The following is a 984,685-nucleotide window of genomic DNA, read 5'->3' as shown; positions in this document are numbered from 1 at the left end:
CCTTATGCCAACCGATTCCGGCAAATTGCTTGCAATTACGATCCATCTTCGATTAATTGCCTCTTAGGTAATTACTTCTGTCTTAAAAATAATCGAACGAATGAATGAATAGAAAAGATATGCCACACACAATGAGAAAAACTTCTGATTAAAAATGAACGAACCGGCATATGCTCATCAACCAATGCTAATCACATCAACCAGAATTCTAATCATCATAATTGGACATCTGATTATCTCGATTAGAATTTTAATAGATTTAATTAGAAAACTTTGATTTGTTCATTTTCCCAAATTTCTATTAATGCAATCACTCTTTTTTTCAGTATATGCTTTTACAAAGTTAATTGGATTTACACAAATTAAATAAATTAAATATGAATTGATAATATGAAATCTCATTCTTGCAATTGATCAAAAGAATATTTTTTGATGATTGAACAAATTGTATTGATATAATGGAGAAATTATTCAAGTCGAATAATATTTAACACAGAAGCACATTATGAATAATTCAAACTTAAAATAAAATTAATGTTAAATTGTAGCAAGTGTAAATGAGAGTCGATGAGTCACATGAGAGTGATCAATTAAAAATTTGACTTTGCAAATTTTGGAAGCTGCAGCGAAAGAGATGTATTCTCATTATCTGTTCGTTTCGGAGGAAATAAAGGTGTGAGAAAGATGGGTGAGGTTTTGAATCTCGAAAGATTCAAATGAAATTCCGCGCTTTTGGTTTATAGGTATGCTCGATTTAGTGGGTAACTCAACGAAGGAGGCGAAAAAGATGCAGCTCGGCTCGAGCGGAATGCATCCATTTTGCATGGGTCATAAGGCCTTCTTGCACGCGCAATGCAGACAAGAGAAAGAGAGAGAGAGAGAGAGGCAGGGACCCAAGACTCCTTCGCCGAGGTTACTGCACTTTGGGGACGAGTTATCCTTCCCATCAGCTACCAGAAATTCTCGCCCGAATGTTCTCCGAGCGAATTCCCGAGAGAGAAGCGCGAGCTCCTTTCGCAAGGAGCGCTTTTGCAGCTGCGAGATAACGCTTTACGGCGATTTAAATTTGACGATACGACGTGTGTTCATAAATTTGTAAATAAATTATTAGATGAACATATTCAACAATTAACTCTTTCGAATTTTCATTATCTTTTTTTAGTATATTTATAATATTTCTTGTTTTAAAGAACAAGAAATCTAAAAGGAAATATTATAATAAATTATATTTATAATCCTGTATTAAAAATTTTCTTTTCCTTGGTGACAACTAGTTTAGAAATAGATATTCTCGCAAGTTCCTGTTTTATGCACTTGCAACATTTTTAAATGCGCACCAATTAAGAAGTAAAAAGAAATTAACTTCTTCTGCAGTGAGAAAAATTAAACTCGTAAAAAATGTGGGTGAAGGATCCATGGTCGCATCCTCGAGGATGCTCGAAAGCGAAATAACGACTGGAAGAAGGATGAGGTAAGAGAATAGATACAACCGAACAAAAGTGAAGGTACCAGAGGAGAAGGAAGAATTGGATTCGCAGACGAAAACGCAAAAAGAAAAGCACCGCTTTATGAAAGCATCTTTCTGTCCCGCCACGCAGACAACACTTATCCAGCTATCTTAGAAAAATGTACTTCTTTCTTACGAAATAGGAGACAACAGCGATTGCAAAATGATTGACCACAAGGAATTACTGGCAGTGATATCGAAACGTTTCGATCCTTTCGTCCGGCTGGGCTACTCTATGCTTTTTAATCGCGCCGCGTCTGAAACGTCTTTTTCTACTGTTTCTTTTTCTCTTTTGGTGTAATAAAGACTCAATGTGTCTTGACTCCACAATTTCGCAGACGGGGAATTATTGTTTTACGTTTTATTCGAAAATATTATATAGTAGAATTATAGACTGTAATTAGTAATCATTCAATTAATCATCAATAACCATCCATCACCAATTTTTTGTAAGCATCTCAATTGAATCGCGATTACAAATGTGATGTAATGAATATCAAATTGATTGCAAATTTAGTTATCAATCATACCTTTCAGCATCATTTTTTCATAGAAATACAATTGAGCCCCTTAATTGACAAGTGGCATAAATTAGGAAAAATGCATTTGTTATAGAAGTAGAAAGTATTAAGAATATTTGTTTTACATCTGTTAATTTAATTTACTTTTATTTTGTTTTTATATTCATAAAAAATAAAAATCCATTTTACATAATAAATAAAGTGACCATAAAAAAAGCTAGAAATAGCTAGAATAGTGACTTAAGTCCAGCTTTTTTTATGGTCATTTTATTTATGATGTAAAATAGATTTTTATTTTTTATGAATATAAAAATAAAATAAAAATAAATTAAATTGATAGATAAAACAAACATTCTTAATACTTTCTACTTCCATGACAAACACATTTTTCCTAATTTTGGATTTATGCCACTTGTCAATTAAGGGGCTCAATTATAAATAGAATTCGAGATTCTACATTCGAGAATTGAAGGGACAAATATTAGTTTTCAAACAGACGAAAATAGTGAAAGAATTTAGATATTAAACATTCATATCCTTTCAATTGTTTTGTCATGTCTTGTTTTTCCACCAGCCACAGCACTGAAGTACCTTCTCTTCCAAGCTCAATATATGAATTCATTTGCACTCATTAATGTCTTTTTATTGGCATTCCAGCATACTCAAGCGCATCGCAACGCAGTAAAAATGCATGCATAAAAGCTGAGAAAGTTTCGTCATTTTCGTCAAAATCTATTATATATTATTCAAGCCTCTCGATTAGAATCGCTTTTAAACTATCACAATTTTTTATCTATAAAAATAATTTACTTTTACTATTTCTGCACGTATATGAATAGATTGTCCCGCGTATCTCCTCGTTAAAATCGGAAGTAGACGATTCTGCGAGCAATTCCGTGGTTAAAGGAAATCCTCGCGGGATTTCCTTGTATTGCTTCGAGATACGTTGTCCAAGAGAAGGGAGCGAAATACAAACCACGAACAGAGGAGAAGGCGAGAATCGGGGTTGAACGGCTGTTTGCAAAATTATCGGGTGGAACGAGGGAAATCGGACGGAATCCGCGTGTGACCGCCGGCCACAAATGCCGGATGCGACTTGCCCTTTGTCGCACTGTCCCTAACCGATATACGTGCGTCCTGCTTGGCCAGAATCTCCATCTGCCCGGCCCTGCTCATCGGAAATCATTGCCACGCCGCCAATTGTCAGCCACCAGCACGTCGGATTGGCTCCGATCCCAATACAACCGATTCGCGATTCCGTCCGGCACGATCGCGTTATCCGGATTATCCGCGGTCGCGCCCCTTGAAATACCAGTCCGTAGGACGTGGAGAAGTTTCGGATTTCGGGGCTGACTCTTCGAGCCAGCTCGGCACGGATTCGAGCTCTCGGATTTTCCAAGTTAGAATCGGAAAAAAAACTTGCGATAGCACGTAAAAATAAATGCACACAGTTTAAAGCGTTTTAACTTTAAAATCACAATAGAATATGAATGTTTCAAATTAGTACTTGTCATATACAACTGAAAATTGGATACATTAATAACAATTAGTGTTTCTTTTTTAACTCTTAATACATATTAGGGCATTGGTGTCCTGAGCGTTTCTTCTCTTTGAAATATTAGGAGCATTTAGCTAAGAGCACTGCATTTAGCGGTGGTCTCTATCTTTTCCTTTTTTTTAATACACAACTTTATAAATACTTTCCAAAAAAGTTAGAGTGTAAAAATCACTTAATAATTTTTGTTTACTTGTAAAAGTGATCAAAATTTGAGAACATCAAGACTTGATATTTCATTTTCTGATTAACTTGTATATATATTTAGACTTAATCTCACTTAGGCCCGTTTCTACCAATGTAGATTAACTTTCTTCTCAGTCAACTTACTCTTTATATTTTTTTAATTCTCAGAACTGGAAAAAGATGAAGAGTTAAATCGAGATTAAAATTAAATTATTGGTAGAAACGAATCTTAGCCTGATGATATAATGTAAAAATTGTTTTTCTATCTATGATTAAATTGATAGTTTTATAGCAGTAATTTGAAAAGATGCTCACTACAAAACTATCAGTGATTAATCATAGTTACAAAAATATAATTTTTATTATATATTATCATCAAGTTACGTCTAACCACAAGTTAATCGGAAAATGGAACACTGGGTGTACTAAAATGTACTAAAGGTGAAGTTTTCACATCAAAATTTTGAAACTAAATCTAGAATTTGAGGTTCGACTTTCCAAACGCCTCGGGATTCCGACGATTGCAACGGAAATCTTTTATCGCGCGTAACTTATATATAGAGTTCGAAGACTGCAGCAAATTATCGACAGGAACGCAACCACGATAAATCCAGATTTAGAAAATTCAGATTTACAGAGTCACGGGCGGGGATGTAAAGGGCCGCAGGAGTGCGCCATAAATTTGAAAGAAAAAGGAGAACAATGCGCGCAGAGGAGCGGTGGGCGGTCTCGTCGAAACTTCAGCAAAGTTAGTTTCTCACGATTAAGGCTTACTGCCTCTTATATCGGGCATGCTGTTCCTGTATCTCGCTTCCGGTATCCCTCTTTGAGAGACTATCGCACTCTCGGAGAGGATCTCGATAGCGCTCGCTCGGTTTGGCCGAATGAAATTTTAATTTTTGATAAGGCACCACCCCGCACCAGTTCTCTCGGCTTTTCCCTCTGCTTTCTTCCCCACCGCGTGATCCGAGCAACCTGTGTCGGTTTCGAGATATTAAATATCGCCGGGAACGCGGTGCAGCGACGCGGAGAAATTTCGCGAAACGGCCGCACGGACAGCCCTTGTGAATCTTTTAAGGGTGCTCGGAGGTCGAGCTGCATACTTATGCTGAAAGAGACCAGTTTCCGTAAAACACGTTACGCTCGGTTACGTCGAAAACTCTTCGGATAATATCAGTTCGAGCTCACCTGTTCTTTTCTAGACTACTTTAGTTACAACTGAAGCGTTTTGACTACGAAGAGCTACGCAATGTAAAAGTGATCTTTATCAAAAAGTTTAAATATCTATTTTACATAGAAACAGGATGTTTGTATTTTATTTATATATTAAATTTTTACATGCATCACGTTTGTAATGTTTTTAATATACTTTAAACGTTAAAAAACCTTACGTCATGTTTGAAATTATCTTGGAGATTACTATCTAACGTTACGTAATGTTTTAAACCATCAATCGTTTCTACATTAATCTCCATATACGAATCCATTTTCTAATCAGTTCCAGACCATCGGATAGTGGTTGACAACTTGACAATATGTGGGGTTCCGCTTGTCACGAAGCGTGAAAGATGGCAGAGGGTGGCTCGTGACAATAACGTAAAGGTGAGTAAATGAGAGAGGAGAAGAAGAGAATGAGAGACGAGGAAAAGCAAAGAGGAATAGAAGTGGGTATGTGGTTGCATTCGTACATTCAACAAACGAAAGCAAAACACACGATGCAGGGTGACAGAGCGACGAAGAGGAATGGAAGAATACACCAAGGAAAGCTTCCAAGGGAGGTAAACTGAGGGAGACAAGAGTGGCGGAGCAGTGCGTTACGCCATGTGTGAAATTACAATCACCCATCCCTAATGCCCTCGCTCTTCAAGTCAACTCCGTTTTCGTGCACGTCTCATGGACACATGAAGCAAGAGGGTGTTTCAGAATTTGTGCAAATATCGAAAGTACGTCTTAATAGTTAATTAGTCACACGTATTGTGGAATTTTCCACAAAAAAAAATGTACTAAATTTTAATAAACATTTGTTGAATTGTTAACTAAATATTTACTAAATGCGTAAACACATATTTATTTGATACAAGAACCATTAATACGATTTAAATATGATTTTTTTAATAAATAAATATTTATTTACTGTAAATACATTTTTAATTAATATCACACGGAAACAAAATTAATTGGTGGTACAGCAAACCTATAACATACTACGCAAATTCAATATCTGTAACTAAGAAAATTTGATGGTTCAACAAATCTAATGTTATTTAGCTGTCAACTTGGCTATTTTAACATAGAAAGTTGATTATATATCACGACTAGATTTGCTGAATCAGTGAAGTTTTCACTATGTTTTTTTTCCGTGCATCTAAACAAATACATTAAATTTTTTTGTGAAATTTAGTAAATTTAGTAAATTTATTTCAGTAAAAATGATTACTGTGTGTGAAATTGATAAAATTGGTTACTGCACAAAGAGAACAGTTTTGCTGAAATATCTAAAACTTTGACGAGACACAATCTGAAAATAATAATGTTGAATTATCAAAATAATTACGTCAGACATTCGAGCAGATTGCTAGAATAGAAAAATTTTTTATTGTTATCTTATTTGAGTTTTCTACGTAATTATTTTGATGATACAACAAAATTATTTTCAGACCATTCTAACTAAATTTTTAGTTAAATAGATGTTTCAGCAGAATTATTTTTTCCGTGTATAGTCATGCATCTTCATACTCAAGTTACTTCAGCGCTCATTATCTATTACATAATTATATATATCATAATTGTATGAGCTATATTACGTAAATTATATTCTATATGCAATTCGTAGTTCAAATCTCGTTTGTATATTTGATGCATCTACACAAGCAATGGCGAGAAACGTGTATCGCGAGGGTTTAGCATACCGGCTTCTCTCTCTGAAGAGCCTTTGGTAAACTTTGACGTGTAAACCTGTCGAGGTAACCCTCTAGCTGCGGCCGCTTATGCGGCAGCTCGGAAATATAATCGTTTAATGTCCGCGTAACACGCTCTTGAGACGATGGTTGCGCGGACCGACTAAGAAATTTACACAGCCGTCGGCTTTCACGCCTGCTATTAATTCGTTGCTCAGGCGCACATGGATACAGCAGTTAATCTCGTTGGCTTTTCTCGACAAGGTTGTGCCGTAGACTATAAAATTTCTCTCATGTATCTAAAAATGATTGCATTTACTTCAATCTTTGTGAAATACCATTCGATCTACCTTACTTCACTTCTTTCCATCACGGAAAAAAAAGTAGATTGAGTGATCCAGCAAAGTCATAATTTGCTACGCGAGGACAACATTTATAAATGAATTTAACAAAGAAATTATGTCTGTAAGCAATTATTAGTATGATAATTCAGCTATTTTTTTTTACTATAATGAAAATTGCTAACAAGTTTTCTTCATTACAGTAGTAAAAGTATGCGTCATCTTAGCTAACATGTTTTGTTAAAAATTTTGATCTATATTGGAATGATTTTCGTGAAAAGTTACCTTTGCTGTATTAATAAATTTACTATGCTATTATAACAAATATGATTGTCTATAATCGCTAATTTTATTTAGCTGTAAAACTTTTTTAATTTAACATAGAAAAAAATCTTCATATATCACAGCTGTTAGATGTGAATCAGTGATGTTTTTAATTATTTTGACAAATCTTTTCTCTGTATATGTGTCAAAAAAATATTTACAATAAGCAAGTAATGGAGCAAAATATTTACAATTTCTTGCTATGACAAAATTACAGCGAATATAATATATTTGTAAAAAAAAAGATAGACTGTCTCCTTGATTGGCGCGGATTATGAATGCGACATGGACATTAGAGCGGCAATTTTTCAAGCAATTTCATCTCGCAAGTGCGTAACGAAGTGCGCATTTTCCTGACAAAAGGCGATGGAGGATCGGAGCGACGAGAACGAACTTCTGTGCACATGATATTAATGTTGCACGGTCCGATTTCTACCGGGTGGGCAATTGACGTGTGTATGTTGTACCTTTGCCAGAAATCGTCAGCGCACGGATGAGATTAATAAATATTATAGAGAGAGACGAAAGGAATGTACTCCTGGGATACACGTGATTTAAAGAGGCAGCTCGCCTGTGAGAGTATTTTTTAATAAATAAACCGGCTACGTAAAATTACTCGGGAGATTGTACCTTTTTTATGGACCGCCGGGTAATCGTTTCTCCTGGCTCGATCCACTCGTCACGCGGAATAATTAATAAGCTCGAAACGGACAGATGCGACCGGACGAAACGATGGAAATGTCGACACGATGCGACGTGTATTTAAATGTCCAATCTGGCGAGATTCGTCTCAATAAATTTCCCAACTCAATCGACCGCCTTTACTCTTTAAAATCCATCGAACATGCTGAACGGGACGATAAAATGCAATTTCTATTGACAAATGTATACAGGTTACCGTAGTATCGGAAAATGTTTTGACAAATTCTTTGGCGTGTATTATGTTTTATACACGTTCGGTTTCGAATAACGAAAGTTATCTATTATAGAAAAAAATTTGCAACAGTAAACCAACACATGTTAATTTTTAACTTTTCAATTATCTTATGTAAAGATTAATATTTTATTTGTTGGTTAGCGATCGTAATTACGATTACTAACGAGCTTTCGATTACCTGGCAGAATGCCTCATTAATTCATCGTGAGTTTTCGAATTTTTCGATTATTTTGTCATCCCCATCCCTCATTAAACTTTTAACACATTATATATTTGATGCAATTATTTTTCCTTTCGATAGTTTTCCCATTAATAATTCATTTATCAATATTCTATATAATCAAATAAGTGATATATGGTACGACTAAAGAAAAACGAGATAAGAGATAGCAGCAATTTTGGGATAGGTTTCTGTTGGTATTGATTTTTGCATACTTGTAGTAACGCATGACACGACCCAACAATTTACTTTTGCAAAATCCTCCCTTGTGGCAAATACACAATTACACACTCGGTTCTTGTCACGCTTTCTGAAGCCATTGTCTATTACGATCGCTAACGAGCCTTCAATCACCTGGCAGAACGCCTCGTCAATTCACCGTGAGTTTTCGGATTTTCCGATCACTTTGCTATCCCTCGTTAAAAGTTTAATGCATCGTAAAGTTTGATGCAATTATTTCTTCTTTTGCAAGCTTTTCCATGTCAACGCTTCGAATTTTATCAAAATTGGTACAAAATATTACGACAAATAACTTAATTTATTATTCAAGAATTAACAATCTAAATTTTATTATCAAGAATTTTTATTATTTATTTTAATTTATTTTAACATTCTAAATTGATTATCAATAATTTCTGTCGTTTTGTTAATTACTTCTAAGGAGTATTTTATAATTAGTAAATAACAAGCGATTTTCTCGATAACTATACATTGCTGAGATATAAGTTTTCATTAGGGCATATTCTATTCGGAAACTTTGCAAAGAAGTCCGTTGAGTTTATTATTTACGAAAATGCAGCGCGAAGAAAACCGGGAACGGATTTGCTATAATTATTGGGTGCGAAAAGTGAAAACGCGTTTACATATCACGAGCTAGACGGCAGTGAAGGGATGCTAAGGCAACTTTCTAGACGCTGATTAATCCACAACTCTGAGTAATTTATAGAATAGATTCGCAACCGCTTCAAAAGTTACGCAATAATTATGCAACTTTTTGCAGTGTATTTCCTTTGAGCTAGCCTTTCGAAGCTTAGCTCGGATTTTATTGCATTATTTTGTGACGTAAAATTTAGAAATAAATTAATCAAAAATAATTTTAAAAATTAAAAAATAAATTAAGAGTAAAATTATCTTAAATTACAAATTAATTTATACAAATAACGAATTGTTGAATTAATATAAATGCAAATAATAATATTACAATAAAGAAATAAAAAACTGATTTTGTCTTTTAATTATCTTTTTTCATCTTCTCTCTCTCTCTTTATCTTCTTTATTTTTAGAAATTTGTAAAAACAAAGTATAAATGTCAAAAGATGTCAGATAATTGAGATAATAGTCTCACTCCATCAAAATCTTTCATCCCGCATTTACTGCAAAGTGCGGACTGAAAGAATGACGTTTGGGGGTGCCCACGTGCACTTCGACGTTCCTGAAAGTTACCCGGTGGGGAACAAGGGGTTGCTGCTGCCGTCGACCAATGGGGGGTGCGCGTGCCCGAGAGAGAGAAAAAGAGAGGGACTAGCAGAGGGGTTGCAGGAATACTGTGGCGTCGTCGTTTGGTAGCGCCGCGACGCCCTCGACGCGAACTAGACGTTCTCTGTACACCCCTAGACTCCATGGTATTTCTAACCTAACCACCCTTGCGCACCACCCCGTTCGTGCTCGCGTGACGTGTGTGTTCCGTGGCGCGCTGCGTTATATCGTTTCCCTTCTCGTTCCTCGGCGCAGTACGCGCGTTATCCTTGTTCCGGAAGGTTCGTTGCAACCAGGTGCAAAGAGAGAATAGTGAGAGCTGAGAGGGTGTGAGAGAACACGAGAGAAAGAGAGACGAAGAGGGGAGAAGCCAGCTGGCTTCAGGCTGCTCGGCGGGAGTCCTCGAGGGTGGAAACAACTCAGACTTTGCTGTAAGTATTTTTGTTACTATATACAACTAACTTTACAAATAATGTTCTTCGAAGAAGAACACAATTGTTCAGGACTCGAGGAACAATGCCTAACATCGATGACATCAATGACATGACTTCGAAAATACCCTTACGAAGAATAGAACTCGATTTCCTCAACCTCTTCGATTTCCGTGTTTATATATACATATTTATATATACATATACAAACACAACATACACATACGCACACACATACACATACATGTTGCTATATATATGATATAATGCGATAAAATCTAATGGCGTAATATATGTCGATCTTCTCTATCTTCGTATCTTTATATGAGAAAACTTATTTTTATAATTTTGATGTATTAATTCTACAAATAAGATATGTGAATGAGGATTCAATAAATACATTTTATAAATAAACAATAGATTCATTAAAAATGATATATGAATCTTCTCTTTTTATTGATTCTCTAGAATATGACATCTTGATTTTTCTTGTAATGTTGATTCGATGAATCGAAAATATGAGGGAAAATACGAAAGAGGAAATAATACAATAAGTAGTCAATAAGAGGAAATAGAATAGTAGTCAATAAGAGGAAATACAATTTCCTTATTCATGTATCTTATAATACATCTAACAAGAGCAGCCAGAGCTGTCTCTTGATAAATACAAATTTTACATTCTCCATTCGTACTTTTGAAGTTATTGGTGCGAGCTTAAATCTTTTTCTGGTTATAGAGCGATAAGTGTGCTCTGGTTATTGCGAGAGGTAATTCTCGCCTATTGTTCTCGCGCACTGCTGATAAGCACGGGACGCTTTTTCTTTTTCTACGTGATGAGAATTCGCGCCTAACAACTTGCCAGCATTACGATCTGACCTATAAAGTTGCCTGGTTTTACTCCTCTCTGTCGCATTTTCGAAACGATCGTATAAAAAGTTGTAACCGCCACCGTTATTAAAATACATGACGGATATAACATACATATGTTAGCCAACTGCTGAAGGCTAATGTCCTCAGTCATACGTAAAATATTTGTTACCGATCTATAAAGTCTTAGATCTTTTAACTTTCATAAGCTATACAAGAGAATAATAAAAATAAGTTGACATTTTATAATTTTTTAACTCTTATTTTTTATTTTATTTAATCGCCATGACTCTCTGAAATATATCAAAGATGTTCTCTCTAAAATTGTTTACAAAGACTCACTCTGTTACTTCAGTCTATTAATTACATCAAGATTCTGAAGGTAGAATGCTAACTTCATCGAAGTGAGACTGTCACGATTAGTCGTTCGTAATGCAATTATCAATTAGTCCTTGACAATCAAGACATTTGTCGTGTCTAACTATTGTATGCACCTAGGTGTGCAGGAGGATTGTATAAGCGAGAAGTTGAGCGGATTCGAAAAGAGGATGTAGAATTTTATATATTTTTGTTGCGGCAGGTCGATACGCAGCAAAGTTCCCGCAGTAGTCCTCGCAAGTATAACGTAGACGGACTCGATTCTGGTGGAAATAAATCGCGCGCGGGATTTCGATTCGAAGAATCGATCTCGTGTAATATATTTAAGGAAAGGATCGTGCGCGAGAGGCAGTCAGAGCGGAAAAAAGACCCTAATACGTAGTTTTCTCCTTTCCTTATACTCCATGCTTAAAGCTCTGGGATTTCGCGTATCATTCGTGAACCGAAGAATGAAATCGATACGCGCGAGACGTATGTCACGTTCCTCTTTCCTCTTTCCTCATCGATGAGCTTTTAATCTTCTGGGCTCTCCTGATGGCACGTGCTATCCTAATATTTAAACTCACTCTCTAACTTAGGAAAGAGAGAGTAATGTAAGCCTTCTATAAATCAAGATTTGCTGTCCAGCAAGCTTAAAGGAAAAGCTCTTAGTTTGATGGGAAAAAAGCTCATTTCCTTTAAATCATTATTCTCCTCTTTCTAATAAAATTTTAGTGTGGTAGAATATTAATTTTAATACAATAGTTTTTAAACAAACTTTATCATGCGATTAAATAAACGATCATCCGCATTCTCAACCGCGCGATTTATATCTCTCGCATCCCCTAGTCTCAAACCCTCTCATTCGCTCCATTCATACCTCTAAAATTCTTGGTTCGTAAAGAGGGGCAGTCGCGAAACCGCAGAGAATGCTCAGATAAATAGATCATTTGCGAAAAGGCGGGGCGCGAAACCGAGAATAAGCGACGACAGAAAAAAGACATGAGAGAAAGAGAAACGAGAACAAAAGCCGACAAAAAGCGATCCCGCCTTTCTTGCCGGTTTTTATACAGCGCCTTCCATCTTTTTCGTTTTCATATTTCCGAAGCGTGGAACGCGTGTCTCCCGCAGATACACATCCGCAGCATTATTATTTTCCCTCCGCGCTTACTGTTCCATCGCTGTGGGTGGCAGCTTTCGCGAATATTTTTTTCTTCGCTATCGTCGTTTCTTCGTTCCTCGCTGTCGCATCTACGTTGCTTCTTCCTTTGTCTCCTTGGAAACCTTGCGGTAGTTATGCGACGTTCGGTCCTGGTACTCGACAAGCGCAAAGGATACCGGTGGCGAAGGAGGGTGCGCAGGATTGGGGGGGGGGAGGGGGATCCCGACGGGTGCGAGAGGATACGGTCCAGGAACGTGACTTGGATACAATATTTAAAAGCGGCGCAACGTCAATACTCTCTCCTCTCAACCGGCGCTCTTTCTCGTCGTCTACTATGCTCCATCGTCAAACCTTCCTTCGAGGCCGAGAAGAGAGAACCACCAGTTACCCTAATACGGCACTGAATCGGCCCCGTGGCTGACCTTAACCCGAGATCATCCCCTTGTTCGATGAGAAGGGTTTTCCTGTACGTTCGTCCCGCCGTTCGTTTCCTGAATTTCGTTTCTGCGCTTTGATATATGGAAAATTCGGTGACGTTGAGTTCTGAGGTCGGTATGAATGAGAGAGAACTTCTGAGTGTGTGCTTAAAGCCATCGAGAATCGTGAATACGTTCTTTGACTATCGTGGATCAAAAGGCTGCTTAAACATAATCTCTATACGGTTGCATCGCGTGTCATCAAATGTCGCTTTGAAAGCCGTCTTTTGCAACTTTACCCTTCAGCCAAAGACGTCATTATCGAATGTAAATGTGACCATAAAAAATTACTTGAAAAAGTTCTGTGCGACATGTACATTAATAATCAAAAAGAAATATTAATTTTATTAAATTTTTCTTGCTCGATATTGTGACAGAATATTTATTAACAATACGCAAAGTGAATATTTAGGCTGCAAATTATGTAAGATTTAAGACATAATATTGCAGCCATCGATGATATTATAAGCGTACGAATATTTTATCATTTCCTGACGTGCCTCTATAATTTATTGCTAATGCCTTCCTGCACTGCCGGAAAATCATCCTCACTCCCTTCTGTAAGCAGCGAGCGACGAAAATGAATGAGAAACCAGCAAAGAGAGAAAGATGTACGAGCGGTGATATAACGGTGAGAAAATGCAGGAAGTTATGACAATTATGAGGGGTGGCGGGGAAGGAAGAGACGTCTAGTTGTGCAACGGCTCGTGAAATGAAATCGGAACGGAGGACGATCGTTTATAAGTTCGACAGATGGAATTCTCTCTCCTCTCCTTTTTACCCGCTATCACTCTTGCAGTATTCTTCTCACAGCAACAAACGTCTCTCTATAATCTAATTAGAATATCTGACAGGAAGATAAAAATGAATATAAATCTCTTTCGACATGTTTGATTATTGATGACATATTCGTTCGTCACTCCATCATCGATTAATTTAATTTATTCATTAATTTAATTTATGCATTAATCGAAAACAAATACACTCTATACGTTCTATCAATTTCAAAACATGCATGAATGTCTTTTTAAAGAATATACTTTTCACAGTTTCTACTTTGAGAAATAGAGCTTGATGGATATTAACTTGGAAAAACCCCAGGGCAATTCTTTCCACTCGCTAGATCTCTCTTTGCACTTCGAATCCGGAAGCCTTTGACTCTGGAGAGAAAGACACGCCGAGATGTGTTCTTCCTTTCTTGTCTAGTAAATTCGCGGAGCAATCCAAAGTGGCGTATGCAGGTCACGAAGGGAAGATCCACGTTCGTGTAGCCAAGGTTGACACGACCTAATTAAGAGAAAACTATAAAGTTCCTCACGTTGCCGCGTCGTCGACTCTTGCAATACTCTTTTTATTAATTGAATTCTGGTCTCATAAAATATTTTTTAATCTAAGGGATCTTTTAAATTTTATATTTTGCAAAATGCTTTTAGTAAATATATTTAAAAAATGCTTAGCAGTAAATTCTTATTACTGGACGGGTAAATCTGTCTTTGCAAAGACAGATGTAGAAGTAATTAATTTGTCGTGAGCTTTATTATCGCAATAAATCGCCACGGGTCCCGACGTGGATTAGGATAGCCTTTTATAGCTGATTAGCGCCGATTAAAGTAAATATTTAACTCGCTTTGTGTTAATCGCTAAGTAGGGTTGTAGAAAGGGGGTGCAGTAACGCAACCCCCCGTCGAGTCGCGACGGGAGCTGGATTTATGGCGGCCGTAGCGAAATTCGCTTTCTCGGAATTTCGTAAAATTTACAAGCTTATTCCCTTAGCAAAGACAACGGGTCGAACAAAAAAACAAGCGTGAAAAGACAGAAGTGTTGAAATGCCAACGTTTCCTTTGCACCCTTTCCCCAACGACTCACCATCGTCGCTTGACTTCGAGGGCAATACCTTATATGAAATTTCATCCGGAAAGAAACACTTTTTGTTTTTGACAAGAATCATGTTATACATTCTGCGAGTCGCTGTCATTTCGTGTAGAAGATTTGAAATATCATATGAGATGCGACTTGCTTGAATTTGCTTTGACTAATGTAAAACGCAAATAAAAGGATGCTTCTACGTTATCTGATTTACATTTAAAAAAAAGTATTAATATGTATAAATAAGTAAAAAAAAACATTATATATAATAATTTTTTATAAGATGTTTTAACACTATTTGCACAAAGTTAGAGTTTCCTTACCAACCTATGTCACCTAAGATACTCGAGCTTACGAGTGGCGTCTTAAAGTGAAGTCACCAAAGCTGGGAACATCTTGTACAACAATTTGCATGAGTAGACAATACAGGCGACGACGTAAAAAAAAAAGATATTACCAGACAGCTGTTCTACCATTCAAGCGGTAACGTGCGCCATGGTCCGTCGCAGTTTCCGTCCTCTTCTGTGTCCTCCTTTTCTTCTCGGTTTCGCACCCACGCTCTTGCCCTTGACTTTCTCCTCTCTACCGCCCCACCGAGACACTGCCACCTTATCCCCCGAGCTTAATTCGCAAAGGAAACGGTCGATGAAGGGCGTGCCTGCTGCGCGTGGAAATGCGTCCAAAAGATGACGAGAAAGAAAAACAGAAGCTGGTTGCTCGCAGCATGCGAGACGATTTTAAATGTTACGCGTTGCGATTTTTTAATCAAATCTTTATATACGTTTCGACGCAGATATAATATTCAGCAAAGATGTTCTTTCATATTCTTAATATGCAGGCGGTGTAAATTTCTTTCTTCGATCCTCCGGTCTTTCACATTCCGCATTTCTGCCCTTCTATCTCATGTTCCTCACAACGCCGCGTCTTCGGATATTGCCGCAATGTCCATTTTTTGCTCCCGTGTCTCGATTCAACCTTGAACCTTATAAGGTCTTGACAGAGAAGCGAAAATGCCAAAAATTCTTCATCAAATGATAATATACTTATATTTTATATAACAATAAATACATTATATTTTTTTCGAATATATTTCGTTGTTGTTTATTACAGTTATTAATTTATTAAAAATATTTTTTCTAAAAACTACGCAGCATTCAGAATCTTTTTGAAATTTTTTCCAGAATATTTTTCACCTACATGTAGCACCATGCATCAAAAGTTGTCTGATTGCGAACTTTCTTCAACGCTATAAATGCGCAGTAATTTAATCTTGTTCAGAACGACGAGAAGTTTCGTATCATGTTTCCTAGATTTTCTTTCCCGGATGAAAAGACCATTTTTCTTTGAAGATATTTAATATGCAAAGTTTTTCCACGATTTTACATCGATTCTATTTTCAATTCAATTAAAGCCTTGTAATTATTCATTAAAATGTAAAACCTATTAGCGAAATATGCTTTATGCTCTCCTAATATATAAATTATATCTCTCTTAATTATTAATATTTAACGTAACTCTTGCACACACAATTAATTATTCTATACGAAAAGAACGATTTTACTGAAGTATTTAAAAATTTAATTAGATCTGAAAATAATTTTGTTGCCCATTAAAATAATTACTTAGGAATTCTCAATTCTACGATAAGTAATGCGGTAAAAAGTTTTGGCATTCTAACAATCAGTTTGAGTGTCCTTTATAATTATTTTAATGGTTTAATAAAATTATTTCAGATTTGTATCTACCTAAATTTTTAAATACTTCAACGCAAAACTGTTCTTTGTGTAAAACACATTTCTCGTCCACACACTTATCTTAGATCACATCTATCATTTTCAAGGTAGATAAACATCTGTTCATTTGTACAAGTATAATGCTGTTTCGAGCAATTGCATGGAAAATGGTCGAGAAATCGATTGATAATCTCGAACAATAAGCGTAAATGTATATTCCGGGTAGATATTAACGATTATTGAGCATACAGCCACTTGCTTTGAACGCAGGGTCGTTCGATAACGAGGCCATAAGGATGCCAAAGGACTGGCTGGAGCCATAGGTTTGCGATTAATTCCGCCTGCAACATGCGCGCACTTGGTTAGTTACTCCATCTTTGGAGAACCTAATTTACGAAGCGAACTGCAGGTCGCGGCGAAACTTGGCGCTCGTAAGAGGCGACGCTGATATCGACTTCAGCAAATTGATGACCCTACGGCAGTATCTAAGTAAACTAACATTGAAGAACTAAATTACACAAATAGCTGCGGAAATAATTAAAAAAAAAAGTTAACGCTACAGGATTTGAAATATCAGATTTTACTAAAAAGTTGTTCCATATTACGTACATCAAAATTAAATGTAATTAAACTGTGATATAAAGTAAATTCTTTTTAAATACTAAAAGTATATCTTAATAATAATTAGTTCAAATTTAGCTGAGATTGTTAGTTTTATAAATTCCCCAATTATCTTGAAGCTAAACTTCTCGTTTGGATGTCATCCTCCTGATCTCCCTCCCACAGTTAAACTTTCTCAGAGCTCGTGATGCTGCAAAAGTCCGCTCGCGATGTTGTGTCGCACAAGTGTAGTAACAAAGCGAGTCTCCCGAGAACTTTCGACGTGGAAATTCAATTTCCATCGCGAGGTTCGCGCAACGTTTCGCGACCTTTCCCTTTCCTATACTCTATCTTTTTGTTTCTTTCTCGTGTGTTCGCCACCCATTTGCTCCTTTTTTCATGGATCTTATCTCGCCCGAGAGACGTGAAATGCCAAGATAGGCGATTTCTACCTCTTTTTCTTCTCGCGTGCGAAGAAAGTGCGAAGAACGAACAGAAGCGCGTATCTTCTTTTTTGTGAATACTTCGCACTCGAAGATCACCCCAATTCTAACAAAAAATGTCGCGGCGAATTCTTATGCAAAGATCCGTATAAAAAGATAGGACACGAAGGGATGACTTTTGCTGCAATTTTCCTCATTGCGTTCAGCATTGCTCATGAATCGAAAAAGAAGTTATATCTTACGGATCAAATTTAATTTACTTAATACTATATACAAAAATATATTAGTTTTAGTTTCAAATATTTATTGGTTGCATAAATGTTTCATTTAAAAAATCTTTTTATTATTGAATTGTACAACGAGATACAATTACTGCAATTCGTTTAATGAATCAATACTGTTTTATATTTTTGTCTGGACCAAAACGAGACACATAAATCATCCCTTTAGTGTAGCAGAAAGTAAACGAATCCTTCATTTACTGCAATCAATTTTCGTATGACGACACCGATACATGCACCATATTTCTACGCTCATTTTTATCCCTCACTCGTACAGCTTTCACCCTCATTCTATTGCAGTTTGTATTCGCATCGTTCAAGGACGATACTTAAAGACTGTACTGTTATATCGCAACGTTAATATATCTCTGCGAGGTCGAACAGCTAATAAAAAGGATCGCAATTGTAAGTGCAAACATAGGTACATGACTTACACGTGGTAAGAAAAGATATCGTCTCTCAAATATACATGTATATGTGTATAGTGCACATAGGGTGTTCTAACTTGCGCTCCATTTTCTCTATGAAATCTTTAATTTTTTTTAAAACCAATTTTTCTTCCAACGAAGGAACTTCACAATCGAAATTATCTCTTAATTTTATATATTTTCAACAACGAATATTCACATACAAATTAGATTAAAAAGTAATTTCTTTTTACCTAATTATATTCTAAAACTCATTTATATAGCTGAGAGAAAAACTACCAATTCCCCATGAACTATTTCTCTTGAGCCATTCCTCTTGAAAAAAATGTAATACAAATTGCTTGAAAAATCCAAGAACGACAAGGCACCCTGTATATTTATACGAATGTATACGATATGTACATGTACACGCTGTAAGGCCGGTTACAGAAGGATAACATCATTTATGTTCCCTAGAGACTGTGAAGATACCGGGAAGAGACGTATCTCTCCATTTCTTAGTTTATCTCCCTTTCTATTCGCTCACCAAAGCCGAATCGTGCGCGTATACATTTTCTCTTCTTCCTCTACCTTCGCCAGGATCGATCGTTTCATTTATTAGTCAGATACGAGAAACTGGAAGAGAGAAAGAATGGAATTTGCTGGAGCCCGAAGTAAATCTGCGTCTTTTAAAAAACGTATTGTCAATACAAAATCATACGATTCGATTAACTGATTTTAAAACTATATTATCAACGTAAGACTTTTAATTTAGGTATAATTTTGCTAATTGATTTTGAAAATTATATATATATATATATATATATATATATATATATATATATTGCAAAATTTGTATAATTAATTATTGCACATTACATTTGACCGAAGCAATTAATTATCATTTAAATAATATCTATTAATCTTTTGTGGTCAATAGCTTCTCCAATAAATTAATTTAAAATGTAGAAATGTTTCCATAAAGGAACGCTTATTGGTATAATTTACTTTTAATATAATTTCGAGTGAATATCCGATAATATTCATGGGGAAGCACTTTTCGTAAATTATAATACAATTAAATCTAGCAATAATAAGTTATCTGCTATTCATTATCGAAATAACAATTCGTTTTATACTCGCGCTGCTTTTTCTTTCGTCGTAGTGTCCGAGTAATCCGGTCTCGCGTACAGCTTCTATCGATGTGTACTCGAACACATTTTTACTGGACATTGGAAGACAGGTGGACGATGCTTTATCGACCAGGAAACACCAGCAAGTCATGTATTGTGACCGGCCGAGATTAGAGCCATTGTTTTCGCGCTTGCCCGACCTGAATAACGTTCCTCCCATTCGACGACGAGAAACGAGAACGTGAGGACGAGAACGCGCAGGAATAGGAAAACTCGTTTCGACGTCACCCTGGTTCGTTTGCCGTACGTAACGGACGTGCACGAGCTTTATTAATTTCCGGAAATTGAAGACCGTATCTGCTGTTGAACGTCGGATCGATACTGTCGATGTCGCGCGATTGAATCGATTTCTCTCTCCCCCCACCTCTCTCTCTCTCTCTCTCTCTCTCTCTCTCTCTCTCTCTCTCTCTGCTTCTCAATGTAGTGATAACTTTCGTTTGCCCGAAGCTATTCAATAACGTTACGATCAGGAACATTGAATAAATAATAATGCAACCGTTCGACTATTCTGCTAGAAACATCGCATTTTACTTTTTTAAACAATTATTGAATCTTTTGCGTCGTGATGTTCTGAATGTAATCTCAAAACTATGTCAGCGATCGATAGCATCCTCTTTTATCATAAGTCATGTCCCGACATCGTATTGTGCAACTTTTTCCGCTATGTTAAATTTATTCGGCAAATAGCGAAAAAGTTCAAGCAGAAGAAGAAGAGAAGTGAACTCGCGTAGCGACGAGATATTCGATCGATGTTGTAGGTCGCGGATGTTTGTTCATCGCTACGAGAACGAATGTGTTTTTCGAGAAGAGTCCAAAGTTTTCGGTGATAAAATGGAATAATAAAAGCCGAGGTATACGAAACGAAATTCTCTGACTGCAAACCTGTTTGCGCTCCAGATTCAGCGACGAACTTCGTTAACCGGTGTTCTGTACCGCGAAGCTTTGTGCACTTCGGAGAACAATTTCTAATTTTCTATTACAATAGCGTAAGCTCCATTGACGTGGAGAAAAAGGGTTTGCGAGTGATTTTTCAAGAGAAAAGACCTCCATTCATTCATTAAAAAGTAATGTTTCATTAACTGAAGTCTTATGAAGAGATTGTTTGTTGAATTCGAACAGCTTCGGTCTTTTTTCTCATATGGATCAGTCAAGTTCTTTTTGAACTCCATATTAGTTCTCTGTTAAACCAACTATTGTCAACTACGCGTCAAACGGTTTTAATTTCCGTTAATTAAATGTTGTTTACGGGAACAAAGTTTTGTATCAGGTGCGATTATTTTAGTGACGCTCGAATAAAATTGCCGCGTATTCAGCTCGGAGACACAAAGCTACACGCTGTGTCTCTCATCGCGTTACAATAATCCTTTTGCAGCAACATTTGGTACCAACCAACAATGCGAACGAAAATTCAAGCTGTGAAGCAGTGAGTCGCTTTTACAATATAATAACAATAATTAGTACTAACATTGTAATTATAATTTTCACTAATACTATATATGTTTATTTTAATTAATATCGTAATTATAAATATCGTAATATGGAATTATCTGAATGTTGATATGTTTTGATGTACAAAAAAAAAGAAAGCAAACGCGGGTACAACGAAAAGAGAGAGACTGCGTCCGTGTTTGCTCGTTTTTCCCAACGGAAACGTCCGGTCAGGACCCCGAATGGCACTATCTGCTTCGCCTCGTCCCAAAAGCTTTTGATACCCGCGCGGGGATCGCAAAACCCTTTTTACGCCTATTTTTTACTCGCTACCGTATTAATCCCACCTGCCGAGTTTTTCGCGTAAATGACGCTGCACACGGGAATGTAAGTTTATATCTGAAAATTGATATTTACGCGCATTGCGATGCCGATTCTCGATATTTCGAGGATACGTCACAGTTCGAGGGACATGGAACTCCTGTTTTTTTTTTGTTACTGTATTCGTTTCCAGTTTCACTCGCGGGAATTTGTCGACCAGCAGGGACGCTTCGTAAATTGTACGATATATATAGACAACATTTTATAGGAATAATGGTGATTTATCTAGCCGCATAATTCTCAAAATACTCGTTGAACGCGAGCGCATGGATGAAGTGGTTTAAACTGCGCGCGATTGTATCGCGATTTTATGAGATATTTGATAGTGTAATCTGCAATATAAATGTTTAGAGATGCATGGATATTATCGACCATTTGAATAGCGATTCAGGGCACACATTACTTCGCATATCACTATTTCAATGACAATTTTGTTGCATCGGAATATATCGCATTTAATCGTGCACAAAAATGGCCATGTGATTCAAGCTGCTAATGATTGTCATTTATGACAAGAATTAATGCACTGAAATGTCCAAAAAGACATGAAAATAGCTTTGACATTTAATTTATTATTCACATCGTAAAACAACTGTATTCGCCAAACAAAGCTGGACATTCTACTATATTTTTGAAAGTATATTAAAATACTGTGATCTTTTCTCTATGAAGATAAAAAATAGAATTGAAATTAACAAAAAGTGCACACAGACTCAGATCCGAACAGCTTCGAGCTGTAGATTGATACATTTTCTCTTTCATCTTATTCAATTGTCCGACATAATTTCTTTCCTGCAGCTTTTATCCCTATAATCATCCTCGAAATTGCATCACTTTCCCGTTTCCGTATGAAAAAAGAAAAAGAATAAAATTCACGTCTCGAACTTTCAATCCTCCATTTAATGTCACCTTCTTCAGTCATTATCTAGAGCGTATAATTCATATATCAAAAGCTGATAACGAAGATTATAATGGATTTTCTACAATAAATCGTCTTACTACTTTAAGCCATAAAAAATTAACTAATCATAAACTATTATCCTTCTCACGTTCGATTGTGATTGGTCAATTTCTTATAGCTTAAGACTTATAAAGCTTAGATAATGGCTTGTTGTAGAAAGCCCATAAGCCGAAGAATGCGCACGTATATATGCATTACGCACGTATCATAAACACACTAAAATAAATAACTAATAATCTAATAAATAACTACGAGACGTTGAGTGAAAATAATTTTAATCAAGTGTTTAATTAATATAATCAAAAATAATTTTACATTTTTAAATATTTAATAAGTATTACCAATCAATATTACCAATTATTTGGTAATTATTAAATATTTATAGAAAAGTAAAATTATTTTTAGTTATATTAAACAAACGTTTGATTGAAATTATTTTACTCAATATTTGGTAGCTACCTACCAGAGTCTTTTTTTAGTGAAAAAAGAAAGTGTTCATAGACATACATGGAGAAAAATAAGAAAGAACAATGCGTATAAAAATTCCATATTGGGAAAAGGAAGATGCACCAAAAAGAAAGAAGGAATGCTCGCGCAATGGTGTTAGCCCCTAATTGCATGCCAGACAGCGACTGCACCTTCCATCCCTCCCCCATCCTCTTTGCATTTTCTCTCTTCCTTTCCTCCTCCTCTCTCTCTCTCTCTCTTTCTCTCTCTCTCTCTCTCTCTCTTCCCTTATCATTTCATTCCTCTCCATTTTCTACCGGTATTTCCGAGCTACCCATCCGCTCGCGACCTACGGCACGCCAGCCCGGAAACGTGGCGTAAGAAACGTTATTGCGCCACTCTCCGCGTAGTTTCCTGGTACAAGACTGTCCTCCTCCTTCTCATCCCCTTGTTCTCATCTCGGCCTCTCTCAGCTGACAACGTATGTCCGGAAGAGACATCGGACAGAGTATTACGCGCCGGGTTTGTAATGCATACTCTTTTCGCATCCTTTCAAGTAAATCCTGAATGCTATCACAGGCATATTTCTAGTGGCTCATTTTCTACCATGAACACGTATTTACGAATAATAGCTGTGACTGACAGTCGCTGACGGAAAAATTGGACTTTTAACGAGCGAATAAAAGAGAAATAGAGAATTTAGCTAAAGAATGATTCATCGTTTTGCCTAACGTATAGATATACGATAATCAATCGATATTTAATTATTCAAATCTGCTGTTTTCGATTTTAATACATTATTAACACAAAGAAGCTACGCTGTTTATGGGTTCTGTATCTTGATACATCAAATGCCAACATTTTGTAGATATTACGGTTCACCTCCTCAGGATAAGAGAAGCAACCTGATATCACTTAAGTATCAGGTTACTTGTCTAAGAAAGTGAACTATAATGTTCACGAAACGTTGATATTTGATGTACCAAGACACAGACTGTAGCATCTTTGAAGAAAATACCCATGGAAGCTGTAAAAATATTAACATTATTAAGACAATTTTGAGTTTAATATGGGATCTTGAAAAAGAAAAAATGTAAGTTTTATTTTAATATAAATCGCTAACATAAATCGCGATATATAAATAATGTGTGAGAAAGTCAAAATTGCAGAGAGCAGCAAAGTATCCTTGTAACTTTTCGACACGCGAGAGCCAGTAGCTCGTCGTTTCGATCCTGGCAGAGGCCGGGAGGCTCGGAGTATGGCTCCTGTACCTGTTGATCCCCCGTCGGAGAGACCCCCTCCCGTCCCCGTTCGCACCCTCGTGTCGGGCCCGGCGCGCGAGACGGGGGAGGGTAAATAACTGCCGGTAGAACGGCCCGGAATTATGCTGGCCGCTCTCAAAGAGCGATAAAATAAATCATGCTTCGCAAGGACACGCGCGTTGCGGCCGTATCCACCTCTCTCATCCACTCGCGCGAGATCCCGGCGGCTTCACGGTGGATAAGCGTGGCGAAGGCGGTATCCCTTGGGAAATCAGAGAAAGATGCACTGCAACTCGCGAAGATGTCCTCCCTCTGCCGTCCCTTTCGTCTTCCATCCTTTTACTCAACCCTCTCGCTACCATGGTGCGCACATTCGCGCATCCTCCCAACTTTCCCTTGTCTTTCGATGGTCGAACACGGGGGTGGATCGGTTCGATGGGAAACATCGAGGGAAAGTGAATGGAAGAAGAGGATGAGGAAGAATAAGAGTCTTTGCTGAGAAAGCGAATGCATCGCGCCGTAATGCATTGGCGGCGACGCCATGTTAAATTGAGTTTCTCGCATAATTTACTAGAGAGTTTGCCGTTAAACTTGGTTATTGGACGCGCGATTGTGATCAGAATGTTGTACCGAATGTTGTACTATAGAGTGAAAAAAAGATGTCTTATCTTATCTTCTAGAGAACTCTATCTCCAATAGAGTTCGTCCTTTTCTTCAGTTGAATTCTTTACGTTCATTTTATGAGTTAGTTAAATAATTCGCGATTATCGGATATTCGATTCGGATGAAGAATAATTCACATTGCTATAAATATAATTGCAATAGTGCAATCGCTTGAAACGGAACATCTGTTCAAATACTTCACTTGCTATATCGATTATTAATATTTCTGCAGTATGTATTAATTTAGACAATGAAAGTATATTTAACGAATTCATGAATTACGAATGGACCGAGGAAGCGATCCAAATTCTTATTGAGCAAAGCCCCTGTTTACATAAAAGCTAGCTGCCTTAAAGCTATATTTCATTCTAAGGGCGGCGTTCGGTTCAAACGATTTTTTTTTTTATGAGCCTTTGAAGTTTCACGTAATTAGAAGAGGAAATAAATCAAGAGAATATTCTTGAATCAACAGAATATTCTCAAAAGAAATTATTCTATTTTTCTCGGCGCGCTTTATAATTCGTAAATAAGAATAACGTAATTACGAATCGGGTGAATTAAATATAAACATATAATGTGTTAATTACTCACTGGTAGATGTACCTCTTCACGCTGCCCGTCGTGTCCTCTGTTGCATCCTTGATTGCATCTGATGCCATCCTTCGACGGTTCCATCGCTTCGGAATCTATCGCAAAGAAGACCTTTTTTAAAAAAAAATATTTTATTTTTTTCGGCATCTTTTAAAATTCGATTATGCTATTAAAATTTTTTTATGTTAAATTGTTATTTAACATTTCTAGTATCAAAATTACATAATTTATGAGAAAGTGAATAAATAACATAAAAATAATGTGTTTTAAAACGTAAATTTTAAAATAAATGAATAAAATTTATGTTTAATTTAATATATTATAATATTGTAAATGTTAATTTTACTGAAAAAAAATATGTTTCCACAATTTACTTACAAATTGTATCAATACTATATTTTTTTATTACAACATAAAATAATATCAATTCTTTTCGCTCGTATAACTTACAACAAAATTAATAAATAGCAAACCCAGATGAATACATTAAATGAGCTATAGTTAGGTGACAAATAATATTTATTATTCACAAATTATAATTTTCCGATGACAAATTATAATTTTTCAACGATACGTTTCGACTATACTTAGTCTTCATCAGCCGCAGAATACATAATTACCCATATATCTAATTATATTAACATATTATGAGGATCATCTCATATTCGAATTATAATAGATGATATAACCAATTTTATAAGGATCATCTCACTTTAGTATTACAAAAGATAGTATAATAACCATATTATTACAAGTAGTCAAACTTGTTAAATATTAGGCGATGTGATGAGTCATGATTCCGAATAAATTCATCAGTTAATAGCGAGAAAAGGCAGTCAGTATGAATAAAAAAAGAAATTTCCAATCGTATTATTGCTGTAGCTGTCAGATTATAAAATGGTATGTACGTCCTTAATATTGATAGATAAAATTAGTCATGAAGGCAAATACAAATCATACATATACTGGTAAATTTGCAGCAGTCTATTACAAATGTAAAATATAAAATTTAGAATCGATTATTCGATTCACTGATGCAGGACCGACATTTTAAGAGAGTATAACCGCAAATGATCATTTTCTAACATATTCATCTTATGTGAAATTAATACAAATATTTTTATGTAGATGAATGAAATGTAAATATATAACATATCTATTGGGTTAGGGGAAAAGTCCTTTTACAAGTTGATAAAAAGACTTTTTTAACAATCCATATATTTTAGTTTTAAGAAATTAGCAATTATACCAACTTGATAAATCAACGTTTCAGCTTTAAAAATCTATATTTTTAATTGCGATACGATGATTTTTAACGGAATTACGAGCAATAAAGTCAGAATGATCCTTTTTACTTAATTCGCGAGTAACTGAGGAACAAAAAAGCGTAGGAACATTTTTAAAAAATGATTTTGTAGGAAAAGCTTCAAACTTTCATGATAGATAATCGAAAATTTTTTTTCACGCTACAGACCTATAAAGTGAAAAGAAAATTTTTCATTTTTTCAGCTCGCAGTTTTTTTATACGTAAAAATTACAAAACTCACATAAATTAAAAAAATATAGTAACCATTCGAAAGTAGAGATTTCAAGCTTTAAAACACTTTTGTTAAATTTAAATTTTGATCATTTTTAACGAAGATATTGATGGGGAAAGATCTTTTTACCTGTTGTGTTCTCCAGTGCATCCTCAGCTGCACTCGATGCATCCTTTATTAACGGCTACATTCCTCTAGAAACAGATTTATCGCAGGAAGGAATATACCTTCTGAAAACAAATTATTTTATATTTTTCTCAGCACTTTTTACAAAACGGAAATAAACGCGATTACGAATCATCAGGGTGAATAAAATATAAACGCATAATACACAAAATTCGCTCACTGCATGGTCGATGTGTCCCCGCTGCGTCGTTGTCCTCCATCCTTCGTGCCGACAGCTGCATCTCTCCGGATCTACCGGGAAGTCCAGACCTTCGTATAACACTTTACTCTCATACTCGGAAATAGCCGTCGACGAGATATATCGTAGGACGATAACGACGAGTCACCTGGCATTTCGAAACGACGCAACGTGACGAATATTGGCAATCGACGAACAATCGCAATTTCCAATCGTAATATCATCGAAATGGCATTCGTCTGTTCGCGAAATGCACCGATGAATTGGCAGATACGCGAGGAATGCGATCGAGACTCCGAAAGTATGCGAGACGGTACGGCGGACGTTAGCGCCATAAGTATCGAACGACGCAATTGAACGCGAGTCGCGACAATATTCCGAAATACGTGAAGTATGTGTCTTTCACTGGAGAGCCGTGTATTTCTCCATTTGTCCACTGTCGCAACGGCACTACGTGATGATCAGAACGCGATGCGGTCGCGATGAACAATCAATCTTCAGTCAATTCTTCTTTCTACTTAATCCCGAAATTCGCGTACGCGCCACAGCCGTTGCTACTCGGCGACTAGCGGGAGACGTTTAGGTTTCACTTGCAATGAAATTCATGCGCCAATCAGGGCATTCGGCGCTACATTCATAGCGACGCGTTTGATGATCCGTGAATCCGTGAGATATTAATCATTATCTCTCGCAGATTAAATCGTGATACAACCGCAATGATACGGACTTTCTCGACGTGACCGTTACTATAGTATATATTCGGCGACTAGTGGAAGACGTCTGGATTCCATTTGCAACGAAATTTACGCGCCAATCAGGACATTCGGCGCTACATTCATAGCGACGCGTTCGTTGATCTGCGAATCGATGAGATATTGAACATTATCCCTCGCAAAGTATACGAACAATGGCATTAAATGACGATACAATCAAAATGGTGATGTGTGCAATATTATCTGATACTTCTTCTCAGTGCGACCGTTGCATTTGATGATTGAGGGTAAGTGTCTGAGTTCCACTTGTAATGAAATTTACACGCCTCTCGGAAATTTCATCGCGAAATTTATCAATGAGGCTGATCCGTGAATTAATGAAATATTAATTATTATCCCTCACAAAATATTCAAATTATCACGTTAAATCGCGATACAACTGAGAAGCAATGCCGTCTCCAATATTTTTTTCTCGGCGCTCTCGAAATTCACGATAACTACGCGATCGTTGCTACTTGATGACTAACGAGAGACGTCTGAGTTCCACAATCAAGTCGCCAATCAAGGCGTTCGAGGCACTACATTCATGACGACGCGTTCGTTGATACGCAAATCGATGATCATTATCCCTCGCAAAATACACGAACAGTGGCATTAAATCGCGATGCAATATCGTCAAATAAAATTTTCTCGACTTTTGAAATTCATGTATACGATCGTTGCTATTCGACAATTAGCGGGAGGGTTATACTTAGAATTACGCAATTACGCATTAATCAGGGCGTTCATTATGAGATGTATGACAAAGTTAATTTGTGAATTGATATTATGGCTATGGCACACAAAATATTTAAATGAAACGTAAGCAGGAAATATAATTAAAGTAAATTGATTAATTACAGTAGAGACCACAAGGCCACCCCTTAGAATTTTAATACTGACTAATTAATCATTTATTTTGAATATTAAAAATATTAACAGTACTTTTAACAATAAAATAAGTGATTAATACTAGTATTAAATTTTTAAGAAATAACGTAAGTATTATAGTAGCAATTAATAATTGATTTTCTTACTCTTCACATCTTAACATGCTTAAATTTTTTTATACTAAAAAAAGAATCTGGCTATCAAATGTTAAGTAAAACAATTTCAATAAAATATTCGGTTATTATAATCAAAAATAACTTAATTTTTCCAAATATTTAATAATTATCAAGCAATTGATTATACATTATTATGTTTAATAATATTCACCAAATATTTAGAAAAGTAAAATTATTTTTAGTTATATTAATCAAACATTTGATTGAAATTATAAAAAATCATGATGATCACGATATTATTATTCCTTGAATCAAATTAAATTACGATTCCGATACAATCTCACGCGATATTCCTCATTTAATAAAGCAAAGTGTCTGTTAATCTTTCAGAATTGATGATGGATCTATTAGACCCAGTAAATTATAAATTTTTTCATTAAAAATGTTAAACAATTTAATTGTACATTTTTATATTACATTTGTACACAAATTTTCATTTTTTAAATTAAAATATATTTAGTATTCATTCTTTTTTATACGAGTTATGTCATTTTAATTCTTTCAAATTAATTAATGCCTTTTAATACAAATTAAATGAGTTACATATCTAATAGTAACTGTGTTACAAATTTTGACGTCAGTTTCAAGGAATAATTTGATCGTCATTAATTTTCCATTCAACAAGATATTAATTCTATTACACACAAAATTCTTGCTGTTTGATGACGTAATCAAAGCAACTGTAGTTTAACGATGATATTTTACTCGACGTTCTCGTTTTAGACCTGCAATAGTTAATGTTTCGCGAGCTGTAGAGAACGCGCGAAAATGTTTGGAGATGTTCACACGTTGCCGGAGATGCGAGTCGCTTACAAGCTTGACAAGTGCTCGCCAAGTTTCTCAAAGCGTCTTCGACTTAAACGGGTTTGAATTGTTCTGAGAGCGCGATTAAACTCAATTTGTCATATACTCACGCGAAACTGAAAACGCGTTTCGATCTTAGTTTCAGTAATAGATTCAAACTGCCGAAGCAAATTGAAGGAAGTCAATGAATCGTTTCATGATGTATTATTTTATTATTCATCAAATATTAAAGAATGATAAAATACGATAAATGTAAATGACTTGGGATAGCATATATTTTTGATAAAATTTAATCCATGAAATTTAATGGAATTCATCCATGAATTTCTAAAGGAAATTTAAAACTTAAACCTTTAGAGACCATGGATGGATACTACCATTAAATTTAACAAAAATATTAAATATACATTTTGTCCCAAGTCATCTACATTTGGGGTAATACATCATACATCAAACATGATCAGAAAAAAACAGTTTTGCTGAAGTAATATAATTTAAAAATTTAGCTAGTTCTGAGAGAGAGAAAGAGAGAAAATAATTTTGTTTAAACCATTAAAATAATTATGTAAGACATTCGAACTATTGTTAAAATATCGAGAGAATGATTTTATTGAAATATAATCTGAAAAATTTAGCTAGACACGGATCTGAAAATAATTTTGTTTGGATTATCAAAATAATTATGTAGGACAAGATGATTATAGAATACTACAACTTTTTGTAATATTATTCTCAACGCTTTAAATGTTCTACATAATTATTTTAATAATCCAACAGAATTATTTTTACATTTATATCCAACTTTTAAATACTTCAATTTGTAAATACTTATAAAGCGTTCTTTGCCTATAGTAACTTTTTAGTAGAGCATTTTAAATTCTGAATGTTTTAATTAGGGTAGTGATTATAGAAAGAGATAACAAGCAATTTATTTTATAATTTTATTTTTCTCATTGTATTTTTAGTAATTGTATTTTTAAGAGGCCCAGTTTTCCATTTTCTTTAACTTGTATTTTTTATAGAAAAATACAATTTTTATATTATCAAGTAAAATGAGGTTAAATCTAAATATCATAAATTAACCAGGTAATAGAAAACCGGGCCTAAAATTATATTATAAATTTAAAAAATTTGATTATTATAACTCTAGTATAAATTGCATGTAGTATCTATAAATTTTATTTCTTTTCAAAATTGTGATATTTTTTTCATATAAGCAAATGAATTACAAATATGATTTGTTTTTTTTTTCCAAAAATATATTAGTCTTTAGAATCGATTTCTTTTCATTATCTCAAGAAAATTAATCATTTATTTATATCACTTTTTTATTAATGCAACGATATATTATTACATATTCAGACAAAGTGAAAATTTTGAATGCAAAAAGTGCGCCAAGTAATACGAATAGATCTAGAGGCATCTATAGATCTATTGGTTTCATGTTCAACGAGATTCACTTATCATCAAAACTTTCAGCGGAATCAGCGCAAAGTTCATGGCAAAGCATCCTTGTAGCCACGAAAAGTTAGGCTCTAATTACGTGGCGGAAATTAAAGGAAAGCGAGAATATTTCGCGTTTTGCGTTGTTGCGAATCACTTTGACGACGATATTGAAAACGCGGTATATCATAAAAGGTAATTATTAGATGATATCGAATGTTAATTTATGTGTAAATATTCAAAAGTCTTCAAAAGAAATCCGGAATATCGAGAACATCTTCGTGTATAAAATCATCGTGGAAGGAGACTAAATATTATAATACTTATTAAACTCGTTACTTATCACGGACGATTCTAGTTTGTCGTAGGAACAAGACTCCTTTAACATTACGAATAAACGTATTTTGTATTCAATCAACGTATTTCATGACAATAACATTCTTCCAAATTTCGCAAAGTGAGACAATGCGACAATTTCCGGAATCCAGGCGAAGTTGTACACAATACCAACACCAAAAAAATAACGGCGCGCTCTACATTGGAAATCCCACTTAACATAACTCTCGTAGAATTATTTTATCCTTGCTATTTATCAAATTTATCATCTAAAGGAAATTAAAGGAAAGCGAAAATATTTCACGTTTTGCATTTTTGCGAATCATTTGCAACGACGATATTGAGAAGGTATATAATATTATAGAAAGTAATTGTTAGTTGAGATATCAAATATTAATTTATGTGTAAACACCTTCGAAAGAAAGCTAGAATATCGAGAATGTTTTCGGTAAACTCGTCGCAGAAAGAGACACTGAAATATTACTTATTAAACTCACTAATTATCACGGACGATTCTTCGGTAAACTCGTCGCAGAAGGAGACACTGAAATATTATTTATTAAACTCACTAATTATCACGGACGATTCTTCATTTGTCGTTACGAACGAGGCCTTTCAGCATTACGAATAAACGTATTTTATGTTGTTTTTTGTTTGTCACGACAATAACACTCTGCCGAATTTCGCGAAGTGAGGCAACGCGAGAATTCTCGGAACCGAGGCGAAGTTGTAAACAACAATAAAAGTAACGGCGCGCTCGACAGTAAGGTGCGTTCCATTTAACGCTCGTAACTCTCGTAGAATCATTTTATCCTTGCTATTCATCAAATGTTAAACAAGAGGTTTGTTCGCGTTGCTTGAAAAATGCCTCTAAAAATTTTGTACTATTATACATTTGGGCGTTGAAGAGAATTAAGGAAACGAAAATGTATGTTGAGTACAAAAATGCAAATGCGAATAAACCAGCAAAGTACAAATAATTAATTACCACAAGCGTTGTGCGAGCGAAGTGAAACATCCAGTGAATCGAGTGTTGCCGGCGATGCATCGTTTAAGAAGATGGATCGAGATTGAAAACTGTGGATAGTTTTTACGCCGCTCGAGTAGGACGAACAATAACGGTCGCGTCGGCCGGCCATGCGACGTAGTGCTACGTCATCATTACTCTGCTGTTTCGGGAGCAGGCGTGTGACGTAGTCGTAGGCATAGACCTACGACTCAGTCGCGCTATGACCTTCTCGCGTTGTACACATGATTTTTCCGATCGAGATTGATATCGCGTGTGTCCGAAGTGCCGTGTCGAATTGCGGACGACGCCATGAAGCATTCGTTCGTCGTATTCCTGTGTGTGCCTGAAAACGTGGAAATAATTACTGCCAATTAGAATTCGCAATAAGTTGGAGATAGTCGTTTCACCGATAATTCCATCGAATCATTTTGCATGAATATAGTAATAGTTGTGTTTCTGTATACAGGAAAATAAAAAACGCATATAATTTCGTTGTTGTCTGCGTTATAACGCGTTCGGATTTTCGATTGGGATCGACCGAGTTCGGAGCCATTTTGTGATCCTCCTCCGCGCGGCGTGAAGTTGCCCCGCGTCGACTTTAGATCAACTTCAGATTCTTCCGATGGCGTCATACGATCCGATAGACGCCGATCGGCAGTTCGCGTGTCGTCTTATTCGCTCGTTCAAAGCTCCAAAATGTGCCGTAAAATGTGTGTACACGAATGAATATCGGGAGTGTCATACAAAGTGCCGGGCGTTCGTCTTGCTATGTCGATCAATAGTGCGAAATGATAATTATTCGGTCTTTACACCAACTTTCGCGAGTGAATATCAATGAACAAAGGAGCAGCCGACGGCAAGATAACAGCGATGGGCGTCAGGTAACTAAATTTTCTTGTTATTTACGTACAATTAATTACCCGTCCATTTCGTTCATTATTATTTGACGTCATATCGTGAAATTCATATTTATTATCATATTTATTACTGGCTTAAACTAAATAATAAATAACTGGATAAAATATATATACGATATATATATATATATATATATATATATATATATATATATATATATATATGTTTTGATGTAGATAGATTATTTCTTTATTCTATTAAAGTAATTAAAGCTCTTGTTCATTTGCCAATACTATTTCAAATTGTGATGTTAAAATTAAAAACATTCGAAGAGAGAGAAAGGGAGTTTTACAAATTATATTTAAATAGAAATATTTTAATAAAACATTATTTATAATAAATTGATAAAATAACTTATAAAATATATTAAAAATTATTTTGTTTCGGGAAGAAATTAAGTAATATTTATTTTTGTATTAATTTAACAGTTCGTTATAGCTGTGATTATAGCTCATTTTATTTTTTATTCTGCATAATTCATTTTCAGATATATTTATTAATTCATTTCCAAATGTATTTATTTATTAATTAGCAAAAGGAGTATTTTCGGTACATTTTATAAATCGATTTTATCGATTATAAATATTGTTTTATTGAAACACATATTGCTATATTAATACATTGACAGAAATGAAATTAAATTTGGTCTTTGTGACTATAATTATATATTAAAATAATTATAGTTAGTGAGTTTTATTTTTATGATTATCATTGTAATAATATTAATAATAATAACTATATACAATTTTTTCAACAAGTGAAAAAATTATACTATACATTATAATAATTTCAAATATTAATATATCATAATATAAATATTAATATAAAATAGTAAAATACAAAATTAAATATGATAATTTAAATACCTATTGATATAATAGTAAAATATCAAGATGTATATAGCAAATAAAAATGAACATTTTTATTCAATAAATCAGTGCTGAAAATTGCAAGTAAATTTTTACACTATGCAATTGTAATGAATACAACTATTTTGCTAAATTTACTATTTATGTACTAATATTAACTAAAAAATATGTTAAGAAAAAATTAAAGATTTTCAAACAGTGTGTGATTATTATTAATAGCATTGACTATATATTTGGAAGGTTAAAACAATTATAAAAATACCGTTGTCTCAAAAAAATGACTCTAAATTGTTGTTAAATTATAGTATTAGGTGTTGGAATTAATTCGTAGCGTTTTTAATGAAAGAATGTTATTTATTTCACATGAGCATTAAAAAATACATTAATGAAAGTACTTCCCATCACTTGTAAAACGCTACGAATTAATTCCAACACCTAATAATTGCAATTTTTTTCTCTTAGTATAAATATTTTTACAAAAATTTTTATTCTTATGTATTTATTTTATTGTATATTTTCTCTTCTAACATCACAATCTAAGACAATAGTAACAAGTAAACAGCCTTATTTGATTGCAACTCTTTTAAATAAATCATAATAAATCCTTGCACTTTATTAAATAAGTCATAAAATTAAAATTCGAATTATGAAAATAATTGAGTATAATTATGACGAAAGAGATTTTTTAAATATTCTCGACAGCTAATACCACTTTAAGCGGCCGTGCGTGTATATTCGCGTCGTAAATTTATGACACTGTGATGAATTTCGTCAAAGTTTCCTCTCAATTTGAGAGGCACCTGTCTCTTCAGACAGCAATGAGAATCGCGATGAGGTCGTAACGAAACCTGCGGGAAACTCCCGAGTTTCGACCGGCGGGTTCGAGCGGCCAAACGAACATTTGCAGCTACTTTCCGCGCGAAAACACTCGACCACCGCCGTGCAGAATGTACCCTTCACGTGGTGAATCCTCCTATGCGAGGATGAGTCTCGAGGACTCTTCTTCGTCGCTTCTACCGGGTGCGCATGAAACACGTAATGCCGCAAATGTGTGCCCGGCGCGGCGACGTCGTGTGTACGCGACGTCGCCGAACACGGGAAACCACTCAGGCCAGCCCGTTTGGGGTACGTTTGTAAAGACGACCTACTCGTATCTCTCTTCCTCTCTTGCCCTCCCCCCCCCCCTTCTTTCTGTCTTCCTGTCTTCCGGATGTGCTTGGATTCGTGTGTGCAGCGTGACGGAGGATTGAAATAAAAGAGAACTTCTCTTCCTCGAATTTGCGCCGTCGAGCATCCTGGAGTTTACCTCGTTTTGTCCCTTTGACTCCAGCGTAACCGACATCAGGGGATATTTTCGTAGACTCTTTCCCTGCTTTCCCAGCGTATGAAATCGGAGGACAATGTGTTGCGCGTGAAATATATCACTATCAGACACAAAAGTTTCCTTGTGCTGATATCATTCTTCCTTATGCCAGCTGTAATTTTTATTCGCAAATAAATCTCGACGATTACATCTCTATACATATAAAGAAAAAATATAATATAAATTACTCTATGTATATATATATATATATATGTTAGACTGACAAGGAAAAAAAATTTTCTTTTAATCGATCTCTCAGCTCAAAAGTTTCCATTTTATGCCAAAAAACATCCCTAAATTTTTATTTAAAAAATATTAGATTTAGAGATTGTTAGTGAACAATTCTTAAATCGAAGTTTCGATTTTCCTTAATGCATGTTTGATTTGATGGAAAAATGGCTTAATCCTGATTTAAATGTGTATGTTTTTTTGGTCATTGAACACGATGCAATAATTCATTTAGCTCTACTAATATATGCCTTAAGAAATACAGCCCGGGCTGTATTTCACATTAATCGGGCTGTATTTCTTAAGGCGTATATCGTAGGGTTAAATGAATTATTGCATAGTGAGAGACCAAAAAAATATAACCAGTACCACATTTAAAATTCGGATTAAGCTATTTTTGAATCAAATCAAACTTTCATTTAAAAATTGTTCACTAGCTACCTCTAAATGTTAGTAATTTTTAATAAAAATTTAGGTGCATTCTTTTAGCATGAAATGGAAACTTTTGAGCAGAGAGGCTGATTAAAAAAAATTTTTTTTTTCTGGTCAGTTTAATATACTTATATACAGGGTATTCCAAAATAATTGCCAAATATTTCATGAGTAGGTAGAGCGGATTAAACTGAGTCGAAAAGTCCTGTATCATTTTGCAATTTTTGCAATAATTAACAAGATATATATTAATTACTAAAAATTATTGAAAATTGATCTTCAATAATTTTTTAATCAAATATTATCAACTTCACAGAAAAATGGCAAGAGACAAAAATTATTTATTTTCTTCTCATAGAGTTCTAAAAATTTTTTCAGAATTTTTTATCAACTTTTTAATACTGCATTTCCTTATTTTTACCAACATGAGAAAATATGGTATTAAAAAATATGGTCTGAAAAAATTCTAAAAAAATAGAGTTCATTGAGAAGAAAATAAACAATATTTGTCTCTTGCAATTTTTCTGTAAAGTTGATATTTGAATAAAAAGTATTTGAATAAAAAATTATTGAAGACCAATTTTCAGCAATTTTTAATAATTAATATCTTGTTAATTATTACAAAAATTGCAAAATAATAGAGGACTTTTCGACTTAGTTTAGTCCGCTCTATTCCTGTCCATGAAATATTTGGCGACATCATTATTTTGAGACACCCTGTATAAATAGATTTGTCTCTACATTTTGTAGTAAAATTGGAGCATGACGATATTTAAATTATTGTTATTAAAAATTGATAATTAAATACATATTTTTATCAATTTTATTAATTAAATTACATATTGTAAAAAATATAAGTATTTTAAATCGTTTTATATAGATATAAAAACTTATTTCTGTGTAAACAATATATTTTCGCGATTCCACTTGTAGAAAATTGTGGATGTATGGTCTCTTAGAATCCCTATCTTTTATTAATTTACAAGTTTATAATATATACTGTTAAAAATTATCATGAAATTTAGTATATTTGAAAATTACACAAGTTGAATTTATGACATGACATTACATTAATTACAACATTACATTAAATTTAATGTATTTGTAACTGAAAAGTATGTTTGTGTACATATATGAAAATTAATGTACTTTTCATATAATTTTATGTGGATTACAATTTAATGCACGCGTTTATTACATTTAAGACCACTGTTTTTTAGTTTTCAGTTAAACTATTCATTACTTTTTAGTTACGTCGTAACCACAAGCTTCCATTACATGTTTTCTATTACGAAATTTCTAACAATGTGTATAGTTGCTGTGTGCGTTGCTTTTACTCCAATTCATTTTAAATCTTAAAGTCGAGCTTAAAGTTTTCTGGAATTTTAAATAAAGATACTTGAAAAATCCAGGAGAAAGAATTCTCAGGATACTTTTTTTTTTATCAAATTTCAATAAACACTCGACCATCGTCAAATATATTACTGTTATTATTACTATATTATTGAAAGTAATTGACAGAAAGTGACACATTCCCTCGAAGTTGATCTCTTTAAAAATAACATTAATCTTGTAATATTTTGCACTAATATACCGAGATAACAGGTATTTAATACAGAAGCTGCAATTAGCGAGTGATTTATTTTGCCGAGGAGATGAGCGTTGTGATAGTCCGGCTAATTGTCGAGATTTGAAACTCCGCGTAACTCAAAGTTTCTCTGCTAACGTAGTTTCCGCACGAGTTAAAGGTGTTCTTTTCGTTTTCTGTTCCAGGTATCTTTCGTCTAATGCAGTGGCCTCTCCCGCCCAGCGAACTTTATGAAAACTCCGGTAAGTGTAGCGCGGATTCGCAATTTGCCCTCGTTATAGAATGATACATACCAACAGTTTCGCGCAGACTAATGGCGAAGTGCTTCCTTCGTTTTCGCGCGTCCCCGGAAACTATCGGAAAACTGTTTTGTTTCCACGGAAAATGGAGCCCCGTCGCGATGCATCATGCGCGTTATGCAGGAGACATAGACGAAAGTGGTTTATACAATCCGTGCCGAACTCCGTTATAGGCGACTTTCTTAGGAACGCATTTTTCTCGACTTCGAGTTGATTTTATGCGATCCTCTTTTCACGCGGAAGGAAAATCCTTTTAACTTGAAAAACTTTACAACAGTGATTCCGTACTTTAAGTCGTAATTTAAAACGTATGATTTAATGTTTGGTAATATAGTAATACTTTGGCAACGATAAATCAGTGAATGCGTTACCGTAATAATATAGTTAACGTGATTCATAATCGCTCGAGTATCACTAACGCGGGGTTTAAGAGGCAGCTCCGGAATAGCTTCTTAGATTAGATTCCTAGGCATGTCGCCAAATTCGCATTCTTGCGCGGCCATTAAACGAAGCTCGGCTATATAAGGCGCTTCTGATAAAGCCTCGCCACCCGTTTCCCCACTTTCGTCTGCCAAAGGCAGCCTCTGGTAATTAAGTCGGGCCCACAACGACGTCGCTGCCATTGTACTGAGCAAATGGGCTGTTTAGCCCGGATACATGATTCCATCCCCTGATTATTGTGCCTGTACCAGCACAATCGATCACCGACCCACATCTCTCGGTCCCTCGATTCCTCTTCTTGATCCTGCTCCTTCATAGTTTCTCTTTTGCACCAACCAGTGGATTAACTGCTATCTCGTTTTTCGACTTCAGTATTTTGATAGACAAGGTAAATGTACCAGTAATGGGCAGTTAATCCCTTCAGACTTAATTTTACAGGAATCATTAGTTAAAAAAATTTTTTTAATTCAATTTATGTGCACTTTAATAAGTAATTTATAAACAATTATTCTTTTTTAAATTTTGACTCTTTTTCCAACGTATATATTGTTATGTATATCATATCTGAGTCTTATAAAATCTGTGTCGATAAAATCAAATAATTTCAATAGATAATGTCTTCAAATTTGATGTATATATCGTAGGCAAAAGGCATATTTCAGGAAAATAGCTTTTGACTAGACAAATGCTATCTGCCTGGTCAAATGACTTTTGTCCGCTTCAAATGCTATTTTCTTAGATAAATGCTTCCTAAGTAAATAGCATTTGCTTAAATGTTTTGTAGGAAAATGGAGTTATTTAGATGACGTCCCTCACCTTAAATTTCAATGAAATTATGCTCATTCGACGTGATTTTGCATGAAACGAAAGAATCTGACAGTAAAATGTTGTGCCTAGTCCCACGAATCGAGATATTACACATTAAAGTTGACGACTATTGAATTTAAGAAATCTGTCATCTCCCTGTTTTAGGGGCGTTGACTTCTATAATTGTACTGTTACACATGGGTTTCGACTTTTCATACGAAACAAGTTTTTACCCTACCTCTTCCCTGCCAAGGGATGTGCGACTTTCCACGCAAAGTAATATCTACCTGTAAAAACATCGTCTGCGCCCTTAGTAGGGGGGAGGTCGAGTGGAAGTCAAAATCCATATGCAACAGTACAATTATAGAAATCGTACGTTCCTAAGGGAAGGGGGGAGGGTGAAAGTCACTTCCGTGGAAAGTCGAAACCCATGTACAACAGTACAATTATAGAAGTCATGCGCCTCTCTGCCTCTTCTAATTACTCCATTTTCTTAAAAAGTCTTCAGGCAAATGCTATTTGCCTAATAGGATTAGAAAATAGGATTGGAAACTGGCGAAAGTCATTTGACCAGATAGATAGCATTTAGCAAAAGATATTTTTCTGAAATTTGCCTATGATACATACTACAATTAACATAGGGATCCATAATGGATGACTCAACTATTGAATGAAATGACAAAAATTTTTAATATTAAGTAATGATTGATATATATCTAGTCTTTAGATAAATTCGTGGTTTATAACAATGTAATAAGATGAATTTATTTAGAGTCGTTATACACTGATAAAAAAATTTACTAAATCTTAATATATATTTTTTTAATACTACTAACATAAGTAAACATTTGCTTAGAGTTAATAAATATTTACTCAATGAAAAAATGATTAAATCAAATTAAATCAAATTAATAATTTTTGTATTAAATAAATATATGTTTACATTTAGTAAATATTTATTTAGAATTATTCAAATAAATAGTAAATATTAATATTTAAACTTTACTAAGGTCTCAGTAGTCTAAACTAAAGACTAAGAATCTCTTACGGAAAGTAAGAGATCCGGGTTCGAAAAATATTATCTCTCGGCCGAGATAATATTTTTCGCAATAAGAATTAATTATTTACAGATGTTAATATCACTCAGCATTATTAAGATTGTTCGAAGATATGAAAAAACATAAAATTGTTAAATTGCTAGTCAATTAACTCGTGATATTACTACGGTAGTTTAATAGAGTTAGCGTTTCAAGATCGAAAAATCATTGCGGCGCGTTTCAAAAGACATATGTACATATGTATACTACATATGTATTTAAATTCACACAGAATCATACAAGCATTTAAGATCCAGCTAGACTATTTAAAGCACTGATTTCTATAGTTTGTGTTATCACACATATTCGGTTCTATAATATGTTATATTGTTAATATTTAAATTTGTTGTCATTTTGTCTAATAATTGGATCATGTTCATTAATTGGTACATTTACCTTATGAAAACGTCACACCACAATATACATTTTGATAGACTTTGTGAAAGCACTGCGGTGTACTCGCTCGAATCGATTTATTTTCATCTTTAGAAATGCCTGTTGAAGGGAACGTCAAAACAATATCTTTACATAATTCGCGAAAAGGTATTTTTCTTACGAATATTTTCTTCGTACGAAGCACATTCTGTTCTGCGATCAAATAAAATTCGAAACGAAACTTGTTCAGAACCCACGGTTTCAATTGTCGTCTAATCGTGTGAAAAGCACAGACATGAGCTTCGCAATATAACATAGTTGAACAGATAAAGGTCGTCGATCTACAAATACGAGCAAACGCCCGAAATTCGATCTGCCGTATACAATAACGTCGATCGACGTACATCTTCCCTTCTTTCAAATATGCGACGGAAGGCAAACGGCCGCGCGGAAACGGAACGAAAATATTGTTTCACGAAGAGACATCTCGGCGACGTTACGCGTCCCACGGAACATATCCGACTCCAAAGTGGAAAATACAGCCGAAACGAATTCGCGAAAATCCTCTCCGGGGAATGGACGTCGGCAAACGCGCGTCCGCCTTCTCGGAGTTTTCTGCGAGCGGAGTCTTTGACACTGGAGACACTTTAAAAACGTGCCAGGACTACTTGAGATCGAGTATGTATTCCCGCGGTAACACCTCGCTCGAGCTCAAACGGAAATTCCTTCGTTTTTATTAATGCGGAATTACTTCTCCTCAGTCGAGAGAGAGTTCACTGCTCTTCGTAAAAACCTCGTCGAAAATCACTGTATTCGAGTTGCAGTGATCGAACGAGGTTCTTATTTTCGTATATGATTGTCATTGCTTCTAGATCTCCAAGTGAACTTTAAGAAATAGTGATATCTATATAATTCTCACTGTGTTCGTGTTAACCTTAGCTATACACATTGTGAATTCCCCAGTGCAATTTGTTAAATCGAGATTTTTCGTGTTTCCAAACTTTTCTTTAAACCTATATATATATTAATATAATGTGTAAAAGTCCATAATGTGTCGATTAAATTAAGGAGTTTCGAGAGATATATATATATATATATATGTATATATACATTACGAACTTGTTTCTTAATCAATTCTCCATCAATTGAAAAAAAATTAATGGAAATATGTCCATTTTTATGGAAGTTAAGATAACAAATATGAATGAGGTCCGAAAGTGTTTATCAAGAATAGAAAAAGTGTGTATAGTTAGGATTAATCAATACCAATATGATGTGGATTTAATACCATGAGTTTTAAATCTACACCATGGTGGTATTGACACTAATGGTTTGAAATCCACACCATGTTAGTATTAATATTAATACCAACATGTAAGAATTATATAGACACAACATGGGTGTTATATCCACATCAGAGGATAAATCTATTTCGACATTTTTTTAGAGTATAAATCTGTTACCCAAACACTTGTTCAGAAAATATTTAAATTATAATACACATATATTATTCCTGGACTTCAAGATTCAAGAGTGACATAACTCAAGTAATTAAATTTTCTAGAAAAGGAGAAAAATTATTTTTAGATTAGGCAGAAAATTATTGATTAATCAATAGATTAATCGGTAAAAAAAATCTATTCTTAATCTGATTGTCTTTTTTGCCATTTTTGTTTTACAACCCTTAAAAATCATTCCTTTGTTGATGATTTTGACAACTTTTTTTTAGTTAAATTATTTAATTTACTTTTAATAATTTGATAAAGTAATATTTACTTAACTCATTCATAGTAATAACTCGAAAAATCATATTTTTTGTGTTATTTTTGACAGAAGGGAGCAATATTAAATTATCAAAATTTTATATAATTCTTGATAATTCTTGAAATAATATAACGAAAAAGAATATTTAAGAATTATTACGTAGAGAATATACCACATATATACATTTATATATAAATATGTGTATCTTCTACGTAATAATTCTTCACTACACATTATAATTACTAATTAAGAATCCGTCAGTTACAGTTGTACATTTATACGACTGAAGTATCTCGCGAACATGATAGCTCGGTCATTAAGTACGCGATTCCCATTCCTGATGAGTAATATTATCTTCGCTCGGTGTGACAAAGACACGCGGTGTACCGTTACTCACGATCGCGCGGAAATCTAGTTTTCGGGCGGAAACTTTCGGCACGGCGAAACACTCGTGACACGTCGCGTATTTTACGTACGTGGCGGGAATGCGTGCACGTGCTCGGTCACGACTACGTGGCGGAAAAGTTTCAGATAGGAAAGGCGACATTAATTATTACCATTTCTCTCTTTCTCTCTTGAACGCGGATGCGATCGACAGATCGCGAGACGGACGTTGAGCAATAACGTCACGTCGATCGCCACCTCGTCATTGAGCCTCTTCCTCCTTCCCTCCCTCCCTTCCTCCTTCCCTCCCTCCCTTCCTCCTTCCCTCCCTCCCTTCTTCCCCCTCCCCTCCCCCTCCCCTTCGTCTATCGATCAGACTCTGTCTGTCGGAAACCACCTGCCGCCTCCAGAGTCAACCTCGTTCTCGACGAATTACACGATGTTCGCGGCAGATGCATCGATGCACTGGTGAGTGATAGCCTCCTCTTGGATGCGGAAAGGAGTGTCACGAAATCTCCAAGCGATAAATCAATCTCAAGATTGAGAAGACCAATTAGCGAATAACATGCACGTCTGCATCGCAAAAATAAGTCCATTATACCTCCTATAATTAATTTAAAGGAATTAGGAGCATAAACTCGATATATTCATTTATTTTGCCAAGTTATTTTATAGTTCGTTTCGAACGTGCACATATTTGAGTCGTATGTATCTAATTTTATTTGATTTTGATTTTGTTATTTTCGCAAAAATAAATATCTATTATAGTTACTGTAAAATTAATTTAAAGACATTTTAATAGACACATAACTCGAAATAGATATATATTTATCTTGCCTAAACCTGTTTTAGATATGCATATTTAAATTTAAATCATACATGTCCAATTTTATTTGATACTAATTTTATTTTCGTAAAAATAAATCCATTATACTTACAAAATTAAGTTAAATATATTAATAGATTCATAGCTCGATGTATGTATTTATTTTGACTAATTAATTTAAATCTGTTTCAAATATACACATCTTGGGGTCATACATATTTAATTTTAATTGATTTTCATTTTTGTATTTTACACAGTTAATGTAAAATATAGAAAATGAAATAAAATACACCAATGTGCGCTTCTGCTTCGTTCATTCACGTTGATACAGCGAAACATTTGTCTACGCGGTGTCCCTATGATTTATAGCAGTATTATTCGCACTCAGCTACCCTTTCAATAAAATAACATCGATATTCCCCGAGTGGCATTATTGAGACGAATTGTTTTCACCGTATTGCCCCGATGTTCTCGAGTACACAAATTTTTTCGCGGTTTGTGCTCATTCAATTGTCATCGATATTCGCTAATATTAGCAATTGCTTATTATCGTTCATTATCATTATCATTACATAGCTATTGCCTGAAATGTCATTCCTAAAATGTCAAAATAAAGCTTGCGATAGAAATAAAATAAATCAGAAGATTTGGTGCAATTACTATCGCATTTTTAATAATCAAATTTCTTTGGTAATTAATATTGTTTAATTCGTTACATCAAATTTTTATATTATTTTTATATAAGATTAAATATCATATTAAAAAATAATTAACAGAAATTCATTCAGTATAAATAATTAAATATATTTGTACTTATATGAAAATTATATCTACAATCTTATGTCAATTATATTGTGAATGTTAGGCAGGTTAAACATAGACTTGAATTTAACTACAAAACGTAAATTTTTCTCGGTTTTTATGTTAATAGGAAATAATACAAATTTAATGTAGGATAAGGCGATATAACAAATTTAATATAAGGCCAAACACGAACACAGATATACATACATATCCATATATAAATTTCATATCTTCTTTCTTTTGAAATATCTTTTGAAGAAAGTTAAAGTAACATACAAGAAAGTTTTTTTCATTCAGTAGTTTAAAACGTTTTTTAAAAAGGATTAATACGATAGAGTATTACGAAGATTATTACGCGCTATGATGCTCTACCTGACGTTTATCAAGCATCTCTTAATCCATCTCGGTAATAGCGCCAACCCCAATTTAAGTTCCGAAACAATCCCCAAGCTTCCTGCAAAACTTGGAAATCAGATTTCTGCCTACGTCCCAGGACGATTTGCGAAAATTTCGCGAAGTAATTCCCACGGTAGTAATTCTGTCGACAAACTCAGCATCCCTTTCGCTCTAAATGAGGTGTTTATTTCGAAAATGACATAAATCGAATTTGATAAACCTTATTGCCTCTAATATTGAATGTCTTAAATCCATTTCATTTATACAAAATGTTCTTGACTTCTTGAACAACTTTTCAATCAACACATTTATTAATAATAAATGTGGATTGACTTTTCCTTAGCAAATAATCTTTGTACTATCTTGTCAGTTCATCGTTAAATATCCTATATAATGAAATGTCAAATAAAAGATCTGAGGAACTTTGCGAATCATTTCTCAGTTAAAGAGAGAGTTTCTTTCTCCTGGGATAAAAATTTTGAAATCTGATTCTCTCGTCCACGAGAGACAATTGTCGTAAGAACCCAGCCGGGATTTGCGACGAACAGTTCGGCACACTCTCTCCGCGCGGGAATGAGAATAGTTACGAGGAGTTTTCGGCCGACTGGCTGGCCGGATTAATCTGCATATTACCATCCGCCGCGGGGCCATTTGCATTCCCGGGACGGAATACCTGCAGTGCCGGCGTCTTCCGTCGCGTGGCGACGACGTGCCAACGATCCCGTAATGATCGCAATGACAGATGCGGTCGCGGTGCGGTCATGTCGCACGTGCGTCAGAGGCCATTTAGAGGCCGTTGAAAGATTTAATTAACGCTTTCGGTGATGCTAACAATCCAGTGTTGCAAGGTAATAGACCCTTATTCTGTATATTCTCTTAATCTTTAATTAGGTTATAGGTGGTCATAGCATCTCACGCATAATTATCTTAAAAATCTTGTTCTGTAAAAGGAAAATAAAAAATAATACTCAGAAATGTATAATATTTGTCTTAAAATTATTATTTTTATGTTTTTTTTTTATCTCATTAGAATATAGATAATGTAAATTTAACTCTATACATATTGTTTAAAAATATAACTGTAAAGATAGGATTTATTTAGGGTGTTCTGAGCATTCCATCTACTTATTAAAGGTTAATGACAATAACGATATCGTTACAGTGTCATGCGCAGGTTTTATATTATATATAGTAAAAAAACTGTGCAATGACAATGTAACGAAATCATTACTGTCGTTAAGAATTACAGAATAGAAACTATGGTCTATATTCTGTACATGCACTCTAACAGTACAATTATCTCTTATATATTCTCTAAATCTGAATTAGTGGATAATCATTAATTTTATCAGTTCCAAGTATGTCACTGATAATCAATGAATTCACAATGAAATTCAATTAAAAAATCAATGAAACGTGGGATCCCTAATTTATGGATCCAATTCTAAGCAGAATCGTAAAACTTGTAACATATTTTCGTAAAACTTGTAAGAACTTATGACTAATATTCTAATTTTATGTACGTAAAATGTACGATTATTCGTAAATATTTACGATTTCTTGTAAATTTTATGGCTAGTAAGAAACTGCCTGTGAAAATATTGTATAAAGATGTAAGCATTTAAAAATTCTTACAAGTCTTATAGGAATATGTTACGAATTTTACGATTCTGTTTAGAATTTAAGCATTAGCTGGCTAATCTTGCTTTAGTAGGTACATTTAATGCATGGGATTGGAAATGAAACGTCAAATATCATTATTTTAATGATACAATGCTCAAACTTCCATTCTTTGTCAGTTAAATTTCACTGATGATCTACTTGGGACTAATATATAATCAGTGATATCTACTGATTCAGATTTAGAGAGTAAAGAGGTAAAACAAATATTAGGCATTTTTCGGTTCGAGGGATAAATCGCTGATTAAAATCCTGTATACCAATGCCTAGTAATGTCTAATTTCTGGGAATTACTGCCAAAATTTTACGTAATGCCCAGTAATACCCACTAATGCCTTAGTAATGCCCACTAATGCCCACTAATGTCCCAAATGTATATATCGTAATGCCCTCAGCGGTTTACCCCTCGGGTTCCTTGTAAATCACATATGTGAGTCCGAGCAACATGTAATCTCCCGGATCATTTGGATATATCGGAAGGACATTTCTCCAATTTCTTTTCGACCACTTTTCGACCATCGTTCACACTCTCCGTCATCTATCTTGTCACGCGTATTTTTCATTCGACGCATCAAATCCCTCCTCTCATCAGATCTCGTCCGTTCTTTGTTCTAGAATCTACCCTTGGTCCCTTTTATATCTCTTGTGACTCTTTCTTTCGCAGTTCTTCAATCTTTCCAACGGATTAGGAGCTCAAAGCACGCCGTCTTCTTCGGCGCCGTCCGTCTGTTTCGCGGCGGGACAAACTGTTCGTCGTTTCCTTCGGGCGTAAATTTATAGTCCATCCACGGTAAACTAACCGGAAAAACGGTTGTACTGAGAGAGCTAAGAGGAAAACACTGCGACAAAGATCATTTTATGCACCGAATTAACTCTCGGATGCATAGTTTCGCAATTATAAAAGCTAATAATGTAGAAATTTTACAAAATGTAATTTAGATATTTTCCGAAAACATGGTGTAAGATATTTAATATAAAATTTTATTGAAAATAGAAAGAAAAAGAGAAAGAGAGATAATTTAGTAAAAGAAATAAAGAAAAAAATAGGTGTAGACACGATCAGAAGTACGAAAATTCTCGATAACAAAATTAATACGAGGAGAGTTTTACGATCGCAAGCTTTCTATCCGTGCTTCTCTCCGTACAGTTATTGGAAAACCGATTCGTGCTTCGCGTAATTACTGTGAGACGAGAAAGAAGCTACGGTACCGATTAGACGCTCAATGAATTTTTCGAAAGCCGCGTAAGTCGTGAATCGCAGTAAAACATCAAAGCAAAAGTGGACTCTTTGCCAACTCTGCTTCTTCTTAAACTTCCAATTTACTTTTTCGTTTTTCGCACAAAATTGCCGAACTCCTTGTGCCATAAAATATAAAAAAAACTAGCTGACTTAAACTATAAAAGTGACTAATTTTTTTATTGTTCTTTTAGAAGAATGTGCATCATTGCCTTGTGCACATTTATAGTTGAAAATAATTTAAAATTTATTTACAAAGGAATAGCTTTTAAAAAGAAATTGACTTAACACTAAGAATCTATATTGCATACGTATGTCCTACACATTGAGTATACATTGAGAGAAAAGTGATATTTATGACTATAATTGCATGATAACATAATTATGGTTAGGAGCTTTATTTTTATAGTTATTACTGCTACAATTTTAATAATATGTTAATAATAATTATATTTATAATTCTATACAAAAAAAATGACTATAATTTATACTCATTTTTGGTGCCAGCTATGCAACTATAAATATAATTATTAAATACAAATATAATTTTATGGAAATCTATGTTAGACGAAGGAACGCATTACAGCTTGACGCATTGATAATCTGTAGAAAGTATGTAATGTGAAACAGCGACTTAATTATAATCCTAGTTTTAATTCTTAATTCTTGACATTCGCGACAAAAGCGTTAATTTGAATAGTATTGAAAATGATCCTAAACAAAAGATCGACACATTTGCGTAATTAATCTTTTATATATACTTGAATAAATACATACATATCAACAACATGTGTCGGTTCTTATTATCATTACTTGTAATGATTTTATTCGTTAGAACCTAGATCTCATATATTAAATATAATTATTATAATTATTAATATTATGGAATAATAAAACTATAAAAATGGAATTTTTAACCGTAATTATTTTATGCAATTATGCAATTAAACTCACAAATAGAAGTACATTTCTCTGAGTGTAAAATCAAATTTCTTTGCCATCCAAAAACACTCCAAAGTTTAAATTTACATTTAAAAAAGGTAGAATATATTCGTCATTCGAAGTAGAAAATAAAATATAGTTGTAAATATACATACTATATGACTCATTTAGAAGTTTCTATTCTAAAAAGTAGTTTTAAAAGGAGTTTTAAAAGGAATCACATATTTTCTGACAGAGAAAAAAAGATGCTTTAGTGTATTTTAGTCGATAAAATAAACTGTATAAAAGATAACCGCAGTACTTTTTTTGTACAGGATTGTCGCTTTTTTAAACTTCGCGAACAATGCACATGGCGAATTCGGCGTTTTCTCGCTGTCGTATGCCGCAGATTAACCCCGTTTACTACCCTGCCGTATTAATAAAGGGACGGTGTAAAACCCGCGGATTATAAAACTGTCCGCGACGGATTTGCAAGCGGGCGCGATTATTGCAATTCAGTAGCACGCTTTTATGTGAAAGTAAGCGTCATGACTATTTCTGCAAAACCATCTTTGCATTTGACTATAATTCTAATTATCATAGTCTGAATAAAAAATACATACATTTAAAGCAATAGATGGACTGAAATAGTTTGTCAAAAATGAACAATGAGATGTACTTAAAATATCGCTGAATTAGGAATCTTTTGCATTTTTATACAAGAATACTAATCTGATTTAATCTTGACGTATCATATGAAATTGACATGTTATATTTAGTTCTATTTATTGTTGAAAATTCTATAACCAAATTTGGCACTAAATGGAAACAATCGCACTTGGATATATTAATTCAATTGGATATATTGTATTCAACTTTTCCGACTATGTTTATCTCAGTTCTAAACAGGCAGTCGATGCATTAATACGTAATGAATAGCATACGCCGCAAATAATTAATATAATTACAAGTCCAGATCGATTACATAATTAATAAATTAATCTCTAAATTATCCATCCTAACAGTTTCTCGTCACAAGCGATTGAGAGAGAGAGAGAGAGAGAAAGAAAGTTTATTTTAACGTAATTTCTAAATAGTTTCTTTTCTTTTAATTTCAATTTATGTAAAACGAACTTTCTATTACAATATAATCAAATAATTTTTTTGTGTGTAATGATCTTTTATTCTTTCTCGTTCGTACGTTAAAGCTGTGCAATCTCGATGATCGAAATATGAAATGATATCTTTAACATGATCATTTTGACGAAAGTCTAAATTTTGATGCGGGCATCAGAATGGTGGCTGACAAGAATCGAGTAAAGAGTATCTTTCATCGGAGTTCTCTTGGGAGACATCTCGGCGGCGAACCTGCTCGAATTCTCCAACAATTTTGGGGGAACCTCTTAGCCACGTGGGACATACGAGTTCCCTCCACGTTCTCGTTTTGAGAATCGTAAACTAAAACAAGCCGCCGTGTCCTCTCTGTCTTCTTCGGAGTGTGACGAAGTATTCTAGAATCCGCTCTTCCCTTCTTATGTGTGTGCAAACAGTCTCTCTTTCTCTCACACTCTGACTTGTCATCCTTTTCTCTATTCCTCCCTGCGCTTTTCACCTGTGATCTCCGTCGGGGTTACCTCGATTGTTGTGCAAGGTGACAAGTTTCCAACGTTCTACATTAAACACGATTTCTATGTCATTAAGCTTGTGGCATTTATGTCGCGATTTAATTAACACTTACAAACCCACGACGGAGCTAATAGTTCCAAGTTCCCTACTGTATTTGTTAGCCATTCGAATTTGCGAGACAGAATAGTTGCTCTTACTACTCCGAATGCAAGTCTCAATTGATATCTATCCTAACAAGGACTGTAAAATTTCATTCACGTCGCTTTCGAAATGAATAGCTTCTACAAAGACAGCTCGTACATTTCATTTGATACAATTTAGATCCTAATGGCGCACCCATTATTCGCTTTTATTAGATTTCAAATTTGCGATTCTCGTCGTCGCGCAATCGAATAATTCACTCCTTCCTTTCCTTATTCTCGCCGTATTATCAAGCACCGTGTTCCTTCCATTAAAATCTCTAAGCCCGAGAATAAACGTGACGGCGCATCTGAACGATCGGGATCGCTCAATTAGCGAAGCAGTCGTTCGCGTCGTCGCTTACGCCCGTGGTCTATTATCGGCCGTTGCAAAAACACGGCGCATAATTGCGATAGCCGCGAAAATCGATCTTTTCCTTAATATTACGCACACCGGAAGGCACCCACATAGACACATCGATTTTCGCTTGCGACGCAGAACAGCTCGCATTTTCGCTTGCGACGCAGAAGAACAGCTCGCATGTAAAAGCTTGTTTATATTCTTGTTTAAAGTTACCATGTGAAAATAAAGTTTTAAAAATACTATGTGTTTACAGGAAATTTAGACCTTCGTTTAAAATGATTTTTAATACGATATTGGAATTCATTGTGATGCACCTAAAGAAAGATTCCTTCAAAGAAATGTTTCTTTGTTATAGTTCAAGAAATTTTTTTTTATTTGAACGTCATTTTTTTTATTTAAACGTTACTTTTTGAAATAAAATAATTTTTTTTATTTCAAAAAATTATATTTAAATGTGACTGTAGTATTCGCAAGAGCTTACCACTTGAAAATAAAGCTTTAAAAATGTCATGTATTTACAAAGAATTTAGGATGGTATTAGAATTAGATAAAATAAGTTAATAGGCTCACAAGGAATACAAATTCAAAAATTGACAACCATAAAAGCTATTCGAACCGTGTTGGATATTATGTGCGAAATATGTAAAAACAATATTTTATTTAATAAACTTCATTACAAACATTTCGACCTTTTTAACGATCATCATCAGTGTACGCTTTCAAATATGTCTATCAAATATGTAGGGCGAATAAATTAAAAAAATAAATATTAATACAAAATATTAATGTAGAAATATTAGAAAGAACAAATATTTTTCTTTGTACGGTTCTCTAATTCCATGTATAAATACATTGCCATAGTCTCATTAGATCGTCCAACTCGAGGATATGGCTCCTCAATCGTTTCTTTTATGGGAACTTATGTCCTCAATCCTTAGTCAGTTTAGAGTTAGTCAGTTTCAAGATTTTAAATATGAAATTTACACGAAACATGTTTCCTGCCATAGGTCTTCATAACAATGATTGGTATTCATTAGACCGTTTTTATTTTAACACCATTTTAAGTAATATTATCTTAAATAATGTCATCTTAAAATGTTAATAGAGCTCTCTGATTCCATAAAAGAAAAGTTATGTTTAAATTGAAGAAATTGTTTCTTTTATTAAGTTGTTTAATTTTTTGAAGTGAAAATATCCCTTTGAGAAGAAAATATAAATTTACTTGATTTCAAGAAATGACGTTTAAATCAAAGAAATTTTTTTTTAATCGTATAGCGAGAGATACATACATTTCTTTTTTTTTAATCAAAGAAACTTTTCTCTAGATGATATGATTCATAACTCTCAAGATTGTATTTAAGATTATATTTAAGACGATCTTAAATATAAGATTCGACTGTGGATACTAACCTTAGATTCCCATTTAAGATAAGTTTTAATACGATATGGCAATGGCGCTCATTATGGCTGTAGCATTTGCAAGAAATGAAGATTGCATAGTGAAGTTACCGTGAAAATAAAGCATTAAAAATATCATATGTTTACAGGGAAACAATGAGATAGGCAAAGAGAGGAAGAGAGCGAGGTCAATTACGATCGAATTCGTGGGAGGGTCAAAGGAAACGCGATGCGGCAGAAACGAAGGTTTAATCTCGGGTATACGAGCATATGAAGTAGGCGAATGCGTTACGATGGCACGGGCGCACAAAAGGTGTCAAGCTGAACTGCATTTTATCGGATGCGTTTTCACGAGGGGTGGTCGGTGGTGGTCGACTGCGCGAGCTTGCGGCCGACAGCATGAATGTTTGATGGAGCGAGCCGGATCGCTTGGAAGTATCGGAGAGTCGTCTCTCTCCCTCTCCCCTCTCTCTCTCTCTCTCTCTCTCTCTCTCTCTCTCTCTCTCTCTCTCTCTCTCTCTCTCTCTTTCCTCTTTCTCTCCGTCCGATATTACCCGCGATAACGTCACTCGTCGATCAAATAAAGGGACCCAGCGGCGCGACGGTAGGGCCAGGGGGATGGATGAAGTGACTGACAGGTTGCAGGGGTTGGGGATGCGCAGGGCCGTGATTCGTTTCCACAGGGGGTGGCTCTTCCTACAGGGGTTTCAAATCCGTCGCTCTCACGTTCCTTGAAATCCATGCGAATTTAATTCGCGCACACGCGAATCTACTCCGGTCGAACGTGCGCGAAGTAACTCCCTATCGATCGCCGGCGTCGTGCTGGAAACATGTATTTTCCGTCGCGAATTAAAACGGTTCGCCGCGCGAGCGGCGCTTCGTTACTGTTTACCCTGACCGAGTTTCAGAGTTATTTTTTTTATTCGTTGCACTCTGTGTGTGATAGAGGGAAACCAATACTCCAGCGTCTATCGCCACCCATGACTACGCCATTTCATCGTTGTAATTATGTTTTAATTGCCGGACAGTGTAACCTCGTGGGCTCCTCCACGTGGGCTCAAGTTCCGCTGTTCATTGCTATTGTCTCGCTCATAACGAAGATAGTGATTCCTGTATAGTTCACACACATGATTACATTTTACGCTTCAAAGACGTAACAGTAATATGCAATAAACATGTAGAAGTAATTGCTATTTCTTGCCACAACTCACTGTGTAATTTTTAATTAAATGTATAATTATGTCGATGTTATTGTAGTTTGAGACAAGTTATAGTGAATATTTTTTTCCCATACAACGGATAATACAATGTTTTATAACTACGTCATATCTGAGATTGTAGTCATTTTGAAAATTCTGTTGACACTCTGATGAAACTAAAAACTTGGAAGTTATTTCCTTCAATATTAAAGGAGTTCTTTTATTATTATGAAATCACTTTCGTTGGTAATCTTACTTCTTTTTATGACTTCTAAGTCATACTGACAATCTTGTACCTATTCTTAAATTTAAATAAATCGCGTTTATCTGGTGTTTTTAAAGGCAACTTCTGGATTGTAAAGGAGGAGCGAATTTATCACTGTTACTTCAAATTTTTTTTATAGTATCGTCTCTCTATTTATTTTTTTCATGTCAATCGTTTATTCCATCGTATGATTTATTTCCAACGTAACATACGTTGTCTATAATAGACTCCATGCTGCTTAATAAAAGATAGAAATACTCTTGTTACACATTGTCGTTATTGCGTATGGCATTACACTGCCGTCTGTAGTTTTAACCCGATAAAAAAAACAATTCAACTTTTGTCTTTGTTAGTAAACCTCCGTACTTTGACCCGCGAGAGTCATCCGAATGCCACTCTGGCAGTGAGTTGGGCACCACTGGACTGGCGCCAGGTTGGCTGGAACCTGACACGCGATCAATCAACCTGCTGCCTTGTCCCCTGACTGAGTTCACTGAGTGAAAATAAAAAGCCTAAAACTACAAACGATAATTTTTTAATAGTTAATATTTAAATATTATAAGTGTAAAGAATAATTTTTTATAAATAAAAAAGTATGTTGGCCAAAAGTTGATGAATTGTTGTGTACTATATAACAATCCACTATTGATCAACATGTACTTTTTGTTGTATACTACATAACAATCCACTATTGATCAACATGTATACTTTTTTATTTAAAAAGTACTTCTCGCTTCAGACCTCTTCAATTGAGTTTGAATTTGACACGATATATGAACCTCCTGCAACAGGAAGATCAAGGTAGAATTTATAACTAAGTCATTGATTTATTCGCGAATAAATAACGTATGATGATGTAAACCTTCAAATTATGCTCGTAAAGAAGAATAAAAATAAATATTTTTTTTATATAATTATACTGAAAAATAATATTGAGTAATGTTAAAAGATAGAAAATATAACGATTAAATAATGTTGATAATATGAAAAATGTGGAGATTATCGATTTGTATATAATGATTTATTGGAGCAATATATAATCAATATTTTTATAGAACTATATTAACTATTATCGTAAACATATTCGAAATGTAATCTTGTATATATTACCGTTATTAACGCATCAGATATCACGGCTGATATTTTTCCAGCACCTAAAACAATAAAGTACTAAATATAAATAATAGGAGCATACAGCCACAACAATAGATGTTAAAACGAAAGTCATATATTTAAAATTATTATATAAAAGCGTAAATACATTATACTTTGTATTTTTAAATCACCTTCAAACATTTAAACAATAAAGTACTGTTTCGTTGAGAAAAATAGAATTTATGTGGAAACAAAAATTTTCACGGAATGGGATGGCGAGGTTTTATAAAAGTATTGTTCGATGATGCGTCAAATACATTTGAATTTATATTGGGCACCAGCTATCATCTTCACACAATTGCTTCTCTTTTTCCTCCCACTCTTCTCTTTGCAACTGTCTCCAGCAAACCATGTAAATTCTCATGTAAATTCTCCTTTCGAAGGATAACCTCGACTCACTCTCGCAAATCCGATTGCCAAGCTATTGCAGTATCAAGAGCCGTTTATATGTAATCTGCGACTCGCTGATACCAGTATATGTATCTCCGGCATCACATTGTTTATATTAATTTCATAGTTTTGCCGTGAAATTCGATACTTTTAGCTGGGTGATCGTGCGTGCAGATGTTGTATCGATTATCTCCCCTACTATGAGATCGACTATGACCTTCCTGTATTGTATCTCACATGTTACGATGCTTTGATATTTTCACAAAGTAGCTATTGTTATCAGAGAAAGATTAATTATGCGCCGTTATCGACTTTTCAATATGTACAGGGCAGTTTTAAAATAATTCATTTGTCGGCTCCTAATTGTCAATTATCCCGTAAAATTTTTAGACGGCGGTTATATAGGATGTAAATGATTATAACGTTCATTGACAAATCTAAACCGAGAATGTTTAATTCAGCTACTTAACCAAACTACACCTAAATTCTAAAGTATCTTATTTGAAATGTAGAATGAAAATGAACTGTCACCTTACGATTGATAAAGGAAGATTCATAAGGTTCATTTTTTGAAAGGTTCATCCTTTGAAAGGAGAATTTACATGAGAATTCACACGATTTGCTGAAAACAGTTGAAGGAGAAAGATAAGAGAAAAAAGAGAAGCAATTGTGTGAAAGGTGATAGATGGTGCAATTGATAAAGGAAGATTCAAAAATTTTTTCATCTATATTTTAGAAGATCATAGTATCAAATACATAACCCGTTGCTGTACTCTGAGGTTAATTGAATTAAAGATAACCTTTCCTCTTAAAAGAAATTCTCTCTCAAGGAGAGGTACATCCAGTAGTTGTTCTGTTGTTCTTATAAAAAATGAATAGAGACCTCGAGAGCTCGTCTTAGCGAGACTGTCTTTATGTGGATAAGGGTAAACCACGAGAAGAGCAAGAGAAGGACAAGATCACCGTGTCAGATTACATAAACTGTTCTATCCCGATACCGCAAAGCGCGTCCATTGCGTGTCCTGCGGAACCTGTGTCGTCCGCACCGAGCAAAATCTCATTTGGTCGAAGGGTGAAGGGCACTGAGAGGGCCGGGTACGGAGCTGTATATACGTGTACCGGCGTATCTGGAGACGAGATAAAATTACGTCGAGTTTGTCGGCTTTACGAGCAAACGCTGGCGACACGTCGACGTGCGGTTGGTATAACAAGCAGAAACCAGTAAATTACGTCTCGCCTTACCTGGGCCGCGATACGATGCACACGACGAGCTCCATTTTAACTTAGGACGTCCGTACACAACGACTATTCACGGTTGAAAGTTTAACGACGCTCGTTGTACGAGATCGTATGAGAATAAGACCCGAACAGTGACGTAGAACGTCCACCGTGAGAAATTATTCCAATTGCGAAAGTTGCATTCTGTCGAGCAATAAAAACCATTGATAAAAACCATTATGAATGCTGGCGACATGATGAGATTGCGAAAGGGAAATAATAAAAGTTATTATTACGGGAGAACATGAAGAAGGAAGAAACAAAGAGTGTCTTGACCAAAATCGCGTTTCAACAGTATGCAGTGACAAGACTTTCCAGACAGGAAAGTCTTATCATTGGCAGGTAGATCTATTAACTTTTTTTTAATTAAAAAAATCGATAAGGCTACAGATTGCGACAGATACACGGAAAGAACAATTTTGCTGAAAATCTTTCTAAAACTTTAGCTAGATACAGATCTGAAAATAATTTTGTTGGACTAGCAAAATAATTATGTAGAAAATTCAAGCATGATCAGCAATGTGATGCTGCAAAAAATTTGGTATTCTAGCAACCAGCTTGATCATTCTATACGTAATTATTTTGTTGGACCATCAAATTAATTATGTAGAATGATCAAACTGTTTGCTAAGCTTGATGACATAATGTTGCAAAAAGTTTTAATATTCTAGCAATCAGTTTAGATATTCTACGTAATAAGCTTGATGGTTTCCAATAAAATTATTGATGTATCAGATCTGTATCCAGCTAAATTTTTAAATACTTTAAATAATCCCTTTCATGCACGTAGCGCTTTAGCTCCGTTCGGAAAAAAAAAAGAAATATGATATTCTTTTGTTTCGAAATGTTTTTGATAAAATACGAATAAGGATAAATTGAATCGATTTACGCAAGCGTGTTTATAAAGTATACGCTAAACAAAAAAATATTTTATATATACAGAGAGAATAAGAGCGATGGCGAGCGAGAGTATTACGCGCGTTTTACGAAACATCAATTTCGAGTGCATTCCGTAATGCTTTGTCGAGACACAGAGCCTGTTCCTTTTCTCTGAAGATATTCGCTAAAAGATGGGAAGAACTCCGCGCGGGACAAGGGAAAGTAGCCATTTGCATTCAAATCAAAAATCTTAATGACGAGATTCTTGTCGGCGAAGAGCCGACTTCGATTTGGAAGATCCCATCGGTTCACTGCAAGCTGAGGAGAAGGCTTTTTCCCCGCCCCTAATGTAATCAACGGGGTAGCGAGGGAAACCCCAGGGTGAAAAATTCACTCGAGATTTCCGACGCCACGTCCCGTCCATTTTCTTGAGCGATGTCGAATATTCTTATCTTTCCGCGCTTTCGTTATTATTTCTGCAGAATTATAATTTAATAAATTATATCTTTGGACATCATATTCTCTTTTACTGCAATTTTTTAATTCTTAAAAAATAAACTACCACAAAAATATATATAATTTTCTTATTACTACGCATTATATTTATTAAGGAAATTTTGTGTTATGAGATTGAAATTACACAAAATATGGTTAATTAATGCACGTATATATAAAGTTGTTAGATAAATTGCTTCGCGTTAAATAGTAAATTGGAGCTAAATTAATACGTCATAATTTTTGCTTCAGTAATAATTCACGAATATGAGGTCGGAGTGAATTAATCTGACAGGGCAGTGGTAAAACCGCAATTAAAATTTTAAGTTAGATATAACAAGTGGTTGGAAAAGTTAACGTGCAGCAATATTTCTAAATAATTAATTACATAATATAGTTCATGTACATTTCGACAGCAGTGCGATGTAATTTTCGTTAATTCTCTAGAAGCGATGAGTGAATATGATTTATGAATATTAATACAAAATGTTGCTTAAATTTATTAGGAAGGAAGGTTGAATTATAAATACTCAACTAAATATAAAGTAATCACAATTTATAATCATAATTTTTTGCAACAATTTATAAAAATTATATTAACTAGACAAACTTCTATTTGAATTACGAGTACATTATTTTTAATTTTTTGCATTTATAAAATTAAAGTATTACAATTATTCATTGAATTCTTTAACATTTTTTCATTAAATAAATATTTAAATAAATATGTACCCAATTAAATTTGTCTGTCGATTGTTATCGAATTTTTGTCTTTCCCTGTTCGTGATTTCCAATCGTAAAAAGTGAGCTAATTAAAAATCATTACCACGCACGTAAAATAAAATGCGCATTAAATGAAATTCCGGCCGCTTTGATTAATTGTGCGACGGCCATCGAATATTTCCCTTTGACCAAAGCGCCCTTTGCATCAATTTCCGACAATTTCATTTTGATTATCATCTCGCTTGTCCTTTCCGCGCTATCGTGCATCAGGAAGATTCAAATGGAATCTATCGTGAAACCTGTGCTGGATATTGTAGGGCTTGAAGGGCGATATCGCAGGATATCTATCTGGCTTAAGTTTACCGTTTATAAGCGCCTTCCCGCGCGGTTTGCGATTTTCCACAACCAGGTGATATCGAATCCTGCTCCAAGATTTTCGCGAGTACGATCGAGATTGCAGCCGGTAACGACGAGGCGACGATGTTTACCCAGACGCCGGGTGGAAACGATCCACCAGGATTCGCATGTACGTGCTCGAGGACTCCTTACAGTTGAGCTTGTGTTCCTTCGTGTGCGCGATGTGTCGCAATGTTAATCGTGCTAGTGTTGCAAAAATCGGCAAAAATCTCCGCGCCAAATGCATCTCTCTGCGTATACGAATATGCAAATTAGCGCGTAGTATGAACCAGATATTACTAGCATTTATTCTCGAAAATATTAAAGCAAGCCTGATTTCTTAAATTTTAGTTCTAGATGAAGGTATGAATACATTTTCATATTAATTTACATGATAATTAAATGATAAATACTATTTGATCTTACAAGTGTCTTTAAAGTATAAATATTCGCTATATAATAAAAAGGCTTTGCTCAAATATCTAAAAATTTAGCTAAGTATAGAGAGCTGAAATAATTTTAAACCGTTAAAATTATATGAATTATGTAGAATGTTTAAATGTTGATGACAATGTTGAAAAAGTTTTAATATTCTAGTAACCAATTTGAGCGTCGTATATAATTAGTTTTAATGGACTAAACAAATTTATTTTTCAATCTGTATCTAACTAAATTTTTAGATACTTCAGCAAAACCGTGTAGAAAATAAATAGCGTCATGAAAATTAAATTATAAATTAAATAGCCTCGTGAAAATTCGCGCAACTATTTTAATATTTATTAAGGGAAGCTTTTTCTATAACTTATTACATTCGATTTTTTGTTAGACCGATGAATATTGTTTAATTAATATTTTTAGAAGCATTAAGGTTATATATCGAAAGATATTTCGACCGGATTTCAGTTAAAATTTATTCTGTCTGAAAATTCAAATTCATCTTTTTTAGAGGACGAAGGAGACATGAAACTGCGTTTCCGAATAACGCAGAGAGCCGCGGTTAATATGATGACCACACTAGAATGGTCCATGGCCGGTGTTTCGCGTTTTTCGAATCCCACGAGTCGTGAAATTTTTAGTAGTAGATACTCAGGCTAGAGACCCATGGCTGCGGTCTATAAATCACGGTCCGTTTCGCGGGGTGGGTTAAGACTAGTGTTTAAGACCGCTTTATGAATGGCCGCAGCGAGACGAAGCGATATCTCGTGCCGAGCGGTCGTACATTCGCGGTGGGCATTCTGGGAGGGAGGAAGGTTGTTCTAGTTTCGAAGCGAGGGGGTGAACGATAACGAGGGTAGCCATCGTGGCTCCCGTTCGTCTGCCGCCCCTGGTCGATGCATTTATCCATCGTGCGCAACCCCCCTCCCTTTCCCCCCGTCTTTCTTCTCTACGTTATCCGGAAAGTTGCTAGTATCGATATTTCTAACTGGTCATGACTCATTCTATCCAGTAATAGTGCAATTCTCTGTGCGCATTGCTCGCGAATTCGACTTAGTGTTTGTGTGAATCGCGTGCGAGTAACGAGGAGAGAATTTTAATCCGAGTATATCTTTAATTTGGTCTTTATCTACGATAATAATTAGTACTTCCGCTTCCGATGGTATACATAAATTGGTTTGGTTACTCCATCGTATTCTTGCCTTCCCCCTTTTAAAGGGGATATTCATAATCAGATTTGGTACTTAAAGCTCTTCCTTAAATTTATCTTCAGATGCTCAGTAGTTAATGAAATAATTCGTAAAGCATCTGAAGATAAATTTAAAGAAGCCTTAAATGTAAGGTCTGACTATGAATACGAACATAAATATTGGCACACGGAAAAAAAAGATTAGCTGCCACAGCTAAAAATTAGATATGGCATTTAAATTCAGTAGTATGACACCTAACATCGTGTCTGTGAGGTCTAATTTCGATGTGACGCCTAAATATTATCATTGTAACAGACAAGCATTTTGCTATTATGTCGATGTATTGATCATTGCAGCAAACGTTTTATGTGTAGCAGACACAATTTGATAACAAGTACAATTTCAGTAAATATATTTAGCTGTGGCAACAATTTTCTTTTACACGGACATGATAATTATGACATAACTTCACGTTGATAAATAAATTGACTATAACAGACATACATATTTTGCACGTCCTTATATTAGCTACAGCAGCAAATCCTTTGTATGTATTAGCAAATTTCATAGCCATAGTAGCTAATGTAATTTTAGCTAATCAGCTGTGATTAGAAACTTTTTTTCCGTGCAAGAAGGATCAATTAATTAAAAGAAATAATCCTATTATATTTTGGTCGAAGCGAAACTTATACTGAAAAAAAAATTGACTGCTGCAGCAAATTAGATGGTAAAATGACATAGTATTTTTAAATGGCTATAGCAACTAATTTTTTGTTGCAGCAATCAATTTTTTGTTCCGTTAGCCTATCCGCAATGTTAGTATAGAATTTCGATAGGCTAATATAACCAAAAATATTGGCTGCTGCAATCAATTAAAAATGCTTGCCATATTTTGCCATCTAATTTGTTGGAGCAGCCAATTTTTTTGCAATGTGGTATTTAATAATAATTGAAATATTTTGCAAATAGATTTTTCAGTTTTATAAAGCTACGTTTAATCAACCTGATATTTTGAATACGTCCATGGTCAAGTTAATAAAACAAATGTTTAACACAGTTTTAATATTTTCTCTTAGTTGTAGCCGAAACTGCTAAGAAAATAATGAGATTTAATTTGTTTAGCTTATTGGCTATTTAAATTAAAAAATTTTTTTTTATTTATTAAGCCCTTGTTTTTTTTCTATCTTTGCGTAACATTTATGAAACCAAATTGCCAATATGATTTTATTTTGACTGTTTCGTGGAATAAGCCAGTTTGATAGCAGCGACGTGTCGCGTGAGGTAAACGAAAAAATCGATGAACATTAATTGTCATGCGTTGCGTATGGATGCGTTTCCGTTTCGATATGCAATACGCGCAAATATCACGATGTATTGACAAGCGGAAATGTATTGCTAATATTTGCGCTTGCCGCGACGACGTTAACCAATCCGATACTTGTTATGCCAGATTCGAAGCGGTATTTAATATTGATGATTGAAAATTCCGGATTTTATGGTGATTATATGTTGTACCGGAAAACATGTATTTAATGGATATTAACAAACATTAAATCGTATTTGACAAGAATAAATAATACGGTCTATATTAAGTACGTCATGTCTTTTAGAATATCTTCCAATATGATTTTAATGGTAATTTTCTGTATCAATTTTTGTTTTACGTAAAAGTATATTTTAACGGAACTTATTGAAAAACTGACACGTCCTCAGTTTTTGTTTTCACTCTGTTACATTACGGCGGGAATGCAACATTGTCCATATGCATTCGCGATGCACTTGATGCAATTCGTCAGATCGATCGCCCGGTCCGTGAACCAGAAAATTATGCAGTTTCGATTTCGCGCGACGCCGTCCTGGCTGCAATCATTCTGCATGACTCACAGTGGAATCTGAAAAGAGGATTCAACTCTTTTTGAACGGAAATCCACGGGTAATTTTTCGTTACATTCCAGCATACAATCCCTTTCATAAAATAAATCATATATCTGATTAATGTTTAAGGAAAGGAATAACTAATGTATTTTCATGTATATATGTAGAAAATATCTTTTCTTGAAAGAGCATTTTCTTCCATGCTGCAGCTTTCAAATTTAAATTTAATTGCAAATTTAAGTTTATTTTCTGTTGCTATTCTTACTTGCTGTATTCTGCCTTTTTCAAAGAAACGGATTTGCAAAAAATGAATAGTTACAAGATAAGTGAAAAAAATTCTGGATTATGTTATAATATCACAAGTGAATTTCTGTTATGCTCTTACATGTTTGCTCTGCCCCAAGTAATTTCCACGACGGCAATGACGCGCACGGAATCCTCGCATCCTCATAAGCCATGAGCATTATGCCGGTTACTGTAACGAATACTCTCGAAGGTTTCCACAGGATAATTTCGTCGTGTTTACCGTCCGTGATGCTTGATTTCGCGGAAGATAGAACGCGAGCGTTGCTGTTCCCTGTGTCGCTACGCCGCTGCGCGATGCCGCGAATTCCGATCCGGAATTTCAGGGACGCCGAAGTTCGCGGGAATGTTTCGCGACATAATCTCGTGCCGCACGAGACGTGTATAATGTAATCTTGTGTACGTGTACGACGAGAATTCGTGCGTAGGCGATCAGATTAACAGACGAGATGTTTTCGCTGGGCGTACCACGTCTCTGATCCGCCACGCTCGACTCGGCGATGATCCGCGAGGAAAACGTGTATCTGTGTCCCAGGAATGTATCTCCGGTGTATTATTGCATTCTCTTTCGACATCTAGGTAGGTCTTCTATTGTTCCAAGACATCATCTTGTAAATAAAGTCTCGTATTGAGGTATTGATCATACATTATTAATAAGAATTAAAGTCTTAACTGATAAAAATTTTTGATTGATAATTAATGGATAAATAAAAAAATTCTAATCATATTAATCAGAATTCTGATCATTTTAACTGAAATTATAATAGATTCAACCAGAAAAATCTGATCTTTGTTCGTTTTCAACTAGAATCCGATTAATGCAACTAGACTCTTTTTTTATTATATCAAAGTTTAATTAAAATAAGTGTTTTTATATACGTTCGATCTTTCAATACTTTAAATTCTAAATTGTGTATTTTAAGAATGTTTCTTTTTCTTTTATAAAATATTGAATAGATCTATTATTGCTCTAATTTTAAAGCAGCGTATTCAGTTTATATCAGTGCTATTCCCAAGATATTCGTGTATATTTTGACTTTTAAATTGTTTTCCCTCTAATCAATAAAAAATAAATAACTTTTAGCGAATCACTTTTAATGCTGCTTTTACATAACGTACGTATGAAAGCAACATTAGATTTATTTGCGAAGTGATCTCCGGTCTCGTAAAACCCGTCAACTCTCGCCTATCATTTATCACTGCAATGTCGGGTGCATCGGGCGCTTATCACAGCCTTGTCGCCATGAGATCACTCGATGCATTCACACCCGCTCTAAACCTGACGTCATGCACCGCGCCGAGAGGTGGTCAGCTCCACAAGAATGCCTTTCCTCCCATTGGATCACTTCCGGTTTTCCGTCTGTCACGCTCCATTTGCGCCTGTTCAGTGCCGCATCGTCGGTGTCTGCGACCGAATGCGTCCGTGTGGCCTCTCTAGGAATATTTGGAAGTTCCGCGATCTGTGTTACGTTTTCTCTCGGAAAAATCCATATCGTTCATCACGAGTCCATATCGTCCCTCGTCCAGTGTATGCGTGGGAAAATGGTGCGTGAATTTAACTATCTTGTGATATTGCACATGACAGTCAGAAGATATGAATATTGAATAATCTTAAGAATATCTTCCCTACCGCAATCGCTTTAAAAAATATCTTTCTAGATTTTACAAAAGATTTTTGGTACATTTATCAGCAATAAAAATTTGAATTAGTCTTTATTCTGCAGTTTCAAAATATTTAAAAATATAATAAACAAAGAAATTCAAAGTTAATATCGCGATTATAAATAAGCATAAATTATTTCAAAAACTTTTATTATCAAAAACTTTTATTATCAAAAACTTTTATTTTATTTTATAAGAAAAGAATCATGCATGATTATTTTTATTTCCAATTAATTATTTTGTCTCACTTTGGAGTCCTTTTCAATCAATCAATTTGGAATAAAGATGACATCATCTTTCTCGTAAACTAATGAAAGTTTTTGACATCACAACGCTCATCTATCCGCGCTGTGCATTCATTAACCTTAAACTTTATTGTTTAAAAAATAAGAAAGTCTATGTAATTGTAAGATTTTTAATTTTAAATTAATTATTTAAGTTTGATATACGTTTAACATATGAATATTTAAAATACATAGTTATATAATTTCTCGAATCACTTTTAAATGAAAGTTGCATAAAAAGGCTGAAGTTAATTATTTTGGATGAAAATCAATAAATGTAAAACAAATCTGTTGTAATTGAACCATCAGTAGGCTTAGTTCATTTAACTCATTTAACTCTCTATGAACCATCTCGATCAAATCGAATCACTCGTAGGAGCGAGTTCGCGACTTAGCGATTCGAAACTTAATTGTTTGTATGCCTTCGCTTTCGAACACCCGTTATTTCCCATATCTCGTCGGCGCCGCCTTCTCGTTACTCTATTCGGTTCGTGTTTCATCGGGACCTGCCTCGCGTGGGTAGGATTAATTTGCGTATATATTTCACGATAATTGTGCGCATTTGCCCGTCTGCGAGAGATCGTATTGTTCCTCTGTTGTTTCGCGTTCGGTATATCCGACCCCGGCTCCTTTGTTACCGAACTCGAAATTTCGCGACTATTATTATATCCACGTCGTTCCTCTCGGTTTTCATGTTCGCCTATGGAATTGTATATTCAATGTCGCTTCGCGACGACTTCGGTATCGTCGAATCTTGCATCGAGATACACGCATATCGAAACAGTTATCCTATGATATTTGCAGCGCAGGATGATGAAAAGCATTTTTACAGAGTTTAATTTTATACGCGAAAAGAATGAATTTGTTAAAGTATCTAACATATAGATTTGAAAATAATTATGTTATTAGATCATTAAAATAATTATGTACATACTAAAAAAAAATATTAAATTATAATAAATATTAGTTTGAATAGTTATAAGTAAATATAAACATATATTTATTCGATACAAAATCTATAATTTGATTTAACTATCTTTTTTTTATTGAGTAAATATTTATTGTAAATAAATGTTTACTCTAGTACTATTTAGAGATATGTGCCCAGTAAGAATTAGTAACTTTTTTTCAGTGTAGGAAACTCTATGATAAAAACAAAAGTTTCAATTTTTTAGTAACTAATTTGAACATCATACATAATTATTTTGATAATTCAACAAAATTATTTTCAGATCTGCATCTCTAGCTAAATTTTTATATACTTCAACAAAATTCTTTCCGTGTAAGATCCCCATTGTCAATGTAACTGTTTAAAATTTATATTTATTGGGTCATCTAAAAACCGCGGATACTTTTTAGATGACCCAATATAATATTCTATACATTTTAAAATGTTATATTGACAGTGGGATGTTATAAAATTAAACTTTGCAGAAATATATATTTTTTTATATATTTTTATATATGGATGTATATTTATCTTACATATGCTATTTGCTTGGGAAAGAAAACTGATTAATGTGAGTAGTTAAGGATTCTTTCTCCCTTGATTGTGTTAAACGTGAAAGTTTGTATCAAAATAAATGGGAGTAAATAAAAGTCTTACACACGTCTGCAAAGTTTATTTGAATAGAAGGAAGGATGCATCCTGCATACAAAGTTATGTTTCATAATATACCAGTGCTGTACTCACATTTTGCGAAACTTTACTTTCTAAAAAGAAAGAACTAATCTCTATCTGTGCGAGCGAATTTATGTTAATATGAAAATCGTAAGAAATTTCAAAATTATTTAATACCTGATACAGCAATCAACATATTTCATTATCAACCTGCATAATACCTATTATAATTAATTATTTGCTGTGATTTTGAAACCTTTTTTTAATCTACAGCTATAATCATTTTTGCTGTTGCAATCTTAACTCACTTCCGTTAGTTAAATGCAGCTGCAGGTTTTTTTTAATCTAAAAACTCTCGCTCAAGAGGAACTCGTAAAGCTCAGTCTCTCGACTTTTTCACCGAGAAAAGTCGCGAAACACTCTCTACCTTCTCGCCTGCTCCTATTTCTTACTCCGTTAACCTTTGAAGAACTCACAGCAAGAGAGTTTCGCAATTAATTTCCCCTGTTCTCGCTAGGGCGTCCCGCTCCCGCTTAGACTAACCGAAGACGCTGTGTGCTTACAGATAGTCGACATCGAGACGGTGCCAAGGTCACGAGGGAGGAGCTGAGGTCATCGCGGCATCTATGTTGTGCGGCGAACTCCTGAACGGTGGCTTCGTCAGTGCCGGAGCGGTACCGGTGGTTCCGTACAGCCTCCCAGGACTCTGGTTACCTGGTTGCCTGCGTGCTACCAGCCCGCGCCTATTGACCTCTCCTTACCTGACTCTGCTGGCCGAGCTTCTGGCCGCGGGCCGACTCGAGCTACGAGACGATCTCCTGGAGCTGATGGACCTGGCAAAGAGGAGCCATCAGGCTCCTGGCAACAACGGAGCGTCCGAGCTCGATCTTGACCTCCATGCCGACGACATCGACGAGATTTTCTTAGGTAAGTACTCTTATATTTATTATTCTTTTACATAAAAGTATCTGCTCTTATACTTGGTTCGTATGCTTATGTCATTTGAATGTAGACCATCAGTTATCAACATCTAATATTGGAAATCTGCCTATAATTTTACCTTATAACTAGGAACGGATATTTAATATACTATTCAAATTAATTTTAGTCTTAGAACTTAAACTACATAATTTTATTGAATTGACGAAACATTACGAAATATTATTCATACAACATGATGCGAGAAAAGATAAAGGATGGAGCATAATCCGCATATCGAAATCCCACAAGATTGAAACATTTTGGTAAAGTTTGAAAACTGATTTTTATCAAAGAGATCTTAACATTATCGATTGTGAGATCATATTGGGTCATTTAAAAAGTATCCGCGGTTTTTTCATTCAAAAATTGAACAAAAAACTGCGGATACTTTTTAAATGACCTAATACATATATATTAGACAATGTATACAATTTACTCAAGTTATTATTTAGTTTTAATATCGAGACACCTAATCCAAGATCAAAATATCATCCTTTATTTAGTTGTAATAATTTAAATTTATAATAAACAGTTAGGATCATAGTTTTATAGTGAAATTTTTAATTTTTTAAAAATTTGTAGTAAACAGACTATTAGGCTCGTAATCTTTTATTTATTTATTTAAAAAGTATTTGTTTTAATGAAATGACTGACAAAAATATAATAGCTAAGTGTCGTGATCATCGAATCCAAGTTCTGTCGTAACAACAATATGTTAGATCATTCGATATATTTCAACATCTTGGATGTCGAAATTGTAATACAATCGAGAGCAACAATTCAACACACCCATTAAATTTTTCTCCGTGTCGAAAGCCTGTCCGACTAAAAATATCGGAGGCCGCGCGTATAATACGCAATTTTACGACACGTGTCGTGGGTGTATGCGATCCGTTGTCTTTTATTTCGAAAGCGAGCATGCCGGCGTAATGGTTAGGCCGTAGTTCACATTAATGGGCAATACACGCGGTCGTGACGACATCGTGAAAGTAGCCATGCGTCGGCAGAAGTGAGCGGCACGGAGCCCGTGATTACGTCCGCTGGTAAATATGCTCCTCGGCTAAAACCCGGTAATATTCCCCGTTTTTCATGACGAGCGATTTGTCGCTCTACGTACCATCCGCTTTATTGAAATGACCTAGGAAGAAAAATGAATACTCCTCTACGATGAAAATTTCTCGAGGAATTTTGAAAGACATCGCATCAATACTATTTAATTAAATTAGTTTTTTATTTGCAGTAAAGTCTCAAATTTTATATATTTGCGAATCATTTTATATATTTTTGTCCGAGATGTTATATGCAATAATATATAAAATATCGCAATGAGAATTTCCAGCGAAAACTGTGATAATGAGCGACATGAATTGCGAAATTACATAATCAACTTCTGCTGAATCATACTGATCAGCGCATAAATTAGTGTTTGATAAACGATTCTCTTTAATACAAGTTTAAGTCGAGTTGTGACCCCCGTCTTCGAGCAAATCATAAATTCATTTATTGCGTCGTGATCGTTACAGAACGGCGAGAGTTAAATGTCGGAGTAGGAAATAACGGTTACGAATAATTCGCAAACTACGAATAACTCGTAAACTGCGAATAATTTCTATATCATGAAAGGATTTAACGGTGTGGGTAATGTAAAGATAGGAGGGTAAAAGGTAAATGAGAAATTATTACCATGGTATTCTTTACATCTCAGAAATTTGCCCGATTCATATAAAGCATCGCAATTTTTATGAAATAAAAATCTCTGTTTTTACTTTCGGTAAAATTTCTCTAGTAAAAATATATTTACGGATATGACATTACGAGATTTATTTCTGTCGTTCTCAAAAGAGAGTCTACGCCTCATACTTAGTTTTTCGAGAAGGAGAGAAAAGAAGTCTTTGTCTTGCGGAGCGTTAAAATTTTTCAAGACGATCCGCGCCTTACGGTCATCTTTCTTGGCTACTCTCCTGGTCAGTTCTCCTCGTTCCATCTTCCAACTCCGGTTTACCTTCTGCCCGGGAGACCGTCGAGGATCTTAATAAATCGCTCTACAGCTCGATCCCGTTTCTTCGTAACGACCGTCGGAAAAATGGAGTATCGCCCTACATACTCAAGAGATTCCTTAGAAATTGGTGATTCTCTTTTTCGCATGGACGACGCTCTTAATCCGCGGATAATTTACTTAAAACACATCGTCGATAACGGTTTTTTTTTTAAATCGCGAACACGATGGAAAAGCTATGTTTTCGATTTTATCCAACTCAGTAATATCGATATCATACGATGCTTTCACAAAATATGTATTACTTATACATATCAATGTACTACAGAAAATTAATTATATGTTAATTCGTAGACGTTATAGAAAATTTAGAAGATACATAATATGCAATTAATATATGTATATAAATTTGTAATAAACAATATATGTACTGAAAAAAAATTTACTGAATTTTAATAATTGTTTGAATAGTACTAATAAATAAATATAAACATATATTTATTTAGTACAAAAACCATTTGTTTATGTATTATTATTTTTTTATTTAATAAATATTTATTGACTGCAAGTTACTTACTTAGTTCTATTCAAACAAATTCATTAAAATTTAGTAAATTTTTTTAGCGTATAATATGTGTACATAGCTTATAATAAACACGATATATGTACATAGGCATTTTGGTTCGGTATTTTAGATAGATATTTTTAATCAAGATATTGTCAACACATTGTACATTAGGTGGCGATGACTGATGGTCGACAACTTAAAAATCTATTTTAGCAGATCAAATTGGTGTAATTGCTTGTCGTTTGGCTGCAAAGTGGTTGAACTTTGTCGACAACACTTTCAGAGAGCTGCCAAATCTGACTGAGAGTTTTGGCGAAACTCTATTCAATTCATGAATTCGCGAGCCACCCATGTCGATCACTATTCTCTGTTACAGCTGTAAACTTTGTTGCATGCAATATCAAGATAACGAATCCTTTTCCTAAATTTGATGTAGGATTCGTGAATTATTCAAATTATTGTACGTTGCAATAATAGTAAATATGTACGTCAGTTATTTTTTTATGCACCAAGTTTGCTTTTAAGTCACTATTACCAAGTAATTTCATTTATTTCAGTTTATACTGCACGAGAAGTACTATAAATAAAAAAAATAGAAAAGGGAACAGATCGATAGAAATGGATACGCTCGAGCTCGATCGGATTAGCTACGAGCAATGTGCGCTGCGTGCGAAAAGTTACGTTCGTTGTTGATCATAAAAACGGGATATTCACGAGAGTCCGGGAAACACGTGGAAAATTGCGGAAACAATCCGCGGCTAGTGAAAATCTCATCGTGGAAAAACTACGCGCGCCGGATATTTCAATCAACTCGCCGGATTGCGCGCGATATCGTTGCTCGAAAGTCGGTATGATTGGATCGTATTGGCCTGCCTGACTCGATATTGTGCCGATCGATCGTTCGTCGATCACTGAACGGTTGCGACTACAAGCGAGAATGAAGGAGAAGAGCCGGGCGTTAAAAATAATATACGCGAGACGGAATAATCATATTTCACTATTACATCGCGGCGACGACGGTACGCGGAAAATTGAAAAACGAGGCCGAATCAGCGCACTGGAAGGGCCATCGAAAATTAGTTTTCGTATTCATTTGCTTGCCGAGAAAGTATATAGTATTTCACCGGCATGCGTGATGAATTGTAACCGGCACCCACTCATCATCCTTTCGAATAAATGTTTCAATCTGTCGTGGATTGGCCCCTCACTTTTGTCCGAGGGATAATAAAATATGGACGATATGCTGGAAGGGAGATACCTACGCACAATAGACGACAGGATACGTATTATGAAATTATTTAGATGGATTTATGATCGGAATTATTCTCTAGATTTTTATTGTGTTTTCTAGGGAAAATGGAATAATTCCGATTGGAATCCATTCTAAAGATTTCTGTAATACGTGTCTTAGTAAAATATGTTTTATTGAATTAAATAATGACATGGGTAAAGATTAATAGGTACAAACTGAAAATAAAAATAAAATATTTTTACATTCCTACAGGATGCAGTTCCTCTGAAATTAGAACAAAGAGCGCATCAAACTTTTTTTTTTATTATCATCTCTGATCGAATTCTTTTTATGCATTTATTTTTGTTATATTTGTCGCATTTCCTTATATTTAAGCAAATAAATACTTAAGCTTCTACGTAAATTTCCTTCACATCGTGTAATCAACTCGCGGCGGAATAACTTTAATACATAACAAATGCGTTTAATAATATAGGCGACCGTTGCCTTTCCTTTTAGAATAAACGCTGCAATCTGTCACGATTTTCTCTCTTTCTCTCTCTCTTTCTCTCCCTTTAAACTCTGGCTAAAAAATGGGAATACGTATGCCGTTCAAGGCAGGGCAATAAAAAAAACAGGTGGGTCGGATGGAGTGGTGCGATAGAGAAAGGGTCGCGGATGGAGGGAAATGAAGAGCGAGAGGTTTCCTGGCGAAACTCGACAATAGAGCGGGATGATCCTACAGTGGCGGAACGCGAATGGCGAGTGGATGAAGCGGGACAGAAGGGGACAAAACGGGAACAATGCTGCCCGGTATTATTTTCTGTTTGCTGCGTCAGACCAACCACCCACTCGGAACCACAGTGTTCATCCACCCCTGATTTATCCCGATATTCTGCAGTGGCATGACCGTAACTTCTGCGTCCTTATGCGAAGCTCACTGACGATGACAGCTCTCTATCTTTGTATATTCCAATTCCCTTCCGCACGATCTACACCATTTATGGACATTTCACTGTTTTACGTGAGAGCCATTTTCTTTCTGTGACAAATAATTTACTTTCACGATCGTCTCTGAGATATTCCAAGCGCAACGGAAAGTTACGCCGGCGCGGGCGATGCAGTCACGCGACGTAACGGCAATGGGAGTATAATCGATTACATGAAGAATCGCTATCGGCGCATTCGAGGGGATCACGAATTTATGCGTTACTATGGTACCGCGGCTAATGGATTTACTTATCCGTTTATTACAGAGCTCGTCGGAGTTAAATTTGGTTATCGGGTGCTTACCCGGCGACTAACGCAAAGCGAATCAATGACCTAGTTCGTCCCTGCGCATTAAATTATTTTTCATTATCGATCGCACTCTTCGCTGACGTTGACGCTATTATTTCGCATTAATCACGACTAATGAAGAGTGTCGCGCGATTAAATACGCGTTATTGAACGTGTTTTCTGTGAAAACTGCTTGTTTAGTATATTTCAATTGCTCATGCATCAATACGATCAACGTTAGGAAATTGAATGTGAATGTCAGAAATTAATAACATATATATAACATATATATAACATATATATAACAATCGTTAATAAGTCGTTGTTAGAATCGCAGTTAAAAGTGAAGTCGAAAGGATTATGAAGATTTGATTTATGAACACTATAAGAACAAACGAGTCGTTTAACGATAACGAGTATAAAGAGGGTGATTCTTCCTTTCTTAGTCGTGCAGAAGAATTTTATCGGGTAATTACTGGCTTCTGGACGTTTCTTCAGATTCGAGAAGCAGTCCTTTTCCTCGTGCGCCCTCCAAGTCCGTTTCCGGAGATCCAACAGGGGGTCCCCGCTTTTGTCGTTAATCATTTCCGTGCTTCTCGTCAGTCTGTCTGATCTGGAAACGAAACTGTTCTTGCAATTAAGCGCATTCAAAGGAAAGACCTCTCTTCCTACTCGAAGTTCTGGGACACGTGTTTCCGCCACCACACTGTTTCGATTTGCAGCTAATTCTTTACCATTCCTCCCACCATTCGTCAAACACTCGAAACAAGAAATTTCGTTTACTTGACTTCTTGTCAGTTCTCGTTCTTGCTCTAGTACTTAAGTAGCATTATTCAGTATGTCTCGTCCCATCTCTATTTTAGCTAGTAACGTATCGTTTAATGGCGGCTATTTTAGTGCATATGCTTAAAGTCAATTTTCAATTCGCGAAAATTTAAAGCAGCTAACAATAAAATTTACCTCCCAACGTGTTTATATCTTAATAATTAATTGTGTGTGGAAAGTTGAATAAAGTTTAAGTTTTTAACAAAGAATCTTTAATTGGACTAGTCTCCATTTAGCAAAGATAACTTTCTTTCCTTTCGACGTGTGATAGAACAACATGAAATGTAAGGGTTTTTGCAGTCGTATGAGAAAGTTATAAAAGACGAAGATCACAAGTCGGCTTCAGAACAAAGAACAGCCATGCAAATTACACCACTGCGCGGTAGAGAAATGCAGCTGAGTTTGTCGTGGTGGTGCACGCGAACGAAAAGACTGTGTGTTCCCTCTGTATCTGTCGATTTTGCCCTCGAGGCTTTCCGCAAAAATCCCACCATAGAATCGGAGAGACGCTGTGCTGTGCTCAGGTTTTCCCTTGAAAATTCGCGACACGTGAATTTCAAACCCGACGAGACCGCTGGGAAAAGAAGCGACGAAGCTCTCGAAGTCAGATTAAACCGAACTTCTTTCTCGTTGTTGCTTGCGCGACAACAGTCTCGGTGAAAATGTTCTGCTTGAACTTCGCAGGTCTCTAGTATCACGAGATACTTGAGAGACAATATCTTGCTGATTATTTTGCGAAATAATACTCGCGAAAATTACAGAATTTGAACCGAATATTATTTAGAAATATATATTTTTTAAATATTTTTCAATTTTTTGCAATAAATTATTTACAATCTTTAAGATGTTTATTTGCAAAAATAATATTAAATTGCTTGTCGATTTAATTTGTGATAATTATTCCAGCTTCGGTTTAGAATTGTTTCAAGACCGACAAATAATCGGTGTACACTTAATTGAAATTGGAAATTGTATAAATTTGTAAAAATATTTTTTTTTTTATTAGGCATGAAGAAACTGAATATGAAATTTTTCATTTACACCCTTTTTTTATTAGTATTCTATAGAATTGATTGATCAAAAATAAGTATTTTTAACATTAAATTAAGTCAAAATTAGATTATACAATATGTACATCATATTTCCTAAATTCAGTGAACTATTATCGAATGAGGAACAGGCGATAATTTCGTTTTGTATAGTCATATGCAAACAGGATGGCGTTACGGGTGGTGGAATCGACATTTTAGACGAACGTTGATTTCATCAACGTAATCTATTCTATCATACATACATATGTAGATACATTCTCGATGTTTGTACTAATCCATTCTTTGAGAAGGGGTGAGAAATTTCCGATGTCGCACATATTAACGTAGCTTGCATGTTTCAAATCGCGTCGCAAGCGAGAATCAAATTATCGGAGTTGTCGTGAGATCGATGGCGGAGGAATCAAGAGCTAATTAATGCCACTGGAAGGGGATTAGCGACGATGTAATTTGGCGGGTATACCATCCTGGCAGCGAGACGAGAGAAGTGGGTGGACGAGAAAGACTGAAACCTCGAAGAATTGGAATGGTTGCCGAGATAATAGGGAGACCGACTGATTAAAAGTTTACTTTTTCCCTTCGGTTTTCCGTCGACCTCTCATTGCTATCCTACGAATTGTCGTGGTAAATTATTTTCTTTCTTCTTGCACTTGTCACGAAATACGGAATAATTTAACAGACTTTATCGTACAGTAGCAAAAATGTATTCAATCATTTCTGTACAATTCGATGTTTCAATTTTTTAATGATTTATGTTGCACATAAATATAGTGATCCATTTTTTGTTGAGTATAAATCAAAATCTTGCGACGCGACGTACCGTTTGATTTAATTACAATATTTAAATTTATTCAATTCGTGCTACACAGAAATCTTCTTCGGTAATGAAGAAAGATTTTTCGTTGCCATCCTACGAATTATGGCGGTAAATTATTTTACTACTTTTTGCGCTCATTCCAAAATACGGAATTATTTTACAGATTAGTTACATGCCATTTAATTTAATTATAATACTTAGATATGTGTAATTCTCGCAATATAGAAATCTCTCCTTCGGTAATAAAGAAAGATCGTGTATGTTAATTAAAACTTCGACAGGATGAACTCAGTGCAATACCGAAGAGGTTAAGAAGTAATTCCTACTGGATGAATTTATGGGTGCTCGGGATTAACACGGTCGAATGCAATAAAAGTCACGAGATCTTCCCTGTACCTGTGTCGTCTTTTACCTTCACCTTTTCCTCCTCATAGCAGAGACCATCGCTATCCGGAATGGTTACCTTCGCGCTTCAATTTCTCTTCTCTTTTCGCTTTCTTTCTCTCTGATTCTCTCCATCTCACTTCTGGAAAAAGAAAAGAGGAACAGGAATAGCGTCGAACCATCGCCTTGCATAGGGGATGGACGACACTGTCGGCATTAAACCACCGGAATGTTCCTGTTTTCAAGACACCAGAACGTCGCGCGGGAGACTCAAGCTTTCTTTTCTATTTCTTTTTTTTTCTGATGATACGGGGATGTTGGCTTCGAAGTGTCGCTCACAAGATGATCTCGTTGATAATAAAAAATAGGATGGAAAAAATACGAGCGTCAAATACGACAAAATATCCCCCGAATATACTGTGGATTGTTCAATAGAAAGTCGGGCAAATTATATACAGACTATGATTATGGAAATGAAACTTCAGGATTTTCGACGGAGCTTCCTCGTAGGTTGCGGTCAGAGAAACTCGTCGGAATGCGAGATCGTTGAACTCGTAAATATAGCTTTACAACGCACCCGCCTAATCCAATGCAAATTGTTACACAATTCGCAGCTAACATGATTTTCATACAGATTGCTACACGTATTGGTCGCTCAAAGTCCACGTAATATCATTGACGAAAATGGATTATTTACAAATTGCAAATTATCTCGTATAATCGCGATATTTATAAAAATTTCCAATTTCTATTAATTTTCAGAATGTCAAAATGTTATATTATGGTTACATTATTTATTAAACTATAATTATTATATTATTCATTAAATCGTAAATTAAACTTAAGTCATTTCGCGAATAATTATGCATCTTATGGACCACAAAGGCGCGAATAACGCACGGAGGTTCGTACATAAATTATGTCGAGAGAGGCGGAGAAACTCGTCGGGCTCCTTTTTTCCGATTGCATGCAACTCACGCCGGGAAATCTCGAGCGGATCTCCGGCGATTCGCGGGGTCGGAGATATGTTCACTGAAAATCGTATATCCCAGGATTTAATTCGATTCCATAGGACTGTCGTTCCCCGCGCGGAATTCGCTTCGCAGGAACTGCATGTTGGGATTAACGACTCGGCGTTTCGCTCCGTTTTCCCTGTTTTCTTCCCCCTAAGAGACGAATTAGATTATAGATCGTGTCAAGCTCCTCTTGCACCTGTTCTCTGCTTTATTTTATTCCTTTATTGATTGAAATTCCTTTTTGTTACGTCAGATTTGTTTATTGAACATTTTAGGAAATACGAAAACAAGTTAATATATTATTTAATTCCTCTCTTTTTATTATTTGTAATTTTATCTTTCTTTTCCGCAAAAGAATAATCAAGTTTCCTCCAGAATATATTTTATTGCGCTTTTACTCTCTCTTTTTTGATCCTCTTTTCTTTCTTATTTTCCTTATGCGCTCGTTCGCCTCAAATCACATTTACAAGAAAAAGCTAGTAGGCGGAAAATAAAGGCAATGAGAGAGGACAAGAGGAATACCGGAACGTGTCGCTAACGTAATAACATTTCAATTCGAGGACGGAAATTACCGCAGGGCACGACAGACCATCCCTCGTACTCAGAGGGTTGACCGCCCTCTTCGTATTTCCGTCCCTAGTGTTCAAACTTATTCTCTTAGTAAATATATTTATTATTTTATCAATAACGCATAGATAAAAAGAATTTATACGAACATCTTAAAAAGATTTAGATTATCTCTTTACATAAAAATTACATGAAACTTACGGAATTTAAAAGTACTAGTGCGCACTGGTGCATATCAAAGTCTTTATACTGATTTATTTGAGTATAAAAATGAAATGCAAATATTTCAAATTATAATAAAATTCATATTTTACATAATAGTAAAAAATGTATTGAGTATTTCACGATTTAATCGATTTCTATGTTTATTTATAAATATATCCTTATGTTATTTTATACGATGGCTTTAATGTGCACTGAGTGTGTTCAATTGAATTCGCTATTACACAAAAAATGACACACTAAATAGAACGTCTTATGTTAAAGGGATCTAAATTGTTATTTTAGCGCCAGTCATCAGTGCGTCTCAAGTATACGCGATTCTGAAATCATATACTGCCGTATTCTAACACTCGTTGCACTCTACGATCACATTCACTTCGTTAATCCGTGCCGCACGAAATCAGAATAAACGAAAGTGCGCGCAGTTCACGACATGGCGGATTTTTTTCTCCGTTTATTTAACGAACCCCACCCCGCCCCCCCCCATCACACGTTCTCATACGGACTCGGTGGGACGGCCGTGGTGTGGATTACGAGGATGTGACACTTTTCAGTGATGGGGAAAAAAGTGTGTCGCATTAATTAAAAGCGACGCTACCGTCGTCGTCGCCGAACGCAATTACGAGCGCTGCGCTGCAGGTCGATTTATACCGGATCCACCCTCCTGCTGCCTGTTTTCTGCAGCAACCTATTTTTTTTTGTTCTTGTACTCCGCATCCCGCTCTTTCTTTCCATTCCGACGATGCAACGCCGCGCCGCGAAGAACGACTCCTCGGTAATTACTTGAAGCAGATGACGTCGAAATTTTAATGAAATTGGCTTGGCGAGAGGTGGGGATATTGAGCGATTTTAAATGCAATCCTGCATTTAAAAGTTTTTTCGAGTTGCGTTATGTACGTCATTATGCACCTGTTCAATATGAAGTGGCCCGCGGTGATGGTTTTTTCGTAATATTAATTAATTTGTCATCAGAATTTCCATAAATTAATTTCCCACTATTGGAATAGAAAAAATTATTTCATTGTTACGTAATGTGTTGAGATATAAATATACAGTATTATTTTTACAGCACTTTGTGTCCTGTTAGCGAATAGCTGTAAATACTTCAAAAAAACGACAGATGACAGAGATATTCAGCCTTATATCAGCTACGTGAAAATATAACTGCTTCACCGCAATCATTTTCGATTTTGTTTTTTTGGATAAAACGGTGAAAAAAGTTGTGGTCGCGATTTTTCTCCCCAAATATATAAACTACGTAAACAAAAATGTCGCGAAACGAGCCATGCTCTCGTTTGCTCTGTTAAGACCTGGCTCCATTCACACACCACCCACGTTTTATTTTCTTATGGTACAGTCATTCATATAAGAAACAGGCGAAATTTATTTTTTCGATTATATTTCGCTGTTGTGCAATATTTATATTGCATTTCCATTTTATTTGCATTTTCAATGTAATTTCGTTTTTAAATTCTATACAATGTAAGACAACGAATCTTATGATTTTTATGATTCTACGTTTCTTTTGTACGTATAATTTAGCAGACATATAATTATGAATTTCTTTGTTCTTCGTGAAATTAGAAAGGAGTATAGAAATATACAATCTCATTAAACTAATTAATGTTTTTGTTTACGCTATATAAAACTGTTTTTTTTTTATAAGCACATTACTGTCGTTTGTTATCTTTCCATATTTCAACTCTATTTAAGTTTATAATATATTAATTAAACGTCGCCGAAATAGGACGCAAAGCTGGAGCAAATTGTGTTATTGTAATTATTAATTGCATCACATGCAGTGGGCTCAACAATCGGCTTGGCTTGCCGACAAGTTCATGAACAAACAGAGGACTTTTTCGTCGTGCTGTCACCAGCATCCGTGTAGTTTGCAGTCGCATGACAATGCTGGACCAGTGATTTGTGCGGGTCATTAGGTACTGGTTTTCATCGGCGTGGCACGGACAATAATACACGGAATAATGTACGACATAATGTCCATGCTCTCTGCATTACAGCGCGGTCCACTACGATTCACGCATTGCGTTTAACGCGCTTATCTCATTTATAACGAGTGCGGACAATCGTCGTAATTGTTAAAAATTTGTTAGTACATTATATTCCTATAATCTATCTTCAAATTCATTACGCATGGGTATACATTCGTCACGTTAGTTCGTTTTATTACGAGGTTAACACTTTCAGAAAAACGTCAGATTTGATCTTTCATTAAAATACGCTTTAATTGATATGAAAGAACTTTTGCATGTACATTCAGAATGATTTAAATTTCATTTTACATAACTGTTCCATAAATGTTTCTAATGGAAAATAATTCTTTTATTCTTCTGACTTTTGCAGATTTTGATTTATATCTTCGTATGCATATCATGAAATAATACGTTCCGCTTTAATATGAAAATATTATTGTGTGTAGAATAACTTAATGAAAGAATATGATATTCAGCTCGCGATAGAAATTGAACAAACTGCAATAGCTTCCAATAAAGTCCTCGATTCCGCGGATCCCACGCGCGCGCGAGAAAGGATTCTCGATTTTCATCGCGTGATATAGATTATCAGACATAAAATGTATCACTAATTACGTTTTTTACTGTCCTACCAACCATATCCCCTGACGCTATTTCCTCTTTTGTCGTAAATTTTTATCCTATTCCCTCGCTCGTGAGATTACTGGATGCTCGATGGAAAATCGCGGATGCTCGCGTGATTCGAATCATCTGACAGTCGCGTGTTCATGTCGACGTTAAAAAAAACGACTAAAATGAACGGAAAAAAAAACGAGAATTCCTCGCGAGTGGGAATCGAGCCACTGTTTTTTAATGGCTCGCGCCTGCGTTTCAATTATTGCACCTGACTTGATTTATGGCTTTGCTCGCGTGTCGCGTTTGAAAAGGATTATATTTTTCCGGTCAGCGAGAATTTTGATGACGCACAAAATCGAGATTAAAATTCGATGTCCTAAAAGCTCTCGTTCAAAGACGAATTCATGGGTGAGCATTGATCGATCCAAAAATAAGTGGCTACAAATCGCATCGTTCGTCTGGGTCAAGATTTTTAAAAGCGTTATTTTACAAAAGAACTAGGCTATGGTCCACTTGATACTACAAATGCTTTGAAGCATCATTTAGTAAAATTCTTTCTATGGTTACGATTCTAAATTAACGTTATAATAGACATTTAATGTTTAGAATCTCTAACTGACGGGACTCTAACTGGTTCGCTCTAAATTGCTTAGATGGTTCTAAAATTACAGTTAAAATCTGTTCAAATAGATACTATTAGCGCGCTATTTGTGCCATTTTATCTTCGTTGTACGTTTAATGAACAATAAAGATAGAATGACACGAGTAGCGCCAATCCTCGAACGCAGCTTTAGATTTTTTTATTACTTAGAATTGCATCACGTGGATTAAATCACATCATTGGCCGCGATAAAGCTTTGTTCTTGTATAATGTGTGTGAGTTATAGATTAATTATATTCAATCATATGAAGTATTCGAAATGCGTGCTAATCCGGACACAGTTCATATTCGATATAATTGCTTTCTAATTATAAGCGCAATTCATCTGCAAATACCAGTTAATTATTTGCAAATTTGGGGTGCGTCGGATTTAATTCATCAGAACAGGGATGAGATTTGCTGCTACTCTACACTTCATTGCGTCGATCGTACCAAGCAGAGTGAATAAATTTCAGTTTTCTAGATATTTATTTATACGCTTTTGAATCAAAATATGTACACATTAAATATATTCTCTCCAATAGTCATCAAAGCTTGAAATGTTTTCGAATCTTTTAGACCACGTTAACGGGATTTAACGAAACCAAATCAATAAATATGTACACAAATTAACCTACATTATTTTTTACGTACATAAGAAAGGATAAATTACGACCGTCTTTCCCGGGCTAAAGTTGCGGCGAAATGCAAATAAAAGACGAATGGAAAATTTTACGAGGCACAAGATTTACGACTGACTTCTCCATTTTCCTTTTTTTTTCCTTCTCTGTCGGTGCATAAAACTTTCCTAGTAAATCCACATCTGGCAGGGTCCGATCGTAGTAACGGCAAAGTCGTGCGAGAGTCTTTTTACCACCAACGAAGATTTTTTTGTTCTTAAAATGAATGTTCAGTAATGTTAAACGCCTTATATACTTCCTCCTCCCTCTCTTTCTTTCTTTCTTCTGTTCTTTTAGTTTCAGTTTTACACGTAAAAGAATGTGAAAATGACTCATTTATGAATAATCGTCTGGTTTATTCAATAAATCGTCGAGACATTGATGACTCACTCATATCTCGTTTATAAGTGGATACTAACGAACGTTCATATATTTGTTGCACGCATGGTTATCTTGATATTTATAGGAGTTAAAACGATGATAATGAGAACTCCAAAGCTTGACAAGACTCATATATTGATCATGTAATTATAATAAATACATTAAATCTATAATACCAACATTGTATTAATGGAGTGTTAATGACAAGTTTTTAGTCGATTGATCGTCCTGATGAGATTTTACGGGAACTGTGCTTTTATGAGAACCATATGTAACGTTGATTTAACACGTTAGCAGTCTTCTCCGGTGCGCATCATCCGGCGGTGCGGAATTTCATTTCGGTGACGACGACCTCGTAATGTCTGCGAAGAGAAAAAAAAGAAGCCCAACTCGAGCGCGGAATACAAACAGGAAGGTTTTCGGTTAACCCATTTTCTGGCCGAAAGAAAAATGAGCCTCGGTATGAGCCGTTGCTACGCAATTTATGATCGTACATTGCCTCCAGTTTCATAGTACAGATACGCCATGAAGTGTCCTGGCCTGAGAAAAAATCTGCGACTAACATCGGAGGATTTCTTTTTCTTTCAGACAGGCATAGACTTTTCTTGTGAACGTAATAGTTTCTATCTGCATCGAGAAACTTTGTCGTTGCAGGATTACTGGATCAGGTACAGTTAATTAAGGACAATGTATATTAGATAAAAAATAACTCTCTCATGAATTTACAGTTTCAATAAATTCCGGGCATATAATGGACGTAACAACGTGTAAATATAAAACAAAGAATAAATACTAAAACGAACTGATGTAAATTGAACGCGGATTGTTTGTAAAATAAAAGAGAAAATGAGTGGAGGGTGGAACAGGTTTTAAATTAAATGTTCAATCGCCAACTTTATTTGAACACATTTTATTTTTTTATTATAAACTTTCTTGTTAAGAGTCGAATGTACAATATATATATAAAAAGCATATAAAAATCTATTTAAAAATCCAAAGGACCAATTAGATAGATATAATTTCGCGCAAAAAGTTTTCAAGTTCTAATACACTATAATATTTTAAGAGTTTCGCCGTGTATCTCTCGATGTTTCCGAAAGAAAAAGACAGTTGAGGCAAAATTGCTGTTAACAAACTGGCACGAAAGCGCCTTAATCCTTTCCGCAAGATCCTGAGGATCGTCCGTCCCGGCGTTGCATCACACGTCGTCCATAGATCGAACCGGCCATCCATCCCTACTCCGTGCGAAGCACATCTCCCCCCCGAAGTCCGCAAATGCACCCTTACGCCCGCAACTTCTTTCTCGAACGTGCGAGAGAGTCCATGCGGATGACGTCATTCGGCGCACGATTGGCCGAGCTGGCGTTCACGTGACCAGCTTGGCCAGTGTCTGGAGGGTTGCTGCGAGACAGAAGGAGACGCGCGCGACAAGGCGAGTAGGGAGAAGCGAGGGTGCGATAGAGAGAAAGAAATAGGGGGATAGTAGATAGAGAACGACCAAGTAAGAAGGAAGATGAAAGGTGAGAGAGAGAAAGGGAGTGAAAGAGAGAGAAAGGCACGGAGAGAAATCTCAAGGGATGAAGGAGGAGCGAGGATACATGACGCAAGGGGTGAGATAGATAGGGACAAAAAATATGATAGGAAAGAAAAGACGATATATGGATGGTAGTGGAGTCACTGATGGAACGAAGGAGAGAAAGAGATAGGAGCACACATGCAGAGAGGGATGAGGAGAGGGGTAGCCGAGTGACGTGAGAGAGAGGGTACTGGGGGGTGAAAGAGAGAGTAGAGGGGATCGCGATGCGCGCGAACGGAGAAGGGGGTGATCGCGAGTCTCGCCAGTCACACTGCGACGACCGCGACGCCCCAACGTCTCGGGGTGCTGTTTGTCCGCTCGTGACCTCGAAAAACCTCGTTGTAATAATCGTTTCCGACGTTTTCCGCGAACTCTCGGGCTCGATAACTTCCAGTAGCTATTTCCGATAAGATGAGTTAGAGGGATAGAACGAGAAGATCGAATTGCGGGCGATCAACGCATCTCCCCCGACTGTCCGAGTCGTCTGTCGCAGAAGATATATATATATATATATATATATATATATATCGGCGATCGCGTTTCTCGCGTCATATGGTGATGCGTCATTCGTGCTGAACTCGAAATCCCGTGCCATCTTGAAAACTCTCGCCTCCCCCGTACCCCGAATCGTGCTCGTTTGCGAAAGAATGAGCTAATCGCGCGCGCGCTCGCACGGGGGGGTGGTAGTGCAAGGCATCTCTCGCGCGTCGTTTTCGGGCTCGTGGCCCGACGACTAAAGGTACCTAACCGGTGGGTGCCATCGAGGACACTTTTATAGTTGTGTAGAACGCGGCCACGATGGTCCTCCACGGAGCGAATCGTAAGTTATATGTCCCCCATCGTCGTCACCCTTCCTGAGCACGTTCCACAACTTTATGAGACGACTTTTACCGACTTTATGGGACGTGTCATCTGTAATAAAACATGTGTTTATATACATTGTTAATATTGTATAATATTTTGAAACACTATTAATTAACTTTAATAGAATCAAGGATAGCTATTTGAATCTCTTACAGAAATCTAATACTGACAATAATTAATTAGTTAGCTTAAGCACCATTTGTCCAAATAAGTAATTAATTACTGTTTTAGTAACAAATTGGCCAGTATATTCGATTTTTATGAGATTTTGCAGCCTTTATTAAAATGATTATGATCAGAGTTATAAATATTGACTAATTTTATCTCGATATATGAATATTAATGTTCATCATATATCAAATATTGTGGCTAATTTCATCTTAATTAATATTCATATACTCTTGATTAATATTTATCAAATACTCTTAAAAAATACGTATGTCTTGCTCATAAGTGAAACGTGTTCAGATTCTTTCTTCTTTCCATCCTTCGATATACTTAGATTAGCAGTAGTGCCCCTCGTGAAATTAGTCGCACCTATATTATATGTTCCCATCATAGTCAGATTAAGAAGTCAATTTTTTGAATAAGATTATTTAACGAGGTCAACAGATGGTCGAACAATCGTCGTAATGAAAATTACTCCTGCAGTTCTCCTCGAACTTATGTGTACCACAATAATACCTTAATTTTTGTGTATACCCTGAAAGAGCAATTTTGCTGAAGAATCTAAAAATTTAGCTAGATACAGATCTGAAAAATAATTTTGCTGGATCATCAAAACAATTAAGTAGAAGGACAAATTTGGTTGTTAGAATATCAAAACAGTTTGCAGCATTGCTCATCATGCTTAACATTTTTGCAAAATTATTTTGATGATTGAACAAAATTATTTTCAGATCTGTATCTGCCAAATTTTTAGATTCTTCAGCAAAATCTTTTATCGTATATAATGATTTACCTCGCTCGTTCAATGCATCAGTCAATCACGTTGTCGTACATTTCTGCCTTTCGCAATATGCGAAAGATCTCCGTGTCAGTTCATTCTTTGCACACTACACAATGTAAGGGGAGGGGGGGTGTGTCGATTACAACGCGCACAACAAAATTGTACGAAAAAAACTTTGGTTGCGTGACGAAAGTACAGCTCATTGCACGCATTCGATCACGCGAAATTGGAATGACGTGACAGAACAACCGATCGATTGGTCAGATAGTCTGACGAATGGTGAGAAAAGTGCAATTGCACCTCAAGTTTCATTCCGCATCGTGACGCTTTGATTTTACGATGAGACTTGATTGTCTTATATTTTTGAGGCGCAAGGAATTTATATAAGTCGAAAGAGATTTAACTTAAAAAATTTTATATTGTATCGACTTATGTTTCTCAAATTTTATACTATCCACAATAATTCATTTCTTTAACGTTTTGTTGCTCTTAATCATTATTTTTCATGACTCTTAAGATTTTAATTAAGGAATTCAAAATTGAATATCCAAGAGAGCTTACAAAGTTACTGTTAACATTATATCTTATGTATTATTGCATGAGTAACTTCAATCGATGATGACTAAGAGCCAGAAGTAATTGCTTGGTGGTGGCTAATTGCAATTGGAAACTAGAAGGAAAGATATACATATAGCGTTGTTGCAGAACGTTGTGTTGTCTGTCGGGAAGTAGTTTGATTTTCGGATAATAACATATCAGCGGGAATGTATAAAATCGTGGGAAGGTTTTTACGTAACCGTGCGGTCGATTAGCGTGACGTGATGGAAACGGCAGGTCAAGTACGCCGTACGAATAACGAGAGGGATGAAATCACAGGCCGCGGTCGATAAGTATCGCGGACACGGTACGATCGAAGGCCCATAACAAATTTACGATGGCCAGACAAGACCGATCGCATTTCGACGAGAGTGCAGTCGTGTCTAATTCCGAAATCGAATCATACGTTTGTCCGTTACATCGAGAACGTTAAAAATTATTTGTTATTCGATTCACGGATGATAAGGATCGTTTGTTAAAAAGTCATTCACTGAAACTGCAATAAAAATTTTATTCTTCTTGACAGAGCAAAGGATTTTTTTACTGAAAAAATGATTTTGTTGAAGTATTTAAAAATTTAGCTAAAGATAAATCTGAAAATAAATTTCGTTAAACCATCAAAATAATTAATAAGAATCTCAAACATGACAAGCAATACTGTAAAAAGTTTTGACATTTTAGTGATCAGTTTAAACGCTCTATGTAATTATTTTGATGGCTCAACAGAATTATTTTCAGATCTGTGTCTAGTTAAATTTTAAACACTTTAACAAAACTTTCCGTGTATTTCTTGCTGTCGGAAAGGATGATATCGACTAGTATATAGCTGTGTTCTCTTTTTTTAAGGGCCTCAGCACAATAATGGTCGTAACCGAGGATCCTCTACATAGAAGTCGAAAATGATTGTGGAATCTTAAATCGGAAACCAACCAATCATAATCAAATATAAGGAGAATACTCGATTAGAATTGGTCAATTTCCTACGACTTAAGACTCCACGACCTTCTTCTATAGAAAGGACCTTTTATTGTGCTGAGGCCCTAATACGGATTGCTCTGTAAAATCTTTGTGTGTGTGGAGTGGAGTCTAACTCTAAAGAGTTAAATCTCATTTTAAAAAATTGACAATTGAGTCATTCTTTTTCAATACTGGCTTAGTCGTCATTTTTTGTCGCTCTTTAGATTCCATTCCAAAGAGAACAGATTATATAAAATAATCAGTGCAGCGTGATGGAATATAGGTGAGCGAAATACAGTATTTGAATAGTAAAAAGGATGAAATCGCAGATTGGGACTTGTAATATATGTCGCATGTGCTTGGTGTGCGCGATCCGGTCGAGAATCGATTAAACCTTTACGACCGACCGATGTGGCCTCCATTGCACCGCGAACACGTAGATCGGCGCGTAAACAAGCGTGTTCGCTTACACGACTAATGATAATAAATATCGCCGCATTGCCACATGCGTCATTTTAAAGAGATCGGTTCGGTGATTGAACGTACAATGTAATGTCACCCGACGGACCTCTAAATAATAATTCGCGCCGGCATAAACGGTCACATGTTGCGTAACTGGAATAACACCTGTCTGGAATAACGATGCGTATAAATTGCGCAATTTTAGAATTTCTGCAAATTAATATAGAACGACAATAATGGTCCAAGTCTGCATTTTCGACTGAAAATGACACCGGTCTCATCATATATTGAAAATATACACACTTGTTACTTTTAAAACATATTTATTAATTTTAAATAATAAAATATCCATCTGACATGAGAGAGTTAATTATACGATCATTTTTTCGTTTTTCTCGATGACATTTATTGAAATATTTAATAGAAAAATTGAAAGATTAGAAAGATTGATATTCATATTTTGTTAGAATATACAGTTGAGTATACAATCCAAAGTATTTTCTTTGTTGTTTTTATCTGATTTAAATCCGCCCAAATATTTCTCGATCTCTTGCTATTAAAGCAACAATGCATCCGTTCCATTGTAATCTTTTCTATCGACCATACGTACCGGGGCAAGTCCATTAAAAAACGATAATCATTAAAAATCTCTGAGGAAACGCGGGGATTCACCCTTGTAACCGCCATTCCTTTCTTTCGAAATAGCGATTGTCGGTCTCTTTCGCCACGAATATCCAAGGAAAAAGGAGAAAAAAGGAGAGAGGGGGGGGAGGAGAGAGAGAGAGAGACACGAATAACATGAAAAGAGAAACGATGATCTTTCTCTGAGTTTGGTATAGAAAAGGTGAAGGTTAGCCACAAGGGTGGTAAACGTTGGGTCGCACTTTATAGTCCGCAATTATTGGCGGGGTTGGACCGAGGGCGTCCGGAAAAGCGAATTTTCTCGCGGCCCGAGTTCACTTCCATCAGTTCGTAAAACTCGCTGGTATATCGTGATGGTGCAATGGCGATGGCGCGCCTCTCGATGCATTAGCTAATTGTTGCATCGATATCGGTTGCCAATTTCTCCAATTTGCTCGTCACTTCCAGCAGTACATCATCAAACCTTCAGTCAATTCCGTTCGTTCGTCGTGAAAAATGCGATCATGTGTAAAAAGTTGGAATTGCTTACAGAGAGTTGTATTATTTTCTTTAATAGAAAACACTCAAAATGTGATGCTTTCTACTAAAGAAAATAATACATCAATATATTAATAATATTGAAGAAATTATATATATTTTTGTTCTGTCTGATCACAAAAATAACAATTTATAATGATTAAATATTTTTAATATTTTTTATTAGTATGTATGATATTTGAAATATACATCAAAAAGTTAACGAATATTTTTAAACATAGAATATTCATTGTAATTAATTATTTTATTAAAAACTTTTGAGGCTTTTTGTTATTTATTAATTATTTTAAATTTGAAAAATCTTTTAAAATTTTAAAAGATACTTGTAGTGTACAATTATAGATTATTTTTAAAAGAAAGCACAAAAAGAAAGGTTATCATTTTTTTCACAATAATTTATCGAACAATAAATTATAGTGCAGTGTCTTGTATCACATACAATAAAATTATTTTACTTCAAAATAATTTATTGTCAATAAATTATTGCGAAACAAAATTTGATTGAAAGTGACACAAGACGAAACAACACGTATAAGTTCTCGCGTTATAAAAGATCCGCCTGCAAGCGTCACGTTTACGTAACAGTGTTGCTGAAGCAATTTTGTGCATTAGTTAATTGTCACCGAAGTTAGGCCGATTTATCGAATCGTTCGTCTCTTCCGACCCTCTATCATCAACTTCCAATCTGCCGGCGACCGTCCGATGATACCTCGATGCGAATTGCTCGGAAATCGATGCCGATGAATTCTCATTGACGTTGCCGGCCGTAGACTGATTGGCGTTATCTGCGAATTCGAATTACGCCTAAGCGGATCTTTCGACGCTGACGATGTCATCACGAAAATGGCGCAATCGCGAGCGACCTGGCGGTAACATCTTTTTTTTTCTCATTGTTCATTTTTATCGTCCATTATTTTTATATCAGCAACATCGATATTGATAGCGGCGAGTGTATCGACAAGCGAGTGTCATTTGCGCAGGGAATGACTTCAATATCTCTTCCGAACGTCGCATCGTCATGGTAACGAGGACAAAAGAGAAGGATAATAAAATAGAACGAATATAGAACGGCGTAGATTCTATCACACTGAGGTGATAACGTGAACACAACCACCGGGCTCTCGCCGTTATGTGCGCGGATACATGTTACGCGATAATATACTGTACAGGATTAAGTATTTCGCAACTGGCAGCTAACAAGCTTAAGCTTTCTCGCGCGTAAAGAAAATCGAAGCATGCGTTTCAGATACACGTTGCTTTTTCGTGATACATAAAAGGGAGCACAAATAGATTGTGTTACACATTCTGATTTTAAATAATTGCTACAAAATATTTTAAAGCCTGCTTGCGTTATATTTTACATATGAAAACTAACAGTCTCACGTCAACTTTACTCTTGCCACTTTAGATAAATTAAATTTAAATTTAAATCTTTTTGTACACACGCAAAGGATGATTTTGCTGAAGCATCTAAAAATTTAGCTACATACAAATCTGAAAATAACTTTGCGGGACCATCAAAATAATTATTATATTAGGAATAAAATTTGCTGCTAGAATGTCAAAACTTTGTTCATTATACTTGAAATTTCTACGTAATTATTTTCGATCCGACAAAGTTATTTTTAGATCTACATTTAGCTAAATTTTTAGACGCTTCAGCAAAATCGTTCTTTTTGTGTAGCGTAATATAGAGATCAAATGTATAGCTGCTCGAATATTAAGTATTAAGTTCTATTGATAATTAAGCTCATCGCTCTTGTCAATCTGGTCACGTATTCGACCGCGTTCTCGTTGAGAAACCACAGCGAGAACGTACCTTCAAAAAGCCGTCCCAGGGTCTCCTTATAAAACGCAATTATAAGCCTTAATCAAGTTTCGACGCACTTAATTACCTGAAAGTTGGGAAAACCGTGCTTGCTGTTTACCGACCCCGTTGTGACATCATCATTCCGACGGCGGCAACGACGACGACAAAATAGAACGGTGGTTTTCAGTCATGACGCGTGGCACGACAATAATGAGCTCGCGGTATGTGCGACGTACTCCATCTTCGCGAATTATGCCTATCAACGCAACCAGAATTTAATATACGACGTTAGAATGCGCTCACGGGCTAGAACTGGATTCGTGATATTTGCGGAGTCTCGAACTCGCGAACTCGCACTGCGGCGCTATTATTTCGATAGTAATATTACGTTTAGTATGTTACCAATGTTGTTTGAGAACGCAACGACCTGAAGTCGATCGATCGCCCAGAGTAGTGTTTAGCCATCGACATATGCTCCTCGGAAATGCCATCGTTTCGCTTTCTGAATCTTTTACATTGTTAAAATAATGTTAAATTATGCACCTATGTGTGGTGTGTGAAGTTGGCCCCCAAACTTTTGAAAAAAATTAACTTTCTATAGTTCATTCCATTATCGTTTGCATATGTATGCGCATTTTTTTGAACAAAAAAATCGAATTGTGCATATAATGAATAATCGAACGAGTTATGATAAGTTAATTTTTTCGAAAGCTGGGGGATCAACTTTAAACGGATAAATTATATCCAATTTTAACTATGTTTGATTATTTCTAAAGTCGCCACTGTATAATACGTCATAATTTATATACTTATAAGACAAAATAATGGAGTTAAGGCTCCTGTTTACTCACCACTACTCTCTAAGATTGTGATGTCAGAAGCGAAGAAAATACAATTTAAATTCTTGCCAATTATATTGGAGTAGAAGTATCTTTCAATAAAACAATATCTGCAATCGATAGACTAGACTTATAAAATATATCTAAAATTATCTTCTTGTTTTGAAGACAAATTAAATCATATTTCTATATATTATTAATTTGACAGTTTTTCATAGCTTGTTTCATTTTTTGGTTCTTAATTAATTTCCAGATACACTCGTATGGTTTATTAATTAACAAAACAAGAGGAAGTTTTCATTATATTTGTGATGTTGATTCTATTGACTGTAAGTGTTGTTTTGTTGAAACATTTTTATATTAATTCATTTTGCAAGAATTTTTATTGTGTATTTTCTCGCTTCTGACGTCATAACCTGAGATACTCCATCTGTTCTTTATCGATGAACTTTCTGAACTGTTACATGTCAGTGCAAATATAGTTTGCTTCACTTCAACTTTTTGCGATGCACGATGTGTATCAATTCAGAGAATTCTTCTGATAAAATACAGGCTTAGTGAGTGAATAGGAACACTTAAAAAATTTAACTTAAAAAAATATAGGTGTGAAATTGATTCAAAGTTTATTACTTATTAAGTGATATGGTAATATGGACATTGTTTACTTTGAAATATGAATTAATTCACATTATAGAATAATAATAAAATGTTTTTTAACTCATGAATTGGATTACCATTGCTCCTTTGATATCTAACAATAAGATATTTAATCTTTCACGTAATTATTATATTATGTGAAAATTATTATCATAAGTTCGTCGACTTATATCATCGAGAGGATATAATCGCATCTCAAAATCCAAATTCAGAAGAGCAATTCCTATCTAAAAAAACCCATTCAAATTATTAAGAGCTCGAGATCCTCTCGAATTTACTTAACAATATTCTCGAGCACAGCTTTCAGACATTTATTTGATTACGATGTAATAAGAAAAACAACACCAAAGCACTACGTTGAGCACTGTATTGAGCACTTTTACGTAGTTTAAATTTTAAAATATATTTTATTATCTTACGTGTTACCAGACAAAGATATTTAACGCGCAAGGAAACGGTGATCGCGTCGTTTACTTAAATCGTTTTAACGCCATCAATTACCGACTCGATACTTAACAAGTAGATATTTGCATTTACAAGGGTTATAGAATTCACATCTACACAGTTTAAAGCTGCAATTTGTGCAGCGACGCTTTGTGGTTTATTGCGTCGGAGGATCTTGATTCAAGAAAACACGGTCGACCTAAATTTCTTCATGCGCAACAAACGTGTGCGCGCTTCTTGTAAAACAGAAAGATATCTATAAAAAAGATATCTATTCCCAAAGGATTTTCTATTTCTCTCAAAAGAAATCCATGCCTGGTTATCTTAAAAAGTAACAATATTGGTTTTCAATATTATCATACGAGATTCATTCGCAACGGTATCACTTTTCTATTTATTCTTTCACTTCGATCGACACTTCTAATCGACAATCCATTAAGTCCTTGGTTTTTCTTTAATATTTAATAATACTGAAAAGACTACGGATATAACGCTAGGAAAGAAACGAAAATCTCTTTACTTTTTCCTCACTTACTGGATAATAATCGCGATTTGAACAGCTACTCACTTCGCTTGAATATCTTGAATACCGTCGTGTTCCTGGTCCTTTCGCGTAGTCTCGTCTCTAAATCACCCTACCCTCGTAAATCGTCCGTCGCATCCCTCGCGATACTTCACGTGGTAAAATACGGGCGTTACACGCCGCGGATGCATGCATGCATCGGGCGGGCCGGCGCGGCGCGATGCATCGTGGACGATGGGCGTTGCATTCATGTCGAGGCCACTCCGCATGCAGGCCGCCTCTCGCAAGACGGAATGAACGTAACACTCGAGACGCATTCACGATGAGCATCGTCCGAGACATGAGATTCTTTCCTCGCTTTTCTCACTTATAGCAGTCCGCGATTTACCTCTCGATGCAATGCCGTTCGTTGCTGGCGTTCTTTGCAACTTTCGAAATGTATCAAAGGAAGAGGAAGAGCGACCAGCAGTTGGCCGTAGGAAATGTTGTCTCCCTAAAGTGAGCCATGCGGTAGTTTCTTGGAAAGTGCATACCTCAGGTGTACCGGAAGAACCGGAAAACGGCGGGGTTGAAATGCGCGTGAGAGTGCAGTGCACATACCGGGAGCACAATGGGATGGTTTTGTAATATATTGTAAGCGTGGCGCAAAGTCCAATGGCGCGAATACGCGAAGCTGCGGGCTTTCCTCCATTTACAGTGTCCGAGAAACTGAATAAAGAATTCTCGGGAAAAACGATGACTGCTAGGAAAACTGCGAGAGTATTTCCTGTAATGCGTTCTCGACATTCTCGTACAATTCTTACATACAATTCTTAAATAAATTTTGGAATTGTTTGAGCTGTATTGAATTGTTAGGAATACGACATGAACACAACTATGATTATATTTTGCATTGAGAAAAGTTTTATTTGTGACTATATAATTATGTTACCGTAATTGTCATTATTATAATATTAGTAATAACTGATCATAATAATTATCTGTATCATTTTATATGTATCAATGTAGTTGGCACAGAATATGACTATAAATTATAATTATTACTACCATAAAACTGATTGTCGTTACTATAATTTAATTACAATGTATAATCATTTTTCAACTGTATACATATTTGTTGGTAGAACTGTTCGCACAGTTATTAACATTGTAGCAGTAATAACCATAATTATGAAGTTATCACAACAAATAATTATAAAATCCAAAACTTTTCTCTCAATGTATAACGTCTTTTGTATTACACAACTGCTGGTAGAACATGTTATTCTGCTCATATCCCGTTCTCCTCGCAAGTCACCCCGCATAAACCGATTCAGATATCGATTCATTCTATTCTCCGTATAGTCACATCAAAATTTTATAGAGCCCCGTGGATACACTATCGCTTACTGGGTTATCACAATTTATCATACCTCGCGAACATACTGCCGTGCTTCGCATCGAACGTAGGCACTGTAAAAAAAAAAACATACGCACATATACGCGCCCTCGAAAGTCATCTTACGAGATACACGATCGCGTTTTCCATTTGCAATATCCCTCTACGAGGCGAATAAAAATCTAATACATATTTGTTTGTATTTGAGGCGGTTGCGACTCGCATAAGTGGCGCGACGTCGAAGCCGACGTTCGAAGTCGGAAGAAAAGCTCCAGACCGGAAGGCGGAGGCGATTCTCGAAGGGTGGCGAACACCGTGGGGTTTAGGAGGTTCATATCCCTGTTCCTCTTCTCTTCTCACGGAATCCTCCATCGTGAGGTCGATGCAGCAGCGATGGCGACATTATCGGTTTCGCATCAACTGCAGTTTACTTCACGAACGTACGTTCGTCCTTTAGTCTTATGTCCTCGCACGTCATCCATTGCGTGCATACATGTGAAACGGCGTGGGAGTGAAACGAAGAGAGACGCGGCGATGCGATAAAGACGCGGATATTGTGTCGATCCTCGAATGCCGTCGTCAGCGATGACGACACGGGGTAACTGCAGTGTTCTTCGCGAGCAGTCGAACGAAGAGAGGGCGGTTTTACCCAGCGAGGAGGGTAAATTGCGGGGGTGGCGCGTGCGTCATTTAGGTATCGAGAGAAGGGTGCGAGGAAGAGAAATTCGGAGGGCAAGCAATTTAATAAACATGCGTCATGCTGCAAATGAAATACTGATATTGCATCATCATCATCATTACGTAGTTTGTTAATGGCAAAACGCTTAGTTAAATATTCAGTATTTAAACATTTTAATGATGTGATTATATCAAGTATTCTGAACTTGATTAATTTTGTGGATTATAAAATATTTAGCTTTTGCAAGCAAATTAAACTTCAAAACTATTGTTGAAATAATTCATTGAAAGGGCAAATTTTATGAAAGTTTCACACAGCCTCTTTTAACTTAATCGATTCAAATATATCGATCGCCCACGTCGAGATATATTTAGCTCCTCGGTGGAAGATATTAATAAGCGAACTCTTAAGGAGACGGAGAGAGGGAGAGGTCATTCGTGTACAAAGATGTTACTTCATAAGTCTACTTTTTTTTTTTATTAAGAAGATCTTATTTTGTGGAAGAAATTATTCAGGACGCGTACAGCACTAATATTATTTTTTCAAATTGACTATCGTATACCAAATAATTCTTATAAAGATTTTGAATTATTTAGACCGATTAGTTCTCTCTCGCGTTTAACCCATTTAAGCCGAATCAAATAACTGTGGGCATGTAGTAAAGTCTGCATTACACTAGCGATTTGAGATTACGTTTGCATCTCTTGGCCAAAGGAATTGCTGATCAGCAGCAGCTTCTGATTGGGCAAGAGACGCAGATACAATCTTCAATCTCTAATGTGATACGGATATAAAAGAGACTCGAAGAAGAAAAGTATAATAAGCGCAGCGTTTGAGGGCTGTTCGTTTGTTAATGCTTTCAAAATCGTTTGCCTAAGTAGCAGGCGGTGGCGAAAGAATAGTTTTTCAAATTAATAGACTCGTGTAGAGGCAAAATGACGCGGTGAGGAGAAGGTGAAGCGGAAGAAGAGGACATCCAGGAAGTCTTCATGCATAATACATGCCACGCGCAGCAATATGTCGCCCTCGTCGCTTCCCTTGTTTTATGAATCTTTCCAACCTCTTCTGGTACTGTCGTCCGGTTACTTCCAAAAGCTGTCGCGCACTTTTTCGGTATCTCGAAAGCCTGGCAACGAGATATCGCTCCTTGTCAAAACATCTTCTTTCGCTCGCACAACTTTGAATTACCGTTCATATTGTGTTGCCTGCAACTTGTTTCTCTCGGGAATAATTATTCTCTCCACTTTGACGTTATTCTCTCGTATTTCTCGCAAAATATCTCAGTTTGTTTTTGTATATAATTGACACACACCCACACATACACACACACATGCACGCACGCACACACACGCGCATACGATAAGTCGCAATATATTAAAAAATAAGTACTATCATGAGGGATACTCGCGAGAATTCTTTGAAAATATCGAAAGAAATTATGAACGCGATGCAGCACGGCACACAGCGTCTCGGATAAACGTAGCGGAACTGCAACGACAGAAAATGAAATCGGTTTACCGCGGATGGACTCTTTCCAGAATCCCTGCTCCAAATCCTTCCTGTACTCTTCCTGTTCCGCCACACCGCGCTCCGTTCCCTGCCCCGCTCCGTTACCTTCCACTCGAGGAAAATTTATGGCAAATTGTTTTAACCGTCGGCGTGGTACCACCTGGTACACGAAATATACCGACGGTATACCGACCTCGCGAAAGCGGACACAGCCGTTGTAACAGATTTTGCAAAAGGGGGGTCGCGTCTCCTTTCAGATCGCTTTAAAACAGGGAGCGAGGATAAAAAGGATGTGCGGTTCCTTATTATTTTATTATACGGCTTATATTTGAGATTTTTTGCTGATTAACTTGGGAGACGACAGTGTACATGAAAAGCCATGTCGCGATAGAATTGCCCCAGTAATTTGAAATGCATGTACATAGAAAGTTGACGTAGCGAGATCAAATTTGAAGAATCGAAACAGTTGATGTACGAATAATTTTGTTAAAATTTCTAGAAATTTAATTGAGTTTAGATCTAAAAATAATTTTGTTCGTTATTACAATAATTACGTTGAAAGCTTAAACATTGTTGGCAAAAAATTTTAACAACCATAGTTTAAGTGTCTTACATTTTGATATTCTAAGTGAAATTATTTTTAGATCTAGCTAAATTTCTATATAATATTCAACAAAACCGTTTTTTCTTTCTGAATATTAAATTTGACGATTAAGTTATCTTTATTATAAAAAGTTAAGTATTGAAAGTATAATTTGATTTAAAAATACGCAAAGTGTATTAATGCTCATATTTAAAAGAAATCAATATAGACTTAATTACACTTTTATCACACATAACAAAATTATCAAAATTATTTCGATTATTATTACAATTTGCATTTGAGAGATACGAATATCGAATTTTATTATGAGGCTCACGCTTAATTAATCATGTCGCGCTTAATTATCGCTCTAGCAAAGGAACGTACGTACACCATGGTGAAAACTTCCGGCAACAAGGAAGATAAAAAGCGGCTGAATGAAACTCGACCGTTGCCAGAACAAATATTTCTCGGTGCAAAGCGGAGGGAAAGGACCGTACATTCTACCACTTTATTATGAGGCTTATGTCGAGTTTCTTACCTATTAACTTTCGCGACTGCGACGGAACGGCGAGGCTGTAGCAGGAGAAAAAAATTCACGTCTAGAACTTTTCTCCATGCGCGAATTTTAAAATCGAACGAGAACAAGGCGGAACAGAGACAAACGAGAGAAACGTTGACAGAACACGTAACATCGCTTAGCGGAACGCATTTTTGAGATGTTAAAGTCTGTCTTTCCATTACCCATTCTCGCGATTGAATCTTCGCGATGCCTAAGTTAAGATTAATAAAAAAGATAATTAAACTTTAGCTAAATGATTATTTTATACTATTGATTTATCTAATTTAACTTTAATAGAAAAAGTAAAATTATAAATTATTAAATAACAATTTTATTTGATTAATATTATTATATTTACCGCGTTTTTGTATAAAAAAGTAAAATATTATCAATCAAACTACATTTTAATACATTCAATCGATAAACTAGCTAGATATTAAAACAATGTGAAATCATTTTACTCAATAGAATAATTAATAGACATTAAAAAAACTATACGTAGTTCCTATCATCTCATTCCTAAAACAATCAAATCTGTTAGAGAAAATAATTGAATAAATCGATAAGCTTCGACCCATCGGAAAAAGCTCGGAAAATTCACAAGAGATACAAGAGGAAACAACGAGGATGAAAAATGATACGAGGGTAAAACCAGCACGATGGTCCATTAGCTCTCACGCTGATCCGTGAATAGAATACGTGTTTTCGACGGGGATATGGAACGTGCCGGCATCGTTATATAAACTGTGTTGCAGGGATAGGGCATAGGGGTAGGTTGTAACGACCTCCGTTGATCCTGTCGTTGGCAGGATTATGCCGAAAATGCAAGCCGTAGGACGATTATGCGACGGCGACGGACCGAGCGCGCGAAACACGCCCGCTTCGCGTGCTGAAGCACGCGGACACGTGCGTGTCCGTGTTCTCCGTAGAAATTCGTGGATTACAGGCGAGAAAATGGCAAACGGCAGTCTCTTGTAGGGCCAACCTCCCTAGCTGGAATATACTGCTCATACCGGACGCGGAATATTAATATCTTTCTGTAGTCACCTCCGCTTCGAGAATGCTTCTTCATCTCGTATGACAATAATATTTAATAACTAACGTGATTTATGTTACATATTTACGACGGTAAAAGGTAACGAATTCTTGAAGGTAATATTAAAAAGAATCAAATGAAAAGTAGGAAGAATTTAGAAATATTTATCTAACAATAAGAATAGAGATGTTAGAATTTAAAATGTTGGAATTTTAGTAGAATCAGGCAGATTTTCGAAGAAAGGAAAAAGAAAGATTTCTGATGAGCTAACATATGAATTGTGAATCCTTTGCTATTATCTCGCTAGATTTCAAAGGTGAGATTTACTTAATTTGCTAAAACTAATTTTATTAAGAAACTATAGAATTCTTATAATTAGGGGTGCCTTCATAACTGTAACGAAAAGCTAATTTTTTAAAAGATGAAGTGCTGACTTTATAGAGGTAAGGGCTAAGAAAACTGGAAATGCATCGAGGATGAAATTTTATTTGATCGTCAATAATCGAGTTTCCAGAGATTGTTCTACTTTCAAAAATGGATGAAATTCCTTTCTTTTATGGACGCGGATTTATGACCGTGCAATGTGATTTGCAAAAAGAACTGGTAACAAGCTATCGAAATATCGATCGAGAGGAGATGTATTATCATTCGTGGCGATGCGCGTGGCGATGGTTTAGTAGGTGTATATATATATATATTTTGTCTGTGATTTCGGTAGTGAATACATACACTTTGTCTCTCTTTCTCTATCTTTCCCTCGCTCTGTCTTAAGTGCAAAAATGACGCGCACTCTCATTTGTATTCACGGTGTAAAGTCTGAGTTACGAGAAACGCGAATATAAATTGCCATTACGAGGTGCGGTGAAAAGAAGCGCGGCTGAGAGGCAAGGAGATAAATCTTCTTGTTTGTCAAAATACCTTTTCGTTTTTGGGCTTGAAGCTTATTTTTCTCTCGCATACGAATCGCATGTGGACTCTTGCGTGACGCGTGGGTCGTGCCCGAAGAAGAAAAGCGATAATAAGCCAACGAGCCGGGTGCGCTCGGCAGAGAGAAACGAACGAAATAATTGGAATTGGAGCTAGTAGACGTGTTATGCAGGGAGAAAATACTCGGAACGAGAATGGAATTTATCGCGGTAAGAAAGATCAAGAGGGATGTTGACCTACATTTCGAAATAGTTCTACACCGTTAAATTCATAATGTCAAATTATATCGAGTTATTTTCTATTATTTCTATACGATATTCCCATTCGATATGTCGTTTAATAAATAATGAAGTTTAAAGATTTAATTCAAGAAAGTATATTAAATTTGAGCCAAATTTAATTTATTATTTACTAAATACATACGTTAATATGAACGTTGTTTACTTTGAAACTAACTACAAAATTGATTTACATTTTGACACACATAAAAGTTAAAAATAATAAAATGTTATTTAATTCATAGAATCAGGTTATTGTTGCTCCTTTGATATCCAACAATCTAATCTTAAAGTGTCTTTTCATGCTGATGTTCGATCCTCATTTTTAGTGTCAAAACATGTCACGTGATCAAAATTGACGCTTATATTCGTCAATTTTTATCACTGGTCTGTTTTGACGCTAAATGAACGTCGAATGTCAGCATGAAGAGATTCAAAAGACTGATTCGAGTTGAAAATCAATTTTCGCGAGCGTCTCAACTATCTTAACATAATATATTATATTCCGGAGGATATAACATAAATATTTCACAAATTCTTAAAACCAAGAAAGTTGTGAAAGTGTTTGCATGGAAAAAATCATACACAATTTTTGCTGAAGAATCTAAAAATTTAGCTAGATACAAATCTGAAAATAATTTTGTTGACATCAAAATTATTATGTAGAACGCGTTAATATAGTAAACAATGCTGCAAAAAGTTTTAACATTCTGACAACCAATATTCATCTAGTTATTTTGATAGACTATAATAAAATTATTTTTAGAGCTGTGTATCTACAAACTTTTTAGACACTTTAACAAAATCGTTCTTTCTGTAGGAAATATGCGAAATACCTCAACAGTATATAATTAGATCTACAATTTTGACAGATGCTCCATCTCAAACTCGACTTTGACATTATAACACTACGTCATTTCCAATTTAATCTGGTCTTAATTAATTTTGTCGATCTCGAACGTCTTACATCGGATTACACGTCAGACTTGTACGATGTTCGATGGAGGTACGACACGATCATTGTATATGCCGTGCTCGCAATAAATCGTATATAGCCGTGCTTACTACTGCAATGCATCTCTCAGTGCATCATGACGCGGGGTGAGAGAACTTGGGATATGCAATAAAGTCCGATAGGAGGTAGGAGACAGGAACGAGAAACATCTCCGTGACAGAAATGCCATTCCGATAGAATTCTTTACCGTATATTATGTCGGCTGCGACGCTCATTTACTCGCTTCCAAGTCATGCATCGTCGTTCATCGTATAAATGAAATTACCGGCCCACTTCTCTAGCCATAGTTTGTCTGGATCATCATCACAGTTGTCTCGTACGTTTCAACATATGCGGGAAAATCGGCGTTGGACACGTATAATACACAATATCTAAGCCACTTAACACATGCTTCAAGATAAGCCTTCTCATATCCCTAAATTCTTGAGACTATTTAGAATTGATTTTAATTCAAATTGAAATTAAAGGAAAGGAATTTTTTCACTCCCTTACTTTTAACATAAAATATATGATTTTCGAATTATTATCGTGATTTAAGTAAACATGAATTATCATACATTAAGTAAACATAACTCTAATCAATTATTAAAAATGAATTAACTTATTTTTACAAAAAAATCATCAAAGCTCAAAAAGAATAGCTTCTAAAAGTTTTGACAAAAATAACATTTGATTATGAGAATTTTTTTTGTGCTGATATTATTAAATTACCCCATAATTTTCTGTCATTAAAAAATAGTTTTTCTGAGAAACTTAATATTTTTATATATTTTATTATTTCTGATATTTATTATTTTCATCTTTATTCTAATTATTAGCGACACTATCCGTCTCGATGCATTTAAATATCACTACTTAAAAAAAAAAAAAAACATTTCGCTACAGAAAGCTAACGATCGTCAGAGACGTACTTCAGTTAATGGAGACCGGTAACAATGGTCGGTCGAGCAGCCTCGAAATATCACAGAGTATTTTGGCGTTAATTCGTAGTGGCGCGGACCGGCGAATGACATAGCTGGCTCTATCATAGCTTGAAGAAGAAACGAGGGTAAAGCCAGTCATCTACAGTTGGTATAATGCTCGTCCCGGTCTGGCTGAAATGGCATAAGCTGCCCCAGGGGTAGCCGCTCTCTATTAGAGGCAGATACACCTCCAGGTTCACATCAGCGGATCAACATGCAGACATTCACCCCTCGCACAATGGTCCACCCACATCTGCGAACAGGGTGTAATTCGGAATTGTGTGCCGTGCTGCTCTCCAGCAAGGGACGAAAAGGAAAGATAATTTTGCGAGGAAAAAAGCTATCCTTACGAGATCTGCGTAGCATCGTCCAGAATATTTCTGCATTTGGATAATCTCTTAATGCAGTTACGCTTATATTTTACTTAATTTGTTTAATAAAAGATATACTCCATTAAGATTATTGAGAATTTATGAATCGCGAATATATTTGAAGACATGTTGCGATAAAAAAATTTAAAATAATAATTGCAAAAATATTACAAGGAAATATGTTTATTAGAATAAAAAAAGAGTATAAACGATATATTATACAAAGAATTGGATGTCACGTTTAGCTCGTATCTCGGCTACTAAATGGAATATAGAGCTAATTGCTTTCAGGACGGTGGTTCCCAGGCATGCGATTAAAGTTTTACATAATGTAGGAATACATGCTTATGCTGTTTCCTGAGGGAACAGTAAACAGGTCGCCTCCATGACCGCCTACTTTAATCGATGATGATGGAGCGAGACCTTTCTGTTCTGCCCTACAAGAATTACCTTCCAGGATATTGAGAGTGCTTTTAATAAAGCGTCCCGTCTTATTCATAGCGACTTTTGTGCTGCTCGCAACCACTAAGCCACTCTGATTGCTCGATCACGAACAATAAACAATACTTTTTGTTTCCTTTACGATTTTCTTCTTTTTCTTTATCCTCGGAAAAGACTTGACTGATCCCTCTAGAGTAATAAATGACCAATTCGAACTGATCCTATCGATTCTTATTTCGCTTTCATTTTGTGTGACTGTCATAATAAATCCGCGATAAACAAGCATCTCTCAGCCGAAATTCGTTATTGGAAAGTTAGATGAAAGTGATAGAGCGCGTAGCTGCAAGATCAATAATTTTGTCTTACAAATAGGAATTTGTATTATCTCAGCACGGCGCAGTTGCGTCTCGTCTTTTCAATTGCACTAATTATGTACTGCTTCCTATTTAGCTCGTCAAACAATAATTAAATTGTAATCAAATTTAATAAACGGCAAATTTTTCTTATTCTTCTGATGAGATACTTGCAAATGTTTTACGGAATTTAGTCGCTTCCATTTCTAAGTTTTGATTTTCAAATTGAATATTCTTTAAATTTAATATTTTTACAATTAAAAAAATTATATGTTTTATATATATATATATATTGAATCACGAAGCTTTGGCTGGATAACAATACGATTAAGGGTTAAAGTTGACAACTGGCTCTTACCAGGGGCAGTGGAATCGTTCAATGAATGGTGGATAATCCAGCGTTGACCGATCCTTCCTTTGGGATTCCATATAACTCCGACAATCACGGGATCCAACTATCCTCATAGTATCATTCCGATATCTTCCTTTTCCTAATGGAAGTTTCCTTAGCAGGAGACGAGTGCTAAATTTTGCAGGCGAGAAAACTACCATTCTCTTTGATTGTCAGTTCGAGGAACGAGGTTAGGTATACATAGACACGTGCCTATGAATTAGGAGGATAGATATCGCTAGTAATAGGATTATCTCTGGCATGCTAGGAGGAGGAATGTAATGAACGATAGATATTGTTACCAGGAGGGCACAATTCGCTCTACTTGAAGCCCTATTCGCATAAACATTCGTCGTTAATCTCGTTATTGGCACAGAAATATCCACAAAAAATACTGAATTCTTTGTCGTAGAAGAACCGAATACTTTCCGAATACTTGCGCCGAATTTATTCAAACTTCGTTTTTAATTAAAACGCTTTATCTTCATTCAAATTTATAATGTCAATTAACACAATGTCATGGCTTATTTCGAGCTGTAATTAAATTAATTTTAAATTAATATAATTAACATGATGTTGATTATATTATAGCCATGATATTGTGTTAATTTCTAAAAACATATACGCATTTTTTATTCTATTTTATAATGTCAAATTATACACAATTAGAATTATTTTTATTTCTTTCAAAACAATGGAATTAAACAATTTAACTTAAGAAAATGTACTAAATTTGATTCAAATTTAGTTTATTATTTACTAAGTGCATATTAATATAAACTTTGTACTTTTAAAATTAACCCACAGAAATAGATTGATTTATTTTGATACACATGGAAAATAAATAATTAAAAATAATTAAAATAATAATTAAAAAAAACCTAACCAAATATTATCAAACTCAAAGAATTGGATTACCATTACTTCTGATATCTAACAATATCTTTGATATCTAACAATGTTCTCTCTTAAAAGACGAATATTTACGCGAAAGTAATTCATGGAAAATAAGTCGTAAATTTTATTATAAAAGTTGTGAAAATTTTTTAAATCCGTTTTTCTTGTCAAAAGTTGAATGAGCATCTTTACATTAAATCGCCAGAGTCTGGCCCAACTTTGCAGAAAGTCTCTCGATTTCTAGAAATGGCGTTCATCCCGAGGATAAGTCCCGAAACTTATTGCTCCATGGCCGTCGCCGAGAGGACGACGCGCGTCTGCGCCTCGTAAACTTCCTACTGATACGAATTTCAAAATATCCTCGTGCTCTTCCTCTCTGGCTCTGCCATCAGTACGAAGTTGTGCCCTAAAGCAGAATGCGAACTTTGCGTCTGCGACGTTTTCATCGCAAAGGTTCCGTTAACCCCGAATCGTCCTCGTCGCAACTTTCTTCGAAACTTTCCCTTGCTAATGGAAAATTTATATTCCATCGGAATACAAATCCCTCGCCAAAGACAAATCACTATCCTGGACGAGTCGCGATTAGCATCACGCTATGGAATGATGAGTGTGCTCCATTATGCGAGACGTGGAGCTGCAACTCGACAACTTTCAAAGAACGTTCACAGAAACCGGAAGTCAACCAAATGTGGAAATTTTACACGAAGAGAACCATAAGCGGCTGTAGTCTTAAGATATAGTCTTACGTAAAAGCAATTTTTAGAATCGAATCAAATTTCTCTGCGAGATCGCGCCTTGCAGTCGCGAATTAAATGTTTCTCGCGACGAATGTTTCCGGCGAGACACCGATATTTTCCGATACTTACGGAATTATCGAATCGAAACTTTCCCAGTTACTCGCGAACTTCTGTCGCCGCTCGTGCTGGTCCTCCTCATACCTCTCGGCATCTGTCGCGCCGCGCACGTGGAAGTTGCATCCGAGCTTCTTTTCGGTGGAAACCTCCCTTCTCGTCGCGACACGAGCTATCTCGCACGGTGGTGGCATGCGGCAATAATTTTCGAGATTTTCCGGCAGTCGCTCGCGCTCTCTGCCGAGAAACGATAAACTTTTTTTCCCTTCCATTCTCTATTCTTGTCTGCCGTTTTCTTTCTCCTCTCTCTCCCTCTCTCTCTATGTTGTTCGGCTACCAACAGGAAATTCGGTAGGTCGCTCTGCGGCACTACTTGTCCGACTCCGTTCTTCAACTCCCCCGCAACTCTGTCCCGCGACGAAACAGATTTTCTCGTTTACTCCACTCGAGGGAAGTTTACGTACATAAAAGAAGATGCGCAAAGTTGCCGACAATCGCGTAATTTTCTCAAAGTGTCGTGCATATGAAATATACGACAAGATTTTTCTCTTTCGCCGAATCGTCGCTTTCTCGTCATTCGAATATATCGAATAATTTTGTACAAAAAAAATATGATAATAATAACAACAACAATAATAATAATAGTCACTTTATTAATGTTATATTTTATAAAGAATATTATATTGTAAAGAATATTACAAAGAAATAATAGTATAAAGAGAAGAAATTATGCAACAAGAATAAAAAGAGTTCTTCTGATACTCTTAATATTATGTGAGAATTATTTTACAATATTAACATTCGCACGTGTTATACGAGTTATTTAAAGTAAAATAAGTGATTAAAAACCAAATGATGGACTCTCGCGATTTTCTTTTGCCGTGCAACGGAGCTGACATTCATTCCATTTATAGTTCTCCGAGTTTATGAGAAACACGTAATATCGCTCGGCTGGCGAGTCGTGGGAAAGGTAGAAAATTGAATGTACGACTGTGGCAATATGGTCGACCGCTATTGAAACGCCATTGCTTGGTTCGCAATTTGGTGATCGCTAAAATGGACGCTCACGCAAATATTTGCGATTGCGATATTCGTTCGTAGAAGGTATACATCCACCGGACATTATATAGGTGAAAGAAGATATTTTATCTGTCTCTGTTTTTCTTTATCTTTTTATTTGCAGTCACATATTTTTTCACATTTTATTCGATCGCCATCGTCGCTGCGCTAAAAAGTAAATGACATTTATTAAAATGTCAGGGAAGTTCAACCGCGAGTGGATGAAGGAACGATTATATCACGCTTCGGAAATTCTTGTCTCAACAGTAGCTGTCCATTATTTCTGTCTAACCGCGCTCATACAATTATTAAATTATATTTGATTTTTGCCAAGTTTGTCTAGTACCAAAGTTATATGAAAAAAATGTACACGCATTAAAATATATTTTTTAATATGGGCCTTTATTTAAAAAAATCCGATATCTCTAATAACAAATTCCTTTTGACCATCACTAAATTTATTAAAATATAAATGCGACATTAACGTGATTGACTTTCGATAATCGCTAACAAATTTTATTCTCGCGAATATCTCGTCAGATTTATTTCGAACTGTTCACCCGATATACTAACACGATATACTAACACATTTGACCTTCACCATCATGGCATAAATGTAACAAGCTGTAGCAAGCACAAAAGCCGTACTGCTACCAGCTGTGAGCAAGATCCCGGAGTTCCTCGTTACCTCTTTGCCTCGCGGCTTTCCCTCTCGCTCTTTATGTCCCATAACCCGCCATAATTACGACATCGACTCAGGTACCCCATAAAGTCGGCCGAGTAAGTAAGGTCTAAGGGTTGTTGCATCGGAGCGCGCGGTGACAAATATTGCCGATAAACTCGACAACGAAACGATCCTGTAATACGCTCTGCGAAACGCGCAATTATCGGCGTTGAATAATTCCATAAATTATCCGGCCCGACACAATACATACACGCACCCCACACTGTCGCTTCTGTTTATTCCGACGACTCATTATTGCCAATTGCGCGAATTACTGTCACATATTGACTCGACCGAATGCATGGCTAGTTATTAATTCGACGAGATTGCATTCTCTTTTTCATTATTTTCTTTCGCCATGTTTTCCGGAAATTCGGGCCACTGCCAATTAAATCGAATCGTTTTCGGCCCGGGCCGTTACATGGTAATTGAAATTGAGAATCGATGCATTGTCTTGAAAAGGTCATATAAAGTTTTTGGCACACGATGCATTTTCCTTGCTGAATTGTTTGCGTTTTAGTAAATTATTAGAATTGCATCACACAGAACGTATACACAAAAAAAAATCTTTTTACTGCTAAAAAATGTGATTAATTACTTAATTTATTTTCTTTTTTTTTTTTAAGTAACGATTATTTTTGTCACAGAAAATTTTCATGAGAATTTTTAAATATAACTTATTTTTAAATATATATTTTTAAATATAATAAATTTTAGAAAAACTTTATATAATAAACAAATTTAATTTAATTGAATAATTTTGCTTGAAGTATCAAAGTTACTAATATTCAGCAGAATATATTTTGAATAAATTCGATGGTTTTGAAATACTTGAAATAAATTATTTGCACACAGTATGTAATTTTCTGTATTTTTATAGTAATTTATTTAAACACAAACGATCCGGTAGGAAAAATATATTGTGTACTGTAGGCTTAATATGTGCAAGCAAAATTTTCTTCTTTGAAATTTTATGCATATCAAACTTTTTGGAATTATATAATTAATGTGCTATTAAAAGAGCACGATAAGGCTTCTTTGAAGCTATTAATTCAGGTAATGTCGTGTTTATCCCGATACTAAAAAATATTCCCTGTAGTACTTTGCCTCACCATTGTGAATTGTTGAACACAGGGCGGCGCTGATATATCATTAACTATGAATTATTAGGTAGAAACGCGACCCTAAATTAGCACGCGACATGTCGTTATCGTTTCATTGAATTATTCATATACGTTGCAGTACTACACTACCTAGCACTCTGCCTTTCGTGAGGCAATATGATACTTAATGCGTCGGTATCTTTGACACTCTCTGTATAGTGACATTATTATCATGCGTACTGATTAGATTACTCAACGTGTTGCAACCAGAAAAAAAATTGCACTGTAGCAATAATAAATAATATTTTTGCTTTCATATATTTTCGTCATAATAAATAAAATCGTGGATCGTAACGATTGAGTATTTTACAGGGTTGGCTTGTAACGCCATTACTTCGTTACTTTGTTATAATAACAATTTGGTAACATTACACGTTACTCGTTACTTATTACTTTTTTCAAATAACGTGTAATGATGATAAGTTACTTTTTAAAGTGATTTTTCTAAACTTAATACAACTTTAACGTTTAGTTAGTTAGCGTTACCGTCATAAAAAATTACAACATCATTAAATTATTTTCTATAAAAAATAGCGGCAAAGTAACTGAAAATTAATGTTTGCCAACCCTTGTATTTTATGATAATTATGATTTCAGAAATATGTGTACAAGTAAGACTGTGTAGATTAGCTTGGGTAACTTGTGCGAAAAAAGGTGGCTGCAAGCCGAGCTGTTATCTTTAGTTTCATGATATATATCACAGGAGACACTAAGTCGCACTTTAAATTCAAAAATAGTGGGTGCGCTTCTCTTACCGGAGATACGGTAGCGACTCGGTTATTATGAGAAGGAAATAAGACACCAAGTTGCACGCCAAGATAGAATTTTTCAACGCGACAGTATATCACGCTCGAAAAATAGTCGTTCCTTCGTAAATAAAGCTTTAATGTGGGGATAATGATTCCTCGTTTTAATTGCTTGGCTTGAAACGAATGTAAAAATTTGAACCTTCTCACCTAATGTATCTGAGTTACAAATTGCAGTTACCTTTTTTTCTACTCTTCGTTTTTGCAAGGCAACTCGATAATTTCTGGGGGCTAAATCAAGCAAATTATTCTTTGAAATTTTTATTCCTTCTTTTTTTTATTCAGCCATAACATTTACATTTTACATTTACAAATTTTCACAGCAGTTTTATATATTTAAAAAAATAATGTACTTGCGGTTGAATCTATTTCATAAATAGAAACGCAACGAAACAACTTAGTTAATTACATTGAAAGTTGTCACGTTTAATGTTAAAGTTTATTAGGTAATTACTCAAAAGGCGTCCGGCTAAAACGAAACGAGCGTTTATAATGAGATCTTTGACGAGATCTTCAAGTTCTTGGTCTTCAGGATAGTATCGTCTTTCGCCGGCAGCTTTTGAGGATAGAAGATTAGACGAGAAAGGCGGGTGAAGAAAAAGACCACTTCTCCTTAATGATCAGCAAGGCCCGTCCATTAAAATCCCGCTTACTCACTGAACGTCCTGCTATTGCTCTAATTAGTCACGAATTTTTCGATAGGCTGGATCCATTCTTCTTTTTTTTTCTTTTCTTTTTCTTTTTCTCTTAATTTTTTATCCATTGACTTGAACGACGATACTTCGAGAACGCTAATTATATTTTCTTTCCCTTTGCCATCATCTTGAATCACTACAAATTAAAGGAACGTTAATCCAGCAATATTCATTTCACAGTTGAATTTAAACGGCCGTTTTACCGAATCGCGTTGAAGCTTAATAAAACAAGGATGGTTCGGACAGACAACTCTTGCTGGATAAACTCGTGATTTCCCCAGATGGTCCTCATAGAAATTTTCGTGTTTCTCGATGCAAACCCGTGTCATAAAATCTTTTATTCGTAATTCCCTTTGTCGACGGCAAAGTGGATCGGCACTTTGCTAAAACAGCTCGCTTTTCACTTTTAATCCGATTTGAATGACGGTCTGAAATTATACCTGAAATACCGCAGGGTTTCTACCTGGCGGAGAAATCTCCGTCTGAACCCCTTGAGATTATTTCACAAATATTTTCTTCCTTATCCATCGAGAATTCTGTTACAGAATAAAAAGCGAATGACGTCTTTTCTTCCCGTAAATGAGCTTTACGGCAGATATCACTTGCGCCTCATCTCTATCTCTAGCACTTCGTCCAACGGCATTCCATAGAATCTGTGAAGTTAGCACGATATTCTCTTGATATAAAGGAACTGTGAAAGGTGCTATTAGAACTAGAAAATTCTAGATCTAGAAGCACCTTTCATAGTTCTAATAGTTTTATATAAAATTAAAAAGAAATTTCGCATTTATTGTACTAAAACAATCAAAAAATGAAAAAATCTATTTCAGTTCTTTTGTATAAAAAATGCAGAACTTTATTTTTATTTTTATTTTATGTAGAACTGTAGAACTATGAAAAATGCTACTGGAACTGTAATTGTTTTCTTTCTATCATTAGAAGTTAACTTCACAGATTTTTTAGCATTAGTACTGCAAAATTAGTACGACGTTCTTTTGATATAAAGACTACAGTTCCATCAGTAGTTTTTCGTAGTTCTACAGTTCTACATAAAAATAAAAAATGTTCTGCATTTTATAGTACAAAAAAACCAAAAATGAAATACTGGAATCATAAATGTCTTTTATATTAATATAATGTCGTGCTAACTTCGCAGATATCATTCCATACATTGTTAAAGCCATCCCAGGTAATTTCAACTTATGACATTTGCTACTTTACGATTCTAGAACTGTGTTCTAAAAAACGGCATTAACCATGTTACGAGGTGTCTTTTAACTATGCTGGCTGATGGATGCACATTTAAGGACTCGTGATAAGACATGGAATGGAAATAATTGTGTCGCTTTCGCTAAAATATGTAGGTAATTAAGTGTAAAAAGAAGTCTCTCGAGAAAAATACTCGTTATCCGTGATTGTACCTTTAGTCACATATTTTTACGATTTTTACAATTCGTGAAAATTACAAGTTACAGTCTCGCGTGATAAGAAAGTGGGAAAAGAATTATTATGAATGTACATATACGATAAATAAATATTGATTCGTAATATTTTCGACATGTTTTGAGGGATTATACTTTTACATTCGCACAAGTTTTTTTTCTTCGATAAAAAGGTATAACAAACAGAAATGTTTTACAGGCGAGAGATATAGATTTTCATGTTTGCCTCGTGGAAAATACGAAACGGGCGCGGTAGAACAGCAAACGTGCGTCACGAAAGTACAGCCAGCGGTGGCATTGTCGAAATGCGAAAAATAGTCGCATTACAGGTATTACGTTCCGCAAACAGACACGTTCCGGAAAGGGCGAAACCAATTTATTATCGCGCTCGCGTTATCGCTGTCGTGCTTTTCGCAGTGAAACGCGCGGCCGTGCATAATACCACGAGAGAGCTGTGTGCATAATGGAAACATAGCGCGTTAAACGGGGAACAAGTAACGCTGAGCAAAAATTAAAAAAAAGGAGGAATGATTCTTGCAAGGGGTCGTTGTACGGAGTGCATCTCTCGCGGCGGCGCGACGGCGAGCAAACAAAAATTTCTGAGCGGGGAATAATTTATCGCAGGAAAATTATCGTGCGTGCATTTTTCATCCGGCGAGGCAGTATCGCTGCACGACGGAAGGAAACACGCGACCGAAATAAAGTGAAAATGCGTGTATAACGAAACAAAAATACATTAAAGGGTAAATAAAAATTCTGTCACTAAAGATTTTTTTTTTCTACATTTTCGCACAATGACGATAGACAAATCGAGCGTGAAAATAATTATCGGGAGAAAATGTTCATAAATCTCTGCAAACTATTCTGAATTTCATCATTTAGGTTCACCAACGCAAGATTAACTTTAATCTTGGTTTGATTTACTCTTTATCTTTTTCTAATTCTAGTACGGAGAGAATTTTTCTTAAAATTTACTTTGAAAATATATGATAGTCGTGGAATAATATTGTATTTCGAAGAATTTTAATGTAAATCTCTCATTCATTAATAAAACTATAATAAAGTATAAAATAAGTTTGATCAATTTTACTGAAGTGCATGGTAAAAATCTTCAAAATATTGTATTGTACTACAACTATCATATTTTCAGGATAAATTTTAAAAGAAAATTCTCTCCGTGTAAGAATTTATATTTCAGAAATCTTTGATAATTTAATATTCTTTAATAATTCTAATTTTAAGAATTCTAATTGTAAGAAATGATAATTCTAATAAATAGCCTAAATTCTAAGCAGAATCGTAAGGCTCGTAACATATTCTTAAGATTTGTAAGAATTTTTAAGTGCTTGTACAATACTTTTACAAACAACTTCTTACTAGCCATAAAATTTATAAGAAATGATAAATATTAGGTGTTGGAATTAATTCGTATCGTTGTACAAGTGATGGCAGTACTTTCATTAATGTATTTTTTATGGCTCATGTGAAATCAATAACATTCTTTCATTAAAACGCTACGATTATTCCAACCCTATTATTTATAATATCGTGCGTCTTACGATACATACGCATAAAATTAGAATATTAGTCATAAATTCTTACAAGTTTTACGAGAATACATTACGAGTATTACGATTCTGCTTAGAATTGACCCATAATTCTAAAAATTCTAAGAATTAGAAAGAAATAAATAATAGTTAAAGTTAAAGTTAAATCTGGATCTTTAAATCCGTAATATGCAGACGACAAATTACTAAATAAATAGTACTAAATATTGTGTCCAAAAAACTTTGGATAAAAATTTCCATTTTAAACGTTACAGCAATTATAACGCAAGAAAATATCATTAAATAAGTGAAAAGAATGACGATACAACTTCGATATACGTAACATCGTGAATAAAGATCAGTGTTCATTTTATAAAGAACAAGAATCGGCGTTACGTCGCATCGTTGCGAATAAAGTTTACTGAATTGTCGAAGTTAACGACAAACAGAAAGGCAGTTCACATTGAGCGCGACGACGTCGTACTCGGTGTCGCGTATTAAATACGGGGGTGAAGAAAGGAGGAAAAAAATGACGTGTCCCGAGACCCCGTCATATTTCACGCGGACACGTTTCACGCGTCGCGAAACTTGGCCGGAAACCAGGAACGTGGCGTAAATAACTTCTGTCGTACATGACTACGTCGTGTGTGGATTCGCACGTGCGCACCCGTTTATGACGCGGTGCAATGCGACATTTCGCCGTGTCTCGTCGACGTCGATACGAACGGTCGTCCTATGAAATTCCCGACGAAGATTGATAACGTCGGATCGCGTGAAACCGGCGAGCCGCGCCGGTAATCGCTCGGCGATAAAGCCTTACGCATTGCCGAACCAACCAACGTAACATCGAATGCGTACTCGAATGGCCGAACGAATTGGTTATCCAAGCGAGAACGAGTAGCGTAAATTCCGCGATGATAATGACAATGAATGGGCGGGTGAATACGAAGAATGCGTCTCGGATAGTGGAAACTGCGATATGAATGGATTTTAAGATGCGAATTTTTTTTTTTATGATTTTGTCTAATTTCTGAAATAGTGTCCAATAATGATTATCCCTCAACTACAACTCTTAAATAAAAAATATTTTTAATTGACATATACAGGTATTTTTTAGACTCAAACTTCTTTCCATTATATCTTCCAAAAATTTCAATGTATTTTAATTAATTTTTTTAACTAAAACTGTAACTGTATAAAATCTGTAACTGAGTTGTTCCACCTTTCGATAAAAATATATAAACTTTAGCTTAACATTAGCTTATTCTTTTACTCTTTACTTTCTATGCTCTTATTTTTTTACTCTTTCGTTTATCCATTAGAGATAAATAATCACATAGTTTATTTGAAGATGGAACAATTGACTTTCACAGTTTAATAAGTATATTAAATGTTATGTTCAAAAACGTAGCAAGGGTTTTAAGAGAAAAGTGCAAACTAAAATGCTTGAGTCTCTAAGATTCATATGCTGCTGTAGTCGAGGATTAAATAGGCTACGTAAGTGATAAACAATGAAAATATTTTTGCGAAAGTCTCCGTCCTTTTTAAAATGTTTCAAAATCATTTCTCAATTTATGGCTCTGCAGGTGTTCGCAAATTAAGCGTGCAAATTCTCGGATAAGTTTTCGTGAAAATCTCAAGAGGTTGAAACGTCCACGATTTCCGTGAGGCGTCGTAAGTTATTTAAAAGAGGAAGAGGGCTTTTCTCTCCTGACGGTGCAATCTCATTTCCAATTTCTCTCCTCCCAACTCGCTTGTAATCCTAAGGAGAAGCGGAGGTTGTTTCGAATTAGTCGGGAATCCACCCTGAAAACGTTACAATCTCTCTTTTCTTCCCGTTCTCGTCTTGTCGCATCTTTCGTGTCCTCTTTTCTCGACGAATCGTTTCGCCTATTTTATTTGCGTTTCTTGCCGTTGAAGTTCCGTCAGAAATTCCAGGGAGAATATACATTCACAAATAAAAGGGCATAACTTCCCCTAAGAATGCTCCGCTGCTTTTCTAATCGCGACATGAAAAGCACGAACTCATACAAAACGCAATATATCACAATAATCTACTTTTTTCCATTATGTATAATTCTTTATATAACAACCAATGTATTACACACGTATACAATGTGATTAATGTTCTCGCTAATTAATTTATATTTGTAAATGTTAGCTATGTATATCTTATCGATTTAAAACATTTCGTATTTTAACGATAAAGTACTGGCGATATCCCCATGAAACATTGTTACATTAATCCCCGATAATTAATTAACGTGGTGCAGTTCGATCGCCTCTGACTCCTACTCTCTGAGCTTGCTTATCAGAAATAATTAATTACCTAGGCGACAATATCAGACCGCGGCTGTTCGCTGGACAATATATATCCGCTTAGTGTAAAGTTTTTGGCGATTAATAACTGAAATCGGAAACTGTAATATCCTAGATTAGTCCTAGCTACGATAGCACTATTCACCATATCAATGGTTCATGGCAGATATTTCGTTGGCAGTCCATCATGAAAATCGTGCCAGATCGACGCCGGCGTCGCATCGGAAGTATCGCATTAAAAAGTACGATACGCGTAATAAATCAAGTCGAATATAAATGGGACGGCGAAAATAAAAAAATGATTTTTTATTTGATTATACAGAGTTTATTTGATACACACACACACACACACACACACACACACTTTATATAATTCATAAACTGACAAAGAAACTCATGGAAGTATCTTCCTTCGATTTTGACAAGCTTTGAATATGTTGTTTTCTAGATAAAAATAAGGGACATGTTTTTTTCCCAGGGAGCTATTTTAGGGAGTGTAACACTCTTGAAGAAAATCGGTTTTTGTCTTTCGAAGCGAAATTGTAAATATTGAAACTGTAAAAGATAGAAAAAAATGTTGAAATAAAAGTTGAATGATTCTAAGAGTATTTAAATAATAATATAATTAAAATAATTATAATTTTCAAAACAATTTTTTAATTTTGTTTATTTCTTATAAACATTTTTTAATTTAAATTTTCTAAATTATTATTATTATTATAAAATACTTTTTAACACACATACACACACACACACTCTCTCTCTCTCTCTCTCTCATTAAACTTTTATTTAAAATTTATTTTCTATTACAATTTCGACTACATTCGTTTCAAGAGAAAAAAATCGATTTTCTTCAAAGGGGTGTTACATCATTTAAAAGTGCGATTGAACCTTTATAAAAAAGTACGTGTCCCTTATTTTTATCTAAAAAACAATATATTTAAAACTCATTAAAATCGGAGAGATACATTTCCTTGTGAGACATGGAATAACATCAGTTTTTTGACATTATTTCATGTGATAAAAAGTTAGTATGTGGATTTTATGTGCGCGTGAAACACGCGTGCCCCGGGACGGTTTATCTCCCGAGGCTCGTTTGCAATTAAAGGCCGCAATAAAAAAGGAAATAGTCTCGGGTCATTCGACGTTATGAAGAAATATGAGGTATAGGCATCCCCATTGGCTCGCGGTAAATTATAAAAAAGGGGAACAGAACGGAGAGAGCATGGAGGAAAAAGAGGAGAGAGATCTCGAGTTAAATTTACGAGGAAGCCCGCAAGCTCGTCGCAGACAAGTGCCGCGTCCACCTCGTAAAACCACCCCTCTCTGTTTCAGGCTCCCTTTTTTCTCCCCTTCTCTTCTTCACGCTCTGCCATGGACCGTGTCCCGACACTTCTGCTCTTGTACCTCTTTCACCCTTTCTCCTATCTTGCCCCCTGTTCGTGCACCCATTCCCCGCTCCCTTGATCTCATTCGTCTCTATTTCCGCCTCTTCACCTCTCCCAGATTTGCTCTCTCTCTCTCTCTCCCCCCCCCCTCTCTCTCTCTCTTTCTCTATTTTCTACGACTCTACGAGCATAAAGTCCACAGAGAATTGCCATAGCGCAGTTACAATCCTTGGAGTCGAAAGTCAGGCGAGCCACTGTATATATGTGTGTGCTTGTATGTATGTACGCGTGCGTTGATTAACCTCCTTGTAATTCCACCCTCGTAGTTACGTTAACGCCACGAGCGCTTGTCTGCCTGTCTGCCTGTCTGCCGTCGGCGCGCTTTTTCGTCTACCTTATACAACTACCACTACGCCGCAGTTTTCCTCGATGATTTTTTTTTTATCATGCCGCCGTTTCGCGAATTAAATACTCGACTTATCCGGATGTGTACGCGGAGCGGAAATTATATCACCGAAAGCGCGGCTCGCGGTTTCGCGATGCGATTCGACGCGCGCATTTACGCTCGGTTCTTGTCGTATTGTATATCGATGTCCATGCATACGCGTACGAAATTCAACTATTTGAATCGCGGCAACCGCGCGAGTGAGGATATTAAATCGTACTGAATTTCGCAATCACTGTTAATTCATGCATGTATAACTTATTGTTGTTTGTAAGAGGATCTCCGCGGCTTTTAAAAATATGAGAACAACAGATTTTTAAATAATAAATTTATAACGGTAAATAAAAGTAATAAACGTGTGGTAATTGGTACGTTATAAACTAATAATGTAAAATATATTTACAACTTAATTACGTTATAAAATGATCAGATGTTTTAATTTGCTTCAAGCCATCATCAGTCGTTTATTACTCTTTTGCTCTTCTTACTACTGCTCTTATGAATTTTTTTTATTGTTTGAATTTTGAGAGTCTTATTTTTTATTATTCAGAGAATTCATTTTAAGATGCTTATTAGTTTCACCATTAAATGGACGATCAATCTAATTTGAGATATTAATTTCAGCTTCAGTTTGTGATTGCATTTCAAGTACAATAAATCTTATCGGAGCGCAGTTTATAAAACTAAAATAATATTATATATTTACAAAAAGTTGCGTCTAGTATTATTAAATATTAAGATTTGACCGAAAATTGGATTATTTCTATAATTTTTTTATTTAATTTCTGCAGTCTAATTTATTATTATTATTATACGAAAGAATTTTCTTTTAAAATTCACCGTGAAAATATGGTAGTCGGTTATGGTACAATACAATATTTTAAAGATTTTTAACATGCACTTCAAAATCAATCAAACCTATTTTATATTTTATTGAGTTTTATTAATGAATGAGAAAAATTTACACGAAAGAGTCTTCGAAATACAATGTTGTCCCAGCACTATCATATTTTCAGAGTAAACTCTAAGAAGAAATTCTCTCCGTATCGTTTAGTAGGTTTTTATTCTTAGATATATATATATAATATACGTTTATTCGCGCAAAATATACTCGCGGCATTAGTAATGATTTATTACACCTATACAATGGCAATGGGAGTTGAAGGTGAGGCTTTACTCTGCACGCAAAATTGCCAGAGTTGCAAACGTTGGCAACGGTCAATGTGTCCTTTATAACTCGTCGCATAACATGCATTAATTGTTCGAGGTCTCATAAATTATCCACGAGATGATAAAGACGAATATACACGCTACTTTACTCGCATATTCGGCCCTGATTAAAGCACATTCCTTATTTATTCAGCCGTGATTAGTATCAAACGACGGTGTGATTTAAGGAGCCTTACGTCCGAAGCAGCCGCCACGTTAATCTTCAGCTAATCTACGAAATAGCGCACCGGTGCTCGTTACTCGTTATCTCGTTCGTAGTTATTTCTCTAGTTTGCATCCTTTTTAATTTCTATGGTGCTAATATTTATCGTTTTAATTATTATTTCTTTTCTTTTCTCATCAGTACTTTATTATCTTTTTTTTTAATGACGTAATCCAATTATTTCTCGAACCTTTTCTTTTCTTAACATTTTCCGCAATGTTCGGATGTTGAATACAAAAATCAATTAAATTCTAACTAGAAGAATTATGTTATTATCATAAGATAATATTGTAAATAATGTAGCATTCTACAATTCTCTTTCTTATCGAATTTTAAGGAACTCTTAATTTTAAGATTTGAATTTTCGACGATATATCGTTTCTCCAGCATAAAATACTTATCATAGTTTGCAAACAGAATAGTATCGTCAGCGTCGTACGACTAGAAGAGATCGATCAGAACGAAAAGACTTCATGGTTCGCATTGGAAAACTACGCTTTCGTTGCCTCTTATTGGTAACTGGCGGACAGCCAACGAAGCTTTTCCACAATTCCTTTTCCGAGCCAAACGCCAAAGACAACGGCGATGCTGGCCATGAGTCAATTACGGGATGGCAAAGCGAGATAATACAAATCGCTGCGAAAAATATAATGGGTGAAGAATAAATAACAAAACAAAGTAATGTTAAAAATCAATGTAACAACAATGTACAAAGTTAATTGATAACGAGCAAATAAAATAAGATTATAATTAATAAATTGAGTAATTTTAATAAGAGAAGAATGACAGAATAATAAAAAGAACGAATATATGAATTATAGGTTGGTGACTTTCGAAATTATAAAAAAAAAAGAAATTGTATTTTATTATGATCGAAAATTAAATTTCACTACAGGTTCCTTATGTCTCTGCATAGCAGTCTCGTAATACTTTCGAAAATGAGAAAATTGGACTTGAACCCGATGCGGATTCTCCTCTTTAAAAGAATGGCGCCTTCTCCGGGGAACCCACTCGTAAAAGTCTGAGAAGCTTTTTCATGATTCCATAGTAGAGGGCAATAAACTTCATTTCGGACATGGGTTTCGACGATTTGCCACCACGCATCCTGGCGCAAAAGCCCGGAGCTTTCGCGGCGGGAGACCAGACACGAGTAATCGCAATTAAAAGCTAGACGAAACCGAAGAAATGTCCGCAGAAAACGTGGCGAATGGAGAAACGTAGAGAGGCCGGAAGGACGATGGAAAGATCGCGAGAAACGATGAAAGGTTTTGTCGGCTGACGGCGAACAGAACAGCTGGTAGCTAATATCGCGAGAAATACTGTTATAGTCGTTGATATTTCGCGCAAAACTCCCAACTGTCGACGTCTGCCTCGGGAAATCTCCTTATAGTTGGATTCGCGTCGAAAGGGTTGCAAGCGATACTCCTTTTCGCTTTCTCGCCTTCGCGGTATCTATTTCTCCGGTAATTCGCACAGTTCTCTGTATCTCACGATGTTGCACAATTCCCTTAGGAAATTTGGTTCGAACGAGGCGCTTGAGCGAAACGTAAGAAGTATTTAAGCTACTGCAAGGCGTATCTTCAACAACAATAAATATACAGGTCGATATATAATTTACTTTAAAAATTGCTTTATTCGAAACTCGTGAAAGCGAATGGTTATTAGCGACTGTGATAATAGTATTCCGTAGCAGAACTGCGCGTTGCATCGTCAGATAATTTTGTCTTGCCAAAATTTTATCATCGAACTGTTCGCCTCTTCGATCAACAACTAATATCGCAAGAAATATTGTCATTGCCGCTAATATAACGCACGCAAAACTTTCCGACATCGAGGTCTGCTTCGGAAAATCTCCTTATAACTGGTTTCCGGAGAAGGGTTGTGAGAGCGACACTCCGTCTTCTCTCGTTTTCCACCCCTCTTTCCACCTACCTCTCTTTGCCCTCTTTCCCTCTGCGTAATTCACGGTCCTTGTTCCAGAGCTCGGCTGGAAAATTCACGATGAAGAGCCAAAGAAGAATCCTCCTTCTGAAATTATTGTTGCCTCATAACTTCCACCTTCTCTGCTCTCCTTATGTAGAGAATTATATACTTTGTGGATATTGCCCTCGACATGGTATATGCTTGTAATATGTTTCCTAGTATGTGGTTGGGGAAGATAACATAAAGGGTACAATCTCACCGACGTGAATGTATTTTATATTCGCTTGATAAAGATACATATTTTGTGAAGAGGTTGCTGAAGGGGATTTGTGTGAATCCAAGACCGAGACTATGATTTCAATATTGTCCTTATAATATCAATTTTCTCCCTCCCCATTATTTATTTTATCTTATTAGATATTTTTGTATTATTTTTTTATGGATCCCCTAGGTCATTGAAATGGACTTTTTCTGGTTTTTTTTTCTTTCTCAAAATTCATTTCGGACTTATCTCGCAGCGAAGGATGAGCACATTTTATCTTAATGTAGACCAGAACTCGTCGAAAAGGAGCTCCCGACGAAAGCTCTCTTGCTTGGCTTCCACCGTTAGGTAACTTTTATAATCCGCGTTCCCTTAATCGGAAAGTTCCTTTTGGAAAGACTTTATCTTCTTACCGGGTCTCTCTCTTCCGAGAGGATTTTAAACGATACTATCCCATACATTTTACGCCATTTCTCCCACGGCTAAAAGCAGAAGAAAAGAAAATGGAGCTGGGTGTCATAGTAGAGCCGTCCTGATAGCTTTTAAAAATAACTTTCTTTATGAACTTACAGCAATGACTACCGCTGCAAATTTCTTATCTCGTTATATAGATTTAAAAAATAATCAGATTTTTATGAGCTGAAACCACTAAATGTTTAAAGGTTTGAATTTATTTTATTATTTTACGTAGCATACAAATTCTTAAAAAGTGTAAATAATTCCTTATCGAATTTATTCTTTAACTGTAATAACAGCAATTTGGAAGCTCGGAGATGGCGATTTACCGATGTATTTCGAAATTACGTGCCATTTTCTCAAATTACGTTCGTCGAAGCGGGTAGTATGACATTACTTGGACTTTGTACGGTATTACAAGTCATTACGTGTCGTCACAAACGTACACAGGATCAAAGTCTTGTTTCACGTGTAATCAAACTACGCTCCTTTCTCTTGCGATACGATAGCGTTATAATGCGTCTTAACTGTCCATATGCCCTTGTACATTACGTTCTTATTGTGTCATCATTATACTACACTCTGTGCGAGCACTACTAGGTAAAATTATTGAACTTAATGCATAATGGTTTTCCTTGTACACTTGTGAATGTTAGCACTTAAAACTTATTACTCAAGTAATTGAATTTACTCAACAATGGACCAAAATGTTCTCCAGCAGCGCATTCATAAATAATATTCTCCGTTGTCCAAGATCATTTAAACGAGAGTAAAGACGGAGAGATCTTATGTAATTCCGACACTACGTGCTCGCTAAAAGTCGTGTCGTAAACGGCTGGAAAAGTCAGTGGCCGATAGTTAAAAGGATTAGTCGAGTCGCAAGCGACCGGAGGGGAACGGGGGATTGACTAGTGAAAATTTCACCAGGACCGGTTGCAATATTGCTTTTACGGTTGCACGGTAAAACCGAAAGATGCTTCTAAGACCGTCGTAGCGAATGTACGTGCTGCTCGATGGACATTAAGGGGTTAAGGTGCGCGAGACTCTAGACGTATCTACGAATGGACAAACGAAGCTGGAGGTAGATCTTCTGATGGGGATGCAGGTGGTGAGGGTCAAAAACACCTTACCGAGAAATATCCACGACAAGACCGCAGCGAGCGAAACGGGCGCTCGTAAAACGCTAGACCCGGATAAGTGGTGGCAAGACGGGATGAGGTTCTTAGGCGACAATATGTTTTCCCGCGGTGAAACCACCTTCGAGAATAAATCACCCCTTGTAAGCCTTGTGTAGCATTAACCGTAATCGATGAGTTTAGATTATGTAATTTTATTCTATTTTTCAGAAATTTAATTGAGTGATTTAATAGAGTTATTGTATATACTCGTGCACGTAATTAAGATTTAATTGAGTTATATATTTGTACACGTAAATGTGTATGATAACATATATCTTAATAAATTTGTAATTTAGATTTACTTGAAACACATCGTTCCCTTAATTTCAAAGTGCTCCAAAAATTATGTTTCTCAGAAAATAGAAAAAACGATTTTTCGACTTGATAGAAAATTATTATTCAAATAATATCCGCAAAAGGAATATATTCTTAATATAATTATATGATTAATTGTCATTTTTGCTACATTTGTTTCTTAATATAATTAATTGTCATTTTTGCTGCGTTTAAAAATTGTCCTTTTTGAATTGTAATGATTTTTATAATTTTTAAAAAGTTACTTTTTTATAAATAATGACATTTTGACGATTTTTTATGAAGTTAATTCTTCACAAACTACATGGAGATTTGAAGACTCAAACGAGATTTCAATTTTAAATTATTTTGCCGATTTTGTTTCAAATTTGCACAAAAGAATAAAAGACGTTTTGAATCATATAATTGTTTAATTATATTCCTAAATGTTGAAAGAGTATACCAGACTTTTTCAAATTTTTTTAGAGTATAAAATCTCTTTGAAAAACACAATCGTCTCTCAGCGATCCAGGTGATCTGATTAAGTAGCGAAATTTAGTTTGCGGAAGACACAGGTTTTTTGTTCACTTTTGATGATTGATAGGGTAATGTTTATCTAACTTATTCCGAGTAATAATTCAAGAATCACGTTTGAGTTGTGTCACTTGTGAAGTAAGGGAGAGATACATCTGCCATAAAACAAATAATGGAAAAAGTGGAAAACTGTCAACATAAAGTAAGGTTGAAATAATTCAGAGCCGCGAGTAGCTTGATTCTTACTCTGAATCCGACGACGTAAGGATTAAGAAATAACGAAAAAAATAATCCATAATGTACATACTGTTGGCAATAATAGAGATAAGTCTAACGCAAACCAATGCGCTAAATACGGAAAGGGCAGCGATTCAGAAACGTCTCGTTTAGAAAAATCCGGTCTTTACCGCCGAGCTGCAGCTTAAGTCAACACACGTCGATTACGGGAGTCTATTCTATATAAAAGGTACGATCGAAAAATCGCCACGATGTGCACGAACGACAAAGCTCACAGACTTGACCGGCGACACGTACCGCTCTTTTTCTTCGTGGACGTACTAAAATCTTAACGGGCCGCCATAAAACCGCGATTTATCGTCCCTCGATATAAAAATAAATTACGGTGCCATTATTTTTCGCGCACCGCGAGAAAGCGTCGCGGGGACACGTAGCGTATAAGTCGTCTTGTACAGACTCGAATCGATGGCTTGCGTCCTGAAGTTATCGCGACAGCAGCCACGATAGGGATATTCAAGGGTACTTTGTTGGAATTCTCGTAGCGCGATTTATGCTGCTTTTACACTACACGCCGCTCGTAAAGTTTCCTTTAACTCTCGCCAACTCTGCCGGGAAGCGCATAGTGTATTCAGTGTTGATAATTTTTATAGGAAAGTATACATAATCACGAAGAATTATTGCGCTACTACGATAACGACACTTTAAACAAAACGCATCCATATGTGCTTTTCCACTAGTTTTTCGGATAATTCGATATTCCCTCTAACTTCTTCCATAAAGCAGCGGCACAGCTAAATCGGGACGATCAGCTGTGCGAATTTTGCGAAGTTTTTGAGAAGGCCACCGCCTGCTGGAATCCAGCCATGGGAATCATTAAGAGTACATATGTCAGACCCGGACGGCGTCGCGACGCTGCGGGGACCCAAATGGAAAAAAACGACGGTCGAACTTGGCTCATTACGGTGGTACGGTTTTTGATCTAAATGCGAATCTAACGAGGACACTCCGTGCTCATCGAGAGGGAAGCCCCACAATCTTCGCCGCGAAACTTCACTTATGGCGAATGTAAGTGAAGAGAATCGCTGAAAATAGTGTAGCGCATTATTTTACCTTAGGATTTTTCAAGCAAATTGCTTGAGATTTACATTTACAGAAATCTGCATTCAATCGAGGAAAATATAAAAATGATCGAAAATAATTTAAAAAATTGTATTTATATAACAATAGAGGAATTATTAACAAAAGCGTAATTTGAAATGCAATTTATAAAGGATTTATAATACTGATAATATTTATGCACTATTTGGAATTAACAAGACATAATTTGCATCAATTATCTGGACAGCTTTCCCATATATCTCGACTGATAATAACACGAATCATCTTGCTTGTGTCGCTACACACGCCACTAACAGATCGATAACTCGAGCTGTTAGACAGTGACGAATGGCTTTATGCCAGCACTTTGTGAAGGCAGTTCCGGCTTTTGTTTCAGTTTTTAATATCCACTTTTATACGCCCACTTTCATACGCCATGCTATTTTTTAGTAACTCTGCAGAAACAACAAACACTTAAGGTAGTTAGGGTTTTATAGAGCAAGCTGTCTCCATCATGAAAAATTTTATTTTGTCAGAGACAAAGAATTAATCATTATATTTTTGAAAGGCAAATATCTTTTAATTAAATCGATGTTATCTGTAAATACATAAACGCGATTGTTCGATTAGATAAAATACATTTAATTAATTCTGAATTAATCGCAAAATGAAAATTTGTATGTATATTTGAAATTATTCTCTTGTCATTCAAATCCCTTTTTCGTCGTCTATCTTTCTATCTGCTTGCGATAGACGTATCATTCCGTGAAAGCGTTATTATACTGGGTGTTCTCACTTTTAATTAAATCACCCATTGCATCAGCAAATGGCAATGAGCGAAGCAGCTACCTCATTGTAGCACCTCGACGAAACGAGCTGAAAAATAGAACACTCTTTCCGTCGCCGAGAAATACGTTTTAAATATGTAACGAACCAGTAGCTAATTAAATTAAAATTTTTGATGTGAATACTGCCATGCTTTGTAGAAAACTCTGCAGTATTACTGCTCGTACAATAAACTGACCGACGCGTTGCTATTAAATTTAATTTTCTTAAAGTGTCACTAACAAAAATTAATATTGTAATTGAGTGAGTCATATAATATCATTTATTTTTAAATTAAATCCTTGAGTGTTTTTGTGTAATTTTATTTAAAATATCTTATTTATATTCTATTTTTAGATCTATATTTAAAATTCATATTTCTACATTTATTAGAAGATTTTTCTCTTTTTATTTGAAATAGCTATATTTAATGTATTTATATCTAAAATTTCCCATCAACGCGTTAAATCTCTTTCGATCAACTGAATGATTATCAACTGAAATTACTAAGGCCCGATTCTATAAATATAAGATTAACTTTAATCTCAAATTTAATTAACTGATTATCTTTTTCTAATTCTTAGAATTACAAAAAGGTAAAGATTAAATTGAACTGAGATTAAAGTTAATCTTGCATTTGAATCGAGCCTTAGAATCACTGAGGCAAACACTCAAGCAGTGAAACGTTCTCGACGGAAAGAGGCTAAAGATAAAAACGACAACTGCTTCTACTCCGCGATTTGAATGAACATTTATTCATATTCATTGTTCATACCATCTTTACACGTGTCATAAAGCACGGATTGACGCTTTAAATGCCGTGACATCATCCCGATACAAAGCTCCACGTTAAAGTGAAAACGGACTAGTCAGACGCGCGTTGCAGTTGGTTGACCGATTCGGTCATTTACCACTGAACAGATTTTATTGTTGCTCGCGCATTGTATAAGCGCCATCAAAATGTCACATTGCATTGAATAATAAAAGTTGTCTGTGTTATTTCTGTCAATAAAATCCTCCCTACGTTATAGGGATGCGTCACAGAAATTTCAATTTTGTCATTTTATCAAGCGATCTTTATGAGTGAAAGTTGGCCGGAATAGGATATTCTGTCATCGTAGAATTTCTTTGTAGCGTCTTACGTTGCGACCATAAAAGAAATGATTATTTTCTTTATTCTCAATTGATTTATTTCTAAATTATTCTTAGAAAAATTTTTATTACACTTCTCAACGAAGAAACGTTAAATGAATTAAAAGAAAAATTTTGCTGAAAAATCTAAAAATTTAGCTAGAGATACGGATCTAAAAAATAATTTTGCTGGACTGTCAAAACAATTAAGTAGGACGACATTATTTGCTGGAATATTAAAATATTTTGCAGTATTGTTCATCATGCTTAAGATTCCTGCAAAATTATTTCGATAGTTCAGCAATTAATAAAATTATTTTCAGATCTGTATCTAATAAAATTTTTAGATTTTTCAACAAAACTGCTCTTTCAGTGTGTTTAAACGCTAAATGTTCAACATGTTACAATATAGAAAAGGTGAACGCGAGTCGCTCGAAATGCACAACCAGACCAAGCGAGCTCGCTAAACAGCGTCTGTTATATTTCTCAGAATTTCTCTGGAATAATTACACGAAAGTCGACGAAACACAAGGAAAATATTGGATTGAAACAAAAGTTCGTAGCGCTTCATTTGTATCATATAAAAGATTTTGTCTACGTAAATTTTTTTTAATTGACAAACATCGTAGCATTTTCCTGTTAAAAAAAGGGGAAGCCAATCTTAACAACCTAGATTGGCTTCTCCGAAAAATGTATACCTGCGCCTTTGTCCAGTTTTTTCTTTGTTTGTTCTTATTCAGCAATTCTTTCAACGATCGTGACGTACGTATATATCTACCCGGAAAATATACTCGGCGTCGAGGCGCTTAGACGTACCGGCGCCATTCACGTGCCGGCGCCGCACGCAACCCCTAAATGCTATTAGCCGCGCCATATCAATCCCCACGGAGATCTAACCCTCCTTGGTCGGCCGTAACCCCTTCGTACATTCATTGTTATCCACTTCTCTCGATAACATCGAACGGTCATCGTCTACTCGTCAATGGCAGATCCATAATTGAACAGATTATAGAATCTATGCCACGTTTTATCTAAAATACGCTATTACTTGCAAATAGAAAATCTAAACGCATTACTTGATAATTCCCATTCGTTACGTTTCCCTTAATGTTCGCAAGTAGAACATAATAAAACATGATTTTAACAAGTATTTAAATTTTAACATAAAAGGGAGTAAAGGAAAAATACATACAACTTTGAAACATTTCATTTTTACTTTTATTTTATGCGTTAAAATTATAAATAATGATTACAAATAATGATTTTTAATAGATTTTTATTTAGCGAGTGTTTATTTAGCGATTTTATGTGCAAGTGATATAATATGCATTTGCATATAAAATCACTCATTTAACACACATTTATAATGTAACATTAAATATGTAGCAACTATTATTCGTGACTTTGTGAATATAAAATGAGAAGAGAATAAAAGAGAATAAAAGCTATCTATTATTTAGGCTTTCAATGTTGTTGATTGAACGCGGGTAATTTTCTTGAAATACGCTCGCGTGGAATAGCGAAATAAGGTTGCAACGTGAATAAGAGATCGTTGCCGTAGAACGCGAGCCGAAAAATCTTGACCTTATCTTCCCGCCACCCTTGCCGCCATCTTGTGCACGTCGTTAAGCTTAACGACCGCGTTCAGAATTGCCGCGGCCTTTTTTTGCTATAACGAGACGCGGCACTTGGTTCTTCGCACCCCATTCTCCATGGTTTCCCGTACGAGAGACATTTAAGTCCGTAACTTCATTGTTATGGGGGGGCAGTGCTGCGCGGTGGGATGAAGTGAGGAACTTCAGCTTCTGCTCTTCGCATAATCGCGCACTGGAGAAATCGATTAACCGTTGAATTTTGCGATAAGAGCCCGAGTGTAGGAATCACCTTATTTCCGCAACCACCCTTTACTGCAATGCGCCATCCACTTTCATATTTAGTTGATAATGTGCTCTAAAATATCTTTTTCTCTAGGTTATTGCTTTATTATTATATATTAGTTATATTTATACTTGTCATACATATAAGATTCTATTGTATATTAATATCTCCGCCTTTTAGAAAAGTGAATAATTTTATTTAGTATTCGTGATTACTATTAGCAACGTCATTTATTTCAGAATTCGAGCGTATTCATAGAACTCGGTCATGAAAAGAAAACGTTCTTAAAATGAAAGTGGCAGGATAACAAACGATCGGTTTCACCGATCGAACTTTGCCGTTATTTGCCCGGCACGCGCCCTTTACTCGCGAAACGAAGGAAGGAATAGAGGTCGGTTGTTCCGCGTCTATGAAACTTAATATTCCGTAGGAAGGACTTACGTAAGGACGCCAACAGCAAGAAGAAAGACGCACGGTAAAAACCCACCCTCACCTCCGTCAGCTTTACCTACACTCGCTCGAGCAATCGATAGGGTGACTCATCGAGGGCGGTGACAGAGCTTTTTACCCTTCCCCTCCTGCCTCCACTCTCCCTCTTTTTCTATTTCTTGCCTTTCTTGCTTACAGCTTACACTCTTCTCCATCCACCCTACATTTCTTCTTCTTCTTTCGCCCTTGCTCGTTTCCGGGCCGTACGATCTCTCCCCCATCCCCGTCTACTCAAGAAAGCGTGTCCAAACTTTAAAACTTTCCGCAGCAGCCCACTTTTCGGTCGGTCTGTGTGTGCGAGTTCCTTCGGGGCGATGAAATAACGGAACGCATCTCAAAGTATGCAACTGCAACTGCGCTGCGCACTTTTGCTCGGAGCACCGCGAACTGGAACGTGAGCAGTTTTGCCCGCAGCCAATTTGTCGCCCCGATTCGGTTCAGTTCCTTTCAAAAGTTTCACGTTTCGGTTTAATCTTTTCTCTGCCGGATCTAAATCACTTAATTTATTTATAAGTTATAATTATTATTCTTACTTAGATAATAATATTTTCAATTAGATAATTAATAATTATTTAGATAATAACAATATCAACTTCTGAACGTTAAATTTTATTATCGCAATACCAATAACACGATTATAAATTCTTGCACATATTTTATTTGCCATATAAAATTTTCCATTTTCGCAAAGTTTGTTTAACTGAGTTTATGAAATAAAATGCACAAACTGATGAAATCACATGATGAAATTCGTTCTAACGAATGAATTCCGGAACGTCCCGTGAAACAACTTCGAACACCGTCCACATTTCTGCGTTATCCTTGCTGCTCTTAATTGTCTCGTTCGCATAGCCCTTTCCGCGATCCCAACAGGCGTTCAAACTTTAAACTGCTTCATTCCACGCGAAATAACGAGACATGTTCGCGGAACAACGCCTGCAAACGCTACGCTGTCGCTCTATAACGTCTGTAACAGGTAGCTTGCGAATTTCTCATTCTCTCCGCAGTCGATTCGTTAGCAAACTATCTTTTCGTTGATTCGTCAATTCTCCAGTTTTTCGCTCAAGCTTGGAAATATACAAACTTTTTCAAGATGAAAAATGCATATAAAAGTCTGACATTCGTACAATTTACGTTCTATTTTTGACAACGTGTATAATTCGGATTTTCGGTGCACAGGACTACTGCAAAATATTCGAGAATATTTTTACGTGCTCCATGTATTACGTTACTGTTTTTTTTTTATGAAATAAAAATTATTCGTATTTAATTAACGACATTGAAAATTGAATAGCTTTTATTCTCTTTTATTTTCTTTTTATTTTATATTCATAAAATCACTAATAATACGATATGTTTAAAACACATTTCAAAAATAGGCTGTCAAGTGATAAAGTCCAAAGATATTTTCCAAAATGGGTTTCTTGCATTACATAATTTGTTAAACACGTCCAAGCAGCTAATTTTTATTTTCCATCTTCTTTTTTCGCCATTTTCAGACAGAACGCGCGTCTGGTCGCGCCACGTGAGAGATTTTTTAAGATGGGATTTTAACGAGCACGTAGGATATTTTTCAGAGTCTTCCTTCACCAGTTGCCTTAATACTTTTCGCTCAGTTCCTCTTGCGCATCGGACGTGCTCTCGAACTTTAAAACACATCCCGCCGTTCAATCTCCCCGCAGTTCCACCCTTCGCGTGCCAGGATTTTCACACGACAAAAATAACGAGATGCATTCAGTGAAGTGCAGTCGTCGCCCGCACTCGCGCGTATCTATAACGAGTACACGTGGCAGAATGTCGGTGCTAGACAATTTGTTAGCTCCGAGCTACCCTTTCGTTCATTTCATTCATTTGATCTTTTTCTTCGATTTCGTCTCATTACGCAGTTTCCTTTTAAATTTTTCACAAATTACAAACCTTGTCAAACGCTAACGAATTTTTTTAAAAATGCATATCGGTTTTTGTAAAAATAAAAAATAGAAGTTTAATTGGATTCTAGTTTAATTGGATTTGCTGGCAAAAGTCATAGTGTACGTGAAAAGTACGATATTTTTTATAAATTGATACAGTAAAAAATGAAGTTTTATATGAGAATATTTTTAAACGTAACGCAGATAATTTGTGTAAAAACTTACAAATACGTTTTATCTTCTTTTATAAACGAATTGTTAAAGTGATAGGAAAACTCATAGAATATTGTACAATTAAATTTTCAGTTCTGTTTAACTTGTGCACAATGTGTACATTTTGTTTTATAAACGAATTGTTAAAATGATAGGAGCTCATAGAATTGTACGTACAATTAAATTTTCAGTTTGATTTGTTTCGCATGTACAGTTGTTCCGCTTGTAACAAATTTTATAAACCATTCTTTTATTAATTACTGCAATTATCAGTGCGGTTGGAGCATCACGAGTCATAAATTAATTATTTAATTAAACAGTCTTTTAATATATTGTGAAAAGGCTCTCCCGGACTCTGTGGCATTTCAACGAATAAACAAATTTATAGCATTGCATAAATTACACAAATTACACAATTGTTATTTCCTAAAATTAAATAATAGATATTTAATTACATAAAAAATACTCTTTTATTCTTTAATCAATTAATTATCTCTTTACGAAAGAGCACGTTAGTAATATGCTTGTTCTTTATCTTTTGTTACCGAACAACGAAAAATTCAAAGTAACAAGGCCATTAATTCTAACTTTGATCGATCAGCGAGGAGACACCTTTCGCTATTTTATTGTGAACGAAACGAGTGGCGTCAATTAATCTATTAAATTAAGTGATCAGTTAAACTTCACTTTTTTCGACATTATTAACTCCCACGAAGAAAGTTCGTATTTTTCAGCGCGTAACTCGTTTAGTTTCATGTGCAACAAGTTAATAGGCTTTTTTTGCGACCATGCGCGTATACGGTAACCCGACTGTCGAAAAAAGTAAAAGGGAGGATCGTTACGTGTGTGCGAACGTTATTTGAATGATGGAACGTATCCGATGCGAATGATGAGAGTTCATTGCCCGTTCGCTTCTCGAATCGCAGATTCGTGATTGGTATTTACGTCGCGACCGTGTCTACCATAAACGCGAAACTATGGTGTTTATTGACGATACTGAGCGAACGCGGACTGAATGAAACATCCGCAAATTCACATTTGGCGTATCTATCCACGATTTTATATAGTTATTTTCCTTTTTCCGAGCTGTAGAATTTTCTATCTGGAACGTAATCAAACAAGCTTAAAATTATGCTGTATTTATATTTGATTAAAAAAAAATAAAATTATTTTTTTAAATTATTTTTTGAAAATTTTCCCATTTCTCAGGTACAAAATTGGGAGTTTGAAATAGGACGAAATATTGCAATATTTTTTACGACCTATTAGTTTCGCGCTGCGAGTCATTTTCAAAAAGAGGCTTCTTTTGAAAGCCGAGAGTTTGAGTCTTCACGATGTGCAGTGGTCGAATCAATAACGGATGGCGCGAGCGAGACGGATAGACGTAGACTAGATAGGAATGTTGCGGATGGAAGAAAAGAAAGAAAAAAGGAACAAAGAAGGCCAAGGAGAGAGATTCAATTTGGAGCTCTTGCACGTTTGCTCACGCGCTCGATAAGCCGACTCTAGCTGATTATTTTGCGAGAGTATCACGGAGTATCGGGCCGAGTATCTTTTTCGCCAACATGACAGCCGTCAGACCAGCATGGACTCGTTTTGTCGGTTCCTGTGCAACGTTGTTATCGCCGTTGTCGTCTTTCTCAGGATGATCAGTGAGTAGCGAGAGCGAAACATCGATCAGCGGATCCATAAATCATTTCGCAGAAAGAAATTATATTTGCGCGTAAATAAGCTTTGGTGATAAACTATTAACACAAAAAGGATTTTGCTGAAGTAATTAAAAATTTAGTTGTATCTACACAGAAAAAAATTAATCTTAAAACTAATATTCTCATATATTAGCAAAAATATTGAATTAATTGATGAATTTGTATCGATTATAAATCTTGAACTGAGTGTGAAGTAATATTTGCAGTAACACAAATTCAATCAAATGAAGTCTTTGAAACAAGATTACAATATTTTTGCTTATATATTATTGTCAATTTAAGAATAATTTTTTTCCGTGTAGATACAGATTTGAAAGTAATTTTGTTGGACTATCAAAATAATTATATAAATCTTAAGCATGATAAGCGATGCTGCAAAAGTTTTGACATTGTAATAATCAATTTGACCTACATACTTATTTTTATGGTGTTCAACAAAATTACTTTCAAATCTGTATCTAACTAAATTTTTAAATATTTTAGCAAAACCGTCCTTTCTCTATGTAAGCATGAGTAATGCTGTAAAAAGTTTTGACATTCTAGCTATCAGTTTGAGTGCTGTACAGAATTATTTTGGTCCAATAAAATTATTTTTTTTTATCTGTGTCTAGCTAAATATTTAGATATCATCCTTCCTGTAAAAGAATGGCTTTCGAAAAAGCGTTACTGAAATTAGCGACTCTGCACGCGAAATGTGTTTTCTATTAATATTCGTTGAAAAGCTATTTGTGAATTTTTTACTGTATCGGCAATTTTACCAAATAGACATGTATGTGAGCAATTATAATGACTGTGCAATGTAAATTCCCGCGACCGAGAGCTGTATATTAATGGACGAGCTGTACTCCGCTAATATTAACCGCGCTGAATAAATTTTATTAGTATTCCATGCGAGTTACCGCGAAGATAGTCAGAATATCGCATAACCGCGACTGCAGTATTTAACTTGGCTATCTATCCCATGCGAGCTTAAAGCTTAACGCTCGTGCCATTATTCTCTGCTGTCAGATAATACTTCTTCTTCGACGAACGAGCTTTGTTACCATAATCATCGTCGCGATAGATTAGCGCAAACTTAAATTGGATTTCGACTCGGTATTCGATTTCTCGTTTTTCGTAAAAAGCACAGCTGAACTTCAGACATTTGTCATGTGCCTTTGTCAGACAAGCGGCTCTCAATTTCTTAACGCTTACGTTCTCTCCCATATCGGAAACTCGATTCTACGACGTGAAATACATCTGATATCGTCGGATTTAAAATGTTAAAATGGTGAGACGCGTTTACTCCGATATTGGAGACGGTTGATCGCGTATCACAATACCGTGTATCGGGCGACCTTTGGCGACGTCCCATGCATGCCTCGACAGCTGCGGTCGATCGCATCTGCTACCATGGTCTGCCATAACTTGGAGCCTTGACCTTTGAGTCGTTCGTTATCTGTTGGTATTTAAAGCCGCGAAACCGCGCATAGTTGTGGCGCGGCGTCGCACGCCACGCGAAATAATGAGGCCGTACGAGATTTCTGCGAAGTAATACTCCTCGAGAAAACGGGGCTTACCTTATTATCACGTGCAGTCACGTCAGCGAGAGAACGGCGAATAGCTACGCATGCGTCTTACAAAATCGATGCCTAATTTTCTACGATGAGTGCGCGATACAATTGCTTCTAACAAATAAATCTCTCGAGGTGTTAATTTTAATTTTAATGAAACTTTGTTTACATATAAATTACGTAAATACAATGAATTTCGAAAATATCAGTTGGGTCAATAAATAGTTTTTAAGGGATGAAATCCCTTGTATCTTATATGTAAAGCAGTTTTCAATTTTTTTTGTTGTGCTTTAAAACTTCAAAATATTTCGCCATAGAGATGTAACTCTCTTGTAACTCTTTTCGAATAAACCGCTACAATAGGGACTTTTAAAAAGCGTGATATTTATTCTTTCTTGATTATTCGTTTCGTCGTTTTATGTTTCATTTCTATGCTCGATTTGCGTGATCGATGAGGATTATCGTAAAAATTGCTTTGAAAATTGTCTGAATAATTCCCATCGATACAACAGGGTTGTTTTGCATTGATAATATCTTTGATCGTTTCATTTCGTATATGTAGCAGTTAAGCAGCAGACACATATAAAAATAATAAAAACATGCATACATTTTATGATACAAAATTTTTATTTATTTTATATAGGCTACAGAAAAAAATGTAGATAATATACGTTTCCAATATATTTTAAATAACTGTGAAACATAATTTTAACAGAAAATGTCGCTTTATTTTCAGAAAACGGCCTCCTTTCCTTCGAAAATCCCAACTATCACCTAGATCCAGCTCGGTTGGACGATGCTTTGAACAGCAATGGAAACGGTAGTTCTCTGTACGATGAATTGTATCAGGAATTGGTCGGTGGCGGTGGCAGAAGCGGCGAGGTGACTGGCGGCGGCGGAGGAGGAGGAACGAGGGTGCAAGCACGCAGAACCTACGCCACATTGGATCTGGGCAGCATGGGGGTGGATGTCACCCAGGGCCCCCTGACGCAGGATTCCGTGACGGACGACGCTCCCGACAACACGGACAACCATAACCTAGGGTGAGTGTCATTAGCTCTGTCACGTTTGCTTCCTCTCTCTCTCTCTCTCACGCGCGCGCGCGCGCGCACACACACACACACACACACACACACACACACACACACACACTTTGGCGTTCGATAAATGGTTTCCCAATGCACGTTGATAGAACGATATTGCCGCGTGTGGAAATTAAGGGCGCGATAGGACGAGAATACGATAAAGTATCGTCGTTTCGACAGAAAAATGTGTCAACGTACGTTATCGCGATTTTACTTCGATAACGCAGAATTAATTTTTTATGAGCTATTCAGGATTTCTTTCCACACAGAAGTGATAAAAGTGACAACAAAAAAAATATGAAAGTGATTATCTAAAAGAGACTTACAGTACTTCCAATATTTGAAAGAATTATTTCAATATAATCCTGTTAGCAAAAAGAAATACATGATCATGAATCAGAAAGCAGCCTTGTATTGGGATTTTATTTTTTCATCTCGACCAACTGAAATATCCGGGAGTCTCTTTCTCTTTTTCTCTGGAACGCAGGAAAATGGAATATGGCTTCCAGCAGCAAAATAGAAGCCGGTCTCTCGTCTCTTTTTTTTTTTCTTGCGTAATATAAGGTCCGACCACCCATCGTGGCCATCGATAAAACTTTCGAGTCGGACCTCATCGGGGTACCGCATAAAATTTCAATAAATCTAAAAGCGAGAAGATAGGGACTGGAGAGAGAGAGAGAGAGAGAGAGAGAGAGAGAGAGAGAGAGAGAGAGAGAGAGAGAGAGAGAGAGTAATAGAACGAACGGTCGATGTTACAAGACAGTTCGAACTTATTCGCCACTGTTACATGAATTCGATGCAGCCCCCGTTCAGCCAGAATTTACTTCTCTCTTCTTTCTCGTATTTCCATCGGGACTCTGTTCCATTGTTCAACTACGTTATCGAGTTTCCGGGGATATTTAGGATAACACACAGAAACGCGATTCCGCTCATAAAATCGGAGACGTGATAGAGAAGAGTTGTAATCCGAGGTGCGTTCTAAGTTACGCATGAAGCGCATGCTGTATCATTTTATGCTTCTTTAGTATTTGGTAAACAACAAGGACAAATGATGCATCATGCGCTTTGTGCGTAACTCAGAATGCACCCCCGGAATAAGGAAATTCTTAAAGAACGCTAATTATGCTGTGAAAAAATTATGAAGTTACGAAGTACAGAACCACGTCCGATTATCATTATACCTTATGTAAGATATTATGTAAGATATTACAATGATCCGATTGCTTTTGTTTGAGACTTCAGATGTCCGAGCGTATTTAATTTCTTGCGGAAGACATATGGATGTTGTACAATGTTTCCCGTTTTTAACATTGACTTTTATTATTTTTACACAAATCTGCTTATTTTCTAACTTACTTCATAATATCTAAGAGAGATTGTTGAACTCTTACGTCTTCATTAATTGTGGAAACGAGATTTTCCGAAAGGTCAAGACGATCGTCTTCCAATTCCAATCTACTTTCAGTTAAGATTGAAATTAGATTCATCTCTCCAGCCAGACTTTTTTCATAATTAGTTTTGAGTATCTCTTCGCTCTTTCGTTCAAGATGTTTCATTTTGAAAGATATCCGATTGAAATTTTATGTTTTAGTAATTATATTTTGAATTATAAAATAAGGGAAAAATACATTCTAATTTTGATTAGTTTCTTAATGAATTTATCAGATTCAGGTTTTATTAATATTTTATTAAATTTTATTAGTATTAAATTTATTTACAGTTTTTCAGTATATTAACATCTTTTTAATAAAAGAGAGAGAGAGAGATGCCAGATTGAGCATCTTATTAACTTATTAAAAATTACTTGTCAATTTAATTGCCGATATTACAGTAGTGTAATTGCATTCATAAGTCCGGAAAATCAATTTAAGTTCAGTTCGAAAGATTATAAATATGGTATGTATGCAATAAGTGTATATATAGTATATATATAATTAATATATATAATATATAGTAATTTAGATTGAATTACTTAAGCACTAAAGATTTAGCTTTGACTTTTACGGCCATTACTTCTATTTCTTATTGTTGAATTTTCAAATATACGGTCCAGTAAAATTCTCGTTGTTCTTATTAGTATTTTATTAATATCTTCCATTTCTTATTCTTTTAGCGATCAATATAGATATTCCATGCTCGAAATTATCCGACTAAGCAAAGATCACGTTACACTGATTTCGTTCGTTTTGTGGAAGTGTCAGGACGCATTAATGGTTAGCCGCAAGATTGCAAGAGAGTTTCTGCCTTTAGTATAATAAAAACTCCTTTCTTCTGGACCCTTAGACCCTTTCGCCGACCCGGAAATCCGGGCGAGCATAAAAATGCAATTAAGGAAACGCCCAACGTCTGGTTGCCTCCACGTCGTACTATTTCTTCTCAATAGTTCCTTTCTTTTGGATCGTCAATCTCCATTTTTTCATATTTTTCTCCAAGTTTATTCTCTTACGCTTTTAGCGTAATGCGCGACAATGTCCGTTGAAAAAGAATCAAAAGTCTGCCGCGCGATTTAGAAATGTTTGAAAAAAAGAGAGACTTTGGTTTAAAACGAAGCTCAAGAAGCTGGAATAGAATTTATTTCACGGTGAATGCGCGGCGGTACATATACTAGTGAAACAAAAGTATTATTAGACATTTCTGTCCGCCATTGAACGTGATACACGCGAGAAAGTTCATCCCACAAAATTCCTAGGGGGAACGTGCGACTCGTTTTCTACTCTGTGTAGCTCCCTTGTTCGCTGTGTTGTCGGCAAAATGGCGAAGTAAGGTAATGACGCTATCAGCCAACGAGAATATGGCGTTCCTGATCGAATTTTACGGGCATCGCGGCAAGGGAAGGACGAAAAGCGAATTTCACCGACGACGAGCCGACAGCGAAGGCTTTCATCGCGGTACCACGTTAACTTGATTTACGTGATGTGCTCTTAACGTACGCAACGTTACATCGTTAAGCGCTTGACACATCGGGAGTAGAGCTCCATGTGTCTTCGGAATGCTGCCACGATTGCACTGATGCTGCGACGAAATTTCAGTAACTTTGCTTTCATTCGACGAGTCTGCAATAAATAAATTGCGTTTTTATTTAAGATACGCTCAGTCGTGCGATAACTTTATGATTATAAGGATAATGTTTTTTTATTCTCCGAGTAATTCGATATTTTTTTATGACAGATTTTTATATTTTTCTTTTATGAATATCGTTGGTATACTTATCGTTGGAAAGAATTTTCCTGAAGTATCTAAAAATTAAATAGACATAGACCTCTGAAAATAATTTTGCTAGATTATCAAAATAATTATAAACGTCGAAATCTCAAGATAAATAATGCTGTAAAATGTTTTAACATTTTAGTAACCAGTTTGAATCCTATATAATTATTTTAATGATTCAACAAAGTAATTTTCTGTATCTAAATTTTTAGGTACTTTTGCAAAACTGTTCTTTTCGTGTGTTAGATCATCAAACTTTCGTCCTGTATATTCTGCATGCTCTCGTGGAATCATCAACTTCCTGCACGCAATGTACTGCAATCCCTGAAATGCATTAGCAAACCACCCCATCAGTAACCATGCGGTTGTGTTGAACCCTAGCGAGGCACTCATTACGTAGCGAGGTGAGATTAAACCGCTTTCGCTGATAAGCATCCCGGCTTCAATAGTTTCTAGGAAAAGGAAAAACTTTGCGGTACCACACCATACAATTCTACTTTGGACAGCTACTTTGTCACCTTCTTGAAGCGGAAGGGGTGGGATGGGGCCAGAAGGCATAGAAACGTGAACTCGAATACGACGGGTCTGAGCACGAAACGTCTCGACATTTTCACCTCCGGCTGGATATTAGACGATAAGCTGGCCGTACTGGGGGTGCAAGGAGCCAAGAAAGGACCGGCGATTGAGTCACGATAGGCTAGAAGGTGCGAGGAAGGTGGCACGGTATATCCATTTGTGTGTGTGTGCGCGCGCGCACTTATATAACTATGTGTGTTCGGAGATTGAACTCAATCTAAACTTGCGACAAACTTTGTCCGGGCCCCGCGCTATCTCTCATACCTCTGTCGATTCGCCATCTACAACCTCCGACCTTGTTCGCGATAGGGCGAAGGTGACGTCCCGAGACCAAACGTTGGCGGCAAAGTGCATAAGAGAAACTCATCGGCTACGTGGAGGAAAAGAAAAAGCGTGTTTTTTGAAACAAAATCTTTGCTTCAAATTGTCCTCGAAAATATATTCATATATCGCATAATGAGCGCGTAGGAAAGAATTTATAGATAACTAGATGCCGAAAATAAGACATGATACAGAGGATAAAATCATTAAAGATACATAGCGTTGAAAAAAACAATTCAGATGTTTTTGAAGACTCTAATAGAGTCTGGTCAAGTGATTTTTTTGTTAACTCCTGTAATAGAGAAAGATATATATATATAATCTTCCTATATATATATTATCCCATTCTATTTTTACTGTCTTATTCTCTGTAAGCTTAATTATAATTATAGAGTGAAATTATTTAAGTTAGAGTAAAATAGTATATATACCTCTTTTTCTCAAAATTTTTACAAAATTCTATTACTAAATATTTTAAGATTTTTAAATAGAAAAAAGAATTGAATTTATTGATAATGTTAGGTATTCTGTTACACAATTTCGTAGAAAAGCGGAGTAAACCATTTTCGCGAAACGGCTATGCTTGAAAAATTATTTGTAACAAGAAATCATTTAATGTTTCAAAAAGTACAGGATAAAAGCGCCGTAGCGTTTTTAATAGCCGGATCTCTTCATATATCCGCCGGAGCGGTTGGCAAAGAGCAAAGGAATATTAACGAGGAAATGCATTTTCTTCGTCAAATAAAAAGATAGTCAATGCATAAAGAGGCAAATTAAAAAATTAGAAGTCTGCAAAAGCGGACAGCCAATTAAAAATGCTTTAATTTCACATTTACTCAAAAAATTCAATAAAATGTCGCATGCATTTCCCTTCTTCTATTCGCTTCTTTTTTTCCAATGAGCTTGCCTCTCGCCGGACGTATTCTCATGAAATTCAAAACCGTTACGGAGTCGTAGCTCCGGAGTAAATCGCGTTTCATCGCAAGGTACCATCGATGAAAAGTGGAAATTTTCACGCGAAAAAGGAAGCGCTGATAACGCGCGAAACGAGGTTATCGGACTGGATGTGTGCACAGAGCTGAGTTATGTCGCGACTCACAATTTCGCATCACTAGTTTCCGTTATGATAACAAAAGTTATGCCGCACTGTAACGTCTAAGATAATTCCCTCTCCGCATGTCGTTGTTGTTAAAATTAACACTCTCTTCATAATTTCTTGACGAACTTCTATAATACTTAGACACCAACAAATAAAATAAAAATACATATTCTGAGAAACATTGCAAAGATTACATATCTTAAATAAAGAAAGAACGAATAACCATATATATTAAGTTTTGTAGTCATAGAATTTTAAGAGAGACTTCTATTGGCAAAAAGTATTTTTCGTTAATTATTCATCTAGCACGGACTGTCTTACATTCTAAAAAATATGGATGTAGATTTAACACACTGTGCAGTACCTACATAATTCTCACTTTAATATTAAATCAACACAGTGTGGATTTAAAATTTTTGATGTTTATATTCACACAATTATGGTGTGGATTTGAAGCCCATCACGTTAATTATATAGACACTGTGGTATTAAATCCATATCTTATTTTTTAGAGTGTAGAAATGAAATAACATGATCAAGCATTGCGTACTCGCATTGTTTCTCATTCAATGAAAGAATAGATCTGGTTATGACGGAAAAAATGGAGTAGACAAGCTATAGATTAATGCGGGATACATCAATCTTCATCGGTGGCTGACAGCTTATCTGACCGGCGGCAAAACACAGCTACAATCCACCGTCCATATTCACTTATATCACATCCTTCGGCCTTATTCCTTTGCTCTCATCTCTGGATAATCATTCTTCGGAAACTCGAAAAAAAGAGAGACCGAGCATCTTACCGATATAAAAAAGAATCTAATTGAGCGTTGCAGCAAAGGCGACGGTTACGCCAACGAGAAATCAATTTCTTTTACACGCTTTTGTAAAATAACTTTTTTCTCCTCTACAAAATTGAATTTTTTTCATGCTATATCGTCTTTCCGATAAAACCGATTGAATAACGAGTTAGCAGAGAACCCAATTCCTGCTTCCGCAATTTTCTATTGGCAGCTACCGCATGAAAAATTGAGTAAACAAATTCAGAGAGAAAGAGCACAGGTCGCGAAATAATAAAAGCCGCACTCGCGTTTCTGTTATTTTCAGCCCTTCGATAAAAACCGGCTGTCAAACTTACATTTACAGTTTGCCGTAAATCAGCCGTGCGACATACGGAGTGTCGCGCGAGATATAGCAGGACTCCCCGAAAAAGGATTCGTATTTCGGGAATGTGGAATAAAAATGAAAGAAGAAATTGCCGTGGCAAAAATACGTCTGTCCCGTCTCGTAAAAAACAAATTTCGCGACAAATTGTCGCGAGCGTGCGTTTTCGTTCCACGTAATACCACCGGATGACTCCAACCGCACTCCACTTCGCTTAGTGCGGTCTATCGTAGCGAGGAAGTGGCCGGCTCTCTTTATTTTTATTATCGCGTCATTATCATCTCGACCCCCATATGATCCTCCTGGTGAAACGGTGGTGCGATACTGAGTATTCGCGAACAACCCTCGCGGGCAGAATGCACACATAATCGCGCCAACTGCACAAAGCGACGCCTCGTAACGACGTTGTCGACCGATATTCCGATAAAGTCCCTCGGGCTCAGCTCCATTCAGGAAGCATAAACCCATAAGGAAAGGTGCGTCGCGTCGGGCGCCATTTGGGTGAGAATTACGAAACACCCGGTACTTACTATATCGGACCAGGCTCGAGGCGAGAGAAGAAGGGAAGGAGAGAATGATATAATAAATCTTTTTTATCAGCTATAACTGTCCATTTCTCATCTTCGTACCATTAGGTCTTCTTCTTTCCCTTTTTCTTTTTATTTTTATTGACTAATGATAAGCCATTCTCGGATCAGAAATCACCCTGATCTTTAATACAATCCTCGCAGATTTATTATGATTTAGAGTTTCGAAGAGCAAATCTTAAATAAAACGTTCGCCGAGAGAAAAGAGCATTCGTTTGATTTAAACAAATTGACGGTTCTGGAATCAAGAAAATGTCATGTGAAATTAAAGGATTGTCGCACATTTACGAATATCTCGCCGCGATAACATCGTACGGGTAGGCACTTCGTGTAGGTAGGAAGCATAAACCTATAAAGAACGACGCACCATTCTCGAGGATCTCAAAGAGAAAGGAAAGAAGGAAAGGAACTCGTGGGGTGTGGAAAGGAGTGTGGAGGAACACCTCACACCTCACACACAGGGATAGGTATCTTAACGATCGTGTCTGAGGCGGGGTACATTGGGCGTGAAATAAGGCGCCTTTGTTAGGGCAGCTTTTCTTTGGAGGAAAACTCATCCCTTCTCTCTTTCTCTCTCGCTCTTTCTCTATCATGATCTCCGTCCTTTCTCCCTCTCGTTTCGCACTCTCCTCGAGACTTTACCCTCCGTTGCCTCCTCTTTCGTTTCCGTTTCCGCGGCACCCTTGCGACCGCAACCCTCCACGTGAGGTCCTTCCGAAGGAAAGTGCACCGCCTCTGACACCTCCTTCCATGATTTTGCCACGCTCGTTTTCACGAACGAGATGTACGGAAGGGGAGTGTTTCCCGCGATCCCCGACAGGTTCGTGACGCTAACTCGTGTGTTGAGAGAAACTCAGTGCATTTGCTGCATCGTGGCGCGATATTAATAGCGACGGCAACACGGTTCTTTGACATTATTAAGCTGAAATAATAACGAAATAATTATTTTTATTTCCTTGATAATTATATTTAAATGATTATTTAATGTATTTCTTTAGTGTTATACAATTTTTTTAATTACATAAGTCATTTTCATTAAAATTCTTAAATTTTTTGTAGGAGTATACGGATTTAACTAATACATTTATAGAATGTTATATAATACACATTACAGTGTCTATTTTTAATTACATAATAATAAAAGTTATTTTTGTTAAAATTCTTAGAATCTATAGAAGTGTTATAAAAAATATCGGTGTGGCTTTAACAACATGCAGTATATATATAATTTTCATTGTGTTGATAGTTAGCATTAAGACTAACATGGTGTGAAACACCATGTTAATATTGATGTTTTAAATTTACATCATAATGATGTTGATATAAACACCATGGGTTTTAAATCCATGTTCATGTTAATATTAAAATCAATACGGTAAGAATTTTCTTCTTATAGATTTATTTTCTTCTTATTAGAACTTTACGAATTTTTTCAGAATTTTTTATCAACTTTTTAATACTGTATTTTCTCATTTTTAACATGAGAAAATATGGTATTAAAAAATTCTGAAAAAATTCTTGAAAAATTCTTAGAGCTCCGTGAGAAGAAAATAAACAATTTTTGTCTCTTGCAGTTTTTCTGTAAGTTGATAATATTTGAGTAAAAAATTATTAAAAACCAATTTTCGGCAATTTTTAGTAATTAATATTTTGTTAACTATTGCGAAAATTACAAAATAATAGAGGACTTTTCTTCTCCTTTTAATTCATTCTGCTCTATGCAAAAAATTTATCATTATTTTCCAAACACCCTGTACATAGATATATATAAGAATAAAGATTATTTTTAGATTCGTAGATTTTTAAAAGTGCGAATTTGACGCAAATTCTTAAATATAATACTAAATAGCATTACTTTACATGACATCATTAAAAATTTTAATGGAAATTAATGATATATGAATTACGTTTGCTCCAAACAAGACGGAACGATGCTCGTAAAGAAGTTCTCTTTAAAACGTGATTGAATCTAAAACTCACATAACGCACTCTAGAATTTTTATGCACTCACGCGTAATATCCTCAAGCCTGTCACGTCCCGTCTGACTGAGTATACGACCTGGAAATTTATGATAGACTACGTTGCCGTTGTCAACGCCGCGCCGTAATCTCCTAACGTCGTTACCTGCAACGTACCCCAACGACAGCTCCTGGCTGTCTTTATCTTCCTTCCGAACCGAAGTCTTGAAATTTTGTCCCGCGACATCGCCGTCGATCACACGAAGTGAAAATCGCACGAGTAAACTAAGAGGCGGGGTCGAACGACTGAAATAAACTCGGGCACGTTTCGTCGATTTTCAATATAATGGCTTTCAATATAACAAAGGATTTTCAATATAACGGCTGCACCGTATCTATATTTATCTCTTTGAGACGAGTGAGTCAGCTAGAATTGATCTGCCCGACATATACATAAATTGTTTATATCAGAGTCGTGATTTTAATTCTCGCGATCAGCACGAATAAAAGAAATTATCCTTACTTCGATTAAGTTCGATTAAGACAGACTTCTATTAAATTCTTAAAATTCAATTCGTTGCCGTGGACTTCATATAGTAATAAAAATCTAGATATATTCAAACGTGAACGATGAGGCCGCGAGATCATATTTGTGCCCGTCATTCTTCCTCTCTTTTATTCATCGTGCATGAATCCGCGGCGATGGAAGTAGTACGAATCGATAAATAGTCAGACTGAACTGCAGCGCAAGAGAGCGCTCGGAATAGAAACAGCAGCCGGATATGTCGATGAACAGCGGTCCGGAAATTTCTTAATAAATTTATAAACGGGGAAAGCGCAACCGAATTTGCGACACTTGTCTGATATATCAGACAAGATTCCATAGCAATGTAATACTATGGGAGGGGAGGGAGAGTAAATGCCGTACAGTTAAGGCGTGTCACATTCAGGGCAACGAGCTTGGAAGTCCTCGTACGATTATAAGGGACTCCACTTGTGACATTGTGTGTGTGTGTGTGTGCGTGTGTGTGCGTGTTTACGAACGGCATTCACGAGAAGACACACGCGAGAGCGAGCTTATGGCCGCGAGTACATACAATATAACGTCGAACGCGGGCATATAAATAATGCGGCGTCCCTTGGTGCCTGCACATGCAGCGGCGCATACGTCGGTGAATTTATGTAGAGACTCCACGTCGCCTACGCTCGGTAGTTGATAAAAGTTTCAACGTTACTATTCGCGGTTTTCAGATCGAACTATCATTAGGGATTATTGATCGCTTTCCTCTTTCCGTCTCTGTCCGGAATAAATCTTGCCAGTTGCGAATGATAAATTGGCAATTTATTTTCCCTGTGCTTAAATAAAATTTAGCGCCACCTTTCCATTCAGTTATACTTGAATGAAATTAAATAAGAAGGAAGGTTCTTTTTATATAACGACGAAAGTAATAGAATTGATATTGCGGTTCGCCGAATCGCGCGAGACGCCAGATACATTTTATTCGATTCAGGATGCATCTGGTATTGAATACGTCCTCGGCAATATACCGTACAAATGGAAACATTGTCGGAGACGTAATGCAGTCGAAGGTATGGAGAAAACGTAACTATTCACTGTGACATCATGTCGCACGTATTTCCGTGGATGTAAAATCGATACACATTTATATTTTATGTCACAGCAACGACTTTCTAAGCCGTGCGAGACATACGGTTGAAATTGCAGCGGAATATTCCCTGGTTATTCCCATTTATACGAATATATAGAGAAATGCGCGATTCGACTGACAAAACTGTATCACACAATTACTCTAATATAATTAAAGCGTATCACACGCATATAAATGTAAATCTGACGTCGTAGTGTACCGCGTTAAAATTTGTAACATTTGTTTTAAAATCGCAAGTGCTTAAAGAAAATTTTTTGACAATGTTAAATGTCAAAAAAAATAATAGTAACCCAGTCTTTTGAGTTAAACAGAGTACAGGTAATAGGAACATGGAATAATAGTTTTCAACTTATCAAAAACCATGTATTCTAGATAGATTGAAATTACTCTAGATAGATTGTACTTTAGGCTAATTCTACAATGTGCTCTTTGTTTCCTGTTTCTTGCTGTTTGTCTCTGTTTATCTCTTACCTTTTTAATCAATAACACATTGTGAATTAGCCTTAGGCTTAACTTTCATGTGTGTTAAAATGTATAATCAAACCATTTCCGTGGTTGAATTGCTTAGTTTCAAAATAAGCAACAACCATATTAATATATTTTTTTCATAAATAATAAACTAAAATTTTTGAGTCAATAGTAGATATATTTCTTGAATTAAATTGTTTTATTATTTTAATTAAATTAACAACGTATTGAGTAGAAATTAACAATTCACATTCATATTAACATATGCATTACTATTAAGATATGCATTTAGTAAATAATACACTAAATTTGAATAGAAAATATATTTCCTGAATTAAATTGTTTAACTCTATTGTTTTAATTAAATTATCAACATATTAAGTAATGATGATATATAGAAATAATTAAAAATTATTCAAATTGGTTATCATTTGACGTTATAAATATATAGGTGTAAATTTTCTTATTTCGAAGGAAGGAAAGTAGCTAAAAAGTTCCTTCAGCCCCTTCTCTCTTTTCGAAGAACGAAATATGCGATCGATAGACGCGGATCGGATTAGAGGGTGTCTATCGGGGACGTTAAGGAAATTTCTATTCGCCAAAATCTTCGGGATAGCTTATTTTATTTTTCAGCGCATAGCTCCGACATTCAAGAATGCAACTCAAGTCGTATCGCGCGCCGCGTGCACGAAACACGTGCGCACGTCTTTCGTGCACCTACCGTGTACACGTGTACAGCCGCCTCTACGTTTGTGCGCTACTGAAAATTTCAATCCGCGATTTCCATTCTAACGAGAGATCGGCGTATACGTGCCAGCCTCGTCGTGGGGGTCTCCAATTTCATGCAAATCGCAGGACACCGTCGCGAGAGAAAGAGAGAGAGAGACGGGCAATTCTCCAGCGATGGCATAGCACAACTGTACTATGTATTACGAACGACATGTGAGAGACCGAACGTGGATGAAGGGGCTTGTTATTAAAATACCGTCGTCGAGAGTTCCGTCAGTGTTTTGTTTAACCTGGTTCGAGGAGCGCCGCGTCGTCCGGGTTACAAAATCTCGATCATTTCTGATTCCTGTTTGTCCACTGGCTCATTTACGTCACATTTTCTCTCTAAAATCTTTAAAATGAAATTTAAAATAATTTTCTAAAGAGCGACAATTGAGCCAAAGCGATGTTGAAAAAAAGCTCATCAGCTCGTCAGTTTTTAAGAGTGAGATTTTACTCTTCAGAGTTAGATTTCATTCCAAAGATTTTAGAGAGTTGTAAGTTATCTAAATTAAAATTTAGCGCATTTCGTACATATCTTTTCTTAATTTCAAAACGTAAGCTATTCAACTCAATAGTTTCCGGGAGGCAGTTTTTACATTTTCCATACCTTCGTGTTTAACGGGTGTGGGAGTTTTCTCGAAACGCGTTAATACACGCAGCCAAGGCAAATTGTTTTCCACCGTCTCTGACTGCGTTACTTTCATACCGTTCCTTCGCATTCGGTACGGCGAATCGTGCCGGCGAATTCTCTGTAATAGTTCCGCAGAATAGGCGCACGCGACAGAATCGCTTCCGGTAAAGTTTCATTATTCCAAGGAGGCGATAAATAGCGACCTGTTTTATGCAAATGGTCGGGTGTAGGCACGGGATCGGCTGCACTCTGTCGCTCCACAGGGCTATGCAAACAGAGAGAAATAGAGAGAGAGAGAGAGAGAGAGAGAGAGAAAACCAGGGCGATGCCGTTATTAAAGTGCTTGTATTGCGCCATGGCGTCACGGGAAAGAAGTATCGCGGACTCGCTTAACTCGTGAATAATAAACGGCAGAAACTGGCAGATAACTAGCGCTTTTCCGCTCTCTCGCGCGCTGGAATTAAATTAAACTGCAATATTGTACAAATGTGTATTACCTTTCGACTCTTTCGTTCGTGAATACATTTGGAAAATAGGAATCAAGCTGCTTTCATTATATTTTTATAATATTTGGCGTTGATAACGATGAATGACGGAATAATAGCAACGTCGAACTTACACATAAATCATTTCATATATTTATAGTTGTCCATTGTTTTCGACATTATAAATATTTGATATATAGAAAAGAAAATAAGAGTGCAAATTTATACATTGATATCAATACATTTTTTTTTATTGTTTATTTTTGATAATTTATTTCGAAGTTAATTTACTTGCTCTTTAAAGGTTTATATTTTGTTAAATAAAGTCGACGTAACGAAAATTCGAGGGAAATAAAATAGCAACCGTTCGTAGGAAGGCTGCACGAAATGCATTCTTCAGAGATATCGTACGATAGGAACTTGAGGCGTACACGCTCGTACGAAAATGGCTTGGGGGTCGAATTTCTCCTTTTCGTCGATCAATTCCATGGTAGCCCAACCCGTTCTCTCTTTCTTTCTCCCTCCCTTTCTCTCCCCTTGCATCCGATCTCCGTTCGGATATTCATCGCCCGTTTTCGCTGCATTGCGCAGAACGCCGATAAATCGCATTATCCGGGAACGACCGTTGCCCTGAAACGGGCAGCTTATTTGGCCGCGCTTAAATTCCGGTCTAAGCCATTTTCAGAACCTGGCGAGGAGAGGCGTCAGCACCGAACCGACGAAAACCATCGCAGACCGTTATCCTGAATGCGATATTCGGATATGCGGAGCGGAGGTAGAGATGGGAGCATTTTGATGTCTTTATTAAATTTTAATGACGTGGGAAATACCATCAACGACTGCGCACGTCATACTGCGCTCGTAAAAGAAAATGTTTCGCTCGAGACAAGACATTTTGCAAGATGATTAAAAGAAGAAGAAATTAATGATAAGTAAAAAAGAAAAAGAAGAGAATTGTACTCTTATCATTTGACATTAATAACGATGAATGACGGATAGCAGGAATATCGAACTATATAAATCATCTCAAATATTATACAGCTGTCCATTATATGTTTCCGATATTATAAATATTTTGTAGAAAAGAAAATAAATTTTTATCAGATTTATCATTATTTTCTAATTTGTTTCGTGCATGTTATTTATTAAATATATCAACTTTTGACAATGACTGATTTATGAACGATTTATCTACGTTGTTCATATATCATACACTTTCCGCTGTTTGCCTAATTCGAACTCATCCATCAGTGAACAGAAAATTACGATACTCTTGCACTCGATAAGCTGCTATTTGCGCAGCGGGAATAAAAGTCCGGACGTCTCCCGATCAGCCATGGCCATTCGTCTCCGTTAGTCTCAATGTAACGCGATAGTATCGATCGTACTACTGGCTCGTAACTCGTCGATCGAACGCTCACACGCTGCCCTGTATGTCGATACAAAATTCCTCGTCCGTCCGCTGAATTACCTCGCGTTAACGTCGCCGTTGCAGCGCAGTGAAAAAGGCCGGTTCGGGTCAGACAGCTACGACGGACATGACTCGATCGCCATCACTGAACCTTAATTACTATTACACTCGCACTCCCAATCAAATGCGTTTGATAACGGTGTGCGTTAAACTCAATACGAAAAGAATATTATCCTTTTACCACGAAATGATTATGCGGCAGCAAGAATGTAAAATCTTTATTTTTCGAATGCATATAATATTTATCTTGCGTTCGTTTTTGAAAAATTACTTGCAATTGATATGAAATTACAGTGTACTAAAAATTACAAAGGAATATTATGTGTGTACTCTCTAAAACTTTTAGAGTAAATCTAAAGAGTGAACTCTCATTCTTAAAGATTGAAAATTGAGCTTTTTTTCTTCAAGATCGGCTCGGTTTTCACACTCTTTAGAGAATTCTAGTTCCAAACAATTTAAAGAATGTATTTATATAATGATTTTAAGAATATAAGGAAAGAATGATTTTGCTAAAAGTTATCTAAAAGTTTAGCTAAATACAGATAAGAAAGCTAAATAGTATAAAAATAAATTTATTGAACTAATGTATTACATATGTAGAACATACTAAAACATTGATGATAATGTTACAAAAAGTTTTAACATTCCAATAAACCAATAAGCGCTGTATTTATTTTGATTCAAACAAAATTATTTTCAGATCTAAATCTAGCTAAATTTGTAGATACTATTTGTAGTAAAATCGTTTTTTCCGTGTATATATATGTATTTTTTTTTATAAAGCATATACTCAAACTATTAATTGCAATTAATATATGAACTGTAATGTTATTTCACGTCGCGAAAATTCCTCGTACAAGCTCGTCAAATTTCGTTAATGTCGATAATGACACGTTGAGACTAGTTTAAACTTATAATGACTCAGCGCCGTTTTATAGTACACTATCTAGCGCACCGTAAATCTTACATAACGTAAACATTACATAACGACACATTCGATAATGTTGCAATCACGTTTTCGTTTTAATGAATCAACAGAAATGATCTTTCAGTATAATCTAATTTAATTTATGAAAATATTTTTGATTTTTCTATTTAATAATGTCTAATCTTTGTCGATTAATTAAAGATCTGCTTGAAAGAACGTTACATCCAACTATTTTAAATTTTACAGGAAATAAGAAATATATTATAGTCAATAATATAAACAATGTTTTTCTATTAAAACATTTTCTTTTTAAACTGAAGGTTGCAGCTTTTTAATGATCCACGAATCCTGGAACAGCGAAATGTCTTTTATTTGAACATCTGGTATTTTCTTGGCATTTTTAACCATTATTACAGCAATATTAGACATTTTAATTCAGTATATCAAAGTATCTCCTTTCTCAAAAAGAATCGTGTTGAATGTCTAACTCCACTCATCCATTATTCTTGATTTGATGGATGAACCACCACCAAATACAATTGCGGAGAGAGAAAAAGAGAGAAAGAGAGAGAGAAAGAGAGAGAGAAACGTACTAGAATTAAAGGATATTTTACCGTTAAACACTTTGCGTTGTGCGGTTTAATTCTTCTCTTTCCACGCGAGAATCGAAAACGAAATTACTGTTCGATCCGCGTAGCCGTCCAATCTAATCGACAGGCTGTCGCTTTAATGACAACTGGTTTTCTTCGCGAGGATACGCGCCTCGAATAATAGGAATCCATCGGCGACTTCACGTTTGTCCAGGACAGAAAGAGAAAAAGGCAGACACGTCGAAATCGTTTTCCGTATACAACGAAAGCGCCTGTCCATCCGCGGCGCTTCTCCTAACGTGCGGATATTTCGCCGGACACGTTATTTCGCCAACAAAACCTCGTGGCTCGTTCGCATTCCGTCAACAACCGCCGGATCGTATCGTCGTTCACCAACAGGATATCGACTGTCCCCGCTTCGCCGACTCAATTAACAATAAATGATCGTGAAATGCAAGCGTGAATTTTCTTCCACTTGGCTACAGGAAATTGGACTTGACATGATATCATCTCATTTTATTAAAATAGATGAATTATCAAAGATATCGGTTTAAAATTTTCTCTCAAACCCTCGAAAATGGGAAAATAGGATATCTATAAATATTCTCTGTGTGTCGAAGAAAGGATCTATCCGCATTTTGTACTCAAAGTCAGTTCAGCTGTGCGTTTTTGACCGGCATTTTTCTACGTACACGCGTAAAAGCACGTCGACACACAGCCTCGCGCACATCCACGAGAGACTTGCCTTTCATTGACATTCTGCGAGTCGTGGCGAATTTCATTTATATGCTAACTTGAAGCCACGTGCACATTTCTGCATTCCACCTTGAGATCCCGTCGAAACGTGCCCGATGTGATGCACCCCTTGGCTTGCGCAGTCCGGGAGCAAAACGAGCGCGACGGGAGTATCTTTCGCGAAGCAATGCGAGCCAAAATCTTCGTCCGTTGCTAAGCGATAACTAAATCCAACGGTGCAGTTTGCGCTCAAAATAGATCGATCGATTTAATTTTACATGAATTATCCGGAGAGCTATTAAAACGCCAGCTTAACGTTTTTGATGTATTTGGGACACTGAGAAGCATTTTCCTTAAATAGTACATCAAATTGAAGCGAATTGAATCGTTTTAACTGTAAAAATTATGCAAATTTTAATTTATGTGATTTGGTTTATTTTACGTTCTTTATTTCTCGTAATTTTGTTTGTTAATGAAGGCAAGATGAAACACAAATAAAAGAAGAATTGAAACTTAAGTGCTTAATTAAGTAAAATTCGCTAACGAGACGACTTGAGTCAATAATATTATATATTGAGAGAGATATAATTCGCATTGTCTCTCTGTTTTGCTTTCTTTCCGTTCAGGACGATCAGGGTGATAAATTATTACGTTTAGGGATCACAATGTAATGACTTTATATCGATCACGGTTAATCATTTTACAACGTTAATTATAACGCGATTATGTCGGTCAGCGTATCAGCTATGACAGCAAGAAATTCGAGTGCGTAACAATGATGTTCTCGCAAGTGTTACATTTACATCAGCGCGTTTGCATCCCTATATTCCCCTCGTCGAGGTCGAGGTATATAAACGCACAATTATTTTCTCATACAAATAAAAATTTTAATAGACGATGCAATAATAAAAAAACTTGTATAAAATTTTAAGTAATTGCTCTTTTAGCATTCTAAGTACGTCTAGCTGTTCGCGCGCGTTTAAAGCAGAATAAAAATAATAGAATTTCATTTTTTAAACTCTTTTACGGTTTATGAATTTTGTAGTAAAAATGCGAGAAACAAATTTTTGTCAAGCGGAGCTCGGAGAGACACAGCGTTTATTTAAATTATATAATCTATAATGAAATTTCTTCCTGGCGAGAAGTCATCAGTCTTATGCATTATGCAGGAACGAGGGCCGAGGAAAGACAGGCAGTTGTATAAAAGAAAATGGAGAGGATAGGCCGTGTTCGCTGTGGTTTGTCATGCGCGACACGTGTCACGTCGTAAACTTTTCTTCCTTCTCTCACCGGTCTCACTGCGAATTTTGGCTTCTCGTAAAGTACTTTCGGGAAGATGGCCGGCAAAAGAAGTTCTCGTTGGATGCATGTTCCTGTGTCTTAAGTGGGCGAGAGAAAGCGGTATTGACTTTGTTTAGACTCTAGCCCATAAAGTAGGTAAATATATACTGTGAATGCAATTTTTAACAATTCTGAAATAAAAGTACTTACTACATCTAAAACAGAAATTATTAGAAGGCGACATAGAACTCTCTTTAAATTATATAAAATTAGAATATATAATCTTGTGCCAAAAAGTGATGGCATAATTGATTTTTGACGTGAGTGTTCCGTTGTATATTAAATTATGCAATCAACCGCAATTCTCACCGAAGTGTACAAGATTTACGGTTTTTCATTTCGAATTTTACGAGCTATTGGATATGCGATCGTGAGCTCATGCATTTTTAAATCGGTCCAGTCATCTCATCATCGTGTATTTGAAACGTCCATTGAATTAAGTATGATGAATTAAATGTTAATGGAGAATCTCTCTTACCGAATATTTACCGAAGAAACATTCATGACGCAAATCTGAGAGGAGTCTAAGAAATTCGAACGAAACACGTTCATACACGCGAAAACGGAATCGACGAAGGATAACGTGGGAGGTGCAAGAAGCAAAGATCGTAATTCGAAATTCTGCGCTTCGTCGCCGACGAGTCCCACGAGGTAGTTTCTCGTTCCCGGCCGAAGCGACGCATATAAGTCGAGGAGATTTCGGCATTTTGTAGTCCCAGGTTGCTTCGCTCGCACGAGCGATCTTTCGTGCATCGCGATGCACATCGCGAAAATAGAGAAATCGAGTGACTGGCGACGGTCCCGCGAAACGCGCCTCGCTGGCGCACATGCGGAAGGTAATAAGGGAGAATGGCATATACCAGGGAATGCAGCGCAAACAAAACGCAGGGAAAATGTACGTGGTCGATGTACGTAGAGAATAGAGAGAGGGCAAGGCAAATATGTAACGAGCGCTGAGGAAACGAGATGATGGATCGATCCGTATACCGAAATGCAAGGCAGGGAAGATCGCGTTCCTTCCATCCGACTTCCGCAAATTCCAAGGATAATCATACTCGACTTGTGCATGATATCAGCACGGTGCTATCTTTGAGGTATCTAACATCTGAACACGCGCAGAACCAGTTTATTTGTACACGGAAAAACGGTTTTGCTGAAATATATCTAAAAATTTAGTTACACTGAAAAAAATTTTGATAAACATTTGTTTGAATAGTTTTAAGCAAATATTTAATAAATGTTAAACATATATATTTATTTATGTTATACGAATCATTAATTTCTATCATTTTTCAGTAAATCTTTATTTAGTGTAAGTAAATGTTTACTTAGTACTATTCAAAGAAATATTAAGATTTAATAAATTTGTGTTGAGTGTATAAATATACAGATCTAAAAATAATTTTGTTATACATCCGTTTCTATTAATATAGATTAACTTAGGCTGGGTTGTTCCACCTTTCGGTAAATTTATATAGTACTTACAGTTACGCTCGTAAATCGAAATGAAGTTCGTAATTGGTAAATGTATTTGGTAGTTATCAGAAATTTACGTTTGTCTGAATTCAAGTATTTTTGGGAATTGCGTTTCCTGTGCATAGCGAAATTTATCCATGTACAACGTACACTTGCACGAAAGTAAGTTGCCAAAAAATGAAAAGGTTATGATCCGTCGACAAGAAATGTAGACCGAGAAATCTTCAACTTCCTGCGTTCATGCGATCGTGATCTGCTGACGTGAGGGGAACATGGAAAGTGAACAGGAAACGAAGTACCGAGTTAAGAGTAAAGTCGGTGGATAGTAAGTGAAGGGGGAACAAGTGGGGGAGCCTCGAAAATGTAGGTAAACGTGCGCCGAGCAGGTAGAACAAACGACGAACGACGGGCGACCTGTGCGGGGTGGAAGAGTCGATCAAGGGCCAACGAACCCTTCTTACCCTTTGACCCTTTCCAACCGGCTCTCCTCTTGGCCCCTCCCCCCCCTTCTCGAGGCAACCGCGTCAGCGGGGATCCTCTCAACCGGAAGTGCTTTGCAATGCAAGTCGCCGAGCACGAACGTGGCGCTTTGTGGTGCATCGCGATGCGTCGAAGAAGAATCGATTGCAAAAGATGGCCAATCGAATAACAAAGTCGTCGCGATTGGCCGGTAACATATAATTGTTCGTTGTTGGACGATAACTCATTTCCGCTTTCCATACCTTATTTCGCGCCAACTTGTACTTTTAGGATTACATAATGGAAAAGAAAATAAGGAAGAAAAATCCGGTTTAATTAACTTCCTCAATTACCAAGTTTTCTTTGTATCGTTGGCTCGTAGTTACTTTGCTAATTAGCGACCTAGACTACCTCGTTTCGAGCAGAATTTCGTAACTGATGAGAACCACGCGATCGTAATACCAGAACTATTTGCAAGCCTGTATTATCACTGTTAAAAATCGCGACGGACACTTTGCATCATTTCCATTCTGGAGAACGCTTCATCGAGCGATTCGACGGCTGTTTTAAGTATATCGAGTGGATTCGGCGATGGAAAGGTACAGATAAATATTCAACCTTCCCCTACTTCCAATCTCCTTTCTTCTTGTTTCCTTACTGAAAAGAGATGAGGTTGGAGTGGATCCTCGATAGGAGGAAAATATTCCTTATTTTTTTGATCGCGAGATAGTCGAGACTTTCCCGCGATGATCATAAGGTCAGCTTCCACTTTTACTATCTCTTACTCTCTCCTCCCAACTATTCTTCTTTCCATCTGTTTCTCCATTTCTCCGCGTTCGCTTCGATCTCTCGTCCATGACCCAAGAAATAAAGATCCCGAAGACGGACGAGAAGGCAGGGAAAAACGGTATCGAGGGGAAATTATTGGCGATGGCGGAGGTATAGCCGGCAAATTCCAGGGATGCTTGTGGAAATTACATTCGATCAGCTCGTCATCTGGAAAAAAAGACGAGACCCACGTCGCCGAAAAAGAAATTTGCCCGATGATGTCTGGACTGTGACATCTTTCTTCGGATGTCATTCATAATTAAAGAGAAGTTCATGTGTCTTAATGCAAGCAGTTATAACTATAATAAGTTTAAGTATTAGCAATATTAACATTACAATAATCGTAATATTTATTATTAAATATTGCAGTATATAGTCCAGTTTTTAAAATCTTTTACATTCATCTCTATCCTTATACGCTTTCCAGTAATTTGATTTAAATTCGTATTATTTCCAGTTTTTTTTTTTTTTTTTCAATGAAATATGTATCAGTTTCAGATGGATGGAAATTGCGAACGATGACAAACATATATCGGTTTTTGGAGCCATCGGGATGTTAAGCGATTTACGTGTCCTCCTGTTCGCACTAGCCTGACGCCGATAACGGAATTTCGGGATATCCGCGCGGCAAAGCCGCGGCAGAGAGTCCAGAGAGTGCTTTGAGCCGCGATAACTTCCGGTTCGGCGGTTTCATTGCTCACGCGACTCTGCCCTCGGCTCCGGGATTTAATTTATCGTCTTCATCGTATTTGCGACGAGAGGACGATCACCTCTTTCTCCCTCTCAGAGACCCCATGTCGCTCTCTCTATGAGTTTCCGTCTATAGGATATATCTCCCCTGCCGCTTCTCTGCCAAAATAGTTGCCCGACCGATGTATGCTATCCATATACACCTATATGCATATCCGCTGAAAATTATATAGATAGCTCTCTATCTTTCTCTCAAAACTTTCGCAAGAGTTTCAAAGACGCCGATAATTCTTGCAGGCTATTAGAAGTTCGACCGCGAAGATTTGCTTGAGTTCGATAGTAGCTGCAGGTGCTGAGATGATTTATCTAAGAAATTTTGCAACTTTGAGATACGCGCTGCACTTAAGAGAATTCAACGTATTCGATACACGTCCGCAATTTTCCACCTTCTCTCCTTCCGTAATGTAATCGTGATATACGATAAAATTATACGTGGTGAATATTTATTGGATAATATCTTCGCTATCTTCTTTACGTTCGATTTTTTAAAATTCCATGGTGGAGCATCACGGGAAATTCGATATTCGAGGAAACTATACCTTGAGACGACCTTAAGCTTTATCGATCCTCCATGATTACCCTAAAATCGCGCAATCAATGAAAATAACCGGTGATAAGGTGCATTATTAGATGATTAATAAATTTGCGTCCAACCGAGAGGAAGGGGGGAGAAGGTTGTTTATTGGATCAGTAGTGACAGGATTACCACAAAACTGGAAATCAGAGAAATCAGGGGAATGTCAGGGAGATGGAAAATAGTTAGGAAAATCAGAGAAAAATCAGGGAATTTTAAAAGTTTTCTGGAAAATTCTTGGTTTAAAAAAATCTGATATGCGTATATCACATTAGTTCTGGAATATTATAACAAAAAAATATTTTGCTGCTTTAACTAGTATTATAAATTAAATTTTATCTCTATCATCTATATTAGATGCAAAACATATCCAATATCGCAGAATTTGCTAGAAATTTATTTAGCTAATTTTGCGTACTTAGATTCGCTATAGAATTTTCGCTATAACTGCAAGACTCACTTTTTTAAATGTATCAGCGTAACAATCAAAAGCAAGCAATGTAACATTAATAATAATTATTATGTTAAATTGCTCTGTCAATAAAATATTTAACAGTTTCTAAATTAGGACAAAAATACAAAAAATTTCAAAATATTATTGAAAATAAAAAAAATCATGAAATTTTTCTGCAAGGAAAGTGAGGAAAAATTCATGGAATTTTAAGGAATTTGTGGCAACCCTGTAGTGAGTCTCGGTACAGCAGTCATGTGGACAAATTGCACTGAAATGTGACGAATGAATAACCGCGGAAATGAAAGCGGGCGACGATCAATTAGGGATGTGCAGGCGAAGTGAGTATCGCAATGGAATTTCTTTCTCACCCTTCGGTGACGACCCTCGGCTGCGTATACACAGTGAGAATCGACGAGGGTGACGAATGAATCCATAAAATGTCACCCTCGCGGGCCGATAGAATCTACAATTATACTTACGAGATGACGAGGTTATTTCGCGTTATTTCATGGGGTCGTACTGCGAACAAAGAGGGTGGGAGTCGCGTCTACCAGCCCTCGAGTTCACGACATGGAGGAAGTAAGAAAAATATTGGCAATAAAGGGAAAGCATGCCGTTCTGTCGGATGCATCGGGCGTATAGTCCTATTGCAGTGGCAAACTACCGTATGTAATCATGTAGATTTTTATGGCATTTCATATTACTGCGAAATATATAGGAAGGCAAGAAGAAAGAGGAGACTTGCACACGAGACTGTCTCGTGATTATTCGAGCGCGACTGGTTCGCAAAGAACATTCGCGTCGGTGGTTGCGACTTTTATTGCACTTTTTACTGCGCTGTTAAACTCTTTTTTTCCTCCCCGAGAAACAAGGGAAGAAGGCGTTCGATCGCTTCTTGAAATGACTAAATTCCATCGTTGCCTCTTTCTTGCCCGACCCTTTTTATCCTCAAACGGAGGGTGGAATAGTCTCTCTTCCTTTGGAATGACGTCGGAGCGTGGATAGGAAGCTTTGGGAGGGTGTACTGCGGAGAATGGGTCTCATCCGAACGCGAAATATATCTGTCATCGGCAGTGAGAATGCAGCCGATAAGACCGCTGGGGCCACTGTACTCTATTGATTGGGCTGCGGCATTCTGTGTATCGAATCCTATCCGTAATCTCCAGCAGACTGCGGACGCATAGAGTGTATCCTGGTGCTGTCGATTGACTCATCGTTCAGATAAACCGAAAAATTGATGAGCCGGTTTGATGCGCGTTAAGATTACGTACGTATCGTGATTACCTCCGTAACTACAGTTAGCTGATTCGAATAAAAATGTGATTGCGTGACGTTTGTTAACCCTACATTATTTGTGTTTCTTTTTAACATAATTATGCGCGTGTTTTTATATGTTTTTTATATTCAATATTATTATTTTCAATATTATTGTTTTCTTTTATAATACCATTTTAAGTACAGATGATTATACGTATATATGTAATAACACGAAAAGAATGATTTTGCTAAAGTATCTAAAAATTTATAGGTATATACAGATTTAAAAATAATTTTGTTGGACTGTTAAAATAATTATGTTTGAGAAAACTCAAACATGATAAGCAATACTGCAAAAAATTTTGATATTCCAGTAATCAATTTGAGTAGTTTACATAATTATTTTGATGGATTGAACGAAGTTCATTTTTTTCTATATTTAACTATATTTTTACTTTATTAAAACTGTTCTTTCAGTGAATGTATAAATATATAAATACACACACACGCACACACACACACACACACACGAAACATTTGATGAATTTATAAAGCTGTATCCCGGATACTCCATGCGAATAATGAAGGGTTAGGTAATTAATACAATCACTTTTTGGTCGATCTCACTTGTCATCGAACTGTTATCACTAAAATGTATTCCGTGTTACGCAATTACTTGATCGTTCCATTGAGATCAATATGTCGGCGAACTCTTTCGACATATCGTGCATCCAATTCCGGCATGCACCAAAATCTCGTTCGCAAAATCAGTCGGCATCCCCCAATAAACTCTCGTTTCGTGGAAACCATAAACCTTCATTACGCCCGCCCATTTAATATCTCCCTCTTCGCGTGGAACGAGCGGAACTTCGATCGTGTCCAGCGTCACGTCAACGATAGCCGCTCGTATTCGGCCCACTAAATCTCCGTATATTGAGAAGAAGGGGAACACACATTTATGTCCCAGTTACAATTCATGAATCTCGTGAGGGGGGGTGGGTAGGTTTATACGTGGCTTCGTTCGCGTAAACAAGTCGTTCCTCCTGTCGGCAACTTCCACCTTATCTACTCAATTAGACAAACTATTTCTTCCACGATAAACATCGTTGAGAGAAGGGGGGGGGGACCACCCTTGGTCGTTCTTGTTTTTGACTCGTCTCCAGGTCGCCATCGATAGCTGTCTCGAGAAAAACTTTCAGATTTACTCACGAGCACCGTGAAGAGAGATTTTCTGTGGAATAAATCTTTGAGAGATAACAGTTTTTATATACACGCAAGAAGATGTTATTTTTAATATAACAAAATTTTATTCGAAAGAGAAGAAATGAAAAAAGCGAAAGAAAACGATCTACAACGATCTACAAAGAGATAGGTTGTCAAAATCTTTCAATTTTTCATAACTGAGAGTCTTCTAATTACAATAATCGGCGTTAATAATTTTTTTGATGATCGAAATGATGTGTCCGATTTGAAACGGATTCGCTTTATACTTCTTCAAACGCACCATGCCTATCGATGACAATAAATTCCTCGGCGGATGTAGTCGGCGTTCACGGCCGCGGCATTTATTGTAATTGCCGGCGACACGTCGCGCTTCTTGCGATTTATCGCGGCGCCAGGCGCGCTCGGGCAGAAGTTGCGAAACGTCTGCGGGACTAAAAAATGCATCGCGATGCACCTGCACACGGCCGACCGCGCCGGCACCAGTAAGTAGTAAGGGCACGCGATGGTACGGCGCGGCTCTGCCGGGATGACGTCATCGCGGCAGTAGCGAACGTCGCCGAAGTCAGCCGAGACGAGGAACCCGAAGCGCACCACCTACTTCGTGTCGACGTTCAGTCTGTCGCCGACCATCGAGCGGTTACGATTGTTCTCTCGGGTGTGTCGTAGAAACCTCGTCGTATCCTCCTTTCTTTTTCCATTCTTTTGCCACCACCTTGATGCTCCGGCCACGTCCCGCGTCAGCTGGTCGTCGATTCGTCCAGGTAAAGTGAAAGGTGTTGACAGTGACCACCTGCAAGAAGCAGTGACCGAGACCATCCGCGACGGAGGGTGAACGGGGTAAAAAAGAAATTAGGTGGAGGAACGTTATCGATTCCCTTATTTCTAAATGAATAACAATCCAAGTGCGGTGGAAGTTGAGCTTGTGCCGCGACTGCCGTTGCACGCCGATCTTCGTGGCAGCTGACTGTAAGTCATATTCTTTTATATCGTGATTGCGTTACCACTTGTACACGACGAGGTAGACCGCAATGGAAATCATAGGTTAAATATTGATTTTTCGCACTGGTACCATCCGTCTCTCCGGTATCTAGCGCTCGTCTAACGCCACCATAAACTCGTCCATTTTAGATGCGAATGTTCACTTTACTGTTAACATCTTTGTCTTACTTTTTTACTTTAAATATTAAATTTTTTAATTATACTTTACAATTCTATCCTGCTTATTAATGTTACTTAATTTTTATCATAATGATAAATTTATTAGACATTAATCGTATATTCTTTTCTCGTTAGACCTACTTACGTAGGTCTGATCAATACGGATTTCTCTACTCGCCATAACTCAAAATGCACCTCGTTCCCGTTAAAAACTTCAATTAAACCGGAATACGAGTAACTTATGCCTTACTCTAAACAACATTGATTTTGATTGCAATTCGTTATGATGTTATATCGATTCCAATCATATCCTACATGAAAAGAATAATTTTGCTGAAGAATTTAATAATTTAGGTGTGTGTGTGTGTGTGTGTGTGTGTGTGTGTGTGTGTGTGTGTGTGTGTGTGTGTGTGTGTGTGTGTGTGTGTGTGTGTGTGTGAAGATAATTTTGTTGAACCATTAAAATAATTAGAGAATGTAGAATGCTTAATTAAATATTGATGGCAATGCTGCAAAAATTTTACAAAATTATTTGATGTTCCAAACAAAATTATTTTTATATCAATATTTAGCTGAATTTTTTAACACTTTAAAAAGAAATTGTTTTGTATGCACAGAAAATTTATTTTGCTGGAGAATCTAAAAATTTAAGTAAATACAGATCTGAAAATAATTGTGTTGGACCATCAACATAATGTAGAAAATTCAAATATTTATATATTTATAATAATGCTGTCAAAGGTTTTAGCGTTCCAGCAATTAGCTTAAGTGTCCTACATAATTATTTTAATAATCCAACACAATTATCTTGATCCGTATTTAACTAAATTTTTATATACTTCAGCAAAAACCGTTCCATGAAACATGGAAGCTTTTAACGCGTGCTTAAAATGCAACGGTGCGAACAATTGTTTAAGGTTACCCCTCTAATATGGCGTTAATATGCACCGATACTCACCGTAAGGAGAAGGGAATGATTTCCAATTAAAAATTAGCATATATAAAAGCGATTTACTACGACTTCCGTTCGTGTTCGATACGATTGTGAATATCGAGGTCGCGAATCGCATAATTACCGTGAGATAAATTATCGCTGTTCGATTGCCGGCGTTTTAAGTTCTTTATCGCGTTGCGTTTGCCGTGTAGGCGCACATCTGTATATGATAATGCGCACGGCAGATGCAATTTCGATAACAATGCATCCCGATCGCGTAGCGCACGCTCCGGCTCTTGCGAGTGCGCGCGCGCGGGCAAATTCTCATCCCGAGACCCGCCGTTTTGCTCAGCACTGCGTGAAATGGATCGGGTAGCGGAAAATAGTTATCGAACCGGCGCATACTGAACTGATACGCGACCGCTCGCAATAAAGCATTCTGCCGGCCTTCACGGAGACGCGTCGCGTAATTGTTAATAAATATCGTCGGAAAATAGCACGCCGAATGTCGAATCGACCCGGTATCGTACATCGATTTCTCGCAAGGAAACGATTCTCATTATTCCTCAATTATTTTGTCGTTTGTGGAAAAATATACTGTAACTAATTAATTTGATGTAATGGCTCGTCCTATTGATTCGGTAAATGAAATGCTGCTCGATGAGGCAAGTTGTTGATATATAATAGTTGATGCTTCCAATTTCAAAGCAGAATATTCTATCAAATAGAAACACGAACTAAAAGTGCCGAACTTTAAATAAACTCTACATTAATCATGTATACAAATCTTATTTTATATCAAATACACGAATTTAGTTGTACCAAATACATGAAGAAAGAATGATTTTTGTTGGAGTATCTAGAAATGTAACTAAAAATATAAATCTAAATATAATTTTGATGGACTATCAAAATAATATGTAGGACGCTCAAGTTGATTGCTAGAACGACTAAATTTTTTGCGGCATTGCTCATCATGTTCGAATCTTCTGCATAGTTATTTTGATAGTCGAATAAAATTATTTTTAGATCTATGTATAATAACCTACATAATGCTGCAAAAAATTTTAGCATTTAGCATCCAACTTGAACGTTCTACATAATTATTTTAGGTCAACACAAAATTATTTTTAGATCTAATATATTCATCAATTTTGAAGTGCAAAATCGTTCTGTCCGTGTATTTCAGAAAAAAACCATGCGATTTTAGATGTCAAATATAACGCATCGTTTTTTAATCACAATATCGGCACAGAAAGGTTGTAAGTGCTATTTGTCGCTGTTCATTCCAGACGATACAACACAGACGAATCGCCGACTCGGCAGATAGTTCTCCGAAGGATTGCCAATAAAATTTAAGACTCTGGACTTGTCTGAAGGATACTTCGAGTCAAAGAGAAAAAGTTTGTGCTTCTCGTATTTCATTACTTAGTATTAGCAACGATCATCAGAGTTTACCGTAGTCTATCGTTTTGTGTGGAGGGCAACGGGGGCTCATAATGCGATCGGTTGAGGGAAAGGAAGAGGGAGAGGGAGGATGGAGTGCAAGGGCGACGGACGAGGTGGCGGCAGACACGGAAAGGGGTGGTCGATAAAAGCCGCCCTCGCGTGGCTGCATTATTATGTATAAAAGCGCGGGGATTGCGCCCAGCTCGGTGACTTCAGCAGTCAGTCTCTCTCTCTCTCTCTCTCTCTCTCTCTCTCTCTCTCTCTCTCTCTCTCTCTCTCTCTCTCTCTCTCTCTCTCTCTCTCTCTCTCTCTCTCGCTCGCTCGCTCGCTCGCTCGCTCGCTCTTTTTCCCTCATGTGCATAACGCGGTGCAATGCGCTGGCCGTGCATTTCGTCTATTTTGCGCAACGTTTAATAACGATGGTCGCGAGCGATTAAGCCGGAATAAATTCGTCGGCCGCGCGATTGACGGCGAATCTCTCGTCGGCGCGTTATCATAATCAGTTTGTTCCTCACCCCGCGGCTTCCATTAACGCTAAATGAAAATGACAGCCAATGGCCCATATTATTAAAATTTAAATATTTCAACGGCAATGTAATTACATGCTCATGGCAATTGGTATTCGATACGGTCCCTATCGATAACTTTATTCTATTAAAAGCATTACATTTTAATTAACATTTGCATCAAGGGAAGAATATAATTTTTTCTACATTTCAATACGTATTATTTAAAAATGTGTGTTATTAATGGAATCACAAAGTTGATTTTTATATACTTGGCAGATAGTTTCAAAGCGAAAGATTAAAAATCATTATGAAAGATTGCTTCTATATTTAATTTTCTCTTAGAAGAGCAAATCTTTAATAAATGTTAATCCTACGACTTGGTCGTTAATCAATATAAAGTTTGCTAATTATATCATATTATAAAGATATCTTCGGGAAAATATCACGACATTTTCTAAAGTTTGGCAGGTAAATAAAACCGATAATCGATGAAGAAGCAGCGACACTCGTAGCTAATTTAAAAAGCGAAATGGACAGAAACAAAAAAAAATGAAGAGATCACGTCCTGACGAGCGTACCTTCGTTAACTCGCTCGGAAAAATTGCAGTTGAACGATAAATGAGACCTTTTTTTTTTTAAACCTTTTTTCAGCACCGGCGTTCACAATACAGGCGCTCTCGACCCAGCCTGACTTTGCCATTTTGCTTTCGCGACAATCGTTAATTAAAACCGTCTAGGGCATTCGCGTTTCGCCAGACTTCTCACCCACTCGAGCTTCCAGTAGGCCGACTCCGTCGCCGTCATCGACGTTCAATGGCGGCGTTAATCGCGTCTCATCGGATTTTATAAGCTGCACTGCGGCGCAGGCTTAATGGAACTTGCCCTGGTATCTACATATGCACGCTTACTGAATCCACGTAGTGCATCAGCAGCAACAGCCAAAAAATGAATTAATGCACGACAGATAGGAAGAAAAAAGAAATTTTAGTCTATGCGCGAGTTGGGAGAAGGAATAAATTGTTTGTTGATAATTAATGGTCTTGGCACATAGCGTGATATATTATTATTGGCGAGCGAAACTTTCTAAATGTACGAGACATGCAATAGTCGTCGTATACTTGTAGCGAGTCGTAGCATTCTCCGAATTTTTTATGATCTACCGTTATTCAACTTATCGCGAATAATATCGCGGGAAATTATTGTTAAGTAAAGTGAAACGTGCGTTATGCTGAACATACGCGGAAGTATCTAAAAATGTAGCTGCATCGGAAAAAATTTCTGAAATTTGAAAATAAACGAACCAGAAGATTCTGGCTATATTAGTCAGAATTCTATTTTAATTAGAATTATAACAGAGTCAACAAAAAAATTCTGATTTGTAACTGGAATTCCATTTTTAACTAGAATTCCAATTAATGTAACTTTTACTACAGACTTTTTTCAATGTAAATACAGATCTAAAAATAATTTTGTTTGAATTATTAAAATAATTATATAGAACGCTCTAACATAATGAACAATGCTGCAAAAAATTCTGACATTTTGGAATATCAATTCTGAGCGGCCTTCATAATTATTTGGTGATCTGACAAAATTATTTTCATTATTTTCACAGATCTGTTTTTAGTTAAATTATCAAATACTTTGACAAAACCATATATAAGAAATGATTCTGCTAAAGCATCTAAAAATTTAGCAACACTGATAAAAATTTACATAATTTTAATAAATTTGTTTGAACAGTATCAACTAAATATTTACTAAATATAAAAATATATTTATTCGGTATAAGAATCATCAATCTTTTTTATTAAATAAATATTTATTTATTATAAGAAAATGTTTAGTTGACACTATACAAATAAATATTTAAATTTAGTATATTTTTTCTCACTACAAATATAATTTTGAAAAGAATTTTATTATTTTCAAAATAATTATACAGAACTAGTTGCTAAAATGCTAAAATTATTTGCGCAGCATTGTCTTCAACGTCTAAGCGTTATGTACAATTATATTGATCCACACAAAATTATTTTCAGATATACATATCTAATTAAATTTTTAGGTATTTCAGCAAAACTGTTCTTTTCATGCGTATATATACTAATGATTTTTTTTCTGTTACTAAACTGAAAAATTATCAAAAATGCAATCATAATCATATTTCACTGCCGTCGAACTCGTCTTGATTCACCTCGACGATGCGGGCCTCCGTAATCGTCGCGTCAAAGACGGGCATAATCCCGCTTTCCTTCTAAAATTAGAATCCACTTCACACGTCTGATCCTGTCCCTCTTTCTCCCCTGACGTGGCGTCCGCCTTGGATCGCTACCCATGTTCCCCAACCAATCTACCCTGTTCCCCTTTGATCGTCCGTTCCCTCTTTCTGACTTCCATATACCTTTGAAACAACGTCACTGGACTCCGTAAAGTCTACGTGTACATACAGAGTGTCCAGCAACGATCTCTCTATGTTTTTCACCGGCATAATCCTCGATTGAAGTAGACTCTTTTTATCGTGATGAGAATTCTCCTATAATTTAAGCGTCCATATTTCGTGTAGTTAAAGATAATGGCAGTGAAATGTAATACCGAAAAAATTTAGCATAATGGCGCGTGTAATATTCACGATGCATGTGGAGATAAGCGAGCGTGAATTATTATTCGCACTCTACCGTTATTCTGTCACGCATTTTCTACCCGTGACGATTATACTGAATATTTTATTGCGGTGCATTACAATTGCATAACTGAACAGCACAAAAGCAAAAAGCACTGTATTTCCCGCGAGAGAGGTGCCCTGTTGCATTCTAAAATCGGAATTTGCGGAGTTGTCTCGGATAACAAAAAAAAAAAAAACGAAACGGACTTATCTATCCAGAATCATATAATTTTTAAACCTGATTGCATTTAAGGGAGAACGGAGTATTCGATCGAGTTACATTCCCGACAGTTGCATCAATTTCCAGGGTTGGTTTAAAGGTAGCTTCCGGAATTCGGGGTCACTTTGACCCCCAAAGTTGGAATTATATAACTTCACAGGAGACGCATCCAGGAGACAACTCGCTTCGTGGCAAGAACAGTTGGAATTCGGCGGAGTAGTTTGCGAATTCCTCGCGTTTTCTGGCACAAAGTTCGTATGTAGGCAGCACTGAGATCGTTTGGAATAAAGAGATGATACAGGTGAGGAAAATGTTTCGGAAAGGAAAATAGTACGTGTGATAGGAAAATGGTAGTGGGCACACACGATTTATGTAGAATTGAATATATTGACAGAAATTATATTTAAACAATTTTTTATTTAGAGTGCGTTCCACGCCCTTCTTAACGCCCGCAACACTCGTAGAATCATTTTATCCTTGTTGTTAATCAAATATTAAACTACGACAAACGATACTCTCGAGCGTTGCGAGCGTTAAACGGAACGCAACATTAATTATGCGACACAATCTATTTTTTGATGAGAAATCAATTAATTTCGTTTCTTGTACACGAGTTATACTTTTCATAATTATCCAGAAAACAATTTGAAAAAGTTCAAATTCAGGACAGAAGACATCTTTGCGAGAATTATCTAAAAGCCTATAATATATTCATAATCGGTTTTTATTTTAAGATCGTCTTATATAATCTTTTAAGATGCAGCTGTGTGATTGGGTCATGACATCTTAAAATTGTATTTATATCGACCTAAAAGATTATGTTATTTAGGTACTCTTTCATTGGTAATATTATGAAATTTTCAATCTTTGTCCCAGATTTTTACAGTTGTTTCGGACTCTATAAAAAATTCTTATATATTTATGAAAACTTTAACAATAAATTTTGACTATCACAGAAGTTGGATTATATTTATTTTTCAGATTTATACGTTTATCTACTAGAATTCACAATAAAAAAATCGTCTACACCTTTAAAGTCCAATATTGTAGGCGGAAGGTTAATTATAGATATTAGATATCAAAGGATAATGGTAATTCAATCCCTTAAGTTAAATAACATTTTGCTATTTTTAACTTCCACGTGTGTCAAAATGTCAATGCATTTCTGTGGTTAAATTATTAAACAACGTTTCAAAGTAAACAACGTTCATATTAACGTATACATTTAATAAATACTAAACTAAATTTGAGTTACATTTAATATATTTCTTAGAGTTGTTTAATTAAATTGTTTAATTAAATTATTTGTTCTAATTAAATTAACGTATTGAATAGGAGCAATGATGACTTATGCATTATTAAATTCGTAATGTACCTAATTTGAGTAATTTTTAATTATTTTTATAGATTATAGGAGCCACTGCTCCTACTCAATATATTATTTAACTGAATAACAATAGAGTTCGACAATTTAATTCAAGAAAATATATTAAATTTGATTCAAATATAGTTTATTATTTACTAAGTACATATTAATGTGGACATTATTTATTTTGAAATTAACCTATTATTACACTGTATTACACTGAAATAGATTGATTTATATTTTGACACACACGAAGGTTAAACATAACAAAATGTTATTAACTATGATTAAATTACCATTGCTTCTTTAATTGCTTACATCTAACAGTAATAGAAATAATTCAAATTAGCTATAATATGATATTATGAATTTAATTGTAAAATGAGTTAATCCTCGTGTTTTAACAGTTCTTAAGCATAAAACGCTTTGTATCGAACACTTTGTAACGTTTACTCGCGGGAAACTCTTTTGTGTTGATAGACTCGAGTGTCTCTAATTCTGAAGTACTCGGCCTCGACTCGAGGCAGGCCGGCGAGTAAATTAGATTACGCTTCGTTAGTATCGCGTCCGCTGAAAAGTTGAACGTTAGCATGGGCGAGCGCGGGCCGAGATTAATTATGCAAATTAATCCGCGTGACGCTGGAGTATTTTGCGAGCGAGTCGTCGGGCGATAATTTACCGTCGAGTTCTATTAGACCGCGTCTGCTGATTTACTCCCCGTTTCCTGGTCAATTACGACGCTTCTGCAGCGTTGCGTGAATTTATTACTCCGGAAACTTATACTCCACGGACTTATCCAAGGCTCGTAAAGATCGTGCTGTGGATTCTCGTCGAGGAGAACGTAGTTGCTACGTGTATCGAGTCGATGACTCTCCCCAGGAATGAATCGCCGCGTGCGTTTTCACGATTGCGTAACCGGAGCCGGAGTAGAAATTATCGTTGGTTCGTTATGACGTGTACGGTCGGCGTACGGCGGTAGTCACGGAATGCCGGCGATTACCGTAATTATGTAATAAGCGTAACAAAATAACGGGGCCGGTCCGATTTGCATAATAACATCCCGACGAAATAGCCGGCACGAGTCGTTTCAGACTCCGCTCGCTCACTCACTTTAAATCCGCATCGCCCACACACACGCTCGGTATTTAACACAAAATTACTCATCGAGAACTTTGCTCTGAAAGACAACGGAAACTGCTCGTCCGCTTAATCCTAATGCTGAGGGCATTAATTGCTGACAAACTTAATTAATTCGCGACGCCTAAAGGCGCGATGTACAATCGAAGCCGCTTTTCGAATCACTCAGCGTCGACTTTACGATCCTCATAAAATATCCGCAGTTTTCCCTTTCTCCGTTGGTCTCGTTCGTCGTAGGTAGTAACCAGAACCGTGTGTCTGCTTTCCATTAACACCCGGAAAGCATTAGGTACCGGTAATGGTAATAGAAGCTCTATGATAACAGCAGGTGCACAGATACTCACCGTCATCCCCACCAAATAGAGATTACCATTACATCTTTAACGCGTCGAAAACATTGTTTCATATCGTTAGTTGATAACGAATGCCACTCGTTTCTATTGTATTCTAAATTATGAAATTAACTAATTGCTGCGTTGTGTGAATTACAATCGAATGTAGGTTCGGTTAACAACGAATTTAATCGTTGTCGTATGGCACGGTAAATTGCAGATCGATTTACCGCGAGTTACATCGTGTGAATTGCAATCGAGTGTACCTTCCTGTCGACATTTATTCTAAATTTAACCTGCCATTTATTCTAAATTAAAAAAACAGTCAGTTTCTTTATATTAATAATAATATCAATATAACAAAAATTAAAGACGTTTCTTAAGAATATATTACTACTGGTATTTTTTATTTTTGTAACAAAATAATATTAGAATTCGAATTAAAAATGATTTCAATAAGAAGTAGATGTTCTTTTTTTTAAATAATTAAGATAAAATGAGAAAATTTTTATTTAAACTATAAAATTGTATTGTTAAATATTAACCGTTGACCTTATTATATATATATATATATATATGTATTATAACATTTATTTTTATTCGAAAAGTATAAATTTTTAATTCTGCTCACTTTTTGCAGAAATGCACTATACATTTAAAATATCTTTAATAAATAATGACAGCTAAATAAATTAAATTACTATTTTATTCTGAAGAAATTAGATTACTAAAATTTAAAATAAATCAGTTGGATGTGCTGCCGATCTTGAGATTTCTATTTCAATCGTGCGCTTGGTTTCGAGCGACTATCGTTAGACAGACTCTCGATGATTTTAAACGCGAGCCTCTCGTTGCTGCTGCAACTTTTCCACGCGCGATAATCATTGCCTCTTGAGACGCTCTCGAGACGGATATTTCTGTCCTGACCAATACCGTCACGCGAATGAACCTTCAACCACTGGCGAGACCTTCGGGGACTCTATAATGGTACACGGATACGAATAAAAGAAAACATCCGGGTGGTCCATTATCTTGCAAGAGCCATGCCGTGCGGCTTGGAAGTTGATCGCGCGACCGATAGTTCACGGTGAACGTATGGAATAATTATTCTATTGCGACGCGAGTGTACCGAGTGCCGCAACATTGTCATTTATTTTGATAAGATCTGGCAATGATCATAGTTGTATGTATTACACGTATGAAATTATCTATGTGTGACTCATGTTGAAACCAAACGGTATTCTCTTCAGTTCCGCTTCCGTTGTCCGTAGCTGAGAAAGATAGAGAAAGTAAGCGATGCTTTCAACACCGTGTATACGCGAGTCTATCACGAGCGGTTATATTGGCGTGCGACCACGCCTCAGATCGTATCTCAGTGGCCTGAATGGCTAGTTAGAGATTAGACTGGTAGTTACCGATGATCGAAACGCTCCGGTTGCACAAATGTCTCTCGCCTCGCTCAAATGAAACCAGTGATTTTTTATTGTAACGTTACGCCTACAAACAATACGAAATAGACAAAGCGTCTATCAGAAATTACTTGGTTTCCTCAGCTCTTTATAGCATGATAGCGCTGAGGACGAGAAAATAAAAATAGGAAATTGTTCCCCTAGCATGAATATAATATTAGCCAGGCTATATAAATTAAATGGCAATATATTTTTACCGGTGACCTGTAAAGACTTCGTCTCTACCAAGAAGACGGACGTTTGATGAATGGAAACGTTTGTTGGCCGGCGCGCGCCTTTCGCAACAGAAGTGCCGGCAGAAAGAGATGCAGTCGCGATAGCGTGAAGTATGAGGATGAAAATTACGGTGAAACCGACATCACGTTGCGAGTCACATGCATGCGCGCGCGACGCGTCCATAAATCCCGGAAATGGAATCCCACCCACCGGTCCGCGTACCGTCTTCCGCAAGGACTCCTTTTTCTTCCAGGACACCTCTTTCTCTCCGGTAATACCTGCAGGACGTAATCGGTGATCCCCAGAAAGTCGGCGTGCTTGATAAGTCCTCCCACGTCGGGCTTTTGAAAAAGCTCCAGCAGTCTGGAGACCGAAAAAATGGCGATAGAGGAAAAGAGTAAGTAAAGGAGAGAAAGAGAGCGAGCAAAAAGAAGGAGAAAAGACAGGAGAGAGAAAAGACGAGGGGAAATGATAGAAAGAGTAATGTTCCGAGAGGTCTTGCCAGGATGCCCAGCCGTTGGAGATTATCGGGCTAAACTGAAATCCGGAGCGAAGGCGCTCGTAAACGCGAACGTCCTGTCCAGGGGGTTGCAGGGTGTTCTCCTGCAACCGCCAATAGCTTCGTCCTGGAGATATATGCCGGCAGAGGGACTAAGAGCTAAGGACTCCAGCGATAATAGTCTTACATGGATGTTAGAGAGATCGGTGAGATCGGATCCGCATAATTCTCACGTAGGAAGAACATTCCGCTAGGGATCCTCAAGTAAGAAATTGGACACCATTTGGACAACTTTTGATTGGTACGCTATATTTTTCAGAACTTACTGAAGACAGAAGAAGATAGATGCATATATAAGATAGAATGAGATACGATATATTCCGTCTTATGCATTATCTGTCTCACTTTAGCTTAAGGAAGTTTTGAAAAATATGGCGGACCAATTATGTATGATGTTCAAACTCTATTTGAATCTCTATATTCCACGAACCCTTCGTACTTTCGGCAACGCAATTTTTGTACCGCGATCGATTATTGCTACCGCTGCTGCAATTTGTAATGCTGTGTGAAACGCGCAATGCGCTCTATTAATATTTTATTGATCCCGAGACATTTAATATTCACACGCTTATTAGTATTCGATATATCGCGGAGAGAACTGCCGCGGATGCAATCGGTCGGACATCAAATATGAAAAGCGCGATGGTGCCGCAAAATAAAATGCAATTCGGTGCGGATCGATACTCCCAGTATAAAAGCAGCCCGACCTTTAAAAAAAAAAACACGCGTACATTTTTTTCTTTGTGAAAAAAATTTCCACGCTCTAGACGTTGATACGTTTTTGATTGCGTTTTATCGTGCAAGTTAAATTAGAGTCCGGCATTACGCGAGCTGATGCACCAAGTGAGTAAAACTGAAAGTCTTGCCTGGAAGAGGCCGATTTTAGAAGAAAGAAAAAGTGGAATTTTCGGGTTCCATAAAAAAAAAACCGGACTCGTAAAGTAGCAAAGAGGGGAATGGTCGAGGTTTTTGATGAACAAAAAAACGTACATCTTTCGGCTTGGAACTTTATTAACCGCGTTTCGCGCAAATTCCACGACGGAACGACCGGCGACCAATCATAAAGGTTTACTGGCTGCGGCCGGTGCGTAAAAAAAAGAAGAGAGAAAAATATCGACGAAAAACATGGACGATTTATAATACGTCGTAAAGGGCCCTGTTGTGGACCGCGAGGATTTCACGACGGCGGCCCGATGATGAAGCGATAAACGCTCGGTAAACGTCAGACTTCTGGTAGCAAGTGTGCTCTAACGCTCATTCCCGTGAGATGACGAAACGATCTTGTTACTTCCAGTATAAACAGGTTTTAGAGGCGATTTGCCCAGGGTTTGTCTTCATAAGGCGGGACGAATCTGCGATCGCGAAGGCGCTCGTTATAGGCGTTAAGCATGAAAGGCATTAAATCATGGGAGTACGTGAAGGAAAATTAGCGGCGTAAACACACGCCCCTACGAAGGGGCGAAATTATGCAAGTGGAGATTATCTTGTTAAATGTGAGATTACTCTGTTTAAACTGTGAGATTTTACGGAGAAACGTGGCATTTAAAAAATTCATCTAAATACGGATTAACGCGAGGGTGAGAAATTCCTCGACATTATTATGGCGACCGTGATGAGACGCTATTTCCTAGCTAAGAACGGCGATGAAACGAGAAACGGGCACTATAGTTTACTGTGCCTAAAGATGTTGTTACTGTGCCGTCTAATAAAGTTATACCACGTCCGATAAAAATTTTACGGCGCTAATAATACACGTGGAATTTTTCGCGCTTTTAGTATCGATAGTTTACACGTCAATACGCCAATTTGTCCATAATAATTTGTCAAACACTGTAAATTTAAAGTCTATTTCTAATTGTGTAAGCGTAGTTTTGTGTAAGTGATTGTAATTGTAAGAATTGACCAATCACAGTCGAATGTGAGGAGAATAATCGACTATGATTGGTCAATTTGTTTCTCTCCTTTTTTTACGCACCGGCCGCAATTAGTAAATTTTTATGATTGGTCACAGGATTCTGTCTCAAGAATCTGCGTGAAATGCAGACAAGCACGATTAATAAAGTATATAAGATTTTTTTTAGATTTTTATACGGGAACAATATAAAAATCTGCACTCGATGCTCGAACACCCAGATTACGGATGGAAGATGCAAAATTCCACATGGCAGGGGGTTAAGAATATAATTTTTACATATTCTTCTAATAGCTAATTCAATTGGACTCTATATACATTACAGCTGTTGTAAAAAAAAATTGACGAAAGATATGGGTTTAATATAAATATATAGAAATATATATTATATATAAATATATAAAATGATTAAATCATGAAATCCTCATACATTTTATTGCGCTATTAGAGATTAAGTATGCATTTTATAATTCTAAATACTTACATTTCATTTTTACACTTAGGTTAAATCAATGGCTTTAATGTGAACCAGAGCGCACTAATGCGTCCAACCGAATTTGCTGTAAATGATCTAGCAGAAAGAAAGGAGGACAATAATTATCTCAGAGAAAACATTGTAAATTCAGTCTAACTATTTCTGAGATCTTTCTCACGAACGTGACTCAGTTCCTTTCATGAATTGGCTATTTGTGGGAATTGAGTCATTTATCGGAACATTCTCGTCACGAAGCGTGCGTAGATCGGCGTCTTTCAATCGTCGCTTGACCTTGCTTTCAACTCTGCAAGTCTTGGGAACTCTGTTTCTCTGTTCTCTTGATTCTTCCTAACGAGCAAGAAACATTAAATCTACTAAACTTGGCGATGTATCTCGAAAAAATCCGCAAATACTTTCTAATTTATTGTTAGAGTTTCTAATTTATTATTAACTCGTCCCGTTTTTCCTCTTACATTTTAATTTATTACTTTCTATATTAGATCTTTCTCCTCACTTTCCTCCTTTCATCCTGTCGTTATCCATTTTACTGAATTTCATTTTTTACAAATTCAATATACGTACGTTCCTATTTAAATTCTGTTTACGTTCTACCTAATTTACATTTTGTTTTATAATCTATTCAGTTTTTATTTTACGATTTACCTCTTTTTATCCCTTTTCTAATTATCTTGTCTTTGTTATTAAATAGGCCTTAATTATAACAGCAGCTTTACTGGCGTATATCTTATCTTTGTGTATACATTTTTTACTTATACTAAGGATACACCGAATATCTGGAAAATATCCGGTATCTGATATTATCCGGAAATTTTTTACTATCCGACCAGATAGTCGGATGTCATTAATATCCGGGAATATATCCGGTTGAAATTTGATGATCATTAAATTGTTGATTTTTTTCTTATACAAATAGTTCTAAAAATAGTATGCATATTGATGATGCTATAATATCTCATACATTGTTGCAAAATTACAATTTTTTTCTCTAGGCTCTCCTTTTTTTTAGAAGACACTTTCTTATTTCTTTTATCTTTCGATATCCGGGATCCGATAATTTTACAATCTCGTGCATCCCTAATTTATACTCCTTGCAATTATCCGATTCATTCGAAATTAATCTAATGTGCAGTAAAAATTATTACGATTTACTTTTGTATTATGTACTTCACATTTTTTACTTCACTTTTTCAATTATATGTATTTTATTCCATATTGGCGGTATGAAAATTTAGTGATTCGTAAATTAATGATTTTTGCAAGAAGTTCTAATAGTAGTTTAATTGCACCGGCCATTGAATGTATTTGGAGAAACCACGAGCAAGCCCTCTCCGAAGCTCTCGAGACTTCCTCCCATTGGATCGGCCAGAACTTAATTAAACCTCGGCATCGCCAGCCACTCGAAGGGTGAAAGAGCCGTAGGGAATACCCCCTTAGCTTCGACAAAGCCTAACTAGCGATTCTATAGTGTTCTATGTAGCCAACCTATCAATAAGACCAAGCCTATAACTCCATAACACCGCACGTTATGGAGAACGGACATATTCAAACATAGGTTCTGTTATCGGCCTGTCCATTCGCAATTCTCGGGGATGATTTCCACGGAACACGTTTGCCAATTGCTCGTCGATCATGTCGACAAAGTTGATCTCTTGTCAATCAGGCCAAAAAGACGGTGAAAATGACGGTGGCTTCGTCGATACCACAGTGATCTGTATCGTCTGTTCGATGTATAACATGTATTCGGTGTACTTGCGTGTATATACGTATGCGTGTGTATGTGCGGTGGTAGCTGTGCGCTCGAAATGGGGTGACGTTGGTGGATGAGCGCCGCACAGTGGTCGAGGGGTTGTGCCATGGGGCAGAGACGTGAAGGGTGGGTTGGGTGGTTGCTGGTAGTGTGTATTGATCGAGCGAGGAGAGGAGTAGCTCGACTCTCTTTCTCTCTTTCTCATTCTCTCTCTCTCTCTCTCTCTCCTCCCCCTCCCTCTTTCTCTCTCTTTCTCTTTCACTTTGCACCACACTCCGCGTGAACGTCCATCTACCTACACGATGTTTCGGCCGTGCGCCACTTTTTCCTCTCTGGGCTTTCTCACTTTTTTCCCTTCTCTGTCCCTTTCCCTTTTAACTCCCTTCGCGCAAATCACCCCTCGCTGATGTCCACGTCACGGTCGATCGGCCGTTGTTTCTGCCGATCGACAAACACCGACAGCGAATTACAGACACCCAGGAGAGCCGATTCCGACCTCCTCGACACTCTGCAACCTCTACGTGTTTGTCTTTCCTTTTCTCACTCTCTGTTTTTCTCTTATCCGTGGTGAAACGTTTGTCGGATTCCATTAATAGGGGAGAGCCGATCGTTACTGTGTGAATACACTGACAGAATGCAGGGCGCGTTAAGGATCGATGCGGTACAAATCCAAAGGTATATAAACTCCTTCGAAAGATGAGCCGTTATTATGACGTCAGTATTTAAGCTACTTTTTGTGCGATTATTTTTTTTTTTAATTTCATAATGTGCTTTTTTATGCTATATAATTACGGAAATGATTTCTTTCTGTGTCTCGTGCCTTACTTTGACAATTTAATTCACGTTTCCCTGAAAAGGGCCGCGATTTATGACGATAGTAATATAATCAGAAGATAATGATCCACGTTCTCGAGCAGAAACCATAAAATTACGAATACTGTAATCATAGTGCCGGCAAGATAGACACGAGCGGAAAAGGGGGGGAGGGACTTACCGGCGTAATTTACGGCCCAGCCAGGTGCGTCAGAAGTTGCTCACCTTACGACCTAATTGGGTTTAATTACATCTGACTGAAAATTACGACGATGCGCGCGTGTACACCGGCTGGATTACAATTACCGTCCCGTGGCAGCTGATTTAAGTTGTACCGCGATCAGTTTATCTTTACTCTTTGCCAGGTAGCGCGATATATTGTTAATTTCTAAAAATTTGCGCGTGTGTGTTTGTGTAGCACAAATAATTAAAAGAAATTTTTTAATCTTTCATCGGCAATGTGAAGTTTTTCATCACCCTTCAATCTTCTGCAATCTGGTTCTTCAAACTTTACCCTTCATCCGCAATCTGAGTCTTAAAACTTTAGTACATATTTTATATTGTACCAGATTGTATAAAAATTAAAAAATTCTTACATACGCGGAAAGAACAATTTTGTTGAAGTATCTAAAAAAACTTTAGATAGATACAGATCTGAATATAATTTTGTTGGGCTATCAAAATAATTATGTAGGAAACTCCAAACATGATGAGCAATACTGCAAAAAGTTTTAGCAATCAATTTGAGTGTCCTACATAATTATGTCGATAGTATATATTACAAAATTACTTATTAAATCTGAATCTAACGAAAACTGTTCTTTCTGTATACTTATGAAAGTCTCAATAAATTTGTATACTATCGTAAGAGTTTTAAATTGTATCTTATTTTTTTTATATTAAATTCTCATAATTTTCTATATTCAATTTTTATATTAAAATTTTTATATTAAATTCTCATAAATTTACGATTCAATTTAAAAGAATTTAAAAAATAAATTGTGCCTTAAAGTCCAACATTGCCAGTGGGGAGTTAAGTTTCAATCCCATCAACGTTGTTTCTTCTTTCTTTATATATATTTATAGACATCTCCCCATTTCATATTACAAGATGTTCCATTATCACATTGCCATCTTGATTTACGACCATTCGAGACGAATCTCAGAGTGTTTCAGCCGCTCAAATTAACCGTCGTCGTTCACCCAGATGATCATCGATCTCATAACACTGTACGGAATACATTGATCGATCGATGCGCCCGGTGTCAATAACCCAATATTCCAGATACTACACAGTCGCAATACCGCCAATCCCAGGATTAACGGCATTAATAACGATCCTCGACTATAACGTTATCGCGAGAACGGAGTTAACGTTCCTCCAAAACGAATTACGTCAATGCGTCAATATCGCGATTTCATTTCCGATAAAACGTTCGTCGGTCCGTTCGATTCAAACCTGACCGGGATATACGACATTACCGGAATTAATTAATAACCGAGTTTAATAACCGAGCACGTCACGCCGCTCATAATGTTTGTAATTCGATAGAACGTTACGTTCCGATCATTGGGCGGAACCAATGTATCCGGAGATGAATGCAACGTCAAAAGAATTCTCTGGGTGTTAATCAACGATGGAATTCCCGCAGACACATTCGATATCTCGTCGATCGTAGAGATCCTCAAGTAAGAGATTGGTCCATATGTTTGGTCCGCCAAATTTTATTTTTTACTATTTTCTACTTAAGATAGAAAGAAAGTTACAGATTATCTGTTTTATTTCATCTTGCAGGTCCTAAAAAAATATAGCGAATCAATCATATGTATGGTTTGATTCGTCATATTATTCAATTTCTCTTTAGCACTAAAAGTCTAAACTATGTCCAATTTTTTATTTGAGGATCTCTAGTTCATTGTTCTTTCGCGCACTTTAATACAAAATACAAAGATATTCTCTCGAAATTTTTGGCAAATTTCCAAGAAATCGTTCATACCTAACCCACATATTTGTGCAAAATTGTCATTTGGCTTCGCGTGTCGTACGTTGTTATCGTTCACACCGCCTTTTTTGTAAATTCAATTACGTTTTACTCTTTCCTTTTATAGAAGCACCTTTTCAAAGTTATTTATTCTCGTCTTCGAGCAGCCTTTTTCGATCACGCTCGATATTTTCTCGCCATTGCAACATGCGAAAAAAAATTTGAAAATTTCTTTCCAAGCACGCGTTGCACACGCGCAGTTGATAATTTTCTTCTGTTACAAGCGACGAAAAGTAGGTTCACCAATTAGTGGCACGTATAAGAAATTATTCCGATTATTATCGGGTAATTAACAAAGTCGCGAATACCAAGTGTGTATCGATGCATCCATTTGATTCTTAGGTAGGCTATTTAAATACAATAATAGCAGATAGTGATACAATAATAGCAGAAACTCAAACTCTTGTTAATAATCGTGCAATCTTTGTTAAAGGAAATTGAGACTGATCGCCGATAATACGGAAACGACCCCTGCACTAGACGGGAGGGTGGCAGAAGGGTTAAACGAAAGGGGAGAAGCAATAAGTGTCACGCAACTGCACCTGCGCGACACGGGGTAAAATTTTAGACTCTCAACAAAACAAGAATACACTTTAGTAACTTTATAAAACTTTTTTAAAAATTAACGAAATTGCTCTTACCATTTAGTTTCCTATTAGACTACGTATAAAATAATACCTTTTCGACAAAATTATGATATCTAGTCGATCAATGTAACATAAAATTTACAATTATATGATTCTATCAAGATCTAAAAATTTAAAAGGGAAACGATGATACCGTTCCCCTTTACACAAACATTTTTATTTCCGCTTACCCTAAACTTTTAACATCGAAGTTCTTTGTACGAAGTAAGTCAAGTCGATACCGAGGAAAAGTTTTCGCTCACGGACTCACGTAGTTGGTTATAATCCTGCCGATTAAAGGCCTCGAAGTCGAGAATCCGTATTCCTTGAGTGCGTTCAAAGGAAACGTGGCCCTTAGGTACCTCCTCTAATACCCGAACGATACTCAAGAGAGGCAGCTGGCGTTAGTCAGCAAACCGCTCGACTAATCCCTTAATTACTTCGACATGGTTAGCGACCCTGTACTAACCACATCGGTGCCTGGCACTGTTCCCCGATCGTTAATTAAAATGCCTTCCTTGCACTTACACGATTCCCATTCGCGAGAAAATGCGTGCGTAAAAGTGCATCCCAGACTAAGCAGACATAAAATATGTAACATTTTATTTTAACAATACTTTGAATCGACTTCATAGATATTGCATTCAGATTGTGCAGTTTATAAATGTATCAAGTCATAATGTATGTAAAAGCTGAGATATATATCCAAATAAAACACCGAACATTGAAAGTTATTAATTATTTAAGATTGAGAAAATAACGTATCGTGAAAATAACATATTGCACTTAATTAGAGAAAAATATATGTAAAATGGAAGATCGAAAGAAATATCTGTAGAAATATACAATAAAGTTTACGTTGAAAAAAAAATGTTCTTGTTAAACCAGTAAAAATGATATTTTGATGAGACTAAATAGAGTTTCTTATACAACCAGAATACTATTTATGCCAAAATGCCATTCTTAGTCCTTTTGTTGGTTTAATTAGAATATTTTTCTCAGTAATTCTAGTAATTGAGCATTAGAAGCTCAGCTTAAACCTTAAATCTCTCGAATCCCTTAAATCGCTCAAATCTCTTTATGACGAATTGATATAATATGAAAGCGATTCGAGTGAATCATGAAGGGAATCGCGTCGTTTAAGGATTAATAAGCGAGCAGCGCAATCACGACAGACGTTATCTCACTACTACGATTCATTTCCCTTGTAATGCGTTGCATGAACAATGCTGATTCAGGTACGGCTGCGAGGGTGTGGCGGAGTCCGCTCTCGTCGACGACACCCTCAATGGGAATCCCCGCTCGTCGTCCACGTCGTCGTCGAGCGCGATCCTGCCTCAGTCTCACGCCCTTCAGTCGGGATCCGCGGGATCGATCGACGCTGCGGACACTTCCGGGTCGAGAAAGTACGTACGAACACACCCTCGTGGTCTCGTGATACCCCATCCCTCTTGCAGATTTTGATCCGCTTGCCATCACCGTCCCATCGCTTCTCTTGTGTGTGCCCAAGTTGTTGCTTCTGTTTGTTTCACTGTAACGAACGGCGTTCTCGTCGAAATGAAACGCCCCGTTTTCTCGTAAGCAATCCTATGCAGATTAAAGCCGCTGTTTGTAGACGATGTATTCGCATTATCGCTTACGGGATGCTGTACAGAGTACTACGAAGGGATGGGATCGCGAACGTTAAACCAGGAAATCCACACTGGCGTCCAAGAGACGCCATTCTTTGCTTGCTTTGATTAAACCATGATATTGTATCGCATGTTTTCCACTGTAAAATTTTTCCTTCTTGTTTTTCTATAAAACTGCCCTTAGAGCTGCTCAATTATTGTACTATTATTTTATAATATTATTGATGTTTGCTTTAATCAATTCAAAACAAATAGTCTGGAGACTCAATATAATTTTCAGATCAATAATATTGTGCAATAATATTAATCATTTAAGAGCCGCTTATGAAATGTTGGATTTATTTTTGAAATTAAAATAGATGAAAATTTACATAGATTATTAAACATCAAGATCCATTTTAATCGAATATCTTTCTCTTTTTTTATGTTATTCATTTATCGATTTTCTACTTATTATTATTTATTTTCGAGAAACACGTGACTTGTTCCCGCAATCGTAGTATATTTTAAGAGGAAATGCGGAGCACAATTTCCTGCAATTGTCGTCGCTTGTACTTTCATATACAGATCTCTCTTGGTTTCTGTACGTTGATCTGAAGCACGATTGAGAGTAAAATAAAATTCCATGCCCCATTGATAAGACATTGAACTTTCGAACTTTCGTATTAAAGTAAAATAGACTTTTTAAAGGCTAGAGATTTTGCTTTTTTCTTCGTACTTTGTTTTAAAAATATGTAGCACTCTGTCCATGATGAAAGTAAATGAATAGCTGGATCAAATGCAACAGAAAAACGCGAATGTTGGCTTGTGCCAGGCTTGCTTTGTATTATACTGGCCTCCGCGTGAAATTGTTGTCACAATCTCGCATTTCTCTACTGACGTTGCGTTGCTGCAATGCGTGATAAATGAACTATGTTGAACAGTTCTGAACGATTATGGACCATTGGATTGTTCTGCAACTACATTATTGTATGAAGTCATATAGACAAAGCAAATAACAAGCGTGACCGAGCATGAATGAACAACTTTCTTCAATAAGTTCCAATGACAGCAATATGTTCGCAATGCGAGTTTATTATTTGCTTCATCTAAGGTAAACGTCCTAGTGATCGGACATGTACCTATTATGTCCTTTCTGGACATTTATACAAAATTTTATATATTTGTTTATATTAGATATTATTAATCTCAAATGCTTTTTAAAATATAATGTTATAATTTAATTGTTATCCTTAAATACAATTAAATTATAATATTGTAATAGAAATTTAATAATAATAAATTTTAATTTATTCGGACACAGATACATATCCGGTCCCTGGGACGTTTGGCTTGACTTTAAATTCAAATTTCGAATTTTTTTCATATTTTCTTTTTTAACTTAAAAATTATTTTGCGTCTGTTTGTAGAATATATCAAGTGAGAATATCCTTGAAATCTTTTTCCCTCTCTTAGAAAATGAGCTTGACGGACACCTGTTACAACCTCTTCACCGACAATTTATCCTTAGTTATTTCAACTTTGTATAGAGTCCTCGGTCCCTCACGAGCGCACGGTACATAATTTTACATCGTTTCCAGCTACGAAAGCGTAATTTCTCTTCGCCCTCTCTCGCAAAGGACGTTTTATTTTACAGCCGCCGTAAATAATCTCCTGCCGCGGCCGACTCGTGTCGCAGCCGGTTTCGATTAGCACGCGAGGATTTCTCGTGGTAGAGCGATAACGGGGACTCTTTTGCGGTGAATCGATAACGCGGTTTACGAGCGAGACGGCACAGCCGATCAGACGACTTAACAAGCGGAAATCAATTTGTCATTCTACCGTACAGTGGTCGATGACGCGTTCTCGCGAGTGCTTAACAAAACAACCGAACGATTCTGCGAGATGTACATAGCTGGACAACGACGCAATAAAGCAAACTGCTTATTTCGGCGATCGTGATTCGCCACGAAATGTCGTGAACTGGAATTCCTCCAAGTCACGCGAACGCGACCACAATCTCGCTTCATAAAGTTCCGCGATATATGACGAGGGGAAGAGAGTGAAAGACCAGAGAGAACTTCAGTGAATATCGCGTGACCGCCTTGTGACGAATTTAAACAAATCAAACGCAGTCGAGCCAAGAATAGTAATCGTCGTTAAATGAAATTTTTGGATTCAAAGGAGGCCGATAAAAATAACTGAACGTTTCTTCGAATCTGCATATCGCTATGATGGAATTTGTAGCTTGCACTGTATGTTATATCGCTAGTTTCCTTGTTGAACAAATAAGATCCGTAACTCTTTGTTTCCGTTGCGGTTCTTACAAACAGTTGTGTCAATTTTTATTGATGCTAGCCTTGACTCTTTATTTTTCTTTTTGTATCGCAAATGCACGTAAAAGAACGCAAGAAGTTAAAATATTTTTACAAATGTACATTCATGTCTCTAGGAAAAATGTATCTCTTGTGCTAGTATTTCTTATTGCTTGTGATTGTATGATAAGAAAAATTATGAGTATGCTTGTTTAAAAAGTCAGACGACGCAAAGACTCTCTAAAGTCTTAGATATAAAAAAGCACAGGCAATAGAAACAAGGAATAACAGATTACATGGCACCCTTAATCGAATTTAATAATATCTGTATGAAACTAATCATAGTCCATTCTTCAGAGGAATAGTTATGATAGGCCACAATTATTTCAACCTCTCAGAAAATGTGCAGTGCACAGTACATGGTTTCTGATAGGTTGAAAACTGTTATTTCCTGTTCCTACGTTTTTTCATTTTGTATAAGACTTTAAAGACTCTCGTCTGAATTCTCGAGACTTTTACACTAAGACGTCTTTTGGACCAAGACTTGTATTGCTTGACTATTCAATGAACGTTGCGGCGATAGCGCGACTGAACCGAACTGCGAGGTGAACTGAAACGTTCCTTGATCCTGATTTTTCTTGACTTTGCACTACAGTTATTGCGAGAAACCCGACAACGAGACCGCAGAGATGGGCGGCGTGCCGCATGTGGAGGGTGGCCTGAACAGCGAGCTATACGCAATACCAGTGAAACGACGACAGCCAAAGGACCAGAAGAACAATGCGATTCTGCAGAACAATACCCAGGAGAAACCGGCGGACATGGACAGCACCGATTCCGAGGATAAGGACGAGAATCTGCCGCCGGGCTGGCAGAAACACGAAGGTAGATATTGGAGTAGAGTTGCGTCAAATAGCAAAAAAAAGAACTTGTTTCAAGTAATCGAGACAATTGCTTCAATCGTTACTATGACACGCAAAAAAACTGCCTTACATTCTCTGCTGTGATTAATCGATTCGTTTACTGCTTACGTTTTACTGTCTTGTGTTTTTTATTCTATGGCTTTAATTGCAATAATTTTTGTAACGCATTAGGAATTTATCATCTTGAGAAATTGTGTCAAATCTATTAATTTTATATTGAGATAAAAACAAAGTAGAAATGGAAGGAAATGTTAATGTAGAGATAAAACTTTTCTAAATTCTAAAAAATTCTTTTCGAAAGTCGAGCATTTTCTCGGAAAGTTCCGGACAATCGAGATATTGATGCTGGAAAAAGCTCGTATTTAGCGCTAAATGCTGTACGATTATCAGTTCACGATAGCGATAAGTACGATTTTCGTATCAAACCCATGTTTCCGGAAACGTGGCAGGGATTTAGATAATACTTGGTAGAAAAGAAATTGCTAAAGTAAAGAGATAACACGATATAAAAAGAATTAAGTTAAAAATATTATTTAAGCAAAGGTATACAATATCTATACATACAATATAAGTTCTTATTTCCTCAATTTTTCTTATCTTTTTTTTATTTATTGAAAGTATATTGACAAAATTGATAACCGATAATTAAAGTCATCACGACTATCATAAATTTTGGCTTTCGAATTTTATTGACGATCGGATCCAATACTATTTTAGATGAGAATGGACCTTATTATTGGCATGTGAAAAGCGGAAATATACAGAGAGAACCGCCAGAGGCTCCTCTGCATTCGAAAACGGAGGCACGCCGAAGCCTCGTTAAGGATAATGATAGCGTAAGTAAATTGTCAAAACATGTTATAATTTATTACAACATGTATAAGACAACGTAAATTATCTAAATAAATTATTACACAATGTAAATTATTAATAAAAATACGAACTATTGATTAAGATTATGTAACATTAGTTCAAAGCTTTCCATTCAGTATCATAATTTTTCTTTGCAAATTATCGTTGCAGATAAACAATTTTCACACTTTAAGCGGTATGGTGAACACAGTGACTCGCAGCAACACAAGCTCGGCTCTGGATCAGGAATTAGAGAACAAGAGGAAGGTAGAATTAGCGCTCAAGTAAGCAAATCTCGATTGATTTACAATTTTGTTGTGGTTACCTTCGATTCATCTTTATTTCTTTCTTTATTTTCTCAGACGAAGAAGCTATCCTGCCAGAGCGGACTCCGAGGGTAGGGACAAGCCAATCAGATTTGCCGTGCGATCCTTGGGTTGGACGGAGATCGCGGAAGAAGATCTGACACCCGAGAGAAGCAGCAAGGCTGTCAATAAGTGCATCGTGGATCTCTCACTCGGTAGAAACGATCTTTTGGATGTCGTCGGACGATGGGGTGATGTAAGTTCCTTCACAAACTAAGTAGGTTAAATTATTAATCATGAATTTATAAATGTACGGAATAGAAATATAATGTCTCAATGTACTGAACAAATGATAAGGTTCAAACTGAGTGATATGATTTGTAAAAAAGTATATTTAGAACTTTTTATTCCTTAAGTAGTTAGCGATATACTGATTTCAATTTTACTACGGTATAAGCACGCGATGAGAGATATGTTACGAAATATTTCAGGGGAAGGATCTATTTATGGACTTGGACGAGGGCGCGCTCAAACTAATCGATCCGGAGAATCTCACTGTACTTAACACTCAGCCTATTCATACAGTTAGAGTTTGGGGCGTAGGAAGAGATCACTGTCGGTGAGTAAATTATTAATTATGTTTAAATAAATTAAGGCACTGAATGTCGAAATGTACAACTTTTAAAATATAGAATTTTATACAATAAATATTAAATATATTTACTATTAATTATTATTTACATTATTTTCATAAATGTCTGCTCTTTTTTGGACGGATCTAATAGTGAGAGGTAAGATATAATACAACGATATAAATTATTCCATAAAATGAAGTAAAATTAGAAGAAAAATTCTCAATCTGACAAATATTCGATTCTTAAATACGTATTGTTTTCAGGGACTTCGCTTACGTAGCAAGAGACCGATCGACCAGGAAACACATGTGTCATGTGTTTCGTTGCGACATACCGGCGCGCACGATTGCAAACACGCTTCGTGACATTTGCAAGAAGATAATGATCGAGCGTTCCCAACATCAGAATCTCGCGAAACCGGTGGACATCAACGGCCGGACAAGTCTCGCAACGAGACCTACGAATCTGCCCACTGAGCATCGGCGTTTCCACAGAAACGGTCAGGCACTAGTCAGTAAGTAATCAAATAAATTGGATCTTTTATTTTATATATATATAGAGTATATGTTTGGAAAAATATTTTATTAACCCTGCTGGTCTGTTACTATACGATCATATGATTTAAATCAGTATGATTGAAAACTCTAAAAAATAAAAAATTTTTTAGAGTTAAAATAATAATATATCTTATATTAACAATCAAAATCATCAAATACCAAAGAAAAAATTTTTATTTAAAATAATAAATTTTACTAATAAAATATATGTAAAAATAAATTATGTTTTAGATCAAATAGACTCAAATACACTAGAGTTATATTTATCACGAGAGATATATTTATAAAAAAAATCTTTTAGTTAATAAGTTAATGAAAATTGATTCAGGAATTAGAAATCAGACTTTTAATAAATAATTATTTGGAAGAGAGTGAGACAGAGACAGTGAGATAAACTTAAGAAGTTAAATAACTCTCATGTTACATCTTTACGCAGCACAATCTTTTCCAACACCGATGGAAGAACCAAAGAAGGTATTGCGAGCGCAGTATCTCGGATCCATGCAAGTCAATCAAGCGACTGGCATGGAAGTACTGAACGAGGCGATAGAACATATCGTGACGAACACGCCGATCAATCAATGGCGAAACGTCAACGTCGCCGTAGCTCCTAGCATGATTTCCATTCTTACGCCCAACGTAAGTAAAGAAACGTCGACGTTAACAAAATTAATAAAAGTGCAATCAATTATTCATAATATTATAATTTTTTTAGGATGACAAGCTCATCACCGAATGTCGAGTACGCTATCTGTCATTTCTCGGTATAGGCCGCAACGTAAAGCAATGTGCTTTCATTATGCATACCGCACAGGACTTATTTATCGCACACGTCTTCAATTGTGAACCCAGCAGCGGAGCTCTCTGTAAGACAATTGAAGCCGCTTGCAAGGTAAGAATTCTCTCTCAAGGATTAAATCCTCTTAGCTAAACTGAAATTAGATGAAGAAGATGTTTCTGTTTCTGTTTAAGCTGAGGTACCAGAAATGCTTGGACGCACATCCACAGGGCTTCAGAAACGCCAGCAGTCTTAATACTCCAAGCGGCAGAGGCTTAGGCGCAACTCTGAAGTCTTTAGTTGGATCTTTAACTGGCCGTAGAAACAAGCAAGGCGAGTCCTGAGACGAGGCTCTCTCGCTGCAGGTAAACTATTTTTCAAGATATCTTCCCCCCAACATTAAGAAATTTTATCATAAGTTAATTAATAATCTTCACATTAGTCTAGAAATTTAAATTAAAATACAGAAATATATATATATATATATGTATGTGTATATATTCAATTTGTAATTACCATAAGATACAAATAGAATTGTTGGGGATGAAAAGTTTTAACAAGCAGCTGGATATTTTGGATTATCAGATTAGTCCCCCGACTGTCTAGGAACTCTGGCCACTGCCTGCTGAGCGAGAGGTGATTCGACACAGGCATCTGCAGTCGCCGTTGACACTCAAGTACTTCGGCGGCTCGCCGCCGAGCGCGTCCCTCAAGTCGCTGCTGTCGCCCTCCCTGGACACCAGGCGTATCCAGTTCACCCGTTGGGAAAGCAATCCCTAGAGAAACATCGGGATGGAGCCTGATGTGCCGGGAGGCAACCGTAGGGCGAATGGATATTCTCTTTACAACGTAAACGACTGAATTTCGCGAAGAATTGCGCAGAGTGCTATACCAATACCACAGCTATAGTGGACTACGCTTACTTATGTCGATATGATATGATGTTATGTATGTTAATGCAATGAATCCGATGAAGGGGGGAGGTTGTCGCGAATTTACCGCGTTCCATCGAGAGGCAGGGATGACGTCGATCCTGTCGCGGAAAATCTTTAGGAGGCAGCGTATACCAGCTTGTGAGCAACATTCGCAAAAAATCAATGGGAAGAAAAAGCTCGGGGGAAGGTAGGGAGGCGAGGATGGGGAGAAGAAAGCGAAAGAATCGGAAGAGTTTGAAGAGCAAAATTGTTTGTATATACAAGATGGTGATTACCGCGCTAAGTTTTAATCAATTTGCTTGCTCGAGCGGGAAAGATAGAGAAGGAACCCGCCGGTGGGATCTCGCGAGCGAATCAGGTTGTATGCGTGTCGGAGAATGAATGAGCTCTGCAATTAGCGTAGTAGTAAGTGTATATCCGCGAAGGCATTCGAGGTGATTCGAGGGGAGCCATAGAGAGCTTGCATATATATATAAATATAATATATAACACAACATACACACATATTATACACATGCGTGTGAAATCTCGGGTATACAGATTACAGAGAAGCGAGGACGGTGACCAGAGTACATGTATACGCGAGTACGGAAAAAGTATTTCCGTTTGCACACGCACACATACACACACATATACGTATACACAGGCCAGCACCGCGACCGGGTATTCCACGGACGTCATCGCGTTTTCTTATTCCGGCGATGGTGCGCCAATCGAGCGCGGTAGATCCGGGGACAATCCGCAAACACATGCGCGCACGTTTACACGACGGCCAATAGGGAGTTTATTTTTTATGGCGAATTAAATAGGAGCTTTACGGGAGAGCTTTGCAGCACCTCGGAGATCACGAAGCCGATACGACAAATACTTATACCGCGACCGTCCTTTAGATTTCAACCAGGGGTGGGGGGAGGACAAGGGGGGAGGAATAGCACTTAGGCAAAAAATCAGTGGTGTGCAATGGTATCGAAACCACGCGCGATCGTAGTCAGTCGTTGTGCGCGCAATAACGTTTACACAACACCTAGAAGAAGCGCGGTGATAATTGTTAAACCAAGAATAACAACGGTATTAATAATTATTATCGTCGGTGATAATTGTTATCCTCGTAAACGCAAACGCTAAATAATTGTTACCGCTAGGCGCATCGTAGCACGACGAATTGCAGTTAAAAAAAAATCGTATGCATATCAGGCCAATCGCAATTTCTCCGATCGCTATCCCAGTGAATAGAGACGCACGCTCGGAAGTATGCTCGTACCAGAGAAGTCATTAACACATGAAAACACGTACGAAGACTTATTCCCACAGCATTTAGACACACACGTCTCATATACGGTAGGAACATATACAAACCCATGGACTGCACTCCGCACTAGCGATCGCCGCTATTTTGTAGAATTTAGCTGGAAACGTAACTTCGGGCACGTTTCAGTGGTAACACTTGTATAAATCTGATCGCATCGCATCTCGAATCCACGATACATATATACATTCGCACGCGTGCATACTGATGACGATTGATGCGTAAAGAAGACTCACCGCTGTTTTTCTGGTTACGAAACACGTGCACTAATACAATATAATGCCTAATTTGTAATTAACCCTTCATTGGTTTTAACCTTTTAATTTTGTACGATAATCATAAAAAGAGTAACTTCTTGATATTTTTAGAATTAATAAAATAATAAATTGTTCATCAAATCCCATGTCCCCAATAAATTTAAGTGGCATTTATCGATGATTACATGTATCCAGAGAGAAAAGTGAGCGAGATATGGAATTGTGAGCCACTGAAATTGCATTCTCCTATTTTCCTCGAGAGACAGCCTTTCCCATTCAGAGAACGCAGTCCTCGTCGTTCTGCGAGGACGGTCACGTCGTATGAGCCATCGTCATTGCGAGATACAAAGTTGTGCGGGACCCAGAACGAAGATATTTCTATGTAGCGTTATAAGTAAGAGAAAAAAAAAACATACACCGAGAAAAGCGAAAAGAAGAGAGGCGAGATATAATAGAGCGTTGCGGGAGAGTGTGCGTGAAAGAATGAGTATGTATGAGTATATGCTGATCGGGGAAGGCGATTATTATTATTATTATTATTATTATTATTATGTAAATAGTTCATTGCGATATTTCTCTCTTTATCAGTCATCATCATCGCGAGATTTTTTCTTCTTTCGTTTCATATTGCGAACTAACATTTAAATGTCGCATAACATCACGTACCTTATACAGGGAACTCGAGAGAGAAATAGCCGGTGGTGTCGCGAGTCTGCGAAATGTGGAATTGAAAGCTTTCGTGGTGATGAAGCTCATTTCGCGAAGTCGAGTCGCTTCTGGAAATCGCAAATCCAGATATATATATATATATATATCAATTCAACTTCGAAGATTCACAGGAGCGAGATTCTTCGCGAATGTCCGCCCGCATTTCCATCGACTCACCCTTGCTTTCTTCTTTTCTTTTTTCCTCAGAGGGAGAACAGCCTCGAGAAGCGCGCGAGAGAAATTAACAAATGATGTGGCTGTAAATATGATATACAAGTATAGAGAGTAAGGCCGAAGCTGTGGGATTTAACGGACAGACACGTTCACGAAAACGTCATCGCACCGCCGATGCACAATCACTCGCATTCATGTACACACACACACACACACACACACACATACACGCACGCGCGCGTGCACGCATAATCCCAAGTAGATACAGCCACACATGTGTATAGACGCGTACGTATGGAAGAGAGAAGAACTTAACACACTCTCACACAAATTGCGCATAGCTTAACTGTCTCTTTATATAGGTGTTGACACGTCGTCACGGGGGATATAATCTCGAATGATGGGGTGAACTGGAGCTTGGGAGGGTGGAGGGGCGGAGGGGAAAGGGGGTGGGTTTCAGGTGGTGAAACACGACAAGAGCCACTTATAATTGACATAGCATAGCGAACCTTACTGTATTTACCGTGACATGTAATACCCTTAACGAAGAAGAAATGCGAATCTACTGATAGAAGAGTTGTTCTGCACAAAAGAAACACGATTGCTTCATCGATAATTATAGTGTCTCTTTCTCTTTCTCTTTCTCTCTCTCTGTCTCTGTCTCTGTCTCTCTTTCTCTACCTTGAGAAGAGTACGTACCTCTCTCTATACCTTTATACTAATTGCTCTATTGATTAATTCGTTTTGAAACGAGAGGAGCACTTTACATTCGACGAGACTCGCGTCGCGCGATGACTCGCCTCATTATTACGAATTGATTACGGATTTACTCTATGATTATTCACGCTATCGCCGCTAAAAGCCTCATTGTTATTACATTGTTGTCATGATCACACGTCATCGTCGCGTTACTATAGGGGACAAATTTAAAGAACCGCCGTCGTCGTATATTGTCATACTATATATTATATATTGTTACCACACACCGATACCTTTGCGGAAGAGGTAAGAATCGTACGAGAGAGAGGGATCGCCGATTAATTGGAGATAGAGGTCCTTTCCTTTATTATGTATTATATCGACGATCGGTTCCTACTTAGCAACGTATTGCATTTTCATATGCGATTACGCAATTTCACAAGCTGACTTACCCTTTTGGGCCGACTGGAACCACTCTCCTCTGAACGATACTCACCTAAGGTGCCGCGAGAAGCACATAATTAGGAAGAAGCGGGACGAGGACATCTGAGTTCCGAGTACGTCCGCGATTTAGAGCGATTCGTCAAGATCGGGACACGGCGAATCGCCAGCGTGCAAGTGAAACGAGCAGCGAGATTCTATCTGACGATACACCCTCACACATACGTACACACAGTATTTTATAAAGTGGAATCTTGCTGTGTTTAAAGTAAAATTTCAAAAAAGAATATGAAAGAGGAGAAGACGAAACGGAATAGAAACAGCGCGTTTCGTGTGCGAGAGGACAAACACTTTGTATGCACCCGCCCCCATTGTTCATGCCCATTTGTATTGCGTAGTTGAGCCGATCGGTGATTACGGGTCGGTTTACAAGATACTATTATAAATATATAAATATATATGTGTATATATACATATGTACAAATGTATATATACACATACATACGAAAAGCAAGACAGAAATGAAACTACTGTAACTACACCTGCCTCTTGTGAATAAATGCCTATTTGTTTCTTTTCACGTGTCTCGTTATTTCCAGTTCGCTGGAGAACAACCAGAAAAAAGATAAGCCGAGTCGCCAGATAAGCAAATTGAATTATGCCTGTTTCTATAAAATAAACTAAAATTAACTTTAATGTAACTTAACTTTGATTTAACTTAGTTTCTATTTTTTTTCTAGTTCTAAGAATTAGAAAAAGATGAAGAGTATAAAATTAACAAGTATTTATTAATAGATTAAAGAGTAAATTAATTAAAGAATTAAGAATAAAATAAACGGAGCTAAAAGTTAATTTACTCTACATTAATAGAAATGGGAATTAGGTAATATTAAGCAACTGTGGACAAAGAGGTTGATAGAAACGTAAGGTATACGTAAAACAGACTTTTATTAAATAAATATCGTCGTAGTTAATCAGATCGAGAATTATACAGTTATTATACAATTTCGGCGGTACGCTCGCCCCGAAGAAAAAAAAGGAAGGAAATTAATGTACAAACGATTTGCTATGTGCGACGCACACGTGTTCATGCAATGTCTACACGTGAAAAATCACACGTACTATCAAACGCATCGCAGTCGTTGCTCCTCAAGACCGATCATCTGTGTCGCAGAATTCTTAAGGAACAGTCGTTGCAATCATCAATTCAATTAATATCGTAAAAATATTCCAGTGATATTGCACTATCGTCACGTTAAGATATGATCGCGACTGGATCGATCGACTTTCATCTCCAAGCGCTTACTCATCTTTCCTTTTCTCGTTGTATCACGAACAATTCATTGGTCCTGTCGGACGGAACGATGGACGGACGGTAATAATTCCCGGTCGGAAAATTCAATACATGGAAAGAGTAATTTTGTTGAAGTATTATATATAAAAATTTAGCTAAATCTGAAAATAATTTTGTTTAATAATTTGTCCATCAAAATAATTATGTAGGAAACTCGAGCATGATGACGAATGCTGTAAAAAATTTTGATATTCTAGCAGTTAGCTCGAGCGTTCTATATAATTATAATGGTCTAACAAAATTATTTTCAGATCTATTTAGCTAAATTTTTTAACACAAAACGTTCTTTCTGTGTAATGAAAGTCATCCAAGCCCGTGACTATCTTTAAATACATATTTATACATAATAAATACACAATTTTCTTACGAATTACTATTTATTTTCGCGATTTAATCGTTAACAAAATTTTTTTTTAATTTCTTTTAATTTTTTTGTCCTAATATAATCTTTGATTTTTTATAGAAATGTTTCCGCAACATTAGAAGTATAACAATCTTCTTCGAGTCTAACGTAAGACACAGCATATCACAATATTTCGTATCAAGAGGAACTCGATATCCCTGCGTCGCGGAAAAGAAAACGGAACGATAAATACCCAAGTGATTCCGTTTCATTATTCGTTGAGCTAAACGCAAGGGACCATTTCGAAATGAGAAATTTCCACTCGGAGATCGTTCGTACCGTGGAGAACGATTCGTTCCACGATGATGAGAATGACAGGACGCGTTTTCGCGCGCGGAAGAAAAAGCGGCTGCGCTTTGCTGATTCTAATCAGTCTTGCCGGAACATTAAACCTTTGCTTCTTTCGTCACCTTTGAGTCGATTAATACCTACCCGCGTGAAGCAAGAGACCGTGATCAGTTAATCTTATTATTTCATTGGTTGCAACCAATGAAACATAATTGTTCTTTTGAAGTCTTCGAAAGCGAACAATGAAACGTAACGAAAGAACAAAATTAGAATAATGCGACAAATTTCCCTGAGCTAAAAAACGTCGGTTGGACGTATCGAAAATCTATCGAGGAGAAAAGATATCACTCGGAACTTTAATTTCTCGGGGAGAGAACATTAATACGTTCCATGCCAAGTGTACCATCGATACACGTTAAACTTTCCATTCCGAGTGTTCTATGGATGTGATGGCTACTATATTGTATATATGCTGTTCTATACGCGAGGATAGTTCGGCACGGAACGTGTTAATGAGGATTTTTTTTTTCGATAATGACTTGTCCATCTTACTGACTCCGTTAGCGTCGCAACACAATTTAATACTTCTCGCATGAATGGTCTACGAAGTCAAGCGATAATGAGCAGTCCGGATTACATCGATCACTTGATAAAAAAGCCGACAGAAAACGCGGGTATCGAGACGAAGGTGAAAAATATGATGACGACAATATTGGACACGTTGAGAACGTTTGGAGGTCCGCAACTTTCCCTAGTTGAGGAATTGTAGAAAGTCGGACGTCCCTGTTTCTGCAAGCGACGCCACTTAAATTCGAATTACAGTTTCGACACGAGCATCAGCATCGATGTAATAGACTCCTCGCTGTGAGCAACGTGAACGTTTCTCGCACGCGTCATGTCTCGCACTGAGATGTTTCAACATTTATCCCGAGATTCGCACGAATCCAGACGTGACTTGAGATCTTCAAATAAGAGAGATCTATTACTTGAGCAATCCTCAAGTAAGAGATTGGATACCGTTTAGATAACTTCTAATGAAATGCATAAGATAAAAAGAGATACGTAGATATCTTATTTTATGTATATTCTATCTCATTTTATCTTAAGCAGGTCTTGAAAAATGGCGGATCAAACGCATGGTATTCAATCTCTTAAGGATTGCTATCATCTCTTGCTAGACGTGATCTGATTCGAGCTGCTAATTTTAATTACAGAGCCTAATTTAAGATTAGTCTCAGATGCTTGTTCATAAATCGCAATCGTGCGATGCAAATGGCATTATTTATAATGACTGTAACAAAGTAGAAGATGTCTGGAATGCTATCCCATTCGTCACGAGATTGAACGAGATTTTAAAAAAGATAAGTATACCTAAATTCACTTTCTTTTCGCAATTATCTCTTCGTTCCGTTAACGTTTCTTTTATGCGAAATGGCTGCATAGGAAACAGGAATCAAAGCCTACGTGAGTCGCGATCACTCGGCTTAACGCAGCGAGGCCATCGCGCTGCGTCACTTTCGTCAAAACAGGCCGAACATCTTCTTCGTCGAACCGGTACTCCTCTTCTTCCTGGCTGGCGCCGACATATCTGAATTCTCGCTCGTGGCGACAATCTGCGAGGTCGGAGTTAGTTTGCTTCGCACGTGCTCATCCAGAAGCGCCTGCATGTCCATCTGCCATTGCTCCAGCTGCTGACTGAGCTCAATCTTCTGCTTGATCGCCTCCTTCAGCTGACTATCCGCCTGTAAGATGTCTATCCGCGTCCTAGCCAGTTCCACCTCCACCCTATTCTGTCGAGCCACTGCCTGGTCTCGCACCTTGTAAGCCTTCGCCACGATCTCGTCCTTCGTCAGCTCGGAATGCTCGATGTCGCACCTCGCCCTATCACGTTCCTCCTTGGCACCGCGCAGTTCAGCCTCGCAGACACTCAACTTGCTCGTCAGCTCCAGAATAGTATCGCCGCGTCGCTTCAGTTCCTCCTCCTGTATCCTGCACTGCTCCCGAGAGTTCTCCAGTTCTTCCCGTACCCTATGAAGTTCCACCGCCAATCCTAATTCTCCTGGTGCTCCTCTACCTGACAGCGCGAGATTGTAGACTTCTTCGACCAGCTCTATCAGCGCACCCGAACAATTTGTCTACGAAGAAAATGATTGATAGAATGATAAATAGTGTACTATACGTAATCATAATATACAGGTTAACAAAAATGTTTTTCACAACATTTTGTATTTATTAAATCATTAGTGTATTAAATCATTAGTATATTTATATACAAAAATACAAACTTTGGGAGTGTTGATCTTATTATAAATATTATTGTATATAAAATAACAATGAACGTTAATTATTTAACGTTGTATGAATGTTATTTAAATAATCTTCAGTTTTAATACAAATTTTTAAGGCACACATCAACGATGGCCGCTAATTTTTTTCATTGAATTCTATCAGATAGTAAATAGAGTGATCTTTAGTTCATCAATTGATGAAATTTTTTTGATGCAGTTTTTTTATATTTAATAAGATATAACTAACATTTCACAATTTGCTCTTTTTTAATATACGTTATTATCTGAGTAGCAAGTTTATTTATTATTTTGATAAGTTTATTTATTATTAGGTGTTGGAATTAATTCGTAGCGTTTTTTAATGAAAGAATGTTATTTATTTCACATGAGCATTAAAAAATACATTAATGAAAGTACTTCCCATCACTTGTAAAACGCTACGAATTAATTCCAACACCTAATAGTTTAAAACGATCTCTTTAATGTTATTATGTTCTGACAACAAAATGATGACAAATAATGTCAAATTGTTATCTGGGTGATTTGACATAAAGCTTTGTGGGCACTTTTTGTCATCCTTATACTTATAATTTAAAAAATGATGAAAAGAGTTGCTTACCGGTGAAGAGTGAGTATCCCGGTCGTTAGTGCCCACCTCAGCCTCGGAGTTGTTGAGATTAATTACCAGCATGGATTCGTCGCAGTCGCTCTGCAGACCCGAGTCGTCCTCGCCGCGTCTCAGATGAGCACACAGTTCCCTCAGTCGCTTTGTCGCCCTTCCAACTTCCGTTCTCAGACTTCCGTCTTCCTGTTCTCCGAGCGAGTTGCCACTCTCCTCGCACTCCATTTCCGCTTGTAAAGACCTCGGTGTTTTCTGTATTGAACCGGATCGGGCTCTCCTTTCTGCCTCGATAGCTGCCAATGCTGACGCTAATTCGTCTCTAAAGGTAATAAATATAAGAGACGGAAGATTTAATATTCTGTGTGTTCGGTTAGACTTCAGAGTATTTTATATATTTGCTATACTTTCGAGAAAATAACATTTGGTGACATTTGTTTATTTGACATCTAGCTGTCGATTGCGTATTTCACAATAATGGCTGAATGTGTTGAAGCAAAATAAATTCTTGACTAATATTGGAATTCGAAAACAACCACAACACAGAGAGATTGAGCGTTAGCTCTCGCAAACATTATTTCGGATTTGCAAAAATATCTTTGCACATTGAAATACTTAAACATAAATTTCTCTTAAAAAAGACATTCTACCTTTTCTCTTTCAAATCTGTATCTACCATCCTATATAAATACATTTCAATGTAGTATACAAAAAAAGAAACTAACAGATATCTTTCGATGATCGACAGGAATATTTTAACATTCAAATGTAAATTAAGTACAAAATAGATATTAGCAAAAAATAATACAATGAATAAAACAAATGGTATTGTTCGCTTGGCATCCCGCGTTTACTCAGTGAAGATGCGACCGTCATCTGGAGATGAATTTTGAGAACGTGGAATTCGGAAAGATCTAAATGTGAATGGATCATATTTAATTGAACATTGTCTCCGCGTGTTAACTGAACCGTAATAGCCACATGTTTAGATCACGGATTGTGGCCTCACCTCTCTTGCTCCGCAACTCTCGCGCGATGTTCCGCTTCGTGGCCAAGTCGTTCCATGGCCGTAGCTCTCTCCTCGGCTTCCTCGAGGGCCGCGATCGCCCTGGTCCTCTCCTCTCGCAGCTCCAAGGACCGCCTCTCTAATTCCGTCCTTTGTGCGGATACTAGTTGTACCTGCAACGATGAATGCAAAAATTACAACATGAGTGATACTCTGACAACGCTTTCTCATATCGTCCGTCGTTTCTTTGTTTGAACTTGAGTCTCACTTAAGTTTCAATTTTACTTTTCACTTTTGCTTACACAGTTTTGCTGAACTATATAAAAAAACATTCAGCTATATACAGATCTAAAAATAATTTTGTTGGTTTATCAAAATAATGATAGAGATGCTCAAGCATGATAAACTATACTGCAAAAAGTTTTGATAGCTTAGCAACCAGCTTGCGTCCTACATAGTTATTTTTATAGACCAACCAAATTATTTTCAGATCTGCATCTAACTTACTTTTTAACTAATTTTAAACTAATTTTCAAATATTTTAATAAAACCGTTTTTTCCAATAGAAGTATGAAACATGCGAGAGCATATAAAATGCAAGTTAAAATATATAACAGTCACAATTCGCGAGATGCAACTCATATTTATTTTTATACTGTCTAGTTTTGTATGCGCGTCATGAACGATTTCTGAGAGTCGACATCCGGTTGCTATATTTGCTATTATAAGGCGAGATGAAAGGGCGATGGAACGAGGCAAATCGGGTCGACCGACGAGGGTCATGTTCATTTTTATTCGATGATAGCATTTTCCCAGAGATTGTATGCATAAAATTCACGTGCGAAGACGAGCACAACGATTACCGCTTCCTTTTCATAAAAAGGATGCTGCGAATTATTCAACAAGCCCCACCTGAGAACCATTCCGCTTCCGATGGATAATGATTAATAACAACAGTTTCCGTTCCGCGCGCAATTAGAACAATTAAGCGAAAGGGAAACCACGGCAAGAAATTCGTTAATGAATAGAAAAAAGGATTTCATTCAAGTTCTTATATGTAAAAAGGATTTAATTACGTACTTGGATATATGATAATATGATCGAGATTAAAAATTCATGTTTACCTCGTCCCTAAGGACTTCCAGGCTGCTGACATGATCCTGCAGGGTAGTGTTTCTGAGAGCGCAATTTTCTCTCAGCCTCTTCACTTCCGCGAGTAACTGCTCCTCTTGTTTGGCAGCTTCCCTCAGCTGATCGGCCAGCCTCGTGTTTTGCGCCGTCAACTCTGCAACTAGGGTGGCTTGATCACGTTCCGCTCTTCTCGCTCTTTCATTTTGCTCCTCCAACTGGCTTCTGAGGCTCTCCACGTCAGCTTGGAGCTCCAAAGCCCTCGTCTCACTCTCATCTCTGGCTTCCTCGAGTCTCCTCCGCAATAGATGCCTTTCCTGCTCCAAACTCTGCGCATAAAAAAACGTTACGTATTAATTTTCAATTACGATTCTTTTCTTTTTAGTTAGGGTGAAAGTATAGAGTGTTGCATAACGCATAACGCATGATGAATAAGAAAATAAAATCAATTAAAGTCCTTCATTTCCTTCCTTTCTATGAAATAAAAGATTCCGAGTAGTTGATTTTCTTATGCTTTATGTATTGTGCATAAAGCAAAAGTCTGTGTTCCGATCTTATTGATTTTACGTCGACTGGAACAACGTAAATTTTGCGACCTCTGCTTCAAAAAGGTATTTTTAGCATTTAAAAGGATTCTGGCACAAAGACCCGCTGGTTATTCCTTTCACGAAATCACGTCTTACATTCAAACGTCATTCGGAGAACTAGGAGAAAAAAAGAAACTCGCGGTGTGAGTCAGTGCACATGCATACATTACATTTCTCGACATTCATACTTACGCACAACGAGATCAAGATGGTGTAGATAGATAAAGTTTAAGAACTCAGTGAAAGGAGTTTGGCAAATTTATTAACGTATAATTAGACGCACAATTTGATCGCAGTTAACCAACTACCTCACTTTTCTTTAAAGATCAAACGCTTTCCAAGATTAAAAAGAAAAAAGGTACATGGCGCGAACATTTCTTTTTCCAATTATCGAGTTATCGCGGAATAAAGTGAAACTAAATAGAGAAAAGGATCGCATGGGATCGGAATTGAGAGAGACAGAGAGAGAAGAAAGGTTGAAATATTTGTACTTCGGCACGTAAGAGCGTCTGGAAAAATCTCCGCCGACAAAGGTGCGAACACGATGCATTTGTGCATAACAAAAAAATACGAGAACTGGTTTCATTACACGCGGGTACACACGGCAAGCAATGGCCACACACGTGAATCGCTTTGTTCCCACATGGAGTTTCTCAACCTGATGCTGGATAACGTTCAATCGCGGCTAGTAATGAGACGTAACAACCGAAAAAACATGGGTAGATTCTAAATGAAGCGTTAGCATTAATTAACTTCATTTACTGTTGCAGTGAGGCATTTCCTGTTAATTAACTGCAATACTAAAACTTGTGACGTAATCGTATTACGAAATGTAATATAATCTCACACAAATACAGGGATAATATTTTATGTACTCTTCTTGCTTTATCGATGATTCATTTTTCAAGTAAGTTCTGATACTTTTCTTCTAACATTGTTTCTCAACATTGTATTCTTGAATACGTTCACAATACTGTAACCATAAACTGGATCAGCACACATCGTGTTATCAAGATTAAGTAATTGCCTGAAACGAAGATCAATAACGATAAAATAAGATGAAGCATAATAAATGCAATCTAACTCTGATAATAAAATATTATTAAAATAACAAGCATATCATGATTTAATTACTGCTCAAATTCAAATTGAGATATTAAATATTTTATTTAATTATTTTTCAAAATCAAATGACAGATCCATATTGATAGCATTAAAATTATACTTTCGCTTTGAATATATTATACATGTATTATCAGTTTTGAATGTTTTATCACTTTAGCAAGAACGGGCAAATCGTCAAACTATTTTCGGTTGTCAAATGTCATTGTGTTCATACGAAGTAAAACATACGTGCCTAGAAAGCATTATGCTTTCACGTACAAAAAGAGGTTGATGTCGGTAAGGTTTATCGAGTTGGAAGACATGACCTTGGTCTCCCATGGTTACTCATCGACCGATCGCCATCATACCCGCAGGACTACAGTTCACCGATCCTCAAAGTCCGCGGAAGGCCAACGAACAATAGATATTGCTCGACGTTACGGAGAACAGAACAAGAAATTGCCGGAAAGAAAGTTTGCCGAGTATATGAGTATATTTAGGTATTTATTTTAATAATTTTTTATTAAATACATTATATAATAAAATTATATAAAATAACAACAAAATTTGTATTCTTCCGACATAAGATATTTTCTGCAGATATCAATTTAAAAAATTGCAAATAAGTGATATAAGTATTTTAAAATTAAACATATTGTATAATTTGATTGGATAATATAAGATATTTTTTTAGAATCGATTTTAAATAATTTACGATATAATAAAATTATATAAAAAAATATCTTATATTATTTATTTATTAACCAAATTATACAACATTTAATTTTTAAATACTTATTTGCAATTCTTTTAATTGCTATCTACAGAAAATATCTTATGTCGGAAGAATACAAATTTCGTTGCGGAAATTGCAGAATTGCTGTTAACGAAGATAGAGAGAGGAAAGTTTTGAAAACGTAATAATTAAATATTAACTAGCATTAATAGGAAATTATAACATTGATGTAATAATTCATCAATATTATAATTTCCTGATAAAGTTAATAATAGATTAATGTTTAATGTAATCTTAATGTTTTAATAACATTATATCAATATATATATATTATAAAAATTCTACTTTTATTTCTAACTATATTCCTACTCCTGTTACGTACAACACATTATATTACATTTACATTGTCGACTAGGAAATTATAATATTGATATAATGTTATTGCTAGCTGATGTTTATGGAAATAATAAATAAAATATTTATTTCTTATACAAAACAAAACTGTAACAAAAGAATTGGAGACTAAAACAAGTCTTCAATTTTGTTCCTCTACGAAACCAAGCTGTTGCGAATTCAACTGGATCCGATCTGATTGGTTTACCACGAGAGAACGCCCATATTCCTGCGCATCTAAGGAGACTGTACCTCACGATTTGGACACGATATAAATCATGGTATCTCCAACATCCCGTTCACCAAATAACACCGCTCCAGTTGTGGTTTTTTGTACTTTGATACAACGCCGTATAACACAAATACGCCGCCAGCCAGAAATACCGGTGCTCGCGGAAACACGCGCGTTGAAATCTCTCGAGTGTGATGAGTCACACTTGGACCGAACGATTTTTGCGGCCGCTCGGACGTCGCTTCCTTCGTGACCGAGCTGCTCGTGGTGCATGCAAGCGGCTCTGAAACGGCCAACAGACAAACCGAGGCCGCGAGCAGCGGTGCGAGCCGTTGGATATGTTTGGAAGCACTTCGTTATTTATTTAGAACTGCGTTACAAGTTCAAAGCAGCAAAATCTGGCATAGCATTTTCCTACTAGGTTTTAATGGGAATGCGAAGAAGATTAAATATATAAAGAGAATTCTCAAGTAAGAAATTGGACACAGTTTCGACAACTTCTGATTGGTCCGCTATAATTTTTTCGAACTTGATATCACATTCTATTCTTATGCATAATCTATCTCGTTTTATCTTAAGCAGGTCCTGAAAAATATGGCAGACCAGATGTATAATGTACAATCTTTTACTTGAAGATCTCCAATATAGACGATATACGCGCGTGTGACTTACGGTCCGTTTTTGTCTGCTGGAGCTTAAAAACACGACCGTTATATTTACTTAAATACTATCGAATGTACGTACTAATCTATTTGTTCGCGACAGGCAATGAGTCACAGATCCGTGACGTTGGCGACGGTGCGCCAATCCGACTGCGTCTGCAATTTGCAAAATGCTATGTACCGCACGCGAACGCGAGTAATTGCATACGGTTGCGTCTTTTTACCAGCGATTTAATGCCAAGTGGAGACGATCCCGGAGTCGTGACTCACGACTCCTGTCTAATTCCCAATCCTTCGCTCGTCTCGTTCTTGCAACACGCCGAGAACGGCGTCGGCATCGATGATAGGAATGATGGCGCATCCCGCGAAAGTTCAATAAATTGCGAAATAAAAATTCAGTATATTGTGATCATATATCACCGGGAAGAGCCGTGACTGGCACGAATACGTTACTGTTTCCGATCTATCTAGTCGAGCCTGTCGTGCCTTTCGTGTCTGCGCGCTATAAGTTATACTTACTAATCCCATATGTTAATATTCCTGTGTTAAAATATTTAAGAGATATCTTAATTAACTTTTAAATATGTTTGAAGAGAGAGAGAAAGAAAACCACATTATCAGCGTTGGCTTCTTCTTCTCAATTTTATTATTTACAAATTATATGTAATAATTGTGCATTTGTGAGGCAGCTTTTTAAAATTTACGATTTTATTTTTTAATTTACTTGTACTTATAAAAAATTCTTTTCTAACTTTCGCATCTTAAGCTGCAGTTACGTGAAAATTAAGTATTTCAGACAAAAGAGATGGATCCAAATTTAAAACAGGAGAACCAGAGACGCAAGGCGTTCTCCATTGAGACTGGCCATCTCGGGCGTTTCTGAAACTTTTGTTCACCGTCATAAAATCGCGTGATCGCGAAACAGATATTTCGCTCTTATTGCAAAACACGCCGATCTCCGGCCCGCGTTCAATCTATAATTATAAGGTAGGACGAGTGAGACCAGTGGCGCAAATGCCTGCCAACGTGCGGCTTAATGGACACCTCCCTCCCTTCCATCGTTTTCTATGGCGCTATTCCATTTCAAAGAAAGGGAAAAACATGTCTTGAAACTGAGATGTCTGAGAAACCGTCGGCATAAATGGAGCTAAAAAATTTCAAGCTCAGTGTCAGACACCAATGAAATATTTTCTATTAGTTTGAAATCGCTGCAACTGTTCCATTATTCATTATTTATCATATATATCATTCATTTTCTCATAATTCCTTAAATGTCAACAAATCTTAAATATCAACGAATCGTTGATTCTCACTAACAGGCAGCATATCTGAAACGCAGCAAAGGTTTCTTACAAAAATCGGCACGCCATTTCAAGCTAATGACTCGCGGCGACCGTGGGAGATACGACGGTTTTGTGAATAATCGTGAATTAATCGCCTTTATATTCCCGATGGTGTTGCGACCAGTCAGACCGACGCGCAAGCATTATTGCGTCGCACCTCGTTCACTTTCCCTCGAAGAAAACGATAATGCCGAGCGCGCGCAATCGGACGGAGCGACGTGGAAGGCGAAGGTAGGGAGGTTCGTAATCGCGAGGCAATGGCCTGTGACGAGTCCGAACTCCGGCGGAGTTCGATCGCCAGCGCAACCAGGTCCATTCATTACGTGATGGAACGAACGTATCCAGCAAAAACCGACACGGCCGGCGCGGACAGGATAAATTGTCTTTCATAAAGAAATCACTGAATTTGGCGATATTTTCAGAGAAGAGGAGAAAGATCTCAAATTTTTTTCAAATGTATAATCATCTAATAATACAACAAATATATATAAAATGATGTTCTTTTCGATGAACCTCTTGCTAACAAAAATTTGTATCGCCACCTTCTTAATTTTCGACTCAATTTTGATAATGAAATTCTGAAACAAATCTGTCATAAATCCATTTCAGATTAACAAAAGGATTTTTTTATATACTAATTATATGGAAGATTGAGAAAAGAAATAATCTTCACATATAATGTAATTTATAATGTATTGAACAAAAGATGTCATAGACACATAGAGCCTAAAAATTATCCATTATTAGGCTTTGTATCGGTGACATCTTTTGTTCCTTATAAATATGTAAACTGTATTATATGTAAAAAAAAGCTAGAGTTTTGGTAAACATTCAATAATGAATAAATTTTGAGCTTTATGACATCTTTTGTTCATTAAAAGTATAGTTTTCACGTATGATATGATGTAGTAAACAAAAGATAAAAAGTAAATATAAAAAGCTCGAAAACTACCCATTGAATCTTATTTCTATGACACTTTTGTTCACCACCTTATAAACTATATTATATTTGTAACATCTTTTGTTTACTATAATTATAGTTTTCACATATAATATAGTTCGTAATGTGTTAAATAAAAAATGTCACAGATATAAAACTCAGTAATGGATAATTATTTGAGGTATTGGTACCAAAAAGGTGTTCTATTTGATACATCATCGTTCAAAAACTATTTATTATTAAATCTTGTGTTTATAACATCTTTGATTCTCTCTCACCACATTATAAGCTATATTATATATAAAAACTCTCATCGGAATTTCCATTTTCCATATAATTAATGCAGAAACCTTTTGCTTTGAATTTTTGTTTCTCCGTACTTCTTTACCAGCCTGATAACCGTTAAATTGTCGATCAGTAAAAGCGGATATATTTCAATCGCACAAAGCCACGATCGACGGATGAATCCGTACACAAACGAGAGTGAAGAAACCCGCGACAATCGCGCGAAGTTAAACGTTGCGTAATTTTTCGCGGCGCGTTTATCGGCCGTGACGATGCAAAGAAGCGAGTTAATTGGATCGATGCACTTCGCTAATCGATTCTATTATCACGCATGGAATAAAATTCCCCGTCGGCTCTTCTTTCCACCGAGAAAGCGGTTATTATAGAGCGTCATCAAATTTATTATTCATTCATTTCGACCCACCGAGAGAAGAGTCGCTGTTATAGTTATTGGCGAAGAACGTGGCGAAGCACGCAAGTATTATTACTCCTAATAACGTAATTAAGCATCCTACTTTATTTTTATCAAAGTCCACAAAACGTGAACACAGTGAATTTGAATGAACAACATTGTTACTCAAATATTTCATTTTTTGTCGACACATCAATAAGGTATTTAAAATTAGGAATCATTTTTTTATTTAATATCAAATAGAAAATTGATTTTTCATCATTGACTTTGGGATTTAATTTATATGCGTATAAACTAATTTCTTATATATATTTATACATACAGTAGTATAAATAAATTAAAACGTAAATATTTGTAATTTTAAAAAAATATCTTACAAATACATATTTTTTTTATACTTTATAAATAATAAAATTAAAAAAAGAAGCTAACACTGTTGATATGACTCTCTCTCTGTCCCTCTCTCCCTCTCCCCCCCCCTCTCTCTCTCTCTCTCTAAACATATTTAAAATTAATTAAAATAACTCTTTCTTGTTTTCAGTTGATAGTATTTTAATTTAAATGTATATAAACTAATAATTTCACTTGCATGCACCTTTCACGAATTTTATTTAATCTTATCCGCTGTTTTTTTAACCGATAAGTCGAGTATCATTAATTTTCTTCGTTAAGTGTTTTCTTTTGTAAGATATACGAATAACTTTCTTTTTGTAAACGTACGTTTTGTAATACGTTTATTATATATATATATATATATATATATATATATATATATATCACATTAATATGCAAAACAAAATCAAATGAATTTCGCAATTTATTTTCGCAATAGTTATTTTTTTCCACGATATAATATCCTGTCACGCGCGTGCATGTGAGATTTACACAAATATAAATGCAATTCCGGTCCGCTACCTGTTTGACTGAAAATTGTTTCAGAAAAAAATTTCTTAGAAATATATATTATCCAATGTTTGATGAACCGTGATAAAGTCTCCTATGTACTTATCTCGTATTATGCAATTTTACTAACGACTGACAAAAATGTTGATTAAGTAGCAGTTCTTACAACACTTTTGTTAATAATAAAGCATGTCACATTTGCGGCTGAAGAAGTAAAAAGGCGAACCGCAGTGACCAAGCGGAAATGCAAGACGCAATTATCATTGCAGCGAATCGTGAAGCTGGTTCCCCCTAAATCGCTGTTCCGTATGCACGAACGCGTAATTAAGACGCGGTTTGATGATACGCGCTAATTACGATAAAGTCACGGCTGTCAGGTGTGGAGTGTTCGGGAATACTTTGTCGGTATAACTAAGAACACAATAAAGAAAAGGATTCTAAAAACAACGATTATTATTATTGAAATATTTCATTCTTGAAATGTAAGATTTTTAAAACCGCAATGAGAAAATATCTAGTTGAAAATGGACGAATCAGAAAATTCTAATTATGTTATTAGAATTGCAATTAAAATTTAATAGATTTAATCAGAAAATTCTACTTCGTTCATTTTCAACCAGAATTCCAATTGATCCAATCAGATATTGTTCTCAGTGTGAAAATCATTTTTTATTTTAACATCAAAAACAAAACTGATTTTCCATCATTGAATTATGTATTATGTGGCTCAATCTCATGCATCAACGATTGTCGATAATTACATAATTGTATTGATATATACTGAACGTTTTTTGCAGTATCGAGAATCCATGCGGTTACTGAATTCCTTCTCTGTTTCTAGATCACGTCATAACTGCGGTATAGATACAAGAGAATGCATTTAGTTACAGTTAGCGTTAATCAACGGTGAAGCAATCGACTGTAAAGCCTTGCATGAAGTAGCGTTCGTTGAAATATCTCCGTTGTAATTACAATACAATGACTCACTGTTATCAACAAGCATATACATGCACGTAATTTTAACTATTAATTAACAGCGCTATAATATTTTTACTGGATTATATGATCGATATCGGATTACGTAATACGAAATAAAATTTAAAAGAATAATTAGCGCAAATTTTTAATAAATTTTTGTTTCATAAAAAAATATCATATAATATGATGTTTTAAATGTCGACGCTCCCAATTAACTAATGTAATGAATAATCTTGGCGAGTCGTGTGGCTAAAGACGCTATAACGATTAAAACATTAAGATATAATTTTGTAACTGTACTGCTAAGTAATTAGGTAAAAAAATACGACAGATTGTTAATTGATATCTGATTAAAGGTATTGCAATGGCTTACGTGAGCCTAAGATATAAGCGCTAATTAATTGAATCAGTCAGCCTGTCACGATATAATCGCGATCATTATTAATTTACAAAAGACGCGTGACTCACCGACAATTAAATCGCCATGTTTGCCAACGAAATTCGCGCAGTTTGCACTTTCGTAAGTCTCTCAAGGCCGCTACCATTCTCTCCGAGCCGTTGGAAATTTTGTATACTCAATGAGATAAATTTTATCTTATCGTCACTTTGAGTAAGTTGCCAACATCTGTTTGATAGCAGGAAAGTTTCGAAATGGGCGAATAAAGGACGAAATCTTGAACGTGCAATCTAGATCGTAAGAAACTTCAACACTAAACAGAAAATTCGTGGAAAGAAACTGAACCTTTATTTTCTTTCTAATGTTTTCAGGTCGCCCTGCTTTCTGTTGCTTCACTCATGTTAATCGAATAGCAGAATAGATGACAGTGACGATTTAACAGTAAAGTAGGAAATTCCTGGCCTAGAACAACCTGGTTAAATAAACGGGTTAATAGCCATTGTGTTACGTCATTGCGAAACGACAGGCATGAAAATGAATGTATTATACGATTTCGCGGACAAATTTTCATCTGTCGCGGTAGACAACTCGACACTGCTGGTATCGAATATCGACCGAAGGAAGATATAGATACGTCATAATATTATTAGTTTGATCACGGAGAAGCTCACGTTACTTGGCGAGACTGTGCGAGCAGAAACTCGGCTGGCATAATATTTAATTAAACTACGATCACGTTAATGAGACACTCAGACACAATAATACAGAATATTACAGGCAATGCCCGCTATGTAATTTGCGTGCATTGTCGGTGTACTCATATACATTTTTCTCATCGCGCGACTTACTTTCCGCGCGTGCAGAATAATATTACTCAAGCGCGAAAGATAGCGAAAAAATCGGGTCAGTGGAGTCGCGGAAAATCGAGAGAGACAAACGAAAGAGAGCCTCCTGGTCTCTTCCGTTTATTCCGAAAAAAAATATATATCATAAGCGGTAAATTGCGACACACGAAGAATGAGACCTATCGCATGTCAAACCGCAACGCGACCGGTGTAGACGGTTTATAAATCGAAATACTAACTTTCTCGGGAAAAGAAAGAAAGAAAGCTACGTATTTTTAGGGAGAACGACTGTAATATAAGACTTTAGATGCACTATTTAAGTCTTAAAAATAATATTCTTAACACCCGAATATTATTCATACTTTTCTTACATTAACACTCTTTTGGGAAAATTGATAATTAATTACAATTATATATAAAAAGATTTTATATTGAAGTAAAACTATTGACTAAATACATATTTGAAAATAATTTTATAGACTATCAAAATAATGTAGGAGACTAGTTGCTAGACTGTCAAAATTTTTTGCAGCGTTGCTCATTATGTTTGAATTTTCTACATAACTACTTCTTCTACATACTATTTTGATAGTTCAACAAAATTATTTTCAAATTTGAATCTAATTAAATTTTAGATACTTCAGCAAAATCGTTCTTTTCGTGCAATTATGAAAATTACAACTCTATATCCTATTAAAGTAAAATGTAAATCTCCGCCTTATACTGATGGATAGAGAAAGATTTAAAGTTTTTTTACCCACAATTTAGAACCTCATAACATCAATCACACAAATTGTACAACCATCTAAAATTTTTCGCTTCAAGTCCAAATAATCTGTAGTCGAATAAGAATTGTTTTTACACTTTTTTATATCTACTTTAAATGTTAAAATAACTGATTTAAAGTTAAATTTAAATAACAAAAACTATACTAAACTCAAAACGTACTTAAAAAAAATTCACACACACAGTATTATTCCAAAATTAAATAAGATAAGAGATAAGATTCACTGAAAACAGGGAGCGAAAAAATAAGATGCGATTTTAGAGATAGAGACATTGTTCTCCATTTGAGGTATATTTAATGTACCTCTCTAATATATTCAGTATTAAGTAACTCCAAAAAAAAAGTATTAATATATATCATATCAAAACGATCTATCAGTCGGAATAATTATTATAGCTGGTATTCATAGTCGGACCTTAATTTATATTTAAGACCACCTTAAGTATAGTCTTAAGATGTTACAAGCCAAATAGAGCAGTATTAGCATCTTAAAACACTACTTAATACAATCTTGAAATAAGAACCGACTATAAGTATCAGCCTACACCTCTCAATGATAACTTTGCCATCTATAATTGAAAGACAGCGAAAGATGAGATAACAGCGACGTAACCAGCTATTGTGGGTGCACGCAGGCGGGAACTCATTCTCTTCTTCAGAGACACATCGCGAGAGATGCAATTAGGCGAACAATGAGAGTATAGCTCGCAGCTTCCGACCATAATAACGCTGGGGATTTTCTAATCCATCGATCTTCATCATCTGTTTCTTGCACCTTGCGACACAACGAGGCTTCCAGCGTCGCGACGCTAACTCCTTCCCATGTGTCTCGCGATCGCTCACAACATCCCGCCCTTTTCGTGCCCTGCTTCGACAGACAAAGGAGATAGTAACAATCGCGCAAGTTTAACGGTATAGACAAAGTTTGCCTATGCAGCATCATGATGTTCCGTATTGGCCAAGAAAAACAAGTCTGTGAAGGTGGCGAGAGGGGATAACAATCATCACTTAACGGTACCCAAGTGTTAACCTTTGATTACGGACTGGGTGATAGCATATTGCTGGGTGTTTACTTCGAAGTGATAGTCATTTGCATTAAAGCCATGGCTGCACGAATTGTTTAACGAGTTAATCTTACCTTATCTTATTTTAGAAAAAGCGAGAGGAAGCAGGAAGCCGTGGATTATCGCTACTGTACAGCTGAATGAGAAGCCATATCTTGGGATTTTAACTTTCTACGATTCAGGGAACAATCACACGGCAATTACCGGTATTTGAAATCACTTCTTTGGCCGAGTACTCGGCAAAGACGTTAAATGCATTTATTAGAAACTGCACCGACACATAGAAATGATCACGATATCTCGATGCGATGCTATCTGTAATCAGATGATTGTTAATCGGATCAGATACGACCCTAAGTAAAACTTAGAAAAAAATCATCTCACGGCGATTAGATTAAGAATCTCTCATCTTCTAGAGCTGATGATGGAGAGATCCATTCATTTATAAATTTCCCTTACAGAAATTCAATACTGGAAGGTAGTGAATAATTACTTATATTGAATATTAAAAACTGTTTTTCAATGTTTTTAATCCTAATAAGTCATTGTTACCTTCTCGGTCACATCAGGGTTTGTAAAACCCTCCAACTTTGTTACGCTATATTTCTGGATTGAATAGATATTTTTTTAGCTTAAAACATGTGAAATTTATACTTCGAAGTCAGACCAAGACAGATAAGTATGAATTAAATAAATAATATTTTATTTTCAATTAATTACAATACTTCAAAAAAATATTATTGAAAAAATTCACAAAAAATGACTACTTTGGAAAAAAATTCTAAATTGTTTCAATTTAATCCGGGTCTTTAAATTATATTGTATTATAAAAAAATTAAAGAAATGCGAAAAATCGCAGGGTACGTTGAATGACATATTAGGATTAATTCCCAAAATAAGTAATTTTAGTACTAAATTGGATTTTTACAAGGCCTCTTTGAAAAATGTTAAGCAATTCATTTTTCTTTTTGTCACATCTGCCAATTTAGATTATTCTTATTAATATTCATTTTTTAAAATACAAGTTATGTTATTTTGGTTCCTTGAAATTAATTAGTGCGATGTTATTTGATGAAGAATATTCAAGAAGACGGAAGAATTTTTTTTAGTACGAATATTATGTAAGAAAGTTCGTCTAAATTATAAATACACGAACTTTCTTACATAATATACTAACATAAAATTCTTCCGTCTTCGTGAATATTCTTCACTAAATAACATCGCATTCTAACAGTGTAATCGATCGTTGTTGGTAATATGGAACTTGACAATCCCGTGGTTAATATACAGCAATCAAGAAATAAAATTTAATTTCATATATCAAAAAAATCGAGAAATCAGAATAATTTCCGAATATCGACTTCACTTCGACATCTTAATTGACGTTCTATTATTTAACATCTCGCATTCGTTTTGTATTGATGATGGCCAAGACTTGGCCGGAACGTTTACATTTTTAATTTGAAATATATGACAAACAATTTCTTGCGTGTGTGGCTATATGCTCCTTTCCATTTATGTTTCAAGTTAAATGAGTTTTATAGATTCAGCATCAATAACTATGTTACAAATTTTGACTCTAGACTATAAAAATATTATTTATATGTATTCAAAGAATTGGAATGAGAAAAAGGTGGAATGACCTTTTTTCGAGTTGACTTCTCATTTTGTTAATTAACGAAGAACGACGCAATTTATTTCGCCTTTCTAATCCTACTTTAAAGAAAAAAAAAAAGAAATGTAAAGCAAGATAAGTATAACAATCCTCAAACACATCACATTGAAATCATAAAGCTTTTTATAGCGTTCTCCATTGAGAAAAACTGTGCAACATTGTGCAATTAACTGAAAATTGGTTTACATATTTTCAGTGTTACTAAATAATTTAATACCTTCAAAGTTATGAAGTTACCATGATACCAAGAATATGTAATTAAAAGAGTTAAGTTATTTATTAATACTGAAAATATGTAAATTAATTTGCATTCAATTGAATACAATATGCACCAATATTGCACTAGTTTTCCCAGCGGAAAACTATATTTTTCTCTTACATTCAATTTTTTCTCACATCTTCTGAATATCAAATTTTATAAAAATATTATTAATACGTATTCAAAGAATTAGAATGAGAAAAAGATGGAATGACCCTTTTCCGAGTTGGCCTCTCGTTTTGTTAATATTAACGAAGAACAAACGCAATTTATTCCGCCTTTCTAATCCTACTTTAAAGAAAAAAAAGAGACGCAAAGCAAGATAAGTATAACAATTCTCCTCTATTGTTGTCGACACAAATAAAACGTGGAAAAAGCGGTCTCGGCGCGCGCAACCATACGAAACAATCGCAACACAGCTGACGACTCTGTAAACGCGACCATTGTACGGTCACGCAGCTAAATAAGAGCGCAGGGGAGAGTAAAGAGGGTAGAACGTTTCTCGAGGGGTTTCGGTCTAACGGTCTACTTTTTTCGAGGCCTTCCGGTCCGCTTCGTGTCGGTCCCGCTTGTCGTCCTCCGAGCGCTAACTTCTTCACTCGCGCTTCTAATTAGCCCTGCGTGGCTGCGGACTATTATTGCGTACCGATACGGACCGCAGTGTTTGCTTCACGGCCTGGAACCTGGCCTGAAGAACGAACTGGGTCAGGGTGCCTCGGGAACGAAACTTGATAACGGTTTTCTTCAATCTTGTAGAATTCTATGCATTTCTCCTATGCGATTTATTTTTTTGAAAGTTAAACTCATACGTGATAAATAACAGCTTTGCAAATATGTTACACAAAAATGAAGAAACTGAGAAGAAGTTAATATCACGGAAGAAAATGGGACCAGAATTATATGCAAATCTCGTTGCAAATATCCTGTCACTTATAGTCAATTATCGTTCCGCCGCGAGGAAAGAGGAAGAGAAAGAACAAGAAAGGTGGAAGGATACATCGTTTTCCGACACAAAGAGAAATTTTCAAACTTCGTGACCGAACGAATTTCCTTTTCGTAGGCACTCATGCGAGGCACGAAAGGCTCCGCCGGAAGTATAACAATTAGATAACTGTTCGAGAGTGTTAGATCGCCCGAGGGAGGATTATGAAAAAAAGATAACTTTTCCTTCGTCGGAAAAAGTCACGATGGAAAAAGTCACGTTTCCTTTTTGGGGCGATTATTTCCATTATCTCGCCAGGCTCATAGTCTGGCCGATCGCGATGCTCGCGTGCACTCCTCCTCTTTGCTGAGACGCGAGAAACGTCGTTTAACTCGTTATGGCATACCTGGGAAAGCTCCAGGATACGTACGCGAGCAGGGTAGACCAAACGTGACTTCATTTACATCACATTCCGTTTCTCTCTCCGCTCGAAATCACCGGTCGGAACTATTGTGTGCTCTTTCGTTGCATAACGAATTCTGCCACCGTTCATTGGAAACAATGGATTACATGGAATTATCTCGTCGTGTTTATATTGTCCCTTCGTAACTTTATTTCTTCTATTTTCGCTGCTCAGAATTAGACATAAAAGTAAATTGTTGCGCGCATTTTATAGAATGCCTCACGAATTTCAAAAATAAAAAAAAACTAAAGGCATATGCAAAAATTCTGTTTATATTCGTTAAGAAATTAAAGAATCAAAACACTTCAAAACACTTCAGATAAAAATTGCATTATAATGAACCGTTATTCTGAAATACAATGGCTATCAAAAAATTTCTCAACAGATGATTTTACGTTAATTTTTGTTATTCTATTTTTCAATTTATATTATCATTTAATATAAAAATTTAAAAATGATATGATATTTTAAACAATATTAAGTGAAAATATGATATTTTAAACAATATTAAGTAAAGTAGACCAAGAAATGTTTAACAATGATAAATAACAATATTTTTAATATACTGATTGTAAGAAAAATATATCAACAAAAGAGCCCAAACAAGAATGACATTTTAATGAGATTGAATAGAATTTCTGATTATAATTTGTTTGTTTTTATCAAAATAAATACCATTCTTGTTGGATCCTTTTGTTGGTTTAATCAGAACATCTTTCTCAGTGTATTAGACTATATTGAGAACTTATACATTAGATCTCTATTTGTAAAGATTCTTCATCTAATTATGAGCAATATAATGAAATTACATTAACACCGAAAACATTTGGCAACCACTATATCTCATCGAAGCGATGCTAATCCTCAATCTTATTATCTCGCTCCGAATTGAAGCACGAGACACCAATGTCGACCGTGACAGTCTAATTAAGCGTGCTTAATTAGTACGTCTGCATCTTGAGGTTAATGGGTGAACTCGATTTTTATACCGTAGACGAACCGTGGATTCCCAGATCGACGTCTCAGAGATGCGGCGTGCGAAACTGCGGCTTTCTCAAAGTGCGAAGAAACGCAGCCTCTCTGCCGAGCGCAACGTGTGCTTTTGCGATGCACGCCTGCATGTATATACAACACCTGCTTTTTATCGCTGGCGAGAATCGGACTGCCGAGCAGTCCGCTTTCAGACGACCAATTATACAACCACGAGCACCACCGAGTACCGACTTGGAATGGCTTTCGTTACGACTAGCGATCGCGACCCATTTCTTTTCTCGCATCGCAAAAGCACGCGCGTAAAGATGAAAGTGTAATTTTGACGAAAGCGTTTTTTTGTCCGCATTTCGACTCCAAGAACGGAACTCTTGGAGATTTTCTCGGTGATAGATGACGACCGCGAATAATCTACGGACTGTCCGCGTGTTAATTAACACGATCGTAAATCAGGTGGTAGGAAAGCGGTAGTAATGTACGACTCTCTAAGTTTCCCTTTGAATAAATACGATTTCAAGCAAATTTAACAAAACAAACTGATTTTTTTCAGTTTTAAATACATTTAATGAGAAATTAGTAAATATTTTAGTTCAAATTCTTATTAAGTATATATATGATTATAATTATATGTATATATATATATATATATATATATATATATATATATATATTAGGTATATAATTATACATTTATATTAACAATAATTATACAAAATTAAAATAAAATAGTAATATTATTGTGTATAAACTAGTTTGATTAATCGATTGTTTAATAATAATACAACTATAGCATCTATTATTTACACGTTTTTAAGATGTAAAAGTAAAAACTTGTAGAATAATCATATATTTTAAGAAAGTGTTGCTAATTGAATCATCCGCACATTTATCAGCGAAGATGAAAACAAACTTGGAACAATCTATTATATTAACAATTCTACACAAACATTGATATTTCGCGTGCGATTCATTAATTATATACGCTAATAATTTACCGTTTGGCGTAACTGATAGCGAATGACGAGTCGGAATGGCTGGAAGTCGATCGGTCGAGGAAACGATATATACGTCTTGTCGGTAATTCGCGATGCTTTCAACCGATTCGAGTTGTATAAGGGACTGCGATTATTCCATATACAAGCGTGGCGAACTTAATTAAAGACGAAACCGGAAACATTAGGTGGTCCCGCCACTGGCACTCGGTCTGGAACGTGCTATCGCCTTCACGCTTAATATTTTACGCACGCAATGCGTTCAAATGGTATAAACACGAATGAACATGCTCATACATAGATCAAGCGTCATAGATAACAGCATGACGTCAAGCAGGTGCACCGTACAGGCGCGCATTAAATTTGCGCGGTGACGTAATTAAGTCTTACTCATCGCTATCGATTAAATATTCACAAACATGCGGACAAGGACAAGTAGAAAGAAAAAAAGTTGTAAATATTGTTTTAACAGTGAGAAATTAGAAGTGAGAAATTAGAGAATTTTCCGGCGATTTTCTCGCTTTGCATACAATCGCGAGAACGGTTTGTTCGAAGACGTCTATCTCCACAGGAAAAAAAAATTATATCCGGAAGTAAAAAGGGCATCACGTACTGCCATTTGAAAGAAGATAATTATCTTCTCGACTGTTTTCTCGCAGGGACACCATTATGAGCATTGCGACTATTTCTCCATTTTTTCCCTACTTTTTAACATTTATTGTTAAAAAAATTCGTGTTTTTACTGGTTGCTGCTTGTGTGTTATTATCGTATTATTTCTCAATGTACTAAAAAGTGTAATGTATATGTAAATATAAAAAATGCAAAGTGTATTCCGGTAGCCATTTTAAGCCGCAAGACGAGAAACTAAAATAAATAAAGAAAAATAAATATCTCAATCGTGTTATGCATCGTTCTATTTTAATTTATATTGCTCGTTATTTCTTACGTTCTTTTATTATCATATCATTTTTTTTATGCATATTATATTTCTGTATGTTCTGCTATATATATATATATATATATATATATATATATATATATATATATATATATATTATTGTATTCTATACTTTTATTTTAATATTTAACTCAAAAATAGAACTACATTCAATTTGCAATGCTCTTGAAATCATTCGTACACCGAAAATATTTCTGATTAAAGATGAACAAATCAAAAGATTCTGATCATCAATAAAAAATCGCGTTATCTGAATTAGAATTATATTAGGTGTTGGAATTAATTCGTAGCGTTTTACAAGTGATGGGAAGTACTTTCATTAATGTATTTTTTAATGCTCATGTGAAATAAATAACATTCTTTCATTAAAAAACGCTACGAATTAATTCCAACACCTAATATATACAATACATTTAACCAGAAAATTCTGATTTGTCTAATTTCAAGCAGAATTCCAATTAATGTAATCAGACTCTTTTTTCGATATACTGTTTATCGAATGTTAAACAAGAACAAATGAACATTACGAGCGTCAAGTGGAAGATACTCTAGATTAAAGGCTCGTGCCTTCGCTTGTCTCATCGTATCTCGTAGCTGTGCTTTCTGTAACGAGTAATTGTCTAGATCCGATTTAAAGGGCACGAGTAAGCGCAGGCCTTCCGGAGGTCAAAAATAAGGCGACAGGCAGAATACGGAAAGATAGGGGAATATGGGTAGGCAGACGCAGGCAGAGCGTAGTGCCGGGCATTGTCTTTGGAGCCGTAGGTTGTTGCTTAAGTGGCTTGTTTCCACGCTTTCGTGGCTCTCCGTGGTCGTCAACAGGACTAGCGTTGTCCGTGTATGAAACACCGGGTGCTGCGCCGTGAACCCCGTCCCCGGATGCTTATTATTATTAAGATGCGATTACACCAAGTCTTGAATTAAATAGCACCGCATAGAGCGAGTGCGAAATATAGCCACAAAGGACAAGAAGGAAAGTTCAATTAGGTAAACAGCGTTAGTTACGAGCAACCGAGTTGTCGTAATCTACACTAATTCTGTCGAAATCTATGAGAAGCGTGACGATGGAAAGAATAAAAACGCTCGTGAAGCGATAGAGATAAAAAAAATTGCAGATCTTGTTTGAACAAACTTCCACTGCACGGAAAGACGATTTTGATAATGTATCTAAAAATTTAGCTACATACAAATCTGAAAATAATTTTGTTGGGTCATCAAAATAATTATGTAAGAAACAAGCATGACAAGCAATGCTGAAAAAAAATGTCAATATTCTAACAATCTGCTCGAATCGTCTTATATAATAATTATTTTGATGATTAAAAAAAAATTATTTTCACATCTATGTTTAATTCAATTTTTGAATACTTCAGCAAAATTATTCTTTTCATGCGAGAATTCATGTCGCGTACTCTCGTCGAAAATCGTTAAAAAGGAGTTTATTATCCAATAAAACATCCAGGTAAAACACCAAAAATCATAACAAGATTAAGATAATATCAAGTTAAAGTCATTTAAGAAAAATTATAATGATTCGATATATTTTGATGATTTTAACTTGAAAAATATAATTTAAAAATTATTGTCATGTCAAAAATTCATCACAAAATTATTGTTAAAAGTATCAAATGATATTATGATTTTTTTAAACTTCAACTTGATATTATCTTGATCTTATTATGATTTTGTGTTCATGGGAATGGATTTTCAATCGCGTCTATAAATCATCTCAAAGAAGAAAAAAGAGCACGCTTGAAAACTTGTGTATCTAATGATCCGATTTGGAACAAAATCCTCAGTGACTTTCGTTCGCTGTTATTTTTCTTTTTCTTTCGTGATTTGCGGAGAAGAAAATAGCCATTGCAAGAGAGCATAAGCGATAATAATACTCAACGGAATGAACAGCTTGATGTTTGAAGTGGACGCGAGTAACCCTAACCGTCTCGCTTGGCTGTTTCGATAGTTCATGAGTTTCATCGTGTCTCTCGGAAAGGCATAAAAGAAAGAGGAAACGAAACATTTAAGGTAATCACATGCAAACAGCCGTAAAATAAAGGCAATTATGTAAAATGAGAGAAATTGTGTTTATTCCAACGAGTGATAGCACATTAAGAGAAATAGAAAGAGTGTGTTACGATAAACACGTTGGCGAAAATGTTCCAAACTTTGCAACTTCTAAGCAATTAATTTAATTAATTAATTTAAGTTTTAAGCCAGATCATTTATTGATATATATATTGTTTATTTATTTAGCAACTTGTACATCCTGTATAAATAAGATTTTTACTTTAATATTTTTTATTAATATTTTTTAATTTGTGTTTATATTTTGTGTGTTTAATTAAAAGAATAATATGATACCTTTTTACATCTGCATTCAGTTCTAAAATAAATTATTTTTCTTTTTACAAAATTTATTTCTATTTACAAAATATTTCTGTCTTAATATTAACAATTAATACAGGAGTCTTTCCTATCCTCTAACTTCCGAAATTGGATTAATTTCGTCATCTATTACGTTTATCTATTACGCATTTGTCCCTCATTCCTCGAATATACGGGACGAGGCGCAGCATGCATTTTCGATCTTTCCGACACGAGTTCCGCGTTATTTGTCTTACGTAATCGACGCGCTGCATGCTCGCGTACATCACGGCAACAAATTTTCCGCAGCCGGCCGGCAGCATAATGTTGGAAAGCGACCGTGCTTGTTAAACATGAAGGTGAAAATTTCCAGCCAGTTAACGTTAGAACCGTCTTTAGTTTTGCGATTGTTCGGCGTCCGCTTCTCGGACCTTCGGCTGCGCCATTGTTAAGAAAGTAAATGCCAAGAAAACCTTCGTTTGATTATCTGTGGATCTGCATTTACATCAGCGACACGAGTGACTAGTAATTTGTGATAATGCAGTCGGCAATTTTCATCACGTTCAATGACGCGTTAAATGACGTAGTCCATGCTTTCGATCGATCGATAGCGAGATGCATTTAACTCTATAGAATGACACGTGAGATATTCTTATTGTTAAAAGCTAATCTGCAATGTACTTTTTGCTTCCTATTTCTTGCTTCCTGTCTTTTATCTCTCTATCTTTGTAACTGTTTTGTCGATAATCATCTTGATAATATTTTTGAGGGAATTTCCACGGGAATTTTTTATACAGAAGCTAAGTTAGCGAGTTATCTCCAAATCCATTATTAGAATGCCAACCTTTTAAGAACGTTGCAGTTTATTCGTTCGGGAACAGCATGATAAGTATCAACTGCTCCATTCCTGATGAAATAAATTGCAATGAACACGTCACGAGGGTGATCCGCAAAACCTATGGTAATCATATTTTTTTAAAGAAAATAAAGGACAAATCTAAAAATTTTAAAGCTTTGTCCTGAGATGTTTTCAAATCAGTTTGTAATTGTCAAGAATCTGTACATTATAAAATTTTATTGCACAGTATAATCAAATTAAGATAATGCGCATTTTTTTTTATAGTTTGAAATTGGTTTGACTGTATTGGAACAAACCTTTGATCTGAAATAATAAAAAATGAAAACAATTCTAGTTTGAATAAATTTGATTTAAAAAATTAAGAAATATAATTAACAAAAACAAATTGTATTTATATGCAAACTATTACTATACTAAAATATTTTCCGTAAAATTTACTCATCAATATAATATTATAGATCTACAAAAGCTAGTTAAAAAATAATTTCTCTAATGTCAAAATAAAGGAAAATATTGGAAAATAAAGGACAAAATTGAATTTTAAAGAAACAAATAGAGAAAGAAATAAATCTAAAGGACAGCTATCTAAAATAAAAGATTATCCTTCACAATGAAGAGAATATATGATTACCATATCCACAGCTTCTATAAAATGATGTATCTTATTTTTAGTCACATGTATCTTGTCTCTTTCGAAGTTCACTTTACCTTAGGCGACAGAAAAAACGAAGAAACCAGATAAGAGACAAGAGCAAAAAACAAGAAGGAATTAAAGAGTTGTAGATTAGTCTTAAAAGATGTCCAAAAAAACATTTTAATTTAAGTAGATAGGAATATTGGAAATTATTCGCAAAGATGTTTTATTTTCATACAATTAACGATTTTATCGATTAGATAAGACGTGTTGTAGCGATAAGCTCAGTAATGTAAACGATTAATGGTATCCCTAATCGTCACGGCAGGCAGATTATCGAAGAGCTAATGTTTACGTGGGCAGTGAGTCATTTCAGGTTTCCTCGTCTCTTTCGTCATAAAACTAAGAGCAATGTAATAAGATATAAAATCGAAGGAGGATTAACGTTCGCGAAAGTGGAGCACGAACTGGTTGCAAGTTGCAACTGCTGCGCCGTTGCACACGTGCAACGAACGTATTGCATTATATATACGCGAAACAGAGCCAGGCTTGGCGCAATTTTCTATTAAAAATATTATTTCCCGCCCTCCTGTATCTTTCTCGTACGAAGTGTAATCTCGCAGGCGTGTCGAAAGTAAAATTCACCTCATTAAATCGGAAAATTGGTGCACACTCTGCTTTTAATTAATTTTTATCTAATAAATGCCGAGGAAAAAATTACATAAGCGTTATCTCTTAATCGTTGGCGTGGACGATAAATTATTCTCGTATAGTTATAATATGTATTTTGCACTTAAGAGAGAAAACGCTCGAATTATATTTTCATAAATCTCTCTTTGCTGAACAACTTGTGCATCTCGTACAAATAAGCAACTTTCACCTTAGTATTTTTTATTAATATTTTAATAATATTTTCATCATTTGTCTGTTTGTATTGAATTAAAGAAATAAATGAGTCATTTTCTAAGTCTGTAATCAGTTGTAAGGTAAATTATTCTTCCGAAACCTGCAATTACGAAACGAACATGCCAAACAAAGGAATTTTTTTTTATCAAAAAAATTTAATTGAACTCTCGAGATTTAAACAAAATATAAAATTCATCAAAGTAAGTATGAGTAAAAGAACACCGCGTTACTTCGTGCACTAAAATTTAAACATATACTCTGTCTTCAATTTCTCCTTACATTAATTACAAGACGATTGGACGTTTCGGCTCAAGCCATCCTCAATGAATTTTTTTTTAACAATATGTACTCACTTCTAATTTGGCGGAGTATTCTTCAGCTAAGGTTTCAGCCTGCTTCGTTAACTCCTGATTCCTTTCGAGCAGAGCCTTGCCGAGTTCAGCGGCCAAGACGAGATCTCTCTCGCGTTGCTTCAGCAATTCGGCTGGATCCTGCACGACGTCTTCGTGATCCAACGAGTGCCTTCTCGCCTGAAGATCCGATATCATATCTTCGAGAGCGTACGGCTCCGTCTGACTGTCTTTCTTCGGCAGCATCGCGAGTTATCGGTGTACCTTCCACGACACAACACGGCGTAACGTCACTTCTGTTTTCGTCACCGGAACGAACTTGCGGTTCTCGATCGATATACAAAAGAGAAGGAAACCGCGTCAGGTGTACACTTCGGCAACAATACGTCAAACGTATTCGGACACGGTGATAATGTTAGTGACGTCACGATCGACTTTCCCTCGTGGACATCGCGTGGGTAGCGTCAAATTATCGAACGCCATTGATTAGCTGAAATCAATTATTTTCGGATTTTTACTCTTATTATGTTTGACACTCAAAGCCAAGCAGATAGTATGATATTACATAGCCATTCGGATACACGTGGCGTTCAAAAATTAAACGAACTAAACTCGATAAACTGGTTTGACCGAGTCAAGGAGTTGAGTTCAATTTTGTGTAGAACACGGTTTTAATATTTTTATATTAATATAGTATTTTTTTTTTTTAAATTGAAGGCTATTCGAGCTGCTAAGATAAAATTGTAATATCATTTTTAATTATAAATGAATTATTAATGAAGCTAAATGTATTTATAATATATAATTATAATGTACATTTTTTAATGTTGTTTATATACATATTTATATATATATATATTTTATATATTTATTACTCATATATACGCTGAGAGAAATCTTTAATACTTATGATTATAATTGCATGATAAAAATTGTAATTAGAAACTCCATTTTTATAGTTATTATTTCTATAATGTTATAGTAATACATACAACTATATACAATTATATAACTCTAAAAAATATGTAATTGACATTGAAATAAATTCATTTTGATTGACCTCGATTATAAATTATAATTAAATTATGATAATTAAAATCATCATTTTCTGTTAATGTAATTTTCTGTTCTCAATTTATTATATTGTTGGGAATTTATTATTTCTTACTTTTTATTAGATATAAATTTAATTGAAGTATCATACGATGAAGAAACAATTTCTATCAGATGTGACACGTTATCATGTTAATGATAAAAAAAACACAGAAATACAATACATATGTCTGTCACTAATTTGAAAAAATAGAATATCATTTCTCCGCACTAAAGTGTCTATATATAAATAGTTATAAAGCTATTTATCCATAAAAAGCTATTTATTCAACCATAAATAAATCTTATCCATTCACATTGTTTACAAATATTTCTTCATCTATAAAGGTTTATGACATCCTTTTTTTTCATGTTATTATATTTTAAATCCTAAAATTCTGTAATAAATCATCAACTATATTTATTTGTTAGCTTTTGATTTCAGATAAAACAAACTTTTTTTTAATAAGCTTTTATCATTGAAAAACAATAGGAAATATACGTGAACAAATACTGTATGATTTATATACTTTTTTTTATTTTTTAACACTAATAAAACATACAATGTCCATCAAAAGAAAAAAATTAATAAATTTGTATATATATATATATATACGGGGCAAATATTCATAAATATGTTTTCAAATTTTATAAGCGTATTCCCAGATAAAAAGAAAAAAAAATAAATTTTCTTATGAATATTAGACAACAAACACTTTATTGTCAAAATAATAGATACATTTAATAGTCAAATAATAATTTACTTGAAAGTTTCGGGTGGGTATCATTTTGTTTACGACGATCGAAGTTTTGTCCATCATATATGACTGAATACGATTTGATACTCAGTCATTTCAAATTTATATTTATGTCAATTATTTCAACGATGAAACATTTGCGATCTAGTGTTCATATATTGAGAGAAAAATTTTTTATATTTATGACCACAATTATGATTATTATTGTTATATAACGTTATATAGCTATCCTAAAAAATGACTGTAAATAATTAAATTATAGTAAACTATTTTTATTATAATAATAACTATCATTAAAATGAAAATAATATTCGAAATTATTATAATAAATACAAAATTATTTATCGATTGTCAACTCATACATATATACATTTGTTGATAGAACATATATATAATTATATATATGTACATATATATAATTATTATTATTAACATTAAGACAATAATAATCATAATTATGACATAACATATATTTTAGTAGTTACAAATACTAAAAATTTGTCTTTCAGTTTGTGTGAATACACTTTTCTTTTTTCTTATTTAGAAACACATTCATGAAATTTTAAAACAAACCTATGACCTAATCTATATTTGATTACCAAGATGAATTTATACGTGTTTAATAATAATTAATCAATTCTTATTATTAAGTTAATAATGACACAAAAAAAATATTAATTATATATCTATAATTTTTTTCTTTCAAGATTCTGCGTTGTAGGAAAAGACCTTGAAGAGCCGATCGTCTCGGGAGATTTACAACCCGTTTCGCTCGAGGACCGCGCGCGATCCAAAAGCAGTCGAGCCTTGAAGTCTCGCAGCATACCAACATGCGAGGACCACGCGATCGCGAGAATCACCTGGATGACGCATAACTCACACTTACCTCTCTCTGCGTAATCGCAATCGTCGTCGGTCTATCCCGCGAGTTCCCTTCCTTAAGAATCGTGTCAGCGCTCGGCTACCGGAAGCGATCGGTCGCCCTGACATTGCGCTCGATGCACTCGTAATCGCACAAATATAGACGGGCTGAGTCCTCCACTATTGCAATTAATAGCATCCTTATTGTAGACAACGACGGCGATGTTCTCGTTACGCGAGTGCAACGTACCGCTGTTCTTCTCCCCGGGGATATCGATCGCGGAAGTTCGCCGCGCTATCGATCGACCGGCTATCAACCTGGACAGTTTCTTACGTCTCCACCGCTGCCTCGCGCACTGCAACTCGATGTCGTACACTGTCCCAAGAAGGAGACGTTTATTCAGCTTGAGACTCGTCGCGAATCGTCCCGTGATTTCTCGATCTTTCCTTGTTCGGAGCAAGGCTACGCGAATGGAAAGTCCGTCGAATTGCGACACACACTACTCCGTTCATTCGTTCACAACTCGCTCGAGCATATCCGGTTACGAATTCACTTGCGCGGGTATAATCGCAAGAATGATCGATGATTTCCAGCGAGCACTGCACCGTCAGATCGGGAATGACTCGTGAATTACGACGCAACGATACTCCACGGTTCTCCAATTATCCCCAATGAATAACGTTCGTTTTAGCTTTGTAGAAAGATCATAAGGAAGATCAATTCTCAGATAACCGCACTGTTTACTTCAGAGCAACGAAACAGAAATCTTCTATGTTGGAGCAAATTATGAGAGCCCCTCGGCGTGCGTCTGATTTGCGATAGGACCATCTCGCAATGAGCATCCAGCCGCTTCTGCAAGAAAGATCAAGAAACTCGGTTTTAATCTCTCGCCTTTGTTGTCCCTGTAAATTGTTTCCACGTATTTATCTAGATGACACATCCTATAAGATGTAATAGACATTAGATTGCGCATTTCTTGATCTTATCATCTGTACGCCATTAGAAAAAATTGAATCATATCAGCATTTTTTTTCAACTTTGGATGAGAAATTTTGTAACAATTCTGAGAAAGAGAAAGGTAGATATACTATCTCATATTAGCTTATATACTGTCTCGTTCTATATTTTATTAAGATTATAGAACGAAACAGTATAAATTAAAGTGTGATAGTATATACACAGAGAGAAAATATTTCTCTCTGGTAGGATTTTGACAAAATCGCTGGCCAGACTATGTTATAGAATATTTATTCAACTCTATCAACATCTCTTTTCAATTCGATACTCTAGAAAGAGAGAGAAAGAGAGAGCGTGAGTGATATGATTCAAGTTACTTCACTTTTTCTAAACCGATAATGATATAAACGTAACAAAAACAGACTTGTGTATTCCTATGAAGTTGTCATTCTCGACTTAGAAAGAGGTATCATATTACTCTTTTTTTGAAATTTAATGTTCGAGGAAAGGGATGCTGATACGCTTAATTCCGTCTAACAAAGCACAGATGCCAAGATCAGGGCGCAGTCTATTCTTCTATGTCTATAATATTTCTTAATCAGAACAAAAAATCATCATGACTTCGAAAACATTATGGCATCTCCAAAATAATTATTAAAAATCTCTCTTCGATTATAACGTTATCTTGACTTGTTGTTTTACTTATGATACATTATCTCGATTTCCGATCGCGTCTTATATTTCAACTTTAGCCTTTTTAAAAGACCGGTACTCTGTCATTTTCTACGAATGACTAAACATTTGTGACGTAACGCTTTATTTTCAAATTGCGTGTGATGATTAATAACAGTCACTATATAACAAAAAGTACCCGCGCGTTTATTTTGCAAGCAATCGGGAATTATTCATTTCGCGTAAACAGCAATCACGTACTCGATTGTTGCAGCTCGAAATACAATATTTCCAAATAGTGTAACCGAAATTGAGCAAAAATAATATCAAAATGATGTGAAAATGGCTTCAAAATGATTATTAAAAATCACTTTTTTTATTTTAATTCGATGAAACGTTCGATATATAAATAGGTTTTCATAGCCAATTAATTTTATCTGCGACTTTGACTTTTTGATTAATCTTACGTTTGATTTGATTCCATCTTTTGGTAACGAAACAAAACAGTCGTGATTTAACATCTGTTCTATGTGCTTTTTATTTCCTGTTTCTTGCCTTTTGTAATTTTTTACATCTTGTCTTTTTGCCTCTTATCCGATTTTTTGTTTTACATCGCCCGAGATAAAATTTAACGAACTTCGAAAGAAACAAGAAATACGTAGCAAAAAATACAATGATTGATAAAACGGTTGCAAAGGAGAAAAAAGCGAAAGGTGAAAAACAAGAAACAAAGAGCACAATAGAATAGGCTTTAGTAGTAGATAGTATTGCAACATTATTGCGAATTGTTCTTCTTGAGAAGCTATGCGAGGTCTATATACTCGATTCTCGCGTCGCTCGGCGCGAGTTTCGAGTCGCGAAGGAAAAGTGGTATCGAGCCGCGCGTGGGCGGATTTAATCGCGCTGATTTCGCGTGTTCGCTCGAAAATCGGTTACGCGCGAATCGACTGAGCGTAGGTGGAGAACGCCTAGCGTTTCTGCGCGTATCACGAGCCATAGGGCGATAGAGTCGCAATTGCGTCGCATTATCCTTGAGCGGCGATAAAAATGTTACGGCAATCGACGGTCACGGACGGCACGTGCGACAGTTCACGTTTATCGATTCGTAGCGTCGGTTTAGCGGCACCATCAATCCTTGCGGATAAATCCAATAAAGGGGACGTGAATCTAAACCGACCCACCCCCGACACTGATCGACGTTAATTTGATCGATTACCACGATCACGTTCCCCTCGCGATCAACCCTCGATCGAAACGCGTCTTTGTTTGTTTTTAATTTACTTTAATGGTCATCTATACTGTATCGTTAAATTCATAATGTCAAATTATAGTTTAAGTCATTTTTAATAATTTCTATAGATCGCCACTGCATGTCGTTAATTTGACTAAAACGGTGGAATCAATTTAACTAAAAAGACTGTATTAAATTTGACTCAAATTCAGTTTATTATTTACTAAATGTGTACGTTGATATGATGTTTACTTTGAAAATAATCACTGAAATGGATTGCTTTACGTTTTGACATAGAAAGTTCAAAATAACGAAATGTTATTTAGCTCAAGAGATCGTATCCATCGCGCTTTGATATCTAACAGTATAGTATTTTTAATTTTTTTTTTCTCCAAACGAAGGATACAAACTTCTTGAGACACTATCTACGCGTTTTTTCGTCGCTTTCGATAAATATTTTACGGCGTAAAGCTTCCTTGTAAAGCCTCGATAAGCGAAGATTTATGACACGATAAATGTTTAAAATTTCTTTTTGAAAAATTTGAAAAAATGAGCACTGACATATACACACACCTACACACACATGTATCTCCACTTCTCGCGAACTCACTGCGAAACACGCACGCTGAGGATGTGAGAGAGCGGTCACGAACGTGGATCACGGACGCGAGGTCTACCTGCTCGTCGTGGCGCGGTCGGCCAGGTAGTGAGTCACTAGCCGTGAGTGGAAAATAAATATTACGGAATCGTGCAGCGTGCTCCACGAGAGCGACCAGCACGGCTCTCCCACCATATTGTAGCGCGGTTGAAAGTAATTCGTTCAGCTCGGCGCACCCGCTCGCGACTTGGCCGCCTCTCTTTGTGTCGGCTCGCGTAAATACGGATAAATTTACGACAACAATTTGCATTTTGTTTACATTACCGAAAGATGGAATCAAATCTAAAAATTCTACGATTAACCAAAAACGCAAAGTCGCAGAAAAAAATAGATCAGCCATAAACACCCACTTACATATCGCACTCGTCGAATTAAAAAAAAAAAAAACTACTACTAAAATATCTATAAATCATTACAGATAGTTCTAAATATTTTCGCGAATAATCTGATAAATGAATAAAACCAAATTATGATTAGATTGAATAGAAGAAAATTAATACATCTTTTTATGTAGACACAAAAATCATTACTGTTCTAGAGAGGTCAAATGTGGTCCACTCTCCTAATGCAATTCCAATTGGATAAGAGTTGCAGCACACAACAGACCGCGATGTCATCGAGATCTTATCGAATTTCACAATAATCTTCCACGGTGCATATGTCCGCGCTATACACTCTTCAACAATCGCCGCTTCGGTATCGATCGAAGCGTATCCGAGCGACCGCCAAAATCGCTCCGCGTCGAGCCCGAGAAATGGCGAGGTAAGTACCGATGTAAGCGATGCGAGCGATGGAATTTTGCGACGAATCCTTTGTGTATTAGGACCGGAAAGGCAAATGGAAATACTCAAGAGAGCTGTACCGCACGATGGTTGGTTGGAACCTGAGAGGTCCCTCGCGTTCGTTACTCGCGCGCAGCGAGTAGAACCGATCGACCTGGCGACCTTCCCCTCCGGAGGTGAACTAACGTCTCCCCCGTCTGCATCCTCGAGCGTGTACCCCCACCACTTGACCCACCTGGTCAAACCACCACCTGACTGAATCCTACCGAATATCCACGGGTAGCGCCCATGAAGTTCTCATGCGATGGGAAGAGCGGATCCACGAATCATCGATCAACGGCTTAATTATTTTTTCGCCTCTCATCGATTATATTGCCTTGAAACACGTGGAGAACGTCGGCTTCCTGAGGTGCGTTCCAAAACTCGACTCTATCAATTCCGAATATCTTTTGTTCGGTGAACAATAAAGATAAAATAATACTCGGATTGATAGAGTCGAATTTTGAAATGGAACCTTGATAAGCGAAAGGAGACGTCAAAATTCAAAAAGGAAAATGTTTGAGACCAGAAACTCAATTATGTAAATGTTTTTCTATACATATATAATGCGGAAAATACATATACATACATATAAAAAAATGTTCACATTTTCATTCTAAGGAAAAACATGAATGACCCTCTGTTCTATAATAGCAATTTATTGACGATACATTAATTAAACATTGAGATATATTATATCAATAAACTGTGCACTTATCAGTGATCTTATCTTATTAATGACTTATCTTATTAATGATCAAGTAACTTTTTTTTAAACGGAAAAACGTGAAAAATGAAAATTTTTATTATAAAGATGATTGAGAAGTTTTTCACTTTATACGTTTCCACCGTATATAGGAAAAAAGTTATATGATTGCTACCCTGAGGTAATTTTGTCGATTATACATCGTCTCTCGCTCAATATTGAATGAAATGTCCAACATTTCCTAATTACGAGAATGTAAAAGTACTATCTGTACTAACAGTCTGAATTTTTTTTGTGCGGCTATTTGTAGGAAATAACGATTAACACTAATGAGAAAGGAAAATTGAGTGCACGCACTTATATAATATAATATAATGGAATGTTCCACGAAGAAATCTTTTATTATACTTATTCTTTGATCTTATTTACAAACGCAAATGCATAATGTGGATTACCTTAACGATCAATAAACATAAATTATTAAATGAAGCAATTCATATTAGATACATTTCCGATTATCGCATTGCGATAGGCCTTCGCTTGAATATCACGAAATGAGGTCAAACTCGATCATAAAATCTTCGTCGCGTGAAATTTTACATTAATTTATATTATGTAATAAATTATGTATGTAGAGACGAAACATAATACGCTTAATAATTAACAACTTAAGAATATTATAAAAAGCATGTAATTCCATAATATATATACATATATAAATCAATTAACTTCGCTTAATTTTAATATTAGCACCTTAAACAACTTAATTTATAACTTGTCTATCCTTGTCCCGAATTTATCAAGAAGTTTATAATTTAGATCAATGTCTGATGTGGTTTGGAGTTATTTCAACTTGCGACTTTACTTGGTGTAAGTCGAAAATATGTTAAAAATATTTGTAGATATAGGAAATTAATTTCCGCTACACCCAAGCCCATTCAGCGAGCGTTACGTCGTTGAGCCCATTGCTTAGCAACCGGAAGTAGCAACAGAAGCGGTTATAGCACGCCCTACAGTCTTTTACAGCTGCTAACTGTTAAGCTGTCTTGGCTGTTCGGGGTGGCAGATGTCTCTCAAATATCGGCATCAAACGTCATCGGGGATCGCGACTGGAGTGCGACCCGCCCCTACATGGATCTTCGTGACCGACGTTGCCGATCGTGAAGATATCAACACGACGTCTTCCGGGAAATTTACGGCTTTCTCTCTTTTTCTTCTACCTATCTTCCATGAACCTGTTGTAAAAAAGTAGGTACGCGAAATAATAACCTCCGGGTTATTATTAACCTGCTTTCAATCGCATGCAAGATAATTTCTGGGAATTGTCAGCGCTGATTGTCAATAAACTCTAGAATTGTCAAGAGATTGCCAAAAACGAGACTCCGAAATGGCGTATAAACAGCAAACGGTCCAGGATGAGTTGGAGATAGAGAGGATGGCGGAGGCCGAGCTTTCGAGGCTGAAAAGGCAATATAGGATAATGGAGAACGATCGGGCGACGTGCGTGGAAGACGCGAGATTGCAACTCCACAATCAGCAGAACGCGATCAATCGTCTGGAATACGAGAAAGCCGAACTCGTACTGGCAATTAAGACCGCGCAATCGAAGGCATTCACGCGTAAGGATGTGGAAATGGTCGGGAAGCTGAAGTGTCTGCTGACGAAGCGTGCCAAGTATATTGAGCTGATTGAGAACGAGAAACGGCAGATAGCCGAGCTTGATGAGCAGATCGGCAAGGTTGCTGGTATTGCCAATATCAAATCTATATAGATCTATGTATAAGAGCAACAATCTGATTAAAATTAGAAGTCAAATTGGTCAGAATACCAATAATTCTAGAATGCTATCGATATTAAGTATATTAAGTAATACAGTATTGCTTTTGATATTTATGTGTCCATACAATTGATATATAAATTTTACTTACAAGGAAATAGATCATTTTTAATTTATGTAACACAAGATTTTCATACATTTCGCATTTTTGTGTCAATTTCCACTAATGTGGAAATTAAGATTAATTTTAAACCGGATTTAATTTGCTCTTTATCCTTTTATAATTCTTAGACAGACAAAATATTTATAATCTAAACCGTTATAAACACAAATAACCATAACTAGGATAGGTATAACTCCGGTATACACCGCACCTATCAAAAACTTAATTTATTAAGTATTATTTACTATGTTTAAAGTAAACGAACTATAGCAGTAAAAATTTTGTACTGTCTACTACTATGAAAGAAAAAAATATTAGAAATCCGAAATACATATTTATTTTTTGTATTAAAAAACAAAAATTTTTGGAACCCCTACATTTTTGCCACATATCCTATAAGGGTGAGATATATGGCTATTTATAGGGGGAAGGGAATACATATGACTCATGAAAAATTTACAAATAATGCATATAAATAAGACGTAAAATGACGCAATAACTTATAAAATGCGTTTATAAAGTTTTATTAAGAAATAAAAATGATATAAATATGTATATGAAGTAATAAATAATAATTACAATCTTCCTACATATATTACAAATGTTATGACATGAGGTATATATTTCATGTAATGCGTTTATTGCATTTAGTACACTGAATTCAATCTGCGAACTTTGTATGCTTTAGGCAAAATCCCACCCGCTAAAAATGCGGTATATCCCAAACAGGTGGAATATACAAGACAACAAATTAAACAAAGAATACAAGAGCAAAATACTTATATTTTGCTATACAACATACTTTACTATTCCTCTACATGTATGCATCACGAAATAGCCACTAAGTCTTTTACACGCCCTATAATAATCATTTTACGATTATAATTTATGATGGCGCTACTTATTATAATGATAAATCGATTCAACTCATAATATCATATTTCATTAATATTAACAGTAAGAAATGCAAAACAAAATCATAATTCAATAATAACGTAAAGACATATAACAAAGTAGGTGCGGGAAAATTACCCCCACTCCTATTTTTTTCAACTTCTGCGTAATCCTAGCGCGGTATATTTGCCGGAGTTACTCTATTAATTTAACGGAAAAGAACGAAAGCATACATCAAATTTAATCTTGGAATAATGAAATGTATAATACAATATCTTCAAAACTTTATTAATAAAATAATGACACAAAACTGCTTAAAAATTGATATTATCACTCTGTTATACGATTTCAAACTGATATATAACGGACTAAATTTTTAAAGTTTTTTCCCCACTTGTCCCAGTTTTTAGCATGGTAGATTGGACTTCCTGATGATCATTAAAGGCACAACTTTAGCGTTCAATGCACGTATAATTTACACATGATAGCATTCTAGTGATAAATATAAAAAAAATAAGAATATTTGATGCGAAAACTGCAAACAATGCTTTATCGCAATCGTAGTAATCGGTAACGAATGAAAGCGCGATTTGTTACGAGAGATCGAATTGTCTCTTTAAGAGAAAGAAAAATATCACTTTCATCCTGCGACATCATGTTTACGACATGTAAGAATGTTGTTGCAGCTTTCGAAGGATGTCACGAGCATGAAGATGAAAGTGCGCACCGACGTGCAATCGCGGGAGATAACAGCGCAGCATGCTAAGACGATACTCATGCTGGAAAATCGGGTGGAGGTGGCCACCAAAAAGTTCAACATGGTGATAGCGGAGAATACGAAGCTGCGCGCTGAGATTGAAACCTTGCTGAAGGAACGGGCGCAGTTCATGCAGGTGTGGAATAAGCTGATCGGCCAATTGAACACTGGTAAGCAGATCATCAACGACCTGATCGAACAGGCGACGGTTACGTTCAATCAGCGGGACGAGGAGCTCAACAAGATCCAGGCGCTTCGCGAGAGGTAGGGTGCGACGCGGATTTTCCGCGTCGTTGATTAGTGCCACGTCGTGAAACTCGATCTGCGCAAGCTAAAATGTTAGTGATTTACACAACATCGCTGTTGCCAATCAATAACTACTTATAAAGTCGCGAAAGTGGAAACCTTCGTTGTCCCCATAATTCAAATGGTTTTTTGTTACTAACTACGCGAAATCTCAGACATTCGCATTCTTGATGAATATCTGATACGGTCTGATATTTGATACAAATAAAAAGTCTATTTGATCCTCCGTAAAGTATAGATTCATAAAGCGATAAGATACAATTTGCACTAACACGGAGGCTCACATAGGCATTTTATTTGTATTGGATTTATTCTTGGAGCCACAATTATTATTAACTTACTTTAGCCTGATGTCGTCGTTGTCTTTGAATTAGAAACTCGGAGAGCAACGATCGGCGGAGCCAATGGCGCATAGAATTTCCGCCGCTCGCGCTTTCCGTCCGATATGCCGTAACGGTTCCTTGAATTTATTCAGTCGCGAATTTGCGTAATTTTCTGTCGAACAAAGAGAAAAATTCCGATCAACGTAAACTGACCATGAACTGACGAGAAGGTATCTGTTCTCAGAGGAATAAGGGACTTGAAGAATCACACATTAGAAATGTGCGAACTGAAGAGAACTCTGGACAACGAGATGAAGCTGCAGGAATTCCTTGGTGTGAAAGGACAGTTTCGCGAGATGGTCGATCTGAATGCAAAGAGGGAAGCCGAGAGACTAGCTAAATGGGAAGAGAAACGGAATAAAATAGCAGCCTTCACGCAAATCTTGCAGACGATCAAGCAATTCAGTGGTACCGTAAACCGGCTCTTACTTACAATTAGAATAATCGAGCAATCTGATTTTCAAGAATGCATTCTCTCTTTGTAAAGTGTTCTTGGATTTTCTCACGGAACTCTTAAACTTGCCCTAGTTTTCTACGTGTCTTACAATTAAAGACGTAGGTGTATGTCAATCTGATATTACTAATTGTAAGATGAAATTTATTAAAGCCCAGAGAGAAAGAGGAGAGAACTAATTAAGAGCTCAAATCGACATGAAATTTTTAGAATGAACTTTAAATAAAGTTTAATCCTTAGATTAAAATTATATTAATCAGTAATAGCGGGTGTTAATACACAATATTCAAACTTTATATTTGATAGCTTGTATTATTGGTCTAAAATCTTGATTCCGATTAATGCGGCCATAAATAAACAGGAGAGCAAGAAATCGACAAGCTTACCGCGCACTTCATCAAGCAAGAAGAGGAGAATTTCGCACTCTTCAGCTATGTGAACGAGCTGAACGACGAGCTAGAGAGTCTTCAGATGAGGATGGAGCAGCTGACAGTCGCTATCGATGAGGCACGTGCCCTGAATGTTCATCGCGATCAAGAGCAAACTGAAAACTTGGAGAAGATCACCAAGGAATTGGAGGAACAAACAGCACTAGCGGACACTACTGAAGAGAATCTTGCTAAGGTTAAAAAAGAAAATTGTTCGAAATTTGCTGGAAACTTTGTGCTGGGTTGTTTTCTTGAAACTTGAATTTAGAATAAAAAACATTATCGTACACTTAAATTTATAATGTCAAAATATTTAATTAGAGTTATTTTTAATCATTTCTATAAGTCGCCTGTTTCTACTCAATATGACGTTAATTTATCTAAAATAATGAAGTTAAACGGTTTAATTCAAGAACATTATTAAATTTGATTCAAATTTAGTTTAAATATTATTTACTAATGTAAGTGCATATGTTAATATGGATGTTATATGCTTTGAAACTAACCACAGAAATGAATTGCTTTGCATTTTGGCATACATTGAAATTAAAAGTAATAAAATGTTATTTGACTTAAGGGATTGGGTTATCATTACTCTTTTGATATCTGACAGTGTTGATTAATAACAAAAATATCATTCTTGAAATCGTCATTAGCAAATTAACGCCGCGCTTTTCAAGAATTATTCTTGAGCATTATCCTTGATCCTAATAAAACGAATTTTGATATCCGCATGGCAACTCGGTAAACCGCAGCCCGAATGAATAATAAACGATTATTCATGTTTCATTCCAGTGCAACGACGTGATGGACAAGCTGCTGCAAGGGATCGACGGCCTCTTCAAGGCGATACACTGCGACAATTCACCGATTTTAGAATTATTGGGCGACAATACTCGCGTTACCATGAGCAACGTCATGCTCTACTTGGGTATTATCGAGAAACGAATCACCGAGATGTTCCACAAGGTCTATTGGGCGGACAAGGAAAGCAAAGTTCCGCATTTGCGGCTGGATGAGGAGAGGAAGCCCAAGTTGAAAGTGCCCGTTCTCAATCGTATTGTACCCACCCAACCTTGTGTCCTGTGAGTCTTATTTGTTGCCCTCTCACGTTCCTTTATCCCGCCCTTGAACCCGTGTTCCTTCCGTTCTATCGAATATCCTCGAGACTTTCTAATATTTCGAACGTTTAACCCTGAACGTGATAACCTAATTTCCATTTGATACTTAAAATAGATCAGTTCTTTTCTTATCAAAACATGAATTAGAAATGGACACTTACAGTACATACAATATTTAATCAGTATAGATATCTAATCAGTGTGACAATTAGGGAAAGATTTTATTAACTGATTATAATCGGCGTTAAACACACGTCGAGGATATCCGGGCCATGTGTCGACTTTCATCTGACTACTTTAACGTTCTCGAATGCAGCTGCGTGGAACAAGAACAGATGCAGTTCGTCTCGGAGGGTCTAAAGGAACCGCTGACACGTGCTGAAGCCATGCAGAAGCTGCAAGAACGGCTCATGGAGGATTACACAATGCTGCTTCACAACGTGTCTGGCTGTCATTTACCAGCGGCTAGGAAGATTATTCAAAGGCGTTATCAATAAACGGAATTAACGATGGCGCATTTTTTTCATGGATTTGTGACGTGACCTTTTGCTAGCGTTCTAACGACGTTCGCGTGAAGCTTACAAGGATTCAGCCAATGAGGGAATCGTCAGATTGCTGCAAACGCAATAGCGATACAAAGAAAATAATAATTTTACGAATTGATTTTTGTGAATTGTATTTATTTATTTTAATTAATTTTACTTTCAGATATATATATATATATAAACATTAATTTTTTTATGAAGATAATACAACTTGAAATTTTTCATTACGGCAGTGTTTCATTCATTCGCTAGCTTTACTATACCACAGAATCGCAATCAGTCGCGATAATGAGACGACAGATACTTCTATTCGTGCAGCAAAACTTTCTCTTCTCGTGCCTTCTTTTTGACGGTCTTGATAATTCGCTTCAATTCAAGGATAGTGCGCTTAATGTGAACCAACTGATGCTCGACGTCCTCGCTGCTCACCTTGACGGGTATCTCTTTTCTCTTGCAAATCTGCTGATAGATGTTCCAACAGCACGCCTTCACTTGCGTAAGCTCCAAGTTCTTCGCCGCGGCGGTTTCCTTTATTTTCGAAACGATCATCTCCCATTTCAAAGCCTCCACTTTCGCTCGATCATATCTTTCTTCCAATTGCTCTAATTTATTATGCAGTTCCATCAATACTTGCGTCTTGGTTTCTGTCAAATGGTGCTGCACGTATAAAGAAAATTATCTCTTATAACTCTCGACTTTTCAATTTTTTCTTTCTATTGAGAGGAAAGATGGCAGGAGAAAATATATTGTTTGGAAATGGATATTTGAAAGCTAAGAGATATTAAATTCATAAAAGAGATTTATACGAAAAGAATTCAAGTGAAAATCGTACAAAGAAACGGCAGATGTAGATATATATAGATATATATAAAAACATGTGATAAAATAAAACATAAAAAGATATTTCAATAAAAGATATATAAAAAAAGTACTACTTTGAGCTTGCGAAAATTGAGTACGTTATTACGATATAGTACGTGTTAATTATATTTAGAACCTGTGCACAATAGAAGAAATATTATAAGAACAAGAATTATTAAATATTAAAAAGATAAAAAATTAGAAATAAAAATTAAACGTAACGCACAATAAATATAAATAAGTTTATTTATATCTGTTGTTGTTACATTTAGTCTTTATTTCTAATTATTTTATTTCTCTAATATTTAATATTTATTCCCGTTCCTAATATAATATGCCTCATATTTTATTTATCTCTATTGTGTGTTAAGTTCAATCTCTATTTCTAATTTTTTATCTTTTTTATCTCTATTTTTAATTTTTCTAAATTTAATATTTATTTTGTTTCTAATATATTTCTTCCATTGTGAGCAAAACCTTAATGCAAAGATGCGATTAAATTAAATAATTCATAACAGAATAATGTATATGTGAATTTATAAGATCATGATGAGGCATATAAGACAGATGATTATTCGAACAATACTATTTTTATTCCTTTTTCTTCTAGCATCTGAAGGTTTTTATCTTGACGATCAGACAATGTTTGCCTGGTCTCGATCAAAGTTTCGTAACGATTAAAAATTTCGTTAATCGTTTGAAACTCGTCCGTCTCGTTCATGACCCTCTCCAAGTAATTTTGGTACTTCCTGTATTCCCCTACGAACTGCTGCATTTTATCGCGTACGTCTCTCATATACTGCAATTTCTGCTCCAATTCCTCGATCTAATAGAAAAAAATATCAGTTACAATCGATATATGAAATTATTCTTGATTTTAATTGTAAATATAAGCCGCTCGACTGAAATTAAGATCATGAAATCCACTTCGGAGCTTTCTTTCCTTCGTTAACTGCGTACTTCTTGCTTGTATTTTTCCTGACGCTCATGCTCCTCCTTGATCTTTTGGTCAGCTCGCTCGCGCTTCTCGACGTTCTCCTTTACGAGCGTATTAAATTTTATGAGAGACTGCCGCAATTGTAATTGCTGCTCTCTCGCCTCCTCCCATTGCTCATCCATGTATTTACGTCTTATTTTCTGTTCCTCTCGTTTCTCCTTTAATATTTCATTAATCTCAGCTAATTCTTGGCGAGTCTTGATCACCTCGGTTGCCGGACAAACCCTCGCTTTGTCCCATTCTGGATATTTTCTAATATTGTTATACATAACGACAAGAATGTAATTTATAAATATAATAAATAACAAAACATGACAAATTAAATTTATTTTAAAATTTATTAAAAATATAATTTTTTTTGTTATTAATAAAATTAACGTGAGAATTGATAATTTTATTGTACTGTCCGCGCGCGGACATTCGTATTCTTATCGATTGTTATGTGATACAGTGGATTTTTACGTTCCTTACATATTTTCGAAATATTTTATTATGCCTTCTAATTATTGATAAACGCATAATCTTTTGATAAGGAATAATTAAAAATACCTTATTACATTTATAACTATTTGTTAATTACATTACTTGATAGACTGACGTTCCTCTTCCTTAGATCTAAAGTACTCCAAAACTGCTTTCTGCGAATCGGTCGGGATAACAGCTCTTTGCACGAGATTTCTTGACTCATCTTGCGCCATAGCCATTTCTTTTTCTTTTCAAAACGTTCCTTTATTAACCGCAATTTTTCAATAAACGTGTTAACACGAGAGTGTCTATAGGCTTTTAAAAAAATGTCGTGAAAGGAAGCACATGTTTGCCATGCACGACTGATCGATCAAACAAATTGAATGCAGTTGCGCACACGTAGGCGCAAGAAAGAGACAAGAAACACGTGGTATAGACGGCATAGACGCGTAGTGGGAGGGAAAGTCAATGGTAGGAGAGGCATTGTTGAAAATAACGAACCGGATTTTATTTATATCGTACACTTTATACAAGAGCTAACAACGACCTTATTAAAAAAAAATGCATAGTTATTAGATATCGCGCGGGTGAAAAAGAGATGAACGGAAGGGGGGTTGGGCGAGAATGATCGAAGCATATTCGTTCACGAGTGGACTTCCTGGCCGAGCAGAGAAAGTTGCTTGAGCAATTGCTTAGCGTTGTTGAAGGTCGTGGAGCCGTAGATTACTCGTTTATTCACCCCAGCTCCGCTTCGTTGCTTCACATAGTCCACCAGATTCTGGTATTCTATGTAATTGCCGCCGCCAACCACGAAGACTATCACGTCCTGGAACGTCGGTCGATTCTTCGGCATTTGTTCGGTGTGCTTGAGTTGCTTCGGATCCAGATAGAGGTAATCCTCGGTACGCGAGGACTGCTTAGATTCCATCAGCTCATCCACTATTTTGGTGACTGGCAGATTGTGCTTCTTTACTACTAGATTCTTCACGCCCTCCATGACGAATGATGAGCCTTGATTCATCAGCTTAGAGAACATACTGACCGTCTTGGTACCGCCGCCTTCGTAGCTACTCTGGATCTCGGCTATTCTAGTGTAATTGCGTAATCGCTTTACGTATATCAATGGATTCAGATCGCAGCCGGCTGCGGTTAGTGCCGTCTCCAATTTATTGTAATCCGCGTCGGACATATTCGTGCAAATAAAATAAATAATAGCAAGACGTAATTTATCTTCAGGAGTGCCGCAGTCTGGATCGCCGATGGTTTCCAATACGCTCCGGTCCAACGTTTGCTTGCTCATAATTTTTTCCTCCAGCTCGAAGAACGTATCGAGTCGTCTAGACTTGATAGCGTTCAAGATACCTGTAGCTACTGAAGTGTGCATATCGATTAGCCGCTTCATCTCCAGGAGTTGCGGCAATGAATTCACGGCGCTCGTCAAACGCGCCGTGTTATTGGATACCATAGACAACGCTACCTCGCTGTCATTGTCAATGCCCATAGAAAATTTGAGCTTCTTCACGTCCTCCTCGAAAGTACGATACTGTTCCAGCTCCTCCTGTATAGCCTCTGCCACTCTGGGGAACGGACTGCCTTTATGCTGGCACCAGAAGCGATCCCGGTTATCCAGCTCATAAGCGCGTGTCTTGGAGCGTGTCCCGCCAGCGGGAGATCGTCCTACATTCTCCTCCACAACAAGTCTATTCAACGCCATCTCCAGAACATCATGTGCCAGTGCCTGGTATGTCCACGTGTGATGCAGCGGGGTAGCCATGTCGACGTTACGATCCAACACAATGAGCAGAGGCCTCTGGAAACTGTAGTGGCCGGTTGCAGATGCTTCACCCTCAAACAGGTTGTTCCTCGCATCCCATACGTTCTCTCGCAGTTTCTTATCGATCATCTTGGCAACCATCTCGGCAGCATTACCCCTGGGACACCTTATAATCGGCACGGTGCCCAAAGTGACAAACACTGAAAACAAACAGTCTACAATAATATCCATCACAGACTCCATTTCGCTGTCTTTGACATCACCACGATTGATCGCATGATAGGATATCACATCGCTGTTCTGATGTCGCAGGACAAACAGATCATCCTCCAGGGTGATGAAGTTCAGGTACTGATCGAACACCTTGTGAATGCTGGCGACGACGCCACCGAGCAACGCTGCAGTCGCCAGGTCTTCCATCCTCTGTCGACTAATTGGCGAAATGAAATTCAGATGATAGATATCATACAGGCCGTTCTGCAGATCCTGGCCGATCCTGCCAAGATTCTCATCCGTGGGCGCGCAGAAATAGATCGCCGGTACCTCGGGGATGGAGTCACGGTCCGAATGCAGCTGCATATGTAACGTGATGCCAAGCTCGCGCAGCTCCTTGACGGAGATCAACGGTGATATGATGTCCTGGCCAAGGCGGTCGTAAACGAGGATCTTCCATGTAGGCACCGCGCTTTCGAGCCCCGGTTCGGGCAGATTCAGATTCAGCATCTGCTTCAGGGCGTTTATTTGACGGTCGCGTAGGCTCATCTTGGCGGGCCTGTCGAGGAACCTAACCTCGCGATACCCGGATACTCGCACTCGATCGAGAACCGGAGGCCAGTCAAGTTATACGGCTCGTAAACGCCACTGCGATTCCTGGGAGACGTCGAACGCGCACTCGGTGTCGCATATAGGGCAGAATTCTTAGAAATCTGTTAACCTAGTTCGGTCTTGTACTCCCTTCGAGTTGTCAAACTATCCGTATGATTGCGTATGATGAAGAGATGGACACGTCACGTTGACGTTTTTCATGGTCGATATAAATGTATTTACACGAGTTATCTAAAAAGCACAGTGACCTCATTTACCTACAGCAGATATAACGTAACATTTACCTAGTTACCTATCGCAGTTACCTAAATTATCTATCACTGCTCTATCACGACCAAGATAGCGGTCATGTAACTTTTTCTCTAAACACATTCATGTACAAAAAATTTTCACTTTTCATGTTTCCATTCTGAAGAAAAAGTTATACATGGTTGCTACTCAGCAATATTCAAGAAAACATTTATTCAAGATTAATATATATCATGTACATCTCGGGAAAAAATATTTTATGTATATAAATATACAATATAAACATGTATAATCATATATGAAATATGTCATATATCTTTATTTCTTTTGTAAAATTACTGTTTAGTAGAAAACAGTATATCTAATGATAATGAGAAACATAAAAAAGGATAATTTTCGCATTTTTTTTTTGTTACAGGAAGCTAGATTTGAAAAAATTACTCACATATAATTATATATAATAATTTATACATAATTATATATATGAGTAATTTTTTCTCATTTCTTCAAACTTGAATTTCTGAAAAAAAAAGCAATGCGAAAATTATTCTTTTAATTTTCGCATTGCTTTTTTATTTGTTTTTAATTGTTTTTTTATGTTTCTCATTATTATTATTATTGTTTTCTTGTACTAAAATAATTTTACAAAAGAAAGAAAGATATATGGACATATTTCATATATAATTATATATATATGTATATATTTATATATTTATATATAAAATATTTTTCCCTGGATATTTCAGCAGCATTTTTTTTGTTTAATAAAAATCAGACTTCTGCATTTGTTTTTGTAAATATACACATACCCTATATACAAATTATAAATTTTATGCAAGATTTTATCATATAATTTAATAAACATCATCTTATCGGAGAACATAAGCAATTCGTAAATTGTTACAAAATTGTAAGATAATACAATACAAAAAATTAAAGTTTATGATGGTTAATATATTATTTGACTTTAATAATTGATAAATAAATAAATAAATATATGTATGTATATATATATATATATATATATATATAGTATACATATTATATATTATATATATATATATATAAATAATATATATATAAATAAATAAATAAATATATGTGTATATATATATATATATATATATATAGAGTATACATATTATATATTTTTTATATATATATATATATATATATATATATATATATATATATATAAGCGGGATAGAAACTCAAGTATAATCTAGCAACGATAAAGAACGTATTCAAACAATACGTATTACCTTGTCAAAGACTTCTTTACAATGACTTTTAGATATCTTTAGAAATTTTCTACAATAAACCATTAGTAATATAAATCAAAAGAAACTAGAAACTGACTAATCACTGTGAAAAAAATATCGACTATGATCAACCAATTTCTAGCTTCTAATTTTCAATTTATTATTAGTGATTTATTGTAAGAAGCTTCTGAGACACCAATATTACTTTAATTTTAAAAAAAGAAAAAGATTTTTAGACTCTGCTTAAAGTCAAAGTAACGTTGAAACAATCGGGCCTTAATCCTTAGACATGCATCTGTTCTGATCTGTTCTAAAAGATATGTCTTTATGTCCATATAATAGAAAACTAGAATAAAAGTATAATAATACACCTGCTGCGTCACGAGTGCCAACTTCTTCTCGAAGACTGACGAACATAAACTCAACAAAAAAATTTAGAAAAATGAAAAAAGAAAAAGGAAACAGACATTGTAAATCAGAGATTTATATTAAGTAATTTATATTTATACCGTACAAACAAAATATAACATACACAACGTTCATATCGTTCACACCAAAATGGTTTTATATATGTAATGCTATATAATAACTTTTTTATATATCATATACGATATTTTATTTATTATCTGAAATGTATTGCATCAATTAACACATTTTTCATCTTTGATTTCTTCATAAATAATGACTTTAAACCTTATATCTTAGGTCCGATTGCATCAACACGTTATTTTGATTAAAGCGAAACTTAAAAATCTTTTTTTTTTTAAGCCAATATATAGAGAAACAGAAAAGAAAAGAATTTCAAACCTCGCTCAAAATTAAAGTAACATTGATACAATCGGGCTTTAATAAACCTATAATTTATTACAAAAACATTACACGTTATGTATTTAAATACTTTCAGTTTTACATTCGTTATTATTTGTAATTATTTACAAAGTAATCTGGGTTTCATCGTAAAAATATAATATAATTAACAACTTATATTTTTTATATTAAATTTTTTATATTTCTCTGATCTACTTATCTCTAATCTCAGATAATAAATCATCGGATTCCCTAGTGACTTTCACGATATATACTTTATTGCTAATAAATAAAAAGAACTATATTTTCTATGGAAATAAATGAATTTAGTGGAAAAATGAAAATAAGAGCAATCTTCAATGACTTTGATCTTGACAAATGTTATCCAAGTCATGATCCTGAATAAAAGGATCCATTCAAAGGTTTTAGCCATCAGTCAAACACTTTGAGTAATGCTAATGCCGGCGATACTGTAACTTTCAAGCCTTATAACTCAAAAAGTGCTTCATGAAAAAATATTTTATTACAATGTTTTGGAAAGTTCTCGAGATGTGCTACAAAAATATGCAATGAAAAAGAGAGGATTCCATATGAAATTTCAAAGTTAACCTTCAAATAATCTTGAAATATACTTTCAAGATCAAATTTAGGGTCATTAACTCCCCTCCCCCCCTCAAAATTACACAACTTTCTTCTCTTGTGTGTTTTTTTAAATGCTTCCTTTTCGAGTAATAAACGTGGAAAGATTAAAATGCCTACCCTGTATATGTTTGTTATTTTGCGAATTATCTCTCTTGAATCTGTATTGTTTAATAGAACTTTTGCATATGTATGATATATTACTTTTTACCAAAAGTTTCCGTTTTTTATATCATACTTTTAATTTAACTGAAAAGCGATCAGTTTGTTAATTATTGCTTTAAAATTTTTTATACACTTTTATATTTTTAGTTGTTTAATATATTTTCACTTTCATTGGCGGTGTATATTGGAAATTTAGAACTCGACCTAAATGAAATATATTTTGACAGTAAAATGTTTAGTTATATATAAAAATTAATTTATGGAGCTAATTAATATTCCTGAAAGTTATATGTATTTGTATTTGCTAAGATACTGTTTAAAATTCATTTCAATTTTATGTGAATTCTTATGAACAATAAAAAAAATTGTCTGTATTTAACAAAGAGTTTAAAATGAATAGACATATAACAGAAGTGAAACTCGAACATTTGGAATTTGAAAAATGACTTTATTTTTAGACAAATATGGAAAAGAAAAAACTTGAAAATGTGAAAAAACTTTCTTTTGAATTGTTTGAACAACTATCACCTGTCCAAGGTCGGTAAAAAATTAGAAAATTCTTTCTCTGAAAACCTCTTATTTCGAGAATTACAATGGTTTATTGTTCTGTTTGGACAAAATCAATGTAAACGTAGCAGATACCTGATCCCTGCTGCGTGCGCGAGCAGGTGTGTGTGTGTTTAATAACGTGTAGCTAGCTATCGCATTACTAACACACACACACACACACACAGAGCACGTGCCGCACGCATACACATGGCATCAGATATCTGCTTGTTGATCCTGGGTAACACCGAGAGCAGGATACACACATACCTACATATATACAAGCATGCACTTACACGAAATTAAAAAGAATAATAACGATATAAAAATTTCAAATTTCAAATTCACATTTTAGTTTTTTTTTCTTTTCTAATAAAATTTCTTACAATAATTTGTTTTCGAATTATACTGAGTTTACAAGAAAAAGTTCGTTTTATAACACTTTTTTTAAAACGCTATAACTTTGTAAAAAAAAATCATAGAGAAATGTTTTAAATATGGATTTGTTTATAAATTAATGATTTTGAATATATCATACAACACTTTTGTGCCTGACAGCTAATTCCCCTGAACCACGTAAGTTTGAATAAGATATTTTTTTCTTATCTTTCAATGTCCATCTTTAACGATTCAAATTTAATCAGCATGATTATCAAAGAAAATATTTAAGCTTTAATTTAAGATATGGTTTATCTCAGTATGATGATTTTTCGCTGAGTCACCACTATTCAAAGATATTAAAAAATATTTGTTAAAATTTAGTGACCCACTTTTTTTGCGTGTGAGTGTATTTTCTCTTTTTAATGGAGACAGAAAAAGAAGATAAATACTGTACATTAAAAGTACGAGCGGATTCAGAAATTTATTGTTGGGGGGAAGGGCATTGACGTGTCCCAAGCGAAATTTTTTCGAGATCAAATATGAAATATAAAATATTAAAATTATTATTGGCATATTACATTGAAAAAGTACTATATAATTATATAATCTAGGAAACATTTTATTTAAAATTATATAAGCAAAAAATACTGCTAGATCCAAACATTTGTCAAGGGAGGAATCACTGGCGGATTAATTTATTTTTGGATTATCGGGTTTCTGAAACATGTACCAGTAACGAATGGTAACAAAAAAGAGAAAAAAAAGGCCATGGATCCGCCACTGATTAAATAAAAAATTATGAATTCTGGGCATTAATCTGAACAACATTAAACATAATCCGATTTATAAAAAAAAAATATTTAAAATTCTTTTTAAGTATCTTTTCATGAGTACTTTAAAATAAAAATAATTTCTTTCAAATTCTGATAATTTTTCTAAAAACATTGAAATAAAAAATGTTAAAGTAACTGAGAGAGAATCTAAGTAAAAATCTCGGTAAAAGTATATGAAAAATTATAAAGAAAAATTAGAAAATAATTTGTTAAAAAGTTGTTTTCTTCAAATAGTAAGTAAAACAAAAGATATTTTCTAAAATATCAGGTGACTAGAGTTTTATCTTTTGTAACAAAAATTTTATTGTTCTAGGATTCATAATCAATATATGTACTATAAAAATGTTTAAAAAAAAAAAAGAAAATAAAAATCTTTTACATGCTTTTATTTTTTGTAACCAATGTTTAAGATTTATTAAGATATACACACAGGATTTTTCTGTAACTTTTTGACACACCGCTTATAGGTAGGTGGAGCGGACTAAATTGAATCAAGTTCTCTACTTACACTGAGAAAAAATTGAAGCCTAAATTTAAATAAATATTTATTTTAATACTACCAACTAAACATTTACAATAAATAAATATTTACTTAATAAAAAGAAATGATGGTTAAATCAAATTAATGTTTTTTATACCAAATGAATATATTTTTATGTTTAATAAATATTTAGTTGTTACTATTTAAATAAATATTTATTGAAATTTAGGATACATATATTTTTTCAGTGTATCATTCTACAATTTTCGCAAATTTTTTTAAATTTATACTCAATGAATAGCTAGAATGTCCTGAGAATGTCTAAAATTGACGCATAAAACAATTTTAAAAATTCTTTAAGAAACATCTTAAAAATATTTTATAAAGCATTTTAAAAAATATCTCAAAGTTTTGTCTTATACGTTGATTTTACTAACTTTATTCGGCAATATTTAAAAATTAACTTTCGTTAATTATTGTGAAAATTGTAAAATGAAGATTTTTTTTAACTCAATTTAATCCGGTCTATCTGCACAAGCAGTGTGTCAAAAAGTTTAGGACATCTCTCTCTCTCTCTATATATATATATATATGTATATATATATATATATATATATATATATATATATATATACATACATTACTTAACAAAAAATAGAGAACTAGGACACTTTAGAAAACGTTCAAAAATGTATAATATTCAGAACACAATGATCATTTTTACTTTAACATTCAATAACCCTGAAGAAAAATCGTATAAAATATTAGGTGTTGGAATTAATTCGTAGCGTTTTTTAATGAAAGAATGTTATTTATTTCACATGAGCATTAAAAAATACATTAATGAAAGTACTTCCCATCACTTGTAAAACGCTACGAATTAATTCCAACACCTAATACAATAAAAGCAAACTGAGGATAAAGATTCATTCTTTTGATTTCCGTATACCGCATTTTTGTGTGATTTTTACTTAAGACTTAGACCTTTACTTAATAGACGCCATAGATCTTTATAAAATTTGTACAAAATATGACATCTACTTGTGTCCATATATCTCCGTAAAGAATCAGTCACATTGAAATATCAATTCACCGATTTCGAAAGTAGAGATTTCAAATGCTTTTTTTATTTTTTTATCTACGATAACTTTTCACCGAATTACAATGTCTTGAATATTGTGCATTTATGAGAGTGCTTCATTGTGTGCACAGTCTAAAATTTTCAAACACAAATCCGCCAAACATCGGATCTCCAAATAGATCGTAAATCTAACAAAAGTGGTACTTTCACCAAATACCATAAATCTTTTTATGAACAAAGGATACTCCACAGACAAATATCTAAGCCGCTTTTCTTTTTCGCGAAAAAACCGCGTAGATTTCAAAGTCCACGTTTTAATATATGTCCAATATGTTCCACCATAGCTCCAATTCACTCTAAGTTATAAGCGCATTAGAGTGAATAGGAGCTACGGTTAAAGAAAGTAAGATGTTGCAGCAGCGACGCACAAAGAAATTCAAGATCCTTCTAGTCCTTCTGCTGCTTTCCCTCCATAAGACCAATCCATTGTTCTAATGGAAAGCAAAGCGCTGATTGGCGCTGGTAGCGCTAGCGTTATACTTGCACAGTGCTGCCGTAACGACGAACTCTCCTCAGTTCCTCAACGAACTTCAAGGCGGTCGTATCGTGATGTAGGCTGTAGACGATTGTGAATTGTAGACGATTGTACAGTTTCGTAGACAACTTCAGTCGAGTTTATCCCGTATAGGAACGATCATAGCGACATCATGACCTGTGTGATAAGGTTTGATAATTGGATGTGATTGGATTTTCCAAGTGGAGAGCAACCGACCATGCAGTAGCAGGCGGCCAATAGGAGACAGCGTTATATCGAACGCTATTCCATCGGCAGATAAAACGGAGGTACGTACGGCCGCCATTTTACGTAGAGATCCTGTTCGCGTAAGCAGTAGTGTAGTGCAACGCGCGTGGCTTTTTCGAGGATCCCGTCGAGGGTACGGGCGTCCACCGTACAGGACTATGCCTGCTTACGTCGCGCAATGCGCTAAAGAAGGTAATTAATAATCGGGCGATCGGCAATAAAAAATAAATAGCGTTTAACGGCGAGTCTCGAGGAAATGGGTGGCAAAGACGAGACGGCGACTCCAGATGCGAGCTGGACATCGCCTCTTGACCGCACTTTGGCACGCGGATCCTGGTGCGTAATGGATGACGCGTCGGAGGTCGCGTCCGGGACGCGTAGTGAATTCATCTTCCTGCATACAGAGCGGCTGCTTCGATTGCGAGTGCGAGCGAGAGCGAGCGTGAGAGAGAGAGACCGCGAGAGTGAAATCGATAAAGTGTTTCTCCGCGTACAGACGTGGCCGACGACCTTCGTCTAGAGCCGCGGATGATATTACGTAAACGGTCACGTCGCGAACAGAGTTCCCGACGGAATCTCGAAAACGGCATCCGAGTTCCCAGACGACTGGATTCCATTCGCATCCTCAGCTAGGGAGAGTCGAAGACGCGTAACGGAGTCCCGCGATACGTTGCCTTGCCTCGTCTCGTTTCGCTTCGCTTTCGCGTCCTAGATTTCGTCTCGGTACGACCGCAAGAAGCATGCTTTCCTTCTCAGACGACAACATAAAAAGCCTCGCCGTCGCTCGACTGTGATATCGTGTCGCAAGCACAGTCTTGCATCGCGTTCTTTTTTTCTCTCGGTGAATCATTCTTCGAGAATTCCGTCTTTGATACTTTCAGGAATTCCTCTCTCAATGATAATTTGCGTGCAAATATTAAAACGCATTTCGAAATAAATTATACGTTGGAGGGACGCGCGACGCAATCCTTCGGGCTATGGTATATCGAAATCACATGGCTTCTGAATCCTGTTGACATGGTGCATCCTGCAGGATCGTAGGTTTAAGTTGAGACGTGCGTGTTTTACAAACTTTCTGGAAAAACATGCAGATTTTCACGAAATATTTAGATGATGTAACACTCATTATTGCGAGTGCAATATCAAAATATTAAAAGATCATCTGGAGTCAAAGATTGTTAGAATTTCTTTTTGCTTATGTATTTTAATATGCATCACTTAATAAATAATACAATTTGTGTTACAAAATATTCAATCCTTATTTCAGAAAATATTCTCTTCTTTAATATGCAATAAGAAATAATTTCTGATGGCAATTATCTTTTAATGGATTGTTAGAAGGAATGAAAAGTTATAAGAATTGTTCCTGTATTTATCCGATACATAAATTACTTTCTTCCTTTACATAAATTAATCTTTATATATATATATATCTTTTTTTTTATTAAAAAGATAAACGTTTTGTTAAAATATATGTTTCTTTTTTATGTTACAGTTTAAATTTATGCTCTGAGTTTGATTTGGAACTTCATCGTGTGTTTATTCGTTAGTGGCATCATGTTCTCGTCGACAAAGTCCAAAGAAGTTGCAGATGAGTACATCTCATCTCTGTCTGATCTTACTATTAACAGTAAGCCGCTTATCAACATGCTCACCATGCTGGCTGAAGATAATATCGAACATGCACCAGCGATAGTGCAAGCTGTCGAGACTCATCTACAAAAGGTTATTAATCCACCATAGTTACATCTAAAATATTTTATAAAATACATTTATCTTAGTCGAAATTAATAATTACGTATTAATGCGATTAACTCGCATAAAACTGCAAACTTTTTTTGTCTCACAGTAACTACTTTATTTTTATAATTGCAAAATTTCTTTCCATTGACACAATGAAAAGTTCTGTTGCTATGTCACATAACATATAGCATGCATATAGCATGCAATCTTATAATTTTATTTTTACTTTTTCTTTGCATCACTAGAGATAATTATAAAGATATTTATAAACTATAAACCTATCTATAAAGATATTTATAAACAGTCTGTGATATTTTTGTAAAGTATATAATTAATAAGAAAAATTAATAGGTTTTCTATTAAAGCATTGTTTGGCTATTTTATAGCTATTCTATATGCAATAAGCTCTTCTGTTTTCTCTTTGTATAAATTAAATTAATAGTTAGGAAAACAGAAAATGTATATGAACAACTGCAATAATTTGAGACTGCGTTATATAAGAAATAATATTTATATCAAGGTTTACAGTAGTTGTATTATACATTATGTGTGTTAAAGTAACAAATAAAATATACTATCAACACTTATTGACTATTTATATTAAATTCCAAATATGCTACATTCATTAATCAAGATATTTGAAATATGTGTTCATGTCCAATCAGTTGGTTTACATGTTTTATACATAAATTACATACGTACATATACACGTTGTTAAATGCTTAAGATTATACAATGCTTAAGTAATATTATTACTTCATAAGAACACACACTTAACTCTTAAACGCCACAATATGGGAATAACACACTTGGATATGACAAATACCCAATCCAATTTATAAAAATAGACATATCGTAAACAGTTTTTTTCTCAGTCGAAATGCTAAACATTAAGGAATATAACCAAGTAAATGTACGTATATTTTTATTAATAAAAAACAAAATTATTGAAGAAGCATTAGAAAAAGAAAGCTGGATATTCCACATCGAAAAGGCGTTTAAGAGTTAATTATATAAAATAGAGCATATTATTTATATATGAATTTGTTGATTTTCAAAAAGTGCGATACTAGTTTGTCGATATGTGATATATCGTTGCGTTAATAGAAAAGTGACACAACTCAAAATGAGCAACCTTTAGCATAGTAGAGCATTTAAAAAATTCTTTCTAAATTGGAACAATGTTTTAATTAAAAAATTGAATATGTATAACTTCATTTTCTTTCATGTTATACTTTCAATTAATTTATTTTTTTAAACTATGTTATGAGTTTAAGATTCGCACAGCAGTGCAATCCTAGTATAAGGTTGTATAAGTTTCATTCTTTATCAGAGTTGTGACACTTCCACATAAGCAGTATGTAACAAATGTATCATTTTTAAACAATAATATATTAGTCTTTAAGATAGTTTTCGTTTTGTTATCTCAAAAATGCGAATTGTTGACTTGTGTCACTTTTCTTTCAACGCGGTGATATATTTTCGTGTGCAAAACGTTCCGAAATGTCTACATTTTTCCTTAGCTGTATATTTTTTTAACAGATTTATAATGGATTCATTTTCCCAATGGAAATTTGATAGGTTGTGTTTCTTGTTATACTACTTTTATTTACAGCATTAAATGTACTGGCAATTTAGCCGCAGTAAAATATCTGTATAAATAAAATATATCTGCAATTAATTGAAAAGTATAAGATTTTACTATGTGTTACCCTTATGAAATTATCCTTTTCGAAATCTAATGTAGCGAACTTCTACGTTAAGTATTTTCATAATTAGTCTTCCTATCAAGCTCTTCTAAGGAAAAATGGACTTCGAATGTAAAAAATAAGCCCGAAGCTGAAGATTACAATGACTCTGGAATGTGCATGCATATTGAGATATTTTTATAAACCGCACACATATATAATAGTTTAAGTATCCTTATTAATTGTAAGTAGTGAGGTAGCATATTTTGCATATTATTGTGTTTTATTAGGTGAGAAGTGACATCAAGTTACCGGTACTCTATCTCATCGACTCGATTGTCAAGAATGTGAATGGAGACTATTTGAATCTCTTCACGCAGAACATAGTAAACACATTCTGTGGGGTGTTTGAGAAGGTAAACATCTTTGTTGTTTTTATAAAATCTGATAAGGTCTGTCTTTCATAGTTAAACTAATATACATTCTTTATATTTAAAACGAAATAGATATGTTTGATATTTGGCGAAAGCTAAAAGGAAATCTATTTTAGTACTGTTTAGTGTAGCAAAAAAACATCTCTAGAATATTGTTAGAAAATATGATTCTTTCTCTCGCGATCGACGATCTGTCGCTGACCGGGAGTAACCTTTGCTTTCTACACGCACGCAATAAAACAAAACTACAAACTACTGAATTTCTGAAAGGCATATATTTCATAGCATGTGTAGAGTCGTCCAGTATTTTATATTTCACGATGATATAAGATAAGTGTTTGATCGATATAACATCAGCTTACTCTGAAAAGTTTTATAGATACTCATGTAGTGGTTCTCTTTTTCAGAAAAAGAACATATATACTAGTATCTCAAATTCTAAGAAAAATCTTAATAAATTTAATAGACGAAAACAAGGAAAATTTTTTTATCAAACATATCAAATGATTGACGATTTGAAATTTAAAAAAATTAATTTTACACTAAACTTTCCTGTACTATTTTTAAATTGTATGTGTTTAAATTATGTAATGTAATAAAAAATAATACTGATGTTATTTTCATAAATAGGTTGATGAGAATACAAGAGCTAGCATGTGGAAGTTGCGGCAAACGTGGAATGATGTATTTCCACCAAATAAGTTATTTTCATTAGATGTACGGGTGCAAAGTATCGATCCTGCATGGCCAATCACTGCCCCACCTACTAGCATTCCTTCAGGATCTATACATGTTAATCCAAGATTTCTTTCAATGGTAAGTTTTATACATGTATTTCATACATAATTGTATGTGCGAAGGCAATGTACTATTATAAATGTTAATTTTTTTTAGCCTCAACAAGCCACAACGTCAATCGTTCCGCCCGTTAAATTGCCACCAGGAGAACCAGTAACAACAACAGAAGCAGTCATGAGAGAACAGCTGCTGAAGAAGCAGCGAGAATTGTTAGAATTACAAAAGAAAAAAATCGAGTTAGAGTTGTTGCAAGCTAAAGCAAGTTTAGAGCAACAGCAGAGGCAACTTGACAAACAAGCTGGAAGCTTGAAAACGGAAGTGGTAAATGTCTATACAGTCAATCTAAAAATAGATATGAGCTAAGAATTTCTTATGACTCTTTTTCATAGTTTAACGTTTTATTGTATTGGATTTATTTTATATGAATAGTGATATATCTTTTCTTGTTATTTTAGGTTGTGTCCACTGCACATGTTGCGCCAACTACGGAGACAACAACGCAAGCGAAACCTGTCGCACCTGTAGTGCCAAATCAAACTTCAAAACAAGTAGCAAAACAAGTAAGTTAGATGTCATATATACAATTTAAAGAGTTTAGAATTTAAAAAAAAATCGATTCCATCTATTCCACATATATAATTGCTCATACTTAATTATATTAAACCGCTGAATGTTAAATGTTATAACTAATAACAATGTTATTTGCTTGTAGTTTCCAGCAGCAGCAGCGTCACTTTTGAAGAACGTAGGAACAAACAGTGGTCCACGAATTGCACCAGCCAGTAGTATAGCAGTTGCATCAGCGAAGCCAGTCTCGCGAGATCCACGTTTGAAGCCCATTTCTATTATTCAGGATGTGATAGTGCCAACAATAGATCCACGACAACGACCGGGTACGACCAGTCCGAAAGAAGCGCGGAGCGAAAGTCAAACGCAGCAAGTGGCAAATACAATTGTAACTTCAAACCAATTAAAACAACAACCTTCGAAATCGGCTGTAACTATCAACAAGCTTCCGGCCAATCCCGGCGCCGGACCTGATAATACAACGTTATTAAACGTTATGAATAACAATAATTCTGATAATAATAGCAATAATAAAAATTTTAATAGTAATATAAATAAAGATGCTACCTCGCATCGCATAAGTCAAAAGAAAGATCCTAGATTAAATATTAATAGTAGTGCTAACCTAAACAGTAACAACTCCAAGAACATTCAGAATTTATCGGTTTGCAGTAATAACTCGTCTTCAGTATTATCAATGGGAAATCGAGGAAGTGGAGGTAGTGACATCAACAAGTCAAAAGATTCGAAGAGCTCAAATTCGCGTGGCTCTTCTTCTTTGGCTGACAAGTCTTCCACTTCCTCCAAATCTTCGCATAGGAAATTAGGCAATAAGTCGCGATCTAAACAGCCTCAGATATGTCCGAATAAGATTCCGAAAGTCGACAGAGATTCGAGTCCGATTAGATCAAAATCTCGTGAAAAAGACAGCGGAGACAGTTCACCGTCCTCACGTACCTCTCCACAATCCTTCCAAGCCTCTAAAAGCCGTAAGAAGAACACAAAATCGAGAAAGCGTAGTCCAAGTCCTCCGTATAGAATCCCCAGGCGTAACGACGCGAAATCGAGCTCGAGCTTGAATAATTCCGGTGGTGTTACTGAGGAGGAGCAATCTGGTTCATTAATAGTATCTCCTCCTCATCCACCCGCATTCAAAGAGATCAGACCGAACGCTAGACAGAGAAATTATGTAAGACGAAATAAAGACGACAGTCTTAGTCCGGAACGTTCTCCAGTCAATGCTGGAAATACTCAAATCGCAGCTGAGCCAACATTGGAATCTTCTAGCAAAGACGAAGATCTCAGGGCACCATTATCTCTACCTGGAGTTGCTGTTTCTATACCTGAAAAGAGTGAGTCAACAGTGCTTCGAAACATATCTCTATATGTAACAACGTGTAACACTATTCATAAATATCTGTCATCCAATATCTATCATCTATATTTCAATTATGCATGTAAGAGTATCTGTCAATTTTCCTGCGTACTTTCTCTAGTTACTGCTAAAAATTCTGTCTTGAATATTTTCTTATAAAGGTGACTACAATATTTGCCTCATCTGTGGTAGCAATTGCAAGACTGTAACAGGTGATATCTTTAAAAAGTAGTATTTTCAACTTATCATACTAACTTCTCTTGTTACTTGTAATTATATAATTTCAATTATTTTTGTGAGATCTCTTAACGTGCATTTCTTCAGGAAAATATTGTCCGAAAATCTATTTCTTTGAAATGCATATATTATATATTAGGGACGTATAATAAAGAGAAATGGTAATATTAAGTTAATCCATAATAAATTTTTCTTGTACAAATTATTTTATCTTGAATTCTTTTCCAGAAGAAGATTTAGATCTACGAGTATTACCACCTGTTAACACTAACAAAAGACGCAGTGAGGAATGTGTCGAAGCGACCCCACCGAAGAAAACTAAGGCTGAAAAGTTTGACGCGTATGTATCATTAATTCAATTTTTTAATTACATTAAAATCTTATGTGTACAATAATCTTATGTAAAATATCTTTGTAAAAATACTATAATTTACACTTTCAATTTTACAGATTATTTGGTAATGAAGACGTGGATTTGCGCACTTTGACGCATCCTAATGCCGGTCGACCTCCAACGCCTCCACCGCCTGTGATTTCCGGGGAGGATGGGAAAGATGGTTGGGCGAAATTAAAGACTCCCACGAAGAATGATAGAGATAAGCAAATTAATAATACTGATGATAAGCGCGACCGAGATCGTAACAGAGATAGGTTGGGGCGTCTCAGACTCTATAATAAACTTCCGGACGATCCTAAAGAGAGAAGAAGAACGCTATCGAACGAGGAACAGGATTCCAGACCAGGACGCAGAGGCCGGGAGAACGATAAACCTGAAAGAAATGATGATAGAAATATTGAGATAATAATGAAGCAAGCTGCCGAACAGTTGAATCAGGGATCGATTACGAAAATGCAGTACAATACCTTGATACAAGAAGTGTTACACATGAGCGAAGACCGGAAATTGCGAGCTGCACAGCGTAAGGAGAAAGAGGCTGGCACAGTGATATGGGAAAAGGGTATTAATATGGACATGTCTGGTCCCGGAGATCGCGCTGCGACGTTCAGCCCGTCCAATGATAAGGAAATGATACGAAACAAGGAACACCCAATGCCACGAAATCCGAATGGTCCAAGATGGCAGAATCAGCCGTGGCAACAACCTTGGGCGCATCCACCGGGACCACCATACGGTGGGCCGCAGGCTCACTTCAATTCGGACATGAGACCTGTCGGTCCTTGGCAGAATCCGCGACATTTCGGGCCAATGCGACCGGATTACCAGTATCATAGCGGTTTTAATCACAATATGGGCCCTAACCCGCGCTTAGGACCTGGTATGATGGGTCCGATAGGGCCAAATGGACCGATCATGTCGAATCTTTTACCGAATGGTCCAATGGGACCAATGGGACCTATGCCAAATCCTCCTATGCCGATGGGATGTCATCCTGCGATGATGATGAATAACGGACCAATGCCTAATCTTATGACGAATATGCCACCATTAACGTCTGGTAGAAACGTATCACCGAACACATCCAGCAAGTATGATCTTGAGGATAATGATCACAGTTATAACGCAGTGTTAAAAAATCCCGGCTCGCATAGTCGCGAATTGCCGCCGCCGGATTCAAAACTGTTGGCTGACATCGCGAGAGACACTATGAAGTCTATAAATATTGACAATATACCGCGGGAGATTCGTTATTACGGACAAACCGGTGTAGTGTTCATGAACTGGGATGATCCACGGGAAATCGGTTTCCAGGACGGTATAAGAAGAATATTGATTGACGAGAAAGACACTATAACTTGTGCATTTAATGACCAATATAAGGAGTTTATGTATGAAGGAGAAGTACATAGGTGAGTACATCATATCCAAATTCATTTGAATTGAATTCTAAGTATTCCGATGCATGTCACATAATAATGTCACATAATAAACAGTCAGATAATAAGAGATTATTTTAAAAAATTGTATCAGAAGGATATTTTATCATTCAAGTCTCTGTTCTTTCCTTTTGTTAAACTTTCAAACCATAATATGAAAAGAATTTGCTATATGTTAGGCTATTTAAAGATAGATCAGGGAAAATGAGCGTAAATTTTTTTGCTTAAATGATAATTACTCTGAACATTTGATTAAAAATTGTTACTTTTAGCTACTATTTTAATGCCTGAAAGATTACTTTTTGTCATTTTTTTTTTCCTTTAAAAAGCAATTTATTCACATTTTTTATCTGATTATTGGATGGCAGTGCTGATCGCAAATCTTTTTCAGAATCAAACTTGGAGCACCTACTCGAGAATTGTATGTCGACGATTGCTGGTATGAATGTTACTTTGGAGGTATGCCAATAACAATCGAACTCGGCGGCAAGAAAGTCAGTGTAAAGTTGGAGGGTCCTCCTCCACAAGTCAAAATCGGCACTGTAAAGCGAACGGATCTCGTGGTTGCGAAAATTAATCTTATTATCAACGCGCGAAATATGGTACCAGTATTTTTAGACGCAAAACCACAGATGTAAGTACATTCCCTGCAGCATGTGAATTATTAGAAGAATTAAACATATTAGAAGAGAATTAATAAATGTGCACTCTTATAATCACTCTTGTTTCTTTACAGATTCGAAATCGAGGGAAAGCCTCATACTCTAGAATTTACAGATGCATTGCAGACAGTTCTGCTAAATGGACGACCATTTAAAGTCGAATTTGGAGGGTTACCTAAACCTATTATTGTTAGAGACAAGAAGCATTTCATCAGATTTTCGGTATTGCCCAGAGGAGTGCGTGCTGGACATGTTAAAATTACCGGAATGAGAGGTGAAGGTCCCATCGAATCACCGCCACCGGCGGCACCTTTGCTGACTCAAAAACCGAAAGTAGACGCTGCTCCTGCGCCAAGTCAATTGCCCACTGTAGAAAATGAATCCACGTCGCAAGATGGTATAGATTTTACTTCTACTTCCAAACCAGGTAAAAGTTAACTCCATTACATATTCTTTAGATTATATGATTCTTTGATACTTTATATATTGTGCGCATGCTTTTATTATTGAGATACTATCATATCTTCCGATGGTAATTGATCAATAATTTCAGACTTGCAATTAGATATCTTATCATCAGTTTTGCCATCAGCGATGGCGCCGTCATCTGGTTTGTCATATCAAGCCGAACCTGTAGAAAATCCGCCAGCACCAGCACCGACGTTGCCACTGAACATGAGCGAATTATTCCAAAGATTGGTTGAGACTGGTATTGTTCCAAATCTCACAGAACAAAAGAAACAAGAGGAAGAAGAGAAGAAAGAATCTGTGATTACTCCAGTCACCTTCGATAAACCGGAAACTCTTAAGATGTAAGTTATTATCAGTACCACAGTTCTCATATTGGTGAAAAATCAAACTACAGATGGCAAAATTGGACAAAATCAAACTACAGATATAAAATAACAATTCTCTCTTTTATAGTAAACAACCAGCAATTTCAACAGCATTGTACAGTGGTATGCAATGTAGTTCTTGTGGTGCTAGATTCGCACCTGAGTTAGCTACTCGGTACAGCCACCATCTGGATTGGCACTTTAGACAGAATAGGCGTGAACGTGACTCTGCGAGAAAAGCGCATTCTCGACCATGGTATTATGACGTCAGCGATTGGATACAGTTCGAGGAAATCGAAGATTTGGAGGACAGAGGTTTGTATATTTTTCCTTTTTTTTTTTTTTTTTTTTTTTAAGTATATGTTATTTAAAGTTCTTGAAATTCAAATGTAATATCAGGCTAGCCGAATTATAGGCGGTCATATTTAGCTCAGCAGACAAGCGAAAGGATATCGGAGCGTAAGGCTTGGATAAAACTTTATATTAAGAGTAATCGAAACACCCCCATGTTTGGTTACTCCGTCACAACAATGCCTTGTCTCTTCTTTATTTTATATTTCTCATTTTTCTTGCAGCACAAAGCTGGTTTGAGACTGAAAAACAAACAGCGGAAACGGAAGGTATGGCTACTGATGATTCGCCTCAGGAAACATTGCAGCCCAGCGTACCAACTGGCAGCGATGAGGATTCGCGATGCCAAGTATGCCATGACGCATTTGAGCAATTCTATAATGAGGAAAAGGAGGAATGGCATTTGAGACCAGCGGTTAATTATGAGGACAAGAATTACCATCCGCTCTGTTTAGAAGATTACAAGGTTCGTGTCTCTATTCTATTTTAATTGATAGTTTGAATCTTGTCCATTGATATGTCAATATTATATTTCATTAACATAACTACCGTTTCTTGCATTCTTACAAAAAAAATAGGAAAAAAGTTCAGCGGTACGTGATTCTCAATATGACTCGTATTTATATCACATCTTTAAGCTTTATTGCTCTTAGTAATAGAATAAGTACTGCTATTTATACGCAATATTTTTCTGTTTATATAGAATTATTTAAGGGGGTTTTTCAGTCTTTTCATATAATATAAAAACTTGATCAAATTTTGAGAATGAGTTTATGATTAAAATATATGTAGGCCTGAGTCATTCCTGAGTCTTCAAATTTTTTGACCGTATAATTTTCTTTAAATAATTTTCTTAAATTTTATTTTTATAGGAAAATAAGAATGTCAAATGTTCATAAATTATTCAACTGAAGTTATATGTATGTTGCATGATCGTTTAGTCGATGTCACGAAAAATCAGCATTTCCTTCGAACTACCAGTTACTTTTTGTTTCAAATTACTTTATTTATTTAAAAAATAGCAATGACCAAAAACTCCTGTATTAAAAGATATAAAAAGTCATAACTTCCTTTCACTTATTTTAACTGGAGAACCTCCTTAAAACCGAATTATAGGCGAAATTATTTATTTTTTTAACAACATGCATTTAAAAAAGTTGAACATTTTTCACAATCTTTTTTATTTACACACATATGTCATCATGTAATGTTCTCACTATCTCACTATTCATATATCATGTATGTCGCACCTATACTAATTAATTTTGATATAAACTTATATAATAATTATATTCTGTATTTGTTTCTGTCCTCATTCAATTTAATAATCTTGATCTTGTTGAAACTTTAGAGAGCATTAGAGAAGTCAGCTTTGGCGCTTGAAGAGACCGTTTCAGAAATGGAAGAAAATAAAATAGAATGTTCCGAAGAAACGCCCGTAGATGAAACTAAGCAGGAAGAGTCCGACATAGAAATGTCGAAAAAAGAACAACTTGAGTCTACGGAGAATTTGAATCAAGTAGAAGTGAACATGCAGCAACTCTTAGACTCTATTGTTGCATCAGAGAAAAAAGAAGAGGCTATTGATGAGGAAAATTCCGAAATTCCGCAGGATACGGAAGAAAAAACAGAAAATGTAGAAAGCGTCAACGAAGAGAGTACAGAAGCTGCCTTAGAAGGCGCCGAGCAAGACGCGTCTACGGTAAATAAAGAAGACGAATCTCCAGGCGAAGGTGTAACAATACCTTTTGAGAATATTAAAATTAAAGAGGAACCACTAGATGATGTTGATGAACAAGTCGACAGCGAAGTGTTTGATTTCGCCAACGTGGAAATCAAAGAGGAACCTATGGAGCTTGAACCAGGTACGTATTATTCACTTTAGATTATAACAAACAAATCTTTTCTTATTTCTTATAAGGATTTTTTTTATATTATTCTAAAATATAATTAACTTTTATATTATTCTATTTTTCCTCAGATCCCGAACAAATTGTAAATGAATCAAGCACGGTCGATACAACATATGCCGCAGTGAAAAGTTCCATCGATGGAAACGTGGAGTTGGACTCCACACCACCAGCTATTCCCGCGGCTCCATCGCGAATTAAGATTAACATTACTAAACCATTGAACATTAACAAAGAGCCAGAGGAAAATAAAGAGAAGGAGAAAATAGCAGTTGAAACATCAGCGGAGGAAAAGGCAGAACAGCCATTAGTGGCAGCTTCTATTAAGCCAAGTCTACTGGGTAGGAAATTATCGATTTTACCCCCTGTAGAAAAAGGGCAGGAATTATCGGGACTTTGTTCTATTATGTAAATATCCTGTGTACAAAGTTAGAAACTATTCACTTTACGATACAAATGTATAAAATGCTAACTTTACGTTTAGAAACACGATCTATTTCTTAGCTTACATTTACATCTTGTACATTATAATGTTGTATAGCTTGTACGACGTGATAACGTGACTCTTGTAGGAAAAATGAAGTAGTAGAATGTTTCCTTGTTTATATTCAATGCTATTCGTGTACATGCTGCTCGACTTTAGAATATTTTATTCATTATATCCTCAATTAGATAAATTTAGATTAATTTCAAGTAAATTAAGTAAATTAATTTAAATTTACTATGTAAAGCTTGCATATACACGATTCATTCGAAAGCACGGAAACTAAATCTTTACATTTGATTAAATCACGTCGTCCAAGTTAAAAAAAAATGTGTGTGAAATGTGTGCAAGCGTGTAAATATGTTTAAATGTTAACATCTCAATGAACACAAAAAGAGAGCGCAAGGAAAACATAGGTTGTACATATATTTTATGTATTTTGAAAAGTAGTAGCATTCCTGCGCGAGAATGAATGTATTATTTGTCGACATTGCTTTGTGATAGAGAAAACGACGGATTTACTTATGATTTATATACTCAAACTGAAAACTTCGAATACCCTAACGGTACTTGCTTAAGTTTGATGATGTATTTTATCATTAAAACCTTCAAGTACTGTTCGTGCTTATGTAAGGGTGCGAGCCACTTCACGTTGCAAATGCTTTGAAGCATTCTTTTATTGATAACATTTTTTTTTCTGATTAATTAACGAAATATTTGCAGCGTTAAATGGATCACATCCTAGGCTTGATGGTGATTTACACTCACCTGTAATATTAAGTACTCGTACTTGTACATAAAATGCTGCAGATCCTTCAAAATAAGTTTGCTGGGAGGGATGGGATGGGAGGGGAGGGCATAGGGCGAGTCATTTCAAGGTGTACAAATTATGTGATATGAATCATCTACTTGTAATGTACATAACTATCAACAGAAAAACAATGACGATAAAATTGACGAGGATTATTACTACTGCTTAGATATGCATTATTTTGTTGTATAAAAGAAGACTTGTTTATTACAGGCTTGACTTTTCTCTCTTTTTAATTATCCTTTCTATTATATCCTTTTATAACTTTAAAGCTGCTTAGGACTTGAATTTCATAAGCTAGGAATACTTGAAACAATAAAGATATTGATAAAAAAAAAACTTATATTTTTGTTCTTATGATGTCTCAATATTCAATAAACTGCGTTTAAAATGGAATCACTGCGTAAACTTATTGCGATTATTTCGTTGTATCTTTCAATATTCAATAAACTACATTTAAAATGGAATTACTGCGTAAACTTATTGCGACTATTTCATTGTATCTTTCAATATTCAATAAATTGCGTTCAAAATGGAATCACTGCGTAAAGTTATTGCGATTATTTCGTTGTATCTTTCAATATTCAATAAACTGCATTTAAAATGGAATTACTGTGTATAAAATTTCATTATAAAAAAATAAAAGACTATGATAGACAAAAAAATTTAGTAATAAAACAGAGTAAGCGATAAAGCAATAAAGATAAGCCATAAAAGAATAACGTAAATTGTAATAAAACAAAATATTGATTAAGCTTATTATTTAAGTTTTTTTTGTGTGCCATAGTATTTTAACTCTCCAATCATCACATCCATCATTATTAAACCTGTATAACATAAAAAAAGACTTGTATGAAATATGCGGCATTGTTTTTCCATTTGAAAAACCATCAATTTACATTGATGGTCACATTTTTTGTTAGGAGGATAAATTATGGGAGCATCTGATGAAATGCCGGGTAAGCGGTGCTCCCAATTAATCTTGGTGGTGCTGGTACAGGGGGAGTTTTTTAGCGAGGTAGGCGATGGTGTCCGCTGTCCTTTCCTTTGGGGAGGACGCGGACCCATCGAATCCCGCACACCCAGAAGACCGGTCTCTGGGCGTCTTCCCGTCATCCGGTTAGGTTCTCCCTTTGGGAGTATCCCGGATGACGGGCTTTGCGAAGATTTTTCTCCTCTCGCAAAAAAAAAAAAAAAAAAAAATAGGGAGGATAAATTAAGTAATACGAAACCCTGAAAAACTTTATTCATAAATTGCAATTGTGCGGCCATCTGGGGAAAGGCACAGTGTCCTTGATATTGCCAATCCCCAAGACGCATTGCAAAAATCTGTCAAAGCCCAATCCAAAACCACCTGTTGGCACATTTCCATATTTACGTAAATCTAAATACCACGAGAGATTCCCCGTGGGAGGCAGCTTCAACTCTAATTTTCCATAATCATCTTCACGCATACTACCTCCTACCAATTCTCCCACATCTGGTACTAACAAGTCCAGTGCCGCTACCTTATAAGAAAAAAAAAAGATAAAATAGATAAAAAGTATTATAAGACATTTATTCAGGAAAAACGATTTTTAAAAATTACACATTATTTGTTTGTTGCCGACTTACCTTAGATACATCATCTACGCACTCTTTCATATAAAATGGCTTAATAACTTTTGGCCAGTTAATAACGAACACTGGCACTCCATCGTTATGCTGTACTAAAAACAATTCGTGCTCTTTCGATAATGCCTCTCCATACTTTATAGGTTGTTGCAATCTATTTGCATGATTATTTAACACATTGAAAGCATCTTCGTACGTTAAACGTACAAATGTTTTGTTCAACCACTGTAATTCTGGAGCATTGATTGAATGCAAATCTGAAGCTCCTTTTTCAATCATTCGCTCGATAACCCGTTTCACTAAAAGTTCAACTTCCTCCATCAATTCTTCGATCCGTGTAATAAACGCTATCTCTACCTCTAACATATAAAACTCTGATAAATGCAATCTCGATTTCGAATTTTCCGCCCTGAATGTAGGTCCAAAAGTATACACTTTTGTGAGAGCTCTGAAAAAGTTCTAACAATACATTACATCCTATAATTTAGCGACGACTGCAAAAATAGGTATGATAGATACATTGACAATGTCTAGCAAAGAATTTAAATCACCTTGCTACTGCCTCCAAATGCAACTGTCCAGAGACAGCGAGGAAGGCAATAGTGTCAAAATAAATCTCATTTTCTGATTGACCTTCCTTCTTCATACTTTTTAAAATCTCTTTAGATTGCGGTTTGACGAGGAATACCTCACCCGCGCCTTCACAATCATTGGACGTCAACATTGGTGTGTGTACACTAAGAAACCCCCTATCTCTCAAATGATCAGTGATCATTGTAGTAGCAAGATCGCGTAGTCTTAACAAGCTAGAGAAGCCTCGCGTTCTCGGTCTTAAATGTAAATACTGTCTGATATATTCCGGATCGTATGTCTTTCTCGGTGCGAAAGGATACCCGTCCTCCAATACATTGCACGCGCCGATCACGTGTACCTCGGTCGCGCGTAGTTCAGTCTTACCGTTGGGAGCCAGGAATAGCTCTCCTTCCACGCTGATGCTACTCCCGTAACGCAAATCGTCAGGTTTAATCACCTTTGGTACAACAACTTGTAACATTTTGCATGTCGATCCATCGGAAATGTCAACAAAAACTGTATCCTTCATCTTTCGCAGTGCACGTACCCATCCCTAAGCATGGAGAGAGATGAATACATATCTGTGAGTATAAACAAGATGAAACCAGTTGGTTTCTATTGTAAAATTTGCGAGTTGTAGACGCGACAATGTAAGCGTCGCCGCGAGCCAACGTTTATCATTTCAATGCGCTCAAGATTCTATTATATTTGTCAAATCCGTGAATGGGATGACCATAAGACTTAAGAACAGAAGCAATCCAGAACTTTCCTTTTCTATTAATTATGCAATCATTCGAAATACCGTAGATAAAAGGAACAACCGAGACTCTGTAAGGCGCGAAGCGAGAACTTTTCAGACACCTCTCGGATGTCCCTTGAAGGGTTTTCGTGTTCCGTGATGTGAAAATGAAAGTCGCGTAATAGAGCACGTCTAACCTGTACTTTAGCAAGCTTCCCAATTGCCTCTTTTGACGTTGTATCTAAAATTGATGAGCATTTGTGTGCACCACACTTGACGATGTCTGTCTTAAGCGGGTGCAGCCTCCCAATATACCTCGAGAGCATTTCCGAGGATGGCCCGACTTCCAACAATTGTTATCCCCAGAAAAAATGCCTACTTGCACGAGAAAGTTCAAAATGGAGTCGTCGTATGTCAGGATTGCGCGCGAGTGAAACGAGCGAGGTGAATAATGCCGCATCTTTATTGCCGCTACATCCCAATGAGAACGATGCGTGATTCGATCTGTTCTAGATGAGACAAATTGGCAGCCAAATCCGCATTTATATTTATTTAATTTAACATTTGATTAATGTAAATGTGTTGTTTATTCTTCAATATTATATCTTTAATCGGTTGTTAAGGCCAAAGCTTTCACCGATCAGCTTGATTGATTAATTGTCAGCTATGATTGGTTAATTTTACTTAACGATAAATGATATTGGTCGGTTCCAATGGAATAATCAATCGATAAAGCTTTCGTGGAACTCTGTCTATGGTAAATATTTCGTCTACCTCGTGATGCATTAGACGATTAGATTATTAGAGGCTTTATACAATAAGCGAATAAGTCATTAAAGATAAATCAGAAGATAGAAATAGACTTAATAGACCAATCATAGTCGAATGTAAGAAGAATAATCGACTATGATGATTGGCTAATTTCTATCTTTCTGACTTCTGATCTATTATTTTTATGGCTTATTGTAGAAAATGTAGAAAGCCTCTAATTAATTCATATTATGAAATATCAACTTCAAGATAATAGCTAAGATGTCAGCCTTAATTTGAATATAAAATGATCTCTGGGACAGAGCTATTACTTGGATAGTACTTCTAAAATTAGCAGAATAATCAAAATGATAAGTTTTAATTTGATTTCTTTATATATAGCGATTTCTTTCTCTTTCCCCTCCCTTCCCTTTTTTATAAATAAATTTTGAATATTTATTCAATATAATAGATATTAAAAATTTATTTTGTTTAGATACCCTCAAATAAGAAAAATTACTATATAAATCAATTACTTCTTATCAGTATCAGTTTTACAATAAGGAATATACAATAAATGATAAAATAATATAATTTCGAAAGCATCCAATTTAATAATAAATATCTAAATTATAAGAAGTTACAATATTATTTATAAGCCAAATCTTGAATATAGCGAAATATTGTGTATAAGTTTAAATTATTTAGTGTTTTTTAATTTTAAAATCTATTTGCGTATTTTGAAATTAAAAAAAAATTAAAATTACATTTCAGAGACTTATGGATGTAGCTAGATTTAAGAGAGTTAGGGACAAGCATAGATAAGTTACTTTGAAATTGGAAAAAAACAGGCTTCTCTCGTATTTCACTTTAGGCGCATCTACTTCTCAGCTAAATCTAATTTAGATTTGATGGATTCTGTTTAATTAAACAAATACAAAACCTAGGGAATCTGTTTATCCCAAAGTAAGTTTAAGTTTTAAAACAATCCTTTTTTAAAATATGGAGTTTGTTCAATTTTAAATTCACAATACATATCTTGTTTAATTCCAATTTCGGAATAAGAGTCTGTTTAGGCCAATATGAGTCAGAATACGAGTCTATTTAATATCGAATTCGAAATATAAGTCATTCAGTCATTCATGCTATTAACATAATTTCATTAAATCGCAAATGAAATGCACAAACCATTTTGTATTTTAGAGAAAAAATACATTTTCATAATGTTTAGAGAATAACTCTAAAGCTTATAAGTTTTCATTCAAGTGCCAATTTTTATATTATTTGTAGCCAATCAATCAATTTCATATTTTTTGAGGATTGTACGTATACCTTCTATATTTATATATATTGATGTAATATAGATTTGTATAATATAAACTTATTTTTATTATGTCTATCTTGTGTACTCTTTTGATCTAGGCAGATATTAGTAAGGCCCAGTTCCACAACTCACGATTAACTCTTAATCGAGATTCATTTCTCATCTCTTTCCAATTCTAGAATTGGAAAGGGACAATGAATAAGTTGAACCTCGATTAAGAGTAACCATGAGTTGTGGAACTCGGCCTAAGACTTTTTAGTTTTTAATAGCTTTTACTATTTATCAGACTTTATTTATTTATTAATCAATAGCTTTGTAAACGGAAGCAATAGTAAATTAATATTTTATCAAAGATTACGATACATCTCTACTTTCCTTTTACATTTAAAATAGGTGTAAATAGCATTTTATCACATCGTGATTAACGAAAGCAATCTAATAACAAATCTTTTAATGCAATCTAAAAAAATTATCAATAGTATCTTCTGCTCTTTCATCTTCAGTCTTGGCAGCTAGACTTTCGAGGTCAGGAATAGCCGCCTCAGCAGTAATTGGATATGATGCTGCTTCTTCTTGCCCTTTCTCGTTATCTATATCGCTAATAGGAAGCTAGAATAACATGCAATATATTTAATATTGATCTGTGTGTCACTCACTTCGAAAGAAATTTAAGAGAGATGAAAAAAAGAGGATATACTTTTTGATTTCCTGAAGATTCAGGTCTTGATTGATCGGCTTCCGCTAAGTCTTCGTTATAACCGGGTTTAATGTTAGAAGTAGAAGGGATCGCACATTCAACTGGAGATGTTCCCTAAAAATATTAGAAATTATAATTTAAATAAATAATTTCTCGCGTATTGTACCTCTTTGATATTATTATTTACCGTTATTTCCAAATGTTCTATTAATGGTATTTGAGACGAAACTGGAGATGAAGCAGTATCTACATGAGACATCTGAGACATCACAACCATTTTGAACATAGCCGAATGATCGATCATAGATGCATTTTCCAAAGCAAAATCTGCATCCGAATCTTCGTCGCTAGATTGGTAACTTTCGCTTGGAGTTAAGTCAGGTGCTTCATTCTGCAAAGAATGTTAATTGATAGCTACAGAATTCAATATACATACTGTACATCTATAAATTATGTACTAACCAATGGATTATTTAATGTTTGCTTATCTTGCAAAGCGCGTAATGATCTTAACAAATGAGATCGCAATCGATGGTCCTCGCTAATGGCTTTAATTTCTCTTAAAATAATTATTAAATAATCGGGTCGTCTCTTATTTACTGCGATGAGCGAACTGATTGCCTCTTTCAACTCTGAGCTGTTCATCGTAAAATAAAAAACAAATTTATATAAAAAGTTTATATAAAGACTATATGACAATTATATTTGATAAATTTCGAAGAAGATTCGAACCTTAAGTTATTAAAAAGATTATCATCGTTCGTTGCAGATGGTAATCGGAAAGAATTATGAGTTTCTTCCCAAAGATTATCAACTTGTTGAGACATTTCATTTGTTATGATATTACTACGAATAGTAGTATTTTCTCTGTCCTGTTGTTGTAAATTTGATGGTAATTGTAAATTCAATGAATATTGGGTCTCTGCGCCAGTTAATGGTAGAGATAAATTATCAGGTCCTTGGTCTCGATTCCGCTCTTTTCTAAAATCAAAACACAAATAAAAGGTGTTACATAAAGAGTGCTCCAATTGTCAATTTAATCTTCTAACCGTGTTTAGAAGGTTTAATATAATATACCGCAAAATTGATATTTTTGTTGACAATATTATCGTTACCACGAGAATTTCTTAAAAAGCTCAGGTCGAAAAAGACCCAAACACGACTAGAAGATTAATTAATTTTATATTGCATACATTAGTGAACTATTAACGCTGCTTCCACTAGTATTAGTTGTGTTTGCGGAACACGTTGAATTTGCTACAGCCATTGGAGAATCAGTCATTGTCTTCACATTTCCTGAGAGCAGATTTTGTCGGGAATAACTGGAAGTCGAAAAACATATATATGTAATATTAAGACAATATGTAGCATATATATTTTATGCAAAAATTCACAGACCATACCAAAATCAATTATCAATTATCAATCAAAAAGTTTCGTTACAAAACGATTTTCGTATAAAACGACGGAAAAGAATTTTATTTGAAACTGTAGTTAAATGGCAAGAAATTTCTGTGTGTTAAGACATTGTCATGCATTAACATTAGTCATTGAAAAATTTATATTGATGATACCTATCCAATCTCATAAAATCCATTTACATACCTATGTATTACCTTCCAATGAATGTTTTCCTTACTTATTTTTGTTCGTATTAACCATCGGATTATATAATTGAAATTATAATAGGCTACATACGTGCTTAATACAATCTTAAACAAGGGTAATGATAAGTAAGAAGTATAAGACAGAAAATGTTGCAAAGGTAGATTGTGATGTTTATTACTAAATGAAACGTGATACATTAGATTTACAGAAAAATGGAAAACGAATAACTATGCAAAACTGATAACTATGAAATATTATGGAAAAATATACAAGTATGAAGTAAGTACAGAAAAAATACAGAATAGTAATTAGAAATTTTCTAATAATATAATTAATACAAACTGTTATAATAATAAATAATATTAGAATATATTATTACTAAAATTTCATTAATATTTCATATTTATCTGTTTTCCTCTATTACAACAATCATGTTGGAAATCAGATTTAATAATAAATATAATTTTTAGAAAAAAAACATCTGAAATAAAATTATGAAAGAATAAATATACGCAATGAAATGTCTTTCTCACAAATCTACCGTTTTACAATGCGCAAATAAATGAAATGAATTTGTAAATCGAAACTAACAAGTCACATATTCGTCAAGTTATGAGTTCAATCTTTTACCTTCGAAAATTATCCCAGTAGTTGTTCGCTCTATTACCAGGAGGTACTTGATTGTTCAATTGTTGCTGCTGTTGCTGCTGCAAGTTAGAGCTAACTACTGGAGTATGCGATAACGCTGCTGAAGAATTAGGTAGCGACACGAGATTCGGTAAAGATGAACTGGGAGGTAAGGTTGTATCCAATGTGTCACCGAGATTGTGGACGCTACGGCTCAGATTAGAATGTTCCTCCTGAGTTTCAGCATTGTTGATGCGCTGCGGAGTCTGATTTTGTGATCGCAATTGTAGTTCAACAATGGCAGCACGCATGGATTGTAATTCACGTTGCTGTGACCACAGAAGTTGACAGCACTGTTGCATTGTTGTGCCCATCATTTGCAACTGATGAGCTTGCGAACCCAATAATAATTGCCGATAATATTCAATCGTAGCTACAACGAAATATGCATAATATTTTTCTCTTTTTCTTTTTAATTTTTAAAATATCTTTAAAATTATATTTTACCAGTTTGTCCTTGATTAATAGACGGAGGTGGTATAGGACAAGTCCATAAATTTCCAACAACTCCACTATTCTCGATAGCAGCGGGTGGACCAATATCCAATAAATTTTCTGATGTAGATACGCCGTCTACACTTTGCTCGTTAGAACCTCCTGCACCTATTAAAAATATGCATAATAATTGTTTGATCATCATAACGTATAATAACAATGTTTACCTGCAGAAGATGGCCAGATATTTGCGGGTGTGCTGGTATGACTAGCTTGAGAACCAGAGCTCCTTTGACTATTTTGATCTAACGCTTGAACATCCCGATTCATATTGGAAGGCTGTGTTGGTTCCTATTTATTTGAAAGAGATATATAATTGCATATTTTCATAAGAAAGGTTAAAAAACACAATGTTTCTAAACCTTTCTTATAAGATCTTCAAATTGATGTCTTTTCGCTTGCTTAGACTGAGTCTCCGCATTAAAACTCTGCTTCTTTTCATTTGCACTTAGAGGTATAAGTGCTGGAGGTGGGCGAGAGAACGGGCAGTTCGAAGAAGTAAGGTGAGCAGCCGTGGATAATGGTTGTTTTAAACGTTGCAATTTGGCTCGTGTACTCTGTAGCAAGGTTGATTGTTCTTTAAGCTCTGATGTCAGCGTCTAGATAATGAACAAAAAGTGCCCTATAGTATACATTATTAAAGTTTAAAGTATTATAAGATTGTTGCATTACCCGTATATCTGAGATGTTAGACTCCAAACCTCGATGTTTTGTATGATTGACGTCATTGCTTCGATTTTCAAATGAGATGCTTGTTATATCCTCGGTAATTCCATTCATTGCACTTTCATCGTGCGTATCAATATCTTGCTCGGGTTCGGAAGAAAAGTCAATAGAATCGCGAATTTTCGTACCGTTATTTTCCTCCATTAAAGCTTTTACATGTGCAAGTTGTGCTTTCATCGCTTCCAATTCCATGGTTTTATCCTTCATTGTATTTCTCGAACCTTCTGAGCTCTGAACAATTAACATAAATGTAATAAAGACAAACGACAAATATAACTTACACAGAAATCATAAGAAATAATAAGAAATCTCACAAATAGAGATCTTAATCCATGTATACACTTAGCGAACGAAAACAAACAGTGAACGCAAAATTTTGTTATTTAATTTTATGTTGTTAATAAAAGTCGTACAAGTTTAATTGCTACGAATTCGAATCTAATCGAATACTAATACGAATTCGGTACAATCAAGAAAAAAGATAAACTGCTCACAAACACAAACACAAATGTCCGAACATTCACAGTTGGTATTATTCGCTGGATGTATACGCGACTTTGACCATGAGTTTTTATCATGAGTAAAGTGATGAGCAACGATAAAATCAGAAAAGTTCAGTAATAATAAAATGTTTTTAAAATATCCACTGTTATATCGCGTAGAATCGTCAATAAATTGAAAATTATACGAGTGACAGACATCAATATACCTTTAAACAGAGGTACAGTTAGTTATAAACATTATAAAAAATAAAAGTGGATATGATATTATATATGTACAAAATATTATTATGAAATGAATTTCATATTTGTGCAAAGTGTGTATGTTGTGAATACGTATTGTACGAAAATTAAGACTAACACAACTGCCTCTGTCGGACGTCTCTATGGCTTGTAATTCCGCTACAAGGTGATCCATTTGTTTCTTTTTTGTCTGTAGTTGTGCCAGTTTGCCTCTCAATGCCGCCGTTTCCGACTCAAGTTGCTCGACATTAGCAGGACTCGGCAGGGACGCACGGTTGTCTTCCCAGGTAGTAGAATTGGGCGTACTCTGATTTTCTCGTTGCAAAAGCACTTGTTGCGCTTGACGCGCCTTGTTCAATCTTTCTCTGACACACATCTGCATATCCGCTAAATTGGCTTGCTGCTCTTGCAACTGCGCGAGTTTATTCTGATATTCTTCCATATTTCTTCGTAATTGCATCTCTCTGCTAGCATCGCCGCATTCATCTATGTCTTCTCTTTCGCCATTCTGCATGCCATTATGCATAAAATAAAATATTTAATTTCACAAAATCAATCTATGTCTCGATAAAACATTAAAGGCTAATAACCTCGTCAGGGATTCCATTATTATGATACTGCTCTAATAATTTAGAGAGTTTTGTCTCACTATCGTGAAGATCGTCCACCATTCTACTTAACTTTTCGCTCTGAGCTTGTGCTCGCTATGAGATATAATTATAATATGGAAAAATAGTTTAAACACAAATTTCTATATAAAATATTTGCTATACTATTGTGTATGAATAATACTCACAGGATCAGAGGATTGATCAAGAGAGTCTATCATTGTTGCAGTGACTCTAATATAATCTCTGATTTGATTTAAGCGACTTTCTACTTGACTTCTCTCGGGCTTTAAAATAATAAAACATTATAATTATAAAAAATTATATAATTACAATTATAGAAATAAATTTAAATTATAAAAACTATAATTAAAAGTAAAAATATTCAGATACAATAACAGTACCATCTTATTCACATTGGAAGGTTTTGTTCCTTGTAACTGTGATGGTGATTGAGTTCTGGGATCAGTAAATGGGATCATTTTTATCCAAGGTGTACAGTCTTCTATACTGTAATTACACTGTCTTGTTGAGTTATGCGATGCTACAAGTAAAATTACAAATTATATACATATGAGGTAGACAGAAGAGGTAGAATTACGTATTAATATATTTACCAAAGTCAGATAAGTCTTGATACGTTGTAAAGTATGAAGAAGGCAGTTGAGAGGAGGCTCTTGTGTTGCTGTTCTTTGCTTCTCTTGATACTCTTGATTCACGGTCGTATTCACTTGCTACTTGCCAATCTAGTTGAAACTAATATACAAATCTTTTTCAGATAATGTTAAGCTATTGCAAACGTAGAACGGAAATAAGCTTATGGGTGTGCTGGGAGAAATACTCGCAGCTCTATTGCAGATTCACCTCCGTGAATATGTATTCTTAGAGTAAGAAACACCCCACTATTCTGCAGTCTATTAATAGAATGAATTCGACACTGCTCAAAGCAGCTTAATAGCGTATATCCGTCAGGGTAGACTTGGGGCGTCTTCTCCCACTAAATATCATTCCACTTGGAATACAACTTATTTATAAAATCATTCTCTCTTTTTTTAATCTCTGTTACAACCATTTTCTCACATCATTACTTTTTCTCTTCAGCAACTAAATATTTTTAACAAGTAATAAAAATTATACAAAATAAAGCTCAAATGATCAATGTGTAATTAATAAAATTTTCTTTTCTTCAACCAGCAAAAATAATACATAAAAAAATGCATGCATAATATAATGTTCTATTGTTTTTTCTCAGTATGGATTACATATCAGTATGGATCTCTCTTTTAATCTACTTAAAAACAAGGAAAGCAGGGCAAAGTCCTGGGAGAGAACAAGATTTCCGATGGATTTACCAAGTTGTTAAAATGCTGCGGGTGACCGTGATAAACCGAACGGTTTTGCTGATTAGCAGCGGACCGCTCCCGGTTCCTGTCGCTCCTCCGATTGCTTTTCGGCAGGGTGCCTGTGTTGCGGGGGCCTCCGCCTCCGCCCCCTCCGTTGATACCGGGCGACATCGCCGTTCGCTTCGCACAAGGAGCTCTTTCGAGAGCGTGAGATTATTGACTATTACGTAGCTTAACCTCACAGCTGGATGAAACCTGGTGAAACCGCACAAAAATGGACGTGAGATACTAGCGTAGTGAGCGGGAAGACACGAACGAGGATTCTCGATGGAGAGGAGCACGGGAAGATTGGAAATACAGCGAGGACGTGATTCTCCACTTCGATGACGTGAAATCGCGTCCGGTTGGTCTTACGTCAAAATACTTGGCAAGCGGCGCCGAAAGAATCAGGAATGCTATAAATAGAACGCGCGTACATCGACGTGACTCGCTACGATGATCGCAAATCTCAATATCGATGCATCGGTTGTATCCCCGACAACGATCGATGCGTTTGGGTACGTTTCCCTTGGTTTCCTTAATGCGTCGATACTGCGGCCATTTTTAAATGTCCCTTCACATTGTTTGTAGTGGATGACTTCGATCAAACTTCGATTAAATTAATCGGCAATTAACTCATCAAATAATACCTGTATCGCTTTCTTAATGTGGATAGAATTAGTTTTTTGTTAATTTTTGTAAATACGCATTTTTTAAATAATTTAAGAGTTTGGTTAATTGTCTTTCCGAATTAAAAATGATCTCATTAAAGGGTCGAAACGTTTGCGAGTTTTTTTTATCTTATATATGTTTATATTTATGTATTATATTTACTTGTGTCAACAATATATAACAAACAAATAGTATTAAAAATAGAAGCATATACGTGCGTATTATAGCCTAGCGTTAAAAATAAAATAATAATAGCATCGTTATTATAATAATAGCATATAATAATAGCATTTATCGTTCAGTTCAGCTCACTAGATTCTTATTGTATAATATATTTTATATGATTTTTAATTTTTTATTGCAAATATATACACGAACAAAATTAGATCGGAGACAATGCATTATATTATTAGAAACTATTTGTTTTAGGCAGTTCTGTCGATTAAATTGTGTTCATTTCTAAATATTGTAGTTTAATTTTAATCTCGGTTCAACATATAGAACTTGATTAATTCTTAAAATTAGAAAAAGATGAAGAGTTGAGCTAAAATTTAATCTACAGTGAAATGGACATTAATCGATTAAATTAATAAATTGGAGTCTGATCGAAATTGTCCACAAATCTAATATAAATTATATGTCCATTTTTCTATCAATAATGTAAATCAAGGCCGTTGTTCTTAGGAGATAGATACAATCGTCACAAGTGTTGCATGTCGTTCTATTATCTTTATTTATTAAATGCCAAGAAAGATAGAACAACATTTATATCGACTATGTTTCTCTGTAAAACTAACTTTAATCTTAGTTTAATTTACTCTTTATTTTTTTCTAAGAACTTTAAAAAAAAATAAAAAAGTAGATTGAATCAAATAAATTAAAATTAATCAATATAAAATATATTTAGTATTCACTTCAGTGTATTTAAATTAAAATTAATAAATATTGGAAATGGATATTAGTATGTCATGAAATGTGAAGGAATTTAAAGAAAATAGGAGAAATCGCAATGTTATAATAAATTATTGTTGATGCAAAGTAAGTTATATATGCATATTAATTCTACTTAATATTAGGTGTTGGAATTAATTCGTAGCGTTTTACAAGTGATGGGAAGTACTTTCATTAATGTATTTTTTAATGCTCATGTGAAATAAATAACATTCTTCCATTAAAAAACGCTACGAATTAATTCCAACACCTAATAATTATATTATGATATAAAAATATTAAAAATAATAATAATAAAGTATACGAGCAATAAAAGCGTTAATGCAGAAATTGGTGCACAAATAATATTCATATAATATATTAATCTACTATGAGTGTCGATACAAATTTCTTGGACGTTTCGATTTACTTCAAACCATCATCAGCAAGTTGTGGATAATTTTCATCGATGTCATTACAAAATTTTTCCAACAATTTTACAACAATTATATGAATTTTATATGAATTTGCGCATCAATTTCCGCGCTGTTTTAACGCTCTCATTGTCCGAATACTTTATTATCATTATTTTTAATTTCGAGAGCCCTATTATTTAAATTTTGTTTTAAAAATATTAAAGAAACTTTTATAATAATAGAAATAAAAGAAAAGAGAACAATCTAAAAACTTTCATATATATAATAATGTTCGAGTTTCTTAATTTATAGCCTTATAAAATTAGTTATTTCTGGAACTTTGATATAGTTTTGGTTTCTTCTTAAGAAATTCCAAAGTTTCTTTACGTTAAGGCTAATTAAGACGTTTCGGAAAAAGTTCTGGTGATCAGATTTTAAAAATAGAAACCGAGGATGTCAGAGATATCGTTTCACGTTTCCGTCGTAGGAACAAATTGAATTTTATTTCGATTTAAGTCAAATTACATTTTTATTACACTATATAATTAATATAATTTAATTGTATATATGATAAATTATATTATAAAATTATGCAAAATTTTCATAAGACATACGCTGTATAAAATTTCCAAGAATTTGAAAAACTTTCATCCGCTGCCGCTAAAGAAAATCATTGAACTTATCATTTGTCGATCTTGGCTACAACCTGGAGCTGATCCGAAATAGAGCAACAAATTACACACGTAAGGATTCTTTTTTTTTTTTATTAAAGATAAACATACAAGAGCCTGAATTATTCCTAGATGACTATCACGATGGTTCGACGATCGATAGCTGCTGCTACCTGGCGCACGCAAAGAGGACCCCGGCATCGGCCAACGGCGCAGCGCGCGAGGAGACGACGATGCGTTTCCCGCCTGTGGCATTCACGAAGAGTTAATAATAAATGGACGCGTCCCTCGCGGTGCTTTACAGGCGTCTTTATGGCGTGGTATATCTAGTCCACGTCGGGTCATCAACGCCTACGACGAGCGGCGCGCGGCCGTGTCTCGTGAGCGGCGCTCGCTCGCAACTCGCGCGACTCTCGCCGACTCTCGCGTGTCCGGAAACAGTTCGCTCGCGGATCGCGACTTGGATAATCGTGGAGACTGCGGAGAGTCGCATCGCGTCCCGCGGGCGAAATTTGAACGAGAAAAAGAAAAGAAAAGACACGACGAGGAACATCTTCCTGTCATCAGCACGTTCTCGTTCGTTCTTTTGTTTTTCTCTTTATCTCCGTCATCGTCATCCTCGTCATCCTCATTCCCATCTGTCACCCGTCAATCGGACGCGTGTTCCCCCCATGCGGCCGCGAGGCAGCGGCCCGTGCGTTCGCGTTCGCGCTCGCGTGCGGCGTGCGTACGAGTATCGTGCGTGGCTGCGTGCGTGACGACGACGGCGACGACGGGCCACGCTTCCTTGGTGTACGCGCGGATTTATCTCTCGACAAGCGGTGAAATGCCGACAAGCTGGCGGCACGCGTGCGACGGCATAGGCAAATGCGGACACGCGACCACGCACGGGTGAGTGTGCTTTCTCTCTCTCTCTCTCTCTCTCTCTGTGTCTCCTTCCCTCTCACTTTCTCTATCTGCTTTCGCACACTGCGACAGGGTTTGAGGTTAGAACGTGAGAGGTGGAAGATGTCAAACGCAGGGCGAAGGGCGGCCCATGTAGGGATAGTCGAAAAGGTAACTCCTATTGAACTTCGATCAATTTGATTGATGATTAATGTCTATTTTTACTAATATATATGACGAACTTTAATCTTGGGTTAACTTATTTTTTTTATCTTCTAGTTTTAAAAATTAGAAGAAGATAAAGAATAAATTAATTCGAGATTAAATTAGTAAATCTTTACATTGATAGAAAATAGGCCTACTTGTCAAACGATGTTTGTATTATTTCATCAATCTAGATGGAATTGCCAATTTTTTATTGCCTAACATGTAGAAAAAAAAGATTAGATCATGGATACATGAAAATTTTATAAGCAGTCGATTGAACTTGCTGGTCGAATTAATTCTCGATTAAGTTAATCGTAGTTTGATCGAAGTCGCCTTAAATTAGCGATAGATCTAAAGCCGTTATGGCCTTGACGCGAATGAGGTGATTTCCTTTCCCTTTGCGAAGCAACGAGTACATTTCCTAAGGCTTGCATCAGAAATTGCATTAGAATTAAATTGAGTTGAAGATTAGAATTCTCAATCGCAATCAGAGAAACACGGATTAAAATTAGAATTATTTAATTTGTTAAATAATTCTAATTTTAATCTGCAATTATTAAAATTATTTAAAAATTAAAATCATATTTCTAATTTACAATCTCTCAATTTCTATTGTGTAATCTGGCACGCGGTTAAGTACAATTCTTAAATCGCAAGCTTTTAGACTACGGTTTATTCGGATAACTGTTATTTTCCGGGCATTGTGATGTGGTCCCGTTACGGAATCATGTTGCTTTTTTGCCGCAGAGGAAGATGCGCCAAACAAATAAATATTAGCTTTGCTAAATATTTATTTGTTATCTTTGACATTTTCCGCACGCTCCAAGGCACCTTGTGAGTGTCTGAAGGCATCAGAATAGATCTCGTTATTCTGGCACGATACGGAGAACGATCCTTCGCAGTAAGAAACGCATTTCTTTGCTTCCTTTCTCATAACATTAAGGTGCGTCAACTATACATACATGGTGTTGTCTCTTGATTACCGCGCGCGTCACTGGCAGGTGAAAGCTGAGTGAAAGATTTTCAGTCGACTCACATTATCCTAGAATTCTAATAATAAGAAATTGAAAAGATTTTTCCAAAAACTCTTAAAACTTTTATCTTTTTCTAATTTAAATAATTATAAAAAATAAAGAATAAATTAAATCAAAATTAAAATTAATCTATATTGATAAAAATGGACATTAGGACGATTTCAATCGATCTCTGGTTAATATTAATTCGGAAATAAAATGCACACGCAGTGAAAAGAGCGTAATAATTAGCTTTTATAATAATTAGTTTAGCAAAAACATTTGATAATTCTCGATGATGACATTCTTATGTCTATTTCTATCAATTAGATTACTTTAATAGATTGATTTTAATATTAGGTGCGTTCGAGGAGACAATTAGCGCTATTTACGTTCTATCCTTGTTTTACGTCTAAACAACGAAGATAAAACGACAGAAGTAGCGTCTCTCCGAATGCACCAATTGATTTAAATTTATTTTTTATGTTTTTCTTTTAATTTTAAAATTAGAAAAAATAAAAAGTAATATTTTCCAAATATTCTTACGTTTAACATTAATTCAGGAATGAAATGCATACACAAGAAAAGAACATAATAATTAGCCGAGTTTGACAGAAACGCTTGATAATTCTCGACAATGCTATTCTTATATCAATTTATATCAATTTATTTATATCAATGTAGATTAATATTTATCTTGACTTTTTTATTTTTTTTTGGTTTTAAAAATTATAAAAAATAAAGAGTAAATTAAACTGAGATTAAAATTAATCTATTTGGTAGAAATGGACATTAGAGTGATTTAAATCGAACTCTGATTAATTTAGTCGGTGATTAATTCAATCGACAGAACGCTTGGCATTATAATTTCTAACAGTATACTTTGTAATTGAAATAGTAGCAAGAATTAATAATTCATATTGCTAAAAACATTATGGATGACTTAATGAATTAATTGAAGTTTGATCAAAGTTCTTTAGAGGTGATCTCTAATTCTTTTTGAGTATTGCTCGTAAACGGCGAAAATACGCGTCGTTTCCTTGCGTGACTGCATGCATTTAACAGTTAGTTTCGCAATGACAATTGAATTGTCTCGTGAAAACCTCGGGTGATAAATTTATCGGATGCATTCAGCATTGACGCGAATAAGAGTACACCGAAGAGAAGAGATACTCTATCGCGACGTGTCCTGCCGGTGATTTTACATTCGCCAGGATGCATTTGTGAAATTTTCAAAGTGCAAGCGGCAACTGGCTACTTGTTGCATAATACATCGATTTCCCTGAGCTGGCCGGGCGGCACCGTTGCGGCGTCTTTGTGCACCAACACAGCATGAACATTCTTAAATTTGATGTGATAGCGATGCTTTACTTTGGGCATGAGTATCGATCCTGATCTTCCGCCGAAATCGAGCATCCAAGCTAACACCGATTCGCGTGACACGCGAGAGGTTAAATTTCCGGCAAAATTGGTAAATGTCTCACAAATGTCTCGCAATTATTATCTCGAATTCGCTGCCTCAGTTGTAGTCAATGTCTTTGCTCGCTGTGGATGTCATTAGATTTTATTATGTTTTTTAAATGAAGGCAAACGACAGTTCCAATGCAAATAATATCGTGCAAATAATGTGAGAAAAGTGTTTGATATGATAATATAATATAGTTGATTATAATATAATACGATATAATATAATTGCATGATAAAATAATTACGATTAAGAATATACTATTTTTTATAATTATTACTGCTATAATGCTATCAACAATTATATTTATAGTTCTGTACACAAAAAATATATATAATGGAGTTTCCTAATTATATATTTATTTTATCATGCTATTATAATATAAATGTATGGTAAAATATAATTATAGTTAGGAGTTCTATTTTTACAGTTATTACTGCTAGTAATAATCATTATATTTATATACAAAAAAAAGATATATAAAATGAAGCTCCTAAGTATACTTATTTTATTATGTCATAATCACAATTGTCACAAATATCGCTCTGCAAATAGACACTTTTTTTCTCAATGCGTTTTTTCTCAACACAACATCCGGATATTTTCCCGCAGTGATATAGTGAACTTACGAATATAAACGACGTGTTTATCGATGGACTCGCGACATCGTTTCTTCCATTCAGAAAGCCTGAACCCTCGGCCTTGCAGCGGTAACTATGTTCCGAATGATCGATAAAATAACAGCCGCCGTGTGTTAAATCCGGAACGCGACTTATGCCATACACTGCTTCATGTGTGGAATTAATTTCTGCGAAAAGGATTATATGGATTGTTTCTTTATTAGAGCCAAGATAATACTCGACTGGTGCCACAAAAAATTAATCAGACGGTATTATATGTTTCGAGATAATCATGAGCGCTTCGTTCATGGTCGTATAAGTTCCATCGATCTGTTCTAGACGAGAGAAATTAACACCATCATTCTTTCTAACTCCGCTATCTCGAGATTTTTCTTGTTTTCCTGTTATTTGTAGTACTGTCACGTGAGATTAGAAACTTAATTAATGCTTTCAGAAATCGTCCGGTGTCACTGGTTTCTCTGAAGTAACTTGAGAGTTTCAACGTAGCTTTTATTTACTTTATTTACTTTTATTTACTTTATTAATTTACCAAATATTTAACGTTGCCCGTTAAATATTTGGTAAATTAATTTATCTGTATTAGAGACCCTAAGACAGTTTGGACATGAAGTACAGTTTTGTATGGTAGGGTAATAGGTTTAACAAATATTTACAAATATTTACAAAAGAGAAAAACATATATTTTCTATTTTTTTTTAAACTTTTCTATCTTTTTTATCTATTTCTCTCTCTCTCTCTCTCTCTCTCTCTCTCTCTCTCTCTCTCTCTGTCTCTCTTTCTGGAATTGTTAAAACATAGTGGATTAATCAAAAGTAACTTTCTCATATCCAGACTCTTATTAGAGGGTCTCTAGTTTATATATACTACACTTTGATTTATGAGACAAGAGATGATACAGATGACACAATAACGCAACATAATGTAAATCATTACATCCTTGTTGTTTGCGGATGTTAAACAAAAATGATATGATCACTGTGTCACACTGCGTCGCTTGCTGGAAAGCACCGTATATTTCGCTCTGTGTCTCCTCTATCTCATACCTTGATTTCGCTGAATGATTATATGTTATCTTGATTGTGCGTAAATGATCTAATCCTGTACATAGTAGACTCAGAAAACAGAAATTCCCTCTATTCTAATTAAAATGTCCCATATATACGCCCGTAGCAATTAGCTGACTGCTAGGCTATTGAATAAATTAGCATTTCCCCTTTGTTATCCTGTCTGCGAGAGATATTTTTAATATTCAGATCTCGTGCGACAAAGATGGAACCTCTTTTCATTGCGTGAGTCAAACATCAACCAAGCTTTTCATTCTCTACGTTTCAATTTTTGTTGATTTATTTCCATGAAGAATGGGAGCGGTCGATATGATATGTTCTACGAATTTACGCTGATGTTACGATTGTGATCTCGGTATATTATTTCTCGCTCGTGACAAATTTATAAATAGAAAAAATAATTGAAGGATTCAATCAAAGGGAAATAAATGCGAGCGAATTAACTTTTCCTGGAAAGCATAAAAAAATTTGAATAAAAATATTTTTGTTATTAATTAAAAAAATACTTTTATTATACTTTCTTTAGTTATTTCATTTATCTATATAATGGTTTAATTTTATTATTGATTATTACATTTTTTAATGGAGAATAACGTTGAGTATTCCCTGACTAATGCAGTTTAAAATTAACTATCCTCAATTATTTTCTCGATCGAACATATGTCGCGAGTAACAAGTGCCATCCGGCACTGTCTTACGGTGCTTTAAATTCGATTTCCTGCGGATGAACTATTCAATGTTTATAGAATTAAATCCAGTTTTATTCACGACGACGCGGCATATCGCTCGGCAACCTGCCTCACGTGTTCAACTCTGAGTAATCCCAATTTGTTTAAGTTGGCAATTGAAATGTGTTTTGCGAGTGTCAACTTCAGAAGTACGCTTTACTGCAGGGCTCTCGATAAATGTGATTAAAGTTAACTTAACCAAATACACTTGTCGTTAAAAAACGGGAGAATATGAGTCTAAAAAAGTCAATTTCTCGCGAAAAAAGGTCTGTGAAGGTCTGGAATCACGAGCACGCGATTTCGAAATAAATTTACAGATATAAGTAAGTGAAATTCGTAGAGTGTTCTGATTGTATTATACATATAATTACTTTATTATTTTCGTATACGATCGAATAACTGAATAGCTCCTGACTGCGTTAATCAGAAAATGCTCAACGCATTGCTTTTCCATCGAAACTTAACGTAATAAATTTTGCAAATAAATTTTGAAGAAAATTAATACAATCTTGATGTGAGTATAAAGCATTTCACTTCTATAAATTAAAGTAAAGATTCTATATCTCACAAATAATAAATTAAAAGACAGTTTTAAAAAATAATATTTATCAGAAATTGACTGTAGAACTTAATCGCTTCTGGTAATCAATCGATGTTTATTTAATAACTTTGGGCTCGATTTTATCAATATAAGATTAACTTTAATCTTAGTTCAATTTACTTTTTATCTTCTAATTCTAAGAATTAGAGAAAAAAGTAAACAAATCAATAAATTAAATCAAGATTAAAATTAATTTTACGTTAGGGTGGAACTAGACCTTTTAATCTCACGTAAATGATATATCACTGAATATATCGTTCTTCTTCAATTTATATCACACTGAACGCAATTCTTCCGCACATTCTTCCAAGAATAACACAGCTGCTAATCGTCGAGCCGAACGTATCCTGCTCAAGGAACACACCATGTCATGAGAAAGTCAAAATTACTCTATTTTGACGTCATGAAAGTCAAAACAATGATTTTTTGTTGCAAAGTCGGACCGTTTATTGATCTTAAGAATCAAAATAAAGTCATTTGACTTTTTGTGTGTTCTTTGGGCGATGTCAACAATTGCTTTTCATTAGCAGAGATGTAAACGATGAAAGTTATAAACGAACGAGACAGAAAGACGATTGTGCGAACTTTGTGTGGTTTTACGGGGTGCGGCCGGCGCGGCGCCGCGGATACTTGACCCAAATGTACGATAAAAGCCTCCACCCTGGCGAAACGCTAACGTGGAATGTTGAAAAGTCGCCCGGCGTGCACGCACGAATTTCGCCCGTGACGAACGACGTGCCGCAAGTTGGTATCACGCGAGCCTCGAAGCCGTTGGATTTAGATTCGCGCGGACCGGCTCGGGAATAACGCGCGGTGGTAGTAAAGACGTGTTGCACGACGGCTGCGGTGGTGGCTTACATAATCGTCGACGGCGCAAGTTTCGTAAGTGTTTCGACTGTCGTTTGTCATCGCGTGCATAAACCCGCTTTAATTGAGTTCCAAACAAAATCTGTGCTTCCCACCTCATGTGCTCGTCTCCGTTTTTCTCCATCCTCGTCTGGCACTGCTGCCGAGAAGCGAATTGTACAGTCTTTGCTGTGAAAAGAGAATTCGTTTCAACGGAAGTCGATTTTGCTGGACGATCACACATTTTGTTGGATGTAGATCTGAAACTTTTGTTGGATCTTGAAAATAATTTTCTTGGAAATTCAAACTGGTTGTAAAATTTTTCGCAGCATTTTGCTCATAATTTTTTTATTTCCAACATAATTATTTTGATGGTCCAACAATTTTATTTTCAGATCTGCATTCAGAATTTCTGATCTTTCACTCAAGCTATGTATTTATTTTCTTAGCGTTTATTTTCTTCGGTCAGATTTCTTTCATAATTATCTGCATGCATGTATATAAACCGAAAAAATTGAATATATTATTGTGATGCAAGATATTACCTTTTCGGCGCCACTCTATATTTTTGTCAGGAATTTACGAGAAAATCACATTATAGGTATTGTAAAATATATCACATAAAAAATAAACGTATAATCAAATTTTTTAAATCGAAACACCAGGAACACTTTGCTTATTACCGTTAAAGAATATAACGGTAATAAGCAAACGTCTTCCACATTGCGTGTGGCAAACGTATGTATCTTTGTTAATAAAAATGTTATAGCATATAAAGAAACTCAGATGTACCGTAATGAGAGTGATACTTAAAGTTTATTGTTCTTTTGTAATAATAAAAATTACTACTAGAGTGGTCGTAAATTCACGAGATCGTTCATATCTGAGTAACGATCATACTTGTCCTGAAGGAGTGACTCTTTACTCTGGACTAATTTCGCTCTACCAGTCCCTCTGATAATGGCAAAGGTCGTGCGGCCTCATTTTAAGGAAGGGTGTGGCGTTACGTGCTGGTTATCTATGGATTCGCGTCATTATCATTCGCAAACATATACATGTGCCCGGCACTTCCCGTAATCAATGCTCGTACACGTTAAAATTGACAGCCACGCCTTCGTGTCATCATCCTGTTTGAGAGATTCCGTTCGATTCTGTATAGTCGAAGAATTCGTTTATAAATAGAATATTTGAATTCCATGTGGATTATCAGTAATTGGAGCTACATACTGTATGTGAAAGAAAAATATTTGATTAAAAAAAAATATTACACACAAAATACACACTGAAAAAAAATATTAAATTAAAAAAATATTTTTTTGTATAGTTCTAAATGAAAGTTTATTAAATGTAAACATATGTTTATTTGATATGAGAACCACTAATTTAATTTAACTATCATTTTTTTATTTTAAGAAAATATTTATTTACTGGAAGTAAATGTTTAGAGTTAATGTACTATTCAAAGAAATATGTATTAAGATTTAGTAAATTTTTTTAGTGTGAGTATTTTTAACTAATTGCATAGTAAAATAATTATTAATAGTTAGGAGTTGATCCAGGTTTATGTTATTACTGTTATAATATTAATAATTATAAGTAGGAATTTTTAATTTAAACTCTAAAAAGCTTTCCTATTGTTGATTGATATAATTAGTAAATTAAAGATTTAGTAAACTAAAGATTTTTTTTTATTCTTTAAAGTGTAACTTTTAAGATAATTTTATAAATTGAGAACGATTTTTTAAATTTGACATAATTTATAGAAATTAGGAGACATTAAAATGTCAAACTCAATTTTTTTTAATGGAGAATGTTGAACTATCAATAGATGATAAATTTATTCTCAAATGACGACATGAGAGAAATAGATTATGATTGCTGCGGTTCATTTCTACTAACACATAAAATTACATAAAAATGAATTGATTCTTATGAAATTTATAAAATTTGTAATTTAAGTAATGATACATGACAGATTTATAACAAACGTTTTTTTTTAATTTGTTACTTTGATACTGAAAATGACTTAATGGAAACTTTTATCGTTATTTACATATAATTATTTAAATAGACAATTGCACTTCATAATTATTATAAAGCTTCATAATTATTTTATCACGCAATTATCCTAATTACAAATATACCGAGAAAAATTTCTGATTGAAAAGGAATGAAGATTCTGATCATTATACCAATTAGAATTCTAATTATCTCAACAGAATTATACTAGATTCAACCGGAAAATTCTGATTTGTTCATTTTCAACTAGAATTAATTCTTTTTTCCTCCAGTATACCAAACACTTTTTTCTCATATACAATACGATTTACGCGACAAATTGTACAGGCATAAACAAAAACGTTCAATAATATGCGACGAGGATATCCCTCGTTGAATCGTTGCATTATGTTGAAAGAAAAAAAAACATGTGGCAACCTAACTATTACGTTTATCGTGTCACGCTATAATTACATCGACGTTTATTAGCGTCGTACCGGAAGCACGGGAGTGGTAATTTGTGATCGCGATAATTTGCCATAGCTCGCGATGAAGATAATTACGTCTGCGCTGTCGCCCTGTTTTGCGTATCGACGAAGACGATGTATGAAAAGTCATCACTCCAGGGAGTCGACATTTCCGACATTTCGTCGCGGAGCGTGACGCTCTTTTCGAAAGGGAAAGGACAATGATTTTAGTGATAACTTGCTCCTCAGGAAAGGGCATTTCTTTATAATACATCTGAGAACGAGTTGAAATGACGCACGGACCGCGCTTCGCTACCTCATTATCAACTCGATAAAATTCAATTATTCAATGTCTCTTTACTGCTGACGATCCTCGCGATCTATGATGGCCTTGTTGCGGAGAAGCATCGTCGATAATATCGACCATTTTGCACTCCATCATCGCGCTTTTCCTCACCGCATCGTGTTTGCGTTATTGATGAAGTCGCGTCTCTCTGGGAATTGTCGCGGGTCCTTGGGAAGCAGCACGTGTATCTAATTTTCCCTCTGTGCTATTGTTATATTATATTTTAATAATGCGCACGCGCGGCAAAAATATATAAGTAGACTATAATTTTCCATTTTAGAATTATGTCATGAAAGAGAATGATCATTTGAAGTTTAATGAGATAATAAATCGAGACTATATTTAGGTATGATACATAAAGATGGTATGTAAGATTTATTTACGAGATGTAATAACTCGAAAGATGTAATAACTTTGTTTTATGTTGTTAAAAAATTGTGAATAACGAAGGATGCGACAAGAATAAGTAGACGTAAATAATAATTTTTGATTTTAGAATTATGTAATTTGCAAAAATTTGGTTACTTGAGGTTTAATGAGATAATAAATTGAGGTTGTATTAGTGATATGCATGAAGCAATGGTGTGTAAGATTTATTTACGAAATACTATCTTAAGTATTTGTTTAATTTATTACAGAATTATGAATAGGAAGGATACAAAAGATTAATAAAATTGTATGATTCGGCAATCAATGAAATTACAAGCTTATCACATTGCGATAAGCTAAGGCTCACGCGATCGATGCTTCTATCAGACGAGTGTTACTAAAAAGTCGCGTTCAATCACATAATAGAAATAATTAAGAACTTCGTGGTCTGACTCCGGAAATCGATGACTTAGAAATTAATCTTCTTTGAAATTCGTTATTCGTAACATACAACGTTGATGAACATTCTGTTTTGTTCTACAGATTATTTCAGGATTTTTCGCACTTTTTCCTTTAAGCAAATAAAAACATATATCCTTTCCTTTGAAAAACTCAATAATACAAGCAGAGAATTAAATTTCAAAATTAAACTTTTTTTAGGTGATAATAAAAAAATTGAAAACTTTTCTTAAGTAGCAATTAAAGTACACGAGTAGAAATAAAAAATTTATTATTTTAACTTTTGTGTTTGAAGAAGATATATTGGTTTTTTATTTCAAAAGTGACACTTAATAAAAAATATTAACTTTTTAGTTATTATTATGAGCTAAGTAAAGATTATCTATCAATCATCAAGAATAAACTAATTTACAGTCTGTCCATCACTTGTGACACTCAAAGAGATTGTAACACCTGTTAAGAGTGATACATTTTGAATTGTGTGTAAATAAAAAGGAAAGTCTTCTACAAAGAACATTTGGAGTGGTGATCGAAGTTTGAAGAAGAAATTATTTTATTTTAAATGTAATTATACCGATTAAATAAATATAAACTGAAAATATTTCGAGTTATATCACTTTGATGAATTATTCCGGATTTATCATAATTTTATAAGATGTTAAAATCGTTATAATTCAAAAGTTATGAAACAAAAATGATAAAAATGACGTTTGTTTTTAAAACTATGTTCTCTTTATCGATATTATTCTTATAGATATTATAATTATTAGACAATAATTTTCTATTAAGTTTAAAAAATAGTTTTCCCTCTTGTCTGAAAAATTTAATTTTTTTAATTGCGTTACTTCCGATGCAAGAGAACGATATTTTTTTTGTGGCACGAAGCAGAGTAATTAATTTTATTTTTTTTTTTAAATTATACATTATAAGAGATTTTTTTCTTCTTCCACCTAGTTGCTACAAGATGCAATCAGTGAAGGATGACCTTCCTAATCGAAGGCCTGCCTTGTCGAAGACGACCGCGGGAATCGTCGTGACAGTCTTGGTAAAACCACACGAACGGACGGCCAGGCAAGCGCCATAGAAATCTTGATCTTATCAGGTCGAAACTTCGTGTCTTGCCTTATCGATCGTTTACTCACTCCTATTGGCAGTGCCTTGCGTATCACGTTCGATTTCTACAGTGACTTCTAGACGTTCCTCGGGAAAAAAACTGCTCCTAGCTATCGTTGTTACCCCGATATTACTTGCATGATAAAAACGTTCGTCGTTTACAACGTAATTATTAATTTAAATAATGACAACTCTTTTATATATTCATAAATTCGCGATAAACTTCGATGCGATGGTTTGTGAGTGCAGTTTTACTCGCAGCGTCGACAAGTGTATGCAAACAGTGGCTTGTTTTTTAATTAAGTGATAACAAATGTGCCTTTTTTTAAATTGTGATAGAAGTGCGTATCTTTTTTATTTAGCTATAACTTACTATACTATAATTCTCCGCGCGCAAAAAAATATTTTTTTATTGAATATTTATTACAATTATGTGCTGCAGTTATAGACGTTTGGATTTAAATGAACTTTAATAGACTTTAATGGACTTTAATAGATTATAGTTGACTTCTTTCCGAGAGTTGCATTCCTACTGCAGATAAAACTGAAGTCCAAAGAAGAGTGCAATCATACAACATTTTTCTTCCTTCAACTATTGTTCTTTAAAACTTCAAAAAAGAGAGAGAATTTAGAAAATATCATTGATATGACACATAGGAAAAGTGTTTTAAGTGAGAAATACCAATGTTTTCAAAGTTTTCGGCAACAACTTTATATAATGCTTTTTCAAAAGAATAAAGAAAGAGCTTTTATAAGATTTTAGCAATCTTTCTGTTGATGTAGAAAGGTCTGACTACTTTCGTGTTTTTATTATTGGAGACGACAATCTTCATTGATCCACATACATTGTATTGATACGTTTATTCGAACAAAAATCTTCCATATCTACGAGCTTCTACAAAATAAAAGATAAAACGATTGATTACGAGTTGTCGGAAATCCATTTTTCATACTTTTTTTATCTATCACTTTCACGATATTATGATAAAGAAGTGATTCGAGTGATAATTAACTAAAAATTTACATTTGTATACACATCTTAATATATATGCAAGTGTTGCTGCCAAAGTGTGCGGTTTAATAAGACAGACATTGCGCGCCTTGCTTAGTTTCTAGCAAATTCTGGCAAATTTCCTAGGCGATGAATTATTGGCCGAGTTGATCAACGATAAGGCGGGGCAATAATAAGTACGACGAGACGTGGAATCGATCGAAGCTCAAAACGAGATTCAAAAATAGGCCTCGGTTGACACGTTTAATAGTAGTGAGTATCATTGTGTGATTAGAATAATCTATAATCTGTCTCGTAGTAGCGAGTGATTCATTGTACTTGCTAACAGGTAATCGCTCACACGTGGAACTGTTAAAGATTTACGTAATTCGCAAAGTGCAGCCAACATAAAGCGATAAGCACAAGGCACACTTACACGAACCTTGAAAACGCGCGCGGCGAAACACACTTTTTTTTTGTTTATATTCTTTAACACTTTTGGAATGAAACTCACTTTGAAAAGTAAAACGTCACTCTTAAAGATTGAAAATTGAGCCACTCCTTTTCAAAACTGGCTCAATTTTCACTCTTTAGAGTGAAATTTTATTTTGAAGAATTTAGGGAGTATGCAAACGAGCTCGAAAAACACATATTTATCCGAACGTTTCACTGTCAATGTACATTTTTTATGTACACTCAGTTATTCAAGAGGAATTTAGGTAACACTCTCGTTATCATATTGTGCTTTTCACGCGTGTCAAACAAATTATCGCAGTTCCGTGAAGTGAGTGGCTGACAGAGAATCTTATTTCTATCTCTGGCTATTTTCAACAAAGAAAATGGATTAGTCAGCGCTCAGCGATTCTTTGGACTTTCCTCTTTTTTAAGACTGGCTCTTGTTTTTTACTCTTTAAAGTGAGATTTTACTCCAAAGAATTTAAAGAGTACGGAATCGTTAACAGGTTATTTTTTTCATCTTTCGGTGCCACTGTGGGTACAATGACATATCTGACTTTCTTTTACTTTATGTGTTTTAATATGATCGATTCTTATACTTAGATCAGCAAAGAACTAAAGTCAAAAATGAATTATATTAAAGAATCACTGAGCGCGCACTGATCAGTTTTTTCTGCTGAACGTAGTCTTTGCAAGCTTTGATTTTTCGTCCTTTTTCATTTTTATTCTTTACGCATATTTGTCTGTCCTCAGCATTCATTTGATATTTGATGCAATGAACAATTCATAGTCGGGAGGAAGAAACGCACGTGCGTGGCACACGCAATACATGACCTCCGGTGTCATTTTTCAATTCCAATGCGCGTAAAAACGCATATGAGATATACCTTTGTTGCAGCGGAATGAACCTTACGTAACATCTCACCTTCCATATCCGAAGATTTCTTCATCATTGCTATGAAAAAAAAATTATATTCGAAACGTATGTGTGTAATTAATTTGGATTTAAATCAAATGAGCGCGAAGAAACAATTTGCTTCAACGAGAATGGTATAATTATATAAATAATAGCAAAACGAATTGTTTGTGTTTGTTCGCGATCATTCATTTGATCTAAACACGCCTTATTCGAAAAACAAATTCATGCTTTTGGAGGCAATATATCACTTTTCTTACTCTCTAAAATTTTTAGAATGAATTGTCACTTTGAAGAGTAAAATATCACTTTTAAAGAGTGAAAATTGAGTTCTTCTTTTTCAATTTTCACTCTTAAAGTGAGATTTCACTTCAAAAAATTTAAAGGATACGAAATCATTGACAGGATCATTTTTAATCCTTCGTTGCCACTGTGGGTACAATATTGTTTTTTTTTTATTTTATGTGCTATAACTTTTTTATTAATAAATGAATTTGTACGGAAAGAACGATATTTAAAAATTTAACTAGAAAATATTAAAATATTTATATAGAAAAGTCGAGCACGATGCTACAAAAGATTTTAATATTCTATCAACAAATTAAGTATCCTATATTTTAATTCAATAAAATTATTGTTAGATGTATATCTAGCCAATTTTTTAGTAAAATACTTTCGTAAAATCATTCTTTCCGTGTACAGTTTTCTTATACTATTATATGCCTTACTGTTTAGTGTTTTGATTGAAAAAAAGTTATATAATTTACTTTTGTATAATATTTCTTAATATTCAATATATTATATGCATGACAAACAGTATGATACCAAAGAATTAATTAAACACTCATTACTCATTTAACGTCAAAGATATCTCATTGCGTTTCGTTGGAACTTACAGCCAACAATTGCAGTACTACAGAAATTAAATATTATAATATTTGTATACCTTCATATAAATTATCTGCATCATATGGTCAATGAATGCGCAATGTATTATCGTCAAGTTTACGTTGAGTATGAGTCATTGGTGTCATGCCATTCGTACCAAGTATATTTCTATGATAAATCTATCTATATTCAACCTATCGCACGTTTTAAGCAAAAATAGCGTAAACAGTGATGTTGATTCAAATTCGATTCTTATTTTGCAATTGAATATTTTGAGACTCTGTATAATATTTTTCTAATATTTTTTTTATAATCTTATATAATTTTATAATATTTTTTTGAGTTTTTTAAAATTCAAGTGAACATATGGTATATAAATAGTGAACAGTGAACAGTGTCATATAAAGGACAGCTTTCTAATTTTATTTTATTTTTTATTCTGAATCCGTTTTGTCAAACGAAGAAGATATGTCGGAAATGAGAAAATAATCATCTGAAAAGTTCATTATTCAAAAATAGAAGATGCTAACAAGAAGTTAGCTCTCGCTCGAAAATGTTCTATCACAGTTGTCGAAGCTTTGTCTTTTGACATGAATAACTCTGACAATTCTGATTTCTAGAATATTTATAGACTTTTTGTCCACTATGTGACTCAACATTTCGCTCTCAGCCTCGCCAATTCCGGTTAATTCAGGGAAACGAATAAATCAGGTCACGAAGGCTCAATCAGTTTTACCTTGTCAAGACGAAGTTTCGTTTCTAGGAAGGAAATACAATGACGTACGTCTTACATGACGCGTAAGATGAAACAGTCGCGAGTGAATGAACCGAGTGACGTATTACGCCATGAGAGATTGATACAATTCCATTCAGGGTCATCAGATATTTTAAATACGTGCTATTGTCGCCTGTGCTGTAGGTTTATTATACGCACGATACGCGATCTGCGTCATTATAAAGCCCTCATTGTGTCTTTAATCAGGTGTGATCTAAGCCTCGGATTGCATTGCAACGAGTTTGCAAATACTTCGAGAAATATGCAAAGGATATTAGAATATATATATATTAATATCGATGATTAATCGGTTAAGAAACTAAAGGAAATTACAAAATCTTTGACATGAATTCCATGTCAATTCTTTTCTTACCATTCGCGTCATTTCTTCTTTACTACATTGAAAACAATCTGATAATAATCAGATCTAAATTATATAGTTACATGAAAAGCTTTGGACTGAATAATTTCAGTCAAATGTTCGATTAATAAAATACTACTATACCGTAAAATGGGATAATTTTGACGCTAAATCGACATAATCTAAATTTTGATAATGCCCAGACAATACGACTCAAATTCTGGACATAAGACGTCTCAAAAACGTTCTAACAAAGGATTATCTCGGTTTGTACAACAAATTAGTGAAAATCTTTGATATCAGTAAAAGTTGACAGCATAAGATGTAAATTTAAAAAAAAAGGCAAGATCATATAGGTGTCACAGGTTCCAAGAAATTTAATGCTAATGCCGGCGGTACTGTAACTTTCAAATGCCATAACTTGGAAAGAGTTTTCTTATGAAGAAAAGGTTTGTAACCAGTGTTCTGGAAACGTCTCAACGTCAGCTACCATAAAGATATACTATGAAAAATGGGGAATAATTTCGTTTAAGATTTTTATATTGACCTTGAAAGCATTTCCTCAAGTCATTCCAAGGTCAATTTAATATCATCACCTGATAACTTTTTGGAACTCCTATTACTTTTGTTTCAAATATTTTTTAGATAAATCAATATTTTTTTAGATATTAGCTGTTCCAGAACTTTTGCCATTTATTATAATACCAAATTTCTTGGAACTTACGACCTTGTCTTCATTCTTAATTTACATCTTATCTTTTTCTCAGCGTACCGAAATCAGTATACGAATCAACTCTCGCATTGACTATAGCTATACATTATGTATTCTCGCGTTGGCGAGGTGAAAGGTCACGAGTAAATCGATCGTGTCGATTTCATTGCAGGCGCCGGCACAGTCAATGCAACCAGCCAGGGGGAACCCCCGGGTTCCCAGTCCTGAGCCGTTGCGACCGTTCACCCCGCCGGATCTCTCTTCCATACCGCATATGGATGACACATCCCTGCACAACGACAGCAGTAATAACAACGACAACGCGTCACCTGCGGCTAACCGGGCGAACGACGGTGCACAGCAGGAACCCACCGGGCCCTTCATCATCGGCAGCCCCATCGATCTCAGAGACATCGATAATGTCGACAATATCGGTCTTCGTCTGGATCCTGTTATACGTGGCAGTAGCAGACGGAGAACGCGGGAACACATCGAGCTGCAGGAGACCGGATCACCGGATTCCGATGGTGAGTAAATTAATTTATCAATTAATTAGAATTAATACGTCCTACGTAGATACTAAATCAAATTATTGTTGAAACGAATTTCGCTTTAGAGCTTCTGTTTACTCTACTACTATCTCAGGTCATGACATCAGAAGCAAAAAAAGTACAATAATAATTCTGGCAAATTATATTTGAATAGAAATATTTTTCAATAAAACAATATTTGCAATTAACAGAATAAATTTAATAGAATAAAATATATTGAAAACTATATTTTTATTTTTATTTTTATTTTTTTTTTGGAAAATTAAATTGCACATACTTATGAAATTAAATTACACATACTTATTTCTGTTTAATATTAGGTGTTGGAATTAATTCGTAGCGTTTTTAATGAAAGAATGTTATTTATTTCACATGAGCATTAAAAAATACATTAATGAAAGTACTTCCCATCACTTGTAAAACGCTACGAATTAATTCCAACACCTAATAGTTTGCCAGCTTATTTTATTTCTGATTATGCATAATTCATTTCTAGATATTATGAAACTGAATTATTCATAACCAGTATTTATTTCTGTAAACACATATGATTATTTAATACTTAACAAAATAAAAGGAGTTTTCGGTGTACTTTACAAATTGGTTTTATCAATTGCGGTGTTGTTTTATTGAAACACTGCAATTCATTTTATTTTCATATTAATATATTTTGTCAGAATTTTTATCGTGTATTTTCTCGCTTCTGACGTCACAATCTAAAGTAATAGTGATGAGTGAGCAAAAGCCTTATATTGAACGAATAATGTTTGATTGCTAAAGTCCTTAGTTCGACGGCTGTCAAGTTTCCTGATAACTCGAGATAACTTAATAATTTACAAGAATTCCTTGATAAAATCAATTCCAGGTTTCTACCTGGAAACCTTTAATTTTATCTGTGCGCTAAAGATTCTATTCTTTAATACAAAACGAAGCTTCATTGGTGAGACTGGTGATAGTAGTGGTATTCGCCGAATGTGCTCTTTTAAGTGATTGTAGGGGGAGGAAACCACCCCACTGATGGCGTCGTCGGTTTGTCCTTGGCCTATCGATGCCGTTTATATGTATAATCGTCACGCCACCACACGCTTCTCCACGCTTCCTCCGTGAAGCAGACGTTCCGGAGTACGGTCGGTGCTGACACCAACTTGTTGCCGACGATGGGCGCATGCGTTTTCACGGTGTAGCACGTGAATGTGATTGACGCATTCTGGGCCACCCCTTGGAACTAGTGCTGCATCGGCAACAAGCGTGAGCCTTGCGTAAAAACAACAAAAAGCATTACAAAAGTTATTATACTATTCCAAGTCCAAACTTCAAGGAGACCCATCTTCTTTTTTCATATATTATTGCGGATTTTGAATTCTGACTCTGCACCCATTTACTCTTGGGAAGCATTTCGCTTTTTTTGATACCGTCGACTGCAAGATCGGAGCAGAGGGAGTTTGGCTCTTGGTTTTCTATAGTTTATCGGAAATCTATTCGGGGTGTGTGTATAACAATCTCAGAATCGCATTGCGTCGCACTCGCGGGAAAGGTGCCACAATCAATCCAGCAGCATCTGCTGAACACGGTATTTTGACATTGAACGTGTGCCAAGTGTTTGCGGGATATTTCGCGGTTGCAGTCGTGCGTATCCCATGGGCGTCGCGGTGCGTCCTGGATATCGCGCGACGCGGATTTCCCGACGACTGGATCGATCAGCGACCGGGGCGACCGGGACGCGTGTGCGCGTTAACAGCACACGTGCATGTAAACACCGATGGTGTCGCCGACGTGTCGTCTTCGTCGTTGTTGCGCCAACAGAGGTGTGGCGAGGCAGGAGGCTCCTTCTGACGCGCGTCTAATGATGTAGACGCACTTGTTTCAGGCAATCGTTACCCCGATTCGGGTGAGAGCGGATCACATATCGAATCGCATCCGTTTTCTTGCCGTACCGCATTGTGTCGTTTCGGAAAATTGTGTGTGCGCGAGGCAAGTGCGTGCCGTAGGACGTATCCGTTTTATTATTTCTGGACGGAAAAAAGGTGCGAAGGATCGATTGCGGGCGACCAGATACGTTGACTTTTCTCCTTGGCGGAAGGCTCGTTCAGTCGTCAAACGATTCGTCCAGAATTTTGAATCGCGTCGTGATTTTTTTATCTGAATTGGAGTAAATGTAGAGAGACTTCAGAAATTTCTGTCTGAAAATTTCCTGTTTGGACACCGAAAAAATGTTTGGTTGAAAATGGACAAAAACCAGAAGATTCTGATTAATTTAATTTAACATTTTAATCGGAATCTTCTGGTTTTTGTCCATTTTCAACCAAACATTTTTCTCAGTTTATGATGATTAGTATTACGTTTATAATTAGTACTATGTTTATAATTTATCAGTATTATATGTTTAACATTGAGAATGACTCGGAATCGAAATGTCGTTTGTTATAACTTTCATATAGTGCTACTTTTTATTACCTTTCATTAGTCTATATTTTTGGCTCGTAGCTTTTCTCAACATATTTAATTTAATTTTGTATTAGTTAGGCCATATTATATTAAGTATTTTTTTCAATGTATGCGCTTCTGATCGTCCTACAAAACAAAGATTCCAAGAACGAAGGATTAATTCGATATTTTATTTACTGAGCTACGTAAAGTTAATTTGTAAGAGTATTTCGTATTGATTATATAACGTGAGGACGAATTATAAAATTAATAAGTTAAATGTCATCAGTTTAAAAATCTCGCTAATATAGTATTTATTTCGTAGTGTTAAACTTCACAGAATTGAAAGAGATGTTCGTTTTATAAATAATTCTGATTCCACATTCACTGCCGGTAATACAATCTCCTTTCAGTTTCATAGGATAAAAGATCCTAGACATAAACTTGATCTCGTGAAAAAAATCTCCGGTTGAAAATTAGCAAATCAAAAGATTTTGGTCAAAGCAATTAAAATTTTCAATTCAATTAGAATCATCTCAACTAGAATTATAATAAATTCGACGAAAAAATTCTGATTTGTTCATTTTCAACTAGAATTTTAATTAATGCATTAGACCTTTTTTTCCATTGTAGTGAATAAAAAAATAACTGTAGCAAACTATATTTTTTCTTATAATAAAATAATTTTAAGTATTAGTCTTTTCTTATGCTCTTTTTAATACAATATAAAAGACCTGAATTGTACATGTTTCAATATCTTCTTCATGTAATGATTACAAGCGATATCATTATCTGATTTTTTTTTTGCTATAATGTTCTAATATTCGAATTATCGTGATCAAATTCCGATCAAACAATTCTTATAATAGACAATAAAATAAATTAGAAATACAAAAATAAGGCTCTCCAAATAAATGGAACTATAAATACATTGCTGTAGAAAGGAAATGCCAATGTGAGCCGACACCAATTCGTGTGTAATCCAATATTGATGTTGGTTTATTTTTTGACATTGGCATTTTCTTTCTTATAATGGAATAATTCCGCGATTTTTAACCCAAACTGACCAACAAATGGTTTGCGTTTTTGATATATTTTGGTTCTGCATTAAAAGAGACGAGATATATTAAAAATAAGAGAAGATTAATGAGCTTGAAATTAACTCTTGAGGAAAATGTAGTTTGTACATTAAATTTTTTTTTATTTATTGCAAATCCAATTTTAGTATTTTATGATGTCACAAAGTGTAATTTATTATCTTAATTTTTTTACTAACATTTTAATTGTTACGATCGATCAAACAGGACATACATTGCATTAATTCTGATGATGGATCGAATAATTTCGTGATCTTGTTCAAACCGATCAACGTATATATGACCTGCATTTCAGCGCATTTTAAATTTGCATTAAAAGAAAAGAGATGTATTATAATGAATTAAAAAAGAATTAATGTAGAATTTCAGTTAAGAAGAGGGCAAAATTTCTTTTGACACAAAATTTATTAAAACACTTATATTAAATAAAAAGTAAATATTCAGCAAGGGCGAGTGAAAGTAAAAGAACTGCGTGGTAATTCGTGTGCTATAATTTAACCATCATAAATTGTACTTAATTTCTTATGTTATTTACAAGACAATTGGACGTTCCGACTCAATTCAAGCTATTATCAGCAATATTATATCTAAAATTCAAACATTTCATTAATGTGAACGATGAGTCCACAGAATATGCAATTCTGATATTTATCTTTTGTAGATTCATCATTCACATTAATGAAATGCTGATGATATGACTTCGAATCGAAACGTTTGATCGTCTTGTAAATTATGTAAAAAGAAATTAAACATAATTTATGCATGATGTTTACCATAGTTCTTTTACTCTCACTCATCCTTGTTGAATATTTACTTTTTATTCAAATCTTGCGAAAGTCGATTAATTACTATTAAAGTCTTTGAGGATCTTCAGTGAACTTTCTTGAAATATGCATTAGCCAACGAGTTAACTTTTGGTTGTAAAAACGATTTTCATAATTTAATTGTTTTTCCTTGCCATAATTTAAAAGCAAGACTTCCCTGCTCTCTTCATACATCTATACTTCAAATTAATTCTTGACTGTGTTCAGCAGTTTTATAACTATTATAAACTTCTTTGACATGATTGGTTTTGCACTTAATTTTTCACTGGATCTACATGTATAAATAAATCATATTAAGCTGCGTCCACCTTTTGATAAACCTCAGCTCACTTTCTTACTCTTTTACTCTGTCTTGCTCTTACTCTTTAATTTATCCATTAGATAAATTATCACAAGTTTATCTAAAAATGGAACAATTAAAGCCTTTAAAGAATTTTACAACAATTGTAAAACTGTTTTCTGTGCTGAACGCAGTTAATGTAGTTTCCATTGAAATATTTTGTATTATTTCTCGTAGATCCAGTTTTCATATTTTACGACAATGTGTCATAAACACGCGCGTATCTGCGAAGCCAGGAGGCGAAACGTACGCGACGGAAATGCTAATCGTGTCATTTTAGCGCTACGGTCGTCCGATAAACGAGCGCGAACGTTTTGCATGCGAACGGAGGACGGGATGTAATAACGCCCGGGATTACGCGACCGCCCACCATGGCGTAACCACATTACGTAATCGTTATCTCCCAGACGACAACGTATTCGGCGTGGCGTAGTGCGTCGCCGAGTTTTCTTTACGTGCGAACGGGAAATCGATAATCCGACGTTAATTAAATCCATCGCGTCACGTTGCGCCGTTTCCACGACGCCGAGGACGTCGCGACGTTTTGGAGATCCTCATTTATCTCTCGTACGTTCGTCGACTTTTTATTAGACCCATGGAACACATATCGTAAATTCTTGGTATTCTTGGCAGTCAAACTTGTCGAACCTGAACGTATATATACAGGGTGTCCCGTTTCTGTCGCATTTACCTTTTGACGTCAAGCTCTGATTTCTTCGAGCAATCCACAGATTAAACTTTTTTTTTGACGAATATTTATTATAAATGTATTGAATTAGAACAAAAGTTTGTTGCTTCATTTTTCCCTAATAGCACAGATCCCCAAGGGACGTTTTCCAAAGAACATTCGGGATATCCCTATGTCCTAAGAATGTTCGCCAGAACGTCCCTCGAATAAAGTGTGCTATTAGGGTTATATCATGTCTATGTATTTTTTTTTTAATTGACAATTATATTATTCGATAGAGCAAAGTTTTAGCTTTGAGAATCTATTTTTTTCATTGCGGCATGATGATTTTTAATGGAGTTACAAGCAATCAAAGTCAAAATGCTTCTTTTATTTAACATGATAACTCAATAACAAAAAAATCTTAAGAATATTAAAAAAAAACGATTTTGTAGTGGGAAACTTTAAGCTTTTACAATAGAAAGCAGAGAAATAATTTTAAGCTTAAAAGCCCTTTTTTTAAAATTTAAATTTTGTTCATTTTTAACGAAGTTACAGTTGCTTAAATTTTGAAATTCGTAACGCTACGAACTTTTGTTCCATCTCAATATTATAAAATTTTCTATTTATTTAATATTATTGTCATCATCACATTATTTTATTATATAATATAAATATCTATATTTTTGTTATATAATTTGATTGTATTTTACAATAATTTTCTTATTATTAATGCGTACATTTGTGTTGTAGAAATATTACGGATTAAGACTCGAGAAAGGCTAACGAAATACACGCGGACACCCTGTATAAGATGCATTGCTACGCAGCGCTGTAAACACGTGACAATAACGTCGTCGTCGTCGTCGTTGTTGGTATGACGCGATATGATGCATCAGTGCGATGCATCGGTGCGAACCATTGGTGCAGTCTTTTTTTTTCGCGCGGAAACGCGAAGCCGTGCATTCGTCAGACATTCGCCAAACGTACTTCAAGAATGTGGCTAACTGTGAATAATCACGCATTGTGATAAGCCGACCGTTATTTACGGAAATCATTCTCGAGCACGTCAGCCTCGGTATAACCTCAAAAAGTCACCGCGACCAGTGGAGGCGCGTCGGCGTCGGCATCGACGTCGGGCGTACGTTTTCTCCTCCCCGAATCCCCGAATGGAAGCGAACGCAACGCGCACCGACATCGTTGCGCGGCACATCGCGCGACGATCGATGCAATTAAAGGGGGAGGATTATTCATCGGGGTTTTTACAGGCGATCCAAACCGCGTCGCGGAACTGACGTCGTACCCGTCGTCTTCCCCGTTGCCGTTTCCCCGATGCGGCGACCTTGCAGCTGCTGCTTCGGTCCGGCCGCGGCACGAGCTCCCATCAAAGTGCCGCACGCGTGAAAGAGAGAAAGAGACACTCGTTTATCACTCGTCCACGCAGAGCAACGCGGAGAACGGAACATGAATCGGCAAGGGCGTAGCGCGCGTGTAGACATGTGAGATACGTGCGTGCGAAGAAATAAGAGTTAGAGATAGAAAGAAACGGTACGCGTGACGACGACGAGTGACGATCATGGAAGTCGCCGCCACGAAGCTGGTGCAGTGGTTCAACGAACTCCGATCCCGGGTGCATCTTTACCTGCACGCCCAAACCCGTAAGTCATCCCCGGACAAGCGCGTGCGAGGATTAATTCAATAGTAAAATACTAAAGATCGCGGGAATGTCAATACAAAAATACAGTCGGCGGAGCCGACCGGATAATTTCCACGGTGTACTTCCAATGATTTAATAATGCTTTGACAGCGCTTATCAAGGAAGTCTTTTGTTGTTTACTCTTTCAAACCTGATTTTAATGGAACTATGATAATACAATTTTTTTTAATTCAATTCAAGGACACTTCAATAATTCTAAATACTAAAAAGTTAATTTCTTTCAAACTAATTTTTAAATTAATATATTCAATTTTCAAATTAATTTTTTTTTAAATATAATTTTTTTTCCAGTATATAAATTATGTTCAGATGATGTCGATAGAATTAAATAATTTCAATGAATAATGTCTTTAAATTTGTTGTATGTACATTACAATGTACAGGATATAAAAGGATTAAGACAATTTCCTGATATCTCGTTTAATGTTGTCTTGTTGTCTTATAATACAAATCAATAATAGTGGAGCCAATAATATGTTCGAGAGAGCTAAGAATTTTTTATAAAGATTTATCTCTTATTTTTATTCTGAAGAATGTATCTGATTTAATACATTTGTTAGAACTAAAGTTTGTAACGATGTTTCATTTGTCTACATGTTTAAAAAGAATTGCATTCAATAGCGTTTTTTAATTTTAAGAATCTGTTTTTTTAATTGCAGTACACGATTTGATGATTTTTGATAGAGTTATGAGCAATCAAAGTATAATGCTTCTTTTATTTAATCCGCAATAACTCAGTAACAAAAAATTTTAGAAACATTAAAACAAAATTGATTTTGTAAGAAAAACTTTAAACTTTTACGTTATTAAGTTGAAAGTTTTCTCGAATTTTCTTTTAAACATCTGACAGACCTACAAAATAAGAAAAAGATTTTCCATTTTCTAGCTTGTAGTTTTTTATATGTAAAAATTATGGGACTTATAGAAACTTAAATAACATAATGACCTATCGAAAATAGGAATTTTAAGCTTTAAAATCCTTTTTTTAAATTTAAATTATGTTCATTTTTAACGAAGTTACAATTGCTTGAACTTTAGCGTTCGCAGAGCTACGAATTTTTGTTCCAGCTCAATTGCATTTTATAATATTATTATAGTACGTAGTATAATATGCAGAACATTATTATGTATAATAATAATAATAATAATAATAATAATAATAATAATAATAATAATAATAATAATAATAATAATAATAATAATAATAATAATAATAATAATAATAATAATAATAATAATAATAATAATAATAATAATAATAATACAATGAGATACATATTATCATGTAACAGTATAATATTATTATAGTATTATTATATGTAAGTAATATAATATAATTTCTGTTATAATATTATTAAAAGTATTAAATGTAGTAGATTGTTTAAGTTTGTGTTCGAAGTTTATCTCTCTGAATTACAGCAAAATAAAGCTAAAAATACTTTTGAATTATTTTATATCTGTGTGTGTGTGTGTGTGTGTGTGTGTGTGTGTGTGTGTGTGTGTGTGTGTGTGTGTGTGTGTGTGTGTGTGTGTGTGTGTGTGTGTGTGTGTGTGTGTGTGTGTGTGTGTGTGTGTGTGTGTGTGTGTGTGTGTGTGTGTGTGTGTGTGTGTGTGTGTGTGTGTGTGTGTGTGTGTGTGTGTGTGTGTGTGTGTGTGTGTGTGTGTGTGTGTGTGTGTGTGTGTGTGTGTGTGTAAAATATAATATATAATTTCTTTATATTACAGTAATTATTATGTATTGAGTGTAATTAATTATTTAAATTTTCATACGTCAAAATCTATCTCTTTAAATGGCGGCATAGATGAAAGTACACATTGGATTATTAATTAAGCGTACTTATCTCAGTTGCGACCGCTTATCTTTTATTCTATTGACGTAGTCATGTATTCTCGAATCGGCAGCGAGTGTTCTAAAATTGTGAAAATCCATTCTGCAGAATATAGAGAACAGAGATATGCAATGTCATACTTTTTTAAATTCTGTTATAATGTATAACGAGATATTGTCGACGTTTATGGTGATGTTGAATTGTTGAGTATTGTACTTAAATGTTTAGAGATTATTTATAGATATTAACTTATTTTATCAAATGCAGAGAGATTTCTTCTATTTTATTAAAATCAAAATATATCCGATTAAAAATCCAAATAAACAAAATGTATTGTGTTATGAACGTCAAAATTCGAACACCTGTAACTTTGTTAAAAATAAACAAAATTTAAATTTAAAAAAGGGTGGTTTTAAAGCTTAAAATCTTTTTTAAAAGATCACTATGTCTTGAGTTCTTCTGAGTTTGGTAATTTTTATATATAAAAACTATACGAGCTGAATAGGAAATTTTCTTCTCATTTTGTGGACCTATTATATACTAAAAAAAAATTGCGAAAATTTTCGACTTTTTAACGTGATAACTTAAAGTTTCTATAAAATTGTTTCTAAGATTTTTTGTTACTGAATTACGAATTAAATAAAAGGAGCATTTTAACTTTGATTGTTCGTAACTCCGTGATAAATCGTCGTACTGCAATTAAAAAAAATAGATTCTCAAAGTTGAAACTTGTCTCTATCGAATGATATAATTGCCAAATTAAAAAAAAAACATGTCAAATAACATAGTAGCTAGTATTTTTATTCTGACCATTATTTAATCATTCAATTCTTCCTATTTATCTGGTTTTGAAGAAAAATGAAGAAAAATAGCTAATATAGTAATCAGCTGTATATACAATACATACGTACATAGCAAACATATAAAATTGATATTGCATAAATCAATAAATGGTCAATTCTTCCTATTTATCTGGTTTTGAAGAAAAATGAAGAAAAATAGCTAATATAGTAATCATCTGTATATACATACGTACATAGCAAATATATAAAATTGATATTGCATAAATCAATAAATAGTAAACGTAAATTACGTAAGTGCATGATAATAAACTGAGAACTCTTGTGTAAATTGCGCTCGTTGCGCATCAGCCAAGAACACACTACGATACCTGCGGCCGTATTATTTATCTTTCAAGTTTAGCGAGCTACGTATAATACTTTAATAGCGGTCATTTGCTGCGAATTGTGTCGCGGTGCAACTGTCAGTTCGCTGCTCGTGGGCGGAACGATACACGGCTGGTAGCTATAGAAGAAATATCCAAGCATGATACGAATGTCATTTATGTCTGGCCATAATAACACTCTTACGATCGGAATCTTCGATAAAGTAGCGTGACTTTGTTCTTTACATTAACCTTTCCTTCGGCCGAAGGTGTATTTCTGTATCTGACGAATGGAGAAATGCAAGTCTATAATAGAGACTCGAAGAAGCAAAACTGTCGAAGCAAACTTTCCTTTCCAAGATAAATTGGACGAATAATAATCTTTTGTAAGAGATTTTTCTTGTTTATGGAAAGAAATTACAGGAAATGGAAAACGTTTTATTAAATTGTTGGTTAAATTAAATATTTGATTAAATTATTGATTAATCCTGTTAAATAATTCTGCTTAAATTTATTATACGATCGTGTTGTTTCTTTGCTTCAAAAGACATAATTTAAAAAATGTTATTTGGAGTTTTTTATTAATTGAATTGTGTTATTTGTTATTTAAAGTAAATTGTTTGTGGGTTAATATAATAAAAAAATTCTAAAGAATGAAAAATTTTATAGAAAAGAAATTTTATATTAATAGATAAAATTATCAAATACTAGAGAGAAAAGTTTTAAAGTAATTAATAAAATATTTGCAAGAAAATAGATTATATTTTAGATCAAATAAATTCAGATAGAACAAGGTTAAATTAAAACGTAAATATAGATTATAACTACGAGACACGTGGCGTTATACATATATAAATGATTAACTATTGATATTATTGAATTAAATGAAAAAGGAAAATTGAAATATACAGAGATTTTCACTGAGATTATGAATGTTGTATTTACACGCAAACGATACATATAAAATTGAATGCATTTTGTGTTATAGTTGGTCCGATAAGAGCGGAAAATGGTTCACAGGGTGACGATCAACCAGCCACGCAACAAAATGATGGCGAAGAAAGGGTAATTTTTGTCAATGCCCCTCATCAACCTGCGAAATACAAAAACAATCACATTACTACCGCGAAGTACTCATTTCTATCGTTCGTACCCCTGTTCCTGTTCGAACAATTTCGTCGCTACAGCAACTGTTTCTTCCTGTTCATCGCACTTATGCAGGTAAAGTTCATCGCACTTATGCAGAAATATTACGAATGTAACATGATGCAACGAATGGAAATTTGGAATTCCTTAATAATACTTTTTTATAAATATTTCTAAGTAAGAGAAAGGATCCTTATATTATATATGTATTGGAAGCATTTTTCTTTGATTTAAATTTTCAGCAAATACCAGATGTGTCTCCGACGGGACGTTGGACTACATTAGTTCCACTGATTTTTATCCTTAGTGTATCCGCTTTGAAAGAGATAGTCGAGGACGTTGTACGTATATTTGTTATCATATTTTTTTTATGATGACTATTAGAATAATTGTATAAATAAATATTTTACGTATTTATTAATTTATCAATTTTTAGAAAAGGCACAGAGCAGATGATGAAATAAATATGAGGGAAGTAGAGGTGCTGAGAGAAGGGCGCTGGCAATGGATACAGTGGCGCGCCGTGGCCGTTGGCGATGTGGTTAAGGTTGCTCCCTGTTTTCGCCAAGATCATTCATGTGATAATAATTAATCGCCGGTTACATCCTCCCGCTAGAATCGCTCTCTTTAATATGCATAGGTTCACAACAACACTTTCTTCCCTGCTGACTTGATTTTGTTGTCGTCGTCGGAGCCGCAGGGTATGTCCTTCATAGAGACCGCCAACCTGGACGGCGAGACGAATCTGAAAATCCGACAGGCCCATCCCGACACTGCCAATCTCTTGGATACCGCGGAATTAATGAATTTTCGCGCGAACATCCAGTGTGAGCCGCCCAATAGACATTTGTATGAGTTCCACGGAGTCTTACGGGAGACCAATAAACAGTAAGAACACAAACATGCATGTGCAAAATACTTTCAATTATATTTCCTTCTCATTACGCATTTTCCTTCTCTTTACGTTAATCCGTTGTTATTTGTGATCCTGAAATTCTCTCATATCTGGGTTTGTTCCTTTCTTGGTGAACATTTTTTTTTTAATTTTTCATACAATTTTTTAGAATTTCTGAATAATTTGATAACTTTTTCGAAAATTTCTCAAATTTTTTTTATACAAATTGGAACACTTCAGAAATCTATATTTTTTCTAAAATACATATAAGTATTCTGAAATAATTCGGAGGCATTACGAGATACTAAGCAGGTACGCTCCAGCATAAGGCGCAAAATTTGGAGGGACACAAAATTTTAGGCAGCGCTATTCTTATAAATATAAAGCTCTACCTTACTTGATATTTTAAATGAAAGCTAAAAGTGGTTTTCTGAAAATCTTTTCAAATTTATCAATAGCGTTACAGATCTTATTAACTGTGCCAATGTCTGTTGCAATTGCAGAGGCATCTTTTTCAAAATTAAAAATAATAAAGAATTATCTGAGAAATACAATGATGCAGACGCGATTATGCAATTTAGCTATGATCAATTGAATAAGAATTGGCGAATAGTTTTGATTACGTAATCAGTCTTGATTACATAATAATTAAAGACGTAATCAGACAGTATATTTTCAAAAACCAGAACTAAAGCCAGAAAATATAATAATATGTTGCATTAAGCGTTAAATATTATTACAAAAAAAAAATTAAATTTATTATATTCGTATTCCTATGTTATGCAAATTGGTGGAAATTTCTTTTTTTTTTTTTAATTGTTTGTTCGTTGCCGTTGACGAGAGATCGATGCTTCAGAGATTTAGCAATCCTTGTGATGAGACGCAAAAGTATATTCCAGCGTAGAACACTAAAGGCGGTTGTAACACCTCCGCTGAAATATTAAAAAAAAAATTTAAAAAAAGATGAGCATTAAAAAAAGATCTAAGAAAAGATGTAGGTAGACTTCTTAACATTTCTAAAAATGTGCTTTACAATTTTTATAAAAATTCTGAGAAAAATTTTCATCAGGGTTCATGTCAATTCGTCATTTATCAATTACGAAGTCTTAAATATTTTTCACGTATTGTATTTTTATTAACGAAAATGACATTTGTTAATTGTCTTTATATCTTTATGTGCGTCAGTTAATACGTTATTACATCACAAGCGGCATTGTTTCTTTCACAGGAGCGTAGCTTTAGGACCCGATCAATTATTACTCCGTGGCGCGGTGTTGCGGAACACGCGATGGGTATTCGGTGTAGTCATATACACGGGGCACGACACGAAACTCATGCAGAATAATACCGCGACAGCGCCATTAAAACGATCCACTTTGGATCGGTTGATCAACACGCAGACACTGATGTTATTTTTCATACTTCTTCTGTTGTGCATTCTTTCCGCGATTTTCAATGTCGTATGGACGAATGCCAACAAAGAAGGTCTCTGGTATCTGGGATTACAAGGTAAATGCATGGTACAAGCGGACTCCTGTTGGCATAGCATCTCAAAGAGTACTCAAGTTTTACCCTTTTTTTTCTTTGCAGAAGAAATGACTAAGAACTTCGCTTTCAATCTACTGACGTTTATTATTCTCTTCAATAATCTAATACCGATATCGTTGCAAGTGACGCTCGAGGTAGTGAGATTTGTTCAGGCCACGTTTATTAATATGGACATAGAAATGTATCATCCGGAGACGGATACTCCAGCGATGGCTCGTACGAGTAATCTGAACGAAGAGCTCGGGATAGTTAAATACATATTCACGGATAAAACCGGCACCCTTACGAAAAACGTTATGGAATTTAAGCGATGTTCGATCGGTGGAAGACTGTACGAGTAAGTTTCATGCCAATGGTATACTTTTTTCTGCCATAGAAACTCATATAATACTGAATCATCGAATATTAATTTGTGTGTTGAACTTTGAATATTTTATAGTTTGCCAAATCCTTTAAATGGTCACGAAAGTACAAGTGATAGCAGCTGCGAATTAATTAAGGATATCATGGAAGGAAGGTCCGTGCGCGATTTGTCGAATCCTATTGATAAGAAGAAAGCGGAGCACGCGATCATACTTCACGAGTTTATGGTCATGTTGTCGGTTTGCCACACGGTTATTCCTGAAAAATTAGACGACTCCATAATCTACCACGCAGCGTCTCCTGGTAAGAATCGCTTGCGAAATTCTTGTTTGATACATTATTTAACTAAGAATTATGTTACATTCTTTTTTCTACGCGTTAGATGAAAGAGCGCTAGTGGATGGAGCACGTAAATTTAACTACGTGTTCGATACGCGGACGCCCAGTTATGTGGAAATTGTAGCTTTAGGCGAGACGTTGCGTTATGAAATCCTAAACGTTATAGAATTCACTTCGGCTAGGAAGCGTATGTCTGTGATCGTGAAAACGCCTGAAGGAAAGATTAAGATTTTTTGCAAAGGCGCAGACTCGGTCATCTATGAAAGATTAATGTCGACTTCTTTAGAAACCAGCGATCTTGACCTAGAGCACGCGGATGATTTTCGTGAGACGACCCTAGAACATTTGGAAGCCTTTGCCAGCGATGGATTACGAACGCTTTGTTTTGCCTCCGCAGAAATACCTGATAACGTTTACCAGGTGTGTATTCTATTTTGTTTTGAAGTTAATAAATTATCTAACAACTTTCGACAATTTTTTACAGTGGTGGCGCGAATCGTACCATAAAGCATCAATTAGTCTTAGAAATCGTGAAAGTATGCTGGAGCAAGCTGCAAATTTTATTGAGACTAAACTTATGTTATTAGGAGCAACTGCTATTGAAGATCAACTACAAGATCAAGTATGGAATATTATTAAATGATGGAAAAGTTGAACATGGAATTATAATGTCTTATTGAATTTTTTGCAATGCTATATAATTTCAGGTTCCAGAAACAATACAAGCTTTTATACAAGCTGATATCCATGTTTGGGTATTGACGGGAGATAAGCAGGAAACCGCCATAAATATTGGGTACTCGTGTAAATTGATAACTCATGGAATGCCACTTTACATCATTAATGAATCTTCTTTGGATGTAAGTAGGTGATTATCAAAGTTTTAAATTTTCAGTCGATCGTCTAACGTAAAATGTTTTACGTAATATGTATCATAGAAAACAAGAGAAGTCATCATTCAACGCTGTCTTGATTTTGGGATTGACTTGAAATGCCAAAACGACGTAGCCCTGATTATAGACGGCAGCACGTTAGATTACGCTTTGTCTTGCGACATCAGGATGGAGTTCTTGGAATTGTGTTCAGCTTGCAAAGTTGTTATCTGTTGCAGGGTGTCGCCAATTCAAAAAGCTGAGGTAACATTTTAATTCTATTTGAACTTACATAATATAATCAATTGCAATGTTCTAACTTCTTTCAAATGTTCTGACAATTTAGGTAGTTGATTTAATCACTAGTAACAAGAAAGCGGTGACTCTTGCGATCGGGGATGGCGCAAATGATGTGGCAATGATACAGAAAGCTCATATCGGCGTCGGTAAGTTTTATTGCGCCTATTAATTTTTGTTAAATATTTTTGTCATTAAAACATTGCGATGTTTCGCTCTTCTTGTAGGTATTTCAGGTGTGGAAGGTCTTCAAGCGGCTTGTGCCTCTGATTACTCCATTGCACAATTTCGTTTTCTGAAACGTTTGTTATTTGTTCACGGCTCTTGGAATTACAGCAGAATGTGTAAATTAATCTTATATTCGTTTTACAAGAATATCTGTTTATATGTTATCGAATTATGGTTTGCCATCTATTCCGGCTGGTCCGGGCAGATCCTTTTCGAAAGATGGTCCATTGGGCTTTACAACGTGGTAAGTTTTAAAAATTGTACATATTTTGCTGTAATAAATAAAATTAATTTACAATGACTCTGGTGTATAGGTCTTTACCGCTGCGCCTCCGTTAGCTATGGGTCTCTTTGATAAAGTGTGTTCCGCGGAAACTCATTTAGCCCATCCAGGACTGTATGCGACGAAGAATAACGGCGAATCGTTTTTCAATATTAAAGTAAATATAAAGTGTTAAATTTAGAAGTATAATAGTATAGTTTTAAAAAAATGAGACGTTTCTAAATGTATCTACATATTTAAATATAGGTATTTTGGGTATGGATTATAAATGCATTAATTCATTCATCGCTATTGTACTGGCTGCCGCTAATGGCTCTGAAACAAGACGTTGTTTGGGCAAATGGTAGAGACGGCGGTTATCTTTTATTAGGAAATTTCGTCTATACCGTGAGTACAACATCCTTCATATTATGTAATGCTATGAGAGAAAATTTATGAAAGTTCTCATGAAAAAGATTACTTACATAGCGTGTGATTTCTCAGTATGTTGTAGTAACAGTATGCGGGAAGGCGGGTCTAATAATAAACTCGTGGACATGGGTTACCCATTTAGCGACGTGGGGGTCTATAATACTCTGGTTCTTATTTATTTTTATATACAGGTAAGATTCTTTCGACATAACATTGCTATGAACTTTCACGCATTAACAACAAGTAATACATTTATGCATTCTTGTTGTTGCAGTAATTTTTGGCCCGTTTTAAATGTTGGTGCTGTGATGCTGGGTAATGATAAAATGTTATTTTCATCGCCTGTTTTTTGGCTAGGACTTATATTAATACCTATCGCGGTATTGCTGTTGGATATCACAGTAAAAGCGTGAGTACAGCTACTGCTAAATGCGGGCACATTTATACGATAATATTTTATATTTATGGTCTATTTTATTAGAGTGAAGAATACAATTTGGAAATCTGTAACGGAAGCAGCTCGAGAGAATGAAATTAGGAAGTCCGATCCTGGTGATATATTCAACAATCAGGATTATAGAAGCTCGTAAGTACTTCCATTTCTTTTATCCAAGACTAACACATAAAAAATACAAAATAGCATTTTAAATGATAGAAGAGAGCTTTCTAACATTTAATTCAGATTATGACGAAAGATTGCATTATTATAATCGACGATTTAGGCTGTCCGATAAACAAAATATCGATTTATTATTAATTTGTTTCATTGAAAGAATTAGCGTACATCGTAAAAACATTTAATATTCTATTGGTGCTATTAGTGCATGAATCGTTTTAATAACCATATATATTTTGTTGACTTATTGAAACTGTGCATGGCTTTCTAAATTCTAGCTCCATTATCGCGTACTATTTGTATTTGAGAATAGATTTATATTGGTGCCTGAGTGGTTTGACTAAAACTGTGAACAAAAATCCTATATGTTTTGGTACATTTAGGTGCATGTATGTAACAACTATTACTAATCTAATCTAATCATGGGAAACTTATCTGATTTTCTTAAACTAACTGCCGTTTGTCTGTTCGCTTACGTGTTAATCGGAGTGCATCTTGAAGATGACAAACCTTTAATTATGCCTACTTAAATATCATTGCCTCCTAATTGAGCGGATAAATATGAATTATGACAGGAGGTCGACGAAGCGATGGTTAAATCGATATTGGACCTTGATCTATCCGCGACGAAGACGCAGTAGGCTGAGAGTGTTTCCGTTTGTAGCACGTGGCTCGTGGTTTACGCACCGTTCCGAGCATGCATCAACCGCAACACTTCAAATCTCATATTCCTGAATAATCTTCCCATCCATCCGATATATTCCTGTCTTCCAAGAATGTCAATATAGTAAGCGTTTAATATATGCGATTATTATGCGCGAACATGTTCCTTTCGAGTGCAATATTAGAATTAACGTAATGAATCTTGTGCAGTATAAAATGATCAGTGCTGAACTTCATGCAGCACAGTTTTCTGTATACGTATGCACTATGAATTATTCGTCTAGTCTTTGCGTATCCAGAAATATTTATATTTTTTTTTGTTTGAGTTATGTTAAAAATGTATATGCATTTCTTATATTTTTTTTTTTATATTTGATATGTGATGTTCAAAGGATACAATTATAATGATTTAATAATTGTAGATATAATTGTATATATTTATTTAATTCAGATGTATTGAATGATATGTTATATCCAATAGAATCTCTCGCACGGCTTTCATTCCCGGTTCAATTATTTGCATTATTTTGCAAGATTGTAAAAAATATGCATTATAATACGGTGACGTGCTACAGGTTCTGTTGTATAGTATACCTCTAATATATTTTCTGTTATCATTATCATTGTTATTAATCCTGCCTCTTGTTTTAAGTTTAAAAATTTACTTTACATATCCTCCATTATTTACATAGCATCATCAATTAATGTATTCCCTATTACACTGAAAAAAATTGTTAAATTTTAATAAATATTTGTTTGAATAGTATTAATTAAATATTTATTAAGTGTAAACGTAAATGTATACTTATTTGGTATAGGAACCATTAATTTAACTATCATTTTTTTATTTAGTAAATATTTATTTACCGTAAATGTTAAATTAGTATTATTCAAACAAATATTTTATTAAATTCAGTACATTTTTTCTCAGTGTAGCATACAATACGTATGACAGCAAATCCCTTATTTTTTATAACTGTATACATACGTGCACATAAAATATTCCAATGGAGCTAGATCGGTATATTTAGATCTCTACCTTAGGATAAATGAATTCTAAGTCAATGTAGCATTAGAAGAGTTCTTGTATCCTCCCAATTATTCTCTTAGGATACGATCAAAGTCTTACTACAAAGCATTTCGAGGCGTTTGATTGACCAATCAGAAGAAAAAATTTTACTAAATAGCCAATTAAAGAATATTTCAAAGCATTTGTAGCATCACGTTGACCGTATTCTTCAAGTAAATAGAGCTTATAGAATTAACGGTGTATCAGCTACTATACTAATTCACTGTAAACGATTTGTCGTTCGTTAATGCGGTCTTTTTTGATGTGTTCTCTTACGTGGTATCCCGTGCAGGCCTGTGCATGCCATCGCCGATCTCGCGAGGTGTAAGTACTCCCCCAGTACCCAGTATATAATTTCTCAGTACTCCTACTTATATCTTTTTTTTTCTTTCTCCACATTATAAACAAGCGAGAACACCGCCGATTAATGAGATCGCATGATCGTTTAATGTACCGCTGAGCTAAAAAGGCTAAGCACAGAGCACAGCGATTTGAAAACGGCAATCACGCAATTTTTCTCACGTCTCGGTGTAGTTCACGATGATTCCTAAGGCAGTAATTATAACTTTGTTCATGCTTGCGATAGCATACGTATACACCTGGCTTATCAGCAGCGCGCATGTCTAATTATCATAATTAATTAATTAATTTTCTAGTAAGAGTAGTATTTTTCTCTTTGCCAATAAATTAATCCCCTCACGATCTTTACATTTGATTTTGTCTTGTTCTACTTGAATGATCAATGTTCTACTTGAGTGATCTTGTTTTACTCAATTCCTGCACAGTAATTGTATCGCACTTATCATGTATTCGTAACATCCATCGATGTGAAACAAAAAGAAAACTCGGAGTTTCGCGTTTGAGTTTGGAAAAGCATTGTCGGCCGAGAATATCCCGAAGACGAGAGATTATATAGAGCGACGATTTAGAAAGATAGACACTGAGAAAAAAATAAAGAACGAATTATAATTCGTCGTTTTGTCCATGCGACGACGACGCGTGGACGTGAGAGGAGCTCTCTCCGGCCAGCCGAGAATCTTTAAATCATTACTGAATGCCCGGCTTTGCAGATTGACCGAGACGGCGAGGTTGCTGAAAAATGTTAAAAGCGTTTTCACCAGGCGCTCGAACGCCGCCTCCAGAGTCAATGTCGAGGTGGAGCTATCACGTAAGTTGTCTCTTCCACAGACACTTGCACACAGCCCGGAGATTTCCCATTTACGATGCCCAGGATCGGTCTCACCCCTTAATGATCTTCCAAATCGATTAACCCACCCTTTCGACAACTTTATAACTCTCGCGAAAATACTTTCTTACTGGGGTAAATTGTTTTAACGTGTTTCTTCATATACTTTACTTTTTCGCACTTATTTCTAATATGCTACTTTATTTCTAATACGAGCACGCGCTTAATTTCACCGGCTTTCCGTTCTTTTCGTCCGTCCGTTCGTCTCGTCCGTTTAGCTTTATTTTATCGATGAGTGTCGTCCCAAAATATTTTAAATTATTATTTCAAACGAATTCTACGTGTTTTAAATTTGATTATTTAACTGCACACTCTTGCACATGCACCATGTTTGATCTCGTAGCTGAAATATATTTACTTTTTAGCAGCCGATGCATTGCGCCAGGTGTACTGGAAGTCGCGCCCTTCTTTCATTTTTTAATAGAAATCTTATGAAGGGGAGTACAGACTTTTGTACAACGCATAACACGTAATGCATAAAAAAATATACAAATCAAAGTTTTTCGTTTCTTTCTTTTCTATGAAATAAAGAACTCTGATTGATTCGATTTCTTATACTTTATGTGCAATGCGTTATGCAAGAATTTGTGCTCTCTGCTTAACACGTATTCTACAATCAACAAGTCATTAATAATAAATTAGAAGTCAGAAGCTAAAAATGAATCATAGTCAAATGTAAGAAGAATAATTGATTATGATTGGTCAATTTCTAGCATCTGTCTTCTGATTTATTACTAATGGCTTATTGTAGAATGTGCGTCGCAATACAGACTTTTGCATAACGCATAATGCATAGTGTATAAGCGAATCAACTAATCAGAATCTTTTCTTTCCTTCCATTCCATGGAAAAGAAAAATTTCGATTAGTTGATTCCCTGATGCACTATGTATTATGTGTTATGCAAAAGTCTGTGCTACAGCCTTTAAAGGTGAGAATATAGTCTTGCATGATGCATAATGCATAATGGATTATTTACAATAAACTATTACATAAGTTTTAAGTCTATAATATAGATTAACTTTAATCTTAGCTCAACTTGTTCTTTATCTTTTTTTTTAATTTTTAGAACTAGAAAAAGAAGAGTTAGTTGAACCAAGATTAAGATTAAATTATATTGATAGAAACGAGCATAGGAAATTGATCAATGATATATCAATGATGTATTCGATTATTTTTCATGTCAACTGTGATTGGTCAATTTTTTACGGTTTAAGACTTAAATTTAGATAATGGCTTATTATAGAAAGTTCGTAAAAAAATTAATCAATCAAAATTTTTTATTTCTTTCTTTTCTGTGAAATAAAATAATAGAAGAGATAATAATAGATTCTGATTGGTTGATTTTCTTATGCTTTATGTATTATGTGTTATACAAAAGTTTTGGTGCTTCGACTTTATAACAGCATCCGGTCACGAAATGACAAATTTTTTATTAGCCCGTCATTTTTGTCAGTAAGTTAAAATGAATAAAATAATATAAGTTAAAATAAAATAGTATATACATCCTTTTTTCTCACTTTTATTTTGACAAAACTACTTGTGGTCAGACTCTGTTATAAGGACTTTAATTTTTAAAACTTATCGGTATCATATCGAATGGCAGTGCGACAATTCCGGAACACCTGTATATATATATAGAGAGAGAGAGAACTATGATTTTAATTAGCGGAACTAGAGAACATTAATCCGAGACTAGAGACTAGTTTATTTCTTGCTATAAATAACGCTTTACTTGAATTCCAATATTTAAATATTAATACCGAGAATCCCCGGCTGCTATGGACGCGTCTAGTGATGAGCTGACAAATCTATCTTGAAACACGAAACTGTTTTACGCGATGTGAAATGTAATTTTCGTGAATATATACCCAGAGAAAAGTTTTTTCGATTTAAAGAAATGTTTCTTTGCTATATGGTTAAAGAAAATTTCTTTGATTTGAATCGTGAATGTCATTTCTTTGATTTAAACATTTTTTAAAATCAAATAAAAAATGTATTTTATTAAAGAAATTATGTTCAAGAAATCAAAGAAATGACATTCATGAAAATTTTTCAGAAAATTTTTTCATAAATTTTCATAAATTTTTTCTTTAACTGTATAGCAAAGAAAATTTTCTTTGAATTGAAGAAACCTTTCTCTGGGTGTGCGAATTACTTGAAAATTTATGAGAAAGATAACGGACAGTTGATCGCTTGACGTGGCGAATTAGACAAAGTAGAAGGCAGACTTCCGACGCTTTGCATACCCAATTAATAAATGTTCTTATAGCAGAGATTAATGAATTGCGACCTTTGTTATTGCGCATGCTGCGCGATGCAGATGGTTTCGCGTTCTCGCAAGAGGAAGGTGGCTCGGTGACTCAGACGGACGTGATCAGAGCCTACGACACGAATCTTCCGAAACCCGGTGGCATGTGATTTAAGCAGGGTGGCCGCCGTGCGGCAAAATGATGCAGGCTGCTCTTCCAAGCGGCCTGAGTGATGAGCTCCGCGTTTTACTCGATTGACGAGAGGATCATCAGAACGACATTGGGATCAGATCGACGATAAGTTTAAGGATCGAGAAGACTCGAGAGAAAAAATTCCTATTCTTTAATTCATATTTTACTAAGTTAGAATCTGACGATCCTAACGACAATGGCCTTTCAATCGCGACTGATCACTAAAGTATTTTATTTCGCTGGACTTATCACTCGGAAAAAGGGAATTGTATACTTGTAATCTAATGCGTGCATTCGAAATGGATGCGACTAATTAATATGTCAATAATGTTCGAAGAAAGGATTCCTCTTTGAATTACTGCGATCTACTTTTACAGAAGAAATGCTCTAATATTAGCACGAGTAATTATTTTGATACTTCATGAAATTTATTCTAATATATCGTAGAGATCTCGTCCTTAAAGTATCGGGTAGCAACACATTTCGCTCGCGATGCATTTGGAAACGCATTTCATGTTAGCGTCAAAATTGTGTACGCAGTCTTATATGGTTAAAAAAAAAAGAGAAGAAGAAGAAAACCGCATCTATTCTTGTAAAACGCAAGAACGGAATGCCGTTCTATTTCTTCTTCTAAGGAATAAAAATTGCGAATTGCACAAATTGTAATTGCGATCTTAAATGTGTTAAAATATACACAGTATATATATATATATTTATTTTATACATAAATAGATTTGTCATGCGAGATAATTATCCTGGGTGCGCATTCGAGCGGGATCTTTCTGGAATATCTCTATTTGATATATATATATATATATATATATATATATATATATATATATATGTGTGTATATAAAAGAGAATTTGTACATTTCGAAGATTAGAGTTTCGATGATTGCGACCGATGGAGGATTACGTTCGATTTTGTGCCAGAAAAAGACTGTTCCCTTTGTCCGTTATTATATGTATATTACATTACTCTTTACTTATTCTTTTAAATCGATAACGTAGATATTTCATTTTCAATGTACATACATGAAACTACATTGTTATCTAGTCAGAATCTGGTACCTATCAGAGATTCACTTTTCCGACCATCACACTCTTTTTTTAAGTTTATGACTGAGAAATTTAATAGATAAATATATTATATATGTAAGTGTATATACATACATATTTATATATGTATAATATACACACATATAATATGTGTAAAATAACAATTGTATATACTATGTTCGGAATAAAACGGTGATAAAGAAATTGTCTTAATCTTTTCCCAAACAAAAAATTATAACAAATTAAGTAGAAGTATACAGAATATCAATTAGTACTCATTATCTAATATTTGGAGGTATAATATCTGAAATCTTATTTTTATTAAAGTATTATTAAAGTTTATAGCAATAAATAATCGTACAAAGCGTGTAGATGATACTTCATTGAGTAAAAATACTTCTGTATAAATCATAAATAACTGAACATTCCAATATGTCATTGTCTTAAAGAGAATATTTACGGATAAACAATCAGCGTACTTTGCTAGTATATCGATATTTTATCTATTTTGTGGCGCTCGAAATAATAAAATAATTACGATTCTCTTTCGCTCTCGAGATAAATGCATGATGATAATTAAAATTGGCGATTGCACATCAATCGTCGATAATGTAATTCTGATTTGCCAATGCAGATTCAAGTTGTCCTCGGCGGTTCCAACATGAGACTGATGAAGAAGTTTTCGCGGTCCTCTCTGTAACGCGCCTTCAGAAGATATTCGCACGCAAAAGAGTTTAATGGGAAATTGTAGCCCAACGCGAATCTCTGGCAGTCTGTCAGCCAGGCCGCGATGTCGATAACGCGTTTCCTCCTCAAATCCGCATTTTTCAATTTCTTCTTATTTTGCGAGCGTACTTTCATCTCCAACGTAAACACGCGCCAACGATTAAAAAACCTGCGTGCAAGATATCGCTGCCCGCACGTCCAGACATCGCTCTTAGTTTCATCAATGACGTTCTGGTGGGCCGTGAATTTTATCCTGGTCAGTGTCGCTGTAAAAATGCGCCTAGCTAAAGATTGCTTGGATTCTATTACATTCTTGTCATCTCTTGAGTGATGATCATTGAAGTTATTATTAATAGATAAAGACTCTGAAGTCCCATGAATTCGCGCGGTTAACTGTTTCTTTGTGAAGAACGGTGCAAAATTCGCTTGAATTTCTTTCAGGCTATTTAATCCCAGAACCTTCATCAGAAAATGACCAACGTATGGCATACAAGGTGGATTACGTTTTGCTACGATCCAGATTTTTCGATACTTTGAACATCGTGGGCTTTTATAAATTTTGGACAACCTCTCCATCGTCGCGTATCTAAAACATATATGATTGTGTCGGTACTAAAACATTTTTTGTTTTTTTCGAAACAGAGTAATTAACAAAGCAAGAATCAGGAAATATTTCTCAGATTTTATTTATTAATTTATTAATTTATTCGCGTGTATAGTAAAAAAAAACATTTTATATTTGTGTTAAAATCAATTCTTGTTGAAATTTTTATGTTGAATTTTTAACACATATTCAAATATATTTATTTAACGTGAATCCGTTATTTGAATATCTTATATTAAATTAATATTCAATATTTTTTTATGTCAAAATAATACAATCTATGCGTAAGTGAACAAATAACATAAAAATAATTTATTCTAAAATATAAATTCTAAGAATAAATGAATAAAATGTTCCAATTTAACATATTATAAATTTTACTAAAGAAATATGCTTACGCAAATTATGTCAATGTTACATTTTTTGCGTTAATTTTTTATATAATATTTGTATTACTTCGTAATATATTTATCTTATGTTAAATTTGAATGAAGACTGTTTAGGACACGTAAAATGTGTTAAATTTAACAGAATGTTTTGACTGTGTATTAAAAATGTATAATAAACTTATTCGTTTAGAGAAAGAAGATTACGGTAAATGTTACTAATTAATTATCAAAAGGAATTTTTTTTCTTTGATATTTAATTAGGAAATTCTAATGGATCTTAAACGACAAGAAACCTGCTGGCGTGATGAGTCCTCAGATAGGACCAGCTTTTCCAAAGCCTGTAAATCGGCGGAGCCTGTAGACCAGCCAGGATGGACCTGCAAGACTGAAAATTGCCGAGCGCAAAACACTTGTCAGCGGCATTGATAAATCTCGCCATGATCCTAGTCCTCATGTCGAGCTGCTTAATCGCGAGGATCTCGCTAACGGTCAGGCAGGCGATCCGGTGACTGAAGGCGATCCACGCACCCAAATTCGGTGCGTTGCGCGACGATCTCTGGTACATCAGCGCCTCAATCTCGGTCGTGGGAATGCGGACGAAGAGATCACGATCGATCGACGTGAGTTGCGCGGCGAAGGTAGTGCTGTCCAGGTCCCACATGGTGATACGAAGAGTCATCCTTAGCAATCTCCGCAATTGTGCCGTGCCTTCATCGACGTTGACGTTCCTGTTCGTCTTTCCATCGCGTTTGCGTGCGCCGTTGATAGAAAGCACACGGTCCAAGAGACTGCTAGATTTTCCTGTAATCGCAACTTCGATATTGTCGTTCTCGCTTGATATCCGATTTTTTCGTCGGTAAAAGAATTTTCCTTTCGATTGCTTCTCCTTCCCGCGTCGAAAATTCTGAAGAGACGCTAAGTGATGCCTCAGCTCTCTGTCATAAGATGCTTTGTGTAAGACATACATAACTGATTACAGACTGATATCTAATGATATCTAATCCTCTTACGACAAACGATCTCTTCTCGAATTATTTAATAAAAAATGCAATTGAACGTTAAATTGGACAATTAAATTTAATTAAAATTAAATTCTCACACTAAAATTTTTATTGAAGTTAAGATAATTGAATTGATCTTTCGTTGATTAAGATATAAATTACATATAAAATGATTGTATCCAATACGACCTACCTAAGCATTACGATTTTTGCTAATTGTATTCGACATTGAAAACTAGTAGTCAAGTTCAAATCAGGAAATATTTTTTAACATTAACTGAAAATGTGAGATTTTTTTATGGATGCAATAAAGATTTAACTATCCGTGTAATGTTATCTATAAATAGCAAGTAAACTATATTGGACACCTTATACGGCTTTTAGAACAATGACAAATATTCTTTTTGTATCACCTGTAGGCAGCCACTGCTGCCTGAGGCCTGTACCAATATTCTGGCGTCCAGAAGAGTATCACTCGTCCTCTAGTGACAGCACCAATAATACTGGATCCGCCAGGTGTCAAGGCAGTGCAAGAGATGCTGGCTGTCAACTGGCGGCGCGAAACCGGAAGTCTCAGCTCCGGATCTGAGGGCTGTTTGCGAATGTTGACCGCACTCGGTGACCTGAGAGTCTGCACGGATTCTCGCTCGCCAGGTTGCACTGACCACGGGCCGAGCGCATGGAAAAAATGCGCTGCCGAAGATAAGCCGTATCTTCGCGGATGTCTCTGACCCTTTAAGGATCGGCAATTGTCCTCCCAAATTGTGACGCCGTTCTCGAGCAACTTACGAGCATCGATGACGTCCTCGTAGCTCGAATCACCGCGATAAGGACCCAGAATCAATTCGGAATTGCATTTCTCCGACACACCGAAGCCAAAACGCGATATTTTTAAAGTCCCTTTCGGCTCATTCTGATATTGTTGTTGACGTTTGCCATACTTATTTTCCAAATGCTCTACGAAATCGTCTTCGAAAAACATGTTTCGACGTTCTAAATGTTTTCGAATGTTTAATGTAATGTATTTCGATTGGGATATTTGCATTTCTAATATATTTATCGGATTCATTTAGTCGATAAATTATATTATTGTTCTTACAATTTTTTTAAACCCATAACAGAAGTACATACTTAAAAATAAATTTTCAAAGTCTCTATGTTATTAAAAATTATTATATAAAGAAAATAAAAAAATGTTTTCGTTTACATAAAAAATTAGAACACTTGAAATTATCACAAATATACGATAATTAGTCTACATAAATAAAACAAAACTGTGAAAAATAAAATTGAAATGTAAAATTATTCCCAAGGACCAGAACTCAGTTACGCTTCAGTTATGGGTTAAATTTCTATTATTAGGGAAACTTGAATCTAAAACGTATCTAAGTAGATAAGGAAAATTTATGACTTTCGCAAATCTAACCGTGACATCGGTTGTGCTTTCCAAGAACATTTATGCCGACACTGTTATCCAGTTGACAGACGTTGCAAGGCGAACTTTTGCAACTTGCGGCGTAATCGCAATGACATACATTGCGACTTCTTGCGAAAAGGACATTACAGAGTCCGCCGGCACGTTGAAATCTTGCCCGACCATCAAACTTTGTCTGACACGGCCAACTATGACAGGATTTCTCGCAAGCAATATAACGCGGCGTGCGATCTTCCAGCTCGTATCTAAGATCCTCTAGGCTGGCTCCAGCGAATCTCACCGGAACCGGCGTGTAATTGCCGTTCATCAACTCGTTGTAACGCGGTCCGAGATACAAATTCTTCTCGGTCCATGTTGGAGCAACATAGTCGCCGGCACCTCCATAATGATTCCATACTCTGTACGCATTTTGTTTTTTGGACATGATATTATCACTAATCAGTATTCGTTAAAAAATTTCCTAATATTATTTCCTTAATATTTATGGTCCATTTTATTTTAAATTAATGTATTTTTGTTTGAAATTATAATATAATTAAATGATCTCTTTCATTTTGAAGAATAAAATCCGAAAAATAAGATTATGTAATTTAAAATTATGTGAAGTTGTAAAAAACATTTGTTATTTGTTTTCAAAACGTATGTAGTTGAAGACTGTCCAGATTCACTGGACCCATAAATACCAATTACAATTATTCATGATGTCAAGAGAATTGAAACGTTTTTGCTGAGACAAAATCGAAACTCGCCATTAAAAATAAATTTAGCTATTAAATACATTCGCGAATAGCATAAGTAATGTAAAAAGATAAAAATTAATTTACATCGATCATCACCTGAATATCGATCTTTTGCACCTCGCGTCGCGATTACTCCTGATTTCTATCTCAGACGACAGCAAATATAAAGCGCTGCTGCTCGATGAGCTCGCCGCCGTCGTTTCGGACAACGAGCTACCATTCGTCTTGTATGCCAGTAATCTTCGTACCTGCTCACACCAGATTTTCCAAGAAACCTTGCGTCGCTCACCACCCAGCTCGTAATAATTAACTCGACTGTCAATGAATCTAGGGCAATAAGTCTGAGATAAACCGAATGTAAAAATCCACTTTCTTTAAGAGAAAATTGATTAAAGATTTATATTTTTCAATTTCAGGGCTCTTATTCTGTAACTTTTAATATCGGCTGTGTTCCAAAATTCAATGTCAGCACTGAAAATTTATAGTTTACATTACATGCACTATAAATATATATTTCTGCACTGACAATAAATTTTGGAACAACTATTATCGTACCATCACTATACAGCTTTTTTATCATATTTAATGCCTGCACAATAATAATGTAATAATCAATACTATTCTTAAGAGTTACGAGTATAAGGACCCTGCTTAACGCAAGAGGAAAGAAAGAAAAAAATAGAGACTGTGATTATTTTATATCCCTCACTTTGTCTGAAGGAGTATACCTTGCCTTCAGAGTCCTGCGATGTCTCCTCCTAAACACGCTGAGCGTAACATATTCTAAGGGATACACAGACACGAGTTCGAAGCTCTCAATACTGGCGTCAATACAAGATGGGCAAAAGAAACCGGGATTAGTCTGAAGGATGTCGGCAGCAACGATCAACTTAGTCGGTGTAAGACCCAAAGTGACCTGACGAATTCCTCGTCCGTTCCTCGTGGTCTCCGCGAACGGCGACTCCACTAGAATTATCTCAGAGAACTCGTGGTACTCCGACAGCAGTAATTTGCGTATTCTATTATCCCGCGACCGATCGGACAATCTCGTTCCACGTGACGCGTTCATGGATAGCTTCTCTCGCATGGCGAGGAAGGGGATGGTATCGCACCGCACGAATCATCTATGAGATTCTACATGAACGAGGGATTTTTAAAGCGCTCGTTTACCTCCCAGTACCTAACCGTGCTAGATTAACACTTTCTTGATCGAAACGTCAGGGGAAGATGCGTACCGTCATTATTCACAGACAACTTCTCGCTTCTTGGGAATCGTTCTAAAACATAATAAGTGTGTAATACTTAAATATGCTCATGCAATACTGACCCTCTGAGATTGATCAAAATCGAGTGCTACGGAGACATAAGTGCTTCAAAATCAAACACTTTACGCGCGCGCGTTTTTTTTTTTTTTTTTTTTTTTAGAGAGAGAGAGAGATGGAGAGATCTCATAATCTCATAATTATAAATCTTTTTGTAAAAAAGTCATTTCATTTTTTTAATGTTTATATTTCAAATTTAAATTATTCCTATTAAAATATATTTAGTTTTTACTTTTTTACACGAGTTATATCATTTTTTTTAGTTCTTCGAAATTAATTAGTGCTTTTTAATTAAATTGAATGGGTCTTATAAATCCAATGTCAACTCCGAAGAGTTAACATTAAAGTCGTAAAATTAATGTTTTTTGGCTATTAAGTTTATGTCTATAATAACAAAATTCGTAGGTATATTCTTAATCATGGCCACAATTTTTAATTAATAAAAAACTTGAATGCCTCATGGATTTCATATATTAATTTAGGAAATCGATAAGGGGTTCAAGATCAAATATTATTATACGTGTCGTTGATTTTATTTAAAAATTCAACATTTCGTCGAATTTTCCGTTAAGATTCGTACATAGCCGCAGTAGATTACATTTAAGACTACGCGATAAATACTGGTCGTGAAACCTCGTCTCGATTAATAAGAATTAGCTCCTTACTTTCGGTGTATAATACGATAATAAATAAGATATAAAAACATGTAGGTGTAAAAGAACCTCGCCAATAGGGAGAGCGTCTTTTCACTTATATAATTAAGTCGAAATGGTGTTAGCGAAACGTGCAAAAATGTACAAAATTTACGAAGATACAAGATGATTGTTGCTACGTCTTTTCGACTCGATTCTTATCGACTACTATTTTCCGGATTCACTTTAATGGTGACTTTGTTGCTGAGAGCGGAAGCAAGCTTCTCGATGTTGCTCTGAAGAAGCTTGTTTGGCTCTGGATTCGTTGTTTCATTGCTAGATGTCGCCGCGTTCTCATGAATAGTCTTCACGGGCGACTGATTTTCCTAAAATGCAAAAACAAGTTCTCATTTTTTTTTCGGAATATCGTATTTTCTTTGAGAAAGAATTACAATATAAAATGCTATATAAAATTGACAATTAAATAATTCGATAAATTCCAGAAATGTTCAAGAAAAAATATGCAGTCGAAGTATTTATAACAATAAAAGTTTTAATGTCTTCCACTGATTTAACATTATTTTTTACATTTAGGAGAAGATATATATAATAATGAATTATATAAAAGTGACAACTATATAAGCTTATGTATAAATATATATAAATATAGAATTAATATATTAACATAAATATATATTAGAGATATATATATTATAATATATAAGAATTAACATAATATACATAATATAGTTGACTGAATTTTATAGTTATTGTAAAAAATAGTTTATTCAACTCCATGCATTAGTTTATTCGACTATGTATATACATTTATTCTATGTAAAAAAACTTGTACAATTGTCACTTTTATAGTTGCCATCATATTATGTTTTTCTCTGAGCGTATGACTAATCTTATTCTGCGGTAATTCATGATTTTGTTTTATTAGTATCGCTTACGCCTTCAGTCTTTCTTCTGAGGTTCGACCTCTGCAGGGTCGCGGCAAGCTCGTTCTGCAGCCTGGATACGACAGGGCTATTGTCCGACTCGTCAACACCGTTTTTGTCGCGACTCGGCTGTTGCGGCAAGAATTCCAACCTGGATGGCTGCTTCGTCTCACCCTCGTATGACCCTATCCTGATGGCCACCTTGCCGCTAGGTAACTTTGAAGGCTGAGCGCTGTTGGTCGGCGAGACCGGTGCAGCCGAATTCTTTGCGAGTTCCGCAACGGGGCTCGTCGCGGCGTCCTTGGGAATCTTGCTTGCAGTACCAACGTGTCGCGGACTATTGTTCGTTGAGGAAGGGCTCGTCACTGGGAAGTACGTTGGCGGTGGTTTCGGCACTGTATTGGGCGTCTCCTTCAACTTGAACGATTCGATGCTTTGCATCTCCACCGAGTCATCACTGTTCTGATTTTTAGAAGGAAGCGGAAGCGGAGGTGCTGGCGGTGGCACCGGAGGACCTGTTGTTGTCGACACCGTTGTTGTTGTCTCATTGAGCATTCTCTTCTGCTGTTCCTGAGAATGTAAACAAAACATATTGTTACGTCGTTTAATAAAAAGTTTGTAGTTTGAATATATTATATATGTATACAAAAAATTTTAAAATTATAATACTGTGCAAAAATAAAATTATATATTAAAAGGATTTAGTACACATAAAAGTATCATTCTATTGCTAAGAAAAATTATAAATAATCCGTTTTTACTCTTTTTCTTTTAAATAACGGTTATTTTTAACAAAGAATATTTTCTTAATAATAGTCTTAAACTTACTTATTACAAAAGGAGGAAAATTCATTATTATATTATTCAAAACATAAATTTATTTTCTTTCAAAGAATAAAATTTTGAAAAGTGACTTTATATAATAAGCAAATCAAAAATTTAATGATCTTGATTGAAGTATTAAATTTACTAAGATTCAGATTATATACTGTAGGTTTGAAAATATCAATTTAAAAAATTTGAAACAAGTAGTTAATATTTAAATAACAATATATTTTTTTCTATGTGCATATCACGCATATTTTATTAATTTAAAAAACTACGATTAAAAATTATTAATATATATATTCTAAAACAGAATATGTTGTATTTTCAAAATGTATTCTTAATTACACAGAACAATATTAAATATGTTTAACAAATTAATAAACTGTCCTTGGACACACGTGCTAGAGTTGTAAATTAAATTGCATATTAATGCTAATTGCACATTAACGCTAATTGTTTTGTATATAATAACTAACGTTGTAAGGAGTGATTGTGACCAGCGCTTGTTTCCTTACTGAGTCGGTTGTATTATTCGCCTTCGAGTTTTTATCCATATTTAATTCTGAATATTTTTAACAATATTTATAGCAATAGTGATACAAGAAATTTAATACATCATGTATTCCACTCTCCACGTGAGTTAGTCCTTTTTTTTGCTTGCACTTTTTACATTCATCGTGAGATCACACATACATCGAACGGTCACTTATATTATTTTCTATTAAATTTCACATGTACGAAACAGACTTTGTCTCTAACGTATATAGATTACATTAAAACAATCTTATTTATGGCAGTGTTCGTTTATTTCTTAAATATCTTAAAAGTCTTCAATTTTTTCATAAAATTTTCTTCAGCCTTTCGGAGTACCAATTAAATAGAATTATTCGTGTTGACAAAAAATTTTTTTTTACGTGTTGATGTTTTGATGAATATTCTCTCCTCTCTTCGCCACAAAATTTATTTCTTTATCCCGCTATTTTCTTCGAATCACGATCGAAGTGGCGATCACGCGTTTTTGCGGTATTTATTTCGCGGACCGCCGATCGCACGACGTGACGATGGTGAACGAGCAACTGAAGAAACGCAAGAAGAGCGCACGTTACGTCGCCTTACGCCGGCGGTTCTTATGTAAGCCCTATTATTTTGCACATCCGCCACAATTCGTAGGAAACTGCAGTGTTCGAGGCTGTGAGGAAAAAATGTGGCACAAGACCTCGCGTCGACGCGACGCGGCGTGTCGCGTTGCAACTCCCGGTATCGGATGCCTCGTACACGACGTGACGGTGCTATGATCACCGTCGCTCTTACGACGAATGAATCCACGAACGTCTCGATAACGATGATTAATGGACGATAAGGCGGTAACATAAGCTGTCAATCGGCCTTCTCGCTTGTGTAACAGTCACCTGCTCGCGGGAAAAAGTAAAGCAGTGATTTATCAACGATAACACGCTCGACTCTACTCGAAGAAAATAATATCCGGATTTCTCTTCGAAAAACGAGAAATATGTACGCGCACGAAATCACTTTGTTGCAACACACTATGATTTAGAGTTACACGTTTTAATCTAGAGAGACAGTCGTTCCCGTTATTCCTGTTATCCCGACAATCCGAAGACACTCGAGATACCGCTTGGTTTTGAATGCAGCTTTCGAATAATAATTATTAGCAATTAATTTCCGCAGCAGGTTTATTATTATTATTTCGTTGATTAAACTGTCATAAATGTTTCTACGTCAAAAACGGTGTATCGAGAATGATTGTAATGCGCGCTCTCGAGCAATTAATATAATTAGTTTATGTATAAACTACTTCCGCGATCAAACGGTCTATCTGCGATATCGTTCGTACATTTTACTTCCCGCGTGGTAATGCAAGAACTGAAACAAAATGTTGGAACATACGTGACTTTAAGGTGTGCAAACTGCTCGCTATCTCTCGACGTTTCAACAATTACTACCGAGCAGCCAATGTGTGCACCACACAGGTATATACACAGGTAAATATATTGGCGCGTCAGCAACGCATGCACACACGCATACGTGCATGACGATTACGTAGTCTGTACGCCACACCGACGACTATTCCGGAGTCTTCATAATTTCGTGCTCTTATCTGTTTGCACCGCCGGATCGTTGCTTAGCGGTTGTGTAATTAAAAATTCGTTACTCGAGCCGCCAGTTAACTATGCCTTGAAAATACGCAAGAAAAAGATGCATGCGGGTCGAAAGACCTTATATCTTCGCCATCTATTCACTTCGACATCTCGTTAAAGCGAAATTAACTTGATATACGATAAAAACGGCTATTGTTTTCGAGCGCGTTATATATCGTGCTTTCGCGCTTTAATTTTACGTTGTTAATTACGATCACCTTCGGAGAATTATCGTAATTGATATCAGTGAAACCTTACATTATACTTCAATTGCTTTTAATTTTTTAGTATTTGATAACTTATTGATAACTCGTCGATAACTTTTGATAATTTTGATTAGTTTGACTTTTTACAATTCAATTTACGTTTCGTCTAAAATTGATTCATTTTTTAAGATCAATTTTATTGCTGACATTACGCCAACCTCGACTACATGTTGTTAATATTTGATTGCAATTATAACATACAACACATTACGTCACTAATCGGTTTGAAAGATACGCTTATCATTGAACAGTACATCAGACTGGCGTCAGGTAGACTATTGTTATCGCATGAAAGTTGGAGCTTCATGTATTTCATTCCACATGGCAAAGTAAATTCGCGACTAATTATTTCTGTATACAGATCAGTAGTTACAAATTGCAACATACGTAAAAACATATTCAAAAGGTATTAAAAGAATATTTTATTATTTTAGAGTTGAGAGAATATTATTTTATTGTATCCCAAAATTTAGTTGCGCATTTTTAAATAATGCGTAAAATGAATTAATTTTTTCTTACCTTCTCCTGAATTTCTTTGGGCACCTGTTCCAAGGACTGCGCTTTTTGTTGAGCAGAATTGAACATCTTTTGGTGTGCACGTTTAAACTCCTCCATCAGCTAAAAAAAAAAAAGAAAAAAAAATTAAAATATCAATTTTATAGCAGGAGTTTTTGGATTCAGTCAGCAGATTCATGGCATGTATTCAGAATGTGTATAACGATATTATTTAGCATGAATTTAACACATAGTCACGCTACATACCACAGAATTTCAGAAATAAAAAAGATAAAAAATTTATCGATAAAAATGTATTCTTTATACGAAGCATCAGTTTTAAATTATAATAATTAATAGGCTGAATTATATACGATTTATAGATTCCTTATACATGTGCAATTAATTATATAATATTATATATACGTAATTGCAAGCAACTGACCTTATCGTGTGTGACTTTTTGCTCCTGCGATCTCAGAGTTTCAGGATTCTGAGGCTTGCGATTATCCGGAGTCTTTTCCTTTAACGTTTCTGCTTTAGCAGCATTATTCATCCTCTATGAGAAAGAAAAATAATGCGCAATATGTGATGAAATGATGAGTATAATAAATATAGCGATAAATTAAAAATATTAATTATTAAAGGCAATTAATAATTACTCGAGATAAAATAAAAATAATAAATGTACTCATAGAGAACATAATTTAAACATTTCTAAAAATGTATCTATATAGAAAAAATGAAGAAATTATAGTACCGAAGAAAACAATTTCTAACTATTTAATGAGATATAATCTAGTCTATGGATAAAAGATTAAACTTTTTGCAGTACATTATGTCGCAAGGTACTTCAACTGATTGATAACGCTCATCAATTTCTATCGCGACAGACATGGAAAACATAAAATATAAAAGATATCATAGATAAACAGACCAATGGCAAAGATATCGCTGCAAAATAACGATTAAGGTTAAAAAATTACGAATACGTTCAACGAGAGAGAAGACAGGAAGCATCTTGATTGCAATACGTGCAATAATACATATGATAAGAATGTATTATAAAAACTATATTGGGAATTACGCTTCATGTTTACTCTCAATCGTGGTTTAGCGATCTTATCTCACAGAAGAAAATCCGAGATACGTGAGCTTATCTTGAATGTCAATCAATTTTACCTGCTGTGCTCGCCTCTGTAATTCCTGCGTGATGGCGGTACTCAGATCGGTGCTGGCGATCGGCGATGTCCTGGCGACATCCTTGCGCGGCGTCGCGTATGTGGCTGTCGAAGTCTCCGTCGTTTTGCTGGTAACGCTGGAGGATCCGCCACCGATCGCCGATCCATAAGAAACGGTGGATGCCGGCTCGCAGGATGATGTTGACAGAGATGACGACGTCGATGCAGAATCCTTGCTGCAGGATGACTCAAGGCTTGATTCGGTCTCTGTCGAGCCGGTGCTGCCCATTGACATGGTGCTGCCCATTTGCATGCCCATGGCGTTCATTGGTTTGGTCTCTGTAATAGTAGATACGCAATGATTCGCGATTGTAATATTATATAGAAGATGATATAGTAGATTATATAGTAGATAATCTTCTTAAATTCAAAGTATAGATCTTCATTTAAAAAAAACACCGGAAAATATACAAATATAAATTCAATTTTAATAAATAAATTAATAAAATAATTAATATTTATTTTAATAATTATTAAATTAATTTAATTTAATAATTATATTAAATTAAAAAATTTAACATATAAAAAATGACGAGCCAAAGCTAGTTGTATGCTAAATTTAGTTATGCAAAATTAACAAATAATAAAACTCATGTATAAAAACAATGTTTTCAGCTCTTTAATTAATTTATAATCTATTTGAGCCTTAAATTACATTATTAATTTAGTTTAACTTAATTTAATTTATTATGTACAAGCTTTAAATCAAATTATATCTCTATTAATCTAAGAAAGAACAGCGTGAAAATATTTTTAATTCTTTTAGTGAGAGGATATGTACTTTATTTATTAAAAAAAGTGAAGAACTTGAAATATTTATGTTTTCAAACGAATGGACAGCGGAAGAGGACTTCCTTCGACTTGGCGTTCGAGCAAACGCGGTCAATTATTATTCTAATGATGCGGGAAAAGCCGTCAAACCTGCTGGCCATTTATAAGGAAGCGGCGGCGGAGGTGCAGGTGGACAAACTGACTGATGCACCTCTACGGTCGTTATCGTCTTCCTCTCGGCTTCGTTCTGTCGCTGCATGAGTTGCAGATCCGTCAATCGATTGCCGACCGCTTGGTCGTTCTCCTGACGCAGAAAATTATTCGCGGCACGTAACATATCTTGCTCGTATATTTAATTATCCGATTACTTAACGAGACAACATTTCAAAATGAAAAATGGCGTGATAACGAAAGCAGATCTCCTTACTTTGGAGCCATGATACATGGGTAAGTCGTCCGCAGGCCCGTCATAAATAACGTCCTGCTGCCTCGCGTTATCTCGCCGATAAGCTAGCCGCCGATTAGCTTCGTCTCGTGGATTCGCGTCGAAATCATGTACCTCATAGTCAATCCTGGGCGCCACGGGATCGTAAAGTGGCTCGTTGTCGATGTCATCATCGTAATTGCCACGCGGATTGAAATGATACTGCCCGCCCAGTACAGGCCGGTGATTCTGGTTCTGGTTCGAGCTCTGATTAACACGAATCACGGTTGTGTTATTCGGTTTACGTGACCATTCCGGCGCCTAGAAAACGATCAAATTAAATCTTCATAAGAAAGAGGCATTGCATTTCTGCCTTTTAAGCAATCTTAAGCCCTCTTGCGTAAACGTAAAAATCGAACAATCTCACACTTGAATACGAGGAGAATATCCGACTGTGATTGGTGAATTGTTACAACTATGACCACTTACAATCACGTTTACGCAATTATAGATCAGGCTTTATACTTTGAAATTAAAAACATATAAAAAAAGTAGATAACTCAGAATACACACACGTACACACGCACATGCACAAACGCACGAACGCACACACATTACTATATTAATATTTTATAATTAATGCACGAATATTAACAGATAAGTGCAAAAGCCGGGGAAAATTAAATATTTTATTTTATTTAAAAGAAGATTTTTCCAGTGATTATTATATAATTTAACGATTATTTTTTACACGATAGAATTTAATAAATAAAATTTAACAAAGAATATAATTAATGGAATCTACAATTAATGTAATTATTCAAGAGTAGTTAATATAATTATTAATTATTTTAGTGATTATCATAATTCAACGATTATTATTTTTTTATATGATAAGTAGAATTTAATTTATAAAAAAAATATAATCAATATGAATTTTATACAATTAATGGTAATTATTAATCAAAAGTAATTAATTTAATAGAAATTTTACAGTTAATGTAACATAAATTTTCAAATATTCATCGTACATGCTCTGCTTTTCTAGAAATAATATACGTGTTGATATATAACGGTAAAAGTTGATAAGCTACTGCACTGTTCCTTATCGCGTAGAACGCGCTACCAATAGGTAATACAGTATGTCACAACGATATTTCGATAAGAAGTAAAACAAACCGAAATAAAACAGGTATGTGAAGAATTAAAAATTTATGAGTCAAAATTCTCAAAACCTAATAAAGCAAAATTTAATTTATATCTGTTTTCTTCTAAAAAAAAATTGCTTAGTGCAACAAGAAATAAACTCTTGGAGTTTTATATTGCGCATTAATGTACGAAACAAGATACTCTATTTTAAAATTCTTTACCTGATCCATGTGCGCCCACTCCGAAGAACTGCAGCTGGTGGTCGACAGGGCGAGGGGACAACATATCCTATAACACATGGAAATAAAGCGGGATATGTCTGATTATGCAAGCGAGTCTGTACCGATTTCTAAAGAGTGGAATTCATGGGACGCGCGTTTTTACCATCAAGGGACACCGGGGAAAACAAGGAACAGGATGAATGTTAATATACGTGGCGATAAGGAATTCAAACTGCGGCGGACTCTATGATTGTTATCGCCGCGTGTCCTATTAATGGACCGACTTTCTCCCAGTGTAAATTCATTGATGCCACTCGATAACGGTTAGCCACCACTGGAAAAGATATGTGCATAGCGCGTACCATAAGCAATCCGTTATTGTAATAGGTACATTGCTCTGAAAAATTACGCGATGGGCATATTAATCCTGTTAACGCTAAGTTTGATGTGCAAATAAGCGAAATCATTGAGCGCTAATTAAGCTACGCTTTCAATGATCAGCAAGATTTAACTTGATAATGTACTTATTATTTCTTTCCTTTTAAGTTAATAATTAGATTTGTGTTTACAAAAGTCTAGATTATATAAATATTATGTCATTAAGAGTGTGAAATGTATGAAAATCTTGTGTTACATTAATTAGGAGTACCCTAATTCCTCTTTTTATAAACTTTACATATCAATAGCAATACTGTAGCACACTCAATAGCGTTCTAGAATTAATTTAATGCTTGTTCGATTAAAAATGAATTTAACAACTCATTCAAAATTTCGGACTTAATTAACCAGAAACGGTCTTTTGATAAAATAATTGAAGGGCTTCCTGAGAAAACATTGCATCCAACATTTTTCTAATTAAAAACATGGAAACCATGTAGCCACCGCACAAGCAATATTTTCCTATTAAAATATCACTTTTTATAAAAACGATGATTGTAAGTATTGCAACATTTTTATAGGGAGTTCTTTAATCGAAGCTACATTGCAACTGACCTGCCATTTCTGTTGCAGGTATCGTCGCGCGGATATCGCTGATGCATCCGGCCGTCGTGGTGATGATGCTGTGGCGAGGACGACGGGTTGTTTTGATGCTGCGGCGGCGGGCTCGCGGCTGCCACGCTGGACGTCTCGGAGTCGTAGCCGCTGGAGCCGCGGGTCCACAATGGCTCGGGACAGTCGTAAAAGTGATTGGGAGACGTGGGTCGTTGCACTACGAGGTCGAGGATCGCCGAGCTGCGCATCACTTCAATGGCTCGTTCGAACGGAAGATCGGTAAGTCGTTGTCCATTGCACCAGATTATCACGTCGCCGGCCTTCAGACCTGCCGCTCGCGCGGGACCGCCTTCCCTCGTGCCCTAAAGGTGTGCTTTTTGTAAGCAAAACTAATGTCCTCCAACCATTCACATATTATAGAATGCGAGTTTTTTAAAAATGTCGAATCCCATATACGAGTTCAGAGTAGATGAACCTTGTTACTTTATTCGAATTTATTTTAACTGATATTTTGGTTTTTAATATATGTATATTTATATTAATTAACCCAGAAATAGTTACAGGAGTGATTTTTATATGCCAATAGCAAAAAATGCAGCTCATTCGTAATAGTTTTCCTTATTGATTATACAACAGGAATCCATACTCATTTTTTTAATTTCTCCTAATTTTTTTTAAAAAGTACTTTTTAGGAAGTATATACATAATAATCTCAAATACTAATACAATAAATTGTAGAACAATCAATAATATACATATAGGTAATTAATATTAATATAATAGGGTGACTTTTAATTGGGGTGTAAAAAACACCCTCAGATAATGGTTTAAAATCGTAAAGAAATGAGGTGACTATTTCTTGATTAAAAAAATCTTATAACAAAGTTTATTTTTTTTTTAAATAGTTTTAGGAATAATAAAAAAGAGATTTTAATCAAAGCAGGTTAATCTTCGCGAAACCGAGGGAAAAATCTCACGAATACCAGATGTTTCAAATGACATGACTATGTCCAATTAGAATGCTATTAACCTGAACAGTGAGACCAGGTACAATGCCTCTGCAAACACCGCAGCCCAGACGGCCTTTCTCGCCGACGAGAATCCGAATTCTGACTTCTGCGCTTGGTACACCGCCTAAACCAGTTTCGTTGTATTGCAGCTGCTGTTGCTGTTGCTGCACCATGTGCCAGGTAACCGGATCGTTTGGATTGCTTTACAAGAATCGTAAGAGATTTTTATAACGAGAGGATATCGATCGAAAGAAGAGGAAAGAAGAGGAAACGCACGTATGCATGGTGCGCGCAAGGTTTTAATTAAGTTTCAATACTTACTCTTTTACGGGTATCATCCCAACGCCTGCAATACAAATCGAAAGCCATAAATTACCGCTATCAGCAACGAGATAGAGATTATTGCAACGCGCCGCGAGTATTACTGTTATTAATTATTTTTCCATTCTATCGCGAGGCTATCTCTACGCGGCACGTGGAATGAAAGTTATATCCGAAAGACGTAACTTATACTTTGCAATAAAGATAATTAAGATAGAGACGAGATAGTTACTTCGAATTTTGAGCACCAGGACTTGCTGATTCTTTGCCAGGAGCGCGACCTCCTGGTGGACGGCGTCTTCCACCGGGTAACCATTCACCCTCAGGATTTGATCGCCTATCTGAAAGTGGCAAGCCGAAAGCAAAATCATTAAGCACGATATTGATTAAAAAATTTGTATTAAATTTGACACTTCACGTGTTTTAAACGGTCCATTAAAATTTTTGTCAATTTATGTCAATTTAATACAAGATGATATGTTAGAAAGTAACTCTAAGACTGGCTCAATTTTCAACTTTTAAAAGATTTCGTTCTTTAGAATAAAAATTCATTTTAAAAGTTTTAGAAAATAAATTTATGTGCAGATTGGTGCAACGAAAGAGGGCAATGATTAGAAATAAATACCCTTAATCCATTTATATGAGCCTCGCCACCCGGTTGAACGTCACTGACGTAAAATCCGGCAGCGTATTCGCGTCCACCTCGTAATGAGAAACCAAACCCAGCATTACCGCGACGCCTCAGTCGTATATTTCTGATCACGCCGATGACGGCCATCCTGCCGCCTCCTGTCGGGTTCCCAGGACCTCCGCCGGTCGACGATCCCGTACCAGCGCTTGACGCGCTGGAGGAGCCACCCGATCTGTCATAAAAAAGACGTATATAAATAATATCATTTTCTGATACTCTGGTAGCCGAGCATAAAAAAATCGACAAAAATTCAATTATTTTTTTAAGAGCTTTCAACAATTCAAAAGAAATTTCGAGGCTGCATTATTCTGAAATATTCTAATTTTGCAAAATAAATTTTATTTGTGTAATATCTTTTTTCATTTCGCATATTTTTTATATGTTCAAAAATATTTATGTATATTTTTGGAATATATTTCTGAAATATTTTCCCTTTCATTGTGTAAGTCGAGAAATAAATATTTTCTCAGTCCCGCAGCTACATCCGTCGCTGCAGTACCATCGCGGTTTTATTTCACCTTCGCGAACAATTGTCTTGCAAAGATCCTCATTTTCTTCCCTCGCTTCGATGAACAAATGAGCGAGCGGATGGATTCCGCTTTGTTCGTCCCCCATCGTTCTTTTTCCACCGCGCTGTAAAATTAATGACCACACCTGGCGCGAAGAAGGAAGGCAAGCTGAGGAAGCGAACGTGGTGGCAAGGTGGAGCCTTGGTGGTAGAGGAGTCGCGAAGAATTCCACGCTCGAAGGTGAAAGAGGAAGACGGACGAAGAATGACTTGGACCGAGGCCAAACAGAGACACTCTGCTAATGACGCTGAGAATCCATCTTCCAGGGACATTCAAAAGATTGCACGCGACATGAAGCGGCAACACGGATGCTGTAGGACATCAGGGGTGACACTGGGTAAATGACAGTCATTAATGGAAAAGGGAGGTTGTTCCAGATTGACTTGGAGGAAGCTGCTCCAGAAGATCTTGTAAGAAGGGTTCTCCTTCTTGTCATTCTAGCCTCATCTATTGAACTTTCTTCATAAAACAATGGCCGTGAACAATGGTATTCCGATATACACTACCAGTACTGAAAATCTACCCAAGCAGAACATAAAGCATGATGTCTGGCTAGTCAATTCAAGGATAATTCCAGGACAACCCAGAAAAAAATCCTGATTTTTCCAGAATTTATCCATCGATTAAATTTCATTATTTAATTATTCAATTCAATGTTAGGATTCTATATAAATGAATTAAAACGCTAAAAAATTGGAAACAATATTATTTATTGCTTTATAAACGAACATTCCATTAACACAAACGATTTTTTCTACTATGTCCTATTTTAGACATTAAATTCAAATTTCCTATTGATGACTTATTACACCAAGGAAGGATCTGTGCTCAAATACAACTTTTCTTTTTATTATTTCTTTTTTTTTCAAGCTCTAACTCTTTCAGAATGAAAAAATGATAAATTTCAGACCAGTCCTGAAATTTCAGGGATTTTCCAGAACATACAAAATTTTAGTACAATTCCAGGATTCAAAAATATTCAAAGACTGGATACCACGATAAAGTCATTATAATATCAAAATAATTCAAGTTTTGAAAGAAAAATTATTTAAAAAATATGATCAGACATGAAATCTTACATGATGCTATGTAAAAATATAAAAATTTCTCTCTGTCTCTCTCTCTCTCTCTCTCTCTCTCTCTAAATAATATTATAATAAATGTTTTATCAATAAAATTGAGTGTATTCATTCGCAATAAAATATATGTATAAAAGTTATGTAGAAAAAAGATTCAAAAATTTTTCTGGTATCTATAAGTATCAATCGATAGAATTTCTTCATCAATAATTATAATTATTTCTTATCATTGAAAGATATGAAAATTATGTTCATTTATATATTAATTAATGTACAATATAATAAACAATTTTCTTTAGAACAAGTCCTAACTGATTTAAATAACTTAATATTTATCAAAGATATAATTTTTTTGAGAAAAATATTGAGATACACACACACAGGCATATATATATATATATATATATATATATATATATATATATGTATGTGTGTGTACTTTCGACCTTAATATTCAAATGACGTTATCGCAGCCTGTTGCTCTACTTAAGTATAGTTTAAGTACTCTCTAACTTCTATGGAGTGGAGTGTCAAAGAGTGAAAATCGAATCAGTCTTGAAAAAAAGTGGCTCAATTTTCAAACTTCAAGAGTGAAATTTCACTTCAGAGTAAGATTTACTCTAAAAGTTTTAGAGACTAATTAAGTAACTTGAACTATAGATTTGCAATACTGGCAGTGTATATCAAAACACAGCCAATGTTTGGAGAAAACTAGAGCTCCATGTGCTATAATAGCGAGTGTTCGGAATATGAGTTTTTGGAGCAAACATAGGCGTGAGAACCCACATGGAAATCGGAGAGTCGCAGATTGCGCTCGGTCGTGGGATAATAACTATTTTATTCCGCGGCCGCTGACATCAGCATCCCCGGAATCTCGCGTTGCATAATAACGGCGTGGGATAACGCAATTTTATTTTAGTACATTTAATCGTGCTCCTTTTTTATGTAATGGGGTCCCAAGAGGCGTTCGAGCGCACCGCGACGATGGAAACAACTACGTGTAAAAGTCAAATTGCTACCTCATGCCGGAAGATCTATTATACAATCGCGACGGGCGAGAGGACAATAGATGCACGTGGCAGTGTTCTTCGCGCGTGGGGATTCTGCGACAACGCGCGTGTCCGTACGGAAAGACGTACCGTTACGATCGTCGATATCACCGTTTAACGATCACGCCCTGAAAGTGTTACAGCTAACGCAAACGTCGCGCTTATACACGTACACACCTTCTCGATCGTATCCGCTGCGCTGGTTGACCCGCCCGTGTCACGATTGCGATCGTCGTGATACTCATATGCACGTATTAATCCGGGATTCAATATTCCGCTCACGAACTATGCTAATTCTCGCCTCCTGAGGGTAAAACGTGTCGAAAGAACTAACGGAAGAAATTTCAACAAGGAAGATAGCAAAATAAAAAATAGGAGAATCGAGAAGACGATCTTTAGACAAAATCATATAAAAGCACAGAAAGAATAGTTTTGCTGAAGGATCTAAAAATTGAGCTAGATATAGATCTGAAAAAAATTATGTTGAATCAATCAAATAATTTTGTAGGACACTCAAAATGGTTGCTAGAATGTAAAAATTTGTTGCAACATTGCTCATCATGTTGTCATAAGACTGTGGTACTTAAGAACTGTGCCTTGGAATATAATTATTTTTTTAATAATAAGATTTTTAACTTTCTGCTGACAACATGATTTTAAAGATACCCTCGATATTTTTATTGTAAATTTTGATAGATAAATCTGTAAAAAACAAATAAAATACAATCTGATTTTTATAATGATAAAAACTTGGTGTTAAAGCTTTGACAAGTATATCAGAATCATCTTTTCAGATCTTTATATAATTCGGAACAATAAAAAAATTTACTGTGTTTCTCGAAAACTCTTATTGTTAATGGAAGAGTTAAAATTCTATGTTGCGGAGAATTAATATTAGCTCACAAGTTATATTACTTCAGTTGAAAAATATAACTGAAGAACCAATATTAAAAATCTCATTAATATTAAAAAAATAATTAGTGTGTCTCAAGGTACAACATATCTCTGGATAGAGAAGACCACAGTCTTCTCTATTCACTTATGAAATATTAACCAAGAAATCTCGTTCGAAATGAAGAACTCATTGAATAGCATTACATTTCTCTCATTCACCATTATTCTGAGTGTCAGTTACGATACTCTCGGATTCGTCACGTCTGAATTCTGACACGTGTAAAATATAACAGGACACTTGTGAATCACCGATTACGAATTCTGTTTACGTTTTATGTTAATCGAAGGGATGAGTTTGAGTCAAGTTAAAGGTTTGGAAAGCCAGAGCGTACGAGAAATGCGTTTCGTTTACTTATTATTAAGCTTTGCCTCTCACCGTTATCAATTTTTTTTATTTCCCATCAAAGTTCGCGCGCCGCGATATTTATTATTGCTATTAAATTTCTGCTCGTGTATCATGATAATAGCATGGTAATAGTGAGACATGAAGGATGCGAGGAACGTCCAGCTCGCCGACAATGCGGAGAAAGTTGATGCAAGGCTGCAAAGAACACGGAAAGGCACGCCCTGACGAGTGTTCTCGTCCTTTCGACTCTCATGACCGCAACTCTGACTTGTTCCTCGTTGCTCACACATTGCACAAATGGGAAGTCTTAAAAACTAAAGAATCTTTTTAAAATCCAATAAGTTTAGTTTCTTTAAAAATGATTATTTAAGAAAAAAGAGGTTACTTAACTTTAACTCCCTGAGATATTCCTGATTGCGTTTAGCAAATTTGAGTTCAAAGATTAGAAATCTTTATATATTTTAATATATCGTTAATTTAAATATCATATATTTGGAAATGGGAAACGGATAGATATAAAATTACAGAAAGTAATAGAGAATCTCTTATTTAAAACATTAGTATGGTTTTTGAAATTGAAGAAGTTACGGAATTATTTCATTGTCTTTCTATAATGACGTTTTACTTCAGGAATACTCGAGCGAGATATACGTATTACTATAAGTGCCTTGGTATGCTCGGTATCTAACTTTAGAACTGGTAGCAAGCAGTCGAACCAGAAGTTGACAAATTGTTACCAGACGTGTTTAAAGTACCGCCGGCGATTCGCCTCACGGTCTCTACAACACGGTCTCGTGTATCAGCTTATACGGCTAATCTCTTCAAACGGATTATTGCTGTACGTACAACATGCCGCATGGTAAGACGTATTGATTTTTATGTCACGAAATTGGTAAGCCGTTCACGGTTTCAAACTCGTTCTTCTCAAAAGCGTACGTTCCAAACAAGTTTTGTAAATGAAAAGATTCAATAATAGGAGCATTATTATAAATTTGCACTGTTTAAAAAGTGTAATAAAAGAAGTAACATTTTTTTTTATTGCTATAAAGATAAAAATATGTTTAAAAATATAAATACCTGTATGTATACACAACACACACACACACACACACACACACACACACACACACACACACACACACACACACACACACACACGCGCGCGCGCGCGCGCACACGCACGCACGCACGCACGCACACACACACACACACACACACACACACACACACGCACACGCACACGCACACACGCACATTAGATCATCTAAAAAGTATCCGCGGTTTTTTGTCACTAGATGGTGTTGATGGTCAACCTTCAACCTCAATCATCTAGTGACAAAAAACCGCGGATACTTTTTAGATGATCCAATATATATATATGTATGTGTGTATATTTTGTACATATACTTTTTATATTTCTAAGATACAATAAAACATTAACTTTTCAGTTATTCTTACCTATAAATTAACTGAAAATTTTTAACGCATTTTAATTTCTGTTTCATCTAAACCTAAAAGTAATACATTTATAGTTATCGATTCTGAATCTTAGATGTTCAGTTAGTTCGAATTATTATGGTATCTACGCTTCGATGCTTTGCAACTGGAACAACTATAGACATGGTTGAAAACAGAACACATGTTACGTACACAAGTTACAAATTACATATTCAAATATAGGATCTTTTCTCTACCGTTTGCGTCACAGAATCGTTCCAGTTTCATGGTATCGATTCATGAAATTTATACCTACACGTCATTCTACTGCTAGTTTTATATCCGTCGATAAAAGATTATTGTGCGATTCACGATCATGCAAATTTCGCTAGTTACAAGAGCGGTATCGGACGTGGGGCACCGCCATTCCCCTAGTAAAATTCGTTTTCGTTACGGCCGAATTACTGGCTTAACTATGCATGGTCGGTGCTTAGAATGGCGTGAAACCGTCCAGAGTAAGAAAGAGATGGAAGAAATCGGACGTGTTTCGCGTTTCGTCCCTTCACGCGCGATCGGTTACGTTCCATTCAATCCAGGGAATCCGCACCTTCGATCAATTGACTTACTCGCACGCTCTGCAATGGTCGTTGATCCATCGAGATTTCGCGGTTTCCGATCATTGATCTCATGGATTACAGATTCCTGAAATGTCAGATATCAATATTTCTACAGAAAAAAATAAAAAATCTATAATAATAGGAGACAAAAGAAAGATGAAAATTCTTGATTTTGATTAATGATCCTCTTACAGATATTTAATATTGACCAATTTAATACAGAAAAACAGCCAATTATTTATTTTAAGTAATGCTTTTTGAGACTTTCACGGATACTTTTTATACAGGAATTATATGTTTTGCGGGTTATCTTCATATCCAGATCCATTATTAGAATCCTAACATTTCATGAATATTGCAGTTTCATTAGAACGAGGAGCTGTTACCTGAGTATTAAGTTTTCGTACTTATTTTAAGTATTAAAAATATTGTACTTTTAGTACTTTTCAGTACTTTTAGTATTCCAAATAAGTGATTAAATACTGTCTTTCAGTATTAAATTAGTTATTAGGTTTCTGTAAGGATCATTTTCATGCGAAACAGATAAAATCTATAAAATATGTACACTGGAAATGTCATTGCAGATTAGTGTTGTCTCCAACATATATCTGTCCTTGTCTGTTTATTTTACTGCGATGCTCGCACGGAAAAATAATTTTGTTAAACTATCAAATTAATTACGTAAAAATTTCAAGCACAAGCTGAAAAAAATGTTGATATTCTAGCAACTAGTTTACACTTAGTTTATATCAGTACATAATCATTGTGATATTTTAATAAAATTATTTTCAAATCTATATATCTAGTTAAATTTTTAAATACTTTAGCACAGTCGTTCTTTCTATGCATGCATTAATTATAGCCTATAAATATTTGACAATTTTGAAATAAAAATACCAACCTTTCAATTAACTATTCCGAATTTTGCTATTTCAAATTAAACGTGATTATCATGCCATTCCACGTTTAAACGCGATTATCATCTCGCGCAAACGCATAAACAGATTTCAAATATTAGGTGTTGGAATTAATTCGTAGCGTTTTACAAGTGATGGGAAGTACTTTCATTAATGTATTTTTTAATGCTCATGTGAAATAAATAACATTCTTTCATTAAAAAACGCTACGAATTAATTCCAACACCTAATAGATAAGAATAGCTAGACATTGAGGACATTTTTATTATATTATTCAAATTGGCTATGACACTTCCAATGTATAAATGTTCTAAAAGTGACTGTGCCAATGTACGCCAACATTGGCAAATATTAAATATGCAAGCATGACATAATATTTGTATAAATGTAAACCAATATTCATTGAATGTATAATTGTATTGTACGTATAATTGGCAATTACATTTTAGCCATACATCTGCAGGACCTGTCTTAAGATAGAAGGAGTGAACATTCGAATTCAAAAATCCACATGCATAACTCGATTGTTTCTTTTCTCTTTCGTCTAATAACGTACAGAGATTCTATTTAAAAAATGACAAGCGTATCATACTATGCGCTTTAATGAAGATAGTTTCTTGTGATTGATTTAGAAAGCAAGAAGTGATACTTGATCGCGGCCGATCCGACATCTACTACCGATAATAAATCATGCGGAATATCGATCATAGGGAAAGTCTCACGGATAGGAAAAAAAGGCAAACGAAATGATTCGTTTCCGGGATTCTTTTTGATGCGTTAACGATTTACAATCCTCGTTACAAGTTTCTTTTCTCCATTTATCGATTGACGGGCGAGAAAAAAAAGAGAAAAAGAACGAGAGAGAGAGAGAGAGAGAGAGAGAAGTTGCAGAGAAAAGAAAAGAACGCTCATTGCCATGTTTGCGGTGAACGGTAACGGTGATCATCTCCTGGCAGTAAAGTTTCAAGCCGTCTCTCTACTCTGGACTCCGGTATCCGGCCGGACTTTAATGCAGCACAATGCTGATAGGATGGTAAATAATTTCTTCGTTGTAGCTAACGGAACATTTGCGAGCCACGCAATAATTTCGCGAACGCCCGGTCATCCCTGCTTTGCACCATCCACCGCGCGCGCGCGCGCGTTTCTACAGAACTTTATATTTGGGAAATATTTCTGCGACGCGATACTTGCGTGTCTTCAGGCGTGGCATCGATTTATTATCAGCACGAGATTCCTTCGTCAATTATATCGCGAGAAAAACACGGAATCAATGGTTCTATGAATATTTAGTTGTATCTCAAAGAAGGAAGTGATGTATCATGCAATACTACTTTTAAATTCACTTTACTTTAGACGATTTATAACTCATGGAGCTGAATATCACAATATAATTCTGTTTATAGTTTTATATTCAAGAAATATAAGAAATGTGCAAATGTAAAAGGAATTTATATTTCCGTTTATAAATGTAAAAGGAGTTTATAGTTCCGTTTATAATTTTATATTTCAGAAATAATTATATAAACAAATATAAAAAAAATTTTGTTTATAATTTTATATGCATATTCTAATGTATTTTAATATATATTTTCTGTATATATATATATATATATATATATATATATGCACGCATGTATTTCAAACATTTCTTTCAGTTTATATATGACACAAATTATAAACAGAACTCTATCTTAAATTCTGACGCAATATTCAACTTCTAGAGATCGTCTAAAGTGGGCACCGCGGATGATTATGATTTACTGAAAATGAAATTTCATTTAATGAGAATGAAATAGACCGCGCGTTTATTCGCGGCTATTCCATCAACCAAAGTAGATTGGAAAACAACGGCTTATGTGCATGAGTGATTTATTACGACGGAATCGCTAGCCATCAGATGGAATCGCGATGATTTTTGCCGAGCTACTTATGAAGTAATTGCATAATGTTTCACCTTATTAGACCGTTCCGTAAAGAAGCATGTAGGTTATACAACGGATATTTAATTCTTCGATATTCTATCCGTTCGTCACGTAAATCAGCTTATCTAAAATGCAGCGTAATTTCTATTAAATCTGCATTTTTTTTTTTAGTAATTAAGGCAAGATTTAAGGGCGATGCAACATGTTTGTATCTTCTCTAAATTAGTTCTTTTCTCTCTTTCCATTTTTCATTCTCATATTTGAGAAGATGCAATGCGACACGAAAATCCTTTTGTATATCGAGAAGATACTGTAAATAAAAGTAAGCTTTCTTAGCAAAACAAAACAATAATCGCGTGGTCGGATATTTATTAATTTGTTATTACGTTGACTAATTAACTTGTATATACAACCGACCGTGAGATAAATATTCAAGGTAACTGACTCATTCTTGCCGCAATTTGCATCAGCGATTTGCAGTCTCATATAATTGTGGGACCCTGATTTTGTTCTTTGCGAAGTAGGTTACTTGTTATTAATATATCAAGTTTCTCTCTCTTCTCCTCTTTCTCTCTTGTCTTCATTGCAATCATTGTACGAACCTGTAATTAAAATTGAAAGTTCTAATGTCACGAATTTCTGAGTTATGATTAATTTACACTGTCAATCCAAAAATGACAGACACAAATTGCAAAATCAGTAAAAAGTAAAAGTCAGTACATAAAAAAAAATTGTTCATTTGATGAAATTAATTTATAATAGTTGAATAACAATTTTTTTCATAATGTAAAATGAGTAAAGTGTGATGTGAGAATTTTGCAAATGTAAAAGAACTGTTTGCAATTTTATATTTCAAGAAATATATAATTAAATATATTTTATAATTCAACAAATAAAATAAAATTAATATAAAATTAATATAAAATTAAAACTAGAAATATTTTTTTATATTTATATAATTTCATATTAAAAAAATATAATTAAATAAATTAAAAGGATTTTGTTTGTATTTTTACATGTCTTTCAACATATGTATGTATTTTAGTATTATTTTATATACATGCACATACTTTAATTTTCTAAATTTCTCTCACATTATGCAACAAATTACAAACAGAACTCTATCTCAGAAATCTAATTTAATATTGAAAGACAGTGATTAATTGCTTATTTTTGTATAATCCTTCATCTGCAATTTGGATTTTTTTTTACACAAGCAAAATTTTACTCTCCTCCAAAATAAAAGGAGTCGGATCTCCTTAAAATATCTTATTAATTGTTAAAAATCATTCGATAATGTAAAGAATTCTAAATTTTTCTACATTTTTGCAAAGCCTAAAGCAGTAAAAACTTGAATTGAACGGGAGTAAAATATCATAGCACATGGAAGGTTACAAATAAATAATTAATCTTATTAACACTACCATTAAATTTCTACTACGATATTAGGCGATGAACGATAATTTGTAACACATTACTTGTTTTCACATTATTCTTCTTCATTATTCTTTCACATTATTCACCTCAATTACATAAATCCGTGTAGAGATAAAAATATACCTGCTTCGAAAAAACCATAATCTCGAGTCGCCATAACCTCGATTCTTCCTGATCATTGTTCGTGAGAACTAATAATAGCTTTAGTCATTAATTATTCATAGAGCACACAACACTCACGTTTCAAAAAGCACAGAATAACATTACAAAAAAAAGAGCACATTATATACGCAATAAGATTCAGCCTACGTTCACCTCATCCATTGAAAGTATTTCGGAAAGTAGTTTCGCTCGATGATTACGCGAATTACGTTGTTATGAAACGCCGTTCGTCGCGAGCCTTTGTGACGTCACGCAGTGACGCGCAAGGTCAAAGGACACTGTGAGTAGCGTCGCATTGTACTTGTCGAACGGTTGATACGAATGGAACGGCGTGATCATTTTCTTTCAATTAAGTAAACGACGCCACGGCTCCGTGATCGACTCTTTGACTCCTAGGTATGTCGGGACGACGTTTCCGTTTTCCGAAGCAAGTATTTCACTCGAAATATGAGAATACGAATTGCACGAGAATCGTCGCTTTCCATTCTCAATTTGCTATTTTCTTAGCGATGTAAATTGAGCAACGAAAAGCTGTGATGTGTCGATTACTCATCTGTAACTAAACGTACGCGCATATTTCTGTATTATTTGAGATACATTGCGCGATATATGGAGTGAAGTAACCGCCGCGTCGATTGCTGATTTGACTCGCGTCGTATTTCGCGACAGTGACATCGCAGTGAACAGCGCCACATTCGGCTTAGCAGTACATAAATACACAGCGGACCGATTTCAAGTCGGTGATTATTTCATTGTAGTAGATACAGTCATAACAGTGTCGATTCCATCGCGTTTCGCAATTGTACGACTCAACCCTCATACATTGGTGAGTCGCTAAGATATGTATTTTATGAGAAATCTGTCGCGTTCGGAAACTGCGACGCGTACGGTCGGTGACCGTTGGTGACGCCGTGACGCGGCGACGCCATGTTTTTCATATTTTCAAGCGCCGCGATATTGAACTCTAATCCTATTTCGTATCTCTTCGTACGTACAGTTATTCGAGTTTTGATATGATAATTTACGGTAAAATGTTCGTGCGAGATAACTATCATCTTGAGATCGTGCGCGTTATTCTCTTTTTTGTGAGGCGCGTGAAGTTGGCCGAGTCTTTCCCGCGGTAACGTTCCCGCTTCCCGCAACTCGTACGCGCGCCAGTCGCGTGACGTCATCAATCTCGCGCGGATTATATCCCTGCATGATCTGTATCTCTCTCGTTCTCGTTGTTACTTTGTCGTGATGTAATAAAGATGTCGATTAACACCGGGATTGCTGTGCAAAGTGTCACGTTACTCTGATAATTAGTGCGCGTGCGATCGTAATTAGCCTCTCTTCCGCGAGTGTTGTTCTGGTGCATTGGATTGGAGAATACAATGGACTGAGAGGAAGAGACTTCGGAGGTATCAGGTATCGGCGAAGCACCCCTGTGGTGAGTATTATATATTATTATTAGATGTTGATATGTTACTTTGAGAATCAATCTTTCAATCGTTTTCTCTTTTCTATTTATTTTAATTGAAGACGATTTGAACGTTTCGTGTAAGTATCTGAATAATTTGTACAAAGTACATAATAAAAAAGAAACTTTTTATAACTTTCTATGAAAGTTTACGCTCTGAGAAGATTTCTCCGCAGAAATTATATAATCTTTTATTGAATATCTGTTTTTGAAAGACGAATAGCATATTTGGGTAATGCATGTGAAATTATTATTTTCACATGCATTGCCCAAATATGCTATTCGTATATATATATAAACATTATCTTGAAATGAATGGCTAGAATCTATCTAAAATATATTTTTCGATCGTTAGAGATCGTATGCAGGAATGCCAAATATGTATATTTATTGAATACGATTGAATGCAGTTCATTTATTTTGTATCTTTTTAATTTACAAAACGGGGGGATTCACTTTCACACGATCGAAAGCAGCGGGGAATCGCACGGTAGATCGTATCTGACGATCAATTTATGCCGCAAGCCCTATCACGGATAATTAAAATCTTCTCGTTATCTCGATCGTTATATCTGAACTACGATGCAGGCGTTCCATATAGGTACTCCTATAACTAGATTTTTATCTGGTCGCGAGCGCTATAAATCGCGGGTACTCGTAATGATAGTCTCGAACTATGGCGAGCGAGGGCGAATCTCATCGTGAACCCTTGAAAATAAGTCAAAGGGTAACCTCCACTAATAAACTCTGGTAGTTTCCTACGAGAACTTTTTATCGGCGCGACGGTTATATATAGAGAAGTCTGTGGTACTTAGATTGTGATTAAGCAGAGCTTAGTATATTACTTAGTATATTACTTCAGTTCAAAGTAATATAATTGAGCAGCCAATATTAAGAGTCTCGTTATAATTAAAAGAATAATTAGTATGCAAGGTAAAATATAAAGGTCCCTGCATAAAAAGAATGATTTTCCTAAAGTATTAAAAAATTTAAGTACATACACAGATCTGAAAGTAATGTAAAAATTAAAGTAGGTCATCAAAATAATTATATGAAAAATTTAAGCATGATGAAAGTTTGATATTGTAGTAATCAGTTTGTCTTACATAATTATTTTTGATGACCAACGAAATTATTTTCAAACCTGTCTATCTAAATTTTTTACTTTAGCAAAACTCATTATGATTAAAGGAATAATTAGTGTGCAAGAATACATGTCCTTACATAAAAAGAACGATCTTTCTAAAATATCTAAAAATTTAGGTACATACAGATATAAATAATAATTTTGATTGATCATCAAAATAATTATGAAAGGAATTCAAGCATCATGTGTAGTGCTGCAAAAAGTTTTGACATTTTAGCATTCCAACTTGAGTGTCATATATAATTATTTTAATAGACCAATTATTTTCATATCTGTATCTAGCTAAACTTTTAAATACTTTAGCAAAACTGTTTTTTTTATGTCGGTCTCACAGTCTCCCCTACTTGTTTCGAAAAGGATTCTACAAACTCTATGCTTATGTCCTGTGATTTGCGAGCATTCGAATTTTAACAAACATATTGTCATGTAATACGAATAGGCGAGAAAATAGTTTAGGTGAAAAGGAACCGACAGGTTCATTGACTCGTGATGGTAAAGCATGATCGTCTGTATTCTAGGATATAGATACTCGGGACTTCGTAAGAAGCACGTGTGTACATTTCGAGATAGATGTGTGTCAGCAGGTCAGCGACACCCATCAGCAGCAGTGATATCTCTTCGACATTTAACTACCGGCTATCGAGCAGAAAACATCTCTCATTCGACGGACCATTAATTAACCAATGAGATTGTTGACTTCTATACGACGCAGAAAATTAATTTTCCTTGTCTTATTTTCTTTCTTGTTCAAACTTAAATTTACATATCTTTGCTATTAAACAATTTTTAAGCCCGATTGCACCAACGTTACTTTAATTTTAAGCGAAACTTAAAATCTATCTCATTTTAAAACCGACAAGAGACAGGAACAAAGAGAGTTTTGAGCCTCGCTTAAAATTAAAGTAACGTTGGTGTAACCTGGCCTTAATGGACTATTTATAGAATTAAAAAGAACTTTGAATTTATTAAGAAACTTGTTTAGCAAAAATAAATATTTTTGACATGAAACTCCGTTTGAATATACGTGTTAATAAATATATAACTGCTGTTGCATACGTATTATTTTTCGAAGAACGAGTTATTTATCATGGACGGAATATTGCCACAAGCGTTACACCACTTTATGACGTCGTAGAAAAGGATTAATATAATATCACTTTCGATGCACCTCTTTGGACGTTTCGTTCAGCATATGGTATGTGCTTGCCAAGACGACGCGACGGACACATGTCGCTTAAATTAACATGCAATTTTGCGACTTAATTGTGCGGTTCGGCATACTAAAAAAAGAACATCTGTTATGTCACGAACGATCGTAACGTTCTTTTCAGCCGTTGGCGATCGCAATTTCATAGCTAACCAATATGCTTCTCCGCGTTCGATCTTTATCTACAAAAAAATCTTGCGATGCGCGACTGAGAACATCTCTTCATAAATAATTGTGAAGCGTTCGTTGTCATTAATCGTGGGATCGATTCCGAGTAGAGCCCGAGTCGTATTTGGTTTCTTACAATTAGAGAAGCCCAGAAATTGTCTAATTACGTCCGAAATTGACTCGAAAGTAAAACTGTGCTCGGAACACGTTCGAATACAATAGCATTATTACGCGTATAATGGTTTATCTCCATTTTTCTCTCCGCATATAAACGTAAGAGCGATTGCTCCCGTTTCTCTCGCGATAATTATCATCCTTTTACAGCCCGCAGCCGACTTTGGTACGATCCGTTGCGAGCGGATTGAACACGTTGTAGATGAGCATTCCGCTAAATTACGGACCAAGAAAATCCAGAGTTAGATCGTAAAACTCACGAGAAACGATAATAGTAGGGCGCGGGACAGCTTTTAAATTGCAAATCATATTTTTGCGTACATTCAATTCTAAATATATAGTGTTGATTTTTTAAAATAATTATTTCGTACATTCGTGATATCAAAATAATTACACTCATTGTTAGGAAAACAGTAATAGCGACTATACAATTTTTATACGTAAAATTAACATATATAAACTATGTATTATACGTATTTTATAATTTTTGCAATTATTAAACAAGTTATTCAACTGTGTGTGTGTGTGTGTGTGTGTGTGTGTGTGTGTGTGTGTGTGTGTGTGTGTGTGTGTGTGTGTGTGTGTGCGCCCGCGCATACATATAAAACTTGTATAATTATCGTCTTTATAATTGTCATAAATATGTTTTTCTTTGAGTATATTATTTACTATATGAATAAAGTATAATTATGTCGTAAATTAATTTAAAAATCAGTCTGTGCTTATCAAATACTAATATAAGAAATATTATTATAATTAAAATATTATTTTATATATTTAAAAATATTAATTATAATATTTGCCATGATATTATATTATTTCAAATGTGGACCAATTTTTAAATTAATTTACATAAAAGTTTATTCCATGTCAATTGTTGACATTAGTGATTTACTTGAAACATTGACGACTGAATGGATACACAGACTGGTTGTGAAGCTTTCTAATGTTGCCTTAACCGCGATGGACAAGCATTATATTATTTGGCGGAACTTATACTCCATTATCTCAATCCTATCGCAGGTTTTCACTCGCGAGGATGTTTTTGCGGGTGAAAGTCGAAAATTCACGTAAAGAGAGAGGGACATGCTTGACTAAACGCTAAATTGCATTATGCGCGACATTGTCGCCGAAGGCGGTATACCACGTTGTGAGAAGATAAAGTAACGCTAATCTACAACCCGTTGCATTACACTTGTTAGCTAACCGGCTAATTATTCCCCTCGTAAGAAAATTGCGCGTACACCGTAAAAAATATTATACTCAGTGTATTATTCAGCGAACATGAGTTATAATTCTATACCTAAGACTAATTATAATTCAGTGATTATCTTTGCCGTAACGCGCCGCAAATATAGAATCTTTTTCGTAATACGAACGTTTCTGAAAAGGCTGTAACTAAAAAACTGATTCGCGAAGTTGTCTTTGCGTTGCATAAGCGCTTCCAATTAAAATCGTAATACCTTTAGCGAGTCTTGGATCTAATTGAAAAAAATTCAGGATCCCAAAAGGGTTAATGCCCCGCACAAACGGAAGCCGGAATTCTCTTTCTTAATAATAGCCATATCTTAGTTTGAATTACCGAGGTTTTCACCGCGTGTGCAAGGAAAGGAAAGGAAAGGAAAGTTTTCAGACAGTAATTCGTTAATCCGTATCCCTCGGGCAGGTAGTACACGTACACATATATTCATATAAGCCTTTGAATAATCCATAAGCTTGGGTTCATAAACTCGCGACGTTACGTAATGTTATACACCTTACGTGTGTGCCAATATCTGCTTACTACAATCAGGCACATGTGTAAATCAAATACAATCGCTCGAAGAATTTGATTCAACATCGGATTTATTATATTCAAGATCAATGGTCCCATTCCTTAATTCTTTTCAAAACGCTAAGTATGCACATTCCATCCCTATCACATTTTTTTTAGTGAAAAATTAAAAATTTTGTAAATGTGGAATTTTTTAAATTATATTGAAAAACTATTTTGGCTGAATGACGTAATTATTATCAGCATTTAAATTGCAACACAAAAGATCACTACTCATTATTTTTTTGCTCAGATAAAAATGATGCGAAATCGATTCGAAAAATATTGTCGAAAAGACAATATTGAATATTCTGTTATTGTCTTTACTAGTTTATTACTTTATTTGTCGGTTTCTTCCGCATCTATTTTTTTATTAATATACAATATTTCCGTGAATATATTTTAGTTTATATTTTTAAATGTACAGCATTGAAATAAAACTTTTGATTGAAAGAACAGATATAACTTTTCCTATATTTATAATGTTGGTCAATAAATATCCATTTCTAACAATGTAGATTAACTTTATTCTCAGTTCAACTTACTCTTCATTTTTTTTAATTTTTAAAACTAGAGAAAAATCTAAAGAGTTAATTGAACCAAGATTAAAATTAAACTATATTAGCGGAAATAGATGATTTCATTTTAGAAGTATAATGTTTTTTACAAGTAGGACCATTTCTTAACTATCATTAACTATTATTTCAGTGTTCTATGTACGAGTACGTTCATTCTCTCTCTCTCTTTCTTAAGAAATACTGCTGTAAACATGTGCAAAATCAGGTATTTGTATAAAATAAAACAAATTTTTTTAATTGAAAGACTCAATTTAAAATTAATGACAGATTTTTTTCATCTTACTTGTGAGCAATAATATATATATCATGTAACTTTTATATCACACAGAGCAATAGAAATAGATCGATCATAGCTTTTTAATAGTCGCGCGGAAATGCAGCCCGCACGACACGCGAGCGCACCTGCTGCTTTCGCGAGCGGGAAAAGGGAACACGCGGTTGTTTTCACGTCGTCGTGGATCATAAACGGCTACTCGAGAAAGGTGCGAGCTGACCTTTAGCAGCGCTGATTACTTCGGAAACATTGTACCTCACTTCAGTAAATTCAACGGATCGTGCGACTCCTGGGGATCGCCGACCCCGTTTCCTACCATGACGATTATTAGACTTTTCGCACGACTCGCGAGCACGTACGCGCGCGTTCTAATGTTTTATTCGCATGATATGTGAACACGCACGCGGTAGAGTGTCTCGAGATTAATGGAGACCCGTCTGTTATTTGAAACAAAGCTTGGAGCCAATCTTTGCTGACAAAGATTTTTCATTTCTTCGCAAATCCAAAAATTTTAACATTAAGTATTAGTAAGTAACTAATCTATTTTAAATATACTGAAAACATTTATTAAATCTTAATTCATATCTCTTTTTAATAGTACTAAGTAAACATTTATACGTACTGTAAATAAATATTTACTTAATAAAAAACTTGATAGTTAAATCAAATTAATGATTTTTATATGAAATAAATATATATTTGTATTTAGTAAACATCTCGGAATCAAACAAATATTTATTAAAATTTAACATTTTTTAGTGTAAAATGAAGTTTAAAAAATTTTATTGTTGCATCTTCAATCGACTGAATATCGTGAATAACTTACGAGATAATTAAAGAAATTGATTCGCTTCATTGGGATCATTAATAACGATGAAACGATCGATTTTTTTTTTTACGTCAGTGCTCAGTCTAGATCAGCTAAGAAGAATTCTGAATGGACAGAGTCCAAGCTATTACGATCGAGCTGGAGAAGATAAGGGTCCGACACGTGAGGGTTAAGGACTAATCGAGTTTTCGCTGGCAGGTAGCCGCTCGCGATCGTAAACTTATAGTAATTGGCTCTCCACTGTAAATACCATTCGGCCGGCTCCACGATCGAAGGCGTTATCGACGCGCGCGGCGAGGCTAAGCCTGCGTGTTGCATCGTCTCGCGAGATAACGATGTTTCTATTCCGCTAATGCTGCTGCGCCGCGAGTTGCGATTTTTCAACGACCTTTCCCATGCGCCGTGGTATTTGTTCAACCTACGGATAAATAATCGTAGATACGCGCCTATCGGCTGTATAAGTGCCCGCCCGCGTGTTGCATCTACTCGCATCTACAGGATGTCCCACAACTCGCGATCTTAATCTTAATAAATGAGGAAAGCAAATGGTCAAATAGTACGAGCTAAATAAGGTTGGAAAAATGAAAACTGTATTTATTCTCAAGATTAATGACTAAGAATGGAATTCCACCAATGCAGATTAATTTTTATCGCGGTTCAACTTACTTGTCTTCTTTTTCTTGTTCCAAGAAAAAGTTCAGAATAAAAAAAAAAGACAGGACGAATTGAACCTTGAGTACTCGAATCTTTTATTCTTTAATTTGAATAAAATTTATTTTATCAGAAATTGAATGACAAAAATATATAATCATAAATATATAATTACAAAATATATGACAAAAATATACCGGTAATATTTTTATGCATTCATCTCATTAAAGAAAAATCGAATCTAGATTCGTGCTGTCATTTTATTTTTTGTTTCTGATACACCCTGTACGTCGATTACGAGCGTAAGAGAGCATATTATTAGAGGAGGCTGGATAGGAAGAAGGGGTGAGAGTGTGTGTTCTATGAAGCTGGATGCATTTAGATGCGACGTAACCGGTATTGCAATTCCTAATTATGCAATGTTTCTCTTTTTCTTTCAGTGCGGAGCCTCTCGCTTCTCTTGGCGTGAATTTTCTCACGCACCTAAAGTTCCGAACGGCGCGTACGCGACTATCACGGCATTTCCAAGCTCTCGTGCAAAGCGCGGACGCTATTTACAAGCAATTTGCGCAGCGTGGCGCGAGTCCCATAAACGATTTGATGTGAAAACGGTTCCGATTGTAACTTAATGTGAACATTTTGCGATTTATGGACACGGTAGAGCGCCGATTGTCCGAATCCATTCGTGACTTAGAATTGCATAGGTAGATTAAAATAGGAAAAAAAATTCTTATTGCTACACGGAGAGAATTTTCTTTTAAAATTTACCCTCTTAAAATATGATAATTATGATACAATATAATATTTTAAAGATTTTTATCATGCACTTCAGTAAAATTGATCAAACTTATTTTATACTTTATTGTAGTTTTATTAATGAATGAGAGAGATTTACATTAAAGTTCTTCGAAATATTGTACAATGTCGTCCCACGGCTGTCATATTTTTAGGGTAAATTCTAAGAAAAAATTCTCTCTCCGTGTACACTATTAAAACAATAAAATTTGAAATATAGCATCAGTTCACAGCTTAATTAGTGCCTGTTTCCATACCGATGTAGATTAACTAAATTTAATTTTAGTTCAACTTTATTCTTCATCTTTTTTTAATTTTGAGAAAAAAATGAATAAGTTGAATCGAGATTAAAGCTAATCTACATTGATGGAAATGGGTAGGTAGGTATAAAAATTAAAATGTTTTCGCATCGCGCGACATGCCACGTCTAGCTTTGCACTTGCCGGGCAGTGGTTAACGAAGTGATCGCTATCGCATGCGTGTCTCGCATTATGCACGCTCAAGTCGACATTGGCGCGTGCACAAGGCCGTGTCGAGGAAATTTCCGTACATGCGTTTCTCCTGCGTCGTCGCCATACCGACCGAATCGAATAGTGAGATCTTTGGGAAATACTTGAAATAAAATTCTATGTGAAATTAATTTCACTCGAATTCATCGCGAATTATTCGCTCTCTGCGTGTTCTCCTTGCGCTCGGTTAAAAGCGAGGACAATGACGCGGACAATGGTCCGTTACACAAGTCAACTGGTGCGATGGAAAAATTTCGAGAATAAAGAAGCACGGACGAGACGATTCGTAACGAGAATCCCAGAATTGTGCCGGTGATGTGTGGAAACCGACACAGAACTGTTCGCGTTCAAGCATGAACGGATGAAGTAGTCTTTCTGTGAAACACCGTTCGACGATACTATGGTGAAATTAGATACGATGCTGTATTCTGGAAGATGCGCAGTAGCAAAGTAATAACACATTTCGGTCCTAAATGCAGCTAAATATAATGTTCAATGATTCGATTAAGATAAATTTATCAGTTAGTGGACATGACCCAATTATTTGAAATGAAAATTATTCATTGTGTCATAGAAATGACACAAAAATGTTAAATATTAAGATTTTAATGGTATATACGATTTTAAATAAATTTGTCTTATCACATTTTTATAAAGAACGATTTTATTTAAAGTCATCATTGAAAGTTTAATATTTAAAATTTTTGTAATTTCGTCCAATAATTGAGTCATGTCCACTAACTGTCCACTAATTGATACATCTACCCTTGTATTTCAGATTTTTTACTCTTATATTTGGCAAATCATAATAAACAACTTAAAAAAGTATTTTAAAAAATATTAGGGACCGGTTAGCATTTAGAACGGTTTTTGGATTGATCTTGCTTCCATACCATGCAATGTAATATCTAGTTCCACCATGGATACATCGATTTTAATACGCTGCGTAATTCTTTTATATCTTCTTCTATTATCCGCGGAATTTATGGCGTTGCAGAAAATCAATGTACGCTCTTTGTTTCGAATGACCGAGCTGTTAAAGAGACAGAGCGCTGTAAAATTCAATTGAACTCGATACACGCGATTATTGGGCGAGCAGTTGCGCTTTCTCGGACCGTAAATCATCCAGAAAATATCCAGTTGCGTGTGCGATTATTGTTGCATATCGAGAAATTCGCCGACGTTTTTACGCAATCGCGCAATTGCGTACAGCGACTCTCGCTGTACGAAAGTGTATCATGTCTATTCTTCCAAAGAAAGAGAAAGAGAGGCGATAGTAAATTTCTAAAATTGAAGATATTTATGAGTGGAAGCCAGGAAGTCGCTTCAAGAAGGTGCATTTAAAATAATAAGCTACTTAAGCCTATCTCGCGGCATTCAAACGGTTCTCTGTCTCGGAATCAAAAATTCTTAGTGAAAATAGATAGTTCTCGTCAGACAGAGAGTAACGACTTACGAGACGCGTTTAGAGGTTGCGTTGCACTTAAGATACTCTAATCGCGCGAACACGAGAGAAATTTTGCATTCGGTCGTCTCTCGCAATTCGCGAGCTTCAACTTTCACTGGCACTTTCATTACTCTCGGTAACGAAACGGCTGTTGTCATGAAATCGCACCATACGTGGAATTATGGCAGGCATTAACGTCGTGGAGCGCGTAAAATAAAATGGAAAATCGCATCCGTAGCCATCCGCTCGTAATTGTGACTTCAAGTCGCTTAAAACGACTATACTGTTTTTAGCGTGACCGGTTTTTTTTTTGTTCATCAGCTTAGACCCATGCCTTTCACTTTTTAACATTTTGCACAGATCTTTACCAAGCGTCATTAGTACAATATTCCTTAAGTGTATATTTTACCGATCGCATATTTCACTATCTTTGACATCTAACATGTCTGACATGTGACATTTATAAACGGATTTGATAATATCTACTACTCGATTCTCTTAAATTTATATGTAATTAAGTTTTCAAATTTAATTTTCATGATGTTTTAATATATGTAATATGTGGGAATATAATATGAGGGATTGATATTTCTTTAAATCAATATTAATTATAGACTTTTATAACTAGACTGCTCACTTCGATTATTTTGCAGGTACACAGAAAGAAAGAAAAGTGATTCCGAGCTAATCTTGTTTTTGTTCACCTATGCACATGTAGAAGTATGCGATAATTAACTCTCAGGGAAGCTGAATGGATTTTTATTGGATTTACTCAATTTAATTTTCACAACAATTTAATTTTCTTTATATACATCTGAAATATTTTTATCGAAATACACTAAGTGGTATTTCATTCCTTTTTGTATGAGTTATGTCATTTTGGTTCTTTGAAATTAATTATTGCCATTTAATTCTACATTCGAGAAAAAGTCTTGTTGAATTTATTTCTATGACCTCCTCCGATTTGGCTGTATTTTATATACATAATAGTTTAGTTCCTTCCCAATAATTCATGCTAAAATTATAAATCGCGCTTCTCAAGAATTTGCTAAAAAAATACGTTAAAAAATTTTCTTGTTAGTAATTAAAATTTTTTAATGTGTTTTTTTCGATGAACTATTATATATATAAAATTTAGGGGATCAGACGGGACCATGTCTGGTATTCTCTTTGCAAGAATAATATATACGCATCTTTTTGATACTAATGTCGATATTACGCCTCGACATAATGATTTTGTGCAGTGAGTAAGGATTAATCGTCTAGAATGGCCGAGATAATCGCGCGGCGAGTTCTTCAAAGGACGGCAATGTGAATGTGTGTGTTGTGTGTGTATGTATGTGTGTGCGTATACTAAGGCATTTTATAAATACCATCACATTCCGAATGGTGGATCGCGAATCCTTGCTTTTCCTTGTTCGCTCTATACGATGGAAACTTACCCCTCCGATTCGCCGCATAATTATACGTAGAGTTAATAATGACTTATGAAGTGCAGGCCTTTGCTCGTCCGTTTGTTTTAGCGGCACGTAGATATGTACATATAGAGTGATGTTAAAAGATAATAGTGGAGAAGACAATTTTTTTGCCAGAGCAAAACGAAGTGTATGCTCTGACAAAAAAATTGTCTTCTCCACTATTATCATTTTATTAAAAATTAAATTTTCCCCAATAGAGCTAAATTAAATTTCCTCAATAGTAAAGTTGCAATAAAATTTAAAGTTTCATTACAGTAGAATTAATTTAAAATTAGACAATATTTTTTCACTTATTTTTATCCCTGAAACTTTATTCATTCAAAATCTATCTTTTCTTAATCTCTCATAATGTGACATCGAATCCTTAGACACTTGTATACTTTTTTAGAAAGCAAATTAGAAGAAAGTTAGACCAAAATAGAAATTTATCTTATTGAAAAAGCATTCTAAAAATACAATTTATTTGTGCATATTTTGCATAAATTTATATATTTTATGTGTACTTTGTCTGCTTAAGAAATTTGATGTTACTCATAATAAATCATGATATCTCGACATTTTTGCTAAATCGAAATAGGAAGCTACAAGAAACTCGCCTGTGCAAGATTTTAAAACAAAATTTCAGAATCATCCTATAAATATACGCGTCGAGGCCGACCGCGACGCTATTGCATTAAATTACACGGTGCTAATCTCGCGTAGCGCGCTCGCTCCGCATAATTCCAGCTACCGGTTTTTTCCCCGCTTTCCTCGATGGATATCCTCTCGCGACGAGAGAGATGACGAAAATCACGAGTCACCGATTATCAAGTCCTTTTTCCAACGCCGATCCGCCTTCCTCTAAGATAAGAGGCAAAAGACGGAGCGATCGTCGACATGACTGACGATCACTTCGTCAATCGACGGCTCGATGATCGATGCTCTTACTGGCGATGTTGGTACAAAGTGGTTCCGCAAGTAGCTGTAGCTACACGGATACTTTCTTATTACTCACCCGGATAAGTCCCGTAAGTGCGATACACTGTAAACAAATTAGCGGTGACTGTTGCGCATACATTGCGTGAATAACGACGGCAATACGAATATTCGTAATAATCAATAAACTGCAACCGTTTGAAGGAAATTACACGCTCGTGACAATTTTCCGTTGCTCATCATTTAAAATTGCTATAATTTAAAGATACTCGGACGTTTAGAGAACGTCTTTGGTGTTACCGACATGTAGATATATTCCGAGGTTGTCCACAAGACGGCACAATGATACATTGAATGGCATGGCGCAGTCGCCACGGCATGTTAACGATTATGCGCTACATTTCTCATGATGCACACAACAGCGCGATTGGACAGTAAACGGAAATCCCAGTGTTACATCTTTTAAGTAATTATTAAATTAAGCGTGCAATTAGGGCACGGCATCCAGCGACACGTATAATTATATTAATATAATATATCGCGAACGTTAAGTCTAATAGCGATGTTTAAGTAGTATAATTTATTAATGATGATTATGGTAAAATCTTTTTTGGCTTTTACTAGTCGTCGATACTATTTAGTCTTTCTGGAATAAGAATTAATATAATAAATAAATATGATATATAATATATATAATAAAATTAAATAATGTTGATATTTCTGTCTTTTGTGACTTGTTACTCGCAATAAATCGCAATTTATTTTGCTGCAGCTGGACATTTTTCTCGCTAATTATAAGATAGGATTTCTCTAGACCTCAAAGAGAATAAACGGAAATCTTCCCTTGGGATCCCCCAGTGTAACGTCTTTCGAGCAATTATTGAATTAAGCGTGTAATTAGGGTGCGGCATCCACGTAATTATATCAATATAATATAGTGCGAATATTAATTCCAATATTTAATTTGACAAAAGCTCTCGTAATCAAAAACCATTTAAATGTGAGATGTAGGCATTTGAGAATGAGTATACTTGGTATGTTGGATCTTAATAGTCATACAGCTACTTAAGGATGTTATCAATATTCAAATTGGCTATCTTCTCAATCCAACAAGTAATAAAGTATTTCCGTAAAAAACTAATGATATACACTGAAGATGGCTTAAAAAAAAAGTCGAAATGTTCGTATCAATAAAGTTATTATAAACTATTATAAAGATATTATAAACTTATTACTTAGTTTTATTGAACAGATATACGCTAAATCAAACTGCGTTTGCTCTCAAATGCCTACATCTCATTTAAATTAATTCTAATAGCGCTGTTAAAGTAGCATAATTTATTAATGGCAATTATGGTAAACCTTGGCTTTTACTAATCAATATTATTTAGTCAATATTTTTTTTTCGAACAAGAATTAACATAAATATTATATATATATATATATAATAAAATTAAATAATATCGCGATTTATTTTTCAACTACTGGAAGTTTCTTCCGTTGATTATGAGATAGAATTATTTCTGGATCTAAAAGTATAATCTAATCAGCGTAAAGAAAATTTTTAATAGCTGGAAAATATTCTGCTAATAAACGCGGTTTTTTTTGTTTGGATTATCGCGCGTTCTTTTTTTCGCTAAAGAATGCAAATGGAACTCTTTTTCTCCGATTATTGCTGCCTGCTCTAAATTAAAAAAAATTGTGTGTACTGAATTAAGAAAGTTAAACTTCTCTCATCTTTGTCTTCTTTTCTCTCTTTTGTCATAATCGTTCTTTTTGTAGTTTTATAAGAACTATGCATAACGTTATTATATTTGATAAATAACATAGGTAAATATAGATAATGTTTATATTTTACATTAAAAAACATTTATTTTAAATTTCATAATCTTTAAAATTACAATCATTTAATACCCGCAAATAGATCATTTAATTAAATACGAAAACGTCGCGTTAAGAATTTAGATTAATCGAATACGAATACGAATTTATTTGTATTCGAATAATCTAATGAAGAAAACACATAAGAAATGCTAATTTTATACAATTTTAATTTAGACATGCAACTCGAAGTTAATGAGTCAAGAAGTGTTGAGATTATCAACCGCATTCGATTAATTCGGTCGTTTTCGATATCGCGAAGGTGCGATTTAGGATATCGGAATTTCGCAATGCCGATTACAAAAAGGGACTCCTCGCTTCTGCATGCGCCTTTCTCATTATCGTTCTGCCTAATGCATAAGTTCACCGCTAATGTACTGTTATTACCGCGATCGTATACGGGCTGTCGGCCGTAATGGCCGCGCTCGGTGCATAATCTCACTTCTCCCTTTGTCATCGTTCGGCTCGAACGATACACCCGAGTAGTCTCGTCGAATCGATGAATGCTAATCCAACGTCAACGAGCGACCGGTACTCGAACTTTACAGACGATTTTCAATTTAGATGGAAAAACAGTGTATCGAAAACGATAATAAAAAATAGCAGAATGAGGAATAAATAATGAGACACAATAAGTGCGCAAAACGGTAAAATATAACGTCTCCTGCATAATAATTTTCTTGAATAATTTTAAGCATGAGAAAAGTGTGGTAAACGCGACTTTACACCTAGACGCGTGATTGTACACAAAATGCGTCGCGTTGATTTACATTTCAAATTTTGCAAGTACCGTACTGAACAGTTTTCACTTGAAAGGAAATCACAAGAGAGAGACAATTGCATCCATAATTTTGCTTACATAATAGTAGTAGTAGTAGTAGTAGTAGTAGTAGTAGTAGTAGTAGAGAGCAATAGTAGTAATATCTTATGGGAAAACCATGATTTTTTTCTCTATTAATAGACAATTGAAACATCAAATAACTTTGGTAATAAAACCTCGATGAAGAATTCTTTAGAACTTCAACTTTCCTCTCCATTTGTATATATCAAAGTATTGTTTAAAAGTAAAAGTAAAACGCATATTATATGTTTAAAGAAATGCAGTAAAAGCAGTATACAAGAAATACAGTATATAATATATTATTACGCACTTATATCGCTGTGCAACGATACGCTAAACATTCCAGTAAAAAAGGATTGTTCCAAAACATTGCACTGGCTACGTCAAGAAGTATAAGAAGCGTTTCGACCCGATTAATAATACGACCATCAATCTAGGAATTACTGGGTAATATTCCGCGGTTATAAAGTTTTATCGCAAAATTATTCGTGTTTTTACGTTAAGTACGTATCACTTAGCTGTCTAATTACAGCAATGCGTCAAAGTAGAATGAAAACAAGAAAAATTTGTATATTGAAATCAACGTAAAGAGAGCGGAATCGTTTTAGAAAGGAACCGCTTCCGCGAGCGGACGGTTGAGACACTTAACGGACAGGAAATGTTTTAGCCTCAGGGTCAATATTAATAATTTCTCAAAAATTGAGCTAAAGTCAATCGCGAAGAAGAAATTGCGATGCTGAATCAGGATCGTTGCAAAATCGGAGCTTGAACGAGTACACTTTGTTTCTCTCGAGCGAGCGACTTCCTCCCGATCAATCGATCGATCGATCTTCCGGGTTCACGAGAAACCTTCGCGACCGATAACGCCAGAAGTAGACTCGGCTCTCCAGCTCTAGCCAGTTGAATACATTACTTAAATCTATAGGTAGATACATGATATGTACATCGTATGCGTGGCTAGACCTACTTTACTCGGTCAAGAGATTAGTTGAATTGCGAGCGCAACAAAAACATGAGGCGCGCTGCAAATGTTTGAAATTGCTGAATCTGAAGTACACGATTTTAACTTTGCTAAATAATAAAAAATGATGGAATAGTACGTAGAAAATTGTAACAGATGTTTCGAGGTTTTTTTGATATTTATGATAAAGCGAGTTATATTTAAAAAAATAATATTTCAAAAAGCAAATTAGTAGATAATAAAAATATAATAAAAATATAATAATGTGACATTTCGACAAGAATAAACTGAATATTACATTATTCATTTTTATTACTGAACATCATATTATATTTTTATGACTGAGGAATCAATGTATAAAGACGGCAAATACGAGTTACGCGCAATTATTGGAGCACAATAATATTTTAATAGACAAATTAATTTAGCAATAAAAATATAATAATATAACGTTTCGATTCACTCTAGCAAAAAGTCATATTATTATATTTTTATTGCTGAACTAATTTGCTGATTAAAATTATTATTGCGTTCTAATAACCGCACGTGATTCGTATTTGTCGTTTTTATATACATTAATTCTTGTTGATATGTAGAATGACCAACATACATCGTACAAAATCATATCTTTTATAAATATTAAAAAGCGAATCGTGATGCAAAGTTGATAGCATTAGCCTACGTATGTATATATATATATATATATATATATATATATATATATATATATAAAATACTAATTCCGCTATCGATCTTCCAAGTCTCCGCTGAAAAGTCGGTAAACGTAAATAGCCTCATTTGGCGATTGGATAAACGGCGGTCGTATCGCGCATATACGGGGAAGTTTTACGTGGTCAAACGAGTCGCGCTGCAGCGCGGCAGGAAACTCTTTAGCTGCGGGCCGGCTGTTTTCTACGAAACGATCGTAGACGGAGAGACTTTGAAACGCGTCCCGTGCATACCGGAGATCGGAGCAGCATGCTGCTCCGGTGTTTACGGATCCCTTCCGTACCATCGATCTTCCGCGTTCTGCAACGCGGCGAATGCAACGAGTATTGTTCTAAGAGCAACAAGGATGCGACGGCCGGCATGCCGACGCAAATAGTGAAACACGCCCAGCGTGATCCTACCGCGGGTTATCGTCCCGACGTTAATCCTTCCAGGCTTTGCCCGATGACGATCGCACCAGCGTGCTAGTTAAGCAAAGCGTTGCAGGAAGAGTACGAACTTTGTGCGTCGCAAACATTTTTCAAGGAATTATTTTTTCAGTGTGAATTTCTGAGTAAGAAAAAATATGTAGATTTTCGAATCGAACTTTTATAAGTACAATAGAATTTTATTTATCTGTACTTCATTTAAGTGTACGAACAAGTTTGCTTATTGTCTTTTCAAATATGATCCAAATATAGTTCCAATCCAAGGAGAACAAGAAAGTCAAATTAGTGTTTGATTGATTATTGAATTGACGTCGTTTTTTATCATTATTTAATCAATATGATATTATTTTGATTTCCCCCTTGCCCCGAAGGCAAATCTGAACGTTCAATGATTTTTTTCACGAGACAAACATGACAGCATTGTAGAGGATATGCAATGGATCACGTAAAACTTAATGGAAATTTACAGTACTTCGATCAGAAATAGGAACTTATATTTTTTTCATTTGTCTGGAATTCTGTTATCTACATTGTTATCTATCGCGCGCGCGGTATACTAGCATTATACATAAGTGTAAGTTCTTGAAACGAAGAATACTTTACAGTAAATGCCATAATATTTTTGGCCAAAATTGTATTTACTTTATAACAAAGAGTCAAATATTGCTGTTATATTTTTCAAATGTCTAGATTCTTTGAAAATCTCTAAAATATACAAACTCATAGCTAAGCTCTTATTGTCTGAATTATTCAGATAATAAGAACATGATGTGTTCGACTTTAGTTATCTGAACGTCAGCTACTATTAAATGTTTTCCATTTAGTGACAAAATTGACACAATGTTCTATCTTTCTTTGCATTTCATGAATAACAAAGGCAGAACTTGTATCGATTTGTACCGCCAAATGGAAAGCATCCATTATTGAATATTAGTAGAGGGGAGAGCTATAGCCTCTATTATTCGAAAATTCGGTTATTGTAACTGTCTTGTCTCCATGTTCAGATAAATGGAATTCTATTTCATCTCAAAACTTTTTTTTCTCAACGATATCTCGTCAATGTTACGTACAATTTCTCAGACGTGTTTGGGAATATCGATCATGCAAGTTCTCTATACGGTTACCGGAAGCTATTACGGGAAAGAAGGCAACGGGGCCGCGTGCCGGCGATAATTATCGGATTCAGGGGCGAAGTTCGCGGACGAACTTCCGTTCGTTGGTTCTTCCGGGTGAGCGGTGAACGCCCGAGTCGTCGGTAATCGATATCGTCGTTCGTCGACTGAGTGAAACGAGTTTCGGTTATGGTGAATGAGAAGGGAGAACAGCGAGAGAGCTCCCTGTTTTCTCGCGTCGGCGATCATGTAATCCCATAGGAAACCTTATGCACGCGAGTTTCCATTGGATCCATGTAGAGCCATGGAGGCCATGGTCCCCTTTGAAGTCTCCTTTTTTAAAAAATATTTACAGCGAAATGTTATATATTTTTAATATTTCTCTCTGAAATGCTCTTAATCGCAATTTTAATATTTAAAAAATATTGTTTCAATGTAAGAAACTCTTAGATATAAAAAAACATAGATTCCATTGTATTCTTTTTTTATATTGATATAATTTTAAATAAAACACTTTATGAATTATATATTAAATAATACTTTTTCAATGTAATAATTAAAATAATAATTTAATATGCTATCCTTTCATATTTGACCTTTAAAAAAATTTTGCTTGCGGCGAGCCAACGACCCCCTTGACAAATTTCTGAATCCGCCAATGCGAGTTTCACTTTGCATTCTCTATTATCGAACTTCTCTCATCTTGTCACGAATACAGAGGTAGTTAAATTATCGGCAATGAGTCGCGAGCAGAGAAACATGCGGAACTTCCAGCTGCATCGTGAATGAACTTTTAACGCGAATGGCGCAGCGTCGAATGCGAGCACGCTGACTTTGTGTGACCTTATTCTTTCTCGTATCGCAAAGTGTCACACTGTTTGTCTCTCTAGACTAGTGCTAGAGAGTACGACCGGTTGCTGAGGAGAAAATCCTCTTTTTCCGTATGTTTTTCCGCGCGTTCACTGCTCCAGTTCGCCAACATGTACCTCGAATTACGGCAGCCTTCTCTGCGTCGCAGAGCAAGCCTTGTATAATTGAGAAAGTGCCGGCTATGGAAAAAGGACACCTAAGCCAAAAAGTTCGTGTCGAGACTCAGGAAAATAAAGTTTTGAGTTTATTCTATAGTTAACATTAATGGAAGCTGTAAATAGTTACATCCTACGAGGTAGAATAAAATCTGTAAACATATGTTTTCTGGGAACAGTGTTTTTGTTTATGAATAGCTTTTTCCAGTCGAGGCTTCTCAAACAAAACAAGTCACGATAACATTAAAATGAATCGTTACTGATTAAAAAATGGCTTTTAGGCTGCGTTTGGAAACTTTATCCGAGTGCCTAAGTGTGTTATTTTCTTTTTTGTTTACGTTTAATGGACGATAAAGGTAGGATGATTCACTTGAATATTCAGGTAAATTTTTCAAATGCATCTTATGCCGATGATTAAATTTTAGTTTAACTTACTTTTTATTATTTTCTAGTCTTTTAAGAATTAGAAAAGAATAAAGAGTAAATTAAACCGAGACTAAAGTTAATCTATTAGAAATGGACATTTTAGAGACATTTTGGAGATATTTTGGAGATATTTTGACGTCATTGATTTGGTATACCTATACAGAAAAATATTATTCTATTGCTAAGAAAAATGATTACTCAATTAATTTTTTTCCTTTTAATGGTAATCTTTAACAAAGAATACTTTTTCTTAATAATAATCTTAAAATATATACTTATTACAAATTTTAGAAAAATTCGTTATTATATAGAGGAGAAGATAGTATGGCCAGTGTAGATATTATGGCCTCCCTTAATATCTCTCTTCGCTATTATATAGCAATCATAATGATTACTTATGGAATTATTTATTAGTAACTCGCCGTTACACTATGACGTTAATATGCCAATACTCAATAGCCAGCACTTATTATAATGCATTTTTACTTTCAAGTATTTCGAAACGTTCCCAAAATACATTTAATTATATCTATTATACTTCTTCATTTTTTTTAAACTTCAGCGTATCATCACACGAATATATTTGAGTGTGTTGTGTGCTTTTCAACATTTTATTTGACTATATATTTTGAATTATGCAAATTTGAACAATAGCATGGCATTTTGCTGATGTGGTCCTCTATGAGTATTGATTACTTACGGTCTCTTTTTTGAAGTTTTTACATTAAAACAATCATTTTTGATAATTGATTGTAACTCTACTGTTAATCTATTATAGTTTCTATTATGTGTACTATTTTTACTGAGCAGCTTATATACAGAAGTTATGTGTACGTATATATATTTATTTGCATACATCTAAAATATTTTATCTTTTTATCAATTTTGTTATCAAACACTGTGTTTTTTTTAAACAAAACCAATTTTTTGAATCTATTTTTGTAGGAGGCCAAATTATTATCCCTGTTTCTCTTCGTATCATTAATGCAGTGTCGCTACATTTTTATAAATAATGTCCTATGTAATAAATGTTTCGTAACTTTGAATTTAAAATCGATTGAACAATACTTTGACGAATGTAATTGTTAAGTTTTAAATTTAAATTTTAATTATTAACGAAGTGATTGTATAAAATGTAAATGGGGGGATCGTATAATACCATCATTTCTTTTACTTAAAATAAGAATTTATTTATTTATTTATTTTTTTAGAAGAATATAAAATTGATCGAAAAAGCGATTTTATAATGTAATAAGCAAGTCGAATTTGTTTTAATTTAATCTTGATTTAATTTAATCTGTATTAAATTTATTAGGAGAATATATGTTGAATAAATTTGATGCTTGACGAACTTTTGATAGATTGCAGACATATGAACTTTTTTAAAATACTTGAAACAATTAATTATTACTTACATACAGTAAGATTTTTTCTTTGTATATTCTTAGGTTTATTTACTGTTTGCCTTAACGCTATTTCTTAACAGTCGATATTGTCGCGTTAATTTGATTTATCTCCAGTAGTTTTCACATAAAATATTTTGTCAGAAGCGTCTCTTATATATTTAACATAAATAATTCTCAAGGAATAATTCTCAAGACGTTCGGATATTTCATGGAGGTCCATGAATGCCCACTGGATACGTCTGTCTGCTATACGAGCGGTGATTCTGCGAAGCGGTGCTGTAATTTACATGCTCGCAAATCGTTTTCGCAATTTCGCTGGGACGTGTCCGAGCGTTTTTTCCCTTTTTTCTTTTTTTTTTTTATCCCGATCGTACATCTACCGAGGATTATTTCGCGAACCGAGATCGCAATCACAGCCGTTCATTTCGCGAGGCAACGTCGTCGTATCCATAAGGTTCCTTTCCTCGTCCATCGACACCGTGTCATCCGATAGCCGCAGGATATACGTGCCTAGCCGAGAGTGAGAGAAAGAGAGATAGAAAGATATATCGATTGCCACTCGGCGTCTCGCTTTTGTACGAGTTCGCAACCAGCCGCCGCACCTAGAGATCCGAACATGGGGATGCACTTCGATGCGCGCGAGGCGGAGGGCTGGAAAGATAGGAGAGTAACGCGACCGGAATTAATGCGGAGTGAGTAAGCTTGGCTTGGTAGTCGCGCGAAGGAAAAAGGGATTTATGCACCGCCAGCGTTGATAAAATACATCCTGGCGGCTCCGGAGAGATATACACCTCGTCGCTCTTCTCGTCTGATCCTCGCTTTGCACTTCGCGTAACTCGCATCGTGCGCAAACTTGAGTTTTTTCCTGCGCGAGATTACATTCTTGATATCGCGACCGTCTGAGGTTGAAGTAAAATACCTTGGAAGGACTTTGGAAGATCGATAATTTTGACAATTAATGATCAGAATGAACAATTGATCGTGGTTGTACCAATAATATTAACCTTTCTGTAAAAGGGCTAGCCTTTATGCAAAATGGCGGCTAATCTACTTTAGTCTTTTTTGCAAAAAGGCTAATTTCGCAAAAAGGCTGCGATATCTGTCAATACATCCAGTTTCTATTAAATTATAAAAAAGATATCGTGTTCAAAGGACGTCGCCCAAAAAAGTGCAATTGGCAGAAGAGTAATTAGCGTTTTAGCAGAGGAACGGCAAAGAAGCGTATCCGTCCGCGTGGTGTCCGGCGAGATGAGAAAGAGATCGCCAAGGTGGGGAACGGATACGGAGGAAGGGAGAAGAAGGGGGAGAGGGAAAGAGAGAGAGAGAAAGAGAGAGAGAGAACGGCGCGCACTTTCGTCACGGAGACGAGGCGAGAGCCGACCGCGCGCGGTCAATGGCTGCGGTATCCGCAGGTTCAAGGAAACCGGGCTGGTCCGATTCGACATCATGTCGTGTACACGGGGAAACCGAACAGGTGACGCGCCTGCCTCTGCGAAAATGCAGGTTAATGGAATGCCGTCTAAGTAGCCTCTGCCGTGCTGCCTTGCAAGTGCATACACGATTACCGCGACTGGATTCTCGAGAGTCTTCCACGCTTCGGCGATCGGATAGAGAACTGTGTCGTGCCTCGATCGAAAACATTACCTCCAACACGTATACAACTTCTTATAGAGATTCGCACGCGTAATTTATTCCACTATAACGAAAACTCGCAGATATAAACTTATACATGTAGATATAAGATATTTTATTAAATGGAGAACACGACGTAAAATTGAATGTTAATTAAATGCAGAACATGATGTAAAATTGGACATGACGTAAAATTTAGATTTTACATAAAAAAAGTCAAGATTTTACATAAAGAAGAGGAAGAGACTCGTACAGCAAAGTCTTTCAAGGAACCGTCCTAAAAGACATTCAAAAGACGTCTATATATCTTCTGAATATCTTAAGGATATTTGTCCTAGGATATTTGTCGAATAAAATGTGTGGTATAGAAAGATAGAGAGAGTATTTTTGTTTTTTCTTTCTTTCGCAATATTAATCGTGGGCAGAGCGACTATTTGTCGAAACAGCGTGATAGAGCGAGAATGAAACCGAGAGAATACCGATTGTTTGAATACCGATTGTTTCTTGTACAATTCTGAAGTAACAAGTCTCAGACTGATTACTATGGACTCTTTCACAAGCACGCAAATCTTTTCACAATCCACTCGATCGTTACGAACGAAGCAGTGTTTTTGTTATCAGTCAATTTTTAGAAGATGGTAAAAGCTTCTATCAAACTTCGCGTTAAATGTGAACTTCTTCGGCGTATTGCATGCATAAGATCTATTCGGAAACGTTGAAATTTAGTCGAACAAATATATCAATCGTATAGTTAATATTTATGCACTTCGAATAATGTTAATTCATTTTTTGAAACTTATTTATACGTAATTTTTCAACGCCTATGCTCTTATCCAAGAAATATATCAAATAAAAAAAATCAAAATGACTTTATTTTGATGTCATGAAAGTCAAAATGATGAATTTGACTATTTCTTAATGACGTTAAGAATAAAAATAAAATCATTTCGATTTTCCATTGACTTTTATTTGTATTTCTTGGGTATGTGTAATTTGACGATTATATGGAGGTCTCTTCACGCGTTTCTATCAGCGCCACGACATAGCAACGAGCTCATCGATCGGGCACGGAGGCAGCTTTTTGAAAGCCGCGTGAGGGAACCACGAGAAACCCCAACCGGACGACGACACAAACAGGGAGGAGCGTGGACGCTTCTCATATATGTATGTATCTGCGTACACGACTTGGATACATGTGTACACGACTAGCATATCGATTTAATATTCTTTTTCTCATACCGATGCATGAAGGCGGCGGTTGACATGTTACTATCCATGGGGTGGTTCCATAAATCCCGGCCGGGCTCCGCCAACGCGACCCTCTCAACGGCACTCCCGCTCGCGGTGCTCCGAGCTCCGTTCCGTCACCCTGTCCTCTCGTTTCGACACCGTGACCTCGAAGTGACCTCAGGAAATCCACGATGGACGAGAGAATTCGACGCGATGCGAACGCGGCTGGCAACAACGATCGGTAGATAGGATCGTTCTCTCGCGAACACCTGCCTATATTGACCTGGGCAGGTTGAGATCGTCTGCCTGACTGAAGTCAGAATGCGCACTAGTCGGTTTCCATGGTGGATGGTGGGCTGATGGTGGTGGACGGCGGTGTTGGACGAGAGAAAGAGAAAGAGAAATAGAACTGGAGGTGGAGTACCGATGGAGGTGGCGGTGGCGGTTGTACCCGTACTCGAAGGATTGGTGGGGGGGTTTTGACAGAACCGTCTGTGCCGGCTGCGCACTACATTCTCCATCAGGCAATGGCACAGACATTAAGGCACAGTGCGCATGATGGTGTTGGCCGAGAAACCCATCGAATTGACCCATGGAACGTAGAGTGTGGTCTTGACTAGAAATCGTCGCGCGCGATGCGGAGAAACCGGCACTAAATTTACATTGGATGTGCGATTTTTATAAAATTTTCTCAATGATAAAGAAGCCGCTTCTTTTAAATTAATTCTGCGATATATTTTGATATTTTTTTTTTCTAACTTAAAAACTTATTTTTTAAAAAAGTTTGTTTAGAATATTTTAGATTATTATAACAAATTGTAATGATCTTGATTTAGACACTTTTTCGTTACATAAAAATATTTAAATATTTCAAAAACTCAAAAATTAAAAAATTTGTTCGTTTCTCGCGTACAAAAATAATTCGTTTCAGTATGGAATTTTAAGCTATTTTTCAAAAACTACAATAATTTCTTTATATACAAGAGAAAATAATGTATCTCCAGTAGTTTGTTTATTACAAAAGCGCGGCATTTAAGATGCAACTTCTTAAAACGTGTTGTTACATTTTAGCATAGGTTTTTTCTAAAGTCTTCCTTATTCTCCTGACGAGTATCTCATTTGCGACGACGATTTTGATCTTATATGGGAAATACTGACACAAGTGATACAGAGCTCCACTGAAAATTGCCATTTTTTGCTTCCCATTTTATGAGCTTCCGCAGTTCCATTTTCATCTGGTATCATCGTTGAACGCCCTTGCCGAGCATTCATTTTATTCTTTGTCTTTCTTCTCTTTTTTTCTTCTTGTTCTTGCTTCCGTCCTTCATGCTCGCGCAGGATGCACTTTTGTACGAGAATCCAAGCTAATATAATGGAGCGCGATTTTAGCCAGGCAACAGCAAAATGGCAAATATTTGTCAATTTGTTATACCACGTTCAAGCGACACGTATCGATTTTTCTTACATTGCAAGAGAACGTGCGATTTAAAAATTTTGCAAACTTTTTTTTGCGAACATCTCGAAATATAATTGTATATACCGTTCTATTTTTGCGTATTATTCGAGAAATGGGATCAGTTTATGCGTACGCAATAATCTAGTTCCGTTGAAATTGAATCGAAATTAGATCACGTGACGTCCATTGGAGCACCTCGCGCGCGTAATATCGATCGTTCTCTAACGATGTTTGCCGGGAGTAATTATAATGACACTAACTCGTATAATTGTTCAGCTATACTCGAGCTAATTGCATTGGCCTGTTCGTGTCGCTCCTCTCTCCAAAGTACAATTCAATTTAAGGCAAGTGTCTGACTGAAGTGGTCCGGAGTCCTCGGTTTCATCTGGACGAGTTCGGTTTCACCAGTTCCGGCGCATTCGGATTCAAAGCTCGGGACAAAATCAATACGTAGATATCGCGCGCATCAGCTATTTTCTCTTCCCGTTGTGTTCCCCTTTGCTTCCGGTAATAAGTCCTTCGACTGTGCGGTAAAGTGTGCCAAAGAAGAAAAAAAGGAAAAGAAAAGGAAATCGCAGATATTGGCGTGCTTCGAAAACCGAGGAAATCGAATTCTCCCGTTTTTTGAGGGGTGGGGGGGGGGGTGAAATGAAAATTGCTCTCTGACGTTGAGAAAACTACCTAATTTCGTCTTGAAAAAAATCTATTGCAAAGTTCCATAGAGTTTCTCTTTTTATTGATATGAGTTGTAATTAAATTTATTAAAACATTTTATGTTCATATATAATAAAAATTTATGCTAATATATAATAAAAATTTATGCTTATATTACTGATATTTCGCTCACATTATACAGTGGTTGCCAAAAATTTCCGATCAATGAGTAATTCAACAAAATATTTAACGGTTTTCAAATCAGAACAAAAATATAAAACATTTCAAAATTATTAAAAGCATTAGAAAAAAATGATACCTAGAAATCAAGAAAAAGTTATCGAATATTAGGATGAGGAATTGATAATTCTGATAATCCTGTAAAATTTTTGCGCACGGAGATGAAAATATCGCTTATTAAATATTGATGGCGCATAATCACTCGATGCAAATCGTCAGGTGAAAGAATACATACAAAGAAAGAGGAAAAATAGTCCCTAAGGACGGCGCGCTTATCGTGATCAGCGCGGCAGAACGGACGGCATTATTCGCGCAGCACGTAGCGATTCATTCGTCATTGTCCGACATCCCTTTGTAACGTCACACGAGGATGACTTTCGCGGCATATGGGCTCATTCACAATGAATCGCTGCAGACATGTATGTCGCACGTGCGCAATGCCCGCACACTGCATTTTGAAACAAGTCGACAACTATTTGAAATTTTTGAACTTTAGAAAGTATGAGCCAGCTATGTGCAAACACGACGTTTTTAAGCATTAATTAAAAGAAATAGCAGAATACAAGTATCTCTTGATCAATATCGTGGAAGCAAACGTACGCGTGTTTGAAACGACGTAATTATTCCGCGTGGAAAGTCAGAGTATACTCGTTTATCATTCATCAAGAACGAGGAGGTAGCTTCGTTTACCTTTCTTCGATCCATCGCAGGGTCCGAGTAAACAAGACGCGAATGAAAGGGATGTCGGGAAAACGCGGATGTGCTGAACGTTAGGGGTGTATGATGGAAAACGCGTGCGAGCGTGATTCGATAAAATGTTTGCGGAATGGCAGCTAGTCACGTTTCGTCGCAAAAACAGTAGGGCTGACGCATACTGGGGTGAATAAATGTGAGGGAGTAGCTTCGAGGAGAAAGTCACGCTGATGATACATTGGAAATTACATGCGAATAAGTTCGCGAGAAAGAATTAAACTTAACTTCCAATCTACTAACGAAGGAAATGTCGGAACTATTTCTCACTTTTGATGGGCTTTGGATATGTTGTAGAGCATAAAAAAATATAAGATTTATATTTTTTTATCTCAAAATTTTAATTTAGGAATCAAAGCAATCTCTAGGATTGCTTTGATAAATTAAAAAATTTAATATTTTCAAAAAATGAATACACCGTTGCTAAAAATAGAAAATATCAAAGACTTTTTGTATATACTCGTGAGGAGTGAAATTAGAAGATAACATTTTGACGGCGATTATACCGCCTCGGTATGCAAATCGCGACAATCAATAATCGTTAAAAGAATGGAAAGGGAACAGACGATTGACAGACGAGTGATGGTAGTTTACTTTGGCTTGGATTACAGGCAACTCGTCGTGCTTTAATGCAGCGAAGTCTAATCGCAAACAACGTTGGAGTGTAAGAGCAAATACTCAGCAAAACCTATTAATATGCTTAGAATATTGCATAAAAGGACATGTAACATTCACAATGAAAATTACACGAATTATATAGAAAAATATGAAAGTTTTTGTCCAAATTTTGTAAATTAATTAAAATTGAAATTTGTAATATGTATTATATATCGTAGTCAATTTTGGAATTCTCAATCTTTTTATCTGTTTAATTTTCATTACTCGAACAACATCGTTGTTAATTAATTTTTTTTACTTTTTACGTATTATACTAAAAAGTATACTAACAAGTCGATTACAAATAGATTTTAACTGTCACACGTAAATTATTTAATATATTTTTATATATTTAGTAATTCTTTTCTTTAATAAACTAAAATATCTGATTAATTAATTAATTTTAAACTATTAAATTTAATATTTGTCTTAAAGAATAAAACTTATTTTTTTTTTAAATAAGAAATATATTAATGGAAATAAATATTTTTATTATTACTGCCTTCTATCTTTCTGCTAAAGGGAAAAAAGTTGTGTGATAAATTAAGAAAATAAAATCAGGTAGTTGCATTTTTACAAAATTTTAATTTTATATTATTAAAATTATAATTATATATAATATACAGGATGATTCGTATAAACCGATTTAATTACACAAGCCCACAAAAAAAGTACCTTGTGCTGGAGTAGAGATCCAGCTATTATTATGTATTTTAAGTCGCTGAATACCCTTATATTATATATAATTATAATTTTATATTACAAAATTACAAATTAAAATTTTATATTACAGCACAGGGTACTTTTTTTTGTGGGTCTGTGTTATTAGCAAAATTTAAAGACATACGGAAAAATGGTTTATACCAACATTTTTTTTTAATACAAAGAGTGACATCACATAGTGAAAATAATTATTTTATGGACGGACGCGTTGGGGACATTTCAAAATGAATTTCATTTTTTTAAATGAAATGTCATATTTTTTATTACATTGTATGACAGCCCTTTTTAAGACAAATTCATTATACAATGACATATTATATTACAATGTATATTACAAGGACATTCTAGATCAATCTAATTGTAAGTCACAAATTTGTAGTAAAGTAAAATGTATGCCCTGTATTTCTGTTCCTTACAATAAATGTTCAATATTTTGACCTTGGACTCGATGACACAAATGAATTCGGTGTGTTAAATGATCCATGCTCTTCTTAATATTTCCAGTGAAATATTTTTAAGCATTGTAGTAATTCGAGTAATCATATTATCACGAATTGTTGAAGGTTCAGAATATAGAATGTCTTTGACATATCCCCACAAAAAGTAATTCAAAGGCATAAGGTTGGGTGATCGAGGTGGCCATGCTACAAGCCGATCTATCGATGTGGATATTTTTTATTTAATAAATTTTGTACTGCCTTGGTAGAATAAGTAGAAGTTCCGTCTTGCTGAAACCATATTTGTCCTCGAATATGTAATTCCACATTTTCTAACAATATTAGCAAGTGGTTTAATTTCAAGGAAATTGTGATAAATTGCAATCATTTAATGTTTCTTCGAAAATATAAGGTTCAATTATATTCCACTCAAAATACCGCACCAAACGTTTTTACTTCGAATTCGTTGATTATCATTTTGTCTTATCCAATGTGGATTCTTTGTTGACCAATAATGCATATTATGCCGATTTACAATACCATTACTCTTAAATGTCGCTTCATCGGAAAAACAAACAGTATGGAAAAATTGTGGATTTTATTCTATCATGTAACAAGCCCAGGTACAAAAATTTATTCTGTTTTGAAAATCTGTTCTGTGAAGTTCTTGATTAAAATTTATGTGATATGCATAGCAATGCCTAGGATTTCAAATTCTTTGTATTAAAGAAAATGGCAATTGTGTTTCTTTCAAAATTCCATGCTTGTATGCGGATTCAAATTAATCGCTGTTAAAATGGTAACTACGTTGGCTCCATTGTTTCTTTTTACATATAATATACCAAATTGTCTTGCTCGTGATATAATCTGTAATATTGAATGGGCACTATGTCTATGTCTATCTAGATATCGTTCATTTAATACTCTTGCCGTTTCAGCTGCACATCTTCCACATTCACTATTATCAAAATATCCGCAACTTGTGAATTACTGTAGTTAGCCATAATGCTCAATGCTACGACTAATTTCATACTAACATTATTATATCAACAGTTTTAACAAAAAAAAACATTAAGGTCATACATTTAGGCATATAAACATCGATATATTTGACGCACCGAATTCATCTGAGTCGTCGAGTCCAAGGCCCTTCTACTTAATAATTCACGATACATTGATATTTGACATATAATATTTGGTATATATTTCATTTACAATACGTTGAACATTTTATAATGGTTGATAAAAACAAAGCTTGGCACTCGGCATATGGCGTGCCATTTAAGATCACCATGCTATCAATTATCATTCATTTGCATTCGTTCATTGAGCACGAAGGTAACAGTGTTCCGTGTACCGAAATGCGATCATACTTCATGAATAATAAAAGACTATCAACTGATGCGAATCATTAATTTTTACGATTAACAATCTATAAGCGATTATAGATATAAGTAGATATTTGTTGAATATTTCGCATTAAGTTATAATTGAAAATTATTTCTTGAGAAATTTACAGAATATATTTACAGAATATTTTGTATAATTTATTAAAGCCATATATCCGAATGATTGGTTACTATAGTAATTATAATGTACAAAAATTACCTTTGATACGGATTACCTTTAAAATACACCGGATAACTTAAGATTACTTTGTATTATCTCAAATTATTTCACCTCAGATTATCAAATATGTTACACAAGATTACCTTCTTTACTCATATTACACAAGTATTTAAAATTACATTACATTTTCTGAGATTACTTAAAATTTTTCCAAATTTACTTTGCTCATTTAAGATTACTTTATACGAGTACATAAAGTATTATTTCTTCAGATCACTCTAGAATATCTTTATAGATCACTATGGTAAGTATCTTCGAAAAAAGAAATTGTGCTAAAAAGGGCAAACCAAAAGAACAAATTTTAATGTACATAATATGATACAATTGACATTAAATAAACATAAAAGTAAAAATAAAGATAAAATATGTCTACATAGAACTAACGTTTCGATCCCGATCGAGTAATTTTCAAAGTTATAAAATGTATATAAAACGGTTAATTAAAGATAGGCTAACAAAAGATGACTACTTATAGAGATACGATGACAAAAAAATGATTAAAACTAGACTTTAGCCATGACTTCAAATCTAAATCATTTGGATTTTTAGATCAAAGCTTATATTGCACTTTAATTTTTAGATCAAAGTTTATGTTGCACATATAGAATGAAATAAAATCAAACTGTATTAATATATTAAAGACTCTAACGAATATAAATCAAGTGATATAACTTATAAATTACAGAAATTTATTAATGTAGTATTTTTTTTTTAAACACCTTGTATACGAATTTGCTACATTCATGTGTAACGATCTATTTTTAGTATGTAAGACTATGTCAGTTTCTAATAAAGCGGAAGAGAAATTTTCAATTAATAGAGTATTTTTTATTTATTCATAAAAATTAACAATTTCATTTTATAATCTAACCTTAAAAGATAGTTTACAGCTCTATAGCATTCGGAATTAATTCTTGACCAAGCATTGTCAAAAATTTTAGGAGTGGGAGTACTATCATTAAAGATTATCAACCCTGGGCAAATTTTCGACGGTATAAACAGAGTCCCAAGAGCTCGGAAGTAATTGAAGAACGCTGACATTATCGACAATCAATATAAATTTGCTATTATTAACATAAATATTCGGCTCATACATTCATTAAATTCATAATTTTTTATTAAATAAATGTTCCATAAATAAATATGCATACTTGTAAAGTTAATATCCTATATATTGCAGAAAAAATACAATTTTTTTCTCTGCAGTTATCATCTCTGATGGTAACTAAACTTTGATGATACCACTGAAATCAATTTTAAAGAAAAATCGAGTATTATTGATAATACATTTCTAAATATGTAAATACGTCTACTAAACTAATAAATCATAAAATTAGTATAATCAGTTAATAAAATTACTATTATCAGTTTTTAATATTTAATTACTTCAATATTCACAAGGATGAATTCCCGTAAGGATGCCGATCTTTAATAGTATCTATAATCGGTCCAGAGAGAATCAAGGGAGAGGATAAAGCTCTATATTACTAAAGTAGTGCATTAGTCCGCCATATTGGACCTACTAACTTTATCATGTACCAATATCATGGACAGGAATAACTATATATACTAATAATACTAAGCGCTTATTAGACTATAGATAACTAGGTCCAAGATGGCGATGAAATAGTCAATAGGAAGACTGTCGGAAAGATAAAAGAAATACACTACTTTGATAATATAGTTTTAGGAACCGATAGCATTTCTCTTCTTCAATTGATTCCGCCATTTATAGGTCAACTTCCGCAAATGTGCATATGTACATGTATGTATATGTACATAATCTAGTGCGGTACAATACTAGTGTGTGCAGCATTGTATGTTTCATCACGCTTCTGCCACACCTCTTACTCACTCCAACGAACGGTGGCTTCCGGCTGAATCCGTTCTTTCTTCCTTCTCTCCGATGTTGGTCCAGGTGTGTTTTCTCTCATTTCGTGCATGCGTATCTCTGAGAGAGGGGATCGAAAAAGAGAATGAGGAACTGATATGTAACAACTTCAATCAAATCGGAGAGAGTATACTCGTATATATTCTATGAAAGTCTCACGAGCGCGAATCGGGACGGATGCGTTTCATCTCGGAATTTTTGTTAGCTTGAGGTAGCCCGCCGAGCTTCTTCATGCTTTCGATCCAGTGTTGTTAGACGGGCCGGGTTTCAGACGCATACGCGTCCAATGTAGCTTCAGTAACGTACACTAGTAAAATAGGAGATCATTAAAGTCGCCTATGTCAAATATTTTCAAAAATGTTGAAAATTTAAATATATTTTACATATGTATACATACATTTTACATATATAGCAATATTTTATATATATTTTATATACATATTTTATATATATTTCATAACCTGAACCAACAGTCCTGAGTGCGTCCTTTTTTAAATGTGGACTACTCCCACTCCTCGAATGCTTGATCTAGAGATACTATGGCCCTTATTCAGAACGCTTACAACGATATTAGCGCGCTAACATGTTATAATTTACATTACGCATACTATAGAATTACAGAGATAAAAGTGCGCTTTTATCGATAAAAGTGCGTTCTGAATATGGGTCTATGTCTATGGACGTGCCTCCTTTATACGCGAGCCGGTAAGTTGCGCCAGGGTATCAATCATGAAACTTTATCCCTAGGAAAAAGAAAAGTGAAAATTTTTACTATTGAAATTAATGGAGAAATTTTTCACTTTTCACTTTTCCTAGGGATAAAGTTTCATAATTGATACTCAGATCGAGATTATCGAATATCAATAACGGCTGTCCCGATCGAGTTTTAAGTACACTTAATCGATAGCTTACGCTCCAATTGTATCATATACATGTTTTTATTTTTTCTACACGTGGAGATATTGCGACGTAAAGTCCGGATCTGTAACTTTTTATCAGATTCAGATTAAGTACACTTAATCGATAGCTTACGCTCCAATTGTATCATATACATGTTTTTATTTTTTCTACACGTGGAGATATTGCGACGTAAAGTCCGGATCTGTAACTTTTTATCAGATTCAGATTAAGTACACTTAATCGATAGCTTACGCTCCAATTGTATCATATACATGTTTTTATTTTTTCTACACGTGGAGATATTGCGACGTAAAGTCCGGATCTGTAACTTTTTATCAGATTCAGATATGTTATCATCGTCGATCACATTCCGCTTTCTGATAGGTTAACATTCTCATTCACTGTTCTGTGTTTCCTGTTTCTTTTATTGTGCGGAGCCCCTAAGATAACCGCTAGATAAATGCTATATAATATTTAGAAAATTTTTGCTAATGTTATCACTTTATAACCTTTTTTTATCTAGTCATTAGCTAATTTTTTAAACATAGTCAAAAAAGAGCATTACATTACTAGTTCGTTATTACTTAGAGAAACTAAATAGTGATGATATATAAAACTTTACTAACGCCATGACTAGTCAGCCAATATAGATTCAATTTCTACACGGAATAAGTGTAAAATATAATGGACAATATAATTATGAAATCGAATATAATTAATATATATTAATGATAAATTAAAATAACAAGAAGTTTTGAAATGGTAATATACATATCATTGTAATTTCGTCATCAATACTTATTACTGTTTAAGTATTACTTATTAAGCGCTTTAAGAATGACAGGATTAATCTTTTCTATTACTATATGAATAGAGAACGAGGTGATTATTTTTGTACTTATTTACGTCAGTAATATGAACAATTTTGTGCTGTGAATCGTCAATTATAAATTCCGTAAGACAGTACGCATCACGTCTACGCTTCTCTTCATCTACAACAATTAATTTTTAAAATTTTAATTTTTAATCTTAGCAATTTCAACTTAATGTGACATAAAAGAAATAGAAAGCAAGAATGATGTCATAACACAAAAAGAAATATTTAGACAATGATCAAAATTCGATCAGAAAAAAATATTTGCTTACTGACAGCAATTTCCTTCGGATCATTTCCTACCACATGAACGCTCAATTTTTTTAAACTACTTCCATTCAGTGTATGTCTTCCAAACCATTCTCTCAACTTATTGATATTTAGATTCTCTATTGCAAGCGCTTCCTTTTCACATCTGTCAAACATAAATTGCTGCTTTATGATCTCATTCCAATTTCTGTCAACTTCGTTTTTCATAACCTCGGCATTGTCAGGTTGCTTTAAAATTCTCAGCCCTTCTTTGATATCATCTAATTTCTTTTCTAAGAACTGTTCCAATCTGATTCTGAACGAATTCAGAAATCTCTCAATCAGTAGGTCAATGCATTCGGTTGTGTACTTATCTGCTTGAGTAAACAGTAATAGAATATCCTAACATTCCATTGATATCTCTAAGATTGCACGAAACATAACTAAGCTTCTCTTGAGTTCGTAGATTCATTAATGGTTCTTTTATTATCATCTAAAAGATGATTATTTATCAGATGAATGTGACGTGCAAATAAAATCAATCATAGTAATCGGAAATGTTATTCACATTTTATTTAATATTAAAAATAAATTGAAGATTTCATGTATTTAAATATATAAAACAATATTATTAAATACTTACGAGCAACAGCTGAATTAACACCGACAATTCAATTGTAGCGGTATCGACTTGATAATAATTTGTCACTACCGAGTTTACATTAGTACGGTTAATATTTTTCAACTTGCAATAAGATGTGCCTTGGGGTATTTTAATTACTCCAAGAGGCCGTACCTTACTAAAAGTACGCAAAGGACCACAATTAATTTTTTGGATAAATCTTTGTATAATTTTGATCGTAAAGTCTTTCGTGATGTTGCCTTGCACAAGACATTGGAACACACACCATTGGTCATGAGCATTGCAAAGTTTTGGAAGTTTCGAAAATTAATTTATTTATTTAGATAATTATACTTCTCAGTATGTGGAAGGTAGTAGTATTTTAGTATCCATAATTCCACATTCCTACGAAAAAAATATGCGATATATGTTATTAATCGGAAGTGACATAAGAAATAAATATAATTTATTTTATAACATTAATATTATAAAATGAATTATATTTATTTCTTATGTTACTTCCGATTAATAATTTATATCGCATATTTTTTTGTTACAATTGTTATAATTAATGTTCATTAAATGTTTTTTTTAGTTATATAATTTTCTAGTTATATAATTGTTGCAATTATGCTTGATAATAAACAGATGATACTCGATGAATTCCTCAGGTTGCAAAAATTTGTTGTAATATGTCTTGAGCTGATGCATTTTAATAATTTTAAACAAGTCCTCCGAAACAAGTCCTTTAAAATCCACCATATTGTTTGCAATAATCATTAACAAGGTCTGCAATATAAATAAAATATTTATGTAGTTCCAAATTATATATATAACTCGATCAGCGAATATGCTTTAAACGTATACTTACTGACAGTTTCTCGTCAAACCCGCTCAATTCTATTATAATACCTACAGCTTCTTTACTGACATTGATAGTGTAGTTAAATCCAGCCATTACAGCCGGATGTAATTTTTTGTTCAATATATATTTTAATATAGTACAGTACATATCCAAGAAAATAGCACTGAAACGTTATTAATACGAATTTTGTTTAATAATAAATTATTTTGTAAAAATCATAACACGTGATAATTACAAGTTAGATATTATATGCATATAGGATCAAGATATCAACATATCGTGGTAGTATTACTATAATGTATAAATATAACTATTACATGTCCAGATTATTACTTACTTGTTTGATGTTTGTAATGTGAGAGAAGGAATTATATGAAGATTTATATAACACATCGGCCGATGAAACTTCGGGCAATACCAAATCTCCGACATATTATCTTGGTGTATATTTATAGGACATTTCGAAGTTTTCTGCTGATATCGATATGGTAGAGAAATTATTGGTAAGAAATTTATTGCGTGATGGTAAACGGAAACAAGGCAATGGCTCAATAAATTTCCAATTCTTTTGTAACGCGATATCTATATAATTAATTTTGAAATACGGCTCGACTATGTTTAATACAAAATTATTGTCGAAAACCATGATATTCGCCGTTTCTGGCATCAAAAGATCCAAACATTTTTGTATAGCTTCTGGGTTATACTCGAAATAATTATGCTTTCCAGTTATATAATCATGCGACGTATAGAAATGCATACTCTTACATAAATCAAACACATCGTACTTACTGAAATATCTAAAAAAAACTCTCGAGTATAAGTGATATCATATATTTTAATAATATTTTTCTTTTCTACATATCAATTTATTTCTAAATTGAATTACCTAAAGTTATCGTTTCTAATCTTATAAATCTCATTATAAATACTTTCTTGTGGACCCATCCTTTTTACGAATTTTATAAAGGAAAATATTGCTTCTAGAATATCTTGCTGATGTTTTAGTCCCTCCTGGGTCAGTTCTACTATAATCTCGAATAAAACATACATAGAATTGTATCCGAAACTATTATCATTATCACAGTTACCACAGAACAGATCAAGAGCCCACATTTTTTTACGTAGGAAATTAATTAATGATCCATTTCCTTTATGCTCAATAATCAATGAAATATATTTATATGGTTTACTTCTGTACAAATGAAGTATTGACGGTAAAGCCCATGTTACATGTAGCTGTAAAAGATAAATTTTATTTTTATATGCATTTCAGTACGCACAGCTTTTTTTGAATATGTGTGTGTGTGTGTGTGTGTGTGTGTGTGTGTGTGTGTGTGTAAGATATATACTTGGCTGATATCTTTGATGGGTTTAACTTTATACATTTTTTTGAAAGCGACTGTATCAAAAGAAACGCCTTCTTTAAATTCAATAAAGTCATCGGAAGGTAGCCAATTACTTAGTATATTACCGAAGCAGATTGTGACATACGTTTGCAATGTATCTAACAGTAACCTCGCCTATAAACGGATGTACGTATCATGAATTAACTATATTTAATAAGAAATCAATCGTTTATCGCAATTTTAACACATAATGATTACCTGTATAGTTAGCATCATTCTGTGAGCGCTATAATGGCGCTCTCTGAATTTGTGCAACTCTTCATATAATTTATCATCATCTACATCATTGTGTAATGAATTGCGTCGAAGAAACTTACTGGGTGGATGACCAGTTCGAGAAATAAGAGACAGTATTTGTTCCTTTCTATTTTTATCGCAATATAAACCCCACTGAAATTCTATGTGAACATGGAACATTAAAAATCGCAAGTTTTTGCAACAATATTACTATTATGATTTACATACCTTCTTTTATGATCTCTCGCTCTCTTGTGATAACATCTTCCTTCATCAAAGGTTCAATAAAAAATTGAACAAAACGATCAAGAGCTGCAAACAAGTGTTTTTCTGAAATATCAAAGTAAAATCTTGTATGCTCGCAATCCGTTGCGCCATTAGTAGTGCCACCATGGAGACTGATAAATTCATTAAAATCGTTTTCCTATAAATACAATAATAATTAAAAATTTAAATTTATAATTTACAAAAAGTATATTTTACAATAAATTTACTTATTGTTTAATACTTTTGGATATTTTTTGGATCCCTTGAAAACCACGCGCTGAAGGAAATGTGCCAGGCCTGGGACTTCCAGTGGATCGCTAAAACTACCTACTCCCACACATAAGCCACAAAATGCCTGAGTTTAAAAAATATACCTATTCTTATCTTGCGTTGCATACAGAAGATTAAATTCATACATTAAGAATAAACAGTAACGAGATGATCCGTGAACAGTTTATACATTTCGAAACAAATCCATGAACACTTATTTACAGATAATAGATAAGTTCACGTTTTTCAAACAAGGACTCCTGATGGTGGGTACGATTTGAATTACGCACTCTCATTATCAGTCGCATGCTGTATCATTTGTCCTTGTTGTTGACAAAATAATAAAGAAGAATAAAATGATGCATCATGCGCTTTATGCATAACGCGAAACGCATCCGATATCAAGCACTACTGGATAAATATACTATTGCTGTCATTGCGACACTTTATTCTTTTACGTCTGATGAGTGGTAAAAATGGATCGATACAATTGCACTAATGATGCGCTTCTGAACGCAGATTTGAAGAGATAGACTTTTTTTATGATTTTATTAGTTCATTTCCGATATTATTATCTTAATAAATTTTTTAATAACAGATTACGTAAAAAATAATAAACGTATCCAAAAGTGCTAACTGAATTGTATTGTTTATACCTTCCACGTCATTCCTTCTACGTCTCTTTTAACTCGTTTAGCTGGAGAACTACCTTCTTCGTAATCTTTGTAACTCATATCATCATAATACGCTTCTTCCAGATGAGATATTAACAAAGCTGTTAAACCATTTTATAGTCTAATGACTCTAAATTTGAAAAGCAAAATAAATAATACTGAAATAAGAAATTATTGAGGATCATATAAAGACACTTAATTTTTTTTTGTAGAAAGTACGTTGTAATATTTCTTTTAAAAGATTATCATCGCAGTTAATAATATGTCTCGTATTTCCATTGAAATCGCTGAGTCTCCACTCCAGTCTCACCTATATTCGGCCTTATCATTCTCCGATTTGTCAGGCGAATCCAGATATTCAACATCAGGTTTATTGCCTTCGATCGTATGCTCCTCCTCAGACATTATATCGCCGTGCAGGGAACCAGAAATTATAGACACAATACGATACGATCGGAGAATTCAAAATAAGATTTTTATATGTTCCAACTTTCTTTTTCTAATGGTTAATTTTAATCAGCACTCTAGCAATCGACACTTCTTTATGTTCTGTGTTTTATCTGCCCTCAAACGAACGTCAATATGAAAGTCAGTACCAATGTTGTGTATACATTGTAAGAGAGTGGAAATAGAAATAATAAGCAGAGTCATAGGTATCCAGTGTTCGAAAAATCCGAAGTTTGGATTCAGCAACGAGCACACAATCCATCTATCTATTTTAATTCCCGAAATTTTAATTTTTACTACGTGCTTTGACATATTAATCAGAGATTAATTAAAAATTACTTAAAACTAAATTTTGAAAACTGTATAATTCATCTACTTTAATATAATATCTCTTTCATGTTAAATAAAAAACAGAAAATTTGATATACGTACTTAGTTCAGGAATATTAAATTTTTTTAAGGCAAAATTGTCATAAAAGATATGTTTACAGAAATTTCTTCGAAGTATTGTATTATACAATTATTAATATTATATTTACAATTAATGTTATTAATAATTATTTATAATTAATTAATATTATTTATTAAAATTCTTAGTACCAAAGAAACTTGGAAAACTTTCCAGCTTTATAAAACTGATTAAAAATGTTTTTCAAAAATATCTCAGAAGGTATTCATTTTATCGAATTAAAAATTAATATCAAAAGAGAGATTGATAAAATTAGAAACAATTTCGTTTATTTTTGAAGTCATACGATCAATACTTTCCATGATAGAATTTTTTTAAGGATGTTGTACTTTTGGTCATTTCGACAATTGGCTTTTTTTGGTAAATATCTCAGATTTAGTTATTTTTATGTTCAAAATAATTCTTATAAAGATGGAAGATTATTTAATTCTTTACAAAATTTTTTATTCGTTCTCATACGTTCAATATTTTTCGAAATACGATTTTAAGAATATTTTTTTTTATTTTTGAATGAATTGATTTTTAATGTTTTATGTAAATATTTTGGATTCGATTACTCCTACGTAAGAAGTATTTATTATCAAATCGACAAGTTTTGAAATTCTCTACAAAATCGTTTTGTTATTAAACTTTGTACAATGAATAGTTGTGGAGATAAATAAATTTTTCAGGGGCGATTACAATAACTGTGGCCTTTCAAAATAGAAGCTTTTTCTGAAAGCACTTTTAATAAGGAACACCGAAAAAATAGTATAAAGATTTTTATATTTTTTATATTTTTATGTTTCTGTGTACAATAAATATTTCTTTTGTAAAATTGCATTTTTTTTCTTAAGCAGTGAAAATATAAAATTGATATTCTCGAAGATATTTATCATAAAGATATTTAAAGTCTATAAAGATATTTTAGAGTGATCTGATAAAATAACACTTTATGTACTCGTATAAGGTAATCTTAAATGAGCAATGTAAATTTGAAAAAATCTCAAGTAATCTCAGAAAATGTGACGTAATTTTAAATACTCTTGTGTAATATAAGTTATGAATACAGAATATGCATAATTTTCGTCCATATTTACAAATGTTTTAAAGTAATCTCATCATTTTATTTTCCAAATTGTCTTTATTTATAAATAGCATGTAATAAAAATTAATGTTATTTCTCTCTTTTGATGTCACGATTCAATACTGTGGTGATTACTCAGGAGCACCCAGGAGCCTTAATATAAGCAAACTTGGTTTGGTCTAGCAGCACTAACTTTTTTTATATTAAGATTTTTTTATTTCAATTAGATGCTCTTGTTTTCATGTATTTTTGTTTAAAAGTAGTTGTATAATATTATTTTTTCAACGAAATGTATTTTCTATTTCTAATTGGTGCAATTTAAAAAATTGACGTACTTTTTGAAAAAAAAAAATTATTTTATATATTTTCATAGTTTGAAAAATAGGTTTAGAACATGTTTGGAATAGGAAATCGTTTTTTTTCAAGGAGTGCACATACAAGTGCGTATTTTATAATTTATATAACGATTTTTTCTGAGAGGAGCCCACACTTGCCGCTTTTTTTTACTTTTTTTAAAAAGGTAATATATTATTTATATACTACGCTAGATACTTTTACTCTTATGGAAATGTTTCTCATTTTTCTTATTTTACATTCATGTTTTTAGCATTTTGTTATACCGTGGTCTAGCAGCGTCACGTGTTTACTTCTTTTGTGGTAACACTTGAATGGACAAGGTAATGCAATTGCGGATTGTATTCTTTATTTAATTTGTAAAAATTTTACAAGAAAAAAGTATCACTCTGCTTCATGAACCAAAATATTTTAAGTTAACTATTCAGGTTAGGAAATCTGTCAGTCACGAAATACTGCGATTTGAGCACGCGCTGAGGTCATTTTTCATGGCTATATGCGAATGCGTTGTATTTCTTATTGTAATAGATATTATTCACTGCTTTACAAATATAAATTCACTGCTTTAAATACAAATTGCCTGTTTTGAAACACAAATTTACTGCTTTAAAAATACAAATTCATTACTTTGAAACAAATTCTCTGCTCTAAAACACAATTTCATTACTTTTTAATAGAAAATTCCTGTTTTAAAAATAAAAAAATATAAGAAGATAATTTCTGTTGTAGGACAGATAATTTACTTTTAAATCCCAGTAAAAAATTTTTCATTCGTGAATATGTATAAATATATATAAACATATACATAATACGCATAAATATTCATAAACATGTATAATTGTTTATGAAATATGTCCATACCATCCATTTTTCCTTTTTTAAAATTACTTTTTTTTTGTAAAATTACTCTTTACTGTAATAGAAATAATAATAGTAATGTGAAAACATTAAAAATAATTAAAAAAGTAATTTTGCACAATTTGTTTTAGAAAAAAATCAAGTTTGAAGAAATATAAAAAAGTTATTTATGCATAATTATATATAAAATTATGCATAATTATGTATGAACAATTTTTTCAAATATTTCTAAACTTTTTTTTTAACAAACAATGCGAAAATTATCCCTTTAATTATTTTTTATATTGTCACATTATTATTATTATTTCTATCACAAAATCATCATTTCTATCATAAAAAATAATTTTATAAAAGAATGATGTATGAACATGTACGGACATATTTCATATATAATTATATATATTTATGAATATTTATGCGTGTTTATGTATATTTATACATATCATACATATTCAAGCATGAAAAATTTTTTATCGGTAAGCATTAAATTTGTATTTTTAGTACAATGAATTTCTGTTTTAGAACAGGATAATTTGTTTTTAGAACATTTTATAACTTTCTCTAGCTTTGTTTCATTTTGCCCCAAATCAGAGCGAGTACTAATTTGAATTTTGATATTTTACTCATAAATAGCATTTTTTGTAAATAGTACCATTAATCTAAATAGTTGTTATATCATGTGCATTAAAAGAAATAAACATGTATGTTATAAATAAAGAAATATGTATGTATATTTCTACAAATTAGTAAACTTATTTCAACTAATATGTTAAATCTACCCTTACTTGTAAGGGTAGTTTTCACCCTTCAGAGTAGATCTTTGCAGATAAAAATAATACGTGTCAAATGTTTTTCAAAATTCTATAAATATGCAAAGTTTCATTAAAATCGATGACTGACACTTCATAGGTTTACTTGTAGTGTTAAATTAAAAATTTTGCGACTACTAACTCAAATTAAGTATAAGTAGAAAGGTACATTAATAAACAAATATCTGAAAACTTTTATGTGTACTTAAATATTATTAAAATCCTGACGTAATTAATAATAAAATTTGTTTATAATTTTTTTAAATTATTTTATAATCAGTTTTCTGTCAGATTGAGAAACATTTGAAGGATTAACACTCTGCATATTTATTGGGGCCATTAAATATATATCTATTCCCAACTTCTTGAATGACTACCTTCCAATGATCTTGATCTTGACATATGTTGTCAAGATCATGACTCGAAGAAATTTTAGTCGTCGCTCGTTGTTCGTTAAAAAGTTATTAACAAAGAAATTTTTTCAATAAAACCTTTTGTACATAACTGTGCTCCGATAAGACAAATTCCCTACTCTAATAGCCCAAAAATCTTCTTATATAATTTTTGTGTCTTTAGAGCAGAGAATTTGTATTTTTAAAGCAGAGAATTTGTTATTTTAAAGAATTTGTGTTTGTAAAGCAGGAAATATTTTATTATGTACACCTTTTAAACTAAGTGAAGTTATAGAATATCATAAAAATCACATATAAACGTTCATAAAATGCATTGGCATCTGTGACAACTAAAAATACTAACTGTAACAACTTATCCCATGTAACAACTTGCCCCGGTCTCTATAAAAAGAAATTACAGAATATATCATTCGTTCAAAAATTATTTAAAAGATTAAACGGATCAAAATTATTTAATATCTTATTTATAATTTAATTGTTGACTTAACTGATGATTGAACTATAATTTTGGAAAAATTTCTTTAATCATTTGAGTTATTTTTATATCTGTATTCTTATTTCTGGGATGTTAATATTGCTAATAATAATTTTATATAAAATTGGGTACATATAATATATTTAAATATTTTAAACATGAAAATAATAAGTGTGAAGACTTTATTAATATTAATTATAGATATAATTAACAAAATTGTATAGTAATATATTGTTTATTATAAAACTGATATAATTTTATATATGTAATTGCATATACCATAATTCATTTCATAGTCGTCATATAAATTGATCAAAGTACGACAAGTTATTAAATATCAACTTAGATAGGTAAAAGTCGCTCGAGATAAGAGGGAAAATCCATGGTGCATGGTGATTCATTATCTTTGACGACCCAAGCTGCTCCGTTTTTACCCTTCTGAATGAGATCTAACATCGCAAGTGCCACATGGTCAGTTGTTTGGTTTGAAATTTTGTCCAATTCAGGAATATCACTACCTAGCGCTGCGCGAATGGAATCATTGATTCTATCCCTGAAATCTTCTACCAATGCTGTTCCTGTAACGCCCGGGCACATGATAACAACTCGCACTCCAGTCTTGTTATATATATTTGCCAGAGACCGACTGAATCCTACAATAGCGTATTTCGAAGCGCAATACATTGCTAAATAAGGATTTGGTTCCAATCCAACCACGGATGCAGCGTTCACGATTAAACCACCCTTGCCGCCTTTATGCTTCCCCATATAGTCGAATGCTAACATAGAGCCGCGAATTACTGCTTTGACATTAATATCGATCGTTTTCTCCCAATAAATGTCATTAAATATGCCAGCGTTATTGATAAGAATGTCAAGCCCTTTAAATGTGTCAACGATCTTCTTGAATATTTTCTCAAATTCGTCAGCTTTCGTTACGTCGCATGCAACGAAGATGGCACAGCCTTTTCCAAATTTGTTTTCCAAAGTAGCTACTGCATTCTGGCCGTTTGACGTTGGCAGGTCGACCACAGCAACACTTTTTACACCATTACGAAGCAATATTTCGGTATACTTATAGCCTAATCCCGCTGCTGCTCCAGTGATCATTACAGTTTTATTCTTTATGTCATACATTGTATTGATCTGTTAAAGTCTTTTATGAAACGTGTACTTTAGCGTTTATTGATGTATAATTCTTTAACGAATCGCAATAAACACTATCTTTGTACAGAAAGCGCTTCTGGTTTAATATTTTTTCTTATCGCTTGTTTTTTATCGTTCATTATTCTCAATGATTATCGCTATTTGTAGCGCCTATTATCACTGGTGATTAACTACTAAATTTGTTTATGGAAAATAACTCTTTCATTTACAAAAATACTTGTCTCATAATCGTAATAATAAATTTGAAAAAATAAATTATAATTACAATCTTTTAAAATTTAAATATATGTATACAGAATCTATAATATTAAACGTATTATAAATTATATTTTCAATCTTATTATTGTTTAAAAATTATTATTTTTAAATCTAAGCAAAGTATAACATTTTTATTATTGTCCGTTTGATATTGGAGATCCTCATTTCATGATGTTTGTTTTTTTGTTTGCTTTTTGTTGCAAATTAGCTTCGAAGATTATCTGGTTATCTTTTTAATTAATTAGAATTGTACAATTTTTTTACATTATATAATTTCTCTAGTTACCCTGCATATAAAAGTATTAAAGTAAAACTATCAAAACATTAACGTTACGAGATATTTTACACTTATATATTCTGGCACATTTTGACATCAAATATTTCAATAATTGAAAAAGGCTCCAAAGATTAAATCAATAAATGAGTATAAAGCCAATGAGATTGGACACAGTTGTACGTGTATAATCAAAAATAAAATATATGTCAATCATCATTTACAGACGTTTCGATCATAAGATTAGGTCCTTTTCAATAACAAAAATAATATTATTGGAGTCAAATTGATACTGTAATTGATATTGTATAAAACAATAGGTGAATGCTGTCAATGAATAATCGTTAGGCTGTTGTGATGTGTTGGTGTTAAAATTGAGAACTTTATTATCGTCTGTTATACTTAGCTGGATACCCAAGCAAGAATTCAGTCATTTAATTAAAATCGAATTAATATGTAAAATTTTTGAAATGTTATTAGTAGTCAATGGATTGAAATTGTATTAGTTAGATAAAACTTACATTGTACTTAGCATAACAATAACGACTAAGTCCTCTCACACGTTCTCAAGACATAATTATATAATCACATCGCGTTATAACTCCGTTATAACTCCGTTTCTATGCTCTGTGATTACAGAATGTTGTATGATATTCCTATTTACATGATTCCGATGTTTATTAATACGTGTTTTTAATAATCGTTCCGTCTTGTCCACATAGGATGCATCACAATTTTTACAATTAATTTTGTAGATCACATTAGAATGTAATAGTGGTGATAATTTATCCTTTTGTGTTCTTATAAAGGTATTTAATTTATTATTATTAAAATTTCTATATAAGCCAAATCACCGCACAGCTTTGTTATTTTTAAAAAATCTTTTACATTTTTCCACTTGAAAGCACGTAGGGGACAGTGAAATATGTAATTAAATTGTTGGCATTCTTTCGGTGTGTATTTTTGTTAAGTTGTTCGAATTTAGTATGTAGCTTTATTTTAATGCTTTTAAAAATTAACCTTAAAAGATAAGGCGTTAGTAAGATGTTAATAATGTGTCGACTCTCTCATTGGCTTTATACTCCTTTATTGATAAAATTTCGCATAAATCAATTTTTTTATAATAGCATCTTAATACAATGGAAAAATACAATCAATAAGAAATACGAAATAAAGGCCCATAATCGATCGAAGCTAAATCCTTATGCTTAAATAATTTTTTTTTTTATTAACAATGTGTTTTCCCGGGAGTGCTGTGTAAAGTGCCACACAAATCACATTTCGATGATTAGACGCAATCATAATTTACAACATAGGTGCAAGAATAGCACCTTTGAGAAAGAGAAAAAAAGGAGAAACGAGAAGGAACAATTATAATCTCGGAGGTGGTTGAATTTAACCAGAAGAAAGAAACCCATTATATGTATATTAAGTTCAATAAATTTTATTTTGATTGATAAAATTCAATCTCAATTTCAAAATATCTAGTCTGATACGAATGTTAGGTCTGTTACGTGGAATACATAATATTCGGCGTATATTTCAATTACATAATGTTAACAGAAAAACAAAGTTTAGCGCTCGTCATATGTGGCGCCATTCAAGGTCGTCATGTTATAATTCGTTTACATTCGTTCACCGACACGAATCGAGCACGAAAGTATCGGCGTTTAGTATATCGAAATGCAATCACACTTTATGAACGATTAAAGACTATCGGTCAATGCGAATCATTAATATTTTCTTGATCAATGATCTATAAACAAGTATTTATTGAAATGGATATTCTGCACTGAGCTATAATTAAACATTATTTCTTGAGAAACTTTTAGACTTTCTCTTGTACTATTTATTAAAGCCATATATTTTATTTTTAAAACTAATATTTTTCAAATTTTAATCATCTCATCTTTGGCGAACTTAATATTTTATAATTGTAAGGAAGAAATTATAGAATATATCATTTATTGAAGCGCATTTATTTAAAGAGAAATTTAATGATAAAAGATTAAAAGTATTACTAAAATTATTTAATAACTTACATATAATTTAATTGGTGATTTAATTGATGACAAAAAATAGTAATTTTGCAAGAATTTCTTACTTGAATTCATTGAGTTATTTCTATATCTCTATTTCTAAGGTGTTAATATTGTTAATAATAAATTTATATATAATTATATATGACTCTTATAATATCTTAAGCCTATGATGATAGCAAGTATGAATACCTATTTTATTAATATTAATTGTTATAATACATATGAGATAAACAATATAATATTATTAACAATATAATTTTATTGATTTTATGTATAGATACAATTAATAAATTTGTATTGTTTATTTTAAAATTGACATTATTTTATATAATTGCATATACGTTATAATTGATTTGGTAATTATTGTAAATTGATCAAAACGAAGTAAGAACAATTATTAAATACCAACTTAAAGAACTGACAAAAGTCGTTCGGAAAAAGGGGGAAAGTGCACGACGTTTGGTGGTTTACCATGGTTGACGACCCAAGCCGCTCCGTTTTTACCCTTTTGAATGAGATCTAACATCGCAAATGCCACATGATCAGTTGTTTGTTTCAAAATTTTCTTCATATCAGGAATATCATTATCTAGCGCCACGCGAATGGAATCACAGATTTTATCTCTGAAATTTTCTAGCAATGCTGTTCCTGTAGTGCCCGGGCACATGATAACAACTCGCACTCCAGTCTTGTTATACAGCTTTGCTAGAGACTGGCTGAATCCTAAAACAGCATATTTCGAAGCACAATACATTGGCATAACAGAAATTGGGTCCAATCCAGCTACGGATGCAACGTTCACGATTAAACCACCCTTGCCACCTTTATGCTTTCCCATATAGTCAAATGCCAACATAGAGCCGCGAATTACTGCCTTGACGTTGAGATCAATCGTTTTCTCCCAATAATTATCGTTAAATATACCAGCATTGTTGATAAGTATATCTAGTCCTTTAAACGTGTCAACGATCTTCTTGAATATTTTCTCAAATTCGTCAGCTTTCGTTACGTCGCATGCAACGAAGATGGCACGGCTTTTTCCAAATTCGTTTTCCAAAGTAGCCACAACATTCTGGCCGTTTGACGTTGACAGGTCGACCACAGCAACATTTTTTGCACCATTGCGAAGCAGTATTTCGGCATACTTGTAACCTAATCCTGCAGCCGCTCCAGTGATCATTACAGTTTTATTCTTTATGTCATACATTATGTTGTTCTCTTGAAGCCTTTGATGAACCGTACTTTAGCTTATATAACTTTCTTGTGTAAGATTCTTTAATGAATCGCGATTGAATACTGTCTCTGTTGAGAAATTGCTTCTGGTTTTAATATCTTTCCTTATCGCTTATTTATAATTGTTATCTGTCGTTTTTATCGCTTGTGATTATTTACTAAACTTTGATAAAAAATTTGTTATCTACAGAAACACTTCCCGTGATTCCAAACATAAATATGAAAAGATAAATCATAATTTTCAATAACAATTTTTTTAAATTCAAATATATGTATACAGAGTGTGTTTTAAATTATTATTTTTAAAACTAAGCAAAGTATAATATTTTTGTTTTATACTTTTGTTATTATTTTAATATTAAAGATAACATTATACGATGATGTTTGTTTTTTTGTTTCCTATTTTGTAGCTTCGAAGATTAGTAGGTTATATTTGTTTTTTTAAATTAGAATTATACAATTTTTTTACATTGTGATTTCTTTAGTTATTCTGCGTATAAAAGTATTAAAATAAAATAGTCGAAAAATTAATATTACTAGACATTTTGCTCTTTATTCTACATTTTGACATTTAATATAAAATATCTCGTAAATTATTAATTTTTTTTATCGCACCTTGATACTTTTTTAGAATAATGAGATAAATCAGTTGGTGTAAATAAAACACTTAGTTACTTATTAAAAAAATTTTGCATTATACAATATGCAACTACATCCCAGGAAACATGACTTGACACTGTTATATAATTCTTTGTCATTATATGCATGTCTCTGTTTTATGACAAAACTGCTTTATGGCGTAAACAAGATCTTGATGTAAATAATGTAACTTTGTTACATTATTTTGTTATATTAGGTGTTGGAATTAATTCGTAGCGTTTTTTAATGAAAGAATGTTATTTATTTCACATGAGCATTAAAAAATACATTAATGAAAGTACTTCCCATCACTTGTAAAACGCTACGAATTAATTCCAACACCTAATATATTTAGCACATGACATAATTATGTAAATGAAAACGCGCGCGCGCGTGTGTGTGTGTGTATATATGTATGTATATACATATACATATATTATTGACAGTTATATCAATAAAATTATAAGATTGTATTCCAGACTCAAATTCACACTGGAAGAAGATAGCAAATCTTTAAACTTTCTAGATATTTCGTAAATCAATAAAAAAAAAAACTTATTTACGGTTTGTAACACAAACTTATCTTCTCAGGACGTTATCTTTCTCATTTCCACTATTAAGAAATTACATTTGTAATTTTGAGTCTATTATTGTTATTAGATCCGAGAATTTTGATAAAGAATTTCGACAATATCATAAAAATATTATTTAGCAATGGATACATCTTAAAAATAATTTTTGATATCAATAAAAGATTACATAACAAATTTCAACAGTTGTATTAAAAGTTTCAAAAAATTATCACCAATCATAAGAATTAAAACAATACAGTCAGAAATATTTCACCATTCCATTTCCAAATATTATTTCTGAAAAGATTAATAAGATTATTAAGAATATTTCCACAGTTCGGATAGATTATTCTGGGATGAATAAAATAAGACGGTTCATCAGGGTACTCAAAGACACACTGCCTTTAAATTTACATTCTAACGTAATGTACAAAATCAACTGCAAAAACTGCAATGGCATCCTACATAAGCCAGACGAACAGAACTTTAATAACAAGAATAAGCAGAATCACATAATCGGAATATCACACACAACACTCCGTAATCACGGACCATAGATTGGATATGTCATCCTAGACAGTGAGGTATAGACAGTAGTATATTGGTTTAAGGTCTCGAAAAAAATTAAATGTCATATCCTACTCACTTGGGGCCTAATCGCCTAGAAATTGCAGCGTTTACAGTGTCCGCTTGGAACATCCATCGTTACAATTTAAATCCAATTCTTAATGTGTGCGATTTTTTAATAAACTAATTGCGTCATTGAACTACGGTTTGCGGCACAAGTTAGCACAAGCCTAGCACAATCTAACACAACTTTGATTTTTTGTTTTAACAAAATGGCGGTTGGACTTTAAAAATGGTTTTTTTTTTTCAATTTTTGCTTCATTTTTTGAGATATCGAAGTATGATTTACGGCACAACGTAACACAAGCCTAGCACAATCTAATACAACTTTGATTTTTATTTTTAACAAAATGGCGGTGCTAGACTTCACAGACAGCTTTATCTTAGTTGGCTGAATCGATTCCCGGATTCATATACATATAAATACGTTACAATCTTACCGATTATCATCGAGCGAATAGACGTATTCTCATACTTAAGCGCTCCATGATTCGGTCTCTCTAGGCATTTTTGGACTTTGTGCCTATCGAGATGTTTGTTCAGGATAGTAAGGAGGACATACTAAATTTTCAGACAATTTCACCGAGAGCCAAAATCCATAAAGTTGGTGCGGGATCCTTTGAGAACATTCTCCGCAGATTCACGTAACTTTTGATATAACTGTTACGATCCAAAAAATTAAGATTATGTTTGAGTTACATGTTTGAAATGTATTTGTGTCAGTTGCCATTGGCAATGCAATGCGAATATATATCGTACTTGTAGCTTAATTCTGCAGCTGCTTCAGTGATTATTAGTTTTATTTTTTTATGTCATACATTATGCTGATCTCTTGAAGCCTACAATGAAACGTGTATTTTAACGTTTATTTATATATGTAAGATTCTTTATGCAAATTGCAATGACCACCATCTTTAAGCTAGAGAACGCTCCTGGTTTAATATTTTTTTTTATTGCTTGTTATCTCTATTCTTATCGTCTATCGTTCATGATTGTCGCTTTTTAATGCCTATTATCGTTGGTCATTAATCACTAAATTTATTGATAGAAAATGACGCTATTTTATTTATAGAAATACTTGTTTCGTAATTTCAAAATTAAATTTGAGAATATAAATTATAATTACAATTTTTTTAATTTTCAATATATACAATGTATCCTACTAAAGGTTACAAATTATTATTTTTAAAACTAAGCAAAGTATAATATTTTTGTTATCTATCATTCGTTTAATATTGAAGATAACGTACGATGATATTTATTTTTTTTGTTTTGTGGAGCAATTTTGGAGATTTGCGAGTCACATTTATTTATTTTTTTTTTAAATTAGAATTATATAATTTTTTTACATTATAATTATATGACTTTTCTTATTGTCTGCACATAAATTAAAGTTAAATTATCGAAAAATTAATAGTATGAGATACTTTACACTTTATTCCATAATAGTACATTTTGACATCAAATATATTAGGTGTTGGAATTAATTCGTAGCGTTTTTAATGAAAGAATGTTATTTATTTCACATGAGCATTAAAAAATACATTAATGAAAGTACTTCCCATCACTTGTAAAACGCTACGAATTAATTCCAACACCTAATAAAATATCTCGTAAATTATTATAAATTTTTTGATATAATCGCATTTCAACACTTTTATAGAATAATGAGATAAATCAATTGATTCAAAGAAAACACAATTACTCAACAAAATTAAAAGATCACGTACGTTTCATCCTATACAAAGATAGGCAACTTTTAAGATAGAATAATTTCGTAAAAAATCATCGTATCAAAATGTTTAAAAAAACATTTTATAGTTTGAAATCTCTACTGTTCAGATTGGTACTTCAGAAAATGATCTTACTGATATTTTATAAAGTTACACAAATATAAATGAAAATGCATCAAATCTCAAAATTTTTTACGAAATTTGCGAAATATTACGGCACGAATTAAAAATTGCGCATAAATACGGTTGACAGCTTTTGAATCTTTAGTTTTAATTTACTTTTCTATTGAAAAGCTCTCTGTACAATTTTTTTCATTGAGTTATTCAACATCGAAGCAAAAAGAGTCGTTTTTGCTTCAACGCTGAGAAAAAAAATCGTCAAAGCTTCATAAAAAAACAAATTAAAAATAAAGATTCATCTTTTCGAATGATGTAAACCGCATTTGTGTGCATTACTTATGCTCCGTGAAACTTCGCAAATTTCAGAAAAAATTTTGAGATCTGATGCATCTTTATTTACGTTTGTAATTTCACAAAATATTAGTAAAATTTTTTAAGTACCGATCTGAAAAGTAGAGATTTCAAGCTGTAAAATTTTTTAAACATCTCCATTCAATTTTGTTGAATAATGTAGGATAGATCGGGGAAAAAGGTCCACTCCTTGTTTCTCGATGATAACGCATTCACATTAGAAAATTCTGCCACACCATTCGTCAATTAAGAGAAAATCTCACGCCACACAGTTCGTTGCCGCTTAATAACTGTCGCAGAAAGCTTACGCGGATGTGTCCGTGCGTTTAAAAGCCAAAAGTAAAATATTAACGTCATAGTTATTTTGTGGTTTAAAGAGATCATTTTTGCAACTAGATTAAGTATTTATTAATTTTATTGTATTGTTTTAATAGAGCGATTATTAAAACGGTTATTTTTATTATATTGTACTTTTTTAATAACAATGCAGCAAAGTTTACTTGTATTACTGAGGTAAAAAGTACTCTTGTTATCCTTAAATGCTGATTTTACAATGAATAAATCGGTAATCCTAGGTCTTATGTCAATGAAGTTGACAAATAGCCAACTTGTTCGACTAATGCTGATTAACTTCACCGATTAAAATTAATTGTAAAACTTCCTACTGCTAACTCATTATAGAATCAGCATTATTGGTGTTTTTTTACACAGGGATTGATAATTATTCAGAATACGGCCTTCACTTCCGACACGTTTTTGCACAAAATGAAAGAATTTGTAAGAAAAAACGTTGAGCCTTGTGAACTGAGATATTATAAGCGTTAAAGTTGACTTATTCAGATTAAGAAATCTGTCAATGAAGTATAGCGACCCAAAAACGCATCGAATGAGTCTAATTTCATCGAAATCAGAGGTGAAATCCGCATTCTGAATAATTACCGAGAGATTTTCAGTTGCATTGTTACTAAAAATAATCCTAATAATTTTACTATTTGTGTTATAAGATTGACACTTTTATTGTATCTTTTGCTTTATTTTTATTGTAATTTTATTACTTAACCAAAACTCATTTAATATAGGCCGATGCTTTATAATAAAAAAAAAACTCTTTAGTAAGTATTTTGATCTCTTAGAATTCAAACTTGATATAGAAATATTGATACTTTTTACCCATTATGTGGAACTTCTTGCTCTGTATATAAGAAGTGCGAATGACTTCCTCTGCAAAATTTATAGTATTTTTTTAATTAAAGATATATGCGCATACTTTTTGCATGCCTTTCATATAGTCAAAAATCTCTAGTTTCGATAATAGCAGCACGATCTGTCTTAAATATTCTTTATTTTAGAACAAAAAAATGTCAAAAATGGCACTTTATTTCCCGGTCTACTCTATATTTTTAAGCAACTATCTGTTTTCTTGGAAATGCCGTGTAAAGTGTCGCGAACTCATTACATTTCAATAATTAGACGTAATCATAATTTATTGTAGCATGGGTTCAAAAATAACATCTTTGAAAGGAAGGAAAAGAAGGAGGAGAAGGAGGACAAACAAGATAACGAGAAAGAGAAAGTATTAGATGATAATAAGATAATTGGATCCAATTTAGGTCGTTTTCCAAAATTGGCCACTCGCTATTTATATATGATTATATGATTAATTTAACAGATGATGAAATTCGAACAGATGATCCATATGATTCGATTATATCGATTCATAGATCATATTATTCACTTTGTCTGTGTAAAAACAGAAAACTGATACATCGTGATCGTGATGTAATATTCCGTAAATAAGTAATTGTTTTCTATAATTATGAAAACGTGATTATTAATTTCATATTATTGTAGCTCTATACTTTACAACACTATATTTTTGTCACAACGTTTTGTTAATTAAAGAAAATAGGAACTCTTTGTATGGTGTATACCAATATGAGCCATGTCCGAGCATATGCATAAATGTGACATTGTCACAAATATAAAAAAGGGAAGACATATACGCGGTTCACATTAGGTATATATTTTGCTAAAGTGCTTTAAATGCTACCTTTCTTTTAAATTTCTATTGCATTTATATGAATATGATTCATACTTTTTTCAATGTTCAGAAATATTCCCTCTTTCTAACATTAATTTTCAATCTTGACCCAATTTTGACCTCAGCAAAAAATTCTCAAAGCTTAGGGGACTCCACATTGGGCCCGATTACCTTAGTTACAATTCTGGAGAATTAAATATAGCAAAACTAAAATAATCCTAACAATTCGCAATATAAAACATGCAGTTTAATGTAAATAGCATGATTTGTCGTGTAACACCGTGTGTCGACGAATTGTCGACAAAAATGATGTAAGTAAATGATACTGTAGGCAATTGATTTGTAGTCAAACGGAATCTCACCCAAAGCTTTTAGAAAATCTCTGCAGCGTAATGGATACTGGTTTATAAGAGAGAATCTTTTTTTATATTTCGATGAAGGACTTATTGTTCACTTGGATCAGTCTTATGTGCTATGCTATATGTTATGCTATACTTATGTATTTTGTGTACTACAACCTTAAATCTTATAAAAAAATATGTTGACAGAATTTGTGTAATGAGAAATAATTTTATTTATTTATACGTTTCTTATTTTTATAAGACAAGTATCTGATAAAATAAATATTTTATTAATATTGTTATTAAATTAAGATTATTTCTAATTATATTTAATCCTATTATAATATAAAACCGTTTTTTTTTAAATAAAAAAAACAATTAAAACATATTTAATGATAAGCTACAAAAATAAATAGCCATTATGAAATACAAAATTAATTGTTACATTTTCACTTTTAATAATTAATAATTGAAAATAAATTATTACGTTTTATTTAATTGATATTAATCAAGAATAATTATTGGAAGGATCATATAGATAATATTATGTACACAATATTATATACATATTATATTTATTACGGCACAGTACATGTGTGAAAAGTACATGTATGATGCACTAACATACTAGTGATATATGTATATTCAAATGTATATATCTAAATGAAAATATCTTAAATATATATAACTTACAATATAAAACTGTAAAGAATAATGGTAATCATGATGCATAATACTATATATGTACTGTAAACTCTATATAATATCAAGTTTAACCTAATAGTTACCACGTACTCGATTCTACTCAATATATTGTTATTTTATACTTTTAATGATTAAATTTGAAACTATATAGTGTCAAATTTAATTATTGTTTTAGTATAAAATATTGAGACATATTGAGAGTAGGAGCAGTGCCAACTTAAATTAGTTTAAATTTGACATTATAGATGTAACAGTGTGTGTAATAAATCAGCGAGATCTGTACAATCAGATGTAGATTCTTGTTTTTGATTATCACGGTATAATCAATCTCGTTTATGGCGACAAGTAATTTTATTGATTGGTAAAGTTGAATCTTCTGAATCTTCTGAAGATTTTGAAAATTTACCGCTTCCCTTTGTTCGCTTTTACGAAATCTGAGACAGCCTCAGACTATATTGATGTCCTGTTGTCATTCGATCATCTTAAAGAGTGCGCAGGAGAAAATCATTCCGAAGAACTGTAATGTTTCAAAAATTAAAATATAATATTACTAAATATTAATGAGAGATAGAAGAAATGAAAGAAAGTATTTGCTTGAATACAATGTGCTCAAGAATGCTAGTCATACGATTTTAAAAAAGAAAAAAGAGAATGTTATACAAATTTTAAAATTAATTCGATTGTAAAAGAAATACTTGTTTAGGCTTAATAGACTTTATAGCGTTGAGGCTTTAATTTTCATTGGAGAAAATACCAAAGTAAAAAATGTTAACTGCTTTCTTACCATAAGACATGCGACTGCAATACCAGCAGCACCCACAACGGTTGCGTGTTGCTGCATGTAGACTCGTGTTCCATTGATGCAACCTTCTACGTAAGCATTGGAAGGATTTATCGAATCCGGGCTATGATTGCAGTTGAATCGCTACGAGCAGATCAAACGACCATGAGAAACGCAGTTCGTCTCTCGCGAGAAAGCCGATCGGAGGAGTGAAAGTGTGAGAGGTATAGATTGGGGCGGTGAAGACTCGGTCGATTAAGTAATAGCGGCCAAATTGACGGTACTCAAGCGAGCGAAATCGGTGGGTCGCGTGAAGAATCACTTATTGTTAGACGCGAATAATTATTCGTGTCAAATTGCAATCTCGAGTCTCTTTAATGCGTTTTTTTGAAAAGTTGTCACCAGATGTACTGAGGAAAATTCCATTTTTTAGAAAAACTAGACTTTTATCTTCAAATTAATTGACTTCGATTAAAGTGAACATTATTAAGCAATGAAAATATGTTTATGACACGCTTTATAAACACGGCACGTGTTATATTGTGAGATACGTGCATACAAATTGCTGTTATTAAGTACGAATGTAATTGGCTGACAAACTATTTCATCGAATGACGCAATTGCAATAAAATACAATGTAATAATTACATAATAGGCTGTAATGAACAGCTACTCAATATATATATATATGTATGTGTGTGTGTGTGTGTGTATTGAATAGCTATTTATATGAATAACTATTTATATAAAGAAAAATAAGATACTTGAATTAAACTAGTTGTTAATTGCTATTATTGTTCAAGGTCCTGTATAATAATTACACATAAATTTTTTTCAATCATTTCAACTTGAAACGTTTGAATTTATGTGCAATTATTTTATACTACAACGTTGAATAATAATAGCAATTGACAACTAGCTTGATTCAAATAGTCCATTTCTTCTTTATATTAAAATATAATTGATTTTTACCTGGCCAGGTGAAATTTCTCGACAGCAACTATCTGGCACTTTGAGGCCGTAAATTCCCCAGTCCCTCCAGTTGTTAACGCCGCAACAATGGAGCTAAAGTCAAGAATTGAATTAGAATTGAATTCGGAAAGTCCAAACAATAATTGGATACGGGGAAGATAAAACGCGCTCGGGATCGTGCCTTTCATCGTCTGATAAAATTAACTTTTATTTACATAATGCGTGCCCGGGAATATTTACCGTCGATTGCGTGGTGTCCCAAGCATCGCGAATGGATTTACGATGATCGTAAAGCCGCAACGAACTCTTCATCTCTCTGTCGACCGTACTCAGCAATTTTTCGCGGAAAATGTATCCCAGGACGCCGCCGATGAGCATAGTTACAAACAGCAGGAATACGATTATGAAGTACTGAAAAAAAATAATAAATTTTATTAATCGTCCGAGTCAATAGCCTTTATCTTAACAAGTTTCAACGACTTGATGAGCTTTAATCAATTCAAGATAAGCTTCTCTTCCGGAGAGATTAAATTCATTCACAGTCGTCAAATGATGTGAGGGCTGGAAATTGAGACGCTTATCGATTGAAATCTCCCGATTCGAAAATAGATTACTTACTGTTAGGAGCATACACTTGACTTCCCGCGATGCACCGACGCATCCGAAGAAGGCGATAAACGCCACGATGATTCCGCCGACTAATAAAACATAAACTGCACCAGTTAACAGATCGTTCCCCACGAGTTCGCCTATCCATGGTACTTTGTCAACCAAGGCCCAAATGCCTAAACCCGTTACGATAAGTCCGCCAATCTGCAGCATAAATCAATAGTGAATTTAATTGTCTCTATATATGTGGACAAAAATAATATAAACACTTTGGAATTACATTATTTATTTGACTATTTGTTTTATTAATAAGAGATTGGCATCATTTGTTTTAACATTCTATCTTTGTTGAAATAGTCATTCAATAATATAATGCTTGAGGTATCAATATAATGTTTTTTTTTTAATATTATTTAGTAGTTAGTTATTATTTTTTTAGTAGAATCTTTTTTGCTATAAATGATATTGGAGAAGAAAATTTTCTTACTCTATTTTTCAAAAATTTTCGTCTGAAAATTCATCTTTCCTAGGTAATGCCTGATTTAAATATCGCCTGTAGTTTTGAAGAACAGAATGAGAAACAAATTTCCTTTTTTAATATATTTTACGTAATTAGAAGATGCTCTGTTAGAAGAATATGATTTAATATTGCACTGTGCAGTTGCTACAATATTCAAGCATTTATGGCTCTATTCCAAGAAGGATAGAATCTGTATTAAATACAAATGGTAGGCTAATTTTTTATCAATAAAACAAGTAAATAGTATAATATATTTTTTAGTAGATAGTATATTTTCTATTTTCGCATTATTTTGTTATTCTCTTGTATATTACAGCTTCAGCAAAATCATTTGGGATTAGAACTTACAAAGATGACGAAGTTCGTGAAGAACAGGGAATATTTCATGAAACGTCCGCAGCCATCCATTTCCGTGCCGTATCCCATTCCCTCTTATCTGCGAAACTCTGTTAACAGAGAAATAAAAAACTGTTATTATTTTAAATAAAACATGAACAATAAAACATGAGAACATTAAAAAGACAAAAGCGCTGTAACTTGCAAATATTTTCAGTTTTTCCTTAACAGTTAGTAACATTGTAGTATGTTTCGTATGACGTAATGAGAATTTGAATGACGTTTCACTAAAATAGGCTCTTTTTTCCTATTAAAATTCATTGTAAAACGCAATTTTGGTCTTATTCTTAGTTTAATTTATCTTTCTTTCTTTGCCTTTATCCATTATATTATTTTGTCTCTTTTTTCTTGCGTTGTAAATATAATGACATTGAGAGGCCCGAATATAAGAGTTTTAACGAATATAATTAGACAATATTTTACAACAGTCACGTACGTCGCTTAATTATGTGATACATCTCAGTGACATCAGACTTATGTTTGACCTAGTTTGAAGTACCTTGGCTGTCTACCATAGCCTTGACCATATCCATAGGCGCGACAATGATTATTGAAGACTCGGGAGATGAAACTCATATAACGCGATAAAAACGAATTTCTTAATTCGCACAATTCGTGAAGCAAACTTACTTTATTTAATTAATTAATCATATACAAATAAATAAAGAAGTATCCGTATTCAGTCAAAGCGGGATGTCTAATAATATTTTTATTTGAATTTGTAGAATTTCCAATTTAAGCAAATTACAAATTATAAAAATTCACACAAAAATATTAAGCATCAATATATAAAAATAAACTCGTGTATATGCAACGCAATATAATTAATAAGTTAAGGCTTTTTAAAACGAACAATTATATTTCGTGAAAAACTTTATAGCATTGTACTTTATTTATTTAAAAAACGATTTTTATTTTATGAATAACTATAATTGCTTGTTTAAAAAAGCCTTGACTTATTAATTATATTAAGCACCAAGCCCTGTTTTGACCAAAATATGGTCTTCTTTGCTTATTTGAATATTTCTCGGTTAATTTTCACTTACTTATTGTTTAATAAACAAATTAATAATTTATTAATAAATTTCAGAAATATATACAGTACATTACTCTTATTTTAATTAAGTATACAAATTATTCATTTTATTGTTTATTTAATTACATTTCTCACGAATTAGGCTAAAATTTCATCTAATTAAGTGGTCTTTTTCTCATTCTCCATCGTACAATAATTCATACGCAATAGAACCCGGCGTCCTAATAACTATTAATGAGGCTAATGAGTCGAGAGGCAGAATAGGTGTTCGTGATCAATGTGAATTTTTACGGCTCGGGAAGCAGAGTCGGCGACTTCCTGTTTTGAAAATACTGCGCACACGTTCAATTGCACACTATTGTTTGTCGAACGCGTAACAGCGTCGCGCGGCGATCTTTATCTCTGTAAATCGTCGAATCGAGAGGAAACGTGCACGTTTCCATATAACGAAATCCTGTTACTGGAGAACACGTTCACCTGTTCGGACGTGCTCATTGCACTTTACGCGGGGTCTACGATCAATGACGCAATGCGTCCCCCCCCCCCCCCCCAAAGAATGGCTTTGCGCACGTTGATCGCTATCACTTCGTATAATATCGCATACCGCGCCCACATAAGGTTGCGTATTTTGTAACGCGTTGTACGAACCTCGGTCACGCATCGGTATACCACCTCGAAAACACCGAGTTACCGAGAGACCGAGAGAGAAAGTGGCTTCTCTGCTCGCGCATTAAGTAATCCACGGTCAGAGCGAAACGTTAAAAAATCACGCGATGATCTTGCTCGCACCTGCAATCTCCGTATCTCGCAAGTGATGCAGTTTCTTCCGTTTTATCTTGCGAAAGACTTAGATCACTTTTCTTAATGTTAATCGCGCGCATTTGATTAATTTTTTTCCACGAAGAAATGAACACGGAAAGATTATATGTGGTTCAAAGCTACAGCTTGCTGCGCAATTTCAACATTTATAACTAAGAAGATGTAATGATTCAATTATATCTTTAATTATTAGTGTGTTAATTCATCTAATTTTTTCCTACAATGAAAATTGCCAATGTAATAAGTTATTTTTATTATACTAACAAAAATACACATCATCTTAGCTAACAGATTTTGTTAAAAATTTTAATCTATATATTGAATTAATTTTCATAGAAAGTTATCTTTGTTGTATCAACAAATTTACTGTACTAATATAACAAATATGATTACTTATAATCGCTAATTTTATTCAGCTGTACAACTTTATTACTTTAACATAGAAAATCGACTGTTGTATCACGGTATATCACGGCTGTAGATTTACTGAATTAATAGAATTTTTTGTTTTAACAAATCTTTTTTTTTCCATGAATTCACAAGTGAATCCTTCTTCATCCGGCTTTCCTTTCTCTAACATTGAATTTCTGACCATCAACCCCGCGGCATCGCGTCACTTTTAAAATAATCATCGGAGAAAAGAAAGGCTGAGAAAGAATAGCGTTAATCAGTCTCGAAGTCAAATAAGTTTTCCAGAGCCACTTGGACATTGAGTGATCTATCAAAGATACGAGAAGCGATAAAAGGTGATTCAGTCTGGAATACCTTGCGCGCAAAGGCTACGTGCCTATGAAATGAATTCGCAGCTGGCGCCGCGGAATTATAAGAACTCTGCTGGATTAGTCTTAGGAAAACTGCACGCCTACGATAACGCTCATTAATAAATCATTCGATCTCGGCAAAGTAGTATATACGCGAGTTGTTCAATTAAAATCTTCTTACATCATCAGCTAAAACCGCGTCGTAGTTATTCAGCAGAATGCTAACACATGTTGCTTGCTCTGTTGTGTTATATATTGACCAATATTATCTTTTTCTCAAAGCAACAGATATTCATTTATTTATTAATCGAAATTGAGTGTATCTATTGGAACTATAAAGAAAAAATAGAGCAAGCTCGTTAATTTGTATTAAATACATAGAAAAAAAAAGTATTAAATAGAAACGATCAAAAACTTGCAAATTGGTTGTTAAAATAATATATTAACTTTTTATTTCTTAAGAGAATATTCAAAAATGAAAACGTTTTGATTAATACGAAGTCTTCTTCAGTTAAAAAATTCCTAATAAGAAAAAAGATAGTGCAATTGTAAATGTTAAAATTAATAATGTTCGAATGTAAGAGGTCAAGTCAAAACAATCCAATTTAACATATTAAATAGTAAAGTATAAATTGTAAATTGTAATCACTACATCAACTTAATAAATTACAAAGTAAATTATAAAGATTTTTCTATTAATAACAAATTCATCGTTAGATGATTTACTCAATTATATTATACTCTATATATTACATCTGCATTTTAATTATTGTTATTAATGTAATAAAATTAATGTAAGTAATATAATTAGTAGTCATTCTTTTTTACGAGTTATATTATTTTTTAGCACTAAGTAATTTTTAAAAAAACTATAGTTTTTGAAGTTATTTAGTGCTAAAAAATGATATAACTCGTAAAAAAGAATAACTGCTAATTATATTAACTACATTAATTAAATAGACCAGCTCCGGAATATAAAGATGTCTTTTTTATAAAGATGATAAAGCTCAACGTTCATTTTCAGCGTCAAAGGATATATGATGTTACAAATGCTTTGAAACATTCTTCAATTGTCAATTCAAATTTTTTCTTCTTTAGCATTGCATGTTGTAGCAATATTGTAGAGATTTGGTAGCGACATTGCATTCTATGCTGTATGAGTAGAATATATGACAAAATTGATTCTAGCTAATGAAAATGCATGAAAAGACTGATGTATATATAGTTTTCATAAAAAAATCTTAAATCAAATTAAATAAATCCGAATTGAACTTCCAGTATTAGACTCTAGTATCAAAATTGAAATCAGGTAGCAAGCTATCGTTATTTTGAGGTAGTTAGTAATTTTAAATTATTGATGTCATATTTAAGATGTAATAATAATGGCGTCATTTATATATCTATCTTACGACGTATTTATAACATCATACTTGTTAATAGATGACCAATCGATGATGTTAGTAAAGTTATTAGTCATCAACTAATGATGTCATTTATTTATGCCACTAATAACACAAAAAATAACAAAATATTTTCAATGTCAGTTCATGACGTTATGTGGCTGTGACAAATCCATGTTATTTTACAATTTTGACGTTAATCTTAAACGTTATCTTATAACTTCTTATCTTACGTTAGAGATTCATTGGATTAGTCATAAGAATGACTAATTAATGACGTCAAATAGATGACATCTTCTCAAGAAACACATAAAAGTCAATAAAAAATTAAAATGCCTTTATTTTTTACTAATTAACATCAATAAACAGTACAACCAAATTTTATAACTAAGTCAAAATGATTTTATTTTAATGTCATAAAAATCATCATTTTGATTTTCATGACATTAAAATAAAATCATTTTGACTTCTTCTTGAGTTGATGTGTTCCTTAAATTACTATCCAGGTACGTGATTACACTGACATTGCTTTTTCAGTGTCTTACGAAATGGCATTTTTGAGCGTACGACATTACAATGTAATCTCAGACGATTCTACGATCGTCGATTCCGTGTTGAAGAAACGGAAAGACATGAGTATATAAATCTATTCTCTCAGAATTATTTTCAGAATCCATCTCGTCTCAATGTTAGTCTTCGAGATCGGAGATGTTTGATGATATAATCACGTCTTTCTCGCGTGCGAAAAGCTCAGCATCCGCTCATCTTGCCGCTATTATCCACGTGATGCGAGCAAGCAGAACGTTTTTTTTTCCTCACGCTAAAAATAAACGCGTACACCTGTGAACAATCTTGTTCACTGATAGTTCGAGAAGAAACGTGAGCGAGAGAAGAAATTCCGAGTAGGTAGAAGCTTGGAGCCTGCGAGGTGCGGCTCTTCAATGAATCGAAAGTTAAATCTCGGCCCGAGGTTATGCTGGCTTTATTCCTTCAGATAATATTCCCAGATAGTACTTTCAAGTAGCACGATCCATATTTAATTAACTCGTTTCGTAATCTCCGTGCTTCCTCCACAAGCTAACGCGACACGTGCAATCGGAGCGCGTTCCTTCCAACGCGACGCCGTGCCGTTGTTCATGCGATTTACAAGCGTCCCGTCATCAACGTAAATTCACGATAGTTTTCATAAACACTATAATATGTCGAGGGGAGAATCGATAATACCGGCTTGCGACCGTGTAACGACCTCCGTGTGGAATCTAGCGTGGCATTTTGAAGTCGCGTGGAAACTCGTCAAGTGATTTCAATGCGCTCCCGCGAAGTTATTTATGCGGAACGAAACATCGCACGCTTTCCCGCGAGATTCTTCGTCGCATTGGTTAGACTTTGATAAGCATTTGATAAGCCTTTCTAAAAGTAGATAAGTAAATAATCTTGTGTGGGAAAAACGTTATAATTTTATAATTAATGCACTTTTCTCGATTTTTGTTTCGTCGGAACATTTAGAGAGATATTAATATTTATTCATTTCATTTGTAATGTAATAATATGTAAAAAAAGTCCAAAAGTTTCTGGGACAAAGAGATAAAAAGTGATAAAATGAAACAATTGCACATTTTTATTATATATTCAGTAAATTACTCTTTATTTATCACTACATTTTTTAGAGCAATCAATTAAATTTTTCTATGTTATTAAAAATATTCTGAATTTTTATTCTTAAAATAGTTTTAACTGAAGGGTTAGTTCTGGTGATTACTTCTTCATTATTGATAAATTTTTCTATGAAAATAATTTATAAGATTGAAGTTCGATTTGTACAAAAAGATAATTTATTTAATGATTAAGAAAAATAAGCTCCACAGTGTTAAATCAATTTCAAGGACAAAAATTTAGAATATTTTTTTAGCATAGAAAAATTAATTCATCATTTTAATAAATGTATTAAAATAATGGATGATTATAAGAGAATGTTTTTGAGAAACGTTTTTGAAAAACGTGTTTCTTTTATTTTATCACTTTTTTTTTATAAGCCGGAAATTTGTTGATCTTATTACGCACTGCTGTAAAATTGAAGATTTATTTTTATAGCTCAATGAAACGCGTAACATCTAGATAGAAAGTTCTTTTTTATTATTATATTATTATTTGTCTTTTAGAAAAAACTCAAACAAATCAACAGAAGTTTAAAAAATAATATTTTTCTTATATAAAAATTGAATTATAAAATGATAATAAGTCAAGAAGGAAAACGGTAATTTAATTATCTTGAATTGAATTTCAAAATAAGTTAACAATAATCGAAACTAGAGCTTCTTAATAAATTAGTTTATTATTTTCGCATTGATACGAAATGATATTATATAAAGATTACTTGAGGACATTAACGCGATGAAACTTGGCAATAAATTCGCAATTACTGGCACAGTCAGCAACTTTCTCGTTTATTAGTCACCGAGTTTGTTCTGGGTGTAAATTAAATTAACATACTAATCAAGAAAGTTTCCATTATTATTCTTGTCTTTGGCTACTTTACAGATTGATATTATTTAACAAACGTAGGCGTAAGTTAATTCATATACATTACCTCAATGAACCAAATGATATCTAATTACATTTCCTTTCTGATTCACATCTTTAGTACAATGTTATGACAAAATTCCATTGAGTTAAGTAAGTTTAACTTAGAAATTATTTTAAAAATTAAATAAGTTAGATTCTGCGTGTTCACTGACTTTATTTATATCGATATTAATACCAATTCCAAAGATTAAGTATTCACAGAAGAAGTTCCCGGAAAAAGAAAGAATTAATATTTCCGACTGAAACAAGAAATCGCCAAACAAAAAGTAGAATTGATATGAATCATATTTAACAACCGTGCGTCAAATGACGATTCAACGATGAATCACCGCAACTTCGGCGTCTCACCAAACTTCCTCGTCTCTCGAAATGCGAAGTTCTCGTGAGAATCGCACGGGTATCCTCTAATGCCGATCGATTGCTTAACATCTTTACTCACGCTGGTCCCTGGCCGGATCCCTTTCTCTCCAGCCGGCGGCAGTCGCGGGAAATGAAAAAAATAAACGATTCCTTTCTCTCGCTTGGAAAGTCTTCCTCGTTTCGAAGGAAAACGCTGAGACGATGAGTCGCTTATGCTTCGGGGAAAATATATAAATCTCGTGATGTTGAATCTAATGTCACGTTACCGATGAGAGAATTCGACAACCGAGGCACCGAGTTGGACACGCGCGTTTTCAGACTGAACCGGAGTGAAACTGAAACGTTAAGACTGAGTGAACTTCTGCCTCGCTCGCACTCTCTCTTTCGATCTCCGTCCTTCTGTTTCCCTCCTGTTTTTCTCCCTTCTCCTACCAGTTCTCTCGTAGTAGAGCCTTAATATGTCTCTTCGTTCCTCTCTCTTCTCCTCTTTCTTTCTCATGTAGTCATGGCTTACTATACCATACGTTGCATATACGCGTTACTACCATCGTGATCTAACTATAGTGCGAGCCATTGTGCACGAGCCGGTCTGCCGGTGTGCACGAGGAAAACACACGATGGGGGCCAACGAAAGTGGGGAACCATTGGCACATATGCACTGGTAACGCACACAATATCATGTATGTACACACGATGATTCAAACATACGCACTACGGAACACGAAGAACCGCTTCTCGGGAGTCCCTGCTCCACAAGGCCCTACTTTCGGATAGGAATGTGAATGTGATAATCAAACTGTTGCCTGCAGAAGGCGATCTGTTGATTTAATGTTACCTCGGTAATTAATACAAGAAACTAATGATTTTTGCTGTTAAGATGAATGCGATCCAACATTTTTGTCACGCGGGGGCTTTTACTTGATAATTAATATGACGACAAAATTAATACAGAAAAAAGTAATAATTTTTTAAATGTTTATATATACATACTCTCTAATGGCGAATTCGATTGGAAGAACTAGTACGCACTGGTGTATATTAAAACCGTTGTACACTGATTTAATTTGAGTATAAAAGTGAAATGCAAATATTTCAAATTATAAAATACTTATTTTATCTAATAGTACAATGAAATGTATTGAGTATTTCAGGATTTAATCGATTTCTATGTTTATGTGTAAACATATGTTTACGTTACTTTGTGTATGACAGCTTCAACCCTATAAGCGCAAAATGTTCCTAGAATGTTATATGGATATTATTAAAAAAATTAAAATAAGTTATTACAATATTTCGAAAATACCATATAATATTTTTTATGGGAATATTTTCTAGAGGTGTCCATTTATATAATACCCTAGGTATTATATTTTAATATTTCTGAAATATTAAAATATTAAAACATTTATAAATATTAATTATTCTTAATTTAGTACAATTTGTATTCACAATCTAACAACAATAACAAAAAGTTCTTATCAGTTTATGCTGCATCTTGTATTAAAAAAATGTTTTGACGTGATTTTGAGTACATATCCAGTTCTACAATTGCTCGTATAATTTTACAAAATTATTTTCAGTCTTTAAATGTATACTAAACAGATGTAACAATTCTATAAATTAAAGTAAATTTTATTATAATACTTTTTAATGTTTATACGATATTACAGTAACATTAAATAATGTTACTTTTAATAATCAATACAATATTATTAGAAGATATATAATCTTTCATTAATATTTCGAGAATATTATTTAATATTATATAATTTTAGTATAATATTCTTAAAATGTTACATTTAATATTCTAAGAATATGCATAATATTGGGTCATCTAAAAAGTATCCGCGGTTTTTTGTCACTAGATGGTGTTGACATCAACACCATCTAGTAACAAAAAACCACGGATACTTTTTAGATGACCCAATATTATTTAATATTAAGTAATGTAAAATATTATTAGGTGTTGGAATTAATTCGTAGCGTTTTACAAGTGATGGGAAGTACTTTCATTAATGTATTTTTTAATGCTCATGTGAAATAAATAACATTCTTTCATTAAAAAACGCTACGAATTAATTCCAACATCTAATACTTAATAATATTATGCGCTTGTAGAGAATGTGCACCAGTGCGCACTGAGTGCGTTCAATCGAATTCGTTATAAGTTCTTTGGAGTGAAATCCTAATCTAAAGAGAAAAAATTGAGTCAGTCTTTAAAAAGAATGGCTGAATTTTCAATCTTTAAGAGTGAGATTTTATTCTTTAATTGACAATTTACTCTAAAAGTTTTAAAAAGTTTATAACCCTTAGCATACAGATGATTTTCCGATTCTTTGCTACATGATAGGTCATTCTCGTCTCGGTTAATTTTTATCATTTTAATTACAAAAATTATTAAGTGATTTTTATATATACTTTAACATCTTTAAAAAGCATTTATTTAAAGTTACTGTTATTTAAAAAATTATACATAATTATATATATAAATGTTATAATTAATTACTTAATGCGTCTGATTTTTCGAAGAAAGAAATGTGCACAGAAAAAAAATTAATTGGGTGGTACAGCAAACTTATAATTTACTACGCGAATTCAATATCAATAAGAAAATTTGATGGTTTAATAAATCGCTAATGTTATTGAGCTGTCAATTTTGCATAGAATATTTTAACATAGAAAATTGACTGTTTGTATATTAAGACTGTAAATTTGAATCAGTGAAGTTTTCAGCTGTATTTTTTCCCGTATGCAAGATACATATGTACTGTAATGATTAATTATTGTTCTAATTATTACTCTAATATCACAAAATAATTCTAATAAATTAATTACCTAATTGAATTACTTTAAAGCGACTGTTCTTAAATTTAACTTGCTAACTAACCGCCTTCACTTCTTTATTATCTCGTTGAATGAGACAGATAGAAAATAAAAAAGGATAGACGCTAGAGCAACCAATCACTGAGCAGAACTTTATAATATTTCTTTGTTTTCTCCCTGTTTCGCTCAACGACGCAATGAAGAAGGGAAGCATTATAATTGCTGTTTTTTTTAAATCAGTTATTAAGTATATACCTTTTATATAAATACACACACACACACGCGCGCGCGCGCGCACACACACACACACACACACACACACACACACCCCTTCTCTCTCTCTCTCTCTCTCTCTCTCTCTCTCTCTTTCCTATCTTTTCATCTATATTTTTAAAAATGTTGAACGTAGAACATTGTAGAATTGTAGAATTGTAGAATTTTGTATGAATCGAAAATATATATTAGGTGTTGGAATTAATTCGTAGCGTTTTTTAATGAAAGAATGTTATTTATTTCACATGAGCATTAAAAAATACATTAATGAAAGTACTTCCCATCACTTGTAAAACGCTACGAATTAATTCCAACACCTAATAATATTAAACCACGAAATGTTATGTAACTCACTGTAGATCGTAATTTACATGCATATCACAAATATCTGTCATCTTCAAAATTAGTACGCATTCGAGGGCAGTAATTTCAAAGTTTGTTTAGCGACTGCTCCACCCAGGTAATAACCGTTGATTCTAATTGAAGCAATCATCATTCAAGGGTTTTCAAGGGTTTTAGTCAATCCACTGTAATATCCCGAGATAATTTCCAGATTATTTTTTCTGGAAATGGTACTCGTAACATAAATCGTCCAATTATTTCTATTATAGATATACATATTTGACTTGCAAAAAGAGAATTAATTGTATCCATAGAAATTATCTTATTATTATTTTAAATTATTTTAAAAATGTTTTTATAATATGTCAAAACATAAAAAGTTAATAATTATATTTTTGAAATGTAATTATATATATTTATTTTATTATTAAAATATTTTATTATTTAAAAAATTATACATTTAATTTATCAATATAAATACAAATCTTATAAAATAATATCAGTGGATAAAAAAACCTTAAATATATTTATAAGTATACTATACATATATACAGGATTTGATAAATAACTCTTGCATAGAGCGGACTAAACTGAGTCGAAAAGTCCTCTACTTTTCGTAATAATTATCAATTTAAATAAAAGAAGAATATAATAAAAGAATATATGCAGCAGCTTTTTCTTAAAAAGAAATCCCAAAAATAGGGTATATTTTTGCGATCTATAGACTTCTTGAGCTTATCACTCTTTACGATTATTCTTTACTTATATGCTGTTTTTTTTCTATCAGACGTTGTAAGTCTATTGTTTAAACTCTACAAAATTGAACTTACAGTTCATCGCGCCGTGTTGCACATTTATATGAATTAGAAACTTAATATAATTCCTCGTGACTTAATGAAAAATTCATATCTGCACACTTAAATCTAGGAATAAAAAATTGTGATTCGTGCTCTATTCGTAAAAGATAGAAAGTTAAGGCAAAGCATATAGTAAGAAGTGTAAATTAATTCTTAAATGTTAGAAACTAATGTTGTGAAACTAACCACTTTCAACAAATATTATTCATATATTATATTCTTATATTTTTTTCAATTAAAATCACAAACAAGGAAGAAATAGGAAATATTTTACAGCTAGAATGCTGAAAAAAAAATAATAATGATAAAATCATTTTTATAAAAATAAAATTGTCTTTAATACATTGTTATTCCTGATATTATTATTCTTCATTCTTTCAGTCGAAAGAACATTCTTTACGAATTACATTTTTAAGAAATAAAATTATATGAATGCGTACAATGAAAATGAACTGATATAATTAGTATTTTAAGATTAAATAATTATAAATGTTTTAAATAATGACATTAATTCATTAAAAAGTAATAGATCTATAAGATGTTGCATTTATTCATAATAATCTTAATTTATAACTTAAATTTTTATAATATGATATATAATAATTACAGATATAATAATTATAGAACTTCTTTCTCCGATTATAAATAATATTACTACACTAAATAATATTAGGAGATATTAAACAATGAAAAAATATATTTAAAAAATAGATGTTAGTTATTTAGTAAATGAATATTCAACAGATACATATATACAAATCTTTATTATATATTACACCAGGATACAATATTTTTTTATCTTTGAAATGCTATCTCGATCTTTCTCTATGATATTTAAATGCTTTAATGTAAAAGCTTATAAATGCTATTCTGAGCCATCACCTGTAGCAATGCAATTTTTAAGTACTTTAGTGAATATAATAATATTGAAATCTTCTTCATGATCTGTTAGTATAAAAGACAATATTAAATAAGTTGCGTATAACATAAAATACTTCGTACCACTTGTACGAATAACACTACGGTTGCATGGAATTCAGTCGATAGAACTGTCCTACGTTCGCACTGCTGACGGGATACGATAAATTTTTCATTAGTAAAAATGTATTTATTTATTTTAAAAAATTTCTTTTTTACAAATCTAATAGATAGCGTAATATTCTGCACGATATTCCTAATGTTAATATATCGCACACACATCTATTTACTATTTATTTATTATTAATTTTATTCTTTACTTATATTGTACTTATAATTAGACCGCGACAAAAGAATAACGCGAAGTTCGGTGGGAATTCAAAAATCATGCGGCCAACTTCGCACGCCTCTCATCGTGGCGATGCTACACCTGTTGCTCCCGACTGCACCTTCCGCACGCACTACGCACTTTGAATAATAATAGTATATGTTTTATGGCCGTACTCGTAAATTATAACGTAAATGAATAAATGTTATACATGAGTTTAAATTAATCATAATTGTACCGCAAAATGTACGATAATTGCTTTGTTGATTATTCTGCGCAACAAGAATTCCATCCAATGTTTCCTTCACGAAATAACAGGTTAATGTATGAATATTTTTATTAAGTATCAAAATTCTAAATTACATTTACTAATTAAATGCTTTGTGATACCGTTCGATTCAATCAATCTTCATTCCACGACAAAAAAATTCAAAAAATTCGAAAATGATGTCAACTTTATCCTAATATAATGTGAATCAAATTGACATTCAATATAATCGATACAATTGATAGCCAATAAAATTAATTATTAATTAATAATTTGAACTATGCAATAAATTTTGGAAAGACAAATCCTGTGCGATTGCGAGACATACTATATTTCTGATTTAATTAATTTTTTATATCATTATTATTACATTATTTATTCTTATACTTTTATTTTTATCATTAATTTAACTTAATAATGAAAATAAAATTAATTTAGTATTAATTTAGTATTAAAGTTATTTGGAAATTGATTTAATTTAATCTGAAGATTTAATTTAATTTGAATTAATAATGAAAATGAAAAACTAATAATTTAAATTGAAGCGCCAATGGCGCGTCGCATGGTCTGTCATTTTTTTACGTCTATGGTCGAAACGCATGCTGCTTCGAGTATGCAAGATGGCGACGAGTGTTTTCAGGTTGAATAGGTGCGGTTCTTTCCTTTGATCTATCGTAGTTACCGCACCAGTGGGCGACTCTTTTTCTCACGTTAATAGATCGTGCCTGTAAGAAACGGTCTCAGCAAAAACTCAGAGGTGCTCGAACTCCGAGTTGTCGAATTTGAGGAAAACTAAAATCTCCTCCGTAAGTCTGTCGCACTTTCGAAACGCGTGTCAGCTGTCAGATGTTTGTATACGCGCGATCGCGTCGCAAACTCAGGACAGCACGTAATAAGAATTCGCAGTAGCGATATCAGTTTTATGAGATCAAATTTTTGTCACGATCAAATCTTTGTCAAACAAAGAGAGTGAGTTGAACGCAGACATGGAGAGCTTGGAGGCATTAGGATGGTGAGTAGGGTACTATTCCATTTTCTTACTCTGACATTCCACAGGGAAAATATTGGCCACATTTAGTAGAATGTTTATTTTGTTAGACATTTTTTTTGAGATGAGAGAGACTATACCTCTAGATGAAAAATATTATCTAATCAGTATGAGAAACTTTCAACATCAACAGTTACAACATTAACATTCTAAGTGTGGTTATTTATTCTATTTCTATTCCATGTCTATTGACTGTTCAAAATCTATCCAATATTCATAATCCTTTCACCAATGCTGATGGCTTTTCTCTTTTTATCAGGTATTTATCTGATCATGGTTATAATTTGGCAACGGATTCGGGTAGTATGATAGACACACAGAAGATAGTAAAACGACTGTTAGATGTATGTATCGATTCTTTGAACCTCTCTCTCTGTGGTATTGATTATTTGGGACATATGAATGAACCAAAAAAAAAATGAATTATTTATAGCTTGACTTGAGAGAAATTGGGAGTGGAAATGGAGATATTAATCAGGGCAATATTGTGTTGCAAATACAAAAGATACGTAATGTAGCTGCGCCCAAAGGGAATGAAGAATCAAGAGCAGCTCCAAGAATGTTAAAATTATCGTTGACAGATGGAAAAAATAATTTTCAAGCCTTAGAAGTTGAACATATATCGACTTTGAGGTAAATGTATTAGATTGAGTTCTTTTATAGCAAATTGGTTACTATTATGCTAGATTAGTTTATACTAGGCTGCTATGTATGAAATTAACAAAGTTAAGTATAAAAATATATAAGTATATGTATTTTGAACAATTAATTATTTAATAATAATATTGCCACATTATTTAACAGAATATACAAGTATTATTTCATTGTTAAAGTTGATTATATTATGTCAGTGCATTTATATACTTTATATAAAGCCATCTTTAACATGTACTAATTCAGTATAGTGCTAGTAGTTGAATATTGCTCTCTAATGTCGTTTTCTTGCAACTGTTTCTTTTAATCATCTCTTTTGGGATAGCTTAAACACACCACCTGGTACAAAGATACTGATAAAGACAGGAACCTTACCTGTATCACATGGACTTCTTTTGTTGAGACCATCGCATTTAGTTTATGTACTTGGGGGGAAAGTTGCTAATTTAGTGGAAAAATGGGAATTAAATAAGGTAATTTGCATTTTACTTAATAAGAGACATTAATATTTATTATAATGATTGTTAATTCTATTTAATGAATATCGCATGAGTACAGGATTGCTTTTGTTATAGAAATTAGCTTCGCATACTCGAGTAAGATCTGCTGAAGAAGGTGGACCACCACCGTGGATACCATTTGGTAAAAAAATCGTAAAATTATCGGAGCAAGATAAGAACTTTAAAGCTCTAGCAGAAAAAGAAAAACCTAGTAAAGAGAATACTGAATTTGAAACTCAGCGCAAAGATGCGATAGCAGAAGCTGCCAAGCAAGGCAGTAAGAAAGTATTTGGTGGCGGAAATAAACAGGTTTAACTTGTTTTTTTACATTTTTTAATTAAATTAAATGTTTGTATTCTTGTCTAGATATCTAATTTATGTGCGCTTTCAGTTATTGGATCATAGCGTACAGAAAATCGTGGATCGTGGATTTACTATAGAACAAGCAGAATACGCTTTGAGAATTAATAGAAATAACATAGATAAAGCTTTAAGAAGTTTGCAAAGAACCGACACTAAACATAAGTGAGAAAATTTATTTTTATTTTTCCTATTTTTTTTCACTCAAATTATATATTCAATTATTATCTAATTACAATCTTATTATAGTAGTGCCAAAGAATCTCGAGAACCACGAGAGCCACGTGGTAAACGGGAGAAAAAAGCCGAAGAGAGTAAACCTAGCAGTGGAAAAATATCTCTATTCGACTTTCTCGAAGATAAATTACCTGTGCAACCCGAAAGTGTCGAAACAACTAATTTGTCACAAAGTAATTACATGCAAAATAATGAAAGTAATCAGGATCGTTTTGAATCGAGAAGTACTGAAGCACAAAGTGGAAGAGGTGGACGGTACATAACTATCTTATTAAACGAATTTCTAATATTTAATGAAATATTGTACTTCTAATATTGATCTTTTTTAACAGGAATCAAAGAGGTAATCGCGGTTATCAACCACCTCCGAGATATTCAGAGGAACATAGAAATAGCAAGAAGACAAATAATAGTAACTCCACCATGTATTCGCAATATAACGGTGCTAGTCACGCACCGCAGAACAAACCACCACGGTTTCAACGTAACCAGGAACCCCAGTATCAGTATCAACACGATGGAGGTAGAGAAGCGTATCAGAAGTCTAATCAGCCGAATGATTACAAAAATACGTTTGCTCATTCGCACACAAGTAACACAAACGTCGATAGTGGTAACGATAACTATAACAGAATCCAGGCTGAGTTACAGGGAAAGAATCTCGGTAGTAACAGAAACTATAATCACCTCGAGCCCGAGGCCAAAAATAGGCATTCTTATGATGCTTCTTATAATAGGCATAATCGAGCTCAACAAAATGGAACCCCTAAAGTATATTCAACTAATACAACTGAACAGAATTTTAAAAGTCAGCCTAGATATCAGTCAAATAGTAACGCTGGAAATAAGATGTCCATGAATCCTAATGTGCAAAGAAACGAAAACAATTATGGTAACCCTAACATCACCAGTACATGGGTATGGCAAGTAGGTGACAAGTGTATGGCTAAATATTGGGAAGATAATAGGGTACGTATTATAGATTTTATTTTTTTTTAAATTTTTTTTACATTAAAATGTGTGTTTCCAAAATACTTAGGCCATTTATCTTTTATACTTTTTCAATCTCATATAAAAATTAGAATTTACATAGGATGACGGTCGAGCATCTGTTAACTATAAGTCGATCACCATATGTCGTTTCATCTTTTTCGTGTACTTTGCGTATAATTTAAACGTTTTTGTACGATATTTATAGTATTATAATGCCGAAGTCACTGGTGTTTCGGAGAGAACTTGTGTAGTGCAATTTAAGGGATTTGAAAATTATGAGGAAGTACTCCAGGTGGATTGTATACCAATAACAGATGATGTACGTAAAATAGCACAACGTAAAATTTACAATGATTGCTAATAATATTTCTTGTTACAATGATTGTGATAATTTTAGATTCAAGATCGTATTCCGGAACCGAGACGACAAGATCAGCGATCTAACAATCGACAACTACGTTACGATCAAAGTCACAATCACATAAATGGTGAGTAACAAAATCGTTCATCTCTAGATATTAAATTTTGTATTATTTATATACAATCTTTTATACGTTTATACATGAAATATTGAAGTCGACGAAATTTAATTAAAAATGATGATTGCAGCAGGTATGGAATTTCGACGAGGCGGAAGTGGTGCCATTGGCGGAAATAAAGGATATAATAAGAAACGGAATCAGCAACGGAGTACGCAACCAATTTATCAACCACCAGCGCAAAGAGGCCACAATTCTCTGCCAATTAATAATCAAAATAATACTCAACATAATTCTTTTCTTTAATGTAACTCTAGTCTCGCATCTTTAGTAAAAAAAAAAGTAAATTCAGATCTTGCTAAGTATTGGCAATGCATTCGCTACTGAGGATTGATCTAACAGGTTGCCACACTAAAAGTTTAGATACCATTTATATTAACCGTTGCTAGGCGGCGAGCTGAGTGTCACATTTGAGTTCTATTAAAACTGAATTGAATACGCGATAACTTAATACGAAGCAAGTTGGTTTTTCACAAAAAGGGGAAATTAGGAGGCTCTTACTGTAAAATATCGACTGTGTTCTCGAAATATTATATTATTTGTATTGTAGGGAAATTGATTCTTACTACTGCAAAACAGGGCAATGTCTGTACCTCGTCCACTTTAGCTGTAATACAGTTGTAATGAAATCTCGCTCATTTCATTTTTCCGTACCTACAATCATCGAGAAAGAGAGAAAAAGAATATTTCGAAAAAGTAACAAGCTAAATTAATTTTGTATTTCTGAGTATTAATTGGAATCGATAAATTAAACTGAAATAACTTGTTTTAAATTAATATTAAGTTCGATATTAAATCTTATTTAAAATAAATTGTTAATATAAATTTTGAAAATTATGTTTCCAAATTTAAATACCTAGTCTAATATTAATGAATATAATTTTGCAAAATTATCCAAAACTGAAATTTTCTTTGTATATTTACATATTTTAATAGTCACATAAAATATATTTAAAATTTTTAATTTAGGGATTTTTACCAATTAATAACAAATATTGTTTTAGGCTACGCGGGGGTTGGTTAAAGTAAAGGTGCCTTTTCATGCCAATGCTCGACACTAATTTTCGGCGTCAAAATAAGTCACATGATCAAAATTTATGGTATTCGTTAATTTTGATCACGTGACCTGTTTTTAACGCTCAAATCGAGCATCAGCTGAAAATACAATTTTAGATCAATATTACATGCATCTGTTTTTAGTCGTACGACAAATTTTTCAAGCCTTTTGATTGGCAAAGAGGTCCGAGATTCTCTCTATCTTGTAGCCAATTAATACATTTGAAAAATTCGTCATACGACAAAAAATGAATGCACGTAATATTGATCTAAAGCTAATAGAGAGCAAAAATTACAAATAGGTCCGATTTATCCCATTCTCTCCGATTATAAAACTACTTATATTGATAGAAGATACTTTTTAGTTTGTACTTTTTACTTTGTTTTCAAAATTTTATTTTTATCTTTTATTTAAGAAATATTATTGTTTAAAAACAAAATGATATGTTGGTATCGACGACTTTCCTCTACTATCAAAGATTGTATTAAATTAAATTTGTATTTTGATGCAAAATAATTAACACAATAAAATAAAAAAGTTAAAAATATAAATATAAACGTAGAATAACAAATGTCTAAATACTTACTCGCAAAAACGAGCCACCATAATTTATAATTCGTTTTTTTTTTGTGTTGATGAGTATATTTACGAAGAATGATGAAGGACTTCTAAAATTTAAGTACACATTTTAGTCTCTCGAGCTGTCACTTTAAAATTATCGCAGTACAAATGTTTAAATGGTCATATTTGTAATCTGCGCAGAACCGTACGAGATTTGTCTCGGGAACGATCGTGCAAATATGTATACTTCTACCGTGAGCGCCGTGAGCACCCCTATCTTGCTTTCTTCATGAACCATGGCAGAGAGCAACAGAGCCCTAATCAAAAATACAATCTGAAAACTAAAAGAATCATATATCTACGAATAATATAAGAATTGAGTTTTGTATGTATTAATAATTTCACAGTACAACGTCTGATTAACAATGCAGCTTGGATTGTCTCTATTAATCATTCATATAAATAAAATACCATACAGAGGGTAAGTACTTTTCTTTCATGAGAATTAATATTCATTTAACGAATTAGGAATCGTTTAATTTTTCATAACGTACAATATTACTTTGTATCGTTACGTGGAATACTTGTAATTCTGTAAATCTTTGCTTCATGCAGGAAATATCGTAGAGTAAAAAAACCGTCTATGCATGATTTACTTAAGATGAAGAAAGATTTCGAGAGACAAGAGCAAAACATGTTGATTCTGCGGCACCCCTATCTCACAGTTGAACTAAATCATGGTCACATGAAAGACATGTATCTCAAAAGCAGAAACAAAACTTTCTTCAGAAGATATGAACAGAAAATCGTCAGAAGTTCCAGAAAGAAATTACTATCGCCGATCGTCTATGCCACATGAGAAGCGTGGGATTGAAATCTTTTTACAGATATATATATATATATATATATATATATATATATATATATATATATATAATTATGTTTCGTGAATTGTTTTAGATTTAAGTTAAATCATCTCTGAATCCAAGAACATTTAATTTTCTTTTTTTTTTTGTTTTTGTTTTTGGTAACATTTTGGATCAGCACAGTGCCGAGTATATTACAGGAAGAGTAAAAGTATAGAGTAGAGGAAAGATAGCGTAGTGAAATATGTTATATAAGTTTATCTAATAAGATTGTCGTATATTGCGAATTACAAGGTAAAAATTGAAACAAATACTGTAACATTATTTTAAAGCATTAAATTATATTGTTCATGTTAAACAATACAAACTTAAGCATTGACTAAAAAGCTTTCTTGAAACCGAGTTGATAGATTTTTTGGTTTATTTCTCATCCAACCAAACGGATCTGTATTAATTTCTTCTTCTGTTAAGATCTTTCCCTCATAAAGTAAATTTGCAAAATCTGCCACAACTGGATCGGCATTAACACTGCTAATTCCTATTACTTTGCCACCTTTAAGATTATAAGCGAAGAATTCCAGTTTATCCAGTGAGCCATAAATCTTTATACTAATAGGTTTTCCGTAGCCTGAAAATAAATGGATAAAGATTGATTAATTGTTAATTTTTTACAAAACTTATTACAATTTCAAAATATGTGTGTAGAAACATGTTATATACAGGGTTGGCCATATTCGACGGAAAGATGTTTTTTTTTTTTCAATCATGGGAAACTCGTCGTTACTCGATCTAACATCTCTTTCCCATGATTGAAAAAAAAAACACCTTTCCGTCGAATATGGCCAACTCTATATATGTAAATTTACCTGCATAGCTGTAACTTCTACGCAGTAAAGTCGTCCAGAAGAACGGTACAGACTTCAAGGAAGTTTCTTTACAGCATATATTTAAAGCCGCAATTTTTCCATGATAATGAGCTAGAGCATAATGACCTATCGCAGCGAACGTGTCGTCAGATCCATATATCGGTGCGTAAGCTATGTCACCTCCAGCATATATATTTTCCACATTTGTCCTTAAATGCTATAATTTAATTGATATTCAATTATATGAAGTATATACTAAAAAAATACTGTTTTCGAATGTTACCTTATTTACTGGAATAGAGCCATCGTCCCTCATTGTGACAGAAGATTTTTTCATCCATTCAGTGTAAAAAGTGGATCCTATTCCAACGATAACTATATCTGCTGGTAGAATCTGGCCGTCTGTAAGTTCGACCTTAGCCAAAACATTCTCTTCACCTTTCTTAGGAATAAATTGCTTAATATTATTTTTGAAGATAAACTTCACACCTGAAAATTTATTATTTATTACTATTATCTAATCAACACTAATGTAGACCAATGCGAAATGTATGTTATGTATAACATAATACCTTTTGCCTCATGCTCTTTTTTAATTCTATTACCAATAACCGCGCCGAATATCTCTCTGAAGGGTACAGTATCCCATCCTATTACTGTGACAGACGCGCATTTATCGATACAATAAGCCGCGCTTTCCATGCCAATAAAGCCTAATCCTAGAACAACTACATGTTTCTTGGGGGATAGAAGTGCATGTACGCCTTGTGAATCTGTGTAATCTCGCAGAACAAAAATATTTGATAAATTTGCTCCAGGCACATTTAACATTCTCGGTTTACTGCCTGTGCAAATAAATAAATAATCATACACGAAATTCTCGTTATTACTCAGCTTGACAGTATTTTCAGTCGTATCTAAACCTATAACAGAATAAAAAAAATGTAGTGCAGAATACGAAGTAACATTTATACATATAGATATTACAGATATATATTGAGATCGGTGTTTGGCTTTCGTATGTACCTATTGCTTTTACTCTCAGTTTCGTTTCAATATTATGTTTCTTATAAAACGAGGGCGATCGTAATGTCGCAGAATGAACATCGAAATTTAATTTCTTGGATACCTTTACCCGATCATAAGGTATTACGTTCTCTCTGCATATCATAATGATGCGTCCTGTAAAACCCTCCTGTCGCAAACTCTCTGCACAGGTAGCACCCGATGGTCCACCACCAACTATTATGACAGTCTTTGTATTTTCAGGATCACGTGCAGACATATCCTTCACACGTATGTCACTATTCAGCTCTGTACTTTTGGCTCTTACGTGGACAAGACCAGTCTTGCCTACGCAAACCTATTAAAGCAATACATAGAGATAGCATGTTAAACAAATATGGGATAAGAATAAGAACAAAATCTTGATATGTTTATAAATTACTCGAGTACCTCATAGCATGGTAAAGAATTCAAGCCTGGATAATCTACAATATCCCCAGTTTTAATATCGAAGCATGCACCGTGCGCTGGACATCTCACTCGTCCTTCCCCTAACGCGCCGATATGTAGCGGGACACCGTAATGCGTGCATTTGGTACCAATCGCGTGCAATTCTCCATTCTGTTTAATCAACAAAATATTCTTTCCATTCTTTCCCAACGGTAGCATTTTCATCTCATTTTCGTTGATATCTTCCTCTTTGCACACCACACCCTCAATGTAAGTATCATGCTCTTTTGAGATATCTAAGAAAAAGTAAATAAAAAATAATTTATAATTTAACTATTTATAATAATTATATGTGGCTTATTATAAACGCATATTATTGGAGAACAAATTTTGAGGGAATTAGAGTAAACTGTAATTATGAATCATAATATAATTCTAATCCTATATTAGTATGTGGATATAAACATAGACAAACATAAAAGCGAACATGTGATATTTTTTAATAACTGTATATGTAATCAACCTAATGCACACAATAGAGTTTCATTCAATTTCTCCTCTATAACAATAAATAATAGAATACTCATTACATATGACAAACTAATTTACGAGCTTGGACGTATTCAGGTTCCCAATGTTTCCATCTGAGTATTTCTTAAGTATCATTTTCCTTGTTTAACATTCGATGAAAAAAAATAAAATGATACCTGGATGGCATTCGATTGGGACTTTGAATAGTCCTTTGAAATTTGAATGGCATGCGATATCTCCTATCAATTGCATTGCCAAATATTTCCGACGCAAAAATTTTCGTAAGAATTACAATAAATATATAACTTGGGTCGATTATGTAACGTAGCATATGAATATAAGGAAATCTTGGAGGAAAAATAAAATCTCTGTTGTTATTATGTCGTACGTGAATTGGGAGTCGTACTCTCCGATAGATTATCAGTGATTTAATGAATGACGATTATCGGCGATAACATTCCCAGAAAGAGAGAGAGAGAGAGAGAGAGAGAGAGAGAGAGAGAGAGAGAGTTGCAGAGAGACAATGAGAGAGAGACTATCTCGTCAGGGAACGATTAAATTCCCTGTTGACTTCGTCGTGTAGGTGCTCGCGCACGTGGCATGGATATTACGCTGATTGTGCATAGTGCATCGTCATCCATCGCCTGACATTTCGAAGGATGTATGAATAAAATTAAAAGCGTAATGAATATTAATGCAGAGAATAAAAATAGAGTAGAATATATCCTAATCTATCTAATTAACATGAATGAAGTTGAAATTGAAGTCAAATTCGTAAAAATTATATTAACATGAAAATATCAGTACTTATTGTTCTTGTATTTTGTTCAAGCTTGTATTCCAAACTTGATTGAAAATCTGTAATGCATGTAACGTAAACTATAGATTTTCAGCGCTGACAGTAAATTTGGAACATAGCCAAGATTTGTAAATTGCGAGTATTAGCTTGAAATATACATGTATCAATGTTCACGCATATTGTCTTCTTTCTTTTAATGAAGCTAGAAAAAAGAGCTGTGAATGTTCGCAATACTCATTTCATAGTTTCCATTCTTATTGTTTATCAAATGTTAAAGCCTATTCTACAATATGATCTTTGTTTCCTATTTCTTGTTTTTTATCTTTTACTTTTTTCTCCTTTACAACCGTTTTATTAACAATTGTATTTTTTGCTACGTATTTCTTGTTTTTTTTTGAAGTTCATTAACTTTTATCTCGGGCGATATAAAAAAAAACCGGATAAGAAACAAAAAGACAAGATGTAAAAAATAATAAAAGGCAAGAAACAAAAAGCACATTGTAGAACAGGCTTAAATACAGAATAAATGTTTTCAACTCTCGATGAGCTTTCTTACTTTAAAATGCAGCTCTCCGACTGATTTATGACATTTTAAGGCTGTACTTAAGATAGTTTTAAATACAAGAATTGACTATGTGAACCGGTATGCTTTAGACTGCACTGCTGCAATATTACACATATCGATCGTTATTTACTTGGTAAAATGCAACACAAACATATTTTTTTGCTCTCATTAATTTTCCTACTTCGATCATTTCGTACTTATTTTTAACTTAAAACGCTACAAAACACATCAGAAAGTGATCGTGATTCAGTTATATCGCCTATTCAAAGAAACGCGATGTATGTATATATTGTGTGTGTGTGTGTGTGTGTGTGTGTGTGTGTGTGTGTGTGTGTGTGTGTGTGTGTGTGTGTGTGTGTGTGGTGTGTGTGTGTGTGTGTGTGTACATAATCTATACTTTATTATCTCCGTATGACGTTTACTTAACCCCTAACAAAAAAAAAGTATACATTTTCACGCTAATCATGAACACTAACGTTATTCTTTCGAATATTCGGTGATCAGTAAAAGTATTATCCTTGCCTGTATTTGTCTTCGCATGTCTTATTAAGTGTCATAGACACCTACCCTGGAAAAAACGTAAAAATGACATATCTGTCAAGGCAGCCCACTTTCGTCTTAGTGCGAGTGTCCTAACACTCCTGATACACCGCATTGATCCTCGTACATAAAATAGCATAATGTAAAATTGATTACTAATAATGTTTCTTGTTACAATGAATGTGATAATTTTAGATTCAAGATCGTATTCCGGAACTGAGACAACAAGATCGGTGATCTAACAATCGACAACCACGTTATGATCAAAGTCACAATCACATAAATGGTGAGTAACAAAATCGTTCATCTCTAGATATTAAATTTTGTATTATTTGTATACAATCTTTTATACGTTTATACGTGAAATATTGAAGTCGACGAAATTTAATTAAAAATGATGATTGCAGCAGGTATGGAATTTCGACGAGGCGGAAACGGTGCCGTTGACAGAAATGACGGAGTACGCAACCAATTTATCAACCACCAGTGCAAAGAAGCCACAATTCTCTGCCAATTAATAATCAAAATAATACTCAACATAATTCTTTTAATGTAACTCTAGTCTCGCATCTTTAGTAAAAAAAAAAGTAAATTCAGATCTTGCTAAGTATTGAGGCAATGCATTCGCTACTGAGGATTGATCTAACAGATTGCCACATTAAGAGTTTAGATACCATTTATATTAACCGTTGTTAGGCGGCAAGCTGGTACCACATTTGAGTTCAAGAGTAAAGTTGAATTGAATACGAACTTAATATGAAGCAAGTTGGTTTTTCACAAAAAGGGGGAATTAGGAGGCTCTTAAAATATCGATTGTTTTCGAAATATTATATTATTTGTATTGTAGGGAAATTGATTCTTACCACTGCAAAACAGGGTAGTGTCTGTACCTCGTCCACTGTAGCTGTAATACATTTGTAATGAAATCTCGCTCGTTTCATTTTTCCGTACCTACAATCATCGAGAAAGAGAGAAAAAGAATATTTCGAAAATATAACAAGCTAAATTAATTTTGTATATCTGAATATTAATTGGAATCAATAAATTAAACTGAAATAACTTTTAAATTAAGATTATGTTTGATATTAAATCTTATTTAAAATAAATTGTTAATATAAATTTTGAAAATTATGTTTTCAAATTTAAATACCTAGTCTAATATTAATGAATATAATTTTGCAAAATTATCCAGAACGTAAATTTTCTTTATTTTAATAGCGACATAAAATATATTTAAAATTTTTAATTTAGGGATTTTTGCTAATTGATAACAAATATTGTTTTAGGCAAGGGTTGATTAAAGTAAAGGCCTTTTCATGCTAACGCTCGACACTAATTTTCGGCGTCAAAATAAGTCACATGATCAAAATTGATGGTATTCGTTAATTTTGATCACGTAACCTATTTTTGACGCTCAAATCGAGCGTCGAGCATCAGCTGAAAATGCAGCTTTAGACCAATATTACATGCGTCCATTTTTTGTCGTACGATAAATTTTTCAAGTCTATTGATTGGCAAAGAGGTCTGAGATCCTCTCTATCTTGTAGCCAATTAACACACTTGAAAAATTCGTCGTACGACAAAAATGGATGCATGTAATATTGGTCTAAAGCTGATAGAGAACAATAACTACAAATAGGTCCAATTTATCCGACTTTTTCCTATTATAAAACTGCTTATACTGCCTGATAGAAGATATTTTTTAGTTTGTACTTATGTTTTCAAAATTTTATTTTTATCTTTTATTTAAGAAATATTATTGTTTAAAAACAAAATGATATGTTGGTATCGACGACTTTCCTCTACTATCAAAGATTGTATTAAATTAAATTTGTATTTTGATGAAAAATAATTAACGAAATAAAATAAAAAAATTAAAAATATAAATATAACGTGGAATAACAAATGTATAAATACTTACACGCAAAAACGAGCCACCATAATTTATAATAATTCGTTTTTTTTTTTGTGTTGATGAATATATTTACGAAGAATGATGAAGGACTTCTAGAATTTAAGTACACATTTTAGTCTTTCGAGCTGTTACTTTAAAATTACCGCGGTGCAAATATTTAAATGGTCGTATTTGGAATTTGCGCAGAACCGTACGAGATTTGTCTCGGGAACGAGCACACCCATCGTGCAAATATGTATATTTCTACCGTGAGCACCCCTATCTTGCTTTCTTCATGAATCATGACAGAGAGCAACAGAGCCCTAACCAAAAATATGCTCTGAAAACTAAAAGAATATATCTACGAATAATATTATAAGAATTGAGTTTTGTATGTATTAATAATTGTTTCACAGTACAACATCTGATTAACAATGCGGCTTGGATTGGCTCTATTAGCAGCCAGCCATATAAATAAAATACCATACAGATTCAGAGGGTAAGTTCTTTTCTTTCATGAGAAATAATTCTCATTTAATTTAACGAGTTAGGAATCGTTTAATTTTTCATAACGTATAATATTACTTTGTATCGTCACGTGGAATACTCATAACTCTGTAAATCTTTGCTTCATGCAGGAAATATCGTATAGTAAAAAAACCGTCTATGCATGATTTACTTAAGATGAAGAAAGATTTCGAGAGAGAAGAGCAAAACATGTTGATTCTGCGGCACCCCTATCTCACAGTTGAACAAAGTCAAGGTCACATGAAGGACATGTATCCCAAAACCAGAAAGCAAAACTTTCTCGAGAAGGTAAGGGCAGAAAATCGTCAGAAGTTCCAGAAAGAAATTACTATCGCCGAACGTCTGTGCCACATGAGAGTTACAGAAGCGTGGGATTGAAATCTTTCTACAGATATATGTAATTATATTTCGTGAATTGTTTTAGATTTAAGTTAAATCTCTGAATCCAAGAACATTTAATTTTCTTTTTTTTTGTTTTTGTTTTTGGTAATATTTTGGATCAGCACAGTGCCGAGTATATTACAGGAAGAGTAAAAGTATAGAGTAGAGAAAAGATAGCGTAGTGAAATATGTTACATAAGTTTATCTATTAAGATTGTCATACATTGCAAATTACAAAGTAAAAATTAAAACTAATACTGTAACATTGTTTAAGCATTAAATTATATTCATGTTAAACAATTCAAACTTAAGCATCGACTGAAAAGCTTTCTTGAAACCGAGTTGATAGATTTTTTGGTTTATTTCTCATCCAACCAAACGGATCTGTATTAATTTCTTCTTCTGTTAAGATCTTTCCCTCATAAAGTAAATTTGCAAAATCTGCCACGACTGGATCGGCATTAACACTGCTAATTCCTATTACTTTGCCACCTTTAAGATAATAAGCGAAGAATTCCAGTTTATCCAGTGAGCCATAAATCTTTATACTAATAGGTTTTCCGTAGCCTGAAAATAAATGGATAAAGATTGTTTAATTGTTACTTTTTTACAAAATTCAGTTATTACAATTTCAAAATATGTGTGTAGAAACATGTTATATATATGTAAATTTACCTGCATATCTGTAATTCCTACCCAGTAAATTTGTCCAGAAGAATGGTACAGTCTTCAAAGAAGTTTCTTTACTGCATATATTTAGAGCCGCTATTTTTCCATGATAATGAGCTAGAGAATAATGACCTATCGCAGCAAAAGTGTCGTCAGATCCATATATCGGTGCATAAGCTATGTCACCTCCAGCATATATATTTTCCACATTTGTCCTTAAATGCTATAATTTGAATGATATTCAATTATCCAATATGAAGTATATACTAAAACAAGTACTGTGTTTTCAAATGTTACCTCATTTACTGGAATAGTGCCATCGTCTCTCATTGTGACAGAAGATGTTTTCATCCAATCAGTGTAAAAAGTGGATCCTATTCCAACGATAACTATATCTGCTGGTAGAATCTGGCCGTCTGTAAGTTCGACCTTAGCTAAAACATTCTCTTCACCTTCCTTAGGAATAAATTGCTTAATATTATTTTGGAAGATAAACTTCACACCTGAAAATTTATCATTTATTATTATTATCTAATCAACACTAATGCAGACCAAAATGCAATGTATGTTATGTATAACATATAATACCTTTTGCCTCATGCTCTTTTTTAATTCTATTACCAATAACCGCGCCGAATATCGCTCTGAGGGGTACAGTATCACGTCCTATTACTGTGACAGACGCGCATTTATCGATACAATAAGCCGCGGCTTCCATGCCAATAAAGCCTAATCCTAGAACAACTACATGTTTCTTGGGGGATAGAAGTGCTTGTACGCCTTGTGAATCTGTGTAATCTCGCAGAACAAAAATATTCGATAAATTTGCTCCAGGCACATTTAACGTTCTCGGTTTACTGCCTGTGCAAACAAATAAATAATCATACACGAAATTCTCGTTATTACTCAGCTTGATAGTATTTTCAGTCGTATCTAAACCTATAACAGAATAAAAAAAATGTAGTGCAGAATACGAAGTAACATAATTTATATATATATTATAAATATATATTGAGATCGATATTCGCCTTTTGTATGTACCTATTGCTTTTACTCCCAGTTTCGTTTCAATATTATGTTCCTTGTAAAATGAGGGCGATCGTAATGTCGCAGAATGAACGTCGAAATCTAATACTTTGGATACCTTTATTCGATCATAAGGTATTACGTTCTCTCTGCATATCATAATGATGCGTCCTGTAAAACCCTCCTGTCGCAAACTCTCTGCACAGGTAGCACCCGATGGTCCACCACCAACTATTATGACAGTCTTTGTATTTTCAGGATCACGTGCAGACATATCCTTCATACGTTTGTTATTGTTCAGCTCTGTATGTTTGGTTCTTACGTGGACAAGACCACTCTTGTCTACGCGAACCTATTAAAGCAATACATAGAGATAACATGTTAAACAAATATGGTATAAGAATAAGAACAAAATCTTGATATGTTTATAAATTACTCGAGTACCTTATAGCATGGTAAAGAATCCAAGCCTGGATAATCTTCAATGTCCCCAGTTTTAATATTGAAACATGCACCGTGCCATGGACATCTCACTCGTCCTTCCCCTAACGCGCCGGTATGTAGCAAGGCACCATAATGCGTGCATTTGGTACCAATCGCGTGCAATTCTCCATTCTGTTTAATCAACAAAATTTTCTTTTCATTATTTCCCAACGGTAGCATTTTCATCTCATTTTCGTTGATATCTTCCTGTTTGCACACCACTTCCTCAATGTAGGTGTCATGTTCTTTTGAGGTATCTAAGAAAAAGTAAATAAAAAGTAATTTATAACTATTAGTATATAAAAAATAATTTGTAATTTAAAATTTATACCTATTTATAATAATTATTTGTGGCTTATTATAAACGCATATTATTGGAGAACAAATTTTGAGGGAATTACAAGAGTAAACCACTGTAACTATGAATCATAATATAGTCAATCCTATATTAGCATGTAGATATAATCATAGACAAATATAAAATCGAACATGTAATATTTTTTAATAACTGTATATGTAATCAACCTAATGCACACAATAGAGTTCAATTTCTCCTTTATAATAATAAACAATAGAATATTCAGGACGAATGACTAATTTACGAGCTTGGACGCATTCAGGTTCCCAATTTCCACCTGAGTATTTCTTAAGTATCATTTTATCCTTGTTTAACATTCGATGAACAAAAATAAAATGATACCTGGCATTCGAGTGGGACTTTGAACAGTCCTTGAAATTTGAATGGCACGCGGTATCTCCTATCAATTGCATCGTCAAATATTTCCATTGCGACGCAAAAATTCTAGTAAGAAATACAATAAATATATAACTTGCGTCGATTATGTAACGTAGCATATGAATATAAGGAAATCTTGGAGGAAATCTCTGTTATTATCTCGTACGTGAATCGGGAGTCGTACTCTCTGATAGATTATCAGTGATTTAATGAATGACAATTATCGGCGATAACATTCCCAGAAAGAGAGAGAGAGAGAGAGAAAGAAAGAGTTGCAGAGAGACAATGAGAGAGAGACTATCTCGTCAGGGGACGATTAAATTCCCTGTTGACTTCGTCGTGTAAGTGCTCGTGCACGTGGCATGGATGTTACGCTGATTGTGCATAGTGCATCGTCATGCATCGCCTAACATTTCGAAGGATGCATGAATAAAATTAAAATCGTAATGAATATTAATGCATAGAGTAAAAATAGAAAAATATCCTAATCTATCTAATTAATATGAATGAAGTCGAAATTAATCAAATTCGCAAAAATTATATTGACATGAAAATACCAGTACTTATTGATCTTGTATTCTGTTCAAGGGCTTGTATTCCAAAATTGATTGAAAATCTGTAATGCACGTAACGTAAACTATAGATTTTCTGCGCTGACAGTAAATTTGGAATACAGCCAAAATTTGTAAATTGCGAGTATTAGCTTGAAATGTATCAATGTTTACGCATATTGTCTTCTTTTTTCTAATGAAGCTGTGAATATTCGCAATACTCATTTCATAATTTCATTCTTATTGTTTATCAAATGTTAAAGCCTTCTACAATGTGCTTCTTTGTTCTTGTTTTTTATCTTTTACTTTTTTCTACTTTGCAAATGTTTTATTAACAATTGTATTTTTTGCTTCCTGTTTTTTTTGGAGTTCGTTAACTTTTATCTCGGGCGATATAAAAAAAACCGGATAAGAAACAAAAAGATAAGATGTAAAAAATAATAAAAGACAAGAAACAAAAAGCACATTGTAGAACAGGCTTAAATGCAGAATAAATGTTTTCAACTCTCATGAGCTTTCTTACTTTAAAATGCAGCTCTCCGACTGATTTATGACATTTTAAGGCTGTACTTAAGACAGTTTTAGATACAAGAATTGACTATGTGAACCGATGTGCTTTAGACAGCACTGCCGCAATATTACACATATCGATTATTTACTTGGTAAAATACAACACAAATGTGTTTTGCTCTCATAAATTTTCCTACCGATCGTTTCGTATTTATTATTTATTTTTAACTTTAAACGCTACAAAAAACACATCAGAAAGTGAGCATGACTTAATTATACCGCCCATTCAAAGAAACGCGATGTATATCTATATATATATACAAAATCTATATTTTATTATCTCCATATGACGTTTACTATAACCTCTAACGAAAAAAAGTACACATTTTCACGCTAATCACGAACACTAACGTTATCCTTTCGAATATTCGGCGATCGGTAAAAGTATTATCCTTGCACTCTCATTTGTCTTCGTATGCCTTATTAAGTGTCATAGACACCTACCCTGGAAAAAACGTAAAAACGACATATCTGTCAAGGCAGCCCACTTTCGTCCGAGCGCGAGTGTCCTAACACTCCTGACACACCGCATCGATCTTCACAAGGTAAAGCACTGAAAACCTACTATGATTCGAACATTTCGAACGCCCGTCCTCGTGCTACATAGCATAACAAACCGTTTCTTATAAAGTGCTAATCACCATCTAGTTGCGTGTAACCGGCCGGCCGTCATTAATCAACCATTTTAACGTGATCCGTCTCTTGTAAGAACATTAGGAAATTCCTTTTAAAATTGAGAAATAGATGGTGCTTTTTAGTAAGAAACCCACAGTATATCATAGTGATCATTTCGTCTTTGTCTGATATTAGTATTTTTTTTTTATTGAGAAATAAATTTATAGCCTTCAGATACCAATAAGGTTTTATGATTCATTATGTTACATTCCGTCACCTATGTCTCTTATTGGAAAGCACCTGATTCTATTGGTTACCGTGCGGGTTAAAGGAAATAAGAAAAGAAGAGAGGCGAAAGGGCAAAAAGAAAAATAGAAGAAAGGACAAAAGAGAAGAAGGAGAAAAATAAATAAAAACAGAAAAAAAAGAAGAAAAAAGAATAAAAAGGAGCAAAGAAGAAGAAAAACGAAGAAAAAAACTTTTAACACGATATATCAATCTACCGCTATGTGTAAGGAATAGAAGTAACTTTGTCTCAGATTTTACAACATGATCCTCGCAGTTTTTCCCCAGAATAAGTTTTCCTCGCGCATAGTACACACCTGTTGCGGCGGATGTGTCTCGAGTGTCTCGACTTGAGCCGGCGCTTCTCCGGAAGGTTTTGCAATTACCCGCGCCCATGCTGCAGCCGTACGCGAACTGACAAGACTGATTGTGAGATTGTGAGAGCCGAGGAACGTGGGAGAGGCCGTGTATGCCTTGTGTCTTATGGATCGACCATGATCGTCTGTCTGTTGTACGTATAGATCCCCCTCGTGATCTACAATCGTGTGAGCGTACACGGCCTTGAGATGTTCGTAGTGGCGACGGTATTTCGGACTCTCATTGAAGACTTTTACATTGCGATTGAAATACGCTCCTTGTTCTCAGTTCATCGCTCGTTCTCCGGTCTTTCGATTGGAAAAACGATCAACTCTTTTAAGAATCAGCGCGAAACAATGATCTAGAAAATGTAATCAGTTCCAAGTGAATTCAAGGAACCGCAGCGATGAGATTATCGTGACTCATTCTGTTACGACGCACTTATTTTTGAAGGAGAGAGAACGAGGAATATATTACTCGTTCGCGGCTGGAATTGCATTCCGGGAAGTCACTCGAATCCGCAGGCGCAATGAGAATGCTCTATGGATTGATTTTCAAGAAACGCTCGATATACTTCTTGCTAATTATTTATGGACCGCTTCTTCTTTTTCGAAAGATTTCTATTTTAGAAGATTTTAGAAAAAAATGTATATGCGAGCGTATACATTGTAGTTTAGATTATTTTTATATCTTTATGATGACTAAAGCATTTTGTGATCACTGATATTATTTCGCACGTCTATTAGTTGTATATAAGATAATTAAAATAAGATAATTAAAATAAAAAATTCAAGCAAATATCGAGGAGAGATATCGCGATATCGTCGGTGTTGTGATAACAAGAAGTTAGAATATTATATTGATCGATTTTTGACCGAATTTATGTTTTTTATCATGATTATTTATCAATATGATATTATTTTGATTTTCTTGTTCTCTTTAGGTTACAAATTTGCTCAACGAACATTTTTAGGAATTTTGCAAACGAAAATAAGATCAGCTAGGAAACAGGTATGGATATATGTCAGTATACTAGATAAAAGCGTAAGAGGATCTTCGCATAAAAGAACATTTGTAATGCATTATGTTAAACTAAAGCTTGTAAATAACAGTGAAACATCACGCAGAAAAAAATAATGTAACATTAAATATTATGTTATAATTCTCTTTGTGCGTTGTGATGTAAACTTACTGTTATTATTATACGTACAGGTTTCAGTTTATGACTCAGTACTTAATGTGCATAACGTAACGCATTACGGATGTTCTTGAGCGGAGAGCATGAGAGATGCGTTATAGATGGAACCCGTTTACTAGCTCCTCTACATGCATCAGACGTGCACGTTGAACTATGTAGCTACGGATATTTCCGACGGATAATACATGCACAGTCTTTGATTTTGTTCCATGCTAGGTACACACATTATTTTATTCATTCCGCCAACTCGATTTAAGAGGCGTTTTACTCGATGCTCGCTAAAATTTTAATTAATCGAAGCCGAAAAATTTTAAAATGTCATATAAGTTTACTGTATTCCAATTAAAATTAAAATATCTGCTGAGAATTAACGATTATACGGAAATTTCTGATTAAATAATTTCATTATAATTTCTTTTATTTCATTTGCGTTTAATATAAAGGATATAAAAAATTTAATTATTTGCATAGACACTATTATAATATATCTGATGTCTTTTTACATTTGTATTTTTTTTCGGATTTTCTTAGAAGGTTTTTTAGATTTAAATTATTCTAATTTTTATTCTAATTAAATTAATAATTTAAATTATTCTTATTTTTTTCTCTGTGCATGGTAATACAAGAGATTTAGAATAATTTTTCTTATCGATACTCCATGATAGCGTTTAACGATTACGCCACCAGGTATCGCGACAATGCAGTTTCTCGCATTTATTTCCGGAGGATGTTCGCAGGCGCACAGTCGTAAGGTTTAATGAACCCCAGTGAATCCATGAACGTATCCTCGATATCTATTATGGAATTATTTACAATGGATCGAAATTGTTCAATTATTTTCTAGATTTCTATTGTATTGTCTAGGGAAAACAAAATAATTATGATCAGAATCCATTTCAAACAATTCTGTAACACATATCGTGAGGATCGATTGTACGTTTTGAAACGCGATGAAAATTACAAAAGTGAGAAAATTCAATAGGTGTTGAATGAAGTTATAAATATTTTAGTGACTCTGCTCACTTTTGTAATTTTTACCGCGTTTCAAGGTATACAATCAATCTTCACACTGTGAATGCACACATCGCGTATATCTGCATCTACACAGTTTTTTGCAAACAATTCTATGAATATACGAGGGTTCTAAGAATATTATTGTATAAGAATAAAAGAATAATAAAAATATGATAATAAGGATGAAAGTAAGAAATAAGATGAATAAATACCGCCGTTTGATGTTGAAGGGCAGAAAAGAATTAACAAATTTTTATTCTTTACAAAAGGGATTTGTTTCCGATTCTTTCGCGCGAAAATCTATGCTTTGTAGTTTTTTGTATATTCATTTCAAGGAAAATCATCTCTTTATTAGACTCTGCAGATTTTATTTCCTCCAAGCTCTTTCCATTTCGCGCGAAAGATTAATGACGTAAAAACGAATACAAAGTAAGTAAATAATAGAAATAAATGAATCGAATAATGAATGCAGGGATCAAATATTGAGTAAGAGAAACGGGAAATAAAATGAGAATATACACACGATATGTATTTAAGATAAATTTATTCCCCATAGATTTTTTGCTATAAAAATTATTAGAAATTTGATCATATAATGAGCGCCGAAATTAAAACTAACATTATCTTAGCATGTGAAGTTGCTCCGATTTGCGCTAAAATGTTACAATTACATGTATTAATACACTTGTGACGTCACAACACTTGTGATTTTAATCTTACAGACTCAAAAACATTTTTAATATTAATTAACGAAGCTACGTATCTTGGGAGATGAAGTAAGTTTTAAGTATGTTTTTCTAGACTAAGCAAGTTTTAGTTTGAACGCTCTTTTCTGGGCTACTACTTGAATTGTTAATTTGTTTAGAAACATAATGGGGACTCGATATGTTTCACAAGATGTATTTTTAATGGATAAAATTGGCTTCTATATACTTTGTTTACTTTGGTTTTTCTATTGAATTAAATCGATTGCGGCGCGATCGATTGCGGCGCGATCGATTGCAGCGCGATCGATTGTAGCGCGATCGATATCGAATTGGAAAACATTGATCTTCGATTCGTAACGAAAATTAGAAGCGATCATTCTACGATTCTTCTTTGTTCTGAATTTGCACATCAAAGCGAGATGCGCATATACGCGCTGGTCACAGATTTCTTGCGCCTCGGTAAAAAGACAATTACATCTCTACGAAGTGAAGACCGACATCGATGCTTCTTTTCCTTCCGATTCGCATCGAAATGTTTCAACTTTTAACGGCTGACATGGTCTATCTTTCGTCATCGGCTGGTGAAAAGAAAGGGAACCGCGAGTGGTACGTGAGATTTAAATTAGTAACCATTAAAGTCTTTAAAAGAGACATTTGATTCAACGACGCATGAAAAACGGAACAGCGCGCGGCTGGCACACATGTAATATAGGGGTAGTAAGAGTAAACGGCACGGCTATTTAATTTGTGCCTGGCGGCGGTGATGACGGAACGGGAAAGCGACAGTGGTGGCAGCCAGGGTGGCGTAAGGTTACGCGGACCTCTCGCTCTTTGAAGTCGGTGGTTGATGGCGGTTGATCGCCCCGCACCTCACCACCACTACTCCGAGGTGGGCTTGGTGTGTACGCATTGAAGGCTGCTGTTGGAACGCAACCCTTCGAACGGTAGAGAACCTCGAGGATCTCAGGAGAAGGAAAATGAAGTGTGAGGACGATGGTGGTCTCGCGTGCGAAGCTTGAACCGATGTACATCATTCGCGTTTCTTTCAGTCTTTTCCGATGTTTCTTTGGAAAGATCGCACACGTTTTGCTCGCATTTATACACGTGGAAAAAAAGATTTGTTAAAACAACCAAAAACTGTACTGATTCAGCAAATCTACAGTTGTAATATGCGGACAGCTATTTTTCTGTGTTAAATTAGTGAATTTGTATAGCTGAATAAAATTAGCGATTATATTAGATCTATAATTATATTTGTTGTAATTATCTTTGTTAATAATGCAGATAACTTTCTACGAAAATCAATCCAATATATGGATCAAAATTTTTAACAAAACATATTAGCTAAGATGGCGTATACTTTTGTTATTGTAATGAAGAAAACTTATTACATTAACAATTTTCATTATAGCAAAGAATTAACTAAATTAGTATACTGATAATTGCTCACAGACATAAGTTCTTTGTCAAACTATCGATTCCTTTTAGTTATATATTGAACAAAAACTAAATTTTGATATATATATATATATATATATATATATATATATATATATATATATATATATATATTAGATGGACCGGAAAGTAATGTCGTTTCTGCGCATGTCGATATTCGTTTGTCATTTATCAGCTCATTGTGCAGATAAATGACAAACGAATATCGATTATTACTTTCCGGTCCACCTAATATATATATATATATATATCAAAATTTAGTTTTTTTTATTGTACAGTAAATATTTATTTAAAAAATGATAGTTAAATTACATTAATGGTCTTTGTATCAAATGAATAAATGATTATATTTGATAAATATTTACTTATAACTATTCAAACAAATATATATATATATATATATATATATATATTTGTTGGAATAGTTATAAGTAAATATACAAAGACCATTAATGTAATTTAAATATCATTTTTTTATTGAATAAATATTTACTGTAAGTACTAAGTACTTTATTCAAAGAAATATGTATTCAGATTTAATAAATTTTTTCAGTGTAGATATCGAATTCGCGCAGTGAGCTATAGCTTTGCTGAATCATCCAATCTATTTTTTTTTGTCTACGTGTAGTCGCGTGACGTTATTTAGTTCAACACTCAATTCAACGAGCTATTTTTCTTAAACCTCCAGAGCTGACGCTAAAATCTGTAACACAGTTACTGATCTCCAGAGTTGACGCTGAGTCTGTAAGATTCATTTAATTTATGTTAATTAATTTTGCTGGTCTGTACAAATTTACTGTATGATCATATCGTTTGGGTCAATATAATTAACCCTAATTGGTATTCGCAAGTCTATATGAACCCAGACATTTTCTTCAATTACGTTGTAAAGAATTGTTTATAACAAGTATTTTTCACAATTTTACATAATTTTAAGTTAAATAATCTTTTTCCTCAGATTTTAACCTTTAAAATGAGCACAAATCATTCAATTACATTCTCTTGAGCAAAAATACATTTAAAGTAACTAGACTCGCAAATATTAGTAAAGAAAATTGAATTGTTTGATACTTGTGACAAAGACACTTATAATTGAATGAGCCATTCAATAAATTTACAGGTAGTTCCGGAGAATTAGTATTCTTTAAGAGAAAAAGATATAGTGAAATAGAATAAATTAGGAGATAGGTAATCAACCATGAAATATTTGCGAATTGTTTTTTTTAATGATATCTTTCTATAAGGAATTATACAATAAAGAATGAATTAGGATGAATAATCTACAGAGTTCTATAACTAGATTGCTGACTTCGCTTCATCTTTTAAAGCAGCGTCATGTTTAAGTTTACATACTCTCACATATATAAATCACATTAACAATCACCTACAACCTGTAATACAATCAGATCACGTGTACTCATGGACAGGACGCATATATGTGCATGCATGGATCAAACAAGGGACTATATTCATAGTCAATTTTTATATGTATTTAAGACCGTCTTAAGTACAGTCTTAAAATGTCATAAATCAATTAGAGAGCCGTATTAGCATCTTAAGACATTATTTAAGACAGTCTATGAATATCGCTCAAAGGACAGTTCGAAATAAGATTTATTTCTTTTTATCATATTGATAGAAACTTATTTCTATCAGCAGTCCAGGGCTGGCAAAATACATCATAAAAATATTTGAAATACAAAATACAAAATATTGTCAATCTTAATATTTGAATTACAAAAATACTTTCAATCTTTTGATTTGAAATAGAAAATACTTCTTTGAAATACAAAATACCTTTTTGATCTCTTGATTACGATGATATATATAATGTTAAACTTCTTTAACGAAGCTAAGCGCTACAACATTGCGCGGAAATTTTATTCACTTGCATTAGAGTTTCTAGAACGGACAGTAACTTTTAATTTTTTTAAAACATTTACTCTTTAACGTGTATACTTTCGACGAGGCAAAATATATTATTAAAATATTTGAAATATAAAATACAAAACACTTTTATGTGTGCTGAAATACAAAATACAAACCGGATTTCAAAATACTACACGCAAAAAAATATTTTGCTTATTCTGTTAGAATTATAACTGTTTTCTGTATCTGATAGAAAATTATCATTATATTATGTAGTGTAGAATCTATAGCACAAATCTAAATTCTGTCTCTGTTATCTATGTTATATATGATTAGATGCAATACATATCAAATTTCGCAGTATTTGCTAGAAATTTATCTATTTTAGCTATTTTTCATTCTTAGATAATTTTCGTTGTAACTGCAAGATCATTTTTTTGAGTGTATATTTCAAATACAAGTATTTGAAATGTATTCAGCCCTGCAGCAGTCTAAGTATAGAAGTCTGTGGAATAACCTTCTTTTTATAATCGTGAAAATTATTATTCCGTAAAAAATAACTAGATTTATGATTTATTTGTCTTGTTTACATGTAAATTTTGATAAAAATCGCGACTGCGTTCAGTGAAGACAGAATCAGCCATTAAAATATAGTGACGATATATGGTTTAGGATAAATTGGGAGATAGGTAATCAGTCATACAATATTTGCGAATGATTTTTATTGATATCTTTTTACAATGGAAGTGCGATAAATTAAAATGAATAATTTCCTTCTCTTTAGTGTGAAATTACAATTATTTTATGAAAAAATGACTAGGTTCAAAATTTATTTATATTTGTTTTACATTTTATTAGAGAAGAGTTTTAAATTTTATTAGAGAATCGTAACTGTGTTCAATGAAAATCGACCTGGTCAACCAATCAATGTGAGTGAATCATTTTTCAGTGAATTTAATGATACATGATAAGACGTCAAATAGTTGGAAAATTTCAAATTCTTTTTCTTGTCAAAAATGCATCCATTATATTCAATTATATCTATAATTATAATAATCTATAATCGATATAACAAGATAATCTTCTTCCTTCTAATTTAAATTGAGTTACTCGTCGTTAGTCCAATAAAAGATGATGTTAAAATAATTCGGAAGGAATCGATCGCGACTTAAACTTAACTACTCATCCACGTAAAATTCTAACAGTAACGCTAACTTTACATTTCCTTTCCAGCAAGATTGTGGCGTGATACTGGCATTAGGCTACGTACAATTTCTCGTAACCATATCCTCGTGTCGGAGTATGCTTCGCCGTCGGTATACGGATCGGAGACCGAAGTCCGCTGCGGGCGTAGCGTGAAGGGGATGATTCCGAGCGTGTGCCGAGGGTGGCCGGTCTGCGCCGAGCACCATCGAGCGTGTCCGAAGTCGGTCGAATCGCGGTACCGAGGGAACTTAGCGCGCAGCTCGAAGAACCCTGGTTTAGTCTATCTCCAGGCGCTAGACGCGACGAGTGCCGAGAGGGGTTGCAGCGCAGAGGGTTGCGCGCGTGGTTGTACGTCGTCTCCTGGTCCTCCTCCGCGTAGACGCACACTCACACGCATAGACACGTACACGCGGTACACACGTTCTTTTCAACCCTTCCCTTACCTTCCGCACTTGTCCGACTTCGTGCCTCCCTTATGTTTATACCGATTCGGAAGCCGAACAGGTGAATACATTGCCTTCCTCTTCCTACGATGAAACGGGAGTGGTAGATCTTTCTTATCTTACCGTTACCTATCTATCTATCCTGTCTACTTACCTGCCTACGTATCCTCTGATCTCTCGCGAAATTTTCCAAGGAACTCGATGACAATGACACCGGCGGGGATGAATGGAAAACCGCGGAAGAGACAGTTTGCCAGACATCGGCCGTGCACAAATCGGTCGGCCCACCACGTGGATCGCGGTCTCGTGCTCTCGTCGCTGGCACCATTCACGCTCATCTTCATCCTCGTGCTTGGTAAGTAGCTTCTTGATTTTACGCCACTAGAGAATTCGAGCAAGCATCAAACTTTATGCTTTTGATATTACGATGGTGAACTCATTAACGGAAAAGTAAGCGAGATTGTAAGAATTCTAAGGGGAAAATTTTATGATTTATTGCAAATAATTCCGTTTCAAATCTCTCGTTTCTTCAGATACAAGTGAAACCGATGTCTGACTTTTTCACATTTCTGATATAAAAGTACATCTCTTGCGTGTTTTTTAGACTTCTGACAAAGTGATTGAAAAAGTAGGAAAATTGATTTATAGAAGTGAATTTTCCGTTCCACGAAGACTAAAGATCGGTTGTTCTATCTTCAGATAAACTATATGGTAATTTTGTTTTACATCTATTAAATAAACAAAAGAATAAAAGAGTAAAAGAGTAAGAGAAGAAGGTAGTGAGCTGAAATTTACCGAAAGGTGGCGCAAAGCCTAAATATAAGAACTAAATCCAGTTTTATTATTATCTGTATAACATTCTTAAAAATAAGGATTATGCTTTATTATCATGTTAAGTAAACTGGAATTACTACTAAGCTTTATGTTAATCATTTGTGAATATAACAAAATGTGTTGGTTCGATGACTCAAGTAAGGGATAGTGTCAAAATTACGAAGATTCGTAATTCATAACACGTTTTGTGAGATATATACAATTTTAATAAGACACATGGGACAGAGATCAGTCCCACACGTTTCGTAGCCATATTGCCTATAGAATTTTCAGCTTTGCAATTTATCAGCTTTGTAACGCGCGTGCCGTAACAATCGCTTGCCGTAAACGCGAAAAAAATAAATGTATTTTATCCAAAACAATATTCGCAAAGTTTATTTTATATTGTTACGATGTCGCATTTTTTTTTTTTATTCTATAACCATCATTTGCACGGTTCTCGTTTTTTTGGCATCACAACTACGGCATGCGTTAACCTACTATCGGATACGGTTTCTAAAAACATATAGAAAAATCGATGCAGTAGAATGCGATGCGTCCGCGGAAAATTCAATTCTGCCAGAAATATCTTGCTGTACGAAACCAGATATTGATCTTACGGAGCGGAAGATAGCCACCGGTGATAGCGATCGTGTAAACTGAGTCGCAATGTCGTTTAACAAAGTGGGGACAACAATATTCGCGCTCGGGGATAATCGCGCACCGCAATGTAACGTGAGAATCGCGAACCGCGGGTCGTTGAGATCGGCGGGGAGGATACCGCAACAAAATCCATTTCCGCCATTCCCTCGTCGCCATTGAAACTCTATGTTGTTGGGGATTGCAAAGCCAGAATAGTGTCTTATTACGCGCATCATTGAGCACGAAGTCGATCCGTGAACATTCAATGTGTTTAATAAAAACCGAGAGGAAAATACTAACAAGTAAATCTACCTCTATGCTATTATTGTTTTCCAAATTGTTTTTAAGATTGAAAATTTACAACAAAGTTGATATTACATTTGATAATGACGCTTCTTATAGGTATTTAACGCGAAACGTTGTTGCTATGTTAATCGCGTTGTTATGCTAATTGTCTTGCTTTTTCCATGATGCAAGAATAATTTACATCGATTCGATTAGCAAGTTAGCAGGTAGAGAGGAAGGAGGGAGGGAGGGAGGGGGGAGAGAGAGAGAGAGCAAAGAGCACTTCTGTAATGCATCGTCTATAGAGAGTAGTGTCTAACAGCGTTAATCGGTCAAGTGCCGTTGGTTGTCGAGTAATAATTGGCAGACGCGAATAATCAATTATGTTAGCGCGAATGAAGTATACTCAATAATTTTATGCTTTTATTATTGTTAACGTAAAAATATTTTAGATTGATCGATTGCGCAATTTTTGTCGATATCAATTTTTCCAACGGAGAATAGGCGAGAAAATTTTATTATTTCTTGGAATGTAGGGAGAGAGAGAGAGAGAGAGAGAGAGATAGGCGAGACAGGTACCGTATAGCGCATATAGGTATCGTATTTCGCGCAGAACGCTGCATGAGAAAATTTATGCCGTGTTAAATTTATATATTATATACATAACACATACATCCTGGAAGCGCTTCTTGTCGAGTTATACGTTCCATCTGTGAGTTACATATCACGAATTTTCGAAATTCCATGCAATGATCAGTTTTCGCGAAATATTTCCTTGCATTCTACAATAGAAATATGAAAGATCGACAGCTTAAAGTATTCAGGCTTAAAAATGAAACTTCATAACTTAATGTATATAATATTTTAATGTATATAATATTGGATGAAAAAGAAAGAAAGATATTTGGATAAAAAAAAAATCTAGGAAGTAATGATGAATCCTCCGGATTGGAATTTTGTCGAAATTTTAGTTGTCATTCCTTTGATTCGCCTCCCTTTTTTTATTTATTGAATATTTCGTATATTATCTATAATAAAAAGCTTAAAAGAAGATCGTCCAAATGTGAAAGTATTTATACAAAATGAAGTATTTGAAAATTTATTATAGTTAGATAGCATATAGTATACTAAAATATACTAAATATAAAATATTCTAAATTTTAATAATTTGTTTATATAGTACCAATTAAATATTTATTACATAAAGATATATATATATATATATATATATATATATATATATATATATGATATCAAACCAACCATTAATTTAATTTAACAACTATTTTTTATTCAGTAAATATTATTACCATAAGTAAATGTTTAATAATTAACACTATTCAAATAAATATTAATTAAAATTTAATACATCTTTTCTTAATATCGTGTAATATTAAGTATAACATTTTAGCAACCAGTTTAAACGTCCTACATAATTATTTTAATGATTCAAATAAAATTACTTTCAGACCCAGCTAAATTTTTAGATACTTTAATAAAACCAATGTACTTATAATATTATACATAACTTGGCATATATAATATTTTAGATGAAAAAAAGTATTGGTAAAAGTTGAGAACGCAATAAGGAGTGAATCTCTCGAACTGGAATTTTATCGAAAATTCCCCTTTGATCTGTCCCTTCTTGATATACTGGTTTATCTTGATCGGGAGCACGCTGTCGCATAAATCAGAGTGTTTATTCAGTAGCCACGTAGAGAGTCTGGTGGAGAATGTGAGATAGTGGAGAGCGTGCTCCTTGCTAATAATCTACGACGTACCGCTTTTCTGACCTATACTTGATAAATATTGCAGAGGTACACTTTTGCCATCTCTCTCTTTCTCTCTTTTGAGATAACTGAGCGAAAAGTCTCGGGGTCGGATCCCGGAGGTTTAGCTTTTTAAACTCAACTTGAACATTACTCAGAATTATCCGACGTTTCGCTAAGGGAGAAGGGATAAATAATGGGATTTCGATATTTGAGAAACCTTGGCGAAAATGGCCGTTCTCTTCCTCATAACGAGCAGATACATAGCTTTACCTCAAACTATATCAAAGTGGCGCGCCACAAAGATCTTTTTGAAGAAGCGGATTCCCTGGGCGAAGTTTAATCCGTCAATCCGTGAATAAGCTCAAGAGCCGCGTTTAGTTTCTTGGCGAAACTTTTACGTAACGTACATTAAATTAGCTGCCGCGCGGATAAGATTATAAGCTATATCGACACAAAGAGGTGGCACCCAATACATCCTTTCCTTCCCATCACGTCACTGGCCAAGAAAGATAATTCGACACAATGTTTAATTACGGATCGTAATTAATGGTGCACCTACGAGTAGTAGTTCGCGAACGTCCGGTCACTATCCATTCAACCACTGAGTAATCCTTCGGACCACAATGGATCTACGACACGGAATGCGCCAAACCGTCGCCTACACGGGTCAATTTATCGCTTCCCTCGGACTGCAGAACAAGACGTGCCTTTCGGGATGCCGTAAATGTTTGCACGTAACGGCGGGCAATGATTTTAAACTCTGAGTCGCTGTGTCATGGCATTTGAAAATTTATAGTAGACTGAAAAATAGCGCAAAAATTCCTTTATTGACTGGACAAATGGTATTTTTTATTTAATTTTATTAAATCCATTCATACGATCATTGACAATAATTAAAAAAAAAAAGAAAAACACGCAATTGAATTCATGATAATATTAATAATAATTTTATTGAAATGCGAAAAATAGCAAATAAATAAGAAGAACATTTATAATGGGTGGTCTTTAAAAAGTGAAGCATTAGTACTATTGTTCACGAGGCCAAATATTAATGCAACATTATAAATGAAATTTAAATTAAATAAATCAAATAAGAGATTTCTATTTTCAAAATGGATCTGATACTTGATAATGTTTATGCAAATTTGCAAATACATTATTCAGTTTTATAAACTGCACGTCAATTTTTATTTTGTTTGACTTAAAACGCAATCATAAACTGAAGTTTGAAATAACATCATAAATTATATCGTCAATTTAATAATAATGCTAACAAGCATCTTAATATACGCATAGTAAAAGAGATACAAATATAAAATGACAGGAAGATAAAAATACAGAATTAAAATGCATTAGCATGAAGACATCACGATTACACGTGTAATGAATGCATAAATGTTGAGAAAATAAAAGAGACATGAAAATGATTGTAGACATGGTAAAGATTAAAAAATGTGAAGCAATGAAGTGAAAAACAGTCGTTTGAAAAAGTAAATAGGTAAAGGAGGACTAATGTCATTAGGTAATGAGTTAAAGTATTTTACTTTGACATAGAAAAAAGCAGCCATACATTTGATATTTAAATGTATGAAGGGATAGGACAATAAAGAATGAAAATGTACAATTGACGATGAGGCAGAATGAAATTCTTAATTGCAGTGATTAAGGTGTTTATGTAGGTAGGATGGGGTTTTGAAGAAACCCTAATTTTAAATACTAATAACACAGATTTACAATGAACAAAATTCCCGTCGTCATAATTAATTTTAACGGTCATTGATCGCTACACTGAAAAAAAATTTACTAAATCTTAATACATACCATATTTTTTTAAATAGTATTAAATAAACATGTACTTACAGTAAATAAATATTTTCTCAATAAAAAAACAATAGTTGGACCAAATAATTTTTGTATCAAACAAATATATATTTATATTTAGTAAATATTGACTTAGAACTATATTTGAGGAAATATTTATTAAAATTTAATATTATTTTAAACTGTATAATTGGCCACAAAAGTATGGATCAATTTGTTTGCATAACACGAAAGAATTAAGGTTGCAAAAAGGATAAGGAGTTTTTTAAACTTTAAAGGTTTCAAAACTTTTTTGGCTTGAAAATCACAGATCAGTGGATAATCTTAATAATCAATTTTAGTCGATCGCAAAAGCCAAGCGGTTTCAAGAAAGCGAAATGTCGAGTATCACGTCGAGGGGATTGGCCAGTGGACAGTCGCCGCGTGTGGTGGTCAGCCATTCCAGTTCTCCCTCTTTTCTATTAATCGGAAAAGTGTACAAAGACCGGCGCACACAGCCGCCTGTTGAATTTGCCTCGGTATATGTATACCTGTCGATACGCGCTGCTTGCTGCCGCGGAGCGCAACATGGAATTGAAAATAACGCTATCGGAACGCTATCGCAACGGTATCTAATCGGAAAGCAATTATGAACCGTTGGGTTTAAGTTGTGGCACGCTGTGTATGCCATAGTCATTACTGTTGTTATAGCTCTGCCGTCATTCTCAATACCACCTCCGGTGCTCCGATTTACGCTAAATTTATCCGTTAAAATAGAACGCACGAAGCGATGAGGACCCTCCCTTTCCCTCCCCTTTCATGGTGACAGCCGGTTTAATTAAATTTCGCGTTCAATGAACTTTTTAGCATCCGCGATTTCAAGTTTTTTAATTTCGCTCTATGCTGCGCAAAACAGATTACATGTATGCATGGTACATGTATGTAAAATATTGAGCTGTATGATAAATGTATAAAGCTAGATTTACATATATACAGCATAAGTCACAAGTAAGTATAATGTTTTGAAATTTTGTAAGCGTGTTTCTAGATAAAAAAAAAGAATAAATGTTTCTATAAACATTATCGTAAGTTACAAATGTTTTATTGTTGTAATGCATGAAATACATATACTGTGTCAACTAATGATTTTATTTAAAATTTTCAGATGGATACTTCTTTATATTTATAAGAAATGCTTCATTATTTTCCACATGCAAGAAATAAGAATGTCATCCGATACTCATTCAAATCTATTCGAGTCCATTACTTCAATAACAAAGCATTTGTTAATAATCATGGAAACATTTATTCTTTCTTTTTATCTAGAAACACGCTCACAAAATTTTAAAACATTAATAACTCATTCTGTATAAATTTTTAGAAATCTATATACATATTATTTGATTAATAGATAAAGAGTTAGAAAATAGAATTTCAGGAGAACAAAATCATAATATATTAAGTAATCATCATGGAAATTTCTCTGTATTTTTGTGAGCATCACCGGTAAGTCCGACTCGCTCCAATTCATCCATTCTCAACTTTTACGCTGTGAGAGCTGATAGCTAGTATTTCGCATTACGCAGAAAAGCACATACAGAAAAATAAAAGAAAACTAGAAGGATAAAAGAATAAGGAGTAAAAAGAGGAAAGAAAAGACGTAAAGTCGTAGTTGCTGTAATACAGATACCTCTCCTCCGTTTCTTTTTCTCGCTGATGCCAACCGTGGAAGCGCACAGCTGTCATCGGCAGTATTTAGTTTAAGGATAGCGGAACCCGCGAGGAGCCACCAAGCCCGGAATAAAGACGAAGTAGATAGAAGATAGATAAAGAAGAAGCTTGAAGTAAGAGAAGAATGAGCGCGAGACGGAGTGGCGAACTTAGAGAAGCTTGCAAACGCTCGTCGACTTCGGGTCACCGCCGTCATACCGCCACAATACAACCCTATCATCAGGCCACGGCCTGAGACCACCCCTAGTGGAGCCTTGCCGGCATTCATTCTTCTGCATCTACCCTCTCCCCCGCCATCTTCGACCCGCTGCTCGTTTCAGCGCTCGTTTCCACCAGAGCCTTTCGTTTCTTCGTCTTTTCGCTGATGCACCGCGGCCTATAACGAGTGCACCCCATCCAGAGCGTTACGCTTCTCTTTTCTTTTCCCGCGTTCCTCTTTCCTCCTCTGGCACCCATCTCCGCCGTTGCCCTCTCATATTCCGTCTTTTATTTCTTCCCTCGGCATCTTCCTTCTTGCTGCGTGCTCGCTGGCTTGATCTTCTCTCCTTTCTTTCTCCTCTCCGCTATTTCCTACTCTGCACCATGGGAATAAATGAGGAGCACACGTCAAAGCAAGAAAAAAGAAGAAGCCTTTCTTGTTGTAAGCTCAAGCGCACTGGCGCAGGGTTGCCATGTTTTTCTACGGTGCCGTCTTCTTACGATATAGACGTCTTCGCGGGTAGTTTCGTTCTCCTGCTCGCTTCATGGTTTCTCAATGGAGGAGGGAAGGAGGGGGGGGAGGGTTTCGTTGAGTCGGTTCGTCGACCGGTCGAGATTAAACGTCTCCGCGGAACGTCAACTCTCCGAAATGAATCTTAAATAATTTGCATTTTTTTCTTCGTCGTCATCCAAATTTCATGCGCATGCAACTTCGTATCTGAATTTATAATTGCTGCAGAATAGATTTGGCGACGTCAACGAAATCCGTCGCAACAATGTATCGCGCTCGATATAGACGTTTTGTACGTACGGATGATTAAGGAAGGCACGTCTGTGCGAGCGCGCGAGATACGTCGTTTATCTGTGCTTCGTTTAGTTTCGCGTTTTCTGCAAGCGAGCGAAATTTTCCAACGTTCCTGCTGAATCGTCCTCCGGTACGAGGATGTCGTCTCGGAACGTTCAATTCCCTACGTGACTGTCGTGCATATCGCACACTTCTGACGCATGTCCTTGCAGTAGTTTGAGTCGATGAGGCAGTCAGACCGTATAGCGATGAAGCGAAACTTCCTATAGTTCTCCATGCAGCAGTCGAGATCATAGTTAATACGCGGTAATGCGACAATCTCAAATCAGTCAAACGCGTCACAAAGTTTGTGAAGTAGAAGTATACCACAATTTCTCCGTCGCTATAAATTATCTCAAGAATTACTACGAGTCTATCACAAGTTCTCATAATTAATTTAATAGCAATTTGATTAAACGCCAATATATTCCAGATAAATTTGATTTATTTATCATTTTATTAAATACATGTAAGAGTTTCTATTTGTCAAAAATTCTTATAAAATATAGAAATATTATATGTCGATATAAAACAATACTTGCAATTGATAGAATCAATTTGTAAAATGTATTAAAAACTGTTCCTTTGTGTCATTAAATAATCATATATCTGAAAATGAATTATGCATAATCAGAAACGAAATAAACTATGTTTACGGCTATGATCGTCAAATTAATAATATATACACATAAATATAATTTAATTTTTCTCTGAAACAAAAAGATAATTTTGAATATAATTTATAAATCTATTTTATCGATTGTAAATATGTGTTATTTTATTGAAAAATATATTTCTATTAAAATATAATTTGTAAGAATTTTTATTATATAATTTTCCCATTTTGTTACAAAAACGTTGAAATAATGAATAAACAAGAGAGTCTTAATACTAAAAGAAACAATAATGTTTCTTTCTTTTAGAAATATTTTATCTCTTGTGCAAAAGATAGAATTTTACTTTTGACTTTCCAATAATGATATCTTTTATATGATGAAATATCTTTCTTTAATTTTGTAGTAATTTATTCGTATTTATTAATGAATAAGAAACGTCTTTTAATGTGTTAAGACAATAGAACAAAGCGGATACAAAAATAACATTAAATTGACGAATGTTCTGCCATAAGTATTTGAAAGACTTTAAAATTATCTCAAGAATTATATTTGATCATGTGAAGAAATTGATAAAGTAAACTTGGAGCGCGAATGAAGATTGAGAATTGTGCGTCCACGAGGGAACGAATAAAGCAACGGAGTTAGCTTGCGCGCTGCGAAAAGCGGTTGCGTAAATAAATTCCAGTTGAACGGCTTAACATGTATCGCGCAGCAGCTACGCCTCTGCAACGGCAGCTTTGTTAAAAGACGTTGCGCCCGAGGGAGTAACCTGAACGAGGTACGGAATGACGAGGAGGAAAATAAGAAAGACCCCGGGTGGCGGGTCCTGGTAGTGGCGACAGCGACGGTAGTACCGCACCAGGCAGTAATAAAACGTGACGGAAAGATGGCGAACAATAACGACACTGCAGGTAGCTGCCTGGATATCTGCCAACTAAAATTTTCACGGAGCTAAACGAAAGATATAGAAAAGTTAACAGACGAGCAGGGAGGACGGAAACGGATCAAAGATAGCGTGAATCGTTAACCCCTTTAGACTCAGCATTGTAATGTACATTACGTTTGAAGACATTATTCGTTTAAACTATTTAATTCTATCGACATCGTCTGAGATCTGGTGTACATAATAATGTATATGTTGGAAAAATAATCAAAATTTGGAAAAAAAATTATCTAATTGTTTAGTATGAATTACTTATCAAAGTGCGCATAAATTGAATTTAAAAAATTTTTTTAACATAATTTCTATAAAATCAGGTCTGAAAGAGTTAAGGGCTGGCAGAAGTAACGAGAAAACTTATTTACACCTCATTTGCGATGCAGATATACATCTACCATATATTATCTTATGTAAGAAATATTTTATCTGAAATTTCTTTCGGCTGATATTTTACGAAGCTACGAAGTCTCCTTCGTAAAAAGCCGGATTTAGCTCTTAAAAGTATTATAATAACTAAAATAAACTATTCCTTACTCATGTTGCAGATACATGCCTTACACTGATATAATATTTTATCTCCTAGAAATAATATTGAGACTTTATTATCATGAGACTTTTCAGTTTCTTTTTTATGAAGCTACGATGGCGCGATCAGAGCAACATTGTGCAATTTGGTTCTTAAAACATTATAATAAATAAAATTATCTGTATTTTAATCGTACTATAGTACGAAGAGAGATCAAGATAAATATTTATTTTACTTTTCATCAAAAAGAAACATTCTGTACGAGCCTTCAAGTGACTTTTCTGATTACGAATATCGCAATTACATTGCGATTGTTTCAATATTTTATCCATAATTTGAGACAAGAGAAATACGTCTTCGATAGAGATCTCCACTGTGGCTTCCGCCGATCCTTAAGAACTTTAAACATGCGTAAGTGCCATGAGTCTTCTTTAAGCTACAATTTCTCTTCCTCTCTTTTATCTCGTCGTTCACCTACGTAATTGAACGGAAAGAAACAAAAATTGGAAGGCATTCGCCGTAATGGCTTAGTCGAGCGAGATAAGAAAGGAAGACGTGACAGGTATTACCGTTGGTATCGGATACACGCCAATCGAAGTTAAATGCGGCATCAGGAAATGTAGGACAAGTGAGAAGGTGAATTACGCGGACGAATTACGTACGTGGTGCCTGTCGCCGAGCGTAAGATTGATTATCTCCGGTGGTTAACAATTTAACGCGAGGTGAAAATGCAGCCGGCAGCAGGTTAGGCGGCGCGGCGACGCGAAAAGATGTAAAAGATGTGCGCGGGAGAGTAAAGAAAAAGGTGAAGGTGAAGTGGAGGAAGTAGATGGAAGAAAGCGGATAGAATAGAGCGGGCACAGCGGCGCGTTGCACAGCGGCTCGTAACGAGGGTATGGCGTATACGAGAGAACAATAAGGACGGTATCGCGCGGGATGTCTGCCAAGTAAAACTCGACAGAGTACGAAGAATAAGAACACCGAAGACCCGCCATCTCCTACCCGCCTCCTACCCGCCGCTACCCGATATCCACCGCGTCAGCCCCTTAATCTCTGGCGGTGTGATAACGTCGACGCAGCATTTTGCATGCTAGACTGCCGCCGCATCCATTCTCGTTTCTCTCCTACCCTCGCCCGACGGGCGTCTATTCGACTCCCTCACGTTTCTCTCGCCCTCGCCCTCGCGAGCGCGTTTCCAAACGCGTACGCCGGCATCAGCGAGCTCTACCACCATCGCTACCGCAACCACCACCACCACCACCGCCATTGCCATACTGTCGTACTTGCCGCTCCCGTAATCTACTACCTGCTCAAGCTAGTCTGGCCTGGCTTTATTGCCTATGTAGCGGCTTCCGAGATCCTCCCCGAAGTACGATGTCGCACTCGTGTGCGGAGCCATGATATCGTGTTCTCTCTCGTCGATAATCGAACTTCACGAATTGCCATCCGTGTATCTTCATCTTCTGCAAAGTGAGAACGCCAGGATCTCCAACTTGAGATGTAAGTTTCCAGTTTCGATACGAGCGTGGACAGCCAATGCCGCGCACGTACGAAGAATAATTATTCGACCGTATCAAAGGGATGTCCGTTGGGAGGCACATTGAGAGTATCATGTTTACGACCTTCGTGCTGACCCTCTGAGGACCTGGCCCCGAAGTAGCGCACGCACGGTATTGCTCGTAGAAAAGAAACGTCGATCGTAAAAGCGGTTGTTGTTTCATTGAGTAAATTATGTTAGCATTAGTTTGTTCTTGAGAAACGCGGGAAAATCGTGGACCGCACAATAAGAGAAAAGGAAGAAAATAATACGGGAAAATAACTAATGACTCTCTCATCCTTTTTCTCTATTCTCATGTCAAAGCAAACTCCAGTAACATCAGTAAGTCAACTTCCTCAACATTGCGTAATAATTTCCGCGAAGAAGAAGATTCTTCGCGTGAACGTCGGATGTCATCCGCGTTCATATTTCTCTCGTGTTCGTCAAGCTCTCTCTCTCTCTCTCTCTTTCTCTCATGGGTAACGAAATAAAATTCAAGAATTGCCTGTTCCCGGGCAGAACAGCGACACGGCGCGGCGGCAGAAACGGTGTTAACGGGCTGTCGGTGGTGTGGGTGGTTCCATAGTCACGCATTAGGAGGTCGCTCTCTCTGTTCCGTGGCCCCTCTAGGCTCGTACGTTTCAATTTGTCCCCGGCCTCTGATGTAACCACGCGGTCTCATTAGTCGACGGGGCGACGGAACGGGAGATGGCTCCGTCTCTGTTTCACCCCGACGTGCGGCTTCGTCGCTCTGCCGTGGCGCGCCACCCTCTCATCCTTTCCTACTCTCACGTTCTCTTTCTCTCTTTCCTTCTACCTCTCGCTCTCTACAATCAACCTTACTGCCGCAGCACTATTCCCGACCTAACTACCTCTTCGCTACGACCACCAACGGCAACGTCACCACTACCATCACCGTCGTCGACTACCGCGTCCGCGGGTATCAGTCTATATACCCTTCACGCTTCGATGTAAGGTACGGACAAACAATTACTTGTTCCACCCTCGTAATTGGTATGCCAGGAAAGAAGCCTCTATCCACCTGTCGGCTCTGCCACGTAAGACTCCTCGAGAAACTTTAGTCCACGGAACGGTAGAACCCCCATCCACTGGTTCCCTCGAAAGCTTCACCGAGCAAGCAGAGGAGCTTTCAGGGAATCGAAATTGCGTCCCACCGAATGAACGAACTCCTGGCTAGGGCTTCTATGTTTTTATGTCTTACTTTTAGATCTATCTTTATTTTCCTGGGTTTCTTTCTCTTTCTCTTTCTCTTTTTTTTCTCTCTTTCTTTTTTCCCGTTAGAGTTGATGTCAAATAAAGTATTCTTTTGTTGGCGATATTTTTTCATGACTGCGATTCTCGATATCAGCGCGAAACAGAAATAATTGTCTCTCTGAAATACGCACATATGCCACATATCGTTCGCGAATGATCAGCGTTCCATGACGAGAACAATGGCAGCGGTTATAATTATACCGATCGTAATTGCATGCGGAGATAACTCTCGTGGTAATTTATTATTGGCTCTTATATATAGATATTTAACACGTGAATACAACGCACATCAATAATTTTCGCAAATATAGGAAACAAGTTTAAAGATACGTTTATATGATTAAGTTAGCTCGTTGCAAAATTTTAAGTAAATTCAACTACTATACCGTATCATCGAATACTTGATTGACTTGACGATAAACAAATGAAAATAATTACATATTGTCTTTACAACGCAGCAGTAATGCAACGCACACTTGCTGTAATAGAATGTAGAAGCGTCGTATCAATTTGCGAATGGCAACTAATACATACAACGCGGTTTGAGAGATGATGGTTCCGTCATCAGTGGGTCCTCGCAATATAAGCAATTAAGTGCGTAATTATATGAAACCGCACACGCCTGCGGCAACGGGTACCACAAATTCATTCGACGTGAACCACAAAGCAAATCACTGTCATGCGAAACGCGCGCTGGCAGCCTGTCAAGCATCGCAGAAAAAGTTTCGCCGAAATGTTAATAGTGACCGACATTTCCGTAGCGTTTATCAGTGCGCTTCCACAATGGAATAAGAGTCGGATTATGACGTGGCGGAAACGCGAAAATCTCATTGTGTTCTTTCGCTTACACAAAATTATGATCAATTATACAGAGAGTAACTCTGCTCAGTGAAAAGAAAGAAAGAGAGAATTATAAAGCTTTCCATAGAATGTACATATTAATTATCTAATTCGTAATTACTATTTATTACATTTAGCACACAATGGTGTTAAAACAAGATTATTGTCTTTAATTGCTGCTTTTATATTTAGCTACCTTTTATTTCTTTTTATTTATTTTTCTTGCAGACGTATAAAAGGATTCATTGCTCCATACATTTGACGATTTTTGCAGTTGTAATATTTTTATTGTTTATTGTTAAAAAATTCTAATAATTCACGTGTTGGTTTTTCCGTTGTATTTCCATCATGCTTTCCCCATTCGCGAAAAACTGTTTACCGTAATCGAACGTATCTGAGAGAGACGGACTCGTAGAATATGTTTGCTCTAATAGTACTGGGAACATGGAACGTAATTTTCTTCTCTGTGTACAAGCTCCGTAATACTCGACATTTTCACGGTATCTCTGATCAGGGCCGGCGTTAGAACTTTCTGAGAGCGGCTAAACGTTATAATAGCAGTTATAATAGTGAAATAATATATCAAAATTTTCAACTCTTTTCTGCAAACCGTTATCTACTCAAGTTTAAACATAACGTACACCAATGATAATTATTTAAAAAGTTGTGTTTACTACAATGGAGTTAATGTTGTAGATTTCTCATAGATTTATTTAATTAAAGTATATAATGAACGTTTTAATGAATCTCTTAAGGATGTGAAATTATATCTTTATATTTTATGAAAATTTTTATATTTTATGAATTAACAAAAAGCAAAAAGATGGTAGAAGAATACGATTAATAAAATTAAGATTATTATAATTTGATTATTATGCATTTTAATGTTAAATTATGTATTTTAATGTTAATTGATTTTGTGCAAATGAAGTTCTCATCGTTCATCAATTTCGATCTCTCGTAGTGACACGTCTATGCATCGCGATCGAGCCGGCCCTGACTTTGATTCTTGGTCTGTACAGAGAGACTCTGTACTTCCTCACTTGAATGCACTGACGTGTGTACTTAAAAGTAAATATATAATAATTGGAATAAATGAAATTATACTCGCGCTCATTTTCGCTAATACGATTTTCCTCTTAAGGACGGCGGTCGATCACGGCGTGTGATAGGATTAGGATGGAAAGGTATTCAAGCAGAAAGCTCTTGTAGGCGCGAGGAATGCGAGGTTTCCGTTTCCGCCAACGGTAAATGGACATTTACATCGCAAGAAGGGGAACATCGTGATAGGCAAGAATGCCGTCATTATGGCGGCGGTTCGGCTCAAGCCAGCCCCTCGATAGTAGATGCGTAAACGAGATAAAAGCATGCAAAAGACGCGCAGTGCAGCGCTCCGGATACGACGTCGCTTCCTCCTTTTATCTTCTTTATCCCCTCTGCGCTTCGTCCATATTCTTTTATAAACTTTAAGAGGTAATTGAACGTCAACAAACTCCGTATTTCAAATTATTCCGCGTAATATTTCTTTCCTGTCGTGCTTGCGCAACGTCGTGCATTCGCATCGCGTTGGCGCGAGTTACTTGCCGTCTCGTAAATTTTGTGCTTTATTTAACAAGCGGACTAGCGTAAATAATACACGATGCTATCGAGTCAAATTTAATATGATAAATCTACACACTCTTTTATCCAACAATAATCGTCGGTTTAATACTAGAAGTATTAAATCGATTATTATTGACTCTATTGTTTCTATTTTTTTAAATTACAACTTTTGTATTATTTAGGAAATAAATAATAAAGGACTCTTGAGGTTTAAAACAATGAAAAAATTAAACATTATCATACTTCTCTGATTCATTGAAATTTTAACATTCAGTCGATCAGCTGATTGGGAACAATTTCTGTCTGTCAACATACAATCCATCGGAGATCGTTAACTTAACATATCTTTACTTGGTATTATCGTTTCACTCGTCTACTGTGAATTGCGATTGCTATTTAAATCTGAAGATGGCTCGATCAAGAAATCAAAACATGTAATTATTGCTTAGATCATCGAGATATTTTATTGTTCTGAGATATTTTATATGTTATACCATCAAGATTTTTAGAAGAATCATATCGAGAATCTGTATTAATATTATAGTTATATGATTTTATTCAAGTTTCATTAATTCTTTGATTCTTATATGCCCTTTACTTAGATTAATTTTTATTCTACTTTTATTATTTCGAAAAATTAATTCAATATTTCACCGTGAATGTTATAAAATTCAAGAAATGATGGAATTCGTCGCTTGCAGGCAGACGCTTCGTGACCGATTAGCAGCTCGTCCCTGCTGGAACTTTCGTTCTAGTTTTATTTATCGCAAATAACGCGACGTCCGCCGGCTTGCAAAATAGGACGTAAACTTTTTTGATTACGTTCGTCAAGTAGCCGAATACATTGGAGCGAGTACACCGCACGGCCACGGTGGTAGTGCCTTAACCATCTTCGATACGTTACCGCCAGTAATGTGATTCTTGAATTATTCATGAGAAATATGAGTGGTACTTAATCGCGCACTCACCGCCCGACCCGCGCGCGCGCGCGCGCGTGACGCATCCCGCGCGATGAAAGTGGTAACGGGCAATTAAATTTAAATTTTAAACGCCGGACTTTATCGTTCGCGATGAATTAATCCGTTTGATACCTATCCGGCGCAGGCCCGGCGCGGTTTGTTTTGTTTGCGGGACCGACGCACGACGGAGTGGACGCAGTGCGTCGGTCCCGCCGTCGTTACGAACTCGAGGATATAAAATTCATTCTGATTTGCGCGGAAAATCTCGATAACACATCCGATTTAGGAGGCTTCGCTTTTCCGCGCGTGTGCCGTTATCCGCGGGGCAGTTAAGAGAAAATTATATTTCCGAGACGCTTTTCGAGATTATTACTATTTTGCGCTCGACTTTGCGCTGAAAGGTACCGGACGACACTTCAAAGATCGAATAAAGAAGGTCGATAATTCGGCGAATTCACTAGCACCGAGTCAACGTACGTTAACAGAGCGGAGAGCAGAGAGAAGCGAGAGAGAACGGCAAAGGGATGTGCGAGAGGGTGAGAGATAGGGGTTGAAGGCCGGCGTGGCCGTGGGTCGATTTTACACGGACAACGTACAATCTCTATGCATGAGGCTCACTGGGGCTACCGCTTCCTAAGTACACAGAATACGTATTTGCATTTCGGTCTTTGTACCGGTGTGTCCTGTTAGTGCGTTGTCCTTCTCTTTCTGTCTGTCACATACACACTCACATGCTCTCGTACTCTCTCTCTCTCTCTCTCTCTCTCCCCCCCCCCTCTCTTCCATTTTGTCTTTCCTACTCTCTCGCTCTTTCTCTTCCTGTTTCTCTCTCGCAGTTCCGCCGTAGTTGGCTGGTTGGCTGGCTCCGGCTTTATGTATACGCGTATAGTCGCTCCGGATCTCTACACGCATAGCGTTAACCGCACTGCGGTTCCCTCGCGAGTCTCGACTATCCCTCCAAGATAGTATTTATAAGCTTCGTATTAAATCATCGTTGAAGACGGAAGGGAAACCCGACACACGTCGCGCGGAGATCCTCCTGACGTTGTTGGATCCAAAAATTTGTCAAGGGGAATGTCATTGACTGACAGTTGACACTGATGATCAAGCGAAATTTTTTTTAAGTCAAATATGAAAAGATAAAATATTAAATTATTATTCAATTATTAAATTTTATTATTATATTACATTATTTAAATATATTATTAATTCATTAAATGTCTTACTTGAAATTATATGATCACAAAAAAAGAATAATACAATGGGATTTATGTTTTTTTATATCTAGTAGATTCTTAGATTAAAAAATATTTTTATATTAAAATTATGATTAAGCAGAAATATTATAAAAATATCATATAACATTTTGCTATAAATATTTTTTAAGAAAGAAGTTCCAAAGAGAATTATATTAGCCCCTGTGGATCCGCCAATGCTTTTTGACGTTTCATCATGATTATTATCCGAGATACACTCTCAACAAATCGACCAGCACCCTCTGTAAGAAACGCTCGTAAAACAGTGCTCGGATATTTTATATCTTGAAAGTCGAAGCGGTTGCGATGGATGTTAAATGAAACCTTGTTCTCAATAAAATTTGCTGTTTCCGACGCGACGTGGCGGGGGAGGTGTCAAAAATATGCAGTGTCGGAGAAAATTGCATGGAAATTTGCTACGATCAACGGATACTGAGATACACTCTGAAATCGCCGGAATAATTCCGACTCTGATATACTGTAGAGGAATTTCGAGAATTCAGAGTTACTCGAAAATAGAGTGAGAGATCGAGCGAGGGAAGGCAAAATCGTGACTGTCAAGTCACGGCGAAATTAACATGGCTTCTTGCCACGATCTGTGAATGTACATTGTCTGCGAACTTGCTGTACGTAAGTCTGTGTGCTCGCAGACCTTGGATTAATTCATTGTTCAAAGATCCCCTGTCTCCGCGAGAAGATCTATTCCATAGGAACGTTCTCTCTATCCCTGTAGCTTCAGAATTACGAAAACTCTTGGATAACGATACGTCGATCAAATCTTGTACCTCTAACAATGAGTCGTGGTTCTGCAAAAAGGTTATTCTCAGGCTCAAAGAAAGGCAATCTGCTCAAATGCCAAAACTTGCTAACTTAATTTACATGGAAACTAGGGAAATGTACGGATATCCCGCTAAGATGAATTTTATTGCATGTTATGCATGGAGAAAAAGATTTTTATTTGGCGTATACGGTAGCTTTAGATTAAACCCCTGCTCTTCTCTCCCCCCCCCCCCCCTCTCTCTCTCTCTTTCTCTGGAGGCTCAGATTAAATCTCCCTTAAAACGGCCGACTTTACGATCTCGGCTGTCTCGAGCAGTTTCTTTCCGCGGCAGTTTAGTAAGTTAGCCGACCGCCGTAAAGTATCACCGATTTATGGCTTCGGGTTACCGAGCCATCTACCCTGAGAAGAAATCAGCTATTCGGCCGATTCTCGAACCGATCGTGCGTATATATTGTACGTATACTGTACGTAACGATTTGCGCAATGAAATACGAATTATGAATTATATGAGTTGCATTTTTTACACATCACACACACACACACACACACACACACACACACACACACACACACAGGGTGTATATAAAGTACGCTAAAAGATTTTAAAGAACGATTGCCCACACGAATTCAAGATGAAAACTTCATATGCCAAAAACCGGTTTACAATTAGTTTCAAAGGTTTTAAAAAAAGTTTGTTTTTTCTAAAAATTTCGAAAATCATTCGTTATTTTGATGAAACTTCGAACATTTACAAAGTTTAATTAAAATAATTCGAAATTTTTTTAGAAAAAATGAAATTTTTCCTTTAACTTTGATATCTTGTGTCTTTGAAATAAGTCATTTCGAACATATGATTATATAAAGTTTTCTTGAATTTATGAGCAATCATCCCTTAAAATCTTTTAATGTATTTAGTATACATTACCTGTATGTATATACAAGGTGTCTCACAATCACCGTACAATTTTACAGCATATATTCTAGAGATAAAGTAGACTAAAAATCCTAATATGAAAATGTTGAGGTTGCAATAATTTTTTAAATTATAAGTTAACTTTAACTAATTATAAGTCAAAAATTGTAGCTTCGACATTTTTATATTAGAATTTTTTACTCTATCTCTAAAATATACTATAAAAGTATTGTTTGTGAGACATCCTTTGTGTGTATATATATATATATATATATAAGTATGATCCGTAATTTTCTTGAAATCAAGTATAAATCGTTGCTGTGGTGAGAGAAAGAGAAAAGAGAGAGAGACTGTCGTCCCGGCGAGCTAACTGAAAATCAGCATGGCCGCTTGGAACATTTTTTTTTTTTTTTTTTATAGCAGAGCACCGTGTAGCTTTAATATGTACGCTTGTTTTTTCCTTTTTTTTACAGTCGACCGCCCAAAACGTCGTTTAACTCCGAGCACGAATGTACGTGGCGGGTAGGAAAATTGTACGTGGTGGATATAAAACAAGCAGGCATGACGAATGAAAAGCATTGGACCTGAAAGCGAAGCAATTTTAGGTATTGACCTTTTGACAATGCGCAAAGAGGAAGTACCTGCTTTCGTGCGTGAAGCGTGACACGACTGGCCGCGGCGACAATTAAATCCGTCGAGCGCACTTTCGTTTCATTATATCCTTCGATCGATATCTCCCGAGCCGAAAAATAGATGATGATAATGTCATTCGGTATTCGCGATAAATAGTTGAAAATGTTTCTAGTGTGGATAATCGGGATACGTAAAGCCATTTATTTATGCAAAGGTAAAACGGCGATAGTTAATGACAAAATATTTCAACGTGGAATGAACGTAGTTTAATTAACTTAGCGATCGCGTTTCAAAAGTATTCGTTCACGGTTACGGACGGAAAATAATATCGCTCGCGTGCACGCTTTTATCCCGTTAAAAGTGTTTACTGTATTTTTTGAGGTATTTATGTTTTACGCGATACAATTTAAAAATTTGTAAAAGAGCCCGCGCGGAATCCTGTAATATAGAAAGGTCAGCCCGCGGTGTATTTAACCAAGTTAACGTATCGCGATATAATTATTTTCTTTACGCACCAAATATGCAAGCGCGTTTAACGTAATAACGTGGCTCGGCGCGAGCGAATAATGACGCTACTTATGTTCGTTTTAAGGTAGCTTTCACGCTCATTATAAGCCACACGGCCACAGGGGAGGATCGTGGCGGAACAAAAACCGCATACCTCGCAGAATTAGCGAATTTCCAACCGAAAAATATACCGTGCATTTCTTTTGAGGTTTCTAAAAAAATGTATCTCGCAGTATTTATGCGGAAAAAAAAGATTTCATCAAAATTATACGAAACCGGAAACGATATCCCGGTGGAATGACGTAAAACGGGGAGGATCGACAAACGTTGAAATATTATTTTTTTCGCGAGACCCTCCAGCGTATCGATAACCCGTAAACACATTTTGGCGTAACGGTGTAATTATAGTTTTGCGGTCGACAATTTTCGAGTGCACTAACCGTTTTCGCCAGCTGGAATTTCGCGAAAATCACGAACGATTCGTAACTATACGAGCATGTTAATATTATTCAAGCCGCGATACATGATAACATGGACTATCTATATTATCGTTGGACTAGCTAATCTCTGATGCGGTAACGTGGATAAATTTCCGGATGATAACGCGAAACGCACCGAAATTTAATGGCGAAGCTTTATCGTGTAAAGTTCAGTAGTTAACGCATACTATGGGGTTTACCGCATCACCTTCCACCATTCACGAATCAATTTGGTGAAGTGCATTTATATTTTAACTAAAGTATTACGGGAGGGGAAGGGAAAATGGGCTCATACATACATTAATCTTCTACCGTCGCATTGGTACGCCGCATAGTTGCGCGATCGCGCGAAAACATCGGCGATAAGCTGCTCAACTAGAAATCAGATTGCAGAGACAAGATAATGGCTGGCACTCTAATCATAGATTAGCTATTCCGTAATACGAAATAATTAACGTTCGATCGCAGATACTGCAGGGGCTCAATTAAATGGACAAGCGCTGCTGACGCAGGCAATTAACGTACCGAATGGTGTGCCTTACTGTGTAACGAAGATAATTTTGCCCAATTTTGTCCACTGCTGCTGTGGCACATCGTGCGATACGTTGCCGTGTGTAAATATAGGATATCGCGGGATAGGATAAAATCATACAATTTTTCGTCTGATTGTGAATCCGATAATAAGAACTTAATGATAGTTCCAACGTGCTGTGTTTTTTTCAGAGATAAACAGTTCAAAATTTTCACAAATCAGATTTTTCACACACATAGGTGAAATCCTTTCATTTCAGTTCGTACTTTTATCTTGTAACAGGATTTTGATTGACATTTCGTACTACGGTCTTTTAAGGTAAAGCGTAAAGCCGAGTAAAATCGTAAAGCGTGGGGGATCGCAAGTTCAAAGGCCTCGAGAGGGTCGATGTAATAATAGAGCAGAGTGGAGAACTTTCGATTAATAATCCACTGCACAGACTGGACGCGCCGGTTAGATTCAGAGATTGTTACGGGGATTAAATTTATATCTCAAGAATGTAAAATCAAATTTGCAATTATGGCATTTGCCGACATCTTCCAAGGTTCACTACTGCTCCTACAATCTCTTTTTCATTTTACTTAAGAAATCTGTTTATTTTTTATAAATTGTACGTGTAATAATTTTATTGATAAAAACATACTGCGATTCTTTAGAAAAGAAACATTTATTTCGAATTGGGAAAATTACTTTGTACGTTATTTATAATAAATTGTTTTTTATTATAGAAATTAAGTACAATAATATTTTATTTTTTATATTATATTTTATCATTTGTACTCAATTACTTTTTGTACTCAATTTCTACAATAAATACATATAAGATAACTTAAAGAGTAACTCACAAAGTAACATTCCCAATCCTGCATTTATTGTAATGAAATAATTGTTGTGGAATTTGAAATTTAATTGATCGAAAACTGACGATCGCCGCGATTTTTGATCCCTACTGGAAAAGCATTCGTCCGTAATTTCATGCCTGTAATTCGTCGATAAGGTCTACGACGCGTCATATAGAAAAATACGGCACGATCCGTTTTAGTATCATCCGTTTTACAGGTTTTATCCGTTTTACATTTCAATAATTCTATTGGCGATTGAACTCCTTTAGAACAACATTTCATATCGCGCACACACGCGGGTGATTTATTAGCCAATTGCATGCCTCATAATTCAATCACATGATATATAAAATCATGTTTTATCTTTACATTAACAATGCATAATGTAGGCGTTTGTTTAACGAAATAATTCGTAAATCAATAAGTGATTTCTCTTTGTAGGGATATCTGTTTTTGATCTTCCATAATAGCATAAAATTGTCGCACGAATATTTGTATATTAAATTGAAATATATGATTGATAAAATCCTCGTTCGATGCGTCAGCGATTCTGTCGCCCATTCCCAGCGACACGCGTCCACGAAGACGAGATGCAGGGGATTCGCGAATATGTCGCTGATGGAAATTACTCGTTATGCCCTGGAGAATTGCACGCGGGACGTCCGACGATGGGAAGTAAAGCACGATGATAATCGGCGTTAGAAGGCGGATAAACTCTGTTCCCTCTCTTTCCGAATCTTCTCTGACTTCTCTGTTGCCGTATAATGACTAACAATCCCTTCGCACGAGCCGTTGAAACAATGGAAACAATACAGTGATACGAGAAAGCCGGTTTGCATTGTCGGACAAACCACAGACAGGGCTCCTCATTTTCCCTCCTTTGCGCCCCTTTCTCTTTTCTACCCTATTCGTCTGCATCCACCGCGATCTGTGGTACATCTATATACCATTCATCCGTTCTTCTCTCTGATTCCATCTCACTTTGTGCTATCCAATACCACACAGTCGTTCGCGTTTTGTCTGTTTCTGCACCCGTGGATATTCCGGACTTAACTTTTTCTTCCATCCTTCTCTTCGTTCTTTCGCTCTTCGGAAAGCGCGGAAAGAATCGTACGCCGTTGAATAGGCGTTGATTCCGGAGCGGAGACTGCTCCCTTCGACGCTTCTTCCGCCCTTTATACGCGCGCCGGCAGCACTAAGGATTTTACCTTCTCATTCTTCATCGGCAATTAGTCAGCGATGCTAAGTTCGCCGGTACCGTTATTAGTCGCGCTGACTTTTCGAAATTATGAGGAGTGAAACGATATCTTGCGCGTTACTCGTCGATAAAATGTTTCACAGTCTAAAATATATTACGCGAACGGTTAAAATGTACTGTAAAATAATGCGTCGTTCGAAATTTGAGATATTTAATGTTTTATTTAAACAGGGAAAATATCTATGGAGAGAAAGAGAAAGAGGGAGAAAGAGAAATTTGAAATACATATAGGGAATTATGGTTTAACCATAACATGACGTATTTTTGATAAATTAAATAAAAACACATAAACTCTCTTTGTAGAAATATTTATTTTATATTCTATTTCATTTTTTTATAATAATCCATTTCAATATGAATATAATCGAAGTAAATTCTCCACTTAACGTCCTATAAAAATGTCGTATATAAAGTTGCATGTTTTATAAATGCAAAAAAATATTTGTGTATTATACTTTAAAGTTTTTCCAAAATTTCTATATACTTTTTTATTTTGATCTTTGTGCGAAGTTCTACATAAAAATCCTAGATATCAAATGTCAAATAAGAATATCTATAATATTGTCAAATTATTTCTATTGTGCGCGTGATGTCCGGAAGGAAACCATCGTAGGTTTCTCTTCGAACAACTAATGGCAACTACGTTGTTCCACCAAAGTACCGGGTGCACTGGACGGAACGTGAATAAAAGCGGCACTTGAGGCAAACTAGAGAGAGAGCGAATTCTCGAAGGATGTTGACACAAAACATTATACGGCTGGTCGCCGCACCCTCGATCTCGTCTCGTCTCTTCAATGGCCGCCTAAGAAGCACAAGTACGCGTCTTCAGGGATACGCTTGTGATGATACGTTGAGGGTTGACGTAGTGTCACGCTACGTTCTAGTCTGTCAACGTATCGTTTACAACAACCGACCTGATGATCGTGTTCTCTCCCTCTCCCTCTCCCTCTCCCTCTCTCCCTTTCCCTCTCCCTCTCCCTCTCCCTCTCTCTCTCTCTCTCTCTCTCTCTCTCTCTCTCTCTCTCTCGGTTTCGCTGAGTGGCCCTAGAGAGGGTGTGTAGTTGAGTACGTGCCAGAATAGATGCAACCCTTAGCTACGCATTCGCTCGTCCCTCCAGTCATCATCCATTGTTTAGCTATTTTGATGAGCCAACGTATTTCGAGTACGTTCGACGTGACTTGATTCTTGGTCTATTTCCGTAATCGGAATCTGTCATATAATCAAATAAGAACGTAGGATTTTGCAAATTCTTGAAAAGATTTACATGCCGGAGAAACATTGAATCGATCGTACATCATGAAGTTACGAGAACGCGTATCCATCAACGTATAAATAAAAAAAGAGTAAAGTTCGCGCGATTAATCTTTCTGATATAACGCTCCTGTTACGTTCGTAATCCAATCCGATTCAAGAAGAGCCGAGATCAGAGATCCGAGATCATATTTCTGATGTATGCTATCAATCCGGGGAAATTCCCGGAAACGATCGAATCGCTGAGACGATCGATGTACGTCAGAGGATTGTACGGACAGTGGTGGAATTATAATGTGAACCGGGGGAACTCATGGAAGATGAAGAGTTAACTTTTTATGCGAGACACCTTTCCACTCTGCTCTTCCTTCCGCGGGGAAATGATTACGGAGCTCGAGGTGAATGTAGGTCGCAAGATATATCCAATCACAGGTCCGCACTGGCTATTCGAGCGATGCTGGAGTACGCTCAACGTTAAGATTCGAAACTCTGTCGGCTTTGAAGAAAGAGGGGCGGCGAAAGAACGAGAGAAAATGAGAGAGAGAGAGAGAGAGAGAGAGAGAGAGGGTGAGAGGGTAAGGCAGGAAGTAAATCTTTGCTAGGTACTACAGCTTTTATAGGAGAGAGTCCACGATTTTCTTTTTCGAGAAAACGATAACTTTCCGGATTCGAACGTGCACGTCCGAGAGACGATGCCGCGAGGGTGGGGAATCCGCCAAGCTACTAGAAACGTTGCCTTGGCTTATAGGAGATAAGTAATCAAGATTTAAGCTCGCCAGGCTGGCGTAAGGGAAGAGAATTGCCAACGTAAGCGCTCATCGGAGACTCGAACCAAAACAACTTCCGACCTCGCTACTTTCGGCTATATTCGGCTACTGAGAGTACCTTGGACTCGAGCCTGCGTCGGGTAGATAAAAGCACGTAATTTTAGTAAAACCAAGCCATCTAACTGTGTATGTGTATGTGTGTGTGTGTGTACTTTGACTTGTAAATTTATAGTTAGAGTATACAAGCCGATAGTATCGTTGATAATTCATGTCGCGACTGCGACTCGCGGGTGCGATAATAATTCTTCTTTTTTTCTCCATAATGCTGCATTTGCGTAATTTGTCCAAAGTTTCGCACGTTGAAACTTTACGTTAAAACGCCGGTGCGCCCCCAAAATTCCTAAAACGCGCTGCCTTTGACGTACTTCGATCGCGATTTCGTCAGAAGCACACGCGGAAACACGCCACGAGAACGCGCACGTCATTCGTTGCACGTTCTGCAACGTGGATAGTCCGCACTTGGTCGAGCCAGCTTCCAGATGAGCAATGCTGGAGGGAATGCGGAATACATCGGGAGCGAACCGGCATTCCTACTTAAATCAACATAACTCGGGTGATGAATGGTTAACAGGCTTCGGCGGGTGAGGAGGGTGACGGGGGGGATCGGGACGTGCAATGCGCTCCATTTATGGAAGCTATTACAGCCGAATTTCAGCGTTAAATGTATGATTTATGGCCGGGCGTATTATCTTCGTTCATGTCCGTCGACGATACAGTGCACGTCCCACCGCCGCTCTTCCGCTGCTCTCTCTCGCTGCTGTGTGACCCTCCCTCTCCCCCTCGTCCAGAAAATTACTTCGTATTCGGCCGGTGCGATGGCGAACGAAAAATCCACCGCCGAATGTCCATTCGTTGACGCTACTGCGTGATTAATGCGTTTCTGATTGTTATTCGTAATACTCCAGAATTTATGGCGCATTAGTTATTACCTCAAAATAAAGCGCTCGCGCGCTGGCTCGAAATCCCTCCGTTCGCATCCGTCCAGGTCCGCGCGAAGATTCGCGACAAGTCCGGATTCCGAGTTCCGGCGAGTTTTCCGAGAATTCGCGAAAGCACCACGGTGGTAATGGAAATTTTAAGCGTATTTAAAGTTGTATGGCGCTGCGGCCGCGGCGTTGCGAAATGAATAATGAAAAAGAAAGGCGGAAGGCAGATATCCGCGAAATATGTATGCTAGGCGGAGAAAGTGCGCGCGCGGAGGGAAAGGAGCGGTAATCTTAATTGAATACAGTTAAGCCGCTTTACGTTTTGCCGTTAATATAACTATCTAACGTTCGTCCTGTTCCTTGTTATGAAGCAGGTATCTCCGACGCCTCCTACGAAATGCAGGGACCCAGCTTCATGACGGAACCGCCGTCAAGGGTGGAGTTCACCAACGTGAACGGCGGCCGGGTGGACTGCACCGTGCGAGGAAATCCACTGCCAACCGTCGACTGGCTCGCGGCGGACGGCGGTAGTATAACGAACATCCTCGGCATCAGGCACGTCCTCGGCAACGGGACGATACACTTCCCCGCGTTCGAGGCCGAGGCCTTCCGGCAGGATGTCCACTGGGCCATTTACAAGTGCTCCGCCGTCAACAGCGTCGGTGCGGTCGTTAGCAGAGACGTCACCGTCAGAGCAGGTATGTCAACCGAGCGAAACTTGCCGAGCTCGTTATCTGCGGTCCGCTTCTCTGCATTATTCCCCGTTGCTTCCCGACATCGTCGACATCCTCCTCGTATTCTACGGAGGTCGTGCAGGAGAAGACCTTACGAGTGACGCGTGCGCGTGTGTACCCGCAGACGATGGACTCATGCTTACAGATTCGATCGCCACTTCTGTTCTTCGGACGGTGAGATGAAATTTCCTTCTCGCACACGTTTATGCATCGTATCGGATTATAATCGGCGAACTAAGTAATGGGGCTGTCTCTCCGTCGTGTCACAGCGGAATTTAGAGGATAATGGAATTACTAGATATTGAAATCGCAATTTGATATTTCATTGAAAGAAAATGTTGTAGAGAAATCTTGGAAATAATCAAGTTATTAAGAATTATACAATTTACATTATCGTATTAGACAATTATTGTCGCATCTTGAAAGAATATACAATATATATTATCGTATTAGACATTCATTGAAAAATTAAAGAGCTTTAAATAAGAGAGCTTCTTGCGGTGAACTCTAATGTAATAATTAAGTAACTGAACTAATTGATTTTCGAAAAAAACAATTTTATTTGTCATAATTTGAGGTTTCGAGTATTAGCAAGTTAAATAAGTTACAGTGTTTAATGATAAATGTTCTGCACAGAAGGAATATTTTTGCTAAAGTATCTAAAAATTTAAATAGATATACAGAACTGGAAATAATTCTGTTGGATCAACTATCAAAATAATTATGAGGGCGCTCGAACTGGTTGCTAAAACCAGAAAACTTTTTGCAGCACTGTTCATCATGCTTGAATTCCTAAATAATTATTTTGATGGCCCAACAAAATTATTTTCAGAGCTGTATCTAAATTTTAAAATGTTTCAGAAAAATTGTTCTTTTCGTATACTACATGAAAGTGTATGGAGAAAACTTGGAAGTAATCAAGTTATATTCTGAATTATTCGCACATCGTATGTTAAAAATTCCCGGATGGCACAATTCGTTCTACATATAAATGTTTTATGAACATTTTCCAGAAACTTTGAAATATTCTCAAAAGATATGTATATATAAAGTAAAAGGAACGTTGTAGGAATATTTCTAACATGTTCAATGAGACTGTTTTTGTAATTTTAGAAAAGTTCATGAGTTATAAAAACAGGCTCAATTGAATTTGTAATTTGTACCTTCTTGTATTATAGTTATACTGTTGAAGAAAGTGTGTCGAATGTAATACAAATCGCATGTTTTAAACGATCTACTGAAATTTTTCGGTTAATTTAACACGACATGAATATGTTAGAAGGTTACACAAATATTATGTAACAGAATAAATACAAGAAAAGTAATATTGATACAGTTTGTTAACAAACCGTGGAAGCATATTTTTTTTTAGTAAAATTAACATTTATGTATTAAATTAACCCATATTTTATTTATTTATCCTAGAATTTACATTTTAAAATTCTTTATTTTATGTTATTTGTTCACTTACTCATAAATTATATCGTTTCAATACTAAGAAACTTGAATATTAGTTTAACGCAAAATCTTTACATGATCATATTATCTTAAATCGACATTCGAATCTGTATTAAAAAATTTAATACAAATAGTTGACAAGAACGTGAGTAGACTGCTTCCAACACACATATATAATGTTTTTGTGTAAATTTGAACGTAGCCAATGTTATGTGAAAGACATTAAAGAAGCAAAAAAAGTTGAAATTAATTTGATTACAGTGCAGAAACATGATTAGCGATTGCAAGATTTAGACGTAAATTACTACTCTGTATTACTCCAAATAATGCTCTGTATAAAAAAACTTTCCTATTTTTAAAATATTCAAAATGTTCAATAAAATTTTGAACGTTTTAGGAATAGTTTGCAAATGTTTAGTGCATGTATTCCCGAAGAAAGATATTGGTATTGATATATGTAAAATATTCATAGTTATCTGGATGATGTGTTATCTGGATTAAGACAATTGAAGAATTGTGACAATTTATATTATCGTATCAGACAATTATCGATTAATTAAATAAAAGATCTTTAAAACGAACTAATTTTGCGGTGAAATCTCAAGTAATAATTAAATAATCGAGCTAATTTGATTTTCGATTTAAAAGGGTTTCACTGTGTCATACTTGAAGTTTCTAGTATTAGTGAATTAAGTAAGTTACTGCAAAGAAAGAACGGTTTGCTGAAGTATCGAAAAGTTTAACTAGAGATATAGATCTAAAAATAATTTTGTTAGACTATTAAAATAATTATGTAGGTCAAATTGATCGCTAGAATATCAAAACTGTTCGCAGCATTGCTTATTAAGCTGGAGTTTCCTAAATAATTATTTTGATAGTTCAACAAAATTATTTTTATATTCTAAAATTATTTAGATCTAGATATTTTTAGACTTCAACAAAATTGTTTTTTTCATGTGTAAATATTCATCTTGGTATCAATGGATAAGTGTGTGATCTGATTGAAATTTTTTAAATATTTTGAATATATTGAATTTCCTAACATTTCTCTAAATTTCTTTATGTAAAAGATTTCGCACACAAGAGTCTTCAATATTTATCTGCTTTGTAAAGAAAATAGAGTTTGACAGGCATGAGCTGGTGAGAATATATTAGAAATTGCGTATTGAACAGCCATGGTACTTAGTTACTGAAATCACGTTAATGGAAAAGAGATCCGTCTACGGATTCTTTTTACTCGACGACGCGATACCTTCCAAAACTCACGTCTACAAGAGTATCGAAGTAGAAGACGGCGAGAAAAGAGAAAGAGGCAGGGACGGGTAAATGGAGTAAAAGGAGGCCGCGAGGCGCCTTAAAAATAGAGCTTCCGCCAGGTCAACGAACCGGAAGATATCTTATCGACCTAATACGCCCGTAAATCATCGTCGCGTGAACGCAGCCCATACCTTTTCAGATTCATGCCTGGTGCCTCTGCCGCGTCAGCTCCTAGTATCCGCCTCAGCCATTTCCTTTTTGCTCATCTCCTCCACGGTTTCATCCTGCCTTTTCCTTCGCCCTTCTCCTCGGTGCTTCCGTGCTCGACGCCCGGCTTCAGCTAGCGCTTCCTTCCGTCCTCGAGAAAAATCTTTCGGGCGCGCACGCCCTATTCTTGGAAACAAAATGGATATGATTGCGTGCACGATCGCTCGAGTACGTTGCTAGTTGCCACCGGAAATGTCACCTTTTTCGTTTTCCCACTACCTCGGCAGCTGTCGTACGTAATAGCGACATTTTGTCAAAAAATGGAGAGAGAAAGAAGGCGATAGCCTGTCATGCGGGGTTACTTTGTCTCTGTAAGGAAGATAACTTTCCACCACTTTAAAAGGAAGCTTCCGTAAGGGGATTGGTTTCTAAAGAAGGAGTTTATGATTCTTCTTTCCATTTTCATATGAAAACCACTTCGTGGCTTATCTTGGTTATTTTTCTAGAGTCTAAAAGATACATTCTAATGACGATACATTACGTTCGTTGTTCCTGTACATGAAATTCGGCCGAAAAACACCATCACCCGTGGGAGTAACTTCCATCATTCAGTATTTTCCCGCAGAGTTACGAGACAAACAAGCCATTAGTCTCGTCGTTACTTGACATATTTCATCATCGATCCCGAACGTCCCGAACGATGTAAGGCAAACGACATAAAAGATGACGAGAGATGGCAGAAAATAACTGCCGCCAGGGCATCGTTGCAAGAAAGTTCAAGCTCGGGAATATGGAGTATTTTATTCGAGAATACGTGCTACCTTATATGACATGACTTGCTATACGCATAATAAGCTGAAAAGATATAGAAAAATTCAGTCTATCGGTACAGTAAGGAATCGTATAACGAGAACGGATAACGAATACCATTTTGCAGATATTGGCGTTCGCCTTCGCTGTTTGCCTGTATTCATCACGGATTCGTGTTAGCTCGGGGGCAAACTGAATTTCGTATTCAGCTCGAACAACTCGAACAACTCGCAGAACTCGTTATTTATTTCGTAGAAATGAACAAAGTGATTCGGACGCGACTCGAGAAACACATTATATATCTCGAAGATTCGACAACCGTTGTTTACTGTTCGCTCAACTGATACGCATATATAAAGTACATACATACTAAGCACAAAACAAGCGTTACACAACGATATTACTTTGCGAATATATGATATGTACGACGTGTCGCCTTACACCGAGAAAATGAGTAAGTTTAACGACCGCACTAGACTCTTTTATAAAAACTACAGGAAGGAACCACGTTGCTCGCTTTTACGAGACGGACTTTTACTCACGTTTTCCACCTCGTGTCGTGTTTCTCAGCTTAGCAACTTATTGTTTAAAAATAACTGGGATATGTCGGCGTTTTTTATTTTTTTACACAAGATTATTATTATTATTATTTATTGGTATTAAATGATACTTTTTAATTTATTTGTTTATTGAAGTAAAATCTGAAGGAATTTATTATAGAATTTATATTGCATTAAGAAAGAAAAAAAAATTATTATAATATTTCTTTTAATAATTTATGATTAATATATGTACAATTTTTATTTTGTTTATTCTAAATTAATTACATTTTTATTTAAAAGCGCGCGAATGCACACACATTCATATTTACGTATGTATATTATTGGTATTCTCGACCTTAAAATATCGCTATTCGTTAGACTTGTGGATTCGTTGTCGCGTAAGCATATCGTTATGAGAGGTTCTCTTCTTGATACTTTTTCATGCAATCTGATTTGTCGAAAAAGCGCGGTTTTTCGTTTTTAGTGGATGATTCGTAGGGAGGACGGATGTGTGCTCTCTGATGGAAAGCTAGTCGACGTTGCTGCTTTTGCGCGTGGCATCTTCTTCTCTGTCTTTCATTCTTTGATTCTCCTCGTCCTTTCCCTCCTTTTTGCATTCCCTTCAGCTATCTCTTTTCTCTGCTCGTTTCATGCTTTGTAAATATTACCTGCCACGAGACGTCTGCCGAGTTTATGTTCAGCTTGGTTGCCGCGTAACTGAGAGAGCCAAACGAGCGATATGCGGGGAAGGATAGAAAAGGATGGCTGTTGAGGGGAAACGTAACTAGAAAGGATGAGAGAGAGAGAGAGAGAGAGAGAGAGAGAGAGAGAGAGAGAGAGAGAGAGAGAGAGAGAGAGAATGATAACATTCGCAGAGGGTGGGCGAGGGGATGAAGAAGGAACACGAGGAGGTGGATGGAGTACGGGCAAACTCACTGAGTTTTTACCCCATTCTGAAGTCTGAGTGCCTCGCTCCGCTGACTCTCGAAACGGGTTGCGGAGGCAGAGAACCCAACGCACCACCACACCACAGCGATTCCCTGGCTGCCGCCACCACCATCGTCCGCTTTCCTATCTTCTTTCTTCTTCTTTCGTTATTTCTCTCTTTTGCTTCTCCCCCTTCTCTCTCTCTCTCTCTCTCTCTCTCTCTCTCTCGCGCGCGCGCGCACGCTCTCTCTCACTCTTCCTACTTGCCTGACTGCCTTCCATGTTCTTTACAACCTTATTCCATCCACCTCTTAGACATGCCCTTACCAACCTTTCAGCCGAGCCCATCAACTTACGTGGGCTGCCGGGTCAGGAGCGAATCGCGACATGAGATTTTGGATAAGACAGCCTTTTGGGATTTTCTACTCTAGTCATATTGTGCTGTCTCGTTTCTATCAAGCCTGCGAGCATTCTCGTTAGTCATGCAAAGTCAGCCGCGTAGAAATGACAGTGGTTAAACAGAGAGTGACGTGATTTATCCAAAGAAGCTCGCGTTATTCCATCTTTCTCATAAATTACTTTCTTCTTTTCTTTTAAACCTATCATTGATGCGAAACAAAATAACTTTTCCGTAAACTACAAAGTTTCTCTAACACGGATCACATTAAATTATTCGCTTGACGTAAAAGATTTAATTGTAAAGATACGGTACGATATGAAGGAAGCTCTCGTTTAGTTTTTATCTTTTTATTTACTTAACAAAAAATGACTAAAAGCACATAGTAAATCTGAATAATTTAACATACGTGATCGTTTTCGGCGAGGGCTTTTTTCGTAATGTTCCGTTATTCTGTGCAATTATTATTAAATTTCTAGCAAATTAACGAAGGCTATTTGTTACTCATTTTATTAACTGATCGTGTAAATTTAACATGCGGATACGCGCAGTAAATGTATCGCGTGTTTACCCGCAAACGTGCGTTAAACAGATCATTAAGTGGAGAGAGAGAGAGAGAGAGAGAGAGAGAGAGAGAGAGAGAGAGAGAGAGAGAGAGAGAGAGAGAGGGTGAGAGAGAGAGAGGGACGGGGGTAAAATTACGCATGTCCGCACATACATTTACGAAAACTCTAATTAGAAGTGGCATTGAACGTTGTTGAAAACGTGGTAAATTGTCCCGCGTTATACCATTTTGGTTCTTATCGGCAAACGTGTATCAAAGTGAATTGTAATGTCGTGCGGTTGCGGCACCATTAACATTTACGTTACGTTCTTATGGTCTCCGGAACCATAGTATATGGATACATGGAAAGTGGAACTTATCGTTACGTGTTGCAGTGGTAAACCAACGTTACGATCCGGAAGTGCAAAATCCCAGCGGCTTCCTCGGCAACAACGTGCTCATGCGCTGCAACGTGCCCAGTTTTGTTCGCGATCACGTCACGGTCACGTCTTGGCTCCAAGAACCAGTCTTCAATATTTATCCCTCCACAATGGGCGGTAAGCAAATTAAAAAAATAAAAAAACCAAAATAATATTGTACATATAGATTTATATTCACTTTTCAATATGAACGAGCGTGTGTAATTACTCTAAAATGGAATATAGAATTATTCTATTTAATATGAAACAGGAGGAATTGAATTATTCTAAAATTACAGTTACCTTTTACCACGCACGGGAATATTGGGTATTGTCGTGTAAATTAATTATATCGCTGGAAAACAGGAGTTATATTGCATGACGTCATCTACGTGCGCGCACGTATAAACACGTAATTTCCTTCCGATCAATTTAGATTTCCATGATGATAGAAACGTAATTCAAACCTCCTTCCCACCCTCCCGTCACGCGCGTGTGTTGTTATAGATGGCAAATATCATATGCTGCCGACCGGCGAGTTGATGATAATCAATATTACGCGAAGCGACGCGCAGATGACGTATCGGTGCAGAACGCATCACCGGCTAACTCAGGATACCGTCGTCAGCAGCAATGTAGGGCGGCTGCAACTGACTGGTGAGTACGTCATAGATTTTTCTCCTTGTACACTCGGGGCACCCAAGCTTGCTTTGCTTAATCGAGTTATTTTGCAAGGGAGGATTCCTTGATCAATTTTAATTGTACCCAGTTTTTCCCAGTTTTTATAATATTATAGTTAAAATATATCAGAGTATTATTCATAATTTAATTTTTTTTTTCTATCAAATTACTGTTTATATCTAAACCATAACTTATTAATATTCAGAATTATATTATGTTTATAATTAAAAAATAGGGAAATTAATTTGCGAGCATTAAATTAAAAATTAAAATTTTATTAAAGTCAAATTCGCCGGAAAAAAAGTTAACCAATTTTAATTAACAGAAAATATGGTTATCTTATTATTTTACATATTATTTTCGATTATTTTCTCCCCTGAAGTTTATTTCGCGGAGAACTATTTTCTATCGCTCTAATTACTCGCGAAAACAATAGTTCGATATTTTCCTCGAGCAAATATTGGTTTTAAACTAGTCTATGAAATTGTTATATTCAAACATATTATGTTAAGAAGTCTATTCATTTCTCTGGATACTACAGATGCAATCTCATTGTTCTTATTATATAACTATCTCGATTCAGGATTAATTAGTTGGCGGAAAATGGGTTCGATTCCGTTCGGTCGTTCCATCATAGTTTCAAATACAAAGATGAATTTATTTCGACAATTATTAAATTTTTCGAAAACGTAAACAGAGAGCAGCAGAAGCCTTGGATATCCGTTGTGCTTGTCGAACGGTAAATTCCCGTTCCGCCTCGAGCTGAACGTATAGCGGACGTATGGCGGAGTTTAATTAAATGTTTACTTTACCTGAACCCGATTCGATCGATATCGCAGCAATTATATTTCCCATTTTTTTCATTTGGAATGAAAGCAACTAAAGAAGAACGGCGAAAAGGGAAAATTTGTCCCACAAATCGAGAGCACGATACATCTGCGTTATTGAAATTTTTAATAAAAATTTTAATTTTTAATAAAAATAAAGCTTTTGGAGCTCGCAAAAGTGCGTAATTATACACGAATATATTTATTTATGTTATAAATATTGCCTACGTGAGTCGCCATTTAATTAATGTCCGCGCGATCAAAAAAAGGGATCGTCAAGAATCAAGGCATCATCATACAGAGTAAATAATTAATTCCAGGGAGCATCGTCCTCGTTTTTATGCTATTGCAATTTGTTCCCTATCGTGTCGAGCACATTAACTCGGATCTTATCTCGCGTTAGCGGAGTGGTCGCTGGGGATGAAAGAAGATAAAAACAGTGCGTTTAACGGCCGGCATGAGATCCATCCGAGCGACTTCTTCGACAACGCGCGGTCGATGTTTAATTAGATAACGGTTAAAGAAGCGATGACAGTATGGCCTTATGTTACTAAGAACTGAATAAATTACCGAGAACTGAATAAATGAGGACGACGAGAAGATAGGACGAAGGAAGTTACTCCGAGTGGTCCCGCTAATGACGTTTCTCTTCTTCGTAGGATGTCACATCGCGTTCGAAATTAAGTGGAACTTTAATCGCATCCGCACGAACATCGAGGGAAATGCAAACCATTGTGCTTACATTTCCTATCGCAATACCATCGCGATGTAACCGACCTAGTGACGTCAATTCTTCCGGGATCATTACAAATACATTATCCGTCTGTTGTTCTTATTTAACGTACGCGATTGAAATTGATATCTCATGTATCACGAGAAAACTGAAATAATGTTTATGATGGAATATTGATCGTACTCTCTTTTATCAAAGTATTCTCATTGTGAAGTCTCCTCGCTGTCTTCCTATAGACTACATTCTAGATTTTCTAAAACTACTAGACGGAAAAGAAAAGAGAGGGAGAGAGAGAGAGAGAGAGAGAGAGAGAGAAAGAGAGACAGTGTGTTCAGAAACTTTAAAACTAGGAGGATCTCCTGTGACATCGCAAATTTCGGAGGACGTGCGACTTATTTAAAGTTTCTCGTAGGTTCGAACAGAGCCGTGATTTTATGCGGTCGCTTACTTTCTGTTCTTATATTATACTTGCAAGCAAAATTCTCCATGTTGCATTTGTAAAATTGCCTCGATCATAGACGCGCTTCGAATAATAATGCCAATTAATTAATACGGTTATTGCAAATTTTGGCAAGCTTCATCATACCGCGTTTTAATAAGCTGTTGTTGAAAGAGTTTCTCAATTCGAAAATTAGCTTGGCTAATATAACACGATTTAACCAGGTACGACATGTTTGAAATCCATAATCAGCACGCTTTGATATATTTCTAATCACACAAATATTTCCAACAAACATCAATTAATTATCGCCACAATTAGCTCGTGAGTTAATTACCTCGTGTATCATTCGACAGCTTGCCGAATAAACGATATTCGGTGAAAGCCTAGTAGCGATATACAGGTAGGATAAATATTTGTTCAAAGCGAGTTGCGAACGCGCAGAAGGGAACGAATAGAATTAACCTACAAAAAAAAAAATGCCGCATCAACCGCTAATTCCAGGAATAGCTCGGGTTCTTTTTACATTTCTGAATTTTGCAATACAAACAGAATAATATTAACACAAAATAATATGAATTGTAATACAACAATTACTATCGCATCAATATAATTATTCGGTAATTATTGAAATAATATATGATATTATATATGTATAGATAATAACAACAATGAAACAATTTAAATTGCAGCGTATCATCGATATGTCGATAATGACAATTAAATGACGTTTTATAATTTAATGTTATCCTTGAGAGAGGAGAATGAGATGCGGGGTGGAAACTAGCGGGGTGAGAAACGCATAGCCGTTTGTGTGCCGCCGCATAATCAGGCAAGAAAAACCGATTCGACGTGCCCGAGCAAGAATATCTCGGCGGACGTTAAAAAATTCACGGGTTTCAATTTTCCAGAAACGTACGCGTTCGCGTTCGTGCACTCGTAATAAAGCCGGCCCCCTGCCGCGTTGGATATCTTCCGCCGTAAGGTAGAAATTTATGCTAAGCGCACTTAGGTAGTTAATAACTTAATAATGAAGTTCAAGAGAAATTTGATCGTTTGCATATTTCGACGCGCGCCTTCGGACCGTCGGTTGGTATATACCCTCTAAATTAACCAAAATCTCGATGTACAGTAGTTTTCCTGGAGTAATGAGGAAACTTTTCGGCGCATTATCCGAAGCGAGCGTGTAAATCCCAGCAGGAGGCTCGCCGAAAATTTAGAGAGCCAGCGTATAAAGTTAACATTTATCGCGCAATTTCGGGGAAAGTAATAACGCACGATCGTGAAACGATTCCGGTACACAATTCAGCGATACACATGAGTAGTCGTAGAGCGTATACATATATCTCTTTATTCACGGAAAAAAAACAGTTTTGTTGAAGTATCTAAAACTTTAGCTGGATACAGATCTGAAAATAATTTTGTTTGGTCTATCAAAATAATTATGTATAGGAGGCTTAAACTGCTAAAATATTTCAAACTTTTGCAACATTGCCATCAACGTCCTAAATAATTATTTTGATGGTTCAAACAAAATTATTTTTAGATTTGAAATTAAATTTTCTAGATACTTTAACAAAGTGTTATTCTTACCGTTTAATTCTAAATTTCGATATCTGAATTTTTTTTATAAATGTAGTCTCTTACGAAAAGAATCATCGCTGAATTTCAAAATTGTGGCAGGAAATTCAAATTAGAATTATGGAATTTATATTATTGTTTAATTTTGTTTACTTGAGTTTTTACTGAGATTTATCTGAGATCCGTATTTTACATGATCGTTTAGATCACTAAATTCTTTCTCTTCGATAAATCGAAGAACCGTAATTCCTCGGAATTGCACTGATCAAAACGTCAGTTATAATTAATTAACACTAGCATTGTTATTACTCGCATTGACATTTGCTATTAATTTTAATCATATTGGGAAATGCAGCGCGAGGCAGCGCGCGCATATACAGTTACTGTATAAACGTATCTCACGTAAACGATAAATGTTTTTGTCGCAACGTACAAGAGGTATGTATGAACGCTCGCGGCGAGTATTCGCCGCCGTAATCCAGCGCATTAATTCCCCGTTAAATGTAACAGCACGTATGTGCGATGCTGTCCACACATCATTTGATCGCGAAATAACACACGTGCCGAAGAGGAGGGCACTTGAGTATCTATGGACGAATCAATAAACCACGCTGCATTTCTACCGCAGATATGCGCGGGGGCTAGATTGAGTGGCTTTATTTTAACATAGCCATGGCGAAATAAAAATACCTACCATTCGTAATTGGACAAATGGAATAATTGTAGCGCGACCGTGATACGCCGCATGATGTTTCATGTGTGTCATTAACCGGCGTATTTTCATTCTTCTGCACTCACGAAACGCGTAACCCCAATATATTTAATTAATTTATGAATTTTCATGCCGTGCATAAGAAAACCTGAAATTTCTGAGCGAGGCGAGATTATTGTAGACGAAAGTATGCTAGACGCGAATTAGGAACGCGAGCGATTTATGCGATACAATTTCGGCGGAGTTGCTGGCGAGGAATATTGTAGCCGTATGCAAAAACTTAATTAACAAATGCGATTTAATTTTTATTTTTTTAATTATGTTACTTTTGTGATTTTATTGCGAACACAGCGGCAATCGCATTCGTATGCGTGTTGCATGCGAATGTCTTTTTTTTGACGTAACGTTTTAATTTATCTCAACGCAGACTGATGCGGTCTCAAAAAAAAAAAAAAAAAAAAAAAAACAAGAAAATGTTGCGAAATTTCGTTAATGCTCGGCGCAAGTTTCGTGCAGGAGTTCGCTCGACATTGCCGTTCGAGCGGAACGTAATTTTTCCGACGTTTTGGATAGCGCGTGACGTAATTTCAAATTCTCGCCAAAGCGCGGAGATATATCGTCGTTATCTAACGTGGTTCCGCTTCATAGTGCACCATATCGTAAGACGTGGCGTTATCTGCGACCATAACTCCCCATTAAACGTCGCGCTGGATGCGTGCGCGGAGTCCTGCCTTTTTTTTTCTTTTTGTTTCCTCCACCCCCTCCCCCGCCCCCGTGTTCCACCCGTCTCTCGCCTCCCGAGATCCCGCATTTCCTTCCCTCTCCGCGGACAGTAACGATTTATGAACATATTTTCCGCGTATCACACGGCAAACTTGCCCGGAATCGATCCTCGAACGAGCGCCGGCGACCCAATAGCGTCCCACGATTTAATCTTCGATTTTGCGCTATAATTGAATCTACGTGCACCGCTTGTTTCTATTTTCAGAAATTCGAGGCTCCATGCCGCCTATAATAAATGAGAAACTGGTCTACATGTCGGCTCGTCTAAAGGACACTGTCGTGATCCCCTGCGTGGCCTACGCCAATCCCACCCCGACTAACAGGTAAGATTTTTTTCGATATAATTCGGTTCCACATTCTCTCTCTCTTATTAATATTATCGTTAGGTTAATCAATTATTAATTTCATAGATTTATTAATGTCGCTTATTAATATTATAGATCAATAAATTATGTTTAATTCTCAATTAAATTTATATTATTAACGAGGCGTATTTGCGAGGTAGAGACGGTTCTTCCGCGTATGCGTGTATATACGTGTATACCGGAACTCCGCGTACCGAACGTCCGGGTTTTCAGTAGTATTACCAATTTCGTAATTCCCATAATTAGATTTTAAATAGCATTTTTTTTCCACGCCGACCTCGTTCCTCTTCTCTTATCCCTCTTCCTTGGGGAGGGCTTGCGTTACGCTCAGATACGCAATTAAACGGTAAGCAGGCATTTACTTTCCGCCGTGGCCCAACAATGCTGTTAAGTAATCTGCATACAAAGTATGGTACGTTGCGCTTGAATTAAAGGCGATGCTTGAAGATTAAACAAACCGCTTCACTAACATCACATACGTCGCGATTGTGAGATAGCGGTTACGAAATCTATATATAACGCGACGTCCCGGTGTGAATGGCAGTTAATAATGAAGAGCGATCACGACGTACACGATAAATATTGATGATCCGATGATATTGAATGAAACGGACGAGACTGGCGTATATTGGGTTTCAATCGCACTTCCGTTTTCGTTACGCAAGAATATGGAGCGTAAAACTAACTGTGGGCAATTATCGGTTAAAGTCCGTTCACGTTGAAAGAATGCGCCTCGTGTTACCTTCATTGGCTCTGCCAGGCACAGGAAACATCGTAACAGGTAACTTCTCCACGAAGAGTTTCGTTAATGCCATTTTTCCAAAAGGAATTACAGAAGACAATGTAGTTAATTAGATGAAAATTTGTATAAAAGTCGTTACCTTTGTTAACGCGGGAACTCGGTGGGAAATAAGGATAAAATAAAGATAAAGACTCATTATCTGAAATAATATATTACATAACGTATTACAGAATCAAACCGCACGTGTGCGTTTAACAATGTTTTGCGCTACGCTCTCACGAGAGCGATGCCGCGCACGACAGCGCCAGGTGATGAGGAAATTGGAATCTTTGTGCAAACGGACGAACACGCGGACGATGCTTATTCGCTACTAGACGCCTGTGTCTCTATTTTCCTTATATTAATGCTAATTTTAAACATAGATCCGCCAACGGAATATTTCGCGCAATGTGAGCTTCACGCGCGGAAACGCCCACGCGAGTTCATCGACATCGCGGATTTCTAGTCCTGGAAGACCGGAGGGTAGGTGAACCGAGAGGTGAATGAGAAAACAGTTATGAAACGAGGATTTTCTTCTTCTCTGAGCTCCGACTATTAAATATTACGTTAACTCTTACGGATACCATCCTTTTCCCGCTCGTGCATATTACTAGCTCGCGGATGTATTACATTTATCTCGCGAGGAACGAGGAAGAAACGGCAAACGGGATGATAACGCGTACGACTGGTATTTTATGTGTTGGACGACAAAGCTTTTCAAGCCTGTTGATTATCTGCAGGACAGAAAGGATCTTTCTGTTCTAAACTCGATTTTATATCCCAAAGAACACATTAGATTAAGAGAAAATCAAAATGACTTTATTTCAATGTCATGAAAGTCAAAGTGATGATTTACAAAATTTGACTGCTTATTGACGTTAAGAGTCAAAGTAAAGTCATTTTGATTTTTTGTTGATTTTTGTGTGTTCCTTGGGAATTGCGTAAGCATAGGTCTCGAAACACAATAGGTGTAGTAAGCTTTGAGATATTGACTAATTATAGTTGAGTATTCTTCTCATATTCGAATTGTAATTAATTAATTCCTTAAGGATTATATATCAGTTGCACAAGCTCAAATGGACACCGTCAAATCACAGTACTAGAAAAAAAATTGAAATACTCCTTAGATGAAAGTCAGTGTGATTTGCAATGAGCAATTGCAATAGGGTGCAAGTGAACTGCTCCCTTCCTTAAGACTTAAGGCTTCCTACATCTATTGTATTTCGGGACTAAATTGTAAATGATTTTAATAAAAGACTTGATTAATCAAAATCGAATATAAGAATAATATTTAATTGTCATTGATCAGTTCTTATAACTACGCTTACGCGATTGAATAGAAATGGACTCTATAGGTAATCAACGCGCTTAAAGAGTTTGTCGTACGAGACGTGAAATATCAATCCATGTCAGGATCGCGACTCACATCGATGCAACACCACGGAGAGAGCGATGAGAGGCTCTACGAAACTTGTTGCGTGGTGGGGAGCGTGTTATTACAGCGGATTACGCGATTAGCAACTAGTTTGGTCCCATCATTGATGCCGCGAGCACCATGCAGAGGATCGGTGCAATAATCAAACTCGGGTCAAATAGAAACGCACGGTTATCGCCGTGTCGAGTAGTGAGATGCATTTAAATAATTATGGACGAACCGAAAATCGATGAACGCGAGTCGTTTAAGAGTCATCTTAAAGAGTCAGTGCTCTCTGTCGCCTCACTTCTCGCTTCGATTTTTGATGAGAATCTTCGCGCTCTCTCTCTCTCTCTCTCTCTCTCTCTCTCTCTCTCTCTCTCTCTCTCTCTCTCTCTCGCTCCTGATTTCTCACGCGAAAATATAAAATGAAAATTTTAAACGTCGCCGGCAGAACATATCGACGGAACTTTGATCGTAAAATTTGTAGAATCGACGCGGATATAGAACGATGTGATTCGCGGTTTGTGTGCACGCGCACGCGTGCGTGTATACACGCGCGCGCGTGCGACGCGTATAGAGCCGCCAATCTACGCTGGCGCGACGATAGTAGCCGGGGGGATGAACGAAGATAGTCGGAAGATATATAGACGTCGGGAGGGCTGTATGGGTAGCGCAAACAAACCGACCGCTGATTACAGAGACTGCTTCTGACAGCCCATCAAATATTCCGCATTTACGTATACGTCGACGTCACTGAGTATTCCATGCTTGTGTTCATCAACCGCGCGTTCCCTCTCACCGGTCCTCCTCCAGCCGCCCTCTTCTTCCACGTCGGCTCCCTCCTGCTCCTCCTCTTCTAGTCGTCTCTTCTGTAGGTTGATTTAGCCGACGGAAGAGAACTGCGGGGGATGGAAAGCTAGAGAAGCTGGAGATAGGGATAAGGGATATAGAAAAGGAAGAGAGAGAGAGAGAGGGGGGGGGCAGACAGAGAAGAAGAAGAGAAAGCAAGTAGAGAGGACAAGAGGATGGAGAAGACGAGGATAGAGAAGATGAAGACGGAGAGAGGAAGAGAGTTTGAGGGTTCGTCGTGGCGCGGAGTCTTCCATCTCTCCGGGTCTTCCCTCGCACTCGAGCATCCCCGTATCCCATCTCCTACTCTCGCCAATTTCCCTTCGTAAATTCGATTATCTATAGGTATACTCCTCATCCCTACAGCTCCACTTCTGCTTCGCTGCCAACACGGCCGCCATCTCCGTTCCTATCCTCTTTGGCCATCTCCTCTTCGTCATCATCGTCATCGTCGTCGTCGTCGTCGTTGGCCTTCTACGTCTCCTCCCGGATGCGGAGTAAGCAAGACCCAGGGACCACTACGCTTTAACGGATTTCTAAACCACGTGGGGCCGATCATCGCGTAAAAGCGAAAGAGAGAGAGAGAGAGAGAGAGGGGGGGGGAGGGGGAAGAGACTAAATCGAGGGAGTTCTGTAACGCGAGAGGGACGATGCCAGGGCTAATGGCGCGTTACGAGCAATCGCGGAAAGATGAACTGGCTCCATTCGGTCCCGATAAACTTCCCGTAGAGCGATAAGGGATCTTGAATTGGGATCGATTTAAATATCGCCGGTATTCAGATAGTTATATTCGATTTGTATAATGAGTAATCTCATTTAATTAGACTGATTTATCTGAAATATTGATAGCGGTTTTACATGTTAATCGATTTAAGCAAAGGGGTTATTTAAGCAATACACTTTATATTATTAAAGCGAATAACAATTATCTTTTATATCTTTTAACTTACTTAATTGAGATACAGCAGATTTAATTGGGATTTTCTTTTACATTTGAATTCTATTTTTGCACAATATTTAAAAGCAAGTTTTACATTATTAAAGAAACAACGTATTTTCAAGTCATTTAATTAAAGCGCCGAGAGTGCATATGTTTGAAATTTATTCGCGTCATATTAAAAATTCATGTCAATCCGGTTATACAAATACATATGCAAGTTCGTTAAATAGTCGACGCGAACAGATTCGGATCGCAAAAATGGCGGCAGCTTGAAATTTTATTAGTGCAACTCCGTTGGCGTCGTACTGACGGGATTGATAAGATGATAGAGGGGGAGGGAAATTATCTCCGTCGAGATTTATATACTTCCCGTTAGAGCGCTTCCCTATATACTATAAAATCCATCTCTCGCGCGTAAGCTCAATAATGTGCATGATATGCAAATAGAGAATAATGCCAATAAATCTCTTTAATGTCGTTTAATGCCGCAAATTAATCGTAAAAGGTAGACTATTTTGTCTGGATTAACATGTTCTTGCGCGGACGTCGGTGCGCATTTCGCATCGTACTGACCACCGATAAGGTCAAAGGTTGCGCGTGCTCGCCAAGGATCGATTGGATTATCCTGTTTGCCAAGACTGGCTTAAATCGAGACAGCACGGGCTCTCCGAATTTTCAATTAAGACGAACACGGAGAGCTGGCGAAGTTATGCGTGATCTCGTTTCGTGAAATTCGCAAGGGATCGATCTACGGAGTTGCGCTATATTCGCATAGTTATGCAATAGCGTCATAGCATGCACCTCGGCAAAAATCCGCGACGTTATCCTGAATTACAATGTAAGAATGTAGATGTTTCCATTTGACTATATTTTCACTGAAAAATATGGTCCTAAAAAAATGGGAAAGTTAAAACACAAACACTAAATGGAATATTGATCTTAACATCACATATACGAAGCAAAGTTTTCTGTGTGCATATTTACTAATACCAATAGAGAGATTTGCTAATACTAATAAAAAAACATGTGTAGATGTAAGTATTTCGACTCTTTAAATTCTTAGAGTATAATCTTATTCTAAAAAGTGAAAACTGAGTCAGTCTTGGAAAAGAGTGGCTCAATTTTTAATCTTTAAGAGTGAGATTTCACTCTTCAGAGTGAGATATACTCTAAAAGTTTTAGAGGACACATACGTCATAAGTTCATGAGTTCTTAAGTTTAATTGCGGAATGCCCTTATGAAAATACCAGGAATTTTATAAGAGTGAATCTATATTTTTACCGTGTTCTAAATGTTAGCGAATCAAAGGCTTGAAATAATTTGAATCCAGATCATCGGTAAAAGTCCTATTGTATGTTAACTTCTTAAGATCTAGTGATATATACATATATTCTAGTCTTTAAAAAATTATATCTTTGGTAAATATTAAATTATTCAATTCACAACTCAATTTTATTTAAAAAAAAAATTGTTTATTATTAATGTATAAATGAACGTAATTTTCGAGCTTTATTATATTTCAATGATAGGAAAAATAACTATAATGAAAAAATTTTATTGATTGACTTATAGATGCAAGGAAAATATTTGAATCTTTTTTTAGAGCCAGTCTATGTTTACCAGTCTATGTTTCGTTACCAAAATGAATATTTTATTGACAATAAATTATAATATTTAGTAATATATTGTAAAACTGTCATAAGTTTTTTCATTTTTACATACTATTTCATGTTTGATCGCACTTTTTATTTTAAATAGTTTTTTCTATTTAATAAATTTTATTACAATTTGATATTTTATTTCTTACATCTGTAATTTTTATCCAATTTTTTTATGTTTTCGATCTCATTTTTGCATAGCGATTCCCTAAATCTTTAAAAATAACTAGACAATAAATGTTCCATTAAAAAAAAAGAGACCTTAAAGGGTTAACGATACTCGCCGGCGCGGTTGCAGCTATCTGAATAATCATACTAATGAAAGTGATGAATATCATTAAAATGCATGTTCTTGAAAAGTGAACGTTTTGAAAGCGTGCCAGAGTACGTGTCTCGCGCCGTGTATATGCGTGTATAGAAGCAGAAATACGGGAATATAGTCGCACGGTATGGAATACAATAGCAAGGGGGAATGCATTCGGTCTTTCCCGATGAAACAATAGTTATTTTGTGGTAAGCGTGTGCGGCGAGGAGATACCGTTTCGGACAGGCACCGGCGCGCATACATGAGCGCAACGTTTTCGAAATCTCGTCGGTTAGGTAACTAGAATAATAACATCGTCGCTTTGACGAGCGCGGGAAATGGTAAATTTACATACGCATTCTGTTGAGAACACGCACACGCTGAGTAGCGCGAAGTGATGCGAATGCAGCTGAGTTTCTGCGAGTGTCTGCCTATACCGTCGATGCTTTCACTTGATGGCCGCCTGATAATGACGGTCCTTGGAAATGGAATCGAATCGAATTGAAATACACTATATGACGGAGAATCCCGTTTCTGTTTTCTCGCGTAGGTGGTACTACAATAGGAATCAGAGGGAGGAACCGATCGAGGAATCGTCGGGCCATTACGTGGTGCGTGACGGCTCCTTGATTATCCAGAGCGTCGAGGAGAGTGACGCCGGCTCTTACATGTGCACTGCCAGCAATTCTGAAGGCAGCGAAACTTTGGAGATCAGACTAACAGTGTCTGCACCACTGAGTGTTCACGTGCAACCGGCGATACAGACGGTTGATCTGGGGAAATCCGCCTATCTGGTAATCAATCATTGTCAATATCGATTTATCCGAAAATAAATAATGCTTGCTTGATCACGTAGGAATAAGTTGAACAAAGAAAGGGAAGAATGATATTTCGAATGATATCTCTAATACCGCGAAGGGTAGAAAAATAAATAAATATTATAAGCCGATATTTAGATCCCATTCTTCTTATTTCAAGATCGTCTTAATTTTTCGACTTCCATGCTAATTTTTCAAACATAAATTTTCAAGTTGGACGAGCGATTAAAAAATTTTCTATATGAAATTTATAATGTTAACAATTATATTAAAATTTAGTAAATAAATAAATTAATGCGTAAATATAACCAAATGTCATTATTTTTATTTATAGGAAAGCTATAATTATAAAACAAATAACAAAACAATTATTGCAGTTCTTGTATAATATAATACTTGTTTTTGCACAATTCTAAAAATAATGTAAATTTTATTAAATTAATATTAATTTTTTTAAATTTTAATTAAAAATAAGAGAGAGAGAGAGAGACAGAGAGAGAGAGCTCTTTAAAGTAGTTATATATTAATATTCCCAAAAGAGATGAATGCTCGCTCCAAGTAAATAAGTTATATCTCTTTAAAAATTGTATGTGTACATAATGCATTTATTTGTCTCAAACAAAAGCTTAAAACTTAAAAATTAATTAGAAAAATCCACAAAAGTTATCAAAATTTTATAGCAAAATTATTCTGTAAAAATTTTATTATAATTTTGAAGAGCGAACAGTGCTCGCTTCCTCAGGAAATCGAAAAGTTAAATAAGTATTTTAAAATATGGTTCTCTAGTTTATAACAACTTAAGATTATATTTAAGACGGTCTAAAATATAAGAACTGACTTAATATCTTATAGAATCTCGAGAATCCTACTTTAGAGATCAATTTAAACAATCTATAATTTAAATTAAATTTTCGAAATCCATTTATAATAAGGAAATGTAATTCCATTTATAATTTTTAGCCCGTGCATTTTGTATATATTCATTTTAGTATAATATATTTATCATATTCCGATAATTGAATTAGTAAGACATCCGTCTCAGAAAATCGATAGCATGTTCAAATCTGGGCTAATGTAATATTTTTCATAAATTCTTTGCACTGTTTTAAGATGTTATTGATTTGATAATCAATGATAATGTGATTTGTGATATTATTTCTAACAGTTTCAATTTATGATTGAGATTCAACAAACTGAATCAGCACGCAATTTATAGGAAAATATATTTGAAAATTTACATATATGAATATTATTAAGCATCAAAGTTGAATATAGGATTTTTTCTCTGAATTGTATTATTCACTTATCGATTAATTTTCGACTTTTATTATTATTTTTCATACATATTTTTATTCTGATGATTAAACTGTTTCTCTTATATGTATATAGATAATTAATGAACGGTAAATTATGGAACGTCCAAAGTCTTTATTTTGCATTTAAGTTTAAGAATATAAGAACGTCTGACAGATCGCTTATATAATAAATATTGGACACTTCAATTACTGTTATGAATATTTACCGCGACGTTTTCAACCATCTGTAAATACTGTAAAGCGCTGTCGATGACGCGGGAAATGAATCTGTACGTGCCGGAAATTAATGCCAGTCATAGTGTCGGGTGTGTGATTCGAATATATTTTCAGGAATATAGAGATCTGATTTTTCTCAAGAAGCTCACGGTTTGCGGATTCGAGACGAGACGGTATTCTCCTTCGTTTCCGCACGCCGGGCGAGATCGCCGGGCAAGTCCCTTTCTTGATTCTCATCAGTTTCTTCCGTCTAAACTCCTTTGCAGACGTGCACCGCAAGTGGATTTCCACAAGCGGCACTCTATTGGCTGAAGGATGGTCAGCCATTGAGAACGGGTGCCCGGGTAAGGACGGTCTCCAGCGAGCGTATTTCCGTGACGTCGGTCGCGAGAGAAGACCGCGGCATGTACCAGTGCTTCGTGCGGAACGAGTACGAAATGGCTCAAGGAATTGCGGAGTTACGCTTAGGGGGTAAGACATTCTGATATCGCGTTCCGGATGTACAATATTATATGTCGCGACGCCTTAATGTTTGGGCAAGCTCATCAGGAGACTCCCCGGAGACTCGAAAATCTTGGAATTCTTGTAAGATTGGCAATCTTTCTCTCGGCAAATTAAATATAATTAACATATTCGACCGTATTTTAAAACTGAATTATATTCTAAAATGTTTATATTATTACTTACAAAATTGTTACACGGAAAAAATGAGTTTGTGAAGTGAAAAGTCAACTGAATACAGTCTGAAAATTTAACTTATAGATACAGATCTAGAAATAATTTTGTCGGACCATTAAAATAATTATGTAGAATGCTCTAGATGGTTATTAGAATGTTAAAATTTTTTGCAACATTGCTCATTCACTGTTAAATCTATAATGTCAAATCTAATTTAAGTCGCCACTGCTCTTACTTAATGTATCGTTATTTTATATTAAAACAATGGTTAAATTTTACACTATATAGTCAATTTGACACTATACAATATCAAATATGTATATGTATTATATATGTATTGAATAATATGTTTATATATACAATAGATTGAATAATGTATACTTGAGCCTATATAATTATTTTGTCCGACAAAATTATTTTCATATTTAGCTCAATTTTTAGATATTTTAGCAAAACCGTGCAAATCATCAAATTCATAAAATAGTATACAATAACTATTATAATGATCGAGGCATTTTCAATGACTTTTCTAATCATCCCTAAATCAAATTATTTTTATCGCGGTAACATATTAGGTGTTGGAATTAATTCGTAGCGTTTTACAAGTGATGGGAAGTACTTTCATTAATGTATTTTTTAATGCTCATGTGAAATAAATAACATTCTTTCATTAAAAACGCTACGAATTAATTCCAACACCTAATATTTTATACATAGTTTACTGTTCAATTATTTATAAGTATTTATAAGTATTTATATCTTATTAACGCTACGATTATTTATCGATCGATAAAAAAAACCCTTGTTTATCGAGCAATCGGTGAGTGTTTTGCCGTTAATACCGTAGAATTCTTTCTCTATACGATTCACGATTCGCGTGCCATTTTATCGTAACGCATTCTCCATCAGGAAGTAGCACGACTTCCCTGCAGGCTACGTGCTATTTTTGCGGGGAAGTACCCTCATCTCTCTTCCGATTGTGCTTTACGGAGCGTGTTCCCATCTGTGGAACGATAATCGTGGTCTCGGTTTCGATTAACTCCGGTTGAGTTTCGTTTGCAACAACAGCACCAAAGTTACGCCAAATCGCATTATCTAACTTCAACAATAATTATTTTCCGTTATCTAATCTAGCTAGAGCACACTGATTCTTATTTTATTTTAGAATTATATATAAATTATAAATTATAAATGTACAATAATAGAATACTGTATTTTTAATAGAATATACGATAATTGTTATCATCATTGCTGATTGGAAATGTTGTTTAACGGCAGATCGAGAATGCATTTAACAATTCTCGCTCGCGCGTTTATTACGGGGAAAAAAGAGAGTTCGGACGAGCGATCGCGTGTTTGGCGAACTTGATCAGAAACTTGGTTTGCTCGCGGTTTGAAAATGTTGGTTAACGGCTGCGGAACTCGGTACATGTGCGGAGCTGCCTGTTTGCGCAGCGTTCCCTCCGTAACGTATTTTCCATCGGCTGGTCGTTTCGCCGCGGGATACGTGCCATTTTTGTACGAAAATGGCCTCGTTTGCTCTCCCGCTTGCAAACCCCGATGTGAGACCTTCACCGTCGCGCATCAATGTCCGATGGACAACCGCACGACTCGCGAATTTGCCCCGGAATATAATAAAAGCGATTTACGATAGGTTTCACCGATAACATCGCAGCCAAGCATTGGACGGATCACACGGGTAACATATGACACGTGGAACATGTCCGGTAACTTAGAGCACGATGTGTTTCATGTGAAAAAACTCTCCCTCTGGAATTCCCTCCGGAATTTTTCGCAAAAAACCACAGTACGATTTCGGCACGTTTATCGGCTTATTCATATTTAAATTATCCTGTTAATGCTGTTGAAATTCCATTATATTAATAATTACCAGTCGACATCAGCTAAAAGTAATGTAATATCAATGATATAATTTTGCATTTACAACAACGTAGATGTAACACAACACATGGTGCTATATAACATTACATTGTTGAGTGTGAAATATTCTGTGTAACATATTACGTTATTATGTTACTTTTAGTAGACGTTGACTGAGTATATAGAGATTACATTTTTAATCAAATGTTTAACAACATTTGTTGCTATTTTTATTCGCAAGACGGTATTATTTTTCAATTAGATTTCGAGATATAATTCCAAAGGTAGTCCTTTCTAGAGCTTTGAGTTTTTATTTTATACTGCTTCCACCTCGAGAGGAGAATATTACTGCTGGGAAGGAAAAGCGTGCTGAGTTTCGTGCCGTTCTTACGAGCGATTTGTACATTTCTGGAAGTTCGTACGAGCTTTCGCGGCCATTAACCTTTATATGGCCGGCATTTGGTAACTTTTATGACCTTTGAAAGTTTAAATTTTCTTTCAAAATCGCTTATAGCTCGCGCTCGGCTACCGTTCCCTCGTCGGAAACAAGCGTACCGATCTTGGACGCCGTGTACAGTTTGTTTCTTCCTCCGCTGTAATCCGAGTTCGGATATCACGCGCGAGCTAAATTACTACTTTCCTTCTTCCTTCTTATCCCGGTTTTCTCTTAGCTGTCGAGTAATTTTACCACTAAATTTCTCTTCGGACAAAAAGTATCCAATAAAATATTATAGTATTCTATTAGATCTAAGTTTTCAGGCATGTTAAATCAACATAATTAACGGGAACTTTATAAATAGAATATAAGATAAAGATAAAAGAATTATTAAAATTAGCTAAAACCAATTAGCATATCCTTAAAAAAAAAACGAATTCTATAATATTCCTTGATATAAAGAGAAAAATAACATATAATGTCAAGAAGTGCAGGAAAAGTTTTCTATAACACAATAATATCATACAAAATATGTATACTGCATATGTTTTCTTTATTTCAGACATGTATAAATTCTAAATATATAAATATATATTTACGCGTATTTTTGTATGCTTTTTCATACAAACTTGTACACAATCATTTTTTAAAAATAAATATTATAATTTTTTAAATCATTGTTTGTTTAATCAGGAACCAATGACGAGGACGTAATGATTATTGATCTTTCTTTTGGTTTTGTTTGTTTTTTTTTGTTTACTTTTCATTATTTTTGTTTGTATTCTATATTTTTTATATTTTTATTTATTTTTTTGTTTTATTGATTATATATAAACCTGTATGTAAAACGCATTAAAAAATCGATGTATATACGTGTAATAATTTATATCTATTTGATTGTAATTATAGATATATAAGAAAAAATAATCATTTTTTTTAAGTTTTTCTTAAATATATTATATCTTTTAAAAAATATACTTAAAGAATATACAAAATAAATAAAAATGGATACTAAAAATAAAATAATAAATAATTAAAAATGTTAAAAACAAAATAACATGAATAATAACAGAAATAAGTAATGGAGCCAGTAAACACTACATTGTCTTTAGATTTAATAAAGATTGATTTAAAAAGTTATTTATTAAAAATGACTTTGGTATAAATTTGTATGTAAAATGCATTTAGAAACGAGCGTAAATATATGTGTTAAAATTTACCTAAGTCTGGTTCTATAGAAAACATAGAGTGCTTTCCAACGACATGTGACACAGTTTAACACAGTGAATCATCAACTTTGTTGTTTGTCAATGTTAAACAAAGATGAAATGATCACCGTGTTACACTGTGTTATACTGTGGTTCTTGCTGGAAAGCACTAATAATATCTCGTATTCTGTATGTACTTTATATAATGTTATATTGTTTGTTATTTTTCATACAATTTTTCTGCACTTTCATTATAAATGTTATTTTTCTCTTTTATATACATAGAGTGTTAAGAAGCACTGGATTAATTTTTTGTATACATCAACATTCAGATATCTATTAATAATTGGCTTCGTTAGAAGATAACAAAAAGTGATGCAGGACGACATCGCAGCGAGACCTTTTTTTCTACGATGGAAAAAAATATTTTATCATCGAAATCACGTCACGAGGAATAGTTGTGCACTAATTTCTACATTACGTCAACAAAATGTCATGTAATCGCTATTCATACCCATAGTAATGAAGCCTGTCGTTCCAGTTACGACGACGGATAGAAAATTAGTAATTTACGTCGTCCAAGTTCAGAGCCGGGTGCCTATTACCTTGTCATTAGGATTCTTCCCGTCTCCATGATTTCTAAGCTGTAGGGGTATAGAGTGTACATTAGGTTGGGATCGCCCGCAGCACGATAGGATAGTTAGTACCTACTACCCCTGGATTTGCATACGCTAACGAGATTCCTGCGGTTTTGCCGATGCTTTGCATGCTAGCCGCGCGCGATTTCGCGGAGCAACGCGACCGACTACGTCTATTTATTATGCGTCATAGATACGTCGGGGTATGAAAGCCGGTCCGTGGGAACATCTCGGCGAATTTGCGAATTTTGCCGGCGGTCCCTGGATGGAATTACGCGAACGTGATATCTTGTCTGTTATGATTATGGCATTCTCCCGTTTCGTCAGAGAGGAAAAGAGAGGAAGATTTACTTTGCCGCACTTTTGGAAAACGTATAACCTCGGAAAAATATATCGCTCATGTAAATCATGCTTTATCGTGCCGTTTATCCGAAATGGTCATTGGCATTTCGCGTAAACTTCAATCTGGAATATGACCTCGTTGCGTTCCAGCGTAATTTTTGTTGCCAACGTTGCTTGACCGTTTTTGCCTGGAAACATCACTGCGTTTCGTCAGTAATGTTTCCTGAAATTTAGAGAAAACAAGTGGCGGCCCGACGCTAACTAATATTTATTAGAGCATAAGCAAATCATATTAATCTTCATAATTACACATCTCGGGAAAATATCCTTTCTTTTTTTTTAAAATATTTTATTATTTTGGACACGATATTACAGAGAGCGTAACAAGAACTGTGCGATGCGAACGCTACGCAAAACAAAAATACATTATTCGCAAAATTGTACCTGATACGCGATAAATTATATCTGATATACATGATAATATTATTTAATAATCGTTCATCGAGACAATGCTTAAAATGCGATGTTTTTCTCTACTGTTGTGACTCCTACAGATATATCGGGGAGTAAATTTATGTTTTAATGCTATCAAGTTTTTATTTATACAAGTCTTTATTTATACAACGAGAGAAATTTTTGCCGCAATAACGTATTTCATGATATTCATGTTAAGGCGCGCCGCGACTCTTAAACATTAATTTACGAATCTTGAGAACCGTGGTAATCTAAAATTTCCTCTCGCCAAGAGTGCCAGAATAGCGGGGGAATAATCAGTCAACCTAATTGATAATTTACTAATGGCGGCTCCGCGTAGTCTTTTAATTATACACGGGCGAACTGCCGAGCCTCCGATATTTGCTCCGGTGAGTTTCAACTTTTAACTATCGAGTTAACTCGCGTTAAATAAATGGTACGCCTTTTTCCCCACCTTTCGCGCGTTTCCTAGAAATCGTAATAATCCCTACAGAAATCTTACAGTAATATTTTAATAGCGCGCAATATTACAAAAATTACAGCAGTATTGTACAATATCGAAATTATAATATTTGATTGGAAAGATTGCAACAATATTGTGAAATATTGTAACATGAATGTTTTGTAAAAAATTATAATATATTGCTGCAATATTATAGTTCAATAAATGAGTATGCGACCTCACTACAAGATGGACTCACTTCTCTCATAAAAAGAAAACGCCCAGAAATCCTATAAGAAATATACAAATCGAGTTGACGAGTCTTTTAGAGGTTCCCAAATTCTTTCCGGTGTGCTTTCTTGGCTCCCTGTTTTAGAATAATTTTGTTGCATGTATTTGAAAAGTGATCCTAATCAATAATATTTTAATGATAAAAATTTATTATTTATTGAAATATTGTATTATCTGCAGCAATGTTTTATGAAATATTACAATCTTTTAAAGTAATATTGCTATAATGGTTGTAATATTTCGCGCTGTAAAGGGAGAGTAAGTAAAGAGGGAGAAAATGTATGTTGCATCTTTGCCCAAATTATATTGCATCTCTCGTTTTGCATCAGCACAAAAGCGCATTCTAAAATAAATATTCCTTATCATAAATATTCATCAATATCGATATCAATAATGCCGACGGCGATGAAGGGATTCTCTCTTTCGGATGAGTACGAAAACTTTTGGTAAAGTTAACGTTATCTCACCGCCAATATGTATCTGCGCCGCAAAGTTTACGAATTTATCATTTTAGGAAACTGAGAAATGAGAACCGTGTGCCGCAAAATGGCGGTTTTATCTGTTTATTTCATTATACATTGACCGCTATCTATCATAATATTTTTGCTGTTTACGAATTAACAATGTAATGATATCGTTTTCTCGTTTCTGACATTATTGATAAGATATCATCCGCTATTGGGTTTTCTGTTTCTATCCAGACGATTTGTAGATAACTCCGCGGATCGACGGGATATTGCGACGACAATTGGCACAGTTTTTTTATTTGGATTATTTTTAAATGGCTTTCACGAGTCGACGGGAGATATCGTCAGGTCGCGAACTTAAATTCGTGATGGTTCGCTTTCACATTCGACAATCGATTTGGACGTACGTATAAAAGAGAGGAGCAAAAAAAAAAAAAGGAGAGCGTAGAAATATATGGAGGCGGCTATAACGCGGTGCGTTAGACACGGAGAAAAGGCGGGGGTAACATTTGATAGGTTACAAAGGGTAGCATTTGGAAACTTTGGGGTATGCGTAATCTCTGGCCGTAACGTCTGTTAACAGAGATCGCGCCGCAGCTGGTCTACAGGTTTATCGAACAGACAATGCAGCCTGGTCCATCGGTTTCTCTGAAATGCAGCGCCGCGGGTAATCCCACGCCGCAAATTTCCTGGCTGCTAGATGGATTTCCGCTTCCACAAAACGACAGGCTCCTGATTGGCCAATATGTGACCGTGTACGGGGACGTAATATCCCACGTTAATATCACGACTGTAAAGCCCGAAGACGGCGGCGAGTACGAGTGCATTGCCAGCAGCCGCGCTGGCGATGCGAGGCACTCGGCGAGGCTCAATATCTACGGTGAGTCAATGCGAAAGTCAAAAGTCAGCAAATACGTTTTTCCGTAATTAAAATACTGCAGAAAGCCATGATTACGACTTTAGTACAGTTGAACTCGATTACTTATTTATCACGAACAAACGTGGTGGTGGTGTTATTCCATTCCTGTATCATTAAATATTAAACTTGCAGTTTGATCAAATCCAAGGGTGTCAGAATTGTCCTTTTTCGCTCGGCGATATTAAAAATCTGTTTTATCTATTTTTATTTTTTACGCGGCTCTGTCTCCCTGGAATCGAGAGAACAGAGAACTAGATTTCCTGCTGGAAATTTATAACTTTATGCTGTTTCGCGTGGCTGCAGCGTAACGAGCTTTACTGCTTTCTAATCTCAGGACTGCCATACGTCAGACCGATGTCGCCCGTTTCAGCGGTCGCGGGGAAGCAACTATATATCAAGTGTCCTGTAGCCGGTTATCCTATTGAATCGATCGTGTGGGAAAAAGGTAAGCATCGTGCGTCATTTCTGTTAATCCCCAACCGAATAACGGGGAGTTTTGCCGTACGTTTATTCAATATTTCTATTGCGGCGAAAGATACGTTGAAGCCTGTCATTGATCTCCCGCATTGATTGATCATTCTCTTTTGTAACAAGTATAATGTGCAGTATTAACTGCGTATACACTGTTAAATGTGTATTATTAAATTCATAATGTCAGATTATATTTCAGTTATTTTTAATCATATCTATAAGTCACTGCTTCTATCTAATATATCGTTAATTTGACAAAGACAATGATATATTAAATTTGAGTCAAATTTAATATATCTTCTTAAGTGAAACAATTTTACTCAAGAAGAGATATTAAATTTTACTCAATTAAATTTTACTAAATTTAGTTTATTTGATAAATGCATATGTTAATATCAACGATGTATTTCGAAACTATCAGAAATGGATTGATTTTGACACAGATAGAAGTTAAAATAAAATATTATCTAACTCATGAGATTATTGCCCCTTTGATATTTAACAGTGTATCATGTCAAATTTGAAATATTTTTAATTATTTCTATAGATCACCATTGTTCCTATCCAATGTCGTTAATTTAATTAAAATAATTAAGTTGAATTATTTAACTGAAGAAATGTATTAAATTTGATTTAAATTTAGTTTATTATTTAGCTAGGAAAACCTGGAATTGTTCCTCATCAATTTTGATGGGCTTTGGATATATTGCATAGCAGTGATACGCACTTTTTAAGGGTTATTTTTAGAGGGCTATTTTCAGAAAGAGATAAAATCTTGCTCACCGCATAATGTTCATTTCGTTTTGCGTAAAATAGAAAATATGATTTTTTACTACGAGTCACACAAGTTGCAACAGACTGCAGGTTGTGCATCACTGTTGTAGAGCATCAAAAAATATTACATCCATTTTTTTATCTTCTTATTTCGAGGTTTAAGGGTCAAAACAACCTCTCGAAAATAACGTATTTTTGCATTTTTAGCGAATATCTTGAAAACTATGAGGTATTATATATAAAAAATACTTTATACAAAAGTTTTGTGACATTTTATGTGTTCTTAATAATAACACCTTCATATTTTTTTTATATCAAATTTTTTAATTTATCTCTCTATTTTAAGAGTCGTTCGAACCCTTAAACCTTGTGATAACCAGATTAAAAAATATGAGTTTAACATTTTTTTGATGCTCTGCAATCTATTTTCAAAGCCCATCAAAATCGATGATGGACAGTGTTGACGGTTCCCTTATAATTGCGTATGTTAATATGGATATCGTTTATTTTGAAACTAAGCAATTCAGACACAGAAATGGATTAATTTACATTTTGATACACATGGAAGTTAAAAATAACAAAATGTTAATTAATTTAAGGGATTGGGTTGATCCTATCTAACGGACTAGTTCATCGAATTTATGATGCGTGTTTTATTATATGTTTGCAAATTAATTTATGCGGCTAAGGATCGATTCGAAAATGTGAAATATTTACGTCTCGCAGAATCAAGTATCGTCATTGGATATTTGAAAAAATATTTTCGAACTCGAGGACTACCCTTTAATCGATGCCGAAACGTTGTTATCAGGGGACATAAAACTGCCTACCAACATGAGACAAAGAGTCGCCAACGGCACGCTGTTTATCGATACTGTGCAACGCAGCGCTGACGAAGGCACATACACATGCACTGCCAGAAACAAACATAATTTCACGTCGCATCGCTCGGTCGAAGTACGTGTTTTAGGTAAGCAAACGTAGCCAACAGTTCTGTATAATTGCTCGCGATATTGAGCACCGGAATTTAAAGTGTTCGTAAAATTAGCATTTGAAAATGAAGAGGTTACTTTACGCGCGCGAGCGCTTTACTCGCGAAATGAAACGATATATCGTTTCTTTGCCCTCCGAAGTGGAGGAAAAAGATATTTCGCGGTCTTGCTACCGAGATAATAATTTCTTACGACAATACTTTTAATGCGATATATTGTTATATTTAATTGGCGCAATTTTTACAGTATGATAACTTCATTACCTAATGGCGTACAGGTAAAAGGTATATAATATCTCTTCTATAAAGGTACATAGTTTGTTTTAAATTAAGGTTAACGGCAAAAAGTTCACACTGGAAAAAGAATCTACACTGTTAAATTCATATAATTTCAAATTGAATTATTTTTAATATCTCGTCTTAATTTATAACTAAAAAAAAATGGAGTTAAACAATTTATATAACTGAAGGAAATATATTAAATTTGATTCAAATTTAGCTTATTATTTATTAAGCTCATATATTAACATGAATGTTGTTTATTTTGAAATTAATCACAGAAATGGGTTGATTTATATTTCCACTTATTGAAATTAAATATACAAAATGTTATTAAAAGAATTAGATTATTATTCTTTTTTAATATCTAACAGTGTATAATAACAATCAAATGTTGAGTAAGATCATTTCAATCAAATTGGTGTTACAAATTTGGTTAATATTACATAATAAAAAGTAATTTACTTCTCTAAATATATATTTAGCAAGTATATTACCAAGTATAATAATATAATTAACCGTTTTGTAATAATGAAATATTTAGAAAAGTGGAATTATTTTTGCTGGTACATTTGATTGAAATTATTTTAGTAGCACATTTAATAGCAAATTATTAGACTCTTTTTTTCAGTGCAGTAAGTTTTACGTGAAGATTTAGTAAAAATTTTCGCTCGAAAAATCTATCATTTTTGCAATTTGCCCCCGCAATATCGAAGCGCGATTATATCACAGGCGCACGTTAATATGCATTCTCCCTTTGTCGAACATATTAACTATCCATTGCCCGGCGCCTCATCCGACTGTATTAATTGCAGCCCGTTTATACATAACGTGTGCGGCATGCAACGTTTGACGCGCGTTGCCGATTTTATCTTTACATAATGTTTCTATTAGGTTCATCAACCTAACTCTATATGGAGCGTTGTTTGACGTTGGGCAGGATTAATTAGTACGGGACAACATCGACCCGAGTCTTTGGTTTATCGCATTGCACATCGTCCCTCGGAATACATGGGTGCTTTTCGCACGAGAATCCTATCGATCCTATCGATCGCATATGCACGCGTCACCCGGATGCGAATTGCGCGAAAATTAGGATAGAGAGTTTTGCATTGCCGAAGGAATATATTTCGACAAATTTTTTTTTTCACGTTGGACGATTACAGAGTGTAAACGTATTTAATTTTTTTTTTTTTTCGGTTTTGATTTTGATTGACCATTTCATTTCTATATCGCTCGGCAATTACATTGTATAATTTGGAAAAAAAAACGAGAAAAAGGGAGGATATATAATGTTTAGGTTTCTGTTGAAATGCGATGGCACTGTGCAATTTTCAGCTCCGCCTCGCCCTGGATTTTGGAGGCTTTCCTGAAATCGTATGGGATTTTTTTTCTGATGAGGAGAACAATTTTATATGTATATACATTTATTTTACTGTGATGCAAAACGCGCGTATTGCGCACGTTCATACATAAAATGATGTAAATATAACGTTCCGGAAATCGCGCTGAAACTGAACTGAACTGTTTTCGACTAGCTGTATTTTTGCTTAATGTTTAATATTTAATTTGGAACATATATTAAATGTTTCGGCAAAACACTCGAGTTACGAGCTAAAGCACGATTAAAATCATCATGCTACATGTGCGGGACTTGTTTGAAATGAAATTAAACACGGTATTTTGCGTGAGAATGAAAAACAAGTGTCATTTTTCTTAGCTGTGGCCCACAGCGCTTTTCGTAAAGCTGCCTCTACATAATTCGCAAATCGTAAAATGTAGTTTCGCAAAAACGCAGACGCGGAATGACGTACTACCGTACGCAAGATACGCGCATAGGTGCAAACCAATCGCGCGCGATGAATTGAATTGCGACAGCGTTGACATTTTAAAGTGTTAACATTTTAATTTAAATCAGATTAGAGAAACTTATGTGTCTGATATTTCACGAAAATTTACAAAAAGGATAGCTTTCTGCTGACAAATGAGCAAATACAAAATTCATTCTCGCTATTCTTTACTGTTTTTGAATTGTTCAACACAGTCGCAGAAATTAAAGTGACGGTCCAGTCTATGTAGGGCTTTTCATTTAGTAATACAAATCGATACAAGTGTCTTTTTATTTTGTCACTCTCTGAATGTCAAGAAAGATAGAATAATGTGTCGACTTGTGTCACTGAATAGTAACAGAAAGCACCCATAGATCATTATTCGGAAAAGGCAGATTTTTTTGCGTCTGCGTTTACGCGCTACGTTTTGAAATTTGCGAATTACGTAGAGGCAGCTTTCAAGCGAACGCGCGATTTCCGGCGACATTCGTGATACGCGTACGCCAGGCGTACGCCGTGCGTGCTGAAGACGTGTTCGGAAATGACCTATGCACAGAGCACAGCACCTCACTGCATCGCTCAAGCATTCCTCCTTTGCACGCGCTCGCCTAAACTGCTCTGTTCTACTCCACAATATTTTTATGTACTCGTGTACTTGTGTACATAAAAATCCAGCTGCCACGTATGTACGTAACGTATTGTACATAAGACAGACGATGCGACGTACTACGTGCAGATGTTGCACGGGGTATTACCGCAAAACATCTTTCGATCGTAATGTCTCCTGTACGTGTGCACATAATGGAGGATAACGCGCGCGACTTTTTTTCGTGATGCTATATTGTGCGAGTTCTATATTAAATTCGTAATACCCCGTGATGCGTGAAACAGTGTATAGAATTAAATAATAGATATTTAATAAATAATAATCCCCCCATGGTGATTGCAGGATATGTCAACTTTGCCGACGATAAAACATCGATACAATGTGTAAACAGTTATCTATGATTGCAAAATTGAATGCAAAATTGGGGAGTAACGCGTTATCGTTACTTGTAACGCCGTTACCGTTACTATTTTTTTTTTCTAGTAACAATCGTTACTTTTTTTATATCTGGAATAGTAACGAATGTTCGTTCGGTTGTTATTTTTATAGTTACTTTAGTTCTGTATTATCTTTGTATTCTGTAGATTGTATTATTTTTTATCAAATAGAAATATTCTATTTAAATAGAAGTTAATATTAAAAAATATTTTATACTTAAGTTGCATTCTGATAAGTCACTGTTAATATTGAAAATAAGTATAGTAGTATACATATGTTTAATGAATTGTAGATTTTCAATACTGGCAGTGAATATTAGAATATACTCTTAACAAAGACATTAATATACCATGTTTGATAAAAATTTAATTTGTAAATTACAGTCTAAAGATTATTGTATTAAAAATTAAAAAATGTTAATATAAAGAATTAGAAGGTACTTTTTTTAAATAATAATACAAAGAAATGCTTGTAGAGACTAGTTTAAAATTTTAATACTAATTATTTATATATTTAATATCGGTTATTATATACCGCAATTTTTTCAAATATCTTACTTTAATATTACAAAAAGAAAATCATTATTTTCTAAATAATGGTAATATATTACTTGTTAAACTTAGTAACGAGTAACGGTAACGCATTATTTTTATAAAGTAACGTTCTCTGGTTGAATGTTTCCTTCGAGTTTCCGTGTTTCCGATCTACCAAAATTTTCAAACACGTTTGTTCAATGCGTGTACACAAAGTTTGTTTCGTTCTAAATACGGAGTTTACCGCGGAGATTGCGTCGGCAAACTGAATATTTTGTTGAAAATCACCGACGCGATTGCCTTTCATTAAAATTGCACACGTTCTTTCTCTCAACCCGCTGTCGATCTATAAACGTAACGAAGCAATGCCCTAAGAGCATCTCATGTCACGATATCGGATACGTCTGTTTAATTTGCGTTATTCGCATGAGAAATACTCGTTTGTCAACGAAAAACGTTGTGTACGATACATGATTTACAAAATTTTTAAATTAAAAAGCAAGAAAGTCACATATCGCACAAAATATTTCTCTCAATGTAAAATCCGTTTGCGACGGGAGAAATACGATGAATAAAAAAATTTGCAATCATGCGTGAAGTCGAAGCGACGGGAAGTCTCGAAAAATGAGGATTGCAATTATCTCGGAATCGAGATCGACGAATGTTCTCTCACTTTCTCATTGCGATGCGCGCAGTCTTGATTTCTGCCGTCAAGACCAAGTCGAGTCGAAGCCGCGAAGAGAAAGGATCGATTAATCTCACCGCATCTCAGAGCATCGAGTCTCAGAGCATCGGGTTGGTTTCTGTTGGTTTCTGACGTATACCGTATCGGACGCGGAGTTGCTCTCTTCCTTCCCCGAACGGCCTGAATCCTACCACGTAACACGTAACACGTTGCTGCTGGAATCGTGCCGTTCTGAAAAATTGCTTTCCGTTCGAAGGCGCATCTGGAGCGACGATTACGACCGTTTATCCTTTCATCCTCTCCACAAGCCTACAATCGTGAACCGACCGAATCAATCCCATCCCTGATGATATTCCCGAATCCCGACTAACGACTACAATCACATCGTGATTCTCTAGTGATCTGAACTGCTTTGATGGAATGCCACCTTGTCTGTATTGTTCTTTCAGTGCCACCTAAAATCACGCCTTTCAGTTTTGCTCGCGATTTAAACGTAGGGGACCGTACTAGCGTACAGTGCGTAGTCGTGACCGGCGACCTACCACTGACATTCACGTGGCTCAAAGATAACGTCCCGATAGAGACGGTCAGGACGTTGCCGTCGTCGCAGGATGCGGGCAGCCGCGGTCGGTCGCCGGCCGGTCCTGGGATGGACGCGATCGACGCGATGATTAACGGGGGCCCCAAGCTAAGGGGCCCTGTCACCATGACCGCCTCCGGCCCCGGGCATGACGAAGCGTCCTCCTCGTCCCAGAGAAAGAGCATTACCATCGGGATACATGACGCTTTTACCAGCGCCCTGAGCATTAGCACGATCGCACCCGCGCACAATGGCACGTACACCTGTCGCGTGACCAATGGCGCTGCAACCGTCGCTCACTCTGCACTCCTTCACGTCAACGGTAAACGCACACCGTTGGTGTAATAGACTGACCGACGACCGTGTTCCGGAATCGGTACTTGGCACGGTTACGGCGATCATTTGGGATGCTTCTTCTCTCGTTTCTCTCTCTCTCTCTCTCTCTCTCTCTCTCTCTCTCTCTTCTTTTTTTCTTTCTTTCTTTCCTCTTTTCGTCACGATCGAGAGAGACGCGCGCCCGCAACTCTCAACGCCAAATACACCGGCATCGTATTTCGGAACACGGAACGCCCGGTCGGCGCTCATCGGGATGCCAACGACGACGTCGAGGGACGTGGAAGACTCGAATGGATTCGCGCCACGTCTTGCGGAATAAGATCGCGTCGGCGACGTGCGAGAGCGGATTATCATTGAGATTCGCGAGCTGAGGCGTCGATCGTGATAGGACCGGACTGGCAATTTTCCAGTTCGTTGGCTGGTATAGCGGCGATGGAAAGTAACTGATTGATCGGCACGTAGGGAAACACCGGTGCCGCCGGCCATCGTTTGTGCTCTCCTCGACGCGACGGCTCTGCTGGGCTCTGCTGGGCTCTGCTGGGCTCTGCGCCGCGACGATCGATCAATCAACGCGTCCGACCTCGCGCGATGCGTACCGTAATCAATTTTGTTTTACCTCAAGAATAAAAAGAGCAATGTCTAAATCGCTATTGGTTTCCGGGGCGTAATTCTGTGAAAGAGAATCTTCGCGCGGGGTGTGTCGTGATTCGTTACATCGCCATCGTCGCGAGAGAGAAGCCTCATCGTTGTTCGCCGACTGTTTGAGCGCCGACTGCATTCCGGCTCGTCCACGATGATCTTCGATCATTGAGATTTAAGATCGTTCGACGTGACCGTTTCTGCTACACGCTGATCCAAACTGCACGCGTATCCAACTCGCCGGATCGGTATTTTCAAAGAGGATTTCGGAGGGGGGGGGGGGAGAAAAGAAAAGAATGAAGTACTGCCGCGAAAAAGCTATAATATCCGATTCGGCGTGTTGCCAGCTTTTTCTCAGATTACTTTCGATTTTGAATCGTTCTCTCTTTCTTTCATTCTTTCTCGTCCTGCACGCGGTTCTCTTTGCACGCCCATCTGCACGCTTTGATCGAGTTTTCCTGCAACCACTATCGATACCTATATGTGTATTATACGTACTGTATATAATCTTGGCAATGTCTTTGGCTCTCCCTTCCCCGTATTAGCGATATCCGAGCGGCCCAAAGTACTTGTCCAACTCACATTCGTTTTTCCAACGTCATGAATTTTTTATTAGAAATCAAGTATCGATAATAAAAGCTTTGGAAATATATTTTAAATGTATGAAGAAACGCCTTTTTTATATAAATACTGAGCAATTAAATATTTATTTAAGTACTTATTTTAAGTGTTACATCAGTGTTTTTAATACTTAAAATAAGTAATTAATCTTAATCGGTATTTTGAGTTCAGATATTTTCTTCAACTAAGTTGTGAGAAATTGTTTATAACAAATGTTTTTCACAACATTACACATACATAATTTTAAGTTACATTATATTGTTTTTTGAATTTTGATTTTTAAAAAATTATTTGATTAACTTCAAGCACAAAGATACATTAATTTAAAGTACATTGGACTCGCGAATAGTTAAGAAAATTTCGGAGCAAATACCGACTATGGTTAATCACCTTCTAGTTTCTATAATTTCTATAAGGGAAAACGAATGAGAATTATATAAACACATTGAAAATTAGGGCATTTTTGACGTTTGGTTGCTTGTATATTCCTATTTATTATAGTATATCTACTTACAATTAAATACCCCGACTGCGACATCGAGAGGTCGTAACAGAATGTGGGAAATCGCATGCAAGAACGGAGAAGCGAGATTTTTCTTTAACGAAGTCGAAATCTCGATGTCGCAGCGAGACCGTAAAATTCTCGTACTGGTTTTCCTATTCGCACAGGTGTATGCATCGTCCAGCATTGGTATTCAAGAGACACGAGTAATGTTTTGACTGAATATATTACATTTGTCCATTTCTCCTAGTACTCTACACGTATATATACACACGGAAATCGCTGTTAACGATATTTCTGCGATATCCCGTAGGAAACGTATTTTATACGTTTCGTATTTTCATTCCTTTTTTTTTACGAATGACTCATTATACACTCTGTTACTCATTACTGTGTTGTATGGTATCACATTTTGAGCGTTTTAATAACGAAGTCGTCATTTTATTAATGTAGCAAAGAGTTTTATGATAATGTGTTTAAGCTCGAGGTATATCATACATATATTTATATATACTTTGTGTAACGTCATTTTCACCATCACTATATTGTTACGATATTATTATGGAGACTGTAGTGATATTTGTATCCAAAGGGGCATTCGACGCGAGAGATCTCTGAGAAATGTTCGATATATATAATTCTTCTGCATGCATGAGTTTCTATCAAAGAGAAAAAAAAGAAAAAAAGTACTACCTGAAATCGAATCACGAACGATTGCATCATTTCGCGATACACCCAGAGATCTGTCGTGATCCTTAGATCTAATTCCACATTTGAAATTTCGTCTATTGGTAGGGTACCTCTCGGTAAGTAAGTCTGCGATACGTAACCGAGAAAGAAGAGTATATCTTCGAAGGATAAAACGTGTGCAGGTGTCTCATGCCGGATGAGCGGTCGTTATGGCGCATCTCGCCAGGCCAGGATCGCGATTCGGGTATGGCTCCACGTACGCACGACTCGCATGAGAAATCTATTTTCAAAAAGAGAGAAGCCGAGGCAGGGTGCCTCTCTCGGTCGCCAAGTTTCCACGCACCGCGACATTCCCGCGAAACAAATTTATTACGCCAAGTTTCCCCTCCCCGCGCGGGGGGGGGGGAGATAGGGTGAGAAAGGAGGTGCGGGCTTATTTCCAACTTCGCGGTCTCCTCATAAAGACACATCGGCCGACATTAACAGTTATGCTCGCTCGTAAATGTTCATTTCCCAAGCTACATCGCTACGTTCGCGTTATACTCTCGACGGGCACGTTACGTACGTACGTACGTAACGCCGCCCGATATTTATGGCCATGCCACAATTTTCCGCGGACCTTCCTGCACGCACGCGGTACGCGGTGCGAGGAAGGAACCGTCGCGCGTCGCGTTGCACCTGTCCTTCCCGCGTGAGGGGGGGAGGGGGGGGGAAGGGAAATCACGCGGCGGAATGGGATCGGAATAAATGGGGGGCGAGTTTATCGAGTTTCCGTGATGTTACTGCCGGGGGGATTACTCCTACACGCGTCCTTGCGGATCGTCATCGAGCTGGAAGAATAAACCAACGCGACGTTGCGTAAGATATACGTGCAAGCCGCATGATTTTGCCCTCGTTATTTCGACGACGAAATCTCATCTAATCGAATCGTGCTGCGATGCGTTAACAGGTAAAATATTACTTAGCCAATACGACGAAAAATAAGGGAGGATGACTTACGGTTGTTACATATGGTCCCCCACTTATGGTAACGTTGCATGCATTATCGTGTCCCCCCCCCTCTCTTTCCGTAAATTGCAAATCAATTGTGCGTGTGCACAAGACGCGGTCCGAAAGATGCAAAATCGTCGATCGATGACGCGCCCTAAGGCGCGGTAAAACGCCGGGCAGCGCAAGACCAGAGGTGCATACTCTCCATTATCATGTCACAACGTAACGTTTATAGTTCCGCCGCGGATCTCGCCATTTTTTTTCGGAGACGGTGTGATGGAGGGGCAGCGAACACAGCTTATGTGTACGACGAGCCAGGGTGACCAGCCGTTCAACATCACGTGGTTGATGGACGAGAAACCAATTCAGGTCGGATCGAGCGACGGTGGTACATCGGTGTCGTCGGTCCAGACCGTCGCCGCCGCCGCCGCCGCCGCCGCCGCCGCCGCCGTCGCCGCTGCCGCCGCCGCTACCGTCGAAACCAGCAACGGCATACAGATAAGCGACTATCCGCCGTTTTCCAGCATCCTGACGATAAATAGCGTCAGCGCTAGCCACAGCGGCAACTACACGTGTCAGATCAGCAACGTCGCTGGCCTGGCCGAGCACTCGACCAGCCTATCAGTCGCTGGTTGGTGTCCCGAGAAAAACTGACGTAGTCGTAAGAAAACTGTGTACATAAAGCGTCCACAAATAAGAACCTTCCTTTTTCGCTATTTCCCCATCTTTCTCTCTATTTTTCTGTTTATTTATCTCTCTATCTATCTACCTACCTATCTATCTATCAATCTATCTCTCCTTTTTTCTCTCTCTGTTTTTTTCTCTCTCTCTCTCTCTCTCTCTTTCTTTTTCTCGTACCTTTGTCCCACTTTTCTTGTGTATAGGTGTGTATACGCGTGTATGTATACGCATATACATATATACATATATATATGTATATACAAGGCAGATATACAGTTCGTATCACAGCGCAGAATTCGAAGAAACGTCGAGCAAGATTCGGTTTTCGTTTTTTTATTTAATCCGCTCCTGTGTTCCGGGTTACTCGGACGACTTTTCCGAGCCGTTGATGACATCCCTAGAGAAGGGACTGCGATACGAGTCCCTGTTCGCCGGATCGTAATCTTATATGTTAGTATCTGATTTCGCCAATTTAAAACACCATTCTTCGTTTCTCTGAAAAAATTTCTCCTTTGGTAGCGTAAGTTGGATGAATCTTAAAAATTTATTTCACTTTTGTCAGTACAAAAAGTAAAGTTTTATCAATATTTATAAGAGTCTTAAGCCATTTGAAATTGCGCGTAAAGCTTAAAATGTATAAAAATCGATTCATGTTGAGAATATACTTTTATAAAAAAATGTTTAAAATTCTCGATAGGTACAATCAGGGATATATTTCAATATACTTTATTTAGGTATACAGATATTTTAAAACAGAGTAGCTATTTCAACAAAATATTTCAAACTATGGTTCACATTTCGTGCTCACAATAATAGTGTTAATTGTGAGCGACATAATAGAATACAATTTTGTTGGGATTATTATTACTCGTTTATTTTATAAAGAAAATATTTAATATACACGAGAAACAATTCTATTTGAATCTAAAAAAAACTTAATCATCTGACTTTTTTATAAAGTCAAGAAAAACAGTCAGTCGGTTACCGATCGCAATGCGATATCCAGAATAACTTTGAGGATTAATTTATGGGTATATATGTTAATGGGGTTTCGCCGGATTTAGTTCTTAGCGGTCTCACATTCGCTAGAGAGCAATATATTATTCCTATCCATTTCGACTCAAATTCTATAGGATATCAAAAGATTCGTACATTTCGTTATACGGACCCACATATTACGGCACGTAATGGCGCCTGTTCCTAATGCGTATAAAATACGACGAGATCGCTAGGTTTTCGACATCTGAAAGCCATTAAAGATTTTCCAGCGACTGTCGCGCGGCAAAGGAATTTCCTCAAAGCGAAATACGATCCCTTAACCTCGACAGAAGTTATACGCGCGTAACAAATTGGAGGACGAATGTGCTACAATTTTTCAAGAATAAACATCAAAGGAGTAAGTAACAATGGTAATTGGCTATTCCATAAAATAATAAAAAGAATTAAAGTTAATGATTTAATTTGACGTTGCAATTGTGAATATTTAACAAATTTCGAGGTAAAGTAATATAAAGCAATAAATTAATAGATAAAATTTTAAACATCCTGCCAGCATCGATGCGAATCTTTTACAATCGAATTTCTCGGTCTATTATGTTTATATGTTCTTTGAAAGTACTGCAGTCATATTATAGGGTACACACCAGACTTTCGTAATATTTGCCAAATGGAACGTAAGTTCCACGTTCAATGTCCTTTCGAGTTCACTTTGTGTTCATCGTGCAACGGAGTACCAAGTGCAGTATACTGCACTTTTCAGTTTCATGATACTGTAATACCTTTGCCGCCACGGCTTACGATCAGCACATACGTATGTATATCTTCGCACATACGTATGTATATCCGTTTCAGCGCATTCTTACATGCACTGATATTTTTCGTATTATTTCGATTTGATCGCGTTATATATATCCTATTCAATTTATGCCCGGATATATGTATTACTTGTATCTCTGATTCTATCCTTTTTCTATTTCATTGAAATATTCTGTACTATTACTTGTATCTCTGATCGTACTGCTTGCATTCGGTCGTCTCAAGTACACAATTCAAAATTTTGTTTTAAAAATATACATTTCACGTGTTTTAAATAGTTCACTCAAGTCTTTGTGGTAATTTAGCGCAAGATGAATATATTAGAAAGTAACACAAATGTTATTGTAAAAAAATATAACTACTAGAAACATAAAATTGACACAATTTGTAAACAAACTGTGAAAGCATATTTTTCAATAAAATTAATATTTATGTTATTGAATTGATATTATTTTCTTCATTAAATCAACATTAATTTATTAATTTATTCATCTATTAGATTTTACATTTAAAAATTTTTATATTACATTATTTTTATTTTTATATTATTTGTTCCTTTACTCATATTGCGTTATTTTGACATTAAAAAATATTGAATATCAATTTAATACAAAATATTCAAATAATATAATTATATTATATTAAATTGACATTCAAATATGTTACAAATTTTAATAAGGACTTGAGTGGATCGATTTTAATATCAAAAAATAGAAAATATTTTTTACTTTGTATTTCTGTTACTACTACTTACGTGTCGGCATATTATATGTATATGTCTGCAGGTCGTATTATTTGCACGTTACCATATATTATATGAAGTATGTTTGTTACTTACGCGCCGATGTACTACGTATGTCTGGTTGCTCTATTTGCACGCGGCCATACCAAGTTCGTTACTACTCGCTGGATACGTACGTCTCCAGTCTGGTTGTACTACTTACGTATTTCGTCTGGTTGTACTACTTACGTATTTTGTCTGGTTGTACTACTTACGTATTTTGTTTTCACATTCGATGCATCCAGTTCGAAAGAAGCAATTTGGTGAAAATTGCCCATTAATTGTCCTCCAATTAATGAATAATTGTTAAAAATAATTTTTTTTTTTTAAGTGCATAAAGGTGAGATTGAAAGGTAACAACAGAGAAAGGAAATTCGATAATTCTGAAATCGTAGTCGCGCTATCGAAAACAATACCTGGCATGATGCCGCCATATCCCGATTTCTTTCGTTTGTCTTCGAGGATAGCTCGATAGAATTTTCGTTTGCCATTGGAAATCGAGGATCACGCACAGGCAAGAAATGCTTGGACAGATAAATCGTGATAGACGACAGATGTATCGCCGACTTTACTTGTTTGCATGCTCGTCAGCGAGAGATAATTATAGATTTTCACGAGATCGTTATTAGAACAGGAACGGTTCTATTTGCGAATTTTAACGAGAGTGCATATCTTTCGATATGCAAAGTAATTCAACAGTAGCACACACGGCCTATTCCAGAGTCCGTTGATCCGGTATGCCGGTAAGGCCCAATATAAAATGTATTGACTCTTGATATATCATTCCCTATATTCCGTACGTTTACCGCAAGCAGCATCGCTGAAATCGATGTAGACCTCGAAATTGAAATATTTCAGTCTTGAGCGTAGAAGTATTATTATTCACGTGTGTTCAGATTTTTTAAAGGACGTTTCCGCGAATGTATTAGGTAGAGTATCGTAGCGAGTTGATATTCGAGACGTTGTGCTAATGTAATGCAACAATTGTCTATGATACGGGTGTGCATAAGCATGCATTCGCGTAGTTAACCTGTTTCTGGTTACAATTTCCCCTCCCCCCTCTCCCCTTTTCTGCGAGAGCGACTTGGAATGACGATGGAAGAATGTAAAAGTGATATTCCTCCTTATACTACGTGTCTTTCTATTTTCGGTATCATTACGGTACATTGCCACGGTATCGTTTGCGTTTGTCGTTGTCTGGAAGCATTTTATATTACATCCGTCTTACGGCTCTGTTTACTTGGAATGGTGCTTGCGTTGTTACGTTCCTTATGATAATGACCAACTTTGCATTTTTTGCATGATATTACGTTTCATATATTCGTACTATATTATGTGTATATTATATTTTCTCGACATATATTTATATACTTCAATTTATACTAAACTACTCTCATGTATTTTAAACGGACAGTTTTTTCTTTTATTCAGATACCTCTTATTCCTATTTATATTTCCCATTTTCATCATATAGTCTATAATTTATGTAGGTTATTTAATTAGAGAATTTTTTTTATGTAGATGTAGTAATAATTTCTCTCTCTTTCTCTCTCTCTATTATTATTATTATTATTATTATTATTATTATTATTATTATTATTACTATTATTAAAGATGCATGTCCTTTACTTTCTATTATTTTCTTAACTAAATATCCTAAATTTTGTTTCCTTGATATATTTAACATTGCTTGAATTCCTAATAAAATTAAAAGTAGATAATTGCGGCAAAATCCATTCTCGTTTATTTTTATACATAACATATATACATAACATCGTCAATTCAAGTAATTTAGTCGTAGTCTTAATGGATTCCGTAGTATATAACACTGTTACAATTTTCAGCAAATTGTGTAAGTATATAATCTAGTTGAAAGAAAGAGATGCATGCATTACACAATTATTAACACATTAGGTAAACATTAATTTAGTCATTGCCATTCGTATTCGTCACCGTTTATATCGCAGTAAAGTATCGATCCAATATTTGAATGTATATAGGGAATGACTGTTCAAATAAATAACCTGTCATATCATATATATTTTTAGACCGAATTGATAAAAGATAAAATCGTGGCGGGGCTGTGAAATGAAAATCGATATCGTTTGACGGTTTTACATGATATTATCTTTAGGAAATAACGGGATAACGCGGGATAAATTGCGTATTACTCTCAATATTCTGCAAATTAAATCAAAAGGAATTTGTAATAAATTTGTAATATAGCAATGATTACATATCGATGTACCCTGTTCTTGTTTTTAGCCATTATCATTAATTATAGAAATGTAGAATCTTTGTAACGTGCACGGGCGCGACTGCGACGTGTCTCGCAAATGTCCTCGACGAGTCATTATCGATTTAATGGCCGTGTTTTAAATTTTACGGCGTCGTGTCGTTGCGAGTTCCTAAGAAGAAACGAGATGAACGGTGACGGAAACGAGGGGGCATCGCGTAAAAATTCTGGCGGATACGAATTCGAGCGACTGGAAGAGTTCTAAGCCAATTGGTTCGTATTTTTAGTACCTCCGAGGTGGACCGTGGAACCTATCGACCAGAACGCAGTTGTAGGTCACGGCGTCTCCATCGCCTGTCAGGCCGAAGGATTCCCCATTCCGACTGTGACTTGGAAGCAATCTATCGGTAAGTCACGACTCCTTAAAGGTGGGATCTCGGAGATAACTCTCCTCCCTGTACCTCCGTTCTCAGCTACGTTAGCCGAGAGATGTATTACGTCTCCGACGTGGCGCGAGAAATGAGAACGCTCATTCGCACCTGATCTCTCTTAAGTATAAAACGGATATTCTTAATAGAAGAAGACTCTCAATTTTTTAATAGAAACTGGAACAGTTAATTTTCTGACGTTTTATCTGTATTATAAATAATCTACAAATATAAATGAAATATTTACATCACAAATCATTTTTAACGTATATATTCGAAAATGCATTTTTTCAAAAATTTACATTGACTTGATCGATTATTTATTCTGAACTAACTTCAAAGTGAGATATGACGTAGATATTATTACATTTTCTAATAATCTCCTGTCGATTAAGCGAGAACTTTGTTTGCACGAGCATTACGTAATTTTCATTTAAGTTACGACGGCGAAAGTGTCGACGGGAAAAAAAAGGACGCTCGGGAAACAGTAATCAATCACGAATTTCGCTGAATCGTCGGTCGTCTCCACGGACGGGTATCCAGTCCGTAGTCAGAAATAAGTCCTATCTATAGATAAAAGTTCTATGGATAGAACTGTATAATTAATTCCGTCAATTCGCTGAGCGTGCAGATTTGATATGACGTACTTTCGCCAGAGACTTTTCTTCTATTTCCTCTCTATTTTTCCTCCTAAATTTCAACTTCGTTTTGGCGCGGAATGCATCCTTCGCTGTTTAGTCTGATTGTATTTTCGCGAGCCAAATCGTTCCTACGTCGGCGGCTACGTCAGTTTGCAAAAAAGCTCTTTTGTGTGTCTTGGCTCAATGCGCAGTTACGTCGCAGTGACGAGATTGTTATCAAATTCCAGAATATTTTTATTAATTTTAATTAACCACAGCTGGAAAACTAGTACACATTTGTCTGTAAAATGCTTTCAGTGAGTTAGTTGTGTAATCGTATTATACGTACATAAACGTTCCTACCGCATGTTATGCGTTACATTCTGATACACGTTAAGCGTTCTCGTTACTCAAATATTAATCCGTAAAAAGTTCTCTCCATCGTCCGAATACGTATCTCAAAGTTGTTGCAAAAAAAAAAAAGACGAGATATCCCGTGTGGATATTTGTGTTTTTCATCATTCACTATGTATCTCGTGAAGGATGTCGGGGAAGCATCGATCCAACGCGCTGTCGAGCGATGTACGCCATGCAGACAGTAGTATCGAACGTGAAAAAAGAAAGCGCTATGTCGGGGAAAGACGTTTCGGTACGTCACGTCCTGTCACGATTCATATTAGTTGCGAACAGCGTAGAACGGAGCATCGTGGTTTTATTAAACCTTGTGTAATATTGTAACTACCTGCCACTAGGTCGAGTGCACAAACGCAATTTGCATCGGTCGAGAATGCCGCCGACGAGAGACGAGAATGCTGCCGTAAGAGTTTCGAGACATAATTTCTCGGAAGACTCCTGCGAAAAGACTGATTACTCAAAAGCGGCGCTTTCAAAATGTTTGGTTTACCTTGCACGGGAGAAGCTCTCGCGAAGTAAATCTTTACCGTTTGAAGTTATGTGGGTGGTATATACTTTGATACATCTTCCGCCCGTTCGTTTATTTATGAAAAGATAGAATAAGCGAATAAGGAAAGGTCTACGAGGAAAGAGATTCCCAAGCATACGCTTCGTGTACTCGTATTTAGCCTTCGACGCGTTATGTTTTCAAATCATTTAGACATTCATGTATTCAGAAATGCGTTTATAGAACATCTCGCGCGTTTAAAGAACTTTTTCCGCGTTATTTCTTGGCATTTAAATTGGTATACAACAGGATGTTTTGTAATAAGGCGTAAACAAGGTGATACTTCATGCCGTGAGCTGGGAAATAATTTTTCCTCCGGTAAAACTTAACGTTATTTTTTTACAGTCTATAAAGTTTGAAAATTAAATATTCTAGCAGTTGAGTATGCCTCCAAATCAAAACGCTGTTAAAGTAAAGTTTACCTGAAATTACGCGAAGAATAAGATTTTGTTATCTATCACGCGCATTCATGAAGATCTTTCCTCCTGAAATATCTGATTCTTTTCTTTATTTTAGTTTCTGATGAGTCTAGAATATCTACCGATATAAAATATAAACACGTTGTACAGCGACTTTTTGTTGTACAATAACTAAGGATGCGTGAGAAGTGAAAATTCCACAAATAAAACAGTAAAATATAAACTTCACAATGTACTTTATTTTTAATATGGCACTAGAACAGAATAGAATAAAATGGAAAGAATAAAGAGAAGTCCCAGAAAATAAATATATCAGTAGTGTCAACTCGAAATAAAAATGTTTATCATCATGGCAGACGGATGGCATCGTCCAATTAAAGCTGGAAAATAAAATACCAACAAATTTTAATTTATGCTCTTCCATGAAAGTTTATCCTAGAATTGCGTAAACGTAGTTGTAAGCAGAAAATACATCTTCTTAAAGTATTTAAAATACGAAATACAAAATACTTTCAATTTAAAAGTCTAAAAATATTGCATTTCAAATCGAAAGATTGAAAATATTTTGTATTTAGTAATTAAATATTAAGATTGTCAATATTTTGTATTTTGCATTTTAAATACTTTAAGATGTATTTTATCAAGTCGTGATTGTTAGGATAGAATTCATAGACGTTGTTCAAGATTCGAGATGGTCTTAAGCTAGTGCTCGAGATATCGTAAACCAATCAGAGAACCGTATTAAATCTTAAGACGATGCTTGCGAGATTTTCTTGAGATTAAGAACGGACTATGGATCTAAGTGATTGTAGTTGTAAGAATTGACTAATCACAGTCGAATATTCTATTCATATCAATTCTTACAACTTATAACTTATGCAATTATATGTAGAATGGACTTTACAAGAAGCCCATGGAGTTCAACGTATGGTAGTAATTTTCCGCGAACATGTCTATTATGCAGAAACGTAAAGATGTATCCTTGCACATTTAGGTGAAACTCCGGGTGACTACAGAGAGCTTGGATACGGCACGGAGGGCGCCGGGGTGGCCAGAAACGGATCCCTGGTGATCCCGCGGGTATCGCGGGATCACGCCGGATTCTATCTATGCCAGGCGAGCAACGGCATCGGGCCTGGCCTCAGCAAGCTCATTCGGCTAACGGTTCATGGTAAAATATTCACGAAACCTAGAGTTACCGTCGCCGTCTGGATCCTAGATCCAAGATAGTATCCGGGATTTGGTTTGGGTCGCGCTGGATCATGCGAAGTGATCGAAACTGGGTAGTTATTTACAGCCGCCGCTGTGAACATTAGACGAAAAAGTGTCGTAAATTTATATAAAAAATTCTCTCTCTCTCTCTCTCTCTCTCTCTCTCTCTCTCTCTTTGAAATTATCTTTGGAGATTTAATGGAGAGAGCAGCAGGAATTTAATTTGTTATTATATGATATTCATATGTAGACGGCGATATGTAATGCAACAGTCATGAATTTAATAAATTTGTTAATTTGAATTTGCACACACACGGGCATGTCCGCCGGAAATTCAATAGCATTACTACAATATTCGTCACTGGATAATTGCTTCGCATCACTGCATGAAATCCTCTCTGTGAGAGGTTACACACACGGCATGCACAAACACACGCGCTATTCGGAATAGCATCATGCGTCGATAATTGATCTTTTTTTTTTCTGGCTACGAAATAAACGAGCATTCAACAAAGTACTGTAGATTGGCCGTGCGATTTCGACGCAAACAAAATTGAATCGCTCGTTTATAATTACAAAAAGGTACATTTGTGAGTTATAGCGAAAATTGCTTTTATTGTCTTGTCTTGCGTTTGATGTTTATTGTGCGTGCCGTGAGTGCCGTGCGAAATTTTTTTCATGAAAAATTCTCACTTTTCACTACAGCGGGCCCCCAGGTAACAGTAAGGACGAGACAGGAATCAGTGCGACGAGGAGAGAGCGTAATATTGCGCTGCGAGGCCGAGGGAGACGCGCCTCTTGATCTTAGTTGGCGTGTTCGTGACAGCAAGATCGATCCTAATTACGACGTTAGGTTCGTATTGGAATTAATTATGCGTCTTTCGCGTGAAAGCTCACAGGTTTGAAATGCGCATACCGTTTGACGGAAGTACCATTCTAACGCTACCTTATCATCGTACATTAAATTCACGAAACGTTCAAATCGAAAACAAACTAAATTCGTTATTCGTAGAATCCTCTTTAGATACGAAATCTGTTTGAATAACTATACGTATTTAGAATTCTATTTTATACATTAAAACGAATAATATATATTGAAACTATACAACTACATTAAGCGGCAGCAGCTTATTTGTAAATATAACAAATATATATGTATATATTCTGTATTTAAAATGGATTTTACAAATTATTTCAACTTTTCACATGTTACAAGTCTATCTGTAATTGTTAGACTATTCCAAGTACCTATAATGCATTTTACATAACAAAACACACAAATTCCATTTTTAAACCATTATACGTATATATAGAGTAAAAGACTTCTATTGCCGCAGTAAACCATCGCCGCTATTATATATTCGATGTGAAAATGACCAAACTTCGCTACCATAACCAATTATTTGATATTACCTCAAAACCTATTTTGTTAATAACGAGGAAATTGTACCAAGCAAATTTGTTCGTAAAAGGATTCGTGGACTCGTTAATTTATCGCTAAAGCAAAGTAGTCTATCCCTGGGAAAGTGCAGTTTACCGGTGTAACATTGCTATTTTGATGGCGAAATAAGAATTAATTTGTTATCACAATGAAATAACATCCGTCGAGAGATTCTGGAAATCCCTTCTAATTTCATCTATTAAAAGTAATATCCTTGACCGACATCTCGCTGTAGAATATTTGACGAAATTCCTTACGACGATAGACGAAGTAATCAGCAGATTATCCCTCTTCATAATTAATCCACCTTATAATTAAGCGCAATAAATATAATTTAGCGTAATTCTTACAGAAATTTCAAACTCGAGCCTCTCTCTCGCCGCGAGATCGCCGCATATCGATTAATCGCGTAACCGCTTTGCTCTCTGGTCCAGATACGCGGTAGACAATACGGCGGACGCGTCAGGACGTGTCACCACCGAGCTGCGGATCATCCAGGCGAGCCACATGGACCGCGGTGACTACGTCTGCGTCGCCGCGAATGCGTATGGTCGCGACAAAGCGATGATCCACTTGCTCGTGCAGGAGCCACCCGATTTCCCACGCAATCTGCACGTGGCCGAGCAGGGCAGCCGGTCGATCCTGCTGGCCTGGTCCTCGCCGGCGACCGATCGGGACGCGAGCCACGTCAGCTCGCCCATCACCAATTACATCGTGCAGTACAAGGAGGCGCAAGGTACAGACTATTTCTCCTTTCGTTTTACCTTTTTCGGCGTACGCGCGCAAACCTTCGGTCCCTATCGATCGAAAGTCGAGAGCATCTCGTTATAGATCGTTACGTTCCTGGCCGATGACACCGACGGCACATTGACTGCCACATCATGTATAAATCAAGTTTATTGTTAGAATAGAATATTGTTTCTAAATTACAATAAATAAATTAAATTGTTTCTAAATAAAATAAAATAATAAAATAATAATAAAAAAATATTTCTAAATAAAATAATAAAGTAGAATAGTTTCTATAAATTAGGTATAATTTTTAAATTGACATTTAAGCTTTTCATTTCATCAATTAGGATATCAATTATAATTGGACAAGATATCAATTATAATTAAAAAACGTATAGAAACAATTAAAATTAGACATTGGAAATAGATTGCCATAGTTTTGATGCCAAAAGTTTATGATTAATTATGATAAAAATAATAGAGACATTTCAAAATTGTATGACACAAATTTCAATATAAAAACTCATGGTTGACTATATGATTAAAATAATGGAGGGTACTAAAGTCTTAATGTTTCAAATGGATATAAAAATTTTAATGTAGATTTTCTCGAACCTGCGATAGTTACGACAATGTTACTTTGCCGGAACCAAGTAATATCGCATTTCTTTTCAAGCTACGTCACACGTTTGCGTGCAAATAATATTCTTTATTTTTATTTAATTTACATTATAATGTATAAACAGCGAATATAAATGTGAATTAAGCGAAAAATAAAATTGCCTTATGCAAATCGTACAATTCTCTAAGAAAACGCATTCGCGTCTAAATGATGTGGCGGTGAATGCGCCGAAATCGAGATACTTTCTACGCTTTTACAAATTTACAACAATAAAAAAATTCCGATTTTAATTTCCACGTTCTGATCTAGTTCCCCGATCAATAGTTTATGCGTGGATGCGCGTAAATATGGAAGAGATTAAAAACGTTTGTTTAATTTCCTATTTACTGTTGGCATACGCGATTAATCCCAACGGCTGATGTAAATAACGCGTTAAAGCAATGCATATTGGTGAAAATAACACCACATTTTTTTGTGCTTGCTCGACCGATAGTTTGAAGAGAGAAAGAGAAAAAAAAAAGAGGAAGAAATATCGATGTACAGTGTACGGTTTATTGCGCCCCATTACATTCTCGATCCATCGTCATTATATGTATATACGCGCGTGTTTCACAGTGCGCTTGGCATTTCTATCATTCGGCGCGGAATATCATATCGCAACGTTAAAGTTAACACTACGATGTCTTCGGTAAAAGTATTCCATTCGTATTCGGGAACAACGCTGTGGCTTTTGCCATCTCGCGGGGAATCATTAATCATTTATCCCTTCACGTTGCTCCACGTCTCCCGCTATATTCGTTTTAGGATTTTAGGCGCTACATTTATTTTGGATTTATTTCATGGCTTTTATCCGACCCCGCCTGTTTTCTCCCGTTTTATCGGCGAACCCGCCCGTCAGCCGATATTTAAACAAACGCCACGTTCGAAACGCTCGAAATTCCATTAACACGAATAACATAATGTGTATCTCATTAGTAAATAATAACTCAATCCCGGAATATGTGTATCTCACCCGGTGAATGTCTATGACGAAGTATTAAACTGTCTAATTTCCGAGCCACTCAAAGCAGTAATTTTAGAATAAAATGTACGCGAAAAATAATTTTTCATATATATGGAAAATCGTAGGATGAATACGATATGCTTCCTGAAACATTGACAGATATCGCGTTATGTATATATTTTAGAAATTGATTAATTTAAAAAATGTAAAATAAATTGACGTGTATGTAAATATTATTTCCATTTCAGTATCACAGATTGCATTTAATCCTGTATGGGTATACGTTTAAAAATATCTTGTTTGCGATAATATCAGGAATAATAAATACTAATGAAATGTATTAAGAGAATTATATACTAATGCATAATAATTCATTCGATTATTTAATGAAGAATATATTTAACGTTTTTGCTTAGCATTTTTATTAGATAATTTAACATTTTATCTAAACGTTTCGTGTTCTACGGAGTATAAACTCTAGTAAATGCAAACTGAATATTTTCCCTCGTAATGTGCTGTTTTGTAACGTCGCTCCAAGATGCACGCGTGCAACGTAACGTGCAGTCGCATGAGCTGCGGCTGTCAAGAGCAATGGTAATTACATCGCTGTGTCCCTTGTAAACTCACGTTGAGTTGATTCTATATAATAGCGCCGCGAATTCGTTCGCGATTCGTACAACCATGTAATACGCATGCCCGCAAGAGCAGCTCCGTTCTTTGACGTTCTCTTTCATGTGTTTGCGTTCAAAGGAACACGATTTACGTTTCTCATTGATCAATTCGTTTGGAAAAGGATCCTGCGCCGTTAAACATTCCGTTTCTATCGCGGGCAAACTTGCTAGCGTTTCACAGAAGATATTTTGATCTTTCTTCGGCATGAAAATGTATTAATTCATATCGTTCGTTTGATACAATAACGGTACAATTTAAAAAAAAATTAACATAATAAGATTTCTGCTACATGAAAAGCCCCAATATAATTGAGGCTAGATTTTAGTGCCTAGTAATAATAATAATATTTTCATTTTGTAAACTCTATATATATATATATATATATCTTTCAATTGCATAAAATATATGCTATTTACTGCCGAATTTGAAATGCAATCATAAAATGAAGCTTAAATAATGTCATTACAATTAAATTGATCGCCAATTTGCTAATGATCAAACATAATTGAATGATTCAAAATGAAATGATTCTAAAAACGAAGTTTATCAGAAAATGAATTTGAATGTTTCGAATTATTAAAATTTTGAAAGTTAATTTTGAAATGTAATTTCGGGGTGATTACTGATTATACAGAGGAATAAAAGAGTATGCTCCGTTAAAGTATCTACGTTCTTACTTTTTTCTTTACTACGTTTTTATCCTTTTCTGTAAGCATAACTAAAGCATGTCTAAAATGACAACAAATTTCGAGCTCTTTATCATTATTGTAGCAATAAGCGATATTATTTAAATCTCGACGAATTTCGTGTCTCTTTTTCAACGGCCTTTTTTAAATTTGCAAATTAAAACTATTAAATTATTAAATTCGCATGATCGTGCGTTGTCGAAGTTTCTTTTATGGAGATAAAGTATAGAGGAAGCGCTTTATTTTCCGAAGCATATATATACGTAGCCGGCATTTCCGACGTTGGCGGTTTTCGTTGCGACAGCCAAGACAAAGTTTTCTGTAAAGTCGTTTGCGAATCTTCCTTCTCCGCGTCTTTGTTTTACAAACCTCTCCCTCGACTACCGGGGGCCACCTCCCCACTCACTCGCCCTATTTTCATGCCACAAACTTCTCTTTGAAACGCCCCTTGCCCTGGCCGCTCGTTAACTTTGGATGTCCTCATTTACGCCTAATCGACTCGAGTCTCCCCGCCGGGTGTTAAATTATCGAACTTAACGCACGAAGGGACATGGAAGCGTCGTGGTGTTAACGCGCATAAAACATGTTCTTGAGGCAAGCACCGTCGAGAATTATTATCGCTCTTACCAAAATCGAGTCTCGCGAGGATCGAGATTGCCGAGGATACCGGCGAAACGATGATAAATACTCGCCCCCGATATGTCCTTTCGTATAATGTACCTCGCAAAATATATGTATTACGTATTATCTCAATATTGCGAATGAATTATTTTAATGTCCGCGCGCGTATTAGATCTCTAAAGTTGCGCGCATCTCTAAATTACAGATTAAAACTAGAGATAATCTACATCTCTCCGAGATCTCGCGCTTCCGTTGCGAGTAATAGCTTCGAATTAATTTCCAACTGAATCGTCATTGTATGTACGTCTGATATTTATTGCCAGTTATCTTTGCACGAGTTTGTACGGCTCTCATCCTCCATTAAAATGTCATTCGCTTGATCGATCCGTCCACTCATCACATACGATCCGTCTTTGCGGGCAACTGTTAAACTACAAACTCTCACATCGCGGAGAAACGAAATAGGTTTATCGATCAGAACGTACGCGTTGTACGAGTTAATCATACCGTCGCGTAATCGGTCGCGTCGGAACGTCCGGAGAATTTTCGCGGAGGAGATACATCTCGCCTCGCGAGACTCGTCTCGCGATTACGCTTAAGAGATCGTACTGCATCCTTCTAAGCGTTGTTGCCTTTTGCTGGAAAGACGTGTGGCATGAGCACAACACGCAGAAGCTGGTAGCCGGAGACAACACGGTCGCTCGGGTATCGCCCCTAAAACCCGCGACTACCTACCACTTTCGAGTGCTTGCGGAAAATCATCTTGGAACATCAGCGCCAAGCGACATCCTTCATGTCAGTATCAAACATTGTCGAAAGACAAAGAATAGAAAAAAAAAAAAGAAACACACACAAAGCATGATCGAAAGAAAAAAAAAAAACTTTCACATTATCACGAAGTCATTATTAATAACGTTGCGTTAACGTCAGACGGATTGTTTTTTTTTTTACGTACGCCGTTGGGGGCGTCTCGAAATTTTCGAAACAGGTACAAACGGACGGTGAAGTACCCGGTGGACCGCCCAGGCACGTCTCCGTGGAGCCCCTGGGCCCGCAGCAGCTCAAGATCACGTGGCAACCGCCGGATCGATCCCTGTGGAACGGCGAACTACTCGGATACACCATCGGCTACACCAATCTCGGGTATCGTTATCTGCTTACCGCTCTTGAACTACAGTAGTTTGCGGCGTTTAGCGTCCATCACTTCGAGCCCAAAGCCCTGAACAACGATCGTGATGATCTCTCCATTCGCACGGAGGGATACGCAGCAAATTCATATAACCGAGTTTAAATCGCGCGACACGTTATATCTTCGGTAATATTGATTTTGCGAGAAAATATTTTACGGTGAAAACTGAAGCGACGTGAGGAAGACGCGTTTCAGAAAGAAAATTCGCTGTGATAATCTTTATACGTATTATTTTCGCGAGATACGGCGAGATAGATAATTTTAGACGTATTTACTTTCTAATAAAATTATTAATTATAAAATTGTTGATGATATTCATATATATATTTATAGCATAATTTATTTATATAAGAAATTGGCTTATGTCTCGTGTAAGTTATAAGAGTTTATTTATAGAAATTTATAATTATTACCTTTTAATGTCAAGTTGATTAGAATTGGATTTCTATAAGGATATAAGTTATCTCTCGTCATTTTGATGTCAAAAGTTATCAGTACTATTATTATCATTATTATTATTATTATTATTAAAATAACATTTTTTTTATAACAATGATAACACGATTTATGACTTAGATAATAAACTTTGTTCTTTTTTTAAATTAGATTCCAAAATTTTTTTGTCTAAAAACCAAATTTATCCTTTTATTGAGAAAGAAAAACTGTCATGACAAAAATCGTTCGCAATGAAACTTTTTAAATTAGACATGGTAATATTTGCGCTGTGATATTTTATATCAGAATAATTGGATCATACTTTGATAGTCCGGTCGCGCAGAAAGAGAGAAAGTACCAGAAATTCTTAAAATACCTTTTGTCCGAGTCTCCATAGTTATATTCCATTGAATTTTGAGATTGTTACTACCTCCATTATATTTGAATCGGACGGCGGAACGTAATAAATGCGCACGATAAGGACAATTTCCGGTAAACTTTGGCGACGGCGACTTTCGTGCCAAGGATTTCCCGTTCTTAGACAGCACCAACTTTGCGAACAATAGGATGTATAAGAGAAGAAAAGATGGTTTATATATTTTAATGCGTACTCTGTCTGTTTGTTACTCTGTTAACTTTTGTCACTAGAAGTCGTTCAGCTAACACCTAACAACAAGAGTCTCTATACAATTTAAAAGTTATAAGAACGGGAGATTCTGTCTTCCTCTCTTCTAAAAATAAAACTTTTCCAATCGATTATTTACAAACCAATTTAATGGTTTCTCTTCTTGACACACTTCCTATTCGCGCGGTTGACACATAGACTTCAGTGCTGTGTCGATCGTCTTCGTGCTTCTCTTCGCGTTATCTTTTTTCGCTTCAACGAATCGTGGTTTCGCGGCTTTATTTCAGAGGAGATGATCAATTGACGAACACGACGCGAGTAGGGATCACAGGAAATGGGGACGGCTCGCACGATTACAGGCTGACGGGTCTACGAAAATATACCCAATATAGCATAGTAGTAAAGGCGTTCAATAGCAAAGGAGATGGCCCAGGATCCGATCCTGTGACGGCGCACACATTCGAGGACGGTGAGTGAGTTTTCGTTTATCGTGGGATTTTGTGTTAATAAAAATATCTGGCACGTTAAACAAAGCAATTACGGTGTGCCGCTTTGAGGTAGTCTCTTTGCATTTTGATTGCGAGCTAAATGTAATTGAGAAATGCAAATGATGAGATCAAGTTTCATATCACAAATTAATATCGTAATTTAAAGTTTGTCACATATACCATATTGATCCACAAACATTCAATACGATATATAATGCATAACGTTCAACAACGGCAATCATTTGCGTAACGATATTGGGTTATGGAACGAGCTTTTACGCAACTCAAACTAAATTGCTACAAAAGTCAACATTGACAATAATAATTTTGGTTGAATTTTTTTGTTTTATGATTACCTAAATTCTGTCAGATTGAATTCTGTTTTAACCTAAATCATAATTTTTGCAATCGAGATTCTTTTTTCTTATAATTTTCTTTGTAACATAGTTTTGATTAAATTTTAAATATATTTAGCTCACAAAATTGGCCAAATTTGTATTTTCCTATACAAAAATTTTAACTAATTACAAAAGGAAATAGATACATAAAAATAAATTTTCATAATTATTCTCAAATTAACTGTATCCGTTATATTAATTAATTTGTAATGCAGAAATGTAAACTGCAAATCATATTCTAAGCCGCGAAAAAAGAATTAAAATAAAGTAAATAATAATATTAATTAATTTATATAAATGATTTTACATATTATTAGAAAAAAACACAAATAAACATTTCTGACATTATATAATCCTGTAAACAATTTTTTTATAATTTTCGAAACACCTGTCTCCCAATCTCGTGAGTCACTGCGAGTTCTGCGAGTCTGCGGGCGATAACCAATAACATAAACTCGAAACCACATTTTTCGACACGTCAAAGGAGTAATAACGCTACAGCGATTTACGGTACCGATTTGACATAGTTCCAAGTGCGCCACCGCAGAATGTAGCTTGCGCCGCACTGAATGGTCAGAACATCCAGGTGACCTGGAAACCACCGCCTTCTGACAAAGTTCACGGGGTCGTGCTGGGGTACAAGCTGCTGTATGAAGCCGCCTCGGACTCGCAGACCAGCAGGGAAACGAAAGTCAGTCATGCTCTCAGTACGGTTCTGCATTCCCTCAGCCCGTATACCAACTACACGGTGCAGGTACTCGCATATACCAGGGCCGGAGACGGTGTCGCGAGCAGTCCTGTGTCTTGCACCACCGGCGAAACCGGTAATACCACTTAGATTACTTTTTGATATTGTTGTATAATTTATAGCTTATTTTCGGTGTGATTCGGTTTATTTGAGAGAGTATATTTATAGTATATTTAATATTTCCCGAACGTTTCAGAAGTTTCAAACAAAGTTGGAACAGGTCAATAATCTATGGGGTTCTTTTATAAATACATTTTATGTTTAATGTAAATGTTACGTAATATATGCTGCGAGCTATTCTATTTTAGAAATTTAAGAATTATAATTTCGATTAAATGTATTACATAATCTCGATTAAGGCTATTTCTAAGGTTCAAGCTGCAATTATGCACATTGAAAAAAAAGAGTTTAATAATAATTACTAAATACTCTGTAAAATAATTCCAATCAATTTGGTTAATATAATCAAAAATAATTTTACTTTTGTAAATATGTTACCAAGTACTTTCAGATAGTTAATCATATTATTATGTTTGTGTCTGATAATACTTATTAAATATTATAGAAGAGTAAAATTAATTTTGGTTACATTGATTATTTCACTCATTTGGTAGATATTTTACCTGACTCTTTTTTCAGTGCACAAATTAACTCGCATACGGCAGCAAGTCTTACAGGATAATTCTTACTCTCTTTTGAAGCTTTTCCTTGCTATAAGTCATTGACGACTAAAGAATGGCATTCTGCCGACAGTTCCCGACGCACCGGAACGCGTAAAGGCGGTGGTCAGCGGTGAGAACGCCGTCGTGATATCTTGGTTGCCGCCGCGACGGCCGAACGGGTTGCTCATTCAGTACACCGTCTATATCCGCGTGTTGGAACAGGGCCAGGAGGTGAAGATCACCAAAAGCATTCTACCAGCGCAGAATCTGCATCACGAGGTAACCGGATTGAAGCAGCACGAGACCTACGAGGCGTGGGTGACTGCGTCGACTAAGGTCGGTCAGGGTTCCAGCACTCCCGTCATCAAGCTTCAACCCAGCACCACCGGTAAGTTGCTCTTCGAGGGATTGAGAGAATATTGAAAAATTCCTCGCTTTTACCGTAAAATTCTATCGTGTTGGATGCTCCGTGAACGTATCGATATAACTTTTCATTTTTGTCGAGTTCCGAGAACACTATACAACTGCTGAAACGCGCATCGAATATTATATGGGGGGGGGGGGAGAGGGTGTACAGCTTCATAGGAAGGATGGTCCATATTCCATAAAGGAAAATGCTCTTTGACGTATAGCATGCTCCACGATCGATAACGAACGTAAGCATGGTATTTGTGACTTTTCGATAATACCCACATTTGCGGGGGGAGATATAACGGAGCATAAATGGCGTGAATAGAAACTCGTAACGAGGGTCCTTTAATTAGTTCCAGCTGCTATAATATCATACGGTGTGCCCATCGTGGTACCGTGGCGAGTAGACGTTAATATGGCTTGCCTCGTCGTCGGCGATCCTCGGCCGAGCGTCGAGTGGCGACGTGCTGACATGAAACTGCAACAAAAGTAAGTGCGATCAAAACGCGTAGCGCAAACATGGTGGTGGAATGTATGTTTCACGGGACGAGTTTTCCAGATCCGACGTGGGGCCAGACAATACCTTAACTTTGAGAAACGTGCAGAGAAGTCATGAAGACAATTATTCCTGTCACGCGAAGAATTCGCTTGGCACGGACGAAATTACATACACGCTGCATATACAGGGTAGGTCGGCGCAAGTGAAATCATTAAGACCGCCGCTAGTCAGACTCTCAAACGTGATAAGCGCGTTCATTGTGTGTGAAATTTTGCGAAATTTTTTTCCACTGCGAAAGTAACGTCTTCACCTCGCGAAGATAATTCGATTTAAAGTTACGTTGGAATCTTTCTAAAGCGGCGTCTACAATAAGATGTAAAACTTGAGTTTTAAACCTTAAACTGTAAGAAATTTACCAGTCATAATCGATTTTCCTCACATTCGATCACTGTGATTGGTCCAATTCTTAAGGGAGCTTTAAGTTTTACGCATGATACCTCGTTGTAAATGCCGTTTATAAAGAAAGCGTTATAACAACTTCCTAACAGAAATGTAACCTGAGCTTTAGAGCTTTATTATAACTTAATAAATATTAGAATTATAATTTCGACTAAACGTATTATGTAATCTTGATTAAAGGTACTCATGCTAAGACTCAAACTGCGCACACAAGTTCGTGCGAGAGAGAGTCTTACAGGATAACTCCTACGAATTCTTATTCATGCGCGAGAGAAGCAAAAGCGAGAGACGTATCTCTCACTCGAAGAGCGAATGTCGGATGGTGTTTCGCCGACTCTCGAGCTAAGTTCTAATTGGTAAACTTTATGCATAGTGCCGCCGACGTCGCCGACTCTGTTGGCGACCGGCACGACGACCGACGCTATCCAGCTACAATGGAAGCAGGGCGACAACGGTGGCGCGCCTATTAAGGGATTTCTCCTAGCTTATCGTCGGGAATTTGCTGAATGGGAAGAGGTCATGCTAGACCGACGAGAGAGCACGCATCTCCTTGAGGGTTTGCAGTGCGGCACGCGATACCAGTTCACGCTAGCGGCGTTCAACAGGATCGGAAGCGGCAGCGCGAGTGACATACAGACGGCGAAGACCAACGGCTCAAAGCCGGTTCCGCCACCGAAGCATCACTTCGTTAGGCCGAATCAGACGTTCGTTATTCTAGAATTGGCGGCCTGGCAGGACGGCGGATGCCCGTTGACCTACTTTGTCGTGGAGTATAGGAGGCTGCCCGGGGATTGGCTGCTCGGTAAGAACCTGTAACACTTACGGAAAGTTGATGACGAAATGAAGAAGAGAGGACCGATAATTGTCGCGAGCGTAACGTTGATCATGCCGAATTAATTCTAAAATCGATATCTAGAAAATTTCTGTGAGAAATGCTGACAGTATTCATTTCTCGTGTACACGTATTAATCGCAGTGTCATTCATACAATATTATTAACATTAATTATTTTATATTAATATAGAAATATTGACATCTAGAAAATATTGGAAAAATGCTCTCGTGATTGTTTTAAGCACCCATCAATTATATTATCAATATACTCGAATGTCAATAATTAATCAGATTTTATCGGTAACGTATTGCAGTGTCCAACAACGTGCCACCACAGTCGAAATTCCCCATCGTAGATTTGGAGAGCGGCACCAGCTATGAGCTTCGCGTGACGGCTTATAACAACGCCGGTTCCACCCAGGCCGAGTACTTGTTCAGTACGCTGTCATCGAACGGAAACAACCGTTTGCACGAGGATCATCCGCAGGAGAGCGAGAACACTCCGCTGTATCTCGACGCGCACGTTTTGGCGCCCAGCGTCATCTCTGTTCTCGCTGTCATGCTGGCGATCGCCGGAGTGTGCTTTTGCCTCAAGACACGTGAGTATGAGCTGTCGAAGTCCGCTCTATTAATTTACGTCGCGAGCGCGTATGCCCCGAGCAAGCGAAACCAGCGAACACGAGCTCCTGCTGTACGGGATGCAGTTTTCCATGTTGTAAAAAAAATCTGTCGGCTGCCGTTTATTTTCGCGTATTCCACTTGGTACACATTGTAACGATTCCGCCGTGAATTGGAACAAGGGGATGGGGGATGGGACAGTCTAGATGTTTTATTTTTTCGTCAACTACCCTCGATATCAGGTACAATGTCAACAACAGCAGTCCACGATATCCGCCGCGAGCGTTTGGTTTAATTAAAAACTTCATAAACGAATCACGTAGCCGGGACGTTGCTCCAGATAGACGACGGTCTACTGAAACGAGAATATCTCCCTTTGCATAAATCATTCAAGAAATACGCTCACTCGTACTTATTCGAGTTACCACAGTTTCTTGATATCGTCTGTAACAGTCTGTGTAAGCGGCTTTTTTCTATTCACGAGAGAATGCGCTCAATTTACACAACGATGGAATTTTATATCTTTCTCATACGTGTATTCAGTGTCTGCGTTTTGTAACTTTCATGCTTTCTTAAATACTTTAGAAGTGATTTCTTTTTGCGTTATTAGATTTATTTAACAATGAGAATTTTATTTGTCGAGCATCATAATTACTTTTTCTACATACTTTTCTCATTAGAAATCTAACTAGCCAATTTAACACAGTAATTTACTTATTTTTTAAATATTAAAGATATTAAAGGACTTGAACAAGTGTGCCTTTAATACTTAAAGTAAACAATTTACTTTTAAAATTTATATATAAAAATATTATTACGCATCAAGTTTCAGCTTCCACCGAATTGGACTTTCTATATTTATTTGATTTATTCATCTAACGACCTAAATTAACTTATTGTTTACTTTTTATCTCTTTCTGAAAATTGAAAAAAAGATAGAGAGTAAATTAAACCAAGATTAAAGTTAATTTTCATGATAGAAATGGACATTATATACATAGACTGAGCACTTTTGTAAAAAAAACTGCAGGTCGTGATCAGAAAGAGAAAGAAAACATATGCATAGGCAAACTATCTTTGTTACTCCTGCTCTTAAACCTTCTCTATTTTTCCTCTGCGACGAGGATAGCATGCCTGAGGCTGATGAAAAGAGGAATATAGTTATCCTTCAATCTCACGCAAGCTCCCATAAGGCGTAATCTATATATATATACATATATGTCTATGATCTGCTAACTCGAGTATGTCGTTTTCAGATCCAGAAGGATCCGGCGGCGCGAACGACCCGAGCTCGCAAACGCAAGCGGCCCTGGATAACAAGCACAACATGGAACAGAGGGAACAGTACTACGCGACCGTGAGAAAACCAGGACAACAGTCACCTTGTCGCGAGGTGAGCGCCCTGGAACGAATACCCGAGTATTCGGAAGACATTTATCCGTATGCCACCTTCAATCTGCCCGAGCAGGAAAATCTTTCGGCGAACCCCATGAGACAGGCGTTCTTCTACGAGCGTAGCGAAACGATGCTGCAAGGTGCTCAAGTACGTTTATTTCTCACAACGATTTACGACGCCGCCGCAACAATCTATCTTACGATTTTTTTGACACCGCTCCCCGTAAATTGTGATGTCTTGGCTGATAAAAGATAAAAGATTTTTGAACTTATGACGCCTAGATGTCTGCCCCGGATAAAGTCACTGCGACTAAAAGTAATCTCATTAACGAAGTTACAGTGCAATGGAAGTAATTACTTTCCTTGCATTAATACTTAAAAGGACCATAAATTGTTCCGCACTGTGTAGAGAACCTTAAATTAGAATCGCCGACATTATTTAATTATTATATGTATGTTCGAATTTAATTACAGTTTGAAATATATTGCGAGAGGTAATATGAAGCAAATGGTTTGTTAAAAAAATTAACTAGACTACAAAAAGAAACAAAGATATTCGATAACAATATTTGATTAATTTATCTTTACCAATATTTTGCGATCGCAAATAAAAATAACGTGATATTATTCACCATATTTTACGAATGAATATTTTAAAGATGACATTTGCGAGAGTCGCATGTCAAACATTTCTCATATTTCTCCCGCAAAGAATCTCATACGGCGGATCGATTGCAGTGCGACGTGGACCAATACACGAAAGTACGTGGTCGAGCGCGACGCAAATCAAAATCGTTCAAATCGGAATCGGAGGAGTACGACACACTGGGCTCGGACAGCGACACGGAGGTCGGCACCAGCAGTCGTACCGAATCATCGAATCATCTGGATGACTCCGGCCCGACGTCGATAATGGCTCGCTCGCCGGGACCGAATTCTGTGAATCAGCGGGAGCAACGGCTCGCCCTGGTGCAGCGACCGGTTCATCATAGTAAGTTAGTATTCAGTTTTCTGTGTCCGGGCCGCGTGTAACGCAGCCTATCACGTAAATCAAGCGCGCAACCACTAATCCATTTCCTGCGTCAACGTCTCGCGTACGTCTTTCTAGATGTGCTGTACCACACGCACGAATCAAGTACATCAACCGAGCCGTCACCAATTTCTGAGAGAAAGACTTTCCCGAGGCTCGAAAAGCAACGGTAGGAACATCAGTAGCGCCAGATTCGCATATTACATTGAGAGAAAAGTTTTTGAATTTGTAATATTATTAGCACATCATGAAATAGAGTTTTCTTACTTATAAATAATACTAGACTAGGGCTCTTTTTTTAAATTATGTATGTTTATATGTATAAACGCGACAGTAAGATTTATACTTATTATATTAATCCTGAATCAGATATATCATTCATTACATTAATTAATTTGTAAAAACGATTTGGTACGACCTACTCGAATAAGTTTTAATTTCTTCCAAGAGTTTTTTTCTTTCAGTGTACTTGAACGACAACCTATTTTCGCAGGAGTCGCGGCGCGATCGACGTCGCGATCGACGGTCGCATTCCCGGTATCCTGCGACCGGTGCTGAAGCTATCGGAGTCCGGAGTGCATTCGTGCTCGCGAGGAGCGTCGCCGAGTCGTCCGGTGCGTCCTGGTTCCTACGACAGACTGGAGAAGGAGCCGTTGAGCACCAGGAAATCCGTCGAATCGCTCTGTCTCCTAGAGGAGCCGATGGGCACGTTCAGAATGATGAGGAGGGACGACGATTGGGGCAGCGAGCTGTCTACGTTGGAATTGAAGCCACCGAGCGGCTTCACCGACGTCCACGAAACCAGTGAGGCCGAGTGTGATATCGACATGAAGCTGAAGTTACACAGGAAACGACCGAGCGGTCTCCACTCAAACAACTCACTCTCCAAATCGCCCAAGGATTTCACTATCACCGTCTAAGTGTTTTAATCAAATATCGAAACCAAAATGAAATTTAAAGGAAGCCAAAGAAGCGAAAGATTTAAATAAGCGAAGTATTGCCAAAGCATGAGTGTTATTAAGTCAAGTAAGTTACGATTTACGCCATTGAGGTTCTTGCGATTACCAACGTCGCTCTACGAATCTAGATCTCTGGATGTTCGTCTTTTGGAGTGACTACTCTGTCAAAGACTTCGTTTACAAATAAAAACTTATTTTTCTAAAAAAAAGAGGAAGGGGTTAGTTGCACCTTCATTTATTCCCATAATCCCATAGTCAAATAATAATATAATATCATAAACAATTCATATATTTAATCATTCTAATTATTCGTTATAATTATATTATCATACTTAAACAATACTTACTTGCAAATCTTGCATCGGACGGATATATTTAGGTTCAATTCAATCAAGAGGAATCGTTCATCGTCGTCAACGTTTTGTTATCGTAGGCAAATTCTTCTAAAAGTTGATTAGCAACAAAAAACTGTACATAGATTTAAGTAAAAAGTATATTGATATATATAATTATATTCGGCTACACCAGATATTGGAAAGAAGTGAAAAAAAGAGCATTTCTACGTTATCCAAAATGCTACGAGGAAATAAAAAAAATGCATTTTTCTTGTTTAGTTATATAACAGTATCTCCCTCATATTCTATTCCATTGTCATATAAAAAAATATTGTTATTTTATATTATTCAATTGATTATCAATTGGAAAAAAATTTCTTTTTTAAGTATAAAAATGAGAATAATTTTCAGAAATATCTTCACATGATTTTTATAACCACTATAGTTGACTAAATCTTCATGTGATTAATGAAATGAGAATTTTTAATTAAATTAGTACTGTCAATAATAATTTATTTCAACATAAAAGCTAATAAAAAAAAAAAGAAATGATCGCACAGATAATTATTAAGAAATCGAATGGTGAAAATAAGATGTTTATAATAATGAGTGCATCGTAGTGAATTTAATTATCACGTTTGCAATAGCGTTTTAAATCTCGTGTGTACAATGCTAGAAATTGGTCCGAGACCTCGAATGAAGAAAGAATTGACCAATCGCAATAGTCATGTAATCGTCAAATTGTTCAAATGTGATGTTGTTAATTTTTTTCTCTATCCGAGATCTCGGATCAATTTCTAGCATCGTGAATATCGGGCTTTAGGAAGCAACTAAATTCAGATCGATGCTCATGAAGGCCTATGATGACTCGCTGGTAAGAGTGAAGCTGATTTGACCATTTGCAAATTTCTCGCAAACTATTTATTAGACGTATATGTTCTTAAGCACGGACAATTCTTCTCGAATGAAGCGTACAGTTAAAAAAACGAGTAATACTATCGCACATAATGACTGATATCGCAATCATTATATCCGTTTAAACCTCTCTAAAATTTCTCTGTCTTTTGTTTCTTTTTTTTTCTTTACGTTTTCGTTGAGATACGTACTGTACGTCGAGTAATAGAGTTTGATGGAGACCGCATTAGACCAGCATTTGTATTCTTCGCGGCTCATTGACGCGTGTCGTTTGCCGCTCAATGATTTATAATTAACGATGAGCCACACGTCGCGACAAGGATGACTCGCGTGACGTCGTAGGAACAGAGAAACAAAGCTTTTTTGATTTTTATATTCGCGCTTTAACATGTCACGCGGCTCATCCTCTTTTTCTCGGCGCGAAAATGATCTCTTTCACTCCCGAGCGACGGTCAGAGAATCGATTTGTTAAAAATTCTATCGAAGGCAGTGCGGTCGCTATGCTCGGAGATTTAACTCTTTCGCTACTGGTATAAGATCACCGGTTTCTTCATGAAGTAATGCCAGCGATTGCAGCCCATTTAGATGCCTGCAAATGCATTATTTTCATGCATTTTAGGAGATAATAATATAGTCTTTTCATTTATATACAAACGAAAATACATTTCGGATTAATTATTATAATTGCATGATATTTGCATTTCTCGTGCATTTTCAGAAGATAATAAATACTTACAGATCACCCCTCTTATTTATACAGACAGAAATACATCGATTAATAATTGCTTGATTTCTCTTGCGCCCACTTGTGTGATTGCAGTATTTAATTGCTAAATCACTAAATCTGATGAACTTTTACATTTCCAGCGTAGAAGGAAAGTTTTTAGTTGAATTTTAATTTATTCTAAAAATCGAATACGTCGAAACAAAAAAAAAATACGCCGTCAAAATCTTCTTCAGATGCCATAGCGAAAGAGTTAAGGAAAAGGAGAAAGGAAGGAATGTTCTCGTAGGTACTTGTTTGGCAGTCTTGACTGTCATTTTACGTATTGGCTTCGCATAATTTTTCTCGTCGTACTCGTCGGATATTAATTGGGCATGGCGCGGATTCGTGATACCCGATTGTTTCTCGGGACCCTCCCCTAAAACTTTCCTACTGCTACAATTTTACGTTAGCCGACCTCGGTGTATCAGCAGGATCGATCGTGAATGCACGTTAAACATCGTGAATATACGTATAAACAGCTTTTCCCTCTTTTTACAATTACCGTAGGCCGTAATGCTTACGTTTGGATTGTGGGGAGAGAATTAGCCCCCGTCGTATGTTCTCTGCGCGGCGATTTGTTACAACCCAGATAGCAATTCAAGGAACACACGAAAGTCAAGAAAAAAATTATTAATTAATTTAAATGACTTTATTTCTCAATGTCAATAAAGAGTCAAATTTTGTAGCCAAAAATTATCATTTTGACTTCATCATGACGTCAACATAAAGTCATTTTAACTTTCTCTTGACTTGGCGCATTCCTTGAGAAGCTGACATTATTTGTCGTCGTTTTGACACAATGACGAAAAATAATGTCAGCTTGCTATCTGGGATATAATAATTATAAAATTATAAATCGTGGCAAAACTTATGTACGAAACAATCGAATGTGCTCGAGTGTGATTTTTCACGGTTGTCTATTGAAGTTTCGATAGGCATTCGACATATACATCCTCTGTTAAAACACATCCATTTCTATATATATATATAATATATATATATATATATATTTCTTTCTCTCGCTGGATATACGTATTTTATGTAAGTAACAAACTCTCTAAACGACTGCGCGCTAACGAGATCCGCGCAATCCCGATTCGCTCTTCCGTGCTTTTTCACTTAATAAAATACACATATGCACATACGCGTACGTATATATATCACATAAAACCAACTCGGAACGAGACCGTTCGCTTTTCTTCCACGTGTGGTCCGCGCGAATACTACAGTTACAATCGCAGTCTTTATTATACCGAAGATGTAAAAAGAAATCCGACGAACGTGCTAGAGCTCGACCATCCCTTCACGATTACTTTATCATGCGACATTCGAAATTATCCACGATTAATATCGGCGAATCATCTCTCTCTCTCTCTCTCTCTCTCTCTCTCTTTCTCGCAGAAGAGCTCGTTTCGAAATGGGATTAACAAGAAGGAAAATGATTGCCCCTTTCCCGTCAGCAAATAGCCGTTTTATAGTCATCCGGCAGACGAATGACAGGAAAACGCAGTTCAATCGTTATCTTTCTCGTCTCGATCGTGGCGTAGCGGATGACGAAGGAAGGAAAGAGATAGAAATGAAATCAAAAGAGCCAGGGGAGCTAGATGCGAACTAACGGTGTGAAAACGAACGAGACAATGTGTGTGTGCGTCATCTTACAAATATTATGTTGACTAGAGTCTACATTATCTATACACACCACCTATTTTATCATCGACGAATTATACGCGGGCGGCCGCACACGCCCCACCGGATCGTCCCTTCATATCTCACGGCCACTCATACCTCATTAGACGTCTATTTTTCTCTTATCCATTTAGGTACGTACACATATAATCGTGTAATATCGTAAAATACAGTATAGATCGCATCTGTGCACGTACGCGACGAGGTATCGCTCTCTGTACAAATCGCCCGCGGAATTTACGAGCATCGTTTTCTCATTCTATCTCTCATTCTATGGCATCGTCTCGTTGAATCCGATTTAAAGACGGGGCGATTCCTCGCCACGTCCGCACAATTCATCTTACTCTCCGATCGCCATTCATATCATAAATATTTATATATATATATATATATATTTTTTTTTTCTTCTCGAATATTAGCGCGACGAGTTGTGTTCGTGTGAGCTGTCCGTCACTCAGGTGTGCATCTACCACTTCGGCGTGTACATGTATGTATGTGTAAACGTGTATGTGAGTATGTATACAATAATATCGCTTCTCGCTTCCGTTCCTTTCGGTGACTTAAGTTATTACGGCGTTAACTAAAAGACACGTTCTTTACATACATAGTAATCTCTAGTTAAACGATAAGTCAATAGGTTTTGTTCGTACGAATTGGTAATCAATCGAGACTCCCCATGGTTAATCAGATTACACACATCGATCAACGGGTATATTTATCACTTCCGGTGGACAATCCCTATCTCGAAGATTGATCTGTTCGGTCCTTTCTGGAAATGCGCTTGCATTATTCGCATTGCAAGCCTCACATAATTCGGGCGCTACCTCAAGCTTCTTGAAAGAGTATATCCCATGTAGGATTTTACAATCGGCCCAGTGCTGGGCCATTACTGGTTGCCATCGTTCAGGTACTGGTTAAGTATTGGATGATAACTTGGGCCCAGTATTGCTGGCAGGTGGTACTAGCCCAGTCATTTTAGCCAATCATTTATCAGTAATGGCCCAGTATTGGTTGACAGAACCTTGGTCAGTTAACAATCGTAGCGTTGGCTAAATGTTAGTTTCGTTGTAACTGTTGGCGACCCTATATGGGTAATTCTTGTGCGAAAGAAACAGCGATACACCCGATGCTGTTTCCTTCCGCTGAAGATTTCTGTTTTCTCGCTTTCGTGAACTCGGGATTTTCATTCTAATTTTTGCTGAACGACAATCAGTCTTATATGGGCGTTTTTAATCATGATGCAACTCCAGGTATCAACGATAAAGCGATTTTCTTTCTAACGAGCCTATGTGTACCATTCCCGAGTAGCTGATCACAGTGAGCTGACCAAATAGAACGTATAGAGTCACTATTCTCTTTCTTTTCACGCGTATTTTCCGACTTCGGCATTTTGTACTCGTTGCCTCTGCTCTCTCCCTTTCGTCCAGCGATTCTACGTCGTCCGAAGGCGATTAGGGCGGACAATTATATCGGTTTTCGATTATGTACGCACTCGCGTATGACGAAATGAACCTGACGCGATTCGTGAGGAACTATATTTTTTCTTTATCTGTATTTTATCTTTCGTTTCCGTTCTGTGACGCGAAAATCCGAGTCGACTTGATAACGTTATCGATTAAGAATCACGGAAGAACGCCATTCGATAGTATTGACTGATATTTGTCGCGATTATTATTAAAACGGTGTCGTTACTTAATTATAATATAGTTTCGGCAAGTTGAAACGAACTGATTTTGAGTCTTCTGCACTCAATTGTTCATTGTTAACTTAAATGAGTAGTCTTTCAAAAAAGTAGAGACTAATTTGTACTGTACGAGTTAGGCCAAGCGACGGAACGTACACTTCGCAAAGTATCTGCGCTTTTCGACGCACGGTGACGAATAATCGATAAGACACATTTGTAAATCAGTACGGATGCGCAGTGAGTAGTATTTTTACATACAATAAAAACACATTGGCAGATTCATGGAGAGGTCATATTCCCCACCTCCTCTTGAAGTCTTCTTCTTAAAAAAAAATTTATAGCAAAATGTTACATATATTTTGAATATTTCTCAAAAGCTTCATTACAATTTTGATATTCTAAAAATATTTTTTAATTTAAGAAATTCAGATATAAAAAACATAGATTTCATTATATTATACTTTTTGTGCCAATATAATTTAAAATAAAACGTTTTATAAATTATACATTGAAATAATATTTTTTCAAAGTAATAATTTAAATAATAAGTTAATATTCTGTGTTTTTCATATTTGACTTTAAAACAAAATTTCGCTTGTGGCGTGTCAATGGCCTCCCTTTTTGGATCTGCCAATGCAAAAGCAACTACTTTTGCACTCTAACTTATAGATTTTTTTTGTCGTAAGCTTCGCCCTCTACGTAAATTTGGAGACAAACAAAAAAAAATATTATCCTGCAGATATAATGTATACACAATTTTTATAATTTAATTTTCATAGATGTCTCTTTCATCTGGCTAACGTCATCAAAGAGGCTTTACGAATATAAGCTTTATGAAAATATGCAATTAATTATTTGCTTAAATGTCGATTGATTTATAAACAGATTTCTCAACGACGTGATCACTAATGCTTGTCAATACATATAATATAAAAAATACGATAATTTAAAGTACGTTTCGCTTTGCTTTGTTTCATTCTTGGGTATAAAATACAAGTAACAGTAAATTAAAATATCGCGATTGTCATCACCGTAAAAAAATTATATTGCTTTACATTTTTAATTAAAGAGAAAGCGTAAGCCACAGCGCGAGTCGATAATTTGTAGTGTCATTTTCTGGTGTCTTTCAATAAATAATTCCGATGAAGAATTTCGACCTCTGCTTTCTTTGTGAATGTCATCTATAAAAAAAATCCTCTATTTTTTATAGAGAGATCGTGTTCTACGAATAACGTTGCGCGTTAGACATTATCAAAATCGTATAATCTGCTACGAAGTTGTGCGTTCGATATTACTCATTTCCGGATATTTCGCGGACATGAAGTGAATTGAACACGCGATTCGATATTTGCTACATACGTAGTTTTGATTTTCGCGTATCGAGCGGCCTACAGCGCGAAATCACTCGTCCAAACTTAATTTTAATGATTAACGATCACGGTGACTGATACCGGTATCGTCGTTTAAATGGCAGTAGCAAGCACGATAAGCCGTGCATTGTCGTGGCCAATGATCGTTGGCCATAAATCGAAGTGGATGAAAAACGAGAGAGGGCAGACGCTTATAAATGAATTTTCGTTATCATGCGTAACAATCGTGATTCGTATATGCGAAGCATTTCGCTCCGACGATGCACCCCCCACGCATATGTATTGTATAATAGATAAACTAAAAACACGTAGAATAATTGGATACACGTGTATACGTATATGATATATTATATATGTACACACCCATCCGCAGTAATATCGTCCTAATAATTAGGCTATCGTAATGATTCTTTGGCAACTCGGAGCTGTCGGATTTTCGACGTGCGTATATATACACGCGCGCTCGCCTGCACGCACATACGCACATACGCACACACACGCACACACACGCACACAGACACACTAATTTTCTATACATGTACATATATATATATATATATATATATATATAATATTTTATGTAACGTGTATGTGTGTGTATGTGTATATGTGTGTGCGCACCTATACGTATTATGAGTATATGTGCGCGAGCGCGCGCGCGTACGTGTGTTGTGTATATCGATAATTATGCAATATATATATAATATATACAAAATAAGATTAAACAACATAAACTTACGCGACGGACAAGCATCGCCCATCCGGCATGCATCGACGGCATTTTGTCTCTTTGTTTGGCACTGTCCGCTCGCGCGTCGGAAACCGGATTTCCTTACCGAAATTCTTTTTCCCTTCACATTTTTTTTTCGTTTTTTTTTTTAACATTCACGTTAGCTGTATGTACACTAAAAAATTCGCTCGAAGATCCTCCAGCTTTCCCTTGGATGCGAATTATCACCTCCTCTGCGATGCGAGGATCAATCTGTACAAGGAGAAAGAGATTTTTCTTTTACAATATCGCATCGCATTTGCTCGAAAATTCGACGCACGATCGACACTTACCAGATTGTGATTAAATTTCCGGCGTTCGGGAATCTCGATTACAGCGGGGCCGACTTTCGCGAGGGTGCGCTGCAACCGAAGATAGGCCGGCATCATTGCGGCATCATCTTACAGCTGGGCTCCATACTGTCGGAGGGTACACGCATGCTGCCATTTGTGATATAACCATTAGCATCGACCATTACGGAGACGCCGGATGGTGGATGATTATGATAACTAATGTTTCTCTGCGACACCACCATGCTTTTTTCCGACGGTACTACATGATCGTTGCTGCCGCCGTGGGAGGAGAGGCAGGGTTCGCTCCCACGACTGCTGGACGATTCGATTGGGTGATCCACGCGTATAGGAATGCTATAGTCGGACAAGTATTCGGAACTGACTTCTACGGTCGCGTATTCGCGAATGACGGATGACTTGGATGGATAATCTATCGGCATATGTTGAATCGACGAGGCCGACCTGATCTCGTTCGGGTCATTCAGCGTAGCGACGTGTCCGTTCGCCATGGCGTACAGATCGGGCTCCGCGCGGCCTTTCGTAGACAGCATGGACTCGAGACACTGGTACAGCAATATGTAATCCTCCTGTGAATGATAAATAATTTGCGAAAATAAATTTTCTCTTTTAATACGATTAAAATTACGCAAAGAGATATTCTAACTTGATGGAAGACTTACCTTCGATCGGAAAACGCCGGGACGCTTCATGTAAAGCAGCTTCGCGAACATGTAGATATCGGCACTTTGCTCGAATTCCAATTGCTTGTTTAACGTAGTCAGCAGAACAAAGAGTGCAGCCTCGACTCCGCCGTACCTAAAATGTATATCGATATAAAATAACGAAATGTTTATAGGTTGAATAAAAAATCACCACTAAGAAATTAGTTCCAATTATTGCGCTTGATTCTCATTGCCAGTGTACTTCTCTTTGTTTATTTTTGATATGAAATATATTCGCTTAAATAATTAAATGTCACAGTGAATTAGAAATGAAATGCACCTGTCCATTACAACGATAGGACCGTTCTGATAATCTCGATGAAAGTCCTGGATGATGCTGACGAAGGTCTTCGGATTATTATTATGCGGCCATAAACCGCTTTGATTCGACGGCGCTTGAACGATTCTGGCGCTGAGCTCATAATCATCCTGTAACGATCGAACCGCCACTTCTAGCAAGATCGTCCCGTTCACGGTCTCCTTTGTACCGCAGAGTCGTACTCGGAACGTCTCGGATTCGAGATCCTTCCCTTCGAAGGGCCAAAACTCCGGATACTCCTCCTGTCGGATAACATTCTTTATTACAAAATCTTGTTACTTTTATTTCTTAAAATAATCCCGTTTTATTCGAGATGTACCTCGTCGCATTGAGTTAACATGACGATAGTCTGCGCATTGTGGTCCCACATCATTTGCCAGAATTCCATTATGGTGTTCTCCATCGGATGTTGCGTTATGATAAACTCCCGATTGCGTTGAAAACCTAAAAGTACCAAATAAATATTTTGTCATCGTTTATAGGAATTTAGACTGTGATTTGATACGAGCAAATCCATGATTAATTACCTGAAACCCATGTCGCGTTTATGTAGTCGCTTCCGTCGACGCCTGGTTTCGGCGTTAGGTGAACGCGCGCATTCTCGATAGGAATAATGTCCATGTTACGATTCTTGTGGACGTTGCACGCTTTGGTGGCGGATACGAGATTGAAGTCCTTAGGTTTCCACGATGTTACCAACTATTGCGACGAACAATTAGATTAGATGATTTCATGTTCGGACAATGGCAATTCCAAGGATAAATCAGTTATCAGTACCTTGTATTGAGCTTCGATGTTGTTCCACGCGTCAGTCTTGTTATTCGATGGACACAGCATATCTTGAATATGCTTTATTAAGTTATTGGAGTCGATGTTGGTCTCGCCGCTCTCGATTGCCTCCTGCAGAGCATCGTGAATAAAGATGTACTGCTCTTCCGTCTGAACCAGGAAGTTTCTCTGAGTACGGATGTGCTTGAGGAAACCGAATACGTTAATCTCGCCCTTGGCTTTAGCTTGCTTCAACATAGCGTCGATCACGATGTACGTTCCGGTACGTCCGACGCCAGCGCTGAAATAAAATAATTTCATATATCAAATAGATAGACCTTTAAAGATAGAAACATTTAATCCTTTAATGTCACACTATACCTTTTGTTACAAGTACAACATACATAAAAATAAACATATTGTAACAATACATTTTTCAATCGAAATGTCAGACATTAAGAAATATAATGCTAACATAAATGTATATATCTTTTCTTTCTTTATTAAGAAAAAATATGTATGACATATAAAATAAAAACAATTCAAGTATGCTACACCAAGAGTGACATTGAAGAGTAAAAAAGGTTTGAAGGGTCGAATTAATGTTTCTGTTGTTTGTTAAAATGCATTTTTCACCTGCAATGAACTACGATAGGTCCAGCCTCGGGCGGATTAGCGTTGGACGATTTGCGAATAAAACTCAAAACGGGTAATGGATGATCGGGCACGCCATGGTCAGGCCAGCTGGTGTAGTGATACTGCCATATAGTGCGCTCGCCCATATTGGTCCCATTTTTCTTCTTCTTGATCTGCTTAAAAATCAAAGAGTTTCTTGTTGAAAGACTTACTCGGTTATTGACTCTTGATTTCGCTATGATACTCTTTTTTTATATTTTTATTCCTCTTTTTGAAGAATGTTTTAAGCGCGTACGTTTTATTTTTAAACATATACCTTTAAATGTCGAATTTGGAGAGTACGGATGGTGTACGTGGCCATAATGTCCTCCCTCACTAAAGTTACTTGAATGTAACCGTACGTTTCAGTCCCTTCCTTGGGCCAATACATATCACATTTCCTCTACAAGTAACAATAATAATCCATAAGTAATTATAATTCAATAAATCACAGATTTCTATGATTGTTACATCAAGCCAAACATTTATGTGTATAAATAATTTATGTATGTAATTGTTTCAACATTTTATTATTTATATATAATTTTTAATTAACATTAAAAAAAAAATATCGACATCAACTTCATACTTACACGACCACGCTCAACAAGATTGGTAATCATTACAACTATTGATACTCGCTGCTCCCAAACCATCCGCCAAAAACCATCGAACGTAGGTGGAAGCGGACCCTGAGTACCGATGTAAGCTCGCGCTCTTTGCCATCCATCGATGTAGTTCGCGTTTACATAATCCTGGCCTTTTTTAGGCGGTCCACCGCCGCAGGAGAGCAATTGCACACGAGTGTGGTCGTCTAATGATAATAACGCAAAGAATGTAGTTAAACCATTTTAGTAAAATTAAGGCAACGCCTTCGCATTCGTATTTCAACTGTAATTTACATAATTATAATTGTTGCTTAATCTAAAAATACAGATTTTAATCGTGCTATACAATTATCCACTTATCAGTCTGGCTCGTGCTAATCAAGCCGAGATATATATATATATATATATATATATATATATATATATATATATATTATCTCATTATAATATTATCTCATTTTAATACAGAGATTATATCGATTGTTCCATTCCGCTGATAATGAAAAGACATTTTCTATTTCGAACGTGTGAATTTCGTAAGGGTGCAGCAGTATTCTTGAACAGTTGAAAATTTTGCTTTTTCTCGAACAAATTTGTCATTATTTGTCTACACAATAAGTCTAAAAAATATAGGAGTGGATTTGATGCTATACAATATTTATATAATCTTCCTGAACAAATTTGTCATTATTTGTCTACACAATAAGTCTAAAAAATGTAGGAACAGATTTGATGCCATACAATATTTATATAAATATCAACGTGATGTGGATTTAACATCCATATTTAAAACCTATAGCATTTATAAATTCACCTTATGTGTTTATATTGATAACACGTTGAGAATTATATAACTATATTTATTACTCATATTTAACAGCCTGGTATTAAGTATGGATATTAAATGGTATTAAATTCACACCCATTTTTTTTAAAGTATATCTTCCGCTTTAAATTCGTCGAAATTAATAACGACACGTGTTAATTTCAGTCCGGTGATATCGATCGTATTGATATACGGGTCAGCGACTAAGGGGTCAGATTGAACTAAAATAAATCAATCGGAGCAAACGGCAAAGACAGTAGCAAGTAGAAGTCGTTAAAGAAAATGAACGTTCGTGGGGAGCGGAAGGTAGTATTACTACAGTATTAATACAGTAGTATTACTGGTTCTATATTAAGATATTTCTATTCGTTTGTAAATAGACATGGGCGGGCGATACATCAATGCTACTTACACGCGAGTATATTCAAGTATCTGTTCTTGGTCTTATTCTCAGCGAACTGGGAATTCTCCACGGTATAATCACCGGTCTCAGACTGTATTAGCTCGTATTCTTTGCTAAAACCGATGTCACCGTCGGCATGAAGACTCGCAACATGCTGAACGAATTGCTGGACGGCCACGGCGGTTCTTTCACCGTCCTGCTCGCTGTTCTCCCATTCTTGAAGAGTGGGAACATTTCGCGGCGGGTAATCCAGGTAGTAGTAGGCAGTGTGGAAGCATTTCCTAAATATCGGTCTAAATAAAAAAAGAAAAACAGGATATTTACTTCTCTCTCTTAAATCTTATTTTTAAAAATTGCTTGAGATTTTAAAGATTTTTTTACACATATATTTTTGTTCAAAACTCTAAGTAAGATTAGAGAATCAATAAAATTAATTGGACTGCAAGTTACGCAAACTATACATCGTAAATTATTAGAGGAGACAAGAATTCCGCGAAACTACACTGAGAAAAAATGTTTATTTGATTAAATTAATTTAGTTCGACATTATTTCTTTCGTTGAAGAATCAATATTTATCAAATATATTTGATTTAAATACATACATTCTTCTCATTGAAAGAAATAAAAACTAAATTAATTTAATTAAATGAACAATTTTTTTTCTTAGTGTATATATCTATCATTTTCTAATTGAAACCACGGAACCTATAAGATCATATAAGGCATAAGGAATACAATGTGACTACTTTATTCTGCTGAGTATTGTCTTCTACTGTCATTTTGATTTTTTAAATAAAAGAAATATAAATATATTATATCTCGCGTATATTCATGTGCGAGAGACGTATACTTATATATCATACTTATTGTTAACCGATTGTCAATATTTTGTATTATCAAGAAAAAAATTATCACAGAAACAATGTTTTCACAAACAGAATTTAAATTTAAAAGTAAATATTCAAAAATTTCCCTGAGTATCGATAAAGATTTCTGATTTTCAGAAACAAAAAATTAAATCTAAAAGTAAAAATACAAAAAAATTTTTCTACCGATGAAAAGTTCTGCCCCATGAAAATCCCCCCCCCCCCTCTCTCTCTCTCTCTCGCTCTTTTTGGTTGGGGTAAAAAACAAATCCTCTGAAAATTCTTAAATTTCAGAAAATATTCTGAAAAAGTTATCTAAATATCTAAATATCTCTTTGAAAAAAGTATCTAGATATATCATCTCCTTTTCCAGAATACATCTTTAGAAGATGCGTAGAAAATCTATCGTCTTTCATGTACATTATTTTTTAAAAACAATTTTCAAGAATAACGTTTGCAATAATAAACAGCATTCCACATAAATTATTCAAGTATCCGTGCTGTAGAGTATGTAATATCAATGAGAAACACGTGTGGGTTGGGCAGATAGCAACGATCAAATATTGATAATATTCCAAAATCAATGCCGATAACACAATCCTTCGTATCACATGGTTAGAGAGAGATTCGCGATTTCCACTTAACAAACTTACAAATTAAGGAAAAATTTCTTCATTTCGATGATACAATCTTGACGATATCCATCATAGACAAGGCCGCCCACAAATCAACGAATACGCTTGCGAAATAAATGACGATTAGGTCGGACCCCGTCCGTGACCCAGAAAATGAGCTTGTCATCAGTCACGGTTGATCCTTTGCACATCGCTCGCGTTACCTCGTCGTTCCTAAACGTCACCCGAGACACTGAATCGCGAGAACTCCGAGTAACTCCGAGAAGCGAGAAAAAGAACGGAATTCGTAGACACGCACCGCACACGCGGTCTCGCTCGCGGCGCGTAAGAGTCTAGCTCGATGCGTGCGGCGTAGCGTCACGCTGCGTTGCTCGACTCCGCTTCGCTCCGCTCCGCACCGCACCACAAGTGGCTCCGGTGACTGTAAGAGCACACTTAGGCCTTGTCACCGCTCGTTATCTCACGATAACACGAGAGAGACGTAAGAGCCAGCGCCGGGATATATTCAAATACGCACCGTAGTACTTTTTCACACGTCATATAGCGTTCCCTAAATTATGTTTGATAAAAATTTGTCTCCAATGAAATTTTTCGGGATTTCAAACGTCTAATAGATCTGTTTGTGCTGCGTGAAATCCTGTCGTGAAGCCCCAAAATATTCCACACATACATTTTGAAGAGAAAGAAAACAAAGATTCTGAGTGCAAAAAGTGCAAGCAATATGAATAAACCTATAGATACGTTCGCGAGGAAAGAGAAAGAGAGAGAGAGAGAGAGAAGACTAATTTAAAAATAATTTTTAGACTTTTACAGGATTAACATAAGTTATATACTTAAATAAATTAAGCATCAAAATTTGATAAAAAAACCTTGATAGAAGTGAATTATAAAAAAAATTTTATTTTTTATTTTAATTTTTGAGATATTCTCTAATACGATATGTAAAATTATTTTATTTATTTTCTTTTATGATATTAAAATGAAATATAGCGTAGTAACTTGACAAATTAAGTACCGTAGAAACTTTTTCCAAGAACGAGGTAATCCGAGGATTATAAATGAGAGAAGATTGCTAGGTCACACAATACCGACTGCAGTGGGAAATCAAGCGGGAATGGGAAAAATGGTTGCGGGTGCGTGCGAAGGTGTGCGTGATTGCACCGCTCGCTCCATGAACTTTCTAATTGCCTATACTTCAAATGCGATTCGCGATCCAGGCACACGTTTACGCTTCAACGTACCAGATATCATCCGGTCGACAATTTCCAGCTAAAAATGACAGAACATTTGTAGCGTTAGATCGGTCGGTGCAGAACGGAAGTGAAACGTCGGCGATGCGAAATAATACTTTGCAAGATCGACCGTAACTGTAAAGCGTAACTCATTGTAGCGAGAGAAAGTAGATCTTTCGTTGTCACTTCTCTGATTTGTGGCTTTTACTCTAACTTTTCGATTGTACTTTGTATCAGCCGCAATAAAGGCGTTATTAATTTTAATATTAATATCAGTTATCTCGACGTATAATAGGCTGTGTTTAACGTATATCATACACTGAGAAAAATTTCTATTTGTAAATGAACGAATCAGAAGATTTTATTTATATCAATCAGAATTCTGGTTATCTCAACTAAAATTATAATAGATTCAACTAGAAAATTTTGATTTGTCCATTTTCAATCAGAATTTCAATTAATGCAACCAGACTTTTTTTCCAATGTAGATTGTTCGGATAAAAGATACAGATCGGAAATTTAAATGACGATACGCAATTGAAAAATTTGTATTAAATTTAACATATTTCACGTTTCCCAAACGATCCATTTAAATTTTTATGTTAATTTAAAATAGAATAAATATGTTGAAAGTAATATAAATACTATGCGAAAAAAATTAATACCATAAATATAATATTGACACTTTGTAAGCAAACTGTGGAAATATATTTTTAACATTTATGATACGTTAAATTAACACATTTTATTCACTTTATTTCAAAACACCTTATTTTTATGTTATCTAAGTTGTACTATTTTAACGATTTTAAGAAATGTTAAATATCAATTTAACATAAACTATTTAAATAAAATAATCACATTATATAAAATTAACTCGAATATATGTTAAAAAATTCAACACAAAATGTTAACAAGGATTTGAGTGAACCGTTTCCAACATAAATATGTTTCTTACTACGTACAAAACAACAGGCAATTTAATACACTCAACGAGGAGGATTCTGATTTGGATTTTTCCTTTTAATGCGCTCATCGACGTGCGACGCGGAAATATATCACCCGGCGCGGTCGGATGCAGCTAAAGTTTCTTCTGTACGCGCTGTGCGTTAAACCGTGACTTACTTCCATAACACGAAGGACGTTATGGCCAGCATCACCGCGAAGCAGGCGCAGACCATACCGGCGATCACACCCGCGCTGAGATCTTTGCTGCTGCGGCGCATCAAGGGCGGTATCTTGTCGCAATCGCGGGTGACCAACACCTTCGTTGGTATGGAGCTGTCACCTCGGATGACCAGGCGATTATCTATTGTGCTCCTGGTGGCTCCCCGTACCACGATCTCGTAAACGGTGTTCACCGTCAGGTTGGGTATAATCGCCTGCAAGCATGAATTCGCAAACACTTATTACATGCGCCATTATTGCATTTTATCTAAACGAAAATCTATTGACGAGATATAAGGTGAAAGTAACAGAAATATAAAACTGTCTTTGCTAGTAACATTATAATCGATAATGAAATACAATTAATTTATAATTATTATATTAGATATAAATGTGATAATTTCTTCTCATTATGTCGCTCCATTATGATTTATTGTTAAATATTAAATTGTAAAACGTTAAATTGTACCCCGCTCTCGAGATGACTTTTGTCGGCCGACAGCTCGATTTCCTCGTAATATCGTCCATTATCCCTTCGATAATTGATGTAGTAGTAATCGATCGAGCCCCAGAAGTTCGCCGGCCTGGCCCAGTGAACGTAAACGGACTCGTGCGATTGGCAAGTTAAATTCAAGATCTGAGGCGCACTCGGTCCAGTTATGTCGGTTCTACGAATGATCTGATCGGATGGCTCGCCCTCGTTCTTCCGCGTATAAGCCTTCACCCAGATCTTGTATTCGGTGTACGGGACTACAACATGGATTCATGAATGACAATTGAGCTAATTCAGTTTCATGAATGAAAGTTAAGAGACTATGTTTTTATGGTGACCGTAATCTGATCGGATCTTAACGAGATTCCCTCAAGCAAAACAGTTTCTTTTCTATCTGTAATTATAATTATCTCGTAACAAATGCATTTACTTGTAAATATATAATGAGAAAAAAAATACGTGCGACACGATAAGAATCCTTCGAGTTTTCGTTATCAATAAGCTAAGTACACCGACCTATCTCTCCGGTCGTCTGCTGTAACGACTATCCGCTGTCGAGTGAAGATTATACATGGTTAATCTCGTGTTATCTGCCGCGTTAAAAAAGGCACAAAGGCCGGATAGCTCATGTCGACCGATGTTAAACATCGTATTCATGCGCGTTAAAATAAAAAGGGTAAATTTAAGCATGAACGCTTATTCAGTATCCGCTATTCATTCACATAATTTAGAATAATTTAGAATAATAGAAGATAGAATAATAGACGGTATCTTATAAGTAATCTTATTCGCGTTCAGTCGTATCATTTATGCAACTTGTATACTTACGTAGTTCTTTCAGCATGAATTCGATGTACGTATCGTCGGCGTCCGCAGATTTGTCGGGTATGTGCATCTTAACGTCCGTGTAATTGGAATGCATGTAGTAAACGCGGTAACCGGCGATGACACCGTTGGCGTTCTCAGGCTCTGACCACGAGAGTTCAATGGTGGTGCCCGTGATTCCTCGAGAGGTGAGATTCTCCGGCTTCGTCGGCGCTGGAATGAAGAGAGAAAAAAACGGGATTTAATCTTTCCTCTCTCATCATCGTCCGCAATGTCGCGCTGAGACAAAGTATTCAGAAATATTCAGAAATAGCAAACCTCCCAGTAAAATTCTTATTTCATTCTTTTATTGTCAAATAGAACGCTTCTTCGTACGTGTCGTACGTTATTTACATAGACATAAAGAAATAGACCGGGCATGTGCCGCGCACTTTTCTACGGCACATTTTCTATACGTACACATTGGGTCAAATAGAAACGGAAAAGAGAATACGAGACATTGGATCTTATCCTGCTCTTTACTATACGTCGCGTGTTGATAAGAAAAGAATATGACACGATGTTCTCTCACTGTTTCGGTATATTCCGGGATGTACAGTCAACGTGTCGGGTCTATTTCTATACGTTTACGGTTATCCGTTCTCTCTTTCGAGCAGCAGCAGATATCGATACCCAACCCAACTGTATTTTCATTTTTCTAAAGCTCCATTTTCTAGAATAAATAATACGGATAAATAAACGACCGTCCAAGCGTTCATAAGAGAGTTCAAATTTATTGAATATTCATACATCTGCCACGGTATTACCATACGCTGCGCGGTGCGCAGTATAAAACATGCAAATTGATTTGCATTCCATCCTCGGCTGCGTAAAATCATTGACAGTAGATTTGCTTAAACAGCTCATTTCGACATGCTCTAAATAGAACATATAAATGACGCGTAGTAAAAGAGATCGTAAAAGAAATCCTCGAATCTACGCAGAAAGAATGAATTTTTCGCTGAAGGATACAGATTTAAAAATACTTTAGTTGGATCAACAAAATAATTCCGTTGACACGTTAAGCGAAGATGACAATGCTGCAAAAAATTTTAACATTTTAATAACCAGTTTACATGTTTTATACATATATAATTATTTTGATGGTCCAAATAAAATTATTTTCGGATCTATATGTACTCTCCAAAATTGTGTTAAAATAAATCACATTCTGAAGAGATCTTAAAGATTGAAAATTGAGCTATTCTTTTCCAAGAAGAACTGGCTCAATCTGGCTTTTCACTTTTTTAGAGAGAAATTCCACTCCAAAGAGTAGATATAATTTTTAGACATTTCAGAAAAACCATTCTTGTACCAAGTAAAAAAACGAGAATACTTGATGAATCAAAATTAGATTCTTACATTCTAAAAAATGTCAGTGTGGATTTGACGTCCATGCGATGTCTATATAATTTGCACCATGTTAGTGTCAAATTAACAGCAAGATGGTATGGATTTAAAACCCCTGATGTTTATATCCACATCATGATGTGGATTTACCATCATAGATATGTAGATTTAACACCCACGGTGTTAAACCCACACTATGCTGGTGTCAATTTAACACCACAACACAGTAAGAATTATATAGATACGATGTTAAATTCACACCGCTATTTTTGTCGAGTGCAATAAAATTAAGATAAGAATCTTGAAATCTTTTATGCACGATTGTTAAATTATTTTATTCATCGACAATACGGGAGGAAAATCGTCTCCTCTTACTGAATGTTACGCTGAAATTTATTCGGCGGTCGTTTCACGTTGTCATCTCCTGCGTTATTCCGTTTAAAGCTTATCGAATTCGCATTAGATTAACGACGTGTAATAAAACGCAAGGCTGTCGGAGAGCGGGAGAGTTGCCTCTTACAAGCTTTATGAGTTGCGGCGGCAGATGATGTCATATCGAGTCTGTGCCACGTACGGAGACGGGCGGATCGTGTTCTCGTATTACTATCGGGCTGAAAAACGAATACGATTACGGGCCCGTAAAACGCAAGGTCGCGATCGTTTGCACGCGGCGTGGAAAATGATCTATGTCGATACTACTTAGAATCTGCTGATGTTCATTTTCGTCGAAGCCACGTTCCGTAAAACGAATCATTGAGAAATGATCTCATCCCGAGTGAGACCGGAAATAGATTAACGTGCGACAAAGCGTCATAAATCGCGGCCAAACCGATGCACCTCGTTCGCGATCGCGAGAATTGAAGAAAAATACGTCTTTGACGTATCTAAGAATTATCCGTTTCGCCGAAGCAAGGGGTTGAGGAGAACTATGTAGGCGAAAGTGCCTTTATTAGGATAGGTTCCCACTCAGTAACGGTTCACGAGTGAAAGGAACAGCCGATAAGAAACCGCGACGTACCTGTTTCGAGTGCTGCATGCACTTTGATTTGCGCTGCTACAAGTTGCATCGAACTGCAACTATTTCGAATTTCTCGATTTTCATTCGCGAACAGACGGCTTCGATTGACATTCGCTTAATTAACATATTTTAGATGGTTACGGGATTTTTCAGAATTCAATGCAATTTTTTAACACGGAGAAAGGATTATTTTTGCAAATTCTATTAATAATGGAAATAATATTTTTTTACTTTGTAGTTTTATTATCGAAAGAAATAAAAAACAAAGTCGGGGAAATTGAAAACAGTTAAGGAAATGAAGAAAAAGTCTGTCAAATTTTGTGGAAAATTAAAATTCTTACCTTTAAAAAAGTTCAATATGCGTATGTGCATCACACGCATCCTACGCAGTTTTGGAATACTACCAACTTAATAATTAAACGCAAGCAGTGTCAGTAACGTTAATAATAATTTATATTGCTATATTAAATTGCTCTCTCAACAAAATATTTGACCAAACAAGGTAATACAAAAAGATTTCAAAATACTATTGCAAGCATGAGGAAAAATTATGAAATTTTGTCTGGAGAGCAGGGAAAATGGTATTTTAGGATGAGGAATTTGCGACATCCTTGATTGTGCTAATTTTTTTATTTCATAAAAGTAAAAAGAATCTCAAGAATAATTGAGTTCGCAATGACGAGACCCTGACATGCATTCACACTGGATTAGGCTATCGTCCTTGGGTCCTGTCATAAAAATAGAATGTCCGGATAGCACGCACGAGAGATGTAATACGGCGGTTTTACCACTCTTAAAGACAATTCTGAGGACGAGCGTATTTCCATAATATTATACACCGACGACACTTAAGGTCAGTAAGTAATCGTTGCTGTGGCGATGCACGTGCTGTTACGTTGTGCTGCGCATGCAAAAAAAAAAAGATAGATGTGACGTCTGAACTATTTTATATAGATACGAAAACACCTGGTGAATCCTGTCAATATTTTATTATGCTTTTATGTATAGGAAACAATACATTAACCGATTCATCCGCAATTATGGTCAGGCAAATCCCGCGCGCAATAAAAAAAAAAAGTTGCAAAACATCATTTTTCCCCGCAACGTACAAAGTCGGCGTCAATTGCAAAATAAACCAGCGAACGATTCACACTTGTGTCATAACACCGCGGCACGTGTATGCACGCGAGTTGGTGTGCATTTAAAACGTTTGCGCAATCGTTGAGCGTGCATTGTAGGCGAGACGCGAGTTAAGGAGAAGGCGAAGTCGCGGATTGCTTTAAGGCTTAAGGCGTATCGATGCGAGAACGAGACACGCATGTACGTTGCACCGCCGCCGCCGCCGCCGCCGCCGCCGCGTCGGTTGCGTTCCGTGAAATCGAGACGGAACGGGAAATGAGTTAAGCGTCGATTACACGAGTGGACAGTCTTATGCTCGCAAGGTGATTACGAGGTGGCCGTTGCTGCGCGTCGCGTAACGCAATACTCGAGTACATGACATTTCCTAGTGAAACTCGCGCGCGTTTGTTTTCGCCAATTAATTACGCGCTAAACGCGCACGAGATTTTCACTGCTGGATTAATTTACATATTCCAAGCGCGCGGCGCCACGTTTTACTCACGTGAATATAAATTATCGATTTAGAGCTCATTTTCTGTTGCGTTATCGTTAATAATGTATTGTTCGGTTTATCTTAGTGCATCGATCGCTCGATTATTAAGTCGACTGTAATTGAAAACGTGTAAACATAAATAACTTCAATTTCCAGACGTAACATTGGATCGGGTTTACAACGCCTAATTTCGTACGTTGTAATTTCACGCCACGTTGAAGTAGATTTGGATTCGCAGTGGAGTATCGCAACGAGGTCTTATCTGTTAAACGTTATCCTATTCGATCTAACGAAAATGCTGTAAAATAATATACTTTGAAGCACCGCGTTCGATATCGCTTCTTCGTTTCCTCTCTCATTGTGTTTTATTTTTATCGATATATTGTTCATTTGCTGTAACAACATAATTCAAAAATTGTTATTTTCAAGTTGTAATAAAATAACTTAAAGAAAAAAAGAAAAATACAGTATAATTAATTATTACATCGAAACTACATTCCAAAATTATTACAAAATTTTAATGATCCCAAATCATTTTCTAGAAAACTTTGTTTTTTTGAGTTGTGCCGTCAATGCAAATGAGCAATATCGCTCATTACTCGTTGTAATTAATTTCTACTCAGAAACAATTTCTACATGATTTTCTCGAAAATATTATATATTTAATAATTATTTAGAAATTTGGCTAAATATAAATTTGAAAATAACTTTGTCGTATCATCAAAATAATTACGTAAAATATGTATGATAATGAAAACGCTGCAACAAGTTTCAACGTTTTAGCAACCAGTTTGACCGTTCTACATTGAGATTGTCACAAATTTCTCTCCTGTAATTCCACTTCTCCCTGATTTCCAAAATTTCATGATTTCCTTGACTTAAATAATGTTCAAAAATTTTTTTTGTATTTTCGTCCAGATTTGGAAATCGTTAAATATTTTATTAAAAATTCAATTTAACATGGCAAAATTGTATAGGTATGTATACTAAACTCCTTTAAAGCCAAGAATTTTAAAAATTTTGCAAAATTCCTTGATTTTTTTCTTGATTTCTCTAACCGTTTTCCAATTTCCTGACAATTCCTTCATTTTCCTTTTGTCGCAACCTTACTACACAATTATTTTCATAATTCAACAAAATTATTTTCAAATCTATATCTGGCTAAATTTTCAGATATTTCAATAAAATCGTTCTTCCCAGATAATATCGTATAATACATATGTACATATATTCCTCATAGTTTTTCTCCTATTACTCTAAACGCCTCGCACTTTCTCTAAGCACAAGGCACAATTCTATGCCAGCCTTTCTGCCACAAGTTGACCCCGCCGAATTACCTCCGATATCGCTGTCATTCTCCATGGAAAATGGCACGATGTAGGTCGTTCGTTCATATATTGTCTCGTCGGTCGTCTGCGTGATCGGATCCGCCGTGGCAACGAGGAGTCTCAAGATCAGGGCTAGCGACGCCGCCAGTTGAGCGGCACTGGCCACGTTGGCCCACGACATTTCTTCTTCTTTCTTCCTTTCTTCGCACGCTGCAGCTGTAGAACGTCGTGTGCTCTCTCTCTCTCTATCTCTCTCTTCCTTTTACTCTTGCTCCAAATCTCTTTTTCTTTCTCTCTCTCTTGCTATTTCACGAATTCACCCATCTTCGCCGAGGAACACGGCGCGTTCCTCTCGCGACACGTCTTCGCTCAATTATCGCACTGTCTTTGTCGCAACGGCTGTCCAAGAGCAGAGCGCACAACGACGCATTGTCAACGACACATCAATCGATTCGTTGTCACTGTCACATCGCGGGCGCAAAAGGTTCCTCGGGTTATTGGACGACGAATCAACACCTTTCGGCGAGAATCGTCGCGGCGTGATTTCACGACGGTAGATTTCAGAATAAGTACTTCCTGTTGAGAACAAACAACCTCGCATAAGTCCCGAGACGATTCTATCGCGAGCGCGAGCTTCTCGTGAATCGGCCCGATGCGGTGCGGCGACTCGCGCGAAAGGGAGACACCCAAGTGAGAAATCCCGGTGGAGCCCGTGCACGGCGAATGCGGAAATCGCACTATCTACAAAACGCGAGAGAGTTCCATGAGGTCATACCTCGACTCGTATCTACCACCAGACTCAGAAAGGTCGAATCGAAAGCGGTTGACACCGATAGCGCTAACTTGTGCGCATCTATTCACACCGATAAGACTTGTATATTGCTTTATCAATATTTAAACTACTCCGGTAGCGATAGCAATCGCTTTAGCGTTGCAGATAAAGGCTCAAAAAGTAGATCTCTAGGAAAGTAACTGAAGTATTATTACAAATACCGATCGTGTTTCTAAGTATTCGTCATCAAACGCATGATCGTGTATCACGAGGGAAGATCGCAGGCAGCAGCGGATTATTCGGCCCCCTTGGAACGTTGTAGAGTCACTTCCCCTTGCATTTTTAGTGGGATAGAGACTAGGGGAATAGGCATTCTAAACAACGATGGTCAGTATCGATATATTGTTTTGTCAACCAATCTATTAAGCACAGAAATATATCAGTTTATTGCTAAGAAAAGTGATTACTGAATTTACCTTTTTCCTTTTAAATAACGGTTGTTTTTAACAAAGAATATTTTCTTGACGATAGTCATAAAATATGCTTATGATAAATTTTAGAAGAATTCATTAATGTGTACTAAAAACAAGAATTTATTTTCTTTGGAAGAATTTTATAAAATTGATCAAGAAGAAATGACACTTTATAAATAAAATATCATTTATATAAAAAAATCGAATTTGTTTTGATTAAATAATCGTCATTGAAGTAATTAAACTTACTAGAATTTACACAAAATTTATTTTGAATAAATTTGGTGCTTGATAAACTTATGATAGATTTTATGGATACATGAACTCTTTTCTTGACACAAGTATAATAATTATTATTTATGTACAATATGTATTTTTCTTGTGTATACTGAAAAAAAATGTATATTCCATTTTAATAAATATTTATTATTAGGTGTTGGAATTAATTCGTAGCGTTTTTAATGAAAGAATGTTATTTATTTCACATGAGCATTAAAAAATACATTAATGAAAGTACTTCCCATCATTTGTAAAACGCTACGAATTAATTCCAACACCTAATATAACTAAATATTCAATTAAATATTCAACTAAATATTTATTAAAATTGACTATATTTTTTTCTCAGTATACAAATATAATATTAGATAGAAGTAAAAAAAAGCAGAAAATATAATTGCAATTATATTTTCATTAAAAGTTAGGACAAATTTTATCGAAACCAATTTTTTTCTCAAAATTAACTGAACATTTTTGTTTATTATATCTTTATTATAATATCTATACGATATAGATCATTTCAGCAACATTGTAGTAACACTGTAACGTTTTTGAAATATTGAAGCAACATTGCAACAATTGCTGCAAGCTTCTGTGTTATATGGGTAACTTTCAACATAAAAATTTTGTTATAATTGTTGTGCATCAAAATTTTTACTAAAAAATTGAAATTAAAGGATGAATTTTTCAAGTATTCGCATTTGTAAAGATTATAATTCGTGACGTAGATTATTTCTTAACCACTTAGAACAAAAGTCTCAGACTCATATCATTACAGGGGAACTGATCTCTAAATAAGATCTCAACACAATATAGAAAGTTCGTGCACGTACAAGCTTTTCCTCCCGTACGTCCTTTCAATTTTCGATCAACGAAGAGAAGATACTTTTGAAGCGACGAGAGTAAATTTTCCTGATATAATGAGAACAATTAAACATCAGTCGCAGGAGAAACTGAATTTGCCAGGTTAAATGGATAAAGAAGCAAATTATAGGACGGCCAATAACAATAGCGCTTCCTCGTCAATAGAAAGGAAGAGAAAGACAGAAATAGAGAGAGAGAGAGAGAGAGGGGGGGGGGCAAGATACCCCTCGCACAAAGAGAATCGCGCTCCAGTTTCATATTCCATTTACTGCCTAATTGGCTCGGAATAGATAAATAATTGCAAGAGCTTCGAAATAATGCCGACCAATAACGCGATACGCGTTATTTCGCGACAATATAAACTTTTTATTTCAATGAAGAAGAATCGCGCATGCGACCACATATAACGACGGCTTACAATTGGCTCATAAAGGAATAATGACGTTTCGTTAAAGTTCTTTTTATACGAAACATAAAAGATGTATGTTGCACGCTTCGCATTGAAACAGTAATTAAAATATGATATTTCCTTTATTGCGTTTACGATTGAAGTTATTGTAATTAAAATAGCGGACTATGTGTGCGTCAAACATGTTGAATATTTGTTAGCGAGAACATTTGAAAACTTCGGTCCTCCGCGAGAAAGGGCGATGTAAAGCGGATGAGACTAATCCACGATTCCCACGTCAATTCGCTTGCACGAGTTTTTATTTCACAGTGAGACGGAACCCTGCATAATCGTCCAAATGAGAGAGAGAGAGAGAGAGAGAGAGAGAGAGAGAGAGAGAGAAAAAACCGGGACCGCGCCCCATTTCGTGACTCGTCTACATTTGGCCGGCGCGAAACAAAATGTCTCACAATGATGCACTATCGAAAATTACCCGGAAGAAGACGAAGGAGGAGACAATAATGATTGAGTGAAATCAGTACATTTGGCCCTTTATGAATTTCGTAATGTAATCAAGTCCCGCATCTTCCGAAAGCATAATCTTTATGGCGTATCTTCAATCAGGATAAGGAGAGAATTGGAGAGAAATGTCGATGGATTGCATGTCGCACGCGGATGCTACGATGAACGCGCCACGGACTATTCATGAGGAACGTCAGGTCGAAATTGGGACAGCCCGAGAGTTCGTGATTCGAAACGGCAGTGAGGAATGGATTGACCCCGATCGCACGAGAGCGATTTTTGCGCGAGAGAAGCACCGGAGCGTGCGTCGACCCTGCGCCAATCTGTCGGTTGCCGTATACTTCCTTCCCCGACGATTCTGTTGAAGTATTTCAAAATTTCGCTGCACGAAAAGAACGATTTTAATGAAATTTAATGAAATATCTAAACACTTGATTAGCTACAGATCAGAAAATAATTTTGTAGAAATATCAAGCATATTTAATAATGATGTACAAAATTGTGATGTTCTAGTTACCAGTCTGAGCGTCTTCACATCATTACTTTGATCCAACAAAATTATTTTTGGATTTGTACTTACAATTAGTTAAAATTGTAAATATAATATACTTGAGCAAAACTATTTTCGTGTAGGTATACTGAAAGAAAAGATTGGTTAAATATAGTATAGCATTCTTAATTGGGTGCAGCATCCAATTAAAAATAGTGTGCCATATTTTACCATCTAAATTGCTGTAGCAGCCAATCTTCTCTTTTAATATACAGATCTGAAAAGAATTTTGTTTGGACCAAAATAATTAGGACGCTCAAACTGCATTGTTAAATTTATTAATGTTAAATTATACCCAATTTGAGTTACTTTAACCATTTTTGTCGGTCGCTACTATCATTTAATACGTCGTTAATTTTATTGAAATGATGGAATTAAACAATTTCACTGAAGAAAATTATTAAATTTGATTCAAATTTAATCGATTACTTCCTAAGTACATTAATATGGACGATTTTTACTCTGGAAATGTGGAGTTTAAAAATAAAAAAAATGTATATTTAATTTAAAGAGTTATCATTGTTGCTTTGATATTTAGCATAGTTAAAATATCAAAATTTTTCGCAGTGTTAGTCAACATACTTGAGATTCCTACACTGAAAAAAGAGTTTAGTAATAACACTAAATGTTTAGTGAAACAAGGTCAATTAAATTAATTAACATAACTAAAAATTATTTTACTTTCCTAAATATTTAGTAGGTATTATCAAAATTTAGAAAAATAAAATAATTTTTGTTTATATTAACTAAAATTTGGTAACTATTATCAAACCTTTTCAATGTATGTGATCTATCAAAATTATTTTTCAATCTATATCTAGCCAAAATTTTGACTAAATTCTTCAAACAAAATCGTTCCTTTCGTTTCTTTTCCTAGGGCGCGTTCACCACCTGAGTGCTCTGTATCTTTTTATTCTTTTTTAGTCCAGTGAACAAGAATGAAATAAATCTGAGTGGCACTCAGGAAATCTGAACATAGCCCTATGCGTTTCCGTGATGTGGTCGCAGCGGATGCACCAAGTTCTACCTCGCAACGACGACCGAGTCCGTCAATGTCGCTTCGTCAACGTTGTCGTCGTCGTCGCCGTCGCCGAGCGTCGCCACACCGCGTCGCGCCGCATCGAGACAGAATCGTTCGATTCTACTATATTTCCTCTCGAATCAAACCGGAAGTTAGAGAGACGACGTGATTCTCTCCGTTTCTTGTATTATTCAACACTATTTGCAATCTACTCTATTTTTTTTTAGAATCACTGCCGTAGCGACGCTTTTATTATTCAATGACATTTATTGTCTAGTTGAAAATTTACGATTTTTTTTGTGATAACTAAAATCTTACTTGTAAAAGCAGAACATTCCGATAGTTAGACTTTCTTGTGCCAAGTATGAACAAAGTAAGTTAAACGTTGTCACAGATGTGTCATTGAAATTTATCAATATTTCTCGTTAATCAAAGTGACTCATATACATGTATAATAGTATTACTTGTTTTCTTCTTTCACCTTGGGAATATAAAGGAAAATGAACAGTGTCAATAAAATCTATTGAAGCTTGCTATAATCGAAAAGAGTTGCAATAGAAATTTCTCACGTCGAATATAAAAGGACTGAAAGCTAAGCGACGAAGAAAAGCTATGGATTCAGTTCCCATTTTCACTTTAGTGATATCTGTCGTCTCATTGAAACCGATTAATACTTTTCGATAATCAAAATCACTCGTAAAATCGCGTCGTCCACGACGATGATTCACGCTTAAGTCAACGCACTGGAAAGCAAAGTTGTAGGAAAAAAAAATAGAAAGAAAGAATATAACAAGTGTTATTTTTCTACACAATGAATACATTCCTCCATCGATTAATCAACTTCTTCCTCCTCTCCCGTTTCCCTTTCAAGTATTCGCTCGCGTCATTCCCAAAGTACGAGGACATGAAAGGATCCCAAGGATTTTTTCCCGAAGGACACAGCGGTTCGGTTTCGTACTTCCTGCACCTGCCTGACGCACTGGAGAGACCTGACGAATCGAACGAGAGACGATTCGGAGAGAAAAAGAAAAAACACGGAAAAAGATGTAAAGAGGTACGCGGAAAGTTATAGCGTGGCCTGTCGCGAAGTACGGAGGATATTACGGATTCGCCGCACCAGTTACATTTTGGCACTGCTCTACATGCACATCTCTCGCTTACGCTCGCGTCGTATCGACCCCTCGACCTCGTCGTCTCTGCCCACTCCGAAATACGAAATCCGATTCGGAGCAGCGGGACTCTCCGATCGAAGAGCGGCTCCCGGCGACTCGTGCGGCCCGAACAAAGGATCACACCCAGGCAGGCGAGCGACGACCTGCCCGCGATATATCCTTACGATTTCACGGACTAGGCGTCAACCAGCGATTCGGAGGAGGCGTCGTCGGAATCGACGGTCCGCCGCCATCTCGGCGAGCTCGCACTGTCTCTCTTTCTCTCTTTCTCTCTCTCTCTCTCTCTCTCTCTCTCTCTCCCTTCCTCTCTTTCTTTACCAGCGGGACAGCCTTTCTCTCGGTCGCGATTTTTTTTCGCACTCGGCGATTCCGCGAGCCGCACCAACCGCAAATCGACGAGGAAACGCACGCGACTCGAGATTATTTCAACACAAAAGCGAGCACTCACACCGGAATGACGCGGGTACTGTCAACCGCGCGCGTGAGCGCGACGCGTGCACGCCAACGACTACACGCGCACTCCCGCTGCATCGAGGTTGCGCTCACTTCGAATTACGCTCGTTCACCGTTCACGCACTCACGCGCGTACACGCGCCCGCCCGCCCGCGCCCGCGAGCTCGAAGCCGCAGCTCGTGCATCGTTGCGGGTCCCTCTCGTATCCGGCGCACCACCGGGGGGAGGGTACTGTACGAGATCAAAGCGTGAATCTCACACTCTTCTTTGTGAAATATTTATATCGAAATTTCTATTTTTTTCGAGGAACACTCGTTGCATCCACTCGCTCCGTACGCTCCGTCCCGCGTACAACGTTTTTTCTTTTGTCTCTTCTCTAAGTGAATTTTCAACCAGCAATGGGTCACGGTACCATGAATATCCAATGATCCCAGAATCAAAGTCAAGCCTCCACGGAGACATGAAGGCACCACTTTTTAGCCTGACAACGTTGCACGCGGTCGAGAGACCCGAGATACACGTGCGGACGCCCGACGCGGACTCGATTGGACTCGATACTCCGTTTCTCGATTCTCGTCAGTTCTCGTTGTCGGATCCCGGCTGACGACGACGACTCACGGCGGTGGCGACGACGGCGACGACGACGACGACGACGACGACGACGACGACGAGCAGACCGGCTGCTGGCGTGCCGATGCAGCGTGCTCGCCGCGGCCGACTCGAGCGGGCACTTCTCCTTTCTCTCTCTCTCTCTCTCTCTCTTTCACTTGACTGCCGCGTGCTCAGTGCTGAAAAATCGGGGAAAATCGATTGTCGAGACCAGGCGCGGCGTCGACCGAAACGCCGTAGCAGCTGCTCCTGCTTTCTCTCTCTCTTTCTTTCTCCTCTCCTCTCCTCTCCCTCTCTCTCTCTTCTCCAATCTCTCTCCTCGTCTCCTCTCGGTCTCTCTCTGCAGTCGGCTTCCTCTGTCGCACAGTCACCGGCTGTCACGATCCCCACTTCTTCTCCTTCCTCCCGTCCGTTCCGCATCTCTCTCGCACGAATGAGATCCTCTCTTTCTCTCTTGGACCTTTGAATCAGCTGCCTCTGGCCTCTTTCTTTATCTCCTGTTTTCCTTTCCCTCTCTCTCTCTCTCTCTCTCTTTCTCTTTCTCTCTTTCGCTCCTTCTCATTCTCATTAGTAAGCTTATAAAATTAAGTCTCGTTGGAAACTCCTTAATAAGTTAGCAGAATAAACTCTTTATAAAAATACTAAATTTCTATTGAATGTCGAGAAACGTTTCTGTGAATGAGAAATTCTCAAGCACATACTCGCGATGATTCTAGCAGTCTAGATTATAGGAATATTCCCTTCGGAAATGGAGCACTCCCGACGTTCGAGAAGAATTTCTATCGTAGACGAGAATGCAGCGGCAGGTGGAAAGTTGGCGGTAGATGACGATCATCGCAGAGCGATGACGATGATTCAGGATGCAACGATGAAAACGATGAATCACCAGCAGCAGATTTAAACAGGCTATATAATGTATTCTAAATGCGTTAGAAACAAGGAATGAAACTTCACTCTGTGCAGAATGAATTCTGTGCTTGACGATCCTTTTTCCTCGGAGAAAATGATTTCAAAATTCCATCTTAACATTTCAATTACAAACGATAAATATTTGGATAGATACGTTCGTAATCCCGTACGAATTGCCGCGATGCGATAAGAGAGATCCCGAAGTCTAAGTCTAGCCGAGGGCAATGCGAGCTCTCTGCTTAATAATTAACACAAATGTTAATACAAACGATATTGTGAACAAGCAAACATTCACCTTCGTAACTACGTAGAACTCTCGTATTGCAGCTGCAGCTAAACCAGCTTTCCGTTGAATACCTTGTTACGAACGATACCCGCGTTCTGCTTTACCGTGCTTGGGTATATACGGTATTCTATATCTGCTTTATACTCGGAGAGAATTTCCTAATTTAATTTCGTACTCGGATTTATCGTTCCAATTTCTGCCAAGTCTCATGGAAAATCATGCGATGATAGCTCACGATTTTTTACCTTCCCCTCCCCCCCCCCTCCCCTCGCCTCCTACTTACCTCCTTCGTCAGTCATCACCGTCACGGTCGACGCAGGTCCGTGACCCTCGGGGTTGAATACCTGCAGAGAGACGAGGTACTGCGTGAAGGTATCCAAATTGTGAATACTGTGATTCTGAAAAAGAAAAGACATATTTTTTTTTCTTTCTTTTTTTTATTTTCGTTATCTTCTCACCTAACAAATGGCGTACTAAGATGAAGCGTTCGCGCTACTTACGTCAACAGCAGGATCACGAATGTAAACGTTTTTCATTTCTTCATCCGCTTTCTCGCGTCGCCGGTATCCGATGCGATACCCAAGGAACTCGCCGTGTATGGTGTCGCGACTCGGTGGCTTCCACGCCAGATAAATAGACGTCGCTGAGGTATTGTGTGCCGCCGTGATGGTTGGTTTTCCTTCTGGTACTGTAAATAATCATATATATTGTACGTAAATCCTTCCAATCCTAAACTTTAAGGGGGGAGGAAAACGGGATCCCAAAAATAGAGACGAGAGAAAAGCTAATCCTGAAAAAGTACATTGCGCGCTCGAAAGAGAAAAGTATTACGTCCGCGTTTATGAATGCAATACGTATCTCGTTACACGAGGAAATTCGCGCGACTTCGAGTGGCCAAAGCTCATCTAAATATCGTGTATGTTTATTCCATGCGAGAACAGATTGTTTTATCCCTACGGGAAATCTCGATGAAGCTCCGCGGTTCTCTCTCTTCTTGTTCTTTTCTCTCTCTCTCTCTCTCTCTCTCTCTCTCTCTCTCTGTCTTTAGAATATTATTATTTCTGTTATTTTCACTAATATCTATAGTTCTTCATTTTATTCCTATAATGTATTATTTTTGTTATTTTGTATTATTTTTATTATTATTCTTTATTTGCAGCTCTTCATTTTTATTTGTAACGTATATTATATTTTCTATTTTTTATGTTTTTTTTTTATACGTTTGTTGCGTTGCTCTCTGCTTTACCTTGTATTTAAAATTTTTAAAGAGGCTCTTTTGCTCTAGAACTAAATTAATCAATCAATCAATTAATCAATCAATTTCTCTCTCTCTCTCTCTAAAGTATTATTATTTTTGTTTCTTTTGTTTATTATTTTCATTATTACTCCTTATTATCTGTAGCTCTTCATTTTATTTAAAATGTATTATATCTTCTATTTCTTTATATTTTCTTTTGTTTTGTGCTTTTGTTTTTGATTACTGTCTGTTTTGTCTTAAAGTTCTTAGAAGGCTTGTCCTAAAACTAAAATAAACGCTCAATCAATCAATCAATCGATCAATTTTTCTCTCTTTTTCTTCCTTTCTTATCAAAACATTTTAATTTAACGTTAAATATTATACACTATAGAAATCCATCAGTTGAAAAAAAACCTGATTCTATAGAACAAAGCGATATGATATACCGTAAAAAATAATATTTAAAGTTGCTGCGGAACGCAACGTTCGATGGCCGGAAATCGATAGTTGTGATTGCGTCGAATACGAATAAATATTAAACTCTCCTGCCCCCTCCTCCCCCCCTCCCCCCGCTCCTCCCCTTTCCGGGTGAACAGAGAAAAATTAAAACGTAATATTTAATCGACAATCATGGATATAAATTTTCAAACTCTTGGAAATTTCAAGTTTTCCCCATGTTTATGGAGGAGCGCGATATAAAATTTTGCCATTCGTACGTGTTGTTGACGCACGCGCGAATGTATTTTACGCTCGACATAGAATGTATATTTCCGACGAAATCATTCGATCTATGTTAACAATATCTCTTTATATACATACGCGCCATCGTTTACCAGCATACGTACCGTTTATTGATCTCCCTCCCTCGTGGAATTGTTTTCGAAATCGGACATTTTTAATTCCGCGTTTCCGCGCGCATATGAACCGCATCTAAATCCGCATATCGCAATCCACATACGCGCGGTAAATTGATATCTTTTTCCATGTCGTTACATGTAGAAAAATGAGTCGATGGAAGCGACCGAATTTTTTCGCACCCCCCCCCCCCAAAAAAAAAAAATACATATTCGTTCCACCGTGAATTTTTGCCGTTATTAAATATCGTTTTCTTCGCGCGCGACGCGTTTCACACATCCGAGAAGCACCGCGCGGCTATTCAATCTCCATGACGTCGACCGAAATGCACGGGTGTGAGCCGCTAAAAAATGGTCGTGTAATAATTTTAATGCTGGTGTAATTTGTTTCAGGTTGCCTTATCGCGAAGGCAAGGCAGGTGAGGCTCGTTGTCCCCAGTTACGGCAGACGACCCAAGTTCGAAATAATTAGCATCCGCGTGTCACTTTTTGAAACACCCCCCGTCGCCCTGTCGCGATATCGCGTCGGCACGTCGCGTCGCGACGGCCGACTCGGCCGCGGGGGATGAGAAATTATCGCAGAAATTATACCGAGACATTTAATGCGCGTTGTGCGTCAGTGGCCGCTCAGTTAACCTGACCGACCCATCCGTCGTGTTTAATGCTGGTGAAAACGTTAATTGCACGATAACGAAGCGATTAATTGTGCGAAGACGATCGCAGCGTCAGTACAAGAAGTGGAAAAGTAAGGAATTGTCAAGTAAGGGATGCCACGATAACGAGCAATCTCGCCATCAATTATTTAATTAATTATCAATTTTTTTATTAATTGATATTTAATTACCCTCTATCTAACAATCTATCTTTATATTTGTAAACAAATAGGAAAACCGATCGTCAATTTACGATTCCAAGAAAGAATAATAAATATTGGATTAATTATATCTTTGCAATTATTTCTGCACTGAAAAAAAAATATATACGAATATTATTGTTGTCTTATTCTGGTTTGTTTTATTACTGGTAGGCTTTGTAACAGCAATTTTGCCGACGTCTAATCATTTGCAAGCTATTATTGTCTATTGTATTTATGTTTATGTTAACTATAGTCCATTGTTTCATACTTTATGTCTATTACTCTGTTAACATGTAGTCTTTTTCTTATAGCTTTACAATAAACTAAATTAAATTAAATCAAATTAAATATTGTATCTTACATAAGGTAAAACTGCGCCATTGATAAAAATGTTCTACTTAATTGTCAGAAAAGAGGATAATGTGTGGCGTACAACGATAAGCTGATAAGTGAATAGAGTATTAGTAGAAACAAGTGAAAAGTGATAAGTCGCTTAGGTTGCCTCCGCCCCTTCACTTACGTTGGGCAATTTAGAGCTGCGATAAATGCAAGCTGCACTTTTTACCGGTGCTAAATCTGCGTTAACTTATTATTACCCCGTCGGCGTGTTTATGACGATAGCGTCGGTTTTATGCTTCCGTGATATATTATCGAAGTACCAATTTCGCCGTAAGCGCTGAAACGCTTAATCGTGACAAACCGTCCGCGTAAACGTTGCTAATATTGTTCTCGAAATCTACGTATCGGCGTAATAGCGCCGTAAGTACACGAGCGTACATATTACATGGCTTAGCGTGCGAAATTACGCCATCCCGATCGAAGTTGCCGCTTTACGTAGTGTATCCCTTCCCCTTCCCCGTAATTAAACTGTAATTATTAATTTTTTTCTTAATACATTCTCGCTTGCGCTTTTACAGGTAAAACAGGTGGGTTCGTGTCGAACTCGACTAGCTTGAGTAAACGAATGATAAGGGCGTAAAAATTGGGCCGCATTGTCGAGTACGACACGATCGAAGAATCGCGGCCTGATTTCGTACTTTCAGACGAGTCATCATTTAACCGGGACGCGACAAAGTATTGTCGTTATGTAATATCAAGGTGGAAAATAAATTACCCTCGGTCACCCCCGTACTATAGATATTCTTCGGGTTCCCATCGCTACGTCGAAACGTGACTCGCGGAAAGGCGCCTTTATTGCATCTGCCGAGTCCCTCTACTACTTTATCAACCCCGTCGGAATCGAAAATAGTTCGCACAGCAGGCAGAAGCTACCGCTCTTTCCCGATTCTCGAGACGACTCCCGCGAATGAACTTACTTAGGATCCCGACCCATCGGATGTTGCGGCAGCAACAATGCGATTCACTTCTTTTCCTTCTCTATCTCTCTTTTTCTCTTTCTGTCAGTCTCTTGCTCGATTTTTAGTGAGAAAGGCTTCGTTCCCGTTTATTCCACGCCGAAGTTAATTGTACTGAGTGCGGGATATAGTATATCTAATCAATAAGCAAATTTCTCGGTTAAACCAATAGACGATTAAACCTTGAGTCCTTCATTTATCGTTATTATTACAAGCGGTTGTAAATCTGCTCAACTTGCTCAATATACAGAATTAACAATGTGGCCAGTGAATAATCTCCTTTAGCGAACATAATCGATAGTTATGATGGAACGTTGATTGACACATAGACACATCTATCTTACACGGATGGAATAAGTTTGTTGAGAGATATCTGAAAGTTTTTAGATACAGATCTGAAAATAATTTTGTTGGCTCAAAATAATTATGTAAGAATCTCAAGTATGATGAGCAGCACTGTAAAAAGTTTTAACACAAGCTATTAGTTCGAGTGTCCTACATACTTATTTTAATGGTTCAACTATTTTCTGATCTGTCCTGAGTTAAATTTAATTAAATTTTCAGAAAAACAACTTCTCTGTATATAAAATTAGAAATCCAGAAACTGTCATTGTTTGTAAGTAATAAGAGAAGAAAAGAATCAAATTGTTCCTTGTTTGTCCTACATAATTATTTTGATGGTGCAACTGAATTATTTTCAGATCAGTTTCTAGCTAAATTTACATACTTTCGTAAAACTGTACTTTCCGTACGTAAGTTCTAAAGAGTAAAGACACACTCTTTCATTGAGAAAAATCTTATAAAGTTAAAAATCCTGAAAGTGTCTCTAGGTACTTACAAGTACCTAGAGAAGAATTAAATTATTTCTTGTTAGATAATTCATATTTACGTTCAAAATACGAGATTGTCGCGTTTGATCTGCGGATCATCCTTGCGGATTCTCACAGAGATATGCTCTTACATTGACACCGACGGTGACCAAAAAAAAAAAAAAAAGGTGAGCAGTGAGCTGCTGGGTGAGCTCCTAGAATTTTCGGTTTGGCTCTCCGACTCGCTGGCGCGAATGAACTTACCAGGACGACGCAGTGCCGACGGGTGTCCCGATGGCTAATTGGTAGCTCGGTTGCGCTGTATATTTATGGCGAGCGGGGGCGAACGAGGTCCGGAAATGGGTACGAGGTCCGTGGTGCCGTATACGTATTTGGACCCGGCCGCGAGGTAAAGTGGTAGTAGAGAAGTTTCGTCGGTCCGTGCCCTATTGATCCGGGTGTACGGAGGGAGGTGAAAGGGTGCTTTCATTTGAGCCATCGTGAATTCCCGTGCCGTTGCCACACGGGCGAGCGACCGAGCGACTACCACCGGTCCGGATCGACCTATCTACCTATCGGCCGGCCTACCGCGTCCGATATCCACGAATTAGAATCACGAATTAGAATCCGGTAGCATAAACCAATGCGCGCCGGGTTCCACGGTATCACCGCGTTGTTCATCGTTTCGTTTGTTTGCCGAATGTCCGTCGAATCCGTCGTCGAACCTATACCGGACTCGCGCGACGGGATCGGCGAATCGCATGCAACGTGACCTGTCTACGCATCCTGTCAATATTGACGCATTATTCACCACTCGTACGATCGTCGATGTCGATGTGGGCATATCGACTGCCACATTCCGTTTGCAAACTGAAACGAATCGCGCGTCGCGCCGCGCCGCAATAACCGACGAGGAAGATATCGTTTTTCGAAGAGCGCATCAACAGTGTTTCCCGTTAGAGCCCGAAAATGCATCGTCCGTAATTAAAAACGGAGGGAACGAGTAGGTAAGCGCGAAAGTGCACCGCAGATGGAGAAACGATGGAATCTATCACCGTTCGGAAAAATTACAGACCAAAAAAATTGTCGTTCTTTCCCCGTATTAGTGTACACGCAAAAGAATATCGTTCTGTTACTAAAAAGTAATGGCTCAATTTTTCTTCCCTTTAAGTAACGGTTATTTTTAACAAAAAGTATTTTTTAAATAATATTAAAATAGACTTAGTAGAAGGAGAAAAATATTTGATGGAATTAACTGAAATTCTGATGGAAAATGAATAAATCTAGAATTCTAATTAAATTTATTAGATTTCTTGTTAAATTTATTAAAATTCTAGTTGAAATAATTAACATTTAAAATTTCCTTGATTAAATTTATTAGAATTCTAATAGATTTAACCAGAAATTTGTTAGACTTAACCAGAATTCCAGATCGTTCATTTTCTACTACAATTCCAATTAACTCAATCAAACATTTTTCCCCGTATAATTTTAGGAAAACTCGTTATTATACTCAAAACATTAATTTTCCTTTGAAGAATATTACAAGAAGAAACTTTATCGAAGAAACGACTTTATATAATAAACAAATCGAATTTCTTTTAATTTAATGATCTTGATTGAGTTTTACTAGGATTCAAAATATATTTTGAATAAATTTAATGCTCGTGATGAGCTTCTGATAGATTTGCGGATACATGAACTTTCAAAATACGTGAAACAAATAATAATTACTTCTGTAGGTCCTACAATATATATATTTTTCTGTGTATATACAATACATTCTTCCCCCGTCTATTTGTCTCTTGGAGAATGTCGTAAGTGACGTACGAAACGTCGTTCGCAGAAATACGTTCGCGGAAATACTTCGTTTCTTCGTACGTTGCAGTCGTGCACACCGTCGATTTCGAGTGCATGCGATACTCATTGCACCGACAACACGAATATATCGCGACCGCATTTCATCCTCGCGGCCGCGAACCGGCTTCGCACGACGAATGTATCGTTTTTCGATCACGCTACGTCCCTCGAAAGAGTTTTTTTTTCTTTTTCCCTCTTTTTTAATACATAAAAATTCGCGCACTGTATCGCGTTACTTAACATCACGTAAAAACAAACTGCGCGTGTCCCAGGTTCAACAATATTATATTTCTCGATATGGTATTCGTTAACTGGCGGAAGGACCGATTCGATAGCGCGATCGAATCTAAACTACCGTGGGAAAACGACCGTATGTTGCAGTCACGTAACGAAGCAACAAAAAAGAGAGAAAGAGAGAGGAGAGAATTATCTCGATTTTATCGTGAGCGTTATCTCGAAGCGTTAATTCAGGCACACAGCTGATGGGATCGCGTGCGATATTGCGACGGGAAATTACAAAAATACCGACGTCAATGATACGCGAATAAAATCGCGCGTAGGATTTCGCGATTTATCGACACCGTTGGAATAATATCACCGCCGAATTTTTTTTCCCCGGCCGTGTCACGTATCAGCTCATTGACGTCATTGTTTAAATTAATTATTAACACGGATGTGTGTACGAGCGCATTTCCACATGGAGATATGCGAAATCCAACTCGGCAATGCAGATGTGTCTCGATAGCCAGATAATTATTTCCATCTCACACGACGGAATGATGAACCATCGTTGATGAGCTACCCGGTCATGGTTATATGGCTACGTATGTACCTAATAAGAGTTGGGTTTGCATACAATATCCGTTTGCGAAATAAACTTGCAACGTAGTATCGCATTCCAATTTTTAACGTGAAACATCTCGGAAACAGAATCGAGTTCGGAACGGGAATATAAAATAAACCCTTGTTGATCCACGAAGAGAATGCATACACACTGAAAAAAGAGTCGGGTTAGATTAATTGGAATTCTGGTTAAAAATTGACAAATCAGAATTTTCTTGATTGAATCTATTATAATTTTAGTTGAGGTAGCTAGAATTGATACGATCAAAATCTTCTGGTTTGTTCATTTTTCAACTAGAAAATTTTCTTAGTGTAGTAAAAGCAATACGTTCACTGGTAAAAATATCCTCGGTTCTGTATACTTAATAATATAAATTTTAATGTAAGTAATATTAAGCGAAAATCAACTGAGAAATATTCAAACACAAATGAGTCATATTCTTATCTTAGTGCTTAATAATATTTGTGTGAATATTTTGTATGAATTTTATAATTTCCAGTTCAAGCAAACATCGATTATTGATGAAAGCTGTACATTTACAGATGGAAATATTCTCGATTCAGTATAATTACAGCGGAAAAAGAAACTGCATTAATTAGAATTCTGGCTGAAAATGGATAATTCAAATTTTCTGATTGAATCTATTATGATTCTAGTTCAGATAACCAAAATTCTGATTAATGTAATCGGGATCTTCTGGTTTGTTTATTTTCAACAAGAAATATTTCTTAGTGTAATAATATAAATATTAATTTAGGTAACATTAAGTAAAAATTCACTGACAAATATTGAACAAAAATGAAGTTCAGTTCTGACTTTCAAGATCGATAAATAATCAACATAATTTACTTAAAAATTATAAACTTCACACAAAAATGTTATTAGACACCAAATTCCGTTTCGATCAAATATGATCTTGTCTTATTTGTTTTAATTTAGGTTTCTGTTATATAAATTTATATACTGTGTTAGGTAGTTGTACAGAGAAATGTGACACTGAAACTTGTTGCAATATAACAGGGACGATATCCAAAATATTCGGCAATCGATACATTCAATTTAAAACTTAATTAGCATGCTATTAATATAATATTACGTGGTTAATAATGTAATGTAATATGTTACCGCCCTCTCTACGATAATATAAATTAATGTGTAAATAATTAAGAAAGGCATGTATGTGAATGCAGATATGAGTGAATATATGAAGAATGTCAAATTTCCTCTTTCCAATCTCTAAATAAACTATTAATTATATTATTAAATGCGATTAATTATAATAATTTGTACAAATTTGTGTAATATAAATTAAATAACTATTTTTAAAATATGTAATATAATATAATGTTATTAATATAATAAACATCCCGTAAATTGATCAGATATATTTTAACATTCTAACAAGCGACATGATATAAACTAAATACTCTAATAAAACCTAATATAAAAAAATTCGTTAAAAATTATATTCCTCCTATATGTATGCAATATTATAAAATCTATAAGCATCAATTATTCTGATTGACCCTGTAACATTTCGTATGTACTTTATCAGCGAATGATCAGCGCGCAGAACTGGAGAGCGCAAAACGTTGAGAGAAAAAAAAAACCTAGCGAACTGTAACAGACGCGAATTCAGTGCTCACGCGTTTACTCGTTCATCCGTTAAAAATGAACTGGGATTCCATCTACGAGGGTTACATTCCACGAGCCACCTAATTCTCGTTGGACCACGAGTTGGCCCTTCGCATGCACGCGCGCGCGCGCGCGCGCGAATAACCCGGTAATTGGGACCTGCGATCAGCGACGCGCGGGAATCCAGGTCGAAAAGGGTTGAGAGTGTGGAACGGCGAGATGGTCCTTGCACTCGCAAACTTTGTCGTCCGTGGCGCGTATATATGGCTACACGTTGCTGGCCATCCTCCTGCGCGGCCGCGCTCGACGGAATTTATAGGGTCGGCTTGGCTTAGCGCAAGATTCGACCCGCTCAACCTATTTCATAACGTGCGGGAGAATGACGTCAAGGACGCCGGCGATGAAAGAAAGGATCTGGGAAATACAGAGAGATAGAAAGAAAAAAGGAGGAAAGAAGAGAGAAAGAGAGAGAGAGAGAGAGAGAGAAGGGACGAATTAGCAAACAAAAGGAAAAAAATAGGCTCGACTTGAGCTTGCTTGTACGCTCCCGGCTGCCGGCTGCAATTAGCGCCTCTTTAGTTAGCCGTCCTGAACGATTCTTCTCGCCTCTCCGGATGCCAAGAACTGGTCGTGCCGCGCTCTCAATCCTCTCCCGTCCTCGCCGCCGCTGTATTCTTTCGGACTTTCCTCCTTTCGGCCGGAATTTCGTCACTTTCTTCCGCGTGTCGTCGTAAAACGCTTTGTGCCCCTCGGGAACGCTAACGACCAGAGGGTGTCAACCATTTAATTTAGCATGACGCCATTCAGCGTCATCGTGGTCGACAAACTTCGTTTTGATAGCCTGCGGGAGATGTAATTTGGACGATTGAATCGGTTTGAAGCACAGATGTACGCGACGAGAGGATATCCTAAAGCCGATATTGGTCCTCACTGGGGAAACTTTACTATCACAACGCTTCTAAAAGAGAGAGAAAGAGAGAGAGAGAGAGAGAGAGAGAGAGAGAGAGAGAAAAAGAGAGGGAAGAGAAGAGAAAGAAACGTAAAAATGCTCCGCGTTGGCAATGATTGTATTTAGAGGTAAATTTTATACAGCGTATTAACTGTCTTTTATAAATTCTTCCAAGATTGACAATAGTCAACAAAAATATTAAAATACACGGCAAGGAACCGATATTGTTGTATTAGCAGCATTAATTAGCAGTCTAATTTAAAAATCTTGTTTAGTTTAATTTAAGTGGCATTACCCATTAATAAAATATTTTGTTAAAGAACATGGCACATTTGTTTCATTAAATTAACAAGATTATCTTCTCACAGTCTTTAGATACAATAGGGAGTTTTTGCAATATCATTTATTTAGATACAATACAATGAACACTAAGGTCAGGTTATCTTCTTCTAAACAACTAATTAAGAAAAGGATAACATGACTTTAGCGTTCAGCGTATCTGAATTCACGTTATTGCAAAAACTCCCTAATGTCTTAAACCAAACTAGAGTAACAATATCATAAATTATTCTGCCAAGCAATTTAATAGTATTGATGATAGTAAGCATCTTAAAAAATTGTAAATAATTTGATACTAATAAGCATCTTAAAAACTGTAAATAATTTATTATGAAAATATCATTTCTGCCAAGAGATTTAAACCTCTTTATATTTCGTGATGGATGTCTTAATTCGTCCACAGATATGATATTTTACGCAATAAATTATTATCTACAGTTCTTCAAGATGCTTTTTAGTATGAAATCATCTACAGCTTTTAAGATGCTTATTAGCAACTATTATATTGTTTGGCAATTAAATTTGTGACATTACTACTCCGATTTAATTTAAAATGCATTTAAAGGTACCGAAATATTATTTAATAAGCTTAAGATTTAGCTCAGGCCGATAAAGCCTTTTCATTATTTATTGTGTATATAGGATTTTATGATACATTATTTAATAAGATTATTTTCAATTAGATCGCTGTCGATTAATGTTTAATACATTATTTTTTCATTCATAACTTAATCAGAACGGTCTGTTTTCGATTTACTGAGAAATCAGTATCACCACTACCGCTGCAATTTCCACAAGTATTCATTGTTTATAACATGTACAACGTAATATGTTATTAATATGTCAATAAATTAATATTTTTATAATATACAAATGTAATAAATCATACAAGTATTTATAATAATTAAATTATCTGTATATTAAGTTATCCATAATATGTTATCGTTTTATTGAAACTGATATATAAATATAGTATATATTCTATCAGGGTATATATATATATATCAAATTTTAATATAAATTCTATATAGCGCAATTATCTTTATTAAATTTTATAATTATATGTTGTATTTATAGCACAAATTTATAGCAACAATTCTCTGTGCCTCTTTAAAACTGTAATTTATATCTTCTACTCTCGTTTGAAAGATTCCTGAGAAAAATAACGATTCGAACGTACATTCCGCTATTCCGATAAAAATTCTTCGATTACCTATTCGTTCATCCATTAAAAATGAACCGGGATTACAGCTTCGATTGTTTGATAGACACGAGGTAGAGAGACTGGCCAAGGAAAATAAGAATGTCAATTTGACGTCATATTGACCAATTATTGACCGAATTTATGTTATTTTTTTTTACACAATTCAATCAATATGACATTTCGAATTTTGTTTGTTCTTATTGGGGTAAAAAGACAGACGGAAAAATAAAAATTGTGAGACTTACTTTCGCGGAGGGTCACCATGTAATAGGACGCCTGGCTGGGCTTGCTACGTCCTAAAGCATTTATCGCCGCCACTCGGAAGCTGTACACCGTGAACGGCCTCAGATTCTCGACAGTGTAGAACGTGTCGTTGTGTGGTGTTATGATCTCCTTCGTCGCGTTCCACGGGCCGTCCTCGTCGATGCTGAAAGTAACAAATGCGCCACTATATGATATTTGCAATTCAACCGTTCGCCACGTGACTGAAAGTCACGCGCGATGCTGTCGTCGCATGAACGCTCACAATGTGGAGAACTTCAAAATCGCTGTGAAAAATCCTATACGAGTTGATCAATCTAATATTCTTGTCAATATTCCCTAGTATATCTTTTTTCTCCTCCCTTTTTTACATGATTTGTGAGAAAATGTCTGAAGACGGAGGTCGTATATCGATATTTTGAAAGGTTCAAATATGATAATATGCGTCTATAACCTGCCTCATAAAGTTACACGAAACTCTCCTATAAATTGCGTTAAGAAAATGTTTCAGGAGATGATTGGTTAGAAAATTTCTCTCTCTCTCTTTCTCTCTCTATACGATGTGAAGAAGAGAAAACTTTTGTGAAAGATATTCAAATTGCAAATGGAATTCATGAGACAATGTCGCTTTTAGAATGCAATCCTGTATTAATGCTGTGTTGAAAAAAGTATAGAAAAAATCTTAAAATTGACAATTAACAGATACTGGTACGTCAAAATTTATTAACACACTGTGACTACTTTGGGGATACTGTGAGTTCTCTACAAACAAATGAAGCTGACAAGTAAATGAATTGAGAAAATCTAGACACGATAAATGATTTCCAAGATTACTTTCAAAATTCACACATGATAGACGAGGGTCGATCAGAAATTTTCCGCGTCATGTAAAAGCCTGAAAAGCTAAGCGATTAGATAGCGAATTTTGTATCGCAGTTTCGGCGTTTTTCGTGCTTTGCCTGAGGTGAATACAGAGTGGCCGCAGTGCTGATATGGCGCGACTTTTTACTATAATTTAAGTATCTCGACGACGTTAGGTCTATAAAATTTTAACATAGTCGGCATTATTTTCTTCACTCATTTTCTCGTCAGAATTTTTAAAAACACGCGCATGTTTGCATGTATATGATAAGACTAAAGATATCTATTCAAGAAGCTATACAATAATTTTTATCTCTATTATAAAACAATCTACATCAGAAATATAATATGATATAAGATAGATATATTATTTTTAATATATAACAATTGAATAAATATATACTTAGAGAATATTGAAGTCATTTAAGAAACATTTTAAAAACGTTTTTAAAATATCCGACGTCCCTATTTACGACGACTTTTTGAGACATTTAAGGTATTTTTAAGACTTCTTATTCGGAATTGATTTTGTGAATTGTGAAAAATGAATTGTGAAAAATTGATAAGTAGTCAATAATTTTATATCTGTAGATATTTTTATTGTCAATATCTATACATTTACTATGATTATGAATTTAATAACGGCAATTTGATATCCATCTATGTATTTCGATACCTATTCGTCGAACATTTTATTTTTTAGAAATTTATACGATTGATTCATAATTTAATATTAATTTACGATTTATCATAATTAGTTTATAATTAGCAGATAATATTCATTTTATGATTTATCATTATCGAATATTAATAATTTCAAAAATATATATTCATATGTATCTATAATGCATTATATTTACCACACGATATAATATTTGATTTTTATTTAACCCGAACAAGCTATTGATATTGAATTACACGATATTGTTATTAATACGTAAATTTTGTCAACAAGAAAATAGGCCAATCTTAATTAATGTAATACAAGTTTTTCATACATTTCATATTTTTAATAACCAAACATTTATAATTTAAACCTTTATGTAAACACAAATAACCTAATTATTAATTTAAAAGGAGGGAAAGAATAAGTACATTAGTGAAATTAATTTTGATATGTAGTTCGATTGTGTGTTCTTAAACGATGTGTATACTTAAACGAAATATATAAATAATATATACAAGGTGTAACTGAAATAACGCTCACTAATCATATAGTATTATTTCTAATAAAAAACTGATATGAAAAGTTCTCTACCATTTTGAAATTTTCGCAATATTTTTTTTAGTTGCTCAATGAACAGAATATCTAAAATCGCACGCGCAACGTATAAGACAGCTTTAAGATATCTTTAAGAGTTCTTTAAGAAAAATTTTTTTCAAAATATTTCACAAAGAACACGGAAAGATATCTTAAAATTGTTTTATACATTGATTTTATCTGTTTATTCGGCAATATATAGAAATTAATATCTCCTTAACTATTGCGAAAATTGCAAAATGGTAGAGGATTTTTCAACTTAGAGAGTTTCGTATCAGAAATAGCACTTAATATGTATTAGAAATAGTACGATTAGGGCGTTATTTCAGTTACATCCTGTATAATAAATAATATATACGTATAATAAATATATTGTATACAATAAATTATGATAATACAAAACTGCTTGCAAATTAAATCATTACTTATCACGTTCTCTGTATACTTATAATGATCATCAAAAAGTCAGTATTACAATAAATTGATATCATCTAACGAAAGAATTTTTAAAAGCTTTTCTTCGCTTGTTCTTTTGTAATTTAATAACATGGCAGATTAAACCTTCTAATTGAACCACTGAATACACAGCGCTCAATACTTGAACGTAAAATTTACGTATCGATAGTGTTCAAGAGTTAAAGCTGCCTGAAAGTACATAATATCTTAATACCTAACATTTTAATTGCCATGCTATTAAATTTTCACAAACACTTCATCATCCATTTATGAATGACGGTTTTTACTTAGCCGATTTTTTTAAAAATAATTTTACTAAATATTTAAAACATTAAAGAAATAATTAATTATATTAATCAGTATATCAAACAGTATAATATTATTATAATAATAATTGTTGCAAAAATTAGTATTATTAAACACTAAGACCCGTTTGATCCAAAAATAAGATTTAAAAATTAGAAAAATATCGAAGTCATCAGGACCCATAATGTTCTAGTTACGAGTAAGATAGATGAGAAAAACGCATATTTATTGCGTCATAGCAGTCTCAAGCAATGTTTTGGCTGAAGTGACGTTTCATCGAGCATGCTTCGCAAGTTTCGCAATGTCGCGATATCGATCGCAGTTCGTTCTGAATTAATCAATCGCGAGTAAATTCGCGAGCGATATCATTGCGGTGCTTCGACAAATATCTATCTCAGTCAATTCGCACGATCAGCATCTGCACGATCGACGACTGTCCGTCGGATCAACGTCAGTTGGCAGCACTGCGTCGTCGGCGTTGATCGCGAGTGACTAGGAGTACCGAATAAATCTAACGTGATTGTTTTGGTGTATCAATTAATTAGTGATTGTGATCGAATGGCATCTCTGTGATCTGTAATCTGTAATCTATACGATATCACCATCCTGAGGGATAATTCCGATACAACGTGTCGCAGCTGCGTTAAAGAACGCACAGAATCGCCTGTTCAATCATGTTGGTTAAGGAGAAGGTTCTCTATCATTGTTTCTTCACGGTGAGTAACTGGCTTCTTGAGTGAGTTAGCTTCTTGAAGTTTTTTTGTTTCATGTCGAAATCGTATATTGTAGGAATAATTTGTCGATTAATGAACGCAGAGTTCCTAATCAACACGTTATGAAAAAAGCGAATCAACGTCGATAATCCGCCAGATCGACGCCTTCCATTTGCGAATAATCGAGCGAGAGAGAGAGAAAATGAGAGAGAGAATAATAAATTTAACAATCATCATGTGGTGTGATTGTGATGAATAGTGTCACAACTGTGACGACTGTGATAGATATTCAACTGAATTGTCGACCTTTGAGTTAATTTTTTTGCCAATATATCGTATCGCGACTGTTGTGAAGTGCCGTCAGATCATCATGTTGGAGAAGGTTCGTGATTGTTGCTTCCTCACGACAAGTGTTGACTTTATTCATTGGTCTGATTGTGAGCTACATTCAGTTTCCCACCTGAGTGTTCTCTATGTATATAATGTATATGTCATTGGCTGCGCTCAGAAAATGTAGCTTTGCACAACTATTTATTCTTTAATATGATTGATTATATTGTATGTGTAGATCCATATTAAATTCATGTCAAATCCAGTGTCAAATTATATCTAATTAGAGTTATATTCAGTTGTTTTTATAGATCGCTCCCAGTATACCGTTAATTCAATTAAAATAATGAAGTTAAATTTAATTAAAAAAAAATTGACTCAGATTTAGTTTATTACTTTCCAAGTATATATATGTTAATATAGATGATCTTTACTCTGAAACTAACTACAAAAATAGATTGATTTACGTTTTAAGATGGAAGTTGAAAATAATAAAATGATATTTAATTCAAGAGATTACCAATGCTCCTTTGATATCTAACGATGCAACAAGGAACTAATATTAATGATAATAATAATAACGATAATAAGAATAATTTTATTGAGTACACGGTTAACATTGAAAATAGCAGAAAGAGATACACAATAATATTTAATAATGAAATACCAGTTGTACATAATAGACATGACGACAGCTAAATTGCTAATTTGAAGCTACATATGTATATATAAATCACGAACTAAGGACAGGAACCAATCATATTAAAAAATTTTTTAACACAGTTGCTTTTTCTGTCGAATGCAGCCATTTTATTCTTGTTTAATATTTGATGAGCAACACAAATAAAAATAAATATATGCTATTAAATTCTTAATGTCAAATTGGAATTATTTTTAATCACTTCTGTAAGTCACCATTACTCTTACTTAATATGTCATTAATTTGACTAAAACAATAGAGTCAAACAATTAAATTCAAGAAAATGTATTAAATTTAATTTAAATTTAATTATTTAACTATTGAAATGCATACGTTAATATAGATGATGTTTACTTTGAAACTAAGCGCAGAAGTGGATTAATTTACATTTTAGCACACATGGAAGTTAAGATTAACAAAATGTTATTTAACTTAAGAGATTAGGTTACCATTACTCTTTCCATATCTAATAATGTGAGTGACACTCAGAAGAGAATCTGAACATACTCCTCGATGACTCCTCGAAATTTTCTGTTCTTCGTCAAGAAATCAACTGTGTCAATTGTGAGGACAATATATCAAAAGAAGACTCTCTGATTGACGATTAGAAACGAATCATGATCAATATCGACGATAATCCATTGGATTGTTGCCCGTTGGCAACGACCCGTCATTCATGGATAACCGAGAGTGCCGAATAAATCTAACGAGCGATATCGTTTTGTGTGTCAATTAATCAGTGATTGTAATCGAATGGTTTTTCTGTGATGGATATGTCGCCTCGGGGATGATGCTGGGATTTTGCCGTTACAACATTGCGTTTGTCTCGAAGAAAGTCGAGGAGTGTCGTCGGATCGGATAAAGAAAAGGCAAGTTGGATAAGGAGAAGGTTCGCAATCTTTGCTTCTTCGGGATTCGGTGAGTGTCTATCCGAATAGCTTTTGGCATTTTCTGTTTCACGTAGCGTAAGGGTCATGACACAAAAAACTTAAGCAGTAATGAGCTTTCTGTAATAAACCATTACCTAAGCTTTAAGTCTTAAATCATAAGAAATTGGCCATAGTCGATTATTCTTCTCACATTCACTGTGGCTGGTCAATTTCTTGCGACTTAAGACTTAAAGCTTAAGTAACGACTTACTGTAGAGTGTGTGCGTAAGATGTAAGCAGTAAAAGAATCAACATGTTGGATTTACTATTATTTACGTTATGGCTTTACGATCTCTATTGTGATTGGCCAATTCGCTTACTGCTTACGTTTTATTGGAGACTCTTTAATAAGAGTCTGAACATAAGAAAGCCACTTTTGATTGATCCGCCATGTTCTAACAATTCTTGAAAGAGAAAAAGATAGAGAGAAATGAGAAGAAAAAGATACAATAGAATGAGACAGAGAAAAAAATAGTAAATAGATAGAGAAAGAAGAATAGATAAGAAATAAAAAGTATGTTTTTCTTTCTCGCATTTTTATTAAAACTACTATCCTGCATAAAACTGCGGCTTGTATCCAAATTCTTATTACGTTTTACTAAAATTTTTCTGTGCCATGACCCTATAATTATTTTATACTGGCCGTAATCATATCCCGTATATCGTAATCGAGTATTCCCCTTTCACTCGACTGTACGAGAGGAATACTTGACTGTGATTAGTCAATTCTTATAGATTATTACGGCTACAGTACGAGTTAATGTTCCTTAAGTTCCGAAACACAATAGGTGTATACAGTAAAAAACATTTTGTATTTGTGTTAGAAACGATCCACTCAAATCCTTGTTAAAATTTTGTGTGGAATTTTTAACATATCCGAGTTTTAATTTAACATAATATGATTGTGTTATTTGAATATTTTGTGTTAAATTAAAATTTAACATTTCTCAGTGTTAAAATAACACAATTTGTAGGTAAAATAGTTTTAAAACATAAATTCTAAGAATAAATGAATAAAATGTATGTGTTGATTTAATATATTGTATTATAAATATTATATATATTATAAATATTAATTTTATTAAGAAATATGTTCTGTCCTACATACAAAATACAGATATTTTGTGATATTTCCTCTTTGTAACAGTAAATATCTATTAAATCTAAATGTTGTATACCATATGTTAAATATCACAGAGGTATATCTAAACTACAAATATAAAAATAGCATCTAATTCCAGTTAAATTTAACATTATAAATGTGTCAATTTAACATAAAATTTGTCTTTAAATTGTGTCAAAGTATTACTTGCTTCTTGTGTTAATTTTTTACATAATATTTGTATTACTAACATATTCATCTTACGTTAAATTAATACAAAAAAATTTGAGTGGACATGTTTGAGACATGTGAAATGTGTTAAATTTAACACACATTTTTTTACTGTGTAGTATACCTTAATAATTCAACCGTAATAATTCAACCAATCATAATCGATTATTCTCTTCACATTCGACTGTAATTGATCAATATCTTACGGCTTAAAGCTTACTACAGCTATTGTGTTTCGGGACTAATCCGGCACACTGCAAGGATAACATAACGTTATATCGACTCACGTACCTACTATGGCTGTGCAGGAGCGGCGCTAGGTCATTTGACGCCACCCCCGCATTTTTTAAATTACATGTATGTACGGTTATCAATTATATTATTTCAAACCCAAAACCTACGAACATTCTGAGAACCCTTTTTTACGATACGACGCTGTCCGAAGAAAACAAGACGAATTTATCTCTTAGAGACAAAAATATCACTAAACATTACATACGCCTTTACTATTGCAATAATTACTACTTGTGTAAAATATTTGTTAAATATTTTTTCAAAAAATTAGATTTAATCTCTCATTTTGAAAAATTAATAAAAAAAGTTAGAAAGAGAGGGAGAGAAAGTTACATTGATTGTTCGCGCGTATATCTCGTGGAATTATCATTTAAAAATGGCAGATATTATATAAAAGAAGAAAAAAAGGAAGACTATTAAGATTGAAAAAAAAGAATGCGAAAATCGAAAGATTTATATATATATATATATATATATATAAATATACACTTTGCATTACTAGAATTGATATATTTCTTTTTAGATACATTACTTTAAATAAGAAATTAATTTCAAAAATTATAATTGCGTGCCGATATGATTGTCGGACTTTCAATGCAACCATTTGAAATATTAATAATCCCCCCCCCCCAAATTTCTCAAATTTAATCTTAAAAAACTGTAATAAACTTTTTTTTAGAATGCATAAAAGGATTAGAAATCACACCTATTTGTTCTATAATGTTGCATAGTCCAATAATTCATGACTTTTACATACTTTGCAATTTATTGAAAAAAATGTATTTCTATCTCATTCAATACGATATACGCGGCGTTAGGCGCCCCTTAAACATGGCGCCTCTCTGCCATGCAGAACTCATTTATATGAGGTATTCTATATGAGGCTCTCATATGAGTGCGTTCCATTTGCGCTCACATCACTCGAGCATTACTTGTCTTTGTTTAACATTTGATAAACAACAAGAATGAAATGATTCCACGAGCGTTACGAATGTCAAATGGAACGCATCCTGGAATTTCTCTACAGTTGATGAACAGAAGATGATTAAAATTTCCCGAAATCATTTAAGCCTCCATCAGATTACGTATTAAAGATTAAAGATTACAGAGCAGATTTCAACCGCGGCGATCGAATAACTTTGATTCGCTTTGTCCTGATCGAGTTCGAATTTTCAACTCGCCATCTTTAATCCTCAAAGAAGAGGAGAATCTAGCCGCGACTTTTCAAAGCCGGAAATTATTATCACCTCCCCCACGGGACGTGTGCACCAAGTGCACATAATTCTCGTAGACTAATTAGCGGTCGAAGACGTGGCGCGCGCGACAGGGAGGGGAGATTTTATCGTCTTCAAATTGCATATCTGCATTTTGCTGTAATTAATATAGATTATTAATCGTTGCGCGATCTGTTACGGGAAAGTTTCCTGCGCAGCTGCGGTTCGAATAATTGCCAACAGTTTGCATTTGCGCGGGTCTCTCGATCCTCTCTCTACACCGATATTGTGCGTGTATACGTGCCTTGCCACATGTACACATCCTCTCTACGAACGTAATAAATTTGTCACATTACAGCGAACTGCGATATCTTTCGGTGCGCTGCGATGTTAATTTTCGAAGTAGTTTACGGGGCCTCTTATTTTTCGTCGGCGATGAAGCGCCATTTATTCATAGTTTATCCACGAGATACATCTTTCTCGTATAAAAATAACGTACCTCTCAATTTCATAGCCACGGGGAAAGAAAGACCCGTTCGATTTTCTTCGTCCGCGGGGAGAAATGTACGATATCATGTCTCCTTCGGTGCATTCCGCGACTCCTGGAGTTTTTTTATCGGTCTATCGTTTTTTTATCTAGAACGCGCTCGATAACGAGAGTTTCCGTAAACGTTAGTTCAAACGTTAAATACGGAATACACGAGGAGAAGTACTTGATAACGTGAACCAGCTCACTACAACGGGAAAATGACGAATGAAGAATAAACGTTATACATACGCGACATTTGCGTACCTACACTCTCGCCGTTTTCGTATTAACGCGTACGCATATTTGCGTACATTCTCTTGCCTACACTATATGTTCAACATCCCGCCTGTAGAACACAATCAATTTACCGCTGACAAACCCCCATTGCCAATTTGCCGCTGCGAGATAAGGGAATGATCCGGCAATTAAATGTAAAAATGACCTGTCGCCCTGCGGTTTTTTATTTGCGCTATTTTTACGCTTGAAAGCTCGACGTGGAAAAAGCAATCGACGACTTGTATCCAATTAGCGCAATTCGCGTCATTGCATTCTGCGGCAAATTCGTTTGAATTTTCGATATGCGAGATACATTTTACACAAAAATTTACAGAGCCTATAGAGGTGCCCGCCGCGGTGAGACGGTCGGAGGTATCGATCCAAGCGAGAAAAGAACGACTTTCGCATTTGTACGGTTTTTTTTTTTTCGCTTTTGCCGGGAATTAGATTAAAAGCTTCGAAAAAGCTTTCGCGCAAACGGTGCTTTATTCACTTTCAGAAGGCCGCACTTAAGCAAACGTCGCCGCAAAGACTTAATTCGGTCGCGTGGACGAATGCATGCGGCATATTAAGTTTCTCTATCGTCAAGAGAGGAACAACTTTTTTATTAGGACTCGTCTCGGAGGTAATTGATTGTTTTAGTTCTTCCGCCTTGATTTTTCTCCGTCGCTGTGGTACGGAGGAAAGAAACTCTCTGCGCTCTCTCTACTTATCTCACAGCAGAAGCGTATTTTCAAGAAACTCGAGACAATTAATTATTCGCTCGTTCACGAATGAAAAACAATTCCATGATTTCTTTCGACTTCCCCGCGATCGTACTTTCGATACGCAAATGAAGATGCACTTCGTAAGGCGGTCCCTCGACGCGCCAACTTTTCAATTCCGCAACTTTTGCCACGCAGAAGACGACGCATAAATTATTAACGAATAAATGTATGCGAATCCGCGAAACGTAATTCGTATAAATTATCAATAATTCCCATCCTTTGAACTTCTGCATTAAAACCTCTTTCCAGAATCAATTTTTCTTCGGCGAAGAAATCAAGAAAAGTCGTGTTACTGTATTAATATGCGATATATAAATATACAATTCGGATTTTGATATTTAGATTACTACCAAAAGTGTCTTATTTTTATGACTTATTCAAATCATTAATTATACACAAAAATTATACATGTTTAATTTATATTTCACGTGTTTCCATCAAAGAGAAACGAATATAGCTGGACAAAATATTAAATTTTAATAAATACTTGTTTAAAAAGATCTAAGAAAATACTTACTAAATGTAAATATATATTTATTTGATACAAAAACTATTAATTTTTTATTTGACTATTATTTTTTATTAATTAAATATTTATCTATCGTAAGTGAACATTTACTTCAATTTTATTCAAAAAGAAATATGTATTAAGGTTTAGTAATTTTTTTTCAGTGTACATTAGAAGTAGGCTCGATGTAGGTGTATAACTTTCCGATGTTAGTTTTCTGTGTGAACTTTAGCCGGCATATTAATGCGAAAAAAGATGCATACAATAACACAGAGGATAGAATCCATTGTCGGGTGGTATAAAAGGGGGCTCGTGAGGATTGCGATGGAACAATGAAAAACTTTAGTTTTGGGAAACCTAAATCCATCTCCGACACGAGAAGAAAGAGCCTATCAAAACTTTCGGACCAGGTCTTTCATAATTCCGGTCTATTGTACGTATGCCAGTATGATCCCGATAAATCCTCAATGTTCGGTGGATTCTAACCGAATGAACGCGCACATTTTTAGATACGTGTTTGATATGCGTTTCGCTCATAATATCCAACTGTCGAACAAACTGAATCCCGCTTGCATCCAACAGCGACGGCAGTGACGACGACGGCCGGTGACGAAAATCAAATTTTTGGCAATTCTTTCGAACGGGTTATTTGGCGAAATTCGGCTCACGCTCCGCAAATATTTAAGTCTCGTACAAAAAAATACGCTCGAGACTTTTCGTCCCCACGTGGGAATTTTTAGAGAAAGAAGGAAAGGGAGAAAGAGAGAGAGAGAGAGAGACGATAGCCGCCACTCGTTTTCGAGAAATTACTGTTTATTATCTTTTTAAGATTTATCGCATCGCCAGTCGCAAGATGAGTTGAGAACTTTGATAACAAAAGTTGATAATAAAGTTTCGCCAAAGTTCGCTGTATAAAAAAAAAATAAGAAAGAAAGAGAAAAGAACTTCGCGGAGAGCCAACGCGGAAAAATGGAAGCATCTTAGGAAGCCGCGGTGCACACTCCATAATAATTGATTTCTCGCATTCGAGCGCGTCGTAATATATACGCTAAAAGAATTGATGTATCGTCTCGATAAATCAATTCCCAACCCATTCCCGTCCGTCCGTCCGTCCAGATTGTCGGAGATGCTCCTTCGTGATCCACCTGTCGTCGTAGAATATAGGAAATGTTGCGCACACCAAAAGGGGTAGTGGAATACCGTTTTCCCAATCGTACCGTATTGTGCAGTGTGTCACGTACTTTATAGGTCCGATTGCGATCGGTTGCACGCGGTGGTCCACCTTTTCCCTCCTTCCCTCTTCTCTTTCCTTCTTTTACCACGTCCTCGTTGTAATAAAATATATTTCATCAACCGACAAATGTAAGATGGATGACCCACCTCAATTACAACGATCGTGGCGATTACGTTACGGTATAAATCTGCAAGACGCACCGTGGCTGTCACTACACGTTATCGTGCGACATCAATTTTCTTGTTGCGTGAAAATACTGAATTGGAAGTCGAAGATGAAAGCCCATTCAAGCGAAATATACGATTCCTTTGCACAAAGCGCGGGATTCACGCCGTGTGTTGTATGAGCGGTGCGTTCTGGTAAATTTGACAGCCAAATTACATTACACGCCACGCTGCGCGCGAATATTATCCGATATGTTGGCAATTAACTATATTAGCGTAGCTTCCTGACGTCTTATGCATTTTGATGTTACAAATCAAATCACCTTTTCATACAGTAATAAACGGACTTCGAGCTTTTAAATTGTAGTTTTTAACTTGAAAGTTTAATACGTTTCCATTTGTGGCTTTTATAGAAAAACTTTACACAATAAGGAATAACAGTGTATTTGCAGAGCAATAAAAAGAAGTAATAAGTAAAAAACCGAGCAAATAGAGGGTATGTTTAAAAATCAATTTACATATTTCAACACGAACATTGAATTAAACATGGACTTAACTCAATGTTCGTGTTGAAATAAATTAATTTTTAAACGTACACCACATTTGCTCGTTACTTTTTTATCTTATTACTATTTTTCTTTTGCTTTGCAAATACGAGCTATTATTCTATACTGTTAAAATTATAAATGTTTGATCCACAAATGAAATATTGAGTCCTCAAGTAAATTTTTTTTTTTTTCTTTTATTGCTTACACAATTTTACTTTTTGCGCGATAAACGTCGACATGGCGTCTCCTTTCGAAAATAATAGGAAAGAAGGAAATAACGCAATTAATCTGTTATAAATACTCGGACATTTTTCGATTGTATACTCGCAATCAGTACGAAACGGAAAGAACGAAGCTCAGCAAAAAAGAAGCGATTAAACGGAGGAATCCTGCAGGAAATAATGATTCGCTAATGACACATTATCCTCACATTACGTCACCGTTACGTTTTTTTATTGTCGTGATTCACGCCACGAAGTCGGAAAGCATTGATGCTATCGGCTTCGAACAATTGCGCGACTCGACTGATAAAAATAAAATGTTAACAAATCAGATTTAGTATTTTTTTAACGAATTTTTACGATTTTTGAATTTCGACCGGATTCCATTCATCGCCGCGCCGCTTGAGCGACGTGTGTAATTTATCGCCCGTATATACAAAATGCGATCGGGTCGGCCCAGTTTTCTTCGCCGCCTGTATGCACATACATATTTCCGCCGGGCCGCGCATATGCATTCAGTATATCGCGTACGTCACATTACGTGTATGCGTGTGCACGCTCTCGGAGATGCACGCAGAATAAATTGCATGAAACGTCGAGTGAAACGTTGTGTATTCTTGTGATGAATAATTTCGGATTAATTCACCGTACGCACCTCATTGCTGCGATCACGCCTAACGAGAAACGTCGCCGATCGTAATTAAATGTTACTTTTACATTGACGAGATACGGCACTGTTATCCGAAATTGTGTAAATATATAATATATATATATTTTTTTTCATATATATTTTTTTAAATTGTGCGTGTGTGTGTATGTGTATGTGTATACGGAAAAAATGTTTGGTTAAATTAACTGGAATTTTGGTGGAAAATGAACGAACAGAATTATAGTTAAGTCTACAAGATTTCTGGTTAAATGTACTGAATATTAGCTATTTCAACTAAAATTTTAACAGATTTAACCAGAAATCTTGTAGATTTAACTAGAATTCTGGATTGTTCATTTTCCATCAAAATTCTAGTTAATTCAACCAATATATATAATTATACATTTTACATATATATAATATAATTGCACAATAAAATAACACATATAATTACACAATTAATCTGTACAATATATATATATACATATATACGGATTCTGAGTAATTGTCGTTCAAGCACACAAAAAAAATTTAATATAATTGAATTCAGATATATTTTCCAAAGAAAAATAACACAAGGGGAAAATGACATAAATTAAAATAGAGATAATTTTTAGAAATAAATAACCCAAACAAAATTAATATCTACACTTACTTTTAGAAAATTTGAAACGAGCAATATATTAAATATGATTAGCTTTAAATTATAAATAATTAATTTAAAAATACTTAATTTTTTCTCTCTCATGAAAAGTTTTATATTTTTGACTTGTGTCACTCTTCTTACGGGAGTGTGTGATATATGGAAAACACACACACACGCACACACGCGCATACACATATATAGACAAACTGAATGTGCGTTTCGCACAAAATTACGCGACGACTCGGACTTGTTGCACATAAAAAAAAGTCGCTATGTATACAGTAGATGCTATATTTATTTTACGGGTGTTTTACACGAAATGTTCGTTTTATACGAGCTTCTTTATACGTGTTGTTAAATGTTAGTTGCGACTGTGAGAATAGCTTACTCGGAAATACGTATCCGAAGACAACTCGGACGACGATAGTCGTCTGGTCGGCGATACAATAGTTTTATCGTTATGGTTTAATCGTGCAAAATTCTCGGAGAATACGGTTGGTGCTTCCGTTGTCCCGATTATTACAGTAATTACGACACGATTAAGCGGAGATTTGTGAACCTCACAATGCACGGGTGAAACGCACAGAGATAGGTCGCGATTCTGCTTACAACTGGATGTCACGATTGTTTATGCTTACAGAGAATAGTAAATTTGCGCGAATATTATCGGTGATACGCACATATCATCCGCATTGCTCGAACGACACTGTCGAAATGTCATTGATAATCCGATAGAGGATCCCCATGCTGAATGATGTGTTTTCGGAAGGTTATTAGATTTATATACAACTCGAAGTTTCTCCCTTCTCTGAAAACTTTCTTCGATACTCAATCAAAATTCGTACCTCATGATATAAGGCCCTTTTTTTCATTTTTTGATTAATTTATGATTAATTTAGATTAATTTGAATCAATTAACTTGATTTCATTTAATGATAATGTAAAAATTGTGTTTCTCTAATTATAATTATTAACCATCGTCTAAACTGATGGTTTTGTAGTGATAATTTAAAAAATTATTCATTACAAATCTATCAGTTTAGTGAATAACCATAGCTAGAAAAATATAATTTTTACGTTATCATTAGGTTAAACTTAATAACAAGTTAATTAGAAAATAAAAAAAATCAGATCCCAAGTAAAATTGATCAGAAAACATTCGACGTAATTAAGTTAAAGTCATATTCGGTCAAAGTGATATATAATAATATTTTCGTGTAGATTATGTACAATTTTCAGTTTAAAGAAACTGCGCAGTATTTAAAAAATACTTATCATTAATATAATATTATATTGTTTAACAATTTAATTGGTAAATTAGTTTCAGTTTAAGACTGTCTGAAGACCGACAAATAATTCGGCTTTTATTAACTTGAATTGGAAATTGACAATTTAATGTTATTCATGTTAATAAGCATTTTTTAAACACTGCGCAGTTTATTTGAAATTAAAGTTGTAAAAAAATCGTAAAATTCGTACAAAAATATTTATTATTATGTTTAGAAAAATGTCTGTTGAAAATGGAAAAATCAGAAAATTCTGATTACATTAATCAAAATTCTTATCTCAATTAGAATTCTAGTAGACTTAAATAGAAAATTCTGATTCGTTCATTTTCAATCAGATTTCCAATTAATCCAATTCAGACATTTTTCTGGATTGGATATCTATAGTGTAGACATCAAGCTTTGACCGAATATCGCCTTCTTCGCTTAATCGTACCTTAGGTACATTCATAATCTGATATTACATTTGTCGAACAATAAAGCATTTCAAACTTATTGATTGGCTGCAAGAAAGAGAAGAGAGTTGTCGGATCTCTCTCTTTCCTATAGCCAATCAATAAACTTAAAATCTTTATCGTACGACAAATATAATATCAGCCGTACAGAGTCGGCGAGAATGCGATTTTATAGGGATGATATATTTTGAAAAAGGAAACTAAATCAAGGAGGAGAATGCGCAGTGAATCGACAGAGATTTACCGCAACGCATTTACTAATATTTATCAATATTTACCATCACGCGACTAGTATTTATTTATTTAGGTCACGAGTATATTCGTTCGGTTATGCGACAAAAGAGCTTCCAAGATAAAATACGGATTTATATTCTGCAGGGCTTATACGTTGTAACGTTACGACGGACACGCGTCCCCGTCGAGGACGGGCTTCCGGTGCGCATTCGGGCTTTGAACGTTCACGAACGTTGTGTCGAAAATGACAGCGGCGCGATCAAGCCGAGATTAAAAATAATGTAAGCCATCGGCTGCGTTCGAGCGTGTGCGTGATGCATAAATCAACGCATCGCAACCGGATATACGTATATATTTTCGAATTTGCCTTCGATGCACTTATCGATCCCGGACTGGCCGTCCATTTGACGACGAGATTATTGTACGCCACGGTCTCCGCGCGACGATCCGAACGCGGTCGACGAGCGCCCGGATAAAATCGCACCGGCGTGATTGACGTATTTTATGGATAATAAATTTTACCGTTTGCGACGTATTAACTAGACGCGAACTCTTGTAAGCCTGCTGGAATTTATTTGCCCTCGCACGATAAATCATCTCGGTCGTAGATGTACAAGTGCGACATTCCGAAACGCACGAGGGCCTCGCGCGTGCGAATGCGTATAAGGAAGCTACGCAGTGAAATATTTCACGGCGGTCGTTTCGTTCGGCGAACGGGACGAATCAAGCCATTGTGTAACGACGCAATAAAACATCGAATCGAAAACTTCAGGTTGGCACACACCAAAAAGAGAGAAGGGAACGAGCGAGGGGAAAAGGAAGAAAAAAAAAAATATACAGAGAAGATTAACGAAAAACAAATTTGCGAATTCAACGTTTCTCTCGCGACGGATCGCGACAAACATCACAGCGATTGGCTGTTCGGAGGACAAAGTTGACCCGTTTTGTCTGTCGCAAAATTGCAACGGCTGTATAGAATAAATTCTCTGCGTACCGACGCTTTTACGAATGGCTGATCCAAAGTTTTACGAGCCGGTTCGTCTTCCCAGTAGGTAGGTGGTTGCAACGCCCGTTTACTTCGCGTGCGCGTTACAAGTAAAAGTATACCCATAATGCACAGAACGACGGCGAACAACGGAAAGGAGGAAGTGGAGAGGCGGAAACGCGGAAAATCTCGAATTTTCCAACAGTGCGCTATTGATCTCCCTGTTCCTGGCGATGCGCTCTAACGTGTGTCTTCTTCTTTTTCTTCTCTCTCTCTCTCTCTCTCTCTCTCTCTTACTCTCTCTCTCTCCCCCTATTTCTCTGGTAACAGATTATTTTCATTCTCCTGTAACCATTTGCTTCCGCAGTCGCGTAAACAAACATTTTCCTTCACACCACGAATGAGCACGCTTTCGATTGGTACGAAATACTTTTGGAAAAATGCGATTTCGAGTCAGACTGATTGAAACCAGCGTCGATATTGCGTGCGACGTTTGTTTTTCGATAGCTTTTGTTTCGATGGTTTGTGTGCCGCAGTTGACAATAGCGGGGCCACAAAGCAATAGGCGTTCCTGGAATCCATTGAGTTTCGTCACCTTAGGCAGTTTGCTTTTTATCAATAGTGATCTGAACGATGTCAGTCCTTTTCGAATTCGCATACTTTTTCTTAAACATTTGTTTAAATAGTATATTTATATCTTTAACACTATAATCGTAAGTCTAAATTTATCTAATCGGTTCAAGATAAATCTGACTTTTTACAAAGGAAGGTCACTATAAAAGTAAAATGATAATTATGATTATTTATGAAAAAACCTTTACAAAAACCTAAAGCTCCACGTGCAAATCTAAATTAATTGGAAAAGAAAAATTATTAGGCTCAAAAACGGCATAGTCGCAGTGGTTCTAGTTGTTAATACAGAGTCAGTTAAGTCAGTCGTGTCCTGCACATTTTTTCCCTTTGATACACATTAGGACTTATTTCTACCAATGCAGATTTATTTTAATTTTTGATAATTTTTTTCTGTAATGCCCATTTCTACCAATGTGATTTAACTTTGATTAACCCAGTTTTGATAAACCCAGTTTAACTAACTCTTCATCCATTTCTACAATAGTTCTATGGCTCGGTTTTATCGTAAGATTAACTTTATAATCTTGATTTAATTTACTTTTTACCTTCTTCCAAAGTTCTAAGAATTGTGTCTGTTCTATGTACAATGAAAAAAAAGATGTAGCAACACCATTATTTCAATTGAAACATAACATGTTACTAAAACAAGAACATGATGTTTTGTTTCATCAATTGTTATTCTGGTGTGTGTGTGTGTGTGTGAATTAATAAAATTATTTTTAATTAAAGTATGAATGCTATTGATGTATCATCTTTTTTCAGTATAAATTAACTTTAACCTTAATTCAACTTAGAGATTAAAGTTCATCTACATTAGTAGAGACAAAAACAGGAGCATTTGTGTGTGTGCGTGTGCGTCACTAAATAATAGTCTTTCCTTTTTTTTTAATACATAACTTTATAAATACTTTCTAAAGATATTAAAGTATATGTAAGAAAGAATTATTTAATAATTTTTATATTTTTTTTAAAATGACGAATTAACTCGGAACACGAACAAGCTCTCTCACGTGTAATAAAGAAAAGTAATAATACTAAAGGTTAACTACACTTTGATTCCTTTTGGTTCGCAAGTGCTTATGTTACCAAAATGTTTCCGTAACTTATTTTCTTTCAACTTACGGTTATCCTGTTCTATAGCTAATACTCGTAGACCAAGATAATATAATAGTAATTTCCAGATATTTAATGTTTAAGCACTTGAGAAGGAAGTTACACAAGTACGTGTTAGTGACACCGGTTATCTCTTTACCAAGTTTTACAAAATAGTTTTAATATCTTTTTAAAAACTTAGAGATTTAATAGTAAAAGATTGACACTAGTTTCTCTCTCATTCTTCTTTAAAAAAAAAAAAGTGCAAAACGAAAAATGAAATTAACTCGGTGCGAGTACTTAAGGCTCAAGATTAACAATCTGAAAAGTTCTTTAGAAAAAATACATTAGTCTGCCATTGCAGCAAAGCTTTTAATTGTAAGTGTTCATCTTCTAAACTGCTTCTCCCTCCCTCCCTCTCCCTTTCTCTCTTTCTCTCTTTCTCTTGTGACATGGAAATTGTAATTTTAGCCCCGTGATTCTGCATTAAGTAGTCATTCGCGAAGGCGGAAAGAGTTCAAGTCGGAGCGCAGAATCCAAGCGATAGAATAAAGCTCGCTCAACTATCTCTTTCGCGAGAGCACACATTATCGTAACTCGTTCCTTGATCCTCCTTTCGAACATGCTGTCGTGACGCAACGCCGTCGATGCGTATCGTCCAAGTTTCGCGATAGCGATTACACACAGCTCGTTACACCGTTCGCTAGTATCGTATACAGTCGTAGTCGTAGCGAGCGCGTTATCCGTCGCGTGCGCGCGCGTGCATCCTTCTTGCTCGTCGGAAGCGCATACAATGCTGTCGTATCAAATCTGGCCTGGGCGGGCAGTAACGTTCGTAGCCAGACCAAACATATAGGCGGCGATCTCTCGACTCGGCTGCGCAGTGCCCGCTATCAGGAACCTCCGTTTCGCAACTGCTCTAATAACGTATGGCCAAGAGGGAAACCAACCCGCTTACTCGCCCGCCGCATCGGTTCGCTCGTCGTATGCGAGAGATTGTGCGTATGTACTCTTGTACATATTAACGATGTCCACGGCACACAGTGCGCCCATCCCGTATTACGACATAATTTATACGCCGACCACCGTTATCCCAGGGATTTGACGAACCATCGCTACTGCTCCGCCACACTCTTTCCGCGATAGCAACAAAATGACCGCATGTTGGTGCACGAGAGAGCACCGTCATGCTGGGGAGACATCACGAGCGTGCCGATTGAAATGAAACGTAAAAATTGTAGATAAAGCTAGAAATGGAACGCGCGGAAGGTTTGTTTCATATCTCTATGGATTCAACAATTCATTTATAGGATTTTAAAATATATTAATTAAATAAGAGTCTGCTTCTTCACCAAAAGTTCTGCAATTCTTAATACGTTCCCCCTAATAATACGTTTCTGGATGTTAAATTGGGAAGTACAAAATTCTGAAAGTGGACCATCGACTTACGCTGTAAAAAAAAAATGGATTGTGAATTTAATCCTCTAATGGCAAAATCGGTTTCGTTCGTCAAAAAGTTTGTTGTTTTACTTCAATTATTTGAAGTCAGTTAGTAAACTTTATTGTATTTGTTTCAGCTAAATAAACAAAGAAAAACATTTCATTATTTACCTTTTTTACTCATTTTATACATTCATTTTGATGAATTCATTCGTAAATAAACAAAGAAACAAGTTTCATGTGTTATTGTTTACTTCTCTTACTCATTTTGTATATTCATTAGATAAAAAACTGACTGGATTTGGATCCAACCTCATTTTGCTGGATACGTTCTAAAAATCTATCTTACATTAGAAGAATAAAAAACTCATGGGATTAATTTTTAAATGCCACTACTAGATATTGGGAACAACACACTTGAGTATGGCATATCCAACCTAATTTGATTGCTTTTATTAACTTTCATAAAAATGAAACATATTATAAATAATTTTTTTCAATTGAAACGCCAGACATTATTGAGAAACATTACGGTATCAAATGTATCTTTATTAATAAAAAAGTTGTAAGCAATGAAAAAAGCTTTTTGGAAAAAGAATCGGATATGCCATATCAAAAAGGTTAAGAATTAAGTTTAAGAGTTAAATCCACGTCATGTTAATATTTATATCACAAAGAATTATTAAAAACATCGCACAGTGTTAAATCCACATTCATATTTTTTAGAATTTTAAAAAACGGCTAATAACTCCTTTGTTTCATTTTCGATCAGAGCTATCATAATATTCTAACAAATTTTAAAGCCAAACAAATAGTTAGAGGAGTTTCAAAAATATATCCCAATTAATGTGAAATTAGAAATTTTCATTGATTATATTTCAATTTATCAGTTACTTTACATGCTTCTGAGTAAAAAGTTTATTTAGAGCGAAATTTTCACAAGAGAGAGAGAGAGATAAACATTCATTTTCGTGAGTTATAGTTATTAAAAGCATAATTTTGACGGTTAACTCCACTTTATGCGAAATCTGTTTAGGTACTCATGCAATCTGGCAATTCATGTCGGAACAAAGCGTTCGGTATCGCCACGCATCGTCGATTCTATATTCCTCGTCCCGTCTGACCATACGCGGACCTTTTCCCCTTGCAGATATCGCTTGTGCTCACAGACGCGTATCCTTTTCATTTTTCACGTTCCATTCCACTGGAAAGCGTCCGATTTGATGTTGAGCATCTTCCACGAATTATCAAAAGAACTTTCGAGGATATATTAAGAATTCTCGGCGGTGCTATAAGCTCTTTTTTAGGAAACTGAAATAATTCATGATACGATCGAACCATCCAGTGATACCGCGCCCTCACTATGAGATATTTGAGAAGGAAATTGCGTCGAATTCGAGATCCGAGCAATCGATCCTATCCCGATCGCGTCGAATTTCGTGCGCTACAATTTATTTATCAAAATAACGATCTGCGTGAATTAAACGTGAATCCTGAAATCAAAGGACGGAGATAAAAAAAAACCCACGATGGAAATTAATCTTCGTCGCGTTAAATTTTCGATTCTGATTGAAAGATAAAACCTAATAATCTGAGACTCTTGCTAAGCACCGGGGAAAATTTTCGAGAAGCTGAACAATTCGTTATACCACGGCCATTTGTCTTCCTCTTCATTCGCGTGACTCGCGTTGACTCGACGACTCTTCGCGTCTAGTTATTATTCAAGTCTCGTGGTTTATTACGCGTGACACCGTAATGGTATACGCTCGACGCGGCGGCAGTGGAATAAATTGAAATAAGCTGGACGAACGCGTAAAACTCCACGCGCCAAGGGGAAAGAAGGCAATCTTTGAGGCACGCCTACCGATCTTCATTTCGGTAAAAATGGAGGTTTGGGGGTACAGTTGCGAGATGAAAGTCGTTCGACGTTAAAAGCAGAGGCCGATTCTCAATTTCCAACGGCAGATGTGATATTCTAGTAAACGAGAGCTGGGATCACAGAGATCCACCACAAAAGAGCGAGATTCCCCGCCGGTGTGGTAGCCAGCGACCACCATCGAAGGTGAAGAGGAGAGAAAGGAAAGAGCAAAGCGAGACAGGGATGGGAGAGAGAAAGAGAGAGAGAGAGAGAGGGGTGGTACAAAGAGGGAGAGGCTGAGAATGGATGGGTGGAAAACGAATAAAAGTTTTTCGATCCCGAAAACTTTTTATGGCCGCCACTTTTACTGTATTTTTTGTCGCGGCAGTAAACGAAGCTCGATTCTTAATAACGCTGGGATGTTCTATGATATTGTTATAGAGCCGAAAATATCATAGCGCCGAAAGGTTTTGGACGCATGAAAAATCTCGCTAGGACGCGTACGGCTCTCTTTTCGACCGTTATTGCCTCGCACTATCGTATCGTACAATCGTAAATGCGCTAACACCCTCTTGCATTGTACGGCCGTTTTCATTGTTTTCCATTAAATTATAACTGCTGGATTATGCTCCCTACCTTCGGGCGAGAATGGAAATTACATCTACGTTTGAAAAGGACGAAATAAATAAGTCCATAAATAGCGTGATAATGTACTAATTAAATCTACCTTTTTTTTTTTTTAAATCGAATTACTATTAACGCGACGTTCGAAAGAATTTTCAAACGGGAAAATTTCAGTCGAAAGAAATTAACACATTGTGTATAAAAAGAAGAGAATAATTACTGAATTATTCAATATTTCATATTAATAATGTATGCGACGATCCGTGTGCTTTCGGTGGCTCTGTACAAGTAATTCTGACTTCAATCGACGCGAATATTGGAGCAATATCACAGGCTTTTTCAAAGCACAGACACGAAGTTTCGTTGAACACGTTTTCACATGCCGGGAACAACGCGTGGAACAATGCGCGAAATGCGTGTCACGCATGCAACGTCATTTTGACACCTATCGATCGAATGAAAATCATTATCGACGTTTATCGACGCGGTGCGGATGCAAATTTAGTTAACGAAAAGTAAACGTCACGACTGACCACAACTCTCGTTATTAAAGGTTTTTCCTGCACAGTTGTGGTTCAAAATATTATATTTTGTTTATCGCGTGTGCTGTTTGTTTGAAATTTTGAGATTTGTCTTTTCTGATATGAGTTAAATTTTTTTGTAAACGTCGCGTGCAGATTTTTTTAAATGTAAAAATTTTTTGCAAGCGAGAACTTATACACAATAGGTTAAACGTTAAATAAATTATTTTATTTATATAATATTATATGTAAATATAAATATCAAAGAAAATATATAGTATATAGTAATAAAGAGAAAAATTAGAGTGCGGGGAAAGAGGGATAAATTTTATTTTAATAAAATAAATTAATTTTATGAAATGTTTATTGTATATGTATGTGTATACGAGTAAATTAAAAAGTTATATTTTGTAAAATATGGTAGAGTTATTTGCATGATATATTAAATACAATGCATCGATAATAATCGACGTAGCGTTAACAGCAAACGGCTTCCACATATTGGAATTACGTTCGAGCTCTATTGGGCAGAAGATTTTATCGATGAATTAATGCACGAATTACTGTCGCAATCACGACATGTGCGGGAGCATCATCGATTGTCGCGAAATTGGCTAATATTCGCACTGAATAAAAAAAGGCACGCGCGATACATCCTCGAGCAATTAATCTGCTACGAAGGAAAATTTGAATGCAATCACTGTTTGATCATCTACAATCCGAGACGCGATAGTTGATTCGTGCCGTAATATTGGCAAAACTCGCGATAAAACTCGCGAGGTATTCGGTAACCTAAATGATATAAAGGATGATCGCTATTTTTTTTTTATGTCTGTTGGTAATAGATGGAACAAAATCGAAGTATGCTAGAATTGCAATTGGTATTTTTTACTTTTATTCAATTATACAATTAAAAAAATTTAATTAAAAAAAATGTCTAAACATTTAGGTACTCTTGACTTTTCAATCTTCGTAAAATAAACGATTTCAAATGATTTAGGAAATTATTTTATTGATTTGGGAAACGAAGATTTGCAAAATTCACCCTTTCATCGTGATTCTCTTTCATGAACGATTCAGTAGCTCGGTGAAATATCGATCGAAGACTATTTCGATGCATTTACACGTCCGGTGCATCGACGGCGGCGGTCCATAAGTCACCGTGGAACTAAATCGCGCCGGATGTCATCATTTATGTAAATAGGTTAGCCACGGGTTGTTAGATCCATAATACTCTTCGAGTGAAATCTCCATATGAATATTGCACATTAATGCGTACTATACTGGCTCGTTCATATGTTAATATCTTTACCGTGAGTAGGCACGGGGCAGATGGCGGCGCGATGTGCAAATTAACGTTTTGAAACGCGAAAATCTTTTATTTATGTCGCAACCGCTAGAACGCGCGAGAACGTCCGATGATATTTCCGCGTTCGGCCAGTTTCGGATTGTCCGCAATTAGCATTTGCCTCTCATATTGCAATGACTGAAATGGCACCGTTAACGCACTTTGGTGTCCTCTGATGCCCGCCAGAAATTGATTTATGATAATGCTTGCCGTTGCAGCTCTCGGCAAGAAGTATGGCCGATTCGTTCTGATAAGAGTTCGTAATTGAATCTTCACCGTTATTTTACGACCGTCATTTCACTTTTTCTTTCATCCTTTTTTTTATCGTACCTGTTTTATTTCTAACTTATTTCGTATTATACAATGACAATAAATAATAAGTTTGATGATAATAAATTTTGATTTGAATAGATTTCCACAGCTGAAAACTATTTTCCGTCAGTTAGAAACGCTGCTACTAATTTCCTTCAAAATTGGGTGGAAAGACGATAAAGTTAAAGACTACGCGGTGCTATACGTATAAATACGAAGTAAATCAATTAAATTTGATCTTATATAGAGAAACGTTCCAGAAAGTAAATTACACCTGAGGAGCATTAATATACCCTGCGATTTAGTTCCATGTAATGGGTCGTTAATTAATTACAACTTCGACGTGATCCATAATATTCTCATTATTCTATACGACTGGAGAGAGAATTTCGAGTTTTAAATACTTTCCCTTCATTGACTACAGGAGGAGCAGCCGTGTGTATATTCAGTCGAATTGAAACTCATTTCGTTAAAGAGAGACCGTCAGATGCGAAATCGTTAGGAATTTCCAGAGTTTTATAGCCCCCGAGCCTGTCTTGTTCGCTGAAAGCCTAAGAAGGGGTTAATTAAAACGTTCCACACCAAAGTATGAACGCGCTGTGAAGGAAACCTTCAAGATGCTCAATATTATCATTGATATAACCTTAGTCAAAAGTATTAGGTTTCTATATCTTTTATCTAGAAATTTTAGAATTTTTTACCTGCATTATGTTTCCTTCCTATTGGTATCAGTATTATATACATATATTTAAAAGATTCTTCATAGGAAGATTAATTCACAGTAAATGCCATAAATTTTTTTTTAGCTAAAATTGTTAAATAATGCTTAATAAGGTGTCTGATATTTTTGACCACGACTGTACGTAAAGAAACGATTGATCATAATCGTTCTCTTTTAGCAAGTAGTACAATTTGTTAGGAGAGCCGAGAGAAAAAGATTGTTTGTAAGCCGTCAATTTTTTTTATATTAAAAGCTAATATTATATATTTTCAAGATCCTGAAACAAAATACATCTCCTTTTTTATTATAAAAATTCGCTTCCACGGTTTAATATTATTTTCGTTTTAATATTACGAGCCGGCTTTCACGATTATAAAACACGGTTCACCATGCTTTTTTTTTCGATCGTTAAGATATTACGTGTGGAAGAATTGCTTTGCCACTTCTTGGCACTCGATGGACCAGTAAAAGCCGGTAAGTGTATTTGCAAAGCGGGTCACTGGGGATTTACGAAGCTCGCAATAAGGTGGGAACTCACGGGAGAAAGAAAGGAAGAACGAGCTGCAATCGTAAACTGCATTTTGCGTACGTTTTCTTACACGCCTAATAAATATCCACCAAACGAATAATAAAGTCGCGTCGTTATCGTTAATCGCATTTCTCAGTAATTGCCGCGTTAAATTAAAACTTCTCGTTAAATTTATCTTTTTTCGTTGATACTATCAAATTCTGCACACAGAAAAATACTGTACGCAAGTAATAATTACTTGCAGTATTTTAAAAGTTTATGTGTGTCCGAAATCTATTATAAATTCATCTATTATATAACAGGATTGTCACAGATCTGGAAAATTGGGAAAAGTCGGAGGAAAATGTAAAAAAGTTTGGAATTTTGAAATTTGCTCATAATTTCCTCAAACTGTTCTTATTCCAGATAATTATTATAATTTTTTAATATTATATCTGACGTTTATAGCGAAATACGTTCAAAACTCGCGCACTTTAAAATAAAATAATTAAAATCTATATTTTATTCAGTATTTTTATTTTATCGCCCTTTTTCGGAACTTCATTCTTTTTTCCAATACTAATTTATTTTTTGTTGGCTTGAATTTGCACCCAAAATTTTAGTATGCTACTAACTTTTTTTGCGTTATTTTTAATAATATAGACTAGCTTTTCTACATTTCTTGACTTTAAATGAGTTAAAATTTACATATTTTATATTGGAAAATTTTTCATTTTTATCTGGAAAACCTGGAAAAGTCAGGGAATTTAAAAATTTATTTTCTATGGCAACCTCTCTCTTTCTCTCCCTCTCTCTCTCTTTCTCTCTCGTGTAAGCATCAAATATATTTAAAATATGTTCTGAATCCTAATTATTGGATCCAATAGTTTAATGTTTCAGTTGAGATTATTAAATTACAACAAATTTGATTTCTTTTTATATAAAATTGTTTCTTCGATCAATTTTAATATTCTTCAAAAGAAAATTAATTTCTTGTTTTGAATAAATAATAAATTTCTCTAAGACATGGGGAAAAATATTTACTGGAGAAAAATATTACTGAATTAACTGGAATTCTAGTGAAAAATGGTCGATCTAGAATTCTAGTTAATCTACTAGATTTTTGGTTACATCTATTAGAATTCTAGTAAATTTAATCAAAAAAATTCTAAAAGATTATCTCAAATAGAATTCTAGTGGATTTAACTAGAATTCTGAATCGCTCATTTTCCGTCCAATTAATTTAACCAAATATTGTTCTTCTTATAATAAGTATATTTTAAAATTATTATCAAGAAGATATTCTTTGTTAAAAATAACAATTATTTAAAAGGAAGAAATAAATCGAGCAACTTTTCTTAGCAATAGAATGAAATTTTTCTGTATGTGTACAATTCGTGACAATTCGTTATTGTTATATTGTCGTTGTACAACTTTTTTTTACCATGTAACATGCGCAATAACAATAATGATATCGACACTGTCGTTAAGAGTTATAGAATACAGGCACTGGCGTTTTATCTTTGTGATACAAGTCACTGCCATGCAATAACTACATAGCTTCTTAATCTGTCAAACTGTCGATAAAGGAGTGGGTTGCGATCAAAAGAACGTACTCTTGCAGGACCCGCTTGTCAATTTACTGAAATTGCGTTTTCTTTGGACGCCAATATAAAGATCGGTACGACATCCTAGCAAAGAAAACGAAAATTTTCTAATTAAAGGAAAGTCTCGATACGCTTTTAACTATCAAGGAGCTTTTAACTGTCAAATGTAAAATTTATAAATCATAAAATTTTATAGCCAGTTAGACATGTTTTCTTCTTCATTAGGTAATCAATTGATACGAAATTAAATATAATCAATCGTAATCTTAATAAGTGGATAAAGATATTAAGACATTATGTTGCGAAGTAATTTTGACTGAAAGCAAACGATAAAAAGTAATTACCAAAGATGGAAACTCTATATGCAAACTAAATATTTACTTTATCTACTGTTCGCGCGTAGCGCGGTACGTGTACCGCTTCGTTGAACAACTTCTTGCTTTGGTTCGGCCAACTCTGGTGTTACATAGACGCCGCAAATAATAGCTGCTGGAGCATCCCGTGACGAGCATGCAATCTCTCTTTGTAATTGAGAAGCCGCCGTGGCATAGGTGTCTTGCTCAAGGATTTAACGGTAGATCGGTGTTAATTATTCCAATGTGTACTAATTGCCGATTCGGTGGATTATCTGGTTATCTACTCTGACTCGCCCGCTGTCCCCTGTCACCTCGTCTTACTCTTGCCTGTCTCCTCTCCTTCCTCCATCCCTGTGGCTTGTAGCAATCAACTGCTGCTACATGTGCGAGTTTAACGTGACACATAATCATGTGTCATCTTCAAATATGATATGTTTTACAGTATCAAAATCCTTATTATCTTGATCTCGAAATTTATTCTATTCTTGAAATTATGAAAGATCTTAGATTCAGAAAAGGTCCTATTTATTGATTGTACGTATGTATACCATCAATAAATAGGAACTTTTTCTAAATTTAAGATTTTTCCTAATTCATCAAATCTTATTACAAATTTTATTAATACATAGGGTTGTCACAAATTCCTTATTCTAAAATTTTATAATTATTCTCTGATTTCTAGACAAAATTTCATGAATTTCTCTGATGCTTTCAATAATACTTTGAAAATTTGTATTTTCGTTTCGATTTGGAAAATAGTTTATTGAGGGTATTTAATAAACCAATATAAATTTCTATCAATATTGACATTGCTTGCATTTAATTGAATTAAGTTGATAATATTTCGAAACTACATAGATGTAATGTACGCATATTAAACTTTTATAAAGGTAAGAATTTTCATTTTTTAGAAAATTTTGCAAATTTCTCTGACTGTTTTTCTTGATATTTCCTTGATTTTCACTTTTATGACAACTCTGATATATTTCTTTAATGACTTCCACATACTTTACAAAATATCAGGAACTAAATATGAAAGAACGATTTCATTGAAGTATGTAATACAAATTTAGTTAGATACAAATCTGAAAATAACTGCCAATTTGAGCGTCTTACATAATTAGTTTGATGATATAAAATTATTTTCAGATCTACGTATTTACATTTTAATATTAATTTTTATACTTCAGTAACATCATTCTTTTCGATTCTTTTGTCATGATCAAGCACATTTTGATACAGTTCAGTGTGACGGTATTCAATTAAAATAAATTAAATATATTTAATTATATTTAAACGGGGAAAACGATTATGCTACATGGAAAGTGGTATAGAATAATAATAGCCTGATATTAAAATCACCACGCTGACCTCGGTCAAAAACGGTTAATAATAATTAATAAAAATGTGGCTAGAGCTAGATTATCTCGGCCTAATGAGGATTACCTCCGCGTCGTGTTATCGCTTAGAGAACACGATTTAAAGAATTAACCTACTTTCCTAACGAGCGGCCGAATGTGTTATTAGAAATTTGCCAAATGAGGCCAGAAAACTCAGCGGCCCGGAAAAAATATTCGCTGATAATAGCTCGATCCGCTTTTTAATTGATTCAACGACGAATTTCTGCGACGGTCATCCTTATCGCCAAAAATTAATATTAACATTGACGGAATTGAAAGTAGCTGTTATACGTGAAGTTAAAAAGTGTATCCAAGATTGCGACGGAAAGTAACAGTCAGGGAGGCAAACTGGTAAGATTCGCCGTGGACTAATCTTCTTGAATTTATGGACCAACCTGATAATGTCCTCGCTTTCCTTTCACCTTAATTCTAATCTCAGCCGCTCATCCCAGGGGTTGCCGTGATATCCCACGAGCATTTTTCCACTTCCACGTTTTTCACTTCCTCCCACCTACTGTGCCGTCCCTTTCCATTTCCGGATCGCATTAAGCCTCCCAGCTCGGCGTACAATAGAATTTAACGTGACTATTGTTATCGATCTTGCGTAATAATGGCAAATACGGTCACCTATTTTTTTTTAAATTACTTATTTCGCATTTTTCCCTTCATTTATCCACGGCTTATCCGCGCATCTACTTACATTCGATACAATCTTTCCCTACATCCAGCTCTGTAACTCACCAACATGCTTTACAACGTCGATTGGAGCATTTCCATCAAACAGAGAATTAGATAAAATTACTGTTGATAAAAGAAGGATAAGATCGTCGCGGCAAACCGCGCAACGCGATGTGTAAAATAAATACGAATCCGGAGGAAGAAGAAGAGGGATGATCTTTTGTCACCGGAGATAACCTCCGCTCTTTCTTTCCGTCGCACCTGTCAAACAACGAGAACATCAACTCTCGCTTGACAATGGAATTTCATTTACATTTATGGACGACGGCGCGCGCGAGTTGTAATGTTGCTTGGTCGACGCGGCGCGACGAACAACGACGCTCGTTAAAAATTGAATCTATTTGCGCGTTGGGGCTTGAAATTCAAATTCGACGAGAAATATCCATGGCTGCCCGTGTGCCCGAATTCTCTCCCATGTTATGTATAATCGATAGATCCATCGAACGTCGATCTCCCCGTGTCGCCGATACGCCCGATTGCCGCCCCCACCCGTGTCGGTCGGTCGGCTCCATTTGACAGGGAGAAATGATGTCGGAGCGAAAATATTACATTACGCGGGATTTTGGGAGATTAAAAGTACCGCCGACGGCTGAAAAAAACGTGGCCCCGTTCCGTCCGCGCTACCACCTTCGATTTTCATGGAAAAGTTCGGAACGCGAGCGAGAGCGAAAACGCGTGAGCCGCGTGGCACCGTTAAATAAATTAGCTACGCGCGGAGCACGAAATGTATATCGCGTTAAGCGAGCGGAATTTTTCAGAACGCCACGGAATTTTTCATTTTACTACAAAATGCTTTTGACTCGGTTATCTGTGGATTGTTACGCGTCACCGCACGAATATAATTTCTTTTTCTTCTTCTTCTTCTTCTTTTTATTTTTTCAGAAAAGAAAGACGCACACGCGGACGTGACAGCGTAATTTCTACGTTCAATTTTCGTCTCTTTTAATAAAGATTTTATCTTTAAAGAACACGTATATTGAATCCCCGTGACATCGTTATATAATGAGAGACAAGAGCAGTTTGTGTTCCCCATGTTCGACAAACTTCTCCGTCTTGCTTCTCACTTATGTTAGTTCCATTCTCGTCAGCGCGAATATGCATGTCGGGCGTTTGTGTTAAGAGCAGTATGCGCGGCAACAGCTCGACCGTATGTCCCGACAACGACGGAGAATCTTAATTAAATTTTCCTACATTTATAATTACGAGATATTTAGTATCTGGTATTACGAGTAGGAACAAATTAATATAGTTCGTCGCAAAAGCGAAGTTATTCCGCTCTCGTTTACGGTGCGTAGAATTTCACGGGAAAGAGAGACAGATAATCTAGAGAGAGAGAGAGAGAGAGAGAGAGAGAGAGGGGGGAGGAGGAGAAAAAGAGGGAGAGGAAAGGGAGATACTTTTTTTTTTCTCCGAGCCGTGACTTTCTGGCAACTTCGAACGAATCGTCGCCCGTGATATCTAAGTTCCTGACAAAGTTTCGAATATTGACGAGCACGACGATCGTACACGCGCGGTTAGAAAGTAACGTGGCGGTTTAATCTGCACTTCGAATGGATTAATCGCGGAAGCCGGTGCTACCGAGGAGACGGTTTCTGGTTGCTAGGCGACAGAGTATAGTAGTTAGGACGAGCGTGAAAGCCCCTGTGTCCGTAGTCTGCTAAAGTCTGGAGCCCCCGTGTCCCTTAATTCTAAGCTACCTAATCTGAACGCTACGAGTCAGCTCAGGATAATTAAACGTTCGCTGTACGCTCGCGCGTTTTTACTTCTGCGAAATCGTCCCTCGTGCGAAATGACAGGAACAAATTGGAAAAGAATTCCCATTCATCGGGGATGTTTAACGGTGTGACATTTAATTCGATATTGGATTCGAAATATATCCGCCGTAATTGTCCTACAAACGTGCGGATTGAATGCGCTTTCAAACCGATTATCCAATTGTCCGTGTTTAAATAATCTTTATTCGGCATAAAAAAGGACATTAAAAATATAAACCTAAAATGGAAACGTCTGTTTTTTTTTACTGGCACCATTAAAGTCACTTTAATAGCACTGAATTCGATATCAATTATCTTAAAATATCTTACGTATATTTTTTCAACAAATATCTTGTCTATCGCCAAGTAATTTCGATCAATATAGATTAACTTAATAATCTCGATGTAACTCACTCTTCATCTTTTTCTAATTGCTAGAACTAGAAAAAGATGAAGAGCAAGTTAAACTAAGATTAAAGTTGATCTATATTGGTGGAAACAGGCATAAATGGTTAAAATCTCATGCTATATTGCGTTCATTAAGACAAGGAAATCTGTACGATAACATAATCTGACTACTGTTCCTTCGATTACTGTCTGTACCGGTTATATTCGTACAGTGGCGTGTAAGATACGGGAGGCGAAAATTAACTGACGCGGTGGATCCCCGAGAACGCGAAAGTCCAACCTGGCTTCGTTAAAAACGCATAACTTGGCCGAGAAGGCGAGAGGGCGTAAATTCCATAGGCACTAAGGGAAATGAGATAGCGAGCTTATGCCGAGGAGAAGAGGGAGAAGGATTTCGCGCAGGAAAAGGAAGCAAAAGATCGAAAAAACGTAGCGGAAGTTACGAGGGAGGAAAAGGGAATGAACGGCTGGGCACAATCCTGCGGGTTACTTCCAGCACATATTTCCGTGTTAATGACAATTATTGTTCAGCGGATATGCCAACCTAGGCGGAGTCTCGTAAATAATAATTATATTATTTTTAACATTGTAGAACTTGTTTTTTCTTTTTTTCGAAAATCGCGAAATTATCGATATCGAATATTATTGTAGTACATGAGATTACGACACAATATTCCTTTAATAGTGATGACTCACAAGATTAAAATATAGATATTTTATATATTCAAGACGACAATTAATTACCCTTTGGTAAAAAAAAGAGTAATACGACATTATAATTATATTATAATTATACGTGGACAGTTCGATGAGTCAGTGATCTTTTAAAAGAAGATTGTGTTGAAAAACAAGTTGAATTTTGATTTAAAAAAGGTAAAAAAAGTCATTGACTTATTAAATTGCTCACATAATTAACCGAGAAAACATTATATCGATTATTAACAATTTTGTTATTATTCTTATGAAAATAATTCTTTATCGTGAAACATTTTTTACGAAGCATTTTTCCGTAAACAATTAAGCTAGTTACAATAGCTTTTAACACAATCGGGCTGTTTGCTCTGATTTTCATTGTACTGCATATTCAAACAGTTTTTAAGGATTCTCGATGTGTTTACCCGTAACTGTAATCTAATTAATCGAACAACATACAGCCGACCAACGTATACGAGAGGCCGAGGGCAATTCGAGCTGGTATCCCAAAGGAGCAGATAAGACCGTTGAAATATCGACAGCGGCTGAAGGGTGTATAGCGGTCGAGACAGAGAGATAATCCTCGGGAGAGCTTCCCGCCATGGAGCTTAACCAGTCAGAGATAATCACCGTAAGGCAGCGCTACACCGCGTAAAACGGTATCGACGTCGGCGATCGTCTCGAATTTCAACGAGACCGCGAGGAAGATTCGTTGGCGAACCCTCTCATCCCCGTCTCTATTGCGAGAAGGATACTCGATTCCCCAGGTCCTTCCATCCTCTCTTTCACCGCTAAATGCGGTGTCCTTGCCACCGCGTTCGTGACGGTTTCCACCGAAAGCTGAGTTCCGAAACTTTGGAAACTGCCTTAAGAATCTACGAATATCATTAAGTACCTTACAAGTGGATAATCCACGGAGATTAATGCAATGCCGCGTCGGTTGAAAAAAAAAATGCGTGGGGAAAAGATAAGATGACGGTAATGAAGATAATAGATATAAGGTTCGCTGGATAGATGAGACAATAGAAATTTCTCTTATCGTAACTAGAAGTTACGATTGCTGAAAGTAAAGAGTGTATCTGTGAGGGTGATGTGTTTTAAAGAATTTTCATTTAATCGAAAAGAAAGAGAAAGAAAGAACTGATTTGTCGTATTCAAAATATGGAAGTGAGTTTTCTCTGGCGGAATAATAAGATCGACGATAATGGCCGGGCTTTATTGCCTTATCTCGGCAAATGAGATTCACCGTCGGAATGAAAATAAATCACATCGCGAAATCGGTGTTGTAAGACATGATAAAAGCCCAGAAAATTAATTTCAACAATTCCGTCGAATCGTATTAGGGATGTATACGTTAAAGATGGTATATCTTCGTCGTGTCGTGAGATACGTGATATATTTCTAATATGCCACTAATAAATCACTGGATCGAACTGATGAGATGCGCGCGCGCGTACTATTTGGAATTTACGCGAGCAAAACCAGCGGCGGTGCATGCTGCAGCGTAATATGACCGCAAGGTGCATTAGATTAATGATAGTGATATGGCAAATCGAGGTTGCCGGTATATTTTGAATTTTGTATTAAAATATTAATAATCATATAATTTATAGTTAAAAAAGATTAAAAAATTATTTTCTGTACTTGTATATTAATCCTCTGTAGCTGAAATTTCTAACAAATTACAGGATTATCACAAAAATTAGGGAAATTAGGGAATTGGGGAATTGGGGAAATCGGAAAGGGTTAGAAAAATAAGGAAAAAATCCAAGAATTTTACAAAATTTTCTAAGAAATTAATATTCTTGACTTTATAAAAGTTTAATATACGTGCATTACATTTATATGCAGTTTTTACGGATTATTACCAATTTAACAATTAAAAATGCAGAGTCAACATTAATAGTCAATGAATGTCATTAATAGTAATTAATATTGTTATGTTAAATTAATCTATTTCTCAACAAAAAATATTTAACGATTTTCAAATCAGGCTGAAAATACTACATAAAATTTTAAAATATTATTGAAAGTCAAAGAAAATAATGAAATTTTGTCTGGAAATCAGGAAAGTTATGAAATTTTAATATGAGGAATTTGTGACAATCCTGAATTACTAACACTGGATAAGACTCATTTAATTTATGTTAATTAAAAGGAATTAATTAATTAATCACAGTGCCAAAATGACACAAAAAAAGAATGAATACGAATATTTTATAATAAGAATAAGAATAATTCAAATTTGGAGCTACATGTAATACGTACCATAAAGAAAATTGAATTATTCGACATTTTAAACATTTTTAAAGAGATTTATAATCGAGTCAGTCCAATAAACTGAATAGACCCAGCTTCAGAGAGTTAATCCTAATAATTACATTCTATTTAAAATGGTCTCTCACGAATGACCTGCCGATGATGAGTGAAGATATTGCAGGAGATAGCAAGCGTTATAAATAAGCGTGAGCTTCTGGTGAAAGTATTTCTTAATATTTTTTGTTCATATTTGTTTAAAGATTAAACCTGATATCTGCACACCCGGGCACACCCGGGCACACGCGGGCATAATATAAAGGAGATTAAAACGCCGGTCCGGCTATGATTCAGTCGCCGGTCCCGCTGAACATTTTTCCACGCGCGGCAATAGCGAAGAGTTAATATACGGATTAATATGTTCGCGCGACGGCTGTTAACGCCGCCCGCTTGGCCATTCCGTGCCGCAGATATGCAAACGAATCTGGTCAAGTTGGCTTATCGCATCATCGATTTTCGGCCGGTGCATTTAGTGCCGCGCGCTGATAATAAAGTCGGTGAGAGTCGATGATCGGGAAAAGTCACAACCGGACGTAAACCGGTGCCCGTTGCCCGACGCGACAGTTAGATAAACGCTCGAAATCGACCTCGTACGAACGTTTATCACATTTCTCTAGCCCCTTAAATCGCGGGTATCACGTACGCGTTTCAAACGGCTCGGAGAAACGTATGGGAGGGCTATGGCGAGACGAGCTTTTGCTTTAACAAATCTTCCGAAGGCTCTTCTGAATCGAGCAATTCGCCTCTAGAGAGATGAAATCTCTTAGAAGCTCTTAATTCTCTTTATCTCAATCCTTTTTATCCTCTCGAAAATTATCTGAAACTATGAATAAAGGACAGCTTTAATCACTTAGTGAATCGAGAAGAAAATTACAAAAATGCACGAAAAATAAAATGTTCAATGGCTTTAGAATTTCAAGATTAAAATTTCAAGATTAACGCACACACAACATACGTTGATTAACTTATACAAGTAGTGTACCGTTATATGAAAAAAATGTTTTTTTTTTTAATTTTAGAGAGAAATAAAATTGGAAATTTTTTCCGCGTCATATATTACGAATATAATGCTTAGGGGATTAAAACAATTATCCGACTTATCAGTCCACAAGTATTAGCGTTGTAAAAGTGCCCGTGCAGAGCACCAAAAATTTCTAAATCACGTTGGAAAAGATTTTTTTAGAGAAAAGCGCCATAACGCCTCGGTGAATTTTACACGGTTACGCCACCACATCGCGTGAACGGCGCGGCGTCGTTCGTGCGAAAACACTTTGAAAATCTCGGCCGATGGACGCGCCAAATCGTCGAGGATGGAAAAAGGAGTAGAAACGAGGATGGGACCGAACGAAGCTGGAAATGCTGTATACGTGCTTGTGTAGGTATATATGCGTCCCATCGGCCAGCACGATAAAGTAGGCATTTAAACGCGTCAAATAAATCGTGCCGTGGCCAATAAATCTCGGCCACATTCTCGGTCCGGCCGATCGCCTCGCGTTTCGGTACCAACGGCCCTTCGTATCCCTTTATGGCTGTTCGTTACGACGTTAAGAGCGCCGTTAGCCTTTGCCACACGAGCGAGTTTTCCCTAGCTTTGCGTCCCGGAGTTTCCCGCGCGTAATTTTTGACTTGGTCTTTTTTGGCAGCTGTGAAATTGGCCAGCTCCGCGTCATGTTCCACTCAACGCGCCATCCGTGCTATTCTCCGTACTTTGGTTTTAAATCATTCTACAGGATAACAGCGCATAGTCGCGTCTACGGCAACGTCTTTGAGGATCCGCAACGAGGGTGCGGTTCTCACAAGCGCGCTTAATTAAAAGGTCTTGTTTATTCAGAAGGTTGACACTACATGTGCAAACAGGGAAGCGATATGGTCCGTCGTATAATTCATGTATCTCTATACCACGGGTTAAAGCACTGGGGGAGAAAAATTTGGCCTTAGTTATACTTTGCAGAAATATTCACTAATTGCTCCAGGAATCCAGGAGTTTAATAAATGTTTGATTAACTTGTTGGCTATTTAAAACGTAAAAGATATATCAGTACAATCTTAATTTTAACCCTCTGTCAGCTCTGTCTGCAGTTATTTTTATCCAATATGGATTCTTTTTTTTCAGTCCAAGTTTTTTTTTTACTATTCCTAGAAAAAGAGTCTGATTGCATTAATCGGAATCCTGGTTGAAAATGGACAGAATTTTCTATGGTTGAATCTATTATAATTCTAATTGAAACAGAATTCTGGCTGATATAATCAGTTTTCTAGTTTGTTCATTTTCAACTAGTAATTTTTCTCAGTGTAGACTTTAAAAAGAATTCAGAGTTACTTTTCAAAAGCTCTGTTATATCACCAGTTTTTTAATTTTTAAATATCAAAACCTTTATTTAATAAAAATTAGAATTTGAGCTAAAATGAAATTTTTGAAGTAAAAATAAAGTTTGTGCCAAAAAAGATCCAAATTGCAAAGGATTAAAAACCAAAAGTAAATCGGATATTTACGTTATGTTCGGTTTTTATATCATAAAAGTGATAAACTATAACAATTATTCACTTCAAGGATGATACATTTATTTAGAAACACAAACGGTATCGCGAGAAGAGAACGGCATTGCGTGTAATTCTAAATGTTGTTATCGCGCTGAGAATCCGACTGAGATATCCCAGTCTTTTCTGCGAAGTGAGCCTCCAGAGGATCCAACCAATCAGGAATCTTATAATTAAGTTTTCTGTCTAATTTTCACAATGGCCGATTAACCAGGCGGGCGTTGGAATGCAGGTTCGTGCACATAAACATAGCAACAATCGCACACAATTTCAGAAATTACACCTCCGACTGGGCGAGATGCCCTCATAGAAGATAAAAGATTCGTGGCGAAGGCGGAAGGATCCCCGTGAGATTTTCGACAAGGATCAGAACGTTTTCTCTTTAATCTCGTTTCACTCCTGCCGCATCAATCTTACTCTCGAAAAGCCCGTTGCATCCATGGATTTTAATAACAGAACGGCTTTTAACGAAAGCTGATGATCTTCCGACGATGACGTAATTGGTGCAACGTGGGAGAGAATATAGCGCTATTCTCCCATGTGGCAGTATCGGCAACAATTTCTGTTTCGTTTCTATGCCAAACATTTCAGAATTTTCCGCAATTTTTGATTGCTGCGAAAAACTAAATCAAAACATTTCTGGCAAACCAAGTTATCATGCACAAAAAAGCATCGCCAGTAAAATGTATGACATATGACCTGTGAAATATTTAAATTATATATATTGCATTTTAACATTTTATATTTCGACCTGGACATTACATTAAATTGTAACGTAATTTGAAAGTTTTGTGTCCTGTGCGTTTATACATATTTTTAATTTCATACGCAACGTTGCATGTTTTATTTTTCGAAACTAGAACAAATATCGATTATCCTAACTCGACACTGTTAAAATGAGACAAGAGTTAATTTCTCTCCAAAATACTTAAGATTATATTCGTCAATATCGTATTATATTCACTCTGTGAAATCGAATTTAAATTTAAACTGTACAAAATATCGATCATACGTAGAAACAAAGTTATTTATAATAGCACGTTCTAAGATTAGTGTCAGCTATTCTAAGAAAGAATTATTGCATGTCATCGCATACGATAGGTCCAAGAAGGACCAATTATTGCATGTCATCGCGTACGAGTATTTTTATGAAAGGAGATTTTATTAGGAGCACGGATGTCGGTTTCGGATGTCGGTAATCGTGATACATATATCACTCGCTACGGGATTAATCGTTTATCGGAAAACTAATCAAGTAGCAGGATGGAAGTACGGGTTATGAATTAATCCCAGCATCCGTTATCCAAACATATATACGTGATCTCGTAAATGCGCCTGGGTCAACGTTGAAATTATATATTCGGTAAGTGCAAGGAGTTTTTCATACGTTCGAGTTCTTAATCCAGCGTCAGCTGCAAAATTCGCCTCGTAATGGCGAGAGAGGACGCAGGATTGGATAGAGAAAGAAAGAGAGAGAGGGAGACGAGATCTATAGTGTTTCGACGCGTGATCAACGACGTCACGTATCTCGCATTACCTTTCACGACGCTGCGAAGAACAGTTTACGGCCCCGGAATTAAGGCACGGAGTTAACGTCAGCCGATTATGTTGGGTCGCGTTTGTGCGCTAGTCTTAATTAATCCTGCTCACTTATTCCAGACTTTCACGGCCGACTCGAGCTGATACGCTACATTTAATCCGCGGTCTTTGGCGGAAAGAGATAACGTTACGCCATTAGCTTTTCTCCAATATCGGAGAAGAAATGAAAAAAAAAAAGAAGAAAGATGTAAGTTTCTTAATAAGTATCGGCGATATTTATTGTACACATTAATGTATTCATGAAAGTTGCACGAAAAAAATAATTTTGCAGAAGTTCTAAAAATTTAACTACAGTGAGAAAAAAAAATTGTTCATTTGACTAAATTAATTAAATTAATGAACAATTTTTGTTTCTCAGTGAGTTCTGTAGATACAGAATTGAAAATAATTTTATTTGGATCAAAATAATTATGTAGGATGTTCAAACTTGTTATTAGAATTTTAAAACTTTTTGCAGCATAGCTCATTATGCTTGAGATTTCTCACGTAATTATTTTGGTGATCCAACAAAATTATTTTTAGATCTGTACCTAGTTAAATTTTTAGTTACTTCAGCAAAACCGTTCTTTTCCTACCGGATTTTAGCTACTATTAATTCAAAAGCGGGATTTTTCGACGGGTATCTATCTCTCGACGTTGGGCGTATAAAGCTACCATCAGTAACGCAATATTTCCGCGAGAGCGTATATATATTACACATCTGTTTCCTACCTCTGAAAAATTTCTTGTAAGATAGTTGCAGCTTATGAAATTGGAAATAAGCCTGGCAAGAATCTTTTGAAGAGCCACGGAAGTAAACGTCATTTTCCCTGTAAACATAGCCTTCCAGCTTTTCCTATTGGGAAATCTGGCCTTTTATAAGCAAAACAACATTCACGCGATGTCATTTGCGATGTCGCGAAATGGTACTCTTTTTACTACGTCGAATTTAATCGTCGAATTTAATGAAAGTGTCCGACAAAAACTGAAGCGTTTCCCTGAACTTTATTATTCGCGCGACGTACAATGAAATACTCATTTAACGCTCGTTAAATGCACTTGCTGAGTGCCTGCAGCGTAGGCTTCCTACAGTGAAAAGTCGAAAAGACCTTCCCCGATTTATTCCGTTACAAGACTGAAAGTCGATCCTAACCGGAAACTGAGCCACGAGAAACGAGCTCTAACAGCACATGAGTACGCGCGAGACAAAAGTAATTAAAACTCGCAGATCGTGCACGATCGTCGAGCTGTAAACGAGAGCGCAGGCTCTCTCGGTGTCGGTGGGTTTGCGCGAAATTGGAATTCCATTTTAATACGTTTAACAAAACGCGGGAAGATTAAGCGGAGGAATCCCGGGAAATTGATCGGCCGCCCACGGGGGACACCTAACATACCTAAGATCGATAGTCCATCCCGTCTAATAAACGCGGTCGCGGCATTTATTCCTCGCCACTTTTCTGATATTACGGAGATAAATGATCGGCGACGTGGGGCTCGTGGGGGAGAGGGAAGAGGAGAAAAGTGGAGAGGTGGTGCGCTGCTACCCGGATGTTGTCCGAATACCCCGCCGTTTGCACGGAATGCACGTTGCAGTGGCAAATTGAAAACGTGTTTGGCCGTGTATAACGTGTATACATTTAAGTTTCACAAATGTTTTTTAATCCGAACATATGTGGCAAATGGTTACTAAATTGCAAGAGAGGCCGGTACATACCAAAAGTGGGATATCGTGTATTTCCGTAAAGTTACTGGTGTTTTAGGTGTTTTTTAAATGTTTTTCGTGTGTCGCGTATAAGAACAGAAGACGTATATTATTCATGTTGCTCGCGATTCTTACTAATAATAAACTTAAATATCGAAGGAGCAATGGCAACTCAATTCCTTGAATTAACATTTTATTATTTTTAATTTTCGTGTCAAAACCATTCATCAAATCAAACCATTTTTGTGGTCAATTTCAAAGTAAACATCCAAATTAATGTATGCATTCAATAAATAATAAACTAAATTTGAGTCGAATTTAATTATATTTTCATGAGTGTGTGTCTGTGTGTGTGTGTGTGTGTGTATATGTTAAATTGTTTAACTCCATTTTTAATTAAATTAACGACATATTGACTAGGACATATATAGAAATAATTAAAAATAATTTAAATTGAATGTAATTTGACATTATGAATTTAACAGTGTAATTCACATTTTTTTACGAGTACTATATTGTTCGCATTGGAGGATTTGTGATGCCGGCGTGATTATATACGATCGTCGGAAGGTGTTGGCGTGTCGACGTCATTTCCAGCTGGAGGATCGGTGAGATGCCATTGCAAGGAGAACCTCGTCAAAACGGCGGTTGATTTCCGCGAAGATTAATAATCTTCGAACGGAACGATTGTGCAGCCTGTCCGCGAGAGCGTTCTCTCTCTCTCTCCCCTCCCCTTCTTTCTCTCTTTCTTTCTCTCGTGTTCGCTCTTGTTCTTGCTCTCACTTGCTCCTTTCGCGGCTGAACGAAGTTCGACGGAACTTTATTATAAAACTAATATTTTCCAAGTTCTATGAGGTATTACGATAGTTTTCTGAAAGGGCCTGCCAGCCCGAGCGGCAAGGCGAAATGGTTCGCGGGGCGAAACTTCAATATTCGGCGACCATAACGACACCGACTGATATATTATTTCCTACAACTTCTACTCTCGGGGTTTTGTCTGCTTCGCGACCGGAAGAAAGGGAAGAAAGGCGCGCGCGGGGTGGCGGCAGCCAAGAGCGGTCGAGACATAGGGGCGGAAAAAAAGAAAGAAAATGGAAACTTGATTAAGAATTCCATCCGCTCGTAGTCTCGCGCGAGCGTTCGCCTTCCAGGGAACGAGAGAACCGCGATGTTCCGCGTTGCGTAGCGAAATGAACGTCCGGCAATGTGGGGATTTAATAATAAAACTGTACCGACATTTTTATTTCTTTTTCCCTCTCTTTCATTTCTTTTTTCCTTTCAAAGATAGAGAAGGTTCGGGCGGTACAATGCATCGATCGAATTAACTCATCGCTACATCGAAATCGAAATGTGAGCTCGATGACAACCACGGTGCATGGTATCGGTGCAAATTAACCCTTTCGGGGTTGACCAGATCGAAACGCGGAGTGCTCGTAGTTGGCCGAGGTACAAGTTCACAAATACATCGCTAACGGTCGATAGAAAGCAATTTTGCTAGGCTTTACGTTATTATATAAAGAGTATGTCATCGACTGAATTTTTTAAATCGCTGAAAATTTGCCAAACTCCATGAAGAGCAGAAATACATTTTTTTAAATGAAAATATTCTAAAATAAGAGATACAAGCGTCTTTAAATGTCTTTTCTATACAAAAAAGAGTAATTATAATGTACAAAATTTCTATAAATGACCGTAAATAAAGAGAGCAGATTTATTAAAATTAGATTTAAGCATTTAATATCTTCAATTTGTGTAGACGTTAAAACAGAATCTCCTGATTTACGACTTTTTATTCATGTATTCCTATACATTCGATATTTGTAATCTCTTTTTAGATTTGAAAAAATTACTCTCAGAGGAATTAATAAATATAATAACGAATAAAAAGGGAAATAACTTTTTATCTTTTTATTTTTCGTTTAACAAAGTCACGCATTTTCCTAGGCAGGAATATTCGCCATTCACAAACGCATAGTCTTAAAAATTATGCATGAATTTTCTATTTAAGATGAGATTAAATGAAAAATCAAAAAATTGTGCTCTTTATTTCGGTGTTTTACATTTTTTTTTTTATTCAACCTTAATCTTTCTATATATTCCTCTTTCGTATTTGCGATTTCCATATTCGCGGCAGTTTTGCAGAACGTACCGCCGTGAGTACCTATATTCGTGTATATATATAGTTTTCGTTGTATATATTATATTGTTTATATACCACACAATGGTACGAAAATATTTTTCCAGTTTTATGCGTTATTCCGGCGTTTTTACCTTTTTTTTTTCTAATACGTATATATTGCAACGCCGGTATTTTGGCTTTACCGGCGGCATCGAAGGGAAAATTCGTGGGTAAACGAAAAGGTGATGTCGTAGCGATGGGAAACGTGGAAGTCGGTCGCGGGGTCAAGAGACCCAGCGGAACGGGTTGGGTGGAAGAGGGGAGGGGCAAAAGAGGGAGAGATAACGGAACCGAGAGACGCAGAGGAGAACAAAGGGTGCTTATCGACACCGCGGTTCTTATCCTCGGTAATTCCTTTTATTTTATCCGTTTCTTCTTCTACCCTCCCCCTCAACGCAAGTGAGGACCACGAAAGCCAGGCCACTAGTCGTACACATAAGATAATCAGGCTGAAATCTACTTGAGCGTAAACCGAGCTATTTCCGGGCGTATCCCGTGGATGCCGCAGATTTTTTCCTATTAAAAAATGTTTTCCTCGGGAAAAAGCGACATTAATTCACTCCGGCGTAGCAATTTGCTCAACTTCCGTGAGAAAGCGACAGTGGCATGTCGTGGAAATCAACAGTAAAGTTTAGTGACTGACGTCACGACGTAACTCCTAAATGATATTACAGGGAAAGAGGACTCGCTAGTTAAATCGATAGAATTAATTTTTTAACTTTAATCTTTGCATCTTTCTATGTGTACAAGCTCGTGACGTGACGACGACAACATCTCTACGTCAATTTATCACATCGATTTCCATCTTATTATTTTTTTTTTAAATTACGCTTTTAATATAATATTTGCAATTTCCGAGTTATCTGAGTAAATTCAGAGCGCCAGATCGGCGAGTTGGCTTGAGCAAGGGAGCTTTTTTCGTGAGTCAATATTTAACGGACTTACCGGGTGTAGATGACGTACTGCGAAATTGGAGTGTTGTGGGAATTAACACCAGGTGCCCACGATATATTCACGGCTTTGGACGTGTAACTTATGACAAGTGGTCGCTCCGGTGGATCAGGCACGTCTGAAAGCAGAAATTTTATCATTCGTAACGCTGTTGTGCAACTCGTGGCTGTGGAAATTGTCGAACTGTCGAAAATTTCGCCGCGGATTATTACTAGATAAATTTTCGCGATTATTAACCAAACAAATATAACTATGCACATGATGTGCCAACTACTTAGGAAAAGCATTACCTTAAAATAGTTACAGTAGCTATATATACGGCCACGACACGTTTACAGTATAACGCTAACTCGCTCCAGTTCCTTAAGCTGAAATTTATTTTCTCGAAAGTTGAAGTCACGTAGTTGATATTTCTTACAAACGTTTGTATCGGTATCGACATGTAATGCAAACACGTATCACAAGCTTTACACGAATACTTATGATATACATATTTCCGAAACAATCTTGTCACGAAATAGAAACGCTTGCAATGTTCCGTCGATTGTGTCGACAGTTTTATAGTCGTGTTAGATTTTTTCTCTCAAATATATCTTAAACATATCAAGTTGTTGCGTATAGGAATAAATTTGTTGTAATTATAAATAAAATATTGTATAAACAATTTTTAATATAATTTAATTTATGATTAAATCGGTTTAGCACATAAAACAAATTATAATTTTTCTGAATGTATATACGATCTAATTGATTCAAACTAATAATGTGAAATTATTTCTTCTTCAAGTGCTATCACCAGCGCGTAGGTGCCTTTCATATACTAGAGTTTCTACAGTTGCAAGAAGTAAGAGTCTGGATAATGTTGAGCAAATGGCTAAAGCAAAATGGCAACGATACTTACTATTGTAAGCTGTGTATAAGTAACGAGAGATTGTAAATTAAGTAAATTGATTTTAAGGTTAACTCACATATAAATAATAAGAAATCTTATTTTAGACCGTATATGTGAGAACAGATCAATACTAGAAATTAAATGCCCACAACGAAGTTGGATCTTTAATGTTTAAATAATTCAATGTGAATTTTATATATATATATATATATGTGTGTGTGTGTGTGTGTGTATACACTGTATATGTACATGCATATATATCATATTTGTAATCATTCGAATTGTGCAACCGAATTGGTTTTCCGGACTTATAAACGCAATTAAACTATTGTAATATATTATGAATTAAATTAAATTGACAAGCAATTTTCAGTAATTTGATGCTCAATCAGGCATTACATTTAGAAAGATGTTAATGTGCTGGAAAACTGATTTAATTCATATAAAGAGTCATATATAATTTTATTTAATTGAGATATAAAAGAAATTAAGAAGAAGGCAAATGTGGACACTATAAAATAAAAAAATGACGTTCTAATCTTTCTTTAATAGTTTGATTCGTTAATAGTTGAAAATTTATCATTTTGCAGAAATGATTTGTTATTGTATACTATGGATGTTACAAAAAAAATCAAATCAATTTTTACCTAATTCACAATCACTCGATATTTATAAGTAACTTGCAATATAGTAGGTAAGTATCGTCGCTATTTTTGCTTCAAATCAATATTGTCCAGACTCTTATTTCTAAGGATTCTATCATGTATCTGTGCACGCACATTGATCGTACACAAGGTATACGAAGAACTACAGTTTAAATACCGGATTCAGAACGGCAATTTTTGATAGAGAGGTTTCCTGGGCAAGAATACCTATACTACTCGGTGGTTTGTTATTGCTTTCCGAAAGGAGCTATGAATGTGAGAAAATTTTCGGTTTTATCGTGGATCTTTATAACAAACCAGTGAAAATTTTATTAAAATTTAAATTATTAAGATATCTGATGTAGATTATTACAGCGTTCTTTGAATAAACTAATAGTGGATTTAATTTATATGATTATAAACCAGCACAATGCGGCGTATAACAAATATTATTTTTTTTATATGATGTGCAAGATGCACGTAATTACGAAGGTGCCTCACTTGATAGGTCTTCATCCGCTTTGATGGTTTGATAATTAAGGATTCAATTTTCATTACGGAAAAATCGATCATGAAATAGTTTTGTGCGAGCCACGTTTATTTATCACGAGAAAAAACGACTGCAAGAGTCGTTCCTAAAAGATATCGCATACAAATTATACAAAAATATTGTATTAGCACACGGTATGTATAATATATTACAAATTTTCCCAAATTCCAATATGCAATATTTTTTTAAGAATAAAGGCTCAAGATCATTGTTGATGCGAGCGAAAAAGGAGAACAGACAATGAGTCGCAATATGCATTACGAAGACAGCGAATTCGAGAACTAAATTCACGCGCGTAAACCAAAGTTAAAAATAAAAATCATTATTCAGTTTGCAAGTTCTTGAAGTTCATTTACAATTTTGCTTGTTAAATATTAACGTATATCCTGCAGGCACTCGTGTCGTAAACGTGACGTACCCGGTTGAATACAACCTTCGCGAGACTCTTCTCGCCGAAGTTATTTGCGCGAAGGAGGAGGAAACACCGATCACGCTCTCGGCGCCGCGGCGGCGCGGCGGCGCCGCGACGGCCGCATCGGATAAGGCTCGGGCGTTTAATATGCACCAGCGTGCGGCGCGGCGAAATATAACATTGCGCGCACGTTGCATAAGATCATAAATGAGAGCAGGGACCTCCAACCTCTCAGGATGGAGTCGTCATCCTTTTCTGACCTCGCTCTGCGCGGCTTCTCTGCCGTCGCGCGGCTGCGCTCCCGCTGTTTATGTCGGCCGTTACCACACGCCGTGACACCGACGCTGAGAAAAATTTCGAACGCTGAGAAGAACTTCTCCCCGGTACTCGATTTACATGAATTACACGACTACCATACAATGCCCGGCTCGATATTAAGTATTGAATACGTGCCAACCGGAGCAGAGCTATGAAAGGTTGTATATTTAGTATCGCTAATTTACGTATCAGTCGCGTTAATTTACGTGATTTTAACGTAATTAAATGCGCGCTTGTCCGCGCAATTTGTATTTGCTCGATATGGCTCGATATGATGGTCGATCTGACAGAAAAGTTATATAACATTTTAATTCACCGTTTATTTCGCCGTATTAGCCTGTAGATATGTGATTTTTTATGTGATTAAATGCGCACTTGTCTCTGCACAATTAATACCTGCCCAATTTATTTTCATTGTATTAACTGGCATGACTTTTACGTGATTGAACGTGCACTTGTCTATGCAATTTATGTCTGTCCTATATATTATTATTCGATGATAATCTCAATAATATTAAATTAATTTTATCACAGAGAAACACTCGTATGTGAAAATTTATCGTAGATATTATTTTTACAGTAATGAAATACAAGCCTTGTAAACACGTATTTAAGAACAAAGTATAATAATAAATATCAATGAACAGACGTACATTTACCTATATCATTTATGCTTATCATATATCATTCGATGATAAACTTGTCAGTAATATTAAATTGATTCTATCACACAGAGACAATTCTATACGAATTTATAATGGATGGTATTTTTTTAATATGATACAAGATACCTTGTAAATATGTAAAAAGTAACTATTTAGGAAAAGGATAAGATGTAATAAACATGAATGAATCGCGTAAAATCTACTCGTGACCAGCGTTATAGACATTACTCATGCTTATTGTTTTACTTTATGAAAAGCTACGGCCAGTTTTATAATTAATAAAAAACTCCTTATATTAGACTCTTGAATAAACTAGATTTTTTAATGTTATCTCGTTTGCAATCCGCGCGCCTTTCGCGTACCTGCTTGCATTTCCGCACGATGATATAACGGAAGAAAATTCAAAGGCGTGGAAACGGAATAAATGAGATTTACTATGAAGCCGTCGTTCGCGAATTATTAATTTCACAAGGTAGCGTTTCCGGTTGGTAAACGAAAAAGTGAATGGAAGGGAGAGGGAGCACATTACGCGCGTCTTGAGTGGCTATCAGGATTTTCTTTGCTTAAGCGGAAGAGTACGTGAAACAAACAAGATCCGGAACGAATCAACTCTCTCTTGTGCCACGGGAAAAATATTTCCCTTAAGTTTTAGCTTTTTTTTTTTGTTATGTAATCGACCAACACATCTTCGTTTCCTCTCTCGAGTATTTTTCTCAATATTATAACACTTATTAATCTATTTTATAGCAGGAAACGTTTATATCATATTTAAACTTTGCCTTCCGTACACGCAAAAATCGATATAAATAGCCGAATATCTGCCTTTCATCATGATTTAGCTTATAAGCTTTATGATTTTAGACAAGAGATTAATTATATCATGAGATGAAATTTTATACTTTTTTTCCTGCCTTTCTTTCGTTTTTCCCGTTTTTGCGTTACGGTGATTGCCTCGTCAATTTCTATTTTCTATTCTAGCAAAGAAGTACTCATATTCAATGAAAGGAAATTAAAATCAATTACAAGTCTTTACGTTAATTTTCTCCAGAGCAGGGGCTATGGGAAACACACACACATCTCTCTCTCTCTCTCTCTCTCGATTACCCATTAATTCTATACCATTTAAACAGGGTATGCACCGCTGCATCGCTCTACCACCCGCCGTGCGTTGTGGCCTTTCATTAATAATTCATGCTTTCTGCTTTACGAGGTCAACAGTGGACGTTTCTTTATCCGAGCCGCAAGTCGAGCGCGTTGCATTGCACAAAGCGACGGACGTGCGGCAAAGTAAAATCGAGCAGGTTGGACGCGTGCGAGTCTCGTTATACAGATTCCTACACTTAACGTTTTGCAATATTCAAACGACTCGCTCCCCGGGGGAGTGAAACGTTTATAAATTCCGTAGAATGTTTATAGATCCTCGGGTCAGTTGCTTCACGCAGAGTGGCTACCTTGCTTGAACTTTCCGCTAAGTGAAAATTTTATTATTATACGGATTATTTACCGCTAATTACACGATGAAATAATGACGTCGTTTTATGTCGAAGCGTCTCGCGAATAATTGACGACAATTGCAACGCGATTGGAACTGTATAATTTAAATAATCTCCCGACTTGTAAGCGTGTATCTTCTAGGTGATATTTTTTTACGTTAAATCTTTACTTGAATGTCAACTGAAATATGCAAAACAGATACGTGAGGTGACTAATTAAATCTGAACGTAACGAGTTAAAACTTCGGTGAATTTACGCGACAGTTTTTCTAAGTTAAAAACTAGGCGGTACCTACAATAAAATTAATTGTTAAAAGTATTTCCCGTTACGGAGAACGGGATGACCGATACGGAAGGTACCCTGGTGCGCGTGTATTAGTTGGTGCATACCAGGATAACCACGCGTATGCACCGAAGGACGCCATGTCGTCCCTCTCTTACGGTGGGTAGAATATAAATTTCTACGAGCGCGTTTAGCGGAATTTACGAGCGTCATTTTAAGAACTGTTTTGCCTTGCTCAACCATATGGCTCCCACGTAAATATCTCTCACCCCGTTTCACCGTTAAAACTCAGTATTCAACCATTAACCGTACTCTCATTCTGCCTACTTGTAATGCGTAAGTTTCTCCTTTTCGCCGATGTCATTGACATAATTAACACTTTAGTTAATTGTGACAAGATTAACGCGACTTTGCCTAATATTTCCTTTTTTTCTGTTTGAAGGAATTAGTGTCATGATAATTTGTATATACAGTTGATGATACTAATAGTTAACTTTGTTAGCAATTCCAGTAGTATTAGGATTGCGATGAAAACTTCAAAAATTACTGTTTACTTGGGGAGTATTCAAAGTCGTTCAGCGTTTTACAAGAGCGAGGAAAAAGTGTTCTCTTCTTAGAAGTAAAATATTACTTTTACCAATATAGACACAGAAAAATTAAAAAGTTTTATTTAGTAAGAAAGCTTATATGCCGCGAATAAAGGGAGTTAATGCATACTTTATTTCTTTTCTATTTATTCTTCAGAAAATAATTGTAAGATGGCTCTAAAATAGCGTGTAAATATAAGTTTATATTCTGCTAAAGTAAGATATCTTTTATTTAAAGCGGAAGAAACTAATCAATTTATTTAAAGAACATTGATAAATTTTTCAACGCTATCTATTTTTAACGTTAAATTAAAATGAGATTTAGGATCTCGCTTCATTTTAACTTTAATAAAAACGGAAAAAAATATATATTATTCATGTGAACATTTATAGATTTATTTAATAATAATAATTGTGTACGCGAAGAAGTCAGTACGATTGCAATGCTTTTCTCGAGATTCGGTGGCGTGGAATATGTATGCTCGATCATGCTCTCGCGTCGCGAAAATCGTCGATATTTTCCCTGCGCGGCCGACATGTCGCCGTCGTTAGTTCAAGAATGGGATTACAGGGTACGAAGGCGTGCGCAAAGTGAAAAATCACGAGATGTCTCGGACGAAATTGGTCCGTGGTCCATTCCCCGTCCTTCGTTCGTCGTTGGAGATATCGATTCGATTCACGGTGGATTTGCGTGGTCCTTTGTGCGAGAGGACGAACCCAGGTGCCTGGACTGGAAATCGTAATAGAAAGAATGAATCCTAATAGAAGGCAGTTTCCAAGGAGTGCGTTTGGAAACAGTAGAACTCTCCCTTCCTTCCGCTCTTCCCCCTCGAAGGTGAAAGGATTTCTCTTCGTCCTCTTTCGTTGTTATTCATTTTTACCTCTCCGCTTCCGGCTGTCAGCTTTTCTTTACATACATATAAGTATACATATGAGAGAGCCTATATGTGAGAGAGGACATTCGCGTTTTAGCTACATATCTGTCGTAGATATGTACGGCCGTCAGGCCTTCTCTGTACATTTAGTATATATATATGTGTGTGTGTGTGTGTGTGTGTATTATATATATATATATATATATATATATATATATATGTACCGTCAGTACGTATATACGTCTTCTCCGCGTTATATCCAGCGAAATAATTCGTAATGCAATAGTAGAAATAAAAAAAAGGGGGAAAAAAAAGGAATATTTCGTATGAAAGTTGCAGTTTAAAGGGTCGTACGGCACACATACACACATATCTATATATACGCTGCTGTGAGTCCTTGTCGCGTGAATTTGCCCTCCGCGAAAATTTCCATACGCGCGGCTACATTACGGCATTTTAAGTGAAACGTCCAATTCCCGCTTCCGCTTATTTTCCGCCCTTACACGACGATGTAATTTTTCCCATTTGCCAATCGTAAGTCATGTAAAGCAACAAATTCTTTGCACGATTGTCATTGTCGCGTTTTATTCAGGACGCTTTTTTTCTCCTCGAAATTGTATGTACGGGGAATGAAAAATTACAGTAAGATCTCTCACTATATAAAATGTCGTATTTGACCCAAGACGGCACCTCGCATCCCGCGCTTCGTGCTTCGAATTATCTGAATAACTTCATCATGATCGCACTGTTGGAATTTCATGATCGCGCTTACCGTGGCGGCGGCGGCGGCAGCGGCGGTCGCGCTCAAAATGCGGAAGCAATGTCCATAGGTTGTGTATGATGTTTATCGATAAATAGGCCCCGGAGTAGAGCTACATCGGCAACTTGATATTTCCCATGGGCGAAATGAGTGAGCACGCAACGTCGTTTGTGTTAATCACGCCTCGAATTATTTGCAACGAATAACGCGATACTAACGTAATGTAACGTTTTAATCAAATCATATCTATACGACCTCGTTGTTAAACACGCCGGATATCCAAAAAACGACTGCCCATTTGAATTACAAGGTAACTCATTCGTTGTCCGCGCTTTGTATCTATATCTATTACGATCGATCTGAACCGAATCTTGCAATCTTGATATTGATCCTCTCTTTATTTTCAATTATTGGTTATTACAGAGAGTCTGCTTCTCACTAATCTATATATGGTTTATCACTATTGCAGGACGATCGCCTGCAGCCGCGTATATAACGCGATTGCGATTTAGATTCAATTCGATTCGGACACGCCGGCGCGTTATTTATTTCAAATTTTGGTTGCGGTTTTTGACGTGGAAACAGCGAGTCGTTGCTTTTACTAACCGGATGAAAACGTGCCTCTGTCACGGAAATAGAGAGGCAGAAAGAGACGGAGAAAAAGAGAAAGAGGGGGGGGGGGAGAGAGAGAAGAAAGAGAGTGAAGAGTAAAACGGAAAGGGCAGTTGTGGACCGTCGGTGCAGTGGCCATGCCGAGAGTCTCGCGGTAAATATCCCCCATCAAAAACAGCGTCGGGAAATTAACCCGTACAGTAGCCGCCTGTCTACTTGGAGAACCGAATATGCGCGAGTGGTACAACTGTGTACTCGAAACGACAAGCCGCCCGCATCGTCAAGTCGAGAAAACATTTCGGCGAAACGCCGCGTCCTCCTTTCTCGTATCTCCGCACGGCGAACAGGACGACTAGGTTCCCTAGTGATATTCATAGTCGATTCTCATATTTAAAACTGTCTTAAGTACAGTTTTAAGATGTCATGAACTAATGAAACTCTCATTGGCACTGTTGCCAAGTCTTCTCGAAAATTATCTTATATTGCGATTTTCTCAATAATTTAGCTGTAATTTGAGCTTTTTTTTTTGCACTTTCCTCTCCACCTCCGGAAATTCTCCTTTTTGTACCAAAAAATCTTCCGGTAAAAAGAAAAAAAAACCTTCAAAAAACCTTCTAGTAAAAATTGTACTAACTTGGCAACACTAAATCAGAGTCCGGTATTCATTAATCGAGTCTTATATTTGAAACACTCTTAAGATGTCATAAGTTAATCAGAGGACTATATTAGCATTACTTATGACATTACTTAAGATGGTCTTAAAATAAGAATGGACTTTGAATAATCAAGAAGATAAAAGATCTGTTCGTGTTGCTTGCATTTTTGCACTCAGGATTTTCGCTTTCTCTTGATTTAATACTTAAATATATTTACTTCATTTTAAATACAAAAATTTTGGGAGATTTCAGACAACGCAAACAGACCTGGAGTCTGGCTTTCGCTTAGATCCCTTTTGATTGGCATACCCATACAATGGCAGTACAATCAAGTCTAGCGGAAACGCAAATACACACACACACACACACACACATTTCAACATGCACATATTGTATATTTTACATTTATACACTGAAAAAATTTACTAAATCTTATTACATATTCTTTTGAACAGTATATACTAAGTAAATATTTACTTAGAGTAAATATAAATATATTTATTAAAAAAATAATAGTTAAATTAAATTAATGGGATGCTGGAGTGATTGTGTGGGAATATTGCAGATCGATATAAATCTTCGAATTTACTGGACGAAATAAAAAATCCTTTCATAGGATTAAAGTAGACGAAAAATTTGATGGTGTTATAGTGGACTTTGTACTAAAATCGAAAAAAAAAATTAAAAATTTACATTTTTTCAATTCGTAAAGTTGTCACTTCTCTGACGGTAGATATTTCTTTAATACAAAAGTTTTATAACTCGTATGGACCCAACAACAGCACTAAGCGCACTAAGCGCATTACGTGCACAAACAATACTGAGTTTATGAAACTAAGATTAAGAGCTTTAAAAGAAAGATTTATCGATCTATAAATGACATATATATTGTATGTATACGAATGCTGAGCGAAGACTCGGAATGGTAAACAAAGCAATAATTGTATCTAGCAGTAGATATTCGATTTTGCAAGAGATGGCATTGCAATATGTTAGATAAAGATAGATGAATGCGTTTGAGTGAGACACAAGGTTATAATAAATGTAAGAAATGAATAAAAGACGTCACTATTATCGAATTTGGAATTTAAAAAAGTCTGTACTTGATCTCGATTAAGTTCGGTCGTCATTCTAGCATCCCCTTAATGGCTTTTGTATTAAAAAATATATATTTGCATTTAGTAAATATTTATTTCGAACTATTCAAAGAAATATTTATTAAAATTTAGTGTTTAGTGGTCAGACTTTCTTCTATAGAAACAGTAAGACTCGGTTTCATCAATATAAAATTAACTTTAATTTTGTTCAATTTATTTTTTATCTTTCCCTAATTCTAAAATAAAACAATTTAAAAAATAAAAAAAATAAACAATAAGGTAAACCGAGATTAAAGTTAATCTTACATTGGTGGAATCAGACCTAAAAAGAGACGAGCTTTCCTGACAAAAATAAAAATCGGAGCATAAATAGAATGTAAGGGGAGAATGACAAGCGTAAACATAGCTTCTAAGAGACAAAAATTGAGACAATGAAAGAGGCGTTTACCCTTCTTTTATGTTTCATTGTCTCAATTTTCACCTTCTGGGAACTCCGTTTACGCTTCTATTACTCTCCCACATTCGACTTACGCTCCGATCCTTATTTTCACCAAAGTTTCCTCCGGTCATACAGTGGAACGACGATCACGACGCGTAGAAGTCTCGTCCGTGGATCGGCAGAATTCTAACTCGACACACGATGAATTTGAAATTCCGCCAAGACAGGCAGGAAACCACCCCCGTGACTGGCTACCGCCGCTGCTTTTGCCGACCGCTCCCGCGTGAAACCGGACGGAATTAATCGAATATAAAACACGGCATTAAGGGACGATCGAAGAGGATGTTTCATTCCCTTCCATGAGGCTTTCCTCTTTCGCTGTCTATCTGCAAGATATTCTCGATTTTCGCTCGTGTAAATTTCGCTTGGATACGTTCTCGTCTCGTTCGCTCTCGTCTTCGGAATTTCCGTCAAAGTGAGTAACGCATTATCTTGATTCTCATCAATTTCCTTTCAGTCAATTTATCTTGACGGAGATAATACTCGGCGGAAAATCGGACTTTTGCGAAGGACGGATCGATGGCAGATTTCCTTTCTGCCTTCTCGGCTAATACATCTGTTGCCGAAAGAGCAAGGATCAGAGTCGCGTTTGTTTGCGCGTGTTTGCGACGACGACGGGACATTCCCTCCGCAAATAGTTTAGACAGAATTACCGGGAGGATTTGTAATCCCTCGCAAAAATATATGTTAACCGGTTTAACGGGCCTTGCGGGGTGGCGACCAAGATGGGAAACAACGATATCAGCGGCACCATGGGCTCGGGCGGAGAACAAAAAGAAGGAGGAAAGAAAACGCAGGCGTATACTTTGCGCAAATATTTTACTTGCGCCTCGGATGTTCTAAGTAAGGCGGCTTCAAGCAGAAAGATAAATGTTGGGCGAAATGATCTGTTTCTTGCTTACTTTTTGGAAGTTTACGTCTGGCAACGAAGATAAAATGAAGAAATTTGGCAAAATAATAGAATTTGTATTTGATAAAAACGAATATAATATTATAATATATCCGTTTTATGTCTAAATAACAGCCCTCCGATTAATTCATGACATCTTAAGACACCTTACACTTAGAAAAATAATTTTCTAAATCTGAGTAATTTTTTTCTTGAATAGTTTTAAGTAAACATTTCTTTACTGTAAGTAAATATTTACTAACAAATAATATATTACATTCTATAATAATATATATTTACATTTAGTTAATATTTACTAGTAAAGAAATTTTTACCTGGAACTATTCAAGAAAAAAAATTATTTAGATTTAGAAAACGATCTTAAATATAAGGATTGACCATGAATACTAACCTGTATATCTGATTTCAACTTTTAAAATTTTCCAAAAATCACGTGGTACTGTCGAAGACATCTATTATTTCCTCAAAGAATTTTGCGGAGTTAGATCTCATAAGAAAGAGAGCGTCGATTTAAAGTTGTTTGTTTTTTAAATTTTGAGGAATATAAAATAGTGTGGTTTTTAAACTTCCGAGACCAAATATGATGACAATTTATCACACACATGCACACAGACACGATTTTTTTCGCGTAAATGAATTTTTTATTAAACAAATTATAATATTAATGTTTTTAAATTTATTTGACAATTGGCCAACAGAAGTGGTCGCAAGGAGAGATTTATAATTAGGTTCTTCTCGACTATATATATAAAAGATAGAGGAAGCTCGGACGTGTTAAAGTTGAGAAGAAAAAAATGACACAATTAAAATTGAGATCAGAAATGATTTTTATTCTCATAAATCTCTTAAAAAACTTAACTTTAAAATAAAATAGAAAGAAATTTAAAAACTTGAACATTAATATGTCGTTTTAGTTAAAACATAAAAAAAGAGGAACCATCCGATCCTTCTAGGCAAAGCGAATGGATCAGTCGAACAATGCAAATGAAATTTAAAAAATTAGAATCAGTCTTTGCAATCATCATAAAAGTAGTTATCAAATCCTCTATGTGTAGTGCAACCTTCATGAGTCCATTTAGTGCAATGACCTGGATCAGTCATAAACAAATTATCATACTGCATTGTGGCAAAAAATAAACAACAATGAGATGTAAACAAACACATACCTTTCGTACACTCGAAAGGTTTATCCCTCCGTATTCTCAGTATTTTCATTATAATAATATACCAAGTAAAGAGATTGGATCATCCGCTTTGCCCTCACCTGCTTTGCTCAAAAGACCTATCTGGCGCGAATTTGGAAAAATTAGAATAAGTTGAAACACCAAGTGAAAAATTTAATAACCTCGAATACACGTTTAAAGACACAGAATCTCAATAAAAATTCATTTACACTGGTTAAGAAACAATTACAGATAATAATTAAGCTACGTACCTAAGAAAAAAATCACCAGAAAACACTCACTTTTCTATACGTCTCTATTAAACACAAACGAACGAAATCATATGTCGTTTTCGTATTTTCATAGCTTTGGTGGTCGATCATTTCTTCAACTGCTAGAGACTCGTAGCCTAAATAAGCGAAAATAAACGGTGTTCGCTTTACCCGGGGCGTCCATTTTGCCCGGGCTTCCTCTACGTATTCGAGATAATACGCGTATATGCAAAATTCGTAAGTTTGCGTCGCAAGAACCCGGTAATTCGCTTGACTGATTCTCGCAGGGAATTATTCAATCTCAGTTCGGTGCGACAGCGCCGATGCGATGCGAGGCAGCCGTGACGTTAATTCTATGACGCCCATCTCGGCGGGATTAACACGCGTATGTAAATCGAGACGTCGTATTTTACATTTTCGAGTTAATATTTTAAGTTTTACTCGGGACGAATATAAAAGCCAAGAATCCCGTCCGCCCCTTCGGTAAAACTGCTAAAAGTATGACCATTTAATTCAATTATAACGCGACTGCTACGGACGTCAGACCCTACGTTTATTACTTTTTATCCCGAGGCAGCAGATTTATATGGAATTCGCCATACTTCCGTGGCAAGTAACAAGATTCATTTGCGACATTTCTTTTATTGCGCTCGCGTTAATTATACTAAAAATCTCGAGTGCAATCTTCCTCTCTCTCTCACGGGGAAACGGACGACGTTATAGGCAGCGATTTGTTATGTTGATCTGCCACGGGAAAATTCACCTCCCATGCTATATTTTGATTATTATTCAGTACTTTCCTCTTTTATCTTTTATTATAATCTGTTGTTAATTTAAGCATAGCAACGGTATTTTTTTTTTATTACTTTCATGTGTTAGATACCGCGCGTGGAAAATGAGAAATGCTAATGGACGGCTATTTTTGTTGATGAATAATAAAATTATATAAATAGGACGTCAATCTACGTAAATCTCGACATGAATTAGATATGAATATAGATCGCCTAGAGTGAAATTTAATTGTCACCACAGAAATTGCTTAGAACTTAAATATATTCAACGTTTATACGAAAAGAGAGTATCTAGGTGAAGTGCGTGTCCTGATAGTTTCACAGAAAATGCGGTTATAAGGCGTATCTTCGCGAGGGCTTCTTGAAATCTTGAGTTCTTGCAAAACTTTGCGCCGCGTTTCCGCGCTGTAATGCAATTCCGCGCATCGCGCGTTTTTTTTTTTTTGCACAAGAGGAAATGTACGTAACAAAAATCTTGGCGTACAATCTCGCGATAACATACTGTTACAATTTTTCGCCGCGGTGCACCGTAGAGTCTGCCAAAGAATTATTTGGAACACACGAGTGGCTTCTCGATCAAGAAACGAGAAGCTGCGGGAACATATTTCATCATCCATATTTTCCTTAATTCATCAAGTGCAGATTTCTGAAAATTTCAATTATAAGTTCTCGGATGTTTCGAACCGCGTCTCGAAAGTAATTCGAGCTTTCAGCCGGCTTTTGGAGACTATCGTTGACAGGACCGTACGAATCGAGCTAACGACACGTAAAATTATCAATCTGGCGGCAGCGTGATAGCTGTCGACGGCGATTTTGATGGAGTTCCCGATTAACAAGTTGCCGCTGCGCATCGATGCGATCGCGATGTAAAATATTCGATGTTCGCTTCGATCATTATTTTTTCACGATACGCGCCTATATGTACGCGATCGTATTCCGACTGGTATACGGGAATAAAATAAAAGTGCGCCGCACTGTCGCTTTCGCGTTTTAAATTACAACGATTTATTAAATTATTCAATATAATACATTCCAGCGCGAAACGGCGTGCGGCCGAGCGAAGAGAATTTAACGTGAGCTATATTACGCGACATTTCGTGCTTTTACAACTGCGTAATTTAGCATTCGCAACGTTTATCATCCAGCAATTTATTTTCGCGCAAGGATTGAAAATTTTTGCATTCTTAATACCTTTTTTTTGTAATCAATATCAGTGATCAGGAAAAATGCGAAAAATATATTGGGTGAATTATAAGTTTGTTCAGTAGATGATGTTTAAATACTTTTCCTTTTAATCACTTGAAATGTCATATTTATTTTAAAAAGTAATTTCAGTGCACTACAGTTAGCAACAGTTGGCAGTTTTGGCAACAGTTTGAAAATGGAAGAGAATAACGTGTTTTTTCGTAACTTTTTTTACTTCCGTAAAAGCAAGAATGCAACTCAAAAAAAAAAGATATATACCCTGAACGGACAGGATGTCGTAACCGAATGGCACGTACCAGAAGTGGTTTGTCAAATTTTGTTCAGGAAAAGTGGATCCCGAGGACGCTCCATGCTATGGTCGGCCAATTGATATCGACTCTACAAACGAGGAATAATGAAGCTTGTTGATAGATAGTTGTCGTCAAACAAAATGGTGTATATTTAACTGATGAAAAATATTTGTAAATAACAACATTTTACGTTATTTTACTTTAGTAAAACCGAACGAACTCATAGTTCCACGTAAATAAATTGTAAGATGGCTATGACATGGAAGAGATTGTTGCGTTGTAATTAAAATAAAACTAGAATACGAAATGAAAATTATGACAGTCTCTTCATGACTGTCTGCGCATTATAGCGACGTTTATTACATGACATAAACGTCCAAGTTCGTATTCCCGCGAAGATGGTCCCGCAAAGAATTTCAACGGCGCCGACATGAGCCACGTCGTTTTATCATAATACGGGCCGTAGGAAACAATTATCCCAGTAAGATAACGCGTAGAACTGCCATGGAAATTTGCCAAAGCGATGTGGAACATCACCCCTGGCTGGGTGAGAAGCTGACGTCAGGACGATCAGCAACTTCCGGTAGCACTAAGCAGCCGAAGGCTATCGCATGACGACACGTACTGTTCCTCCCTCTTTCTCTGTCTGCTGTGTCTCTTTCCCTTTTGTAATGCACGCAGACGCGTGTACAAGGATTATCCTCGCTGCTCGCGGTTTCATTAGCCCGTATATTATGAGGAAAGTTTCGTCTTCGGTCGGCGGCCCTCTGTCATTTGTCTTTCCTCGAATTAACGTCACGCGGGTGAATTGGCCGTGATGTAGCGCCGTAATCGCGCCATTATCCTTCCTCTGATTCGTGCACGAGATAAAGACGCACAAGAGCACGATATTTGCACGATCCACGGTATTACAGCTGGATCCGGTCACGGACGCGCTAACACCGTTTCCGCCGCGATTCGTATGTTGCATTACGCGCATATGTGAATTTACATTTCAGCGAGTAAGCTCCCTTTCTCTCTCTCTCGCTCTCTCTTTATATTAATCTGTCATGTCTGTACTGTGTGTTTTCCATGATACGCGGACGAGCAGGATGCAATTTTTCTTCACGCTTGCGTAACTACTCGTGTCGAGCACCCATCGAGTGTCCATATTCTCTTCCAAGTCGACGAGCAAGCAGACTTTCATTGCGCAAGAAAACATCGCTAAAAGGAGGAACACGGGTAAATGGTGGACGGAGAGCCAGGATGCGCTAGAAAAGAAAGCGAGGGTAAAATTTATACGGAAGATAATATATCGGGACGGTATTTTGCGGGACGTTCTGCAACTACGCAAGAGAGGAAGAGAAGGAAAGAAAGAAAGGCGCGAGTGGCTTATTTTTGGGATAAGAGGACGCTCCTATCTCGCGGGGCTAAAGAATGTCTTGCTTTTGATTTATACTCTCTTCTAAAAGTTGCGGATGCACAAACATTGCCTGGCACAAGCCGGATTGTTCTCGCACCTTCCGCCAAGCACGCTCTTACAAGGATACTTTCTGGGACGGTCCAAAGATACAAAACCAACGTGGCATCCTGCTTACAATTTATATAGGAGTTTCTCTCATCCGTACTATATCCTGGATCCGTCAAGGATACCTTTGCAACGGAAAATATATAATTGCCTGCAAGGCTTTTCGCTAAATATGATTAACGTTGGAGAATTGTTGCGCGCGTGTGTGAGAATTAATATTAATTATTAATATTACGCAATAATTATGTACTGCATCTGAAGCGGAAAATTAATTTGGACTGAAAAATTCAACAACGAGACTGCAATACCCCCTCCCGGACTATTAAATTAAAAAATGCTTATATGAAAATAATGAAACTCTCTTTTGAGAAGGATGAATATTATTAATTTTTTATTCGTTTCGCGAAAAAATATTATCATATTTCAAAAATTTTCCGTATAAATCATTGAAACTGTTGGTTCTTTTCTTTTTATCATTATAATGTTCCACCTGCTGTTTATTCACTCGGCAACGATCGATCCACGAGTTGGCGCAAACTCATCACAAACATCTCGATATCCACATGTCACTGGGAAAATGTCTTCTATCATTTTGCGAAAACAATTCGATACCATATAGCTCTCGTTATCTTTAAGAGTCTTCTTACCGACACTGAACACACCGCGTTCTTAACTTTCTGGCTAATGTATCGGAAACTTTCCGGTTTTCTCCATCATATCGAACGTTCAACAGCAAAATTAACGGATCGGTCGATGTATTGACGCATCAGCAACACGAGAGTAGATTGAGAGATACGAGAGTAGGAAAGCAAAAGAGCGTGTACGAACTATAATTTTTACCAACTAATTTCTCCAACTGGCGTGGAGAGAATCAAGCTTAATTAGTACTTGCGAAAGTTAACGTCGCGAGAGCAACATTAAATGAGTGACGGCCGCCGCGTGCACGATAAACGATGAATATAACCTCGACATATCATGCTAATTATCCGATAAACGGTACAAATGATATTTAGAACATGTCAAGCTTAACATCCACTCAAAACTTCGCTGCTGCCTGCTTGCTTCCATTAAATGATAAACTGATTAATTGCGTGTAAGCCGAATGCGACAATAATGTACGCTGAGAAAAATTTCTAATCGAAAATGGCCGAACCAGACGATTCTGATTATATCGATCAGAATTTTGGTTATCTCTCAATTAGAATTTAGTAAATTCCAACCAGATAATTCTGATCCATTTTCAACTAGCATTCTAATTAAACTAGACATTTTTTCAGTGTAAAGTAACATATTTTTTTACTTTAATTAAACATTTTTTCAGTAATGTTAGAATTTGTTACTCAAATGAATATTTTATATTATTTTTTTACATTAATTCTTTTATATTAATTTTTAAATTCCTTAATGCATTTTAATTGTTTTATTTTATAATCAACCTTACACTGAAAAAATTGATTGGATTCACAATATGTATAATAACTAGCTTGGTAAAATAACTGATACGACTATTTAAAATAAAAAATATAAAATAAATTTCAAAAACTTATTTAAAATCGTACGAGTCGGTAAAGTAACTAATACAATTTATTTGAAATAAAAAATATAAAATAGAGAAGTTTCAAGAACTTATTTAAAATGTTAAATAAAATATAAGATCCGAAAATGCATTTATTTATTTAAAATATAGAATAACTTAATTTTAAAATATAAAATAAATTTATTTTAAAAAACTTAAATTAATTAAAAAATTTATTTACAAAAATAACTTGTTTTTTTATTTTAAATAAGTTTTCGAAGACGATTTCTTATTTTAAATAAGAAATTGATTTAAATTTATTTAAACTATAAAATAAGAAATATGTACTTTAAATAAATGTTTCAAATAGCAAATACAAAATATTTTAATGATTTTGTTTATTTGAATATATGAATATACATTTATAAGTATAAGTTTATAACGTTTCAGTTTTTTTTATAACTATTTTTATAACTATATATTTTTATATATAAAGTCTATAATTAATATTTAATAGTATTAACTTTTCGCGAACCACAAATGGAAAATTGAAACATAGACCATATGTTTGATACCATATATATGGGTATATCTTGTACCTCACACAAGCTATACTTTATCATAAACATACTATAATTTAATAACCGTCACTTTTACTGACGGGTCAGTAATATTACTGATACAATTTATTTAAAATAAAAAATATAAAATAGGTTCCAGAAAATTATTTAAAATATAAAATCGACGAAAAACTGATATAACTTATTTAAAATAAAAAATATATAATAAGTTTCCAAAACTTATTTAAAATATTAAATAAAAAAATAGGTCAGCAGAAGTTATTTAAAATACAAATAAATACTAAATAACGTTTTAATACTAAATAACGTATTTTTGCTTTATTTAAAATATATATTTTAAATAAATTTATTTGAAATAAGGCCGAGTCCTAATAACTAGACTGTTTAATAAAATTATGAACTTATAATTTTGGTTAAAGTAACCAGACAAATTTGGTTGTATATATTCCGACTAAGAGATTCATTTAGTTGCATAAATTCTGAAAATAATAAAACTTTTAGTTAAAATACTAAATTATTTAATTATGATAATCAAAAATTCTGCTTAATTCTCCACCAATATTCTTTTAACAATAAATGTTATGTTAATTCAATATTATGCTTTTGTTTTCTTCTAGTCGTAATAATCAGATGTTTGAATATTATTGTTACAAACGCACTAATCAAATTCTAGCTGATAAATATCATACCTAAGTGTTTTGATTGCGTACTGAAACATTTGATTATATTAACCAGAATTCTGTTTATTTCCATCAAAATTTACTTAACCAAACATATCTTGTTAATTCAATGAGTATTTTTTCCATGTAGCATTGCATTATTATTATTACACACCTGTTTTGATCCGTTTATTGTAAAATATGTATACGATGACAGTAATTGATCGAGGAAATTGAGATATGTGCTTGATCAGCAATTGTGTTACAAAAATACATACGAGAACGAAATATCTATTGGTTGTAAAGAAAGCAATGACGGCCCCGTTAAACGCGGTATTGTATCTGAAGATTTATATCGAAATACTCAAGAGGGAGTTTCTCTCGTTTCTCTCGAACGGACTTCTCGCGCGCCGGGATTTGTCACCCGGAAGAATTTTAATAGATTTTGGTAAAAGATAGCTCCGGGCATTCGCCTAGTCGTGCTTCTGACACAGGAATTCATGGCGCGGGAATTTGTCAGACGGCAGAAAACGTACGCGCGCGGGTGTTAAGCCAGGTCGGATATTGCGCTATAGTATGGTTATCGACGCGATAACAAAAAGGCATCATGCCGGTTGGCGGAGCAAATGAGTCCTTTTTTCGAATTGGCCATCGACGATGGCCCTTCGACAGGGAGGATTGCACAGGCGATTCTCACGCGAGAGAAGAACGAAGAGCGCGCGTGAACGGGAAAAGATCCGCCACTCGTCCGCGCGCGGCTCTCGTTCTTACGCTGAGCTGAGAATTTTCAGGCGTCAGGCTTTCCGGAAAATTTATGGCGAGGTCACAGCTTGGATCGCCATGAACAGTGCTCACCCTTCTTTATCCGGGCTTGTTATCGTTCTGAACCTTTTGCCCTTCGCAGGTGTTACGCGTATACGCGAGCGAACGTGAGCGTGTGTTCACCCGCGTGAGCGGGAAGTACGTCTTTCATCCCCAGGAGATATCAATAGGTCTGTTCGCGTTGCTTGAAATCTCCCAAAATTTTTGCACTTAAATGGAGATGGATGCTTTCCATTTGATACAAATCGACACAAATATCATTCTTCGTTGGAATGCATCTACATCATATTGGTGTTAATATTAACACCAACACAGTGAAGAGAATTATATAGAATTATATATGAGAGAATTATATAAATATCAATATTTTTTAGAGTGTATATATTCGAACGTTGAAGAGAGAAAAAGATGTTAAGTGTAAAAAATACAAGTAACATGAATAAACCTACATAAGATTTGACGGATAGTAGTAACGATCCTGTTTTCACGATGTATTTATCGCCAAAAAAATAATTTGACCGTAGCGCGAATCGAGATTCTCCGCGATTTGCAGCGTTCGAGATAAGATGACGAAGGAGAAACGCGGAAGCACCGAGTAGATTCAATGAAGAACGCGCCGAGATCTTTATACCGGGGAGAGGAAGGGGTGAAGCGAGATGGCCGGCGATCCAGTTACCAATTTATTGGACCATAAATTATCCTTAACAGACGTCGATAGCCCGTGGAAGTTCGTATCTTCCGTTTTTAGAGCCACAGGCGGCAGTCGCGCGATCATCCAATTTCACGGTGGATATCATTTCTTGCATATCCCTGAGAAGACACATTTTGCAATTATGATATGTGTACGGTGTGCACGTCAGGAAACGTAAAGCTTCCGGGGAGATTTATCGACCGCAATTTTTGACGCTTCCCGCAAATATCGGGACCGCTTTTCTGTTAGCTGACGTTTCACGAATACAAGATATCGGCGGCGGCGACGGCGACGGCGACGACGACGACGACGACGACGACGACGACGACGACGACGACGACGACGACGACGACGACGACGACGACATCCTCGTTTTCTCTCTTAAGTCGCGTTCGCTTTTCCATTCAAACGGGGAATCCAATCACTGGCTTCGTTCGTCGCGAGGCATTTACTATCGAAATTCAGCAGTTAGTAAATTTTTAATTTACGACTTGATTATCAAGTTAGAGAAGTAGATATTGCGACGAGAGAGAAGTAACAGATGGGAGTGCAATAAGTTGTCTATATAGTATAGACGCGCATGTTTACGCGTCTTGGACGACGTCGGAGCGCGCGGTGCATGGAAATAATTACGATTCCGACGCTTCGAGCGTTGCTGCATCGTGATAAAGAGAACGGATTAGAGAGACGAACAGTAGGAACTGGAAGTAAAGAGATATAGAGAGAACGAAACCGGGTGCGACGGCAGAAAAGAGGAGATAACGGGCGACAAGGAAACGTAGATCCAATTTGATGACTGGATACACATCGCTGAATGCACGTCTAGCTAAAGTAATTATTAACGCCAATTGCATCGTAATTAAACATCGTTGCACTTTCGTTGTACCCCAGGGTGTCCGGAGGCATTATTCGCTGGATTTTCTTATTCGTGTGAATCGTAACGATTTTTCTCTCTGTCTCTCTCTCTTCCTCTCGTTTCTCTCTTTTTTTTTGCTGACACACCCGGCATTGATACCCAAATAAAATCGCTACATGTACGCTTGATAAAAAGAAGGTGACAGCTAAAAAAAGAAAAAAAAAAGGAAAAATTCTGCTTTATGCTAATCGAAATGTATAATTAATGTCGCGTCATGCCGCTCGTGTAATATTGTACGACCAGGTGTTCGTTAGCAGCGGCTTATCGCCAATCGGTGCATAAAGGCGTTTTACGATCGCAACAACGCTGCGCGTTCGCTCAAAACGCCATCACGGCGCATAATGCATAATTCCCGAGTATATCATCAACCACGGCGTTTACCGTTTCTTTAAAGGGCGACACGATGCGGTATTATAAGGAGGCTGCCGCTCTTTCATTCCACGCCGATCTCTCGCGCATCGCGCGCTCATTACGCCCTGCAGCTAGACGGTCCATTAATGCTGTGAGCAGATACCAGGGGCGCGCTTTAATTGTCCGTTATAACTCAGGCGAACGTAACTTTTCCCGTAGGGATGTCAAGGAGAAGGGCGGAGGCTACTGGTAGCAGATAGGGAGAGGGCCGGGGAGATCGGGGAGATCGCTGCTGCTCACGGTGGGCAACGGGGCAAAGAACGGGGGGGGGGGGGCGAACGGGGACAAGGACGAGAGGCGAGGAGCCATGGAGAACGGAGGAGGCGAACTCGAGAGGTAGCATTTTAAGTTCGCGAGGGTGTTAGTGAAAAGGCGACATTAAAACGTCAGGCCACGTCTTGTATGCATCCCAGGGGTCGCGGATGAGGCATCGTCAAAAAAGGTGGGGCGGTGCCCCTAAATCAGTGTAATCGGTGACCTGCCTGGGGAGTACATTAGAATAATTTACGACGTCCCACAGCAAGACGTAAAAAGACATCGTGTAACGCTTTTCGTTCCGCTTCTCGTTTCTCTACGTCGCCCGTTCTATCTCTCTTCTCTCGCTGTCTCCGTTCCCATCCCTCCCCCTCCCCCCCCCCTCCCCGGTTTCTCTCTTCCGGAGTTCTCCCCTCTTCCCCTTTGTCTTTCAATTGTGCAGAACATAATCAACGATTCTGGAATTAATTAAAGTGTAATTAACTTGGCGGTAAAGTCATTTTCATTCGTACCCCTCGTTTCCTCATCTACCAAAATACCGAAACATTCCGGCTGTTTCAGATACGGCCCGGAGAGTGTCCGGTAGTTAATATGTTACCTGCGTGCGTACAGAGAGAGAGATATTTACTGCACATCTGTTCCGGAACAATGATACACCGGCGCATCCACGGAGCTGCCGCGGTTCACCGCGAGCACAGAGGTTTCGGATAGCTTATCCGACCGCTGCGAAATTTCGCGGTTAAGTTCGAAAGGCGGCGTGGGGGAATGCTTCTGACACCCGAGTTTCATACGTTTCCCTCTTAAGTCCTATAACTGTGTGGCGAAGTCGACCCAAGTAGATCAAGCTGGACAAGGGTCAACTAGAACTCGGAGAAATAACTCCTTACGTCCCGTGCAGACTTCGATATGAGAGTGAAGGTTCCTGGCGGCCGCGGCCGTTGCGGTTCGCTGCGGTATCTCGGCCAACTTTGCAAGCTAACTACATTATTGGGCGCAACTCGGATAATAACAAATTGGATTAGGGTCGGGGGCGAATTAAATTTTGTCAAACGCGGGGCGGAACGACGACGTCGCGGCGGGAGTCGTCGAGTTCAAGTTATCGCCCCCGTTGAAGTTATATATCGATTTCTCCCCTTGCTACTATTTTACTTCTGTTATATCCTTTTCCACGTCGTTGCGTTGAAATGCGAGATACCGGGTGATGAGAGTAGGTCCGCTTGGACTCCATTCCGTCTGTCGATATATACCGTACGGTATACGCCGTACGGTATATCTATATATGCATACGAATCCGTAGGGGCGAACACATTCTTTCGAATGTAGGCGAAGGGATTAGGCAACGAGTGTACCCACGGGGAATTTTATCCAAGACTGTTTGCGGCGTGGTACACGGGTACAAGGGAAAAGTCGAGCAACTTCCGCTCACGTGGCAGCTTTGTATGTTCTCTCGAACGGGACGCGTGCCTTACACACCGGATCGTCTATCCCTAAGGACGCTTACTTAACGGTTAACTCCTCTCGGCTCTAGCTAGGCTCGTATTGTATAGCTGCGACTCGTAAATATTTCCCCGCGTGTATTAGTCGTGGTATATGTTTCCCGGTTAACCGATAACGTTTCGTCCCCTGGAGGGATTGCAAATCGAAATTTTATCTCCGGGATCGATACGACAAGCAATAGTTTCTAGAATTAATGAAGAAAAGACCCACAAAATATCAAATATGTATTACAAAACTGTAAGTATATTTCCGTAAGAGCCAATCTAGAGTGCTTTTCATTTGGCTTTTACAATGCTAGCGTTATATATCCTTGTTTAACACTAACTAAACAACAAGGATGAAATAAATTTCTAGACTCTAAAAAATAGCTGTGTAAATTTAATATCATGCTTATATGATTTTCATTGTGTTGATGTTCATATTAACACCAGTCTGATGTGGATTTAACACTATAGATTTTAATTTTATACCATGTTGGTGTAAAATTAACATCAACATAGAATTATATAGATACTGGGTGTTAAATCTACAATGAATAAAAATTCGTTGAATTTTAATAAATATTTGTTTCAATATAGTATAACGAAATATTTATTCAAAATAAAATGCTACGAATGGTTCATGTGAATTATTTAAGCATTAAAAACTAGCTTCGACCGGTATAGACATTTCTAGTTCGTATTGATTGTACGAACTAGATTGACATTGAAAAATTTAATAATACTAACGAAATATTTACTAAATGTAAATATATATTTATTTGATTTAAGCATAAACATTTTAAACAATAAGAATATTTTAGACCGTACATGTGAGAACACATTTACATTTAGTAAATATTTCGTTAATATTATTGAAACAAATATTTATTAAAATTTAGTAAATTTTTTTCAGTGTAGAAGTGTTAAATTCAATTGGGTTAACATCAATATTTTTTAGAGCACAAGAGCATTGCAAGTGTCAAGTTAAACATAGGGCTTATAAAGCCCTATAAAATATTATTCTCGTTAATCTGATACGAATTGTAATTGATATATGTCTTCTTGAAAAATAATCTTTCTTTCATAAGTTGCTGGTTATTGCGATAAATATTGTCTCAGTCGAATAATGACATCCGCACGAATATGGGAGATCCGGGTTTAAACCTCAGCTGAGGCAATATTTTTGCTGACGCAATGAACTAAATTATTTATTAGTTCTTAAGATGCTTAGATTAACATCAAATTATTAATATCCTTCCAAGATGCTTATTAGCATCATCAATTATTAAATTACTTATCAATTTAATACATTATATTGCTACTCTAGTTCAGTTTATGGCTGCGTTTCAAGAAAAAAGATTTCGGCGTGCGGTTTGCAGAATTGGATATATATATATATATATATATATATATATATATATATATATATATACTCTAAAATATGAAACACTAAGAGAGAGATTCGCTTTGACCGAAAATAGGTTATTTCTCTTAATTGATTCTCGTTGGTCTAATATGAATTATAACCCGACGAAGCTCATTCTACAATTGCTTCGTAACTGTAAGTGGTTGTAATTGTAATAATTGATCACTTACAGACGTTGAGGCGAATATTCCACTGTGCGATTGGTCAATTCTTACAACTACTCTTACGCAATTGTAGAATGGGCATTAGATAACGTAACGTTGTTATATCGACTAGTAATAAAACTGGCAGTTATCGTTCACGTGTCACACAGCGGTGACGTGAAGAAGCTATTTTGTCATCCTTGAAAGAATTTGTTTCCGCGATTTGTCGGGCAAAAGCTTCGTGTCTACGGTGGCATACCAAATTGATAAATCGCGACGTGTCGCGGCAACATTTGCGTAGCGTAACGATGCCGCTTCTATCCGCGTCTCGCGTCAGAAACGATCATCGCCGCGCCACCTGATGCACGTGCATATATCCCATCGGTATTCGTGCAAATGCGGATTCCTGCTTCCTCCCCACGATCGGCAAATATTCGCGTACCGAATGCTCGTCCGTACGTAATAATTAACGCGTATTGACACGCGTAGCGAATGCGTGTTTCCTCGAACACACTCTCGGATCCATCTGTATTTACCTCAGCGTGGGATGTTTTCCCGTCAAGACTCGGCGATTCATCGAATCCCCTCCGCGATGCTTTGAATAATGTGATGATTAAATTCGAAAGGTTCAGAGAGAGGGAGAGAGAGAGGGAGAGCGCCGTGGTAGTGAAAAGTTTCACGTCGACCGTCATTCGCGTTGCTCGTCGATACATTTTAAATCGATACCTGTTGACAGTACGATGATGCGGAATTATTGACGCTCATTTGGCAAAATTGGGACACCGAAATTATGGATCTTACCGGGACTCAGGAACTTATTACAGACTTATCAAAAGTTGAAGTATTCGTAAAATGAAGTTATTAAGCCGCTCAGAAGTATTTGATTCTCAATTTTGATGAGAAGTTAGCTTCCCATTTTCTAAATTCAAATTTGAGACCGTTATTAAAAACTTTTTTATATGAAATATAGAGAACTCTTATCGTTGAAATAAAGTGAATCTCTTTAAAATAAAGTGAAAACTCTAATATTAGGACTGTGAAATTTCAATGTCAAAGTGCTAACTTCAATCATCGATCAAGCTGTATGTATGAATATACGTATATATGAATAAGATATCTTTTAAGGATTTTAGAGATTTTCTACTTTATCAATTCTGTAACATATTTTAAATATTGATAAAATAAACCAATTATAAGTTGTAATAAATTTATGTTCCTTTTGCAAGCATATTTTAATTATAAATAATCGTTTGCTAATATAAACATTGTTCTCTAATATAACGAACGTAGATGCAGTATGTATTTGTTATCATAATTTCAGTAAACGATAGTGCATTATTTATTGTATCCACATAAAACACATTAATTACTCCATGTTCCCTTTGCTAATTATCTTAATTGGACAACGTCCCACCGGTATGAAATTTATGGAGAAATTCGTAATATTGATGCATGATGGAAAATAAAGGATAGAAGAAACGGCCATACGACGCGGATTATATTCCGGAAACTTGAGTCGATAGGTACTAAAAACTGCAAATTGTCGAGAGTAAATGGTAGTTATAACGAGAGGAGTAAATATTCGACGTTATCGTTCGAATTATAAAGATAGCGATGTGTGATACAGTTTGTGGAAAGATATCGGGCAATCAGCGAAGTAATTACCATCACGAGAAACCGGCCCGCACATAGTTGCAGGCGTTTAATAATTGAAAATATAATTAGTTTACTTGTGCGAGTATTCACTACGTGCGTGTTTCAATCGCCGGAATCCATTGAAGATACCCAACGACAACGAAAGAGCGCCGCTCGAATATCGTGCTCGACGGTGTTCCATTAGCTGTATTAAAGTTTTCGAGGATCATTAAAATTATCGCGGATTATTAATCCCGCTTTGACAACCAAAATGTCATCGTGTGGCGTTTTAAAGCGAATTTCGAGTGATTGTATATACGTAACCATCGCTTCGGGCTGAAATGCGCATATGAAAATTACGACGGGAATAATCGTGGCATTAATGGGCCGAGCTCGAAATGAACCCTGTACGAGCATATAGTAGCAGGAAGTGTTACAGCTGGAAGTAACACTGCGAGCAGAGATAAGTTGACACGAGAGATGCTGACCAAATGAATAAATGATTTATTTGGATATCAAGAAACGCACTTTGTGCACTCTCTTCGCGAGACACCTACTTGAAATAGAGTAATTTCCGAACGAAAAAACATCGTTACGGAAAGCGTTACTTCAGCTTTACGAAATTCTTTCATTTTCGAATGCGACAGGCGAGAACGTGCTGTATTATGTTTCGCAGGGACAGATTAAGAGCGATCGATCAATGTGACTGAGCGGTACGTGAGCGTAATTAGAAATGTTTCCGTGAAAGCTTAAAATTTTGCTCGACGATTCTGGGTCAGTAAAAGCTGTATTGTAAGTTAACGTTCGTTTAATCAGGGATTATTAAAAAATTCTCGTAAAAACATTCTCGCAGCAGCCAATAAAATTTAGTTTTGTCGGTTTATTTCTTATGTGTACACACACACATTCGTGCTGTAAATAAAACTAAAATGTTGAAATAAAAAGCCTTTTTTTGCCCAAACAACGCAAGTATCTTTCATTAATCGCGCGAATCAAGCTACCGAAATAAATGTTGAACGATAATGACGCCACCGTCAAGGGCTGGAGACAGCGGACTAAATCGTTATAACGCCAAATTTATGCAAATTGGGTTTAGCAAGTTTAATACACCTTGGACGGAGTTTACCTTGCGAAGTCCTCAAGGAAGAACGTCTTTTCCACTTTACTCGTCAATTGATCGACAGGCTGGAGCTATCGATTTTGAAGTAACTGAGAAATAACGCGGTATAGAGATAGAAACTGAATTACAATTTACCCAATTTAATCCCACGTTGCGCATATATTATATACATATCACATTTCGAATTAACAAATAACGTACAAATAATTTAACTACAAAACTCAATTCGACGTATATCGAAACTCGAATTATGAGGTATCAATGGGCTACGTGCTTTAATCGCCATCGTCAGAATTCTAATGAATTATCAAGCAAATGATATTTGCAGAAAAATGTTATGCAAATACATAGCCACCCTCAATGCATGTTAAATTCGGTTAAACAAATTTAACATTTACACGTTTTGACGGGTTTACGCGTGCTTGGCCACGGAACGTGGAGCACAATGTATTTTGTGAGGATGAAGAGCAATGACCGCATCTCGAATATCGAAAACGCGAGATAATATTTAACAATGATCGGCTCGGGTGAGAAGCTTATTATATTTCATAGCTAACCACCGCACGTTAAAACTGTATTGCGGTAGTTTCGCGATTTGATTCAAATATGTCGCGATGCAATTGGATTTACAAAAATGGAGGATGTACAGATCGTATCGAAAAATATGTATAGCTTGTAATTTATATATAAAATTTGCGGACCCCCCCCCCTCCCCCTCCTCCTCCCCCTTAACAGGGTCCGCAGAAACTCATCGTACAGTAACACTCGCCACAATATCGAAAGATTCTCACGCCAGTGCATGGACCGCGGCCACGCCAACATGGCCGATACTTTAGAAAATAGAAGCGGTAAAGGGCGTTCGTGGCCATTCGCGGAGTTTGGATCGTGATTGATGACTGCTCCAACGAGCGATAGCCAAGTGTTTTCGAGCGTGGAGGTGCCGAGCTAGCTCATTCACCACGCATCGTTCCCCGATCCCGGTAACGCGATGTACGTCACGTATCCGTCCTCCGTCTCGGGGAACATGGAGTTTCGCGTCAATACTGTTTCATCTAGAATGCACGTCGAGCGGGCGTCTTGTCAACGATATCGAATCTGCCATCGAAACGCTCGCAACGAGTATTTTCTCGAGTATACGCAATTAAAAGAAATTAACGTAATAAAGATGCAGAGACCAGCGAGATAAAATAATAGATCAGAAACAATTACAATTTATTTGGATATCTGTCTGATAAGATACTAAAATATATATTTTATGCAGAATTGTATCCATATTATCGGCCGGCGTGCATTAACACGATGAACTCTCGTAATTCGCTGACCCTTCGCGATTATCGGTTGTGTTTTTCGCCGTTCGTACCGCAATTTAAGCTTGATAACCGCATTAGTTGTGATATGCGGACGAACGCAAATTATCAAGCAGGAACGCCCAGGACGTTAACGTTCATTCGCTGAGCGAGAGGGATTTCGTTATAAGGGAATGCAATAGCGATTAAATACTTCCGTTATCTCGCTGAGCGATATCCTATTAAAATCCATTCGATCGTCGGTAGAACGGTCGGGGCTCTGCTCGTATAATTTTATTAACCCCGTTATGAGCATCAAACGAATCACGGGATTAATAGGATTTTGCCTGTCACAGAACAACGAATCCTATTCTCTCAGTAGAACATTGGCGGGCGATCGAGAGTATCCATATAGGACAATGAGTCATGTGATCGATCTTTTCTCTTTCGTTTGTAACATGCTTATACGCGTTAAAAAAAAAGGCGAAATTAACAAAGTTATTAAATTACTCAAATGTCTATAGCAAATTGTCTCCATGATAATTTCCTATATAATTAATTTTTAGTACAGTATTTCTTACACGGAAAGAACGATTTTGCTGAAATATCTAAAAGTTTTAGTTAGGTATAGATATCTGAAAATTATTTTATTGGACCATCCAAAATAATTACGCAGGAATCTCAAGCATGATGAGCAATGTTGCCATACGTTTTGACATTCTAGCAACTAGTTTGAGCATCCTACAAATTATTTTGATCAATTATTTCAACCAAATTATTTTACAGATCTGTATCTAGCTAAATTTATTTATTTATTTAGATACTTACTCTTTTATAATACAAAACGCTTGTAATTATCTCTTAATTGTATTTCAAGTTTAAAATTAATAATATATAACATAGACAAAACACAATAAATTTGTATAGTGTATAAATATACACGGAAAAAATGATTTTGCCAAACTATCAAAAATTTACATACAAATCTGTAAATAATTTTGCTGAACTATCAGAATTATTATGTAGAACACTCAAATTAAATTGTTAAAAATGTCAAAACTTTTTACAGCATTGCTCGTCATGCTTGAGATTCCTTTGATAAGTAATTATTTTGATATTTCAACAAAATTATTTTTAGATCTATATGTAGCTAAATTTATTGCTACTTCAGCAAAACCGTTTTTTCTGTGTACATTTATATATTTATCGTGTTCTTTATATGTTATTATGTAATATTAATTTTAAACTTGAAATATAATTAAGAGATAGTTACAAGCGTGCAAACTCGTTTTGTATTGTACAAAGTAATTCCATTGTTGCATTACACATATCTTTCGTGCTTGTTGAGCGGTTTCATGAATTCAATTGTTTAATTCGTACTCGTCGTGCGAGCGCATTATACGCGAGAATATTACGCTCCAGAAATCTCAAGTATTGAACAATGGAGAGACTCGATGGAGGGAACTGAACACACGGAGATATCAAGTTTTCCACGACTCATTCCTCTCTCTCTCTCTCTCTCTCTTTCTCTTTCTCTCCTCCTCTCTCTTTCCCTCCGTAACCGTGGCATTATCAGAAAGATGAAATTCTAGATATAATGTGTCACGTCAAGTCAAGTCATCATACGCATTTCGAACCGTGAAATTGCTATTTATTCTTGGTGCACGAAGTATGGCGCGAAGAGAGGGAGAAAAGCGGCGAACGAAAGGGAAGAGAGAAAGAGCGAAAAACAGAAAAGACTGGCAGGCTCGACGTAACCACCATTTGGCCACCTCGAATCCATTACGGACAAAACTACCAAGTTATCACTGCGCTAGTTGCCAAGACGTGCCTAGACGACTATGTACAAATGCAAACGAATGCGGGAGTGTTTCTGGTTTAACAATGCCTCCTCCCTCTCTTTACCTCTCTTTCTCTCGTTCGCGAAGAGGTACGCGAATTTTGTGATCGTCGGGACGGAAGATTCTCGAACGCAACCAAAGACATTCTCGCGCTTGAAATTCGAAGGTGACTGTTTTCGATGTTAACTTCGTTCCTATTGAAGATTCGATCACCCGTAAAAATTGAATAGCTCGAGAACAAGGCAGATTGAAAAATGTCAAATGTAGAGGGAGGGACGCGGCGCAAAGACAAGCGGATGTAATAAGTCGACATGAAACGCGCAGAGACGGCGGGAAGACCCTGTGGGATTTCGCTAACAGTTAATTCAGCTCGAGTAATAGATTTCCCAGCGTCGTCCTGGAATATCGTAGATAGCAACTTGTTCCGCTCTCGGTAAAATTAATTTACACCGCTGGTCTGTCAATCGCAAGAGCGGTTAGCGTGACGTTGGAAAAATTAAATCCTGACTCTTGAGCTGCTTCATATATTATCGTCGAGAATAAATTCTGTCGATCTCTCTTTCGATTCTCGGAGCGATCGGATCTCGTGGAGTCGTACGTTACGGATTTGCACAGGGAGATGTCGCGGCAGAAAAGTGGCCTGACGTGTGCAGGGCACGATCATGTCGTTTCGTTTCATTTGTTTTCATTCCCTTGCTAAGGCATAATGGATATCGCGGCAAAGTTGGCAAAGGGATCGGAGGCGTTCTGGCGGGTTTCAGTGAATTTAAATCTTTCGTGCGCGGGAGAGAAGTTCCTAGGGCGTGTCGAATGGTGGTTGTCTAGTCTCTGGAAGAAAACCCGCTTGGATGAGAGTAGCCGGGTAATAAAACGCTAAAAGCGTCTTACGCGGATCGAGAGAGGCGCGATATAGCGCTAGTTGACGCGAGCTTCTTAGCTCTTTATTTGATATTTATTCGCATGGAAGCTCCTAAAGATACCAGGTCCAGGCTTCCACGGGACGTTACGTCGCGCCATGACGAAATAAAGTGCAACGTAATCGCGGTGCATTATACAGGCTTGAGCCACGAAAAGTTTACTACGATTTCGTCTTGGTTGTCTTGTCACACCGTTGTTATCTCTAGTTATTACTTGGAATTGCGAAAGAAAGCTGACTCTATTCACTCTTTCCACTTATTTTTCAATATTTTCCTTCCCATCCGACAGATCGGTGTTTTTCAAGCTTTTTCAATTCACGACACTTTAAATAACAAGCTAAATTTATCGAGGTACATCATTAGGTGCACACGCTTCAGCGCTCAGCATAGATCTTTTATCAGATATCTACAGCTAACACGACATTCAGAAATAAAAAGTAAAGTTTCAAAGTTTTTATTTGTTTATTTTAACGCTTTAAAAGTGATTTTATTGCAATGACAATATCGCTTTGGTTAAAATGAGAGCAAACACAATAATTCAGGTAATTTTCACCATTTTTAAAACATTTTTACTTCGCGCCTTACTCACTTTTTTTTACCTATTTCTAAATTTTTCGCTTCTTTTTATTTTCTCTACAATTTTCACTTGGAGACTGTTTTGTGGCACAGCGGCTGAAAAACTCTGCGATAGATGGAGACAATTCTAACTTTTATCAATCATTTTTTAGTTGAAAATATGTTAATTACATGTAATTCTCCTAAAGTACATTTCTCGAAATTACAAGCGGGATAAAATGTTGTCATTAACGTTGTTTTATGTTATTTAAATAAACAGCAATATTTCCATAGGTAAACTACGTTCGGTCAAAATTGATATCCATTTTTGCGCCAGTTAGGGAATAATGACGGCCGCTTTGGGATAATAAAAAAATACGCGTTCGCATATATCGGGCGATTTATGAATGTCCGGCGCACGAAATCACTGTTATAACTCTGCATGCCGGTCAGTTAATAATTCGCGCTAGCAATTTTTCGTAAATTCGCGAATAAGCGGAATATGCGCGACGGCACGTGATTGACGCAGGCGAAAGGGCCGTATTATGGGAACGGGGTCAGCTTTTTTGAATTTCCTATATCTCGTTACACTTGCTCGTAAATCCGCGACTGAATATAATGGCACGAGCTAAAATAGCGGCGTATTATTCGGTAACTACAGCGGAATGGTAGTCGGCAGCGGTCGTGAAATACGTGAAATAAAAATGCATCCGGTGACTTTTTCACGATTGGATTCTTCCCTTTCTTTCTTACAATTAACAATTTCTTTCGAGCTTGGCTCAAATAGCTCATTATCTTCATATTTGAATTTTATATTAAAGCCTTGAGTTAAATTATATTATTAATCTATTTCTTGTATATTATAATAATTAGATTTTTTATCTTTTTACTTGTTCATATTATATATGTGTCTGTTTTATACATCATGTGTTATATCAAACTATATTGAGTTTATAGTAATATTGCTGACGCCACACCTTTGTTTAACACTATTCTCTAAAAATGAATCTTTACATTTTCTATTCGTCTGGACTGAGAAAAATATTTGGTTAAAAATGGACGAACCAATAATTCTAATTCTATCAATCTGCATTTCAATCTGCAAAAATCATAACTTCTAAGAATAAATATCAGTATATTATTACTGAAAAACAGTAAATATTTGCTGACAATTACATCAGTTACAAGTATAGTACTGAAGTCAGTAATAATACATTGACATTCACTTTTAGAGAGTACATTTACTTATTCTCATATATGTCTTCAATTTCATGCATTGCTAATCTGTATTTTTTCACACCTCAATAAAGTTATCGTAATAATAATAATTAGATATGCATAATACATACCACAAGAGCGGTAGTAGGCCCCGTATTATGTAGGCGCGCATTATGCAGAAACGTACGTGCAAGACTCGATGAGATTACGGGAAAGCAGATATTCGCTTACACCGACTTACTTTCGAACAGAACACGCGGTTTGTAATTCGAACGCTTCCGAGAGTGGTACGTGAGAGAGACGTTAGGTACTTGTTATATCGTACAGGTTACCTGTACCCGACGCCGTCTGGGAGCCGTTGCCGCTTCTATTGAGCGTTCTCGGGTGGAGTAGTAGCAGCCAGCTACAAAGTCCGTTTAGAACTTCGGGACTCCCCAAGTGCTTCACCGATCCACCCACAACCAGTTATAAATCGCGCGCATCCAGCTTCCTCGTTCCGCCGCGGAACGTCCGAATGCGGACTTTCGGCACGCGCCCTAATTTATGTAGGCTCGCGATATCAACGGGGATGCAACTGGGGAGTCGATAAACTTCCGGTCACTATCCCTCCTTCTCCTCGTTTTCTCCTTTACCCCTTGCAAGTTCAGACTTAATCTGTCAGAATTTAAATTTAACTCGGCGCTACTCTCTCTAAATGCGCGGCCGACTCTCTAAATGCGGCCGAGAGAAATTGGAAACGATCGTTTAAACTCCGAGGCGTCGGTGCAACCACCTGGCAAATGCTCACAACGAGCTCGTTTATCGGCTCGCTTCTATTTGTCGGCTGATCAGGAACCGATAGTACTCTCGTCATTATCACACCAGAGAGATACTATCCGAATATTTTGGGAATAATTTATGTGCAATTTTGAAGATTGCACGCTGAAAAAATGTCTGGATTAATTGGAAATTTGCAGATTGAAAACGGACGAATCAGAATGTTCTGTCAATGTGGTTAAATCTTTTAAATTCTAGTGAACTGAAATTCTGATTGATATGTCTAATCAGAATTGTCTGTTCATTCGCTTTAAACTAGACATTTTTTCAGCGCAAACACAGAAAATGTAAAAAGAATTTTTTTTTATCCGAATATCTTAGGAATAATTTATTCATAATTTTGAAGATTGCACACTGAAAAAATGTCTAGTTGGATTAATTGAAATTTTGCAGATTGAAAATGAATGAATCGGAATTTTCTGATTAAATCTACTCCAGTTGTGATAACTGGAATTCTGATTGATATAATCAGAATCGTCTGATCCGTCTACTTCCAACCAGACATTTTTCTCAATGCAAGAAAATGTAAAAAACACTTTTTCCCTGAGTAATTTAAAGGTCTTCAACGATTGAATATATCTTTTCTTTCGTCAACGCGATTGCAATACGCGACGATCGTGATGTTTATATAATAGAGTTCCTATAATAAGAGTTACGCCATACAGCCAAATTAATGTTGATAACATCGATTTTGTAAAATATAAATTAGCTACTACTGACACAAATGACACACGACACAAGTGTCAATAACATCGCTATAAAAAACGCGCCATTCTTGGGTAAAATCAAGGATGACGTTAACAAAGCAATTAAAGTGTTGATCCTAAAGTACGTTTAAATGCGGAATATTGTATGTCAAATACGAAACATTTAAAACTGGCATTTATTTTAGTTATTACATATGGCGGATTTAAACCAATCAATAATCATTACCTCAATGACGTAACTCAGTGACTCTTCTTATTATAGGAATTCTAGATGTACCTATATCGGCACGGACTCTCGTCCATCTGGGTGTCATTAAGCCCAGTGGAATCGAGTTAGTGCGAATTATACACGCATAACGCTTTGCGACGGCTGTAATGACCTGTTTCCCGCTGCGCCAGCATTATCGGAGCGAACGTTCGTCATCGTTTCCGCTATCCGTTGATCTTGAAATTCAACGTAATATCAAGGATTAAATCATTTAAAAAAAAAAAAGAAAAACTGTCATTAGTCGGGAGATATTCTGTCTTATTCTAGTCTCTCGCCTGTGTCTCCTCGCTTCCACGTGCATTATCGATCTAGATTCCGGAGGATTCCACACAATCCTCACTATGGAATTCTGAACGGTTTACTAGATCTTCTCCTAACACGGCTACAGATCTAATTGGAGACAAGATAATTAATTATAAGCGGGGAAACTGTAATTTTGCAACAAAATGCATTTGCGCCAATGATATTAGGAATTATATTAAAGGAAATATTACAGGAAAAAAACCGTACAAAAATATATATAAATATATATAAATACATCGCTTGTTAAAAAAGTTCCATATGCAAACTTCACTTACAAAATTTTTTATCAAATTCAACTCGTTGCTCGTAGGGAAAAATTCAACGAACGTTATCTTCCTTTATTGCCTTTTAATTTTTAACAATGAACGTACCGTAATTAAACATTATATTAAAATTCTGTGTAAGTAAAATCCGCTTAAAAAGAAAAAAATTCAATGCTTTTTTTATATTGATCGACGTTAATTTGCAAATCGTTCACCTCTAATCGATTATACATTCAGAAAAAGAATTACATAAAAATGGCGTAAAAAAAAAAACACGTTTGCAGTATTTGTATATATAGTAGGTATATCGAAATAATTGATTAATTTTTATATGCAAATATAAGGAGTCCAATTATATTTGATCTATTCAGTATATTGTATTATTTTTTTTCGAAATAATTGAGACTTATTGTGCATTTATATACGATTTTCTCGTTGAATTAAAAGTTTCGTGCAAATTGATGAACATTTATTTGGATGAAAACTGGTCTGAAGGCATCCTTACCACATACAGGTGTATCGTGTGTGACGTAACGTCGACCTCTCCAGCGTTCGACCGGAGAGAAGTTCTCCTAGAACGTTTTTCGTCTGATGTTACCGTACTGCGTCTATTTTCTAATGTCTGTCTAAACTTCCCGCACCCGCCCACTCGAAGCGAACTAACTAAAGTTTTTCGAGCACTCGACCTCCGAAGTTAAGACCAGGAACGTAGCGATCTGCGAGTTTCTGGAATCTTTCGCAATATAACTCCTGATCTGAAATTCTTTATTAATTTTTTAAGAGTCTTGAGAGACGATCCTGCAAAGCAGTATACATGCGCGCGCGCTCTTTGAAACTTGTATTTCTGTATCACGCTATCTTTTCATCCAATTTTCGGGTAGATTGAAATTTCCGAAACTTCTCTGCGTGAAGCGCTTTCCCCGAACGGAGCTTAACCCTCACTGTCTCTCTGAAGTACGTCAAGTATTAATGGGAAAACGATCGAGTGTGCTACATATCCCGGAGAAAATTAAGTTACGTTAAAAGTACATTCTAAAAAATATGAATGTGGATTTAACACCACGTGGTGCACTAGGAAAAATATTTTATTTTATGAACCAAAATTTGATTGAATGGAACAAAAATTTTTTTAACGTACACAAAATCCCACAAAAAATTAAATTATAATTTTATGCAAACTAAATTGTTTGATGTATTTTTGTTATTTATAAAGCAGAAAAATTATTTTGCCGAAGTAATTCAATTTTTTGTTGTATAAACAAAATGTTTGGTTGCTGTTAAAAAATGCCTCAACTAAACAGTTTTGCTGAAGGCATTAAATTTTTTTTTCCTAGTGTGTTTGTAGTATAATTTTCATCATGTTGGTGTTGATATTAACGTTAACATAATATGAATCTAACCATAAATTAAATGCGTACAAATGCGTTGTTAAATTTATAATGTCAAATTATACTTAACATGATATGGATCTAACCATGATTAAATGTATATTGTTAAATTTATGATGTCCAATTATACTCAATTTTTGAACTATTTTAATTATTTCTATTGGTCAGTACTGGGTTCAGTTGGGATTTACTTGCATATTGCCGATTTTCAGTTTGATTTCTACTCCTTACTTCACCAACCTGTGCTAAATACTGATCGATATTTAGGCCGCGCACGGATTGATGAAGTGAGAGGCAGGAAGTTGAAAATCGGCCGAAATGTGTAAATAAATCCCAACATTGCTACAGGCCGTCACTGTTCCTAATTCTATGTCGTTAATTTAATTAAAACAATAAAATAATTTAACACAATAAAATGTATTAAATTTGACACAAATTTAGTTTATTATTTACTAAGTACATACGTTAATATGAATATTGTTTACTTTGAAACTAACTACAAAACTAAATTGATTTACATTTTGATACACATGGAAATTAAAACAAAATGTTATTTAATTCAAGAGATTGAATTACCATTGTTTCTTTAATATCTAACAGTATACCATGTTGATTTGGGTTTAATATCATAGTGTTGGTATCAATACTAACACGATGAGAATTATACGTATAAAGAGCGCATTGTGTTAAATTCACATTCATATTTTTTAGAGTACAAATCTTTTGTGCTAGGTAAAGTCGTGATAAAAAAAAAAAGAAAAATAAAGTGACAAAGAGAACGGCAGATATTCGCCAGGTGATATTCCGCCGATATTAGTTCTCAGGAATATACAATATGTTTGTAATTTTACACTTCGTCCCAGTTGATCCCAATGAAATTTCAACACTGCGCATGACGATCTTTCCTCGAAGGACGGTAATTTTAGTGTTCGAATGCAGCATCCACGGTCCATCCTCCACCGCGAGGAAGAACAGTCCGATTTCTCATTGTACGACAACGTTCGTGGGTTACTCCATGAATGGCATTGGGATCCTAATACCCTTCGTAAGAAAGGTAACTCACCTCGTTCATCTCGTCCGGCTTCGACTTAATGACGACGCATCGTTTCTCGTCGCTCTTCACTTTCAGATGTCTCTAAGCTCTTCGAGAAGCCAATTAACTACGATAGCATTTTCTACCGTAGACAACTAGATGTAATTCCTATGTTATAAAGCCACCAGAATAGAATCATCTTCACTTCGATCTAATCTTTTGACGTTCATTAGAGACAAATATCGCATTGGGAACGATTAGATTCCTTGATGTTTTCGTAGTTGAAAATGTACGGTGGTGCACTGATTATGAGACACAAACGACGAAACATCGTCGTATATATCGGCATTGCGTCGCCGTGTAGCAAAATTTAATGTTATTTGTATCCGATTCAATTCATTTTCCCGATCATCACGCTAATCACGATAATAATAAACAAATGAAATTATTTCTGCGACCTGACATTAATTACGCGGTGCCGTAAATTGAGTGAATTTCGTGTCGCTAATACGTTTAATCGGGTGCCAGACGCGGCCGAAACCAGACGAGAGGGAGAGAGCATTTTGACCACGAAAGTTCGTAATTGCATCGAACGGGTTAATTGCCGATAACGAGGACGCGAAACGATACCTTGCGGTCGCTGAACGCCGTAGGAAAGTATCATCGGTGTCCTTTTCAAGCGGCTCGTTTACCTCAAATTGTCCCAAAAACACGCGATAATGGATTAAATTCTCTCGTGAAACAAACGATGTTTTTGTGACAAATTAATATATACTATAATGCCCTATGAAATATATATATACACGTACACACACGTCTTGTACATTCGATACTCGATAAATGAATACAAATGGCTGAAACTTCGAAACGGGAAATAATTGAAATTAGGATGTAAACGGAGCGTTCTATTTAAGTGAAAAATAGATCTTTCATCAAGGATGTTTTCCAGTTCACGTGCTCGATCGTATATCACTTCATTGAAGACCGAATTATTAAAGATAGAACGTAAATTGTGCAAGTTGAGGCGCGAAACACGTTAACGAGGTGTCGCGACATTTTTATTACCATATCCATTATACTTTTTAACGTACTTCTCTCGCTTGTACGTGACGTTAACGTCCTTCATAAAATTAATCTGGCATACCGCACCGGTGCATTCTGTTCGTCCGGCCATAAGCTTGAAAATAAGAACAGAAGGGTATATTGAATTAACAAAGTGCAGCTAATCTCTAGGTTTATGTTGCGCTAGAAGTAAAACCTTTTATCGCGCGGTTCGCGCGTGATAATGTGAAGTTTCATCGGTTCTCCATCATCGGGATACGCGTACTGTAAAGCCGGCAAAGCCATTCTTGTGCTCGCTTTGTAAACGCATCTCCCGTGAAACATCATTATAATTTTTCAAGGGTTCTCGAATGCTCGTATTCCGCCGAATAATTCATTTTTGCGCGTAGCAAGACGAGAATAGATTTAACTACGTTTAATGCTAATTTTAAGACGGCGTCCGAGTTTTCGCGAAACACGGCCTGAATTATGGAAAATGAAGTGCAACGACGTCGCTCATGGAATGGATTGAAAATATGAGGGAAAACGTGAGAGAAAAGTAATGGGAAAAACGAAAAAAGTTCACTCACGTGCGTTCATTTTTTTCCCTTACCGCGGCGCACGAATGAATTATTAACATAGGTGCAGTTCGAAAATGAACGACCAGATCGCGGCCGTAGATTCTAATTAGGTGCAATCAGATTAAACGTGAAGTGGAGATGGTCGCTTTAGAGCGAGGCTTTGGCCTTTCTGGAAGACCTTTCCTTGCAACCATCCGTATCCGCGATCGTGCGGCAGATCAAGGATATGGCGACAGTCTCGGAATCAAACAGAGATAGATCGTGGCCGAATTGCATCCGAGTTGCATCACGCTTAATCTTAAGCGGGGCCTTTCCGCGACCAAACGCACATTCAATCCTCAGAGTAACTCGGACTAATCGCGGTGGCGGACTGTATCGATCGGTCCGTTGTCTCGACCGAGCTTCGTTCGCCCCAGTTTCAGGCATTCAGTAGTTCCGCATACACAGTTTCGCCTCCGCAAATACGTTTATTGTTGCACACGCAATACAAAGAAAGAGAGAGAGAGTCTGATAATATATAGCTGTCAAATGTTGAGTGAAATAATTTCAATCAAATGTTCCATTAATTAACTTAAAATAATTAAACCTTTCTAAATATTTAATAATTATTAGCAAATATGTAGTTATATTATTACGTTTGGTAATAATGATTAAATATTTATAGAAAAGTAAAATTGTTTTTGGTTATATTAATCGAACATTTAATTGAAATTATTTCACTCAACATTTGATAGTTATTAGATTTTTTTTCAGTACGACACGTTCAGCATTGCACAGTCAACATGATATTTTCCTTTGTAAATTCTTTCGCGAATTACGCACGAAAGTAGGTATATCAGATGATCTCTTATGATGATTTTTGCGTTGAGAAATATGCGAGAAATACCATACTGACTTCACAGACACTGCGAGAAAAATATGTAACAGATGTGAGTGAATAAATAAAAGTCGGAAGTATTGATAAAATAGTGTGCTCTGATAGAAACGTGAGCGTTATTTCGACTTATTTCTTCTGGATATCCTGATGTTGCATTGTTGGATCTGGAGAAGATTGCAGAAGATTGTTTTGAATGTTGTAGGTGAAACGAATAGAAGCTGCCGTTCGCGTATGTAAATCTTCATAAAGGTTATTCTACATAAATCGTAAACGTAAAATGTCGTTTTCAACTCTGGTTGCAAACTATCTAGTTTTGACTCGGACTATCAGGTTTTCAGGAATCTTGTCTGGTATCCGGTTGACAAGTCAAACCGGACGTTATGTATTCGGATTTTAAATCCAATTAATAAAATAAAATTTACACCATAAAAGAAAATTTATAAATGGAGTTCGTGAATTTCAGCGACATGAATTTCCTCATTTTAAGCGCACTGCAATTCTAGAGAGAATTACATGATAAATTTTAAATAAATAAAAAAAATATTAACACATCGTTCATCATAGCGTCAATTTCTTCCAGCCTATTTTTTTTTATTGTATTTGAATATAGATTTTATTTGTATTTTGTTTCAAATTATCATAAATTTTGTTTTTCTTAAAGAAAATATTTTTATCTTGAAGAAAATAATTTTATTGCTTAATTAACGTTTTCTTATATTTGTTTAAAAATATATATTTTATATTTTAATAAAGTTAAATGTTTTTAATATGTTGTGTTAAATGCTTTAACAAAATATTTATAACGAATGTTAATTGTCATTTGTATAATCGTTAATTAATTTTATGTTCAATAATAATATGTACTATGTTTTATATTAAATAGTAGAGTTCGAATCGAATTTTGGCTGAAGTAATATTTTTTAATCAGTTTATTTATAGGTATTAAGTTATTATTACCATTATTATCAAAATTGATGTTCAGTTTAATTTATGAGATTACTGTTTCCAATTCATGATTGTGTTGCAAGTTTAACAGTAATCAGTGTGTATTTAAAAAAACTGAAAATGTGTATATAAAATGTATATAGAAATCAGTATTTTAAAGTGATATTATTAATCTATTCAAGGTCAATAATTTAAATTTTTGATCCGTATACTTGCATGTAAATTAATAAATTTATTTTGTAATTTATCCATTTAACAATGTTATTCGGTTTTTAAATTATTGACCTTGAATAGAATTAATAAAATCACTTTAATATTGCTTTGCATATATACGAGCGAATACTTATATTTGTTTTCGAATAATGTTGTATATAGAAATGTTATTAGGCACTAATAAATTCTATCCGCGACCATTTAGGGACTTTTTCCCATAATTATTTGATTTATGCATATAATGGTCTAGATGAACTTATTATTGTTTAAATAATGGTAGTTTATATTATTTTATTTAACCAAACTTTTCAAAATTGTTTAGAAAACAATATTGTAAGTATTTTTTTATTAAATTTATTAGAATTTAATCTAATTTTATGATATACTATTTCTGTCTGATTAGTTAGATTTTGATATCAAAGAGGAAATATCGAATAATTTAGATTTTTGGATTTAGCAATCATTCGCAATGCTTGTTTTAATAACAAATCAGAAGCGATCAATACATTGATGCCTTTTGTTATCGCAATAAGCGATGCGACTTATGTTAGACGACAGACGGTTACAACTTATGTTTTGCGTTTGTGACTTATATAAAAAAAAACTTTAAGATTTATTGACTTATTATTTTATGAAAGTATGCACTCTAATAAATATACTAAAAATACTAGATGTGGATCAAATACTAGTTCAGGATCACTTTTTATATTTAAATAATTATAGTATTTTCTATTAAATGATACATATTACAAGATTCTTTAACATTTGTTTCCCTTTCAAGTATCAATTGATTTTAATTTATTAGGGACAGCATTACATATTTTATTAATGTCGTTAACCAATTAAATGTGTGAAGGTAACTAACGTATGTATCTTTAAAAATTCATTCAAAGTGTAGTATCATAATAATTGCTTTATAGTAGGTACTAGGTAGTAAATAACATTAGATTTCATGGAAAAAATCAATGTTATGCTCAGTTGAGATTAAATGTGTCCGTGGGTATTTTTTAATTACTATGTTATTACTAACGATACTTTTATTGCGTAAATTTGTTATAAAAATATTTAAAAACTTATCAAATCTTACAAATAATACTGTCTCGAAAAGATTTATTTATTTAAATATCAAAATAGAATACATGTCTACATGCAAAAAGTGTAATTATTCATAATTTAACTGTTTTTAGTTCTACGTTTAATCTTTATTAATTTTTATTGTAATTTTAATTATCATTGATTTTTAATTGTCACTAATTTTAATAAAAACTTGAATGTGTTAAAATTGCATCATGATTCACAATTAGACTACCCTAGATGTGGATTATCAGTTATAATTTCGTTATATATATATTATGATATACATGCACAAATAATTTTTATTATTTTTATGAAATGTAACGCCATCAAAAAGCATTTGGTGAATTGATCCGCAATTAGTACATGGGGTCTAATTGTGGATAATTTTCATTATTTTATTTAATACAAATTAAAATATGTAAAACGGTAATGAAATGAAATAAAATCATCCATAATGTAATCTTATGATCAATCATAACTATTAAATATTTTATTAATTGTTCGATATTGTTCTGAATAAAAATAAGAACTTTTTTTTAAGAGTGATCCACACAATTAGTGGTTTTACCTTATATACTGAAAAAATATATGATAATTGTTATCAAATATAGAATGAAATAATTTCAAATGTTTTGTTAATATGACAAAAAATAATTCTACTTTTCTAAATATTTAGAAATTATTAAAAATAATATATTATAGTCAATCATTTTTTAATAATTATTAAATATTCAGAAAAGTATAATTATTTCTGATAATAAATGTAATATCTGATAATAAATATATACTGAAAAAGGATTTGATAGTAGCTACCAAATGTAGAATGAAATAATTTCAATCGTAAAATCAAAAGTAAAATTATTAACTGAATATTCGATTAATTATAACAAAAAATAATTCTACTTTTCTAAATATTTAGTCATTATTACCAAACAATAATATAATCAATCGTTTTTAATAATTATTAAATATTTAAAGTAAATTATTTCTTATATTTAAAAAAGTAAAATTATTTCTTATATTAATCAAACATTTGATTAAAATTATTTCACTTAACATTTAATTAGCTATTTATCAGTTTCTTTTTTCAATGTACGTTAACTCGAAGACGTTATTAATCAATGTACTCTTTATCATTAAATTATCATGCATATGACAAGCAAATGGCATAGTAGCTAGGAGAATAACGAAAATAATTTACACGCGTACGGATTTATGGTCTCCGGGGAAGTCTGTCTCTTTATCCTCGATTGGTCGTATCAGTTTTGTCATCCCTTGGGTGTAATTCAACTTGGAGACCATTTCAGATAAACGTTTCAACTTTCGTTCGCTATTAAATCATCGTAAGACGTCGTGCGGATCGAAATTGCGGAATTATACGCGGTTGTTGCGCATGTCTCTGTGAGAAGCCGCTCGGTTGTTCTGTGGTCGTTTAAAATTCATTTCTACATAGACGGAAATAATTTTCACAGAGTAACGACGCGTGATAATGTTATTGCGAGTCATAATTGTGATTCGACACACATACTAAACAAATCGACGAAATATTGTTTGTCGATTTGTTTATTATGTGAAATTTATTATATACATTATTCGGCATTCCGAGCAATGTTTTTTTTTTTGATATGCAGTTCTCTATGCAATTTTGAAAACTGATTATATTGGATCAAAAGGAAAAAATATGTATATTAATATATGTAAACCAGCGGTGTTTTTGAAATCTCGTCTCTATTCGCATGTTTACGATTTAATCGAGCAGAAAATTATACGTTGATATATTTCCGACAAATATGAAGCTTTTGCCGCACGCAAGGAACATTCATGAATTAATATCAATTATCATACGAAGCACCCGCGTATACATATATTTTTACATTAGCTTTAACATTATGCAATTAAAGCTGTTAAATATTGCGCGTCGTGATAAATGTTATCCAGTAAAATGAGCTTTGATTCCGTCCATGAAACATTTCTCAACTTTAGAGATTTTGTTATTCATATCACTTGTTTTATTATTTACTATATTTAATATTCTGCTCGAGATACGCGTGGATGTTGCAGTTTTTTAAGCCCTCACAAAAGAATAATGCCTTCTTCACTTTGCTGTTCTAAACTAAACTTGTCAATAATTTTGTCATCCTCCCGAAGAGAACACGTAATAAAAATCCGCATTGTTTTTATCCTAGAGGATTTTAATCCTCGCGATGGATTAACTTACTATTACGTAGTGAAGATCTTTTTCTGTCTAGTCGACGTGTTGTTGTCGAAGAGAAAACGGAAAATGGAGAACTCGTCAAAGCGAGGTTTATCCGAGGGCACGAGAAAGGGAAGACAACGGCACCAAATGACGGCCCGCGGCTTGTTTGCGGTCGGACTTCGACACGAACGAGTGACTAACGTTTGGCTTATCGGTGGTAGCCAACCAATAAACGATATTCACCGCGGTCTGAAGGACAGCATACCGTATATATATATATACCGTATATATATCGCAATATAACGGCCCTTGTAAAACCCTTTCCCTACAGGCAAGAGAACGACGATACGCCCCGCCGCGTCCGTCGCGTCGCGTCAAACTCGGCAAATGCAGGTAATGCCGATACGTTGTATACACATTTGTCGCCTGCGGACGAACAGTGACCGATAGACACATCAGATCTACGAGAATAACGGGCAAACATTTGTATAAGACTTGGTATCGTGACGCCGATATGCGAGGTAACGCGTATATCGCAATGTAACATGCGAGATGCGGTGCATCTCGTAACGATAAATGTATCCTTCACCTGCGTTCACGTGTCGCGCAATCACGAGCTCGACAATAAAACGAACGATTCCGATCTTGACGCGGTAAACTGTCCTTAAGTATATCTTACGATGAGCTCATGCGAGATCGCATCACTCCGTATATATATATATATATATATCGCGGCATTGTTACGACGCAAAAGCGGAAGTTTATCCCTCGCTTTACGACCGCTGTACGAATTACACGATTAATTTTAAATCCGTTCCCCGGATTCGAGAAGGGAGGGGGAGGTTTAAGTCGAAATTCCGATTTCCCGTGTATATGAGGATACTCGCAGGGTGTACTTCTACAGCAGTTTGTCCCATCCTCCGTACTAACTCCGGGCTTCAAATTTCGGAGCTGAAGTTCATGCGCGTGGATTTGGATTTCGCGCTTAGTTCGCTATAAAATCCTGCAGAGTTCTCCATTCGCCGGCGACGCGAACTAGACGTTAGAAGATACCGCTCTCGCCTGTGAAATGCCACCGTTGCAAACGGCTTTCACGCCCCCGTTCCTCTTTCCCGGTCGGTTGCTATACTACGTTGGAGTCCGAGTCCGAGTCAGACCGTCAGATCCCTTTTCCTTCTGAGCTAACAAGCGTGCGGGACGATAATGAGGTTACAGCACACCTATTATGAGTGGTCCTCGTGTGCCGTACCTTCGAAATATCTGGAAAACAACAACGAGAGATACTAAAACTCCAGCTTCTATCTCGATCTCCGACGAAGAGAAATTTTCCACGGAAAACCCAGGTAGGATCTTTGAATGTACAGAGAGCTTTTTTTTTTTAAGGTCGTCAAGTCACGCGCTACTACGGTCATTTGAGAGGGAACGAGGAAATTTATTTTATTGCTTGCAACACGCGCGCGCATCGGTGGAAGCATTATTACCTCGTAAAGGCGGTACACGATTCGATTGTCCCGTGTTTGTAAAGTGGCGTCCGTTAGAGCGCGGCATCCCTTTCTATCTTTGCCCTTTTTGTCAAACGCCGCGGCGCGCACGGGTGTGCAGGTATGCAGAATGGACGCGATGACCCGTCGAATGCGCTTTTCTACGGGCGAAGGTACAGTTGTAAAAAATCAAACACGCGCGGCGAAAGGTACAAAAGCCAAAGGAAATCTTTGCCATTCTCGTACTCGAGTAATTCTCGACAAACACATTGACTTTGCGAGCTCGATTATACGTCACACGTTAAAATAATTATTTAGCGGTTTTTTTTTTTTTTTTTAACAGATCAATAATTCTTTTTTGTTAGAATTATTTACGTAGGTGGACGCGCAATGAAAATCTAAAGTTAAATATACTCACTGACTCTATACGTATATAAAAATCACAGATAATTGTATTACAAGAAATTTGAATTTTGTACACGTTGACCAGAATAAACTAGCGATTTTATGAAATCGCCAGAGATTTTATAAGCTAATTCAATTAACTAATTTCACCGTAATAAAGTTCAAAGTTGGGCTGAGGGAAAAATCTATTTTCAATTATGATTCATTACCAAGTCACATTAAACATCGACAGATTAAAGAACCCCAAATATAATTTGAATTCTTTCAAATTTCTTCGCAAATAATACGCACTATGCAATTACAATAATATCTCTTAAAATTCTGCTGATTCTCCAACCTGAGCAAATCTTTCAAGAAATCAATCGTGGTTTAATTATTTCGTGCATTTTGCACCTAATACTCGTATAAAATATCGTCGAATAATCCTCGTATCTCTATTATACGATCGATACGATCGATACGGACGATCGATCGATCCATCGTCGAATGCGATGCGCAAATCGTCGCAGCTGCAGAGAGTGCGTACCGATTACGCAGAGCGTATGCAACGTGTGCGACGGATATACATGCCACGGCGAGCGTCTGGTCGTCTACGCTGTACGCATGTACACCCACGCGTACGCTACGCGTTTACTCATAAATTCTCATCGTTCGCCGATGCGTGGATCCACCACACGCGCGCGCGTTCCGTTGCACGATGCGTTCATGCGTGTATCGCGAGAGCGCGAACGCCCTTTCGCTCTCTCATGCATATACATACGCATAAGTAAATAATAAAATATCGGTGTCGCGTATCAAATTCGGCCAATATAAAAAGCAAATACCAACTCGACCGGTGGAGTTGACTCAAAAATCAGTTTTCGCGAATATTGGATGCCGCGGTGATAATAACTTTTGTACGCCAAAACGAGCGACGTGAGCGCCGATATTTCTTCTTTCTCTCTCTTTTTCTCTTCCCCCTCCTTCCCTAACCATTAATCTATCCTTGTTGCTCCCTCCCCTCTCTTCCCCCTCTCTATCTTTATCTATATCCCCCCTCCTTTCTCTCTCTCTCTCTCTCGGCGAAGTTACAGTTGAAAAAATAAACGTGGGAAAATGGAGCAAAAGATAGCAAAACGGAAAGTGACACAATCGCCTACCAAATTGAAAAATGACTGACCAGGCTGCGTCAACTATCGCGCCTCACGAATTTACGATTCCATGAATAGTTCGTGCGATTGGTCTATATGTTCGATTAGTATACGCTTAGTGCATATTTGAAATTTATTGAAACTATTGAAGAGATATTTTATAAGGTACCTGAGTCGAATGCGATCCAGCATTAAATAAGGCCCACTTTGAAATTTATTATTTAAAAACGCGCTTTACGCTTAAAGAGCTTTGTGCTTAAAAGATGTGCTACAGAAAGTAGATAAAAAGGAGCTAAAGATTAGGAAGAATGACCGTGTATGAATAAATCGAATAAAGTAAAGAACGAGAGAGTCAAAGTTAGATATTACGAATATATTTAATCAATTTTTTGTTTCAAATGTGATTGCGCGCCGATAATTGTCGGATTTTCAACACAATCATTATGAAACATTTTAATAATCCTCTCTAAATAAAACCCCTAAAAAATGGGAAGAAATTTATTGCGAAAAATATTACCTCAGCCAGGGTTCCAATCTGGGACCTTTCAACTTGCCAGGAAGAGTGTCTTAGCCAACTTGACAATCAGCAGCAACACGTTTGTTTAGTTTAACAAAAATTTGTGACGAAGTATGTGTATGAGCCATTTTTATAACAATTTGCTGTAAAGCTTACCAGATATTATTTTATATAATTTATTATAATATTACATCATTCAACTTTCTGGCTATGGAAAAATAACAAATAAATCAATTTTTTAAAATAAGTATGTTTTTTTTTAGAATCAATGAACTCTTATTAAATAAGATCCATTTATGTGATTATTGTTATTTGTTTGTTATGCGTGGGACTTACGTCAGAAAATAATGATTTTCAATGTTACTTTTAAATTAACAAATTAATTACAGATCAAATTAAAGATAATTGTGATATTTAAGAATAGAATAATCCTAAATATATCCTAAAGGATTTCCTTTTTTTTTATAATTAATAATGAGCTTGAAATTTAGAAAGATACCGTCTAATTTTTTTTATTTTTAATTTATTTTTTATTATATACATATAAATATGAGATCCAATGTTAGAGTTAAAAAAATTTGTTTTCGTTTATTTACAAATAAAATATTCTATAGAGAAGATGTATTTTATTTTTGTAAGTGAGTTAAATAAACATTTTATATTCTCACTAAGTTTATTTCAAAATCAAAATCTCCATAAATAAAATAAAAAAAAAAATAAAATAAAAAGAATTAAAGCTCATTCGGTTCAGATACCTTATTTCCGTTGTTTAACGCTTGGCCGTTGATTAATTATTGTCTTGGCTGGGCAGCAAATTGCGCAGCAGTTCGATCGTCTTAAATACGTGGAAGTTTCACAACCTAATTTACTCTCTTCGTCGATGAGCAATGAAATGTCAGCGGAGATTTCAGCAAGTAGCTCATTTAATTACAAGTTCTCCGAGAGTCGGCATTGTCGTGCAACAATGTATTATAATCCAAGTTGGTCTCTCCTCACCGTGATAGCGACGACGAGTTTCTGTTATTTTCGCATCGCCGGCACGGGAGGACCCTATGTTAGCAGGCAGAACTTTACGCGGTTTCGCTGATGCCCAGCCAAGCCCCCAAGCGAACCAATGATAAATTAATTCACCCGACGTCGTCGAAAACGCGAAATGTCAGATGACGCGCTCGCATTTACAGATGCCGGTTAAATATTCTCTCGAGACAAGAGATATTTTATTAGCAGTAAATTATTACACTATCCATGTGAAAATGTGCAAACGATTTACGCGTTGAAAACTATTCGTCGTTACGGTTTACACAAAGGGAACAGAGAAAACAGGTATTAATTTTAGATTTACAGTAAAATTTCCAGAAAAACATTTTTGCGTAATTTTCGCGATGCGATAAAATAGAAATTGTGCAGTAAATACATTGCGCGTATATTAAATACATTGCTGCACTGTGAAATCTCGTATGCGTCAAATTTTGATTTTAATTATATGGGTTATACTGTAAATCTTAATAGGGAATATATTAACTCGTGTTTATTAGAAATGGATTAATAATAAAATTATTGTAACTGAATTATTGACCGTCGTCCCTCCGTAATGAGAATATTGATTAAACATTTCAGATATTAATATGCTACATTAATTTAGCTAATTAAGAGTCTATCGCTGAACTCTAATTATGCTATCAGTATATCGCTTATCGCGAAGATTTTAGATCAATTATTAGGTGGAATTATTACTGAAATAATTAGTAGGTTAAAACAAATTATACGCGTATTCCCAGCCTTTCAGCTCTTGCGAAGGAAGACATTTTTTACAAAAATTCCAGGATATGTATAAAACAAAAATTTTTTTTGCCTATGCATATTCCCGAAAAATTTCAGGGTGGAAAATGGAAATGGAATATCTTCGGTTAAATAGTATTCTGCTACTTTGTAACAGGTAGCGTCTATTAAGCGTATAATTTATCAAAGACCTTCGGCATTGTCGAGGTTTCGTTTCTCATATCTGCGCTAATCTATTTTGCATTAGATAATCTACTTATGTTATGTGGATTTCCCAGTCACGTCAAACTAAACCACGATTTATGGTACCGAAGCATAACGGACATTAACGGACCGCGGAAGCATTAAATTGTCATAGCGCAGGGCATTAAATAATCGAATATATGAGATATTTTGCTGTGAGCTCGGCGAAATTCCCGAAATGCCTAATTCTATGCACGGAATACCCAACTTTTTTTAAAATCCATCCGCCATTGCAGCAAACGATTATGCTAATACGCGAATGCGCACGTTGTTGCGCGCGCTGCACAGGTCGTTGACGTTAATCCCGCGGCACGGCCGAGCACGTCGACGACGGATACGCGTATTAAATCGTACGGAAGAAAAATTCTGCTGGCAGCGGACACATTTCGGGGTTGACGTGTTCCGGGCGGCGCGGGTGTTTCGGTACCGGATTCTCGATCTTCTCAATCGAGAATCAATTTCGCCGATAAAGTACAGCCGGCTGCAACGTTCTGACATTCCCGAGCAGCAAGACGGTGGACAACGGAAAAAAACATTTTCGGTTATATCGAGTGCCGTCGAGCGCTGTGACGTCTATATCCCAACTGTATGCTGGATCTAAAGCTCTTGCCTCTTTTCCTTTATCGCTTTTTTTTTTTTATTTATCCTCTGCATCTCTCTTTTTTTTCCATAACTAGCTTCAGTTTTTTTCGGTCAGCGTTTTTGCCGTTGTCCGTTCCGTCGATTGCCTCGAGCGGGCTTGCGAGGCAACCAAGTTAATCGGCGGAACGAAATTCATACATTCATTCCGAAAAGCAATTTTAAGTTGAAAATGTCGAAGGGCGGACGCGTCTATCGCGCGTGCGAGCGTACTGTGAACACGAGCGGCTACACGGGCTACTTCGTCGATAAATGCCAAAGGATTCGAAATGAATTTTCATCAGGCAACAGCCGGCGCACGTTGCCACGCTCGTGCCATGCTTTTGCGCGCCATGCATTCGTTCCTGACATTGGAGAAAAATTAGGTTTTCCCGCGGTGCGAGAGGAGCAAAAGCCTGTTTCGAAAATGACGGCGCGGTGGCGGAAGCAACATTGATGTTCGAGGAAAACAAAGCGAGGTTGTTAGCGGAACGGCGCGTGGGAGTTTCTATATTAATTTCGGAAATCTGTCTCAGGAGAGAAGCTAGACGTCGGGGAAAATATATAGAGTCTGTTTCCCCTTTACGGTCTAATTTCATTCAATCTACAATTGCGTTACGCAATCTAACGCATCGGACTAAAGTCGTGCGCACACGCTTGCTACTGTGCACCCTCGTATGCGCAACAATCGGAATAAGGAAGATTATTAGATCGTCGTCGGGAGAGGAAGAGAGAGTGTGTCAGAGAAAGAGACCGGATTCTAGGAATGAAGCGTGTACACGCGCATCTTCATTAAGCCTGTTCTACAATTGCATAAGCATGTGTTGTAAGTGGTTGTAAGAATTAACCAATCACAGTCGAGTATTCTCCTCATATGATTGGTCAATTCTTATACACTCAAAAAAGTAATCTTGCACTCTCTCTTATAGCGAAAATTATCTAAATACGAAAAATAGCTAAAATAGATAAATTTCTAGCAAGTACTGCGATATTGGATGTTGTATTGCACCTAATCATATATACATGGCAGAGATAGAATTTAAATTTGTGCTACAAATTCTATGCGTATGATACATAATTTTCTATCAGATACAAAAAACAATATAATTCTAGTTGGAACAGCAAAATATTTTTTTGCGTGTAACTACAACTACTTATAAATATTACGCAATTGTAGAATAGCGTATCATCACGATATAAATCATTGGTGTCTTTTTACATTTGAATTTACACGGAGAATATTTTTTCTTAGAATTTACCTTGAAAATATGATAGACAACATTGTACTTGAAAGAATTTTGTGTAAATTTCTCTCATTCATAAATAAAACTATAATATTGTAAAATATAAAATAAGTTTGATTAATTTTACTGAAGGGCATGATTAAAATATTATATATTGTACCACAACTATCATATTTTCAGAGTAAATTTAAAAAGAATTCTCTCCGTGTATTATTACACATATATTACACATATTTGATGAATCATTATTGTACACTTAAGATTATAGCACGCAAAAAAATTTAAGCAGTAAGACGGAAGCAATAAACAAATCAACGTTTTAGATTTGCTATTACATATATTATTATTTTATTTTCACTGTTAAGTTTATAGTATCAATTTGACGCTACCTAGTGTAAAATTGACACTATATAATTTTAAAAAATGGATTAATAACCAAGCTCTAACGAATTAAATCAAACTTTGAAATTACCTATAAGAGCTGACACTGAATGGATTTGTGTATAAAAATTTTTATTCAAAAGTTACAAATATAATATATGTTTCGATTACCGTTTGGATCCTTTTCAATATCATATTTACTAAAAGTACATTACAAAATGTAATCGTCAAGCAAATAGAGTCATATTATTCTATAACGAATTATGTTATCCATACGTGGTTGTAAAAAGTTTGTTACTAAGTCCGAGTCCATATACATTTAATTTTCATGTACATTTAATTTGTTTTATTATATTCGACATAATTAATCTGGAAATTAAATGTATATGGCGTTCGGACTTTTGTAACAAACTTTTTACAACCACGTATGGATAATATAATTCGTTATAGCGACTCTATTTGCTTGACTTTATATTATAATATATTTTTTTGGAAGGATCCAAACGATGAAATGTATATTATATGTGTAACTCTTGAATAAAAATTTTTATTCACAAATCTATCCAATGTCAGCTCTTATAGGCAATTTCTAAGTATATAGTTTTAACCATTGTCTTGGTATAAAACAACGATATATTGAGCAGTGGCGACTTTTTAAATTAATTAGGTTAAATTTGATATAGATTTAATAGTGTTCTCTGCTGTGATTGATCGATTTGTTTAGTGCTTATGTCTTACTACTTAAGTTTTTTGTGTGCTACAACCCTTATAGTGGCTGCCAAAAGTTTCCCAATAAATAATTTTATTATATTATTTTGATAAAAAATCTTTATCTAGTTGGACATCAAAAAAGAAACAATGATAAGGCAACTCTTGAATTAAATTTTGTTATATTTATTAGGTATTGGAATTAATTCGTAGCGTTTTACAAGTGATGAGAAGTACTTTCATTAATGTATTTTTTAATGCTCATGTGAAATAAATAACATTCTTTCATTAAAAAACGCTACGAATTAATTCCAACACCTAATAATTTCCATATTAAAATGTAAATCAGTATATTTGTGTAATTAGTTTCAACGTAAACAACATTTACATTAATGTATTCAATAAATAAATGATAAACTAAAATTTAACTCATTTGTTATATTTTTATTAGGAGCAGTGATGACCTAGAAATAATCACAAATAATTCAAATTGATATAATTTATTATTATAAATTTAACAATGTATACAACAATTTAATATATTGTAGTATTTAAATATCGTGTTCTTAAATTAATTATAACAAGAATTTTATTAATTTATAAACTAAAAAATAGATAAAGAACTATCGTAAAATTATGTTGGCTGGAAACTTTTATTGACAACCACTAGATCGAAGTTAAAATTCAATAGATCGATTATCATTATGCATTGATAACAATCAATCGCTCGCTAACTTCTTTCAGCAATTAAATGATTCGATAATTGAATTCAATTCTCTTCTACAGTTTTAAACTCTCGAAAGAATCGAGTTATGTGTGTAAATAAGTCAGCTCTCGCCTTGAAAATAACACGATAAAAGATTGAAACGTAGACTCTGTATCGCGTCTCGATTGACTTCTACTCTTAATATGTATGCGCTATTCGTTGATCGCTCTATCGAATCGCAAAGTCGAATCCGTTGAGGGAAGCCGATATCGGTAAGATTTTCGAGATTCAATTTCGAGAATGCCTGAGCTTATAGTTGGAAACAACGATGAGTTTTCTACCGGCAAGCGAGCGTCGAAAAGTTCGCAGTTTCTTCGATGGCGAATCGTCTGGGATTTCGAACTTTTATCGCGCTGTGATTGGTGCTCGCGGATGTTTTTCCACCGATCGAATCTTCCAATCTTTCTATTCTACCAAAAGCTTCTAGGTGAGGCCACGTGACAACTTTTGACGTATGGAGAAAAAGAGACAAGAGACGAGAAATTACAAAACTCGGCGGAGAGAGGCCGTTCTCTGTTTTTGTTGCGGAAACTGGAAACAGCGAATGACCGAATTATGCGAGTGTGACGGGAACAAAAGTAGCATTACATACGCACGAAAATTCCAGAGAATGAACAAATTATGATATTTTATCAAGAACAAGAAAAAAATAATAAAAAGTTTAAATAAAAAGTTTAAAAAGTTTAATATGTGAGAGAAAATATACATGTTTTCGGTACTTATGTCTTCAAATATTTCCATCTCTAAAGCGCTTGTTGACACTTTGACACGATTTTCTTTCTCACTGGTAATATTTTAACCAAGTGCCCGACGAGAGCGGGCATAACGATAAAACAAATTGAAAGTTGCGGGAGTCGCCAATGGTAGAATCTCTATTTTGGCGGTGTCTCGCCCTCTTGGTTTTAACAGTCGCGGTAGAGCACACCTGCGGATATGGCGATAAAACGTCTTTTAGCGCTGAATGCCGTGGGGTATGCGACCGACTAAAATCTACATTTGGTGTAAACACCTTAGCGAGGATGCCCATAATTTTCAGCTGGCGGCAGCCGAGAGAACACGGAGAAAGTTTCCGTGAGGCAGGGCCAAAAGCACATTGTGTGCCGGGCGCTGTAAATCTACATTCAAAAAGGGAATATAGAAACTACCGGCATAATTGCATTCTGAATTAAAAGATTGCGTCTATATGACTGAGCTTAAATTTCTCACAGGCAATAAATTCACGGTTCTCTTCATCGTTTTTTTTTTTCTTTTTTTTTTCCTAACAGCTTTACCTCGACGCTCCCTTTTTGCTTTTTCAGCAAACGACACGCTGCAAAATATAACGTTACTTCGCTAGAACAACATTGCAGCAGTTCGAGGCTCGGGATTAAGAAACGAAAATTTGTGATATTTACAACGGTAAACAAGACATACATTTAATCATTTTATTTCTTCCTAATATTTCTCAAAATTATTATTAATGTTAATAATAAAAAGGAAGCGGAAAAATAAAGTAATTAACCCATTGGTGATCCAATTTACAAAATGTGATGTAAAAATATTTTTCCTACCTTTTAAATGCGAGCGAAATTAATTCGGCAAATACTCATAATGAGAGAAGTTTCCATCATATGTGATTGCGCACTCCCTCTAAATGGAGCTCGACGCATTTTTCGCTGAATCTTATTATCACTATTATCGTTTTACATTTAAACAAAAACTACCATGCGTAATATCGCACGGTATCCTTCTCATCTTTTTTCATATTTCATCCTAATATGAAATATATACGACGTACGGTCGATCTGTCGTTGAAAGTAAAATCGCATGGAGGAAAAAGCGTGGGAGGGAGGGAGGGGGGGTTGGGGGAGGAGGGACGACAAGGGAGCAGGAGACGAGAAAAAGGAGGCGATACACATGAACGACGGGGATATCATATCGGTCAAGTAGGAATCTCCGAGCCACCACACGCGTCGTCGTCGTCGTCGTCGTCGTCGTCGTCGTCGTCGTCGTCGTCGTCGTCGTAGTGTCTACCGTCGTGGATACGGAATGAATCAAACGGCTTTGACGCCCTTCGGGATCATGAATAATGCAGCGACGTGATCCAATTTATAACTCACGGAAGCGTAATATGTGTTATGTGGGGCTGCCGAGAGGTGGTGATATGTAGCATAGCGAAGAAGCTACGCGGATATTTCACTATACCGCGGCCATGACTATTCATTTTGCAGATAGTTAATCGAACGGGTGTCGGCTCGCGCACGCGACACACACACACACACATATATATATATATATATATATATATATATATATGCATTCACACACATTGCTCCAGTTTTTATTAATGGATTTTCACTCTTTGATAATATCGAGCTATACGCTGTTACGTCGCGTATTACCTCGCGTACGATATTACGTCGGCACATCCTAGATTGTAAAAACGATTAGGTTATAAAAAAGTTATTAATCGCGCTAACGATAGCGGACCACTTAATGGCCGTATCGCTCGTTTCCACGCGATGCAATTACGCGGACGTCGTAATTATTAGGTTAATATAATTGTCGAGAGTGGTCCATTCGCGCCACACTGCATTCGGGGTCGCGAAGCAGCCGATTAATCCTTAAATGTCACACCGTGGGAACAACACACTTGAGTATGATATACCCAGGCCAATTCGATTGCTTATAACTTTCTTATAAAAATGAACTTGTTGTAAGCATTTTTTTTCAATCGTTAAATATTAAGGAACGTGCGATATCAAACAAATATATGTATTTCACGAATGATGAAAAACAACTACAAAGCCGAATTAAGGCGAGCAATATAAGCCGTTAAATGTATATTTCAAAGCTTAAAATTTTATACCAAAAAAAGAGCGAGATGAATCGTTATAATTATAACTATTCCATGTTCACTTTTTCTTTTATTAGAACCAAATTTGGTAATAATATTTGTAAATTATTAAAGAAATCATGCAATTTAGTTAAACTCAATATCAACATCAGAGTACGTATAATTTCTTTACACCGAGGATGACCTAATAATAAAGTCGAAACGTATGTTCTAAGAATCTGAAATACATAAAAATCTGGCTTGTAATCCCTTCTTGTTATTTATTATTTAAAATTTTATATTAATAATTAAAAGTTTGTATTAAAAGTTTGTATTAAAAGTTGTACAGAACCTTTTACTGGCAAAAAATCGAAGGAGATACACGTTAAAGTTAATAATATAAATAAATGTGTTACTAATGTTTATTTCTACCAATGTAGATTAATTTTAATCTTGGTTTAATTTATCTTTGTCCTTTTCTAATTAGAACTAGAAAAAGATAAAAAGTAAATTTAATTTTGACCCAAGATTGAAATTAATCTATATTAGTAGAAATGAGCACAAAGAAGAAAATAACTTAATATAACACAGTCAAAGAAATATAATAAAATGGTGCAACAAATACATCTCTCTCCAAATTGAAAATAGAGTTTAGTAATAACTATTAAATGTTGAATGAAATAATTCAAATCAAATGTTTAATTAATATGACATAATAAAAAATGATTTAACTTTTCTGAATAATTAAATCTAATATTTAAAAAGTATTACATAATAATATAATCAATCGTTTGACAATTATAGATATACATATTAAATATTTATAGAAAAATAAAATGATTTTTTATTATATTAGCCAAACATTTGATTAGATTATTTCATTCAACATTTGGTAACTATTACTTTCCAGATTCTTTTTTACACTCTTTCGATTTTTATTAATATTAAAACCGCGGCTGTGCCATTTTTGTCCCATCTGATAGTTCTTCTTTTCGAATTAATTTGAATTTGCACGTGAAACTTTAAATTTTTCTGACTTCTCATAAATAATCATAATTAATTACAGTAATTTTACTTCTGGTAAAATTGGACAATCCTCTCACGTAAAAAGCTAAATTTACCTTAAATCGTGATTGGGTTAATTTAAATCCGCGGTCTTTTAGTCTTAATAAAAAAGTAACATAAACACTAAAAAAGCATTAAAAAAAGAAAACCGGGCATATCAAAAAAGCGTTTAAGGATTAATTCTGCGGAGAAATCTCTCCATAATCTGGAGTCTGGAAAAATCTGAAAATCTCATGTTTCAATGATGCAGTTAAACGTTCCTTTGTTGTTATTGCATGCATTCACGCCGTTTGTGTTCGTAGCTTTTATCACAATATAGAACTCGACACCCATTTTGTTCGTAAACGCACGAGGTATCGTCGCCCAGTGCTGAGCGGGCTTGTCGCGACTAATTAATGCCATAATATTCAATGACCATCCAGCGAGAATATAAGGCGTATCCGCGATCGGTCGGCGCAGTCGCGTTTTAATCGACCTCGTTATTCGGATTATCCCTCATTTAATCGCGTCTTCTACGAGCTTTATGGAAAAAATTTCCAAAAAAAGGAGGAAAAAAGAGCTATTTGGGAGTCACGCCGAGATTTAATCCGAAAGGAGATCCTTTCTGGCTATCAATTTTACGGCCGGGTGATTGTCCTCGCGTGTGTTCCCGCGCCGCGAAAATCACGATTTAATTAACCCACTGACGCCCGATAACCCACCGTTCGGCGTGCAATACGGCGAAAATTAATATTGTCGCCGAAGCTGCTCGATGTGCATTATATGGGCCGCGCAAATACTTGCGTGCATCGCAGGAGAACATAATGAGGCGGATGGTTTATGGCTGGGGACCATCGTGATGCTCATCTGGCCATGCATTTTGATGTTGTGTATTGTTCGGCGGTATATATATGATAAGGCAAGATACATAGAAGATATTCTCTCTCTCTCTCTCTCTCTCTCTCTCTCAATTTTTTGTCCTTTTTAAAAATATGGATTACTATTTATATCTGAGTCTTATTTTATATTATGGCTTTAACGCGCTTGAAAGGACTGTTCCAGAGCGCTCAATAAATTACGCTTTCTCTCTCTCTCGCTTTCTATCTCTATTTTTCGATATTCAGTCGATTCTGTCGCGTGATATTGAAAGAATAGGTTTTTGGATTACGTGTAAAGTACATTCTCGCTGAGCTTCACAAAACATTGTTGAATTAATTCGCGAGAATATTTTTTTAACGTTTTCACCTTCTGCCGAAATGATGAGGAGAGATCATCGTGGAATTAGTTATCCATAGCGATGAAAACAGACGGAAAGAACATGCCACGCGACTAAATGTAGGCGAACTTATCAGCTGCTAGCAGGTGCTATCGCGGTGGAATATTAATGAGTCTGGTTCTGCGCTCTCATTCTCTCCGAGGTACATCGATAGTTCACTCTCTGTACGTCTCGCTTTTCCACTATTCGTAGTTGACGCACGCGGTGTAAATAAACTCTTGAAGCGCGAAAACCAAGGGAGTTGGTTTTTACACATCAAATATGGATGTGGCGTGTATATTTTTTTTTTTTTCTACCTCTCATTACGTAACTTTCAGAACGAATCGCAGCATACGAGAATAGAAGAATCGCACAAATCCGGATTTTTTTAATGACATTTATATCGCGCGGGAGGGAGATCTGAGAGCGTCGAGCAGTAACGGACGTAATCCAGTACATAGTTAGCCATGGCGAATGGAATTACCAACAGGACTTAGGGAAGCCCTCACATTCTACCCCTCGCGTGTGACTGCAATTGCACTAGATACGGGACAAAGTTAAATAAGCCATCCAACGCTGCGACGCGTTAATGAAGTCTCGAAGGGATAGTTACATTGCCTTACATATAAAATGTCATGTATCGTTAAAATCAAGCTGTCGATTAATAATGAAATGAAGCGTCTATGTATACATGAGAAGTTTGAAATACGAAAACGTTGCCGCCGCTCGTGGCATTTCAATATTTAGCAGCTCAAGCTCGATGTTAGGGAGAGGGAGGGAGAGAGAGAGAGGGGGGGGTGGAGAGGGAAGAAGCGCGCAGTGGCATCACTAATACCGCCAATGCAAACTTCTCAACGTAAATGAAATTACTCAAACAAGACATCACTCTGTCGCTGTACTCCTCTTTATGTAGCTCGCACAGTCCTACTCGGATCAAAGTTGCAAGCGCTCGGCTAATGTTGCGCAATGTCAATGTTCTTCTGTTGCATGCGGTGACGTGCGTAAATTCGTCAAAAGTTACGTATCCACTGTTCGACACCGGTGTCGTTGGGAATGTTGCTCTCGACTGTGAGAACCGCGGTTCCTCTTTGTTACAAACACACGGCTCATGCTACGCATATCCCTCTTTTTCTGTGTCTCTCTCCTCTCTCTCTCTCTCTCTCTCTTTCTCTCAACATACACATACTTTCTCTCGCTCTCATTCCAGCAACCCAGCATCCCACGGGATATCCCAACAGGAAAGTTCCTCCGGGTCGCTCATTTTCCTGGGGACCGTACCGCATCGCCGTAATAGATACGAAAAGCCAAACTCACAAACGGCGAAAATAAAGTTGCCGGACTCGTGACAATCCCGACGGACCTCCACTCTAACGATAAATTCGAAGCTGCGAATATTAGCCTGTGGGTGCTACCTGGGACATTCATAAAATCCACTGGGACGACCGTCGTACTCCGTGTATGCCACCAATGAATCCACTTTCGCGTATAGAAAACGCAAACGCAACGTTATTATGTGGGTCAAACAGGGCCTAATTTCGTATAAAATGTTGAATGACCTAGGCACGTACATTGTACGTTGTATGTCAGCAGTAAACTTTACACAATTGTTGCTAACAAAGGCGCTCGTTTCTGCATCGCGATAAGTAATCTAATGTATTATGCATCGTACGTCACTGACAGATTTTATATCACAATGGATAACCTAATTGGAATTTTTGTTCATGATCGTAGAAAATTGTAGAAAAGAGTTTTTCGATTTAATAAAAAGCTTTCAACGAAATGGACGGTGGGGGACTTTTACTGCGTACCTAAAATTTCGCGAAATATACAGCGCGCTCGTATTCGATACGTCGTCCCTGATGGACGATGCATATTCACATAGGCTTTTACAACATGAGTAAATATTTATTCTAGATCTTCCTTCGTGGCGTTTACCACAAACACATCATATACGCGAGGCTGATCTTCGTACCACAACAATCTATGCTAATTTCATAGCACTTCGTGAGTAGTAAGCTGGAGGGTTATTGGCTCGTTATTGGACCATCCTATTGGTATTGGACTATACATTGCTAGATTATAACGACCCTCTGCCGATATTGCATTTCAAATAGAGAAACATACATTTTACGGGAGAAACGTGCATGTATGTACATTACATTATATCACGATCAATATATAATATATAATTTCATTTATGCCGTCTCGCCGTCATCTCCATGTATATACAAATATCTCACATTTCTCCTTTCGAGATCTACAAATATTGTATAAACATATAATATTTAAAATAGCGAGAGAGAGAAAAAGATGTTTTTTTTTAAGATCATATCGGAACGTACGTGGTATCTTTTTTATCGCTTGCAGGACGACCGATAAGTCGAAAGAAAGATCGTAATGCATCATAACTGACGAGCTACGAGTTCGTAGATGTAAGTTTAAAAGAACGTAAAGAGAAATAAGTCAGACTTGAAAAGTAAAGGCCGGGTGAAGGAGGTTTAAAATTTTAACGATCGATAAACTCGATGAAAAATTCTTTCGCAGGATGTGTCATCATGTGATGTGTTCATCGTGTACGCGACTAATGAAACATTCGTCATTACGACTACTGGTGGCGTCGTTTCATCGCGGCGTCTTCGTTTCGCGCACGATAACTACGGCGCGGACTCGAAAATTACGATCGTGTCTAAAATTAAGTCGAGCCCGCGCCGCGCCGTGCCGATTCGGTCGCCGAACTGCATCCTCGTCTACGTACAAGCGGCAAGATTGTTTTCTAGGTTGTAACGATCCTCGGAGAGTAATTGCCAGGTTGTTTTAGTTGACTCAGCACCGGAGGAGGAATGGAAAGCGGAAAAAGACAGGGTACCTTAGGTACGAGGTACGAGGAGGGTGGAATGCGAGATGGTAGACAAGCGAATTGCGACAGCCGCTATTCGTGTAAACGAAGAAAGTGGAGGAATGGTCGTGATAGGATATATAACGCGCAAGATGGGCTTTTAAATATTTTATAATCGAAACGGACTCGAAATTGTTCTATTATTTGTGGAATACTGCGGCGGCGATTTCCTTTACTGTTTTCAATTAAATTTTTAATGCACGTTCTATTCCTTGAAGATAAAATTTATTACACGTATATTATTGGAAGTTATTTATTATTAAATACTGATGATCTCTATATGCTATCAATTATAATATTGACTATCATGTTTATAATTTCAATGACTAATAAACGATAATTTTAAATAATTAATAATTCATTAATTATTGGAATATTAATTAATTGTTATTAACCTAAAATTATTATTTATTAATCATCGGAATTATAAAAGATGCAATACTGTAAGTATTAAGGATTGCATGTGTCAATTGGTGTTAATAATACTTTGTTTTTCTTTCACATTTCAAAACGTATGCATTTTTCAGTGGATAAAGAATAAAAATTCAATGGGTCTATCAGCATGAAGAGATGGTTTTGAATGCAATCGATTAACGTCACTAGATGATTTTTACACCTATTGTATTCTGCTCGCGGGAATATTATCTATCTGACCACTCCGGTAACATGGAAATCGGCAACATGCTACGCATGTTTTGTGAAATAACTACTGTTCTGCTTACCGCGGTTTTTTTTTATGATTTCATTTCTACTATATTCTAACAGAATGTCTTATTTACGATCACGTATTACACGTTATGCCGCAATCCTGCGTCGGGTTGACGGTACGTCGTGCGTAACTTGAGGGATTTGCATGAAAAACGATGTTCTCATATATTAAATCCTTTTACGTTAGCGACGTGCGTGCTCGGTACGGACGATTTAAAGGAATTCTATTCCTTCGACTTTTGCAAACTTCTTCGCGAGACGTGCAGACGAGAATCTGTTTCCTTTCATCGTTAGCAGTATCAGGAGCGGTGCTGAGGGCGTGTAACGCGATCTTTTCCCTTCGCGCTCTTTTTCTCTCTTTTCGACTCTATGCAAATAAATTTGCAGCGATCGTAGCGACCCGCGAGATGTCGGCATCGTGGAATAAAATAACTTCCCCAGATAATACGCGACATTTTATTCTCTCGGTACTTTTATGGTGCGCAGATAAGGCGAGTCATAAATTTTTCAATACTTCCGATTTGAAAAATAAATCGCGTACTGTGACGTATGCAGAAACGTCAGATAACTACCCTCCGGTTCTCCCTGACGATGATTCTGTTACTTCTGTTACCGTGATAGATCTTTCGCAACAGGACTTTACGCGTCGTCTCGTAGAAATCGTAATTCTTTCATCCGTAATAGCCCGTAGATAGCGTAATCTGAAGCATTTATTCTGAGGTCTCAGAAATAAGAAGAAAGATCTGTTCAAACCGTACTCGAGGGAGAGAGAAGAAGATGTTCCACATTAATCGATATTGCGGGCAATCGTCAAGAAAAATTATGGGAAAGATTAATGAATAATGACTATCCATCTTGGAGAACAATCATGAAGACGAAGAAATTTGTTAAATCTCAATATAATCACATTAATCATTTCTCTATAATTGTAAAATGAAGCTCTGATGCTTTCTGAAAGTAAATCGATGTATTATTAACTTGAGTGCTACACTTATAATTGATGCATCATCAGCGAATATTTATTGTTTTTCAGTAATAATACACTCAGTAATGATTCACTTTTAGAGGTTATGATTTTCTGCGGATTCACTTGTAGAAAAAAGTGAGTCAATGTATTATTACTGAAAAACAATAAATATAATTACTGAAAAACAAATAAAACTAATGATTACATCAATTATAGGATAAGACCACTAATTGTGAATTATTCTCAGAAAAAAACTCATATTTCCATCTAGAACGGTACCAAATAATTAATAAAATATATAATAGTTATAATTGATCATAAATATGAATAATTTTATTTCATTTCGATATCGTTTTATATATTTTAATTTTAATTAAATGTTAATGACAATTATTCACATTTAGATCCCATGTACTAATTGTAATCAGTTCACCAAATGACCAGTTCATAAGTTTATCCTTTTTGGATTTAATTTCAACTGAGCATGATATTGATTTTTTTTTCATGAAATTTAATGCTATTTACTACCTCCTGTACAAGCCATAAAGCAATCTTTATGATATTACATTCTGAATGAATTTTTAAAGATATATGCCTTAGTAACCTTAGTTTATCTGTCACGTTTTATTAGTTAACGACACCAATAAAATGTACAGTTGTTGCTAATAAATAAAAAATAAGTAACACTTAAAAAAGATAAAATGAATGTTAAAGAATCTTACGATCTGCAACATTTGATAGAAAATACTATAATAAAATACTACTATAATTTATAATTATTTAAATATTATATAATATGGTTTAAATATAATATGATTCAGAATTGGTGCCTGATCCATATTTAATACTTTTACTAAGTGTAGCACTAAAGTCACTGATTCATTTTTAAAAAGTAGGTTCCTGCGAATGCATGGACAGAAGAATGAGGATAGAAGAATTATCCTTACGTGATTGTGGTTTGTATGAAATAACGTGCAAGTTAGACATATTGGTATGTCATATAACAATGTGATAAACTTCAGTAAACTTCATTAAAATCACAGAGTGAGTCAATCAAGCATATTTGAACAATTTCTAAGGGCGTTACATACGAGCAAATTCATCTGCAGTATCGTAACCGCAGGACACAAAGCTAAATCCACTGAACCATGCGGTTTACTATCATTGGACATATTACATTTTCCATAGATAACCTACGATTGCGCTTCTTGCTCTCCTACCCATCATCGATCGCCATCCGCCTTCGGTGTCAGCAAAATTATAGAGATAAAATAAAAAATTTCGCTCTTCGCGGCCACTACCCGTTATCGGATATCGATTTAATGCAAAGTTACGAAATACTGTTGACGGCTGCCAAAAAAGAGAAACAAAAGCAGTCACGTAGTTTATGTAACGGTAACCTCTTGGGCATTTGACTCCTGTAGCAGTAGATTTCATCGATAATATCACAACGTTACTCTTTTGGATACACATAACAAATAAATGAAACGGTTGATCTATTTGATTTTCAGATAAATCAAATATCATGGTTCATAAAAATTCTTATAAAAGAACTTTGACTTTTTTATTTCGAATAAAATTTAATTTATTGGTACACATGAGAGATGTCCGAATCGATGGATTCGCTGAACTAGAATTGTAATATTATATATCAATGCCAAAAAATTGTGTGCACTAAAAGTCAATATGTTGCACTCGCTATCATTAGGTGGAAATAAAGAGAATGGTATATAAGATGGACGACGCATCAAAGTTATTCGCCGAACGATCGGCTAAATATCGATGGCTCGGCTTAACGAATCACGGACGCCGTAACTCTACTTATCCTCCTTCCCCCTGGAAACTTTAACTTGCCATGACAAACACTTAGTTTGGCTTTAACTGTTAATTGATCAGAAAATCCACAATTCCTGATCCTAACATATTATGCACCGGCCGTATCACGACGATTTAATGTTCCTCTATGAGAGATCGGCGTGTAACTTGTACGCGCGATAAATTACATCCGGCTTTAGTCACTTTAGTCGCAACTAACGCGAGTAAATCGACACACCGCACAGTAATAAATACGGCTTCGAACTTCACCGGAACAGGGAATGTGAGTTAATCGAGACAAATTCTGCGAGACAGCTTCTGCAACGCAATTTCGGCTCAAATATTTTTTGTCACTCGGAAAATCGATTTCTTGTTCAAAGTTATCCAAAGTTACACAAGTCCCAGCCATCAATAACATTTCAACAGTTTCACTAACAAAGAGCAATAACAAGCACACGATAAATTCGCTCTGTACACTTCGCACACGATACATGGGGCTTTACGGCATCACGAATTATTACTCATACTCGCTCACTTCCGCACCGGGAAATGTTCAATTTTTGGATCTCCACCCATTTTTGATGTCCATCCCCTCGTTGTGTCATCACATCCGTCTCGCTGTTGCCACGCGACATGAATTATCCTCGCCAAACGAACAAAAAAAGAAAAAAAAAGAAAAAAAAAACCGAGAAGAAAGTAAAGTGAGACTTTTGCTCTCCTTTCTTGCGTGCTGTTCCGCAACGTATCTTGCGGCGGGCATTTTAGGGGAGCACTTTCTCGCCATGCGCGAAATTAAGGCGGCGGACGAGCTTCAGAAAGCTCAGTAACAATTTATTGGCGCCCCCTAACGAAACTATTCACTTCACGGGGCGCAACCTTCCGCTTTTACGTGAAGCTCGCTCGCAATTATTCATAATTTATATTCAGGAATATATCTCGCGCACATGATATTCGTGCTCATGCATCTTTCTTATTGGTCCTGCACACGGGCCTTCTTTAAGTTAAAGAAAAATAAGATGAATTACTGATAAATTGCTTCGAAGAATCACTACCGTTGGCAACGTTGACGCTTACTATCGTGTCAAGGAACTAATTACGAGTAATTAATCATTGGCATCAACTCGATATTCATTCGTTCTTTGCACAGTCACCGCGAGAGATGTTTTGCCATAGAACGTTGCCATAGAATTAAATCGTCTCTTGACAGTGATTTTTTACACTTTTTTTTTACATGAATTATAATTTTCTAATGACTATAACGCTATGATATTACGTAATACTGAAGCGTTAATATGAGAAACGAACTCGATAATATACGCCATTTTCACCGCGAGTACGATTTCTTCTCCGGTTTCTCGCGACACGCGGGTTCGATAAAAAAAATGAGAATAAAACGGGATTTCCATTAATCGGAGTGCAAGCAGTTGAATCTTTCGATTTGCCGTGTTGCATAGGATGTTTTTCTTCCGCGCCCGCAGCGTAGTAATTTTCTTCTACCTTTGGCTGATAAAACCCCGTCGTTTTAGCAACGCTAAAGCACAAGGGATGTTCCTGCGTTTCCTGATTCGCCGATCCGTCTCTCGATCGCGAGGGCACTTTTAATATTCTTAGGCGATAAAGCCTGAATCTCATCCAGAGGGAAACGCCTTCTCTACGATGGCAAATCTCCTGTGTGTCTTGAACGCGCTGTGTAGATCTACGGAGAACAGGCAATTTCCTGAAGCCTCCGATCGTATCGATTACGCGTCGTCAAAGACGAATGCCGAAATTAAAAGACGAAATCACGACTCCGACGTACACTATTTCACAAAGCACGATAGAGAAAGCGAAGAAGCGGGAAAAGAGGAAAGTCGTATTCGACAATCATTTCTAGTATCTTTAATATCTCTACAATTCGTTCTCGGACGTAATACCTCGAGTAGCAAATAAAGAACGTATGATAAGAAACAGCGAATGATAAATAACATTAAGTATTTCAGGAACCTCGAATATTTCAAAAATATTATTAAATGTCATATTTAAATTATCAAAAGCAATTTTGTTAATTTTTTTATTAAGATAAAATAATATTCTGTTAATGTTGGAAAATTTGATGAATGCGACTCGTCCCCTTTTTACACTCACCAATTTAATTAAATAAAGTGAAAGTATTGAGATGCATTTTCAACTGGCTGTTTGAAACAACAAAAAAGATCACGTAACTTTTGTCACAAAACTGTTACACATAAAAAAGTGCAAGGAACGTTGAATTTGACGTTGAGTTGAACGACAGATTTTGTGTTATTCATATTTTTCACGTGTTACTTGAAATATTAACATATTTAATTACACATTTATTGAATTATTCTGACCGTATTAAATTTTTTTAATAGGAATCAGCGAAGAAAAATAATATATTAGGGTTACGTATAATCGCGATCAACTTGAGTGACACAGTGTGACACTGTCAACGGCGTTTCAGCGTTAATGCTGGTAATTGAAATTGTTCAAACTATAAAATTCAGTCACTGAAATAAGAGCGACAGATCCGTCGCTCCAATTATTTATTTTAGTAGCATATGAAATTACACCTTTATCGCATTGTATCATTTCCTGTGTTAATAATTTATCGACATATCTCTGACATGTTCGAAGAAGCATTATTCTATATGCAACCTCTCCATTTGATATTTTTATCTTAACATAAATGAAAAAGATTAATACTCGAAATATGTGGCAGTTAATAAAGCTAATAGATACGACATGATTATACTTTTACATCGTAGCGATATATTTGTCTCGACTGTCACACGTCTTGTTCTTTATTCGTGTACTTTTTGGTTAGATAATATATCCGTCGCAACGACGGGATATCTGATTTTGGCAGAGTCACCATATAGGCGCTTGGCGTCCCGCCATCGGCCTATCAACGTAATTATTTTTACTTACTCCTATTCAAGTATTTGTAACGATCGCTACGTGTACTTCGATATCCCGACTATTTCATTAAATTAGATTTTTCGGAAAGGACTTTCTACTTTCACGCGTTTTGGCTATCAATAAAAAAAACCCCCGCTCGAAAGTAGAAGCTTCTTTTCGAAGCATCTCTTATACAGTGAAATAGTTGGCGAAACGAGATATCGAAGCCAATACTCCGTCTCTCAATCTTTGATCACGTCGCGAGATTCGCGGGATCTTATTTGTTTTACTCAGAGTTCAAAGCGAGAGACTGCGCGATATCGCGTTTGTTTCTTATTGAGAGAATCTCTCAGCTGGGTATGGGTTGGAGATAGGTTGCAAGTAAACTATACCCTCCTTGTCCTTAATGACGATAATCTAACAGTTCTCTCGGAGTGCAATGACGACGGTGATGGTGGTGGCGGCGGCGGCAGGTGCAGTGGTGAAGTTATATACAATACGATACGTTCGAATTGGAGAAATCAATGCACATCTGGAGATCTGATGGCTGGCAATGCTGGGAACCTGGCTGTATGCCGGCATATACGAGGACGAATCTCTGTATCCAATCACGATTGTCGATACAGACGATATCCAGGCCCCTGTTATAGTCGTAGCTCGTCGAACTGGGTCATCGGTTATCTCTGCACGAGTACATTAACTATTGGTCCCTCCGACCGCTATCGTGCCGGGTCTCACCGAAGATCATGTGAATATCGACCGTATGTTACTAGCAATCGCGTGAATTGTCATCGAAGTACGTTGTATTATTGAACGTATTAATGCGAACTATGCGAACTAAAAAAAAAAGATACTATTGGATATATGTTTCCTAAATGGAATTACTATTTTTATTTTGAAAGACAAACGTCTAACAGAGCGTTGATAAGTTTATCATTTTTTTTTCTTTTAACTTACACGATTTATTCTGTAAATGCAAAAAAAAATGAATGTGATTTATTTCTGGATGTAATCTTAAATCAAAGTTACCTTTCTCTCGTTCAATTTTACATATCCGATCCTATTACCACGATTTGTCGTGTTGGCGAAGCAAATGAGCGCTTTGTTATACTCTAAGAGCTTCAATTATCATTGAATCACGCTGGCGGGTTGTACATATTGTACACGGCGGTTGTTAATATCTTCCAAATTTGTGATACGACACTTCGTGGTCAATATATTAAGCGAATTGCACGCCAACAGTCGTGAATACGCTCGCAGCGGCATTCGTGCCTGAGCGTTTGCATCTGTTTCAGAAACGGGCGCTATTTGTTCGTGCACCGACGTGTATGATAGTGCATGGTGTGCAATGGACATGCAGGCGTACGATCCCGATAGAAGCACTGCGCGCGCGGGTAGGCTTGCTTCCTACCACGGGCGCTTTGGTGCAGCTGCAGTTACAGTGGCTTGATGCCGCAGTGCTTACAGCCAGTTAAATCTGTGCGACGACCGGGTACGCTTTAATGCCGAATTATGAATGGATCGTGATAAGAGATAACTTGTGCTCTCCCTGACTAATGCGTGCATTGCGTGCGCGCTCGCGCTCCCGCTCGCGCAAATTTCTATCTATTACGTAACGTCAATCGCCAGTTTCTCTTTACCATTACTTTCACCACTAGATATTCGATTTTGTTTAGATTTACGGGATACTATATATGTATTAGTTGGATTTACTACATTTCATTATCGCGACCTGTGGTAAATAGTGAAGAGTAAGATGGACAATGGACCATCTTACTCTTCCGAAGAACGTAACGTGTAGAGAAAAATGACGTTTCGTATTTTCTCTTTTTTTTTTTAAAGAGACGGGAGGGAGGGGGCAGTATTAAGATCCTTTCGCAAGTTGGCTTAACTAAGTAACCGTGACGAAGTTATAATTAAGTGGCGCGTATTCATCCGATGAAGAAAGCGTAATTAAAAGTTTCCTCTCGGCGAGTTAACCATAGCACGTTATGAATGTGTCGTTTACCATGCGCGCTCTATCATCCGCCGCTTATACCACTTTCCATTAATGACCGCTTGGACCCGACATTATTCGTTAACGTAGTTGGAGAGACGGAGCTGCTTACGCCCCTGGAAATCGACTCGTCCTCGCGCTCGCTGGGACAAACTGGGGACGAACAGTCTGCTTAACGACGCTAACAATACCTGTTTTAATTAAAACGCGAATGTATACTCACCGTGATTATAAAGTTACAAATCAAAATCGCGCGAAACTTGAATAAATTTCCCGAAAGATCTCTCGATTGTCGAATTATGTTTTCGACATTACGACGCGATAACTGCATAAATTTACGATTTCAAATTTATGGTTGTAACGTTTGCCTGAAATTTGAGATGTAAATGCTTGCACAGTAATGAGCGATAACGAACGAGTCCGTGGACTTTTTATCCTTGAGGAATTTATCCTATGGATGTATTTCAAAGTATCGATAATCAATGCAAAACACAAGATGCGCGTCCATGGAACATTTTTAACTGCCATGTAGGAAATCGCGCACCGGAAAAGAGTGCAACACGTTCGCGAGCCCGAGATATTTCCTCGAATTAAATCCCGCAGACGGAGATACGCATCGTGATTCGGAAAGTGAGCGCTACAAGTGAGAAAAGCGCGGAAACGAGAGGAAAAGCAGGTGAGAGCGGGGGAGAAGCTCGGAAGAATGAGGAAGAGATGGGGAAAGACGAGCGAGGCGAGTCGGCTGAGGAAAAGAGAGGGAAAGAAGCGCGGTCGGTTCTTCGTACTTCTGAAATTTCAGGAGAAACGGGGTTCTGGTTCGTTCCCAGGAATGTTACGCAATTGAATCGCCCGGAAAGGAGGTACTAAGTAAATTTCCCGCCATTTTCAGGACCCTCGGCCATTTATGCCGAGTAAATTTCTCATTTGTTTTGTTTCTTTTCCATTTCAGAGCCGCGACATCGTCGTGGCAGGAAACTGAGATACTCTCTACGGAGATCGTAATGGAATCCGAGAGATGCGCTCGCTGGCACGGTTATCGAAGTGCTCGTCGAAATATTTAATTCGTCGAGGAGAAAAAAAATACGATTCACATCTCGGAATTATTAGTGAGCAGCGGCGCTTAATTAGCGTTACGCGCGAGAACCGTAAACGGTGGAATGTAATTGGGACGCCGGTGGTTTCGGAATTATTTCACAATGTACCCACGTAGATGTTCTTCTTCAACTTTGGTAAAGATATTATCTGTTCAAACCGCGTTACGTGCGGTGCATTACCGAAAATACTGTACAACACTGAAACAAGTAACTATTTTAAGAGGTATTATATATATAGAGGTATTGTATATATGGGCTACAACATTTACATGCTACTGTAATCGGGTGATAGAAAAAGTGCTTTCTATTTAGTGACACGAGTCGACACAAACGTCATTTTATCTTTTTTGACATTCAGAGAGCAACGAAGTTGACACTTGTATCGACTTGTGTCGCCAAATGGAAACCGCCCAAAATAAACTATTGTCAAACCATCTGCACGTCGTAATCAAGATAACGGATTACGCCCAAAGCTATGCTCATTTGCAGGATGACTAACGTGAATCGGCGCTGCGAGGAACCCCATCCTTTATCAAACACGCGTTCAATTAGTCGCATCTTACCCCCGGATTTACAGTCACGACGGGGAGCCGCGACTAGATGGAGAACCCTATTCGACGAGGACGTGCACATCGAGAGAGAGAGAGAGAGAGGGAGAGAGACCACGAATACACACATTGACTATAGCCCCTTTTCGCAGGTTGGACGGAGGTTGTATTTTTAAACGAGAAACGTTCGCCCGCGTGGCGGCCAGTAAATTTATCCCTCGTGTTACTCCTGGGTCCATTTCGTAGCTCGCAGAATGGAGGTCCACCATCAGCACCGAGGCTAGCCTGGGGTGGCTGGCTGGCTGATGGTGTTAGTGGTGGTGGTAGTAGGTCGGTGTTAGAAGCTCTAGATCTATCGGCTGGTCTACTCTGGGGGATGCTAACCTGTCCAAGAGATGCTGTTCTCTGCTCGACTCTCCCTTAGCTTCCAATGGCGGCCGCGGCCCGTATCCCATATCCCTCTTTTTTTTTTATCCTCCTTCATACAGTTACGTGTGTAGTATTATATCTTTCGTTCTCGAGGAAGAGAGCGCGCGAGGAAGAGAGTCTAACCGAACTTGCACCGATCGATTTCCGGTTAGCGACCCTCGAGAGTATACTCGCTCGTCCCACTGCTATTTCGAGTTACTTATATCACGATTCGTCTTTGTTGCGAACGGCAAGCGGGAAGTTCGTTATTTTACGTCGCTGTTTTGCATATTGTTAAAGCACCGATGTATTTCAGAAAGGCAGCAGCACTGTGCACAGGTCGTTGCGTTCCAACTTTCTGTAAGTGATTCTGTTTAACAACTATGCATTTGATATTGATTTCTCTTGTACACGCGACAATATTTCCGATCAATAAAATATATCATGAACTTATTTTTTTTTTGTTCTATTTCTACTTCCTTTCTCCTAAGTTTTTTTTTTTTTTAAATTAACTTTCTTCATATCGTGCACGAGAAATATGATGTAATTAAGAGCACCAATCGCGTTTTAAAACATTGCTCACTATTCTCACGTTTAATGATTAAACACAACATACTTCACCAAAGGACGATCGACGCGTATTATAAAAAAAAAAACATCGTAATTACAGCGGTAAATCATAACGGTCTGTTTCTCAAGCATTTATTGCACTTTTTAAGGGGCTAAAAAAGATAAAGAGAGAGAGAGAGGGGGGGGGAGGAGAAGCTCGCAGCCCAGTATCGATACACCAGTAACCCACTTCTAGTTGACAAAGCGGATATAATGCAGCGGTGGGAGGAACGAACGGAGGGAGGCTGCATGTACCCATCCCTGGCACGGCCCCATCTATTTTCACGAAACTGACATTTCTATCGGAACGTAGTTTCTCTTTAAAAACTTTCCGCGGGGATGCAGACGGCCACGTAGTGTTTTACAAGCACTCTCTCTTCCGCACTCGCGGGCTCCGTTTTTCTCGCACGCGCTTTCACCTTCTCTTCTCCCTCGTACTCTCTTTTTCCTTTCCTGTCCTATCTCTTTCTTGAAACTCTTCGTCCGATTTTTTTTTCTTTTCTTCCGGTACAGCGTAACGATCCTGAGTATCTCTCTATTTATGCTTCACAATTTATGTGCGCGCACGGCTTATATTCAAACCACTTGCTTCCTACCCCTCCGCTCGCGCCCTACCGCTTATCTTCTCTTACGTTTTATATTACGCTTTTGACACATGTAGAAGTCGCTACTTTTATCGAGTTTCATCCCGAATTCATATGAGATTTCTATGCACTCGGGGCTACTTCAACCTTTCTATCTGTATACCTACTATGGAGCTTATTAACTTGTAAAATCGTATATCTCGTAATAAATGTAAAATTACATTACTTCATGTGAAATGTGGAGTATAATTTATTTACAATGTAACAAGTCACGCTTTGTTCACTTTTAACTTTTCTTTGATATCTCGCGAATTTATATTAATAATATTTGGTTTGTGATATTTACGATATTTACGCGGATTTATCTCTAATTTAATTTTTTGTATTTTGATATTTTATTATCAAGAGATAATACTGTTAGTGCAGTAATTGTTATTTTAATAATTAATGATATGAGAGAATATGCTATATTTTGCATCTTATTTTGCGTTAAATATTTATTTTAAACAAAAGTTTAAACGCTTTAGCTTGTTGCGAAGCATTCCCGTCGTTTACGGGAAACGGGAAAAGTCTCGCTGTGGATGGGCCGTCATTCCCATAAGGTACTTTCACGTTTTCGTTACATGTCTTCCAGCGCGAAAATTCTTATTCCAGCAAAGCGCGGCAACGCGCTTCCTTACGTTTTCTACTCTTCCATTTTTTCTCTCCGTCGCCCTTTTTCTCGTTTTTCTCTTCGGGCGACATCGAAAGCTGTCGAGGATGGTGAAAGGCCGCCTACTAACGCGATGTCGCCCCGGCGCGGCGAAAGGAATATTTCGAGCTTCCCTCCTCTTTTTGCATCCATTTCGACGTCGTCCACAAAAATTGAAATGCGAGGCAATTGGAAGATGGAGAGTACTCTAAGCGAGGATTCCTTTGTCCCATTTGTTGGAGGTTTCCAGTTGAAAATGGATTCGAGCTTGAAAATTAGGCCACGAATGGCGATGAAGTACGATGTAAATAGTACACGGGAACGGGATAAAATCGCTCGGAGGCAGAATGCAGACGATCGGAGGCGAAGCATTATCTCGTTACGCCAAGTATTCGTCATCGGGCTAATTTTCCGCGCTCTCAATATCAGTGCTGAAAGTTTCCGCGGGCTTTAAGCTGCATATCGTCGTCGTGGAAGCACATTTACCAACGTTTTATCGAGTTTAGCTTGTCCGGAAAACTCGACGTCCCCCTAACTTTTTCTACGACAAGGTATCCCTTCGTGTCGGCGTTTTTCAAACTTGTCTCACGGTGAACTTCGTGACACGATGAGAACTTCTAATATCACGAAGACCAGATGATCTTAAAACTTTTCAGATGCGTAATTAGGATCCTCGTAGACGATTCTTACAAGTCCTTCTGGGAGTCCTTCTGGGCAGAATGCCACTCTTCAGTGGTTAACGTAGGTACGATAACGATCCAGAAATCCAACGAGACCATTTCACTTCGCGACGATTGGCGAATGGCAATCTCTATTTAAAAACGATCACGCGCGCTATGGTCAGGTAAAAGTCAATTGGCTTTTCGTTTAATGGCTTTTACATGTTTCAACACACGGCACTCGCGATTTACGTTACAATTAAGATTGGAAGCGAGTCTGATTATTGTAAAATATGGAGAAACACGTTATATTACCTTATCGTTGCGAACGGCATGACATTCAAGTGCAAAACGCCGGTCTGAATTCTCACGGCACCGTCACGATCGTCGGCGCCTGCCAATGTAAATTCCAACAATAATAGCTCGCAACTAGTCGCGCAGGAAGTACAGAGCCGACGTTTAACATACTATCTTATGCATCCCGTTGCATCGTATACTGAACTTTGATTCTATTCATTCAAACACTCCGCTAGGAGGAGAACAGTGACAATCGGGGCAAAGAGAAAGAGAACGGGAGAAAGATAGGAAAATGTTATTTAAACATATAAACTTTACATTAGGTTCAAATAAGCTACTAAATTATCGAGCAATCCATTTGTAGTTTCGTAAAATTTTCATTGGTACATACCGGAAAAGGCACGATATGTACACCGATATGCGTAACATTGATAAACATGGCATTATCAACTTATGTAATTTGCGCTCAATGTTTAATGCCCCGTTGATTAAGTGTCCGGCGATAGCAGAATCTATTTTCGCTATGAAAACATCGGTTTGAAATTGCTGCAAAAATACCTCGTGTGTGTACATCGGAAAGAGCATTTGCAGCATTTAGCGGTATGAAGTAGATAATCGTATCATCCAATCGGCCTGAAGCGACCGCAAGCTACGAGTTGCTGTTGCTGCTAAACCGAGCTACCGAGTTACTCGCTCTCGGCTGGTGGACAGATATATATATATTTACGCCGTCAGGGATAAATCAATATAACTACGCACTGCGCTATATTTATGAATGCCGTATAATGTAACAGCCCTTTGTCGAATATATTATACCTTACCTATCGTTCTAAACAAGTTGAGAAAGAAATATATTTCATTTATTGAACGCGGAATTATAAGTCATTTTAAAGTCTATCTTTGTAAAGCGTAAGGCGATAAATAAGTATATTGATTATTTCATTAGCCATGACTTCTGTCACGCTAAAATTTTTTAAAACGGAATAGATTCTATATGTTTTTTCATCATAAATTTAATTTTTTCCCAAGGTTTACGATCTAAAATAACATTATTCAATATCTTTGTAAAGTGATAAATAAGCGTATTATGATTGATTATTCAAGATTCAAACAGCTATGACTTTTATCATATTACATTTTAACAGAATAAATTCTATACCTTTTTATCCTGTTTGTGTCGTAAATTAAATTTTGCAGCGTTTACTATCTAAAATAACATTATTCGGTATCTTTATAAGACATAAAGCAATATAATGAATAAATATTATAAGATAAATGATTTATTATTTAAAGCTTATTAGCCATATCTTTTGTCACATTAAAATTTTAATGGAAATAGATTTTGTATCCTTTTTTGTAGATTTAATTTAAACTGTAGATTTAATTTTCGCGGTGTTTACGATCAAAAATACAGTTATTCAGTTATTCATTTTAGTATTTTTACAAGGCATAAGGCAATTAATAAGTATGATATAATTAACTAAGCTCTAATTTTTCTATTAATTAAAATTTTAATGGAACAGATTCCGTATGTCACTCTTTTTCTTGCATTTCATCGTAGATTTAATTTTTGCATTTGTGATCTAAAATAAAATTACAACCTTTGGTGTCTTTGTAAGATGGTAAATATATTATAATTGATTATTCGAAGTTATTTTTGTTACATTAAAATTTTAACGGAGCAATTTCCATATGTCACTCTTTTTTTTTCCTATGTTTTTTTCCTACGTAGATAGGATATTTTAATTTTCGCGGCGTTTACGATCTAAAAAGCTATTCGGTATCCTCGCTTGCAACTCTGGCTATTGTGATTTCTCGCGAATCGCTAGAAATCCACATAATATTCGCAATCGCCGGATAGCACACTTATCCTGTCTGTAACGACCGGAGCAGTGCACGAAAAACCGTGACTACGCTCGATTTGTAATCTCACCGCGGACTCGAGTTTCACCGTTTCACGACTTCGAATCACGTTACCGCGTTACCACTTCGCATCAGTTATCGCACCTTACCTCCCTTTTGGGAGCAAAGTTGGTCTTCCGTTACAATCGATATCGCGATTATCGCCGAGTCCGTCATCGGTGGATTAGCTATCGTGATGTCGGACTCAAATGTAGCAATCTCTCTAAAACTTTATATTTTCATAAAAAATAATTTTACATCATGCATCAAATTACGAACCCAACAAGATTAACTTGATCGACAATCCAATTTGATAGAAATTGAAGATTCATTTGTAAGCAATGATTAATGTACTTACCACGTATTCCATCAATAAAGATAACGTCAAATTTTCTTCCACATGCAAAAATGAAACGTTGGTAATAGAATAATATCGCAACAGTTTAGAGCGGAAAAAACATAGTTTTAATACATACATGCGCATTTCATACATCTCGTTAAAACGACTATGACATATTGAAATAGATGCTCCCCCGCCTTATCGTGATTAATGTCGATGTACTGGACATTATCTTTTTTCGCAGTTTATGCAGCGCGTTTTGCATACAAGCTGGAAATAAACCAACGTAGGGGTAACATTATCGTTATTTATTAGCGTTACAACTTTCCGGTGGAACGTCGCTAGTTATGACTTTTGTCGCGTACAGACCGGGACGTAGTCGTGAAACTAGGTGGTGACCTTTATCCACCCTTGTACGAGCGATATCGTGTTTCGGATTCGTCCTGAAAAACTGTGATTTATAATGTTGCGCCTCGCTTTCATTGTTTCGCAGCTTACCGCATCTTCGGACTTTTCACGACGATATTGCACGGGATGGTCTGTGGGGATTACATTGTTCTTTTCACTTGACAATATCGATACCGAAGTAAAGTATGAATATCGGATATCGTGGCGAATCAGTGATGTAATTAACGCAAGATATCCAAAGTCGCGATAATGAGATGTCGATAAAGTAAACGTGCGCGATGAAGAAGTTGTTTTAAAACCACGGATCTACGATTCATATCTTTTTTTTTATATATTAAAAGAATAACTGTGTAAATGGGAAAAGAAGTAATATATCTAAAAAATTGACAACCATAAATATTCTCAACCCATGAAATATCTTCGAGGAGACGTAAACTTCGCGAATATCATTCATTGAACTTAATGAAGTATCATATAACTCGCGATAACGAAAGGAAGTAGTTAATTTTTTATGACAATTACCTTTAATTGTATCAAAGAGCAATTCTTTTTGAATAATTAATAATACTCTAGATGTTAATTAGCAGTAATTCTTTCAAGATAAATTCTTTAATGAGTTCCAAATGTATTACAAATAGCCATCAATGATTCACGAGTTGAATCTCTGTCGTTTGAAACAAGACTCACAAATGTTTCTAAAAAATTTATAAAATACTTCAAGCGATATCGAAAATAAGAGTAATTGCATTATTATAAAGAGAATTGCTGATAAAGAGAATATAAAAGTCGACTGACAATCGATATGTCTATTCGTTTATACAATTGCAAACCAAATTTCCTATCATTTATTTTTTCCGCTTTGATTTCCCGTAGGAATGCGTGACGTATCGTGACACGAGTGAGTGCAAAACTTGCGTAATGCTCTACGAAAAGTTGTTAATCACTGTTTGCCTGGCTAGCTTAACAGATAGATAGCATTTAATTTGTGGTCGTAACATGTTGTACGTAGTCTACCGATGCGACCAATAAAGGTAATTATACTAATTACATTTACGCACGATAAGCATCAGATAGTTCACGTGCATGTTCTATTTTACATATGCATTATACATACACACGTATAAATACATATGTAAATAAATATGATAGATATATGATTTCTGAGGATCAAAATTGTACGACGGCTGACGGGAATGATTTAATGCGCTTGATAATTTCACTGATCAAAATTCGCTATTGATAACACGAAACATAATGCTATTATAACATTGGGAAGAATATTATTTTTCGAAAGGGTCGCAATAGTTTATGATAATGTTACCAGATATTACAATATTACGGAGAAATAGATCATATTGATTGCCACATAATTGACATGACGATACATTTGACGTTACATTCGATATTTCAATTTTTTTTATTTCTGAAAATACAAAGCAAAAGTTAGCAATTGGGATAAAGGACGACTGAAATTTTAAATGATTCATCAATAATTCTGACAAATGATTTATGATTTTAACCTTTTCTATCAGTTTGCCTGCTCCGAGATATTTCTGATTTCCTTCCAGCGATTTTCGAAATATATCGTTAAATTAAGATCTACTTCGTAGAATGACGATAGTTTCGTAAGCATACGTTATCTATAAGCTGACAGTTATCGTAATTACCGTGGAATAATTGATTTGGTTACGTGCGCGACGTTAATATGATGTATATGTAAGTCTTGACGCGCGAGAGTAAATTTAGATTATCCCACGAGTTACGACTATGCACATCTGGATAATGATCTGATATTTAAAAAATCCCGAGATGAGATCATTGAATGACATATATTATAATATATTATAAAATAACGACACAAAAAGCAGATTACAAACGTTATTGTCTATATAAAATTAGAGCGAATAAATAAATTCAAGGGCAGATAACTCGATTAACCTACTTTTCAACGTGCCAAGTATATGTGGAAAATTTGTGTTAAATTTAACACAAAAACATAGTACTGAAATTTGTAAGCAATCATATTGATAATCTTCATGAAAATTACAATAACATTTATATGTTAACTCTTAGCATGTTTCAATAAATTTAATATTTATAATATATTAAATTAACATATATCTTATTTATTTATCTTAGAATTTATGTTTTAAAAAACATTATTTTTATATTGTTTCTGTACTCAAATTTTTTATTTTAACGTCAATTTAACACAAAATATTTGAATCACATAATCATATTATATTAAATTAACACTCAGATGTACTAAAAATTCAACAGAAAACTTTAATAAGGATTTAAATGGATCGTTTTTAACACAAATACATAATATTTTATTGCATATTTCAGATAAAATTATTATTATCATTAATTTGTCACAGATAAAATAATATAAATGATTATTTTGGAAACTTAAGAGTATGAGAAGAAGATACAAATGTTTTCAACAATAACGCAACAACAATCGGTGCATCGTAACAGCGCATCAAATGATTAATATCGGAAAAATCAATTTTCGATCAAAAAAAAAAAAAAAAAACAACAGACGGTGGGATTTTGCAGGAACATTAAAGGAATTTACGAGAAAGCAAATTAGACATAATCTACGCGCGGAACATGCGCGGTGTATAACTCAGAGAACATGAACGCAGTTCTCAGGCATACGAATGGGGGATAGTTTCAAATGTACTAACTAAATGCAGCTTGCATAGCTCTTAAGTGAATTCCACGGTATCCTCGAGCTGGCAAGCAGTTTCGTTAGCTTCTGCCAAAATTGATCGCTCATCCGAATTAAGCGTCCATATCTCGGCGCGGACGGAGCTAAAGCTGTAATTCATTAAGAATCCAATTTGGGGATCAATGCGTGCTCGTTAAGCGCTTCGTGACGTCGACATGTCACGTAAAGCGCTGATAATTGGTGGCCGGAGAAAAAATACTGGCTGTCATAAAGAAAACGAAATCAACGTTGACATGGTAATACGGTTTATCATCGAATGTTTTTTCCCAAAGGTTTAGCCAACTTTCATTTAAATTGTTAACAATCGATGTTATAGCGGAGGGATAGTGATGTACAGTAGTCATTCGATAAACCGTCCATCGTTTTTTCAATTTTCTGCGATTTTTACGATCGTTAATACTAAACTCACGCTGTGAGTTTTGTATTTCATCGAGTGATCGTTAAAAATTTACGATGCTCGCTCAGTTAGTCGTAAGTACGAGTTCAATATTTATACAACACTTTCGCGATCGATAGGCTACATAATTTTCGACAACAGTGCAACATGGAATATAGACGTTTATTTAAGCACGTATACTTAATTAAAGTACTTGATGATAAGAACACGAGTTTGTTATAAAAATATATACAATATCTTCTTCTTACTTCAAAAATAACTCAAAAAATTAAGTTAAATTTTTCTAAAAAAGAGAAGAATTATTTTTTCAACTTGATACAAAATTATTGATTAATCAAATAATATCGGAACAAATATATTCTTAACATGATCAAATGTTACTTTTGTCAATTTCGTTTCATAAATTACCTTAAAAAAAATACCTTTTCGAGTTGTAACAATTTTTTTAAAAAACATTTAAAAATTTTTATGATTTTTTTATAAAGCAAACGAAAAGGAATGACAGCTAAAATCGTTAGTTTCAAAATAAATGTTGAAGAAGATGTATAATAAATGTAATAATCAAATTTATTTTCTGCGAAAATTATAAAGATACCTTTCGACTTGTATAATTAACCTTCATCAGTTTGGTTAAAAATATCGAATTGTAATAAGACAATATGATATCGAAGGATATAAAAAAAGCCTATGTCTTGCGATGTCTTATTATCTTGTTAATATGTCAATTATCTCTCTCTCTTTCTCATATTATCTTATTATACTTTAATATGTTTTATTAAACTGATGAAGACTAAGAATCGCAATGAATTTTAATAATTCTCGCAGAGAATAAATTTGATTATTTCTTTCATTTTACAACATCCATTATTACGAGCCTTAGATACTTTTAGTTTGATTTCTTATGGATGTTAAATTAATCCATTTTTCATAATAGGATAGGATATCGATTACTTGACTTATTCATGATAATTCGAAAATCATTTTTTTTATTGCGTCACTTTTTAAATATCTATATAAAAAGCTTTATTCGAATCAAAAATATATTAAAGATATGATACAAAGATAACGATAATCATATCATATCTTCGATATATTTGTAATTCAGATAAAATCGCTTTTTATGTATTAATTAATACAAGATTTATAGCGTTAATTTTAATTAACCTATTTTATTTTTTGATATATATATTTTTATTTTCTTAGAAGTTGTTTATCATTGTTAAAAATTAGAAATTAGATAAGTGAAAGAATACCACTAATTGTTAATTAAACGTCGAGAGAGTGCAGTTTCTAACTATTAAAAAAGAATTCGCGCAATGCAATTCTCACATACGAAATTCGTTTTCCTCGCGTTATCGCGATTTGCATGAATCTGAATTACGAGGGATTATACATACGGGAAAGATATTACGTAACAGAGAGACACAAAGGCTGCGACCACTAGCGCGGCCTTTGCCATGAGATTTGGATCCTGAGATACTCGCGGAAATTTATGAAATTAAGCGTCGGTTGAGAGCGGCTGAGGTAAGAGAGAGAAATGACAGTAGAACCGTCTGCTGCAACTTAAAACGTAAACGTGCTGACTGTACAGTACGTGTTTGCCTAGCAGAAACAGTACGAAGCTGACCGTTCAATTGCGCCGTGGCCGCACGTGACTAACACTCTAATTATGTATTTAGTCTTAATTAGACGGGCGTTACATCGCCGTGACGGCGGACGCTCGGCGCAAAAGTTCAAAGTCTGCGCTACGTACTACAAGGGAACAGTTTCTCGTGCCAGCTGTCGCGTCCATGCCACACGAAATTCGCGTTTACGAGGTAAAATTTCGCGAAATTTAGAAGCGCGGAAGATCGAGAAGTTTTCGGTCGCGTTAATGCGATTACGCGCCAAAACTTGCGTGAAATTTCGGTACATCTGCAATCGGACACAAACATGCTGCAAGTGAAAATCTACTCGAGCACAATCTTGAAAGCTTGCTCTTATATATATATATATATATACACGCACATAGTATAGCTCGCGCATTATTGCATAATTAAAATATCGAAAATGAATAAAACAACGATTATAATAATATATCTTTGAAAATACACGTTTTAGAAATTAATTTAAATATATAACCTTCTCAACGTTGAAATTGCCGGATAAATCTGTTCTTTGAATCTATCGATATATTGATGCGATAGTGCCTATTCGTTCGGGCTTTATATCCATTAAATTCTGATTTCGCCGCCATCGGGCGACAGACGAGACTGGTACGAGAAGCAGTCCTTTAGCTAGATAGCTTTTCAATGGGCTCCTTCATTTATTCTCCGTGCGGCGACGTCGACGCGCGACGAGAGGAGACGCGAGTTCTCTCGTGCCAGAGGACTCAGGACAAAGGGCTGAGAAGGGAAAGAGAATCAAGTTCCACGTATACATATGCGAACGTGGCGTGGAGAATGTTAAAGCGGACTTTTATGAGCCAAAAAGGAAGATCGGGTTAGAAAACGTCAGCCTTGCCGAAGTATAAAGCGTACTAACGACCGTTTCATTGATTTTCAATTTTCGATGAACCATGACTAATGGAAATTCGAGCATGCGAATGTTACGCAGATAAAACGACCATTGTTGTACAATCGTGAAGCTGCTGTTTGTATCATGCTAATTCGAGTACTGATACTCAAAACGAAAAAGACGTATTCCGTCGCATCCATTTAAGTAATAAATTCGCACGATATTGCATCGTTCCTCTTTGAGTAAATAAATGTACATTGACGTGAACAAAGCGATTATTGATTCACTTCCATTAACGCATCTATACAAATTATCGATAATTTACTCATAAACATGACGTGGGATCAAAAGCTGTCACACAGAATTAGTCTTGAACTATAACTAAAACTCGCGGATTTGGAAATCTCAATGAAATCTAAACTACACTGCGAGACTCTTTATCGCGCTATACCTACACTTTTTCTTATTCCGAATTTAATTAACACAAATGGGCACGTGATGTCGCGAATACGAGGCGCGCCGAACTCCACCCTTCCGCTATCTTAAGTCTCGCCAAGGGATGAGAACTATAAGGCGAGCGGAGTCCCCGTCGGCGACAAATCGCTTCCGCGCTTCCGCAGAGAACGAAAGACGAAATTTCCTGTATCGATTGCAGTCGCGTGCCGGGGTTAGCGTTACCCTCGCGGCTACAGTCGTCAGATATGGGTGAAGTTACGAAACACACATCCGCGCGTACGGGTATTTCCCTCGCAATCTAGAAACGCGCGCATTACATAAATTCATATACCGCGAGAAGGGCGGGTAGGTGAGCCACACTACCTCCTCCTCCTTTTTCTCCTCCTCCATCACCACCCTCCTAGATGGGAGGCTGGCGGTAGCAATGGTGGTAGTAGGGCTCGCTGCACCGGTACGGTGGTAGAAGGCGCGAGGTGCGAGGTGTGTGGAACACGTTCCACGCGATAGTGTACATTTGAGATACAGCGAGCGGACTACGGTTCTAATTCCGATGACGTATGAGCTTGCGTAACCTAGTTTTCTGTTTGCCAGTCCCCGGTAATGAGTTGTCTAGTCCTCCGCCACCATACTCGTCCCCCGACCGCCTTTCCGCCATCCACCTGTAACCATTGCCGCCACTTCGTTCTCAGTACTCGCTTTCTCTCTGTCTCCCTTCCCCCTTTTTCCCTCTTTCTACTTCTATTCCCTCTTTTCCGCAGTCGTTTCCCCCGTGACATCGTGTACTGGCGTGTCGTAAATTACACGCGGAGTCGGATGTACGTGTACATACTTACACACGCGAGTGACGATATGGTAAACGGTTTGCGAGAAAAGGAACCGGCATCACGGGTCAGTTGTCCGTCCCCAGGGAATTATGAAATTATGGATAGAAATGTTCGTGAATAACAGTATCGACCGACGCTACAGGTTTTGTAACTTTGCGATGACGCCCGATATAATCGTCAAAGTGTATTCTCATAACAATCGCTTGGCGACGCAAAAATTTCTTCACGATGTTATCGTACATCGCGGCACGCGACGATGTCCATTAGTACGACATGAGAATTATTCATAGGTTTATCCTATCGTTACAAATGTACATAACTGAACACTTTCTTTTTATCTACACTCCTGTACTTATAAAGTTTTCACTTGCAACTCTAGATTTAATTGCCATATAATACAATATTTGTTTGCGAATTATGGTTATTATGGTAAAAACAAAAATAAGATGTTAACAATGCCGGCGATACAGGCAAACGCATCTCGAGGGTAAATAATTCCGCATAATTCAAAATTCGCGCTTATTGAAATATACAATAACAGACGCGGAACTGTCACTGACAACGCTCCAACAGAATCATGGCTGATTAATAGTTAAATTGCGCAATTAATATTCAAACATCAGACAATCACGCAAGCGAGGGAAAAAAATTTTTTAAACGCCAATCGAGTTGGCGTGCACCGGATGGTCTTAACGAGAGGGGGAAGATGGTGAAAATTTATCAGAACCGATCGTCCGGTCATCAGTTTAGGATCGAGAGTTAGTGTCTCCTCGCATGAGAACCGACTATCTTTCATGAGGAATGTCTAGCCTCTTTTTTTTCCTATCTCCGGTATTACGCCGCCATCCGTCGAGACGCCATGATAAAAAGGAACGGTTTGTACGACGTGCGCCTATCTCGGTATTTCTTCGAAATGGAACGACGACACCGACAGGACGTGCTTGTTCGTTCATGTACTTAGGGATTCAGACATCGCAGGCAAGGATCTCGGGCTTTAAAAGGATAACCACCATTAGTTAAAAAAATATTTCGCTACTCGTCACTGTCGTTGCTGCCGAAATTTTCCTCGGCAAACATCGATCGCTTTCGATTACAGCGATAATTGAAAAGAGCTTAAAATAAGCTTTTCGTAAATATTCTAAAATAAAATTATAAAATCTACACTCTCTAAAAAAAGATTTTAATATCAACATAGTGAGAATTATACAGGCATCCCATGGGTGTTAAATCCACATCAAAGGTATTAAATTTACGCCGACATTTTTTAGAGTATACAAAATGTGGAATAAAACTTTTTGCGATTTCTGAAAACGACGATATTTGATTCGTGTCTGAGGCTTAAATTAAGTTATCCTGAGATTCCTTTTGTACGTGATATCTCGCTGCCATGTCCGCAAATAGATTTATATACGTTGAATCATTGTTTGTCTCGCATGTTTTCATTTTTGGAGCCCCGGTTGTCTTTACGTGGCTCGTTGCTTTTTTCGACAACGCACCATATATTCGCGGCTAGAGGATGCCAGGCAGGCGTGGAAATATATCATCCGGGAGAGACATTTCCACCCCCTTATTTCGCGTTTCGCTCCCGAAACGGACTCACCCTTACAAGCTGCCGCCGCCGGGCGAAACCGGCGCAACGAGGCCCGACTTTACCGCTGACATCTCGAGCGTCCAAATAAATAATACGCCTTATTTGTTGTACGTATTGTACGCGGCGGGAGAATGAAATCTGTTGGCGCTACCGCGCAGCGGATCAACGGAACAGGCGGGATTATATGATTTAGGAAGATCCTCTTTAAGCGATAATCACAATGCACGAAATATTTTTACGAACAAAAAAAAAACGTATTTAATACGTTTAATTTTTATCTATTTTCTTAAAAAAAAAAGACAAAGAGAATAGATAAATCAGAGGGCAGTAAATCAAGGAGAGTCAAAAATAAAATCGAATTAAGAGCAACGAAAGATTTACGATTTAGGAAAGATATTCGCTGAACGATGATTTTTATGCACCTACCGCGTTTCTCCTAAATATTTAAACTAAATTTAAACGATTAATTATGATCTGTCTTCTTAGGGAAGCAATCACGCGATGAAATAATTAATAACCTGAATCAATAATACGATGAAATTGATAAAAAAAAAAGAACATCAGGAATCGATAACCATGCCATGTACGATACGTGATATGTCCTCGAAGGCGAAGTTGATATTGGCGAAGTATATACATACGAACAAGTTTTATGCGGCTTTCAAACGAAAGGAACTATTAAAGGTGTCGTAACGCAGACGGCAAAGCCGCGTTGCCCTTTTAACTTCTGTCGTGCTGACACGGCAACGACTCGGGTAATGGTTACACCTGCTGCAACAGCAGCAAGAGAGTTTACAAGGTGGACGAGAAACTGGACGAAAGAATCAGCAGCCCGTCGAACTACGAAGGATTTCATCTAACGGGGTACGTCGCGGTCATTAACTTCCAAGTTCGTGTCGCGTGTGTAACTCACTGCTCGAGTCTTGCGACCATGTACGAGGGCGCATTCCAAGTTTTCTCCGAATGATACTCCCTGTATAAGAGACGTATTATCCGCTAATTAACGTACTACTCCCTTTGCAACGTGAGGCGGGACAAGGCGTGGCAATGCGATGCGATGCGATGCGATGCGATGCGATGCGATGCGATGCGATGCGATGCGATGCGATGCGATGCGATGCAATGAGATGAGGTAAGATGTGATACAGTGCGATGCAATGCAATGCAATATTACATGCAAAAAATACCGCCGACCGTTGTAATTAACGTAAGACAGCTTATCTTTTATCTGCGAGACTTCATCCGTTATAATTAATGATAACGTCGATATCAGCGAAGCGGAGAACGAAGCGTACCGACGAAGCGTACCGACGAAAGCAACGTAGCGCCCAAGCATGTAGTTTGCCTACGGTGGAATTCCTCGTTTGTTATTTAGTGCAACGCATCTCTTCTCCACGAAGTCGTACTTCGTGAAGAGTAAATGTGTGAGCCGCGAGCTACATAACATAACGACATAAATTACGAATCACGTCTGCTTAATTACCGTAGTTATTTAATATCATTGAAAGATCTGCGGTGTACAATACGCTTCGCTTTGCTTCTCTCTCTCTCTCTCTCGCATGCAATTGAAAGAGAGGCGTGACGAGAGCCAGCGAGTTCAAAGCCGATGTTACGCGCCAGCTTGTAGCTTGTGACGTCGAAAGCCTCTTTTCGCGCGTTGCGGCTACCGCCCTGCGCCACACGAAGGAGTGTTAAAATTCAGCGCGTTCAGCTTGCCACCCGAGGCGGTCCAACTGGGTCATTAAATATGAGAGATCTTGTTGGCCAACATCTCCCGCTGCCATAGCGGGAGACGAGACGGGCGAAGTGCAAGAGCGAAAGAGAGACGAGAAAGCTGCAACTCTCTCTTCCGGCAGTTGTTTCTCGGCTGCCTGACGCGCAAGACGCGCCACTCTCTGGATGCACTTTTGTATAATTTTACTTTAATTGCTGTTGAGCCCTGGAGTTTTCAAGTTTCGCTCTGTCCTCACCTCTCTCGCTTCGTCTTTCTTCTACTTGTCCTCGCTGCCTCCTCAACGCTTTGCACCTTTCCCTACTTCTATAAGCTCTTCGTTCTTTCCACACTTTCTCTCTCTCTCTCTCTCTCTCTCTCTCTCTCTCCCTTCCTTCTTGACACGATTTTGCCTCCTCTCTTTCTTTCTTTGCCCTTTCCCTTTCTCCTCGTTTCTCATGGTCTCTATTCTCCTTATCGCTACCCTCGTCGTATCCCTCCACTCGCGAACGGTCGCTATTTATAAGATAAAACTTCCTCGTGCGCACTTGTTCCACGCCTTACATAGAGCACACTCGCGAGAAATCCGCCCCGCGACAAACCTGTCGCGACTGGTTCCGCCAGTCAAGACCCGTGAAATATGATCGTTTCTGACGGAGAATTAAGCACGTAGCTTGAGTAATACGAGTCATTGCGGAACTCCCGTGAAAGCAGGATTAAAAGAACAAAGAAAAAGAAAGGGGTGGAGGAAAAAAAAAAGGTGGAGGAAAAAAAAGAATAAATGCGTTCTATCCGAAGATTTAGCACTGACGGTTGAGAAAAAGCGCACGCAAATTTCGGGAGAAATACACGGGAGCGACGCACATCTCTCACGTTGATCTAGATCGATCGCCGGACGGTCCGTGCACGCGCGTGCGTTATTACTTGTCCCGACACATTTTACTAGACGGAGCTTATCCCCCAGACGATTTTTGCGATACTAACATCTACAATAATTCTCGAGTTTCTTCGCTCTCGCGGCCCGCCGGCAGCCGCTGGTGTAAAAAGTTGCCTTCTCTCCTGCGAGAAAGTCAAACAAATAAATGTTCTGACGGGCGAACATAAAACTCATAATATATGAGATAAAAGAAATACTCGTGATCTCTCACGCGAATCCTCACGTACCAGGCCGATGCATCACTCCTGACTACGCCCGAAACCCGTTTTCTGGAGAGGGGAAGGAGGACCTCTCTTCCCCACAAACTCCACAACCTTCCCCGCTGCCGATTTACATATGTACATCCTTGGGCGCTTCTGCGTGTGTTGCATTCTGTATTTGACGAGGCAACGTCGGAATATGTAAATCACGCGGGCGCAGGCGGATGAATATGCTGGGGAAGTTTTCGTTAAATCCACTATAATTGATTCTATTCGGCCCGATGCCGAAATCGCCTCGAGAAATGAATAGCAACATATTCTCTCTCCCACTTACGCTCCCCCGGATATCGGAAAAGTATTTTACGTCGCTTTGGAGTTCCTCGCTCGTGCTCCACCGCCATCTTGAACGGCCTCGTGAAAATACGTGCAAATTTTCGGAATAATCAAATTCGATCGATGTAAACGAATATCTGACTTTTGCCGTGAAGGCCCATAGAAGTCTGACTTTATTCGATAACGCATCTGATTCCTTTACCCTTCTATCCGTTTGTAGAAAGGACCAATAGCAATCTTTCTTTCTATGGCAGTTTTCTAAATGATCTTGTACCAAAAAAAGTCTTTAGGGAGGGAAGGGTGGGATCAGATGAATAGTGAAAAGGAATCCAGTGCCGTTGAAATGTATATGGAACTATAGAAAGTGATGGTCGAACTTGCTCTCGAAAACGATTTCGATATATCGTCCGTTTTTACAACGACGTAAAGTCACGCTAGGACTTCGCGAAAGAACTGTGAAGAAACATCACGATCGATATATATATATATATATATATATATATATATATATATATATATATATATATATACTTGGCTTATCGACGCTATAAACTTCTTGGTGCGATTGGAGACGGCTTGTATCTTACATCTTCGAGATAATTGGGAATCATCCTTCTCTCAAGTTTATGCGGGTATAAATAAAACCTTAATAAGAGAGACGAGTGACTAGCGACGTGGCTCAGACTAATAATGAAAGACTGTAATCAATCAAAAAGGATCATTATTAATTTTCAAGAATAACGCGGGCTAAGAAAAGAATAATTAGTGCGAGTTTGTAAGAAATAATATCAAATTATATGCGTGATTGTTACATAGAACTAAATCTGTCTCGGGGGATGAAGTTACAACATTATCATTATTCGCTGCAGTTGAAGGAGGACGAGGAGGAGTAGGAAGGAGGGGGTGCGAGAGCAAGGAGTAGCGCGAAACTTTCCAAAGACATTAAAAATAAAATTCGCCGGCGAGCATCAGGACGTATTAAGGGTGACGACTGCGCTGCACTTAGGATCACGAAAGATCGAGAACGAGGGCGCAAAGGAGATTCGAGAGAAGCATGCATAATGGATCGGTACTGCTGCGTGTCGATGCGACCGTTACGTCAGTTCGCATAAAACTGTCGGCGGCTTTTCCGCCCACGCCGCTTTTTTTTTTTTTTTTTTTTTTTCATCATCTCGCGCGCCAAAAGGACGCGAGATTGTCCGATAGCGCGGTGTTCCCGCTGAATAATTTTGAATCCGATCGCGAGTACCCGCGCGATCCTGGAGGAACCATCGAACTTAAATATGCAGCGGTGGAAGCGCGCGTGACGTGCCGTTAGAAATATTATTTTCACGAACAGAGAGTTAGGAATATCTCATTTCCAATATCATTTAGTTGATATTATTACGTATATAATAAATTAATGTGCAATTAACGAATATAATAACGAGATGAGTGGACGATACAGAACTCATAAATCCCTCTAACACGCTCGAAAATGATGAGTAATAATAATGAAATAATAATAATAGTAATAATAATAATATACTCTGCCTCTTTGAGAGAACTATCGTACTACGTGCGAATATCAAAATCCGAAGGGAGTGAAATTTGTTGACTATTAATAACAATAATAGTAATAAGACGATTCTAACTAATATATCCTTGACGTAACGTTTGCCTGAGAGGCGATATCACGCAGATGTCTGGCGTGGCTTGATCTAGGTTGCCGCTGTACAGGACACTAGCCCAGGACTCTATTCATGCCCGAAACCTCGTGTCACTAGTTATGACAGCAGTTGTGTATACGCGGATGAATCAGCGTGGACGTAATCCAGCGAACCATTGGAAATGGCCACGCTGGCAAATTCAATCGGATTCCCGAATTCCCCCTTCTAGTATTAGGACGTACATCGAGGATGCGTGAGACAATTATCATTGTGAAGGAGATTAATCCGTTAATGGACTCCTTACAAACATCACAGCTGCGAGACAGATATGTCTATAAAACGAAGTATTCATCATTTAATCCTAATTAGCGTGTTTCCTGTCGGAATATAATTGATCATCGCTAATTACCTCAGATTAAATATTATATCTTGTTTAGTATTATATCATATATTTATAAGTATTATATCATATTTATATTGTATCGTATTATGTTTCTATCGAGATTGAATACATCAGTTAGTGGCTAAACGCTATTGAGTACTCCAGAATTCACAATTTATGTCTTATTTAAATAAAGAGAAGAGATTTGATTTTGAATTATTTAAATAAACTTAGAAATGAATAAAAATATACTTGACAATGACCTATATAATTGGAAAATATGTGTTAAATTTAACTTATTTCCCATGTGATCCACAGAAATTTTAATATTAATTTTAATAAACAAATGTAATTGTTTACAGATTGTGTCAGTATTTTCTGTGTCAATTTCGAACATAAATTGTGCTACTTCCTAACATATTTATCTAGGGTAAATTTAACATAAATTTTCCAACTGTCTACATATAAAAATGTTTAATATCGCTATTCTCAATTATTAAAAATTTCATAAAATAAAATGGGATTACATATCGAGAAGTAAAAAGGTTTTCTTTCCTTCAATATTCGCGGAAATTTCTTCGCTTTTACAAAGACAAGACAAATATTTCTTTTTTCTTAGCTACTCGTAGTACCATTTCTCGTTGACTTGGTCAAATAGTTTTCGCTAGAATCCGAAGGAAGAATACGACGCATGTGATTCTTACCGGGTACACACTTCTGCGACTTGCATCGTGAATATCTTCAAGCTCCCCGGCGTTCCGTGGATACAGTATTCGCGAATATTTCTCAGATATTCGGTCCGTTGCAAATAATATCGATATAAGTTGTCGTATCAGAAAAATGATGCAAGCATACATAACATTTTGAGTTTTCTTAAAAGTTGCGGATTACGAGTTTACGGATTAAAAGTTTGCATTCTATTGTCGCCTATCCTAATAATTTGATAGCGCTTCCAAACGTTTCACGCCCTTCTCGTGCCATAAAATACGCGTAATGTACATAACTTCGAGTATAATCAGCCTAGTTTAATGGAACTTTTGTCAACTTACTGCATTTTGCAGATACGCGCTTGACTGCTAATAAAGTTACGTACGTACATCGGGCGTCTGGTGCGCGCTGAATTTTCGCCATGCAAGAGAGCACACGGACAGTTTTCTTCTCGGGTCCGTCTATATTCTCCGAATTGTTAGAAGCAGTAATCGGCACGTTCTCGCGAGGTTATCGCGATTCAGACACTCGGCTGAACGGCCCGGGGCCGCAGATCGAGCGAACGCTCTTTTGTAAGTTTCGGTACAACAGTGTCTGCCATCCCCTTTTCCGTAAATGAAAAAATGGAACTACCTATATGGCGGTTATATCCCGCCGTTCTTTTTCCTGGGAACCAGGGGCACAATGTGGACAGGGAACTATGGATTCCGCGCATTCTGTCGACACCTCGCCAACAAACAATGTGTCCGCGAACGTGTGTATTTTACCTGACTCTCTTCCTCTCGTCTCCGTTTGTCTCTCGCGAACTCTCTTTATCAACGTTCTTTGTTTCTCACCTCTTTTCTGCTCCCTTTTCCGACCTTACCATTTCTGCGCAGGTTACTATCTCTCGCAAAGGATGTCTGTTTTGTAAATCAGCAAAGTTGGTTAAAGTTACCTCTTACGCTGAACCAGTCGCGCCAAGACCTGAGTTGCCTCGTGGAGATATAGAGGATAGATGGTAAACATGAATAGATAGTTGAAAGGAGGTAGACGTGTGTGGAGAAAAGACGTGTTTGGTCGAGAGATCGTGTGAGAAAATAAAAAAAGAATGAAATGTATCTTTCTTCCGTCCGAGAAATATTTCTCTTCACGTAGTTGTGTGCCATTCGGATCGCTAAGCTGAATATTTGGACCATTAAACTTTTACTCGCGCCTGTCAATAATTATATCAGATTCGTTTCATAAGAAACAATATAATTGACGTTTTTTAAAAAATACATTTTATATTCTGACTCTCATTCGCTCTTTAAACTTTCTATTTATTATTTATACCGAGAGTCCTGTATTTTTGTTAATTTATATATCGGATTCGTTGTACCTATATTCGCGATCTCTTAATTATATATCATTGAGGGCAAACCAAATCGAATTAAATCTAATTCCATAATAAACTCGTGACCGCTTCAATTTATAATCTGAAAAGCATTCTCACAACGAGTTCTCTGCAGAGTTCAATTGTAGCTATCGCAGTTTGAAAACACGCCAAGTTATAATATCCGATAAACGATTAATAAGAAATAACACCTATTTCCATCGGCGCGAAAAAAAGTCGAATACTCTCGTGCCGAGTTTAAGTGGAATATGCCGCGCCATATCGCAACGAAACGGTTCTTATCGGTTACTTCGGTTCGACAACAAATCGAAGTTACTCAGGCACATTGATAAAAAGACGTAGCCGATCCACTTGGCACTTGGAAGTTTAGTACGTATCGAAGTTGCCCGTAGTTGCACTATACTCAATATCTACACCTGTATATATCGAGCCACTCCTCTCTCCCTCTCTGGACTCTCCTCTATACTACCCTCCGTACTTTCCTGGTGGGGTGATTCGTAAGGTGATCGACTTCCTAGTGGAAAGCGCCACGCAAAGTCGTAACTAATGGCGATAGCTGCCGCACTAACTTTAAACCATGCGACGGATCTATTCGCGAACACCCTCGTAATGCATTGCCTCTCTTTAATGCACTCCCGCGGTAATAACGTGATTTACGACGTCGCGCATTTGCGATGAAAAAAAAAGAAAGAGAAAAGGGAAAAGGAAGAACGCGTGCACATCGCGTGTAAATAAAATACGCGATGAGAGAAGTATTATCGTGTCTTACGAATTCGCGATTACTATGCTTAAGCTCTCGCCGCCAGACGTAAATTGAGATTTAAGCGGCGCGCACCGATAAAACCGGCCAACATCGTAATCAAGCCCGCGTAAACAACAGGTGCTCAACGCGATAATAATTAATAGCCAATGACTAATGGCCGCGTTATACGTTTGGGAATTATTCACCTCATTGGAAGCCTATTCCTATATAATTACGCGTTACGATAATAGGTTAAACAAGAATTCATCTAATAGCTAATCTATATTTCAGCAAATGAGAAGTCGGGGTTAGCTAACTATCGGTACATAATTACGCGCACATATATAGACACGTGTACGTCAAGGTAAAGAGTTACTACTACGTCGATTGCAATCCACTGTACGTTTTATTAAATAAAATTTGTGTGTTTACTTTGAAAACTGCGTAAGCGCGCGGCAGTCGAAGAGCGCGCAGTTATTCAATATGCAATTTGATAAAACGCGCGCGCGTGCATAGATCACATATGAATAACAAATTCAACGATTCCCTTTGCAAATTCGTTGAATACAAAATGACGCAATCGAGGACTACTATTATCATCGTCAGAAGAACTGTTATTAACGGAGATTTCCCGACGTTATTCTAACCACTGTGGAGAGTTTTTCCTCTATCTCTTTCACACCCTCCCTTTTTTTTTTTCCCTCCACCAGAGTTTATAAAATAGCCTGTAAAAGTGATTACGAAGCCTGACCCGGGCACGTTAAATTACTTTCGGTAACGTTAACCGTCGGAGCTCGATGCTGCGAGGAAGATAGCGCTTATGGGGGCTTCCTCGAAACATGGCGTGGAGAGAGAAGGGGTTTTCTCGCACCTGTCGAGCTTCCCACAATTCTACGCGATGCTTTGCTCGTTTACGGGCATCTCTAGGAGATATGTACGATGGAGAAAAAAGGAGTTCCTCACATCGAGGAATCGCCGGGTCCATTTAATACGATTAGAACATCCGGGTATCATCACGGCCTGTTTGATTCGCCTTTTTACCAGACAAGTCGTAATGTCTTCTTTTTACTCTGTCTCTTCGCCTCCTCCTGCTCTTCTTGTTCCTTCGATTCATCCATCGTTGGTACGAACCACCCGCCTGTTCCTGCCGCTAATGGCTAACCGCGTGTGTTTTTGGACGCGGTTGAACTTCGCTTCTTAATTCTTCATGAATTTGTCTCTTATCGGAAGAAACTTGTTCCGTCACCGCCAATTGTCGCGAGTTTTTATGTCGATGCACCGAATTTAGCTCCGGACTTAATCCTAGCATTACTTTTTGGGTGCAATTTCTAATTTTAATAAAAGATATCGATGATATATTTATATATATTTATATATATTAGGTGTTGGAATTAATTCGTAGCGTTTTACAAGTGATGGGAAGTACTTTCATTAATGTATTTTTTAATGCTCATGTGAAATAAATAACATTCTTTCATTAAAAACGCTACGAATTAATTCCAACACCTAATATATATTTATATATATTTATATATATATATATATATATAAAATTATTTCGAATGGATAATATCGTGATTTGCATCGGTAAGAATATCGTACTAATTAGTGCGCAATTACTATCTATGATTAATAATTAGATAATGCGATAAATTGTGTGCATCGAGTCGTTATATGGACTATCCTACACCTTGTATAAGGGAACGGAAGTATCTATATCATTTTGCATGTAATTAAACCATATACAATTACCAAGTGTTGTTTAGGATAGATAGTAGACCGTTTGGATAGTATAGGAAAGGATTTTAGTTACATCTCATTATGTTGCACTTTACTTGAAAATTTGAGCACATTACTGTTAATTTCGGTAATAGAAATGTTTACAAACTGTAGGACATTATCTGAACAATTTTGAAACGAACATGCATAGAAACCGGATTGTTTGCGAAAGAATAAAGTCTTCGATCGCATCTTTTTAGCGAACTATTAAATGTATATATATATTGCATGTTGTACGAAAGAAGAATAAAAGATGCGTAAGTACACGCGACAATGTTTATAATGCGCTTAGAACAGTATAATCTCGGCAAGAGGATGTAGCTCGTTAATCGTACAGGCAAAAAGATAAATGTTATTTTTCTGCTTAACTGCGCGTATCTTAATACTGCCTTAATATTAATTATCGTATACTGATAGAATTAATTACATACCGGGGAATTATTCAAAGCACCGTTAATAAACGAGGATCGGATTATTAATTATGCTTTCATGCTCGCGCAATCGTTTCAGCAATAGTTTCGATAATATAGCTGTGTTGCTACCAAAAATTGTCCAGTAATTATTTTATTTTTTAAAGATATTATAGCCATGCTAAAAGAGAAACTAATCCAGAAAAGACGCGCGGCTAACGTAATTAAAAGAGGTAGGAAATTGTAATTAAAAGATGTAATTAAAGTAGACAACGGACGAGAGACATTTCCTTTGAACAAGATAGCGAGCACATTTGCTGTATTTCCGGATTTCTCTAGGATTGCGTCTTTCCATAATTCTCTTTTCGAAAATGAGCCTTATAATCTTCTGATTAATGAGATTGAAAAGTAATAAATCGACAATGGATGAAAATAAGGAAGGAAGAAATAGAGAGAGGGCTTAATATTCTCTTCTTCCGCGAAACAAAACCGCATGACGTCTCACTTCAACCGCAACGAGAAAGGAAGGAGCAAAAGGACTGAATTAAACGATACCACATCTTAAAACGCGTTTCCGCTTTTAAGAGACACGCTGCTGTCTAAGGATCTTCGCCGTTGAAGATAATGAAATTAGTTCGGCGTGGAAAGACGTCACACCGTCGCTGTCGGACGTACGTTCTTAATTTCTGCCGAGACTCTATTCGACCATTCTTTCGACATAATTTGGTTGGAAATACCTAATCGAATCGGTTCTCGGGTGAAATTCAACGAGATTGCGAGAAAGGAAAGAAACGTTAAACAGGAATAAGATTAAATCTAATTTAATCAAACGCTTTCTGTAATACGGACATATCTCCAATTTTCGCGATGATGCCAAACGTTTTGCGGAACCGAAGAAAGAATTTCTATCAGAATTATTTTTTACGTATATTTATGGGAAAAAATTACGCTGACAAATAATCCTGTTATACACTTCGATTCGCATATAGAATTTCTCGTTACCGAATGTTATTTTCAATATTCCACAACTTTATGTCTATCAAAATTTTTTTATCACTCGAGCCGCAAAACCACCTGTCAAAGCACCTGATCTCATCATTAAATTGTGGGTATACGTCATGCTGAGATTTATGAGCGACGTAAACGGGGTATTCCGCACGTGCGAGCCCGATAATTAACGGCGAACAGGGAACAACGCTACACATTATAATCCAGTGCCGATATCGCGAAAAGAAGCTGATAATAAAATAAGTTATGGGCTGTACGTGGCGTAGAAATGATAGCTCTTCAGGAATTTCATATGTTCCCCATGGGTGTCGTGCTGAAAATAAGAACCATTCGCACTGGTTCAGATTGCCCCGGAGTTTAATATGGGCGTTCCTTGGCACAAAGAGTTCCCCGTACAATGACTGAGAAAAAGAACCCAAGAGAGAAAAGTGGTGTGAAATAGAAATCTCAAGAAAGTGCTGACATAGCTGTAGTGGAACCGCGTTACATGCGGTTGAATATCTTTGTATTTGGAATTTTAAATATCATTTGACATTTATTAACGAAAGGTCACTCCCGAAACTTGCTGGATTAACTGTTTCAATTGGAATATTATGTCAATGCTGCACACAATGTCCTTGTGGATAGATATAGGAGCTTCTACCCCAAGGGTATAGGTACATTCGATTAAACCTAAATAAGCTTCACGATCGATACTCGACCATGCAAGTATATAGAATATACACGAAATCTACCACGATAATCCAAGAGATATCAATAATTGGGAATTTCCCTACAACCGATTAATTTCGAATGAAAAATTCGCCATACTAATTGATTAGCATTATAAAGCAAAATTTAATAAATACAAATAATTCCTTCTGATCGCTAAAGTAAAAATGAGTTGTTTTTTGCTATGAAAAATATCTTGATAGATATAATATTGAAACAAAAGAGATACATAAACAAAAAGAGACGGAAAAGTAAAATACGAAATGATATATATAGTTACAATTAGCCGGTAATTAATCAGCTTTCGGGAACAAGAGAAATGTAGTTGATAATAAACGAAATATTCTAGACAATTCGTTCGTATGTTTAACCAAGAATCAAGAAAAAAAATATATGCAATTGTTACATGAGAAAAACAGTTTTATTCAAATATGTGAAAATTTATCTAAATATAAATCTGAAAATAATTTTCCTTGAACTATTAAAATAATTATGTAGGATGCTAAAACTATTTGCTAGAATATTAAAACTTTTTATAGCATTATTATTATTATTATTAACGTTTAAGCGTTCTACATAATTATTTCGTGGTCTAATAAAAATTTTCAGCTCTGTATCTAGCAAAAAATTTTAGATACATTAACAAAATCGTTCTTTCTACATTTATATTCAATCTTATTGTATATCTTATTGTAATTAATTATTCTATTACTTATGTTGCGCATTTATTTGCTACGTTAATAAAGTATACTTTATTAAATCTCCATACAAATGTTTAAAATACAGTTCCTAATCTAATTTTTGTTTAAGATAAATCTAATGCAAATCGCCCGGGGAATACGCTCACGCTGTTATCATCTATGCTTTGCTTACGTGGCATGTCATCTTAAATCAGACCTTCGAGATAGCGTCCTTATTTACGATCTAGGAAGAAAAGAAAAAAAGATTTTTATTCGCTTCGTCCATCCTACGACAGGTTACAGAACTACATCTGTACTATTAGATTCGTCGCCTTGATGTCGGCGAGGTAATTTTTAGTTGTCCGTATTGCTGCGGCTGACTTGCAAAACTCACCAAGATAACTAGATCCTATTTTAGCACACAACATAATGGAATCGTATAAACGGCAGTTAAACGTATTGTCGCGTAAGACCGCTACGTTCCGACGTAAGCCTGGTGGTACCTCCTCGCATGTAAAGTATGTGTCGCGAGCTTGTACAAGATAACGTATGTACATCCCTGCAGGGACATTAATAAAGTCCGTGATAAGGAATACGTAACACGGAGAGCGTTTAAATAAATGCCGCGCCATTTTCGAAGAGGATATAATGTAACTTCGTCCAGACGATATGCAATGTAAAAACGATTATACTGAAAAATTTAACTAGATACAGATCTGAAAATAATTTTGTTGGATTATGTAGAACGCTCGTGTTGCTAGGGCTGCGTTCAGAAACTTTATCCATGTATTATTTTATCCTTGTTATTCATCGAATTTTAAACAAGAATAAAATGATACACGAGTGCATCCAAGAAGTTTCTGAACGCAACCTACACGGTAAAAAATATTTTGTATTTGTGTTAGAGACGGTTCACTCAAGTTCTTTCTAAAATTCTGTGTTAAATTTTTAATATATCCAAGTGTTAATTGAAGATAATGTAATATTTGAACATTTTGTGTTAATTTTGTGTAATATTCAACATTGTTTAGTATTAAAATAACACAATGAATAAATAAACGAATAATCTAAAAATAATGTATTAATGTTTTAGACGTAAATTCTAAATGAATAAAATGTATTAATTTAACATATTATATAAATATTGAATTTATTGAAATATGTTAAGTTAACATGTAAATGTTAATTTTGATGAAGGAATATGATTGCTTACAAATTGTATTAGTGTTACGCTTATGTTAAATTTTTACATAATGTTTATGTTACTTCTTCTATTCATTTTGTGTTAAATTAATAAAAATTTAAGAGAATCGTTTAGGATATGTGAAATGTGTTATAACGTATTTAACAAAAACTTTTCAACAGTATAATTATTTGGATAGTACAACAAAAATTATTTTTAGATCTGTATATAACTGAAATTTTATGTAGATACTTCAGCAAAATCGTTCTTTGCAGAAATCTATTTGCGCGATGTATATATGAAAGTCGATCACTAAAAATCGATCACAAAAATTCTCAAGTCTTTCGTAATGCCTGATTATAACGCGAATTCATTCGGAACGCGAGTCATCGTGGTATTATTATCTAGAAGAAAGGAAGATAATCGTTCGTTGATCGGTGAGGTGTAAACGAAGATATCTTTATCGTTTCTCCTACTTCATCGAGTTCAAACTAAGTGCCCTGGAAGCTGGTTTCATTGAGCTCTTTTCGCTCCTTTACGGCTTCTTTAATGCAGTTTTCGTAGGGAAAAATTAACGTCAAGCGTACATGTTCTAGACCCGTTAGAAACCGCGGTCGCGTGGCACTTACGTTCATCTGGAACGTTACAACGTGTTCGGTACATCTAGGTCGTGTTATACGATTTCTTTCTAGATTACCCACGCATATAGGTTACACGCGATAAGTGCTCAGTACGTCGGATACACGCTCGTAAATCACTATAAACGTGTACGATAACACGGACCAAGACGAAAGAAAAGCCAAGTCACTCGCTGAGAAATGGAAATACATCGGACTATTAACAGCGGGAATCCTGAAATTAACAGACAACGTAATCCGCTTATCATCGATACGCATAACGCGAATATTTCGTATCCGAGTATCCGAAATTAAATATTACACTGCATTTATCACACACCGACGGACTAATTTGTTTACTTTATTCTATATAAATGACTGCACGTATCATCGCACGAATTCTATTAATATTATTGACATTGCAAAATTTCTTCATTATATATATAATCATATTATATTCGGTTACATAGTTCAAAACATATTCCGCGATACGCGTTATTCCTGATAATAAGATCTCTCATATCTGTCATTAATCGATACGCGTGCATGTAGCGTTCATTAATGCATCGAAATTATTAACGGCAATGATGATGTATCGTGGATTTTCCATCGACGTGATTCATAGTAATTGGTTTACATGTGATTCTCGTATAAAAGGTCGACTTTTTAAAGATGGGTTAAAAATCGGTAATTCCATCGCGTTCGTACATTCAGAAGTGCGAATTTTCTCGGATAGTACCTGCTCTCGAGAGACTCAATTTTTCGTTGCTCCAAAACCATTTCCTCATCTCAATTTTTCCGCAAACCTAATTCCGTCGGATGCAGCTTCCTCGAGAAAACCAACCATGATGGAACGATCTAAAATGTATGTTAGTCTGGACGAAGTGTATCGCGTATCGCACCGCCAACTGCTACGTGTTGTCACATCGGAAAGATCAAATAGTGGTACCACGACGTGGATAGAGATGCTCGCGTCAAAGACACGTTCTTCCGGAAAATCACGATGTCGGCGCAGCTGTCAGAGCAAAACCGTGTGGCAGCGTTTAAATGTCAGGTTATCCTTAGATCATAAGTTTGGCGATGGGTGACTATCAGAAACGATGGGGTTGCGACAAAATCGTGACACGCGTTAAAAAATTATGAACTAAATTACGTACTCTAAACAAAATAGCGGTATCTATGTGATTCTCCCTGTGTTGATATTAATATTAACACCAATATAATGTAAAATTAACATCATGAATTTTTAAGTGTATATACACCATGTTGATGTTAATATTAACACCAACACAATGAAAATTATATAGACATTGGGTATTAAAGCCATATCAGAGATGTTAAATCCACACTGATATTTTTTAGAATCCATAAATATAAAAAGGAACGATTTATTTACTGAGATTAGAATCAAGATTGAAATCAGAATTAGGAAACAATTAGAATTGAAATTATTTGTATTATAACTAAAATTATAAAATCTAAACTATACAAAAACTAAATTATCGAACATAAATAATTTTTAGCTCGCGCTAAAAGATTATGAAACAAATCATAGCAAAAAAAAAGGAATGTTTTGTTTACTGAGATTAGAATCAGAATTAAAATTAGAATTAGGATTAAGAAATTATTTAAGTTGTAACTGAAATTACAAAATTTAAACCTCAAAAATTAGGTTATCAAACATGGATAATGAATTTTTGCAAACATTAGTTATTCTGCAAATAAAATAATAGACAACATTCCTCTGTGTTTTATATATTCACGTTTGATTTAAGAATGGGAAATGTTTCTCAACAGTAGCTTTGTGCTTGAAATGTGGCGAAGTCAAACTTTCCGAATTTCATTGTCGTTTATTTCGTGTAACGGAGTAAATATCTAGCTTCTCATGCAAAAAGAGAGTAAAGCGAGAAAATTGAAGATCCTGCGCAAAGTTACGAACTTTCGAAATATCTAGCATAATCCCAGAGGGTACCCGCACCTGTTATCGCAAACGAAAGTCCATGTGCTTCGAAATGCCGCTTCAAGACATTTTAGCGAAGGTTGGCTTGTTATATGGGGTGGTAACGTCGCACTCAAAAACAAAGAATTATTGTGATAATAAACAAAAATCTAAAAATTGTATTAGATATTTATTTTAGAGTAAATACACCAGGTGTTTATTTTAGAAAAAAATCAGACATAAAAAGCTCATTGCGTCGTTCAAAACTTTTTAAAATTATGTATTCCATTTTAATGTTATGTTTCTCAGTGTAAAATAAATTCGGCAAATTTACAAAATCATATGGTAGGGAGTTTAAATTTTCGTGAAAGTGCATATTGCGTTTCTGTAAACCGGAAAACTATGTGTTAGCACGATAAACAATAAATACCCGTGGGCTTTAATATTTGGGCTACACATCGGTGTTCACATTTTCTGTGAACTAAATTAAGAAAATTTTTATAAATGCCCCCGATTGGCTATTATCTTATTCGCGTAAATTTTAATGTATCTTATGTAGATGCATCCATTTTTGGAAATGTAATATCGAATGAGAGTTTTAATGCGATTTAACAAAACACACAAATCGATAGCACGGTTACTTCACTGTGAATCATTGAAAGCATTGTTTATTAATTACGCATGAATGTGTGAACGCAGATAACGCCGACTATTATATATGTGTGGAAGACTCGACTTTCAATGAAATTATAACAATACGAAGGAGAATACGCGAATTCAGAAATAATACAATGTGCGACGTGCATTATGATTTTAGTAACTCATTTAGTGTCAACGTACGAAATTGTACATGATATATGTGATTCATTATATACGCGCTGTAATTATTATTTTAGCAAAATAAGCTTCTAATGTATGCACATTTATTTTCATTTCAAATATTAAACCATTGCGCGCGCGCGAGAGCGTAATTTTTACTTCTTTATGATTCTAAATATGAACGTTACATTTGTAAATAATCTGAAAAATCCTCGGAGTCTCTTCTTTTTTTGAGAGTTTGACGCTGAATCGTATGTCTTACTCTTTGGAAATCCCAAAGGAATGTCACATCACAAACGAAAAGGTCTTACCAATACGACAGCTGATCTCTTCGACCCCTGCGATTCTATCACCAATATTTCATCATAACGATCATAAAAACGAAGACTAGATGGACATGAAAAACAATAATGTATAATATATCTATACGACATTGTAAATCTAAGTATACAAAAAGTAACTTTGATAAAAGGGTAAAAGCCATAACAATGTAAGTCACTTAATTATGATTTTGAGAAAAAAGATTTTTTTCAACACATTTACTTCAATAGACTGCACAATGTCGATAGGTTCAAAAAAATGACATCACTGTCGCTTTCAATCCTCTACATATGTGTGATTAGCTTTACGTGTAAAAATAACATCCCATACTATATATACAAAAATAGATTTACATTAAACGTGTAGTATAGTGTCATTTTTACGCGAAAACTAAATCACACACTTAGGACAACTGTCTCTATTAATGTGTCTTTAAACTCGCTCATTACTAAATTAATTATTAAATATTGTGGCTTTAATTTTGTCAGCTTGAAATCAATATTTTTCAACTATTTTGTTTTTTCTTATATTTTTTAATCTAAAAAAATATTAATGCTTTATAATGTTTTGAAAAAATAAAGAAAATGTTTTTATCCTTTTTAATGTGCCTCCAATTTGTGCCTAACTGCATTGACTCGTACTAACTGTAGTTAAACCTAAAAACATTTAACAAATAAACAGTTAACAAATGTAAACTAATTGTTATTGTACTATAGGTACTTTAATAGTTAAAAGATGGAATATTATTAGATATACTAATATTATTTTATATATATATCATATATTAATATAATTTAACTTAATAAAAAGATACCTTTTCCTATTTATTTATATTAAGTTTTTTTTTACGATTTATTTAAATATAAAAGTACACTAATAGGGAAAGATACAGTAATAGGGACAGTATACCTTACATTGAAATAATTTTTTACACACTTGAATTTGCAATGTATACAGAAAAAACGATTTTGATCCAAAAAGATTTCGATAAAGTATTTAAAAATTCATTAGACATATATTTGAAAATAATTTTAATGAACCATCAAAATAATCATGTAGGAAAGCATGATGAGCAATGTTGCAAAAAGTTTTGAGAAATTATTGTCAGATTTGTATCCAGCTAAATTTTTAGATACCTCAGAAAAATTATTTTTTCCCTGTGCACATATAATAATAATAATAATATATTCTATTGTTACACAAGAATAAAATAAGACGTAACTCGTACAATTTTCTCTCGGAATAAAGAAGCGCTTTAAAATCTTTCGTGAATGAAAGCTCAATGAAACGTATTGTATAGGGACGTAATTCGTCAAACATTCAATTTTCAAAGGCTAACGATACCCGGAAGATATCGTTGCAGCCGAGATCTGAGTCAGACGTTAAATTGAAGACTACGGGCTCGTTTGTACAATGCGAGTGCGTAGGACGGTCGATGAACCTTGTAATTTGGTAGATGGTGTAGGGGGGAAAGAGGGGGGGGGGACGAGACGTTACGGAATGATCTTCGTTTTGAAGGAATTTACGTTTAAGACGTTCCCGTGCGCGCGCGGCTCGCTCGTCCGCTCGGTTCGTTCTTTCGCTCCCGTTCTCTTTCTTAGGCAAACGGTATTCTCGACGATTGACTAAAAACTGATTTGCATTTAAATTACAGAACGCCTACCTATGCAGTTTCTCACGGTGAATGAGGGTTTTAATTTATCTGTACTCTCAATCCATTTCAAGATCCTCTCCTTTTACCTTTGAATATAATCTTATCATCGCGAGGTACCTGGGAATCCGCTCGGAATGCTCGTTTTAATATTCATGATTTATTGTCGGTGACTTCGTGGATTCGCAAGAAATGAATTCGAATGCGCACAGTTTGAACTTCGACCGGGGAACCGGCTCGTCTTAATGGATTTATAGCGGGGAACTCGCGACAAAAATTACGAGACCGAGAAAAAAACCGACCACGCAGAGGATACATGCAAATAAAATTCGGCTTCGGGATAAACTTGAAAAATTGAAAATCTTTAGCGCTACGTACTCTTCGCGAGATTATACAAGATACAATCAAAATCTTATTTAAACGCCATTTGACGATTCCACGATCAATTCGAAATATCCAGAATACAGTAGGATCCCATTACAAATGCTTCGAAGCATGTAAATGAGCAATTTAGAAGAAAGAATTTTGCTAATTGACCAGAATATGCTTCGAAGCCTTTGTAGCGTCACGCTGACCATACCCCAATGCGTTATCAACTTATGTCGTGCGGAAAATACGTTATTGCGTAAACACGCGACGCCGGGAGACGAAGCAGGTGTGAACGCGGAATACATATACCTGCATATATAGCTGCATACTCGACGCACACACAAATATACACGTACACACACTCGCGTAGGTTAGTTATTGCAGGTACACGCGAATACTGTCGGCCAGAACAATGGATGGAGCGGCCCGCGATATCCACACGCCATAGACTACGGGATGACGACAAAGAGCGGCTTTTCGGGTATAAAGGATACCTGGGAAGGGCCCTGGAGGATCGCGTACGTAAATCATCGTTATAGGAGCTAACCGTGCAAAGACTTAAGCCTGACGAGATCTCACAATTAGAAAGCACGAACGTAGAATTTTGACGTCGGAAGTTGTTACGCCGCGCAGGATTAGTGTAATTTAGATGATACAATAATCATCCGTTATCGCGCGCGTACCTAACGAGAAGCCTACGCCAGATGCTGTAGATATTTCTAAGAAGATATATGTGCGTCATTACGCAACATTACGTCCTGTAAATATTACATCGTTATTTATCCGATGTATTAATTTTGCTCGATTTAGTAAGATTAGTATCTTAACGTTCTCCTGAATCAGACAAAGCGGAATGCCGTTTTACAAAGAATCTAGTTTCGATTCTATGGTCGCCGTCACATCACACGTAACAGTCGATTTTTTGCGAATGCAAAAAATTACATAGAGAGTAGAACTATAAAAAAAAAAAATGTTCACTCGCACAACGACGTTGCAGTCGGGACATTTTGCAAACAGCGCTGTGAAAACTCGGTTTTTAGACGTGCTCGATTCAATCGGTTCGAAAGGAATGAAATTGAAAACACAGTTTGTAATATCCCATTTCACCTTATCGAACTTTTAACAGATTTTTTGTGGCTGCTAATCGATATTGCAACAGTTACTGACGCTAACGATCGCAATTGCCTTAATGTGCCTCGAGATTTTCTCATTCCTTTTAATTTGAAAATTATATTCGTTAAAAAAAAATATATATATATATCTCGCATAAATACGTACTATTAATCTCGCATTTTAACGAGCAGTTACATCTTTGTCTTTAGATAAATTACGAAGATAGTTAATAGTAACGATGTGGGCAAAGATCTCCCCTCGCGCTAACGATTTATGCTCGTCGTCGGTATGTATACACACAATATATATGTATATATGTATATATATATATATATATATAAAATATACATACATATATGTATGTATAGTAAAGTTACATAAGACAGAGTATATATCTTGCTGAGAATTATAGGTGCAGCCAGCGAGTTAAGACGCTTCAGCAAAGAAGTCGTTGAAACCTTTCTGGTAAAAAGAGGATCGTGACTTCCACAGCGGAACGTGTTTACGGCGTCAGGAAATGAATGGCATAAACGTCATACGATACGGCACCGAGGCTCATAAAGCGAGATTATCGTAGAAATTTTACGACTTACGAGTAATACGCTGGTTACGCCGAGCGAACGTTAAAACTCAATGCATAATCTTGTTAATTGAAACGATATTACGGCTGCCTTCGGAATTATACCGCCGTTGCGTATAGATGTGCGCGAAGGGAACGCCGCAACGTGCCATTATATTTGCAAATTTTTCAATCTCCGAAATGGAGAGGCCGCTCCACGGCTTAAAATGAAACAATCAAACGGTGGCGGCGATTCGTCGTAAGATGCAAATCACGTGCTGATTTAACGCGTTAATCCCAATGAGAGAGCCTCCGCGATAATATTGCTGCCCCTGCAATTGCCGCGATCAATCACTTTCGGGAATGACATCAAATGTAACATAGCAATGAAGTTACGTAACAATTATCGAGATTGGTATTGATTATATGCTAATAATCGACGAGAAATCAGATTACAGTTATCATACTTGAGAAACCTTGGCACATTCTCTTTTGCGATAAAAATGTCCATTATAAATATTGGACAGTATAATATAATGTTTTTGTATTTAACAATTAAACATTGTTCTCTTAACAAAATTAAATATACATTTGATTATTTATTAATTTTTAATGATTATTTATCAATTCTTAAGATAGATGATTTGAAGATACGCAAGTTGGTAAATGGGGTGCTCAGAACATATAAAACACTTTTAATTGTATAGCTATGTCTTTTACTAGTATATTATGTTATAATTAAGTTTACATTAATTATATCCTAATGAGATAGAGGAATGTAAAAATAATAAATTTTAAGACTTCTGGGTAATACTTTTCATTTTCCTTTTTCACAGAACAAGAAAACTATATCTACCCGAGGTGCCATAACTTATCCCACCTACCTACTTAAAGATTAAAAAGTCTAACAAAAATTAATAAAAAAAAAGTACCAGCGTTATACGTAACAATAGAATTGTTAATACAAGAAGAGCATTATGGAATATATTCCACGTATCTTCCTATAAATGGCGTTTGTAACGATTGATTCACCTCATTTAAGAGCTAATTTGCGCCGTAATTATATAATCGAACGCTCAATAAGATTATCGATATTGGGAGAAGGAGGAAGAGAGGCGCAATCGATAGACGTGAGACTGAGAATCTTATTATAACGAAAATGTACTTATACATAACTGTCAGAGAAAATTAGGCTGGGAAGTGGCTCGGACGGTTGGCCGCACCAAAGCCTTTCCTTGGACCACTTGCACGGAACTTTAATCGTTACTCCGTTCCTTCGAAAGGACGTCAGAATTAAATGCAAGAACGGAATCCTTATGATTAATTCAACACATTATCTTCGAGAACCGCCGGAAGAAATTTAAATAAAGAAACAGTTTCGCTTACACGGTTCCTCACTTAGATTTCCTCTCATTGACAGCATTTAAAGGGACTTTTTCTTGGGATTTTATAGAGATTTTTAATGAATTTGTTAAACTGATTAACGCTCCTAAGTAATATGCAACTTACATCTATTCCACATAAGAGAATAAATTACACGAAAAATGTATGATTCATAAAAAAAAAACCATCTAATCATAATTATTTCGACAATGACTATTTTATTAATGCAAATGTCAAAAAATTCGATTTATTCCTGTTAATAAATATTCAATTCTTCCTTTATATATTTTTTTCAATACTGAATATTTTAGTAGATTAAATTTCGGATTTTTAGAAAATTATATAATATATTTTTTTAAATAACGAATGGAAAAACCGCACAAAAAAAGTATATGGTTTATAAGAAATACTGTCGAAATTTTATGGAAAATGACCGCCATTATTAGCAATTTACTAGAAATTTATCTGTGATAACGGATTACGTCCGTATCAGTAAATATTACGAGCAAGCGGTAACCGACCGCGATCTGAAAGAGGCTGAAAGTTGGCTGAAATTTTCGATAGGGTTGGTTTGCTGCGTAGTGATGGTCGACAGGTCGGTACTACTGGAAAATTGCCAGAGTCAAGCGTGGAATAGAGCAGCGTCCAGATATTCACATGCGATCGTTTTACAGTGACTAAACGTGAAGGAGAGGAGGAAGAGAGGAGAGAGAGAGAGAGAGGGAGGGAGGGAAAGAGAAAGCTCACCTACAACAACCCCCCCGTCGAACGTCTCCCTCTGTGTTCTCACGTCCGCTACCCTTGCGCTTAAGATAAAGTAGGCTAAAGCTAGTAACGTGAAGTTCCCCCCGGTTTCTCTGTTCGCAAGGAACTCCGCTTAAACTTCGGATCAATGCTCGCAGAAATTGCACGGGAGTTTAAACGGAGCGCCCCGGTCTTATCGGGAAATGACTTTCATTCCCGAAATGATCCGAACGCGAGCTTGACGCGGTTCAAATTTTCGATCGACCGTAGCTATATATGTGTGTGCGGCTGAGCTCTTACTTTTCTTTCTACAAAATTTATGTAGGAAAAGACATGTAAATTTCGATCGTAATCTCTTTCGTTCGTTACATACGAGCAGAAATTTCGCCTGTTTTGCAATACGATCGAATAGGCGCATATTAGACAGGGTATTTACGATAACTCGATTAGTAGCTCCTCTTGTTAGCCAAAGACGATTACAATCGCTTGACATATTGCGGTCTCTATGTACCAAGAGCAGCTATAGTTGCCTAACTGGAAATGACGTCGTAATAACTTGGAGCAATCCTCGAGTGCAGAGGCGCTTACTAGTTCACCGAACCGAATCATCCGCTATCTCGCCCGTACAAAAGGATAAGGACGACACTTTCTCGCGACGCTGATTCACACGAAGCAGACGAATCGTCTTTGTCAATCTGAGTCTAGATACCTACTTTAGCAAATTTGTTTAGATAGAGATAGAGTAACATATTTTTCCGTATACATAGAGAAATGAGAATTAAACGTTGTTTAGTTACTCTGTTATATGACTCGAGAACGATCGTATTATTCCGCATCTCCCGCCACCTTTCGATCGATCTTTTTTCTTTTACTCGTTTTACTTTTCCGCGTCCCCCCTCCCCCTCTCCCTCCCCCCTCTCTCTATTTCTCTATCCCTCATTTCTTTCAGCATTTCTTTTACCAAAGCTAGAAAAGCATGTGAAATCTTATCGCGTCCTTCGCCATCGGTACAGTTTAACTTTGACAGCAGACTGAATTCCTAACTAGCATAATCCGCACTGTTGCGCCGAGCGCACCAACCAATTACAAGCTCAGCACGTGAAAATCCTTGGCAAAGAAAAAGTTCAGACGAGTTGTAAAACGTTCAAATTAATAGCGCGACATGCGCGCAAGTAATGAAGCGATTTTGCATTTTATCAACGTTTTCGTAATGAATACTCTGATTGAACGAACGTATCGTCACAGCAGGAAAATATATTATAAAATAATGTCACTTCATTAAAACGAATAATCACGGCGTAAATAATACCGGCGCAATTATCGAAACGTCCCTATATTAAATTAATTACTAAGACGGATATAAAAAGCCTATAATAATTCATGATTATTCATGTCGACTGTAATAACGTAAAAAAAAAGATACGCTTCCGCGTATCCATGCTCTTCCTTTTTGAATCTTTCCACTCTTCTTCCCTCTTCAAGAAGTTATTTTACACTGAAAAAACGACAAAATAAAATAGTAATCACGAAAAAATATTTCACAGAGGGAAGAAATCTCTCGACATACATTCGCGGTTTCGCTCGTAGCAATACGAAAACGGAATCAAAAGGTAGGTGGCCGGATATCCGACTTAATCATCCTCCTTTATTAGAGTAATTTAAGTATCTAATTATTATATGGAAATTTCCCTCGGGTTGCAAAGACCCTTGATACAATTTTTCTTGCACAAGTTCGGATTTACCTTCGGGGCAATTCGCTTTTCTTTCCCTCTCTTTCACGCTCGCGGTCCAGTCTCTTTATATTGAATGCTTTAAAAGTTCGCCGGAACTTTTGTCTTCCACGTGTAAAATTAACCCTCTTTCCGCCTGCTTGGTCCTCTTTTCCTCGACCAGAGAGCCAACCTTCCTTCTTCTAGCGGCGAACATTATCCTGATTATGTCGTCCGCTGTATTATCATGATAAGATCGCTGACGGACAGCCGGTATAATGCTATGTTTAACGATGTCGTTAGTGCGATGAAACCGAAAACTTTCTTTCGCCGTATTGCACCCCACCCCTGCTGTACTCAATACTTGTATTGTATCACTCGACGGTATCCTGGAAATGCGCTTCGCGAATCAGTAGTAAAGCCGTACCTTTAAGAGAACAAGTGCACGCGGTACTTTTATTACACACATCTGGCGAGAGCTTTCGTGCTTTTTCTGAATCTCGAATGCGCGCGAATGCCATGTACTTTCTGCGAGCTATTCATTGCGACGACATGCGCCAAATGTTGGCCGCAAAATAACATATTCGTTGACGTAAACATAGCGTGTTACTTGGGTTTTTATGTGATAAAATGAGACTTAAAACTATGTAATGCACGTTGATGATCGCAGCGAAGCGGAAACGAGACAATTTCGTATTAAAAATTACAACTACTTAGCGATACGCATACATAAAAAGATTTTGCTGAAGTATCCAAAATTTTAGTTAGATACAGATTTGAAAATAATTTTGTTGGATCACATTAAAATAATTATGTAGAAAATTCAAGTATGATGAGCGATGCTGCAAAAAAATTTTGACGTTCTAGCAAAAAGTCTGAACGTCCTACATAATTATTTTAATAATCTAACAAAATTTATTTTCAGACCCATATCTAGCTAAATTTTTAGATACTTCAGTATAATTATTTTTTCCATGTAGATGTAGATAATCAATTAATCCTCAACTTGTACAGCAACGAATCATTTGAATTCAAAACAACGATTGTACAATATATTTATATGATTAATACTGAGATTAGTATGATGTTTTAAATTGTAAATAAAAGAAACCTTCCATCAATCGCCATAGAATGGAGATTCACTTGCATTCTCTACTTCAAGTAGGACGCTTTAGAGCTTACGTGTAGTTCTTTATAACTGTAGGTTGAAGGTAATATTCCATTTTATAAAAGGTAAATATTATTACGGTCTACATACAATCGCGCGCGGAGGAGATGAAATTTTAAATCTAAAATGCATTCATAATACCGCAAAAGTATGAAATACAACTATGGTTTTTTATTGAAAACTAATTTGATAATGGAAAAGATTCGTAATGCTTATAACCGTCTGGAAAAGTTTTTCGCGAACGAAGTCCCAGCTTTCGGCTTTCTAAGAAATTATATGCTCTTCACGAGCACTCGATGTTTCTCCCCCAGTTTCCATTTCGTCGAGCGCGCGCATTGCTGGATTTTCATTTCTTAAACTCACTCCCGGAGTTATCATGGTCACAGGCAAAAGGTAGTTGTGCGCAGGTAGTTTCCGACTTCTGGGATTAATGCGTTTCTAAAAACTATCTTGTAAATCATATTCGTCTAAACTACGAACAGCAATTTTCCCATTGCAAAGAAAGACAGCCTTTATTTCGCACAATTTTGATTTACGCGACAGCTTCATTTTGTATACAGATAGTTTCTGTTGGGGAGAACATTATACCCTAATAAAGCAACTCTGACATACGTGCGCTGTATGATGTTATGATCAGCGGATCAGATCAGTAATCAGTGATCTAAATAAAATATACACAAGGCCTACAATTACCATACTTCGATAGCGCATTCTCGAGAGATTAATTAGAGTCTAATACTCTCCAAATGCAAACATGTCAGAATTGTATAGTTTGCACATTATAATTAGTCGAAATTTGCAAATGATATTACGTATGTATAAAGAGTTTATCCAGTTTTCATTTAAATCATTAACTACTCTTTCAGATATAGCAATCTATGTCATTCGTGCTATTATATAAAAAGGTTCTATCTCGCGAAGAAATATTTATCAAATCTCAATAAATGAACGGCTATAAAAGATTAAAATAAAATGGATTATAAAATTAAAGGTAATTGATAATTGCATATCTTTTCTTTCATTAAACAAACTGATATATATTAGGTGTTGGAATTAATTCGTAGCGTTTTACAAGTGATGGGAAGTACTTTCATTAATGTATTTTTAATGCTCATATAAATAAATAACATTCTTTCATTAAAAACGCTACGAATTAATTCCAACACCTAATATATATATATATATATATATATATATATATATATATTGTTCACGTATACTACATGTTTCTGAAAATTACTTTCCGTTATTTTTTATGATGTGTGACACACACACACACACACACACACACACACAAATCTTGGGATATTATTTTCATATGTCAATTTACATAATATTTAATAAAAGGAAATCAATAACACTTTATATTCTGTGAAACAGATGTCCAGGCAGATATAGGGAAAATAAAGTAACACATCTATATTAACTAATAAATATTTGTAATTTGTGTTTGTTGTAGATATTAATTTATTTGATTAAATGCATATAATACTTATAAACAATAAATTTATTATTGTTTATGAGACTGGAGAACATCACAAATTGGAATATAAATAAAAATTTTACATTTTGCAAAATATGTAATTATTATAATTAATTATAATTTTAGATTATATATACTTTGGATATACTGGATTTTTTATTTTTCATTAATTATTTAAATATATGAAATCATAATCTATATGTTATAATTTTTTGCATTATAATTTCATTTTTATGTCAGAAAGTATTATTGAAATAATATCATTAACATATCATTGGTGATATTTTCAATTACATTTTCTAAATATATTTAACTTTTATCATTTATATCTGCAAAAATATTATTTTAAATTTTCCTGATAACTTGATATTTTATCGTTTGACTAGATATTGAAGTGTCAATAATTGACGGGTTGAATAATGAATTCTTTTCTGAGCTTCATGAATGAATTAACGTTTTATAAATTGACTCTGGAATTAGTTCGGTTTAGAATTAAATGCTGATTTTAATCTGTTTTAGCCCATCGATTTTAACGCAATGGATCTATAAGAGAGAATACATTTATCTCTAACACGTTCTCAACTTCATATACTTCTATATATATCCGATATCATTTTCATAGATCCATTATCTCAATTAAAAATAAGAGATACTAGTGTTACACATTAATACGATGTGCAGCAACGGAGTTATAGATTGCACTATAGCTACGTTAATCTGTAAAATACAAGCATATGCAAATTGTGGCAGCGCTTAAAACGATTAACATTTAATATTTTAGAAAATACTCACGCATAAGAAAGTAATTATTTTTTAGGAAAGTAACAATTTTTGAGAAAAAAATCTTTATAAGTTTTTACGGAGCTCGTAAGATAAAAATATATTTTTTATATGACTAAACCAAATAGTAAATAAATTACCTTATGGTTGCTCCGCTATTGCTCGATGCCTCCCAAACCTCCTCTTTCTCTCAAATTGTCCGAGCAAATTCCCGTCGCACATTGCACAACACTCGCGAAAACACAATTAATATCGCGTGAATTATTAGATTACGAATACGCGATACGATGGCACTTTCGATATTCAATTTGTACGCGATTTTTAATCCTGAACACGATGATTTTCCGGTCCTTCACGTGATGAGTCGTTCGTGTCCCGAGTTGATTTGCATTATTTTTACGAAAAAGTATTAAAATTGATTCTTACATATACTTTAACATTTATAAAAAGCATTTGTAAAATTGTGTTTTAATAAAGGATATTTTTAATTAAAAAAAAAAATTATTATCTTGAATTTAAAAACAATTGTATATGAATTAATATAAAATTGTATAATGTTATAACTAATTTCTTGATGCACTTACAAATATTTCAAAGAAAAGAAATGTGTAGGACACGAGTGATCCAATCGAATGTACTAACGGTTAACTCTCCATGTTAATCCTCGAACCATGTGAAATTTTCGCTTTATCCGCAATTTAAGCCTTTGTATAGTTCGGGATTACACAAAAATCTAAAAAAAATGTTGTATACTTCTAAAAATTTTAACAACGAGATTTTACTATCACAGAAATTGGATTGCATTTTATTTATTTTTTGCAGAATTAAATTTACCAGAATTAAAAAATCGACTGTCTTTAAATCCCAAGTTGCCAGAAGAGGATTTAATATTTTGTACGCGCGACATTCCATGTAAATATCCACAAATATTCGCTTCGAGGTAGATAAAGCTATCACTTCGATATGCTCGCGAGTTGAAAATCATGGAAATCAACAGTGTGGTCTGATAATTTCAATAATCTTAAGAATAGCTACATTTGACGATTCGTGTTATGTGTCACGATCGCATGTCAAGCGGTAATACGGTGGTAAAATAGCATCTCATTTCGTGTCGTTGTTAACCCGTTTGAGTGACACCACAAAAAAGACACATCAGGTAAATTCACCATTATGAAATACGCGACCCGCTATGAAAAAAACTACCAGAATTAATGATAACACGGTTAATGTTAATCTGATAATGCTACTCGTAACAAAGTACAGAAAGACGCTAATAGATGTAGGAATGATAGCTTTCGCAGAATAATGTGACGACGCACCGAACTGTTGCCTATCAGCTCGAGCGCTCGATGCGTAATGACAATGCGGTGACCTTTCATACGCATCGCACGCCGTTACGCATGACGTCACGCCTAAGGATCATCACGCACAAAATTATCTTTATGTTGGATGTTTATTGATACAGTGCTTATTTAATTTTGCAGCTTATGTAATTTTGTGTGTGATGGCCCTAAGCCAAGGCTGCGCACTGATCGATTGTTATCGCGAAATCAACGATGTATCTTTCAAAAATATTCACATCGAATACTCGGTTTCTACATTTTACATTTTCTAATATCGTACATGAAAGTACGATTGGATTATTCGTATCTTGCACATTTCTTTTCTTCGAAAAACTGAAAAATATTCTATAAAATATTTGCTAAGAAAAGTGATTGCTCCATTTAATTTCTTTCTTTTAATCCTAGTTATACACACTGGGGATCCAGAAACTCCTCAGTGCTAAATTTGCTAAATCAAGATTTTTTTCGTGTTTCTGAACTTTTTTTTTGAACCTATATATCTCGAAGCTTCTTAATTCTATCGATTTTTGTACATCATAGACTTATTTCTTAATCAATTCTCCATCAATTGAAGAAAAATTAATTGAAATATGTCCATTCTTACTGAAGTTACGATAACAAATATGAATGGAGTCCCACAGAGACCCGAGTGTATATTTCATAGGTAAAAAAAAAGTGTATATAGCTAGGATTATGTAACAGTTTTTAACAAAGTATATTTTCTTTATAATAATCTTAAGTTATACTTATTACAAATTTTTAAAAAATTTATTAATATGTACTCAAAACAAGAATTTATTTTCTTTTGAATTACTATAAAATTGATCAAAAAAACAAATTTATATAATAAACAATCGAATTTGTTTTAATTTAATAATTTTGATTGAAATATTAAATTTACTAGGATTCAGAATATATTTGGAATAAATGTGATGCTTGTCACAAACTTATTATGGATTAGTAGACATATGAATTTTTTAAATATTTGAATAAATAATTATTATTTCTGTATAGTATGTATTTATCTGTGAGGAGCATCGATTAGCTAATATTTATATACAATTTTCTTAAAAATATATTGTACAATCTCACAAATATTTTCTAAAGATGTTAAAATATATGTAAGAATTACTCTTAATTTTATATATTTCTTAAAATGATAAAAATTAACCCAGGACACGAATGGCCCACCGGATGTAGTAAAGAACAGAAAAATCATCGTGTGTACTGAGGTATAAACATTGCATTAATTTCGATGAATCTCAAATTAAATTAAGGCTAATAAAACGCTCGGATAATAAAATTCGTTTACTGAGCAATTATTCGTATAATATATATTTGTTGTTGATGTTAATGACATTAATTTCGACATTTTTACGTTCTGAGAGGAATAAAAATGTAATTAAAAAAAAAATTGTGTGATATTAATAATCTATGGGAAATCGCGATTGCTATAATGGAATGCAATTAAACCACGGCAAATGTAATGATCGATTCTCACATTTTCTTCTGGAATTATTGAAATCATTACAATTATAAATCGTTATTACACATATAATTTTGTTCCTCGCGAAGTGAGACCATCGGAACGATATTGATCGCTTATAAATCAAGAGATATTACGATCTCCAACATTTTCATATTAGAATTTCGGCTTTAATTAATCTTCCGAATATGCTATTAAAGTATCATACAGCGGTCGTAGGATACCTTGTATTCCCGGAACGCGTAACTTTTGCTGCAGAAATATGTTGGTAGCATATTATTTATGAGGATTTCTCTAAATTCGCGGTTGTACGTTGTAATTAGCGTATATCGTCCAGCAAATAACTTGAGAACATCTAAATTTTGTGTATTTAAAAAAATTCGACAAAAATAAAAAAATAAAACCAGCAGACTTCGTAACTTTTTATCTTGATTCTGCATGAATATCGTAACGATAAAACAATGCAATGTGTAATATGAGCATTCCTTTGTCTAGAACGTATACAAAAGGAGATTTTCCCTTTAATGTTCCGAATCGACAATAGGATGCGTCGGTTCATGTTTTCCGTCCACAATGAGCTCAGGCATCGTTAGAGTTGTCTCGCAAAGTTCCCGAATCGACCGACGGAGTTCAGACATTGGCAAAATGTGTTTTTGCGTGTAGTTAACACCACGATTCCGCGATCAGTGGTTACTGATTCGTGCGAGAAACACGGAACACGAAATAAAGAAGCCGAGCGAGGAGCTGTTGGAGGAACTAACGCAACGTCGCTTTTCTCGTTACGAACTCATTAGCCTAAGCGCATGTACGTATACACTAAGAGAGAAATGTGGTTAAATTAGCTATAAACTATAGTATACTCTGACATCAACGATTATTTACAGCCGTCCTAACATGGGCAGGGCCGAGTTTTCTTTTTTCCTCTGTGATCTCCCGCGAACATGGGGATTACCGGGATGGTCTTGATTAATTTTATGTTATCTCGCAACGCGTGACAATGCTGACGATTTTATAGTTGATAATCGCATGTTGTGATTTGAATTCACGCAACAGTTAGCGGGTCGGCTGATGAGAATATACTGTTATTGGTATTAAAAATTACCGATATTAATAATGATAATGGATTTTAGATTTCGTGTTTAATATTGAAATAATAACATAACTTTAACCCATTTCACTATGTAATTCCTTTAAATATATAATTCCATTAAAACTTTATACAATATGTATAAAATAACATTAATAACATACGAGTGCAAAAAACGCTAAGGGCACTCATCGTTATGGTAATTAATCATATGATTTTTATATAACGGATGTAAAAAAAAAATAGACGTTGATTAACTTTAGAACAGTGGATTTCCCGGATCCAATCGAAATTTCGCATACTACACGAAGAAAAGGAAAGAGAAAGTTTTATTTTATAACATAATATAAAACTTTTGATATTATAACTTATATATAGGTATATTCCTAAATTTCAGAGTTTCAAAATAAAAAAGAAGAGTCTAATAATATTTTTCACTGGCAGAGTTGGTGCGCATTCAGTACACTTCAAAACGATTGTACATAAATCGATGTAAAGATGTACGTTTAATAAAAATATAGAAACGAATTAAACTGCGAAATCCTCAATACATTTTATTATGATATTTGATAAAATATATATTTTATCAAATACCATATTTTATTAATTGAAATATCTCACTTTTACATTCAGATTAAGTTAGCGTACAATAGCTTTAATGTGCACTGAGTGCGCACTAGTTCTATCAGTGAAAAACACTATAAATCTGAACCGAAGTTACAGTTTATTAAAGTTAATTAATTAAAATAGATTTCCTGGATCTATAGATTGTTTTCAGATTTTTGAAAAGATATGTATTCCAGGATTAACATCACCGAATTAAATCGATATCACAGTTCCCACTAGGGAGATATTCCTCACAGTTAATGAGGTGACGACGCATCGTGATACGTTGTCATCTCGTCTACGTGACTATGGCTTCTGAACCGGACAATTATCGGCCACCCTGACACTACGTGCAAGAGTTCAACGCCTTACTTTCTTACATCATATTGAGCTTAAGAGCCTCTTCGTGCCTCTCAGCCTTTTTAAAGGCTAAGCTACTCCAATAGCCACCATATACGCGTATATTACCCACTAAATTCTAATACCGCAGAAATTTCTGCTTTCTTCGTTTTAATAGGAAGAAAAAAAACGAAAAGATCCGTTACCTTCTCTCATTGAAAAATATAGACTTTATCACAGCAGTATCAAAATGCCTTCTTATTCTCGTTCCGCAATATCGCTTCTCGAATTCACGGTGCATTCACAACGTGTATATTGAAATCGAATCGTAACGTTGCCTGACGCCTTGCGAATATATATTATACTTTCCGAGAACGGCATAATGAAATATCGATAAACACGAACGATCGCAAAATGGGAAGATACTGTCGCCGATAGTGCGGAAAATCGGGTAGACGTCAGAGCATCGAAACGGGACGAACAGATCCGGTAAGATCGCCCTCGGCGGATGAGATTTGCAACGACGTGGCGCAGCACCGGTTTCGCCGACGTGATGCGTTGCATTATTCACTTCTACGCCAGGGTAACGTGCGACCACTATCGTCCGTTTCGTCTCCCTGAAGCCCGTCTGAATCCTCCGCGGCTTTCGGACTAACTTCGACAGAGGCTTTGGCATCGATACCGCGAAGCCACCTTCGACATTCGATCCGCGTGCACGACCCGGCGGTTTCTACCCGCTACAATTAATTCCTTCTAAGTGACGACAGTAGACGGTATCAACCACGTCGATACACCGGTGGTGACACCTTTTTCTGTTATCGATTTATTTCTACGGCGACAATTTGGTAATACAACAAAGAATACAAAATACATTTTCGTCAGCAATAATTATTTAATACAAACTGATGTAAAATATGCATTCTTTAGAATTTCTTGAATTACCCACCTCTTCCAAAGATTTAAACGATCTCTTAGTATATTTCTAGATAGATTTCCGTAATAATTTAAATAGTAAAGATAAATAAAGCAATTATATTATAGGTAATGCATTTAATGCAATTCGCAGACGAATGCATGGAAAATATTAATGGGAAGGATATAAAGATTAAGAGAAACTTATCAGAATTTTATAGAGACTCCATTTCTATTCGCGTGGCAATTCGAAGCCTTCAAACGTATCAAGCGACATTACTTATCGATTCAATATTGATACGCTGTCATCAATGAAATACTCCGCTACGTATTCGAGATATATTACGAAATCTAAGTCTTTATCTCTCTTTTCCTCACTTTATCTCTGCTTTTCACATGTACGCGGTACACGCAAGTATTTCAACTATGCCGAGACTACAAAGTTCCTTTCGGTATCGACAACCACACGGACACTCGCGCGCTTTGACTCTCACAACGAAACGTATAAATGCAGCTGCGCATTTGACTCGGATTGAAATTTTCGGTGAATATTCCTCTCTCTCTTGATCTTCTGTCCTCTGGATTTCGGTCGAAATTTTCATGGTCCAATTCGCGCTGTTGTTCACTCCGATGATTCGCCGCTGTGGCGAGTCTCCGGTAAGAGAAAGACAACACATGTTTTATTCCTACCGGTTTCTCTTTTACTAAACGAAACTCTCTTTTACTAAATGATGAAAGTCTTTATAAAAGCGCGACATTAAACGACTAATCCCTCTATTATAAATCTAAGAAAGTCCGTGACTTTTTAATGCGTATCTACTTGATTTATCTTAGCAATTATTAAATTCTTCGTAAAAAGTTTTCCCTTCGGGAAATTTATGCAACAGTCCGCTTATTTTTTTTCCATTTTTTTCGTAGCTCCGTTGACAACTTCTTCGACTATTAACGAACTTTTAAATATTTACAGAAAAAAAAAACGAACAAGCCGTGAGCCGAATATCATTTCAATAATAATGCTGAATAAGGCGATTAAGACGCGCATCTGCGGTTTTAGACGCGGCTTCGCTCGTAGTTGGCCGTAAGTTTTCGTTAGTCGACAACGAATGGAAATTAATTTATGAAAGAGCAGTTTATTCCCGATTCTTAGCTAAGTAAGAAACGCCGTCTAATGTTCGAGTTTACTCGAGTTATCCCTTCTCTGCCCGCTCGCTTTCAAGCGTAATGACAGTTGGGCGTCGCCCGATTCATTAATGCTCCTATAAAAGAGAATCGTAATCTATAACAATTGTTTATTGCATATTAAATATAAGTGAGTTAGTAATGTATTCAATTTTAATTAATTAAAGTACTTTAACTTCAAAATTAACGAATTACAAAGTAGATGCATAATTAAGTGATGCATTTTTTATAGTTTATCTATTTTAGCATTTATATTAATTATTTTCTCTGTTCTCTCTGCTCCCAATAAATTATTATTTACCATTTATTTTCAATATTCAATGAATTTTTGAAAATACTTGATATTCTGAAAAATCCATTTAATTAGAGGTATATATGTGTTGATACTATCATAGTATACGTGGGAGTGTTTTCCTCATGGGCTTGTTACAAATTAAATACCGCTTAATTAACTGTGTCGCGAGGTACGTAATTCATAGCGTTGCGTCGTCGATCTCACGGATCTTATTCCAGAACTCGATTAAAGCGAAAGTTCGCTATTTGCAGGAATGAAATTATTTTCCATAAACATTGAAAGAAGAATTCTGCAACATCGTAAAGACCATCTTAAATAGTGACGAAGGTTGCGATAGCTTCAAAAATACTAAATTTTCAAGTTATCATGTCTGATGAATCTTCGTCTACGACTACTGACTGTATTACATTTAAATATATATTAAGAAATCAGTTGCAGTGTTGCAGATGAAGATTAAAATCAAAAATTGAAATTTTAATTTAACAAATTTGTTTAAAATTAACACTATACATAATCGAATATTTTTCCTACAATTTATTCGTTGTCGAGAAATCAATGGCTTTTAAAATTACAGAAATTACTTGGGAAGAACGATTTACTGAAATACCCAAAAATTTAGTTAGATACAAAATATTTAATTATAAAATAAAAATAATTTTAGATCATCAAAATAATTACGTAAGAATTCAAAAAGTTTTGAGCATTTTACATAATTATTTTGATAATTATTTTCAGATCTGTATATAGCTAAATTTCGCAAAACTCGTCCTTTCCGCGTAACTTTTTTATTTTTATTAATTATTTCTGTCGAAATATTTATGTTATTGACATATACTACACATATATGTATTTGAGTGAAAGAAATAGTGTCAAGGAAATAAAAATCTCGAAAGTTGGTGACGTTTCAAGGGGGAAGTGATAAAATGTATTAAAGCTCAACGCGGGCAATTTGTGCAAAAGATTTGTCGAAGTAAGCTGTGCGCTTTGGCTTAGAAAAGCTGGCATTTTTCAACGCACGCTTCATTATCTTCGAAACCGGAGTAGTTTCCAGTCGGTGGAGCACATTTATATCGTGGTGCGCACCGTGCTCGCGCGTTAAATCGTTGCCTTTATTCAAGGCTCGACGCGCGACTAGTCATTTATCTCGTAAAATCAACCGGTCAGCCATAACGTCATAGAACAAGCTAAATACAATCACGTAAATAATCTCGTTCTATTTTCATCGATTAAATCCGCAATAAAAGCTGATATTACGCATAGAATCCCTACGCACGATGTGCCCCGTTATGTACATAACGGCTGTAAAATAATTGGCTTAATACAACTACACAATATGTTTTTGTTCGCCCAGATTTATGGACTCACTATTGTAATTTTATTTTTATTATTAATTTAATCTTCTAGACTGTATTTTATTACACGTCAAGCGTAATAACAGCGAAAATGAAAACTGTTTGCACGAAATTGTACAAACAGGACAAAAAAAATTGTAATTGACGTAACTGTTTGTATACGGAAAAGATAAAAATTACTCTGCAAATACTTGACGTTCTTTTTTTTTTCTATATTATTAATATCGTGGCATATTGGATAAAAATAATTAAACAAAGAGATTAATTACTATGTTCGGATTACTATGCTGTGATTAAATCATCTCGTCTGGAGTTACTATTCAGAGAAAGAAAAAATATTTGTTCAAAACATTCGATCACTCGTAGGATAGCCAAGTAACGAATAGTATGCTAATCTGAAAGCGTTACGGCAAGAACTCTTCGGCGAATCGTTTCGAACTTTTCGAATTGCACCGGCTTCTCCTCGTCGGTTAGTGAAGAGCGGTAATATGTTCCTCTCCCTTGGAGAAGTCCGCGAGAGAAACTCTCACTCCATCGTACCAATAAGAGTGTTTCGCAGAAGTTCACTTAAAGCGATCAGTGTACTCGCTATGTAAAATAAATCTCGCCCTACCTACCGCAGATTTTGATCACCTTATTCCTGGCGCGAAACAAAGCCAACACCCTTAATCTGAGAAAGTACATACGATACCTACGAAATATTTTATTAGAGATTTATCACGAGGCCGTACTTCTATCTGCTGTACGTATTACAAATCGTATTACGAACTGCAAAGCCTGGGATATCCGCCACGTCGCGGAAAAAAGCTGCGATATTCTCTATGTACATATCGCGGATTTTTGGGCTACCGTGTAAATTCGCGAAATACGAGAAACGCGTGATGACACGCGGAAAAAAAATCCGGGATAGCGCGGAATCGCGCAATAAAATATTTTCAAGGCGGATTTTTCCAAATCGAAATTTTTGACGTGCCAATAGATAAACGTGGCATTGGGCTTTCGTATCTTAAAAAAAAAAAAAAAATCTCGTAAGTTCTCGCGGATTTGCGATTCGAGAGTTGACGCCCTATACCGTAACCATATACGTCCTTTACTGTAAAGGGTCGTCTTTTATTTCAAATAATTGTCCTTTTCTTTATTTTTTCTCAAAACTCAATTGTTCTTTATTTTAATAATATTACAGGAGATCCCTTTCTAATTAGCATTCCAATGTTTAATGTACTAATTTTTACGGAAATTATCGACAAACTTAGTTTTATGCAAGGGCAATATTAGCTCAAACACAGAATAACAGTCAAAACGACATCAAAATTAGTCACGATTAATCGAAAAGTGAATAATCAAATTTGCAGCTATATTGACATGATGTATGAATAGTTATGATGACTTGTGCTTTATTTGAGAATTATACTGCGCAAGAAAATTTCAGAAATTAATGCACAGACCTCTGACAGTCACAAACTATTGCAGAAATATTTGAAAATAAAATGTTAAAATTTTTAAGTTTATTCTTTATTTTCTTTAAAAAAAATATATATAATCATCGCGATGCCGCTCTATAGAAAATCGATCTCCATTACGACGAAACACATTTTCTAACGTAGTTAAGGATCGGTCGCTCATGTATCTGCTCGTGAGGACATTAGTACCTACGTTTTACAGGTTTTACAATATTGAGTGCACATTCTAATGGAATCGATTGTCCTACTGGCTACACTGGCTGTTGGCAGTGAAGAGATCTCTTCGTTCCAACATCAAATAAAATCGAACGAGGCCATTTGCCGAGCACTCGCCGTTCTCTTCTATCGTTGTTCTTGTCTTAAATGAAACGTCCGAGTGAAAAACAGCGTTCGCGGCTTGTTGTCCGGAGGAATAACTATCGGCGTTTTTACCTTTTTGGAACGCGACCAAGGTCGATGATTCACTTGTACCAAAGTCAACCAAGGGGAAACGGAACGAATGTGGGAAAGAGAAATACCGGGAAAGTGTAGAGAGGAGAATCTTCGAGAAGAAGCACGCGGATCCTGACAACACAGATGCGAATACATGCACGGTAATCCCGAGGGAGGACAATTTTATTTGTTCCATCAAGAGCGCATTTCCTCTATCCATTTCGAACTCGATTCCCGGATCACCTAGTCAAGGTACTACCTTTCCTCGATTCAGTTCGTCTCGTCATCTACACGTGATGCATAAGAATACCTTCTCACGTCTTATGTGCACTTTCGAAACGAGAGCGTCTCGTAGCCCGTCTGTATTTTATTAATGGTGTTCCGTTTTTTATTAAAATCTGTATATATATATATTTTCATTGTGCCCTAGATCTACTCGTTGAAAAATAACTCCTCACTGTAACGCAAATGTAAAAATAATGAATGATCAATGCTGAATTCGGTAACGGCGAGTACGCGAGGGTTTTCGCATCTGCATCTGCTCGTTAAGCGAAGTAGAAGGAATAATCGTGACTCGTTAGCCGCTACCGAGATTCCGCGAAGGTTCTCCTCTTTCTCTCTCCGTCTTTTTTTTCTCTTTTCTTCCTCCGCTTTCTCTCTTGCCACGCTCTGCCATCTCGTTCTCTTTCATGCCCGAACCGCGTATCCCATCATGCATATGAATGAAACTGTTTTGCCGCGAGCCGAAAAAAACGTCACGCTGTTAAACGACTCGCGCTTATTCATAGCTGCAGTCAACCAACATCATCCCTGCTATCACCCCCCCCCCCCTGCTACCCCCGCGGTAAAGCTTCGACAGACGATAATTCGAAGCTCGTTCCGGGCGTTCCCTTTGGGCCCTTTGTGCGCTTGCGATATCGTTTCGAAGAGTAGCAAACGTAGAGTAGCCTCACCTCTCTCACCGATGCTCGTTCATCAAAACAAATCGGCAACTCTGCCGACTTAATGAGAAAATAACTCGCTAACTATGCAGTGAATAGTCTTGGCCGCAAACACGTAGTATTTATGAAATTTGTCTGCAATTTGTAATTACAAATTGAAAATAATTTAAATATATCTTTTACCTTTTTCTTTCCATAACTACAATTGTATATTTTCATTGTAAAGTATTAAAACACATCCGTATATATCTCATGTGCGAGAGTTTTTCCGTTTTTATTATTTCACGAGGCAAAATATGAAACTTTTGTAAAACGAGTTAGATCGGCGGTGGCAACTAATACGAAATTTATTTTTGACCATTCGTCCGTTTTTCGCGTGCGTAATTCACAAATTTTTCAAAGCGCATTTTTACGAGAATCAGAAATGAGGGAAATATGAGAATCGATCTCGCAAGTGGAAAACATTCAAGAGGTGTGTGCGTGTACGCTCCTATTGCAAAGATTTGAAAAATGTTCATTTTAATGGTTGACGTAACGTGAATATTGGTTACCACCGAAGTGTTACGTGCCCGGAGTCTCGAGTAGAAGCACGTACAGTACAATGTACATATACATCATAATATATATGTACATACGTATATATACACCTTGTAAGATACGATATGAATACGTCGCTTAATATCGAGCACGCAACGTGAAAAATGTAAATTCGCTCGATCTTCCGATCCTGTACAGTACATTGATTCCTATGAACCACATTGTCGGTCAAAGTTCACTTTTCGCGCCAGTTATTACGCAAATGCCCGCCCGGTTGGCGTAATTTCACGTTGTTTTAGCGGCTCAGGCAAACTTTTTAGTCAAATTGAGTAAGGGATCGTGCATTGAATGCAAATCACCGCGACATAACGCGATAGGACCCGTTTCATTTCTCCTTTTTTTGCGGTGAAGTTCAGCGGCCAAACTTATGCCGCTGAAGTTATGCCGCGCGCACTCCCATGATTCCAACCCGTCGTCGTCTATAGGACGCTACGAAAAGTTTGCTTTTGACGCGGTGGGTTGCACGTGACGAATTCAAATCAGGCGTAAATACTTAAAGCAAACACTCCGCGAGAGGCTGGTAGGGATGGGGCTGCAACTCGGTTTTAAAATAAAGCATTAGGAACGACGAGCGGCGACGGGGTTGTTAAGAAGGGTGGTGTTGCTGTGCAACCTGGACCGGTCTGCCTTTCAAAGTTTACGGCGAACTTTGTGTAAACTCACCGAGTTTAACAGTGAACTAGTTCATTGAACGCAGATCGGTAACCGCGATGAATGAGTCATAGATATTTCGATTGTCCTTTGAATTTAGAATATCAACAGAATCAAAAATGATCCCGTAAGAGATATCGGAATTTCAATTATTAAGTAAATAAAACTCTAAGTTTATGCAAAAATGTGATAAATATTTCACTTTAATTAAGACGAGATATCCTAAATTAAAATTAAATTAAATTGAAATTTACCATCTACAAAATTAATATTTAAAAATTCCCTTATAGATTCGACAATCTATAAGAGAGATTTTAATTTAGTTTGGCCCTGAAGGTGGATCTATAGCGATTTTCAAAATGTTTGGTCATCATTACAAAAGCAATCATATATATTGATGTAAATATTTATGTAATATCTGTGATAGATTTTTATACTGCTTGTTATTCAGATTGAATCTTTCTTTATTTTCTTAAATAGTCTTTAAGAATGTCAAAGTAATACTTTGTTTTAATGTAAAATAATAGTAGGTGGTCGATTTAATATTTTATATCTTTTATTTCGACCTGAGAAAATAATATTGTAAAGTTGCAGGAAATGCTCATGTATCAGAAAATTCTTTCCATATATATATATATATATATATATATATATATATATATATATATAAAGACAATATATAAGAGAGGCAAGTAAGTTGCCTCCCTTTTTTAACTCACAGCTCAGAAGAACAGAAGAATCGCATTTGAACTTTTATTTCGATTAGACACAATAGGAAATATATCGACAACTATACTCTATTATCGCGAAAGTTGCGAAGAGATGGTATTATTTATAATAAAAAGCAGAGAATTTAATTATTAGAATATTTTACAAGAAGTATTAAAATATTTAAAACGGATTACGTGTAAGATGACAGAGACGTTATCCAATGATTTCATAGCGGATTTATGTGCTGTAAGTTAATTAATAATATTTTCAAAGTCTATAAGTAATAAGCGGAATTTAACGAAGATAGATCTCCAAGTAATGAAACTAAAAGCACAACGTAGCCGTCTAGATTGGCGCAATATCAAATGGCTTAGTTCGCTACAGAACGAGTTTTTAATTCATTAATGATATTTGGCCTAAAAATATAACAGGCTTATAGTTTTATAATACAGATTACTAGAAACGGAAATTTGATCTGTAGTTTTCTTTTTTTAGATTAATTACAATAAGTCCACAGGCCATTGCATTCACTATTTCAAACTCCAATAAATATGAGAAATTTTATCGAGCGGTACGTTCAGAAATATGTAACAGAAAAAGAATATATTGACCCATTGTGGACTTCATATACATACACTTCCCTTAATTTAATGCAATATAAGTTCGTTCGATCGAATTAAAAGAGTTAATGAACATCAGCGCTCTATTTTACCCGGCTTGTTTCTCTCTCCGCAGAAAGTATACAATTGAAAAAAAAAAAGAGAGAGAGAAAAAGAAAAAGCAATTAAGAACATTCCGCCACTTACCTCGAACGATGAGCTTGATCACAGCTTCCGGCGTATTCCTGTTGTTCACGAGACACTCGTACATACCGCTGTCGGCGGCGGTGACGGGATGCAGCTGCAACGAATAATTTTTCAACGACAGAGACATTCTGTTCTGTTCTGTTCGCCGCACGACAGTCGTGCTTCTGCTCTTATACTCGAGCAGCCGCATCCCGTTTGCCCGCCACTCGAGCATCAACACCAGCGAATCCTCCGTCACTCCCGGACACCCCAGCGTGACGTTCTTCCCCGCCTCCACGACGACGTCTTCCACCAACGAATTCATGGCATCTGCGAACATAGATCCTTCCATTACATTCGTCGTAACATTCGTAGCAAACGTTATCGTTGTGATAAAAACAAACGTGATCTCGGGGCTACGGCAGGAATGAGAATCGAGGAGCGAATGGGTGAATGAAACCCCGCGACGGATTCTTGCGGGTTCGGGGTTTCACCTGCGTCAGGACAATTTCAGCGCAGAGCGAATAAAATCTCTGAATGACTGGACGTTCTTCGACTTAACAGCGCATCACACTTCCTCGTAAGACTGGATATAAAAGAATTCTGACAAGAACATGTTACATTGCAAAAGTGATATAAAAAAAGAACTAACGTTACCAACCGAAATATCATGTTTGAAATAGATATTCTAGATGATCAAATTTTGGGATTTTACGGATTTATACTCCACTTGGGCTGGAATGCTTGGCCATTTTAACTTGTTAAAGATAAAACTTTGAAAATAATGCATTCGAAGAAAGTTTCAAGTAAAAATTGTGAGATTTAAAGAGGACTATCAAAAGGTAAACTATCTAGATTTTAACCAATAAGTTCCTAGATCCAAAATTTAATTAACTCATCTGATGGTTCTCTTCATTTTTTATTTGAAACAATTTTTTCAAAAATGCGTTGTCCTCGAAATATTATAATTTGTGTCCAAGTTAAAAATGGCTAAACATGTTTCGGTACCCAAGTCGGGTACATAATTCATAGGATCTCAAGATTTGACTACCTAGAATACCTTTACCAAACCTGATCTTTTGACGTTAGTTAACGTTAGTTTTTTTTATATCACCTTGCAATGTAGCACGTTCTCTTTTGAGCGTCGTGGAGCGTGCGCTGTAGATCGCATCGATTTTTTTTTTTTGGATCCACACGCTTTCTCTTTCTCTCTCCAAGGAAAATGTAAATATTTTTTAACCACGCGACACGAACAAGTGATCTTGCGCACAACGGAAAACTATTCCAGTTTCCTCGCGGTAAACGCTTGGAATATACTTGAGAGGATTAATGTACGCGCGAGTACGGCCAACACCGTAGCGAGATAGCTTCCGATCGACTTTTAAAATTTCACGCGGCCGCGCCGGATCGTAATTTGCAACGCAAAATATACGATGCCCTGGCTTGCGCGAATAAGCTCCACGGTTACGCCATATTGCATCGCGGAATTTCTGAATACCTAGACATCCAATTTTCTTTCTAACGAGTTCAATTTTTTTCTCCAACAAGAATACCATCGATACACATTCTGGAACGTATGCTCTCCATACACACGTTGCTATTTTACTCTCTCCGACCGCAAAACACTGTCATCTAAAAAATCTATGAAAATCCATGCACGAACGAATGACACGCCAAGAGTTCGCGCGCGATTTCGTAAGCACTACAGATACATATATATCGCATATGAATATGTATCCGCTATATCGCGGAGCGAACCGTCGATCGTACGTGGCGAAACCGCGTCGGACATCACGATGCGGCAGGTCATTGAGGTAATTCACGAAGGGATTCCCTCCGCAATCTCTGGAAAGCCCTAGCAAAGCTTTCACTACGCGGATTTTGCAGCAAAACGGTATTCAGATCACGCGTACGTATTCATACGTGCATAAAGTGCAAGTTCGAACCTTGCCAAGCATGCTCCTTTAGCGCATCCTCCGTCTCTTTCTCTTACGATCGGCATAAATCACGACTGGCCCTTTGAGCTACGTCGTTGGACGAGCAACTGTCCCGTTCGTCTACCTTTGCAAACGCGATAACAAATTTATCGCAAAATAATATTTCTTCGCTCCTCGAAAATTCCCGCGATAAATTTTCTCTCATTCCCGTTAAATTTCACTCGTTCTTTTTTTTTTTATTTCTTTTTAAAATTTATGTGCGAAATATATTCTAGTTCTCTTCTCTCAAAGCTAACAATGATTACTTTTACAGCAGAATGTTTATCTAAAAGCCTCTATCTCTCTCTTTTCTTTACTTTTAATTCTATGAATTCCTTTATCTTTCAAGCAGAACAATTTATTTAATTGATAGCCTGATTGGCCAAAATAATTTAAATTTCATATACGTTTACGGCAAAATAAATGAGATTTTTTTTTATGATAATGATATTCATAATCAATAAAGCGCTCTAATAAAATGTGCCAAAGACTCGCACACTTTAGTAGTTTATTAATCAATAAAGCCACCATAACTCATTTCGATAATTCGAAATAGGACACTTGAATTAAATAACGCGCGGCTACTTATTGATTATAGGATCAAGTTGTCTGATATTTTTTTGAAGTATTCAACATATTTATCTTAAATTTTCATCATCTACAAAATTTCGCAAATACACTAAAAATATATTTTATAATATATATATAATCTATTTTTTCTTCTAAGATTATAAATGCAGATGGCTGTCCGACACATATAAATGTACATATGATATCGATCTAGTTTTAAACTAAATTTCTTCAAACGTAACGTCAAAGTTACTCACAAAATGAGTCGACTGGGAAACATTTCATGTCGGAAGATATCTCGACGGAATTTTAAAGCATATGTCGCTTCTCAAAGCTTCCTGTATACTTCTAAAAACTCGGACTACTCTCTCTCTCTCCCGCTTAACGTCATTACTTTACATCACCAATCCATGGAACCGTAAGGAGTAAGTTGGGAGTCCTGTAGCTCTCGATTAGTTTTCAACGGAATGCACTTTTATGAATAAAAAAGCACGCGGAGAAAATTAACGAAAATGCAGGTCGAAATAAACGCAACCGAGAACATACAGCGGGAAAGTAATCCAACTGTTAATGACGTCGATCGTTTCGATAACCGCGCCGGTGAACACAAGAATGGAAGGCAAAAAAGTAACGAAAAAGAAGAAAGGAAACGATACAACGCATGGATACGTGCGATAACGCTTTCACATGATTCCGTCAACGAGAATCACCCTCGTTTGCACTAGCGACGACGAGGCATTCGCGGCTACAGAACGCTCGTAAAATCGACACGGCAGATTGTCCAAGAAAATAAAACTGTAATCGTACGTTTTGACAACAATTCCTATATGACGCGCAAAAAAAAAATTGCGAAAGAAAGAGTCTCAATTTACGCACAAATTACGTAGAAAAAGTAGCTTTGGTCAAATTGGCTAAAACTATGATATTTTGTAAATTGAAATGCTGATTAAAAGTTTCCTTAAGCAAAACTATAAAAAATGGACAAATTTTGCTATAATACAATATTTGAAATTTTGAGTCTAATTGGACTGAAAAGTCTTTATTTGCTAAATTATTTTTTTGTTATTATATCTTAATATTTTTATGCACATAATGACTATATAGAATAATGACTCAATTAATGTACAAAAAACACATAGTTGCTCTAAAAAAATGTAGTTTGTAAATAAACATAGAGCAAATTGCATAATTTTCTTAAAGCAACTGTATATTTTCTTTACATCAATTGATTCATCCCATTATTATATGCTTACAAGTATTAAAGTATAATTACCAAAAAATAAATAATTTAGCAGATAAAGAAACTTTTCAGTCCAATTAGACTCACAATGGCGACTTTCGAATGATGCTACGTTAAAGTCTATTTATTTTTTAGGCCTTTTGCCTAAGGAAATTTTCGATCAGTCATAATCTACAAAATATCGTAGCTCAGTAGTTAATTTGATTGAAGCCATTTTTTCTACATGATTTATACGGAGTCTTTTGCGAATAAAGGCGGAAATCTCTTCCGCATGTTTCAATCGCGAGCCAAATCCGCAAACGTAATATCGAGGAAACGGTTTCCTGCTACCTGTGCTTCTCGGTTCACATAATTCTGTACGCCATTTCGTCGCGCGATCCACGCAAATTCAGAATATTAGCGTCATAAACTTTCACGAGCTAATAACTAATCCCCGACGCAATTCGACGCAATTTCGCATTTGGAGCTCGTGTTTAGACGTCGATCGCGCGAGCTGCGTAGTAAAATAATAGCAATCGTTGAAAGATACCAGTACCGGCGCTACGTGTGTGCGTTATATTCTGTACCAACTTCGGAGTGTAATCGATATAATTTAACTACACGGGCTGCGTTCAGAATTTCACCCGGATGCGCCCAGATATCATTTTATCCTTGTTTAATATTCGGTGAACAACAAGGATAAAGTAATACCTGAGTGCACCCGGATGAAGTTTCTGAATACGGCCATAGAGAGAATGAGGAAAACAGAGTAACGGAAAGATTGTAGAGAGTTGCCGATGTATATCACTTAAACTATTTTTATTATATTTTTTATTATATTTTCCATTGGGTACTAATTTGCAACAATAGGAACTGTGGTTTGATATTTCGAATTTATTATTACATGTGTCTCATTTTTTATCAACAAATTAATTTGTTTAAGTCTTTTTATAACATGTCGCAAAAGACAATCGATTGCCTAATTTGAATCTATATAAGTCTCCCAATCGTATCACTTTTGAAAGTATTGAAAGTATTTGTGAATGAAACAAATTAAAAATATAAGATTAATAAGAGAAATCGTTAACTTAATTTGTATGTAATAATTAATTAATACCTAATTTTAATAATTTATCGAAAAAAGATTAATTATAAAACAACAATAATTACAAGACAAGAATGTCGAAGTAAAATCGGCTTGAGATTATTTTTGCAATTGAAATTTATATTCATATCAATTATTAATTTTATTATTGTCAATTATCGGTTTTATCTTGTGTTGATACGATTTATAGAAAATCTAATAGATTTTATAAAAAATAGTTTAGTCTTTATAATAATTGCAAATATCTATATATATGTTCATAATTGATGTAAAATATTTTATAATACAATAAATTTTTTTATGAAAATATTAAAATTGCATGATTACATTATTATCAGCTACACAAATTTATTAAAAATTACAATAATATCAGATGTAGGTTCCTGATTTTTTAAAATGCTGCTAACATCTATAAAACAAGAACGTAATCTATTAAATTTTTTCTATACTATCGTTTTTCATTTATTTCATACTTTTTACTGAATATGTTTATATTTAAGTAATAACATTATTAAATATTAATGAATTAGACAACCAGTATGCATTCAGCAACTCTCCCTTACAGGCACACGCGCGTGTTTTCAAACTCCGAGTCATCCTCCCTCGCGTGCTGCTTAGTTCCGGGAGGTCCATTTCGCGCACAAGTTAACATAATGTAAAAAGTTTCTCGACGGTGGATAACGCCACCGTTCTGCGTCGTGACGGAAAATATATCGCGTTCGTCCCCGATCGCACGGTGTGGTTTTGATCGCGTTTGACTTGCGCGCGTCCCACCGTGGAAATGAAATTTCGCACGCGATTCTCTCTTTGTATCTTCGAGGCAAAGAAGCTCTGCACGCGAGTTTCTCAGCAACTACAGCAACAGAGCAGCTGTAACAGCAACCGAACGATGCAAACGCGCCTCGTTACTTCTTGAACTTTGTCAAAAGTACGTCGTAAAAAGTTTCCGTAACAATTCCCACCGCCATGCTTACGAAAAACCATAAATTTCTCTTTCTCGGGGTGGCAATTTTTCGAATCTCGCGGCACACCGAGCACATTGAGTTTTTTTCCCATTAGATCGCTAAATCACCGAAGAAATTAATGTTAATTACGGCACAAATCCCGCCGTAATGTCTCGATTGTGACAGATTCGAGGAGAAAGCGCGAGAATATTTACATTCACCGAGTACAAACTGTCGGCCAATTATTTTATTCGGCTCTCAAGCGCGCTCGTTAATTATTCCTTACAAAGTGATATTCGTTATACTTCCCTGGGGAGATTAGTGGAAGCAAACGGCATCTTGAATCCCGCATGGGCCTTGAAATTTGCTTTAATGCTATAGGAATATTACGAGAGAACTTAATGCGCGTCTCCATGTCGGCGAAATAGCTTCCAAGCAGCTATCTCTTTTCACCGACGTCGTAGAAGAACCTACCTATTATCTTGAATTCTGTTTAGCAGTCTCCAGTGGGATTCAGAAAGAAAGCGTTAACTACGTAGACTCACTTCATGCAAATGCAAGAAAGGGTAATAATGTGATTTAATAGCAGCGTCACTTTTAAATAATTGCTTAAGTTAAAATCGACGTATAATTAATTTAATTTAAAAAAAAAATCTACCTTTTAAATACACACAGAAAAATTCTATTGTTAAGAAAACTGTTACTCAATTCACTTTCTTCCTTTTAAATAACAATAGACTTTAATAACGAATATTTTCTTAATAATAATCTTAAAATATACTTATTACAAATTTTAGAAAGTTAATTATTAGGTACTCAAAACAGAAATATATTTCCTTTGGAAGAATGTTACAAAATTGATCAAAAAAGTGGACTATATATAATAAATAATCGAATTTGTTTTAATTTAATAATCTTGATTAAAGTATTAAACTTACTAGGATTCAGAATATGTTTTGAATAAATTTGATGCTTGTGATGAACTTATGATAGATTTATGGATGAACTTTTGAAATACTTGAAACGAGTAATTATTACTTTCGTATAGTATTGTATATATTTATCTGTGTGAATAAACACCAATAGAATTTAGTTACTCAGAGTTATTCAATGAATTTCGCAGTAATTAAAATTCTTATCTCAAAGCACATGAAGTGCATCGTTTAGCGATCGTCAACCAGCAGAAGCAACAATCAGCATCCTCGACCTGTGACTGAGTCGCAAGGCCGACCTAAAAATTGAATTTTATCCTCTTTTCCTCGGTAGGAGACCGGCTCGGTCTACGCCGTAAATTAATTTACGCAAATCTTCCGCGGGCATGAATTTTTCCAGCACTAATTTCCCCAGAAGCTACCACGCTCTGCGAGATACGGTCACACGGTCGAGGCAAGCCGTTACCACGGTAATTACCTTCCTACCTTCGTTCCGCTTCGTCTTTTTGTCTCATAACCAAGTAACTATCTTAATTGCTTTTGCTTTTCTAACTCTGGATACTGCACTAAGTCCGGCTCGTTTTATATAGCGGAATGCTGAACCCCCATCCCCCGAAAAACCCCCTGGTCACCATTGTCGTTAGTGACTATCCGCGGGGGTTATCCTACCCTCATCCCGGGGGTCGATTTAAATTCGTTCCCCTCGCGCCATTCGCGCTTCCGTTCTTCTCTTTCCGTCTCTTATCACTCCATAACCCGCAGCCACCGATATTTTTTCATTATGCCTCCTTTGTTTTTTATCGGCACGACGATAATATCGCAACCTCCACGTTGAAGTCGAAGTGGCGGTCGCAAAAGGCAATCTTCCTAAGAGAATCTTAAACGGTACGCGACGTCACTTCGTGCCAATTTTCGCTCCGTTAACCATCACACTGCGAGACGACGACCTTCGTTATTTCCCGTGGAAAATTTCGCGCCGAGAAGCAAGATCGAGCGTCACCATCACTCGTTCGACATGAATGAACAGGACTGTCGTCAAAGAAGCGTAAATGGTTTGTCGATCATTTTAATCGCAGCTACAATTTTTATAAAACAAATCAACTGCTTTTGTTGTAATAGGATAAATAAAAAAATAGCGGGAATTACCCGAAAAAGAAACATTATTAACGCTTCATTACAATTTAGAAAATCTTCTCCCGCTAGTCTTTTAGGATAAGTAGGATTGGTTAAAGTCGCAATGGCTAAAAATATTCCGTAAATTCACTCAGACTTTTTCATCTTTCTGCCAGTTGCCTTTCTTGCGGTGGTAAATCGCCGGCAGCAGTGTTGCAAAAGCGCACGATTCCTTCCTCCGAGATTTCTGCCGTTTTCTTGCCGGTCATCAAATAGATAAGCACGAAGCGTAACGCAAGTCTTCTCCAATTTTATGAAAACAGGGAGGATCTTGATACAGTTGATTGCCTTTCAGAAACTCCTAACATTAGTCGCGACAGACAAGGATTTATCGCGAGCAAGACAAGCCAGTTTTAATACCAACTCCCGAGAATTATTACACCGACAACTTATTAGCTTACAACGCTTGCCACCCGCACCTGGTAACAACTTCTCGCGCGTAAAGTTACAACGTAACGCGCTCATCTCTCGCTCGAATATTCTCTACGTCCTCCAATCTCATTCTTTCTTTTTCAATCAAATATCATATAAGAATGTATCCGTAGATTATGATATTACGGGATTTTCCTTACGATCGAATCGCGAGATCGGATGCGCTCTATCAGGATCTCCGTTTTATTAAAACGCTTTTAAAACGCTGACACGAGAGGTAATCATCTGGAAACGGTAAATAACATTTTCATCGAGCGGTCGATCTGACAATAATAAGGAGGTCGCACGATTATTTTCCTGGAAAGGCTGCGCACGTTAGATGGAGGTCACCACTGCCGGTCGATTAATCATCGGTAGATTCCCATCAGCCGGGACATATTTGCACGAACGCTCGTCGGGGAGAAGAGTTCGTTCGCGCGTTCGCCGCAGCTCGTACGAATTTCTGTCGAGAGTTGAAATCGTCGTAAATCTACGAACGATTCCCCGGAAATCGTCCGTGTCGACGCGCAGTACGTAAACTCCTCCGTTTAATCGCTCGCTCGGTCAAACGCCCTCGTTAATTACTTCCGATTTAATTAGCGTTTACCCTCTTACACCGGAGGGAAGTGTCTCCTTCGCCTCCCATCCCTCCACGCGTTGTAAATCATCGAATTTGGATGCTCCGACGATCCAACACCGCTTACATGTCGTACAATGCGCATCTCCGTCGCGCATGAGCAACGCCTTGTAAGAAATCTTAGACATTTGCCCAAGCATTTCTGCTAGGAATGACATTTTTTTATTAATTCTTTGGATTGACTTTAATTAGAAAATGTAATAACTATGTAGAATGATTTATATATCTTTGTCACCGAGAGAAATTAAATGTATTTAATACATGAGTAAAAAAATGCCAAATTTTGTTGAGGCGATGTTTTTCGTGCCTAATAATATTTCTTGTAAATTTATACTATTTCCAGTTCAAGAGCTAATTATATTTAAGCTAAATGTACACTGAGAATAAATACGTTGAAATTAAATATTTTAACTTAAATAAATATTTATTTTGATTAGAAAAATACTTTATTTTATCTAATAAATTCTTTGAATAAAAAAAAATCATTATTTTTCAAACTAAATATGTAGCATTTCAGAAAAAGAAAATATTTACTTAAAATTAAGAAATAGTTTATTATGATGAAAAAAGTGAATGTGTTTTTTTTAAACAAGCAGTCAAGAATAAAGAAATTATTTATTACTTTTTTGTTAAATAATTCGATATATTTAAATTAAGAGAACGAATGTAATTAATTTGAGACTAATGAAATATATTTTTTATGGTCAATGAAATGCAGATATATAATTTTAAACCTCATACTTTTAAGTTTTTATATTAATAATGTCAACTATAATTCTTTTTTTAACTTAAATAAATCAAATCATTTAAAGCAATAAATAATTTCTTTGTTTCCGAACTTGCTTGTTTTAAGAACACATTTCTAATAAACAATTTTTTATTTTTAAATAAATATTTTCGTTTTCGTCATATTTAATTTTAAACATAATAGTATCTCTATTGTAATAAAGAAGTATTCAAGTTCATTAAATGAAATAAAATGTTTTTCTAAATGAAATAAACATTTATTTAAATCAAAATGTTTAATTTTAATGCAATGTATTCATTTTGTCAAAAAATATTTTTTTGTCACTGTAAATAAATAAGCAAATAATATAATATGCGCTAACAATAAGTAAAGTTCAATTTCAATAAACATTTATGATTTATTACATTTGTTAATTTTGATAATTGATATAATAATGTTTGTTTTTTATTTTAAAAATAATGATATTTTTCTTTATTCAAATAATAATTCACTAAATAAAATAAAACGTTCTCTAAACGAAATAAATATTTATTAAAGTTAAACATGTACTTAATTTCAATGTAACGTATTTATGTAATTATAGGAGAGACAAACCGGGGACAAAAATAATAAGAGGACAATAGTAACATCGTTAATATTTCTTAAATTATAATAGATATGTGTATACGACTGTATGGTAAAATTCTGTAAACAGATCGGCGTTGAATCATTCGTTACATGCTGGTTTTCGCAGAACATGCACGAGTGCAGAAACAGAAATTACTTCTTTCATGCGTCAAGTAAGTTTTATTGCGTACACAAAATCTAAAATTTTTTTTTTTCTTTATAACAAAGGTATAATGTATTATCTTAATATATTTTAATGATTATCTGCATTGATGGATTGCACATTTGAGTTGATTTTTATCTAGGTTTTTATTTAAAAAATTTACTATAAATCATAAAATATCATTAGGAGACAATAATAACATTGATACCTGGAGTCAGTTGTAATTGTCAGTTACAATTATCTCCGAACTTACTTGATTTTATTTTAGTATTAGGTGTTGGAATTAATTCGTAGCGTTTTACAAGTGATGGGAAGTACTTTCATTAATGTATTTTTTAATGCTCATGTGAAATAAATAACATTCTTTCATTAAAAACGCTACGAATTAATTCCAACACCTAATATTATTTTGTATTTTTCTTCATAGAATGCTGTTAACAAGAAAACGCAAAAGAAATAAGAAACAAATTATGTAAAAGAAGTGTCTTTATACAAACAGACATTTCAAGAAGTTATAAAGGACCAGTTATCCGTGCAGTTACAAGAAAGAGACGACTTATGTAGTTGTGTTATATACCTCTGACAAATGTAGTACAATTATCCCCCTCTACTGTTACAATCGTCCATGGGATTGGGACGGTTGTAATAAAATTTTCTCATAATCTTTAAACAAACATAACTTTTTTCTAGTTACATAATAAAATTAAATCAAAGAAAATTTTGCAGCTAAATAAATTCTACATCTAAAGATACATATTTTTTTAATGTAAATATTATATTTTAACTGTTATAACACTTCAAAATCAAAATATTTGTCCCCAGTTTCCCCTATTTCCCAGATTTTTACGCAATTCAATATTTAGGCTGTGAACTTTGATTAGATAATATTTGGTTACTGCTTGATGCGACAAGCGTTTTCTTAGGCCTATAAGTTGAATAACTGTCGATTACCGAATTGATAAAGAAACGTGCGATTATATAGTTCAGCATTAGTGTATTACATTTATTATCCCGAAATCTTAGATTCGAATCTCGTCGATGCGTTTTTGAAAAATGCGTTATAAAAATTTTTAAAAGCAATTATAATTAATAAATATGTGAAATGTTGACACATGTAAAATATCATTTACAAAAAATACAAAGTTTATTTAGTAATTTAGATAAACTTAACCTTATTGTTTTCATTTTTAAAAACCATTTTTTCATTAGATCAATTGTTTAATCAAACAACTTTTTTTATTAACATCTACAATTCTTGAAATAAATATTAATATATTTTTTTAATTTATTAAAAATTTTTCTGTTACAAAAAAATATTTACTTTGTTTTTACATTATCATCTTTTAATTTAAATAATATTTACTGCGAAATTCAAATAAATATTGCCATTGCTCGTACACAAAAAAAATTATTTTTTATCAGTTAAAATTTTTTTTTAATTAAGATATTTTTTTTAATGTATTTATCAATGAAATCATCATTTGCTTTTTATCAAATATCATGTATTAATTGCGAATAATTCATATTACAGACTAATGCTCAATCCTTATTCACGTGGAGTATCTAAAACACCCTCGGTTTATAAATTTTTTAAATATATTTGCTATCTATATAAATTTTTACTACATTTAGCGCAAAATATTTCATATAATTTTAACCTTCCATCGACATATGTGATCTTTAAAGGCACCATCAATATTTTGATTGTGAATTTTGGTAGGAACATTTAAATCTGTAAAAAATAAATAAAATACAAACCGACTTTCTATGCAAAAAATAGTAAAAAGTCGTTGTTGAAACTTCGACAAATGTATCAAAATTTTTTCAAATTTTTATATAATCCAGAATAAAAATTAAAGACACTATCAATATTTTAATTGTAAATTTTGGTAGATAAATTTAAATTTGTATAAAAAAAGTAAAATACAAACCAACTCTATGATGGTGAAAACTCGTTAAAACTTCGACAAGTAAGTATATCAAAATTTTTTCAGATTTTTATATAATCCAGAGAAAATTTGCTCCGCTTTTTGAAGATTTGTATAACTAACAGAAGAATTAAAATTTACGTTGCCGACAGAAAGTTGAAAATTTTCATTCAAAGGATAAAATATTATTAACCTTTATTTAATAGCGAATCATTAAAGAGAACAATGAACATTGAGATATAATATTGGGATGTCAGAAATATTTCTCGCGAATAATTACGGTAAAAAAAGCACGCGAGTAGAGTTAATATAACTCCGTAAATATACACGAATATTATAGAAGATATTTGCAAAGCGCGAGTGTTAGCTATCGGTTGGATACTGTCGCTCTGAAATTCATTCTGTTCTAAGATTTTCTCCTTCGTTTGCTCGAATAAATTTATATTAGGATACTATTCGGAAATTTCCGGAGACAAATTATGGCCACGTGATATTTTATACAGATTCGGGAAAATCACACGTGACCATTAAGTGGATGCCGCTTTAATCGTCGGAATGGTCTATGTGTACGATACGGCTGCACTTGCACCGAAATAGACGCCAAACTGTTAGAGCAAACCGTTTGGTATTAGTTTTCTCCCCTTTTGGAAACTGAAACTCCGACCGAAAGAATTGTACGATCCAATAGCCGATGTTCTCGCTAATGGAGCGTTCGCGGGAAACGAAACAAATGGAACCGCGCCCTCCTCGATTTTCTACAAACGCGGGCCGTTCCGTTCGTTCGTTCGTTCGTTCAACCTTCTCTTGGATTTGTCTTAGAAACCTTGAACGGACAGAATTCTCGAAGAACGATTCCGCGTCAAAGTTGGAAGTATCCTTCCTTGGAGAAGGATCGATCAACCGTCAAAGAATAGTTAGAATCCCAAATATTTTTAACTTTCGAGTTTCCTTCACGTCGCTTTTTCTCGCGATTGAAATCGTTGTCCGATTCTATTAACCCATTAAAGACAGAAGTTTTTTTCTAAAAAAAGATCTGGTTTCCTAAGAATTTTCAGGATCTCTCAATTCGATTCTGGTTCTAGAATTTTAAAATTAAAATTTCAAAAAATAATTGAATTATTTTATAAAACTTATTTTTTAGTATCGCTGGTTTTTGGTATCGCTAAGTTTTAAACGTAGCCTGAGAAATGTCGAATTTCAAAGGGTAATAACTTCCAATGGAGGATCTAGTGTCGCAGGGCTCATAATCAGAGTATGGAAGTCAATTTGGAAATTAACTTCAAATAAAGCAAAATTGGAAACTTGATATTACCTCGTAATTAAAAATTTCCTAAAATTGAGTTTTTTGATAATCAAATTATTTTTAAAAATTTCTTCCCATTGTATTGGGTTCATCATTTTGAATTTTCTTTATCTTAGATTCCAATAAAATGCATTATCAAATTACCTCACAGGCCATCAAGTTTTATAAAAATGGAGCAATTTACAAAATAAAAAGAGAACGAGGGATCGCTCGTCCACAAAGGATTAATAAGTAAATTCGTTGTACGTATAAACAAATATTGTTTTTGTAGCCTCAACCAACTTGAATTCAAATCGATCTGATAGCAGAAGCTTTTGATACAACCAACGTCATGAAATTCTTTTAACTTTTATATTCTGAACCGATAACACAGCGACGATAAAAAATTGCACATCCTACAGTAACAAATGAGAACTGCAGTGCAACGTTTGCTTAGTTGCGACGCAGGATGTGATAAGCAAGAATGCGCGCCCTAAAACACCATTGGAATAATGGTAATTAAATTTACATACACCCTACTGAGAACGTAGCCACTCGTGCTGGTAACCGCCCGCGTTCTCCGCCAACTAACAATTTTCCCCATATCTGCTGCCATTTTTCTATTCTGTCACATCGGCACGGAAATATTCATTTACTGCGTCATTACGATCGCTCCCTGTCGTCCGCGAAGCTTCATATCGTGTCGACCATGCATCGGCGTAATTATAGCGTCGAAAAAAGAACGATATTTCAACACCCCGCAACGATGGTTCATTGCTGATCGCATTTTCGATTGCGTTGAAGCAAATCGCGCATAAACTGCATACGTGAATCGCTATTGCGAACCGGAAGTTCCTTAACTTCTACATATGTACTATTGTAAAGAGAGACTTGAGAAAAATCTTCCGAAAACATATATATATCTGTCTGTATACATACATGTATGCATATTTTATAAACGTCGGCTATAGACTACAGACTCCCCATCGTAAGAAATCGATGCGGAATGTCGGTATAAATATAAAATACATAATGCTCTCATCCGAACATATGTTTCCATATTTCCTGCTACGAGTCGATACATTCGCAGGCACAAGAGGCGGATGCTCGTTAAAGCGCACGACGAACGCACTCTCGATGATAATTGGATTCGATAAAGCCTCTTCATTACGATACTCTTTTCCAGCGATTTCTACGCCTTCGTGTTCATCTGCACATGGATAATTTGGAAGTAATGAAAAGCGTTCAGATTGAAAAAGGGAAACTTTTAAAGTCGATACAGAATTAACATATTTTTCTGAATACTTCGACTATCTCGCAAAGAGCAAGCGCTATTTCTTTCATTGTTATTTATATATTTAAGTAGTAATATTATCACATTGTCCGTTTCATTTTTAAAGCAGTTATTTTCACAGAAATATTTTTACTTTCTAACTTTATCATCAGGTATAAAAAAGGTTTAAAAAGATAGATATAATAAGAATAACAATAGAACAATTAGAAAAGTATGTGAAATAGTCAGCTCATTGTCAGTAAATAAAAAAAAATGGAATAAATGATGTATATATAAAAATAACTATAGATCGACTTTATTTTAATTGACAAAAATAGAAACGATTGCAATGATAATTAATTTTTCTATAAAAAGATATCGTTTATCCGATAAAATGCTAGTTTTTAAGAGGAAACGTGGCACTAACCAGAGCAAGCGCTTACTAGCAAAGCGTTTGCCGAATAATCTGCGAGAGACAATACCAACGTTTCTTGTTAGAACAACGAAGAGGCCAAGAAGATACCGACAAATATGTACCCCAGGCTAACGTGTGTGGACGAAAGGGGGTTTGTCTGGATATATATACTAGCGGTAACTCCGTTACATAAGTGATTGAGGTTAAACTCAGTGGGAAGGATTCGCAAACTTCTTACAGCCCACAGCTGCTCGAAGCGCGGCGCTTTCCCATCGTGTCCCGTGACGTCGTCAGTTTCGTACGTTTCATGACGAGTTCGACGACGTGGATCGATATCGCATTAAAGCTACGTCCGTGCAAAATTTCGGGAAAAAAGCGCCGGAGAGTGGTATATGGAATCTTCCCGACAATCCGAGCGTCGGTTGTACGTCGAAATATCGGATGTTGCTATTTTAATGCTGCTGAAAATGATATATCACTGGCCAAAACTCGATAGAGAAGCGATTGTACCACGTCAAATTGCATGATAGATAGCAACGTTTCGAAATAAAAAATCGTAGTTGTATCAATATGTTTTTACAATATTTTTTTATCACGTCGTTAAACGCTGAGGGATCCGCACGATTTTTAGACGAGCGATCCGAGGTATATATATATATTCTACGAAATTAATTAAAATGAACAATAAGCTCGCGTTCTGTTGCCAACTTTTAAAAGTCCATTTCGCGATAATAACGATACTTTCTTCGTTTAATTCTTAGAACCGGTAAAGAGACGGTCGTTCTTATCTACGTCGACGGTATCGCAAGCGTCGCTTCAAGAAAAACTTTATTACACATTTAGAGTCAATTAAAAATCTTTCACCGATTACCTTTAATCATCAATGTTTTTAATAGACTTGAGTTGCAAGAATCATTTGACATTTTTATGAATAATCATTATATATTCCTTTGAGTATTTTCATTCAAATATATATAATATTCATTCTCAGTAGCGCATGACTGACACTTGCTGTATAATAACTCGACGCTTTTCTAGCATCCTATTGTTATTCTTACAATTGAATGAGAGTATATGTAATTCATAGAAACGTCGCTGTCTCATCGATAGTGACGGGAAATGCAAAAGCGAGTTAGCTGAAATTAATCGAATTACGAGATCCTCTAGCGAATTCTGAGTGATCTGCATCGAACACTTTGTCTTGGAATAACTACCGACGTTCGACAAGGAGTATGAAGTGGTTAAGCCAGTTAAGGGTCTACACCAAACACGAATAATCCAATTTCTGCACCGAATGCCGTGAGGTCAACAGAATTTCGGGCACGTCATTGTGCTTCCAAATTAGGACAACCACGCCTTAAAACACACAAATGGCTACTGAACTTTAACGCCGTCTTACGAATAATACTAAATATATTTGTTTGTTCGATTGCGTTATCAAATATGACATTTATTTCGTAAATATTCTGAAACTTGTATGATTCACGGCATATTATCTCTTCCCTGGGATAATACTTGACATTTAGAGATATTTTTTAATACAATATTATTCAATTTAAATACCGCTTCAATTATTATTATATTTGATTTAAACTAAACAACAATAATTATAAGTTGGAGTAACGTTATTAATATACCGTAAGGTTTCTCTAATTGCAAATAATTATTCAATTATATCGCTATATAAAGTAATGTTATTTCATTACGGGCACAGAGTTCTACAAATTAGGATTCTGCAACTATATTAGCACAGCCGTCTCGTGCATCTATATCATTAAGTGAAATGGAACTCGTGGCACGGCGGTATATCTCGGTGTAATTAAGCATAACGAACGTCAACTTTGGAAAATCTTGATATCTAACGTTTCATTAATACCAGCCGTTTCGCACCATCGCATGCTCACATGCACTTTCGTTTCCTGAAATTTCAAGAACGCACGAAACACATTGTTCCTCAAGATGTCTCTATGAGAGAGAGCGTTACCTATATTCCTCGGCATTGTCCTACTAATAAAACCTTCTTCGCTTTCAACAGCACTCGAGAACACCCTCTCGAGCCTGCTTCTCCAGGAGGAACAAGCAGGAGGAAAAAGAAAGGGAAGCAGACTGTCATCCAAGGGAAAAATAGCGGTTAGACAAACCATACATTGGCTTCTCATCTCATATTGAAGAGCTTTCGCGGAAACATCTACGCAAAGCGCATATTTTTAACTTTTAAAACTACACTTATGTGCCATTGAATGACAATTCGAGAGTATGAAAAGTTGTGTTAAGTGTATACAGCCACAGAGAGCTATCGGATCCACGGGACGAATCCTTGATGCTGTACCATAAGTCGAAAGTGGACCACGAAGCATATATCGCTTTTAAATCCGTTAATGCGGGTTTGGAAAAGCAATTTGCATAGGTTTCATGGTTACGTATAGCGACGCAGGGTCGGGGCTATCATTGCAACAAGCGGAGGATTTCGGTCCTGTTAATCCTTCGGACTTTGTCCGTGACGTTTCGGCGTTAAACAGGTCGTCCGGAATTGCGCTCGGCGAGCACATTTGCAAGTAACGGCGTTGCAGAATTCTAACTATACTTGAATAAACTTCCAAAGCGAAATCTTTCGCTTTTTATATTTTAAGAAGGCGATATTAGCTTCTTGATGAAATCTTCTTTTTCCAATTTCTCCTCACTCTCTCATCCTTACCGTTTTACCTTTCGTATTCGATCGTGTTCTATTCTCTCATATACTTTGCCTTTATCTTTCTACCTCTCTTTTTAGTGCGTCGAGAATATTTATTATTTTCGCTCGGTATCGTTGTTACGCATCTTAAAGCAAGGCAGGTTTGTCATGAAAAATCGAGACCATTCTATCGTGACATCGATGACGGAAAGTGTTTCATTCGATTCTCCCGCTGGGCACACCTAGAAACCACTCTCATCTCTCTCTCTCTCTCTCTCTCTCTCTCTCTCTCTCTCTCTCTTTCTGTCTCTATCTCTCCCTGTCACGCTCTCTTTTTTTCACGCTCCTGGCTCGGTGACGTTAAATCACACGAGAGGCAATAAATCCTACGCGCTTCCTGGACAGCTGATTCGACACAAAATATCAGCGAAGTGCAAGCATCAACGGTCCTCGCATTTATTTGTAAATTCAGGAGTTAGCTGGCTATTTACACATTGTTATGCGTATATATAAGCTTGTGTCGGGCATCAATATTTGCGTTTCGCAAATTATGCACGTAGAATATGGATAGATAAATAATTAATAGATGACCATAATTCCCGTGTAAACTATTTTTGCAAAATTTGTTATAAACGAATTGCACGTAAACTGATCTATGCACTTTCTATCAATTTAAAATAAGAGGGATCAAAGAATTATGGGCGGAAGCGTCGTAAGTGGACAATCGAGAAAGATGAGAGCAATAATCGTCGATGAGAAAAACAATGTGAGGGAACTGACAACGACGAGAGAAACGGATAAAAAAAGAGACGCCGAGAGGAAAAAGATAGATAGGCACCGGAGCAAAAGCGAAGGTAGTTACCAATAGCGGTCGGGATCCTTCATTTGATTCCCACCCTACTGAAAAAATTGCATTTGTCGCCGGCAGCCTTTGGGTTCGGAATAAGATACGGTTCCGGCAAAAGAGCGCCTAGGGGCTCCTTCCGCCGGATCAGATATTATGTTAAACGTTTTTAGTTATTCACTCGACGCTCTCTTCGCCGGCATCCCCTTCTTCTTTTCCTCCTGCTTTAGTAATCGAGATCGAATCGAAGGTTCGCTATATATCTCTTCCACTTCTCGTCGACGGATTGGTCTTCGAAAAGGAACATGGGTGGATTATCAACGGCGCGCAGTAAGGGATCCCGCGAAAGAGATCCTGATAAAGATAAAATAAAAAGTTGAACATAATTTTGAATCCGCATATATTCTATAATATATTGCTATTGATCGATTGCTATTGATAAAAGCTCATAGCATTCATCTTTTACACGTACATCAATTAAGAAATATCGAAAAAATGTAACCGAAAAAAATTAAGGTGAAATAAGATAAAGAAGGAATAGAGACGAAAATAAGACGTGATAGGCTATATATTTTTGAACTGTTCTAACCTAGAACGAGCATTAAATCTTTCTTCAATCCGCTTTACTTTTCTCGAGGAATCTCCGAATAAAATCTGTCCGAAAATATTCGTCTCATCTTGGCGACGGTATTCTTAGATATGCGCGTGTATTTCTGTGTCGCTCGGTAAAAAGCTGTGAAGGACGTGGAACAGAGTCGTGCAATGGGCGTGCCTTCTCACCTAGCCGGCTATTTCTACGTCAGGCCTTCGTGGCAGCGCTATGTCCATTTTAATAACGCGTCAGAGAATAGGCAATGACATTCTACTCGGTTCTACGCCTGCGAGAGAACAATGCTCCAATTCGACAGGGCACACCGTTGACTGAGATATTTCAGACATAAGGGCGTTTGAACGAAGGACGAGAAAGTTTTCAAACTTCGGTTTTCAGCTTAAATGGACAGAAAAGCGAAGACTAGGAGAATGTCGCAAAAGCAAATGGAGAAAGCTAACGGTATCGATGAAAAAAGGATTTTAACAAGGAAAATTAAGACGAACAAGAGAGAGAGAGAGAGAGGGGGGGGAATGAAGGGGCGGAAGTTACAAAGGAGCATAACCAGTAGAAGAGCACGGAGTATGCAAAGTTTAGAACTTAATTCATTTCTCAGGCATCTCACGCGAAGAGCTTCGAACGTGCTCATACTCGCAGCAGCGGCTTCCTAACATCCACGCGACCGCAAATTATTAACCATTTTCATCGCGTTCGCTAGAGGTCTTAACAAACAATTCTATACGACAGTTTTTGATCCATTTATAATTCTCAATTTTTTAGAAATACGCATTGCGTGTATCAATCGAGAAAGTCACGAATGATCGCATGAATAAATTTCCTAATTTTGAAATTCCAAATTTCCTAAGTTCGAATTACAAATTTCACCCGTGACATACAATTATAGAAATTGTATATATGCAGGAAAGTTTAATTAAACAGTAAAATTATGGATTCGTAATTTAGTAATCAAAGATCTTATCTCTAATTCTATCTATTAACCCTGTTAGTCTAAGGACCGATTCTGTCTTTATTGCACCAATGTTACTTTAATTTTAAGCGAGACTTAAAACTCTCTTTGTTCCTGTCTCTTTTCGGTTTTAAAACGTGATAGAGAAAGTTCCGCTTAAAATCAAAGTAACGGTGCAAGTCAGACTTAAGTCCATATCCTTGCTTTAAGAGGCCGGAAGCCGTAAAGCCGTAAGTTGTAAGTGACAATATATCAGACACAGAACTTATGCTTTTAGGCCGTAAGAATTAGATTTTGCTCAATTCGCTTAAGCGTAACGACTAAAGACTGCACAAAATAGTTTAAAGACAGAAATTATTGTCACTTAACCTCTTTCGGCTTACGACTTAAGGCCTCTTAAGGCTAAGTTCACAATCTTGCTTTAAGAGGCCGTAAGCCGTAAACCGTAAGTTGTAAGTAACGATATATCGGTCACAGAACTTATTCTTTTAGGCCGTAAGAATTGGGTTTTATATATATATAATTCATATAAATGAATTAATTTCAGAAATGATAATTGCGTGTCGATATGGTTGTCGGACTTCAACGCAATCTGAAATATTAATAATCCCCTTAAATTTCCCAAATTAATCGTAAAAAAGTAATAAATATGTAATAAACTTATTGTGAAAAATATTGCTTAACGGTTAAAGCCTAAAGACTACGCAGTTTAAAGACAAAAATTATTGTCACTTAATCTCTTTCGCCTTATGACTTAAGGCCTGTTAAAGCGAGGTTGCGGACCGAAACTAAAGCAAAGTTGCAAACCGGGACTTATAATTAGTATCTAAATAATACATATTGCACATGAATTAATTATCATAATCTTATTTCTCTCTCAATTTGGATACAAATAGAATCAATAACAATTTGGATATAAATGCTCCATGAACGCTCCAAATTTCAATTAGATTTTGAATATTTTATTTATGTGATTTTAATATTTATTTTCAATGTGAAAAATTTATTTAATTGAAGAATAATTCATTCCAGAATTAAGGAACTGTTAACAAAAAAACAACTCGAGAATATTTAAAAAAAAAAACGATTTTTGCAGCAAGCATACTTTATAAATATACAGCAAATACGGTGGTATTTATCATTTTCGGCGACGGATACAATGGTGAATTGAACAGGGTGTCGGAATATTAAAAAATTGAAACGTCAATTATATACCGATCAGGATTATCGAAATACTATTCGTTGGGATTATCGGTGGAATAGGGTAGGTACGGCCACTTGGCTGAAAATATCGATTTATCCGGAAGCTCATATTGAATGCAAATAAGCCACGAGTGTAGTTGTTTATTCGGCACTAGTGCTCGCTCATTCTGTCCTATCCAAGTATCGGCGACCTACAAATTCATCCCAGTATCATGGCTTGTTTGCTCAAATGCCCGTCGTAAACTATGCTTAGGTGGCATGAAATCGCTTCGCGCGATTACACATATGAAAGGATGCCATAGAACCAGGTGTGATAATTCATTTTGCCTGGTTACCTGTCATGTTGTTCGTCACTAACGTGTCGTGAAGTGGTCACATTTTCTTATGCTTTTTTTCTGAATCCTTCCTTGGATCGTATTATTTTAAAACACATGGCATATTGTAGATTATTTATTATCGTTAGTTTCCTTTATTTTTAATCCAGCATTGTGAATAAATCTAATATCGAATGCGCATCGCGTAACGATACACAACTAATGATATCATAAATATGCGCCACGTCGCGTCGTCTATAATTGCAATGCGTTTAAATGCAGTGATTACAATATTCGAACGATGCTGTCAGTAGATTAGGATCACATCGGTCAGACAAAATAGGTCTGCCGTGAAAACGTAATATACGAGGCAAATCGATAATGTTTATATTATGCGTACATTAAACATATCGAAAGTTATATATCCATAAGGATATCAAATATATTAAGATGTATGGATGTATAATAAAGATATTAAGTATATTAAATGTATTTCATATGAATCTTTTATATAATACGCTAAGTAAAAAGAAGAGAGAAAAATGATATTTTTCAAGTCTTTTTTCGTAGCAACATTTTTATCGTCGATACTTACGTATTGAGTAAAACAATATTACGTTTTCTCTCACAGTTGCAACGTGATATTTATAACAAAATCTAAAATAGGAGAAAGATAAATTGGATACAGCAAGCAAACAGATTACTCGTGTAGTCTGGAGAGAAGTGGAAAAGATCTCGGGCTGAAATATTCCAAGCCGGGCGTAAGTTTCCAAGTGTATACGTTTTCGGAGTAAAGTAAGCGACGCCGCTGTATATGTGGGGTCCAAGAATATCATATAGATAATATAGCTTTCTCATGTATCGCATTCGTGATCTATATTTGATGACTCGATTTAGATATTCGAGTACCCACTCGCGCTCAAAGGCCCCGGGCGTAACCATCTTGTTCTATTCTACCTGGATCACTAAATAGTCTGATTCCCCTTTGCCTCTATACAGGATGTCCCGCAATAGGATATCTATTCAGAAATGCGTTCTTGGAAGCGTTTCTCCAGTGGAGAATTTCTGATAAACGTATGTCCTAAAGTGAAACTCTTGTATTATCATTTGAAATTTATCGTTATCGTTAGATATTATGCTTTTCTACTTTTTCCCCTTGTCACATGTACTCTATTATGTATTATTATCTCGTATCTGATGAGGAAGACAATATGGGAAAAAGAGTAAACTCCATCTGGATATTAAAGCGTTAGAGAAATGATGTCCGAGAATTGATGAGCGTGTTTCTCGCATTATCGCGCAACAGCGATAATTAATTCTCTGAAGTTTATCGAACGCGTCTCTTGTTATCAGGAATGATTAACGTAATACGTGTCTGAGGACTAAGCCGTAATCGGTCGAAATCCTCTTCTTATCAACGCCATCGCTATAATTTTCGTTTAAGGCCGTCCTTGCCGGTTCCCGGTTTCACGCGAGAACGTCGCGGGTTATTTATTAGAGGATACATTTACCACGGCGATTATGGCTTACAGTAAACTCTAATTACGAGGCAATTTCTCTCGTGATATGAGTGACAGACTTTTGACGTTTTCGCACTCTCGTTGGAGAAAAAAGAAGATATCCTCAAAGCCGTTTGGATTTTAATTTTCATTTCGTTGACTTTGCACGCGAATACTGAGATTGCGTTGCGTTCAAAAAAATCTATGCGATCCATCCGGTCTCGCGACAACGTTTTTCGCTGCAATTTTCTATTCGTACTCGTCTGTAGTTTCATAAACTACATGTGTTTTTTTTTTTTCCCCGTTTTCAGTTCCGACCGCCTCGTTGGGGAGGTACTTTTGATACTGTGCCACACGAAACAATTTAACTGACAATTAGAAGCTCGTTCCGCGTTATCAATCCTGTAGTTACGTGTATTTTATGCTTCTGTCTCTTTGATCATGCTCCTCGTTACTTGTCATCGTTCCCGACGAATAATTTTCCATCCAAAGACCGTGTTCCTCTAGGATTGAAAGATGTCGATTGCGTTTGTGACATAATGAATCCCAAAGCGAAATAAATCGATATGCGCATATCATCTAGTGACTACCGGATCATTCTGTAATTAAAATCAAATAGCGTGGGACAATTTTACATTCGATAATCTGTGATTTGGAAGATACGAATTTCACCAATTTCAACTCATGCATTTCAAATTTCCTGTAATCAACAACATCGCGGAATATTTGTGAAAATGATAAATAACAGCAATTTCACGAAGTTATTCCTAATTATTATTTTCTAACAATATATGAACATTGCTCTCGTGGAAAGAACAGTTTTGCTGAGATATTTAAAAATTTAGCTAAATTTAAAAATAATTTTGATCGGAAAATAATTTTATTTTGAACTATCAAAATATAAAAAGGACGCTTAAATTGGTTATTAGAATGTTTTTTTAACCCACAGCTATTAATGTTTAAGCAATCTACATAATTATTTTAATGGTCTAACAAGATTATTTTGAGATCTGTATCTAATTAAATTTTCAAACATTTCATCAGCAAAACCGTTTTTTTCCACGTTTTCAAGGAATATCTGGTACTAATTGCCCGTATAACATCAAATCGGAATTCTGGATAATTTCTTCTCTTAAAATTATACGCATGCGTATTTTTGCGACATATTCAATACACATGCAGATAACACACTGCACAAAGCCGATGAAAACGACTCGAAGAATAGAATTTTCTTGCTTGGTTGGGAAAAGACGACGACCGCCGGCGATATTATTCGAAAATATTCCGCGAGATCAAAGCCGCGATGAAAGGCGTTTCTGTTGCTCGAACGGCTTCGTTAACAAGATAGGAAGGGTAGTCGGACGCGACAGACAGAAAATATATTGGTATATACATCGGTATATTTCCGCATGAGACGACGTTGAGCGCTCGTTCTTCCGTTCTTCTTTCATACATTCCCTTCTTATCCCGGCAACGAAAAGACTAATGATAAGATTTAAAATATTAGCGCTTTTTTTTCACATAGAAAAATGCAATCATCAATCACAATCACTCATTTACTTCGTAATATTGTTAGCGATATATATATATGTACTTCAAAATACTAATATTAATATTTAAATAAATTGGCCTACCGTTCAAAGGTAAAAGTATCATTCTATTTTATATGCGATGATCTGGCTTCGCTAAGTATCGAAAAAAACCATTATCGACTCGAGAACTCGCGTCTCTGATTCGTTTCACAGATACACGTTTGTGAATCGGTTCGAATTCAAATTCAAAGCCTCATCCTCGATCGGAGGAGTAATGTCTCGGTTAAGGCCGTCTTTGTCCCGAAGAGGGAATATGAATGAATTCGGTATGAGGTGTGCACGCCAAATGAACCGGCCGCCTTTGCATGTGATCGCGATCAGTGGTGCCTCTATATAGAGCAATACTATAGCCCATGGTTGCGAGATAAAGCTTTACATTCTCGTTGCGCAGAATAATTTTACGATTTTATGTCAAATGTTAAAAATGGCTGGAGGATCATCAATGTGAATTACAGATTTGCCTTCAAAACAATAAATATTTTTAACGAGAAATAAATGGAGACATTTTATTCGACACACACCGAATCGAACGGTGGTATGAACCGGAATTGCAAAGTTTAAAATAACAAGCAAAAGAGAAAACAAAATACTCGGTCAGCAAAACGTTACAATATGAGCGGCAATCGTGCGATTCTATGCGGCCGCGTTCGTTCGCGGTACAACGCCGTTCGCGTTACGAGTCGCGGTTTTATCATTGCACCCTGGTTTCAGGGGTAATGAACTGTTAATGAGAAATGCTTCGCGTTCTCGAGATTTTTTTCACATTCATTTTCGCATTCTGGTGTCGCGCGCGCCTTGTACCAAATGCTCGGTCATTCAGCAATGAGCTTAAACTGTAAATTAACGATGGCGTGGTGTTATGACATTCGTTTCGAATTTGGTTGAACGCAATTAATCGATCGATAACGCAAAATGCATAGTGCGCCCACCACCTCTGCAGAATTCAATTTACATAGCTCCGACATAAAGCTGCGATATTTTTTTGCGTTTAAACTTAAAATCATTCAAATACCAAAATTGTATTTCCTAATTTCTATCAAGATACGACGTCTCCACAATATTTATACCTTCAAGAATTTACAACTTTTTCATCGTTATGCGATTTATTTCTATCATGCATACTATAGATGTATGTATGTACATATACATACGCAATTCTCAAAGAGAACGTTTCCTAAGCATGCCGCACAGTAGAATCAAATATCGACGTGAGCAAGGGGGCTCGATACGAGCCCCAAGCCAGTCATTCGAAAGTAACTTAAGATCTTGACGCGATCTCAGCCGTGCCTTCGTCGGCTTTCCCCTTGGGCCGGGACACAGAGAGGTAACTCGTATTCGGTTTTGAACTTTCCATCTGAAAAACCGGATATAGCAGTGACTGCTTTTTCCTTCGTCCACCGTGCTCGCCATGAACCTCCCCGGCCGTCGGACTTCTTTTGACACCTCCCTTTTTTGTTCGCCGAGAATCCACCTTCTCTTCCTTCTCCTCCGATCTAATCTCGGCACATCGACTTTTCCGCTTCTCTCTCGATGGCGCGGAAGAAAGCGCAGAAACACGTTTCATCCTTCTTTATCCCTCTTTTTTTTTCTATCTGTAAAATGTTTCTATATTTTCGTTCCGAGAGAACATTCTCTCTACGAAGCTACCGTGGCAACAAAATGGAGCTTGTTATGAATTTACTCAAACGAACGAATACAAAAGAGTACTCGATCGCTGCAGTGAGGGAGATGGGGAAAAAACGCGTTATGTTACGAAAAACGAAGCGTCAATAATAATTGTACTTGTATTACGTGCGCGCATTTTCTTGTGTGTATTTCACGCGATTAAATACGATACCCGTTTCGGTCAGTTTTTCACATATATTGTAGAATCTCGTTATGTTTTAAAGAGGCTTTGATCGCGATAACTTTGCGCGTATCGCCTTTCCTTTTTCCACGGGTTGCCTACGGTAATAATAAACGGATCTCGAAGTCGATCGTGCCTTCACATATTTCGCGACTTCAACCTTTGAACGTACCGTTCTTTGAAGTATTTGGACTTCCGCGGCATTAATATTTGATGATATTGTAAACGAAGCCGGACGCAACGCTAACCGACCGATACGAATCGAATCGAATCGAATCGACTCGACTCGACTCGACTCGACGATAAAAACCAACAGCGGCATTTTCTATGAGCTGCTAATTGAATCCGTCCTTTGATACCTGCGTTCTTTTCTGTTTCAATGCCGTCAGTATGCGCGCTTCCTCTCTTCCTCCTTCCTACCATCGCTGGGCAAAGCCGCCACATTAATAAAGCGAGCTTAAAAACGTTGCAGAAACGCACTGAAACCGTTTTAAAACAGCCGATATAGTCAAGCCATTACGTTTGAAGTTCTTAAACGTCGTTCTTCTAGCAAAAGACTTTCGATAATGACGCAGGGACAGTGAACAGACCTATCACAAAAGGCAAAAGTTCAACGCAGCACAATACAGGACAGGCAACAAAGCGGATCCATGTGCGCAAGGCGGTGTTTATTAATTTTGCGCCACTCTACTTGTTCCCGCGATAAAATGATGTTATACGATGATGCTTATACCTCAACGTCGCGTAACTACACTCGCTAACAACGTGATCTTATCAACTTGACTTAATACACGCTAACGATATTTTAGGAAAGCATGCGGCTAGATGAAATAATTGTATGTGCGTGAGATACGTAAATGTATCTTCGACTCGATTTATAAATAAAATCATAATGTAATTCTGTAAATTATTACAAGGAAAGAACAGTTTTGCTCAAATATTTAAAAATTTAGATACAGATCTGAGAAAATAATTTCCCTAGATCGTTAAAATAATTACGTTAAATACTTAAACGTTTATAGCAATGCTACAAAAAGTTTTAATATTCTAACAACCAATTTGAGCATCCTACATAATTATTTTTCGTATCTAGCAAAATTTTTAGATATTTCAGCGAAACAATTTTTTTCGTATGTACACGAAAATATATAAATCCTTTAATTATACTTAAAGCTCTAACGAAATGATATTATTGCAAAATTAAAACAGTATAGTAACGATATAATAATCACGGCTCTCGCGCTTGGTGAACTTTAATGAAGTCTTCCTGCCGATCGGTTATATCGCGTCCTTTGAAAAAGTGGCGAGAAAAGGATTCGTTAACTGGAATGATTCCTAATAATAGTATTCTCACGGTTCGGTCGTTTCCATTTCGCGTTACGCATTAAATGGCAAGTAAATTAATTGTGCCGCTCGCTTTCCTCTCGCGATGATTCTCCGACGGTGCGGCGCTAGTCTCGAGTGTGCCAAAGAATTACTCCGACTTATCAGGGGATTTCAAGAAAAATTAAAGGCGGAATTGCGTGGTACGACGGGGACCCCGTTTCTAACGAGACCCATTTCTCGAGTACGATTCCTCTTTGACGATCAAAGGAGTCCTTCCTGAGCAACGAGCTCAACATCCGACCGACTTTTTCGTTTCGATTCTCCTAGGAGCTGCCTTTGTTCATTGTTCACGATGCCTCTAACGATATCTCAAGATGAGATAAATTGAAAAAACTCTCTTACTATCTTACTCGTATGTACTAACTGTGGCAGTGACATGTGCACTATTAAATTTATAATGTATCAAGTTGTATCCAATTTCAGTTAGTTTTCATCATTTCACTGCTTCTACTACAATGTTGTTAATTTAATAACTAAACAATGGAGTTTAACAATTTAATTCAAGTAAATATAATTAATTAAATTTGATTCAAAATTTATTTTATTATTTATTAAGTGCACGTTAATATGGATGTTGTTTACTTTGAAATTAACAACAGAAATTGAAGGATTTCTATTTTGGTACACATGGAAATTAAAAATAACAAAATATTTAACTTAAAGAGTTGTTCTCTTCTTTGATATCTCACATTATATTATTAAAAATATCTATCATTTTAATTAAGAACTTTATAAACTGATGTTACTATTTTTACGTTTTATATCAAAATTTTACATATATTACTCGATATCATTACTTATAAAGTACATATTGCATAGACCATATCGTTCTATTTTTTTGGTCTTCTTATCGCTTTTCGATAAAATAACAAAAAATTGCTAGAAGTATAACGGAATTTTTTTCTCTTTACACTAGGCTCCAAGTGCGATCTTCTAAATCACGACGACACAATGCGAATATAAAAGGCCTATTTCCACTCTAATTTTTCCGCTCCATCGATACAGGCCGCTAAGAACCGCTCTCGATTGTGAACCGCCATCGTAAACAGCTTCGAGAATATTTAATCCTGCTATCGATCGTCGGAAAGAAGTTTTGCAAAAAACACCTTCCTGCCTTTAAAAGGATCTAAGCGCGAGAAATATCGCACAGAATCTCAAAGGGAACGATCACTCTGGGATTTTGCTCGACACAAGAGAAAAACCACTAAGCGCCCATTAATTAGGAGTACAAATTAAAACGCGGAATGAAAGTTGGCCACATTAATTTTTTTATTAAATATACACAGAGCAAATTGTTGAAAACCTCCGGTTTACAAAAATTAATTGAATGAATGTTTTAATAATTAGAAAATAATGGATAAAACCAAAATAAGTTTGAAATGAAAAAAAATGAAATAACATTTTATAATGTTACACCCTCTGCGTGCTATGTTTTTATTATTTAATTCTCTATATTTCACGCAAAAATTGTTTTTTTCCTAAAATCCGTCATACAAATACGACCGATTTAATAAAAATATATAAAAATTTTCGATGAAAATGCCCGAACAAGAAGAGGCATAGAATAAACATTGCGGCAAAGCTCGCAAATGTTTTCGATTTTACTTAAATTCCTGTTAAATCTCTGGATTTATTCACGATAAAAGATGAGTCCACCAAGACCCTGACGTGCTTTCGAAAACTCTTCATCGGGGTATCATCTGAGAGTGTACACCATGCCGTGCCGCTCGAGATTTCTTCCATTCACATCATCGCTCATATACGATTTCACCCCAATATTGGCCATAAACGAGCAACGCCATCGCGGAAGCTTCTAAATCGCAGGATCGATTCCTCTGCGATTCGCGTTCGCCAGATTACATAAATCATGCGTATATAAATCATTCGGTGACCTGGAATCCTCTCTCGCGTATCTCTGCGAAAGCATATCTTTCGTTAAGAAGATATAAATTAATCCGAGTCGCTAATTCAAACTCGAGATTTCTATGGCTTAACTTCGTATTCCGTGTCGGTGCTGTGCTACTTCTTATCACTTGTCAATGAACACCCTCCCTTAAAGGAGGACACGTCATCGTATTAACAGAAGGAAACAGTACGTAACATCGATTGCGCGCTAACTAGAACAACGCGTGTCCACTGTTCCTTGAATCCTTCGATCAATTGTGCCATTGACCCGTAACAGGAAGTTACTGCGGTAGGAAACTCTATCTATAGAGTACGAATACAACAGCGACCGAGTAGATACTCGAACGTGTTTACTCAGACCAAATCGGACATATTTACCTTGTGCGAGCGGGAACGTAATTTTCTCGCCGTGACTAATCGGGCAATAAATATTTTCGAAAAATACTTGGCGCGCGAAGCTTGAGAATGCATTTTCACTTGCGTGCATAAAACACCGGCAGAGAAGCGGCCGACGGCGACCTAACCGCCAGAAATATTCCGCGAAGGACTTAAAAGCCCGTTTAAAACGTGTCCGTCGGGCCCGGCGCGGGCGGAAAATGGCAGAGCTAGGGAAATACATTGCACCCGGATAGAATTCCTTTTTCACCCATGGGACCACTCGGCGCGATGTTTACTCGTGCGTACAGTTCGGTGCTCGTTCGAAAAGGAATGAATTAAAGAGGGGGCGAGTCCCTTGGTCCCTTATCGCCTCTTTCAAGCGTTTCCACCCGCCCACGCTTCGTTGCCTCCATGCTGCCGTTGTTCTCACACGAAATCTAAACCGAACGCAGGACCGGACCTAACTCTCGAATTTATTCGCTCAGACCCCCATGAAAAATGCAGCGCGTCAGCGTAGAATAAATTTTCTTAAATTTACGACGTCGCATCTGCAGATTAAATTCGCGGGGGCTCTGACTTTCTTTCCGTCTCGAAACTATTATTTAGGTCACACTCGCAATTGGTAGAAAACTACGGAAGACTGATGATAAATTCGTACAGTGACATGGTTCAATGAATGAAGTATTGAATTGTACAAAAGAAGACTCTCGTCGACTCTTGGCTCATTTTGGAGGATCACGGAAAACATCGCGATCAATTTTGCGCTCGAGAATCTATATGGAAAAGACTTTTGCTGAAGTATTTGAAAATTTAATTAGCAGCAGATCTAAAAATAATTTTGTTGAGCCTCAGAATAATTTTATAGGACACTCAAACTCTTTGTTAAAATGTGAAAACTTTTTATAGCATTGCCATTCACATTTAAGCGTCCTATATAATTATTTTGATGTCCAAACATCTGTTTTTAAATTTGAATTTAACTATTATAAATTTTTAGATACTTGAATAAAACTGTTCTTTTCATGTAACAATTTACAGAATCTCATATTACGATTTCATTTACAAATTGAAGGTACATTTATATATCTGCGAGAGCCTTATGTAATTAATGATTCAACAAAAATATTTTCAAATCTATATCTAGCTAAAGTTTTTAGATTTTCATTAAAATCATTCTTTTCATGTAAAAAATTCCCAGAGAACAGCAAGTTACTCTTAAAAAAGGTAAACACGTATGTTACTAAATCAAACGACAATATATAAAGCTATTACTTAAAAAAAAAAAAAGCCTAGTATAATATTTGAAAGACACGTTAATTACAACGAATAAACCGAGCGTGGTCGGAAGAGGAAAGTCCGGTAGATGATTCTCTCTATATTTGCGGAAGCACGGGCCCTTTTAGACTAAGTACATTAGTCATCGCGGTATGCGCGCAAGTAAATCCGCCGACCAGAAGATCGCGCGTTGGCTATGTTGGAAAATTAGATTCGCCACTCAACAAATTGAAAGTCACGGCGGTGCGGTGTGTGTACCTGTATCGCTTTAATTCCGCGGCGGCTAGAAGGATCGGCTCTCGTAAATCTCGAGGCACACCAGCACTGCCGCGATATACGAAAGCTTCACAGCCAACACATTGTTTCGCCAAATGCGCGACGCGCGATCGTACTGCACGAGTAGCGGAAAACGCGAGAGCGCACCGAGTGGATTATGGAGCGCGCGTATTCGTTATATGTAATCTCATAATATTTCTGTTGACGTTCGCAGTTATGCCGGCAGTGTGTACCAATTCCGAATGGTCGCACTGCGATCCCTCCTCTCTCCCGACTTGGAAAAGCACGATGATTTGTGGAGCGTGTCACCTGCGCGCCGATCGCGTCGATGCGCGATTACTCATTCTGGCTTACGGGGAAAAAATCGATTCACTTTTTCATTCGAGATATAAAGTCCAATCTCAGTCAAATAAATTAGAATCTCTCAGTTGCGCGCGCGAAGCGATCTCGTGATCTGTGATCTGATCTTCTTAAAAACTTTGGGAAAATAAACTCGTACAAACTTTCGTTTCATTTCACCAGAGACATAAATCATTTTCAATTATAATTATAATTCTTTTATGGTGTCTTCAGAAACTCAGACTATTGAATGTAATCGTTAAAAAATGTAAGAAAGTCAAGTGATGCTGTAAAAGTTTTGACATTTTAACAACTAGCTTCAGCGTCCTACATAATTATTTTGATAATCGAACAAAATTATTATATTCCTGATCTCTATTTTAATTATTGGGTTGAGTAAAAAACTTTGTATTTTTAGGTGAAATTCAAAGACAAAATTTTCATATTAAAAAAGATCTTTAATAAATGATATGTGCACCGTTTTGTTCGATAATTTTTGCCATCTTACAGGCAATTTGAAAATTCCGTCCTCCCAGAACTTCCCAGTTTTCTTAGGCGAAAAATTCTTCAAGATGTTTTTTGCCTTCAAAGAAATAAAATTTTTTTATAAGAGATAAAATTTCCAAAGAAATAAAATAACTAAATTTTTAGATATTTTGATAAAACTATTTTTTTGCGTGTATATTCGAATATCGAATATTCTACTACATATAATTCTCATCGTGATGGTGTTAATATTAATAATCTCAACATGCAGTGTTATAGTATCAAATTTAACCTAATTTAAGTTACCACTGTTCCTACTCAACATATTGTTATTTTATATTATACTAAAACAATGGATAAATTTGACACTACATCATGTCAAATTTAAGCCAATTTGAACTGTTTAACTCCATTGTTTTAGTATAAAATAACGGCATATTGAGTAGAATCAATGGCAATTTAGATTAATTTGACAGATTTAATAGCGTGGATTAACAATCCTTTGTGTTTATACCATCATGATATGGATTTAAAACCAATGTGAATGTTAAATCCACATCATGGTGTTAATATTAACATCAATATAGTGAGAATTATATAAACACTGCAGGGTGTTAAACCCTCATTTTTAAAAATGTATATATTTTTTTTATTTTATCATACAGAAATTATTCAGAAGTTTTTTCTAGAAAAAGCTTATCTCACTAAAAATTTTTCAAGAAAAAAATAACATCGTCGCTTCTTTTTTCATTACTTATGTATACAATAAAATTCCCGCATTAATCGCTAAAATAATAACAATTCTTAATAATTCTTTCAACGTCGGGTCACTAATACTATTAACTTATTTATGCTGATTACGAAATGATAACGATGAAAGATTGCCTTAGTAACTCTCCGATATCGAAAGAATCATTATTCTTTTATCTCGAATGAGATAAAATAATAAAGATAGTTCACTAATAGAAGTTACTCTTTTCGAGCATCGCTGAAGAATATAGCGCGATAAACTTTCGAATCCACGAGACAAGTTGAATCACGCGAGCAGCTCGAGCGGAACACCCGTATTCACTACTATTTTTGCGAAAGTTCAGAGTAGAGAATGGAGCCGTTTCCTATCGTCCGGGAATCCCTTCGATTAATCTTTTATTGCATACCAGCGCGGCGCCCGCGCTGCACAATGCACAACGGCGCAAGAAACGATAATGTGCTCCGACTCCGTTAATGGATCGTCATATCTGCCGTCCTTTTTCGACGCCACTGAATTATGTACGACTGTCGTGCAATGAGATATATGTATATGTACAGAGATTCGAACATTAAGAATAATATACCGAGATGAATCTCTCGCGTATTTCTAAACCGAGCCGTCAATTTTCCGCGAATGAGTAACGGCATGCGTTGAGAGGATACCGCAATATATTTCGTTAACGTTCTCGGATAGAGCCTTAATTGACAACTCCAGCGAAACGTTCGCACGAGCTATATATAGATATCTCGAGCGAGCTTCCAATCGTAATGAAGCCTTTATCTTGAGACCTCGATAACAACGGTGACCTGAACGCGCGCGCGGCTTCCCTTTGTCTCTCGCCTTTCTTTATGTAACAGTGCCACGACTATTCGCAGTATTCACGTGCTTCTCGCCATATTACACGTCAGAGGTGCACGTTACGACGAAATGGTGTCATCTTGCTGTGACGTTTTAATACGTACGTATACGATGACTTTCTTTGGCCGCTCTCCCGTTGCCGAGTCTTTCCCGGAATACTGAACTTTCTCATTATGGGGATATTCGTGCTTAAGAAAAAGAGATGGCAACGTCCGATTGTACCGCATCGCTTTCTTCTTGATTACGGAAAGAGTCTCATTTTTCTTAGGAAACCTCACTAGCTTGCGAGAAATATACATGTAAGAAGATGTGCTTCTCACACGTTAACGAACTGATAGCAATAATATCGATATTAGTTCGGTATACTGAGAAAAAAATTGTTTATTTATTTCGTTCGTTGGAGAATAAAGTCAAATATAATATGTTTGATTTATAAGGAAACTCATGGACATGTCTCTCTTCAATTTCAAGCTCTTTGATATGTTGTTTTTTAGAAAAAAATAAGGGACACGTATTTTTTTTATAAAGATTCAAATGCATTTTTAGAAGGTGCAGCACTTTCTTTTGAAGAAAATCGATTATTGTCTTTCAAAGCAAATATATCAGATAAAATCTATAAGATAGAAAAAATTGAGAAGTTAAATAGTCTTAAAAGTTTTAAAAATACTTAATAATTATAATTCAAAATGTTAATTTTTGTTTTTTTTTAAATAAAAATTTTTTATAAAAAAAATTTGTTGACATTATTATTATAAAATATTTTTTAAACCATTCGATATTCATTCAGAACATTTTTTCTTACAGTTTCATTATTTATTTAAAAAAAAAACCAATTTTCTTCAAAGAGATGTTGCATTCTTTAAAAGTACAATTAAATCCTTATAAAAAAACATCTCTTATTTTTGTTTAAAAAACAATATATTCATCAAAATTGGAAGAAGACACTTTTCCACAGGTTTCCTTTGTTAAATATATTCTTCACCGAAAGGCATAAAGACGAACTAAATTAATTTAGTCGTTTGGACAATTTTTTTTCTCAGTGTAAGACACGAGAGAATCTAGAACTAATGCAACTAATAAAATCGATAAGCAGACTGTAACGACAAGAAGAGAATAACGTAACTTCATTTCATTTACGAAAATTAAACGGGTCAATATCTTTTTATTAAAGAAGATGAAATCGTTCCTTGGATATTGCCGTGTGAAACAAGGTCGTAAAACTTCAAAATTGCACTTTCCATTGAGAATAAACGCAGCGCGATGGTGCGAGAGGACTCGAAGCTAATTATAAGAAATATGTGAGAGGACATACATACAATTCGTGCGACACAAAGATAAGAAGTTAGAGAAGTTTGTAGAATTGGTCATTACGGAAATTAAAATTTTGAGGATGCAATTTTGCGCCTTGAATTTAAATCACCGTGTAATCGATGTAAACCGGTTGTGGATAATGGTTCGAGTGTGGAAACGAAAGTTTCACTTCGACAGCGGAAAGACGAAGCATCTGTAGAGGCTGAAGGCGGGAAAGAGTAAAAGGAGTCAGAAATTACGGCCGAATCTAGCTGGCTTTTCCACTTCCTCCATCGTTGGCCTCTTTTCCGCTTCCGACCTCTGAAAATGGCGAGTCTTTCGGTAATATAACATTAACCCGCTATCGAAGTCCCGTGACCCGAATCGTTCGGACCTTTTTGAAATCGTCTCGTTTCCGTTAAATATTCCTTTTCCCGAATGAAGTTCTCGCGGGGGATGAATAGGGCTTAAGTACCGTCTCCACCCTTTATCGACTTGCCACTACTTCCGAATTGAAAGTCTGCATTTTTCTACTCGTTCTCTCTCTCTCTCTCTCTCTTTCTCTATCTCTCTCTCTGTCTCTCTCTCTCTCTCTCTCTCTCTCTCTTTCTCTATCTCTCTCTCGCGCGCGCGCGAGGAGGTTACTTTACTTTCCGAAAGCGAACCAGGGTTCACTGACCGACAATGAGAAGATCCAAGATGCTCCACTTAAATTTTACTGTAAAAATTGGAATCCTCCATAACTATGGATATATTCAAAGCGGAAGCAAATGGTTAGTGCGGGAATTCTACCGTACACATAAGTAATGAAAAAAGAAACGGCGGTGTTATCCCTGAAAAATTTTAAAAGACCTAGAGAGTTAGAAAACCCAGAAAAAGCTTTTGAATTACCTCTGTGTGATAAAACGAAAAATATATATGTTGAAGTTTACTTACTGTTTGCTTACCCCTTAACCCTTGGTACACACAATGATATTCTAGTCTTTTTTTATTATATATGATGAACAGTTGTAACATGGGTTAACTTTTGTCATAAGAATACTAAAATTTCATTAAATTATTCTTAAATATACTTAAACATTTTTAGAAAATATTTATAAAGTTATGTATTAAAAAAAGTAGGAAGAGATAGAAGTCATTATTTAATTAAATGCTGTCAGTATTTCAAAGAAAAAAAAATGTGTAGGACACAAACGACTCAATCGTATATATTAAAGATAATTATAGGATAGACGTTTAAATTTAGCATAAACAAGAAATTGATATTCCTAGTATTTAAAATTTTAACTAGATACAAATTTGATAATTTTATTAAATTATGGAAATAATTATGAAGAACATTCAAGCTGATTGCTAGAATGTCAAAATTTTTTGCAGCATTGCTCATCACGCTAGAGTTTCTTATATTGCTTTTTATGGATATATTTTCAGATATGTGTAGTTAAATTTTTAGATACTTCAGCAAAATCGTTCTTCCGGTATAGTATATAATTAATTCCATTTTTCTGCGTTTTTTAAAACACAGATGCAAGTCAGGATTTCGTACAAGATTAATAATTCCACGCGTTCTGTCTGTTTCATCTTTTTAATAAAATATAACTGGATGAATGTCCAACTTTAGATTAAAACTAACAGTCTCATTTATTCTATTTATTTTATACTCTCTAAGCTATCAGAGATATAAGCATTTAAGTTATGAATTATGTATTACATAATTACATTTCATATAATTAGAAGTTTTCCTTTAAACTTTATTTAAATTCATGACATGATAAATAATTGCGTTTGTTCTGTATCTTACTACAGTTGGAAAAGTTGTATTAAATTTAATACATTTCACATGACCTAAACAGTCTATTCAAATTTTTGTGTTAATGTAATAACACTAGATGAATATGTTAGAAAGTAACGCAAATACATATTATGTACAAAATTAACACAGAAAGCGTAACATTGATATAATTTGTAAGCAATCATATTCTTCGTTAAAATTAATATTTATAATATGTTAAATTAATATATTACAATAAATTTAACATTTATAATACGTTAAATTAACATACTTTATTCATTTATTAGAATTTACATTTAAAAAAATATTATTTTTATGTTATTTATTCACGTATTCATAAATTGTGTTATTTTAATATTAAAAAATATTGAGTATCAATTCAATACAAAATATTCAAATAACACCATTACATTATGTTAAATTAATACTTGTATATTAAAAATTCAACACAAAATTTTAACAAGACTCGAGTGGCTGTTTCTAACAAATACAAAAATATTTTTTATCGCAGTATAAACACTGGCTAGTACTATTGCCATTTTATTTTCGAGCAATAAATTATTGATGATATTCTTGTACGAATAAATTATTTGCTAATCATGACAGACTTATAGGTGCATAACAAATATACAGAAAATTTTAAAAAATATCGCGTAAAAATTACCAGAGAAATCTCTGGGGTATGCGCCATCATACATTTGCGATCTGATATCAAAATGAAGAGAGATGAAAGATATTACTTCGCTTTCCTTAGAAAAAACATTTTCTGATACACGTGCAAAAATACGATTAGCGGGGAATATATCGAACCAGCTAGTAGCAGATCTCACTCGAAATCGTTCAGCAGTCGTTGCTGAGCAAAGCCGCTTTACAATCGCGTTTCATCGTGATGGGATCGCAGGATTCTGAAGAGGGCATCAACGAGTGAAGAGAAGGAAACTTTTTCATCCACTCTGCGAAACTAGGTACTAGGAAAGAAAGGATAAAGAAGACAACCGGGAGGGAACGACGGACGACGGACGCAAGTAGGCACGCGGATTACGTAAATTACGAGAAGCTCGAACGATGAAACCTACCAACTTTGTTCCGTAGAATGTCAACTGCGTGCGAGAGGACGACGTCGAATCGAAGACACAGAAACGAAGATGGTATGTTCCTTCCTAGAGAGACTGTGGAAGAGTGAAGGAAGGAAGGAAGAAAGAAAGGAAGAGGATGAAGTTGGTAGCACGGAAGAAAGGCGCGCGCGCGATGGAGACGAGTCTATCCGCGTGTCACTGCGATCGATTTAATGAGAAAAATGTTAGGAGCCGCCCAGAAATCGACTCCAAGGGGAGGTAGCTTATATCCTCCGATAGCTCCGCTCTCTTCGTCTGTTTCGTCTTCGCGAGAGCCTTCCTTCGTCGTCCTCGTTCGCGGTCGTTGTCGTCGTCGTCGTCTTCCTCTTACTTTCCCGCCTCTACTATCCCTTATAGTCTTTTTGCACTTTACCACCGCCACCGCTCTACGGTATTCCGATATCGGTATCGCGTGCTACTCCGCGAGCTCACTTTCAGCGAGTTTCGATCCATTAAACCTCGCGGGAGGTCGTCCGGCGATCTCTCGAAAGCTCGTGAAAAGCCGGACGTACTGAGTCAAGGAAAGGAGGACCCTTCTTCACGAGCTTTTCCAGACTTTCCTATCATTTCCACACTGTCTCGTAGCCTCTTTTACTCGAGCTAACGCGAGCTCGAAACCACAGTATCGAAGACTCGGACAACAAAGAACACGCTGTAGTCGCTATATTGTCGGAACGCGAAACGTCTCGATGTTTCTTGAGATATACCTTGAGGACTCTGACAAATATTCTTCCGTTTACGAATCTATCTTCTGATATCTATTTCATTCTTGAGAAATGAAAGGCGGAAGAAAAACTGTAGCAATGATGTAAGAACCAGTAAAACTCGTCTGGATCATCGCTACGGAAGAAGTACAAAATTTTACAATCGAATTCGTTAGAATTATCCAATGAACAGAACGTTCGCTATAAATTCGTAAATTGAATTCTCCGCCGGGATTGAATTCTCTGAGAGTAATCCTTCACTTCTAATTCCATATCGTGATGCTGTCTTTCAATAATTATGAATGGCACGACGTGTATACATAACGTACTCGATAACGTGAGCAATCGGAGATCGTCGTCACAAAGGGAAATAGAGGTAGGTGACTCTAAGACAATTAAGGATTTAGAATCGAGGAATTACCAGAAGTCGTTGGAATTAGAGACTGACTACTCTTTCTCTCTCTCTCTCTCTCTTTCTCTTTCTCATAGAGTCGGCAGGCCCATTCAATGCTATACTACTTTCCCCTTCTCCCTCTCCCTCCCTCCCTCTCTTTCTTCCTTCGGGGCAATTTCACGCCCGGGCGCACATCCTGATTTCATTGAATTATTCGGTGCGTGAATCGCGGAGATAGTTCGTGACAACCTTCTCTCCGCGGCTCTTTGCCTTTTACGCCAAGCACACGTTGGATCGTGCACGTTAGGGCTCTTCTCTCTCCTCTCTCTTCGATCTGTGCGACGGTTCTCAGTATGGACCAGGCAATCGCCAAAATGAACCGAAGAATCGCGTCATATTTCTGAGGGAACCGCACGTAAAGAATGGAACATCATGGAGTTCACGGTAAATTTCTAAGTGGGCCATCCAAACTTTCTTTCCTGGCTAACACAAACGTAACGAAGATAAATGAAAGGAAGGAGGTTCCATAAGTAAAGAAAGATTGAGAGACACTGCCAGAGTGCACGTAACACACGTGCAACAGCCGCATATACACATACATCCCACGCGCGTGCTGTTCACACGGCCACGCACACAGAAACGGTCCGCCGGATTCTCCAAATCTGTTTTTCTGCTTTTCTTCTCTCCGTCTTTCCTCCCATCCTTCTCTCGTCCGCGGATCTTCCTTCCTGCACCGCGCGGCAGTTCCTCTTTTATACGATCTTACGAAAACTTCCGCACCACCGCCTCTTCCTCCACCTTTCTCCCTTGAGCAGCTTTTCTTCCTTCCTCTTTGCCTGCTCGTCGTGACGTTTAACGGTTTCTCGCGTCGTACGATACGCGTTGGAAACACACGAAACTTCGACTTCTTGACCGATGATAAAAAAAGAGAATTGATTCAATGACGATAAGATTCTCACAAAGTGTCAGATATGCAACGAATATAATGATGCGTAACGTTTACCTCCCATTTGTTCATCGTTGCGACACTAATGTTAAAGTATTCTTTACGTGCTCGATCAGTGATGAACTGAACGCCGGGAAAAAATAGAGAACAAAAAGTGGGAAAGTTGGCGAAACACTCGGAGAATAGTTTAGAAAGAGTAGGGCTGCGAAGAAAGATCGATGAGAACGAAAACGGGAAAAGAAGTATCAGAGGACTTTTCGACGAGCTCGTTATCGATTCCCGACTCTACCTGTGACGATAAATATCAGGCAACACTAACATGCGAACGCAGCTGTGTCCCATGAATTTGCAAGGATTTAATTAATTGCATAAACTTAGATAGCTACGCGCAATCGCTCGTTTCCTAACAATATATGTAGACACGAATGTAGACATTTTCCATCTCGCTAAAACGCGAGAGATCGCCGTGAAGTAGTTGCGTGGTATTGAGTACCGTTTTCTACAAAAGCCACCGACTCTGCTGCCGCCTTGAGAATTCTCATCCTGCGAGATCGATGTAGCCGAGAGTCTTTCTCTCTTTTACGATTCCGACAGGATTTCCAAATTGGCGCATGAAGGAAATGGATCCCAGGTGGGGCAACAAAAATAGACGTAGCGAAAGTGCCAACACGTCTCGAAGACGTATACATATATACTGCAGCGAGATTCTCTCTACTTCGAAACGCCCGAAACGTTATTGCTCGTCGAATCGTTGGCGTGCCGAGATGCAAATGGAACGGGCGTATACGAGTCGAAAACTGGGAAAGCGTGAAAACTGCATAGCCACTTAAACGTGAGATAAAAACGAGCCAACGCAAATGCGGTAACGACCGAGTCGTGCGACATTACGCAAACATGCGAAAGTGAATCACTACATTGTATATGTTTACTGGATAGTTTACTGGAAGGAAAATTTTACGACGCGTAAACATAAAGTATTTTCGCGAGCGTTTTCGCCGCGCCGAAATCGCGCCGGAATTCGCTTCGCAACGTCGCCGTTTGCAGTCGTAAATTTTCGCGGCGACGACGGCACGAGGATAATGGTTCCAAAAATTCGTAAAAATTTTGTTTCTAGTTCGCGTCTGGTCTCTCTCACGCTCGCTAATATTAGTGGCAGAGCTGACTCTTACTGAACCCACTGCTGCCCTTCCACCGACGTGACCGCAGCAGATACGAGCTTGGTCGCCTTTATCTACGTCCAACATAATTGCTACGCCAAATCTCCAGTGCGTCTAACTGCATAACGCGAATCCGCAGAGTCTATCCACATTTGCTATCCGTTCTCTTTTCCCCGGACCGCGTCCTGTTTTTTAGAGAGTCCCGCAATGTCCGGAGGGATTTTTCGAAGGCGTCCAGAATAATTATGAGCTTCCAGTTTCAGGGAAACTTTTAAATATTTTCTTTTGACCCCATCTGCACTATTCTGTATTAGTCCTGACTTGCAATAGTTGTAATAATCTTTAAACTGTAAGAAACTAACTAATCAAATGCAAGGAGAATAATCAATGATTGATCTATTTTTTATATTAAATTATTATTAATAAATAATTAGATGCGAACATAATTATTCGTTGACCGGTTCAATTTTATTAAGCTATATTGATACTCATTTTTATATGCGTCCAGTTTCAAGTGGAATGTTCGGAGTTTTTGGCGCCTGTAAGGCGCCAATTTAAGTAAGGCAAAGCATATTTCGGTCCCCTCTCCCTCAATAATTTTTGTCTGTTCGTTTTTTAACAATTTTTTTAACAATTTTTTAACAATTGCAAATAATTTCTATGAAAAAGCGTCGGCCAGACGATACGTTACGAAGAAGCGATAAAGATTAGATTTAAATGCTACTGCTAGCGAATTTATTACTCGAAATAAAATCCGACGTGCAAATTTGTTACGATAATAGGATAAATTTTTAAGCTTCCTTTCTTTTTCGTGCACCAAATATTCTGTTTATACATTTTGTTTTACATATAGTATATAATTTTAAATATATGAAATTATATTTTCGCTCGTCTAATATACACAATAATTAAAAATTTCTTTCCCCCTCGATGATATAAAAGCTATTAAAAAATAGATTGTTATTTGAAATGCTTTCTCGTTGTTCTCCCAACATTTTTTCCAAGTCGGCGCCATTATCTGAAAGTTCTAGTTTAAAAAATTTTGATAACTCCATAGCCACATCATAACGTAATGTCGCCTCGCACATTGATTTCGTAAAAACGCACAAGACGTTATTGTATCGTAACGAGATAAATTTTGCTGACGTAGAGAAACTCACGTCAGGCTGATTCTATCGACTACGATTTCATTTCGTCGTATAAAACTTCGAACCGTCAAAGCAGACCGCGAAACAGTTTTTCTCTCTTCCCCTCTTTCCTCTCGCCGTATAGCCAGTAAAGTTTCGTAGTCAGTAAAATATTTTGTAATGGTTTTACTTACGTCCGAGATTTATAAGGCAATCTTGCAAACTTTTAATTCCCAACCACCGCTACGGTACGTTTTGATTCCCTCGCCGCAGCTGTCCTCGAAGACTCCGCGAGCAGTCTCTACCGCGCGAGGTAGTACTCTCTTGCCATTTCAATTTCTCTCCGAGAGTGTTATTAGTTCAGTCTATGACTTTGGCAAAAATTCTAACGGTAATGCTTAGAAGTTTTCCGGGAAGTACTAGTAAATTTCAAAAGCTTCCGTTACAGGAGGCCGAAAACGAATTCGTATCGACATACGAACGAAAACTTTTATTCCTAGCTACTTTTTGATGGATATATACAAGTATTTATAATCATAATTTACATGACGAGAGCGACGACACGACGCGACGTGACGTCGATGCATAATATAGCCGCGAGTGACACCTCTATATCACTTCTCCGCAGATACGAAACATCCTCTCTCGAGGATTTCCGCCAACGCAACGCGTTAAACATTAATAACACGAGCTTCATTTCGATGCTCATTAAATCAGTTCAATCGCACGTAATACAAAGTAAGGATTCGCATCTAGACACCCTACCGTACCGTGTACGTAGTTTCCCGATGCGCCTCGATTCGCATAACCCAGGGTGACATTTCTGGGTGAGCGAGATACTCGCCAGGTACGAATGCAAATTTCAAATCAGACGCTATTATGCATATCAGGTACTACGACGCTCGTGACTCTCCTCTCATAAGTTCTTTGGTTACCAACGGGCCGACTCTATTCCGCCTTCTTTCGACGCCCGTTCCACCCTGGCCCTCATCCATCGCTCGTCCATCCTCATCCTCCACAAAGAGGGACGACACTGCAGAAACTTCACCTCCTTCCGAATTTGTAATCCGACTCCAACTTTGATAAGGAATTTACATTTGTAAAAAGCCATTCGAGATTGAATTCCCACGGGTCTCTAGTGATGCCTTGTAGCCACCGTAGGAACAGAAGAAATATTGAGACGAAGGGAGAGATGAAGAAAAAAAGTAAATCCTCCTTGGACTTGGAGAAAATATGGATCTTAAAAAAAAAAAGAAAAAGAAAGACGACCTAAGGTCATTGCTAGAGTCTCCCTGCGATAACGATTTAAATGAATGCTTTGTATCCCAAGTTGGAAAATCGTATATGCGGAAAGGATCGCCGCGGTTAGAAAAAGAATGCGGGTAAAACGACAATTTGCTTAATCTAGCGAACGCTTGGCTTTTTCTCGTTCTCGTTACTGTGCAAGAAAATGACTTTTGACAAACGACCGACTTATTTCGTCTGAATATCCAAAGAACGATTAATGTTAATCTATTATTATAATTCATCGTTGAAATATATTTTTATTAAGATTTAATTGTTTCTAAATTTTCTAAAATTTAATTATTGCATCATATTGAAGAAAGCATAGTAAACGTTCATATATATTCACTGAAAAAAATGTTTGATTGAAAATGGACGAATCAGAAGATTTTGATTATATCAATCAGAATTCCAGTTATTAACTAGAATTCTAGTAGATTTAACCATGAAATTCTGATTCGTCCATTTTCAATCAGAATTCCGGTTAATCCAACCAGACATTTTTCTCAGTGTTATATCTTCTTTCAAGAATAAAGAAATTTAAATTTTCAACCTAAATCTTTGAACCGCGTCATATACAATAAGTGCAAAAAGTATTCGTACAAGGAAATTTTTTTTTTACAAAAAAAAGTCTTATTTGTAGAAAATAAACATTAAGCAATTTTATACAATGAATACATTCTGTTCTAATATAAACAATTGAGCTTCGTATGTATTCCTGATTTTGAGAAACTAAATTTCTCAACTGTACAAATATTTTTTGAGTATCCAAATAATATATTAGGTGTTGGAATTAATTCGTAGCGTTTTACAAGTGATGGGAAGTACTTTCATTAATGTATTTTTTAATGCTCATGTGAAATAAATAACATTCTTTCATTAAAAACGCTACGAATTAATTCCAACACCTAATAATTTTTAATTTTCACTTATTTTTCAGGTGATATATTTTCTATAATTAATATACATCTTTTTGGTATATATAATTTTAAAGAATATACAGTCTATTTTATTCTTTATGAATAAATTGTTAATTACCCAGCAAGAATGATCGTCAATTAAACATCGAGTCGACATCAAATTAGTATTGAAATTATCGAATCGGTATCAATTCGATATCAATTCGATGACTCATTTCTCGCTAGATAATATTTATTTTTAAAAAATAAAGCTTTTTTAAAAATTATTTTCTCTGTACGAATATTTGTACTCACTGTAATTGATCATTTTTACCCTTAAATGCCGAGTTAATTAGACCCCAGCGTGTATACTATTCCTAGAGTTTTCAATATTTTGTTTTGAAAATTTGTTTGGATGCACCTCAAAGCATCTAAAAGAAGATGTAATTGCAGTTATGGTTGAAATATATTAAAAAAAAAATTAGTTAAAATTTAAGTAGCATACTCTTTTTAAACAAATAAATCGTACATTTATTTAATTTTTAATAGTTTTTGCTAAAAATTTAGGGTTGTACTCCTGAGATAATATTTTTTTAGATAAAATTAAATTCAACACTGGATATTCTAAAAAAGGTATTTATTTTGCGAAATGAATGGGGAAATTTTAGAGAAAGGAAAAACACAATTAACGATTTATTTGACTTAATTTAGTGATTAAAAGTGATTAAAACTTAATATATTTAGTGAGTAAAAGTTATAAATAATATTTTTGGGCATATAATTACAAAAAGTATGTAAAAATATTACAAAAAAAAAAGTACAAAAACATATAAACATTAATTTTATTCTTGCTTAAAACATTCGAAGCAAAAGTAAACGCGGTGCTTATCAGTCTATGGCACGAAGGCAAATTATTAGGGATAAATCGGTATCCAATATTATCCGGTATTTTTTTGCATCACAATCTAACCAGATATCCATTAATATCCGGTTGAATTTGATATCATTAAATTGTTGATTTTTTCTTTCTTATACAAATGTTCTAGAAACAAGTATGTATATTTATGATGCTATAATATGTTATACATTGTTGCAAAATTACAATCTTTTTTAAAGAATTTTTTTTGTTTTTAGCCACTTTGTCCGAATCCGGTCGGGTATCCGGAAAATGTTGAATATCCAACTCGAAGAAATCGCCTTCTCGGATATCCGAGCGGATACCGGATATCCGATGTTACATTCTGTCCGGATATCCGATATCCGATATCCAGTAATTTTACGATCCGGGGTGCATCCTTACAAATTATACTCCATCTAATTATTCGTGAAAAAGTTATAATTACAACACTAAAAAAATTTTATAGCGCGCACAGTAATATTTACAATTCAAAATGATGAAATTTACACAAAAACGTGAATAAAAAAATCGCTTCGCACAACGTAAATGACACACTGGGGTATTTTGTACTCCGCCTCGAAATGCGTCGTTCCTGCTCGGCTGCTATAGAAACCGACTTGCAGCGAACTTTTCAACTGATAGTTGGAGATCTAAACTAACGGTAGAAACCAGAAATTCGATTTACAGCGGGATTATAAAATATATATATATATATATATATATATATATATACATATGATTGAAAAAGCTTTGGAGTCTTTTGGATCCTCCAATGGTATTTAAGGGTTAATTACAAATATCAAGAGGTCAAATTTAAAAATAAAAACGCAGTTTGATAAATATTTTATCAAAGCACAAAGGACGAATAAAACACATCATTAATAAGCATGTGCAGTGCAACAATAAATAATATCAGTAGTATCTAGAATAACAAATAGAGCAGCATAACAGACTTTCCGTTCTATTTACATCATTTATATTACTCATATATTATATGTATATTTAGTATCACTACTGCACAGGTAGTGCAAATCCCTTTTCGAGGTTCAGTTTATCGAGTTGAAGTATCAAGCGCAATAATATACTGCGTCATAACGAAACGCTGTAAGGGAAATTTGCACGCTCTAAGGGCCGCGTGCGTCGCATGCGTGGATTGCGAAGCGCATTCTGATTACTACAGAGGATAACCGTATTTTCGTGTCGAGAGGAAACACAATTTCTCTATGGCATCTCCATTATATAATACATCGTCGCTCGCGAGACAAACATCCGGCACGAGCGTGAGCGCAATCGCTTCGAGCGCTCAAGCGTATCCTGTCGATCGCGATTGCAAGATTCTGCAAAAAAAAAACGAATCTGGCGAATTCCCGTCGGGCCACGGAAACGACTGGTGGATTCCGATCAATCGCCACATTCCCGGATGTTCCCGGAAATAAAGTGATTGTGCGCGAAAAACGAGTTACTCGGCGCGTTGATCGAACGCTATTCTAATTCTTTTTAACGCGGGGGAACACGGGACCAAGATAGACGCGCTAATTACAGCATCGGTTCTCCGCTCCGCCCGATGGGAGTTTCATCGCTTTCAGTTTAACTGGCGCTGATATCTTTCGATACATTCGTCGTGCCAGTCTGGTTGGTTAGTTGCTCGCAGCCGGCAGCAGGGTGATTAACAATTCGTATTATCAACCAGTAGCAGAGTCGCCGCGCGACGTGTACGGGGGATGGTCGACACTCGGCAATTTGATTGCTATCGCCTCGTGATTTCCGAGAATTTATTTCCACGCTAAGTACGCGCGCGTAATTTGCAGAATTTATTTTGCAGATCTCGTACCGAGATTTTCTTCGCGTGCTCGCCAGAATACGCTGGCCGTTGACGGAAGAGAAAGGGAAGAAAAAAAAAAAGAAACACTCAACTATGACTGCTTGTCGCATCGATAAATACTCAACAGGCTGAGAGGGAAAATGAAGGAATTTTATTCACTACCGTCGCGTGGCCCTTCTTCGTGGATCGTAAATTCCTTATAAATGAAACAGGGGGAGTCCTTTACGATGATTTCCCTTTCAACGAAGAGAGTCTCTCAAAAGGGGTGGGTACTTGGATCCTGTCCTGATTACAATTGACAGGTCAGTCACGTAGGAAAAGAGACGATCACCGATTAGGTCAACGAAAGTGCATCGATTTCCACCGACTTCTTGGTTATCCTCCTCCTTTAGGCGAACTGTATTAGGCGAAGTGGAAAATGTCGAGGGTCGACAAAGTGGGGAAGGAAGAGGATCATCGGAGGAAAGAGGAACGGAGAGACTCGAAAACGTGTGAACGACGGGATTCGGAAGAGAACGGCTCTTTCTTCCGGTGCACTTCCTCTTTCTTCGCCCCTTTCACCTCTCTCGAGAACGTCCTCGTTTCATCCCTCAAGACATCCCCTCGACAGCTTGCGGATAGTCCATTCGTACCTAACTGTTTCGCAAGCCCCATTTACGACTGCGTTTCGCGAACTGAAATGCTCTTATTTTCCGCTAGTCGCCCGAAAAGAGACGAGGTGGCGACCATAAGGGTAATGATAACGACGACGAGGACGCGAGCTTTTCAACGGCAATTTCAGCCAAAGTTAGAACTACTTCTGCTATCGATCCAAAGCATCGCTTTCCGACAAATCTTGTTCTTCTCTCCTCTCTATCTTTCTCTCGGCCTAATAAACATGGTGAGTTAATTATTTCATGAAAAAATTACACGAATCGAAGAGACGAGCACGATAAACATTCGACACATCGTTCTATTTATGTAATGCTTTAGTAATAAGAGATATTTTACTGATATTTTGCAGTCGAATTACAAAGCTTTATTCCAAAAATGTCGAAATTGGATTTTCTCTTTATAGCGGTATATTTCTTGTTGCGCAGACACATGCAGTTTCAAGCATTTTATAACACCAATAATGGAATGACACGGTAATGGAATGCTTTTATATCGTTATATCGTTATAATGCCACCGAATGCTTTTTATATTTTTGGTAATGAAAAGAATTTTACAATAACACATCCCGCATCACGAGCATCACAATAAAATGTAACTCTAATCCAATTTTCCCCGTGATTATTTTTCTCAACAGCTCAATAACGAATACTATAACTTAATAATGCGATCACGTTTAATATTTCACATTATTATTTCGGTCGGAGTTATCGCCCGTAGTTATCAGAGCCGAATATATTGAACGATCGCTTCTTAACGCTTTGTGTACACGGTTCGATACGCGCCGGCAATGTTGAGCCAGGCGATAGGGAAAAATGAAAATTTCACATAACTCGTTATCGTCAAGCCCGCTATCGTTCACTGCAAACATCATCGTTCTTCTCGTTATCCCCTCGGTAAACAATTTATCCACCCTACGTAACGCGGCAGTCGTTCCGCGCGCACTTCCGCTCGGCCGACCGTGCACCGCTCCGCGTCGCGAATATAATTTGTCGACGCGAAAAGAGAAAGGACACCGTCGCCGGAATACCGTTCTGCACAGAGAGACGATCCCAGAGCTTTCTGCGATAAATCAGCCATCGTGGGAGGGAAAAGGATGAAACTCGTAAAATGGATGGACAGATGGATTGCGGCGTAGGAGGAGAAAAGGGAAGAGAAACGAAATATGGCGTTCGGATAACCGTAATGGTAGAAATGGCAGCAGCACTGAACTTTCTTTAACGTCGTTCACAGCTTTTTAATGATAAGGTGAATTTTCATAACGTATCTAAAAAGATGGGATTGGATCCGGCTTCAGTCTTTGTTATCTCATCAATGAAGAAAATGGATAAAAAAATAATACTTTTTTAACTTATAATATTGTAAATAATAATATGAAACTTCTTCCTCCGTTTATTTGTAGATGAAAAAATATTATAAAATTTACTGACTTTAAATAATTGCAGTAAAATACAAAATGCTTTGACTGACGAAGCAATGCGCTGCCAATCCGGGACTTACTGTTTCATTTTTTATTGCCTAGTTAATTTATGGTTTTAAACTAACCTCATTTAACTTGATAATGAAAAATATTGTGTTTTTCTAGTTATGATTAATCACTAAATTAATAATTTTGTACTAGTAACTTTAAAAGTTATTCGCTATAAAATCATCAGTTTGGTGATTAATCGTAGATAAAAAAATGAAATTTTTACATCGTTATCAAGTCAAGCCTAACCACAAATTAACCAATAAATCAAGCCTTAGAAAGATAATAGATGCGTGCACTTCTCCATTATTTTTTACCACCCCTCGCGTGATATCGCGCGATCCAATAATTTCCTTATCTCATATCATGGAACAAGACTGTCTCCCCTAACCCCTAACATTGTCGCGTTTGCCTTAATTCCCTTCTCTTTGAGCCATGTGCGAAACAACGCACGGCGTGCAAAAGCGCACGAAAAGCAACGGGACCAAAATGAATGCCGGCGAAAACGTTAGCAGCTGGTCCGCGAAGCGCGTGGTAAATCCCTCTGAAATGAATATCCGTCGGCTCGCTCGGGTCACTCTCGCGAGTATGTTTTAATTTGGTCAAAGCCCGCCTTTCATTAATAAACTCGGCCTAGCCCGGTCAGATAATACCGGCGCGAAAGAATGCACGTGATTTATTCGACAATAAATGAGCGTCTGGATTGTTAACCCCGGCAAAATCGTGAAACGCGGTTTTTTTTCCACTGACCATATTCAAATTCGCAATTGAGACGTAAGAAGCTTTTTTGTGTAACTCAGTACGCTTGTCGATTACTTTTACTCGCGATTTATTGCATAGACAAGAAGAATCCTCAGCACGCAAAATCATGAATAGAAAGACTGCAACTCTTTTTATACCAATAAAAAAGATACTCTAAAATATAGAAATTTTTTATCATAAAAATATGAAATTTACGACATGAAAGATATGTGGAAATTTTCTTGACTATTAGAATATTTTTACCAATGATCTTAAATAATAACGATATACACATCATAGATATGACGAATATATATATATATATATATATATATATATATATATATATATATATATGAACTTATTAGATTTTCTTCGAATAATGCGAAATATCGCTTTTATTCGTTATTTCACGTGCCAGCAGTTCTTTTAACATCTACCTGTTTTCTACAATTTAGATGAATATTATGCAGCTGCATTTGAAATAAATTTTTATAATTAACGACAAAAAATTAATTAAACTGAAGAATTCATGAACCATGCGTACATGGACGTGCAAAAATTCCTTTTTAATGAAATTTCAATAACGGAAACCGAAAAATTCTGATTAATCGTTATCATTTAATATAATATCCCTATTTTATACATGTAACTTGAGAAAGAAAAATTGAACACGATTCCTGTTAAAAATTTAGTTGAATTAAACCAAACGGCATAAAGAAAGAGAGAGAGAGAGAGAGAGAGAGAGAGAGAGAGAGAGAAGAGAAGAGGAGAGACAAAGAACAAGAACAAACGGATTCCCCTATAATTCTGACAAAAGAACCGCAGAGTCTTATCAAAGTATTTTCCTTGTGTATACCCGAAATTAATTAAAATCTTTCACCATAGCACGAGAGACGCCATCGCGGCTTCATAGGAATGACCTCAGGCAAAGTAGCAGGGAACGTCCTACAGAATTTCTCCCCTTGCTGGCGTAAGGCAAGGAAGTCGTAGCGACGGAATGAGAGTGAAGTCCTGAAGGTAGGAATAGGTACAGAACATTTCGTAAACGTCCAACCATTTGCCCAATGTATTCGTCCGTATAATTTGCCTATGCGGCTCTGCAAATTCTTGGTGACTTGCGGTACTATCTAAACGCATGTATGCATCTATATCCCTCAACTATTTCTCTCTAACTCTGCCTCATTCTCTCTTCCTTTCTCTTACATACGTATATACATGTCTGACACGACGAATTTATCTGTCCGAAGCATTTGCTTTTGACGAGCAACGCGATCACAGCTATCTACAAACGGAGGGATGTCGTTGTATTGCGGAAGTAAGAACAGCTGGTTGTATTTTCTCTCTTTCGGCGCTCTTACTCGTACCACTTACATTCGTACATACGCTCATGTCCATATATTGTACTCCGTGTTTTTATCGTTCCACTTTTCTTCTTACATGCACTTCAGAAAATCATAGGTACCGCGCGTATGTAGCTCCCTCGAGTCAGATACAAAACCTAGCTAGCTCCGTAGTCGTGGATTGTAATCCGTTTCTTCGTCCAGCAAGTTGTTCTTGTTAGCAATCCACTTGGGGAATCACAGTGCGAGTTAGAACAGTTAAAGAAAGGTATCGGATAAATAATCTCGGACTCTTTCTATTCATCGAAGGAGCATCGTTCGAGTAATTAGAACCATTTTCCGAAACAAAATGTCTCGAGTATCGATTATAACAAATTGCATTTAGAACAGAAGAGAACTTGTTCAAAATTGCAGAAATTTTTGAAACTAATTTCAACAAATTTGTTTTATTTTCAAACTAACTTCAACAAATTTCTTTTTTAACGGATGCTTGTAACCGCTTTTATACCGTTATAATTTGCGTCATATTTTGCGTTGTAATATTAACAAGTGTAATTTTGGATATTTAAGAATATTTTATATAATAAAATAATTCGCGATATGTCTCTCTCAAACTGAGTATGAAATAATCCACACTTAATGCGCAATTCATAATTATATAGCTTTCTTACTTCAAAAGTAATACAACTTAAAAAAAATATGACTAAATTGTTACCATGAATGAGTTAAATAAATATTACCCTATCCATCATTAAAAGTGAACTAATTTTACCTACTTTATAAAAAATCGTCACAATTAAAAAAAGTAATTTTTTTATGAAAAGAAAATGACCAAAAAAACATTTAATCATATTATAAATATATTCTTGTTGCCAACATTTAATTAATCATTAATTTTCTGTCCAATTAAAAAATAATTATCTTTTTTTTTTTTGAGAAACTTAATAACTTTAACTGTATCACTTTTGAAATAAGAGAGCAGTATGTAAAAATATAATAAACAATTAATACTGCACATAAATTTGTAAAATTAAAATTAAATAAGAAATTTAGTAAGAGTATTTCGATTTCTCTGCATGTTTCACTGACTGTAACGCAACATATGCAAGCTGGTTGATCGAATATTGAACTCTACAACGAAAAGGTCAGCAGAAAAATAGACTGCAATATCCATTTTGTATGCACGTTCGAACACGTCGGCCGAGTCGACCCTTGGTTTGATTTCGTTAATCTGCGTGAAACCGCTCGTTGCAGTTCCGTCAGAACATCGAATTTCATTCCGGATTTCAGATTCGCGTCACGCAGCCGTTACCCCGGAGGAATCAGAGCGACGGAAAATGAAAGCAGAGCCGGGATACGATTTAGACAAAGGCGGGGACGCGAAACAACGATATTCTTTTTTTTTATCTATACACCGAGCCTCCAATTTCGCTCTCTTTCTCCTCGAGTACGGGCGCGTCCCTATCTCGCTATCACGAATTCGTTCGCTATACAGAATAAATATTAACATTGCCGAAGCGCTCGTGCTGGTTGCATCCAAGTTAGAAAGTCCATTCACAGTTTCAAACGACTGTATTTTCTTTAACGACTGTAACGTAGTTATTCAGTGACTGTACGAACGATTTAACTGTTTTTAACTGTTCCCTCTTTTTCTCTCGTGGCATTACCATTTTTACATCCATCCTTTTGTTCTATTTTTCAAACAACAAATTGCGACGCTTAATAATTTAGTGGCGCATTAGCACCAGTGTTGAAGATTGCATTACTGCTGTAAACGCGATGCATCACGGATGCACCGCTTCCACATAATGTTCCTATATAATAGTTTGTAAAACTGTTTATTTCAGTCGTTTTGTAGAACAAATCTGTAGTGTAAAAAAATTCATTAAATGCAATAATGCCGCGGAAATTTTTCAAGAAGACAGCTCGTTATTTCGACGTTTGGCGCATTTCCCGAGACCGCAATGTCGCGTTTAGTTTTCAGGCCGCAGGACCGATGTACGATGTAGTTATTCCCGAGCTGCTTTATAATCGCGCCTGGGCAGCTGACGCCAGTTTATTTTACACCCGGTATTTATCGGCTCGAACGTAAATCGCGATCATAGTTTTAACCCGGTAATATAATATGGTACCAAAGCAACGGACGAATCGATATTCTTCGTCGAGTGTTCCTCGATGCAAAACAAATCGTCATTTTTTTGTCATAAAATCTCCAGGGAATCTTGACTTGACATATATCCAAGAAGCTTTTCTCAACGGCAGGATGCTTCAACATCGTCAAATGCAAATATAATTGTTATAAAATACATGATATGATGATTTAACAAATTTACATTTCTTTCGGTTAAAGCTTAGTGCTTTATTTTAAATTAAGGTCAGTTGCCACAAAATTGGAAATCTAAGAATTGTCAGAAAAATGAAGAACGATTAAGGAAATTCGGAAAAGTCAGGAAATTTTATAAAATAATTCTCTGGAAAATTAAAATTCTTGGCTTCAAAGAAGTTTAATAATAAACGTACATCATCCCCATGCAGTTTGGGAATATTATCAATAATTGAAAGTGCAAACAGTGTCAACAACATTAATAATAATTTACATTACTATATTAAATTAACCTCTCAAAATATTTATTCGGTTTCCAAATTAGAACGAAAACGCATAAAATTTTAAAATATTGCAAGTCGGGAAAAAGTGGAATTTTAGAATAAGGAATTTGTGACAATCTTGAGAGCTCTTATTCAGTAACTTTTAATGATAGTAATGATATCGTTACATTTGTCATTGCGCAGGTTTTATACATGATGAAAAAAAGCTGCGTAATAACAATATAACAATATTGTTATCCTTGAAAATTACAGAATAGCGATCTAAGAATCAGTAGATCAAGCTTGACGTGCAAATAATGCATGTAAATGCTGTTCGATTTTATTTTGTACCAATATATAACATATAACATGAGAGAGAGCAGAATAAATATCACATTTAATATCTTATTTTCCGTATAAACATCGCGTTGCGCATAATAAAAATTCGTTTCTGCAAGAAATATTGTTGCCTTACCGCACGTAATAGCGAAGGAGAAATGCGAAACTCTAAGGTAAAATTTTGACAATACTTTCACGGAAATCTCTGAACGCAATCTCATTACAATGTCCGTTACCGTGTTCCCGTAGTAGGATCACTATTACGCAGGATGTTATTCTCGGGTTGAAATCCTTCCCGTTGTGCAGGGAGTATTATTTTCAAACGTGTTCCTCCTTTGCGCCATTTACCGCAGCACTCGCGACATTATTTTTTCCGGATTTTACAGTCAAGGCAGATGGTAGGAATTACAAGAGTTGCTTTCTTACTTATTTACAAGAACAACAGCGCATAAATATACGCGTTTCCCTACTTTTCCAAATGCACATCGTGTATATAGAATTACCGAAAGGATTTCTAGAAGAGACACGACACACATCATCCAATTAATTTCTTCATTAATTCTGTTTATTGCTATTAAAAATGATAATCATCTAATTACCGATTAATGTATTACATCGCTACAATTTCTAAATCGTGAGTATACATTATATCGTCATTACAGATTCGGGGTTTGCAGTAAACTGAAATCTGTGTGATGGAAATGAAGCCTCTATACTATGCGCTTTCCGATCGCATTGCGTATTAGCCTTTTGTCTCCGTCAATTTAATTACATCGGGAACGTGTGTCTCTATTGCGGCATCAAGCGAATCATTGTGAAATCCTGGTAATAACATGAATAAATTTACGACGCATAAATGAAGAGGGAGAACAAGAGAAAGATAAATAGATGTATGAAGGCATTTATTAATATTCCAAGGCAAAAGGAAAGACAAGTAATACAAAATAATATCTACAAAATAAAACATAAAGGAAACGAAGATTAAGAGTAAAAACAAAAATAAGAAAGACGATGAGTGAATTATAAACAAAAGAAAAATTAAAAATTTAAAAAGAGAGGCAGAAAGATTGAGATAAAAATTGAGATGTCAATGTTATCACAGGATATTCCAAACGAAATACTAACGAAAGCTCAAGTTCGGGTCCAGGTAGACGCACTCTGACCTGTCCTTTCCCTCTTCCTTATTCTATACTCTTTGCAACCCTACCTCTAACCCTACCTCATATTCAGACATAAACGGCCGTACTCGCCTCGCTGCGCGCCATTACGGTGTCCCGAGGGCCAAAACTTCGCGAAAAATGCTTGAATTTATGTCCGCCTTCGCTCATCTTCCACCTCACCCTTTCTCTCGCTTTCTATGGACCCTCGCAATCCTCTCCGTCCTGCCGCTCATTCCCCATCTCTCCATCCGTCTCTTTTTCCACTTTCTGTTTGGCCGTTCTACGTGAAACTTAACCCGACCACGGCAACGAAGCTGCTGCTCTTTGCGAGTTCGGAAATTATTTGCCGCCGCCCCATTGTTCCACGTCGCTCTTCCTCTTTCCTCTTCCTCCGTTCTCGAGCTATTTATTATTATCCGTTATCGAGCATCGCGTGCCTCTCCATGATCCTCGCTATCCAGTTAAGTGAGCCCGAACTTTGTCTTCTTTCGGCACTTTCTTATTCCCTGATGCTACACCTAACGATCCAACTTTTGCAAATTTGTCGACGCTCTCAGATTTCCGAAAAAAATTTCAGTAACGACAGAATTTACATTTATTTTTTAACTTAAGAAATGAACGCGTTCGTTGCTGCTGAATGAAGAAAACTTTGGAGAAGAATATTCAGCGTAGTCTTAGACCAACCGATAAAAATCGATCGATTAACTTGCACTCTTATTCATAAACCTCAAGTTTATCTGAAGAGAACCATGACGGTCTCACGCGATTACGGTATCTCCTCCACTATCTCTTCGTTTTTCCCGTATTCCCCAGGATCTACATTTTAACGTTCGAGGTAGGTTACGGGGGCGAACCTCCCGACATTATCGTTTATCGAAATCCATAACAAGGCGACGTGACGCGGATATAGAGACACCTACGGACGCGCGTTCTACATCGCAGGGACGGTAAGTGGAAAATGTCGACGATCGTCTACATACCGAAAGATACCTGTCGGTGTCGTGGCGACTCGGAGAAGAGATAGGGGATAGATCGGGGAGCCCGGTTTCAACCTGGCTCATCGCGATCTCGCGGCGTCGTTTAAACGATATCCTGTAATTCGCATATTAATTGCCACGACATGACAAGCGGGAGAAAGCTTCCGTACGACGCGACGGCTCCCACGGTATCTGGAGCTTTCGCTGATGCAGCGGGCTACAGTAAAGTTTCCGCGGGGCGCTGCTTGTACAAGCGAATACCACTGTAGCTACCATTGCCGGTTATTACTCACTCGTTAATCCAGGCACGTCCCAAACGATATACTCACCTACCCGCGAATCTACGAGCCACGGGAATACGTGTGTCCTATGTGTGTATTCACCTCTCTGTGCTAGGTATGTGTCTAGCCTGATCGACCCCACGTAATACGGATGCGCTTTGCTCTATCTAGAGATACATGTTCTACTACATGTATATCTATATATGTATGTATGTATGTATGCACCGACGATGTCACCAGTGTGTCATCGATGCGGTTCATGCTGCATCTAGACGTGCTACACGAGAGATTCATCGGTAAGACCGCCGTGCAGACAGGAAGAGGGATCTAACGAATTTAACTCGAAAAACGGAAATCAAAATTTTCGTTTTACATTAACGTCAGGAATGTCATAATGTTAACTTGAAACGTATAATAATGTAATGTAATGTAATGTCTCGATTTAATATCAAAGATAGTAAAAACGTTCATGTCAGTCAAATTAATTTTTACAAGTCGAAATGTTAATTAATTTTTTCATAATCTTGTTAGCTATCATAATTTGCTGTACAGTACGTGAGTCTCATTTAATTACTTGAAAATATTACATGCACGTATATTATTATTATATGTATTTCAATTAATTAATAATTTTATTTATAACAGCGTGAAATGGAATATAAAAAAGTAAGTATTGATAGTATTAATATTCTGAAAAAACACATATTCCAAATATTTTTGTTTTATAAAGGCAAAATTCCCTCCCTTCAATTTTCTCTCAAGAATGAAGACGTACAATTGTGAAAGACATACATTAGCAACTAATTGAATTTTGAATATTCTTATTACCTCTAATAATATATCAGATCTTTTCAGTTATTTCAAGCAAAGATAGTTATGTGAAAATAGATAAGATGTACAGAAATTGAAATATAGCGCGATGAAGTACAATCCCTAAGAGTAATATTTACCCATTCTCCTCATGCTTCTTGTTTTAGCCTCTTTCATTTACTTCACCTGTAATGATCACCTGTTATCGAGAAAAGCACGAATATCTTAAATATATATATATATATATATATATTATATTTATATCTCTAGATATTATATTTATATCCCATATTTATATCCCATTTGATAACATGAAGGATCTAGAATTGTTTTCATTAAAGAAGTTTATTTTAAGAAATCATCTTCTACCTTAAAAAAAAAATTTCGTTAATAAAATTCACGGAAAGAAAATATATTTTTGGAGAATTTAAAAAAATAGAAGAAATCAATAATATTTAATTCATTCAATAAAAAGTCCTTATTATTCAATTATGCTTATTTAATTTCTATCTTGCGAAATCAACATCCTTAGCAATTTTAACTTCAAGTTGATATCCAGTTAAGTCCATTAAATTCTAAATACGGATGTATGATAAACCGACAATTTTTATTCACGCATAACGTCGTCTGATAAGTTCTTAATGATGCTTTTTATATGCGAATAATAAATTTTTCAGAATATACCAGCCATGTGCGTGTGTATATGCATGATGATTCGATCGCAACTTCGTTCTGCGTCGCAGAACGAATCCGCGCTGTTAAATCTCAAAAATCAAAGCGACTAGCGAAGCTCTCGATGGAATTTTTATCGACAAACTTTCTCGCGTAACTCGCTTGGGATCTCATCTCGTACGTATTCGAGAACAAAGTACATCGCTCGACAGGAGAAAGATAAAAAGGGGAGAGAATATGGAGCGATAAGACAGTTGCGAACATCTAGTTCTTCGACGGAAACCACGATGCCTTGCAATAAAGTCGGAAAATATAAACGCAAGTAAAACGTAGTCACACCACGCCGCATTTGACACAATATCGTGAAGAAAACGAATATATATATATATATATATATATATATATATATATATATATATATGTATATCTATAAATATATTCCTCAGCCCAGTGTTCCGTAATCATTATTAAATGCTGACAAATTGATACAATTATCTACGAAACACGTCACGAGATAAAGTCAAGACGAAATCCTGCAGACTCGGTGAACACGTAACAAAGTCGTCGCGTCAGCCGATTCAGAGTTTCTTTTTCCTGGCTCTCTTTTCCTTTCTCTTCGTCCGTTAATAAAGCCGAAAGCTTTGAAGCGCCTAAATCCATATCGTTGCGATGCTGGAACAAATGGTCACGATTGGTCGGGAAGGAAAGGTTCTCTACGAGAGAACGGGACGCGTAGCGAAAGAAGGAACATTCTTAAGAAAAATAAAAGAAAACAGACGGGCGAGCAGGGCGATTCCGCACAGCGCGGAGGGAAATCTCGTTTTCATTCCTCCACGAGACCCATATCTCGTATGCCTGCGGGTTATGTGTATTTTGTCTCCTTTTATATCACGGGATACCCGAGGGACCTCGATTCTATATATTTTCTCTTAACCCTCCGGCTCGAGTGTACCCGTCCCATCTTCGACGTAGGTGGTCGCATTTTTAGCGAGCGAAATGATCGTTGGATTTTTCTTTATTTCCATTCCCGTTCCACCGCCACCTTTTTCTCTCCTCGTCCTCCTTGTCCCCATTCTCAGGACGAGAACCCTCCTCGTCCTTTTACTCCCGGGCCTTCTCCGCCGGGGGAACTCTTGCTTCGTTTAACCACGACATCACGCTCCATACAACCGCGTGAATTACGAGCCAAAACAACACAAAATTCGATCCACCCGGCGATACTACAGAATTACAGTGGCTCCCGTACAGATCTTTTTTCATTTTTACCTGTTCGCAAACCGAGTTTCATTTTCCCTTTTTCATTTAAATTTTTCACTTTATGTTTGATTGATTTATTTCAGATACTTGTACACGTTTATTGAATTAATTCTAATATTTTATTAAAAAATAATCTAGGTGTATCACATGTACGTTTAAAAATTCCAGCAAACGCAAGAGAGAGAGAGAGAGAGAGAGGGAGGGAGGGAGGGAGGGAGGGAGGAAGAGAAAATCCATTTTGTATATTACTACGAATTCTACTCTAGACGCGTCCAACGCGGTTTTCTAATATTTCCTGAAATTCTCGACCCGAGGCATCGCTATCTCTTGCCTCGTATATTTACTATAAATTTGCAGGAGAAACCAAAACACTCGCACTACGTGCGAATTCATGTGCACGGTGAAAGTATATTTCAGCGACCGGCATATTTGCGTTGTGCCGAAACACTTTTTACGTTTTCTCTACACTCGCCTGTACCATGGTTTTTCGATCCTTTCGCTATTTGGTTGTGCAACAAACACACGATTTGCTTCCAGACACGCGGTAGTGGTAACCAACACATTTTCGCGACGAAAAGAAATGGTGGAAGGCAACGAGTCGCTAAGGACCGCCGATTCAGCGGGATAGAAGGAAGGATCTTTTCGCACGATCACAAACGAAGAAAACCGAGAGGAAGGAACACTCGGCAATATTCTTCGTTCCCCGCTATGTGCACACGCCCTACGAATGCGGAAGTACGCGGCACGCAAGAGAAACCCCTTCTCGGTTTAAAGCGATCAGACCCACCCACTTCGCGACACGTACAAAGCGTCGAGAAAGTATACAAAGCCCTGAAGGCTCGAACGAGCGAGGCCGAGCCAGCCAACCGTTCGGGCCCTTTCTTCCTTCCAGTGCAACTTCCTGTTGCAAGCTTCCTCAGCTAGCATCTCCGCGTTGCGTAGCGACGACAACGACGGCGACGACGACGACGACGACGACGACGAGGACGACGACGATGACGACGAGGACGACGACGACGACGACGAGGAGGACGATGAGGACGACGACGATAGCAACGACGACGACGCTCTGGCGTTCCAGCTTTGTAATCTAACAAATTCAGCTTATTTATATTCAATGTAGTGGCGCCCGCGCTACTCCTACGTGCGATGCACGTACGTATTCCACTAACGCGAAATACCTTCTCCTCTCTTCCCATTCTCTTCTCGTCGTCGTTCTACCTTCTCCTCGTCCCTTCTTTCATTCCTCGCAACCCCGTACTAGCTGCTTTCGCCGGTATGTGCGTACATGTTTTGCCCGAGTTTATTGCTCGCGCAGCATGCGACTCTCTTCGCGTCGCGTCGCGTCGCGTCGGGAGTCGCGCAAAACGGAGAAAGATGTCTCGCGATTTTTCACAATCGTCGTGACGTTCGCAAATTTCGAGGGACTGCCTTGAGAAGTATGTTTGACGACGAGAAATCTCGTTCACTGAATCGACGTCAACGCGAATAAGCGATTTTACATTTCGGAGCGATAGACACCTCCGTTATATGCAGCGATTTCGGTAAGTCTTATATGAAATACGGTTTCTCAAGAAAAAAAATATAATGAAAGAGTTTTTCGTTAAAGTTATTTCATTCCGTGCAAATGCACTAAATTGTATTTAATATCTATGAAAATTTAGCTTTACCGGATAAAAAGCTCAGCGATTGTGTAAATTTTTCAGTAAGTCTAAGTCCGCGCTTGAAAATGCACGAGCGAAAAATCTCAAAAGGCGAGGCAAGCGCAAGAATATCCAGAACGTGGATTGGATACTTCGTTCGCCGTATTCGTCCACTCGGCCGTAGAAAACTGTGCTGTATACGAGTCGTTGACAAAGTTTCTCGTATTGTATTTTATTGCACGCACTATTGCGTTCCATTCCATAAAATAGCTACGCATGAAAGTGCACTCTCCTTATCTTGACAATGTCCTACCCTTTGCTATTCCTACCGATTCTTGCCCCCCCCTCTCTCTCTCTCTCTCTCTCTCTCTCTCTCTCTCTCTCTCTCTCTCTCTCTCTCTCTCTCTCTATTGCGACAACGTTTTATACGATTGTCGGACTATTAGTTTGAAAAGATACAAGTGCCTGTTTATTTTTCTACGCGAAGTCAACAGTAGCTGGTTTCGATACCGTTTATAAACTAAATCGTGACCTTTACAATCGTTGCAAATTATATGAAGGCCGCTGACTCAATGCACGTGAAAACGACGTTGCAATTCGTTAATTATATTATTGTAAAATGAGATAACTTTGATCCAAAATTTAATTGATTATTATAATTTCAAAATCTACATTTGAACGAAACTTGGATGAGTAAAAAATGACACAGTCGCGGTTCTAGTTAAGACACACTGGGAAAAATGGTCTGATTGGATTAAATAATAATTCTAGTGGAAAATGGACGAATCAGAATTTTCTGATTAAATCTATTAGAATTTTTTTTGAGCTAAGAGTTTCAACTAGAATGCTGATTGATATAATTATTACGATGAAAACAAGAATTCTAGTAGATTTCACTAAAAATTCTGATTTGCCTATTTTCAACCAAACATTTTTTTCAGTGCGTCTTATGTTCTGATTTTGGACATACTATCTGACAAAGGAATATTCCAAATTGCAAAAGCGATATCAAAAAACTAACGCTACCAGTCAAAAGATCACGTTTGATATAAATATTCTTGATGGTCAAATCTTGGGATCCTGATTGTCCTCTTCAAATTCTACAACTTTTATTTGAAACATTTTTTCCAAAAATATATTGTTCTTGAGATATTTTGTGTTGAAGTTAAAATGACCAAATATGTTTCGTACCAAATCGGGTACAAAATCTTCAGGATCCCAAGATTTGATTATCTAAAATATGTATCTTTTTCGAACGTGATCTTTCGACTGGTAGCGTTAGTTTCTTGATATCGCTTTTAGTTCCTCGTGAGCATTATAAAAAATTTAGGCTGAAATTACTTCATTTCATAGTATAATACATTTAAAATCGTATTAATTTTTCTTTGCGTCTTTTAAATTATACAGCCGAGATTTAACGGCCGAGACTGGGCGGTTTTATTTTCGATTACCGAAAAGGTACGTTCAAAAACGCGATACGGTTAATCGCGCTTTCGAGCGAACGACTGCGGACGACACACCGTTAATTTTATTTGTTAATGTACTATTTAAGGTTCAAGGGCCCGTTGTCCTAAGAGCCGGCATAAGCGGGAGAGTGGAATTATTGATCGGCAACGTACCGGGTGTCGCGTCAACTACAACGAAGGAAACTGTACGCGACGTGAATCTTACAATTTTATTAAATCTCTTTTAACTGTCGTAAAGAGAACTACTCTCGGCAAGATCGTGGATTAAACAATGTTGCATAAATAAATCAGCAGGTAGCCGACCCAGCGCCGTCGTCGTGCGCGCGTCAAAGATAATTCAGCTGCCCTCGTATAACATCACGAAAAACGCAGTTGCGGTGAATAAAGTAGCAGTCTTCCTTCTGCATTAAATAAGCGGGGCATACTCGTATTTTTGTACGTGCTTGCTTTAACCGTGGTCTCACCCGGTAACCTGCTATACCACTTCCATCACACTTTTTCTACTGCATAAGGCGTCTCGTTAATGCACGTCATACATGGTCGCGAGGTCGCTGAAATATCTTTGATGAAGTAATTTGACTAAGTATCGATCCAACGGCGAAATATTCTTTGTTTAACGGACTACGGACTTCCGGCGCTGTTCGTTTCTTCCTGCAAAGCCGGGCCCATGGCGCCAAGAAAATTGCTCGTTAGTCCTTATTCGAGGAACGTTCGTGTCCGTCCGTCATACGGCAGGCATGGCCAGCACATGCAAATTCGTATAAATGGGAATCAACGTATTATCCTGGCACACCGTAGCTTTTAACGTTACATTTTATTCCTCGTGAGTAAGATGAATTAGGTTAAAACTGATACTGCTCTGCTCAACAGCGGTATCTCGAACACAAATCCAAATTAGCATTGTTAATTATTTTTCCGACCGGAATAATATAGCGCGAATGTAAAATTTACGTGCGCGGCATATTTCACATCTTCGTTTAACATTCTATAACGCTTCGGACGCGAAGACGGTTTGTTATCAACGACGCAAAAATTATTCTGGATCTGTGCAAGTTAACATACTTGGTGCGCAAGTCTTTGTTGCGCGACATTCTCTCTCGAGCGATCTTTATTAATATACGAATACATTAAAAAATGTGTAAGACGCTTCTTTATTAATTTAATTTAATAAATGGTTAGTTGTAATAAAATCAATTCAATAAATTTATTAACATGCATCGCGTATACATACATGATATTTTTATATTATTGATTGATACTTTTATATACTCGTACCATTATCCAATTTTTAATTATCACATTGGCTAAAATAAACCAGCTGGTAAGTCAAACTTTATCTACAATTAATTGTCTATATTATCCGAGCAAATTTCCACGTCAATTTAATATTTCACGCTCCAATATCTCTATATCGTTTTCTCACCATATACATCATGATAACGATCGACACACGGTGCATGTGTAATGTTAGCGCGTATTCTTGATAGGCGATTACGACAAAAAAGCTATTCGATTATCACGCTTGCTTCCTCAAAGCGTGATTTCTTGCTCGATCACCCGATAGCAAAATCTCAGGCTAGATGGTGGGATGCGATGTAATGGTTTACGTATTAAATGGAGCATACCAGGTCCCATGGGAGAGTCCTCTCCGTCTATCGTCTAGTACGTTCACAGCTATACATATACTTGTACTATACAAAGCACGCCGGGTTCGTTTGCGTGCACGAATACTCGGCGCGTCCGCGTCCATGCGCCGGCGGATGCAATTTAAATTAGACAGACTCTCGGTATTTCCTGACCGTAAGTCTTAGCCAAACGTCAGTGGCAGGTGCTCTCCTTCTTTGCCATGTACAGACTATCACGAGCGCGCGAAGCACAGTTACGAGCGCCTCAAAAATCTCTATGATTTACCTCGCTAAATTAACTTTAGCCGATGTATTCGTAGTCTTTGAAATTCTTATATTTAAGACTGTCTTAAGTACCAGTCTTAAGATCTCATGAACCAATCACCAGAGAGTCATATTATCATCTTAAGACATTACTTAAGATCGGGTCTTAAAATAAGAACCGATTATGAATACTGGCTTTTAACTCTTATGGTTCAACTCTTGGATCGATATTCTCGATATAGAAACGATCTCGAACGTATATATAGAAATTACGCCGCGCGTAAGTATATTGGTTATTTTGTTATTATCTACATCGCTACTCTACATCGCGAGCTCTCTCTACACATCGACGATTTCCTTTTCGTTTTTTCGACCGCTCTGGGAAATTCTGGGAAGGAGAATTTTACCCGTGAGATTGGAAAGAGCTGTCGTCGTCGGGCGTTAGAAACCGACGATATGTCAGGCTATCACTATATCTAGGACGGAAGAAGGATACTGCCTTTTCCCGAACGCTTTATTGAATTTTCCGAGAGCGAGCGAGCGCGAACGTACGTAACGGTCCCGCACCCGCGACGAAAACGTACCGCGGCGGCAGCGTGCCGTGTCGGGTTAGGACATGACTTTAAAGGACGCGATCGAGCGCGAAGCGCGACAAGGGAAATTAATTAACCACGCTCGACGGAGGGAGGGAGACAGAAGGGGCTGTTTGTCCGGGCGTATTGTATTCAAACGCGATGCAACCTAGTTTTAATTTTAGCCGACGGGAAAACAGCCCGTCGCGGAACTCTACGACCCTTCAATTTCAGGGGGATGCTCGCGAGCAACCAACCGACCGACCGACCGACCGACCGACCAACCAACCGACCGACCGACCGACCGACCGACCTGTCGCTCCACAGTTGGTGTCTCTGTTTTGTGCGGCGTGAGTTGCCGCCAGCCGGTGCACTCGTTATTTGCATACAAAGCTGCGCACGTACATGTACTGCGCGCGCGCGTAAAGCCATGTCCGACGAAAGAGATAATTGCGAAAGGGACGGAAAGTTACTTAGCCGAAATCGTTTGTTTTCAACGCACCAGGTATAGCTACGGCAGCAACGCGGAACGTTCAGCATATGTATAATGCCGTTGCATCATGTTTCACAGCGGGCTGAAATGTTACGAAATATAAAAGGCGTTCCCGAAATGAACGGTGAAATTGGTTCGCGTAAGGACGCGAAGCTTTGAGCTACCGTGTGCAAATGTCGTGCTTTTTAGTTGCCGTTCGATTGAGGTATGTAATTGAGTTATATTCCGAAGAAAGGGATACTTCAAATTATTTACTTACCTACTGTAACGATCGATTTTTAACGAAAGGAAGAAACATTTACACAAAGCGTGTATTATTAAACTATATGATTTAATCAATCTAAATCAATAACTAAACCGTACTTTCCTTCTTATTATTAGTTCGTTAACCTTGCTATCCTTAATAACAATGACGACGTACATTATTAATTGATTTCCACGGTATAAATTAAAGATAAACTATCCTCGTAACTTTAGTCCTCGCAGTGTATAATCAATGTGTACTCGTTGTATAATTAATTCGCGAATTTGTGGAATATAATATTTAAGGATATGTGAAGTTTTAATACACTAGAGAATAATAAAAGATTCATTTATTCTCCACGTGTTCGTATGTGGAAAAAATTTTTCCGAATTAACGAAAAAATTTGGCATGATTTCCAGAGTTACGTCCGAATCAAATTTCGTAATTTACATTAGAGGTTCTCGCAGTTAGCATAGCGGTGGGAACCGGCTGGCGCAATCCAGAGAAAAATCAATTATGTAATCTCGCGGGAAGCAGCGGTCGTTTTTGTTTTAATTCACCGAAGCAGATTCGACACGATAATCCACCTTGCTTGCATTTAATGGTAAAATCCGTAATTCGCTGAAAAGTAATGGAAATAACGGGAAGGACAAACCTATGCGTGCACCGCGCTGTGGAGTATCACGTCCTGTTAAGCACGTAACTTTAACTTGAATAGTAGTTCATTCAGTATTGATGCGCGAGTGTGCGCTTCTTGATGAATCGTTCGCATAATCCACGATCGATTCCTCAATGGCAATATTCTACTACCAATATGTGCACGAATGGGCGTGATCGAGCGACGAGTATTTGCCGGGTAGGAACCGTTCTCTTGTCGGATAGCCGGGTGGCGAACCCTAAATCCAAGATCGGAAATCGATCACCAACTAAAGATAACCGCGATATTTGCTCGTTTAATTATATCTAGCATTTACTCCGATATCTGTTTAGAAATCACGTATTACTTCGCCATTAGGATCACTTTGAATTTCAATATGACGGATTTAGCTCGATTAATGTCTTTATAAAGACGTTATTAAATGTGAAATAAAATGGTCTCAAGACGACTGTGTGATAGGAGCAACGTACCAGCAATGATGCAAAGATTATATCAAGAGAGATCAACTCAGACGTATATCCCCTTTTCACAGAGTTTATAATTGAAGCTACATATGTAAGATGTCTCATGGCTCTTTTCAAGAAAATCAAGCAAACGTATACCTAGTAGCGATGTAATATTTTCAGTAAGAAGATAGAGACACGAAAGCACGTTAAAACTTGCCAAAATTTTTTTTCCTTCATTTCCATTTCAGCATTCTTTTTCAATATAGTAAATCTGTTAAATTAAAATCTGCATTTTATATTATATTCCGTTTTACAGGAAAATAGAAAAAAAAAAAGTATTTTATCGTGAGTAATAAAGACAAAATATTCACATGACTGTAATATAATAAAAAAATCTAGTATCTATAATATAATGAAAAAGTTTTAATATATTTGAATAATAGCGTAATTGAATAGTTCTTTCAGCAAGAAGAATATTTGATCATTTGATATCATGTCGCACATCCTTTTGTACAAATATGCCACTTTTTTCCTCGTGAATTTGTAAAGATAAAAATAAAATCATGAATAAATAATCAACTTAATGGCAAACGCAGTTCGCAGTAGTGAAAAATCTTTCGAGCGACACGAGCCGAGTTTACGCATATTACGCACACTTATGCGACGACGTAGCAAAGCTCTCTCTCCAGGTACAAACATGCAACGGAGGATGTAAAATTTTCGACCTGCACTTTCTCGCAAATACTTTACACACGTCAAGGTACACCGCGCTCCAGTAAATATACGGGCGTCATATACTTACGCCGTACATGAGACAGGCGTTTCCTTGTCGGGATAGTATCGCTATATTCGCAACTCGCGCGACAAGAGCGAGGCACACTCAAGATATCCCAATATATATTTCTTTCAGACCACCTCAGGGAACAAGCTCTCTTTCCGTTACGATTGAACTGTAGAAATTATTAGACTGTTCCTTTCTAGAACTTCCTTCGCCTCACCCATCTTTCTTAGTTTCTCGTTTCTCCCATCATCGTCTGCCTTTTTTTTCTTTTCTAACTTATGTAATCTAATATTTTTTCTATTTCGTTAGATTACTCTATGTTACGTGGAAGGAACAATGTTTCCAACGTCACTTTGATATCTGCAGCATTGAAAAATCTCAACGTGAAATTTCTCGAAAACGGAAGATAGTTTTCGGAAATATTTGTTACAATATTTTGAAAAGGCCTCTGCCTTGAGTTTTGGAATATAGTAATGGAAGTTTTAATTAAGAAGTGCCTGAACAGTCCATCCCGTTGCAACGATAATGGGACACAGAGTCAAAAGTTGCTGGAACAGGATTTTCAGATTGGCCTAGTAATATTCACCAATTCTCGACAATTGGCACTCCGGTTTCGAAGTATCCAACGCTGAGGAAGATTGGTAAAAGGCATCGCGAATTAAATGAAGCGCAAAACGTAGAGTCGACTTTGGTATCTACCCCCTCGTAGCATGTAATATTCATACTGCAGCCGGTACAATTTGCAGACAATTTCGTTTTTTTCTTATTTCTCGAGAAAAAGTCAGCGGACGTAAAGTACATAAGGAGACATCCAAGACATTTACATTTTTCGCAAGATGGTAACCCCAGGACTTTAAAGAAGTTTAGACATTACCGCCGTAACAGCAGAACGAGACGATTATATATTACCCCCTAATCTTGTCGCAGGCTAATTACCTGACTTATGACACCGAATTATGGCGCCTCAAGGTTCGTTAACGTGGCTTATGATTATGGATTCGGTTTGAAATCATTACGCCAAGAAAGTTTTCCGACGCGCAGATGTCCTTGCGAAGTAATATCAATCAAGCTGTGTGGTGAAAAAAACGCAAAGACCTAAGCACACTCAAGTCGAAGAAACAAATTAATAAAAAATAAATCTTTGTTCATAATGCATGAGTTTCACGAATATACTCATATATTTAACATTTGAATTTTTATATCACAATTGTAATTTTTGCTTCCTATAAATTTGTTTCCACAACAGTACGATATGCTGTTAAATATGAAAAGGGCAATGGTAATTTAATCCCTTGAGGTAAATGATATTTTGTTATTTTAACTTCATGTAAGTATGTCAAAATGTGAGTAAATTCATTTCTAAATTGCTTAGTTTCAAAGTTAACAACGTCCATATTAATATATGCACTTAATGAATATTAAATTAAATTTGAGTCAAATTTAACATATTTCTTGAATTAAATTTTATTCAACTTCATTATTTTAATTAAATCGACGATATATTGAAAAGGAGCAATAACGACCTATAGAATTGATTGAAAAATAACTCAAATTGGATATAATTTGACATATGAATTTACTGATGTATCTATAATTCACATGTACATTTTTCGATAAGTTGATAACCAAATTAAAATGTAAAAAATGTGAGACAATTAATATTTTTTATAACCTGTAAAAATTTGTTATCAATTTGGTTTTTTCGCACATCACTGAATTTCAAAAGTATGATTTATTTAATATTATAAGAATTAATGCAAATTATCCAAAACGGTCTTATTCTTTCTAAATCGTCTTTAATTCATTTATTAGAAAATTTTCTTGAGCACGTGTAGCATGTGTAGCAATATTCGCTTTATACCCTGTATCGATGCACAAAATGTTTTAAAAGCTTTTAGAAGCGATCGTAACCACGCGCGCTACGTTAATTTCTAGGGTGTCGATGCATATCAATTTTCGCATCGTTCGCACGCGAGATCGACCACGTTGCCGAGCCACTTTACCAAAACTTATGGTGTTATTAAATCCCGTCGTAGGAAACTTGGCGGTGGTAGATAAAACTCGCCAAGGCGAGCCACTGCTGGGCTCGTTTAATCGAGCTAACCTTGTCATCGCGCGCGGTTGCACTCAGTTTCGCGCACCCGAAAACTTTGCGAGTTTTACGGACCAAACAAAAGCGTGTCGACGGAAATTGGATTCTTTCTTTCTTTCTTTCTTTCTTCGTATCGAAGCACGAAGATTTCGTGAAAAATACCAGACGCAATCGGTCGAATATATAGACTAACCACTTTCTTTTCAAACTTCATGCTTCGTTTCGGTGAAATACATTACGAAACGTAAATTTTTCATGCCTCTGAAAATGCTTGAAATATATCTAATAAGTTATATCATGTTTTAATGGTTTTTTTAGCTTCATTAAAGTGAACTTTAATCAAGTAAAATTTCTCATATTTCGGCGTATGTAGCTGACTCTTAACAGGATAATTATTAATTGCTTTCTTCTCACGTGTCTAAGATGCTGAAAAACTTTATATATAAACTTTAAGGATATGTTAAAGATTCATAAACGATAGAGAAAGTTTCTACATAATAGATATATTATAGAAACTTTCTCTATCGTTTATATTCTATAATATAGATAATAGAGATAATGTCTAATATAGAAGCGGAAAAGCTTTCCCTTTTAATTAAAAATGAATTGATTCCGTGAAATAATAGAAATATTTATAGATAAAAATAAATTGGAGAGAGAAAGAGAACCAAATTCCTATCTTTCAGTTAATTCCAAGTAGACTTAACTTGTATAACACTTTTTTAAATAATACTTTAAAATACTTATTAAATATTAAAAATTAAAAAATTGCAGAAAAATATAACGACGAATAAAATTTTCACTAATAAAAAATCAATTTGAAAAAACGAAAAAAAAAAAAAAATAAATATCGATACGTAAGAAACATGGAACGCAATCCTGATTATTCTCAGAGAACGTTCGTTTTATGTACTAAATAATTTTTTTTGAAATATTCCTAAATATGGTTTCGACTTTTAAAAATGAATTTCTGTACTGTACGATTAAATTGTTCTCACGTGTACTTCACAGTCACGCAGCAAAAGGAAACAATGAGAAGGAAAACGCGAGCTATCACGCGTAGATGATGCCTAGAACAATCGCGGCGTGAGGTTAAGCTCCGACTTCATTAATAATTTTCGCGAGGTGGGTAATGACTACAAAGAGGAACCGCGAACCGCACGGCACAGGCAGAACAAGGGACAAAGGCCAAGTAAAATATTATCTCGCGGTCTGCTCTTTATCAGGAAGAAAAACTGCGTTTACAATGGAAAACGTAGAAAGGAAAACGAACAGCCCAGAAAATGAAACTCGAGCGATCTGGCGGTTTGTTTTGAAGAGGATATTAACGGGGATTTCTTTCGGACAGACTAAATACGCGCATGTGCGTGCATCGTCCTAATAAATATATTAAATTATTTCATCAAATGTAGAAATATTATATTATTTTCACCTGCACGAGATTATGCTTCTATACGAGCGCGAATGTTACGTTGGTGGAAACCGCCAGGGATTTCGGATTATATCAGATACCAGGAACGGAATACCATTGGATACAATAATCTCTGATTTGATCGGCAAAAGGATTGATAACGGCGCACGGACGGAGGTACAACGTTATACGTTATACGTTAAAAACGCCGCCCGATATTGGTAAGCAAAAACGTATCAGATTAAAACACAACGATCGGATAACGATTTCACCACGTTTTATTTCATTAAACACATTTTCTACGTTGTTACCTTCATGGAATAATACGGGGCGTAGGTAGTTAATTAGCCATAGAGAATTATGAAATTATTGGCATTGAGCCTTGGCACCTATTAAAAGTGTTCGAGCGATTGCGGTCCACTTCTTGTACTTTCCTTTCATCGACGGAATCGCAGCTGCAGTGCAAAGGAATTACTCTTGAAAACTTTTTCCTCTTTTTCAACGTTTACAGCTGCAGTTTCAAGCGTGGCGTTTTACTTATAAATTGTTCGAGTTAATGACGCGCCTTGCTTTTAATCCTTTTCCCACGCACAGAATACCTCCAATTAAAATCAATGGTAATGAATGAAAAAAAAAATGATGTATAAATAGAATTACAAAATTTTATTACAAAAAATTACAAAATTTTAATTACTCATTGCGAAAATTCAAATAATCCCCTAAAATTTTCTAATGAAATATCGTCCGGTTTATTTGTCCGGTTATTTGCTTCAAGTTCATTTCTATATAAAACTGAAAATTATAATTGAAAGTACGATATTTATCCTCAAAGTTAATCTAACTCTAAATTCAATGGTTTTCCTAATTCCATTAATTACATGTTCAGTGAAAATATCTCTCCACAATAAAGTTATTTTCGCGGTTCGCAGACAGTGAACGAGAAGAGATATCGAAATGGACGCGAGAATGAAATACATCGAAGTAGTATAACGTGTGTATATCTGGAATTTCTGTGTACATATTGCACACACGAGGGACAGTGATGGAAAAAACAGCTCGCAAAAAATCGATGCATGAAGTAACTCCTCTCTTCTTGATCCGATAGCTTTAATAATGGAACCGTTCATCCGAACGAAAGTTGAATAGAACCAGGCCGGCTCATGCTCTCGGAAGTGCCGGTCCGCTACTCTTAAGAAATACGAACGCGATCATCCGTTTTCTCTCTCGCACTCCGAACAGACGCATACGCGAGATTTCTCATCGAACTTTACGTAAGTACGTCCACACGACCGACACACGATATACGATACACGCCTCCTGGAAACTTTATCACTTTAATTCGAATTCTTTTACGCAATCTGACACGCGGCATTTAGACACTTCACGTAATGTGACGTCGGGGACGAGATCCAGTTTCGCGATAATTTCGAGAATCTCTTCTCCTTTTGTGACAGAAACGCGACGAGAAACGCGAATCGCGAATCAACTCGCGAGCGGAAAGTATTTGATTTCCAACATGAATCTCGGACGTGCTCGTGGAGAATGGTGGTAACGTTAATTAATCGACGATATCGATCGTGCATTAAACGAAGCGGGATTATTATGGGGCGAGATGAGCAACGATTTCGTACGAAAGCGTAACATACGTAACATTCTTACCTTGACACCTACTCTTACGCCGACAAAGTTAATGGTCTAACTTGATTCATTTAATTCGACTAGTTTGCTAACAGCTTTCTCTCCGCTAAGAGTGCGGTCGACTTTCGAATTAAGCGTCCTCCAATCTAAGTCGATTATCCGGGGAACGGAAAAGGGACTTAGCCAATCAGGAAATTTGTATTTCCTCGGGGGATGCGCGAGTCACACCGCGAGCAATTAAGCGTGTTTCAATTACACTAAAAAGAATCATTCGCACAGAAACAATTTGTCGTTATACAATAAAGAAAATTGTAAAGCTATAACATAATATTTTTCACTCATAATGTACGCACGCAAATGAATAATATCGATCTATACAGCACGACTACGAATAACGATATTAATTCGTAATTAACATAAATTAATATTGACATTTATTTATACGTGACCGTGCTACGGTTCGATATTATTTAAACCTCTGGTCCATACCAATATAAATTTTGCAGGTTTATTTGACCTCTCAGTGAGAAAATATTCAAAAAAGCTATATTCGTATATCTTGAATTTATATATCTTGGATTGGTATATTTGAGCATTGTAAAAAGTATGACTATGATGAAATGATGGCGCGGATGGTAATTTTTATTTAAAAAAAAGTCGTAAACGAACAGTGTGCGAACTACATTGAAATCTAGTCTATATTTCAATCAAATATTCACGATATTTATTACCTTTGCACTAGAAGAAATATTTTTGGTATTCGTTATACTATTAATTACCATAACTATGATTATTGCTATTAAATAAACAATATTAGTAATAGTAACTATAATAATTAATAATATAATTGATAATAGTTACTATTATAAAAACGATTATAGTTATTTTTTAATTTAATCATAATTCATTGAAATTGCACAATCATAATTATATAATTATATAATATACATATATTATAAGTACAGTTGCGAATATAAAAAATTTTTCTCTTAGTACGAGAGCTTTTTTTTTAACTTTTTGTTTATCAAAATTCGATTTATTTTTCAACATAATCTCCTTTTAAAGAGAGTCACTAATTTGTCGAACTGCCCACGTATATGTAACGTAATGAGATTTAAAGTATAAAGGCTACGAGGACTCAAGAATTAAATTCCCGATGCATAGGACCGAGGATTACATGCTCGATTAACCGCGCACGTGGAATGGTTAACCCGGAAACTCCTACGATCCTGCGGCCTAAGCCAGTTAAGGCTTATATTCGACTCGCTGATACTCGATTCGTGACAAATCCCCGTAACAACGATTCGAGCGAACGAGTGCAACAATCGATGACGAAAAAACGGAAAAGGATTTTATCAACCGGAAAACCGTTGCGGTTGAGCTTACTCATACGAATCTGCAAAGCTAATGTGCATACTACGCGTATCGGGTGAGCTACTCAAAAGCTGACAAATGCCACCAGGAAACATCTTTGCGCACAGCATCCCGCGTCGATGTCGCTTGCGCGAGTAAACACGCGATAAATCTTCCAAGGCTGGTGTATCTTGCGAATATATCGAAAGGATGATGTGTAATTGGGAAAAGAGGACAAAGAGGGGCTGCAAATATATCATTTTTCTAATATGGTAGAAAAAAACGATTGTCCCATATGGCGATGATATGCACCCGAATGAATTCGCGATGCTCCACGCAGGGAGGAATAACGAATCGCATTCGTTCGTCATAATATTTGCCCCGGGCGAAAATATTTCCATCGCATTGCTTCATTGGTAGCATAAAAAATGCTGGAATTTTTTTTTTTTTTTTTTTTCCCGTAATCCAACGTAATGCACAGTCACGTATATTCCATCGAATATTTTATCGAAAATTTATCTTCTTTCGAAAGACCAACGGTACGCACCATTCAAACAACCGTGCGCAAATATCGCGTGGTTACGCGCAAACAAACGGTACAACCACGAAACTCAAGACGGGCTATAACGACGAGATTGTAATTTTCCCGGTAGGGAAATTTCACGAGGAAAATTGCGAAACAGCAGCGCCGCGCCGCGCCGCGCTTCACACTATGTGCGTTGACTACGTAAAAGACGGGTTGTTTTCGGCATCCTTTTCTTTTAATTAAAGGCGCATCAAATGCTACGATATACACGGTGTTTCCGAAATTTGAAACGAGATAATCGCCGCCACGTAAAAATATATTAGAATCCGTCCAAGTGGACTAGACGGCGTAAATATCCACGATATTTTGTAAGAGTATAGTATCTAAAACTAGTTTACAACTTGCGCAACGTGACTTCTCGGGAGCTTTATTTAAGCAGACTCTACCTGCGTGAATCGCAAAACTCTGTTTGCGAATCGCACTCCGCGTCCTTTGCCTAGCGTCAGTGATCGCGCGAAGTACTAACACTATCACCACCGTACACGCGACTCACGTATAGAAGATTACTGAAGCACGGTTCATCGTGGACCAAACTTTGATCGAATTCTCGCGCACTTTGGAAACTACAGTGCGAAACAAGAAAATCGCGTGTAATCTCACGACTTGATTTTTCACTGATTTTTTTACCTTGCGGCGTAACCTGTCGTGAATTCGGAACCACCCCGTAGAACATACCTCGGAGAAACTCGTCGGACTTCGAACGAGCGACAGCTGCGACGGAGGAAGAAATCGCCGCTATCGGATCGAAGGGACGAGTAAACCTTTAGCTTATCGCGACCCTTCGCGACCCGATGCAAATCGCAGTTTGCGAAACTATCGATGATACACCGAGGAGAGGAAAAACATGACCACGAGAGGCAAGACGACAGAGACTACAGGGACAGAGAGAGAGAGAGAGAGAGAGAACGGCGACCGAATGCGGTCGGGTGAAATTGTGCCGCGAGGGGTGGTCGCCGGGCCATGTAACATTGAATTATCGTACACATAATAGGGCTGACACCGCATTGGCACCCTCACCTCGTGCGCGCTATCGCCGCAAAGAGAGAGAGAGCGAGAGAGAGAGAGCGCGCATTTAGGACCCGGGCTATTGACACTCTTCCATTTCGCGTTGGCCTGACGTGTACGTACTGTATACATATGTATGTAACAACGAGAGCGAGAAGGGGAAATGAGGGGGAAGAGAGCGAGAGGGTTTCCCAACCGAGCTGGTAAACTAGCGGGCGCTGAATCGATGAGACAAACACATCCATCAGTCAGTTGTGGGAATCGCTGTTTGGCTAAAAGCCAGACTGGTTATTATTTCTGTCAGACGGAAATGTCTTGCGTCACACGGTGGATAGTCCGCTCATTGCCTCCCTTCGAGCTGGCAGCCCTCACGCGCGACCGTGACCCGAGATAATAGAGACGACGAACAGCGAACTTTGTGAGTGTAAAGAATAGTGTATTTTGTGTGAGTTTCTTTGGCTGGCTCTAACGAAGTTTATTGGACTTCACATGTACGCAATAATAAAGTTTTACGATAATAAATACCTACGATACTCCATACAATTGCTCGTTCAATAATAGATTGTAATATAATATCATAAAAGATTTATATTAATTTATACTTTGATTTAGATTTACTATTAATTACATCTGGAATTTCTGATAATAATTGCAAACGATTGTAGCATTAAATCTAGATTTAATTTTCATCTCTCGATTTTCCATCCGTTCGCTCTTACCGACTTTTGTTGATATACGACACGTCGATTTTTGTCGGTCCATAAATAATTACGATAGATAATCCCGCAGTACAATCTCAGGATCGACGAACACATTTTATCGTCTACGTGTGTCTTCTTCGCTAAGCGAATCCCACAATTTCACTTAACTCGATTAAATCGCGAGGCGAGCACTTTTTCCCCTCTTCCTGGTACCGGAATCTCTGCGGTTTTCGTGATTTACTTTCGATATTGCCGTCAGACCGATATATTATCTAGGACCGAAAAACCGTGGTCGCGTGATCACGGCGTATATAGAGAGGTGTCACAGTGTGTGTGTGTGTGTATGTGTATACGTGCGTATAACCGTATATTATAACTCCCTCCATTGCGAGATTGATCTTTATAACTTACGACGAACTCGAGACTTGTGTGTGACTCATCGAGAGAATCGCGTTCCCTTTTACACACATCTTCCGATTCGTGTAGAATCGAACTGAATTTCTATTGTCGAGCTTCTGAAATCGATACCAATTACAATCACGAAACTTAAATCTCCATTATCGCGAAAGCATCGAGAGATCTATCTATTTCTGCATCAAATCTCTACTCCGTGCGCCAGTTTTCCAAAAGAAAATCTAAATAACTAGAGCTTTTCCGTGTTTATACTCGCGCGTACCGCTCCGAGATAATTTCTTTCAAGTTATTTAAACAATCGCACTTCGTACCTCTCTTTTAAACAACCGTTGAAACGTGTATTGGTAGTACGTACGTTCTGTAAACGCGAAAGAAATGAGACGTTTTACCTTCATCGAGAGAGCACTAAAACGTACGTGCCTGATTCCTGCCTTTTCTATTCTCCTCGTTAGGCACTCTCGATGGCTCCAATATTCTTCCAGCGATTGCTTTTTTCGCATGCCTCTATAACGTCAGAAAGGTTTGCGATCGTTTCCTTTTTGGGACGTCACAAACGTTCACTCGCGCGTACTTAATTGCGGCACGCTGTTGGAAACGGAAGGCTCTTCTATACATTGTGCTCTCATTGTAGTCGAACCGTTCCCTCCGTTCAGCGGAACAAACGCGATCGTTCGTGTCATTCGATTTATAGCGACAAGAGCGAGCGAAAAGCATCGCAAATTACATTATAGCGGCCAACAGCGACGCGTCCTTCTTTCTTTTCCTGATGTAATTTTGCCGGGAACAGCTTACTGATGCTTTGACAGATAATTTCAAATCAAGACGGTTAATATCAACCGTCGAAGATCGGTAAGGTATCTCTCTGTTACGTGAAACACAGAGAACTTCGTATCGAAACTAGGTTAATAGATATTTCAGTCAGCTTCAGTATAAATCGATTCCGCAGAAATCTATTATGCGGTAATGATACTTACAAATGAATAATATATATAGCAGCAGCGTTATAATAAAGTTTTAAATTAAATATCAAAATACAAAATTTCACAGAATATATCAATGTAATAAAAATTTCAGCGTGATAACCTAATCTTCATATCATCTTCCTTTTTTAATGGCTCTTTTTTTAAGAATTTTCACGATTTCTCTCAAAATTAATCTCAATTTAAAATCGATATAAGTCTTAATAAATTCTTAACAAAATTCTTAATATATAATAATGTGACTGAAGACTATAACGCAATCAAATTCTTAAAAAAAAAAAAAAAAAAAAAAAGCCGAGATCTTTCAACTCTGCCTGCATGCTCGACAACACTAAAATAACCACCACTGCAAGATTTATTCATACACGGCAAGATGCATTTTAGTCCGGGAAGTAGAAGAGGACAAGTAATGGACGTATCCTGGAGGCACGATATGCCCCTAATTACCTCCATCCATTAATCGACAATTCCGTTATAAAAGCGGGTCGACGTGGCCATGCCACTGGCCTTTAACGTCTCGACGCACGTCCATTGTATTTGGTGCAGGCGTGTGCCCGTGTTACACGCTCGTACGGCCGCGCGCGGACTCGTTTACGGTGTAAAATTATGTCTGGCTTGAACGTTATGCGGCACAATAGGGGCTTACAATTCCGCGATGTCCGCGTTCTACAAAGTGACCTCGAAATTTGTCGATTATCATCGTAGATCAACTCGAGGGCTAATCAAGCGACGTGGAGAGAGTACGTGTTGCGTCGAGCGAGCGAAATCCTCAGTTTATCGCCAGAAATCTGCCAGAAATCTGAAGACTTAGCGCGTTAAAAAGGAAATTTAGCGGAAAGTGTTAGGAGTTGAACAATAATCGTCCAACTTTGGCAATTATAACATATCATTGTAACTCGGACCGATCGTATTTCTTCTTCAAAGCAGTTTCAACTAGTAGTAATACAAATATGTTTTCAGTCAGTTAGAGTTTGCCATTACAACTTTAGATACGGAGATTCGAAACATCATTAAGTCGGTATATCAGTATACCTTATCAAGACGTTATGCGATCGCCATTCAACCCTAGTCAACAAAGATCGGTCTAGTATCGCTGCAAGCAATTAATTTACAGGAAGAATGCGTCTATTCAGCGAAGCGATGCTTGTAATTTAGTCTACAGAGAACATAATGGTCGCTGCTTTGATTCGATTTAAAGGCCGCCGTTTGGAAGATCGCGTGTGCTTCAGTCTCTATGGACTGAATTCATGAACGAAAGACGTTATTTATCATCTAGGCACAAATCTCTTGATATATTACGTAAATTATATCGGTATTGCTCGATAGCACGACATATTAATTCTGAATTACGCGCTTATATAAAATTACGAACACATATAGGCTACATCAGCGTGAAATATATCAACGAAAAAATAATTTTAATTAATAATAATTATTGATTCGAATATAGACATATTGCATACGCAGTGCGTTGAAATATCAGAGAATGTACGAAATAAGAGCAATGGAAATAAAAAGTTGATATAAAAGGAACGATATTGTGTATTGAAAATTCGAATTACATAGCTTGCATTTAAATAATCCGACATGTAAAAGAATTATTACTTCGCGATTGATATCCAAAATGTACTTCCATCTTCCATTCGTATAGATTCTCTATACAATTAATGTCTCTGGGATGCTATCTGGGACAGCAATCACCAACAACGGGGAAATATTATACCAGACTCTATTCAAGCGAAATAATCCCTGTGGCGCCCTATTCTACAGGTTTAAACGGCATTAACTTAATGTAACGTTAGCGACGATCATGCACGTATGTAGGCGCGCGAAATGGTGGGCGTGCATTCAGTTGAATATTTTATGCAATATACGCGGATCAAATTGACAATTACTAACCGACGCGGCATTTACCCACATTTATCTATAAAAGCGTATTTGAAACCAAGCGTACATTTCAGCGATGACGTCCCTGTTTATTATTGTGTTAAACTCTGATTTCACGCGACGATTGACATATTCGGCTGTAATAACAATCATATAGCAATGAGCGGTTCAATAATAGCCAATTAATCCCTCGATCATCCAGCTGTATACGGGTGGAAATAACGACCTTTCGGAATATACCATTTCCCTTTTTTTTTTTTTTTCATTCGCTTCTCCTCCGTTATCTTTCTGTTTCGTTCCTCTCTCCCATTCTTCCCCCTCCCCCTCCACTCTCCTCCCTACACACATCTCGCTCGCTTTCTTTTGCTCCCTCGGCCCATCTCTCGCCGCGTCTCCTCTCCTTTATAATTCCCTTCCCAACTCGAGCCAACCGAGATCCTATAAGTCGCAATAGGAGAGTCTATTACGGAGGGGATCACTTCTGTAATTTGAAAACCCGTTTGATAAGCTTTCCCCGTTTTCCCCCGTTTTGCTTTTTTTCTTCCAACAATTCGCTCTCGCTCGGCGGACACAATTCCATGCCAATCTTTCCTTTGGCCGTCTCGCTCTCGCGCCGCGTCTGCATTCCTCTTTTTAAAGAAAAGACAAATCGTCATTCCGGATTAAATTAATCTTTCGGTCGGATAAGCAGCTCACCGGCGCAACATTCAGACGCGATGTTGAAGTTAAAATTGTAAAAAGATTTCATTTAAAACGATATAAAAGGATAATGGAGTAAGAGCTTGATTGAATCTAAATTCGATGAAAAACGCTCAACGATCTTCTTCTGCATTGTTGCAGGAAATATTGTAATCATTGAATATAAATATAGGAAGATTCTAAATAAACTCGCGTTTGTACCGTGTATTTAAATTACAGACAACGTTACGAAAACTCTTTGGGCTCTAGAAAATTATTGCATTTTGATTTACATACATACATGTATATATATATAATTATCATTTTACATATAAATCTAAAGTGGCTCTTACAAACAGTCTTGATTAGGAGCACAAGGCACTTAGAAACGGCAGGATGTTCGAGATCGGGCCGCTTGTACGAATCAATTATTTAAATTGATCTCGACGAGCGTCGTTGTAGAACGAAGGTAATGAATTAAACGTCGCCACTCCCTACCGGCATCATTTGGGCGCATCGACTTCATTCGGACGATCGATATAGAGTTCGAGCGAGCTATCGACCTTCCCGTCCAGTCTTCTCGGGGAGCAATCTAGAGCCTCGAACGTCTAATCTCGGCTACCGGCGGCTAGCTGTTCATTTCCTTGCAATTTCGATTTCACGATCGAGTCAATTTTGCCTCTCTGCCACCTCACCCGGTCTTTCTCTCCCCCCCCCCCTCTCTCTCTCTCTCTCTCTCTCTCGCGCCTGCTATCTCTTCCCTTTGCCACGCAACCATTTCAACGCTCTGTTTTGCGAAAGAGACGAACAGAGATTTTACGTGCCCGCCAATACACACGTCATAGTGAAGAAGAGAGAAAGAGAAGAGGAACGAAAACGAGAGAAAGTGGAACTCGTTTCACGCTCACACGAACATTATTGAGAGAGTAGTTCGAAAAATTCGCTTTGACGAAACATTTCGCTATTTTATGTTAACCATTAGTGTGATCATTTATCTACATGTTGAATATTACGACTAAGTAACTGCACGACAAAATAAATTGAAAGCTGATAACATGATAGAGAAAAGAATTTTGAGAAACGGAATCTCGCACAAAGAACAAAGTTTTTCAAAGAGGTCCGAAGTATTCCGAAGAAGAAATCGTCACCATCCGCGCTAACCATCCCGGCTCTTTTCATTAATCGCCGCCTATTTATTTGACTTTGTTAACACTGAAGACGAAGATCGCCGCGGGTGCCGTGAATCATCCTAATTAACGCCAGCAGGGTTCAGACAGAGGACGGGTGGATGGCGACGGCGACGACGACGGCGACGGCGGCGGTGGCGGACCAACGGACAAAAGCAGCCGTCATCGTTCCGTAACGAACGAGCCGGCGCCCTCCGTCAATTACCCGAGACTTAATTCGAGGCGTGACTCTCCGCTCTTACGATCAGAAATGAAAATTAGCGAGCGTGCGACAAACCGACCCGTCGTACATGCAGCGAGAGGAGCTTCTCTTTCTCTCCTTCGTCCGCAGGTGAAACGGAAGTTGGTCGTGAGGTCGCGGCCCTTAGACGGGGACGCGTACCTTAAAAAGGTACCCATGGTGCACGCGGGGGCACCCATTTTGGGAATGCCGCTCGTCTCCGGAAGCTGTCGCACCAATAAATCAAGAGACATCTGCGACTTCTGCCACACCTTACTGTGAGCACCACCGTCACGTACAGAAGCTCCTCTCTCCTGCTTCCTTCCGATTCTCCCGCCTGACTTTCTCGTTCCTCTCTCGCGACCGTCTCGTCGCGCTCTTCTACCTCTTTCTACCATTTTCTAATGCCATTCTCTTTTACCTTTTGCTCTTGCTCGTTCATCTCCGCGTGCGCGCACCACTCGAGAGCTCTCGGTTTTTTTTTCGAACGAAAGCTAATATTATAGCATTAATACGTTTTAAATGACATATTTTTTTACGAGAATACGAAATAAATGATGATCCACTGACAGTTCCGAAAATTACTTTTACGATCGAACAGATATATATATATATATATATATATTGTAACGAAAAATTTGATTATTAAAATAGAATGAGAACATTGTACCTCTACATGTTTCTAACACTTAATGCTTTTACGATATTGGATTCGTATTTCACGATATTATTTTTACCTTACATTAAATATGTACGAATACCTTTTTCCGATGAAAAGACAAAGATCCACATGTGTGTGGAAGCATTCTAAAATTAACCATTTGGTTTATATCTGAAATCATTTCATCTCTATAATTTATGTGTAACACGCATATTGTTATACATTAATAATATTGTATTTTGTTGTTAATTTATGCGTGTCAATATTTGAACTATACACACAGTAAATGGACATAAGCATATATAAGCAGTAACAAATCTATACAAAGAATGGACGACACAGTTAAAATTACGTTCGAAAGATTAATTTGAAAATATAATCCAATCTGATATGGTTTGTTGCAAGACACAAACAGCTACGCGCACGACGGTTAATACAATAAAAATAACATACGACATAATATACAAATATTCAAACAATTTTGGCAATACTATAATAAAATATTTATTGAATAATGATTCATTCATAATAACAAAAATATTATTATTTATTTATTGTGTATAGAGAAAACGAAACGAATTACAAATTACAAATTAAAATATTAAAAATTTTACAACGCCAGTATTAAAAGTATTAAAAAAATTTTATATTACACTTTAAATGGTCAACTCTTGAACTGACCGGTGATCGAATTAATTAACACCAAGTGTTACCAATGTTAATTTTCTGTAAGTTTTAAATCAATTTAAATTTTAGTTTCGCAATCAATAGTGTGAATTATTTCAACAATATTATCGTATATAGGTATGCCGGGTATGCATGTGCGAAGAAATAAAGTCGCAAATAAAGTCGCTCGGAGCCGATGCACGTAGCACGCGATATGCCACTAGCGCATAAATTTCGTCTGAAATAAATTCTTTCGCCCCATTATCGGTCGGATGTTTAAATGGATGCCGCGATATCGGCGACTAATTGAATTGCACTCGCATCGCCATCGACTACCGATTTTGTATCCAATGTACTTTAGAACGATCGGATGTATGCACGCAACACGCGCATAAAGTAGCGTAAAACTGGGTGTTCGCGCGTAAAGTAAAAATTTCACCTAACTTTCGTGCAAAGCCGCGCATAGTTTTGGATGAATCGCCTCGGGCGAGGCAACACACGTAGTTCCGCATTGCCTCTTCTGCCACAACACCTGCTTGTTTATATGTATCCGCGGTGACCATGGCTTCCGGTAATTAACAAAACGCTTATCCGTCATATGCGTATAAATAATTTAAATGCGACTTCTACAGAATTTGAAATACGACGCTGTATAATAACATACTACGACTATATGTATGTAGGTATATTATGAATAAAAATATAAATATAGTGTCTAAATATTTATATAAATTATTAATTACATATACATATATATATATATATATATAGATTCTTTCGAAACTTGACGATTATTACCCTCTTCTATCTATTATAATTTTTATCTGAAATACTTTTTCATGTTTTTCTTAATTTCTGAGATATCTATTTGTCTGCGATATTTAAAATAAAACATCCCATGTGTGTATGCCTACATCGTTCATTTGCTACAACACAACTCAAAAATAAAGAAAATAAGTTTGACTGTCTCGTCTTCGAATCATTAAAATTTTTGAACATTAATACTGAAATACAATTTTAATGTAATAATTGAGTGTAGAGAAATAAAAGTATGTTCTTGTAAAGTATGTTTTGTTTCCGTTCTTTTTCTATAAACAGCTTTAAAATGATAATTTTTTGAAAATTTAATTAATTTTAATAATTATTGAGTTTTCATGTTGAAGCAAATGAGTGACTGACGCATACACACATACAGACAAAGCAAAAATATTTTATTGTTAAGAAAAGTGATTACTCAATTTATTTTCTTCCTTTTAAATAATAGTTACCTTTAACAAAGAATATTTTCTTTGTAATAATCTTAAAATATATTTATTAGAAATTTTAGAAAATTCATTATTCAAAACAAGAATACATTTCCGCTTAAAGAATATTATAAAATTGATCGAAGAAGTGATTTTATATAATAAGCGATCAAATTTGTTTAATTAAATAATCTTGATTGAAGTATTAAACTTACTAGGATTTTCATAATATGGTTTGAATAAATTTTATGTTTGTGATAAACTTATGATAGATTTATGGATGAACTTATGAAAAACTTAAAACAAGTAATCATTATTATTATTATGCGTACAGTACGTATTTTTCTGTGTACATACACACATATGTATGTGTATACATAATGTAGCATCACGTATTGTATTTCACACTTTATACGAATGAATAGAAATACGCGTTCACGCGAATGAATATATTCGCGTGACGATCCGCTTAGATTTTACGACCGTACTCCCGAGAGATTTCTTTCTCGAAAGGACAAGTCAAAAGACCACTTTTCTCTTTTGCGTAGGACGGATTTGGGAGCCAGTGCCGATAAGGCCGGTATTTCAATTGATTTGTCAAAATCAATTTGAAGCTCGGGCGCGTAAAGTAGGTTTTACGGAAGCTCCAGAATTGCACCCGATTTGCATTTTCTCGCACGGAACACGCGTAAATGCGGATGCATCTTCGGACAAGCATATAACGTTACGTCGCCTTAAGAAATCGTATCTTGCTTCTCGTCGGCGCATCGAGCGTTGGATACATTGAATCGATAAATTCCAAGCAACGCTCGACTCGCGAAAGGCGAACCGCAATTCAATTACCGTAGCGATTTTGAGCCAAGTTTAAACCTAGTAAATCGCACACCATGTGTAACAACATTGTTTTACTTTGTTGTAGGTATTCCCTAACGATACTTTGCGACTGATTGATTGACTATCCAAGACGTGCGTTAATATATCCTATCTTTATTCATTGATACACACGAGATTAATTCACGGTAATATGGTTGATTGCAAAAGGGGAATACTAAAAAGGGTACGAACTTGGGTACAACGACCTCGGGAAAAAATATACGGGCCGGTTCGAGAGGGGTTACGAAGAAAAGAATATTTTTACCCTCATTTTCGGAGGTAAAGACATGTAGACAGTGCGTGTGATCGGGTGAGTGGAAAAGATGACCCCATCGTTGGTCGCATAAGTCAATTTCGCAACCATCGTCCGGAACCTGTAACAAATCGCTCGTATCGTCCCTACCCAGTTTCGTTTCGACAGCACCAAGAGGACGAGAGCACGGGCGCGTTTATGGCACGGAAAATCAATCGTCCACTTGCCAGGTTGCTCTCTCTTTCCCCTCGTCCTTCTCTTTTCCAGATTCACCCTTCGACGAACGCCCCATCGTCGCTTTGAATCTGCCCTTACAAATATATCGTCCAAACGCCCTTAAACGCCATCTCCCATCCCCCACCTCCACCCTCCTCCTTCCTAGTTATGTACAAGGATGCAATCTATAAACAGAATAAATTATGTACCCCCGATGAGTCTCGTTTCGTTCCGGTGCACAGAAATGAAGCACGTCGACGCAACGTTCGAATGAATATAAACGTGCGTTCTAGATTCCCGTAAAATGTTAAATTAAATCGGTCTTTTAAATTAAAACAAGATTTGTGATTAAAAAATTTGGTTTCAAAACGCGCCTAGTTATACGTATTTTCGTTTTTTAAAAAAAACTGTCGTGCTTGATGACGTGCTGGAGTAACCTCCAGCTTGTCATTTTTTTTAATTGAAAAATGGGTTAATAAAAAATTGATAAATATTTTGCGCGCATTATTTTTAAAATTTGTTTACAAAATCAATAAAGCTTCACTTGCAATTCACTTGTTACAAACCATACACTATTGACACAAAAAAAAAATCTGTCAACACATCAATTCTATTAAAATAAATCATGACCTATCACATGGATTCATAAATCAATATAACCCGTACACGATTTTATATCTGACAGAATTAATTTTAAATACATCAACATGTACCTCGGTAGAATTAAGTTACAGTTCGCTTTCGTCGTCATCGACCAGCTACGCGACTGATGTTTACCGAGGGTACGAAATTATTCTCGACATCGTTGAGCGCAAATAATACGTACCGAGTGCATCCCGATTCACATGAATATTAATAGCGTCGCTGAACAGTGAGACACGTAAAACACAGAAAATAACGTCGGAGGATCGAAAGAAGAGATTCGAATCTATTTCGCGTGACAGCTACACAATATTTTATACCTACGCGAGAGAGGTATAAAATGTATCGAGATTGCGCGAAATATTATTACCAATACTGCAATATATCATTAATGACATTAAAAACTTGAATACATTATACACGTTAATGGACACGTTAATTAGACATTCCAGATGATATAATATTATTAGTTCCAGCAGAATTTTATAGTTTCGTTTCGTAAATACACACACACACACACAGAGAGAGAGAGAGAAAGAGAGAGAGAGAGCGAATTTTATGTGACTGATCGCGACACAACAGGGGATAACATATGCAGAAAGTTCCAGGCTTGTCGCCAACTTACGTTTACAATTAATTCAGAGGATTCGTGATATCCGATGTGGTGTAAAAGCGACATGAAGTACGAGCATGTTAGAGCTGAGCGTACTTCGCAAAACAGCACTTACACGCGACGTCATAATTAAGGAGTAAGACTACCCGTATTTCACCCGCAAGGAACATTTTCTTTACAAGCTTTAAGGTATCGCGCGAGCTTTCTGAATTTAAAATTAGCAATCAGAGATCACAATTCCGACAATCGTTTTTGCAATGGCACAAACGACGCTCGTTACACAATGTATAAAATGTTTCACCTGGATACAAAATATTTTCTAGAAATAGCGAAGAAAATGAGCTCGCAGTCAGGCGGCATAAAATGATTCTGCATCGCGTGAATTATTCAAGACAATATTCTCTGTAATGCGACGGAACGCATTTCCCGGGACGCGACGGAATTCAGGATTACTGCGAAGAACCGCAAAGAACCGTAAGTCTCTCATGAATCTCTTCGAGTGAGCACACATCCTATGCTAACAATAACTTCCGATTTTTCGACCTATCGGCTATCATTATATGACGCATGCTATTGAATTCTAAATTAACGACATTGTCATATTACAGACAAATCAATTTTCTAGATACATTAAAAAAAAGTAGTTGCTCCTAAACGTTGAGTAAAATAATTTTAGTTAAATATTCGGTTAATATAACCAAAAATAATTTTATTTTTCTACATAATTACGCTGAGAGAAAATATTTTGTAAAATGATATGTGACATACGCAATGTATGTATACGAAAACTTTCTTATTTTTTAATTTAAAAAATTTTGTTATTCTAATAAAAATTATATTAAAATAAAATTTTTTAATTGAAAATAAAGTTTTGTAAGTCACACATCTCGTATAAAACATTTCTCTCGGTACAATAAATATTACCAACTAGTTTATTATATTATATTATTATATATTTGGTAATATTTATTAAATAATCAGAAAAGTAAAACTATTTTTACTTTTATATTAACTAAACATTACATTGAAATTATTCCACATGCTAGCTATTATCAGACTCTTTTTTTCAGTGTATAAATCTGAAAATAATTTTGTTGGACATAACAATAATTATGAAGGACGCTCAAAATCATTACTAGAATGTCAAAATTTTTGGAAACATTACTCATCATGCTTGAACGTCCAACATAATTATTTTGATAGTCGAAAAATTATTTTCAAATTTGTATCTAGCTAAATTTTGAGATTACTCCGACAAAACCGTTCATTCCTATGTGCATCCAAATAATATTTTTATCGGATCCTACGAACGTGCACTTACGATAAGCGTCATTGAATGTGCAAACAGAAACAAATCCTTCGTCGATTCTTTTCAATGCGGAACATCGCGCACGAAGGGTTGCACGAAGGGCGCACTTTTCGTTGTGCATTTTTATCTCACGGTTTTAGAGTCAAGTGTAAAAGTCAGCGGACGAGATTCTTCGAGCAGAGAAAGATTCTCGTGGAGAAATGTGCTCTCGCACGTGGCAAATATCAAACTTATCTGGAGATGTTTGAACACAGCCCGCGGGAAGTTTGTGCGCGGATTCGCAAATCTGGTGAAATTCAAATACTACGTTTTGATTACCCATAAAGTTCTTCGCCCGCGTACCTCCGCGCTTGCGAGCATAAAATTCGTCGCGGTTCCGGCTACGAAATCGCTTTCGGCGAATGCAGTCAAGGATGATACCAATGTAGACAGAATCGAAAATTTGTACAAATCTCTATCTTATCACGCCGTCACGCCGCGCGCGCGACTGTCTGTAATTAGGTATAACAAACGTGTAATTTTCTACGGTATTTCAATTCGAAAATCTCTGCGCTATTTTCCGTAAACGTGAAAGATTAATTACGCAAATCGAGAACCGTCTGTAAAGTATTATCTCGCTCTCGCAGAGTCCGTTATCGCGAGATGAGAAATGCTAATAAATGCCACTCTCAGTGCCCAAATGGTGCTGGCAGTGGCTGTTCACACAGAGTAAACTACGTTTCAAGGAAAGTTTAGTCAGGATCAGCGGGTGGCACGACGCCGAGCGGCCCAATCCGAATTTTCCTTTCGTTTCGTAATTTATGCTTCGGATAAGGCACACTAGTGTAAAGTCGCTTCATGGGAAAAGAGAAGCGGTATGACAGGAAGCGGTATTTTTAAAGCACAACTCGGTTTAGTAATTCTCTCAGTTTATGTAAATCCTCTCGCACATTTTCTATCCAAAGCCTATATTAAAACTTTATGCCAGAGTGAAGAAGAACAAGTTACTCATTACCCACGATAAAGAAAGCCTCGGTTATAACGTGCGCACATCATCGTCAAACAAGAATATTTCGAAACTTTTCCGCACGCCACATTGTGAATGCTCGATTTCATGTGCCGTTCCACTAGCGTTTAATTAAAAAGAGATTCGCGGCGGCGGGTCGTCGAACACGAGAGAGAACACGTGGCTTTGGGGTTCCCGATACTCCCGCGGGATTACCGTCATACGCGACGCGACTTGGCAAGCGTGTCTGTCAAAACGCTTTTTTCCACTTTTGTCCCCACGGCCTGGCCACGGATTGCAATTGCCGCGCGACAGCAATACTTCCATACATTCCGCCACTTCATACTCGTCATCTGCTCCCGCACTTTCATTGTATTGTCCGCGTTTCGATTATATCCGTAGGCGGAAAGGTATCGAAAAAGTCTGTCGCGCTAGCTGCTATTTCGGAACACCGAAATTACATCTTTGAAAAAACTTACAAGGGAATGTCTCTTCCGTTAAATTCTTTTTCGATTTTAATAAAATTTTATATACATGTAAATTGAGAGAAATATTTCGTATGAATAATCATTATTTTGTTGATGCGTGAATTACAAAAACTTTCTTATTTTTTAATTTAAAATTTGTGTTATTGTAAACCAATTTTTTAATTAAAAAATAAAGTTCTTGTAATTCATGTATCAACAAAATGGTTATATCAAACAATTCTCTCAATGTAGGTTACATAAATAGATGAATTTTAAAAATATCAATTGCGGCCAATAAATAAATTTTAAGGGATGATATTTTTTCGTTATATCTTAAAAAACTTATTCGAAACTTATATCAAAAAATATTTTGTACAAAAGTTTTATAATAAAAATTATTTCTATTTATCTACGTCAATAATATTTTTAGAAAGAAATTTTTTTTCAAATATCATTTTACGTAAATAAATAAAGATTATTTTACTTTTATATTAACATTTCTTTATATCTTGAATAGTTTTTTGAAATAATAAAGAAAGATGAAAACTGTTTTACATAACAAATAATTTTACCTTAAAACAATTCATTGTTTATTATTACAATCACAGTTCATTGGCCGCAACTCATCCCTATAAATTTATCTATTTACGTAATCTACATATATATATATATATATATATATATATATATATATATATATACATATAAAGTTTCACTAAAATCAAAATTTGACACTTCAAAAGGTTCCCTTATTAATATATTCGGAGAGAATTTGTATTAATTAAACGTAATGTCTAGATAAGATAATAGATAATATATATTAAAGTGGATTAATTCGTGACGGAATTTTGCATCAGATAAAACTCTTACCACAAAATATTTGTGCTGAAAGTTTTTTGAAAAACATCAGTAAAATTAAGAAGCTTTATACAGTAAAAATTGATATTAGTAAAATATTCTCGAAAAGAAAAATGTTGAAATAGTCTCGAGTTATGTTAATATTAATATTTTAACACGTTGTTAACGTCACAATGCAAAGAAACGTGATAGGTGTAAAGATATGTTGGCATACCGACATGGAGCAAAGAATTCGGTTTGCCGCAAGTCACGTCATATCGCGTGCACTCCTTAATAGATCCATTGTGCGCCCCCGCAGGATCATATCCCATAGAATTTTACTGCGAACTATGTCTCACTGATATTTCGCGTTATCCTACATATCGCATGGAATTATTAGCAAATAAAACAAAAATATCAATTCTTACAATTATAAATTAATGCCTCAAGAGAAAACAAAGAATGTTAAATCAATAATACATAAACAAAAATGTTTACGTTTATTTTATACATTTTTTTTTTTATTAATTCGAATAAAAATTTGTATTCTTCTCTGTTATTGTTTTTCGCAACTAAATATTTTCCTTTTCTACAAGAAGACGTGGGAAATATTGTAATGAAAAATATTGCAACTGCGAAATTGTAACTTTTCAGGTAAATTATCTGTATGTTTTTCTTTTCAAAAATTTTACATGTTTATCAGTTACAGAACAATATTAAATAATATACAATGCAAGCGAAATATTAGATAAACTTTATAAAAATTAAAACACAATATTTTTTTAAAGTATGCCAAACATATAATATTGGATAAAAATAATATATAAAATAGTAACCTACTGAAAATAATTTTATAATTGAAAATATTCAAAAATACGTTTATAACAGCTTTCATTGATGTTATCGATATTTTATCAAAATATTTTCGAATTTATATCTATTATAAACTTTACCGTTTATGCATTCTTGATATCAAAACAGTTGCAGCATCATTAAAGTAGAGAAGAAGAATCTATTATTTAATATATTTCCCATCCACATTTATACCTAAATAACTAATAAACCAATATCGAAAGAATTATCGAAATTCTGTTCCGAACAAGTAGTACGTGTGTCGTGCGATCGATATAAAGGATAGATTGACAATAAGGCTTTATAAATTCATGAAACATATTTAAATTGGATGACAAGCCGTAAGAATAGCATTGAATTCACGCGATCATTTAATTAATCGTCGTTATGGGAAAACCGCGTCGCATAAAAACGCTGAAAATTAATCGATTATGCGCTCTAATCACGATATCGGTTTGAGAGATTGTGCCGACGTGCGAAATTCACGGCGGAGATTTTCTTAATCGGGAATTACTGGATAAGGCGTAACTAATAGTACGTCCACGACAGCTTGTCGATAACGACGGTCACCAACGCTTAGCTAAGGACTTAGCGTTAATTAGCAATCGGACCATCCTTTCGCGATGGCCTTTTGCGATAAAAATGCGCGGACTTCTCCATTCGTACAAAAACCGTAAGACGCATCGTATCCCTCGTATCCCCGATACCGATACTGAACTGACCTGAAAACCTCGCTGACCGATATAACGATTTAACGTTACGATTTCAGCAAATCATGCTCGTTATAAGAAATGCCGATTTGTACCGCATTGTGCGCGATGTAATTTATTTACTCGCCTGTCGTGGAACAGAACACGTAGAATAGACTTCCGGCTGCGACAAAAGATAATTACTAGTTGACTGCACATGCCAATTATGAGGCAGCTCTGACCGCGAAGGTTAACACAGTTCTGCAAATGATAGGGAAACAGCGGGAAATGCGAAGGAATCACGGCATAATTATAGATTTTAAAGGGGTAGCGTACGGGACCCGCCGCGAGCTTCCGCATCATAAATAATACAAGTACTATCGTTGTTCGGCGTCATAAATGAGCCAAGCTTTTATGTTACACCGCAGGTTGAGAATGGCCCTTGCGATAATTACAGGAGTTACATGCCATTATAACGGAGGAGAAGAGGGGTTGGAAGGTAGCACACCACGATGACGATAATAAATAATACAGTACACAACAGCAAGTGTTGAACATCACCTTTGTACTCCCCACAAAATTAGATACATATTCCGCATTTGTACGGTTTGCTTCATATTACGTAATTAAAACGACGAGTTTAAATAAACGCGGATGTACTTATTCGCGCAACGAACGTCGTTTCGCGAAAATCACGTCCGAAAGAATCAGGATATGATATGTCGATCGACGAGGATATATTATCAATGTTCTATTGTTTTTCGATGTACCATATTTGAATTCGCGAAGGGATTCGAGATTGCCGCGAGGTTAATGCTACGCAATCTTCTATATCCGATAAGTATATGCACGCGAAAATACAAATGCGCTATTGGGTATTTATGAAAAAGTTTTATTTACCTGTGATGCGATAGCGGTAATCTAATAAAAGCGTAACTCGTACTACATATATAACGAAAGTACAATTCCAGATATTACGCGCAAACATGGCTGTTTGCAGTAATAAACTGTAATGTAATGAACGCAATACAAATTGCAATTACACAAAATGAAGGATCGATATCCTTAAATGAAATTTGTTATTAAAGCCTACGTTTTTCTCAATTAAATTTATGTCAGCCATTTCGAAGATTAGTAATAAAATTAGAAAAAGAAACGCGGAAACAAACTCAGCTTTTTGCAATTTTATAGATATTTCTTGAAGATTAAATATTGAACTTATATTTCAATGTTTTTAAAAAATTCGCGCCACGTTCGCAAAATACAACCTCGATTTGCATCGCAGCTTCGAAAATGGGTTGCGCGAATGAGTCATAAAGACGCACTGATCCTAATTAAACGATAATCCCGTACATAAAATATGCCCCAACCAAGGTAACGACTTATACGTATAATAAATCGCGCGGCACGTTACTTCAAAGAAATTACCTTTAGAATTTCGCAAATTACAGTCGAGATAACAACATTATGACCACCCGTAGCTACAGTTGCAACAGCACTTTACAAGAGACACAAACACACAGCCAGATTTTAATTATTTTATCACCCAAATATTCACAATGATGAAGATTCCCGAGACAGAAATATGCGCACCGTAAATTTGTCAATTACATAGACGAATTGCAATACATGATATTTTGTGCAATTTTCACAAAAGAACTCGAAACTCTCGCAAAGTACATTATACAAGTATATTATACAACTCTTGTTAAAAAGTATTATTTCGTTAACAATCGCACCTCTATAAAAACTGATTAAATTGTAACAATTGTCTCGAAAAAGTTATTTGTACTTTTCGTTCTAACGCGTGGAAACGAAGTATTCTTAACACGCTCTAATTTCTTAAACGTTGATTGACCCAGAATTAGAAAAACCATCGAGACTATCAAATGTACTATGGCATTCGAGCACTGCTCGAATCGTTTGCGCGGATAACGTACCGCGATGCGGAACAGACGGTATTTGTCGACGTTCTAGGATAACGGATACGTTCGCGTATTTACGTAGAATCTCCGTGAATTTGTATGCGTGAAGCACTCAGCATTTACAATAACACATCCACATACCAATAGAAATTCAAGGATTTCGGAGCTATCTCGAGCGTAATTCGATTATATGTTTCAAAAGATGCGGTTATCACGTGTAGAACTCGGAAAGTAACATGGAGGATTACCATAATCAAATTCCTGAGAAATATTTGATAACGTATATATAGTAACGCGAATCATATTAAACGTTGAAATAAACTGTAGTTGCGATGAAAAGAAGCCCAAAAGAAGATATTTCCAGTATATAAGTGAATCGGAGTTCAAACAATTTAATCTGAACATAACAAAATAATTTCAAGATGAAAATAATTCTTTGAAAAATTAAAAAAATTAATGATAAAAGAAACAACGGAATAATAAAATTACATCAATCGATAAATCACTAGAACATGGAAAGAACAATTTTGCTAAAATATCTAAAAATTTAGACAGCTAGATGCAATAGATCTGAAAATATACAATATTTTTGTTGAAACGTCCAAATAATTATATAGAAAATTCAAGCATGGTGAGCAACATTGCAAAAAATTTTAATATTCTAGCAACCAGCACGAGCATCCTACACAATTATTTTGATAATTCAACAAAATTGTTTTCAGATTTGCATCTATATAATAATTAAATTTTTTAATACTTTGGATAAAACCATTCTTTCTATATACGATAATTGTGCGTTGATGATATTAATTTACAAATTTACAAATAATTTTTAACGCAAGAAAAGAAAACAATTTTTTTAAACATATTTTAGGATGCTAAATTTAAACCTGCCAGAAAATCAGATTGAATTTTTTAAGAAACAGATCAATTGTAAGATATAGCATTTCTTTTCGAATAATTTGAGTGCAACAAGTGATGAACAAAGGAAACGTTTCCACCAAGATCCGATAATTGAAAAACATTAGAGGTATCAAGGTGAAAATATGTCAGGCGACTATTGCTGGACTCCAACATGAAACCAAAGTCATATAAAAAAAAAAACAAAAATTAAACGCTCAAAACTTCTAATTTGTTTTCCAATTTCAATATATTATAAAATTTCATTATATTATTGGAGAAAAATCTTTTCTTATATCTCAAAAGTCAAACTTGATGGAAATATTTCGACGGCAGAGATTTGGATTGAAAATTGAAAATTACCCTAGAAATAGTTTTCATATATTTCTCTTGCACGAAATCTCATAAACTAGTATAATAAACCAATGTCCAACATGAATAAAATCGTAGAAGAGATATGCTATCGCTTCACGAAATATAGACGTGTAACACGACATGTGGATAAAAAAATCGACGCATGGTTCATCCATTTCGATCGCAAGTTATTACGTCATCATGCATTATCTTACGAAACGTCTCTTGAGAGTAATTCGCGATCGTTCACGGTTACTTCAGTTGATCCGCTTCGCGCATCTAATCTTCAGCTTCCACCATCATATTACCCGGTTCACCCGGTTGTCATTTCTTCGTTCCTCCAACTCGCGGCAATATCTCGTCGGTTTTGCGGGACATTCTCGGCAGGTCTTCTCTCGCAAAGTCACGGTATCGCGCGTCCTACCTATTTCTCTATGTGCGCCAGAAGGATGGCGACGCCTAATCGTCCTCGAGAAATTCAATTTCGACGATGCCGATGGCCGGCCTAACTCCGAAAGACGCATCGGTATCCAGGCCAAAGACCTAACCTACCACAGCCCTCTCTCGCGTACTTCGCCTCGGCCGAAACTGCCAGGCCACGGCAACGACGATCGATATACTCGCGTTCCGAGAAGCTCTCCTTTCCGCGCGAGTTCAAGAATCTCAAAACTTTCACATCGATTTTCCTCGATCGCGATAACGTGTCAGGCCAGTCGTCACGATCCTGATCCAGAGTATACGACACCTTCGTGCGGATTAATTGCGCTGCGTGATAATCGTACTAGTCGCAATCGGCTATGTCACACTTGGAGCAAAATCGATCTTACAATACGTGGAATACCGAAAAATTATATTCGCACGCAACTTAATAAAGTTATAAATTCTTCCTCTTATAACAGGAAACGTGTTCATTATTTCAAAGCTCGAAATAAGTGGAATTTGTGAAAAAAATGCTGCAGATATTTCAGTCATTAATTCAAGAATTCTTGATCAAAGAACTTATTTGAGAACTTATTTCTATTTTTGTCTCAAATCTTCATTAATCTTTAGTTGATCCCAAAATAATTCCGACGGTTGCGATTTCAGTGTTATAAATTTTAATTTCCTTTGCGACGGAACATTATAAAATCAAATGCTCTACATTCTCAAAGTAGATTATATGTAGTTCCCGTAGAGAGATGTCTAATAAGACCTTACAATAATAATATTGATAATACACAAGGGTGGAAATAATTTCGCTTCGGTAATTCAAGGTAGATGCACATCGACGTGCGTTCGACGTTGTGGATTAGATGCCTTAGGTAAAGTGCGAACTCGGCCGGCTTATTTACGCGCTAGGGCGCTAACTGCTGAGTATACGAAACGTCTTTTGCATTTTCAATGAAGTTGTCGGGTGCAACGCCTACAGAACACCGACGGCCGAGTGAGAACAACGACAGCGGGACAAATTATTCTAACGCACGCCACGTCCGCACCCTAGACGCGGTATAGTCGTGAAAATTGCAGAGACGACGATACACGCAATCAATATAAACGCGCCCGAGTTACACATCTAACGACGACGGTCGAAAATTTAACAGGGCGATATTTATCTTTTTCGTCATTCTCTCTTTCTCTCTCTCTCTCTCTCTCTCTCTCTCTCTCTCCGTGGTTTGCAAACTCTCGTTACCGAAATACAACATTTATTTCACCGCGCGGGATTGCGGCTAATTGCAAAATTAGTTTCGGATTTTCATACTACCGTCAGCCAGTTTGTTCCAACGACCCAAAAGCCCAATTCATGACAAAATAAATTTATTCCGTGGCCGAATCCGCACCACAGTAGGTACATATTCCACTCGTCTAATTTCTGTCACTGACGAATTCCATTAACCGCTTTGAAACATTTAGAATGGCCAAATTCTCGGACAAGGATCTTTCGGACGGAAAATCGATACCGCTGATTTCCATGGCCAGTGAAGAGCAGTGCACCCTCATCCTGAATCGTGATCGACTTTGGTTTCCATGCCATCGTGCTCTTAACCAGCTAGCGGGACGGCGGTTACGCGACAGTAAATTCTTGCGTGGTTCGAGAATACGTAATTGGCCAATACATGAAGGAACGAATCGAAAGGGAGTTTCAAAGAGAGAGAGAGAGAGAGGGGAGAGGGAGAAGGAAAGAGAAGTATATAGAAATATGGATGGCGGGCTTTCCGACAAGGCGGTAATGCTGGACCGTAGCAAATGTAGCCGTTAATTGCAATTCCCATTTACACGAAAGTCGGATGTACGGATATGGCGCGTGTATGTAGGAACGTGTTACGCGTTCACGTTCTCACTATGTGAGGATGCAATACAGGTTGGTGGTGGCGCACGTGTAACGGGTGTACGTACTTATATACGTAGGTACACCACATACCTTAGGTCTAATTCGCAGGGCGCGGTACCACTATCTCTTCCGTACCACGACCTTTCTTCCGCGCGCACGGTTCATTTATCCCGTTCCCGTTGCCGCTTACCGAATTGCGCGGGCGTACATTCGGGATCACAGGATATTCCACCTCTGTAAGTGTTCATTAAAACCGACGGTATTCCGTATAAACGCTAACGCGACAAGCGTACAGATCCTCAAATAAGAGACTGATCATCATACGTTTGGTCCCCCATATTTTTCAGAACCTTCGATGTTGTTTAATCCTTACAAACCTGATTATATTGGAACCATATTAATATTTTTTTTTAATTTGATTCATGCACTTTAATAAGTAATTTTATATTAAACAATTAATTCTTTTCAAAATTTTGACTATTTTTCCAACATATGCATTATTATGTACATCGGATCTCAGATGATGTTAATAGAATTAAATAATTTCAACGTCTTCAAATTTGATATACATTACAATGTTTAGGCCTGAAAGGACAGAATGAGGTATCCAGCCATTTCATCTTAAACAGGTCCTGAAAAACATCATTTAGACAATCAGAAGTTGTCTAAATGATGTCGAATCCTTTACTTGAGGATCTCTCGACGAGACGAACGGCGACGGCGACAGTGATGACGACAATAGATTTATATATACGAAGCCGGAAGGATGTTAGGTCCCGATGATGGTAGCTAGCATAGCGTAGCCGGGCGCGGTTTCCGCGTACATCCCGACGGTTTGACACGTATTAATTAATGGTCCCGTGCTATCTGGGTTATGCGTTGATTCATAATTAATCTACACGACGATAACGTAGCATTTAATATTCGCATACGTCGCCCGGTACACACGCGCGGATGAAAAATGTGCATCGCATCGGTGAGCGCGTCGCGCATAGCGTCATTACGATATTGAACGAAAATCATCGTCAATCCATATCATCGGTCGCACACTTTCTACCCTGTCGAACACGATGACGTTCTACACACTCCGATCAATCAGTAACGTCGACGATCACGCATGACGTTAAGTTAATGCCTCTCGCGTCGCCATTACCAGCAAGATACACGATATTTCGTACCACATTCTCGCGTCGTAAGAATAAAGCCTCGATGGCTAGCTACACGTATATCGGCAAGAAGATACAAATTGAAAAATGTGAACCCGACTCTCGGTTGCACGAGCTTGAGAACGCAACTCGTGCGTCGGCGTCTTCTTCCAAGAAGTAACATTGACTTTTACTCTGGTTTTCCTTTATGCGTTCCGCTACCTGGATAAACCGGAGGAAGCGAAATAGGACATTGTAAAATTCTTCAAACGACCTTTGTACCGATTGCGGGATTTAAACGACTACTGCTCTACCACGAGGATCTATCCGATTTTCTACGAGAGACACGTTCTCCAAGCTATATTTCTTATTAACGATACGCAAAACATCAAGGGCTCTCCTTCTCTCTTCATGCTCTCCGATCGATATTAATTCTCGAATATCTCTTCAAAACGATGCCGAGAGGTACTTTCGTACTTACACCGAACGTGTTAATGAAAACTAAATACGTGTGTCTATTATCTTCTCTGCTTCTGTAGTATGGAATTAATTCAGAGATAATATGGTCTTATCGTACTCACGTCTCTCCAAAAATCACAAATTTATAAGGTTTGTAAAAAGAAGTTGAATACGAAGATATGAGCAAAATCATATAAACATTAATAAATACAAATTAGTAGGTTTAGATATATATAGAGGTATTTACCAAAATTTTGTAAAACAATCCCCTGAGAATTTCTGAATTTTCCAGGTATTTTTATTTAAAATTCCGGGTAAGATTAGACAATTTTTTAAATGCTCCAATTTTGAAATAAATTGGAGTTGCAAGTAACACAAATAAGCTATATATTGTAAATTATATATTGTAAATTAATAAAAGACAGGAATTTCCTGAAACTATGTCTGTCATTTTTTATAATTGGAGCAACGAAACCATGCAGAGGATAATATAGAAAGGATTCGCTATACAATACAGTATCAGAGAGCTATTCTTTTCTGCTGAATGTTATTTTTTACTATTATCCTGATATTTTTAATAAAAAATTCACGAGATACACGAAACCGTACATGAATATGTACGCCATATTTATTATTAATCGATTATCAACACTTTACATTATCAAGAACAAATGATCAAAGGAAAAACGTTTTACTTTGAAAACGAAAGAAAAAATAAAATTATAAAAGTCAAAATAAAATAAGTAAAATTCTAAAAATTTTCCCCGAGATCGATAAAATTTCATGAAAATCTCTAATTCTTAAGGGCAAGAAAGAAATCTCCTACATAATCAAGGTAATTTTTTTTGCAGATAGTAAACATCCTAACATATCAACATGAAAATACGATAGTGGTATAAATTTTATAAATGATATCCATGGCAGATTGATGGGATAGATTAATGGTTAAATATGACAATATGTAGATACACTAATGACATAAAGTTTATGAATATTATCCCTGGCAGATTTGATGGAACGGTGGGGTATCGATGTCACAGTTCGTTATTTCAACAGCTCGAATTAATCCAAAAAGTCGAGACGATTCGTCGGAGAGAGAAAGAGAGAGTAAATGCCATATAATTCTTTTATTTCCCGCCAACGAGATATTCGCGAATTTTCATTATCATTAAAACCGCACGTACGTTAAGAATTCAGACCATATATTTCCGCGTATTTGCGTTAGCGCGGAAAGTCCATCGCAAACGTTAATTAACGTTTTCACAATTTCCCTGCTATGAGTTTGCACCGGTCAACCCGGAAAGCCTTGCACAATCGAACTTTTGTAACGAGGCTTTCGATTTTCTACTAACATTGCTTTGTCGGTCCGGTCCAATTTTTTTCCATTTCCATTTGTTTGCAACTTTACGCGTATTATTACCCGCATACACAATTTCAAATATGCACAATGTTGATGTACAACCCTTCACTATATACGGTGAAAACGATCGATATAACATTTATAGCCTATACAGCGACCGGGAGTCAATGGCAGCATTTCTCCGGGAGACTATATTTACGAGCGGCGATCGAAAGGTTGAAGTAATTTTGATGTCACGTCTCTCACGCGGAGCGTTGAATAGCCGAGACGTTGTGTTTACCGGAAGCCTCTATAGTTTCTCAGCAACTTCTTGCGCGAAGCTGCTATTTTCCTAGCACGCACTAAAAATAACTTATTTTTCCCCTCTTCGTATTAGATACTTATTTTTACGGTCATATTTTTAACATCTTTACTGTTGATATTATATAAGTTTAATGAAGATCATACGGAACGATGTAAGAATCTTCCAATTTATCGAGCAAGCATCCGACAACAATGTGTACCGAAATCCTGGGTACTATCTAGATAACCGGACGTGTACTCACCATAAAGTCCCCCCGCTGTGGTAGCCTTGAAGACGACCCATAGGAGATAAGCATAGATTATTCGGCCGCCCTTCCACGCATTCATGATGCCCATGGCTTGGCTTTTATCGGTGTCCCTTTTGGAACCACTTCGACCCCAATCTAACTCAATTGACGTTGATTAGAATCGCTCACGCACACAACTCTCTCTCTCTCTCTCTCTTTCTCTCTTTCTCCCCCCTCGTCCTGCTCACTCGAATCGTTTGCCTCGGATCAGGTGCCTAAATGCGAGTGTCACCGTACCGACGAATTCGTACGGACTTCCGATAGTCGAGTCCGATCCGAAACGAGTATCCCACGCCGCACATATCTCCCCCGGCCGAATTATCCTCACTCTCTCGGTCTCTTACTCTCTTTCTGTTAATCGAGGATCAGATCCTCGTCCGTGCGAACGGCGGACCGGTTCACAGCAGCGCGAATTTTATACTGTACCGTGACAAGGCGCGATACCACGTATACAAGAGGAAGTTTCGTTACACTTACGATCAGACGTGTAACGACAAGCGTCGGGGGGCACGAGACGACGGCGGGCACGCGATCCAACCACTCGTATATATACGTATATATATATATATATACGTATACATATATTCGCGCACTGCTTGAGAGAATGAGAATGAGCAGGCGCGCGCGATATAAACGAAACCCGACGAGGGAGGAGTTACGAACAAGCGCGATATAACAAAGCCGACACTTTTCACATTCACTGGATTTGTGTGCGTCCTGTTAGTTATGGGCGCACGAATACTCTTAAACGCACCGATGTATGTATTCCATTCTTATTTTATTAAATTAGTTTTAATTCGTTTGTGTTTTAAGCGTTCGTGAATTTAAGCATTTTATGAATTGGTCTCTTCCTCCTTTTTCAGCCTTGAGTTCAACAGCACATCCGCGGCATTCCGATTTCACGGAAGTAAAAGTGCTCGTTTCTTTTGATCGATTCGCGAGCTAAACCAAATCGTCGGGATATACACTGATACGTGAACGGGTAATATCCGCGATATCGTGCGGAATCCATAACCTAATGTAGCGATCGGAGATTGGATGTGCGCCATTGACGATATGCTGTCGCGACCGTTCGTGCGATGCACGATCGCTTCAATTATTATAAATGAATCGTGAGAGCGAAATGCAACCGTGGGCTCTTTTTGGGCTCCCTCAACCACGTCGTTCCGTCTGGTGTAATCGCGCGGTGGAATCAGCCCTCGGCGAGGAAGATTCCTCGGTATCGTTCAACGGACCGGAACTAACGGCCGAACTTTCGCCAACGTTACGTCCGAAAGCATCACTCATATAGGTAGAATCTTGCGCAGTCTTCCAAGATGCACTGCGAAAATCCCCGCGAACTAACACTGCCAATTTTCCGGGCAAGCTGGCTCCCGAAATCCCGTCCAACTTAGGAAACCAAACACAAGGAACTTTTCTTTCCCCGCTGGGGACAAATTCCCGAAATTTGCGCGTCAGAGACGATCCCAGCGTCCCTTCGAGAAACGTTCACGACATCTTGTTGGAGACGTTCCTTCTCTTCTCAATTCGCAGAACTCGCTGAGTCTCGCAAATATCCCCCAACCCCCCTCAAAATCTCATTTCTCGCATTGTTCAAGACTAAAAAGTCGGGCGATTTAAAGTCGCCATTGCCATCTCCTGGAAATCAACGCAAAAGCTCTTGATTCGACTGACCATCTTCTACATGACTGCTCGATATTCCTTCATTTCAATACAGTCTTTTATGCTGTCTAGCTATTTAAAAAACATTTCGCCGAAGTCGGAGTTTCTTTACGCCAAATGTTTCTCGCACTTTTATGTCGATCTCTATATAGATTCAGCGAAACATTTATGCATCGATCGTCTGTGCACCTAGGTACGTCCGTCGTAATCGCGCCAGAGAGAGCACTGACTGATCGCGAGTAAATCGACCTCTCTCTACGTTCCCTCCTTTGCGTTCTTCGAAAACGGACGATGCCACCAGCTCTCGGCACGTCAACACCCAAAGTTTGATCACAGGCGAACCTCGATACCTCGATACCGCGCGATCGCGGTGTTTTAACCACACGTACACGTGCGAAATTACGATGGACTACAAACGTGTAGTATGTGTCGCGTATATCACTGTAAAAGCAAAGCCGAGACTAGTAGCTGGCACAGAAACTGGAAAGTGGTCTCCCGAGTTCGATTATAGATATACGGATAAGAGCGCGAGTGCACAGGACGTCAGTAGGAAGAAGATGCGAAAGTAAGAGAAAGAGAGACGCGGAGTAAGAGAGAGAAAGGAAGAACGGGGAACGGAACGCGCAAGGCGGGAGACTCGAGTACACACATCCAGGATCTGGTCGTCGAACCGGTTTCCTTCTAGAGATCTCGCAACCGGCCAATTGGAAATACCACTGACAACGAGTCCGTCGGCCAGCCGTTTTACGATCTCGCCGATCACTGCGGCTGGAGATCCAGATAAAACATGACTGCCGTGTCGAAACTCGCTGAAACCGAACCGAGCCAAACCAAGCCGAGTCAAGCTGAGCTGGAGAGGAGCTCGAATCCGACGAGCGTCGATCGTAAGGAACCTGCTACTATACTGCTGGCGGAATCGTTAATGCGTCCCAGCGAGAGCAAGAATTTCCACGATGAATCGAGAACGAGTATACCGCCGCGCCGTTGACGAGAAACGAGAATGTTACAGATTCCTTTGCCGCTTGAGCTCGTTAGACCAGAACTCCGTGGATTTTAATAGACGACTAGCGAGGGGAATACTTCTTACGAGTTGCTCTTAGCTCTTTCCTAACTTGAAAAGAAACTGCAACGTAATTCGCTTTTTATTCAACCATAGTTTTACGGTGTAATTAAAAAATGAATTAAAAAAAAATACTCGAAAGTATATCAAAGCGAAAAAGATCTTATATAAAATGCAACGAATCTCTCAAGTTCTTTATGCTTTCAGAATGCAATAATCGAATTCTGCTCGCTGGTCCGCCAAAACTGCCACTCATGCCAGCTGCGCGATTTTTCAACATTCGACACGATCCAGAAATCCGCGCGCGGATTTCGTGCATTTATTTTTACTTCCACTCCGGCGAGCGTATGCAGTACACGCTGGCATGCAGAAACATTACATTGTGTTGTGTCCGGCCGCGATTAACGGCAGCTTGCATAAGCAGTAATACGTGTATTATTGATGCTGCGGTGCAGCAAGTATCATCGGCTGATTAATAAACATGGCTCGCAGGGAAAAAACGATTTATTAATTTACAATGCTCACGGGAAGACGATGAAAAAAAAAACCAATTACGTCCGCTGAATTTTTCCACGCCTTCGGGATACGTATTCGGTCTGGTAAAATAAATTAATCGGCCGCGCGCGCAAATTTTTTTTTTTTTTGCGCCATCAAGAAACAAGGAATGAACCGCGTTGAAGAAGCTCAAGATATACGCCTTAAGTCATAACCGACCAGTTTATATACAGAGTTTATATACAGAGAGAGACTCGACAACTTCTTACGCCAGATACCAACCAGGCAATGAACGATGATGCACAATACGCAACAAGAACGGTAATCGGACTAACTTTTAAGCGACACCCCGCTCTTTTACTCTAAATGAGATCTAAGCAATTACGCTTCAAGAACTCCTTAATGAAAACGGGAGTGGGAGCGCACGGAGAACTATTGAAGTACAAACGTCAATTAAGCAATAGGACTATTTAAGTGCATTCGCTCTCGACCTATATCGATCAAGATCAAAAGGGTCGACTCGATTCGACTCGATCATCAATGAACGTACTCTCAGCATAAATTCCCTTCATCTTCGATCGTACGTTTATTCTCAGCCATTGTCTGGTCATCGGGACGTCGATATGCGAGAAGAAACGATAAAAGCATTGGAAAATAAAAAATGTAAGCGTGATCTCCTCGGGAGCTATCGTATTCCTTCCGGACGGCAACCAATGTAACTTTTCGCGCTCGAAGGAGACGCTCGGTATTAAGGAGACGTCCCGTAATTGTCACAGTGATAAGAAGCATCTTATCATGGAGAGCGTCATATATCTCTCATATTTTTCCCAAATTTACTATTCCCCCACATGGCCCCTGTGTGATACTCCGATCTCTCTCCCGGCAGTTCTCGTCGCACTGGGCCTTATAAGCCGGCCGTTTGCGCCGTTCGGTCGGAACGCTGACGGACGAACGGACGGACGCGCGAGATCGGTAGAGGATACGGAGAACACGGAGGACGCCGCGACGCTACGCGTCCCGCAGAATCACGATCCGCACTGGTACGCCATCGAGCGTTAGAGAAACTTCAGCAACCCTCCGACATCCCGGCTCCCCACTCTTTCACTCACCAACCGAGCCGTATACACGTGCGGGCGTATACACGCCTGTGTGTGTGTGTGTGTGTGTGTGTGTGCGCGTCGATTCGTATGTGTACTATGTTTCAAGCGTGTGCGTGTGCCCCGTTGGTCGTGTACGTTTGCGAGTGACGGGAATACCCATACCAACGAGGACGCCATTCCAACCACGGTTCTCCAGCTCGACGGACCTCTCTCGCGCGCGCTCAGAGGGTTGGTCGGGGGTGTACGATCGGGTGCGCGAGCGCACCAGGGGCTAGCTCCCTTCCTACTATCATCCTACCCACCACCGCCACACCACTACCGGCACATCGACACGCTTTCCGTCTTTCTCTCAAGCTCGACCAAAGTGCGCGCGACCATCCCTCTTGTGCGCGGTGTTTTCTCCCTGAGAGATCCTTCTCTATTCCCTTTTTCCCTCCTTTTTGTTCTTCGAGGAGAAGGACCTATATGTATGTGTGTGTGTTTGTGTGCCACATGACAATTTCGGATGAAAACATCGTCGAGTGGCTACTAAACCTGTTCGGCGCGACGCAGCGGTGAGGGGAAGAGGATTCGGCAAGTAGCGAAGACTATCGTCGGTAACAAGCACGCAAACATCCTCAGGTTGAAAAGGCGATTCTAAATGACGTAACTTTCCGGATATTTGAAATCGAGAGAAGAGCTGTCTGTTCGATTTAGCCGGCGCGAAGTCAGTGAGCGACGACATGGCCCACCGGTGGCCGCTGGTATTCCACAGCTGATTATCTACCGATGAGAATAAACGAGGGCGACAGTGATAAATTGGTAATGACGCGTCGACTCTTGAAGCGCGGTGTACACGAGCCATGTATCCCGTGAGGTCGGGAATTACGCGGGCAAGACTTTACATCCGAGCGGAATAACAAGCGTAATAACGATAATAATAAATCAAATTTATCGCGCGACAAAGGCGAAGAATTTGTTAACTGGAGAGACAAAAAGCGAGAGAGAGAGAGAGAGAGAGAGAGAGAGAGAGAGAGAGAGAGAGAGAGAGAAAAGAAAGAAAGAGAAAATGAGAGACAGCGAAGCAAGAGAGAGGGGGAGGAAGAAACGTAGGGGAATAAATCGTTCTCTCGCGGAACAGCAGCGGGCCTGGCTAACCGGTTACGATACGGGAAGCGCAGGATGTGCGCCGTGGTCGCGCATGCTGCTGGCACGGCGAATAAAACGAGAATAATTCGAGCGCTATTGGATAACGTATCGCGACGCCGAGCTGGAGAACGAAGAGCGCGTGTATAGCTACCGCTCCGTAGCGAGAGCCATAGCTTGGAAATTGGAACTCCGGTCCGCGTCCACGAGAGTCGGAGCGAGGTCACGCTAGGGCCACCTAATCCAATGTTTTACAGGTTTACTGATTGCGGTGGAGTGCTGTACGACGCGACGCGGTCCGAGAGAGAGAGAGAGAGAGAGAGAGAGAGAGAGAGAGAGAGAGAGACGGTTGGACGACCTCCCTTTTCGGTTCCATCCCGTTTCATTCACCCTGCAACCTCGCTGTATCCTACTTGCACTACTTGCCCCCTCTCATCCTCATCCTCATCCTCATCTTCATCGCTCTGTCTCGCGCGGACGCTGCCCTGATTCTTTCGACAAATAAACGCATCATTGGGCAGCCGTAGATTTACCAATCAAACTGTAGCCTGCTTCTATACAGGACAGCGGAAACCCACCGGCTGCGGAAACCGTGCGGAAGCCCACACACGATTCGGAATAGCAATGAAAACAGACCTTTAAATCTGCCCGTATCTCGCTCGACATTTTCCTACGTCTCGCTCGCTGTGATTCCCAATCCGCCTGGACCTTTTTGGTCGGTCAACGTTCCATTAGTGACTCTACGATACGCTCAGTACGACTTCTCTTTTTCAATGAACTCATTAACATAAAGGCACACACGCCTAATGCGTCACTAATTCAAATGCAAATTTACATTACTCAAGAAGCGAAATTGAAGTCAAAGGATTCTTTGCTGAGTTTTTACAGAAATTGAGATAAGAACAGTCGATAGTAATGAAATAGCCGGCAGAATGGAATCCGATATTATCGATATTATCGAAATTTATAATTAAATATCACATAGTAGATATTTTTTTATTGTATAGCAAAACATTCTTTGCGTTTGACGTAATATTATTAAGATACGTCTTTCTATTAATTACTTCTTCATTCTTAAACGTATCACGTCGTCGCGCCTTTTTGGTTGATTCGGTCTAACTTCTAATTTAAGAAGGGTAATTATTTTAGTCGTTCTCTCTTTCTTTTTTAAATTTTTCTCTCTCGCATTGAACAATACTGTCTTCCATCAAACGCCCCACTGCGTTCGCAGAACATCTCGCATCAAAGATTATTAACGAACGCCATCGATGAAAGAGACGCGCTTCGTTAAACCCATCATGTTCATTAATCCGATCGCGAGAGAGGTACGTGCGAGAGTTTATAATAAAACTCTCCTCTCCGACAGGAGAGCGGGGACTTCCATACAGGATAAGTGGCGGAATCTCGTTTCTATAAATTGAAAGTATCGAAAAAAGTGGAACAACGCAGGAACGCAAAAAGGAGAGAACGATAATGGCCGCTTCTTGCATCGCGCTGAACGCTGCGTTAAGTTCGCGGGTAGACGGGTGGCGGATAGATGGGATGGATAGATGGATAGATGGATAGATGGATGGATGAATGGATGGCCGGGCGGACGGTCTGGACGGACGGACGAATGTCCTTGCGCTATCGATTACAAGGATGGCTTGCGCGACAGACAAGGAAAGAGTGGTAAAGTGATGCAGACAAATGGTAATGTCATTACTTTTATCTCGGTAGTGGCGAAATACAGGTCGAGAAGCACGAGTACTTTGTCTAGAATAAAAGGGAGAAAACTATAACGCGTAGACATGAAGATGAAACTATGTAAAATTAATATAATTATCTATATTATGTGTAATTGACCTTAACCAAAAGATTTATTACATTTAGTTACGATATCAGATTATATCAAATTTCTATAAATCATTTATAATTCTGAATAATCATTTTTAATAGCAAACATACACGTATATTTAGGAGAGGATCTTATATTTTCTTGAAGAAATCTTTCCGAAAGAAATTTGATTTATAAATACATAAAGAGTATTTATTTATTTACAGTAATTATGGATCGTTTTTTGCAACGAGGTACGTATTAATACTACGTTCATTTTAAAGGAGAAGAACTAGAGTTGTACATCATTTTGATGTCTCGCGGTTTCTCCTGATACGCAAAAATGATAGATCCCAGTGCGGCGGTTTACCCAAAGGGCAAAGAATAATATGCGGTTGGAATATATTACGAGCCGCGAAAAAAAGCTTATAAAGCAAATCCTAAAAGACTTCATTGAATAATCTGAGAAAAGTCTCGAATAAACTTATATAGTTATTTTTATAAATATTTTATAGAACATAGCCACTATTATATCGATACATGGATAATAAATTTCCATTTTATTATTGTTAGATTATATAATTTTTCTCTAAAGCTTACAGAGCTTACTTTAGATCATTTACATTTCATGTCTAAATTTAAGAATAGAATTCTACTTCGTTTTATACGCTATATATTTCAATATATGTATTCGTACATATGTTCTGATATTTTTAATATACATAAATGTCCGTTATGATTCTTTTTTACAAGATATAAAATTACATAAACATTTTATTATAAATAATAGATTATCAAAAATAAACTTTAACTTTGATATCATGATTTCTCTGTTATTTATCCTTTTCTTTTCACATTTAATTATTGTTTCTACACATACATATACTTTCAAGTATTCAACTTGTCTCCCTGTATTGCGTATTGGTTTTCTTAATCTATCTGGCGAGGTAATTGTACAATTTATAAATAATTGATTACACAAATTATCACGAACAGAATCGAGGCACCTCCATTAATAATTGATACCGAGTATACGATTTGTATCACCTAATTGGATATGTTAATCGTATTTAGCCAACTACATGAATATTGAAAAGACTACATTCAGTTAATGACACGTTTACATCGTTATTTATTTACGCGTTATATTAAAAAGCCCGACGTTAATAATATGTCCGGAAGAGCAACGGTTTATTAATGCCGCATAATAGGGAAAGGGAAGGGGGGGGGACAACCATGTACACTCGCGCACACATTGGGCGTCTATAAATTATTTATAAAATTAACCACATCGGTCCGTGTAGCGATCTCCTGAAATCCCCTTGACGTGAGCGTTTCAGAGGATGTTAGAATCCCCAGATCTGCTCCCGACCGGAAGCACGTCCTAAGACGATCGTCGCCCGTGTAGTGAGTCCGGATTATATAGGTTCCCCCCTCATAAACGTGAAACCAATTCATCCCCTTTTGTTACGACACGTTGTCTGATAACAAAACATCATAATGATATGTTAAATTATTTCTTATGCATAATATTCATGAAGGAATAAAAAAATAAAATTTTAAATAATATCTTTAAGAATCAATAAAAGTTATTGTATTCTCTAAATCTCACTCCAAGAGACTGAAAATTTTAGCCTGCCTTGAAAAAAGAGTGAAAATACGGCCACTCTTGTTCAAGAGTGGTAGATTTTCATTTTCTCTAAAGTAAAATTTACTCTTTTGGAATGAGATGATTCACTCTGAAGGAGTGAAATCTCAATTCCTTTCTTGAAATGAGGATCCCATACCTTGGTATTTCAAAAAAGGGATTGAGATTTCACTCCTTTAAAGTGAATCTTATTTCAAAAGAATAAATCTCACTCTAAAAAGAGTGAAAATCTGCCATTCTCAAACAAGAATGGCCGTATTTTCATTCTTTTTTCAAGACAAGCTAAATTGAATGAGACAGTCTCTTCGAGTGAGGTTTCACTTCACGAAATTTAGACAGTATGGAGATGCTAAACTCAATCAAGTGATTATGCTTTTCTTTATTATAATTTTTATATTCAAATCTCAACGCGTGAATATGTGCCCTAATTGTGAAAGAAAAATGTTTGGTATTTGAAACTATTATATAATTACATATTATTATAATTATGATTATTACTGTTAATATTAATAATAATAATAATCGTATATTCTAACAACAAATATATATTTAGTTGGCAATCTAAAATGGTTATAATTATAGTTATTATAATCATAAAAAAGATTTTAATTAACATAAAAATTATTCAAATTACTAATATAATTTTGTAGTCATTTGAATTATTTTTATAATAATTTTAACAAATGGGAAAATGTCTATAACGGTCGAAGTTGGATCTTTTAATACTATATGTATATGTACATTCATATATACCATATTTATAGTCATTTGAACTGCGCGCCGAAATTTTATTGAACTTAAAAACGTAACTAAACTACTGAAATAAATATCAATTTCACAATTAAATTTTAATGATCTATAGGCATCTATTCAAGAGATCTTAATATGTTGCAAATCTGTAAATAAATTTATTTATTGCAAAAAATATTATCTCAGCTGAAATATTATCGAATCTGAATCTCTAGCATTCCATGCGTAATTTCAATCATTTTTATAATAACTATAATATAATTATAATAACTATAATTATAGTCATTTAGATCTATATAACTATATACATTTGTTGCCAAAACTATATATATAGTTATTATTACTAATATTATAGCAATAACAATCATAATTATAGTAATATCTAATTATAGTTAGAAATACTAAACATTTTTCTCTCAGTGTGTCTATGTAAAAATATGTATGAGAGAGATTGCTTCAATTTAATTATTTTAAATTTTAAAAGATGAAAAATATGAATTTCTATAGTTTTCCAAAAACTGTAATAGTTTTCATGAATAAAAATATTTTTTATATGTATCGAATATTAAAAATTTATACGTACATACAAGAAATTAAATTTGTTTACTCATTAGCGGAATACGGTTTATCCCTTATTGTTAACGAGGAAGTCATAGTGCATTCGTGCGTTGATTGGCAGTGCAACGAATCCATTTATCGATTCATTCAGATTGCACTCGCAATATCAATATCGATATTTAATTGCGTCAATTATTTCACGCGGTATTCAGCTTGCGCAAAGGCGTACACATTTTTTTTGTTTCTCAAACCTTTCGCAAATTCCGGTTTGTTGATCATGAATTCGTTAATGAGCGGGTAAAACATAAAATGTCGAATCGTTATTTGTTACTCGCGCGCCGTTTTTTTTTTCCTCCCGCAGCAACAAGCATATCCTCGAGCAAAACAATTTATATTTTACGCGTACGTAGTGCGCAAAATAAAATGGACAATCCGTGGGTTTGGGCATCGCGAAACATGGATACTTGCACCGATGTGGCAGCTACAAATAGTTTTTTATCACCGCATTCCGTGCAACAGACGCTAATATACGCAGCTTCAAAATCAACACGAAAAATTTGCGCTTCGTAGTTTTATATCATTGGTGAAGGGAGAGATTTAGCTCGTTGTCTCGTTATGTTGCTTCAATGCTTTATCGAAATTCATATATTTTTGTCTGTTTTCCTATCGACTGTCTCTAATTTAATCTAACACATGAGAGAAGAACGGTTTTATTAAATAATGTAAAATATCTAAAAAAGGGGGTATAACTTTTTTCGTGACTATATAGAGACTATTTTATTTCTATATTTTCTTATATATTTTTCTTTATGGAAATTGAAAATTACTATATTAACGCTTTACTCAAGCAAAAATTGGTATATTAAAATAAAGTTAACAATCCTTATTCACATTGTTGCGAAATCATTATCAAGTTAATCTTCAATCATTTAAAAATTAATTTCATACAGAGTTGGGTTAACAATTTTGAACTAGTTTTTAAATGATTGAAACATGACTGACAGCATAACGATACGAATAAAGATTTTATTCTTTATTTCAATGTACAAATTTTTCCTTGAATGTAGCATCATTATTATGATAATTTTCAATTTCTATGAAGAAAAATTTATAAGAAAATATAAAAGTAAAATAAGTCTCGAACAGTCGCTTAAAAGTGAAAATTGTACCCTCCTTTTGTATCCTACTTCGATATAGATGTGAAAATAATTTTGTCGGACCATCAAAATAATCATGCAGGACACTCAAACTGGCTGCTAGAATGTCAAAACTTTTTACAGTATTGCTTATCATGCTTGAGATTCCTGCGTAATTATTTTGCTGATCTAACAAAATTATTTTCAGATTTGTTACCTGGCTAAATTTTTAAATCTTCAATAAAATCGTTCATTTTGTGAAGGGAAAGAATGATTTTCGCCAAAGTATTATATTTAAAAATTTAGCTCGATACAAATCTGAAAATAATTTTATTAGATCTAAATAATTATGTTAAACGTTAATTGTTGATGATAATGCTACGAAAAGATATTGTAGCAATTAATTTGAGTGTCCTATATAATTATTTTTATAATAAAATAAAATTATTTTCAGACATCTATCTAAATTTGTAAATACTTTAGCAAAACTGTACTTTTCGTATACTATATATAATGATTTTCAAACACATACAGGGCAACGTATTGTATAACTGAGCGCTTGAAAGATACGCTGCATCAATAACATCGTACCATTTTGGAGCAACAAATAGACGGTCAATTACCGATGCACCGATGCATTGAAACCTAACAAGAATCGGCCGGGGTTCGATTCGTATTGCCAATTCATTCGCTCGTGGAGCTTCACTCGTACGAATGGACGAATGAACGAATGAACGAGAGATCCGAGAGAAAGGTCGGCCAAGGGGCTCTCCGAAGCTATGTAAACTGCGGAAACGTGCAAATAAGTAACCCACAGCTCTCGCGGAGGTAGCGGCCGGGGGCTTCGCCCTCCGATAAATTGTTCTCAGGTCGGAGGTTAGCGCTATTTCGAAGGATGAATGTGCACTAATATGCGCGCGTGAATAACTCGGCGAAAGTTTTCCGTGCGCCGTGGGAAAAATTTTCTCGTGAACGCTTGCCCCGATCCGGGTAGAGGATAGCGAATGAAGTATTACTGACGAAACGTTACGAGTCTCTCCGGAAAACGGATTTTCGAAACGGAAAGTTACTCCCTATTGAAAACATGCTGTTGGTATTGCGTATTGCCATAATTAAATATTACGTTATTCATTATTATATCATTCTCACTCTATCCTCACATCCTTTTGCGAATTATTATTAATTCTTTCGGTTCTTTTGTAGAGAAAAAAAATTTAATTTAATTCTTTTATTTCGTAAAAAATATTAAGTACGAAATGAAAAATGTAAAATGACAAAAATAATATGAAATTTATGATATCATTTTTTGAGGTTTATGATATCATTATTTAATTTTCTCGGCATTGGGCAATTTTAATTTTCCTGTATTCGCATTTTCTATTTTAAACTGTATAATTTATATATAACAGAAGCTATATATTTTTTTTCATACAGACTTTATGACAAATAGGAACAAATATGTATGGTATAAGCAATTAACTGAAAGCACAATATTAATTTGGATGAAATAAAATAATAAAAAATATTACATCATGTACGTGGAAATAAAAGATGAATTGAAAATAACATTCAATACGTTTCTTTCTAATAATTTTAAAATATAATTTAAATTATTATAAAGTTCAATAGATACCATGATAGCATTATACAGCCGTAAGGATTAATACAACACTATACATAGTATGATGATCAAATTTACAGTTTATTGTTTGCAACAGCAATAAATTTAGTTTGAACTTTGGAGTTAATTGAATTGTTCGTATAAGTTATCGCGGATTTTATAGATGAATATGCATCGTAATCTCATAAAAATTTGTCAACGTGGATCAGCACAGCAAAAAGATCAAGATATTTTCTTCGCTTGTAATAGTTAACGACGTCTGACGAGGCAACTAAACGTCAAGTAATCTAGGGAACAATACGATCGAGTAAAATTTAATTTCGCGAAAGAGAATTCTTCCGTTGATGCGTCGCGACGTTATGTGCATGACGAAGGTCGGACAGAAGCAGAGAAAGATAAAGATATCTAAGAAGATAAAGAATGTTCCCGTTGAAAGCGATGTTTGAAACGTAGTTAATAAAATCGCATGAATATTCAACGTCGCGGGAATCGAAGTCCCGCGAGATCGAAACAAAAAGGTCGACGCATATTTGCCGTTACAAGCTCTCTTGCCGCCCCGGAAAATTGAACTTTCAGAATCCGCATGGATCATTTTTTTTTGCCCACTGCGCCCATGGGGCGATTCTCAAATTGGACTTTCGCGATGAAATTTTTTTTGCCACGTCGAGAGACGAGCCATGATCGTTTTCATAAATAGCGCTGTTCAACAGCAGATTTCTCTAAATTGCACTGATCATGGCAATTTAATACGAGAATAAATCCTAACTTAATAATTGCTCGTAATTAATTTCTTATAATTATATTCTTAATGAAATCTGTACTTATTTTTGTTGTTATTCGAACACAATATCAAGAATTATTATCATGGAAAGAAGTAGTTGTAAATCTTGCTTGACAATCGATCACTTTTGTCTCTCTCTCTCTCTCTCTCTCTCTCTCTCTCTCTCTCTCTCTCTCTCTTTCTCTCTCCCCCTCCCTCCCTCCCTCTCTTCCTCCCTCTCTACCTCATTAATATATTTCCATCTTTCTTTATATGCATATACATATTTTAGCGTTAAATTTCAGCTAAATTATATTTCAAAATAAACATTTACAATTTTTAGATTGTACATAATTTGCATTAAATATAATATACGATCTATTGAATACCACAATATGTAAGCAAACCATAATAAAACATTACGTATTATTTTTACTATATACATTATAAATATAGTATATCACAATTGAATATTTTTTAATTAATTTTAAATGATTTTTAAATCATCGGATGTATTGTAATCAATCAAATGTTTTATGCTACAAGTTAAATTTTGAAATTTTTCGGAAATTCAAGGTATAGATATGTATAGAATAAAATGCATTATTTGCAGCCGATGTAATATTAATTCGCAGTCAATTTAAATGGCATTATTTGACATGAGAAGTAATGGATAATAACAACGACGTGACAAAAATGTCAATTTATAATTAACCGGCGGGATCATAAGCCGAAAGAAACTTCGATCAGGTGCTCATTGGAACGTTCAACATTCAATATATGTACGACGGTCGATGATGTTCAGTGAGAGATAACATGAGATTCGAAATGAAATAATTGGCTTTTTACAAATACTTGTATTTTTCAATGAATATGAATTTTCCGTGTTGTCTATATATATATTTTTAAGAAATTTATTATTAAGACGTTATCAAAATTTTTCTTTTGATAAATAAATATATATATTTATAAAAAATTTGTATATGCGATGAATCGAAGTAATTGAACAGTTTTTTACCCTATGAGGAAATTTTCGACCTCACACCTTATCGACTTAACGATACAAATGTGTGGATACATCGTGCAAATTACTGATCTGGGCACACAAATATATATATATATTTTTTTTAATATCTTCGTATAAAAATAAAATCTTGTAACAATTTTCAACTCATCGTCAAACTGTCTTTTCGCGCTCAGAATTCGCACGATGTTATCCACACATTTGTACCATTAAATCGATAATTAGTCGATAATAAAAAACTGATTCAACTACTCTGATTCATCCTGTATATGCAATGGGAGTTTTATATTATACAGGGTGTTTGATAAGTAGCGATAAAACTCTCGCATAGGGATAGAGCGGACTAAACTGAATCAAAAAGTCTCTATCATTTTACAATTTTTGCAATAGTTAATAATATTAATTACTAAAATTACTTAATCACCGAATATTGATTTTCAATAATTTTTTAGTTAAGTACTATCAACTTTACAGAAAAAAAGCAAGAAACAAAAATTGTTTATTTTCTTCTAATAAAGCTTTAAGAATTTTTTCAGAATTTTTTTAGTTCTGCATTTTCTCATGTTGGTAAAAATAGTTGCTAATAAAAAAATGCAGTATTAAAAAATTGATAGTATTTAAGTAAAAAATTATTGAAAATCAATATTCGGTGATTTTTAATAACTAATATCTCGTTAGCTATTCCGAAAATGGTAAAAAACTTTTCAATACAGTTTAATCCGCTCTATCCTTTATGCGAGAGTTTTTATCATTACTTATCAAACACCCTGTATATTAAAAATATTATTTCATTAATTAAAAATTTTTTTAAATCACTGGCACGAAACTCATAAACTTCGACAAAATCTATACGAAAAATTCTTTTGTTTTGCAATGAAATGTTTATCGGATTTTATGTCATTTTATTTTCACATAGTATAAAATCAAATTGTCAATATGGATGGGTTATAAAAGATTAAGGTAAAATTTGTATTGTGTAAATAAATATAATTAATAATCATTAGCGCGTTCTTGTTAATAAATTGATTGAGGGACATGACAATTAAATTTTCTGTTGCCTTTTATTTATATTTGTGATATATGCATAGATATTGAAAGTATTTCTAAATATTGCCTTTTTCTACTAACGTACTACGTACGTACTTAATCTGGAGAAAATATAAAGAAATAAAGAATGCAAACTTTCAGTTTTATTAAAATAATATTTAAGAAAGGAAGGAGAAAATATAAATTAGTACTTTCTCAAATGTTAATTAATAATTATTTACAATTCTTATATTACTATCTCATATAGATAATATAAAACATTGAGCTCAATTTTATAGTGAGTCCTATGTTTGTATAAATGTACCCACAATAAATCAATAAACAGTGTATTCAGAATTCAGTATTGATCTTTTCAAATCCATCCATCTTGAAATAATTGATCTAATTTAAAAGTGCTATATTTTCAGTTATTGTTAACTTGATAAATATATAAATCTATATATTTTCTCTCGTCACATTTGTATAGATCCATTATCTTAATTTAAAATAAAAGATAATTACTCACAGTGACAGTGCGCAACAGCGGAATTGTAACTGCATTGTAGCTATATCTGAAAATGCAAATATTTCCAACTTATCAAGCAAGTGTTTCAAGTAATTAAAATTACAATGAAAAAGTTATTGTGCGTACCGAATTTTTTAATTCACTTTTGAATAGAAACATTTATTAAAGCAATTTATATCTTTTGAGAAAAAGTTATTTTTAATCATCGAATTGATGGACATTTCGTAAATAAAAGATTCAAATATTTGAATATTATACGAGAATAATAGTCAGATTAAGCGATTTAACTATTTAAAATTCTCTATAAAGAATAAAATATTAAAAATATTTTCTAAATATTACATCGCATAATAATACGACATATTATACATACGTATGGCTGTCACGGGTGTAAATGATTAATTTCACGCAAGAGAATAAAAAATGATAAATAAAATAAAATATTAATCACCTCAGGGTTGCTCCGCCGTCGCCTGATGCCTCCCCGGGTCTCCTCCTCCTCTCAAATTCCCTCGTTGCACTGATTGAACACTCACACTCCCGAAAACACAAACTAGTTATTAAAATGTGATAATCGCGCGACACTATACGATAGTATTAACAAAGATATTACTCGAAATTACATGCGATGATTGACTGCGATTCATATATATATATATATACTTTTCAATATCGTTGAAAATAGATGCAGTGCTCAAATTCTGTCGGAATCTTCCGCTACAGTTATAAAAACTATGACGGGCAATCTGTAACATATAAATCCAATATCCGAATTATGCAATTATTCAAAATAATTAATATTTCGTGAAATATTATTTATTGCGCACACATTACATTTTTTTATTTGTCCATTAAACAAATATTTAGTAAAAGATTAAAGATTTAATAAAAAAGATCAAATAATTTTAATAAATAAAATAGAAAAATTTAGTTTAAAATTAAAATCTCATTATCATTTAAATTATAATAATATATAATCCTGAAATATATTTAATTTTATCTATCTATCTATAGATAAATATATTACTGTATATATTACTGTATATATTATAAATATTTTATTGAATTCTTTAAAAGAGAGAGAGAGAGAGAGAGAGAGAGAGAGAGAGAGAGAGAGAGAGAGAGAGTGTTTGACAAATATCTGAAATATATTTAAGTTTATATTGCACAATAAGATTTCGTAGATAAAAATTTATTTTTTGTACATAACAATCTAAATAATTATAAAAATGTTATTAAATGTTAAAATATTTTTTGTGTGCGTGTGCGTGCGTGCGTGCGTGCGTGCGTGCGTGCGTGCGTGCGTGCGTGCGTGCGTGCGTGCGTATAGATTTTATACATATATTTTATTTTGAAATATTTTTGATTATTTATCAAAATATTTAATATATTAAATAAAACAGTAATAATATTAAATATTATAATGTAAAATATCTTGTATCAATAATAACTTTTTCATTAAGCATAAAAAGGTTCATTAGGCATAACAGTATATAAAGCTTCGTTAAATTTGTAGGAGACAAATTAGATTACGAACTTTAAAATAATCAAAATTTTCCAATGCCGTTATCTCTCGTTTGATCAAATTTATTATTTTGAAGTTAAACTTAATGAACTCAAATTTAGCATATATTTGTAACAGTTCCAAATAACAGAATGCAATTAATTTCTATTTGTTACTAAATACATAAGTTATTTAGGAAAATCATTTGTATTTAACTTTAAGATAAATGTAACGTGCAAATATTTCCAGAAGAAAAAAGGTTTTTCTTCTGGTAGAAAAGATTTGGTTAAGATTTTTTAGTATTTCATAAAAATGTAATAAATGCAACTCTAATTAAAACTCTAATTAACGACGAAGCTTAAGATACAATTATATATATTGCAAAAATACAACAAAAATACATATATATATATATATATATATATATATATTGTGTGTGTGTGTGTGTGTGGGTGTGGGTGTGGGTGTGGGTGTGGGTGTGGGTGTGGGTGTGGGTGTGTGGGTGGGTGTGTGTGTGTGTGTGTGTGTGTGTGTGTGTGTGTGTGTGTGTATGTGTGTGTGTGTGTGTGTGTGTGTGTGTGTGTGTGTGTGTGTGTGTGTGTGTGTGTGTGTGTGTGTGTGTGTGTGTGTGTGTGTAGAAAATAAAATCCAAAATTTGTACAAAATGTGTAAAATATATCAAGAGAATTCGGCTGTGTAAAAAAATATAAAGAATGCGTAAAAAAGTTTCAATGTAATGTCTTTTGTCGCAATTATAATGCCATTAATATGTATATCTATTTTTTCTTTGAAGGAAAATATATTTAAAAATAAAAAAACTTTATATTATATAATTACATTAAAAAATGTAACTACATAAAAAAATCTAAATAAAAATTAAATGTAATTTGTATAATAAAAGATACTATTTATTCTTATTTAATTATAGATAAAAATATATTTTGCTATTATTCAAAATTTTAAATTGTTAATCAAATTTTTCATAAATTAATGCTTTTTGATTTAAAGTATAAAAATGTAATTAATCTTTCAAGTTTTTTTTATATATTTTTCATCTGCTTTTTCCGACATGGTCTGCTATTATACTTCATAATATTGTCTCTCACATTCTAAATTATGTAATTAAAAGAATATATTTCTGGTTACAGATTAATTATTAATTTGGGTTAAATTTAATTTCTCAAAATCATTTGTCTATATTCAAATTTTTGAGGAAAAATATCAAATAACTAATCATTATTATATGTATTCATAGTAGATAAATTTATTCGTAAGTTGAAATATAGAATAGTATTTATTAGTGATATTTTATTTATCAAGTTAATGGGTATCGTACCACGTACTGTATACAAAACAATCTTTGTGCAAAACACTTATTGATTGCAATTTAATGAATGTACAATATTCTACATGATACCAGATTACAATTTTATTTTCAAAAATTTAATTAAACTTATTATTGCGCTCGAATATAAAAATCATGAATTATTTTCAAGTAATTTTCCTAAATAATTTATTTAATTTCAAAATAATTACAAGTAAGAAACTAATTAATGGAGTTATTTATATCATGTACCAATTACACAATATACAATATCAATAACAAATAACTCTAATAAATAATTATTCAAAGAACGGAATTCAGTATTGATGAATGTACTCACTAGACGTGTTCGCTGTCCAATCTCGCCAGCACTGCATCCAAGTTGAAATCTGGTAAAGGACTGCTTCGAAGACCCGCGTCAATCAGGGAAACGCGATTAATTACGAGCACGCGCGAAATTATTAATAACGAACGTTCAACATTCCGGACTTTCGACAACTCTCGACATTCGCTTGCGATTCATACGTCGGCACTTCCGATTCTCAACATTCTCGATTTTCGACGCTCCTGTTTTGCGTTACTGGATATTCATTCCCACGGTTCACACTTCGACAGCCTCGATCGTCACCGACTCGATGTATTTTCGTCGACTGCGCAGGACCCTAATTAACACATGATGATAACCAATCGTATGATTTCATTACATATGTAGATCGAATAACGTGAAATGGAGGAAAGGAAATTCCGATGTTGGGAACGGCAATAGCGACGGGGTTATGAATATCGGGAGAGAGATACGCTTAATTACAATTGCACATACCAATCGATATTGCGATCATTGTGCACAATATCCACTACCGTTCGGTGTGAGGGAATACACGAGACTGACACCGCGCTCGACCGTTTATTGTGTCGGTTACGACGTGGTGCGAATATGCGAGTATACGCCGGTGACTTTCGACCGAGGTCACGCCGACCGGCCGGTCAGCGAATTACAACATTTAAAATACGAATTTCGTTACAAAACACTGCAAAATACGGTGCGCAGTATTATACATATATCGCGTTTATTTTAATCAAGTTCCTTAATTCTTTTCTTTAATATCTCTATTCATTTAAAGACTACGATGTTACAAGAAGTAGTTTATCAAGAAACATGTAATTAGTTACAAAGCATTACGTGTAGTGATATTGTCGATATGTTTTATTTTTTAATATTTTTTCACTCGTACACAGTTATACATGATAAGCAATTATCCCAAGTTAATTTCATTATCTTTATAAATGTATAAAAATGAAGTAATTCTCATAAATACTTTAATACACATCTTTAGATCATTCGTGTCCTGGGCATTTCTTTTCTTTGAAATATTAAGAGTACTTGGTCAAATACTGATCTCTCTTCTATTCTATTATAAGAAAAGTTCAGCATTTCAGAGAACAAGTTTTATGCGTTGTCAGCTTCAGTTCGTGCGTTATCCTTTAACTAGAATAACTCCGAAATTCATTTCTGGGTCATAAATGACCCATTGTGTGTACAGAGTGTACATTTACGAAGGTTGTTTGAAAAGTTTTGAACCTCAACATGAAAATGGCATTACTCGTCAAAATCATTCTGATACTACAATCGTACGTACATGTTTTGCAAAATATCTGTGAAAATTATAGCCATTTTGAACGCTCAGTTGTCTGAGAGTCATTTGTGCTAGTCGATGTCAGTGTTTTTGTAAAAATGGAAAAAATCGGATAAATTGAAACATCGACGATCGCCATAACAAAAATTTACAAATTGTGATTCGAATTAATGAACTACCCACCGTATTCACCAGATCTAAGCCGCAACGACTTTTTCCTGTTTCCTAAGCTCAAAGTTAGGCTCGGAGGACACAGAATTTCATCAAACGAAAACACTTCATGTCTTCATGTTGAAACTCAAAACTTTTCAAACAACCCACGTATTGTAAAAAATGTTTATTTTTTCTTTATTTTCAACAAAATTTGAACCCTAAAACAACATATTAGTCCTTAATAAATACGATGATTTTTCGAATCTTTGTGTTAAATATTATCAGTAATATTATATATTGTATTATGTTGTCTGTAATGTTATGAAGAACATTTTCCTAATAAATTATTAAACAGTAATAATAAAATGCATTATTTAAAATGCAATATGTTCAATTTATAATCATTCATGCATATTAAAAAAATCATTTTCAAATTACTAAATATCTAAATTTTTTAGACAGCCGACACTTGAACTATATGTATAGTTTTTCTTTTGTAATTTGGAATGTCGACTTTAAAATATTGAAACATTTTTCCTTTACAAACATTTTTGTTTCAGAATTTTACATTTTTGTATGAAAAAGTGCATTTTTCTCATTTTATTAAATATATTTAGTTATAGCAATTTATATAAATATATAATTATACAATTTGTTATAAATATATAAATATATATATATATATATATGTGTGTGTGTGTGTGTACAATTTTACAAATACTTTCTACAGATGTCAAAATATACGTATAAATTGTTTAATAATTTTTATATACTTGTAAAAGTGATGAAAATTCAGGACACGAAAAACCCATTAATAAGGGTGCTAAAAACGAAGATGTGTAAGAATTTATACCTTTAGAAAGTTTTTATTGAGTTATGTATTTAAAAAAAAAAGGGAAGAATAGAGATCATTATTTAGTCAGATGTAAGTATTTCAAAGAATAGAAATGAGCAGGACACGAAATAACTCAATCATGTGTACTTCGAATCTGCGATCTTTTTAATAAATAGCCACGATATAAACTATAAAGAAATATATAAGGGATTGATGATATTATTATATAGGATAATCCAGACAAGTCGGCATGTACGCACTGTGTATGAAAAACTGAATCGAAAAGTTCTCTACTATTTTGCAATGGTCACAACAGTTAAAGAGATATTAATTTCTAAAAATTGCCAAATAAAATCGATGTATAAAATAACATTAAAATATCTTTCAAAGTACTTTATGAAATATCTCAAAGATATTTCTTAAAGAGCTCTTAGAGATATATTTTAAAGTTATTTTATGCGTCGATTTTAGACATTTTGCTTATTCGGTAACTAAAAAATATGCAAAAATTGCAAAATGAGGACTTTCCAATTCAGTTTTTTATAAACAGCATGTACAGGCCAACTTCTCCGACTGGTCTGGATCTGTATATCCTTGTATATGCAGTTTACAAAATATTTTATGTTTTAAGACTTTTAATTTCAGTTTTCAATACTTCTAAATTTTAATTTAAATATTTTAAAATTTAAAAAAACAATAGAAAGAAAGACTACAAATTATGTAACTTTAATTGATCGTTAATTAATTTATTTCACACACCGTGATATCCGCATTTAACTCTCATTAGTTCTTTTTTCTAATTATTTCTAAACTTCTTTAAAAATGTACGATTTGAATGATTTAACTAATTATAAAACAATAATGAAATATTGTACAATTAAAAATTCTTTCTTTTTAAATATTTTTAATCTATATATATTTAAAAATATTTAAATATATAAAAATAAAGAATTTTTGACTTGTCGACATTTCTTTCATTCATTTCACACGATAGTTTATACGACGACATGTATATCGAGCAGTTATATCTCAAGAAGATAGTTCGTGAGAGACAGTTTTAACAATGTAAGTATATCACGTAGCTTTGTATCTATTATTTGAATGAGTATTTTCGGGTTGATCGTTTCACGGTCTCTGTTACGCGATGCCGAAGGTCGGCAGCGTAAACATGGCCTCGACACAGTGGTCATATGCGAACGAAATACATCAGTCTCGTTTTGCTTCTCATACCGAATGTCATGATGATCGCGAAAATACATCGCTTAGCGCGAGTGACTGTGTGCTTATATAAAAGTGATGATTTCACATTATTGTTTTACGAGGAGAGAGCATAGACAACCACAGCTTAATCAAGTTATTGAGTAGATAACTGATTAATCCGGTGACAGATATATATTATTCTACATTTTTTATTAAACTTTTAGCTGTCATTTATATACAGAGATTTAAAAATTAAGACAGATGCTGCGAAAGCAACTACAATTTTAATATTTGATAAAAATAAATTAAATCGATTAAAAACGCTTCTCGCTAATCATTTATATCATTACGTTAATTAGTTAGTTATTTTACTTTAATTAGTCTAAATGAGGAAGAGGCAGCACGTTTGACTATGAATTATTTAAATAAGACATTTAAATGTGAAATAACATTGGATATTATATTTACAGTGCATTTTTATTTTATTTCTCGATAATTCCATACAAATTTTGTTTATATATCACAGCTAAAAGATTAACAAAATAGTGAAGTTATGACATTATACTGAATATAAATGTTTTGTGAGATTTATTATAAGAATTATTATACCACAAGATATTAATAAATGTGTGAATAAATTTATAATGATGCTCCTAGATTCATTTGCAATTCGCGTTCTATGAGTGAAAGCTGCGAATTGTTGATAGAGATTCAAATGTTATTGAATATTAAATGCGATGAATATTAAATATTATTAATATTGCAAGTGATATTACGTATGCGCGATGTTACAGTTTCGATATTCTCAAAATATATCTTTCTCCGCGCTTCACTTTTTTTGCAAAACTGATGAATATCGAGTAAATAATATTAGTAAATGGTAAGCAGTTAATCTCAATTTTCATTAAAGAGTGAAAATTGAGCTATAATAATTTAAAAAAAAAGTGGCTCAATTTTCAATCTTTAAGAGTGATATAAGAGTAATAGCGTATTTCATTCTTCAGAGTGAGATTTTTATACTAAAAGTTTTAGAAAGAGTACATAAATTATAAAATAAAATAATAAAATAAGAATAATGAAATAAGAATAATAAAATTGATATTGCTAATTCCATCTAAAAAACAAAAGATATATAATAAAGACTTCTATATCTATAGAATTTTATATTAAGATAAAATTGACTAATTTTATCTTGATAAAATTTGGAGAGAAATTTTTATTATATGTACTCAAAAATTCTTAGGAATGGAATCTTATTCTAAAGAATAAGAAAATTGAGTAAGTCTTAAAAAAGAATAGGTAATTTAATTTTCTATCTTTAAAACTGAGATTTCACTCTTCAGAATGAGATTTACTCTAAAAATTTTAGAGAGTACAAATTATAAAGTAAATATAATGAAATAAATAGAGAATAATAAAATTAGCGTTACCATTATTTTCGTCTAAAAAGCAAAGTCTATATACATTTTATCTTGGTAAAATTGGAAATCTTTGTTACATACTCTCTTAATTTTTGTCAAGTGGAATCTCACTCTAAAGATTAGAAATTGAGTCATTCTTGAAAAAGAATGAGTCAATTTTCAATCTTTAAGAGTGAGATTTCACTCTAAAAGTTTTAGAGAGTGCTTTGACAGATTTATGGAACAGGATACATACTATAACATAACTATACATTTATATTGTTATATTTAAATTGGTACATTGTCATTTCATATCAATGCAACGCGACGCAAAATAAATAACATCACTTAGATAACGCTTTATAAATCTCGCTTTCCCGGATATTCGGATATCGTTACTAATACTAAAAATATACAGCTTCTTATGACTATCCGGCGTTGCAATGGCATTTGACATCGCCGACATTATCGCTGTAAGTTTTTACTTTCAAATCACTTTTTACGGATAAAAAAAATTACGAAAAACTTACAAAACGATTTCGCTACAGTTTTACGACAGAAATAAACTTCGCTTTTTAAACGTAAACAAAATCGAAAACAAGAGATATACAGGGTGAATCAGAGTCGTTGAACCAGTTTTTTACCCTATGAGAAAATAATTGACTGCACACATTATAATTCAATTAGGTATGAAGTCGATAATTTTCTCATATAGTAAAAAGTTGATTCAACGATTCTGATTCACTCTGTATATATATATATGTATATATATTAATACTGTTACATTGTCATTTCATATCGATACAACGCGACGCAAGATAAATATATAACTGAGATTGTACATTGCATAAATATTCGAATATTAGTATACGATTACAAAGGATACGGCTACTTACAAAGTTATCTGGCATACCACGTTGCAATTGCAGTCGGCGTTCTCGATATTTCCGACGTCCGTTTTTGCCTGCAAGTTATTTTTTTACAGATAAAATCGTAAAAATCCGCGCGGAGCGATTTTGATACAACTTTACACTAGAGATTACCGGCGTGAAATGGCGGCTGTTGCATGAAGTATCGCGTGCGATGCATCGTCAACTTCGTTTGGTACATTCGCGATCGCGCTCAACAACCTTTACGGTTTAGAATTCGGCTGAAATAAGATATTTTCTTATAACTTATTACATTTAATATTGCATTGCTTGATATTGATGCAATGTGGCGCAGAACATCGCATTGCAAGTCAGATTGTATTATCATATTGCGCAGCTTGGACTGTATTACATTTTTGTTCGAAAATCGTTGCAAACGCTAAAAAGGCGCGGCTATACTCACGATTATCACATTAGAGTTCAGCTAATTGGTGTCTCCGATACAGCCGGCATTCGTTTTTTTACTTGCGAGTCACTTTTTACGGATAAAAACATGAAAGACGCGCAATATGATTTCGATGCGACTTGACGCTACAGATGCACGACGCGTAATGACGGCTATCGCGCGAAGTAACGTTCGCGTGCGACGCGTTGCCAACTTCTCTCGGTATACGCGTGGCCGCGTTCGAAAATTGGAGCGTTTAGAGCGCGTTTTCTTTCTCGCGCTCGAAGTGAGATATCGACTCGTATACAAAACACACTTTTAACGATAAATGCGCACATTTATATAGCTTGTATTATATATGTTATTTTCTAAATTCTTTGAAGTGGAATCTCACTGTAAAGACTGAAATATTACGCTTGAAAATTGAAAATTCTGTCACTCTTTTTCAAAAATACTTTCTAAATTCTTTAGTCTAGTCTTGAAAAAAAATGACTCAATTTTTATTCTTTAAGAATAAGATTTCACTCCTTAGAGCGACTAAAAATAAAGGATTTTAAAGGATATATTGAGACAAAATTCTGATTGAAAATGAACGAATCAGAAGATCCCGACATATGAAACAGAATTATCTCAACTAAAATTGTAATAGATTTAACCAGAAAATTCTGATTGTCTATTTTCGACTAGAATTAATGCAACCAGATTCTCTTTCCAGTGTATAAAGTCTTAGAAATAAATGTTCGCATTTATCGATAAAAGCACGTTCTAAATACGGGCTGTCCCACGTAGCACAGCAACGCCTGCAAAGCGCTCAGAAAGCGCTTATGCAAGTGACATAAGCGCTTTCTGAGCGCTTTGCAGACGCTGCTGTGCTACGTAGGATTTATTGTAACTCATTACATTTAATACCACTATTGCCATTATTATGCTAATATTACCACTTAACTTGAACGCGCGCTGTGAAATCGGCATCGTATAGTTTAGGTCGTGCCATGTATCGCGCTGTTTGAAGAATCTTCGAATATCTTCAAGAATCCTGAAAATACGCAGCTACTTACGTTAATCTCAGCGTACCGCGTTGCAATCTACACTTTCGATATTCGTTTTCATCCGCAATGCATTTTCTTATGAATAAAATTACGGAGCGACTTTCTTACGCCTGAAGACGTTTTGGCGCCTAAAGACGCCCAGCGCGAAATGACGATCACCGCGTGAAGTATCGTACGCGTGCCTTGCAACGGGTTGCCAACTTTAATCCGCGGTCCACGTTCCGAAAGCTTTAGGCCGCTATTACATTTGTGCGTTTTCATCATACGATGTTTTCATCATTCGTCATACGACAAATTTTTCAAGCCTGTCGATTGGCTATAGAATAAAGAGATCCGAAGACCTCTCTGTCCTACACACATTTGTCGTACGACAAAAACGCACAAATGAAATATCACCTTTATCGTTTAGAGTTCGCTTTCTAGACGCTCGAAATAAGATATTTATTGCAAAACTCTTTACATTTAATACTACTATTGTTATTATGTTGTACTATTGTTATTATATTTAATACTACTATTGTTATTATTGTTGTGCCAATATTGCTACTGGATATATCACAAATGCAATGCGGTGAAATTGATATCATATTGTACTCTTGAAAGATTGAAATATCTTTAACCTGCAATCTGAATTTTTTTTGTCCAACCCAAGTTCTTTTTATTGTTCTACATGGAAAGAATGATTTTGCTGAAGTACCTAGATCTAAAAATAATTCTGTTTGACCATCAAAATAATTTTGTTTGATCATCAAAATAATTGTGTAAGAAACTCAAATGTTATTATAAGCAATGCTACAAAAAGTTTGTACAGTCTAGCAACCAGTTTGTGCATCTTACAGAATTATTTTGACAGTCTTTCAAAATTATTTTCGAATCTGTACCTAACGAAATTTTTAGATATTTATGTAAAATCATTCTTTCCGTATAAACTTTTAAAAAATGAACAAGGGTTACTTTTCAACATCTCTGTTACCGAACAGTTTTTTTAACTGAAATGTTAAAACCTTTATTAACAGCTCTCCTTTATTTCGCAGAAATCTAAGAGTGAAATTTTACTGGTGCCAAGAAAGATCCGAATTGCAGACAGAGGATTAAGAATCTTGAAAATACTCAGCTACTTACGATAATCTTAACATACCGCATTGCAATCTACATTTCCGATTGGCTTGCACTCGCGATGCATTTTCTTATGGGTAAAATTACGGAGCGACTTGGCTACGATTTGGCGCCTAAAATCTCACGGCGCGAAATGGTGGCTGTCGCTTGAAGTATCGTTTGCGCGTGTTTAATTTCCGAAACCTATCATATAAAATTCATAGGCCAGTATTCATAGTCGATTTTTATATTTAAGACTGTCTTAAATACCATCTTAAGACGTCATAAGCCAATCAGAGATCGATATTCACAGCCGGTCCTTATATTTAAGATTGTCTTAAATACAGTCTTAAGATGTCATAAATAAGTTAATCAGTTAAGAGTGGTATTTATAGTCCGTTCTTATTTTAAGAATGTGTTAAGTAATATCTTAAGATGCTCTTACAGCCCTTTGAGATTGGCTTAACATCTTAAGATTATACTTAAAACAGTTTCAAATACAAGAACAGACTATAAATATCGGCCACAGAGTATTAACGTCTTTTAGACATTTAATGTCTCAAAATAATATGGATTATGAATACCGACCAATATTTTTAAGACATGATACAATCCACTTGAAATACTTCGAATACTTCGGAACATTTGATTGACCAATCAGAAGAAAAAATTTCACCAATCAAAAATGGTTCAAAGTATTTGTTGCATCAAGTGAAGCAACAAAACAGAATATTTATAACTTATCACATAGATTATTACATGTATTATTAATTATTAATTATATAACAATATGACGTGAAATGGACGTTCGCAGCTTAGATTATATCACCGATGAGACATTATTAATAACTTGCGCATACATTTTCTTAATTAATTACAAATTAATTAATGCGACCGCCGGGAGCGTAAATGTACTAGATTACAAACATTGCATACTGTTAAACATTTAAAACATCTGACATAAATATCTGAATAATTAACCTATAATGCAGTATTAATGATCACGCAGTAATCATAATGATTTATGATTATCCAGATGTTTCGCAGATAAGCGCAAAAATATTACATGTATCTCTGCGAAACTACATTCGTTTTCATAGTTTTCACTCACATGGATGATCGGCCATAGATGAAAGCTATGAAATACAGCTTCAAATATAGATGTACGATATTCTTGCGTCCGACGTCCAAAGTACGTACAGATATCTATGAAGTATCTAAATAACGATAAATCGTAAAATTATCCTTATATTATAAATTATTCGTTCAAATATCGATAGTCACCCATACTGCTGTGAGACGATCAGATCTTTAATTAATGTCTCGTCGGTGATCGTATATTCTACATCACGCTACTCAAATATAAGTACTGAAAACATGTGGCTATTTACAATAATCTGACATAATAGCCGCAAGTTGTAAAAAAAGTTATGAAAACGTGGAGTGATTGCGATGCGTCCTAACCGTCGCAACGCATAATGGCAGCTATCGCACGACGTATCGTTCGATTGCAATTCGCACGTCACGGCAAATATTTATATTCGCATTATCGCCATTCGCAACTCGTTACGCAGCCACATTAATTGATCGCGCATTGTTTCGTCCCGGTATTCCCGAGACTCGTCATTATTCGCGAACAGTAAAATCTGCGAACGAGAGTGAACGATTTTTGTGTGATTAAGGAATTAAGGAATGCGAATTAGCGCATCTTGGCGGCAATCAATTCGACGTTCGAGTGTACATGTTGCCTACTTTTGCCGTGGGTCGTGATCTGAAATTTCCAAAAATGCATTATAACTCTTATGATACAGGTTGGCTACGTTTAGCAGAGAAAACTAATTAATAAGCGCTCAGTGATTTTTTAATTATTGATGCATTCAGGATAATCGCTCACTGAGCGGCTCAGTGAACCCTTTCATCTCTCTGATTAGCATATTTCATTAGATTCTATTAGGAGGGTGATTTAGTTTTGAAGATTTTGCAAGAGAGACGGTTTTGCATTATTGTCAGTGTTATCAAAGATATTCCGATCACAGCTATTATTTCTTAATGCTTTAATATTATTATTATATTTAGTCGTTTACTAACAATGGACGCAGTAAACATCGTGTTTATACCATTTAAAAAATGGAGCTTTCTAAAGAGTTTTTTTTGACATGCGTTGTTTTTGTTTTTTAATCAGAAGAAAACTAAAGATCATAGAACTCTGATAGAAATTTATGGTGATATTGCTCCATCAATTAAGACATATGAATATTGGTTCGGTCGATTCAAATGTAATGATTTCAATGTTAACGACAAAAAGCTGGAAAATGCAGATTTGCAAGCATTATTGGACGAAATCCAGCACAATTCATTACAAAACTTGCTAGAGAATTAAATGTTGATCGTACAACAGTTATTAAATGTATATGATATGTTGTTTAAATAAATCAGGTTTTTTTTTAAAATAAATTTAGAAAAAATACTCTCAAAACTAAATCACACTCCTAATAAAATATAGACCAATCAGAATGAAAGAGCTCACTGAGCGCTCAGTTAGCGGTTGTCGTTCTGAATGCACCCATTAAAGGATCAAGGAAAGGAAGGGCCTTACTGATCAGTTTTCTCTAAAATGTCTTTGCAGAACTTTTTGCAGCATTGCTCATTATGCTTTCAATTCCTATATAATTATTTTGATGGTCCAATAAAATTATTTGTAGATCTGTATCTAAATTTTTAGATACTTTAACCAATCGTCCTTTCCATGTAAATCTAGATAATAAATAATAAATATAATATAGAATAATATATAAAACTATAAGAGATAGTAATAATATATAAATTATTTTCAAATCTGTATCTAGCTAAATTTCTAGATACTTCAGTAAAATTCTTTCTTTCGTTTCTTTCGTGTATATATTCATAATTTATGCATCAAACGTCGTTAATATATTAGGTGTAGTAAAAATAATGGATTTCTTTTTACTACATCTAATATAATTACAGTAGTAATTCCAAAATACATTAACTTCAGATGTAAGTTAAGCAAATTTAATCTTGAACGATAACATTCGTCATGAACGTACTCGCGGCTGTATTCCATTTGACTTTATCGCCAACACTTCTTTTCTTTTATCTTTCCCGTCGATCGGCCAAAAGAGCTTTCAACTCGAAAACGCGGTGAATCAACACCGAGTCGATGGGTCACGGACCGAGAGAAAGAGGATTCCTCGATATATTAGACATCGACTATCGGGGCGCAGCGATCGACCATTTTGATGCACGGCGGCGCTTCTTTGCTTGCGAAACAAACAGAGGCAATTTAGAGATCCTCCGCGGGGCTGGATAGACTCGACAGAGAGACCGATTCTATATTCTCCCGTCCGCCTGTGTCTTTTTCTTTTCTCTTTCTCTTCTACTTGGCTCCATCCGACCTGATCCCCTTCACCCTCCGCTGCCGTTCTTTACGTTTTCTTCACGTCCGGACCTCTGAGATTCCTCCCATTAACCCACTACTGTACGGATTTACTTCTCGCATTTTTAAAGAAATTCGCGAAGGAGAGAAAAACGTTTCCTAAATATCTCGCGACCGTCGTGAATTAACGTTTATCTAAATCAAATCCGAGTTAATCGCGTGCGCGAACACGAATTTTCAATAATTCTGCATGCCGTAGAAACGAGAAAGTAGTGGCATAAGTACGCACAGAAACGTGATTCTACAAAAATGAATTATTACGTCTCCTTCCTTTTTAAAAAAATAATCACTGTAAAAGAAGCGATTCGGAGTGACTTCTCTTCACTGTACTGTTAAATTCATAATGTTAAATTATATCCAATTTGAGATCTTTTTAATCATTTCTATAGATCGCCATTGTTTCTACTCAATATATCATTAATTTATCTAGAACAATTCAATTAAACAATTTAATCCAGGAAAATGTATTAAATTAAACTAAAATTTAATTTATTATTTAAATGTATACAATGGATATTGTTTACCATGAAACTAACTATAAAAATAGATTGATTTATATTTCGATATACATGGAGGTTAAAAAATGTTTAACTCAAGAGAATAATTATTATTCTTCTCTTGATGTTCAACGGTGAGAGAAAAATGTTTAATATTTATGACTATAATTGCATGGTAAAATAATTATGATGAGAAGCTTCATTTTTATATTTTTATTATTGCTATTATAATGTTCCCAGTAAGCAAGTATCATTTTTTTACATTCCGCAATATTGCAGCAACGTTGCAAATATATAGTTGATAAAAAAGCGATTATAATTATAATCGTTAAGTTATGCCAACTATATATATATTTTTAGTATAAACATTATTATTATTATTAGCATTTTCATATATAAACATCATCTTAAATATAATTATAATAATTATAGTTATTTTCGGTGCCAACATTATAGCAGTAATATAACTATATAAACAGAACTTCTCACCATAATTATTTTACCATGCAATTATAGTGACAAATATCAAACCCGTTTCTCTCATACGTGCGTTCATTGTTCCCTCGACACCACCTATATTTTTTCACGAGAAATTCAAACACCATTTTACCGCACGTTTAAATTCGTGCCAGCTTGTACCTCGAAAACTCGAATCCGTGCGAACGTCCTCCGATTTTTTTTTCTTTTCCACGGTTGTCTCTCGTTCGCGGTTTCTAAAAGTAGCATAAACACACGGACGACCATTTAATTAGACTTCTGGTCGCCCGAACCACCCACCTTCGCTCGTAATTACATTCGTCGACTATCGTCGTAGTCGCCGTCATCCAGTCTCTCTTGGAAGCCATGGATAAATAATCCGGTCACGCGAATCCATGCGTACCGCAAGAACATCAGGACGCCTATTATCCAGAACATCAAGATCCACAGCACGCGCTGCAATGAGATTTTAAAAGCCAAATTGAGACACCAAGACCGAAATTGTACCAATAAGATTCATACGCGCGCGTACGAATCTACATATAACGAACGACGCGAAAGATAAACGTGAGATTCGAGCCGGCTATTCGATTTATTTCAAATTTCATTCAATTTTCCATCATTCGCTGCAGGATTCCGATAGATTTGTCAGATTTCAATAAACATATTAGACTTGAGTAATTTAAACGATCGAACCGCGCTCGGAATTTAATTGCGCGATGTCGAATGCGAGTGGTATAATATTTTTTTATTGTATATCCAGTATTGCGAAATTTATTCTCCGGTTTAATCGAAACCCCGTAAAACATTTGAAAGGCTATACACAATGGAACGTGTAATTTAACGATTGCTTTACAGTGTCAAAGCCTGCGGAGAGGGAAGAGCGGGGGGAGGGGAGGGGAGGGGAGGGGAGGGGAGGGGGGGAAGAGGAGATTTCGTTTAAACTAGTTGGCTAACATTCTATATCGCGTCGAATAGGTGCGATATTTCATTTTGTAAACGTGGTGCGAAACCACATCTCCTGATTACGCGTAATGGCGTGCGATCCGTACATGGCGTGAAACATTCGCGGTCGCTGCCCCACTCGATTCGCGGCAACGATTTGGGCAAAGAGATTCGGGGGCAGAGACCGCCTGTCGTTCCCTCGTAGAAATATGCGCGTAATACGTGTTGCCCGAATACCATCCGTGCCGCCTGCAGCGGTGGAGAGACGCACAAAGGAGACCAACGAATCGTACACCCACAAAGGGGAGAAGCCCGCGTCTTGCGACTCAAAGCGATCCCGCGCGATATTCGCGTGCAGGCAGTCGTGCGTCACCGGATACATATGTAGAGACAATTTCGGCGAATTTATATGCTAATTCGCCGTGCTCGTCGAGATTAACTTGCTGTTCTAGTTAACCATCGCGAATCCGAGAGCTCGGTCAACCCTTCCCCTCCTATCCCTTTCCTGGCTACCGCGCGACGACAAAGTCGCGCCTCGCAAACGAGTGACGTAAACACGACAGTCGTCGTGGTGCTCGTCCCACGAAATTCCACTCCGTCAATTGGACAAATCCGATCTCCGAATGTCCCTTTTACTGGCATTCGTTCCTTTCTGTTCAGACTTTCGATCCAAAGCACGGAGATTCACATACCATTCACAATTAGGAAAGCTGACTTGAATGCTGTAGGAATTTTCTCTTTTTTCCCCCTTTTCCAGAGAGAATGTTAAACAAACGTTACGCATATTAAAGAGGTCAAAAGTACAGGCGCAACTCACATAAATTTTGATAAAAACATGAATAACGCTAATCAAGTTCGAATAATTCATAAAATAGCGCCATAAATAAACTCGGAAATAATCACCTGGGATGATTTTCACATCCTCGCAGTCAAAAACAAAATTCAATTGTTTTTTTGATCGAAAATTCATATCATACATTTCTTTCCTTGTTTACAAAAATATCGAAAAAATATATGGTATACTCTCTAAATTTTTAGAGTGACTCTCACTTTGAAGAGAATCTCTTAAAAATTGAAGATTGAACTTTTCTTTTTCAAAACTGACTTATTTTTCACTCTTCTCAGAGTTTTAAACATTATATAAATTTTTTCAATATTTTTTTTTAAAACCTCCCAAGGAAATAAATGAGAAAAAATATTTATTTCCATTCCAAAGAATTTATAAGATATACATAATAATCTCAAATACTAATAAGTTCTAAAATCTTCAACAATGTACAATATGTAATTAATAATAGTGACTTTTAATTGAGATATAAAAAATATCCCAGGTGATCATTTACAAAAAAAAACAGATCATTATTCCTGGCTTAAAAGAAGAGCATAAACAGACAGCGACTGACTCTCTCATTCGGTAAAGTAATTAATCATAATTCTACGACAATTATCTGAACAATCGACGTTAATCTCTCGTTAATTTTGCAGCGTTAGTAAAAGCACCTCGATCTACGGGGCGCAGCGTGAATGATCTATATTACACGATAAAAAAGCGACAGATAGGAAAAGAACTTTATTGCTTCAACGTGTTTCTCGTCAAACGATATTAACGATAAGAAACTTATTTCCGATAAGTTTTTGTAGATACGCTAAACATTTTAACGGAGAAAGCGTGTAATTCAAAGTATTACCGTGAAGGATTAAGAAGAGGTGCTCGTCCCGGCTTTCCATTCCATCGCCTTTTTGCAAAAGAAAGATCTTCTCGGTCTCGTCTACATTATCTTCGCGTGTATGTAAGCTTCGCAACATAATTTATTTACGCATAAAAAAAATAATTGTTTCCAGAGAAAATAATACAAAGCGAAAACATAAACTTCTTAAGTACACACAATTGAGTCGTTCGTGTCCTGCGCACTTCTTTTCTTTGAAATACTAAGAATATTGGCTAAATAGTGTCTTTGTTCTTTCCTTTAATACCCAACTTTACAAACACATTCTAAACTTATTAAAATATAGAATAAGGTAATGAATTTCAAATATGGTACAAATAATTCTGGACAAAATAAGATTTGAATTCAATTTCTGAAGTTCAAGTTTAATTTTTTTTCCTGGTTGATATTCCCACATTAAGAGGATTACTAAATTTAAATATCGAAAATTGGATTCAAATTTTATTTTGTACAGAATTGCATCATGTTCGAAATTGTACCACTTTACCTTATTAAGAATCAATTAATAATTTTTGTGAATTTGTAAAAGTGATTATAAAAATTAATAGAAGGCACGAATGACAATTGTGTATAATAAAGGACTGGAAAATCATCATATGTAGTAAGAGTTTAATGCGATATAAAATCGTAAAGAATCATATAGAATCGATATAGAATCATAAAGAATTAAAGAAAGAAAGGCTTCTTTCTTTAACTCTTTACAATCCTATATCAAGTTAAACTCGACGTAATGCGTTGTGGTAGCCTGTTGCATAATTCTTCAAGCATTCAAATCTGCGCAGCCTAGAATCTATATAATCGATTATACTTTAAAATATTAAAAAATAAATAATGATAAGAAACTTATTTCCGATTAGAAAAATAAATAATAAAAATCCATTTATATTAGATCAGCCAATTATAAAGTCGAAAATGAAATCTTTAATGTTCATTCGCGAGAAATAGTTTGGTCAGCAAAAAATTAAATGTACAATGAGAAATTGAAAAAACTAACAAAAAACTAATAAGTTTTTTATATACTCCTTTAATTGAAACAATTTAGAAAAATATATAATATGTGACATGTCAATTTTTTAAAAGAAAAAACGTTGGAGATATTATTATATGCAATACAATACTCCAAGCGTTACGACAGAAAAAAATATTGCTGAAGAAGATTTGAACTATGAATTGAAACGGTATATATATTTAATATTAAGAAGATTTGCGCTAATTAATAACCAGCATTGACTCCTATTGTATTTAACATTATTATTATATATTTTTCTAAATTAATTAAATATTCAATCGTGAAATTTTGTTCACCGCCATAGATACCGCCATTTTCGCATTCTCGCTATTCCATCAGATATCTTGATAGACTTGATACATTTTGCGTTCACAAATACATTTGTCATTTCGCGCGACAAATTATCTCTGAAAAGAAACTCGTGATCGAAGCTCTCGATCAAGTTCGCCGCTGCTACAACACTGCAGTCACCATCTATCGTCTATTTTCGGACAAGGCTTGGAGATTCCGTAACATCCGTCGATATCGCAGAGGAAAGTCGAGTGTTCCTGATGATAAAGCGTGCGATAAGACATCACGGTAGTATCTCGGCACAATAATTTTACGCGGCATGTTTAAATTTCCAACAGCAATTTAATTTCAAACAAACAATACAAAAAAAAGATTTACGCTTTATCGATTCATTGAAAAACGAGTCGATCTTTACATTCTCGATCGAGAAACTCGACGACTTTTATCAGAGTTTATGTAATAATTTTTTAAAGAAATAAAATACCTTTTAAATATATTTAAAAAAAAATAGATAAATGTCGCACGAAATAATTTCTCGAGAATCGTTCGACGCGTCGCCACAACGGAGGAATGAAGGGACGGCCGAAGGAAAATGCGAAATACATGAAAACACCTGAACCTCGGTCTCGTGGAGACTTACAGCGTTGATTTTATTAGTCTACATCCAATAACAAAAATATATTATGTGACAAACGAAATTGAAGGCGGGATCGCTCGTTCCCTCCTCGTTGGGCTCTACGTAATATTCACTTGCGACTAAAGCCTTCTCCCATATCAATATTCGAAACACAAGAGAATATCCTCTTGCGTACAGGAATAAAGGGAAAACTCATCAATTACACGATATAACGGCGTTACAGACAACAATTTCGTATTAGTTGCGAGTTACATGGGCCGATGATTTTCCGACGCAAACGAATAATTTCTAACACGTTATATATACATATATATATATATATATATATATATATATATATGTATATATATATATATATATACTTTTTATTTATACTAATCCTATTTTATCAAAAGCTAACGGACACGTGAAATTGACGGCTTGGCGAACCGATAGCGGGAATAAAGGAGATGTGCACGGAAAAAGATTTTTCTGAAGCAGCTAAAAATTTAGCTAAATACAGATTTGAAAATATTGAGTTGTTTCCGTAGATTTTTCAGTAAGTGACGTTCAAAAATCCAAAAATTCTACGGGAGAATAATTATAAAATTATTCAAAAGATAGAAACATATTGTGAAACGAAATGATAGTAAATATATTAAAATTATTTTTTGCTAAAAATATTTTTTATTCGAATTTGGCTTGAAACTTCACACAGACTTTCTAGACAACTCTGCAATATTGTTAAAAATAATTAATATAGCACGGATCATTTCAATAATATTGCAATAACATTGAAAATGATATTGCAAGTTCCTGTATGTAAGGGATGTTCGAGAATATCAAAGTTTTTTGCAACGTTATTCGTTATGCTTAAACGTTCTACATAATTGTTTCGACAGTCCAACAAAATTATTTTCAGATCTAGCTAAATTTTCAGGTACTTTGTGTTCTTTTTGTGTGCTGATGTAAATAACGTGCAATAAGATAGTTCGCCAAACATTCCCGCATTTTGTAGTGATAGACACTCTGATATACGCCAAAATTTGTTTTACATATAATCGACATATGAATTACTCGATCACGCCCCTCCTTCTCCCCCTCGTTCTCCTAGGAAGTAATTATTCTTGTATCTACTAGAAGCGAGTGTTTTTTTTATCATAAATTTCGCGAGCGATCGTATACAATATTTTGCGACTTATTCGCTCTCGAGAATTAACACGTTTTTACATCTATCTGACATGCTTTAATTGGACGTCATCGGAAAATTGTTGAACACATTCGGATAATTTTGTAATTATATTTTGCCCGCGATAATGTGATACAATGCAAAGCAAACTTGTCACAGCGACAGCTTCGCAACTGCATTATCAATTAAGAAAAGTACAAAAGAGGAAAGAACTCCTAGGCAGAGGGAGAGATTCATTCTTTCTTATTATATATATAATAGAATTAATTTCCTTGATTAATAGAATTATTTTTCCTTACACGGAAAGAATTTTTTCTTAAAATTTATCCTGAAAATGTGATAGTTGTGATAGACAATACAATATTTTAAAGATTTTTATCATGCGCTACATTAAAATTAATCAAACTTATTTTATAGTTTATTATAGTTTTTTTTATTAGCGAGTGAGAGAGAGAAGAGATTTACATAAAATTCTTCGAAATACAATGTTGTCCCACGACTACCATATTTTTAGGATAAATTTTAAAAGAAAATTCTTTCCGTGTACAAATTGCTTTTTACATGTAAAAAGGATGGTATAAGATAATGCAAATGTTTGCAATTTGTTTTCGCATTATGCAGTGAAAACACAGTTTGCTTCATCTACGTATTATTTATTGGCTAAAAAAACATTCACAATAATCTAAGATCTATTAAAGACGTAAGAAACAAGCTGTGGCACAACAATGTTTTCAACGTCGATTTTACCTTTTCATGGTGGTGCGCTACCTAACAAATATAAGATTTTTAATCGTATATCTTATTATATCCGCTTTATAGAGCCTTTATTACATAACGTAGTTCGACGCGACAAGTTACAAAAATATAAGGTTTAATTACGTATAGAAATTTAGCGTGATATCAACAAATTACCTCCCTTAAAAAAGAAAAGACTTAAGAGTAACTCTTCTTTCTTAACTCGCAAGACTCTTTGAGCGTTTCCGGCACACACGATAAAATACACGTTTAACACGCTGAATAAAAATAAATAATACGCTGAAAAATAAAATGATACAATCGACACAACAACGTTATTTCTAAAGAACCGCACTCCGTAAGAGCCGAAAGAAAAAAAAAACAGAATTATTAGAGACGCTCGATCTCAACTTATATAAATGAATTAAATAACAATCTATAAGGCGTATTTAAGTTATTAAAGGGAAAAAGAATACTTGTCACTACGCAATAAAGTATTCAATGCAGGTACGTTTAGTACAATTAATTCACATTAATGCACACTTGCGGTAGAATCTTGGCGATTGAATTCTGCACGCAGAGACATAACGCACGCGGTTGTTCCATAAATTCTATATAATTTCTAAACTAGTTTAATGAAACCATCCTGAGAATAGGATTAAAGTTATTAAGAATATCGTTCTAACGTTCGCTATCTCGTTCGAATAATAATCTGAATGAATCAGTAAATCGGCCATCCCTTACTCTCTTCGCGTTGACAAAACAAAAAAAATCACACAGCGGAACCTCGATTTTAGAATTACTATGTACTATGTATTATGTACGCGAGTGAACTCCAAAGTTAACTCCGAAAATGCATCGCCAAAATCAAGGCAAACTGTGCTGAATGTCGTTAAACGACTTGATAAACATCAACTGCTAATTTTATCCTTTCGCGTCTCATGCATTTAGAGCATAATAATGCAGTAAATGCATCGCGCTTAACTCAAAATAAATAAAAATGGTAGTGACGACAAATACGTGCAACGATCAACGCAATTAACTTTCCTCCTACAACGGCGATATGTATACTGGTACTAAACGTGCTAACATTAAAGATGTTTTTTCCATCGTAAATTCATTATCATTCACAAAATTATTACCGACTTAAGAATTCTCAATCGACTCACCGATCGTACATTCCGCTATCTTACAATCCAATATCGCTTAAGCGTTTTACTTTTGTTTCCCTTATCGGGAAATTTGTTAAAGAAAGTAGCTCGAAAAATAGCCGCTCGAAACGCACAGCGTATCATAGAAAGTTTCTATTATACATTACCGGTAACAATATAAAGCGTTTTATTCTAACAATTGTCGATAAAATTAACAATATAGAAATTCTATGGGAAATATATAAACGATATTCTCATGGCATAGCGAAAGTTCGAGCCGATAAAACGCTTTATTGAGGCGGATTAAGAAACTGACCTTATAATAGCGCAATGAATGATATATTACTCTATAATCACATAGCTTTTGAAAGGCAGTACCGACGGTTCTCTGTAAAAGCTGGTCACTTCCTATCATGAATACGAATCAGATTGTAAGTGCGAGCAAGAACTATATGTAGAACAATGTAATTATTTGTCATAAATATATTGCGAAAAGATCATTCATAGCGAAAGGTTAAAAAAAAATGACATCACACGGAATATTCAATGCTAGAGAGTGAATATCGTATCTCTTTGGTGTATTATATTTTTACGTATGTATCATCTCGTCAGTTTTACACAAAAGAATTCTATGCCCTTCAAAGCGTAATTATCATGGTTCTATATCGAGAGAACGGTTGTCGGAACGAGTTGCTATTATTAGTAAATCGATAAAATGTAAAAACGATCGACGATGATTCCCAGCATGGCTCTGTCGTGGGTCCAACTCCGTCGTGCGTACTTCTACTGTTCTTTTTTTTTTTAATCTCCAGTCTACAAATGCTTCTCACAAAGCTTCTTTTTATTACATTTGTTGTTATTCGTCCCGCATATATGCTATCCATAGTCTCATCTCTTTCTCACAAATTTTGTTTTCATATTCATACTTCTCATTCGCACATTTACGCACACGCACACAAATACCGCACATCAATACGCTCGCATTCTTACACATGCATCACATTCACTTTGCACACTTGCTCAAGGAATACCCATTACTCACGAGTAACACTAAACAACTGTATAATAATTTAAAGAAATGTATTGTATATATGTATAAAGATTCGCGGAGCCATAGCAAGAGGTAGGACGACAGTTGTAGATCGTACCTTCGATATGAACTAGTGATAAATTGAACTAACAATGCACACTGATCACACAAGTAATAAATCGTTGTCCAGTTCTTCTATTTTATATGTGAATAGTAAGTATTATGAATCCTCGAAGTGTTATAATTAAATCTGTTTTGTAATTGCAATAGTGGTAGTTTATATTTAAAGATTTTATTATTGATAATGCAACGTGCATTTTTTATAGCTGTTGCATCAGAATTATATTTATGAACATGACACATAACTGATTTTATTTATCATTCATCAAGCGCAATATTATATTGCAATCACAAAACATGCCCACTGTATATATAGATATTTATTACAAATACAAATAAAGCCCAGTAAAATCGATTTAGACGGTAATTTGCATTATTGAAAATTTTGTTTAAATCCCATGTTAGCACATTCTCCATAGTTTTTACATGTTGATTAAGTACGCACAATAATATAACATTGGATGATAAATGTTTATTGAAATTACAAAATAGAGTAAATCTAATCTATTTGCTTTAAATGAAAAGAAGCCTTAATAAAAAAAACTACAATTAAACTACCCTTCAACTATTTTGATATACCTTTCTACTTATGAAAAAGAGCAAAAAAGAATGATTTTTTTTATATTTCACTGATTGATAATCAACTAAAATTCTGGTTATGCATTGACTTATTTATTCTACAATTTGATTTAATGTATAGATGTATTCCAGATCATGCATTGTGATATATCAATAATAATTAGTATCGGGAAAAACGGATATATTACTCTACGAGGAAACGAACATCGGAAAAATATCGATCTATTCACTGATAAAATTTGGACCACTGAATTAATAGTGCTGGAACAATCAGTTAGTAGAGCATTGGTCAAGTTACACAAAAGTGACTTCAATGTTACGATGCATATTCAAGGAAATTTTTACTGTCCATATTTCCTGCCTTTTATTTTTTTGTGCTCGATTATGTACCGCAATAATTCTTGAAATTGTAGATCTCGTAATTATTTATACACAAGTATACAGTTATCATAAAATAGTAAAAAACATATTCTTTTTATAGATAATATTTAAAAGATTTATTTTTATGGTGTTGAAAATAATAGTTATTAAAATGTCACTTTATATTTATTCTATTAAAATGTTAATACAATTTTTCTATTGTTGCGCGCGGGTAGACATTTTAACACTATTACCATCTTATATAGAAATAAAAACTTATAAATATTATCTATGAAAGAAAGAAAAGAAAGCGTTTTGACTATTTTGATGATAAACAACTAAATAGTTTTTTTTATATATATATATAAATTATCATTTTAGGAAAGTGCGCATGTTTTTCTTGTTTTCTATTTTTTCTTCTACGTAACTAGAACGTCTTCGAATTATAATAATTCAAATTATTTGCTAATTATCTAGTAATTTTCTTAGTCGCTAAAGCCGCGCATAAGTGATAAAGGAAGTAGATATCGACATAGAGCAACAGAGTAGCATGATAACAGTGGTATCAAGGCAGTTTTGTGTCGGTCGACTAGTTTTGCTCGTCTAATCGAACGACAGTTCATAATCGGACCAATCGGAATCGTCGGAATCTGAGAAGAAAGGGATATCTTCTAAATCAAGATACATCCAACGATCGTCCCTTTCATCGAAGAAATCCCACAAGATTAGTTGCTGTAAATAGTGCAAAACCGCTCTTTCACGTTCTGCGTATATATATACTAAAGTACAAAGTATGTAAAGTATGTAAATGGATGTAGCTCGACTGTTCGATACGGAGAATTCTAAATCGCTTGTTCCGACGATATTTTAAATGAAACGCGTTTATCCGTGATCAAAACAAATATACTTTTGTAAATTGTAAGCAATACTTACGTGTAAGATGTCGATATCGGTGTCAGTGGTGTTGCGCCTCTGTCGAACCGGTGGACCTACGTCTTTCTTAGTTCCGTCCGGAAGTGCATGGAGATAGAAACATTTATTACCGAATGGACACTTTCCACGACCTTTGTTGAAGTATTTGCAATCCTTAGTACTGTAAGAGAAAAGACAAATTGTTAAAACATGATAAAATAAAGATAGATTATCTATCATCTCGTACCTCAAGGCGCCTTTGTAATCTCTTATTAATTTTTCTTTCTCCTCCTTTGTGTCCACCCAGTACATACTAGGGCAGACGAAATCTGAGGGGATACGACATTCTGGACATGCTCTTATGATTTTGTTGTCGAACTGTTTGGCTTGGCGCCACTTTCTGATGCAAGTTAGGCAGAAGCAGTGATTGCAATTCGGCAATATACCAAATCTCTGTTCTCGCGAGGACTTTTCCATTATTGTCTCGAAACAGACGCCGCAAGATTTTTCTTTGCTGCGTTGAATGGCAAAGGATAATTCCATATCTGCTTCATGTTGCTTCACGCATGCCTGTATAAAAAGTTGAGATATTCTTTAGCAAATATTCGATATATAATAAACTTAATAAAAATTATTTAATATACAAATCTTAATAAATATTAATTTATCGAAAATACAGTTAGGTTGTACACACATTAGAAGAAATATTTAAAACAAAAATAAATATTAAATATTAGAAATGAAAAAATTGGAAATAGAGATTAAACGTAATGCACAATAGATACAAATAAAATAAAAGACAAATTTGTATCTTCTTATTTATATCTTATTTATATCTTATTAATCTTATATCTTATTTGTATCCATTATGCATTACGTTTCTATATCTAATATTTAATATTTTTTTCCTACTCATCCTTTGTGAGCATAATCTTAGAAATTTAATAATCATTCAATTTGCTCTTAATATCTATCTCACGCAAAAAATAGACATACAAAATATAACCCACAAAATATTTAAGTTAATTCAATATAATTAATAAGTAACGAAGTGAGAACTTACATTGTTATGTTTCTTCCTCAATTCTTCATTGTGTGGATGAAGGACCGCACGGCTACAAAATTCGCAAATGTCACCGTGTAGATATGTGCAATTTGAATTTCTACAGATTCCAGTTGCTTCTGCATAAGGACACAGAGGTTCTAAGGAAGGGCTCGAAGCTTGACCAGTTGGATTAACAGCTTGAGCATACGAGACTGGCATCGACGTGCTTGGGGATGTTCCTGAAGTAGATGACATTCCATCTATAGAGGATGATCCGGCAATTGGAGATCCAGTCGTAGGTATAAACTCAGGTGCCTTGACCCATTCTTCAGCAGTACGTTTTTCAGTTTTTCTGCAATTACATAGATCATTACATGATTTAGCTAATGTGTGTATACATATTCTTCCTATAAATTTATATACTATCTCAATCTAATTTATATTATCTCACTGTAACCTTAAGGATCGACAGAAGTGACAACTCAATTCATTTACATCTCATTTGTGTGTGTAGTTACATGCACTACATGAAATTTTGCAATTTCATTCTTAAAAATATTTTAATAAATAAAATGATATGCTCCTTATTTACGGTAGATTCATGTTTTTATGCTGATATTTTATCTCCAAGAAGTAATATTACGTCATAAAACTTTTTTTTATTTATGAAGCTGCGAAGGCGCACAGAGCCGATTTTGCAAATTTCTTCAAAAATTATAATAAATAAAATTATATGCACCTCAACTGCACTATAGTATACATCGGGTGAAATATCGCTATTTAGCTATAATTTCAATATAAAAAAATTCATACACAAGTACAGATCTAAATCAGTTATGCTGGTTTTTTTTCTCGAAGAAGTAATATATTTTTATGAAACTTTTTGAGATTTCTTTTTTATAGTGCTGGAAAGGTTCATACAGAGTCGGATTTTGCAAATTGATTCTTGAAAAGTTTTGTCAATAAAATTATGTATACCTTAACTGCACTATAATACATATCGGATGATATTAGAATAAATTTTTATTTTAAGCAAAAGAAGTGGAAATAAGACGTGGAAGACGAAATAAGACTCTAATATTAACAATAAATAGAGAAAAGTGGCAAGAAAGAAAAGCACAGTAATTGGAGCGCAACAAAATTATCAGTTTGTTATTTATTAATCAATAAATAACAAACGTTTCGACATCATTCCAAGTCAATTTTTATTTTGTTTTTAAAAAAAAAATCGCTATGTACGAGCTTTTAAGAGCCTTTTCTGATTACGAATATCGCAATTGAAACGCGATTTATCTAGTATTTTAGCCGTAATTTCAACATAAAGAAATTCGTCTTCGGGGTTTCTCTCCTAGAGGTTTCTCTCCTGTCGATCCTTAATTAATAAAGCTCCTATATTCTGTAACTTTTAACGATATCATTAATACTTGAGACACAATGAAAAGCACAGGCAATAGAGAATAACAGATTTCAATTTTTCAGAAACCATGCATTCTAGTATACACGATTTTTGATAGGTTGAAGTCTCTTATTCTCTATTTCTATTGTTTATGCTTTTTAATTATGCGTTAGGCTTAAATTACAGAATAAAGTCCTAAGATTACAGAATAAAATCCTAAGATTACAGAGTGAGATATATACAGGAAGATAATATATAATCTTTTTCATAGGATTTTTGACAAAATTGCTCGTAGCCAAACTTTGCTCTCTATTCTATAATTCTTTTAATGATGTCAGCATCATTACATTGGCTGCGTTTAGCAGAGAAATCTACTCAGTGATTCTTTAATATGATTAGTTCTGCCTTTAATTCTTCACGAGATCTAAATGTAGGAATCAATTTCGTATTAGACTTACTAAGCATTCAATGATCAGTTTTTCCTACTGAACGCAACTGTTTTGTTGCATAGTTTTTTTAAAATGTATAAAATCTGTGCAACAATATAATGATACCACCATGATTACTGCCGTTAAGACCCAGTTTTTTATTTCCTGATTAACTTGTAATTAAGCTTAATCTGACGTTAATATAAAAATTACATTTTTCTATCTTTAGTTAATATATAATCACTAAACTGATGATTTTATAGTGAATAACTTTTAAAGTTAGTACAAAATCATTAATTGAATAATTAATCATAACCAGAAAAAAATTTTTTACATTATCATTGAGTTAAGTGAGGTTGAATTAGGTCTAAACTACATGTTAGTCAGATAAAAAAACCTGACCTAAAAGTTGTAAAATAAAGGAGTTCTATTAAAGAAGGTCTGCTCTTTTTAGCAATTCTTGCATGGTTCTTTCTTTATCTTTCTTTTCTCTTCACGATGCATGCAAGAAGTTCAGCTTAAAAAAACAAGCCTAGTGTTTCTAGATTTAGAACTGAATGCATAAATAGGATTTATGAGTTGAATATCTAAACTTACTTATTTCTCGATGAATTTGATGTATGCTGACCCGAGGCTGCATTCTCCGTTGCATCTATCTGTATGGCGTTGCTATCTGTGGTACCTGAATTGTGGCGGAAACGGCACTGACTACCGAACTTACACATTCCCTGTTTGAAGAAGCGACAAGTGACAATATAAGCAGAGCTATGGGTTGATGTTGCCTCGTTGATACTTGCATCATTTCTATTCCCTTGTACATGTCGATACCGGCAGTTGTTCCCCTCGCGACAAGTGCCATTCTTGAAGTATCTAAAACAAAACATGTCATTATTCGTCATGGCAAAAAGTACAGGACAAAAATCATCGATGAGACGCGTGTCGCGTTTGAAATCGTCGTGAGATCCGTAACGACGAGAGAGACGAATATCCGCCTAGTGTCAATATTTATATTATTGTATTCGAGTGTCTCGATCGAACGTTGCTATTCCCTAAGGCCACTAACCTCTCCATCTCGGTTTACGTAAATTTCAACTGGGTGCGCAAATATCTCCCGCGAGGAATCCCTTTGCAAAACACAAGACGCGCGAAACACGCTGTTATAGTCTCTTACCGGCAAGCGATATTCTGCGTCCAATTGTCGGCCATTTTCTCGTTTCTCTTCCGCCGTAACGATGATCGACGACGCGTCGTTCTTTGAAATGCCTTGGATGATGAGTCGAGCGCGCGTTCACTATGAAGAAGGAAGGAGAGACAGAGAAAAAGAGAGGGAAGGAAAAGAGAGAAATACGTGCTTTCGGGCAGAGCGGAGCTCCGGTTCCTGCGATCGCGAGTTCCGCCTCGACGACAACAGTCAACCGGAGAGCAGCCGCAACACCTCCTGGTGCAGGAAGCACGCTCGATTTTTCGTACCAGACAATAAACACACTCCTGGATGCGATGTGTGCGTCGTCAAGTACGCGCGCGCGCGCACTTGATCCGTCCGTCCTTCCTGCTCGCCCTCTCCACTCGCTCGGCGCTCCGCTCGTTAAAACGCGTGTCACCGCGCGACGTAAACGTCACGCACCACCTTGCGCCTCGACCCGAGCCCGAGTGTCGCCGAGTGTTGCTCCTCTTTCTTTCTTCACCACAATCGTCGCGACCTTCTCCGTCGCAATGTTGATGTTAAATCCTCCTTTTCAAAACCGTACACCGTCAGCACGCCCCAACAAATTGTAATACTTTTGTCTCTGCCGACGGTTTGATGCAATCCTTGTTACTAACTCCTTCGTCGCTAACAAGTAGAATCCTTGGACACTTATTCTATAACACAATTATCCGTTAATTCAGTAAAAGCGACATGTTGTCGAATTAATCGAGCGACACACTGAGCGAATTTACCAAGCACTGCCGAGTGTCGTTCCGACGAAGCGATTACCCACCTGACTGGCTCACAACAACCCGCACCTCTTCTCAAACGTAAGATCTTCTCATCGCACTCCAGTACAGTTCAGTGCGAATCTCAAGAATCTTCTAAAACGAATTGTTGGAGTCGTTGGAGATATGAGACGCGCACGACATCCACTGTGATCCACGGTATTCGCGTGCACTCGCGTGCGAACACTTGAGTATTCACGCGCGGTCATTGAACTCGGCCGAGCCGCCCTGTTTGCTTATCGGCACACTCGCCTCTTCCACGTATTCCATAAATTGCACTTGCGCGTTTTCTCGACGCCGATGTCACTGTAACTGTCGAACCTGGAAGCTGGAAGTTTCAAAAGGGAGAGCGTTTCGCGAAAGAAACGCTGATGGTTTCGGAATTCGATTCCGCGGAAACGTCATGAAGTTAGGCGCACGCTGTGAATTGATCGTCCAATGACAGCATCAGATTCCGTCCCCACGGTGGTCTCCTTTCGCGGTGATTCGCTCGCTTGAATTGTCGAAGTTGTTATTGCTCGAAACGGTAAATAAATCGGGATCGCTGGGTTTTGTTTTAAAAATCGCGCGCTTGGCACGATTGCTTTCGAACGGCGGTAAATAACATTATATTCTGTATTATTCTGTAATATTTTTGTAAATGTTCTTCTGTAAATCTTTGTCTTTGAAATTTATGATATTTTCTTCAAAATGTGTGAAATCTGGAAGTGTGTGCGTATGCGTCTTGTATATGTGTGCAGAAGAATTTAGAAAATCGGCGAAAAAACATTCGATTGGCTTCGATGTATTAAAAAAGGTCTCCGTTTTTGGTTGACTCTTCAGTTTGGCATTTTTTCACTTATTATTATTATTCCGCAAAAATAGAGTTGTCATGCACCTAATATTAGAAATCTCAACATTTCTTACTAAAAGAATTGGAACAAAGTACTATGAAAATAAAGAAAGTGGTGATAAAACAAAAAAATATTTATTAATAAATATTCATCAAATAAAAAATATAAATATTAAAAAGTCAAAAAATCATTTCATTATCTTATCTTTTACATAAAAAATATATAATTAATTTAAAACAAACGCTTCAATAATGCTTCTAACAAGACTAGTCCCAGATAGTCAAGGACGTCCATTGTACGTTCATTGGACTTCCGATTCTGGACATTAGAATGTTCATAGGAAGTCCAAATTATGTCCGTCGAACGTCCTGTGGACGTCCACGGAATATATGCAACAACTTTATACGTCCATAGAATATCAAAAACATATTCAATTTTGGACCTATGCTATATACTAATTTTGAACATCTTTTTCTTTTGAAAAACTTACTGCAATAGTGATTACTGTGTGATAATAGATGTTTATTGGAATACGCTAATCATCCAATATATCCTCTGACTATTTTATTAATTTTCTCAGCTTTCACTAAATGTGAGTTAGCCCAGTATTGCAATAAAAGAGTGTGTCCTCAATTTTGAATTTGATTAAAAATATTTAAAAGTATTAAGTAGTTTATAAAAAGTATTACAATTTTTTGGAATTAAATAATTTTCGGGTAATAATACTGATAAAATATGCATATATGTATATTTATATACTAATTTTAATATCACATTATATATGTTTTTAATAGAAAAACATTATAAAAGTAAAATCTAAATGCAGACATCCATAGGATGTTTCAAATAGAACATCCGTATAACGAACATCCGATAAATGTCCATTTTATGTCCATAGATGTGCGGACGTGATTTGGATTTAAAATGGAAATCCTTGGGATATCCAATGGTATCTGAGGTACTTATAGATATAATAAGAAGAATCTGGAATTCTTAGAGGAACATTCAACAAGAAGATGCTTTTCATTTAGTAACACAAGTCAATGCAAACATCGAATTTGATGATTTGATTGAAAATTATTCTTTCTTGGAGTTCTGAATCATTCTTTCAGTGAGTACGAAAGATAGAATGATATCTGTGTGATAATTTTTATTCAAATAGAAAATAGTGCTTTCAAAGCATCCAATTTGAAGAATCTAATAAGAATCTGACATGAGTGATATTCATTTTTAAATGTGACACTCATTCAAATTTTTATCCTCGATTTATCTCGTCATGAATATAAGAAAAAAAAAAGAAAAGAAATTTAATAGAGAATAATTTTTTGTTCAAATAATTATCTGTTAATTTTCTATTATATAATTGTTTTCTATTAAATTTAACAGAATAGGTCTGAAGTTAGAAATCTTATCACAGTCGGTCATTACCAATCGTGAATCTGGATACGAAGACCATTTTACAGCGTTTACGCGTGCGATTGGTTCGCCCCTCCGTGTATTTTTACGCGCGAATCCATCTGGACATTCTGGACAAGCAAGCAATATCCTTTTCTTTTCGCGATCGGGATTTTTGCGAAACGAAGTTAGTCACAATTAGCGTACGGTCGTTGACAATCGTTGCTACGCCGGTTCGATCTTCGATCGCGTCGAATGAACGTCGCTGTAACCGGTACTCCGGACTCCACGGACTCTCGGTAATCGCGTCGTTTGATTTGAACGATTCGCGCGATTTGGGGTGTGAAGACGTGAAGTTAGCAGGGGTTTATAGCGTCGCGTCGTTGCACAGATTGCGCGTCACTTCGCCGTGTTCCCCGGCTAGCGAAGCAGCAGACGGTCGTTTGTGAACATTTGCTAATGGATACGCGATATCGTTCGATACGTGACGTGTTCGCGGTATTTCGTCCCGTTGAAGCCTAAACTGACTTGAGCTCGACGATATCGAATCGACGACCGATTACTTTGACAGTATCAGGTAGGGAAACGCATGACGGCGCGAGCGGGACTTTCGCCTAACCTATATTCCTGGTATTCCTGGGAACGATGTTGATGTCTGCTCGTATCTGTAATATTATCTCTTTTTATTTCCTTGCTTTTCGAGCTTTATCCTCTACTATATTCAAGGCATTGTTCGTTTTTTTTTGTTAAACATATTTTCAAGAATTCATGCACTGTATCATGTTTGTGTTCTTTTTGACAAAGAATATAATAAATATGACGGGAATGTATTAAAAATAATATTTATCTTGTGTAATTAATCACATTGTTAAATTTCTAGACGATATAAGTATCTTGTTATAAAATTGCGAATATTTTATTAAAGTTTATCATGCATTTCTAGATATCCTCCATGGAAGAGCCAAAAGTGATAATGGATTCCAATGACGATCCAGTAGATGATCCAGTATCTTCGGAGGATATTAATATTGTATTTCAACCAGAAATTGTGAGCAACTCCGAGAATAAAAAAAAAAGTACTGAAAGTTGTATTAAAAAAGTTGTAGAAAATGAGTCTGAACTATCACAGTACGATAAAGAAATTTTAAAAGTGCTTGATGAAACAAAAAAATTAATTAAAGAAACTACAATAGCCTATGAGAAAGACTCGTTTATATCAAATATAGAAGTGAACGATTCTAATACATGTTCAGAAACCGTTGAGGAATACAATACAGAAATTGAAGCAGCAGTTGAAGCATCTGAAAATGGCAGTGAGGCTGTAATGATCGAAGAGCTTAACGCAATCGAAACAACTGAAGAAAATAATACAGTCGAAACATTCGAAGAAAATGACGAAATCGAAATAACCGAAGATAATAACGCAGTCGAAACAACCGAAGAGAATAACGCAGTTGAAATAACCGAAGAGAATAACGCAGTCGAAACAGTCGAAGAGAATAACGCAGTCGAAACAATCGAAGAAAATAACGTAGTCGAAACAATCGAAGAGAATAACGCAATCGAAACAACCGAGGAGAATAACGCAGTCGAAACAACTGAAAAGAATAACACAGTTGAAACAACTGAAGAGAATAACGCAATCGAAACAATCGAAGAGAATAACGCAGTCGAAACAATTGAAGAAAGTAACGTAGTTGAAACAATCGGAAAGACTAATGCATTTGAAACAGTCGAAGAGATTAACGCACTTGAAACAATCGGAGAGAATAACGCAGTCGAAACAATTGCAGAGAATACTGCAGTTGAAAGTTCCTGCAAAGAAAACGAATCGATTCATGTAGCTGCGGAAATGACAGAACTAGATATATCCAATTTAACCGACATATGTGACCCAGAGATTTCATTAGCTCTTAATGACTCTTGCAAAGTTCAAGATGATACTATAAATGACAATAGGACGTCTACTGATGATGTTGCAGACGAATCTGAAACGTCATCTAAAGAAAATACTAAAGATTGTGATATCCCAGATGAATCAAGTGATAATGCTGATGACATGCAAGTGTTACAAATTGAAGCTGCATTAGAGAAAAAAGTAGAATCGGAATCTTCAGACAGTAATTTAGAAAATTCCGAAAAGGATGTGTCTGAGAAGAACATTGAGCCCGAAAACACAGAGTTTATACAATTTCCTCATGACAAACAGGACGATTCTCAGATTGAAGGCCAATCTATAGACGCGGAGGATCCATTTGGCGGTGACAATCTTATATCCGAAAACGTGGAACAGGTGGAAACCGACAGCCTCGAGAACGGGCTCAGCTTTAAAAAGATATACGAGCAAGGTAATAATTTGCAAGACGCGGTAAATGCTAGAAATAATGATTGTAATGAGAAGCTTAGTACCGATTCTGCGTTAAACGATCCAAAGGATGCCGATGATAGTATCGATAAAGATGTGGATAATATTGCTGAAACGTCAAATAATGTACAAACAACCATTGATACTCTCGAAAATACTTCAATGGACATTGATCTTCCGGATACCAGTACGTCGGAAATAGGAGCAGGAAATATGTCCTCCACGAAATCACACGATGAACAAGATGAGCAGGCAAAAAAAAATATCGAAGAAATTACACCGATGGAAACAGACGAAGAGCAGACCGATGTATTGCCAGGACAAGATGATGAATTATGTATCATTCCAGATAGCATGAAAGTAATAATACCAAATAAGTCTGGTAAAACAATAGACGACAATCAAAGCGAATCTGTAGTTGCTAAAGATTCAGAATACGAGGAAACAACACAGAAAAGTAGCAAATCTAATTCCGAGCTTCAGAAAAATATTTCACAAAAAGAATTAGTAACTCCAAATGAAAATAAAGCAGAAAGTACTGTAAAGCAGAAAGCAACTATTCCAGATAAGTCAGCAACAAAAGATTTAATTCCAGCAACGGATGTTATTAATATTGATGACGAAAAAACTTCAGAGGTGGAAGAGATTAGTAAAGAGGTATGTAAGCAGTGTGGTGAAGAAAGAGCGTGCAAAATTCAGGTGAAATTTGGTACAGAAAATCATCTTGTATGTTCGAAAACGTGTAAAGCATTATTTAAAGCAGCTAATAGTAAAGTAATTAATATATTAACCGATGATACCAGTTCTAAACGAGAGAAGCGTTGTGCATCTTGCTTACTAATTATAGATGCAAAGGACGAGCGAAATCTTTCTTGGGAAACAATGGAGTTCTGTAATGAGGAATGTTTAGGAAAGTTCCAAAGGAAGTATGGAAGTTACTGTAAAAATTGTAACGGTACAGTTCAAGCTGTGAGTTTAGGGAAATACTGTGTGAGATTTGGATGTGATGTAAGGCAGTTTTGTTGCTCGACATGTTTAGAAGAATTCAAAAAGGGTTTAAAAGTATGTAGTTATTGTCAGAAAGACATAAGTTTTAGCACAGACGGTTTTCTTGCGCCAGTCGGAGAGAAAGGACAGTTTAAAGATTTTTGTACCCAGGACTGTATGGAAAAATATTCGAAATTAAATTCTATGGAGCCACCAGCTACAGAGAAAAAGCCATGCAGCGTTTGTAAGGAGGTAAAATAATTTTTTTGTTCTTCATTCGCTAAATTTATTATAGATCATTTTTAAATATCATGTAATTTTTTTCTTTTTCATAGGAAAAGCTTGTACACTGTGAGGTTCAAATATACAATAGCACTCCAGTAGCTATATGCAGCGAACCTTGCTTTGCTGCATTTAAGTTTGTGAAACAAGTCAAACCTGAACAATGCTCTACCTGCAAAAAATTTTTTGAGTTACCTAATAAGCAACATTTTATTGTGTTTTATGAGAATGAGCCTCATACGTTTTGTAACAAGACGTGTTTAAATATATTTATTATAACAAATAGGAAAATAGTTCCATGTAATTGGTGTAAAGTAAAGAAATATAACTTCGATATGATTAAGAAGGAATTATCAAAAACGGGACAAACTCTGATGATGTGCAGCTTAAATTGTTTAACATTATATCAGGTATTTTATTACTTAAAATAAAGCTGGTTACAGACAACATGGTCATTGTATACATTTGGTCAATGTAATCAAGTAGTTCAACATTGATTGTTCTACGATGTGTTTCGATTGTCTTGTGATTGATCCTACGAAAAAAAATTTAGGTAGAAAAGAACTACCGTTGTCTTCCAATGTCAACATTGGCAATGTACAATTCTAATGGACCACATTCATTTATATAAAAATCAATATCACATTAACCATATTGTCTGGAATTGATTTATAACAACGTATTATTAGATAAGTATAATTAAAAAAATTTTTTTTGTAGGTTTCCATCAATGCAGTATCTGCAAAACGAATTAACTGTGATTTATGTAAAGAATATTCTTTAGCGCATTATCATCTCACAATGTCAGATGCGACAATACGTAATTTTTGTTCGTACAATTGCGTCATGAATTTTCAAGCACAATACACTAAATCCCCTATAACTATACCGTCGAGCGATGATCCCGTGCCTACAGGCTTGCCCAAGAGGACTACATTACCACAAAGAAGTACGAATCAAATTATTCCCAACGAGATACAAAATAAGAAAACTATGCCCGTTATCTCTTCCGTAACGAGCTTAGCTACGATAGGGAATGGATCAACAAGTCCGACACCGCAGCAAAACAGTGTGGTAATGTCTGCGAATGCGAATCAAACAACACAGATGGTATGCAAGCAACAAGTGATTACCAGACCACCTAGTCCAGTGAAAGTGCATAACAAGAGTATACAGTGCAAGCCTATAGTACATACAAAAGGGGTTTATGTGCGTCCTCATCCTTGTACAAAGGCGACACAAACGACGGAAACCGTTCAACAGGTGGTCATACCCATACCAGTTCCAATTTATGTTCCATTTCCAATGCATATGTATAGTATGCCTTTCCCAGTTCCAATGCCTTTTCCTCTGCCCATTCCTGTTCCCCTATTCATACCTACTACGAGAAATAGTGCTAAAGGAATTATGAAAGATATCAAGAAAATACAAGAGAAAATACCAGCTGATCCGTATGAAGCCGAACTCCTTATGATGGCCGAGATGGTAGCTACCGGAAAAAAAATCAACGACAGTGATTCGGATTCAGTAGGCGACAGGTAAACAATAATATTGTTTATGGATTGAAAATTAGAATATTAGAATGACTCAGCTAATTAAAATTTAAATCAAAGATAAGAAAGAACAATGAACGCTAGTTCTTGCGTTGCATTAATATATTGTTTAACGAATTTGTCTTATCTAAATCAGTTAAGCTGCGAAGTCATACAATTAAACTCGTTTCATGAATTCAAAACAATTTTCATCAATTTTTAAAATAAATTTAAAATTCATGGTCTCAGGCTAAGAGCATGTATTTAACTCGGGTGAAACAAATAAAGAAATTTTTTTATATAACGCAAGGACTGTTGCAATGCACTTTTTTTATCTTTCATTTAAAGTTTACAGATAATTTGACTGCAGAACTGTCTACAATATTTAATAACAATATGATGTTTAATTCTGCACTGAATAAATTTAGAATAGAAGGAAATGCATTAATACTTCACAAGATAATATTAAGCTGATAATCTAGCCAAAGATACAAAATTGTTATATTCATTTGTTTCTTAAAAATTTTATTTCTATTTATCTCACGCACCAAAAGCAAATATTTCTGTTTAGGGAAGATGACACAGCTGGTCAAGCCAATTTACATAGTGATGGTTTCAGTCCAGAAGCAGTTGATTCCAGTAATGCCTTTGGAGATGACATGTTGCAAATGGCGTTAAAAATGGCCACGGGGGAAATAGATGAGCCGGCAGTCGATTTGGAAGCTGCTTTGACTCCGAACACAATTACAGCTACGCAGGCACCACCAGAAAACGCTTTGGACAACGATGGTATGTAATGTAGCTTAAAAATGAATTAATATGATATATTAATAATCAAGTCTCATCATTTATTGTTAAAATTATACATTTGTTAACATATTTTTTTTATTCATACATTTTTCAGTACAATCAGACCGATTAATGGTTGCTTCTAGAGGAAGGAAACGTGTTGTGCCATACAAACCTCGATCATCACCAGCCAAACGGATGAGACGCGTCTCTGGTACAAATGATGTGCCATTGATGCCACCGCCGGAATCACAGCCACTCCCGCAACCACGAATTATGGAGCCGATAGAAAAACCTGATGCTAATATGGCATTAAAATATACATTTGGCGTAAATGCATGGAGGCAATGGGTTCGTAACTGTTTCTATTTACATAACAACGAGACAGAAATATTACTATGGATGATTTTAAAAATATACAGGTCGTGGGAAAGAATGCCGAGTTAGAAAAACAAATTACAACGACGAGAAAGATAAAGTTCAAAACAGATCTGTTACAACTTACCGCGGACGAGTTAAATTATTCACTATGCCTCTTTGTGAAAGAAGTGAGAAAACCGAATGGTGCAGAATATGCTCCCGATACAATATATTATCTTTGCTTAGGTAAATCAACTTTTGAATAATACGAGAATCAGCATTTACAATTAGATATATCAGATAAGATAGAGCAAAGTTATTCCGTCATTTTCAACTTTAAAGTTATATAAAATTTACAACAACATACAATATCTTTTTGCAGTAACTTAACTAACATAACCAGGAAATGTAACTCGTTACTTGTAATGAAATTACAGTTACAAGTTACTTTTTTGGTAACTTTACTGGTAAACTACATTACTTTTTTTTTATAACCATAACGATAATGTAGTTATATTTTTTTGGTAATAATAACGAATTTTACAATTATTTTTATCGTTACTTTACACATGATTGGACACAGGTCACTCATAGCTTGAGACTAGAAAGCCTCTAGGCACTTGTCCGCTATGATTGATGATTGTCGATTTTTAAAAAGTAACGAAAAGTTACTTTCTCAAGTAACGGTAATTAACGAGTTACTTTAAAAAATCAGTAACTAATAACAGTAACTTGTTACTCTTTCTATTCAGTAACGAGTAACTGTAACTTGTTACTTTTAAAAAATAACTTTCCATTTCCTATTTATAACTACTTTATACAATCATGATTGTTTCTTGAAAGTACAAATATGATCTCTAAAGTTCAGTATACGCTGTTCAGAAACGTGAATAATATCGTGAGAAATGGACGAAATAGCTCTCTTTACCCTATTTTTTTTCATAAACCTTGGTTTTAGTATTATTCAATATATTTTTTTCATGTATTTATTTTAGGAATACAGCAATATCTATTTGAAAACCACAGGATTGATAACATATTCACGGATCCGTACTATGAGAAATTTACAGATTGCCTAAACGAGGTAGCGAAAAGGTTCTCTGTACTGTTCAACGATGCACGTAAGTGTTTTGCTATCCGTAATTGCACATTTTTATTTCCAACATTTTGTCTTTTCGAACACCATATTGTCTGTTTTGCAGAATATATCGTGACTAGGGTAGAAGAAGAACATTTATGGGAATGCAAACAATTAGGTGCCCATTCTCCACATGTTCTGTTAAGCACGCTCATGTTCTTTAATACGAAACATTTTAATCTTGTGGTAAGTCCACCATGAGATTGGTTAATAAATCATATAACTCTTTATTGTAATATTTTGTTGCAGCATTAATAAATATTTATCGAATGCTTGTCCATATCTTTTTTAGACAGTAGATGAGCATATGCAACTTTCTTTTTCTCATATTATGAAGCATTGGAAGCGTAATCCAGCAGCTCAACCTCCCACGGCAGTGGCAGGAAAAGTTCCTGGCTCAAGAAACGTCCTTCTAAGATTTTATCCGCCACAATCAGCTCTTGGTTAGTTATAATGTATTTACATATATACTATACAAATTTTATTAATGCTGATTTATTGATACAAATTATTATTTATTATTTATTATTCCTTTTTAAAGAAGCTAATTCACGGAAAAAGAAGGTATATGAACAACAAGAAAATGAGGAGAATGCATTAAAATGCCCTGTTAAATTATACGAATTCTACTTGTCGAAATGGTATGTATGTATATTATGACTGAACAAACAAAAACATTAAGTTTAATTTATTGCGTAAATTTTGATTGCTATGTTACACTATCTTGTATTTGAAATATTTCAGTCCTGAAAGCGTTAAGACGAGAAATGATGTCTTCTATCTATTGCCAGAACGTAGTTGCGTCCCAGATAGTCCGGTATGGTACTCGACATCGCCCCTCGCGAAGGAACAGCTCATCAAAATGTTACATCGTATTAAAATGGTTAAAGAAATTAATGTAGCTTTACTATCGAGTTAATTTAATCTATTAAAAAATGATCTCTTATATATTGTTAAGGCAGTAAGTAAAGAAAAGCAAAAGAAGGAAGACTTATCTATTTTAACACTTTGACATTGTCCGAAAATTAGAGTTCAACTCCGAACTCTGCAGTATATATATTTCATTAAACGATATGTATATTGTAAAAATGAAATCTCTTAAATGTTTTTCTTAAACACGTATCAATATTTAACTTGTATTCTTACAGAAAAATATTGTTCTTAACTTTCATAAAAATTCATATATAATGAAACGTTGCCATATATGATAAGATGTTAGGTTTTTGCCTACTGAAATGTATGTACACAAAGTGTTAAAATGGTGAACAGAAGAATGATGATTATAAAAATCGGACAGTGCGATATAGAAATATAGGATTAATTGAGTTTTCCAGTTTCTATTGTATATTTTTCACTTCCCAATAAAAATTAATTCAAATTAGTTCATTAATTAAAAACTTCGAAATTATGAGTTATATATATATATATATTATATATATTATATATATATATATATATGCATTATTTAAACTTTATATTTACGAGATTTCTACAGAAAATCTATTTATTTTCTTTTTTTCTTATAATTAATACTAAAAATCTTTGTTTATAAATTCAGTAATTAATATTAAGTGAAAATAGACCTATAAACTTAAATACACATGAGTAAAAAACGTCATATTCAGTCAAGACGGTCTTTCGTGCCTAATAATATTTCTTATGATTTTATATAATTTCTAGATCAAGCTATTGTTTATGTATCAGTTTGAAACACAGTCTTAAATCAAAGCAAGAATAATAGTATCACAAATTGACAAACAATTTAATATTATTATTGCAAGTAATGATTTGATAAGCATCTTAACTCCCCGAAATAATCGGTGTGCAGTTAGCTTGATCTGGAAATTGTATAAATTTACAAGAAATATTAGACATGAAGAATCTCCTTAATCAAATATCGAGTTTTTCACTCATGTGAATTCAATAATTGTATAAAATCCTAATTTTTTCTATGACAATTACGATAGATTATGATAACGGTGCGAATATCATTACAAAGATATAGAATTGTAACAAAAAACAAATATATTTATTTCATTCTAATTCCTTATACAGATTGAAAAATGCTATACAAAAGTTTACCCAGTTTTCTGCGGACGTACGAAAGTGCGCTTGTGTTTTTGCCTACGTTTAGTAATTTCCATTTCATGTAATTTTGTGTACACTTCATCAAATATTTCATTTTGATCCTCCTTGGGGATAGTTTCCCTAAATAAGAAGATATAAATTAAAACGAATAATCGTTAAAAAGAATATTACAAAAAGATTATTATGTCTTGTTTTCTTACCGATATTTTTTCATTAAATCGTACTTTTCCCAAGGTGTCGCTGTAGCTTTAGCTTTCATAATGCGTTTATTAGAAAGCTGTAACTCTGTTATACCTTTCAACTCTTGACGCTCCCATTTCTCTAACCATGGACGAGGATTAAGTTGCACTTTGATCTCATTCACAGGTACTGGTGCATCTTCTGGCAAATACTCTGGTTCCATATCAAAAGGAAAGGTACTATATTCTGCTGGTGCGTCCCGCAAGTATCGTAGATGCGAATCCAATCTTCTTTCAAGCCTAAATATGTGTCATGAGTAAAATCATCGAAAAGAAACATTTCAGAGCAATTTATGTAAATGATTGTACAACAGAAAAAACAGTTTTGCACACACAAATATTGTAAGATTTTTTAAAATATGATTAGTTCTTACTCCAATTCTTTACTGGATTTAAATGTATAACCAATTATGTCAAAGAATCTTACACAGTTGCAAAGCTTGTCTGTTCTGCTGAATGCAGCCAATAATTATATTTACCTAAGACATTCTATCTTCTGTATTGCAGGATCATATAACTCATAGATTACTTCGATTCCTTGGTTATTAACTATGTTTCTCAATACACATGTGGCTCTCAGGCCAGATCCTTTTCGCTCGATACATATGCCAACAAACTTATTAACTTTTCCAGGAGCATGTGGTTCAGAATATGTTACAGCTAATACAGAACCAACATAGAACTCGGGTATCGCTACGTGTGTGCGCCTTGCCATCATATCCATGCGCTCCAACTTTTCTCGGAGTGAGTTACGATACTTGGGATCTGGATCTGGTAAAAATTCAGGATATATAAATCGATACCTATCAGATATCGCTTTCTTCTGTTTAATGTTTTGTTTTGATATCTTATTATTTTGTGATTCTTGTAGTACTGAGTCTTGAGTGGTTGTAGAGAAATTTCCTCTAACTGCATAGCCTAAAAAAATAACTTTGTATAGCCTTAAAATTTTTATGTATATGATAAGAACAAAGTCGTACTTTGATATTGTCATATAACAATCAAATTCTTCAACATCACAAAAGAGAAGATTTAAAAAAAAAATGAAAAAATTTAGAAATAAATGAATGACACAAAATAAAAAATATTTTTAATTGTATTTTATTTTTTTTAATTGTGAAAATTTATCTCAAATGTATTTATTCTCATTTTAATCATAGCGATATCCCGAGTATAACAAATCTTTTGAAACAATAAAATAGAAAAATTAAACTTTAAAAAATTTTAATTTCACTTTTGTGAATGTCATTGTTGCCGGTAATATAATTTAATAAATTTGTTTCGTTATTGTGCAGCAAATTGAGAAAGATTGAAAAAGCACAGGAATAGAATGTGATCAAATCTAACATAACCTACGTATTATTTTCGCTACTTGCAGTCTACTGTAATCGCGAGAGAAAATCCTTGATATCACAACCATTGTTTTAATTTTCTGTTGTTATTCTCATACATTTATTTAGACACGCACAAATTTTTTTTCTCTTTTAAAAAAATAATTATTTTCGTGAAGTCCGGAATTCAATTCTAAGCTTCTATTATTACAGTGATGAGTGAAGCGCAGAATTTGGCGGTATATTCGAGAAACTCATATAATCTATCGGTATTGCAGAACATTCGTGATTAACAAGTTCTCATGAAAGAAAATTATGAGAAAAACATATTTTGCAAGAAGTAAATAAAGTAAAAAGCCGCAAATTTCAATGTTTAAATTTAGGAGTTAAATTGATGATATTAGGCAAACATATAATAGAGACTCTGTAATAAGAATCGCGACACTTTTTTACATATCAGAGTATACTCGATTGCATATCTTGATTGTGTGTGTGAAAGTACAGAATTGGTAAATTTATTAGAAAAATTTATTATAGATACTAATAAAATTATAAATATTTCAATAAACTTGTTCACTTTTGTAATTTTAACTTTGTTTAAAGATACACGATAAAATGTTTAAATTTTTTAAATAATAATTTTGTAAGAAAAAAGGTATTATAAACCAAACAATTCTTCTCATATGTATTTTCGACACATAATATACAGAAATTTATTTGTTAATGTCTTTAAAATATCTAATTTTAATTATATTATTGTAATTTAAAAGTAACATGAATATAAGTATACAAATATAGAATGGGAGTTCCTGAAACACGATTAGATTAATCAACGCATGACTTTCTCACATGTTTTGACTTTTATTAAAAGATTTCTGTCTCTAACATATAATAAGGATCCTATAATAACATATAATAAGGACATATCAAATAAATATATAACATCACTGGATAAGATCATTTGGATCAATAAGCATGCAGCATTAAGTTGCCATATTGATTTAGATTCTATGCATAATGGAAAAAATATTAGGAACAAGAATTATTATTAAGAATTGAAGAAATGAAAAAAATAGGAGTAGAAGCAAAATGTCTTATATGTTTTTCCTTATTTATATGTTATGTTTAGAATCTCTATTTTTTCATTTAATTTTATTTAATTAATATTTATTTATATTAAGGAATAGGAGATATGATATGACATGACACATGTAATTGCATTAATACAATGCAATTACAGATCTTCGTAGCTTGATAAAAATAAGTGCAAAAGTCTCATCTTACAAAATAATATTGCTTCTATGAGAAAAATATAATTGAAGTCCATTATATTATCTGCTAAATTTATATACATATATAAGAAGCAGATAATTTTATTTACTATAATATAACTTTGTTATAATATTTTTATTACAAGATTTTTATGAGTAAAATTGTAAGATCCGACTCTCACAGCTTCGTAAGAAATAAAATTTTATTTTAACTTCTTATTGTTATTTTCATACTTTGAAATTATTGCTATGTTATATATTTTATCTGAAAATAGCGATTTTCGACACTTGTTTTATTCAATGTCGACCCATAATTTGAAAAACTGCACTTTAAATTGAAATTGGCGCGAATTGATGCAATGACCGGAGCGACATCTTCTGACTATTGCGTACATTTAGAAAAGTAACTAAAATGTGTGATTATTGCGATTATGGTTATGTTTTCCGAGTGCCTGTCGTCTAGAAAGACTTGAGTTAATTTTGAGTGATTCAAAGTTGAAACGAGTGAATTCCTTCATCATACCTTTGTAAATTATATTCCACGGATGTAATTAAAAGTATATAATATGCAGTACGTAATCAAATAATTATTACATGTACAGAATAACCTAATTGCGAGTACACAGTCGTTGAAAATCCGCGGCGGAGACAATTTGAGGTTATACGAGATGAAGAGATCGCATTCACGAAGGGACGAGGACGAGAACGAGGAACGTTCTCGTAATCGCAGGGACCGTAAACATGACGACTTCAAAGAACTAAAGCATAACGGCGATCACAGGAGTTCCAGGTACTACGATGATCACAGGAGTTCCAGACGCAATGACGAGCACAGGAGTTCCAAGCGGGACGACAGTTATCGCGGTTCAAAGCGCGATAACGATCATCGGAATTCCCGGCGTGACGATCATAGAGATCGTAGGTACAACGACGATCGTGGAGATCTCAGGGACAGCGACGGCGAAGCAGGTGGGAAGCGGAATTCGCCGCGGGAAGAGATCGGCAACAGGTATTACGGAGAACCGGATAAAGCGCGAGAGAATCCGGAGGATACCAAGCAGAAGCGGACGGTAGATCTTTTGACCTCGAGGACGGGAGGCGCGTACATCCCACCTGCCAAATTGCGTATGCTCCAAGCAGAGATCACTGACAAGTCAGGAGCCGCTTACCAACGTATTGCCTGGGAAGCGTTGAAGAAATCTATTCACGGATACATCAATAAAGTGAATACCAGCAACATCGGGATCATAACGCGAGAGTTGCTGCGCGAGAATATTGTCCGAGGTAGAGGTCTGTTAGCACGGTCTATTATTCAGGCACAAGCTGCGTCTCCAACATTCACTCCAGTTTACGCGGCACTGACATCTATAATCAATTCCAAGTTTCCTAACATAGGCGAGCTGGTGCTGAAGCGGCTTGTTCTGCAATTCAAACGTGGATTCAAAAGGAACGATAAACCTTTGTGCATTTCTTCAGGAACTTTTATAGCACATTTGGTTAACCAGCGTGTGGCTTATGAGATTATCGCTTTGGAAATCTTGACTCTACTGCTGGAAACGCCAACTGACGATTCCGTCGAAGTAGCTATTGCGTTTTTGAAGGAATGTGGTATGAAACTGACAGAGGTTTCGCGAAGGGGTATCGAGGCTATCTTTGAAATGTTGAGAAACATACTGCACGAGGGACAATTGGATAAGCGAGTCCAGTATATGATAGAAGTTATGTTCCAGATCAGGAAGGATGGATTTAAGGATCACGAGGCTGTACCTGAAGAACTGGATCTCGTGGAGGAGGAACATCAAATCACTCATTTAATAAGATTGGACGACGAGATGGAAGCGCAAGATATATTAAATGTGTTCAAGTTTGACACCGACTATCTTGCCTCCGAAGAGAAGTACAAGCAATTGTGTAAAGAAATTCTTGGCTCGGACGTCAGTGATTCGGAAGGCGACGATGAAGATGGGGAAGAGGAAAGCTCGGATAATGACAGCAGCACGGAACAAACGGAGGGAAAAGAAGGAGTAATCCTCGATAATACGGAAACAAATCTGACCGCACTTCGACGGACTATATATCTGACTATACACTCTTCGCTCGATTTCGAGGAGTGTGCGCATAAATTGATGAAAATGCAACTGAAACCTGGACAGGAGATCGAACTATGTCATATGTTTTTAGACTGTTGTGCGGAAATGCGGACGTACGAGAAGTTCTTCGGCCTTCTGGCCGGTCGGTTTTGCGCCATTAATAAAATATATGTGACGCCTTTCGAGCAAATTTTCAAAGATTCTTACCACACGATACACCGCCTCGACACGAACAAGTTGCGGAATGTATCGAAATTCTTCGCGCATTTATTGTTTACAGATTCCATATCGTGGAGCGTACTTTCATGTATAAAACTGAACGAAGAAGACACCACGAGTTCCAACAGAATATTTATCAAGATCTTGTTTCAGGAGCTCTCCGAGTACATGGGTCTGGCAAAGTTGAACGAACGGGTTAAAGACGTAACGTTGCAGGAGGTGTTTGAAGGACTGTTCCCCAGAGATGATCCAAAAAACACGCGTTTCGCGATCAACTTCTTTACGTCGATCGGTTTGGGTGGTTTGACAGACGATTTGAGAGAACATTTAAAGTCCCATCCGAAGCCAATTGCTGTGCCGGCATTAATTACCAAGGAAGAAGAACCCTCGAGCTCTGACGAGTCTAGCAGTTCGTCATCCAGTTCCAGCTCGTCTAGTTCGACGACAACCGATTCTTCTTCATCATCGTCAGAGGATGAAGTTCCGGCAAAGAAGAAGAAAAAGAAAGTGCTGCAAAAACGAAAAGAAAATAAATCGAAATCGAGAGACAAAAAGGAAGAGAAAACTAAAAAAGTGCCCAGCAAGAAAAAGAAAGGCAAGACATTGAAAAAGGACAAATAAAACAGATATAGAAATTAAGTAATACAAAAATAATAGACTTTTTTATAAGTTATAATGTATGATAAAGCTATTCTGTACAAATTATATTCTATGATTTACATTTGACTAAGTTTTTAAAATTCCGAGCAGGAATAATAAATGGACATACAATATTTATTCTATTTTGCATACTATTTACTATTCGATAGACATATGTTAAAATCATGAATCCGCATTCGTCTATTTTAACAACTTAATTACTTGATAAAGTTATTTCTGTTGTCTTATCATTTAATTATATTCTATGTTTTAACATTTCCAGAAGACGTCGAAGAGCGCCTCTGAGTTTCTAAATAATATTCTCGGAATTTAGTTAACGATCTTTCCCATTTTCACAAGGCGATAAGAACGGAATGGGTTGCTCTCCGGAAGATGGGAACGCGTTATCGTTATTGTCAACAACCGGAGCCTCGTGCCGTCCCTGACAATGAACACAAGATGGCAACGATAGCAAAGAGCGCGCACACCGCGGCCGCGGCCGCGCCTCCACGTCGTCGCTTGTGGATGCGTGTGCAGCATGCCGCCGCCGTCAACCGTGTGATTGTGTGCGTAACGCGCGGGGAGGTACGCAGGCTATTTTGACGGGAAGGTCACATGACTAGACGGCTGTCGGCGTTCGATTCACACAGACACGTGCCGCCGACCGCGCGTCGTAACCGAGCTATGCGCGTTGCGGCCTACGTCGCATTGCACGTGTATGCGGATTGTGCAGCGTGTATACACCGTATACACTCTCTACACACGCGTATGACGCGCACACACCTGCTCTCCTCGGCCGACGCGACGCGACGAGGGAACCAGGGGACCAGGGGACGCAGGGATGTGTGGCCAGGACCGTGAGATGAATGGAGACAAAAGAAATTCGTATATCGTGGGTCCCTTGATAAAAGAGTAAAACGCTATTCTTCCGTAATTTTGTCTCTGCTTTCTTTTACTGTATATCATATTTTTAGATGTCAGTACGTCGTGGCTTCGATGAAACTTCTTGGTTTATTGTGTCCTGAAAGTTCGTACATCATCCTTATCTGCATTCTGTTCCTACATCCTTGTCCTGGACTGAGCGGAGTCTGAAAGACAATAAATCACAATACTGTATTATCCCAAGTGCTCCGAGCAGACTTCTTCCTTCTAAATACCACAGCCACAAGTTATAGCTATAGAAACAAAGCATAAGGAGTTAAAACGTTTGCAAAAACCAAGATGCAACAACTAAGATTGCAAGGAATTCCGGTAATTCGAAAATAGAATAGAATAATATGAGCATTTTCCATAGATTCTGCATGACAATTAATGTAGTGACATGAGACTGTTGGTTTCTTGCTCCAGCACTGTTCGCGACAGGCGCGGTGGTGCGCAGTAGGTGGCCGGTTGTCGCGAGAAGGGGGGGGAGAAAGGGAGGAGTGGCCGACGTCGTCGTCGTCGTCGCCGCGGCGGCGGCGGCGGCGGTGGCGACGGCCGCGATGCTCGTAGAGGGGAACGAGACAGGCATGCGGAGTTTACGGTGATTCTTTACCACCGAGCGAACGCGTGTGCGCGACCGAGCGGAGCTCGCGGCACGCACACCGAGGCGTGCGTGCAGAAACGCGCGCGTGCATGTACCGGGTGACTGGAAAGTCAGCGTTTTTCATTGACAGAACTAGTGCGCTTTAAAACCGTTGTACACAAATCGACATAAAGATGTACGTTTAATAAAAACATAGAAATGAATTAAACCGCGAAATATTCAATACATTTCATTGTACTATTTGATAAAATACACATTGGACATTTTATCAATTGAGATATTTCATTTTTAGATTAGAATTGTTTAGATTAAATTTAGATTAGAATAGAGAATGTACAACAGTTTTAATATGCACTGAGTGCGCACTAGTTCTGCTAATGAAAAACGTTATTAAACGTAGGATTCTAAAAGTGAGGATTTAAAAATGAAAAGGAATTCGGAAAAAATTCTTTTCTCGTAAGCACAATCGGAGATGAACTATATTTCCATATACCACAGATTTCCAAGGGAAATCGTTCAGAGAATACTAATTTCTATGTCCTCTGTTTTAAAGCCGAAAAAGAGACAGAGACAAAAAGAGTTTTAAATTTCGCTTAAAATCGAAGTAATGTTGTACAATCGGACTTAAGACATTTTGATTGCGATTCGTCAGAAAAAGTAGCTTTATAACAATTACAAGATTCTTTGAAATAAAAATAGTTTTTATATAACTTCAAGAATAAATTAAATAAGAGTAAAATGTTTGTATGAATTTCCGCTATTGTTGATGGATAAATAATATTTATAAGACGATAAGATTCTTTAATATAATTAATTATTCACTGGATCTGAGTGTAAACATAAATTTATTATATTAAAAAATATCCTATGGCAGTGGCAAAGCAGCTTTTATGTTAAATGCAAAAAGCTGTTGAATCAAAAAGATGCAAAGAAATTTGAAAAGAGTATCATATTGTAAGTAAACACCAGTGGACAAAGTCCTTATTTTCTCGCCACGCGGTACATTGAGCCGGTTGAAAACCCACACTGAGAAAACTCGACGTACACGTATACGCGTGCGTGCGCACACAGACGGGAAGCGAGAGAGAGTGTATGCGTGCACGCGTGTATGTTATTCTGTGCATATGTGTGCATGAGAGGAGACAGTCTCGCTCTCTCAAGGGCTCCGCCGTCTCCGACTCTCGCCTCGTGTTTACGCGGTCGCGCGCGCATATGTACAGACTACAGGCGCGGACATCGCCAGGGAGAAACAGACAGACAGACAGACAGACAGAGAAAGAGAGAAAAGGAGGAAGAGCAAAAAAGCGAGAAGGAGAAGGTTCCCTCCGCTCGCGCGTGAAGGCAAAAAAGACTTCGCGGAGTAAGAGCGAGAGAGAGAGAGAGAGAGAGGACGAGGAGACGGAGCATCTACACGGTCGTCGTCCATGAAAGCGCGGCGGGCGAGGAGGTGCGTACGGGAAAAAAAAAACGTGCGTATATATCGCTGAGTCTGCCGTTGTCTCGTTAGCGTCTGTGCATAGAACGAGAGAAACAGAGAATGTAGTGGGAGTGAGAGGGAAAGACAGAAAAATATTCGCATCGCAGCTCGTGCGTGCGCTCTCGCATCAACGGATGGTCCATCGGTGTTTCCACGTCGCTCGGGATTGGAATCATCGTTGCAATCAGCCTCTCTCGCGGCGCGGTAAGAAATATGCGTGCTCCGGTCGCCGCGAGTGACCGCTATCCGTCGTTGTCTTGTTCGCAATCATACGGTGCGTGCTCCACCACCACCATCGCTACCACCATCACCACCACCACCACCACCACTACCACCACCACATCGCCACCGCCGCCGTCGCCGTCGTCGTCGCCGTCGTCAGCAGAATCGATACGCCATTGCGTCGCGACGTGCCGACGAGTAAATCGCTCGTCTGACGATGCTAGCCATGCTGGTGGTCGTGCTCCAGTGATGCGATAATATTTTCGCCGGACGTATCATCGCCGACATCCTCGTTGTTGTTGGCGCGCGCGGTGGCGCGACGTCCCGATAGCGATCGTCGGCGACGCCAGTAGCGACAGCGACGACGACGACGAGGAGGAGAAGGAGGAGGAGGAGGAGGAGGAGGAGGAAGAGAAGAACGAGGTGGTGGAGAAGCTAGGAGGAGGAAGCTCGCGTTGGCGCGCTCGGCGGGGAACGTCGTCGACGAGGACGCGGACACTGATAACATGCACTGTCCGCGACATCAGTGCGCCGTGCTCGATTGACGGATCGAGAGAGAGATGATAAATAGAAAAAACGTTCGCGTGTATAGTGACGATAGTTGGACGTGAAAAATAAATAGACAGCGCATACTTATATATATATGTGTGTGTGTGTATATATATATAAATCATGTGCCATTTCTCATTGTCCGTAGATTGCGTTCGATAAGACTGTAAGGTAAGACTCTGCTATGGATCGTTGGCCCGTCGTGTATTCGTGTGACCGTGCTGCTTTCGTCGCGCATCGACTTTGCGGCTGCGAGAGAACGTCGCGTTGAAAACCGCCGTCGCCGCCGTAAGAGGAGGCGGTGGTGGTAGAGAAGAAGAAGAAGAAGAAGAAGAAAAAGAAGACGACAACGAGGTGAAGGAGGAAGAGGGCAGTAGCAGAGAGAACAAGAAGAGAGTTCGCGACAGAATCGGAGGGAACTCGCTCGCGGAGGTCGGAGAGGAGCAGGTTCTCTCGTTCGTTCGTTCGTTCGTTCGTTCGGAGGACGGCGCTCGCTGCGTACGATCTTCGCAAAAGCACGCGCGAGGAAGAAAGAGAGAGAGAGGATCGCAGACAAAGAGGACGACGAGCGACAGGCTTTATCATGTTGTATGTGGAAGTGGTGGCAACGCGGGATCGCGGGTCGCGGCGGTAGTCTCATCGTTGTCTTCATCGGCGACGCGTAATGCAACGGCGGGAGGGGCGGACATAGGAAGGAAGGAAGGACGCGCGAACGGATTATACGCGTGTAACTCGGCCTCTCGTCACTCGTACCGGACGAGAGCGGAGAGAGAGTACGTGTGTGCGAGAAAAAGAGAGAAAGAGAGAGAAGAGCGACCGAGGAAGGCCTCGTAGAGCGCGGGTTAGGAAACCCCGTTCCGAGAGGATGAACTCGTGTCTGTCTCATGGCAGAACACGCGAGGAATGCAGTAGAGGCCGCACTACTATGATGACCACGACGACGATGACAACGACGACGACGACGACGACGACGACGACGATGACGACGACGACGACGACGCGCTGGGCCCGAGTAACATGGAAGTGGAATCGCGAGGAAGCCGAGTTGTCGCGCCAGTTGTCGTGCTAGTGCCCGGTCCCGCTGCTCCGTCATTCGCGACATAAATAAACTGGTGGACGGTCAAAGTATAATATATTGTGTACATCAGTTGCATGTATATAAAGCGATATCGAGTGCACTGAGATTCACCGCTGTTCAACGTTGGACTGCATACGTTGAAGTGGCGGTGATTGCGCTTGTACTCCGAATCTTGGTTGTCTATTTTCCTCCGGAGGGTACGCTTGTTGAATACGCGTGCACAATGGAGACACTATTGCCAGGCAGCACCGCCGCTGGCCAGTCGTATAGTCCGCAATTGAAGACCGTCCTCAAGACCTATCAGCTGTCAGCCATCAAGAGCCTACAAGGTCCCAGCTCGGCTCTGCTGGGCATGGATTGTAAAGCCCTGTTGCACGAACAACAGTCGTGCTTCTCGCCACCCGCTGTCAGTCGTCCGGCAGTCAACTGTGGCCTGGAATCGTCCGTGGAGTCGCAACCGTCAAAGGACGTAATTGAGAAGGAGATTCGCGAGACGTCGGGACGCACGTTGACGCCCGTCAACACCCCGAAGGCACCCCGCTCGTTGGAGGACTCGGATGAGGATCGTCCCGCGGTGGTGGATCGTCCGAAAGTCGTGTGCGAAAAGCGCGAGCTTGAGTTTCAGATACCGATACTCACAGCACCTGATCAGAGCTGCTCCGAGAGATGCGAGACGATCCTCGAGGGTGAGAGGATCTCGTGCTTCGTAGTGGGTGGTGAGAGAAGATTATGTCTGCCGCAGATACTGAATACGGTGCTGCAGGACTTCTCCCTGCAGCAAATCAATCAGGTGTGCGACGAGCTGCAAATTTACTGTTCACGCTGCACCCGGGATCAGCTCGAGGAGCTCAAGCATTCCGGCATTCTGCCGCGCAACGCGCCGTCCTGTGGTCTCATCACCCAGACCGATGCCGAAAGGCTCGTCAGTGCTTTGCTGTTACGGACAGAATCCTGCGATCCTTCTCAGATCGGACCAGCACAGGACTGTCTTGATAAGAAAACGTGTAAGAAGGAGGAGGAGGAAGAGGCGATTGTTAAGTTTAAAGTGTACCATGAATGTTTTGGCAAGTGCAAGGGTATCTTCGATGCGAAACTGTTCGAGACGGACGATTCAGTGTGCATTGAGTGTCTGGAGTGTGGCTACCAATTCTCTCCTCAACGCTTTGTGAGACATGCTCACAGATCTCTGGAGAATCGCACTTGCCATTGGGGTTTCGATTCCGCCAACTGGCGGTCGTATCTTTTGCTCTCTCGTGATCAGCAACACTACAACAAATCGCTCATTCTTTTTCGGGAGCTGAAAGAGAGGCATCTTGTGCTAAATTCCAAGCGAAAGCTAGAGGTATTGTCACTTACGTTTTGTCTTTAAAAATAAAAATGTAATTTTAACATTCCAAATGTGTTATTAAAATGGTATATAAAATTAAGTCTAACGTCACTTGATCTTAATATATCTGAAAAAGTATACAAGTTCAAATAATTTGTTTTTAGCTGAGACATGAGCACGAGAGATTGGTCAAACGCACAAAGAAGGAAATAGGAAAGGACGATTGCACTGGAATCTACAATGGCAATGGACTGGCAATGTACCATCCTGTATCCCAAATTGCCACTGATTCGTACTTGCAGATGCAATGGGCGGTTTTCGAGCTCGCTGCCAGAGGTGCAGCCTTTCAGCCTTGGAATGCTACCGGCAATTGCAAGCACAGGGACAAGTAAGTATTGTTTACGTTATATTTTGTCAGAGTCATGCACAGAGGCGACAGTTGAGATGAGGATCGCCTTTGTCAACAGTTCATCGTTGGTGCCTGCATATCTGAGTCGAGGTCCACCTGTATTGCAACATCCGGAGCGAGTCATTCCGCTTTCGGAGTGTGAGCGTTTCGAGCCGCATTTCCAACCTAATGTGGCACTGGCGCCTATACCGGCACCCGCACAGATAGGTCAGATACCGCCACCTTCGTCTGTTCATCAGCAACGACGGCATCATCACGAGCATCGCCGTCACAATCACCACTCCTCGAGTCCCACGTGTGAGAAACAGGAGTTATTGTCCGTCAATGTTAAAACGGAGAAAACGTCGCCAAGTCAAGCGCCGGCGATCGATTCTTATCCTCTGTACTACGTTTCCGAGGAAAATCAGAAGGAGGCGGCGCCGCCAAAAGAAAAGAAGGAGAAGGAAGGTGAGGAAGAGGAGAGCAGTGCAGCAGTGACGTCATCCACCGTGAGCGTGGAACCTACACCACTGGCGACCTGTTCTGAAGTCGGTACCTCCTCGCCATCGGAAAGCGATTCCGACACGGACGGCACCGCGGCGGCGGATCTCGAGGAACGTCTAAGGGCCCTGGACGTGCCACAGGACGTGATAGAGCTGGCACGTCGCGTGGCGTTGGAGAACGCGCAGCTGCGACGTCATCGACGATCGGACGCTCGCGAAATCACTAAATTACGCAGTCAGTTGCACATGCAGAAATTACAACAACAGCAACAGTCCCCCGTCGTCGTCGCCAACGATAAGAGTGATGATCAGGACAAGAAGGACGACGCAACGGCAACAACAGCGACGGCACCGCGTTCTAGCGCAGCTGACAGCACCGAGGGTGACAACGAGGAGACCGACGCTACGAGTTTACCATCGAACAATAAAGAGTCTGAGCCCGTCACTGTGCTGACGACTAATAACGAGTCAGATCAGTGATTAGGATAACGCGGAAGTTATTTAACACACACACACACTCACAACTGCTCAGCGATTACCGCGACGACGCTCATCCGTTGGCCGAATAAGCGTGCACTGAGTTTAGTATGTTAGGTACATATATACATATATACATATATACATATATTTACGATTCTAAACTAAACGATAAACTGTCTAGATTTATGTGATACGCGACAAGTCTTTAAACGTTATCGCAGATAATTCGGAGTTTTTACTAGATAAGTAAAACACGTGCTGCATCCAACTCAAAACATCAGGCTGATAGAGTCCTCGCGCTTCATACTCGTGTCTCGCGAAATTCGAACCGACCGACCGATCACTGTCAGCGAAGATAGCTTGCCTTCCATGTTTGTCGATAGCTACGCGCGATACGTCCACTTCCTATCTGCATTTTAGTATTTCGCGGATAACGAAAAATGATAACGCGTATTTTTCCGAAATGAATTTCGGCTTTTTGAGTCTATAGAACCGCGAAGATAAACGTATTGCTCCGTTAATAATTCGTCTCTCAGGCGGTGTTCTTACCGGATTTCGAAAGAGTGATACTCCCGGTGGGAGATGTGGCAAACCGATGCCACGAGTTGGACAGCCACGTCAAGTATACTTATATCGATCGATTTTTTTATTAAAATCGAATGTAGATATTGTATTATATCGATAGAAGGTAGATTTAATGGATTATACCGCGCCAATAAAACGATTACATCTAATGGGTATTACGATGAGATACATTTCGTATATATTAAATATATACGGGATGTAAAGTAAGATTTTTACTATATAATTTTGATCCTTGAATATATGAGTAATAAGAAAGAATGCATAAGCGTATGAGAGATAGAAAGCGACTTCTAGTGCGAATGAATTTAGATTGCTTCCCATTCACATCTTGGTAGTCATGCTCGCATAATGTAAATACATTGTGGCATCATAAGTGTATGTTTATAATTAATTACAGTATCATGACGAAATAATTGCTAAAGTACAAAAAACCTAGGTGCTATATTGTTATTCTAGGTATGCTGTAAGCATAAACCTGGGTGTGTTCCAGCAGCTCGTATTACATTGTAATGCCCAGAACGTTATATACACGTTCCAAAAAACCGAATCGCTACAAGTAAAATCTTGTGATTAACGCGTATAAGTGGGATCTACTTTTTTATTTCATGAAAAAGCTCGGTCCAAGCCTAATCACGTCAATAAAAAAGGGGGGAAGAAAAAAATTTGCGTTCTTAAAAATTATTTATTTGGTACATATACAGTAGGACCATAACACGAATCAGTTGTTGATAATAACGTATTCGATTTCTTAAATTTCCAATCATTTACGTGATTATCGAATCGTTTTATTTATCGACAACATAAAAGAAGTGATTTCTACATAGATTACTTATGGATCGACAATAATTCATAAGTATAGTCATGTTGTTTTCTTTTTTTTTTTTCAAAATTATTCTAAATATTTTTTTTTAAATGTATATGCTTCTTTTTCGAAATTGTATCTAAAAATGAAACGAGAATTTTATTGATCGAATCGTACGTGTAGACACGTACTGTATATAATTTCTGTTGAATACAATGTTTTGTTATTAATATATGCTATTTTTTTACGAAGATTCGCAGCTGGGGAATCCATCTCTTTAATATATATATATATAAATATATATTTATATTTATTTTGTACATATATTATTGTTGATACATATCATTTTAGTTGTATTTAATATATATATATATGTATATATATATGAAATGGTCCTACTGTGAGAGCGAGAGAGAGAGAGAGAGAGAGAGAGAGAGAGAGAGAGAGAATGGGAGATACACAGAAAATGTTGGTTGTTCTCAGAACGTTTCCAGTTTTGTCAACATCGAAAAATTACCTAAAGAGAAAATATCTTAGGGAGGAAGACATTATCAACTTTGACCGCGATTTCCGTGCATCTCTCAAATTTTTAGCAGAGACCGAGTGTTAAATTACATTAATTAGACATAATTTGTCTATATTGCAGATTTTTCATTTTCACAGATTCGAGTTGATTGTTGGGATTGACGATATAGAAAAAAAGAAAGAAAGCACAGATTATTTTTCCTGCATGAGAATACTCCATATATACGAGAATGTCCGTGTATCAAATTATTATATGCCACAATATGAAGGGAGAAATAGATTTTTTTTTTAATATATTCATATGAAGTATATATATATATATATATATACATATATATATATATATATATATGTATATATATATATTGAAGCATGATCAAGCAAGATATTATATGCACGTGTAAAGAGGATGTAGATACAGAAAAGAAATACATATATATACGAGAGATATACATACGCAAGAGGGTAAGTTTTTATTATGAACTCTGTTGTCATTTATTACACGTACAATCGAGAAATGCATGATAGAAATGTTTTTATCTTTTATCCCTCATTTTTTGTTCTCTTTCACTATACTACCCTTTATTTCGACGTCTGAATATTTTTACGCCGAAATGTACATGACGGAGTTCCCAGTGACACATGATATAACAATCTTCGTTTTAAATTAGACTATCACTTGAATGTATTTGTAAAAGTGGATGCACACGAGCGAGCGATCAACAAAGATAAACTTTCTCTGTTAAAGTTTCAAAGATATTCATCATAGAGAATGCAAACAAAATGGTTTGTTAACGTTTGGCTTCGCGTTCGGACTGATTAAAGTAAGACGGCACATCAAAGAAAATTTTGAAAAAATTTATCCTCACATTTTCTCGTTTGTTGTTCGTTCGCTCGGTCCATATCCATCTTAAAAGTGTAATCTTGATTTTGTACTGACTGAAGTTTTTTTTCCGAAATGTGTACCTGCGTTACGTGTGCAAGAAATTGACACGGGAGATTGTATAATGAGCACGTTTGTGCCTACACATCCCTGCGGTCAGCGATATGATAGTTACGACGACAACGTAAACCGTATACACTTGCATTATATTTCCATCGTGTAGCAAAACATGATGATTATTAAATATACATGATTGTGTATCGAAAATATACACGCGTACATATACACATGCCGAGACTGCTTCGAAGATCTCTTATCGTACATACACTTGTCTTTTCTCTTTATCTCTTTTCCTCTTGTTTTTTAAATATAGCTACAGTGCCAGTAATTCTTGCATCGGAAGGGGGAAAAAAAAGGGAAAAAACGCAGGTAAAAATTGACATTTCTACGCTCATAGAAAAGAGAAAGAGAGAAAGAAAAGGAAATGAACTCACCGCGCGGATACTCGATTTCGGCGTATTTGGACGAAGTAAATGTTAGATTTTCAAAGCAATCTGTTTTAATATGAAGCTGAACGATGTATGAGGTAATCGACGATGTAGAATAGAATACATTCATTATGATATATATATATAAATATATGCCCTGTATAACATTCGGTCAATATACATAAGATACGTTACATTGTGTGTAATGTTACAGTATGTAAGGTAAGAGCATCCCACCTAAGGTATAAAAGAATGTAATAGTCTATGTTTTTCATACACATACATACATACACACACTCAGTTTATCGTAGAGTTATCTAGGACGTAAAAAAAAAAATAAAAGATATAATTCGTAATACCTAAATAAATTATATAATACAGCTCGGTTTCGAATAACGTTTCAAGTCAGTGTATAAACAAAAAGGGAAAAAGACAAATTTCAGTTTTCGACGAATCGTGTAAACTGCCATGACTTAAAAAAAAAAATGTATTTCACTTTTACAGGGACGATGTATTTTCATTTTTTTCATGACGGAAATATATTAACAAATTACTAAAAAGAATGGAGAGTACATATGATGCCCGATTCCACCACGGAGAAGGGAAGACAGAGGATATATTAATTAATTGGATCACGTCATGCGTGCGATAGTCGAGAAGTTGTGTCCGTGCTTGTATAATATAATTATGACACACAAACACGCATGTCGTGTGTATCGAAGCACTGCTGACGCCCGTTGAACCAGGCAGCGAGTTCTCGGGTGCAGACGTCGGAAGTGATTTTTATCGTGCGCTTCGCTAATATTATCTCTGTTGTTATTATATGTTTAGTTTGACTTTTCGAAACACGAATTGTAAATGGCTAGGCTGATATGACCTACACGTGTGCGTGCATTGTTGTGCATACTTCGCTGATACCGAAGACAATATCATGTGCGAAATGTGGACATAAGACGTCTCGAAGACGTCTTAAAGATTGTTTCAAGACATCATATTATTAAAAAGACGTCTATAAAGCAATTTTTAAAACGTCTTTAAGACATATTTTATCTTCACATTTTAGACTTATAACATTGTCTGGGTATCTATCTCGCTGGATAGTTTTTCGATTAGAAAAACCTCATCTCTCCCGAATACATTCGTCGAAATCGCACGGATTTTCGTCGAATCTGGGCGCCGATGACGCACGTGTTATCAGTGATATCATTATCGTCGAATGTAACAGCATGTACATGGGCACCCGCGCCCGACGTATGTACATACATACATATATACATGTCCGTGTTGTTCTATTTTTGTCTTATTGGCGAAAACAAGAGAATCATAAAGGCGAGATCGCGCGCATCCCGTTCGATACAGAAAACGTGTGCACGTACACGCGTACGCGCACGTCGAGGAGGAAAATAAGCTATTTGAATAGATGATAAGGCGTATATAAGCGTTTATGCGATAACAAAATAAACGGGCTGATGCGGATATCGTTGTGTAGCGTGAAGACGAGGACTTTGCTCCGTGACGCGCCGCCGTATCTAAACTGCAACTTAGCGGAAATTCCAATAGCGATCGACAAATAGTGACCTATAATCGGCGATATAATCTGTAATGTCACGTAATGCGCGACGACCCGAAATCTCTGCATTCTGCGTTCAGCTCGAAAAGCAATCCCATATCTGCGCGAGCTGATTACAATTACCCAGACTTCACAAATGTCCGAGTGACGCTGCGGAAAACGTCCTCTCGAAAGATTTTTTCAAATGTCACTTAGATATTTTCCAAACGTTTTTGGATCTTTGAGACAGCGTTCAAGCATTTCCTGGGTGTCTCAAATTTTTTAAAGCGTCGTTTAGATTTAGGTGTCCTAAATTTTTTTAGATATCGTTTAGATACCGTCTTTCAGGTGTTTAAAAATTTTCGGCGCCTTTTAGACATCTTTTAGATATTCTTTATTAGAGAAACGTCCTAAATTTTGGAGACGTTGATTAGACACTTTGTAGACATTCGAAATTTTTGATGTTATTTAGCCATCTTTTTATGACGTCGTCTAGACAATTTTTGTGTCGTTTGGGTACGAGACACTATTGTCTGATATTGTTATCGGGAATTTATTTAATGATAGAAATAACGAAAATTATTTAATGCGTTGAGAACGCGTCGCGCGAGCTCCAAGAGGAAAGAAGGAAAGCTAACAAGATCTTTTTGTATATGCAGTATAGTATAGTTTATTTTCTCAATATATATATATATATATATATATATATAATATATAATTATATATATTATATAAATTCATATGTAATATATATAATTATATATTATACGTAACTATAATATATATTATATATATAAATATTATATATAATTCGTATATAATTTTATATATATATATATATATATATATATATGTGCTTTTATTTATTTGGTCGATCCGCAAAGAACTATGTCGAGCATTAGAATAAAAAAATATCTCGCAATTGTGCGCTAGGATTTATAATTCTTAAGAACTCCAACGTGTCATTGAACTACACACAACAAAGTGCAATACGAAAGTACAAAGTCTGACCTCCTGTTCTCTCGAATTTTGTAAATCTCCTCCCACGGAGAGGGAGAGAGAGTAGAAGAAGAAGAAACGAAGAGAAATCGATCGATCGCTCCTCTTTAAGTGTTCTACTCCCTCGCGATTACAAGAATCGCGATGGCATCTAATAAATTAGCGACGATGAGCGCTCCGGCTCTCTTTCGCGGCTTATACGTGATCTTATCTACCGTGATCGTATCTGCACTGCGATAAATTTACCCCGATAATACAGTGGAACTCCATTTTATAAGAGCTCGGCCCGCTCGTTCTCGAAGTTTCATCTTCGCCGTGGATATGTAGTTGCGCTGTATTATTAAAAAAAAATAGGGACGATTTTGTACCGAATCGATTTTGTACCTATTTCACAGCCATACATATTACACATTTTACACATACACATACGCTTACGGACATACATATACAAGGTGGTTCTTAAGTAAAGAGATTTTAAAATATTTTAAGGAGTAATTTCTCACATTAATTCAAAATGAAAACTTTATATGTCCAAAATGTTTTAGTTTAAAAGTTAAAGGGTGACAAAGTTGAAGAAAAAAAATTATGTTTTTCAAAATTGTTTCGATATTATTTTGAAACATTGTGTATGTATCAAGGACATGAAAATAATTTGAGTATTTTTCGAAATTTTTCCTTTAACTTTAACACCTTGTTTCTTTGAAACTAAACTGTTTTAGGCATATGAAGCTTTTGTTTAGAATTAAAGTGAGAAATGACTCCTTAAACTCTTTTAGAATACTTAAGAGTTATCCTGTATACACACGAACACATAATACAAACAATCTTTCGTTAGAATCTCGCGATTTCTGTACGCCTGAAGCATACGAGTAGTATATATAGAAGCATTTCTACGGTCTCATATTAACCGAAGTTAACGTTAATGATACCTAAGTAGTCGATCCGCAAATCTAATGACTAAATATTCGGCACAATTACGACATAACTGTACATATATATACGAATATTTTCCAGAAAGAGATGAAAAACCAAGTAATACCCGCAATTGTTAAGCATAAGTCAGAAGAGCTCTGTTATATATATAGGCAAGAACGAATATACCACCGTCGTTTATATTAATTGAATACAATAAAAGCAAGTTTCGAGCAAGATCTGCATACGTCTCACTCTGTCGTTTACCACATTTTCTCCGCATTACTGCACTTTAGTTCAATGAAAACGAAACTCGGATTTTTCTATGTATTATATCATTTATATATATTGGGTCGTCTAAAAAGTATCCGCGGTTTTTTGTCACTAGATGTGTTGACCATCAACACGGATACTTTTTAGATGACCCAATATATTATTTGATAAGATAGCGAATTTATATTAATATTTTTTGTCATTAAACAAAAAATTTATTTGAAGGAAGATAATTATTGTTTTCTATATTTATTATATATTTTATTTCTTTTTATTATACATTTATACATATTTAATTGTTATATTGAGATAAAGAAATGCTTCATATATTAGGCCTGTTCGCGTTACTTGAAATCCTTCAAAATTTTTGAACTTAAAATGAGATAGATATATATTTGAAAGGAAAGAAAAAGATGCTGAGTGTACAAAAGTGCATGCAACGTGAACAGACTTATGGCCTTAAAAAGAACGATTTTTATATCAAAATTATTTTTTCTATAAAATCTTATTTATCATTTGTATTATAATGATTTTATTTCAAATTATACGCTTTAAAGTATAATATTTGTATTTATAAAAATTTTCTCTTTATTTATCCAATCAAGGAAGAAGTTAAGCAAGAGATGAAAACACACATATCAGACACATGGCTCTCGACAAAGATGCTGTTTCAGCTTCGTTGATAGAATGAAATGGAATGAAGAAGGCATTATACCGACGCAGACGCGAGCATACAAGGCATCCTCTCGATGCCGTCCAAAAATCGTCGAAGTTATCAGGAAAACAGAAGCAGCTAGGAGGTTACGAAAGGTAGCACGATTCAAATCTCCCGCCCTCTAGGGAATTATAATTCGGAAGAGGTAAAGTGAGCTAATTCGAATTTTGAGATTTAGGTTGGAGAACATGGGGCGCGGAATTTGAATTGGATTTTGGTTCTGCCATCTCTCGTAACCTTCTCGCGCGATATATTTTCCTGATAACTCCAATTTTTCAAAGCTCCTGAGCACCTTCGAAGACATGTATCAACAATCTCCCTCGTCTAATTACTTTTTTGTTTTATTATTTGAAAAAGAGAGAGAGAGAAGGTAAATTTACATAAATGGAGATATTTTAAAACATAATTAAAAATAAAAAGACATCAAATTAGGTTTTTAGACAATATATTACTGTTAATGTCTCGCTCATTGATTGCATATCTTTCGTTTTATATACTATTGCTGTATGTCTTCGTTTTTATTTGTTATGTATCAATAAAATTATTGTATTATTATTATTGCGTTATAACATATCATATATTTATTTGTTTACATGCTATACAAACATCGCTTTTTGGTTCTTCGAGTAAAAATCAAATTAAAGCAGTCCAGTCTATCAAAAAATATTATAGATGACGATTGTAACGTTTGCTCGATGTGCCATAAATTTTCTCGATAGAAGGGTGTGGACTTGGCAAAATTTATATGATAGAATTCTATCAGAAATACAACAAATCGTGTCGTCGAAGTGAATAAAGCAGCATGATTATATTAATGGATTATATTAACAGAGGATCAATTCTGTACCTTTAAACAAGGTGAAAATTACAGTAAATTTGCTCGCTTTTGTAATTTTCATCCTATTCCAAGATATATAATTGCCTCTTGTTCGCAAACTAATATTTAAAAGAGAGAATATTCACTTTTTACTCAAATCTATTATTATTTATATCTGTTGACAGTTCCCTTTGGATCTAACAAATATGCTTGTATTTTCGTATCAAAATATATGCAAATTATGTGATAGAACAAAAGAAAAGTAAAGAGAAAATAAAGGAAAAAAAACTTGTTGCAGTCATTCAGAAAAATATAAAGATAAAATTCTTTCTATAAAACAAATTATTTCCTTCCCAGCAAACGAGAATGGATTGAAATGAATTGAAATGGATTCAGATTTTCAGAAATATTGATTCATGAATGCTAAAATGAATGTTTTTCAATCCTGAATGTATTTTTATTCATTTATAGAAATTGCATGGAGCATATCTCTATGCCTGTCAATCTAAAAATAATATTAGCTTTTTCTGTGCACAACACACACACAACATATATTGTGAATACTGTCCAATTCAAAACTTTGAATAGGAAATGCAGTTTTTCAATCCAATTGCATCCAATTAAATTCAAAAAAAAGTATTCGTTATTTAAAATACGCATTAAGGATAGAAAAAATTTCAATCTATTTTAATCTATTCTTGTTTATTGGATTATTATCAGTCTATTTTTATTTTTGCTAATTACATATTCATCATTATTTTTTTGTATGATTTACGTTTATTTTAATAACAAGGACATGTGTTATGTTTTTAGTATTACGATCCAGCAAACGAGAATGGATTGAAATGAATTGAAACGGATTTAGATTTTCAGAAATATTGATTCACGAATGTTAAAATGAAAACTTTTCAGTCCTGAATGCATTTTTATTCATTTATAGGAACTGCATGAAGCATATCTCTATGTCTTTCAATCTAAAAATAATATTAGCTTTTTCTGTGTGCACAACACATACATTGTGAATACTGTTCAATTCAAAATTTTGAATAGGAAATGTAATTTTCCAATCCAATTGAATCTAATTGAATCCAATTGAATCCAATTAAACCATCCAAAAAAAATATTCGCTATTTAAAATACGCATTCGGATAGAAAAAAATTTCAATTCATTTCATTTTAATCCATTCTCGTTTGCTGGAGACATTTTTAACTCGTTTATGATGCAAGTTTTCTCAGAAAGCATAGCATCGCAGTGATCTCGTTCGAATCATGAAAATTTAACGGGAACCACGTATCATCATCCCGTAGCGCTCTCTACCTGCTGTGTCCAAGATTAATTTACAATCGCGGCCACGGAGTCCTGGGCCTGCCTGGGCCCCCGAGGACCCGTGAGAACCCGACGGTGGACGAGAGGAAACACGGAGAACGCGTCCGCTCGCCGTTGCGGGAGGTGTGTCTCGATCGGTTCCATCGCGGTCGCGCCGGTTGCGCGGCGGCCAGATTTCAACCCGAGACATTCGCTCTCTTCGGTACCGCATCCTTCCGCGTGAATCTCCCATTCTCTTAGTGTAACATACGTACACACACGCGCGCGCGCGCGCGCGCACCACACACACACACACACATATACAGCCGTGACAAGAAATCGCCCGTACATTCCACAGGAGGCGGGTGGTCGCCACGCTGGAGATGTGAAAGATTCCGGTGCGGACTCCGCGAACGAACCGCAGAATGGCTTTCCTGTGCCCTGTACGCATACGTCGCGGAAAGAAGAAGAAACGTAAGTAAACGGCACGAGCCTATATAGAAAAAAGTGCAAGAGAGAGGAAATGAGAGGGAGAGAGAGATGTGAAGATCGAGAGGGCACGGCAAATTTGGTCGCAAGGGCCAGTTGTCACATTCGGCCCGATCACCTGTTGCTCGGGACCGGTTATGCAGCTTCCACCCCGTAGCCTCTGTGTAACGAGCCGGGCCGAGTTCATACGTCGATTACGCACAACTTTCGATTTTTCTCTCCGTTGGAAAATGCAAAATCATCTTCTCGTATAAACGTCATATTTTAAAGTGAATTATTATTGTTACTGTCGTTTTTTCAAAGTGTGTCTTGTCAAGAAGTAACTTTCATCGTGAAATAAGTTTTGTATTATATCTTGTAAACATATGTGTTAAAATGATTCTTCTTGTAATTTTGGGAATTTCTCTTTCTTTCAAAAATAATTTTGTTTTGTATTAAAAAATGTGTATATATGTATATATTTATACAGTATTGTATAAAATTATAAAATTCTTAAAAGTATCGAGTTTTTATTTTTTTTTTTAATTCCGTGTAAATTCATTCACATTTATGATAAATTTTCAATTTCGCATAGCCGGAACACACAACTTTAATTTGGAGAAAGACTGTGGGACAGGTGGCAGTGGACTCGGTCTGGGTACCAGAGTGCCATTACCTCCAGGTCGGATAACTGGAAGCGCTAGTATTGAAACGCTTGTAAGAGTTGGTATTGAAAAAGAGAATGGACTCTCTCCGGACAGTAAAATGGTCATTGTGCATGACTTTACTCCCTGCGTGGACGATGAACTTCAAGTCAAAAGAGGCCAGGTTAGCGATTGATTGCGTTGTTCTCCGATAGATCTATATATTACAAGCGGCATGCTATTTATATTCCATATGTAGCAATTTCTAATACATAGGTGATCTGCATGTCTACTTCTTTTAACTCAATTTTATTTTAATTTGTCAAGAGTCCTCATTGTTTTTAAATCTTTTTTATCTTCTCTTTTGCTAGCATAAAAAATTATACAAAACAAACATTAAGAAATTATATGTTTGTTAAAAAAAGATAGCATTAAGGAATCTTTACGTTTCAGGTAGTAAATGTGCTTTACAGAGAAAACGATTGGGTATACGTAATAGCAGCGGACACGCGTATGGAAGGTTTCGTGCCACATTCGTATTGCGCACCATACACATCGCAGCTGGCAGAATTGACACTGGCCAACCTGAACAACGTGAAGAAGAAGTTGCCGCGATCCAATGAAAATGACTGTGATCTTCTTAGTGCGGGTCGCCTGCAGGAAACGCAACAGACCGATACCGGATCAGCTTCGGATTGTGAGAGCTACGCACGAAATAACATTACTACCGCGGATGTCAACGTCAATCGCTCCAACATCACGCAGTCCCAGAATTCTATACAGACTATATCGTCTCAGCCGGACGTACACCCCTTCTTCAAGGTATCAATTGATTAGTCGAATGCTATAAAAACATCTTATTCCCAATTCAATATATTTCTGAATTTTCACTTGACATTCCAGACCTGATGGATCTATTATATTGGATCCACTGAATTCTAAATCTCTCAATTCTTAAAATTAATCAGTGCTTTTTAATTAATAAATTAAACACTAATTAATTTCAAGGAATAAAAGACATAACATTATATTGTAAATACTATATAATTAAATAGCTCACGGACTCAGCATCAGTAACTGTGTCACAGATTTTGACTTTGATTTCGGAAGATTAAAATTTAATTAAAATCTTTCCGATATTAAAAATTTTTAATTGGTTGAGTAAAATATTGGCACTTGTAAATTAGGTATAGTATTTTTTAAGCTCGTTTGACTCATCAGCGAGAAATTCTACCGTGCGTCCCACAGGATCCATCAGCCGGAAGATACATTGTTCTTTACACCTTCGTGGCACGAGACGAAAATGATGTTAGTGTCGAGAGAGGCGAGTTCGTAACCGTGTTGAATCGCGACGATCCAGATTGGTTTTGGGTGCTCCGACATTGCGACGGCAATGAGGGTTTTGTACCGTCTGGTTTCGTTTATCCTGGTCACGTTCTTCATTCTTATGCGACAGCCACTACGACGGCCACCACTGTCTCTACAAATACAGCATCCACAGATGCTCATAGTCCAGGTTAGCTCTTTGTTAAACTATTACATCATTCAACCGTTAAATCATCTCTGGAAAAGTTTTCTAGAATATGTTTCTATATATGTCAATGATAGGAGTTCAATGGAGTTCTGTAACTTTTAATAGCTAGGACTACATTTGTTATCAACCTTTTATAATTATTAACAGTGTTGATTTTTCAGGTAAAGGTACGGGAGGTGAGTCGTTACAAAAGGGAGTGCGAGATTTTCGAGACGAAACGACCGGTACGGAGTTAGTGGTGCTTTACGATTACAAAGCACAGGCGCCGGACGATCTATCGGTGAAACGGGCCGATTGGATATATGCGGATCTGGGAAATCAAACGGTGGATGGTTGGCTCTGGGCTTACGCGCCCAAGACCCGCAAGTACGGTTTCATTCCTAAAGCGTATGCGCGGCCCCCTGCCATGACTAGCTTATAATTCGAACTGTTAGGGAAGAAAAAAATTCGCTTGACTTTTTTAAGTAAGTTCGCAATACTGTCTTGTATCGTCTTGTATCGTCCTTTTATATATTGTATGTCGTGCTAAGTATGTGCAAAGAGCGAGATAATTAATTTTTTATTTAAATATGTACATCAATTATTAGTCCGGATGATGCAATGGAAAAATAAATTTAGCTAATTAGGCTAAAAAATGAATGATATTTTTAAGAAATAAACGAGAGATTATTGCGTGAACAAGATGCAATTTTTTCAGATCTTCCATTTGCTTTGCCCATTTTTCCTGTATGGTCCCAATTTATATTGGATGGGCTTACATTTTTTAAATAGTTATTTCAGAAACAAAGACGTGTGTTAACAGAACACATGTTTAATGTACAATAACATTTACATTGAGACTGGTACAGCCGGAAGTGATATGGCTGATTAATCCCTCGTGGAGAACTATACAATCACCAGCTAAAAAGACGTCACGTGGACATTGGGTGACTCTCAGGGACGTCACAGGGCCTGTGTACGTGAGCGAACGAAATCCCCCATTCTCGATATTATCGACAGCCTGTTAAACCATTCAAGTGTCATTATCCATCTTTAAGCACTGGTACGTTTTCGTATTATATTACACAAATCGATTTGGCGAATACCTGAATGCTGCACCGAAGTCTGTCAGCTGTGTCGCCGATGTCTAATCCCGCCACCCAGGCAATGATCATGTCCTTCTCGCACTGGCCTTCTCCGCCGGCGTGCATTTCCTCATGACACGCGTAATTGTGGCTGCTGTGTAGACGCGCTGCTAACACCGGCAGAGGCAATCGATTCCGATACTTAGGATTTATTTGAATGCTACCGAACAGCCTCGCTGAGGAATCTCTTATTGTTACAAAAATTTCTGCGATTAGTTAAGTTAGACACGTTTATAACATTAATTGCAAATATTATACGGTTTTATCTAAGAAATTTCTCTCTCTTAATTTTAAATCAATCGTAAATCAAATTCTTATTCGATATTTTTTTTTTTATTAAAAGAGATCACTTGTTTTAGGAAATAAGGAATTAGAAAAATATATATCGAATGCACCTGCAATGTTTAAGCGACGGTACTATACTAACGAGAGTTTTCCGGACACCAGTAAGAGAGCTAGACATCGACTGGAGTTGCAGGAGAGAGCTCCATAGCTGACGATGAGTGTGCTTTCGGCTCCGGGTTCGACACTGAGGATGGGCACTTCGGGATGATCGAAAAGGAAATGATGGGTGAGTGCCGAGAAGGCGACGTTCACCGAGCAGTCTAGACGTGGGCAACGTATGGGTCTGCGGGAGCAATCGATCAAAGAGGGACTTTTGACCTTGATCTCGGAGGAATATCGATCCACCGTGCCATTTCTCCTTGTTATCGTTGTCATTAGATTGCAACAGCCAGGCTGCTGTTGATACTGTTTCCCGCAACTTTCCACTTGCTCCTCTCGCCGCAGATTGCCTCGATCGCGATCAATGTATGAGACGGCATCCGATTCGTAATCTAACGTTTCGTTATTATTTTGGCTGGATATCGCCTTATCGAAATTGTAAGCCCACTGATTGCGATGCGGATCGTACGTTTTCGAATGTATGTTGCGATCGCTGTCTCTATCTTGGAAGAAACTCGTGTGTGATCTTCGAGGCTGAGAATGCTCCGCAACTAAAGGATATGTCTTTCATTTCATACGATATTTAATTTTTATTGAAAGCATGACGATAATTAATCGCACATGCCGATTGATTAATTATCGTCACTTGAGTCATTATTTAGAGATTTATAAGTGCTTAGATTTTCTAAAACTTTTTGTACTTTAGAATATTGATTTCTTTCACCTCAGAAGAAATAAATATTGCAAAGCTATCTAATTAGAGATAAGAGCTATCTAATTAGATATAATACTTTATTTCACTACTAGAATATATAGGTTTTAGTGAAATATTTTCCTAATTTTTAAATAGTGTAATGATTTAGAATAATTTTATGTTCCATAATTTTATTTTTCACAGTTTTGTTTTACTATAGATTAATTGTCATACTATATTTATGCAAAGTTTAAGTATTGCCATTTTTTGTATAGTTGAAAATTTTAAAACTTCTAAAAGTAGGTAATAATAAAAAAACTTAATGCCTTATATGATTCTTTAGCATCACAAAAATATATCATGTTACGAGTTAAAAAGACTATTATTACATATGTTAAATATATGTAATATGTGTTGTACAAAAAATTTTCCGAAAATCTCAAACTTCTTTTTTTAGATCCCTACATATATTAGTAGTTATGATGAATATTTTATTGACCTGATCGGATTGAAAAGTTTCGTACACAACGTTGACATAACAAATAGCCCTCGGAACAGTGTGGATCCTGTTCGGAGTTGGCGACGGTTCCGCCGAGATTTGCGTCGTTGATGATAACATGACAAATCGCGCACTGTTCAATCTGCGCAGTTTTCTGCTCATTTTTATTCACTTCTTGGTTTGTATCTACTTTCTGAATTTTTGCATCTTCCTCTTCGCTTCGATTTTCGTCAATTTCCCGTTCTTCTTCTTCTGCTTCGTCCTCTGTAACCTCGCTAGAGAATTCCTTCCTTTTTTGCATTCTATTTTCATTATCTGAATACTTTCGAACGACATGGTGATAATTTAATTCCTACAATGCGAGATATGCAGACAAATAAATAGATATATTTCTCTTTATTTAAATGACAAGTTAGTTTACAATCCAACGTTAATTTAGCAAAATTGCCGAAAATATTTGGGCGAACAAAATCATTAATTTAAAAAAAATTCAGAGTATTGGTTATCTCAAATAAATGTTAATATACTAATTAACTGTATATTTATCATACAGTTAACATCAATAAACAATATTTATAGTAATTAAATTTCTTAAAAAAATAGACGTAGTCTTTTTACAAAATTTAGTCCTGTCGAACGAATTATGCTCATGATTATGATTGATAAGAAAAAAATATACTAGATTGTGTTTACGAAAGTTATGTAAAAATATTAAGGATGTATAATCTCTTTTTATCGAGTTTTTGTGATAAGTGAGTGCAATTTGCGTCTTTGTTGTCCGCAGTCTCGTGCGTACAGATATCACATGCCTTGCGATGATTATTTGTCACGCGGCCGTCGGCTTTGGCGGCTTTATAATCGACCCTCTCGTTGTCCATTTCTTCGCGAAGCTTCGTCGACAGTTCTTATCACCGCCTTGATAACCTTTCGTCGATGACGTATGTGTCTGTAATCGGCCGATTTTCGCCACGAGCGTCTAACATAACATGCGAGATTATAGTTTCCGGTGTCTGAAACTCAATTTGCATATGTCATGCAAAACATCTTTATGAATGTACTTTTTTTATCTTTCATAAAATTATTGATAATTTCATGTTTAATGATGTACATATCATCACATTTTCTTTTGGCGACTTTATTGTTTTTTACATTATGTATCTCTGTAACTGCTCTTTAGCTAAAATTTATTTCATGAGATTAATTGAGAATACTAATTGAAAATATCTATACTCACAAGACTAATTCGTAAATATTACCTTTACTCGCTATTTTATTTTTAGATAATTTATCTACTTGAGTTTGCTAATTGACTCAAAATTAGGCAAGCAATTTATCATTAAGCATTGCATGTGTTATTATTGCATTAAACATTATACTGATTATATACTTACAAGAAATGACCGACTGCTTATCGATGAGCTTATCCAGATCCAAGAAACTAATTTTCTCTCCTTAGCTTTCTCTTCTAATTAAGTTCTCTTCTAATTATTTCTACGGAATTTAAAGAAGAAATATATTGTAGAACAAGATGAATCTTTTGAATCTTTTCCGAAGCGACACAATGAATTATTTGACAACCGATTGAACTTCAATTGACAAACGTTCTCGATTCGCTGTAATTTAGTCTAAAAGAATTTACATTCGTCAGAGCCAGAAAATGTTCGATACGCCACGGTATTTAGATCAGATGTAAGGCCATCTTGACGTTTCTCGGAACAAAGAAGAAACAGGTCGCAACGATATTAGTGTAATATCGTTGCAAGAAAATTCGATTCATCGTGCTTTCCTCCCGCAGGTCTTAAAATCGTTCTAAATTTAATTTATATAGAAGTTTGTTTTTACATCAGCAAAACGATACATGATATAAAGCCATTGACCTTTAGTTCGTTGTACAATCGATGCGCTCTGCCTCGATATCTATCTGTTTGTGCGAAAAGTGTCCGATATGTATATATCTGTTATCTATGATACAGCAATACTTTCTGTATTTATAAATTAAAAGCAGACCGATAACCGTCGAAACTTTTACATTACACTCATAGAAAAGCATATCTCGAAAAATAAAGTTAATTTTCTTATACTAAATACTATGATAATAATCACTGATCGTGTGAATAAAGTACACATATAAATGCTTATTAAGAAACACGTGTTTTATTAAAAAAGCACATATTAAAAGATTAGAAAATAGTAAATGATACGATGCGTACATCGCCTGGTCGGTTTTTTACAGCAGGTATATACCTAATTGAAACTGTGTGTGAGTGTAGATTTATATTTAATTAATCGTGCTGATACCTGATCACATTCTTTGATCGCAATGCTGTGATTACGTTTTAATACAAATAAACTATTAATAAATAATTCGCGACGATTTATATAATACATATCGTTAATTAACGTTGCAGCATATATTAATAACCAGCTGTTGAATAATCTGCAGCAAAACCTACAGTATCTTTTGTAACTCCTCGAAAACGATTGTTGTTAAAGCTACATTGCTTCCGTTACAACATTTTATTTCAGAGTTTTTTATGAACGACATTAACAAATCTCTACACACGTGTTAAACGCAGAAATCACTTATCCTAAGCGATTTATTTTATCGCATTCTTGTACTTATTTTTTAACATCGCCCGTCTTTGTCTCTGGACAATCGCTGACCAGCTTGTGTCTCACGTTCGCTAATCTTTCCGCGCTAATCGTCTGTATATTACTCAGATGAGAATTTTCCAACAGCGTCTTTAGGTTTTGTTTACCGCTCAAATTGATCATGCTGCTACTCTTACCTCTAAGCGCCGATAACGCGGACGTTTGTCTGAAGAGCGATAATAACGGTAACTCTTTAATACTGGTGGTTTTGTTCGCAAACCTCTTGGAAATTGAACCTTTGTCGAGCTGGTCCGCACTTCCAGTATCCAAGGATCTGGCAGACGATAATAATAAATTCTTTAATTTTATCGGACTGGAATTGGCACTGCATGGCGCACTTTTTTGCAAATTAGAGCTAGATTGTGACTGCAACAATGCAACATCACTATGCGAGCTCTTCGAATACTGGCTGACAACGGGAGCTGCTACGACGTGATGTCTCGATAAACTAGATTCCTTAGGCAGGAACTCGATATTAGAAACTTGCGCGACATGTAAATTCGTAAGTTGTATGTGGCTCTTATTGACTAAAGTATCGTTTGTATTACTATAACTATCTTTTTCAGATTCTTTATTCGTAACATTGGCATTATAAGGGATATTAATGTCCCAGCTGCTCTGCGTTTTTCTATCCTTAATATTGAATTGAGAGATTTTGTTTGGCACGTATTTCGATATATTTGCGCTTCCCGCTGAACCAGTGATCTCGAGATTAGATGTACCTCTATTTACTGGACTATTGTTCAACGATTTTGAAATATTGCTCTTCGTCAACGTTGATGTACCGCGTATCGCTGTCGTTGAATCAATCGTCGAGCATGACTTTAGCAAGTGCGGTCTATCGCTAAATCTGTCCCTTTCGATAGTCCCCGGACTTTCAATTAATCTTGTAAATTGATTTGAAGTACGCGTGTTAGACAGTTCAGATAAGGAATTATAGCACGTTCCGGTGCTGACTTTAACTGCATCCTGCAGTTCGGAAGAACTTTGTGCGTCGCGCTTCTTAATGCACAACGAATTCTCGATCGACAAACGATTTAACTTTTCCATACTGGTTTGCAATTCGAGCTCCCATTGCGTGAACTTGCTTTCGCTACCGTCAACGGATCTCTTATCAAGATGTTCCATGTCGTTCTTCGTTAAACAAGATTTCTGTAAATTATAGATAAATGATATTATAGATAAAAATTGACATCGAAATGCTTTCTACAAAATTTATCATTTCATATACTACTAACCTCGATATCATGTAGTTTTTCGTTATTCTCGTTTTTATTATATCTAATGGGAGATATTTTACGACTATCAGAATCGTTGAACTCGCTCTTATACTTTTGGTGCGTGTCTGAACCAATAAGCTCGGCACCGACGCCAGGTTCTCGCGGTCCATTAGCCACAATATCTAGAATATAAATGTAACGTTTATAAAAAAAAAATAGTTGTTTTACACGTCTTTAAAATATATTTCTCCGTACCATGATCTCTTCGTTGCTGATGAATCTGATTACTAATTTCTTCCAACGTTCGAAGACTTGTTGCGTAATTACGTTTGGTTTCTTTAACAGCTTGTTGCAGGAACTCTACTCTCTCCTTCTGCGTAGCTAACATTTGATCGCACTGGGTCTTCATCTCAAAGTACGGTTTCGCTTTTATTATTGCATGTCGGTGTTTTTCCTCCAATTGAAGTAGCTTCTTCTCGGCGTCATGGAATAACATCGCTTTTCTATGATGTTCTCGACCGCACTCCGCTTTTTGATTCTCCGCATCCATGACCTTCAATAAAAAGTATCATTTTATATTCTATTCGTTATATTAAACTTTTTTTATTAGAAATAGATTATTGAATTAATTAACGTAAGGCAGACAGGAATAAATAAGATATAACATCAGGATATTTTTCAAATATTTCGCAATATTTTAAAAGGAAATTACACGGTCATCATGCTATGTGTTTTACATTCATATTTACTTTAATAGTCGCATGATTAAGCATATCCTGCCATGCCTGGTCAAAATTCCACTCATGCTGATGAGACATGAATCGCGCTTCAGCCAGAGCCACTGTTTCTTTTGCCGCTGCATGAATTTCGCTGGCTCTTTGAAACAGCTGCGCCTGTTGTTGACACTGCACCTGTAAAATCGCAAAAGGAAATATCTCATTGATTCACTTACATGACACTTCAGCTAATTGTCACGCATTTAACGCACTTAATGCAAAACAACTAACGTTTATAATTTGCAATACGACAAATTATTTTAAAGATATTATATTCAGACAAATAAAATGATTAGAAATTTCTTGCCATTATATATATATATATATATATATATATATATATATATATATATATGAAAATTGATTGATGAACTGCATAAAAGTAAATGATAATACAAATAAATATTATCTTATACTTATCATCATTATAACTTTTAGTACATACTAAGTTTATAAAACTTTATTTTAATTTAAAATGCAATTCATATCAAACCAGCACGAGAATTCAACTGGGCATAGCAGGATATGCTCATTCATGCTATTATTAAAGCAGGCATCAGAGTAGAACGCACAACGAGCGGTAACACGCTACATGTTCAATAACAATTGACTATGAGAGCATTGTGAAGCATTTGGAGCCATTGAGAAAACATTTATTGAATTGACCAAATATTACCTGAATTTTCTAACATTTTATATAAACTCAATACATACATTTTATATATTTCATACTTTATTTTTTATTTTATGACGCAATAAAATTAAATTTCATTAAAGACCTGTTTTTTTTTTATAGCTGACCTAGTATACACTTCCTAGTAATTAAAGTGAAATATATGTTTAAAATTTAGTAAGAGGGAAGAGGAAAATTTTAGTGCAGGAATAAAAAATAAACCCTAGATCTCTACCTGAGCTTGATGAGCCAACTCCAGTGCTTCGTAATAACATCTTGCCTTCTCGATGCAGCTAGTGCCCAGTTTATCCGTAATTTCTTTCAGCCTTCTTGTTGTATCCGAAAGAAGTTGTCCAAAAGCAGTGTGTGCTTCCTAAAAATCAATTAAGATCAAATAAATATTGCAAATATTACACACAATGTTAAATATTACATACAATGTTAATTTTTAACTTATAAAACAAAATACTATTCCTTACATCCAATTCAGTCTCCAATTTATTAATATTATCTGCTGCATTGTTCAAGTTCTCTAGCTCAATCTGGAAAACAAAAATTTATCCTATAAAAACACTATAAATAATTTATATATAAAAAAAAATATCAAAAAAAGATCACGAATTCTTCTAAATTTTTTCAATTAAAATTTAAATTATATTAGGTGTTGGAATTAATTCGTAGCGTTTTTAATGAAAGAATGTTATTTATTTCACATGAGCATTAAAAAATACATTAATGAAAGTACTTCCCATCACTTGTAAAACGCTACGAATTAATTCCAACACCTAATATATTTTATATTGTATATTTTCATAAGCTTTAGAGTTAAAGATCGCTTTAATTATTGTGATTAGTTTTGCAATATTCCAGTATTCCGTGAAAAGGAAGATATTATTTCAGACTAAATTATTACCTAAATTAGAAATTAAATCTGTTCACTATAGAAAAGAGAAAATACTTTTCCTTATTAATTTCTCTTTTTCAATACCATAGAAAAAATGAAACAAAACAAGAGGTGTCTCGAGAGTACCTTTCCCAATTGTCTCACATCTACTTAAAATTTAAATTATACATTGTATGCTCTAAGTTTCAGAGAGTTAAAGATTACTTAATTACTGTCATTTTTATTTTAATTATAATATGCCAGTATGCGAAAAGAAAGAAGAGGTATACTTCACATCTAAATTTAGTTATTTCATTATAGAAATAAAGGAAAGAATACTTTCATTCATTTATGCTGACATTATTTATTTCTCTTTTCAGATATAATATCACCAAAATAGAAAAGAAAGAAAAGAGAATATTACTTCACACTGTGTATATATCTAAATTTAGTTATTTTATTATGAAGAAGAAAATACTTTTATTCACATTTATATTCACATTATTTATTTCTCTTTTCAGATATAATATCATCAAAAGAAGGCAAGAAAAAAAGAAAAGGAAGGTATTATTTCACACATAAATTAAAAATTATTTATTTCATTATAAGATATTTGTTCTTTTTAACTGAACCCTTATATAATTCATCTTTTCTCTTTTTCTCTTCAATTAAAAGAAAAAGAAAAATAAATCATCCAAGCAGTTCAGCTAAAAAGAACAGATCTATAGAGAATACTTTTATTCTTTTATGTCCACATCATTTATTTCTTTAGTGAGATACAATACTATCAAAAATAAAACCAAGGAGAAACAGGTCTCAATGTAGAATATAGAATCCTTCCTTAATTGAATCCTTCTCAGAAGAAACAACTCCGTTCATTAGTGATCGAGCTATCCTTAATCTCGCACATCTCACGTCCATCCGCACAAAAGAAGGAAAGTGAAAGCAAAGTGGGACAATGTACCAGGCAGTGTTAGGCACTGCGACCGCGACGAACATACATAACCTAAAAAGCCACGGGCATAGACCGCGTAGAAACAAAACCAGACAGAACCGAGTGAATCTGCGAGGCGAAACCTCTCTCGAGAACTCACCTGAATACGCGGATCCAGCGCAGCCTCGGCGTCCTCCGCGACGTCCATCCTGCGGCTGGCGCAGGCGGCATTTAACGCTGGTGCGACGTCGGGGACGACGTGTCAACTCATGATCGCCCAGTCGCGAAATCTCACATCTGAGGCCTTCTCTGCTTTCCTCTCCTTTCTTGACGTGATCCTTCTCAGGCGTTGCAACACGAATGTTTACATCCCGCGACACCCTCGCAAGCTACTGCGTACAGTACCTAATTACGAGCGCATAATGCACTCCCACGACGAAACTTGACGTCAACGAAGCTCTCTAGGCGTGGACGGAACCGACTGGAGCCGACGAAGACATAAAGGGAATGAGCGAGAACGAATTGACGCGTTTGAACCATGGTGGAAGGGATAACATGGTGTGCGTAGTTTGCAAGCATCTCTTTCTGAATCTCCGCCGTCTCTATCTATAAATGTCGATAAGAGACCAAGGCCGCCAACTGTGTAACGCTAAACATGGGGCGATATTGATAGTTCGTTTTTATCAAACCTGAGAAAGGACATGATGGCCCAAATCGATGTTTATTTCTTACTCAAATATTATTAACAGAAAAATTGCAAGAGAAAAATCATTTATTTTCTTCTCATAAAACTCTAAGAATTTTTTCAGAACTTTTTATCAACTTTTTAGTACCGCATTTTCTTATTTTCAATAAATCGGGCCGCTATGACTCAACGAATTAATGCACTACACTGTACCCTAAGAAAAGTGGATGTTGCTATGTAGTTTACGTCCATTTTGTTAGAGGGCAGTAGTGCGCGATTACAGGTTTTGATCATGTCCTTTCTCAAATTTCTCTCTGTTAATAATGGCTGCGTTCAGTGGACTCAACAGTTGAGTAAGCGCTTGCTGTTATTGATGTATTCTTCCAGATTTAAAATGATTGGATGATCCGAAAGAATACACTAATAACAGCGAGCTGAAATATTGAGTTCGCTGAACGCAGTCAATATCTTATCGGTGTCAGTGGCAATTTTTTTAAAAATATGACGTTACTACATCTACACTTCTACACTCGTACTCGATTGATTTATACATTATATCGATACTTTTGACTTTTGCTTGTCAGATCAATTTTATCATAGATACTAAAAAACATCAAAATAACATCTTTTATATCATTCATTTATTCATTTTTATTCTATTCATCATAGAAATAACATGTTCAATAAAGGAGTTCGTCAATTTCAAGGAAATCTATATTATTTGCGGATAACTAAAGTATAAAGCCAGAGAGAAACCTGGAGTTTCTCTCTGATAGAGCGAACGCTACAAAAACACGATAAATAACGCCATCTAGCACAAAGCTCGCGCACCAACAACAGCATAGGTCGTATCGCGATAGTCGGTGTCCAACAATCATGGCGTCTGCCAAGTAACAACGCTCCACGCTGCGTTAACGAGTGCCTTACGGTTTTTAGGTTGATGTTATCGCGTCGCTGTGCTTATCACTCCGTGTTACGCGCCAGCGATCCGTTTTCTACGTTTTTCTACATTTTTCTACGTGTAGAGGCCCAGCCTGAGTCTCTCCCTAGGAGATCTTTCGCCCGTGCAACGGAGGTGTGTGCAACTAGTGCATCCGCGGCGGCGGCGGCGGCGGCGGCGGTGGCGGTGGTTCGCGACAGCGGTTCATCGCGGTGAGTCACAAAGGCTTGTGCACGCACTTGAGAATTATGAGTCCGCTAATTGACAGTTAATTGAAGGCTGACTATTATCCATTAGGATCCACAGGCTAATCGAGACGTTTGCGCGAAAAGAAAGCTAATTGTGACGGTCGACCGGTGCCGATTTCTCGCGTCTGCTTTCCTGTCCCGCGAATCTGATCCGTCGTTTCGTACTGCCTTTCTTCGGGCAATGACTGTTACTCAACATCCTGGTCTTTTTCTTTAACGTATGATCGCGAATAGGCACGACAAAGCGATCAAATCAGTGTACCGCACGTCAATCACCTCCGTGAGAAAATCGAATTTTGTATCGTTATGTCATATCCTAATCGTTGGGTGTTTTTACGGTGATATCTGTATTTTTTTTTCTTTATATTTATTAGTGATAATTGCATTATGATACAATAAATTTAAACCCGATATAGTGATCTTTACTTGAGTTTTTATATTATTTATTTATTATAATTGTTTGGTGGATTGTTATACTTTCAGAATAGGAGACCATTGTTTTGAAAATGCCTACACAGACGGCAGAGAACGATGACATTCGAGTGAAAATTGTATATAATGGGTAATATATGTTGTTACAAAAACTATTTTAAACTATTTGTTTTCGATGTTACAAAATAACACTTAATTTTTTTCGAGTTTTAAATTCATATTATTTTGATTTCAATATATCAAATATCTTTTAATAATTAGTGATATTGATTATTAATTCTTTGGAGCTGACAATGGGTAAACTGAACTCACTCTATTATAAATTTTTTTGTCAAAAATATTAATTCCATTTTTTTTTATTATATCTGCAAATTTGGATTATTCTTATTAAAATATACTTGGTTTTTATCAAAAAAATTTTTTTTCAACATTTAGTATTTCAATATTTAATATTCTTTTTATTGTCATTTTGATATCTTGAAATTAATTAGTCTTTTTTAATTAACAAATTAAATAAATTTTATAGAAATCATATATCATCAATAACTGTGTTATGGATTTCGTCATCAGCTCCAGAGAGTTAAGAACACATACACTAAGTGATATCAAGATTAATTTAAAGAAAGATTAATTAATAAGGGATATTGATATTTAAGATGTTAATGAGATCGATTATACAAATCGAAAAAAAATGGGAAAGATTTTAAGACAAAATTTAAAAAACGTGATATTTTCCTGCATTAGGGAAATACAAATCACGTACATCACTCCCGGGATTTCAGTGGATGCATTACGCGAGGAGATGCGAACGATATGTGGCTTCGGCACAGAACAATTCACGATGAAGTGGGTGGATGACGAAGGCGACCCATGCAGGATCGCCTCGCAGCAGGAGTTGGATGAAGCGCTGAGGCTGTATGAACTCGAGAAGGACACGGAAATAACTATCCATGGTCAGTCAGGCTATTTACATTGGATTTCTTTAACATTTTATATATAATAAAAAGCATAGACAAAAGACAGGAATAGAGAATAATACAAGCAATAATATTTTAACTTATGGGAAACTGATATTAATTGATACGCAATTTCTTATTGCCTGTTGAAATCTTATTGCCTGTGTTCTTCTTTACTTTAAGGCAGTAAGATTTTTGACCTATGCAAAAACCGTGTATCTACATTAAAAAAAAAATTTACTAAATTTTAATGAATTATAATATTTTCATAGTACTAGCTGAATATTTAAACGTAATTTCAATATATATTTATTTGGTATAAGAATCATTAATTTGATTTAAATAATTTTTTTTTTATTTAATATAAATATTTACCGTAAGTAAATAAATGTTAAGTTAGTATTCTTCAAACAAATGTTTATTAAATTTAGTACATTTTTCTTAGTGTATTGATATTATTACTGTGTTATTCTCTACTAATACAGATAATAAGATTTTCGATCTATGGGAAATTGTGTATTTATTACTATACAATTTCTTATAAATTGTATATAATCTTATTGCCTGTGTTAGTCTCTACTAATACAGATAAAGGATTTTCAACTTATGAAAAATAATGTATCTATTGATATATATTTCTTGTACATTGAAATCTTATCGTTATTCTCTATTCTTATTGTCTATATTTTTCATTATAAGGCTTTACGCACTGCACTTCGCAAATATCTTGCATGTTGCTTTGATTTTAGCGATGCATTAATCGCTCAAAGACTGCGCATTTGCAATCGACGATAATCACTTGCATGCTAGGCACTTATATAATTAGAAATGGAGTATCGTACTCGTGAATTATACGCGTAGAATCAGCGCCCGGTAGCGAAGGTGCATGCATATGTATGTGACAAAATAGGTTCATCGGTAATGTCCACCGATGTCTTTAATATTCCAACATTAATGGCCGCCGTTTAGATAAGAAGCCGCCCATAAATTGCGCCTAAGCCGATATATCTTGGCCGTGCATATTAGCAGTAGCGCACTAAACGCATGTGTGCAGCCGCACTTTCAAGTATTGATACGCGCCTTGGATAACGGTATGTACGCTTCGACGATACTCGCCTTATCGGTGGTTTATCGTCGATATGAGTTGGCGATTAACGGCGAAACAGCTTCATCGGCGCCTGACCGTAGTGCCGGTGTTTATTCGGTACACATCGATCGATTCGGTGTGCGATTTCTCAAGGATGACGACATTCTCGGATCGCGCGGTCTGCGTGATCACGAAGATTCTATGTGCAGGCGCATGATACATTTAGAAATTCATCAGCTCTCCGAGATCTCCCAGGATAATTTGATACGGATCTCATTTGTGCGACAGCAGGATACTTCTTGGAAAGAGAACCTTATCGTGATCGCGCATACATTTCCGGTCTGATGGACTTGGCTGTCATCTTTTTTTTTCACTTCTCTTCACTCAACTTTAATGATGATCGAATCTCTTTGACGAAACAATCCCTTCGAGCTTCAAAGATTAGGCTTGTCCTTTCTAGCCGAGTTTCTTCTATGCTTCATTTTTTTTCTTTTTTTTTCCAATATGGAAAGGAAAGGAGAAAAAATGAACCATATAAGGAGTTCAGCTAGAAAGAACAAGCCTATTAATGTCTCAAAGAAAAAAAAAGAGTATTTGTATACCTAATATATTTCCTTATTTTTGAACGAAGGGGAATTAATTTGCAAAGTATGGATCATACGAAAATATCGGTTGCGAACTTTTCCAATTAGAGAGCTCTAAAATAAGAGAGAATAATGAGAAAGTACAGCTAATTAAAATACATGATACTCGAAGGATTACAGAGTCAGGTTAAATATATTGTTCCCATAAATAATTTTCTTGTTAAACATAGCTTATTAAACGTAGCTTAATAAGATTGCATCTCTTTTTTTGAAGCCTAGTAAAAATCAATAATTTGTTAATGAAAATCAAACTTAGTACACGAATTTTATTTGGTACATGTGAAACGATCGGACATCGCCACACGAATATCGACAAACTTTCATTGTCAGTTTCTCGATGCATATGACACGCGTCAATCCTTATAAATGTATAGGTTTGTGCAGTATTGGTCAGAGCAATAGCGATGACTGTATACTGTCACGAAAGAACGAGAAAGAATCGACGGGGCAGCGGCCGAAGGCGCGGGAAATGCAAGATAATAACTCAAAGAGACAAATAGCCAAGGATCAAAATGAAAAATAGGAAAAGCCAGAAAAATAGAGCAAAGAATAAAGTAGAATAGGGTGAATTGCATGTTGTGGAACGGAATGGTCTTTCTTGAAATCCCCGGTAAAAGCAGGAAGATACAAAGGATAGAGAGTCGTTGACTGGAAGAAATGGAGTTAACAAAAAGGACAGGAAACATATAATGTAATATGAGGCGTCGGTGAGGAGCGCAAAGTTTACTTGAAAACGGTGACAAGAAGAATCGCTGGATAATCAGTGAACAAACAGCAAAGGCATGAAGGAGGGCGAGCGGGAGAGAGAAAGAGGTAGAGCTTGGGAGAGGCAGAAGTTGTGGGTGGATATAGGCGGGTGTAGGACCGGCAGCGACGGGGACGACGGGGGATACATGTATCACCTCCACCTCGGCGTGATCCGCGTTTGCGCGATTCGGTCGGTAGCGTGCGCCGGGCGGCGACGACGGCGGTGGCGGCGGTGGCGGTTAACGCATCTCGCCGCGGCGGTAGTCGATATCCTTGCACGGACTGATCAGCAAGGGCGCACATACACGTAACGCGCTACCGTCGACGTGAATCTGGCTGTGAGATCCCCAAGATCGGATTGCCGCAGGTGGGAGGAAAGTGCTGTGGAGCGAAGAAGTCGAGTCGGGAGTCGCCTCAGGGTTGCGAAGAACCTCTTCGACAACTTACTGGGCTACGAAAAAGGGGTTGCGTCATTGTGCGCTTCGACTACGACAGCGATATTCGACGGTGGTTGTCGGCGCGCTTGGCTCGCCACACCGCGAGTGGAGAGAGGTCTCAAAAGAGGCGGTAAACTAGCATTGATCGAGGCTGGTGATTCGCCGCATGCTCATCCCGGCGGCTCCTGTAAGAGGTCGACCGCGGTGAAGGAGAAAGAGACGAAATCGAAAGAAGGGAAGAGAGAACGAGGCAAGGGGCGAGGCGGGTAAGGCAATCGGTATATATACATAAATAGAGAACGAGGGAGAGAGAAAGGGGGACAGAAAGTCAGGAAAATAGAGAGGCGAGGCGATCGCGCGCGGTTGGAGCGAACAAAAGAGATATACATACCGCGGCGATCGAGCAAGGCGAGGCAAGCACGGCTAGACTCGCTACAGAATGGCGTGGGGCTACTGGAGCGCGACTTCCGTCAGCGATCGGGGTCGGTCACCTCGCCGCGAGAAGGACAAACAGCATCAGAGTCTCTATCAGCAGCATCAGCCGCCGTCGCAGCAGCAGCAACAACAAATGCACCAGGCGGAGCTGTCCGCGCAGAGTACTTACGCCAGCGTGCAGGAACGAGAGATCGGCGTGACCGCTCCCGGCGTGGGGGTCGCGACGGAGGAACCACCCTGTAGCATGATGATCCAGGGTGGTTCCTTTTATTCATATTCGGCGGCGACGGCGGCTGCCGCGGCCGCCGCCGTGAGTCGTCGTATCTCCACCGTCGTCGAAGGTAGCGGCGGTGGTCCGTCCTCCCTCACCTCTACCAGCATGGTGTTACCGCGGGAGCGCCACGTGAGACCCGGCACTAGCACACATCCGCCGTCGCCGGGTAGCGGCGACTCCGCCGAGTACGAGCAGCCGCTTGTCGGTCATCTACGCTCCGCGGCCGACATCTCGCCGCCTCCTTGCCTCGGTAGTCCGCCGCATCATCATCATTATCATCATCACCACCATCACGACGACATTTTTGCGCAGCCTGGTACCTCGTCCAGGGCGACAAAGCTGCTCCAGTGTCCACCGGACACCATTGAAGGCATGGACGAGTTATCCGAGGCTGAGCTCGAAGAAGTGGCGGCAAATGCCGAACTAATTTACGGACCCACTGCGACGTGCCGGGTGCACGGACCGTGCAGTCAACAGCAGCTACCGCCGCCACCAGAGTCCGCGCTCTCGATGACGTCGCTGCTCGACGTCGAGCCTGCGGGCCCGTCGCAGTTCCAGTTCAACGAGATCACCTGGGGTAGGTGCAGCCGAGGGTGGAATGCATTGAAGAAGAGTTCGTCTCTGGCGCGCGACCAGCTTCGCCCTTCTCCTCCTCTTTCTCCTCTTCCTCTTCCTTCTCCTCCTTCTCCATCTCCTTCTCCGTTGTCGTGTTTCTTTGATGCAGCCTGTGATCTAGGTCAAAGTCTGCCCGTCTGTCTACCTCGCCAAGATAATACTCGCCACGTTCTTGTGAGTGTGCGATCGCGTCCGGTGCATCTCGCTCGACGCCACGACGACCAGAAAAACGTCTTCCGGCCGCTGCATGACTCGCGGACGCCCTCCTTTTCGCCGGCTTTGGCATTTGTTGACGGAAATTGTCCCGGCTCCGCGACATTTAGCGCATTGCAGTAATATAAAACTCTAAGTCGGTCACGTGAATTAATTATCGCGACTTTGTCCTCGCTAAAAGTAAGGGTTGCGCTGGTAGTAGTTGTCGAGTTGTCGCTTGGTTTAGTGCATCTTTTTTTTCACGTCGTGTATGATGGATGGAGAAACTTTTTTCTAGCTATAAGCTATATCAAATTTATTCTGCCTAACATACCGCACTTTATCCGATCGCATTAATTTTAATTGATGACATAATTCACACTTTCCATCTTTCGCATTAATCTTATAGTCATCATGAAAATAGTCATCTAGGTCTATCGATTCTTTAAATACGTACGTATTTTTTTATTTATAAGTGTATTATGTATCTCGCATCATCATCGTTTTGTCATAGTTCTTTTGTCATAGCGTGTTGAGTAACAAAGGCGATTATCGTTGCCGGATGCTTTGACGATTAAATTTCATCTCTTTCTTTTCTAGCTTGCACAATCGAGGGCAACGATTTATTCATTAGAAAAAGCAGTTTTGCAATTTGTTGTAAGATTCTTTAATATGATTGATTTATTATTATTTCGATTCAGTGAAGAAATAAGAGCAAGACCAAAATCTAAATTTTTTAGAGAGTACTCTAAATTTTTTAGAGTGGAATCTCACTCTAAAAAGTGAAAATTGAGCTAGTTTTAAAAAAGAGTGACTCAATTTTCAATTTTTAAGGATGAGATTTTATTCTTCAGAATGAAATTTACTTTACAAGTTTTAAAGAGTATTAAAAAATTTTACAGTTACAAAACTGTTTTTTTCTGCTGAACGCAGTCAATGCATCGTCGTCTAATAAGTAGTTTAATTTAAAGCATGAATTAGAACTCAGCCATATTCGACGTCATTTACTTAGTTACTTAGTACTTAGCAGAAAAAATAGCTTTGCCACTGAGATTCTTTAATATGATTTTTTTGTACATTTAGATCCAATGAGGAACTAAGAGGAAAATCAACCATATTAAAGAATTTTGCAACAATTGCAAGGCTGCTTTTTTTTTAAATAAATATATCCAATATGCATTGTTGTTTAGTATGCTTAAATTAGAACACATGAATTAGAATTTAACCATATTCAAAATCATTTGGCTTGAATTTAGCAGAAAAAGCAGCTTTACCATTATTGAGATTTTTTAACATGATTGATTTATATTATACATTTAGTTCCAGTAAGGAACGAAGAGCAAAACCAATTGTAGAATTGGTACATATAACATTCGCAAAGCTTTTTTTTCTGCTATACGTAGTTAATACATCGTTGTCTAGTATGTTTAATTTAGAGCATAAATTAGAACTCTATTTTCGACGCCAGTTACTCGACGATCTAGTTACGCGAAGGGTTTTGAAGTTTTAAGTACGATCTTCGTCGTTGTGCTTTCCTTCGCATGGTATATGCGCCGGTGCACTTATGCACTTACCATATTATAGATCCATGCTTCGAGTGTGCCACGCGTTGTCGTTGCCGTCATCGTCGTGGTCTTAGTACGTGCATTCTCCATACAGCTCGTTGCACGTATCCCCCACGTTAAGGGTGAGTGTACATCGTATCGTCTTTATCGTCCATGTCATCGATCCCTCTCCGTGATAATTAGTCCATGAATATTTCAAGGAATTGCGCTCACCTCTTGCGCCGGCATGTTCACCTCTCGTCCTGGGATCGTCGATACGCGGCCCGCGGTGAGCTCTCTCCTGTGTAACAAACGATTCGATTACGTATATTGTACCAACGGGAGAGCACCGATGGCCTCGTTAGCGAACTCGCGATCGTATGACACGTTGTATCCACGCAGCTCTCGCGGCTGCGCCTCGTCTCGTATTCATATGATAGAGGCTCTACGGAGAGAATTGCTTTAGTAAGACGTGCCATTAATTTTTCCCAACCAGGATTCCCTATCAAATTCAGTATTTTAAATTAACAGATCTCGGCGTTTCCATAATTCAGATATTTCAATTGTTAATGGACTGATAAATTGATTATAAATCTCTGTTTTAAATGGACCGATTAATGCGCTCGTTCCGCTTGCATAATTCTGCATTATTCACTTATGAATTTATTTGACCTGTGCACTTCATATAGACGGAATCGATTTAAATTCATTTAAATCTCTTTTTGGTAAATCTATTAACGAATTCGTGCTATTGATTGTTCTATAGGTCTATTGTCCGTCAACCTACATCCAGTCGAGTATCGCTCGAGCCTGAGGATCTATTTTCGAGTTCTGCAAAAAGATCGGCGGTTTCATCTGATCGAAGCACGTGCCTTCAGACAAAAACCTTTTGTGCGCTCTCTCATTGTGACCTTCAGTAATAGTTTCTTCGGCTTTCTTCAATCTTCCTCTCAAATCTCTTCGCGGACCGCGATGCACCAGCTGGTTCAAGTCCGGGTAGCCGCTTTAAAGCATTAAAGCGAATAATCCGGAACAATTCGCGGCTTCAATTTTATTCCACTCATTAACCGTGCCGGCTTCCATTTCTTTCCGAGTTTCATAAAGTATTATCTGCTTGCGACACGCGACACAATATACTTAATTATATATTTAATCATCATTCTATTATACGCACTGCGGGATCCTTATGATAAAGGGCTCATATCCTCGCTCGTCCTTCGTTAATTAGAATTTATATGGCGCTTGTGTAACCGCTCCTGAGCGGTAGGATTATTAAAGCCGACGATGTCGCGAGTAACGAGATTAAATCGTTCGCGGGAAATCGTTCAGGACCTTCAGCGAAGGTTTTCGCACGCGTGTTTGCGTCGATTCGCAGCTTTTATCGGCGCGAAGTGGCGAGGAAATTTAATCGCAAACGCACCTCTCTCTTCTCTCTTTCCCTCTCGCGATAAGTGAATGATAACGCGACGCTTGATGGTACGGATAGAATTCAGTGTTACTCGTTATCTGACCGTAACCGGAGCGATACTGACTAGGACACAGGCAGCCAGTACACACAGTATGTTGGACAACGAACAGCGAATCTCGATCGGGTTCCGGTACTCGAATTGCTTCCCGTGTAAGTTCGTATTCGACACTTTACCGATTCCGATATAAATCTTCCCTTGACGAGATGGAAGCGGGAGTGGCGTCGATCGACGACTCGATGTCTCGTCGATGAATTAAATACGCAGTCTTAATTCATCGATCGCTTTGTTACTAGGAAGCATGATTTCGCAGCATCTTCCTCTAGATATTTCTAGCTCAGCAGCTTTATTATTAATTATTAACGTAGCACTGTACATAGATCATTTCTTCATCTCAGATATCGCGTGTCATAATCCATTAATCCTGTTAGAGTTTTTTTTTTAAATTTAATTTCTTTTTATTAAATGTATACGATATGGGACGGTGGGGTAGGAGAGAAATGAGAATTACTGTTTGACTCGACAGTAGAAACTTGAGATTTATTTCCATCGTATTTCCAAAATTTTGTTGAACGGAAGCTGAAGAGAGGAGAACGTTACGTTTTGACAGCAAAGCGAACGTGAATTCTTTCTGTTTTGTTACAGTTTTTCCGAACGTGCCGCCTGCTCCCGGGATGCCGTGCCAGGGAGAAGACAGTGAGTGTGTTTACTGTTCATTGGAAACGTCTCAGTCGCCGGCCGAGTCGAGCAGCTCCTCGCTTGCGCTCGATGTACATTAGCCATTGCGTACTAGCCAGCGAGTTCTAATTAACCGTTCGGTGGAAAGAAACGATTAGCGCGTGATAATAGATGCGACGCGTAACTCCGTTACGTGCGGAAGCAGAAGAACCATAGAAGGAACATTCATCTCTCGATACCCTGCTCTCTATCAAAGCTCTCCCTTCGACACAATTTTCAATCACAATCTTCATGACATCGACACATGCGTTACACATCGAAAAAGCTCCAAGGCTCCTGATCCTTCGGTGCAGCTGCGAAAGATTGAACTTATATTTATCTTTTTACATATTACGTTTCGTGTTCGATAAAAGACTTATAAGACATGTCTATTTAGTTTGTGAATTAACCGATAACGGGAAATTTTGATTAGTTGTAAGATCTATTTTTTCTTATAATATAGGACACGCAAAGATTGAATTACATTATAATATTGTAACGATTGAATTAATTTTTTATGATTCAATGAATTTTGATTAAAATAATTTTTCTAAATGCATGATGAAGTAAAGAATGCACATGAATGCCACTAATGCGCTGCAACGAAAAGTCAGAAACCTTAAAACACATTCGTTCCTTGTATAGTCGCTCGATAGTCGCCGAATGGCTACCAGAGATTCCATCGATGTCACGATGACCTGAGGAAACCTGGAAATCTGGAAATAACTGCGTCAGAGTGATTGGAAAAATGCTTTTGCTCTGAGTCGCTTCAAGGATGCGAATAATTCTCATCGAGGCTTCCTCAAGTCCCTGACATCGGAGCCGATATTCGGCGATCGCTCGTGTATAAAGCATGAATCAAATCCGATCAATCGTAATTCTTCTCCGAATCCTTTAGAGTTGTACAAACTTACCTTCATTCCCGCGTGTATTCCGTCAACGCTGCATGAAACACATTTCGCACGAAATGTTGTTCTTTCCCGTTCGCATCGATTCGCTTCGTTCGTTGCGATGAAGCCGCACGTTGTTCGATTGCGCGATCGGTCATGACCGAAAGAAGAGAGGATGGTAGCGTAAAATCAATTTGCAAAGTTATTCGATATTAATATTCGACGACGAAACTTCATTACCAAAATAAAATTCTTGAACGAATCGACTGAAAACTTTATATGGATAATATAATCTACTATTATTCATCTTACAAGATATTAAGTAAGCGTTTCTATAAAGAGAGTGCTGAGAAAATATTTGGAGGAAATTGTTACCGAAATATAAAACTATATCTAGAGAGGACAGTTAAAGTTCCATTGGTTTTCTTTTTGTCAATAGAACAAGTCACAAAATAATTTAATTAATTATTATATTATAGAGATTAATATTAGTAGTTCATTTAATAATTAATAGATGCTAATTATATTTTCGTTATAATGAGGTTTCATCGTCATTTGACACAGATGGATCGCGGAAGTCAATCGCGGCGAATTGATCGATCAGTTGATGCTTTCCATCATTGTGACATTTATGTTATTTCATTTTCCGAAGGAAGCATCTACAGACGTGGCGCTCGTAGATGGAGGAAGCTGTACCGAGTGAATGGCCATATTTTTCAAGCGAAACGATTTAATCGGGTAAGCATCATTCCATTTAATTATCATTGCGCAACCTGTACTTTATTCATCAACCCTTGGTCCCTCTCGCTTTGCTCTCTTTCATATGCAATTTTTGCGAAAGACTATACCTACTGTCGCAGGTACAATGCGACCGACGAAACCGATGTTCTGTGCAGAGCACTTCCAACTAAAACTTGCTGGCTAGTGACTTCGTTGTCGACGAAGGGAACCGAAGAGAACATTGCTCTCTTCGTCTTTTCTCTCTCTCTCTCTTCCTCCCTCCCTCCCTCCCTCTCTTCCTCTTTCCGACTGTGTTGCTGGAAATGTAAAGTTGCCGTCCTTATGAAACTAGGTTCACGTGCAAACTCAATCTTGCCTCGCACATAATCCCCTCGTTTTGTTCTCATCCTCTTCCTTTCTCCAATGTACTTTACTTTACCTCAGCTCTTAGAAGAAGAGCATTTGCTGCGTTTAAGAGCGGATACTTAAACTTAATTATCATTTGTCTTAGACTTTGGTTCCGGGATGTTTGAAGTCGGAGCGTCGCATGTGTTTATCGCTGCGTGAGGCTTAAATACTTGACTTCCACCTCGCGGAATGCCGCGATACACCTCTAATGGCTAATTGGAGAAGTAATACAATATAATATCCTTCGTTTGATTTTATTTGCAGAGGGCCTTCTGCGCGTTCTGCCAGGATCGGATCTGGGGCCTCGGACGACAGGGATTCAAGTGCATCCAATGCAAACTGCTCGTGCACAAAAAATGTCACAAGGTGGTACGCAAGCCATGCCTGAGCCAGCAGCAACAGCAGCAGCAGAGCGCCGAGTCACAGACGATCGACAGAAATGGCGACCAACAGCTTGATCCGTATCCTTGCGGCCCAGCGACTCATCTCGAGGATGAGGTCACAGAATCGCCAATCATTGAGGAGCATTCGCGCGATCGTAAGATAACTTCATTAAACATATTGATTATGCGATATTCAACATTTTTTATAGTAAAAGAATGAATGATATTTTTATAGCAAAAAAAAATAATAAATTATAATTTTCTGGCTGTGAAGATATTGTTGCAGTAGGAGTAATATGTACGAAGAAATAATTCATTTATATCATTTTGTATATTAGATAATATATCTTATGCATTTTCTAATAATTATGTTAAAAAACGTAATTATTTTATATATGATTAGAAGATACTTTTTTAAATGATTTCTTTCTGTACTGTTGCATTTCTTTTATATTATTAATACATTTTAAAATATTATTTATTTAATATTATTAATACATTTTTTATATTTATAATTTTGTAGGAATCGGACATGAAGAAGGGGAAGAATTACCATTGGACACATTGAACGAGGGTGATACTTCAAACGACATGCAACGACAGTATTCGTTGAACGACTTCGAGTTAATTAGGGTGATCGGCCGTGGTTCCTATGCAAAGGTCTTGATGGTGGAGCTGAAGCGTACCAAGAGGATTTACGCCATGAAGGTAATCAAGAAGTCCCTGGTGACAGACGACGAGGACATCGATTGGGTACAGACAGAGAAACACGTATTCGAGACAGCCTCCAATCATCCCTTTTTAGTGGGCCTACACTCTTGCTTCCAAACGCCTTCGCGTTTGTTCTTCGTGATCGAATTTGTACGTGGTGGGGATCTTATGTTTCACATGCAAAGACAGCGCCGTCTTCCTGAGGATCACGCGCGGTTTTATGTAGCTGAGATTAGTTTGGCGTTAAATTTCCTACATGAAAAGGGTAAAAATTCCCTCTCTTTGTTTTTCAACAAATTGATAGGAGATGAAACATGCAATTAAATTCAAAAAATATCGTTCACTTTCAGGTATTATATATAGGGATTTAAAACTGGATAATGTATTACTTGATCATGAAGGGCACGTTAAACTTACGGATTATGGAATGTGCAAGGAAGGCATCCGGGAAGGCGACAACACCGGTACCTTTTGCGGCACTCCTAATTATATTGCTCCTGAGATTTTACGTGGCGAGGAATACAGTTTTTCAGTGGATTGGTGGGCTCTAGGAGTCCTATTGTATGAGATGTTGGCAGGCCGTAGCCCCTTCGATCTTACTGGCGCGGCCGAAGACCCAGACAAAAACACCGAGGATTTTCTATTTCAAGTCATTCTGGAGAAAACCATACGTATACCGCGATCCTTATCTGTTAAGGCTGCATCTGTTCTTAAAGGATTTCTTTGCAAAGATCCGGCGGAAAGGTTGGGTTGTGGAAAGAGGCCTTCTGGTTTCCTCGACATTGTCGCTCATCCTTTCTTTAAAGCAATTGATTGGGAAATGGTAAGTATTGTAAATACAAAAGCTTAATTAATTTAAAAAATCTCGTTAACGCCTTCTTTAACTTCGCAGCTGGAGCAAAAACAAGTTACACCACCTTACAAGCCACGTTTGGATTCCGATCGCGATCTTGCAAACTTCCCACCTGAATTTACGGATGAGGAAGTCCGTTTGACTCCGGATGATCCGTAAGTCATTACAGAGTTTTCTAAATTTATATAATTTAAAAGTTTAATGTGTGAAAAAAAATTTTTATAAAAATTTATATGAAGTTCTTATTATATCAAAAAAATTATCATCGTCAAATAAATTTTGAATGCAATATTCATACAAGGAAATTTTCAGGAAACAAATTGAGAAGATCGATCAGAGTGAATTCGATGGTTTTGAATATGTGAATCCTCTATTAATGTCACTGGAGGACTGCGTGTGACAAGAGCCACTTTTCATTGTGCAGCGTCACAATCAAGACCAGCAGCAACAGTATCAACTGCAGCAGTGCTACATGTATGAGTTACAAGACAGACTTGCAAAACTTCGTATCGATCCCCTACTCCCCGTTGTCGGCTCAAGTAATCAAGGTTATCACAATAACGTATTTCTTATGACGTACTCGGAGGAGAATGAGAACGACAATAATTATAACGAGCATCATCGGCTACCACCACCCTTCCCCTTCCGATACGAAAGTCCGGCATACTCTCGTTCTCTAAGTATTACAGACGTAACTTACAACCCAGGCAATAATAATGCGATTGTTAGCAATTATGACGAGAATGACTATGACGATATGGAGGATGAGAATCCGCGAAAAGGTCTCCTAAAACAGATATTTTGCCTTCCATTAAACTAAAGCTCGATTCGAGCTTCTTTATTAAAATTTTGTGTCCACGATGCTAGAAATCGCTCCGAGACCTCAAATGGAAAACAAATTAACAAATCATATTTGAACAATGTGATTTGAACTCTTTTTCCGAGATCTTGGAGTAATCTCCACCATCGAAAACACAAAGTTTAAAAAGATAAGGTTGCCTCTGATTCGATTACTCGATACGCATTTTTGTAGAAACAGCTCGAGACTTACAGTATCGTTGGACGTAAATGTCTCGTGTAGTACATATTGTTAAAAAATACGAAAATATTTAATTCAACCTAAATATATATATACACATACACACACACACACACACACACACACACACACACACACATATATCTATTGTTAAGTTAACTTGTTCTCTTTCACACATGGTGCTGCGAATAGACATGTCGATGGGTAACGTTATTTTCCGCAACCTTTAGTTCGAAAGCTAAAGGTGAAAACGTACCTGACTGCTTTGATCGATCTTTTAGGTATTTTTACAGTACCATTTCTTTTGCGCAGCGGATTGATATTTCCAAATATTAGCAACTAACCATTCCTTTTTCTACACATGATTACATGATTTAATCACAACATTGATGTATTTTAATATGTATGAAATGCGAATAATCTGAGTTATAGATTAATTACATTGTGGAAAAGTCATACCAAACATAGTAATAACCTCCTTTTTTTTCCGTTGACTAGCTCTTATATGTACATTTTCACTTAAACTCGCGGATAAAAGATAACGCGGATAATAATAATATCGAGACATTGCTTTTATATGGATATTCCTATGAACTCGATTAAATCGATAATCATTAGACTGGTCACTTTATAAAGGGCCATCGCATATTTTTTGTAGCAACATTCCAATCTTTTTTTTCTTATCGTGAAATTGTACTCGCTGTTAGAGATAGAAAGATAATACGCAGTAACAATAATTTTCTGTGAAAAACGTGGTTTTTTACTTGTAGGAATGTATTCTGGAAATATTTTTTACTCCGTAACAAGCTAGTTGTATTTACATGTCTACATTGATAGTGTACTCCTCATCCAAGTGTGAGAGAGTGTACCGATTCCTATAGCGTGATTAGGACAATTTTTATAGTTTTTCAAAGTAATATCGAGCAAACGTACAACCAAGCAGTTGGAGTACTAAAGACTAGTTTATCTTCTTATTGTTGAAGTTACATAGAGATCATCATGCACAGTATTCCCTGGATATTCATAAATTCTAATGATTAAGACGTGCAATGTCCGCTCTAACTTTATTCTAAACTAATCGCTAACAAATTTTGAAACGTATTACGTCACAAGTATTAACCGTAGAAGTATTGTTGAGAGCCGCATGGGACATTTTGCTAGATTAATATACGGCTCATAAAGTTTAAGAGGATTGGGTGATAAAATGTTTTACGTCGAAACGCGGACGTTTGCGGAATTAAATTATACGTAGACGAGAATATATCATATATATTAGAGTTACTGCGCATGATTTTTGTTCCGATTATAAGGATTGCTATTAAAGACATTAAGAAAAAAAGAAGGAAGAGTAAGACAGCTACGAAGATGTGGAATTATCCACATCTTGTGGATATGTAAATATGAAAAGTATTTAACGTGAGGATGTCACGCGAAAAGATGTTAATGAGGCAAAAGGTACACACACACACACACACACACACACACACACACACACACACAATTTACATCACACAAAAGAGGGATGTAATTAAAAATCTTGTAATTCTCTCCGGATTCTCTCGAGCGTATGCAAGTATGATTAAACGCAGATAAATTAGTTCCGACATTAGAGTTATCTTAAAACACAATCAATGTTACACGATATTCTATCCGGCATAAATGCGGCGACACATAAAAAAGAAAGTAAGTATCGTGTAACTTGCGTTAGAGAGAATATGGTGCCAACACTCAACATCTTAACAGTATCGAATGATAGTATTACGCGTTGCAGAACTTACGTGATTTTTCTTTTTTTTTTCAGCGACGAATCGCACTATCTTATCCTTGTGTTCGTTATCTTTTTTCCGTAAGAACGTGTGGTAAGCATAGAGAAGAACTTCATACATGAATTCCTATTGTAACATAGCGTATGAATTGAATACGTGTTATCCGTAAACTTAATTGTTGCAAAGGCTGCTATTATTTTATATAAACTACGACGATCCGCTATTTTTTATAGGGACGAGTCTGACGACGAATGCAAGAGAGATAACTATAAAAGTATTCTAAATAAGGAGATCCTTAGCGCTGATGGTATCGAACAGTATATTACAGTATATCGGTAATAATATATAAATATATTCACATACTGTTGATTTTCGGCACCATATATACTGCAGTTAATTATTTAAGATACGCTTAAATATTTGTTAAAAACTGTATTTCTGGCAGGAATATTGTCTTTCCATAAACGAAGCACGTTGTTTTCGCGTAACAATCGATATTGTTGGAGGATATAGAAAAAAAAACAGGTGACGTAATATCACTTATGATCAATTGATTGTGCATCGCACCGAGCTTCGTTTACAAGTTTAATACGTGGCACAGTAACGCAGAATCGCATGGAATATTCCATACTTTGTATCGTATTTTATATTCCTTTTAAAGGACTATACAAAGTGAGTTGTAGAAAAAAACATCGAGATGCATTGTTTTTTTTTTGGTCTTTATCGTCATTAATTATGAAATTTCCACGTATTTGTACGCTTTGTTGTAGAAATTTACAAAATGTTATATAAAATATTTATACTTCTCGGATACCCGAGAATCTCGGATGCTTAAATGAATGGAGAGATACGTATTCTATAAAAAGATATATACATATATTATATATATATTTAAGTTAGAGTTACTTAATTTAATTGAATTCAATATCGTCGAGAGAGAAATTATGCAGACTTTCTGCACATCCGAGCCTCGGATATTCCAAATACGTTCCGAAAGTATGGGAAGAAATTATCCATGCGAGCAAATATTGTATGAAATATAAACTTAGGGGAGTAGTGTAAGAGTCAATCATTTTCGTACTTCCTGATATGAGTGATCTTTTTATAGATCATGCACGTGCATAAAAGAAGAAAGAGAAGAAAAGTCAAACGTTTTATGACTAATAATTTATTACTGCTTAATGACAGATTTATCGGATAATACATATTCTTTCGAATAATTTTTACAAACATTTCCAGGAATTGAGATTCTTGCTTTTTTATTCTTTTTCAACATTTATCAATTTAAATGTTAGATTTGACACATTCTAAAACAATAACTGCGGATATAATTTTTCTTTAATACTATATAGTGCGATTTTCGAATTCTTACTTTATTTTTATTTCTGATTCAGTTTTATTTTTCATTGTACAGTATAACGTAAGAAACATTTTGTTCTCTTGATTATTTCTTTGTAACATTATTATATACAACATTCTCATATAAGAACACGTTATGACATTAAGATTTTTTTCTTTTCCCACTATGTGTACTCAATGTGTATATATGATTATATTTATGCATGTACATAGTGTCAAAAGATACAGGTACGCGTACTGATAAATAATATAACAGAAAAGTTTATGAGAAATTATATATATCGGAGTTGTAGGTATTTGTAATATATTAATTCTGAAAACCGATAGTGACATTATAGTACAATAATTTCGAACACGCATCACTCCTAATGCTCAGTTAGTCTATCGTATAATTATGTGAAATTATAATGAACGTAATCTATACGATCCCTGTTGTCTAATAAATCTTCCATATTCTCGTTTTTTTTTTTTTTTTACTTTGCTCTACATATTTTGCTCCGAATTAATTTATATTTGATAATACACAATATACGTATTCTATGTTTATATTACAGATACAATATTACTTGATCGTATCTTATAGACGTAATTTCATTGCAGAAAATATTTTATCATATATACATACACATATATATATATATATATATATATATATATATGTATATATTATATATCTTTACTGAGAGAAACATTAAAATTTTAAAATAATTCTATTGTATTATTTTTGCTTGTAACTCGGCGATATTGAGACTGTCTTTATTTCAGTGTTGAAAAGAACGATACAGTAAGATGATTATTATAATTATGTAATTATAAAATTATATATACATATATATAATATTTATAGATAAAAATTGAACAGTGGTTGCATTTAATTGTTATAGAGTACAAGATATCAAAAAGCAGAAGGGACGCTTATATACTTTAGGGTTTGTTACACAATCTAAATGAGAATATAAATTAATGAGGTGCATTCTCATAAGTAGGCCAGGAGAAGGGTCTCGGAGAGTGGATATTAATTAAGTATGTCTCGTTTCGCAGAATTAACGAGAATCGATTATACGCGTGCCTTCCCTTGTCTATGATGACAAAGTGCTGCGCGTATGTTATCGACGTATTAACAATGGCCTCGTAATTATTACTGAATATATAATTGCCGAGTATATTTAAAAATTGTATACGTTATTATACATATATATTGCTGTTGATAGTATTTTTATAAAGCTTGACTTGTGTTTTCCAAACGGGAATTAAATTGCTTCTCTCGAGTGCATCCTCCTGTGTGCATCATGCGAACACATGACAGGCTACCCATCCCATGATTTGTAGCCGCGATTAATATCTTCACGAAGAATGACGAAGATATGTGATTCTGTTCCTTTAAAGTGTTACGAATAAAACAATCCTTACGTGCAAAGGAATTAATCAGTTACCTCTCGCTCCACCACGAACGCGGTTTTTGCTTAACTTGTTTCTCGTATGTGCAAAGAGAAATATAATTTTTTATGAAAAATACTTTATCCCATCCTATTTTTTTAAAACAATATCTTTTGACTTTTGCCTTTTTGTATATCAATGATCCAATATTTTTATTTCATTCTGAAAACACGATGTCTGATAAAAAGAATTTGCTAGCAAGATAAAAAATAAAAGCAACGTAAATCCAATAAAAAGATTTCGAAAGCTTTTTCCTTTCTGCTTCTCATACAAATATAATCTATATCTTCCTTTTTAATTAAGGATATATTAGTTTCGCGTGGTGGTGGAAAAGAGATGCATGTTAGTTAAATTATATTGTATCTATATTGTATCTATATTGATATGTATTCTTGATGTTTGCAAATTCTTTTATATCGCCAGATTATCTCGTTAAAATAAAAATGTCAAATTATAATTATTGTAACGCTTGAGGTGAGGAATTCTCTCAGAGGAATTGTATTGTCAAATCGATATTGTGATTATTGGAGATTTATGTCGAATTTTATAGAAATTAAATTGTAATCAGGTGTGTTTTTATTGCGAAAAATAGATATCGTTTTAGGTAAACCTCGAAGTGGCCAACACATGAGCTCAAGTATCGATTATGATTTATGCGCAATTTTTCATCGGCATACAATCATGCAGGCGTAACGATGTGCGTGCATCGACGCGATGAAGTCCTGTTTATTCGCAACCGTGATAAATGAGGGCTTCGTTGCGATCGGAGGCGATTCATAAATTTTCATACGAATCACGCGGGAAACTTCCCGATCTATCCATCCGACCTATTCTAACGTAAACTAATACATATCATGCGACATACAACTATGTACATTATTATACCTACGTTATAAGGCCAGTTCTGCGAGCAATTTTCAATTTGTGTGACCGATTTATTTTTCATTCCGATCCACATGCCATGGAATTAAAGTAAGAAACAGATTGAATTAATTTCAATTAAAATAAACTTTAAGTTTTATTTAAATTTCTCCGCATGATGTATCAAGGCGATTCTTAGTCATCCAAAGTTATCCATCTCGTATTTGATCCTGACACTCGCGAACTGGCTCATTCATATTCCCGCATGGGTAACATTAAAAAGTTATGCTAAACGATTAAAGTGTAAGTTAGCGTAGGTTACATATAACTCTAATTACAGTGTATATTGGGATAAATCAGGATCGATCGCTTAAAAGCATCAGCCGCGAGAAGCGAAATTCTTTTCGGTGTCTGTTTATTCCAGAACACGCTGCGCTTTGAAAGGACAATTTTCGAAGTGGAGAAGGTATCTTCTCCGGGCGATGCTCAAGTGCGATTAAAGGAATGTAAGTTTATAATTATATCGGCGGCCGGATGCAATCGCGACGAATTGTAATCGCGAATGTAGTTTCTTACGCAGTGATCGCAGATTGATTATGATGGAATTTGTATAAATGTATATAGAGCGACATTATAATCGAGAGAAGATATATAAGCGAAGTTATGTTTTACGTTAGTGATGCAGTGAATTTGATGCAGCGCTATGCAATCTGACGCGGCGGAAGTGAAATTTAATAATTATGGACTATATATGTAAACGCAACGTATTATATGATGATGATACTAATAATATAACAACAATAAATTAGACGATTCATTATATGCACTCGTAACTTTCTGTCGGAAAAGGGTATCCTTTTTTTAGCCCAGAAAAAATATCGTTATTGATATTGAGCTAACAATTGCAGTATAGGCCGTGACACCATTTGCACAGAAGACTTCCCCCATATAAAGTCATAATGATTACAGGTGGTGTTAATAGGAGTCTTATAATGAAACATGAGGCTGTTGAGCTTCGTAGCCAAGAGATCCACATCCTTGAATGAAATTTATATCACATTAATGAATGATGATTGATGTTAACGAATTTTGATTATATAAAAGGAGAAAAATTAATATTTAACAACAACACACATACACACACACACAACATATTTAAGTTTCTAAAAAACTTGATTAAAGCAAATTCATCTTTTTATAAAAGGAACATTTTTTTAATTGCACGTGATATACCTTCGTAGTTGCTAGCCAATCATCATCGCTACTAAAAAGAGCAATTGGCGCAGTGATCTTTTCCAATTGGTAATCCGGCGGTGTCGTTGAATTATATATTTGAAGATTTTTGTCGACGTTACCGTAATCGTATTGTCTAAAGCGTCCTGAAGCATTTTGAAGTGTTTCCTCAAATTCCTCGGCATTATAATATACAACACTCAACATATTTATCTTTTCCTTTTTGTATAATTATCATAATGTTCGAAGATACCAGCTAATTAGCATTGGATAAAAACATGACGATACCCGCAAACCTTCTGGTATCTTTAAAGATAATACCTGTGAAAGTCTAAAAAGCTTATGTTACCTGTATTAATATATCCTTGACCATAATGCACGAGTTGTTTCCAGGAAGCTCCTGCGGGCACATGACCTATGATGACTGTCAGATAGTCCTATCGCAATGAAAGAAAGTTCGATCAATAATACGAATAAAAGAAGCAATATAGGAAATCAAAATCGACGAATGCGTGTCGTTTATATACTGTATTTAATTCCGCACGACTGAATCCTGCGACCAGAAACAGGATATTGCTGCAAATGAATTGCGTGGACGCTGCTCTCTGGCAGAATAGATTCGATACGAATTTTGCCCAATCGGACCGTGAACGGAATTCCGGATAGCCAAAAGTTTCGCCGACCCACTGTAAGAAAAATGAAAGGAGAAATGAAGTCGACCTCGAAGTCCATCGAATGCCTCGATGACGATTCTCTTACCACGCCGAAATACGTCAACTTGGCGAGTTTCCGGACAGGTCCGCGAATATTGCCAATGAAAGCTGCAGGTGCTAGACCGATCATCAGAATAATCTTCGAATTGTATTCGGACTTTTCCGATGCCATCACCCAGAACTGCGTAGTACCTTCCGAATGTCCGACATAATAGATCTTCTCGTATTCTGTAGTGTGCAAAATGTAATCGATCATTGCGGGAAGATCGTAGATACCAAATTCATGATAACTGAAACAAATACAAGTTTTCTTACGATAATCTTTCTCATATATATTCTAAAATCTTAAAATTTATACTAAAATTAATATTTCTTTAAAAAAGTACAAATTTAAAATTAAATGTAATTATGATCTATATATCATTTAATGTTTTTTAGATTAATAAGACTTTAAATTAATAAGACTAATGTTTTATTTGGAAATTTGAACTGAAAGACAAAGCTTAATGTCATAAATATGACTAATATAGCGATAATTCTATAGCGTTCCATTTAATGTTCTCAACGCTCGCGAGCATTATTTAATATTTGAAAACGATAAGGATGAAATGATGCTTGCGAGCATTGTGAACATTAAATGAAACGCGCCCAATGTGATCTGATTAACACTAAATTCGTCGACAATTTATATATACCTATTTCTATCGAATTGGTTAAACCGATCTTTAAATAAGTTATATTTTTTACAACTGTAGATAATAATCAATTTAATACAATAATAAACAAAATAACTTAGTCGTACAGCTAAGTAAAAAATGATAAGTTTAAAAACTCCAAATAGCACACATCATGGAGAAAAATAATTTGCTGGCATAGCAAATTATATACTACAGTAGCAAAATCTATCTAGTTACTATGTGAAGAGCAAAGATATTTGTTAAAAGTACTAATTGCTATTGCTGGATATAATTTAGCTAAAACTACGAATTATTTTGCTGTAAGAATAAATGATTTTTTATTTAATCAACTAATCTTTTTTATTGTATACAATTTGCTACAAAAGCAAAGCACATTTGAAGAATTAGGAAGATTTTGTTTTATAAACAATTTATTTGAATTATACGAGCGAATCAAATTTGCTATTGTAGCAAGATATGTTTACTAAATTAAGGACATATTTTGATTGTACGAATAATTTTGTAAAAAGAATATACGAAATCTGCTGGACAATTGGGGAATGACTGAAGAAATTATTTCAAAATTAATACAAAGTACAATTTGGTGCCTCATATATCCGTACAAACTGGGTTACTAGAATCCGTCCGTTTTTTTTCATCTATTCAAAGATTCTGGTTCAAAAAATCTTTAAAAATTCACCAAAATTTAACATACGTTGAATTTTCTAGAATAAATATTGAAACTTAATTTTGGAAAATAATAAAATGTAGTTTAATTTATAATTACCGAAAGACTCAAGAAAAAAAACTTGCACAAACAGGAATCGCTCGGTCATTATAGTAACCCGACCTTGTACAGTAAGAGTTAATTTTGAAATAATTTCTTCAAGCATTCCCCAACTGTCCAGCAGATTTCGTATCATTATGAATACACGTTGACGATGAATAAAGTAACAAAAGTATGTAACATGAATATAATAGGACAAATGAAAATAATAAATGCAATAAAATATTGAGTAGTCACTCGCGACAATATGTTTATAGATGCAGCGATATTATAATAATAGAAGATTCCAGAAAGGAGAGAACGATTTGAGAAAACGCAGAATAGAAAGCACATCCTAGCATCAAGTTTTGCTGCAATAACACAATCGATTACAATAACAAAGGATCCCGCATAGATCTTATGGAAAAAATGTCTCTCAGTTAAATTGGCTGGAATTAAAGTATATTGTCGTGAACAAAAGCCTCAATGGACACGACTCTTTAAATTCAATACTTTTCCATACAGAGATGATTAAAGTGGAAATCTATAGTTGTACTATGTACTGAATATTACTCTCTTTCTTACAAGATATTAATTGCCGAAAATCGGTATTCAATAATTTTTTACTCAAATACTATCGATTTTAGAAAATTGTTAGAGACGAAAATTGTTTATTTTCTTCTCATAGAACTCTAAGAATTTCTTCAGAATGTTTTAATATCGTATTTTCTCAGGTTGATAAAAATGAGAAAATAGTGTTAAAAAGTTGATAAAAAATTTTGAAAAACTTCGTAGAGTTCTATGAGAAGAAAATAAACAATTTTCGTTCTTTTGCAATTTTTCTGTAAAGTTGATAGTATTTGAGTAAAAAATTATTGAAGACCAATTTTCGGCAATTTTTAGCAATAAATTTCTTGTTAACTATTGCGAAAATTGCAAAATAATAGAGGACTTTTCTTCTCTCAGTTTAGTCCATTCTGCTCCTGTGCTAAAGACTTATCACTAATTTCTAAACACCCTGTATATATACAGATCACCCTTTTATCTTCGCAGAATAAGGTTCAATTGTACACACACGCGCGCGCGCGCGCATACATATGTACATACATATATATAAAGAGAGAGGACAAGAGAGTGATATTCATATATTTGGTTTGTGAAGAAACATAATACAATCATAGATTTCCACTTTAAACGTTTCTGGACGGAAAAGTATTGAATTTAGAGAGTCGTGCCCATTGAGGCTTTTGTTCAGGACGTCGAGGACAACAACATACTTTAATTCCAATTTAACCGAGAGACATTTTTCCAAGATCTGTACGGGGTCCTTTCATTTACTGTCATAATATGGATTTGAATGAGCAGTAGTAATTTTGCTTCAATAGTAAACAAATTTGCTAAGAACACATTATTTTGCTTTAACAGCAAATTAACTTTGGTTCTAAAGACAAATACATACAACAAATTTTTTCTATTTTAGCAACAAAACAAATTCTACTCTAATAACAAATAATTTCTAAAACTGGTTGTATTAATTAAATTTTATCGTTGCTTTATGAACATACAATAGCAATGACAGGTTTCAACAGCAAAATTATTTTTCTCCGTGTAGCGCCCAAAAAAACGTTAATAAAGCGCTGCTATGCTACTTGGGCGGCATTTGACATGGTAGATTTAGTATTAATATTCTTCTCTTATTCGTCACAAAATTACCACTAATCCTCTGTAACATTTTAGCTACCTGAAATCCCAGAAATCTCGATCGGTCGGCGACAACCAGGTGTGATTTCTCGAATAAATGTTGCCCCTATTGTTTCCAAGCCACACATCGTAACCCTCATCGGCTAATATGTACGCTAGAAAAAATTCTCTATTATATTATCTTTTCTAAGCGAATATCGAGATTATCTTTTTGCACTGATATTGTTAATATTTTTTATAGCTTTATAAATATGAATAAGGATCCACCTAAAGACATTCCAGGACCCATAAGGACCCAATCGGCGGAGCTGCCTCCTAGACCGTGCATCAAGAGTATCGGCGTTTTTATCCTGAATTTCGTTTCCTCCTCATCCTGGCTGCGCGGTATTCGATGTAGTTCAAGAGCATAACCGTCCTTCGTAACGATACTGTGAATCTCCAAAGGATATCCATATTTCGTCACCAGTTCTGGCTGCGAATAAAAGAATACATATTCATTTGCTGGAAAGCATATGGAAAGTTCGTTTGTTTTTATTTCACACATCAATTAAATGTTGATTATTAGATGTGTCAGGGTGTCCAGCAAGACTATAGCAATAACTCACAGGAAGATAGATGGGACTAAATTGAGTTGAAAAGTTCTCTACCATTTTGCAATTTTCGCAATAGTTAATAATTTTTTACTCAAATACTATTAAAAAATTCTGAAAAAATTCTGAAAAAATTCTCAGAATTATGAGAAAAAAATAAACAATTTTTGTCTCTTACAATTTTTCTGTAAAGTTGATAGTATTTGAGTAAAAAATAATTGAAAACCAATATTCAGCGAAGTAATTAATATCTTGTTAATTATTGCGAAAATTGCAAAATAATAGAAGACTTTTATACTTTTTATCTTGTTTTAAGATACTCCTATTCTCTCCTTTGATTGTGTACTCTTCTCAAACATCATTTACCATTCATATCTTACTTTCTTTTCTCCAAGAATGCATCTAAATGCCAAGATAAACACTACGATGGAAAGAGTAGGTAATTACGCAAACCAATTTAACATGACATTCAAGATATAATCTGTTGTTGCAGCGAGGCGCGTTATGTCACAATCGTATTATAAAGAGAGCCACGAAAAAAACACTCACCGTCGTGAGTTCGATGTCGGGATTATCATCGGGCTTGACGAACGTCGGATTCGCCAACGAGATGCAGCAATACAGAACAATCGTCGTGACGTAGATCCGTCGGCGTCGTCGATCCATCATCGACGGTATCACGGCGGTGTACGTTCAACAAAGAGCCAAAAATCTCGTTCACGGTGACATTTTATACGTATCACGGTGAAATATGTAGGTAGATCCACGCCGCGCGATAACGCCGCGACGTCTGCCCGCTCGCTCGCTCCCATCCTCGCGATCCTCGAAGAACCCGATCCTCATTCGAGAATGGAAAGTAAACTTCGTGATTGCACACTAAATTAGTGGATGAATGCGATTTTTCAAACTTCTCCAATCATGCGGATAAATATCTTCAGGATCGAGAGACTCTTCATCTCTTCAAGAGATATAACACACTGAAAACAACGAGAGATACTTTGAAAAAATCGCCGCAGATTTCTATCTTAAAGCGCTAATATTAAAAAAATAAATGTTAGGTCAGAAATATATAAAGATTAAACGTTAAACATGAAAAAATAAATTTTAAATTAAAAAATGTCAAGATTTAAACTAGTAATATTTATAAGTGTCAACTCCAGTCTTATATTTGAAGACGAGATTTTTTAATTCTGTACGTTTGGAAAATTCAGATCCATGAAGACATTTACAGAGCACATTCAATTTAGCGCAGTTCTTCTTCTTGCGATATCTTGTTTTTTTAATTTTAGATAACAATTTTTTCATTCTAATTCTTTATCAAAATTGCGACAGAAGTTTATCGAGAAATAATTAAATTGTCCGTGAATCTATAAAATGTTAAAAGTTGAAAAAAAAAATATAGATTTTGAATGTGCATGAAAAATATATAATAAACTAAGAACGTAAGAATAATAGAGACATCGTAATAATATAAAACATTATAAGTTTGAAATGTGGAATAACGACAAAAATAAACGACAAAAGGACAATTATCTTAAAGATGT

At 35.9% G+C, this 984,685-nt stretch overlaps 33 protein-coding genes, 2 long non-coding RNA genes and 1 pseudogene across 87 annotated transcripts; 15 read left to right on the top strand and 21 right to left on the bottom strand.

The window, feature by feature from the left end:
- Positions 1-10,041: 10,041 nt before the first annotated feature.
- On the top strand, positions 10,042-11,570 carry LOC147909990 (uncharacterized). The gene is made up of 2 exons (XR_015544772.1): positions 10,042-10,395; positions 10,453-11,570. It is a non-coding gene; the product is annotated as an uncharacterized LOC147909990 (long non-coding RNA).
- Positions 11,571-26,106: 14,536 nt separating this feature from the next.
- On the bottom strand, positions 26,107-33,707 carry LOC147909989 (uncharacterized). Its single transcript, XR_015544773.1, has 2 exons — positions 27,398-33,707; positions 26,107-27,281 (listed from the first exon to the last, which is right to left on the bottom strand). It is a non-coding gene; the product is annotated as an uncharacterized LOC147909989 (long non-coding RNA).
- Positions 33,708-64,806: 31,099 nt separating this feature from the next.
- On the top strand, positions 64,807-192,846 carry LOC105146434 (protein Fe65 homolog). Its single transcript, XM_087405257.1, has 15 exons — positions 64,807-64,950; positions 67,538-67,899; positions 134,750-135,056; positions 181,012-181,179; positions 184,354-184,583; positions 185,339-185,457; positions 185,645-185,757; positions 185,836-186,034; positions 186,270-186,397; positions 186,564-186,569; positions 186,677-186,927; positions 187,407-187,609; positions 187,686-187,862; positions 187,943-188,113; positions 188,334-192,846. The coding sequence occupies exons 2-14, from the start codon at positions 67,599-67,601 to the stop codon at positions 188,090-188,092; spliced, it is 2,352 nt and encodes a 783-aa protein (XP_087261383.1). The 5' UTR covers positions 64,807-64,950; positions 67,538-67,598; the 3' UTR covers positions 188,093-188,113; positions 188,334-192,846.
- Positions 192,847-193,199: 353 nt separating this feature from the next.
- Positions 193,200-230,257, bottom strand: LOC105146436 (bicaudal D-related protein homolog). 4 transcript variants are annotated; one of them, XM_087405251.1, is made up of 7 exons: positions 229,126-230,257; positions 225,132-225,959; positions 222,399-222,885; positions 199,351-199,683; positions 198,230-198,399; positions 197,221-197,542; positions 193,200-196,448 (listed from the first exon to the last, which is right to left on the bottom strand). In XM_087405251.1, the coding sequence occupies exons 3-7, from the start codon at positions 222,639-222,641 to the stop codon at positions 195,834-195,836; spliced, it is 1,683 nt and encodes a 560-aa protein (XP_087261377.1). In that variant the 5' UTR covers positions 222,642-222,885; positions 225,132-225,959; positions 229,126-230,257; the 3' UTR covers positions 193,200-195,833. The 4 variants fall into 4 exon arrangements, with proteins under 4 accessions (XP_087261377.1, XP_011054998.1, XP_011055000.1 ...); XM_011056696.2 differs by having other exon boundaries at positions 229,156-230,257; XM_011056698.2 differs by lacking the exon at positions 229,126-230,257 and adding an exon at positions 228,541-229,115.
- Positions 230,258-231,136: 879 nt separating this feature from the next.
- Positions 231,137-237,190, top strand: LOC105146437 (coiled-coil domain-containing protein 63). Of its 3 annotated transcripts, none has more exons than XM_087405256.1 (6): positions 231,137-231,404; positions 231,505-231,890; positions 233,673-234,007; positions 234,617-234,840; positions 235,248-235,510; positions 236,110-237,190. In XM_087405256.1, the coding sequence occupies exons 2-6, from the start codon at positions 231,540-231,542 to the stop codon at positions 236,401-236,403; spliced, it is 1,467 nt and encodes a 488-aa protein (XP_087261382.1). In that variant the 5' UTR covers positions 231,137-231,404; positions 231,505-231,539; the 3' UTR covers positions 236,404-237,190. The 3 variants fall into 3 exon arrangements, with proteins under 3 accessions (XP_087261382.1, XP_087261381.1, XP_087261379.1); XM_087405255.1 differs by having other exon boundaries at positions 231,138-231,400; XM_087405253.1 differs by having other exon boundaries at positions 231,138-231,890.
- A 7-nt stretch (positions 237,191-237,197) lies between these two features.
- LOC105146439 (coiled-coil domain-containing protein 42 like-2) lies at positions 237,198-239,641 on the bottom strand. The gene is made up of 4 exons (XM_011056701.2): positions 239,424-239,641; positions 238,802-239,090; positions 238,428-238,667; positions 237,198-237,637 (listed from the first exon to the last, which is right to left on the bottom strand). Exons 1-4 carry the CDS (start codon positions 239,540-239,542, stop codon positions 237,287-237,289), a joined length of 999 nt encoding a protein of 332 aa, XP_011055003.1. The 5' UTR covers positions 239,543-239,641; the 3' UTR covers positions 237,198-237,286.
- Positions 239,642-239,786: 145 nt separating this feature from the next.
- Positions 239,787-242,102, bottom strand: Slh (sec1 family domain containing Slh). The gene has a single exon (XM_011056700.2). The coding sequence runs from the start codon at positions 241,837-241,839 to the stop codon at positions 239,947-239,949; it is 1,893 nt and encodes a 630-aa protein (XP_011055002.1). The 5' UTR covers positions 241,840-242,102; the 3' UTR covers positions 239,787-239,946.
- Positions 242,103-248,908: 6,806 nt separating this feature from the next.
- On the top strand, positions 248,909-262,399 carry Pcf11 (Pcf11 cleavage and polyadenylation factor subunit). Of its 4 annotated transcripts, none has more exons than XM_011056703.2 (17): positions 248,909-249,189; positions 250,644-250,873; positions 252,870-252,995; positions 253,644-253,829; positions 253,908-254,132; positions 254,267-254,371; positions 254,524-255,730; positions 256,219-256,330; positions 256,441-257,799; positions 258,218-258,460; positions 258,563-258,915; positions 259,042-259,300; positions 259,413-259,639; positions 259,900-260,141; positions 260,254-260,268; positions 261,027-261,540; positions 261,657-262,399. In XM_011056703.2, exons 2-17 carry the CDS (start codon positions 250,706-250,708, stop codon positions 261,995-261,997), a joined length of 5,682 nt encoding a protein of 1,893 aa, XP_011055005.1. In that variant the 5' UTR covers positions 248,909-249,189; positions 250,644-250,705; the 3' UTR covers positions 261,998-262,399. The 4 variants fall into 4 exon arrangements, with proteins under 4 accessions (XP_011055005.1, XP_011055006.1, XP_011055004.1 ...); XM_011056704.2 differs by lacking the exon at positions 248,909-249,189 and adding an exon at positions 249,198-249,340 and having other exon boundaries at positions 256,222-256,330; XM_011056702.2 differs by lacking the exon at positions 248,909-249,189 and adding an exon at positions 249,198-249,340.
- A 557-nt stretch (positions 262,400-262,956) lies between these two features.
- On the bottom strand, positions 262,957-266,310 carry AsnRS-m (asparagine--tRNA ligase, mitochondrial). Of its 2 annotated transcripts, none has more exons than XM_011056707.2 (4): positions 266,004-266,310; positions 265,046-265,620; positions 264,495-264,942; positions 262,957-264,388 (listed from the first exon to the last, which is right to left on the bottom strand). In XM_011056707.2, the coding sequence occupies exons 1-4, from the start codon at positions 266,130-266,132 to the stop codon at positions 264,128-264,130; spliced, it is 1,413 nt and encodes a 470-aa protein (XP_011055009.2). In that variant the 5' UTR covers positions 266,133-266,310; the 3' UTR covers positions 262,957-264,127. The 2 variants fall into 2 exon arrangements, with proteins under 2 accessions (XP_011055009.2, XP_087261432.1); XM_087405306.1 differs by having other exon boundaries at positions 265,046-265,648; positions 266,004-266,115.
- Positions 266,311-267,150: 840 nt separating this feature from the next.
- Positions 267,151-275,487, bottom strand: cmb (combover). Of its 3 annotated transcripts, XM_011056708.2 has the most exons (17): positions 274,797-275,465; positions 274,062-274,200; positions 273,849-273,988; positions 273,633-273,731; positions 273,427-273,540; positions 272,955-273,344; positions 272,040-272,324; positions 271,730-271,966; positions 271,535-271,658; positions 271,320-271,475; positions 270,816-271,245; positions 269,771-269,899; positions 269,310-269,558; positions 269,040-269,214; positions 268,765-268,968; positions 268,578-268,691; positions 267,151-268,489 (listed from the first exon to the last, which is right to left on the bottom strand). In XM_011056708.2, exons 1-17 carry the CDS (start codon positions 274,956-274,958, stop codon positions 268,331-268,333), a joined length of 3,306 nt encoding a protein of 1,101 aa, XP_011055010.1. In that variant the 5' UTR covers positions 274,959-275,465; the 3' UTR covers positions 267,151-268,330. The 3 variants fall into 3 exon arrangements, with proteins under 3 accessions (XP_011055010.1, XP_087261422.1, XP_087261423.1); XM_087405296.1 differs by lacking the exon at positions 273,427-273,540 and having other exon boundaries at positions 274,797-275,474; XM_087405297.1 differs by lacking the exons at positions 267,151-268,489; positions 268,578-268,691 and having other exon boundaries at positions 268,798-268,991; positions 274,797-275,487.
- Positions 275,488-277,651: 2,164 nt separating this feature from the next.
- ATP8A (ATPase phospholipid transporting 8A1) lies at positions 277,652-319,111 on the top strand. 11 transcript variants are annotated; one of them, XM_087405290.1, is made up of 23 exons: positions 277,652-278,406; positions 289,559-289,649; positions 294,989-295,343; positions 306,419-306,651; positions 306,819-306,917; positions 307,013-307,123; positions 307,217-307,464; positions 308,700-308,980; positions 309,062-309,356; positions 309,459-309,685; positions 309,765-310,141; positions 310,206-310,343; positions 310,429-310,581; positions 310,660-310,857; positions 310,940-311,039; positions 311,118-311,362; positions 311,433-311,558; positions 311,648-311,788; positions 311,885-312,003; positions 312,087-312,221; positions 312,294-312,398; positions 315,231-315,328; positions 317,677-319,111. In XM_087405290.1, exons 1-23 carry the CDS (start codon positions 278,342-278,344, stop codon positions 317,823-317,825), a joined length of 4,089 nt encoding a protein of 1,362 aa, XP_087261416.1. In that variant the 5' UTR covers positions 277,652-278,341; the 3' UTR covers positions 317,826-319,111. The 11 variants fall into 11 exon arrangements, with proteins under 11 accessions (XP_087261416.1, XP_011055012.1, XP_087261419.1 ...); XM_087405294.1 differs by lacking the exon at positions 315,231-315,328 and adding an exon at positions 314,453-314,484 and having other exon boundaries at positions 277,713-278,406; positions 317,728-319,111; XM_087405291.1 differs by lacking the exon at positions 315,231-315,328 and adding an exon at positions 314,453-314,484 and having other exon boundaries at positions 277,713-278,406.
- LOC105146563 (uncharacterized) lies at positions 318,917-325,499 on the bottom strand. Its single transcript, XM_087405310.1, has 6 exons — positions 324,531-325,499; positions 323,899-324,129; positions 323,054-323,460; positions 322,041-322,620; positions 320,920-321,561; positions 318,917-320,219 (listed from the first exon to the last, which is right to left on the bottom strand). The coding sequence occupies exons 1-6, from the start codon at positions 324,887-324,889 to the stop codon at positions 319,544-319,546; spliced, it is 2,895 nt and encodes a 964-aa protein (XP_087261436.1). The 5' UTR covers positions 324,890-325,499; the 3' UTR covers positions 318,917-319,543.
- Positions 325,500-325,635: 136 nt separating this feature from the next.
- LOC105146451 (uncharacterized) lies at positions 325,636-373,571 on the bottom strand. 7 transcript variants are annotated; one of them, XM_087405302.1, is made up of 17 exons: positions 372,883-373,567; positions 346,577-346,761; positions 346,192-346,469; positions 343,330-343,405; positions 337,204-337,441; positions 336,811-336,919; positions 336,579-336,603; positions 336,278-336,458; positions 335,248-335,609; positions 334,255-334,321; positions 332,888-333,205; positions 332,611-332,764; positions 331,631-331,968; positions 330,894-331,007; positions 330,473-330,571; positions 326,713-327,270; positions 325,636-326,142 (listed from the first exon to the last, which is right to left on the bottom strand). In XM_087405302.1, exons 5-17 carry the CDS (start codon positions 337,354-337,356, stop codon positions 325,975-325,977), a joined length of 2,646 nt encoding a protein of 881 aa, XP_087261428.1. In that variant the 5' UTR covers positions 337,357-337,441; positions 343,330-343,405; positions 346,192-346,469; positions 346,577-346,761; positions 372,883-373,567; the 3' UTR covers positions 325,636-325,974. The 7 variants fall into 7 exon arrangements, with proteins under 7 accessions (XP_087261428.1, XP_087261427.1, XP_087261429.1 ...); XM_087405301.1 differs by lacking the exon at positions 372,883-373,567 and adding an exon at positions 347,720-347,912; XM_087405303.1 differs by lacking the exon at positions 372,883-373,567 and adding an exon at positions 347,720-347,912 and having other exon boundaries at positions 346,605-346,761.
- Positions 349,042-425,335, top strand: Tdrd3 (Tudor domain containing 3). 3 transcript variants are annotated; one of them, XM_087405304.1, is made up of 11 exons: positions 349,042-349,187; positions 422,025-422,109; positions 422,199-422,398; positions 422,745-422,892; positions 422,995-423,228; positions 423,311-423,444; positions 423,529-423,771; positions 423,849-424,485; positions 424,715-424,828; positions 424,907-424,997; positions 425,119-425,335. In XM_087405304.1, exons 2-11 carry the CDS (start codon positions 422,071-422,073, stop codon positions 425,292-425,294), a joined length of 2,016 nt encoding a protein of 671 aa, XP_087261430.1. In that variant the 5' UTR covers positions 349,042-349,187; positions 422,025-422,070; the 3' UTR covers positions 425,295-425,335. The 3 variants fall into 3 exon arrangements, with proteins under 3 accessions (XP_087261430.1, XP_011055025.1, XP_011055023.1); XM_011056723.2 differs by lacking the exon at positions 349,042-349,187 and adding an exon at positions 421,293-421,729 and having other exon boundaries at positions 425,122-425,335; XM_011056721.2 differs by lacking the exon at positions 349,042-349,187 and adding an exon at positions 421,293-421,729.
- LOC147909988 (nardilysin-like) lies at positions 381,811-388,006 on the bottom strand. Its single transcript, XM_087405159.1, is given in 16 exon segments — positions 381,811-383,202; positions 383,357-383,718; positions 383,720-383,826; positions 383,977-384,236; positions 384,239-384,360; positions 384,611-384,744; positions 384,827-384,983; positions 385,158-385,288; positions 385,290-385,620; positions 385,710-386,059; positions 386,173-386,343; positions 386,428-386,627; positions 386,695-386,890; positions 386,975-387,088; positions 387,660-387,778; positions 387,988-388,006. Coding segments are annotated over 16 exon segments (2,919 nt in total). The 3' UTR covers positions 381,811-383,056.
- LOC105146449 (15-hydroxyprostaglandin dehydrogenase [NAD(+)]) lies at positions 392,756-393,833 on the bottom strand. The gene has a single exon (XM_011056726.2). The coding sequence runs from the start codon at positions 393,703-393,705 to the stop codon at positions 392,911-392,913; it is 795 nt and encodes a 264-aa protein (XP_011055028.1). The 5' UTR covers positions 393,706-393,833; the 3' UTR covers positions 392,756-392,910.
- LOC105146448 (15-hydroxyprostaglandin dehydrogenase [NAD(+)]) lies at positions 395,685-397,643 on the bottom strand. The gene has a single exon (XM_011056725.2). It carries the CDS (start codon positions 397,514-397,516, stop codon positions 396,719-396,721), a length of 798 nt encoding a protein of 265 aa, XP_011055027.1. The 5' UTR covers positions 397,517-397,643; the 3' UTR covers positions 395,685-396,718.
- Positions 404,525-415,282, bottom strand: Tsp74F (Tetraspanin 74F). The gene is made up of 7 exons (XM_087405307.1): positions 414,988-415,282; positions 407,902-407,999; positions 407,043-407,237; positions 406,665-406,835; positions 406,425-406,517; positions 405,456-405,596; positions 404,525-405,188 (listed from the first exon to the last, which is right to left on the bottom strand). The coding sequence occupies exons 2-7, from the start codon at positions 407,977-407,979 to the stop codon at positions 405,141-405,143; spliced, it is 726 nt and encodes a 241-aa protein (XP_087261433.1). The 5' UTR covers positions 407,980-407,999; positions 414,988-415,282; the 3' UTR covers positions 404,525-405,140.
- A 1,451-nt stretch (positions 425,336-426,786) lies between the features above and the next one.
- LOC105146453 (large ribosomal subunit protein mL63) lies at positions 426,787-435,402 on the top strand. 3 transcript variants are annotated; one of them, XM_087405308.1, is made up of 3 exons: positions 426,787-427,037; positions 434,557-434,681; positions 434,821-435,402. In XM_087405308.1, the coding sequence occupies exons 2-3, from the start codon at positions 434,617-434,619 to the stop codon at positions 435,086-435,088; spliced, it is 333 nt and encodes a 110-aa protein (XP_087261434.1). In that variant the 5' UTR covers positions 426,787-427,037; positions 434,557-434,616; the 3' UTR covers positions 435,089-435,402. The 3 variants fall into 3 exon arrangements, with proteins under 3 accessions (XP_087261434.1, XP_011055034.1, XP_011055033.1); XM_011056732.2 differs by lacking the exon at positions 426,787-427,037 and having other exon boundaries at positions 434,448-434,681; positions 434,821-434,998; positions 435,135-435,402; XM_011056731.2 differs by lacking the exon at positions 426,787-427,037 and having other exon boundaries at positions 434,449-434,681; positions 434,821-435,107; positions 435,219-435,402.
- Positions 426,994-427,934, top strand: LOC105146445 (uncharacterized). 2 transcript variants are annotated; one of them, XM_087405309.1, is made up of 3 exons: positions 426,994-427,147; positions 427,282-427,530; positions 427,627-427,934. In XM_087405309.1, the coding sequence occupies exons 1-2, from the start codon at positions 427,092-427,094 to the stop codon at positions 427,523-427,525; spliced, it is 300 nt and encodes a 99-aa protein (XP_087261435.1). In that variant the 5' UTR covers positions 426,994-427,091; the 3' UTR covers positions 427,526-427,530; positions 427,627-427,934. The 2 variants fall into 2 exon arrangements, with proteins under 2 accessions (XP_087261435.1, XP_011055022.1); XM_011056720.2 differs by having other exon boundaries at positions 427,282-427,934.
- Positions 427,854-430,135, bottom strand: LOC105146564 (apoptosis-inducing factor 3). The gene is made up of 6 exons (XM_011056905.2): positions 429,854-430,135; positions 429,425-429,761; positions 428,971-429,321; positions 428,682-428,887; positions 428,399-428,615; positions 427,854-428,160 (listed from the first exon to the last, which is right to left on the bottom strand). The coding sequence occupies exons 1-6, from the start codon at positions 430,076-430,078 to the stop codon at positions 427,901-427,903; spliced, it is 1,596 nt and encodes a 531-aa protein (XP_011055207.2). The 5' UTR covers positions 430,079-430,135; the 3' UTR covers positions 427,854-427,900.
- On the bottom strand, positions 435,279-440,996 carry LOC105146452 (apoptosis-inducing factor 3). 2 transcript variants are annotated; one of them, XM_011056729.2, is made up of 7 exons: positions 440,344-440,996; positions 437,231-437,526; positions 436,802-437,138; positions 436,349-436,699; positions 436,058-436,263; positions 435,767-435,983; positions 435,279-435,658 (listed from the first exon to the last, which is right to left on the bottom strand). In XM_011056729.2, exons 1-7 carry the CDS (start codon positions 440,420-440,422, stop codon positions 435,399-435,401), a joined length of 1,746 nt encoding a protein of 581 aa, XP_011055031.2. In that variant the 5' UTR covers positions 440,423-440,996; the 3' UTR covers positions 435,279-435,398. The 2 variants fall into 2 exon arrangements, with proteins under 2 accessions (XP_011055031.2, XP_011055030.2); XM_011056728.2 differs by lacking the exon at positions 440,344-440,996 and adding an exon at positions 439,571-439,839.
- Positions 440,997-447,877: 6,881 nt separating this feature from the next.
- On the top strand, positions 447,878-541,209 carry LOC105146454 (cell adhesion molecule Dscam2). Of its 5 annotated transcripts, XM_087406018.1 has the most exons (30): positions 447,892-448,339; positions 448,473-448,633; positions 475,237-475,563; positions 482,137-482,298; positions 482,668-482,817; positions 488,122-488,239; positions 494,781-495,024; positions 496,847-497,051; positions 504,021-504,317; positions 504,691-504,801; positions 506,413-506,571; positions 511,413-511,865; positions 521,122-521,241; positions 524,257-524,433; positions 525,180-525,327; positions 526,350-526,651; positions 530,898-531,046; positions 531,240-531,394; positions 532,788-532,969; positions 533,914-534,210; positions 534,888-535,184; positions 535,561-535,696; positions 535,767-535,894; positions 536,539-536,967; positions 537,313-537,597; positions 538,873-539,009; positions 539,085-539,159; positions 539,750-540,002; positions 540,120-540,210; positions 540,535-541,209. In XM_087406018.1, the coding sequence occupies exons 1-30, from the start codon at positions 448,311-448,313 to the stop codon at positions 540,959-540,961; spliced, it is 6,204 nt and encodes a 2,067-aa protein (XP_087262144.1). In that variant the 5' UTR covers positions 447,892-448,310; the 3' UTR covers positions 540,962-541,209. The 5 variants fall into 5 exon arrangements, with proteins under 5 accessions (XP_087262145.1, XP_087262144.1, XP_087262143.1 ...); XM_087406019.1 differs by having other exon boundaries at positions 447,878-448,339; positions 538,873-539,159; positions 539,750-540,006; positions 540,535-540,674; XM_087406017.1 differs by having other exon boundaries at positions 447,893-448,339; positions 475,240-475,563; positions 538,873-539,159.
- Positions 541,210-542,241: 1,032 nt separating this feature from the next.
- LOC105146456 (Protein tyrosine phosphatase 99A) lies at positions 542,242-885,677 on the bottom strand. Of its 5 annotated transcripts, XM_011056736.2 has the most exons (23): positions 885,610-885,677; positions 879,832-880,153; positions 877,115-877,409; positions 876,664-876,709; positions 758,411-758,719; positions 628,377-628,500; positions 584,191-584,372; positions 572,504-572,691; positions 572,287-572,401; positions 558,362-558,571; positions 557,510-557,790; positions 556,999-557,255; positions 553,149-553,432; positions 551,896-552,116; positions 551,580-551,705; positions 551,264-551,439; positions 550,637-550,928; positions 550,387-550,558; positions 550,179-550,303; positions 549,821-550,101; positions 549,499-549,634; positions 548,819-549,405; positions 542,242-548,738 (listed from the first exon to the last, which is right to left on the bottom strand). In XM_011056736.2, the coding sequence occupies exons 5-22, from the start codon at positions 758,712-758,714 to the stop codon at positions 548,911-548,913; spliced, it is 3,969 nt and encodes a 1,322-aa protein (XP_011055038.1). In that variant the 5' UTR covers positions 758,715-758,719; positions 876,664-876,709; positions 877,115-877,409; positions 879,832-880,153; positions 885,610-885,677; the 3' UTR covers positions 542,242-548,738; positions 548,819-548,910. The 5 variants fall into 5 exon arrangements, with proteins under 5 accessions (XP_011055038.1, XP_011055039.1, XP_011055037.1 ...); XM_011056737.2 differs by lacking the exons at positions 876,664-876,709; positions 877,115-877,409; positions 879,832-880,153; positions 885,610-885,677 and adding exons at positions 860,312-862,459; positions 864,124-864,680 and having other exon boundaries at positions 548,819-548,965; positions 549,281-549,405; XM_011056735.2 differs by lacking the exons at positions 876,664-876,709; positions 877,115-877,409; positions 879,832-880,153; positions 885,610-885,677 and adding exons at positions 860,312-862,459; positions 864,124-864,672 and having other exon boundaries at positions 551,264-551,436.
- Positions 884,983-908,423, bottom strand: LOC105146457 (putative E3 ubiquitin-protein ligase makorin-1). Of its 6 annotated transcripts, none has more exons than XR_015545042.1 (9): positions 908,115-908,417; positions 907,307-907,995; positions 906,733-907,005; positions 904,330-904,663; positions 903,514-903,836; positions 903,288-903,447; positions 892,903-893,058; positions 885,757-889,942; positions 884,983-885,677 (listed from the first exon to the last, which is right to left on the bottom strand). XR_015545042.1 is itself a non-coding variant. In XM_011056743.2 (9 exons), the coding sequence occupies exons 2-8, from the start codon at positions 907,339-907,341 to the stop codon at positions 892,915-892,917; spliced, it is 1,200 nt and encodes a 399-aa protein (XP_011055045.1). In that variant the 5' UTR covers positions 907,342-907,995; positions 908,115-908,423; the 3' UTR covers positions 884,983-889,942; positions 892,903-892,914. The 6 variants fall into 6 exon arrangements, 5 of the variants coding, with proteins under 5 accessions (XP_011055045.1, XP_011055041.1, XP_087262153.1 ...); XM_011056743.2 differs by having other exon boundaries at positions 884,983-889,942; positions 906,733-906,863; positions 906,933-907,005; positions 908,115-908,423; XM_011056739.2 differs by having other exon boundaries at positions 884,983-889,942.
- A 1,967-nt stretch (positions 908,424-910,390) lies between these two features.
- woc (zinc finger protein without children) lies at positions 910,391-919,171 on the top strand. 3 transcript variants are annotated; one of them, XM_087406021.1, is made up of 12 exons: positions 910,391-910,914; positions 911,281-913,941; positions 914,025-914,381; positions 914,692-915,509; positions 916,075-916,292; positions 916,408-916,643; positions 916,715-916,898; positions 917,648-917,773; positions 917,855-917,976; positions 918,083-918,233; positions 918,335-918,431; positions 918,535-919,171. In XM_087406021.1, exons 2-12 carry the CDS (start codon positions 911,290-911,292, stop codon positions 918,707-918,709), a joined length of 5,136 nt encoding a protein of 1,711 aa, XP_087262147.1. In that variant the 5' UTR covers positions 910,391-910,914; positions 911,281-911,289; the 3' UTR covers positions 918,710-919,171. The 3 variants fall into 3 exon arrangements, with proteins under 3 accessions (XP_087262147.1, XP_087262148.1, XP_087262146.1); XM_087406022.1 differs by having other exon boundaries at positions 910,394-910,914; positions 916,123-916,292; positions 918,332-918,431; XM_087406020.1 differs by having other exon boundaries at positions 910,395-910,914; positions 918,332-918,431.
- A 621-nt stretch (positions 919,172-919,792) lies between these two features.
- mRpL19 (mitochondrial ribosomal protein L19) lies at positions 919,793-921,705 on the bottom strand. Its single transcript, XM_011056745.2, has 4 exons — positions 921,474-921,705; positions 920,597-921,035; positions 920,079-920,357; positions 919,793-919,998 (listed from the first exon to the last, which is right to left on the bottom strand). Exons 1-4 carry the CDS (start codon positions 921,535-921,537, stop codon positions 919,869-919,871), a joined length of 912 nt encoding a protein of 303 aa, XP_011055047.1. The 5' UTR covers positions 921,538-921,705; the 3' UTR covers positions 919,793-919,868.
- A 1,112-nt stretch (positions 921,706-922,817) lies between these two features.
- On the top strand, positions 922,818-925,810 carry ncm (pre-mRNA-splicing factor nucampholin). The gene has a single exon (XM_011056746.2). It carries the CDS (start codon positions 923,388-923,390, stop codon positions 925,647-925,649), a length of 2,262 nt encoding a protein of 753 aa, XP_011055048.1. The 5' UTR covers positions 922,818-923,387; the 3' UTR covers positions 925,650-925,810.
- A 2,493-nt stretch (positions 925,811-928,303) lies between these two features.
- Positions 928,304-929,166, bottom strand: LOC147909987 (uncharacterized; annotated as a pseudogene).
- Positions 929,163-940,196, top strand: LOC105146461 (ski oncogene). Its single transcript, XM_011056748.2, has 3 exons — positions 929,163-931,860; positions 932,010-932,233; positions 932,313-940,196. Exons 1-3 carry the CDS (start codon positions 930,742-930,744, stop codon positions 933,214-933,216), a joined length of 2,247 nt encoding a protein of 748 aa, XP_011055050.1. The 5' UTR covers positions 929,163-930,741; the 3' UTR covers positions 933,217-940,196.
- Positions 940,197-943,087: 2,891 nt separating this feature from the next.
- Positions 943,088-946,397, top strand: LOC105146462 (Dachs ligand with SH3s). The gene is made up of 5 exons (XM_011056749.2): positions 943,088-943,544; positions 944,134-944,366; positions 944,636-945,004; positions 945,431-945,698; positions 945,878-946,397. Exons 1-5 carry the CDS (start codon positions 943,496-943,498, stop codon positions 946,135-946,137), a joined length of 1,179 nt encoding a protein of 392 aa, XP_011055051.1. The 5' UTR covers positions 943,088-943,495; the 3' UTR covers positions 946,138-946,397.
- A 112-nt stretch (positions 946,398-946,509) lies between these two features.
- LOC105146463 (uncharacterized) lies at positions 946,510-949,153 on the bottom strand. Its single transcript, XM_011056750.2, has 4 exons — positions 948,478-949,153; positions 947,268-947,835; positions 946,802-947,027; positions 946,510-946,716 (listed from the first exon to the last, which is right to left on the bottom strand). The coding sequence occupies exons 1-4, from the start codon at positions 948,776-948,778 to the stop codon at positions 946,528-946,530; spliced, it is 1,284 nt and encodes a 427-aa protein (XP_011055052.1). The 5' UTR covers positions 948,779-949,153; the 3' UTR covers positions 946,510-946,527.
- Positions 949,154-950,609: 1,456 nt separating this feature from the next.
- LOC105146464 (SH3 domain-binding protein 5-like protein) lies at positions 950,610-956,159 on the bottom strand. The gene is made up of 7 exons (XM_011056751.2): positions 955,776-956,159; positions 954,278-954,340; positions 954,034-954,171; positions 953,099-953,260; positions 952,605-952,902; positions 952,368-952,531; positions 950,610-952,281 (listed from the first exon to the last, which is right to left on the bottom strand). The coding sequence occupies exons 1-7, from the start codon at positions 955,821-955,823 to the stop codon at positions 951,097-951,099; spliced, it is 2,058 nt and encodes a 685-aa protein (XP_011055053.2). The 5' UTR covers positions 955,824-956,159; the 3' UTR covers positions 950,610-951,096.
- A 785-nt stretch (positions 956,160-956,944) lies between these two features.
- aPKC (protein kinase C iota type) lies at positions 956,945-971,453 on the top strand. Of its 5 annotated transcripts, XM_087406025.1 has the most exons (11): positions 956,945-957,452; positions 957,538-957,826; positions 957,972-958,050; positions 958,665-958,873; positions 966,963-967,013; positions 968,577-968,662; positions 969,317-969,590; positions 969,959-970,411; positions 970,497-970,969; positions 971,039-971,154; positions 971,312-971,453. In XM_087406025.1, the coding sequence occupies exons 3-11, from the start codon at positions 957,995-957,997 to the stop codon at positions 971,397-971,399; spliced, it is 1,806 nt and encodes a 601-aa protein (XP_087262151.1). In that variant the 5' UTR covers positions 956,945-957,452; positions 957,538-957,826; positions 957,972-957,994; the 3' UTR covers positions 971,400-971,453. The 5 variants fall into 5 exon arrangements, with proteins under 5 accessions (XP_087262151.1, XP_011055055.1, XP_087262150.1 ...); XM_011056753.2 differs by lacking the exon at positions 957,538-957,826; XM_087406024.1 differs by having other exon boundaries at positions 957,538-958,050.
- An 18-nt stretch (positions 971,454-971,471) lies between these two features.
- Positions 971,472-978,283, top strand: LOC147909986 (uncharacterized). Its single transcript, XM_087406028.1, has one exon. The coding sequence runs from the start codon at positions 971,472-971,474 to the stop codon at positions 971,817-971,819; it is 348 nt and encodes a 115-aa protein (XP_087262154.1). The 3' UTR covers positions 971,820-978,283.
- On the bottom strand, positions 978,252-984,196 carry LOC105146466 (lipase 3). The gene is made up of 8 exons (XM_011056756.2): positions 983,691-984,196; positions 982,819-983,023; positions 982,592-982,706; positions 979,454-979,697; positions 979,222-979,380; positions 979,044-979,131; positions 978,695-978,840; positions 978,252-978,498 (listed from the first exon to the last, which is right to left on the bottom strand). The coding sequence occupies exons 1-8, from the start codon at positions 983,808-983,810 to the stop codon at positions 978,343-978,345; spliced, it is 1,233 nt and encodes a 410-aa protein (XP_011055058.1). The 5' UTR covers positions 983,811-984,196; the 3' UTR covers positions 978,252-978,342.
- Positions 984,197-984,685: the final 489 nt, after the last annotated feature.

The sequence above is a fragment of the Acromyrmex echinatior genome, chromosome 4 (genome assembly GCF_024713525.1).
Source record: "Acromyrmex echinatior isolate Ae372 chromosome 4, ASM2471352v2, whole genome shotgun sequence".
NCBI classification, from domain to species: Eukaryota; Metazoa; Arthropoda; class Insecta; order Hymenoptera; family Formicidae; genus Acromyrmex; species Acromyrmex echinatior.
The sequence above is the reverse complement of the archived record's forward strand: the minus strand, read 5'-3'. Positions and strand labels throughout refer to the sequence as shown.

Coding starts and splice junctions, on each gene's coding strand:
- ATP8A (XM_087405290.1), top strand. CDS start 278,342: ATGCCGACAAGCTGGCGGCACGCGTGCGACGGCATAGGCAAATGCGGA. Junction 306,918..307,012: donor AAGAGATAGTCGAGGACGTT/GTACGTATATTT, acceptor ATCAATTTTTAG/AAAAGGCACAGAGCAGATGA. Junction 310,582..310,659: donor TTAATGAATCTTCTTTGGAT/GTAAGTAGGTGA, acceptor TATGTATCATAG/AAAACAAGAGAAGTCATCAT.
- LOC105146451 (XM_087405298.1), bottom strand. CDS start 347,775: ATGATCAGGAAGAATCGAGGTTATGGCGACTCGAGATTATGGTTTTTT. Junction 334,322..335,247: donor ACCTGCAACAGAAATGGCAG/GTCAGTTGCAAT, acceptor CATGTGTTATAG/GATATGTTGTCCCCTCGCCC. Junction 332,765..332,887: donor CCATGTATCATGGCTCCAAA/GTAAGGAGATCT, acceptor TTTCTGCGTCAG/GAGAACGACCAAGCGGTCGG.
- cmb (XM_011056708.2), bottom strand. CDS start 274,958: ATGTCGCCCGGTATCAACGGAGGGGGCGGAGGCGGAGGCCCCCGCAAC. Junction 269,215..269,309: donor AATCTTTTTAATAACTTAAG/GTTCGAATCTTC, acceptor TACGATGAACAG/CTCAGAGTTGAAAGAGGCAA. Junction 268,692..268,764: donor TAGAACATTTGGAAATAACG/GTAAATAATAAT, acceptor TAATATTTTTAG/GGAACATCTCCAGTTGAATG.
- LOC105146439 (XM_011056701.2), bottom strand. CDS start 239,542: ATGGCTATGGCGCAAGATGAGTCAAGAAATCTCGTGCAAAGAGCTGTT. Junction 238,668..238,801: donor AGGAAAAATACAAGCAAGAA/GTACGCAGTTAA, acceptor TTTTTCTATTAG/ATCGAGGAATTGGAGCAGAA. Junction 237,638..238,427: donor AAGAAAAAGGAATAAAAATA/GTATTGTTCGAA, acceptor TTATACGTGCAG/CACCATTTGACAGAAACCAA.
- LOC147909986 (XM_087406028.1), top strand. CDS start 971,472: ATGTATGAGTTACAAGACAGACTTGCAAAACTTCGTATCGATCCCCTA.
- ncm (XM_011056746.2), top strand. CDS start 923,388: ATGAAGAGATCGCATTCACGAAGGGACGAGGACGAGAACGAGGAACGT.
- AsnRS-m (XM_011056707.2), bottom strand. CDS start 266,132: ATGCTCTCGAGGTATATTGGGAGGCTGCACCCGCTTAAGACAGACATC. Junction 264,943..265,045: donor CATTTGGAGGCAGTAGCAAG/GTGATTTAAATT, acceptor GAACTTTTTCAG/AGCTCTCACAAAAGTGTATA. Junction 264,389..264,494: donor GCGTAGATGATGTATCTAAG/GTAAGTCGGCAA, acceptor TTTTCTTATAAG/GTAGCGGCACTGGACTTGTT.
- mRpL19 (XM_011056745.2), bottom strand. CDS start 921,537: ATGGTTGTGATATCAAGGATTTTCTCTCGCGATTACAGTAGACTGCAA. Junction 921,036..921,473: donor GCAAGTAGCGAAAATAATAC/GTAGGTTATGTT, acceptor TTATTTTTTTAG/GCTATGCAGTTAGAGGAAAT. Junction 919,999..920,078: donor GATTTAATGAAAAAATATCG/GTAAGAAAACAA, acceptor CTTCTTATTTAG/GGAAACTATCCCCAAGGAGG.
- LOC105146453 (XM_087405308.1), top strand. CDS start 434,617: ATGCGGCTTGGATTGGCTCTATTAGCAGCCAGCCATATAAATAAAATA. Junction 434,682..434,820: donor ATACCATACAGATTCAGAGG/GTAAGTTCTTTT, acceptor TGCTTCATGCAG/GAAATATCGTATAGTAAAAA.
- LOC105146454 (XM_087406016.1), top strand. CDS start 448,311: ATGTTTATACCGATTCGGAAGCCGAACAG. Junction 448,340..448,472: donor CCGATTCGGAAGCCGAACAG/GTGAATACATTG, acceptor AAATTTTCCAAG/GAACTCGATGACAATGACAC. Junction 482,818..488,121: donor AGGGCGGCTGCAACTGACTG/GTGAGTACGTCA, acceptor TTCTATTTTCAG/AAATTCGAGGCTCCATGCCG.
- LOC105146452 (XM_011056728.2), bottom strand. CDS start 439,658: ATGCGGTGTGTCAGGAGTGTTAGGACACTCGCGCTCGGACGAAAGTGG. Junction 437,527..439,570: donor GTTTTTACGTTTTTTCCAGG/GTAGGTGTCTAT, acceptor ACTTTTTCTTAG/ATACCTCAAAAGAACATGAC. Junction 435,984..436,057: donor GCACTATTCCAGTAAATGAG/GTAACATTTGAA, acceptor TTCAAATTATAG/CATTTAAGGACAAATGTGGA.
- LOC105146564 (XM_011056905.2), bottom strand. CDS start 430,078: ATGAAAATGCTACCGTTGGGAAAGAATGGAAAGAATATTTTGTTGATT. Junction 428,888..428,970: donor AAAAGAGCATGAGGCAAAAG/GTATTATGTTAT, acceptor ATAAATTTTCAG/GTGTGAAGTTTATCTTCAAA. Junction 428,616..428,681: donor GCTCTATTCCAGTAAATAAG/GTAACATTCGAA, acceptor ATTAAATTATAG/CATTTAAGGACAAATGTGGA.
- LOC105146456 (XM_087406023.1), bottom strand. CDS start 860,405: ATGGGCATCATGAATGCGTGGAAGGGCGGCCGAATAATCTATGCTTAT. Junction 628,501..758,410: donor GATCAAGCTCATCGTTCGAG/GTAAGTGGCGGA, acceptor TTCTGCTTTCAG/ACGTGCCTGATCCACCGGAG. Junction 550,929..551,263: donor CCTATCGTAGTTCATTGCAG/GTGAAAAATGCA, acceptor ATTTTATTTCAG/CGCTGGCGTCGGACGTACCG.
- Tdrd3 (XM_011056721.2), top strand. CDS start 421,704: ATGGAGAGCTTGGAGGCATTAGGATG. Junction 422,110..422,198: donor TAGTAAAACGACTGTTAGAT/GTATGTATCGAT, acceptor AATTATTTATAG/CTTGACTTGAGAGAAATTGG. Junction 423,445..423,528: donor AGAACCGACACTAAACATAA/GTGAGAAAATTT, acceptor ATCTTATTATAG/TAGTGCCAAAGAATCTCGAG.
- LOC105146436 (XM_087405251.1), bottom strand. CDS start 222,641: ATGCTGCCGAAGAAAGACAGTCAGACGGAGCCGTACGCTCTCGAAGAT. Junction 197,543..198,229: donor AGAGTTGCGGAGCAAGAGAG/GTGAGGCCACAA, acceptor TATTACCTTTAG/AGACGAATTAGCGTCAGCAT. Junction 196,449..197,220: donor GGGATACTCACTCTTCACCG/GTAAGCAACTCT, acceptor TTTTCTTCGTAG/ACAAATTGTTCGGGTGCGCT.
- LOC105146466 (XM_011056756.2), bottom strand. CDS start 983,810: ATGATGGATCGACGACGCCGACGGATCTACGTCACGACGATTGTTCTG. Junction 983,024..983,690: donor CCGACATCGAACTCACGACG/GTGAGTGTTTTT, acceptor TTTTATTCGCAG/CCAGAACTGGTGACGAAATA. Junction 978,499..978,694: donor ATTGGCTAGCAACTACGAAG/GTATATCACGTG, acceptor ATTTCATTCAAG/GATGTGGATCTCTTGGCTAC.
- LOC105146449 (XM_011056726.2), bottom strand. CDS start 393,705: ATGTATGACATAAAGAATAAAACTGTAATGATCACTGGAGCAGCAGCG.
- LOC105146434 (XM_087405257.1), top strand. CDS start 67,599: ATGTTGTGCGGCGAACTCCTGAACGGTGGCTTCGTCAGTGCCGGAGCG. Junction 67,900..134,749: donor CATCGACGAGATTTTCTTAG/GTAAGTACTCTT, acceptor CTTTATTTTCAG/AAAACGGCCTCCTTTCCTTC. Junction 184,584..185,338: donor GGGCTGGCAGAAACACGAAG/GTAGATATTGGA, acceptor ATACTATTTTAG/ATGAGAATGGACCTTATTAT.
- LOC105146448 (XM_011056725.2), bottom strand. CDS start 397,516: ATGTATGACATAAAGAATAAAACTGTAATGATCACTGGAGCGGCTGCA.
- Slh (XM_011056700.2), bottom strand. CDS start 241,839: ATGAGCCTACGCGACCGTCAAATAAACGCCCTGAAGCAGATGCTGAAT.
- woc (XM_087406020.1), top strand. CDS start 911,290: ATGGAAGAGCCAAAAGTGATAATGGATTCCAATGACGATCCAGTAGAT. Junction 913,942..914,024: donor CATGCAGCGTTTGTAAGGAG/GTAAAATAATTT, acceptor TCTTTTTCATAG/GAAAAGCTTGTACACTGTGA. Junction 918,432..918,534: donor GAATTCTACTTGTCGAAATG/GTATGTATGTAT, acceptor GAAATATTTCAG/TCCTGAAAGCGTTAAGACGA.
- LOC105146461 (XM_011056748.2), top strand. CDS start 930,742: ATGGAGACACTATTGCCAGGCAGCACCGCCGCTGGCCAGTCGTATAGT. Junction 931,861..932,009: donor ATTCCAAGCGAAAGCTAGAG/GTATTGTCACTT, acceptor ATTTGTTTTTAG/CTGAGACATGAGCACGAGAG. Junction 932,234..932,312: donor AATTGCAAGCACAGGGACAA/GTAAGTATTGTT, acceptor CTTTGTCAACAG/TTCATCGTTGGTGCCTGCAT.
- Tsp74F (XM_087405307.1), bottom strand. CDS start 407,979: ATGGGATACGGCACGGAAATGGATGGCTGCGGACGTTTCATGAAATAT. Junction 407,238..407,901: donor TCACGAACTTCGTCATCTTT/GTAAGTTCTAAT, acceptor TTTATGCTGCAG/ATTGGCGGACTTATCGTAAC. Junction 406,518..406,664: donor GGGACACCACGCAATCGACG/GTAAATATTCCC, acceptor TCTTGACTTTAG/CTCCATTGTTGCGGCGTTAA.
- LOC105146457 (XM_011056739.2), bottom strand. CDS start 907,341: ATGGCCGACAATTGGACGCAGAATATCGCTTGCCG. Junction 903,837..904,329: donor TGAGGAAGAAACATAACAAT/GTAAGTTCTCAC, acceptor CTTTTTATACAG/GCATGCGTGAAGCAACATGA. Junction 903,448..903,513: donor GATTACAAAGGCGCCTTGAG/GTACGAGATGAT, acceptor TTTCTCTTACAG/TACTAAGGATTGCAAATACT.
- Pcf11 (XM_011056703.2), top strand. CDS start 250,706: ATGTTCTCGTCGACAAAGTCCAAAGAAGTTGCAGATGAGTACATCTCA. Junction 259,301..259,412: donor AAACCGGAAACTCTTAAGAT/GTAAGTTATTAT, acceptor TCTCTTTTATAG/TAAACAACCAGCAATTTCAA. Junction 259,640..259,899: donor CGAAGATTTGGAGGACAGAG/GTTTGTATATTT, acceptor TTTTTCTTGCAG/CACAAAGCTGGTTTGAGACT.
- LOC105146437 (XM_087405256.1), top strand. CDS start 231,540: ATGGCGTATAAACAGCAAACGGTCCAGGATGAGTTGGAGATAGAGAGG. Junction 231,891..233,672: donor TTGATGAGCAGATCGGCAAG/GTTGCTGGTATT, acceptor ATGTTGTTGCAG/CTTTCGAAGGATGTCACGAG. Junction 235,511..236,109: donor CTGAAGAGAATCTTGCTAAG/GTTAAAAAAGAA, acceptor GTTTCATTCCAG/TGCAACGACGTGATGGACAA.
- LOC105146464 (XM_011056751.2), bottom strand. CDS start 955,823: ATGGACGTCGCGGAGGACGCCGAGGCTGCGCTGGATCCGCGTATTCAG. Junction 953,261..954,033: donor AGTTGGCTCATCAAGCTCAG/GTAGAGATCTAG, acceptor GCGATTTTACAG/GTGCAGTGTCAACAACAGGC. Junction 952,532..952,604: donor TCAGCAACGAAGAGATCATG/GTACGGAGAAAT, acceptor TTTATATTCTAG/ATATTGTGGCTAATGGACCG.
- LOC105146463 (XM_011056750.2), bottom strand. CDS start 948,778: ATGCAAAAAAGGAAGGAATTCTCTAGCGAGGTTACAGAGGACGAAGCA. Junction 947,836..948,477: donor AAACTTTTCAATCCGATCAG/GTCAATAAAATA, acceptor CATATCCTTTAG/TTGCGGAGCATTCTCAGCCT. Junction 946,717..946,801: donor GACTTCGGTGCAGCATTCAG/GTATTCGCCAAA, acceptor ATGGTTTAACAG/GCTGTCGATAATATCGAGAA.
- LOC105146563 (XM_087405310.1), bottom strand. CDS start 324,889: ATGCGAGAGAAGCTATCCATGAACGCGTCACGTGGAACGAGATTGTCC. Junction 323,461..323,898: donor TGCAAAAGATCGATATTCAG/GTGATGATCGAT, acceptor AAATGCGTACAG/AGTATGGAATCATTATGGAG. Junction 320,220..320,919: donor AGGACTCATCACGCCAGCAG/GTTTCTTGTCGT, acceptor TATATGTTTTAG/ATACGCGACGATGGAGAGGT.
- LOC105146462 (XM_011056749.2), top strand. CDS start 943,496: ATGGCTTTCCTGTGCCCTGTACGCATACGTCGCGGAAAGAAGAAGAAA. Junction 943,545..944,133: donor TCGCGGAAAGAAGAAGAAAC/GTAAGTAAACGG, acceptor AATTTCGCATAG/CCGGAACACACAACTTTAAT. Junction 944,367..944,635: donor TTCAAGTCAAAAGAGGCCAG/GTTAGCGATTGA, acceptor TTTACGTTTCAG/GTAGTAAATGTGCTTTACAG.
- LOC105146445 (XM_087405309.1), top strand. CDS start 427,092: ATGCAGCTTGGATTGTCTCTATTAATCATTCATATAAATAAAATACCA. Junction 427,148..427,281: donor AATAAAATACCATACAGAGG/GTAAGTACTTTT, acceptor TGCTTCATGCAG/GAAATATCGTAGAGTAAAAA.
- aPKC (XM_011056752.2), top strand. CDS start 962,231: ATGGCGTGGGGCTACTGGAGCGCGACTTCCGTCAGCGATCGGGGTCGG. Junction 968,663..969,316: donor AAGCGAAACGATTTAATCGG/GTAAGCATCATT, acceptor TTTTATTTGCAG/AGGGCCTTCTGCGCGTTCTG. Junction 970,412..970,496: donor AAATTTCCTACATGAAAAGG/GTAAAAATTCCC, acceptor GTTCACTTTCAG/GTATTATATATAGGGATTTA.